The sequence below is a fragment of the Mobula hypostoma genome, chromosome 1 (genome assembly GCF_963921235.1).
Source record: "Mobula hypostoma chromosome 1, sMobHyp1.1, whole genome shotgun sequence".
Taxonomy (NCBI): Eukaryota; Metazoa; Chordata; class Chondrichthyes; order Myliobatiformes; family Myliobatidae; genus Mobula; species Mobula hypostoma.
This window is the reverse complement of record NC_086097.1, coordinates 121,691,390-122,788,271: the sequence shown is the minus strand read 5'-3', so window position 1 is coordinate 122,788,271 and position 1,096,882 is coordinate 121,691,390. Positions and strand designations below refer to the sequence as shown.

Below are 1,096,882 nucleotides of genomic sequence, written 5' to 3'. Positions count from 1 at the left end.
AACTTTGAAAGGCACTCAGCACTTGCAGTAAAAAAATAGCTAAGTTATTTTGCTTTCTCTATGGAGATATTTGCAGGGTCAAAATCACACATAATGAAACCCATTATGCTGGAAACCGATACTTCAGTGCTACAGATAGATAGGGTCGTAAAGAGAGCTTTTGTCACATTGCACCAAAGTATTAAGTACAGGATTTGGGATGTTATGTTGAAGTTGTATAAGACGTTCTTCTTCTGAAGTCCTACTGGGGTTTAGGCCACTAGGGTCACCTGACTTGTAAAGACATTGCCCAGAAGAAGGCGGTGGCAAACCAGTTCTGTAAAAAAATTTTGCTAAGAACAATTATGGTCATAGACCGTGATTGCCCAATTCATACAACACGGCACATAATGATAATAATGATACAAAATTATGTGGGGTAAATGCAAGCAGGATTTTTCCACCGAAGTTGGTTGAAACCAGAACTAGAAGTCACAGATTGAGGGAGAAAGGTGAAATATTTAAGGGGAAACCTGAGGGGGTGTGTTCTTCATTCAGAGAGGGGTGAGAGTATGAAATGAACTGCTGGCAGAATAGGTGGACGCGGGCTCAATTTCATCACTTAAGAGAAAGTTTGAGAAGTAAACGGATAGGAGGGGTATGGAAGGCTAAGGTCCAGATGAGGGTTGATGGGTCAAGGCAATATAAGAGAATAGCATGGATTAGAAGGGCCTTTCTCAGTGCTATAGTGCTACATGACTCCATTACATCTGAAATCCAGTTCCAGTTGAATGGTATTTTGGAAATGAGTCATGCAGTATTTGCAGTAAAATTCAAATGGTGGATCTACTTTCATGAACGGTTTGACACTAAATGTAGCCATGCTTTTCTCCCTGCTAAGTATTCCCCATAGTTTTTTTCTCTGATTTCAGGTGTCTGCAGAACTTTGCTTTGGGTTGGTTTATATCAGAGGGCAGCATGATGAGCGGAATGGTTAGCGCCATGCTACTGCAGTGCCTGTGATCACCAAGCAGGGTTCAATTTCCATCACGGCACGTAAGGAGCTGTGCCTTCTTCCTGTGACCACGTGGGGTTCCAACTTCCTCCCATTTTCCAAAGACTTGCAATTAGGGTTAGTGAGTCGCGGGCATGGTGTGTTGGCACAGGAAAGATGGCAAGACTTACAGCACAACCCCCACTGATTTGATTTGATACAACCAATGCATTTCGCTGCATGTTTGATGTTTCAATGTACATGTAACAAATAAAGCTAATCACTTTAATCCCTACTCCTACCCAAGTCAAAGTAAAAATTGGTTCCCTTGATGATGACTAGGATTTTTCTTTAAGGAAGGTCAACATACACTCAGTGGCCACTTTATTGGGTACACCTGTACATTTGCTCATTAATGCAAATATCTGATCAGCCAATCATGTGACAGCAACTCAATGCATAAGAGCATGCAGACATGGTCAAAATCTCCTGGGATTTTCGCACACAGCAGTCTCTAGAATTTACGAACGATAGTGTGAAAAACAAAAGAAACACTTAGCAGCAGTTCTGAACTTTGTTCCTTTTTGCAGCTCTGTCACTGCAGGTTCTGTGCTGCATCAACAGGTGTAGTGCAGTGTGCAATGCACTGCATGGCCTAATTAATGCGGTTACTGCTCTTTGTTTGAGAAACTGTAGGTGCCAGCCAAGATCCCCCACCTGAGCCCATCCCATCTGCCTGTGTTTGACCCAACCCCTTCTCTTCTTGCCACTACTATTGGGTGGGAAGTGCAGGAGTCTTGGGTCACACATCACCAGGTTCGGGAACATTTGTTGCCCTACACCCATCGGGCTCCTGGACCAGTGTGGATGACTTTGTCCCTCAGCACCGAACTGACTTCACAGCCCATAAACTCACCTTCAGAGACTCTGGCATTGTTAGGTACTGCAAAATGCTGGTGGAACGCAGCAGGCCAGGCAGCATCTATTGGAAGAGGTACAGAGGTGACTGTACCTATTCCAATAGATGCTGCCTGGCCTGCTGCATTCCACCAGCATGTTGTGTGTGTTGCTTGAATTTCCAGCATCTGCAGATTTCCTCATGTTTGCACTGTTAGGTTTTGTATGTTTTTCCATGGGCTCGATCCTATTTCTTTATTTCCCTGTGGGTGCTTGCAAGAAAATGGTATACATACTTTGATAATAAATTTATTTTAAACTTTGAATTTTGATCTTAGTTCATATTTGTACCTTTGTCACTTTGCATTTTGGTTTACTTGGACAACAATGATCTTGTTAAGGGTGATTCCAGAAATGCAGTGGATGTTCACCCCATTAAGAGACCACTTACTCATCACGTTGAGGGCTATGGAGCAAATGTGGTCAAATGGGACTAGCGTGCTGGACAACACAATGGGCACGGGTAAGCTGGGCTGAATTGCCTGTTTGCTTGTTGTATGACTATATGCGTATCACTGTGAGCAAATGAGGAAACTGTATTGGCTTTCATTATCATAGTATGGAAACTAATCATTGTTCATGTGTTCAGATATTCTCAAAGAGATGATTGTGGATTCTGGGAGCTGCAGACTGACCATTCCCTACTGCACAGCAACAGCTACTCTGTGGGGAGAATTAGAAGCACCAAGTTTCCTGGGGTGCACATCACAAATGATCTCACCATGTCCATCAATCTCGCCTCTTTAGCCAAGAAAGCTCAGCAGCGCCTTCTCTTTCACCCCTTATTCTACCAGAGCCCCATTGAGTGTCTTGACCAGCTGTACTCCAATTCCAAGGCACCTGACGGCAAGGCCATGCAAGGGATTGTAAGGACTGCTGTGAGAATCACTTGAGATTTCTCTCCCCTTCATCCGGGACACATACCAGAAGTGCTACATTTGCAAAGCACTCAGTATTGTCAAAGACCTCTTCCATCAGCCCCACAACCTACCACCAGGCTGAAATTGCTGCACTATATATAACAACAAGGATTATTAGGCGGGGTAACAACTTCTTCCCCCAGGCTGTGAGACTTCTGAATGCCCTGTTACTACCCAGTACACACTAATTATGATAGTACCAATAGCCCTATACTGACAGTATATTTAACTATATGCTGAATTTGCACTTTATGTCAACCTGTACATTTACAGATTTTTTAAAAAATCTGTTAATATTATTTTGTTACTATTAGTTTATGTGCTGTTAGAGATATAAGAACATAAGAACATAAGAAATAGGAGCAGGAGTAGGCCATCCGGCCCATCGAACCTGCCGCGCCATTCAATAAGATCATGGCTGATCTGTCTGTAAACTCAGCCCCATCTACCTGTCTTTTCTCCATGATCCTTAATTCCCCTACTATGTAAAAATCTATAACTGTATCTTAAATATATTTAGTGAGGAAGCCTCAACTGCTCCCCTGGGCAGAGAACTCCATAGATTCACCACTCTCTGGGAAAAACAGTTTCTCCTCATCTCCGTCCTAAATTTTCTCCCGTGAATCTTGAGGCAATGTCCCCTAGTTCTAGTCTCACCTACCAATGGAAACAACTTTCCTACTTCTATCTTATCTATCCCTTTCAAAATGTTGTATGTTTCTATAAGATCCCCTCTTATGCTTCTGACTTCCAGAGAGTATAGTCCCAGGCGACTCAATCTCTCCTCATAGGTTAACCGCTTCATCCCTGGAATCAACCTGGTGAACCTCCTCTGCACTGCCTCCAAAGCCAGAATATCCTTCCTCAAGTATGGAATCCAGAAATGCACCCAGTACTCCAGGTGCGGCCACACCAGTACCCTGTATAGTTGCAGCATGACCTCCCTGCTCTTGAATTCAATCCCTCTAGCAATGAAGGCCGACATTCCATTTACCTTCTTAATAACCCGTTGTACCTGCAAGCCAGCTTTTTGTGATTCATGAACAAGCACTCCCAAGTCCTTCTGCACAACAGCATGCTGCAATCTTTCACCATTTAAATAATCATCTGCTCTTCTATTATTCCTTCCAAAGTGGATGATCGCACATTTACTAACATAGTAATCCATCTGCCAGACCTTGGCCCACTCACTTAACCTATCTATATCCCTCTGTGGACTCTCCACATCCTCTGTGCAATTTGTTTTTCCACTCAGTTTAGTGTCATCAGCAACTTTTGCTGCGCTACATCAGTCTCCTCTTCCAAGTCTTCAATGTAAATGGTAAACAACTGTGGGCCCAGCACCGACCCCTGCAGCACCCCACTCACCACAGATTGTCAACCGGAAAAACATCCATTTATACCAACTCACTGCCTTCTATTGGTTAACCAATCCACTATCCATGCCAATGCACTTCCTCCAACTCCATGCATCCATATCTTATTTATAGGAATGCCTTCTGGAAATCCAAGTATACGACATCCACCTGTTTCTCCCTATCCACTGCACCCATTCTGTCCTCAAAGAACTCCAGTAAGTTTGTCAAGCAGGCCCTGCCCTTTCTGAATCCATGCTGCATCTGTCTAATGGAACCTTTCCTTTCTAAATGTTTTGCTATTTCTTCCTTAATGACAGCTTCAAGCATCTTCCCGACTACAGATGTTAAGCTAACTGGCCTATAGTTGCCCACCTTTTGCCTACATCCTTTTTTAAAAAGTGGCATGACATTTACTGTCTTCCAATCTACCGGGACCTGCAAGAGTCTAGAGAGTTTTGGTAAATGATTAACAACGCGTCTACTATAACCTCCGCCAATTCCCTCAGCACCCTGGGATGCATCCCATCAGGACCAGAGGACCTATCTACCTTCAGGCCCTCTAGTTTTCTCATCACTATCTCTTTAGTAACAGTGATTTTATCTAAGTCCTCACCTCCCATTTCGTCCATAACATCATTCTTTGGCATATTAGATGTGTCCTCCACTGTGAAGACGGACACAAAATAGTCGTTCAATACCTCAGCCATTTCCTTATCACCCAATATCAATTTTCCCTTCTCGTCTTCCAAGGGACCTACGTTGACTTTAGCAACCCTCTTTTGCTTTATATATTTATGAAAACTTTTGCTATCTGTTTTGATATTTTGTGCTAATTTACTTTCATACTCTATCTTCCCTTTCCTTATTTCTTGCTTAGTTGTTCTTTGTTGCTTTTTAAAGTTTTCCCAGTCCTCCAGCGTCCCACTATTCTTTGTGACTTTGTACAAATGAGCTTTTAATTTGATACTATCTTTTATTTCCTCAGTTATCCAAGGCTGGCTCTCCCCACACTGGCTGTCCTTACTTTTGACTGGAATATACTTTTGCTGAGCACTGTGAAAAATCTCTTTGAAAGTATTCCACTGTTCCTCAACTGTCCTTCCAAATAGCCTGTGCTCCCAATCCAAATTAGCCAACTCCTCCCTCCATCCCGTTGTAGTCTCCCTTGTTCAAGCATAATACACTAGTTTTAGATCTAACTATTTCATCCTCCATCTATATGCAAAGTTCAATCATATACAGTACTATGCCAAAATATCGGGCACATATATATAGCTGGGATGCCTAAGACCTTTGCACAGTACTGTAGTAATTTTTTGTACTGCATTGTACTGCTGGCACACACAAAAAAAATTCATGACATATGTGAGTGATTCTGATATGGGTCTCCATTGTGGACTGAGTGTGGGAAGAGGGCAGGGAGAGGAAAATCATGGTTGGGGAAAAGAGGAAGAGAGCGGGGATGGAGCGGGAAGCACCAGAGATACATTCTCTAATGATCAATAAACCAATTGTTTGGAATCAAATGACCTTGCCTGGTGTCACAGGATTGGGTGTGTCTGCACCCATGCCACACATCCCCTCCCTGGCACTCCTTCTCTGCTATCCATCCCACTCCTATCCGGCGGCGCTCCACCCTCAACATTCCCAACATCTTTTGCTCCCAGCAGATTTACAAACTCAGTCTCTGCCTCACATTGACAAAAAGGCTTAGGCACTCTAGCTGTGTCTTGGTCCAAAACGTCAACTGCTTATTCACTTCCATGGATGCTGCCTGACTTCCAGTATCTACAGTATCTCCTGCGTTTGAGCGTATGCACAGATGCAAAGTCTAATAAAAATGTATTCATTTGATCCTGAACAGGCTTCCCCCACCAGATTGAGATCTTCTTCTGGCTCATTAGAGTAATTGAACTATGGAGTAAGAGAGCACTACAGAAACAGACCCCTTAGTCCATCTAATCCACCCTGAACTATTATTCTGCCCAGTATCACTGACCTGCAACTGGACCATAGCCCTGCATACCCCTGAGAAACATCACCAGCCACTGGCAGCCAACCAGAAAAAGCCCCTTTATTCCCACTCACTGCCTTCTGCCTGTCAGCCATTCTGCTGTCCATGCCGGTATCTTTCCTGTAGCACCAGGATCTTTCCTGTTTATATCAAAATGTCTCTTAAGTGTTGGAATTGAACCCACATCCACCATTTGCACTCTCATTCCACGGTGTCATGACCCTCCAAGTGAAGAAGATCCCCCTCAGATTTTGCTTGAATATTTCACCATTTACCCTTAACTTAAGACCTCAAGTTCTGGTCTCACCAAACCTCAGCTGAAAGGGCTGCTTGCATTTACCCTCTCTATACCCTTCATAATTTTGTATACCCCCATCAAATCTCACCTCATTTTCCTTCATTCCTAACCTTTTCAACCTTTCCCTAACGCTTAGGATCTCAAGTCCCAGCAAAATTTTTGTAAATGTTCTGTGCACTCTTTCAATTCTAATATCTTTCCTGTAGGTACTGTGCGTGACCAGAAATCTACACAATACCCCAAATTAGACCTCACCATTCTATTGATGGCTGTGTCTGCACACACACACTGAATTACAAAGTGGCATCACCAGATTCAAATTCAGATTTATTTATCACATGTATCTGGAAACCTACTGTGAAAGGCATTGTTTGCGTTAACAGCCACCACACCTGAGGATGTGTAGGGGGAGCCTGTAAGTGTTGCCACATGTTCTGCCACCAACAGGGCATGGCCAAAATGCTCAGCAGAGAAACACAATGTGCCACATAACAACAACAGCAAAACAAGCCCCTTGCCTCTCTCCCACTTTCCTTTCCATCCACCCACACATATGGGCAGTCCTCCAATTCCAGGACATGCCACCAGTCTGGCCTTTGGCCATCTGGCTTCGACTTCCAGACTTTTGATCGACCTTCAGAACCATTGTTGCCAACTTCCACCTAGAGTTTACCTTAACTTGCTCCACATCGCAGGTTAGCAGGGGTACCACAGCAGCATAGCAGTTAGCATGACACTACTACAGCTTGGAGCATTCAGGAGTCCAGAGTGCAATTCTGGTGCAGTAAGGAATTTGTAAGTTCTCCCATGACTGCTTGGTTTTCCTCTGGGTGCTCCAGTTTCCTCCTAAGGACCAAAGATGTACTAGTTAGAAAGCTAATTGGTCATTGTGATTAGGCGAGTGTTAAATAGGTGGGTTGCTGGGCAATGCAGCTTGCTGGACAGGAAGAGCCTGTTCTGCACCAAACACCTAAATTAAATACAAAAAATGTTTGACTTTCTTCCTTTCTTCTTCACCTTCTCTGTCTCTATTTCAGAGAACATATCATTAAACCATTGAATAGTATCTGCAGCAGTAGCTCCCATTGCCACAGTGCTGGTGTAGACATTCCATTCTATCCAAACATTGTCCTGATGAAGAGTCGCAGCCCGAAACGTCAACTGTTCATTTCTCTCCACGGATACTGCCTGACAGGATGAGTTCTTCTATCATGTTGTGTTTGTTAGTCTGGAGTTCCAGCATTTGCAGACGTTCATGTGCAAAAACCTCTGTTTTTCACATCTTTTCTGAGCACACCAGCCCCCAAATCTCTGCTTCCACTGTCTTCCTTTCTCCTCAACCATTGTTTTCTCTCTATTGTAGTTGACAGAACTCTCAAGCATGTCTGTTCCACTTCCTTCCTTTCTGTCCTCGCCCACCCACAGCCTGATGAGGATTCCTCTTTTTTCCTCCACCCACTTCCATATTCAGATCATACTCTGTATTTTCTAACACCCTCAATATGATGCCATCACCAACCCATCTTCCCCATCTCTTCTTGAATTCTATAGGGACTATTGCCTCCACAGCATCCTGGCCTAAGCTTCCACCTCCACCATCATCGCTGCTCCTTCGCAAAGTACCTTCCAATCTAAGTACAAGGAGTACAATATCTGCACTTTTACACCCTTCCATTCCACCTTGCAGGGCATCTTCTTTCAGCTTAATGTGCAGTACAACATAAGTGCCGGGGTTTCCATGAGTGGGGGAGACTAAGAGCAGAGAGCACAGCCTCAGACTACAAGGATGTCCTTTTAGAACAGAGACGAGGAGGAATTCCATTGGCCAGAGGGTGGTGAATTTGTGGAATTCATTGCCACAGATGGCTGCCATTGGGTATATTTAAAGTGGAGATTGATAGGTTCTTGATCAGTAAAGGCGTCAATGGTTACAGAGAGAAGGCAGGAGGACGGGGTCGAGAGGAATAGTAAATCAGCCATGATTAAATAACAGACCAGGCTTGATGGACTGAATGGCCTAATTCTGCCCCTGAGCCTTCTGGTCTTATGGTCTAACCTTCAAGGCTTGCAATGTGGGCTCCACTACAATGGGAAACACAAAAACAGTGACTATTTTGCTGATCACCTCTCCTCAAGGATGGTCCTGACATTTCAATTCCCGCCAGATTAGTTCTCCATCTCGGCCCCACCCCAACCTCTTTACTTTCAGCAGGCCAAACATGCTGAAGTGAAACACAGATGAAGGAAAGCAACCTCTTCTTCGCACCTCATGTGAAAATTTGGGAGAACCAGCATTCGCAGCCTTTATATTTTGCATTTCTAGCATCCAGATTAGACATGGAGATATACAGCATTTTAACAAGTTAATTGGCCCAATTCATCCAGGCCAACTGTGTTGCCCAGTGAACTGGTCCCATCTACCTGCATTTGGTCAATAGGCCTCTAAACCTCTCTTAACATATAGTTATTGAGTTGGCTTTTAAACTTTGCTGACTTGCCTGTCTCAAGCACAATTTCTGGCAGCTCATTACAAATATGCAACACCCTTTGCATGAAGAAGCTATCCCTGATGTCACTTTTAAACCTCCTACCTCTGCTACCCTCTTGTTTCAGCAACAGCTCCCTAGGAAAAAGTCTGTGCTTTCACCCTGCCTGTGTCCCTCTTGATCTTATATACCCCCATCAGGTTACCTCTCAATATCCTATTTTCAGGGAATAAAGCCCTAGCATACATAACCTGTCCTTGTAACTAGGTAACAGCCTGGTTAATCTTTTCTACACTCTCTCTAGTTTAAGTATGTTTCCTACAATAGGTTGACCAAAACTATACACAGTACTCTAAGTGCAGCCTCAAGAATATCTTACTTAACTGCAGCAGATTCTCACCTCTATTCCCAGTGTTCTGACGGATGAAGGGTAGTGTACAAAAGATCTCAGCCTGAAAGGTCAACTATTTGCTCTTTTCCATAGATGCAGCCTGTCCGGTTGAGCTCCTCCAGCATTTTGTGTGTGTTGCTTTGGATGTCCAGCATCTGCAGATTTTCTTGTGTTTGTGATACTAAACGATTTCTTTACCACCCTATATACCTGCGTCACGACTTTCTGAGAGCTATGCATTTACATTCAGAAGTCGTCTGTGCCGTAACACTCCCAAGGGCCCCACCATTCATTATGTAAGTCTTACCTTGGTTTGACTCCCAAAGTGCAATACCTCACATTTATCTTAGTTGAAAGCCATTTGACTGTTTTCAGCCCTTGTACCAAACTAACAACTAATTTTTCATCGTCTACAACATGACCTATACTTGAGATTCAAGGTTCAGGATTCAAGACTATTTATCACGTGTATGTCAAAACTTATAGTGAAATGTATCATTTGCATTAACAAAACAACACACACAAGGCTGTGATGAGGGCAGCCCACAAGTGTCGCCACACAGTCCAGTGCTCGCATAGAGGAGCATGCCCACCATACTCGGCAGAACATCACAGAATACGGCACGCCAGAACACAACAAGCAACAAAGCAACACAACAAAACAAGTCCCATTTCTCCTACCCATCCACACACATACACAGTCCTCTAACTCCCAAGGCAGTCTGTCTTCTTCACCCTCCGGCCTCCAGTGGACACGGATTCAGACGCAGACATTAGGCCTTTGACCATCAGATGGACTCACAGAGATTCACAGACCGCAGACTCCGGCCAATGGGCCTGGACTTCCAGACTTCTGATTCAATCCTGGGATCTTATGGCAACTTCAGATTTTTTAATCTCTCCAGGGCCTATTTGTTTCTATTCACTAAAATACCTCTACCATCACCTTTCACCCAGTTCCACTTTTCAATCTGCTGCTAACTTTTCTTGCTTACCGCCCGATCACAAATCTTTTTGAGAAGTTGCTTTCTCCCTCCCCTTTTCTAGGTATCTTAGAACTTGACGTATCTCTAACCTTTCTGGCCCCCTAATGAAAGGTTTTTGGTCTGAAACAATAAAAGTTTCCCTCTCCATAGAGGCTACCTGACCTGCTAAGAATTTCTTGCATTTTCTGTTTTAGTTCAGATATTAGTTTTAGTCCACCATCTGTTTTACTTTGTGGCTCTTGCCCAAGTGTTCTGAGCTGGCATCAGCTGCAAAATATGCTCCAGTGGAATGGAAAACCAAACAAATCCATAAACCTTTTCCCTTCATTAACTCCGTTCTGATTATGCACAAAGATTTTTCAACTGGCTTCTATAGTCTCAATATCAATACACCATCTGGTCTTTTAGCTTAAGAGATTCCAATCTTTTATTTCTGCTTGTCTCTTTCACTCACTTTATTTCTCTTATATACACTTGTATATGTAGAGTGCCCTCCTGCTTCAAAACATCCACCATTGACCCTGTACCTAAAAAGACCGAGGTAACACGTCTGAACGACTGGTCCTGTCGCACTCAGATCAATAATAAGCAAATGCTTTGAGAGGCTGATCAAGGATTACATCTGCAGCATGCTGCCACCCAAACTGGCCCCTACAATTCGCCTACCAACCAACCGATTGACAAATGAGGCAATAGCCACAGCTCCACACACTGTCCTTACACATCTGGAGAAGAAGGATGCTTATGTGAGAATGCTGTTCTTAGAGTACATTTCAGCATTCAACATCATAATTCCTTCCAGGCTCGACAAAAAACTCAGAGACTTTGGCCTTCATCTTGTCTTGTGTTGCTGGATCCTGGATTTCCTGTCAGGTCTCCAATAGGTGGTAAGATTGGGCTCCCTCACCACTGCTCCTCTGACCCTCAACACAAGTGCCCCTCAGGGCTGTGTACTAAACCACCTCCTTTACTCTCTGTATACCCATGACTGTATCACTGTCCACAGCTCCAATCTGCCAATTAAATTTGCTGATGACACTTAACTGATTGGCCTAATCTCAAATAATAATGAGGCAGCCTACAGAGAGAAAGTCATCACCCTGACCCAGTGGTGTCAAAAAAACAACCTTTCCCTCAATGTTGCAAAAACAAAGGAGCTGTCTGTAGACTACAGAAGGAATGGAGACAGGCTAACTCTATAGAGACCAATAGATCTGGGGTTGAGTGGGTGAACAGCTTTAAGTTCCTCAGCATAAACATCACCGAGGATCTCATGTGGTCGGTACATACTTGCTGTGTGGTGAAAAAAGCACAACAGCACCTCTTTCACCTCAGATGATTGAAGAATTTTGGTATGGCCTCCCAAATTCTAAGAACTTTCTATAGGGGCATGATTGAGAGCATCCTGACTGGCTGCATCACTGCCTGGTATGGGAACTGTACTTCCCTCAATCGCAGGTCTCTGCAGAGAGTGGTGCGGACAGCCCGGCGATGTGAACTTCCCATTATTCAGGACATTTACAAAGACAGGTGTGTAAAAAGGGCCCGAAGGATCACTGGAGACCCAAGTCACCCCAACTAAAAACTGTTCCAGCTGCTACCATCCGGGAAATGGTACCGCAGCATAAAAGCCAGGACCAACAAGCTCTGGGACAGCTTCTTCCACCAGGCCATCAGACTGATTAATTCATGCTGATGCTACTGTATTTCTATGTTATATTGATTATCCTATTGTACATAACATTTATGACAAATTACTATAATTGCACATTGCACATTTGAATGGAGACGTAACATAAAGATTTTTACTCCTCATGTATTTGAAGGATGTAGGTGATAAAGTCAATTCAATCTAATATTCATGGTGTAATGATACTTTGTGTATGTATGTGGTCTTCTCCTGCTGTAGCTCATCTACTTCAAGGTTCAATGTGTTGTGTGTTCAGAGATGCTCTTCTGCAAATCACTGTTGTAATATATGGCTGTTTAAGTTATTCTTGCCTTCCTGTCATCTTGAACCAGTCTGATCATTCTTCTTAGACTTCTCTCATTAATAAGGCATTTTCACCCACAGAACTGCTACTCGCTGTATGATTTTTGTTTTTCATGCCATCCTCTGTGAACTCCAGAAACTATTGTGCATGGAAATCCTGGGAAAACAACAATTTCTGAGATACACCAGCCACCCCATCTGGCACCAACAATCATTCCACGGTCAAAGTCACTTAAATCACATTTCTTCCCCATTCTGATGTTTGATCTGAACAACACCCAAACCTCTTGACTATGTCTACATGCTTTTATGGATTCAACTGCCGATTGGCTGATTAGATATTTGCATTAACGAGCAGGTGTACAGGTGTACATAATAAAGTGGCCACAGACTGCATAGCAAGGTCATATGCCCAGATAGTCTGCTTTAATTGATGGCATTTGAAGAAATTGTATTAGCCATGAAGTTTCACTGCTTGCTTTCTGGGAATATTAGATTTTTGTGTCCATGTGAGAGGGAAGACAGATGCTTGATTTTTTTGAAAGTCAGCATCTTAAACAGTGAAGCACACTTTCAGAGCCACTCTCGGTTTTGTGCTCAAGGTTCTGAACAGGGAGGTGAATATCCATGTGGTGAGACAAGAGGAATTGTTGCCTCACAGTTCTACTAATCTGAGAACAGAAGTTTAATCCTCCCGGGAGGGGGGAGAAGATGGCGGCGCTACGTCAGCGCGCACAGCCACTTTGGTGAAGAATATCTGTTATCTGTCAAGTAGGGGACCGTGAACAATTCTGATTTGATGGAGACAGACGTGGGAGCACAGAGGAACATCTGGAAAACTTCTGAAATGCCCGCTTCGCTGCCGCTGCTACTGTGTGGTAACCAGAATCTCCGGAGCTGAAGGCCCCGAAATCCTCGGCTTTGCGTGTTTCAGCAGCCGGGGCGAGGTCGAAGGCGCTCGGCAGTGGATGGCGCTCGGGAGGCTGTATCGGCGGGGCTGGTCGGAAGCTCAAAGTTTTCGGACGGATAGACTCAGTGTCGGCTGTGGTCGGCTGCTTCCAAGGTTGACGGTGCTTGCAGGTTTATGGCAGGTACTTTCTCCCTTTTGCCACCTGTCATCGGGGACTCGGGAGTCGATCGACTCAGGACTTTGAGACTTTTTTTTACTGTGCCCGTGATCTGTTCTTCGTCAAATTATGGTATTGCTTTGCATTGCTGTAACTATATGTTATAATTACGTGGTTCTGTCAGTATTAGTCTTTGGTCTGTCCTGTTTTTTATGATATCACTCCGGAGAAACATTGTATCATTTATTAAGACCACATCATGAAGTCGCTGGGGAGACTTGTTCTGGAGCTGCTCTGGCCTATGGTCAGGCCACACTTAGATCTCCTCCAGTTCGCTTAACAGCCCTGATTAGGAATTGAGGATGCCATCGTCTACCTGCTGAACCGTGTCTACGCCCACCTGGACAAGCCAGCGAGCACTGTGAAGGTCATGTTTTTTGACTTCTCCAGTGCGTTCAACACCATCCGCCCTGCTCTGCTGGGGGAGAAGCTGACAGCGATGCAGGTGGATGCTTCCCTGGTGTCATGGATTCTTGATTACCTGACTGGCAGACCACAGTACATGTGCTTGCAACACTGTGTGTCCGACAGAGTGATCAGCAGCACTGGGGCTCCACAGGGGACTGTCTTGTCTCCCTTTCTCTTCACCATTTACACCTCAGCTTCAACTACTGCACAGAGTCTTGTCATCTTCAGAAGTTTTCGGATGACTCTGCCATAGTTGGATGCATCAGCAAGGGAGATGAGGCTGAGTACGGGGCTACGGTAGGAAACTTTGTCACATGGTGTGAGCAGAATTATCTGCAGCTTAATGTGAAAAAGACTAAGGAGCTGGTGGTAGACCTGAGGAGAGCTAAGGTACTGGTGACCACTGTTTCCATCCAGGGGGTCAGTGTGGACATGGTGGAGGATTACAAATACCTGGGAATATGAATTGACAATAAACTGGTCTGGTCAAAGAACACTGAGGCTGTCTACAAGAAGGGTCAGAGCCATCTCTATTTCCTGAGGAGACTGAGGTCCTTTAACATCTGCCGGACGACGCTGAGGATGTTCTATGAGTCTGTGGTGGCCAGTGCTATCATGTTTGCTGTTGTGTGCTGGGGCAGCAGGCTGAGGGTAGCAGACACCAACAGAATCAACAAACTCATTCGTAAGGCCAGTGATGTTGTGGGGATGGAACTGGACTGTCTCACGATGGTGTCTAAAAAGAGGATGCTGTCTAAGTTGCATGCCATCTTGGACAATGTCTCCCATCCACTACATAATGTACCGGGTGGGCACAGGAGTACATTCAGCCAGAGACTCATTCCACTGAGATGCAGCACTGAGCATCATAGGAAGTCATTCCTGCCTGTGGCCATCAAACGTTACAACTCCTCCCTTGGAGGGTCAGACACCCTGAGCCAATAGGCTGGTCCTGGACTTATTTCACAATTTACTAGCATAATTTACATATTACTATTTAACTATTTATGGTTCTATTACTATTTATTATTTATGGCGCAACTGTAACGAAAACCAATTTCCCCCGGGATCAATAAAGTATGACTATGACTATGACTATGACTAATGCATGTATGTATTTCTAAATGACAATAAAAGAGGACTAAGTGTTCTCATAATCTAAAAAAGAGGAATGTGGGCTGTGAAAAACAGGGCTCTGGTCTGGTTAAAAGGAAGTAGAGGTCAAGGCAACATACATAAAAAGCTGCAGGAGCTCAGAAGGTCAGGCAGCAGCTATGGAGAGGAATAAAACAGTTGAAGCTTTGAGCCAAGACCCTTCACAAGGACAGTAAAGGAAGGAGGAAGAAGCCAGGAAAAAAAGATGGGGAGAGGGGATGGAGTGCAAGCTGGCAGGTGATACGTGATGCTGAGGGGGAGGTGGGTGGGGGGGGGGATGAAGTGAGAAGCTGGAAGGTGATAGGTGAAGATGCTGAGGGGGAGGTGGGTGGGTGGAGGAGGGGGGATGAAGTGAGAAGCTGGAAGGTGATAGGTGAAGATTCTGAGGGGGGAGGTGGGTGGATGGAGGAGGGAGGGATGAAGTGAGAAGCTGGAAGGTGATAGGTGAAGATGCTGAGGGGGAGGTGGGTGGGGGGGATGAAGTGAGAAGCTGGAAGGTGATAGGTGAAGATGCTGAGGAGGGAGGTGGGTGGATGGAGGAGGGGGGATGAAGTGAGAAGCTGGAAGGTGATAGGTGAAGATGCTGAGGTGGGTGGTGGGTGGGTGTAGGAGGGGGGATGAAGTGAGAAGCTGGAAGGTGATAGGTGAAAATTCTAAGGGGGGAGGTGGGTGGATGGAGGAGGGGGGATGAAGTGAGAAGCTGGAAGGTGATAGGTGAAGATGCTGAGGGGGAGGTGGGTGGGGGGGATGAAGTGAGAAGCTGGAAGGTGATAGGTGAAGATTCTGAGGGGGAGGTGGGTGGATGGAGAAGGGGGAATGAAGTGAGAAGCTGGAAGGTGATAGGTGAAGATTCTGAGGGGGAGGTGGGTGGATGGAGGAGGGGGATGAAGTGAGAAGCTGGAAGGTGATAGGTGAAGATGCTGAGGGGGAGGTGGATGGGGGGATGAAGTGGGAAGCTGGAAGGTGATAGGTGAAGATGCTGAGGGGGAGGTGGGTGGATGGAGGAGGGGATGAAGTGAGAAGCTGGAAGGTGATAGGTGAAGATGCTGAGGGGGGAGGTGGGTAGGTGGAGGAGGGGGAATGAAGTGAGAAGCTGGAAGGTGATAGGTGAAGATGCTGAGGTGGGAGGTGGGTGGGTGGAGGAGGGGGGATGAAGTGAGAAGCTGGAAGGTGATAGGTGAAGATTCTGAGGGGGGTGGTGGGTGGATGGAGGAGGGGGGGATGAAGTGAGAAGCTGGAAGGTGATAGGTGAAGATGCTGAGGGGGAGGTGGGTGGGGGGGATGAAGTGAGAAGCTGGAAGGTGATAGGTGAAGATGCTGAGGGGGGAGGTGGGTGGATGGAGGAGGGGGGATGAAGTGAGAAGCTGGAAGGTGATAGGTGAAGATTCTGAGGGGGAGGTGGGTGGGTGGAGGAGGGGGGATGAAGTGAGAAGCTGGAAGGTGATAGGTGAAGATGCTGAGGGGGAAGTGGGTGGGTGGAGGAGGGGGGATGAAGTGAGAAGCTGGAAGGTGATAGGTGAAGATGCTGAGGGGGAGGTGGGTGGATGGAGAAGGGGGAATGAAGTGAGAAGCTGGAAGGTGATAGGTGAAGATTCTGATGGGGAGGTGGGTGGATGGAGGAGGGGGGATGAAGTGGGAAGCTGCAAGGTGATAGGTGAAGATTCTGAGGGGGAGGTGGGTGGATGGAGGAGGGGGGATGAAGTGAGAAGCTGGAAGGTGTTAGATGAAGATGCTGAGGGGGAGGTGGGTGGATGGAGGAGGGGGAGTGAAGTGGGAAGCTGGAAGGTGATAGGTGAAGATGCTGAGGGAGAGGTGGGTGGATGGAGGAGGGGGGATGAAGTGGGAAGCTGGAAGGTGATAGGTGAAGATTCTGAGGGGGAGGTGGGTGGATGGAGGAGGGGGGATGAAGTGAGAAGCTGGAAGGTGTTAGATGAAGATGCTGAGGGGGAGGTGGGTGGATGGAGGAGGGGGAGTGAAGTGGGAAGCTGGAAGGTGATAGGTGAAGATGCTGAGGGAGAGGTGGGTGGATGGAGGAGGGGGGATGAAGTGGGAAGCTGGAAGGTGATAGGTGAAGATTCTGAGGGGGAGGTGGGTGGGGGGGGATGAAGTGAGAAGCTGGAAGGTGATAGGTGAAGATGCTGAGGAGGGAGGTGGGTGGATGGAGGAGGGGGGATGAAGTGAGAAGCTGGAAGGTGATAGGTGAAGATGCTGAGGTGGGAGGTGGGTGGGTCGAGGAGGGGGGATGAAGTGAGAAGCTGGAAGGTGATAGGTGAAAATTCTAAGGGGGGAGGTGGGTGGATGGAGGAGGGGGGATGAAGTGAGAAGCTGGAAGGTGATAGGTGAAGATGCTGAGGGGGAGGTGGGTGGGGGGGATGAAGTGAGAAGCTGGAAGGTGATAGGTGAAGATTCTGAGGGGGAGGTGGGTGGATGGAGAAGGGGGAATGAAGTGAGAAGCTGGAAGGTGATAGGTGAAGATTCTGAGGGGGAGGTGGGTGGATGGAGGAGGGGGATGAAGTGAGAAGCTGGAAGGTGATAGGTGAAGATGCTGAGGGGGAGGTGGATGGGGGGATGAAGTGGGAAGCTGGAAGGTGATAGGTGAAGATGCTGAGGGGGAGGTGGGTGGATGGAGGAGGGGATGAAGTGAGAAGCTGGAAGGTGATAGGTGAAGATGCTGAGGGGGGAGGTGGGTAGGTGGAGGAGGGGGAATGAAGTGAGAAGCTGGAAGGTGATAGGTGAAGATGCTGAGGTGGGAGGTGGGTGGGTGGAGGAGGGGGGATGAAGTGAGAAGCTGGAAGGTGATAGGTGAAGATTCTGAGGGGGGTGGTGGGTGGATGGAGGAGGGGGGGATGAAGTGAGAAGCTGGAAGGTGATAGGTGAAGATGCTGAGGGGGAGGTGGGTGGGGGGGATGAAGTGAGAAGCTGGAAGGTGATAGGTGAAGATGCTGAGGGGGGAGGTGGGTGGATGGAGGAGGGGGGATGAAGTGAGAAGCTGGAAGGTGATAGGTGAAGATTCTGAGGGGGAGGTGGGTGGGTGGAGGAGGGGGGATGAAGTGAGAAGCTGGAAGGTGATAGGTGAAGATGCTGAGGGGGAAGTGGGTGGGTGGAGGAGGGGGGATGAAGTGAGAAGCTGGAAGGTGATAGGTGAAGATGCTGAGGGGGAGGTGGGTGGATGGAGAAGGGGGAATGAAGTGAGAAGCTGGAAGGTGATAGGTGAAGATTCTGATGGGGAGGTGGGTGGATGGAGGAGGGGGGATGAAGTGGGAAGCTGCAAGGTGATAGGTGAAGATTCTGAGGGGGAGGTGGGTGGATGGAGGAGGGGGGATGAAGTGAGAAGCTGGAAGGTGTTAGATGAAGATGCTGAGGGGGAGGTGGGTGGATGGAGGAGGGGGAGTGAAGTGGGAAGCTGGAAGGTGATAGGTGAAGATGCTGAGGGAGAGGTGGGTGGATGGAGGAGGGGGGATGAAGTGGGAAGCTGGAAGGTGATAGGTGAAGATTCTGAGGGGGAGGTGGGTGGATGGAGGAGGGGGGATGAAGTGAGAAGCTGGAAGGTGTTAGATGAAGATGCTGAGGGGGAGGTGGGTGGATGGAGGAGGGGGAGTGAAGTGGGAAGCTGGAAGGTGATAGGTGAAGATGCTGAGGGAGAGGTGGGTGGATGGAGGAGGGGGGATGAAGTGGGAAGCTGGAAGGTGATAGGTGAAGATTCTGAGGGGGAGGTGGGTGGATGGAGGAGGGGGAATGAAGTGGGAAGCTGGAAGGTGATAGGTGAAGATGCTGAGGGGGAGGTGGGTGGATGGAGGAGGGGGGATGAAGCGAGAAGCTGGAAGGTGATAGGTGAAGATGCTGAGGGAGAGGTGGGTGGACGGGGGGGATGAAGTGGGAAGCTGGAAGGTGATAGGTGAAGATGCTGTGGGGGGAGGTGGGTGGGTGGAGGAGGGGAGGAGGAAGTGAGAAGCTGGCAGGTGATAGGTGAAGATGCTGAGGGGGAAGTGGGTGGACGGGGGGGATGAAGTGGGAAGCTGGAAGGTGATAGGTGGAAAAGGTAAAGGGCTGAAGAGGGAATCGGACAGGAGAGAAGAGTGGACGAGGTGAGAAAGGGAAGGAGGAGGTGCACCAGAGGGAGGTGATGGGCAGGTGAGAAACATAGAAACATAGAAAATAGGTGCAGGAGTAGGCCATTCGGCCCTTCGAGCCTGCACCGCCATTTATTATGATCATGGCTGATCATCCAACTCAGAACCCCGCCCCAGCCTTCCCTCCATACCCCCTGACTCCCGTAGCCACAAGGGCCATATCTAACTCCCTCTTAAATATAGCCAATGAACTGGCCTCAACAGTTTCCTGTGGCAGAGAATTCCACAGATTCACCACTCTCTGTGTGAAGAAGTTTTTCCTAATCTCGGTCCTAAAAGGCTTCCCCTCTATCCTCAAACTGTGACCCCTCGTTCTGGACCTCCCCAACATCGGGAACAATCTTCCTGCATCTAGCCTGTCCAATCCCTTTAGGATCTTATACGTTTCAATCAGATCTCCCCTCAATCTTCTGAATTCCAACGAGTACAAGCCCAATTCATCCAGTCTTTCTTCATATGAAAGTCCTGCCATCCCAGGAATCAATCTGGTGAACCTTCTTTGTACTCCCTCTATGGCAAAGATGTCTTTCCTCAGATTAGGGGACCAAAACTGCACACAATACTCCAGGTGTGGTCTCACCAAGGCCTTGTACAACTGCAGTAGTACCTCCCTGCTCCTGTACTCGAATCCTCTCGCTATAAATGCCAGCATACCATTCGCCTTTTTCACCGCCTGCTGTACCTGCATGCCCACTTTCAATGACTGGTGTATAATGACACCCAGGTCTCGTTGCACCTCCCCTTTTCCTAATCGGCCACCATTCAGATAATAATCTGTTTTCCTATTTTTGCCACCAAAGTGGATAACTTCACATTTATCCACATTAAATTGCATCTGCCATGAATTTGCCCACTCACCCAACCTATCCAAGTCACCCTGCATCCTCTTAGCATCCTCCTCACTGCTAACACTGCCACCCAGCTTCGTGTCATCCGCAAACTTGGAGATGCTGCATTTAATTCCCTCATCCAAGTCATTAATATATATTGTAAACAACTGGGGTCCCAGCACTGAGCCTTGCGGTACCCCACTAGACACCGCCTGCCATTCTGAAAAAGTCCCGTTTATTCCCACTCTTTGCTTCCTGTCTGCTAACCAATTCTCCACCCACACCAATACCTTACCCCTAATACCATGTGCTTTAAGTTTGCACACTAATCTCCTGTGTGGGACCTTGTCAAAAGCCTTTTGAAAATCCAAATATACCACATCCACTGGTTCTCCCCTATCCACTCTACTAGTTACATCCTCAAAAAATTCTATGAGATTCGTCAGACATGATTTTCCTTTCACAAATCCATGCTGACTTTGTCCGATCATTTCACCGCTTTCCAAATGTGCTGTTATCACATCCTTGATAACTGACTCCAGCAGTTTCCCCACCCCCGACGTTAGGCTAACCGGTCTATAATTCCCCGGTTTCTCTCTCCCTCCTTTTTTAAAAAGTGGGAGAAGAGTTGGGATAATTGGGAAGACAGAATGGGGAATGGGAAAAGAGGGGGAGGAGAAAATACTAGAATTTCGAGAAATCGTTGTTCATTGTGTTTATAATCCAATGTCTATTATGGAGATGGTGGCAATATGACCATCTTTGGGAATGAGATATTCTAGGATACTTAACATTTGAATGAGATATGCAATATGGAAAATTCTAATTTTAAGAGTGAGGTATAGATAATAGAGATGGAGGATCTTAGATCAAGAAGTAGGATCAGTCTGGATGGAATTCAGAAATAGGAAGGGCCTAAAAATATTGATGTGAAAATATATGAAGTCCCACAAATACTAAATACAAGGGCTTAGAGCAGAGAAGTGGAGTGCATGCTGCATTAGACAAACAACAGACTCATAGAATGGTAAAGCACTACAGCCTAGAAAGAGACCATTCAACCCATCTAATGTATCCCAAACTTTTGTTCTGCCTTGTCTCATTGATCCGTGCTTGAACCACAGCCCTGCATGCCCCACTTATCCAGGAACTTATCCAAACTTCTGTTAAACGTTGAAATTGAACCTGCATCCAACACTTCTACGGGCAGCTCGCTTCACACTCTGGATGAAAAAGATCCCCCTCAGATATTCACCATTCACTTTTAATTAATTAATTATTGTAATTGAAGAAAAGGCCCTTCTGGCCTTTTGAGCCATATTGCCCAACAGTCTCCTAAATTTAATCCTAGCCCATTCAAGGGGCAATTTATAAGGATAAATTATCCTGCCAGCTGGTACGTCTGTGGACTGTAGGAGGAAACTGCATCACCTGGAGGAAACCCGCATCGTCATGGGGAGAATGTACAAATTCCTTACTGGCAGCAGTGGAATTGAACCCGGGTCGCTGGTACTGTAAAGCGCTGTGCTAACCTTTTATGCTACCGTCCTGCTCAATGGCCTCTATGACCTCCAGTTCTATAAGCTATATATATTCTGGCAAAATTAAATTAACCATGTAGCAATGACTATGAATTCATGATCAGTATAATCAATGGTTCCTGATCAGTATGTGAAATGAACCAGTGAGCAACCAGGCTATTTCAGAGCCATTATTGTTAATGATAATTGGTTAATTGATAGTCAAGGAAACTTCAGAGAACATAATATGAAAGAAGTTATTATAAAAGTTGAAATTATATTTGCTCAGTCTGAAATACAGGAGACTGGTGTGGGAGAAGTGGGCTTAAACTTATGGGACATTAACACCAGTATCAGGCAAGGAAGGAGGTATTCAGATGCTCTGGGTTCCTCCTCAACCATGCTGGGACCAGGGTCATGGCCAATGACCTAACAAGAGCTGTGCATGAACTAAACAATGAAGGGGATGGTATGTTCAACAGATTGGAAAAAGTATGCATAAAATGAAAGGAAAAAAAGAGTGCTGGAGAGGTTAGGAAAGTCTTCAGAATAAAAGGAAAATAAGACAGAAAGTTTAGAAAAAGATAGGAATCTAGTTTCAGGCAACGTGGAGAGAAATTAGAGAAGAGAGGTGGTGAGCACAGGGTTGAAGGTGTTATATTTGAATGTGTGTGATATATATGAAACAAGGTAGTGGAGCTCACAGCACAGTTAGAGATTGGTAGGTTAAGTGTTGTGGGCATCACAGAGTTGTGTTTGAAAGAAGGTCAAATGCCAGGTCCTAAGTATGCAAGGGCACACATTGTATCGAAAAGACAAACAGGTGGGCTGAGGGGGGTGGGGTAGGTCTGTTTGTAAAAAATGAAATCAAATTTTTAGCAAGAAGTGACATAGGATTAGGAGATGTAGAATCCTTGTGCATAGAGTTAAGAAACTACAAGGGGATAAAGATCCCGATGGGGGTTATATGTAGGCTGCTGAACAGTAACCAGGATGTAGGGTACAAAGTACAACAGATAGAAGAGATATGTAAAAAGGGCAGTGTTACGATGGTCACGGGAGATTTCAATGAGCAGATAGATTGCGAAAATTAGGTTGGGACTGGATCCCAAGAGAAGGAGTTTGTAGAATGCCTATGAGATGGCTTTTTACAGCAGCTTGTGGCTGATCCCACTAAAGAAAAGGCAATTCTGGATTTGGTATTGTGTAATGAACCAGGCTTGATTATGGAGCTGAAGGTAAAGGAACCATTAGGAGTCAGTGATTCTAGTATGATAGAATTTGGCCTGCAGTTAGAGAAGGTAAAATCAGATGTATTGCTATTACAGTTGAGGAAAGTTAACAACTGAGGCATGAGAGTACATGCAAGTCCCAGGTGGAGAATCAGGAATACTGTCGCACGCAGATGTAGAAAGATTCTTCATTGCTGTTTCCCTAACAGTTTTGTTTGACTGGTCAGGATTGTTAGGCTCTGAGCTGAAACCTTATACCTGGACTAGGAGTGGACCACTCTTGGTCTGGGCTCTACCCTTTGACCTATTTGGCAAGAGTGACCATACCAAGAGCCAAAGCATAAGGCCCTGACTCCAGTCAACATAGCTGTCCAGGTCATTGAGGCATGCAAGCCTCCAAACCACAACGTGGTTATGGTCTTCTTGGAGGTTTTCTTTTATTCTTGCAGTTTCCTAACTCCACCCACAAGGATTCTACATCTTCTGATCCTCTATCACCTCTTTCTAAGGATTTGATTTCATTTTTTCACCAACAGAACCATCCCATACCCTCTGCCTACCTATCTGTCCTTAGATACAAGGTGTATCCTTGAACGTTTAAGCTCCAAAGAATTCTTCTATCAGCCATGACTCACCAACTTGTATACCAACTACCCCATCCTCAGCCCTATCACTCTTGGCTCCCAAGCACTCCACTCTTTCGAAAGGGAAGGAGGCAAAAGACAGGTAATTATAGGCCAGTTGGTAGAATTTTAGAGACAATTATTAAGGATGAGGTTTTAGGAAACTTGGAAGCACCTGATGAAAGAGGCCAAAGTCAGCATGGTTTTCTCATGGAGAAATCTTGCCTGACAATGATATAACAGGCAGGATAGATAAAGGAAAGTCAGTGGAAGTTGTTATAGAACATAGAGTAGTACAGCACAATACAGGCCCTTCGGCCCACAATGTTGTGCCGACCCTTAAACCCTGCCTCCCATATAACCCCCCACCTTAAATTCCTCCATATACCTATCTAGTAGTCTCTTAAATTTCACTAATGTATCTGCCTCCACCACCGATTCAAGCAGTGCATTCCACGCACCAACCACTCTCTGAGTAAAAAAAACCTTCCTCTAATATCCCCCTTGAACTTCCCACCCCTTACCTTAAAGCCATGTCCCCTTGTATTGAGCAGTGGTGCCCTGGGGAAGAGGCGCTGGCAGTCCACTCTATCTATTCCTCTTAATATCTTGTATACCTCTATCATGTCTCCTCTCATCCTCCTTCTCTCCAAAGAGTAAAGCCCTAGCTCCCTTCATCTCTGATCATAATGCATACTGTTGGATCTTGGATTCTCAGAACATCTTTGACAAGGTGCTGCATATGATGCTGATAAACAAGGCAGGAAAGATACTAGCATGGGCAGAAGACTGGCTGACTGGCAGAAGATAAAGACGGGGATAAAGGGGTCCTTTTCTGGTTGGCTGCCAGTGAACTAGTGGTTTTCCCCAGTGGGTAGTATTGGGTCCATTACTTTTCATATTATATGCTAGTGATCTGGATGATGGAATTGATGTCTTTGTGACCAGGTTTGCAGGTGATACAAAGATAGGTAGAGAGGCAGGTAGGAGGAAGCAAGGAGTCTGCAGAAGCACTTGCACAGGTTTGGAGAATGGGTAAAGAAGCGGCAGATAAAATATTGAGTAGGGAGGTGTATGCACTTTAATAGAAGGAATAAGTGTAGACTATTTTCTAAATGGGGAGAGAAATCTAAACTGAAAGGCACAAAGAAACTTAGGAGTCCTAGTGTAGGATTCCCTAAAGGTTAACTTGCAGATTGTGTTGGTAATGAGGAAGGCAAATGCAATGTTAGCATTCTTTTTGGGTTGACTAAAATACAAAAGCAAGGATGTAATACTTAGGCTTTATAAGGCATTGGTCGGACCACATTTTGAGTATTATGAGCAGTTTTAGGCCCCATATGAAAGTAAAGACATGCTGACATTAGAGAGGGTCCAGAGGAAGTTCACAAGAATGATCTGGGGATCAAACAGTTAATGTATAGTGAGTGTTTGATGGCTCTGGCCTGTGCTCACTGGAGTTTAGAAGAATGAGGGGGATCTCATTGAAACATACTAAATTTTGAAAGATCCAGTTGGAGAGGATGCGGAGAGAATGTTTCCAGTAGTGGGACAGTCTAGGATCAGGGGGCACAGACTCTGAATAAAATCACATCCTTTTAGAACAGAGATGAGGAGGAATTTCTCTTGCCAGAGAATTGTGAATTGTGGAATTTACTGCCACAGACAGCCATGTCATTTGGTATATTTAAAGTAGATAGATTCTTGATTAGTAAAGACATCAAAGGTTAGAGGAGAAGGCAAGAGAACGGGGTTGAGATGGAAAGAAAAGTCAGTCATGACTGTCAGAACAGACTTGGTCAGCCTAGTTCTACTCCTATATCTTATGATCTTATGGGTCTTTAAACTGAATAAGGCAAACTACAAGGACATGTAGCATAAATTGGGTTTAAGTAGATTGAGATTGTGACAGTAAATGAGCAATGGCAATTTTTTAATGAATTGATATATAGGTTTCTTAATGTATGTTCATCCCTTTAAGCCAAAAGAAATCAGGAAAAGTGGCTCCAAAGAGAAAATAAAGACAATCAGGGGAAAAAAGGCATATACCATTGCCAAAAATGCATAAAGAATTTGAGTATTAGCAAAATTTCAGAGTTCTGCAAAAGATGACCAAGGCATTCTTAAAAAAGAGAAAGCTAAACAAAAGGAAAGACACCACTCTTCAGCCTCCTATATTCACATGTCCAATCTCTCATTGTAATACTCTCCAATCCAGGAAGTATCTTGGTGAATCTCTTCTGCACCCTTGCCAAAGCCTCGACATCTTGTCTGTAATGCAGAGACCAGAATAGGGCCTCTTCCTAGAGATGCTGCCTGGCCTGCTGCATTCACCAGCAATTTTTATGTGTGTTGCTTGAAATTCCAGCATCTGCAGATTTCCTCATGTTTGCGTTTTTAAACTATGATAGGATTGGGTGGAATCAACAGGGAGTTATGAAGGAGTAATCATTTGATAGATCTGGTGTAACTTGCGGAATAGATAAAGGTGGTAAGTTGCCACCTGGGAGGTCATTAAAAAAATCATAGCTCAAAGTATTGAGAATAATATATTGTTATTGAATGGGGTGTAGTTAATGAATAGAACAAGGAGAATAGGAATAAATGGATTCTTTACAATAAGTCAGCTGCAATAATCATAAGGTTGTTGCTAGGACTGATGTTAAGCTATATTATATTAACTATTTGGATAAAATGATGAAGTGTAATATTGATTTTGGTGATGATACAGAGCTAGGCGACAGTGTGGGCTGTAGGAAGGAGGATGTAGAGAGGCTACAGCATCAAATGGAAGGCAATGTGAAGAAACATGGGGTCATCCAATTTGGTAGAAAAATCGGGAAGTTAGAACCTATTTACCTTGCTCAAGAATCAACGAAACTTAATAAGAAGCACAGGAAAAATAAGAATGTATTTATTTATTATTATTATTATGTTTTTCTCACCTCAAACTGGTAAAGCCTAAGGTACGGGCATTAGCCAAGCACACTAATTCCTCAATTGCTAGGGACTTTCAAACTATTCTAGTAGTGTTTAATATTATGGCTTTCTGGAGATTTACATAAATATTGCTGTTTAGGCCTAATTGTTTAATGCTATTTTGTAGTGACATTGTGATGATATCAATTGTTGATATTACTATCGGGAAAATGTATACCCTCTTCACGTTTCATAGTCTTTCAATTTCTTCTTTTATTTCAACATATTTCTAGTATTTTTTGCTTATTGATTTCTGTATGTTGTGTGTGTTTGGAATGGCTATATCTATTAAGCAAGTTGTTCTGGCTTATTTATCCTGCATTATTATATCCAGATAGTTGTCCTTTCTATAATAATGTATTGGTCATAATATAATGTGGGACTCTGACTCTAAAACTAGATCAGGCTTGTATTTATAGTAAGATTAAGTTTCTTTTTTGAGCTTCTATTTTAAAGCAAGATTTTGATGAATGATGTTTGCCACTTGATCGTGCCTGTGTAAGTAATCAGATTGAGTTAAACTGCTGCAGGATCCTGTAATGTGTTAGATTGTTTCTGGTTTCTCTCGGCATTTTCTGCATTTATCATCTTGAATTTTTCAGTCTTTATTAAGTATTTTTGATCACTTTTGTATTAACCATCTAGTTCTGTATTGCCATGAGGAACTCTTCTGTTTCTAAGAAGAGGTCTCCAACTCTGAGCCAGATGTCCAACGCTTCCTTGTGGACATCTTATCTGCTCAGATCGTGGGGATGTTATAATTATTATTATTTGATTTTGTTTGTATTTTCAAAGTTTGTCTTCTTTTATGCATTTTTATCAGTCTTTTATTGTGTGTAGATTTTCCATTGTATTTCTTTGTTCTACTGTCAATGCCTGCAAGAAAAATAGATCTCAGGGTAGTATACAGTAGCACATTTATGCTTTGATGATAAATTTACTTAGAACTTTGAGTAAACTGATAGGAAATCATGTTATTTTGTCAAAATTGCAAGCAGTTTGAATACCTGTTGCAACTGTACCGGGCTTTGGTGAGATTGCATCAATAACATTGTGTGTGGGTCTGCTCTCCTCAGCTAAAAAAGAATATATTTGCAACGTAGGAAGATACATCCTACTGACTGCTGAGCTGGCAAGTTGCTATATGAGGAGAGGTTAAGCAGAGTGATCCTTTATCATCTTGAATAACCATCAGAAATGCTGGAAATGCCCAGTGAGTCAGGCTGCATCTGTGGGAAGAGGAACAGAGTTAATGTATCAGGTCAAAGACCCTTCATCAGAATTATTCTTCTGAGTTTAGAAGGATGAGAGGTGACTTGATTGAAATGATCAATATTCTTAAGCAGCTTGATAGGGTGGCTGCAAATTGGATATTTCTCCTGGCTGAGGGCCAGTGTGTCAAAGGATGGGATCTGTCATTCAGAACAGAGCTTCAAGATTCGGGATCCAAGATTCAAGATAGTTTATCATGTGTACATACAAACATACAGTGAAATGTGCTGGGGGCAGTCTGCAGCTATCACCACACATTCCGGTGCCGTTAATGGCTACTCAGATGGAATATGAAGTGTTGCTGCTCCAACCTGAGAGTAGGACTAGTTAAACATCTTCCTCACATTTCGCCTTCATTGGCCACTGCATGAAAGAGATACGCTAACCAATTCTTTCCTGCCATCCATCAGGGATAGGCCATCTCTTCTCAAAGCCTGCATGTGTGATGAGGATGACAGGACCATCAGCAGAGTGGGAGAACTAAGTGGATATTTCTCCTCTCTGAAGCACTGTCTGCTGGTGATTCAGCAGATAATATGCTTCCGAAAATAGATCTGTATTAAATTGAATTTCTTCTAGTAAGATAATCTTAATGATCTTTGCAGTATCTATTTGATTCATTGGAAATTAAGCAGACTTACATCTCCCTGTCCTCTCACAGATTCATCTCAGTATTTAGCAATGGACAGTTTTGCAACTCAGCTTTAGTTCCATATATTTTTGTATGTACATAAAAGAGCAGCATTCATGATTTCAAAGAATTAACCATGATGGAATGGCAGGGCAGAGCTGATGAACTGAATGGCCTAATTTTGCTCCCATGTCTTATGGTCTTAATAAAATGTAGGAGGTGGATTCGATAAAGAATACTGATATGCTAAACCATTTGTATCAAATTACTTCTACCCCAGTTGTGATAACTACTCATCGCACTGGACCCAACATCTGGAGATCAAGAGAGTGGAACTGCACCAATGCAACAACATTTCCGCTTTAAAGACATTCCCACGCAGCTTTCACTGTCATTGTAAAATTTTTGAATGGACGATTGCTAAAAGTATATGGAGTGCTCAGACAAGCTACATTCTAATAGGCATTGTAATTTCATTATGCATAGGTATCAGTAGTGTTTGCAACAACAATATATTGCCAGATGTCTGCCTGCACTTGTATACCAATAAATACCACCTAGTCCCTCACTGCATCCAAAGGACAGTAGGTATCAACCACCTGCGTCCATTGTTTGTAAATGAACTGGAAGGTGATGTTGATGGGAAATGAAAACAGAGGGACACTGGAAATATTCAACAGATTAGACAGCAACTGTGGAGAGAGAAACAGGATCAATACTTCAGGATGTTGATAGAGAAGCTTGTGTAAAATGCTGAGCAGTAATTATTGTTGCATGTGCTGAGGTACAGTGGAAAGCTTTTTTTGCATTACCCCTCAACCATTTGGCTCTTGAACCAGCCTGCATAACTTAATTCACCTCAACCCTGAATCGATTTCTCTGACAAGAGAAATTAAGGATAGTATCAATTCCAAAGAAGAAGCATACGAATTAGCCAGAGAAAGTGGCTCACCTGAGGACTGGGAGAAATTCAGAGTTCAGCAGAGGAGGACAAAGGGCTTAATTAGGAAGGGGAAAAAAGATTATGAGAGAAAACTGGCGGGGAACATAAAAACAGACTGTAAAAGCTTTTATAGATATGTAAAAAGGAAAAGACTGGTAAAGACAAATGTATGTCCCCTGCAGACAGAAACAGGTGAATTGATTATGGGGAGCAAGGACATGGCAGACCAATTGAATAATTACTTTGGTTCTGTCTTCACTAAGGAAGACATAAATAATCTTCCAGAAATAGTAGGGCACAGAGGGTCCAGTGAGATGGAGGAACTGAGCGAAATACATGTTAGTAGGGAAGTGGTGTTAGGTAAATTGAAGGGATTGAAGGCAGATAAATCCCCAGGGCCAGATGGTCTACATCCTAGAGTGCTTAAGGAAGTAGCCCAAGAAATAGTGGATGCATTAGTGATAATTTTTCAAAACTCGTTAGATTCTGGACTAGTTCCTGAGGATTGGAGGGTGGCTAATGTAACCCCACTTTTTAAAAAAGGAGGGAGAGAGAAACCGGAGAATTATAGACCGGTTAGCCTAACGTCGGTGGTGGGGAAACTGCTGGAGTCAGTTATCAAAGATGTGATAACAGCACATTTGGAAAGCGGTGAAATCATTGGACAAAGTCAGCATGGATTTGTGAAAGGAAAATCATGTCTGACGAATCTCATAGAATTTTCTGAGGATGTAACTAGTAGAGTGGATAGGGGAGAACCAGTGGATGTGGTATATTTGGATTTTCAAAAGGCTTTTGACAAGGTCCCTCACAGGAAATTAGTGTGCAAACTAAAAGCACATGGTATTGGGGGTAAGGTATTGATGTGGATGGAGAATTGGTTGGCAGACAGGAAGCAAAGAGTGGGAATAAACGGGACCTTTTCAGAATGGCAGGCAGTGACTAGTGGGGTACCGCAAGGCTCAGTGCTGGGACCCCAGTTGTTTACAATATATATTAATGACTTGGATGAGGGAATTAAATGCAGCATCTCCAAGTTTGCGGATGACACGAAGCTGGGTGGCAGTGTTAGCTGTGCGGAGGATGCTAAGAGGATGCAGACTGACTTGGATAGGTTGGGTGAGTGGGCAAATTCATGGCAGATGCAATTTAATGTGGATAAATGTGAAGTTATCCACTTTGATGGCAAAAATAGGAAAACAGATTATTATCTGAATGGTGGCCGATTAGGAAAAGAGGAGGTGCAACGAGACCTGGGTGTCATTATACACCAGTCATTGAAAGTGGGCATGCAGGTACAGCAGGCGGTGAAAAAGGCGAATGGTATGCTGGCATTTATAGCGAGAGGATTCGAGTACAGGAGCAGGGAGGTACTACTGCAGTTGTACAAGGCCTTGCTGAGACCACACCTGGAGTATTGTGTGCAGTTTTGGTCCCCTAATCTGAGGAAAGACATCCTTGCCATAGAGGGAGTACAAAGAAGGTTCACCAGATTGATTCCTGGGATGGCAGGACTTTCATATGAAGAAAGACTGGATGAACTGGGCTTGTACTCGTTGGAATTTAGAAGATTGAGGGGGGAGCTGATTGAAACGTATAAAATCCTAAAGGGATTGGACAGGCTAGATGCAGGAAGATTGTTCCCGATGTTGGGGAAGTCCAGAACAAGGGGTCACAGTTTGAGGATAAAGGGGAAGCCTTTTAGGACCGAGATTAGGAAAAACTTCTTCACACAGAAAGTGTTGAATCTGTGGAATTCTCTGCCACAGGAAACAGTTGAGGCCAGTTCATTGGCTATATTTAAGAGGGAGTTAGATATGGCCCTTGTGGCTACAGGGATCAGGGGGTATGGAGAGAAGGCTGGGGCGGGGTTCTGAGTTGGATGATCAGCCATGATCATAATAAATGGCGGTGCAGGCTCGAAGGGCCGAATGGCCTACTCCTGCACCTATTTTCTATGTTTCTATGTTTCTATGATTCCACAACCAATGCACTCAACTTTAAGGACTCTGCAACAGATGTTCTCGATGTTATTTATTTATTTTTTTTTTTATTTACACAGTTTGTCATCTTTTTCACAAGTGCAGTTTTTCATTGATTCTATTTTGATTCGTTGTATCTTTCAAGAAGAAAATGAATCTCAGAGTAGTATGTGGTGATATATGTATATGTACTTTGATAATAAACTTACTTTGAACTTTTGAACTTCCAAATCAAATCAGTAAGGATTGTTCTGGGCAGTCCGCAAGTTTTGCCATGCTTCCATTGTCAACATAGCATGCCTGCAGCTCACTCAAAAGGTGGTCCCCCCACCTTCTTTATAGGGCCTCTGCCCCTTCCCTCTAAAGTCCTGACAAAGGGGGTTCCGGCCTGAAGTGTCGACTCATCGTTTCCAAGGATGCTGCCCGACCTGCTGAGTACCTCCAGTGTGTTGTGAGTGTTGCTTTGACCCCAGCATCTGCAGATTATTTTGTGTTCTTGATTATATTAGCTGCTTTCCCAAAGCAGATCATTGGAGAGGAGGCTTGTTTTCCTCATAGACTTGGCTGTGTTCATACTTCTCTGCAATTTCTAGCAATCTTGGGCATAGAAAATAGCAATTACAGCAAAGTAATTGATCCATAATGCTGTGCCAAAATTTTAACTAACTATAAGATCAATCTAACCCTTCCCTCCTACATAGCCCTCCATTTTTCTATCATCAATGTACCTATCTAAGAGTTTCCTAAATGTCTGTAATGTATCTGGCTCTACCACTGCCCCTGACAGAGTGTACCATTCTGTTGGTAAAAAGCTTACCCGTGACATTGACCTATACCTTCTTCCAATCTCTTTAAAATTATGCCCCCTTGTATTATCATTACTGTCTTTGAAAAATGTCTCTGGCTGTCCACTCTATCTATGCCCCTTATAATCTTGTACACCCCTATCATTCTCATTTTCCTTTGCTTCAGCAAGGACAATCCTAGCTCGCTCAGTCTATACTAATAAGACATGCTCTCCAATCCAGGCAGCAAATGCCATACAAAGTCATGATGCATCCAGATGGGATGCTTTCTATAGGATATTTTAGACGGTCATTTGGGACATACTGAATTCCTCCTAAACTTCAGAGGAAGCAGAGTAGACCCAATTTGAGTTATTGGTGATATTTACACCTAGGAATTTGAAACTTAATGAAGGGATGCTGTAAGTCCATTACTCATTGTATTACCTGACAATGCAAACCCCTCACTCTCAGTTTACTTCCCCTTTCCACCAAATTCCATTCATGCCTTTATATTAAGGAGGTTTACACAAGACTGAGAGGGGGAATGGCACAATAATGTTGGATTAGCATAAAGCCACTATAGTGCCAGTAACCTGTGCTCAGCTCTCCTGCTGTCTGTGGTGAAATTGTATATCTCCGTGTGATCGCATGGGGGTTTCCTCTGGGTACTCCGGTTTCCTTCCATATTCCAAAGATGTAGAGGTTAGTAGGCTAATTGGTCACATGGGCGTAACCGCGTGGCGCAGGCTTATTGGGCTGAAAAACCCTGTTACCATGACGTACCTCCAAATAAAAACAAGATAAATAGATAAGATTAAAGCTGGTAGATTGCATTTCCCCACCTCATTGGCATCCCAATAACATGATAAATTAAATCATACTTTCTACAATCTAGTGCACTTGCTTTGCCATGGGTGGCTACATAGTTCCCTGGAGAATTTCCAGTAATGTTTCCTTTCCGCACTTGTGTTCCAATAGCTCCGGTGTTGCCCCTACTGATTAATCCTTGGCTGCCTCCTCATTATCATCTTCTTACTGTCCTGTGTGACATCAATAGATGACTTAGATCCGTTTCTACACTTTCATTGTCAATATTCCACTCCACCAGATCGTTATTATCAATTAAATAATTAGCAATTAGACAAATAATTAATGAATAGAAGAGAATAAATTGCAACCAGCTTTTTTAAAATGCTAAAATTATGGCTGGATGTTTTTGAATTTACATTTAACCATTGATAAATAGTGCTCATACAGAACCAGGCACACTAATGTGCTAAAGACCCTCAATTACTTTGAATGTTCAGAAAAAAATACCTGAACAGCAGGGGCCCAACATTTCAAAATTGATCACCGTTTACCAGGATTGAGTATCTGCTCTGAAAATCCAGCACCCATTGACATCCTTCAAACAAGGAGGCAGGCATACCTTTAAAGTTCATGATTCAAAGTTCAAGTTTATTTATCATGTGTACGTCGAAGCATGCAGTGAAATGTGTCATTTGTGTTAACAACCAACACCCGGGGGTGTGTTAGGGACAGCCGGCAAGTGTTGCCACACATTCTGATGCCAACATAGCGTACCCACCGTGCTTGGCAGAGTAACTCAGAACACAACCAAACAGAACACAGCACAACTATTAGTCACATTGCCCACAATGTCCAATTGGATTCAATTTGAATTATTTCCTTTTACGTGCAATTGCCCCCTTTGTTCTTTTTAATGACCACAACAAAATATTTTTAAATCTATTCAAATGTTTGGAAGTTGTACAGTTCTCCTGATGTACCTTCACATTGTTTCATGTGTGATGAGGATTTTCCTGCTATGAAGTGCTTACTAAAATATCTGAAGAATTACTACTTAGGATGAATGCTTAGAATGGCTACTTAGCAAACTCATGTGGTACAAAAACCAAGAACCCCATCCCATGCCTGCATCTCATCTCTTTCTTGAGTACTGAAGTATTGATCCGGCCACTAAGCATGATGGCTCCCTCAACATGGCTGCCTCTTTTCTAGTTTCTGTGGGATCAGTGCCTAATCTGTGCCCCTTCTCTGACTGATCACCAGTTGTTGCTGAGAAATGCCATAGTGGAACATACCTTTGTGTAATGGGGGTCAATCTGCATATAGGAAACTTTGACCACAAAAGACATAGCAGCAGAATCCACTCTGCCAGTCAAATCCACTCTGCTGTTCAATCATGGCTTGAGTGTGCGTAAAGCTTTGTCATGGTGTTCCTAAGGCAACTGATGCAGACCAAAACTGTGTCTTAGAGTTTCAACCTGGAAGTCTCAGGGTGCACTTATCAGAGCTGTCTGAGAGTGCCTGGGGACTAATAACGTCATGTATGTGGTATTACTGCACATTACTTTGGCTAGTGATGAAGTTGTATCTTCAAAGATATCACTCACGTGTATAGAGAAATATTTCAGTGGAGAAGGGAATCAAAGTCAAAGTTCAAATTCTCAGCACATCAGCCTACATCTGTCTGAAGAGAAACTAAGTTAACATTTCAGGATCAAGCCCCTTAATCACTTTTGCTGAATATTTTCAGCAGTTTCTGTTTCTGTTTCAGAAATTCCAGCATCTGCATTTAAAAAAAAAATTTGAATCCAGTTTCCCATTGTCTTGTCCAGTGCAATCACCTTCCTCTTTCAGTCATCTTTATAGTTCCCAAGATATGGCCTCATCTAGGCTTGCCAAATCACCTTCTAATACTACTTTTTATGGGAAAGCACAGAATGTCAGACAAAAGTAAAGAAGAAAAGGATACTAAAATGCTTCTAGGAGGTAAAACAAGCCCAAACTTTATACAGAATTACATATTTGGAGTATCAATTCTAAGCTTGTGCAGGCAATGCAAAGTGAACTGTAGTTGGGAATACAAAGGACGTTCATAAAGGGAATTAGATGGCAGCAGAACAGAAGCATTAACTGGTTTTTACTATTTTTCTCTTATCTGAATTTTATTGATGATCTATTTTGAACAAAAAGGAAATGCAGGTAGTTTGGCTGTGAGGCTGTAAGCTGTTAGCTCCTCGATGTTTCTGGAGGCTGACTGGTTCAAGTTTTAAAGGGACTTGACCGATCACATCTACAAGGAGCTGATAATAAAATTAGCTTAAAACAAAGGGTCATAGAATCATAGGGCACTACAGTACAGAAACAGGCCATTTGGCCCATCTAGACTGTGCCGAACTGTTATTCTGCCTAGCACCATAGCCCTCCATATCCTCCTGACATACCATGTGCACAACTCTCTAACCCTAACTATAAGTCTTTAGAATGTGGGAGGAAATCGGATCACCACAGGAAGCTCACGTGTTCATGGGAAGAATGAACCATCTCCTTACAGGCAGTGGAGTGGCAGGAATCGAACCCTGATCAGTGATTGTTGGTGCTACAAAGTGATTGCACTAACCACCATGCTACCGTGCAATACCACAAATAGAAATTAAAAGTAGAACACACTGGCATGAAAATGTAAGATGCTGGAAGTACTCAGTGCGTCAGACAGCATCAGTGTTGAGAGAAACTGAACTTGCTTTTTAGCTTAATGATCTTTTATGATACCTTTCCTGCTATTACTTCAGATTCCAGAATCTGCAATATTTTGCTTTTGAAAATGGGAATTTAATAATCATGTGCAAAATGGGAAAAAAAGAATTAAATAAGATCACTGACCTACTGAGCAACAGAGTGTGAATGAAGCATGTCCTTATTTTGTAAAGAGGAAAAGAAATCTTATAAATTAATTATCAAAAGTTTCTGGCAGATTTCACTACTCTTCGCTTCACTGAAGTAGTGCTTCCTGCTCACCCTCTTTGTGATTTTCACAATGTTTCTGGATTTACAAATTGGTCATTACTAGAAAATCTAGCCATGGAAAACATACATTATATGATAATACATTTTCCTTCCAACCCCTGTGTAACTAATAATTTGTCCAGCTAGAGAATTATGAAAATCAACTTCAATTTAACGAATAATGGGAAAAGTTCGAAGAACAAAATGCAGAAAAATAATCAGAAACTGTATACATAAATCTGCAAGAAATGATCAGTAACAGACAATCAAGCTCACTGCATAGAACACTGAATTGTACTGCATAGAAGGCAGCCACTGGAAGAGCTAACTAATCATGATACTTCTGTTCTTTATTCTTTGTCATGAATATATTTATTTTTTCAAGTATGTATTCCTTTGAAAATAAATCTGCTGCCCCAGTTATTTCAGGCAGTTTCTTCCATCGTGTTTATTCGTTGTGCAAAGAAAAATTCTCTTTATCTTCTACAGGGTTATATTGATTATCAGAACTCGGTTGTAAATTCCCTCTCCATTATCCTGGTGATACCCTTGCCAAACAATGAAACATTAAGGTTTACCTTCCCTGGGTGGTCAACTAGATATAGTAAACACAAACAAGAACATTAGAATTAGGAGCAAACATAAACTATCAGATACTGGAAATTCAAAATGCCGGAGGAATTCAGCAGGTCAGGCAGCATCCACTGAGGGGAATAAGCAGTTGATGTTTCAGGCCAAGGTGTCAGGACTATAAGCTATCCAGCACTTCAGCCAGCTCCTTAACTCAATAATATCATGGTTGATCCTGTGGCTTACCTTCTTTCTCGACTGATCCCCATTTCTCTTGAGTTTCATGGTCTTAAGGTCACTTACTCACAATGTTTGATCATCCATAACTCTCTGTGATACAGGGTCCCAACATGCCACTAAATAATTCTACTATTCTCTCCTCTACGTGGTTGGATCCTTATTTTGAGTCCATGCCAGCTAATTTAAAAGGCCCCAACCAGAGGAAACTCTGTCTCAGGAAAAGACGCTCAATCATTCAAACACTCTGTGGAAATTACACTATCCGTAAGCTACCAAATCCAAAACTGCACAGAGGATCCATGGGTGATGTCAACAAAATCCTGCTAGAAGAATTGCAGCAATCTTTCTTCTGTCCCTTGCAATGAAGTCCAACATATCATTTCCTTTCCAAACTGCATTATGTCAAAACTGAAAGTTCAGAGTAAATTTATTATTGGAGTACATATATGTTACTATATACTACCCAGAGATTCATTTTCTTGCAGGCATTCACAGTAGATTCAAAAAAACACAATAGAATCAATGAAAACTACAGACAAAGAAGGACATCCGATCTGCAAAAGAAGACAAACTGTGCAAGTACAAAGATAATTATCATAAATAAATACGTAATAATTACTAATGAGAACATGAATTGTAGAGTCCTTGAAAGTGAGTCCATAGGTTGTGGAATCAGTTCAGAGTTGAGGTGAGTGAAGTTATCCACGGTGGGTCAGAGCACTGATGGTTGAAGGATACAGCAATATGAGTCCAGTCACTGATAAGACCTTGCCCCTTCTTGCAGCCTGACTCTGAGATCAAAAGAGCCAAAAAAATCATACTCATACATCCATGTAGGGCTACTATAGAGGGAAAAGGGCTGGGCAACAAGGAACTAATTGGAACTAGTGGGCTGAATAGCCTCCTTCTATGTAAGCAAACTGCATGTGAACTTAAACTTCAGCCTTATCAGTAACTGCTTTATAAATTTGAGTGGGATTTTATTCACTGAAGAAAATAAGATCAAGAAATAAATTTCCCCCTCCCCTTCTCTCTTCTTCCATTCCCCCCCCCCCAGTCTCCCCTCTTACCTCCTCTCTTCTCCTCACCTGCCTATCACATCCGTCCTACTGCTCTTTCTCCCATGGTCCACCCTCCTCTCCTGTCAGATTTCTCCTTCTTCAGCCCTTTACCTTTTCCACCTATCACCTCTCCCTCCCACCTGGCTTCAACTATCACCTTCTAGCTTCCATTCCACCCCCCCACCGCCCCCCCCCAATCTTCTTATTCCGGCTCTTTCCCTTCTCCTTTCCAGTCCAGATGAAGGGTCTCAGCCTGAAACGTTGATTGTTTATTCCTCTCCATTAATGTTACCTGACCTGCTGAATTCCTCCAGTATTTTGTAAGATGCTCAAGTAAAATCTTCCTTCTGTCATGGTAGGTCCAGATTTGAAATGATTCACCAATTACTGGTTAATGTCACGTTATAATATGCTAGTTAAATAATAAACAGTTAAGATGACCTGCTTATGGATAATTTATCAGTGGTCAATAAGAGTTCCTTTGCACTAATTCAAATATTAAATTCTCTTTTCATGAGCAGCTACTTATAGGTGGATAATTCTTCCTATCCTGTCATCTGTAAAATTGCCATTCCCTTTTCTCATTTCCTTCATCTCTGCCATTTCTGTTTCTGTTCCCAGGGTGAAGTATTTATACCTTATTCTCTGGAATGGGCATGTACTCAGAATCCTCTTTTTCAGAAAGAAGCAGCTTTGAGTTACGACTAGATATCATGTGGCAGAACTAGTATGATGGGTTCAAAGTTCACAAGTTCAAAGTAAATTTATTATGAAAGTACATGTCACCATATACTATGTTGAGATTCATTTTCTTGCAGGTATTTACATGGAAATAAAGGAATATGATGCAATTTATGAAAAACTCCACACAAAGGCTGATAAACAGACAATATGCAGAAGACAATCCAGCAGCCCTGCATAATACAGGACCCATCATCTGAAAGTAAAATTGGATATCCAATTAGACATTGATATAAGATGGCAATTTTCCCATATAACCAACAGTGGTTCTGCAAATTGAACCAGAAATCCACAGGACAGCTGCAATCCTTGGAAGGTACTGCTGAAACTACACAGTAGCCACTTCATGAGGTACACCTGGTTATTAATGCAAACATCTAATCATTCAATCATGAGGCTGCAATTCAATGCATAAAAGCAAGCAGACATAGTCGAAAGGTTCAATTGTTGTTCCGACCAAATATCAGAATGGGGAAGAAATGTGATTTAAGCGACTTTGGCTTTGGAGTGATTGTTGGTGCCAGGTGGGATGGCTTGAGTATCTCAGAAGTTGCTGATTGTCTAGAAATTTCATGTATAATAATCATGTGATTGTACCCCTAGTTCTCTCTGTTGTACAATCCTGCCCAGGGCCCTCATGTCTTGCAGTACATGTGTGAAGGAACAGGTAGTGGAGGAATGAGTCCCGACTGGTGACCCCAGCCAAACTCTACTCGGCTGCTCACAGAAACTGCACGATGAAGGCTTTCAGTGAAGATATGGATCTGGTAACCGAGGCAAAGTACAGACAGCTCTTCAGAGCTGATTTGAAATTACTACCAGATCATTACACGATGAAAACAATGGCAAAAGCTCAAAGGACTAAGCGGCCCATTTCAAGATTCAAGATTGTCTACTGTCATTGTTCAGCACGTGAGTGTAAAGAAGAAGGGAATGATTGTTATTCTGGATGCAGTGCAGCATAAAAAGACACAATAAGCATAAGAAAACAATAAATATAAATATAAAAGCAATCCTATAAAACCCAATGTACAAGTAACTGCTGAGTGTGGCCATAAGGTTAGCTTCTATACATAGACTGTATTTACATAAAGTGATGTATAAGGGATGAAGTATGCTGAGGGGCTGTGGAGAGGAGTGGATGGTCTTGATGTAATGGTGGTGGGGAGTTTTACTGGGTGGAGGTGTTGATCCGCCTGCCTTCTTGAGGAATGTAACTGTTTTTGAACCTAGTGGTCCAGGTGTGGATGCCGTGTAGGCTTTTCCCTGATAGGAGTAGGGCAAACAGTCCAAAGGCAGGGTTGGTGGAATCATTACTGATATTGCCGGCCTTTTTCTGGCACTTTCCTAAATATGCTGTATGTCCTTAATTGTGGGAGGGGAGGGTGGTGCCAGTGATGCACTGGGCAGTTATAACTACCTGCTGTAGAGTCCTTGTGCCAGCTGGAATCCAATTTCCAAACCATACAATGAGACAGCATGTTAGGATTCTCTCAACTACACATCTGTAGAAAGTAGTGAGTATTGATATGCATAGTCCAGCTCCTAATCTCCTGATTCCTGCTCCTACTTTCTGATCCTGTTTTTTCACTTTAAAATGGAATTCCAATTTGCTGAGCTTATGGAATTGTGGAGGAGGTACAGTTGAACCACTGTTTCCTGTGTTGTGGTGTCATACTTACTCAAATCGATTAGTAATCCAGTCCCCTAGATCAGTGGTCCCCAACCTCCGGGCCGCGAAGCATGCAGGCGTGCAGTGGTATCCGGGACGCACCCAGCACATCTTTAAGAAAAAAGGCTTCAACAAGTTAGTTAATTTGGTGCCGCCCGGCACGTAAATGTCGGCCCAGATCAGAGGCAATTGCAATTTCACTTGCTCTACGCAATTGGCAATCGCCTCTGATCTGGGCTGACATTTATGTGCCGGGTGGCACCTAATTAATTAGCTTGTTTATCTCGGCTTTTTTCTTAAAGATGTGCTGGGTCCGTCCCAGCTACCACTGCACCCCTGCATGCTTCGTGGCCTGGAGGTTGGGGACCACTGCCTTAGATGGGTGAGACTGAGGTACAGCCAAGTTCCTTCAGGGCAGATGCAGATATTAAATTCAATTTATTAAATAATTTTTGCACCAGTTACCAGGTGCCTGCCAGATTACGGGTTCACTTAGAAGAAGGCACACCATTGTTATATTTCATTAGGAGTTTGTGGAGATTTGGTATGTCACCAAAGACTCTCACAAGTTTCTACACAAGTACCATGAAGATCATGGTACCATCAATGTTTGGTATAGACAGGCCAAAGCACAGGATTGGAAAAAGCTGCAGAGGGATGTAAACTCAGCCTTCTCCATCATGGGCACTGCCGTCCCCACTATCAAGGACATCTTCAAAAGGCGATGCCTCTAGAAAGTGCCATCCATCATTAAGGACCATCACTATCAAGGATGTGCCCTCTTTTCATTGTTCCTTTTAGGGAGGAGGTACAGGAGCCTGAAGACACATTTTCAATGTTTTAGGATCAGCTTCTTCTCCTCCGCCATCTGATTCCTGAAAAGAAAACGAACCCATGAACGTCACCTCACTTTTTGCTGTTGGTTTTCAAAATTTGTATCTGTTTTATATTTCTTACTGTAACTTATGGTATTTTTTTCGCATTGCATTGTGCTGCTGCCCCTTAACAACAGATTACACAAAGTATGTCAGTGACAATAAACTTGATTTTGATTCTGACCTTTAGGCAATAAAGTTTATTGTCCTAACCCTATTAATCATAACTCCAGTCCCTCAGGCATACAGTTGATTCTACTTGACAACAAAGATTTTGCTTCCTGAGTACTGTGTGTAAGTTATGGGTTTTTGAACGCTGATCATAAAAATCACCATCAAGTTTCTCTATCATGTATCACTTTTTTGAAATTGCCTATAATTGTTATTTTCATTCAAAATTCATGTCAATTAAATGTTGCCCACAATGTAAGCTGAAAAATTTTCTACCTTGTCCGGGCATGTCTAGGTGGATGCTCCATGACAGGACAGATTTCAAAATAGCTATAAAAGCATAAAACACACACTGTTCTAAGCATTGTGTTTCTATGTATATTGGTTTGTGATCGCATTGATGCATTGCTCTATGCGCATAGCATATTGTGTGTACTTATTATAGTAAAGTAATTGTATCACCCAAATGTTGCAACAGCCGTGATACATTCTGTTATATTTGTGGAGAGCATATGCTTCAATCTCGAAGACGGAGCATGACTCTTCTTGTTAAGAAAGCCTATAAGCTCTACTTTGGGTGTAAAATTGGCAAACAAGCCAAAGCCTGGACTTTTGACATTTGTTGCGCAACATGCACGAAGAATAGTAAACGACACTGATACCATACAGATTTTGAATCCTTTCTGTCGAGTGAGCCTCATCTGATAACTCAATCTGTGTTAAATAACCTGGTCAGAGACTTGGGTTTGTCCAAGGCAAAAGCAGAATTACTGGGTTCAAGAGTGCAAGGATGGAATCTGCTTTCACCAAGCACAAAAAATTTCCTTGAAGGACTTCGATGTTTGAGACATATGTTTCCCAGAATAACTGATGCCAAGATTAAGGAAGGCATTTTTGATGGTCCACAAATCAAACGGGTTATTAATGACAGGAGAAATGGCTTGGAAGGCATTCAAGGATTTTGTTGAAAATTTTCTTGGCAACTACAGAGCACCAAACTACATGCAGCCGGTTGACAACATGCTTCAAGCATACAAAACCATGAAGTGCAACATGTCACTAAGGATTTATATTCTGCATTCCCATTTAGACCACTTCCCTGATGAGCATGGTGAAAGATTTCTCCAGAACATTGCAGTCATGGAGAAATGGTATCAGGGCAACTGGAATCCATAAATTTTAGCTGATTATTGTGGACAGTTAAGTGAGAAGCCGCAGACACTGAGTACAAATGAAAATCATCAACAAAACATTTTTAGCTTAGTTGAACTATTGCAAAGCATCAGCACTGTTGAGCAATTAAATGCATTATATTCAATAAATGTTAATTTCCTGTTTCTCCAAATTCCTACATGATACATGTAGCATGAAATTTCATTTGTGTTCAGCTTCAAGCAGTGTATCATAAGCAGAAACTGAGGAAGCAACACTTTTGAAAAAAAAAATGCTGTCCAGTGCCCTTTAATATCCTCTGAAAATAACCCTCAACTTTGGGACAATTGGTGATATACAATAGATTCTGATCTCAGCAGCAATATCTACATCCAGAGAATGAATAAAGATCTGTCAGATGCATCAAACAACATGTTCTCGATTAATATATTAAAATCCAGCATGAAGAGTAGCTTCTTCTCTCTAATTTGCTTTCATCAATGATATATCATTGGATTAATATGATTTTCAGGACACAGCATAAATTAAACCATCCTCACACTTTTAAACATCAGAAAGTCTGCAGATGCTGGTTATCCAGAGCAACACGCACAAAGTGCTGGAAGGGCTCAGCAGGTCAGGCAGCATCTATGGAGAGAAATAAACAGTTGATGTTTTGGTGCAAAACCCTTCTTCAGGACTAACACACACTTCTGATTTTTGATTCTGCTACACTACTTACATTCGAAGAAGGAGTCTGAGAGTCTGAGTGGGAGTGCCGAGAAAGAGATTTTTGAAATTTTCGTTATTTTTTTTTCTCCAACGGCTTTCTGAGAGGCGGGACTGCGCAGGCGTGTGACGTCGGGCAGTGCAGCGCGGCAGATTTAAAAGGGCAGACATCCTGCTTCGGATTTGATTCGAAGAAGGAGTCTGAGAGTCTGAGTGGGAGTGCCGAGAAAGAGATTTTTGAAATTTTCGTTATTTTTTTTTCTCCAACGGCTTTCTGAGAGGCGGGACTGCGCAGGCGTGTGACGTCGGGCAGTGCAGCGCGGCAGATTTAAAAGGGCAGACATCCTGCTTCGGATTTGATTCGAAGAAGGAGTCTGAGAGTCTGAGTGGGAGTGCCGAGAAAGAGATTTTTGAAATTTTCGTTATTTTTTTTTCTCCAACGGCTTTCTGAGAGGCGGGACTGCGCAGGCGTGTGACGTCGGGCAGTGCAGCGCGGCAGATTTAAAAGGGCAGACATCCTGCTTCGGATTTGATTCGAAGAAGGAGTCTGAGAGTCTGAGTGGGAGTGCCGAGAAAGAGATTTTTGAAATTTTCGTTATTTTTTTTTCTCCAACGGCTTTCTGAGAGGCGGGACTGCGCAGGCGTGTGACGTCGGGCAGTGCAGCGCGGCAGATTTAAAAGGAACAAAGCCTCATAGAGCGGGCAGCGTAGTTTGCGGGCGGCGGAGTGAGCCGGGAGCAGAGTGAAGACTTAAGGGCTTCGGCTCAACGGGCTTAGGCGGAAGCGGGCGAGGCGAGGAAGGTTTGACATTCATTTTCTGTTGCTATTTGAGGAGAGGGGCATTATGACTGTGAGGGCAGTTTGCTGTTCTCGGTGTCGGATGTGGGAGGCCCTGGAGTCTCCAAGCCTCCCGGACGTCTACATCTGCGCCAAGTGCATCGAGATGCAGCTCCTAAGGGACCGCGTTACGGAACTGGAGCTGCAGCTCGATGACCTTCGTCTGGTCAGGGAGAGCGAGGAGGTGATAGAGAGGAGTGGAAGGCAGGTGGTCACGCCGGGGCCACGGGAGGCAGACAAGTGGGTCACGGTTAGGAGAGGGAAGGGGAAAAGGCAGGTGATGAGGAGTACCCCGGCGGCTGTGCCCCTTAACAACAGGTACTCCTGTTTGAGTACTGTTGGGGGGGACAGCTTACCCGGGGGAAGCGACAGTGGCCCTGCCTCCGGCACAGAGTCTGGCCCTGTAGCTCAGAAGGGTAGGGCAAGGAAGAGGAGGGCAGTTGTGATAGGGGACTCGATAGTAAGGGGGTCAGATAGGCGATTCTGTGGACGCAGTCCAGAGACTCGGATGGTAGTTTGCCTCCCTGGTGCCAGGGTCCGGGATATTTCTGATCGTGTCCAAGATATCCTGAAGTGGGAGGGTGAAGAGCCAGAGGTCCTGGTACATATAGGTACCAATGACATAGGTAGGAAAAGGGATGAGGTCCTGAAAGAAGAATATAGGGAGCTAGGAAGGGAGTTGAGAAAAAGGACCGCAAAGGTAGTAATCTCGGGATTACTGCCTGTGCCACGCGACAGTGAGAGTAGGAATGCGATGAGGTGGAGGATAAATGCGTGGCTGAGGGATTGGAGCAGGGGGCAGGGATTCAAGTTTTTGGATCATTGGGACCTCTTTTGGCGTAGGTGTGACCTGTACAAAAAGGATGGGTTACACTTAAATCCTAGGGGGACCAATATCCTGGCAGGGAGATTAGCGGGGGCTACTGAGGTGACTTTAAACTAGAATGGTTGGGGGGTGGGAATCAAATTAAAGCGGCTAGGTGTGAGGAGGTTAGTTCACAACAGAGGGATGGGAACCAGTGCAGAGAGACAGAGGAGTGTAAAGTGAGCGTAGAAGCAAAAAGTACAAAGGGGAAAAGTAAAAGTGGCAGGCCGACAAATCCAGGGCAAGCATTAAAAAGGGCTAAGAGAGTTGTAAAAGAGCGCCTGAAGGCTTTATGTGTCAATGCAAGGAGCATTCGTAATAAGGTGGATGAATTGAAAGTGCAGATTGTTATTAATGATTATGATATAGTTGGGATCACAGAGACATGGCTCCAGGGTGACCAGGGATGGGAGCTCAACGTTCAGGGATATTCAATATTCAGGAGGGATAGACACGAAGGAAGGGGAGGTGGGGTGGCGTTGCTGGTTAAAAAAGAGATTAACGCAATAGAAAGGAAGGACATAAGCCGGGAAGATGTGGAATCGATATGGGTAGAGCTGCGTAACACTAAGGGGCAGAAGACGCTGCTGGGAGTTGTGTACAGGCCACCTAACAGTAGTAGTGAGGTCGGAGATGGTATTAAACAGGAAATTAGAAATGTGTGCAATAAAGGAACAGCAGTTATAATGGGTGACTTCAATCTACATGTAGACTGGGTGAACCAAATTGGTAAAGGTGCTGAGGAAGAGGATTTCTTGGAATGTATGCGGGATGGTTTTTTGAACCAACATGTCGAGGAACCGACTAGAGAGCAGGCTATTCTGGACTGGGTTTTGAGCAATGAGGAAGGGTTAATTAGCGATCTTGTCGTGAGAGGCCCCTTGGGTAAGAGTGACCATAATATGGTGGAATTCTTCATTAACATGGAGAGTGACGTAGTTAATTCAGAAACAAAGGTTCTGAACTTAAAGAGGGGTAACTTTGAAGGTATGAGACATGAATTAGCTAAGATAGACTGGCAAATGACACTTCAAGGATTGACGGTGGATATGCAATGGCAGGCATTTAAAGGTTGCATGGATGAACTACAACAATTGTTCATCCCAGTTTGGCAAAAGAATAAATCAAGGAAGGTAGTGCACCCGTGGCTGACAAGAGAAATTAGGGATAGTATCAATTCCAAAGAAGTAGCATACAAATTAGCCAGAGAAAGTGGCTCACCTGAGGACTGGGAGAAATTCAGAGTTCAGCAGAGGAGGACAAAGGGCTTAATTAGGAAGGGGAAAAAAGATTATGAGAGAAAACTGGCAGAGAACATAAAAACGGACTGTAAAAGCTTTTATAGATATGTAAAAAGGAAAAGACTGATAAAGACAAATGTAGGTCCCCTGCAAACAGAAACAGGTGAATTGATTATGGGGAGCAAGGACATGGCAGACCAATTGAATAATTACTTTGGTTCTGTCTTCACTAAGGAGGACATAAATAATCTTCCAGAAATAGTAAGGGACAGAGGGTCCAGTGAGATGGAGGAACTGAGCGAAATACATGTTAGTAGGGAAGTGGTGTTAGGTAAATTGAAGGGATTGAAGGCAGATAAATCCCCAGGGCCAGATGGTCTGCATCCCAGAGTGCTTAAGGAAGTGGCCCAAGAAATAGTGGATGCATTAGTGATAATTTTTCAAAACTCGTTAGATTCTGGACTAGTTCCTGAGGATTGGAGGGTGGCTAATGTAACCCCACTTTTTAAAGAAGGAGGGAGAGAGAAACCGGGGAATTATAGGCCGGTTAGCCTAACGTCGGTGGTGGGGAAACTGCTGGAGTCAGTTATCAAGGATGTGATAACAGCACATTTGGAAAGCGGTGAAATGATCGGACAAAGTCAGCATGGATTTGTGAAAGGAAAATCATGTCTGACGAATCTCATAGAATTTTTTGAGGATGTAACTAGTAGAGTGGATAGGGGAGAACCAGTGGATGTGGTATATTTGGATTTTCAAAAGGCTTTTGACAAGGTCCCACACAGGAGATTAGTGTGCAAACTTAAAGCACATGGTATTGGGGGTAAGGTATTGGTGTGGGTGGAGAATTGGTTAGCAGACAGGAAGCAAAGAGTGGGAATAAACGGGACCTTTTCAGAATGGCAGGCGGTGACTAGTGGGGTACCGCAAGGCTCAGTGCTGGGACCCCAGTTGTTTACAATATATATTAATGACTTGGATGAGGGAATTAAATGCAGCATCTCCAAGTTTGTGGATGACACGAAGCTGGGTGGCAGTGTTAGCAGTGAGGAGGATGCTAAGAGGATGCAGGGTGACTTGGATAGGTTGGGTGAGTGGGCAAACTCATGGCAGATGCAATTTAATGTGGATAAATGTGAAGTTATCCACTTTGGTGGCAAAAATAGGAAAACAGATTATTATCTGAATGGTGGCCGATTAGGAAAAGGGGAGGTGCAACGAGACCTGGGTGTCATTATACACCAGTCATTGAAAGTGGGCATGCAGGTACAGCAGGCGGTGAAAAAGGCGAACGGTATGCTGGCATTTATAGCGAGAGGATTCGAGTACAGGAGCAGGGAGGTACTACTGCAGTTGTACAAGGCCTTGGTGAGACCACACCTGGAGTATTGTGTGCAGTTTTGGTCCCCTAATCTGAGGAAAGACATCCTTGCCATAGAGGGAGTACAAAGAAGGTTCACCAGATTGATTCCTGGGATGGCAGGTCTTTCATATGAAGAAAGACTGGATGAACTGGGCTTGTACTCGTTGGAATTTAGAAGATTGAGGGGGGATCTGATTGAAACGTATAAGATCCTAAAGGGATTGGACAGGCTAGATGCGGGAAGATTGTTCCCGATGTTGGGGAGGTCTAGAACGAGGGGTCACAGTTTGAGGATAGAGGGGAAGCCTTTTAGGACCGAGGTTAGGAAAAACTTCTTCACACAGAGAGTGGTGAATCTGTGGAATTCTCTGCCACAGCAAACTGTTGAGGCCAGTTCATTAGCTATGTTTAAAAGGAAGTTAGATATGGCCCTTGTGGCTACAGGGGTCACGGGGTATGGAGGGAAGGCTGGGTTCTGAGTTGGATGATCAGCCATGATCATAATAAATGGCGGTGCAGGCTCGAAGGGCCGAATGGCCTACTCCTGCACCTATTTTCTATGTTTCTATGTTTCTATTCAGTGGCCACTTTATCAGTACACCTGTACTCCTGCTCATTAATGAGCAATCTAATCAGCCAATCATGTGGCAGCAAGAAAGCATGCAGAGGCAATCAAGAGGTTCAATTGTTGTTCATACCAAATATCAGATTGGGGCAGAAATGTGATATAAGTGACTTTGACCATGGAGTGATTGTTAGTGCCAGATGGGGTTGTTGACCATGGTGGATTTAAAATATGGAAGAAAATGTCAAACTCAATTGGATCAAGGACAGTGGAAGCAGACGGATCAATTGTTTCTGTTCCTGCCATGTGTTTGGCGATGCAGGCTGCCATTTTGTGGAACTGTTTTACGTCCTCCATTTTGTGAGATGAAGTTGCTTCACTTACTGTGTTTTAAAGTAGACACAATGATGCTTCAGGTAACCTGTGGGACTGGAGATCATTTCCAAAGAAGTTACTTGTGAGGTGTTCTTTGATATAATATAACAAGCAGGTTTGTGAATATTGGGGTTGGTGACTGCCTGGAGCAAGTTGAGCTGGTTGCTGAAGAGAACAAAGAGCCATAAATTACCGATTGTCACTTGATGGAAAGAGGGTAATAAATGGATGCTGGCCTGGAGCAGAGCCAATAAAAAGGTGTTAAATATCTATCAGATGACCTACAGTCAATGACACTGAAATGAAATATTTGAATTGGTAAGAAATGAATTTAAAAGTGGACAGCGATAACTCTATCAAGAGACCCATCATCACAAGGAAGACTCTCCATGCCAGGGGCTGATAGAAGAAAGGATTGTTCATCTGGCCAACGGAGATCCCCTATTTCGGTGTTGTAAATTGGAAAAGTGGTCTGAGTGAGTATTGCTACGGAGGAAACAGTAGAATTCCTGTTCTAAGTTGTTGGCCTGGGGTCAACATAGTTACTTTGTTGTTTGTGCAGAGACAATAAAGTGTGAGCTTCAATTAATTACAAGTTGTGCAGCGAATTTCCTAACCTAGTTCTGTTGGTGAATGGTCAACGGGGTGGTTTGAGTATTTCTGAAACTCAAAATCTCCTGGGTTTTTAATCCAAACAGTTGATTTCCTGGGTTTTTAATCCAAACAGTTTTTGGAGTCTACAGAAAATGGCATGAAAAACAACAGCAAAAAATCCATTGAGCTGCAGTTTTTTGGGCAAAAATGCCTTGTCAATGAAAGCAGTCAAAGGAGAACAGACAGGCTGGTTCAAGCTGACAGGAAAGGGTCAATAACTCAAATATCCTTACATTACAATAGTGGTGTGCAGAAGATCATCTCTGAATGCACAATACATTCGAACCTTGAAGTGGATGAGCTACAGCAGCAGAAGACAATGAACATATACTCATAGAAACAGGAGGTACCTAATAAATTGGCCACAGAGTGTATTTGGCAAAAGCTTTAACGTAATTGCAAGCCTCAAACCTTTATGTAATGTGGATGAATAGCCAACTGTATAATCACTCATCTGTAAGAGATCTAATGATTCCATTTAAATCAGTTCTAGTTGGACTGGTCAGTCACTTTAAATGAGACAAACTTCAGCTCAGTGCACTGAACAGACACTGTTATAGAGCCCTACAGACACACTACCGATATCATTCTCACTTTGCTTCACAGATGATTCTTCAAAACATGACTTCACCCTCCAGGCACAAAAGCAAACAATGTCTTAGTTCAGGAGTTTAGCCCATCTAAAAGTATCCCCATATAGTTTAGATAATGGAATAAAACAATGAGTATCGCAATTAAAGCTCCTTTGTCTGCAAACATAAACTCAATGGGACATCAATTTCTCTAACTTCTGGCAATTTCTTCCTTCATCCTCCTTCTCTTTTTTTCCGTTCCCCATTCTGGCTTCCCTTTCATCCCTTCTCTTCTCTTCACCTGCCCGTCACCTCCCTCTGGTGCCCCACCTCCTTCCCTTTCTCCCATTTTCCACTCTCCTGTCTTGTCAGATTCCTCGTTCTTCCTTCACTTCTTCCTCCTATCATCTCCCAGCTTCTCATTTCATTCCCCTCCCCTTACCTATCCACCTCCTCCCTCACCTGCCTTCACCTATCACCTGCCAGCTTGCCCTTCTTCCCTTCTCTCCATCTTCTTATTCTGGCTTCTTCCCCCTTCCTTTGCAGTCCTGCTGAAGAGTCTTGCCTGAAACATTGATTGTCTACTATTGCCTGACCTGCTATGTTCCTCCAGCATTTTGTACATGTTAGACTAATTACTGTGCCTATTGATAGAACCACCATCAAATCGTCATCTTTCCCATTAACATATCTTGTTTCAAGACTTGTGCCTTCTCTGAAAGATCAGTGGTCTGGCTCGGAAGGTTAGTTGGTTCAGTATAGGCATCCAATCAGATATTCCTTAAAAAATACTGAGTTGTCAAAGTGAAAAGTCTTCTAACAACACTGAATGGAGAGGAAACACTGCTAGTTTTCTGTAGGAGTTTCTACACAAACACCCTGCAGAAATGATTAGATAGTTGTGTTAAAAGCAATTACTTATATTCAACCAGTAAAGTGATTATATCAAGGTCAAGCCAATGTTCTTATTTTTCGCCAAGATTTTGAGGAGATTTGGTATGTCACCATAGACTCTAGCAAGTTTCTACAGATGTACCATGGAGAGTATTCTGCTGGTTGCATCACCATCTGTTATATGGGGGTGGGGGACACTGCGCAGGACCAGAAAAAGGCTTTAGAGGGTTGCAAGCTCACCCAACTCCATCACGGGCACTAATCTCTCCTGCATCAAGGAGATCTTCAAGAAGTGATGTCTCAAAAAAGCGGCATCTATCACTAAAGAAGCCCATCACTTAGGACATGCTCTCTTCACAATGCTACCATCAGGACAGAGGTACAGAAGCCTAAAGACACACCCTCAGCATTTCAGGAACAGTTTCTCCCCCTTCACCATCAAATATCTGAACAGACAATGAACCAGCCCATGAAAACAACCTCACTATTTTTGCTCTCTATCTGCACTACCTATTTAATTAATTAAAAAAAAATATATATATACAGTGCACATATATATAGCCACAAAACAACACATTTCATGACAGATGTTAAACTTGATTCTGATTCCACTTCTGATTCTGACTGCTGCAATATCAAGCAGGCAGATTATGAAGGAAACAGGCACTTACTCGGAAAATATGAGATGCTGATATAATATAAACATTTATATTCACATCTGAAATGGACAGACCACAGGACTTGAATTAAATTGTGGTTCTCTGCTTCCATTCAACGTTCAGGAAGCAGTATTAAATAATGATGTGAATTGCCTTGTCTTTGACTCATTTAAGAATTACAGCTAATATTCTAGCTTCTCAGGCTATCTTTCTTGAAATGTGGTTATTTGACAGAAATTAGTTTATATATAAATCCATTTTAGCTATTTTTTAGATTAGATTAGATGTTTCTGAATATCAGAAAATGTTTAAAGTGTAAAATTAATTTGTATTTAAAGATTAAAAGCAAGATGTCAAAGACTGGCAGCATTCCATTTCAATAATATGGGACAGGTTATGTGTGTAGCATGTTGTGGCAGGTCTTGTTGTAGGTAGGTGGTTATCAGACCGCTGGAAGACGATGCTGGAGAGGTAGTAATGGGGGAAAATGAAATGGCGGATGAACTGAGTATTTTGGTTCAGTCTTCACTGTGGAAGGCATTAGCAGAATGGTGGAAGTTCTAGGTGTCAGGGGCATGAAGTATGTGAAGTTACTATAACTAGAGAGAAGGTTCTTGGGAAACTGCAAGGTCTGAAGGTAGATAAGTCACCTGGATCAGATGGTCTGCACCATGGAGTTCTGAAAGAGGTGGCTAAAGAGATCATGGACGCATTAGTGATGATCTTCCAGGAATTGCTAGATTCTGGAATGGTTCCAGAAGACTGGAAAATTGAAAATGTCACTCCACTTCAGGAAGAGAGAGAGGCAGAAGGAAGGCCAGTTAGTCTGACCTCAGTTGTTAGGAAGATGTTGGAGTCGACTATTAAGGATGAAGTCTCAGTGTACTTGGGGGCACATTATAAAATAGTTCATAGTCAGCAAATCTTGCCTGACAAATCTGTTGGAATTCTTTGAAGAAATAACAAGCAGGATAGACAAAGGAGAATTGATTGATGTTATGTACATGGATTTACAGAAGGCCTTTGACAAGGTGCCACACGTGAGACTGCTTAACAAGCTACGAGCCCATGGTATGACAGGGAAGATTCTAGCATGGATAAACCATTAGCTGACTGACTGGCAGGAGGCAAAAGATGTGAATAAAAGGAACCTTTTCTGGCTGGATGCCAGTAATAGTGGAGTTCCACAGGGTTTGTGTTGGGACTGATACTTTTTACGTTATATGTTAATGATTTGGATGATGGAATTGATGGCTTTGTTGCATAGTTTTCAGACGATATGAAGACAGGTGGAGCAGGTAGTTTTGAGGAAATAGAGAGGCCAGAGAAGAGCTTAGACAGATTAGGAGAGTGGACAAAGAAATGGCAAATGGAATACAGTGTCAGAAGTGTATGGTTATGCACTTTGGTAGAAGAAATAAAAGGGTTGACTATTTTAGACCATAAGACAAAGGAGCAGAAGTAGGCCATTCGGCCCATCAAGTTTGCTTCACCATTTTATCATGAGCTGATCCATTTTATCCTATTTAGTCCCACTGCCCCGCCTTCTCACCATAATCTTTGATGCCCTGGCTACTCAGATACCTATCAATCTCTGCCTTAAAGACACCCAATGACTTGGCCTCCACTGCTGCCCGTGGCAACAAATTCCATAGATTCACCACCCTCTGACTAAAAAAATTTTTTCTCATTTCTGTTCTGAAAGGGCGCCCTTCAATCCTGAAGTCATGCCCTCTCGTACTAGACTCCTCCATCATGGGAAACAACTTTGCCACATCCACTCTGTCCATGCCTTTTAACATTCGAAATGTTTCTATGAGGTCTCCCCTCATTCTTCTAAACTCCAAGGAATACAGTCCAAGAGCGGGCAAACGTTCCTCATTGTTAACCTTCTCATTCCCGGAATCATTCTAGTGAATCTTCTCTGTACCCTTTCCAACGTCAGCACATCCTTTCTTAAATAAGGAGACCAAAACTGCCCACAGTACTCCAAGTGAGGTCTCACCAGCGCCTTATAGAGCCCCAACATCACATCCCTGCTCCTATACTCTATTCCTCTAGAAATGAATGCCAACATTGCGTTCGCCTTCTTCACTACCGACTCAACCTGGAGGTTAACTTTAAGGGAATCCTGTATGAGGACTCCCAAGTCCCGTTGCATCTCAGAACTTTGAATTCTTTCCCCATTTAAATAATAGTCTGCCCGTTTATTTTTTCTGCAAAGTGCATAACCATACACTTTCCAACATTGTACTTCATTTGCCACTTCTCTGCCCATTCTTCCAATCTACCCAAGTCTCTCTGCAGACTCTCCGTTTCCTCAGCACTACCGGCCCCTCCACCTATCTTTGTATCGTCAGCAAACTTAGCCACAAAGCCCTCTATTCCATAATCCAAATCATTGATGTACAATATAAAAAGAAGTGGCCCCAACACTGATCCCTGTGGAACACCACTGGTAACCAGCAGCCAACCAGAATAGGATCCCTTTATTCCCACTCTCTGTTTCCTGCCAATCAGCCAATGCTCTATCCATGTATGTAACTTTCCTGTAATTCCATGGGCTCTTATCTTGTTAAGCAGCCTCATGTGTGGCACCTTGTCAAAGGCCTTCTGAAAATCCAAATATACAACACCCACTGCATCTCCCTTGTCTAGCCTACTGGTAATTTCCTCAAAAAATTGTAATAGGTTTGTCAGGCAGGATTTTCCTTTAAGGAATCCATGTTGAGTTCTGCCTATCTTGTCATATGCCTCCAGGTACTCTGTAACCTCATCCTTGACAATCGACTCCAACAACTTCCCAACCACCGACGTCAAGCTAACAGGTCTATAATTTCCTTTTTGCTTCCTTGCCCCCTTCTTAAATAGCGGAGTGACATTTGCAATCTTCCAGTCCTCCGGAACCATGCCAGAATCTATCGACTTTTGAAAGATCATCGCTAATGGTCTTATGGTCTTATGGTCTTATGGTCTTATGGTTGACTATTTTGTAAATGGAGAGAAAATACTAAAAAAACTGAGATGCAAAGGGACTTGGGAGTCCTTGTGAAGGATTCTCTAGAGGTTAATTTGCAGGTTGAGCCTGTGGTGAGGAAGGCAAATGCAATGTTAGCATTCATTTCAAGAGGTTTAGAATATAAAGCAAGGATGTAATGTTGAGACTTTATAAAGCACTAGTGAGGCCTCATTTGGAGTATTGTGAGCAGGATTGAGCCCCTTTTCTTAGAAAGAATGCTAAAACTGGAGAGGGTTCAAAGGAGGTTCATGAAAATTATTCCAGGATTGAATGGCAATACGAAGAACATTTGATGACTCTGGGCCTGTATTTGCCAGAATTCAGAAGAATGAGTCTCATTGAAGCCTATCAAATGGTGAAAGGCCTTGATAGAGTGGATGTGGAGAGGATGTTTCCTATGGTGGAGAGTCTAAGACTAGAGGACATAGTTGCAGAGTAGAGGGGTGCTCTTTTAGAAGGGAGATGAGGCGTAATTTCTTTAGCCAGAGGGTGGTGAATCTGTGGAAGTCTTTGCCACAGGCAGCTGTGGAGGCCAAGTCTTCACTTTTATTTATGGCAGAAGTTGATAGATTATTGATTGGTCAGGAAGTGAAAGGATAGGGGGAGAAGGCAAGAGATTGGGGCTGAGAGGAAAACTGGATTAGCCATGATGAAATGGCGGAGCAGTTGCAATGGACCAAATAACTTAATTCTGTTCCTGTAAATATGGTCTTATGCAGGGGTCCCCAACCGTACTGTATATGGTTATTGGGCCAAACAGGCTCTGCAACCTTGAATCAATGGGCCAGACTATTTCTCTAGCCTTGGACTTTGTGTGAAGTTACATCAGTTCAATGAAAGAAGGAAAGAGACAAACATGGAACAAAGAACAATACAGCCGAGGACAGGCCCTTTGTCCCATAATGTTGTGCCAACTTACATAAACCTACTCCATTATCAGTCTGATCCTTCTCTTCTTTATTAAAACATTAGAAAGTTTTTGAGAAGGACAGGCCATTCGGCCCAACAAAGCTTGCCAAATTCCTATTCACATAGTGTGTTTAAATAACCATATTGAGATTTGAAAGTCTCTAAAGTACTACTTTCAGCTATACAACTAGTTAGTTTGTTCCATGTGTCCACAACTCGCTGTGTAAAGAAGTGGTTCCTGATGTTGGCCTGAAATCTCCCTTTAACCAGTCCTCACCCACAGCCCCGTGCCCTTGATGATGGATTAATTTTGACGTAGCAGCTGGCATCCAACTTACTTATACCCTTAATGATTTTGAACACTTCTACCATGTCTCCTCTCATTCTATATCTACATAGACTAAAAAGATTTAATTCTTTTAATCTTTCTTCATAGCTCATATCCTGCAGAACTGGAATGAATCTAGTCGCCCTTCTTTGAACTCTCTCCAATGCCTTCAAGTTCCTCACAGTATATGGAGACCAAAATTGTACACATTATTCAAGGTGTAGCTTCACAAGCGCATTATACAGCTCAAGGAGAATATCTCTAGACTTGAACTCTACTGAGCACATTATACAGCCCAACATTCTATTAGCCTTTGTAATCGCTTCTGTACATTGTCTAGATGTTGATAGTAATGAGTCTACTAGGACGCTCAAATCCTTCTCATACAGCGCACTTTCTAACCCAAGATCCCCATTGGCTATTTATATCTAATATTTATACTTCCTATAAGTAATACTTTACATTTGCTTACTTTAAATTTCATTGCTATTTATTTGCCCACATCTGGATTTTGTATAAATCTAACTGTATTGATTCTGCTGCCTGAATGTTATCAGCCCTTCCCCCGAGTTTTGGGGCATCAGCAAACTTCACTAGCTTAAATGTTATGTGCTTACCCAAATCATTAATGTAAATTAAAAACAGCAGCGGCCCCAAAACTGATCGCTGCAGAACCCCATTTTAACATCCTCCAGGTGGGAAAATTATCCTCTCACCATAAGTCTTTGTTTTCTGTTTTTAAACCTATTTTGCACCCATTCACACCTTATCCTGAATCCCTACCTCCTGTAATTTGATTATTAACCTCTTGGGAGGTACCTTGTCAAAAGCCTTCTGGAAGTCCAAGTAAATAATTTCAACTACTTTATTGTTATCATAAGTTTTAGTTTCCCCTTCATAGAACTCTAGTATATTAGTAAAATGTGGTTTCCTCTTTCTGAACCCATGCTGGCTTTCTGCTAACATGTCTGTTCTTATCAGCTGCTTTTCCAGCTCATTCTTTATTACTGTTTACATTATCTAAGCTACGACACACATTAAGGTTACTAGTCTATAGTTACCAGGGTCAGTGCAGTCACCCTTCTTGTATACTGGGACAACATTAGCCCATTTCCAGTCCTTAGGGATTTCACCAGTCCTCGCTGACCTTTGAAAAATACATGTTAGGGGTTTGCATATACAACCACAGACCTCTTTAAGTACCCTTGGATATATGTTGTCTGGCCCTGGAAACTTATTAACTTTCAGCCTTTTCAACTGAAGCAGGACCTCACTTTCTAAGATCTCTAAGTCACTTTCTCTACACTTACTGGCATATTGCTAACTTCTTCCTAGGTGAATACTTTAGCAGATAGTATTCACTATGGCCTTCTCTGCATAATGTGTCACCCCGGTGTTATTGCTAATGCACTTAACTTCTTCCTTGATGTTTCTTTTACTGTTAAAGCATTGATAAAAACTCTTGGGGTCCTTCTCAAACTTCCTTTTAGCAATCCAAATTTCATTCTTGACTATAGCTCTCATACTTTCATATGGCTTATGGTTAACATCATTACTATTTTTTCTGCATTCCTTTTATAGCTGCCTTTTCTTCGGTGATTTTATGTATATCTTTATTCAGACATCAAGCCCAGTATCCTCCATTCCTCTGACATTCATGAGCGTATCTAAGAGTTTCTTACATGCCCTTATTGTAAGTACCTCCAGCATCACTCCCAGCAGTCTGTCCGGACACCTGCCACTCTCTTTGTGAAAACAAAGCTCCCTCTGACTTTAGCTGGCTGCATCACCGTCGTTATGGGAGTGGGATGGGGTGGTGGCTGCTGCAAGCATCGAAATAAGCAGCAGAGAGTCATAAACTTCTCAGCTCCATCATGGGGACTAGCCTCCGTAGTATCCAGAACATCTTCAAAGAACGATGCCTCAAAAAGGCAGCAACCATCATTAAGGATTCCCATCCCTTAGGTCATGCCTTGATCTCACTGTTATCACCAAGAAGGAGGTACAGGAGCCTGAACGCTCAGCGATTCAGGAACTGCTTCTTCCCCTCACCATCTGAATGGACATTCAACCCACTTCTTAATTTCTAATTTTTCACTGCTTATTTAATTTAACTGTTTTATATATATATATATATATACTATAATTCAGTTTTTTTCTTTATTGTAAAGTATTGCATTGTACTGTTGCTTCAAAGACAACAAGCGTCATGACAAATGCCAGTGACATTAAACCTGATTCCCCTAAACATTCCTCCACTCACTTTAAATTTATGTCCTCTGGTATTGACCATTGCCACCCTGGGAAAAAGCTTCTGACTGTACACTCTATCTATGCCTCTCAGACTCTTGTACATGTCTAATATCTCTCATCCTCCTTCACTCCAGAGAGAATAGCCCTCATTCACTCAACCTTTCTTCATATGACCAAACATGGAGCCTTAGTTACACATGGATGGAAGTGAGTGACGTAGTTCCCCATTTCTGAAAGGTAACTATTTTTTAAAAAACTACAATATTTTTCAGCGTTGTGCTATTACTTTTAGAAGTAAATACTAAAGGCCATTCTGGAAAAAAAGAACTCCATAAAAGCTAAATGCACTTTAAAGCAAACTATTTTACCTTCCTCTCTGGGAAAAAAAAAACAAAAGTTTCCTACTGTCCTAATTTACAAACATTTCTTTTCAGTCTTCCTTGCGGAAACTATCTCTGAGTATCCCTCAGGTTCACCTGTTTGCAATCTGCCTGGGATTGCATTGATGATAATTTAAAGCCCTTTATGACCATTTGTGTCTATATCAGTTCCTCAAAAAAACCTTCTCTGAAATTGATGTTAGTGCCTGTGAGAAGACTGTAGTCACAATTGATGTATTATATAAATAGGTCCATACCCATCTTTAACTATACTTCTGTTGTACAATCACTAACCTGTATTCACCCAGTACTGTAGAATAAAAGAATGACAGACAAAGTTGTGAAATGTTCCATGTTGTTAAGGCAACGTGGTAGTGTAGGGTTAGTTCCTGCTGCTGTCTATAAGAAGTTTGATTTCCTCAGGGTGCTCTGGTTTCCTCCCACATTCCAAAGGTGTATGTACGATTATAGGTTTAGCAAGTTGTAGGCCTGCTATGTTGGTGCTGGAACAGCACAATTCTCACTGATTTGATTTGACATAAATGGTGTATTTCATGATATGTTTTGATGTATGCCTGACAAATAAAGCTAATCTGAATTGTATTCACCAGAATGAATCCTCGTTATTGTGACAGAGCTTGCCAATAACATAGTTCGCCCAGGCATAGTTGGATGTGAGCTTGGATCTGAATTTGGGGCTAGAATCTTGGTCTCATCCAGCTGCCCATGTTCTTTATTTGGTTCTTCATTTTATTCAAATTTTCAGGAATCAGCATTTACCTAGATTGCTTTCTTGCCAAATTTGCAGGTGATACAAAGATTGGTGGAGGGCAGGTAGAGTTGAGAAAACGGGTAGGCTGCTGAAGGACTTAGATCAATTAGGAGAATGGGCAAGAAAGTGGCAAATGAAATACAATGTTGGAAGGTGCATGGTCATGCACTTTGGTAGTAGAAATAAATGTGCAGAATATTTTCTACTTGGGGAGAAAATCCAAAAATCTGAGATGTAAAGGGACATGGGAGTTCTTGTGCAGAACACCTTAAAGGTTAACTTGCAAATTGAGTTGGTGGTGAGGAAAGCAAATGCAATGTTAGCATTCATTTCAAGAGGACTAGAATATAAGATCAGGGATGTGATGCTGAGATGTTATAAGGCACGGGTGAGGCCTCACCTTGAGTATTGTGAACAGTTTTGGGCTCCTTATGGAAGAAAACATGTTCTGGCATTGGAGAGGGTTCAGAGAAGGTTCACAAGGATGATTCCAGGAATGAAAGGGTTATCATATGAGGAACGTTTGATAGAGGCGTGCCCATTTAAAATAAAGATGCGGAGAAATGTCCTTAGCCAGAGGGTGGTGAGTTGTGGAACTTGTTACCACAGGCAGTTGTGGAGGCCAGGTTGTTGAGTGTATTTAAGGCGAATTGATAGGTTCTTGATTGGCCACAACATCAAAGGTTATGGGGAGAAGGTAGGGGAGTGGGGCTGAGGAGGGAAAAGAAGGATCAGCCATGATTGAATAATAGAGCAGACTCGATGGGCCAAATGTTCTAATGCTGCTCCCAAGTCTTACGGTCTTGTGGTTTTAGATCTTAACATAGAAACATAGAAAACCTACAGCACAATACAGGCCCTTCAGCCCACTATGCTGTGCCGAACATGTACTTACTTTAGAAATTACCTAGGGCTACCCATAGCCCTCTATTTTTCTAAGCTCCATGTACCTATCCAAAAGACTCTTAAAAGACCCGATCGTATCTGCCTCCACCACCGTTGCCAGCGGCACATTCCATGCACTCACCACTCTCTGTGTAAAAAACTTACCCCTGACACCTCCTCTGTACCTACTTCCAAGCACCTTAAAACTGTGCCTTCTCGTGTTAGCCATTTCAGCCCTGGGAAAAAGCCTCTGACTATCCACATAATTAATGCCTCTCATCATCTTGTACACCTCTATCAGGTCACCTCTCATCCTCCGTTGCTCCAAGGAGAAAAGGCCAAGCTCTCTCAACCTATTCTCATAAGGCATGCTCCCTAATCCAGGCAACATACTTGTAAATCTCCTCTGCACCCTTTCTATAGTTTCCACATCCTTCCTGTAGTGAGGTGACCAGAACTGAACACTGTACTCCAAGTAGGGTCTGACCAGGGTCCTATATAGCTGGAACATTACCTCTTGCCTCTTAAACTCATTCCCATGATTGATGAAGGCCAATGCTCTGTATGCCTTCTAAACCACAGAGTCAACCTGCACAGCAGCTTTGAGTGTCCTATGGACTCAGACCCCAAGATCCCTCTGATTTTCCACACTGCCAGGAGACTTACCATTAATACTATATTCTGTCATCATATTTGACCTACCAAAATGAACCACCTCACATTTATCTGGGTTGAACTCCATCTGCCACTTCTCAGCCCAATTTTGCACCCTATCAATGTCCCACTGTAACCTCTGACAGCCCTCCACACTATCCACAACACCCCCAACCTTTGTGTCATCAACAAATTTTCTAACCCGTCCCTTCACTTCCTCATCCAGGTCATTTATAAAAATCACGAGGAGAAGGGGTCCCAGGTAGATCCCTGAGGCACAATACTGGTCACCAGCCTCCATGCAGAATATGACCCATCTACAACCATTCTGCCTTCTGTGGGTAAGCCAAATCTGGATCCACAAAGCAATGTCCCCTTGGATCCCATGCCTCCTTACTTTCTCAATAAGCCTTGCATGGGGAACCTTATCAAATGCCTTGCTGAAATACATATAAACTCCATCTACAACTCTACCTTCATCAATGTGTTTAGTCACATCCAAAAAATTTCAATCAGGCTTGTAAGGCACGACCTGCCTTTGACAAAGCCATGCTGACTATTCCTAATCATATTATGCCTCTCCAAATGTTCATAAATCCTGCCTCTCAGGATCTTCTCCATCAACTTATCAACCACTGAAGTAAGTCTCGTTGGTCTATAATTTCCTGGGCTATCCCTACTCCCTTTCTTGAATAAGGGAACAACATCTGCAACCCTTCAATCCTCCGGAACCTCTCTCATCCCCATTGATGATGCAAAGATTATCGTCAGAGGCTCAGCAATCTCGTCCCTCGCCTCCCACAGTAGCCTGGGGCACATCTCATCCAGTTTAGATGACTTATCCAACTTGATGCTTTCCAAAAGCTCCAACACATCCTCTATCTTAATGCCTATATGCTTATAATCTTCTAGATCTCTATCATTACCTAGTTTTTTGAACCTTTTGTCAGCTTTTCTTTTCTTCTTGACTAGATTTTCAACAGCCGTACACCACTGTTCCTGTACCCTACCATCCTCTCCCTGTCTCATTGGAACGTACCTATGCAGAATCCCACGTAAATATCCCCTGAACATTTGCCACATTTCTGTCGTACATTTCCCTGAGAACATCTGTTCCCAATTTATGCTTTTCAAGTTCCTGCCTGATAGCTTCATATTTCCCTTTACTCCAATTAAACGCTTTCCTAACTTGTCTGTTCCTATCCCTCTCCAATGGTATGGTAAAGGAGATAGATTTGTGAACACTATCTCCAAAATGTTCTCACACTGAGAGACCTGACACCTGACCAGGTTCTTTCCCTATCCCAGATCAAGTACAGCCTCTCCTCTTGTCGGCTTATCTACATATTGTGTCAGGAAGCCTTCCTGAACACAACTGACAAACTCCACTCCATCTAACACGAGGAAATCTGCAGATACTGGAATTTCAAGCAACACACATAAAAGTTGCTGGTGAACGCAGCAGGCCAGGCAGCATTTCTAGGAAGAGGTACAGTCGACGTTTCGGGCCGAGACCCTTCGTCAGGACCAACTGAAAGAAGAGCTAGTAAGAGATTTGAAAGTGGGAGGGGGAGGGGGAGATCCGAAATGATAGGAGAAGACAGGAGGGGGAGGGATGGAGCCAAAAGCTGGACTGTTGATTGGCAAAAGGGATATGAGAGGATCATGGGACAGGAGGCCCAGGTAGAAAGAAAAGGGAGAGCGGGGGAAAAAAGCCCAGAGGATGGGCAAGGGGTATAGTCAGAGGGACAGAGGGAGAAGAAGGAGAGAGAGAAAAAGAATGTGTGTATATAAATAAATAACGGATGGGGTACGAGGGGGAGGTGGGGCATTAGCGGAAGTTTGAGAAGTCAATGTTCATGCCATCAGGTTGGAGGCTACCCAGATAGAATATAAGGTGTTGTTCCTCCAACCTGAGTGTGGCTTCATCTTTACAGTAGAGAAGGCCGTGGATAGACATATCAGAATAGGAATGGGAAGTGGAATTAAAATGTGTGGCCACTGGGAGATCCTGCTTTCTCTGGCGGACAGTGCGTAGGTGTTCAGCAAAACGATTTCCCAGTCTGCGTCAGGTCTCCCCAATGTATAGAAGGCCACATCGGGAGCACTGGACGCAATATATCACCCCAGCCTACTCACAGGTGAAGTGTCGCCTCACCTGGAAGGACTGTCTGGTTCCACTCCATCTAAATCCCTTGCTCTCAGGATTTACCAAACAATATTTGGGAAATTAAAATCTTCCACAACGACAATCCTGTTATTATTACACCTTTACAGAATCTATCTCCCTTTCTGCTCCTCAATGTCCCTGTTACTATTGAGTGGTCTATAAAAAACACCCAGTAGAGTTACTAACCCCTTCCTGTTCCTATCTTCCACCCACAGAGTCTCAATAGACAATCCCTCCATGACTTCCTCCTTTTCTACAGCCGTGACACTATCTCTGATCAGCAGTGCCACGCCCCCACCTCTTTTGCCTCTCCCCTTGTCCTTTCTGAAACATCTAAAGCTTGGCATTTTACGTAACCATTCCTGCTCCTGAGCCATCCAAGTCTCTGTAATGGCCACAACATCATAGCTCCAAGTACTGATCCACGCTCTAAGCTCATCCACTTTGTTCATGATACTCCTGATACAGAAACAAAGCAGGCTATGAAACGTGACCACGTCTTAGATGACAGAACCAAGGATCTGGGCCCAATAGCAGATAAGCACTAACTCTGACATTGGCTAGGCCCTAAACCTGTATTTGACTGGGCCACAGGGAAATGAACCCAACATTGTGTGGAGCAGGTGCCTGAAATCAACTGGGCTTTGGGAAGGGGAGCATCATTTTTTAAAATCAAAATAGACTCTATTCGTTGTAAAAAAAATTTACAAGAATAAGCTGCGCAGTGCCTATTCATTCTTACGTTCTCAGTTGAAGCATTAAATTGCGTTTTATTACATTTCCTAAACCAATAGGACTATCGCCGCTCATGTGGTGCTCTGGGGTGATAAACTACTACAATAATTGAGAGGCTTCCGCACCCAGACCAGTCCCTCTCTCTCCAGTGTGGAAAAAGAGCCATACTGTGGTCCTTCCCCACGAAGCCTGCACCAAGCTTCAGTGTGTCCTTCAGCATTTATTCCTGCAGCCTGGATTGTTCAGGTTGGCAGCATTCCTCCATGGTCATCTCAACGTGCTGGCAGACCAAAGGGTGTCTTTCACCTCGCTGACGATCTGCCGGCAGTTCTTGATGTCCATCTCTGCATGTATCCCTGGGAGCAACCCGTAGATCGGAGAATCCTCTGTCTTGCAGCAGCACAGGATGAACCGTGGCACCACTCAAATAGGACTTGACCCTGATTACTAGGCAGACTACAGGGAGAGTGAAGTTCTTAACTAGAGTGTTAATCTTCACCCACCACAGAGCACAGTTTGGTCACTATGTGGCTCAGCATTAAAGTTAAATGAGATGGTAACATATTTGGGCATTGCCTTCCAGGGATTGCGGCTATCCTGGGGATTTCTGGTTCCAGTGTCAGAACTACTGCTGGCTTTATGGAAAAATTGCCATCTCAGATCAATGTCTAATTGGACATCCAATTCTCCTTTCGGCTGATGGAACCTGTATTATGCAGGGCTGCAGGATTTGTCGTCTTTTGCACACTGGTTGTTTGTCAGTCTTTGTTATTTATCGTTTTCCATGAATTCAATTATTTTTCTTTATTTTCCTGTAAATACTTGCAAGAAAATGAATCCCAAGGTTTTATATGTTGACATACAGTACATGTGGTTTAATAATAAATTTACTTTGTACTTTGGACCCATGCTATTTCTGCCACCTGACATCTAGTCATGACTCAAAGCCTGCTTTTTCTCTGAATCAAAAGGTTCTGGGTAGATGCCTGTTACAGAGAATCAGGGAAAACATCTCCGGTAGTGCTTTAGCGTTCACACTGAATGTTTTTATGCTGCTGAAAATACCATCATTTCCTGCCCCTCACCATGCGGGTGTGGTGTCCAAAGAACTTCCTGCATTGGATTTAAGCCGTATTGGATTGATTGTGAGAACGTGACAAGGGTGTATGTGGTTGATTGATCATGTGGTGAGTGATTGGGCCTCCTGCATGCCGAAGACCATTCTCTTTTTTAGCGGGCCTCCCAGTACACATGTTTTTTCTCACGGCAGGCCTGGTTTGTCACTCCCGCGCTGCAAGCTGCCTAGCCTGTACTGGTGCTAACATGACTCAGTAATCCTACCACTCCATTGTCGTCCTTGCTCCGGGCCTGCTTGGTGGATTGAGCAAAGCAGCTTCTTCACAGATGGTTACAGTTGCTGAAGGTCTGCTTAGCTTGATCCAGTGAGGAGGGTTCTGTGGAGATCACACCCATAGGAATGGGGACAGCAGCCCCCACAAGGTAAGACAAGCTTTCAAGGGTGTTACTACAGAAATCACAGCTAGCGTTCAGCTTGGAACCATGAACTGTCTGACCCAAAGGCATGAACGAAGTTAGAGGCTCAGGAGCTGATAGTGAAGTTGGGGTAGGAGAGTTCAGTCTTAATAGGCATGTGAGAGAATAAGCTGAAGGAAGGTAGTGGGGGGATAGGATTGCTCTGAGAGCTGGTATTGACTTGATGGGCCAATTGGCCTCCTTCTATATTGTATTGTATAAATAAGTTCAGATTCAGATCCATATCAAATGACACAGGTGGGAATGTTCTTAACACCGCTCTGTTAATATAGGATGGATATATTCAGAATCAGAATCAGTTTATTGTCCCCAGCATGTGTTGTGAGAATTGTTAACCTAGAAACAGTTCAATGCAATACATAATATAGAAGAAGAAAAGACAAATAAAATATAATAATAATAATAAGTAAGTAAATCAATTACAGTATATGTATATTGAATAGATTAAAAATCAGAATCAGGTTTATTATCACCTGCATGTGACGTGAAATTTACTAACTTAGCAGCAGCAGTTCAATGCAATACACAATCTAGCAGAGAGAAAAAAAAAATAATAATAACTAAACAAGTAAATCAATTACGTATATTGAATAGATTTTAAAAAATGTGCAAAAACAGAAACACTGTATACTTAAAAAAGTGAGGTAGTGTCCAAAGCTTCAATGTCCATTCAGGAATCCGATGACAGAGGGGAAGAAGCTGTTCCTGAATCGCTGAGCGTGTGCCTTCAGGCTTCTGTACCTCCTACCTGATGGTAACGGTGAGAAAAGGACATGTCCTGGGTGCTGGAGGTCCTTAATAATGGACGCTGCCTTTCTGAGACACTGATTCTTAAAGATGTCCTGGGTACTTTGTAGGTTAGTGCCCAAGATGGAGCTGACTTGATTTACAACCTTCTGCAGTTACTTTCGGTCCCATGCAGTAGCCCCCCCCCCACATACCAAACAGTGATGCAGCCTGTCAGAATGCTCTCCACAGTACAACTATAGAAGATTTTGAGTGTATTTGTTGACATGCCAAATCTCTTCAAGCTCCTAATAAAGTATAGCCGCTGTCTTGCTTTCTTAATGATTACTTCTTAATGTTGGGACCAGATTAGATCCTCAGAGATCTTGACACCCAGGAACTTGAAGCTGCTCACTCTCTCCACTTCTGATCCCTCTATGAGGATGGGTATGTGTTCCTTCGTCTTACCCTTCCTGAAGTCCACAATCAGCTCTTTCGTCTTACTGACGTTGAGTGCCAGGTTGTTGCTGCGGCATCATTCCACTAGTTGGCATATCTCACTCCTGTACACCCTCTCATCACCACCTGAGATTCTACCTACTATGGTTGTATTGTCAGCAAATTTGTAGATGGTATTTGAGCTATGCCTAGCCACACAGTCATGTGTATACAGAGTGTAGAGCAGTGGGCTAAGCACATACCCTTGAGGTGCACCAGTGTTGATCATCAGCAAGGAGGATATGTTATCACCAATCCATACAGACTGTGGTCTTCCATTTAGGAAGTCAAGGATCCAATTGCAGAGGGAGGCACAGAGGCCCAGATTCTGCAGCTTCTCAATCAGGATTGCGGGAATGATGGTATTAAATGCTGAGCTACAAACGTATATTCGAAGAAACAGCATTCTGATGTAGGTGTTTGTGTTGTCTAGGTGGTCTAAAGCCGTGTGGAGAGCCATTGAGATTGCATCTGCCATTGACCTAATCATGCAAAAAACAAAAATAATAAATATTAAGAAAGTGAGGTAGTGTTCATGGGTAAAATGTCTATTTAGGAATCGGATGGCAGAGGGGAAGAATGCAGATAATTTATTCCATAACATTGTGATACACGACTGATATTAGTATTGATTTATTTATTGTTACATGACTCAAGGTGCAGTCAAAAGCATTTATTTGTGTGCCAGCCAGTCAGATAATTCCATACATAAGTACATTGAGTTAGATCATAAGACACAGGCTATTTGGTCCATCAATTCTACACTGCCTTTCAGTCATGGCTGATTTATTATTCCTCTCAACCCCATTCTCCTGCCTTCCCTCTATAATCTATGACACCCTTACTAATCAAGAAACTTTGGCTTTCAATTTACCCAACAACTTGATTTCCACAGCCATCTATGGTAATAATTTCACAGATTTGCCACACTCTGGCTGAAGACATTGCTCCTCACTCTGCTCTAAGAGGACATACTTGTACTCTGAGACAGTGCCCTCTGTTCCTACACTCCCCCGCAATAGGAAATATCCTCCCTATGTCCACTCTAACTAGACATTTCAATATTTGATGGATTTTAATGAGATACCCACCTCTTTCTTCTAAACCAGTGAGTACTGTCTCAGAGCTATCAAACAATCCTCATACATTAATCCTTTAATTCTCAGGATCATTTTCGTAAATCTCCACTGGATCCTCTCAAATGCCAGCACATATTTTCTTAGACAGAGGACAAAAAACTGCTCACATATTCCAAGTGCAGTCTGGCCAATGCTATATAAAGCCTTAGCATTATATCCATTGACTCTCCTTTGTCTATCTTGCCTGTTATTTCCTCAAAGGATTCCAACAAATTTTTCAGGCAAAATTTCCCCTTAAGGGAACCGTGCTGGTATCAGCCTATTTTATCATGTGCCTCCGAGTCCCCAGAACATCATCCTTAATAATGGGCTCTAGTGAGTTATCTAAAAGAAAAATATAACATGGAATATAGAGTTGTAGCTGACTTACATTGACTCCTCAGCAAGTTTGTCTTCCTTGTTTTCATTCTCCTCTTTATTTCTGTAATCTCCTCAACCTCCTCAAATGACTAAGATGTCTTTGCTTCTCCAAGTTCAGGTAACCTTGATAATTATTCCTTCAAATGCCATTGCTCTATCGTATGGAACTGGCTCCCTAACCATCTGGCTGTTTACTTCCCCATCCTTCTTAAAATCTATCTCTGGAATGTTTTTGGTCATTCACCCCATGTAACTCTGTTTCAGGTTTTGACTTGCCACAGTTGATCAGGCACTTTGCAATGCACTCGCCATGATAAAAGTGCAATTTTATCAGAAGCCGGTGAACCTCGCTATCAAGTGCTGATGGAGAGTGAGAGTGGCAATCTGACTGAATTGGGAAAAGGGTTAATGTACTAACTACATTAAGATCAAATTCAACTTTTAAATTCCATTTTCTATCAACATGAATAATCACTTCCTGTTAAAATTGAAAGTGGCATTTGCATATTCATACCAAGTTTGTCCTTTGGTGTTTGACAATCTCCCTGGGGAAAATATTCGGGCTGTTTACCTTATCAGGGCCTCTCATCATTTTGAAAACCTCTGTTATGTCTCCTATCACCCTTCAACACATTAGTCCGAGATCATCCAACCTTCACTGAGAGCTCTAGGCTGTACACATATCAACAAATCATTCATTCATATATCAAATGGAATTCCACAATTTAGTTCTGCAAAGTTCAAGCAACTAAGTTAATATTTGTCTTGTTAAGCCTCAACTCTGATCAGTTGATAACATGATTGAGAATATGCACTCAGAGGCCACTTTATTAGGTACACCTGTACATCTGCTTGTTAATGCAAATATCTAATCAGCCAATCATATGGCAACAACTCAATACATAAAAACATGCAGATGTGGTCAAGTGGTTCAGCTGTTTTTGAGACCAAACATCAGAATGGGGAGGAAATATGTTTTAAGTGACTTTGACTGTGGAAGGATTGTTGGTGCCAGATGGAGTGATTTGAGTATCTCAGAAAAAACTAATCTCCTAGAATTTTCATGCATGACATTCTCTAGGGTTTACAGAGAATGGTGTGAACAACAAAACACATCTGACAGTTATAAACACAAAATACTCTGCGGATGCTGGGGTCAAAGCAACACGCACAACACGCTGGAGGAACTCAGCAGGTCGGGCAGCATCCATGAAAACAAACAGTCAACATTTCGGGCCGAGACCCTTCGTCAGGACTGAAGAGGGAGGGGGCAGGGGCCCTATAAAGAAGGTGGGGGGAGGGTGGGAAGGAGAAAGCTGGTAGGTGCCAGGTGAAAAACCAGTACGGGGAAAGATCAAGGGGTGGAGGAGGGGATAGGCAAAAAGGTAAAGAAGGAATAGGGAAAAGCACAAAGGGTAGTAGAAGGAGGAAGAACTATGAGGGAGGTGATAGGCAGCTGGAGGAGGGGCAGAGTGAAACTGGGATGGGGGAAGAGAGGGGGAGAGAATTACCAGAAGTTGGAGCAAATTCTGGAAGCAAACATCACACCATTTGTAAAAAAGCCGAAGATGAAAAGAGGATGGCTTCTACAACAGGATAATGAACCTAAACACACCTCAAAATATACAATGGACTACCTCAAGAGGTGCAAGCTGAAGATTTTGCCATGACCATCACAGTCCCCTGACCTAAACATCATCAGAATCTATGGATAGACCTCAAAAGAGCAGTGCATGCAAGACAGCCCAAGAATCTCACAGAACTAGAAGCCTTTTGCAAGGAAGAATGGGCAAAAATCCCCCAAACAAGAATTGAAAAACTCTTAGCCGTCTACAAAGAGCATTTACAAGCTGTGATTTTTGCCAAAGGGGGTGTTACTAAGTACTGCCAAGAAGGGTGCCCAAACTTTTGCTTCGGGCCCTTTTTCTTTTTTGTTATTTTGAAAATGTAAAAGGTGGAAATAAAGAAGTAATTTTTCCTAAAATATTAAAGAAATGTGTCGTCTTTAAGTTTATGCCTTTTGGAAATCAGGTCATCTTTTACTCGCTTAGCTATTCACAGGAACAGAAATTTTGACCAGGGGTGCCCAAACTTTTGCATACCACCGTAGACTGTTGCACAATATGAGCAGTTCTTCAAACATCATCACATTAGTGAATAAGCTGATGAGCTACATCTACGAAGAAGAGCTCTGTTAGGGATGAAGGCAGAACAGCAATGGCTGGAGTTTTTGGGAGTAATTTGGAAGGCGCACAATAGATACATCTCAAAGCTGATGAAGTAGCTAAAGGGAAGATAACACAACCATGATTGTCAAGGGAAGTCAATGACAGTATAAAAGCCAACAAGAGTGTATATTATATTGCAAAAATTAGTGGGATGTTAGAGAATTGGGAAGCTTTTAAAAATCAACTGAAGCCAACTAAAAAAAGCATGAGGAGAGAAAAATATGAAATCTGAAGGCAAGCTAGCCAATAATATAAAAGCGAATAGCAAAAGATTTTCAGATATATATGGAGTAAAGGAGAGGCAAGAGTAGATATTGGACTGCTGGGAAATGACACTGGAGAGGTATTAATGGGGGATAAAGAAATGGCAGACGAACTTGACAAGTACTTTGAGTCAGGCTTTGCTGTGGAAGACACTATCAATATGCCAGAAATTAGTGTTAAGGGGTAGAAGTGAGTGTAGCTGCTATTACTAAGGAAAAGATGCATGGGAAACTGAAAGGTCTGAAGGTAGATAAGTCACTTGGACCAGATGGAGTACACCATAAAGTTTTCAAAACAGTAGCTGAAGAGATTATGGAGGTATTAGTAATGATCTTTCAAGAATGGTTCCAAAATACCGGAAAATTCTTTAAGGAGGGAAGAAGAAGAAAAGAAATTATAGACCAGTTGGTCTAACTTCAGTGGTTGGAAAGATGTTGGAGTCCATTATTAAGGATGAGGTTTTGGGGTACTTGGAGGCACATGATAAAATGGGCCAAAGTCAGCATAGTTTTCTTAAGAGGAAATCTTGCCTGTCAAATCTGTTGGAATACTTTGAGGAAATAACATGCAAGATAGACAAAGGATGGTCAGTGGATTCTGTTTACTTAGATTTTCGACCGTAACAAGTTAAGAGCCCATGATATGGCAGGAAAGATACTAGCATGAGTAGAAACTTTGCAAACCGGCAGGAGGCAAGGAGTGAGAATAAAGGGGGCTTTCTCTCATTAGCTCCCAGTGATAAGTAATGTTCTTCTGGGGTCGGTGTTGGGACCAGTCCTTTTCACATTATATGTCAGTGATTTGGATGATGGAATTGATGGCTTTGTGGCCAGGTTTGTGAACGATACAAACATAGTTGGAGGGGCAGGTAGTGTTGAGGAAGCAGAGAGTCTACAAAAGGACTCGGATGGACTGGGAGAATGGCCAAAGAACTGGCAGATGGAATATAGTGTAGGAAATGTAAGTGTCGTGCACTTTGGTAGAAGGAGTAAAATCATAAAATATTTTCTAAAGGGGGGAGGAAATTCAAAAATCAGTGGTGCTTAGGGACTTGTGAGTCCTTGTGAAAGATTCTCTAAAGATTCATTTACAGGTTGAGTCAATGCCTCAAGAAGGTGACATCCATCATTATTGGCCCTCACCATCTGGGACAAGCCGTCTTCTTATTATACCATCATAGAGGAGGTACAGGAACCCAAAGACACACATTCAACATTTTAAGAATTGTTTCTTCTCCTCTGCCTTCAGATTTCCGGATGTTCAATGTACTGATGAACCCTGACTTACTATTTCTGCTCTCTTTCTGTACTACTTATTTAATTTTATACATATATTTCTTATTTATTTTATAGCATATTTTGTGTACTGTTGACATGTACTGCTGACGTAAAACAAATATTTCATGACATATATCAGTGATATTAAACTTGATTCAGTTATGTCATCATTAAGGGTATGCTGTGATCAGATACAAATTGCTTTGGGGTTTATTGGAATCTTAGATCTCCTCATTCATGTACCTACCCAATCTTCTCTTCCACTTCCTCTGTCAGCTTGTTCCACACTCACATCACCCTCTGAGTGAAGAAGTTTCCCCTCACGTTCCTCTGAAATATTTAATCTTTCACATTAAACCTTTGACTTCTAGCTCTACACTCACTCATTCTGAGTGGGATAAGTCTGTGACCATGCACCCTATCTATAACCCGCATCATTTTGCATACCTTTGTGAGATCTCCCCTCATTCTCCTGCACTGCAGAAGGAGTTCTGGAGGCTGCTTTGAAGAATAGGCCCCTTGGTAAGTATACAGAGAATGACATTTAGCTGCCGGTTTGATCTGGAACATTTGGTCATGATATTGGGATGGAATTAGAAAGCCTGCTGTTTAATGGGGAAATTAGAACAATTAGGATCTGGGGTTCAGGGATTAGAGCTTTGAAGAACTAGAACTGATCGAGAAGGCTTGAACACTGGGGTCAGGGTAGTGCTGAAATGGAGGTATATAATTGTTATTTTCCTTATAGTTTAACTTTCCTATGCTTGCTTGTATTTTTATGTAACCACTTGTAAACATAATTTTTCAGTGAATTTCCAGTAATCATGGTACAGTTGTCTTTGTGTTTTTCTAGAAACATTTTAGTTTCAGAAGCATGTTGAATCTGGCTATCTTATCGGTTTATTGTTATCAATGGAATTTCTGCTCTCTCTGGTCTAGTATCGGAGGACCATGACTATGTTTTAATCTGATCTTCTCTTTAGTTCTCCCGATGCTTCTTCTTTTCTCGTGTGACACAATAAAATGGCCATAAACAACAAGTTTTATACCTCATGCTTGACTTTGTCCAACCTCTGGAACGCAAAAACATCAGGATCCAACACTGCATATAGAAGGGGAGACAGATTTGTGTGGCTGTGGAGTGCCGATGACTGAGGCCCTCAATGGGTTGGAAGCCTGGACCGATCAGCTGGTGGCAGTGTGATGGTGAATGGGCAGGAGTGGTGGAAGGAAAAGGATTGTGTCCCTTATGGGGTTAAAACAGGAGGGTCTGTGGGGCAAGGGCATGTGGGATTGAGGGTCCAGATCCTGGTTCAAGATTGATGAGTTGTGTAGGAGAGTTAGGGAGTTGGTCAGTACAATATAGAGAACAGGGCAAGGAAGGGAAGGACATACTCCACATGATCCATGCCAAACTTTATGTTAGAAGAACTTTGTTTGACCCAGGAGTGACTGAAAATGGTTGGTCTTTGGTCACCTTCATTCAATATAAACTCTGAAAATGCTGGAAACACTCAACAGGTCAGGCCACGTCTGTGGAGCCTGAGTCCAAGTGCACTGAAGGCTGGAGGCCAAAGACAGCCTGTGCTGGGGCGGGAGGACTGTGGGTGAGTGGGTGGGAGGAGCAGGGCTTGTTTTGCTGTTGTTGTTTTGTTGCTTGGTACAGTCTATTTTTTTTGTCTGCCTCTGTGTTGTTCTGCTGAGCCTTGTGGGCATGGTATGCTGGCGCCAGAATAAGTGGCCAGTCTTGCAGACTGTCCCCAGCACATCCTTGGGTATGTTGGTTGTTGACACAAATGATGCACTTCACTATATGTTTCAATGTACGTGTCATAAGTAAATTTGAATCTTGAGTCCCGAGTCTTGGAGTGAGAAACAGTAAACACTTCAGGTTGATGACTTTCATCACAATATCTTCAATCAACTTACCTGCCAACGGATCAAAATCCAAATGGCAGGAGGAAGTCAGCGGGACATTCAGCATTGCGATGACCGATGCTATGCCTTGAGACCCCGCATCAGTACTGAGAGTGCAGAGGGAAGTGGCCAGCATAAAGTGGTGTGAAGGAAGGCTGAGGCAAGGGGCTGGTTGGTGACTGGTGGAACAAGGTCAGGAGTGGGATGAATCGCAGCTGGAGCCAGGTGAGGAGAGTTTTGAGACAGAGGCTGGTGGGTGATAGATGGAAACAGATAAAGGGAGTAAAATTGGGCAGATAGAACCAGTTGGGTGGAGAGGAGATTCTTTTTTCCTTATCAGTTTCCTCATCTGCACTCTCTTGGTTCTGTAAAAGGATCATTGCAAGGGGAGTAACGTGTGTTAAACCTGGATGGCGTCTCAGTTGTGTAAAGGTACCTCACACCATAAGGCATTCATTCAGTTGAATTCCCAGAGCAATGCAAAATAGCTGAAAATGCTGGATACTTTGTTTCACACTATGAAAAGCATATTCAGTTACATAATGTTGAAAAATAGGGCAGGCACTGAATTTTCAGGTCATATTACCACTGGGAATTAATTGTTCGCTAGTTTCATGTAAACTTTCACAACATGAACTACAACCGAATCTGTAACTAAAGTAAGTGAAGATCACAGCATGCTATGGGTGAAGACTTTCCTAACTGGTCTTGAACCGTTTACGTCTCATCATCGTTGTGTCCCGTGCCACATGACATGGGGTGATCATGGTCTTTGACCATAATTGTTCTTGGCAACTTTATGTTTATATCCATAAGTCACAGTCAAGTTGAGGCAAGGCCAAGTGATACTGTAATATTCATGGGTAGGAAACAACCAAATCATGTTGTAGATGGAGAATGGATGTAGTTGGAGAAGTTTGAAACAAACAGAATGGCCAGTTAGGTTGGAGGAGCACCACCTCATATTCTGTTTGGGTAGCCTCTAATCTGATGGTATGAACATCGATTTCCCTAATTTCCGGTAATATTTTACCTCCCTCTTCTTCCATCCCCTCTCTAGCATCTCTCTTACCTCTTCTCCTAATCTGCCTATCACCTCCCTCTGGTGCCCCTCCTCTTTTCTGCCTATCTTCTCTCTTCTCCTATCACTTTCTTTTTTCTTCAACTCTTTACCTTTTCCACATACCACCTTCCAGATTCTCACTTCCTCTTCCCTCCCCCACACGCCTGGCTTCACATATTACCTTCTAGCTTGTACTCCTTCCCCTCCCCTCTCCTCCTTATTCTGTCTTCTTTCCCTTTTCTTTCCATTCCTAATGAAGGTTCTGGGCCTGAAACGTCAACTATGCATTCCCCGCCATAGATGCTGCCTGACCTCCTGAGCTCCTGCAGAATTTGATGTGTCCTACTCTCGATTTCCAGCATCTGCAGTCTCTTGTGTATTTATAGGCAAAAGCAGAAGCTTGCAATTGTCAAGACTCTGCCAGTGTTTTATTACACGTTGCCATCGATAGTACGTAATTTCCTTGAGGTGACACATCGATGAGTCACAAAGTGAACCTCTTTGCTATGGTGTGTATTCATTATTTCTATCGCACAATTCACAAGTTTTTCCATGGTTACATATTCTGGTGCAATTTTTCTATCGCTGATCGCTATCACAATAAAACTGATCGATTTCCATGTTTCCCTTGTTCAGTTACTGTATCCTGCCTTTAAAACTATTTCTCGCCCACAGAAAGTGACTCATTGTATAAAGATAGCACCACGAACAGAATTATAGTTGCAAAATAGAGTGGATTTTAGTTCCAAATCGAAAATGCTGCAAATTCAGGAAATGATAGAAATCATTGGGAAGCACAGTAACGAAGCGATTAACATAACACTTTACAGCACCGGTAACTTGGGTTCATTTCCCGCCACTGTCAGTAAGGTTTTCCTTCTGGACGATGACTGTTGCTTCAGTTTCCTCCTACAGCCCGAACACGTATGAGTTAGGAGGTTAATTGTTCAAGTGCTCCCTATATGACAAGCCTTTTATTCTCAAAATCATTTTCGTGAATTTCTTCTGAACCCTCTCCAATGTCAGCACATCCTTTCCTAGTTAAGGGGCCCAAACCTGCTCACAATACTCCAAGTGAGGACTCACCAATGCCTCATGCAGCTTCAGAATTATATATTTGCTTATACACTCTAGTCCTCAAAATGAATGCTAACATTGCATTTGCCTTCCTCAATGCTGATTCAACCTGCAAATTAACCGTTAGGAAATCCTGCACGAGGGCTCCCAAGTCCCTTTGCACCTTGTTTTTTTAATTTTCTCCCCATTTAGAAAGTAGTCTATGTTTTTACTCCTTCTACTAAAGTGCATAACAATACACTTCCTGACACTATTCTACGTGCCATCTCTCTGCTCATTCTCCTCATCCATCTAAGTCCTTCTGCAGCCTCTCTGCTTCCTCAGCACTACCTGTCCCTCCATCTATCTTCGTATTGTTTGCAAACTTGGCCACTAAGCCTTCGATTTCACTATCCAACTCTTTGACATACAATGTAAAAAGAAGCAGTTCCAACATAGACCCCTAGTTACTGGTAGCCATTCCAAAAAGAATCCTTTTATTCCCACTCTTTGCCTCCTGCCATTCAACCAATGCTCTATCTATGCTAATATCTTTCCTGCAATACCCTGGGCTCTTATCTTGTTTAGCAGCCTCATGTACAGCACTTTGTCAAGGGCCTTCTGAGAATCCAAGTACACAAAATTCACTGCTTGTGCACAACTACCCTGCTTGTTATCTCTTCAAAGGATTCCAACAGATTTGTTAGGCAAGATTTTTCCTTAAAGAAACCATGCTGACCTTGGCCTATTTTGTCATGTGCCTCCAAGTACCCCAAAACCACATCCTTAACAATCAACTCCAACATCTTCCCAGCCTCAGAGTACAGACTAACTGGCCTATTATTTCCTTTCATCTGCCTCCCTCACTTCTTGAAGAATGGAGTGACATTTGAAATTTTCCAGTCCTCTGGAACCATGCCAGAATCTATCGATTCTTGAAAAATCATTACTAATACCTTCACTATGTCTTCAGCCACCTCTTTAAGAATCCTGGAGTGTAGTCCATCAAGTCTCGGTGATTTATCTACCTTCAAGATCTTTCAGTTTCTAAGCGCCATCTCCCTAGTAATAGCAACTACACTCAATTCTGCCCCCTGACACTCTCAAACTTCTAGTGTACTGCTAGTATCTTCCACGGTGAAGCCTGATACAAAATGCTTGTTCAGTTCATTCGCCGTTTCTGTGCCCCCCATTACTATCTCTTCAGTGTAATTTTCCAGAGGTCCAATATCTATTCCTGCTTCGCTTTTACTCTGTATATGTCTGAAAAAACTTTTCATATCTCCTTTGATATTATTGGTTGACTTACCTTCATATTTCATCCTTCTCCTCCTTATGGTATTTTTTTATTTGCCTTCTTCTGGATTTTATAAGCTTCCCAATCCTGTAACTTCCCACTAATATTTCCTCTATTATATGCCCTCTATTTTACTTTTATGTTGCCTTTGACTTCCCTTGTCACCCACTGTTATGTCATCCTGTCTTCGGAATACTACTTCTTCATTGGCATGTATCTTTCCTGCACTTTCCGAATTACTCCCAGAAACTCCAGCCATTTCTGCTCTGCCACCGTTCCAGCTAGTGTCCCCTTCCAATCAATTTTGTCCAACTCCTTTCTCATGCTTCTGTAATTCCCTTTACTGTAGTACTGATACATTTGACTTTCTCCCTCTCAAATTGCAGGGTGAGTTCTATCATATTATGATCACTGCCCCCTAAGGATTCCTTTATCTTAAGCTCCCTAATCAAATCCGGTTCATTACAGAACCCTCAATCCAGAATAGCTGATTCCCTATTGGGCTAAACCACAAGCTGCTCGAAAGAGCTATCTTGTAGGCAATCTTCAAATTCTCTCTCTTGGGATCAAAATCAGCAACAACCTGATTTTCACAATCTACCTGCATATTGAAATCTCCCTTTGCAATTGCAACATCGTCCTTTGACATGCATTTTCTATCTCCAGTTATAAATTTTAAGCCCACATTCTGGCTACGGTTCGGAGACCTGTATATAACTCCCATCAGGGTCTTTTCAGTCTTACAGTTCCATAACTTTACCCAAACGATTCTACATTTTCTGGCCCTATGTTACCTCCTTCTAAGGATTTGATTTCAGTTTTTACCATAAGAGCAATGCCACCCCCTCTGCCTACCTTTCTGTCCTTTTGATATGTGACGAGAATACACATAAATTAAGATGTTTGCTGGCCTGGGCTAGCACCAGTCGCATCAGCAGTTAGTCTGCCATCTGTCCTCAGGGGAGGGAGAGATAAGGAACACAATGAAGCAGCATTTGGAGATGTTAATGAAGGAGCCATCAGTCTGGGTATTGTCAAGATCGGCTCCCCCTTTGAACCCTGAACTGTTTGAAGTGTGATGGACAGGCGATACCCCAGCAAGGGGATAAAAAGGGACAGGTTCGCTAAGGCAGGACACACACGACACCCGAGGTAACGAGACCCTGGAAGCGGTGCGCCTCTCACAAGTCGGTGGGAAGCTTTTTGGACGGCTGATCGCGGGATCAAGCCTTAGACGCACAGGGTGGAAAGGTATGATCAGTGGGAACCTGGTATGTGTCCGCCCTTGCCTGGGTGCCGGGTTCACTGCAGAGGATCGACCGCATCTGAAGGAGGGGTCACAGTCAGTGACCTCAGAAGACACTACAAAGGGCTCGCCCGAAAGCTGCTTGTGAGCGATATCGAAGGTCTGTTTGGGAATCCGAGTTTTGAATATTCATTTCGCACTCTCTCTCTCTCCCTCTCCCACGGCAGGAATTACCGTGAGCTGAACTGAACTAAATTGAACTGAACTTTGCGTCACTTTAAAAACTGGTCATTTACCCCTAGACGACTATAGAGCTTGATTGACCAGTTTATCCTAGATCTGTGTACATGTGTGTTTATTCATTGCTAACCTGTTGCATTTGTATCTTTACTATTAGAGTACTGTGTTGCTTGTTTCTGTAATAAAACTGTCTTAGTTCTAGTAATCCAGACTCCAACTGCGTGGTCCATTTTTGCTGGTTTGGCAACCCAGTTACGGGGTACGTAACAGATACAATGTGTATCCTTGGATGTTAAGCTCCCAAACATAATCTTCTTTCGGCCACAACTCAGTGATGCCCACGATGTCATACCTGCTATCTCTAACTCCATTACAAAATCATCTACCTTATTTCCGTATACTGCATGCATTTCAATATAACACCTCAGTACTATATTTGTCACCCTTTTTGATTTTATCCCTGTACCCTGCAACTCATCGCACTGAATGCAAATTGCCCTATCATCTGCCTGTCCTTCCTAACAGTCTCACTATGCACTACATTTGTTTGTATACCAACTGCCCCATTCTCAGCTCCATCACTTAGTTTTCCATCCCTCTGCCAAAGCAGTTTAGACCTTCCACAAGAGTTCTAGCAAATCTGCCTGCAAGGATAGTGGTCCTGGCTATCCACTCGATTTATGCTTCTTTTATCACTTTGTACAACTCTATCAAGTCACCTCTCATCCTCCTTCGCTTCGAAGAGAATATCCCTAGCTCAGTCAACCTCACTTATTTTCATAAGACACGTCCTCTCGTCCAGACAGCATCCTGGTAAAGCTCCTCTGTGCCCTCTCACTAATGCATCAACATCCTTCCTATAGTAAGGTGACCAGAACTGAACAAAAAACTCTGAAAACTCTGACAGAAAACTCTGGTTAGGCCATTCTTGGAGTACTGTGTCCAGTTCTGGTTGCCTCACTATAGGAAGGATGTGGAAGCATTGGAAAGGGTACAGAGGAGATTTACCATGATGCTGCCTGGTTTAGAGAGTATGGATTATGATCAGAGATTAAGGGAGCTAGGGCTTTACTCTTTGGAGAGAAGGAGGATGAGAGGAGACATGATAGAGGTATACAAGATATTAAGAGGAATAGATAGAGTGGATAGCCAGTGCCTCTTCCCCAAGGCACCACTGCTCAATACAAGCGGACATGGCTTTAAGGTAAGGGGTGGGAAGATCAAGGGGGATATTAAAGGAAGGTTTTTTACTCAGAGAGTGGTTGGTGCATGGAATACACTGCCTGAGTCAGTGGTGGAGACAGATACACTTGTGAAATTTAAGAGACTACTAGACAGGTATATGGAGGAATTTAAGGTGGGGTGTTATATGGGAGGCAGGGTTTGAGGGTCAGCACAACAATATGGGCCGAAGGGCCTGTACTGTGCTGTACTATTCCATGTTCTATGTTCTATGTTCAATATTCCAAGTTTCAATAGGTTTCAATAGGTACATTCGGTGTCAGAGAAATGTATACAATATACATCTTAAAATTCTTCTTCTTTGCAAACATCCACACAAACAGTGGAGTGCCCCAAAGAATGAATGACAGTTAAATGTTAGAACCCCAAAGCTCCCCCCAACTCCCCCTCCCATGCACAAGCATCAGCAAATCAATGACCCCCCTCCCCCACCAGCAAAAAAGCATCTGCACCCCCCCCCCCGAGCATTCAGGCATGCAGCAAAGCATCAATAAAGACACAGACTTGTAGTACCCCAAAGACTACTCATTCACCCAGTAATTCGATTTAGCACAGGGTCTCTCTCTCCCTAATAAGGGAAAAAGAGGTGCCCCTGTTTCACAGCGAGAGAGGAGACATAACATAGCAACTTACTGATTTATGCTGTTAAAAATCTGTTGCTTCACTTCTTCTGGGCTCTGTGGCCAAAGAATTTGGGTCTCTGAGCATACAGCCAGCAGCCAGCTTGCTGTTTATGATCTTCCATTTTCCACGACGCATCAGGCGGCGATGGCACTGGCACCGGCCTTGAATCCGCCTGCCTCCAGAGCCATGAAATGCAGCATCCTGAAGGTATGCTAGTCTTTCAGGCCCATTCTTAGCATATTAATAAGCGGACGGTCGTGAGACCCTGACAGCGGGTCCCGAAAGAACTGCAAAGGACCGAAGTCAATGTGTAACTCCAGCTCAGAGTCTTCAAAAGAATCCTGAAAAGGAAAAAAAGAGATATCAAAGATAGAAATAGAGCTGTTTCCGAAGATGCCAGCGAAGGAGTCGCTGTTAGGCACCATCATCCTCCTAAGTGTGGTCTAACCAGGATTTTATAGAGATGCAACATTATCTTGTGGCTTTTGAATTTCTGACTAATTAAGGTCGACACACCATATACCTTCTTAACCACCCTATCAACTTACGTGGCAATTTTGAGGGATCTAAGGTTGTAGATATCAAAATCCCTCTGTTCCTTCACACTGCCAAGAATCCAGCCATTGACCCTGTATGCTGGCTTCAAATTCAACCTTCCAAAAGGAATCACTTCACTGTTTTCCGGATTAAACTCCATCTGCCATTTCTCTGCCCAGCTCTGCCCTCTGTCAACGCCACATCTACAACAACCCTTTACATCATCCACAAGGGTTTCAGCCCGAATAGTTGACAATACTCCTTTCCGTAGATGCTGCCTGGCCTGCTGAGTTCCTCTAGCATTTTGCGTGTATTGCTTGGATTTCCAGCATCTGCAGGCTTTCTCCTGTTTGTGATGGAACACTATCCAGAACTCCAACGTTCTTCATGACATCTGCAAATTTACTAACCCTCATTAGTTATCAAGTGCAAGATACCTACCTGCTATGGAAGTTGATCTGTGCAAGCAATATAGGATTTGGGAACTCAGTGTGAGGTCAGATAATACAATGGCTGAAGTTCTGAATTTGTGGTCATATTTCTCAATTAATGATCCTGAAGCTCCCTAATTGTGCCTGGTAGCTGTAGAATTTAAATTCCAATAACTGAGCAAGTCTGCAGTTTTACTTTTGAATGCTAATCTTATTAACAGCGGCTAGGTTGTTATGAAAACCCTACTGGTTCATTAATGTCCTTTAGGGAAAGAAATCTGCCATCTGTGCCTGTCCATCTCCAGAATCACAAATGAAGTTAAGTCTTAATTGCTTCCTTGGTTTAGAGTCTGTCATGGGGATACAATAAATGCTGGCAAAACCAAAAAAGAACTTCTGGAATTAAACCAATGTGACACAATGGCATATTAGTTCTGATCATTAAAATTGATTGTGATTTTGAAGTAGTTGGCATCATTCAGCCAGATGAAAGTAAGACAAAGCCACAATTCCATGTGTGCAGTCCATAAAACAAAATCATTGAATATGTTTGAAGGATGTTACAAGTCTTCATGTTTAACCACATCGATCAAACCACTTTGCAATTTGCTGCATTAGTTCAATACAAAGCAATCCTTCTTAATGAGTTATTATCCCCATAATCAATTCTTACTGAATTGTGATATATTTTATGCAGTCTCAATGATGACATCCATCAATAATTATCATCATTGCACTCAAACTGATGTATGGTTTTCACAAATGTATTCTTTATCAAATCAATAAAGTGTTTTTCTATAAAACTGAAGAGATTAGAAAATGCAGGGTTAAAATCAAGATATGTAAACTAATTTTGAGTGAATCTTTATCTGGTTAAGATTATAGCCAGAACATGAAAAAAGAAAGAAATTAAGTGTTCCAAAGCAATTTGTTCAATGGTGTGTGGGAGCTCAAGGATCTGCCTGAACAACATTTCCCCGAACCAGTAGATAGTCCAGCAAAGTCACAGAATCATTGTCATAGAACACAGAGGCAGGGCCTTCAGCCCACTTTGCTCACATCCATTAGTGGTGTTATACTGAAAAACAAAACAAGCTCTGATTTAAAAGGGAGTCTGCAATGTTTCCTTTATTCATACTGGACATACCCAAATCAAATGCCGTGTATGAACCAGGAGATTTATAGTCTGCTGAAGGCTAGGTCTGTGGCTTTAAGACCAGTGACCCAGAGCTGAACAAAAGTCGAAGTTTGATCTATGGACCTTAAGAGTGAAAAAAAACAATTCCAATTGAGGTTAGAGATGGAATTGGATGCACTGCAGCTTTGGCAGGCTTTGCAGGCCATTGCTTCCTATAAAGCAAAATCTAACATCATGAATAGCAGTGATGCTTCACTCCCAGATGATCTCAATGGCTTTTATCCGCACTTTGAAAGGGAGAATAAAGCTACACCCATGCAAATCCTTCCATCATCTGGTGATCCTGTGATCTCTGTCTTGGAGGTAAACATCAGTACATCTTTCAAGAGGGTGAAACCTTGCAGGTGCATAAGGCCTTGACGGTATACCTGGTAGGGCTCTGAAAACCTGTGCCAACCAACTGGCTGAGTGTTCAAGGACATGTTGAATACCTCACTGTTACAGTCAGACGTTTGCACCTGGTTCAACAAGGTGACAATCATACCAATGTCTAAGAAGAGCAGATTGAGCTGCCTCAAAGAACATCATCCAGTGGCTCTCACACTAATGATGATGAAGTACTTTGAGAGGCTGGTCATGTCTAGAATCAACTCTTGCCTAAGCAAGGACACGGACCCACTGCAGTTCGCCTATTGCTACAATAGGTCTACAGCAGATGCAATCTCACTGGCTCTCCAAGCGGCCTTGGATCACCTGGACAACCGTAGTGTGTACATCAGGTGGCTGTTTATTGACTACAGTTCAGCATTCATCACAATTGTACCTAGTTCTAACCAAAAAGCTCCAAAATCTGGGCCTCTGTTCCTTTCTCTGCAACTGGAAATAACATCTTGCTCGCAATCAGCACTGTTGCACCACAAGGATGCATATTCAGTCCACTAATCTGCTCTCTCTACACCTGTGATTATGTGGCTAAGCACACTTTAATCATCATCTATAAATCTGCTGACAACATAACTATTGTTGCTAGAATCTCAGATAGTGTCGAGGAGGCATACAGGAGGAGATTAATCAGATGGTTGAGGGGTATCACAGCAACAACCTTGTATTCAATGTCAGTAAGACCAAGGAATTGATTATGGACTTTAGGAGGGGGAAGCCAAGGGAACACATACCAGTCCTCATCAAGGTATCAGAAGAGGAAAGGGTGAGCACTTTCAAGTTCCTGGGTGTCAACCTCTCTGAGGGTCTATTCTGGGCCCAACATATTGATGCAATTACAAAGAAGGCATGACAGTAGCTATATTCCATTGGGAGTTTGAGGAAAATTGGTATGTACCATGGAGAACATTCTAACTGGATCCATTGCCATCTGGTACGGAGAGACTACTACACAGGATTAGAAAAAGCAAGAAATTATAAGTTTTGCCAGCTCCATCATGGGCAGTAGCCTCTCCATTTCCAGGACACCCACAAAAGGGCCTTAAACTGTATTGGCAAAAAAAGTATTCCATCATTTTCAAAACATTAGGTGGTGGAAGATTAAAGTCAGCAATGCTGTTCATTAACTGAGGTTAATAAAAATAGTAGAAAATTATTTCAAACATAGCTTTGGTGTGCATATACCTATTTAAGTGTTGTTCTAAATCCTTATATATAAGACAATGGAGCAGAATTCGATCATTTGGCCCATTGACTCTGCTCTGCCATTCCATCATGGCTATCTTATTTTCCCTCTCAACTCTGTTCTCCTGCCTTCTCCTCTAAACCTTTTACACCCTTACTAGTTAAGAACCTATCAACCTTCATTTTAAATATACACAAAGACTTGCCCTGCACAGTTATCTGTGGAAATGAATTCCACAGATTCTTCACCCTCTGGCTGAAGAAATTCCTCCTCATCTCGGTTCTAAAGGGAGGTTGTTCTATTCTGGTCCTAGATTCCTCCAGTATAGGAACCATCCTCTCCATGTACTTGTTCTAGGCATTCAATATTCAATAATTTTCAATGAGTTTCCCCCTCCTCATTCTTCTCAACTCCAGTGTGTTCAGGCTCAGAGCCAGCAAAGTGCTAACCATTGGGAAGGTATGCTCAGTGTGTGCTTTTAGCTAAGTATGTTCGTTGAATATTCAGCTTCAAGGTTTCTATAACTTAGGAAACATGAATGTTTGGTCAAATTTTACTGCTTGCAAATAAATGATTAATATACTTATTTGCCGTCAGTGTTTTCTGCCTCACTTGCCAGCCTCACGATCCTGATTCAACATTACATTTTGGCATTGCGAGCAGGACAGGGCATTTTGAGCAGAAATGCATTTCTTTAAAAGATTATTTAAAAGAATGGACCCTCTGTATGAGAGATACAGAGCCCCAGGTTGGACAGACAATAGTGAGGGCTTTGGAAGTCTCACTAATCTACTGATGGGTTCTGGAATGTCAGTAGGTTGGTCAGACCAGTTATATTTTACTAGTGTTGAAATAGGACACTGTTTCCATAATTAATCATTTGGTTTTCCCAGGAGAAAGGATGGCTGGTGGGAATCTTTCTGGCTGTTTTCAGTGATTGTAAAACATCAGTATAAAACAATAACAGGTCTTAAGAATGAATTGGAAAATCTCAGTACACTTTTATTCTGAGAGAATCACTACTGATGGCTCGGAGTGGGGCTACAAAGTTGGAGGATAAGAATATGGAGATATCTTGTCAACTAATGAAGCTACAGCACTTTGACACTCTGTATGTGTGTGTGGACTTTGTGGGCTTTCTTTTTAAGAGATGATGTGAATATGTTGGGCTCTGCCCAGTTCCTTTTTCCTTTGCAGTTGTTCTCTGATAAGTGTGCCATTTCTCTCTGAGAAATTAACTGTCTGTTTTGAGGTTTTGCAGTTCCATACCAGGCTTTGAAGAAGAGGAGTATAGCTTTGGCTTTGTGTTTTGTGCTGTAATCTGTTACTTTGTTTCTTTTTTTATAGTCTGTTACTTCATTTCTTGTTTTTTTTTAAGTCTGTTACACGTTCATTGTGTCCTTATCTGTTACTTTGTTTCTTCCCCATGCAATTGCTTGTAGGGATGACTCATTTCATATTGGCCACATGAAATTTCAGTTGATGGGGTAGAAATTTGGGCAACTTTATTCTGGATATGAGATGCCCATATTTCCGAGGGAATTGGGCATTTGGGGAGCAATTCTAGTAGTTCTGTTGTTTTTGTACTTTCTACGTATCCAGTGACTAATCAGGAGTGAGTGCATTTGTATCTCGCTGCATTCCAGAATGGCAAAGTGGTGGGAGATCCTGTGATACATTCCTGGGAATGGTGTTTGAATTTACATATTGGACCAATGGTTCAGGTTGATGAATTTGTATAAGAATGCCTTACTACATCGCGGAAGAAATGCCACTGATATTGATCTCTTTGACAAGAAAAAAGACTGTTGGGGAAATTACCTGGCTGCCCGGGCTTTGGCATTCTGGTTTGGGGGATCTAGGAGGGGATAGTCTATTCCAACCAACCTCAACCCAGAGTATGGTAACAAGGGACTTGGTGGAGTTAATAGGGACTTAATAGTTAACCAGGGACTTAATAGACCTGGTGGAGTAAGTGCTTTTAGGGCTGCTATTTCCCTGTGTACCAGTTGTTTAATTGGAAGGTCCTGACTCTTAAAAGTGATTTCCCATCCTCACAGAGTGTTGGTGTAGGTGGCATGTTGAGTACAGGTACAAGGTGCAAGGTGTGTGGCAAGTGTGAACATAAGAACATAAGAAATAGGAGCAGGAGTTGGTCATCTGGCCCGTGGAGCCTGCTCCGCCATTGAATAAGATCATGGCTGCTCTGGCCATGGTCTCATCTCCACCTACCTGCCTTTTCCCCATAACCCTTAATTCCCCTACTATGCAAAATTCTATCCAACCTTGTCTTAAATATATTTACTCCACTGCTTTGTGAATAGGAACAGTATCCAGTTTGTCTATTTGAAGGTGGGCACTTGCTGGATGCTGAATGGTACTTACCTAGGCCTACCCATGGTTCCCACAGGGTGGTGCGGGTTAATATGTGGTGCTATATGTATGCCACCCTGGTGGCCAGGATGAGCACCTTGCCCATGCTGGTTGATAAGAGGGCTATTACAAAGGAAGGAAGGTTTTGAATAATAGCCTTTCTTAGCTTAGGACAGCCAGAGTGTTCCAGGAACTGATTTTGATTACTTTAGAATACCTGCTCACAAAGGAAAGTGGCACTTGTACTGTTATTGCACAAGAATGCTGCACCTACATTCCTGACTGGTTGGAGAACATCACTCACCTGGTTCTTCATACCCAAGACACAGTGTATGAAGTAAAGAGCGGGACCAGCTCTTTAGCTATTACACTCCAGGGTGGGGCTGGTGGATTACTGTGGTACACTGGGAGGTGTCTATTCAGGTTTACAGTACTGGGTATGGTACTTCTATGTTTTATACGTAACAGGGAATTCACGAGAGTCAAACTGGTGTGACGGTTGGATCATCATTTGCCAGACTTGCAAACCTGATTCAATGTTACACATCCTCAAATGAAATTAGGTCTATCCCAGCTCATTCAGGCTGCTTTGGGAGTGTAATTGTAGGGTTCATAACAAGGGTATATAAACTTATATAAATAAAATGCTGGAGGAACTCAGCAAATCCATCATTGGCTACAACCCAGACTCTTTTGAGTTACTGGTGGAGAGGAGGTCACTAAACAAACTATTATCCATTATGGACCATCAAGCACATCCTCTCCATGACAAACTGAATAAGTAGCGGAGCACCTTTTAGAAAAGTATCATACAGCTCTGCTAACACAAGGATCATTACAGAACATCTTTCCTACCAAATGCAATAAGCATATACAACAGTTCATCACTGTGCGACAAGAGAACACATAGCATGGTACAATCATCTCTGTTTTATTATTTCATACATTATTATGGTACATTATTGCACATTGGTAAATTATTATTGCATATATTATTATGCTGTACTTTGTTAGCTAATATTGTAATTATTACTATTCTTTATTATTTACTGATTTTTGAATTTATTATTATTATTTTAAATGTTGCTGCTGTAACAAAATAATTTCCTATTTGAGATCAATAAAGTACTTATTATTATTATTATGAAGTCAGGCAGCATCTCTGAAGAGGAATGAAGTGTCAACATTTCAGGCTGAGACCCTTCATCAGGACTAGAAAGAAAAGGGGAGGAAGCCAGAATAAGAAGATGGGAAGAAGAGCAGGAGTATGAGCTAGAAGGTGAAGCCGAACAAGGGGGAAGGTGGTTGGGTGGAGAACGGGGAAGAAATACAAAGCTGGGAGGTGATGGGTGAAAAAGGTAAAGGGCTGAAAATGGAATCTGATAGGGGACGAGAATGGGCTGTGGGAGAAAGGGAAAGAGTAGGGGCACCAGATGGAAGTGATAGGCTGGTAAGGAGAAGGGAGGAGGTGAAACGGGAGCCAGAATGGGGAAAGGAAGGTGAGAGAAGTGGAACTGGATGGGAAGAAATTATCAGAAGTTAGAGAAATGTCACAATGTTGGGAATGGACCCAAATGCAAGACACAGACACTGAAGTACAAGGAACAGGACTTGACTAGAGTAGGGACGTGACAGGATACAGACAAGGAGCAGGGACAAGAACGCACACTAGGGCTAGGACAGGAACAAGACAGGGAACTTGGACAAGGAACTAAGAACTAGGAGCCTGGGCAAGGGAGAGTGGGACCAGGACTAGAAACCATGGACTAGGAGACAAGGCTTGGACTCCGAGCCAGAGACTGGACAAGGACCTAGAACCTGAGTCTTACCTCGGGCTTGGACCCTAGAATCAGGCAAGGATAGGACGTGGCTGGGGTCTAGAGGCTTGAACTTGGAGACAGGCTGGGACCTTGGCTCTTGAACTTCGAGACAGGCTGGGGTCTTGGCTCTTGAACCTGGAGACAGGCTGGGGTCTTGGCTCTTGAACCTGGAGACAGGCTGGGGTCTTGGCTCTTGAACCTGAAGACAGGCTGGGGTCTTGGCTCTTGAACCTGGAGACAGGCTGGGGTCTTGGCTCTTGAACTTGGAGACAGGCTGGGGTCTTGGCTCTTGAACTTGGAGACAGGCTGGGGTCTTGGCTCTTGAACTTGGAGACAGGCTGGGAGCTGGGATCTTGGAATGCGGAGGCTGATAACTCGGAGGCTGGAGCTCGGAGACAGACTGGGAACTGTACATCAACAGACAGCCAGGACTTATCCTTCGAAAAGCCAGGACTCATCTTTAACACGACAATAACATGAGACTGGACAGTATATAGACATAGAGCCGGGACTTATCTTTAGAGAAGCTGGGACTCAACTTATCTCCACACCAAGGTGGGACAGGTCCCTCTGTCAGGTAAAGGCAGAACGGCTGGACTTACCCCACAGAGGCGAGGACAAGACAAGACAGATCCCCCTGCAGGGCAACAGAAAAATGGCCTAGCTTACCCCACAGAGGCAAGGACAAGAAGAGACAAACACCGAAGAATGACAGACAGTTCCATCTCTGCATTGGGGTAGCTCCGAGTCTCAGTTTGGCCAGCAACCTCAGCTGACTACAGAAGCAACCAGATCCCTACCTAGCTCGGAGTGGCTGGCAGCCACTCAGCTGGCCCGGGAGACAGCCGAATCCATACCACAAAGACGGCTCCAACTACCAACAGCAAGGCTCCATGAAGCGATGGTTCTCTAATGCGGCCTAAAGGTGACAAGAGGCCGCTCTAGCCTTCCACCAGCAGGTTGCTCCCAGGGGATCTTGACAAGACAAACTAGCAGCTCACACTCAACCCCAAGGCTATTTATAATCCAAGCCCCAGATGGGAATCAGGTGCCTATGATTAACTCAACCAAAACAAGGGACAGCTGGAAGATCCGGAGTCCTGAGTCCACGGACCGGACCGTGAACTGGACCGCAGACTTCACGGACCAGACCATGACAAGAAATCAATGTTCATGCTGTCAGGATGGAGTTGGAATGTGAGATGTTGCTCCTCCAACCTGAGAGTGGTCTCACCTTGTCAGTAGAGAAGGCCACGGATTGACATGTCAGAATGGGAATAGGGATTGGACTTAAAATGGTTAGCCACTGGGAGATTCTGCTTGTTGTGGATGGAGTGTGTGCAAAAAAACAGTTCCCCAATCTACATTGGGTCTCACTGATGTATAAATGTATGATCTTATACTTCTTTTGACATTACCACAGACACAGAGACTGCACAGAAACAGGCCTTTTGGCCAACAATGTCCATGCTGACTATGACATATCTAACTATACTAATCTTACTTACCAGTATTTGATGCATCATTTTTATGTGTTGTTGCTGTAAGTGCTCATTCAGATAATTTTTGAGGTTTATGAGAAAACCTGCCTTCACTGCCATTCAGCAAGATTCCAACTGCTTTTTGATTGACAATGTTCTTCCTCAAATTCCTTTGAAATCACCTATCCCTTCCCTAAGCCTAGCTCCTGTATTTTTAGATATCTCTGCTATGGGGAGAAGTTTCCTACTATTTACCCTATCTGTACCCCACATAATTTTGTATGCCTCTGTTAGTTCCTGCCACAACTTCCTCCACTCCAAGGAAAGCAAACACAGCTTACCTAGCTTCTAAGTGCGTTCTGACCGATGCCTTATAAAGCTTCACCATTACATTTTTGCTTTTGTATTCTAGTCCTCTCAAAATGAATGCTAACAGAGCATTTATTTTCCTTACCATTGATTCACACTGCAAGTTAAACTTCAGGGATTCCTGCATGAGGAGTCCTAAGTCCCTTTGCACTCTGATTTTGGAATTTTATTCCTTCTACCAAAGTGCATGACAATGCACTTCACTACACTAAATTCCAACTGCCACTTCCTTGCTCATTCTCCCAATCTGTCTAAGTCCTTCTCTCAGACATCTTACTTCCTTGACACTACCTGCCCCTTCACCTATCTTTGAATCATCTGAAAACTTGGCCACAAAGCCATCAAATTGTTCATCCAAATTGTTTACATATAACATGAAAAGAAGTGGTCCCTGCACCAATCCCTGCAGCACACCTCTACTTACCGGCAGCCAACCAGAAAAGGCCTCTTCTATTCCTATTCGTTGCCTCCAGCCAGTCAGCCAATCTTCTATCCAGGCTAGTATCTAGTACCTCCTTAAGGAAACCACACTGATTTTGGCCTATTTTGTCATGTGCATCCAAGTATCCTGAAACCTCATCCTTAATAATAGACTCCAACATCTTTGCAACTACTGAAGCCAGGCTAACTGGCCTAAAATTTCTTTTCCTCTGCCTCCCTCCCTTCTTAAGGTGTGGAGTGACATATTCCATTTTCCTGTACTCCAGAACCATTCCAGGTGACTTAGGAACTTTCAAATTTTTCAGCTTGCCAAGCACCTTCTCCTTAGTAATAGCAAAAACACTTATTTCTGCTCCCTGAGACTCTCACATTTCTATCATTCTGCTGGTGTCTTCCCCAGTGAAAACTGATGCAAAATACAGTACTTATTAAGTTTATCCATCATTTCTTGGTCCCCTCTTACTACCTCTCCACCATCATTTTCTAGTGATCCAATGTACACTCTTGTCTCACTTTTACTCTTTGTCTATCTAAGAAAAAACATATGGTATCCTTTTTTATATTAATGGCTAGTTTAACTTAATATTTATGACGGTGGATATGCAATGGCAAGCATTTAAAGGTTGCATGGATGAACTACAACAATTGTTCATCCCAGTTTGGCAAAAGAATAAATCAAGGAAGGTAGTACACCCGTGGCTGACAAGAGAAATTAGGGATAGTATCAATTCCAAAGAAGTAGCATACAAATTAGCCAGAGAAAGTGGCTCACCTGAGGACTGGGAGAAATTCAGAGTTCAGCAGAGGAGGACAAAGGGCTTAATTAGGAAGGGGAAAAAAGATTATGAGAGAAAACTGGCGGGGAACATAAAAACGGACTGTAAAAGCTTTTATAGATATGTAAAAAGGAAAAGACTGGTAAAGACAAATGTAGGTCCCCTGCAGACAGAAACAGGTGAATTGATTATGGGGAGCAAGGACATGGCAGACCAATTGAGTAATTACTTTGGTTCTGTCTTCACTAAGGAGGACATAAATAATCTTCCAGAAATAGTAAGGGACAGAGGGTCCAGTGAGATGGAGGAACTGAGTGAAATACATGTTAGTAGGGAAGTGGTGTTAGGTAAATTGAAGGGATTGAAGGCAGATAAATCCCCAGGGCCAGATGGTCTGCATCCTAGAGTGCTTAAGGAAGAAGCCCAAGAAATAGTGGATGCATTAGTGATAATTTTTCAAAACTCGTTAGATTCTGGACTAGTTCCTGAGGATTGGAGGGTGGCTAATGTAACCCCACTTTTTAAAAATGGAGGGAGAGAGAAACCGGGGAATTATAGACCGGTTAGCCTAACGTCGGTGGTGGGGAAACTGCTGGAGTCAGTTATCAAGGATGTGATAACAGCACATTTGGAAAGCGGTGAAATGATCGGACAAAGTCAGCATGGATGTGTGAAAGGAAAATCATGTCTGACGAATCTGATAGAATTTTTTGAGGATGTAACTAGTAGAGTGGATAGGGGAGAACCAGTGGATGTGGTATATTTGGATTTTCAAAAGGCTTTTGACAAGGTCCCACACAGGAGATTAGTGTGGAAACTTAAAGCACACGGTATTGGGGGTAAGGTATTGGTGTGGGTGGAGAATTGGTTAGCAGACAGGAAGCAAAGAGTGGGAATAAACGGGACCTTTTCAGAATGGCAGGCGGTGACTAGTGGGGTACCGCAAGGCTCAGTGCTGGGACCCAGGTTGTTTACAATATATATTAATGACTTGGATGAGGGAATTAAATGCAGCATCTCCAAGTTTGCGGATGACACGAAGCTGGGTGGCAGTGTTAGCAGTGAGGAGGATGCTAAGAGGATGCAGGGTGACTTGGATAGGTTGGGTGAGTGGGCAAACTCATGGCAGATGCAATTTAATGTGGATAAATGTGAAGTTATCCACTTTGGTGGCAAAAATAGGAAAACAGATTATTATCTGAATGGTGGCCGATTAGGAAAAGGGGAGGTGCAACGAGACCTGGGTGTCATTATACACCAGTCATTGAAAGTGGGCATGCAGGTACAGCAGGCGGTGAAAAAGGCGAATGGTATGCTGGCATTTATAGCGAGAGGATTCGAGTACAGGAGCAGGGAGGTACTACTGCAGTTGTACAAGGCCTTGGTGAGACCACACCTGGAGTATTGTGTGCAGTTTTGGTCCCCTAATCTGAGGAAAGACATCTTTGCCATAGAGGGAGTACAAAGAAGGTTCACCAGATTGATTCCTGGGATGGCAGGACTTTCATATGAAGAAAGACTGGATGAACTGGGCTTGTACTCGTTGGAATTTAGAAGATTGAGGGGGGATCTGATTGAAACGTATAAGATCCTAAAGGGATTGGACAGGCTAGATGTAGGAAGATTGTTCCCGATGTTGGGGAAGTCCAGAACGAGGGGTCACAGTTTGAGGATAGAGGGGAAGCCTTTTAGGACCGAGCTTGGGAAAAACTTCTTCACACAGAGAGTGGTGAATCTGTGGAATTCTCTGCCACAGCAAACTGTTGAGGCCAGTTCATTGGCTATGTTTAAGAGGAAGTTAGATATGGCACTTGTGGCTACAGGGGTCAGGGGGTATGGAGGGAAGGCTGGGGCGGGGTTCTGAGTTGGATGAACAGCCATGATCATAATAAATGGCGGTGCAGGCTCGAAGGGCCGAATGGCCTACTCCTGCACCTATTTTCTATGTTTCTATGTTTCTATATATTCTCTCTTTATGTCTTATTTAGTTGCCTTATGTTGGTTTTTTATAAGCTTCCTAATTCTTTACCTTCTCATTAAGTTTTGCTATACTATATGCTCTCTCTTTTGCTTTTGTGTTATCTTTGGCTTCTCTTGTTAGCCGTGGTTGCCTCATTCTCCCTATAGAATTCTTCTTCATCTTTGGGATGCATCTACCCTGTGCCTTCCAATTTGCTCCCAGAAGCACCAGCCATTGCTGTTCTATCGTCATCCCTGCTAGTGTCCCCTTCCAATCAACTGTGGTCAGCTCCTCTCTCATGCTTCTGTAATTCCCACTACTCCACTGTAATACTGATACATTGGATTCTAGCTTCCCCTTCACAAATTGCAGGGTGAATTCTATCATGTTATAATCACTGCCTCCTAAGGATTCATTTACCTTTGGCTCCCTAATCAAATCTGAGTCATTACACAACACCCAAACCAGAACTGCCATTCCCTGGAGGGTTCAACCACAAGCATGCTCTAAAAAGCCATCTCATAAGCATTCTGCAAATGTCCTGGCTTGGGATCCATCACCAGCCTCATTTTCCCAATCTACCTGCATATTGAAATCCTCATTGACTATCACAACTTTGCCCTTTTCACATGCCTTTTCTATCTCCTGTTGAAATTTGTAGCCCACATCCTGGCGACTGTCAGAAGCCTTTGTCCTTCACTCAGCGTCCTTCACTCCAAGGAAATTAAGACCAGCCTATCCAATCTCTCCCCATAATGAAAGTCCCCCAATCTAACAATATCATTATGAATACTGACAAAATCTTATATTTTGAGATCCCTCTGCTCCTCAGTGTGTCCTAATGCCACAAGGTACAGTTACTATACACTGGTTTTTTGAAGTTCCAAACCCACAAACCTATCAAGGATTCAGTTCTCCAGGCAAAGTTTTGTAATATCTTATCTAGAGATTGTGGACACCAAATGTACATTATCAAATGTAGGTTTGCTCCTCCTTCCATGATACCATACCAAGAAAGGAATTAAGCAAAACACTGATTATATATGATTTCCTTTTCAATGGAGCAATTGATTATGACCATTTATTTACTTGCAATTAATTGCAATGATTTTATCTGCATTTATGAATTAGGTTCATCAATACTTTTTTCAGAATGTTGGGATATGGCCCAAGTGTGGGGACACTGAAGCAAGTCAACAGTTCACCAACTTTAATTTAGAACTGTTGCTGAACTTAAAGGAAAAGGGGAAAAAAAAACAATAGTACTAGGCCAACAGAGCTATTAATTAAACTCTCAGACTGTAAGCTGATTGACAATACTGTAGCTGGAAGCAATAACTAAATACTAAATAAATACCACTCCATTACAGTGTCAGTCAAAACAGTAGTGCACTTTCCCAGACAAAGTCAAGGGTAAACAGGGAGAGTCAACATTGCAGTGTGTTTAGTCAAGTCTCGACAAGACAAGGATGAAAAGAAAGGAGTTAGCTACCACCATAATGAAACAGTAATTAGCTGGAACATGCGTACTTACAAGCCAGTTGCCAAACTTGTTGCACAGTCTGTCTGCATGGGTGCATTGACTTTACAGCATAGTCGGTGGTTATGACAAGTTTTTGGTCAAGTGGAGAATAAGTGTAAATTATCTCCATCCAGTCTGAACAAATGGCAGTTGATTTATTTTTCTCTAAAATATGGTACTACTTGTTCTCAGTTCACTAGTTCAATATATGGGAAGAAATATTACAAACTTATCACATCCAAAATGTATTTATTTCATTTGCTGGTGTCTTTTCATTTTAAGTATGATTAGAGAAATCACTCATGAGGGATTGATCTAGTTTTCTCTCCTTCTCTCTCCAGCACGAATACAAGCAGGTTAGAATTCTTCAATATTTTTGCCATTAAAAAGTAAATATTGTTCCCAAGAACATCCTAATTGATGCTGTTCATATCCCCCTGGATTCCATTCTATCACAAACATTCCGTTTGTTCCTTCCCCCTCCCCCCACTTTGAAAAGTTGCTCACCTTCTAATTCAGTACTTCACATTTCTGTAAAGAGAAAATTGACTTGAAATTTTCATTCTGCCTCTCTCTCCATGGATGCCGACTGGCCTTTTGAGTATTTCAGAAACTTCGATTTTTTTGTTCCCCCTCATCTGAACAACTGTCTACAAGATTGATGATTATGGAGCCCTGTTGGCTAGAAAGCAAAGCTTCATTGTTGATTCATTCCCAGCTTTGTTCGCACCTTGCAAGGTCATCATCTGACTATATAGCATCCCTTCTATGTTCTCTCCTTCTACACCAGAATCTGCACATACTGATATAAATAAGGCTGGACATCTAAAATTGTTGAGAACAATGCAGAGCTCCAAGAGCTGGAGCATGCTTAGATGGAAGATGAGATATCTTCCTCAAGCTTACATTCGGGTTCTTTAATAAATCAGTGTAACAGCCCAAAGACGCAGAGACTCCTGATGCAGGGTCTTAACCCTAAATGTCAACTACCCTTTTGGCTTCACAGATGCTGAATTTCTCCAGCAGTTTTTTTTTGCTCCAGATTTCAACACCTGCTGTCTTTTTCATCTCCTGTAGTTAGAGCTATCTACAACAGATTACAACAAGGAGAAAATGTCTTCCTTTTACACCCTCTTCTTTCACCTAATACTGTTTACTTCCATCTATACCCTCTCCTTTCACCCAATACTCATTAATATCATCAATTTTTATCTTTCTACCACAACCTCCAGCTTGAAGTCTTAGATGGATTTCCATATATCAGATACCTGACAATGAAGACTCGGTAGCTGCTGGATAAGGTTGCAAAGTCAAGATTCAAGATTCAAGATTATTTATTGTACACGAGTACACGAGTGTAAAGGAGAAAAATGATTGATACTTCGGATCCAAGGAAAAAAACACAATAAGCATAAAATACGATAAATATAAACATAAGAGTAATTTTATAGAACACAATGTACAAGGAACTGTTGAGTGTGGTCATATATACATAAGATTACCTTATATTCATAGGCTGGTTACATGTACATAAAGTGACACTAGGCACAGGAGTACCTGAACTTAAGGTGACTCTGACAGGAAATGATAAAGTGGCAAGGTGTTTCTTGGCAAGCAGAACCAGAGAGAGGAGATTGACTTGAAATGTTCATTCTGCTTCTCTCCCCATGGATGCTGATTAACTTTCTGAATATTTCAGGACTTTCTGTTTTTATTTCCCTCATTTAACAATTGTCTTCATCATTGATAGGAGTCCAGTCAACTCGAATGCAGAGGTTCACCATCAATTTATTCCCAATGTTCTTCCCAACCTAACTCTTGTCTGGGTAGCAGCAAGGCTATGAAACCACAGGAGGACAGTGACTGTGTCTGTGTAGGTTTGAGCTGTGGAGTGTAAGGGTAAAGTAGCAGTGCATAGGGGTGATGAAGGGTGTTGAGAACTTTTTCTTCAAGACATATTGTAATGCAATATCAAAAGGACTTCATATTTCCCTCTCAAAACAAATACAAAGTAATCACACCTTTTTTTGCATTTTTATTTCTTTCTATTCTGCCACCAACAATTACCTTCTTTGTTTGGAGGAATCCATATCTTGGTCCTGCATAAACAAGAATTGGAAAAGATAATGCTGCCAGTATACATCTGGTTGCCTTACGACCTGGTGTGGAAGTACCACTGCTTAAGAAAGGAAAAGCCTATGAAAGTGGTGGATACAGATCAGTCTGTCACAGGCAAAACCCTCCCCACCATTGAGCACATCTACAAGGAGCGCTGACACAAGAAAGCAGCATCTGTCATCAAGGACCCCTACCAGCCAGGCCATGCTCTCTTCTTGTTGCTGCCATCTTGAAGAAGGTGCAAGAGCCTTATGACCCACACCACCAGGTTCAGGAACAGTTATTACCCTTCAAACATCAGGCTTCTGAACCGGTGTGAAGTCCTGATGAAAGTTCTTGGCGTGAAATGTCGACTGTTTATTACTCTCTATGGATGCTGCCTGGACTGCTGGGTTCTTCAAGCATTTGCGTTTGTTGGATTTTCAGCATCTGCAGAGCTTCTTGTGTTTATTTATTGAGATACAACACAGGACAGGCTCTTCCGACCCCTTGAGCCTCGCTGCCCAGCAGCCCAGAATTTAACCATAGCTTAATCACAGAACAATTTACAATGACCAATTGACCTACCAGCCGATACGACTTTGGGCTGTGGAGGAAACCAGAGCACCGGGAAGAAACCCACACAGTCATGGGGTGAACGTACAAATTCCTTACTGACGGTGGCGAGAATTGAATCCACGTTGCTTGGTACTGTAAACCATTGTGGAAGCCAACACAGTAATCTACAATAAAAGTAATATAAATTTATGTATGCATTCACTATTGTAAAATTCCTACAATGACTATACTTCAGATGTATTGCACTGACTATAAAGCAAACAATGTGCCCTAGACAGGAAAATCACCACATTAAAAAATTGAAAAGTTCCCTTCTTTCTTTCTTGTCATATTTGTCTTGAAATATTCTTCACAACTAACTTTATTTCTCCCACCTGTCATGTAAAAAGCAAATGATATCACTTATGATAGGGAACATTTAAACAGCTTGAATGATGTTTGTTATTTTGTGTTATTGTAAAGAGAAATTCCATGTTCAAAGTATCTCTTCCTTTCTCCTCAGCTGCCTATCACTTCCCTTCCCCTGATGCCCTTCCTTCTTCCACTTCTCCCACTTCTCCCACTGTCAACTCTCCTCTCCTATCAGATTCCTGCTTCTTCAGCCCTTTGCCTTTTCCACCAATCACCTCCCACCTTCTCACTGCTTTCCCTCTCCCCCATCCACCCACTTTCCTCCTCACCTGGCTTCACCTATCACCTTCTAGTTGTACTCCTTCCCCTCCACCCTTGCCTTTTTATTCTGGCTTCCTCCTGTCTTCTTTTCCGGTCCTGATGAAGGGTCTCAGCCCAAAACGACTTTTTTTGGACTTTTTATTCCTTTCCATAGATGCTGCCTGACCTGCAGTGTTACTCTGGATTTTCAACATCTGCAGAATCTCGTGTTCAAAATAAGACTTTGTTTTATCAAAGTTTAACATCACCAAGAGAGTGATAATTGGATCCTGCATTTCAGAGTGCCATTTTCGTTCATGCAGAAGTGGGCTTGTCAAAGAATGATATGTAAGAGCAGAGGGAAGGTCACAGTCCAGCATTAGCTGCAGAGAATGGTCCACAGATGTTGAATCAATTACCTGAAATTGCATAAAGCACAGACATTATGACAACTTCGGGTTTCTGTGGAAATAATGGTCTGGCTGCAGAATTGATTGCACCCGCTTTTTTTTTTGAGGGGATGTTGCTGTCTCTGACAGCCCTTCCTGTGGTTGTGAAATTGACAGCAGCAATCATAAGTATCTGTTGCAAGCAGTGAAAGCGCCATTAGTCACAGTGCCATGTCCACATCCATTCAGCTGATGACTGATGCACTGCTCTTGAAAGCTGGCAAGTCATCTATTTATTTGAAGGACCTCAAGGGAATCAAATGGCAATAAGGTAAATGTTTCAGGCTGTTACATGATTTCTCAGAGCCGTAGATTCGATGGAGTGTAACCAAATAGAGATAGAGGCGCAATCACTCAGGCCGTAGCCGACATGAATCACACGCTGACAGTCTACTGGGCAAAAACTGCATGGGTTAATGCCCCTCTTTGCGATTTACATGTGATTTGCTCGTCCTAATACGCGACCTGGTTAATGAGTGGGATGACTGCTAAATTGGATTGCTAAAACGCAATATTTTTTCCAACAAAAGCTTATGGGTATCATACCACTATCACTCAAATAGGGTTAAATCAAGCAAGTGTTTTATTAAGCAAGAGAACAGTCTAGGAGGCAAGCATCATCTCTCTACTGCATGCATTGCTGCATATGTACAAGTGGACAGCATCTCCTAGGACAAACTTTCGGGAACCTTCTCCATGAACATTGCTGCAATACATTAACATGCTGCAAGTCTTAATAAGATACAAACCTAAAAAGCATTAGCCACCCACTCCGTGGCCACTTTATTAGGTACTTCACGAACCTCATAGAGTGGCTGTACTGAGCACACATCCACCGTCTTCTGCTGCTGTAGCCCATCAACTTCAAGGTTTGACATGTTGTTCATGCAGAGATGCTCTTCTGCACACCACTGTTGTAACACATGATTATTTAAGTTAGTGTCACCTTCCTGACAGCTTGAACCAGTCTGCCCATTCTCCTCTGACCTGCCTCATTAGCAAGTTGTTTTCACCCACAGAACTGCTGCTCACTCTATGTCTTTATTTTCATTTTTTGCACCGTTACTTACAGACTTGCATTAATGAGCAGGTGTACCTAAAAAAGAGACAACTGAGTCTATGCAAGTGATGTTAAGTTTCCAAACAGTTATCAATCTTCAGTTAAATTTGATTTTCTTACGTCATTGTTAACCGTTACTGCAGCCGTAACGTAGCGGTTATTGCGACACTATTGTAGCTCGCTTCATCAGAGTTCGGGGTTTAATTCCAGTGCCCTCTGTTAGGAGTTTGTACGTCCTTCCTCTGAGCACGTGGGATTCCTCTGGGTGGTCTAGTTTCCTCTTGCAGTCCAAAGGTGTACCGGATAGTTGGTTAATTAGTCATTGTAAATTCTTCGGTGATTAGGCCAGGGTTAAATCAGGGGTTGCTGGGAGGTGTGGCTTTTTGGGCTGGAATGGGCTGTTCCTCTCTGTTTCTCTAAATAAATAAAAATTAGTTAACCACCCCACCCTCAGTCACTGCATTGCACAGAAAGCACTTTAAACCACTTTTTATAATGTGGTTCATATTGTAAGGACAAGCTGGTGTTTATGTATTTATGCACAGTTTATTCCACATCTGTGCTTTAACCTCCAAGTTTATTTTTGATAAAATTCTTTATTGTTATAATGGTTGAATGATGTTGTTTTTTGTTGCATGTTATGCCAACGCAGCACAGCAAATTCCTAATACGTGTAAAAATATGCGATGAGTAAAGCTAATTCTTGATCCTTGAAATTACATAAGGAATTATTTCAAACCAGTCCATTTGTTGCCATTTTTCTTCATATTCCGTCCAGCAGATATGAGATATGTACACAATCTCTTTGAGATCAATACAACACATTGAAGATATTTGGACTGATGACAATATATTTAAATTCTATTGATTAATTAATATTATTTTATATTAAATAATAATTAATTAATAGTCTGTCAAAGATGTCATCCACAAGGCATTACACTGCAATAGTAATCAGCATATGTTATACATTTGGTCTTAGCAATGTTTGCCCCACATTTCAGGTCCTAATGAAGGACCTAGGCCCACTGGGATTTGCCTATCACCACAGTAGGTCTACAGTAGATACAATCACACTGTCTCTCCACTCGGGCTTGGATCACCTGGACAACAGTACTACCTATGTGTTGGGCTACTGCTGATTGCTCAGCGTTCAACACCATCATACCATCAAACAAAGGTTCTGAACTTAAAGAAGGGTAACTTTGAAGGTATGAGATGTGAATTAGCTAAGGTAAACTGGCAAATGACACTTAAAGGGTTGACGGTGGATATGCAACGGCAAGCATTTAAAGATCGCATGGATGAACTACAACAATTGTTCATCCCAGTTTGGCAAAAGAATAAATCAAGGAAGGTAGTACACCCGTGGCTGACAAGGGAAATTAGGGATAGTATCAATTCCAAAGAAGAAGCATACAAATTAGACAGAGCAAGTGGCTCACCTGAGGACTGGGAGAAATTCAGAGTTCAGCAGAAGAGGACAAAGGGTTTAATTAGGAAGGGGAAAATAGATTATGCGAGAAAACTGGCAGGGAACATAAAAACTGACTGTAAAAGCTTTTATAGATATGTGAAAAGAAAAAGATTAGTTAAGACAAATGTAGGTCCCCTACAGACAGAAACAGGTGAATTGATTATGGGGAGCAAGGACATGGCAGACCAATTGAATAATTACTTTGGTTCTGTCTTCACTAAGGAGGACATAAATAATCTTCCGGAAATAGTAGGGTACAGAGGGTCCAGTGAGATGGAGGAACTGAGGGAAATACATGTTAGTAGGGAAGTGGTATTAGGTAAATTGAAGGTATTAAAGGCAGATAAATCCCCAGGGCCAGATGGTCTGCATCCCAGAGTGCTTAAGGAAGTAGCCCAAGAAATAGTGGATGCATTAGTGATAATTTTTCAAAACTCTTTAGATTCTGGACTAGTTCCTGAGGATTGGAGGGTGGCTAATGTAACCCCACTTTTTAAAAAAGGAGGGAGAGAGAAACCAGTGAATTATAGACTGGTTAGCCTAACATCGGTGGTGGGGAAACTGCTAGAGTCAGTTATCGAAGATGTGATAACAGCACATTTGGAAAGCGGTGAAATCATCGGCCAAAGTCAGCATGGATTTGCGAAAGGAAAATCATGTCTGACGAATCTCATAGAAATTTTTGAGAATGTAACTAGTGTAACTAGTAGAGTGGATAGGGGAGAACCAGTGGATGTGGTATATTTGGATTTTCAAAAGGCTTTTGACAAGGTCCCACACAGGAGATTAGTGTGCAAACTTAAAGCACACTGTATTGGGGGTAAGGTATTGATGTGGATAGAGAATTGGTTGGCAGACAGGAAGCAAAGAGTGGGAATAAACGGGACCTTTTCAAAATGGCAGGCAGTGACTAGTGGGGTACTGCAAGGCTCAGTGCTGGGACCCCAGTTGTTTACAATATATATTAATGACTTGGATGAGGGAATTAAATGCAGCATCTCCAAGTTTGCGGATGACATGAAGCTGGGCGGCAGTGTTAGCTGTGAGGAGGATGCTAAGAGGGTGCAGGGTGACTTGGATAGGTTAGGTGAGTGGGCAAATTCATGGCAGATGCAATTTAATGTGGATAAATGTGAAATTATCCACTGTGGTGGCAAAAACAGGAAAACAGATTATTATCTGAATGGTGGCCGATTAGGAAAAGGGGAGGTGCAACGAGACCTGGGTGTCATTATACACCAGTCATTGAAAGTGGGCATGCAGGTACAGCAGGTGGTGAAAAAGGCGAATGGTATGCTGGCATTTATAGCAAGAGGATTCGAGTACAGGAGCAGGGAGGTACTACTGCAGTTGTACAAGGCCTTGGTGAGACCACACCTGGAGTATTGTGTGCAGATTTGGTCCCCTAATCTGAGGAAAGACATCCTTGCCATAGAAGGAGTACAAAGAAGGTTCACCAGATTGATTCCTGGGATGGCAGGAATATCATATGATGAAAGACTGGATGAACTAGGCTTATACTCATTGGAATTTAGAAGATTGAGGGGGGATCTGATTGAAATGTATAAAATCCTAAAGGGATTGGACAGGCTAGATGCAGGACGATTGTTCCTGATGTTGGGGAGGTCCAGAACGAGGGATCACAGTTTGAGGATAAAGGGGAAGCCTTTTAGGACCGAGATTAGGAAAAACTTCTTCACACAGAGAGTGGTGAATCTGTGGAATTCTCTGCCACAGGAAACAATTGAGGCCGGTTCTTTGGCTATATTTAAGAGGGAGTTAGATATGGCCCTTGTGGCTAAAGGGATCAGGGGGTATGGAGGGAAGGCTGGTACAGGGTTCTGAGTTGGATGATCAGCCATGATCATACTGAATGGCGGTGCAGGCTCGAAGGGCCGAATGGCCTACTCCTGCACCTATTTTCTATGTTTCTATGTTTCTATCAGTGCTAATAAACAAGCTCCAAAATCTGGGCCTTTTTACCTCACTCTGCAACTGGACTTACTCATCGGGAGACCACACTTAGTGCATATCACAAATAACATCTACTTGCTGACAATTAACACCGGCGCACCTCAAGGATGCATGCTTGGCCCACTGCTGTGCTCTCTCCACACCCTTGACTGTGGCACTGTATTGCAATGATATTAAATCCGATTCTGATTTTGATGTTTTAAGAAGTTGCATTCACCATCTTCTTCAGTAGCCCCCAATCCTTCTCAAGGCTGTTAGCTCTTGAAAGGATTCAGTTAACATCTGAAATAGTTAAATTTTGTTATATGGCTTACTTATTTTTTGAATCCTTCTGCAGTGTTAAATGCAAGAATCTTAGATGAAGGAGCTAGGTTGTGTTTGCATTAAGAAAAAATGGGTGGTAACTGCAAAGTGCAATTCTACACACTGAAGTGTTGGATTATATTAATGTGAATAATCCTTTTATTTCACTCAATATTCATTTTCTTCACTCTCTGATTAAATTACGTCATTATTACTGGTTTCAAGAATTTCTTAATTATATTTCATATGTTGGAAGACTCAGTCTTTACAAAAAGGTGAGGTGTTTTTAATTTCTTTAAACTTTAGAGTTTCTCTAAAGTTGTTTTTCTTTTTGAATTATATATAATTTAAATTCAGATTCAGATTCATTTATTTATCACATGTACTTCAAAACACACAATGAAATGCATCGTTAGTGTTAACAACCAACAAAACCTAAGGGTGTGCTGGGGGCAGCCTGCAAGAGTCACAATCTGGCACCAACATAGCATGGCAGAATAACATAGAACACAACAAAGCAGAACACAATAAACATTAAAATGACAACAGCAAAACAAACCATATTGCTCCCTCTTTCCCACCAACAACACCAGGACAGGCTGTTTCCAGCATCCAACCTCCAGCGGACTCATGGAATCGCAGACACTGGGCTTTCAACTTCCCTATTCGATGCACAGAATCAGGCATCTGTCCATCAGGCCTGGATTTCCAGACTCCTCATTGATCTTTGGGCTTTGATCCTATTAAACGCAGGACTTGCGATTTAGATGAATGATGACCCTGGATGAGGATGCTGAACTCCAGGCCTCAAACTCTGGACTGGCCAAAGATAAGAGGCCTTGAACTCTGGTCTTACCAACTTGCAGACCTAGGAAGTCGCTGGCCCTCAAGCCTCCTGTCTGAACAGAACTCCAATCCCAGAACCTGCTGACTACTCATTGACCCCAGGGCGGAGAGAGGTCACCAATCCTCACTTCGCTGGTCTGTCTGCCTAAAATCCGACCACACATTTGCAGATTTACCATTGTCTGCATTCACATAATAGATTAATTTTATTATTTATAAACAAGATTCACTACATAATGCTTATACCTGATTTAGTAATCCCGGCTTGTTTAGTGTTTTGATTTTCTATATAAAAATATAGTTGAGTTTAATTCTGCTGACTCACAACATCTAAACCTTTATTGTTAAGATAGTCTTGAATACATTGATGTTTAAAGCACAATTGTAATTGTGCACAGGATGACATTTACACCGTAATGAATATTTATTACATCAGAGGGAAAGAAAGTAAAATATGAGTATAAGAACAGCTGCAGTTATGTAAACATCCAGTGACCACTTTATTAGGTACACCTGTACATCTGCTGGTTAATGCAAATATCTAATCAGCTAATCATGTGGCAGCAGCTCCATGCATAAAAGCATGCAGACTGGCCAAGAGGTTCAGTTTATGTTCAGAATAAACATCAGAATGGTGAAGGAATGTGTTCGAAGTGACTTTCAATTATGGAATGACTGTTGGTGCCAGATGGGGTGGTTTGAGTATCTCAAAAACTGGTGATCTCCTGGGATTTTCACACACAATATTCTCTAGAGTTTATAGAGAATGGTGTGAAAAACAAACAAAAAATCATTCAGTGAGTGCCCTTTCTGTTTATGAAGATGCCTTGTTAATGAGAGAGTACAGAAGAGGATGTCTGGACTGGTTTAAGTCAACAGGAAGGCAACGGTAATAACCAAGCGTTACAACAGTGATGTGCAGAACAGCATCTCTGAATGCACAACACACTGAATATTGAAGTGGATGGGCTATTGCAGCAGAATAGCGCGAACATACTCAGTGACCACTTTATTAGGCAGAGTAGGCAGATTTGAGGAATTATTGGTTTGTTCAGACAGGCACGACTCTTTGTCCCAGACATTTGCACTATTGATGATGCTTGAGGTACTTCTTGTAGGAATAAAATTCTGGGAAGAAGAGAAAAAAGAAAATATCGCAGAGAAATGATAAAATCTGCTACTCCTCAAGGCCAATTATGCCTGGGAGTAGGAACTATTTTATGCTTGGGAGATGGGATGCAAATTATATGCCAAGCTATAGGAAAACATTTCTGAATTTCTGTTCCTAATTTAATTGACCCCATTCTTTCAGTTTCTCTAATAGCTTAATTTCAGTTCCACTGATGAGATTTTTCATAGCAATACTCATGGGACATCTTCCATCTTCCTTAACCATGGCTTGACCTCTGCTTTGACAGGAATCTCTACCTTTGGTCCTCCTTCGCCTGCAGTTCTGCTTTTACCCCTTCTTCTTTCAGCCAGAATGAGAGGTGAAATTTGTAGAGGTGAAATAAAATCAAGAAGTCTAGAGTAGTACAGAATACATTTATTGTGCAGTATTAATGAATCTGGAGAACACCCCACAAAGTCTTTGGATTGTTTTGGCCAAGCACAGTTTTCAGATTCAAATTCTGATTCAGCTAACAGTGAAATGCATCATTTGCATTAGCACCCAGCACGCCTAAGGATGTGCTGGGGCAGCTCGCAAGCACTGCCGTACATTTCTACACCAAAATAGCATGCTTACAATCCTACAATGCTTCGCAAAACAACCCAGAACACAACAAAATGAAACACAAGGATCAAAACAACAGCAAAACAAGCCCTTTCTTCCCTCCCTCACATCAACACACACAAACAGTCCTCCAACTCCAGAACAAGCTTTTGGGCCTTCAGTTTCTAGCCTCTAGGCTCGAGATTTTGACCATTGGGCTTTGACTCCTGGACTACCAATTGATTTCTGGGTTTCAATCTTCAGTATTGACCCATCGACTAGCCAATGATGGGACCCCAAACTCCAGGCTTACAAACCGACCAACCCTCATGTTTGGTCAAACTTCCGTGTCAGACCATGTCAGACATCCACGGTCAAAGTCACTTAGGTCATATTTCCTCCTCGTTCTGCTATTTGATTGAGCAAGAATGGAACCTCTTGACCATGCCTGCATGCCTTTATGCTATGAGTTGATTCCAAATAATTGGCTGATCAGATATTTGTATTAGTGAGTGTGTGTACAGGTGTACCTAATAAAGTAGCTGCTGAGTGTGTTTTTAATGTACATACAGAATCAAACAATAATGATAAGAAAGAGCAAGGAAGGGGGAGGAGGAGCATTGATTCACATTGAAAACAGCCAGATTATACCCTGGGATGACTGGGCTGTGGCCAGGAGATCCTGGACCAGAATCCAACCCTTCAGATCCTGGTCATGATCCTACTATCTGACCCACTCCCGGTCACATTCGCCGGCATTCCTCTTGAATCTGGTCTTAGTCCATTACAAGCCATTCTGATCCTGATCATTGTCCTAAATCCCCTCCTGAAGCTGATCACAATCCTGAGCACCCCCACTAAATCTGTTCATAGTCCAGAGCACCCATCCCTATCCTGATCACAGACCTAACATCCTTTGTGACTCCAGTGATGGTCCCTGTCATCCCTCCTGATTCTGGTCATAATCCTCACCACCTTTGCCAGATCTTACTCAAAGACTCCACTGTCCATCCTGATCCTGGTCTTAGCCCAGTATCCCTGTCAATCCTAGTCACAGTCTGACCAGACAAAATGCCGGTCAAGCAGCATCTATTGAAGGGAATAAACAGTCAATGTTTCGGGCTACGAAGGTCATCAGTACAACGATCTCTCCTGATCCTGAACAAAGACCTTATTCCGTAAACGAAGTATTCTGTTTTATTTCTCTCTTCTACTATGAATGCCTGCAAAAATTGAAACTCAAGGTAGTTTATGGTGACATATATGTACTTTGATAATACAGTTACATTGAACTTTGAGGAGTAAGCTTCTCAAGGATAAAAGGGGAGATCCACCAGCAGAGGTAAAGAGTTAGTCCTAGATGTTAATAAACACTTGACATGTCTCCTCAGGAAAGCTAGATTATAGTAATAACGAAGTCTTATTCTTAGACAGTCCCTTGGTGATGATTTACTTCCATTTTGTGTGTTTTCAGGTGGCTGATAAGACCAAGATGGCATCTACAGACTCTCTCACAGAGGCAGGTACATCAAGGGCATTTAAGAAACTCTTAGATAGCCACATGGAAGATAGAAAAATGGAGGGCTGTGTGGAAGTGAAGGGTTAAATTGACCTTAGAGTAGGTTCAAGGTTCAAAGTTAAATTTATTATCAGAGTACATACATGTCATCACATGTAAACGCTGGTTCAGGGGCTGATGTTGAAGGGTAATAACTGCTATTTTGGTGCAGGAAGCATGGGGCACTTGCGGGCTACCTTCAGCACATCTCAGACTGTGTCATGGTTATCGACACAAACAACACAATTCACTGTATGTTTCAATGTTCAGACACCCCGCAGCAAACTGTGGAGAAAGGCAGTGATAGTTAATCTGCTTGGAAACTCTAGAGGATGAAAGAGACGGGAGAGTGACTGATAAGGATGATCTCAAGCAGTAAACCAATGCAGGTTCACCAGTACATTATCACAAATTCACATGGAACAAGTTTTCTGAGCCTCATGGAATTGAACTTTGCCTAAAATCTTGACATAAACATGATCATTTTCTCTTTCAGTCCATTTTTGTGGTACGTGAAATTCATTCTGGACCCTCTGTGCGAGTGATACGGAAGGCACTGGGTACATAAGACTATACGATACAGGAGTAGAATTAGACGATCAGACCCACTGAGTCTGCTCTACCATTCCATCATAGCTGACTTATTATCCCTTTCAACCCTTGTCGCTCTTAATTAAAAACCTATCAGTTTTTACTTTAAATGTATCCAGTAACTTGGCCTCCACAAATGTGTGTGGCAATGAATTCCACAGATTCACCACCCTCTGGGTAAAAAAAAAGTCCTCCTCATCTCTGTTCAAATTGGAAATACTCTATTTTGAGGCTGTGCCATCTGGTCATAGGGATGATACCTATGTTAACTTGTTCATTCCTGGGATCATTCTTGTGAACCTCCTCTGGACTCTCTAATACTAGCACATCCTTTCCTAGATAAAGGACCCAAAGCAGCTCACAATACTCCAAGTGTGGTCTGAGCAATGCCTTATAAAACTTCAGCATTACATCCTTGCTTTTGTATTTTCATCCTCAATGAGTCTAATTAGCAAGTGACCTTTATATGAGAGATACAGACCTCAACAATAAGAGTAGGTCTTGACATATTTAAGCTACCTGGACCACAGCCAGAAGCATAGAAGTAATGATCCAATCTAAATAGATTATGCTTCCTTTAGTTTTGTTCATATTTTATTTTTCTCTGTGTTCCTTGAGGAATCCCAATAGTCACCATCACTGTCCTGGGTTCCTACCTCTCAAGGTTGTCTACCCAAGTCTGAGTCATATCGCACCAAGACCAGAGCCTCCTGTCAGGGAGAGAGACTATGAACCAAAAGCTGATTGCCCCAGGATAGTAGTCACAGATGTTGATCTATGAAGTAGATTAATGGGTGAACGCAAATGTCAAAGATGAAGAAGAAAGAAGATAACAGTGACACTTGGTGGTCAAGGCTGCTTCAAAGGTTCAAAATAGATTCATTATCAAAGTACGTACTGTATATGTCACCATGTACCACCCTGAGATTCATTTTCTTCCAGGCATTCACAGTAGAACAGAGCTTAACTTTGAGACATAGGGCTTGATCCTAACACAGACTGAGAAACCACCACTTTCCAGCAATTAAACTTGCTATAACTAGCCGACTCTCTCAGGATGGCAGCACTGAGAAGCATCTCAGGAGGAAGACAGGAGATTCAAAGCACTGTCAGGGTGGTAGTGAAGGACAACATTGAAAGGAACCCCTTCACCAGGATCTTCATCAAGAAGGTCCTACTGAAGTACTGCAAGAACATCTACTGCCTCCAGAACTTTCTGAGTAATGGTATCTTTAAGTACCCAGTGGGATTTTAGAAGATGTTACAGGGCTCTTAGGAGAATGGGAGAAGGGGCACAAGGCTCTGATGCCACTGTTGAAGGTGCATCTTCTCTTCACCTTCCCTAACCAGAATCATGAGATAACAATGCACATGTTTAATCTACAAGTGTCCACGGTGCATGTCCTCAACTTCCTGGCTGGATTCATGAGTCACTGTTGTCTTCTTTCTTCCTTTACTTTGACATTTGCACTAACCCATGAATCCAGAAAAGGCCCTCTTTATTCCCAGTCTTCACCTCCTGCCAGTCAGTCAATAACTCGAACTACAGCAAAATTTAAGATATGGTGAAGTGATTCACTTTGGAACATCAAGTTTGAAAGCGGACTATAGAGTTAATGGTAGAAATCTTAGCAGTATGGAGCAACAGAGAGATCTTTGAGGCCCATGTCCATAGACCATCAAAAGTTTACAGATGGTTTAGATGGTTTAGATGCTGAGATGCCTACTGGTTGTTGATGGAGTAACAACTTCTTGGAGCTGCTCCTATATTACTTAGTTTGCTGATTCCAACCTTTGTAGAAATCTTACTTTTAAACGTAATATTGTTATTATGAGGGGTGCTAAAGCTACAAAAAAAGAAGAGGACCATCCTGTAACTTTGGAATCTATTATGGAGATGATTTGGAAACATAAAAAGGAATTCTCTGAGGAATTTCAGCAACTCAGCTCTGAAATTAAACAAACTGATGTAAAATTTGATTCTATTCAAAAAGCCTTAAGTGAACATGATAAATGACCACAGGAGGTTGAAGATACTGTGACAATTTTGGACGCGAAAATTGAAGATCTGCAAACGCTTTGTGAAAATCAGTCAAAGTCTAATGAAAAATTACGACAGAAGATTATTGACTTGGAAAATAGAAATAGAAGAAATAATCTATGAATTCTGGGTTTTGTAGAGTTAATGGAAGGTAACCAGCCTATGGAATTCTTTGCAAACTTCTTGCCAAAATTATTCCCTAAAATTTTAAAAGGGGCTCCACCTGAAATTGACCGAGCGCATAGATTACCCGTGCCCAGACCTGCTGTAGGAGAGAAGCCCCGATCTGTGATAAACTGTCTTCAAGATTTTCAAACAAACAAACTTTTAATTTGTGAATCCCATCAAAGAGGTATTGATTGCAACAGTCAGAAGATCAGTGTCATCAAAGATTATTCACCTGAGGTGATGAATGAGCGCTTCAAGTTTAAAAAGGTTATGTCAGAACTGTATAACAGAGGTTTTAAACCATCTCTCCATTATCCTGCCCGACTCAGAATTATCTTGAGGGATGGTTCTCAGAAATGGTTTCATTCGACACAGGAAGCCCAAGAGTTTTTGGACGTAGAAATTTGACTGTTTAATTTCTTCTTTAATTGCTTCTTTTACTTTTGATATGCCTTTGTAGCTAACTCTCTTCTTGAACTCTTTAATGTTTTACTTAGAAAATAAGATTTTAATGAGTTAATACCTTGTGTGTTAATATGTTTTGAATTTTGATAGTTTTTTTTTAAATATTTCATATTATACTTATTTTTTTCAAGGTGCTTTTTTCTTTCAATAATTTTCTTTTGTTTAGTTTAGTTGGAATGCAGCTAACCTTGAAAATTTATTTGGAGCATAACTAGTAGGCTTTTTTTGGGAGGGTAATGTCAGTAGGTTTAGCTGTTGACTGTCTATTAGTCAACTTTTTGACTTTGGGAGGTGGGTGGAGGGGTTGGTGTTTTCTTCTCTGGGAGCTGTCTTGGGCCCTTAGCCACATCTGTTGCCTGGTTACTTTACCTCAGAGTTCATTGTTTGGATTTAATATACATTTCAGTGGTTACTATTCTAAACTTTCTTTTAAGTCATATTCAGAATGGATCATACTATTAATTTGAGCGATGTTTTTTGCTCCTACCTGATATATCTTTACTCATCGGTTTTGGGTGGAGATTTTAATTGTTGGCTAGACCCAGTTTTAGATCGATCATCTTCTAAGCCCACGCAACTTACAAACGTAGTAAATCAGCCTTGTTTATTCAACCTTTTCTAATGAAATGTGATATTGTTGATGTCTGGCGTTTCTTGCATCCAATAGATACAGAGTATTTGTTTTTTTTCCCATGTTCATCCAGGATCTATTTTTTTTTATTGACAGCCAATTGATTCCATTAGTTCGATCCTGTGAATATAAAGAGATTGCTGTTTCAGATCATGCTCCTGTGGTTTTATCTTTAAAGCTCCCTGGTTTCTTTCAAATAAACAGATTTTGGCATTTTAACACAACTTTGCTATCAGATAAGGATTTCTTAAAATTTTTGGAGAGACAAATCATTTTTTTTTTGAAGAGAATATGAGGGAAGAGACTTCTAGTCTTATTATATGGGATAACTTTAAGGCTTATGTTAGAGGTCAAATTATTTCTTATACTGCAAATGTTAAGAGAAAAGCTAACAAAGAGAGAATTGAACTAGCTAATCAGTTGAAACAACTGGACCAATAATATGCCTTGTCTCCAGAACCTGCTTTATATAAAGGCGTGTTGAAATTAAAACTAAATATGATCTTCTTTTAACATATCCAATTGAAACTCAGCTCCTTAAAGATAAAAGTCAATCTTATGTTCCTGGAGACAAAACAGGTAAATTATTAGCTAACTAGTTAAAAACCTTTATAGTTAAATGGCAAATTAAAGAAATCTGTAAAGCTAATGGTGATATGACAACTGACCATTTAGAAATAAATGATGTCTTTAGAGAATTTTACTTTAAACTTTATAGTTCTGATTCTCCTAAAGATAATACTGTAATTTATAATTTCTTAGATCAATTAAATATCCCTACACTTTCTGATGATAACCGAAAACAGTTGGATCAACCTACTTCTTATGAGGAAATTGCCAAGGCTGTATGTTCATTGCACCTGGGGAAGGCTCCGGGTCCCGACAGTTTTTCTGAAGAATTTTATAAGGCTTTTTCCTTATTGCTTATACCTTATTTATATTTAGTCCTTTCTGACTCCTTTAAGGTGGAAAGATTAGCCGCAATCTTTTTATGAAGCTTCTAATTTGCTTATTCTTAAAAAGAATGAGAACCCAACTGAATGTTCGTCATAGAGACCTATCTCCTTACTTAATGTTGACATTAAAATCCTATCGAAAGTTCTAGCTTGTAGAATTGAAAATATTTTGCCATCTGTTATTTCTGACGATCAGACTGGATTTATTAAAAATCGATATTCCCATTTTAATATTCGTCATTTATTAAATGTTATTTATTCTCCTTCTAGAGAGATATTGGAATGTGTGATATCCTTAGACGTTGAAAAAGCCTTCGCTCAGGTTGAATGGAATTACTTATTTAAAACCTTAGAAAATTTTAATTTTGGGCCCGATTTTATTCAAGGGATTAAATTACTTTATTTATCTCTCTCTGCTCGGGTTCTTACCAACTCTCAGAATTCCAAACCATTGAAACTTCAATGTGGAACTAGACAAGGCTGTTCCCTGAGCCCTTTGCTTTTTGATCTGGCTTTAGAACCCTTAGCTATTGCTTTCCAGGAATCTAATGATATCACTGGTATTTTAAGGAGAGGTATTACTCACAAAGTTTCGCTTTATGCTAATGACCTTTTGCTTTATATTTCTAATGTTGAGACTTCCTTACCTTTGGTACTTTCTTTACTCTCCTGTTTTAGTCAGTTTTCAGGATATAAACTAAATTTTCATAAGAGTGAACGTTCTGTTTGAATAATTTGGTATCAATTAATACTTTCTTTTAAAACTGTGAGAAATCAATTTACTTATTTGGGTGTAACAATTACTAGGAATTATAAATACTTATTTAAAGAATTTTTTTAACTTGCTGAGTTATGTAAAAAGGGCACTATCAAAATGGTCGCCCCCATTTCATTATCGTTGATTGGCTGAATTAACTCTATTAAAATGAATATTTTGCCTAAATTTTTATACCTTTTTCAGGCACCTGCTTTTATTCCTAAATCTTTTTTTGATTCTCTTGATCCTATCATATCTTCATATATATGGAAAAATAAACATTCTTGATTAAATAAAGTCCATCTTCAAAAAGCTAAAAAGAACGGAGATTTAGCTTTACCAAATTTTAGATTTTATTACTGGGCAGTTAATGCACGGAACCTTATGTTTTGGTTATATTATATTAACCGAAAGGACTGTCCGGTTTGGGTTTCTTTAGAAGCTAACTCTGTTAATAAATTTTCTATCATCTCTCTTCTCGGGTCCTCAATTCCTTTATTTTTAAGTAAACTAACTGATAGTTTTGTAGTTAAACATACTTTGAGGATTTGGGTACAATTTCGAAAATATTTTGGTTTATTGAGATTTTCTCTTTCAAGTTAAACCTTCTATGACTGATATAACTTTTAAAGATTAGGATAGACTGGGTATTAAATGCTTTCAGTATCTATTTGTGGGGGAAGTCTCTTTTCATTTGAGCAGTTGTCAACTATATGTAGTTTACCAAAAACCCACTTTTCTCGATATTTACAAATTAGAGACTTTTTGCAGTCTCAATTACATACATTTCCTAGAAATCCTGATAAGAATTTATTAGGTGTAATTTTTAATTTGAAACCCTTTCATAATGGATCAATATCTAATATTTATAGTATGTTGTTGGGAATGAAAAACGTTCCTTTAGACAAAATCAAAAATCTCTGGGAACAAGTTTTACAACTTCAATTTCTGAGGAAACTTGAAATAAAATTTTTAAATTGGTTAATACATCATCGATGTGTGCCCATCACTCCCTCCTACAATTTAAAGTGGTCCATAGGGCCCACATGACTAAAGATAAGCTGTCTCGTTTTTATTTGGATATATCTCCCTATTGTGACAAATGTAACAATGGAGAGACTTCATTAATTCATATGCTCTGGACATGCCGAAGTCTTGAAAAATACTGAAAGTATTTCAAACTTTTTCTGTGCTTTTTAAAGTAAATTTTAAACCAAACCCTTTGACTGCCTTATTCGATATTGTTGGAGAAAAAAATATTATCTTGGAAACACCTGATTTGCGCACTTTGGTTTTTATTTCTCTTATAGCTAGGAGGGCATTGTTGCTCAGGTGGAAGGATGTTGCTCTGCATAGTCATCTCAATGGCTAACCGATTTTATGCCATGCTTAAATTTAGAGAAGATTTGTTGTTCAACTTCTGAATCAAGACAAGACTTTTTAACTGTGGGAACCTTTTTTGAATTGCTTTCAAAATCTTTGATTTGCTATCAAGTACAGATGTTGGCTAATAATATGCTTTACTATATGATAAGGATTTTTTTCCTTTTTCTTTCTTTACCAAACAGCCTTCTCGATAGTGGGTTTAGATTATTTTTGTGTAATAATAAAATTATTATGTTTCAATATTACGATTCAATTTAATTTACACGAATATAGGGTAATGAAACTATAAGTGTGATTCACATATATTGTATATGATATATGATATATAGCCTCCTGTACTCTGTATTTTTTGTAAGTAATCAATAAAAATATTGAAAAGGAAAAGAAGGCCTGTGGTGTATTGGCCTTCATTAGTCAAGGGATTGAGTTCATGAGCAGCAAGGTATTGCTGGTTAGACTACTCATGGAGTATTGAGTTCATTTCTGGTCACCTCATTATGGGAAGGATGTAAAAGCTTCGGAGAGGTGCACTGGAGACTTACCAGGGTGCTGCTACATCAGATGGCATGTCTTATGAGGATAGGCTGAGCAAGCTCGGGCTTTTCTCTTTGGAGTGAAGGAGGATTGGAGCCAACTGGATAAAGATATACAAGATGATAAGAGGCATTAACAGTGGAATTTGTTGCCACGTGCATCTGTGGAGGCCAGGTCACAAGGTGTATTTAAGGCAGAGATTGATAGGTTCTTGATCGAACAAAGGTTGCAGGGAGAACACCAGGAACTGGGGTTGCTGAGGAAAGGGAAAAAAAAAGGGATCAGCCATGAATGAATGGCGGAGCAGACTCAATGGGCCAGATGGCCCAATTCTGCTCCAAAGTTTTATGGTCTTATGGTCTAATAGTGTGGATAGCCAGAAACATTTTTCCAGGGTGGAAATGACTAGTACAGGGGGCATAATATAAAGGTGTTTGGAGGAAATATAGGGGAGGGGTTCAGAGGTAAGTTTATACACAGAGAGTGGTGGGTGCATGGAACACCCTCACAGGTGTGGTGGTAGAGGAAGGTACATTAGGGACAATTAAGACATTCTTAGATAGGCACATGGATGAAAAGTTAGATTGATCATAGACTAGGTTAAAAAATCAAAACAACATTGTGGGCTGAAGGGCATGTACTGAGCTGTAATTTTCTATATCCTGTGGTGGCTCAAAGCCCCACAGTTATCTATAAGAACTGCAAGTGGAGGAGTAAGGGGTGGGGGGGGAGTGGGAGTTGGCTCCTACATTTCCTCCAGGGGAATGCCGAAACTGCTTATCAGTGCAGAGGCCTTAGAAGAGACTGTGACCAGGACTGAGGAAAAGCCACATACCTCAAGCTCTCAAACCCCGGCCATGAGCATCCAGAGCCCTCCCAAAGAGGAGTCAGTGGAAGAGGAGAGGGCAGAGGAAAAAGAAAGGGAATGGCAGATGGCGAAAAGGAAGGAGGCGCCACCCAAAACACAAGGTGCTTCTGAGATGAAAAGCAATAGAAAGAAAAAGGCAATGAGGCGGACAGACTCTTCCGTTTGCTGTACCATGCGAGAGCACTGTAGCGTAGCGGTTAGCTCGTCACTTTACTGCACCAGCCGTAAGATCAGGGTTTGATTCCTGCTGCTGTCAGTAAAAAGTTTGCACATTCTCCCCATGATAGTGTGGGCTCTGGTTTTCTCCCACGTATGGTTACGGTTGATGTGTTTTGAGCGTGCTGTGATGGCACCAGAAGTGAGATGACAGTTGTAGGTTTCCCCCAGCACAATCCTCACTGAGTTGATTTCACACAAAGGATGCATTTCTCTGTATGATTTGATGTACATATGACAAACAACGCTAATCTTACCTTATCTCTCCTCTGCTCTCATCCACTCTTCTATCTTTGCCCTCACTCTCCAGCCCACCAGCCTCCACACTCAACAATCATTTGCTCTAGTTGCTGTGATGATAAAGGGACTCCCACTGCCAGATACATCTCCCCTTCCTCCTCCTCTCCCAGTACTGTGAAGAAGCTATTCCTTCCACTGCTCGTTAGTCTACTCAAACATCTCCACTAGCTATAGCAGTTTCCCATGCCCCTGGCATAGGTGCAACACTAAACCTTTTATCTCTTCCCATCCCGCCATCTGGTGACTCAAACTGTTCTTCCAGGTGAAGCAGTAGTTACCTTGCACTTCTTCTTGAAACCCTGCTGTTTCCTTGGCAGCATAAGTCCAGGGAATACACACTCTGATTCTGCTAAACCCATGAGATTTAGATGGCTCTCTCACCCCAAACCCCGGTTTGTGTGAATGCTGTTTAATTTGCTACCCCGTTACAACTCTGTGCCAACAAATAACAGACAGCACATTGCACACGATTAAAGGAATTATATTTATGAATCTTAACTAAAGGGTTAATGAAGAAAAGAAAGAAAAAAATATAAAGGGTCCATTATAATTAAATGGTCAAATGTGCACAAGTTGGAGCTCAACTCTTCCAAAAGTCCTATTCACCGATCCTCAATAGACCATGGCACCTTGCTCCATTGAGTCACAGTCCCCTACCTGGTCGAATCCTACGACCAGTTCTCTCCAGCATCTTCTTCCTTCTTCTCCCGCCAAACAAAAAATCCCAAGACCAACCTTAGGGTCTCTTACAAAACCTCCCCCGCCACATTCTCTTGAACCTTCTCCCAGTTCCACCATCCTAATTGGATGACACACATTCTTTAGCATCCCTTATCTTCAACAATAACCCAGACAGACTGAAAGTAGAACAGATTGCCCTAACAGAACTGCAAATGAAATACCTATAGCATAGCAGGAAAAATGCTAACCAGTGTGTTACATTCTAATTTGGCATTAAGTTGTCTGTGCTCACATCAGAGAAACCAAACACAGTTCAAGTGAATACCTTGCAAATATGAAATTGCAACAACAGCCTTACACCCAACGTCAGTAAGACCAAGGATTTGATTGCAAGCAACATACGCAAACCGCTAGAGAAATTCAGCAAGCCAGGCAACATCTATGGAAAGAGTACAGTCGATGTTACGGGCTGACTGTAATATTGGATTTGCAGCATCTGCAGATTTTCTCTTGTTTCCAAGGAATTGATTGTTGACTTCAAGAGGGGGAAGTTGGGAGAACATGTACCAGTTCTCCTTGAGGAGTCATCAGTGGAAAGAGTGAGCAGCTTCAAATTCTTGGGTGTTTACGTCTCTGAAGATTTATCCTGGGCCAGAAATATTGATGAAATTATGAATTATTTTTCATTCGGAGATGAGGGGATTTGCAATGCCATCAATGAAAATTGTAAATTTCCACAGATCTACCATGGAGTTCATTTTGATTGGTTGCATCACCATCTGGTGTAGAGTATTATCAGTTCTGCAAGCACCATCATGGGCATTGAGCTCCCCATCATCGAAGACATCTTCAAAAACGTGGCATCAATTATGAAGGACCCTGCCCACTCGGACATGCCTTCTTAATGATACTGTCAAAGAGGGGGTACAGGATGCTGAACACACACACACACTCAACATTTTAGGAGCAACTTCTTCCCCTTGGCCATCAGATTTTTAAATGGACAATGAACCAACCGATGAACGCTACCTCACTATTTTCGCTCTCGTTTTGCACACCTGCTTGTTAATGCAAATATCTAATCAGACAACCATGTGGGAGCAACTCCATCCATAAATAGCATGCAGACATGATCAAGAGGTTCAGTTTTTATTCAGAGCTAACAACAGACTGGGGAAGAAATGTGATCTAAGTGACTTTGACCATGGATTGATTGCTGGAGCCAAACGGGGCTGCTCTGAGCATTTCTGAAACTGCTAATCTCTGAGGATTTGCATGCATAGCAATCTCCAGAGTTTGCAGAGAATGGTGGGGAAAAAGCAAAAAAAAACATCTAGTGAGTGGCAGTTCGGTGGGTGAAAATGCTTTCATAATAAGAGAAGTCAGAGGAGAATGGCCACACTCATTCAAGCTGACAGGAAGGCAACACAGTAAATCAAGGAACCATGCATTACAACAGTAATGTGCAGAAAGGTATTACTGAGCACACAACACGCTAAACCATGAAGTGGATGGGCTACAGCAGCACGACCACTAACATACACTCAGGAGCCACTTTATTAGCTACCTGAGGTACCTAATAAAGTAGACACTGAGTGTATATACACTTATTGTAATTTATAGTGTATTTTATGCATTGCACTTGTAGGTTTCACAAAAAAAAACAGAGGCGTTTTATGTTTAAGAGAAATGGCAACAACTCAATTTTGTATTCCAAGCACTGAGCAGAAAGTGCGGTAAAAAATCTTTACATATTTTGTGATCATGTCAGACTAGCCTTCCAGTTCAATGTCAGTGGTTGTGAATTATGTACATTTCCGTCAATTACGTTACCCTACACACTGTACTGCAGCCGCAAAACAACAAATTTTGTAACGCTACGACGTATGTCAGTGATAATAAAGCTGATTCTGATTTAGTCTGCAAGAATGATCTTGAATTTCCACTCACCAAATTTCTTTAACTCTATCCCACTCCAAATCCAATTTCTTTACCTAAAGATGCCTGATGGACTTTTTTTAACTTCCTTACAAGCAACTACAGCTCTTAAAACACAACGTGGATCAAAAAAAAGGTCCAGGTGTTCATCTCTTTTCTCTTCTCTCTCCACCGGCGTTGACGGACATTCAAGTTTCAATGACTTCCGACAAGATGGCAGCGTTACCTGTCGCAGCCGCTTCTACAGGGCCAACAAAGGTGGTGCCACTCTACTTAAACATACTTCTAATGATCCTGCTATACATTAAGAACTCAAAGGACTGCAGGTCTGCAGCATCAGCGCATTACTCGCTGGCGAAGATAATGAAGGAGCCGCACAATATGCTGCTGTATGAGTCGATGGAGGCTCACAGTCAAATGGTGAGTGGCTGTCATGGTTGCTTTTCCTGTGATTGCAAGACTGCTTTGGACATTGTTAATCTGGTATGCTGCAAATTCGATTCACTGATGCATTGGATGCGAGCAGGGGCAAATGGAAGGGCCTAGTCCTTGGCTGAGGCGAGGACTAGGCCTGAAGTACGGTGTCACCTATTTGCAGCCACCCAGAGTGAGAGAGACGAAGCCATTGAGCTTCACCAGGGGTGGTGTGGCACAATGTCTAGAATAGAGTCAGAGCTGCCCTCCCAGGGTTTTGCTCGGTAGAAGACAATCTCTGTTGTGCAGATTTTTGCAGATGTACTTGGGCCTCAAGCTGCGGGTTCGATTACTTTTCAACCACCAGAGGAGAGGCGTCCGACCCATTGTGTTCATCAGGGCGGCGTAGCGCAGTTGTGGTGACTGAAGATTTAAGATAGTCTGAAGGGTCTGGACTATATATATATATATATATATATATTATATATATTCTCTGGTTGTGCTTTTACTAATATGCTATATGTGCTTGTATATGTGACGACTCAGATATATCGGAAACTACGTTGTCGTCTAGTGGGTGTCGGGCACCAGTCGACAGATGATATCGGTGGGCTGGGGGTCTGCACTATACACATATATATGTATATATATTTTTTTTACTGATATTCTATATGGGTTTGTTGACTTGCATGCATCAAGCTGTGGTGTCGTGGGAGGGAGGGGCTTCGGGAGTCTTATTACGTGATTGTGATCTTGTGTGTGCTTACTGTGTGTGACTGTTGGTAATGTGTCTTTGCACCTTTACGCTGTGGTAATGCTATCTTGTTCAGCTGTATTCAGGTATGGTGAAATGACAATTAAACTTCAATGGAATTGAATTCAGTTTATTTCCTTGTGCTTTCCATTCTGACTCTGATGGCTGTTAATTAGAGCCAGCACCTGCCGTAGACGTTTCCTCTGTTCTCCTTTAACCCTCCCCTTTCTACATCTTTATACCTGCTTGCTTTCTCATACTTGCATTGTTCATGAAGAGTCATTGATCTGAAGTATTAACCTCTTTCCTCTCCCCATCGATGCTTCTTGGCATATTGAGTTATTTCTGGCATTTCCCCTTTTTATTTCAGACTCCCAGCATCTGAAGTTTTTCTCTTCATTCGAGGTGAAGATGGTGACTTGCTGCAGAGTATCCGTGAGTCAAGGCAGACTGTCTGATATGTTGCATGCAAACATGCATTGCTTCAAGACCTGCACTCGGAGTGCAACTTCAACAAAATATGAACAGCAGAAATCAAAGACCCTACAGTGTGCATGATGAATGAGTGAGCATATTCCATCCACAAAACAAGACTCCATATGTTGATATTGTAGCCCATACAGCAATTTGGTTGAGACAGGGATACGAGAAGGGCAGGAATGGGTGCTTAATGTCCCAGGGTTTTAATGTTTTAGGAAAAAAGTAGTGTGACAATAGAGGGGGGAGTGATTGCACTACTAATCAGGGGAAATATCACAGCTGCTCTCAGAGGGGTCATAATGGAGGGTTCTCCCACTGAGTCTATATGGACAGAAATAAAAAATAGGAAAGGCGCAATCATTTTGATGGGACTGTACTACTCACCTCCCCAGTAGCTACTGGAACATTGAGGAACATATATGCAGGCAGATAAGAAAAAGGTGTAAAGCAATAGTATTGTTGTCATGGGAGACTTCAATTTTCTAAGTGTGAGTGGTTTACATGCATCCAGGAGGGTTTCTTAAATCAATATGTAGATAATCCAACAAGAGGAGGGGCTGTTCTAGACATGGTGTTGCTTGATGAGCCTGGCCAGGCGATCGACCTTTCAGTGGATGAGCAGGTAGGGAACAGTGGCCACAACTCCTTAAATTTTAATAACAACTAAGCATACGTATTGTCCTTGCAGAATATTAAATTGTAGCAGAGCAAATTAGGGAAATTAGGGAGGAACTAGGGAGAGTTAATTGGGGACAGCTGTTTTTCGGCAAGTCCACAGCCGACCTGTGGAGATTGTTTAAAGACCAAATGCACAGAGTACAGGACAGGTATGTTCCAGTTTGAAGGAAGGACAAGGATGGCAAGAGAACCTTGGATGATGAGGTGAGCGTTGAATTTAGTCAATAAGTAAAAGGAAAAGTGGGTGACATTTAGGAAGCTAGAATCAAACAGAGACTTTGAGGATTATTAAGAAGACAGAAAGGAACTCGAAAAGGGAATTAGGAAAGCCAGAAGGGGCAATGAAAAGTTCTTGGCAAGTAGGATTAAAGAGAATGCAAAAACATTTTATGCATCAATCAAGAACAAGAGGATAACTAGGGAAAGGGTAGGGCCACTCAAGGATAAAGGTGGGAACATTTGCTTGGATGCCGAGGATGTGGGCAAGGTGCAAACTGAGTACTTTACATCAGTATATGAGGATAGGGAGATCAGTACTGAGTGTATTGATGTGCTAGGGCATTCTAAGGTAAAGGAGAAAGTAGTATTGGGTCCCTTAAGGAGAATTAAGGTGGATAAATCCCCAGGGCCCGATGAGATGTACTCCATACTATTAAGGGAAACAAGTGATGAGATTGCTGGGATTGTGACCAATGTCTCAAGCCACATGCGAGGTCCAGGAGGAGTGCTAATAACTAATGCTGTTTGATTATTAAAGAAGGGAATCAGGGATAATTCTGGAAGCAATAGACCAGTAAGCTCATGTCAGTGGTAGGGAATTACTAGAGAGAATTCTTAGGGATATGGTTTATAGCTTTTGAAAAAAACTATTGCTTAATTAGGGAGAACCAGCATGGTTTTCTACATGTCTTACTAACTTGATTGAGTTTTTTTTGATGGGGTGATGAGTGTAATTGATGAAGGTAGAGCTGTGGATGTTGTCTACATGGATTTTATTAAGGCATTTGACAAGGTCCTTCATGGGAGGCTCATCCAGAAGATAAAAAGGCATGGGATCCATAGTGAATTGGCCATTTAGATTCAGAACTGGATTACCCATAGAAGACAAGAGGGTGGTGGTTGAAGGGACTTATTCTAGCTGGAGGTCTGTGATTAGTGGCATTCCACACAAATCTGCGCTGGGACCTCTGCAGTTTATGATGTATATAAATGACCTGGATGAAGATGTAGATGCGTGGGTTGGTAAATTTGCAGATGATATGATGTTTAATGGTGTTGTGGATGGCATAGAATATTGGCAAAGAATACAATAGGATATAGATCAGTTGCAGATATGGATGGAGAAATGGCAGGTGGAGTCTAACCTGGCCAGATGTGAATCATTGCGCCTTGGTAGGTCAAATGTAGAGACAGTGCACTGTTAAGTTCCGGACTATTAATGGTGTTGATGAGCAGAGGGGTCTCGGGGTCCAAATTCATAGCTCCATGGGAGTGGCTAGACAAGTTGATAGGTTGGTTAAGAAGGCAAATAGCATGCTTGCCTTTATTAGTCGAGGCGTTTAGTTCAAAGGTCAGGAAGTTATGCTGCGTCTTTATTTGGTCTAGTTAGCCCTCATTGAGTCTAGTTAGGCACATAGTTCTGGTCACCCCACTACAGGAAAGATGTCAAGGCTTTGGAGAGGGCGCAGAAGAGGTCGACCAGATGTTGCCCGGAGTAGAGGGCATGTGCTATAACAAGAGGCTGGTTAAACTTGGGTTGTTTTCTCTGGAGTGGCAGAGACTGAGAGAAGATCAGATTGTTTATAAGATTCTGAGAAGCATAGTAGCGTAAGCAGACTGCATCTTTTCCCAGGGTTGAAATGTCTAATACCAGAGCGCATACACTTAATGTGAGAGGGGGCCATTTTCAAAGAGATGTGAGGGGCAAGTTCTTTACACAGAGCTGGAATGTGCTGCCTGCGGTGATGGTAGAAGTAGATACATTGGAGACTTTCAAGAGATGTTTAGATAGACACATGAATGAGAGGGAAATGAAAGGATATGGACATCGCCTAGGCAGAGGTGATTAGTTCAGTTGGCCATTTGGTTACTGATTTATTTGGTTCAGCACAACTTTGTGGGCCGAAGGGCCTGTTCTTGTGCTGTACTGTTCTATGTTCTATTTCCTGTTTTTATTTCAGATTTCCAGTATCTGCAGTTTTTCTCCCCTCATTCAAGAGTTTGGTGGCTTGTTGCTGGAATGGTGCACATTTTTCCTACAAAATATAGGTGAATCTCGGGCAGACGGTCTGACATTTTGCGTCCAAACATGCATAGCTTCAAAACCTACAGAGGGATGACAACTTTTAATGAGCTGTGAACAGTACCAGCTTCAGAAAACAAAGATCCTACTGTGGACATGCTGAAAAGAGTGAGCATCTTCCATCCAAGAAGCAAGACTGCACATGACTGAAGGTCAAGTACAAATACATTTATGCTTTTGTTTTATAAGATCATGTTTTTATTTGCATGGTGTCTGTGGTGTTAATGAGATTAGCTCATTTGTGATGTACTGGTCCATTAGAGCTTTATTACACTCTATTGTGAAGCCTGTTAATATGATTCATTTGTGGCTCATGCGGAGCGATGAAGATTGCTGAAAATTGCATTATCGACCCCGACGTTAATTACAAACTACCTGGAAAATTGTTTCCAGAATTCCTGATGTTCTTCTACCATTATTGATTAAATTAGATCTCATCAGTTTTGTGAGTGGCAGCATAGACTGTATATGCAATGTTGTTGATGTAATGCTGGCCTTGGCTATATTATCAGCTGACATAGGCACCACTGATCTCCTTTTGTGTCCATGTCTTAGTATCCATCACATTTATAGAAATACCAGCCGGACTGCCTATTGTCCGTGCGACACCTTCCTTTCACATATATGGACTCTTGACAGAGTCACCGTTACCTAACACTTACAACACTGCTAATAGTTTATTTCAATCCTTCTGAATATTATTTGCAACACACACGAAACGGCTGGAGGAACTCAGTAGGTCAGGAAGCATCTATGGAGAGGAACAAAGAGTTGGGGTTTCAAACCAAGACTGATCATCGGGAAGGATGATGAAGGGTCCTGGCTAAAAGTTTTGACTCTTTATTCCTCTTCATAGATGCTGCCCGACCTACTGACTTCCTCCAGCATTTTATGTATGTTGCTCTAGATTTCCAGCATTTACAAAATCTCTTATGAATATTATTTGAAAAAGCTTCATTTTGCCAATAATAGGATTCTTTCCAGCCTGGATACATAACTAAAGAATCGTCCTGAATCCATACATTTTGGAACTGTACACATAGAATTAGGCCAATCAGCCCATCACATCTATGCTGACCATCAATTCCATCCTTTATAATCAAAGTTAATTTAATTTTAATTTGTTTTATCTCACAATACAGTACGGTAACACGCTATTCTGTTTCTCATGCTGGGTCATTGATTTAAAATAAGATGGAGGAGTTTTAAAAGAGATCTAAGGAGTAAGTGGCTCACACAAAATGTAGTTGGTATCTGGAAAACCCGTGTGACCAATTAACCCACTATCCTGTACATCTTAGGAAGGAGAGAGGAAACTGGAGCCCCCAGGTAAACCCATGCGGACATGGGGAGAAAGTACGCCACCTTACAGACATTGGTGGAACTGAATGTGAGTCGCTGGTGCTGTAATATCATCTGTCTATTTCTCTTCAAAGGTGCTCCTGGCTCATTGAGTTTGTTCAGTATTTTGTGTGTTACTCCAAATTCCAGTATCTGCAGTCTATTGTGCATCAGCCTCTATGATATTGTACTCACCATCTGTATAACTATGTTGCCACTTTTAAAGAGCTATGAACTTGCACCCCTAGGTCCTTCTGTTCAACACACATCTCGTGGCCATCTCATTCTCTTTGCACATCCTGCCCTAGTTTAATCTCCCAGAATCCATTATTTTGCACATCTCTATCTTTCATTTCCTCACCCACCCTACCAGTTGATCCTCAAGCAATCTTCTTCACAATACCACCAATTTTGGTGTCATCTGCAGGCTTTTAATAATGCTACCTACATTCTCAAAATTCAAAGTAAATGTATAAACGAGGTACATATAAGTCACCATATACTACTCCGAGATTCATTTTCTTGCAGGCGTTCCCAGTAGAACAATGAAATACAATAGAATCAATGAAAAGCTACTCATTTTTGTCCAAATTATTAAAATATATGACAAACATTAGGGTATCCAGCACCAATCGCTGAGTCACACCATGGGTCATCAGCCTCCAATCTGATGAATAACCCTACAATGCCACCCTCTGCCACCTTTGCAATTTTGCACCTGGAACCCGACAGTCCAGACAAGACTACCATGCAGGACCTTGTCAAAGGCCTTTTGCTAAAGTCAATTTAGACAACATCTACCTGTTTGTAGGTAACCTTTGGCAGTATGGCACTACCACAGTAGTGACATCAAGAGCGATTATATATCTAAATTAAATAAATTAATGAATATATACACATATATTTCAAATTGTAATTTCTATTTTATTTTCATTTATTTCACTGTACTGCTGCTACAAAACAACAAATCTCATGATACAATACCTTGTAAGAGATTTCAGCCTCCAACCTTTTGTACACAAGAATGACTATTGCAACCAGGGATTCTGAACAATTTAACTGAGAATTTTTATTTGTGAATCACATGCTCCTTTTTTCACAGTAGAGCCTATAAAACAGGGAATATTGTAAAGCATGGAAAACTAAAAGTTCGAAAAAACTGAAATGTCAGCAGTTCAAAAGTATTCATCCCCCTTTGCTCAGTACTTAGTTGAACCTCCTCTTGCAACTACTACAGCCAGTAGTCTTTTTGGATGCATCTCTATTAGCTTTGCACAATGTGATGGAGCAAGATTTGTGCATTTGTCCTTACAGAAATCCTGAAGCTCTGCCTGGTTAGTTGGGGAGCATCAGTGTACAGCAAGTAGAGGTCTTGCCAGAGACGTTAGATCAGATTAAGATCAGGACTGTGACTGGGTCACTCAAGGACATCAATTTTCTTCATTTGAAGCCTCTCTGTGGCTGCTCTAGCAAAGTGCTTTGAACCATTCTTCTGCTGAAAGACAGACTTCCTCCCCAGTTTAAGCTTTCTGGCAGAAGCTAACAGGTTTTTATCCAGAATCTCTCTGTATTTAACAGCATTCAACTTCCCTTCAATTCTGACCAGATTACTGGTCAATAGACAATAGACAATAGACAATAGGTGCAGGAGTAGGCCATGCGGCCCTTCGAGCCAGCACCGCCATTCACTGTGATCATGGCTGATCATCCATAATCAGTACCCCATTCCTGCCTTCTCCCCATATCCCTTGACTCCACTATCTTTAAAAGCTCTATCTAACTCTTTCTTGAAAGAATCCAGAGAATTAGCCTCCACTGCCTTCCATAGATTCACAACCCTCTGTGTGAAAAAGTATTTCCTCAACTCTGTTCTAAATCGTCTACCCCTTATTATTAAACTGTGGCCTCTGGTTCTGGGCTCCCCCAACATCGGGAACATGTTTCCTGCCTCTGGCGTGTCCAATCCCTTAATAATCTTATATGTTTCAATCAGATCCTCTCTCATCCTTCTAAATTCCAGTGTATACAAGCCCAGTCACTCCAATATTTCAACATATGACATTCCCACCATTCCTGGAATTAACCCAGTGAACGTACGCTGCACTCCCTCCATAGCAAGAATGTCCTTCCTCAAATTTGGAGACCAAAACTGCACACAATACTCCAGGTGGGGACTCATCAGGGCCTTGTACAACTGCAGAAGGACCCCTTTGCTCTTATACTCAACTCCCCTTGTTATGAAGGCCAACATGCCATTTGCTTTCTTCACTGCTTGCTGTACCTGTATGCTTACTTTCAGTGACTGATGAACAAGGACACCTAGATCTCGTTGTACTTCCCCTTTTCCTAACTTGACACCATTCAGATAGTAATCTGCCTTCCTGTTCTTGCCACCAAAGTGGATAACCTCAATTTATCCACATTAAACTGCATCTGCCATGCATATGCCCATTCACCCAGCCTGTCCAAGTCACTCTGCATTCTCATAACATCCTCCTCACATTTCACACTGTCACCCAGATTTGTGTCATCTGCAAATTTGCTAATGTTGCTTTTAATCCCTTCATCTAAATCATTAATGCATATTGTAAATAGCTGCGGTCCCAGCACCACGCCTTGCGGTACCCCACTAATCACTGCCTGCCATTCTGAAAAGGACCTGTTAATCCCTGCTGTTTGTTTCCTGTCTGCCAACCAATTTTCTATCCATGTCAGTACCCTACCCCAATATCATGTGATCCAATTTTGCCCACTAACCTCCTATGTGGGACCTTATCAAAGGCTTTCTGAAAGTCCAGGTACACTACATCCACTGGCTTTCCCATTCCCATTTTCATAGTTACATTCTCAAAAAATTCCAGAAGATTAGTCAAGCATAATTTCCCCTTCATAAATCCATGCTGACTTGGACCTATCCTGCTACTGCTATCCAAATATGCCGCTATTTCATCTTTTATAATTGACTCCAGCATCTTCCCCACCACTGATGTCAGACTAACTGGTCTATAATTGCTTATTTTCTCTCTCCCTCCTTTCTTAAAAAGTGGGATAACATTAGCTACCTTCCAATCCACAGGATCTGATCCTGAATCTTTAGAACATTGGAAAATGATTACCAATGCAATAACGATTTCTAGAGCCACCTCCTTAAGTACGCTCGGATGCAGACCATCAGGCCCTGGGGATTTATCAGCCTTCAGTCCCATTTGGTCCCTGCTGCTGAAAAGCATCCCCGTCGTGTTTTGCTACATCCGTCATTCTTTACAGTAGGGATGGTGTTACCTGGCTAATGCGCAGCTTTAGATTTATGCCACGCTTAATGTTGAGGTCAAAATGTTCCACTTTAGTCTCATCTGACCACAAGACCTTCTTCTTTACAACTTTGTAGTATATTCTAAGTGATGACTTGCAAAGTATTTATGAACAAGGATATGATTTTATTTTTAGCCGAGGATCCTTCTTTCCTCCCTTCCAAAAAATACCCTTTTTGTGTAAGGCCTGAGAGATTGTGGATCCATGAACTTCATCTCCAGTTTTAGCCACTGACATCTGCAGCTGACTCAGAGTGACTGTTGGCGTCACAGAAGAATCTCTTACAAGTGCCGTCTTCTTTGACAACTAAGTTGAGAGGGGCAGCCTGACTTACGCAATGTGGTTGTGGTTTCACATTCTTTCTAACTTCTTCACAATGGACTGCATTGACTTCTGAGGTACATTCGGTGTCTTTGAAATGGTCTTGTACCCTTCCCCAGATTTCTGAGGTACATTCGGTGTCTTTGAAATGGTCTTGTACCCTTCCCCAGATTTCTGAGGTACATTCGGTGTCTTTGAGATGGTCTTGTACCCTTCCCCAGATTTCTGCTTCTATGTCATTTTCCTGACTCATCTTGAATGCTCTTTTGTCTTCATTTTGGTTTGGTCTTTTGAAAATCTATCATACTGTTGGATCTTACAGAGAAAGCAGATAATTATTCTTATGAATTCATTGAAAACAGGTGATCCTCCAATTTTCTACATTAACGAACTGGGTGAGTTGGTAAGGTAATATATTGCACCTAAGGAAAGTTAGCGAGTAAGCAAAGGGAATTAATATGTTTTCAGCCTCACAAATTCAATTTTTAATTTTTAGGAAATTGTTTACAGATTTTGGAATTTTTCCTTTTATTTGACATGATGCACAATATTTTGTAGATTAGCTCAAAAAATCCTAAACTTCACTATATTTTAAATTTAGAAAATGAGACAGTAAAATGAAAATAGTTGTGTGGGCTGAATACTGTTTTAAAGCACTATACAGTATATGTCAATGATAATAAACCTGATTCTGATTCTAGGGCAAGTATTTCTTTTAAAAGTGTACTGAGGGAAATGACTATCTTGTTTTTAACATACATTAATTACAAACTTCTGTCATTTTGAAGGAACAATGATTGCTCATATCCTCATTTGTACTATCCAGTGGTAACTAATCTAATTTGTGTTATTAATAAAATTTAGAAACTGCTCTAAATGACTTCAAGCAACACACATAAAAGTTGCTGGTGAACGCAGCAGGCCAGGCAGCATCTCTAGGAAGAGGTGCAGTCGACGTTTCAGGCCGAGACCCTTCGTCAGGACTAACTGAAGGAAGAGTGAGTAAGGGATACTAAATGACTTCAGCTGCTCAAACTCTGTGACAGAATACATTCTATTCATGAACAAGACAAAAAATCCTATTTGTGTTATAAAAATCCAGGAATTTAAACTTCCAGAATGAAACAATTAAAAAAGAGATTACTACTTGTTAAAAATGTTCAGTGTACTAGGAGAAACAAGAAACTGAGGATATGGGAACCTGGAGTGAAAAAGACAAATTGCCGGAGGGACTCAGTGGGTTGAGCAGCATTTATGGAGAGAGGTGGGCAGTGAACATTTCAGATTGAGATGTTTGATCTGAAAGAGGGGAGAAAGCCAATGTAATGAGGTGAGGGGATGGAGTGGAGCAAGACCTGGCAGGTAATATGTGGAGACAGTTGAGGAAGGATGAAAGGCAGATGGAGGAGGGAAGAGTGGAACTAACAACTGGCAAGTCAGTGATAAATGGAGCAACCAATGCTGCAGATGATGGAACCTGACAGGAAAGGAGGATGGAGCCTAGAACCAAATAAGGGAGTTGTGGGCAGGACAGATGGGAGCACTGAGCATGGGTGGGGACTGTGGGAGGAGTGGGCAGAAGAAGGGAAAGGAACAGTGATTTGGAACTTTTAGGGAATATTGGGTTTGTGTAGGAAGAACTGGGTAGATCAGGAGGAGAGAGAGACGGGACAGAAGGGATCCTGTCAAGTCGTAGACTACCAGGAGCAATGTGAGATGCCATACCAGTTTGCATTTCGCCTCACTCTAGCAGTGGGGCAGACTGAAAATTAGGCAGGCAAGTGTGGGAATAAGGAGGGCAATTAAAAATGGCTGCATCAGGAGTTCCAGATGGTAGTTTTGTACCTACTCTAATCAACTTTTAGCAAGTACCTAATAAAGTAGATACTGAGTATGTACAGTTTACTGTATCTGCATGAGTTCCTCAGGTTGTTTAATTAAGGGGAATTGATTTTGGGCCATAATTCAGGGGACCAGGAACAAATTTAGCACAACAAATAACATAAGACACAATCAAAAGACAACAAGTTGAGGAGAAATCTGAATTTGGTTGCTAGTGCTACACATCCACAACCAGTTATAATTATTTCCTGGCATTCATTTTCAGTGCAGTGAATATAACCAAATTTTGGAAGGTAATAGAGCTGATTGCTGATATTCTTGATGCCTAAGTATAGCAATGAAAGATGCACGTTTACTCAGTTAGGTTTAGGATTCTATTGCTGAATGGAAATAATAAGGACAGAATCCTTGAAGAACATACCAAGTGAAGAGGCAACAATGTCATCAGAATTGCTATATTCAAGAGTTTTAATGCAATTTAAGAGTTTTAAGAGATTTAGGGTGGCACTGTAACGCAGTGGTTAGCACAATCACTTTGCAGCACCAGCGATCACCAATTGGGTTTCGATTCTCACCGCTGTCTGTAAAGAGATTGCAAGTTCTCCCCTTGAATGCATGCGTTTCCTCCAGGTACTCCGGTTTTCCCTCCCTTCCATGACAATTAGAATTAGTAATTGCAGGCATGCTCTGTTGCCACCAGAAGCATGGCACCACTTCCCAGCCCATCCCCAAAGCAAGCAAAGCACTTCACTCTATGTTTTGAAGTATATGTGACAATAACAGCTAATCTTCTCAAGATGTTAGCAGCAAAGTGGTATTTGACCATGAACCGTGGATATTGCAAGCAAGGCTAAAATTCATTGTCCTTTAATGGAGTGGATTTTTTTGAGAGGGTAATTAAGTGTGGCATATTAACTAGACTAGGCAAAGGCAACATTGCTTTTGCTTAAAAATAACAGTGAACCAAGTAGATTTTAAGGTAATCCAGTAGTTTTATTATCAGACTTTAAGACATCATTGTTGCAAGGGTTCTCAGCAATAAAAGTTACAATTTCCATCTGCTGACTTGTGTAATTTAAATTCCCCAGCCGTTGTCACAGAGCTTGAATCAAATCAATATTATAGCGCTCCCCATACTAGTTCTGGCATTTAACTACTTTAGTCACTGTAGATTTATCATGTAGCAGGAACACTGAAAAATTAATTGAGAAGCTAGATTTAAAAAGGTGAAAAAAAACAAAGTTGCAGAGAAATGGCAAGTCTTCTTAGAGATTTTCTTTTAGTGAAAGACAAATACAGTGGCCACTTTATTAGGTACCTCCAATACCTAATAAAATAGGCATTGCGTGGATTTTTAAATTTTTTATATAGATAAGATAGTAGGGAGATTAAGTAGAGGCATTCAAAATGATGAATAGCTTTGATAGAGAGATGCTATCCGGTGCCAGATGAGGGAATAATTAAAAGATGTAAATTTAAATTAAATAAAGAAACAAAGAAAATACTATTAACCCTTTTATTCCCTGAACTGTTGTGATTTTAATTCACTCCCTGTAAAGACAGTGGATGTTGACAAAATAGTGACTTTCTGTGGGGAGCAACACACTATATGCTTGATGTAATCATGAGTTTGGGGGGGGGAAGAATTGTTGACTTTAGGTCAATAATTCCTTCTGCAGTGAAGGTAGACTGCATTTGATTAGACTCTGTACTTCACATAATGGTGAGTTTCAGGTTTCTGGTTGTTCCTTTTGTGGATGAAAAGGGAATGGGACTGATTGGAATGTCCTTTCAAAGAGCAGGCACAGGCATCATAGAAAAAACAGTAGCACGTTGGAAAATATACCCTGGAATGATTTCTTCTGTTGAGTAGCAATCCATTTGAGAGGTACAGTAAGGAAAAAAATGGAAGAGATCACATTTTTTAGATTTACATTTGCATTCCCTGCCATTCTTCTCTTGTAAGTTATACTTAGCAGAGTAGGGTTAGCCTCGGGGAACTCGTGTTGTTAATTTGATGGGCTGATGAGTTCCAAAATTACGTGAGGTGAAATAACCAACTGAGCATCACAGTCGTGTTAGATGGAGGCAATTCTGTTGCTGAAGCATTTAAGTAGACTGGTGAAAGTGACTAATCACGACAGGGCATAATTATCATTATCTTAATGTACTTATAATGGTCATTATGCACAATATGATTATTCCTCTCTAATTTAATGTTAAGTCTTGTTCCTTGCCCTAGATAGATTGTGTACACCACGTAGGTCTCTTAACTCTGCTATGGATGGTCCCAAGCCTGACTGTGAAAGGAGGAGCATTGGCCATGGAACTAGCATCCCCACCCTGTCAGAGCACACCCTGTAGAAACACCAACAGAAGCCAAAAGACCGCATTCCTGGGAGAGGAAGGATCTTTATCTGGAAGGTATATGAAGTCGTGTGGTGAAAATGGAAGCCACAGGGCCAATCAGCCATCTATCCGCCCAGGACAGAGGAATCGGGCCAGGTGCTGTCTGCAGCCTTTGCCCCAGTAGGGGTGATCCACTTAAGAAGAAGATGTAGGCCCACTAGGAATGTACATTTACACTTCCTTAACGAACTGTAGTGTACACTAGCCTCATGCAAATCATCACTCGTCTATAGTGCCAAATAACTTACTAGGAATGTTAAATCAGAGCCTGTCAGACATCATGCAAAATAGTGAATATCATGCATTTATCATACATTATACAAATATCATACACATACATAGGAGTTCTAGTCCAGGATTTCCTAAAGGTTAACTTGAGAGGTTGATTGAGTAATAAGCAAGGCAAATGCATTGTTAGTACTTATTTCAAGAGGGCTGGAAAAATAAAAGCAAGGACGTAAGGCTGAGGCATTTTAAGGCATTGGTCAGGCTACACTTTGAGCACTGTGACCAGTTTTGGGTCCCTTATCTAAGAAACTAGGTTGTTGGCATTTGAGACGGTCCAGAGGAGTTTCACGAGAATGATCCGAGGAATGAAAACGTTAACGTATAGAAACATAGAAACATAGAAACATAGAAAATAGGTGAAGGAGTAGGCCATTCGGCCCTTCGAGCCTGCACCGCCATTTATTATGATCATGGCTGATCATCCAACTCAGAACCCCGCCCCAGCCTTCCCTCCATACCCCCTGACCGCTGTAGCCACAAGGGCCATATCTAACTCCCTCTTAAACATAGCCAATGAACTGGCCTCAACAGTTTGCTGTGGCAGAGAATTCCACAGATTCACCACTCTCTGTGTGAAGAAGTTTTTCCCAAGCTCGGTCCTAAAAGGCTTCCCCTCTATCCTCAAACTGTGACCCCTCGTTCTGGACTTCCCCAACATCGGGAACAATCTTCCTGCATCTAGCCTGTCCAATCCCTTTAGGATCTTATACGTTTCAATCAGATCCCCCCTCAATCTTCTAAATTCCAATGAGTACAAGCCCAGTTCATCCAGTCTTTCTTCATATGAAAGTCCTGCCATCCCAGGAATCAATCTGGTGAACCTTCTTTGTACTCCCTCTATGGCAAAGATGTCTTTCCTCAGATTAGGGGACCAAAACTGCACACAATACTCCAGGTGTGGTCTCACCAAGGCCTTGTACAACTGCAGTAGTACCTCCCTGCTCCTGTACTCGAATCCTCTCGCTATAAATGCTAGCATACCATTCGCCTTTTTCACCGCCTGCTGTACCTGCATGCCCACTTTCAATGACTGGTGTATAATGACACCCAGGTCTCGTTGCACCTCCCCTTTTCCTAATCGGCCACCATTCAGATAATAATCTGTTTTCCTATTTTTGCCACCAAAGTGGATAACTTCACATTTATCCACATTAAATTGCATCTGCCATGAGTTTGCCCACTCACCCAACCTATCCAAGTCACCCTGCATCCTCTTAGCATCCTCCTCACTGCTAACACTGCCACCCAGCTTCGTGTCATCCGCAAACTTGGAGATGCTGCATTTAATTCCCTCATCCAAGTCATTAATATATATTGTAAACAACTGGGGTCCCAGCACTGAGCCTTGCGGTACCCCACTAGTCACCGCCTGCCATTCTGAAAAGGTCCCGTTTATTCCCACGCTTTGCTTCCTGTCTGCTAACCAATTCTCCACCCACACCAATACCTTACCCCCAATACCGTGTGCTTTAAGTTTGCACACTAATCTCCTGTGTGGGACCTTGTCAAAAGCCTATTGAAAATCCAAATATACCACATCCACTGGTTCTCCCCTATCCACTCTACGAGTTACATCCTCAAAAAATTCTATGAGATTCGTCAGACATGATTTTCCTTTCACAAATCCATGCTGACTTTGTCCGATCATTTCACCGCTTTCCAAATGTGCTGTTATCACATCCTTGATAACTGACTCCAGCAGTTTCCCCACCACCGACGTTAAGCTAACCGGTCTATAATTCACTGGTTTCTCTCTCCCTCCTTTTTTAAAAAGTGGGGTTACATTAGCCACCCTCCAATCCTCAGGAACTAGTCCAGAATCTAACGAGTTTTGAAAAATTATCACTAATGCATCCACTATTTCTTGGGCTACTTCCTTAAGCACTCTGGGATGCAGACCATCTGGCCCTGGGGATTTATCTGCCTTCAATCCCTTCAATTTACCTAACACCACTTCCCTACTAACATGTATTTCACTCAGTTCCTCCATCTCACTGGACCCTCTGTCCCTTACTATTTCTGGAAGATTATTTATGTCCTCCTTAGTGAAGACAGAACCAAAGTAATTATTCAGTTGGTCTGCCATGTCCTTGCTCCCCATAATCAATTCACCTGTTTCTGTCTGCAGGGGACCTACATTTGTCTTTACCAGTCTTTTCCTTTTTACATATCTATAAAAGCTTTTACAGTCCATTTTTATGTTCCCCGCCAGTTTTCTCTCATAATCTTTTTTCCCCTTCCTAATTAAGCCCTTTGTCCTCCTCTGCTGAACTCTGAATTTCTCCCAGTCCTCAGGTGAACCACTTTCTCTGGCTAAGTTGTATGCTACTTCTTTGGAATTGATACTATCCCTAATTTCTCTTGTCAGCCACGGGTGCACTACCTTCCTTGATTTATTCTTTTGCCAAACTGGGATGAACAATTGTTGTAGTTCATCCATGCAACCTTTAAATGCTTGCCATTGCATATCCACCGTCAATCCTTTAAGTGTCATTTGCCAGTCTATCTTAGCTAATTCACGTCTCATACCTTCAAAGTTACCCCTCTTTAAGTTCAGAACCTTTGTTTCTGAATTAACTATGTCACTCTCCATATTAATGAAGAATTCCACCATATTATGGTCACTCTTACCCAAGGGGCCTCTCACGACAAGATCGCTAATTAACCCTTCCTCATTGCTCAAAACCCAGTCCAGAATAGCCTGCTCTCTAGTTGGTTCCTCGACATGTTGGTTCAAAAAACCATCCCGCATACATTCCAAGAAATCCTCGTCCTCAGCACCTTTACCAATTTGGTTCACCCAGTCTACATGTAGATTGAAGTCACCCATTATAACTGCTGTTCCTTTATTGCACACATTTCTAATTTCCTGTTTAATACCATCTCCGACCTCACTACTACTGTTCGGTGGCCTGTACACAACTCCTACCAGCGTCTTCTGCCCCTTAGTGTTACGCAGCTCTACCCATATCGATTCCACATCTTCCCGGCTTATGTCCTTCCTTTCTATTGCGTTAATCTCTTCTTTAACCAGCAACGCCACCCCACCTCCCCTTCCTTCATGTCTATCCCTCCTGAATATTGAATATCCCTGAACGTTGAGCTCCCATCCCTGGTCACCCTGGAGCTATGTCTCTGTTATCCCAACTATATCATAATCATTAATAACAATCTGCACTTTCAATTCATCCACCTTATTATGAATGCTCCTTGCATTGACACATAAAGCCTTCAGGCGCTCTTTTACAACTCTCTTAGCCCTTGTATAATTATGTTGAAAAGTGGCCCTTTGTAATGCTTGCCCTGGATTTGTCGGCCTGCCACTTTTACTTTTCTCCTTTGTACTTTTTGCTTCTACGCTCACTTTACACCCCTCTGTCTCTCTGCACTGGTTCCCATCCCTCTGTTGTGAACTAACCTCCTCACGCCTAGCCTCTTTAATTTGATTCCCACCCCCCAACCATTCTAGTTTAAAGTCACCTCAGTAGCCCCTGCTAATCTCCCTGTCAGGATATTGGTCCCCCTGGGATTCAAGTGTAACCCGTCCTTTTTGTACAGGTCACGCCTGCGCCAAAAGAGGTCCCAATGATCCAAAAACTTGAATCCCTGCCCCCTGCTCCAATCCCTCAGCCACGCATTTGAAGGAGCATTTGATGGTCCTGGACCTGTACTCACTGGAGTTTAGAAGAATGTGGAGGGAATCTCATCGAATATTGAAAGGCCTAGACAGAGTAGATGTGGAGAGGATGTTTTGTACAGTGGAGGGAATCTAGGACCAGAGAGCATAGCCTCAGAATAGAAGGGCACCCCTTTAGAACAGAGATGAGGAGGAATTTCTTTAGGCAAAGAGTGGTGATTCTGTGGAATTCATTGTCACAGATGGCTGTGAAGGCCAAATCATCTGGCATATTTAAAGCAGAGGTTAATAGGTTCTTGATTAGTAACAGCGTCAAAGATTACAGGAAGAAGGCAAAAGGAAGTTGAGAAGGATAATAAATCAACTATGATGGAATGGCAGAGCAGTTTGAATAGCCTAATTGTGCTCCTATGCCTTATGATCTTATTTTGACCCGCTCTTCTCTTCTAATCCATGCATGGGTGAACATGTACAATCTACTGATGTGGAAAAAATGATGGAAGAATCCAGACAGACAGTAGAAAATGGATCAGGAGTCATGGTGATACAGTTTTTAGCTGTCAAACTGTTCAAGCCACTGAGAAACATATTTAATTAATTTAGAAGTGCAATACATTCAATTTAATAATTCAATTGCTCTTAATACTAAAATTAATACACATAATTTTTAGATTATATTTTTAATGGTATAGGTTAAAAAGAAACTGCTGTTCAGCACATACTATAACTATAGCTTTAGTGCATCAGGGAGATGAAAGTATTATAAGTGATGTCCTGTGAACACCTAACTATTTCATTGGCTAGCAATTAAACATGCACTAAGCCAGCAATAATTGAGTACTTAGGAAGATTCCTAAATCATGAGGACCTGTCCTAGGAGCGGTATGTAAGGTCCATCATAACGAAGGCATGATAGCACCTTTAGTGTCTCAGCAATCCACACAGATCTTTGACAGACTTCTATCAAAGAATCCTGACTAGTTGCATCAGAGCCTGTTATGGAAATGCAAGCGCCCAGGGAAAGGAAAGAGTGCATAAAGTAGTGGATGCAGTCCAGTCCATCACAGACAAAGCCTTTCCCACCACTGAGCACATCTACAAGGAGTGCTGCCACAGAAAAGCAGAATCCATCATCAGGAACCCCCCACCATCCAGGCTGTGCTCTCTTCACTATCGGGCAATAGGTATAGGGGCCTTTGGTCCCACAACACCAGGTTCAGCAACAGTTTTTACCCTTCAGCCATCAGGCTTCCTAACCAGCGTGAATAACTTCACTCACCTCAACTCTGAACTGATTCCACAACCTGTGGACTCACTTTCAAGGACACCTGAACTCATGTTCTCAGTCTTATTTTTTCATATTTTAAGTTTGTTTTCTTTTGCACATTGATTGCTTGTAAATCTATGTTGGTGTACAGTTTTTCATTGGTTCTACTATATTTCTCTTTTCTATAGTAAATAGCAAGAAAATGAATCTCAGTGTAGTATATAGTGGCCTATATGTACTTCAATAAAAATTTACTTTGGACTTTAATCCTTTGATTGCATGAAGCGCAACTTATTAGTCTTTTGGTTTTAAATTCTGGGCAATAGCTCCTTAATAGGGGATCACAGATCTACTCACACCCCTCAACCCTGTAACAGATTTTCTAGGTTGCTTTTCCAGAGTGATCAACTCCAATGGATCTGGATTTCATCCCAGTGTCTGAACCATTGATATCGAGCCTTCCCCTTGACATTACCACCATGGGTGACCCAACAAGGTGCTAAACTCCAGACCCTTCACCCTCAGGATGGCTGAACTCACAAGCCTCTCCACCACGACAAGTCAATGATCCTTGGAGAAGTAGTGGCAATATCGGTCACAGATGCTGCCTGTCCCACTGAATTGCTCCTGCAACTCAGTTTTAGCTCCAGAATGCCGCATCCGAAGCCTCTTACGTTCAGTGGCCACTTTATTAGGTACCTCTTTAACCCAATGAGGTGCCCACTGATTGTATGTTAGTGGTCTTGTGCTGCTGTTACCCATCCACTTCAAGGTTCAACATGTTGTGCATTCATAGATGCTCTTCTGCACTCTACTGATGTAATGCATTATTATTTGAGTTACTGTCGCCTTCCTGTCAGTTTGAACCAGTCTAGTCATTCTCCTCTAACCTCTCTCATTAACAAGGTGTTTTCACCCACAAAACTGCCACTCACTGGATGTTTCCCTTTAATTTTTCATACCATTCTCTGTAAATTCTGGAAACTATTGTGCATGAAAATCCCAGGAGATCATCAGTTTCTGAGATACTCAAACCACCCCGTCAGGCACCAACAATTGTTCCACAGTCAAAGTCACTTTGATCACATTTTTTCCTCATTCTGATGTTTGGTCTGAACAAATAACTAAACTTCTTGAACATATCTGTATACTTTATGCATTGGGTCGCTGCCACATGATTGGCTGATTTGATATTTGCATTAATGAGCAGGTGTCCAGGTGCACCTAATAAAGTGATCACTGCGTGTATTCTTCCAAAATAGCAGTGTTCTGTATTTTCTTTACAGAAGATCATTTCCTGCCTGTGGCTTGGTATGGTTTCATGGTCACTTTTCAACCTTCTCTTCTACTCTTCCCAAAATAGCTCTCAGATTCAAACTCTGCACTCCAATATATTGACCCCTCTTTTATATATGGGGATGAATACCAATTATTAGAAAGAAACATCGATTGTAGAAAAGCCAAGTTAAATCTGTACAAATAATGAAGTACTGGTCAAAGCTGGTTAGTGTATGGTAATCAAGATTAAAAGCTGGAGTTGATTGTCCTTCCTTCCTTTCACAGGGGAGCTGCTATCAATTGTTTGCATAATTGCCTAGCTAAGCACATGTATCTAAGGTAAACACAAGAGATTGTCTCAATTGTAAATATTGATTCTTTATTCCTCTCCATAGATGCTGCCTGACTTACTGAGTTACTCCACCTTTTGTGTGTGTTACCTGAGGTAACTTGAATCAGAATCAGAATCAGGTTTAATATCACCAGCACATGTCATGAAATCTGTTAACTTAGCAGCAGCAGTACAATGTAATAAGTGATAATATAGAAAAAATAAGTAAGTAAATCAATTACAGTTTTATATATGTATGTATATTAAATAGTAAGTTAAAAATAGAGTTCATGGGTTCAATGTCCATTTAGGAATTGTATGGCAGGAGGAAGAAGCTGATGAATGTGTGGCTTCAAGCTTCTGTACTTCCTTCCTGATGGTGACAGTGAGAAGAGGGCATGTCCTGGGCGATGGGCATCCTTGATGATGGACGTTGACTTTCTGAGGCATCACTCCCTGAAGGTATTTTGGATATTATGGAGTCTAGTACTCAAGATGGAGCTAACTAGTTTTACAACTTTCTGTAGCTTCTTTCAATCTTGTGCAGTAGCCGGCCCCCCACCCCCCCCCCATACTGGACAGTGATGCAACCTGTTACAATGCTCTCCAAGGTACATTTGTAGAAGTTCTGAGTGTTTTTTTGGTGACAAACCAAATCTCTTCAAATGCCTAATGAAATATAGCCACTGCATTGCTTTCCTTATAGCTGCATTGATATGTTGGGATCAGGTTAGATCCTTAGAGATCTTGACACCCAGGAACTTGAAATTGACTGAATACAAGACCTTTTCAGTCTATGTTACATTGTGGTTTTCCATTTTGTGTAGTTAAGTCATCAGAGGACTTTATATCCCTGCATAGAAATTTGCATTTGATGTTTATTCATTTACGATGAATAGAAGCCCAAGAGTAACTCAGAAAATTTTGACATGCAAAGTTAGATAACTGTATGGTGCAGCACACTAGTGTAGCTGTTAATGCCATGCTTTTACAGTGCCAGCTGTAAGATCAGGGTTCAAATCCTACCACTATCTGTAAGGAAATTTCATGTTCTCCCCATGACTACATGGGTTTCTTCCAGGTGCTCCAGTTTCCTCCCACATTCCAAAGACGTATGGTTAGGTTAGGGTTAGTGAGCTGAGGGCATACTATATTGACGCTGGAAGCATGGCAACACTTGCGGGCTGCCAAGCACAATCCTTACTGATTTGGTTTGATGTAAAACTATGCACTTCACTGTATGTTTTGATATACATGAAATAAATAAAGATAATCTTTTATATATAGCATCCACCGATAGTCACATTTCTACATAATATGTACACCATGCCCTAATCTGCATATTTTACTTACATTTATTTGAATCTGATTGCTATTTGACAGAATGTAAAATTTAAAATTGGCATGACACGATGTCACATTGTAAGCACAGTGTTTGGAAAGGTGCAAACAGCTGGCGGCATGTATTGTAGTTTATATTCATCTCGAAGAGTGATGGGACTGAGAATAGTGTACACCAGAGGAAGGAAAAGAAAGACTGATAGTTAGATAGATATATAGACAGATTATATGGGTAGATAGGCATACTCGCAGAAAATAGACAGACAGATAGATAATCAGGCAGACAGGCAGACAGACAGCAGATAGATAAATAGATAGGTAGATAAATAGACAAATAGACAGAAACATAGAAAACAGCTAGAGAGAGACAGACAGGTGGACAGACACAGAAAACAAATAGAGAGAGATAGACAAAGATGGATAGATCGATACAAAAAATAGAGAAGCAGATGAACAGTCGGACACACAGAAAACGGACAGACAGATAGATAGACAAGCAGACAGGCATCAGACACATGGAAGACAGACAGCTAGATAGAGAGGTAGAGCAAGGATTGATAGGGCAGGGATGTAGACAGTGTGTATTGACTTTAGCAAGACATAGTAGGCTGGTGGAGAAGGCTAAAATGCATGAAATCCAGATGAGGCTACTCAGTTGGGTACAAAATTAGCTTGATGGGAAGAAACAGAGGGTGGTAGTGGAGGGTTGCTTTCCAGATTGGAATCTGGTGACCAGTAGTGTAATAAGTAGATCAGTTCAGGGCCCTCTGTTGTTTGTACTATGTAATAATGATTTGTACTGTGTAATAATGATTTGTACTGTGTAATAATGATTTGTACTGTGTAATAATGATTGGTTCTGTGTAATAATGTTAGGGAACTGGAGCTGCAGCTGGATGACCTTCGGCTTGTCAGGGAAAGTGAGGAGGTGATAGACAGGAGTTACAGGGAGGTAGACATCCCAAGTCTACGAGACAGATAAATAGGTGACTGTCAAGAGAGGGAAGGGGGAATGTCAGATAGTGGAGAGAACACTTGTGGCTGTCTCCCTCAACAATAAGTACTCCATTTTGAGTACAGTTGGAGGTTGGGGGGACCTAACTGGGCGAGGCCTCTGGCACTGAGTCTGGCCCCGTGACTCAGAAGGCACGGAACTGAAGAGAACGGCAGAAGTAATAGGGGACTCTAGTTAGGAAGACAGATAGTTGACTCCATGGACATGAAAAAGAAACACGGATGGTAGTTTGCCTCCCAGGTGTCAGGGTCCGTGATGTTTCCGGATGCGTCCATAATATCCTGAAAAGGGAGGGTAAGCTGTGAGAAGTTGTGGTATATATCGGCATGAGCGACATAGGTAGAGAAAGTGAGGCGGTCCTGAAAACAGAATACAGGAAGTTGAGAAGAAGGACCTCAAGGGTAGTAATCTGGGGATTGCTGTCTGTGCCATGCGACAGTGAGGATAGGAATAGATTGAAGTGGCAGATAAATGTGTGGCTGAAGAATTGGAGTAGGAAGGAGGGACTCAGATTTCTGGAAAATTGGGACCTCTTCTGGGGCAGGTGTGACCTGTACAAAAGGGACGCATTGCACTTGAATCCAAGGGGCACCTTGAGGCAGGATGGCTAGAGCTGCTGGGAGTGGTTTAAACTAATATGGCAGGGGGATGGGAACCAGTATGATAGAGCTAAGGATGAGCCGGCAGGTTTACATAGAAACATAGAAACATAGAAAATATGTGCAGGAGTAGGCCATTCGGCCCTTCGAGCCTGCACTGCCATTCAGTATAATCATGGCTGATCATCCAATTCAGAACGCTGTACCAGCCTTCCCTCCATACCCCCTGATCCCTTTAGCCACAAGGGCCATATCTAACTCTCTCTTAAATATAGCCAATGAACTGGCCTCAACTGTTTCCTGTGGCAAAGAATTCCACAGATTCACCACTCTCTGTGTGAAGAAGTTTTTCCTAATCTAGGTCCTAAAAGGCTTCCCCTTTATCCTCAAACTGTGACCCCTTGTTCTGGACTTCCCCAACATTGGGAACAATCTTCCTGCATCTAGCCTGTCCAATCCCTTTAGGATTTTATAGGTTTCAATCAGATCCCCCCTCAATCTTCTAAATTCCAACGAGTACAAGCCCAGTTCATCCAGTCTTTCTTCATATGAAAGTCCTGCCATCCCAGGAATCAATCTGGTGAACCTTCTTTGTACTCCCTCTATGGCAAGGATGTTTTTCCTCAGATTAGGGGACCAAATCTGCGCACAATACTCCAGGTGTGGTCTCACCAGGGCCTTGTACAACTGCAGAGGTACCTCCCTGCTCCTGTACTCGAATCCTCTTGCTGTAAATGCCAGCATACCATTCGTCTTTTTCACCGCCTGCTGTACCTACATGCCCACTTTCAATGACTGGTGTATAATGACACCCAGGTCTCGTTGCACCTCCCCTTTTCCTAATCGGCCACCATTCAGATAATAATCTGTTTTCCTGTTTTTGCCACCAAAGTGGATAACTTCACATTTATCCACATTAAATTGCATCTGCCATGAATATTGCCCACCCACCTAACCTATCCAAGTCACCCTGCATCCTCTTAGCATCCTCCTCACAGCTAACACTGCCGCCCAGCTTCGTGTCATCCACAAACTTGGAGATGCTGCATTTAATTCCCTCATCCAAGTCATTAATATATATTGTAAACAACTGGGGTCCCAGCACTGAGCCTTGCGGCACCCCACTAATCACTGCCTGCCATTCTGAAAAGGTCCCATTTATTCCCGCTCTTTGCTTCCTGTCTGCCAACCAATTCTTTATCCACACAATACTGTGTGCTTTAAGTTTGCACACTAATCTCCTGTGTGGGACCTTGTCAAAAGCCTTTTGAAAATCCAAATATACCACATCCACTGGTTCTCCCCTATCCACTCTACTAGTTACATCCTCAAAAAATTCTATGAGATTCGTCAGACATGATTTTCCTTTCACAAATCCATGCTGACTTTGGCTGATGATTTCACTGCTTTCCAAATGTGCTGTTATCACATCTTTGATAACTGACTCTAGCAGTTTCCCCACCACTGATGTTAGGCTAACCGGTCTGTAGTTCCCTGGTTTCTCTCTCCCTCCTTTTTTAAAAAGTGGGGTTACATTAGCCACCCTCCAATCTTCAGGATCTAGTCCAGAATCTAAAGAGTTTTGAAATATTATCACTAATGCATCCACTATTTCTTGGGCTACTTCCTTAAGCACTCTGGGATGCAGACCATCTGGCCCTGGGGATTTATCTGCCTTTAATCCTTTCAATTTACCTAACACCACTTCCCTACTAACATGTATTTCGCTCAGTTCCTCCATCTTACTGGACCCTCTGTCCCTTACTATTTCCGGAAAGTTATTTATGTCCTCCTTAGTGAAGACAGAACCAAAGTAATTATTCAATTGGTCTGCCATGTCCTTGCTCCCCGTAATCAATTCACCTGTTTCTGTCTGTAGGGGACCTACATTTGTCTTAACCAATATTTTTTCTTTTCACATATCTATAAAAGCTTTTACAGTCAGTTTTTATGTTCCCTGCCAGTTTTCTCTCATAATCTTTTTTCCCCTTCCTAATTAAGCCCTTTGTCCTCCTCTGCTGAACTCTGAATTTCTCCCAGTCCTCAGGTGAGCCACTTTTTCTGGCTAATTTGTATGCTTCTTCTTTGGAATTGATACTATCCCTAATTTCCCTTGTCAGCCACGGGTGCACTACCTTCCTTGATTTATTCTTTTGCCAAACTGGGATGAACAATTGTTGTAGTTCATCCATGCGATCTTTAAATGCTTGCCATTGCATATCCACCGTCAACCACTTAAGTGTCATTTGCGAGTCTATCTTAGCTAATTCACGTCTCATACCTTCAAAGTTACCCTTCTTTAAGTTCAGAAGTAGAAGATGGGTGTAAAATGAATGTAAAGAAGAACAAGTCAATGATTGGATACAAATATAGACAGAGTAAAGAGTTAAATTGTACCACAGAGGCAGAATTTAAAAGGCAAAGAATGCAGGACTGAAAATGCTGTGTTTAAATGTGCGTAGCATTCAGAATAAGGTGGATGAATTCATGGTGCAATTAAAGATTGGTTGGTATGATGTTGTGGGTATCACTGAGTCATGGCTGAAAGAAGGCCATAGTTGGGAGCTTAACATCAAAGGATATACTTTGTATTGAAAGGACAGGCAGGAAGGCATAGGTGGTGGTGTGGCTCTGTTGGTAAGAGATGGAACTACAGCTTTAGAAAGAGGTGACATAGAGTCAGACAACGTTGAATCTTTGTGGGTGAGTTTAGAAACTGGAAAGGTAGAAGAATCGTTATGGAAATCATATATTGGTGTCCAGATAGTAGCCATGATGTGGGGTTCAGATTGCAAAGGGAGCTGGAGAAGGCACATAACAAAAGTAATGACACAATTGTAATTGGAGACTTCAATATGCAAGGGGATTGGGAAAATCAGGTTGGTGTTAGATTACAAGAGAGGGAATTTGTTGAATGCCTACAAGATGGCTTTTTAGAGCAGCTTGTGCTTGAGCCTACTTGAGGAAAGGCCATTTTAGATTAGGTGTTGTGTAATAATCCAAGTTTTATTAGGGAGCTGAAGGTAAAGGAACCCTTAGGAGACAGTGATCATAATATGATTGAATTCAAGGGAGAAGCAAAAGTCAAATGTATCAATGTCGCAATGGAATAAAGGGAATTCTAGAGGAGCTTGATCAGGTGGATTAGAGGGGGGATACTGGCGGGGATGACAGCAGAGCAGAGGTGGCTGAAGTTTCTGGGAATAGTTCACAAGGCACAGGATAGATTTGTCTCACAGAGAGGTAAGCAACCATGGCTGACAAAGGAAGTTAAGGACTGCATAAAAGCCAAGGAAAGAGCATAGAATGTGGAGTAGGAAGTTGGATGATTGGGAAGTTTTTAAAATTCAACATAAGGCAACTAAAAAACCATATGAAGAAAATACAGGAAATATGAAGGCAAACTAGCAGATAATATAAAGCAGGATACTAAAGCTTTTTTTTCAGTATATAAAGAGTAAAAGGGAGGTGAGAGTTGAAAACAGACCACTGGAAAATGATGCTGGTAGGCTAATAAAGGGGAACAAAGAAATGACTAATGAACTTAATAAGATCTTTGCATCAATCTTCACTGTAGAAGACACCAGCAATGTGTCAGAGGTCTGTGGGTGTCAGGGAGCAGGAGTGAGTGCCATTGCTATTACAAATGTCAAAATGCTAGCCAAACTCAAAAATCTTAAGGTGGATAAGTCACCTGGACCAGATGAATTACATCCCAGAGTCCTGAGAGAGGTTGCTGTAGAGATAACGGATGAATTGGTCATGATCTTTCAGGAATTGCTTGATCGTGGCATGGTTCCAGGGGATTGGAAAATTGTAAATGTCACTCCACTCCTTAAGAAGGTACATTATAGGCCAGTTAGCCTAACCTCAGTCGTTGGGAAAGTGTTGGAGTCTATTATTAACTACGAGGTTTTGGGGTACTTGGAGACTAATGATAAAATAAATCAAAGTCACCATGGTTTCTGTAAAAGGAAATCTTGCCTGTCAAATTTGTTAGAGTTTGTTTGAGGAAGTAACAAGTAGGGTGGACAAAGGAGAGGCAGTGGAATGCATTGACTTGGATTTTCAGAAGGCATTTGATAAGGTGTCCACACATGAGGCTGCTTAACAAAATGAAATCCCAAGGCATTATAGGAAGGATATCGACATGGACAGATGAATGACTGACAGGCAGGAGGCAGCGAGTGGGAATAAAAGGGGCCTTTTCTGGTTGGTTGCCAGTGACTAGTGGTGTTCCTCAGGTGTCAGTATTGGGACCGCTGCTTATCACATTGCTTGTCAATGATGCAGATAATGGAATTGATGGCTTTGTGGCAAAGTTTGCAGATGATACAAAGATAGCTAGAGGGGTTGCTAGTTCTCAGGAAGCAATGTGATACAGAAGGACTTAGACAAATTGGAAGAATGGACAAAAAGAGTGGCAGATAGAATACAATATTGGGAAATGCGTTTTGGAAAAAGAACAATATTGCAGACTATTATCTAAATGGGGAGAAAATTCAAGCATCAGAGGTGCAAAGGGACTTAGGAGTCCTTATGCAAAATTCCCACAAGATTAATTTATGTGTTGAGTCTGTGGTAAAGAAAGCAAATGAAATGCTGGCATTCATTTCAAGGGTAATAGAATATAAAAACAAGGAGATATTATTGAGAATTTATAAGACACTGGTCAGGCCATGTGTTGTCACAAACAAGATAAAATCTGCAGATGCAGTAAATCCAATTAACACACACAAAATGCTAGAGGAACTCAGCAGGCCAGTACAGCATATTACAGGCCCTTCGGCCCACAATGTTGTGCTGACCATGAAACCTACTCTAGAAACTACCTAGAATTTCCCTACCACATAGCCCACTATTTTTCTAAACTCCATGTACCTATCTAAGAAGCTCTTAAAAGACCCTATTGTATTTGGCTTCACACCACTACCAGCAGTGCATTCCATGCACCCACAACAACTCTCTGTGTGAAAAACTCATCCTGACATCCCCTTGGTACCTATTTACAAGCATATTAAAACTATGCCCCCTCGTATTAGCCATTTCATCCCTGGGAAAAAGCCCCTGGCTGTCCACATGATCAATGCCCCTCATCATCTTATACACCTCTATCAGGTCACCTGTCATCCTCCGTCACTCCAAGGAGAAAAGGCCAAGTACACTCAATCTATTCTCATAAGGCACACTCTCCAATCCAGTTAACATCCTTGTAAATTTCCTCTGCTCTCTGTCTATAGTATCCACATCCTTCCTGTCATGAGGTGACTAGAACTGAACACAGTACTCCAAGTGGGGTCTGACCAAACATCCATGGAAAAAAGTACAGTTAACATTTTGGGCTGAGACCCTTTGGCAGGACTAGAGAAAAAGAAGATGAGTAGATTTAAAAGATGGGGGAGGGGGAGAGAGAAACACAAGGTGATAGGTGAAACTGGGAGAGGGAGGGATGAAGTAAAGGGATGGGAAGTTGATTGGTGAAAAATATACAGGGCTGGAGAAGGGGGAGTCCGATAGAAGGGAAGTGAAAGCCATGGAAGAAAGAAAAAGGCAAGGAGCACCAGAGAGAGGTGATGAGCAGGCAATGAGATAAGGTGAGAGAGGGAAAAGGGGATGGGGACTGGAGAAGGGATAGGGCATTACTGGATGTTTGAGAAATCACTGTTCATGCCTTCAGGTTGAAGGATATCCAGGCATCTAACCTGATGGCATGAACATTTATTTCCCAAACCTCCAATAATGCCCCCCTTCACCATTCCCCATCTCCTTTTCCCTCTCTCACCTTATCTCCTTGTTGCCCATCACCTCCTTCTGGTACCTGTCTCCCCTTTTCCTTCTTCCATGGCTTTCTGTTCCCTTCTATTGGACTCTCCCTTCTCCAGCCCATTATCTCTTTCACCAATCAACTTCCTAGCTCTTTACTTCTTCCCTCCCCCACCTGGTTTCACCTGACACCATGTACTTCTCTCCCCTCCCTCATCTTTTAAATCTACTCCTCATCTTTTTTCCTCCAGTCCTGCCAAAGGCCCGAAACGTTGACTTCACTTTTTTCCACAGATGCTGCCTACCCTGCTGAGTTCCTCTAGCATTGTGTGTGTGTTGCTTGAAGTATTGTCAACAGCCTTGGGCCCCATATCTCAGAAAGGATGTGTTGTTACTGGAGAGAGTCCAGAGGAGGTTCACAAGGATGGTTCTGGGAATGAAGGGGTTAACATTTGGCAGCTTTGGGCCTGTATTCACTGGAATTTAGAATAATGCAGAGGGATCTCATTGAAACCGACCAAATATTGAAAGGAATAGACAGGGTGGATGTGGAGTGGATATTTCCTTTGGTGGTGAATCCAGAACTAGAGAGCATAGCCTCAAAATTGAGGGGCGACCCATTTAGAACAGAGGTAAGGAGGAATTTTTTTAGCCAGGGAGTAGTAAATCTGTGGAATGCCCTTCTACAGACTGTGATGAAGGCCAAGTCGGTGCGTATATTTAAGGCAGAAGTTAATCGTTTTCTGATTGGTCAGGGCATCAAAAGTTATGGCGAGAAGGCAGGTGTATGGGTTGAGTGGGATCTGATATCAGTCATGATGGATTGGCGGAGCAGACTCAATGGGCCGAACAGCCTAATTCTGCTCTTAGGTCTGATGGTCTTATGGCTGAGAACATGTGAGAATATGATTAGTAAGTTTGGAGATGACACCCAAACTAATGGTATAGTAGACAAAACAAGATAGTTGTCTGAGTTTACAAATGGATCTAAAGCAACTGGGAAAGTTGGCAAGGGAATGGCAGGTGGAATTTAACTCAGACAAGTGTGAGAAGATGCATTTTGGGAAGTTGACCTAGACCAGAAATGGCAGTGACATGGGGAATTTGATGCACCTTGACGTACGAGTACATAGTTCCCTGAAAGCAGCAACATGGGAAGAGTGGTGGTGAAGAAGGCATATGACATGCTTGCTTTTATTTGTAATGCATTAAATGTAAAATGTGGGACATTGTTCAGGCTGCATATGGAATATTGGGCGCAGTTCTGGTTGTCATACTTAGGAAGGTTTCGGATTAAGCTCACGAGGGTTCAGAAGAGAATCCCAATGATGATGCCCAGATTGAAAGGCTTGAATTATAAAAGAAGATTGGATATGCTGTGTCTCTTTCACCCTTAAAAATTGGGGTGGCAATGGTTAAATTAAAAATAGTCTCAAATCCAAATCCATGTCACTTTCAGCCCACCCACATGATATAACCAGGGTGTGGGACCAAGTGCTACTTTCATGAGGTAAGATGACTATTTAAGTAGGATGAGATCCAGGCCTACAAAGGTTTAAGCCCAGTCAGCCTGACTTTCCAATTTTCAATTTTTAGAAAACACAATAGCTGAAGGGAGGCAAGCATGGAGCGGGGTTGGGGGGGGGGGTGGGGGGACGCAGGAAAGTATCTTTAACACACAGTTTAGAGCAAAGGTGGGGTCCAGGATTCAGGAGTAGAGAGCTGCTAATGGGCAGATATTCCTGGCAAAGCTCTGCAAAGAAAATAAATATAAAGCAGAAGGGTGATATAACAGGGGAATATAAAGTTAGGAGAAGCAAATGGAGTGTGGAGTGTCAAAGTCTGTTTCCTATGGTAAGGAAGTTCAAAATTCAAAGTACATTTATTATCAAAGTGTGCATACATTATACAACCTTGAGATTCGTCTCTTTACAGGCAGCCACAAAACAAAGAAACCTCAAAAGAACCTATTAAAAAGAAGACTGTCATCCAGCCAATGCACAGGAAAAAAAGCAAATCGTGCAAAGAGTAACAGCAAGCAGTTACCTTCAAAACTGAAGTTTTAAGAAGACACGGACCCAAGCATCACTGCATCTGGTGCAGGCCACATCCTCAGTTCACCGCAAAGCCAATGTCTAAAGCCAGGCGGCATTGGTTGAAAGAGATATGGAGGAAGTTGAGTGTGGATGAAATGAGTATTTTTTTCCCTGGTATCTGGGATGAGCAGCCAGAGGCCATGGAGGCAGGAACAGTGACAACATTAAAAAGCATCTGGAAAGATCAAGGCATAAGAGGATATGGGATTAGTGCAGGCAAATGGAACTAGTGTAGGTAGGCATGACAATTATGCTTTGTGAAGGGCAGAAAAACCTGTTTCTATACTGCATAGCTCTGTCACTGAGGGAGAAGCTGAATGATGACTACACCACAGTGAAGAGACACAAACAACAGGAAGTTATCATCGTACAATAGCAAAAAGAAAAAGCCAGGGTGGACGAATATAGGGAAAACCCAAAAGAAAAGTTATATGTGAGAAGGAATAGTGTAGGGAGCGGAGGATAGGGTACGGGAGGAAGTGTGTATGGCTTCGAACATAGAACACAGAACACTACAGCACTTTACAAGCCCTTCACCCTGGGGATGACAGTACATTTTCATTTTAACTAATAATACTGAAATATTGATGCACAATGCTTGGTTTGGGAATACAAAAAAGATTGAGGATAGATTTAGTAGGAGTAAGCTATTGTTGAAAATCGTTTTTGACACCCTTTTAGTACTATTCAGATGATGAAAAGGATGGAGTTGTGAATAATAAAATTTTCACTTTCAGAAAGAGTTTGGATAAATTCTGCAAATCATGGATAGAACATAGAACATTACAGCACAGTAAAGGCACTGTACTCCACAAAGTTGTGCTGACCTTTTAACTAGTCTAAACTTTCCTTCCTACATAACCCTCAATTTTCCTATTATCAATACATCCCCCCCCCCCGTACTCCCCTCCAATCACCTGAAAATTGTGTCCCCTCGTACTGGCCTTTTCCACCCTGGGAAAATGTCTCTGGCTATTCACTCAATCTATGTCTCTTATCAATTTGTAAATAACTCATTTAATTTTGATTTACTTATTCACTTACTTTTGATTTTATTTAGATTCAAATTAAACGGATTCTGTATGTATGTTCTGCATGTTAAATTTCGGTGCTTGTACCTATAGAACCATTGAAAATATTCATTCTGTGGCCACTTTTAGGTATTTTTATACCTAATAAAGTGGCCACAGAGTGTATGCTTCTGGTCTTCTGCTGCTGTAGCCCATTCACTTCAGGTTTGATGTGTTATGCATTCAGAGATGCTCTTCTGCACACCATTGTTGGAACATGTGATTATCTGAGTTACTGTAGCTTACCTGTCAGCTTGAACCATTCTGGCCATTATCCTCTGACCTCTCTCATTAACAAAACATTTTTGCTCACAGGACTGCCTCTCACTGGATGTTTTTAGTTTCTTGCAACATTCTCTGTGAACTCCAGAGACATTGGTTCATGAAAATCACAGAAGATCAGCATTTTCTAAGATATTCAAATCACCCTGTTTAGCACCAAATATCATCCATGGTCAAGGTAATCTAGATCACATTTGTTCCCCATTCTGATGTTTGGTCTGAACAACAAGTGAACCTCTTGACCATGTCTGCATGCTTTTATGCATTGAGTTGCTGCTACTTGATTGGCTGCTTAGATATTTGCTTTGACAAGCCGGTGTACAGGTGTGCCTGACAAAGTGGCCACTGGGTGTGTAACTAGGGTTGTGGGAAATAGGTTGTCAATTAAGCTATTTTCACAATTTTATTTTAACGCTTGGATTACATAATGAAAACACTTTGTTAATGAAATACACCTTTGTAATGGTGAGTGGTAAATATAATTTAATTTGCTTTTCTTTACCTTTAAATTAGAGATTCAAAATAATTATTACAATCAGAAGTAGAAGCAGACATTAAGACCAATGCTTCCTCGACTCATGTCTGCCAATGACCGTCTCCCTATTTTAAAGTGCAATGCTTTTCAAGAGCTTTGCTTGTGACATCTGTTCAGTCCACTCGCCTTTGCAAAATTGCATTTCTGATGTGCTTTATAAAATATATCAATATCACTTGCCAATATTATCATGGGAGTGTTGGCACCAGTCTACCAACATCTGCCGTGTCCGGCATTCCAAATTGCAGAATTTTCCCCTGCGTATTTCAAAGTTGACTTTCTCATTATCGTTGTCCCGTTAATCAATCTTGCGGTTTTGCATTATCATTTAAATTGACTCTATTTAATGCATTAAGAAAAGGCCTGGTGAAACAAATTGATGGTCTACTCTGGAGTGACCTCAACTGAGCCATTTTAGATTAAATGTGGTTAAATAGTAGCCTCTGACTGACCACAAGAAGGATAATTATTGCAATGGGTGTCATATCAAGACCATAAGACCATAAGGCACAGGAGCAGAATAATGCCATTTGGCCCATTGAGTCTGTTCCAGTATTTAACCATGGCCAATTTATAATCAATTTTTATTTTCAATTTGAACCCTATTATCCTGCCTTCTCTCTGTAACCGTTGACACCCTTACTAATCAAAAACCTATCATCCCCTGCTTTAAATATACCCAGTAACTTGGCTTCCATAGGTATTGGTTGCAATGATTTCCACATATTCAACACACACCGGCTAAAGAAATTCCTCCTCCATCTTTGTTTTAAACTTAAATCTTAGTACTCTGGGACTATGCCCTCTGGTCCTAGAATCTCCCACCGTTGGGAACTTCCACTCACTTGACATACCAGTGTAATTTTGAAACTGTTCACTGGTGTATAAAATACTAATTTGTTAAAGGATGTTCATTGCTTTACAAGGGCTAAGGCTTTGCTATCCAGTAACTGTTGGCAGTCATTCTGAGGGAAGCAATTGCGCACAAAATGCTGGAGAAACTCAACAGGCCAAGCAGCATATATGGAAAAGAGTACAGTCGATGTTTCAGGCTGAGACCCTTCAGCAGGACTGGAGAAAAGAGATGAGGAGTAGAGTTAAAAGGTGGGGGGAGGGGAGGAAGAAACACAAGATGATAGGTGAAATGCGGAGGAGGGGGTGAAGTAAAGAGCTGGGAAGTTGGTAGGGGTAAGAGATACAGGGCTGGAGAAGGGGGAATCTAATAGGAAAGGACAGAAGGCCATGGAAGAATGAAAAGGGAGATCAGCACCAAAGGGAGGAGATGGGCAGGCAAGGAGATAAGGCAAGAGATTGAAAAGGGACTATTGTGCATGAAAATGCCAGGAGATCAGCTGTTTCTGAGATACTCAAACCACCTCGTCTGGCACCAACAATCATTCCACAGTCAGAGCCACTTAGATCACATTTCTTCCCCACTCTGATGGTTTAATGTGAACAACAACTGAACCTCTTGACCATGTCTACTTGCTTTTATGCATTGAGTTGCTGCCGTGTGATTGGCTGATTAGATATTTACATTAACAAACAGGTGTACAGGTGTACCTTATAAAGTGGCCACTGAGTGTATACAATATTGGAAGGCCTACAGTACTGTGCAAAAGCCTTAGGCACTGATATATTGCGAAGAATGCCTAAGAGTTTTGCATAGAACTGTAGTAATATATATTGTGTTATACTGCTGCCACAAGAAAATAACAAATTTCATGACGTAAGTGAGTGATGATAAACCTGATTCTGATATGGGTCTCTGTTGTGGACTTAGAGTGGGAAGAGGGCAGGGAGAAGGAAATCATGGTTGGGAGAAGGGGAATGGAGAGGTGAGGGAGTGGGAACCACCAGAGAGACATTCTTTAATAATCAATAAACCAATTACTTGTAATTAAATGACCTTGCCTGGTGTCCCAGGGCCTGGTGTCTGCACTTGCGCCATGCCCAGCCCCTGGTATTCCTTCTCTGCCACCTGTCCCATACCCCTCCCGCAGTTCTCATCATTCCCAACATGCCAGATTTACAAACTCACTCTATACATAAGACTTTTGCACAGCACAGTAAATTTTTGTATCCAGCCATGTAGGAGTTTATGAGAATCTCAAATAAGATTCTGTCATCAGTAATGGTTTCATAATGTAAAAAGTTATTTGACTTCAGCAGAGTTCGCTTTTTAATCTTATAAATTCCAAATTCTGACCTTTTGCTGTCTGCCTATTCAACTAATATGCTCACATTTGACAATAGTATTTGTTATTAAGACATAATAATGATAGTTATCAACTCATATTGTCATGCAGTCATTGGGTTACACGGCATAGACTCAGGCTCTTCGACCCAGACCATCTGTGCAACCAAGTAACTACTTCAGCTATTCTATTTGCTTGCATTTGGCCTATATTCTTCTAAACCTTTCTTATCCATGAAACTGTCAAAATGACTGTGAAATGTTCCAACTTACATAATTCTTTAGGTAATTTATCTGATATACTTGCCACCCTCCGTGTAAAAATCTTCATTTTAAAATGTTTGCCTTCCAATTTAGGCCTATGCCTCTAATTTAATTGTCCTATTCTGGACAAAAAAGATTGGTACAATCATTAATATTATTGAAATTGTCAGAATATTAGTTAATTTATCTATGCCCCTCATGTTTTAACCCCAAATAAACCATCTTTTACTCAGGGTAAACAATGCCAGCCTGTTCAGTCTCTGAAAACAGAAACATCTTTGTGATTTTTTTTTTCTGCACATTTTCTACTTTAATCACATCTTCCTGTTGTACGGTGACCAGAGCTGCACGCAATATTCCAGGTGCTGTCCCACTGCAGTTATGTTCAGGTGTAACGTGGTATACCAGTACAATGCTCCGTCTGATGAAGGCAGGCATACAATACACCTTCTTCACCATCTTGTCGACTTGTCTGACTGCCTTTAGACAACTACTGTATGTAATTGTGACCTTACGTCTCCCTGCTTTACAACACTACCCAGGGCCCTGCCGTTTACTGTGTATGTCCTACCCTGCTTTAACTCCCAAAATGCATCACTTTGCACTTGCCTCTATTGAATTACATTTGCCATTCCTTGGTTCACCTTACCAGTTGCTTTAGACCTCAGACAACCTTCTTCATTGTTCATCCACACCACAAATTTTGTGTCCTCTGCAAACCTAGTAATCATGCCGTCTGATTTCTCATCCAAATTCTTGATTATATATGACAAAAAACAGGTGACCCAGCACTAATCCATACAGCACACCACTGTTCACAGGCTTCCAATCTGAAAAACAACTCCCACTACTACCCACGGCCTTGTTCCCTCAAGCCAACTTATATCCAATTGGCTCAGTCACCCTGAATCCCAACATGCGATGCCTGACCTTGTCAAAGGCCTTGCTAAACTTCATATAGCACATATCTACCACCCTGCTCTCATGAATGTTCTTGGTCATCTCTTTTTTTAAAAAAACAGTCAAATTCATGATTACACTGACTGCCCCAATCAGTTGCCTTTCCAAATATAGATAGATCCAGTCTCTCAAAACTTCTTCCAAATGTAGGTAACTCTCCTACCTGAGGATGTTAACCTCACTGACCTGTAGATTCCTGGCTTGTCCTTGCAACCCATTTTAATTCAGTGAGGATCTTGCTGGTTAAAGGAAACTTCAATGGCCACAATGCTTATGTTACTGGGCTTGTACTTGGAGATCTGGATTATAGATTTGGAATCATGAAGTTGGAAATTTAATTTCCAAATTTGCACATTAGCAAATTTGCCGATGACAAAAGCTGGGAGGCAGTGTGAAATATGAGGAGGATGTTATGAGAATGCAGGGCGACTTGGACAGGCTGGGTGAGTGGACAGATGCAGTTTAATGTGGATAAATGTGAGGTTATCCACTTTGGTGGTAAGAACAGGAAGGCAGATTATTATCTAAATGGAGTCCAGTTAGGAAAAGGGGAAGTACAACGAGATCTAGGTGTTCTTGTACGTCAGTCACTGAAAGCAAGCATGCAAGTACAGCAGGCAGTGAAGAAAGCTAATGGCATGCTGGCCTTCATAACAAGGGGAATTGAGTATAAGAGCAAAGAGGTCTTTCTGCAGCTGTACAGGACCCTGGTGAGACCACACCTGGAGTACTGTGTGCAGTTTTGGTCTCCAAATTTGAGGAAGGACATTCTTGCTATTGAGGGAGTGCAGCGTAGGTTCACAAGGTTAATTCCCGGGATGGCGGGGCTGTCATATTTCGAAAGATTGGAGCGTCTGGGCTTGTATACTCTGGAATTTAGAAGGCTGAGAGGGGACTTATTGAAACATATAGGATTATTAAGGGATTGGACACGCTGGAGGCAGGAAGCATGTTCCCGCTGATGGGTGAGTCCAGAACCAGAGGCCACAGTCTAAGAATAAGGGGTAGGCCATTCAGAATGGAGTTGAGGAATAACTTTTTCACCCAGAGAGTGGTGGATGTCTGGAATGCTCTGCCCCAGAAGGCTGTGGAGGCCAAGTCTCGGGATGCTTTCAAGAAAGAGATGGATAGAGCTCTTAAAGATAGCGGAATCAAAGGTTATGGGGATAAGGCAGGAACTGGATACTGATGGTGGATGATCAGCCATGATCACAGTGAATGGCGGTGCTGGCTCAAAGGGCTGAATGGCCTACTTCTGCACCTATTGTCTATTGTCTATTGTCTATTAAGTACCTAAATATTTGCAGAATGAGAAGCATATCTGTAATGTTGAACTTGAAACTAAATGATTGTTTCAAAAATCCCACTTGACTCACTAATAAAGAAGAATCTGCTATGTAATTTGACCTATTCACTCATGCTTTATCTCTGTGGTTACGCTCAATAACTGGGTGATATCTCGTCATTTTGCATCCCTCTGCCACGCACTTCAGGGGGAATTAGAAATGAACAATACCATCTTCAGCCCGTTAAGGAATATAAAAAATATTCATGACTATAACCTTCTGTAACATAAATCAAGTAAGTGCATTGTGTACACAGTATATAGTAAGTTGTGTGGTACTTTAAGAGAAAAACACTAGCTGTTATGTCCAAAATGAATATCTCGTGCCATAAACAGCTCTAGATAAATTCAAGTAAAGAACCTGAATCTGGAATCTGATGTCAAAAATACAAAAAAAAATGTGGAGCATAAGTAGAGCCTTGATTCTGTGGATATTGGTCTTTGAGAGGTTATCCAGAGAATTTAGATGATTTATTAGACGGTGTTGGTTGCATCCCTCTGATGCTTTGGGGTCCCTGTTGTAGTTAATCCACATTTCAGAAGCATATTGGAGGGGTGGGGTTTGCAGAGTGACCTGTCTGGCTGCCCATAACCTGGTGGTGTGGGATTTGAGGCTCTTCTACCTCCTTCCTGATGGCAGCAATGAGAAGAGAGAATGCCCTGGATGGTGGGGGTCCTTGATGACGAACGGTTGAGAATTTTCACCATCTCTTCGAAATAGTAAGGGAGAGAGTGACGTCATTGCAGGTTGGGAGCAATTTGAAATGAAAGGAACAAGTCTTCTCAGGAGTGAATAATATTTGAGCCTAAATAAAGAAGAGAGATGTAAGGAACATGGCCATTGTGGGAGCAGCTATTGTTAGAGTTGCCAGTGTTAGACTGGTCAGGCTTTGGTGAGAACAGGTGGAAACTAAGTCATTTGTTATCATTTGCTTTAATTATGGGTTTTGGGCTTGAGAAGTTGAAGTTAAAGGTATAACAAGTTTGGTGAGAAGAGGCTGATTAATTGATCTAGGTAAGTGAAAAGCTCAGAGGTTTCTGAGAGAAGGTCCAGGTGAGAACTGGTAAGCTTTTTTTTTGTCTGTAAATCCTTAGTTCAGTGTAGACAGGGTGGCTAAGGTGGGTACAATGCCCCTCCTGTGATATGTGGGATCTCAGGGTACCTAACAGTCTCCCTGATGACCACAACTGCAGTAAGTACACCCAAATTCAGCTCTTGACGGAGAAGGTCAAGAAACTAGAGCTGGAGCTGGATGCACTCAGAACCATCTGGGAGGCAGAAACTTGTATTGAGGTGATCACACCCAGAGTGCTGGTTCAGATAGGAGATGGGTGACAACCAGGAGAAGTAAGGGGCGAAAGCAGTTAGTGCAGAGTTCCCCTGTAGCTACTCCCTTCAGCAACAAGTGTTTACCTTTTGACACTGTTGAAGAGGATCTTCTATCAGGGCACAGCAGCACCAGCTAGGCCAGTGGCAACGTCACCAGCTCTGAGACTCTAGGCAAGGATGAGTAACGTCAGGCAGAGTGCTAGTGATAAGAGACTCGACTGTCAGGGGAACAGACAGGAGATTCCGTGGCCAAGAAAGAGACGCCAGGATGATGTGTGCTCACAGCACAGGTGCTGGGTTCAGGATGTCTCAGAGCTGCTACAGATTATACTCAAGTGGGAGGGTGAGCAACCACAGGTCATGGTGCACATTGGCACCAATGACGTAGGTAGAAAGGGGGAAGAGGCCATTCACAGACAACATAGGGATTAGGAAAGAAGCTGAAGAGTAGGGTCTTCAAAGGAGTAATCTCTTCATTATTCCCGGTGCAATGTGCTAGTCAGGGCAGGAATAGGATGATAGTGCAGATGAATGAGTGGCTGAGGAACTGGTGCAGGGGGCAGGGTTTCAGGTTATTGGTTCACTGAATCCTCTTCTGGGGAAAGTTTGTCCTGTACAAGAGGCATGGGTTGCAAATAAAATGGAGGGGTACCAATATCCTGGCTGGGAGGTTCCAGAACCTGGGAGGGTTTAAACTAGTTTATTCGGGGGGTGGGGGGGGGAACCACAGCACCAGGTAAGAAAGTGGAAGGAAGCAGTGAAAGGTAGACATCAGGCCAGTAAAAACAGGCGGGAGCAAAGTAATAGATAAGATAATATGGATAGTTTGAAGTGTGTGCATTTTAATACTCAGAGTATTATGGGGAAGATTGATGAACCTAAAGGATGGATCAGTACACGGACCTATGATTTTGTGGCCATTACAGAGAACTGATTGATAGAGGGACAGGAATGGATTCTTAATGACCTAAGGTGTTGATGTTTTAGGAAAGTTAGAGGAGGAGGTTAAAGGGGGGGAGGGGAAATTGCACTACTAATCAGGGACAATATCACAGCCGCACTCATAATAGAAGGTTCGTCCATTGAGTCTATATGAGTAGAACTTAAAAATGGGAAGGATGCTATCACTCTGATGGGATTATACTACTGACACCCTCCTCCCCCCCACCAATAGCCATTGGAACATTGAGGAACAGGTATGCAGGTAGATTTAGGAGAGGTGTAAAAAAATAGAGTTGTTGTCTTGGAGGACTTCAACTTCCCTATTGTAGAGATTCATAGAGTCATACAGCACAGAAGCAGGCCCTTCAGCCCATCTAGTCTGTGTCAAACCATTTAAACTGCCTACTCCCATCGACCTGCACAGAGACAATAATGCTCCGTATCCCTTCCATCCATGTACCTATCCAAGCTTCTCTTAAACACTGAAATTGAGCTTGCATGCACCACTTGAGCTGGCAGCTCATTTCACACTCTGACGAGCTTCTGAGTGAAGAATTTTCCCCTCATATTCCCCTTAAGCTTTTCACTTTTCACCCTCAACCCATGACCTCTGGTTGTAGTCCCACCCAACCTCAGTGGAAAAGGCCTGCTTACATTTACCCTTTCTATACCCCTCATAATTTTGTATACCTCTAACAAATCTCCTCTCAATCTTCTAGGTTCCAAGGAATAAAGTTCTAATCTTTCCTTATAACTCAGGTCCTCTAGCCCCAGCAACATCCATGTGAATTTTCTGTGTACCATTTCAACCTTATATACATCTTTCCAAAATTGTACACAATACTCCAAGTTAGCCTTCTCCAAAGTCTTATATGACTTTAACATAACATCCCAACACCTGTACTCAATACTTTGATTTATGAAGGCCAACTTACCAAAAGTACAAACATATCTTTACGAGCCTATCTACATGTGCTGCCACTTTCACTGAACTATGGACCTGTATTCCCAGATCCCTTTCTTCTACTGTACTCTTCAAGCTCTGATAGTCTCCCTTGCTGTCTACTACACCCACAATCTTGGTAGCATCTGCAAATTTACTGATCCATTTAACCAATTATCATCCTGATGGCCTATATAGCTGACAAACAGCAATGAATCCAGCACCAATCCCTGCAATACTCCACTAAGTCACAGGCCTCCAGTTACAGAGGCAATCATCTACTACTACGCTCTGGCTTCTCCCACAAAGTCAATGTCTAATCCAGTTTACTACCTCACTTTGAATGCTGAGCAACTGAACCTTCTAGACCAAGCTTCCATGTAGGACCTTGTCAAAAGCCTTGCTAAGGTCCATGTAAACAACATTCAGTGCCTTGCTTCATCAACTTTTCTGGTAACTTCCTCGAAAAACTCTATAACATTGGTTAGTCACGACCCACCACACACAAAGCCATGCTGACTATCCCTAATAAGTCCCTGTCTATCCAAATGCTCAAATATCCATTCCCTTATAACACATTCCATTAATCTTCCCACTGCTAATGTCATCCTCACTATCCTATAATTTTTGGTTTATTTTTAGAACCTTTCATAAAAAGCAGAACATTATCTATCCTCCAGTCCTCCGGTACCTCACCTGTTGCAAAGGATGATTTAAATATCTCTGCTAGTGCCACTACAATTTCTGCACATGCATCCCACAGAGATCGAGGAAACAACTTATCCACCTGAATTTTCCTCAAGGCAGAAAATATCTCCTCCTCTGTATTCCATATAGGATCCATTACCTCACTGCTGCTTTTCCTCACATCTATGGACTCTATGCCTGTCTCCCAAGTAAATACAGATGCAAAAAGTCCACTCGAGACTTCCCCCATCTCTTTTGGCTCCATGCATAAATCACCACTGATCTTCCAGAGGACTAATTTTGTCCCTTGCAATCCTTTTGCTCTTAACAAATCTGTAGAAGCTCTTAGGATTCTCCTTCACCTTCTCTGCTAGGGCAACCTCATGACTTCTTTTAGCCTTCCTGATTTCTTTCTTAAGTGTTCTCTTGCATTTCTTATGCTCCATAAGTACTTCAATTGTTCCGACCTGCCTATACCTGCTATGCACCTCCTTTTTTTCCTTAACCAGAGCCTCAATATATCTTGAAAACCAAGGTTCCCCACACTTGTTATCTTTACCTTTTATTCTGATAGGCACATACAAGCTTTATACTCTCAAAATTTCATCTTTGATATTCTCCCATTTACCAAGTATACCTTTGCCAGAAGACAGCCTTTCCCAATCAATCCTTGCCAGAACCTTCCATATGCCATCTAAATTCGCCTTTCTCCAATTTAGAATCTCAAGCCACAGAGCAGACCTGTATTTTTCCATATTTACTTTGAAACTAATGGCATTATCATCACTAGATGCCAAGTCTTCCACTACACAAACTTATGCTACCTGCCCTGTCTCATTCTCTAATAGGTGATGAAGTATTGCACATTCTGTCATTGGGACTTCTAGGTACTGATTATGGGGTGTCAGGGAGGGGTAGCACCTCTGGTGGGGGAACATGTCGCGTCCTTTTCAGGGCGGTTAGTCCACCTTTGGTCCCCACCTGGCACTCAGCTCTCACCTGTGGCTCCCCGTAGCTGTTTGCATACGACAGCGGCCACACCCTGGGCAACGGCTTCGACAAGCCGGCTAAACCAGGTGAGGGTAGCCGACGGGTCTCAAACCCTCGGTGAGATAGGGTGTTGTCTATCCCAGCATGTGAAGACAGACTCAGGCGGATTGAGCGGACGAGACCTATGGAAGGTCCAACGGTCAAGAAGGCGGTCTCTGCAAGCGTCATGGAACGTGTAGAGCAGGACAAGACACAGAAGACGTCCTGGTCATCCATTGCGCCTAGTCCCATCTCCAGCCGTCTAGACTCTGTCTTGCCACTGGATCCAGATGGGAATTGGGAAGAGAGAGTGAGGCTGACGCTGCGCATCTCTCCCTCACCTAAATCCAAATCACGTGTTAGTCTTGACACCATCTTAATGGTGTTGAGGTCCTCATCGACGTCAACGATGGACGAACAACCAACTGATTAAGGAAAATTTCCTGAATACATTTGACAAACTCTATCCCATCTAGTCATTTGGGAGTCCCAGTCATTGTCAAAAGTTACTGTCACCTACTAACACAACATTATGTTTCTTGCAGCAATCTGCGATCTCTCGTCAAATTTGTTCCTTTAAATCCTGCAGATTTTTGCGTGGTCCATAATATAGTCCCATTAACATGTTCATACTTTTCTTATTTTTCAGTTCCACCCATAACGCCTCACTAGACAAGTTCTCCAGTCTATCCTGACTGAGCACTGCCATGATGTTTTCCTTGACTAGTAATGCCACCCCTTCCCCTTTAATCCCTCCTGGTCTGTCACATCTAAAACAGCAAAACCCCAGAATATTGAGCTGTCAGTCCTGTCCTTCCTGCAACCAAGTCTCACAAATGGCTACAATATCATAATTCTATCTGCTGATCCATGCCCTGAGCTCATCTGTCTTTCTTACAATACTTCTTCCATTGAAATATACGCAACTCAGAACATTAGTTACACCTTGCTCAATCTTTTTGTTTCCTGATTTTGTCTGAGGTCTTAACAGCATTTCTTTCCACAGCCTCTCCACTATCTGTTCTGGCAGTCTGGTTCCCATCCCCGTGAAACTGAGACCTTCTTTGTCGGAGTGAGGCTTAGATGCAGCAGAATTTGTTTATTGCATCCAGGAGGCTTTCTTAAATCTATATGTAGATTGTCCAACAAGACTGGATTTGGTGTTGTGTAATGAGCCTGGCCAGGTGACCAACCTTACATTGGGTGAGCAGTTGGAGAACAATGAGCACAACTCATTAAGTTTTTTTTTAAAGATAAGGATAAGTATGGACCTTGCGGGAGAGTGTTAAACTGGAGCAGGGCAAGCATGAGAGCATTAGGTAGGAAGTAGGGGGAGTTATTTGGGAACAGCTGATTTTGGGCAAGTCCACATCTGCAATGTGGAGGATGTTTAAGGAACAACAGCAAAGAGTACAGGACAGGTATGTTCTGGTCAGAAGGAAGGTCAAGGATGGCAAGGTAAGAGAACCTTGGATGTCCACAGAGGTGATAAATTTAGTCAAGAAGGAAAAAAGCTTAGGAAGGTCGAATTGAACAGAGCCCTTGAGGATTATAAAGAAACCAGAATAGAATTCAAGAAAGGAATTAGGAAAGCCAGGAGGGGCCATGAAATGTTGCTGGCAAGTAAGGTTAAAGAGGTACTCTATATAGAGTATTCTATACACCTCAGGGACTGCAGCGGTTCAAAAAGGCAGCTCATCAACACCTTCTCAAGGGCAACTAGGGATGGGCAATAAAAGCTAGATTAGCTGGCGATGCCCACATCCCATAAATTAATAAATTAATACATCAGGACCAAGAGGATAACTAAGGAGAGGGTGGGGCTACCTAAGGATGAAGGGAGGTAAATTTGCTTGATGTGAAGGATGTGGGTAAGGTCTTTAATGAGTACTTTACATCAGTATTTACCAAGGGGAAGGACATGGAAGATACGAAGGTCAGTGCTGAGGGTATTAATATACTGGGGCATTTAAAAGTAAAGGCAGCGATAGTGTCGGGTGTCTTAAAAAGTAGTAAGGTGGATAAGTCACTGGGGTTTGATGCGTTATACCCAGCTTATTGAGAGAGGCAGTGAAGAGATTGCAGGGACCTTGACCAATATCTTTGTGTCCTCTCTAACCACAGGCAAGGTCTCGGAGGACTGCCAAGTAGCTAATGTTGTTCTATTGTTCAAGGAGGGAATCAGGGATAAACCTTGAAACTATAACTGGTGAGTCTCATGTCAGTGGTTGGGAAGTTCCTGGAGAAAATTTTTAGAGATAGGATTTATGAGCATTTGGAAAACTATGGTCTAATTAGGAAGAGCCATCGTGCCTTTGTGAGAGCAAGTTGTGTCTTACTAACTTAATTGAGCTTTTTGATGAGGTGATGAGTGTGATTGATGAAGGTAGAGCTGTGGATGTTGTTATACATGGATTTTAGTAAGGTGTTTGACAAGGGCCCTCATAAGAGTCTCATCCAAAAGATTAAGATGCTTGGGGCCATTTGAATTTAGAAAAAGCTTGTTCATAGAAAACAGAGGGTACTGGTCAATGAGACTTATTCTAGGTGAAGGTCTGTGATTAGTGGCATTCTGCAGGGACTTCTGCTGTACATAAATGATCTGGATAAAAATGTAGATGGCTGGGTAAGTATGTTTGCAGATGATACGAAGATTGGTGGTGTTGTGGATAGTGTAGAACACTGACAAATAATACAGTGGGATATAGATCAGTTGCAGAAATGGACAAAGAAGTAGCAGATGGAGATTAATCTGGTCAAATGTGAAGTGTTGTACTTGGTAGGTCAAATGTAAAGTGACAGTTAAGTGCTGAAGTTCATGAGGGTCTGAGTTCATAGCTCTCACAAAATGGCTACCCAAGCTGATAGGTGGTTAAGAATCATGATTGTCTTTATTAATCAAGGCACTGAGTTCAAAAGTCAGGAAGTTATGTTACAGCTTTATAAAACTCTACTTAGGCAACATCTGGAATATTGCATACAATTCTCGTCTTCCCATTATAGGAAGGATGTCAAGGTTTTGGAGAGGGTGCAGAAGAAGTTTACCAGGATGCTGGCTGGTTCAGAGTGCGTCTTCTATAACAAGAGGTTGGACAGTCTTGGACTATTTTCTGTAGAGTGGCAGAGGCTAAGGGAAGATCTGACAGATGTTTATCAGATTATGAGAGGCATAGGTAGAGAAGAGAAAAGGCATCTTTTCCCAGCATTGAAGTGTCTATACCTTTTGTGAGATGAGGTAATTTTAAAAGAGATTTGAGGGGAGAAGTTTTTACATTCAGATGTGAGTACCTGGAATGGACTACCAAGCCGAGTGTCCTGTTCCTGTGCTCCACTGCTCTATGTTCTATGTGGAAATCCCTGATCCATGACCATTCAAAATGGAGAAGGAATATGCAGGATAACCCAGAGTCTCTCTGCTGGCACACAGCAAACGTGGCAGCACCCAGCTTGCTGCCCTATTATTCACCCCCTGTCCCTCCCAGAGGCAGAGCCTATAGATGCCACTTTGGGCCCATCAGCCACATCAGAACCCATACAAGCCACAAACAGGTTATCCTCAACCCAAGAGGGAGCCTTGGATAAATATAAACACCCATACTTTTATTTTCCCAAATTATGTTTGGATTTTATTTTTCCAAATGTTATGTTTCAAGACATTTCTTCTGGCTCTCAATTTCTCTTGGTTCTCAATCACTGGCATTTTCTTCATGATGGGAAGTCAGAGAAGAAGGGAAGGATGACCACTTCAGGGAGGGAGTAGAGCTGGGTTGTTCATAATTACAAAATGCTATGCTATGCAAAATACACTGTACTATTATATACTTGGACTACTTCTTACATCTTACTCATTAATAATAAATCTGTAGTTTATCTCTATTGTCTGAGCATTTAATCTAGGCTGCCATTACTGTGCAGTAATTCTAAATTATTAGAGACACTGGCTGTTAGTTCAAATGTCCTCTCTTGTTGATTTGTGGTTAGGCGTAATAGCTCTCATGATGCTTTTAAAATAACACAATACGAAATACAGTGCCATTGATTTGGGAGATTGTGGCACTGCTCAGAACTTGAATGGAGGAAATTTTATTTAGTTCCCTGCCTCACATTAGGTAAAGATATTTTAAAACCTTATACTGTTGGCTTAGTGTCAGTGGTAGCTGTCTTATGCCAAATCTGTCTTGTCGTGCAAGCCATCACTGGACTGCACTGTAAACACTTTAAACCACTTTTTATAATCTGATTACATTGTAAATACATGCTGATATTTATGTATTTATGCACATTTTATTCCATATCCATACTTAAATTTATAATTTCATTTTTATATAATTCTTTATAATTGTTGAATGTTGCTTTGGGGGCATGTTGTGCTCTAACCAATATACCACGACAAATTCATTGAGATACAGCATACATATCCAAACAGGAAATGGTTTCTACTTACTGAAGGCGATCAACATAGAAGTCTGCAGATACTACAAATCCAAAGCCGCACACACAAAATGCTGGAGGAACTCAGCAGGTCAGGCAGCATCTATGGAAATGAATAGATAGTCGAAGTTTCGGGCCGAGATCTTTCTTCAGGACTGAGAAGGAAGAGAGAAGACGCCAGAAAAAAATGGTGTGGTGGGTGGTGGGGGCGGTGTGGAAGGAAGCTAGCTGGAAGGTGATAAGTAAAACCAGGTGGGTGGGAAAAATTTACCTTTCAGTTAGTCTCCTTCCCTTCCTCCCCATCATTTTATTCTGGTGCCTTCCCCCTACCTTCTCAGTCCTGAAGAAGGGTCTTGGCCTGAAACATCAACTATCTATTCACTTCCAGGGATGCTGTCCAACCCGATGAGTTCCTCCAGCATTCTGTGTGTTGCCGACTGAAGATGAGTTTACGATGTTTTTTTTTTGATTTTGCAGTCTTATCCTGCAACAACTGATATACAAACTCCCTAGTGAAATGTCTAAGCATTTAGAAATAAGAGTGCAATTTACAGTAGGTCAAAATCAAAGACCAACTTTATTCATCAATACATTTACAAGTATTAGGAATTTGCTGCAGTGTGTCAGTCAGGGTGCGACATGCACCAAAAAACAACAACATTCAACAATTATACAGAATTATATAGAAATAAACTAGAGGTTAAAGTACAGATATAGAATTGAATGTCGATAAAGACATAAACACCAGCATGAACTATATGCTCAAGTTTGCTTTAAAATCATACCTGCATTTGTATTAATGTGAAATATTTGGGATTTGGTGGTCTATAATGAATATATTGACTTCATTTCAGGAACATGTATGATTTCATACAAGTTTCATTATCTACCAAGTGAGAATTTTCATTACACAATGATAGATAATTTAGCATTCCCAAAGTTTAGTTTTATATGTATGATATGCCAATACATTAGTTGTGGACCAATCCCATCTTTCACACCCCTTTCCATTGGTCCTGCCACATACTCATAATTATAACATTACCTCTCTTGGTTTTCCATCATTTGCACTTTAAGACAAAGTCAAAGTCAAATTTATTAGCAAAGTATGTATATGTCACCTTATGCTACCTTGTGAATCATTTTCTTGCAAGAAGTGTATTTTCAGGAGAATAAAGAAAGACAATAGAATTTATGAAAAACAGTAAACAAAGACTGACAAACAATCTATGTGTAAAAGAAGATAAGTAGTGCAAATTTGAAAAAAAGAGAATAATGCCGAGAACAAGAGGTGTCAAGTCCTTGAAAATGAGTCTGTAGGTTGTGGGGTCAGTTCAAAGTTGAAGTGAGTAAAGCTGTCTAGGCTGATTCAGAAGCCTGATGGTTGAAAGGTAATAACTGCTCCTGAACTTGGTTACATTGGATGTAAGGCTCTTGTACCTCCTTTCCGATGGTAACAGCAAGAAGAGAGCTTGGAGTGGATGATGGGGGTCCTTGATGATGGATGCTGCTTTCTTATGGCAGTGCTCCTTGTAGATGTGCTCAGTGGTGAGGAGTTTTGTCTGTGATGGATTGGAGTGTATCTACCACTTTCTATCAAATTTTCCATTCCTGAGCATTGATATTTCCATTCTAGGCCATGATGTAACCAGTTCCACTGGGCACCTATTTGTCAAGGATTTCAGTGACATTCTTTTATGATATTTATTTTTGCACAACTTCAGATTGAACTACAATGTTTGCATCATTCTGCTGTTGAATGATTAGTATTGCATTTTGCCCATACACTCTTTACTCTGTGAGCTTCATGCAAGCAAGACTTTTATTTTTCCTATTGTATATTTTCAATAAACTAATCTAATCACATCTCACAAACTATCTACCACCCGCCCCATTAGGGAATTGCTCTCTATTTTATTTTTTATTTGGAGATACAACATGGTAACAGACCTTCCAGCCCGCAAGACCCAATTACATGCAAGTGACCACTCAACCTGCTAACCCTTACTCCTTGTGAATGTGGATTGAAGCCAGAACTCGCGCAGGAAATCCACGCCGTCATGGGGAGAATGTACAAGCTCCCTATAGACAGTAGAGGGAATTGAACCTGGTTTACTGGTGCTGTAATAGCGCGATGCCAACTGCTATGCTACCGAGCCGCCCACATTCCACGTTGTGGAAGAGTAATTTTCTCACACTAGCCTCGTTCGCAGCCTAAGAACCCACAACTGCAGAGTCACCCTCATTCCAGAGGGACTGCCTGAGAAGGCGAGATGCACAGATATAAAAGATTAAAGCAATCATCATAAATTGCCTTTAATGTTTCATGGGCATTGAGAGAGAGTAAAAGATCTCAACGCAGAAATATCATAGAATGAGCACATGAATGCATAAAATGTGCGATCCAACAGAATAAAATTATTGGTATTAGACTTTCTGTCATTAAGATTATTCAGAAACCTTAGCCATTGTTTCATTATGGACAGAAGTTCAACCCTTATGAGTGCTATTTTCTTGGGCTCCATTTCAAGCTCGTGTGTTCAATCCATACCAGGGTATAACAGTATATTTTATTTTAACTAATGATACTTGAAGATTGATGTTGCTATGAATGCCATGCAAGATGCTTGTTTTGAGAATAGGGAAAAAATGAGTAGAATTTTATTGATGGAAAACATAGGCAAATCCTACTGAGACTCATTCCAATGAAGAAAAGGGTGTATAATATGTTAAGATTTTCACACTCAGAGAAATTTTGGATAAATTCTACAAACCATGGATAGAACATACAACATTATGGCACAGTACAGGACCTTTGGCCGATGCTGTTGTGCCGACCTTTTAACCTACTCTAAGATCAATCTAACCCTTTGCTCCTATATAGCCCTCCATTTTTCTATCATCCATGTGCCTTTATAAGAGTTTCTTAAATGTCCCGAATGTATCCACCTCCGCCGTTATCCCTGACAGACACACCCACCACCTTCTGTGTAAAAAACATACCGCTGACATCTTTCCTATACTTTCCTCCAGTCACCTTAAATACCTTGATAGTATGCCCCCTCATTCTGGCCATTGCCACCCTGGGGGGGGAGTGTCTGGCTGTCCAGTCAGTCTGTGTCTCTCATCCTCGTGTACACCTCTATCAAGTCACCTCTCATCCTCCTTCACATCGATACTGGATGAGATTCGGTAAAACTCTGAATAACTCATGAAGGGTGACAGGAAAAAGTGAATGGTATTTGCATGTACAACAAAACATTAACTCTTATTTACAATCAGGGGTCTGGAGCCTACAGAATACTTCTCAAAAGATATTAATACAGAACATGCAATGCAGATGGAAGATGAAATTTAGTACCGACAAAGTTGTCCCTAGTGAATACAATGAACTCTGGCATTAATGCAAAATGGATGGCAAAAAATGTGTCTTAGGTGATTGGAAAAGAGCAAGGATAGCACAGTGTCATAGCAAATAGAGTAACTGCCTCATAGCAGCAGGGAAGCAGGTTTAATGCCGACCTTTTGCGTTGTCTTTGTGAACCTCTTGTGTTCGCTATGCGATTCTTTGGTTTTCCTTCGGGTGCTCCAGTTCCTAAGATATGTGGGCTGGTGGGTTAACTGGTCACTTTGAATTGTGCCTAATATGTAGGTAGGTAGTAGGATCTGATAAGACTTCAAGGATGAAGGATCAAAGATCAAAGGATTGACTTTATTCACCTTAAACATTGGTGTGGTGTGTTGGTCAGGGCATGACATGCAACAAAAAACATTCAACATCTAAAGAATAAAGAATTATATAAAAAATAAAGTTAGCGGTTAACAACCATAAGACATAGAAGCAAAATTAGGCTATCGAGTCTGCTCCACCGTTTCACTATAGCTGATCCATTTCCCTCTCAACCTCATTCTTCTGCCTTCTCCCTATAACCTTTAATTCCCTGACTAATCACGAACTTGTCAACCTCTGCCTTAAATACACCCTATAACCTGGCCTCCACAGCCACTTGTGGCAATGAATTCCACAGATTCACCACTTTCTGGCTAAAGAAATTCCTTTTCAGCTCTGTTCTAAATGGACGTCACTCTCTGGTCCTAGACTCCTCCACCATAGGAAACATCTTCTCCACATCCACTCTATCTAGGCCGGTCAATATTCAATAGATTTCAATGAGATTCTTCTAAATTCCAGCAAGTAGCAGTCCAGACCCATCAATCGCTCCTCATACGATAAGCTTTTCATTCCTGGAATCAATCTTGTGAACCTCCTCTAACCCCTCCTCAATGTCAGTGCATCCTTTCTAAGATATGTGGCCCAAAACTGCTCACAATACTCCTCACCAGTACCTATAAAGCCTCAGTCCTACATCCTTGCTTTTATATTCTAGTCCTCTTGAACTGAACGCTAACATTGCATTTGCCTTCTTTACCACCGACTCAACCTGCAAATTAAACTGTATGGAATCCTGGGCGAGGACTCCGAAGTCCCTTTTCAGCTTGGATTTTTGAATTTTATTTGCCATTTAGAATATAGTCTATGCTTTTATTCCTTCTACCAAAGTGCATGACCATCCACTTCCTGACACAGTACTCCATTTGCTAAAGGATAGCTGTGGAATCAGATGTGCATAATACATAAATACCAGCATGTATTAGGGGAAGCATGGTGGCATAACGCTATTACAGTGCCAATGACCTTTAGGTTCAATTCCTGTCGCTATCTTTATGGAGTTTATACTTTTTCCCTATGACCACGTGCGTTTCCTCTGGGTTGTACGGTTTCCTCCCACATTCCAAAGGCGTGCAGATTAGTAGGCTGATTGGTCATTTGTTGGTAATTAGGCAGCACAGGTTCGTGGGCCAGGAGATCCTGTTACCATGCTGTATCTAAATAAAAATAAATATTTACACTGTACACAGCATTATGAAAAGTGGTTTAAAGTGTCCGCAGTGCAGAGCAGTGATGGGGAAGTGGGGGGCAGGGGATGGGCTTGTTGTAGTGGTGGAGAGAATAAAGTGGGATTCATATCAACTGGTGTTTAATAAAGGGTCTGGACTGGGACTTGGTTACGTTTCTATACTGTAGAACTCAACAAAACCATTGTCTTGGAGTGTTTGCTACCTCTATCATTGTCTGTACAATGTGGCAAAAACTTTAGAAGATGCATTAACGAAATGCCAGCATATACACCATGAAAGTGACATAATGCTGACTATATAACTTTTTGGACAGACCCTATCTATTTTATAGTGCACAATCTCATTACTGAAATACAGAAGGAACTGAGAAGAATTGGAATGCAGGAATCGATTCTAAGTTTTTAAAAAAGAGATTTAATGTATTAAATGATAGGGTATCACGGTGGTGGAGCAGCTGGTGCAATGCTGTTACAGCTCAGGATGTCAGAGTTTGGTCTTCAAGTCTGTAAGATGTTTGTACGTCCTCCCCGTGATGCATGGATTTCCTCTGGGTGCTCCGGTTTCCTCCCACAGTCCAAAGATGTACCGGTTCGTAGGTTAATTGGTCATTGTAAATTGTCCTGTAATTAGGATAGGAATAAATAGTCAGGTTGCTGACTGGTGAGGCAAATACATACTGGTATTTATGTAGGATGCACATTTGATTCCATAGCTATCCTTTGGCAGACAAATAGAATACGGTGTCAGGAAGTGTATGGTCATGCACTTTGGTAGAAGAAATAAAAGCAGAGGGCCCATTCCACACTGTATATCACATAAAATTAAAGAGAATGTAAAGGTATGTTTATTAAATCTTATGGTAGGTTATAGAGAAAGGTAGCTATGTTGAGGTCATGTTTAAGCATACCACAGACACATGGGAATAAATGAGCCGGGTAATATTGCTGGCTGATTAGTAGAGGTGCACATGCTAGGGCGCTCAAAAGATAATGGGATGCAAAATAAGGAATTCAGTTTCAGATTCAGATTTACTTATCACATTTACATCAAAACATGCAGTGAAACACGTCACTTGTGTTATCAACCAACCCACCTAGAGATGCGACACCAAGTGTTGCCACACATTCTGGTGCTGACATAGCGTGTCCATAGTACTCAGCAGAACAACGCAGAACACAAACAAGCAACAAAACAACAGCAAGTTAAGCCCCTTTCCTCCCTCCCATGCACCCACCCACAAGGACAATCCTCTAAATCCAGTCTCGAGGCTTCAGCCATCAGGCTTCGACTTCTGGAATTCTTCACTCTTTAATCTTTGCTCTCAACCCTCGAAATAGACAATGATGGGATCCCAAAGACCATACTTGAACCCTGGGTGTGCCAACTGACCAGCTCTTGCCTCCTTGATCTGTTTCTGGGATCAGATGCTCTTCATTACAAGTCCATGAAGGTGGGAGGAGAGGACGGCGGCGTGACACCAGCGGGCGCAGCTCTCCGGTGAAATGATATCGTATTTGTTAAGTAGGGGCCGTGTTCAATTCTGATTTGATGGAGACGGACGTGAGAAGCAGAGGAACATCTGGAGAAATTTCTGAAATGCCCGGTTCGCTGCCACTGCTACTGTGCGATCGAGAATCTCTGGAGGGAAGGCCCCAAAATCCTCGGCTTTGCCTGCTGCTGGCAACTGAGGCTGAGGTCGAAGCGTTCGGCAGAGATGGTGCTCGGTACTCGGTGTCAGAGGGCTGATCAGAGCTCGAAGTTTTCGGACGACTCAGAGTCGGACTGTGGTCAGGCATGGCAGGGAGAGTTTTTCTTCCTTCTCCCGTCTGCGTGAGATGTGGGACTTTTGAGAGACTTTGAACTTTTTTTACTGTGCCATGGCCTGTTCTTCATCAAGTTATGGTATTGTTGCACTGTTGTAACTATATGTTATAATTATGTGGTTTTGTTAGTTTTTCAGCCTTCGTCTGTCCTGTGTTTCTGTGATATCACACCGGAGGAATATTGTATTATTTCTTAATGCATGCATTACTGAATGACAATAAGAGGACTGCGTGTCCTCGTAATCTAATCTAATGTAATAATCTAATCTAATGTCATTGAACTTTGTGCACGAAATGGAGGCCTAGACTACAGATGTCCTTCATCACCCACCCATGTCACTGGATGTTGAATGAAAAAGCCTAATCTGACCTCTAACTACCCCACATCACTGTCCCTAAACCCTAACCTGATCCCTAAAATTATTCTCTCTCTCCCCAGAATTATACTTACGAATATAAAACATTTTGAGTGGTAAGTTGCAGTTGACTAAATGGGCTTTTATTAAGATTTTTCTTTTGTCCCTATTTGTTTTATGCTCTGGTGAAATGGGGGTACATTTCATGTTTCACAATCTACCAGAACATAAAGATTGTGGTACTCTGAATATGTGGGGGTTTGTACTTATTATCTTCCCTCATGTTGAAAAGGCCCAAAATTAATAGCTGTGGTTCTGACATCCTCTTCTGGAATATTTTTTTCCAGTTCTCCTGAAGATCATGACTGGTCCTTGGGCAGTTCTTTGTGGACGTTCACTACTGTGCTGTCAGCATCAATAAGGATTCGGGTGCTTGACTGCTTTGCTCTTGCCAGAACAGTGAACATTTAGGAGAAGCAAGTAAGCATGGGATTAGATGAGTCTGTGGTTATTCTTCTGACAGGCCCCTCACCTAGCCCCCTCTCAATAACCTGGAAATATTTTGAGTTTGTGTATGTTAAGAGATGTAAGACTAGTTAACTATAATTTATTGAACTTAAATTGAGTAATGAAGTTAATTATGTTTAAGATCAACGTGAGCTCAGATATGTAGAACATAGAAATCTACAGCAGATTACAGGCCCTTCGGCCCACAATATTGTGCCAACCATGTAACCTACTCTAGAAACTGCCTAGAATTACCTACCACATAGCCCTCTATTTTTCTAAGCTCCATGTACCTATCTAAGAGTCTCTTAAAAGACTCTATTGTATCCACCTCCACCACCGTCAAGGGCAGTGCATTCCATGCACCCACCACTCTCTGTGTGAAAAACTTATCCCTGACATGGCCCTGAGTACCTACTTCCAAGCATCTTAAAACTATGCTCTCTTGTGTTAGCCATTTCAGCCCTGGGAAAAAGCCTCTGGCTATCCACACAATTAGTGCCTCTCATCATCTTATACATCTCTATCAGGTCACCTCTCATCCTCCTTTGCTCCAAGGAGAAAAAGCGGAGTTCACTCAATCTATTCTCATAAGGCACACTCTCCAATCCAGGCAACACCCTTGTAAATTTCCTCTGCCTTCTTTCTATAGTATCTACATCCTTCCTGTAGTGAGGTGACCAGAACTGAACACTGTACTCAAAATAGGATCTGACCAAGGTCTTATACAGCTGTAACATTACCTCACACTACTTGAACTCAATTCCATGACTGATGAATGCCAACACACCATACGCCTTCTTAACAACACTGTCAACCTGAGCAGCAGCTTTGAGTGTCCTATGGACGCGGACCCCAAGGTCCCTCTGATCCTCCACCCAGCCAAGACTCTTACCATTATTACTATATTCTGTCTTCAGATTTGATCTACCAAAATGAACCACTTCACACTTATCTGGGTTGAACTCCATCTGCCACTTCTCAGCCCAGTTCTACATCTGATCGCTGTCCCACTGTAACCTTTGACAACCCTCCAGACTATCCAAACCACCCCCAATCTTTGCGTCATCAGCAAACTTACTAACCCACCCTTCTGCTTCTTCATTCAGGTCATTTATAAAAATAACGAAGAAGAGGGGTCCCAGAACAGATCCCTGTGAAATGAAAGGGTTGACTATTTTCAAAGTGGAGAGAAGATACAAAAAAGCTGAGGTGCAAAGGGAATTTTATAAAGCATTGTTGAGGCCTCACTTGGAGTATTGTGAGCAGATCTGGGCCCCTTATTTTAGAAAGGATGTGCTGAAGCAGGAAAGGGTTCTAAGGAGGCTCACGAAAATGATTCCAGAATTGAATGGCTTGTCATATAAAGAGTGCCTGATAGCTCTGGGCCTGTATTCACTGGAATTCAGAAGAATGAGAGGCGACCTCATTGAAACCTATCAAATAGTGAAAGGGTTTGATAGAGCAGATGTGGACAGGATGTTTCCTCTGATGGGAGAGTGTAGGTTCCGAGGAAACAGCCTCAGAATAGAAGGGTATCATTTTAGAACGGAGATGAGGAGGAATTTCTTCAGCCAGAGAGTGGTGAATCTGTGGAATTCTTTGCCACAGGCAACTGTGGAAGCCAGATCTTTAGGTATATTTAAGGCATGAAGGAATACAGGGAGAAGGCCAGAGAATGGGACTGAGAGGGGAAAATTGCATCAACCATGATGAAATGGCAGAGCAGATTCAACGGGCCAAATGGCCTAATTCAGCTCCTAAAACTTATAGGAGCACACCCAGCAGAATGGACTAACAACAAATGAGCAAAAAACAACCAACTGTGCAAATATTAAAAAAGTGATAATAATAATAATAATAAATAAATGAGCAATAAATGTCGAGAACATGAGAAGAGTCATTGACAATGAGTCCATAGGTTATGGGAACATTTCAATGATGGGGTGAGTGAAGTTACCCCATCTGATTTAAGAGCCTGATGGTTGCAGGGTAGTAACTGTTCCCGAACCTGGTGGTGTGAGTCCTGAGCTCCGTACCTTCTTCCTGATGGCAGCAGAGAGAAGATTGAGAGGAAATTTGATAGAGTTGTACAAAATTATGAAGGGTATAGATAGGATAAATGCAAGCAGGCTTTTTCCACTGAGGTTGGGTGGGACTACAACTAGAGGTCATGGGTTAAGGGTGAAAGGTGAAAACTTGAAGGAGAACATGAGGGGAAACGTCTTCACTCAGAGCATTGTGAGAGCTGCTAGAGCAAGTGGTGCATATGAGCTCAATTTCAATGTTTAAAACATGTTTGGATAGGTACATGGATGGTAGGGGTATGGAGGGCTATGGTCCCAGTGTAGGTCGATGGGACTAGACAGTTTAAATGGTTCAGCATGGACTAGGCAGGCCAAAAGGCATGTTTCTGTGCTGCACTTCTCTATGACTCTGCAATCTTAAGAAATGAATCTCAGCTTTTGTTGCTTCCCTGAAAAATAAATTTTGGCAAAATGTAAGCAGGTGATATAAAGGAACTGTTTATAGACATAGAGACATAGAATCATAGAGTATCACAGCACAGAAATAGCCCTTCAGCCATTGTGTGCTGAAATATTAGCCTGCCTAGTCTCATTGACCTGCACCTAGATCGTGGCCCTCCATACTCCTTCCAACTATCCACATTTCTCATACCAAACCCACATCCATCACTTCCACTGGCAACTCGTTCCACACTCTCAAAATACCCCCCATATTCCCCTTTAAATACTTCACCATGAAAACTTAACCCATGACTGCTAGTTCTTGTCTCACCCAACTTCAGTGGAAAAAGCCTGCTTGCAATTACACTATTTATACCCCTCATAATTTTGTGTACCTCTCTCCAATCTCCCCTTATTTTCGTTATTGTGCATGTTTTTCCAATGTTTTGATCCACTGAAATCACTGAAATTCTAAACTGAGAGAGATCGACAGATCTAGTATCACCCATTATAAATTTCTGTAACCAATCCTTGCTATTCTGGAATTTATGAAAGATAATTTGTGCAAAATAAAATTTATTTATATTTATAAGAAAATAAAGATAACTTAATTTGATTTTACATAAAGTTATCTCATAAAATGATCTGATGAATTGTTAATGTGCAAATCATCCAGTAATTTCTCGGACAACTCCTCTGTAAACAGCAAATTGTGACAAGTTGCTGTCAATTTTTGAACCACTCCATGATTAGTTTTATTAAAAACAGGCTTTCAGCCACAGTCTTTCCCTATTTTCATGGTGTTTGCAAATGCTCATTAAACTCAGCACAAGAGTCAAACTTAATTAGGGGTGTATCACTTGCCTCCCCACCATTGAGGACATCTTCAAAAGTCAATGCCGCAAAAAAAGGATATCCATCATTAAGGACACCCACTGTTATGTTTTGTATCTTCAAAATATTAAACTAATTCAAAGAAGACATGGTAGTCCGAAATGTGAGTCTAGCTTCGAGTTTACTTTATTGTATGGTGGCGTGATGATGTATGCAAATAACATATTTTACATATAACCCATAATTAATAATTTAAACAAACAAGAATGCTTAATCAACCAATATATATGCAAGATGACTCAAATATTATTGAAATATTCATTACAAAGCACCCACCTCCCAATGCATGTCCCACTCTCATCACTATCATCAGAGAGGCGGTACAGGAGCTTAAAGACACACACTCAATATTTTAGTAACAGCTTCTTCCCCTCCGTTTTCAGATTTCTCTATTAACCATGAACCATGTATACTATATATTTAATATAATTTAAGAATACATGTTTAAACTGTATATAGTTAAGGTGGAGGAATATATTTAAGATAAATATAATTTAAGAATTTACAATATTTCTTATTGTAATTTATAGCACATTTTTTGTATTGAACTGTACTGCTGCCACAAAACAACTTTCATGACAATACGTCAATCATATTCTGAAAGATGTGTAAATTGACAATGATAACCAAAGACTTCTGCCCAAAGAGTGAAAAATCCCTTCTGGTGGTGTGAGCTATTTTATATGATTTTAAAAATGTTGAATTTTAAACATAAAAATAATTATTGAACGTCCTTTATAACTATTCCTTATTTGGTGTCAAATTCATCAACTCTAATCCTTCCTTTCTAGCGTTGTTGTTCAATCCTTGTCTAATGAAGAAAGGAGACAGTGCTTGATCCTTTTTCCTATGGTCCACTCTCCTCTCATGTCAGGTTCCTCCTTCTTCTGCCATTTATCTTTTCGACCTATCACTTCCCACTTTCTCACTTCATTTCACCCATTCACCTTCCCCCTTACCTGGTTTCACCAATCATCTTCTAGCTTGTACTCCTCTCCTCCCCCCCACTTCCTTATTCTGGCTTCTTTCTCCTTACTTTCCAGTCCTGATAAGGGGACTCGCCTGAAACATCAGCGGTTTATTCCTCTCCATTGATGCTGCCTGTCCTACTGAGTTCCTCCAGTATTTTGAATGTGTTGCTGTGGATTTTCAGCATCTTCAGAACGCTTAACCATTCTTTTGATCCAGGTCCAGTGTCTGGACACCACATTGTATGATTACCACCCTGATCTGATTCTGTGACAGATTCCTGTCACAGTATGTGGACAGGCCGACTAGGGAGAATACCATACTAGATCTAGTGCTAGGTAATGAACTGGGTCAGGTCACAGATCACTCAGTGGGTGAGCATCTGGGGGACAGAGACCACCGCTCCTTGGACTTTAGCATTATCATGGAAAAGGATAGAATCAGAGAGGACAAGAAAATTTTTAATTGGGGAAGCGCAAATTACAAGGCTATTAGGCTAGAACTTGCAGGTGTGAATTGGGATGATGTTTTTGCAGGAAAATGTTCTATGGACACGTGGTCGATGTTTAGCGATCTCTGGTAGGATGTTAGGGATAAATTTGTCCCAGTGAGGAAGATAAAGAATGGTGGGGTGAAGGAACCATGGGTGACGAGTGAGGTGGAAAATCTAGTCAGGTGGAAGAAGGCAGCATACATGAGGTTTAGGAAGCAAGGATCAGATAGTTCAGATAGGGAAGCATGAAAGGAGCTTAAGAAGGGGCTGAGAAGAGCAAGAAGGGGGCATGAGAAGGCCTTGGCGAGTAGGGTAAAGAAAACCCCAAGGTCTTCAATTATGTGAAGAACAAAAGGATGACAGGAGTGAAGGTAGGACCGATTAGAAATAAAGGTGGGAAGATGTGCCTGGAGGCTCTGGAAGTGAGTGAGGTCCCCAATGAATACTTCTCTTCGGTATCCTCCAATGAGAGGGAACTTGATGATGGTGAGGACAATATGAGTGAGGTTGATGTTCTGGAGCATGTTGATATTAAGGGAGAGGGGGTGTTGGAGTTGTTAAAATACATTAAGACGAATAAGTCCTTGGGGCCTGATGGAATATTCCCCAGGCTGCTCCATGAGGCGAGGGAAGAGATTGCTGAGCCTCTGGCTAGGATCTTTATGTCCTCATTGTCCACGGGAATGATACCAGAGGATTGGAGGGAGGCGAATGTTGTCCCCTTGTTCAAAAAAGGTAGTAGGGATAGTCCGGGTAATTATAGACCAGTGAGCCTTACATCTGTGGTGGGAAAGCTGTTGGAAAAGATTCTTAGAGAAAAGATCTATGGGCATTTAGAGAATCATGGTCTGATCAGGAACAGTCAGAATGGCTTTGTGAAGGGCAGATCGTGTCCAACAAGCCTGATAGAGTTCTTTGAGGAGGTGACCAGGCATATAGATGAGAGTAGTGCAGTGGATGTGGTCTATATGGATTTTAGTAAGGCATTTGACAAGGTTCCACACGGTAGGCTTATTCAGAAAGTCAGAAGGCATGGGATCCAGGGAAGTTTGGCCAGGTAGATTCAGAATTGGCTTGCCTGCAGAAGGCAGAGGGTCATGGTGGAGGGAGTACATTCAGACTGGAGGATTGTGACTAGTGGTGTCCCACAAGAATCTGTTCTGGGACCTCTACTTTTCGTGATTTCTATTAACGACCTGGATGTGGGGGTAGACGGGTCGGTTGGCAAGTTTGTAGACGACACAAAGGTTGGTGGTGTTGTAGGTAGTGTAGAGGATTGTCGAAGATTGCAGAGAGACATTGATAGGATGCAGAAGTGGGCTGAGAAGTGGCAGATGGAGTTCAACCCGGAGAAGTGTGAGGTGGTACACTTTGGAAGGACAAACTCGGCAAGGCAGAGTACAAAGTAAATGGCAGGATACTTGGTAGTGTGGAGGAGCAGAGGGATCTGTGGGTACGTGTCCACAGATCCCTGAAAGTTGCCTCACAGGTAGATAGGGTAGTTAAGATAGCTTATGGGGTGTTAGTTTTCATAAGTCGAGGGATAGAGTTTAAGAGTCGCGATGTAACGATGCAGCTCTATAAAACTCTGGTTAGGCCACAACTGGAGTACTGTGTCCAGTTCTGGTCGCCTCACTATAGGAAGGATGTGGAAGCATTGGAAAGAGTACAGAGGAGATTTACCAGGATGCTGCCTGGTTTAGAGAGTATGCATTATGATCAGAGATTAAGGGAGCTAGGGCTTCACTCTTTGGAGAGAAGGAGGATGAGAGGAGACATGATAGAGATGTACAAGATAATAAGAGGAATAGATAGAGTGGATAGCCAGCGCCCCTTCCCCAGGCCGCCAGTACTCAATATAAGAGGACATAGCTTTAATGTAAGGGGTGGGAAGTTCAAGGGGGATATCAGAGGAAGGTTTTTTACTCAGAGAATGGTTGGTGCGTGGAATGCACTGGTGGAAGCAGATACACTAGTGAAGTTTAAGAGACTACTGGACAGGTATATGGAGGAATTTAAGGTGGGGGGGGGTTATATGGGAGGCAGGGATTGAGGATTGGTACAACACTGTGGGTCGAAGGCCCTGTAATATGCTGTACTATTCTATGTTCTATGTCCTATGTTCTATCTCCTGCAAATGTGTGGACAAACAAATTATCATTTAAATATGCATGATAGATACCAGCCTGACTGATGGGGACATGTTAAAAGATGTTAAGATGCAACAAAATCTGGCCCCTTATCTCGATTTGCTCTTCCTTTCAACTTTTTTCCACTCTAAATTCCTCAGTCCGCATTTATAATCGAAACTGCCCGCAGAAACTTGTCAGCTTGTAATTACACCTCCCACTAGTGGCTGCAGGGGATCCAGGGGTTGGAGGCTGTAATTACAGTGTGACCTGGTTACAAAGGCAGTTTCTATTTTAAATGTGAACATGGGAATTGAGGGCAGATTGCTTGACTCAAAATGGGAAGTAAATTGCATCTTGATCTACTCGTTCTCCTTTTCTAACATTACTTTATCTGAAGGCTACACTTGACCTTGACAACTTTCGTGCAAAACTGTGGAAGACTGACTAGTATTAATTTATTTAAATTTGTGGAGGTTGTTTTCCTTGGTCAAAGCTAAAAGTTTCTTAATTCTGAGAGAGAGAGAGAAAGAGAGAGAGAGAGAGAGAGAAAGTAGTGGACTACTCATATACTACTTTGAGATTCATTTTCTTACAAGCATTCACAGTAGAACAGAGAAATACAATGGAATCAATGAAAAGCTCCACATGGACAAAGGATGACAAACAATCAATGTGCAAAAGAAGACAAACTGTGGAAGAGTCAGCAAGAGATTCACTCGGTGTCTGCTAACATGATGCTTTATCACCTGTATATTCCAATGAACACCACCACTTGCCTTGCCTATTTGTGAGGAGGATCCTCCACATCAATATTATTGTCCTTTCCTTAGGAGGCATCCAATTGATCCCAGGAATTAAACTGGGCAAGCTCATCGGAGGTGATTCCAATGCAAGTTTATACCTCCTGAAAGAAAGGCCAAAACTTCAGGCAGGCCTCCAGGTCTGATTTTACCAACAATTGCAGCAATCCTTCCTTACTTTTATATTCTAACCACTTTGCAAAATAACATTTCCCTTGCTTTCCTAATTACCTACTGCACCTGCAGCGTAACTTTCTGTGCTTCATGTGTAAGAATATCTGGGTTCATCTCAAGCTGTCTCTCTCCATTCAACTACATTCTCCTTTTCTGCTCTTCCTACTGAAGTGGGTAACTGTGTACTACCTCAAATTATTTGAAATTGCCGAAATTTAGCCACGCACTTCACCTATTAATATCTCTTTATAGAACGTAGAACATGGAACACAACAGCAGAGTACAATTTATTCAAACCATGATGTTGTGTCGAACTTATAATCTATTCTAAGATCAGTCTAACCCTTCCCTTCTACACAGTCCTCTGTTTTTCTGTTGTGTATGTGCCTGTTTAAGAGTTTCTTAAATATCCCGAATGTATCTGCCTCCACCACTACCTCTGACAGGGAGCTCCATGTACTCACCACTCTCTGTGTAAAGAAACTTACCTCTGACACCTCCCCCCTCCCCATACATTCCTCCAATCATCTTAATATTACGTCCTCTTGTACTAACCATTTCCATCCTGGGAAAATATCTCTGACTACCCACTCGATCCACCCTCTTATCATCTTGTACACCTTTATCCAGTCACCTCTCATCCTCTTTCGTGCTAACGAGAAAAGCCCTAGCTCACACAACCTCTGCTCATGAGACACGTTCTCTTATCCAGTCCGCATCCTGGGGTCTTTGTAGACTTTTTGCTTCTTCCTTGCACATTTCTTTCCCATCATCAGAAAATGTGGGCGATAAAACACTGAGTCCGTTTACCTGAATCACTCATGTAAATTGTAAATAGTTGATCACCCAAATGATCTTTGCTGCTCCCCCACCAGCTATAATTTGTCAATATAAAAATGGCCTTTTTTCAAACTTTTTTCATTAGATATTCAAGCCTTTCTTTACACTATACTATTAGGTTGCCCTCCATGACATGAGCTCTGAAACCAAGAACATCTTGTGCAGCTCTTTACTGATAGCATTTTGGAAATCTATAACTGTTCTGTGAAAAGAACAAGAGTTTCCAGTCAGTGCTGCATTTTTAGACAATACAAGCTTTGACAACTGGATTCAGCCTCTACTGATCCTTTTATTCACCCTGACAGTTATATCCTCAAAGAAAGCTGAGGAATTGAATTTAGTCGTAGTGCTTGCAAAGTGGCTCTTTGACAAACCCTGCCCACCCCCCCACCAAAGTTAGGATTCAAGATTCAAGTTTATTTATCTCTTGTACATTAAACCTTACAGTGAGATGTGCCATTCGTGTAATCAACCAACACACTTGAGGAGGTGCTGGGGGGAGGCCCCATGTGCAGCTACACATTCTGAAGCCTAGAAAGCATGCTCACAATACTCAGCAGAACACAGACCACAACGGGCAAGAAAACAACAACAGCAAAACCTCCCTCTACCTCGAGAACAGCCCATCTTCTGAGGCCTTCAGCTTCCAACAGACTCGGACTCGCAGATACTGGGCCTTCGACTACCCCGGCAGACACACAGAGATTCACAGCCTCGACGTCCAGACTTTTGACGTCCAGACTCCATCCTCAGCATCAGCCCCAGGACTCTCTGATCACCAAACACTAGGCCTCAAAATTCAGACTCATTGATGATGGGACCCTGATCACTAATCTATTCCACTGATTTTCCTAATCCAACACTAAGGTCATTTTATTTTCTCCACATTTCCATGTATTTCTTCCCGTCTCTGCCAAGCACTTATCCACTAGGGGCAACTTACAACCAATAAACCTATCTGTCTTTGGGATGTGGGAGGAAAGTGGCAACACCCAGAGAACATGTAATCTGCACACAGCCATGGAGGCCAAGTCACTGGAGCTGTGAGGTTTAGCTCTACTACTTATGCCACTAATCCAATTTCTCTTTCATAAAACTTCCATTATATTTGGATTTTCTAAACGTTCTGCCAAATCTTCCTTATTAATAGATTCCAGCATATTCATAACAAGGAATTTAAGACTAACTGCCCTGCATTTTCCTTTGTTCTATTTCCTTTCTTTCTTCAACAGGACATTGCGGAATGTGGTAGAACAGGGGGATCTGGGAGTACAAATCCATAGTTCTTTGGAAGAAATGTCACAAGTAGAGAGGGCCGTAAGGATGACTTTTGGCACATTGGCCTTCATAAATCAAGGTACAGGAATTGGGATGTTATGTTGATGTTCTATAAGACATTGGCAAGGCCTGTTTCTATGCTGTAGTGTTCTATGACTCTATAACTCTAGGAAAAGTTCATTCCTAGATTCCCAGTCCTCTGAGACATTTTGGGAATCAGAGGAATAGTGAAAGATCAAAACTAATGGATCACAGAAAGGTATTCTGTTGGCTGTAAGCCTCTTCGAGATGTCATGAAAGATATATTAATTGCAAAAGGATTCCTTCTATAAAAATGCAAAACACGCTAAAATTAACAGAAACTTGCTTTATTCTGAGTTTATAAAAAGAGATACCGTTTATGGTTTTATGCTATTTTGTATTCCATTTTGTTTAGGAGAATTTTGAGCATGTCTACAAGGGGCACTGCCACAAAAAAGCAGCATCTAGTATCAAGGACCACCACCATTCAGGTTATGCTCTCTTTTTTCTACTACCAACAGGAAGGAAGTACAGGAGCTTTAGGCCCACATGACGAGGTTCGGGAACAGATATTGCACTTCAACCATCAGGCTCCCGAACCAATGTGGATAACTTCACTCACCTCAATGGTGAACTGATTCCACAACCTATTGACTTACTTTCAAGTACTAGTACTCTACACTTAATGTTCTCAGTATTATTTAATTACTATCTGTTTATTATTATATATTTTCTCTCTGAACAAGTTGGTAAAACCTGAGGTATGGATATAGCCAAGCACACTCATTTTTCAATTGCGAGGAACTTTCAGATTATTCTAGAGGTGTTTATTATTGTGGCTTTCTGGAGACTCCCATTGTGTAAATATTGCTATTTAGGCCTAATTGATTAATGCTATTATGTAAGGACTTTGGGATGATATCAATGGCAGATATTACTATTAGACAATGTATACTCTGTTCATGTTCTATAGTCTTTCAATTTCCTCTTTTAATTCAGCATATTTCTGGCGCATTTTACTTACTGATTCCTGTAAGTTATGTGTATTCAGAATGACTATATCTATTAAGTAAATTGCTCTTGCTTGTTTATCTGTAATATTATATTCAGACAGTTATTATGCATTACCCTATCTGTAATAATAGATCTGTTGTAATATAATTTGTAGGACTTCAACTCTAAAACTGGATTAGGCTTGTATTTGTAATAAGGTATGGTGCCTTTTATGAGTTTGTATTTTAAAGCAAGATCTTGAATGAAGTTTGCCTCTTTGTATGCCTGTGTAAGTAATCAGATTGAGTTAAACAGCTACAGGATCCTGTAATGGGTAGGATTGTTCCTGGTTTCCCTTGGCATTTTCTGCACTTATTGTCTTGAAACTGTTGGTCTTTTATTATGCATTTTTGATATAATTTGTGTTAATCACCTGGTCCTGTATTGTCACAAGGAGCCACTCTGTTTCTGTAAAGAAGTCGTCAACTCTGAGCCAGTCTTTTATCACTTCCTTGTTGACATCTAGTCTGTTCAGATCATGGGGATGTCTTCCATGGAGGGTTATGTTCTTCCATTGGTTAACTTTTTCTTCTGTAGTGATAGTTTCTTCATTTTTCTAGGCTGTGTTTTCATTTAAGTTTAGTGGGGTGTATTTCTCATCAGTATTGCATATGCTCACATAAACTGCTGAATCCTCTTTTCATTGATGAAAATATATCCTTAGATTAGAAGTTTTAACCAACTGTTGTGTAAATCTTTTTATGTCTGTTATTCCTCTTCCTTATTGTTATTATTAATATTATTATTATTGCATTTGCACAGATGTCTTGCTTTGTACTTTCATTGTTTGTCAGTCTTTCTTTGTATATACTTTTTAATTGGTTCTATTGTATTTCATTGTTCCACTGTGAATGCAATAAAAGAAAATTAATCTCAGGGTAGTATATAGTGATATTTACACCCAATGGCCACATTACTGGGTATATCCTTGTACCTAACAAAGTGAACATTGAGTGTATGTTCACGGTCTTCTGCTGCTGCACCCCATCTACTTCAAGGTTTGAGATGTTGTGCATTCAGAGATGCTCTTCTGCACACCACTGTTGCAACACATGGTTATTTGAGTTCCTGTTGCCTTCCTGTCAGCTTGAACCAGTCTGGCCAGCCTCCACCGAGCTCTGAAATTAACAAGGCATTTTCACCCAAAGAACTGCTACCCACAGGATGTTTTTGTGTTTTCAAAGGTTTCAAAGGTACATTTAATGTCAGAGAAATGTATAAAATATTCATCCTGAAATGCTTTTTCTTTGCAACCATCCACGAAAACAGAGGAGTGCCCCCAAATAATGAATGATAGTTAAATCTTAGAACCCCAAAGTTCCCACTAGCTCCCTTCCCTCCCACGTGTAAATGGCAGCAAGAAACGATCCTCCCTCCCCCCACTGGCAAAAAAAAATCAGCACCCACTGCCGAGCACTCAGCAAAGCAACAGCAAAGACACAGACTTGCAGTACCACAAAGACTACTTGTTAACCTGGTATTTGACAAACCACAGGCTCTCTCTTTCCCTAATAAGGGAGAAAGAGGTGGATCTCTTTCACGGTGAGAGGAGAGACATAACAAACAGCTCACTGGTTTGCGATGTTAAAAGTTCATGGCGTTGCTTTTTCTGAGCACTGTGTCCAAAGACCTCAGGTCTCTGGGCACACAGCCATAGTTCTTCCAACTCCCACGACGCACCGATCTACTGGGACACTGACCTCTGATCCGCCCATCTCCAGAGCCACGAGATCTTGGCCCTCCAAAGGCGAGCCGATCTCTTAGGCCATGCCCTTGGCATGTCAAATAACTGTCAGTCGTGAAACTCTGAGAGCGGGTCCCATTCCCGCAAAGAACTGAAGTCCATGTGTAACTCCAGGTTAGTGTCTTTAAAGAACCCTGAACGGGAAAAATATAGATATTAAAGATGGAAATAGAGCTATTTCCAAAGATGCAAGCAAAGGCGTCGCCATTAGGTGCCATCGTCTCCTCTTTTGTGCACCGTTGTCTGTAAACTGTAGAGAATGTCGTGCGTGAAAGTCCCTGGAGATCACCAGTTTCTGAGATAGCCGAATCAGCCCGTCTGGCACTAACTATGATTCCACAGAGAAAGTTCTTCAGATCACATTTCTTCTTCATTATAATATTTGGTCTGAATAACAACTGAACCCCTTGACCATGTCTGTATGCTTTTATTCATTGAGTTGCTGCCACATGATTGACTGATTAGGTACTTGCGTAAATGAGCAGGTGTACAGGTGTGCCTAATAAAGTGGCCATGAGTGTATGTACTTTGATACTAAATTTATTTTGAATTTAGAGAAATGAAAATATTATTTTTATTGTGTCTTATCACCATCAGTGGCATAAAAACAAACATACCAGTGTGAGTACAGTTTAGTGTGTTTGTGAATGAGACAAGCAGAGCTTTTTTTGATAGAGTTGGTGTTCAGACTCTTTCGCTATTGTAATGGCTCCATTCTACTATTGACAAAACAGGTGCCATTTTCCAATTGGGACTTGATCTCTTTCATTTGTGCAGAGGACATTCCCAAAAAGCATTCTCTCTGTTGCAATCTTCTGTTTAGTATTACACTTGTTTATCATGCTGACATCATGAGGCAAACTCCCCATTCTTCAAGACTCAGATGAGTTTATCTATCACAGGTACATTGAAATGTACAGTGAAATGTGTCATTTGTGTTAACAGCCAACACAACCTAATGATCTACTGTGAGCAGGCTGCAAGTGTCATCAGGCATTCCAGCACCAGCATAGCATACCCACAATGTTCAACAGAACGATACAGAAGACAATCGACAAGAGAATGACAGCAGAGCATGCACCGTACCTACCCTTACAGACAGACAGACAGTCCTCCGAGCCTCCAGTCTCCATACTTTATCTATCAGGTTTTGACTTCCAGACTTCTGATTGACTTTTGGCCTTCAATTATTAGTATCGACCTTCAGCCTTTGATCATTAGTACTGACCCCAGGACTACAGGCTGAGTCTGTGGTAAAGAAGACAAATGCAATGTTGGCATTTATTTCAAAGGGAAGAGAATATAAAAGCAAGGGGATACTGCTGACCTTTATAAGATACTAATCAGGTCACACTTGGAGTATTATCAACAGCTTTGGGACCCATATTTCAGAAAGGATGTGTTGTCATTGGACAGAATCCAGAGGAGGTTCACGAGGATGATTCTGGGAATGAAGAGGTTAACGTATGAGGAGCATTTGGCAGCTTTGGACCTGTACTCATTGGAATTTAGGTGGGATCTTATTGAAACCTATCGAATGTTGAAAGAACTAGATAGGGTGGAAATGGAGAGGATGTTTCCTAAGGTGGGGGTATCCAGAACAAGAGGGACAGCCTCAAAATTGAGGGGCGACCATTTAGAACAGAGGTAAGGAGGTTTTTTTTTTAGCCAGAGCACAGTAAATCTATGGAATGCTCTGCCACAGACTGCGGTGGCAAAGTCCGTTTGTATATTTAAGGCAGAAGTTGATCATTTCCTAATCGGTCAGGGCAACAAAGGTTATGGTGAGAAGGCAGGTGTATGGGGTTGGAGTGGGTCCTGGAATCAGCCATGATGGAATGGCAGAGCAGATTTGATGGGCTGAATGGCCTAATTCTGCTCCTCTGTCTTATAGTCTTATGGACTGCCAATGATGGGATCCCAAACTCTAAATTATCTTTAGTTTCAGTCAGCCAGTTATAGAAAGGAACCCATTAAACATTCCAGACGTCCCAGGCACTTTTCTTTTGCCTGCCTGTTAATTGAGCCCAATTTGGAAATCAGCTTACAGAGGCTAACAGTGGTATGACAGCTATTTTGTAAGCTCTTTAATGTTATTTTGTTTGTGCTGGTTTGAAGAGCCTTTCTGGCTATGACATTGCATTCCTTTTTTCTTCAACACCTGCTCTGTGGAAGCATAAAGTGTTTCCTCATGATTCTTTATTTTTAAACAATGAAGAGCCATGCCAAACCAGACACCTGAGGTACTCAGCATCCGCCTTCTGGTACTCCAGATTATCCAGTCCCCTCTCCTTGTCTGAGAAGTGGCGTCCGTGGAGTCTACGATTAATCAGGGAAGCTAATACAGAGTCATGCCATATGCTGCGAGCTTATCGGCAGCCAAAGCTCCACAGGTACAGCATTGCCAGTGACTCGAGGTTCAGAGCTGCAGCCAATCTTCATGCCTCATGGTTGTTTCAAAGCTACCACTGGGGACTCTGCAAATGAGGATCAATTGGCACGGCATGGATGTGTGAAGCAGATCACAGGTATATTGTCTGCTCAGCCATTATACTTCAGCTCCTACTCAAACAGCCAATTGCAGCAACAAAGAGGCCTGATATTTCTGTAATCCAATATATCAATGACGGGAAATTTAAAGCTTCTACCCTCTGCACCACCATTCCACTGAAACAGATTCGCACATATTCACCTTCCTGAAGTCAACAATCAGATTTTTCGTTTTACTGATTTTAAGCTTGGGTACTAGGGATCAGCCTGGGCTCAAGATCCATGAGTCAACTTTGGTCCGAGATCTAGGATCAGCCTGGGTCCAAGATCCAGAAATCATCTGGGCCCAACATCCAGGGATCTGCCTGAGCCCAACACCCAAGGATCAGAACACTTTTGGGCACTAATAACAATTGAAGGAAGCTCATTCAAAGAAGCAGCACAGACACATTTAGCTGTAAAATTTGAACTACTATTCCTGCATGTATTTCCTCCCAAATTACACTCTCTTTGGAGACAGCCACGTATAGGTAAATCCACTGCTAAAGAAGGCATAGGTTTTTGTGAGTGAACAGACTTCCTAATTTAGAAGAATGGGAAATATTTGCCTTTTGAGATTATTACTTTTCCTCAATGGCTCAGTGTATTGTCTGTACAGGTTCATAATCAGGTTTGGTTAATATTATATGTTTTACTACTTTAATATGATTTTATACAACGTCCACAGGTACTGGGGACGACTGGACAATTGATCTTGTGGTGCTCCTGTGACTTTCTGTTTTATAGTGAGGCTTGTAGGAGATGGGACACAGCGAGTCTGCTGCAAAAAGCCACACTGCAAGTGTGGCCAGGTGAGGTAGAGGTTCACATAAACCCCTTTCAGCCTGGTCCACTGCATCTGCTGCTCATGGTATGGCCTCCTCTACACTGGTGAAACCATGCATAGACTCAACCAGGAGTGACAAACATTTTTAAGAGCGTGTGCACAATGTGGCAATAATTTTAAAAATTCTTTTGCGTGCAATGATCCAAGTCCAGGCCAGATTTTCTCTTCCTCTATTCACATTCCCCATTTGTTTTTCCCTTGTAATTTAGACTCATCACCCTCCCCCAAATGTCTCCATCTGCCCATTACACACATCCCTATCTCCTTGGTTCACCTTTGCTATTGCCTCCTCGATTTAGTCCATCATTCTACCAGTTTCTGGTTCCACCCACTCCTAGAAGCCCCTGTTCCTAATCTTAACCCTTTCCCCCACACACCAGTCTCCACCTGCCTAATGATTTGTTCTCCTTTTCTTGTTTTTATCTATCAAATTCCAGCTTCTGTCTCGCCCCTCCCTTTCACTTTATATTCTGACAATCTGGTTTTTTTAGAGATCCAGCACGGTAACAAGCAATTCTGGCCCAATGAGTCCGCACTGCTCAATTACAACAATGCGACCAATTAAGCTACTGACCCGTACACGTTTGGAATGTGGGAGGAAACCAGAGCACCCAGAGGAAACACACAAGGTCACAGAGAAGATGGGGCCAGTGCTGTAGTAGTGTTACACTAACATGCTACCTCTCTATACTCCCAGTTCTGATTCAGGGTCTCAACTGAAAGCATTAGCCATTCTTTACCCTCCTCAGATGCTGCTTGATGCATTGAGTTCATCCTGTAGTTCATTTTATGCTCAGTTTGAGTAGCCCATTTATCAGTTAGAATCTAATCCCTCATTCAGTTAGCTAATGGTTGATATGCGTCCTGTTTTCATTGATCTGCTTTAGTTCCATAACCCAAGTATTCAATGTTACTTTTCCATTAACTTATGGAGTTGCAATATCCAATTTGCATTATTTTTAACTTTTCTAATCACCTTTCAAGGATCAAAGACCAACTTTATTTGCCATATACAGTACATTTACATGCATTAGGAACTTGCTGTGGTGTGTTGGTCAGGGTGTGACATGCAACAAAAACAGCAACTTTCAACAATTATGTTGTTGTTGTTGTTCGTCCATCGTTGACGTCGATGAGGACCTCGACACCATAATGATGGTGTTGAGGCTAGCGCGTGATTTGGATTTAAGTGAGGGAGAGTTGCGCAGCGTCAGCCTCACTCTCTCTTCCCAATTCCCATCTGGATCCAGTGGCAAGACAGAGTCTAGACGGCTGGAGATGGGACTAGGCGCAGTGGATGACCAGGACGTCTTCTGTGTCTTGTCCTGCTCTACATATTCCATGACGCTTGCAGAGACCGCCTTCTTGACCGTTGGACCTTCCACTGGTCTCGTCTGCTCAATCCGCCGGAGTCTGTCTTCACATGCTGGGATAGACAACTCCCTATCTCACCGAGGGTTTGAGACCCGTCGGCTACCCTCACCTGGTTTAGCCGGCTTGTCGAAGCCGTTGCCCAGGGTGTGGCCGCTGTCGCATGCAAACAGCTACGGGGAGCCACAGGTGAGAGCTGAGTGCCAGGTGGGGACCAAAGGTGGACTAACCGCCCTGAAAAGGACGCGACATGTTCCCCCACCAGAGGTGCTACCCCTCCCTGACACCCCATACACCCCTCAACAATTATAAAGAATAATGAATTACATAAAATAAACTTAGAGGTTAAAGTACAGATATAGAATAAAATGTGCATAAATACATTAATACCAGCATGTATTTACAATGTAAGCGGCATTATAAAATGTAGTTTAAAATGTTTACAGAGCAGTGCAGAGATTGAGGGCATGGAAGGGATGTTAACTAGAGTGGTTGGGGCGGGGTGGGGGAATAAACTGTTAAGATGGCATGAAGTTTTTGTTTTAATAGCATCTATAGTGTGTCCCAGAAGAGGCTTTTGGAAAGGGTAGTTTGCAGGGTTGGTGGTGTCCACAATGATTTTTTCTGCCTAATTTAGGTCCTGGACACATACAAGTCCGGCGGTGGTGATAGACTGCAGACAGTTTCTGTTGAACTGACAGTTCACTGTCGTTTTTGTGCATGGTGAGAAGATGCTGCACCAAACCGGACAGTAATGGCTGATGCGAGGACTCTCTCTATGATGCCAGGGTAGAATTGCACCAGTATCTTCTGTGGAATAATACAAAGCACAAAGTACAAACTAAATTTTATTATCAAAGTAAGTAAATATATCACCAAAACCTACCCTGACATTCATTTTTTCAGGCATTTACAGTAGAAAAAAGAACAGTAGAATAAGTGGAAAAAAACACACAAACAAAAACTGATGAATTGTGCAAATACAAAAATAAACAGGAATTAATAACCATAAAAAATAAGTAAATATATAAAATTGAGAAAATGAGTTGTTGAGTCCTTAAGTCCAAGACCAGAGGACTCAGCCTCAGAATAGAGGTACATCAATTTAGAAAGGAGATGAGGAAGAATTCCTTTCGCTGGAGAGTGGTGAATCTGTAGGGTTCATTGCCACAAGCAGCTATGGAAGCCAAGTTATTGGGTATATATAAGACAGACGTTGATAAATTCTTGATTAGTCATGGGCTGAAGGGATACACAGGAGAAGGCAAGAGATTGGGGCTGAGAGGAAGATGGATCAGCCATGATGAATTGGCAGAGCTGACTCGCTGGGCTAAGTGGCCCAATTCTGCTCTTATATCTTATAGTCTTATGGTTCAATGTGTGGTGAGTGAAGGTGTCCATGCTGGTTCAGGAGCCTGATGGTTGAAGGGTATTAACTGTTCCAGTACCTGGTAGTGTGGGACCTGAGGTTCCCATACCTCATTCCTGATGGTAGAAGTGAGGAGGGAACATGGCTTGGATAGTGGGGTGCTTGATAATGGATACTGCTTCCTTGCAGCAGTGCTCTGTGTAGATGAGATCAAAGGTGGGGAGAGATTTTTCTGTGATGTACTGAGCTATATAATTCACTTTTTGTTGGCTTTTCTGTTCCTGGGCACCACTGTGAATCTATAGAAATTTGTCAGAGTTTTAGATGACATGCCAAATCTGCACCAACTTGGAAGAAATTAGAGGCGCTGCCATACTTTCTTTGAAATAATGTTTACATTCTGGTCCCAGGACAGATCCTCTGATTATGATAATGCCCAGGAATTTAAAGTTATTGACCTTCACCACCTCTGATCCCCTGATGGACTTCCAGTTTCTTCTTCCTGTGGTCATTAATCAGCTCTTTGGTTTTGCTGACATTGAGTGAGAGGTGGTTGTTGTGGCACCATTCAGCCAGGTCTTCAATCTCCCTTCTATATGCTGATTCATCACATCTTTGATTAGGAAATATATGTCTTATCTTCATGTATCTGGTTTCATTCCATTACTGCAGATTATCATCCCAGAATTTTCTTTTTTTGTAAATCTCCGTGGCAACATCCCACAGCCAATGTTTCTTCCTGATGTACAGTGTCTGGAAATAAATACAATATGCTCAATATAACCTAGCTAGTCGCTAGTCGCTGATGCTTCTTTAACACAACTTCCATTGCCTTGTTCTCCAGCCCCGGTGATGCAATGATTTATGAGGTGTTCCGGTCCATTCAGTTCACCAATCCCTTCACTGAATCTTTTTGCCTCACTGCATCTTCCCTCCTTCAAGACCTGCCCAACAAAAAGCACTCCTTTTGGCAGACCTCCTCACCTCTTCTTTGCTGTGATGTTACATTCCTTCTCTGATTACACTATGAAGTACCTACAGAGGTACTCCTACAGTAAAGGTGTGGGATAAATGGAAATTGGTTTTATTTATTTGGTGAGTTTATGGGAGTTTGTTACACTCCTCCAAGAAAAGATCTATCAGAAACCAACAAGGTCTTCATACAGATTTTTTGCCATGTCGTAAGATTGTAGCATTGGGATTCAAAGGATTCAAAGTACATTTATTATCAAAGCATTTATGCAGTATACAACTCTGAGATTCAGGAGCAGCAGCAAGAGGGAGAGAAAGAAGGTAGTTCTTTAAACATTTAATGACATAAGTGCAATATTTATAATGTAATCTACATTAGATAATTTAGATACTGCGATACTAACAATGGGAAAGGCTTGCTAAGCTACTAGATATCATTCATTAATATTACCCCACTTTTAAAGAAAATATATTCCAAAGCCCAGAGGTATCTTGATAGCTCTAACATACATCTCAAGACAGTTTTTTATTTCATAACATAAAGCCAAAATATCACAGATCTTCTAAATCAAAACAGAAAGTATATCTTTATTTTCCTGGAGATACCGGCAAGAAAATGAACCTCAGGTAATATATGACGTGCGTACTTTGATAACAAATTTACTTTGACTGAGTCTAAATTCCCCTCTACACCTTTTATCCCTTTAAAACTATTCCCTCTGCTATGGGGACAAGTTTCTAACTATTCATCTTATATCCCTCATTGTTTTGTGTATTTCAGTCAGACTCTCACACATCATCCTCTGCTCCAAAGCAAACAATTCAGCTTTTCTGGTATCATCTCATAACTAAAACAGTCCATCCCAGGAGATACCATCCTCTCTAGTGCAATCACATCCTTCCAATAATGTAGCAACCAAAACTGCATCCAGAACTCCAGCTATAGCCTACCTAATGTCAATCAAACTGTGCCATAATCTCCCTGCTCTTATATTCTGTACCATGGCTATCAAAGGCAGCCACCTAATTTGCCTTCATTATGAAATGTCAACATCAGGGAATCTTTGGATCTACACGTCTTTTCTCGATGATACCGCAGGCCGACGTTATCTTTGTTCCACCTTTATAATAAAGATAAAGAAATTCTCAGCAATTTCTAGAGTAGATTACATGGTCAGCACAACAATGTGGGTCGAAGGGCCTTTATACTTTATACTTTATACTTTATTGTCGCCAAACAATTGATACTAGAGCGTACAATCATCACAGCGATATTTGATTCTGCGCTTCGCGCTCCCTGGAGTACAAATCAATATTAAATTTAAAAAATTTAAATTATAAGTCATAAATACAAAATAGAAAATGGAAAGTAAGGTAGTGCAAAAAAACCGAGAGGCAGGTCTGGATGTTTGGAGGGTACGGCCCAGATCTGGGTCAGGATCCATTCAGCAGTCTTATCACAGTTGGAAAGAAGCTGTTCCCAGATTTGGCTGTACGAGTCTTCAAGCTCCTGAGCCTTCTCTCGGAGGGAAGAGGGACAAAAAGTGTGTTGGCTGGGTGAGTCATGTCTTTGATTATCCTGGCAGCACTGCTCCGACAGCATGCGGTGTAAAGTGAGTCCACGGATGGAAGATTGGTTTGTGTGATGTGCTGGGCTGTGTTCACGATCTTCTGTAGCTTCTTCCAGTCTTGGACAGGACAACTTCCATACCAGGTTGCGATGCACCCTAGAAGAATGCTTTCCACGGTATGTCTATAAAAATTAGTGAGGGTTTTAGAGGACAGGCCAAGTTTCTTTAGCTTTCTCAGGAGGTAAAGGTGCTGGTGGGCCTTCTTGGCAGTGAACTCTGCTTGGTTGGACCAAGTCAGGACATTTGTGATATTGACCCTGAGGAACTTAAAACTTTTGTCCTGTTCCACTTGCACACCACCTATGTAAATGGGGTCGTGCAGTCCACTACTCCTTCTGAAGTCAACAACCAATTCCTTCATCTTGCTGATGTTGAGGGATAGGTTATTGTCTTCACACCATGTCACCAGGTTCTTAATTTCCTCTCTGTACTCAAACTCATCATTACCTGAGATACGGCTTACAATAGTGATATCATCAGCAAACTTATATATTGAGTTCGATGGAAACTTGGCTACACAATCATGGGTGTACAGTGAGTACAGCAGGGGGCTGAGTACACAGCCTTGTGGGGCACCGGTGCTCAGAGAGATTGTAGAGAAGAGCTTGTCCCCTATTTTTACAGCCTGGGTCCTGTCTGTGAGGAAGTTGAAGATCCAGCTGCAGATCTGAGTGCCAAGGCCCAGGATCTGGAGCTTAGGAATCAGTTTATTTGGAATGATGGTATTAAAGGCAGAGCTGTAGTCAATGAAAAGCCTGTAATGTGCTGTTGATGTCTATGTTCTATCTATCTTCGAAAGATCAAGGTTCAAGACTCTGGTTTCTGGTTACTACTTTTTGTTGCTACTTTGTGTGTTTTTGATCAAGGTGGACTAGCTCTGCAACTTGCACATTGCGAAGACACAGAGGAGGGTTAGGCTGAGCTGAGCTGGACTGAATATCCCGGGACTCTTTTGATGACTTTGTGGCCTGGTGTTTTGTATTCTGTGTTTTCCATTCATCTCTCTTTGCCTTTTGCATAATTTGTTCTTTTTCTGTGTGTGTTGGGGGTTTGATGCTTTTCTTTGAACAGGTTCCATGGTTTTTCTTTGTTTTGTGGCTGTCTGTGGGATGAATCTCAGGGTTGTATACTCCATACAATAACAAATAAATGTACTTTGATAATAAATGTACTTTGAAATCTTGCTTATTTGTAATGTGTACATAAAAACACAGAAAAATGCATTGTTTACTTTAACTAACATTCCTTCCAAAATGGATCACCTCACACATACCAGGATTAAGTTCCATCTGCCAATGTTCTGTCTACTTTACCAACTCATGAACACTGTCCTACAAACTAAATCTGACCTCCTATCAACCCCTTCACCACTACTCATGCTATCTTAGACCATGTTGTCCTGGGAACATTGGCTTTGGACAACTGCAAGAAAACCCTGTTTTTAGAGCATAGAACATATAACATAAAGCAGAGAACACAGTTTTAATGCAGTAGCACTGAACCTGTGAGGCCAGCAGGAAATACGTGAGGGTAAAACCTGCTGAATGATAATCAGGTCCTGCCGTTGAGTTTAAAATGAGATTTGAGTCCATAGGTTGTTACTTAAGATTTATCTCTGCCTGCCATTGAAGTGAACATCACATTGGGCTTAAGTAGTACACTAAACAGTATATTATATTCAGAACAGTTGTGGAGACCGATAGAATATGTCTCAGATCAAGTTTGGTAGGCAAAATGAAATTGGGCACTTCTGATCCTCAGAGACTCTTTGGAAAGATAATGTTCCTTTAGCCTGCAAAATTTTCTATTAACATACGGTATTTAAAAGTACAGCTTTATCCCCCATTAATATCTGCTAAGATTTTGATCTTTTTCTCTGACAGCTCTCTCAGTTTTACTATAATGGAAAAGTTTCACGTAATGGTTTGTATCAGCAGCTCTTAGTACCAAATTCTTTTTTTTTGCCCCTTTTAACCACTGCTAACATGCTCCTGAAATCTCTTGTACTCCCCATTGAATTTCCTTGCACTTCCCCGAAAGGCTTCACTGAATTTAACTTGCCATTTTTATTTTCATATATCTTGATATTTATTTCAATTCCTGGTTTAGCTTGGTTCACAGTACCAAATCTTCACTCTCTGAAATACTCTGCAGCATGTCTTAAAATATACTCCATTGATCTTCAGCCAAACACTCACTGAAAAATGTCCTCAGTTTCTGCACAATGTTATGTTGAATTTAATGATGCTGGTCTCTTCTCCTCACCTGCCTATCACCTCACTCTGGTGCCCCTTCTCCTTCTGTATTCCCTAGTTCAAATATTTTTTGAGCATTATAATAACTTGCAGTATTTATATTATGTTCCCATTTTCACTTTCCTTTGTCTCTTCAGAGAATATATATTCCTTGCTTTATGTTGGTGCATATAACATTCATTTAATAGAGAGAAACTGTGCAGAAAATTATTTTGTGCAGCAAGCCACATTTTCATCTTACAATATACTTTCAACTTCTTGATGTTTGAGACATGTAGAATGATACCATCTCTTGCACTTTATGGGCAATTCCAATCACTTTTAAAAATTAGTCAGGATTTATTGAGCTCTCAAGTTGAGAATCACACATGCAATGTTTCAATATGCACTCTGTATGCACTTTATTAGGCACACCTGTGCAAATCTCTAATCAGCCAATCATGAGGTAGCAAATCAATGCATAAAAGCATGCAGACATGGTCAAGAGGTCCAGTTGCTGTTCAGACCAAACATCAGAATGGTCAAGAAATATCAACAAAGTGACTGGACCATAGAGTGATTGTTGGTACCAGATGGGGTGGTTTGAGTATCTCAGAAACTATTGATCTCCTAGGATTTTCACACACAACAGACTCTTGAGTCTACAGAGAATGGAGCAAGAAACAAAAAAAAATCCAGTGAGCAGCAGTTCTGTGGGTGAAAATGCCTTGTAAATATGAGAGGTCAGAGGAGAATGGCCAAACTGGTTTACGCTGACAGTGACAGAAACAACACGTGTTACAGCAGTGATATGCTGAGGAGTATGTCTGAACGCACAGCATGCCGAACCATGAAGTAGATAGGCTACAGAAGCAGAAGACCAAACTAGGTTCCATTCCTCTGGCCACTTCATTAGGTATACTGCTGCACCTTATAGAGTGGCTACTGGGTGTATTTGAATGTAGTCTGAAACCAAGCTTTTCCTTATGTCCTTGTTTTCCAGATTCTGACAGATGGATCAATAAAGATTAGATTAGCTTTATTTGTCACATGTACATTGAAATATACAGTGAAAGCCGTAGTTTGCATCAAATCAAATCAGTAAGGATTAAGCTGGGAAGCCCACAAGTGCTGCCATGATTCTGGCACCAACTTAGCATGTCCGTAATGCACTAACTCTAACCATGCATCTCTGGAATGTGGGAGGAAACCAGGGCATCTGGAGGCAGCCATGCAGTCATGGGGGAATGTAAAAAACGGTTACAGACAGTTGTGGGTCTAATCTTATGGAAGGCATTGTAAAGCACTGCACTAACCCTTAGAAGCTGATCTTACAGTTGGCACTGTGAAGTATTGCTGTAACCCTTACACTTCCATGCTGCCCAATTAAACCTCAGGGTTCCTAGACCCAATTTGCATTTGGACCCGGGGTGCTTGAGCATTGTCAGGGTAAGTGCTGGTTGATACTGGGTCCACGACACAATGACACAGGCAAGAGAGCTTCTTCCTCACAGCTCCAGTCAACGTGGCTCAGCCCTGATCTCTGCTGCTGTCCATGTGGAGTTTGCAGAGTCTCCCTTTGACCTCATGGATTTACTCCAGGTGCTCCAGCTTCCTTCCAGGTCGGTAGTTTACTTGAACATTGCAAATTTCGCCCAGTGTCCGGAGGAGTGGTAAAATTTAGAGAGGGGAGGTGCTTGTAGGAAAGTGAGGAAAATACAGAGGATTAGGGAAAGATTGTTGTAAAAGTAGCTGCTCAGTGGTTGGTGGGTCGTTAGTGAGCAGAAAGGCCCATTTTTATCCTGTGTCTTTTTATTAAATTCCTCAGTGTTAGCATTTCAGAGGATCTGTCCTGGGCCCAGCACATAAGTGCCACTACAAAGAAAGCACAGCAGTGCCTCTACTTCCTTAGAAGTTTGCAAAGATTTGGATCGTCATCTAAAACTTGGACAATCCTCTATAGATGTGCGGTGGAGAGTAAACGGGCCAGTTGCTTCACGGCCCGGTATGTAAGTACCAATGCACTTGAATAGAATAACCTACTAAAAGTAATGGATACAGCCCAGTCCATCACAAGTAAAGCCTTCCCCACCATTGAGTACATCGTCATGGAGCGCTGTCTCAGGAAAGCAGCATCCATCTTCAAGGACCCCCATCATCCAAGTCATGCTCTCTTCTTGTGGCTACCACCAAGAAGAAGGTACAGGAGCCTCTGCATCCACATCACTAGATTCAGGAACAGATATTACCCCTCAACCAACAGACTCTTGAAACAAAGAGGACAACTTCCCTCAGTTTCACTTGTCCCATTACTGGACTGCTCCCACTGTTTCACGGACTCTACAACTCATTTTCTCAATACTTATTGCTTATTTATTTATTATTATTTTTTTTTCCTTCTCATTTTCTATTTTGTACAGTTGTTGTCTTTTGCACATTGGTTATCGTTCATCCTCGGGGGCGGGGGGGGCGGGACAGAGAGGGAGATGGAGAATAGAATTTATAAAAATTACACATAAGTATAAAGATTGACAAACAACCATTGTGCAAATTATACATGTATAAATAATGTTGATAACTTGAGTTGTAAAGTCCTTGAAAGTGAGTCCATTAGTTCTGGAATCAGTTCAGTGTTGAGGTGAGTGAAGTTATCCATGCTGGTTCAGGAGCCTGATGGTTGAAAGGTAATAATTGTTCCTGGTGGTGTGGGACCTAAGGCTTCTGTATCTCATTCCCATTGGCAGTAGCGAGAAGAGAGTATGGCCTGGGTGGTACCTATTGCCCAATGGTAGAAGTGAGGAGAGAGCATGGCCTGGGTGGCGGTGCTCTTGTTCATTTGCAAACTGAACGTCACAAGTCATTGTGCTGGGTGAAGGTCATGCTATGAGCTGGTGAATTATGAATGACATGCCTCAGAGAGATTTAAATAGAGGACAAATGAAAGCAAAAACTATAAGGAGAGAATAGAAAAGGAAGACTGAAGATTTGAAATGTGGGTTCCAAGGCTGGAATGGTTGTTTACCTGAAACCGTCCAATTCAATCCCATCATCCTGAGTCTGGAGTTCGAGGCCTATATTTTGTGGTCCTGTCATTGGCTAATCCTGGGATCAATACTGAAGACTGAAGCCCGAGTTCGATCGGTAGTCTAGATTTTTAAACCCAATAGCTAAAGCCCTGGATGTGCAAGTCTGGGAGTCCTCTGGGAAAGTCGGAAGCCCATTGTCTGGGAGTCCTCTGGGAAAGTCGGAAGCCCATTGTCTGGGAGTCCACTGGAGGCTGAAGACCTGGAGACCTGTCTGGAGGTTGGAGAACTGTTTGTATGTCTGTGTGTGAGTAGAGGTTTGTTCTGCTGTTGTCGCCTGCTATGTTCAGTTTTGCTCCTCCAAGTATTGTGGACATGCTATGTTGCCGCCAGTATGTGCAATAAATCTTATGGGCTGCCCCTAGCACATCTTTGTGTTGGTTGTTAAAGCAAATGACACATTTTATTGAATGTTTCAACAGATCTGAATCTGAAATTTTGCATCGAGAAGGGTTATGTCATTAACTTGAAAGGTTAACTCTCTTTCTCTCTGCACAGATCCTGCCTGACCTGCTTATTGTTTCTGTTTAGATCAGATTTTCAGCAATTGCTGATTTTGGATGGATCAGTAATCTTGTGACAGTCAGTGTTCGTTTAACTGTGGTTTCTTATTATATCATTATAGTGGAGAGAGGACTCGACTTCTTCATAGCCAATTTAACCGCCATACCTCGGCTTATTATTTGACAATATCTTGTAACTTAAATTCATATTCCCACATCAGGGACTTGTTTAGTACCGACCCCAGAACAACCATGTTTATCTTCATCAGTTATTTATTCATGACATGTTTCTAATTTAAGGCTGGTTCTTCAATTCCTGCGCATGACATCCAGTACCCTCGTTTCAAAAAGTAAATAACATTAAAGATAAAAATGGGAACAAGATTGAAATATTAAGGACAGGCAACGTCTGTGCAGAAAAAAAGGCTGATATTTCAGATTGATGAGTCTCCATCTGAGCTAGGGAAATAAGGCAATGTTAAAATGCAGAGAAATGGGTAAGTTTACTGAGAAGCAAAGGAGACTTATGTGACAGCATTAATGAGAGGAGAGATTAAATGATATAAGGAGAAATAATTGAAGCATGCATCTGTGATTTTAGTATGGAGGATGAGGAAATGAGTGAAGCAGAATAACTTCTTGAAATCAACATTTGGGAAAAAAAGATTCATGCTGAAAAATGCAAGAGATTCAACAGATGCTGGAAGTCCAGATCAACAGATCATTAGGGATAAATTTGTCCCGGTGAGGAAGATAAAGAATGGTAGGGTGAAGGAACCATGGGTGACAAGTGAGGTGGAAAATCTAGTCAGGTGGAAGAAGGCAGCATACATGAGGTTTAGGAAGCAAGGATCAGATGGGTCTATTGAGGAATATAGGGTAGCAAGAAAGGAGCTTAAGAAGGGACTGAGGAGAGCAAGAAGGGGACATGAGGTGGCCTTGGCGAGTAGGGTAAAGGAAAACCCCAAGGCATTCTTCAATTATCTGAAGAGCAAAAGGATGACAAGAGTGAAGGTAGGACCGATTAGAGATAAAGGTGGGAAGATGTGCCTGGAGGCTGTGGAAGTGAGCGAGGTCCTCAATGAATACTTCTCTTTGGTATTCACCAATGAGAGGGAACTTTATGACAGTGAGGACAATATGAGTGAGGTTGATGTTCTGGAGCATGTTGATATTAAGGGAGAGGAGGTGTTGGAGTTGTTAAAATACATTAGGATGGATAAGTCCCCAGGGCCTGACAGGATATTCCCCAGGCTGCTCCATGAGGGGAGGGAAGAGATTGCTGAGCCTCTGGCTAGGATCTTTATGTCCTCGTTTTCCAGGGGAATGGTACTGGAGGATTGGAGGGAGGCGAATGTTGTCTCATTGTTCAAAAAAGGTAGTAGGGATAGTCCGGGTAATTATAGACCAGTGAGCCTTACATCTGTGGTGGGAAAGCTGTTGGAAAAGATTCTTAGAGATAGGATCTATGGGCATTTAGAGAATCATGGTCTGATCAGGGACAGTCAGCATAGCTTTGTGAAGGGCAGGTCATGTCTAACAAACCTGATAGAGTTCTTTAAGGAGGTGACAAGGCATATAGATGAGGGTAGTGCAGTGGATGTGACTTACATGGATTTTAGTAAGGCATTTGACAAGGTTCCACACGGTAGGCTTATTCAGAAAGTTGAAAGGCATGGGATCCAGGGAAGTTTAGCCAGGTGTATTCAGAATTGGCTTGCCTGCAGAAAGCAGAGGGTCATGGTGGAGGGAGTACATTCAGACTGGAGGATTGTGACTAGTGGTGTCCCACAAGGATCTGTTCTGGGATCTCTACTTTTCGTGATTTTTATTAATGACCTGGATGTGGGGGTAGAAGGGTGGGTTGGCAAGTTTGCAGACGACACAAAGGTTGGTGGTGTTGTAGATAGTGCAGAGGATTGTCGAAGATTGCAGAGGGACATTGATAGGATGCAGAAGTGGGCTGAGAAGTGGCAGATGGAGTTCAACCCGGAGAAGTGTGAGGTGGTACACTTTGGAAGGATAAACTCCAAGGCAGAGTACAAAGTAAATGGCAGGATACTTGGTAGTCTGGAGGAGCAGAGGGATCTGGGGATACATGTCCACAGATCCCTGAAAGTTGCCTCACAGGCAGATAGGGTAGTTAAGAAAGCTTATGGGGTGTTAGCTTTCATAAGTTGAGGGATAGAGTTTAAGAGTCGCGAGGTAATGATGCAGTTCTATAAAACTCTGGTTAGGTCACACTTGGAGTACTATGTCCAGTTCTGGTCGCCTCTCTATAGGAAGGATGTGGAAGCATTGGAAAGGGTACAGAGGAGAATTACCAGGATGCTGCCTGGTTTAGAGAGTATGCATTATGATCAGAGATTAAGGGAGCTAGGGCTTTACTCTTTGAAGAGAAGGAGGATGAGAGGAGACATGATAGAGGTATACAAGATATTAAGAGGAATAGATAGAGTGGACAGCCAGTGCCTCTTCTCCAGGGCACCACTGCTCAATACAAGACGACATGGCTTTAAGGTAAGGGGTGGGAAGTTCAAGGGGGATATTAGAAGAAGGTTTTTTACTCAGAGAGTGGTTGGTGCATGGAATGCACTGCCTGAGTCAGTGGTGGAGGCAGATACACTAGTGAAATTTAAGAGACTGCTAGACAGGTATATGGAGGAATTTAAGGTGGGGGGGTCTATGGGAGGCAGGGTTTAAGGGTCGGCACAACATTGTGGGCTGAAGGGCCTGTAATGTGCTGTACTATTCTATGTTAACACACACAAAATGCTGGAAGAATGCAGCAGGTCAGGCAGCATCTATAGAAGGGAGTAAGCAGTCGACGTTTTGGGCCGAGACCTTTAATCAGAACTGGAAGAGAAGGTGGCGGGGGGCGTGGAGGGTGGGGAAGGGAGAAGCCAGAATAAGAATGTGGGGGAAGGGAAAGGAGTACAAGCTAGCAAGTGATAGATGAGACCAGGTGACAGGGGAGGTGGGTGGATGGGAGAGGAGGGATGAAGTAAGAAGGTGGGAGGCGATAGGTGGAAGAGGTAAAGGACTGAAGAAGGAAGGAATCTGATAGGAAAGGAGAGTGGACCATGGGAAAAAGGGGAGCAAGAGGGGCAGCAGAGGGAGGTGAGGAGAAGAGATGGGGTAAGGAGGAGCCAGAATGAGGTGGAAAAAGGGAGAAGGGAAGAAATTCCCAGAAGTTAGAGGAATCAGTGTTCATGCCATCAGGTTGAAGGCTTCTCAGATAGAATATGAGGTGTTCTCCTCCAATCTGAGAGTAACCTCTTCATAACCATAGAGGAGACTATTGACTGACATGTCTGAAGACCTTCTATATGTGAAGCGGTTTGCCTGATAACTAATTGAGTAAAGGTCTGCTTGGTTACTCTTTATCATACAACAAATTCTACGCTCAGTGGCCACTTTATTAGATACACCTGTACATATGCTTGTTAATGCAGATATCTAATCAACCAATCATGTGACAGCAACTCAATACAAGGACGAGGAGAATGGCCAGACTGGTTCAAGCTGACAAGAAGGCAACAGTAACTCAGATAACCACGTGTTGCAACAGGGGTGTGCAGAAGAGCATCTCTGCATGCACATATCGAACCTTGATGTGGAAGAGCTACAGCAGCAGAAGACCACGTCATACACATATTGATCACTTTATTAGATACTAGAGGTACCTAGTAAAGTGATCATGCAGGGAAAGTTATGGGCCAGGGAAATAATAGTTCCAATAAGTTTGCTGTGGCAATTGTAGACATTCAGCCATGTCCTCACACGTCCAGTTCACACATATCACACAACAAGTCCCATTCATATAACAAAAGTCTGCATATTTTCATTTGAAATGTTGTGCTACGGGGTTCCTGGTTGCATTCTGCGGTATTTCAATAGAATGGAAGTGTGAACAGCTTCAAATTCTTGACAATCAGCATCTCAGAAGATCTATGCTGGGCCTGCCATACAGACACAACCACGAAGCAGCCACATCAGTGCCTATACTTCGTGAGGAATTTGGTAAGATTTGGTCCGTCACCAAAGACTCCTGCAAATTTCTGCAGGCGTACTGTGGAGAGAACTCAGACTGGTTGCATCACCATGTGGCGTGGACTGCACAGGATCCAAAAAAAAATCCTGCAGAGTCATAGCCTCGGCCAGTTCCATCACAGGCACGAGCCTCCCCATCATCAAGGACATCTTCAAAGTGTGATTTCTCAAAAGAGCGGCATCCGTCATTAAGGACCCTTACTACTCTTACATACCCTCTTCTTACTACTCCCAACAGAGTGGAGGTATGGGAGCCCGAGGATGCACACTCAACAATTTAGGAACAGCTTCTTCCCCTCCGTCATTAAACTTCTGAACAGTCCTCACTACGTTGCTCCATTTTTGCGCTATTAGTTTTTAAAATATATTTCTTATTGTAATTTAGAGTAAATTGTTACGTACTGCTGCCACTAAACAACAAAGTTCACATCATACGTCAGTGATAATAAACTTGATTCTGGTTCTGATTATTAAGTACACTGCAGGGATCTTGAGTTAGTTGCAGTACAATGGATTGTCTGCCTCTCTGATCCTCCATCAGTCAGATTAGTGTGGGGAAAACTTTTCATTTCAATGGGGATTCACAGCCAAGAATTTTATAAATCATCCGCTTCATGTTTAATGGCTTTTAAGTGTGTCTGAACAGGTTGCGACAGGAGACAATGTTCCATCCCCAGCTTTGCTGCATGTCAAATGCTCTCAGGTCAGTAACAAAGGCGAGGTTTATTTTATACATTGGTCTCAATTTGACCATGATCAGAGCAAACAAAGCATTCCCAATGGGCTTTACTTTGGTGAGGTACACATGCTAAAATACAGGAGTTTGGTGAGTTCCCTGTTCTCCCTGGGTGGATCTTTAGAGAGGTTGACACCCAGGAACTTGAAACTGCTTACCCTGTCCACTGTTGATCCCTTGATGATGACTCTATTCCAAACCTACATGATGTTTAAGGCCAAGAATAGCTTGCATTTATAATTGTAGAAAACCCACTTCATAACATTATCTTGATCACTTTTGATAATGGACACTAATAATGGATGAAAATAAACGTAGCAGATCTATCTCAGTGCTTTCAGCTAACTTTGACTTATATTAATGTTTTAGTGAATCTCAAAACTAGCCTTTGAAGTAAAGATAGCCTCTTCAATACTTAAAGACTTGTGGCTCTGATCATCTGTAACAAAGTTTATTGGAATGGATGGCATTGTCAGGCTACATGCAGTAAGCTAAGCAGTTGAGTCTTGGAGGCATTGTGTTAAATGTGAATCTTTTAAGAGTATAACTGTCAAATCCAAATAAATGCTCGTCATGCAACAAATTAATTTCCAAGTAGCCATGATTGTTGAATATAATTGTCCTGAAATTTCAGTAATCTTACAGGCACAGTTCCAGATGACACTCAATAGCCACATTATTAGGTACACCTGCACATCTACTTATTAATGCAAATATCTAATCAGCCAATCATATGGCAGTAACTCAATGCATAAAATCATGTAGACACAGTCAAGAGGTTCAGTTGTTGAGACCAAAGATCAGAATGGGGGAAAAATGTGATCTAACTGACTTTGACTGTGGAATGATAGTTGGTGCCAGACAGGGTAGGTTTGAACTTATCTAAGAAACTGCTAATCTTGTGTGAGTTTCATGCACAACAGTGTCTAGAGTTTACAGAGGATGGTACAAATAAATAGAAGACATCCAGCAAGCAGCAGCTCTGTGGGCTTGTTAATAGGAGAGGTCAGAGGAGAACGACCAGACTGGTTCAAGTTGACAGGAAGGCAACAGTAACTCAAATAATCATGTGTTACAACAGTGGTATGCAGAGGAGCATCTCAGAATGCACAACACATCTAACCTTGAAGTGGATCAGGTTCAGCAGCAGAAGACCACAAACATACACTCGGTGGCCACTTTATTAGGTACTGGAGATACCAAATAAAGTGCTACTGTGTGTAAGTATCCAGTATTTTCACAAAGAAATGGCTTTAATTGACTGCTTCCCACATTTCTACATTAATGTTAAGTATAATAGAATGGAGCAACATTATGTTACTCAAACATATGTGCAGTTCAAATGGCTTCAAATACATCAATCATTAATCATCAACTGGATAATGGCAATCAAAGTACTTCTTTTGACCTTAACCATTTACTTTGCACAATGCATTATGTATACGCTAACACAATATCCTATCCTATTAACATAATGAATCAGCATTACAAATTTACTGTACTGACAGAAAAGAACAAAAAGTCTTTTCCTTACAAGTTAACTGGCTAAATTATTGAAGGTGTTTAATTATTTATCGAGGAATAAGACCATTTGCACTTCACTTTCTCCTTTTCCATGAAGTACACAAATTGCGATAGTTTAGTTGTCAGAAGGTCCTAATTTGTCTTCTATTATACATTGGTTGATCGTCAGCCTTTGTGTGTAGTTTTTCATTGATTCTATTGTATTTCTTTGCTCTACTGTGAATGACCGCAGGGAAATGAACCTCAGGATAGTACATGCTGACATACATTTATTTTAATAATATATTTACGTCAAACTTGTAAACTTTAATTGATCAAATAAATCAAACGTTGGTAACTGCAAAACTTTTGGGAACAAGGCTTGACTTTGCTGAGTGAAATAGTCTAAAGTATTTTCACTTTAACTTCCTGTTTCGCCTTTCCAGGTTATCATTTGACATGCAGTCAACCAGCTGGAACAATCCAAAGTCTCAGAAAGGATAACTGTATCCAGCGGTTGAAAGATGCTCAGCAAGTGCCCTGTGAGACACTCCGCAATAACAAATGTAATTCATAAAGTTTGTGTCGACTATTGACCGTCTTCCTGCTATAGTTTACATATAATTAATTTTGCCTTAAGGCTGCCATCAGAATTTAAAATGTCACACCAAAAGGAACATGCTATTTGGCCCATCAAACTATACTGGTTATTCTCTTAATTGACAACCATTTTAATCTAGATCTCCTCACAACCCGTTGCTATTAATATTGCATACTTTGAAGCAATTTTGTGTTATTCTTATAGATTGTGGTTTAATAATGGTTAATTATTAATTATGGGGAAGAACTGCACTTGCATTATTTTATATTGAGATACAGTGCAGAATTGGCCCCTCTGGCTCTTCAAGCCACACCACCCAGCAATCCCCAGGTTTAATCCTAGCCTAATCACGAATTGAACCTACCAACCTTTACGTCTTTTGCCAGTGGGAGGAAACTGGAGCACCTGGAGAAAACCCACGTGGGCAGGGGGAGAAAATACAACTCCTTACAGGCAACGATAGGAATTGAAGCCCATAGACACAGGAGCAGAATTAGGCCATTCAGCCCATCGAGTCTGCTCCACCCTTCCACCACGGCTGATTCTGGATCACACTCAACTCAATATACCTGCTTTCTCGCCATATCCTTTGATGCCCTGACCCATCAGGAAATGATCAACCACCTTAGATATACCCATGGATTTGGCTTCCACCGTAGACTGCGGCAGAGCGATCCACAGATTCACTACTCTCTGGCTAAAAAAAATCCTCCTTACCTCTATTCTAAAATGTTACTCCTCAACTTTGAGGCTGTGCCCTCTAGTTCTGGATACCCCCACCATAGGAAATATCCTCTCCACATCCACCCTATCTAATCCTTTCAACAATCAGTAGGTTTCAATGAGATCCCCCTGCATTCTTCTAAATCCCAGAGAGTACAGGCCCAAAGCTGCCAAAAGCTCCTTACCTGTTAACCACTTCATTCCTGGAATTATCCTTGTGAACCTCCTCTGGAATCTCTCCAATAACAACACATCCTTTCTGAGATATGGGGCCCAAAACTATTGACAATATTCCAAGTGCTGTCTGATTAGTGTCTTATAAAGCTGCAGCATTATCTCCTTGCTTTTATATTCTATTCCCCTTGAAATAAATGCCAACATTGCATTTGCCTTCTTTACCAAAGACTCAATCTTTAAATTAACCTTCTGAGAGTCTTCTACGAGGACTCCTAAGTCCCTTTGCACCTCTGATGTTTGAACCTTCTCCCCATTTAGAGAATAGTCCCCACAATTGTTCCTTTTACCAAAATGTATTATCATACGTTTCCCAACTCTGTATTCTATCTGTCACTTTTTTTGCCCATTCTTTCAATTTGTCTAAGTCCTGCTGCAATCGCATTGCTTCCTCAGCACTACCTACCCCTCCACCTATCTTCATATCCCATTACAGGAACCATGCAGACTTTGACTTATTTTATCATTAGTCTCAAAGTACCCTGAACCCACATCCTTAATAATAGACTCCAACACTTTTCCAGCCACTGAGGGTAGGCTAATTGGCCTATACCTTCTATTCTTTTGCCTTCCTCTTTTCTTAAAGAGTGGTGTGACATTTGCAATTTCCCAGCCCTCCAGGAACCATGCCAGAATCAAGTGATTCTTCAAAGATCATAACCAATGCAACTGCTATCTCTTCAGCAACCTCCCTCGAGACTCTGGGATGTAGTCCCTCTGGCCCAAGTGACTTATCCACCTTAAGACCTTTGAGTTTGCCTAGCACCTTTTCCTTTGTAATAGCAATGGCACTCACTCCTGCTCCCTGACACCCACAGACCTCTGGCACACTGCTAGTGTCTGCCACAGTGAAAACAGATGCAAAGTATACATTTTGTTCATCTGCTCTTTTCTTTGTTCTCCCATTACTACCTCACCAGCATTCTTTTCCAGTGGTCCAATATCAATTCTCACCTCAGTTTTACTCTTTATATAACTGCTTTATATTATTGTTTATTTCACCGTCATATTGCATCTTTTCCTGTCTTATAGCATTTTTATTTGCCTTTTGTTAATCTCAAAAGCTTTTGCTTCCTTATATACCCTCTCCTTGGCTTTTATGTAGTGCTTAACTTCCTTTGCCTACCCCTGCTATTTGAGAACTTCTTCCTCTGTGGGACATATTTATCTGCAGCTTGTGAACTATTCCCAGAAATTTCAGCCACCTCTGCTCTGTCGTCATCCCCAGCAGTATCCTCCTCCAATCCACCTGGGCAAACTCCTCTCTCATGCCTCTGTAATTCTTTTTATTCCATTGTGATATTGATATATGTGACATGCTGCTTCCTCTCCAGTTGCAGTATGAATTCAATCATATTATGATCACCGTCTCCAAAAGGTTCCTTTACGTTAAGCCCCCTAATAGGATCTGAGTTATTACACAACACCCAATCTAAGATAGCCTTTCCCCAAGTAGACTCAAGCACAAGCTGCTCTAAAAAGCTGTATTGTAGGCATTCAACAAATTCCCTCCTTTGCAATCCAACACCACCCTGATTTTCCCAGTCCCCTTGCATATTGAAGTCCCCCATTATAATTGTGTCATTATAACTGTGTCATTATCTTTGCTACATGCCTTATCCAGCTCCCTTTGCAATCTAAACCCCACATCTTGGTTACTATTTGGAGGCCTGGATATGACTCCCATAATGGTTCTTCTACCCTTTCAGTTTCATAACTCCACCTGCAAAGATTAAACATTCTCTGACCCTATGTCACCTCTTTCAAAAGATCTCTTACCAACAGACCCACACCACTGCCTATGCCTTCCTGCCTGTCCTTTCAATACAAAGTATATCCTTTGATGTTAAGCTCCCAACTATGGCCTTCTTTCAGCCACAACTCAGTGATGCCCACAACATCATACCAATCTCTAATTGCACCACAAGTTCATCCACCTTATTCTGAATGCTGCATGCATTTAAATATAGCATCTTCAGTCCAGAATTCTTTGCCCTTTTGAATTTTACCTCTGTGGTACAATTTAACTCTTTGCTCTGTCTGCATTTGTGCCCAGTCACTGACTTGTCCATCCTTACATTCATGTTATATCCATCATCTGGTAGTAAACCTGCTGGCTCATCAGCAGATCTATGATACTTGCCATATTAGTTTAAAAAACTCCCAACAGTGCTACTCAACCTGTCCACAAGGATATTGGCCCCCCTCGGGTTCAAGTGCAACCAATCTCTTTTGTGAAGGTCCCACCTGCCCCAGAAGAGCTCCCAATTGTCCAGAAATCTGAATCCCAGGCCCCTATTCCAGTTTTTTATCCACGCATTTATCTGCCACCTCATTCTATTCTTATCCTCACTGTCGCGTGGCACAGGCAGCAATCCTGAGATTACTACCTTGAAGTCCTGCTTCTCAGCTTCCTTTCTAATTCCCTGTATTGTGCTTTCAGGACATCCTCTCTTTTTCTACCTATGTCGTTTGTACCAATATGTACCACAACTTCTGGTTGCTTACCCTCCCTTTTCAGAATATCAACTGTTTCATCAATATCTGCTCATTTTATCATCAGATCAGAAGTGAGGACATTTTCTGAAGGTTGTATAACATTCCATTCAGAAGATGAAACAGCCCGTGCCTGCATGAAGGAAGGCCAAGGCAGCATTCATGTCCTGAATGATACATGGCAGGTAACAGTAGAAACTGGCAATGTCCATTCACATCTGAAGAGTTCTGGAACCTACCTTTGATATTAAAAGCCAATAATATCACCAAATCTCACCATCAACTAACTTTATGGGGATCACCATTGTCTGGTAACTCAAGTTGAACTGTCACATATATTAGCATTTTTATTGTCTCCCAGTTGGGAATATGTGGAGAATGGGATAACTGTAGGATTAGTGTAAATGAATGCTTGCTGGCAAAATTGGTAGATTGTAGCATCTGTTTCTATGCTGGGTAACTCTACAAGTACCATGGCTACAAGAAAGTTCATAGGCTGGGTATCCAGAATTATGAAAAATATTTTGCTATATCTTTAAACCATCCAGGAGGTGTGATGTGCAATACCACTCTATGATTGCATCTATGTGCTGGGTCCAAGACAGGTCATCCAATATGTTAACGCCCAGAAATTTAAAGCAGCTGACCCTCTCTACCACTGATCCCTCAGTGTAGGCTGGTGCACGTTTTCCCTCCTTCCCCTTCCTGAAGTCAACAATTAGCTCTTCTGAAAAGCAGTATTAAATGGGCAATAAAATGGTAGTTTTATCAGTGATCCCAACATTCTGAAAAACAAATTTATAAATAAAAAGGTTTTACTAGATAATTGCCCATACACATGATTGAGGCGTCAATTTCTATTTAATATAGTGAGGACAAAGTTGAATAGACTTGCTTTTTTATTCATATTTAGTGACTTCACTATAGCTAAAATATTCACCAAAATATTATTCTATACTTCATGTATAAGCCTCTATTTGAATTGATCTACATTCATTTTAAGCTGATGAAAAATTTCCTGTGGCAAGGTTCCCAACATGATAATCCCTTTTTGATGAAGCAAAGCATCTCAATATGATTGTTTTTTTAAATTCTGTTTCTGCTGATTTAAATAATTTTTCTCTGTATAAGCAACAAACACTTATGAATTCATTAGGCAGTAGGTGCCCTCCCAGTTAGGAAGCAGTTTTACCATTATCAGTGACAGTCACAAAGCAGGTGGGAGGAGGGGAGTGTGGGAAGCAAAACTCAACAAGGGCAGTCAATATGAATTCATTTCTCATACACTGTCCAATTGACAATGTAATCAATATTCTTAAATGAGAAGATGCAAGAAATCAATCAGAATAGGAGATAGATGTTAATTTAAAATCAAACCCAAGAGTCAATTTAATTTAACACATGTATTAAAGCATACATTGAAATGCACCATTTACATGAACAACCAACATGCCTGACGATGTGTAGGGGGCAGCCCGCAAGTGTGTCCGCACAATCGAGCGCCAACACGGCACGCACAAAATGCTAGCTGAGCAACACAGAACAAGTAACAAACAATAACAGCATAAAACAAGCACCATTCCTCCTTCCCACCCATGCTCATACTCAGTCCTTTAACCCCTGGGCAAGCTTCCAGCTCCATCCTCCATCGGCCATGAACTTGAGCCTGCAGATATTGGTTTGACATCGCCGGCAAACTTGCAGAGATTCACAGACTCGTTTCCAGGCATCTTGACTTCTGGACTTGCAGTTCGTCCTTGGGCCTCGATCCTTGGCATTGATTCCATGACACACCAATCATCAGTTTCAAAATCTGGCATAGCTAATCATGGAAACCCAAACACTAGGCCTCAAAAATCAAGTCTCTCCGATTCACAAACCCATAAGTCATCGGAACACATTCCTCCTGCCTGCAGGGAACTCTGACTTAAATTCCAAGGTCAATTTATTGTCAAAGTATGTCCATATCACAATATACAACCTCAAAATTAATCTTCTTGCATTCATTCACAGTAGAACAATGAAAACCTACACACAAAGGCTGACAAGCAACCAATGTGCAAAAGAAAACAAAATGTGCAAATACAGTAAATAACACTGAGAACATGAGTTGTAGAGTCCTTGAAAGTGAGTCTGTAGGTTGTGGAACCAGTTCAGAGTTGGGGTGAGTGAAGTTACCCACACCAGTTTAGGAGCCTGATGGTTAATGGGTAATAACTGTTCCTGAACCTGATGGTGTGGGAGAAGCTCCCGTATCTCCTTCCCAGTGGCAGTAACAAGAAGAGATCATGACCTGGATGTTGAGAATCTTGATGATAATGATGCTGCTTTCTTCTGGCTTTGCTCCTTGTAGACTCTGGAACCCACCAACAACTTACTGGGTCTGGTTTTCAAAAACCCAGATGTTTCAGAAAAGACAGGGAGGGAGGCAAAAGAGGTAGAGGCGTGGCATTGCTAATTAGAGATAGTGTCATGGTTGCAGAAATGGAGGAAGTCATGGAGGGATTATCTACTGAGTCAGTGTGGGTGGAAGTCAGAAACAGGAAGGAGGCAAGAGATGTATTGGGTGTTTTTCTAGACCCCCCCCCATAGTAACAGTGATATCAAAGAGCAGATAGGGAGACATATTCAGGAATGGTGCAATAATAATAAGGTTGTTGTGATGGGTGATTTTAACTTTCCTAATATTGATTGGCTTCTCCTTAGAGGAAGAGGTTTAGATGGGAAAAAGTTTGTTCAGTGTGTTCAGGAAGGCTTCTTGACACATTACATAGATAAGCCATCTGGAGGAGTGGCTGTACTTGATCTGGTATTGGGAACTGAATCTGGTCAGGTGTCAGATCTCTCGGTGGGAGAGCATTTTGGAGGTAGTGGTTACAACTCTATCTCCTTTACCATAGTGCTGGAGAGGGATAGGAGCAGACAAATTGGGAAAACATTTAATTGGGGCAGGGGGAAATATGATGCTGTTAGGTAGGAACTTGGGAACATAAACTGGGAGCAGATGTTCTCAGGGAAATGTACAGCAGAAATGTAGCAAATGGTTAGGGAACATTTTCATGGCGTTCTGCATGGGTATGTTCCATTGAGGCAGGAAAAGTGTGGTAGAGTAAAAGAACCATGGTGCAAAAAAGATGTGGAAAATCTAGTTAAGAAGAAAAGCTTATGAAAGGTTCAAGAAACTAGGTACTGATAGAGTTCTAGAAAAGTATAAGGTTGCCAGGAAGGAGCTTAAGAATGAAATGAGGAGAGCTAAAAGGGGCGATGAGAAGGCTTTGGTGAGCAGGATTAAGGAAAACCCCAAGGCATTCTACAAGTATATGAAGAGCAAGAGGATGAGCCGTGTGAGAATAGGACCAACCAAGTATGATAGTGGAAATGTGTGCACAGAGTCAGAAGAGGTAACGGAGGTACTTAATAAATACTTTGTTTCAGTATTCACCAGGGAAAAGGACTTTGGCAATTGTGAGGATGACTTACAGTGGACGGAAACGTTTAAGCATATAGGCTTTAAGAAAGAGGATGTGCTGGGGCTTTTGAAAAGCATTAAGCTAGATAAGTCGTGGGACCGGACGAGATATACCCCTGGCTACTGTGGGAAGCGAGGGAGGAGATTGCAGAGCCCCGGCAATGATCTCTGCATCATCAATAGGGATGGGAGAGGTACCAGAGGATTGGAGGGTTGGAAATGTTGTTCCCTTGTTCAAGAAAGGCAGTAGAGATAACCCATGGAAGTTATAGGCCAGTGAGTCTTACTTCAGTAGTGGGTAAGTTGTTGAAGATCCTGAGAGGCAGGATTTATGAGCATTTAGAGAGACATAATCTGATTAGGGGGTAGTGACGGTGGTGGAGGTGGATACAATAGGGTCTTTTAAGACACTCTTGGTTAGGGACATGGAGCTTAGAAAAATAGAGGGCTATGCCGTAGGGTAACTCTAGGCAGTTTCTAGAGTAAGTTACATGGTCGGTACAACATTGTGGGCCGAAGGGCCTGTGTATTTCCATGTTCTATGTTCTATGTCCACACTGATCTGCCAGTCAAATATCCGGCCGGACGTTCCATTTCCCCTTTGGATTTTATTCAGGTCCTGACCATCAGATGTTTTTGTTAATAAATAGAATAAAGACAAATTTTCACAAATCAGTCAAAGAAGAATGTGGCCTGCAAAGGAGTTGGACAATTGGAATAAACATGTTGCTTTTGCTTATCAAGCTCCTTTTCAGTAGCAGCATTATGAAGAAGACCTTAGTCTGAACTAATTGGTGTGTAGTATTTTTCAATTGTAGGATGTGGCATCAGAGAGTAAGAAAAATGAACATTTGAAGTGAGTTGGCAGACAAATTTAGTGAGGCGCGATGCCAGAGGAATGGTTGTACTTTGCTGACTGTGCGGACAGAGTCGGGTAATCAAAACAGAACTTAATTGAATATTGATCCATGCATATAAATATTATAAGAACATGTATACTTACATTAAATCTTTAACCAATCCTTGCTGAAATTATGCAGTACATGTTGGAAATTTATATAATTTCTTGGCCTTCAAACAAATGAGGTGTCAATATTATTTGGAGATGATTTATATAAGGGTAAAATTCTGGCAATGATGTGACACACCTTCTGTACTTTGACGTTGCAAAAGAGTAAGGTCAATCTTATCGTTATTAACCAACAATGTTCATTAAGATATCAAACACTAATAAAAGGTCCATTTTTCTCCAGATGTACATTATACATATTAGGATATGCTAATGCACAGGTTAAAATCAGGTCAGTCATGTCCTGTCCTATATTAGCAAATGCTCAGGCCCTACTCAAGATACACTGGAAAATTGGTTTATTGATGTCACATACACCGAGGTGCAGTGAAAAACCTGTCTTGCTACTGACCATACAAATCAATTCATTGCAAAGGTGCAGTGAGGTAGTGCAGGTGAAATGACAACGGAATGCAGAATAAAATGTCACAGTTACAGAGAAAGGGCAGTGCAGGTAACTAATAAGGTGCAAGATCATAACAAAGTCGATAGTGGGGTCAAGAGTCCATCTTTTTGTACTAGGGAACCATTCTATAGTCTTATTACAGTTCAGATTCAGATTTATTTATTACTCTTCATTAATTTCACTTTTGAAGACCTCCCACTTACCAATAGTTCCCAGATTCCTTTGTTCTACGGCACTCCTCAGTGCACTACCATTCGCTGTGTAAGACCTACCCTGGTTGATCCTACCAAGTGAAACTCCTTGCACTTGTCTACATTAAATTCTATCTGCCATTTTTCAGCCCATTTTTCCAACTGGTCCAGATACTGCTGCAAGCTCTGATAGTCTTCTTCACTATCCACTACACCCCCAATCTTGGTATCATCTGCAAATTTGCTGATCCAGTAAACCACATTATCATCCAGATCACTGATACAGATGACAAACAGCAATGGACACAGCATGAACCCTGCAGCACACAACTAGTCACAAGCCTCCTGTCAGAGAGGAAAACATCTACTACAACTCTCTGGCTTCTCCCACAAAGCCAATGTCTAATCCAATTTATTACCTCATCTTGAATGCTGAGCAACTGAACCTTCTTGACCAAGCTCCCAGTCGGGACCTTGTCAAATGCCTTTCCAAAGTCCATGTAGACAACATCCACTGCCTTGCCTTCATCAACATCTATACTAACTTCCTCAATAAACTCTACAAACTTGTTTAGACATGACCTACTCCGCAAGAAGCCATGTTGACTTTCCCTAATCAATCCACGTCTATCCAAATATATATCCAGTCTGTTAGAATACCTTCCATTAACTTTATGACTACTACTGTAAGGCTTACCAGCCTATAATTTCCTGGTTTATTTTTAGAGCCTTTCTTAACAGAGTAACAATATTACTTATTCTCCAATCCTCTGGTACCACACCTGTTGCTAAGGATGATTTAAGTATCTCTGCTAGGGCCCCTGCAATTTCTCCACAGGGTCCGAGGGAATACCTTGACAGACCCTGAGATTTATTCACCCTAATTTGCCTCAAGACAGCGAACACCTCCTTCTTTGTAAACTGTATATGGTTCATGTCACTGCTGCTTTGCCTCACTTCCACAGACTCTATGTCCATCTCTTGAGTAAATACAGATGCAAAAAATCTCCCCCATTTCTTTTGGCTCCACGCATAGATTATCATCCTGATCTTCCAGGGGATCAATTTTATCCATTGCAATGCTTTTACTCTTAACATATGTAGAATCCCTTAGGATGCTCATTCACTTTGTCTGCTAGGACAACCCCATGCCTTCTTTTAGCCTCCTAATTGCGTTCTCTTGCATTTCTTACACTCCATAAGTACCTCATCTGTTCCTACCTACCTATAGCTCCAATCTACCTCCTTTTTTTCTTAACCAGCACCTCAACATCTCTTGAAAAACTACAGCTCTGCCTTTAATACCATCATTCCAAATAAACTGATTCTTAAGCTCCGGAACCTGGGCCTTAACACTCAGATCTGCAGCTGGATCTTCAACTTCCTCACAGACAGGACCCAGGCTGTGAAAATAGGGAACAGGCTCTCCTCTACAATCACTCTGAGCACCGGTGCCCCACAAGGCTGTGTACTCAGCCCCCTGCTGTACTCACTGTACACCCATGATTGTGTAGCCAAGTTTCCATCAAACTCAATATATAAATTTGCTGATGACACAACAATTGTAGGCTGTATCTCCGGTAATGATGAGTTTGAGTACGGAGAGGAAATTAAGAACCTGGTGGCATGGTGTGAAGACAATAACCTATCCCTCAACGTCAGCAAGACGAAGGAATCGGTTGTTGACTTCAGAAGACCGCATGACCCAATTTACAATGGTCGTGCACAAGTGGAACAGGTCAAATGCTTTAAGTTGCTCGGGGTCAATATCGCAAATGACCTAACTTGGTCCAACCAAGCAGAGTTCACTGTCAAAAAGGCCCACCAGTGCCTTTACTTCCTGAGAAAACTAAAGAAATTTGGCCTGTCCCCTAAAACCCTCACTAATTTTTATAGATGCACCGTAGAAAGCATTCTTCTAGAGTGCATCACAACCTGGTATGGAAGTTGTCCTGTCCAAGACTGGAAGAAGCTGCAGAAGATCGTAAACACAGCCCAGAACATCACACAAACCAATCTTCTGTCCGTGGACTCACTTTACACCGCACGCTGTCAGAGCGGTGCTGCCAGGATTATCAAGGACACGACCCACCCAGCCAACACACTTTCCATCCCTCTTCCCTCCGGGAGAAGGCTCAGGAGCTTGAAGACTCGTACGGCCAGATTTGGGAACAGCTTCTTTCCAACTGTGATCAGACTGCTGAACGGATCCTGACCCGGATCTGGACAGTACCCTCCAAATATCCGGACCTGCCTCTCGGTTTTTTTGCCCTACCTTACTTTCCATTTTTCTATTTTCTATTTATGATTTATAACTTAAATTTTTAATATTTACTATCGATTTGTAATCCAGGGAGTGGGAAGCGCAGAATCAAATATCGCTGTGATGATTGTATGTTCTAGTATCAATTGTTTGGCGACAATAAAGTATAAAGTATAAAGTTCACTAAACCTGTTATCTTTACCTTTTATTCTGACAGGCACCTACAAGCTTTGTACTCTCAAAATTTCACTTTTGAGTGCCTCCCACTTACTAAGTACTCCTTTGTCAGTAAACAGCCTGTCCCAATCCATACTAACCAGATCCTTTCTGATAGCGTCAAAAGTGGCCATTCTCCAATTTAGAATCTGAACCTGTGGACCAGACCTATCTTTTTCCATATTTACTCTGAAACTATGATCACTAGAGGCAAAGTATTCCACTACACAAACAATGTATTTCACTGTATGTTTCAATGTACATGTGACAAATAAATACACTTGGTGTCCACTTTATTCAGTCCCACCCTCTCTGGCACCAACAATTGTTCCATGATCAAAGTTACTTAGATCACATTTCTTCCCCATTTTGATGTTTTGTCTGAACAACAACTGAACCTCTTGACCGTGTCTGCATGCTTTTATGCATTGTGATACTGCCACATGATTGGCTAATTAGAAAGTTGCATTAACGAGCAGGTGTACAAAGTTTCCTAATAAAGTCAGGGTAGGTCTTACACAGTGAACAGTAGGGTACTGAGGAGGGCAGTAGAATGACGGGATCTGCAAATACAAGTCCATAATTTATTGAAAGTGGTGTCACAGGTAGATAGGGTCATAAAAATATATTCTGCACATTGGCCCTTTATAAACCAAATTATTGGGTACAGGAGATGAGATGTTATGTTAAAGCTGTATAAGACATTGGTGTGGCATAATTGAGCGTATTGTGTGCTGTTTTGGGTAACTGTCCACAGGAAAGTTGTACAATAAATAAGGTTGAGAGAGTACAGAGAAAATTTACAAGGATGTTGCTGGGACTGGAGGACCCGAGTTATAAGGAAAGCTTGAATAGGTTATGAATTTATTCTTTGGGACGTTGAAGATTGAGGAGAGATTTGAATGAGGTATATAAAATTATGAGGGGTATAGATAAGGTAAATGCAAGCAGGCTATTTCCACTGAGGTTTTGTGGGGCTACAACTAGAGGTCATGGGTTAAAGGTGAAAGGTGAAATGTTAAAGGGAACATAAGGGGAAACTTCTTCACTCTGTGGGTTGTGAGAGTGTGGAACAACTTGCCAGCCAGGTGGTGCATGTGCACTTGATTTCGACATTTAAGAAAAGTTTGGATAGGTTCATGGATAGTAGTGGTATGAAAGCCAGTGGGTTTCTAGAATGGTCAAATAGCCTATTTCTGTGCTGTACTTTTTCTATGACTCTCTGATTCTATAGCCTAAGGATGTCGTCCGGGCGGTCCTCAGGTATTGCAACACATTCCAGTGTCAACAGATGGATAGAAGCTGTCCTTAATCCTGATGGTACCTGTGTGTAGGGGGAGAAGAGAGCATGTCTGAAGTTGGTGGGGTGTTTGATTATGCTGGCTGCTTTAGCAAGACAGCAAGAAACATAGACAGAGTCCATGGAGGGGAGATTGCTTTCTGTGATGTGCTGAGCTGTGTCCACATCTCTGCAGTTTCTTGTGGTCACAGGCAGAGCAGTTGCCATACCAAGCTGTGATGTATCTGGATAGTGCATTGATAAAAATTGATGAGGGTCAAATGGGAATGCCATATTTCTTTAGCCTTATGAGGATATTGAGGTGCTGATGACTTACTTTTCTTGACCATGGTGTCAAAATGGCTTGTCCAGGACAGTCTATTAGTGATGTTCACTCCTGGAACTTGAACCTTCTTGACCTTAGAACTGTTAATGCAAACAAATGTATGTGTACCACCTCTTTCCTGACGTCAAACACCAGCTCTTATGCTTTGCAGACATTGAGAAAATGATTGCCGTTGTGACACTATGTCATTATCTTCTTGTAAACAGACTCATTGTTTTTGAGGTACAACCTACTATGCTCATATCATCTGCAAACTTGTGGATGCAATTAGAGAAAATTTGGACACACAATCATGGCTGCATAGGGAGGAGAGAGTAAGGGGCTGAGAGCATACTTGGTGGGGCACCAGCGTAGAGGATAATCTTGGCCAAAATGTTGCTCCCTATGTTTACTGACAGCAGTCAGCGGGTCAAGATGTCAAGAATCTACTTCCCATGGGATGTGCTGAGTCTCAGCTCTAGAAACTTTCAGATGAATTTGCTTGGAATTATGGTATTGAAGCTGTAGACAATAAAACAGTAGCCCAAGATGGGTGTCTCTATTGTCTAGATGGTCCAGGGTCAGGCAGAAGGTATCTGCTGTGGACCTGTTTCAGCATTGCTGTGGGTTGAGGTCTGGGAAGCTGTAGTTAATGCTTGTCATGACCAGCCTCTTGAAGCATTGATGAGGGATATTAGAGCTGCTAGGCAGTAGTCATTGACGCACGTTACCTTGTTTTCCTTAGGTACTGAGATGGGAACCCTAGATTCGAGAAAGGAGAGGTTAAAAATGTTGGCAGATAACCCCATTAGCTGATCTGTTCAGGATCTAATGTCATAGCCAGAGACGCTGTCCAGGCCCAATGCTTTCTGTAGGTCCACTCTTTGGAAGACTGATCTTGTGGTTGCAGTAGTGACTGTGGGCACATTGGAGGCTGTCATAGTGGGTGGTGAGATTCCAATAAACTCATGGAAATGGATGTGCTGTTATTGGTAATGCTGCCTGACTTTGTCTTATTGCCCGCTTTGGTATCTAAGCCCTGCCACGACCGATGGCTACCCTTTGAGTTGATTTTGGACTAATACTGTCTCTTGGCATCCTTGATAGCTTTATAGACACCAGATCTCAATTTCTTGTATAGGGCAGTGTCACCAGATATGAACACCACAATCCTATGCTTCAGTAGACAGTGGATTCCCAAGTTCATCTGTGGTTTCCAGTTTCAGAACCGCTGGATTGTCCTCTATGGTACACAGTCCTCTACAGGCCTCTGATAAGGTCTGTGATGGTGGTAATATACTCATCTAGGCTGGCTGCTAAGTCTTTGAACTTGGACCAGTCTACTGACACAAAGCAGTCATGTTCACGCAGTGTATGTTTGTGGTCTTTCACTGCTGTAGCCCATCCAGTCAAAGGTTCAACAGGTTGCATTCTTAGAGATACTCTTCAGCACACGACTGTTGAAATGCATGGTTATTTGAGTTACTATTGCAATCCTGTCCAGTTGAACCTGTCTGGCCACTCTCCTCTGACCTCTCTCATTAACAAGGCGTTTTCACCCCCAGAACAGTTTTTCACTCGATATTTACAATTTTTGCAGTATTCTCTGTAAACTCTGGAGACAATTGTCCGTGAAAGTCCCAGGAGATCAGCAGCTTCTGAGACATTCAAACCACCCTGTCAGGCACCAACAAACATTACACAGTCAAAGTCACTGAGCATTTCTCCATTCCAATATTTGGCCTGAACCTCTTGACCATGTCTGTATGCTTTTATGCATTGAGTTGCTGCCGCATGATTGGCTGATTAGATATTTACATCAACGAGTAGGTGTGCAGTTGTACCTTATAAAGAGGCACTGTGCAGAAATTTGTCCATTTCCTCAGACCAGCCCTGTTTGACATTCTGCACTGGATGCTCATGATTCAGCATCTGTTTGTATGCAGGGAGGAGGAGCACAGCCTGGTGGTCTGATTTCCCAAAGAGTGGCTGAGGGTGGGGGGTATTGGTGACCAATGTTCCCTCTAATTTTTAGTAGTCAGTGTGCGCAAAAACCTTATGTTGTGCAAATTTTTTTCCTGTGACAAAAGTATGTGCGCATTGAATGCACACATGGGACAGTCTATGTAGGTTTACAAAATATTTGACATAAATCTGCACAGAGTAACAACAAAATAACATACATATTTAAGTCACACACAAAAAATGTTGGTGTAGGCAGCATCTATAGGAAGAGGTACAGTCGATGTTTTGGGCCGAGACCCTTCATCAGTACTAACTGAAAGAAGAGATAGTAAAAGATTTGAAAGTGTAAGGGGGAGGGGGAGATCCAAAATGATAGGAGAAGACAAGAGGGGGAGGGATGGAGCCAAGAGCTGGAAAATTGATTGGCAAAAGGGATACGAGGCTGGAGAAGGGAGAAGATCATGGGATGGGAGACCTAGGGAGAAAGAAAGGGGAAGGGGGTAAAGCCCAGAGGATGGGCAAGGAGCTATAGTGAGAGGGACAGAGGGAGAGAAAAGGGAGAAAAATGGCGAAAGAAAAAAATCATAATAATGATAATAAATAAATAAATAGATAAATAAGGGATGGGGTACGAAGGGGAGGAGAGGCATTAACGGATGTTAGAGAAGTCAATGTTCATGCCATCAGGTTAGAGATATTTAATTTTTATCATATTTAAGTCACTCAGTTATTTTTTCTCTCTCCTGTCTTTGGCATTTACCCATTCTTTGTAAACTCTATCTCAACTAATAGAGCTTCCATCCCATTGATAGCTTTTGATTCTCATTAACATATCCAAATGGCATTCACCTAAACGGTTTCTCAGCTTGTTTTTGAGTTGATTCATTAGGCTAAAACCTCGCTCACAGTCCGCACTAGATGCAAGAAAGGTTCCCCCAATGTCCATCAACTGTGCAAGGTCGCAAAACTGTTCATTTTGAAGTGCAAGTGCCACTATTTGAGCAAAGTTTGAAATCGGTTTGGATTTAATTTTTTCTTGCACGGAAAATTTGAAATCATTAAACTGTCTAACTGTTACAATATTTTCAGCTAGAAAATCATATTTTAGACATAAGGCATTAAATTGTTCATCGCCAAATGTGGTCACAATCTGCAATTGCGGAGAAATCAAAAGCTGACCATTCTTGTACCTCAACTTTGATCTCCTCTGGGTTTGATCATTTTCGCTCTCGCTCATCTGCACTCAACCGTAACATGCGCAGCATTCCTGTAATGGGTAATGACGGATTCTGTTGCCTGAGCTTTTGTACACCATCTAAATGTGATTTACTTGCCAAATGATGCTTCAAAAGGTCAAGTTTCCAAATATCCTCCCACTTCTTTCCACTAGCAAATTCTCCAGCAACTTTTGCATCACGACAATACAAGCTGATAACTCCAGTTTCCGAATCATACATAAATATTTCTTGTAGCTGAACGTTCATGACCTCATGAGCTTTCAGTGTAACAGTTTCTACTATTTTGTTAAACCATTCAACTTTAAACAAATTTACAGTTTTTTTGCGCTTCGCGCCCTTCACTTCTTTTGAATTCGACATAGTGAATCAATATTTTTTCCAATAGAAACTTAGTAAGCTATCTACAGGATCTGAAACAGATCTTTGTAAACTTTACGATATGAACACTGTCTGCCAAACATGGCTGCTGCTGTGATGCAGCTGCACAAACTGGAACAGGAAAGGTGAGGTGACGTAAATTAGTGACGTGCATTGTGGTATTTGAAAAACAGCTAACTAGTTAACAGAAACAGGTAGCTAAAAGATTATTTTCAATAAGTATAATTATTAACTACTACATTATTTTAGGTAACTACCCTTTTGTGCGCACATTAATTTCCTTTGTGAGCTGGTTGAAAAACTTGTGTGCACGTGCATGCACACACAGCTTAGAGGGAACTATGTTGGTGGCTTAGTAGGCATCTTAGATGATGTGTAGCAAAGGACAAGTGTGTTTGTGCTCCTGGTGGGCCCCAAATACGCACGGGAAGCCCAATACTACATGCTGGTAGTATTTTGGTAACACACACTTGGGCCTGCCTGGTTGAAGTTGCCAGCAATAATGAAGAGGGCCTCAGGTTATCTCATTTCAAGGCTGTTGATGCTAGAGTATAGTTCATTGAGTGCAGTCCTCACATTCACCTGGGATGGAATGTAAGCTTAAGTATGAATAAGCAATGTTACTACAGCTTAGGAAGTGAGAATTTCCTCCTGTGATACCGGTCAGACTAAGGGGCATTAAAATAAGTGGGACAGCTGGGGAGGAAAGCTCCCTCTGTTGTATTCCTCTTTTTATTGTAAATGGCCTCACATTCACTCATCCGGGGCAGATTTTCACTGTGCTTTATTCCAATAACAGCTGGATATATTTAGACAGTTCCACCATGGGCAGTTGCCTCCGCAGCATTGAGGACAGCTTCAGAGGGCAAAGTGCCGAAAAGGTGGCATTCATTATTAAAGGCACCCACCACCCAGGGCATGTCCACTTTTTACTACTACCATCAGGAAGGAGGTACAGGAGTCTGAAGACACAAACTCAACATTTCAGGAAAAGCCTCTTCTCCTCTGCCATCAGATTTCTGATGGACAATGAACGCACACACACTTTCTTTCTAATTTTGTTCTGTATTTGCACTATATAGTTATTCCGTATCTATTCCAGAATGTAATTTATTGTATAGAAACATAGAAACATAGAAAATAGGTGCAGGAGTAGGCCATTCAGCCCTTCGAGCCTGCACCGCCATTTATTATGATCATGGCTGATCACCCAACTCAGAACCCTGCACCAGCCTTCCTTCCATACCCCCTGATCCCCGTAGCCACAAGGGCCATATCTAACTCCCTCTTAAATATAGCCAATGAACCGACCTCAACTGTTTCCTGTGGCAGAGAATTCCACAGATTCACCACTCTCTGTGTGAAGAAGTTTTTCCTAATCTCAGTCCTAAAAGGCTTCCCCTTTATCCTCAAACTGTGCCCCTCGTTCTGGACTTCCCCAACATCGGGAACAATCTTCCTGCATCTAGCCTGTCCAATCCCTTCAGGATTTTATACGTTTCAATCAGATCCCCCCTCAATCTTCTAAATTCCAACGAGTACAAGCCTAGTTCATCCAGTCTTTCATCATATGAAAGTCCTGCCATCCCAGGAATCAATCTGGTGAACCTTCTTTGTACTCCCTCTATGGCAAGGATGTCTTTCCTCAGATTAGGGGACCAAAACTGCACACAATACTCCAGGTGTGGTCTCACCAAGGCCTTGTACAACTGCAGTAGTACCTCCCTGCTCCTGTACTCGAATCCTCTCGCTATAAATGCCAGCATACCATTCGCCTTTTTCACCGCCTGCTGTACCTGCATGCCCACTTTCAATGACTGGTGTATAATGACACCCAGGTCTCGTTGCACCTCCCCTTTTCCTAATCGGCCACCATTCAGATAATAATGTTTTCCTATTTTTGCCACCAAAGTGGATAACTTCACATTTATCCACATTAAATTGCATCTGCCATGAATTTGCCCACTCACCCAACCTATCCAAGTCACCCTGCATCCTCTTAGCATCCTCCTCACAGCTAACACTGCCGCCCAGCTTCGTGTCATCCGCAAACTTGGAGATGCTGCATTTAATTCCCTCATCCAAGTCATTAATATATATTGTAAACAACTGGGGTCCCAGCACTGAGCCTTGCGGTACCCCACCAGTCACTGCCTGCCATTCTGAAAAGGTCCCGTTTATTCCCACTCTTTGCTTCCTGTCTGCTAACCAATTCTCCATCCACATCAATACCTTACCCCCAATACCGTGTGCTTTAAGTTTGCACAATAATCTCCTGTGTGGGACCTTGTCAAAAGTCTTTTGAAAATCCAAATATACCACATCCACTGGTTCTCCCCTATCTACTCTACTAGTTACATCCTCAAAAAATTCTATGAGATTCGTCAGACATGATTTTCCTTTCACAAATCCATGCTGTCTTTGTCCGATGATTTCACCGCTTTCCAAATGTGCTGTTATCACATCTTTGATAACTGACTCTAGCAGTTTCCCCACCACCGATGTTAGGCTAACCAGTCTATAATTCACTGGTTTCTCTCTCCCTCCTTTTTTAAAAAGCGGGGTTACATTAGCCACCCTCCAATCCTCAGGAACTAGTCCAGAATCTAACGAGTTTTGAAAAATTATCACTAATGCATCCACTATTTCTTGGGCTACTTCCTTAAGCACTCTGGGATGCAGACCATCTGGCCCTGGGGATTTATCTGCCTTCAATCCCTTCAATTTACCTAACACCACTTCCCTACTAACATGTATTTTGCTCAGTTCCTCCATCTCACTGGACCCTCTGTCCCCCACTATTTCTGGAAGATTATTTATGTCCTCCTTAGTGAAGACAGAACCAAAGTAATTATTCAATTGGTCTGCCATGTCCTTGCTCCCCATAATCAATTCACCTGTTTCTGTATGTAGGGGACCTACATTTGTCTTTACCAGTCTTTTCCTTTTTACATATCTATAAAAGCTTTTACAGTCAGTTTTTATGTTCCCTGCCAGTTTTCTCTCATAATCTTTTTTCCCCTTCCTAATTAAGCCCTTTGTCCTCCTCTGCTGAACTCTGAATTTCTCCCAGTCCTCAGGTGAGCCACTTTTTCTGGCTAATTTGTATGCTTCTTCTTTGGAATTGATACTATCCCTAATTTCTCTTGTCAGCCACGGGTGCACTACCTTCCTTGATTTATTCTTTTGCCAAACTGGGATGAACAATTGTTGTAGTTCATCCATGCAATCTTTAAATGCTTGCCATTGCATATCCACCGTCAATCCTTTAAGTGTCATTTGCCAGTCTATCTTAGCTAATTCACGACTCATACCTTCAAAGTTACCCCTCTTTAAGTTCAGAACCTTTGTTTCTGAATTAACTACGTCACTCTCCATCTTAATGAAGAATTCCACCATATTATGGTCACTCTTACCCAAGGGACCTCTCACGACAAGATCGCTAATTAACCCTTCCTCATTGCTCAAAACCCAGTCTAGAATAGCCTGCTCTCTAGTTGGTTCCTCGACATGTTGGTTCAAAAAACCATCCCGCATACATTCCAAGAAATCCTCTTCCTCAGCACCTTTACCAATTTGGTTCACCCAATCTACATGTAGATTGAAGTTACCCATTATAACGGCTGTTCCTTTATTGCACACTTTTCTAATTTCCTGTTTAACACCATCTCCGACCTCACTACTATTGTTAGGTGGCCTGTACACAACTCCCACCAGCGTTTTCTGCCCCTTAGTGTTACGCAGCTCTACCCATATCGATTCCACACCTTCCCGGCTTATGTCCTTCCTTTCTATTGCGTTAATCTCTTCTTTAACCAGCAACGCCACCCCACCTCCTCTTCCTTCATGTCTGTCCCTCCTGAATATTGAATATCCCTGAACGTTGAGCTCCCATCCTTGGTCACCCTGGAGCCATGTCTCTGTGATCTCAACCTTATCATAATCATTAATAACAATCTGCACTTTGAATACATCCACCTTGTAATGAATGCTCCTTGCATTGACACACAAAGCCTTCAGGCGCTCTTTGACAACTCTCTTAGCCTTTATACAATTATGTTGAAAAGTGGCCCTTTTTGATGCTTGCCCTGGATTTGTCGGCCTGCCACTTTTACTTTTCTCCTTACTACTTTTTGCTTCTACCCTCACTTTACACCCCTCTGTCTCTCTGCACTGGTTCCCATCCCCCTGTTGTGAACTAACCTCCTCTCGCCTAGCCTCTTTAATTTGATTCCCACCCCCCAACCATTCTAGTTTAAGGTCAACTCAGTAGCCCCCACTAATCTCCCTGCCAGGATATTGGTCCCCCTAGGATTCAAGTGTAACCCGTCCTTTTTGTACAGGTCACGCCTGTGCCAAAAGAGGTCCCAATGATCCAAAAACTTGAATCCCTACCCCCTGCTCCAATCCCTCAGCCACGCATTTATCCTCCACCTCATCGCATTCCTACTCTCACTGTCGCGTGGCACAGGCAGTAATCCCGAGATTACTTCCTTTGCAGTCCTTTTTCTCAACTCCCTTCCTAGCTCCCTATATTCTCCTTTCAGGACCTCTTCCCTTTTCCTACCTATGTCATTGGTACCTATATGTACCACGACCTCTGGCTCCTCACCCTCCCACTTCAGGATATCTTGAACACGATCAGAAATATCCCGGACCCTGGCACCAGGGAGGCAAACTACCATCCGGGTCTCTGGACTGCGTCCATAGAATCGCCTGTCTGACCCCCTTACTATCGAGTCCCCTATCACAACTGCCCTCCTCTTCCTTTCCCTACCCTTCTGAGCTACAGGGCCAGACTCTGTGCCGGAGGCACGGCCACTGTCGCTTCCCCCGGGTATGCTGTCCCCCCCAACAGTACTCAAACAGGAGTACCTGTTGTCAAGGGGCACAGCCACCGGGGTACTCTCTATTACCTGACTCTTCCCCTTTCCCCTCCTAACCGTGACCCACTTGTCTGTCTCCCGTGGCCCCGGCGTGACCACCTGCCTGTAACTCCTCTCTATCAACTCTCACTCTCCCTGACCAGACGAAGGTCATCGAGCTGCAGCTCCAGTTCCGTAACGCGGTCCCTTATATTTATGTATAGCACTTTATTGCTACCACGAAACAACAAATTTCATACCATAGGTTTGTGATAATAAACCTGAGTCTGATTCTGATCAAAAAAGTGTACCCTGTACATATGCTGTCAGTTTGAATATTTTCTTTCTCTTCTAAGACAACTGTTAAAGTTAGATTCAGATTGAGAAGTCTATTGTTTATCCTAACAGGAGCTTTGAAGGCATCTTCAAGGAGCAGTGCCTTAGGAAGGCAGTGTCTAACATTAAGGATCCCCACCACCAGCGCACGCCCTCCTCACCGTCAGGACGGACGTACAGACATCTGAAGGCACACACTCATCCATTGAGGAGCAGCTTCTTCCCCCCGCCACCCGATTTCTGAATGGACATTGAGCAAATGAACACTACCTCACTACTTTCTTTTTTTTCTGTTATTTTGTGCTACTTATTTTAACTTTTTAATGGACAATATATAAACTTAATGGAACTTTTTTTTCTCTATATTTATTCACCATGTATTTCTTTGAACTGCAGCTGTAAAGTTAACAAATTTCATGACATTTGCCAGTGATATTAAACCTGATTCTGATTCTGTACACAGATTTAACTCTTATTCCTTAATGTTGGTTTCCTCAGGTTATGGTTCTGTAGGCAGTAATGACCTTTCTACATTTCACTAAATATTTTACATGGTTAAGCCTGAGCCTGGATCCCACAGTGTCTATGTTAAGATCAAGGTCACAAGGTAACTCACAGGAACAGAAGAGGTGACAAGTCTGAGTTTCATTTCCCCTACTGCTAGGGATCAACTTCATTCACCGGATACATTTATAGGTACAGTATCAGGAATTTGCTGGTATGCGTTGGTCGGGGTGCAAGTCCAAAAAAAAAACAAGATCCATCAATTGCACAGAAAAAGGAATTATATAAAAATAAAGTTGTAAGTACAGGTATGGGATAAAATGTGCAGAAATAAATAAATACCAGCATATATTTACAGTATTAAACAGTATTATACAAAGTGGTTTAGAGTGTTTACAGTGCAGTGACTGAGTTAATAGATAGAGAGAGTGAGGACTAACTACAATGATTGATCAGATTAACTGCCTGGGGTTTTAAGATGGCATGGTTTTTGTTTTAATAGCCCTATAAAGCTTTCCAGAAGGGAGTTTTTTTTATAAAGGCAGCTTGCAGGGTAGCTAGTGTCTGCAATGTTTTTTTCTGCCCGCGTCTTTGTATTGGATACATACAAGTCCTGCAGTGATGGTGGACTGCAGACAATGACTTTCTTTGCTCCAACAGCCTTGTCAGCTGGACAACAAAGTGTATGTATCGATTGATATGTTGGAATAGCGGATCCTGCCAATTCATTGAGAACATATTAAATTTTAAAATATGAAAATTCTAATTATTAATCAATAAGGTGAACTTTTAGATATTCTTTATAAATGTTGTGTCAAAATTACATAGATCATAATTACATCCCTGTCCACTATTGTCCCTTCATCCAAATTAGCATATTTCAAACTATGGCTATTTCCAGAGGAAGAAAGAAAATTATACCCGGATTGATTCCTGGGATGGCAGGACTTTCATATGAAGAAAGACTAGATGAACTAGGCTTGTACTCACTGGAATTTAGAAGATTGAGGAGGGATCTGATTGAAACGTATAAAATCCTAAAGGGATTGGACAGGCTAGATGCAGGACGATTGTTCCCGATGTTGGGGAAGTCCAGAACGAGGGGCCACAGTTTGAGGATAAAGGGGAAGCCTTTTAGGACCGAGATTAGGAAAAACTTCTTCACACAGAGAGTGGTGAATCTGTGGAATTCTCTGCCACAGGAAACAGTTGAGGCCAGTTCATTGGCTATATTTAAGAGGGAGTTAGATATGGCCCTTGTGGCTACGGGGATCAGGGGGTATGGAGGGAAGGCTGGTGCAGGGTTCTGAGTTGGATGATCAGCCATGATCATAATAAATGGCGGTGCAGGCTCGAAGGGCCGAATGGCCTACTCCTGCATCTATTTTCTATGTTTCTATGTTTCTCTATGATGCTCGCGGTGCAGCCCGATCTACATCGGTAAGATCCGATATAGATTGGGGGACACCTTCATGAACACCTTCGCTCTGAGTGCCACAAAAGGTGGGATTTCCTTGTGGTCATGCACTTCAATTCGACTTCCCATTCCCATTCCGACATGGCCTCCTTTACTGCCACAATGAGGCTATTTTCAGATTGGAGGAGCAACACTCCATTTTCTGCCTCAGTAGCATCCAACTTGACAGCATCAAAATCAATTTCTCTTATTTCCAGTAATTTCTTCCCTTCCCCCACTTCTCTGTTTTTCCATTCCCCATTCTGGCTCCACTCTTACCCCATCTCTTCTCCTCACTTGCCCATCACCTCCCACTGGGGCCCCTCCTCCTTCCCTTTCTCACATGGTCCAATCCACTCTCCTATCAGATTCCTTTTTCTTTAGCACTTTGCCTCTTCCACCTATCACCTCCCAGCTTATTTCAACTTGGGGTGTGAACACCCCACTCACCCACCTTCCCCCTCACTTTGTTTCACCTATTACCTGCTATCTTGTGCTACTTCCCCCACCTTCTTCCTGCTTCCTTTCCAGTACTGATGAATGGTTTTTGGCCCAAAATGTTGACTGTTTATTCCTCTCCATAGATGATATTTGACCTGCGATGAAAGAAAAGTATTTTCCTTCTAGACTTTTCTAGCACAAGAACAGCGCCTTCAGTCCACGATGTTTCCATCCTGAAAGCCGTGACTCAGAGTAACTGCGGCCTCTCTTTGGCCCACATCTCTGAGGAGTGTTAAAGGGCATTAGACAGAGGGTGTTATAGCTAAATCTGACCCCGTTGCTTGCAGTTATTAGAACTGACATTCTTAACACCTCCCTTTTCCTGTCCAACACTAACCTCATTCAGGCGGGAATCGAACAAAGAATGCAGAAAATGTTGGCAGCACTCAGCAGGGCGGAAAAAATTGTGGCAAGAGAAAGAGTAACATTTCGTCAGTATGAAATATTAACTCTTGTTTGGACTTAGCTAATTACCTTGTTTTACCCAGTAATGGCTAAAATGAGGGTGCATGATTTTAAGGTGTCTGGAGAAAGGTACAGGGTGGGTATCAGATGCAAGATAACACTGACAGCAGTGGGTGTATGGCACGCCATGCCAGGGGTGGTGGTAGAGGCAAATACATCAGGGACATTTAAGGAACTCTCAGACAGGCACGTGGATGATAGGAAAATGGAAGGCTATGTAGGAGGATTGGGTGGTGGGTTGGTGATCCATCTCGATCACAGGAGGCGGGAGGTGCTCCTTCCCTCCACTAGCCTGCAGGTCACATTCAGGCAAGATGTGCCCCTGCTGAAACCCTGATCAGGGTCACGTGTAGCCATGGGAGCAGCTGGTAGATGGCCATTTGAGCAGCATGTGTGTATCACAAGTCTTGGTTATGCCACCACTGATGCCAGCAGACAATCCCTGAAGAGTACCGATAACGGCTGGGGTCACCCATCTTGTAAAGACACTGCCCAGATGAAGGCAATGGCAAACCACTTCGGTAGAAAAATTTACCAAGAACAATCATGATCATGGAAAGACTATGATTGTCCTCATCATGCGATGCGGCACATAGAGATGATGGTGGTTGTAATGCGGACTAGGCCCTAATGCCATGGGTTTCCCTGTTGCAGTCACCCAGGAAAGGAGACAATGGAGGTGGTTCGGGGGAGCAGTTGTCCATGCTGGTGTCAGAATGTTCAGATGATGCCCAAGTGCAGAGAGGGAGAGAGAGAGAGACACTGAAGCAGGTCGACAGTTCACAGATTTTAATGCAAACTTTGCAGGATTTTAAGGGAAAGGAAAACAATAAATTCAAGGTCAACAAGGTCATTAACTCAAACTCTCAAACTGAAAGTAAAATGCCAATACACTGCTGAAAGCAATATTTAAATACTAAATGAGTACCACTTGCTTCCAGCAGCAGTTGAAACAGTAGTCCTCTTTCTCAGACAAGGACGAAGGTAAACAGGGAGCGTAACGTTACTCTGCTTTGCTCAAGTCTTACCAGGTCTACAATGAAAATAAGGGAGTTAAATACCACCATAATGAAACAGTAATTAGCTGGAATGTGCATATTCATGAGTACATTGCCGAGCCTGCGGGGACACGTAGATCCTGCAGCAGAGTTTATGGTTGTGGCATCTGGGTTGGGGCTGGCTCCTTCTGCCAGTACTGCTCTCCAGTGTTCGCTCGGTGGAAGACAAGCTTGATTGTGTTTGCCTGCGGCTGCACTAGTGCATGATGATTGGGCAGCTGAGGGCACATCCTTGCCACAACATCCCATGCATCTGCAGTCTACAGGACATGAAACTCAGGGACTTGGGCTATATTATCAAAACAGGAAAGTCTGCAGATGTTGAAAATCCAAAGCAACACACAGAGAACTCAGTAGGTCAGGTAGCATGTATCAAAAACAGTAAACAGTTAATGTGAAAGGTTGAAGTGGGGAATGGTGGGTAGGTGTAAATTGGTTCACTGTAAGGATTAATTGATATTCATGCCATCAGATTGGAAGGTACCCAAATGGAATATAAGGTATTGCTCCTCCACCCTGAGGGTGGCCTCATCTTGACACAAGAGGAGGCCATGGATCAGCATGTCGGAACAGGAATGGGATTTGGAATTAAAATGTTTAGGCACTTGTGGCAGATAGTGCAGAGGTGCTCGACGAAGCGGTTTCCCAACTTACAACAGGCCTCACCAATATAGAGGAGGCCACATCGGGAGCACCGGGCACAATGGACAACCCCAGCAGATTCGCAGGTGGAGTGCTGCCTCACCTGGAAGGACTGCTTGGAAATGAATGGACAGGTGCAGGACTTAGGCTGCTTGCAGGGATAGGTGCCTGGAGGGAGATGAGTGCGAAGGGATGAAAGGACAAAGGAATCATGCAGGGAGCGATCCCTGTGGAAAGCGGTGGTGCGGGGGGGTGAAGGTAAAGGATATGTGTCATGGTAGGATCCCTTTGGAGATGGTGGAAGTTGCGGAGGATGATATGTTGGATGCGGAGGCTGATGGAGAGCTGGGTAAGGACAAAAAGGACTCTATCACTCTAACAACGGTGGGAGGATGGGGTAAGCACGGACATACAGGAAATGGAGGAGATGCAGGTGAGGGTGGCATCAATAGTAGAGGAGGGAAATCCCACTCTTTAAAGAAGGAGGACATTTCTGATGTCCTGGAATGGAAAGCCACATCCTGGGAACAGACATGGTGGAAGCGAAGAGACTGAGAAAAGGGAATAGGATTTTTACAGGAGATAGGGTGGGAGGAGATATAGTCAAGATAACCATGGGAATCAGTAGGGTTATGAAAGACATCGATTGACAGTTTGTCTCCAGAGATGGAGACAGGGAGATCAAGAAAGGGAAGGGAGGTGTCAGAGATGGACCAAGTGAATTTAAGGGCGGGGTGGAAGTTGGAGGCGAAGTAGACAAGCTCAGCAGGAGTGCACCAATGCCGTCATCAGTGTAGCCGAGGAAGAGTTGGAGAGCATAACTGGGGAAGGCTTCAAGCATAGAATATACAATTGGTACAATTTTTTTGTGAGACTATATGTTTACTGCTATTGAATCAGTGGACTGGACAGTATTCAGGAATTCATCTTCGAATCTGGATGAGTATGCTGCAGTTGTTACTGACTCCATTAAAACCTGTGTGGATGAGTGTGTGCCTATAAAGACTTACTGTACATTCCCAAACCAAAAGCCGTGGATGAACCAAGAGATACGTCATCTGCTGAAGGTTAGATCTGTGGCATTCAAGTCTGGTGACCCAGGCCTGTACCAGAAAACCAGGTATGATTTGCAGAGGGCTACTTCAAGGGCAAAGGGACAATTTTGTACAAGGTTGGAGGCAACATTGGATGTATAACAACTCTGGCAGTGTTTGCAAGACATTACTTCTTACAAAGCAAAATCCAATAGCATGAATGGCAGCAAAGCTTCACTACCAGATGAACTCAATGCCTTCTATGCCAGTTTGACAGGGAGAATATAACTACAGCTGTGAAGATCCTTGTTGCACCTGATGACCCTGTGTTCTCCATCTCAGAGTCTGATGTTAGGTGCCTTTAAAGAGAGTGAACCCTTTTAAGGCAGAAGGTCCCGATGGAGTACCTGGTAAAGCTCTGAAAACCTGTGCCAACCAACTGGCAGGAGTATTCAAGGACATTTCTCACTGCTACGGGAAGAAGTTCCAACTTGCTTCCAAAAGATAACAATTATACCAGTGCCTAAGAAGAATAATGTGAGCTGCCTTAATGACTATCACCCGGTAGCACTCACATCGACAGTGATGAAATGCTTTGAGAGGTAGGTCATGACTAGACTGAACTCCTGCCTCAGCAAGTACCTGGACCCATTGCAATTTGCCTGTCGCCACAATAGATCAACAGCAGATGCAATCTCAATGGCTCTTCACACGGCTTTAGACCACCTGGACAACACAAACACCTATGTCAGGATGCTGTTCATTGAATATAGCTCAGCATTTAATACCATTATTCCCACAATCCTGATTGAGAAGTTACAGAACCTGGGCCTCTGTATCTCCCTCTGCAATTAGATCCTTGACTTCCTAACCGGAAGACCACAGTGTGTGCAGATTGGTGATAACATATCCTCCTCTCTGATGATTAACACTAGTGTACCTCAGGGCTGTGTGCTTAGCCCACTGCTCTACTCTCTCTATACCCATGACTGTGTGGCTAGGCAGAGTTCAAATATCCTCAATAAATTTGCTGATGATATGACCATTGTGGGTAGAATCTCAGATGGTGACGAGAGGGCGTACAGGAGTGAGATATGCCAACTAGTGCAACAGCCTGGCAGTCAGTGTCAGTAAGATGAAAGAGCTGATTGTGAACTTCAGGAAGGGTAAGACGAAGGAACACATACCAATCCTCACAGAGGAATCAGAAGTGGAGAGAGTGAGCAGTTTCAAGTTCCTGGGTGTCAAGGTTTCTGAGGATCTAACCTGGTCCCAACATATCGATGTAGTTATAAAGAAGGCAAGAAAGTGGTTATACTTCATTAGGAGTTTGAAGAGATTTAGTATGTCAGCAAATACACGCAAAAACTTCTATAGATGTACTTCTGACAGGCTGCATCACTGTCTGGTATGGGGGTGGGACGAGGGGGCTACTGCACAGTACTGAAAGAAGCTGCAGAGGCTTGTAAGTTTAGTCAGCTCCATCTTGGGTACTAGCCTACAAAGTACCCAGGACATCTTCAAGGAACGGTATGTCAGAAAGGCAACATCCATTATTCAGGACCTCCAGCACCCAGCCCTTTTCTCACTGTTACCATCAGGTAGGAGGTACAGAAGCCTGAAGGCACACACTCAGTGACTCAGGAACAGTTTCTTCCCCTCTGCCATCCGATTCCTAAATGGACATTGAACCCTTGAACACTACCTCATTGTTCTAATATATATTATTTCTGTTTTTTGCACGATATTTTAATCAGAATCAGAATCAGGTTTATCATCACCAGCATGTGATGTGAAATTTGTTAATCTATTCAATATATGTATACTGTAATTGATTTAATTATTATTATTTTTTCTTCTTCTATATTATGTATTGCATTGAAATGTTGCTGCTAAATTAGCAAATTTCACGACACACACCTGATTCTGATATAGTTGGCTAGACAGATTTCTAACAACAGAAATAGTCATTTCTGGTATAGTTAGATAAAGTAAGCAACTTGCTCTAGGAAGTTTTACTCAACTCTATTCTCCTGTCTTTTCCCCATAACTTTTGACACCTTTATTAATCTAGATCCTATCAACCTCCACTTTAAATAAACTCCACATCCATCTGTGGCAATGAATTACATAGATTCACCACCCTCTGGTTAAAGATATTCCTCTTCATCTCTGTAATCTGAGGCTGTGCCCTTTGGTCCTAGACTCACCAATTTAAGAAACATCCTCTGCATATCCATTCGATCTAAGCCTTTCAATATTCAATCGATTTCAATGAGCTCTCCCTTCAATCTTTTAAACTTCAGTGAGTAAAGGCCCATGGCAGTCAAACGCTCCTCATACATCACTGTGCTCTAAACCATGATTAATCAGGCTGGCTTGAAGTAGATTGTGCATTGATGTTTCATAAAATAATAAAACTTGAAATTATAACACAAAGGAATTTGTCACTGAGAACTGGCTCACAAATCTCTGGTTTCTTCCTCCTGTAGTCAATAATCAGCTCTTGAGTTTTGCTGATGTTGAGTGGGAAGTCTCTACCTACATTTTGTACTCAAGTTTCTGGAGTGAATTTTGAACCCACACCTTTAAAGCTCTTGACCATCAAGGTCACTGAGCAGTGAATGAGCTGCTGGAGGAACTCAATGAGTCATGCAGCATCGGTGGGGGGGAACGGAATTATTGATGTTTGGGGTCCCAACCCTGCACCGGGACTGGTGCTGTGGATTCCACCATCTGCAGTTTCTTGTGTTTCCAGGCAACAACTGAGTTGTAAATAACATCCAGAATTTATACAATAGATTTAGCAATACAATTTTCCTTAAAACTAACCTGGACATCATTTAGCAACACACAAAATGCTGGAGGAACTCAGCAGGTCACAGAGTATTCCTGGGAGGAAATGGCTGTCGACCTCCCTCCTTAGTATTTACCTGACCTGCTGAGTTGCTCCAGTGTTCAGGATTTGCAATTACCTGTGTCTTCATTGGACATACAAGTGGCAGGGTTTATGTGTGAACCACCATCACTTGTGTAATCTGATATTGGCCTGCCTTGTTTATCCACCCTAATCCTCATTAACATGACAATAATAGAGTCATAGAACAGTACAGCTCAGAAACAGGCCCTTCAAACACATCAAGTTAATGTCAAACAATTATCTTGCCTAGTGCCATCTCCAAGGCCCTCCATAGCCCTTCTATCATGTCCTTACGCAAACTTCTGTTAAATGCTGAAACAAAACCTGTATCCACCACTTCCTCAGGCAGCTCATTATACACTTGCACCACCCTCTGTGAACAAAGTCCCCCCTAAGTTCCCCTTAAATATTTCACCTTTCACCCTTAACCCATGACATCTAGTTCTAGTCTCACCCAACCTCCGTGTGAAAAGCCTGCTTGCTATACCCCTTATAATTTTGTATACCTATATAAAATCTACCCTCATTCTCCTATGCTCCAGGGAGTAAAGTCCGAACCTATTCAATCTTTATCTATAACTCAAGCCCCGACAACATCTTTGTAAATTTTATCTGCACTCTTTCAATCTTACTGACATCTTTCCTGTAGGTAGGTAACCAGAACAGCATACGATACTCTAAATTAGGCCTCACCAATGTCTTATTCAACTTTAATATAAAAGGAGAAAAGGTGAGTTTACTCAACAATGAAAAATAGCTGCAATGAAGAGCCATCGGTTAAACTGAGAACCGTGTTGTTCCTCGGGGTACGTGAGCTTAGCCATGCTGATGTGGTTGTGGCAGTAGGTATGAATACAGTGTGCCATGGCTCAGCTTGGACACTGTACCAGAGCTGAGTGCCTCCTCAGTGCTGGCTGGTCTCTGTGCGAGTTAGCATACAGCTTTCAGTGTTACCTGGACACTTGAAAAAAGTTCATGACTTGAGAAAATAAGACAGATACAACACAGGTGAAAGGTGAGTGAAAAGTTGAATGGGAACATGAGAGGAAACTTCTTCACTCAGAGGGTCATGAGAGTGTGGAACAGGCAGCCAGCACAAGTGGTGCATATGTTTAAGAAAAGTTTGGATTAGTACATGGACAGTAGGTATACGTAGGGCTGTAGTCTCAGTGCAGGTCGATGGGAGTATTTTTTTGAGAATCCCACCCTAACACATTTTATTCCCACCTATTTTCCGCCCACCTTCCTTCATTCACTCACATACCAGGGGTGGTAGTAGTAATAGTAGTAGTACAATCATTGGAGTCAAGTATGATGCTCTCCTCAGGAGTTATTCTCTTCATGGAGAGTGCCTGTGCATGGATTTTGTTTAACATGGAGAGCTGATGCAGAAGCAATCACCACACGGTCCTTGACAGACCTGGCTCGGGGTCCAGAGGTATGGAATTTAAGACAACTGCATTCACGGCTGCAGCTTTCCTCCACCTTCATCCTCTTCCTCCAGCTCCAACGTTGAGATCTTGGTTGGATCACTGTTTGCCTGCAACCTCCCCGTTGATTTTATCATCACGGGTGACCCTACCAGGAGCTAAGCTCCAAATGGGATTGCTCTCAGAAGCTCAGGATGTCACAAGGGGGTGCTGGAAACGGACCCAAATGCAAGACACAGACACTGAAGTACAAGGAACAGGACTTGACTAGGGTAGACACTTGACAGGATTCAGGCAAGGAGAAGGGACAAGAACACAGACTTGGGCTAGGGAAAGCGGGACCAGGACTAGGAACCATGGACCTGGAGACAAGGCTTGGACTCCAAGCCCGAGTCTGGACAAGGACCCAGAACCTGGGTCTTGCCTCGGGCTCGGACCCCGGAACCAGGTAAGGAGATGACAGTGCTTGAGGCTGGGGTCTTGGGTCTTGAGCTTGGCTTGGGATCCTCGAGGCTTGGGGTCTTGGGTCTTGAGCTTGGCTTGGGATCCTCGAGGCTTGGAGTCTTGGGTCTTCAGCTTGGCTTGGAATCCTCGAGGCTTGGGGTCTTGGAGCTTGGCTTGGGATCCTCGTGGCTTGGGTTCTTGGAGCTTGAGCTTGGCTTGGGATCCTTGAGGCTTGGAGTCTTCATCTTGAAATGCGGAGGCTGATAACTCGGAGACTGGAGCTGAGAGACAGACTGGGAACTGAACATCAACATAGAACCAGGACTTATCCTTCGACAAGCCAGGACTCATCTTTAACACAACACTAACATGAGACAGGACAGAACATAAACATAGAGCCAGGACTTATCCTACAACAAGCCGGGACTAAACTTCATCTCCACACCAAGGTGGGACAGGTCTCTCCATCAGGTAACGGCAGAACGGCCGGACTTACCCATCAGAGGCAAGGACAAGACAAGACAGGTCCCTCCACAGGGCAACGGAAAAACGGCCTGTCTTACCCCTCAAAGGCGAGGACAAGACAAGACAGATCCCCCTGCAGGGCAATGGAAAAACAGCCTGGCTTACCCCACAGAGGCAAAGACAAGAAGAGACAAACACCAAAGAATGACAGACAGTTCCATCTCTGCTCCAGGGAAGCTCCGAGTTTCAGTTCGGCCAGCAACCTCGGCTGACTACAGAAACAGCCAGATCCCTACCTAGTTCGGAGTAGCTGGCAGCCATTCAGCTGGCCCAGGAAACAGCCAAATCCATACCGCAAAGACTACTCCAATGAGTGGCAACAAGGCTCCATGAAGCAGTGGTCCTCCATCCAGGCCTAGAGATCACAAATGGTTTACTAGCCTTCCATCAGCAGATTGCTCCAAGGGGGACTGACAAGATGAACCAGCAGCCCACACTCAATCCCAAGGCTACTTATATTACAAACCCAAATCTGGGAATCAGGTGCCTATGATTAAACAAGGGACAGCTGGAAGACCCAGAGTCCTGAGTCCACGGACCGGACCGTGAACCGGAATGCGGACTTCACGGACCAGACCATGAGACAGGAACTCACAGGCATTTCCCCCACAGGGTGATGGTCCTCAGTGAAGACATTAGATAAGGTAATTTACGGCAGTCAATTAACCTACTATCTCATATATTTTCGGAACGCCAGTGGAAACCCATGCTGTCACAAGGTGAATGTGCAAACTCCACCAGAAAGCAGAATTGAACCCAGGGCCCTGGAGATGTGAGGGAGTAACTCTACTCACTGTGCTACGGTTTATGGTGTGTGCGAGGCCACAGTACAGGGTCTCCTCACCACAAGACACATTGAGCCTGGGCCCAATGTAATAAACTTAGCTATTTCACTGAAGGAACATCTCGGGCTGAAACATTAAGAATTGTGATTGCATTTGGTTTATTATTGTCACATGTACTGAGGAACTGTGAAAAACGTTTTGTGTATACAGATCAAGTCAATACACAGTGTATTGAGGTAATCAAGGTAAAAAAAAGAATGCAGAATGAAGTCCAACAGCTACGGAGAAGGTGCAATGTAAGTAGACAATAAGGTGCAAGATCACATGATAAATTATGAGGTCAATAATCCATTTTTTGTACTAGGAAGCCATTCAATACTCTTGAGTTTGGACAGGGGAGAAGAGAAGGGTGCTTCCAGGATGCGGCATCGGCAAGTTTGCGGCGCTGGAAGCTCACAGCAGGGAGAGTTTCTCCCTTCAACCGTCTGCGTGAGATGATGGGACTTTCCAGAGACCTTGAGACTTTTTTTTACCGTGCCCATGGTCTGTTCTTCATCAAATTACGGTATGGCTTTGCACTGTTGCAACTATATGTTATAATTATGTGTTTTTTGTCAGTTTTTTTTAGTCTTGGTTTGTCTTGTGTTTCTGTGATATCATTCTGGAGGAACAAATTGCATCATTTCTTAATGCATGCATTACTAAATGACAATAAAAGAGGACTGCGTCTACTCATAAACTAATCTAATCTACTGGGACTGCAGGGCCTGAGTGATAGATGGATGTTGGTCATGTTGGATCTTTATTCCTTGGAGCCCAGGAGAATGGGAGATGAACTCATAGAAGTTTATAAAATCATGATGGGTATAGATAAGATGGACTGTCATAGTCTTTTTCCCAGGGCTGGAGAGTCCAAATCTAGAAGTCACAGATACAAGAGGAAGAGATTTGAATGAGACCTGAGAGGTAACTTCTTTTCCCAGGGGGCAGTGAATACCTGAGGTGAACTGCCAGAGGAAGAGATTGAGGTAGGTACAATTACAACATTTATGAGGCATTTGGCTAGATACAAGGAGGAGAGGGTCTTGGAGTGCTATGGGCCAAACGCAAGCAACTGGGACAAGCGGGGAAGGTATTGTAGTAAGCATATTCTAGTTGGGCCGAAGTGCCTGTGTTTCAGTGTTGTGTTACTTCATGATTTTATCAACCTTAAAGTTTAAAAATTTAAAAATATTTACTCGGCTGTGTGATGAACTGAGTTTGAGACTGTGGGTCTGTTCCAGGTCTCGTGTCTGAGGATTCACTCTCACTCCAAGTGCTATTTACTTATTTTTATTGTTTGCATGACTTGTTTTTTTCTACTCTCTCTCTGCATATTGGGTGTTCATTGGTCATTTTTTAATGAGTTCTTTTGTGTTTCTTAGTTTTGTGGCTGCCTGTAAGAAGATGAATCTCAAGTTTGTATAACGCATATATACTTTGATAATAAATATGCTTTGAACTTTGTACTTTAAAAGAAATGAAGATAATGCTTTAACTTGATTGTACAAATGTATATTTTCACAATAAAGTATAATTTTGGAAAAATAAATTCCTCTATTACACAAAGTCAAGAGCTGATAGACAATCATCATCATCAATATCTGCCGTGTTGTATGAGGTGGGTGATCATGGTCCTCCATCTGTCTACAGAGTGAGGGATTGTTGCCTATGGGGAAGACTCCTTTCACACGGCTGCTCTATCCACGACTATGATTTGTCCTCGGCAAAATTTTCTACAGAAGGGGTTTCTTCTGGGCAGTGTCTATACAAAACATGTGAGCCCAGCCATCATCAATACTCTTCAGAGATTGTCTGTCTGTCATTAGTGGTCACATAACCAGGATTTGTGATACGCATCAGCTGTTCATACGGCCATCTACCACCTGCTCCCATGACTTCACGTGACCTTGATCAGGGTCTAAGCCGGTGGTACACCTTGCTCACAGGTGTTCTCCAGGCTTGTGGAGGGAAAAAGCGCCTTACTCTTCCTTTGGCAGAGAGGTATCTCCGCCTCACCACCTGAGATAGCCTATGGAGTTATTGTATTACTACATACTATTTACTTCAGTTAACGAAGGTAAGTAGCCCACAGTAATACAATAACTTCACATGCTAACAGCTCTTGACTTTGTGCATTAGAGGAACTTATTTTGGAATTGAAGTAAATAACATTTGGTAATACAATTGTCTGTGAGGTGTGTGCGGCTACATAGTGAAAGAATTCATCTGAATGGCCTAATTCTACTCCTCTATCTTATAGTCTAATTCAGAAAGTTGCTTGTAAGGTGGGTCCTCAACATCAGTAGAGTGACAATGGTTATTACTCAGCTGTCAGTGACTTGTCTACAAGGTCAGTACAGTGTGACCAGATTTGCTCTGCCTGTATCCAGGAAGAGGTAAGCTTGGTCAATCTAAGAAGCAAGAGAGTCTGCAGATGCTGGAAATCTGAATCAACACACACACAAAATGCTGGAGGATCTCAGCAGGTCAGGCAGCATCTGTGGAGGAAAATGAATAGCTAACATTTCAGGCCAAGACCCTTCCCTGAGACCCTTCTTCAGTCAATCAGAAGTGTAGCTGATGCCGTAAGCAACCTCTTTAAACCTAGCATACTGTAAAACATCTGTTGTTATAGAAAGGTAAGTACATTACAGAGCAACACACAAAACAGAACTGATTCCATAACCTTTAGACTCACTTTCAAGGATTCTACAACTCAATCTCTCAATACTATTTATTTAATAATTTATTTATTATTCAGTTTTCTTTGTATTTTCACATTTTGTCTTCTTTTGGTTGTTTGTCAGTCTTTGTGTGTGTAGTTTTTCAATGATTTTGTTGTATTTCTTTGTTCTACTGTGAATGCCTGCAAGAAAATTAATCTCCACCAAGTATATGGTGACATATATAACTACTTTGGTAATCAATTTACTTTGATCTTTGAGCCATTATCCCCTGGAGTATAGACATACAGCAGAGAAACAGGATCTTAAATCATCAAACTTGGCAGCCATCAGGCGCACTGTGTGTGTATCTGTCCATGGGTGTGAGGAAAGAAAGCAGCTTGTTTTTCTGTTGTTGCTTTCCTCTGAGCGTTGTGGGCATGCTACGTTGGCATTGCAATGTGTTTCAACTGCTCTAACAACCACAACACCTCACCACCCTGGAGCTGCCCTTTAGAAATAAATCAGGTGAATCAAATTCTGATTCCTTTTCAAAGGGTAAGGAAGGAATAATTGTACCAAGGTATTTTGACATTGAGACAAAGTGAATTAGCAAATGGCTGTACTGGGCCTTCAAAGAGGCCACTCTTTCAAAGAGAGGCTTGTTTTTCTGTTGTTTTGTTTTGCGTTGCTCTTCTGAGTATTGTGAGCATGTTATGTTGGCATTGCAATGTGTTACTTATTTCATTCTCCCCTAGAACTGTGGCAAAATTCTATCAACCATGGCTCTCAAAATATCTTCAGCTCTGCGGCACAATGGAGAACGATTTGGTTTTTTTTCTGGTGTGTAATCAAATACTTCAAAGGCTGTAGGCTCGAGTCGCCCAGTCAGTGTTTTTCAAGAGAGTATGGAAGCGGTTGGCATAACTCTATGACAATGCCAGCAATTCACATTCAATTCTGATGCTCTCCATAAGGAGCTTGTACATTCACCCCAGGGATCTCCTCCAGGTGCTCTGGTTTCCTCCCACATCGCAAAGACATGTGGGTTAGTAGATTAATTAGTCTCATGGATGTAATTGGGCAGAGCTGGGCCAGAAAGGCTTGTTACCATGCTATATCTCTAAACAAAAAAATATATAAATGAAATTCTAGCAACTATGGCACCCAAGATGTCTTGAGAAATGGGTAGACCTTGCACATTTCGTGCACACAATGATCTGAAGTTCACAAATTCCTGCCATTACCAAAATCTTGATGAAAATCATTTGTGTTATGGCTTGTGGTGGGCTGGTGATATAAAGGACACTGTGAAGGATCAGGATGTAAATGGCGGGAGCTGGGAGGTGGAGGGGATCAGGCAAACTCAGTAGTGGTTGGAGAGATGATGAGAATGGCATGTCAAGATGAGGCAGAGTGCCAGTTGAAAATGAGGGTCAGGACTGGGAGGAGAAATGATTGAAGGGACAGGGCCAGGCAAGGCATTGTGTTGCTGGGAGACATCAGTAGCACGGGCACAGCATTAGGTGCAACACTTTAAGAAAATTGGCAAAAAACATAAAAGAGTGTTTGGAATTGCCAGCACTGAACAAATAAAGTTTGGTGCTTCCTTTATTAAAGCCAAACTGTGAACACTCAAGTACAAGGATTTTTGTGAAACACTTGGCCTCAGCGAAATTCTGTAATCAAAACCCGATGACAAAAAGGTAAATATTTTTTCATCAAAATGTTTTCCCACATTTGTCTTTTCTGTAGTTTTTGATGTACTTCTTGAATGGAAAATGCAGATTGTACAAATGCACTGATTAAGCGATTGGGTTTTAAAAATTTTCATTAATACTCTTTTAATTCCACTAATACAATTCCAAATAATACTCTTCTTGGCCAATGACATTTCACAGACACGAAGTGCCATTATCTGGAATTTCCCGATGGTGATTATCAATGTGTGGATTTTTAAGGAAGTTAATGGTGTATGCATCTCAGGACTGCATACTCCACATTAGCCCATTACTGAGCAACTTTTAAATTAAATTCTCAAATTCTTGACAATTAAGAAATTCTTAGATCAGCACGTGGATGATAGAAAAATTGAGAGCTATGTAGGAGGGATGGGTTAGATTGATCTTAAGAGTAGGTTCAAAGATCAGCACAATATTGTAGACTGAAGGACCTGACATGTGCAGTATTGCTTTATGTTATACGTCCTGTAAACTGCTCTGTCGTCTCCTCACTGAAACAAAATAACCTTCATTCTCATTACTTCACCCCCACTAAAATCAATAGCAATCTTAATTTTCAAGCATTTAAAACAATTATCATGGGTCTGCCACTCAGGCTGCAAAGTAATTGCTTAAATACCCTGGCAAACATGTGATTAAAAAGCATGCATTTTCCCTTATCATATTTAAATGATGGGCTAAAATGTGTTTACTGATTGGGATATTGATTGAGAAAATAAGTTTGCAGCAACCAACTATGAAGGAAAAAACTAACCTCATTATATTTTTCAAAACTGACCAATCTGATTTTGGGATTAATGCTGGTGGGATTATGGAATTTTGTGCCTCTTTCATTCTCCTACTCAATTACTCATCTAAAGTACATTTCTTCAACCATGACTGACCCTTTGCAATAATCCGAAAGTATAAATTATCTTTGTTTTTTTTTTGGCGGAAATTGAAAACAAATGCATTTAATTCGTGATTTTAAATCAAACTGCCTTTTGATCTTCACTGGAGAAGAACAAACAGTTGATGCGTCAGGCCAAGACACGTCATCAGGACATGGATAACCGTAAAGTGGAGGGTGATGTGTGAGGTGGGGTTAGACTGGTCTAAGAGCAGGTAAAAAGGTCCTGATGAAGGACCGTGTCTAAAATATCAACCAATGTCGCAGCATGGCACCATCCTGACAACTAGCATCCAATTCCCCATTTCCATTCTATCTCCCATGCTAAACCCTCTGCATTCTTCATAAAGTCTATCATTAACATCAAAGAACCTACCTCTTTATCTACACACTGACCTTGGATTTAGAATGTAGAACAGTACAGCAGAGTAAAGGCCCTTCAGTCCATAATGTTGTGCTAACCTACTCTAACTCTTCCCTCCCTTAGGTTGTGTTGGTCTTTATTTAATTTTTACACACATTAGCAGGTCCTTCCAACCCAACAAGCCTGTGTAACCCAATTGCACCTAGATGACCAATGAGCCTACTAATTCGTATGCCTTTGGAATATGGGAGGGTCACAGTGACAAGGTACAAACTCTGTACAGGCAGCAGTGGTAAGGCCAACAATGTACTGTATGTACTGTATGTACATAAATCTGAATTTGAATTTTATCGTACTGAGGCAGGCCTCATTCGTTGGTCATCATTTTTTTCTTAAGAATAAACTATAAGGATTATAAATGCGGCATTTATTGACTACTTTTTGTAGAATTTTACAATGACGCCAGTTATTTACAAAATTGACAGCCTGTGAGTTGGGAGCAGGGCCTTTCTGCCTGCCAAGGCCATTCAGAGACAGAGCTGCCCACTGATATTTGGCAATGCCCATTACAGGGAGCTGGGTTCCCACTGGAAGTGTTTGCAAAGGGTAGTTGCTGACCATAGTAGGTTCCAAGGGACTTGTAAGTAGCGAGTTCAGACAGCTCACTGGAAGATTCAACACTATGCACATTACATTTAAACAGTCAAGCAGCACAATAGAGCAATCTAAATCTTTTATAGCTGATAGTGCCCATAATAATGATCTTGGTCAGAGATTTTGAGGCAGTTCAATGTTGTTCTGTGAATATAGAGTGTAAAAGCAAACTTGAGCTAAAATTTAAAAGTTGTTGGTGAACGCAGCAGGCCAGGCAGCATCTCTAGGAAGAATTACAGTTGACGTTTTGGGCCGAGACCCTTCGTCAGGACTAACTGAAAGAAGAGCTAGTAAGAAATTTGAAAGTGGGAGGGGGAAGGGGAGATCGGAAATGGTAGGAGGAACAACAGGTTGGAGGAACAACGTATATTCCGTCTGGGTAGCCTCCAACCTGATAGCGTGAACAATGACTTCTCTAACTTCCGTTAATGCTCCACCTCCCCTTTGTACCCCATCCGTTATTTATTTATTTATACACACACATTCTTTTTCCCTCTCCTTTTTTGCCCTCTGTCACTTTCACTATACCCCTTGCCCATCCTCTGGGCTTGCCCCTCCCCCTTTCTTTCTCCCTAGGTCTCCCGTCCCATGATCCTCACATATCCCTTTTGCCAATCAACAGTCCAGCTCTTGGCTCCATCCCTCCCTCTCCTGTCTTCGCCTATCATTTCAGATCTCCCCCTCCCCCTCCCACTTTCAAATCTCTTACTATCTCTTCTTGCAATTAATCCTGACGAAGGGTCTCAGCCCGAAACTTCGACTGTAACTTTTCCTAGAGATGCTGCCTGGCCTGCTGCGTTCACCAACAACTTTTATTTGTGTTGCTTGAAATTCCAGCATCTTCAGATTTCCTCGTGTTTGCATTGAGCTAAATTTTTTTTAAATTTATTACCATTGCTACTTTAAGGATCAGGGATCAACTTTATTCACCATATATATATTAAGATGCTCTGAAAAAGAAATGTACACTCAATGGCCAGGTTATACAGGAGGTATTTAATAAACTGGCCACTGAGTGTATGTTCATGGTTTTCTGCCTCTGTAGCCCATCCACTTCAAGGTTCGACATGTTGTGGGTTCAGAGATGCAGTTCAGTACATGACTGTAGTAACGTGTGGTTATTTAAGTTACCGTCACCCTCCTGTCAGCTTGAACCAGTCTGGCCATTCTCCTCTGACCTCCCTCATTAACAAGTAATTTTCGTCCACAGAACTGCTGCACACTGATTGTTTTTGTCGTTTTTCACTCTGTAAACTCCAGGGACTGTTGTGCATGAAAATCCAAGCAGGGTAGCAGTTTCTGATACAATCACCCATCAGGCACCAACAATTATTCATAAGTTACTTAGATCACATCTCTCCCCTATTCTGATGCTTGGTCTGTTGGTCTGAACAGCTAAACTTCTTGACCATGTCTACATGGTTTACAACTCATGTCCTCAGTATTATTTATTTATTATTCATGTTTTCACAGATTGTCTTCTTTTGCACATTGTTTGTTTATCAGTCTTTGTGTGTAGCTTTAAGCTCCCCTCATGTCATTGAGAGATTCCAATCTGCAACTCTGAGCTGGTAGTTAAAATCTTTGGATTCTAGTCCAGTAAACTAGCCATTGTGCCAGCCACCTGTGATATGGATTGCTCAAAGGTTGTAATATTTTATTGAAATAACATTATGGTTTAAGTTCAGCTAATTTCACAGCAGCTCCTCCAACGTATATTTACCTACAACCAGATAAATAGGTTAGCAAACCAACCAGCGTTTACTCAAGCTGTGCGGAATCAATCCTTTATCCTTTCAAAGCATTAGTTTAGTCAGAAAGTGTGCAAATCACAACTTTCATTTCTCTATTTGTTTACATTATTGTCTCCAAGCTCCAGCATGTGCTTGGAATGATTGACAGAATGTATAATGGCGTTGCCCACGTTGCGCATGATATACACATGCAAACATGCAGAAAGCATTCATTGCTAGGTGAATGCAAGTGTATCGGAAACTTTCAGCTCACCTTCACTCTGCTGGGCTCCTACCTTTGCAAATATATCTCCCACATACATAATTGGCAATTGGAAGATAGGCCAGTATAGTCATTTTGTTTTGTTTTGTTTTGCGGCAGCACGGTAACCCGACAGTTAGCACAACGTTATTACAGTCCCTGCAATCTGGGTTCATTTCCTAACGCTGTCTGGAAGGAGTTTGTACGTTCTCCCCATGACCAAGTGTGTTTTCTCTGGGTGCTCTGGTTTCCTCACACATTCCAATGGCCTACGGGTTGGCGGGTTAATTGGTCACATGGGTGTAATTGGGCGGGGTGGGCTCGTTGGGCCGGAAGGACCCGTACCTCCAAAATCAAAAAGTTGAATTAAAAATTTGTTTATTTTGTTTACAGATATCACATGGTAACAGGCTCTTCCAGTCCAATGAGCCAGCACCGTCCGGTTACACCCATTTGACCAATTAACCCATTGACCAGCACGGCTTTGGAATGTGGGAGGAAACAGGAGCACCCAGAGGATGTACAAATTCCTTGCAGACTGCGGCAGGAATTGAACACAGGCCGTTGATGATGTACTAGGTCTTACAGAATAAGTCAGACTTTTAATTTTTCCTCTTGGCCCTCCTCCCACCTCAGTGCATGGGCCTGCGTGATAAGTATGGTATGTGTCTGGAACAAGGAACAAGAAATGATAGAAGTCAAGAACAAATGATTCTGGGCAAACCCCATACATCGCTCCATGGGCATCGCACAGAGTTAGCAGAGGCCAAAGAATATTTGCAGCCAATTTTTTATTGCTGGGTGTCTTGTGTGAAATGCAGATAATGTTGCCTATTATTGATGGTTGGCATCAAAATTAGGGGAAGTCTGAGAACAGTAAACTCAGCAAATAAGCAGTGTTGTGGGAAGTATTCTCTTACTAAATAATATCCAACATACAAATGGATCATTGTGTCCCACTCAGATGGTCCAACAAATAGTGACACTAATTAGCTACTGGAGAATCAATCTCAAGGTCCTGCTTGCCAATATCACCATAGCAACAAATTCATGCTCGATGAAATCATTGTAATTTGAGGGTGACATGTATCGTGGAGTGACACTGCTGTTGTGTATTATATCCAGAAAGCTTTGCAAATTACTGTTTGGTATATTAATCTGGTAACATCATGTGAATTCATGCTTTTAAACAACTGTAAATAGATGGTTCCAAAAAGAATTTCTGGAAGTGTCTATGACTTAAAGGACAAAATTTACATAGAACATTGAATATTACTGTATAGCAGAATGCAGGCCCGTCAACCTAGTATGTTGTACCAACTTTTAACCTCCTCTAAGATTAATCTAACCCTTCTTTCCTACATAACCTTCCATTTTTGTATCATCCATTATCAGAGTTTCTTAGATGTGCCTGATGCATTTACCATCCTTAGCAGGGCGTTCCATGTACCCACCAATCTCAGGGTAAAAAAATATACCTCTGACATCCCCTCCCCGCCCCACCCAGGGAAAATTAGGGTGAAAGATTGAGAAAGGTTTTGAGGGGGGCCATTTTCATCTAGAGGGTGGTCATAGTTTGATATTCTCCGAAGGGGTTGTCTATCGGTGTGTCCTCAGGTGGCTGTAGGGGCCGATCAGGGATCCACATATTCAGGTGCAGTGTGGGTAAGAGGAAGTGGTGGCTGTGGTTAGAAGTTGGGCCTGTGGTTGTTCAGTCTGCTCTTTCGTAGCTGGCGCTAGTTCTCTGTGGCACAGTGGAGCTCTTTCTCATGCAGCACAGCTCCCTCTTGTACACATTTCCTGCAGGTGTATCTATTCAGAGCAACATCTTCCCAGTTTTTCGATATAATGTTGAAATTTGTGGTATCTCTGTGTCTGATCAACATGTTATTGCATTTGTTACTTTGATAGCTAGGAGGGCCATTTTGTTGAAGTGGAAGGATACATCAGCTCCCATTTTGTCACAATGGTTCTCTCAAGTGATGCTCAATTTGGAGAAAATTAGAAGTTGAACCTTTGAACCTATGTTTGATTTTGAGAAAAGGTAGGGTTCATTTGCTCGTTATTATTATTTGAGTTAATTGATAGATTTCCTCCACAATCTAATTGTAAATTTTTGGTTTTTTTTCTTGCTGGTGGTTTGAAGTTTATCTTCAAAAGCTTTTTGTATGACGTTTGGCTCTGGAGTTGAACACCTAATGGGGTTTCTTTTTCCCCCCACTTTTTCTTGCTTAGTAGGGATTTTTTTTTAAATCACCAAAATGTTTTCAATCTTTAAAATAATGTTTTTTTACTTAAGACATTGTAATTGTTGCTTACTTCGATGTACTCGTTTTAGTTTTGAATAATAATAATAAAAAAAGGATTGAAAGGAATAATGTTGAAATTCTATGAGAATGAAGTAGGATGAGGAAGTGAGTGGAAATGAAAGTTTTAAGGGAGGATAAGGCCATAGACGCATGGGGCATGGGTCAGACTAGTAATCTGATGCTCTTTAGTATTCAGAATCAGGTTTATTACTGCTGACACAGATCGTGGAATTTGTTGTTTTGCCACAGCAGCACAGTGCAATACATTAAAAAATTACCATACATTGCAGTCCGAAATATATAAAAATAAATAAGTAGTGCAAAAAGGGAGCAAAGATAGTGAGGTAGTGTTCATGGGTTCATTGTCCATTCAGAAATCTGTTGGCATAGGGGATCCACTGAGTGTGTGTCTTCAGGCTCCTGAACCTCCTCCCTTATGGTAGTAATGAGAAGAGGGCGTGTCCTGGATGGTGAGGGTCCCTAAGGACGGATGCTGCCTTCTTGAGGGATTGCCTATTGAGGATGTCCTTAATAGTGGGGAGGCTAATGCTCATGAAAGAACATGCTGAGCTTACAGTCTTCTTGGAGGATGTCCTATTTTTTATTATAATGAGAATGCAGCAAGCCTTTCTTGAAGATGTCCAATTCCTTATGTATCTGTTCATTTTTGTCTTACCTTGAAGTCAATAAAATTAGCTCTTCTCCATTCAAGCATGTTCATCTTTGTTTGACCCTTGACCTGTAGAACAAATTGAAATTTGTAAACAAGTCTAAACACGAGGAATTCTGCCGATGCTGGAAATTCATGCAACACACATCAAAGTTGCTGGTTAATGCAGCAGGCCAGGCAGCAACTTTGTTGCAAACAAATCTTACCACTTTGGGCCTCTTCTCCTTCTTGGCACAATGCTTACCACAGGATGTTGTTAGAATCAAAATCAAAATCAGGTTTATTGACACTGACGTGTTGTGAAATTTGTTGTTTTGTGGCAGCAGTACAGTGCAATACATAAAAAACTATAAGTCACAATAAGAACTATGAACAATCAATGTATTGCAAAAAGAGAGCAAAAGGTAAAGTAGGGTTCAGGGATCCATTGGCTGTTCAGAAATTTGATGGCGAAGGGAAGTTCAGAAGATGATAATGATATTGAATATTGCTCGTTGATAAAACTAAAGTGAATGATCTTCAAGGAAGATAATTACGACTATTGGAAGTCAATCCTTACAGAAAATTACTTCATGCTCGTGTTCTTTACGATGGTATCCTGGACCCAAGCAGCCATAGATTTTTCCATCAATGAACTTTATTCCATTATATGAAGCAAGGATATGCACTAACGATTGCATAATATTCAATTTGATTTGCAACTCCTCATCAAATGGAGCAGAATCTGATGTCGAGGGCTTGGCGCCCTACCCACTATCAAGGACCTATATACAGAAAGGTGTCAACAAAAGGCCAGCAATACCATAAATGGTCCTAACCATTCTGTTCATAGACTGTTTATTCCACTCCCATCAGGGAGGAGGTCACGTAGCATTAACACCAGAACTACCAGACTGAAAAGCAGTTACTTTCCCCAAGCCTACAAAACCACGCCATGGCAAACCCGACCACTACTTTGTCATACACATCAAAGTTGCTGGTGAACGCAGCAGGCCAGGCAGCAACTCTAGGAAGAGGTGCAGTCGACGTTTCAGGCTGAGACCCTTCGTCAGGACTAACTGAAGGAAGAATGAGTAAGAGATTTGAAAGTGAGAGGGGGAGGGTGAGATCCAAAATGATATTTGTCATTTCTGATTAGAGTTACCTTATGTACAGACACTCCAACACCAAGCATCACTTTATGTTCATACAATCAATCTACTGAGTGGATGCATGTATATACAATTTTATGTTTTTTTTTACTTATTGTGTTCTTTGTCTTATTGTTTTGTGCAGCATCTGATCTGGAATACCAATTATTTCTTTCTCCTTTACACTTGTGTACTGGAAATGACATTAAACAATCCTGAATTTCAACATTAGCTTGAATTAGCAAACTACATTTGACATTCAAAGGTACTGAACAATGATCCTCTCTAAGGAGAGGCTAAAACACTCACACTTGATATTCAATATCTCACCATCCCACCATCATCTCATCTTGTATTTTAGTAGATTTCTGGGTTTATGGGGACAGGGGGTTTAAGGATCAGGTTATGGTTTGGAAGATAAAGATGTGGGGGAATTAGGAAAATTAGAGGACATGCCAGAGACTTAAATCTCTGCTCCGTGTTTGAAGGACAGTGACATGGACATGGGACATCCATGGATTGGGTTGGGATGTCCGGCGGGATTCCAGGTCAACAGACCAGTGATTTGTTGGCGTATTCTGGAGTTGGAGTTCTGTCCGGGGAGGAGAAACAAGGATAGATGACCTCCTGGATTTGCAAATCAGTGAGACTGGAGGTCAAGGCCTAATGTTCTGGGTCCCATCATCAGCAAGTCTCAGTTTGAAGCCTGAATTTCATTGATCAGTGAATGGATCCTGTGGTCGAAAAATTCAGACAGAGGGTCAAATTGGAAGTCTGGATGTTGAGGCCTATTGGCTAGAGCCTATTGGCTGTGAGTCTCTGCAAGTCCACTAGGCAGGTCAAGAGCCCAAGGTCTGTGTGTCTGAGTCCGAATCCGAGTCTGCTGGAGGCTGTAGGCTGGAGAAGACAGACTGTCTTGGGGTTAGAAGACTGTATATGTGTGTGAGTGTGGAAAGGAGAAAAAGGGCTTGTTTGTAGGTGTTGTTTTGTTGTTTGTTGTGTTCTGTGCTGTTCTCTGCTGAGCATTGTGGAAATATTAAGCTGGTGCTGGAATGAGTGGCAACATTTGCGTGCAGTCCCCAGCACAAATTTGGGTGCGTTGGTTTTTACACAAACAAGGGGTCACAACCTTGTTTTGGTGTGGAGGCTTGCGTACCTCAATATATAAAAGCAGGATATGTTGTCTGGAGTCAGGGCTTAATGCTTTGGCTCTTGGTAGGGTCACCCATACCAAACAGGTCAAAGAGTAAAGGTCAGACTTAGAGTGGTCCACTGTTCCTCCAGGTTCAGGGGTTCAGCTCAGGGCTGACAACCCTGACTGGTAAAACAAAATTGCTATGGAAAAAGCAAAGAAGAATCCTTCTGCATTTGAGTGCAACAGTGTTTCTGAGTCTCATCCGGGAACTTGCATGACTGACAGTATTGAAAGCCAAGAGGAAGCTACTGACAAGATGGAGGACCTTCATTGGTGGCCTAAACACCAGTGCTGTAATAGGCAGCAATAGGCAATGCTGTTTTGCTTTGCCATCTACAGGAATACCACATATAAATGAAAATACTTTATGCCCTTTTGCTTATGTTGTTAGTGCATTACAGTTGTAACAAATAGCAAAAACAAAGAGCGTAAAATTATGATATACTTTAATACAGATGAAAATGTTTTCGGCAATTTAAATCGGCAGGTTTGCTGCATCTAGCCAGGAACTAATTTACTTTTAACAATTATGTTTGGATTTCATAATGCATCTTTTAACATTTTAAAACAAAGATAAACATACAAAATCAATGTGTCAAAAAGTCTTGCTTCAATACATATGGCATCAGCAAAGGTGTAAACATTGTCCAATGGCCAATATGGAACAGTGAGGGCTTCAAAGCAGGCTGCTCCTGGTAGTTCCAGGAACTCAGCCAACCTGAAAATCCCCAAATGAGGTGCTAATGCCTCTTTAACATAAAATACACACAGCTTGACTCTGATTGAAAGCAATTCTTCAGGAGTGCTCCGGCAAGTGCGATTCAGTCTTAAACCAAAATTGTAAAAGTCGAAGTACTTTAGTGCTAAGGGCAACAGCTGATAAACTACGCAACTGTGGGACAAGATTGTTGCTAAATAAACCGCTAAGGAGAGGAGTAGACAGCAAACTTTCTGTCGAGGTAAGGATTAGAAGAAAAGACATTTAATAAATCCCAGCCACATATGTATATTTGATTTTGGTCATTTGAGATCAATTGTGAACTCCCAGATTTAAATTTTATTCCTTTCTTATTTATCAAGCATGCTATTATAACATTTTTAATAATAAAACAAAATTGATTGGAAACACCCAGCAGGTTATGATGCATTGGTGGGAAGAGATCCTGACTGGTTGTATTTCAGGCCTACATGGTATTGGACTGTCAGGACCTATAGAGAGTGGTAAATAGTACCCGATCATTCCCTCCTTTGCAATCACTCGAGTTGAGTAGGATGTCCTCCTAAGGGGTTGTCTATTGGTGCATCCTCAGGTGGCTATAGAGGCTGATTCAAGACCCACATATTCTGGTGCAGTGTGAGCAAGAGTAAGTGGTGTCTGTGGTTAGAAGTTGGGTCTTTTGGCTTGTTAGTCTCTCCTTTCCCAGCTGCCATTTGTTCTCTGCGGCACAATGGAGATCCACCTCATGTAGCACAGCTCCTTCAGAACAGATTTGCTCCAGGTGCATATATTGAGCCTAATGTCTTCCCAGTTTTTAGATACGATATTGAAATCCTTCAGGCTGATTTTGATGTTATCTTTGAAGCATTTCTTTTGCCCACCAGGGGCTCACTGACTCCCTTCCACTGGGAGTGAAGGATCTGTTTGGGGAGACATGAGTTAGGCATCCGGATGACATAATCCATCACAGGCGCAACACTCCCATCCATCTATCTTCATGGAATGTTGCAACAGGAAGGCTAACAAAATCATCAAGGATGACAGCCACCTTGGTCATTCCCTTTTCTCCCTTTTGCTTTCTCAGAGAAGATACAGGAGCTTGGAAGTCCAGACAACCAGACTCAGGAACAGCCTCCTCCCCTCGGCTGTTGGACTCCTGAAGCAATCACCTCTTTCACATTTCCTTCATGTAGAGCTGCCACATTCTCAAACTCTTAAATCTACCTCTTCCATTGCTGCCACATTTGCACTACCTCAGTTTGCCCTGCTATATTTTGTACCATTCTGTTGATTTTGCATTTGTCACTGCATTGGTTGTTGCTTTTGTTATTACCATGTGTACTGATTGCTCTGTCAGCATCATGGGAGCAGGCATTTTATTTACACTCTGGTGTATATGACAATAAATGAGACTGAATCTAAATAGAGTCAATGTTTCAAGTTGAAGACCCTTTAGATTCAGATTCCATACAATGCCTTTGATCTTCCAAATAGGCTATTAATGGAAAAAAAATCATCCCAGCGTGTTAAATAGAGTTTATTCAAGATTGTTGATTGTCAAGTGTAAAAGAGAATGAAATGATTGTTACTCTGAATCTGATGCAGCACAAAAAAATACAATAACACAATAAAAACACAATCAATATAAGTACATAAGATTAGCTTATATACATAATTGACACCAGGTATAGGAGTGTCTGTGCAGAAGGTGACTGACAGGAAATGATAAAATAATTGTGTTGGTGAGTGTGGAGGGCTGGGTTAATGAGTGGAGGTGTTGATCAGCCTGACAGCTTTGGGGAAGAAGCTGTTTATAAGTCTGGAGGTCCTGGTATGGATGCTGCATAGCCTCTTCTATGATGGCAGTGGGACAAACAGTCCTTGAGCATGGTGGGTGGGATCCATCATGATATTTTAGATTATGAAGACATGTAGTCCTCTTTTATTGTCATTTAGTAATGCATGCATTAAGAAATGATACATTATTTCCTCCGGTGTGATATCACAAAACACAGGACAGACCAAGACTGAAAAAACTGACAAAACCACATAATTATAACATATAGTTACAACAGTGCAACAATACCGTAACTTGATGAAGAAGTCCATGAGCACAGTAAAGTTCAAAGTCTCTCAAATGTCCCACATCTCACGCAGACGGGAGAAGGAAGAAAAACTCTCCCTGCCACGCCGACCACAGTCCGACTCTGAGTCTTCCGAAAACTTCGAGCTCTGATCAGCTCTCCGACACCGAGTACTGAGCGCCATCTCTGTCCGATCGATTTGACCTCCTTCTCGGTCGCCAAAAGCAGGCAAGGCCGGGGATTTTGAGGCCTACCCTCCGAAAGATTCCCGACCACACAGTAACGACAGCAGCGAACGAGCGTTTCAGAAATTTCTCCAGATATTCCTCTGTGCTTTCACGTCCTTCCTCCATCAAATCAAAATTGTCCACGGCCCCTGTTTAACAGATACGATATCATTTTTCACCAGAGGGCTGCGCATGCGCAGGCGCGCTGCCATCTTCTCCTCCCGCCTCTATTTATGGCCTTCTGGCACCTTTCTGTATATATATCCTTCATAATGAATAGGATGGTGTCAGTGATGCTTTGGGCCGTTTTATCCACTATGTAGAGCCCTCCTGTCCGTCGCAGTGAAGTTTCCGTACCACACAGTAACACAGCATGTTAGGATGCTCTAAGCTACGTATATATAGAGTATTGATATACATAGCCCAGTTCTCTTCAGCCTTCACAGAAAGTAGAGCCATTGCAGAGCTTTCTTCACTGTGGAGTATGTGTCCTGGGACCATGAGAGGTTGTGTGAGATGTGCACTCTCAGGAGTTTGAAACTGCTCACAGTTTCCACTGTTGTGCTGCTGATATAAGGAGGAGTGTCAGTGTTGCGAGTACTCCTGAAGTCGATAACCATCTCCTTTGTCTTGTTGTTATTGAGGAAGAGGTTACTTGGCCTGGCACTAGTCCTTAAGCTCTTCCACCTCCTCTCTGTATAAATACATAAATATGATATGATCTGGAACAGGAGTAGAAAGATGGTGATAGTAACTGGGGACACAAGGTTTACAATGTGCTAGTTTAATATTGAAGTGAATGAAATTTAAAATGCTGAGTCACATACAACTGAATGCTGAATTATTATTGTCCACTTCACATCATTGTCCAGGATTGGCCGTACAGAAGAGACATGAGGACAGAAACTTTCAAGCAAATTAAAGAAAAAAAATAGCAAATGCTTTTTTTTCATATCAGAAGTTGACCGAATGATCTTTTGTGAAAAACAAAATAATGCAGATATTAGAATCTTTTTACAGTTGCTAGAAATGTGAAACAGAAAATGCTGGAAATACTTAGGAGGGTATGCAATATCCATTTAGATAGGAGCGGGCAACAGGTTAGATAAACACAACAGATTCTGCAATGCTAGAAATCCAGAGTAACACACACAAAATGCTGGAGAAACTCAGGTCAGGCAGCATCTATGGAGAAGAATAAAGAGCTAATGTTCTGGGTCAAATCATTGGTTCTTTATTCCTCTCCTTAGATGCTGCCTAACCTATTGAGTTCCTCCACCATTTTGTGTGTATTATGTGAGATTGATGACCTGCCTCTGATTTGTAAAAAGATAGGAAATTACAAAATAATTAAACTGCAGAGGAAGTCGTGGAGCAGGGCGTGGGGTTGAAAAGGCCAGAGAGAACAAAAGGCAAGGTCCGTCACAGGGTGGTGATCTGGAGAAACTATGAAGAAAAAATGCCAGGCCAATGGAAAGAGAGTGGTCAAGGTTAGTGAATAACAACTTTGACATCAAAGTGAGGTATTAATTCAAAGTTCAAAGTAAATTTATATTCCAAGTACGTATATGTTGGCATATACCACCCTGAGATTCATTTTCTTGCAGGCATTCACAGTACAACAAAGAGCTACAACAGAGTTGATGAAAACCTACACACAAACAAGACTGACAAACAATCAATGTGCTAAAGAAGATAAACCGTTCCAATGCAGAGAATAAAATAATAAATAAACAGATAAATAGATAGATAGATAAATAAATAATATTGAGACTGTGTGTTGTAGAGTCATTGAAAGTGATTCTGTTGGTCATAGGATCAGTTCAGTGTTGAGGTGAATAAAGTTAGAGGAAAGGAATAATAAATAAAATTATTAGAAGAATTTTTAAAAATTCAACATTAGAAATGTGAATTAGAAGGCTGGATTTTCTTGGGAGTGGGATGAAAAATTAAGGTGAGTGTTTTATCTGAACAATCCATTAAGTGGGGAAACCTGTCTCCAGTCAGCAAGATCTTCTAACCAGACATGAGGGAGCATTGGTAATGGCATGAAGCATTACATTAAATATTCAATCACACACAACCTGTGTAAAATTTTAAAGCTAATATCCTGCCGGAATGGACCAGCTGCTTGGTCTAATTTCCGCACTGAAACATTTATGTCTGAGACACACTCAGAATCAGAAACAGGTTTTATTATGACTGATGTAGAGAACTGTATGTCATGAAATATGTTGCTTTACGGCAGCTGTATAGTGCAATACATACAAAAATTACTATAAGTCACAATACGACATTGTTAAAAAATTAAGTAGTGCAAAAACAGAGCACAGATAATGAGGTAGTGTTCATGGCCAATCAGAAAGTTAATGACAGAGGGAAAGAAACTGTTCCTAAAACATTGACACGAGAAGGTCTGCAGATGGTGGAAATCTAAAGCACCGCACACAAAATGCTGGAGGAACTCAGCAGGTCAGGCATTATCTATGGAGATGAATAAACAGTCAACGTTTCAAGCTGAGGCTCTTCTTCTGTACTTCCTCTCTTATGGTCGTAATGAGTAGCAGGCATGTCCTGGGTGGTCGGGGTCCTTAACGATGGAACACTTCACTGGGCCTAGCTGTCAGTGAGGTTAGTCTATGGAACTGTCTATTCACAGTAGATCGTCAAGTAGATTCTGGAGAGGACTGTGTTTTTGCATGTTTACGAAGTGTGGGGGAGATACAGTAAAAATGTGGTTATGGTGTTTTGAGTGTAGTTTGTAGAGAAGTGAGCAAAGGAGGGAAAATGTTCAGCATAAAGAAGACGTCCTTAGATTGAGGTCTGAGCAGAAGTTGGCAATGTTATTCATGATGACAAACACATTCTGATTTCACCTAGCACAACATGTGGGGAAGTATCTTCATTTAAAACCTGCTATATTTTGGCTGATGTCCAATAGCCTTTTTAAAGACCATTGGTTAGGTTGCATAGAGTCATAAGGAGCCATTGAGCACTACAGCTCAGAAACAGTTCTTTAGCCCGTTTAGTCCGTGCTGAACTGATATACTTCCTGGTCCCATCGATCCGCACCCAGACCATACTTCTCCCATCCATGTATCCATCCAGGCTTCTCTTAAATGTTGCAATGGAACCTGCATCTGCCACTTCCTCTGGCAGCTCGTTCCACATTCACAATATTCTCCGAGTGAAGAAGTTCCTCCTCAGGTTCCCCTTAAATATTCACCCTTCATCCTTAACCTATGAATCCTTAACCTATGACCTCTAGTTCGAGTCTCACCTGACCTCAGTGGAAAAGTCTGCATGCACTTGCCCTATCTATACCACTCACAATTTTGTGTATTTCAGTCAAATTTCACTTCATTTTCATATGCTCAAGGAAATGAAGTCCTTACCTATTCGACCTTTCTCCATAATTAAGGTCCTCAAGTCCTGGCAAACACCCTTGTAAATGGGTCTGAGCAGAAGTAGGTAATGTTCATGATTGCAAACATATTCCCATTTCTCTCAGCATTACAGGTGGGGAAGTATCTTCATTTAAAACCTATTAAACTTTGGCTGGTTTCCAATGGGTTCTTTAAAGATCCTTTGTTAGGTTACATGTTACAGACACGGAAACAATCAATCATCCCCTATACATAACAATCCCTGACCCCCTCACTTGCAAAAAAGAACAGCGACTGTGGTACCAAATCCCCACCCCCCCACACAAAAAAATTAACAGATCGCTCACCCGTCAATTGACCCCAAGAAGGAAAACACTGAAAAACTTAGGGAAACCAATATAAAGTACAATCCAATAATCAATTAAATCTCAGAATATGGGAAACATCTTTTTGCTGCATATGAGGAGAGCGGCCACATGAACTCAGTCCTTCCATACAGAGTGACCGCCAACCTGGGTCCTAATGCCGCAATCCAGGGCCGAACTCTGCCCACCCGGGGATGAATGTGCCGAACTGGGTCCGAGCGCCAACCCGCAGCCAAATGCACTGATCCAGCTCTGACTGTCACATGCGAAGCCAATGCTGACCCCCTCTGCATTCACCTTGATGTTTTAATCTTCCTCGCTCATGACCCTGCACCTCATCTTCAGTCTTTTCCACGAGTCAGCTTGTGTTCTCGGACCTTTACGGCTCCCATCTCTGATCTGCACGAGGCAGATCTCTGGACATGGCACAGCGCAGGATCCTTCAATCGTCATTCAAACTGTATGTCACAGACTCCAACAGTTTCATAACACAAATGAGACAAAAAGAACAAGCAGAGAAAGTGAAATAATTGGAAAGTTTTGCTAAGTGAAAGTTGTCACCCATGGAATCATTGTTCGCTGACAGCATCTTGACCAGAAGTCACTTATCATTAGCTAAGAGACCAAATCCTGCTTCAGCTATAGACCCTGAAGATAAATTAGCATTTACCAATACACACTCAGGATCCAGTGAGGAAAGACTTTGCATGCAACTTCTGTCTTATTGGGGATTAATACGTGTTTAACGTCTCTAACATGAAACAATATCGAGAGATTTGTTGACTACCTGAGCACTAAAACCACATACTTCATAAAGGACCTGGCAATATTGTTCACAATAACCTAGTAGGCAGCTGGCAATCTTCAGTAAAAAGCCTAATCCAGTAACCCTGGGGTAAATTTGAAAAAAAAACTCACACATACTGCTAGGTTTTCCATGTTCGATATCAAACATTTTGGCTTGGTGCAATGTGTTCTTCATGTTTTCTACTCTGGGAGCTCAAGTTTGTAAAATTGTGCTTTTTTAACTTTGCCTGGTCTTCATCACAAGAGCTGAGAAGGATGATCTGTTGTTTACCTTCTTCACATGGGCTATTTCCATGCAGTAATCAGTCCAGACAATGAAAATATAGTGTCTGATGATGGGAGACAACTGTAAAAAATGTGTGTTTAGGGGACTGTGATTAAGGTGTCAACTTGAAAACTGACAAAGACGTAGAACATAGAACAGTACAGCACATAAACAGGCCGGACCAATGAAATTAGTAATCAAATAGCCAACCAAACTAATTCCCTCTGCCTACACGGCGTCTATTTCCCTCACATTCATGTGCCTAACTAAATACCTCTTAAAAGTTCCTTGTGCATTTGCCTTCACCACCACCCCAAGTAATGTATTCCAGGCAATCAGCACTCTGGGTAAAATAAAACTTGCCCCTTATATCTCCTTTGAACCTACCCCCTCTCACCTTAAATGCATGCCTTCTACTATTAGACATTTTAACCCTTGGGAAAAGGTACTGTCTACCTACCCTATCTATGTCTCTTAATAACTTGTTAACTTCTATCAGATCTCCCCTCAGCCTCTGACGCTCCAGCAAAGACAAACCAAGTCTGTCCCACCTCTCATTATAGCACGCACCCTCTAATTCAGGCAGCATCTTGGTAAACCTCTTCTGCACCCTCTCAACATCCTTCCTATAATGGGGAAACCAGAACTGTATGCAATACTCCAGGTGCAGCCTAACTAGAGTTTTATAAAGCTGCAACATAAATTCCTGACTCTTGTACTCAATGCCGCAACTAATAAAGGGAAGCATACTACTTACCTTCTTAATCACCCTATCAACCTGTGTGGCCATTTTTAGGGAGCAATGAACTTGGACCACAAGATCTCTCTGATCGTCAACACTCTTGAGGGCCTTACCCTTGACAGTGCACTGTCTCTTTACATTTGACCAATTGTACCAAGGTAAACCACCTAACAGCTGCCACTTCTTCACCAATATCTGCAACTGATCTATATCCTGCTGTATTCTTTGCCAGTCTTCTACGCTACCCACAACGCCATCAATCATCAAATCATCTGCAAACTTACTAACTAACCCATCTACATTTTCATTCAGGTCATTTATATACATCACAAAGTGGAGAGGTCCCAGTACAGATCCCAGAGGAGCACCACTAATCACAGATCTCCAGATAGACTAAATCCCTTCAGCCACCACCCTCTGTCTTCCATGGGCAAGCCAATTCACTATGCATCGTGATCTTCTGAATCAACATCCCAAAAGGAACTTTGTTAAAAACCTTACTAAAATCCCTGCAGACAACATCTGTAGCTGTACCTTCATCAATCACCCTTGTCACCTCGTCAAAAAACTCAATCAAAGTTCAAAGTACATTTATTATCAAAGTATGTATGTATTTTACAATCTTGAGATTTGGCTCCTTACAGTCAGTCACAAAATAAAGGAAACCAGAAGATTCAATTTTAAAAAAAGGAAGACCGTCAAACACTCAATGTGCAGACAGAAAAATAAAACATGCAAACAATAAAGTAAACAGTAGCATTCAGAACAAAAGTGAGTCTACAGACGTGAAGCTAGACCTCAATGCATCTGGAGCAGACCACAACCTCAGTTCAGTGCAGAGCTGAGTGAACATTGTGGAGCAGTGAGCAAAACCAGACCGACCCTCACCTCTGGTCCTGATACCCCATCTTTTCAATCTGGCCTGGAGTTTAAATCATCCAAACATTGGGTCGTTCCTCATTCTAAGACCTAGGCCCTGTCGCATCAATATGCTCTGGTCCTGGAACTCGTCGCCATGTTTCGTCACCCTACCCGACTTTTCCAAACCAGCCTGGTGCTTAGATCGATCAGACCACGGGTCTTACCTCACTATTAGATTGGTGGATGGGCCTCGTCTTCACTCGCCTTGAATTTGCCTCAGCCTCATCTCAATTCAGCCTTGTAATCGCTTGCCTCACTTCTGCTTTGACTCCGCTCATCTCTCCATTGTTTGTGGTGGTTCTTTACCAGAAATCAAGTTAGTAAGACACAATTTTCCCTGCACAAAGCCATGCTGGCTCTCCCTAATTAGGCCGCGGTTTTCCACCTGCTTATAAATCCTATCCCGAAGAATCCTAGAAGCACAATACAATTGTGGAATTGTGTTTAAGTCCATATTTCTTCATATCATTGAAGGGGGCCATTTAGCCCATTAGTGATGCTGGCTCACAGAAAAATTTCAATCTTCCTCTAATTTTCCTTGTAATTTATTCTATCCACATTCCTGCTAATTACCCCTGACCTTCTATATAGCCATCCAAGGCGATAAAAAAGATATTGCTGAGATGGAATATCCTTTTGGGTGGTATGGTAGGGCAGTGGTCAGCATAATTGCTTTACAGTGATCACTGATTGGGGTGCGATTCCCACTGCTGTTTGTGAGCAATTTTTATGTTCTCTCTGTGACTGCTTGTGTTTCCACTGGGTTGTCTGGTTTCCTCCCATATTCCAAAGATGTACCGTTAGGATTAGTGAATCGTGGACATGCTACGCTGGCACTGGAAGGATGGTGACACTTGCGGGCTGTACAATCTTCATGGATTTGATTTGACGCAAATGACTAATTTCACTGTACGCTTCAATAACTTGATGGAGATGTGACAAATAAAGCCAATCTCTCTTCACCATTCACTCTCATGATTAGTAAGAAGAATAGGAACCCATGCTACTGGGACACAATTTGAACATCAAAACTATTTCTTTGCAAAAAACTTTGAAATGAATTAGTATATCCCAATATAGACAATGAGCTTTATAATAGGTCCAAGGTCTTAATCTACAAAACTCACTGCCTTCTGTTGTGAAACCTGCTTGCAGGTAGGCTTCTGAGTTAGCATAGAACATAGAACATTACAGCACAGTATGGGCCCTTTGGCCCATGATGTTGCACTGACCTCTAAGATAAATCTAACCCTTCCATCCTACATAGTTCTCCATTTTTCTATCATCCATGTGCCTAAAAATCCTTCTGGGAGGAGGGAGAAGATGGCGGCGTGACGACAGCGTGTGCGGCCACTTCGGTGATGAATATCTGTTATCTGTCAAGTAGGGGACCGTGCACAATTCTGATTTGATGGAGACAGACGTTAAGCGCACAGCAGAACATCTGGGAAACTTCTGGAATGCCTGCTTCGCTGCACCTGCTACTGTGTGATAACCAGAATCTCCAGAGCTGAAGTCCCCGAAATCCTCGGCTTTGCGTGTTTCAGCGGCTGGGGGGAGGTCGAAGATGCTCAGGAGGCCGTATCGGAGAGGCTGGTCGGAAGCTCGGAGTTTTCGGATGGATGGACTCAGTGTCGGCTGGGGTCGGCTGCTTCCAAGGTATTGGCAAGTTGACGATGCCTGGAGGTTTATGGCAGGGAGTTTCTCCCTTTCGCCACCTGCTATCGGGGACTCAGGAGTCGATCGCTCGGGACTTGGAGACTTTTTTTTACTGTGCCCATGGTCTGTTCTTTATCAAGTTATGGTATTGCTTTGCACTGCTGTAACTATATGTTATAATTATGTGGTTCTGTCAGTGTTAGTCTTTGGTCTGTCTTGTTTTCTGTGAAATCACTCCGGAGAAACATTGTATCATTTCTTAATGCATGTATGCATTTCTAAATCACAATAAAAGAGGACTGAGTGTTCTCATAATCTAAGAGTTTCTTCAATGCCCCTAATGTATTGACATTAGGTGCAGTTCTGGACTGCCTACAGAAGGCATCTCAAGTTGATAGGAAGGATGACATCCCAATTCAGTGACCATTCCCAGGCCAACATTCACAGATCTGAAGACCTATTTACACTTGGCTGGGTAGGTTCAGCAGGCTACGTTTTGTTTTCCAAACCCTACAGCAGACTCCATAGATTCCCAAATCACTCTACTCCAACTCCTATCAGGCAAAAAGAAGGAAAAGGACTTACAGATGCATTCAGAATCTTCTTGAAGAGATGTAATGACCTCAGTGAGTCATAGAGCACTACAGTACAGAAAGAGGCTGTCAGCCCATCTTGTCTTACTCTCTGATAATGTCTAGCCCATGATCACTCTAACTGGAGATGCTACAATTGGGATGGTATTGAACACGTTACATCAGTGCCTGGGGGAAAACTACATACCGCCTCAAACATATGGAAGTTCCAGTTCCTGAACTTTCCAAGTACAATTCTCGTGCTCCCTCTAGAACACAGGGACAGTCTAAAAGGAGAAGGACTTAGTGATAAACCAATAGAGAGAGCTGCAGATTAAAAATGATATATAGTGATCAATAATGAAGGATCGATGATCAGCTTTAATCACCAGAAACAGTATTTACATGCATTAACAATTTGTCTGTACAACATGGAACAAATAACCAATCAACAACTATAAAGAATAAAGAAATTATATAAAAAGTACAGATGGATATCAAATAAAATCTGCATAAACACCAGCAGGTACTTACAATGTAAACAGCATTATGAAAATAGATGTTTTAATGTCTACAGTGCAGTGCAGTGACTAATAGATGGGGGTGGGAGTACTAACTAGAACGGTTGATCAGATTAACTGCCTGGGGGAAGAAACTTTTAAGATGGCAGGACTTTTTTTTAATCGTCCTGTAGCACTTTCCAGAAGGAACGTAGTGATCCAGCATGTTCAGCAATTTGGTAATGCTGAATCGGCAGATTTTATGGACTTTTGGATGTTATTCCCAATTAATGGTCCCATCACTGTTTCTATGCTGTAGAGTTCTATGATTCTGCACTTCCACGGCTCTTATAATTTACTTTTTTTTATATATTAAACAGTAAAGTGGTGTAATAAATTTCACAATGAACCTATAAAGATTCAAGGTAGTGGGGGAAATGGAATCAGGTGAGTTTCAAGGAAGAGTGAAACAGTGGCCTTGGTAAATTTCAAGAGTGCCAGGGATCTGGGTGTCAGTGAGTTTAAAGCTAGCGTGGTAACTGGGCTTTGATGAACTTAAATGGATGGTAGAAACCATGGTCTAGGTTTGCGAGAGGAAGAACAGGAAGCAGAGCCACAATGCTCTAAAGAGCAAACAAGAAGTCGGACCCCAACGTGTTTGCTGGGTGCAGGAACTGGAGCTTCCATACTTTTGAGGGAGCGCAGGAACTGAGACAAAGTCTGAGGTTGAGAAAGAGTTTGGGAATCAGCACCCGCCGAGACAAATGCCTAGCCGCCAGTGTTTCCAAACAAACAGATAGTGGATTACCAGAATTGGATGAATCCCTTTTATTAAAGAATTGGACAGTCAAATTTTTATTCCTGGTTTAGTAGACTGTGGACAGAACCACTTTAATGAAAATTATTTTATCTTAATGGGAAAAGTTTACAATTAGCCAGATGCAGTGCATCTCATTTTGTAAGGTGGGAAGTAGGATTCCAGCAGATGAATTAAATTGAATCCTTGGCATTTGGGTTATTGGACTCACCGAGGTTGCATTAACCAGTGTGTGATGTCAGCAAGAAGGACACTGCAAACTTGATTAGTACTGTTGGTAGCACACAAGCCTTGCTGGAAATAAACCAGCAACATTGGAAGACACTGGAGTAAATACGTCACCATTTACTACCTTGAGATTCATTTTCTTGCAAGAATTTACAGGAAAATAAGGAAATACAATAGCATTTATGAAAAGCTAAACATAAACAAAGAGTGACAAACCACCAATGTGCAAATGGCAAATTGTGTAAATATATTGTCATGTGTGACGCCCAGCAGAGGTACCGGACTGATGATGCTAATGAGAGAGATAAGAAAGACAATGGAGAAACATTCAAAATGCTAATAAGGGAGAAGAGAGGGATAAACTGAAAAGAAACACAATTCAGCTATTGACAGACCGGTTGCTTTGAAACTGAACTGTTTGAAGTATGATGGACAGGTGATACCCCAGCAGGGGGATAAAAGGAGCAGGTTTGCTAAGGCACGATGACCACGAGACCCTGGAAAGAGTAGTGTGCCCCCACAAGTTGGTGAAAGTTTGGAGGTCCGGTTTGCGGGAACCGACCAGAGGCTCACAGAGTGTAAAGGTACGATCGGTGGGAACCTGGGGTGTGTGTCCGCCCTTGCCTGAGCGCCGGGTTCACCACGGAAGAACGATCGTATCTGGAACGGAGGGGTCACAGTCGGTGACCACAGTGGGATAGAAGACATCAAAGGGTCTGCCTGAAACCAACTGCGAAGACATCCAAAAGGTCTGCCTGAAACCAAATTGCATCTCTCTCTCTCTCTCTCTCTCCAACGGTACAACAACAGCGATTACTGCGAACTGCACTAAACTGAACTGAAATCTGCTTCACTTAAAACTGATCATTTTACCCCTAAACTGCGATAGAGCTCGGCTGATTCCTATTACCCTAGTTCTGTGTATATGTGTGTATTATCATTGCTAACCTGTTACATTTATATCCTTACGATTATTGTACTGTATTACTTATTTCTTTAATTAAACTTTATTAGTTCCTAGTAATCCAGACTCCAACAAGCGTTCCATTCCTGCTGGTTTGGCAACCCAGTTACGGAGTATGTAACAATATAAACAAACAAATAAATAACTACTGAGAACATTAATTGTATAGTCCTTGAAAATGAGTCTGTATGTTGTGGAATCAGTTCAGAGCTGAGGTTCTTGAAGTTATCCACACTGGTTCAGAGCATGATGATTAAGGTAATAACTGTTCCTGATCCTGGTGGTGAGGGACCTAAGGCTTCTGTACCTCCTTCCTGATGGCAGTAGCAAGAAGAGAGTGTGGCCTGGATGGTGGGGGTCCATCACAATGGATGGTGGGGGTCCATGACGATGGATGCTGCTTTCTTGTGGCAGCGCCCCTTGTAGATATTCCTAATGGTGGAGAGGACTTTGCCTCTGATGGACTAGGCTGTATCCACCACTTTCTGTAGTGTTTTCCTTTACTGTGCTGTGATGCAACCAGTCAGGATACTCACCACTGTCTCTGTGTATTATAGACCTATAAAACTATGTATTATAGACCTTCTGGGTGCAGCACACCACATTTCCACAGGTCCTCCAAGTTAAAGGTGGCAGTTTGCTCCATTCTTCCTCCAGGTAACCTTAAAATAATTTCCCATTGGAACAATCAAATATTCCAGCCTCTGGGATTAAGAGCTTTGCCTTACACTCAGTGGTTACTTTTTTAGGTACCTCCTCTACCTAATAAAGTGGTCACTGAGTATACGTTCATCGTCTTCTGCTGCTGTAACCCATCTATTTCAAGGTTCAACATGTTGTGCATTCAGAGATGTTCTTCTGTCAGTTTGAACCAGTTTGGGCACTCTCCTCTGACAAGGCACTTTCACCTATGGAACCACTACTCACTGGATCTTTTTTTTGTTGTACACATCATTCTCTGTAAACTCTAGAGAGTATTGTGCATGAAAATCCCAGGAGATCAGTAGTTTTTGAGATAATCAAACCACTTCATCTGGAATCGACAATCATTCCATGGTCAAAGTCACTCAGATGCCATTTCTTCCCCATTCTGATACTTGGTCACAGCAGCAAACGAACCTCTTGACCATGTCTGCATGCTGTTATGCATTGAATTGCTGCCGCATGATTGGCTGATGAGATAAATGCCCTAACAATCACGTGTACAGGTGTACCTAATAAGGTAGCTACTGAGTATATTTCTTGCAGGAAAGCATCACGAGTACAGCAAAGATCACTTGTATTGGTTCAGATGTTAGAATGTAACAAGCAGGCATTTTTGCCTGACCAAAATCCTTACAAATTATGACTGTGTGATAATGGAAAAGTGGGGGGGGGGGGGCGGAAATAATGAACTAGTAGCCCATTCAGCATCACCGGAAATAAACACAGAATGAGATAAAAACAATTCAGAGGTTATGCAGGAATCTATATCCAAATCTGCCCTGTTCAACCACATCATTCACTAAATCATTGAATGCTAGTTTGGGGTCAAGGGGATGAATGGCCTCCTCCAGGTCCTTCGTTCTCATTCCTTGATTCTTTTGGCCTGTGATTCCACACATCTTCTGTTGGTGATATCTTAACAGTTTTAATGAAAAAGATCTCCTTTTGTCACCCAGGTGGAAATTGCTTCCAATCTGACAATGTAGAAAACTTCTTGTCATGGCTTTTCCCCTTCCTGTCCTTCAAGCATTGAGTCGTGATGAAAAATAGCATCATGACACTGTCCAGTCTCCTGGAATGAAACTTAAACAAACCTGAATTAGAACCATAATTCATAAGAACATAAGAAATAGGAGTAGGAGTTGGCCATCTGGCCTGTCGAGCCTGCTCTGCCATTCAATAAGATCATGGCTGATCCGGCCGCGGACTCATCTCTACCTACCTGGCTTTTCCCCACAACCTTTAATTCCCCTGCTATGCAAAAATCTATCCAACCTTGTCTTAAATATACTTACTGAGGTAGCCTTCACTGCTTCATTGGGCAGAGAATTCCACAGATTCACCACTCTCTGGGAAAAGCAGTTCTTTCCTATCTCCGTCCTAAATTTGCACCCACGAATCTTGAGGCTATGTCCACTCTCACAATGAGGTCTGATATCACTGGAATATGGTGTGAAATTTGTTGTTTTGTGGCAACAGTACAGAACAATACTTAAAAAAGCAATAAATTATAAGGTTGTGTTCATGAATTGATTCATTGACTATTCAGAAATCTGATGGCAGAGGGGAAGAAGTTACTCCTAAAATGTTGAGTGTGTGTCTTCAGGCTCCTGTACCTCCTCCCTGATGGAAGCAATAAGAAGGGAGCCTGTCCTGGGTGATGTGGGGTCCTTAATGTTGGATGTTGCCTTTTTGAGGCAACGCCATTTGAAGGTGCCCTCGATGATGTTGGGAGTCTAGTGTCCATGGTGGAACTGGCAAGCTTTTGTAGCTATCGCCTTGAGCACAAATATTCTCTGCTTTGAATTTGCTTGCAATTATATACTGGATTGATGTATTAATTCACCAAATTGCACTCTGAGCTGTTATTCTCTCAACACATCACTCTTACATCATACTATGTACTCTTTGATAGGCAAGTGGTCTCAGTGCTTAACAATAGCTGCCAACACTTACAATATGACTGTCACAGCCTTTGATCAGATTTATTTACAATGTTTTAAACTTCAAGAGAAACTACCACAGCCAAGAGCTAACATAAATCAGTCTACTTCTGAACGAGGGTGACTGTCTGCCTTTCAAACCCGCTTCCCTTTATTCTTACAGCAGGATTTTGCTTTCCTCTAAATGCTACTGTTCATTTATATTCTTGTTGCCATAGTCATAGCACTACAAACGATTTAGAATTGCTTCAGAGGAGATGTTTGCTACTGAAAATCTTAGGCAGCAGCAAATCAGCTAATATGGCATGTAATATTGTAGAGTGCCCACAAGCTAACTTAATGCACCTCACAAAGCCAAACAGAATGAAAAAGATGCCAGAGATATCTCATAAGATAACTGTTTTAATTTAAATTATAAAAAAAGCATTGCTCGAAGCATTTTGTGTACAATGCCCTCTGTGCACAATAGTGAATACTTAGCACAAATAAAAATGGGAGATAGTGGAGACCCTGTTTCCAAGTAAGATTTTAGTATAAAATAGATGTTAAGAACTTCCTTATGAGGTCTGCCAGTGAGATGACAGCAAATGGATCAGGGAGATCCAGCAATAGCCATTACTCAGTGGCCAACCACAGCACATGTAAGTGAATTTAGTACCTTGAAGTTCAAAGTAAATTTATTATCAAGGTACGTATATGTATGTGTCATCATTTACTGCCCTGAGATTCATTTTCTTGCAGGCATTCACAGAAAGAACTACAATAGGATCAATGAAAAATTACACATCAAGACTTACAAACAACCAATGTGCAAAAGGAGTTAAACTGCAAATACAAAAGACACAATAATCTACTGCAGTAGTTTAACTGAATCTGATTACTCACACAGGCACTATCAAGTGGCAAACATCATTCACCAAAATCTTGCTTTAAAATACAAACTCATGAAATCATTATACTTTACTATAAATACAAGACTGATCCAGATTTAGAGTCAGAGTCCTACAAACTGTGTTATGACTGATCCATTATTACAGATAGGACAATCCATAATAACCGTCCAAATATAAAATTACAGGATAAACAAGCAAGAACAACCTACTTACTAGATATACCCATTCCAAACACACATAGCATACAGAAATCAATAAGTGAAAAACAACAGCAATATACTGAATTAAAAAAGGAATTGAAAGACTGTGGGGTATGAACAAGGTACACATTTCCCCAACTGATATCAGGCTAAATTTACTACACATTAGCATTAAACAATGAGGCCTATATGGAGCAGTATTTATGTACATCTTCAGAAAGCCACAATAGTAAACACCACTAGAATAGCTTGAATGTTCCTAGCAATTGAGAAACGAGCATGCTTGGCTATGCCCGTATCTCAGGCTTTACCAGCTTGAGCTGAGAAAAAAACAATGATAATAAATAAGTAAATAAGTAATACTGTGAACATGAGTTGTGGAGCCCTTTAAAGTGAGTCTGTAGGTTGTGGAATCGGTTCAACATTGTGGTGAATGAAGTTATCCACACTGGTTTGGGAATCTGATGAGTGTAGGGTAATAACTGTTCCTGAACTTGGTGGTATGGGACCTGAGGCTCCTGTACCTCCTTTCCAAAGGTAGCAGCCATAAAAGAGCATGGCCAGAATAGTGGGAGTAATTGATGATGGATGCTGCTTTCTTGTGGCAGCACTCCTTGTAGATGTACTCAAAAGGTGGGGAGGGCTTTCCCTGTGATGGACAGGGTTAGACAAAGTTAGATGTGTTACGATTTGTAACTCCAAAACATAAAACTACTTGAAACAAAAACACAGAGTCGAGAGTAACTTGTCTGTACTTTAGTGGAGTACACACATATGATGTGGTGGCAAACTGATGTATGCCATTCATGTACTTTAACATACAACCTATAATGAATTATGTAAACAACAAGTTTATGGTTAGCTATAAACTCCAACTCAATACAGTATGCATCTCAGCTATGCACACAGCATACCATATAAAACAACTAGAGAGTCATCCACAGTGTAGTAAATTTAAATTTCCCATTCAGGCTTAAAGATTTAATCACTGTGGAGTATTTCTTACCCTTGCAGGATATCATCTTTCCTGAGAAGGGTGGGGGAGGGGTCACTCTGCTCTGCAAATGAGAATTGTGAACGTGAAACAATTTCAGGTTGTGGGGCCTCCTCTGTAATGTTTGTAGGAGTTGACTCTGGGACTGAAAGAAGTGGTTCTGAAAGTTCTAGACAGATTTCTTCTCTAACAATTGGCTCTGCTCTCCTCAACCAATCAATGTGTCATCTCCAGATGACTTCAGACACAATATCTACTGTACAGGAGAGTGGTCCAGGTCTGTCCTTAACCTTTCCAAGTACCTTCTTTTGATCACCTCTATAGTCCCTCGGCATGACTGTTTGTCGAGGAGTGAAACATCAAACCTCCTTGTTTGAAGAGCCCTCAATTTGTCTCAGCTGTTTGTCCTGCATTCTCCCTCTGAGATTGGGTTTGAGGAGATCCAAGCACGACTGCAAAGGACAACACAGGAACAGCATAGCTGGTGAGTTGTTGGTTGTGGAGTGTGTCGCTTTGCGATATGCAAGGAGGAATTTGGTGAGATTTTGATTCAGTGTTAGTGTAGTGTGTTCTGCTGACATTGCTAGCAGGTGTTTTTAAACTCTGAACAAACCTTTCTGCCAAGCCATTTCTAGCTGCGTGGTATGGTGCAGATATAATAGGTCTTATTCCATTCATTTTCAGGAATGATTCAATCTTTTCTGCAACAAACTGTGGTCCATTGTTACTAACTAAGTGTTCTGGAACAGCAATCCTTGAGAAGAGGCCTCTCAACACATCAACAGTGCATGAGGCTTTAGTGGAAGCTATTGGGAGCACTTCTGGCCACTTCGTAGCTGCATCTACTACTACCAAGAAATTTGTGCCTATGAATAGTCTGGCAAAATCCATAAGCCAGGGAAATGCAGGCCATTCCCAGGGATGGAGTGAAGCTGCTTCTGGCATCCTCTTCACAAGTTGGCATCTTGAACAGTGCATAGTGAGCTGCCTGATCTGCCGATTATCCCAGGCCACGAGACAAAGCTTCAAGCCAATGCTTTCATTATGCCTCACCCAGATGACCTGTTTGTAGCTCCTCTAACACTTTAGCCCTCAACTATGATGATGCAACAACTCTCAATCCCCACGTAAGGCAACCCGTCAAGTGCAAGATCATCCTAGCACTGGTAAAAATGAGGGGACTAGAGTTTTTGCTGCTCATTCCAGCTATTTTGGATGGCCATGTAGACCTGAGACAGTGATGCATTTTCTGATTTCCCTTTGGATCATCTCAGCTGTATTAGGGAGATTTTTGATTTGCATTGGGGAGAATATGTCAAGAGGAGTGTCCTCTTTTGTAAATTTTTCAGTTATTTCCTTATCCAATGGTAAATGGGACAGCCAATCAGCATTTCTATAATTAGACATCCTATGGAATTTGATTTTGTAACTGTGTTCTGCAAGAAACAGAGCCCAACTCTGCATTCGTGTTGAGGATTGAAAATGAACACTAGTGGTTGATGATCCGTAATGAAGGTAAACTCCCTCCCATACAAGTACTGGTTGAAATGATTTATGTCCCAAACTAGACTCAAGGTCTCTCTGATAATCTGAAAGTATTTTTTGTCTGCAGCAGTAAGGGCAAAGGCTATGGAGCACTCACTTCAATCACTGTAAATTGTGACATGACTGTGCCTACACCATAAGGTGAGGCATCACAGGTAAGCTTCACTGGATGATGTGGATCATAATGTGTGAGTACAGTTTCTGATGTCACTATTTCCTTACCTTTTGGAAAGCCACCTCACACTGCTTTGTCCATTGCCATTTCTTCCCAACCTGTACTAATGAGTTCAGGTGGTGGAGCACAGTAGCCAAGTTTGGCAGGAACCTGTTACAGTAATTGACAAATCCTGAAAAGGACCACAACAGTGACACGTCCTTTGGCCTTGGGGCATCCACCACTGCTTGAATTTTCTCAGCACACATGTGATCACAGTAAGTGATCCTCAGCTTAAAGAATTCATATTTGTTGCATTGTGCTCTGAGCCCATAATCTTCTAATCTATTGAACACTGTCTTGAGATTTTGTATAAATTCGTTGTCATCCTTACCGGTAACAAGAGGAGAGAAGAAGATGGCGGCGCGACACAACTCGCAGCGGCCACTCCAGTGGTGATGTCTGTTATTTGTCAAGTAGGGTGCCGTGCACAATCCTGATTTGATGGAGACGGACGTGAGAGCACGGAGGAACATCTGGTGAAACTTCTGCAATGCCTGCTTCACTGCTGCTGCTGCTACTGTGTGGTCTGAAATCTCCGGAGGGAAAGGCCCGGAGTCCTCAGCTTTGTTTGTTGCTTGCCGGCCAGGGCAGGGTCGAAGTGCTCGGCAAAGGATGATGCTCGGTGCTCGGTGTCAAAGGGCTGGTTGGAGGCTCGAAGTTTTCCGATGGACTCAGAGTCCGCTGCAGTTGGGTGCTTCCAATGGTGCTGCATCGGCAAGTTTGTGGTGCTTGGAGGTTCATGGCAGGGAGAGTTTCTCCGGTCTACCGTCTGCGTGAGATGATGAGTCTATCGGGACTTTGAGACTTTTTTACCGTGCCCATGGTCTGCTCTTTATCAAATTACTGTATTGCTTTGCACTGTTGTAACTATATGCTATAATTATGAGGTTTTGTCAGTTTTAGTCTTGGTTTGTCCTGTGTTTCTTGTGATATCATTCTTGAGGAACATTGTATCATTTTTAACGCATGCATTTCTAAATGACAATAAACAAGGACTTGAGTGTCCTCATAATCTAATCTAATCTAATCTAACAATGATGTCATCCAGGTAACACTGAGTGCCTGGGCAGCCTTGTGGCACCTGGTCCATCGCATTCTGCTAGATTGCAATCAAGCCTTTTGTGAGTGCTTATGGACAGAAAAATTTTGGACTCTTCTTCTATCTCCATCTGTAGGCAGACCTCAGCTAAATCCACTTTGCTGAAGTGTTTGCTTCCAGAAAGATTTGGAAAGATATTCTCTATCCTGGCCCAAAGATGTTGATCTACATTCAGTACGAATTTGATGGTGACCTTACAATCACCACAGATCCTGACATGACAGACCCATTCATTCTTCTTGGCTACTGGGATCACCGGCATTGCCCATGGGCTCTACTCAACCTTAGAAATAATTTCTTCAACCTCCATGCCATCTATCTCACTAGCTACTTTCTCACAGATGGTATAAGGAACTAGATGGGCTTTGTGAAACTTTAGTGTGACATCTTCAGTGCCGTTCTGTTACACTGCTGTGGCATCATCCAGTACCTTTCTTAGTTCACTTTCAATTGTCTCTATTACATGGCATGTGGCATGCAAATTGTGGATGGGTCTCCAGTCACTTGTAGTTGACTCAGCTACTCACAACCCCACAATGCTGGCACTCCTGTGTTTATCACAATCAAGCCCAATGTGGTTTATTGGTTATTGTATTTCACTGTTATGAATGCCTTTACCACAGGAGTTATCTTTTTCTCTGGTATAAGTTCTTAGTTGGATATCTGCAGGCTTCAGTTTAGTATCTTTGAAATGCCATTCAAACTCATTTTGTGGAATAATTGAAACAGCCAAGCCAGTCTCCAATTCCAATTTAATTAATTTGCCATTCACTTCTGGTGTAAGCCATATTGCTTGTCTATTGTTACTTTTCACATTGTCAATTTCAAGGCTACTCAGTCCTGTGTCACTCATGATCACGTTGCAGATTAGTGCCTTTTTTGAAACTGGAATTTGACTTTTTAGCTCTTCCTCTTCCTTGTGCTGTCCATTTATTTTTACCCAGCATGCTCTTTGTGTTTGTACTACTTTGTTGCATTTTCTGAAAGTTTTGCCTTTAAAGCTGCATTGTTCTGGTGCACGTGAGCCCCTGCCACAACTATAACCCTCTTTGTTCAACCAGTCTGGCCTCCATTTAAATGCTACAATTTTGTGCATTCTCACTTGCCTTCCTGACTGCAACTCAATTGCGTCTCTAATTGCTATTTCCATTAACACAGCACCTTCAGCTGCTCTTTTGAATGTTAATTGTGGTTCAGTTAGGAGCTATTTTTGAATGCTGTCTTGTAAGATTCCAAAACTAAATGATCTCTCAGTGCATCATTAAACCCACTGCCAAACTTACAATGCTCAAACAATCTATTCAAATCAGCCACATAAAGCTGAAATGTACTCTCCTTCCTTTTGATTCCACTTATGAAAGCTAAAGCATTCTGCAACCAACGATGGTTTTGGTTCAAAATGTTCCAGCAATACTTTCATAATACCAACAAAATTCATTTTGGCTGGTTTAGTTGGAGCAGTCAAAATTCTAAGCAAACTGTGTACTCTTCCACCCAATGAACTCAGCAAATTTGGTGCTCATTTTTCACTGGCTATTTCATTTGCTTCAAACTATTGCTCAACTCACTCAGTATACAATATCCAGTTATCTCTTATAAAATCAAATTTGTTTATCTCTCTAATTTAGTCAGATATATCTGCTTTTTAAAATTTCTCATTATCACTCGATATTCACTGTTTATGAACCCGTTAATTTCATCCATATTCTGTCTTTTCTTTTATTTGATCATCTTTCCTTTTCTGAAGAAACCACATGATGCCCTTTTTAAGAATTTTAATGTCTCACTGTGCTTTTTTAAAAACTCAAAAGTATTTTTTACATTTTGAGGAAGAAGCGTGTTCTCTTCACCGGGTAGGTAATTATCTCCAGTTCTTTTTAAACCTTACTTGCTGTCATTATTATGTTTAGTGACTCTAAGACATAAAACTTATTGAAAGAAAAAAAACAGTGCTGGGAATAATGTGTCAGTGCTTCATTTTTACTCTTAGTGAAGAGGTGTGCACAAATTACGTGATGGCATAATGAAACCTATGCCATTCATGTACAGTACTTTTACATATAACTAAGAATGAATTATATAAACAACAAAGAATGCTTAATCAAACAGTATATTTACAATATTACTCAATTATTATTGAAATACTAAGTACACAACATGTAACAAAATTGGCTTGGACTTGTGTTGCTGTCCACCATCCGACACTCTCCCTGTTGGAAGTGACTTGCTTGTGAATTGTGGTGATGACAGATTGAGATCTCCTCTTCCCAGCACTCACTTGATGGTTTACATGGACAAATGGGTGAGATGACTGATAATTACAAAGGCATTGACTTCAGGAAAGAAGGGAAATAGATCCACCACAGACGCTGAAAGAGGGTGAACTTTTCTCTTCTCTACTGTAATAGCTTTGATGGCAGAGCAGACAAAGGCTGGAGGATATTCATTCTTAAACTGCAGTAAAGAAAGAGAGCATTTTGAAGCCTAGTAGTAAAAAGGCTATAATCTTTTTTATTAGCTTTCTGCTAGCTTGCTGGAATAGTGCAGAGACATAAAAAAAACAGAGCATTGGTTTGTGTTTGCGGTCACTTACAGCAGGAATGCAGAGCAGATGATCTGGAACATATGAGGTAAAGAGCTGAATAAAAGCTGTGACTGACTGCATTCTGATGGCAGAGAATCAGCGTGAGCTTTGGGTGTGTGCTACCAGGGAATATGTTCATTGCTTAGTATAGTGAAAAGAATTGAATGTAATTTTGTCGCAAATCTTTTTTTTCCTGTGATCCTGGAATATCTTCACTTCCCCCCCGCTCCCACCCTGGCATCACAAGTTGACCTTTCTTTCTACATGCTTGTCCTTTGTCTTTCCAAATTAATTTCACCTCTTTGCTTTCAAAAGCAGACAAAGTTATAGGGAAAGGTTGAATTTGGAGTATTGTGTGCAGTTCTGCTCACCTACGTACAGGAAGGATATCAATAATATTGTATTGAAAGAGTGCAGAGAAAATTTATAATAATGTCACCAAGACTTGAGAACCTGACTTATAGGGAAAGGTTGATCAGGTTAGGAGCGTAGGAGAATGAGAGGAGATTTGATGCAAGCAGATAACATTATGACTACTACTACTACGCTGACTCAGGCCTAGGGGGCCAGCGTCGGGCACAAAGGCATAACATTATGAGGGGTATTGATAAGGTAAATAAATGCAGTCTTTTTTTTCCACTGAGGTTGGGTGAGACTAGAACTAGAAGTTACAGGTTAAGGGTGAAAGGTGAAATAATTAAGAGGGACCTGAGGGGGATCTTCTTCACCCAGGGAGTGGTGAGAGTGTGGAGCATACTGTCAGTGGATGTGGTTTTAGTTGCAACACTTAAGAGAAATTTGTGTAGGTACATGGATGGGAGGAAGACAAAGGTGCGGGTCAATGGGACCAGGCAGAATAGCTGTTTGGCATGGACTAGATGGGCTAAAGGGCCTGTTTCTGTGGTGCAGTGCTCTATGACTTTAAGACTTTGAAAGCTTTAACAATGGGCTCCCTTCCCAAGTTCCCACATTGTTCCTCTCTTGTAGTGGTAACCAGCATAAATTTGCCAGCTTTCACATAAGTGAAGGAGAAATATGATTTCACTTAGTAAATGTTGTTATCAAAAGAGTAATGAGGGACCTGGTGAACATCTACAAGTTAAAAGTCCCTTCAACCAACTTGCCCCATTGCATTCGTCCAAGACCCGGATTACCTTCAGCTCCTATTCCAAGACCCGGATTACTTTCAGCCCCAAGATCTGGATTACCTTCAGCTCCATTCCAAGATCTGGAAAGAAATCATCAAAGCTGCTTCTAGAAGAATTCTCCAAATCCTCCTCTTCATCATCATCATGATGTGCTGTGTCTGATGATGTAGGTAATCATGGTCTTTGATCATGATTGTTCTTGACAAATTTTTCTACAGAAGAGATTTGCCATTGCCTTCTTCTGGACAGTGTCTTGACAAAATGGGTGACCCCAGCCATTATCAATACCCTTAAGGGATCATCTCCCTGGCATCAGAGGTCGCATAACCAGGAACTGTGATAAGCACCAGCTGTTAATATGACCATCCACTCCTTGCTCCCATGACTTCATGTGACCTTCATGTCAGGGGGTGAAGCAGGGCTACCCCTTGCCCAAGGGTAACCTGCAGACTAGTAGAGGGAAGGAGCATTTTACACCTCCTTTGGTAGAGATGTATCTTCAACCCGCCACCTATCCAAATCCTTAGGAAGGATATATAAACCAAAATTAGGTTTTAACTGTCCCTTTCCCCTCTTTATACTGGCTGTTACCCCACTGGGCTCTCAGTCCCAATTCAGTCACAACTTAAAACAACAACTGAGATTTTGGAAAGCATCAGGTTGGATAAGTTGCTGGGACTGGATGAGGTGCACCCTAGGCTACTGTGGGAGGTGAGGGAGGAGATTGCTGAGCCTCTGGCAATGATCTTTGCATCATTAATGGGGACGGGAGAAGTTCCAGAGGATTGGAGGGTTGCGAATGTTGTTCCCTTATTCAAGAAAGGGAGTAGAGATAGCTCAGGAAATTATAAGCCAGTGAGTCTTACTTCAGTGGTTGGTAAGTTGATGGAGAAAATCCTGAGAGGCAGGATTTATGAACACGTGGAGAGGTATAATATGACTAGGAATAGTCAGCATGGCTTTGTCAAGGGCAGGTCATGCCTTACAAGCCTGGTTGTATTTTTTGAGGATGTGACTAAACACGTTGATAAAGGAAGAGCAGCAGATGTAGTGCATATGGATTTCAGCAAGGCATTTGATAAGGTACCCCATGCAAGGCTTATTGAGAAAGTAAGGAGGCATGGGATCCAAGGGGACATTGCTTTGTGGATCCAGTACTGGCTTGCCCATAGAAGGCAAAGAGTGGTTGTAGACGGGTCATATTCTGCATGGAGGTCAGTCACCAGTGGTGTGATTCAGGGATCTGTTCTGGGACCCTTACTCTTCGTGATTTTTATAAATGAACTGCATGAGGAAGTGGAGGGATGGGTTAATAAGTTTGCTGATGACACAAAGGTTGTGAGTGTTGTTGATAATGTGGAGGTCTGTCAGAGATTACAGCACGACATTGATAGCAAAACTGGGCTGAGAAGTGGCAGATGAAGTTCAAACCAGCTAAGTGTGAGGTGGTTCATTTTGGTAGGTCAAATATGATGGCAGAATATAGTATTAATGGTAAGACTGTTGGCAGCGTGAAGGATCAGAGGGATCTTGGTGTCCGAGTCCATAAGACGCTCAAGGCTGCTGCGCAGGTTGACTATGTGGTTAAGAAGGCGTACGGTGTATTGGTCTTCATCAATCACGGTATTGAATTTAGGAGCCAAGAGGTAATGTTGCAGCTATATAGGACCCTGGTCAGACCCCACTTGGAGTACTGTGTTCAGTTCTGGTCGCCTCACTACAGGAAGGATGTGGAAACCATAGAAAGGGTGCAGAGGAGATTTACAAGGATATTGCCTGGATTGGGGAGCATGCCTTATGAAAACAGGTTGAGTGAACTCGGCCTTTTCTCCTTGGAGCAACAGAGGATGAGAGATGACCTGACAGAGGTGGATAAGATGATGAGAGGCATTGATCGTGTGGAAAGTCAGAGGCTTACTCCCAGGGTTGAAATGGCTGCCACAAGAGGGCAGCTGTTTAAGGTGCTGGGGAGTAGGTACAGAGGAGATGTCAGGGGTAAGTTTTTTTTACGCAGATAGTGGTGAGTGCGTGGAATGGGCTGCAGGCAACAGTGGTGGAGGCGAATATGATAGGGTCTTTTAGGAGACTTTTGGATAGGTACATGGAGCTAAGAAAATAGAGAGCTATGGGTAATCTTAGGCAATTTCTAAGGTAGGGACATGTTCGGCACAACTTTGTGGGCCAAAGGGCCTGTATTGTGCTGCAGTTTTTCTACGTTTCTAACTATACTTCTGCTTCCATAGACATTGTGTCACCTACTGAGTTCCTCCAGCAGTTTGTTTGTTTCCTCTCTATACACCAGTATCTGCAATCTATTATGTCTCCATATTCTCTCTCAGGAATCCATCCCTAGCATTGAGGCCCTCATTCTACTCAGTCAGTTATGTTGCATAGGCCATATGATTCACACACCATTCTCCTAAAATAGACATTCTATTCTGAGCCCTTTGGTGGGAAGAAGTTACCAAATAGACAAAGGAAGAGATTCAAAGATGTGTTCGAAGCTTCTTTGAAGAAAAGCAAAGTTCAACAATAACTCCCAGGAATCCCTAGCCTACACAGGATCAAAATTCAAGATTCAAGATTCAAAATTGGTTAATGTCATTTCCAGTACTCAAGTGTAAAGGAGAATGAAATAATAGCTACTCCAAATCTGATGCAGCACAAAAGAAGCTAATAAGATAAAGAACACAACAATAAAAAAACATAATACATACAAAGTCATAAGATAGCTTACATACATAAATTGATTTTATGTCCACAAGGTGATGCGAGGTAGAGGGATATCTGTATATAAGATGACTGACAGACAATGATAAAGTACTGGTGGTTGGTGGTGTGAAGGGGTGGGTTCGTGGGTGGAGGTGTTGATCAGCCTTACTGCTTGGGGAAAGTAACTGTTTTTGAATAGGGTGGTCCTGACATGGATGTTACACAGCCTCCTCCCCGATGGGACCAGGACAAACAGTCCATCAGCGGGGTGGATATGATACTTCATGATGTCACTGGCCTTTCCTTGGCACCTTTGAAGTGCGGAAACGCCATTACGCTTGGTATCGAGTAGCTCAAGTGATTTGATCGACTCTATACAGGAGCCAGGTATAAGCAGCAGAAGGGGCCAATCACAAACATAAGAAGTTCTGTAGATACTGGAAATCGTAGGGAATACACTCAAAATGTTGGAGGAACTCAGCAGGTCAGGTAGCATTTATAGAAAGAATTTAACAGTCAACGTTTTTGGACAGAGACTTTTCGTCAGGATTGGAAAAGAGGAGAAGAAGCCAGAGTAAGGAGGTGGAGGAAGGGATGGATCACAAATGGCAAGTGATTGGTAAAACCAGATGAGGGGGAATGCGGTGGTTGGGGGAGGGGGCATGAAGTAAGAAGATAGGAGGTGATAGGTGAAAGAGGTAAAGGGCTGAAGAAGAAGGAATATGACAAGAGAAGACAGTAGACCATAGAAGAAAGGGAAGGAGTAGGGGCACCAGAGGGAGGTGGTGGGCAGGTGTGGATGAGAGAAAGGGAGAGGTGGACCCAGAATGGGATACAAAACGAGTGGGGGGTGGGGGGGGGGTAGAATGGTAAATCAATGTTCATGCTGTCAGGTTGAAGGCTACCCAGATGGAGTATGAAGTGTTGCTCCCCCAACCTGTGTGTGGCCTCAAAACCTGATGGTCGCTTGTGTCCAACACCTTTTGCCCAACTCATGGCAGAGTCTGCAGTTTTTGAAATGGCTTCATCGTTAACTGCAGAACCTATAAATCTCAATGGAAGTAATTCATCCTCGGTCAGAAGGGACTCCTTAAGGAGATTAAAAATTACCTTTACTGAGTTGTCACATGTACATTGAAACATATAGTGAAATGTGTCAGTTGCGTCAAATCAAAACAGTGAGAGTTGTGCGGGTAGCCCACAAGAGTCACCAGCTTCCAGTGTCAACATACCGTTTGTAGTATTCCCATAATTCACCAACCCTAAATGCACATCTTCTGAAATGTGGGAGGAAACCTGAGCACCTGGAGGAAGCCCATGGTGTCACGAGGAAAATGTAGGGACCCCTTACAGGCAGCAACGGGAATCAAACTCCAATCCTATAGCTGGTGCTATAAAGTGATGTGCTAACTAGTAATTCTGCCTTACATCAATAATAAGCATACAAGTTGTCCTGGATGGGAAATGCAACAGTTTCATTGAGTCCACGGGGAGCACAATGTGCAAGATGTTATTTGTGCAAGTGCTTATGAATTTTTAGCTTGGCTACACACATTGGCCACATACATATTTCCATAAGAAAGTCCTGTTGTGACTGCGGCTTTTTATGTGGGGTAGCTAACTAGAAGGTGATGAATGCTCAGGAGAACTTGGGTTGGCTTTTCTGTAGAGCCTACAAGAAGTGTCGAGCACAGTCCAGTCTATCACAGTCTATCACAGGCAAAGCCCTTCCCACAGGAAGGGCTGACACAAGATAGCAGCATCCAACATCAAGGACCACCAACACACAGGACATGCTGACTGCTACATTGACAAGGTGGTACAGAAGTACATAGCTTCCACAACACCAGGTTCATGAACAATTTGGTCAAAAATAAAGTTTGGTTGTTTTAGTCAAGTCCAACTCTTCGTGACCTCATGGACCACTGGATCCACAGAGTTTTCATGGCAAGGTACAGAAGTAGATTGCTAGGCCTTTCTTCTGCAGAGGTACTGCTGCTGCCCAGGTTGGGACCTGGCTGGGTTTGAACTCAGGACCATCTGCCTTGAAGTCCAGTGCCGATACCACTACACCAGAAGCTAGCCCCACAGTTATCACCAGGTTCCTGCACCGGTAAGAATAATAAAACTGAACTGATCCCACAACCTATGTACCCACTTTCAAGGACTCCGCAACTCATGTTCTCAATGTTATTTGTTACTTAATTATTTATTGTTTTTATTATTTGTTTTCTTTTTGTATTTGCACAGCTTGTCTTTTTTTGCAAATTGTTTGTCCATCTTTCTGTGTAGATTTTCATTGATTCTATTGTGTTTCTTTGTTCTAATGTGAATGCTTCCAAGAAACACGCACAACTGTGTCTAGACACAACTCAAATGCCATCTATAAATTTGCCGATGACATAACTACTGTTGGCAGAATTTCAGATAGTGAAAAGGAGGCGTACAGGAGGGAGATCAGCTGATTGAGTGGTGTCGCAACATTTCACTCAACATCAGTAAGACCACAGAATTGATTGCGGACTTCAGGAAGGGGGAGTCAAGGTAACACACACCAGTGCTCATTGTTGTTGGTCTTATGATCTTATAATAAATCTGATTCTGATTCCGATTCCGAGAGATTGTGGGACAAGTTGCAGCGTGGTGCGAGGGGGCACAAGCTCGTTCCACACTGCAGGCACAGGTCTTTGTATCTGTACCAGAAGGATCTCCACTTCCTTATGCTATCTCCCTCAATCAAAGTTTAAGGTGAAAGGTAAAAGGTTTGGTGGGGGTCTGAGTACAATTTTTTTTTTACCCAACTGGTTGGCATTTGGAGTGAGCTGCCTGAAGAGGTTTTGGAGGCTGATACTCTGATGATATTTACCATGATCTAGACAAAAAGAAATTGCCAATGCATAGATGTGTGTGGACCTATTGTTAGTAAATAATATTAGTGTTGATGAGTAGAAAGATCAGCAGGTTTTGCAGTTGGAGTTCTGTACGGGCAGGAGGAATGAGTTCCAATGACCCACTGAGTTCATGAAATGATGAGATAGGAATCTCCTAGGATTGATGCCAAGGGGTGAATTTTTAGCTTGGAAGTCGAGGCTCATTGTTGATACTGAGTCTGCGAACCCCTGTGAGTCTGCTGAGGAAGATGCAGTTTAATTTTTTACAGGTTCAAGTCCGAGGCTGGAAACAGAAAGAACTGTTTTGGGGTTAAAGGACTGTGTATGTCTGTGGTTGTGAGGGAGGTATGGGGCTTGTTTTGCTCCTTGTTGTATTGTGTTTAGTTGTGTTCTGTGTTGTTTTGCCGAGCATTGTGGGCATGCTATTTTGGCAGTGGAATGTGTGCTGACACCTGTGGGCTAACCCCATGCACCTTCAAGTGTGTTGGTAATGACACATTTTATTGTACGTTTGGATGTACATGTGATAAATAAACATGAATCTTGAATGGATGGCATGCACACCATGTGTTGAAGGGCCTGTTTCTGTGCGACATGATTCCATGACCCTCTGGCCTTATAAATTCTATGCTTCTTGTTACTTGCCAGCCAACAGATCCCACAGTTACATTGAAGATGGGAGCATGGTCACATCTCTTGATGATCCAATGAAAGCATCTGAGTACTAAACATGCTGATATTCATTTTAACTTCATTAGGAATTAATCATGGATTAAGGTCAATACTTTGCACTGAAACCAAGCTTTCAATGGGAATTATTCTCTCAGTGGCCACTTTATTAGGTACATCCCGTATCTAATAAAAGTTGCCACTGAATGTATGCTCATGATCTTCTGCTGCTGTAGCCCAGCCACCTCAAGGTTTAACATGTTGTGCATTCGGTGATACTCTTCTGCTGACCACTGTTGTAATGCATAGTTATTTGTGTTACTATCACCTTCCTGTCAGCTTGAACCAGTCTGGCCATTCTTCCCTGACTTCTCCCATTAGTAAGGTGGTTTATGCCCACAGATCTGGTGCTCACTGTATTTTTTTAATTTCTTGCACCATTTGCTGTCAACTCTAGATACTGGTGCATGTGAAAGTCCCATGAGATCAGCATTTTCTAAGATATTCAAATCATCCCACCTGACATCAACAATTACTCCACGGGCAGAGTCACTTAGATTACATTTCTTCCCCATTCGGATGTTTGGTCTGAACAATAACTGAACCTCCTGACCATGTCTGCATGCTTTTATGCATTGAGATGCTGCCACATGATTGGCTGATTAGTTATTCATATTAAAGTAGCCACAAAGTGTAAATGCAGCACCATTTTCATTAAAGTATTCCAAACACTTTCACATGTGGTTTGATGAAGACATCAAAATCACCCAATATGTCATACTTTATTTTTGACCAGAGAAGTATACATACTTTCCCCACTGATCTTGAACATCCACCTTGGGTCATAGCTGAAAGAGGACGGCCTTGGCTGACACATTCATCCTGCCCACGGCTTCTCTCAACTGGCATTGGTAGCAGTGATTACAAGGCACAGAGCGGGGTATGTAGCAGATGAGTGATAGAATATCACCTTTTGGGCACTCTATTGACAAAGTTTTTTTTTAATCACTAAAGTGTTCAGCGCAGGGAGTTATTGATTTCACATTTTGTCATTCCTTGATGGGACACAATTGCTTCTGAGTTAGGTAACAAAATGGCTGTGAACCTATTGAAAATTGATAGAGTGAATGTGCAGAGGACGTTTCCTATAGTGGGGGAGTCTAGGACCAGAGGACACAGCCTCAGAGTACATGAACATCTCCTTAGAACAGAGACGAGGAGAAATATCTTTAGCTACAGGGTGATGAATCTGTGGAATTCATTGCCACAGATGGCTGTAAATGGTATTGGGTATACAAGCCATTGGGTATTTGTAAAGCAGAGGTCAGCAAGTTCTTGATTAGTAAGTGAGTCAAAGGCAGGAGAATGGAGAATGGAGAATGGAGTTGAGGCAGTGGGAGTGGGGAGCAGCCAGATGTCATGGCCCATGTAGGGTTGAGATTTTTGCTTGGAGAAAAGCTAACCTTCAGGACATGCAAAAGGATTTAGAACAAGTGGATTGGGAAAAATTGTTTTATAGGAAGGATGTAATAGAGAAATGGAAGTCATTTAAAGGTGAAATTTTGAGGGTACTGGATCTTTCTGCTCCTGTTAGGTTGAAAGGAAAGGTTAAGGGTTTGAGAGAGCCATGGTTTTCAAGGGATATTGGAAACTTGGTTTGGAAAGAGAGAGATATCTACAATAAATATAGTCAGCATGGAGTAAATGAGGTGCTCAAAGAATATAAAGAACGTAAAAAGAATCTTAAAGAAATTAGAAAAGCTAAAAGAAGATACGAGGTTGCTTTGGCAAGTAAGGTGAAAATAAATCCAAAGGGTTTCTACAGTTATATTAATAGCAAAAGGATAGTGAGGCATAAAATTGGTCCCTTAGAGAATCAGAGTGGACATCTATGTGTGGAACCAAAAGAGATGGGGGAGATTTTGAACAATTTCTTTTCTTCGGTGTTCACTAAGGAGAAGGATATTGAATTGTGTAAGGTAAGGGAAATAGGTAAGTAAGTTATGGAAATTATGATGATTAAAGAAGAGGAAGTACTGGCGCTTTTAAGGAATATAAAAGTGGATAAGTCTCTGGGTCCCGATAGGATATTCCCTAGGACCTTGAGGGAAATCAGTGTAGAAACAGCAGGGGCTCTGACAGAAATATTTCAAATGTCATTAGAAACGGGGATGGTGCCGGAGGATTGGCGTATTGCTCATGTTGTTCCATCGTTTAAAAAGGATTCTAAGAGTAAACCTAGCAATTATTGGCCTGTGAGTTTGACGTCAGTGGTGGGTAAATTGATGGAAAGTATTCTTAGAGATGGTATATATAATTATCTGAATAGACAAGGTCTGATTAGGAACAGTCAACATGGATTTGTGTGTGGAAGGTCATGTTTGACAAATCTTATTGAATTTTTGAAGAGGATACTAGGAAAGTTGATGAGGGTAAAGCGTTGGATGTTGTCTATATGGACTTCAGTAAGGCCTTTGACAAGGTTCCACACAGAAGGTTAGTTAGGAAGGTTCAATCGTTAGGTATTAATATTGAAGTGGTAAAATGGATTCAGCAGTGGCTGGATGGGAGACGCCAGAGAGTAGTGGTGGATAACTGTTTGTCAGATTGGAGGCCGGTGACTAGTGATGTGACTCAGGGATCTGTACTGGGTCCAATGTTGTTTGTCATATACATTAATGATCTGGATGATGGGGTGGTAAATTGGATGAGTAAGTATGCAGATGATACTAAGATAGGTGGAGTTGTGGATAATAAAGCAGGTTTTCAAAGCTTGTAGAGAGATTTAGGCCAGTTAGAAGAGTGAGCTGAAAGATGGCAGATGGAGTTTAATGCTAATACATGTGAGGTGCTACATTTTGGTAGAACCAATCAAAATAGGACATACATGGTAAATGGTAGGGCATTGAAGAATGCAGTAGAACAGAGGGATCTACAAATAATGGTGCATAGCTCCCTGAAGGTTAGATTAGATTATGAGGACACTCAGCCCTCGTTATTGTCATTTAGAAATGCATACATTAAAAAATGATACAATGTTCCTCCGGTATGATATCACAGAAACACAAGACAGACCAAGACTAAAATTGACAAAAACCACATAATTATAACATATAGTTACAACAGTGCAAAGCAATATCGTAATTTGATAAGAGCAGACCATGGGCAAGGTAAAAAAAAGTCTCAAAGTCCTGATAGCCCCAACATCTCACGCAGACAGTAGAAGGAAGAAACTCTCCCTACCACGAGCTTCCAGCACCGCAAACTTGCCGATGCAGCGTCCTGGAAGCACCCGACCACAGTCCGACTCTGAGTCCGTCCTAAATCTTCGAGCCTCCAACCAGCCCTCCGACACCGAGCACTGAGCACCATCTCTGCCGAGCGCTTCGACCCCGACCCCAGCCGCTAAGCAACAGGCAAAGCCAAGGATTCGAGGCCTTCCCCTCCGGAGATTTCGGATCATATAGTGGCAGTGGCAGCGAAGCAGGCATTTCAGAAGTTTCACCAGATGTCCCTCCATGCTCTCATGTCTGCCTTCATTAAATCAGAATTGTGCACGGCCTCCTACTTGACAGATTACAGATATTCATCACCGGAGAGGCTGCGTTGTGCCGCCATCTTCTCCTCCTCCCGATTCATGGAATCTCATGTGGATAGGGTGGTGAAGAAAGCTTTTGGTATGCTGGCCTTTATAAATCAGAGCATTGAGTATAGGAGTTGGGATATAATGTTAAAATTGTACAAGGCATTGGTAAGGCCAAATCTGGAGTACTGTGTACAATTCTGGTCACTGAATTATAGGAAAGATGTCAACAAAATAGAGAGAGTACAGAGAAGATTTACTAGAATGTTACCTGGATTTCAGCACCTAAGTTACAGAGGAAGGTTGAACAAGTTGGGTCTTTATTCTTTGGAGCATTGAAGGTTGAGGGGAGACCTTAATAGAGGTATTTAAAATTATGAGGGGGATAGATAGATTTGACATGGATAGGCTTTTTCCATTGAGAGTAGGGGAGATTCAAACAAGAAGACATGAGTTGAGAGTTGGGGGCAAAGGTTTAGGGGTAACATGAGGTGGAACTTCTTTACTCAGTGTGGAGGCTGTGTGGAACGAGCTTCCAGCAGAAGTGGTCAAGGCAGATTCGATATTGTCATTTAAAGTAAAACTAGATAGCTATATGGACAGGAAGGGAATGGAGGGTTATGGACTGAGTGCAGGTCTGTGGGACTAGGTGACAGTAGCATTCGGCAGGGACTAGAAGGGCCGAGATGGCCTGTTTCTTTACTGTAATTGTTATGTGTTTATATGGTTATATAAATCAGCCATGATGGAATGGTGGAGTGGACTTGATGGACCGAAGGGCCTTATTCTGCTTCTGTGCATTCCACAGAGTTACAGTTAGTGTGCTCCTATTACAGCTTGGGGCATTTCATAGTTGGAAGTTCAATCCCGGCACCATCTGCAAGGAGTTTGTACGCGGTGTTTTCCTGTGAACCGTGAAGGTTTCTTTCAGTGTTCTTGTATCTTCCCACAGTCCAACGATGTACTGGTTAGAAGACTAATTGGTCATTGTAAATTGTCCTGTGCTTAGGCTAGTGTTATACTTTATACTTCATACCTTATTGTCGCCAAACAATTGATACTAGAACGTACAATCATCAAGGCGATATTTGATTTTGCGCTTCTCACTCCCTGGATTACAAATATTAAATATTAAAAATAGTAAAAATTATTAAATATTTAAAATTTAAATTATAAATCATTAATAGAAAATAGAAACATGGAAAGTAAAGTAGCGCAAAAAACACCGAGAGGCAGGTCCGGATATTTGGAGGGTACGGCCCAGACCCGGGTCAGGATCTGTTCAGCAGTCTTATCACAGTTGGAAAGAAGCTGTTCCCAAATCTGGCTGTTTGAGTCTTCAAGCTCCTGAGCCTTCTTCCGGAGGGAAGAGGGACAAAAAGTGTGTTGTCTGGGTGGGTCGTGTCCTTGATTATCCTGGCAGCACTGTTCCGACAGCGTGCGGTGTAAAGTGAGTCCAAGGACGGAAGATTGGTTTGTGTGATGTGCTGCGCCGTGTTCACAATCTTCTGCAGCTTCTTTCGGTCTTGGACAGGACAACTTCCATACCAGGTTGTGATGCACCCTAGAAGAATGCTTTCTATGGTGCATCTATAAAAATTAGTGAGGGTTTTAGGGGACAGGCCAAATTTCTTTAGTTTTCTCAGGAAGTAAAGGCACTGGTGGGCCTTTTTGACAGTGAACTCTGCTTGGTTGAACCAAGTTAGGTCATTTGTGATATTGACCCCGAGGAACTTAAAGCTTTTGACCTGTTCCACTTGTGCACCACCATTATAAATTGGGTCATGTGGTCCGCTACTCCTTCTGAAGTCAACAACCAATTCCTTCGTCCTGCTGACGTTGAGGGATAGGTTATTGTCTTCGCACCATGCCACCAGGTTCTTAATTTCCTCTCTGTACTCAAACACATCATTACCCGAGATACGGCCTACAATTGTTGTGTCATCAGCGAACTTATATATAGAGTCTGATGGAAATTTGGCTACACAATCATGGGTGTACAGTGAGTACAGCAGGGGGCTGAGTACACAGCCTTGTGGGGCACCGGTGCTCAGAGTGATTGTAGAGGAGAGCTTGTCCCCTATTTTTACAGCCTGGGTCCTGTCTGTGAGGAAGTTGAAGATCCAGCTGCAGATCTGAGTGCTAAGGCCCAGGTTCCAGAGCTTAGGAATCAGTTTATTTGGAATGATGGTATTAAAGGCAGAGCTGTAGTCAATGAAAAGGAGCCTTACGTATGTGTCCTTATTCTCCAGTTGTTCTAAGGAGGAATGTAGGGCCAGAGAGATGGCATCTGCCGTTGACCTGTTGCTCCGGTAGGCAGATTGCGAAGCGTCGAGGTTGACTGGTAGGCTGTGGTTGATGTGTGTCATAACCAATCGCTCAAAGCACTTCATAGCAACTGATGTCAGAACCACAGGTCGATAGTCATTCAGGCATGCCACCTTGCTCTTCTTCGGCACTGGGATTATCGTTGTCTTCTTAAAACATGAGGGGATCTTAGACTGAAGCAAGGAGCCATTGAAGATGTCAGCAAACACTCCAGCTGGCTCGCTTGCACAGGCCCGGAGACCCCGTCCTGGGACGCCATCTGGGCCCGTAGCCTTCCTTGGATTTATCTTCAGGAAGGCCCTTCTAATGTCCTCCTCGGTGATGATGAATCTCGATGCCATCAGGTCCGGTTCATCCGGAGGGAGCGGGACGCTCCTCTTCTGTTCGAATCTTGCGTAGAATACGTTAAGTTCATCAGGAAGAGAAGCGCCACAGTTATTGATATTCCCAGCCTTTTCTTTGTGCCCAGTGATCTCATTTAGACCCTGCCATAGTCTACTGGAATCCCTTTGGTTAGCCTGGGCTTCCAACTTGGCTTGATGTTGCCTCTTGGCGTCCTTAATGACTTTCCGGAGTTCACGCCTGGATTCTGTGTAGCGACTGTTAAATGGGTGGGTTACTGGGCGGTACAGCTCTTTCAGCCAGAAGGACCTGTTCTGTGCTGTATCGCAGCAGGTCAGAATAAATAGTTGATATTTGAGCTGAAGAGTCTGCATTAGTCCTGAGCTAGTGACTCATTCCCCTCTACAGATGTTGTCTAACCTGCTTAGTTCCTCCTGAATCTCATGTGTGTTGCTCAGGTTTTCCAGCATTTGCAGAAACTCTTGTGTTTATGATTGCTGTCACTTGCCTCTGACAATCACATATACAGTATTGCAGAATGCAGTACAAATGCAATTACAATCATAATTTTTATTAAAATAAAGGGATAAAGATTTGGCATGATAGTTTTGGACTAACTCTGTAACAATGACTGGCAATATTAACTGAATAAACATCATTAGATCTAGTTATGTAGCACAATTATATTGGTTTGAGAGAGCTTGTTGTGCTCAGGTTGACTACTGTACTTTCCAGTTCAATTGAATGCCAACATTTAAGAAGCTCCCAAGTCATGAAATGTTCAATGATAAATTCTGATCTTTTTAATCTACTGCGTATATTCCAAGAACTGAGATCAATAAACCACTTATTTGTACATTGAATGCATCCAATTCTCCTGAAAGCATACCAGCAAGATACCACCACTTGGACCTCAGGGCTCCTCACGTCTTTCTGTGAGTGGCACCCATGGAAGTATAGAGAAAAAAACAACAACTCTTTCACCCCATGTTCTTTTTAATCTCAATAACCTGGCATTATTGAAGGTCTAAGGTATCAAAATAAGGATGTAACCATCTTTCCTCCATCTTCCAAACTTATTTCCCCACTACCCGTCTTCCATAATCTCCTTCTTCAGAAGGCCAAGGAAAATTAGCAGGACACACACCAACTTTTGTTGATGCATCACTCTATCCAGATACATCTGAGCTTGGCACAGCAACTGCTCTATTCAGGATCAGAAGAAATTGCAGAGAGTTGCGAACACAGTCCAGTCTTTCATGTGATGCAGCTTGTTAGCCCCTCGCTAACAGCCACTGGACTCTGTGGTGAGGAAAATGACTTTTCTCAAACTCGCTACATCTAGGGTCAGTATGACTTGGGTCCCACTAAAACCAGGAAGGTGGAATGTCTCGATCACCCAAATGCTGATTTGTGCAACTATTGCCCCCATGCATTAGCCTCAGCAAGAAATAACAGATTGTAATTGTATGCAGTGTACAAAGAAAGTATACTTACAAATGTCAATGTTACCAGTTAGTAGGAAAGAGAAAAAAAAGTAAAAAGGGCCCCATTACGGTTAACCCAGTCCAAATGTGCACAAGTTGGAACTCATCTTGAAGCTGTCTTTAACTCATGCACTGGGCCCACAGACTGCGTGAAAGCATACACCACCTTCCACATTACACTTGAAATCCACCTCAAACAATCGGGCTCTCCTACAGGAGTATTGGCCCTTCCTCCTTGCAGTCAATCATCTACACAAAGCACCTTGTGCAAGTGCAATAACATCCTCAGCCATCTTCCCTCATCTTCTCCCAGCTCCCTCTAAAGAGACCTCAATACACACCAGTGTCCGCCACCTAAACTTCTCCACTCAGCATCCTCCCAATACCACCATCCTGATTGGCTGACACAACATTTTTAAGTTGAACAACATAGCTCTTTATCTTTAGCTCAAACCCAAACATGCTAAAAGCAGAACAGACTGCTCTTACAGAACTGCTAAAATGAAATACCTACAGTATAGCAGTAAAATCTTAACCAGGGCATTACACATGCAAACCAGCCTCCCCTCCATTGTCTCAGTCTGCACTTCCTGCTGCCTTGGGAAAGCAGTCAACATAATCAAATATCCCTCCCACCCAGACATTTTCTCTCCATTCCTCTTCAATTGGCCAGAAGGTACAAAAGCCTATGAACATGCACCACCAATACAACTTCTGTCCTGCTCTTACAAAATTCTTGAATGGAGTTCAGGTAAGATAAAGAACTCTTGATCTCACAGTCTCCCTCACTATCTTACTGCCTAGCTGCACTGCATTTTCTGTCATAGCTGACTAGGGAAATTCTTTAGCTTTAACTTCCCTCACACTGAATAGTGGTGAATCCAATTGCAGAGAAATTAGATGGGGTGGAGGGGGAGGGGGTGTGGAATCCAACAAGGCTTTACTAGAAACAAAGCCATACACTCACTCACAAAAGATGACTCCAAGACTAAGCAAAGAAACAAGGGACAAGGAACTGATATAGGGCTACAAAGAAGGCACAAGGGATAACAATGCACCAATAATTAGTCTAATAGGTAAGTGGGCAGGAAGTGTTGGCGTTGTCACCTCTGCTTCCTTCTGGTGGTCAGTTTGATGTATGACACTATCTTTATAACTAACACTATATTCTGTATTCTTTTATTGTTTTTCCCTTTGTATTACATTGATGTACTTATAATGGCTGTATAATGGTTTGGAAAACAAAGCTTTTCAATGTATTTCATTTCGTGTGACAATAATAAACCATTGCCAACTTACCGACTCGGTAAGTTTTAAGAAGTTATGGATGGGGCCGGCTGGTGGAGCAATGTCATCGGCGCTGGACTCGGGAGCGGAGGTTCCCGGGTTCGAAACCAGTCGGGTCCGCTCCCAAGTACGCTTTCCATCCGTGCCGGGTTGAATGTTGAGATTGCAACTCGACCTAGTAAAATAAGAGGGAAAAATGCTGTAAAAGTGTCTGTGTGGGGAGTGGCGTGTCACACAGTTTCTCTCTCTCACTCTGCGCCTTGTAAAAGCCATGAAAAAGACATCATCATGGACGCATGCATGTACACACAGACGCGCACACACAGACACACACGCACGCAGGCAGATGCCAAAAGAAAAAAGAAGTTATGGATGGTCCAAGTGTTGCAAATAAAACCCATGTGGAGTTGGTCCTTCATGCATCATTGCTTTCAATTCAGACCTTCTGGCAAGTTGCTGGTAGCCAACTATTTCATTGCACATCATTCAACCCGTTCCATCAAATTTCTCACCTGAATCCTCTACTTGTGTGTGTGCTTAGCTTTTGCTTTTAACGAGTTGGTAAATATGTCTTTCTTATCCTGGATGGTTGGAAATATACGCAGTTTAGATCTTAAAAAATCTCTAATCTGTAGATATCGATAAAAGTGAGTATTTGATAAGTGACATTTCACTGAGAGCTGCTCAAAAGAAGAAAGGTCCCTCCAACAAACAGACACTGAAATTGTTCAGTGCCTAATCTATCCCATTCTCTAAAAAACAGATCGATCGTAGATGGCTCAAAAAAAAATTAGAAAAAATGGGACTAGAAAGAGAAAATCTCAATAAACTGAAATTTTTCTAAACTCCAGCCAGATCCTCGAAGTATGTTTAACCAACAAACTGTCAGTTAATTTATTTAAAGATAAAGGAAGAGAGGATCTGAGAAGAGAAATAATAGAAAATTTCGTAACAGAGTTGGCTTCCAAAAAGATCCATATTGGACAATCCTCACAATATAATATAACCAGAACATGAGATTTCATATGTTAATTGCCCAATAATATAACCTAAAATTGGGTAAAGCAAAGCCTCCATTCTTTTTAATTTTTTTGAAGGTGGGCTTTATTTAATCGGGGTTTTCTGTTCTTCCATATATAGGAAGAAAGAATTGAATCTAAAGAATCAAAAACAGACTTAGGAATAAAAACAGGTACGGCTTGAAAAAGGTATATAAATTTAGGTAAAATATTCATTTTAATAGAATTAATTCAACCAATCAATGATAAAGAGAGAGGCGACCAATTAGAAAGTGCCTTTTTCACATAATTCATTAAGGTTAGAAAATTTTCTTTGAATAGATCTTTATAATTCTTAGTGATTGTTACACCCAAATATGTAAATTGTTTTCTTACAAAATAGATGTAATGCTTAATTTGAAACCTTTTGATAATGGTTCAATATCTTATATTTATGGTCTGTTGTTGGGACTGAGAATGACTCCTTTAGACAAAATTTAAAAAGTTACAGAAAAGGATTTACAGACTTCATTATCTGATGAGACCTGGGCTATTTTCAAAATGGTTAATTCTTTATTATGTGCTCGTTATTCCCTCCTACAATTTAAAGTGATACATAGGGCTCATATGTCTAAAGACAAGCTCTCTCGTTTATATCTCCTTATTGTGACTGATGTAATAATGAAGAGGCTTCATTAATTCATATGTTTTGGCCATGTTCGAGCATTGAAAAATATTGGAAAGATGTATTCCAAACTTCTTCTGTACTTTTTAAAGTTAATTTTAAGCCCAGTCCTTTGACTGCCTTATTTAGTATTGTTGAGGAAAGAGCTGTAATTTTGGAGCCTTCTCATTTGCGGGTATTGGCTTTTATTTCTCTTATGGCGGGGGGGGGGGAGTCTTGCTTAAATGGAAGGAGATTGCCCCCCCCCCACATGCGCTTAATGGTTATGCGATGTAATGTCATTAATGTCATGTTTAAATTTAGAGAAGATTCGTTGTTCGATTTCTGATTCTAATCAAGATTTTCAAACATTATGGGACTCTTTCTGAACTATTTTGAAAATCTTTGAATTGTTATTGTTATTAAAATATAGATCTGGGCATTATTATAAAACACTATATGGTAAAGTACTCCTTTTTTCTTTTGTTTTTTTTACCAACCAGCTTTGTCTTGGTAGTGGGTGTAGATTTTTTTAATAATATAATTAACCATATTATTGTATTTCATAATTCAATTTATTTTGTTTGATTTGTATCTGTATTTGTGTATATGAAATTTAATAAAAATATTGGAAAAAGAAAGTAAATATGTCTTTCTTCTTTTCTCCTGGTACAAGATCATTTCTACCCAGTGACTTACTTCACATAGATAACCCAGTAAATTTGCCACAATAAGAGGATCTGAGCTTTAGCTTCCAGGCAAAATTGGTTGAAAATGACCTTCAAATTTACTGGGTAGATTTTCATTTATTTGATTAGCTTTATTTAGCCATTGTATATCAAAACATACAGTGAAATGCGCCAATTGTGTCAAATCATATCAGTAAGGATTGTGCTGCTGGTAGCTCAGAAGTGTGGCAATGCTTCTGGTGCTAACCACTCACTAACCCCAACCCTGACCACATATCTTTGGAATGTGTGAGGAAATCGGAATAACTGGAGAAAACCCGCGTGGTCACGGGAAAACGTACAAACTCCTTACAGGCAGGACAAAAATCAAACCCTGATCTTACAGCTAGGGTTGTAAAGCAATGTGTTAACAGCTACACTACCATGCTGATCCAGTTGTATAGATACACACACACACACACACACACACACACACACACACACACACAGGGTTGTACATCAGATGACAACAAGTGGTTGGCAGCATGTGGTAACTAGATTGCACATTTAAGATCCTTGAAAGGTGGGGGCCATGAATAGTGGAGCGGGTCTGATTTGGAGCATTGTGCCAGTTGCTTGCATTCGTTAAAGACCCTCCAACTGCCCACATCTAAGGCAACAATTTTCTTTGAGCTATCCAGTTTCCATTTTTGTCACCTGACCTGTATCTATACTCCCATTCTTGCTAATGAGAGTCTTGGCTCCCTATGGACATTCCCGTAGCCTCTCAGATCTCTCCATGCCACTCTACCATCTTTTTTTGGACCTCTAGATCTCTTCCTTCAACTTCTTGCTCACCTTTCTATCACCAGCCCCTCTCCAACTCCCCACAACCACTCACCCCTCCCCACCAATTGTTTCTCCAATTTGCTCCCTTGTCAACCTTGGCACTGATCTTTCCAGCTTCTACCACATTGTCCCCTTCATACCTCCATCTTCCCAGCCTCTTATTTATCTTTCCAGCACATTCCAATTTCTCTACTCCCTATTCTTTCATCCCATTAATCCCAACCATGCAGCTCCTCCACTCCTGATATTCTTCCACCATATCCCAGTCCTCACATCATAGTTGTCTTTACACTGCACAATTCTTCAGCTGGAATCTGCACACTGCAAAGAAGGAATCGATTAAGGCAAAAAGATCTCCGATTGTTGTGCAAGGAAGACATCAGAACTTCAGAGTCTGTAACAAACTGTTGTGTTCCTCTTCAATTTATGAAGAGACCTGTTGAAGAACTTCCATTTCAGTTTTTGTCATAGAGTCATAGAGCACTACAGCACAGAAACAGCCATTCAGTCTGTCCAGTTTGCGCTAAACTTTTATTCTGTTTGGTCCCATTAGCCAGCACATGGACCATTTCCCTCCATATCCTTCAATTCCAGATACTTATCCAAACGTTTCATAAATGTTGAAATCAAACGTGCATCCACCACTTCTGCTGGCAGCTTGTGCCACACTTTCACCACCCTCTGAGAGAGCAAGTTCCCTTTCATGTTCCCCTTAAATATTTTGCCTTTCATTCTTCACCTATGATCTCTCATTCTAGTCTCACCCAACCGCAGTGGAAAATGCCAGTTCGCATTTACTCTGTCTCTACCCTTCATAATATTGTATAACTCTATCAAATCTGCTTTCACTCTCCTACACTCAAGGGAGTCTATTTAACCTTTCACGATATCTCGGGACTTCAAGTCCTGGCAACATCCTCTTAAATTTTCTCTGGACTCTTTCAATTTTATTGATATCAGGCAGTGCAAGCTGATATGCTTTCATATGCAGCTGAGCCAGAATGAGATGAGGAACTGCTAAGTGCTTATTCTTGCAGAAACATGGCTCCAGGATGACATCCCACGATCCATCATTCTTCAGGCCATATCACTCAGGAACTTGTGCTCGTACTATTTTTGTGACTATATCTGCTATAGTAACTATGTGTATTGTGTGTGACTGTATGTATTGTGTTTTGCACCCTGGCCCTGGAGGAGCACGGTTTCCTTTAGCTGTATACACGTGTATGGCTGAATGACAACTAAACTTGAACTTGATCTGTTCTGTAGGCGAGTGACCAGAACTACATGAAATACTCGAAACTAAGCCTCGCAAACATCCAAAACAAGTTCAACATAACATCCAAACTCTGGTACCCAATACTTTGATGCTCAACGCCTTCCTGCTGTTCCTCTTCCGTCTGGTTAAGTTGTAGTACTTGGAAATAAAATAGGGCGTGATGCTCAGCAAAGAAGGTGGTGACGGAAGATGGGGAAAGATGCGCGTTTGCAGCACCTGTAAGCCTAAGTTAAGGGAACAGCTTGAATAGTAAAGTAAAGGTATGTCATTTTCTTGGTCTCAGTACCAGCATTGACAGGTCTCAGCTGAGGCCACCCCAGTGAACGGTCCATCACCATACAGAGTCACACCTGCTTCTTCAGTACAATTGTGGATCTATGTACTTCTGCTTCAAGTGGGAGAATCTGTGTCAATGAGTGTTGGGTACTCAGTTTGGTTGAATAGCTGGCAGTATGTGCAAACTGTGAAGTATTGTTACCAGCATGGAATAAAACAGTGCGCAGGAATGTTAGATATTAATAATAATTGATAGGAGTTGCTGACAGCTGAGTGAAACTTCGGATTTTATTCCCTGGGATGTTGGAAAATAAAGGAAGATTTGATAATTATATAAGATTATGCATGGTGTAGGAAAAACTTAGATAGGGTAAATGCAAGCAGGCTTTTTCCACTGAGCTCATGTGAGATTAGAACTAGAGGTCATGGGTTAAAGGTGAAAGGTGAAATGTTTAAGGGCAACAGGAAGGGGAACTTCTTCACTCGGAGGGTGCTGAGAGTGTGCAATGAGCTGCGAGCAGAAGTGATGGATGCACATTTAATTTCAACATTTAAGAGAAGTTTGTTTAAGTAATTGGATGGGAGAGGTATAGAGGGCTATGGTTCAGGTACAGGTAACTCAGACTAGGCAGAGTAATAGTTTGGCACGGACTAGATGGGCTGAGTGGCTTGTTTCTTCACCGTAATACTGTTTGACTCTATGGAAGTGAATTGGTGAATTTAATGCTATTGGAAACTAGTTGGCAGAAGTTTGTATCTGGAGGTGGCAGTGGATAAGGCAGTGAACTCATAGCTCTGGGAATCCTGACTTTGTGTGCTGATCTGTGTGAAGTTTGCCTGTTCTCCCAGTGATCACACGGGTTTCCATCGGAGTTCCAGTTTACTTCCGCTTCCCAAAGACACATAGTTTGGTATGTTAATAGGCACTGTAAACTCTCAGCCTGGATCATCGACTGTTCATTCCTTTCCATGGATGCTGCCTGACCTACTGAGTTCCTCCAGCAATTTGTGTATGTTACTGTAAGTTGTTTTACTATGTAGCAGGTCAAATCTGGAAGCAGTTGGCAGCAATGCTGTTTTTTTTTCTTTGATAAATCTCTGTAGATGTACAATGGAGAGTAACCTAATGGGTTACAGCATAGCCTGGTATGAAAACATCAATGCCCAGCAATGGAAAAATGACGGATTCAGCCCAGTCCATCACAGATGAAGCCCTCCCCACCATCTATATGGGAACTTTCACCGTATCTCAGTAACTGGTCTATTATTGGTGCGGCACGATAGTGTAGTGGCTAGTACAACACTTTACAGTACAGGCAACCCAGGTTTAATTCCCGCCACTGCCTGTAAGGAGTTTGTACATTCTCCCCTGACTGCTTGGGTTTCCTCTGGGTGCTCTGGTTTCCTCCCACATTCCAAAGGTGTAATGGTAGGTAGGTTAATTGGTCATTGTAAATTGTCCCGTGATTAGGCAAGGTGTAAATCGGGGGTTGCTGGCCCGCATGGCTTGAAGGGCCACATTTTATCTCAATAAATAAATGAATAAATATTGTAACATGGTATATTAAGATACAGGGAAAGATTTTCTTTGTGTGCCATCCTGACAGGTCACGCTATGCATAATTACACTGAGGTAGTGGAAGTAAAACGGAATGCAGTATATAGTGTCGCACTTACAGAGAAAGTGCGGTGCAGGTAGACAAACAAGGTCCAGGTAGACTGTGAGATCAAGAGTTCATCATTTAGTTTATGAGAAGTCTATTCAAGAGTTTGAGAATAATGGGATGAAAGTTGCCCTTGAATCATGTGGGCTTTTGTACCTTCTGCCTGACAGGGGAGATAAGAATCCTTGCTTACATACAGCTCCAATGCCATATTTAAGTTTGCTGATGACACTACTCTTGGCTGAGTTAAAGGTGGTGATGAATTGGCATATAGGAATGAGCTGAAAATCTGGTTGAAAGGGGCCACAACAACAACTTCTCATTCAATGTCAACAAGGCCAAAGAGTTGATTGTTGACTACAGGAGGAAGAAGCAGGAGGTCCATGAGCCAGTCCACATAGAAGATCAGAGGTGGAGAGTGCCAGAAATTGAAATTACTTGACATCAACGTATCAAAGGAGATGCACTAGATGTGTTGTACATGTTTTTCAGAAGGCCTTTGAAAAGGCGCCGCACATGAGGCTGCTTAGCAAGATAACAGCCCATGGAATTGCACGGAAGTTACGAGCATGGGTAGCACATTGGCTGGTCAGCAGAAAACAGGGAGGTGGAATAAAGGGATCCTATTCTGGCTGGCTGCTGGTTACCAGTGGAGTTCCATAGGGGTCGGTGTTGAGGCCTCTGCTTTTTACGATGTAAGTCAATGATATGGCCTATGGGATTAATGGATTTGTGGCTAAATTTGCCGACGATACAAAGATAGATGGAGGAGTGGGTAGCATTGAGGGAACAGAGAGCCTGCAGAGAGACTTAGATAGTTTTGGGGACTGGGTAAAGAAGTGGCAAATGAAATACAATGGTGGAAAGAGTATCGTCCTGCACTTTGGGGGAAGAAATGAATGGGCAGACTATTATTTAGATGGGGATAGAATTCAAAAGATTAATGATCTTGTAGTCAGGGATTCTCTTGGAAAGAGTGATCATAGTATGATTGAAATTTGCATACAGATGGAGGATGAAATAGTTAGATCTAAAACCAGTGTATAATGCTTGAACAAGGGAGACTACAACGGGATGAGGGAGGAGTTGGCTAATTTAGATTGGGAGCACAGGCTATTTGGTAGGACAGTTGAGGAACAGTGGAATACTTTCAAAGAGATTTTTCACAGTTCTCAACAAAAGTATATTCCAGTCAAGAGTAAGGACAGTAAGTGTGGGGAGAGCCAGCCTTGGATAAGTGAGGAAATAAAAGATAGTATCAAATTAAAAGCTCATTTGTACGAAGTCACAAAGAATAGTGGAAGGCTGAAGGATTGAGAAAACTTTAAAAAGCAACAAGGAACAACTAAGCAAGAAATAAGGAAAGGGAAGGTAGAGTATGAAAGTAAATTAGCACAAAATATAAAAACAGATAGCAAAAAATTTTATAAATATATAAAGTGGAAGAGGGTGGCTAAAGTCAATGTAGGTCCCTTGGAAGACGAAAAAGGGAAATTGATATTGGGTGATAAGGAAATGTTTGAAGCATTGAACAACTATTTTGTGTCGGTCTTCACAGTGGAGGACATGTCCAATATGCCAAAGAATGATGTTACGGATGAAATGGGAGGTGAGGACTTAGATAAAATCACTGTCACTAAAGAGACAGTGATGAGCAAACTAGAGGGCCTGAAGGTAGATAAGTCCCCTGGTGCTGATGGGATGCATCCCAGGGTGCAGAGGGAATTGGCGGAGGTTATAGGAGACGTGTTGGTAATCATTTACCAAAACTCAGTAGACTCTGGGCAGGTCCTGGTGGGTTGGAAGACAGTAAATATCATGCCACTTTTTAAAAAAGGATGTAGGCAAAAGATGGGCAACTATAGGCCAGTTAGCCTAACATCTGTAGTTGGGAAGATGCTTGAAGCTGTCATTAAGGAAGAAATAGTGAAACATTTAGAAAGGAGGGGTTATATTAGACAGACACAGCATGGATTCAGAAAGGGCAGGTCCAGTTTGATAAACTTACTGGAGTTCTTTGAGGACATAATGAGTGCAGTGGATAGAGGGTAACAGGTGGATGTTGAATACTTGGATTCCCAGAAGGCGTTCAATAAGGTGCCGCACAAGAGACTTATAAATAAGATATGGATGCATGGAGTCGGAGGAAGAGTATTGAGAGGGATAGAGGATTGGTTAACCAATAGAAGGCAGAGGGTTGGTATAAATTGGTGTTTCTCCGTTTGGCAGTCTGTGGTGAGTGGGGTGCTGCAGGGGTCGGTGCTGGGCCCGCAGCTGTTTACCATTTACATTGATGACTTGGAAGAGGGGACTGAGTGCAGCGTAGCAAAAATTGCTGATAACACTAAACTGAGTGGAAAAGCAAATTGTACCAAGGATGTGGAGAGTCTGCAGAGGGATATAGATAGATTAAATTAGTGGGCCAAGGTCCAGCAGATGGAATACAATGCTGGTAAATGCGAGATCATCCACTTTGGAAGGAATAATAGAAGAGCAGATGATTATTTAAATGGTGAAAAATTGCAGCATGCTGTTGTGCAAAGGGACTTCGGAGTGCTTGTGTATGAATCATAAAACGTTGGCTTGCAGGTGGAACAGGTTACTAAGAAGGCAAACGGAATGTTCGCCTTCATTGCTAGAGGGATTGAATTTAAGAGCAGGGAGGTCATGCTGCAACTATACAGGGTACTGGTGAGGCTACAACTGGAGTACTGTGTGCAGTTCTGGTCTCCATACTTGAGGAAGGATTCAAGATTCAAGATTCAAAAGATTCAGAAAACTTGATTGTCATTCTAACCGTACATCAGTTCTGCAGGGCAGAATGAGACAGCGTTTCTCAGGGGCAGTGCAATCATAACATAACAAACGCAACACTAAATAATAAACATAACAATAAATAGTAAAACACAATAGCCACATGTCAGTTAAAGTCAAGTTATAAGTGTCCAGTGCAAGTTAAAAGTGTCCAAAGCAGAGTCAGGTAGAGCAGCTATTTAGCAGTTTGACTGCCTGTGGGAGGAAGCTGTTTAGTAGCCTTGTGGTTTTAGTTTTGATGCTCCTGTAACGCTTGCCTGATGGCAGAAGAACAAACAGTTCACGGAGAGGGTGTGAGGGTTTTTAATGATGTACCGTGTCTTCCGGAGGCATCGACTCTGAAAGAGGTCTTGGACAGAAGGTAGGGAGACCCCAATAACCTTCTCTGCTCCCCTAACCACCCTCTGCAAGGCTTTTTTGTCGACAGCACTGCAGCTAAAGTACCAGGTTGTGATGCAAAAGGTCAGCACACTCTCAACCATGCCTCTGTAGAATGTAGTTAAGATGTTAGTGGGGAGTAATGCTTGTTTAAGCTTCCAGTATAAAGGATATACTGGCTTTGGAGGCAGTGCAGAGGAGGTTCACCAGGTTGATTCCAGAGATGAAGGGGTTAACCTATGAGGAGAGATTGAGTCCCCTGGGACTACACTCTCTGAAATTCAGAAGAATGAGAGGAGATCTTATAGAAACATACAAAATTTTGAAAGGGGTAGATAAGATAGAAGTAGAAAAGCTGTTTCCATTGGTAGGTGAGACTGGAACTAGGGCAGTGGTCCACAACCTCCGGGCCGCAGACCGATACCGAGCCGTGAAGCATGCAGGGGTGCAGCGGCAGGTGGAATGCACCCAGCACATTATTATAGCTTTTTTCTTAAAGGTGTGCTGGGTGCGTTCCGGCTGCCGCTGCACCCCTGCATGCTTCACAGCCCGGAGGTTGGGGACCACTGATCTAGGGGACATTGCCTCAAGATTCAGTGGAGAAGACTTAGGACGGAGATGAGGAGAAACTGCTTTTCCCAGAGAGTGGTGAATCTGTGGAATTCTCTGCCCAGGGTAGCAGTTGAGGCTTCTTCACTAAAGATATTTAAGATACAGTTAGTTAGATTTTACGTAGTAGGGGAATTAAGGGTTATAGAGAAAAGACAGGTAGATGGAGCTGAGTTTACGGACAGATCAGCCACGATCCTATTGAATGGCGGGGCAGGCTTGATGGGCTGGATGGCCTACTCCTGCTCCTATTTCTTATGTTCTTATGTTCTAAAATGCAGAGATGCAAAGGGACTTGGGAGTCCTTGTGCAGGATATCCGAAAGGTTAACCTCCAGATTGAGTCGGTGGTGAGGAAGGCAAATGCAATGTTGGCATTCATTTCTAGAGGTATAGAATATAAGAGTAGGAATGTGATGTTGAGGCTCTACAAGGCACGTGTGAGACCACACTTGGAGTATTGTGTGCAGTTTTGGGCTCCTTATTTTAGAAAGGATATACTAACATTGGAGAGAGTTCAGAGAAGATCCATGAGAATGATTCCAGGAATGAAAGGGTTACCGTATGAGGAACGTCTGGTAGCTCTTGGATCAGCCTATGATTGAATGGCGGAACAGACTCGATGGGCCAAATGGTCTACTTCTGCTCCTGTATCTTATTGTTTTATGATCTTATATCAGGGAAAATGCCTCTAGTTTCCTAGAAGCTTGCATAGATTTGGCCTGTCTACAAAAAATTTGACAATTTATAGATGTACAGTGGGGAGCATCTTTACTGGTTGCATCACAGCCTGGCATGGAAACACCAATGCCCAGGAACAGGAAAGTCTTCAGAAAATAGATGCAACCCAGTCCATCATAGTGAAGTCTTTCCCATCATTGTGTATGTTACATGGAGTGCTGCCACAATAAAGTTTCATCCATCATCAAAACAACATCCCACTCTCCAGGCCATGGTCTCTTCTACCATGGAACAAGACATATAGAAGCCTTAGGTTCCACACCACAGGTTCAGGAAAGGTATTGCCTATCAACCACCAGGCTCCTGAACTGGCGTGAATAACTTCACTCACCACAACTCTGAAATGAATCCATCATCCACAGACTCATTTTCAAGGACTTATTGCAACTCATATACGAAGTATTGCTTTTATTTGCATTGTTTAACTGCTTTTGCATATTGACACAATATGTAGATAAGCCTACAAGAGGCGAGACTGTACTTGATTTGGTATTGGGAAATGAACGTGGTCAGGTGTCCGATCTCTCAGCGGGAGAGCATTTTGAAGATAGTGATCATAATTCTATCTCCTTTACAATAGTATTGGAGAGAGATTGGAACAGACAAGTTGGAAAAGCTTTTAGTTGGAGTAAGGGGAATTATGAGGCTATCAGGCAGGAAATTGGATGCTGAAATTGAGAACAGATGTTCTCAGGGAAAAGTACAGAAGAAATGTGGCAAATGTTTAGGGGATATTTGTGTGGAGCTCTGCATAGGTACGTTCTAATGAAACAGGAAAGTTATGGTAGGGTACAGGAACCATGGTGCACAAAGTTAGTAATAAATCTAGTCAAGAAGCAAAAAAAAGCTTACAAAAGGTTTAGAGAACTAGAAGATTATAAGGCTAATGGAAAGGAGCTTAAAAAGGAAATTAGGAGAGCCAGAAGGGGCCAAGAGAAGGCCTTTGTGGGCAGGATTAAGGAAAACCCCAAGGCATTCTACAAGTATGTTAAGAGCAAGATGATAAGACATGAAAGAATAGGACCTATCAAGTATGACAATGGGAAAGTGTGTATGGAATCAGAGGAAATAGCAGAGGTATTAATGAATACTTTACTTCAGTATTCACTATGGAAAAGGATCTTGGTGATTGTAGTGATGACTTGCAGCGGACTGAAAAGCTTGAGCATGTAGATATTAAGAAAGAGGATGTGTTGGAGCTTTTGGAAAGCATCAAGTTGGATAGGTTGCCAGGACCGGATGAGGTGTACCCCAGGCTACTGTGGGAAGCGAGGGAGAGGATTGCTGAGTCTCTGGCCATGATCTTTGCATCATCATTGGGGACTGGAGAGATTCCGGAGGATTGGAGGGTTGTGGATGTTATTCCTTTATTCAAGAAAGGGAATAGAGATAGCCCAGAAAATTATAGACCAGTGAGTCTTACTTCAGGATTTGGTAAGTTGATGGAGAAGATCCTGAGAGGCAAGATTTATGAACATTTGGAGAGGTATAATATGATTAGGAATAGTCAGCATGGCTTTGTCAAGGCCAGGTCGTGCCTTACGAGCCTGATTGAAATTTTTGAGGATGTGACTAAACACATTGATGAAGGTAGAGCAGTAGATGTGGTGTATATGGATTTCAGCAAGGCATTTGATAAGGTACCACATTCAAGGCTTATTGAGAAAGTAAGGAGGCATGGGAGCCAAGGGGACATTACTTCGTGGATCCAGAACTGGCTTGCTCACAGAAGGCAAAGAATGGTTGTAGATGGGTCATATTCTGCATGGAGGTCGGTGACCAATGGTTTGCCTAATGGATCTGTTCTGGGACTCTTACCGTTCATGATTTTTATAAATGACATGGATGAGGAAGTGGAGGGATGGGTTAGTAAATTTGCTGATGACATAAAGGTTGGAGGTGTTGTAGATAGTGTACAGGGCTGTTAGAGGTTACAGTGGGACATTGATAGGATGCAAAACTGGGCTGAGAAGTTGCAGATGGAGTTCAACCCAGATGTGTGAAGCAGTTCATTTTGGTGGGTCAAATATGATGGCAGAATATATTATTAATGGTAAGACTCTTGGAGTGGAGGTTCAGAGGGATCTTGGGGTCCGAGTCCATAGGACACTCACAGCAGCTGCGCAGGTTGACTCTGTCGTTAAGAAGGCATATGGTGTATTGGCCTTCATCAATCGTGGAATTGATTTTAGGAGCCAAGAGGTAATGTTGCAGCTATATAGGACCCTGGTCAGACACCACTTGAAGTACTGTGCTCAGTTCTGGTCACCTCACTACAGGAAGGATGTGGAAACCATAGAAAGGGTGCAGAGGAGATTTACAAGGATGTTACCTGGATTGTGGAGCATGCCTTCTGAAAACATGTTGAGTGAACTTGGCCTTTTCTCCTTGGAGCGACGGAGGATGAGAGGTGATCTGATAGAGGTGTGTAAGATGATGAGAGGCATTGATCGTGTGGATAGTCAGAGGTTTTCTCGCAGGGCTGAAATGGTTGCCACAAGAGGACGCAGGTTTAAGGTGCTGGGGAACAGGTACAGAGAAGTCATCAGAGTTAAGTTTTTTACTCAGAGAGTGGTGAGTGTGTGGAATGGGCTGCTGGCAACGGTGGTAGAGGCGGATACAATAGGGTCTTTTAAGAGACTCCTGGATAGGTACGTGGAGCTTAGAAAAATAGAGGGCTATGGTTTAGCCTAGTAATTTCTAAGGTAGGGACATCTTCAGCACAACATTGTGGGCCGAAGGGCCTGTATTGTGCTGCAGGTCTTCTGCATTTCTATGCTTGATTATCAGTCTGTCTTTTACGTGTACTTTTCCATAAAATGTTATCATACTTCTTTTTTCCTGACTGCAAAAAAAATGAATTTCAAGGCAGTATATGGTAACATATACATAGTTGGATAACAAATTTATTTTGAACTTTGAACTTTGAATCCTTCTTTATGTCGGCTATTTCCCTAAGGCTGTGGAAATGAAAATATAGTCAGTGCAGGGGAGGTAGACTTATATGATGGATTGGGTTGCATTAATAACTCTGCAATTCTTAGAGTCTTGGGCATAGCAGTTACCATACCAAGCAGTGCTACATGTGCTACATGCAGATAGGATGCTTTCTGTAAAAATTGGTGAGGGTCAATACAGGCATGTCAAATTTATTTAGACTCCTGAGGAAGTAGAGATGCTCATCTGCTGTTTTGGTCATTGTGCCCACATGGCTGGACTAGGACAAATTGTTGGTGATATTTAAACATAGGATTGTGGGCAGAATGAAATAGGGTTAACGTAGGACTGACGTGCTTGGCTGACATGCCTATTTCAGTGCTATATGACTCCATCATTCTTAAGTGCTGTTACATTGAGGTCACTATCTGGTGGCATCAGTCTCTAGGGATAAAAGTTACCATTGCCTTTTGATAGTCCATATGTAAGGCTTTCAGGTTTTACACTCTGGGCTGGCCACCTCTCACAGTTTCCACCTCCTCCACCAGCCAATTTTATACTGTTAGTGTATGTGCTGGATTGCAATTATATGTGCTGTGTGTGACTGGATGTACTGTGTTTGGCATTGGCTCCAGATGTACTGTATACATGTGTATGGTTGAATGCCAATACTTTGAACTTGAATTGTCCCCTCCAAAGCACAGTTTATAAAAATCATGACCCACCCCCGCCTCCCCATCCAGTGTTATGCCATTCTGTACTGTTTGGTAAGTCAGGTTTACTTGCAACACAACCATCAGCACCTACCCCGGTCACAGGAGCGCACCTCCCCTTTAAGAGATGCCGGCCAGCTTTAAATGAAGGCACTGGACACCTCCTGATACAGCCCAACGAATCCACCACTGTGCCGTGATCATTGAAGTGAATCGGAAGCACAAAGTGGGGCTGCAGTAAAAGGATTAACCTTGCCATACACACATACTTCTGAGACCCGTTTGTGAGAGTTATCAAATTTACCCCATTGTGGTTTTTATTCGTGGCAAACAATGCTGCCTACATAATTAGCACAAGAGATTGTGTAGATGCTGGAAACCCAGAGAAACACACACGAAATGCCGGAGGAACTCAGCAGGTTGGAAACGAATAAACAGTCGACGTTTCGAGCCGAGACCCTTCATCGGTACAGTCCAAGTTAACAAATTTCACGACATATGCCGGTGATGATAAACCTGATACTGATTCTGACCTGCTAAGTTCCTCGAACATCTCGTGTGTGTTTCTTTGTATAATATCTGTAGTGTGTCTAAAGCAACACACACAAAATGCTGGAGGAGCTCAGCAGGTCAGGCAGCATCTACGGAAATAAATAAACAGTCGGTTTTTCGTGCTGAGACCTTTCCTCAGGATAAGTGTACATAAATCCTTCACTGACGTATACAGTTCCTCAGTGTATATAAATACTTCGTTGGAGAATACAATAGATATCGCCAATTTATAATAAAAACAATACAATCAATGTAAAGTAAATTAAAAAGTTACCAACGGGAAGTGATGCAAAATCTAAAATCAATGCCCACTCCTCTCCTTTTCACTTGATAAACTGCGCACAGTCCGCGGTTTACGCTCCGTTTGGTAAAAGACAGATTTCTGAAGCAAACCCCCTTTGACAACTGGGGATGGTGTAATCCAGGAAGCAGAGTGTTCGGGAAAAAAAATCAGGTGACACGCTCTGCCTCCCCGTTGAGATGGAATAGCCTCCGAGCCGGCTGAATACACACGCGAAGAGGAGGAGGAGGAGGAGGAGGAGGAGGAGAAGGAGAAGGAGAAGGAGAAGGAGAAGGAGACGAAGACGAAGACACCGGGTTAGCGCACACTCGAGGGCTCAAACGTGGAGCTGCCGGGGGAAAGGGCTCCCGGCTGAACAGGGACTTGCTCAGCAGTGGGAAAGCGACACCAGCCATGGCTTCAAATTTTAATGACATAGTGAAACAGGGCTATGTGAAAATTCGCAGCAGAAAACTGGGGGTGAGTGGAAATCCAGCGACAGCGCTTGTTAACAGCTGGTTTTAACAAAATCTCAATTGATACTAGCGCGACAGTATTGATGGGTATGGATGGGCTTTAAACACTGTAGATAAAACTGTGAATTATTAACAAAAGCAATAAGGTTGGCTTCGGTGTGTATGTTAAAAAGGCGCTGGGGAAGCCTAACTTTCCTTTATCAGCGTGATTTCTCATCTGTCAGATTCGGTGCGTTTCCCACACTGATAGTGCGGAGTTTCTGAACGAGGAAATTGTCATTTATAGATAGTCCTAACCAGGACTCATGTTCATAGGCTCGTGCTGTGTTGAGGAGGGGAAAAAAAAAGCGAAGTTAAACATGTTCTTTTATCGTGAAGATGCCACCTGATTATGCTCCCAGTATTTGCCTGTCTGTAATCAGTGAGATGGCTCTTTTCCTGTTTTAGAACAACCATGGTTTAAACGTCAATACATCCTGCTGGAATTTAATTACATTAAAAAACTGATCGATAATTTTGATCCAATTTTTCACGTAACTACTCGCCCGCTGTAGTGCTATCATGCACATTACAAAGAAATCATCTTGCACGTAAAAATACATTGGAACTGATGACAAAGTTGTTTTTCACCAAACGCGCAGGAATCATTTTGCAAGTGTCAGTGTAGGATTTTGTGTCAATGTCATTGTTTCTATGTATCAGCACTTAATTGCGTTAAATGTTGTTTACATATGCAGCACACCTAGATATCTTCTACTCTTCCAAATGTGTCGCATTGTACCGCTGATTTTTGTTGGCAAAATAAAAGACATAAGTTTTGTATCAAGAGTCACAGGAGAAGATCAATGGAATTGAGATATGAGTGCATTATTGGCGCTTGTTTGTTGTATTGGGATACTGTATTGCCCTATTTGGGTCAAGTAACAAAGTGTTATAGTAGCTATACAGAATTGTGAGGGGTGTAGATAAAAAGCAATCAGGTTTTTGTCCTCCGTTGAGGCTGGGTGAGACGAGAACTAGAGGTCATAGGTTGAGGGTGAAAGGTGAAACGTTTAAGGGGAACATGAGGGAGAACTTCTTCACTCAGAGGGTGGTGCCAGTGTGGAACGAACTGTCAGCGGAAGTGGTAGATGCGGGTTCCATTTCAACATTTGAGAGAAATTTGGATAGGTACCTGAATGGGAGAGATATGGAGGGCCATGGTCCGGGTGCAGGTCGATGGATTAGGCAGGGTAATAGTTCAGGACGGAATAGATGGGCCGAAGTGCCGGTTTCCATGACTGACTCTAGCTTCAGGAACTCAAGGCAAGGACAACATCCAAAGTTGCAACAATTGTTCAGATGTTGCCGTTTAAAGAACTTTTAAAAACATTTAACATGTTTTCTTGTTTCGTCCATGTCAAGTCCTTAAAATAGATTCAAAGGCTATGTGAGCTTCTCCTCCAGTAACACAATGCATAATGCATAAGGGTCTCGGCCTGAAACGTCGACTGCACCTCTTCCTACAGATGCTGCCTGGCCTGCTGCGTTCACCAGCAACTTTGATGTGTGTTGCTACAATGCATAATTGTTCAGTTTGTGATATGTTTGTGAGGCAAGAATGTTTGTACATTTTGTGCAGCTAGAAATGGACCTTGGTGAAGGTTGATGAGTGGTGTGTTTCCTCAGGAAATTTCGTTCGCTTGATCTTATTTTTCTGACGGCGTGGGTTTGGAGTTCCAGCTGATTTCCGTTCTGCTTTTGTGAAATGTCCAATGTTGCCCAGAGAATCCGGCACATGCTCACTTATCCGGTTTATTGCGTTTGGCTCTGTTTGCGCTGTGCAGGCTAATGCCTTGTAGCGTGTGCGAGATTTCAATGGGCTAGCAATTGTTGCGAGGGTGTGGGTACGAGCTGCCGAACCTGCGTTGCCTTGGGCAGTGGTTTGAAGCGTTGTCTGGGAACGGACAGGAGATGCAGATCTGGGTAAAGGCGCGTGAAACGGGAACGAAGATGGCTCTTCCTAACCACCGCTGAGGAACAACCTTGCCGTGGAAACTAGGTTTTGATCAGTCCAGTGTAACATGTTTTTTCCCATTTCACTGCCCTGATTAGATACTGGTACAGTTTATCTTGACCGGTTACTTAAATCCCATTTAGGTATTCATACAAGTTCAAATTGTTTAAAACTATTCTAAGGGTGATAATCTGTTTGTGGACTTTGTATGTGCAGAGTAACGTGCAAAATGCTGGAGGAACTCAGCAGGTCAGGCAGAATCGATGGAAAGGGTTTGGGGCTGAGACCCTTCATCAGGTGGGGGAAAATAAACAGTTCAGAGTCCTGATGAACTTGTTGAGTTCTTCCAGTAGTTTGTGTGTGTTAGTCTGGATTTCCAGCATCTGTAGAATCTCGTTATTGAAATTGCTTTTAACTCGATCTAATGTAATGTGCACAGTCGGTCTTATAAACCCTCCTTTGATTTCTACATTTACGATCAAGATAATGTATGAAGAGTTGCAGACTTTCACCCTGTGAAAGGTGGTGTAAGGGTGATTAGCTGTCTGCTTCTTGGAGTGATAGGATCTAAAATGGCAACAGACTTTTCAGATCTTTTAAGTGGGTTGCCATAAAAGCATACTTTCCAAACAAATCACAAATTATGTGACTGAAACAATATTGACAGGACTGCTGTAACTATTGTCTGGCCAGTTCAGAGCTTGTATCTGCCACGGAATGTGAGGCAGTTTATCAGTGATTAAAAACAAGGCAAAGAATTAATCTTCTTAATAAGTTCCATTGCCGAAATGGGTATTTGGTTTCTGGATAAAATCCCTTCTTTCGCTATTACTTGTATTTCTTTTTCTATTCAGAATATACATAAATCTGATGGCACTCAGTTAAGGCTATAATTAAAGGGTGGCTTAGTGAGTTTCTGCCACAGGAATGAGAGAAAGTGAGAGTAGGGGTATGTCATTCGTGGACTTTCACTCTACCATTGAGAACACAGAACATAAGACATTAGAGCAGAATCAGGCCATTCGGTCTGTTGAGAATGTACTGCCATTTAAGACTGACACTCAGTCTGTTCAAACTGAATGTGCAATCATTTGGACTAGCTGTAATGTGCGCATACTGAGTCAGGACATGGCTGGGGGCTGCATTCATTTCCTGTCAGATCTTGATTCCTTACAGTAAAATAAATCTATTCAAGAATATAAGACCATAAGACATAGGAGCAGAATTAGGCCATTCAGCCCATCGAGTATACTCTGCCACTTTATCAAGGCTGATTTAATATCCCTCTCAAACCCTTTTTCCTGCCTTCTCCCTGTAAACTTTGATACCCTGACTAATCAAGAACCTATCAATCTTGGCTTTAAATATACTCAATGATTTGGCCTCTACAGCTGTTTGTGTCAATGAATTCCACAGATTCACTACCCTCTGGCTAAAGAAATTCCTCATAATCTCTGTTCTAAATGGATGTCCCTCTGTTCTGAGGTTGTACCCTCTGTTCCTCGAATCACCCACTGTAGGGAACATCCTCTCCACATCCACTCTATGGATTTCAATGAGACCACCCCCCCTGCATTCTTTTAAACACCAGCGAGTACAGGCCCAGAGCCATCGAACACCCTGACACTCTCGAATTCATGGCATAGTGCTTGTGTCTTCCACAGTGAAGGCTGATGCAAAATGCTCATTAAGTTTGTCTGCCATTTCCTTGCTTCCACTGCTACCTCCTCAGCATTATTTTCCAATAGTCTGATATTTACTCTTATCTCTCTTTTACTCCTTATTGTACATATCTGAAAAAAGAACTTTTGGTATCCTCTTTGATATTATTGGCTAGCTTTCCTTCATATATCATCTTTTCTCTCCTTTTTGCTTTTTAGTTGTCTTCTGTTGGTCTTTAAAAGCTTTCCAGTCTCCTAGCTTTCCACTAATTTTGCTATATGCACTCTCTTTTCCTTTTATGTTGTTTTGACTTCCCTTGTCAGTCACAGTTTCCCCATCCATGCTTTAGAATACCTCTTCACCTTTAGGATGTATCTATCCTGTGCCTTCCGATTGCCCCAGAAACTCCAGCCATTGCTGTTCTGCTGTCATCCATGCTAGTGTCCCCTTCCAATCAAATTTGCCCAGCTCCTTTCACATGCCTCTATAATTCCCTTTACTCCATTAGAATACTGATACATTCGAGTTTACCTTCTCCCTTTCTGACCACAGGGTGAATTCTATCATATTATGATCACTGCCTCCCAAGGGTTCCTTTACCTTAAGCTGTATAATCAAATCTAGTTCATTACACAGCACCCAATCCAGAATTGCCTTTCCACGAGTGAGCACAACCACAGGCTGCTCTAGAAAGGCTTCTTGTAGGCAGATTTCCTCTCTTGAAATCCAGCACCAACTTGATTTTCCTAATCTATCTGCAAATTGAAGTCCCCATGACTATCATAACAATATGTTCAATGGCAGGCTGCACAGCCATCTGAAATAAAGATTTCCTAAAATCCATACTCCTCTGAGAGAAGAAAATTCTTTTCTTTGCTTTATTTTAGTTGGACAATCCCTTATTCTGAATTAATACTTCTGAGCTCAGAATTTCCTTGCAAAGTGAAACATTCTCTCTGTATCTACCCCAAGTTCGCTCAGTACTTTATGTTTCAATTAGACTACATCTTGCTTGTCAAAAATTCCAGTGAGCTCAACTTGCTCTACCTTTTTCACCAACCCTTCCTCCTAGAACTCATTCCAGTGAACCTTTGCTGAACAGTCTTCAATATCAGAATATTTCTGCATTAAGTAGATAAAAATATCTTAAATTTAGAATATTGTGTAGGGCAATTAAACAATATGCTGTCTCTGTCTTCATAGAAGACACAAAAGTAGTGGAGTACAAAGGACTTGCAAGAATTAAGAGTGAAAAGCAATCAATATTAATTTAAAAATACTAGAGAGGCTGGTGAAATTGAGAGGCCATAAATCCTAAGGATCTGTTGATTTATGACATAGAATTTGAAAGAGATGGCTGTTGGAATGTTGAATGTATTGGTTATCATTTTTCAGAATTACTGTATATAGATTCTGGAATAGTTCCTGCAGATTGGAGCATAGCATATACTGTATGATTCCATTATTTCAGAAAGGAGGGAGAGAGGCAAAATGTGTATCTACCAACCAGTTTGCCTAATACGATGAGAAACTATTGATCACCGTTGTTCTTGTGAATGTTGGGTCAGGCCTGATGGTGATGCCTTTTACTGTTAAACAGTATGTTCACAATCATTATTCACATAAGGGTCTCCAACATGATTGGTTTGTTGAAACCTCTGATGGCTGGTGACATTCATAGAATGATAGCCCTGTTAGAACTTAGCACTTTAGGAGGCGAGAGTTAAAATCCAGCAAGAGGATTCCATCTTTTTGGAGAGTAGACTGCCAGTGAAAAAAGAGTTAAAATAAATGTCTCATGATGCTGATCACAGATTACGAATTGTAGTCATAGTGTTTATTCATGCTAAACTCTTGATGAGATTGAATCCTTGTTAAAAACAATTTTTGCTTTACGGAATGGAGTTATTCTTTACAAAATCCAATGTCTTGAAGGATTCATTGCCTGTAGAACACAGCCTTGGATTTAAAGCAATGGCACAAGTAATGTAGGAATATCAAGCACTAATTTTTAACTGAAATGCTTTGTGGGTAAAAGGTGTTTCATTTAATAGGTCTACTGTCCTCAGTGTATGTGTGGACAGAGCTATGCAGTGAGCTAAACAAGTTCTTACAAATCACCCAAGACAGAAGCTTTCTTTCAGGGTTTTTAATAGGATATCTTTTATTTTTGTGAAAAGATATTACATTTCAAGGGCAATTAAGTGTGAATGAAGATGAATGCCTTTCCATCATGTGCAGAATAGAGACTACCTGTGCAGGAAGTGGTGCAAAAAACAGCTTGCGTACAGGAAGTGATGTTCGCAAAAATGAACTGTGCCTCTCAGAGGCCAAAGCGATAGGCCAAAGCAATTATATATTTGTAATCCTAAAAGTGTCCTTTTACCTGTCAGGACTGGATTATACTTGTAGTCCATGGTGGCAAACAAACAAATTAACCACCGATTTCAAAGCAAAAGTCAATTTGTTATCAAAGTATGTGTGTTACCATAGACTATCTTGAGAGCCATTTTCGCAAGCATTAAGAAACCCACTTGAAATTCTGAAAACCTATACATAAAGCTGACAAACAACCAAAGTGCAAAAGAAGACCCTGTTGTTTGTTAACCGTTAGATAGTGCAGATGCCGTTGATGCCTGCCTTGCAGTCAACCAAAGAGACAAATGTAGTAACGGATGGGATAATGAGCCCAAGTCCTTCTTCTTGTGTTCTATTTAAAATGGAGGGAAGAGATGAGAGATTGCTATTCCCTCAGACTGCCCGTATTGATGGCAAAGGATGCACCAGAACCACCCTTGTTTATTTGTTCTACTGCAGAAAAAACGTCTCAACATTTTTTGCACTTTAAAGTGTGGAGTAAGCTGCCATTGTCACTCCTGATTTGTTGGGTATTGATGTAGAAGTAATGATATGTTCTTTTATTTTGTGGTCTGGTATAGTGATCTGGATAAGAATTGATAATCTTTTCAGAGTCTGTTCGGTGGACTCTGTTTTAAAGTAGGAGCCAGAAAGCTGCACTTCCTGACCTCTGAGTTGTGAAGTTAACGTTCTTATCACTGTTGGTATTCATAGCCATTTTCTGTTGAAGCAATAACTGGAATCCCACCAGGGAGAACTGACATTCATGGCTAATTGGTAGCAGAATTTGCTAGTTAAACTTCAAAGTAATACATGGGACCCATTAAGAAGAAAGTCAAGCTTTTTTTATTATTGTCATTAAATTGAAAGGAAACTACTTTAAAAAGATTAAGAAAAATATTGAATAATTCTTGCATTTTTTCGTTTGCTGGGATTGTGACTTCTCATAATATTGAATGTTTCTGAGATGTGCTTCCTTTCAGCATTGTTTCAGCAATTCATTGCGTGATCTTTCGATCAGTACAGTATGTGTTTGAATGCCGCTTGAAGTTTATTTCCTCAGTCTGGAAGGAATAAGACAGAAAAGGTCCTTGGGCAGAATATGGAAACACTAGATTGCAGGTGCTGAAAAATGAGTTGCTGAAGGAACTCAGCAGATCAGAAAGCATCCTTCCATCTGGACTGATGGCAGAGGGAAGATCACTGGTATAAAGGGTGAGGCTCATATGGGGCAAGAGCTGGCAAGCAATAAGTGGATGCTGTGAGGCGGGGTTCCACGGGCAGATGGAGTCTTATGAAAGGCATTGGGCAAAGAGAGAGACTGAGGCTTGGAAGATGAGATATGGAGGCAACAAAGGGCTATAGATAATTTCATTTTATAACAGGAATTAAATAAGGGAGATACAGTGGGCAGATGGGAGCAGTGGGGAGAGAGGACCCAATGGGAGGAGTGTATGGGTGATGGGCAGATGGAGTAGGTGGGGGAGGGGAAAGAAACTGGAAATAAGGGAGAGAGAAAGAGATCAAAGGGGAATGGATCGTATGACATTGGATAATTAAGTTTTCATTTGCCTCACCTCTCTTTACCTCTTTATGTTACTATCTCCCCTTTACTCTTTCAGTCCAGATGATTAGTCTCCACACAAAATGTCGACTGCACACTTTCCTCTATGGTTGCTGCTTGACCTGCTGATTTCTTCCAACAGGTCACTTTTTGCTTCAGACAGTATACATTCAGAGTGTTGCCCATGAGCGGGTCTAATTTTCTTACCGGTTCTTGCAATGCCATTTGAAGCCACTGTTGATGCTGTCAGCTGGCTCTATGATCTTTTGAGCTGGATTTCTAGCAGGCCTACATGGTGATCCATCAATCGATCCGCACTTAATCCTTCAGGTTCCTGTGAAATAACGATGAGCATGTTTCCTAACTAAGGCCTATATGATTGTAAGAGATGGAGAGAGATTAATAGTATTATATTAGTTGTAGAACACATAGCAGTGCATCAGTAGCCTGCTTTAAACTCTGCATGATTTTGTTTCCCATTAACCACCTCCTGAGACCAATTTCAATCCATAGAAACATGATCTCAGAAGTAACTAAAATCAGTTTTAAGTTTGGTTACATTTGTTTCTGAATTGATATTGACAAACCAAAGGAAAAATACAAAGAAGGTGAGCAAGGACTAAAAATGGTGTGGGAATTATTATGTACTAAATGTTTAATTTTGAGTATGAAATGGATGCAAAGGTTTCCAATTTATCAAGGAGTGTATTGGCAGTCACCCTGCTACAGGGTTTCTTGATGAACCAGTGAACAAGCTGGTATATCAGGCAGTTCTACCTTGCAATGCCACTGATCCAAATGGAGTTTTGCCTCTTGTGCTGTCTATGTGGAGCTTACATGCTTTCAAGTCAAGTTAAATTTACTGCAGTGTGCACCAGTACATTGAGGTGAGGCACAGCACAATGAAAAGTTGCAAGCAACATCAGGGGTACTAGGTACAGACAATTCCTGTCAGAGTCACTTTATAGAAACATAGAAACATAGAAAATAGGTGCAGGAGTAGGCCATTCGGCCCTTCGAGCCTACACCGCCATTTATGATGATCATGGCTGATCATCCAACTCAGAACCCCGCCCCAGCCTTCCCTCCATACCCCCTGATCCCCGTAGCCACAAGGGCTATATCTAACTCCCTCTTAAATATAGCCAATCAACTGGCCTCAACTGTTTCCTGTGGTAGAGAATTCCACAGATTTACCACTCTCTGTGTGAAGAAGTTTTTCCTAATCTCGGTCCTAAAAGGCTTCTCCTTTATCCTCAAACTGTGACCCCTCGTTCTGGACTTCCCCAACATCGGGAACAATCTTCCTGCATCTAGCCTGTCCAATCCCTTCAGGATTTTATACGTTTCAATCAGATCCCCCCTCAATCTTCTAAATTCCAACGAGTACAAGCCAGTTCATCCAGTCTTTCTTCATATGAAAGTCCTGCCATCCCAGGAATCAATCTGGTGAACCTTCTTTGTACTCCCTCTATGGCAAGGATGTCTTTCCTCAGATTAGGTGACCAAAACTGCACACAATACTCCAGGTGTGGTCTCACCAAGGCCTTGTACAACTGCAGTAGTACCTCCCTGCTCCTGTACTCGAATCCTCTCGCTATAAATGCCAGCATACCATTCGCCTTTTTTCACCGCCTGCTGTACCTGCATGCCCACTTTCAATGACTGGTGTATAATGACACCCAGGTCTCGTTGCACCTCCCCTTCTCCTAATCGGCCACCATTCAGATAATAATCTGTTTTCCTATTTTTGCCACCAAAGTGGATAACTTCACATTTATCCACATTAAATTGCATCTGCCATGAATTTGCCCACTCACCCAACCTATCCAAGTCACTCTGCATTCTCCTCACAGCTAACCCTGCCACCTAGCTTCGTGTCATCCGCAAACTTGGAGATGCTGCATTTAATTCCCTCATCCAAGTCATTAATATATATAGATACTTCTGCACCTGATATCACATGTATGTCTGTATATGTGTGTGTGTGTATATATATATATGCGCGCGTGCGCACACACACACACACACACACACACACACACACACACACAAACACAAATATATATATATTCAGTTTATTTATATAAGCTAATTTTATGTATATGGCCATACTAAAAAGTATTTGTAAACTGTGTTTAATAGGATTGCTTTTACAATTATTGTGTGGCTTATGCTTATTATATTTTTTAAGCTGCGTTGGATCAAGAGTAACAAACATTTTGTTCTTCCTCACACTGGTGTACTGAAGAATGACAATAAACAGTCTTGAATCTTGAAAGTAAAATTACACCCTTCAGTGGGCTGGGGTTTTTGGAGGACTGCGAAAGCAAGACATTAGTTCAACAAAAACAAAGATATGGTCAAAGCTGTGTCCATGGTGGTGCAAGAGGCATTCCATTGTGAAGGTAAAGTCAGGGTTGTGCAGGTTGTTTCAAGTCCCAATGAATGTAAAATGAATAGGTGTTCCTGACTTGAGACCTTTCTCGCTCCCTGCCTGACCACAGCTGTAACAACCCGGGTGATGTAAGTCCTTGATGATAGATGCTGCCTTTTCTCCCCAAACACTCTGGTTTCCTCCCACGTCACAGGTTATTTGGTCATTATAAATTTCCTACTGTGTAGGTCTCTAACTTGGAGTAATTTTTCCCCCCTTCACCTTCTGTGTTCTTACATTACTCATTGTGGCTCTCCTTACCCGTTCCATTCTCTTCACCTGCCTCTCATCTCCCACTGGTGTCCCTCCTCCTTGCCTTTCTCCCATGGTCAATTGTCTCCTGTCAGATTCCTTCTTTTTCAGCCCTTTACCTTTTCCAGCTATCACCTCCCACCTTCTCATTTCATCCCCCGCCCCTCACCCACCTACCTTCCCCTCACCTGTTTTCACCTGCCAACTTGTACTTCTTATCCTGTCTCCACTTTATTCAGGTTCCTTCCCCCCTCCCTTTCCAGTCCTGATGAGGGGTCTTGGTCCAAAACATTGACTGCTTATTCCCTCCATAGATGCTGCTTGATCTGTTGAGTTCCTCCAGCACTTTGTATGTGTTACTCTGGATTTTCAGCATCTGTAGAGTCTGTTGTGTGTTGGAGAATCTCAGGACTGGGGACGGGTGATGCTGCTGTACAGGCTGATGTGAGCAGATTACAGAGAAATAAGTGTGGGAATTGAGGTGGGGGGGGCACTTTGCTGTGACAGCTCCATATATTTGAAGAGCAGAATGGCCTTCAATATCATATGGAAATGTTTGGTTCTTGGACTGTGCAATTCAGAAAGGTTAATTAATTTTTTTGGATTACAGTCTTCAGGGAAAAGGGATTGTAATATACTTAAAGTTTACTTAAAAATTGAACATTGGATTCTGAAGCCAGGGTTCTCAAGGTATGGAGCATACGTTGACTGTGGTAAATAGGGGAAAAGGTGTTGAAAGATAAAATATAAACAAGCAGTGGTCAATGTATCAAGAATTAATAAATGTTACAACCAACTTGGATCAATTCTGTTGGCACAACAACCCAGTAGGACAAACGGTCCAACCATACCTAACAAGAGAAAATCTGCAGATGCTGGAAATCCGAACAATGCACACAAAATACAGGATGAACTCCGCAGGCCTGGCAGCATCTATGGACAAGAGTACAGTTGACATTTTGGGCCAAAACTCTTCAGCAGTTACAGTATCAGATTAAAGGAAGAAGCTTGCAACATTGTCAACAATATCAATGAATCTGTAGACTGGGGAAGTTTAGAATTTTGAGGATCAAAGTTGAGATAACTGTTGCAAGTATTTATAAAAAGGATAGTAAATATTTCTATAGCCTGTTTATAGATTTTTTTTATAATTCTATGTGCAAAGTGAAAAACATTAATAAACATTTGTTGTTATTCCCATAACAGACTGAGACTGAAGAAGTTATCATGTAAAATATAAAAATGGCAGAGAATTGAAACATGCTTTGTGTATCTGCCTTTTAAAGAAGAAGATGCAGAAAATGGTGTGTAAGTAGTGCTGTTGTACAGACCTGAAGTGAATGAGGAGTTCACCTGGCTGCACTTACCCCTTCCTAGTGTAATGCCCTGGTCCATATATTTTACTGTTATGCTGTATGTATTTCATTTTGTGCTGCTCTGTGCGAGCTGCTTGTTTCCAGCTTATGTTTGGGTTATTGTTGAAGATATGGGGACATGTCTGCCATCCAATTAGGATGGTTGAATTGAAGGGGCGGTTTCTCTGGTGAGTGACACTAAGGTTGGGCTTGGGGTTTTTTTTTTGGGTGGTTCAAGAGAAATGAAGAGAGAAGACGCCAGAGAGAAGAGATCATAGGATTCGACCCGGAGCTGGACCATGATTTGTCGAATCCTGGGGTGAGATCAATTGAGGATTGGTGACTTGGGGAAACCATGAGATCCAACTTGTGCGTATTAGACCATTTCATTAAACTGGGCCCCTTTTTTTGGTTCTTTTTGTTATTAACCCTTTAGTCAAATTAAGAATTATAAAGAATTTAATTGTATGCGGTGTAGCATCTGTTATTTCGTGGCACTCATTTGTAACAGGGTAATGAATCACACAGCATCCATATAAGTGGGGTTTTGGGGTGGGTTCGCGCCCCAATCTCCCATGTTTGGCGGGGCCAGAGATTGTCTTCCCAAGGCTTATGCAGCTAAGGAAACCAGAATGTTTCACCAGCTTCTCAGGTTGGGGTTCAGGGTCCAGTGTCGTGGACTGCAAAGTGACTGCCCGCTCGACTGTTCAGGTCTTGGTTGGATCGCTCTTTGTCTAGAATCACCCCCTTGACCTTATCACTATGGGTTACCCTACCAGGAGCAAAGCACCAGATGGCTAAACCCAAGATGGTATTGCTGTCGTGATTTCAGGAACCATCCTCAAGGTCCTTGTCCTAGTGCTACAGTATCCCTGCCTGATAATAGGGGGTCAAAGTATAGTTGGAGGTTGAGGGATGATAGACAGTGGTAAGGGACCTGTGTACATACCACACCTGATAAATAGCTCATATGGGTAGAATGGAGATCGCGACAAACTTCTCAGGAGTCCTTGCGATTCTTTATAGGGTCTTATGGTCAAATGCCTTGCAATTCCTGTACCAGACAGTGATGCAGCTGGTCAGGACACTCCCGATGGTGCTGCTGTGAAAATTGATTAGAATGGGGCAGTGGGGAGCCTCGCTCAGCTCAACCTCCTCAGGAAGTGGAGACACTGCTGTGCTTTCTTGACTAAATAGGTGGTGTTAAGGAGCCAGGTGAGATCATCTGTTATGTGCACTCCCAGAAACTTTATGCTCCTAACACTCTCCATGGAATAGTCATTTTTGTGCTGTGAGTAGTAGTCAGTCTGCACCTTCCTAAAATCAACAATCACCTCCTTAGTCTGGTCCATTTTGTGACTCAAGTTGTTGTGCTGGCACCATTTTGCCAGCTGCTCTACCTCCTCTCTGGATGCTGTCTCATCGTTGTTGTTGATGAGGCCAACGAATGCTGTACCATCAGTGAACTTGATGATTCAGTTTGGATTGGATCTAGCAGTGCAGTCATGTGTCAGCAGTGTGAACAGCGGCCGGCTGAGTCCAGAGCCATGGGGGACGGGGGGGGGTGGTGGGAGGGCACTGGTGCCCAGTGTGATGGAGCTAAAGGTGTTGCTCCCAACACAAACGGACCGTGGCCTTTCCGTCAAGAAATCCAAGATCCAGTTACAGAGAGAGGTGTTGATATCCAACAAGGACGGTGGATGCACCAGCTTCTGAGGGACGTTCGTATTAAAGGCCTTGCCGAAGTTGCTAAACAGCATTCTGGTGTACGAGACACCATTTTCCAGATGGAACAGGATGAAGTTCAGTCCGGAGACTATGGCATCATCAGTGGACAATATGAGTGATAACCGAACTGGACAGGGCCGAATATGGCAGGACACTGGGATTTAATGTGATCCATAAGCAACCATTCATAGCACTTCATTATTGAGGTTATATTGCCACTGGACGGTGGCCGTGAAGGCAGATTACTGCCGCCCTCTTGGGAAACAGATTGATGGTGGCTGTCTTGAAGCATTTGGGGACAGTGGACTGTTCCAGAGAAATGACAACGATGTCTCTGATAACCACATAGTCCCTCAGCACCCAACAATGTATGTTCTCAGGACCAGCAGCTTTACATGATTGATCCTGGCTCGGGTCTTCCTCGCATCAGCTGTAGCCACACAGAGTGCCTGCTCCTTGGGAGGACGGAGTGGGTGTGGGCGGGGGATTCCTCGCCAGCGCATTGCTCCGTGCATCAAACGGAGTGTAGAACACTTTCAGCCTATCAGGAAGAGAGGCAGCGCTGCTGTTGACATGCAGGGGTCAACGTAGACCATTATGGTCTGAATGCCCTGCCACATGCGCTGTGTGTCTCAAGTTGTACATCCTCTGTGAATAATCCCGTTTTGCCTTCCTGATGGCATGGGAAAGCACAAGCTCTTGCTGTCCTGAGAGCTGTCTTAAGCCCCAATCTGAAGGCAGTATCCCGATGTTTCAGCAATGCCTGCTGTCGGCCATGGCTTCTGATATTACACACATGGATGTCTGTAGTAACAGTGACATCCTCAAAGCACTTCGCCATATACCAGAGATTCCCAACCTGGGGACCAGGGACTCCTTGATTAACAGTGTTTGTCCGTGGCATAAAAATGGTTGGGAGCCACTGCTATGTACTGTAACCTGTCATAGATCCCGCATATTCATCAATGTTAATGTGATGGTCATAGGTAGCCACCTCCCTGAATGTCTGCCAGTCTGTGTTTTCAAAACGGTCCTGTAATGGTGAGGTTGCTCCTTCTCACCAGGTCCTCATCTCCCTTTGAACTGGTTTGCCTTGTTCGATAAGTGGTGTATATGCAGGAATTTAGCATAACAGAGAGGTGGGCAGAGTATCCAAGGTGGGGTGGGGAGCAGCTTTGTATGCACCAGGGACGTTGATATAAACCGGGTCTAATGTGTTGTCACCTCTGGTAGCAAAGACAGCCTGCCAGTAGAACTTAGGCTGGGCTGTTTTTAAGTTAGAATGGTTGAAGTTTGGTTCGCATCCTTGCCACAATGCAGAATACAACTCCTGTCAAAGTTATAAATGACAGCTCCTCTTGTCACTGTGATGAGGGTAATCGAATGCCCATGCACCTCGCCCACCATTTCTCAGTGAGGGTGCTGCAATTTGCAATTGATTTTTATTTTTGTTTAATACTTAATTTGCCATTAACCCTGATGTGACTTAGATTTAGGACATGAGTCATGAATATTAGGCACTTTGAGGTTTTTTTTCATCAAGGGATTGTGCACAAGGATGTCTTTTATATGGAAGTTGTGAGCCATTAAATTGATGTCGCTCGTTCCTATGGTCTTTAAAAAATGTGCTCATTAAGATGAAGGATGTGAATGCATATAACAATTTCCATTTCAGTGCCCATCACCAACAATCTCTTGTTAAGTGCTGCATGACCAAATGCCACACACTTGTACTTGGCCCAGCAATGTATTCCAACTGTGTCTCAGCAGAAAAAGCTGTTGTGTGCCAGTGTGCAATCTTTTAAAATGGTCTCGGCATGGGAATATTTCTTTGGAGATGTCTTTTTGTTTTTTTTGTTCAAGGTGGCACCGAGTTGTCGTCTCCATCATGTTTATACTCAGACTTCGCTCTCTTTTAAGTTCACAGGGATGGTTTTGAGGAGAGAGAGGGGGAAGTTGGGGTCTGGTTAGGTTTTAGGGATATGGTTGTCGGCGAGAAAGAGGTGAGATTAGTGTTTAGGGACAGGGATGTGGAGAAGTTAGAAGTCTCATTTCACAATTATAGCTTGCACACAGAGGAGATTTACAGAGCACTGATCTGATTTTGGATTTCAAAATTGTCTTTGTGTGCAGAAGATGGACCAGCACCCTTAATGCTTTATTCAGCTTGCGCTCTTGTTATTTGCCAAGCTGCAGTAGCTCTGGTCTCTGCAAATGCCTTCTTTTTAACCACAAACAAGAGAAAATCTGCAGATGCTGGAAATCCAAGCAACACACACACACAAGTTGCTGGAGGAACTCGGCAGACCAGGCAGCATCTGTGGAAAAGAGTTACGGGCTGAGACCATTTCGCAGGACTGGAGAAAAAGATGAGGATTAGAGTGACTTTCAATGATTTTTTGTGGTTTTTCCTTCCAGCCCTACAATCTGTAGAGGTCTCTATTGTCATACCCTCTGACTTTCTATTCATAGAGAGGAACTCAGCTGGTCAGGCAGCATCCATGGAAAGGAAGAAAGAATTGACATTTTGGGTTGAGACTCTTTATCAGGACTGGAAAAGAATGGGGAAGAATCCAGAATAAGAAAATGGGAGTGGGGTTGTGGGGAAGATGAATGTGTACAAGCTTGAAGGTTATTGGTGAAACCAGGTGAGTGGGGGAGGATGAAGTGAGAAGCTGACAGGTGATAGGTGAAAAAGGTAAAAGCATGAAGAAGAAGAAATTTGATAGGAGAGAAGAGTGGACCATGGAAGAAAGGAAAGGAGACATGGCACCAGAGGGATGTGATAGGCAGATGAGGAGAAGGGAAGAGGTAAGAGGGGAGCGAGAATGGTGAATGGAACAAGAAAGAAAGGGGAAGGTGGGAGAAATTATCAGAAGGTAGAGAAATTGATGCAGGTTATAGGCTATTTGGACAGAATATTCAGTATTGTTCCTTATTTTGTGTGTTACTGTAGATTTCCAGCATTTGCAGAATGCCTTGTATTTCTGACCTTCTGTAAGAGTCCATGCCTTCAACTGCCAATGCCCCAAATTCTAGCAATTCCTTTCTGATGCTCCCTGTTGTTGTGTTACAATGCCTCTTTCAAATTTTTGTATTTACTGGAGCTTTAGGCCAGCTGTACTGATATGTCTGCATTCCTCACCATCGAATTTTATCTGACAGCATTGCTATTAAAATGCATTAAACATTTTGTCTTCATTGTTGCACATCTGTAGGACTTTTAACACTGAAGCTTGTGGCTTCAATTGACAATATTAATGGTTAATGCTGTTTGTATTTTTAATGAAAAATGCTGTTCTCTACCCAGAGGCTTTCTTGTTAATTGATGGTTACACAGTTGAGGAACAATGATTGTTTCATCTTGAAACCTTTTGACAACTGCTTAGCAATTATAGATTGCTACTCAGTGGTCAGTTGAAATTTGTGCTCAGAAGTTGCTTAAAGCATCATGAATGTTCAGATATCGTAGCGCTGCTTTTGTTGGGCGCTGCAATGATTGCAAGTGTGGGGCCTTATTACAAATAGTTTCCTTGAAGGCCTGGCCAAACACAGACTGATTCACCACCTGGATTCCAGTCAGGAGTGCACGCTTTTTATTTTATCTTATTTCGAGATACAGCAGGAAACAGGCCCTTCTGGCCCAACAAGCCACACCGTCCAGTAACTCACATATTTAACCCTAGCCTAATCACAGGGCAATTTACACAGGTTTACTGTTAATTTACTAGTTATAGGGTTGGATTTTCAACCAAAAAAAAACCCTGATGCTCCTTTGGTTAATGTCTTATAGTGCCGTGTTCTTCATGAACGAATGAGCGTTGAGCTCATTGGAGGTTGGAACCTAGTAACTTGTCCATCTTTGGAATATCATAGGAAACCGGAGCACCCGGAGAAAACACAGGCATTCACGTACAAGATGGAGACTGAGTTGAACTCCGGGCTCCGAGGTACTGAGCTGTAATAGCGTCGCACTAACAGCTATGCTACTGTGGCACTTCAGATTGCAATGGGAAGCTGCAGAGGCATTGAAGTATACTAGTTTAGCAACTATAGAGGATTTAAGAAACTTTCATCATTGCTTGTTAATCTTTGCCACAGGGGGTTTGCTTGTTGTTTCTCAACAGCACTTTTTTCTCATTTTGCAATGCTTCATCAGTCAAAATGCCTATGTTACTCCCGGATTAAATTTGTCTTCATTTCCATCCCTCAGACTTTTTTTTTCTTCAAACTAGTTATAGGGTTGGATTTTTAACCAAAAAAATGGATGCTACTTCATTTAGTTTCTTCTAGTGCTGCGTGTTTCATGAATGAATGATTGAGCTCATTGGAGGTTGGATTATGTGGAGATGGGATATTTACAAGGAGCACATTTACAATGAGCGCTGCCACACAAAAGTATCATCCATCACCAATAACCTCACTGTCCAGGCCATGTTGCTGCCATCAGGCAGGATGTCCCAAACCACCAGGTCCAGAAACAGATATTACCCTATAGCCATCAGAGTCCTGAACCAGTGTGGATACCTTCACTCACCTCAACACTGAACTGACTCCACAACCTATAGACTCATTTTCAAGCTCAGTATTATTTATTTACTTTTTTAGAATTATTTGCATGATGTGTCATCTTTTGCACATTGGTTTTTGGTATATATTCTATATGAGATATATTCTTATTTATAGTTTTTCAGAAATTCTATTGTATTTCTTTATTTTCCTGTAAGTGCCCACAAAAAATGAATATCAAAGTAATACTGTATATGGTGATATATACATACTTTGAGAATAAATTTACTTTGCACTTTGAAATCCAAGTTGTAATGTTAAAATTGTACAAGGCAGTGGTACGGCCAAATTTGGAGTATTGTGTACAGTTCTGGTCACCAAATTATTGGAAAGATATCAACAAAATAGAGAGAGTACAGAGTCGATTTACCAGAATGTTATCTGGGTTTCATCACCTAAGTTACAAAGAAAGGTTGAACAAGTTGGGTCTTTATTCTTTGGAGTGTAGAAGGTTGAGGGGGGACTTAATAGAGGTATTAAAATTATGAGGGGGATAGATAGAGTTGATGTGGATAGGTTTTTTCCATTGAGAGTAGGGGAGATTCAAACAAGAGGACATGATTTGAGAGTTAGGGGGCAAAAGTTTAGAGGTAACATGAAGGGGAACTTCTTTACTCAGAGAGTGGTAACTGTGTGGGATGAGCTTCCAGTAGAAGTGGCAGAGGCAGGTTTGATATTGTCATTTAAAGTTAAATTGGACAGCTATATAGTCAGGAAAGGAATGGAGGTTTATGGGCTGAGTGCAGGACAGTGGGACTAGGTGAGAGTAATTGTTCAGCACGGCTAGAAGGGCTGAGATGGCCTGTTTCTGAGCTGTAATTGTTATATGGTTATATGGTTATAAGTTGGAAGACCCCAGAAGAGAGCATATTAACACTGAAAATAATGAGCCACATGACATTGGGATAAGGTGTCCAAGTAAGCATGATTAGAAAAGCTTTCCTCAACCTTTGGCTTAGAAAATCTTGAGTTCTATAACCCGGTAGAAATTCAAGCTGACAATGACACCAAAAGGGTATTTAGAGGATGCTGGAATATTCCTGATAATGGCGAGCAGAACAATTTTACAGAGGATTGACTGAGAAGACGTGTGGTGCACTCGGCAGTGCTGGCTCCTCACATCTCTGGCAACCCAGGTTTCATGCTGACCTCCTGTGCCGTCTGTGTGGAGATTACATATATTTCCTATGACTGAATGTGTTTCCTCTGGGTGCTGAAGTTTTTTTCTCTCTATATCAAAAAGATGTGTCAACTGGACACTAACTTGCCCCTAGTGTTGGAGCTTTAGGGAACGTGGGAAGAATAGATTTTGCAGGGGAAAATTAGTAGGATTGCTTTTTAAACTGGCACAGAAACAATTGGCTAAATAAACCTTCTACAAGGTATGCAAACGTGGAAACCAAAGGGAAAATTCATAGAGGTGAAAAGTAAGAATAAATCTCTCTTAAGGATGTTAAAATGCTTGGATAATGCTGATGGGGGTCAGTGGTAGAGGCTCATACGATAAGGACAGGGAAAAGACAATGTTTAATTGATATACACAGATACTCACAGATACCTTCTGTACCTAATAAAGTGGCACTATGCATGTGTCCGTTGTCTTCTGATGCTGTAGCCCATCCACTTCAAGTTTCAATGTCTTGTGCATTCAGAGATGCTTTTTTGCACACCACTGTTGTAATGTGTGGTTATTTGAGTTACTGTCACCTTCCTATCAGGTTGAACTAGTCTGGCCATTCTCCTCTGACCTCTCTCTCATTAACAAGACATTTTCATCCACTGGACAGCCACTCACTGGATGTATTTTTTTTGCTTTTCACACCATTCTCTGTAAACTCTAGTGACTCTTGTGTGTGAGGATCCCAGAAGATCAGCAGTTTCTGAGATACTCAAACCGCCCCGTCTGGCACCGACAATCATTCCATGGTTAAAGTTACTTAGGTCACATTTCTTCCCCATTCTGATGTTTGGTCTGAACAACAACTGAACCTCTTGACTCTGACTGCATGCTTTTATGCATTGAGTCACTGCCACATGATTGGCTGATTAGGTATTTGCATTAATGAGGTGTACAGATGTACCTAATAGAGTGGCCACTGAGTGTAAATATAAGAACAGAGTTTTAGACTGTGTAGTAGGGAAGGGTTAGATTGACAATGGAGAAGTTTGTTTATTGGTTGGCATTACATTGCTGGTTGAAAGGCTCACTCTGTGCTATGGTCTATGAATGTCATGTGTGCTATTAGATTGAGCAGTTTAAATTGTTCCTTTCCTGAACCAGAGGTTAGTAGGAATTACATAAATGTTAGTGACAATTTTAAAGTGTTTCTTGTTTTCTTAATTATCACTCTCAGCTTTCTACAATTAGTGTAAATGTCTTAGATATCAAAAGTGGTCGGGAAGCAAAGAGCAAGCTGTCAGTTTTGCAAAACAAAAGATGTAGTACTATAAATTTTCCAACAACCTGAGGCATATACCTTTCATTCCACGAATTTGCTGACTTGATAATGCTGTTCATCTTTATTTTTTCAACAATATTTGCACCAATGTTTAACCAGACTTTGCTGATATTTCTACTGTACCAAGTAAGAGACCAGGAAAGGCTATATGTTAATTTGTCAGAGAAATCAGCACACGTGCTGAAGATAAAAATAGTAAGATGTCAAAATGCATGCAGTAGAAAAGGGTTCAATGCAAAATTTTATCTCCTGCCAGTGCATCCAAGGAGGCTGACATACGATTCCTGAAAACTCGCCCTGGAGCAATATTTTAAGGAATACTTTACTCTCCTTGTAGCCTGGAACAGGATAATGGAAAGAATGCTTTAAAACAGATTATTCACAATCTTTTGTAAAATGATTCTTTTTAATGCAAGTGCAGCACAAACATTAAATCTATTGGTGAATGCAGAGCCTGTAAGAGTCGGTTAATGTGTACACTTCAACAGAACAATTAGAATTAAGTGGGAACAATTCTAAAGAGGAAATCATACATCTGAAGACTGGAACCAGTGACCTTTAATGTCCTGATATTAGGAAGCGAGAATGTGACTTGGAGATTTTGCCTTTCATCCGGAATGGAAAATAAATCTCTATTTGGCAGGCTTATCTCTACAGAAGAGATCACAGCCTTAATAAATTCATTCCATTCCAGCCAACAGTGAATGAAATAATTTTGTCCTGGTAGGGTCATTCTGAAAGATGCTCTTGACCTACTTTGTTGTTGTTCATTGTGGTGTGCTGTGTTAATACCATAACTCATAGAAATATAGATTAAAAATTTATAACATGGATGATGAATTCAGCATGACAGCTGGAGAGGAGCTGTATTATTCATTTCGTTATAGAAATATTGTGTTATTTCCTGTATATTGGATTGGGGTGTAGAATTGATATTTACTTATAATTTAACTTTCCTATGCTTATATAATCACCTGTGCACATATAATTGTTTGCTGATTTTTTGAGTCGTTACAGTGAAGTTACTTCTGTTTGTTTTCTAGAAATAAGGAATTGGTACATTCTCCCGTGACCACATGGGTTTCCTCACCAATTCCAAAGATATATGGGTTAGTGGGTTAATTGGTGACATGGGTGTAATGGACAGGGAAGTCTCGTTGGGCCAGAAGGGTCTGTAACCGTGCTGTATAAAACAAAACAGGAATCTGGCTATTTTGTGGCTTAGTTGTTATCATTGGAGTTTTGTTTATCTCCAGTCTGAGTGTAGCTGTGACCAAACTTCAGAGGAATCTTGGTGGCTCAAAGAAGAGGTGGTGCATTTGCTTTCCAGCCTATTGATGTTGCACTGGAAAATAAAGATTCGGAGGATATTATTTCTAAAGAGAGAAACCACTTTTGTCAAGACTTTTCCTCTGACATATTTAAATGAGTGTTGGTAATGCAGTTTGATTGTATGGTCAAAGAATTCCTTGGGTCAGTGTGGTATTAAAGAATTGAAAGAAGGAGAAGATTTAGCTCTAATGGTTACATACACGTTGAAACATGCAGTGAAATGTGCATTTGCATCAAATCAAATCAGTGGGGTTGCGCTGGGGGCAACCTGCAAGTGTAGTTGCACTTCTGGCGCTAACATAGCCTGTCCACAACTCATTGACGCTAATCATACATTTTTGGAATGTGGGAGAAGACCGGAGCACCCGCAGGAAACCCACACAGTTATGGAGAGAAGGTGCACCCTCCTTAGAGACTGCACTGGGAATTGAACGCTGATTAGAACAAAAAAAAAACAAAGACATTTCGAGTTTTGTGTTAACTACCCTTTGAAAGAATTGGGCAAGAAAAAGACAAGTGTTTAGTTGTAGTAAAGCTGGAGGATGGTGTCTAGGATAAAGGAAAATCTCTGATGAGACTAGGGTTGCATTAGGAATAAGCTAATAGACTATAAAATATAGGAGTAGAATTAGGCCATTTGGCCCATCAGGTCTATTCGATCATTCCATCCTGACTGATTTATTATCTCTCTCAACTCAATTCTCCTGCCTTCCCTCCGTAATCTTTGACACCCTGACTAAGCAAGAGCATCTTAACCTCCGCTTTAAATATACCCAATGATGTGCTGTTGGTGGCAGTGAATTCCACAGATTCATCACCCTCTGTCTAAAGAAATTTCTCCTCATCTTTGTTCTAATTGGACGTCCTTGAATTCTGATCCTGTGCCCTCTGGTGCTAAGATTCTCCTACTATGTTCTGTTAAGTCTGCACATGCATATCTCCAAAGGTACCTGTTTTGTCATTTCTATTTGGTGTATTTGGGAAGTCAAATTTGGGCAGCATAGGTAGATAGATAGATACTTCATTGATCCCAAAGGAAATTGCAGTGTCACAGTAGCATTACAAGTGCACAGATATAAATATTAGAGGATAAGTAGAAAGAATAAAATGTAAGTTACCTCAAACAGTCTAACAGGAGGGGGTCATCACTTTCCTGGCTATAGGTTAACTCATTATAGAGCCTATTGGCCAAGGGTAAAGAATCACCTCATATAGCGCTCTTTGGAGTAGCACAGTTTGTCTTGGTCTATTACTAAAAGTGCTCCTCTGTTCAGCCAAGGTAGCATGCAGAGGGTGAGAAACATTGTCCAGAATTGCCAGGATTTTCCATAGGGTTCTTTGTTCTACCACAGCCTCCAGTGTGTCCAGTTTGACTCCTATAACAGAACCAGACTTTCTAATCAGTTTATTGAGCCTGTTGGCATCACCTGTGTTGATGCCATTGTCCCAGCACACCACAGCATTGAAGATTGTACTGGCAACAACAGACTGATAGAACACGTGAAGGAGAGGCCTGCATACTCCAAAGGACCTCAGTCTCCTCAGGAAGTAGAGGAGACCCTGGCCTTTCTTATACACAGCCTTTGTGTTGGTGCTCCACTCAAGTCTATCATCCATGTGCAGCCTCAGGTATTTGAGGGTCCTCACCACATCCACATCCACATCAGCAATAGTAACAGTGCAGGCTTAGTCTTTCTAAAGTCCATCACCATCTCCTTTGTTTTACTGATGTTAGATGCTTGCACCATTTGACAAAGTCCTCCACCAGGGCCCCGCATTCTTCCTCCAGCCTTCCCTTTATACACCCAACTACTGCTGAGTCATCAGAGAATTTCTGCAGATGACATGACTCAGTGTTGTATCTAAAGTCCAAGGTATACAGGGTGAACAGGAAGGGAGCCAGGCCAGTACAGCAGTACAGTCCCCTGGGGGGCCCCAGTGCTGCCTATAGCCACGTCTGACACACAACTCTGAAGCCGCACACACTGTGGTCTGCCATTCAGGTAGCATGATAGCATGGCAGTCAGTGACATTGATTTACAGCACTATTGATCACGGACTACGGTTTATTCCTGTCACTGTCTATAAGCATTTTTGTACATTCTCCCAATGACCGTGTGGTTTCGTCTGGGGACTCTGGTTCCCTCCCGCATTTCAAAAGGTTAAGGTTCGTGAGTTGTGGGCATGCTATGCTTGCACCGGAAGCTTTGCACCACTTGCAGGCTGCCCCAAGCTCAGTGTGTTGACCAATGGCATTAGATGATGCATTTCACTGTATGTTTCAATGTATATGTGAGAACTAGAGCTAATGAAATAAGGCTAATAAATAAATGTCTGCAAACTTTGACATGATTCCATTTGACCTTTGACAGACTGTTGCCCTTTCTGCCATACCACTGACGGGGGAGGGGGTGCATAGTGGGTACATGGTGCTTGTGTGTTAGATTCCATTGATTCTGAGTACTTTGCCAATTTTGGTCATTACAGCCAATTGTTTGCTTCAAGTAACTGCATATTCTCAGCTTTTAAATTTATCACTTGAAACGTTGAAGTTTCCATGGGAACGGTTAGCCACTTTGAATGAGCATCTGCTTTGATCGTGATTATTTTTCATGGATGGTTCTATAACATTGTTGGTTTCTTCCATCAAGGCCATGGGTTGAATTATGCGATGATTCCGACATTCTTTCTATCTTATCATGTTCTGCAATTGCTTATTGATTCCCAAACATCAGGGGAAATCCTCTGGAAACCTAGCTGATACAGACAATTCTTGGGTATTCTTCAAGTCATCCTAATGCCTAACTCGCATCTTCTCAAACAGATCTTTTACTCCCAGTTGAAGGAAGGTCAGTGAGCCCCTGGTGGACAAAGGAAATGCTTCAAAAATAATATCAAAATCAGCTTGAAGAATTTCAACATTACCTCTAAAAACTGGGAAGCAGGGAAGTCAGTAGATGCACCTGGAGGAAATCTGTGCAAGAGGGAGCTGCGCTATATGAGAATGACCTGTTCACCCAGAACAAAATGCAGCTGCAACAGGAGAGACTGAACAACCAAAAGACCCAACCTCGAACCACAGACACCACTTACTCGTGTCCAGTGGGCTCCAGAATATGTAGACCCTGGACTGGCCTCTAAAGCCATCTGAGGATGCATCGTTAGATAACCACTTCGGAAAACATCACATTTGACTCGAGTGATAGCACTACTACTGCTATTGCTATTTGACCTTGTGATCCCCGATTCTCGATGCATAACTTGAAATATTTCCTGTAATTTGGTAATAATGCATCATCGTTTTCTCACTTGTGTGATTGTGCACCCAAAACATAGTAGGGTCACATTTTGTCGGAATGTGGTTTTTGAGTATCATCCACATACTCTTGTAATGATGCAACTCACCTTCTGTTGGTGCCTCACCTTGGTGTATCACCAAGAAGAAGGCCCATCACCTCTTTCGGCCACCTCTCCTCCCTCCCTTTTTCCCATGGTTCACTTTCCTCTCCATCAGATTTCTACTTCAGCCCTTTATCCCTTCCACATATCTCCTTCCAGCTTCTTATTTCATACCCCCCGCCCCCTTGCTCCCTCACCTGGTCTCACCTATCACCTGCTAACTTTTACTCCTCCCCCTCACCCCACCTTCTTATTCTGACTTCTTCTCTCTTCCTTTCCAAACCTGATGGAGGGTCTTGACCCAGAACATCAGCTGCTTATTCCCCTCCATAGCTACTGCCTGACCTTCTGGTCTCTCCCAGCATTTTGTGTGTATTGAATCGGAGAGGAGAGTTCAGTTTTTGTTTCTCTGGTTTTGGATCTGTGGTGATTACAAAGGTGCCATTGACTTATTAATTGGGCTCCCCACTTCAAGTTTGTTGCTCCAACACCGGCCTCATTAGCTATCTGAGTGGAAATGGTCCATCCTCACTCCCTTGAGCAAGAGCATCAGTGGAGTTGTATGATTAAACCTTTTTACTGCGTGGTAGTAGATGCTGAGCAACTAACAATGTGGGAGCTACAAACTGGGCCTGCTGAGATGTGACATGCTCCCAAAGAAGAATGTCTCCCACATGTAGGAAGCCCAATTGATTCACCGTGTAATCGATTGGCCACAGTCTCACTATTGATCTGATACAGTACATTAGGGATTACCTAAGAAGACTGTGACAGGAGAGATTGAATGAGCCAAATCAGAAAACTTGAGTGATTCAACCATGCCGCTTTCTAGTGGTCCCACATCTTTGTCCTTCATGTTAAGGACTGAGGAAAACAGAAGTTGAGGATTCTTGTACTGAAGCAATTGGACACGGGAACTCAGCTTCCACTAGTTGATTCTCCAGTTTCACTTATCAGTGTACGTATGAAGGACTGTTTAAGCTTTGTTTTGCTAGCTGGCCAATGTCACTTTGCACATCAATGATATTAGATGTACAGCATCAATTTCATTTGACACTTTCCATTCTTCACTGTAAATCAGATGTCCAAGAGTTCAGTAGTCAATTGAAAATGTAAATATCATCTTCCTCCTTTATGAGACCATAAGGCATAGGAGCAGATTTAGGTCATTTTGCCCATCAGGTCTGCTCTGCCATTCCATCAGATTTGATTTTATTATCCTTCTCAACCCCATTCTCCCACCTTCTCCTTGTAATCTTTGATGCCCTTAGTCATCAAGAAACTATCAGCCTCCAATTAAAATATATCACGTGACTTGGTCTCTACAGACATCTGTGGCAATGAATTTCATGGATTCACCATCCTCTGGCTAAAGAAATTCCTCATCTCTGTTCTAAAGGGATGCCTTCGTATTTTGAGGCTGTGCCCTCTGGTCCTAGACTCCCCCACAATAGGAAACATCCTCTCCATGTCCACTCTGTCTCAGCCTTTCACTCTTCAATACGTTTCAATGAGATTCCCACTCATTCTTCTCAAGTCCAGCTGATGAACTTTAGTAATTTTCCAAATCGGCTTCTTTATGCTTCCCTAACCATGCCATGGTTTTAACTTGCATTCTTACAAACTGTAGTCAGCTGTACCCTAACAGAACAATTGTTGTTAGTGTTTCCATTAGCCTGATATTCTGAGTGGCCATGACAAACTTGCTCCTTGGTTGATTATTTCTCTTTTCCTTGAAGATACTACTGAGCTGATCACAACTTGTTGACAATGCATCTTCACTGGGTGATACTGCAAATCCGGTGTGCTTAGCTGTTGACTGGGCAATATCAAATGCTTGCTAGACACTTTGCTTCTTCTCATTGAGTAACCTAATTTGTCCTCTTTCGCTTGGATTCCACAAGCTATGGGATCTGCAGCACAACCTCTGAACTTGTACAAGACTTGTTAGTGCTCTGCAAATATCTCAACTCTGCAACGGCCTCATCAGCAGGTTGACCTCGGTTAACATCGTCCCTTGGCATGGCAGAGATAGAAGGAATGGTGCTAAGGCATTTCAGCTAGCTTAATCTGCTCCTAAAAGTCTTTTGGTTTCTCTCCAACAAACCCTTTTATTAACCTGCATGTCTTAAAATCCACAGATTTAGATTCATTTATTTATCACATATATATCGGAAAATACCGTGAAATGTATTGTTTGCATTAACAATCAATGCAACCTAACGATGTGATGGAGGCACCCAATAGGTGTCGCCACACATCTTAGTACCAATATAACAAGCCTATAATGTTCAGCAGAACAACACAAGCAACAATAGCAAAACAAGCCCATTTCTTTCTCCTCATCCACCCACTTAGACATACACAAAGGCCTACAAGCCATGGACAGGCCACTTCTGGGCTTCCAGTGGACTTAACAGACTCACAAATATTGAGCCTGTGGCTTCCCCATTGGAATCGCAGACACACTAAAGTGGGCTTCAGCTATCAGGCCTCGACTTCCAGACTCGCCAAAGTAGTCTTTGACATTTGGGCTTTGGCCTTCACTTAAGGGATAGCAAGTCGTTCATCAGACACTGTCCTCCTGTACAACGTGTCCTAGTCGTAACTGATTGAGGAACAAGTATTAGAGCCAGATGTCAGATGCACTCGGCTTTTTGTCTTTGACCAAAAATATGCATATGGCTGTCCTATCTGGAACCTTGCAAATACCGGCGAACCTGTGACTTGTTTCAGTGATGCCAGCTTTACAGAATTGCATCTGTTGATATTTTATTTTACTTGGAGATGCAGCATAGTAACATGCCTTTCCAGCCCAATGAGCCCTCACTGCCCAATTACACAAATGTGACCAATTACTCTACCAATCGATAGACCTTTGTTATGGGGAAGGAAACTGGAGCACCAGGCGGAAACTCGCGGGGAGAACGAAGTGACTCCTTACAGACAGTGGCTGGTACTGAACCCAAGGCTGCTGGTGTTGTAATGGCATTGTGCTAACCCCTGTGCTACCATACCACCCCCAAACTCTATAAATGAGTGCTATTACCTTTTGTGATATAACCAGATCCAAATATTTCTGAAATGACGATAAGACTGCTCCAACCACATGGAATAAAGGGAGCACACAAACCCAGCACAACCATTAGAATGCACATTTCAAAGTCCAAAGATCCAACAACCCGCATGAAGATAACAAATGTAGTATACCAAATCCAATGTGGAGTTTATGTTGGACAGAAGGGGAGAGAAATATTCATGAGACTACACGAACATCAGCTCGGCGTAAGAAGAAGTGGGAGACCCAGAGTATCCCGGGGAACTGCATCTGCATGAAATGCATCCGGCTGCAGTTCTTTGAAGACTGTGTTAGGGATCTGGATGACCTTCAACTTGTATGGGAGAGTGAGGAAAAAATTGATCGAAGTAACAGGGAAGTAGTCACCTTGAAGTTGCAGAAGGCGAGTAGCTGGGTGACCGTCAGGAGAAATGGAAATAGGTAGTTAGAACAGAGCCTGTGGCCATTCCCCTCAAAAACAAGTATACCACTTTGGATACTTTTGTGGGGTTGACCTCCTGAGAGGATGCCACGGTGACCGGGTCCATGATGCAGAAGGGAAAGAGAAAGAAGAAAGGAACGAGAATGATAGGGAACTCGATAGTGAGAGGAACAGACAGAAGATACTCTGGACGTGAACGGGACACCCAGATGGTATATTGCCTCACAGGTGTCAGGGTCAGGGATGTCTCAAATCACGTCCACAACATTTTGGAGAGGGATGGGGAGCAGCCAGATGTCTTGGTACATATTGGCACCAATGACGTAGGAAAGAGAAGCAATAAAGTCCTGAAAAGAGAATTTAGAGAGCTAGGTAGAAAGCTAAGAAGCAGGACCTCCTGGTTATTAATTTATGGATTGCTGCCTGTGCCACACAACTAAAAAAATCATTAGAAAGGAAAAGATGAAATATGAAAGCAAGCTAGCAAATAATATCAAAGTGGATAGTAAAAGATTTTTCAAGTATGTTAAAAATAAAAGAGAAATGAGGGTGGATATAGGACCGCTAGAAAATGAGGCAGGAGAAATAATAGCAGGGGACAAGGAGATGGCTGCTGAACTAAATGAGTATTTTGTATCAGTTTTCACTGTGGAAGACACTAGCAATATGCCTGATGTTGTAGTGTGTGAAGCAAGATAAGTGGATGCAGTTACTGTTACAAGAGAGAAGGTGCTCAAAAAGTTGAAAGACCTAAAGGTACATAAGTCACCCAGACCAGATCAACTACACCTTAGGGTTCTGAAAGAGGTAGCATTAGAGATTGTGGTGTCATTAGAAATGATCTTTCAAAAATCACCAGGCAGAAAGTCCAGGAATCTGAGATGCAGAGGGGCTTGGGAGTCCTTGTGCAAAACAACCTGAAGGTTAATTTGCAGGTTGAGTCAGTGGTGAAGAAGGCAAATGTCATGCTAGCATTCATTTCAAGAGGACTAGATGGAAGAGCGCCCTTTATAAACGTGAGCACTCAACAGACACAGCCTCAGGATAGAGGGGCGCTCTTTCAAAACAGAGATGCGGAGAAATTTCTTTAGTCAAGGGGTGGTGAATTTGTGGAATTTGTTGCCGCATGCAGCTGTGGAGGCCAGGTAATTGGCTGTATTTAAGACGAAGATTGATAGGTTCTTGATTGGACATGGAATCAAAGGTTACAGGGAGAAGGCTGGGAACTAGGGTTGAGGAGGAGAAAAAGACAGATCAGCCATGATTGAATGGTGGAGCAGACTCGATGGGCCAGATGGCCTAATTCTTCTCCTATGTCTTATGGTTTTATAGTCTGAGATGCAATCCTCTGTCACTCACCTCAGGATATGAAGACCAAAAAGGACACAAGTTCATCTGGGAAACTACAAAAATTCTGGCAGAAGCACAATACAAGAAATGAAGAGATCCTTAGAAGCTTGGCTCTCAACAGAAGACTCTATTAACAAGCATATTGAATCGGACATAATTTGCAAACCTATGCATCTGCAGGATTGAGGCCGAGGGGTAAGTCACGGATACCCGAGGAACCAATGCTCACAGTGACCGATAACCCGGGACACAAGCCAGCGAAGATCATGCAGTTGGCCTGTAGTCTGTAACCCAGTGAAGACTAGCAGACAGTGTGACAGCCCACCAATCTGAGCAACGAGTTAGACCAATATAAACGTGAGCACTCAACAGACACAGTACTCAATTGGGCATTGATGATGTCATCTCAACATGGGGACAAAACCATTGCAACTTACCCTTCAGGCTTGGCGATAATCCTGCAAACAAATAACCAGATCAATTTAGATCTGCAGCAACACCAGTTGAGGGAGGTGAGCAGGTAATGTGGAGCTACAGACTGTGGACAGACAAGAGCCCATGCAGTTCTTGATTAGCTGGAGGAAAATGTTTTTTTCCATGCATTGTGGCACTCCCTATGAAGATAATTATTTAAATTGTTGTACGATAGCAACAGCAACCAACTGGCTTTAAGCATGTCTGGCTCAGAAATGCACTGAAGGGGGAGGAAAAACACCTCCTCTGCCTATTTACTTTGATCTGTTGCTGATACCCAGAACACATTACGTGTGTCTGAAAGCAGTGAGTGTCAATAGATCATACTATCCTGATATGTTTGGTGCACAGCATTGTCTTACTTTTGTTATAGCTAACAGCTGGATGAAATTCATGCCAATTTCTATCTTGTGTCCAAATTGTGGGCTGTCATACAAAATAATAATGGATTGATTTCTTCCAATTTATGCAGTGCTCCTATCTCTGGAGGAAAACCCAACATGTAAGAATGCCTCTGGTTAGAATATCCCAAAATGTTGCAACGTGATTTTAAATCGAACTCTTCCTCCAGCATCACTGCGCGAACAGATGATGGAAATGAAGTTCAGTCTCGTTTCCTGCTCCTAAGAAATGGTTAACACAAAAGCAGTGCTTCCTTGATCGAGTCCTCTCTGTGGACAATATTTCAAAGTTCAAAGTAAATTTATTCTCCAAATGCATATTTGTCACTGTATACCACCATGTGATTCATTTCCTTGCAGACATTATCAGTAGAACAAAGGAATACAATAGGATGAATTAAAAAACCACACACAAACAAGATTGACAAACAACCAATGTGCAAAAGAAGACAAACTCTGCAAATACAACTGTGCTCCTTGTGGACGTCCTCAATGGTAGGGATGGCTTTGCTTGTGATGGATTGGGCTGTAACCACCACTCTCTTTGTATATTTTTCCGTTCTTGGGCATTGAGGTTTCCATAGCAGGCCACAATGCAGCCAGTTAGGATCCTCTCCACTGTGCATCTATAGAAATGTGTCAGTTTTTGATGACATTCTGAATACCTACAAACTTCTGAGAAATTAGAGGTGCTGTCATGCCATCTTTGTCATAGTGCTTGCTGCTGGTCCCAGGATAGATCCTCTGACATGATAATGCCAAGGAACATTAAACTACTGACCCTCTTCACCTCTGATCCCATGATGTGCACTGGCTCATAGACTCTGGCTTATTCTTCATAAATATACCTCACTGACAACATATAACAAGATGATCTGGGAGAGGTTTTATGTATGAATTTGTTTCTTGCACGGTTTGCTACAGGACTGTTGTGTTTTATCTCCAAATTGGCTTAGTTGTTGGCAATGACTTGGACTATGGATATACAGTAACTGTGCCTGAAGTATCTTTTCCAAACCTACCTTTTTTGCATATTTCTCTTGTCGAAAGTTTCTGGGGTTTTGTCAGAAATGTGACTGAAGGATTTTAGGCAGCAAAAACTAAGAGCGATAATGAGAGGACTATGTTAGAATTTCAGAAGCAGCCAGTGGCCTAATTGCTCTTAAATCTGAGGCTTTATAAAACATTGGTCAGACAGCACTTCGTGTATTGTGAGCAGTTTTCTAAGACAGGATGTGCTGAGAAGATTCATGAGAATGATCCTGGGAATGAAAGTGTTAACCTAGGAGGAACCTTTGATCACTCTGGGCCTGTACTCACTGGAGTTTACATGAATGAGAGGGGTATATATATATATAGAGAGAGAGAGAGAGAGAGAGAGAGAGAGAGAGAGAGAGAGAGAGAGAGAGAGAGAGAGGGTGGTTAAGTATTCTTGTCCATTTAAATAATTTATTATGAGTTACATGTATAAATACATAAATTGTACACATCATCACGCTACCATGTGATACGTGTGCACCTAACTTAGACTCACATTTTGGATTCATTTGAATGAGTTTAATGTTTTAAAGTTACAAAAATAACTGAATCTCATCGAATATGAAAGGCCTATGTAGAGAGCATGTCAAGAGGATGTTTCCTATCATGGAGGAGACCAGGACCAGAGTGCATAGCCACGGAGTACAAGGACAGAGATAAGAAGGGATTTCTTTAGCCAAAGTGTGGTGAATCTGTGGAATTCATTGCCACAGATGACTGTGGAGGCCAAATCATTGGTATACATTAGTAAAACAAAGAAGATGGTGATGCACTTCAGGAAGAGTAAACCTGCATTGCTCCCTGGTACTATTGATGGTGAGAACATGGATGTGGTGAGGACCTACAAGTACCCGGGGGTGCACCTGGATGAACAGACTTGAAAAGAATACCAACACAGAGGCTGTGTACAAGAAGGACCAGAGTCACCTCTACTTCCTGAGGAGACTGTGGTCCTTTGGACTATGCAGGCTTCTCCTTCACATGTTCTACCAGTCTGTTGTTGCCAGTACAGTCTTCCATGTGGTGGTGTGCTGGAGCCATGGCATCCATACAGGTGATGCCAACAGGCTCAATAAACTGATTAGAAAGGCTGGTTCTGTTATAGGAATCAAACTGGACACAGTGGAGGCTGTAGTGGAACAAAGGACTCTACAGAAAATCCTGACAGTTCTGGACAATGTTTCTCACCCTCTGCACACCACCTTGGCTGAACAGAGGAGCACTTTAGACTAAATAGACTCTAGACTAAATAGACTCGTAGACTGCGCTGCTGCGAAGAGCGCTATATGAGCTTATTCTTGCCTTCGGCTATTAAGCTCTATAATGAGTCAACCTATAGCTGGGGAAGTGATGACCTCCTCCTGATTGTTGTAACTTATTTTTTAAAATTCTTTCTACTTTTCTTCTAATATTTACACCTGTGCAATTGTAATGCTACTGTGACTCTGTAATTTCCTTTGGGATCAATAAAGTATCTATCTACCTATTTAACTATATTTAAAGTGGAGTTTGATAGGTTCTTGATTAGTGAGGGTGTCAAAGGTTATAGTGAGAAGGCTGGAGAAAGGGATGAGGGGATAATATATCAGCCTTGATGGAATGGTAGAGTAAACTCAATGCTCCAAACGGAATAATTCTGCTCCTATGTCTTGTGGTCTTATATTGCCAACAAATGAAACAAAATGATGGAGATACTCAGCAGGTCACCCAACATCTGCTAGAACAACCAACACTGGTCAGAGATCTTCTGTCAAAGGAGGAAGAATGTTAGTATCCCTTGAAAGCCTTACTACAGCGTAACTAAATGAAGAGCCAACTATGGCTTGAATAAAAATGTTTTGCAGTTATAGAACACTTTAATGTGGTAAAATAGTTTGGGAGTAAGAAGTAGTTGCTGAGAGGTTAAATGTTTAAGGGTGAAAGGTGAAATGTTTCAAGATGAAAGGTGAAATATTTAAGGGGAATATGAGTGGGAACTTCTTCACCCAGAGGGTGGTGAAAGTGTGGAACAAGCTGCCTGTGGATGTGGTGGATATGGGTTCAATTTCAATATTTAAAAGAAATTTGGATAGGTATGTGGATTGGGGGGGGGTGGTGGTTATGGAGGCCAGTCTTCCAGGTACAGGTCAATGCGCCTAAGCAGAATTATAGTTTTGCATGGACAACTTAGGCTGAAGGGCTCTTTTTATGCCGTAGTGTTCCATGAATTTAAGCTGTAAACTGGTTGGAGTCATAAGGGAATTCTGTTGCAAACAGCAAAGCAACATTACTTCTATAGATTACTAATTCATGGTGTTGATCCTTACAATGTTCTCAACTATCTAAAGCACAGTTGAGATGGGCACAAAAACACCCTGAGGCTTTGCTTCATGCATTTGGCCAGTTCACTGCTTACAATGTTAGTACTGTTGGAACGGAGACTTTCTCAGTAAGTGGATAGATTCAGGAATGCAATGCCTGGGCAGGAGGCAAAGCAATTCAATTGTAGTGTAACCAGTTTCACGACATATGCCGGTGATATTAAACCTGATTCTGATTCTGAAAAGAGAGGTGGTACATATAGAATACAGAATTTATGGTGCAGTACAGGCCCTTTGGCCCACAGTGTTGTGCTGACCTCTTAACCTACTCTGAAATCAATCTAACTCTTCCCTCCCACGTCCTCCATTTTTCATTCAATCATCTGCCTATCTAAGAGTCTCCTAAATGTCCCTCTGTCACCACCCCTGCTGTATGTTCCATCCACACAGAATTCTCTCTGTAAAAAAAACTTACCTCTGACATTCCTCCTCTACTGTCCTCCTGTCGCCTTAAAATTATGCCTCCACTAGAAATATCTAGAAAGGAAAGAATAATTAAGGTCATAGAGAAAGGGCAGGGAAGTGGGATGAGTTGTCTTGCTCTTGCATAGAACTGGTATAAATTCAAAGAGTGGTGGACTTCTGTTTGTGTATGTGTGTGTGTACGCAGGCAAAGGAATGCAATTTGTTCTTGCTTTAGCTTCCACATCTAATACTGTGATTTACAGCAGGCCGTTTGTTGACTCTGTCACCTCATGTGCCATGAAGCAAAATTCAAAGTTCCACTTTCCTCAACATGGGGATTATGTGCATAATTCCACAGCAGTAGCATCTTCGGAATCAGTTTATTGTCACTGAGATATAAGACTACAAGAGTTTTGTGTTAGCCATATAGTGCAGTGTATAAAATGTATTATAAAATACAATAAGAAATATATGAAATAATAATATATTAAAAAAGAGAGCAAACATAGTGAAGTAGTGTTCATGGGTTTATTACCCGGTTGGCAGATGGGAAGAAACTACTCCTAAAATGTTGACTGTGTGTTTTCACACTCCTGTACCTCCTCCCTAATAGTGGCAATGAGCAGCAGCCAAGTCCTGGGTGATGGGGATACTTAAAGATGCTGCCTATTGGGGCAGTGCCTTTAGAAGATGCCCTCAATGGTGGGGAGTCTAGAGCTCATGATGAAGCTGGCTGAGGTTACAACCCTCTGCAGCTTTTTCCAATCCTGTGTGTTGATGTCTCCATACCAGGTGGTGATGCAGCCAGTTAGAATGCTCTCCATTATACATCTGTTGAAATTTGCTGGAGTCTTTTAGATTTTTTTTTAAAGATTATGAGGACACGCAGTCCTCTTTTTTTGTCATTTAGTTATGCATGCATTAAGAAATGATACAATGTTCCTCCAGAATGATATCACAGAAACGCAAGACAAACCAAGACTGAATAACTGACAAAACCACATAATTATAACATAGAGTTACAACAGTGCAAAGCAATACCGTAATTTGATAAAGAACAGACCATGGGCACGGTAAAAAAGAGTCTCAAAATCTCTTGAAAGTCCCATCATCTCACGCAGATGGTAGAAGGAAGAGAAACTCTCTTCCTGCCATGAACCTCCAGCGCCGCAAACTTGCCGATGCAGCACCCTGGAAGCACCTGACCACAGCTGACTCTTGAGTCCGTCCGAAAACTTCGAGCCTCTGACCAGCCCTCCGACACCAAGCACAGAGCACCATCTCTACTGAGCGCTTCGACCCCAGCCCCGGCAACTGGCAATAGGCAAAGCCGAGGATTTGGGGCCTTCCCCTCTGGGGATTCTTGATCACAGTAGCAGCGGCAGCGAAGCAGGCATTTCAGAAGTTTCTCCAGATGTTCCTCTGTGCTTCTCACGTCTTTCTCCATCAAATCAGGATTGTGCACGGTACCTACTTACAAATACGATATCATTTCGGAGTGGCCGCGAGTGCTGTGTCACGCCACCATCTTCTCTAGAGTCTTTGGTGACATACCAGATCTCCTGAAACTCCTTATGAGATATAGTTGCTGTGATAATTGCATCAATACGTTGGGCACAGCTGACACCCGATTCAATTGAAAACCTATTTAATGTAATGCAAACATTCAAGGACATTCCACAGAAATGTTTTTTTTAAAACAAGTGCTCACACTGAGTCACCTAAGCAGGCAGGTGACCAAGCTCCTGATCAGGGTGACTTAACAGGAAAGAAATAGAGAATGATTTTTACGATTTATACAGGGAACTCTAGAGCATAGGGTCTTGGTTCTGGAATGTACTGCACCAATGAGGGGGTGATTTTAAATCAGCAAATTTAGCAAATGAGAATTGGAGAAATGCAAATCCCCGTGTACTGTTGGGTGAGTGAAAATTAGAGGTTGTAAGAAGTAATGATTAGAGCTTTAAAAATCATGGCATTGCTTAACTCGTGGCATTGTAGGGCAGCAAACACAAGTAAAATGCAAAAATCCAAGGTGCAAAGGGATTTGAGAGTCCTCGTGCAGGATTCCATAAAGGTTAATATGCAGGTTGAGTCAGTGGTGAGGAATGCAAATGCAATGTTAGCATTCATTTTGAGAGAGCTAGAATGTAAAAGCAAGGATGTAATGTTGAGGCTTTATAAGTCACTGGTGAGGCCCCACTTGGAGTACGGTGAGCATTTTTGGGCTCCATTGCTCTTAAACTTAGCACCTAACTCCCTGAACTCCCGATGCAGAACTTCATCACTCGTTCTACCCATGTCACTGGTAACTACATGGACCATGACTTCTGGCTGTTTGCCATTCCACTTAAGAATGCTGAGACTTGATCTAAGATATTCCAGACCCTGGCACCCGGGAGGCAACATACCATCCGGGAATCTCGTTCTCGCCCACAGAACCTCTTGTCCGTTCCCCTAACTAATGAAACCCTTATCACTGCAGGATGCCTCTTCACAGGGTGAACACAGAACTGAAAGCGTTATCTTTAGATGCGTGCAGTATTCGGAATAAGGTAGATGAACTTGTTGCACAGCTGCGGATTGGCAGGTATGATGTTGCAGGTACTATTGAATCATGGCTGAAAGAAGATTAAGATACATATTGTATCAAGAGGACAAGCAGGAAAGCAGAGGGGACAGCGTTGCTCTGTTGGTAAAAAATGAAATCAAATCATTAGAAAGAGTGACATCGTGTTGGAAGGTATTGAACCATTGTGGATAGAGCTAAGGAACTGCCAGGTAGGGTAAAAGGTCCCCATATTTAACTCCCAATTATTTTCTTGTCCATTGTGTGGTATGAAATGCAGAACTATGAATGCTTATAATAACTAAAGATGGAATGGGTTTTCCTGAGACAACTGAATTTAGGGGGTTGATGTATTATAGAGTAATGTAAAGCCTACTATTTATTCAGAGTTAAACAAAATAGTCAGAGAGCATTACAGCAGAGAAACAGGTCTTTTGGCCCATCTAGTTTGTATTGAACTATTATTCTGCTTAATCTCATCGCCCTGACCATAGCCCTCCAAACCCCTCCCATCTATATACTTAACCAATTTTCTCTTAAATGTTGATATAGAACCCGCTTTCATCATTTCCGCGTGGGTTCTTCTTACGTATTTTACTTTTCAACATTAACTTCTGTGCTCCATTTCAAATCTCACCTAATCTCAGTGGAAAAAGCCTGCTTGCATTTTCTTATCTGTACTCTCGTAATTTTCCTTAAAACTATCAAATCTCCCCCCATTCCCTGCACTCCAGGGAATAAAGTCCGAATTTATTCAACCTTTCCCTATTCAACCAGGCCTTCAAGTCCTGACAATGGCTTTGGCAAATGCCTGTGCATTTTAGCAAACAAATAGTGTAAAGATACTGCAGATTTGGGCCAAGTTCATATATTCCAGAGCGTGACAGAAAAATACTCTTGCTGATGATACAATACAGAGCTTGAAGCTCAACTAGATTGACGATGAGGTGGGACACCAGAGTTTCCTGGCAGTTGCTGTAGGTTATCCTGTTATTGGTAAGAGAAGAAAATTTGTGTTGGAGACTGAGGAATGTGGTTCAGTCTATTAAAGCTTTATAAAATCAGGCCTAGGAAGTATATGCCATTTATACACACTTATCCACCAGGTGGACAGCCAACCAGTTTTGCACAGGATGGTTTGGATTCAGGGGAACGTTGACTCTGACCATGAGAGGCCTGCGTCAGGCATTTTCATGCCTTTCATGCATTTTCATGCAGATTGGAAGTCTGTGTGGGGCGCCACTCCTCACACAGACACTAGAGCAATGTGCGGTTCAGTGCCTTGCTCAAGGACACAAACACGCTGCCACAGCTGAGGCTTGAACTAGCGACCTTGAGATCACTAGACGAATGCCTTAACCACTTGGCCACGTGCCCAACATATTCGGATTCCGGTACACATTTACTTATCACATGTACTGTATATCAAAACATACAGCAAAATGCATCATTTGCATGAAAAACCAATGCACCCAAGGGTGTGCTGGAGGCAACCACAAGCTTTGCCACACATGCTGGCGCCAACGTAGGATGTCCACAATGCTTGGCAGAGCAACACAGAACACAAGAAAACATAACATACCAAGCTACAAAGCAACAACAGCAGAACAAGCTCCATTCCTCCACCATGCGCATACACAGTCCTCTAACCCCAGGACCAGCAATCTTCTTTAGCCTCCAGCCTCCAGTGGACTTGTGCAGTCACAAACACTGGAGCTTTGACTTGCCAATCTGACTTGTGGAGATTTGCAGACTCAGGGCTATGGCTATCAAGCGTCAAGGTCTGGATTTCTCAGTGACCTTTTGGTTCTGATGTGGACTTCCAATTGACCCACGGGCTTCGATCATTGTTATTGACCCAGGATTTACCTTTGACAATAAATAAGGATGCAAACTCCAGGCCTTGAGCTCCATACTCTCCACGATGGTACCACGAGCACTAGGCCTTGAACTCTGTTCTATTCTGATCTGGGTGCAGACTCTGATTTGCATCCGTGTTCAATTTTTGCGGCAAACGTTGATCGAAAGGGATTCCAGATGTTTTAGATATGAAGGGACTGGATTTTGCCACCATTTTGGTTCATCTAATACAAAGTCATACATAACTTCAGTGGCTGGAATTGTACCCCAATGTCACTGCATGGGTTTAGGCTAGTTTTGGGAGGATATATAAACTTGATCATTTAAAACTGTTTCATAATTCTTGGATTCTCCTGAAAGTTTTGAATTTGACAAGATCCCCTTGATAAAACAATTGATAATGTACCTCATGGGAGATTGATGCAGAAGATAAAAATTCATTGGATCCTGGGTGAATTGCACATCTGGATTCAGAATGATCTTGCCTGTGGAAGACAGGATAGGGGTATGGAAAACTGGCGGGAAGTCCAAGTCCTCTAGCATTTTGAAAGGATTGGTACTGGCATCTCTGTTTGCACTATATATCAATGTCAGTGCGATCAAGGAATCGATCCTGGACTTCAGGAAGGGGAAGTCGAGAGAACACACACCAGTCCTCATCAAGGAGTCAGCAGAGGAAAGGGTGAGCCATTTCAAGTTCCTGGGTGTCAACATCTCTGAAGATTTGTCCTGGGCCCAACATATTGATGCAATTACGAAGAGGGCAGGCCAGTAGCGATAGTTTATTAGAAGTTGAGCAGATCAGTTATGTCACAATAGACCCCAGCAAATTTCCACAGGTGTATCGTGGAAGGCATTCTAGCTGGTTGCATCACTGTCTGGTATGGAGGGGCTGCTGCACAGGACTGGAAAAAGCTGTGGGGTTCGCATACTCAGCTAGCTCCATCTTGGGCACTCTCCTCACTGTTACCGATGACATCTTCAAAAGACGGCGACTCAAATAGGTAGCATCGATTATTAAGGACCCTCACCACCCAAGACATGCCCTCTTCTCATTACTACCATCAGGGGGGAGAAAACAGGAGTCTAAAGGCACACTCTCAGCATTTTAGAAACAACTTCTTCCTCTCTATCATCATATTTCTGAACTGTCAAAGAACCCATCAGTACTCTCTCACCATTATTTCCCTCTTTTTGCACTATTTATTTAAAGTTTTAAATGTATATTTCTTATTGTAATTTATAGTATGTTTATGTATTGCACTCTTCTGGCACTGTTGTCTCCTTGCAAGCATCGCAATCAAACTGCAAACCCAATCTGACCAACTCTTGTTCCAACAACAATGTGTTTTCAAGGCCTGATGCTTGTGCATATCAAGTGATGAACATAGCCTCGGGAAATGTCTTAGATTTCATCTGTGGAATCAACCATGTAAATTCAGTTATCCGAAAAGGACTTACTGATAATTGTAATACATTTAAAGCAAATGTTATTCTTTTGAGGTGATCAGATGAACAATGGTGGAAGATATTAAAGAGGCTAATAAGTTTCCCTATTAGAAGTTTTTCATTGATTCATTTATGTTTCTTTGCTCTACTGTGAATGCCTGCAAGGAAGTAAATTTCATAATAATTATATGGTGACAAATACATACTTTGATAATAAATTTGCACTTAGCATCTTTATTAGATACACCTGTACACCTGCTCATTAATGCAAACATCTAATCAGTCAATCATGTGGCAGCGACTCAATGCATAAAATCATGTAGATATGGTCGAGATGTTCAGTTGTTGTTAACACCAAACATCAGAATGGGGAAGTATGGTGATCTAAGTGATTTTGATCATGCATTGATTGTTGGTGCTAGATAGGGTGGTTTGAGTATCTCAAAAACTGCTGATCTCCTGGGATTTTTATGCACAACAGTCTCTAGAGTTTACAGGGAGTGGTGTGAAAAAAATCCAGTGAGTGGCAGTTCTGTGGGTGAATACACCTTCTTAATGAGAGCAGTCAGAGGAGAATGGTCAGACTGGTTCAAATTGACATGAAGGTGACATTAACTCAAATAACCATGTTGAATGTTGAATTGGATAGGTTGTAGCAACAGAAGACCACACCAGGTTCCATTTCTGTGCTTTATAAAGTGGCCACTGAGTGTTCTTGGAACTTAAAACTTTGATACATGTGGATATCAAAATTCCCTTGGTATTAATTAAAGAACAAAGTAGTTCTGTGTTCTTTTTCTTCCAACAAAATGTTTTCCTTGGAATCCTACCAAAAAAAAATTGTTCTTCTCCCTCTTCCACACAGAATTTGCAGGTGCAGCGCATTTGCTGTCATTGTCAACTTAATCAGTAATGAATTTTGAATGTTTTAGGAAAATGCCAGGAGCTGGGGACAGGTGAGTTAGTCATGGTCACTGCTTGTGATTATTGCAGGCTACCTGCTAACTAGAGATTGCTGAAGGCAATATAAGACCATAAGACATATGAGCAGAATTATTTCATTTGGCCCATCGAGTCTGCTCCACCATTCCATCATGGTTGATTTATTATCCCTTTCTACCCAATTATCCTGCCTTCCCCCCATTGCCTTGGATGCCCTTATTTATTAAGAACCTATCCAATTCTGCTTTAAATATATCCAATGACTTGGGCTCTAAATCTCTCTGTGGCAATGAATTCCACAGATTCACCATCCTCTGGCTAAAGAAGTTCCTCTTCATCTCTGTTCTCAAGGGATGCTCTTATATTCTAGGGCTGTGTCCTCTGGTCCTTGACTTTCCCACTATTGGAAACATCTTCTCAATGTCTACTCTCTTTAAGGGCTTTTAATATTGAGTAGGTTTCAATGAGATATGTACAATACTGTCCAGTTGCTGCCATTTGCAATGGGTATCTGATTGGGCGGAGCTGTACAGTATCTAAAGCCACAATAGGGACAGGAATATGGCGGGGGCAGGTTTGGAGGTCAGGCCAGAGTCTTGCCTTCTGCTCTGTGTTCTGCCTTAGAAGTCCAGTGACATAGAGTTGTAACAAAGACATCTGTGGTCAGACGTCGGCTGGCAGATCAGCGAGGTAGAGCGCTGATGTCCCCTCCCCTTCCCCCCCCAATAACAATGAGTCATCAGTGTGTTCCGGGATCAGAGTTCCATGTGGGCAGGATGCACAAAGGCTGGTGACCCCCTAGGCACGTAAGTTAGTGAGACCAGAGTTCAGGGTCTGAAGTTCGCAGTCCTCATCTGGCATCCATATCCAGGATCTTCATTGATAGTTATTAGCAAGTCCTGGATTCAGTTCCAAAGATTGAAGCCCGAAGGTCTGGGCATCGAGGCCTAAAGCCTGGGTCTGCGAGCTTCTGTGAATTTGAGTCCACCGGAAGCTGAAGGCTCAGAGATGGTCTGCCATAGGGTTAGAGGACAGTCTGTGTGTGTGCTTGAATGGAAGGGAGGGAGGTAAGGGGCTTATTCATGTTTTGTGGTTACTTCTGTTGCTGGGGGTCGCCACATATACAAGCAGCAAGATAGCATGATGTGCATACTGTATTGGCACCAAAATGTGTGTTGACACTTGCGGGCTACCGTCTGGCACATTTTAGGTTGTGTTGGTTAATGCAAATGATGCTCTTCACTGTAAGTTTCAATGTACATGTGATAAATAAATGAATCTGAATCTGAATCTCCATTGGAAGTTGGACAATTTTGCCAAATGAAGGAGGGATAGCTAAGGATATGGCCAGAAGTTTTAGTCTGTGTGAATGGGGATACTAGGTAGTTGGTGTCAATAACTGTCATATTTATGGTCCATCACACATTGAAAGAATCCAAAGCTGCTGAAAGAGTTTCCTTGTCAGTCACCTGATCACTTTTCGCAAACATTCCTTGACAACAGTTAACAAATCTATTGGAATTGCTGTCTCCTTGCAAGCATTGCAATCAAACTGGAACCCAGACTTGATCAACTCTTGTTCCAACAACCATGGCTGTATGAGTTTGTATGGTGGGAGTGGAGCAACTGGGATTGTGGTTTGGCCAGAATCAAATAATTCGTGTGAATGGGTAGATAGAGATCTAAAAGCCTTGTTGAGAATTGCTGTTCAAAGGCTTGTTGACTGGGGTCTGATGGGGGGGGGGCGGTGTGGGGTGTGGTGATTGATTATGGGTTGGGAGGAGGAAATTATGTATCTGAACTCCCAGATCCCTTTGTTCCTCCGCACTCCTCAGTGCCCTACCATTTACTGTGTATATCCTACCTTGATTTGTCCTTCTAAAATGCAACACCTTACATTTGTCTGCAATAAATTCCATCTTCCATTTTCTGGCCCATTTTTCCAGTTGGTCCAGAACCCTCTGCAAGCTTTGAAAGCCTTCCTCGCTGTCCACAACATCTCCAATCTTAGTGTCATCAGCAAACTTGCAGATCCAATTTACCACATTATCATCTAAATCACTGATACAGACAACAAACAACAATGGTCCCCGCACAGATCCCTGAGGCACACCACTAGTCACAGGCCTCCAGTCTGAGAAGCAATCATCCACTACCACTCTCTGTCTTCTTCCACACAGCCAATTTCGAATCCCGTTTACAACTTCTCCATGGATACCAAGTGTCTGAACCTTCTGAACTAACCGGCTGTGTGGGACCTTGATGGACTGAATTGTCTACTACTATTTCTATGCCTTATGGTCTTATGGTCTTTTTTTTTGTATGTTTAACCAAATGAGATCAATATGCACAAAACCTTACACAATCTTTATTCAAGGCATTTCAGCAGGAGCTCGAGAAACAGATACCCATAAGGCTTCAGACCATGTACTGTAGTGGTATCTATTTATTACACTGTTGGAACTTACATTCAAGATTAAAGATTCTAGATTGTTTGTTGTTATTCTTGTAAACAAGTGTAAAATAGAATGAAATTATTGTTACTCTGGTTCTGATGCAACAACATGAACGCAATAAAAAAACAAAAAAACCCCACAATAACTATAGAAGCAAGTTTATAAAACAATGTACAAGTAAGTGTTAAGTACATACGTAGACTGACTGTATGACCATAAAGTGACACTGGGTGAGTGTATGCAGTGTTGGTGGGAGTTGGGAGTGGGTTAATGTTTGGGGGTGTAGATTAGCCTGTCGGCTTGGAGGAAGTAACTGTTTTTGAGGGTGGTGGCGAAGCCTCATCCCTGATGGGAGCGGAACGGACAGTCCATGAGCAGGGTGGATGGGATCCTTCATGACAAAGTGTTTATTTGATTTCCTCTCTAGACTAATTCTGAAAAAGAAAGTGCTTATTTGCAAAAATTCTTAACAATTTGTATCCAACATGGTTCAGGCAATGTTCACTGCACATCTGCCTCTACCTCCATTTACCCCCCAACTGAGCATCATTCTGTTATCCAAGTAGCTGAGATTCTAATAACGCCTGTGTTTCGTGTCATAGACAGTTTATAATTTCCATTCGGTAACATTCACAACTAAAAATGCTGACAGTACCTCTTCGCTATTGTAATTAGTCTAACTGTTGAAACCAATTCAAGGACAAAGCCACAACCATATTGTTAGTTCAGCAGCTGGGAATTTATGGCATTTGCTTTGCACCAACTTGGTCTGTTATTACAATGTCAACATTACAGTTTCTTACTACGTGGCAGGGTGCAGAAGGCAGATTCCTTCTCTTCTGCTCACTTGCCTATTACCTCCCTCTGGTGCCCTTCCACCTTTCCTCTCTCCCATGGTCCTCTCTCCTTTCATATCAGATTTCTTCTTCAGCCCATTGCCTTTCCCTCCTATCCTCCCAGATTCAAAATTCAACATCGAGGATGGTTTATTGTCATTCTTCAGTACACGAGTGTAAAGGAGAACGTAATGATTGTTACTCTGGATCTGATACAGTAGGAAGACCACAACAAAAAAAAAATCAAATCTAAAAGCAATTCTATAAAATAATATACTCACTCATCTACTGCATCCCCCACCTTGTACATCTTCCCCACCATCTTATTCTGGCTTCTTTTCCCTCCTTTTCCAGGGAAGGAGGGATGAGGGGTCTCAGCCTGAAACGTTAACTCTACTCCTCTCCATAGCTGTGGCCTGACCTGCTGAGTTCCTCTAGCATTTTGTGTGTGTTTTTGAGAATGTACTGATCTCTGTGAGAATGGTCCTTTTACCAGCTTGGTGGTATGACCCAAGATTCCACAGCTTTTCTGAAAGGAATAGTGGTGGGCATTTACAAATTGCGGGGCGTGGGGGGGGGTGTAGTTGGCAATGCTTGTGTCAACCACAGTTCACTGACCAACCCAGGCAATTCTGATTTATAGCATGTACGTAGGAACATTCAGAGGAATGCGTCATTTGATTAACACCCAACAGCACTCAAGGACATGCTGGGTGCAGCCCACAAACGTTGCCATAGATTCTGGCGTCAACATTGCATGCCCACAATGCTTAGCAGAATACATCAAAACTCAACCCAACAAACTTCTAAACAACAGCAAAACAAGCCCCATTCCTCCCTCTAACCGATGCACATACATAGTCCTCTAACCCCAAGACATTTTGTATTCTTTGACATGCAACTTCCAGCCACCAGGGGATCCAAATATGGGAGTGGACATGTAGACATTGGACCTTTACTTGGGAACTTCAATGCCAGAGTAGGGACAGACTACCAAACCTGGGAAGGGATCATTGAAAAACACGGCACTGGCAAGTGTAACAACAACGGCCTTCTGCTCCTCAAGACATGTGCCACACACGACCTTGTCATCACCAACACCCTGTTCCGCTTACCCACCCGTAAGAAGACGTCATGGATGCACCCACACTCGAAGCACTGGCATCTGATTGACTACATCATCACCAGGAAGAGGGACAGGATGGATGTCAGAGTGACGAGAGCTATGTGTGGTGCTGACTGCTGGACCGACCACCGCCTCATTGTGTCCAAGTTCAGGCTTCGCATTCTGCCCATGAGAAGACCCCAAGGGCAGAAGACTGCAAAGAGGCTGAATGTCTCCAAGCTGAAAAGCAGCAGGGTTGCAGAAGAATTCGTCGATGACCTTGAAGGCAGACTGCCAGACACACCACAGGATGACGGGACCAGCGTTGAGGAACAGTGGACGGCCTTCAGAGACGCTGTCTACACTACCACCCTCAAACATCTCGGACCAGCAACCCGAAGAAACCAAGACTGGTTCGATGAGAATGATGAAGAAATACAGGCACTACTAATGGAGAAACATCAACATTACAGAGCGCATCAGAATGACCCCACGTCGCCAGCCAAAAAAGATGCCTTTACCAACGCAAGAAGAAAGGTGCAGAAAAACTTCACGAGATGCAGGACAGCTGGTTCAGCAAGAAGGCCGATGAAATCCAGGGCTATGCAGACAGCCACGACATAAAGCACTTAAGGCTGTATACGGACCCCAGTCCTCCGGCTCCTCACCCCTCCTCAACGCAGATGAGACGCAGCTGCTGACAGAGAAGAAGCAGATTCTGGATCAGTGGGCTGAGCACTTTAACAATGTCCTTAACCGCCCTGCCGACATCAACGACGAGGCCATTGCCCGCCTGCCCCAGGTAGAGATCAACAAGAACCTCGACACCCTCCCTACAGTAGATGAAGTCAGGAAGGCAGTGAAGCAACTCTCCTGTGGCAAAGCACCAGGACCCGATGCAATCCCTGCTGAGGTATACAAAGCAGGAGGCCCTGTCATGATGTAAAAGCTGACTGTACTCTTCCAGTCCACGTGGAAAAAAGGACAGGTCCCGCAACAGCTGAAAGATGCCAGCATAGTCCACATCTACAAGAGGAAAGGCAACCGCCAGTCTTGCGACAACCACCGAGGCATCTCCCTCTTGTCCATTGCGGGGAAGATTCCGGCCCACGTCCTGCTCAACCGCCTTCTCCAACATCTCAAGCAAGGTCTGCTCCCAGAAAGCCAGTGTGGCTTCCATGCTGAACATGGGACCGAGAACATGATTTTTGCTGCACGCCAACTCCAGGAAAAATGCCAGGAGTAACACAGCGACCTCTTCGTGACCTTTGTCAATCTAACCAAGGCTTTCGATACGATCAGCAGAGAAGGCTTGTGGAAGATCATGGAGAAGTTTGGCTGCCCCAGCAAGTTCATCACAATCGTCCGGCAGTTCCACGATGGTATGATGGTGAAAGTTCTGGATGACGGCGACGAGTCGGAGGCCTTCCCAGTGACAAATGGCGTTCTTGCCTCGACTCTGTTCAGTATGGTATTCTCTGCCATGCTGACAGATGCCTTCCATAACTACAAAGAAGGAATCCACGTCAAGTACAGGACTGACAGCAGGTTGTTCAACCTTAGGCGCCTGCAGGCAGTTACAAAGGTGCGAGAGACTGTCATCAGAGACTTGTTGTTTGCTGATGACTGCGCACTCAACGCCAGCACAGAGTAGGAGATGCAGCGTGAAATGGACTGCTTCTCACAAGCCTGCGACAACTTCGGTCTCACTATCAGCACCAAAAAGACCGAAGTTATGTACCAGCCTGCCCCAGGAAAGCCATACCAGGAGCCACGCATCACGGTGAAGGGCCAGAACCTCCAGGCAGCCGACAACTTCACCAACCTGGGCAGCATACTCTCTCGCGCAGTAAACATAGATGCTGAGGTCAACAACAGGATTGCCAAAGCCAGCGCCGCCTTTGGGAGACTCCGTGAGAATGTCTGGGAGCAGAGAGGACTCAGCCTTACCACCAAGCTGAAGGCGTACTGTGCAGTGGTCCTTACCACCCTCCTTTACGCCAGCGAGACCTGGACTATCTACAGCAGACACGCCAAACAGCTCAACCATTTTCACCTGAGCTGTCTCCGCAGACTCCTCCACATCAGGTGGCAGGACGAAGTCCCCGACACGGAAATCCTGGAACGAGCTGGGCTCTGCAGCGTCTACACCCTCCTGCTGAAAGCCCAAGCCAGGTGGACTGGGCATGTGGTCAGAATGCCAGACAGCCGATTGCCTAAGCAGCTGCTGTACGGAGAACTGTGTCAGGGCAAGTGCTCAGTCGGGGGGGGGGGGGGGGGGCAGAAGAAACGTTACATAGACTGCCTGAAAGCACTCCTCAAAGGCCTAGGTGTCGACATCAACACATGGGAGACGCTTGCCCTCGACCGTCCAGCTTGGCGCAGCAAGATCACCACAGGAGCCCGTGTAGCTGAAGTCAGGCGCATCATCGAGGCGCAACGAAAGCGTGCTGTGCGCAAGGCCCGAGCAGCATCCACTGCCACGACAGCACCCACCCACTTGTGTCCCACATGTGGGCGAGCCTTCAGGGCCCGGATTGGCCTCATCAGTCACCTTCGGACCCACAGCCACCAATCTCCCATTTGACTTTGAAGCCATGGTCATCTTCGACTACAAAGGACGAACAACAACAACAACTATACCGGCAGACTTGTAGAGATTTGCAGACATGTGGATCTACCCAATGGGCTTAGAGGATTGGGAAGCTTTTATAAACCAAGGCAACGATAAAAGGCATTAAGGACGTAAAGATGGATACAAAAGTAAGCTAGACAATAATATTAAAGAGGATACCAAAAGTTATTTCAGGTACATAAAGTGTAAAAGAGAGGTGAGTGGATATCGGACTACTGGAAAATGATGTTGGAGAGGTAGTAATGGGGAACAATGAATTAGCAGATGAACTAAATAAGTATTTTGCATCAGTCTTCATTATTGAAGACACTAGCAGGATGGTGGAAGTTTCAAGTGTCGGGGGCATGAAGTGAGTGAAGTTCACATAACTAGAGAGAAGGTTCTAGGGAAACTGAAAGGTCTCAAGGTATATAAGTCACCTGGATCAGATGGTTTACACCCCAGAGTTCTGAAGGGGGTGGATGAAGAGATTATGAAGGCATTGTAATGATCTTTGAAGAATCACTAGATTCTGGACTGGTTCTGTAAGACTGGAAAATTGCAAATGTCACTCCACTCTTCAGGCAGGGAGAGAGGCAGAAGAAAGGAAACTATGGGCCAGTTAGACTGACCTCAGTGGATGTTGGAGTCAATTATTAAGTATGAGGTCTCAGGGTACTTGGAGGCACATGATAAAATAGGCCATAGTCAGCATGGTTTCCTCCAGGGACAATCTCGCCTGACAGATCTTTTGGAATTCTTTGAAGATGTAAAGAGCGGGAGAGACAAAGGAGAATTGGTTGATGTTTTGGACTTGGATTTTCAGAAGGCCTTTGTCAAGGTGCCACACATGAGGCTGCTTAACAAGCTACGAGCCCATGGTGTGACAGGAAAAAAGATTCTAGCATGGATAAAGTAGTGGCTGATTGGCAGGAGGCAGAAATGGAAATAACGGGAGCTTTTTCTGGCTGGCTGACAGTGATTAGTGATGTTCCACAGGGATCTGTGTTGAAACCGATTCTTTTTATGTTACGTATCAATGATGATGCTGGAATTGATGGCTTTGTTACAAAGTTTGCAGCTGATATGAAGATAGGCAGAGGAGCAGGTAGATTTGAGGAAATAGAGAGGCTACAGAAGGACTTAAGACAGATAAGGAAAATGGGCAAAGAAATGGCAGATGAAATACAGTGCCAGGAAGTGTATGGACATGCACTTTGATAGAAGAAATGAAAGTGTTGACTATTTTCTAAATAGTGAGAAAATACAAAAAATTGAGGCACAGAGGGACTTGGGAATGCTTGTGCAGGTTTCCCTAAAGGTTCATTTTCAGGTTGAAACACTCACAATACGCTGGAGGAACTCAGCAGGTTGGGCAGCATCCGTGGAAACGATAAGTCAACGTTTCGGGCCAGACCCCTTCGTCAGACAAAGGGTTCCGGCCCAAAATGTTGACTGATCGTTTCCATGGATGCTGCCCGACCTGCTGAGTTCCTCCAGTGTATTTTGAGTGTTGCTCTGACCCCAGCATCTGCAGAGTATTTTGTGTTTATAATTTTCAGGTTGAGTCTGTATTGAGGAAGGCAAATGCAGTGTTAGCATTCATTTCAGGAGGACTAGAATATAAAAGCAATGATGTAATGTTTGAACTTTATAAAGTACTGGTTTGGCTGCTCTTGGGATAGTAGGAGCAGGTTTGAGCCCCTTATCTTAGAGAGGATGTGCTGAAACTGGAGAAGATTCAAAAGAAGTTCACAAAAATGATTCTAGGATTGAATGGCCTGTCATATGAAGAGAGTCTGATGGCTCTGGGCCTGTATCCACTAGAATTCAGAAGAATGAGGCTGACCTCATTGAAACCAATTGAATGGTGAAAGGCCTTGATAGAGTGAATGTGGAGAGGATGTTTCCTATAGTAGGAGAGTCTAAGACCAGTGGACATAGCCTCAGAATAGAATGACTTTTAGAATGGAGGTGAGGAGGAGTTTCTTTAGCCAGAGGGTGGTGAACCTGTGGAATTATTTGTCACAGCAGCTGTGGAGGCCAAGTCTGTATGTATATTTAAGGCAGAGGTTGATAGATTCTTGATTGGTCAGGGCATAAAGGGATATGGGGAGAAGGCCAGAAATTAGGGCTGAGAGGAAAATTGGATCAGCCATGATGAAATGGTGGAGCAGTCTCAAAAGGCCAATATCTTATGGTCTTATGGTTAGTTTGATCTTAGAGTAGGTTAAAAGATCGGCACAATATTGTGGGCTGAAGGGCCTGTACTATGCTGTACTGTTCATCTGTTTATATGAAGGAATTAAGAGAAAGTTGTGCGCTTGGAGTCATACTCCTTCAGTGGGCTTCAAAGTCTTGAGGCTCAATATTTGGCCTGAGAGGGTACAAATAGGATCTATTAAATTAAGATCTCTTTTATTTTCATAGATGACTTAAAGTATCTGTGGCATTAATAGACAAACGGCAGGTGAGCACTCCTCGTGGTGTGGTCAATATTTAACCCAAAGGCCAGTAACACTTGGAAAAAGTGTGGTGTCTTGCTTTGTGAGCTGATTATCTGCAGTGTTTTCTTGTTGTTGGTTAGTAAGGTATGACTGTATCTTACAAATTATCTGCAGTGCTTTCCTGCTGGAGGTTTGCAAAGTATGACTGGATCTCGCTTCATAAGCCAACAGTCATAGTGCTGCCTCCATGCTGTGTAGCATTTTGGCCTAACTCTTGCATGACAATCAAAGTGCTTACCTGACTTTGTCTCAATATCACACTAATTTTTTCCTATTTATATTCCAATCCAAATTTATTTTAACCATTGTAATTCTTCCCGTATCTACCATCTGCTCCTTCAGCTTGTCCATATATCCACCACCATCTGTGTGTGGAAAATCTTACCTTTCAGGTACCCTTATAAACTTCTGAGAGGAAAATCTTGCCGCTCCAGTCCCTTATAAAATTTTCTCTTCTCATATTAAACCTATGCTTTCTAGTTTTAAACTCTTCTACCCTGGGGAATACTCCACCTTATCTATGCCCTTCATGATTTTATAAACCTCCATTAGGGTTAGCCCACTGCTCTACTCTCATGACTGTGTGGCTAGGGACAGCTCAAACGTCATCTATAAGTTCACCAATGCTGTTGGCAGAACCTCAGATGGTGACAAGGAAGCGTACAGGAGTGAGGTAGATTGACTGGTTGAGTGGTACCACAACAGCGACGTTGCACTCAACTTTGGGTAAGACCAAGAAATTGATTGTGGACTTTAAGAAGGGGATGTCATATTGGTCCTCGAGGGAGCTGCAATGGAAAGGGGGAGCAGCTTCAAGTTTCTGGGTGTCAATATGACTGAAGATCTATCCTGGGCCCAACAACAAAGAAGGGATGACAGCAAAAGTATTTCTTTATGAGTCTGAGGAGATTTGGTACGTCAACAAGGACTCCTGCAAATTTCTACAGATGAAGCATAGAGAGCATTCTGACTTGGTACATCACTGTCTGGTATGGAGGCTGCAATGGACAGGATCAGGAAAAGCAGCAGAGGGTTGTAATTTCAGTCCGCTCTATCAAAACACTAACCTCCTCACCATTGAGAACGTCTTCACTAGGCAAAGCCTTAAAAAGGCAGCATCTGTCACTATGAGCAACCGCCATCCAGGACATGCCCTCTCCTCATTGCTACCATCAGGGAGGAGGTGCAGGAGCCTTAAAAGACACACACAATGCTTTAGGAACAGCTTCTTCCTCTCTGTCATTAGATTTCTAAGTGGCCAATAAACCCATGCACGAATAATTATTTTATTCGTTGCACTGTACTGCTGCCACAAAACAACAAATTTCACAACTTATGCCATGATATAGAGTTAGTCTCTGCCTCCAAAAACAACAATCCCAGCCTACTCTAGTTTCTCCTTTATAACTCAAGTTCTTCAGTCCTGGCAATATCCTTTCTGAATCTTTTCTACAACTTACTTCTAAACACAAAATGGGAGCAACATCAGAGGGAAGAAGCAATAAGATAATGTAAGGTAGGATTTACTACTTGATCTGAGGAGACAAACTAAGCTAATCACTACTTAGCACTTCTGCATCATCATTATTCATATTCAATTATTGTTTTGCGTAGGAAGCTTGATGAAAAATACAACAGTTACCAGCTACCAGTGGAAACTGATGGACTCAAATGTTAATAGGACTTTGTATGAAGAGTACTGTATTAATTTTCTGCCTGGCTTCAAGCTGCCAGTATTTGTTGCTTGAGGCCCAAAGTCCCATGGAACAAACCTCACATACTGAAACTTGAACTAAAGTTCATCCATTTTGGAGAGTGGAGTTTTTGAAAGAAGTCAACCTGGGGACTTCCGGTAGCGCTCATGGAGTGAAGTCGCGTTCTTGACTCGCTCCATTACCTCTGAGTTTTTTTTCTTCTGATCAGCTATATTTTAATTAACCATTAAGGCATCAACTTTTACAATACTTTGAATTAAATTGGGCTCTTCGATAACTGGATGCGTTTAAGATCTGCTATGTCTAAGAATGGGAAAAACGGGAAGGATGGCAAACCTCCGGTTAAACCGAAAGGTACCGATTTCCCTCCAACTGAACCACCGGTGACTTTGAAAGCTATATCGGAGTTAATTCAAAGGGAAATTTCAACCTCTTGTTACGGAGCTGATTCGTGCGGAAATTTCAATTCAGTTCCAGAAAATTGCCGATTCAATCGATAAGATATAAACATCTATTACGGAACATCAGTCGGCTATATCTGATCTTCAAAAATCCACACAACAAAGTGAGCTTAAGATGGGGAAAATCGAAGAAACAATTAATGTAATGAAGAAGAAACTTGATTTTCTGACCTTTAAAAACTCTGACTTAGAATCTAGAATGCGACGGCAGAATCTACGAATGATCGGGGTGCGTGAAGCTGTTGAATCTGATAACCCTATGAAGTATTTTTCTCAATTTTTAAAAGATGCATTTCCTACTGTATTTCCCGACCAACCACCGTTATTGGATCGTGTTCACAGAGTTCCATCATACTCGCCTAGGTCAGATAGACCTCGACATGTTATTTTACGGTTTCATTACTTTCAAGACAAGGAGAAACTGTTTCGATTCGTTCGATCTAAGGGTTTCATTGATTTTCTGGATCTTAAATTCCGATTCGTGGAAGATTTCAGTAAACCAATCCGGGATCAACGGGTTCGTTACAGATCTGTGATGTCGGAACTCTATAAGATGGATTTAAGACCAGCGCTGCTTTACCCTGCACGTCTAAGGATTCGTACGTTGGATGGAGCCCTCCGTTTTTTTGACTCTCCATCGGATGCCCAGAGTTATTTGGATCAATTTTCACCTTCAAAATCTTAATTGTAATTTTTTAACTATCTCCGCTGATCGGAGGCTGTGAATTTGTTGGTCTTAATTTTTTTTTTGCCTTATATGGGCAGAAAAGTTTATTTTTGATTACTTAATATGGTTGCTAAACTTTCTTTTTAACTGCGTCATTTCTTTCTTTTTCCCAGGGGATTCTGGGTGGTTACTTCCTTATTGTCATTTTACGTATTTCCTTTGTGGCCTTAAATTTTGTAGTTTTTTTAAAATCTATTTTGTTTTGTAGGTTTTTATAACTAGTTTATGTCAATAATCTTATTTCTTTTTTGTTGTTCTGTTTATTCATGAGTCTGCGGTTTATTGCGGTTTTTTTTCATATATTTTCTGGCTTTTATTCTGTTATGTGTTTATTTTAATTGAGTTATCTTTTTTTATTCTTTTACTGTTTTATAATCAGCTGATCTTTTTTATGTTTACACTTTTTTTTAGGGAGCGTATACCGGAAGTCATGGGGGTAGTTTTAGTGCTTGCTTCTTTTGGGCTGGTCTGCGTTAGACTTAGCTTTCGGGACATGGGGTGGGGGTGGTGGGAGGGGCTTCACTTTTTAGTTTCTTTCTTCTTGGGCTATATACATTATTGAAGTATGGGTTGCGTTCTTCTTCCCGGTATCTCTTGTATGTTCTGTTCCCTCTCCGGTTTCGTGGGTCGAGCCTATCGTCAATCCTCCTTGTTGTGGGTTGACTTTAGGGTTTATGGAGTCTATTATTAATTTTGTCTTCTGGAATACTAATGGTCTTAATCATCCTATTAAAAGGAAAAAAAGTTTTTAAAGTGTTCCGGAGACTTAAAGCACAAATTTTATTCTTACAAGAGACCCATGTGCGGAGGGGGGACAGACTACGTTTTTTTAAATTCTGGAAGGGACAACAGTTTCATTCGAACTCCAATGCTAAGATTTGAGGCGTCTCTATTTTTATAGACTCCTCAGTTACTTTTATAAAGCATGATATTATTTCTGATCCGAATGGTAGATTTCTATTGGTTAGTGGTTTACTATTTAATAAAAAAGTAGTTTTGGTTAATGTTTATGCTCCTAATATGGATTGTCCGGAATTTTATAAATCATTATTTAATCAGTTTCCGAATTTGAATGAGTTTTCATTGATCTGGGGCGGAGATCTTAATACCTGTTTGTCTCCAGCTTTGGACCGTTCGGCTCCTTTACGGACCTTACCTAATAAATCTGCAACTTTGATTAATTCATTTCTTTCTGATTCTGGGTCGACGGACATTTGGCGCTTTTTGCAGCCTCAGGAAAAAGATTTTTCTTTTTTTTCACATGTTCATCATTCCTATTCAAGAATTGATTATTTCTTTATTGATTCTCGTCTTATTCCCTCAGTGATTAAATGTGATTATGATTCTATAACCATTTCGGATCATGCTCCACTTAAGCTTTCTATTAAAATTCTGGCCAATATACAAAATAATAGACAATGGCGTTTTAATTCGCTGTTGCTTCAGGACTCGGACTTTGTTAACTTTATGAATGAACAGATTGATCTTTTTTTTACAATTAACCATACAGAGGATATTTCTGTTAACACTCTTTGGGATACTTTTAAAGCTTATATTCGTGGTCAGATTATCTCGTATTCTGCTGCTTTGAGGAAGAAGAAGAAGCAGGAGGAGTTGGTAATTGTGGACAAGATTAAGGAAATTGATAAGAAATATGTTATAGCTCCTTCTGAGGAGTTATATAAACAAAGAACTGAACTTCAAATGGAACACAGTTTATTACTCTCGTCCTCGATTGTAAACCAATTAAAGAAAACAAGAAGTGAATTTTATGTACACAGTGACAAAATTGGTAAACTGTTGGCTAATCAATTGAAGTCTAATTATGCTAAATCTCAAATTAATCAGACTTATAACCAAAATGATCGACTAATACTTGATCATGTGGGGATTAATCAAACCTTCTGTGATTTTTACTCTTCCTTATATCAATCAGTGTCTCCTCGAGATTCTAAATGTATGAATGATTTTTTAGATAATTTAGACTTCCCTGAGATTTCACAGGATATGGCTTCTATGTTAGATACTCCTATTACCATGGATGAGATCAAGAATGTTATTTTCTCTGAATTTGGGGAAAGCTCCTGGCCCTGATGGGTTTACCGTAGAATTTTATAAATGTTTTGCTCCTTCATTAATCCCTTGGCTCTGTAGGGTTTTTGAGGCTTCATCGAAACTTGGTAAACTTCCTGAATCTTTTAATAGAGCGTCAATCTCTTTAATATTAAAGAAGGATAAAGATCCTGCTCAATGTGCATCTTATAGACCAATATCTTTATTAAATGTTGATTCTAAAGTTTTTTCTAAGTTATTAGCAAATAGATTAGAAAAAGTACTTCCCTCTATTATTTCGGAAGACCAAACGGGTTTTATTAAAGGTCGTTACTCTTTTTATAATATTCGTACACTGTTAAATATTGTTTATACTCCCTCACAAAATGTTCCAGAGTGTGTTATCTCTTTAGATGCCGAGAAAGCTTTTGATAGAGTAGAATGGCCTTATTTATTTAAGGTGCTTGAAAGGTTTAATTTCAGCTTGAAATTTATATCCTGGATTAAACTCTTATATTATTCTCCTGTGGCCTCGGTCCGTACTAACTCTTTAAGTTCACCTTTTTTCCCTCTTTTTCGAGGTACTCAACAAGGTTGTCCTCTTAGTCCTTTATTATTTGATATTGCATTAGAACCTCTTGCAATTGCCATTCGAGAATCTCCAAATATTACTGGGATAACTCGGGGCTTAAAGTCCCATAAATTATCACTCTATGCTGATGATTTACTTTTATATATTTCTAATCCTCAAAAATCCATCCCGGCTGTTTTAGAGTTATTAGCACAATTTGGTCTTTTTTCAGGTTATAAATTAAATCTTAGCAAGAGTGAACTCTTTCCGATTAATAAACAACTTCCCTTATATTATAAATTTCCATTTAAATTGATTAATAATTATTTTTCATATCTTGGGATTAAAATTACTTGTAAATACAAAGATTTATTTAAGACTAACTTTTTACCATTAATAGACCATATTACTCAACTTTCATCTAAATGGCTTCCTTTATATTTAACTTTGATTGGTCGTATTAACGCAGTTAAGATGTTTTTTTTGCCAAAATTTTTATATATATTTCAGGCGTTACCAATCTTTGTTCCAAAATCTTTTTTTGACAAAGTTGACTCTAAAATTTCTTCATTTATTTGGCAGAATAAAAACCCGAGACTGGGTAAAATACATTTACAGAAAGCTAAGAGAGATGGAGGCTTAGCATTACCTAGCTTTAGATTTTATTATTGGGCAATTAATATTCGACATATGAAATTCTGGTTACTGGACCAGGATATACTATCTATTCCTAAATGGGTAGTATTGGAATTACAATCTGTTCAGGGTTTTACACTTGGCTCTATGTTAGGTTCCTCTCTTCCTTTTGATTGGAAACGCCTTAAACAGGTGTCTAACCCGATAGTTAAATATACCTTGCATATTTGGTTTCAATTCAGAAAATTTTTTGATCTTAATCAATTTGGGTTAGCGATTCCTATTTTAGGTAACATATTTTTTCCTCCCTCTTTTACGGATCGTGCTTTTCAAATTTGGAAGACTAAGGGTATTTCATGATTTTTGGATTTATTTTTAGATGGTTCCCTTATGTCTTTTGAACAATTATCTAATAAATATAACTTATCAAGAATACATTTTTTTAGATATTTACAAGTTAGAAATTTTCTAAGTACTATACTTTCTTCCTTTCCAATGCTCCCTCCTACATACATTTTAGAAACTATAATCAACCTTAATCCATGTCAGAAAGGTGCATCGGCTATGATTTATAATATTATTATGAAACTTAGGAAAGCTTCATTTGATAAGATTAGGGTAGATTGGGAACAGGAATTGGGGTTTACCATTTCTGTGGATGACTGGGGGCAGATTTTACAATTAGTCAATACTTCTTCTATCTGTGCTAAACATTCCCTAATTCAATTTAAAGTTGTTCGTAGAGCACATATGTCCAAAGATAAGTTAGCGCGCTTTTATTCTCATATTAATCCTTTTTGTGATAGATGTCCGGGGCAGATAGCCTCTTTAACTCATATGTTTTGGTCTTGCCCTACTTTGGAAACTTTTTGGAGAGACATTTTTAATATTATCAAGGTATTGAATATAGATATCTCTCCTCACCCTATTACTGCTATCTTTGGACTATCTAAAATTTCCAGTAATCTCTCCCCTTCAGCCCGTAGAATGATTGCATTTCTTACTTTAATGGGGAAAAGATGTATCTTACAACATTGGAAAGAGCTTAATGCTCCAACTACCTTGTTTTTGGTTTTCTCAGACGATATTATGCTTGAATTTGGAGAAAATTAGAAGCAATCTTTATGACTCCTCATTTAAATTTGAACAGACTTGGAGATCTTTTATTCAATATTTTCATTTAATGTAATATATACCCTTCTTGTTTTTTTTACTGTTTTTAATGGAGGTCGGGATTGAGGACGTGATTTTAAGTTTAACTCTGTTTGGTTTCTAGTTAGCCCATTGCTTTGTGTTGCTTTTCGTTAGTTGCACGGTGGGTTTTTTTTGGGGTTTTTTTTTTCTTTTTCTCCATCGATATATATATAAAATTAGTATACTATTATGTTACCTTGGTATGTTATGTTTAAATTACATTGTTTGTAGTATTTTTTTTGTATTAATATCTTCTGTAATTTTATTATATTCTAACAATGTATTAGTGTCTATATGGCTTACCTTTTTGTATACTTATTTAATAAAAAGATTTAAAAAGGAAAGAAGTCAACCTGTTCAGAAGAAAGCCATGGAAAGAGAATTGGTGAAGGACACACAATGAATTTGACTTAGAGTCATAGAGCGCTATACAGGTGTCCCCTGCTTTTCGAACATTTGCTTTACAAAACCTCACTGTTATGAAAGACCTACATTAGTTCCCTGTTTTCGCTAACAGAAGGTGTTTTCACTGTTACGATGAAAGGCAGTGCGCACCCCGAGCAGCTGCTCTCCCCAAGATTCGGAACTGCATTCTCTCCGGCATTGCTTAAACACGTGCCTGTGAGCAGCCATTTGCAAGATGAGTTTTAAGGTGTCGGAAAAGCCTGAAGGAGCTCGGAAGGGTGTTCCACTTAGCATAAAACTAGACATAATTAAGCGTTTCGATCGTGGTGAGCAAAGTAAGGACAAAGTGAGTTTGGCTTGTGGAAGTTGACGAAGATGATGTTGAAGAAGTTTTGGGATCCCATGACCAAGAACTGATAGCTGAAGAGCTGATGCAATTGGAAGAGGAAAGGATAACAATTGAAACTGAATGCAGAAGCAAACTGAACGTTAAGCAACTGCGTGAGATTTTTGCTGCAATGATAAAGTACGACTTTAATTTTGAAAGGGTACGTCGGTTTAGGGCATATTTGCAGGATGGTTTGAGTGCTTACAAAGAACTGTATGATAGAAAAATGTGTGAGGCTAAGCAGTCAAGCAAGCCTTCCACATCAGCCACAGCAGATGATGAACCTCGACCTTTGACAACAAGACGAGCAGACATAGAAGAAGATGACCTGCCTACCCTCATGGAAACAGACAACGATGAGATGACACCCCGGTGTCCCACCACCCCAACCCCAGGCCACGGACAGATACTGATTCGCGGAGAATGCAGCAGTAGCTGGGAGGCACACCCAACACATCTTTAAGAAAAAAGCCGAAATAAACGAGCTAATTAATAAGGTGCCACCCGGCACATAATCGTCGGCCCAGATCAGAGGCGACGCAATTGGCAATCTGATCGAAAAGGGGAAGTGCAACGAGACCTGGGTGTCATTATACACCAGTCATTGAAAGTGGGCATGCAGGTACAGCAAGCGGTGAAAAAGGCGAATGGTGTGCTGGCATTTATAGCAAGAGGATTTGAGTACAGGAGCAGGGAGGTACTACTGCAGTTGTACAAGGCCTTGGTGAGACAACACCTGGAGTATTGTGTGCAGTTTTGGTCCCCTATTCTGAGGAAAGACATCCTTGCCATAGAGGGAGTACAAAGAAGGTTCACCAGATTGATTCCTGGGATGGCAGGACTTTCATATGATGAAAGACTGGATGAACTAGGCTTATACTCGTTGGAATTTAGAAGATTGAGGGGGGATCTTATTGAAACGTATAAAATCCTAAAGGGATTGGGCAGGCTAGATGCAGGAAGATTGTTCCCAATGTTGGGGAAGTCCAGAACGAGGGGTCACAGTTTGAGGATAAAGGGGAAGCCTTTTAGGACCAAGATCAGGAAAAACTTCTTCACACAGAGAGTGGTGAATCTGTGGAATTCTCTGCCACAGTTAACAATTGAGGCCAGTTCATTGGCTATATTTAAGAGGGAGTTAGATATGGCCCTTGTGGCTAAAGGGATCGGGGGTATGGAGGGAAGGCTGGTACAGGGTTCTGAGTTGGATGATCAGCCATGATCATACTGAATGGCGGTGCAGGCTCGAAGGGCCGAATGGCCTACTCCTGCACCTATTTTCTATGTTTATTACCCCATTCATTGCCATTCTCCTGCCTTTGCACTCTAACCATTGACACCCTTACTACTTAATAACCTAGCAAACACTGTTATCAATATAGACAATAGACAATAGACAATAGGTGCAGGAGTAGGCCATTCAGCCCTTCGAGCCAGCACCGCCATTCACTGTGATCATGGCTGATCATCCACTGTCAGTATCCAGTTCCTGCCTTATCCCCATAACCTTTGATTCCACTATCTTTAAGAGCTCTATCCATCTCTTTTTTGAAAGCATCCAGAGACTTGGCCTCCACAGCCTTCTGGGGCAGAGCATTCCATATATCCACCACGCTCTGGGTGAAAAAGTTTTTCCTCAACTCCGTTCTAAATGGCCTACCCCTAATTCTTAAACTGTGGCCTCTGGTTCTGGACTCACCCATCAGTGGGAACATGCTTCCTGCCTGCAGCGTGTCCAATTCCTTAATAATCCTATAAGTTTCAATAAGATCCTCTCAGCCTTCTAAATTCCAGAGTATACAAGCCCAGTCGCTCGAATCTTTCAACATATGACAGTCCCGCCATCCCGGGAATTAACTTTGTGAATCTATGCTGCACTCCCTCAATAGCAAGAATGTCCTTCTTCAAACTTGGAGACCAAAACTGCACACAGTACTCCAGGTGTGGTCTCACCAGGGCCCTGCACAGCTGCAGAAGGTTTGCTCCTATACTCAGTTCCCCTTGTTATGAAGGCCAGCATGCCATTAGCTTTTTTCACTGCCTGCTGTACTTGCATGCTTGTTTTCAGTGACTGATGTACAAGAACACCTAGATCTCGTTGTGCTTCCCCTTTTCATAACTTGACTCCATTTAGATAATAATCTGCCTTCCTGGTCTTACCACCAAAGTCGATAACCTCACACTTTTCCACATTAAACTGCATCTGCCCACTCACCCAGCCTGTCCAAGTTACCCTGCATTCTCATAACATCCTCCTCACATTTCACACTGCCTCCCAGCTTTGTGTCATCGACAGATTTGCTAATGTTACTTTTAATTCCCTTATCTAAATCATTAATTATACCCAAAGACTTGGCCTCTATGGCCATCGGTTCCAATGAATTCCACAAATTCGCCACCCATTATCTCTGTTCTAAAGTGAAGTACTTGTATCCACTTTGATTGGAAAGATTTTCCCCATGCCCACTCTATTGAGGCATTTCTATAATCAATAGGTTTCAATGAGATCCCTCCATATTCTTCTAAATTCCGGTGAGTACAGGCTCAGAGTCATCAAATGCTCCTCACATGTTAAGCCTTTCATTCCTAGAATCATTTCATGAATTTCATTTGGACCATCTCCAATGCCGGCACATGCTTTGTTTGATAAGGATCCTAAAACTGCTCACAATACTCCAGGTGTGGTCTGACCATTGCCTTATAAGGCCTCAGAATCACATCTTTGCTTTTTTATTCCAGTCCCTGGAAATGAGTGCAAACATTGCACTTGCCTTCCTTACCATTGACATAACCTCGGATTTGCTCCAGGATTTCCAAGTCCCTTTACTTCTTTGATTTCTGAATTTTCTCCCCATTTAGAAAATAGCCTTTTGATTTTGTACTTTGCTGCTGCTTATCACATACTTTGTGCCTTCCAATATTTTGCGTAAAGAGAGGTGCTGATCAAATGCACAGTCAAAGACCTCTCCTCTTTGTTCGAGCCTGCAACAAGTTTCATTTACTGGTGTCTAAATTCTTCCGGCTTTGATAAAAGATAACATCAGCATAAAACTGTATCTGGTCCCCTCTTTGTAGATGTAGAATGACTCCTCTTAGCACTTCTGGCAAATTGGCAAAATCTGTTTACATTTCAAATTGCATTTCAGCTGATTCTGATTTGAAGGTAAAGTGTCGTTGCTGTTTTTCCAGCTGCTACACACACACACACACACACACACACACACACACACACACACACACGAAAAAAAAGTTTGACAAGAAGACTGTGTCTCACATTAAAAATGAGGCCTCTACTTGGCTCCAGTGTGATCCCCATGGGCAATAGCTATATTCTGGGTTGTCCACATCTCATTCATCAATACTATGTACAGCCTTCATTGGAGCCAGAATTGATACTATCATTTCCTGACAGTTTGAAAGAAATGATCTATCAAATTAAATTTAAAAAAAACTCTTCTTGTGCTCTAATCTAATGATGCCTCACATTATAGTGGATTATTGTACACCTTAAATGTGGTCATTTGAGCTGGAAAATCTGATTTTGGGGTTTTAATGATCAATGCATTCACAAGTGCTTACTGCTAAAGAGATGATTTAGCAATAACCTTATACCCAATGTTAGGGAAATGTAGCTGTAAATGGACTTGATCAATGTAGCTTTAGACATTTTTCATGTTTCTTTTATGAAAATCTTCTAATGAAAAGAAGATGGGGGGAGCACTAGAATCAATCACTGGCATGTGTTGCTTTCACTGCATTGAATTAGCCATGTAGGGATATCTTAATTAAGTTTTAAGATATGAAAAAACTTTCCATTTCAGCCGTGAAAGAATTGCAATTTGTTGAGAAGTAAGCAGCATTGAAGTATTACACTCGGTGCTCACTTTATTCGATACCTCCTGTACCTAGTGGAGTGGGTACTGAGTTTATGTTCAGGGTCTTCTGCTGTATCCACTTCAAAGTCCAACATGTTGTGTATTCAGAGCTGCACTTCCGCACACCACTGTTGTAACATGTGGTTATTTGAGTTACTGTTGCCTTCCTGTTATCTCGAACCAGTCTGTTCTTGGGGTCAGCGTTGCTGGAGTGGCGTGGCCCGAAGGATTGAAGGACCCACTCCATGCTGTATCACAAAATAAATAAATTAAAAACTGTGCATAGGGATAAGCAAACAGCCGGTGCTCAAAAGGAGACCAATGGTATAAATACCAAATAAATGAAAGAATGAGTGAACAGATGAATGACTAAACAAACAAATAAATAAATAATATTGAATCCTTGAAAGTGTGTCTAAAGGTTGTGGAATTAGCCCAGAGCCGAGGTGAGGGAAGTTATCCACGCTGGTTCAGGAGCCTGATGGTTGAAGGGTAATCACCCTGCCTTGTGTAGCTGGTTCCTGGACCTCCCGTCAGGTAGCCAGCAGGTGGTAAGAGTGGGCTCCCTCACCTCTGCCCCTCAGACCCTCAACACAGGTGCCTTCCAGGGCTGTGCTCTAAGCCCCCTCCTTTACTCTCTGTATACCCATGACTGTGTCGCCACCCACAGCTCCATTCTGCTAATTGCATGTGTAGATGATACTACATCGATTGGGCTCATCTCAAAGAATAGTGAGGCAGCCTGCAGAGAAGAAGTCATCACCCTGACACAGTGGTGTCAAGAAAACCTTTCTCTCAATGTCGCAAAAACAAAGGAGCTGGTTGTGGATTACAGGAGGAATGGAGACAGGCTAACCCCTATTGACATCAATAGATCTGGGGTTGAGAGGGTGAATAGCTTTAAGTCCCTTGGCATACACGTCACTGAGGATTTCACGTGATCTGTACATGCTGGCTGTGTGGTGAAAAAAGCACAACAGTGCCTCTTTTGCCTCAGACATTTGAAGAAGTTGGCATGAGTCCCCAGATCCTAAGGACTTTCTACAGGGGCACAATTGACAGCATCTTGACTGGCTGCATCACTGCCTGGTATGGGTACTGTACTTCCCTCAATCGCGGGACTCTGCAGAGAGTGGTGCGGACAGCCCAGCGCATCAGTAGATGTGAACTTCCCACGATTCAGGACATTTACAGAGACAGGTGCGTAAAGAGGGTCTGAAGGATCATTGGGGCCCCAAGTCACCCCAACCACAAACATAGAGGTGTACAAGATGATAAACCAGGTGAGGGTAGCGAGGAACTTCAGCCCCGGTGAGATAGGGATATGCCTACCTCAGCATGCGAAGCCAGATTGGGAGGACTGGGCTGATGTGATCAACTACAGGATCCAATGGCCAAGAAGGCAGGGCTGCAACGCTTCACGGAGAGCGAAGAGCATGACAAGGCACAGAATGCGTCATGGCAATCCTCTGCAGCAGAGGAATTCTCCAGTCGTGACAATTTTTCATATCATTGGACCAAGATTTTTGAGGCTGAGAGAGTGGAACTGCCCCAGTGCAACGGCTTTTCAACAGTAAACCTCCTCCCGCACAGGCTTAAGTCAAGATTGGAAATGACGGACAACCAACACAAGATGATTAGAGGCATAGATCAAGTGGATACCAAGAGACTTTTTCCCAGGACAGAAATGCAGCTTCTAAGACTCCACATTCAGTCATTGGAGCCAGAACTAGATGAACTCCAGATCATTCGGGAGAATGAGAAAGGTAGTTACACCCAAGGTACAGGACACAGGAGACTGGGTGACAAGTAGGAAAGAGAAAGGGGTTAAAAAGCACATGCAGAGTACCCCTGTGGCTATCCCCCTAAACAACAGTTATTCCACTTTAGATACGGTTGGGTGGGGGGGGGATGATCTCGTAGAGGAAAGTTACAGTGGTCACGTTTCTGGCATTGAGTCTGGCTCTGTGACTCAGAAGGGAAGGGACAAAAAGAGGCGAGCTGTGGTAATAGGTGAATCATTAATTAGGGGGACAGAAAGGAGGTTCTGTGGACAAGAACAGGATTCCTTGATGGTATATTGCCTCCTGTGGGCTAGGGTCTGGGACATCTCGGATCAAGTCCTCGGTAGTGTTACATAGGAAGGTGAGCAGTCAGAGGTTGTTGTCCATGTAGGCACTAATGATATGAGTAGGACGAGTGACGAGTTTCTGCATAGTGTGTTCAGGGAGTTAGGTGCTAAGTTAAAGGGCAGTACCTCTTTTAGACATGACAGAGTGGGAAGGATTAAAGGGGGAGGGGTGGTGTTTTAATCAGGGAAGAAGTCGTGGTAGTGCTTAGTCAGAACAGACTGAAGAACTCATCTAGTGAGGCTTTATAGGAGGAACTGAGGAATAAGAAAGGTATGACCATGTTAATGGGGCTATATTAGAGAACACGCAACAGTACATGAGATTTAGAGGAACAAATCTGTAGAGAGATCGCAGACTTTCCACGTATTGACTGGGACTCTCATACTGTAAAAGAACTAGATGGGATAGAGTTTGTCAAATGTGTTCAAGAAAGTTTCCTTAATATTAAGTATATAGATGTCCCAATGAGAGAGTTTGCAATACTTGATCTCCTGTTAGGGAACGAGACAAGGCAGGTCACAGAAATTTGTGTAGGAGAACACTTTGCATCTAGTGATCATAATGCCAGTAGGTTCAATGTAAATATAGAAAAAAGATAGGTTTAGTCTGCAGGTTAAGATTCTAAATTGGAGAAAGGCCAATTTTGATGGTATCAGAAAGGGTCTGGAAAGTGTGGATTAGGACAGGCTGTTTTCTGAGAAAAGTGTACTTGGTAAGTGGGAAGCCTTCAAAAGTGAAGTTTTGAGAGTACAAAGCTTGTACATGCCTGTCAGAATAAAAAGTAAAGATAATAGGTTCAGGGAACCTTGACTTTCAAGAGATATTAAGGCCCTAGTTAAGGGAAAAAAGGAGGTGAATAGCTGGTATAGACAGGTAGGAACAAATGAGATGCTTATGGACAATACAAAGTGCAAGAGAACACTTAAGAAAGAAACTAGGAAAGCTAAAAGAAGGCATGAGGTTGCCTTGACAGGCAAGGTGAAGGAAAATCCTAAGGAATTCTATAGATATGTTAAGAGCAAAAGGATTGCAAGGGATAAAATTGATCTCTGGAAGATCATAATGGTAATCTATGTGTGGAGCCATAAGGGATGGGGGAGATCATAAATGGATTTTTTTTTTTGCATTTGTATTTACTCAGGAGATGGACACAGGATCTATAGAAGTGAGGAAAAGCAGCAGCAAAGTCATGGACCCTATACAAGTTACAGAGGAGGTGTTTGGTGTCTTGCAGTAAATTAGGGTGGATAAATCCCTAGGACTTGACAAGGTGGTCGTTCAGACCGTATGGGAAGCAAGAACAGAAAATGCAGGGACCCTAGCAGAGATATTAAATAATCCTTACTGATAGGTGAGGCACCAGAGGATTGGGGGATAGCTAATGTCGTTTTGCTGTATCAGAAGGGTTCTAAAAATCATAGGAAGGTGAACCTAATATCAATAGTGAGAAAGTTGTTGGAAGGTATTCTAAGTGACTGGATATGTGAGTATTTCAACAGACACGAATTGATTAGGGATAGTCAGCATGGCTTTGTGTGTGGCAGGTCATGTCTAACCAATCTTAATGAGATTTTCAAGGAAGTTACCAGGAAAGTTGATGAAGGCAAGCCAATGTGTTGTCTACATGGATTTTAGCAAGGAATTTGACAAGGTCCCACATGGGATGTTGGTCAAAAAGGCTCAGTTGCTTGGCATTAAAGATGAGGTAGTATATCGGATTAGATATTGGCTTTGTAGGAGAAGCCACAGTGTGGTAGTAGAAGGTTGACTTTCTGCCCGGAGGCCTGTGACTGGTGGAGTGCTGTAGGGATTGGTGCCGGGTCCATTGTTGTTTGTCATCTATGTCAATGATCTGGGTGATAATGTGGTAACTGGATCAGCAAATTTGTGGATGTCGCTAAGACTGGGGCTGTAGTGGACAGTGAGGAAGACTCTCAGAGCTTGCAGCAGGATCTGGATCAGCTGGAAAATGGGCTGCAAAAATGTCAGATGCAATTTAATGCAGACCAGTATGAGGTGTTGCGCTTTGGTAGGACCAACCAGGGTAGGTCTTACACAGTGAATGGTAGGGCACTGAGGAATGTGGTACAGCAAAGGGATCAGGGATTACAGGTCCATAATTCATTGAAAGTGGTGTCACAGATAGATAGGGTCATAAGGAAAGCTATTGGCACATTGGTCTTCAAATCAAAGTACTGAGTACAGGAGAAGGGATGTTATGTTGTAATTGGTGAGTCCTAATTTGGAGGACTGTGTGCAGTTTTGTCATCTACCTACAGGAAAGTTGTAAATAAAGTTGAAAGAATACAGAGAAAATTTACAAGGATGTTGTCAGGACTACAGAACTTGAGTTATAAGGACAGATTGAATAGGTTAGGACCTTATTCCTTGGAATGCAGAAGACTGAGCGGAAATTTGATCGAGGTATACAAAATTATGAGGAGTATAGATAGCACAAGCAGTGCACGAAAGCGGTGATTTCAACATTTAAGAGCAGTTTAGATAGGTGCATGGATGGGAGAGCAATGTTCCAAGTACTGGTCAATAGGATTAGGCAGTTTAAATGGTTTGACATGGACTAGATGGGTCGAAGGGCCTGTTTTTGTGCTGTATGACTCTTTTTTTCCCTATTTTTCAGACAAGTAACTTGGGATCTGTGTTATTCTGAAAGGGATGAGAGAGGATATGGGTGTGATGGATAAATATGCTTAATATTTCATCCAACAAGAACACCTCAGTGCATTGTTCCCTTTAGTCGTACTCTGGATCGGTGATTGAGATTTTTGTGTTTGTGATTGGGAAGAACTTTGGGCTCATTACCAGGAGAAATGTGTCTCCTCTTCACCCACTGATCAGCAACACCTCTATAGTTAGCAGTGTTTCACCATTCACGTTCCTGGGCATCTTTATTTCACAGGACCTCATGTAGGAGAATCATATCTCCTTCATTAACATAAAGATTTTGCAGAGGATGTAGTTCTTGCAGCAGCTGGTAAAATTTCATCTTCCTGAGAACATATTGGTGCAATTCATGGAGAAAATTTTCAAATCCTCACAGCCAGAACATGTCTCCTTGGGTGTGCTGGTTGCTAACGCAAATGGCGTATTTGACTTTTTTGTTTTGATGTACATGTGATCAGTAAATCCCATCTGAATCTGAGATCTGCAGTGGAGTAGTCTTGATGAAACCCATGAGGGTTATTGGTTAGGGTTCTTCATAACACGATCAAAACAGTTTTCATCACATTGACCACGAGAAGATTGGGCAGTACTTAACCAGATTGTTCTGTCTTTGTGTTCAAGTAATGTCTCTGCTCTTGGCATTTATGGCTCATGCTTACATCTTTTTGTTTCTTGTCCCATCACCATTCATAAATTATCCCTCCTAAGTTATTGCGTGTTATGTGTACTACTGTGTTTTACACCCTGGGTTGAAAAAACGTTGTCTCATTTCCATATACGTTATATAGCTAAATGTTATATACATGTATATAGTTACATAACAATAACCTTGACTTGACCATTCCTTTTTTCCATCTTCCATCAACCTTCTATCATTTAGTCTCTTCATTCCCCCAGCAGGACCATTATCCACAGGAGCAGAATTAGGCCATTCAGTCCCTCAAGTCTGCTGGACTATTTGATCATTGCTGATTTAATAACCTTCTCGACCTCATTCTCTCCTTCTCCCCATAACCTTTAATGCCACCACTAATCAAGAACCTATCAACCTCCGCTTCTAATGTCCCCAATCACTTGGTCTCCACAGCCATCTGTGGCAATAAAATTCCACAAATTCACTCAAGAAATTCCTCCCCCTCTCTGTTCTAAATTGACATCCCTCTATTGTGAGGCTGTGCCCTCTGGTCCTAGACTCACCCACTGCAGGAAACATCCTCTCCACATTATGTAGACCTTTCAATATTCAGTAGGTTCCCTCCTTCCTTTTCCATATTCCAGCAAGACTGCATGGAATTTCTTCCATCTGCTTTGGTTTCCTCCCTCACATCAAAGGTGAACAGTTAGTGTTAGTGAGTTGTGGGCATGTTATGTTGCCATTGGAAGCATGATGAGACTTGTGGGCTGCCCAGCACAATTCTTGCTGATTTGGTTTGAACATACATTTCACTGCATGTTTCAATGTACATATGACAAATAAAACTAATCGTTAATCTACACTCCCTGTCTTTGACCCCTCAGTGAATGAAAATAGGTTCATTTTATTTATTTACCTCTGTTAAATCTCCCCTCCAATCTCTTTTCAAAGAAAATAGCCGTTGCTTCTTCAATATTTCTTCCTAGCTAATTCCTTCCACTCCTGGCAACTCTGCTGTGTCTGACCTTAGATTAACTTGCCTGAGGTGTATTTCCAGGATTTTCTGATTTTTGTTTGTGATTTTGGGACGTTTCAGTGGAACTTACTGTTAAAACGATATGGGCTGGGAGAGAGTGGGGAGCGATTTACCATCTATGCCTCTTCACTCACTCCATAGTTAACAGCCAAAGTGTGAAGAGGCATAAATGGTGAATCAAATGTAAAACATTAGTGAAGAAACCAGGGAAATCTTGGCCTGAAAACTGGATTGTATCTTCAGTGCTCTGAACATATGTTGTGTATGGTGCTAACTGGTAGTACAATTTCCCTGCAAGTGATAAACAAATTGGCCAAAAAAAAACATTAGGATTAACACTAGGGCGGCTTACACCAGTTTCTTGTGTGAAGTTGCAATCTGTGCCATTCCTGATTGGACTGGGCTCAGTTTAGCACAGCTTCTCATATCTTACTAAGCAAAGAACTTTGATAAACCTTAAAGGTATACTCCCTTTAGAATTTAGATACTGCAGTTTCCATGGACATAGTGGGGAGATCTAGCATTCCCATCACAAAGGTGAACACCAAGAGGCAGGATGTGTGTCCCACAAGGAACAAGAGAGACACAAAGGTCACCATACAAAGAGCTAGGCAGGTGGTAACATTAAAGATAAAAACTGGCTTTATTTGTCACATGTACGTCGAAACATACGGTGAAATACAGTATTTGCATCAAGTAATGTCCTTGCTGCTTGGCTAGTGTCAACGCACTTCTGGTGCCAAAAGACCCTGTGACAAAGACATTGAAAGTTCAATATGGTCTTGAAATGGTAGAATTGAAAATCTGTGAGTGATAGACTGTATCTAAAAATTCTACATGATCTCAGCAAAGAAGAAATCTGAGCTGTGTCACTGATGCTTCTGTTAAGTGTGTGACTGACTTAAGAAAAACATTGGGCACACACAGATAAATTGTGAATATAAATGCTTGGGTCCACTTTTTTGAAGGGAACGGTTTCACTGGAGGTGTCATCTGCATAACGTAGTCCTTTGGTATGTGAGTGCCCATTTAATAAAAGTTGGACTTGAGTGCATAAATTTCTGGACAAATTTTCTCATCCTGAGTTAGTATTTTGGAGTAATGTTCTTGGCAAGAGAAGATAAGGCAGTTGAAGAAAATGGAAATAACAGGAATGAAAAAAAAATAGTTTTGAAGCAAGGGATGGTGATGAGGTGTTGGGTCTCATGCCATCAAGATGATGCACTTCACCGCACACTCGTTGAACAGCAAACTTGTGTGCTGTAATTTTCAGGCAATAATATTGACTACAAACACACACCTCATATGCAGGACTTTGCAGAATATTCTTTATTTGCTAAAATCAACATGTTTCTGCAGCTGCATATTTTGTACTTGCTTAACATAGCAGGGTTTAGGAACATAAAATGATGCAAGTCTATTCCTTTAGTAAGAGGAATGTTTGCATTAAGAATAGAGGAAGAAGGAATGAATTGTAGTTGCTTTCCCTGGACAGGGAACAGCAGAATGAGGTACAATATATCTAAAACAAGATTGTTAGAATCTAATGGAAAGTGCACTTTAAGGAATGGTTGAGCTTTTGGACTGGAGACATTCACAAGGGTTGAGAACTGAGTCAACAACACTGGACTCCGTTGCAGAGAATAGGCTTGATCAAAATCAAAGTAAGTTTATTATCAAAGTATGTATACGTTACCGTTAGATTCATTTTCCTGCAGGCATTTATAAGAAAATAAAGAAATACAATTGAAATAATGAACAACCATACATAAATAAACACTGACAAACAACCAATGCGCAAAAAGATAGATAGATAGAGAGATAGATACTTTATTGATCCCAAAGGAATTACAGTGTCACAGTAAGAATAAAAATTAAGTTACCTCAAACAGTCTAACAGGAAGGGGCCATCACTTCCCCAGCCATAGAGCCCAATGGTTGAGGCTAAGAATGACCTCATATAGCGCTCCTTGGAGCAGTGCAGTTGTCTTCATCTATTGCGAAAAGTGCTCCTCTGGTCAGCCAAGATGGAGTGCAGAGGGTGAAAATCATTGTCTAGAATTGCCAGGATTTTCCGTAGGGTCCTTTGTTCTACCACAGCCTCCAGTGTGTCCAGTTTGACTCTTATAATAGAGTCAGCCTTTCTAATCAGTTTATTGAGCCTGTTGGCATCATCTGTGTTGATGCTATTGCCCCAGCACACCACTGCATAGCAGATTATACTGGCAACAACAGACTAGTTGAATATGAGAAGTAGAATTTGTGCAAATAAAAAACACATTTAATAAAATACTGATAACATGATTTGTAGAGTCACTGAAAGTGAGTCCATAGTTTATGAAACCAGCTCAGAGTTCAGTTAAGTGAAGTTATCCACGTCTGGTCAGGCGTCTGATGCTTGTAGGGTATTAACTGCTCCTGAACCTCCTTCCTGTTGGCAGCAGTGAGAAGAGAGCATGGCCTGGATGGTGTGGCCCTTGATGATGGATGCTGCTTCCATATGGCAGCGCTCCTTGTAAATTTGCTCAAGGGTGCATGGTAAAAGTCCAAACATTCCTTTGTCAAATAAATTGAGTTTACATGCAAACCAGTAGAAAACTAGACAGACCCTCCCAATACAAACCCTTCGTGGCAGACTAATCTTTCTTTTCTTTCTTTGCCTGACCTGCTCTCTGAGTTGTGTATATTTTTGGGGCCTGGCCTGGCCAGATCTTCTTATTCTGTTGCTTCTTTCTAGGTCTAACCCAATCTTGAAAGTTTCCTTATTTTACTTACAGATACATAATGGTAACTGCCCTGTCCTGCCCTACAAGCCTTCCTATTCTACCCTTGTGACTAATACCCCATACACCTTTGGAAGGTGAGAGGACACTGGAACACCTGGAATAAGCCCATGTGGTCATGGGGAGATTGTTCAAACTCCTTGTAGACAGCGGCGGGAATTGAACTCGGGTTTAATATTCTGGAAATCCTGGTCTATATTGAGGACTCTTTTCAAATCCTGGCTTGTCTAGTTTTTGGTTGCCCTACCTAATAACTCCTCTTTGAATGCACAACATGTTGAAACTTGAAGTGGATAGTCTACAGCAGCAGAAGACCATGAACATACACTCAGTGGCCTATTAGATGCAGAGGTACCTAATAAAGTGGCTATTGAGTGTTTTTATTGCCTTTGTTCCATCCAGTTGCAAGGGTGCAGAATCCGGATGTCCTTTGCCCAATGGCTTGGTTAAATGGGCCTGCAGTACCAATGCGTATTACATTTTTGTATGGACTATCGTAACAGAAGTATCAGTGGAAGAATTGCTTGTCAATTTCTAAAGCAATAGTCTTAAGTGTCTTCCTGCAATGCTGCCACATGATTGGCCGATTAGATATTTGCATTAACAAGCAATTGTACAGGTGTACTTAATAAAATGGCCACTGAATGGATTTTTTATTACTGCAGAAAACACCAATAGTTCTGCCCAGTATGATTCACCTTTTACAAATCCACATTGATTTGATTTAGTAGTTTGATTTGAAATGCCCTGTTATAACATAATCACTCCTTGTATTTTCCCTAAAACAAACAATAAGTTAACTAGCTTGTCGTTTCCTGCTGTCTATCTCCTTTCTTTAATCAAACATAAATCCCTGCCATTATATTACCCTCAGTTTCATGTGCACTAACTTTATTTAGTAACTTTATTTAGTGTGTGGCTCTGACTGAATCCAACCAACTTTATTCCCTTGACCATGTAGCGCTTAGTCAAACAGCAAGACAGACCACACCAGTAATGCCAATGTGCTGTCTTTTTAGTCCTTGTATGACTTATGTAAAATAGTAATCAGAAATGGAAATCATTCCAAGGGGCAGGATTCATCTGTGCTTGGAGGTGGAGATTGATCAGAGATAGTTGACATGGCTTCAGGAGCAATTGGTGCGCAGTGAAGAGGATCCAAATGTTGCATCATGGCTTGGTATAGAAACACCAATTCCTACGAACAGAAAAACCTACAGAAAATGGTGGATACAGCCCATTCCATCATAGGAAAAACCCTCCCCACCATTTAGAATATCTACACAGAGTACCACCAGAGAAAAGCACTATCCAACTTCAAGGATCCCCACCACCCAGGCCATGCTCTCTTTTTACTGCTGCCTTCTGGAAGGAGTCAAAGGAACCTTAGGTCCCACAACACTGGGTTTGGGAATAGTTACTACCATTCAACCATCAGGCTCCTGAACCAGCATGGATAACTTCACTCACCTCAACACTGAATTAATCATCAAACAACCTACGGACTCACTTTCAAGAACTCTACAATTTATATCCTCAGTATTATTTATTATTATTTGTCTATTTCTGTATTTGCACAGTCTTTTTTTGCATATTGATTGTGTATCTGTCTTTGTGTGTAATTTTTCATTGATTCTTTTTATTGTTCTACTGTAAATGTTTGCAAGAAAATGAATCTCAGGGTAGTATACAGTAAATATACATACTTCAATAATAAATTTACTTTGAATTTTGAGGGGGAGCTCCTATCTAACAGTTGAATTTTGGAATGGGTGACAAAGTTTGTTAAGAATGACGGTACCATGATGTACTCAAAATGGACCAGTGAGACCTTTTGACAAGGTCACACAAGAGAGACTCATCCAAAGGCTTCTGAGCCCATGGGATCCAGGGCAATTTGACAAACTTGATTTGAAATGAACTTGCTGACAAGAGGCACTGCATGATGGATGAGGTTTATTTTTGAGATTAGAAGTCTGACCCATCAATACTGCAGGGATTGACGCTGGGACCCTTGCTGTTTATTATGTACGTTAACTATCTAGATGTGAACACTGGAGATGTGATGATGAAGTCTGCAGATGATACATAGACTGGTGGTGTGATTGAAGGATATCGATCTGCTGGTAAAATGGGCAGAGAGTTGACACAATTTGAGAGGTCTAGTAAGGCTTAGATTTTTCGGATGAACTATAGGATTTGAGGAAGTACTGAGGGACAGAGGGACCTTAGTGTATTAGAATCCCTGAAGGCAGCTGCTTAGAACGACATATCAGATACTTGCCTTCTCTAGCTAGGGTATGTATCTATGCTATAAGAGCAGGCAGGTCATGGTTAAAAAATTTGCTTAGGCTGCAAATGAAAAGCTGTATAGAAATTCTGGATGTCACACCATAAGAAGGATCTGATAAAGAGATTCACTCAGATGATGTCTGAAATGGTGTGTTTTGGCTAAAAGGAGAGTGGATAGATTGAGTTTATTTTCTGTGGAATGGAGGAAAGCTAAGGCGGGGGGGGCGGTGTGGCGGGATGGAATCCCAATTTTAGGGTTACTAAATTTCTGATGGACATAAATAAGGTAGATGGTGAGATTGTTTCCCCCACTGTAGGTATGTAAAACCAGAGGGCATGGATCTAAGTGATGGGGCAGGTGCTTTAGAGGGGATCTGTTGAAGAATATTTTACACCCAGGGGGTAGTTAAAATCTGGAATGTTCTGCCTGAGGGTATAGTTCAATGTTCAAAGTTAATTTATTATCAAAGTATGAATATGTCACCAGATATTATCCTGAGATTCATTTTCTTGCAAACGTTTACAGAAAAATAAAGAAGTACAATAGAATTTATGGAAGAAGTATACATCACATAGACTGACAAACAACCAATGTGCAAAAGATGACACATTATGCAAATAATAAATAAATAAAAGGTAAACAAATAATACTGAGAACATAAGTTGTAGAGACCTTGAAAGTGAGTTCAAAGGTTATGGAATCAGTTCAGAGTTGAGGTCAATGAAGTTGTCCACACTGGTTCAGGAGTCCAATGACTGAAGGGTAATAATTGTTCCTGAACCTAGTGGTGTGCTGACCTCCTGTGCCTCCTGCCCGATGGGAGTAGTAAGAAGAAAGCAAGGGGTCCTTGATAAATTCTTGCATCACTGAGTTTCTTACAACATTGAGAAACTATTTAGATGAGCACTTGAAACACAATAGCATAGAAGATTACAGGGAATCCTGGGAAATGGAATTAATATAGATAGGAGCCCGATGGACCTGGTGGCCTGTTTTATGACTCGGTATTTGTTATTCATTTGTTATACATGTGTTTACCACATGCTTATTTTGTGGCATAAAGATACAATGTAATTGTGATATAGAGACTGCTGATACTTCTTTTCTGAGGGTTTATAAATAGGGACTCGAGTGTGATTCCTCCATAGCAAACGTTGTGTTTTGCGTGGACCCATACATTAACCCTCTGTTAACGGTAAGGGTCCATGACATAAAAATGGTTGGGCATCCCTGATCTAGAAATTAGGCCTCAGCAGTGCAGAGATGTGATGAAGAGCATTCATGCATGGATTCCGGGACTGGATACTGTGTAAGCAGGAGGCCTGAGGGCCAGTCAGTCAGCACGCCTGGAGTTTGAGGTCACGTCATCGGATAGTCTGGAGATTGAAGCCTCGAGATCGATCGTAAATCTGTAAGTCGAAACCAGATAGCCTAAGTCTGGAGACTGGCGACTGGAGGCCTGATGGCCTTTTCTGGAGTTAGAGGTCTGTCTGCGTCTGTGGGTAAGTGGGAGGGAGAAAAGGGGCTTGTTTTGCTGTTGTTGCTTTGATGCTTTTTGTGTTCTGTGTTACTGTGCCGAGCTTTGTGGGCATGTTCTGTTGGCGCCGGAACGTGTGGCAACACTTGCAGGCTGCCTCCAGCAATCCTTAGCTGTGTTGGTTGTTAACACAAACAACACATTTCACTGTATATTTCCACTTACATCTGATAAATAATTCTGTGTCTGATTGTGCACCTACTCTCAACTGATAGAAAATGTGATGTTTGGCTCTTTGCACAGACTTGCTCCTATTACAAAGAATGAGAGATGGGCATTAGATGGAAAAAGGTGGCTTGAGGGCCGTGGTATAATGACAGGTTGGCAAGCAAAGTAGTGTGTCAATGGTGCTGGGCAAGAGTGCTCAAGTTTTGCAAATAGATTTAGCAGCAACTTCCTCAGCACTCATTCCAAATGGCAACTGACTTTGGACATCTTCATTGGGATTGCTCAAAAGTTCAAAGTAAATTTATTATCAAAGTACCTATACAGCATAGAAACATAGAAACATAGAAAATAGGTGCAGGAGTAGGCCATTCGGCCCTTCAAGCCTGCACCGCCATTTATTATGATCATGGTTGATCATCCAACTCAAAACCCTGCCCCAGCCTTCCCTCCATACCCCCTGATCCCCGTAGACACAACGGCCATATCTAACTCCCTCTTAAATATAGCCAATGAACTGGCCTCAACTGTTTCCTGTGGCAGAGAATTCCACAGATTCACCACTCTCTGTGTGAAGAAGTTTTTCCTAATCTCGGTCCTAAAAGGCTTCCCCTTTATCCTCAAACTGTGACCCCTCATTTTGGACTTCCCCAACATCGGGAACAATCTTCCTGCATCTAGCCTGTCCAATCCCTTTAGGATTTTATACGTTTCAATCAGATCCCCCCTCAATCTTCTAAATTCCAACAAGTACAAGCCCAGTTCATCCAGTCTTTCTTCATATGAAAGTCCTGCCATCCCAGGAATCAACCTGGTGAACCTTCTTTGTACTCCCTCTATGGCAAGGATGTCTTTCCTCAGATTAGGGGACCAAAACTGCACACAATACTCCAGGTGTGGTCTCACCAAGGCCTTGTACAACTGCAGTAGTACCTCCCTGCTCCTGTACTCGAATCCTCTCGCTATAAATGCCAGCATACCATTCGCCTTTTTCACCGCCTGCTGTACCTGCATGCCCACTTTCAATGACTGGTGTATAATGACACCCAGGTCTCGTTGCACCTCCCCTTTTCCTAATCGGTCACCATTCAGATAATAATCTGTTTTCCTATTTTTGCCACCAAAGTGGATAACTTCACATTTATCCACATTAAATTGCATCTGCCATGAATTTGCCCACTCACCCAACCTATCCAAGTCACTCTGCATCCTTTTAGCATCCTCCTCACAGCTAACACTGCCACCCAGCTTCGTGTCATCCACAAACTTGGAGATGCTGCATTTAATTCCCTCATCCAAGTCATTAATATATATTGTAAACAACTGGGGTCCCAGCACTAAGCCTTGCGGTACCCCACTAGTCACTGCCTGCCATTCTGAAAAGGTCCCGTTTATTCCCACTCTTTGCTTCCTGTCTGCTAACCAATTCTCTATCCACATCAATACCTTACCCCCAATACCATGTGCTTTAAGTTTGCACACTAATCTCCTGTGTGGGACCTTGTCAAAACCCTTTGGAAAATCCAAATATACCACATCCACTGGTTCTCCCCTATCCACTCTACTAGTTAAATCCTCAAAAAATTCTGTGAGATTTGTCAGACATGATTTTCCTTTCACAAATCCATGCTGACTTTGTCCGATGATTTCACCGCTTTCCAAATGTGCTGTTATCACATCTTTGATAACTGACTCCAGCAGTTTCCCCACCACTGACATTAGGCTAACCGGTCTATAATTCCCCGGTTCCTCTCTCCCTCCTTTTATAAAAAGTGGGGTTACATTAGCCACCCTCCAATCCTCAGGAACTAGTCCAGAATCTAACGAGTTTTGAAAAATTATCACTAATGCATCCACTATTTCTTGGGCTACTTCCTTAAGCACACTGGGATGCAGACCATCTGGCCCTGGGGAATTATCTGCCTTTAATCCCTTCAATTTACCTAACACCACTTCCTTACTAACATGTATTTCGCTCAGTTCCTCCATCTCACTGGACCCTCTGTCCCCTACTATTTCTGGAAGATTATTTATGTCCTCCTTAGTGAAGACAGAACCAAAGTAATTATTCAATTGGTCTGCCATGTCCTTGCTCCCCATAATCAATTTACCTGTTTCTGTCTGTCGGGGACCTACATTTGTCTTTACCAGTCTTTTCCTTTTTACATATCTATAAAAGCTTTTACAGTCAGTTTTTATGTTCCCTGCCAGTTTTCTCTCATAATCTTTTTTCCCCTTCCTAATTAAGCCCTTTGTCCTCCTCTGCTGAACTCTGAATTTCTCCCAGTCCTCAGGTGAGCCACTTTTTCTGGCTAATTTGTATGCTTCTTCTTTGGAATTGATACTATCCCTAATTTCTCTTGTCAGCCACGGGTGCACTATCTTCCTTGATTTATTCTTTTGCCAAACTGGGATGAACAATTGTTGTAGTTCATCCATGCAATCTTTAAAAGCTTGCCATTGCATATCCACCGTCAATCCTTTAAGTGTCATTTGCCAGTCTATCTTAGCTAATTCACGTCTCATACCTTCAAAGTTACCCCTCTTTAAGTTCAGAACCTTTGTTTCTGAATTAACTATGTCACTCTCCATCTTAATAAAGAATTCCACCATGTTATGGTCACTCTTACCCAAGGGGCCTCTCACGACAAGATCGCTAATTAACCCTTCCTCATTGCTCAAAACCCAGTCCAGAATAGCCTGCTCTCTAGTTGGTTCCTCGACATGTTGGTTCAAAAAACCATCCCGCATACATTCCAAGAAGTCCTCTTCCTCAGCACCTGTACCAATTTGGTTCACCCAATCTACATGTAGATTGAAGTCACCCATTATAACTGCTGTTCCTTTATTGCACACATTTCTAATTTCCTGTTTAATACCATCTCCGACCTCACTACTACTGTTAGGTGGCCTGTACACAACTCCCACCAGCGTTTTCTGCCCCTTAGTGTTACGCAGCTCTACCCATATTGATTCCACATCTTCCCGGCTTATGTCCTTCCTTTCTATTGCGATAATCTCCTCTTTAACCTGCAACGCCACCCCACCTCCTTTTCTTTCATGTCTATCCCTCCTGAATATTGAATATCCCTGAACGTTGAGCTCCCATCCTTGGTCACCCTGGAGCCTTGTCTCTGTGATCCCAACTATATCATAATCATTAATAACAATCTGCACTTTCAATTCATCCACCTTGTTATGAATGCTCCTTGCGTTGGCACACAAAGCCTTCAGGCGCTCTTTTACAACTCTCTTAGCCCTTATACAATTATGTTGAAAAGTGGCCCTTTTTAATGCTTGCCCTGGATTTGTCGGCCTGCCACTTTTTCTTTTCTCCTTACTACTTTTTGCTTCTACCCTCACTTTACACCCCTCTGTCTCTCTGCACTCGTTCCCATCCCCCTGTTGTGAACTAACCTCCTCTCGCCTAGCCTCTTTAATTTGATTCCCACCCCCCAACCATTCTTGTTTAAAGTCACCTCAGTAGCCCTCGCTAATCTCCCTGCCAGGATATTGGTCCCCCTAGGATTCAAGTGTAACCCGTCCTTTTTGTACAGGTCACGCCTGCGCCAAAAGAGGTCCCAATGATCCAAAAACTTGAATCCCTGCCCCCTGCTCCAATCCCTCAGCCACGCATTTATCCTCCACCTCATCGCATTCCTACTCTCACTGTCGCGTGGCACAGGCAGTAATCCCGAGATTACTACCTTTGCGGCCCTTTTTCTCAACTCCCTTCCTAGCTCCCTATATTCTCCTTTCAGGACCTCATCCCTTTTCCTACCTATGTCATTGGTACCTATATGTACCATGACCTCTGGCTCCTCACCCTCCCACTTCAGGATATCTTGGACACAATCAGAAATATCCCGGACCCTGGCACCAGGGATATGGGATGTCACCATATCTTTGCTTGAGATTCATTTTCTTGCACTCCTTTACAGTAGAACAGAGAAATACAATAGAATCAATGAAAAAGTTCAGATAAGAACTGTCAGACAACCAATGTGCCAAAAGAAGACAAACTGAAAAATTAAAAAAATAAAAGCAAACAGTAGTCACTTTATTAGGTATATCTGTTCACCTGCGTGTTGATACAAATATCTATTCAGCCAATCATATGGCAGCAATACAGTGCATTAAAGCATGCAGACACGGTCAAGAGGTTCAGTTGAGTGTTGCCCTGATCAAACCTCAGAATTGGAAAGAAATATGATCTAAGTGACTTTGGCTGAGGATTGATTGTTGGTGTCAGATGGGATGGTTTGAGCAGCAAAGAAACTACTGATCTCCTGAGATTTTCATGCACAACAGTCTCTAGAATTTACAGAAAATGATCTAAAAAAAATTCAGTGAGCACAATTCTTTCGGCAAAAATGCCTTCTTAATGAGACAAGTCAGTTGAGAATGACCAGACTGGTTCACGCTGACAGGAAGGTGACAGTAACTCAAATATCCATGTGTTACAACAGTGGTGTGAAGAATAGAACCTCTGAATGCACATCATATTGAACTTTGATATGGATGGGCTTCTGCAGCAGAAAACTACAAACATGCACTCAGTGGCTACTTTATTTGGTACAGGAGGTACCGAAAACAGTGGCTGCTGAATGTAAATAATACTGAGACCGTGAGTTGTAGAGTCCTTGAAAATGAGTTTGTAGGTTGTTAAGTCAGTTTGGAGTTGAGGTGAGTGAAGTTATCAATGCTGGTTCAGCAGCCTGATGGTTGAAGGGTGATAACTGTCCCTGAACTTGATGGTGTGGATCTAAAGCTGCTGTTGGGAGAATGATGTTGGATATTTAACTCAATTATTCAGACCAGTGAGTAGAAGATGCTGTCTGATCCAATAATATTCTTTATCTTTGTGGAACAAATAGAACTTTTATTTTGCATGGTTAAAGAACTGGGATAATCCATTCATAACAAAGCAACAGTAAGATGCTTAAAACCCAGTGTGCTGTGTTGTTTAGAAAAGACACAGTTATCCATCACTAGGGCAATCTGAAAGTAGGGAGTAGGTTTTCTCATACTCTAGTTTCCTCAGGAGGCTGCCATTTAGTCTAGTAGTTTGAGATCTTCTTTTGTCATTCTTTGAGAAGCACTGTTTGGCTTACTATTCTGCTGAGTTTGTGCAGTGAGGTTTGCATGTGAATGTGTGCCAGGCCCTCACAGTAGCTCTGAGAGATTGGCATACACTGCTTTTATGGATGTGAAGACAATCAGTTGCAGACTACAAATGCCAGCAGCCCTGTTTAGTGAATTATAATCAATCGCAATGCTGTCTGCATGGAGATGTGAATCAGCTTAACACCCAAGAACTCAGCTTAAAATAAGAAGGCAACATCCATCATCAAGGACCTCCACCAAATGGGCCATGCTCTCTTCTCACTGTTACAATCAGGCAGGAGGTACAGGAAAGGTCCCATACCACCAGGTTCAGGATGAGTTATTACCCTGTGAACATCAGGCTCCTGAAATAGTGTGGATAACTTCACTCACCTCAATTCTGAACTGATTCCACAACCTACAGACACATTTTCAAGGGCTGTACAACTCATACTCTCAGTATTATTTATTCACTTTTTTGTGTTTGCACTGTTTGTCTCCTTTTGCACTTTGGTTGTTTGTCAGCTTTTGTTGTGCATAGCTTTTCATTGACTCTATTGTATTTTCTTGTTCTACTGTAAATGCCTGCAAGAAAATGAATCTCAGGGTAGTTGTCACAAACGCAGAGTCTGCACGCCCCTGCAGGCGGGCTGCTGAATGTGTTGGCAATCACACTTGTGAGTTTGCACGTTCCAGCCAATTAATGTTTCATTGTGGTTGTGTTTAACTCCCTTCCTCTCATGTCAGTCTTGGCCAAAGCACAGTATTGAGTCATGGTCCGAGGACAGCATCATCAACGCTCCCTGCTTACCTTCGCCCTTGTTCCAGGAAAGAAGACCACCATTTAGATTGACGCTGTACAGGAGTGGTATTCATTTAGTATGGAGTAACTGCTTCTGAGCCGCAGTGTCAAAGTTAGCTTTCAGTTTGGGAGTTCTATTTAATGGTCCTGTTGCCCTAGCGTTTATTGTTTTAACTTTTCTTCAGCACAGTTCTTATTAATATTCAGTGAGCTGTTCATCTGCTTCAGTGTCTCTCACTTTGCACTTTGGGCATCTCCACACACCTCTGTCACGAGTAGACCGTAAAATTTACATTTACTTTGAACTTTGAACTTGAAACTTTGAATTGGATTGAACTGTTTGCATTTTGGCAACTGAGGCTCTTCAGATGTTGGAGAAGGTTTTAATAGCCACTATTCTGTAAAGCTACTCTGAATTCCTTCTCCCTCTGCCAGCCCCCCACATTCTTATGGATACCTCACTTTAACTGTGGATAATGCTGGCCTCTGCCCACTCCATGTTGATTGCTTTCTCTTAATGCATTAATTTAGAATAGTTATGATGTCATTTTTTTTACCATAAACTGTTCAAAAAGTCACCCCACATTTATGATCAAAAACATACTCTCCAATCCAATCAGATTCCTTCCGCTTCATCCCTTTACCTCCCCCCTCTATCACCTCCCAGCTTTTCACATCATTCTTCCATCCCCCACCTATCCACCTCCCCCCTCAGCTGGTTTACCTCACCTGCCAGCTTGTACTCCATCCTCTACCCCTACCTTCTTACTTTGGCTTCTTCCTCCTTTTCCACTCCTGATGAAGGGCCTCAGCCTGAAACGTTGGCTGCTTATTCCTATCCATAGTTGCTGCGTGACCCTTCAGCATTTTATGCATGTTGCTCAAGATTTCCAGCATCTCCAGAATCTTTAGTATTTTAAAATCCATACAGCGTTCCTTTGGTGACCTTCACAGTTGATCTATATTCTTTTGTAAACTTAGTCAACCACCTTCACTGTCCACTAATACCATCAGTCTAGTTATCTTCTATGAACTTGCTAATCATGTCACCTCTAATCTCATTCAAATCAATAAATACATGGTGACAAACAACAGAGGACCCAGCACTGATCCCTGTGGCACAGGCCTTCAAATTGAGAAACAACCTCTAATACAGGGGTTCCCAACCTTTTTCATGCTATGGACCAATACCATTAAGCAAGAGGTGTGTGGACTCCATGTTGGGAACCCCTGCTCTAATACCACCCTTTTCTTCCCACCGTCAACCTAATTTTGCATACAAATACACTACTCACGTTAGACCTTTTCAGGCAGATTTCTGCTACCAACGGCTGTCTAGAAACCTTTCTTACGTGGAACATGAAATATTACAGCACAGGGCAGGCTCTTCTGCCACAATGTTGTGCCATCCTTCAACCAACTCTAAGATCAATCTAATTCTTCTTTCCCACATAACCCTCCATTTTTTAAATCATCTGATAGTTTCTTATATGCCTCCTAATACATCTGCCTCTACCATCACTTTGGCAAGGCATTTTATGCGCTCACCACTCTCTGTAAAAAAATTTACCTTTGACATTCCTCCAAACACCTTAAAATTGTGCCCACTTAGTTAAGCCATCACTGCCCTGGGAAAAAGTCTCTGGCTATCCACTTGATCTATGCCTCTTAACATCTTGTACATCTCTGTCAAGTCACCTCTCATCCTCCTTCACTCCAAAGAGAAGAACACTAGCTTGCTTAATTTAGCTTCATAAGACAGGCTCTCTAATCCATGCAGCAACCTGATAAATCTCCTCTGCATCCTTTCTAAAGCTTCTACGTCTTTCCTATAATGGGGTGATCCCAACTGAATACAACATTGCAAGTCTGATCTAAGTAGCATTTTATAGACCTGCAGCGTTACCTCGTGGCTCCTGAACTCAGGCCCCAACTAATGAAGGACATTCTTGAAAACCCTATCAACTTACGTGTCAGGTTTTTTGATTTAAATGATCAGACTTCATCCTAGCTCCATAATTTTGGACAGTGCTCTCAGAACTCCTGACTCTTTAGCACTCAGACTGTATGTCTTGTCCACCTTGACAACCAAATTGCCTATGAAAGGAAGATCATGAACTGATATGGCCAATATTGCCCAGCCCATAGCTGGGCGTGAAGGCAAGGGGACTGGGAGAAGATGTCTGGTGAATCCTCTATATGGCACATTGTATCTGCAAGCATTTCCATTTGCAAACGTCAACCCATTCAGTGCAGGCATTATCTGGAAGTAGTACCCATTATTGAGTGCTCTGTAAACAAAGGCCTTGTGCAAATGTGCGACATTGTTTACAGGCAGAATCAAAAACAAAAATAATTGCTATATTTTTCATTTTAATTTAGACCATAAGATATGGGAGCAGAATTAGGCTATTCATCTACTGAGTCGTCTTTGCCACTTCATCATTGCTGATCCATTATCGCTCTCAACCCTATTCTCCTGCCTTCTCCCTAGAACTTTTGAAACTATAATTAATCAAGAACCTATCAACCTCCACTTTAAATATACCCAATGATTTGGCCTTCACAGCTGTCTGTGGCAAAGAATTCCTCAGATTCACTACCCTCTGGCTCAAGAAATATTTTCTCATCTCTGTTCAAAGTGTAAATCTCTCAAATCTGAGACATGCCCTCTAGTTCTAGACTCACCCACTATAGGGAACACCCCCTCTACATCCACTCTATCTAGATCTTTCAATATTTAATAGGTCTCAATGAGGTTCATCTCATTCTCCTAAACTCCAGTGAATACAGGCCCAGAGCCATCGAAAGCTCCTCAAATGTTAACCCTTTCCTTCTTAGGATCTTTCTCGTGAACCTCCTCTCAGCTCTCTCCAATGCCAGCACATTGTTTCTTCGATAAGGGGCCCAAGCTGCTCACAATACTCCAACTGCTGTTTGACCAATGCCTTATAAAGTAGTATAATGCATTACATCCTTGTTTTTGCATTCTAGTCCTTTCGGAATGAATGCTAACATTGCATTTGCCTTCCTTACCGCTGACTCAATCTGCAAGTTAACCTTTAGGGAATCTTGCATGAGGATTCCCAAGTCCCTCTGAATCTCTGATTTTTGAATTTTCTGACCATTTGTAATAGAGTCCATGATCAAGTACTTCCCTGCATTATATTCTATCTGCCACTTCTTTGTCCTTTCCCCCAATCTATCTAAATCTTTCTGCAGGTAACCTGCTTCCTCAACCTTGACAGCCCCTCCACCTATCTTCGTATCATCTGCAAACTTGGCCACAAAGCCATTAGGAGTTTGTAAATTCTCCCAGTGACCATGTGAGTTTCCTCCAGGTGCTCTGGTTTCCTCCTGCATTCCACAAAAGTAAGGATTGGTAGTTTAATTGGTTGCATGGATGTGATGGAACAGTACAGGCTTGTTTAGCTAGAAGGACCTGTTACCCTGCTGTATCTCTACAAAATGTGGAAAAATTATAATTACTTTCTTCTGCATTAAATTCTTATTGTACCCTATTCTTCAATTCCTCAACCCTTGTCATATTATTACTAGAGAGCTTTTACCACAGTATAAATAGATTAATTATTCTATATCATGCTCCACTCCAAACACTGTTTAACAAATCCAGATTAAAAGATTGTTACGCAAACAACAGGAATTCTGCAGATGCTGGAAATTCAAGCAACATACATCAAAGTTGCTGGTGAACGCAGCAGGCCAGGCAGCATCTATAGGAAGAGGCGCAGTCGATGTTTCAGGCCGAGAAGAAAACTCTTCCTTCAGTTAGTCCTGACGAAGGGTCTCGGCCTGAAACGTCGACTGCGCCTCTTCCTATAGATGCTGCCTGGCCTGCTGCGTTCACCAGCAACTTTGATGTATGTTGCTAAAAGATTGTTAGATTGTTGGACTAATGAATAAGAGTTCTGAGCACTGAGACACGTCAACATAATTTGGACTGTATGTTACATGAAGGAAATTTCTATGCAAAGATTGTCTGAATTTTAAATTAGTCTTAAGTTAAACCCAAATAAGTGTAAAGTGGTTCATTTCGGTAGGTCAAATCTAATGACAGAGTATAATATTAATGGTAAGACTCTTGGCAGTGTGGAGGATCAGCGAGATCTTGGGGCCATGTCCATAGGACACCTAAAGCTACTACACAGGTTGACAATGTTGTTAAGGAGGCGTATAGTGTGATGGCCTTCATCAGCCGTAGGATTGTGTTTAAGAGCTGTTAGGTAATGTTAAAGATATATAAGACCTTAGTTAGACCCCACTTGGAATATTGTGTTCAGTTCTGGTCACATCACTACAGGAAGGATGTGGATACTGTATAGAGAGTGATGAAGAGATTTACAAAGATTTTGCCTGGATTGGAGGGCGTACCTTATGAGAATAGGTTGAATGAACTTGCCTTTTCTCCTTGCAGCAAAGGAGGATGAGAGGTGACCTGATAGAGGTGTATAAGATGATGAGAGGCATTAATCATGTGGATAGCCAGAGGCTCCTTCCCAGGGCTGAAATGGCTAACACGAGGGGGCATAGTTTTAAGGTGCTTGGAAGTAGGTACAAGGGAGATGTCAGAGGTAAGTCTTTCACACACAGAGTGGTGGGTGCATGGAATGTACTGCCTGCGACAGTGATAGAGGCGGATACAATAGGGCTTTTTAAGAGACTTTTAGATAGGTACATGGAGCTTAGAAAAATAGAGGACTATGCAGTAGGGAAATTCTAGGCAGCTTCTAGAGCAGGTTACATAGTCAGCACAACATTATGGGCTGAAGGGCCTGTAACGTGCTGTGGATTTCTATGTTCTATGCTCTTGTCTTGTGTTCTATTTATCTTCTGGAAGGTTTTGAGAAAATGACTTTTATTCTCGTGCTTTGGGCTTAATTTGGCATAACGCCTTGGAAGATAAGAGTTCATTTCACTGTACTGGCTGAAATTTCTTTGTACATTTCTTAAACATTGAGTGAAATGATTGTGAATTCTACTTTGGCGATACCTTGACTTTTTTTAGAACTTCATTGAAATATCATGCATACCACAGTTTGTGTTCAAAAATATCATCAGAAGTGATTAACCCTCTGAAGTCCTGTGTCATTCCAAGTGGCAGCTGGGCAGATTTGTTAACTGATGGCTTGATCTAAAATATCAGATTAATGACCTGGCAATGCATTAAATAATTTAAAAAAAAGCTATCCCTTTGAGATCAAGTGTCATCTCTGGCTTAACAGGAGTAGGATTAATGGTTGGGAATAATCCGATCACAATCATAAATGTAATTTGATATACCAGCACTTTTATATAAATAGAACAGACGTCTTAAAAGCCAACATGAAGAAATGTAACATTGACATCAATAATTGGGAAACCAATGCCAAGGACAGGAAACTCTGGCAAGCCATCATCCGAGAAGGAACAGCTACTTTTGAAGCCAACAGATGTGCAGAATTAGAAGAAAAGAGAAGAAAATGGAAAGAGAGGCAGCAACAACCAAAGCCCGATCTGCCATCTGGAACTACCTGTCCTGAATGCGGAAGAACTTTCAGAGCCAAGATTGGACTCATAAGCCACTTGAGAGCCCATAAGTAGATCAACAGAACGAAGACCATCATCCTCGACCTTGAGGGATAGCCACGACGATAAGTAGAACGTTGCAGCAAAGTCCAGGGCCTTGATGTGGTGCTGACATTTTAACCTACTCTAAGATCAACCTAACCCTTCCCTCTCACATAGCCCTTCATTTTTCTATCATCATTTTCCTTAAGAGTTTCTTAAATGCCTCTAACGTATTGTGTGTGATTTTTCTTTTTCCCATTCTTCAGAAGCTAAGAGGTTGGGCTGATTGCCGTGAGCAGAGAAGCAGCTAACTGTACCACTGTAGCTCTCCAGTGCTGCTGGAGGCGGGAAGGGTAGAAAGAACAAATTTAAACAGTCACCTTCCAGTCTAAATGTACTCGGAAGAAATTAAAATTGAAGGTTCGCATTTTCGATGAAGGTTGGTGATGCATTAATAAGACCTGGAAGAAAATTATTTAACGCCTGCACTTGTGGGAAGGCAGGAGAGTGGGGCGGAGGGGCATGATCAATCAGCCATGATGGAATGGTGGAACAGGCTCAATGGGCCGAATAGTCTAATTCTGCTTCTATGTTTTAACGTTTTATGGTCAAATCTCAGTGCCACCAAAACTTTGCTGAAATCAAACCAGATGAAACTGTCTCCTAGCAAAAACACGGCTTGACCACTGAGATATGATAGGGATCTGGTAGAGCATGAGAGAAGATTTTGTGCTGGAGAAGTTGAGAGTTAAGATGGCCTCCCCAGTGATATCTTTGGGAAGACTTCTGGCTATGCTCTTGAACCTCGGTTGTGTCATATTACCTTCTCCACATATCAATGACGACAGCCTCAGAAAGATGTGAAGATTCCATGGTGGTAGGCTTTTTTTCTGACAGACATATCTGCTGTTAGGGAGTTGTCCACCTGCCCTGAATGGCTTGCCTTCACTATTTTGAAGCCTTCAGCAAGGGAGGCAGCAACATAAAGAAGGTATCTCAACTACATGTTGGAGAAAAGACTCACTCAGTTGTACAATTGACTTAAAAAGATGGTACAGTTCCTTGGTCAGTTTAGTGAAGTCAGCTGTATGTACTAAAGCAAGAAATGTAACAAATTGCTCCCTGTTTTACTGAGGCTGTTTGCAGTGTGCTGGTTTCTTCTCAAATTTGTGTCATTATGGATATGACTGAAATAATGACATCATTAGGGTGCACTTGACATTGAGAAGTGGTCGGGAGCTGCTAATGTGAATTTTGCATGAGAGTACCTGATCCACTCTCACAGTGGCCTCAACTTCACCTCAGAATGATTGCCAGCACAATCTACTTCTGGCTAGGCTGAAGTTTAAATAATGGTTATGCCACTGTGATGGCTGGAGCCCTGCATATGAGAGTCCACTGGGGATGTCAAAGGCACAGTATGTGTGAATCTGCGATGGAGGCCAGAGATGGCCTGTCCTGGTGTTGGAGGACTGTCTGTGTGTGTGCGTGGGAGGGAGGAACGGGGCTTGTTATGCTGTTGTTGTTTTGTTGCTGTTGTTCTTTTGTTGCTGCTTCTGTTGTTCTGTGAACACGGTGAGCATGTGAACATGGCGCTGGAATGTGTAGTGACATTTCTTAGTGTTTCCGGAGCGTCTCAAAACCCACTGAAGGTGATAAAGATGATCCATAACAAGTGCGAGAGATCACAAACAGGAAGAAGAATCTTCTTACTCATCTGTGGGAGGGGTCTGATAAAAAAGAATCAGAAAATGGGTAGAAGAAGAGGAGATGATCAATGCTTGGTGGAAAGTATCCACCTTTGCTATTTCCCTGATAAAGGAGTATCCATTAAAATGTCAGCCAAATCTATACAGCTTTCACCTTTTCTGGAAACATCTTTGTGGCTCATTTCAGTCATCTTTATTTGAATGTGTCAACTGCAACTTTCAAAATCATTCAGCCTTCAGAAAGAATGACTCCTGCTAGATGTCTCACGATGGCATTTTGTAAGATGAAAAAATGGAATATAAATTATTCCAGGCAACAGCTGGATAGTGATGTCTGAGTTGACTTGTAATGATACTACAGGAAGATTGCACTGAAACACCAACCTTGCCCTGTAGTGATAGACATGGAAAAAATTTCCATCAGTGAAGCATCATAAGCAAGATGAAGGAGATTATGTGTTTGACTTGGATGCCATTGTAGCAGGATGAGGGAGATTATGTTTTTGACTTGGATGCCATTGCAGGAGGGTGAGGGAGATGATATTTTTGGTTTGGATGCCATTGTGGGAGGATGAGGGTGATGATGTTTTTGTCTCGAATGCCATTGAAGGAGAATGCTTCCATTGCCACATTTTGTGAAGGACAAGGAGGCTTTGGAAAGGGTGTAAAGAAATTCACCAGGATATTGCCTGGATTGGAGAGTACTCTATAAGAGATCAGACAAACTTGGACTGTTTGTGCTGGGGTGTCAAAAGGTGAGGGACAACCTGAAAATGTGTATACATTCTTTTGAGAGACACAGAAGAGTTAGATAGTCTTTTTCGGGGGTGGAAATGTTGAATGTTAGAGGGCATAAGAGAGGGAAAGTTTAAAGAAGATGTGGGAAATGAGTTTTTTTTAACACACTGGCAAATGCTCGAGATGTGCTGACAAGAGAGGTTATAGAAACAGATACAACAGAAACACTAAAGAGAAAGACACCTAGGCAGACAAGGAATAGAGGGAGATATTGCACATGCAGAAGTATGGAGTTAGTTGTATTGACATCATGATCAATGATCAGTGAAGACATGGGGCCCATTGCTGTGTTGGATTATTCGATGTTAGCCACCTACAACCAGACTCCTTGGTAACAGCTAACTGAAGTGAACTTCAGCTGAAGCATAAACCTGTCACATTTAAAGTGTATCTGGAGTGGGCCACTTGCCCATTTGAGTAAGCTCTACAATTCCAGAATATCATGCCTGGTGTCGACTATCAGCACCTCTTTTTCCACAGCCCATGATTCCTTTCTGTGCCTGGAAATCTATCTGTGACTCAATGTCTATTCAGATATAGATTCATTTATTTATCACATGTTCAGTGAAATGTGTTATTTGTGTTAACAACCAACATAACCCAACAATATGGTGAGGTCAGCCTGCGAGTGCTGCCTCACATTCATTCCAGTTCAAAAATAGCATACCCACGATGCTCAGCAGGACAAGACAGAACACAATAGAGCACAGCACAAGTCCTGTCCTGAAGAAGTGAAGCAAGGTCTGTTCCTGTGGTATGAAGACAAATGCCACACTTCTGCATGGTGCATAAACTAGATGAATCAGAATCAGAATCAGCTTTATTATCGATGGCGTATGTCATGAAACTTGTTTTTTCGGTGCAAAAAACAGAGTATAGGAGATGTGGAATGTCCAAGAACTAGTGGATAGAGATGTGTTGAAATATCCCAGGCAGGATCTGCCTAAAGGGAAGTGGAGATGGTCTTTGAGGTGGAAGACCATTTGACACAACTGGGAAGCATAAGATGTTGCAGAGAAATTGTGGGCAGGATGAGCAAGATAACAGGAATTTCTACATTGTTAGGTCAGGGGATGAGTTATGGAGGTCGCCTGGTCAATGGATTAATGGGGCAGTTAGAGGAGGAGCAAACTAAAACCATGAAATAGAGTCATAGAAAAATACTGCATAGAAACAGGCCCTTCGACCCATCTAGTCCATGCCGATCCATTTAAGCTGCCTAGCCTGATCGACTTACACCTGGACCATAACCCTCCATACGCTTTCCATCCATGTACCCCTAGAAACTTCTCTTAAACATTGAAATCGAGGTCACATACACAACTTGCGCTGGCAGCTCATTCTGCACTCTCACAAACCTCTGAGTGAAGAAGTTTCCCCTCTTGTTCCCCTTAAACTTTTCAACTTTCAGCCTTAACTCTTAACTTATAATTGTAATCCCACCCAACCTCAGTGGCAAAAGTTTGCTTGTATATACCCTAGCGACATTCCTCATAATTTTGTATACCTGTATTAAATCTTCTCTCAATCTTCTACGTTCAAAGGAATAAAATCCTAACTTATTCAATCTTACTGTATTAGTCGGGTCCTCCAGACCCAGCAGCACATGTATTATCACATGTACATCAAAAAATATAGTGAAATATGTCATTTGCTTTAACAAACAAATCACCAATGGATGTGCTGGGGGCAGCTGGCAAGTGTCACCACACCTACCAGTGCCAACATAGCATGCCCATATTGCTCAGCAGAATAACACAGAACAGAAAACACAACATATCAAGCAACATCGGCAAACAAACCCAGATCTTCCCTCCCTACCACCCACCCACCCATGTAAATACACAATCCTCTAATCCCAGGACAAGATATCTTTGGCTTCCAGCTTCCAGTGGACACTGGGCCCTGACTTCCCAAAAGGATTTGCAGGGATTCACAGACCTGGGCCTCTGGCCTTCAGACCTCCAAATTTTGGATTTGCAGTCATCCTTCAGGCTTCAATCTGGATCCCAGTTTGGCACTTAGGCTTCGATCCGGACCAGTGATCAATCTTTGGCTTTCGATCTGGACCTCTGATTATCCTGCAGAATTTGATCAAGACCTTCAAGCTTTGATCAACCTTTGAGCTTTGACCTTTGGTATTGACCCAGGACTTCACAGATGATGATGAATGACTACCCTGGATGAGGGCCCAGACTCTAGGCCTCAAACGCCAGACTCACTGATAACAGACTCCCAAAAACCAGGACTCAAACTGCTCAACCCACGCTATCATCTTTTGAAGATAGAACGGAGGTTGCTCCAATTTCCCACATCCCTGTCCCTAAAACCTAGCCTGACGCCTAACTCCTGTCTCTCAAAGTTCAAAGTAAGTTTATTATCAGAGTGTGTATATGTCACCATTGCCACCCTGAGATTCATTTTCTGCAGGCATTCACCATTGAACAAAGATATACAGTAGAATCTGTGATAAAACTACACACAAAGACTGACAAAGAACCAATATGCAAAAGAGACAAATTCTGCAAATACAAAAACAAGTCATATTTAAAAAACAAAAGTTGATAAAAATACTGTGAGTTATCGAGCCCTTGAATGTGAGTCCATAGGTTGAGCAATCAGTTCAGAGTTTAGAAGAGTGAAGTTATCCATGCTGGTTCAGGAGCCTGATGGTTCAAGGGAAATAACTGTTCATGAACCTGGTTGTGTGGGATTGAAGGCTTCTATACCTTCTTCCTGAGGGTTGCAGTGAGAAGTGAGCTTGGTCTGGTTGGTATGGGTCCTTGAAGATGGGTGCTGCTTTCCTTTGGCAATGCTCCATGCAAACATACTTAATGGTGGGAAGGGCATTGCCTGTGATAGACTGGGCTGTATCCACCACTTTTTGTAGGCCATTCTTAGACTTTGGTGTCTCCATTCGAGGCCATGTTGCAACTAGTCAGGATACTCCCACTGTGCATCTATAGAAGTTTGTCAAAAGTTTAGATGACATGCCAAATCTGCACAAACTTCTAAGAAAGTAGAGGTGCTGCCGTGCCTGCTTTGTAAAGGCATTTATATGCTAAGTCCAGGACAGATCCTCTGAAATCATAACACCAAGGAATTTAATTCAGACTTCTTCCAATAATCGGTTCTTTGGTTTTGTTGACCTTCAGTGAGAGGTTGTTGCTGTGGTACCAGTCTACCAGATTTTCATTCTCCCTCCTATATGCTGATTTGTCACCACCTTTGATTTGGCCTACGGTAGAAAGTAAGAGGTACAAATGTGCTGGGTGCAGGACAGGTTCTCTGAAATGATAATAACACCCAGGAATTTAAGTTGCTGACCCTCTCCACCTCCAAGCCTCCAAAGAAAACTTGCTGACGGACCTCTGGTTTCCTTCTCCTGAAGTCAACAATTAGCTCCTTGGTCTTGTTGACTTTGGGTAAAGGGTTGCTGTTATGGCACCACTCTTCTTTCTATATGCCAATTCCTCATCACTTTTGATTCGGCCAACAACAGTGGTGTCATCAGTAAACTTAAGTATGGCATTGGAGCTGTATTTAGCCTCACAGTCATAAGTATAAAACAAGTAGAACAGGGGCTAATCACACCGCCCTGTGATGCAACTGTGCTGATGGAGATTGTGGAGAAGATGTTACCAATCCAAACTGACTGTGGTCTGCAAGAGAGGAAATCAAGGACTTGGACCTTATTGACTAGTTTTAAGGGGATGATAACATTGAGTGCTGATCTGTAGTCAATGAAGAGCTTCTTGATGTTGTAACTTCTCTGTCCGGATGTTCCAGAAATGTGGAGACAGAGACCATCCCCACGAACCTGAAAAAAAAATCAGAACTTCCTCTGTAAAAGCCCTTCATGACATTAATCTTTATATTGTATCATTATTTTTGTGCAGTAACTGGACTGAAGCAAACGCATCACTCCTAATTTAAATACTAGTGCTTCGTGCACAAAGATTGCACACGCTGAATGATAATTAGCCCAAGATGGGGGATCAATTGCACTGTACCAAGCCAACCCTTTCTGAAAAGAATCTGAAAGCAAATTCCAGGGTTTGTACCTATTAACAATTTTAATCAATTAATCATGCTGAACCAATTAGAATTTGTTGATCTTGCTTGGCACTGACTCATCGTAAGCCTTTAATCTGGACAGTGTCTTGATATCTCCCTTAATAGACAGTGCCTCACAGTTTCTCTCTGTGGATTACCTGAGCTGATTTGATCGATGGTCCTTCATGGTGACTATCATTACACTGGGTCTGTGCTTGACATTATTCTATTTTTAAACCTCAGTCCCACAGAAACTTCTTTTCGCACTTTCAAGAGTTGATTAAGATGATAAGGTTTGCATATGTTGAAAGATAGGGAGAGCGAGCTGGGGCTTTTCTTTTTGGAGCGAGGGAGCATGAGAGGTGACTTGGGAGAGGAGTACAAGAGGTATAGGTTGAGTGGATAGTCAGAGACTTTTCCTCAAGTCGAAAGTGGCTAACAAGAGGGGCCTAATTTTAAAGTGATTGGAAGAAAGTATAGCGGGAAAGTCAGAAGTATTTTTTTTACATAAAGAGTGGTGGGTGCATGGAAACCCTGCCAGGGATGGTGGTGGACACAGATACATTAGGGGTATTTAAGAAACACTTAGATAGGCACATGAATGGTACAAAAATGGAGGAGTATTTAGGAGAGAAGGCATAGATTGATCTTACAGTAGGTTAAAAGATCGGCACAACATTGTGGGCTGATTGGCCTATACTGTGCTATAATGTTCGATGTTCTATGAGACGAGGCCACTATTATTTGGAGTAAATAAGGACATGACAATTTAATGTTTCTATAACATCTTCCAGCTTGAAAGATGTAACAGTATCCCAAATGATACCTTAATGCTGTCTGTTTAAATGTTAGTGAGACTTGACTAAATTTTATGAATGACACTTGGAGAACAGGAACATATTTGGAGCAAGGATTTTGCATTCATTCTCAAATGTCATAAACATAGAACAGTATAGCAGAGGACGATGTGCTGATCATAATGTCAATTTATACTAAATAATCTTCGTGTTTATCATCCATATTCCTCCATGTGTTTATCTGAAAGCCACAAAGTCCACTATACTGTCTGATTGCACTACCACCCTAGTAATCCATTCCAGGTACCTCCCATTCTCTGTATATTCTGTCCCTTAGAATCGATTCCAGCCATTTTTCCCATTACTGAATCCACTTGACCCACAACTACTCAGTTTGTCTCTTCCTTTCTTTTATAAACAATGGTAAAATGTTAGTACATTTTTGGTATCATTGCTGACAACTGTAACTACTTAAAAAATCATGAGAAGAGCCTTCACGAATTCTTTAATATTTCATTACTGTTTCATCTTTAACTATTTACAAACCCCACAATACTTAATATTTTATTATATAGTACAACAAATATTTCACATCTCTTCTTGAAATACTTAACATATTCTCTGTATTTTTTAAAGACCACTGTGACCTCTCTGTATTCATTAAAAATCCTTGTGCACATCCTTGACCTGTGTGTGTACATGCACACATCCACTTTTCAACTTTAAATGTTGGAGGTAAAAGTCAATATAGAATGGGGTCATGCATGATAAGAGGATAGAGCTTTATGCAGAATAACACACACAAGATGCAGGAAGAACTCAGCCATTCAGGCAGCACCTATGGAAAGGAATAAACAATTGAGGTTTTGGCTGAGACCCTTCATCAGGACTGGAACAGAAGGGGAAAGAAGCCAGAATAAGAATTGTGGGGGAGGGGAAGGAGTACAAGTAGAAGATGATAGGTGAAACCATAAAGGGGCGAGGTCATGAGTGGCGGAGGGGGTATAAAGAGAGAAGCTGGGAGGTGATAGGTGGAAAAGGTGTAGGGCTGAAGAAGAAGGAATCTGATAGGAAAGGAGAGTGGACCATGAGAGATGGAGGAGGAACAGTGGTATTAGAGGGAATAAGCCAAGTATATTCTAAGGCTTTTGGAAATGTTTTGGCCAGCAAGTGTCAAAGTTCTGGGTGAGTTCAGCAGCAGGAGGTTACTCTTGCTTATGTGGACATGCATTTTGTGGTGTGACTGGAGGAAATGATAGCAGAGACATGTCTTAGCACGGAAATGGATTCCGGTTCAGCATATGCAGTGCCTTTTCTGGTACCAGAATTCTTGGAGACTCAGAAACATTTAATTTGATCACCTCACTTTTCTATTGTATAAAGCAGACCGTGGTTCCAGAGAAGGTTCATGAAAAGATTACAGGAATTAAAGAGTTAATGTATGAGGAGCGTTTGATGGCTCTGGGCCTGTACTCACTGGAGTTTAGAAGAATGAGGTGGGAATCTCATTGAAACCTATCGAATATTGAAAGGCCTAGAGAGGGTGGATGTGGAGAGGATATTTCCTATAGTGGGATTATCTAGGACCAGAGTGCACAGCCTCAGAACAGAGGGTCATCCATTTAGAAAAGAAATGAGAAGGAATTTCTTGAAGCAGAGGGTGGTGAATCTGTGGAGTTCATTGGCAGAGATGGATGTGGAGGCCAAGTCGTTGGGTATATTTAAACAGAGGTTGATAGGTTCTTGATTAGTCTGTGCATCAAATTTTATGAGAAGAATGCAGGAGAGTGGGGTTGAGAGGGATAATAAATCAGCCATGCTGGAATGGCAGAGCGGACTCAATGGCCTAATTCTCCTCCTATGTCTTATGGTCTTATAGAATAAACAGAAGCAACTGAAGTGTCTGAAAGGAGTGTGAGAAGATGGCTGAATATCAGAACAAAATAATCGCTGGTAGATTTCACAAACTATTTTGATGTAATGTTGTGAGCTATTTTCACACATCTTTTAGTCTTTTTATAAAGCCATGATAATGCAGCTGAAGCAAAAAAAAACTGCAATGGTGAACACCTGAAATAACAGGGAGATTGGCTTCTTGATTTGCTCAATGTAATTTGCTGTAATCCTGTACCATTTGTTGTATAAAATTTGGCTATAAACACTCGATGTTTCAGGCCACAACACTTCATTCCGAAGAAGGGTCTTGGCCCAAAACGTTGACTGTTTATTTCCTACCATAGATGCTTCCCCTCCCCACTGGCTGAATTCCTTCAGCGTTAAGTGTGTGTTACTCAAAAATTTGGACATTGTTCATTATGAAGGAATTCTTTCATGGGATCTCGGCATGACTGTTGAGTAATGCAGTTATTACCCATCCCTAATTATCCTTTGAAATAGCCTGGCAAGCCTCCTGGTTCAGAGAGTGGCTGATGACCAGGAATATTTCCTGTGAATGTACAGTTGTGCACAAGCCAAAGCAGATAAAGGTGGAAGGTTTCCTCTGGGGAGAGAGGACTTCAATCAGCTACATGGATCAGTATGACAGTCTGACAGCTCCATGCTCATCAAAGTTGATGCCATTTCTAATCTCCCCGCATCCCCTTCCAATCTAATTAACTAATTGAATTCCAAAGCAGCTGTGGTGGGAATTGATCTTGGGTCTCTGAGTCATTAGTTTAGGTCTCTGGATTACCAGTCCGATTGCAACCATTTTATTATCCCTTGCCCACATTAAAACATTTTAAAGAATTTATCCTTGTCTGCATTTCAGTCCTGGGCCAAAACTCTGTCAGATTTCGCTTTTCAAACTGCAAACGTTGTAAATGGTGATGCCACCTGGGGAAAAATTCCAAGTTATTCGAAACACAAAGTAAATTTATTAATTAAGTATGTACAGTATGTCACCATATACTGCCCTGAGACCCATTTTCTTGTGGGCATGTGTCATAGATGCAAAGAAGCACAATAGAATCAATTGAAAGCTGCACACAAAGACAGGCAAACAACCAACGTGCAAAAGAAGACAGTTAATTAAATTGGAAAGGGATGCGGAGAGATTAGAAATGGCATCAACTTTGATGAGCACGATGCTGTCAAACTGTCATAAAAATCCATGTACAACAAATAAATAAATAATAAATATTGAGAAAATGTTTTGAAGATTCCATGAAAGTCCTTGGTCTTTGCGACTCAGCGTGTTAAAAGAATACTGACCTATTTTCAAATGGACCACTTCGGAAAAGGGTGGTATGCAATCCACCATAAAAGTAATGATGGGGTTTTGCTAATTGATTAAAGGATCCAGTTAGCATGCGGAATTACGTGTCTTTGTGGTGAAGACATTAATGTTTAAACACTTAATGAAATGAGCTATAGATCATATCAGCTGAAGTGTCTTAGTAGCACAAACCCAAGCACACAGGGTGCCCTTGGTTTATTGGGGTTGGACGGCTTTCTCATGACTTGCTCTGTTAAATTCCACTCAAAATCCCTCAGAACACGCGAGGTTCAAAGTACGTACACTCATTGGCCACTTTATTAGGTACACGTGCTCTTTAATGAGAATATCTCATCAGCCAATCATGTGGCAGCAACTCAATGCATAAAAGAAGTTCAGTTGTTCAGACAAAACTACAGAATGGGGAAGAACTGTGATCTATGTGACTTTGATTGTGGAATGATTGTTGGTGCCAGACAGAGTGTTTTGATTTTCTCAGAAACTGCTGATTTCTTGGGATTTTGACACACTGTCTCTTGAGTTTACAGAGAATGCTGTGAAAAACAAAAAAAAAAATCAGCCAGTGGGTGGCAGTTCTGCAAACATGTTGAGATGTCGTTCATTGGTGAGGCAGCACCAGGTTTAAAAAGTGCTTGGGACCTTTTGAAAGTTTTTGGCAGTCATTGTGTTATCTTAGGCAGGGGCTAATAAAAAGGAACGAGATGTAAGTGGAGTGGCCATTGTTGGAGTGGATAGTGTTAGAGTTGCCAGGCTTTGGCTCAACAGGCTTGGTTGAGAACAGGCGCAGGATAGAACTTTTGAGAAGTTAGATGTATAACATGTACAGGTTGGATGGTAGTTAAGGCAATGGAATGCTCCTTCTGTGAGAAGTGGGATTTCAGAGTACCTAACAGTCTCCCTGATGACTGCATCTGGAAGAAGTATGCCGAACGTTAGCTTCTGACTAACAAGGTCAAGGAGTGGAGCTGGAAGTATTCAGGGCAATCTGGGAGATTGAAAACCTCATAGATGAGACTTTTACTGAGATGGCCACACTCAGAGTGCAGGCTTCAAGTCGTAACTTGGTGACCACCAGGAGAAGTAAGGGGAGTAAGCAGTCAGTGCAGGGCTCCCCTCTGGCCATTCCCCTCAGTAACAAGTATACACATGTGGATACTACTGGGGTCGGAGTGTGATGACCTATCAAGGCACAGCAGCAGCAGCCCGGCTAGTGGCACTGCGGCCAGCTCCGAGGATCAGCAGGGAAAAGTAAAGTCAGGCAGAGAAATGATGATTGGAGACTTGATAATTAGGGGAAAAGACAGTAGATTCTGTGTCCATAAAAGTGATGCCTGGATGGTATGTTGCCTCCCAGGTACTCGGATCCAGGATGTCTCAGAATGGCTGCTGAAGATTCTCAAGGGGAAGGGTGAGCAGCCAGAGGTCACGGTACTCACTGCGCCAATGACGTTGGTAGAAAGGGGGAAGAGGTCCTGTGCATTGAGCATAAGGAGCTCGGGAAGAGGCTGAAGAATAGGACCTCCAAGGTAGTAACCTCTGGATTACTCCCAGTGCTGGTCAGGAGTAGGATTATAGTACAGATGAATGTGTAGCTGAGGAACTGGTGCAGGGGGCAAGGTTTCTCTTGAGAACAGAGGATTACTTTAGCCAGAGGTTGGTGATTCTGTGGAACTCATTACAACAGACAGCTCTGGAAGCCAAGTCATTGAGTTTACTTAAAGTGGAGGTTGATAGGTTCTCGATTAGTCAGGGCTTCAAAGGTTACGGGGAGAAGGTGGGAGAATGTGGTTGAGAGGGATAAAATAATCCACTATGATGGAATGGCAGAGCAGACTCAATGGATTGAATGGCCTAGTTCTGCTCCTAAATCTTATGGTATTATGGTTTCAATGGGAGAGGTACAGAAGAATAGCCAGACTGGTTTAAGCTGACAGGAAGGTGACAGTAATTCAAATAACCACGCATTATGACAGTACCTTGCAGAGAGCATCTCTGGATGTTCAATACGTTGAACCTTGAAGCGGATGGGCTCCAGCAGCAGAAGACCACAAACATATTTATGTCACCATATACTACCCGGAGACGCAGTCCCTTGTAGGCATTTACAGGAAAATAAATAAATATAAAAGCATTTACAAAAAGCTACGCATAGCAAAGATTGACAAAATGGGCAAAAAAGACAAATCGTGAAAATAGTAAATGAAAAAGAGTCAATAAATAATGCCCCAAAGTCCTCCAAACTATCTGATTCCATGATTAACCCTGGTAACTCATTCCAGGTACCTCTCATTCTCTGTATATTCTGTCTCTAAGAATCGATTCCAGTCATTTTTCCATTTGACCTGCAACTACTCAGTTTGCCTCTTCCTTTCTTTTATAAATAATGGTGCGAATCATAAATAAAAAATATATATCAATAAATAATACAGGAAACATGAGTTGCAGAGTCCTTGAAAGTAAGTCAGTTCGGCATGAGATGAGTGAAGTTATTGAGATGGCTTGTTTGTTCCTTGAGGATTCAAATTATCTGCTCAGTCAGCACGGCGTTGCACATTGTCCATCTGAGACCAAGTTAGATGTCAGAATTGAGGTCATCAGAGGGTAGCTCTGGTCACTACTGTCGCCATTCGTTGCTTTAATGTGGAGTTTTAGATATCGATGGGCACAGATGGCTGCACAATTGTGCATTGAGACATCTGCCAGGATACTCAGCATTAAGCAACATGAATCCACTGTGCATGGTCAGGACCATCTGGACGTTCAGGAAGTTGAATTCTTTCCAGACATGATCCATATGGCTTCTGTAAAGCACTGCGGATGCAGACAGGCCATGACACCTTGTACCATGGGGATGCCCACAACCCTGGTGAATCTATGCCTTCATTCTGTTGCGGTTTGGCAGAGGAGAATGAGATGTGCACTCAGTGGCCACTTTATTAGGTACACCTGTACATCTACCCACTAATACAAACATCTAATCAGCCAATCACCTGACAGCAACTCCCTGAATAAAAGCATGCAGATGTGGTCAAGAGGTTCAGTTGTTGTTCAGACCAAAAATCAGATTAGGGAAAGAAATGTGATCTAAATGACTTTGACCGTGGAATGATTGTTGGTGCCAGATGGGGTTCAATGTTCAAATTCAAATTTATTATCGAAGTATGTATACCACACACAACCTTCTGTATCCGAAACAAGTTTAATATCTTTGGCGTATGTCGTGAAAATTGTTGTTTTGCGGTACATTGCTATACATAATAAAAATACTAAATTACAGTAAGAAGTACACATAAAATAATAAATTAAATAAGTAATGCAAACAGAGAGGAAAAAATATTGAGGTAGTGTTCATGGGTTCATTGTCCATTCAGAAATCTGATGGCGGAGGGGAAGAAATGTTGAGTGTGTGCGTTCAGGCTCCTGTACCTCCTCCTTGATGGCAGCAATGGGAAGAGGGCATGTTCTGGATTATTGGGGTCTTGAATGATGAATGCTGCCTTACTGAGGCATCACATTTTGAAGGTGTCCTGGATGCTGGGGAGGCTACTTCCCATGATGGAGCTGACTGAGCTTACAGCTTTCTGCAGCTTTTCCCGATCCTATGCAGTGGCCCCTCCATGCCAGATGGTGATGCGACCAATTAGAATCCTCTCCTCAGTATATCTGCAGAAAATTGTGAGTGTCTGGGACATGCCCATCAAACAAAGAAACACAATAGAATCCACAATAAACCACACACAACAAAGCCTGGCAAGCATCTAATGTACAAAAGGGAACAAATTGTTCAAGTAGTTTAAAAGAAAGGTAAACAAGTAATACATAGAACATGATCTACACAATCCCTGAAAGTGAGTCCACAGCTATAGAGTCAGTGGGTCAGTTCAGTGCTGAGGCAAGGGAAGGTGGTCCAGAAGCCCAATGGCCACAGGGCAACAACTGCTTCCAGAAGTGCCAGGGTGGACTCTTGCACCTCTCCACCTGGTGATAGCTGTGAGCAGAGAGGGAGACAAGTCAAATGCAGGAAGATGCCATTGAACTCTGGTTCCTTCCCCACTCTCGGGCCTCAACACGGCGTTCGGCTCCAGTGATGGCCACCCCGGATGTACCTTCATTCTCGAGAATCGTTCAGTAGATTGTAAAATCACTCGTTTGTTGACAATTCAAAGCTACAACAGTTTCACTAAAGGTAAATTACAGGCTGTGGATTGCAGAGATTGTAGTCAAAAAGAAGTATGACTAGTAGAGTATTTACTAGTTTTGAGGGTTGCCCACAAATGTTGCCGTATGTGGCCAATACTATCTTGGTGGCTGGCGCGGTTTGAGTGTCTCAGAAACTGCTGATCTCTGAGGAGTTTCACACACAACAGTCTCTACAGTTTACAGAAAATGATGTGAGAAACAAAACACGTCCAGTGACCGTTAGTTCTGTGGGTGAAAAAGCCTTTTTAATTAATACAGGATGCACCTAATAAAGTGGCCACTGAGTGTATACAAGTGTTTTGGAATATTGAATGTGTCTGACCTTTACAGTTTACAGCTTACAGCAAGCCTGGGTGCTACACAGTAGTCCGATCACTCAGGTGCAGTATGATGTTCTCCTAAGTGTTATCTATTGATGGGTCCTAGGTGGCTATAGAGGCTGATCCAGGATCCACATGGTCTGTTACGGTGAATTCCTTAATGGAGCATGCCTGTGCATGACTTTGTTTAACATATGGAGGCTGATGCACACTCCTTGGCAGATTGGAGTCAGGGTCCAGTGGCACAGAATGCAAGATGATTGTGTACCCTTCCCTGCTGCAGCCTTCCTCCGCCTGCACTGCCAGTGTGATTGTGTCACCATTTTCTGCCATCTCTCCCACTGAGATCAGAATCACAATCAGGTTTGTTATCTCCAGCATATGTCGTGAGATTTGTTAACTTAGCAGCAGCAGTTCAATGCAATACATTATATAGAAGAAAAATCTATCAAGCAATCAATTCCAGTATACATATATCAAATAGATTAAAAATCGTGCAAAAAATATAAATAGTAAATGTTAAAAAATTGAGGTAGTGTTCAAGTGTTCAAAGTCCATTTAGCCATCAGATGGCAGAGATGAAACTGTTCCTGAATTGCTGTGTGTGTACCTTCAGGCCTCTGTACCTCCTACCTGATGGTAACAGTGAGAAAAGGCCATGCCCTGGGTGCTGGAGGTCTTTAATAGAGGACATTGCTTTTCTGAGACACCGCACCTTGAAGATGTCCTGGGTACCTTGTAGGCTAGTACCCAAGATAGAGCCAACTAAATTTACAACCCTCTGCAGCTTCTTTCAGTCCTGTGCAGTAGCCTCTCCATTTCAGACAATTGATGCAGGCTGTCAGAATGCTTTCCATGGTACATTTATAGAAGTTTTTGAGTGTATTTGTTGACATAGCAAATCTCTTCAGACTCCTAATGAAGTATAGTTGCTGTCTTGCCTTCTTTATAACTGCATCAATATGTTGGGACCAGGTTAGATCCTCAGAGATCTTGACACCCAGGAACTTGAAACTACTCACCCTTTCCCCTTCTGATCCCTCTATGAGGATTGGTATGTGTCCCTTCCTCTTACCCTTCCTGAAGTCCACAATCAACTCTTTCATCTTACTGATGTTGAGTGCCAGGTTGTTGCTGCAACACCACTCTATTAGTTGGCATATCTCACTCCTGTACGCCCTCTCATCACCATCTGAGATTCTACCAGCAATGGTTGTATCATCAGCAAATTTATAGATGGTATTTGAGCTATGCCTAGCACCACAGTCATGGGTATAGAGAGAGTAGAGCAGTGGGCTAAGCAAACACCCCAAGGTGCACCAGTGTTGAACATCAGCGAGGAAGAGATGTTATCACCAATCTGCACAGATTGTGGTCTTCCGGTTAGGAAGTTAAGGATCCAATTGCAGAGGGAGGTGCAGAGGCCCAGATTCCTCAATCAGGATTGTGAGAATGATGGTATTAAATGCTGAGCTATAGTCAATGAACAGCATCCTGACATAGGTGCTTGTGTTGCCCAGGTGATCTAAAGCTGTGTGAAGAGCCATTGAGATTGCGTCTGCTGTTGACCTATTGTGGCGACAGGCAAATTGCAGTGGGTCCAGGTCCTTGCTGAGTCAGGAGTTCAGTCTAGTCATGACCAACTCTCAAAGCATTTCATCACAGTTTCTGTGAGTGCTACCGGGCGATAGTCATTAAGGCATCTTGGTTGGATTGTTCTTTGCTTTCTGTTCTGGGACCTCTACTTTTCGTGATTTTTATTAACGACCTGGATGTGGGGGTAGAAGGGTGGGTTGGCAAGTTTGCAGACGACACAAAGGTTGGTGGTGTTGTAGACAGTGTAGAGGATTGTCGAAGATTGCAGAGAGACATTGATAGGATGCAGAAGTGGGCTGAGAAGTGGCAGATGGAGTTCAACCCGGAGAAATGTGAGGTGGTACACTTTGGAAGGATAAACTCCAAGGCAGAGTACAAAGTAAATGGCAGGATACTTGGTAGTGTGGAGGAGCAGAGGGATCTGGGGGTACATGTCCACAGATCCCTGAAATTTGCCTCACAGGTGGACAGGGTAGTTAAGAAAACATATGGGGTGTTAGCTTTCATAAATAGAGGGATGCAGTTTAAGAGTCACGATGTAATGATGCAGTTCTATAAAACTCTGGTTAGGCCACACTTGGAGTACTCTGTCCAGTTCTGGTGGCCTCACTATAGGAAGGATGTGGAAGCATTGGAAAGGGTACAAAGGAGATTTACCAGAATGCTGCCTGGTTTTGAGAGTATGGATTATGATCAGAGATTAAGGGAGCTGGGTCTTTACTCTTTGGAGAGAAGGAGGATGAGACGAGAAATGATAGAGGTGTACAAGATAATAAGAGGAATAGATAGAGTGGATAGCCAGTGCCTCTTCCCCAGGGCACCACTGCTCAATACAAGAGGACATGGCTTTAAGGTAAGGGGTGAGAAGTTCAAGGGGGATATTAGAGGAAGGTTTTTTACTCAGAGAGTGGTTGGTGCGTGGAATGCACAGCCTGAGTCAGTGGTGGAGGCAGATACACTAGTGAAGTTTAAGAGACTACTAGACAGGTATATGGAGGAATTTAAGGTGGGGGATTATATAGGAGGCAGGGTTTGAGGGTTGGCACAACATTGTGGGCCGAAGGGCCTGTACTGTGCTGTACTATTCGATGTTCTATGTTCTATGAACCTCCCCCTTGACCTTACACCAGGGGTGACCCAGCCAAGACTAAGTGCCAGATGGCTAAATTCCAGATGATGTCACTCTTGGGATCTCAGGAGCCTCTCCGCCATGACAAGATGATGATCCTCAGAGAAGATATGCTATATGTAGCTTCACCCTTGCACAGGAAGACTTTTTGCCGTTTTGGCCTTTGCTATGGCATTGGCTGTAGAAGTAGGGATACCATTTTGCATTTGTCAAAGAAGTTGGAGAGACTGCATTTGGAATATTGTACTAGTTTCGGTCACCCTGCTATTGGAAAGAAGCCATTAAACTGGGAAGGATTCCAAGGAGATTTACAAGGATGTTGTCAGGACTTGAGGGACTGAGTTTGTGCAAGCTGGGACTTTATTCATTGCAGCATAGGAGAAAGAGGGGTGATCTTCTATCAGACCTAGATCCACTGCAATTTGTCTTAACACCATTGGGACTGCAATTAACTGCTGCCTCAAAAGAACAAATTTCACGAGATATGCCAGTAACATTAAACCTGGATCTGATTTTGACGTTGGTCAGGCTGCTGTTCATTGATTACAGCTCAGCATTCAATGCCATCCTCCTCTCAGTATTAATCAACAAGTTTCAAAACTTGGGCCTCAGTACCTGCCTCCGCAACTGGATTCTTGACTTCATCAGGAAACCATAGTCAGTAGGGATTGGAGATAACATCTTCCTCTTGCTGACAATCAACACAGGTAAATCTCAAGGATGAGTACTTAGTCCACTGGTCTACTCTCTGTACACCCATGGCTGTGTACCTAGACACAGTTCAAACACCATCTACCTGTAAGTTCTCCGGTGATGCAACAGCTATTGGCAGAATGTCCGACGGAGATGAGGGGCCCCACAGAAGTGAGATACATCAGTTAGTTGAGTGGTTTCTAGATTGTTGGTTTAAATGATTAACTGCAAACCTGCAATTAATAATTCATTAAGGCTCTATAGAAAAGGTTTTGGGGGTGCGTAGGGGGCATTTCACCTACTCAACTTCTAAAGGAAGGTTAGTTGTAGCTGTGTCCATTGGCAGTAGTGCTCAGCATTTCAGACTAGCATTCTAGTCTGTTTTGCGAGTTTTTCACTTGCCAGTCTTACATGTTGGGACACATGTCCAAAGAGCGATGCTAACATGATCGAGTTTAAAAAATAGATGCCACATCACAATCAAATTAGCCCAGCAGCTTCTAACGATTGGCAAAAGTTTTATGTGCAGAATTTTCCCATCATTCAACACTCAACAATCAATGTTTTAGGAGGTACAGGAGCATGAAGACACACTCAATGTTTTAGGAGCACCCTCTTCCCCTCTGTCATCAGATTTCTGAACAGACAATGATAGTCCTGACGAAGGGTCTCGGCCTGAAACGTCGACTGCACCTCTTCCTACAGATGCTGCTTGGCCTGCTGCGTTCACCAGCAACTTTGATGTATGTTGCTTGAATTTCCAGCATCTGCAGAATTCCTGTTGTTTGCGTTTAAATGATCCAATGAATCCTATTTTGCTTTCTTTTTGCACTATTTAGTTTTTAATATATTTCTAATTATAATTCGGAGTATATTTTATGTATTTCACTGTACTGCTGCCAAAAGAACAACAAATTTCATGACATATAATAAATCAGATTTGATTCTTAAAGTTATCCCGTCAGTTAATTTCATTTTAGAGTGTAGGACAGACAGCACAATAGTATAGCTGGTAGACCCTCTGCCTCACACTACCAATTATTTGTAATTGTAGGAGTTACATTTGTTCTCGTTCTCATTTAAATTTATGTACTGATGAATGACAATAAACAACCTTTAATATTGAAGCAACACACATCAAAGTTGCTGGTGAACGCAGCAGGCCAAGCAGCATCTATAGGATCTTGAATTACCCTAGATTCAATCCTGACCTTGGAATATTTCTGTGTCGGGTTTGTACGTTTAACCTGCAATAAGTGGAGTTCCCCTGGGTACTCTGGTTTCCCCCCTCACCCCAATGACATGTAGTTTTTAACTGGACCCTGTAAATTTCCTGTGTACATAGGTGGTTGGTAGAATCTGAGGGAACTTGAAGAGAATAAAAAGTGTTAATGCAATAAAAAGTGTTAATGCAAGAGTAGTGTAACTAGGTGGTTGAAGGTCAATGGTACTCTGTGGGTGAATGGGCCAGTTTCCATGCTCTATGACTCAATGACATATGCTGAGTGGCCATTTATTAGACACCTCCTAATAAATTAGGTCTTCTACTGCTGTAGCACATCCACCTCAAGGTTCAACGTGCTGTGCATTCAGAGATGCTCTTCTGCACACCACTGTTGTAATGCGTGATTATTTGAGTTACCGTTGCCTTCCTGTCAGCTTGAACCAGTCTGGCCATTTTCTTCTGACCTCTCTCATTATCAAGGCATTTTTGGTCACAGAACTGCTGCTCACTGGATGTTTTTTGTTTCTTGCACCATTTTCTGTAAACGGTAGAGAACGTTGTGCATGAAAATACCAGGAGATCAGCAGTTTCTGAGATACTCAACCCACCTCATTTGTTACCAACAAGCATTCCACAGTAACAATCACTTAGATCACATTTCTTCCTCACCCTGATGTTTGGGCTGAACAACAACTGAACCTCTTGACCTTTGTATGCTTTGTATGCATTGAGTTGCTGCCACATGATTGGTTGATTCAATATTTGCATTCACAAGCAGGTGTTATAAATTGTACTTCATAAGTTGGCAAAGACTGTATATTCTTCTCGAGTTTTATACCCAATGCAATTGCTGTTCTTCAATGTTATCAATGGTTATTGATATGTGTTTGCATGTGTAGTCTTTCCCTGTATTGCAGCCCATGCTAGCAGATTCTCTTGTGTCACTTAAAAAATAATCAACACATTCCACTTCAAAAGAATTGAAGGAAAAGATTTCAGAAGAAATACAAATTTTTAACTTACAATAATAGTATGTTAGGTGTTGCCGTACTGCTTAGCATTTGCAAAAGTTTAAGATAATGTAGTTAAAGTTGTCAGTAATCTCACACTAAAATATAATATCAGATCACATTTTCAGTATTTTTCCAAAACAAGTTCAGTGTAACTGAATAACAGTTTAGTTTGGAATCTAATCTACATAATGAGCTAGGTTCTTTTCAGTTTAATTTTCCCTATTCTTTGATTTTCAATTTTTTAAAACCAGCTTTTAATTTGAAATGTATGACTGTTCAATTAAAACAGTTGATAGATTTTCATTGGGTTGAATTACAGCAGGCAATTTGTAGTTTCTGCTAATGGCTTGCTGACAGAACTGTTAGCATTATTGATATATCTTCATTTGCGTTCTTTTGAAGTTCCATTTTAAAATCACTAACCAGGATTGCAGTATGTCCTAATTTTCCTGAGCAATTAATTTTAATGGCTTATTTTATGTTGAACTATTTTAATCATCTTTTATTTTCCTGCAGGTTTCTACATTCACTCTAGCATTTGAACCTTCGTTTTATGGTTTATTGTATTAAAGACATGTCATTCCATTTAACAATAGTTGAGTGCTTTACAGCTCCCTGCTTGCGGTTAAATACTGAATTCTGATTATAGCCCTTTAGTTCAAGGAAAATAAGTACTTCACAGGTCTGGCAGCACCTGTGGAGAGTGGAAGGCAAAATTAATGTTTCTGGTCAATTACCTTTCAACAGCTAACTTGACTGTCTCACAACAACATTTCACTCAACATCAGCAAAACCTAAGAGCTGATTATTGATTATAGGAGAAAGAAGCCAGTGGGCCATGAGCCAGTCCTCATTCGGGGATTGGAGGAAGAGAGGGTCAGTAGCTTTAAGTTACTTGGCATTATCATTTAGGAGGATTTGTCTTGGAACCAGCACGTAAGTGCCATTACAAAGAAGGGACAGCAGTTCCTCGATCTTCTTCGAAAATTACACAGATTTAGGATGTTACCTAATACTCTGACAAACTTCCATAGATGCCCAGTGCAAAGTATCCTGATTGGCTGCATCAAGGCATGGTATGGAACCACCAATGCCCAAGAACAGAAAACCCTACAACAAGTGATGGATACAGCCCAGTCCATTGCAGGAAAAGCCCTCCCCACCACTGAGAACATCTACAGGGAGCGCTGCCACAAGAAAGCAGCATCCATCATCAAGGACCCCCCCCCCACCCCATCATCTGGGCCATGTTCTCTTTTCACTGCTGCCATCAGGCAATAGGTACAGGAGCTTCGGGTACCACACTGCCACATACAGAAACAGTTATTACCCTACAACCATCAGGCTCCTGAACCAGCATGGGTAACTTCACTCATCTCAACTCTGAACTGATTCCACAACCCATGGACTCACTTTTAAGGGCTTTCCAACTTATGTACTCAGTATTATTTATTGAATTATTTATTTATTATTATTATGTTTTTTGTACTTACACATTTTGCACATTGCTTCCTTGTCAGTCTTTGTATGTAGCTTTTTTCTTAATTCTATTGCATTTCTTTGCTCTACTATGAATGCCTGCGAGAAAATGAATCTGAGGGTAGTAAATAGTGATATAAACGAACTTTCATAATAAATTTACTATGATCTTTAAACAAAGTTTTGGAGGAACCCGGTAAGCCAGGCGACATCCATGGAAGGAAATGAACATTTGACATTTCGAGCCGAGACCCTTTGTTAAGATTGGGTCTCGGTCCAAAATGTCAACTGTTCATTTCCTTCCATAGATGTTGCCTGATCTGCTGAATTTCTCTAGCGTTTTTGTGTGTATTGCGCAGACTTTGGCTAATTGTTAGCTCTGGATCCAATCACCATAAGAGGCATGGTTGATATCATTGCATTTATTCTCCCTGGGTTTACTCAACACATTCATATTAGGTATTAATAGCCTATTAAATTCCTTGTGCACAGCTCACATACTGTGTACTGGAGATGTTTCATTATAAAGTAGTTTGGTCAACCCTGTCAGTTTGTACCATGTGTTTCATGAAACTTTGTTTCTGATGGATGCTGATGTGCTGATAATAGATCTGATTTGTTTTGCGGAGAAGTCAAAGCTTATCTGGCTTGTGCCACATGGTTTTAGGGCGACGTTGATTAATAAGATCAGAGAGAACAAAAGAGCAGTAGCATCAGGACTTTTAAAGTTAATACAGAATGCAAGGTAGTACAGCATTGGAGTAAGTGATGCAAGTAAAATGTTTAAACAAAAAGGACTTTGTATACAGGCTGGGAGGTACGGGGCAATATTGTGCAAAACATAAAATGCTGGAAGAACTCAACAGGTCAGTCAGCATCTATGGAGGGGAATAATAATCGACATTTCGGTCTGAGACCCTTCATCTGGACTGGAAAGGAAGGGGAAGAAGCCAAAATAGAGTGGTGGGCGGAGGAGAAGAGGTACCTGCTGCCAGGTAATAGGTGAGACCAGATGAGGGGGAAAGTAGGTGGGTGGGGGACAGTGGATCAAGCAAGAAGCTGGGAGGTGATAGGTGAAAGAGGTAAAGGGCTGAAGGAGGAATCTGATAGGAGAGGAGAGTGGACCATGAGAGAAAGGGAAGGAGGAGGGACACCAGAGGGAAGTGACAGGCAGACGATGTGAAGAGGAGGGGTAAGAGGGGAGGAGAAGAATTAGGACAGTCTTAGAGACCAACAAAGGATAACCAAATAGAACAATAAAGATTAATAATAAATAATCTTTTCCTGACTCCTTGCCCCTTCCTCTCCAGTCCGGATGAAGGGCCTCGGCCCGAAATGTTGACTGTTTATTCCTCTTTTTAGATGCTGCCTGGCCTGCTGAGTTCCTCCAGCATTTTGACTGTTATTCTGGAAAGCAATGCAGTAGTCCTTTATCACAGTTCATTCTGTGCACTACAGGTTGTTCCACAGCCACTATGATAAAGTCATAATTTGAAGTTAAGCTTTCTCAAAGGAATATACTATTATTATTTTAATGGACCCTCAGTTGCATCTGGACATACCTGATCTCTTGTCCCTTTCTGTCCTTCTCTGTTCACCATTCTGGTTCCCCTCTTACCTCTTCTCTTCTCCTTACCTACCCGTCACTTTCCTGTGGTGCCTCTCCTCCTTCCCTATCTCCCATGGTCCACTCTCCTCTCCTATCAGATTCTTTTTTCTTCTGCACTTTCCCCTTTCCACCTATCACCTGCTACCTTCTCACATCATCCCCCCTCCCCAACCCACCTACCTTTCCCCTCGGATGGCTTCATCTATCATCAACCAGCTTGTACCCTCCCCCCCCCCACCTTTTAATTCTCGCTTCTTCCTCCTTCCTTTCCTGTCCAGATGAAGGGTCTTGGCCTGAAACATTGACTTTTTATTTCTTTCTATAGATGCTAACTGACCTGCTGAGTTCATTCAGCATTTTGTGTGTGGTGCACATATTTTCCAGCATCTGCAGAATCTTTTGTGTTTATGTTTTACTGTCCTAATTTCCTGGCTTTTACAATATTGCATAATCCTTGCAGTTTTGTGTCCACTGATTGACTGTACCCAGTTGTGTCAGTTAAAGATAAACGATAACAAAAGCAGCTTCTAATACATTGTTTGAAAGAAAAGGAAAACACACACACACACACACACACACACACACACACACACACACACACACACACACACACACACATCCACCCACCCACATACCCACTCACACACACATCCACCCACCCACATACCCACTCCCACACACCCCCCCACACATACATACCCACCCCCGCACACACACACACACACACACATCCACCCACCCACATACCCGCTCCCACACACCCTCCCACACACACATACCCACCCCCACACACACACACAAAACACACAGACACACAGACACACACACATCCACCCACCCACATACCCACTCCCACACACCCTCCCACACACACATACCCACCCCCCTCCCCACACACACACACACACACACACACACACACACACACACATCCACCCACCCACATACCCACTCCCACACACCCCCTCACACACACATACCCAACCCCCCACACACACACACACACATCCACCCACCCACATACCCACTCCCACACACCCCCTCACACACACATACCCACCCCCACACACACAAACACACACACATCCACCCACCCACATACCCACTCCCACACACCTCCTCACACACACATACCCACCCCCACACACACACATCCACCCACCCACATACCCACTCCCACACACTCCCTCACACACACATACCCACCCCCCCACACACACCCCCACACACACACAAACACACACACACACATCCACCCACCCACATACACACACACACACACACACACACACACACACACATAATTAGATATTAACGGGATTGTGGCATGTTTTCATGTTTTACTGCAGGGCAGGTGGGAACTAGAAGTGGTTAATTGATGAAAGAAATGTTGTGTCCTCCCCAGGGACTGTGTTAAAATCATCATTCTTTTCAAATGATCATTGATGTGGGTTTTTAATGGAGGGCATAAGATCACAATTTGCATATACGACCAAGAGATGACAAGAAGTCTAAATAAAACTACCTTTATTAAGCCTTGAGTTGGACTCATGTATGTTAATGGATTCCTATTATAGAGTAATAATGAGGATGGACTGGAAGACCATAAGACATATGAGCAGAATTCGGCTACTCGGCTCATTGAGTCTGCTCCACAATTCGATCGTGGCTGATTTAGTGTCCCTTTCAACCCCATTCTCTTGCCTTTTGCCACCCTTACTAATCAAGAACCTATCAACCATGAGGTTAATTACTGAGGGGCACGGTAGCAAAGCGGTTGGCATAATGCCTTATAGGGCCAGTGATCACTAATCGGGGTTCAATTCCAGTCGCTGTCTGTAAGGAGTTTGCACGTTCTCCCTGTGATCATGTGGGTTTTCTCCAGGTGCTCCAGTCTCTCCACACATTCCAAAGATATACAGGTTTCCCCTGCTATCCGAAGGTAGAGCATTCCTATGAAACAGATAGTGAGCCAGAATGTCGTAAAGTGTATAAGGAATTACCATTTATTAATATGGGAAAAATTTTTGTGTGTTCCCAGACCCAAAAAATACCCTACAAAATCGTGCCAAATAACACATAAAACCTAAAATAACAGTAACATATAGTAAAAGCAGGAATGATGTGATAAATACGCAGCCTATATAAAGTAGAAATACTTTTCAGCACTGTCTAGTGCCGCGAAAATCTCACGGCAGCACTCTCGGCGCAAGTGCTCTTGGCAGAAACACTTTCTCCAGTAACCTTTAAGCTATGAAGCTGCTAGATCATACCAAATAACAAATCATACCAAATAATGCATAAAAATGCACATCCTATATAAAGTAGAAATAATGTATGTACAGCAGCCAAATTCACTATTGCCATATTTATTGTTGATGGTTTGAAGCCTTTAAAATCGTTCACTGCTTTGCGACACGGTTTCCTCCAAATGCCATTTCTCATTGAGACTGTTAGCCTATCGAGAGCATCTCCAATGTTGGCGATTGCCAATTTTATATTGTAATCTTTCCAGATCTCTCGCAAAGACGCTTCGGAGTTGCCCTCTCTGTCAATGGTACTTACAATAAAACGCATCACGTTTTGCATATAGTAAGTCTTAATTGTGGCTGTTCGAACTTGGTTGCACGGCTGCAGCAACGATGTCGTATTCGGCGATAAGAACGCAGCACGAATGTTACCGCCATACTTGGTAATGCCAGGTGGTCGAGCAGCACAATTATTGACAATCACAAAACACCTATTATCGAGGTTATTTTCTCTACAGTATTTTTCAACAAAAGGACTAACGTATCCACTCATGTACTCAGAAAAGAACACTTGGGTATTCCAACCACTTGGATGTGAAAGGAACACAACGGGAAGTGTTTTCTTATCAACGCCTTTAAGTGCCCTCGGATTTTCTGAATGGTACACCAGTAGAGGCTTAAGGACAGAATCACCAGTGGCGTTAATAATAGGCATTAGGGTAAACCTGTCCTTCGATGCCTTGTGTCCCTTAGCCTGCTTTTCTTCTATCAAAATAAATGTATTGCTCAGCAACTTTTTCTAATAAATTGCAGTTTCGTCACAGTTAAACATTTGCTTATACGAATAACCAAACGCCATTTCTCTCTGCGTATAAATAGTGCGAATGGTGGACGCAGGCAAGTTCAACGCGTGGACAATGTCCTTACTTCGTTCACCACGATCGAAACGCTTAATTATGTCTAGTTTTATGCTAAGTGTAACACCCTTATGAGCTCTTTTAGGCTTTTCCGATACCTTAGAACTCATCTTGCTAACGGATGCACAAAATAAATCGAGATAAAGCACGTGTTTAAGCAATGGCAGCTGCTGCGGCTAGAATGCGTTCCGGGGCAGGAGCTTGGCTGTTTGGGCGTGTGCTGCCTTTTTTCGTAACAGTGAAAATACCTTCTGTTAGCGAAAACAGGTACCTAATGTAGGTCTTTCGTTACAGCGAGGTGTTGCAAAGCGAACGTTCGGAAAATGGGGGCCACATGTAGTGTATGGGTTAGGGTTAGTCAGTTGTAAGCATTCTATATTGGTGGTCTTATAATCTATGTTAACAACTTTAAAGGGCATCTTGAGATTATTTCTTTACAAAGGAAAAAGTATTTGTATCAATAAGATATTTAACTTATGATGGGCTCCACTCTTTGATAGACCCTGAATATGTAAACACAGTTGCTGATAAATTTAAAACATAGGAAGTTAACAGAAATAGTGTTTTTATATATCAAAGCTTTTTGGCAGTTATATTTCTCAGAATTCAGAATTAGATTTAGTGTTTGAAGGTTAAGGAGACGAATGGGTGTTGAAACATTGTGGTGGTGTGATTGAATGCTTGCTTGTTTGAAAGTTAAACACGGACACAGTATTGTTGAGTTGAATGGCCCCATTTCAAATTGTTGCATATTCTATATATTTCTTTGTAACATAAAAATATGCCGCAAAGGATTAACATAGAAAAAGATTGTAAGCAATTTCATAGACAAGGCTCAATAATGAAATGGTGCCTTTATAATATTAGATGGTATTGAATGTTGAGAATTACATAATGGTGCAATTTTGGAAGGAGAATTATGAAGCAGACAGAATACACTTTAAGATTACTAATGTTGGAATACTGAACTTGTTGTAAGACTTGCTGGGCAGGCAGGACTTCTAAGTTGCATTTTGGGAGTTGTGACCTGTGGTAACAGGGAAAAATTTGAAAATTGCATGTAATGTGACTCATAATCCAATGCTTCACTGTGTGAATTCTGAGGATCTGTTTATTTGGAACACTACCTTCACTCTCAAACTCCTGAATTCAGCAAACTTACCTAGCCCTTTTGATTGAACTAGAAAGATCATGCCACAAAACCTATAAAGATCCATGTGTACATCAAGTTTTGACATGATTTGGCAATTGTAATGCCTTTCTCATGTAAAATCTTCGTTAGTCTCCTGAGACAATTGGCAAGGTGAGCAATCAGATGAAAATAATCTTCAGAAAGAAGTGAGAATAACCACATAGTTTTCCATCCTAGTATAATCCTTGATTAGATTTTTGATTGGCTGGTTCCTTCCAACTTATCTCAGAACTATGAGGTTTTTCTTTATATAATATGATCAGGTGAGGTTAATATACACTCAATGGACACATTATTAGGTACACCTGCACACTGTTTATTAAAGCTAATATTTTATCAGCCAGTCATGAGGCAGCAACTCAATGCAGCTATGGTCAAGAGGTTCAGATGCCTTGTTAATGAGAGAGGTCAGAGGAGAATGGCCAGACTGGTTCATGCTGACAGGAAGGGGACAGTAACTCAAATAACCACATGTTACAATAGTGGTGTGCAGAAGAGCAACTCTGAATGCACAACATGTTGAACCTTGAAGTGGACAGGCTACAGCAGCATGTACATACACCCAGTAACTACTTTATTAGGTAAAAGAGGTATCTGATAAAGTGTGCACTGAGTGTAAATTCAATTGCTTTCAAGAGTGTTGCTATAAAGTGTAACGATGTGACACACTGAAGTGCAACATTCATGTGTTAAACCAGGATCAGAGATATATTAATGCAGTGTTTTGCTGTTGTATATGGTGGATAATATGATTGGCTATTTGAGAATTGTATGATAAACTACAAATAGTGTAATATGTTACTTCTGATTTGTTGGGTGCTGTGTAGCAAGATAAAACTTAATGAACTGGAGCAGAAGCCATTGGTTAGTTTGTGAATGAGCCGTTGTGTTTTCGGTGTCACTAGGGTATGGGGCCTCAGAAAGCGGTAGGTCAGCTTTGCTGCGAATGTTTACTCAGAATATCACAGTAGCGACCATACTTTTGTTCGTGCACACATGAGGGAATTCGGTACCCTATCATGGAACTTGAGGATGTTACAATTATAGTTCCTGAGCTTAATCAAAGATCTATGTTCCTTTTGAACCTGGATCTCTGAACTATCCCTAATGTGTGAACCATCCTGGAATCCTAGAAGTGCGTCACATAATAGAAAGTTTGATAACATTTAGCCTCGAACAAAACAATGATGTGGATTATACTTTTGCTCAACTCTAGTCTTTGTTCCTTAGTCCAAATATTTGATTCTCCATTCTTTGCTGACAGATTTAGTTGATATGTCATGTTAGTCCCAGAAGCAATTAATTAACATCGTGTCTAAAGCACTGCTGCCAGAGGCAGCCCTGATTCTGTTCTGCATTATAGATGAGATCATGCTTGTGCCTTTGATCTTTGCTGCAGGACATGTTTTTTTCCTCCCTCTGTGCTGCTGGAAGGAAAGAGAAACTTGTTGCGATTTGCTACATGAGATAGTCCTCACCGATGGTCTCCACTTTACAAGCTAACAATGTGGCTTTTAAATTGCTGGATTTCCTGGACATTTCAACAGCTTTGGGGAGGTGCAGAGTCAGCAGATGGTAATTTTATCATTCATATTTGGGGCCATAAGACATGAAAGCATAGGAGCACAATAGACCATTTGGCCCATCAAGTCTATTCTGCCATTCCATCAGGACTGAATTGTTATCCTTCTTAACTCCATTCTCCTACCTCCTCCCCATAACCGTTGATGCCCTTACTAACCGAGAACCTATCAACTACTACTTCAAATATAACCAATGACTTGGCCTCCACAGCCATCTGTGGCAATGAATTCCACAGATTCACTACGCTCTGGCTAAAGAAATTTCTCTTCATCTCTGTTCTAAAGAGTCTGGGCCCTCTGGTCCGAGGTTCACCCAGTGTAGGAAATGTCCTCTCCATGTCCACTCTTATCCACTCTTACTGATCAAGCTTAGTGCATTCACATCCAAATCATTTATATAACTAGCCATAAGACCATAAGGCATAAGAGAAGAATTAGGCCATTCGACCCACAGAGTCTTCTTCACCATTCCACCATGACTGATTTATTTTCCGCCATTCTCCTGCAACCTTTGACACCCTTACTAAATCAAGCACCCAACTCCGCTTTAAGTACTGTATACCCAATAACTTGGCCTCTACAGCCATGAGTATTGTTGGTAAATTCAACATTTACTGCCCTTCCCCAACTGACATTTGGAACATTCTAGAAACCACTTTCTTGGTCAACTGCATTAAATCCATTTAGTTTTGGGTGTTTTTTTTAAATTTAGGGATACAGCAGAGCTTGTATAGCAATGAGCCCGCACCGCCCTGTTGTTGTTCCTTTTCACGCTTTGTGGAGCATTGTCTGGCGTTTTTGCCATTTCGGTAGCAATTGATTGTTTTTTTTTACGAGGCCAAGTTGCTAGCTCGACACTTAACTCAGCGTGGATGGAAGGTGTGCAAGGAGGCAGCAGGGTTTGACTCCGGACCATTCAACTCGACGCCCGGTTCACCATCGGCCAACTACTCCACCCAATTGCACCCATGAAATCAATGACCCTCCAAACTCGTATGTCTGAGGAATGCCGGATGACGCTGGAACAGCCAGAGGAGATCTATGTGATCACGGGAAGAATGTGCAAACTCCTTACAGACAGCAGTGGGAATTGCACCTGGGTCGCTGGTACTGTAATAAAATTACACTATCTGCTACGCTACCGTGCCAACCCGTTCTACATTGTGCTGATTTAAAAAGTCTTATTCCTGTATACAAACCCTTCTATAACCTCATTCCACTTTCTATAAAATCTATCAGAAAGTCTGCCTTGTGAAGTCTTTGTACTTCTCTACTTAGACCTCAAGCTCAGCACATCCTCTAAATGCACCACCTTTCATTTCAGTGCCACCATTTCCTGAAGTCATAATCTTTTTTTGCTGAAGACCGCTTCTCCCTTCCTTTCAAAGATGTTCCTTATGAACTGTGACTTTGACATGACCATTAACTCTGTGATTAAGAAGGTATACAGTGCATTGACCTTCATCAACCATGGGATTGAGTTTAAGAGCCGAGAGGTAATGTTACAACTATGTAGGACCCTGGTCAGACCCCACTTGGAGTACTGTGCTCAGTTCTGGTCTCCTCACTACAGGAAGGATGTGGAAAGCATAGAAAGGGTGCAGAGGAGATTTACAAGGATGTTGCCTGGATTGGGGAGCATGCCTTATGAGAATAGGTTGAGTGAACTCAGCCTTTTCTCCTTGGAGCAGCAGAAGGTGAGAGGTGATCTGATAGAGATGTACAAGATGATGAAAGGCATTGATCATGTGGATAGTCAGAGGCTTTTTTCTAGGGCTGAAATGGCTAACACGAGAGGGCACTGTTTTAAGGTGCTTGGGAGTAGGTACAGAGGAGATGTTAGGGATAAGTTTTTTTTTATGCTGTGAGTGGTGACTGCGTGAAATAAGCTACCAGCGGCGGTGGTGGAGGCAGATACGATAGGGTCTTTTAAGAGACTCCTGGATAGGTGGATGGAACTTAGTAAAATAGAAGGCTATGGGTAACTGAAGGTAATTTCTAAAGTAAGTACATGTTCTGGTGAAAGTAAGTACAAGTTGTGGGTGAAAGGCCTATATTGTGCCGTAGGTTTTCAAAAAAAAATTGATTACCTGTCTCAGTTTCTGATCTTGCTGCCTCAGAATAGTCGTCAATATAATAAAAGACTCCTCCCACCTTGGACATTCTCTCTTCTCCCCACTCTCATCTTATCCATCAAGTAGAAGATCCAAAAGCCAAAAAGCACATACTACCAGACTCAAGGACAGCTTCTGTCCTGGTGTTGTAAGGCTACTGAATAGAACTCTTGTGTAATAAGATGGACTCTTGGCTTTACAATCTACCCCATCAAGCCTTGCACCTTGTTGTCTCTTTGCACTGGACTTTCTCTGTAATGGTAACAATATATTCTGCATTCTGTTATTGATTTTCCCAGATGCTACCTTGAGGTAGAAATGGGGTGAAATGATCTATATGTATGGCACACAAAACAAATTTTTCCACTGTCCCTTTATACAAGAGACAATAATAAATCAATTACCAAAGTGTCCTGGCTACCAGTCTTTTCTTTGTCAGCACTCTGGAGAGACAACATGGACACTATTCTGCATTAAAAATGTTGTAACACATTATAAAATGTTATTTTTCTTTGCTTAGCAAGGAACTTTATATACAGTGAAGAATGAATCTCACAGACATTTTGGACTTACAAAGAAACACCTGTCTCTGATATCTGGCATGCAATACGATTGGAGGACCTGAAACTGTACAGCATTTCGAAGTCTCCCAAGCATGTTTACAAAATTACCAGCCTAACCTTTTATTGCAGGTGTCTTCTTCCACCAGCACTGGCAACCGGACCTTGGACCTCCAGAATGCAATTTAAGAATGAACCAGATCCTGCTGTAGACTGAAAACAATGGTGCTGGAGAGCTCAAAATGGTGCTACGTTGGAATTTGGGGGAACGATGGTGCTCAAGCTCTGCATTGGAACTCGGGGTGACAAACAGCCTACATGAAAATAAATAGTTTGTTGGGCTCCAGCTCCCTGGAAACTAGGCTTCCAGGAGTACCTCTGCTTATATTCCCCATAGATCCCATTACCCACACCAGTTAAAGGAGACTAATCATTATAAGGCTTTGTAATGGGTGGAGTGGTTGCAAAGCACAATTAGTGTTTGTCAGTGAAAATACTTTTCCTATTCAGGAGCTTTGTCTGTAGCTCATTAAGCTCCAGCAGCCTACTTGGCACGGTGGACTATTTCTCAGTTGCTGACACTAATTGCTCTGAGGACTTACTTTGATGGAAAATGTGTACTTGCTAACCATCATGCAGAAAGGTGAAGTGGGGGAGTTCCCAAAAGACCCCGTGGTGCCTACAGACTGTCACTGATGCCGCGTGTGAAATGTCAGCCATCTGCAAGTGGCTGCCTTGAACCATAAGATATAGGAGCAGAATTAACCCATTTGGTCCATTGAGTCTGCTCTGATATTCCATCATAGCTGGTTTATTATCCGGCTGAACCCCATTCTCCTGCCTTCTCCCCATAACCTTTGATGCCCTTTCTAATGAAGACACTATCAAACCTCACTTTAAATATACCCAATGATGACCTCCACAGCCTTCTGTGACAGTGAATTCCACATATTCACCACCCTCTGGCTAATGAAATTCCTCCTTATCTCTGTTCCAAAGGGACATCCTCTTATTCTGAGGCTGTGCCCTCTGGTCCTAGACTCTATCAATATAAGAAACATCCTCTCTACATCTGCTGTCTAGGCATTTCAATATTTGATAGGTTTCAAGGAGATTTCCCCTCATTCTTCTAAACTCCAGTGAGAACAGGCACTTTAGCCATCTAACACTCCTCATACGTTAACCCATTCATTCCTGCGACCAATCTCACAAACCTCCTCTGGACCCTCTTCACAGCCAGCACATTGTTTCTCAGATATGGGCCCCAAAACTGTTCACTTTATTCCAAGTATGATCTGACTAATGCCTGACATCCTTGTTTTTATATTCTAGTCCTCTTGAAATGAATGCTGGAGATGGCAAAAATGATGGTCATTTTGTACTGGGTAAAATTCCACTGCAGAACGAGTACATAAATCTTTGTAAGTGGAAAGACGGAGGTGTCTGTAGAAGGCCTCCTTGTAGTGGGAGAAGAATTCCAGGTGAGGAATGAGGAAACGGGACCTCTGTTGCATCAGAACATTGTAGGTGGCTGGATTGCAGTTGCTTGCTGGTGGGACAGTGGAGGTTGTGGACAGGAGAGCCCTGGTCAAGGTCTGGATATAGAGAAAGGGTAGTTAGGATCGCAATTATGGTCATAGAGTCATAGAGCACTGCAGCACAGAAACAAGCTCTCTGGCCTTTGCCAAACTGTTATCCTGCTTAATCTCTTTGACCCTCAGTTGGACCCTAGCCCTCCATACACCTCCCATCTATGTATCTATCCAAATTTCTCTTAAATGTTGAAATGGAACCTGCATGCCCCACTTCCATGATGACGAGTAACTTGAGCAGGAAAAAAATCTCCAAAGTTCTCCCTGTGCTTGGTTTCTAGAGCTAATTCAGCAGTGTAATGGAGCGGCTCATCTGTGACTCAGCCTGAAGCTAGCCTGCTATTCAGGGCTGCCATCTAAATGGCCTGAGATGCAAAGATGAACGGTTTATTTGTGTGTTGGATCTTGCTATGCCTATATCGCGCCTCCCTGCAGAAATGAATGTGGAGGGCACCAGCAACTTGATGGCCAGTATGAAACGAACAATAAGTACGGGTTTTCTGTTGAAACTCTCTTCTGCGGCTCACATAAATATTGTGCTGCTGAATAGAATTTCTTGACTAGGATGTTGCCTTGACGATATCATGTATTAACGGATGGCAGTTGTCATAAATATAGTTGAGATCTTCTACAAGTGCACCCTTTGCATTTTGAAAGCCTTGAAATCTTTTTCAGTTCTCCCATGTAAAAAATTGATTGCGATATAATTAGTTCTTCAAATATTTAGACTATCAGACCAAAAGACATAGGAGCAGAAGTAGGCCATTCAGCCCATCAAGTCCACTCCACCATTTCATCAAGGCTGATCCTGGATCCCATACAGCTGCCTGCTCACCATATCCCTTGACACCCTGACCTATCAACTTCTGTTTTAAATATATCCATGGACTTGGTCTCCACCGCTGTCTGTGGCAGAGCATTCCACAGATTCTCCACTCTTAGGCTAAAAAATTTCCTCCTTCCTTCTGTTCTAAAAGGTCGCCCCCTCAATTTCAAGGCTGTGCCCTCTAGTTCTGGATGCCCCCACCAGAGGAAACATCCTCTCCACATCCACGTTATTTAGATTAGATTAGATTATGAAGACCTCATTTATTGTCATTTAGAAATGCATGCATTGAGAAATGATACAGTGTTCCTCCAGAGTGATATCACAAAAACAGGACAAACCAAAGACGAACACCGACAAAACCACATAATTATAACATATAGTTACAGCAGTGCAAAGCAATACCATAATTTGATAAAAAGCAGACCATAGGCATGGTAAAACAAAAGTCTCAAAGTTCCAATTGTCTCCCGATAGTTCCCGATAGCAGGCGACAGAATCTCTCTGCCATAAACCTCCAGGCGCCAACAACTGTCGATGCATTGGAAGTACCCGACCACAGCCAACTCTGAGTCCGTCCGAAAACTTCGAGCCTCCGACCAGCCCTTCGATACCGAGCACCAAGCACCACATCTGCCAAGTTCTTCGACCCTGTTCCGGTCGCCGAGCAACAAACAAAGCCGAGGACTCAGGGCCTTCCCCTCCAGAGATTCTGGATCACACAGTAGCAGCGACAGCGATAAAGGCATTTCAGAAGTTTCTCCAGATGTTCCTCCATTCTCTTATAGCTGTCTCCATCAAATCACGATTGTACACGGCACCCTACTTGACAGATTACAGATTTCATTCACAGGAGTGGCCGCGCATGCGGAAGGACTTATCTAGTCCTTTCAACATTCGGTAGGTTTCAATGCAATCGCCATGCATTCTTCTGAATTCTAGTGAGTGCAAGCCCAAAGCTGCCAAATACTCCTCATATGTTATCTCTTTCATTCCCAGAATCATCCTCGTGAATCTCTGCTGGACTCTCTCCAATGACAATACATCCTTTCTGAGATAAGGGGCCCAAAACTGTTGACAATACTCCAAGTATTTCCTTGGTTGTTTTGAATCATTTCAGCAGTGTTCAAAATTAATATGTCAGAAGAAACTATTCCAATTAAAGAACAATTACACTCAATGTACTTTATTAGGTACACCTACTCATTAAATCATATCTCCAATCAACCAATCATGTGGTAGCAGCTCAATGCATAAAAGCATGCAGACATGGGCAAGAGGTACAGTCGTTGTTGAGAATAGGGAAGAAATATGATCTAATTGACTTTGACTGTGGAATTTTTGTTGGTGCTAGATGGGGTGGTTTGAGTATCTCCTGACCTCCTAGAAAAATGATGACCTCCTAGGATTTTGATGTGTAACAGTCTCTAGAGTTTACAGAGACTGGTGCAAGAAACAAAAAAAAAACAGATAGTGAGCAGTATTTCTGTGGGCAAAAATGCCTTGCTAATGAGGAAAGTCGGAGGAGAATGGCCATTCTGGTTCAAGCTGATACAAAGGTGACAACAACTCAAGTAACCAAGTGTAACAACAGTGGTGTGCAGAAAAACATTTCTAAATGGACAGCATGTAATGATTGCACTGCTGTAGTGATGTTCAGCTTTATATGTGACAAGTACATCGAAACAATGTGAAATGCATCTTATGCGTCAAATCAATTCAGCGAGGATTTTGCTGGGCAGCCCACAAATGTTGCCACTCTTCTGATGCCAATATAAAATGCCCACAAGTCACTAACCCTCACCATACATCTTTGGAATGTGGGAGGGAACCAGGGCACCGGGATGAAACCCATGTGAGAATACACACACTCCTTACAGAATGCTGCAGTAATTAAATCCCAATCTTACAGCCAGTGCTCTGAAGTGTTGCGTTAACTCTCATGCTACTATGCTGCTCCTTTTGTGTTCACACTAAATTCATAACAGAACGTTACACGCAAAGGACCTTCAGAGCAATATGCTGTTCCAGTGATGAAAGGTAAGTCTGACTAACCATTATAACAACATTCGCATATCAGCAAATACAGAATATTCATGTTGTCAAGGGGAGAGCTTGTCACTGGAGATTAGCATCAGATAGAAGTGAAAGAATGAATGCCAACTGCAGTGCTGCTTTGCATATATTTTTGATCAACAAAACAAACATTAGTACTCAGGTGATGAGCAAGTTTTTGAGAAGATGTCGTAGAGGTGCGATCACTCAAGTTGAGTGTAATGTTCTCCTAAGGAGTGGATTCCCTTCATGGAGAATGCCTGTGCACCACTTTGTTTAAAGTGATGAGGCTGATGCAGCACACAGTCCTTGCTAGGTTGAGGTCACGGTCCAGTGCCACGGAATGCAAGACAACCAGGGTTCCTCTACCTTCTCTGCCATTGTGATGTGTCATCATCTTCCAATAGTTCCACTGTTGAGGTCTTGGTTGGGTCACTCTTTGCCCAGAATATCTCCCTTGACCTTCCCACTATGGTGATCCTACTATGAGCTAAGTTCCAGACAGCATCACCCTTAGGATCTCAACAAGCTGACAATCCTCGGAGAAGTTGGGAAGTTGATGAGAGTGAGGTATGTTCATTATGACAAACATATGAAAGTAGATTTGTGCATTTCAACTAGATTATCAGAATATTATTATGTAGAAGAACACTTCCAGGGTTTGGATTCAGTAATGACATTGTTCTCACAGATTGCCCAGTTTCCCATTTGACTTTACATTCACCACAGAGTTGACATTTCTTTTGAATGCGGCAAAATACTAGTTCCTCAAGAATTAGATCATCCAGAATCTTTAATGTACTGCATTCGATAGATTTTCATTCAGCGAGGGAACTGGATTATGGATGAGTAAATCAGGACACAGATCAATCTGATGTGCAAATATTGGAGCATATTCAAGGATTGAGTGATCTGGTCCCGCTCTGCATTCTACACGGTCCCGCACTTTGATGCTTCCTCTGAGCTGTGAAGGTTACTCGTCATTGGGTAGGACTGTTGTGTCAATTAAATTTAGCGATAGCAAAAGGGCTTTTGTTTCATTTATGAGACTGTATTCTCCTGTATTTGACTTGGCAAATACCAAAATGGCTAAAGTAAATGTGCAGGAATGAATAGATCTCCATACTGTACAAATTTGATTTAGATTCAGATTCAGATTTATTTATCATATGTACATCCAAATATATAGTTTGCATTAACAGCTATCACATGCAGAGACGAGCTGGGAGCAGCCCGCAATTGTCGCCACGTGTCTTGGTGACAATGTAGCCTGTCTACAAGGCCTGGCAGGATTCACAAAACGCAGCAAAGCAGGATACAACTATAAACAAATTAGCAACAGTAAAACAAGCCCCATCTCTCCCTCACACACACCCACCCACACAGACTGTACTCCAACTCCAGGATAGGCCTCTGGACCTCCAGTCTCCAGGTTTCGGCTGTTGGGCATCAATTTCTGGACATCTGATTGATCTTCAGGCTTACATCTTCAATATTGCCCCCTGACTAGCCAATGGAAGGACCCTGAACTCCAGGGCCGAACTCAGGGCATGCCGGCTCACAGTCCTGAGATGTGGTCACATGTTTTACAAAGTTCAGTTTCTAAACACAGCAACTGCCACTTATAGTATCATACAGATATAAGTAAACTCGTAAATGGTATTATTGTTTAGTTTCTGGTCATAAATGCAGGAGTCAGTCTTTATTTCTTAAAATGTAAATGGCAGTCAGTAATCAGCTTGAAGTTAAAATACATCTCTGTTTGCAAACAAGCTCTGTTTATGGCATCCTGACTTGCTACTTAAGGAGATGTAGTGTAAGACAATACGTTGTTGAATTTGGCTTGTTTTGAAACAGAGAAGATGACACTAGGTTGCTTAGTTCAAGGGAGTTTGCAGACTAGATGGATAATATCATTTAGCATACCAAATAACTGATGTGTTTATAGTTGGGACTTTTATGTGTTGAAGGAAGTTATCTTCATGGGTAAGCTAAGGTCGATATCTTCAAGATGCTGTTAGATCTTCTGTGTTAAAAGATTATCTGAAGGAATATCATATATGTATGAAGTCACGCAAGTTCAGGGTCCTTTTATTGGTGATTCCTAGGGCTGATACTGAAGATCGAAGTCTGACGGTCAACAAATTCGAAAGTTGAGATCTGATGGCTGAAACCCTGAGTCTGCAAGTCTACTGGGGAAGTTAAGGCTCAATATCTGCGAATTGCTGTTGTTGCTTGTGTTTTTTGCTGGACATTATAGGCATGCTATGTCAGTGCTAGAATGTGTAGCGACACCTGTCAGCTGCCTCCATTACATTATTAGGCTGTGTTGATTGTTAATGCAAGCAACACATTTCACTGTATGTTTCAATATACATGTGATAAATAAATTAATCTGAAATCTGTGGATGTTGAGACATGCAGGTTAAACGAAACCAAAAGACTCTTAAGAGCTGTTTAAACTAGCTGAAACGCCTTTGTGCCATTCCTCCTATATCTGCTGAGCCAAGGGAGGGTGTTGACCGAGGTCAGCATGCTGATGGGATTGTTGCAGAGTTGAGATATTTGCAGGGCACTACAAGTCTTGTACAAGTTCAAAGGTGGTGTTGCAGATCCCATAGCTTGTGGAATCCATGCCAAAGAGGGCAAATTAGGTTGCTCAATGAGAAGAAACAGACTGTCTAGCAAGCATTTGATTTTGCCCAGTCAACAATCAAGCACACAGGATTTGCAGTATCAGTTGATGCTCCTGTACCTTCTTTGATGGAGAAGATAGTATGCCCTAGGTGGTGGGGATCTTTAATGATGGATGCTGCTCCGTGTAGATGTGCTCAACGGTGGGGAGGTCATTACCCATAACGGACTAGACTGTATCTACAACTTTTTGTAGGATTTTCCATTGAAGGGTATTGGTGTTTCCATACCAGGCCATGATGCAGAAAGTCAATTCAATATACTCTCCACCACACATCTATAGAAATGAGTCAAAATATTGGATGTGATGCTGAAATTTCGCACACTTCTAAGGGGAGGAGAAGATGGCGGTGCGATGCAGCGCGTGCGGCCGTTCCGAAATGATATTGTATTTGTAAGTAGGATGCCGTGCACAATCCTGATTTGATGGAGACAGACATGAGAAGCACGGAGGAACATCTGGAGTAACTTCTGAAATACCCGCTTTGCTGCCATTGCTACTGTGTGATCGAGAATCTCCGGAGGGGAAGGCCCCAAATCCTTGGCTTTGCATATTGCCTGTTGCTGGAGCCGGGGTCAAAGTGCTCGGCAGAGATGGTGCTCGGTGCTCGGTGTCAGAGGGCTGGTCGGAAGCTCGAAGTTTTCAGACGAGCTCAAGAGTAGGCTGTGGTCGAGTGCTTCCAGGGTGCTGCATCAGCAAGTTTGTGGCGCTGGAAGCTCATGGCAGGAAGAGAGTTTCTCTTCCTTCTACCGTCTGCATGAGATGATGGGACTTTCGAGAGACTTTGAGACTTTTTTTTACCGTCCCATGGTCTGTTCTTTATCAAATTACCGTATTGCTTTGCACCGTTGTAACTATATGTTATAATTATGTGGGTTTTGTCAGTTTTTTTAGTCTTGGTTTGTCTTGTGTTTCTGTGATATCATTCTGGAGGAACATTGTATCATTTCTTAATGCATGTATCACTAAATGACAATAAAAGAGGACTGCGTGTCCTCATAATCTAATCTAAAAAAAAGCAGCGTCGTTGCCATGCTTTCTTTGCAATGGCTTTTATAAATACTTCCCCTAATGCCTGTTCCCAAGCTCTAACCTAACCCATAACTTGCCTCTCTGTTCCCAAAACCATCCCTAAAATGATAACTCAGTCTGAGCCACAATCTTGACAGATCACAGCTTGGTGCCATCTTGAGGTTTTTGAATTAAACTTAAACTACTGCCATATAGTAAAATTTTCATGTAACACTGCATCTGTCATCTGCTTCATTGTTAATGCAAGCAACACATTTTATTGCAATTTATTGCAAAAACTATAAACAATAATGCACTTGCCATGGGGTCTTGCATTATTGTAAGGGAACATGCAAACCTAGGAATAAATAGGCAACTCGTGTCTGCAAAGAAACAGTACTAACATGATGAAAAAAGTACCTTGCTACAAAAGTTTTTCGAGAAGATTACTAAGGCACTAATGGTTTTATTGCTAGTAGATGGTAATGTCTTAAGATTTACACTTTGATCCCTGTATTATTTCAGCGATAGGGAATGCATTTCCTTAGAAACACATCTAAATGCAGTCAAAGTAGAAATATGTTTTGAGTGTATTGAAGCTGTTTCCAAAATATATCATTGAACACAATTGGCAATGACTTTAACTCCTCCAGTCCGCTGTATCCTAGGATCGATGCGCAAGTTTAGAATCAAAAGTCCCGAAGCTGAGGCCTGTCGGCCAGAGCTGAGTCTGCAAATATATGCAACTCCATTGGAGAAGTTGAAACCAGTATCTGCAGGCCCGAGTCCATGTCTGCTAGAGCTGAAAGCATTTTCTATGTTTCTACGTTTCTAAGCTTGTCCAAGGGTTAAAGGGCTGTCTATTGCATGGGTGGGAGGGAGGAACAGGGCTTATTTTCCTGTTGTTGTTTTGTTGTTTGTTGAATTCTGTATTGTTCTGCCAAGTATTGTGTCGGATTGTGTGGGCTGCACCCAGCACACCATTGAGTGTGTTGGTTGTTAACACAAATGACACATTTCACTCTATGTTTTGATGTACACGTGACAAATAAACTTCAGTCTTGAATCTTGGTAGAAATCAGGAAGCATCTGAATGCATCCGCAATAGAAATGAACCAGAGACTTGTCTGCTGATGTCGCACCAGGTTCCTGTAGTTTCCACATTAATCTCCTCTAGTGTACAGTCTGAAAAGAATTGTAATGCCCTGGTTCATATCTTTACTGCTATGCTGTAGGTATGTCATTCAGTAGTTCTGAAAGAGCAGTTGTTCTGCTTTTAGCCTGTTTGGGTTATTGTTGAAGATAAGAGATGATGTGGAATGTGTGCCATCTAATTAGTAGGAGGCTTTCTTGGTGAGGGACAAAAAGGTTGGTCTTGTGCTTACGTTTGGCAGGAGATGGAGAAAGAAGATGCTGGGGAGAACTGGCCGTAACATACGGTCTGGTGGGAGGCCTGTTTTTTCGAGATGGATTGCATGCGACATTCAGAAGGTGGTGTGTGCTTTTACGCTGACTGAGGGCCCTTTTCTTTTTGTTATTCTTTACTAACCCTTCAGTTAAGATAAGATTCATAAGTATAATTCCTGGTCAGGTCACTCGTCTGAGTGCTACTGGTACCATGTAACCCAGTACTACCAGTTGCACGGTCGGGTGGTCGGCGACTAAACCGGCTCCCCCACCAGGCTTGCTTGGTGAGGAGGGTGGCTAGACACCCTGCAGGACAAAAAACAAGACCTGTCAAAGAGCAGATGAACCCTCTCGCAGGGTCAACGGCCATCTAGCAAACGTGCCGTGAAGCGCGGAAAGGGCATCCCTTGCATCGAAGCTTGGTCTGGCCATTCACTGCAACAGAACTTCCCTCAGCTGTCTTGGACCCCACCATGCCACTGGATCCGGGAGGGGATGTCGAGAGGGTGGGTCTGGACCTGTGCAACCCCCTACTCACCTCAAATCCACTCACGCACATGCTGTTCCTTTCTGAAGAGTAGGGTACCACCCCACTAACTGACTGAAAGCAACCATCATCATCCTATGGGATGGATAGCCAGAGGGAGAGAGAGAGAGAGAGAGAGAGAGAGAGAGAGAGAGAAGTATAATTCCTGTAATCGTATGCAGTGTACCGTCTGTGGTTTCGTGGCACTAATTTGAAACAGGGTAACAGATTACACAGCATCCACACAAACCGGGGTTTGGGATGGGATGAGCTGTATCAATCTCACAGGTTTGATGGGAATTGAGAGTGTCTTCCCTTGACTTACGCAGCCATGGAAACCAGGGTGTGTCAGAATACTGAAACTGAGAAGGATCATTCTGTAGATGTGCATCTTAGCCTGGATTTCCAAATTATAGTCATTGTTATAAGACCATAAGACCATAAGACAAAGGAGCAGAAGTAGGCCATTTGGCCCATCGAGTCTGCTCCGCCATTTTATCATGAGCTGATCCATTTTATCCTATTTAGTCCCACTGCCCCGCCTTCTCACCATAACCTTTGATGCCCTGGCTACTCAGATACCTATCAATCTCTGCCTTAAAGACACCCAATGACTTAGCCTCCACTGCTGCCCATGGCAACAAATTCCATAGATTCACCACCCTCTGACTAAAAATTTTTTTTCGCATTTCTGTTCTGAAAGGGCGCCCTTTCGTACTAGACTCCCCCATCATGGGAAACAACTTTGCCACATCCACTCTGTCCATGCCTTTTAACATTCAAAATGTTTCTATGAGGTCTCCCCTCATTCTTCTAAACTCCAAGGAATACAGTCCAAGAGCGGACAAACGTTCCTCATATGTTAACCCTCTCATTCCCGGAATCATTCTAGTGAATCTTCTGTGTACCTTCTCCAACGTCAGCACATCCTTTCTTAAATAAGGAGACCAAAACTGCCCACAGTACTCCAAGTGAGGTCTCACCAGCGCCTTATAGAGCCTCAACATCACATCCCTGCTCCTATACTCCATTCCTCTAGAAATGAATGCCAACATTGCATTCGCCTTCTTCACTACCAACTCAACCTGGAGGTTAACTTTAAGGGAATCCTGTATGAGGACTCTCAAGTTCCGTTGCATCTCAGAACTTTGAATTCTTTCCCCATTTAAATAATAGTCTGCCCGTTTATTTTTTCTGCCAAAGTGCATGACCATACACTTTCCAATGTTGTACTTCGTTTGCCACTTCTCTGCCCATTCTTCCAATCTATCCAAGTCTCTCTGCAGACTCTCTGTTTCCTCAGCACTACCGGCCCCTCCACCTATCTTCGTATCATCAGCAAACTTAGCCACAAAGCCATCTATTCCATTATCCAAATCGTTGATGTACAATGTAAGAAGAAGCGGCCCCAACACTGATCCCTGTGGAACACCACTGGTAACCGGCAGCCAACCGGAATAGGATCCCTTTATTCCCACTCTCTGTTTCCTGCCAATCAGCCAACGCTCTATCCACGTATGTAACTTTCCTGTAATTCCATGGGCTCTTATCTTGTTAAGCAGCCTCATGTGTGGCACCTTGTCAAAGGCCTTCTGAAAATCCAAATATACAACATCCACTGCATCTCCCTTGTCTAGCCTACTTGTAATTTCCTCAAAAAATTGTAATAGGTTTGTAAGGCAGGATTTTCCTTTAAGGAATCCATGCTGAGTTCTGCCTATCTTGTCATATGCCTCCAGGTACCCTGTAACCTCATCCTTGACAATCGACTCCAACATCTTCCCAACCACCGACGTCAAGCTAACAGGTCTATAATTTCCTTTTTGCTTCCTTGCCCCCTTCTTAAATAGCGGAGTGACATTTGCAATCTTCCAGTCTTCCTGAACCATGCCAGAATCTATCGACTTTTGAAAGATCATCGCTAATGCCTCCGCAATCTCCACAGCTACTTCCTTCAGAACACGAGGGTGCATTCCATCTGGTCCAGGAGATTTATTGACCTTTAGCCTATTCAGCTTCCTGAGTACTTTCTCTTTTGTAATTGTGATTGCGCACACTTCTCTTCCCTGCCACCCTTGAGTGGCCGGTATCCTGCTGTCTTCCTCAGTGAAGACTGATGCAAAATACTTGTTCAGTTCCTCTGCCATCTCCTCATCGCCCATTACAATTTCTCCAGTATCATTTTCTATCGGTCCTATATCAACTCTCACCTGTCTTTTACTCTTTATATACTTGAAAAAGCTTTTAGTATCCTCTTTGATATTATTTGCTAGTTTCCTTTCATAGTTAATCTTTTCTCTCTTAATGACCTTCTTGGTTTCCTCTTGTAAGGTTTTAAAGACTTCCCAATGCTCTGTCTTCCCACTAATTTTTGCTTCCTTGTATGCCCTCTCCTTAGCTTTAACTTTGGCTTTGACTTCTCTTGTCAACCACGGTTGCATCCTTTTTCCACTCGAAAATTTCTTCTTTTTTGGAATATACCTGTCTTGCACATTCCTCATTTCTCGCATAAACTCCAGCCACTGCTGCTCTGCTGTCTTTCCCACCAGTGTCTCTTTCCGGTCAACTTTGGCCAGTTCCTCTCTCATGCCACTGTAATTTCCTTTACTCCATTGAAATACCGACACGTCAGATTTCGGCTTCTCTTTTTCAAATTTCACAGTGAACTCAATCATGTTATGATCACTGCCTCCTAAGGGTTCCTTCACCTCAATCTCTCCAATCACCTCCGGTTCATTACACAATACCCAATCCAGTACAGCCGATCCCCTAGTGGGCTCAATAAGCTGTTCTAAAAAGCCATCTCGCAGACATTCTACAAATTCTCTCTCTTGAGATCCAGTGCCGACCTGATTTTTCCAATCTACTCGCATGTTAAAATCCCCCACAATTATCATAACACTGCCCTTCTGACAAGCCTTTTCTATTTCCAGTTGTAATTTGTAGTCCACATCCCCGCAGCTGTTTGGAGGCCTATAAATAACTGCCATCAGAGTCCTTTTACCCCTGCTATTCCTTAGCTCAACCCATAAAGATCCTGCACCTTCCGATCCTATATCACCTCTTTCTAATGATTTAATATCATTTCTTACCAATAAAGCCACGCCTCCCCCTCTGACTACCTTCCTATCCTTCCGATACACCGTGTATCCTTGGACTTTCAGCTCCCAGAGACATGCATCCTTTAGCCAGGTCTCAGTGATGGCCACAATATCATACCTGCCAATCTGTAGCTGTACAACAAGATCATCCACCTTATTCCTTACGCTGCGTGCATTTAAGTACAACACCTTAAGACCAGTATTTCATACTTTTTGCTTTGATTTCACTGCAACTCATCCCAATGGCTACACATTTGCCCCATCACCTGCCTGTCTTTCCTGACATCTTTACTGCTCACTATCTTAGATTTATTTCTGTTTTCCCCTTCCTCCGCTCTATCATTCTGGTTCCCAACCCCCTGCCAAATTAGTTTAAACCCTCCCTAACAGCTCTATTAAACTTTCTCGCCAGGATATTGGTCCCCTTTGGGTTCAGGTGTAACCTGTCCTTTTTGAACAGGTCATACTTCCCCCAGAAGAGATCCCAATTATCGAAGAATCTGAAGCCCTGCCCCCTACACCAGTCTCTCAGCCACGCATTCATCTGCCTGATCCAACTACTCTTGCCCTCGCTAGCACGTGGCACAGGTAGCAATCCCGAGATTACTACCCTGGAGGTCCTGCTTCTCAGCTTCCTTCCTAACTCCTGGAAATCTCTCTTCAGGACCTCCTCCTTTGTCCTATCTATGTCATTGGTACCAACATGTACCAAGACAACTGGCTGCTCACCCTCCCCCTTTAGAATATTCAGGACCCGATCCGAGACATCCCGTACCCTGGCACCTGGGAGGCAACACACTATGCGGGTATCTCTGTCAGGCTCACAGAATCTCCTGTCTGTTCCCCTGACTATGGAATCCCCTATGACTACCGCATTTCTCTTCTCCCTCTTTCTCTCCTGCACAACAGCGCCAGGCTCAGTGCCAGAGACCCGGTCACCGTGGGCATCCCGCGTCAGGTCATCCCCCTCAACAGCATCCAGAACAAGATATTTGTTGCTGAGGGGGACAGCCACAGGGGTGCTCTCCACTATCCGGGCATTTCCCTTCCCTCTCTTGACAGTGACCCAATGTTCTGACTCCTGTAGCCTAGGGATGACTACTTCCCTGTAGCTCCTGTCTATCACCTCCTCACTTTCCCTGATAAGCAGTAGGTCATCAAGCTGCAGCTGCAGATCCCTAACACGGTCCCTGAGGAGCTGCAACTCGGTGCACCTGGCGCAGATGTGGCCATCAGGGAGGCTGGAGGTCTCCCAGGGTTCCCACATCTGACACCCTGAACAAAGCACTAACCCTGCAGGCATGCTATCTAATTCTACACGAATGAAACAGGAAAAATAAGTCTACTCACCCACTTACCTCGCCAAACAGACAAACTTCTTAAACCGTTAGCTGTGAGAGCCCTGCTGTTCCTGTCTGTCCGGGCCGATTCGCGAAAGAGGTGGGGGCGGGGGAGAGAAAAAAAGTTGGCGCTTCGCTCTTGCCTCTTCCTGTTTGTCGCCGAAGCCCGTTGAAGCCAAAGCCCTACACTCTGCTACTGCTCACTCCGCTGCCCGCTCCGACAGCTGCCCGCTGTATAGGGTGGTCGCCTTTTTAAACTCTCCGCGCGGTCCTGCTGATGTCACGTGCCTGCGCAGTCTCGCCCTTCTTGCACTCCAAGAAGTTTAAAAAAAAAACTGCCTTCCTTCACAATTCAGCTCCCACGACGCTCTGTAGTCCCGATCCAAAGGAGAGCCGTTGGTAGCAACCTGCCTTTTTAAACTCTCCGCGCAGTCCTGCTGACATCACGCGCCTGCGCAGTCTCGCTCTTCTTGCACTCCAAGAAGTTTTAAAAAAATAGAGCACTACAGCATAGAAACAGGCCCTTTGGGCCATCGAGTTCATTGTAAACTCTAAATCTGCCAAGTCCTATCGACTTGCACCCGGACCATAGCATTGATATAGATGGACCTGGCACTGATCCCCGTGGCATTCCAGTAGTCGTAGGCCTCCATCCAGAGAGCCAACCATTCACTACCGCTCTCTGGCTTCTCCCACAAAGCCAGCGTCTAATCTAATTTACTACCTTATCTTGAATGCTGGGTGACTGAACCTTCTTGTCCAACCTTCCATGTAGGATCCTGTCAAAAACCTTGCCAACATCCATGTAGACAACTTCCACTGCCTTGCCTTCATCAGCTTTCTGTCACCGAGGTTCAGACATGGCCCAAGTGTGGATTAACAGACACTGAAGCGGGTTGATATTTCACAGACTTTAAAGCGAGCAATGTTAAATGAGAAAAGAAAACAATAAACACTAGGCCAAACAGGGCCATTGACTAAAACACTCAAATGAAAAATGAAGTCTACACTGCAGCTGAAAAGAACAACTAAGAATAAAATGAATACCGCTAGTCTTCAGAGTCAGTTGACTCGACAGTCCAATTTCTCAGGCAAGGCAGATAATGAAGCGTAGCTATGTCTAAGTGTCGAGAAAAACTACAACAGAATGAATGGAGTTAAATACTATCACAATGAAATAATAACTAGCTGACATGTGCATATTCACGAGCATAATTGCCGAATCTGCTGTGATGCCGAATCAGTGATTGTGACACTTTCCTGGTAACTTCCTTAAAGAGCTCTATAAGATTGGCTATACACAACTTACCTCACACAAAGCCATCTTGACTATCCCTAATCAGTCCCTCTCTCTCCAAATGCTGAGTTCCTTAGAATACCTCACACACTACTTATATCAGACTCACTGGCCCATAATTTCATGGCTTATGCTTAGAGACTTTCTTAAACAATAGAACAACATTAGCTATCCCCCAATCCTCCGGCACCTCAACCGTGACTAAGGATGATTTGAATATCTCTGTTAGGGCTCCTGAAATTTCTGCACTGGACTCCCACAGGGTCCGAAGGATTACCTTGCCAAGCCCTGATGATTTATCCATTCAAACATCTATTTGAATTTTTGGAATACCCTTTATCTATAATCCTGAGCACTTCAGGCAAATGGGACTGGAGCCAGAAATAACATGAGAATTCTAGGCATCTCTTCAACACCTTATTAATCATGCCTTTCAGACAGCCCCATTTCCACACATACACTGGTTGCTGCCACCTACTCACCTTCCAATTGCTCTGGGTTGCCTTCCAGCATATTAACGAGCTTGCTAATTAAGATCAATCCATTGGGCAGCAAATAATAAACTCAAGATTCTGCAGATGCTGAAAATCCAGGGTGACACACACAAAATGCTGGAGGAACTCAGCAGTTCTGACAGCATCTATGGAGAGGTATAAACTATTAACTTTACAGGCTGAGACACTTAATCAGGACTGGGCTCTCAGCCTGTAACATCAACACTTAATTTACGTCCATAGATGCTGTCTGACCTGCTGAGTTCCTCCAGCATTTTGCGTGTGAAGGGCAGGAGTAGGCCATCTGGTGCTTCAAGTCTGCTCTGAGATTTTAAAGGTCCTTGGCTTATCTGATTTTCACTCTGCACTCTCTACTATCCATGATAATTTGTAAGCCCTCTGCTTAACAAACGACTATCTTCCTTTGCATTAATATAATCAGAGATTCTGCTTCTGCTGTCTCTTAAAAGGCACACATCAATCTGAAAGAAATACAATATAGCTTATTGTTAATTTAACAGTGATCTGTTTCTTTTAAACAGTGCTCCCTTTTCTATATTATTTCACAAGAGGAAACATTTTCTCCACATCCAACCCATCAGTCAAGTCCCTTTTTGGCCTTCAAAATTCCAACAGAGGCAAGGCGAGTCTCTCCAACCTTTCCTCATTGAGACAAGTCGCCTATTTTAGGTTTCAGTCTCATCAACCTTCTCTGAACTTCTTACAAAAGATTAATATCCTTGGTTAATTAAACAAGCCAATAGCATACACAGTACTGCAGGTGTCTCATCAATGCCTCACATAACTGAAGTATAATTGGCCTTCTTGTGTATTCAATTCCACTAGCGATAAGCAATAACACTCTGTTGGCTTCTCTATTTTCTTGCCGCACCTGCTACCAACCTTCTGCAAGTTGTGCTCTTGACATCAGATCTTTTTTTTTTGCAGTTTCTCAACCATTGGTCAGCATATTTTAGTTTTTTTCTCCCTGATCAAAATGGATCTGCCAGCCAGCCAACTTCTTCCCATGCCAGTCTCTCTTACCTGTGCGTTGTCGTAATGTTTTCACACAGCCAGCATACTTTTAACAGATGGAGATAAGAATACAACTTTTCATTAATGCCCATGTCATTATGACCCTTTAGTATTAATTTCCCCCTTATCTTCCCATAATGTCATCAATGGGTATGATAATGAAGGTGAAACTCTATGCTGCCACTTGGTTGTGAAAATTTATTGTGCATTGCCTCATTTTCAGATTGAAACTTTGCACTTTTTCACTGATTTTTTTTAGATCTTATACCAGAGAATGTGTTCAATTGGCACTTTTTGTTAAAAATCACAACCTATAGAGAACAGTTATCTTAATAACTCTTGGAGGCATTTGCAATATTTTGCATTGTTTTAATAATTGGTTACATTTTCCGATAACTGGTATAAACTTACGGGGACCTAGACATCCTGTCTTTCACCTGAGTCGGTGCTAACTTCTCGTTTCAGTATCTGCTCTGACATCTCTATTCCTTTTCAAATGCAGTAGTTGCTCACTGTCTTCTTTAGTTCCATGGTTTTCTTTGAGCAGTTGGGCGGGATTGTTTCAGAGGGAATTTACAACAGTGGGATGGGGCTGTCAGCATAACACTATTGCAGCGCCAGAAACCCAGGTTCAATTCCTGCCACCGCCTGTAAGAAGTTTGTATGTTCTCCTTGTGACCGTTCGGGTTTCCTGTGGGTGCTCCAATTTTCCTCCCATATTCTAGAGACTTCCGGGTTATAACTTAGTTGACCACATGGGTGTAGCTGGGAAGCATGGACTTATTGGGCTGGAATAGCCTGCTAATGTGCTATATCACTAAACACAGTAAAAGTAAAATTAAATTAAACAGCGTTTTGTTTGTTACATAAACCCTGATCCAGATCGTGGGGTGATGGATTGTTCGGAGAGCTCCTCTGATTGCCACTGTGAGGGATTGAACACTTGATTCACAATTCACCCTGTTCCATCCCTTTTCCCAAACACAGCAGGCTGGCAAAGAGTGGTTGTGAACTTACTGTCCTGTCTAACTCTGAGCAAAACATGCAAACTCACCAAACATTCCTGTTCCTGCCCCACGTTAGCCCATCTGTTGCTGAAAGTTTATCCATTGTTAGCAGAAGATTTGACTTGTCCCATCTTATACCTGACTGTCCATGTGCTTTCTCATTCCATCCCTCTCTTCCATTATCCTTGTGCTTGCTGACCGACACTGAGTACCTCATTCCATAATATTCCTCAATATTAGACCATAAGACTTAGGAGCAGAATCACATCATTCAGGTCATTGGTGCCAGAATGCGTGGCAACACTTGCGGAGTGCCCACAGCTCACATGAGTGTGTTGGTTGTTAACACAAATGATTTATTTTGTTGTATGTTTTGACGTGCGTGTGATAAATAAACTTGAATCTTTAATCCTGTGTCTACTCTGCCATTCAATCATAATTTACTTTTTTTCCCTCTCAACACCATTTTCCTGCCTTATCCCTGTACCCTTTGACACCCTTACTAATAAAGAACCCATAAACCTCCACTTTAATATACTAATGACTTGTCCTCCACTGCCTTCTGTGGCAATGAATTCCACAGGTTCACTGCCCTGTGGCTATTCTTTCTCATCGTTGTTTTAAACTAGGGGTTCTGAACCTGGAGTCCATGGACCCCTTGATATAAAAAATGTTGGGAATCCCTATTCCAAATTACTGTCCTTCTGTTCTGAGGCCATACCTTCTCGTCCTAGACTTTCCATTTTGAAATTCTCGAACTCATGCTCAAATCTTTCCAGGATGATCTCAGTAAACCATCTCCAGCTCCTGAGCCACTCAAAGACTCTTACCCAAAAGTTCCACACTTCTGTTTACTTTCATTTGTCTAATCATCCTGCACTCCTGGTCTTGATAATTTAGTTTATTTCATTTGCCTCTGTACCCTAATTCCGAAGGAACATTTTGGCCTCCTTGTTCTCATTTCAATATTACTGAAATTCGTCTCAAGATAAAGTGTTCATTTTGTCAATGTACTTTTGCTTTTTTCACCCATGTTTCTCCAGATTAAGCATATTTTCGAATTTGAAGTCATCTGTGGATTTTGAGCATTCGAATGATTGGTACTGTTTGAACAACATTGATTCCCATCAGTACTAAGGTTTATGGAACAACCTTTTTCCATCTTTACACAGTCTGACTATTAACTTATACTTTATTCTCTTTTGTAGCTAGCTCAAATCTTTTCTGCTTCCTGTTCATTCATTGCATATGCTGTGATTTGTAGTCATGAGTTTGCTATGTTGGAGATTTCCAAATGTTTGAAAATATTGGTATTAATAATCAAACTATTACATTAACCTGACTTACACTTATGCTACTTCAAAGAATTCAATATATTTGATCAAAAATGATCTTCCCCATTGGTGATTTGGTGTTTGATTTTTAGATGCTTTTGAGTAAAGATTCCATTGCAATTCCAAATATTAATGTGGAACAGGACCATATTTTTCCTTATGAATAAAATTCAAATTTTGCTGACCAAATTAAGATCTCTTGCTACCTTTTTTGATTCTGATTTTTTCCCCAGAGTTTGCAACTAATTTTTCTAGTGTCTGTACGAAACCTTTATTTATATCTTCAATATCTTGTTATTATTCAGTTCTATCTTGATAGCCTGCAATGTTCAATATCCATAAATTTGTTTTGTGTTTCACTTAATGGCTCTATATTTGTTCTTGGTATTGTTATTTGAGTGTGTATATTCTTTTAATGTTCCACAAGGTATATTCATAATTTCTCTTTGACAATAATGTTGAAAGTATTTATTGAAAGCAAAGAGAAAAGGCCAAGGAACTTGAACATCAAGATTTTAGGTTGGTACAGTTATGTAGTAGGTAGGGCGGTTGCTCCATAACTCTAGCTACCTGAGTTCAATCATGACCTCCGGCATTGACCTCGTGGACGTTGTATGACCTTCCTGTGATCACACAGGTTTCTTCCTGGTGCTCTACTTTCCTTGCACATCCCAAAGATGTTCTGATTGTAGGCCAATGGCAACTGTAAATTAGCCCTGGTCTGCAGGATAATTGGATTCAAGGTTCAAGATTCAAGTTTATTTATCACAAGTACATTGAAATATACTGTGATCTGCATTGTTTGTGTTAACAGCCAACACACCCAAGGGTGTGCTGATGGCTGCCTACAATTAATTAGAAGGGACTTAATGAATATGTAAAAGAATAGGTTACGAGTTAAATGGTAGGAATGAATTGAGAATATTGTCCTGAGAATTGACAAAAACTTGACAGGTCGAATGGTTTGCCATCTCATAAGGAAAAGGTTTTCTGTGCTTGTCTCCCTCACCCTCTAACTGCACCTTGAGTGGACTGGGAAGCTGTTAGTGCTAAATGTGGGTTTGTTTGGCACATGTACATTGAAACATTGAAGCATACGGCAAAATGTGTTGTTTTGCATCGCAGACAAGCACAGTACAAGGATTTTGCTGGGGTAGCTCACAAGTGCTGTCATGCTTCAGGCGTCAAGATAGCATGCCCACAATTCACTAACCCTAGCCCAAATGGTACCTCTCTGGAACGTGAGAAAACATAACACCTGGACCAAACCTACACAGTCACAGGGAGAATGTACAAACTCCATACAGATAGCAGTGGGAATTCAAAGTTCAAAGCAAATTTTATTTTCAAAGTACATATATGTCGCTATATACAACGCCGAGATTCATTTTCTTGCGGGCATACTCAACAAATCTATACACGAGTAACTATAGCAGAATCATCAAAAGACAGCCCAACTAGGGCATTCAACTATAGTGCAGAAGACAACAAACTATGCAAATTCAAATATACGGTAAATAAATAATCAATAAATATCAAGAACATGACATGAAGACTCCTCCTTGAAAGTAAGTCCATTGGTTGTGGTAACATTCCAAAGATGGGACAAGTGAAGTTATTCCCCTTTTGTTCAAGAGCCTGATGGTTGAAGGGTGATAACTGTTCCTGAACCTAGTGGTGCAAGTCCTGAGGATCTTGTACCTTCCTCCTGATGAAGCGAGAAGAGAGCATGACCTGGATGGTGGGGGTCCCTGTTGGTGGATGCTGCTTTCCGACGGCAAGGTTTCATGTAGCTGTGCTCAATTGAACGCTGATTGGTAATCACTGGTGCTGTAAAGCGATTGCACGAACTGCTGCACCACCATACTGTACACATGAAAGCCACTTATCTAGTTTTGATTATGTTGGCACATTTTCCAGGTTTCTTTGTGCATTAGAGCCTCGGGCGAGGAGTATCCAGAATAAAAACCACAGCTGTGCAAATGGCCCAAAGTCTCTGATTTTTCTTGATTATGTTTGATTTTTTGTTGTTGAATTTGTATCACACAGTACACAATAACATGGCATAATAAGAATGCAATTTCTGGGCAATAATGCGCTGCAATATTTAACAGCTGCTCTTGATCTTATTGTGGCTGTGTTTCAGTCATCATCTGGTTCCATGTACTGAGCCTTTATTTTGTTTTTCCTGTTTTGATTTGGATAATGTTTTGTGCAATTTATTTAGTTGCACAACAAAACAATAATGCACTAATTTTTACATTTCTTCTCTCGGTCAATAATTCAAGCTGTTCTTTATTTATATCGCTATTATTTCATCATATCTCCTTCCCAGCTCTTCCGCACAAATTGTCTTTCTTGCTTAGAATTTAATCCATGCTCTCGTCTCTTGGATGTTGGATAGTGTCAGAATGTGTGGCAACACTTACGGGATGCCCCCAGCATATCCTTGGGATTTATTGGTTGATATAACACTGGAATTATTTATCACATGGGCTACATGCTCAGTGGCCACTTTATTAGGTACAGGTGATACCTACTGACATAGCCACTGAGTTCATGTTTCAAGATACATCTGATAAATAAGTGTGAATCTGAACCCGAATGATCTTGTTCTTTTCCAATGGAGCCTGTTCTATCAGCACTTCCTGTTTCAAATGCCTGTGTTACTAGAAGTTACCACAAGCCAAGATTTCAGTCGGTAGCTTAGTCGCCAATTATATACATATAGTACACAGAGAGTGTTGGAAATCATTAGGCGTTAGCAGTCTTACTTCTGCCTAGACTTTTTAAATTGCAGAAATAATAAAGCTGCACAGTAATGCATTCACAAACAAGAAAATCTGCAGATGCTGGAAGTTCGTCTGTCGTGATGAGGCCACAGTTAGGTTGAAGGAACAACAACTTACATTCCATCTGGGTAGCCTCCAACCTGATGGCTTGAATATCGATTTCTCCAACTTCCAGTAATGCCCCCCATTCTCACCACCCTTCACCATATCCCATCCCCTTTTCCCTCTCTTACCTTATCTCCTTGCTCATCTATCACCTCCTTCTGGTGCTCCTCCCCCTTTTTCTTTCTTCTATGGCCTTCTGTCTCTTTCACCAATCATCTTCCCAGGTCTTTACTTCATCCCTCCCCCTCCCGGTTTCACCTATCACTTTGCATTTCTCTCTCCCCTCCCCCCACCTTTCAAATCTATTCCTTAGCTTTTTCTCTCTAGTCCTGCCAAAGGGTTTTGACCTGAAATCTCGATTGTACTTTTTTCCATAGATACTGCCTGGCCAGTAATGCATTCAATGGATCCTTAACCAGAATGAGTTATCCCTCGACATTGCGGAGACAATTTTGCAGTGTGTCACTGCGTGAGTATCTTTTTCACACCAACCTCTTGTCACCTTTCTAGGTTGTTTATAGGTGTTTGCAGTGATTCTTCAAAATCGTTGATGGCGATACAACAGATTGATCCCATGCGCCATGCTCAAAGGCCAGCGACGTGGACGGGTGAGGAAGGGCACCTGTGGATGTCGAGCCATTCCTGGTCAATGGATCCCAGGATCAGATCTCCATGCGAGCAGGAGACATAAGAAGGCATGAGAGCCAGTGAGTCGGCGAGCCTGGAGTTCGGCAACCTGCCATTTCCTTGTCCTGCGATTAGTTTGATACCGAAAGTCGGAAGTCTGGACATCGAAGTCCGATGGCTATAGCCCGGGGACTGGAGACTGAAGGCTTGCTCTTGTATGTGGGTGGGTGGGGTGAGGAAAAGGGCTTGGCCTGCTGCTGTGTTTCATTGCTTATTGTGCTGTTCTGCCAAGCATTATGGGCATGCTATGTTGGCACCAGAATGTGGGTGACACTTGTGGGCAGCCCGCAGCACATCCTTAGGTTACATTGTCTGTTGACACAAATGACACATTTCACTTTATGTTTCAATGTGCATGCGGCAAATAAATCTGAATCTGAGCAGCAGACGTTCCATGAAACTTTACCATAAAATGTGCCATGGTTGTGGATCTGTATGAAATGACTGCCTATCCCCTCTTGCCTCAACATAAGACAAACCAAGCCAATGCATGATTGGCAAAGGTTCCCTTTCAATAACCCTGCAGTAGCTTCTCAGGCAAAGGAGGCTTGTTTACTCCAGCCCTGGTACTCCTTTGACCTGCCAATGATGATCTGAAGTGTCTGCTGCCATGTCACCCAAGAACTACTGAAGGGGCTGCTGATAGTTTGAAAGAGATTACAGGAGTCCTGGAAGCTTTGCATGGCAAGTTTATCAGAAAATGTGGTATAAATCTCCTTGGAATGTAGGAGTTTGAGAGGTAACCTTTTAGAGATGTATAAAGTCATGAGGGGTTTAGATAGGGTGAATGCATATTGCTGTTTACCAGGGAAAGCAAATTTAAAAACTGTATGACACAGCTTTAGGTGGGAGGTGAAAGTTTTTAAAGCGATCTCAATATTCAAGAATCAAGTTTATTTTTCACATGTACATCGAAGCTAACAGGGGAGTACGTGGTGACATACACTTACTTTGAGAATAAATTTACTTTGAACTTTGAACTTTTCAACTTTAATCAATTTCCACGAATGCCGCATTTGTGGTGGAAAGTGATCAATGTCTTCGACTTGGTCTTACAGCAGAGGAATATTCTTTGCTGCTGGGTGGGAAAGATTATCAACAAAGTCCAATGTAGCTCTGTGCCATGCAGTTGGCTAAGCTCCTGCAGTTGCATTTGTGTACATGGTGACCAGACTGACAAAGCCATACTGAGCCCCTGCACACTTTCTGTAGCAGATGCTTGAATAGCATCAACAAGTTTAACATCATTAACAGCCCTGTTAAACTTATACATATCAATGAATTGACACGGTTAGCTTTGACTAAAAATACTGTGGACTACTGGAGTGTCCATCAAGAAAGCCCAAGCTAATTGCCGGCTCAATTTGGTAATGACTGGAAGCTGTACAATCGAGGAAGAAAAACAAAATCTGTTGTTTTTCTTTGTTGTTGGGGAGAGAGAATTTCTGTGCTGTGTGAACTATCTATTTTAGAGGAAATTCAGCAGAGGTGACTTGTACAATAAGCCATAGCACAGGCCAAAATAACTCAGAGGGGTATTTGATTTAGTATCTGGCACAGCTAATGAGATTACCTGCTGGGAGTTTTCAAGAGGATGGCAGTTTGACTTGAGAGGGATCAGAAAATAGAATCCATTTGAGGCCAGTGTCTGCAATGAATCTTTTTGCCCATTGGCACCATTTGCAAATGATTCAATACTCTTTTAGCAAATTAAATGTTAACTATTGCCCACACCAGAATAGAGAGAAAATTTCATTTATATCATTATTAAATCCCTTTTTTATTGCTTCCTTAATTTCATTAGGGTTCTTATTTATATTTACGCTCTTTCTGTGAAAGGATGAAAACTAATCAGATGTTCTACTGGGAAGAGTTTCAGAGATGTTGTTAGTGCATGATAATTTAGGAGGCTGAAGGGTAGATTATTTTTGTGTTTTCAATTAATGACACATTGTGTCCCTATCTGCAGCTCTCATTATTTTGTATAACTCTATAAGATTCCTGATGCTCCAGGGAATAAAGTTCTAACCTGTTCAACCCTTCCCTGTAACTCTGGTAATCAAGTCCTGGCAACATCCTTGTAAATCTTCTCTGCACCCTTTTAAGCATGTTGATAGTTTTCCTGGAGAAAGATGGTCAGAATTGTGCACAGTACCCCAAATTTGGCCTTTCCAACATCTAATACAAATAAGTCATCAGTTCTATACACAATACTCAATGTGAGGGCTGCTAATAGCATCATATTCATTTAGACTGACCATATAGAGTCATAAAGTCATAGAAAAACACAGCACAGAAACAAGCACTTTGGGCCATCTAGTCCACGCTGAAACTGCCTATTTCCATCAAATTTCTCTGGTACCATAGCCTTCCATACCCCAGCTATCCATGTATCTATCCAAACCTATCTTAATACTGAAATCAAGCTTGCGTGCACCACTTGCTCATTCCACATTCTCAGGACCCTCTGAGTGAAGATGTTCCCCCTAATCACACAAAATGCTGCAGGAACTCAGCAGATCTGGCAACATCTATGGAAAAGTGAGCGGTCGATGTTTCGGGCCGAGACTCAAGACTTTGATCACTTCTGTAGTCCCTTGCCAGGACTGCTTGTGCAGGGACGAAACATCGAACACCCCTTGTTTGAGGGGCCCTCAATTTGCCTCAGCTGCTTGTTCTGCATACTTCTGAGATTGGGTTTGAGAAAATCCTAGCAAGGGATGACTAAAGAACAGCATAGCTGGTGTGGTGTAAGCTGCATTGCGATATGTTAGGAGGAAATCGGCGAGCTTCTGATTCAGTGTCAGTGTAGAGTGTTCTGCTGACATTGCTTGCAATGTATTCTTTAGATTCTAGACAAACCTTTCCTCCAAGCTATTTGTAGCTGGCTGGTATGGTGCAGATGTAACAATGGAGGCCCGAGCATAGGGAAGCGCTGCTCATGGCATCTTCTGGACACGTTAGCATCCTGAACAGTGCATGACAAGCTGCTCGATCTGCAGACATCTCCCAGTCCACCAGACAAAGATCTCAGCCAACACTTTCATTTTACCCACACTTAGATGACTAGCTCCACCAACGCTTTAACTGCCTGCTTGGATGTACAGCAACTCTCAATCCCCACATAAGGCAACCCTTGTGAAAAGCAAATTTATCCTACCCCTGATAAAAACGAGTGAACTGAGATTTCTGCTACACATTCTGGCCATTTTGGTTTGCCATGTGGACCTGAGACAGTGTGGGATCTTTTCTGGTTTCCCTTTGGATCATCACTACCATAATAGGGTGACTTTCAATTTGCATTGGGAAGAATACATCAAAAGGAGTGTCCTCTTTTTCAAATTTTTGAGGTATTTCCTTTTCCAAGGATAAATAGGGCAATCCATCAGTATTTCCATAATTCAAGAGTTGTCCTATTGAATTCGATCTTGTAATTGTGTCCTCCAAGAAACAGAGCCCACCTCTGCATTTGAGCCGATGCTGTTAGGGGGAGACCTGACATCCCACCTCTCCCGGAACTTATGGGAGTCTCCTGCATATTAATAGTGGCTCCCTGATGCCCGCAAATTATATACAATATCACGGAAATCAATTTTTTTGAGAGCGAGCGAGAGAAAAGCAAGAGAGAGCGCGAGAGCGACCACGAGAGAGAGAGAGCGCGCACGAGAGAGAGAGAGCGAGCAAGAGCAAAAGCAAGCATGAGAGGGAGAGAGAGCGAGCGAGAGAGAAAACAAGTGAGAGTGCTTGAGAGCGCGCAAGCGACCACGAGAGAGAGAGAAAGAGAGAGAGCGCGAGTGAGAGCGTGCCATGGCAGAGTGTTCCAAAAAAAATATAAAACGTACGTCACCCCAGACTACACTAAAGTGTATCCCTGCCTAATAGGGGTCAAAAATAATGACAGTGTTGCTCACTGCACTGTTTGCAACAGTGACTTTTCTATTGCCCATGGTGGGTTAAGACTGTAAAAGACATGTTGAGGTGAGTTTATCAGGTGTCATTCGTTCATTAGCATAGCTAACGTTATTTAAACTAGCTGGCTGGCTGGTAAGGAGCTACTCTATTGCAGACATCCCACCTCTCCCGGAAGTCTCCCGCAAATTGATGGTGCTACCTCCCTGAAATGAGTTTTTGCAGGGTGGAATGTCTGGGACACCCTTCTGTGAATTGAAAATGGACACTAGTGATCGATGATCAGTAACAAGGGTTAACTCTCCCTATTTAGAAAATAGGCTGTGCCTTTATTCCTTCCCCAAAGTGCATGACTGTCTCGTTTCCTACACTATATTCCATCCATCACTTCTTTGTCCATTCTCCTAATCTGTCTACGTCCTCCTGCAGACTCGCTGCTTCCTCAACACTACCTGCCACCACCCCTCCTATCTTCTAATTGTCCATTATGCAAATCATTTAGATATAACATGAAAAGAAGCGGCCCTACCACCAACTTCTGCGGAACACCATTAGTCACCGGCAGCCAACCAGAAAGGGCCCCTATTATATCCACTCTTTGCCTCCTGCCAGTCATCCAATTTTCTATCTATGCTAGCATCTTTACTGTAATACCATGGGTTCTAACCTTGTCAAGCAGCCCCATGTGTGGCAGTTTGTCAAAGGCCTCCTGAAAATCCAAGTAAATATTGTCCCCTGACTCTTCTTTGTCACCTCTGCCTGTTATTTCCTCAAAGAATCCCAAGAAATTTGTCAGGGAGTTTTTCCCCTTAAGAAAACCATGCTGACTTTGGCCTATTTTATCATGTGCCTCCAAGTAGCCTGGAACATCATCCCTTAATAATGGACTCTAATATTTTTCCAACTACAGAAGTCAGGCTAACTGGTTTATAATTTCCTTTCTTCTGCATCCCTCCCTTCATAAAGTGTGGAATGACATTTGCAAATTTCCAGTCCTCCGGAACCACTTCAGAATGTAGTGATTCTTGAAAGATCATTACTAATGCCTCCACAATCTCCTCAGCCACCTCTTTCAGAACCCTTGTCTGTAGTCCATCTGGTTCAGGTGACTTACTACCTTCAGACCTTTCAACTTCCCAAACACCTCCTTCTTAGTAATAGCAACGAAACTTGCTTCTGCCCCCGACACACCCGTAATTCTAGCATAGCGCTAGTGCGTTTCACAGTGAAGACGAACAAAAGATATTAATCAGGTTTATCCACCATTTCTTTTTGCCCCATTATTATTTTATTTACCGATTGAGAGATATAGCATGAACAGGCCCTTCCAGCCCTTCGACCTATGCTGCCAGCAACCTCCAATTTAACCCTAGACTAATCACAGGACAATTTACAATGACCTATTAACCTACTAACTGGTACATCTTTAGAATGTGGGAGGAAGCAGGAGCATCCAGAGGAAACCCATACCTCCCATGCAGAACACACTGGTATTGAACTCCAAACTCCCGATGTCTCAAGTTGTAATAGCATTGTGCTAACTGCCAGGTTACCATGGTGCCCAGCTACCTTTCCAGCTTTATTTTACAACAGCCTGATATCTACTCTTCATGCATCTGAAAAGAATGTCAGTACCCTCTTTTATATTATTGGCTAGCTTAACTTCATATTTCTCTCCTTATGACTCTTTCAGTTGCCTTTTGTTTGTTTTTAAAAGCTTCCAAATCCTCTAACTTCCCACTATTTTTTGCTATATTATATGCTCTCTCTTTTGATTTTATGCTGTCTTTGACCTCCCTTGTCAGCCACGGCTGTGTCATCCTCCCTTTACAATAATTATTGATCCTTGATATGTATCATTCCTGCACCTTCCAAATTTCCTCCAGAAACAACAACCTTTGTTGTTCTGCCATCATCCCTGCTAGTGTCCCCTTTCAGTCACCTTTGGCCAGCTGCTCTCTCATGCCTCTATAATTCCCTATACTCCACTGTGATACTGATACATTTGATGTTAGCTTCTTCTCCTCAAGCTGCAAAGTGAATTCTATTCATATTATGTTCATTGTCTCCTTAGGGTTCCTTTACTTTAAGCTGCCCAATCAAATCTGTGTCATTACATAGCACCCAGAATTACTGTTCCCCGAATGGGGTCAACCACAAGCTTCCCTAAGAAGCCATCTTGTCTGCATTCCCTCTCTTGGAATCCAGCACCATCAGTACATTCCCAAATTATCTGGATATTGAAATCCCCCATGACTATCATAACATTTCCCTTTTAACATACATTTTCTATTTCCCATTGTAGCTGTATCCCACATACTTGCTACCATTCAGAGGCCTGTATATAACTCCCATCAGGGTCTTTTTACCCTTGTAGTTCCTTAACTCTACGCACAAGGATTCAACATCTACCAATCCCATGTCATCTCTTTCTAATGATTCGATCTCATTTTCTTGCCAATAGGGCCACCCCAATCCCTCCGCCTACTTGCCTGTCCTTTCAATACAGCGTGTATGCTTGGATGTTAACCCTTACATACTGTTCGGGTCAAATTTGACCCGTTTTGACATTTGACAGCAGTAAAAACACCCTAAATGCCACTTTTTTAGCCTAAATTTGGTGACTTTCCTAAAGTGACCCAAAATGTGCAAAAATGAAAATATTTTAAAATTTTATACTTTTGTACAGGTGCTACAAATTTTTTTACATTGAGGCTGTTCCAGGTCAAATTTGACCCGTATCTATTGAAATGGATTTTAAATCTCTGAAACATTAATTAACAATTAATCACCCATTTATTAATGTCAGATAGGCTATTTATACATTCTAAATAGATCTGTGGTTCAAAATTTGGTATGGATGTTTGTTATGAAGGAATTCTTGGGCCGGGTCAAAATTGACCCGGACCGTCCTGTGAAGATATTGAATATAAACAGTATGTAAGGGTTAAGCTCCCAACTATGGTGCTCTTTCAACCACGACTCAGTGAATCCCTCAATATCATACCCATAAATCTCTAACTGCACCACAAGATCATCTACTTTTAATAGTTCAATGGTTCTATGTAATATCAGAGAATGTATACAATATAGAACCAGAAATTGTTACTCTCCACAGACATTCTTGAAACAGAAAAAAACCCCAAAGAACAAATGATGGAAAAAGATGTAAGGACCCCAAAGCCCCCAGCCCCCCTTCCACATGCAAGCAGCATAAATCTTGCCCCCACCCACTCCCCCAAAATTATTCTAGCAGAAAGCATCAGCATTTCCACCACCCGCCATGCAAGCAACGGCAAAGCCCCGAAACAGGGACCATGGGCATCAAAAACTAACTCTTCACTCGAACATTTTGACATCCCCCCAGATGCATTCTCTCTCTCTCTCTCTCTCTCTCTCTCTCTCTCTCTCTCTCTCTCTCTCTCTCTCTCTCACTAACAAGGGAGAGACAGATATTGTTTCTTCCACAGCGTCAGGGGAGACAAGAGTCATTCTTTTGATGTTACAGTCACTCTGAAGCGTTGCTTTTTCATTCTGAGTTCCCTGACTCGAGAATCGGCAAATCCATTACCGAGTTCAGAACCCTCTGAAAGCCGCTCTCGCGGCCTTCGATGTTCTGGCTCCCACTGTGCTTTAGTACACGACACCGGTGAGAATTTGTTCCCACAGGGCCACACAGGCCCCAAATTCGCCCCACTTCAGGTCAAATCAGGACATACCGAAACATGGCTGATTGGAGATCTCCAAGAATGGGAACATGCTGTTGTGCAGAACCGCAGTTTTGAATGCTGTTGTAGATCAAAGATCTTGATAGGACCCCAGCCACCCTGAAAAGGAAAATGGAGACTTTGGAATAGGAAGAAATTAACTGTTTCGCTGATGAGCTGGGAAAATTTGCCCTCTGGTGCCATTTTATTCCATAAGTGGTGTGCATTCAAATATTCCACCTTCAGTTCTCACCCTTTTTGATTTTGCCCCAATGTTACACTTCAACTTAATTTTACCCTATCATCCACCTGTTCTTCCTCACAATCTCACTACATGCTGCATCGACTTGCCTATGATCTGTCCATTCCTCAGCCCTATCTTTCCAGTTTCCATTGCCTTGTCAATTTAGCTTAAACCCTCCCCAACAGCTCTAGCAAATCTACCAGCAAGGATATTGGCACCACTTGGGTGGAAATGTAACCCATCCTTCTTGTGCATGTCATACCTTCCCCAGAAGAAATTTCAAATAATCCAGAAATCTGAAACCCTGGCCCCTGCACCAATTCCCCAGTGACGCGTTCGTCTGCCAAATAACCCTATTCTTACCCTCACTGGCACGTGGCACAGGCAACAATTCAGAGAGTACTACACTGGAGGTCCTACTTTTTAGCTTTCTACCTAACTCCCTATATTCTCTTTTCAGGACTTCTTTGCTTTTCCTTCCTATGTAATTGGTAACCACAGCTTCTGGCTGCTCACACCCCCCCCCCCTTTAGAGTGCTGTAGACCTCATCCGAGACATCCCTGACCCAGGCACCTGAGGGCAAAACACCAGCCAGGTGCCTCTTTCACATCCTCAGAATCTCATTTAGCTAGGAAACCTTCTATCACAACTGCACTCCTCTTCTCCCCCACTTCCATATTCTGAGCCACAGAGCCAGAGACAGTGTCAGAGATCCAGTCACTGTGGCTTCCACCCAGTGGTCCGTCCGCCCCAAACAGTGTGTTTATTATTGAGTGAAACGTCCACAGAAGTGCTCTGAACTGGCTGCTTATTCCCTTTCCCGCTCCTGACAGTGGCCCAGCTACCTGCCTCTTGCAACATGACTACCTCCCTGCATCCTGTATCACAAGAGGTCAACTTGTTGCATGTCTTACAATAGCTGCACACACTTGAGTGGAACTTTGAGTTCCCCATTTTATGCCGGCTAAGCTTCGGAACTTTTACCCTGGATCATGTAATATTGGTGTCACAATAGATTCTGCACATGCTGGAAATCTACAGTACACGCACAAAATGCTGGAGGAACTCAGTGGCGCAGGCAGCATCTGTGGAGAGGAATAAACAGCAGAGATTCTGCAGATGCTGGAAATCCTCATCAATATTGTTGAGGTCATAGGATAGCCACCCAGACATAGGCTGATACTGGTAGCATGATGGTATTATTTGTACAAAAATCATCTCTCATTCTTGGTAAATGTACTTAAACAATATATTGATGTCTTCAACATGCAGTATACAGCTACTGGTTAATGCAAAATGATTTTCTAGACAAGCAACACTGCAGAATTGCGCACCATGTTGGCAGCTCAATGCAGCACTGGTTTCATGCTAATTAACTGTCATTTGACACAATTGCAAGCTCCACTGTGACAGATGTGCTCTGCTCCAAGATCGACTATTTGAAGACTCATGGTAATGAGCTTTTCATCAAAATTGAAAGCAGTCCTATTTTTCAATGAGGATAAATTAGGAGGCACATGGGCCAGTCAGTTGGCACACCTGGAGTTCGAGTGTGAAGTGAAATGTTTAAGGATAACATTAGGGAGGAGCTTCTTTACTTAGATGGTGGTGAGAGTGTGGAACGAGCTGCCGGTGGAAGTGGTAGATGCTGGTTCGATTTCAACATTTAAGAGAAGTTTGGATAAGTACCTGGACTGAAAGGATATGGAGGGCTTTTGTCCAGTTGTGGCTCAATGCAGCTAGGCAGAATAGTAGTTTGGCATGGACTAGATGGGCTGAAGGGCCTGTTTCTGTGTTATAGTGTTCTGTGACTGTATTCAATGCTTCAGAGCTGCTAACCTTTGGAAAATTTTTCTTAATTTGGAAAAGTTAGCTTGCAAAATGGGAAGTTTTGAGCAGCCTCCTTTTCAAAGACTTAAAACATATTCTCTCATGGCCACCCATTCCCATTCCACTATGTCCATCCATGGCCTCCTCTACTGTCATCAGGAGGCCACACTTAGGCTGGAGGAACAACACCTTATATTCCGTTTGGGTAGCCTGCAACCTGATGGCATGAACATCGATTTCTCAAACATCCGATAATGCCCCCCAACTCCCCCCCCTCTCCATTTCCCATCCCCTTTTTCCTCTCTTGCCTCATCTCACCAATCAACTTCCCAGCTCCCTACTCCATTCCTCCTCCAGGTTTACCTATCACCTGGTGGTTCTCTCTCCCCTCCCCCCACCTTTTAAATCTACACTTCAGCTTTTTTCTCCAGTCTTGCCAAAGGGTTTCGGCCCAAAACATTGAGTGTACTTTTTCCATAGATGCTGCCTGGCCTGCTGAGTTCCTCCAGCATTTTGTGCGTGTTGCTTGGATTTCCAGCATCTGTGTTTCTTTCCTTGGGTTCAATCAATTGTTTGTGACAATCCTTTACCGTAACATCAGCTATATTTGTGGTGATGTTTCTTCCTTCAGAATGGAGGATGATTTGCTTGTATTCTAATCACCTCAGAACCTACAGAACCAGTGAGGCCACATCCTTTTCTACGTGTGGACAGCATGGTAGTGTTGTGATTAGTAGAATGTTATTACAGTGCCAGTGACACGAGTTCAATTCTACTGCTTTCCGTAAGGAGTATACATGATCTGCCTGTGACCATGTGGATTTCCTCCGGGTGTTCCTGTTACGTCACCCATTCCACAGACGTAGCTTAATTGATCTCATGGTCGTAATTTGATGACACGAGTTCTGTTGGGCTGGATGGGCCTGTTACGGTGCAGTATCTCTAAATAAAATAATTTAAAAATAGGTAAGGTGTAAGACTTGCTTGAGAAATGTGGGAGGGTAGTTTGTGTCATCTATGCAACCCTTCTATGTCCTCCCTGCGCATGGGCAGGAAGCACTCAACGCCATCCTGAACGATTCTCCTCTGAGCGGTTGCAGTTCAAGTAGTCTTTGGGTATAGTGCATTTTGTTTTTTTCAAAGGGGCTTTGAATCTTTTCTCATGTTGACGCCCTTCCATGACAAAGAGATTGTTTCAGGAGTCCGATGTTGGGCTTGAGAAAGATATGACCTGACAGATGGAGCTGACGATGTGTAATTAAGGCCTCACTGTGAAGGTGTTAACATGGCAGAGGATTTTAACATTAGTTTACTTATTATTCCCATGGATCTAGAATTTATAGATACAATATTGGTGGTATCTTTCCCTTGCCTTGAGGTATCTAGATATCAAGAAAGGACAGTGATCACTGTTTTCCTGTAAACCACGAATTTGTGTTCCAGGCCATGACCATTTGAGCTCTTTAACCGAAGGCAGTTCATGCATTTAAGGCAATGGTAAATCCATCAACGTTTTCCTTCACCAAAAGATGGCTTCCAATTGCACTAAATTTTTATGATCAAGGAACAAAAATCAAATTTATTCACCATTTATATTTACATGTGTTAGGCATTTGCTGTGTTGTGTTAGTATGACATGCAACAAAAAACAATAATGAAGGTTTATATAAAAAGTTATAGGCTAAAGTACATATATGGAATAAAATATGATTAAATACATATATAGCAACATGTTTTTATGAGATAAACAGCCTTATAAAAAGTGTTTGCAGTGCAGTGACTGAGGAGTTAGAAAGAAGAGCGTGGGCTAAATTGAATAGTTCGTCAGATTAACTGTCTGCGAGAAGAAACTTTTAAGATGGCATGAGTTTTTTGTTTTAATAGCCCTACAGAACATTCCAGAAGGGAGCTTTTAGAAGAAGCAGTTTGTTGGGTGGGTAGTGTCCGCTATCGATTTTTTCCTGCCCTTCTTCTGTCCTGAACACACACAAATCCTGTAGTGATGGTAGACTGCAGATAATGACCTTTTCTACTGACCTGAGAGTTCGCTGTAGTTTCCGTATATTGTGAGAGGGTGTTGCACCAAACCAGACATTAATGTCTGATGTGAGGATGTTCTGATGATGGCACTGTAGAATTGCACTAATATGTTTTGGGGAAGATGGAAATTTACCAACTACCGCAAGAAGTACATTCTCTGTCGAGTCTTTTTGTTAATGAAGGAGAGATAGTTCTCCCACATGAGCTCCTGTGAAAATAAGATGCCCAACAACCTGAATGTTGAAACGCTGCTAACTGTAGAGGTGTTAATGATGAGGTAGGTGGAGGGGAGACACATTTCCCTTGAAGTCAATATGCACCTCCATGGCTTTGAAGGAATTCAGCTCCAAGTAGTTGTGATTGCAGCAGGATGCCAGCTTGTTTACTTCCTGGTAATACTCCTCTTGAGCTGAGCTTTTATTGTAGGGCAGTGCTTTCAGTAGGGGTATATTGATAGCAGACATATCTTGAGGATGTAGAGTGTAAAGACTATGTTTGTGGTTTGGAGAAGAAGTCGGCAATGGCTTAGGGTGTGGCTTCCAAGTGCAACTATCATCTGCATATTGCTGTTCAACCACTGAGGTTCAGGGAACCTCGGTTCTGGTGTGGAGATGCCATGGCTTAAGTGGTTCCATTTGATTAGCACAGTGGATGAAGCTACTTGACCTGCTGCCTTGCAGTGCCAGAGACCTGGGTTAAATCCTGACCTCAGGCACTCTTTGTGTGGAGTTTGCACATTCTTCCCGTGACTGGCTGGCTTTCCTCCATTGGCTGTGGTTTTCTCCCACCTTCCAATGACATTCAGACTGACAGGCACTATAAGTTGCTCTTTTTTGTGAATCTGAGTGCTGGAATCCGGAGGAGTCGATGAGAATGTGGAACTAATTTAGGATGAGAGTAAATAGGTTACTGGTGGTAGATGCAGTCTCAATGAGCTGAAGGTCCTGTTTCGCTGCTGTATCTCTCTCCGACTTAATGATTAGCTTTGCCTGTTTGAGGTGAAAAACAGCAATGCAGCAAGAACGATTGAAAAGATGACATCATCTTGTCTGACACCACCCTTCACTGAGTTTGTTCCATGAATCCATGAATGCTGCCTCATAATTTTCTCTTTTTGATTGACTTACTGTAATCTTAATATTTCTTATTGTAACATAAAGTTTTTTTTAATGTGCACTGTACTGCTGTCACAAACAACAAATTTGATGTCATATGTCAGTGATAATAAACTTGATTTTGATTCTGATTGATTGTAGACCTATTGATTAAGATTATAGCCTGGAAATGTAAGGTAGAACATACAGCATCATAAACCCTGCAGCCCACAATGTTGTGCCAGCCGTGGAAAGATAAAAGCACGTTTCAGTAGACATCCCAATTAAAGGAAAATGCTGCACATTTGATAAGAATCAAAGGCTTCAGCGAGGTCAATAACAACTATATACCGTGATTTTTACTGCTTAGCGATTGTGTCTGCAAGTTGTTATATGGGGGCGATCATGTCCACTGTGCTTCGAAATGGATGGAGCCTGCAGTGAGACTCAGGAGGCTGCTCTTATACTGACGAAGACACTAATAATGACTTTCCCTGTGTCAGACAACTGGGACATCCCTTTGTAGCTACCACAGTTGGACTCATCTCCTCTCCTTGAACAGGAAGAAGAGTATATACTAGGGGATCTTGGAAACGTAGGGAATGTTTAATAACTTAGTGACCAAATACAACTTATGTGTATGGAAACTGATACTATTTTTTCCATTATTGTTTTTAGTAAATAGGTAATATCTACTTTATGTATCTGTTGGAGGTAACTATGAACGTAAATATTTGAATGAGTTATTGATTCAACATATGCAGATCTAACCTATCTCTTTGTCCAATGAATCTACCCTTGTGTGTTGAAGGGATATATTTCCTCTGAAATATTACTCCACAGCCAGCCCTCAGCTCCTCACACAGTAGCTGCTTGTCGTGCAGGTTGAATATTGTAGTCGCAACATTTGACTGCATAAGCATACATTGTTTAGGTGCAGTGGGTACTAATTTCACTGTAATCTCACTGGCTCTCCACTTGGCCTTGTACCACCTGCATAACACTAATACCTATGCCAGGCTGCTGTTTATTGGTAACAGCTCACTGTTCAGCACCATCATCTCCTCTGTATTAATCAAGAAGCTTCAAAAGGCAATGCCTTAAAAAGATGGCACCATCAATAAGGACAACACGTGCCCGCTTCTCGTTACTACCATCAGGGAGGAGGCACAGGAGCCTGAAGACACACACTCAGCAGCTGCAAAACAAATTTCACGACATACTGTATGTCAGTGATAATAAACCTGATTCTAATCCTGCTACCAATTTACCAGGAGATGTACAGTTATCGATTTTAAATAGGTTGCTGCGTATGGGGTGGGAAACGGAGAGGAACTGACTTGGAACTCTAATTCTTCTCCTCTCTCCACAGATGCTGTCTGAACTGCCGAGTATTTCCAGCATGTTCAGTTTTTTAAATGTTGGGTTCAAAGCATCAGCAGATGCTTTCCTTTCACTTTCTAGTTGAGAGCTGGTGTACTTCCTCAGGGTCATGCCATGTGGACTTTAGCTTCAACATCTGCCACGTGGCCAGCCTACAAGTCCTTTCCAGGGGAAAAAAAAGGGCTTGATCATACCTGGTGTTATTTTAGCACAGTTTTCCCCCCTCTTTATTTGACCGCCATCCCTGTCAACAGTCAGCCTCCTGCTTTCCATCTTGAGGAAGGGCCATCCAATGAACTTGAGACTCATGAGGGCAAACCGACAAAGACTGCCATGTTGTCAGCTGCTGCTTCATTGAATTGATCACCTCTGCTGGTCTGACAGTGGTTCTGTCAGTGATTCTGCACTAGAGAAGCCTGTCAATGCTCAGGATAGTTGGTCTCAGGAATACTTATGTTCTCCATCATCCCAGAGTCTTGTGGGCCTGGCCCTTACCAAAAAAAAGTGTAGGCGGGGTATGGGTAAACATTCATCCAAGATCCACGGGAGTCACTTACTTACTGTTGCTCTGTCACAGACCATCACAATATCTGACTGACCGCACAGAGAAAACTTTAAAACTCACTGTTCAAAGTAAATTTATGATCTAAATGCCATATACTACCTCGAGATTCTTGCAGGCATTTACAGGGTAAATAAAGAAATACAATAGAATTTATGAAAAACTATACAAAACAAACACTGGCAAACATCCAATCTGTAAACGAGGACAATTGTGCAAATAATAAAAAAATACCGGTAATATGAGTTGTAGAGTAATTTAAAGTGAGTCCATAGGTTGTGGAATCAGGCCAGTGTTGAGGTGAGTGAAGTTATCCACGATGTTTCAGGAGCCTGATGGTTGTAGAGTAGTAACAGTTACTGAAACTGGTATTGTGGGACCTAAGGCAGTGGTCCCCAACCTCCGGGCCACAAAACATGTGCTACCAGGCCACGAGGAAACAATATGATTTGGTGATATGAAACGATATGAGTCAGATGCACCTTTCCTCATTCCCTGTCATGCCCACTGTTGAAACTTGAACGCACGCGAGGTCATTACATACGCGTCATCCATGTCAGTGCGGGAAGATCAACTCCTCAAGCTTGCAAATGACGGCGGGCTGAAAAGTATGTTTGACATAACATCTCTGCTGGCATTCTGGATCAAAGTCAAGGCTGAATATCCTGAGGTAGCCACGAAAGCACTGAAAATGTTGCTTCCATTTCCAACATCATATCTCTGCGAAGCGGGGTGTTCTGCAATGAATGCAATAAAAACTAAATTGCGGAATAGACTGGACATAAGGAACCCCCTTCGAGTATCACTGTCTCCCATCACCCCTTGATGGCATCCTCTTGTTACAGGGAAACAAGCCCAGGGCTCCCACTGATTCAGCGATATTGGTGTGTTGCAATGATTTTATATGTTCATATGAGGAAAATATGTGCTGTGTGTTTAATATTAAATTCGTTAGATAAACCCTTTTAGAAATGGAATTGAGTGTATAAGCCACTTATAAGTGACTTAAAGTTGACTTATTACCTATGTTCCGGTTGTGATTAACACCCCCTACCCCCCAGTCGGCCAGTGCGCAAGAATATTGTCAATATTAAACCGGTCTGCGGTGCAAGAAAAGTTGGGGACCCCTGACCTAAGGCTCTTATATCTCCTGGCCCTTGGTAATAGTGAGGAGAAAGCATGGCCTGAGGGTGGGGGTCCTTGATGATGGATGCTGCTTTCTTTTGACAGCACTCCTTGTAGATGTGCTCAGTGGTAGGGAGGGCTCCAGCCATCGTTCCAAACCAGATTTATACATACTTATGAAAAGTAACACTAATTATCCTTCAGCACTGCAGCTGCTCATCGCTTTCCCCAAATTCCCGCACCACATGTGCCTTTGCTTTTGCGTATTGTTCATTACCAGTATTTCCAGTATCCTTTCTGTGGTTGCCGCACAACGGGTATTTAGCTGCGGCGCTTCAGTGGAGGAGAATGTAGGTGACGTTGGGTTCAAGTAGCCCTGCCAGTAAATCCTGGCTTTGAGCCGTACCTCATTGCAACAGTTTTGATTGGTTGACTATTTACAAGGGAACTAATTTTGTTGCAATGGGTAGGTCACAAATCATCACCATGGGGGAAGGATACCTACGTTGCTCTTTTGGAGGGCAGGTTGCTTGAGAGCTACGACCCTCACAGTCTCATTTGATAGTGTTTTTCTGCAGATCCTGAACTACTTCATGGAGTCATAGAATACTTAAACACTACAATACAAAAACAGGCCTTTTGGCCAATCTAGCCCATACCTGAGGCAGAGTGCAAAGTAAATGGCAGGATACTTGGTAGTGTGTTGGAGCAGAGGTATCTGGGGGTACATATCCACAGATTCCTGAAAGTTGTCTCACTGGTAGATAGGATAGTTAAGAAAGCTTATGGGGTGTTAGCTTTCATAAGTCGAGGGATAGAGTTTAAGAGTCACGAGGTAATGATGCAGCTCTATAAAACTCTGGTTCGGCCACACTTGGAGTACTGTGTCCAGTTCTGGTCACCTCACTATAGGAAGGATGTGGAAGCATTGGAAAGGGTACAGAGGAGATTTACCAGGATGCTGCCTGGTTTAGAGAGTATGGATTATGATCAGAGATTAAGGGAGCTAGAGCTTTACTCCTTGGAGAGAAAGAGGATGAGAGGAGACATGATAGAGGTATACAAGATCATAAGAGGAATAGATAGAGTGGATAGCCAGCGCCACTTCCCCAGGGCACCACTGCTCAATACAAGGGGACATAGCTTTAAGGTAAGGGGTGGGAAGGTCAAGGAGGATATTAGAGGAAGGTTTTTGACTCAGAGAGTGGTTGGTGCGTGGAATACACTGAGTCAGTGGTGGAGGCAGATACACTAGTGAAATTTAAGAGACTACTAGACAGGTATATGGAGGAATTTAAGTTGGGGGGTTATATGGGAGGCAGGGTTTGAGGGTCGGCACAACAATGTGGGCTGAAGGGCCTGTACTGTGCTGTACTATTCTATGTTCTAACTGTGATTTTGCCTAGTATCATTGACCTGGACCTGGACCATAGCCTTCCATACCCCTCCTATCCATGTACTTATCCAAACTTATCCAAATGGTTGTTCTGCCGCCAACCATTGATGGCCGAATCTCAGATGGAGATGAGAGGGTGTACAGGAGTGAGAGAAATCAGCTAGTTGAGAGGCGTCGCAGCAACAACCTTGCACTCAATGTCCGTAAGACCAAAGAGCTGATTGTGGACTTCAGAAAAAGTAGGACAAGAGATCACAAACCAATCCCTCATAGAGGGATCAGAAGTGGAGAGAGTGAGCAATATCAGGTTCCTGTGTGTCAAGATCGCAGAGGATCTAACCTGGTCCCAACATATTGATGCAGCTATAAAGGAGGCAAGGCAGTGGCTACATTTCATTAGGAGTTTGAGGAAATTTAGTTTGTCACCTAAAAGACTCAAAAACATCTTCAGATGTACGTGGAGAGCATTCTGACAGGCTGCATTACTGTCTGGTATGCGGGGTAGGTGGTCTACTGCATAGGATTGAAAGAAGCTACAGAAAGTTGTAAAATAAGTCTGCACCATTTTGGGTACTAGCCTCCATAGTATCCAAGACATCTTCAAGGAGCGGTGCCTCGGAAAGATGGCATCCATTATTAAGGACTCCCATCATCCAGGACTTGCCCTCTTCTCATTGTTACCATCAGGAAGGAGGTACAGAAGCCTGAAGGCACACACTCAGTGATCCACCCAAACCCTAAATGGACATGGAACCCATAAACACTACCCCAATTTTATTATTTCTGTTTTTGCACTATCTTTAATGTAATTATTTATTGCACACACACACACACACACACACACACACATATATATTTACTGTAATTGACATATATATTTACTGTAAATCTACTGATTTATTTATTTTTCCTGTATTACCATGTATTATGTTGTACTGCCGCTAAGTTAACAAATTTATACAACACATACCGGTGATACTAAACCTAATTCTGATTCTGATTCCGATTCTGACTTCTCTTAAATGTTGAAATTAAACCTGCATCCATCACTTCTGCTGGCAGCTTGTTCCACATTCTCACCACCCTCTGAGTGAAGAAGTTTAGCATCAGACTCCTCCAAAATATCTCACATTTCACTCTTAACCTTTGACTTCTAGTTCTAGTCTCACCCAACCTCAGTGGGAAAAGCCGAACTTTTTTCTACAAACCGTTTTTGGCGATTCTGTTCTGGGGGGGTGTGGTGGTACTAATCCCGTCTGCAATGTAGGTAATAAGTGGCTAATACACTCAATTTCATTTCTATAAGGGTTTATCTAATGAATTTAATATTAAACACAACGCATATTTTCCTCGCATGAATATAGTGATAAGTCAATTATAAGTCATCATAATGTTTTAAGTAAAGTTTGGATATTAAACATGCAGCACATATTTTCCCCGTATGAACATATAAAATCATTGCAACACACCAATATTGCTGAATCAGTGGGAGGCCTGGGTTTGTTTCCCTGCAATAAGACAGTCCCATCGAGGGGTGATAGGAGACAGCAATACTCGAAGGGGGTTCCTTATGTCCAGTCTATTTCGCAATTTAGTTTTCATTTTTTCATTGTATTCATTGCAGAAAACCCTGCTTTGCAGAGATATGTTGGAAATGGAAGCAACGTTTTCAATGCTTTCGTGGCTATCTCAGGATATCTAGCCTTGACTTTGATTCAGAATGCCGGCAGAGATGTTATGTCAAACATACTTTTCAGCCCGCCGTCATTTGCAAGCTCGAGGAGTTGATCTCCTTCCCGCGCTGTCATGGATGACCTCGCATGCGTTCAAGCTCAATATTGGGTGTGACAGGGAATGAGGAAAGGTGCAGCTGACTCATATCGCCAAATCATATTGTTTCCTTGCTACCCGGTAGCGCATGCTTTGCGGCCTGGTGGTCGGGGACCGCTGTCTTATACAACTTCAACATAACATTCCATCTCCTGTACTCAGTATTTTGATTTATGAACACCAGTGTGCCAAAAAGGTTTCCTTACCAATGTCTTATACTTGTTCAACATAACATCACAATTTCTATATGCAGTACTTCGATTTATGAAGGCCAAGGTGTCAAAAGCTCTGTTTACAACCCTATCTACCTGTGATGGCTCATTCAAGGAATAAAGTGTCTGTATTCCGAGATCCTCACATCCCGGCAAAATCCTTGTATCCTTGTGTTACCAAGTTAGGGGAAAAGTTCTTCTCCGCTCATGTAGCTGTCGGGAAAGGCCATGCTGGCGCACCTGCAGACATCCCACCCGGCAAAAACTCATTTCAGGGAGGTAGCACCATCAATTTGCGGAAGACTCCTGGAACTTCCGGGAGAGGTGGGATGTCTGCAGTAGAGTAGCTCCTTAGCAGCTAGCCAGCTAGTTTAAATAATGTTAGCTATGCTAATGAACGAATGACACCTGATAAACTCACCTCAACATGTCTTTTACAGTCTTAACCCACCATGGGCAATAGAAAAGTCACTGTTGCAAACAGTGCAGCGAGCAACACTGTCATTATTTTTGACCCCTATTAGGCAGGGGTACACTTTAATGTAGTCTGGGGTGATGTACGTTTTATATTTTCTTTTTTTGGAACACTCTGCAATGGCACGCTCTCGCTCGCGCTCTCTCTCTCTCTCTCGTGGTCGCTCTCGCGCTGTCGCTCGCTCTCTAAAAAATTGATTTCTGGGACATTGTATATAATCTGCGGGCATTAGGGAGCCAGTATTAATATGCGGGAGACTCCCGGAACTTCCCGGAGAGGTGGGATGTCTGCACCTGCAAACTGACATTCTTCCCCTGGCTGCTGACATTTGTTGATCAATTACTACTGATTGACTGAAACAATGAATTCCCTTTAGGTACTGAGTGGCCTATAATAGAGATTTAATTTCATAATCATATTTACATTCTTGAACAACAGCTCATGTTATGGTGCCTGGAGGGGTATCCCTTTGGAGATACCGTCTTTTGGTTGTTGTCGCGTATAAGAGCGTAAGCTGTAGAATCATTTGACCTGCCAAGTCTGCTCTGTCACTCAAACTGACCGAATTCTTTCAACCCTTTTCCCCAAGCTTCTCGCCACAACCCTTAACCTCCTTGACAATCAAGAACTTTTCAATCTCTGCTTTAAACGCACCCAGTGACTTGACCTCCACAGCCCTCCGTGGCAATGAATTCCACAGCTTCAGGCTGAAGAAATTCCTTCACATCTCAATTGTAAAGGGATGTCCCTTTATTCTGAAGCTGTGCCCTGGATCCTAGACTCTGCTGCTAATGTAAACATCCTGTGCACATCCATTCCATCAAGGCCTTTCATTATCTGGTAGGTTTCAATGAGTTCTCCCCTCATTCTTCTGAACCTCATCAAGTACAGAACTAGAGTGAGTCCTTGCATCCCTCTGTACTCCTGCATCAGGTCCTATGTCCTAGCAGTGTTGCATTACATGCAGTCAAGAAATAAGCAGCTAGTAAACCTTCTGATGGTCACTCATCACCTCCGCCCCCCACCAAGGCATGATGGAGCAGAAAATAAGTTTCTGGCTGATATCCCTCATGTATGATAACAATAGGAGAGAGTGGTGTTAATGAGGCATTCGCTTACACCATCTGTATCTTAAGAATCAGAAGAATCAGAATCGGAATCAAGTCTAATATCACTGATGCATGTCATGCGGCAACAAAGAGATGGCAAGATGCAGTCTGAGGAGAATAATTAAGTATGACTGTATTGTCACATACAATAGACTTAGTCTGACAGCGCACAGAGTTTCAGTAATGGCAAGCGCTTTCTCATTCAGAGTTCAGTGATCCAAGTGGCCATTTTCTAACACTGTCCAGTTTAGCCAATAGCAGGTATCTGCAATCACTGGGAAGGGAGAAAAATAGCCGTCTAGGATCTTGTTTCCGCTCAAAAAACCACTGCTGACTGGCAGTCTTTGGAGTTGTCTGATGTCTGTGTGTGCTGATGTCTTGCTTTTAATCTTTAAATTATAAATACAAAAAAAAGCATTTTCAAAAAACTGGCTTTTGTGTGTGCTTCACATTGCTATTTAATTCCAAATAACTGGTTTCACCCTCAAGTCTGTGGAGCATGGCCTAATGCATTGAGGAGAGCATAATCACTTAATGCAAAATTATGTTCATGATCCTTTAAGTGGGAGTAGAGTTAAAACTTTAGTGAACATAAGTCCCAAGTTGCAAATGACCTCTACATCCAGACTGCTTTAATGACTGTATATCTATGATTGTGACGCTAAGTACAGCTCCTGTGTCGTATTTAAGTTTGCTGGTGACCCCGCTGTTGTGGGCCAAATAAAAGGTGATGACGAATCAGCATTTAGGAGGGAAGATGAAGATCTTGTTGAGTGGTGCCACACCAGCAACCTCACACTCAGCATTGGTAAAAGCAAAGAGCTGATTATTGACTACAGGGGGAAGAGTCGGAGGTCCCTGAGCTGCTCCTCATTCAGGAATCAGAGGTGGAGAGGGTCAGTAGCTTTAAATTCCTTGGCATTATCACATCTGAGGATCAACCCTGGGACCAGCACGCGTGCCATTACAAAGAAAGCACAACTTCTAATTTGGCTTGTAATTAGGCTAAGGTAAAATAGGTGGGTGCTGGCTCTGCATCTCTCGATAATTTTTTTTAAAAAATTGCACACAGTAGATTCAACATATCACCAAAAACTTTGATAAACTCCGACAGGTGCAGAGCAGAGAATATCCTAACTGCTTGCATCATGGCTTAGTTTGGAGACTCCATTACCCAGGAATGGAAAAGACTACATATAGTGGTGGATACAGCCAAGTACATCACAGGCAAAGCCCCCCTCCCACCATTGAGCATATTCACATGGGCCATTGCATCTAACATCAATGATCCCCGACATCCAGGCCGTGCCCTCTTCTTGTTACTGCTATCGGACCAGAGGTACAGAAGTCCTAGGCCCCACACCACCAAGTTCAGGGACAGTTATTAACCTGCAACCATCAGGCTCCCTGACAGGTGTGGAGAACTTCACTCACCTCGACTTGGAACTGACGTCACCACCTATAGACTCAGTCTGTATTTGTAGAATCAGTTCAGAATTATTGAAAGTGAGTCCGTAGGTTGCCTTTATATTTTAAATTTCAAAAATCTACATTTAAAAAAATCCTTTACTGTAACATTCCGAATGATTACATCTTCCAGTCATTCATATGTTCATGAATATTCTCCACATGTTCCTTTCAGATGAAGATCAGAAGGAAAGGTTGGCTGAATGGCAGGAGAATGTCTTTCATTTGTAGCTTCATCACCTGGGATGCTGATTGCAGTCACTGATAGTTTAGCTCAGCTGCTTAAAAACACTTTTGAGATATTGGATCAAACAACAGGACTCTTTACGACTCATGTTCGTAATATTATTTTTATTTGCACAATATGTCTTCTTCTGCATAGTTTTTTGTCAGTCTTTTATGTATGGGATTTTTTAATCAATTTGATTGTATTTATTTTCCTGTGAGTGCAAGAAAATGAATCTCAAAGTACATATATGTACTTTGATAATAAATTTTAGTTTGACTCTGAGATTAGGATCTTGTGGACTATTTGACAATACTGAGACATTTAAAAGAAGCCGCAGAAATGGACAGTGAAGTAAGGGGGCAGAATAATGTGTTGATTGGAGAATGATGGGAGGGGCTGTGACTGGAGAGGAGACTTCATGGTAATCATTTTGGGGTGACCATTTCTGTTTCTGTGTGATGAACTCTGTGTAAAACTGTGAAGCATTTGATTGCAGGGAACAGATTTGTGCTTGGAGCAACTGTTGTGTAAGATGGTGATTATGTTAAAAATGTTGAACTGTGTGGTTTTGTCACATCTCGCTGTGCATCTGTTGCTTCCCTCACATTTATGTTGCTTCACTCTATTGGTTACAAAGAACAAAAAACATACAAAATAGAGCATTACCACATTGTACAGACCCTTCGGCCACTGATGTTGTGATGACTTTTTAAGCCTCTCTAAGATCAATCTAACCCTTTCCTCCTACATAGCTCTTCATTTCTCTATCATACATATGCCTATCCAAGGGTTTCTTAAATACCCCTAATGTATCTGCCTCTACCACCACCCCTGCCAGGGTGTTCTACACACCCACCGCTCTCTATGTAAAAAAAATTTACCTCTGACATCTCCCTACACTTTCCTCCACTCACCTTCAAAATATATCCCGTTGACCTCATCAGTGGAGGGAGATCGATACCTTGCTCTGTTAAACACAAAACAGGACACTGAAATTCAGAAGAATGTGATGAACAATTTAAAAAAAAAAATCTTCTTTGGATAACTTGATACAAACGTGAGATGAGTGAGAGAGCGAATTAAAGGGTTAAATCATTTTTCTGTCTTTGAGCATTTGTATTAGTTAAGAGTGTTGAATAAACCTTGTTTGAACAGTGCCTGCATAAATCATTTATAGGTTGCACTGGAGAAAGGATAATTGCATTTGCTAAACATAAGAGTCTCTGCAGATGCTGGAAATTGAGAGCAACATACACAAGGCACTGGGGGAACTCAGCAGGTCAGGCAGCATCTATGAAGGGGAATAAGTAGTCAACTTTTCTGGCTGAGACTCTCCATCAGGGCATTTGCTGGCTCCTTATTTTGCTTAAACATCATATATTTGTGTTTAACAAAGCAAGGATTCTTCCCCTATGATGTCCTGAAGGACTGGGGTGGCATAATGCCATAGTTGGTAGAGCTTCTGACTTACAGTGTCACTGGCCTGCCCTCAGTTATGAGCTCCTGCACTCACTATATAGAGTCTACCCTCTCTCTGTGACTGCATTAGATTTCATCAGGCAGTCTGGGTTCCCTGGAACATGCAGATTGGTAGGATAATGGAACTCTACAAATTGTCCCTGGTGCGTGGCAGAATGGTAACGCTGGGATGGAGTAGATGGTAATGTAGAGAGAATCAGTATAAGAGAATAGGATTACTGTGAGTAAGCACAAAACAAGGTGATCTCAAGATTCAAGATTAAAGATTGAACTTCACTTATCACATGTACGTCGAAACATACACTGACATCATTTGATCAGAAATCATACAATGAAATGCCTCTTTTGTGTCAACAACTAACACACCCATGGGCTGCATGATATTACAGCATTTACCCACCAAGGCCAGAACCTTTCTGCCATGTTGGAGACTGGCAGGAAGCTGTTCCCCGTAATACATGGATTTCGATAACAAAATTTGCCTTGATCTTTGAATATTGAATGTTGGTCCTTGTGTATCTCACAGCAGTGGCCACAAGAGCAAAATTGGCTGCTTGTCCTAGCTCAAGGCTTAAGGAAAAGCTGGAAGTAAAAATATTCTTAAATTATTCTTTCCTTCATTGTCCATATGTGTGTTTTGTGGCAGGTAGGGGACAATATGTTGCCTGCTGGAGGAAAGACTGGGGTGAATGACAGAGTAAGTTTTTACACAGGGTGCATGGAATGCCCTGCCCGAGGTGGTGGTGGAGGCAGATGCATTAGGGACATTTAAGAAACTCTTAGATAGCAGATATCCCACCCTGCAAAAACTCATTTCAGGGAGGTAGCACCATCAATTTGCGGGAGACTTCCAGGAGAGGTGGGATGTCTGCAATAGAATAGCTCCTTAGCAGCTAGCCAGCTAGTTTAAATAACATTAGCTATACTAATGAACAAATGACACCTGTTAAACTCACCTCAACATTTTTTTTACATCTTAACCCACCATGGGCAACAGAAAAGTCACTGTTGCAAACAGCGCAGCGAGCAACACTGTCATTATTTTGACCCCTATTAGGCAGCGGTACACTTTAGTGTAGTCTGGGGTGATGTACGTTCTATATTTTTTTTGGAACACTCTGCCATGGCGCGCTCTCGCTTGCGCGCTCACTCTCTCTCGTGGTCGCTCACGCGCTCTCAAGCGCTCTCACTTGCTTTCTCTCTCGCTCGCTCTCTCTCACTTGCTTTCTCTCTCACTTGCTTTCTCTCTCGCTCGCTCTCTCTCACTTGCTTTCTCTCTTGCTCGCTCTCGCTCGTGCTCTCTCGCTTTCTCTGTCACTCGCTCTCTCTCGCTCGTGCTCTCTCGCTTGCTTTCTCTCTCACTCGCTCTCTCGCGCGCACTCTCTCTTGTCCCGCCCTCTCTTGCTTTCTCTCCCTCGCTCTCAAAAAATTGATTTCCGTGATATTGTATATAATTTGCGGGCATCAGGGAGCCACTATTAATATGCGGGAAACACCCGGAACTTCCGGGAGAGGTAGGATGTCTGAGATAGGCATATGGATGAAAGGAGAATGCAGGGCTATGTAGGAGGGAAGGGTTATATTGACCATAGAGTAGTTTAAAGGTTGGCACAACATCATGGGCCAAAGGGTCTGTATTGTGCCGACGTGCTCTATATTGTAAGCTTCAGAATAGCTACTATACATAAGCTTTGTTAAATTATATGTGGATCATAAGCTATATAATTAATCATTAAGAAATCAATTGGTTCTGACAAGCATGGAGGCATTTTAAAATCTGATTTCTTTGGCATATATACCCATTTTGCAGTTCTTTTCATCTGCCAGGAATCCACCCCCCATCGCCCCCCCCCACCCCCAGCTGAAGGTGAACTGTTGTTAACATGGACCCGTGAACAGACACTAAGACTGCTATGTTTCTGTTGGATTATTGCCAGGAGGCAAAACCTCAGGCTGCACTGTTTCCAAGCGCCTCATGAGGGCTGACATTCCAGTTCGACACAGCCTGTCTCTTTGAGCGTTACCACTGATTTCACTAAATGAAAACCATTTTGTATGTTCAAGGACATCCCTTTGGAGTTTAAACTCTCGCTCATGGCACATTATAAAAGGCACAGAATCATCCTTTGATTGACATCCTTATGGCCCCTCTGATTGGGGATGCCAAATTGGTGCTAATTAATGTTGAATTATCAGTGATTATGCACTCTAGACTTAGGTCCTCCTGGGAAATTTACTTGCATTAGACAATTCATTAATTTAGGGCAATATGCTAATCAAGTAAAAGGAATGGTCTTTTTTATTTGAGTACAGTTTTTAAAATTATATTGGCAAATGTTAGACTTTTGCCATGCCAAGATCTTAAATACAATAGCAATACACTGACTGAGTTTATGTTCGAAGATATCCATTGTTCTTATCATAGTACAAATGTATGCCGTTTAGTTTAGAATCCACAGTTCAAAGTCAATTTATTATCAGTCTTCATATATGTCGCTATATACTACAATGAGATACATTTTCTTGCAGGGATTCGCAAGAGAACAAAGAAGTACAATAGAATCAATGAAAAACTATGCACAAAGACTGACAATCAACCACTGTGCAAAAAAATAAGTAAATAAATAATGCTGAGAACGTATGAGTTGTAGAGCCATTGAAAGGGAGTTCATAGGCTGTAGAATTAGTTCAGAGTTGAGGTGAGTGACGTTACCCACACTGGTTCAGGAGCCTGATGGTTGAAGGGTAATAACTGTTCCTGAACCTGGTGACGTGCCCAAAGACTGGCAATTACTCATTTGCTTTGATCCTGCACAAATTCATTTTTATCCTCCCCTCATTCTCATCAATTCCCCCTCCTCTAGATTCTACCACACCCTATACACTAGGGGCAATCTCCCATTGCCAGTTCACCCATCAATGCAAATATCTTCTGGAAAATAGGGGGAAACCTGAAGACACGGAGGGCACTTGGTAGTCACTGGGAGAATGTGCAAATTCCACACAAATGGTACTCTAGGACATGTCTTAACAGAAGTCACTGGGGTTGTGACATACACAGCTAGTAGATCTGCTGCAGAATTGTACAGCATAGAAAAAAGCCATTTCAGCTCATCTCTTCCAAGCCACTCCCGCTAAACCTCTCCTATGTATCACCCAAGTGCCTTTTGAATATTGTGTTGTATCTGCTCTGCAGCTCATCCCAAATAGTCGCTACTGCTTTCACCTTAAACTTGTGTCCTCTGGTTCTAGACTCCGTGACAATAAAGCTAAAGTATCTATCCAACTTCTGCCCATCATAATTTCAAAAATTAATGAATTAGGGCCACCCCTCACCCCCACCCATATTCTATATTACAGTGAGAATATACTCAAACTATGTATCTACAGCCTTCCACCCCAGGCAACATATTGGTGATTCTCTTCTGCACTCTCTCTCTGTTGCTATCGCATCCCCTTATGTGATAACAGGATGGGAACCAATATTTTTAAGTGCAGACTAACCAATGTTTTTAATAGATGCAACATGATGTCCCAACTTATTTTTTGTAATTTATTTTTTTTGAAGTTCATCATCAAACAAACATTTCCATAAGATGTATTTCAGATGCTGTGCATATATATCATATAATCATATTTGTCCCAAATCTCCACATAATATTTATCTGAGGTATACACTTATAGAAAGGAGAAGAAAGAAAGAACAATCGAAAGAAGAAAACTATGTACAAAGTAGGGAGTGATTTTTTTTTACAACATATTCATTGACTTATGAGAATAAAATCAGGCCTATGAGGTGTTGTTTAGTTAAACCATTTTCCCAGTATGAATCAAATTGTTCCAACTTATGATTAACAGATGCTGTTATCTTCTCCATTTTGTAAACGTCCATTGTAATTTTCATCCATACATTTAAAGCAGGGCTCTCCTGTGATAACCATTTCCTGGTAAGGGTCTTTTTACCAGCCACCAGCAGTATATTAATTAAATATTTATCTCTTTTCAACCATTCTTGAGGCCAAAATATATGGTCTTACTCTCTAAGGGTATTTCACATTTAAAGATGTCTTGTAGGGCTTTAGGTATCCCACTCCAATAGTCCTTGATAATGGGACACTCCCAGAAAATATAATAATGGTTTGCATTTTGACTTCCACCATTTCTCCAGCAAACAGGGAGGTTACTATCATAATGGGATTTCTGAGAGGGTGTAATAAAATATCCACCCGATCGGTTTTTCCCCCGATCTCCCTCTATTTCTGTGAACTGGTACACTTCCATTGATACCTCCATTGAATTGACCAGTCTTCCTCAGATATTATTATCCCTCCTTCTTTCTCCCATTTTGTTTTAATGTATGAAGTCAAATGTGTTTTAAGATTTGACAAACCCTTATACACGCTTGAAATGATTCTACTACTGTGGTCTGAATTATATGCTTTTCTAAATAGCTCTATCAGACATGTACTTGCCTTGGTTACATTTTTAACCGTCCTATTAATATATTGTTGCATCTGTAAATGCTGGTAATAGTCTTGTTTTTTTAATAAGTGTTTCTCTTTGAGCATTCCAAAACTGAACAGCAATATTCTTTCATTATATTGCAAATAGCTGTCCAGTCCTTAAATCTAGCATCCAGTTTATTCAGCGTAAAATCTGAGTCATATGCACACCATTTAAGAATTGCAATGTCTCTCTCTAGTTTATATTCTTTTACAATAGTTTTCCATATCTTAAGAGTCCATTTCACCCATGGGTTATCAATAGTATTTATGTAACTTTGTAGGTTGTTATCAGCCAAAATTGCCTGCATGGGGATGGAAAGTATTTAGGTTAGATTAGATTAGATTCAACTTCATTGTCATTGTGTGGAGTACAGATACAAAGCCAATGAAATGCATTTAGCATCTGACCAGAAATGCAAAGAATAGTGTTATTTACAAAATAACTGAGAATAAAAAATGTGCTACAGCACACAAATATAAAAGTACTGAGACAGTACAATATGGGTGCAATACTGCTTAGCGCTGTGATGTGAGGTTCAGCAGGGTCACAGCCTCAGGGAAGAAGCTCTTCCTGTGCCTGCTGGTGCGGGAGTGGAGGCTCCTGTAGATCCTACCAGATGGGAGGAGAATAAAAAGTCCATGTGAGATGCATCCCTGATAATGCTCCTCACCCTGCCCAGGCAGCGTTTATGGTAGATGTTCCCAATGGTGGGCAATTGGGTGCTGATAATCCGCTGGCAGTTTTCACCACACGCTGGAGTGCTTTGCAGTCCGATACAGGACAATTGCCATACCACACTGAGATGCAGTTGGTGAGTATGCTCTCAATGGTACAGCGGTAAAAGACTGTCAGTATCCTGGGACAGAGGTGAGCTTTCTTCATGCTCCGCAGGAAATAAAGGCACTGTTGAGCCTTTTTGACCAGAATGGAGGAGTTCAGGGACCACGTGAGATCTTCGGAAATGTGGACACCAAGGAATTTGAAGCTTGATACACGCTCCACCTCAGTTCCGTTGATGTAGATGGGGACGTGAGTGTGACTCCTAGCATGCCTGAAGTCCACAATGATCTCCTTGGTCTTCTGGGTGTTAAGGGCCAGATAGTTGTTGGCACACCACGCGGCCAGGAGCTGGACCTCGTCCCTCTAGGCATCTCGTCATCCCCTCTGATCAGACCAACTACCGTGGTGTCGTCTGCGAACTTGATTATGGAGGTAGAACCACTTACAGGAACGCAGTCATAGGTGAAAAGGGAGTACAGAAGAGGGCTCAGCACACAGTCTTGAGGCACGCCGGTGTTCAGGGTGAGAGTGGAGGAGGAGAGGTTGTCTAACTTAACTGATTGGGGTCTGTTAGTCAGAAAGTCCAAAGTTCAATTGCAGAGGGATGAGCTGATACCAAGCTGGCGAAGTTTGGTGATCAGCTTGGAGGAGATCACAGTATTGAATGGCGAACTAAAGTCAATGAACAGCATTCTGACATAAGAGTTGGGGCTATCCAGGTGGGTCAGGGCAGAGTGAAGTGCCGTGGAGATGGCATCCTCTGTTGACCTGTTGGTGCAACAGGCAAATTGATGGGGGTCCAGGGTAGAGGGCAGACAGGATTTCAGATGTGATAGAACCAGTCTGTCAAAGCACTTTGCAATGATGGGGGTGAGTGCTACTGGACGGAAGTTATTCAGGCCCATGGCAGTGGAATGCTTCAGCACTGGCACAAGTATCCTCTCCTCAATGTTTTTCTATTGAGCGTCATATGATGGGTTGCACCAGCATATTAGAGCTCTCAACTGTGCTGCAAAATAATAATCTCCAAGAGAAAGTAGGCCCCATCCCCCCTTTTCCTTGGTTAATTGCAAAGTTTTCAGACGAACCCTAGGCCTTTTACCTTGCCATATATAACTTGATAGCATCTTGTTCCATTCATTGAATTGATTTTGGTTAATCTCTATTGGTAGGGTCTGAAAGAGATATAGTAGTCTGGGCAGTATATTCATTTTAATAGATTCAATCCTTGAACTAAGACCAAGGAAAGGAATTAGGTTCCATTTTGTTATATCTTCCTTAATTTTTTTATATATAGGCTGATAATTGCATTCTGATAATTTTGCCAAATCTTTTGGCGTAATGATACCCAAATATTTGACAGACTCTGTTTGCCATGCCCAAGGATATCTACTTTCAATTTCTCTGGTGGGCTATATGAAAGTAGTTGGGTTTTATCTATGTTGATCTTGTATCCTGATAATTGGCCATATTGTTCAAAGGATTGCATCAATTTAGGCAAAGAGTATGTTGGTTGCCCTAGATAGATCAAAATGTCATCCGCGTAACAGGCCAATTTATGCTCTATCCCTTTAATAGTAATTCCCATGTCCCAGCTCTTATACCAAACACCTACTCTAACTTACTGCATTGCCAGTTTCAGCAAGCTATAGGCTTTCTCACAGAGATCACTTTGTAATCAATGTCCTTCATGTCTCTGCTATTTATTCTAATTGTTCTACTTGAACTTCGCCTCACAAAATGCATTACCACCACTTGTCTTGATTAAATTCCATCTGCCACCAGTCCACCCAAATTCTCAGTTGAACTATGTCCAAAGTTCAAAATACTCCAAGTTCAAAGCAAATTTATTATTAATCTACGTATGTGTCACCATATACTATTCTGAGATTCATTTTCTTGCTGACATTCACAGTAAACAAAGAAGTATAATGAAATCAATGAGAAATTTGATATGTACTTTGAAACTAAACACACACAAAGATTGAGAAACAACCAATGCGCAAAAGAAGACCACCTGTGTGGGATAAGTGTGGGGAATAAATGAATATGTGATACTGAGAACATGAATTTGAATACCTTGTGCCTTAACCTGCTAAACCATTGGTCCCCAACCTCTGGGCCGTGAAGAATGCAGGGGTGCAACAGTAGCTGGAGTGCACCCAGCACACCTTTAAGAAAAAAGCCAAAATAAACAAGCTAATTAATTAGGTGCTGCCCGGCACGTAAATGTCGGCCCAGATCAGAGGCGATTGCCAGTTTCACTTGCTCTACGCGATGTTCACTCCTCTTTCCAGGGCGCTGGAGCCTTTAGCTCTTCCATTGTTTGGTCAATTTAAATGCCAGCCCAGACAGGGCTGTCAGGATTGAGGTGACATGTTGAATCTACACAAACTTCTAATAAAGTTTAGGCGCTGCCGTGCTTTCTTTGTAATGATAGTTACGTGCTGATCCCAGAAAAGATCCTCTGACACTTTTCAGAGAGAGAAACATCAATCCTTAATGCTGAAGAATTTAAAGTTATTGACCCTCTCCACCTCAGTTCCTGTGATGAACCAGAAACCATAAGACAAAGGAGCAGAAGTTGGCCGTTTGGCCCATCGCGTCTCATCATAATCTCATCCTTGACAATCGATTCCGACAACTTCCCAACCACCGATGTCAAGCTACCAGGTGTATAATTTCCTTTTTGCTTCCTCGCCCCCTTCTTCAATAACGGGGTGACATTTACAAACTTCCAGTCCTCCGGAACCACGCCAGAATATATTGACTTTTGAAAGATCATTGCTAATGCCTCTGCAATTTCCACAGCTACTTCCTTCAGACTGGCTTCTGGGTGGCACCTAATTAATTAGCTTGTTTATTTCGACTTTTTTCTTAAAGATGTGCTGGGTGCGCTCCAGCTACCACTGCACTCTTGCATGCTTCGCGGCCCAGAGGTTGGGGACCACTGTGCTAGGCCATCCTACAATTATAAGGACTAAATTATTAGGGAAACACAGGAGGGCTTAAAAGCAGAAATATTACTAGATCCTCATCCAAGGGTGGTAAAGGAAGTGGCTGCAGTGACAGTGGACCCATTGGTTGAAAACTTTCTGAACCCACTAAGTTCCTTCAAGCTACGAGAAGGCTGGAACATGGATAATGTGACTCTCTCATTCAAAAAGCAGGGAAGACCGAAGGTGCAGAACTATGTTCAAAGGATACACCTTCTGTACCATATAAAGTGGCCACTGAGTGTATGTTTATGGTCTTCTGCTGTTGCAGGCCATCCACTTCAAGATTTGACGTTTTGTACAATCGGAGATGGTCTTCCATAGATCACTGTTGTAATGCATGGCTCATTTTCACACACAGAATTGCCACTCAATTAATTTATTTTTGTTCTTTATGCCATCTCTCTAAAGTCTAGGGACTGTTGTGTGTGAAAACCTAGGAGATCAGATCAGCAGTTCCTAAGATACTCAAACCACCCCATTTGGCACCACCAATCATTCCAAGGCCAAAGTTAATTAGATCACATTTCTTCCCCATGCTGATGTTTGCTCTGAACAAGTGAACCTCTTGCCCATGTCTGCATGCTTTTATGCATTGAACTGCTGTCATATGATTGGTTAATAAGACATTTGTGTTAACCAGCATATATACAGGTGTACCTAATCGAGTGGCCACCGAGTACGTTGGCCATACATTTAATTCCTTGTACTGTCACACTTGGTGTGCTGTCTGAGGACTTTGTTTATCCTGTTCCTATCGTCAACAAAATACTGACAGGAATAGATCCCCAGATTCAGTCACTAAGTTGCTTAACATTTAACCCATGGGAATTCTTGTCTTACTTTATTCCCTTGTAATCATCTCTTTTACAATCTTGCATACAGCAAGTGCAATGCCATTGTAAGATTTTTTTTCTTTAATCAATATTCTTTTCTTCTTCTACTTCTTTTTCTTAAAACCATCACCCCTACTGGGATATAGGCCATTGACAGATCCTTCTTCTCCCAGGGATGGGGTCTTTGGAGCTGCTATTGGTGTTCCTGTAACCCTAGGTTTTTATGTGATGAGGTTGCTAGCCCTACACCCAACTTTTCTTTGTTCGCAGCTGGGCTTGGGATCATCCATGGTGGAGCTCATATTCTTTTGCATGAAGCTGTAGAAGACCCCTAAAATAACACTCTGTCCAATTACTCATCTTAAAACGATCATGTGATTCAGTTCCCATGAGGTAGTATCCAAAATAAATTACAAGCCAAATCTGCGTAAAAACAAATGAAGCAAGTGATGAGACACGTGGTGAGGAACCAGAGCTATGGTAACTTCGGCCAGTGGATCAAATTGGCAGTGAGTGAATCAGCAGCCAAATTTCTATCCCAGAATGCTCATTTCCATTGAATTTGGCAGGGTTGATGTAGAGAAGGATTCCATTTGTGTTTGAGACCAATTATAGGTAGTCTAAGTATTGTCAACTCTGCCATGGACTGCCCCAAGTCTGTCCTAAAGGAAGAGGGATGGATATAGGGCTAGCAACCCATCCCGTAAAACCCAGAGCTGCAGAAATGCCAACAGAAGTTCCAAAGACCTCATCGCTGAGAGAGAAAGGATCTTCAACGATGGGCATACACAGTACTTTACAAAAGTCTTAGGCACCATTGATTTTTTTATATGGTTTCAGATGATATAGCCTCTACGGAGCCCTGACCTCAACATAATCAAGGCTGTCTGAGATTACCTGGAGAGGCAGAAGCAAGTGAGACAGCTTTTACAAGAATTGTGGCAAGTTATCCAGGATGCTTGGAACAGTCTACCAGCCGGTTTTCTTATAAAACTGCATGACAGTGTAACTAAAAAAACTGATGCAGTTTTAAAGGCTAAAGGTGGTCACACCAAATATTGATTTGATTTCGTTTTTTTACTGTTTACAGCTCTTTATAGTACATTTTTTTTTGTTATTTAGAAACTTTTCATTATTTTGAAAGCATCTTCGCTTAACACAATTTTTTTTACATGTCCCTGAGACTTTTGCACATGACTGTAGCCAGCAGTGGCAACGTTTCGTTGCGGGTTTGAGGAGACCTGGTACGTCACCAAAGACTTGCACAAATTTCCATGATGTATCGTGGAGACCATTCTAACTGGCTGCATCGTAGTCAGATATGGAGATGCCACTGCACAGGATCAGTACAAGCTACAGAAGTTGTAAACTCAGCCAGCTCCATCAGGCGCACTAGCCTCCCCAGCGGCTAAGGCACCTTCAAAAGGCGATGCCTCAGAAAGGTGTCATCCATCATGACAGACCCCTATCACCCAGGAAGAGCCCTCTTCTCATTACTACCATCAAAGAGGAGTAAAGGAGCCTGAACACACACACCCAATGTTTTAGGAACAACTTCTTCCCATCTGGCATCAGATTTCTGAACTGACAGTGAACTCATGTACATTACTTCAGTATAATTTTTACTTATTTTCTAACTTTTTTGCTCTGTTTTTGCACTACTTATTGAATTGAATTTTTATATACTTTTATTGAAATTTATAGATTTTTAAATTATTTTGTATTGCAATGTACTGCTGCAGCAAAATAACACATTTCAGAACATATGCCAGTGATATTAAACCTGATTCAGTAAGTAACTGCACTCATGTCCCATTCCTCTGCCTTTTAATTCTATATAAGATATTTTGAAGATCAAAGTCAAAGTAAAATTTATTATCGAAGTATGCATATGTCAGCATATACCACCTTGTGATTTGCTTTCTTGCAGGTATTTTCAGTAAAAAATGAGATTGATTTCAATGTTTAGGAGAATTTGAATGTATACATGGATATAGGGGTATGGACGGTGTAAGTCAATGAGAGTAGGCAGTTTAACTGGCTCAGCACAGACTAGATGGGCTGAAGCACCTGTTTCTCTGCTGCTCTAAGACTCTATGACTGACGACCAATATGGAAAAGAAGACAAATTGTACAAATAAAAATTATACTGAGGACATGAATTTGTTGCAACACACACAAACTGCTGGGGGCACGCAGCAGGCCAGGCAGCATCTATGGAAAAGAGTAAACAGCCAATGTTTTGGGCCGGAACCCTTCATCAGGACTGGAAAGAAAAAGAGTAAGAAGGTGCGAGGAAAGGAGGAAGAAATACAGGGTGGTAGGTGATAGGTAAAACCGTGAGAGGGGGAGGGGGTGAAGTAAAGAGCTGGGAAGTCGATTGGTGAAAGAGATAAAGGGCTGGGGAAGGGGGAATCTGATAGGAGAGGATAGAAGCCCATGGAAGAAAGGGAAGGGGTTGGAGCACCAGAGGGAGGTGACGAGCAGGTCAGGAGATAGGGTGAGAGAGGGAAACGAGAATGGGGGAATGGTGAAGCAGGCGGGGTCAACTACTGGAAGTTTGAGAAATTGATGTTCATGGCATCATATTGGAGGCTACCCATTCATTCCTGTGATCATTCTCACAAACCACCTCTGGACCCTTTTCAATGTCAGCACCTCCCTTCTTCGATAAGGGGCCCAACACTGCTCACAATTTTCTAAGTGCAGTTGGACAAATGCCTTATAAAGACTCAGCATTACATCCTTTCTTTTATATTCTAGTCCTCTTGAAATGAATGCTAACATTGCATTTACCTTTCTCACCACTGACTCGATTTGTATTTTATTTTAATCCACCAGACCCGTCCAATCCAACACACAAGGTACTGAATTAACTCAGCAAATTAGGAAGATTCTATGTAGTGAAATGAACAGTTGATGTTTCGAGTCAAAACAGAAAAATAGAGAGGAAACAACTAATATACAGAGGTGCAGGGAATGAGTTGGATTCAGGTAAGGAGGGCTGATATGTAGATGGGGAAAGGCTGTGTGTAAATAGCGACAGAAGCTCGGAGATGATGGGTGGAGGTGACAAACAGCTCATGATGAAAATTTGTCTCAATTCAGACCATGCTAAAATCTTGCTTGTTTCTTACCTGTACAAAGTTGCTGATCGATTCTGATCAATGAAATTGAATAATATTCAAAGCAACAATAGTCAGTTGCCCCATGATTTCTCCTGGTTCAAGTTCAAGTCCAAGTGCATTGTCATCTGACTGTACATACATACAACCAAATAAAATGACGTTTCTCTGGATCACTGTGCTCCCACGATACATATATCTCACACAGCACATAAAACAAAATATTAACACAAATTATTTAATAAAAACAATTCAAAATGATTGTGAAGTGCACTGCACAGGTAAACAGTAAACAGCTCATTGCCCTAGGGACGAGACGTCGGAAGTGTCAGGGTGTTCATTACTCTCACAGCCTGGGGGAAGAAGCTGTTACACAGTCTGGCAGTCCTCGTCCCGATTCTCCTGAACTTCTTTCCTGACAGTAGTGGGTCAGAGATTGTGACCTGATAGGGATCCTCAACAATGCTCTGGCCCCTTTGTACACAGTGCTCCCGGTAAATGTCACTAATGGGGGAGGGTGACCTCAGTGATCTTCTCAGTGGTTTTACTATCCTATTGGTAGCCAGTTCAGCTACTAATAATTTATACCTGCAGCAGAAGCAGAGGCAGAGAAATCCATATTCCAGGCCAAAGAACCATCATCAGATATAGAAGATGAGCCTGTCTTGGGTCAGTGTTGGGAAAAATTAATGTTTGCTCTCCCACTTTTTAATGCTTACATCTGTAGTTTTACCATGTAATCATGTTGGATCATACTACATTTCTTACTTGGGCTTTACCGTCTATTTTCATCCATTTTACTGCTTTCCTTGTACCCTTTTGTCCGTTCCTCCAGTCTTACTGAACTACCTGAGGCTTTGCCAATCTCCCCACGCATCCAGTTGTAGAAAGTCAGCAAAGTTCTCTTCGGCATCTAGCCTCCCACTCCCTGTAGAATCAACTTGTAGCAACTTTAGAAAACAGTGAGCCCATAGGACTGTAATAAACATCAGAGGAAATCGCCAAACAGTTAAACATGTCAGCTGTTTAATGATCCCTTCTGTCTGAGTTGGTAAGGGGTCATCCATGCTGTTGAAGAAAGGTTTAGTCCTGTGGAATCCATTGCAACATTGGCATCAGAAGAACATGGAGATGGTATACGATTCCTATTCTCCCTATTTCTGATATTCATAATGTCCATGCTAACATTCTCGCCAATATTTATTTATTTTATGTTAGTTAGAAATATAGCACAGTATAGGCACTCCCAGCCCAATGAGCGCACTCTGACCAATTACACCCATGTGACCAATTTGAGTGAGTGTGTGTGTGTGTGTGTGTGTGTGTGTGGACACTAGCATGTGCTGCTGAATATTTTTATGTTACCAAGCATAACACTGAGATTTTGTTTTCAAATTCATTGACGTGAGATCCTTCCAGGCATCAGACCTCTATTAACCTGGGTTTGGATTTAACTGAAGTTCCATATCTAAGCGGTCACTAGTTCACCCTGCATGGAATTCTTTATTCATAGCCAACAGCAGGTTAGGTATTTAGACTTCTTGAGGCCCTGTCAGTTGCAAGATTTATTTTCTGATGTTGTCGGAGTAACCTCAAAATCTATTGGTCCTACCACAGCAAGTGAAGTTCTTTGGAGCCAATGCAATTTGGTAATGACTTTGATCATATAACTTGTGATTCACTCTGCAGTTTCCTGAAATAGGTGGAAAATGATTAAAATGTTAAATATTAATGCCAAGCATTCTCCTATTTTTAGCTTGCATTCCCTGTCCCTATTGAGACCTTCTCGAAACTGCTATGCGATGGTGAACTTTAATGAATCATGATTCTGTATTATTTCCATTCATCTCAGCACAGAGGAAACTCTGTACATTTGATGTTGGTTAGTGTCCAGGTTATACTTGATGGGCTGAATAGCCTAATTCTTCTCCTACGTCTTATGGTCATAAAATAACAGCTCAGCTGTGCAGCACTGCATAGTTCTTAAGATCTTCATATATAATTATTAGATTTTCACCGCCTCCTTCCCTTTCTCCCATGGTCCATTCTCCTCTCCTCCTTGATTACGTCTTCTTCAGCCCATGGCCTCTTCCACATATACCCTCCATGCTTCTCACTTTATCTTCTTTCCCCCACCCACTTACCTTCCCCTTCACCTGGCTTAACCCACATACCCTCCCCCCACCTCCTCATTCTAGCTCTGTCCCCCTTCCAGTCCCGACGAAGGGTCTCGGCCCTAAATGTTGCTTCTTCCTTCCTCTCGATAGCCGTTGCCTGAACTGCTGAGTTCCTCCATCATTTTGTGTGTGTTACTCTGGATTTCCAGCATCTGCAGAATATCTTGTGTTTAGAGTTTTCCTTTTGGAAGCTGTATTTGATTTCCGATTACAGTAGCTAATGCTGAGGTGTACATTCATGGTGGTGATTCAGTCTGAAGGCCCATCTTGGTCATAAACCAAGTTTTTTTTCCCAGATTTATGACATCAACTGAACTCCCACAACTCTCCCCTCAGCATTTATAAGCCTGCTTAATTTAAAGCCCTATCTTTGTTTGACAACTGCTATAATGCCTGTGTTATTTACTGTTTCCATTTTATAGGTGCTGTTTTTTAAAAGCAAAAATACTGTAGATTGGAAATGTGAGGCCTATTTAGGGTTTGCAGCTTGAATTGACAGCTGGTGGATTGTGAATGCCAGCTCACTTTCTGAATAAGAAATGCACTCACTCCTGCCAAAATATTCTAACCTAATTACTGACACACACATTGTGATTAATAATGGTGACGAAACAGTGATAAACCCTTCACGCTAAAGACTATTTCCATGACAGGCCTGGATGCTATGACATGTTTGAGAAATGCTGACGTTGGAAATAGTTTTGACAGCCATCTAAGTAGTCTGTTTCATGAGATTCTAACGATGCTGGAGCTTCCTTTAAAGCAAAATTCTGAACAATACCAACAGCAGCTAGCACGCGGCATAAAATAGCGCAGATGCATGTCAGGGGTTTGCAATCTCGGCATGCTAATTTGTCCCATGAAATCTTAAAAGGGTACAGAGTAAATTTACAAGGATGTTGCCAGGTCTGGAGGACCAGAGTTATAACAAACGATTGAATAGGTTATGACTTTATTCCGTGGAACATTGAAGACTAAAAGAATATTTGATAGAGGTATACAAAATTATAGATAGGGTAAATGCAAGGAGTCTTTTTTTTCCACTGAGGTTGGGTGGTACTACAACTAGATGTCATGGGTTAAGGGTGAAAAGTGAAGAGTTGAACGTGGGGGCAAACTTCTTCACTCAGAGGGTCATAAGGGTGCGGAACAAGCTGCCAGTGCAAGTGACGCATGCGAGCTCGATTTCAACGTTTAAGAGAAGCTTGGATAGGTACATGGATGGTTGGAGTAGGGAGGGCTATGGTCCCAGTGCAGGTCGATAGGACTAGACAGTTTGAATGAAACCCAAGCGATCCCAGAGAGATTGTGCAATGGGGAGAATGGGGAGAATTGGTAAGAAAGGGAATACAAGAGCACAACAAATCAGGAGCTGGGGTAGATCATCTTGCTTACCCTTCATTAAAAACATAGCTGATCTACCAAGACCTTAAATGGTCTCCTCTGACCTCAGTTCCCTCAGCTTCCAATACATAACCCCAAGTAAACCTGAATATAAATTGTGAGATTAGTTTGAAGTTAATAATGGGCAAGACACAAACTTCCCAAATAATTTAACTTCTATTAATGGCAGCAGTAAATATTAGGTGTATTCATTTCTGGGGATGGGGAGGGGTAACCCTCATTACTTTAGCAACGCAAGCAAGAGAAAATCTGCCCATGTTGGAAATCTAAGCAACACACACAAAATGCTGGAGGAACTTATCATTATGAGTGTCTCAGCCTGAAACTCTGACTGTTTACTCTTTTCCATAGATGCCGCCTAGCCTGCTGAGCCCCTCCAGCATTTTGTTTGTGTTATTTTAGCAGCAGTCCCATATATGTTCATTTTTTGCCCTTTTTACTTCAGCCTCCAGTACAACATTAAGTGTTTCTGCTTTACCCACTATATGTTGAGCCAGTTTTTATACAGCAAAATAAACTTTACTCACAAAAGAAAGATTTACAAGAAAAAAAACTGCAATGCCTTTTTATTCATGTATTCATTGTCAGTGCTTTCAGTACTGTTCTATTAAATTCTTTAAAACCAGTACGACCGTTGCCAGCCATGTGGCCCCCTTGGGTGGTACTTATACAACAATTGACGGGCTTTCTCACCTAACCCTGTGACCCTCCCTGCCCGGTAGTGGAAGAACCCTATAATGTGGTCCTTCTGGTGGCTGCACAAAGCGTCGGTGTCTTCCTCAGCACACACTCCTGCAGCCTGGAGTATGCCATTTGGCAGTATTCCTCCACGGACATCTTTCTGTGCTGGCAGACCAACAACTTTTGGGCAGACTTGTTGTGCCAAATTCCACGGCTCGACAGCTACTCTAACGTTGCACCAACTTGCTTCTAGACCTCTTAACATTGTGATGAGTCTATTCTTTTTGGCATGACCTGGCCTTTCTTTTAACCATTACATCCATTACACTGCCCCACAATCTGGGTTGTTTTTTAAAAAGAATTAGTCATTCCTCTTTTCTTGGAATCATCTGCAAATTTTGACAAAATGCCTTCTAGGTTTACATCTAAATAATTGATGTACAGAATCAATGTTCAGCAGTAAGTGGTTCCCGGAAATAAACCCTGGTGACCATCACAATCTAATGAAAAATGTTCCTAAACACTAATATTGTTTTCTTACTCCCAAATATTATAACCCAATTTGCCTTTCCCCTCAAGTTCCACACCCTTAAATCTTTTCTGGTAATCCTCTTTTTTGTACCAGAGAATTTCTGGTACATTGCCACAGGCTTTCTTAGAGAGCAAGTGTATGACATTCACCATGTTTTGTCTCCTGAGAGAATTCTGTGGAGTTCAACTGCAAATAGACCTTTTGAAATTCATTCTACTCTTTCCTCTTAATCTAGAGACATGTTCATTTCATACTTAATTAAAGACTATAAATTTTTGCAACTACTTTAGTTAAACTAATTGACCTGTAATTACCCAGATTAGCTCTTTTTAGTACTCCATTGGCTACCCTTCAGACTTCTGCATTCATTCAGTCTGAATAGAGACATGAAATATTTCGATGGGTTTAACAGTTTCATGTCTCACCTACCTTAGGATCTTAAGATCATAGACCATAAGACATATGAGCAGAATTTAGCTATTAGGCAGATCGAGTCTGTTCCACCAGTCTATCATGGCTGACTTATTATCCCTCTCAACCCCGTTTTCCTACCATCTCCCCATAACCTTTGATGCCCTTACTAATCAAGAATCTAATAATCTCCACTCTAGATGTACCCAGTGACTTGGCCTCCAAAACCGTCTGTAGCAGCGAATTTCACAGGTTCACCACCCTCTTTCCAAAGAAAATTTTCTTTAACTCTAAAGGAATGTCCCCCTATTCAGAGACTGTGCTTTAAAGAGGGTGTAGAGGAGATTTACCAGGATGCTGCCTGGTTTAGAGAGGATGTCTTATGAGGATAGGTTGAGTGAGCTAGGGCTTTTCTCCTTGGAGTGAAGGAAGATGAGAGGTGACTTGACAGAGGTGTAAAAGTTATAGATCAAGTTGAAAGCCAGACTCTTTTCCAAGGCATAAGTGGTTAATACAGGAGGGCATAATTTTTAAGAAAGTACAGTATGGAGGGATGCCAGAAATATGTTTTTTTACACAGTTGGTGTATGGAATGCGCAACCAGGGATGGTGGTAGAAGCAGATACATTAAGGACATTTAAGGAACTCTTGGATAAGCAAATATATGTCAAAAAACTGAAGGTCTGTTTAGGAGGAAACAACAGGAATTCTGCAGATGCTGGAAATTCAAGCAACACACATCAAAGTTGCTGGTGAACACAGCAGGCCAGGCAGCATCTGTAGGAAGAGGTGCAGTCAACGTTTCAGGCCGAGACCCTTCGTCAGGACTAACTGAAGGAAGAGTGAGTAAGGGATTTGAAAGTTGGAGGGGGAGGGGGAGATCCAAAATGATAGAAGAAGACACTTCCTCCCTTACCACCATTCAGGGCCCCAAACAGTCCTTCCAGGTGAGGCAACACTTCACCTGTGAGCCGACTGGGGTGATATACTGCGTCCGGTGCTCCCGATGTGGCCTCTTATATATTGGCGAGACCCGACGCAGACTGGGAGACCGCTTTGCTGAACATCTACACTCTGTCCGCCAGAGAAAGCAGGATCTCCTAGTGGCCACACATTTTAATTCCACATCCCATTCCCATTCTGACATGTCTATCCATGGCCTCCTCTACTGTAAAGATGAAGCCACACTCAGGTTGGAGGAACAACACCTTATATTCCGTCTGGGTAGCCTCCAACCTGATGGCATGAACATTGACTTCTCTAACTTCCGCTAAGGCCCCACCTCCCCCTTGTACCCCATCTGTTACTTACTTTTATACACACATTCTTTCTCTCACTCTCCTTTTTCTCCCTCTGTCCCTCTGAATATACCCCTTGCCCATCCTCTGGGTGCCCCCCCCTCCTTGTCTTTCTTCCTGGACCTCCTGTCCCATGATCCTCTCATATCCCTTTTGCCAATCACCTGTCCAGCTCTTGGCTCCATCCCTCCCCCTCCTGTCTTCTCCTATCATTTTGGATCTCCCCCTCCCCCTCCCACTTTCAAATCCCTTACTCACTCTTCCTTCAGTTAGTCCTGACGAAGGGTCTCGGCCTGAAACGTCGACTGCACCTCTTCCTAGAGATGCTGCCTGGCCTGCTGCGTTCACCAGCAACTTTGATGTGTGTTGATTGAATATATGTTGCTACTTTTAATTTAAAAATTAATATATATTGCTCCTTTTTACACTGTTTATTATTTTTATAATTTATTATAGTTGTTGAAAGTTTTTGTTGCCTGTCTCATGTAAACACATGACAGCAAATTCCTAATACATGTAAATGCATATGGCAAATAAAGTTGATCCTTGATCCTTGACAATAAACCTGCTTCTGAGTCCAATAGGCACTAGCTGGGAAGAGCAGAGAAGGTTATTTTAGTACCTTGTGAGACCTTTTTCTCTAGGAAACTATAGTAGAAGTAGAAGTGTGAGGAAGAAGTACAAGGTCAGAGTAAGGAGGTGGAGGGAGGGCTGAAAAAAGTACTTCTTCCTCTCCTCCCCCCCAGCATCTTATCTTTTTCTCCAGTCCTGATGAGGGGTTTTGGCCTGCAATATTGACTGTTTACTCTTTTCCATTGATGCTGCCTGGCATGCTGAGTTCCTCCAGCATTTTGTGTGTGGAGCCGATTAGTTTCTTCTTACTTTTGAAAGTGCAAGGAACTTCAAGCAATTGTCCAGCTAACAGCCCAGAGAAAAAGGCCTTACTTGCAAAACAAGGGCCCTTTCCTTTTGTCCTTGGACAGCACATTAGCATAATGGTTAGCAGGAAGCTATTACAGAGCTAGCAACCCAGGATCAAATCCTCCACTGTCTGTAAGGAGTTTGTGCATTTTCCCTGTAACTCCAGGGGTTTCCTACCGACGCTCTGGTTTACTCCCGTATTCCTGAGATGTACAGGTTACTAGGTTACTTAGTCACATGGGTATACTTGGGCATGAGAGTCATTGGGCTGAAAGGGCCTATTACTATGCTTTATCTCCAAATAATAAAAAAGAAAAGGATGGAAATATATATCTGTCATTTTCCGAGTCATTACAAATATCATTTTCACTATTTTGAATTCTAGTACTGGTGCCATCTAAGCAGGTAGATACAATCATTAAAACACCATTAATATTTAACACATTAGAAGGAAGGAAGATTAAAATGTGACAACTATTAAAGAATGTATTGACATATTTTGGAGAAAATTGATTGAAGTAATTTTTAAATGTAACGGTGATAGTTAATTATTTTTGACTAATGATCCCCATCAGCTTCTTTTTTTTTGACTTTGTGGCCTACAGAATTGAGTTTTAGTAACTTATCCCACAAGATGAGCTAACTGAAATTCCACCAGCACCTTAAACATCAGCTGGCTTTGTTTTTTAATTTTAGAAATAGCATGATAATAAAGAAATTGCAAGGAAGCAAGGTGATGCAGTGCTAAGATGCAGCCTGACTTTATTATGCTTGTGCTGCTGCAGAAAAGCAAGGCCATGTCATTTGCTGCCATGCTTAGAACATAGAACATGCAACGCTACTGTGCAGTACAGGCCCTTTGTCTTTGTACCAATCTTTTAACCCACTCTCAGATCAGTCTAACCCTTCCCTCCCACATAGCCCTCCATTTTTCTATCATTCATGTGCCTATCTAAGAGTTTCTTAAATGCCCCTAATGTATCTACCTCTACCACCACCTCTGACTGGGCATTCCACACACCCACTACTCTCTGCGTAAAAACCATACCTCTGACATCCCCCTGATACTTCCCCCTAATCACCTTAGAATTGTGCTCTCTTGTATTAGCTATGTTCACCCTGGGAAAGAAACCTCTGTCTGTCCATTCTATTCATGCCTCTTGTCATCTTGTGCACAGCAGACAAGTCATCTCCCATCCTCCTTCACTCCAAAGAGAAAAGCCTTAACTCACTCAACTTACCTTCATAAGACATGCTCTCTGGTCAAGGTAGCATCCTTTGCACCTTCTCTAAAGCTTTCAGATCCTTCCTATAATAAGGCAGCCAGAAATGAACTCAATACTTTATGTGCAGTTTAGCCGGTGTTTTATAAAGCTGCAACATTACCACATGGCTCTTGAACTCAGTCCCCCTACTAATGAAGGCCAACTCACCATACCTGGTAATGGAATCATTGCTTTCCCCTCAATAGCCTCATTACTTGTGTGTTTCGGCTATTTCGCAGTCATGTAATCATCTTTGATATCGTTTGGAATTTGCACTTCTTCAAAAAAAAGATAACATGTACTCTAGATTAGCTACATCCTCCTGGATCAGCTAAAGCATTTTTTTTTTGCAAGGTTTGGGGGCAGATTAATAAGGGCTGTATGTAATTAGAGAGAAGTGCAAGATCTGACCAGCCATGCTAATGGATTCAGTTCTCTGGGTAATGCAGGAAGCAATGGCATTATGCAGCACATGGCACTACTTTAGGGAAAGAGAGGAAGTACCAAGGTTCCTGTGTCATTGCCATAATGTGTTTAGTCCCTGGCCATCAGCAAACGACAGAAATCTGACCCATGTAGCAGTCTGCCGTTCCTTCGGGGGGGGGGGGGCAGCACGGTAGCATAGTTAGCGTAACGCTGTTGCAGTGCCAGCAGGCTGGGTTCAATTCCTGCGTCTGTCTGCGAGAGGTTTGTAACTTCTCCCCGTGACTGTGTGAGATTCAGGCTGGGTTCAATTCCTGCGTCTGTCTGCGAGAGGTTTGTAACTTCTCCCCATGACTGTGTGGGATTCAGGCTGGGTTCAATTCCTGCATCTGTCTGCGAGAGGTTTGTAACTTCTCCCCGTGACTGTGTGAGATTCAGGCTGGGTTCAATTCCTGTGTCTGTCTGCGAGAGGTTTGTAACTTCTCCCCATGACTGTGTGGGATTCAGGCTGGGTTCAATTCCTGCGTCTGTCTGCGAGAGGTTTGTAACTTCTCCCCATGACTGTGTGGGACTCAGTGCTCCGGTTTACTCCCATGTTCCAAAGATGTACCGGTTAGTAAGTAAATTGGTCATATGCGTGTAATTGGTTGGCTCGCCCTCGTGGGCTGGGAGGACCTGTAAACGTGTTGTATCTCTAAATAAAAATAAATAAACACATATCAAATCTAGCTAGTGATGAAGCTGAGTCTGTCTGCAGCCATCGCTTTGTAATCTTACACTTGATTATTCCAATCTTCTCCTAGCCAGCTTCTCATTTTCTATTTAAGCATCTTGTCTAACTTCTGTTGCAATTATCTTAAATCACTCTTGGTACCTTTCTTTTGTCACTTTGGTGCTTGTTGTGGAGAAAGATGTGCTTGTGCTGGAGTTAGCTGAGTCCATGGGCTCTTGTGTTCCTATGGATTTACCACACCAGGCTGTGATTCAGCCAGTCTGAATGCTTTCCTCTGTACATCTGTAGAAGTTTGTTGAGTCTTTGATCATATGCCAATTTTTCTTGAAGTTCTAGGAGAGTAGAAACACTGATGTGCTTCTCCATGTTTGCATGTGTGTGTGGGTACAGGATAGATTCTCCGAGATGGTGACATCTAGGAGCTTGAAGTTGCTCACCCTTTCCACTGCAGGGTCTTAAGTGAGGACTGGTGCATGTTTGTAGGTGGGTACCAAGAGAATAGAAGGAGTTGGAGGTAGTTGATGGATGGTTGTAGGAGAAGTCGTGGCAAGGAGTTAAGTGGATAAATTGGACTGATAGGATTACCCTGGAGGTTGGCATATACCTGAAGGGCCAGTTCTTCTATGTGAGGGAAATGTTAAAGGTCAGTTGTTGCCAGTTAAGGAAAATGGAAGGAGTAGGATTTAATTTATGAGCAATCCAAATAATCTCACTGGCTGTAATCAGTAGCCAATTTGCACAAGAACACAATGTAAATAGCAAGATTGTCTAGTTGAGTGATGTAGCAGCAACAACCTTGCACCTAATATTAACGAGACCAAGGAATTGATTGCAGCCATCAGGAAGGGGAAGTCAGGGGAACACACACCAATCCTCAACGAGGGGTTAGAAGAGGAAAGGGTGAGCAGTTTCAAGTTCCTGAGTGTCTACATTTCTGAAGATCTATCCCAGTCCAAAATAATGATGATGGCTCACTGAAATTTCATTCGGAGTTTGAGGAGATTTTGTACAACATCAAAGACTCTAGCAAATTTCTACAGATGCACGCACCGTGCGGAGGATTTTAACTGGGTGAATCACTGTCTGGTATGGAGGAGCCAATGCACAGGATTGGGAAACAGGTGTAGAGGGCTGCAAACTCAGCCAGTTCCATTATGTGCACGAGCCTCACCACCATGGGCACTCGTCTCCCCAATGTGGAGGAACACCTTCAATAGGTGAAATCAATCATTCTGACTCTCAGCACTCAGGACATGCTTCTCATTACTACCAGCAGGGAGGAGGTAGGCCTGCCTGAGCAGCCATATTCAACACTTGAGGAATAGCTTCTTCCCCTCCACCACAATATCTCAGAGTGGACCATGCACCCATAAGCACCACCTCACTACTTGCTCTCTTTTCGCACGACTTACTTATTTTTCATATATGTATTTCTTGTTGTAACTTACAGCAAATTTTTAAATGTATTGCCACACAACAACAGTTTCACAACATATGTCAGTGATAATAAACAGGATTCTGATTCAGAGATCCCACAAACAAGTTTGTCTACTTACAGTAATTGCGCTTTTTCATTCTTACTCTGACAGGATGATCAGATATTCTCTTTTGATGCAAAAGAACACATTGTTCATTAAGAAGCCTTATGCATTTTCAAGTATAAGTGCTTTTTAACTTCAAAGTTGAAGTCGAGTTTATTGTGTCATACACACAGTTACAGGGATGCACAAGTACAGCACAGGTGGCCCCCGTATTCCGAACGTTCGCTTTGCGACACCTCACTGTTACAAAAGATCTACATTAGTTACCTGTTTTCGCTAACAGAAGGTGTTTTCACTGTTACGAAAAAAGGCAGCGCGCACCTGAACAGCCAATCTCCTCCACCGGAACTGCATTCTAGCCGCCATTGCTTAAACACGTGCTTTATCTCGATTTATTTTGTGCATCCGTTAGCAAGATGAGTTCTAAGGCATCGGAAAAGCCTAAAAGAGCTCGTAAGTGTGTTACACTTAGCATAAAACTAGACATAATTAAGCGTTTCGATCGTGGTGAACAAAGTAAGGACATCGTCCGCGCGTTGAACTTGCCTGCGTCCACCATTCACACTATTTATACTCAGAGAGAAAGAATTTTGAAAGCTGCCGATGTTACTGTTGGTTCTGCTCGTAGCAAAGTGGTCTCTCTTAGTTGGCATCCAGTAATGGATAAAATGGAAAGTCTATTGCTTGAGTGGATTGATGGGTGTATAAAGTGTGACGTTCCGTTAAGTTTTCTTATATTTAAGGAGAAATCAGTCAGTCTTTTTAATAAACTGAAACAGAAAGCACTGGATGATGGTGATGAAAGTGTTGCAACAGTGGAATTTAAAGGTAGTCATGGGTGGCTTGATTGGTTTCTGAGGCAAGGGCAGCTTCATAGTTTAACGTTTACTGGAGAGGGTGCTTCAGCTGATACTGAAGCTGCCAAAAAGTTCCCAGCAGAATTAAAGAAAATAATTACAGAAGGTGGCTATTCATATAAGGACAAGTGTTTAACTGTGATGAAACTGCAATTTATTAGAAAAAATTGCTGAGCAAGACATTCATTTCAATAGAAGAAAAGCAGGCTAAGGGACACAAGGCATCGAAGGACAGGTTTACCCTAATGCCTATTATTAACGCCACTGGTGATTCTGTCCTTAAGCCTCTACTGGAGTACCATTCAGAAAATCCGAGGGCACTTAAAGGCGTTGATAAGAAAACACTTCCCGTTGTGTTCCTTTCACATCCAAGTGGTTGGAATACCCAAATGTTTTTTTCAGAGTGCATGAGTGGATACGTTAGTCCTTTTGTTGAAAAATACTGTAGAGAAAATAACCTCGATAATAGGTGTCTTGTGATTGTCAATAATTGTGCTGCTCGACCACCTGGCATTACCAAGTATGGCGGTAACATTCGTGCTGCGTTCTTACCGCCGAATACGACATCGTTGCTGCAGCCGTGCAACCAAGTTCGAACAGCCACAATTAAGGCTTACTATACGCAAAACGTGATGCGTTTTATTGTAAGTACCATTGACAGAGAGGGCAACTCCGAAATGTCTTTGCGAGAGATCTGGAAAGATTACAATATAAAATTGGCGATCAATCGCCAGCGTTGGAGATGCTCTCGATAGGCTAACAGTCCTGATGAGAAATGGCATTTGGAGGAAACTATGTCTTCCCGATTCCGGTAAGTGAAACTACACTGTACATACATTAATTCTACTTTATATAGGCTGTGTGTTTATCATATCATTCCTGCTTTTACTATATGTCACTGTTATTTTAGGTTTTATGTGTTATTTGGCATGATTTTGTAGGTTATTTTATGGGTCTGGAAACACTCAAAAATTTTTCCCATATTAATAAATGGTAATTGCTTATTCACTTTATGACATTCCGGCTTATGAACCGTTTCAAAGGAACGCTCTGTTTTCGGATAGTGGGGGAAACCTGTACAAAGAAAAATGTCCTTGCAGCATCATCACAGGCACGTAGCATCAGATAAGCAACATTCTCAAAAAAACATAAACATGAATTATGTCAACATAACCATTCTAGCTTCCTCGCCCTTCCATGGCCCCAGGTATCAACTGTTTATTCATTTCCACAGATGCTGCCTGACCTGAGCTTCCCCAGCATTTTGTGTGTGTGTTGCTCTGGATTTTCCAAACCTGCAGAACCTCCTTTGTTTAACATAAATGAAGCATAATTTTTACAAGAAGGAACGCATTTAGAACAAAGTAAGTCCATTGTGCAAAATGGTCCCAGTGCTGCTATACTGAAGCCACAATTGAGGTAGTGCAAGTTGGCTCAGCTTGGCAGAGTAACTTAAGAAAAGAAGGAAGAAGTGTTTAGGATAACAGCGCGTCATCGGCAGGTTCCAGGTCTGAGGTTCTGTGCATGCGGGAGGCACAAATTCCAGTGACCCCCTGGGTATGCACATCGATAAGGCTGGAGTTTGAGGCCCAGTGTTCAGGATCCTCATTTGCCATCATCGGGTGATCCTGGTGGTCAATACCAAATGTCAAAGCCCAAAGGTCAATTGAAGGTCTGGAAGTCTGTGGAAAACTGGGACAATGGGAATCCACTAGGAAAGTTGAAGCCCAATGTCCGTGAATCTGAGTCTGCTGGAGGCCTAAGGTGGCTTTTCCTGGGGCTGAAGAATTGTGTATGTGGATGGGGTAAGAGACAGAGTAAATGGGAAGAAAGAGGGCTTGTTCTGTTTTATTTTGTTACTTGTTGTATTTAATTAATTAATTAATTAATTGAATTGATTTATTGAGATAAAGTGTGGAATATGCTTTGACTACCCTTCAAGCCATTCCGCCCAGCAACCCCCCCAATTTAATCCTAGTCTAATCAGAGGACAATTTGCAATGACCAATGAACCTACTAACTGGTACCTCATTGGACTGTGGGAGGAAAGCGGAGCACCTAGACAAAGCCCACGTGGTCATGGAAGTGAATGTGCAAACTCCCTACAGGCATCAGTGGGGATTGAACCCAGGTCAGCTGTACTGTAAGCTTTGTGCTAACCACTACGCAACCCTGCTGCCCGTTTTGTTGTGTATTGTTCTGCAGAGCATTTTGGGCATCCTATGTTGGTGCTGAAACATTGCAACTCTTGCTGGCTGCCCCCATTAGGCTGTGTTCCGTAAAGCAAACAACATATTTCACTGTGCTTGTGACAAATAAATGAATCTGAAATCTGAAGAGATAAAAATCTCAATTAGTGTAGTAAAATTTAAGTTAAAAGAAGAGAATGGGAGGTGAAGAATTTTAATCAGGGAATTCCAAGTTTAGCTCAACGTGTAATTGAAAGCATGCTGCCAGAATTGGAACAAAGGGAATAGGAAATGTTGGAGATGCCAAAGATGGAGGAATGCAGAGAATTTTGAAGGTGCATCATTGAAGATTACAACTAATGCCACTGGGAATTTGTTAGTGATTTCACAAATGATGTGGGAGTAATGAATTTTAAATAATTAACACCCCACCGCTCCATTTTCTCTGTCTATCGTCGTGATTTACTCTAGCCTGCTGAAAGTGCATGACTGATGATTCATTGGTTTGTATTGTTGGAGGAGATACGGGAAGAAATGCCTCAAGCAGTGCTGTGCAGAACTCTGCGCAATCGTTCAAAATGGAGGCGTATGCAGACAAGTATGTGAAAATAAGATTAAGATAATGTTCGAAGATTATAACAAGAAAATATGTCCGTGTGCCTAATTTGGTGTGAGAGGTTTAGATTCATTTCATTAACCATCATTCATAGACTTCCTTCAGAGCAATATGAGAATAGGCAGCATTTAAATATACAATTCCTAACATAAACTCGAACCAGTGCTTTGGTTTGCATATTAGTCAGACTTCAAAAATCATTGTGGACACTGTGCATTCTGAAAACTGCCATTTGTAGTTGCTCCCTTCTGCAAATCACTTTCAGGCTATGAAAACAAACACTTCACACCCTCCCCCAGGTAGTTAGTCTGATCAGCCACTCTAGCCCTTCACCACCTCTATTGATTACCTTAGTTACTGCACTGCACTGCAGACACGTTAACTTTATTTTGCATAATTATTTATTCTTTATACTTGTTCAATATTGTTTTGGTTGCATGTCCTGCCAGTACACCACAACAAGTTCCTAATACATGTAAATTGTATGTGGTGAATAATATCCATAATGTTCCAATATATTCTTTTCGTTATTCAATAGTTAATCCTGCATAAAATGAACTGAAATACTTTAATATTTCTGAATTCTAGAGTTCGCCCTTGAGTTAATCTAATGCCAGACATCCCACCCTGCAAAAATTCATTTCAGGGAGGTAGCATCCCCCCTCCCCACCCCGCCCGGTCGACTAATATATATATATTCCTTGTTGAGTATTTTGTTGACAATCTCAATGCTAATGCAAATAGCTTTTCTATTTCTTTTGCAAACTTTCCTTGTACTGTGATGTGGCTCTGCTGAAAAGAACTGTGAAATACTTGAGCAGCCTTCCCTGCGATTAGCCTCCCTAATATGTTGTGGTCCCTAAAGGAAATAAAAGCATAAGGTGTATCCTTATTATATTGTCTTATGTAATACTTTGTTTAGTGATTTTGTCTAATCTGTAATCTGTAAACTGGGTATATGCAGAAACTGTGACATTAAAATATGTACTTATATATTATCATGGAGTCGTTTTTTAATTCTATTACAACTTTAAGCATGTCTACAGGGAGTTTGGCCTCATCACGTAGGATGTCAATAGAGTAGCTCCTTAGCAGCTAGCCAGCTAGTTTAAATAGTGTTAGCTATGCTAATGAACAAATGACACCTGTTAAACTCACCTCAACATGTCTTTTACAGTCTTAACCCACCATGGGCAATAGAAAAGTCACTGTTGCAAACAGTGCAGCGAGCAACACTGTCATTAATTTTGACCCCTATTAGGCAGGGGTACACTTTAGTGTAGTCTGGGGTGAAGTGCGTTTTATATTTTCTTTTTTTGAAACACTTTGCCATGGCGGTGCAGGACACAAAACTGAACTTGATGGAGAGACAGAGGTTGACTGTAAAGCCCGCCCACAGGGAAAACTGATAGGTCTACTTAGCACAAAGAGACCAATCAGGATGCTCGCTCTCACTCCCGCACTCATTTCCGGGATATTGTATATAATTTGTGGGCGTCAGGAAGCTGCTGTTAATATGCGGGAGACTCCCGGAACTTCCGGGAGAGGTGGGATGTCTGTAACTCTATTCAGGAACCAGGGTGAGCTGGTTTCATTAAGAAATTGTGTCTAATAGTTGGATCCATTTGTATCTGATTTTAACAAATTTCATGTCACATGCTGGTGATAATAACCCAGATTCTGATTCTGAATATGGCAGTGGCTATATTTCATTAGGAATTTGAGGAGATTTTGGTTTGTCACCAAAACCACTCACAGATTTCTACAGATATACCATGGAGAGCACTCTCACTGGCTGGTATGGAAGGGGGGGTGGGGGGGCTACTGCACAGGATCACAGTAAACTGCAGAGAGTTGTAAACCCACTCAGCTTCGTCATGAGCACGAGTGTCTGTAGTATCCAGGACATCTTCAAGGCGCGATGCCTCAAAGAGGCAGCATCCATTATTCAGGACCCCCATCACCCAGGACATGCCTTGTTCTCATTGCTACCATCAGGAAGGAGGTACAGAAGCATGAACGGACAAATTCAATGATTCAGGAACAATTTCTTCCCCTCTGCCACCCAATTACTCATTGTAATTCACCTATTTTTTTCTATTATTATGTATTGCAATGTACTGCCTCCACAAAGGCAACAAATTTCATGATTTATGCCAGTGATATTAAAACATGATTCTGATTCTGCATGTCACGCGTAGAAGTTATTTATTTATTTATTTTTATTTGGAGATACAGCACAATAACGGGCCTTTGACCCAAAGTGTCCACGCCACCCAACTGCCCCTGTGTGACCAATCAACCTACTAACCCATACATCTTGGAATGTGTGGTTGGTGAAGAAAATAGTGTGTGATTGTTGGAGTGAGCGCTGGTTCAGAGTCGTATGGAGTGCTGTTTGATGTGATTAATGACGCGTAGATATTTTAACTGAGGGAGTGTAAATGTAGGGGAGCAGGAAGGTGACTCTCCCTGCTCAGTCCGTATACAGGACCAACAGCCAAGCCTCTCTCTCATACCGTAATCTGGATTTCCTTGTTATTTTCAATAAAAATGGATACTTGCCCTCTCTTGCAACTTCTTTCTTCTCAGTGGTAGTCACAGTTGTTTGTTGCTGCATCCTGGCTATATAGGAGGTGCCCTTTAAAGGTAAATGCCCTTCTGTCACTGGAGTATTAAATTGGGTGAGTCCTGTCTTTGCGTAAACTCCCCTCTGTAAACTATACTGACTCCTTTTCAGAGATCTTTTCACCGCCCGACTGTTTCCAGTCCTGATGAAGGATCTCAGCCCAAATTGTCAGCTGTTTACATCCTCCATAGACAATGCCTGAATTACTGAGTTCCTCCAGCATGATTTCCAATCATTTCTCCCCACTCCCCCTTCTCTATTTTTCCATTCCTCATTCTGGCTTCGCTCTTACCCCTACTTTTCTCCTCACTTGCCCATCACCTCCACCTAGTGCCCCTCCTCTTCCTGATCTCCCATGGTCTATTCTCTTTTCCTATCAGATTTCTTTTTCAGCCCTTTACCTTTTCTACCTATCACCTCTCAGCTTCTCACTTTACCCTTCCTTCCCCACCCATTCCCCTCCCCCACATCTGGCTTCCACCTATCACCTTCCAGCATGTACTCTTTTCCCTCCTTCCCAACTTCTTGTTCTAGCTTCTTCTCCCTTTCTTTCCGGTCCTGATGAAGGGTCTCAGTCCAAAACGTTGACTGTTTATTAATATCCATCGGTGCTGCCAGACCTGCTGAGTTCCTCCAGCATTTTGTGTGTGTTGCTCTGGATGTCCAGCAACTGCAGAATCTCTTGTGTATATTATTTGGATAATATGATATGATGGAAAACGAAGAGTGAATAGAGAGGGCAAGGATGTTTCCCGGACATGGGACTGGATTGGTAAAGGACTGGCTTTGGTTAATGACATGAGGTGATAGGGAAGGACAGCAGTGTTAAGAGCTTGCTGCTGGAGAAAAAGCATATAGTGAATGGTGATAAACATTCTGCAAACACAGTGGTCTGGATTTTGTTAAATAGCACCTCCCTAGTCCCTCCCTAACCCTGCCCTTGCCACTGAGTGTTGACGTCATGCGTTATTTTCAGATGTTAGATTATTCTTGCTGCCAAGACAACCTGGAGCCACTGGTGAGACTTTGAGTAATGAAGTGGGGTGTGTTGTGGAGGGGAGTTAACCAATCAGATCCAGGGGCCAGACCTACCATACCCACCAATTTCCTCAGGAGAAATTCCGACTGCTGGCTATGTCACACTCCCAGCATTGCTGTCTGCACGACTACCAAAGTTTCTTTGAATGCTTTCAAGATTCAAGATTGTTTAATGTCATGTCCAGGTGTAAAGGAGAATGAAATACTTGTTACTATGGATCTGATGCAACACAGAAAAACACAATAAGATAAAGAACATAATAAAAAACACATCAAATATAAATACATGACTTGTATACATACAGTAGAATAATTATATGTAGATTAAGTGATGTTAGGTACAAGAATACATATGTGACTCTGATGGGAAATGATAACGTAGTGGTGGCTGGGGGTGTGGAGGGGTGGGTTAGTGAGTGGAGGTGTTGATCGGCCTTACTGTTTGGGGAAAGTAACTGTTTTTGAGTCTGGTGCTCCTGGCGTGGATGTTACGTAGTCCCAGACAATTTAAAAAAAACTTTTAAAAGATATTATACATGACAAAGAAGTGGGAAAAATCTGGAAAATATTTTTTAAATTGAAGAAATAATGAAAACTATATAATAACATTTCAGCAAAAATATATTTTAAAAATTGTAATTTACCTTCTGATATCATTCTTTCACACATCTATAAAATAAAATAACTCTGGGTTTATGGATGGCCTTGTAGATCACACACCCACTCCAATCAGGCATAGATTAAAGATGAAGGATTAGCCTTATTTGTCACATGTACACCGAAACATTGACAAACACAGTAAAATGTGTCATTTCTGTCGGAGATGTGCTGGGAACGGTCAGCAGGTGTTAACATGCTTCCAGTGCTAGCAGTAGGACCCAAAAGCAGGTTTGCACAGGATGGTTACTGGGGAATCCCAGCAAATTGCAATTCATAGAGTCATAGAACACTACAACACAGAAACAGGCCCTTCGGCCCTTTTAGTCCATTCTGAACTGTTAATCTGCCTAGTTCCATCGACCTGGACCCGGACCATAGCCCTCGATTCCCTTCCCATCCATGCTCCTCTATGACTATTTCTTAAATATTGAAACTGAATACACATCCAGCACTTCTGTTTGCACTCATTCCACACCCACACAACCCTCTGAGTGAAGAAGTTCTCATTCACGTTCCCTTAAACATTTCACCTTTCATACTGAACCCATGATCGCTAGTTCTCACCTCATCCAAACATAGTGGAAACAACCTGTTTATATTTATCCTATCTACTCCCCTCATAATTTTGTATGCCTCCATCTAATCTTCCCTCATTCTTCTATGCTTTCAGGAATTAAGTTCTAATCTATTCAGCCTTTCCCTATAACTCAGGTCCTCATCCTTGTAAATTTTCTCTAAACTCTTTCAGTCTTTTTAACATCTTTCCTGTAGGTTGGTGACCAAAACTGCACACATTACTCCAAATTAGGCCTCACCAATGTCTTACACAGTTTAAACATAACATCCCAACTCCTGTATTCAAAACATTGATTTATATAGATCAATAACAAAAGATTTCTTTAAGACCCTACTTTCAAGGAATTATGGATCTGTATTCCCAGATTCCTCTGTCCTACCACATTCCTCTGTGCCCTAGTGCTCACCATGTAAGTACTTTTCAGGTTTGTCCTTCCAAACTACAACACCTCATACTTGCTTGCATTAAATTCCGTCTGCCATCTTTCAGCCCATTTTTTCCAGATGGTCCAGACCCACTGCAAGCTTTGATAGTTTTCTTCACTGTCCACTAAACCCCCACTCTTGGTGTCATTTGCAAATTTGCTGATCCAGTTTACCACTTGATTATTTACATTTTTGATAAACAATGAACCCAGCCCTGATCCCTGCAGCACTCCACAGAGTCATAGGCCTCCAGTCAGAGAGGTAACCATCTACTATTACTCTCCGGCTTCTCCCACAAAAGCAATGTCTACTCCAGTTTACTATTTCATCTTGAATGTCAAGTGACCAAACTTTCTTGTCCAACCTCCCATGCAGGACTTCGTCAAATGTCTTGCTAAAGTCCAGGTAGACAACATCTACTGCCTTGTCTTCATCAACCTCCCTGGTAACTTCCTCAAAAAACTCTATAAGATTAGTTAGACATGACCCACACACACAACGCCTCGTTGACCATCCCTAATCAGTCCCTGTCTATCGAAATACAGTATATATACAGTATTCGATCCCTTGGAATACCTTCGAATAACTTAGCCACTTCTGATGTCAGGCTCATCGACCAATAATTTTCTAGTTTATTCTTAGAGCCTTTCTTAACGAACAGAAGAACATTAGCTATCCACCAATCCCCTGGAACCTCATCTATTGCTAAGGGCATTTTAAATATCTCTGTTGCTGCAATTTCTGCAGATTACAAGGGAACACCTTGTCAGGTCCTGGGGATTTATCCACCTTAAATTTACTCAAGACAGCAAGCACCTCTTACTCTATAATCTCTACATTCTCCATGACCTCACAGCTGTTTTGCCTCACTTCTATAGACACTACGTCCATCTCCTGAATAAGTAAAGATGCAAAAAATACATTTAACTTCTCCACCATCTTTCTCAGCTCCATGCATAGATGACCATTCTGCTCTTTCAGATAGCCATCTTTGTCCCTTGATATCTTTTTCTCTTAATATATCTGGAGAAGCCCTTTGGATTCTCCTTTACCTTGTCTGCTAAGGCAAACTTAGGTTTTCATTTAGTCCTCCTGATCTTTCTTCTTAAGTGTTCTCTTGCATTTCCTATAAATAAATTTGACAAGCTCTTTCCCATCCAGCCCTTTAAAGGTACCAGAATCCCAGTCAATATGCGGAAAGTTAACATCACCTACTATCACAGCCTAAGTACCTTGCAACAATCTGCGATCTCTCTTCAAAGTTGTTACTCTAAGTCCTGTGGACTGTTGGATGGTCTAAAGTATAACCCCATTAATGTGGTCATACTTTTCTTATTCATCAGTTCCACCCATAAAGCCTCACTAAACTAGTTCTCCAGTCTGTCCTGACTGAGCACTGCAGTGACATGTTCCTTGAGTAGTATCACCATCCCTTCCATTTTAATCTCTCTCACTCTACCATCCCTAAAACAACAGAACCCCGGAACACTGAGCTGCCAGTCCTGCCCCTCCTGCAACCAAGTATCACAAATAGCTGCAATGTAAATATTCCACATGCTGATCCAGATCTTAAGCTCATCCGCCTTTCCTACAGTACTCCTTGCATTGAAATATACACAGCTCAGAATATTTGTCTCACCATACTCAGTCTAGGCTCAATGATGTCTTTCACCACAATCTTTCCACTATCTGCTTTGGCACTCTGGTTCCCATCCCACTGCAATTTCAGTTTAAACAGACTCCCCAACCTGTGTAGCACTATCAAACCTTCCCGCAAAGATACTCATCCCCCTCCAGTTCAGGTGCAAACCATCCCTTCTGTATAGGACCCACCTTCCCTGGAAGACAGCCCAATGATCCAAAAATCTGAAACCGTCCTTGGAGAACCAATTCCTTAGCCATGTATTAAACTGTATGGTCTTTCTATTTCTGGCCTCACTAGCATGTAGCATGGATATCAATTATGAGATCAGAACCCCAAGGTCTTGTCCTTTAACCTGACTCCCTGAACTCACTTTGTAAGACTTGGGCCTTGACCTCTGGCTTTTCATCTTCCCACTTCAGAGTGATGTGGACCTGAGCTGAGATGTCCCTGACCTTGACACATGAGAGGAAGCATACCATTCAGGAATCTCATTCTTGTTCACAGAACCTCCTGTCTGTTCTCTTAACCAATGAATCCCCTATCTCTGGAATTTGCCTCTTCTCCCCGCTAGGTGAAATTCAGTGCCAGAGACCTGACTTCTGTGGCTTTCCTCTGTTGGTTTTCTCCCTTCACTCCCCTCTCCCCTCTCCCAACAGTATCCAAAGCAGTATACTTTTTATTGAGGGGAATGACCACAGGGGTACTTTGCACTGGTTGGCTATCCCCTTTCCCCCTCCTGATAGTTACCTGTGTCCTGCACCTCAGATGTAACTACCCATCTGCGTATCCTGTCAATCAACTCCTCAGACTCACAAATGATCTTGGGTTCATCGAGGTTTAACACCAATTCCTTAACACCATAAGATCATAAGACAAAGGAGCAGAATTAGGCCATTCAGCCCATCACGTCTGCTCCACCATTCTATCATGCCTGATCCTGGATCCCACTCAATCCCATCCACCTGCCTTCACGGTCTGAAAGACGCTGCAACCCATTGAGATTCCTGCAGGTGTAGTGGTCAGGGATACTGGAGGTCTCCCTGCCTCCCCACATCCCGCAAGAGCAATCCACCATCATTCCTCCAATACCACACAGAGAAATCATCAATGGTCCTCTCCCTGTTGGTTCATTCATGCAGAAGTCTTGAACTTGCCACCACTATAATGGCAAAACTTATAAAAATGTGGGAGATTTGTAGGGTGGAAAGAAGTAACTTCTATAGTAACTATGGGATAGAATTGTAACCTTCCTAATGGCTCTCACTCAGCAATACCTTCTTCAACTGTCATACCTACAACCCCAAGCAAGGGTTTCCCACCCATCAACTGCAATGACCATGAGGAAGAAGTTTCTACAAGCACACTGTGTGGACTAACAACAATTTGCCAATTCATGGAAGAGATTATTACTGAGCAACAGACTTTTTTATACAGTACATGTGTGTGTGTGTAAATCTCATACTACTTTCCTAAATACAAGGTATAAATTGCACGCACATTTATATACAAACACATATAGAACAGCACAGACCCTTCACTCACAATGTTGTACCAACATCTTAACCTATGCTAAAATCAATCTAACCCTTCCCTCCCACATAGTCCGCCATTTTTCTATTACCCATGGGCCTATCTAAGAGTTTCTTGCTAACCATTTCCAACATGAGAAAATGTCTCTAGCTATATGATGTGTATTTGCCAAAATCTTAACCTGCAAGTTAAGTTATTTCTTGGACCGACTAATCATGCAAAGCATATAGATCCAACACGAATACAAGACTTACAAGCAAGTAAATGACTAGAAGTGTGCATCAATTAATAACTACAAAAAAATTACTATTTATTACATTGTCCAGGATGATTGCAGATGTACCAGTTTGTTTTTTGCTTGCTTGATTTTGAACCATGGAATATATTCAGAGTGCAGTTTCAGAAAGTCTCCTGAAAGGAAAAAACCATGGAAGTTATTGACATTCACTTCAGAGACGTGTGGTATGTGTGAAAAATGAAGAAGCATTTTTATGAGCATCGATTTTTGAATCAGGAAGGGTTATCATATTGCTAATTACAGTCTTTAGCAGGCTTTCACCTTTTCCATAGTATTCTGAAAAATCCAATTTGAAATTGATTGCCTGGTTCCAGTAATCTAAAGGGATATTTAAAATTCCAACAACGCTTGTATCTTTTGCCTGCAGTGTTAATCTGATACATTCTAAAGCATCAGTCTTTACCTTTCACTTATATCACTTATTCTTTTTATCTGACTCTATCATAATACAAGGTCATATAATCTAGTTGATGTAGTTCTCCTAGTAAGTAGTCTTTTAAACTAGCACAGTTAAGCAGTATTCCAGGAATTGAGCACATACTCACGGTGGCCACTTTATTAGGTACCCCTTTTACCTAATAAAGTGGCCACTGAGTGTTTGTTCATGATCTTCTTATGCTGTAGCCCATCCACTTCATGGTTTAACGTGTTGTGCATTCAGAAATGCTCTTCTGTTGTGACGAGAATACACATAAATTAAGATGTTTGCTGGCCTGGGCTAGCACCAGTGGCATCAGCAGCTAGTCTGCCACCTGTCCTCAGGGGAGGGAGAGATAAGGAACACAATGAAGCAGCATTTGGAGATGTTAATGAAGGAGCCATCAGTCTGGGTATTGTCAAGAGTGGCTCCCCCTTTGAACCCTGAACTGTTTGAAGTGATGGACAGGCGATCTGGAGATGTGTAATGAAGGGACAGGAGAGAGAGTTGTCTAGAGCGGCTCCCCCTTTGAACTCTGAACTGTTTGAAGTGATGGACAGGTGATACCCCAGCAGGGGGTTAAAAAGGGACAGGTTCGCTAAGGCAGGACACACGACACCCCGAGGTAACGAGACCCTGGAAGCGGTGCGCCTCTCACAAGTCGGTGGGAAGCTCTTGGACGGTTGATCGCAGGATCAGCCTTAGACGCACAGGGTGGAAAGGTACGATCAGCGGGAACCCGGTGTGTGTCCGCCCTTGCTTGGGTGCCGGGTTCACTGCAGAGGATCGACCGCATCTGGAGGAGGGGTCACAGTCGGTGACCTCAGGTGACCGCCCGAAAGCTGCTTGTGAGCAATATTGCAGGTCTGTGTGTGGAAGCCGTTTCGAATGATCATTCGTTCTTGTTCTCTCTCCTTCCCCCCACATTGTCCATCGCCATGGCAACGATTACTGCGAACTGAACTAAACTGAACTGGACTTTTTGTCACTTTGAAATTGGTCATTTACCCCTAGACAACGATAGAGCTTGATTGATCCTGTTATCTTAATTCTGTGCACATGTGTGTTTACAATTGCTGAACTGTTGCATTTATTATCCTTTTGATTACTGTGTTGCTTGTTTCTTTAATAAAACTTTCTTAGTTCTAGTAATCCAGACTCCAACTGAGTGATCCATTTCTGCTGGTTTGGCAACCCAGTTACGGGGTACGTAACACTGTACACTACCTTTGTAACAAATGTTATTTGAGTTACTGTTACCTTCCTGTCAGCTCGAATGAGTCTGGCATTTCTCCTCTGACCTCTTTCACTAACAAGGCATTTTCACTCACAGAACTGGCGCCTCCAGATGTTTTTTTTAAAAATTTTACACACAATTCTCTGTAAACTCTAGAGACCATTGTGTAGGTGATCAGTAGTTTCTCAGATGCTCAAACCACTCTCTCTGGCACCGACAATCATTCCACTGTCAAAATCACATAGATCGTATCTCTTCCCCATTCTGATGTTTGGTGAGAACAACTGAACCTCTTGACTCTGTCTGCATGCTTTTATGCATTGAGTTGCTTCCACACAATTGACTAATTAGATATTTGCATTGTAAGCTGGTGTACTTAATAAAGGGACACCTGAGTATACATTAGGATTCATGATACCGTGAGAAAGCTGCAGGATGTAACATTCCAAGTTTGTGAGGAGATAATCACATCTAGGTACTTAAAGAATGCCTGTGAGGGATATTACAGATGACATGGTTCTCCTCAGAGTGTATTACTACAGCATCTAGTAATTGGGAGCTGAATGGCCTAGGTTACACGTTGTATCAGAGGGATAGGAAGGTCGGCTGAAGGGGTGGTGGGCTCTGCTGGTAAAGAATGGCATCGAATCGGTAGAAAGGTGTGACATAGGATTGGAAGATGTTGAATCCTTATGGGTTGAGTTCAGAAACTGCAAGGGTGAAAGGACCCTGATGGCAGTTATATATGGGTCCCCCAAAAGTAGCTGGGATGTGGACCACAGATTACAACGGGAAATAGAAAAGGCGTGTCAAAAGCGCAATGTCATGATAGTCAACATACAGGTCAACTGGGAAAATCAAGTTGGAAATGGATCCCCGTAGAGTGAATTTGTTGAATGCCTATGAGATGGCTTTTTAGAGCAGTTTGTCATTGGGCCTACTAGCGGATCAGCTGTACTGGATTGGGTGTTATGTAATGAACTGGATGTGATTAGAGAGCTTAAGGTAAAAGAACCCTTAGGAGCCAGTAATCACAATACGATTGAGATTAACTTGAAATTTGATAGGGAGAAAGTAAAGTCTGATATAGCAGTATTTCAGTGGAGTAAAGGATATTACAGTCTTATGAGAGAGGAGCTGGCCAAAGTAAATGGGAGGGAGATGTTGGCAGGGATGACAGCAGAGCAGCAAAGCCATGAATTTCTAGGAAAATGAGGAAGGTGCAGGATAAATGTATTCCAAAAACACAGAAATACTCAAATGGCAAAATAGTACAACCGTTGCTGACAAAGGAAGTCAAAGCTAATGTAAAAGCAAAAGAGAGGGCAGGCAACAAAGCAAAAATTAGTTGGAAGATGGAGGATTGGGAAGCTTTTAAAAACCTACAGAAAGCAACTAAAAATTCATTAGGAGGGAAAAGATGAAATATGAACGCAAGCAAGCAAACAATATTAACGTAAATAGTAAAAGCCTTTTCAAGTATGTAAAGAATAAAAAAGAGATGAGAGTGGATGTAAGACCACTAGAAAACGAGGGTCGAGAAATAATAATGAAGGCCAAGGAGATGGTAATTGAACAAAAAGTGTACTTTACATCAGCCTTCACTGTGGAAGACACTAGCAGTATGCCAGACGTTGAAGGGTATGAGGAAAGAGAAGTTAGCACAGTTACTATTACAAGGGAGAATGTGCTCAAAAAGCTGAAAGACCTAAGGGTACATAAGACACCCGGACAAGATTAGCTGCATTCTAGGCTTCTGAAAGAGGTAGCGGTAGAGATTGTGGTGGCATTAGTAATGATCTTTCAAAAATTATTGGACTCTGGCATTGTGCCAGACGACTGGAAAATTGAAAATGTCACTCCAGTCTTTAAGAAAGGAAATTATACACCAGTTAACCTGACATCAGTTGTTGGGAAGTTGTTGGTTTGACTGACTGGTAGGAGGCACTGAGTGAGAATAAAAGAATCCTTTTCTGGATGGCTGACAGTGACTGGTGGTGTTCTGCAGGATCAGTGTTAGGGCCGCTTTTTTTTTACGTTGTATATCAGTGATCTAGATGATGGAATCGATGGCTTTTTTGCCAAGTTTGCAGGTGATATGTAGATTGCTGGTGGGGCAGGTAGTATTGAGGAAACAAAGTAGGCTGCAGAAGGACTTAGACCGATTAAGAGAATGGGCAAGAGAGTGGCAAATAAAATACAATGTTGGAAAATGCATGGTCATGCACTTTGGTGGTAGAAATAAATTAACAGACTATTTTCTAAATGGGGAGAAAATCCAAAAATCTGAGGTGCAAAGGATCTCCGGAGTCCTTGTGCAGAACACCCTAAGGCTAACTTGGTGGTGAGGAAGGCAAGTGCAAAGTTAGCATTCATTTTATGAGGTCTAGAGTACAACAACAGTGACGTGATGCTGAGGTTTTATAAGACACTGGTGAGATCTCACCTTGAGTATTGTGATCAGTTTTGGGATCCTCATCTAAGAGAAGATTGGCTGGCATTGAAGAGGGTTCAGAGGAGGTTCACAAGGATGATCCAGGAATGAAAAGGAACATTTGTTGGCACTGTGTCTGTACTCACTGGAGTTTAGAAGATTGATAGGGGATCTCATTGAAACCTTTCGAATGTTGAAAGGCATAGACAGAGTGGAAAAGGATGTTTCCCATGGTGGGGAAGTCTAGGACAAGAAGGCACAGCCTCAGGATTGAGGGGCATCCATTTAAAACAGAGATGTAGAGAAGTTTCTTTAGCCAGAGAGTGGTGAATTTGTGGAATTTATTACCACAGGTCAGGTTGTTGGGTATATTTAAGGCAGAGATTGATCGGTTCTTGAAGGTTATGGGGGGGAGGAAGGCTGGAGAGGGGCAAAAAAGGATCAGCCATGTTTGAATGGCAGAGCAGACTCGATGGGCCAAATGACCTAATTCTGCTCCTTATGGTCTATGGATATTACAGATAAGGATATTACAGATGCTATGGTACTGTAATATAACAGTGTTATGTTACAGAGTTACTGTAATTTAACTCCCCTGAATTACGCAGCCTTTTAGGAAAAGAATAGTGAGGGCTAATAATTAGTAAATACTGATGTGAATTGTGCCAGTAGAGACATGGAATGCAGCAGAGATGACGCCCAAGTTTCAGGAACTTCACTAATTATATTATACTATGCATCCATTGTTCTAATAGAAAATGGGAATTACTGCTAGACCTGTGGATAATCATTCTATTATGTAATCAGGACCTAGTGTGTAAGGTAATTAAGTCTTCCTGTAGTCACCATTGTGTTAAAAAAATGTAGTTTTACGGGTAATCTTGTCAACTGAGAATGTAAAAGCTCTAGCGTGTTCATGCTCAGGTGGATCAGCTTTGGCTGCTTTCCTGGTGTCTACCAGCTCTTAGTAAATCACCTGTTATTTCAAACACAGAATCCATGTGATCTTTCATTTTGCTCCTACATTTGGCATAGTCGGCAGGATTTCTTTTCCCCTACACCGGGAGAGTAGCGCGTAGAAATTGTCACTAGTAGATATGTCTGATATTGCTGTATGTCGATTGCTTGCTGTGATAATGCAGGTAATTAGCCAGACTGGGTGCCACAGTGTTATAGCCAGCTGAGCCACTGACTTGCAGCTCCAGTGGCCTGGTGCTGTCTCTGCGTGATTGGCGCGTTACTGTGAATGGTTGCTCTCAGTGCTCTGCCTTCCTTGTTGCAAAAATGTGGGCTGATAGGTTAATTGGGCATTGTGAGTACATATGGGACTAAGCAAAAGTCTTAGGTACATATATACAGCTAGAGTCAACATGGAGCAGAGAGTTGGTGGGAGCAAAGGATGTTGGGAATGGTGAGGGTGGAACTCTGCATGAGGAGTGTGGAAGAGATGGCAGAAAGGAGTGCCACGGCGGGGATTGGTGCAGATCCCGGCACACCCAGCCTTGAGACACCAGCCAAAGTCATTTGATTCCAAACAATTGTTTTAATGATCATTACAGAATATCTCTCTGGTACTTCGGCACCCTTTCCATTTTACCAATCATGATTCCCCTCTCCCTGCCTCCTTCCCAATCTCAGTCCACGATAGAGAGCCATGTCAGAATCAGGTTTATCAGCACTCATTTATGTCATGAAATTTGTTTTTTTTTCTGCAGCAGCACTACAGTGCTCTCTGCAAGGGTCTTAGGCATCCTAGCTATGCAATGCATATGTGCCTAAGGTATTTGCACTGTACTGTATATAGAGGAGAGATGGAATGATGGGGTGGGGGGAGGATGGTGGAAGGGAGTTGGTGGGAATGCGAAGAAAATAATGTGGGTTTGCTTGGTAATTGGATTTGGACTTCAAATCTATTCCTGTGTTGCACATGATAACTAGATGCATATAACAGAGCGAGGAACAAGCCACTGTTTGACTGACTTAAGTCCTGAGCTAAATTGGAAAGATCAGGAATGGGCCAAATTGAGGCGGTGGGTCTTGGCTGTGAGTGCTATCAAAGCAGCAGGGCCCTGGTCCAAGATTGTGCAATGACCCAATGTTTGGCGGATTTAAGTGCCAGGCCTGATTTTAAAAGTTAGGGTGTTGGAGCCAGAGGAGAGGAACAGGCCGGTGTTCAGCTCACTGCTCTGTGAGGTTTACTTGTCTCTGCGTTGAACTGAGGCTGCGGCCTTTAACGACTGGGCTCCTGGACTGGCTGTGATTGACTTTATGGTTGTAGAATCACTTTCATGAACTTCAGTTCTGAGTTTATTGGTTACTTTTATTGGTTGTGTGACTTGTTTTTTGGCGCATTGGGTATTTGATGGTTTTCTTTTTTAATGGATTCTATTGGGTTTCATTGTTTTGTGGCTGCCTGTAAGGAGACAAATCTCAAGGTTGTATACAGTATTCATACTTTGATAATAAATGTACTTTGTTATAATCATGAACTCTTCTTATCATGTTACTGTTGACAAAAAAGCAGCATCCATATCAAGAACCCCACCATCCAGCCCATGTTCTCTTCTCTCTGCTGCCTTCAGGCAGGAGGTATAGGAGCCTTAGGTCCTACATCACCAGGTTCAGGAACAGTTATTACCTTATAGCCATCAGGCTCCTGAACCAGCGTGGAGAACTTCATGCACCATAACACTGAATATAACCTATTGGTCACTTTTAAGGACTCTACAACTCATGTTCTCAGTATTATTTATTTACTCATCTATTATTTTTTCTCATCTCAAGCTGTTAAAACCTGAGGGACATGTATAGCCAAGCACACTTATTTGCCAAATTGTTAGGAACTTTTGGATTATTCTAGTGGTTTTTAGTATTGTGGCTTTGTGGAGATTTACATAAATATTACTGTGTAGGCCCAATTAATTAATGCTATGGTGCAGTGATTTTGGGATGATATCAGTTGTAGTTATAACTATCGGGACAATGTATAACCTGATCATATTCCATAGTCTTTCAATTTCCACTTTTAGTTAAGCATATTTCTATTGTGTTTCACTTATGATTTCTGTATGTAATGCATGTTTAGAATGGCTATATCTATTAAGTAAGTTGTCCTTGCTTGCTTATCCTGTTTTATATCCAGACGGTTATTGTGGATTGTCCTATCTGTAATAACTGATATCATTTGTAGGTCCCTTACTCTAAAACTGGATCAAGTTTGCATTTATAGTAAGGTATGGTCTCTTTTATAAGTTTGTATTTTAAAACAAGATTTTGGTGAATGTTGTTTGCCACTTGATTGTGCCTGTGCAAGTAATCAGATTGAGTTAAACTGCTGCAGAATCCTGTAATGTGTTGGATTGTTTTTGGATTCTCTTGGTACGTTTACACTTATAGTCTTGAATGTGTTGGTCATTTATTATGTATTAATAATTATTATTGATTTTTTTGTGTTAACTACCTCATCCAGTATTGCCACAAAGAACCCCTCTGTTTGTGGGAACAGGTATCTAACTCTGAGCAAGGCATTTAATGCTTCTTGCTGCCATCTAGTCTATTCAGATTGTGGAGCTGTCTTCCATGGAGGGTCATGATCTTCCATTTGTTAACCATTTCTTCTGTAGTGCCAGCTTCTTTATTTTGTTGAGTTGTGCTTTCATTTAAGTTGAGTGGTGTGTACTTCTTATCAGAATTATATCTGCTTGTGTGGAGTGGTGAATCCTGTTTTTGTTGATGAATGCATATTCTTAGAAATTTTATCTGACTTGTGTAACTCTTTTATGTCTGTTATTATAATGATTTGTTTTCTTTGTATTTGCACAGTTTGCCTTCTTTTGCATATTGTCAGTCTTTGTGTGTAGTTTTTCATTGATAATATTATATTTCTTTGTTCTATTGTGACCATCTGCAAGAAAATCAATCTCAGAGTAGTATATGGTAACACGTATATAAATTCACTTTGAACTTTGAAGTCTTGTCACTCCTTTGTCTTACTCTGTGTTCCACTGGGCAACCATCAATAGATATCTAAAACAGGATCACTGAAATTTAACTTGTTTAACATGTTTTATTAATTCACCAGTGGAGGAACCACAGTTGATATCGAAAAAGTATAAATACTGAATATTAATCAAATATTATATCATGAATTATTACATTCACTCTTAAAGTGCAACTTGATTGAATTAGAAAAAATATATAAATTGACCTTTTAATTTGTTTGTCAGAATAAAATACTAACTGCTTACAGTGCAGAGTGAAGCCACACACACAAAAAGGTAGAGGAACTCAGTAAGTTAGGCAGAATCTGTGAAAATGAATAAACAGTCGAATGAATGAACAATTTTAGGCTGAGACCCTTTATCTGGACTAGAAAGGAAGGGGGAAGATGCCAGAATAAAATGGTGGGGGAGAGGAATTAGGACAAGCTAGAAAATGATTGGTGAGACCAGGTTGTTGGGAAAGGTGAAGGGCTGGAGAAGAAGGAATCTGATAGTTGAGGATAGTGGACCCTGGGAGAAAGGCAAGAAGGAGGGGCGGTGATAGGCAGGTGAGGAGAAGAGATAAAAGACCAGATTGAGGAATGAATGAAGAGAGAAAGGGGAGGGGAAAAGAAAAAAAAAGAGAAAAAAGTACTGAAAGGAAAATCAGGCCATCAGGTTGGAAGGTAGGAGGAATATGAGGTGTTGCTCCCTCACTCATTCCACCCACCCTATCTGTGTTGGCAGAAGAGCTACCCCACTTTCAGCTCTTGATCTGTCGCCTTGTAAATTAAGCCATTTCAAGCACATATCTGAATCTAGGCCAAAAGCAATTTGCATCAGGCCTGGTACAGGCAAGCACTTCCCAGTCTCCACCCAGTTAAAAGGACTTACTTGCCATTCATTTCACACTCATCACCTGCAACCTATTTAAACCCAGCTCTCATCCATAATCCTTGTTCTCTCACACAAGGTAGTCAGCCTCAACCAGTTAGCTTCTCCTAGTCTTCTGTAACTCTGTTTTCTTGCATTGAGTACCATACTGTCTTGTTTAGAGGCTCTTTCAGGCTTATTCTTTTGCAGTTCATTATTAGAGTGATCCCTCACCATTAAATCGCCTTAGCTTCTTTGCATTTGTGTCAAACAGCCTCTACAATTCCTGACACAAAAATATAGAGGAAATTTTTTTAGGACTCTCCACATCCAGTTAAGAAACATATCAAACATTTCACCCATGCCAAGACCAATAACGATATTAATTTCCCAAGAAATACTAGCAATTTGATTGAAGATGCTCTGGAATGCACGGCAGTCCCTTCACTCATGTATCGGCATATTATTGACTTTACAACTGTAGCAATCAGGGCATCAGAAAGTCACGCACATACAGGAAGGAACGTACAAATTTTGCTTACGGAAGACATCAGAATTAAACTCCAAACTGTGATGCCATGACCTGTAATAGCGTTTCTCTAACCGCTACACTAACATGGAGCTCCTGTCCAATAATATATACAATAACTTATTAATTGTTCTGAGAATGCTTGACTCTTAACATCCATTCTTTTATCGGTGATTTATAAAACTTGAGTGTCGTCTGTTGAAAATATATTATTTAGAGGCATACACACAAATTGCTGGAGGAACTTAGCAGGTCATGCAGCATATATGGAAAGGAATAAAGAATCGCTATTTTGGGCCAAAACCCTTCATCGGGTCTGAAAAAGACGGAGGAAGAATTCAGAATAAAAAGCGTAAGGAGTATAAACTAGAAGGCAATAAGTGAAACCAGGAGAGGGGTGAAGGTGGATGGGTGGGAGAGGGAGGATGAAGTGAAAAGCTGAGAGGTGATAGATGGAAAAGCTAAAGGGTTGAAGAAGAAGTAATCTGAACGGAGAGGAGAGTGGACCATGGGAGAAACGGAAGGAGAAGTGGCACCAGAGGGAGGTGATAGGTAGGTAAAGAGCAGAGAAGAGCAAGAGGGGAACCAGAGTGGGGAATGGAATAAGAGAGAAAGGGGAGGGAGATGTATCATTCCCACCGTCTAGTTACTTATTGTAGCTCTATAACCCCTGTCTAGTATCCATGAGGAATTGTACCGAGCTAACAATTCTGTCTCAGCCCCGCTCAGTTTTCACTCTGTCTTCCTTGTTTGAAAGAACACAACCTTGGTCTGGTTAAGTTCGTGCCCACTAACCAATCTATTGGTGTTTTTCTGCAGGCATCTATCACAAGACCAACCTTTGTGTCATTTGCATAACAACTTTTCATTTAAATCCTGAATTTTGAAGCGTACTAAAAAAAGAGGAAAGGCCCTAAAACTGAGCTCAACAAGACTCTAATAGAACAAATCCCTCCAATTATTAAAAAATTCCTAGGCCATTCTCATTTGATTCCAGAGCCAATATTTGATTCAAATTAGTATTTTTCTTGGATTCATGGATTTTCACTTTACTGACTGCTGCCTAAGACTTCACTAAATAATTTAACTAAAATACACATAGACCATATCAAATGTAGCTTTCTCATTGATATTCTTTTACCTACACAAAAAAGAAATTGAATCATTAATCACACTTCAACATCCTTTAGTGTTCTACCTTCTGACTGTTCTTAATTAATCTTTGCTTTTCTAATTAATAATTTATACTACAACTTAAATTTATTTCTGTAATAGTTTCCTCAGTACTGGTATTAGTCTGCCTGGCCTGTAATTATATTGTCGATCTCTTTCTCCCTTTTTGTCAATCCTCTAGTCTTTGGGTGTTGTGTATTTAATATTTCAGTAATACTTGAGTAAATATATTGTTTGATTAAGCATTCTTTGTTGTTTACATAACTTATTATGGGCTGTATGTAGAACTATGTGAATGGCATATGTTATTATGCCACCATGTCATATCTGTGAAACCTCCCGGTTTGATTGGCTGTGTAAGTCTAGGGAAGACACTCTCCGGTCCCACCAAACTCATGAAATTGAGGGCTCTCCCACCCCAAACCCCGGTTTGTGTAGATGCAGTGTAATTTGCTACCTTGTTCCAAATTAATAGAAACATAGAAACACAGAGAACATACAGCACAATACAGGCCCTTCGGCCCACAAAGCTGTGCCGAACATGTCCCTACCTTAGAACTACCAAGACTTTACCCATAGCCCTCTATTTTTCTAAGCTCCATGTACCCATCCAGGAGTCTCTTAAAAGACCCTATCGTTTCCGCCTCCTTCACCACTGCCGCCGGCAGCCCATTCCACGCACTCACCACTCTCTGCATAAAAAACTTACCCCTGACATCTCCTCTGTACCTATTGCCACAAAATAACAGAAGTACACTGCATACAACTAAAGGAATTATATTTATGAATCTTAACTAAAGGGTTAGTAAAGAATAACAAAAAGGGCGTTTTCTAACTAACAGTCAAATGTACACAAGTTGGAGCTGATCTTGAACTTCTCTGTCAATCACGCACTGGGCCTTCGGTCAACATGAAAGCACACACCACCTTCAGAACGTCGCCCACAAACTATCTCGAACAAACAGGCCTCCCACTGAGTTGTATCCTACGACCGGTTCTCCTCAGTGCCTTCTGTCCTCATCTCCCACCAAACAAAAGCCCCAAACCCAACCTTAGTGTCCCTCACCAGAAAAATCTCCCCTCAGTTCTACCATCTTAATTGGATGGTACATATTCCTTATCAGCTCTTCTCTTCAACAATAACCCAAACAGGCTGACAGCAGAACAGTAGCTCTTACAGAACTGCTAAATGAAATACCTACAGCGTAACAGTAAAGATGTGAACCAGGTCATTACATGTGTGCACCTTGCTTAAAGTAAAAACAAAGTTAGACATGTTATTCCTGGCTCTTTTGGTTAGTTTTATGTTTTGGAGTTGCAAAGCATATTGGTTACACAGAAAAACATTAGAAAAAGTAACACACAATATGCTGGAGATACTCAGCCAGACAAGCAGCACCTTTGAAGAGGAATGAACAGTAAACATTTTAGACCGAGACTCTACATTAGGACTAGAAAAAGCTGAGAGGTAATAGGTAGAAGAGGCAAAAGACTGATGAAGAAGGAATCATGGAAGAAAGGACAGTACACAATGGAATAAAGGGAAGGAGTTGTGAACCAAAGCAACATGATGGAAAGGTTGGGAGGGCAGGGGAGGGAAGAGATGGCATGAGGGAGCCACAGGAATGAGGAAAAATAAAGGGGTGTGGTTACTAGAAGTTAGAGAAATCAATGTTGATGCTGTCAGGTTGGAGAGTACCAGGACGGAATGTGAGGTGTTGCTCCTCCAACCTGTATCTGGCCTCGTCTTGGCAGTAGAAGAGGCCATGGACAGGCATGCTAATGTGGGTATGGGAAATGGAATTGAGATATTTGGCCACCATGGAGATCCTGTCAATTGTGGTTGACGTAGCGATGATCCTTCACCTGACTGCTGCAAGATATCCTGACTTATATGCTTAACTCCCTGACCAGTGAAGGCAGGTATGCCAGGTACCACCATATCCATGTGTTTTGCCATTTTTGGCCAATGGACTTACACCCCAAGATTTCTCTGTGAACTCTGTGGCTACGTTGTTAGGTAAACCTATACACCTGCTCCCTAATGCAAAATATCTCATCAACCAATCATGTGGCAGCAACTCAATACATAAAAGCATGCAGACATGGTCAAGAGATTCAGTTGTTGTTCTGACCGAACATCAAAATGGGGAAGAAATGTGATCTAAGAGACTTTGACCATGGAATGGTTGTTTGTGCCCGATGTGGTGGTTTGTTTATCTCCGAAATTGCTGATCTCCTGGGATTTTCACACACAACATTCTCTAGAGGTTTTGGAGAATGGTGCAAAACAACATCCAAACAAGAGCATTCTGCAGGACAAAACATCTTATTAATGAGAGTGGTCAGAAGAGAATGGCCAGTCTGGTTCATGCTGACAGGAAAGTGAGTTACTCAAATAACCACGTGCTCCAACAGTGGTGTGCCGGCCCATAGTGCAGTGGCATCAGCACCAGATTTCAAGGCGAATGGTCCCGAGTTCGAATCCAGCCGGCTCCTTACCATCTGTGCTGGGCTGAGTATCAAGCTAGCAACCCGGCCTCATAAAAAAAAACAGTGAAATGCTACAGAAACGGTAAAAATGCCACCCGATATGCCACAAGGTGTGAAAGGAACAACAGACAACAGTGGTGTGTAGAAGAGCATCTCTGAATGTGCAGCATGTTGAACCTTGAAGTGGATGCTACAGGGGGTACCTAATAAATTGGCCAGTAAATGCACGTCAAATGTAGGATTAATCTCAAGAGCCATTGGTAGTGAGGTAGGGATTCTGGCTGTTTGCAGCACCTCCCCCATTCAGAATGTCCTGTAGCAGTTCACTGTCATTCCTGATCCAGGCACTGGGGAGGGAATACGTATGTCACTCTGGTAATATACCGATATCTGGAGAAGTGCCTGGAGTATAAAATGCCTTCAGTGTGGAACCTTGCAGGATAATTTTAAGCCAGAAGAAACTATTATTAATGTACTGTGTTACAAATTTGTTATTGTCATTTGCTGGTCTGCTGCACAGTACACCATGTAAGCAGATTTTAATTTGCTATTTCAATAATGAGTTCCATGAGGGAAGCAGCGAAATTGTCAATGATCTGCATCTTGATTAGTTCACAGAAAGAAGTAGTTAGCCGTGAAAATTCATCATTTTTGTCACCTGTGTTCCAGAATTCTGTGCTGACTATAAATTATCAATATCAGATGATATTAATTTGGGTACTATGAAATAGATTAATGTCAAGAATACAAGAGTTCTGCATATGCTGGAAATCCAGTGTAACATGCACAAAATGCTGGATGAACTTAACAGTTCAGGCAGCATCTCTGGAGAGGAATAAACAGTTGATGTTTTGATCAACACCTTTTATCAGGCTAAATCCAGTCTTCTTTCAGCTTCTTCCCTCCTTTCCTTCCCCATCGCAAAGAAAGGTTTCATACCTAAATGTCGACTGTTTATTCCTTTCCATAGATGCTGCATGACTTGCTGAGTTCCTCCAGCATTTTGTATGTGTTAATGCCAGGAATGTAAGTTCTTTATTGCAATGAACTCCACATACAGATAATATTGTCAGTGGTAAACTACACATTATCAGTTTTGCTGTGCAAATGTGGAGCATTTTCAATTTGATTCTTTTTCCTTCAAAATGTCGACTAATTTTTTGAAAGGACAGAACATGACCATCGTTTATATGTATAATCATCCTTTAAGGCAACTATTGGTACTTCTAAACTGGTCCATTGACCTTTCATTAAATTGGCTCTTTTTACCACTGACATACTTTGAAAATATGCTGTGGCAACGCTGGAAGTAATTTTCAATGATTGTGATTATTCAAGAGAACAGCCACAGATTTACAATTTGTACAACTAAAAACAGTTGGAGCAATTTTCCGCAAACAACAGGAATTCTGCAGATGCTAGAAATTCAAGCAACATACATCAAAGTTGCTGGTGAACGCAGCAGGCCAAGCAGCATCTATAGGAAGAGGTGCAGTCGACGTTTCAGGCCGAGACCCTTCGTCAGGACTAACTGAAGGAAGAGTGAGTAAGGGATTTGAAAGTTGGAGGGGGAGGGGGAGTCAAAGGTCTCAAAGCTCTACGCTTCTTTTTGGATTCCAGACCTAATCAGTTCCCCTCTACCACCACTCTGCTCCGTCTAGCGGAATTAGTCCTTACTCTTAATAATTTCTCCTTTGGCTCCTCCCACTTCCTCCAAACTAAAGGTGTAGCTATGGGCACCCGTATGGGTCCTAGCTATGCCTGCCTTTTTGTTGGGTTTGTGGAACAATCTATGTTCCGTGCCTATTCTGGTATCTGTCCCCCACTTTTCCTTCGCTACATCGACGACTGCATTGGCGCTGCTTCCTGCACGCATGCAGAACTCGTTGACTTTATTAACTTTGCCTCCAACTTTCACCCTGCCCTCAAGTTTACCTGGTCCATTTCCGACACCTCCCTCCCCTTTCTAGATCTTTCTGTCTCTGTCTCTGGAGACAGCTTATCCACTGATGTCTACTATAAGCCTACTGACTCTCACAGCTATCTGGACTATTCCTCTTCTCACCCTGTCTCTTGCAAAAACGCCATCCCCTTCTCGCAATTCCTCCGTCTCCGCCGCATCTGCTCTCAGGATGAGGCTTTTCATTCTAGGACGAGGGAGATGTCTTCCTTTTTTAAAGAAAGGGGCTTCCCTTCCTCCACTATCAACTCTGCTCTTAAACGCATCTCCCCCATTTCACGTACATCTGCTCTCACTCCATCCTCCCACCACCCCACTAGGAATAGGGTTCCCCCGGTCCTCACCTACCACCCCACCAGCCTCCGGGTTGAACATATTATTCTCCATAAATTCCGCCACCTCCAACGGGATCCCACCACTAAGCACATCTTTCCCTCCCCCCCTCCCGCATTCCGCAGGGATTGCTCCCTACACAACTCCCTTGTCCATTCGTCCCCCCATCCCTCCCCACTGATCTCCCTCCTGGCACTTATCCGTGTAAGCGGAACAAGTGCTCCACATGCCTTTACACTTCCTCCCTTACCACCATTCAGGGCCCCAAACAGTCCTTCCAGGTTAGGCATCACTTCACCTGTGAGTCGACTCGGCTGATATACTGCGTCCGGTGCTCCCGATGTGGCCTTTTATATATTGGCGAGACCCGACGCAGACTGGGAGACCGCTTTGCTGAACATCTACGCTCTGTCCGCCAGAGAAAGCAGGATCTCCCAGTGGCCACACATTTTAATTCCACATCCCAGTCCTATTCTGACATGTCTATCCACGGCCTCCTCTACTGTAAAGATGAAGCCACACTCAGGTTGGAGGAACAACACCTTATATTCCGTCTGGGTAGCCTCCAACCTGATGGCATGAACATCGACTTCTCTAACTTCTGCTAAGGCCCCACCTCCCCCTCGTACCCCATCTGTTACTCATTTTTATGCACACATTCTTTCTCTCACTCTCCTTTTTCTCCCTCTGTCCTTCTGAATATACCTCTTGCCCATCCTCTGGGTCACCCCCCCCCTTGTCTTTCTTCCCGGACCTCCTGTCCCATGATCCTCTCGTATCCCCTTTTGCCTATCACCTGTCCAGCTCTCGGCTCTATCCCTCCCCCTCCTGTCTTCTCCTATCATTTTGGATCTCCCCCTCCCCCTCCAACTTTCAAATCCCTTACTCACTCTTCCTTCAGTTAGTCCTGACGAAGGGTCTCGGCCTGAAACGTCGACTGCACCTCTTCCTACAGATGCTGCTTGGCCTGCTGCGTTCACCAGCAACTTTGATGTATGTTGGAGCAATTTTCCATTCACTTGGATCCAAATCCGAACACAGTTGTATTTGAATTGATTTTTGACTTTGTGCTCTTGTAGTGGAAGAATGATGTGAATTCATTAGCAGATACCATGTTTCCAATTGAGATGAAAGGGAATTTGAAGTACTGAACTACTGCAATGCGCTCAGTGTGTTTGGATGTCATTGCTAGTTTCTATCTCATGACTTTGTCACCATTTGCAGCTGTCATAAAAAGCCATTATCTTTGCACTTTGTGAAACCACAATGCTACCCTGGGTGGCAAAGTGGCATAGGTGGATGAAATGGTAGTGTTGCACTGACATAGTAATTTAACATCCCCAGCGATTACCAATCCGAGTTCGATTCCTGCTGCTGTTCTGTAAGGAGTTTGTATGTTCTCTCCGTGACCGCATGGATTTCTTCCGGGTGCTCTGGCTTCCTCCCACATTCCAATGACGTATGCTTTTGGCTTGTAAGTTGTGGGCATGCTCTGTAGCTACCACTTGTGGGCTCCCCCCCCCCCCAGCAAAATCCTCGCTGACTTGATTTTATGCAAACTTCACATTTTACTCTACGGTTTAATGTAGATGACAAGGCAAATCTTTAGTCAAAGAATGAGGCTTCGCTACCTATATATTTTTATTAATTCCGCTGTTATTCATGACCTATCCTACCCATCTTCTGTTGATCGCAGTCATCAGAGGATGACATCCAATTAAATGTCACTGCAATCGTATCAAAAGACTAACATATTCTAATAAGCCCGAGGAAGTCTGCAGATGCTGGAAATCCAAAGCAACGCACATAAAATGCTAGAGGTTAAGCATTAACTCTGGAAAGGAGTAAACAGGTGACATTTTGGGCTGAGACCTTTCTTCAGAACTGAGAAGGAAGAGGGAAAGTGCCAGAATAAAAAGGTGGGGAGGAGGGAAGGAGGCTAACTGGAAGGTGATAGGTGAAACCTCTCCTGGAGATATCTCTGTGATCAGGAATTCAGATTTATGATTCATGTGGCCCACTTTCCACTCCAGGTTCGCTGTTTATCTTGCAAAGTTGAACCCTTGCTCCTTTGCTCAACAAAAAATGTTCCTTGATTTCTGCACTAAACAATGCAGAATTCTTGGAACTTGAGCAACACTCACTAAATGCTAGAGGAACTCAACAGGACAGGTAGCATCTATGGAAGGGAATAAACAGTTGAAGTTTCAAGTCGAGAGCCAATCAGCATAGCAAAAATAAGAGCCAACTGGTAAATCCAGGCTAGGATCTTTGATTTCAGTGTCAATACACTAAACTTCCACAGGATTAATGAAGCAACTGTTAAAAGTTAGCAACAGCTCAAATACAGAACAAGAATTTAGTATCTCTCATTAATTGGGTGTAATAGGTTTCCCTGAAATAGTTTAATTCAGACTTTTTGAACCAAAGTTCAAAAGCAAATTCATTATCCAAGTATATAGCTGTCACCACATACTACCTCGAGATTCATTTTCTTGCTGGCATTCACAGTAGAATAAAGAAGTACAACACACAACGACTAACAAACACCAATGTGTAAAATAAGACAAAATGTGCAAATACAAATAAATGAATAATACTGAGAACGTAAGTTGTAGAGTGAAGTTATCCATGCTGATTCAGGGCCCTGATGGATGAAGGGTAATAGTGGTGTGGGACTTGAGGCTCCTGTTCTCAGCAGCAACAACAATAGAACATGGTGAGGTCCTAAATGATGGATACAATTTCCCATTCTAAGTTCTCGCACTGCAAAGTCAAAAGAATGGGTACATTGACCATTATATATTGATCATTAGATCCAGTCTTATGCTTTATGGGAAGGATTCCTACAAAATTGATTTACACGGACAGATGATAGTACACAGTAGTACACACTGTAGTTCTAGTCAATATGTTCTTCACACAGATTTCCCTCAGGCTTCAAAGTGTTCAGTGGTGAGAAATATATTTCATTCAATTTAGTTTGTTAGAAGCATGATAATCAAACTTCAAGAACTCAATCATATTCATGCTGCTTTTTAGAAGTCTGATAAGAATTACATGAAGATTTTGGGGGACTAACGTTAATTTAAAGCAAGGTCATCAGATGTTTTGACTAGTTTTGGGATAAGCCCTTTGCACTTGTAGGAGCCACAATGTATTTTGCAGCAACGGTGGAGAAGAGCGAATGGAGATGTGGCAAATCTCAAGCATCATTCATGGGACAGATTCACCACTGAGAATTCTTTAATGAGTAGCATGGGTGATAACAGGTCTTCATTTCTGCATTCTCTGCAATGCCATTCATACTAGAATTCCCTGCTCAACAACATAAATTATATCCACCTTTCCATCAATTCTTCCATACAAAAGTTACCAGGACTTTTGGATTGGCATATAAAAGTATTATTTTTCTTGTAGTCTAACTTTCATAATGTTGTTTGTATTTTTATATAATTACCTATTTACATGTAATTGTTCAGAAAAGTTTCCAGTAATTACAATACAGTTGCAATCTGCATTTTCCTAGTTTACAGCAGCAGATGTCACTTGAATCTGGCTCTTGTATTGGTTAATTATTATCAATGGAAGTTTGTTATCTCTGGACTGAGTTTGAGATGTCCACGACTGCTTTTCAGACTGGTCTTCTTCTTTATCCTCTCTATGTTCCTTTTTTTTTTCTTCTTTGCTCTTGTAACACTTAATAAAATAATCATAATTTTTATGCCTAAGTCTGGACTTCCAAAAAAAATTTTGGATTGTAAAAGCACCATGATCCAATATGCTGTCGGTGGTGGGTAGAGCTGAGCCCATGATGGACTGGACTGTCTCCACAATTCTCTACAGCCTCTTTCATTCCAGTCCATTGGAACTGCAGTAGCAGGCCATGATGCAGCCAACTGGGATACTTTTGACAGTGCATATGCAAAAGTTTCTTAGAGTAGGTTCATTAAGTGGCATTGAAAGCAGTCAAGTCAAATGAGAAATAATAATTACTAAAAATGGAGGGAGAGAGAGGAAAGACTAGTTCTGCCATTTGGTAGAATCAAACATATGTACCTATGTCAGAGCCTTGAATTTAATAATTCTATGCAAGCTTGTTTGTCTGTATAAGTGTCCATAAGTGAAACATTTCACAAATCTCATTCCCTGCTAGGTCTGTAATGGAAATACGCCAAGAGTTTGTTCCCAAGATACAGAAAGTGGTCCATGTATTCTGGTGTTTCACCATGAGCCTTCATTGTAGGAGAGCCGTGAGGTGCAGAAGGAGCAGGCTGCGAAAGGACATTTGTCTTATGGATGTATGGGTGTCCATAAGTCAAGCATTCATAATTCGCATTCCATTCTTGGTCTGTAATGGAAATTGGAGACAATCCTTATGATGAGGCAGGGTTGCATCAATCCCTCATACATGGTGACCAGCTCTCTGGAGGTTTCCTGGAATCAGCACTTTATTAGTGAAAAACCTGCCATAAAGTAGCTCAGTGGTGGGCAAGCAAAACCTCCAAGCTGAACTGAGCAATGGCATTGTGCTGAATTCAGATGACTACGTACCAATATAAAGGTAATTGAAGGGTGAGAGTTGGTGGACGGATTCTTTATAGAGATTGTTTATGCCTGACACCTTTATGGCAAATATTACTCTCTACTTAACACCATGTGTCTAGGTAACACTGCCTGGATTAGCAAGCATGTCTTATGAGGAAATGTTGAGCAAGCTAGGACTTTTCTCTTCAGAGCAAAGGAGGATAAGGGGCGACTTGAGGAGGTGTACAAGATGTTAAGAGGCATAGATTGAGTAGTGTGAGGAATGCCGTACCATGAATAGCGGTAGAAACAGATACATTAGGGGCATTTAACAAATTCTTAGATAGGCACATGGACGATAGAAAAATGGAGGGCTATGTAGGAGGGAAGGATTAGATTGATCTTAGAGTAAGTTAAAAGATCGACACACCATTGTAGGCCAAATGGCCTGTACTGTGCCGTATTTTCCATGTTCTATGACGTATCAGGCAATGCAAATGGAATGAACTTTGTACACTCCTTAGTGAACATCCCCACTTTGGACGTCATGCTGTCGAGAAATGCATCGTAAACACAAGCCATTCTGCAGGTTCTGGAAATGATAGAGGAACTCGGTGGGCCAGGCAGCATCCACGGAGAAGAATAAACAGTTGACATTTCTAGCTGAGAACTCTCACCTTCTTACATCATCCCTGAACATCAAAGGTGACTTTGTTTCCAATGAGGTCTTGTAGAATCCGACGTGGCTGATGAGCCCAATGTGAGAACGGCAGACTCCTCCACTGGGGGTGGCGGATGGGGGAAGGAGAGCTGTGATTTTGTGAAACAGTATGCACCTTCTGATTAGGCAGACTCCTGTATGCTCCCTATGCATAGTTCAAGTTCAAGTTTATTGTCATCTGACTGTGCATATATACACCCAAACAAAACAAAGTTCCTCCAGACTGTGGTGCACCCACAATGTATACATATCACACACAGCACATAAATCAATATATTACCAGAAATAAGTTAATAAAATATCAACCAAAAATGCATGAGAAGTGCGCAGCAAAGGTAAACAGTGAACAGTCCTAGTGACGAGACCTCGGTGGAGGCAGGGCATAATTCTATGATTCTCAATTGCATCCCAAGAGATGCTGCTTCACTTTGAGGAATCATGGACCAGAATTTCCCTGGAATCAGTAGTCCAAAGTTCAAAGTTCAAAATAACTTTATTATCAAAGTACATGCATGTCACCATATACTACCCTGAGATTCATTTTCTTGTGGGCATTCTCTGTAAATACAAAGAAAAACAATAGGTGCAAACAACTACACACAAGCAAAGATGGACAAACAACCTTTGTTCAAAGACAACAAACTGTGCAAATACAAGAAGAAAAGCAAAACAATCATGTTTATACAAGCAAGTGTAATACTTAAAATGCCCACCCATGCCCACTTTTGGCCTTTCTGACCACATCTCCATACTGTTAATCCCAGGATACCAACTGCTGTTGAATGAGAATGGAGAAACCAGTCTCGAGGACCATCACTGCATGGCCTAATGAGGAGTAACAGGCAGATATTCAAGAAGACCACCACAAACTGAGAATTCACAGACCTCGAGGAATATGCATCATCTGTCATCGGCTACGTCAGTAAGTTTGTAGATGACTTTGGTACCTCAACAACAGTCATCCCACAGCTCAACTTGAAGTCCTGGCTAAATGAGATGGGCTCCCTACTAAAGTCCTGGATCACTATCTTCAAGTCTGGTAACTGAACAGCTCTCACAGCAGCCTGGAGAAAGCTCAGCTCAGGTATCAACAGGGCAAAGACCATCTAGGCACAAAAATTATGATCCTCTGTACATGTGGCTGGCCATCAACAGCATTACTGACTAAGCAAGGAAAAGCAGCATCAACTGTACCAGTGACACCTCTCTCCCTGACACTCTAAGCAACTTTTATGCATGTTCTGAGGTATGCAACACAATGCCAGCCACGAAAGCTACCCCACTCCCAAGTGAGAAGCCACTGCCTGTAACAGCAGGACTCGTGAGAAGGACTCTGCAGAGAGTCAACCCCTGTAAGGCGGCTGGGCCAGACAACATCCCAGGTCAAGTATTCAGGGAGTGTGCACACCAGCTAACTGACGTCTTCACAGATATCTTCAATACTTCACTCTTCCAGGCTGCAATCCCCTCATGTTCCAAATTAGCCCCATCATCCCTGTACCAAAGAACTCTACAAGCTGTCAGCAACCATCAAGTGCTTTGAATGCTGATAATGGCGCATATCAAAAGGTTAATTCCTGCCACACTGGCACACACCAATATGCTTCCAGCAAGAAATATATATAAGAATGAAATTGGATAAGTAGTGCAAAAAGAGGTCAAAAATAGTGTGGTAGTGTTCATGGGTACTTTGTCTGTCATAAATATGACGGCAGAGGGGAAATAGTTGTTCCAGAAATGTTGAGTGTGTGTCTTCAGGCTTCTGTACCTCCTCCCTGATTTTGGCAATGAGAAGAGGGCATGTCCTGGGTGATGGGGATGCTGACCGATAGATGCCACCTTTTAGAGGCATCGCCTTTTAAAGATGTCCTCGATGCTGGGGGAGGCTCGCGCTCATAATGGAGCTGGCTGAGTTGGCAACCTTCTGCAGCTTTTTCCGATCCTGTGCAGTGGCCCTTGCATGGAAGACTGTGATGCAACTAGTTAGAATGCTCACCACGGTAATCCCCAGTGGAGAGTAGATTTCAGGAGAAACTTCTAACGGAGTGGTGAAAATGTGAAATTTGCTACCATGAGATGTGTTGACAGAGTGTGATGAGGAACCTCGTGCTATTGACTTAATGGGATGAATACTAAAGTCCTATGCTGTAAATTCCATTTGTTCTCTCTCTCTGTTAATGATTCATCTTTTGTGACTTTCTGATGACCTGATTGCTATAGTTGTGAAGTCAATAATATGCTGGTACATGAGTGAAGGCACTGCCGTGCATTCCAGAGCATTTTCAGTCAAATTGCTAGTATTTCTTGGGAAATTAATATTGTTATTGGTCTTGGCATGGGTGAAACGTTTGATATGTTTCTTAACTGGATGTGGAGAGTCCTAAAAAAATTTCCTCTATATTTTTGTGTCAGGAATTGTAGAGGCTGTTTGACACAAATGCAAAGAAGCTAAGGTGATTTAATGGTGGGGGTTCACTCTAATAATGAACTGCAAAAGAACAAGCCTAAAAAGGCCTCTAAACAAGACAGTATGGTACTCAATGCAAGAAAACAGAGTTACAGAAGACTAGGAGCAGCGAACTGGTTGAGACTGACTGCTTTGTGTGAGAGAACAAGGATTATGGATGAGAGCTGGGTTTAAATAGGTTGCAGTTGATGAGTGTGAAGTGAATGGCAAGTAAGTCCTTTTAACTGGATGGAGACTGGGAAGTGCCTGCCTGTGCCGGGCCTGATGCAAATTGCTTTTGGCCAACGGCAGAGAAGCTAAGGGCAGGGACAGTTTTCATTGCCGCATGCAGAGCACAGCCATCTGCCCTGCAGATAGCTTGCCATTTTGAAGGAAGCTACAGGAGTCCTTCTGAAGAAACACTATTTCCTTGTGCACTAGTCCTTAGACAAAACCTGAAAACTCACCACAGGCTGGTGATCCCTATTGCTGGCTTAAGTGTTTCTTTACAGAATTATTCTAAGTGTTTGTCTAGAAATTCTGTCTCATCATTGCCATTGAAAATTTGTTCTTATTGATGAATGAAACATATAAATATGCAACCCCCAACATGATATATATTACTACATCGGTAAAGGTATGTATTTATGTGTTCTGTTGAAAAATCATACGAAACAATGACTTCTGCTGTATAAAGGCATTATACAAGCTTAGAGGATCAATCAATAAGCACAATATATATGTGAAAGCATAATGTACATGTCCCAGAGGTTTTAAATGCACATTTATATTCTTTTTTAAATTTTAAACGGTATTACAATAGTACCTAACCAACAGACAATTTTCATGGAATTAGCTCAGAAATAACAGCATTCTTTATTCATTTAGGTTTAAGAATTTCAAGTTTATAGTTTTCATACATAAACAGGGTTTAATTGCCATGAAAGTTAGGCCTATACAGCAGCAGCACAGTACATCATAAGACAAGGGCAAACATGAGTTAACATAAATTAACATAAATTATGTTTTTCAGTGTCTTGCAAAAATAAAAACATTTTGGCATTTTCTGCATTCTCTTTTAGATTAGAAGAAATACAAGCAGTGGCATCCTCTTCCATTTTTCAGTAAGCATAAGGTGAAACACAAATAATTTTACCTTCCAAGTTGGTTCAGTACTTTCAAAGGAACAAGAGCCATGAGGTAATGTTGCAGCTCTCTTAAAAGCTGGTTAGAACACACTTGGAATATAGTGTTCAGTTTTGGTCAACTCATGAAAGGAAGGTTGTACAAGCTTTAGAGGAGGCGCAGAAGAGGTTTACCAAAATGCTGCCTGGATTAGAGAGGATGTCTTATGAAGATAGGTTGAGCAAGGTAAGGCTTTCTCTTTGGAGTGAAAGGAGGTTGAGGAGTGATTTGTTAGAAGAGTATAAGATGATAGGAGACGTAGATAGAGTGGATAGCCAGAGACTTATTCCCGGGGGGAAGTGGCTGATACAAGGAGAAACAATTTCTAAGAGATTGGAGGAAATTATAAGGGCGGGGGGGGTGCGGTCAGAGATAAGTTTCTTGCACAGAGAGTAGTGAGTGTGTTGAATGCCATGCCAGGAGCATTGGGTAGAGGCAGATATGCTAGAGACATTTAGGAAACTCTTAGATATGCATATGACTGATAGAAAAATGGAGGGCTACATGGGAGGAAATAGTTAGACTGATCTTAGAGTGGGTCAAAAGATTGGCATGGCATCATGGGCTGATAACCCAGTCATTATTTTTAAACATGTTTACAAGACGCGTTGGATGCACTCATCCACTGAAATAAAAACTGGCAGAGGATTGGGGTCAGGTTACAATTCTCTAAGTTTTGCATTGTCATCATAAATAAAACATTCAGGAAGAGGTGCACCAATTAGAAGATAAAAGTCAATTTGGATTTTCTGTCAGAAAACTGACATGGGTACTTACAAATTTTCTTCATTGTCTATGGGTCATGGAACCTCATCTTAAGTAACCCCCTCAGATGTAGTTCCAGAAGCTCCAAGCTTGTGTGCAGAGGTTCCGTAAAAGTTTATCCATTGTCCTGATGAATGGTCTCAGTCTGAAAAGTCAAATGTTCATTCCTCTCCATGGATGCTGCCTGACCTGCAGAGTTCCTCCAGCACTTTGTGTTTGTATCTGGTATTTATTGAAGGTTTTGCCAATTGTATTAAATTATTTGCACTATATGCAGAACTACATGACTGTGATTTTGTTTTGTTTTTCTAAAAACAATCTAGTTCATTATTTCTAATTATAGATAAATTATACTTGAGTTCTGATAAAGGGCCCAAAATATCGACTGTTTATTCCTCTCGGTAGATGCTCGCTGAATTTCTTTGTTTTATTTAGAGATATAGCATGATAACAGGCCCGTCTGGCCCAGCGAGCCCTCACCACCCAATTACACCTGTGTAATCAATTAACCTTCCAATCCATATGATTTTGCAATGTGGGGGCAAACCGGAGCACCCGGAGGAAACACACGCTGTCAAAGGGAGAATGTAGAAACTACATATAGCCAGCAGCGGGAATTGAACCCAGGTCACTGACAATATAATCTTCTGCTTCTTCTTCAGCCCAAAACCCCTATTGGGGCATAGGCTGCTGACAGCAGCTTGGCAGAGTCTTCTGTCACTGGCCAGTCTTTCAAGCCGTACCCTGTTGTAGCCCATCTTCTTGGTGTATTCTTTCTGTCCCTTGCCATCAGATTTGGCCCCTCTCCAATTTAGAATCTGAATACAGGGACCATAGAGTCATAGAGTACTACAGCACAGAAACAGGCCCTTCGGCCTGTCTAGTCCATGCCGAACTAAAGTGGTTTCCAGTTAATTGGGACACGTCAGTACATTTTGGCCCAATTAAGCGACTGCCTCAATTAGCCAAAGTTTCTTAGAAGTAGTTAAAAAGGTATTAAAAAAACAAATAACTGTTTAATTGAGTAACAAACTATCTACTTAAATGTAATACAGAACAAATTAAAAAATGATTAATACCACTCGAATACTATAAAATTGTACATTAGTTCTTGGGTGACTTCAATCTACATGTAGACTGGGTGAACCAAATTGGTAAAGGTGCTGAGGAAGAGGATTTCTTGGAATGTATGCGGGATGGTTTTTGAACCAACATGTCGAGGAACCAACGAGAGAGCAGGCTATTCTGGACTGGGTTTTGAGCAATGAGGAAGGGTTAATTAGCGATCTTGTCGTGAGAGGCCCCTTGGGTAAGAGTGACCATAATATGGTGGAATTCTTCATTAATATGGAGAGTGACATAGTTAATTCAGAAACAAAGGTTCTGAACTTAAAGAGGGGTAACTTTGAAGGTATGAGACGTGAATTAGCTAAGATAGACTGGCAAATGACACTTAAAGGATTGACGGTGGATATGCAATGGCAAGCATTTAAAGGTTGCATGGATGAACTACAACAATTGTTCATCCCAGTTTGGCAAAAGAATAAATCAAGGAAGGTAGTGCACCCGTGGCTGACAAGAGAAATTAGGGATAGTATCAATTCCAAAGAAGTAGCATACAAATTAGCCAGAGAAAGTGGCTCACCTGAGGACTGGGAGAAATTCAGAGTTCAGCAGAGGAGGACAAAGGGCTTAATTAGGAAGGGGAAAAAAGATTATGAGAGAAAACTGGCAGAGAACATAAAAACGGACTGTAAAAGCATTTATAGATATGTAAAAAGGAAAAGACTGGTAAAGACAAATGTAGGTCCCCTGCAGACAGAAACAGGTGAATTGATTATGGGGAGCAAGGACATGGCAGACCAATTGAATAATTACTTTGGTTCTGTCTTCACTAAGAAGGACATAAATAATCTTCCAGAAATAGTAAGGGACAGAGGGTCCAGTGAGATAGAGGAACTGAGTGAAATACATGTTAGTAGGGAAGTGGTGTTAGGTAAATTGAAGGGATTGAAGGCAGATAAATCCCCAGGGCCAGATGGTCTGCATCCTAGAGTGCATAAGGAAGTAGCCCAAGAAATAGTGGATGCATTAGTGATAATTTTTCAAAACTCGTTAGATTCTGGACTAGTTCCTGAGGATTGGAGGGTGGCTAATGTAACCCCACTTTTTAAAAAAGGAGGGAGAGAGAAACCGGGGAATTATAGACCAGTTAGCCTAACGTCGGTGGTGGGGAAACTGCTGGAGTCAGTTATCAAGGATGTGATAACAGCACATTTGGAAAGCGGTGAAATGATCGGACAAAATCAGCATGGATTTGTGAAAGGAAAATCATGTCTGACGAATCTCATAGAATTTTTTGAGGATGTAACTAGTAGAGTGGATAGGGGAGAACCAGTGGATGTAGTATATTTGGATTTTCAAAAGGCTTTTGACAAGGTCCCACACAGGAGATTAGTGTGCAAACTTAAAGCACACGGTATTGGGGGTAAGGTATTGGTGTGGATGGAGAATTGGTTAGCAGACAGGAAGCAAAAAGTGGGAATAAACGGGACCTTTTCAGAATGGCAGGCGGTGACTAGTGGGGTACTGCAAGGCTCAGTGCTGGGACCCCAGTTGTTTACAATATATATTAATGACTTGGATGAGGGAATTAAATGCAGCATCTCCAAGTTTACGGATGACACGAAGCTGGATGGCAGTGTTAGCAGTGAGGAGGATGCTAAGAGGATGCAGGGTGACTTGGATAGGTTGGGTGAGTGGGCAAACTCATGGCAGATGCAATTTAATGTGGATAAATGTGAAGTTATCCACTTTGGTGGCAAAAATAGGAAAACAAATTATTATCTGAATGGTGGCCAATTAGGAAAAGGGGAGGTGCAACGAGACCTGGGTGTCATTATACACCAGTCATTGAAAGTGGGCATGCAGGTACAGCAGGCGGTGAAAAAGGCGAATGGTATGCTGGCATTTATAGCGAGAGGATTCGAGTACAGGAGCAGGGAGGTACTACTGCAGTTGTACAAGGCCTTGGTGAGACCACACCTGGAGTATTGTGTGCAGTTTTGGTCCCCTAATCTGAGGAAAGACATCTTTGCCATAGAGGGAGTACAAAGAAGGTTCACCAGATTGATTCCTGGGATGGCAGGACTTTCATATGAAGAAAGACTGGATGAACTGGGCTTGTACTCATTGGAATTTAGAAGATTGAGGGGGGATCTGATTGAAACGTATAAAATCCTAAAGGGATTGGACAGGCTAGATGCAGGAAGATTGTTCCCGATGTTGGGGAAGTCCAGAACGAGGGGTCACAGTTTGAGGATAGAGGGGAAGCCTTTTAGGACCGAGATTAGGAAAAACTTCTTCATACAGAGAGTGGTGAATCTGTGGAATTCTCTGCCACAGCAAACTGTTGAGGCCAGTTCATTGGTATGTTTAAGAGGGAGTTAGATATGGCCCTTTTGGCTACAGGGGTCAGGGGGTATGGAGGGAAGGCTGGGGCGGGGTTCTGAGTTGGATGATCGGCCATGATCATAATAAATGGCGGTGCAGGCTCGAAGGGCCGAATGGCCTACTCCTGCACCTATTTTCTATGTTTCTATGTTTCTATGTTTCTTATTATTTATAGGTGTTGAAATTCATCCAGTGCATGCTGTCATGTTCTTTTGACCGACTGCAAATGAACAAAGTCAACTCAAATAGTGGACAGCCTTCTTTGCCTTCCTGCATGAAGTGATGTAATCCAACAATAAACTTTCTGCCATCTTGTGTACTCACCAGTGCAAGTTCACTTGTGTCATCTTCATCACTTTCCGTGTCTTATTATTTCCCACTGCTTTGTGAACCGTCGTCTGTCGGCCCAGATGGATGACATAACATAAGCACGCACAACCGACACAATTTAAAAACTCTGCTCTGTCTATGCATGGTGTAGTGTCTAACAGTCACACAATTGCATGCATCTGACACTAGTTAGGAATTGTTTTAGTCATAGTAGTAGTAGTCATACTTTATTGATCCTGGGGGAAATTGGTTTTCGTTACAGTTGCACCATAAAGAATAAATAGTAATAGAACCGTAAATAGTTAAATAGTAATATGTAAATTATGCCAGTAAATTATAAAATAAGTCCAGGACCTGCCTATTGGCTCAGGGTGTCTGACCCTCCAAGGGAGGAGTTGTAAAGTTTGATGGCCACAGGCAGGAATGACTTCCTATGACTCTCTGTGCTGCATCTCGGTGGAATGAGTCTCTGGCTGAATGTACTCCTGTGCCTACCCAGTACATTATGTAGTGGATGGGAGACATTGACCAAGATGGCATGCAACTTGGACAGCATCCTCTTTTCTGACACCACCGTGACAGAGTCCAGTTCCATCCCAACAACATCACTGGCCTTACGAATGAGTTTGTTGATTCTGTTGGTGTCTGCTACCCTCAGCCAGCTGCCCCAGCACACAACAGCAAACATGATCGCACTGGCCACCACAGACTCGTAGAACATCCTCAGCATCATCTGGCAGATGTTAAAGGACCTCAGTCTCCTCAGGACATAGAGACGGCTCTTGCAACACTCTCTTGTCCCATTTAAGCAGCATAGTGTCCCAGATTGACAAAGGAAATCTCGGCTATTTTCTCAGTCTTTATTCTTTAAGGGTTGTCCCAAATGAGTGGCTGCCCCAATTAACTGATGGTCGAATTTACAGGAATCCACTGTATTAATCTGCCCAGTTGCATCGACCTGCACCTGGACCATAGCCCTGCATACATCTCCCAGTCATGTACCCATCCAAACTTCCCTCACAAGTTGAAATCATAGAGGCCATTCTTCTTCATAATGTAGTACTGGTGATGCACCTGAGTTGACAATGTATCTCTTCCCTCTTACAAGCTTCATTAAACTCCTGGACTTGATTTCCCACCTCCGGAACCGAAAGGTTACAGGTTGTTGAGGGTGAATGACCAAAACTGCAAGTGGTCCACTCTATTTTATGGGTGCATTACAATTTCCTGGCAGGCAGCCGCTGATTCATCCACTGCTGAGCCGTAATGATAAGACTGGTGGACAGAGATGTCCTTCCCTAATTTTTTTCCACAATTATGGAATCCTCACAAATGCAAGAAGTTAAATAGTATAAATATAAATATAAATATAAATAAATATAGTATAAGTATAAATAGTAAAACAACAGAATTTTATAACTAATTAAACTTTATTCATGATAAAAAATATTTACAAGATTGAAATATGCATTGCCTTTCATTCATAAGCAATGCTTTAAGTCATGTTCTATTACATTCTTTAAAAGAAATAGGACACTATTACAGTAAATGAGGGCCTCCCTCTCCAGTAGTCGAAGAACCCTACACTGTGTTCCTTCTCCACCAAGCCCTTGCCGTGGCTGCACTGACCTTCACTGTGTTTCTCAGCACGTACTCCTGCAGCCCAGCATGGGCCAGTTGGCAGCATTCCTCCACGGCATCCCGATGTGCTGTCAGACCAATAGTTTCGGGCAGGCAAAAAGGCTTCTTTCATGGAGTTGGTGATTTGCCAGCAGTACCTGATGTCAGTCTCTATGTGTCACCGGGAACAGGCTGTAGATCAGAGAGTCCTCTGTCACACAGCTGTTCAGATCCTTCTGATTCGACTGCTTGCTAATGAGCCTTTCTTTGCTGTCTGCTCCCACTGGCAGCACAGTGGTGCAGCTTGTAGAATGGCTGTCTCAGGGATCTAGTGACCTGTGTTCAGTCGCGATCTCTGGTGCTGTCAGTTTGCAATTTGCATATCCTCCCTGTGACAGTTACAGCTTCCTCTGAGTGCTCTGCTCTCCTCGCCGATCCCAGTGTGTACATAAGTGTGAGCATCTTGTGGGTGTTGATGGGGTTTTGGGGAGATTAAGTTCAGATTTAGTAAGGACTAGTGTAAATGGGTGCTTGATTTGGTTTCTTTTTACTTAGATATCTTTAAAAAGCTTTTTAGGTTCATAAGGATGGTTTTGGAGACAGAGGGGAGTTAGGGGTCATGTTAGGGTTTAGGGACGTGGATGTGGGGCAATTGGAGTCTAAGTCTCTGCCCCGTGTTTGAAGGTCAGTGATGAGGACGTGGGTCATCTGTGGTCAGATGTCAAACGTCAGGCCTGCCGGGTGTGGATGATGGTCCCCCTGGAGTCGGAGTTACATGCGGGCAGGAGGAATGCGTTCTGATGACCTCCTGGGTTTGCGGATTGGTGAGGCCTGAGTTCAAGGCCCAGTGTTTGGGGACCTGTCATCAGCGAGTCCAAAGTGTTCGGTGATTAACGTGTCCTGGGATTGAAGGCAAGGATCGGTGCCTGAGAGTTGAATTAGAAGTCCGGAAGTTGAGGCCTGTTGGCCGGAGCTGAGGCTGCGATTCTGTGCGAGTTCACTGGAAAAGTTGAAGCTCAATGTCTGCAACCCCTGTTCTGAGTCCGCTGGAAGCCCGTCCTGGGGTTAAAGGACCTTGTGTGTATGGGTGGAAGGAATGGGACTTGCTATGCTGTGGTTGTTTTCTTGCTTGCATCATTCTGTGGTTGAACATTGTATGCATGTCTTGTTGGTGACTGAGTGCGTGTACACTAGCAGTCTGTTCCCCAGCACATTCTACAAGCTGGGGATGTGCTGGGTTGTTAATGCTGACAATGCGTTTCACTGCACGTTTCAATGTACACGTGATAAGTGAACTTTAATCTTGAATCCAGAATCTTGGCTTGGATTTACTGGGTCAAAGGGCCTGTTTCTGTGTTGTAACGCTCCATGCTAATGATGCTTCGGAAGGTATTCCTCCTGGGTTTACTCCAGAGGATTGGAGTTCTTCAAATTTTAAATTGACCTTGGTGCAGAGAGGACATCGATAGCCCCTGATTTGTTCCAACTTGTTTCAAACGGTCATTTACAATGTCTACAATAAAGTGCACAGCAAGAGTCCAGCAGGAGGAGGCCGGTATACACTTTGTGGCCACTTCATTAGGTGCCATCTGTGGCCACTGGGTGTCTGTTCTTAGTCTTCTGCTGCTGTATCCCATCCACTTCAAGCATGATGTTTTGTGCATTCAGAGATGCTCTTCTATTGTAACATGTGGTTATTTCAATTACAATGGCACTTCCTGTCAGCTTAAACAATCTGGCCATTCTCAGTTGATTTTTTTTTGCACCATTCTCTGTAAACTCCAGAGACTGTTGTGCATGACAATCCCAGGAGATCTGCTGTTCTTGAGATACTCAAACCACCCTGTCTGGCTCCAACAATCATTTCATGGTCAAGGTCACTTAGATCACATTTCATCCCCAGTCTGATGTTTGGTCTGAACAACAAATAAACCTCTTGACCATGTCTGCATCTTTTTATGCATTGAGTTGCTGCCAATCGACGGATTAGATATTTGCATTAACAAGCGGGTTTACAGGTGTACCGGATAAAGTGGCCGCTGAGTACAAGTTTCAATGTAGATGTAATAAATAAATCTGTATCTGAAATAAAGATTGATCTTTACAAAAACATGTCCTAACTGGTGATGGGAAAGGGTAGAAGGTTGGGATGAGGTTACATCTCTCCAGGTTCTGCATTGTCAGTCATTGGGGCACAATACATTTATCCCATCCTGCACTGTAGACACCCTGCACCTGTGAAAGATTTCCAGAAATCTGAGTTGAAAGTAGGCACAGACTATCTCTTACAGCAACAGTTATCATTTATTTCTCATTTTCAGTGCGACATTGCCACAAGGACATTTCCCCCCAAAAAATGACAATTGACCAAGTCCATTTTTCATCATCTCCCATCCTTGCAAAAATCAGAACATTATTCTTCACCGCGCACACACTGCCCACCTGTGGCATTGTGAATTAATCTGAAGCTCAGTGTCTTCGTGCCAGAAGCTCTTCCCATTTGCTAAGCTATCAAGAGCTCAGGAAATAGCAAAGTTAAGAACACTTCAGCTGATGGATACTTAGCAGCAGAACATTATAAAAGGCCAGAGCCACTCAATGACGTGATAAGGCACTTGCATTTCTTATTGACTCAATGGAATATTTGAACAGCAGTAGTAAGTAGATAGACCATAGATCAGCTTTATTCGTCACCTGTACCTTGAGGGAAATACCTTATTGGCATTAAATCAGTGAAGATTGTGCAGGAGGCAGACTGCAACATAATGTGCCCACAACACACTAACCCTAGACTGTACGTCTTTGGAATACTCCCTAACCGGTACGTCTTTGGGAAGGAAATGGAGCACCAGGAGGAAACCTACATGGTCGCAGGGAGCATACAAATTCCACCGCTGTCTGTAAGGAAATATTATCTTTTCACTTGATCAGTTATTAGCCTTGTGGCTTCATTTGAAATGGCAACTGAATCATGAATACTGCAGCCCATTTGACTCGCCGTTTATCCAGTTACAGTCGTAACTTCATACCTTGGCAGCCACACCTGGACTCTCCCAGGGATCCTCTGTGCCCAAAGCCTGACTTCTGAGTTGCACAGTAATAATTCAAGCTTCCAAATTCATGCTTATTCATCACATATACGAAGAAGCATAGAGAGAAATGTACCATTTGTGTTAACAACCCACAGACCCGAGGGTGTCTTGGGGGTAGCCTGTAAGTGTCAATACACTTTCTGGTGGCAGTATAGCATGCCCGTAATGCTATGCAGAACAACACAGAATGCAGCAAGACACAATACAACAAGCAACCGAACAACAACAGCAAAACAAGCCCCGTTCCTCCTCCCACCCACCCACCCACAAACACAGTCCTCCAGCCCCAAGGGCATACCTTTTTTCTCAGCCTCTAGGCTCCAGCTCTTGCTATAGGTAGGTGTTTCTTCAAAAAATAATATTTATACAATAACAGACATTTTTCAGACAAAAAGGTGTGAGATATGGCATGTTTTCTGAAGATCCACATCTGTCAGTGTAACTGTTAATTTGAGATTACCCTCATGTTTTCAAATTCACCGGTTGCTGGCTCTGCTGATGTGATTGCACTTAAAATGGCAGCTTTCTATACTATCCTCACTGGCAGACTGTATTGCAGGCCTACCATTTTAAGCCTTTGAACAAACTGCATGAAACAATCGTAATGGCCAATATAACTGCGGGTCAGGGCCTGCAGTTCAAACTCATGATTGGCGAGTCCTGGGGTCAATACCCAGAAGTTGCTGAAGTCCGGAAGACAAAATTGAAGGATGAATCCAGCGAGGCCGGAGGTAGAATGCCCAAAAATCGGAGACGGAAACCATTGACTCTAGAGGTAGAGGCCCAAGGGCCAAGTCTGTGAGTCCGGGCCAGGTAATGGAGGCTGGAGGCCCCATCTCTGTGAGCTTGAGAGTCCGTGACTAAGGGCTGGCGGCAGAGAGCCAGACAGTCCTGGGGTTGAAGTCCTGCCTGTGTGTGTGTGAGGCATTGAGGGATTTGTTTTGTTCTGTTTTTGTTGTTGTCTGTGACGGCCTGGCTTGCTACGTGCGACTAAACAGCAAGCAGTAACCTGGATGACTCCATATAGCCTGAGCGTTGGCAGCACACAGGTAGGCTCTTTTGAACGATCACAAGAATGGACAAGTGTTACAGAAGAAAGATTCGAGTGTATTTGGTCAGACCGCACTTAGAATACAGTGAGCAGTTTTGGGTGTGCTGAAGTTGGAGAGGTACCAGAGGAGTTCCAAGAGAATTGTCGCAGAAATGCCAGGATTAACATACTGCACCATTTGATGGCTCTGGGCTGGAGTTTATAGGAAAGAGGGAGACTCTCACTGAACCCCATTGCATATTGAAAGACCTAGATAGAGAGGATGTGGTGACGAGGTTTCCTATGGTGGGGAAGTTTAGGACCAGAGAGCACAGCCTCAGAATTGAAGGACATCTCTTTAAAACAGAGATGAGGAAGAAATTCTTTAGCCAGAGGGAAGACAATCTGTTGAACTCATTGTCACAGGCAGCTGCGGATTGAGTTTATTTAAACCAGAGGGTAATAGGTTCTTGATTAGTAATGGCATCAAAGGTTATGGGCAAAAGGCAGGAGAAAGGGGTTGAGAAGAATAATAGATCAGCCATGATGGAATGGCAGAGCAGACTCAATAGGCTAAATAGCCTACTTCTGCTCCTATGTGTTACATCTTATAGTCTAAATAGATTTTTTATTCTTATGGAACATAGAATAAAATGTGACGCACAAAATGGAAGCCACACAAACATACTCCAGTATATTCGACTAATTTACCTTGGTTAAAGCACGCGCGGCCTCTCTGGTGATGAATATTTGTAATCTGTCAGGTAGGAGGCCGTGCACAATTCTGATTTGATGGAGGCAGACGTGAGAGCACGGAGGAACATCTGGTGAAACTTCTGAACTGCCTGCTTTGCTGCTGCTGCTACTGTGTGACCTGAAATCTCCAGAGGGGAAGGCCCCGAATCCTTGGCTTTGCCAGTTGCTTGGTGGCCGGGGCCGGGGTTGAAGCGCTCAGCAGAGATGGTGCTCGGTGCTCAGTGTCGGAGGGCTGGTTGGAGGCTCGAAGTTTTCGGACGGATTCAGACTCGGACTGTGGTCGGGTGCTTCCAGGATGCTGCATCAGCAAGTTTGTGGCATTGGAAGCTCATGGCAGGGAGAGTTTCTTCCTTCTACCATCTGCGTGAGATGTTGGGGCTGTCGGGACTTTGAGATTTTTTTTTACCGTGCCCATGGTCTGCTCTTATCAAATTATGGTATTGCTTTGCACTGTTGTAACTATATGTTATAATTATGTGGTTTTTGTCAGATTTACTCTTGGTCTGTCTTGTGTTTCTGTGATATCATACAGGAGGAACATTGTATTATTTTTTAATGCATGCATTTCTAAATGACAATAAATGAGGACTGAGTGTCCTCATAATCTAAAAATAAGGGCAGGGAGCTGCGAGTCAGAAGCATGAGCAAAAGCTACACTCCATTACGTTAAATGATTCCACTCAGTGAGTTCAAGGGCTGCGAGGCAATGTTGCAGCTCCATAAAACCCTGGTTAGATCACACTTGGGATATTGTGTTCAGTTCTAGTTGCCTCATGATAGGAAGGATGTGGATGTGGAAACTTTAGAGAGAACGCAGAGAAGACTGCTAGGATGTTTCCTAGGTTAGAGAATATGTCTTATGAAGATAGGTTGAGCGAGCTCAACCCACACCCACATACACCCAAGTAGTACCCCAGCCCTGAGGTAGGCTATCTTCAGCCTCCAGCAGATGCAGACTTGAACTCTTTAGCTTCACCGGTAGACTTGCAGGGATACCCAAACTTGGGCTCTGTGTGAAGGGCTTTGACTTCCAAACTTCCAATTCAACTCTCAGGCCTTGATCCTTGGTAAGTTATACACATTATGTAAAACTACTTCCGTACCCTGTGCCCTATTGCTGGAAGGTCCACTTAGTTCTTTGTTCTGAGAAACAAACGCTGGCTTAGGATACCCAGGACAAGCTTGCACCCTGATGGGCGTAAGACTACAAAGGACCAAGGGGTGCACCAGGACTCTGTGGAAGTAGACAGCGATATGCTGCTGAGGATATTGGCTGAGAGCCAGAGGGAGTTGGCACTGCCACTAGACCCTCCAGTGCTGGGCAGCAAACAATGTGTGCATGCAGTGATGTTCCGATCACAAGGCCATCAAAGTGGAGCACTGCACTCTGATACCAGCGCCACAGCCCAGCAGATCAGCCAGATGTTTCTCTGGGAATCCGGCAGAGAAGTTTTGTCAGATCACCAAGAATCAGCTGATTACACATTGACTGAGATTCACACTAAAATATGTGTAAATGACATTTGGTTAAAGAGGTAGATTTTTAAAGTAAATCTTAAAGCTGAAAAAGAATGGTTTCTGGAGAAAATTCCAAAGTTTAGGCTTTGAACAGTTGGAGGGTTTGTTACTAGTGTTGGAGAAACTGAAAATAGGGGAAGAAAGAGGGATCCAGCAGAACTGTAATGCTGAAAGAGCTAATGCAGATGGAGACGGAAGGGCAAAGGTGAGAACTTTAAAAAATATGTTATTGGATCAGTAGCCCTTGTAAGTCGGTAAACAAATCATTGCTGATTAGGACAGGATACAAAATATTTTCTGGTAATTTTTTTTTGCAAATGCTTTTGGAGTTTGATACTAGGAAGCCTCCCATGAGATAATTGGAAAAGCTGAGTCTTGAAGCAGCAGAGATGCAATGAAATTAAATGCCTTTTGGATAATATTGTCATTGCAAATAGAGCACCAAAGACAGGAGCATATTGTGTACATTGAAGACAGTTTCTGGGTAATTTGATCTGTTTTATTTCATATCTGCCTCATCATGGGATACTCTAGAATCTTCATTTTTGCTAACTGTAAAGTATCTTTAACCAGCCAGACGCCAGTAGGTTCTCCAAATGTTTTTCCTGTCAGTCAGATGGCACACTGAAGGACTGAGACTACCATTAGATAGTCTTAAGACTATCATTATGTGCTTGGAGGCCAAAATTTGCTGTGTCACCGTGGACCAGCAGGTTGTATTCATGACTCTGGCATCCGTGAAAGAATCTCCGACACAAAAGATTCTGCAGATGCTAGAAATCCCACAAAATGAGGGAGGAACTCAACAGATCAGGCAGCATCTATGGAGAAAAGTGAACAGTTGACATTTCGGGACAAGACCTTTCATCCAGTCTCGGCCTAAAATATCAACTATTCGTTCCCTTCTGTAGATGCTAGCTGTCATGCCAAGTTCCTCCAGCATTTTGTGAGTGTGAAGGAATCACTTCTGTGTTGTACTCTAAGCTTTCAATATCTAAGTTGAAAGTTCAAAGTAAATGTATTACCTTGAGATTCGCTTTCTTGCAGGCATTCACTGTGTAGCAAAAAAAAACCCAACAGAATCAATGAAATACAGCACACCAACAAAAACTGACAAGCAATTAATATGCAAAAGAGGACAAACTGTGCAAATACTAAAAAAAACAAATCAATCAATAAATAAATAAATAATACTGAGAACATGAGCGGCAGAGTCCTTGAAAGTAAGTCTCTAGATTAGAGAATCAGTTAGGGTTGAGTTGAGTGAGGTTATCAATGCTGGTTCAAGAGCCTGATAGTTGAAGGGTAATAACTGTTCCTCAGCGTGCTGGTGTGGGACCCAAGGCTCCTGTACCTCCTTCGCGATGACAGCAGCAAGAAGAGAGCATGCCGTGGATGGTGGGTGTCCTTGATGTTGGATACTGCATTCTTGTGGCATCAGCTTCTTGTAGATGTGTTCAATGGTCCATGAGTATCGTACTTTACCCCACACTCCGAGACCTTGTCTGTAATGATTACTTGTCCTCTGCCTGTTTCGCAGGCTGCCTTTATTGTGCAGATTCTCCCTGAAGCTGCCGGCTCAGGAGGTGAAATTACAACCTCTCCTAAAAGCATTATAAAGTGCCATGATATAAACTGATGAGTTTTATGAGGTGCTCCAAGTTTCACGGACTCTGGCAATAACGATAGCTCATGAAAAATAGGCAGCTCTAAATGATCACTAATAGCCTTTCCATCAACTGTGAGAACTCTGTGATACATGGGCCTTCATGCAAGACAGAAAAAGCACAGGGACTGAACTCCGTGGAAAGTCAGGGATGGCATATCTTCCATTTGCCTCATTGTTCCATCATGATAGCTGTTTAAAAATACTGGCCGATATCAACAATGAATATCAAACTGAAAGGCTTTCTCCCTGTAGAAATGTACAAAGCAAATAAAAACGACAGTCTGTTGATGTGAATTCTACATCAAATAAAGTCTCATTTTTCAATTATCACAAACATGTGATTGTCTACAGATGCTGGAAATCCAAAACAATTCACAGCAAACGCTGGAGGAGCTCAGCTGCTCAGGAAAAGAGTCTGCCATCGATGTTTCAGGCCGAGACCCTTCACCAGGACTCTGAAGGAAGGGAGAAGATCCAGAACATAAAATGTGGGGGAGATGGGAAAGAGGCTAGCTGGAAGATGATAGGTGAAGCCAGGTGGGAGGGAAAGGTCGAGGGCTGGAGTAGAAAGAATCTGCTAGGAGAGGAGAGTGGACAATAGGAGAAAGGAAGGAGGAGGGGACCCAGTGGGGAAGTAACAGGCAGGCGAGAAGAAGTGAGAAGTCAGAATAGGGAATAGAGGAAGGCAGGAGGAGATTGTTCACCAGAAGGAGAAATCGACATTCATGCCATTAGGTTGGAGGATACACAGGTGTTGCTCCTGTACTCTGAGGTTGGCCTCATCTTGGCACAAGAGCAGGCCATGAATCAACACGTTGGATTCAATTATCTCGCTTATCCATGTAAATTAGGCCTCCCTGTGATGAGTTAGAATGGGCAAAATCGATTGACGCAGAAACAGAAAGCAATATAGAACACATGGTCTTTAAAATGAAGCCTTCTTTATTGATATTTCATGAGCTATTTCCAAATGCTGGAGATATTAACCATGGATTGAGGTGTTCAAACATGAAATATAAATTTCATTTAAAGGCTAAAAAAGACAGAAAGGGTGATACAAAATGTATTAATCAAGGACCAATAGCATCATTTTCCACAAACTGTCCACAGACAGGCACTGAAAATTCTTGCAGCTGCTGGCATGATCTCTAAAGCCACCTCTTAAAACAGGGGTTCCCAACCTTTTTTATGCCATGGACCCCAGACTGGGAACCCCAGTCTTAAAGGGACGACAATACGTGATTCAAGTTTATTTGTTACATGTAGAGTACATAGAAACACACAGTGAAAAGCATCATTAGCAACCTGGGAGCTGGAGACCCTAGACCGTTTTCTGCCAGGTTGACATCCGACATCCTACCACAGATGTACCGTGTACATGAGGCGGGCCTTCGACTCCAGCCTGATCTCTGATACCCTCACATCCCTGTAGCTGAACCCTAACCTGACCCAAACTCCCCTATCTGCCCTCAAAGGGCATCCTTACGAACCTAAAAAGACAACTAAATTGGATCCATCTCAGTTTCAAGAAACACGTTTCAAGATACTGGGGACTGTTGCTGCAGAATAAACAAAACATTCAATGGAGTGAGGTTGTGTGTAGGTGGGGGCATTGTGGACAGGATGAGGAGGTGGTGGGGCATTCTCACAGGAATCAGAGGGATCTGACAGACTGGTAAATGGCAGTGCCCACAGGAGGCACGTTGAGGAAAATAGATATAGTTCAGTGCCACAGAAAGGTTCCCCTTGTCAGGAAATCTGTCAGAAAATGAAGGCAAGCCACAAATGCCTGCACTTGGGAAAACCTTTCAGCAGAATCTCTGCACCTACTCTGCCTGTTCCTTCAGGCAGAAGGACAAGTAGGTCAAAGTTAAAAGTAGAATTATTAACAAAGTATGTAAAAATCATTATATACTACCTTGAGATATATTTTCTTGCAGGCGTTTACAGCAAAACAAAGAAGTACAAAAGAGTCAATGAAAAACAACCCATATACGAAAACTGTCAAACAACCAATGTTGAGGTGATTGAAGTTATCTGATGAAGGGACTCGGCCTGAAACATCGACTGTTTATTCCTTTCCATAGATGCTGTCTGGCCTGCTGGTTTCTCCAGCATCGTGTGTTGCTCTGGACTTCTAGCATCTGTGGAACCTCTTGTGTTTATTTAGCCTCTTTCTCTTGAATGTGGTGTTTAGGAGACTTGCCTAATGCATCAGTGAGATGTAAGTAGACAGTGGGATATGGCAGAGATCAGCAAATGTATCCTAGAATGGTCCTACAACTCAGAAGCTCATTATGACAATGGGTTGAACAATCAAAACATGTGCAAAGATACAGGAGGTCTGTGTTCTCAGTGCGGACAACAGCAGTCTCTACACAGTCTCTCCCAGTTCATGAATATCCAGTTAATGAACCTTTACTACAACAAGGAGTTTTAGTTAACAGAACCTATTGCTGTCTGACAGTTTTATTTGCTACAGCTTGGAGTAGAGTCCATGAAAAATGGTAATGTTCAAAGGTCTTTTTGACCGGATCAAGAGAAGAAGTCTCTGAAATAAAATCCCTCATGACTGACAACCTCTTGAGCGCCTGCACTCTTCTATCTGGCAACAATGGACATTGGATGTGTGACCTTTGTTTCTATATGAAAAGCTGAAGTTTGCTGAAAAGAAATGCGATGTGCTTTATATTTACAGTCAGTGGCGACCTGCTGTACCTAATAAAATGGCCACTGAGTGTATGTTCGTGGTCTACTGCTTATATAGCCCATCTACTTCAGGGTTTGATGTGTTGTGCATTCAGAAATGTTCTTCTACACACCATTGTTGTAACGCATGGTTGAGTTACTGTCACCAGCCTGTCAGTTTGAACCAGTCTGCGCATTGTCCTCTGGTGTTACTCATTAACAAGGCGTCTTTTGCCCACAGAACTGTCACTCACTGGATGTTTTCTTATTTGTATTTTGTGCCTTTCTCTGTAAACCTGAGAGACTGTTGTGCATGAAAATTCCAGGGGATCAGCAGTTTCTGAGATACTCAAATCACCCTGCCTGACACCAACAATCATTCCCTGGTCAAAGTCACTTAGATCACATTTCTTCCCCATTCTGATGTTTGGTCTGAACAATAACTGAACCTCTTGACCATGTTTGCGTGATTTTATGCATCGAGCTGTTGCCACATGATTGGCTGATTAGATATTGCATTAATGAACAGGTGTGCAGGTGTGCCTAATAGAATGAATATCACTGTGCAGCTGTTCTTAAAATAGTGAGCGCAATTTTAGGCTTCTGTACCACCTCCCTGCTGCTAGTAATAAGAAGGGGGTGTGCTCCAGATGAGAAGTGACCTTGATGATGGATGCCACTTTCTTGAGAGACTGCCTTTTGAAGATGTCCTCATTTCTGGGGAGACTTGTGCCTGGGATTGAGCTGGCTGCAACCTTTTGCAACTTCTTTTGATCCTATGCATTGGAGACTCCATACAAGGCTGTGATGCATTCCAGTCAGAATGCTCCCCACAGTACATCTGTAGAAATTTACTAGAGTCTTTGGTGACATACCAAATGTCCTCAGATTAGCTGCTGATGTGCCTTCTTCATGATGCAGGATAGATCCTCTGAGACGCTGACACCAGGGAGCTAGAAGCTGCTCACCCTTTGCCCTGCTGTCCCCTCATGAAGGCTGGTGTATGTTCTTCCAACTTCCCCTTCCTGAAGTCCACAGTCAACTCGTTGGTCTCGCTGATGTTGAGTACAAAGTTGCTGTTGTGACACCACTTAACCAGCCAATCCACCTCACCTCTGTACGCCATCTCGTCAATGTCCGAAATTCTGCCGGTAACGGTTGGGCCATTGGCAAATTTGTAGATGTTGTTTTAACTGTGCCTAGCTACACAGTCATGGGTTTAGAGAGAGTAGAGCATAACAGCTAGGCTCCTCTGCCAAAGTTAATGGTTTACTGTACATCCACTGTATGACATTTTCCAGGATAAAGGAATCTTTAGAGATGTAACATCTTCATTAACCAGTGAAGACACATGTTGGCCCATTAAACCAAATGGTGTCAGATTAAATGGCATTAGCTAAACTTGGATATTCTGAGTAAACCAGAACTGTTATCTTTATCCGGCTGAAGACCTCACCACGGGTAACTGCTAGCACAAGAGATTCTGCAGATGCCGGAAATCCAGAATAATACAGAAAATGCTGGAGGAACCCAGTGGGTCAGGCACATCAGAGGAGAGGAATAAACAGCCGAAGTTTCAGGCTGAGGCCCCTCATCAGGGCTGGATAATTGCTGGTGATGTCATTTGTGGGAGTTTTTCAGCAGATAAAACAAGTTGTGGATATCTCACCAATAAAATGGATTTTTAGAACGGCTTGAACATAATGTTCCTCAGCTTCAGGTTATCTTGAACTTCAAGAGCACAGTCCTATTTTACTGGAATCTAGAACATACTTCTAGCCCAGCGTATTTCATCAGATTACACAATCAGGTCATCGCCACACCTCACACCTACACTTACACAGTCACTGTCCTATTGTATTTCATATGCCCTCTTGTTACCTAGAAAAGTTGTCACTTCATCATTTCCTGTCAGAGTCATCTTTGGTTCAGATACTCCTGCACCTAGAATCACTTTATGTACATGCAATCAATCTATGTATGTATGTTGATCTTATGCATATACGCCCACAACCATCTGTTATTTGTACATTATGTTTTATAGGATTGTTTTTACATTGATATTTATTGTATTTTGTAATGCTGCATAGTAACATCTTGTTCTCCTTTATACATTTGTACTGTTTATTGTCATACTTCAGTCTTGTACATTAAACCTTGAATCTGAGTTAGTCATACAAAATACACTTAGTAGTCACTTTATTAGGTACCTCCTGTACAACCTAATAAAGTGGCCATTGAGTGTATTTTCATGGTCTTCTGCCTGCTGTAGCCCATCAGGGGATGCTTTTCTGCACACCACTGTTGTCACACATGGTTACTTGAGTTCCTGTCGCTTTCCTGTCAGCTTGAACCAGTCTGGCCATTCGCCTCTGACCTCTCTCATTAACAAGGCATTTTTGTCCACAGAACTGCTGCTCACTGGATTTTTTTTTTCGTTTTTGCACCATTCTGTGTAAACTCGAGAAGCCTTTGTGCATGAAAATTCCATAAGATCACTAGTTTCTGAGATAGTCAAACTACCTTATTTGGCACCAACAATCATTCCACCGTCAAAGTCACATAGATCACATTTCTTTCCCATTCTGATGTTTGGTCTGAGCAACAACTGAACTTCATTACCACATCTGCATGCTTTTATGCATTGAGTTGCTGTCACATGATTGGCTGATTAGATATTTGCATTAAGGAGCAGGTGTACAGGTGTACCTGATAGAGTGATCGCTGAGTGTAGGTTCAAGGACACTGATCATTTAATCATAAGACAAAAATAGAGCAAAGAAGTTGATATCACATCATAAGCAGTAGCATAGGGTTAATTTCTGCAACTGTAGACCAGTGGAAAATTGTAGGAAATGGGGTAAAGAATAATAGTTAACTGCTAGTGTTGTTTGCTTCAAGGTTATGTCGATTCTCCTTTGAATAATTCCACGCAAGTTACATGCGATTGATCCTGAAGACTGCATGGTTTAATTGCTAAATAGACAGAGGTAGTATTGATTTTGGGCAGGCAAGTATGTTGAGCAAAAGCAAATCACACGCCACTTTACGCACAGCCCGATTTCCATCAGCTTCAAAAGTAAAGAGAACAGATAGGTTGCAAAACAACTTGCAGAGTGAATGCCCAAGATCAACTCTGTAGCATCTGAGTCAAAAGCAGATGAATTAACCATTAATGTCTCCTCACTTGCACTGACCTCAGGCCCTTTCCATAAGCAAACTTAGATGGTTATGTTGGACTGGGGTGTAGAATAGTTTTTTTTCTTGAAGTTTAACTTTCTTACGCTTCCTTGGATTTCTATATAATCACCTACATACATGTAAATGTTCAGTGAGTTTTCCAGTAAATGCAGTATTGTTGCTTCTGTGTTTTTCTAGAAACATCTTAGTTTTCAGTAGCAGGTGTCATGCTACTTGAATCCTACTATTTTATAGGTTGACTGTTCGCACTGGAATTTCTGTTATCCCGAGTCTGAGTATTAGAAGCATTTTCTTTGATCTCTGGGATCCTTTTCCCTGTTCATTTTCCACTCCTGTAACATTTAATAAACAGCTGTAAGCAACAAGATATATTCCCCATTCTTGAGTTTTGAAAAACCTTTGGATCGCAAAAGCATCAAGATCCAATCGTTATAATCCAAAATTTATTTGAACACTAGCTGGAAATACAAAGCTGTCCACCAACATTCTAACTTATCTTTTTTTTATTTTTATGTGTGTACAGGGTCTTTCTTTTTGTTAGAGTTAAAATGGCGACTTTGTTCTGTTAATCTGGGGAATGCGGCTTTGTTGTGTTAAACGCTGAAGAGAGTTTGTGCTAGCAGTTTGTTTTACTTTAAATTGAGATAGCAGCATTCTATTAGCCAATGGGTGGTTATGTATCATTTTGTTTTCGGATACCATGCTGTATGATATGACTGTGGACTGAGTTTTGACGAGGAGTCGGAGGAGAGACGAGGAGGATGGTGGATGGGGTTTTGACGGGGAGTCGGAGGAGAGACGAGGAGGACGGTGGACGTGCGGGGGTTTTTGACAGGGAGTCGGAGGAGAGACGGGGAGGACCGTGGACGTGCGGAAAGGCTTCGGTCGATCACTTCGGGTGGTCCCGAGCCGTGAGTCGACAGGATTCGGGTGGTTGTCAGGAATCGATTAAGCTCCAAAGGTAGCGCGCGAAGAACTTGGACTTTGATAAGTGTTGGCGCCTTTTTTTTCATTACTTTCCTCTCTGTATCAAATTCATATTAATGTCATAGAATTAGTAATATCTATAAAGTGTATTTGTTAAAATTTACTGGGTGTGCTGGCTGATGATTGATGTTTGGGATTGATTCGGGTTGCAACTGACCCTGAGGGGAGTGTTGAAGCAGTTGCGGGGCAGGATTCCCCCTAGACATACATGAGTCAATGTAACGGATAGTTACATGTGAGGCCAGGAAGAAGCAGCCTAGTAAAGGAGAAGGTCTCAGGTTTTGATCTATAGTGGAAAGACTGTTCCTCTGTATTTCACTATGATTTCCTTCAGTTGGAAGTAAATTGAATTGAATTGACTTTATTCCTTACGTCCTTCATATACATGAGGAGTAAAAATCTTTACGTTAGGTCTCCATCTAAATGTGCAATGTGCAATTTATAGTAATTTTTAATAAATGGTATGTACGACAGGACAGTCAATATAGAAATACAATTGAATCAGCGTGAATTAATCATAGTCATAGTCATACTTTATTGATCCCAGGGGAAAATGGTTTTCGTTACAGTTGCACCATAAATAATTAAATAGTAATAAAACCATAAATAGTTAAATAGTAATATGTAAATTATGCCAGTAAATTATGAAATAAGTCCAGGACCAGCCTATTGGCTCAGGGTGTCTGACCCTCCAAGGGAGGAGTTGTAAAGTTTGATGGCCACAGGCAGGAATGACTTCCTATGACGCTCTGTGTTGCATCTCGGTGGAATGAGTCTCTGGCTGAATGTACTCCTGTGCCCAACCAGTACATTATGTAGTGGATTGGAGGCATTGTCCAAGATGGCATATAACTTGGACAGCATCCTCTTTTCAGACACCACCGTGAGAAAGTCCAGTTCCATCCCCACAACATCACTGGCCTTACGAATGAGTTTGTTGATTCTGTTGGGGTCTGCTACCCTCAGTTGCTGCCCCAGCACACAACAGCAAACATGATCGCACTGGCCACCACGGACTCATAGAACATCCTCAGCATCGTCCAGCAGATGTTAAAGAACCTCAGTCTCCTCAGAAAATAGAGACAGCTCCGACCCTTCTTGCAGACAGCCTCAGTGTTCTTTGACCAGTCCAGTTTATTGTCAATTCGTATCCCCAGGTATTTGTAATCCTCCAACATGTCCACACTGACCCCCTGGATGGAAACAGGGGTCACTGATGCCTTAACTCTCCTCAGGTCTACCACCAGCTCCTTAGTCTTTTTCACATTAAGCTGCTCACACAATGTGACAAAGTTTCCACCCGTTGCCCTGTACTCAGCCTCATCTCCCTTGCTGATGCATCCAACTATGGCAGAGTCATCAGAAAGCTTCTGAAGATGACACGACTCTGTGCAGTAGTTGAAGTCTGAGGTGTAAATGGTGAAGAGAAAGTCTGACAGCCTGGTGGAAGAAGCTGTCTCAGAGTCTGTTGGTTCTGCCCTTTATGCTGCGTTATCTTTTCCCGGATGGTAGCAGCTGGAACAGTTTGTGGTTGGGGTGACTTGAGTCCCCAAAGTTCCTTCGGGCCCTTTTTACACACCGATCTTTGTAAATATCCTGAATAGTGGGAAGTTCACATCTACGGGTGCGCTGAGCTGTCCGGACCACTCTTTGCAGAGTCCTGCGATTGAGAGAAGTGCAGTTCCCATACCAGGCAGTGAGGCACCAGTCAGAACGCTCTCCATTCTGCCCCTGGAGAAATTTCTTAGGATTTGGGGGCCCATACCAATCTTTTTCAACCGTCTGAGGTGAAAGAGGTGCTGTTGTACCTTTTTCACCACACTGCCGGTAGGTACAGACCACGTGAGATCTTCGGTGATGTTTATGCCGAGGAACTTAAAGCTGTTAACCTTTCTCAACCCCAGATCCATTGACACAAATAGGAGTTAGCCTGTCTCCATTCCTCATGTAGTCTACAACCAGCTCCTTTGTTTTTGTGACATTGAGAGAGAGTTTGTTTTCTTGACACCACTGTGTCAGGGTGATGACTTCTTCTTTGTGGGCTGCCTCATTATTATTTGAGATTAGGCCAATCAGTGTAGTATCATCAGCAAATTTAATTAGCAGATTGGAGCTGTGGGTGGCTCCACCTTTGAAGGACATCTTCAAAAAGGCAGCATCCATCATGAAGGACTCACACCTCCCAGGACATGTCCTGTTCTCTTTCCTCCCACCAGAGCTGAGGTACAGAAGGCCGAAGACACACACTCAACAATTTTGGAAAGGCATTTTCCCCCTGCCAAGAGATTCCTGAACAGTCCATGAACCCGTGAACACTACCTCACTATTTTTGTTTTCTTTTTGCACTACTGAATAATATAATATATGTAAATAGTATTTAACAGTATATTTTATGTATTGTACTGCACTGCTACAGCAAAACAACAAATCTCACGACATATATCAGTAATAATAATCTGATTCTGATTCTGAAATCTAACTGGCAGGTTTAGGCAGTCAAATATTTTGCTGGTTAATATAGAAGCTAAAATCACTGCAAAAATTGACACTGGGCGTTTGACATGTTAGCCTTCATATGGATTGACTTATTGAAGACTGTACATTTATGAGATGCATAGATCGGAGAGATAGAGTATTTTTCCCATGGTAGACGGGGTCTAAAACCAGAGGGGCATAACTTAATGTGAGAAGGTAGAAATTTAAAGCAGATGTGAGGAGCCCAAATATTTCCACACAGAGGATGGAGGTAGGGGTACAATTACCTCACTTAAATGGCATTTGGACAAGTACGTAAATAAGAAGTGGGTAGAGAGATACAGGTCAAAAGCAGACTACTGGGATTAGTGTAGATAGGCATCATAGGGGCATGGAGTAGCTGGCTGGAAGAACACGTTTCTTTATCGTGCAGACCTCTGTCCCTATATTGACCTGGAATTAGTATGGTACTGTGAAGTGAACCCACTGACTTTGAAAGACACTGCCCAAACGATCGAGTAATATCTGTGACATGAATTTCCTTTCTCCCGGTTTGATGAGCATTCCCCTTAGTTCACTAGTATATAATATATAATATAATTATAATACTTCAAGGGAGCTGAGATCCAATCACAATGAATAATTCTCACAGCAGGTCAAGAGGTTCTTTTCCTGAGAGACATTTAAAATATTTTACAGAGAATGAAGTACCCTCAATGGTCACTTCATTAGATACCTCCTGTATCTCATAAAGTGGTCACTGAATGTATGTTCATGGTCTTCTGCTGCTGTAGCCCATCCTCTTCAATGTTCAACAAGCTGTGCATTGGGTGATGCTTTTCTGCAAACTACTGTTGTAATGTGTGGTTAATAATGTTACCATTACCTTCCTGTCGGTGTGAACTAGTCTGGCCGTCCTCTAATTTCTCTCACTAACAAGGCATTTTTGCCCTCACACCTGCTGCTTACTGGATGTGTTTCTTTTGCACCATTCTCTGTAATCACTAAAGACTGTTGTGCCTGAAAATCGCAGGATGTTAGCAGTTGCTGAGATACTCAAACCCTTCCCATCTGGCATCAACAATCATTCCACGGTCAGAGCCACTTAGATCACATTTCTTTCCCATTGTGATATTTGGTCTGAACAACAACAGAACCTCTTGACCATGTCTGTATTCTTTAATGGATTAAGTTGCTGCCATATGATTGGCTGATGAGATATTTGCAGTGATAAGCAGCTGTACAGGAGGTGGCCACTGAGTGTATCAATAGGATTCATATGAAAGATGAAATTTTGTATTCAAACTGTAAGTAAACTAAAACTCATGTTTATTATTTTAAATTTACAATTCACTTGTATAAAATGGTTTGTGGCCAAGGTGGTTATAAGCAATAAATATACTCCATAATTAATCTTAATTATATCTTAATCTTAAAATTACTTCTTAATCTATGCAGCATTATCCCTTCATTGAAGTTCATGAATAGATCAGGTTAGTATATTGGACTAGATGGTGACATTGTACTGTGTGGATGGATAGAGTATCTCATGGAGGAAGAGTTGCATTCACATCAGCTTTCTTCAGAATGCCCTAATTCTGCTCCTGTGTCTTATGGCCTTTCCACATCCAACTCCACGAGGCATATTTCCACTGTTAGAGCCGATAGTCTGAACAATTTTCTCATTACACTTTGCAACCATTATATCATGACAATGGCAATGTTAGCAATGAGAAAAGGATTATTACTGCAATAAGCTGACTGGCTAGCAGTCAAAATTCAACAGATAAGATGCTGGAGGAACCTAGCAGAACCTAGCAGGTGTTCCTTGGAGTTTCTTAGTGTTTCGTGTTTTGTGTGTGATATGCTGCTTTCCAGCTTCTGCAGAATCCCATATGTTTCAAAGGTTAACAGATGACTTACCAAATGCAATCAATCAAGATATATTTGGCAACATGCACCTTGTAAATCTTTAAAATTTTCAGAAACTTAGGTAGCATCTTTGGCCGATTGAGAGATCGGAATATGACACAATATCAGAATATGAGCCCATTATCTGCCAGCACATTTTCTTCAAGTCATTCAAAAGTCGAGATACAGGACATCCCCTGGTAACAAGCGTGTTCTGTTTGTCTAGCCGTCTGTAAACCGCTTTTGTCCATGCGTTGGAAAATACCTCCACAGTATTGTAACGGATAATACTGAAAACACAAAAGGCTGATAGAAAGTACAATGACTAAATGTGGATGGAGGCGGCGGGGGGGGCAGCTAGTTCTGCGGTTATTGGGAATTAATGTGCACATGTACTTTGGACTTTTGAATTTAATAATGTTACAGGAGCTCATTGGAATGCAGAAATATTCATAAGTCAGATGTTCGTAACCATTTACACAAGGTAGAATACAAACCAGGCCAAGGTTCAGCCTACTCAGCAATGTCACTTTGGTGACTACTCTAGTGTGGCAACAACTCCTATTTCCATTCTTCATGATGAAATGCATTTGCAAGTCCCTTTAGCCAAAAAACATTACTTTCTTAATGCATCCCTATAGTGTTTTGTTTATACAGACAATTTCCGAGTTCAAAGTTCAAAGTAAATTTATTATCAAATCTATTCACCATATAGCTCCTTGATATTCATTTCCTTGCAGGCATTCACAGAAAAATAGAAAAAATACCATAGAATCAATAAAAAAAACTGCACACAAAGGCCAACAGCCAACATGCAAAAGAAGACAAATTGCACAATAAATAAATAAAGTAAATGCATACGTACATATATGAATATTGGAAACGTGTGTTGTCGAGTCCTTGAAAGTGAGCCCATAGGTTGTCGAATCAGTTCAGAGTCGAGACGAGTGAAACTATCCACAGTGGTTCAGGAGGCTCATGGTTGTAGGTTAACAACTGTTCCTGAATCTTTGGGACCTAAGACCCCTGTATCTCCATTCTGTTGGCAACAACAAGAAAAGTTTCAGGCTGAGTTTCACTTGTCCTAGTATATCGTGATGACAAATTTATGCAGTATTCTCGCAAACACGAGGAATTCTGCAGATGCTGGAAATTGAAGCAACACACATCAAAATTGCCTCCAACCTGATGGCATGAACATTGACTTCTCAAACTTCTGCTAATGCCCCACCTCCCCCTCGTACCCCATCCGTTATTTATTTATATACACACATTCTTTCTCTCTCTCTCTCCTTTTTCTCCCTCTGTCCCTCTGACTATACCCCTTGCCCATCCTCTGGGTTCCCCCCCTCCTTTCTTTGTCCCTGGGCCTCCTGTCCCATGATCCTCTCATATCCCTTTTGCCAATCACCTGTCCAGCTCTTGGCTCCATCCCTCCCCCTCCTGTCTTCTCCTATCATTTTGGATCTCCCCCCCCCTCCCACTTTCAAATCTCTTACTAGCTCTTCTTTCAGTTAGTCCTAATGAAGCGTCTCGGCCCGAAACGTCGACTGTACCTCTTCCTAGAGATGCTGCCTGGCCTGCTGCGTTCACCAGCAACTTTAATGCGTTATGAAGTATTCTGTAGTCCTTCTGCACTGTGGTAGTTCTAATTGGTTCATTTGGACCTATAGCTTCAATGTAAGTCAAGCTGGATGCATTCTCCAATTAGCATAAATTACAGATTTTTTTATTTCCATAGGAATTGCTAACACGCTCAGCATTTGCAGCCTATCTCTAACAGTGAAGATGCCACATTTGTGATCTGCTGCTGTCTCTGTCTTCCTATTGGTGCTGGACAGGGAGTTCCATGATTTTGACTTAGCAATGATGAAGGAAGGACAACATTTTGTCAAGCGCAGAATAATGTGCAACTTAAATGGGAATGCGAAGCAGCTGGTACATGCATTTCCTTTTGGGGTGGAGAGTCAGATTGACAATCAGAAACAACTTGAGACAGAATAACACAAAGCAGAAGATCTAACCTCTTGAAGTGTAATCATCAATGTAAGTCTGAGTGAGCAACATACACAAAACACTGGAAGATTTCAGCAAGCCGGGCAGTATCTGTGGAGGGGTATAAACATCAACTGTTTATCTCCTGCCCATAGGTTCTGTCTGATTTGCTTAATTCCTCCAGTATTTTTTCTGTGTTGCTCAGGATTTCCAGCATCTACAAAAAAAAAATCACAGGAAGTCTTTCTGAGATGTTGACCTCCACATGGAGTTCAGCAGTGGAAACCCTCCCTGCTCAGTTTTTCAGCAGGTCTTCAATGGAGAAGAACAAGCTTCAAGTTTTTTATACATTTCTGAATTCATTTAGTTAAGGTACATAGTTCATTGTTCCCAAAATATCTGAGAGCTTTCACATTTTTTACATGATTTAGTAGCCTCAGAAGAATTATAATTAGAATCAGAATCGGATTTAATATTCATTTCTTTTGAGATACAGCACGGAATAGGCTCGTCTGGCTCTTCAAGTCGTATCGCCCAGCACTCCCCCAATTTAATCCTAGCCTAATCGTGGGACAATTTACAATGACCAATTAACCTATCAACTGGCATGTCTTTGGACTGTGGAGGAAGCCGGAGCATTGGAAAGAAACTCACGTGGTTACAGGGAGGACGTACAAACTCCTTACAGGCAGAGGTGGAAATTGAAACTAGTCACTGGTCCTGTAATTACTGTAAAGCGTTGAGCTAACCACTACATTATCACTGGCATATGTCATGATATGTTTTGTTTTGCAGCAGTACATTGCAACAATTATTTTAAAAAAAACATAAATTACAATAAGGAATATATATGTGTGTGTATGTATTAAATAGGTTGTACAAAAAGAGAGCAAAAAATTTTAAAAATGAGTGAGGTAGTGCACATGGGTTCAACGTCCATTCCAAACATTCTAAAATCTGATGGCAATGGGGTAGAGGCTGTTCCTTAAATGCTGAGTGTGTACCTTTCGGCTCTTGTATCTCCTCCTTCATGGTGACGGGGGTCCTTCATGATGTTCGCCACCTTTTAAGGCTCTGTCTTTTGAAGATGTCCCCGATGCTGGTGAGGCTCGTGCCCATGATGGAGCTGACCAAGTTTGTAACTTTCTGCAGCTTTTTCTGATCCAGTGTAGCACCTCCCCCCATACCAGATACCAGACGGTGATCAACTAGTTTGTATGCTCTCCATGGTACAACTGTAGAAATGTGTGAGAGTCTTTAGTGGCATACTAAATCTCCTTCAACTCCTGGTGACATTTTGTCACTGTTGTGCTTTCTTTGTAGTTGCAGCAAAATGTTAGGCCTAGGATAGATTTTCGGAGAAGTTGACACTCAGGAACTTGAAACTGCTCTCCCTTTCCTCTGCTGACATCTTGATGAGGACTGGTGTGTGATCCCTCAAATTCTCCTTCCTAAATTCCACAATCAATTCATGGTGGTGCCACAGCACCAGATTCAGGAACAGTTGCTAGTTATTGAACCAGAGGGGATAAGTTCATTCAACTTCACTTGCACTGTCACTGAACAGATCCCACATACCATGAACCAACTTTCAAGGTCTCTTCATCTCATGTTCTCAATATTTATTCATTATTTATCAGTATTATTTTCTTTTTTATTTGCAGCTGGTTGTCTTTTGCATATTGGTTGTTTGTCTGTCCTGTTGGTCATTCATTAATTCTACTGTGTTTTTTGTATTTACTGTGTATGCCCATTAAGAAATGAATCTCAGGTGGCATATATGTATTTTGATAATAAATTTACTTTGAACTTTGAACTTATGTCCTACTGACGTTGAGTGCAAGGCTGACATTACGACAGCATTCCACCAACCGATCTATCTCACCACCAACAATAGTTGTGTCATCTGCAAGTTTATAGATTACATTTGATCTGTTTCAAGCCATTTGTGCGTGCAGAGGAAGAAAAGAGCAGTGGGCTAAGCACGTATCCTTGAGGTGCACCTTGGTGATTATCAGTGAGGCGGAGATGTTATTTCTGATCTGCACACTGTGGTGTCTGGGTGTGGAAGTCAAGGATCGAATTGCAGAGAGAGGTACAGAGGCCCAGGGATTGGAGATGTTGATTAATACTGAGGGTATGATGGTATCGAACACTGAGCTGCAATCAAAAACTGGAAGCCTGACATAGGTATTGCTAATGTCCATCTGATCCATGGCTGAGTGGAGAGCCAGTAAGACTGCATCCACTGTAGCCCTATTGTGGCGACAGGCAAATTGCAGTGGTTTCAGGCACTTTCTAACGCAGGAGTTGATTCTGGCCATGACCAACCTTGAAAAGCACTTCATCACAGTAGATGTGAGAGCCACTGTGCGATAGCCATTCAATCAGCTCACCCTGCCCTTCTTGGACACTGGCAGGATTTTCACCCTTTTGAAGCGGTTGGGAAGCTCCAACTGCAGCAGTGACTCACTTTCAAGGACTCTTCCCCTCATGATCTCAATATCTATTGCTTATTGACTTATTATTATTATCATTTTTTTAAAGAATTTTGCTCTTTTTGTATTTGCACAGTTTGTTGTCTTTTGCCCACTGGCTGTCCACCCTGTTGGTACAGTCTTCCATTGATTCTATTATGGCTATTGGATTTATTGAGTATGCCCACAAAAAATGAATCTCAGGGTTGTGCATATATGGTGACATATATGTACTATGAAAATAAATTAACTTTGAACTTTGAGAGATTAAAGACGTCCTTAAACATTCACACCAGCTGGTTGGCACAAGTTTTCAGTGTCCTACCAAGTTCCTTCAGGTTGTTCCAGCCGGGGGAAGTAGTGGGGATAAGCTCCCACTACCTATTAAATGCTTCTAATGGTGTACATCTCAAAGAGCTTCTGGGAACTAAATCCAGCTCCTTAGTTTCATGTGTGGCTTAGCTACTAAACCTGGCGGAACTGTTTCTACTGACAAGAGAGTTTTCACAATGTCAGGGAGATAATGGATGTGTAAGTCAGGAGTTCAGATAAAAACCCCAACCATTCTGTCAGTGAGTTGGTAAAACAAGCCTATTGGTGTCTGTCCTATATCAATTTTGTCTTCAAACATGGTGGTTGAATCAGTATGAATGGTTGCCAGTTTACCAAACCCATCTGCACTTTCCCTGATTGTTTGAAAGTTCAGTCTTAATGTAAAGTAATCTTTGCCTATTGATTTTCTTCATATCCTCCACAGTTTTGGCACCATAGGTTTTGTTCTAACATCATGCTTAGAGTTTGATTGGAAGTTACTCATCAAGACCTTGAGTACAGAAAGAATAGAATGGTGGGAAAGGACAAAGTTGCTCTGGTGTAAGCTAACCCCTGAAGAGAAATAAACCTCTCTATGTAGATGCAAAGGCAAAAATAAAATACTTGAGGATTTTGGGAATCAGAAATGGATGCTGTAAATACTAGAAATACTTTGACAGCTTCTCTTGAGAGACAGAGGGATAGTACTTGAGCTAGTGGCTTTCATTTGGAATGGAAAACGTTTTAACAGGTTTTGTGTAAATGGAGAAGGTTCTGGGGAAAGGAGGAATTAATGCAATTCAAGCTCTCTGATGCAGTGGAATGATAGAGAGATTCTAAAAAAAAATCAGATGGCAACTTTGTAGTCTCCTAGAAATGCACAGTGTCCTTCCAGCTCCATCCTGAGATCCATAAGTAGATCCAATATTTCCATCTACTTTTATTGTGAGAAATTTAGATAGGTCTTTGGATGATAGGGACATGCAGGGCCATGGTCCGAGTGTATCTGGGTCTAGGCAGATTAACATTTTGGTACAGACTAGATGGGCCAATGGGCCTGTTTCTGTGCTTTAGTGTTCAATGGCTTCTATGCCTTCAGTCGTCAGCTTTTCATAATTAATCTACTGACTCTCTGTAGCTGCCCTCCCCGTAAGAATGGCTTGTGGGGTCCCTGCTTCTTTATTGAAGGGAGGTGAGTTGGGATGGGTATGGTGGTGTGAGGAAGTTGGTTGTGGGTCAGATTAGGTGATTGCTAATTGATTACTGTATGTTGAAATAATTTCCAAATTTGCAAATGATGAAAAAGGAAAGTGAAGGCATAGTGAAGTGTGAGGAAGATAATTATAGATTTGTAGTGGGGAGGGATGGGCAGATATGTGGCAGGTAACCTTGATGCAGAAAAAATGTAGTGTTGGTAGGAAAAATAAGATGAGGCAATGTGAGCAAGAAGGCACAGTCCAATAGGGATGGAGAACAACACCTTAATTGCCTGAATCATTCTCGTAAATCTAGAAGTTGGGTAAAATGAGAACTAGAGATCATGGATTAAGGGTGAAAGGTGAAATGTTTAAAGGCAACATGACAGAAGGCTTCTTCAGTCAGAGGGCTGTGGGAAGGTGGAATGAACTGGCAGGAGAAATGGAGCAAACATGTTCAATTTCAACACTTAAGGAGAATCTTGAATAAGTACATGGATGGGAGGGGTATAGAGTGCTATGGTCCAGGTGCAGGGCAATTGGAAAAGGCCGATTAATAGTTCAGCATGGACTAGATGGATCAAAGGGCCTGTTTCTGTGCTGTTCTGTCGCAACTCCAGTTTAAATGAAAATTCCAGAAGTAATTTAGGCAAGTATTACACTTTGCTGGGGGCTGCTCCATCCAGAGTTTCTTGCTCAGGATAAATGGGAAATGCACGGAGAATCCCAGAACAAAATCACAGATATTCGGAGCTCCAGTCAGGGCTTATTGGTTTGCCCTGTGCTATGAATTTTCTCCCACTTTTATTAACTGTGTACTTCCATATAAACAGTTCAGACTTCAAGCCACACACTCGGAATACTAATTGTATTTCTCACTCTGACAGCTAATTTCCAGCTTTTCCAGTTTGTATCTCTCAGATTCGACTTTTATATTTCTTCTAACATTAATCACGATACATTCGGCACTCTGTCACTATATATTTTTCACATTTTGACCTGGAAACTGCCAATTCCGACGTATCTATTTTATTCTGAGTGACATTGTTTTCACAGGCCTTGATTAAAGGTTAGCCCTGAAATGGAGGAGATCAGAATGAATCCCCAAGGTCAACCATGGAAGCTAATCCCTAGGATTTTGAGTGGATATTTTTGTGCAAACCAAAGTTGTTGGCAGAGGTTTAGAGATTCTCATAGGAACTCAGAGAATGAATTAAAGATGTTTCGTATCAGGTGTCCAATGTGGTTTGAATCAATTGTTATTGAACTAACATATTATTTGGGTAACACACTAAATGCCGGAGGAACTCAGCAGGTCAGGCAGCATCTATGGAGGGTCTGGGCTCGAAAGGTTGACTATTTATTCCTCTCCACAGATGCAGCTTGACCTACTGAATTTTGTGTGTGTTATTCCAGATTTACAGCATCTGCAGATTCTCTTGCCCTATATACTCAGTGGCCACTTTATTAGGTACCACCCTGTCTGGCACCAACATTCAAACTATGGTGCAAGTCACTTTGATCACAATTCTTCCCCATTCTGATGTTTGGTCTGCAAAACAAATGAATCTCTTGACGATGTCTGTATGTTTTTACGCACTGGGTTGCTGCCACGTGGCTAGATATTTGCAATAATGTGCTGGTTGCAAGTGTACCTAATAAAGCAGCCACTGACTATATGTTTCATATCAGGTGTCCAATGTGCTTTAAATCAATTGCTATTGAGCTAACATATTGTTTCGGTTAATACCTCTGTTTCAAATGTTTAAAAAGCACATTTGAATTTAACTGCTGTTAAATGAACACAAAAGAAAATTCTGACAGCATTATTCACTCTTTTCAGAGGTTGCCACAAATCATCATATGGTTTTCAACTGAACGTTACTTCAGTTCCCTGTACAATTGTTCATCAGCAGGCAATGTTTGTACCATCAATAACTTTTAACAATAAAACAATCATCAAAGTTTGGCCACTTTCCCTCTGCCTGCCTCGCAGAATGTGGATTTCATAAAAAATATATTTGCACAGTTGATCATTTCCAGTTATTGGAAAAAAGTGTGAGCACTGTGTAAAAAAGATAAACACTGGAAGACCTCAAACGTCCTTAACACTTCTGCTAGTGAAATGAAAACATCAAGGAAAATAATGTTTCCAGCAATTTTGGATAGATATTTTATGAAATGCAAGTTTCCTCTGTCTTTTTCAACAATGGGACTCTTTAGCCTTGTGTTTTAAATGGATAATTGCCTTCCTCAGGTGCCCCTCCCCCTTCATTTCTCCTATTGACCACTTTCCTCTTCTATCAGTTTCCTATATTTTTACTGTTAAGGTATTTAAGTTCATTGTCATAGATGTGCTGAAAAATGTTACAACACTTTTATTACCGGTGGAACCTCACAAGCCATAGGCATATAATTCATGTTCTTATTCTCTCTGTTAGCAGAATCTTTCTCCCCACTAAAATAATGAAGTCTTTGGCACTGGCTGAAAATGTCTACATGTCTCCTCAGACTTTGGATTTACCTACGACCAGTCCTTTCTTCTCATTGCCTGAATTTTGCTAAGACTTTACATAATTTGTTTTTGGTGTACAGAATTTTCTCTAATTACTTTCGCACTAATTTCGAGGTAGATATTTCGTTTGGCACTAATTTCCGCCAATTATGGGGTCTTAAGAGTGGTTCAGTAACCTAGGTAACGGAGGAAGAGAGAACGTGAATTATAGGCCAATGGCATGTGAGGTTCCACTGGCAATGAAGGTGTAAAATTTATCAACACATACGACAATGAGCATAGAAACCTTGAAAAAAGGAACTATTCTTTGTTGAACCCTGGTCTATTTTACATCTGAGCATGATAGTAACATCTCTTTCTCAATACGGCAGCATTTGCTTTATCCTGTTCTGCAGACCAAATTGAATAGAACTGGATTCATATGAGAATAAATGGTACTTTCAATCCCTCACATAGATTTCCTTCAGCAACATTGAAACTACACCCAATTATCATACCTGTCTGCCCACACAGATACCTGGGGTAACTTTTCAATCTAAAGAACAGATTAACAAATATTGGGAATTTTCAAAATGTGCTTCAAATGACAGCTGTGATGCTGTCACTTCTATGTCTGTTAGTTGAGGATCATGTAGTCAATAGTCAGCATTAGTAAGCTGGCGGCAGAATGTCCACCTATTGTAGAACCAGCTGATTATCTCTCTGTTCAAATGCGTGGAATAGAAATCAGGTGGATTTTTGTTTTACAGTGACAAACCTCCTTCACCTAGTCAGTGCAAACCAAGGAAGTTAAAAAGGGTTTCTTATAATGCAAATAATTCAGAAAATATATAATTATAGGTAGTGTTCTTCTATGTGAATAATAAGGATCAAGTTTTCTGTAAGAAAGTTTGTATGTCGTTCTTGTGTTCATCTGGGTTTCCTCAGGGTGCTCTGGTTTTCTCCCACAGTCCAAAGACATTCCAGTTAGTAGGTTAATTGGTCATTTTAAATTATCCTGTGATTGGGCTGGGGTTAAGTCAATGGGTTGCTAAGTGGTGCAGTGAGGAGGGTAAGAAGGGCCTGTTCTACACTGTGTCTATCAATTAATACACACATAAATAAACAAATGGATGGATAGACAGATAGATAGATGGATAGAAAGGCAGATAGATAGAAAGATAGATAGACAAACAGCTGGATAGAAAGATAGATAGACAGATAGATTGATAGGCAATTAGTGATGAGGATGTTTTTCCATGACCCTCGCCATGAATGGATCTTGAAAAACAGAAGACATCTTATTGGGTGATCATAACCAGCCCTTGCAAGCCTGGTTTCTCCCCTACCTATCTTTGTTGCTAATTCAAGAGGCAGAAGGTTAAAGGTTAATACCTGTTCCTGAACCTAGTGGTGTGGGAACTGAGGCTCCTATTCCTGCTTCCCAATGACAGCAGTGAGAAGAGGGCTGCTCTCCGCGAATCGGTATCCATCCGCAGCCTGGGGGTTGGGGTCGTGGGACACTGAGGTGTCATCTAGTCGTTGTCTGTTTCCATTAGGGCAGGCAGCTCATCTTCTCCTATGACTGCCCGCCTCGATGTCGAAGGTCAAGGTTCGTCGTCTACTGTTGCTGATGTGGAAGTCTTGCTTGACTGCTGGACCTCGCGCATTTTTCTATCATACAGTTCTTTGTAAGCACTCAAACCATCCTGCAAATATCCCCTAAATCTACGTACCCTTTCAAAATTAAAGTCATACTTTTATCATTGCAGTGAAAATCTCACGCAGTTGCTTCACGTTCAGTTTGCTACTGCATTCGGTTTCAATTGTTATCCTTTCCTCTTCCAATTGCATCAGCTCTTCATCTATCAATGTTTGGTCATGGGATGCCAAAACCTCTTCGACATCATCTTCGTCAGCTTCCACAAGCCAAACTAACGTTGTCCTTACTTCGTTCACCACAATTGAAACGCTTAATTATGTCTAGTTTTACGCTAAGTGTAACACTCTTACGAGCTCCTTTAGGCTTTTCCGATATCTTAGAACTCATCTTGCAAATGGCTACTCACACGCACGTGTTTAAGCATGCCGGCGAGAATGTCGTTCCGAATCCGGGGGAAAGCGGCTGCTCGGGGCGCGGGCTGATTTTTTCATGCGCTGATTTTTTATTGCACGCTGATTTTTTTCGTAACAGTGAAAACACCTTCTGTTAGTGAAAACAGGGAACTAATGTAGGTTTTTTGTAACAGTGAGGTTTCATAAAGCGAACGTTCGAAAAGCTGGGAACTCCTGTATATGTCACCAGACTTTGAACTTTGTATTGGAATATAGGCGGGAAATATTAGTTGTTTCTTGTTCTCTAGATACTGACTGACCTGTTGAGCTTTCCCACCATTTTCTGTTCTGATTTCTTGATTAGACGGCTTGGTAGAAATTTAGTAGAGCTACTAGGACTTGATATTTCAATCTCTATGGTAAGTTGGCACTCTCGATGTTGGCAGTGAATTTGGATTGGTGACAAGGAGGGAGGGTAGGTACGTCATCGGGGTCATCAGGTGGGCACCCTCCTTCTTTGACGTTTCGTTGATAAGCCCCCGACATCTCCAGAGGGCTCAACGGTGCTACCTGGCGTCCCAGATACACCCCCCTCAGTTCCATATCCTCCTGTCTTCATCTTGCAGCCCAGTTGTTGTCTTTCCTTTCAATCCAAATTCAATTGCTGCTTTCTTCTGCTGCATTTGACAAGGACTTGATTGCTTGTTGGAGGGAGTGACCCCTCACCCCCATCTTCTTCAATAGACTGGTCGTAGATGTAGCAAGGAACCGCCTGCATCCCACTTCTACAGGGAAAATTCTTGGTCTTCCAGCCATTCTGGACAGCTTCCGTTGCCAGTTCAGAGTACTTGGTCTTAGAAATTATTGTAACCATAAATTGGAACAGAGTTTGGAAGTGAGCTGGCGGTCATTGCTACTGAGTGCACAGTCAATTGGTGGCCAAATTATGTGGTGATTTATGTCGAGGAGACTGTAAGTCAGAAATCTCTCATTGTTTCGGTTAGTGCATGGGAGAGGGAGGCTGGTGCAGAGGTGGAAGGCAAAAGAGTTAAGGTATAAATATTCTAACCGAGATGTTTTCTCGGATGAATGTAGCATGTGATTGGAATGCAGGCAAAATTTTAACAGATGGATAAAATAATTCATCCTTATCAACTCCAGTATACGTCAGCTTTCTCAGAAATACATGCATTTATGTCACCAGATTGTAAATATAATGATTGGGTAGCTCTGCATTGTTTATGCCAAGCACCACTGCAACTGTCACAGAATTGATTTTGTTTCTCTTGAAATCTAGAAAGTTAGCAAACCTTCAGGAGTTCCATGTAAGTTTGTAAAACCCTGGAGATATGAAGATTGGTGGGGGGATAGTATTATTTTTTGGCAGGATCTCTGCAGAAGTATAATGTCATGGGAGGTTTTATATATTCCTTCATTAATATTTCTCTCCACATGCAAGGGGGTTGTCAAACCAGAAGTAGAACTTTTCTGTCAGAGTAAGACCATGTTGTGTATGAATCTGTGACAGCAAGTTTCCACTTTAATGATATCCATCCACTCCATCCATCATTAAGGACCCCCACCAGTCAGAACATTTTTCATTACTACCAACAGGGAGGAGGTACAAGAGCCTGAAGATCTACCCTCAATGTTTAAAGATCACCTTCCTCCCCTCCACCATCAGATTTCTGAGTGGTCAATAAACCCATGAACACTACTTCACTATTTTCACTCACTTTTTGCTATTTAATTGTAACCCTCGGGTTCGGCCAGCGGCATTAGTCCAGGGAAGACAGTCTCTGGCCCCGCCAAATGCGTGAAATCTGAGGCGCTAAACCTCTTTTTTGTGTGGATGCTGGGTAATCTGTTCCCCCATTACAAATCAGTACTATGAAATAACAGAAAGTACACCATATGTGATTAAACAATTTAGCTCTTTAGTTCTTAATTTGACCGAAGGGTTAGTAAAGAAAAACAGAAAGAAAAGGGCCCATTTTAATGAAACAGTCTAATGCGCGCGTTGGAGCTCACAGTTTCCCTTCCGTTGGTCCTCCTATCGATTTCCCCGGGTCTCGTTGACTCACGGCCCCACTCCATCCTGCTGTCTACGGCCTCTCCTCTCTTCATCTCTCGCCGAACAAAAGACCCAGATCACCTCGTTCTCAGGCAGACAACAAGAAAACACACTCCCGTCATTGGATACCACATATTCCAAAGCCCCTGTTATCTCTCGCCATAACCCAGACACTGCTGCTACAGGAAAACCATTACATTAGCAGTGAAACCTTTCCCAGGGCGTTATATAATTATACAGTGTATCTTATTGTTATTTATAGTATGTTTTATGTGCTGCTGGTGCAAAGCAACAAATTTCTTGACTGTACATCAGTGATAATAAACCTGATTCTGAGGATCAGGATGGAAGATAGAAACATAGAAACATAAGGAAAGCTACAGCACAATACAGGCCTTTCAGCTAACAAATCTGTGCCAAGCGTGTCCTTACCTTAGAAATTACCTAGGGTTACCCATAGCCCTCTATTTTCCTGAGCTCGATGTACCTGTCCAGGAGTCTCTTAAAAGACCCTATCATATCGGCTTCCACCACCGTTGCCAGCAGCCCATTCCACGCACGCACCACTCTCTGCGTAAAAAACTTACACCTAATTTCTCCTCTGTACCTACTTCCAAGAACCTTAGAACTGTGCCCTCTTGTGCTAGCCATTCCATCCCTAGTAAAATGCCTCTGACTATCCACATGATCAATGCCTCTCATCATCTTATAAACCTCTGTCAGTTCACCGCTCATCCTCCGTCACTCCAAGGAAAAAAGGCCAAGTTCACTCAACCTATTCTCATAAGGCATGCTCCCCAAATCAGGCAACATCCTTGCAAATCTCCTCTGCACACTTTCTATGGTTTCCACATCCTTCCTATAGTGAAGCGACTAGAACTGAGCACAATACCCCAAGCGGGGTCTGACCAGGGTCCGATATAGCTGCAACATTACCTCTCAGCTACTAAATTCAATCCCACAATTGATGAAGACCAATCCACCGTTTGCTTTCTTAACCATAGAGTCAACCTGCGCAGCAGCTTTGAGTGTCTTATGGACTCAGACCCCAAGATCCCTCTGATCCTCCACACTGCTAAGTGTTTTACCATTAATACTATATTCTGTCATCATATTTCACCTACCAAAATGAACCACCCCACACTTATCTGGATTGAACTCCATCTGCCACTTCTCAGCCCAGTTTTGCATTCTATCAATGCCCTGCTGTAACCTCTGACAGCCCTCCACACTATCCACAACACCCCCAACCTTTGCGTCATCAGCAAATTTACTAACCCATCACTCCACTTCCTCATCCGGATCATTTATAAAAATCACAAAGAGTAGCAGGTCCCAGAACAGATCGCTGAGGCACACCACTGGTCACTGACCTCCATGCAGAGTATGACCCATCTACAACCACTCTTTGCCTTCTGTGGGCAAGCCAGTTCTGGATCCATAAAGCAATGTTCACTTGGATCCCATGCCTCCATACTTTCTCAATAGGCCTTGCATGAGGTACCTTGTCAAATGTCTTGCTGAATCCATATACACTACATCTACTGCTCTACCTTCATCAATATGTTTTGTCACATCCTCAATAAATTCAATCAGGCTCATAAGGCACAACCTGCCTTTGACAAAGCCATGCTGACTATTCCTAATCATATTATACTTCTCCAAATGTTCATAAATCCTGCTTCTCAGAATCTTGTCCATCAACTTACCAACCACTGAAGTAAGACTCACTGGTCTGTAATTTTCTGGGCTATCTCCACTCCCTTTCTTGAATAATGGAACAACATCCGCAACCCTCCAATCCTCTGGAACCTCTCCCCTCCCCATTGATGATGCAAAGACCATTGCCAGAGGCTCAGCAATCTCCTCCCTCACCTCCCACAGTAGCCTGGGGTCCATCTCGTCTGGTCCTGGTGACTTATCCAACTTGATGCTTTCCAAAAGCTCCAGCACATCCTCTTCCTTAATATCTACATTCTCAAGCTTTTCAGTCCACTGTAAGTCATCCCTACAATCGCCAGGACCCTGAATATTGAAGCTCTATAAGGCTGTCTCCTTTTAAACTCTTCTCGCTCTTCGCCCTGGCTGGCGTCCACGCACTTGCACAGTCGTGCCCCGACCAAACCGATGAAGAAATAATCGTCTTCTTTTAAACTCTTCTCGCTGTTCTCACTGGCTGACACCAATATGCATGTACACCAACACTTCTGGCAACAAGTTAACATTATTGTTTTCAGTTTTGCAAATAATGCCAAATATTTTTTTAATTATACATTTGCATGGTTTAAGACAGGTGCATGACAGAAGTATACTGTTGCGCCTTTTATGGTGTTGAGCTAAGGGCTCAAATCTCCACAGACTTGAGCAGAAAATCTGGATCGATGCTCTGCATAGGGAAGGTTGTAATTTTTTAACTTCCATTGTTTGGATAATTCATTAAACTATGGTCCCATCTGCCTGCTGAGCTGATGCAAGAAACACTTTATTCAATGAGGAACAGAGGAAGTGCCACCTGTTATTCGGGGAGATTTATTATGTCATCAAAGATCCTGATAAAATTCTACAGATGGACCATAGAGGGCTTTCGAACTGGTTACATTACTGTTTGGTAGGGGGAGTGGTCACTGCACAAGATGAGAAAAAACTGCAGGTGGTTGTGAACACACCCAGCTGCATTACGGGCGCTAGACTCACCGACATCGAGGACACCTTTGAAAGGTGATGCCTCAGAAAGGGTGGCCTCTATCATTAGGGGCTCCCACTACCCATGATGCCCTCTTCTCATTACTACCAGCAGGGAGGAGGCACAGGGGCCTGAAGACATGCACTCAACATTTTAGCAACAGCTTTCTCCCCTCCGCCATCAGATTTCTGAACAGTCCAGGAACCCATGAACACTACCTCACAGTTTTGCTCTCTTAGTTTTCACTTCATATTTTTACATATTTATCATAATTTATAGTGTGCTTTATGTATTGCACTGTACTACTGCCACAAAACAAGAACTTACACATCATATATCAGTAGTAATAAACCTGATACTGATTCTGATAACTATCTCTCAACCAACGTCACAAAGGTAGATTATTTGACCCATAACATAATGCTGTGTGTACTCCCCTACTCTTTTAATATGATATTAAGATTGCTACTACAATTTTACTGCGGACCATCATGCACCCTCCGAAATTGAATAGTTCTGATTTACAGCAGGCATGGATGTTATTTTTTAAGAACTTAACATATGAACGTAAGAAATAGGAGCAGGAGTCGTCCATCTGGCCTGTCGGGCCTGCTCTGCCATTTAATAAGATCATGGCTGATCTGGCCATGGGCTCATCTCCAGCGACCTGCCTTTTCCGATAACCCTTAATTTCCCTGTGGAGTAAAAAACTATTTAACTGTGTCTTAAATATATTTATTGAGACCCTACCGCTTCTGTGGGCAGAGAATTCAGAGAAATTCTCCAGGAAAAACAATTTCTCCTCATCTCGGTCCTAAATATATTCCCCTGAATCGAGAGGCTATGTCCTCTAGTTCTAACCTCACTCGCCAGTGGAAGCAGCTTTCCTGCCTCTTTCATATCTAGCCCTTTCATAATTCTGCATGTTTCTATAAGATCCCCTTTCATTCTTCTGGTTTTCAGAATCAGAATCAGGTTAATTATTATTACTGACAGGGGTCATGGAATTTGTGGTTTAATTTCAGCAGCATAATGCGTTATGTTAAAAATTATTTTCAGTTGCAATAACAAATCCATAAAGTAAATAAATAATGCAAAAGGAGAGCAAGGTGGTGCAGATTTATCAACCATTCAAAAATCTGATGATGGAGGGGATGAAGCTGTTCCTAAAATATTGAGTGTTTGTCTTCAGGCTCTTGTTCCTCCTGTAGTAATGAGAAGAAGGCATGTCCTGGATGTTAAGGACCTTTAATGATGAACACTGTCTTTTGAAGGTGCCCTCATTGGTGAGGAGGACATTGCCCATGATGCATTGGAGCAGATGGTGATACAACCAATCAAAATGCTCTTCACAATCTGTAGAAATCTGCTTGAGTCTTTGAATCTACTCAAACTCTTAATGAAGTACAGCATGCCTTTTTCCAGATTACACCAATATATTGGGACCAGGATCGATCCTCTGAGATGTCAATGCCCAGGAACTTGAAGTTGCTTATATTTCCATTGCTGACTGCTTGATGAAGACTGTTGTCTGTTCTCCCAACTTCCCCTTCCTAAAGTCCACAATCAATTCTTTGGTCTTCCTGATGTTGAGTGCAATGTTACTGCTGTGGCACCACTCGTCTAGCTGCTGTATCTCACTGCTGTATATGCCTCCTCATCACTGTCTAAGATTCTGCCAAAAACAGTTGTGTCAAGATGGCTCTTGAGCTGTGTCTAACCATGCAGTCATGAGTGTAGAGAGTACAGCATTGGGCTCGGCACATATCTTCATGGTGAGCCTGTGTTGATTGTCAATCAATAGGGGATTTTATTTCCAATCTTACAACAGTGACATAATATTCGCTGACTTCCAATCTGCCGGGACCTGTCCAGAGTCCAGAGCATTTTGGTAAATTATCACAAAAACAGCTTTAATTTCTTTCAGTACCTCCTATCGCATCCATAACATCTCTCTTTGGTATGCGAGACGTACTCTTCACCAAGATAGTCATCCAAGGCTTCAGCCATTTCCACATTACACAATTTTAATTTCCCCTTCTCATTTTCCAAAGGATGTATGTTTACTTTAGCCACTCTTTTCCACTTTATATCATTATAAAAAAACTTCTGCTATCTGCTTTTTTTATTTTGTGCTAGTTTACTTTCATAATCTAACACCCCTTTCTTATTGCTTGGTTAGTGGTTCCTTATTGCTTTTTAAACTTTTCCATATCTCCATTTGCCACTACTCTTAGTGACTTTGCAAGAACATTTGGCTTGATGTCTTCTTTTATTCCTTAGTTATCCAAGGCTGGCTTTCCCCACCCTTACTGTCCTTGCTTTTAACTGGAATAAAGAGCATCAGGGTGATCTTTATTGACTACAGCTCAGCATTCAATAAACTTCAAGGCCTTGGCCTAAATCTGCCCAGTGCAATTGGATCCTCCATTTCCTCACTTGCAGACCCTAGTCAGTTTGGATTGGCACCAACACCTCCTCCACAATCTCCATGAGCACAGATGCACCACATGGCTGTGTGCTCAGCCCCCTGCTCTACTCGCTTTATACTTATGACCATGTGGCTAAACACAGATCCAATACTATATTTAAGTTTGCTGACAACAGCGCTGTCATTGGCTGAATCAAAGAGGATGACAAATCAGCATGTAGGAGGGAGATTGAAAACCTGGCTCAGTGGTGCCACAACAACAAACAGTTACTCAATGTCAGCAAGACCAAGGAGCTGACTACTGATTTCAGAAGGAGCAAACCAGAGGTCCATGAGCCAGTCCTCATCGGGGGGAATCAGAGGTGAGAGGGTCAGCAACTTTAAACTCCTCGGCATCATGATTTCAGAAACCTGTCCTGGGCCCAGTATGTATGCAAGTGCAATTACGAAGAAAGCATGGCAGGATTTTTACTTTCTTAGAAGTTTGTGAAGATTCTGCATGCCAGCTAAAACTTTGACAGTGGTGGAGAGTATATTAACTGGCTGCATCACAGCCTGGTATGGAAACACCAAAGCCCTTGAACGGAAAATCCTGCAAAAAGTAGTGGATATGGCCAAGCCTGTCATGGGTAAAGCCCTCCTTATCATTGAGCACATCTGTATTGTCTCAGGAAACCAGAATCCATCATCAGGGTCCCCCACCACCCAGATCATGCTCCCTTCTCGCTGCTGCCATTAAGGAGAAGGCACAGGAGCCTCAGGACTCACACCATCAGGTTCAGGAACAGTTATTACCTATCAAACATCTGGTTCTTGAACCACAGGGGATAACTTCACTTGACTTCATTTGCCCCATCACTGAACTTATCCAAAAATCTATGGAGTCACTTTCAAGGACTCGTTATCTCATGTTGTTGAAATTCATTGCTTACTTATTTTATAATTATTATTATTATAATTATTTTATTATTATTATTATTGCTATTATTGTTATTTCTTTTTTTCTCTTTTTGGATTTGTACAATTTGCTGTCTTTTGAACAGTGGTTGTCCGCCCTGTAGGTATGGCCTTCCATTAATTCTATTATGGTTACTGGATTTATTGAGTATATCTGCAAGAAAATGAATCTCAGGGTTGTATATGGTGACATATATCTACCTTGATAATAAATATACTTTGAACTTTGAACTTTGCTTTTGTTGAGCACAATGAAAAATCTCTTTGAAGGTCTTCCATTACTCGAATGTCCCACCATAAGGCCTGTGTTCCTGATCTGTGCTAGTCAGCTCCTCCCTCATCCGACTGTAGAGGTAGAATTGTAGTAGTCATGTTGTTCATCCCATGGCAATGTCTCTTGTTTTGACGTAATACACTAGTTTTTGATCCATTTGTATGAGAAATTCAGTCATCGCTCTTTCCAAGGGGATCCCCAACTACAAGATTGTTAATTTTAACTCTCTCCTTGCACAAGACAAGATCTAAGTTATTATTTTCCCTTGTAGGTTCACCAACGTTCAAGATGCATTCTTTGAAATCCTCCTCACGACTACCTCGACCAACTTGATTTGTCCAATTTTATGTGCAAGTTCATATCCTCCTTTGACAACTAGCATTCCATTCGTAAAACCATCAAATATTTCTTAGTTTCTTCTTTCTGCCACTGTAATGTAAATATTCAATGGCTTGTGGACAACTCCTACCAATGTTTTTTTCTCTTTACTATTCTTAATATCTACCCAGATGGACTCGGTATTCTACTCCTTAGATCTTATATTGTTTTTCATTATCACCTAGATCTCATCCTTAATTAAGATTCTTCTGTACATTCCTGACTATCCTTCCATATTCCCTGATACCCATGCATTTTTAATTCCCAATCATCCCCCACCTGTAAGCACATTTCTGTAATAACTACTAAATCACTAACCACTAAACCCTTTGTACTGATTTGAGTCACAAGTTGACTGACTTTGTTTCAAACATTACAGGCATTCAGATAAAGTGCCCTTACACTCATTGCCCTTTTAGAATCTAGTAACTATTGTGTCCTTTGCATTTGACTTTTCTGTATTTCACTCTGACATCTCACATTTGCTATGATCTCTGCACTGCTTCCCTCTGTCTTTCTGCATGGATTGCCACCATCCTGTTATGTTAGTTTGAGCCCTTCCCAACAGCACCAGCAAACAATCCCAATAGGGCGTTGTTCCCCATCCTGCAAGGTGTAAATTGTCTGGTTTCAACTAGACCCACCTCCCACAGAACCAGTTCCAATGCCCCAGGAACCTGAAATCCTCCCTCCTGCACCACTGCTCAAACGACCTTTACATCCTAGCTCTACTGCTAATTCTTTCTTTCTTTTTAAATCTTTTTATTAATTTCCCAAAATTATAAACAGAATAACAATATTGATACAGAGAGAGATTAGAATAATCCTATTGTTGATAAACATGTACAAAAAAGTATTTAAATAATGCAGGTATGATAGATTTAATAGTAGAAATAAAAAGAAATAAAAATGCAAAGAAAAAAAAACAAAAAAACAAAAAAAAACTAAATACTAAACACAAAAAAAAGCAAATGGAACAAAACAAGGCTGGACCAATATCTTAACTCGAATACATTCAATAATGTCGTCAACTGGGCTCCTCTATTCATATATTTTAAGTTAATAAGAAGGATTCGGAAAGGTCAAATTACATCATATGAAAATGTTGAATAAATGGTTTCCAAGTCTCTTCAAATTTAACCGAAGGATCAAAAATGTCACTTCTGATTTTTTCTAAATTTAAATATGATATAGTTTGGAAAAACCTTTGAAATATGGTAGTACATAGGGATTGGATAATTATGTCTGCGGGCAGGAACCAGCACGAACAAATTGGGATATAAACACCTACAATGGTTGGTATATAGGCTTGTATGCAACATTTTGGACCAGTGGAAATGGTCCAGAAGGGTTGTATGGAAACTATTATTACCATTTTTCTTAACAACTAATTTCATTACTTAGCCTAATAGGTTAGATTTACCACAGTACATAATTATCTATTTAAATGTTTATTTTCCTTTTATATCATCTCAATGTGTACTTAAGAATGTATAAATAATTGTAGTTTTATACATATAAAAAAATGGAAAAGGTTATATGTGTGAAAAAAGTACATGATAATTGTGAATTCCTTATCCAAATAAAAATAAAATTTAAAAAAAAGAAATATGGTAGGAGAGTTGGTCTCCTTCCAGTTCAATAAAATGGATCTTCTGGCCATTAAAGTAATAAATGTGATCATCCGACAGGCTGAGGAGGATAAGAATCTATATTCTATCATTGGCAAACCAAAAATTGCCATAATAGGATGGGGTTGTAAGTCAAAACGCAAAACTGCTGAATCTTTCAGAGGGTAGGCCTCAAAATCTCCGGCCTTGCCTGCTTTTGGCGACCGAGAAGGAGGTCGAATCGTTCGGCAGAGATGGCGCTCAGTACTCGGTGTCGGAGAGCTGATCAGAGCTCGAAGTTTTCGGATAACTCAGAGTCGGATTGTGATCGGCATGGCAGGGAGAGTTTTTCTTCCTTTTCCTGTCTGCGTGAGATGTGGGACATTTGAGAAACTTTGAAATTTGCTGTGCTCACGGACTTCTTCATCAAGTTATGGTATTGTGCACTGTTGTAACTATATGTTATAATTATGTGGTTTTGTCAGTTTTTTCAGTCTTGGTCTGTCCTGTGTTTTGTGATATCACACCAGAGGGAATAATGTATCATTTCTTAATGCATGCATTACTAAATGACAATAAAAGAGGACTACATGTCTTTATAATCATAATCATCATAATATCAAAAATATCTTTCCAGAACTTTTCCAAAAGAGGGCAGGACCAAAACATATGAGTTAAGGAAGCCACCTCAGAGTGACATCTGTCACAAATAGGGTTTATATGGGAATATAAGTTGGCTAGTTTATCTTTAGACAATGGGCCCTATGCACTACTTTAAACTGTATTAGCATATGTTTTGCACATATAGAGGAAGAACTAACTAATTGAAAAATTTTATCCCATTTCTCTATAAGTAGACAAAGTTGAAGTTCCCTGTCCCACTCATTTTTAATTTTATCAGATATACCTGGCTGTATTTTCATAATTATATCATAAATAGTTGCTATTAATCCCTTCTGAAAGGGATTTAAACCTAAAATTTTATCGACGATATCAGTAGGGTGTGAAATTGGGAAGTTAGGCAGCGTGGTATTTAAAAAGTTTCTTATTTGTAAATATCTAAAGAAGTGGGATCCGGGCAAATTAAATTTATTAGATAACTGTTCAAAAGACATGAAACAGTTATTCAGAAATAAGTCAGGGAAACGTGTTATACCTTTCATTTTCCATATCAAAAGGGCTTGATCCATAACCAAGGGTTGAAAAAAAATTACATATAATAGGGCTTGATAATATAAATTTGTTCAAAACAAAAAATGTACGAAATTTACCACTAATTCTAATCTGACTAGCATATAACACAGTTAGCAATCCTGAGATTACTACCTTAGAGGTCCTATTTTTTTATTTATCTCCTGGCTCTGCTTGTAGGGCCTCCTCCTGTTTTCTTCCTATATTGGTGGTACCTACATGCACCACAACAACTGGCCATTCACCCACCCCTTCCAAAATGCCCTGCAGCTGCTCTGAGACATTTCTGAACCTTGCATCTGGGAGGCAGCACACCATACGGGAATCCTGTTTGTGGCCACAGAAGTTCCTGTCTACTCTCCTATCACAATAACTCTGCCACTCTTTTTCTTGCCTCCCTGTGCAGTAGAGCTCCTCATGGTGCCGTGAACTTGGCTACTGCTGCCTTCCCCTGATGATCCAATGCTCACAACAGTATCCAAAGCAAATGTGCTTGTTTTGCAGGGAGATGACCGCAGAGGTCTCTTACACTCTCTTCCTTCTACTGTTCTGCCTGTTCATCACCCTTTCTCTATCTTTCATTAGCTCTTAAACTGCAGTTTGACTAACTCACAACATTCACAGCATCACGGATGCTCCAAAGTGAACCCGTGTACAACCCGCAGGGCTGTTGGGAGCTGCAGCGGGACATATTTCTTATAGATGTAGTCGTCAGAGACTCTGACAGCTTCCCTGAGTTTCCACATTGCGCAGGAGATGTATGACAATGGGCTGAGCTCACCTGACATGACTAAGACCATCTTCTATAGAGTCATAATGGACAGTATTCTAACTGGTTATATCACCGTCTGGTATAGAAACACCAATGCCCAGGAATGGAAGATCTACTGAAAGTGGTGGATACAGTCCACTTGATGACAGGCAAAGCCCTCCCCATCATTAAGCACATGTCCAAGTAACACTCCCACAAGAAAGCATATCAATCATCAAGGACTCCCATCATCCAGGCCATGATCTCTTCTTGATACCGTCATCAGGAAGGAGGTATAAGAGCTTTACATCCAACACCACCAGGTTCAGGGAAAGTTATTACCCTACAGCCTCCTGAACCAATGTGGATAACTTCACTTATGTCAATGCTGAACTGACTGCTCAACCTATAGACTAATTTCATGGACTCTACAACTCATGCTCTTGGTGTTATTTTTTATATCTGCACAATTTGTCTTTTGCACATTGGTCGTTTTTCAATTTTTGTTTATGTATAGTTTCTTTCAGAAATTCTATTGCATTTCTTTATTTTCCTGTAAGAAAATAAATCTCTATGTAGAATACGGTGACATATATGTACTTTGATAATAAACTTAATTTGACTTTGACTTTCAAAAGCTTTGAGGGGAAAAAGAGGCAAAAAAAACCTAGCCGCACTCTACCCTCACATTACCTCAGTGTTGCTTGCCTTCCACACCAAAACCCGGCATTCATCAAAGCCCGCAGTTAGATAGCCAGCAGCAATTTGACAAAACCACAGCCCCACTCAAAAAAAATCTATAAGGAATTCTGTAAATAAATTATTGGGTTAATAAGTAACCAGGATGAATTGGAATAGAATGAATGCTACGGGCTAATATACTTATTGATCTGTAATTGATACTCCTTGAGCAACATGCCCAAAAAATGCAGGAAAATCTCAGCAGGAGAGGCATCATCTACGAAGGAGGCAGCACCTCAGTACAGCAGTTAGCATAATGCATTATAGAACCAGGGACCTGGGTTCTGTCAAATACATGAATGGATATGCAGCTGTTCTCCTGGCTGGCACGTCTGCAAATGTGAGTTCATCTGTAACTCTCTGCATCCTTACTCACACCAAGTCCTCTTCAGTCATCTCCCCCGAACTTCCTGACCCACATCAGCTCCTACTCAAGAAATATATCAACTGTAAAATTCCCAATCTTTACTTTAGGTCGGCCTGGTGTGGAGGCTTCAATGCACAGGATCACAAGAGACTGCACAACTCTATCAACTCCACACGAGGCAGATCACCACCAAGTTTATTGTCATCTATGATTAACTGGGATCTGAAAACTCACACTCGTTCCCCGATCATTTTTTTTTACTTGTGCACAAGAAGAACAACATAGACCTCATCACCAAACTGTTCTGAAGTCTGAACAGAGAAATGCCATTTTTATACATAATTGAGCAGCAGTTGCCGATATTGACCATTTGGTGAACTGTGTATGTTCAAATTCCTTACTTGCAGATCAATCACCATTCACAATACAAGTCTTAAAAGTCAATAGAAACTTCAAGCTAACAACCAATGAAATGTAGAAGTTAGTAAAGTAATAGAGCATAAGTAATGAGCATAAAACATAGGAGCAGAATTAGGCTATTTGGTCCATTGAATCTGCTTTAGCATGCCATCATGGCTGATTTATTATTCCTCTCAACCCCATTCTCCTGCCTTCTCCCCATAATCTTTGACACTCTTACTAACAGGGAATCTATCATTCTCGTGAACCTCCTATGGACCTGTTCCAATGCCAGCACGTTCTTTCTTAGATAAGGTGTTCATAACTCTTGGGGCTCTGTACACTGCTTGATGAGTAACTGCATGATAAATTATATTCGAGAGAATCAGAACTTTTACAGTATTTTACAGATTACTGGAGCATAAATGAATAGCTTTGCAACTGGTTGAGAAGATTTTAGAGTATATTAATTTTTTAAAGACAAAATCCATCCATCTGATTATCCTGACATTTGCAGATGCTCGGGTGCAATGGAAAGAAGATTCGCAGACAGAGCACTCTGAGACTGCTGCTGCTTGAAGTCATTGCTAGATTCTGATGTTACTGGTGAAACACAGGGAAAAAAAACCCAATTTCAACCAATAATCAAGTTTCAACTTTATTGTTGCCACAAGCATGCAGAGGGTTTACACTCAGTAACAGTTTATATGTATCCCCTGTAACTAATAGAGTAGCCACTGAATGTGTCTCCATGGTCTTCTGCTGCTGTAGCCCATCCACTTTAAGTGTTGTGCATTCAGAGATGTTCTTTAGCACATCACTGTTAAAACTTATAGTTATTGTGCTACTGTTGCCTTCATGTCATCTTGAACCAGACTGGCAATTTCCTTCTGACCTCTGTCATTAACAAGGTATTTTTGCCTACAAAACTGCTGATCACTGGATGTCTCTTGTTTTTTGTATCGTTTTCTGTAAACTCTACCAATTGTTAGACCATAAGACCATAAGGCATAGGAGCAGAATTAAGCTATTCGGCCCATCGAGTCTACTCTGCCATTTTATCAAGGCTGGTACTTTTTTCCCCTCCTCTGCCCTGCTCCTTGGCCTTCTGCCCATATCCTTTGATGTCTTGTCCAATCAAGAATCAATCACTCTCTACCGTAAATATACCCAACAACCTGGTCTCCACAACCGCCGATGGTAACAAGTTCCACAAATTCATCACCCTCTGGCTAAACAAATTCCTCTACATCTCTGTTTTAATTGGATGGCCCTCTATCCTGAGGCTGTGCACTCTTTTCCTAGACTCCCCCACCAAGCGGTCCAAACACCAACACCTGCGGAACACCCACCAGTCACTGGCAACCAACCAGAAAAGAATCCTTTCATTCCCACTCACTGCTTCCTAACAGTCAGCCAACCATGCCAGTAACCTTCCTGTAATACCATGGGCTGTTAACTTGGTTAATAGCACATGTGTGGCACCTTGTCAAAGGGTTTCTGAAAGTCCAAATATACAATATCCACTGCATCCCCTTTATCTATCCTACTTGTAATTTCCTCAAAGATTTCCACCCAGTTTGTTAGACAAGTTTTTCCTTTTAAGGAAAACATGCTGACTGTGTCGTATCTTGTCCTGTGTCACCAAGTAGTCCATAACCTCATCCTTAACTCCCAACATCTTTCCAACTACTGAGGTCAGGCTAACTGGTCTATAATTTACTTTCTGCTGCCTTCTTCCTTTCTTAAAGAGTAGAGTGACATTTTCAACTTTCCAGTCCTCTAGCACCATGCCAGAGTCCAATAATTTTTGGAAGATCATTACTAATGCCTCCACAATCTCCACCGCTACCTCTTTCAGAACCCTAGGGTACAGTTCATCTTGTCCAGGTGACTTATGTACGCTCAGGTCTTTCAGCTTTTTGAGCACCTTCTCCCTTGTACTAGTAACTAAACTCACTTCTCTTCCCTCACGACCTTCAACATCTAGCTCACTGCTAGTTTTTTCCACAGTGGAGACTGATGGAAAGTACTCACTTATTTCATCTGCTGTCTCCTTGTCTCCCGTTACTATTTCTCCTGCCTCATTTTCTAGAGGTCCGATATACATTCTCATCTGTTTTTTTATTTTTTAAATACTTAAGAAAGATTTCACTGTCCACTTTGATATTGTTTGCTAGCTTGCTTTCATAATTCATCTTGTCCTTACTAATGATTCTTTTTGTTGCTCTCTGTAGTTTTTTTAAAAGCTCCCCAATCCTCTATCTTCCTGCTAATTTTGCCTTGTTGAATGCCGTCTCTTTTGCTTTTGCGTTAGCTTTGGCTTCCCTTGTTGTACTATTTTGGCAGTTGAGTATTTCTTTGTTTTTGTTTTTGGAACACATCTGTCCTGAACCTTCCTCAGTTTTCCCAGAAACTCACACCATTGTTGCTCTGCTGTCATCCCTGTCAGCATCTCCTTCCAGTTTTCTTTGGCCAACTCCTCTCTTATGCCATTGTAATTGCCTTTTCTCTACTGAAATAATGCTACATCAGACTTTACTTTCTGCTTATCAAATTTCAAGTTGAACTCAATCGTATTGTGATCATTTCCTCCTAAGCGTTCCTTTACCTCAAGCTCCCTCATCGCCTCTGGTTCATCATATAACACCCAATCCAGTATAGCTGATCCCCTCAGTAGGCTCAATGACAAACTGCTCTAAAAAGCCATCTCAACAAACTCACTCTCTTGATATCCATTACCAACCTAATTTTCCCATGTTAAAATTTCCCATGAGTATCATAACATTTCCCTTTTGACACAACTTTTCTATTTCTCATTGTAAACTGTGGTCCACATCCCAGCTACTGTTTGGAGGCCTGTGTATAAATGCTATCAGGGGCCTTTTACCCTTATAGTTCCTTAACTCAACCTACAAGGATTCAACATCTTCTTATTCTGTCACATCTTTCTACTCACTTGATGCCGTTCTTTAGCAGCAGAGCCATGCCACCCTCTTTGCCTACCTTCCTATCCCTCTGATACACCATGTAACCTTGGACATTCAGCTCCCAACTACAACCATCCTACAGCCATAATTCAATGATGGCCACAACATCATACCTGACAGTCTAAAATAGTGCAACAAAATCATTCACCTTATTTCTTATACTCCGTGCATTGAGATATAACACTTAGAGTATTGTACTTGCTACCTCTTTTAATTCTGCTTTCCTAATGCACTGACACCTACCTTCTGGCTGTAATTTTGTCCTTTAATCTGCCTGCCCTTCCTGACAACCTGACTGCATGCTATCTTTGCTTTTTACCATCTGTCCAATCTTGAGGCCCTTCATGACTGTTGTGTGTGAAAATACCAGATCAGTAGTTTCTGAGATATTCAAATCACCTCATTTGGCACCAACAATCATTCCATGGTCAAAGTCACTTGGATCACATTTCTGGTGTTTGGTCTGAACCTCTTCACTGCTCCCCCTCTGTGAGACCCTCTTTCACTTTCCCAGTCTGACAATTCTCCTCTGACCTCTCTCATTAACAAGGCATAACCTAAAAAAGTGGCCACTGAGTGTAACTGCCATGAAAATTAGCTTCGTGGAGCTGGAGCACAGTACACTACAAAAAAAGATCCAAGAATTATATTAACAGAAATTATACATAACATATACTGGTTGAGTACCACTTATCCGAAGTTCCAAGTCTGAAAACCTCCGAAATCGAATTTTTTTTGAGCGCAGATTTGATGTCGCAAATGGAAAATTCCACAAGGGACTGGAAAGGTTCCCAGGCAATATACAGGTCTCTGTGCATCACTGACAGTTCTGAGAAGTGAAGATCTCGATCGTGTTTTGAAAGAATGTACTCGTCAGCGTTGGAGTGAGCATGTACCGCTTAACGGCATGTGGATCATAAAACAAGCAAAGATCTATCATGATGAACTGAAAATTGGAGATAATTGTGTATGTTGAGCAGGTTGGTTACAGAAATTTAAGAAAGGGCACGGCATTAAACTTTCAAAGATTTTTAAAAATTTACAAATACAGAGTCGGCTGATCTACTTCAAAAATTCATTGATCAGTTTGTGAAAACCGTCGCTGATGAAGATCTAAAACCAGAACAAGTCTACAATGCTGATTGTTTTGACACCTTACATAAAACCTAAAAAAATTAAATACAAATACAGTGTACTGTAACCTTATAACCAAAACAGGCCATCATAGGCGGAGACTGAAAGCCTGCCTTTGTTTGTGGTTGTTCAACAGCTGATTCGGGTTTTCTCCCGATGCTGCTGTGCTGCTTTTATTACTCTACACATTATATTTTCAATAATTAATAGAATGTAATAATTTTTATTGTTAAGTGAGACAAAGACTGTTTATCGGTAGTACATAAGTTCAAAGTCGGAAATGAAGGTGATCCCAAGCTACCTCGTTATATATTCCAAAATCCAAAAAAATCTGAAATCCGGAACACTTCTGTCCCCAATCATTTTGGATAAGGGGTACTCAACCTGTACCTGTATCAGGATCATTCATTATGACTATTGTTTTTCGATTTTATTATCTGGCTCCTCTTCAGGTCAGTATAGTGCAGCCTTCAAATTGCCTTTGGGTTTCATTAGGAGGGCAATCTCTGCACCTGTCCAGTTAGATTTTCTGTCAGACATCTTCTTTGACATGAGCGTTCTTATCTCTGTTTTTTCAGCAGAACATATCAATTCTTTTATGTTGGCATTGGCTGAATTTGCTCTGCAGAGAGAATATCATTTTGCTGATTGTGCAAGAGAACTACTGTTGTGAATGGCCTTCACAGGGCCTTTAAATGTTTCACAATGTCATGTGATAGCCTGGAACTCTAGCTCTCTGACATTTTGTGTGCATCATCTACATGCTTGGTATCATTACTTGGTGCTGGTAGTTGAGTTTCATTGTGTTTCTGATATCTTAGACCATCAGATGTCATGGAGCTATACACTCCATGACATCTCATGTTATTGGCTACACCTCTACACCTGCTCGTTAATGCAAATACCTAATCAGCCAATCATGTGGCAGCAACTCAGTGCGTAAAAATATACAGACATGGTCAAGAGGACTAGCTGCGGTTCAGACCAAACATCAGAATGGGGAAAAATGTGACCAAACTGACTTTGACCATGGAATGATTGTTGGTGCGAGACGGGATGGTTTGAGTATCTCAGAAACTGCTCATCTCCAGGAATTTTCACACAAGCAGTCCCTAGAGTTTACAGAAAATGGTATGAAAACAAATAACATCCAGTGATTCGCAGCTCCTTGGCTGAAAATGCCTTGTTAATGAGGGTGAGCCGAGGAGAATGGTCAGACTGGTTCAAACTATCAGGAAAGCAACAGTAACTTGAATAACCATGCATTACAACACTGATGTGCAGAAGAGCATCTCTGAATGCACAACATGCTGAACCTCAAAATGGATGGGCCACATCAGCAGAAGACCACAAACATAAACTCTGTGTCCACTTTATTAGGGATAGGAAGTACTTAATGAATTGGGCACTGTGTGTACAGACATGTCAACTAAGGTTCTTTTCTGAGCTGCTGCCATTTGCCTGCATTTAGCACATAAATTATCTTTCAAAACCTTCCTTATCCACAATCAAGGATCATCTTTCTTTGATATATGCAGAACATGTATTAGGAATTTGCAGTGACATATTGGTGTGTCATACAAGAAAAACAACATTGAACAATTAAAAACAATGAACAGTTATATAAAAATTAAAGTTAGAAGTCAAAGTATGGATATGGAATAAAATGTGCAAAAATACATTTTGAACCACTTTTTTATAATGCTGTTTATATTTGATTTACAATATAAACTACATTATTAAAAAGTAGTTTAAAGTATTTACAGTGCAGTGGCTGAGGCAATAGATAGAGGGGGTAGGGGGCTAACTAGATTAACAGCCTGGGGGAAGAAACTTGTAAAATGGCATGGAGTCTTTTGTTTTAATAATCCTACAGTTTTTATTTCCAGAAGGACACTTTTGGAAAAAGTATTTTGATGGATGTGCAGTGACCACAATGGTTTTTTTCCCACCTGTTTTTTTATCCTGGGCACATACAGCTCCTGCAGTGATGGAAGACAGCAGCCAGTGATGATTTCTGCTGACGCCACAGTTCGCTGTAGTTTCCGTACACTATGAGAGAATGCTGCACCAAACCAGGCTGCAATGGCTGATGTGAAGTTGCGCTGGATGGTGCAGTGTAAAAATTGCACCATATGGTCTGGGGAAGATGGAAATTTAACAGCTGAGAACCCTTGTTAATGAAGGAGAGGTAGTTGTCCCACATGAAGTTCTGTGAAATAATGATGCCCAGGAACCTGAATGTTGAAGTGGTGTTAACTGTAGAGTTGTTGATGATGAGTGGGTGGAGAGGAGACTCATTTCTCCTGAATTTGTTATGCAACACCACTGTTTCGTGGGCATTGAGCTTCAGCTTCATGATCGCACTAGGATGTGAACTTGTTTACTTCCTGGTGGTACTTGAATTCCTCACCTCTTTTGATTCATCCAGTGACAGTGGTGGGCTGCATCCATGAATTTGTCCAAACATGCAATAAAAGTTGTAGCTATACCTGCCTCTCCCACCTTTTCTGGCAGCATGTGCACACCTTATGAATCAGCCATGATGGACTGTTAGAGGAGACTCAATGGGCCAAATGGCCTAATTCTGCTTCTGTGCCTTATGGTCTTCTGCTCTCTGTGATCCTTTTCATTGGTCTGAATGGTGTTCGGTATTTTTGTTAGAGTTTCAAAAGACAGGAATGTGCACCTGCCAGCACTGCTGTGAGCATGTTATGTATCTGATAATTAACCTCTTGGGAAAAGTCACAGTCAAAGTAAGTGTATTATCAAAGTACACATACGTCACCATGAGGTTTGTTTTCTTGCAGGCATTTACAGGAAAATAAAGAAATACAATAGAATTTATGAAAAACTATACATAAGTAAATACTGACAAATATCCAATGTGCAAAAGAAGACAATTTGTGCAACCTCATCCTCCTATCCCTTCTGAGGTTCTTCCTTCATCCTTCCTCTCCCACCTACCTGTCTTCCACCTGACTTGACTTCACCTATCGCCTGACAGCTTGTACTCCTTACGACCTACCATCTTCTTGTTCGGCATTCGCGCCCCCCCCCCTTCCTTTCTAGTTCTGATGAAGAGTTTCATCCTCAAACATCGACTGTTTATTCCTCTCCATAGATGCTGCCTGACCTGCTGAGTTCCTCCAGCATTTTGTGTGTGTTGCTCAACATAAATGAATATTTGGGAAATGTACATTCAGTGATGTAGTTTTGAAACGGAAGAATTGGCATGTTTATGGGAGAAGGGCGAAACTACCAAGAAAGCTCCTACAGTTTCCTAGGTTGAAGAGAATGGGCTAAATCAGAAAGAAAAAACATTGCATTCTGGGACCATCAGAAAACTTGCAGCATAGAAAGAGGACCCTCAGCTCCTTATTCTTCAGTAGTTACATCAGAGACCTCACTGGCAACTGCATTGTCTGTGTGATGTAATCACCGAATCACTGCTCCAAAGAATTTACTGTCACAATCACCAGGACTACATATAATGGCTCAAATTTCAAGTTAAAATTATTATCAAATGTATGTACCTTGACATTCATTTTCTTGCAGAAATTTACAGGAAAATAGAAAAAGCAATAGAATTTTTGAAAAAACTCTACATTAACAAAGACTAACAGAAAACCTATGTGCAAATGAAGGCAAATTGTGCAAAAGAAGTACTGAGAGCATGAGTTGTCAAGTGTTCCTGAAAGCGTGCCTGTAGGTTGTAGAATTATTTCTGAATTGTGGTGAGTGAATTTATCCATGCAGGTAAAGGAGCCTGATAGTTGTGGGGTAATAACTGCTCCTGACCCTGATGGTGTGGGACCTAAGGCTTCTGCACCTCCTGCCTGTTTGTAGTAGCAAAAAGCCAGGATGGTGGGAGTCCTTGACAATGGATGCTGCTTTCTTTCAACAGTGCTCCTAGTAAATGTGCACATGATTGGGAGGGGTTTGCCTATGGTGGACTGGGCTGTACCTCCCACTTTCTGTAATCTTTTCCATTCTTGAGCATTGGTGTCTCCATGCTAGATTGTGATGCAACTAATCAGGATACTATCCACTGTGCATCGATAGAACTTTGTCAAAGGTTTAGATGATATACCCAATCTACAGAAGTGGCTAGGAAAGTTGAGGTGCTGTCGTGCTTCTTTGTAGTTAGAAGTCACAATGCACCAAAGCCCTGACCAGGTCTGTGCTGCTGTTCCATGCTGGGCGAAGTAGACCTTACTGGCAGCTCTTGCCCATTCCCATAAATCCATGAGGGCATGAGTGGTTCCTTGAAGGTAACCACATTGTACAGGTGCTCCCAGATTACTGTGGGTCCTGATCCTTATGCGATTGAAAGGTTCTGAGGAAGTCAAGCATGAAGCATAAGATCTGTTGCTTATGGCTGTTCATTAAATATTACAAGAGTGGAAAATGAACAGGGAAGAGGAGCCAAGAGAACAAAGATAAGACCAAGAAGAAAAGCAGTCGGGGTGATCACATACGTATACTCAGACTAGAGTTAACAATAATTCCAATGATAACAATTAACCTATACCACAGCAGACTCGAGTAATGTGACACCTGCTACTTCTGAAAGGTAAGAATTAATTGGAGAATTTACTAAAAAATTACATGTATATAGGTGATTATATAAATACACAAGCAAGCATAGGAAAGGTAAACTACAAGAAAAACCAACACCCCAATGCAACATTACAGATGATCTGCTTTACGGAAATCTGCCTTTACACAAATTTTCCCATACAATTTTAAAGCATTTTTCAAAAATAGTATTGATAATAAACTGTTTTGTACTGTGCATTACTGACTCGATACTGTATCAATGGTTTCGATATACTCAATAGTTTAAATATGTGTAGTGTTCAGGTGAATATCTAATGAAAATGAAGAATTATAATGGCTGTATGTAGAACAATACAATATGGGTATCTATGACAAGGATGTTTCTTACTACAGAAAAATCTGCTTCACAATCCGGTATCAGAATTCAGAATTCAGTTTAATGTCACTGTCTCGTAACATGCAAAGTTGCTGCTTTGTGGCAGTAGTTAAGTGCAAAGGCATAAAATTACTATAGATAACAAAATAAGTATAAGGCAGAAAATAAGAATAATAAAGTCGTGTGCATGAGTTCATGGACCATTCATAAAACTGATGGCAGAGGGGAAGAAGCTGCTGGTAAAACATTGAGCATGCGACATCAAACACTATGTGCTTCCTTTCTGATGATAACATTGAGAAGAGGGTGCATCCTGCCTGTTGAGGGTCCTTAATGATGGATGCCACCCTCTTGAGGTACCATCAGCTGTAGGCAGGGTTGTGCCCATTATGGAGCTGGCTGAATGTGTAGCCTCTTGCGATCCTATGCATTGGAACATCCATACCAGACTGTGATGCAACCAGTCAGAATGATCTCTCTGTACATCTGTAGAAATCCACAAGTCTTTGCTGGCATACCAAATCTCTTCCAGCTCCGAATAAAGCAGAGCCGTTGGCATGCCTTCTTCATAATTGCATCAATGTGTTGGGTCCAGGACAGATCCTAGGAAATGTTGACGCTCAGGTACTTGAAGCTTCTCATCCTTTCCACCGCTGACCCCTCAGTAAGAACTTCTGTGTGTTCTCCCAACCTCCCCTCCGGAAGTTTACAATTATTTGTCTTGCTAACACTGAAGTGTTGTTGTTGTGGCTCGTCTTCTATAGCCCACTCTGGCCTCTTATCTCTTCTCTTCACCTGCCTATCACCTCCCCCTGTCGCTCTGCCTCCTTCTGTTTCTCTCATGATGCACTCTTCTTTCCTATCAGATTCCTTCCTCTCCAACTCTTTGCCTTTTCCATCTATCTCCTCCCAGCTTCTTACTTCATTCTCACCCACACCCACCTGGCTTCGTCTATCACCTTCTAGCTTGTCCTCTTTCCCCTCCACCCCCATCTTTTTATCCTGGAATCTTCCGCCTTCCTTTCCAGTCCTGATGAAAGGTCTCAGCTCAAAATGTCGACTGTTTATTCCTCTTCATAGATGCTGCCCGACCTGCCGAGTCCCTCCAGCACTTCGTGTGTGTTGCTTTGGATTTCCAGCATCTGCAGAATCCCTTGTGTTTACATCTTTTGTTCCAGACCACTTCCTATTCCCTATTAATATGAAGCACTGGCCACCCCCTGAGGCATTGTAACATTTACATATCAAACTAAAGGTCAAGCATAGCACTGTGAAACACCACTGAGAAGGTATATTAGCCTGAAGCAATTATCAAAATGCCAAGTTGTGCATTAGAACTTTTGTCACAACATGCCGGTGGTTTTATGCAACAAACGATATTTATCTTTCTTTGGCACCCAGGAAACTTGTTTATTAACTGTAATAATTGAATATTCATTTGGTGCAGTGAACAAGCTCTGGACCCAGCTGGGAAGTGTTCAGGGCTACCTCAGGGTGTTATTTAAACCAATTATCAATGCCAAATGTAAACTTGCATTGGAAGGGATAGTTTGGTATTGATTCAGCCGTGTCAGACTCAAAGGTTAAGGGTGAGAGTATACAGATTCACCAGTCAGTTAGCTCTGAATTAAATGCCACTTTATGCTGCTCTGCGCCACTTTAAAAATTAACTTTATTCGTCAGGTGCAATTCAAAAATATCAGCGCCCACAATGAAAAGCATCAGGCTCAGGTTTATTTATCACATGTGCATCCAAATATACAGCAATGCGTCATTTTCATTGACAACCAACACACCAAGGGTATACTGAGGGCTGACCGCAAGTGTCGCCACACATTCTGGCACCAACATAGTATGTGAACCTTGTTCAGCAGAACAACACGGAACACAATTAAACAGAACATACTAAGCAACAAAGCCACAGTGAAACAAGCCCTGCTCCAGTCTCCAGAGGGGTTTAAACTTCAGGCTTCAATCTTCGACCCCACTTGGAGTACTGTGCTCAGTTCCGGTCGCCTCACTATAGGAAGGTTGTGAAAACCATAGAAAGGGTGCAGAGGAGATTTACAAGGATGTTACCTGGATTGGCGAGCATGCTTTATAAGAATAGGTTGAGTGAACTCAGCCTTTTCTCCTTGGTGTGACGGAGGATGAGAGGTGACCTGATGGAGGTGTACAAGATGATGAGAGGCATTGATCGTGTGGATAGTCAGAGGTTTTTTCCCAGGGCTGAAATGGCTAGCACGAGAGGGCACAGTTTTTAAGGTGATTGGAATTAGGTACAGAGGAGATGTCAGGGGAAAGCTTTTTACGCAGGGAGTGGTGAGTGTTTGGAATGGGCTGCTGGTGACGGTGGTGGAGGAGGATATGATAGGGTCCTTTAAGAGACTCCTGGACAAGTACATGGAGCTTAGAAAAATAGAGGGCTATGGGTAACCGTAATTTCTAAGGTAAGGACATGTTCGGCACAATCTGTGAGGTGAAGGGCATGTATTGTGCTGTAGGTTTTCTATGTATCTATGTATCTATAAAAGGCTGCAGATGGTTATAAACTCAGCAAGCTCCATCATGGGCACTAGCCACCCCACCATTGAAGACGTCTTCAACTGGTGATGCCTCATGAAGTTGGTATCTATCATTGAGGACCGTCACCACCCAGGACATGCCCTCTTCTCATTGCTATCATCAGAGAGAAAGTACAAGAACCTGAAGACACACACTCAATGTATTAGGAACAGCTTCGTCCCCTCCACCATCAGATTTCTGAATGGACCTTGAAACACATAAATAATACTTCATGTTTTGCACTACTTATTTATTTTTTGTATATTTCATATTTATATATTTTTAATGTTTTGCACTGTACTGCTGCAGCAAAATAGCAAATTTCGTGACATATGTCAATGACAATAAACGTGACGCTGTTTCTGGTTCTTGTTCCCTACCATTCTCGCCAGTACTGCCCAAAACGCTCAGATACATGACCACTGCGGCACCAGCAATCTTGCTCCAATAAATTGCAAACAGCTTGAATGTTTGGAATCCCTGATCGCTCAAAATTAGCTCTTTCAGTCTGTTTGATTGACAGCAGTACTGAAAAAAAATTTAAAAATCGATACTGTCACTTTGATTCAACAACAGGACTATTCCATGAAAGTTACTTTCTCACCAATTCCCTTGGACAATTGACAATTTAATTGACAATTTAACTGACAAAATCCCATTGCCATTTCTTTGGTGACTACACGCTACAGTTTTGTCGTAAATGATTCTTTACATCTGTGGAGTAATTGTAACTGAATAAGAAGTGCAATTATAACTGCTGTGTGGTTAATAGATTTAGTTAGCTGATGTTTAGCTCATTTAAATATAACCTGATTTGATTTTATTACTGATCCGTACTGACTGGCTCCCACTGAGGAAGTGGAAGATCCAGTGGCAGAAGGAGGTAGAGGGACCCATACTTTGAAACTTGGCGATAAGCACTGAGGGAGATGATGGAATGGATCACCGAACTGTGATCAATAAATGGCAGCTTGACATATGTTCTGCTGTTGTCTAGATCCTCCAAAGCAGAACAGACAGCCAGTGAGATTGCATTTACTGTAAACCTTCTGGGAAATGCAGTGAGTCCAGTGCTGGAGTTAACTCTAGTCATAATGAACCCCTCAAAGCATTTTATTATGATAGATGTCAGTGCTACCAGCTGAAAGTCATGGCACTGGCATGATTTCTGCGGTTGTGAAGGTGGAGGGATCCTCAGACTGCAGCAGTGAGAGGTTGAGGATGTCCTTGAACAGTTGGCCAGTTGGTCAGCACAGGTTTTCATAACCCTGCCAGGTGCAAGATCAGGGCCTGATGCTGTGTGACAGTTCACCCTCTTTAAGAAAGTTCTGACATCAGCTTCTCAGACAGAGATCACAGGGTTTCCAGATGCTGTGGGCATTCAAACAGGAGTAGTGTTATTCACCTGTTCTCAGCATACATAAAGATGTTAAGAGCTCCAAGAATTGAAGCATCATTGCCATTTATGCTGTTATAAGGTTTGACCTTACAGGAAGTAATGGCATGCAAACCTTAATGCAGTTGTTGTGTCTCTAATTTGTACAGAATTCCCTTTACATTCTCACAATGCTCTTCAGTAGGTCTTACCTGGACTTCTTGTAGGATTCTGGATTGCTGCTATTGAATGCCACGGATCTGACCCTCAGTAGACTGTGTATCTCTTGGTTCATCCTTGGCTTTCTGGTTTGGAAAAATGTGATATGTTCTTGAAACAGCACACTAGTCTATGCAGGTCTTGAAGAAGTCAGTGCCGATTGTGGCATATTCAGTAAATCTGAAGCTGAATGCCTGAATATGGACCAGTCCACCATTTCAAAGCTGCACCATAAATGCTCCACTACCTTTAGAGTCCTCACCCCTGGGGCTGCGGTCTTCGGTCTTCGGTCTCTGCCTGTATGCCGGGAGCAGAGGTACAGCCAGGTGAATGGACGTGCCAAAGTTGTGGGTGTGTGATGGCACTGTAAACGTTCTTGGTGGTGGTGTGTTGATTCCTCTGGTTCTGCAAGAGACATGTTGGTGGTAGTTTATTGGAGACTTCTTTAAGCTAACTGAAATCCCCCACCATCATCAGGAAGGCATCAGGGCGTGCTACTGCTTAACTGTTGATCACGGAGTTCAGCTCCTCCCATGCCAGAATGACATTGTCCGGGGATGGAATAAACACCATGGTCATAGTGACAGCAGAGAACTCATTCTGCAGATAAAATGGATGATACTTGACCATCAGATGTTTCATGTCAGGGGAGCAGGACTGAGACAGAATTGCCATGTCTGTATACTGTAATGAATTAATCATGAAGCAAATACTCCCTCCTCTGCTTTTACCTGACACCACTGTCATGTTTTGAGATTTTCAATTTTATTTTCTTGAGACTGAACATTAGACAGGAAGAGATTGGATACCTAGTACCAATGATATAGGCAGGAAAAGGGAAGAGGTCCTGAAGAGAGAATATAGGGAGTTAGGTAGAAAGTGGAAAAGCAGGAACTCCAGGGTAATAATCTATGGATTGCTGCCAGTGCCATGTGCTTGTGAGGGTAAGATTTGGATGATTTGGTAGATAATTGCATGGTTGCCAAGTGGGTGCATGGAGCAGGGGCTCAAATTTCTGGATATTGTAATCTCTTCTGGGGAAGGTATGCCCTGGTACACCTGAGGGGGACCGATATCGGGCAGGCTTGCCAGAGTTGTTGGGGAGAGTTTGAACTAATTTGGCAGAGGGATGGGAAGCAGAGTGATAGGGCTGAGGATGGGGCATTTGGTATACAAGTAGATGCAGTGTCTAGTGAGGCTGTGGGGAAGAAGGTGAAGTGTAACTTAGGGGTAAAATTGAAAAGGGTGATGATTTGAGGATTGAAGGTGTTATATTTTGAATTCACACAGTACATGGAATAAGGTAGATGATCTTGTAGCATAGTTTAAGATCGGCAGGTATGATGTTGTGGGCATCATTGTGTTGTGGCTGAAAGAAGTTGGAAGCTTAACATCTGAGGATACGCAGGTAGGCAGAGGGGGTGGGGTGGCTCTGTTGGTAACATAGGATTGGAAGATGTAAAATCCCACGGGTAAAGTTAAGAAAATGCAAGGGTAATATACAAGCCTGATGGGAGTTATATACAGGCCTTTGAACAGAAAATGGATCTATAGAAGTCATAAACACGAGGAATTCTGCAGATGCTGGAAATTCAAGCAACACACATCAAAGTTGCTGGTGAACGAAGCAGGCCAGGCAGCATCTCTAGGAAGAGGTACAGTCGACGTTTCGGGCCGAGACCCTTCGTCAGGACTAATTGAAAGAAGAGCTAGTAAGAGATTTGAAAGTGGGAGGGGGAGGGGGAGATCCAAAATGATAGGAGAAGACAGGAGGGGGAGGGATGGAGCCAAGAGCTGGACAGTTGATTGGCAAAAAGGATATGAGAGGATCAGGGGACAGGAGGCTCAGGGAGAAGGAAAAGGGGGGGGGGGAAACCCAGAGTGTGGGCAAGGGGTATAGTCAGAGGGACAGAGAGAGAAAAAGGAGAGAGAGAGAAAGAATGTGTGTACATAAATAGATAACGGGTGGGGTACAAGGGGGAGGTGGGGCACTAGCGGAAGTTTGAGAAGTCAATGTTCATGCCATCAGGTTGGAGGCTACCCAAACGGAATATAAGTTGTTGTTCCTCCAACCTGAGAAGTCATTACCACTGACGACTGTGGAGGCCAAGTTACTGAGTATACTTAAAGTGAAATTTGATAGGTTCTTGGATTAGCCAGGGCATCAAAGGTTTGGGGAGAAATCAGGAGAATGGAGTTGAGAGAGAAAATAAATCAGCCATGATGGAATAACAGAGCAGTCTTGATGGGCTGAATGGCCTAATGGTCATACAGATGCAGTGGGGGAGTGGGGAGGTGGCCTCAGGGTCCTGCAATTCAGTTTTACCACGGCAGCCAGGGTTTCCTTCCATCTGTTGGACTCATTCCCTGGTTGGTCTGGAATCTCCACTCTCTCCATTCTGATAATCAGTTGCTCTTTTGAATCACTTGAAAGAATATCACTTATCACAATCTTTGTGGCTGCAGATTTCAGCTGTCGGAGTTCCAAATGGGGTTATTTGAGAATTCCCATGTGAGCTGCACAAGAATATTCATCCCTCTCCAGTGCTATTTATATGTCAAATGTTTTGCCTGTTTTATGAAGTTCAAAATATATTTCTGATAATGCTTTGTCTGTGATGTTGATTCCAGGAACTATATATAAATAGAGAGAGACCTAAAAGACATAGGAGCAGAATTCGGCCACTCAGCCCATCGAGTTTGCTCTGTCATTCCACCATGGCTGATTTATTATCACTCTCAATCCCATTCTGCTACCTTCTGCCCATAACCTTTCACATCCTGACTAACCAAAAATTTATAACTCTGCTTTAATTATACTCAGTGACTTGACCTCTACAGCCATTGGTGGCAATGAATTACACTCATTTGCCACACTCTAGCTAAAGAAATTCCATCTCATCTCCATTCAAAATGGACGTCCCTCTATTGTGTGGCTCTGCCCTCAGGCCCTAGACTCACCCACTATAGGAAATATCCTCTCCACATCCACTCTGTCCAGGCTTTACAATATCTGATAGATTTCAATGAGATCCTCTCTCATTCTTCTGAATCTAGCGAGTACTGGACCAGATACCCCTCACACATTAACCCCTTTCATTCCCAGAATCACTCTCATGAACCTCCTCTGGACCTTCTCCAATGCCAGCACATCATTTCATTTATTCCTTCTACCAAAGTGCATGACCATACACTTCCCTACACTATGTTCCACTTGCTACTTCTTTTCCCATTCTCCCAGTTTGTCCAAGCCCTTCTGCAGTCTCCCTGCTTCCTGAACTCTACTGTCCTCCACTTATCTTTTATCTTCTGTAATCCTGGCCACAGAGCCATCAACTCATCCAAATTGTGGACATGTAACATGAAAAGCAGTGGTCCCAATACCAACCCCTGTGGAGACTAGTTGTCACTGGTAGCCAAACAGAATAGGCCCACTTTATTCTGACTCTTTTCGTGCTGCCAGTCAGCCAATTTTATATCCATGCTATTATCTTTCCTGTAATACCATGGGTTCTTATCTTGTTAAGCAGCCTCATGTGTGCCACCTTATAAAAGGCCTCCTGAAAATTCATCTAAACAACATCCACTGACTATCCTTTGTCTATACTGCCTGTTATTTCCTCAAAGAATTCCAGTAGATTGGTCGGGCAAAGTTTCCCCTTAAGGAAATTTTGCTGACCTTGGCCTACTTTATAATGCACATCCAAGTATCCCAAAGCCTCATCCTTAATAGTGGACTCCATTCACCTTCCCAATGACTGAAGTCAGGCTAACTGACATATAATTTCCTTTCCTCTGATCATAAGACCACAAGACAAAGGAACAGAATTAGGCCATTTGGCCCATCGATTGCTCCATTTTTCCTCCTCCTCAGACCCACTCCCCAGCTATGTCCCTGTAACCGCTGATGCTGTGACCAATCAGGAACCTATCAATTTCTGCCATAAATACACTCAATGACCTGGACGCTCCTCTATCCAGAAGCTATACCCTCTTGTCCTAGAAGCCTCCACCATGCGAAATATCCTTTCCACATCTACTCTGTCTAGGCCTTCCAACATTCAAAAGGTTTCAATGAGATCCCCCCGTCCTTCAAAATTCCAGCAAGTACAGGCCCAGAGCCATTAAACATTCCTTATATGATAGCCCTTTCATTCTCAGAATAATCCTTGTGAACTTCCTCTGAACCATCTCTAATGCCAGCACATCTTTTCTTTGATGAGGGCAGATACTGTGCACAATACTCAAGGTAAAGCCTCACCAGTGTCGTATAAAGCCCCTCACATCCCTGCTCTTATATTCTAGACCTCTTGAAATGAATGCTAACATTACATTTGCCTTCATCACCCTCAACTCTACCTGCAAGTTAACCTTTACGGTGTTCTGCAGAAGGACTCCCAAGTCCTTTTGCATCTCAGATTTTTGGATTTTCTCCCCATTTAGAAACTAGTCTACATAGTTATTTCTTCTACCAAAATGCATGGCCATGCATTTTCCAACATTGTATTTCATTTGCCACTTTCTTGCCCATTCTCCTAATTTGTCTAAGTCCTTCTGCAGCCTTCGTGTTTCCTCAAAATTACCTGCCCCTCCACGAATCATAGTATCATCTGCAAACATGGCAACAAAGCCATCTATTCCATCAACTAAATCATTGATATACACCATAAAAAGAAGCGATCATAATGTTGACCCCTGCAGAATACCACTAGTCACTGGCAGCCAACCAGAAAATAATCCTTTTATTCCCACTTGCTGTCTCCTACCAATCAGCCAATGCTCTCACTATGCCAGTAACTTTCCTGTAATACCATGGCCTCTTAACTTGTTAAGCAGCCTCACGTGTGGCATCTTGTCAAAGGCCTTCTGAAAATCCAAATATACAAAATGCACTGCATCCCCTTTATCTATTCTACTTGTAATCTCCTCAAAGAATTCCAATGGGTTCATCAGGCAAGAGTTCCCCTTAAGGAAACCATGCCAACATTGTCCTATCTTGTCCTGTGTCACCAAGTACTCCATCACCTCATCCTTGACAATTGTCTAACATCTTCCCAACCACAAAGGTCAGGCTGACTGGTCTATAATTTCCTTTCTGCTGCTTTCCTCCTTTCTTAAACAGTGGAGTGACATTTGTAATTTTCCAGTCCTCTGGCATCATGCCAGAGTCCAATAATTCTTGAAAGATCATACCTAATCTCTCCACAAATTCTATGATCACCTCTTTCAGAACCCTAGGGTGCAGTTCATTTGCTCCGAATGACTTAAGTGCCTTTAGGTCTTTCAACTTTTCAAGTAACTTCTCCCTTCTAATAGTAAGTGCACTCACTTCTCTTCCCTCACACCCTTAATATCTGGCACACTATTAGTGTCTTCCACAGTGAAGATTGATGCAAAATACTCATTTGGTTCATCTGCTATCTCTTGTCCCATTATTATTTCTCTGGCCTCTTTCTCAAGAGGTCCTATATCCACTCTCATCTCTCTTTTATTTTTTATTTTCTTGCAAAAGTTTTTTCTATCCACCTTGATATTGTTTGCTAGCTTGTTTTCATATTTCATCTTCTCCCCCCTCATGACCCTTTTAATTGCCTTCTGTAGGGTACGAAAGCTTCCCAATCTTCTATCTGCCTGCTAATTTTTGCTTTGTTGTATGACCTCTCTTTTGCTTTTACATTAGCTTTGACTTCCCTTGTCACTCACGGCTGTACTATTTTGCCATTTGAGTACTTCTTTGTTTTTGGAATACATCTATCCTTTATCTTCCTCACTTTTTCCAGAAACTCAAGCCATTGCTGCTCTACTGTCATCCCTGCCAGCATCTCCTTCCAATTTACTTTGACCAACTCCTCTCTCATACCTCTGTAATTCCCTTACTCCAGTGAAATATGGCAACATCAGACTTTCTCTCTATCAAATTTCAAGTTGAACTCGGTCATATTGTGATCACTGTCTGCTAAGGGCGCCTTTAGCTTAAGCTCCATAGTTGCCTCCAGTTCATTACATAACACCCAATTCAGTATAGCTGATACCCTAATAGGCTCAACGACAAACTGCTCTAAAAAGCCACCTCATAGGATTTCAACAAATTCACTCTCTTGAGATCCATTACCAACCTGATTGTCCCAATCTACCTACATGTTAAAATCTCCATGACTATCATAACATTGCCCTTTTGACACACCTTTTCTATCACCCGTTGTAATCTGTAGTTCACATCCCAGCTACTGTTTGGAAGCCTGAATATAACTACAATCCGAGTCCTTTTACCCTTGCAAGAAGTGTGCCTCCTTCTACCTCCTTCTAGTAGAGTGACCTTTACCTGAGCAACCTATACTACAGAATAATCTCTGGGCATTTTGAACAAGTTATTTTAATCATATTTTGATTTTAATCTTTTGACAGTTGACTGATAAGACTTTCATTTATATTTTTTTTTGTTTTGGCAGATGTACAGAAGATGTTGGTTGGTGTTTAAGAAAGCCTCCAGCAAAGGCCCAAGAAGATTAGAGAAATTTCCTGATGAAAAGGCAGCATTTTTCCGGAACTTTCACAAGGTAAATATTCTTGGCTTACTAAGTATGTTAAAAGGTGGCTAATATTAACAGTAACTGCGATCTATCCAGTCCACTCACTATGGAGTTTGGTAAGAGAGAGGGAGATGTGGTAGAGGGTATTTCACATTGGAATTAAACTCATTTCTGTCCTGCAATGAGAGTAATTGATTGTGTTTTGGATGTGGTTAGTTTTAACAGCACAATTGATTACTCTTTCCTTACAGTAAGTGTGGAAGTTAGCTGATTGTTTTACAGTGCCTTCGATCACCAATTGGGGTTCAATTCTCGGCATGCCTGTAAGGAATTGGTACAATCTGTTCGTAATCATGTGCATTTTCTCTACATACTCTGGTTCCCTCTCACATTCCAAATCTGTATGGTTACAGTTAGTAAGTTGTGAGCGTGCTAAGATGGCAGTGGAATTGTGGCGATGCATGTGGGTGCCCCCAGCGCCTTCCTTACTGATTTGATTAGATGCAAAATTATGCATATCACTGTATATTTTGATGTACATGTGACAAATAAAGCAAATCTTTAAGATCTTTATATGAATTATATTAATTTTTCTCTTTATTATGCACCCTTCTATTTTGGATTTAAATATGTTGAATTTTACCATTTGTTTTTGGATGTTGCTAACTATTAGGGACAAAAGGCCTTCAATTATATAACTTCCTAAACTGGTAAATGGGATTGTGAGCATGAAGTTAGAGCAATAACATCCATTAGGGTTTAGTAGTGTGGACTTTATATTTTAGCTATTCATATAGCACCCATTCCTCAAAATGTTTTGGCTTTAAGTGTGCCATCAGCAGTCTTTAATATGAGTGACCAAGAGGCTTCTGTTACATACCACCATAAGAAGTAGGAATCGACCTGCTGACCCCTGTTTGTCAATGAGTCTGTGTTTGATCTGGTGTCTTAAGTTCAATCTCTTACACAATCCAGTTTTTAAAAAAAATTATCGTTCTAAAAGGATCTGACAATGTCCAGTCATTGAGTCTGCCCAATGCTAAGCAACTGTAGACTTCTGAGGTAAAAAAAATCTCAAAGAACTACAACTTTTGCACTAAAAAATTTCTCATCATTCTTCAATGTGACCTACCGTTTTATCCTGAGACTAAACCGTACAAACAGTTAATAGATTTAAAATAAGGGATAAGAAACTTAAAGGGAATTTGAGGGGGGACCTATCCCTAGCATAGTCGTTAGTGCCATGCTTTACATCTGTAAGATCTGGGTTCGATTCCCACTGCAGTCTGTATGAGATTGTACGTTCTCCCCGTGATTGCATGGGTTTTCTCTGGGTGTTCTGGTTTTCTCCCACATTCCAAAGGCATATGGGGCAAGGGTTAATAGGTTGCGCCCAACAAGATTCTTGCTGATTTGATGTGACACAAACAGCACAGTTCACTGTTATTTGTGATGTACATGTGCCAAGCAAGAGCTATGCAAAGAGGAATCTAGATAGGCAATTGAGTTGCCAAGGTATTAAAAGATATGAACCAAGTGCTGGAAAATGGGATTAATATGGATGGCTGCCCACTACTTGATGTGGGTGTGGGCTATTTCCATGTTGTGCCACTTTGTTAATAGTCTCTTGGCACAAACCCTGGCAGGCCTGCTGGGATCATTGGTACTTCTCAAAGTTCCAATGTTTCAGGCTCATCATTATCTGTTCCTGAAGCTGCTATTAACTCCAACTATCAATACAAAATGCATTGTGTACATTCTAGGCAATTAACAGAAGAAATGTACATCATTCACTGAGCAACTATTACTGAATGCTAAATGCATCTTGAAGAAGTGGGACAAAAATAACGGGAAAACTGGAAAAGCGAGAATGAGAAATGTTTTCAAAGTTCGCAGTAAGTTTATTAACAAAGTACATATATGTCACCGTATACAACTCTGAGATTCATTTTCTTGCAGGCATTCACAGTAGAACAAAGAAATACAATTGAATCAGTGAAGAACTACACACAAAGACAGACAAACAACCAATGTGCAAAAAAGACTGTGTGCAAATATATAAACAATATAATAAATTAATTAACAATACTGAGAAGGTGTGTTGTAGAGACTTTGAAAGTGAGTTGATTGGTTGTGGAATCAGCATTCAGCTGAGTGAAGTTATCCACACTGTTTCAGGAGCCAGATGGTTGAAGGGTAATAACTGTTCCTGAAGCTGGTGATATGGAACCTAAGGCTCCAGTATTTCCTTCCCAATGGCAGCAGTGAGAAGAGAGCATGGCCTGGATGGTAGATGCTGCTTTTAATTGGTAGTGCATCTTGTAGATGTGCTCAATGGTGAGAGGGATTTCTTTTGGTAAATTTATCCTCAGCAAGATATGGCTGCTAAGATATTAATGATGTGTTTTCTTGCATAGGCTTCATTTTCCATTGTTGCGAGAATGAGTCCATTTTAAACTAAATTAAATTACATATTTCATCTCTATACAATAAGGGAGAATCTAGGAATTAAATTTGGCATTTACAATTATCTTGTTTCATGGATTGGACTGAGCTTAATCCAAGTTATATATAGAATATCTAAGTTTCAAATCAAGTTTGCTTCAGGAAGTTATTAGTGTTCATTCTTGCGAGAATAAATCGGTTTGCTTTTACGTTAATTTGACCTCACAGTAGTTCAAGTTCAAGTTAATTTAATTGTCATTCAACCATACATGAACACCCATGAATACAGCCAAATGAGACAGTGTTACTCCGGGGACAATTTCAAACCATGTTGCCAACAGTCATGCACAGCACAAGGCACATATAGCACGCGCAAGATAGCAAACTTATATGAAATAAGTAAAATACAGTCACACTGAAAAACATAGTCCAAGACCCCAGGTCCATGAACATTGCAGTGGTCTGCCATCAATCGAAATATAGCTTGTCTTCTGCCAAGCAAATTCTGGGGAACAGCTCTGACTCCAGCTTGGACGCCACGCCACGCTGCCTCTGGTGGAGGGCAGTTACTCTGACGCCCCTCTCCTCGGGCAGCTGTAAACAGACAACACCTCTGCTTGAGGCCTAATCCTCACTACGACCGACCCCATGCAGCTCCCCCACCATCCGCCAATAAATCAGTGAATCAGACTTGCAGACTTGCACTAGAAAAGCAACTAAGACGGATCACTCGCTGTTAGGCTGCATGCCACCTTCACACACCGACTCCCTCGCTACCTCTTAGATGCAGGCAGCAGCACGAACAGCACCAGGTCCAGCTCCTTCAGTTTCTCCACCAATGACCAATTCGCTGGTGGGGTAGACCTGCGATACTTTAAGCCCTTAATGCCCAGCTGGGTCTTGCAGTCATGCTTCTGCTGTTTTGTTGCTTGTTGCGTTCTGTGCTGCTCTGCTGAATGTTGTGGGCTTGCTATGTTTGCACTGGAATCCCGAGGAGTGTTGTTTGTTAACACAAATGACCCATCTCACTGTATGTTACGATGTACATGTGATAAGTAAATGAATCTGAGATTCAGGGACTGAATTGCAAAGCTTTAGAGCCCGTGCAGCAGAAGGTGTAGGGCAAGTAAAGCAGCAACTGAAGCGTAGAATTTTATTGATCTATGATCTACCTCACTGCAGAGGCACTGCAGCTGCTGATATAGAAGTCTTTATTCATCATGACAAGCAGGCATCCTTCTAGAGACTCTTTCAGTGGGGTCTTGCAAACTCAAAGAACATCACATTTTAGTATTCTTAAGATCAAGATTTAGCAGGTGATTCAATGCAATTTCAATAGTTACAATGACATTGTTTACTTCAACACTTTGGACTGACAATGGTTCATTTGAATTGAAGGTCGCATCCGGAATTTTTCCGGGTAGCGGATGACTTCCTCGCACGCCGCTCTGACGTAGTGGGAAATCGCGTACTAGGCAAGCTACAGCAGTGGTTTGCCATTGCCTTCTGCCGGGTGAGTTTTTTTTTTCAAAGAGATCACCAGCTCTTAACCCCGCACGGATGGAAAGTGTGCCGGGGGGAGCCGGCTGGATTCGAACTCGGAACCTCCGCCCCACAGTCCAAGCGCTGATGCCACTACGCCACCAGCCGGCCCTCATTTGAATTAATTATCTATAAAGTTTAGGTACCTTTGCTGGGCCAAAGTAATTCACGTGGATGGTCTAAAGGCTTCTGGGGAAAGAGATCCCAGACACCAGCAATTAATTGCCTGTACCTGTGACCGCGTTTCATATGCTAAGTCACAAGATCAGTCTGGTCTGCCTGCTTGAAGTCAAGGTACAATGTTGTAAGTAATAGCCTGCAGTTTTTTTTGATGCAGGCCAATTAACCTAACCCCATTGTCTTACATTGCAACAGAGAACACCTCATGGTCATTTCACTTTGCAAAGCATATTGCTTAGCATCCAGCCCCCAATGTGAGCTAGCTTGTGCTCCATAGAAATATTATTTTTTTGCAGAGATGTGCTATTAACTTAAAACTGCTTGCAGTTTACATTAAAAACTGAAGACTGGTTCTTGTTTGAATTAATATCTGTTATATTCACTTAACTCCGGAATACTCCCAAACAATAAAATGGATGGTCATTCACCCATCTAATCTGTGCTGGCTCCCAGCAGAACAATCCTATCAGTGCCTTTCCTTATTCTTGCTCCATACAAAGGACTCTTCATTGAAAATGTATATAATCCTGTAAAAAGACACTGAATAATTTTGTTTTCACCACCCTTATAAGTCGTGAGTTCCAAATCTCGATCTCTGGAGAGGGTAGCTCATTTCTAAGGCTCAGAAAGTGTGTAAAACTTTAGAATCTGTGATTTAATTGATGTGAAATATGCTTTGCAGCAGCTGTACAGTGCAAAGACAGAAATTGCTATCAATTACTGAAATAATAACTAGTGCAAACTATAGGAATAATGAGGTAGTGTTCATGGGTAAAAATATGATGGTGGAGGTGAAAAATCTGTTTGCTAAATCGTTGAGTGTGGGTCTTCAGGCTCCTACACCTTCTGGTAGTGAAGAGAAGAAGGAATTTTCAGGATGGCGAGGTCCTTTAGTAATGGATGCCACCATCTGCAGACACCAACTCTTGAAGGTGTCCTTAAAGGTGGGGAGGGTTGTCAGGCTACAGAGATAGGATGAGAGAATCCAATTGAAATCAGGGATAAGAACTTTGAAATGGAAGTGTTGCTGGCATAATTCAGTGAGGACTGTGGCCATTGGCAGAATGAAGGAATGGAAAATACACACAGTGATCACTTTAGCAGCTACCTCCTATACCTAATAAAGTGGCCACTGAGTATATGTTCATGGTCGCCCGCTGCTGTAGCCCATTCACTTCATGATTATGCACTCAGACATGCTGTTCTGCACACCACTGTTGTAATGTATGATCATTTGAGTTACTGTCACTTTCCTACCAGTTTGAACGAGTCTGACCATTCTTCTCTGACCTCTCCATTAACAGGGAGATGTTGTTCACTGGATGCTTATTGTTTTTCGCATCATTCCCTGTAAACTCCAGAGACTATTGTACGTGAAGGTTCCAGGAGATCAGCAGTTTCTGGGATACTAAAACCACCCCGTTTGGCACCAGCAAACATTCCACAATCAGAGTCACTGAGATCAAATTTCTTCCCCATTCTGATGTTTGGTCTGAAGAACAACCCAAATATTACTGAAATATTAATCAGGTGTATTATCACCGGCATGTGTCGTCAAATTTGTTAACTTAGCAGCAGCATTTCAGTGCAATACATCAGCGGTCCCCAACCACCAGGCCGCGGACTGGTACCGGGCCGCAAAGCATGTGCTACCAGGCCGTGAGGAAACGATATGAGTCAACTGCACCTTTCCTCATTCCCTGTCACGCACTGTTGAACTTGAACATAGGGTTGCCAACTGTCGCGTATTTGCCGGGACATCCCATATATTGGGCTAAATTGGTTTGCCCTGTACGGGACCACCCTCGTCCCGTATTTCCCCCACTAAGGTAGAGCGTTCTTATGAAACCTTTCATGCCAAAATGGCGTGAAGCGAAGAAGCAATTACCATTAATTTATATGGGAAAAATTTTTGAGCGTTCCCAGACCCAAAAAATAACCTAACAAATCATATCAAATAACACATAAAACCTAAAATAAATAACACTAACTTATAGTAAAAGCAGGAATGATATGGTAAGTACACAGCCTCTATAAAGTAGAAATCATGTATGTACAGTGCAGTCGGGAAGATGAAGACAAAACCGATTTGTGGGGAAAAAATCGGCACGTATGCGAATGCACACATCACATGTGCATGTCACGCATGCGCACACAGGTGCCCGCACAAGGCTTCGTGGTCATGGTAGTTTTTCCTGGGGTAAAGTGTCCCGGGATTTGACTGCTACTTTTGTCCCTTATTTGGGAGTGAGAAAGTTGGCAACCCTAACTGTAAAAGACATGTTGAGGTGAGTTTAACCCTACTTGAACAACCCCCCCCCCCCCCCCCAGTCGGCCAGTCTGCAAGAATATCGTCAATATTAAACCGGTCCACGGTGCAAAAAAGGTTGGGGACACCTGCAATACATAATATAGAAGGAAAAAAATAATAATACATATATAAATAAATAAGTAAATCAATCACGGTATATTGAATAGACTAAAATTTGTGCAAATTCAGAAATAATATATACTAAAAAAACAAGGTAGTGTTCACAGGTTCAATGTCTATTTAGGAATCGGATGGCAGAGGGGAATAAGTTGTTCTTGAATCGCTGTGTGTATGCCTTCAGGATTCTGTACCTCCTCCTTGATGGTAATAGTGAGAAAAAGGGCATGCCCTACACAACGCTGCCCTCAATTCTTGCTGATTTGATTTTACGCAAATGACATATTTCTTTGCATGATCCAATGTTTCGATGCACATGTGAAAAATAAAACTAATCTTAAGCTAATCTTATCCTTAGGAGGGCCTGGCAAATCAGTTTAGGCCATTTCTACTCTGAATGGACTAATTTCTCTGGCACTGCACAGGAAGTGTCACCATTAGCTCTGCGTCTGACACAGAAAATGCGCCACTGGAACAGGTGTTATTAACAATCAGAATGACCAGTCTAGTTTCCAAAGCAGCATCATTCCTTCAATTAATATTTGTACTCACTTTCAGACTACTAAAAATCTATTTTAATGGAGTAATGAAGGATGGTATATATTTGAATTTCTTCTCTGAACTCTGGTAAAAGTGGAAGTGGCCGGAGCTGCATGGATCCTTGGTGAGGATGGTATGCTTTGATCTGGAATGCAGGTCTTTATTTCTACTTAATTTTGCATTATTGCAGGCAAGGATAGATTATCGCTCCTTCTCAATGACCATATAAGTAAATAGTCTATGTAAATTCAGTGTCAGTGTTCATAAAGGCAATCTATTAGAATGTAGCCAACAGCCAATGATAATCCCCTCAAAGGACTGATCCCTTCAATAGTTACAGGTCAGGCCCCGAAGCATAGTCAATTCCCTCAACAAGGGGTGGGAATTGGCAAGAGAATTAATTCCTGCATTCTATTTGGAAACTGGAGCCGTGAGATAACGTGTAATGTGAATGTTGCATTGTCAAAGTCTCCCTTCTTTTAAATCTTAGATTGAGATGTCTTCAGTTACATGTAACAACCATAAGACACCTTTGTGCACATAATGCCCTGAAAAATATTATCCATCAAATTCGGATTTATTTGTCACATGTACATTGAAACATACACAGTGAAATGCAATGTTTGTGCAAACAACCTACACAACCTAAGAATGTACTAGGGATAGGCCGCAACTGTCATCTCCTGTCTCAGCCCACAAAACCATCCCCGTGACCTTAAAGAATAACTAAGTCTGAGCCATGATCTCCATGGAGACCGTAGCATCCACTTCCAAACTAAAAGGACATTGAACTCATTCGTGTTTGCTGTGGATGTATTTTCTTAAGGTGGCTCACTTATGCCTGCTCGTCAATGACGTTATTAGCAATGAAGAGCTTTGAGACTGTCAGAAAGGTGCTGTTTAAGTTCAGTTTCATTATATGGGAAAGGAGTGATATAATGAATAACATGTTAATATATATTCACAAGCTTAATTTATTGCCATGAGATAATAATTTGAATATTACTCTAAAATGTATTCTAATAATTGGGCTAAGTGAACTAAGTAATTTGATGAAGAGCTGATTTCAGGAGGTATTAAATCAAAAAGCTAATAGTATTCCTGTTTTGGCATGCTTGATCTGAAGCGCACCAGGTCTCATACATCAAAAAGCAAGCTGCAACCTCCATCAGTTGCCAGTATGAAGCAAAGTTGACTGTAAAACACGAGACAGTATGAAACAAAAACAGAAAAGACTGATAGCAGTCAGCAGGTTAAGCAGCATCAGTGTGGAGAGAAAGAGACTCAGTAATTTGGGTTAAGGGTGTCCATTAAAACTGGAAGGCCTGTGTCATGGTAGCTTTGAGAATAGATACTGATCTCACGAAACACAAGAGATTCTGCAGATGTTGTAAATCCAGACCAACACCCACAAAATGGTGGAGGAACTGAGCAGCTCAGGCAGCATCTACGGAAAGGAATAAAGAGTTGACATTTCGGGCCGAGACCTTTCATCAAGGCCCTTGATTAGGGTTCTTGGCCCAAATTGTGAGCTCTTTCATCCCCTCCGTAGATGCTGCCTGACCTCCTGATTTCCTCAAGCGTTTTGTGTATGTTACTCTCAATCTCTCCTCCTACCTCCCCCTGGCTCATCACCCCCCCAGTGTACATCAAACCTGGTAGATCAACAAAATACTGCAGATAATGAAGTTTGACAAACTTGAAGTCTAACAAGAGATCTTTGATGTGTAACAAGTAACTCTGTTTCTTTTTCTACATGTGCCATTTTCTTGTAGGTCCATTGTTCTGGCCTGCTCTTGCCTCAGAGAACTTATTTCTTTTAACCTTCACTCTACTTTCTCTCCCTGCCCCACCCTCTTCCACTTAAATTTATCACACATTTTGGTGCTTTCTACCACTTTGACATTTTGCAATTTCCTCGTCCAAAATGACCCACCTTTACATGGATGTCCAATCCCTCTACACCTCCATCATATTCTGAGGACCCTTCACACCTTCATTTAATGGAAGCACAAGCCTCCTTCCATTACCACTGGCTGTGTACCTTAATGTATTGAACAAATTCTTCAACTCCATCACTCAGTCAAAGTCGAATCTACACTCAGTGGCTACTTTACTAGGTACCTCCTGTACCTAATAAAGTGGCCACCCACTGTAAGGTCATGGTCTTCCGCAGTTTCACATGCAATTCAGAGTTCAAGGTGTTGTGGGTTCTGAGATGTTCTTCTCCACACCACTATTGTAACTTGTGGCTATTTGAGTTACTGTCACCATCCTGTCAGCTTGAATCATTCTGGCCATCTCCTCAGACCTCTCTCATTAACAAAGCATTTCCATTCTACTGCTGCTCACTGGATGTTTTTTTTTTTGTTTTTCACTCCATTCTGTGTAAACTGTAATGACTGCTTGTAGGAGATCAGCAGTCTGAGGTAATCAAACCACCCCATCTAGCACTAATAACAGTGGACAACAAAGATGTTGCTTCCTAAACACTTTTGAGTGTACTATATGGATTATGGGTTGCTGATCATGAAAATCACCATCAAATTTCCCTATCAAGCACCAGTTTCTTGAAGTTGCCTGTATTTGTTATTACAATTCATAATTCAAGTCAATTAAAATGTTGCCCACAATATAAGCTGAAAGGTTGTCTATCTTGTCCAGGCATGCCTGGGCATACTTAGGCAGGGTGGACAGGGTTTAGAAAGGCTATAAAAGCATCAGGCACACGCCATTCTATACAATGCGTTTACACATATACCGGTTTGTGATCACATTGATGCACTTGCTGTACGCACATATTGTGTGTACTCATTATAATAAAGTAGTTGTATTTTCAGTAGTACTTGTGATAGCAAAATGCCTCCCCAATGTTGCAACAGCTGCAATACATTTGTATATTTGTGGCGAGGAGATGCTTCAATCTCAAAGACGGAGCGTGACTCTTCTTGTTAAGAAAGTCTGTGGTTGTAAAATTGGTGACCAAGACCAAGCCTGGGCTCCTCATATTTGTTGTGCAACATGCACTGTTGATCTTAGAGCTTAGCTCAGAGGTACTCAGAAGTCAATGCCGTTTGCCGTCCCAATAATATGGCGAGAGCAGAAGGACATTGTGACAGACTGCTACTTCTTTTGGACCAGTGTTTCTCTGCTAAAACAAAGAATCTATTGAATACCCCAATCTCCCTTCAGCCTTGAGACCTATGCCACATAATGATAGTTTTAAAGTACTGAATACATAGAGTCTAGTGGAGGCAGACGAAGATGCCATGATGCAAGAGCCGGGAATGGAAATCGACACTGATACTGATACAGATTTTTAAGCCTTTATGTCGAGTGAGCCTCATCTGATAACTTAATCTGAGTTAAATGACCTGGTCAGAGACGTTTGTGCCATGATCTTCAGAATCGACCCTGGACTAGCCAATGATGATGAATGAGACCTGAAATTCAGACCTCAACTGCTGAACTCACCAATGATGGGACCTGAACTCTAGACCTTAAATTCAGTTCTCCATTTTCCTCTTTTCCATTAGATCTACTCTGATGAAAAGAATTTCCACTCCAGAGTCTTTGATATGTGCTCTTTCTTCCTTAGATATAGCTTTGCCAGCATTGTCGATGAGGGTCTCAAATGCATCTCCTCTGTTTTCCACATCTCTGCTCTTGCTCTCCTTGCAAGCAGAACATGGATAGGATTTCTCATGAACTCACCATTTACTCCACCAGCCTCTTTATTCCATGATCTGTCATCCATCATTTTTCCGCAGCTAACAGGATTTCACTAGCTCTTGCTTCCCCCTTGCAATCCAAAAGGACCATTCTCACCATTACTCTCTGGTCCCTTCCTCCATCTGCACAGCCACTCTCTTTCCCATGCCGCCACTTACAATACTTGTTCAGTTCCAAGCTGGAGCAAGAAAGAGGACACTGGAATGAACTGTAGAGGAGAGCTGACCTTCTAGGTTTCAAGGCAGAGGCAGAGTACTGCAGCAGCAGGGAAGTTAGCAGCCGTTTGCTTCCAATTGAACTTCAGGCTTTGATCAGGACTTATAGCCAACCTTTGAGCTTTGGTCTTCAGTATTGACCCCAGAATTAAATGAGAGGGAACATTACTTTGTGCTTGGGAATTCATCTCTGACAAATCTCTTGGATCTCTTTGAGCAGATAGCCAAGAGGGTAGATGAGAGTAGGGCAGTGGATCTTGTCTGTAAGGACTTTAGCAAGGCTTTTGACAAGGTCCCTCATGACAGGCTAGTCCAGAAGGTTATATTGCATGGGATCCAACATGGGGAGGGGAGGGGGGGATAACAGATTGGATTCATTATTAGCTCAAGAGTCAGAAGAAGAGGGTGAGGGACAAAGTTTGTTTCTTGGACTGAAGACCTGTTTCTAGTGATGTGCCATAAGGTTCGGTGCTAGGACCTTTGTTGTTTGTAATTTTATATAAACAAGTTGGATGTAAATGCAAAAGACATGGTAGTAAGTTTGCAGATGATACTAGAAGAGATGGTGTAGAAGATTATCAAAAGTTACAGGGAGATCTTGATCAACTATGTATTTGGTCTGAGAATTGGCTAGTAGTAGAGGTATTGCATTTTGGGAGGTCAAACCAGGGTAGAACTTATGCAATGAATGGTAAGGTGCTGGAAAGTGTTGGAGAACAAAGGGACCTAAGAGTCCAAGTGCATAGTTCACTGAAAGTTGAATGACGGAGTAGTAGTGAAGAAAACATATGGCATGCTGGCCTTCATCAATCAGGGCACTAAGTATGAAGATTAGCAATACATATTTCAGTTATATAAAATGGTGGCGAGGTTATACTTGGAGTATTTTGTATAGTTTTATTCAGTCTGTTCTGGAAAGGATGTTATTAAACTTGAAAGAGTGCAGCAAATATTTACAGGCTGTTGACTAAAGTTGGGGTGCTGAATTACTAGGCAAGGTTGTGTAGCATTACTACCCATTACACCACTGGTGTTTAAGACAGCAATGAAGGTCCTCCATCTGGGGCAGTGTTCAGAGCTTCCTGTATCGTGTCAGTAACTTCCTCTTGGTTTTCACTACTGTCAGTCACGCAAGTCCTGGGCGGAGATTCAGGAATACCATTGCACGTAGATGTAGAAGGATTCTTCATTGCTGTTTCTGTAACAATTTTACCAGTCGGTTGTTAGCCCTGAGCTGAATCCAAGATGCTGGAGAACCGGGGGACCATCTTAGTCTGTCCTCTACTTTTTGACCTGCTTGGCATGGGTGACCCTAACAAGAACCAAAGCGTAAAGCCCTGACTCCAGCCACTATCGCTCTCCGGGTCATTGAGGTATGCAAGCCTCCAAACCACAACAAGGTTGTGGTCCTCTTGGAGGAGGTTGTGTAGACTAAGACTGTATTCTCTGGAACATAGGACATTGCAGAGTGACCTGACAGAGACAGAGATATCGGAGAGGTCGGTTACAGGCTAAATCATGGCAGCAGTATCCAGACACTGGAGCTTATCGAAGTGAGTGAACTCGATGTTTGGATGGAAACTTAAGCAGTGTACCGAATATGAGTGGTCAGTTACAGGCCGAGTCAAAACAGTGAGGTCCTGGCCTTAGAGCGTATCGAGGTGGGTGAGCCGAATGTTTGTATGGAGATTCAGGCGTAGAGCCAGATTGAAAGGTCAGCGTCTTGGGGCCCAAGGCGAGGGACAGGCTGGTTCAGATTGCAGCTCCAAATTCAGCTCTACACTGAACCACTGAACTATAGAACTCTCTGGACTTCAAGTTCAGAACACTATTTACTTGTGGTATTTCTTGTATGATGGTTTTGTTCTCTGTGCATGTAGGGTGTTCGACTGTCTTTTTTATATGGGTTCTTTTGGGTTTCTTTGTTTTGTGGCAAATCTCAAGGTTGTATAAAGTACACATACTTTGATAGTAAATGTACTTTGAAGATCGTGAGGGGCATAGACAGGATGAGGGCTATGGGACCAAATACAAGCAACTTTAGAGAGGGTGCAGAGGAGTTTTACCATTTAGAGAGCATGTCTTACAAAGACAGGTTGAACGAACTAAGGATTTTCTCTTTGGAGAGAATGAGGATGAAAGGCAACTTGATAGGGTAGAAGGTGATAAGAGATATAGATTGACTGGATAGCTAGAGACATTTTCCCAGTGTGACAGTGGTTCATATGAGGAGGCATAATTTTAAGGTGATTGGAGGAAATTCTGGGGGGGATGTCGGAGGTATTTTTTTTTAAAACAGGGAGTGGTGGGTGCGTGGAATAGCCTGCCAGGGTTAGTGGTAGAGGCGGATACATTAGGGACATTTAATAAAATATTAAATAGACATATAAATAATAGAACAGATGACTGATATATCGGAGAGAAGGGAGAGGGAAGACATAACAAACAGCTCGCTGATTTATGATGTTAAAAGTCTGTTGTGTCGCTTTTTCCGAGCTCTGTACCCAAAGAACTTGGGTCTCTGGGCAAACAGCCAGCAGCCAGCTCACTGCTTACGATCTTCCGTCTCCCACGCCACATCAGGCGGCGGCATCAGCCTTGAGTCCGCCTGCCTCTAGAGCCATGAAATCCTGAAACTCTGAAGGCACGCTAGTCTTCTAGGCCACGTCCTCGGCATATCAAATAGCAGCCAGTCGTGAGACCACAAGAGTGGGTCCCATTCCCGCAGAGAACTGAAGTCAGTGTGTAATTCCAGGTCAGGGTCTTCAAAAGAACCCTGATAGGGAAAAATAGAAATATTAAAGGTAGAAATACAGCGGTCTCTGAAGATGCAAGCAAAGGAGTTGCCATTAGGTGCCATCATCTCCTAAGCTCCACCCCGCTAACCTGCCTACCGGAGCAACAGATCTACAGCAGATGCCCTCTCTTTGGCTCTTCACACAACCCTGGAACATCTGGACAGCAAAGATGCATCCATTAGGATGCTTTTTATCAATTACAGCTCAGCATTTAATACCATCATCCCCTCGAAAACTATTAAAAGACCTGGGCCTCAATACCTCCTTGTGCAATTGGGTCTCAGATTTCCTCATTCAGAGACCCTAGTCATTTCAGAATTGCGAAAACATCTCCTTCACCACCTCCATCAGCACAGGGATATGTGCTTAGTGCCCTGCTCTACTCACCTTATACCTATGAGTGTGTGGATATGTACAGCTCCAACACCATATAGAAGTTTGCTAATGACATCACTGTTGTGGGCTGTATCAAAGGTGGTGATGAATCAGCGTACAGGAAGGAAACTGAAAATTTGTCTGAGTGGTGTAATACCAGCAACCTCTTACTCAATGTCAATAAGACCATGGATCTGATTGTGGATTTCAGGAGAGGGAAATCATAAGTCCATGAGCCAGTAATCATCAAAGAATCAGAGGTGGAGAGGATCAGTAACTTTAAATTCCTGGGTGTCACTATCTCAGTGAACCTGACCTGATCCCATTAGATAAATATAATTGTGAAGAAAGCACAACAGCCTCTCTACTTCCTCAGGAGTCTGCAGAGATTTGGCATGACATCCAAAACCCTTGGCAAACTTCTATAGATGTGTGGTGGGAAGTTTACTGACTGGCTGAATTATGGCCTGGTATGGTAACACCAATGACTTTGAGCTGAAAATCCTATAAAAGGTTGTGGACTCAGCCAAGTACATCATGGGTAAAACCCTCCCAACCACTGAGTACAGAAACATTGGCATAGAAAAGCAGCATCCATAATCAAAGATCCTCACCATCCAGGCCCTACTCTATTCTTGCTGCTGCCTTCAGGTAAAAGGTACAAGTCTCTCAGAACTCACACCAACAGTTACTACCCCTTAACCATCAGGCTCTTAACCAAAAGGGGAAAACTACACTCATTCTACTTCAAGTGTTCCCACAACCAATGATCTCACTTCAAGGACTTTTTATCTTGTTATTTCACGCTCGTTATTTATTGCTATTTATTTATATTTGCATTTGCACCGTTTGTTGTCCACTGATCCTGTTTGCAGTTATTGTTCTATCCTGTATGCCCTCAGAAAAAGAATCTCAGTGTTGTATGTGGTGAAATGTGTGTACTCTGATAATAAATTTTATTTTGACTTTGGTGAAAGGTCTTCAACATAGTTTCTTCTCTCCTCAAAAGCTTCATGACCTCCTGAATGCTTCCAACAATTGCTGATTTTGCTTCAACTTTCCAGCTCTTGCAGAGTTTTTCTTTTGTCCCAGGGACATTTCATGACATATGCTTGAACCCTTCTGAATATCAGTAGCAGTGAACTTGCTCTGATGGTAGTTTAGCTTGGAATGATGATGATAGAACAATGTTTCTTTGCTCTTATGGCTGTCTGCCAACTAAGAACAACACCATACAACTGATTCATTTCAGCATGAGACCAATAATCTCTTACGAGATGGGATTTAATTAGTGTAAGTTATTAGAAACACTTTTCTGGTTTTAGAAATCTATCGTATATGAATTCTTGTTAAAAAAATAACAAAAGCAATGTCATACAGCCCCACATTAACTTTTATAGAGTATAAGCAAGATTGAGTATTGAAAAGGAAATTCTTTTCTTGGTTATTTTAGAAATCCTCTGCCAGCTCTCAAGAAGGTGTCAGAGTCAGAATCAAAATCAAATGTACTATCATTGGCATATGTTGTGAAATATGTTACCTTACGGCAGCAGTACATTACAACACATAATTTAAAAACTGTAAATTACAAGAAGTAAAATCAGATAAAGAGTGCAAAAAAAGAAAAAAAAGTGAGGTAGTGTACATGATAGCAGTTCGTGAGTGTGTGTCTTCATGCTCCTATACCTCCACCTTGATGGTAGTAATGAGAAGAGGGCATGTCTTGAGTGATGGGGGCCCTTAATGATGGATGCTGCCTTTTTGAGGCATCTTCTTTTGAAGATGTCCTCGATTCTGGGGAGGTCAGTCCCCAACATGGAGCTGGCTGAGGTTACAGCTTCCTGCAGCTTTTTATCATCCTGTGCAGTAGCTCCTCCACATTAGACAGTAATGCAACCAGTTAGAATGCTCCCCACAGTAAATCTATAGAAATTTGTGAGATACATACAGTGCTTTATCTTTATCTTTTAAGTTCAGTTACAATTTAAAATTATTCATGCTGAAAACATGATTATTTTGATACATTATTATGTATCTGTTATAGAGTTATAGAATACTACAGCACAAAGCAAGGCCTTTGGCCCATCTGATCCGTGCTGAACCATTAATCTGCCTCGTCCCATCAGGCTGCACCTGGAACATACCCCTCCCATCTATATGTACCTCTCCAATTTTCTCTTAAATGTTGAAACCAGAATCCACCAGTTGCTGGAAGCTCATTCTACACTCTCACCACCCTCTGAGTGAAGATGTTCACCCTCAAGTTCCCCCTAAACAATTCATCTTTCACCCTTAACCCATAACCTCTAGTTCTAGTGTCAGAGGAAAAATCCTGCTTGCATTTCCCCTGTCTTACTTACTTACTGCCTATTACACCACTAGCGTTTAGGGCAACAGTGAAGGTTCTCCATCGCTGACTGTGTTCAGGGTTTCATTCATCATGTCTGTACCCTCCTCTCCGTTTTCACTACTGTCAGTCATGCAAGTCCGGGATGGATACTCAGGAAACCCATCACACACAGATGTAGGAGAATTCTTCATTTCTGTTTCTGTAACAATTTTGTTTTACCAGTCAGGGTTGTTAGACCCGAGCTGAACCCCTGAGCCTTGAGGACTAGTGGACCACTCTTAGTCTGGCCTCTACCCTTTGACCTGTTTGGCATGGGTGACACTACCAAGGGCCAAAGCATTAAGCCCTGACTCCAGCCAGCGTAGCTCTCTGGGTCATTGAGGTATGCAAGCCACTAAAGCACGACAAGGTTGCAGTCCTGTCCTCTTGGAGGATTTATCCTATCTATATTCCTCATAATTTTGTATATCTCTATTAAACCTCCCCTCATTCTCCTATCCTCCAGGGGCTAAAGTCCTAACTATTCAACCTTTCCCTATAACTCAGATCCCCAACTCCCAGCAACATGCTTGTAAATTTTCTCTGTACTCTTTCAATCTTATCAATAACTTTTCTGTACTTAGGTGACCAGAACTGCACACAATACTTTAAATTAGGCCTCAGCAACATCTTATACAATTTCAACATGACATGCCAACTCCTGTATTCAAAACTTTGATTTCTGAAGGCCAATATGACAAAAACTCTCTTTACGACCCTATCTACTGTGACGTCACTTACAAGGAATTATGAATCTGTATTCCCAGATCACTGTGTTCTTCCACACTTTTCAGTGACCTACCACTCAATGCGTAAGTCCTGACCTGTTTTATTCTCCCAAAGAGTACCACGTCTGCATTAAACTCTATCTGCCATTTTGCACCCCATTTTTCCAGCTGGTCCAGATCTCACTGGAAGCTTTGATAGCTTCCCTCACTGTCCACTATGCCTCCAATCTTAGTGTCATCCACAAATTTCCTGATCCTGTTGACCACATTATCATCCAGATTCTTGGTATGGATGAAAAACAGCAACGGACCCAGCATTGATCCCTGAAGCACACCACTTGTCACAGGCCTCCAGTCAAAATAAGGGGTTTGTAGGCCCTTAAATCAGAACCTGATTGCATGTCTCACATGTGAACTATTCATTAATCTAGCTGAAACAAAATCAAGACGTACTGCAATGCAATAAAAGAAATATAGTCAGAGAAATTGTAAACTCAGCTGCCTTATCTTCCAGAACTGTTCAGGTACTGTCACTGTTTCTATCCCTGTATGACTGGCTTTGTTTCATATTTGTAGAACAGTATTTCCTGAAGGACTTTTTATTTATCTTAAAGCCAACATGACTATTTCTACTTTTGTTGTCATATCACATTGAACACCAGGTCACTAATTAATCAGTTAACTAGAGCATTCACATTTGACTGGAGTATAATATAATCTACATTATCTGTTGGTATATCAGGTCATGTTTCCGGAGAATTATTCCGTGATCAGCTATTAAAAGGATTTAGACCATGATACATACGTTAGGACAGACTTAGGTCATTTGACCCATCAAGTCTTCTCCTCCATTCCACCTGCCTTCTCCACATAACCTTTGACACCCTGACTAATCATGAACCTTTCAACCTCCCTTTTAAATGTACTCAATGACTTGGCCTCCACAGTCATCTGTGGCAATGAATTCCACAGATTCACTAGCCTCTGGCTAAAGAAATTCCTCCTCATCTCTGTTGTAAATGGACATGCCTTTATTCAGAAACTGTACCCTCTGGTTCAACACTCTCCTGCATATGAAGCATCCTTTCCACATCCACTCTATCTAGGCTTTTCAATTTGATAGGTTTCAAAGAGATATATCCTCATTCTCCTAAGCTCCAGTGAGTATGGGCCCAGAGCCTTGCAATACTCCTCATATGTCATCCCTTTCACTCCCAAAATCATTCTCATGAGCCTCCTCCAGACCTTCCAATGCTAGCACATCTCTTCTTCAATAAGGGGCCCAAAACTGCTCACAATGCTCCAGGGTGTGGTCTGAACAATGCCTTTTAAAGGCTCAGTGTGACATCCTTATTTTTATATTCTAGTCCTCTAGAAATAAATACTCCTCTAGAAATGAATACTAACATTGCATTTGTCTTCCTTACTGCTGAATCAATCTGCAAGTCCATCTGCCAGTCCTTTGCCGATTTTTCTAATCTAAATAAGTCCTTTTGCAGACTTCCTGCTTCCTCAAAACTACCTGTCCCTCCAGCTATTTTCATATCATCTCCAAACCTGGTCATATCATCCAAGCAACACACACAAAAAATGCTGGTGAACACAGCAGGCCAGGCAGCATCAAAATCATTGACGCATGACGTGAAAAGAAGTGGTCCCAAGGCTGACACCACTAGATACCGGTAGCTAATCAAGTAAGCCCCCTTTATTCCCACTCTTTGCCTCCTGCCAGTGAGCCAATCCTATGTCCTGACGAAGGGTCTCGGCCTGAAACGTCGACTGCGCCTCTTCCTAGAGATGCTGCCTGGCCTGCTGCGTTCACCAGCAACTTTGATGTATGTTGCTTGAATTTCCAGCATCTGCAGAATTCCTGTTGTTTGCCTCTATCCATACTGTATTTTTCCTGTAATACCATGGGCTCTAAACTTGTTAAACAGCCTCGTGTGCAGCACCTTGTCAAAGGCTTTCAGAAAATTCAGGTAAATAGCAGTCACCGACTCTCCTTGTCTATCCTGCCTGCCATTTCCTCAAAGAACTCCAACAGACTTGTCAGGCGAGATTTCTCCTTAAGGAAATCATGCTGACTTTGGCCTACTTTTTCATGTGCCTCCAAGTATCCTGAAACCTCATTCTTAATAATGGACTCCAGCAGCTTTCCAACCACTGAAGTCAAGCTAACTAGCCTATAATTGCCTTCCTTCTGACCATTAACTGTACTGAATACTCTCCCCTTTCATTTAATCAACATTTCACACTTCCCCAGATTAAACACCATCTGCCACTTCCCTGCCCGTATCTGTATCTGATCTATATTCTGCTGTTCTTTTGATTGTCCTTTACACAGTCCACATCTTTACCAATCTTGGTGTCATCTACAAAATTGCTGATCCACCCATCTCCATTCAAGTCATTGATATATCTCATGAACAACAGTTGACCCCACACCAATCCTTGGCACAGACCTCCAGCCAGAATAACAGCTTTCCACCACTTGTCTCTGCCTTCTGTGGGCAAGTCAATACTGAATTCACAACATTTTGGCTGTTGCCATAGGGATATGATAAGAGTCTAAGGCCTGTTTATCATACCCCTAAGTAGTAAGCAATCGTAAAAGTCACCTCAAGATTGTGCTCCCATTCAAACTCTTTTGCTTGTATCCTATTCCCCACTATCCACTTTCTTTACCACCTTACACCTTACTAGTGGCAAAATGTCTCAAATCTCCAGGAAATCATTCTTCTCTTCAAAGATCGCAATGGCTCCTCTCTTCCATTCCACTGTCAAAGCATCCAGCCATAGGTACTCCATATGGTTTAGTACTGGGAATCATGGAAGCTGAGGCCTTTGCAGAGGTCCTACTTAGACAAGTGTGTTTAAAGTAAGCAAGGTATCTGTGACCTTGTAGTGTGCAGAATGACTCCATATTGATATACACCATTCTGTAAGGAGCTCAAGTAGAGGTAGTTATCAGATCCTAATGTCTGCCATGAAGAAAACACCACTGAATTTGGTCCCATTTTTACTACACTAGCTAGGTACTAATAGGCAAAGGAAAAATCTTACCAGAAACTTACCTCTTCTCGCCAAAGCCTCTTAAGCCGAAGCCTTAAATTCTCCACTGTCGACTCACATGCTGGCTGCTCTCAAAATGGCCACCCCACTTAAATCTGACTTCTTTTCATTGGCCCTTGGCATGTGCCTCATTACCCTGCGATCTCCGATGCACTGAACGTACTGACCTACCCGCAATACACCAGCCAACAATTCCTCACAATCTCAGAAGCACAAAGTGCCCCAAAAGGCCTTTGAAGGGTGCACGAGTCATATAACATAGCACATTACAGCACAGGAACAGGTCCTTGACACCATGATGTTACGTCAAACTAGATACACGAATGACACCTAACTGAAATAATCCCTTCCACATGCTTGAGTTTTGCTGCCAACTCTTTCCAGTGACTTTTATGTAATGGTATTTGTTCAAGGGGACTCATCAAGCTGATTTTGTGCATCCTGCTTTAATCTCTGTCCATTCATTACATGATTATGTTGATGTGTATATTTATTACTTTCTAAATCACTGCAGATAGTAGAACTGCCAGATTTGGAAAGTATGATATTTGAATTCCTGTGTTTAATGAATATAATTCTCATATCTGCTCCCCTTGAGGGAAATAAACACAATGCAATATAGAGCTTTTCAGCACAAAATAAAGCAGATGGAAATCAGTATTCTATTTCCATGTCTACTGGTTGACATACATCACTTAAAGTTGTATTGCAAAGGCTGTTATGGACTTCTTTTTCCCCTGGAACCTATGCCTTGAATATCTAAACTATCTAATTTTTGATGCATTGATATGGCTAGACTGGAGGACAACATTATAAACTGAAACATGAATATTAAATTTTTCCTGTCACATCCCCATAACCTTTGATATCCTTACTTATCAACCTCCACTTTGAACATACCCAATGACTTGGCCACCATAGCCGTCTGTGGCAAACAATTCCACAAATTCACCACCGCCTGGCTGAAGAAATTCCTCCTCGACTCAGTTCTAAAGAGACGTCTCTTTATTCTCAGGCCGTGTCCTTGTATCTTATGTTCTTTCACTACTGGAAACATCTCTCCACATGCACTATATCCAGGCCTTTGAGTATCAGTGTGATCCACTCTAGTGAGAATAGGTGCAGCATCATCAAATGCCCCTCCTATGTTTCTTCTTAGAAAATAAAACCCAAGTTTGGAAACTCTGAAGTGTCAAATTTTTAATGTATTGATATGCTAAACCTGAGAACAAAATTATAAACTGCTATATGAATATTAAATTCGTGCTTTAGTTTGGTCTCAAGGTTCAATCCATTCCTATTTTCTGTGACCCTGGATGTCAGGATGCTGTTCATTGACTATAGCTCAGCATTTAACACCATCATTCCTACAGTCCTGATTGATAGGCTACAGAACCTGGGCTTTTGTGCGTTCCTCTGCAATTGGAGCCATGACTTCCTAACCAGAAGATCACAATCTGTGCAGATTGGTAATAACTTCTCCTCATCGGTGACGATCTACACTGGTGCACTTCAGGGATATCTGCTTAGCCCACTACTCTACTCTCTCTACCCACGACTGTGTGGCTAGGCATAGCTCAAATACCATCTATAAATTTGCTGATTGTTGGCTGAATCTCAGAGAGGGCGTACAGGAGTGAGATATGCCAGCTTTATGAGTGCTGTCACAGCAACAACCTTGCACTCAATGTCAGTAAGACCAAAGAGCTGATTATGGACTTCAAAAAGGGTAAGGTGAGAGAACACGAGCCAGTCCTCGTAGAGGGATCAGAAGTGGAGAGAGTGAGCAACTTCAAGTTCCTGGGTGTCAAGATCTCCAAGGATCTAACTTGGTCTCTAGGTATGAATGCAGTTATAAAGAAGGCAATACAGCAACTATATTTCATAAGGAGTTTAAGGAGATTTGGTTCATCACCTAAGGCAGTCAAACTTCAGCAGATGTACCGTGGAGAGCATTCTGACAGACTACATCACTGTCTGATATGGGGGGGCGGGGTGTCTACTGCACAGCTACGTAAGAAGCTACAGAAAGTTATAAAATTAGTAGGCTCCGTCATGGGGACTAGCCTACATAGTATCCAAGTCATCTTCAAGGAGGGGTGCCTTATGAAGGAGGCGTCCACCATTAAGGACCCCCATCACCCAGGACCTGACCCCTTCTGAAGGCACACACCCAACGATTCAGGAACACTTTCTTCCCCTCTGCCATCTGATTCCTAAATGGACATTGAACCCATGAACACTACCTTGAATACTACCTTACTTTTTATTCTGCTTTTTAATATATTATATATATTGTAATTTATTTATTGTTCTATATTATCATATATTGCATTGTGCTGCTGCCGCTAAGTTAACCAATTTCATGACATGTGCTAGTGATGCTAAACCTGATTCTGACTCTGATGCTCTTGGTTTTGTGGGTTGTTCCGGGTTCATTGCTTTTGATTCAAGGGTCAGTTGTCCGTGCTCTGCCCTCGGTTACATTCACTGGGATCGCTGCCCATTCTTTGCTTCAGGCTCCCTACCATTTCAATCAGCTACACGCTCATGTGACTTGCTTCTGAAGCTGACTGAGTTTCCTCTCTTTCTTCTGGTGAAACCCAACAACTTTCCATTACCATCTCCCAATTCTCCATATAATGGGTGCAGGAGGCAGACTGTGAGTGTGATGGTGCTTAAAGTGTGAGATACTACAAATGTACAGAAAAGTAGAATCCTTTATGGAGACAGTGCAATTGAAATGATCAGCTGGAGAAATAGTGTAACAGTAAAGAAAACTTCAGTGTATTTAAAACTTTTTGCAAAATGCTGGAGGAAATCAGCAGGTCAGGCAGTATCTATGCAGGGGAATAAACAGTCAGTGCTTCAGGCTGAGACCCTTCCTTCAGACTGGAAAGGAAAGGGGAAGAAGTCAGAATTAGAAGGTGGGGGAGGGAAAGGAGTACAAACCGGCAAATGATAGGTGAGATTGAGTGAGAGGGAGGTGGATGGATAGGGGACTGCAAATATTACTCTGCTATTTAAGAAGGGTGGGAGGCAGCAGAAAGGAAACTATAGACCTGTTAGCCCAAGGGTGTCAATCTCATTTTAGGTCACAGGCCAGATTGGGCAAAGTGCGACTTCATGCGGGCCAGATCAGTTGTGTACGCGCGAACACACGCACGTGTGCTCCCACAGCTTTTGTTGCCTTTGTTCTTTCAACCTGCTATCATGTGTCTCAGTCTCTGCTATAAGTACAAAGTGTTTCACTTTATGAATTTCATTTCTTATGAAGAAGATTGCCTAGCAAGCATTATTTTTATGATTGGTATTAACTTACTGTCGAAGGCTACAAGAAAGTTGTGATGAGAGAGAGAAAAATCAATGCTATTTTGGCTAAGATTGTTCTGGGAGCCACACCCTTTCCATTAATAAACCATTTAAAATCGAACATTAGCAAACACAAATGTAGACCAAATGAAACAAATTGTAAATGTAGGCTACACAACTGCACCTAATTTTTATTAGCCTGCTTCCAGCAATCAAACTCAGACAATGAACAGTTAGCCTTTAATTTTTATTGAAGTGATCACATTTACAATAATAGTCGCCAGAAAATGAATGAATCACAATATTATGACACTCAATATTTCATTATGCATTTTGCTTACATGTCGCAGTGCATCAAACAGTGTCACTCATTTTTCACTTGCTGCTTCCAGACACCGGACATCTCTTGGCTTTAACCAGCCTGTCAACATCAGGGACAAGTTTCTGGCCAGTTGTGATTTTCATAATATAATTTAGATGTCTGTGTGTCAGCTGTGAGTGCAGTTTGGATTTGTTAATGTTCATTATGGAGAACACCTACTCACAGAGATATGTTGTCCCGAATATGCAAAGGATCTTGGAGGCAAAGTCTGTCATCTTGGGGTACATCGGTCCCAGGTATTGATAGAATGAGTCCAGACCCATAGTCTCAAATTTATATTTCAAAGCGGAGTTACACTGAATTTCAATTAGTTCTATTTGGATTTCCTCCGGCACATCTGATGCTGCGCTGACGACAAACGGCAAGCAAAATAGTGAGAGTTCCTTCTCGAGCTGAGTGAAGATTTGGAAACAATTCTAAAACTGACTTTTCAGCGTGATATTTTGTCCTTATACCTGTCCATGTTGTGATTACTCCCATGAGCGACACGCACAGACTGCAAGGAGCGGAAATGAGCTGGGTTGCTCCGGGATAGTTGTATCTCCCACAGGCCTAATTTAATTTGAAAGGCACGAGTGCTGTCGTAGTATTCCATTAACAAATTTGTTTGATGCCTTGCATGTTAACATTAAGCTCATTTAAGTGCTCTGTTATATCACCAGAGATGCAAGATCATGAAGCCAGTCTGGGTCATCCAACTCTGCCACTGGCTTCCCTTTCTCGTTCATGAATAGCCCAATTTCCACATGTAATTGATAAAAACGTTTGAGCACAACCCCTCTGCTCAACCAGCGGACTTCAGTGTGGTAGGGTAGGCCGTGTCCAATATTATTTTCGGACAAAAGAGAGTCAAATTGCCAATGGTTGAGTCCCTTGGCTCTAATAAAGTTAACCGTTTTGATTACTACATCCATGACATTGTCCATTTTCAGGCTCCTGCTACATAGAGCCTCTTGGTGTATAATACAATGAAAATTCCAGAATTCCTGCTGTGGATTCTCTGTCTGAACTTTCTCTCTGAGTTTCACCACAACACATGCCTTTTTCCCAACCACGGACGGTGCGCCATCTGTTACCACGCTGACAGCGTGACTCCGGTCAACCCCCAGTCTGTCCGAGGCTGGAGAAAACATCGTTCACCATTGTGGTGTTCATCATGGGCACCATCTCCACAAACTCCTCGGTGATGGTCAAAGATGCATCAACACCACGAATAAATGTTCCCAAATGAGCTACATCAGTCATGTAGGTGCTCTCATCAATTGCAATAGAGAAGGCAATAAATGACTTCACTTTGTCATTTACTTGACTGTTCCAATCTCCTGCAAAGTCCCCGATTCTGTCTGCCACAGTATTTCTTGACAAGCTGATATTACCAAAAGTCTGTTTCTTCACAGGGCACACCAGCTCAGCTGCCATCAGCATGCATGCTTTGATGAATTCCCCCTCCGAGTATGGCTTTGACGCAGCAGCTATTTTGTTGGCAATAGTATAGCTGGCCTTGACAGCTCCATCACGAGTCTCTCAACTTTTGGTGAACACTGATTGCTGTTTTCTCAGAGCTGCTCCAAGCTCGTTCACCTTTTGCGTTCTGAGTCGTCCTGTGTACTTGTCACATTGTTCTCCGTGTGACATCTCATAGTGTTGTTTGATATTATACTCTTTTGCCACAGCCACTTGTTTTGAGCATATCAGACACAAAGGTTTGCCGTTGAACTCACAGAAGAAAAAACAATCTTTCCAATTATCGTTGAATATCCAACCTTCGATGTCAAATTTTCTTTTCTTGGAAAGCATTTTGAACCACAACAGCAAACAGTCTCACAGACAGCGGTGGGAGAGAGAGCGGCTGCCAAACAGATACATAATAAATGATCATGAATATACTTTTTTTCCCCCAAATCATCCCACTGGCCGGATGTGGTAGTTTGACACCCCTGTGTTAGCCTGACATCAACGGTTGGGAAGTTGTTGGAATAAATTGTTAGGGATGAGATTACGGAGTACCTGGAGGCACAAGATAGGCCAAAGCCAGCATGGTTTCCTGAAAGGTCATGGTTTGCCTGACAAACCTACTGGAATTCTTTGAGGAAGTTACAAGCAGGGTAGACAATGGAGATGCAGTAGACTTGGATTGTCAGAAGGCGTTTGACAAAGTGCCACACATGAGGCTGCTTAGCAAGATAAGAGCCCATGGAATTACAAGGAAGTTACTAGCATGGGTGGAGCATTGTCTGGTCAGCAGAAAACATAGAGTGGGAATAAAGGGATCCTATGCTGGCTGGCTGCCGGTTACCAGTGGAGTTCCACAGGGGTTGGTGTTGGGACCGCTGCTCTTTACGATGTATGTCAATGATTTGGACTACAGTATTAATAGATTTGTGGCTAAACTTGCCGATGATACCAAGATAGGTGCAGTTGCGGGTAGTGTTGAGGAAACAGAGAGACTTAGATAGTTTAGGGGAATGGGCAAAGAAGTGGCAAATGAAATACAATGTTGGAAAGTGTATGGTCATGCACTTTGGTGGAAGAAATAAACAGGCAGACTATTATTTAGATAGGGAGAGAATTCAAAATGCAGAGATGCAAAGGGACTTGGGATTCCTTGTGCAAGCTATCCTAAAGATTAATCTCTAGGTTGAGTCAGTTGTGAAGAAGGTGAATGCAATGTTGGCATTAATTTTGAGAGGTTTAGAATATGAAAGCGGGGATGTGATGTTGAGGCTCTATTAGACACTCGTGAGACCACACTTGGAGTATTGTGTGAAGTTTTGGGCTCCTTATTTTAGGAAGGATATACTGATATTGGAGAAGGTTCAGAGAAGATTCACAAGAATGATTCCAGGAATGAAAGGGTTACTGTATGAGGAACATCTGGCAGCTCTTGGGCTGTATTCTCTGGAGTTCAGGAGAATGAGGGGGGATCTCATAGAAACATCCCGAAGGTTAAAAGGCCTGAACAGATTAGATATGGAAAAGTTATTTCCCATGGTAGGGGATTCTAGGACAAGAGGGCACAACTTCAGGATTGAAGGACGTCCTTTTAGAAATGAGATGCAGAGAAATTACTTTAGTCAGAGGGTGGTAAATCTGTGGAGTTTTTTGCCACGAGCAGCTGTGGAGGCCAAGTCACTGGGTGTATTTAAGATAGAGATAGATAGGTTCTTGATTAGCCAGGGCATCAAGGGGTATGGAGTGAAAGCAGGGGAGTGGGGATGACTGGAAGAATTGGATCAGCCCATGATTGAATGGCAGAGCAGACTTGATGGGCCAAATAGCCAACTTCTGCTCCTATAATCATATGGTCTTATGGTGTTATGGGACGGGGGAAGGATTGAGAAGCTGGCAGGTGATAGGTGGAAATCATAAAGTGCTGAAGAGAAAGGAATCTGATAGGACAGCAGAGTGAACCATGGGAGAAAGGAAAGCAGGAGGGGCACCAACAGTTATCTTCCCTACTGCCACAATGAGGCCACTCTCAGTTTTCAGGTGCATTATCTCATATTTTGTCTGTGTAGTCAACAAACTGATGGCATTTGTTTTTCTAACTTGTGGTAATGTCACTCCCTCCTCCTATTCTCTTTTTCAACTCCCATTCTGACTCCCCTCTTACCCCTTCTCTTCTCCTCACCTGCCCATCACTTCCCTCTGGTGTCCCTCCTCCCTCCCTTTCTTACATGGCCCACTCTCCTCTCCTATCAGACTCCTTCTTCTTCAGCCCTTTCCCTTCCTGCAGTGTACATGACACTAGCCTGCACAGTGCTGGCCTCACCCCACTGCCACTTGTAGACTCCAAGGAAGGCCATCACTCCCCCCAGCCCTCTGAGTTGGAAAATTGGCCAGAATGCTGTCACAAGCTCCTGCTCCCAACGGGTTTATCTATGAAGAGGTTTAACAGTTTTGAACATCTCCAATTTGTATGTTGAATATTGGAGTCATTCAAATACTATTGGAATGATTAAACTAATTTTTGAAAAGTAAAAACAATGAATGCAAATAAAAACAAACCTAATGATATTTGTTCCAGGGGACTCAGCAAGTTAAACTTTATGCTTTAATCTCTGTCCATTCATTGCAAGATCATGTTGATGTGTATATTTATTACTTTCTAAATCACTGCATTATTACGGCCAGATTTCAGAAGTATAATATTTGAATTATACTCAAAACTACTAGTTATCCTGACCCATCAGCTTGGAGTCTCACTCGAATTTAATGTAGTCTCTAAACTGCACCAGTAAAGAACTTCATTGTACAAGATCCAAGCAGTAATTTGCCAGTCAAAACTGGACTTTATCATGAAGCCAGGCCATGGTGTGCAGTGACACATGTATTGTTCTATGACACCCAGTAAAGGTCAAACTTCCACATTCAAAGGTGCATTTGCAGGTATCCAGTAGTTCCTGAAGTTCCAACAGCTGGACAATGGCAGATCCATTTAGCAGGTGACTTCTAAAATACATAACTTGGAGAAATTTGGACTATATAGAAAGAACCTTCAGAACCCAATACAAGAGAAACAAGCAATTTGCTTAGCTACCTGTGTAAGGACTGAATATTGAAAATACTGTGAAGGAATCTATTTGCGGGAATTGTTGGCAGAGAATGGATAATTGTCTCCTGTCCAGTGGTCTAATTATTACTGCTTTTACTGCTTATTAAGGATGGTGCTGGTATTATGTGACCATTAAGTCCCATCAAGTTCCGAGTGATCAAAATGGCTTGGAGTGTATTTAACGTGAGGATCCCTACGAAGTCAAGTGAGGAACTTGAGGAATCTGTTTAATCGCTTAGTGGCAATGGACAGATTTTACAAACCAGTTTCATCTCTGTCCTTGTTCTTCCCCAGTGCTTTTTAAGTTTAAAAAAGTCCTCTGTTAGGGGCAATGAATTATTCATTGCCAAATGCTGAGGCTGCATAACAAGTCTGTTAAGTCCCATTGTACCATGTATCAGGGTACCAAACACTGAAATCACACTCCACACAATGGTATGGTGAGTCACAGTCAAAGTAAATTCATTATCGAATTATTATATGCCATCAAATAAAAACTTCAGATTCATTTTCTTACAGGCTTTTATAGGTAAATTAGATTAGATTAGATTAGATTAGATTCAACTTTACTGTCATTGTGCCAAGTACAGATACAAAGCCAATGAAATGCAGTTAGCATCTAACCAGAAATGCAAAGAATAGTGTTAATTACAAAATAACTGTGAATAAAAAGTAAGTGCTACAGCACACAAATATAAAAGTACTCAGACAGTACAATATGGGTGCAATACTGCTTAGCGCTGTGATGTGAGGTTCAGCAGGGTCACAGCCTCAGGGAAGAAGCTCTTCCTGTGCCTGCTGGTGTGGGGGTTGAGGCTCCTGTAGAGCCTACTGGATGGGAGGAGAGTAAAAAGTCCCTAGTTAGGGTGAAATGCATCCTTGATAATGCTTTTCACCCTGCCCAGGCAGCGTTTATGGTAGATGTTCTCAGTGGTGGGCAATTGGGTGCCGATAATCTGCTGGAGTGCTTTGCGATCCGATACGGGAGAATTGCCATACCACACTGAGATGCAGTTGGTGAGTGTACTCTCAATGGTACAGCGGTAAATGTTCGTCAGTATCCTGGGACAGAGGTGAGCTTTCCTGATGATCCGCAGGAAATAAAGGCGCTATTGCGCCTTTTTGACCAGGATGGAGTATTTCAGGGACCAGGAGAGATCCTCAGAAAAGTGGGCACCAAGGAATTTGAAGCTTGATACATGTTCCACTACAGCTCCGTTGATGTAGATGGGGACGTGAGTGTGGCTCCTAGCATGCCTGAAGTCTACAATGATCTCCTTGGTCTTCTAGGTGCTAAGGGCCAGGTTGTTATCGGCACACCACGCGGCCAGGAGCTGGACCTCATCCCTGTAGGCAATCTCGTCATCCCCACTGATCAGGCCAACCACCGTAGTGTCATCTGCGAACTTGATTATGGAGTTAGAACCATGTTCAGGAACGCAGTCATAGGTGAAAAGGGAGTACAGAAGAGGGCTCAGCACACAGCCTTGAGGCATGCCGGTGTTCAGGGTGAGAGTGGAGGAGGAGAGGTTGTCTAACTTAACTGATTGGGGTCTGTTAGTCAGAAAGTCCAAGGTCCAATTGCAGAGGGATGAGCTGATACCAAGCTGGTGAAAGTTTGGTGATCAGCTTGGAGGAGATCACAGTATTGAATGCCGAACTAAAATCAATGAACATCATTCTGATGTAAGAGTTGAGGCTGTCCAGGTGGGTCAGGGCGGAGCGAAGTGCCGTGGAGACGGCATCCTCTGTTGACCTGTTGGTGCAATAGGCAAATTGATGGGGGTCCAGGGTAGTGGGCAGACAGGATTTCAGATGTGATAGAACCAGTCTCTCAAAGCACTTTGCAGTGATGGGGGTGAGTGCAGCTGGGTGGAAGTCATTCAGGCCCGTGGCAGAGGAGTGCTTTGGCACTGGCACGATGGTGGCATTCTTGAAGCTTGTGGGGACAACATGCCTGGGCCAGGGACAGATTAAAAATGTCCGTGATGACCCCGGCCAACTGCCCTGCACAGACTCTGAGCACACAGCCAGGTGTTCCATCCGGACCAGCTGCCTTCCGTACATTCACCCTGCTCGGGGTGGCGCAAACATCAGAGGTGGAAAGTGAGAGAGGCAGTTCACTAGGTGGGAGATTCGCTTTGAGGATGACCTCCTTGTTCTCTCCGTCAAAGTGAGCGTAGAAGTAATTGAGCTCATCAGGGAGGGAAGCAGAGCTGGAAGGGGGCACAGTACTAGGTGGTTTGAAGTCTGTAATGACCTGTATGCCATGCCACATGCGCCGGGGGTCCGAGGAAATGAAGAAATATAATTGAATTTAGAAATAATTCAGAAGATTGAGTTTATGAACAATTGCATTTATGAAAAACTATATAAGACTGACAAAAATCAAAGTGCAAAAGAGGACAAATGGTGCAAATAAAATTAAAAATAAATAAGCAATACTGAGAACACGAGTTGTAGATTCCTTGAAAGTGAATCTGTAGGTTGCGGAATCAATTCAGCACTGAGGTGAGGGAAGCTATCCCACTGGTTCAGGAACATGAGTGCTGTAGGGTAATAACTGTTCCTGAACCTGGTGATGTGGGACCTAAGGCTCCTGCACCTTCTGTCAGATAGTAGTAGGGAACAGATAGCATGGCTTGGGGATCCCTGAGCTGTTTCTTTGCGATAGTGCTCCTTGTAAATATGCTCAAAGGTGGGGAGGGCTTTCCCTCTGATGGGCTGGGATGTATCCACCACTTTTTGTAGACTTTTCCATTCCTGGGCATTGGTGTTTCCATACCAAGGCCGTGATGCAATCACTGTGCATCTGTCCACTGTGGAAGGACCACAGCCAGGTTCTGTGGATACTACAGACTGTGAGTCCTTTTACAAAACCCATCACCTTTATCCAGTGTTGTCCACCTTGAGCTCAGTTTTGCTGTAACAATGATGGGTACCCTAGTTTTGAACATTACGAGTGGCAGAACCACTAAATGATATATTAGCCATATTTATCAGCCATATCAATTCTGAATTAAGTTTGCATGCTAGCTTCTGTCTAATTATTATTCCAGCGGTTTGGCATTGTTTCAAGAAACAAGATAATTGCCTGCAATAATTTTGATGAAGTATATGCAGAAAGCTCAGGCACGGCTGCCAGTTGAAGTGTGGTCTCACAAATGAGAATGCAGAGACTGGTTTTGTTCTTAAGGCATGCTGTCAAAGTTGGAATGCTGTCAGAATTAATAACCCATATGAAAAAATATATTCCGCAGACACCAAAATTTCTCATCAAAGTCCTTTTTTTTTAATTCTCTCTTGACAGTTTAGATATCTTTAGCACTTAGGCTTCAAGATGTATGCTGATAGCATCATCAGGAACGATGGTCTGATGTATTCAGCCTGACATTCTGAGTGCGTTGAATTATGACATCAGCTGAGGCACAGTCAGTCAGTCAGTCCGACTGCGATAGCTTGTACTGTGTACATGCTAATTCATTCCCGAAAACTGTCATTTCGAGTAACGCCAGACCATAACGTCAGTGATGCCATAGGCATCAAAAAGCAGACATAAAAAATATAACCAATTACCTTTCCAATTTCCCCCTACTCTCCAGTAGGCATTGACTCACTACTCCATAGGCTTGGTAGCCCTGTTGAATTACATATCACCAGAGACCACATATTGGAATCAAAGCCCACCCCTATCATGATGAGCCCAACCCATCATGGTAAAGCCCTCTCCACCGTTCAGCACATCTATATGGAATGCTGTGAAGGACCCCCACTATCCAGGCCATGCTCTCTTCTCTCTGCTGCCATCAGGAAGGAGGTACAAGAGCCTCAGAATCCACACCCACAGATTAAAGAACGGTTATTACACCTCAAGCATCATGCTCTTGAACCAAAGGGAACAACTTCACTCACCTCAACACTGAACTGTTCCCACAAAATATATACTCACTTTCAAGGACACTTCATTTCATGCTCTCGATATTTATTACTTACTTATTTAATAATCATGGTTGTATATGGCAACATACATGTACTTTGATAATAAGTTTACTTTGAACTTTGTGTTCCTGTTGCACAGAGAGGATGAAGAATTCACAGAGCTGAGCTAGAGTGCAGAGCTAGCAGTTATGTGCTGTCCCCAGCACATTCCTGTATTGGGGACAACACCAGACCCACACCACCAGCTGTAGAAACAGTTTTTACCCTTAAAACATCAGGCTCCTGAATCAGTAAACTTTGCTCACTTCAACACTGATCTGATACCACAACCTTTGGACTCACTTTCAAGGACTCAACAATGTTCCCAGTAGTATTTTTTTTAATTTGCACCATCTGTCTTTTGCACATTGATTGTTTGGCGGTTTTGTGTGTCATCTTTCATTGATTCTATTGTACAACATCTCCCTGATCTACTGTGAATGCCTGCAAGGAAATAAATCTCAAGGTAATATATGGTGACATATATGTAATTTTACTGGCTGGTGGCGTAGTGGCATCAACGCTGGACTTCGGGGCGAGAGGTCCCGAGTTTGAATCCGGCCGGCTCCCTTGTACACTCTCCATCCACGCCTGGGTTAAGTGTCGAGCTAACAACTGGACCTTATTAAAAAAACCAGGAGAGGGATGGGTTCCACCAGGTTTCAGATGCCCAAAACACGCCATACGTTGAGCATACCAAAAAAAAAAGCTTGTCATGACCGCGCCTCAATGACTCCACCAGGAGTTAAGGGCGCACATACGTACGCACATATGCAATTTGACAATAAATTTACTCTGAGCTTTGAGCATTGGTATGCAGAGAGAGTGAAGAAGTCCCAGAGCTGAGCTAGCATGCAGAGATAACTGTCATGTGCTGCACCCAGCACATCCCTGGGTATGTTGGCTGTTAACGCAACTAGACATTTCACCGTATGTTTCCGTGTACTTGTGATAAGGAAATCTGAATTTGAAATCTGACATTATTAAGTAGTTTTGGAGGACGCACGTACCTTCCTGCTATTTTAACACAAACGGGGACTGAAATCAGCCTGTAACATCTGTGAGGCCTTTCACGTCCTCGACAGTCCTGGGTTAGGTTGGGCTGTAATTTTTGCCAGAATGGAGGAGATGTAGCAACCAGCCTGTGCACAGCAAGATCCCACAGGCAGCACTATTTGACCAGATACTTAATTAGCTTTAACTGAAAGATAGAAATGGGGCAAAATTCTCTATGGATCTCTAAAGAGTTAAGGAACTACACTCTAACACAGGGGTTCACAACCTTTTTTATGCCATGGACCAATACCATTAAGTAAGGGGTCTGTGGGCCCCGGTTTGGGAACCCTTGCAAACATCTTGTTTGGATATCAGTAATTTCAATGAGGTAACATTCCATCAATAGTGCACTAAGACAGGGGTTTCTAACCTGGGGTCCATGGTCACTTACTTAATGGTATTAGTTCATGGCATAAAAAAAGTTGGGAGCCCCTGCACTAAGATAGTATCCTTGATTTTGCTCTGACAGGTTTCTATCTCAGTAGCTAACATTGAGCAAAAGCAGAGATTAGATACTTTCATTTTATTATTATAAAAGCAACATTACTTTATTTGCTTCTTTTCCCAGTGATAACATCTTGAAGCTTGGCATTAGGTGGTTATTTTAGTCTTGCCTACACAGTCATCTCTCCATGTTCTCAATGGATTTGAGCATTTTCAAACTCATTCTTACTGATTATTTACCTGCCAGCAGAAAGTTGTTCGCAGATTGTTTCCTCATGTAGTCAAACTGTGCAAGAGGTGTTGATGAAGGCTGGAATGGGAAACACAGCCCTAATAAGTCACAACCTAAAGGACTAAACATACTTTAGTCCACAAATTAGTCTTCCTGAACTTGGGAACGAAAATATGTTGATTGGAATGTAGTGGAATGAATTCTAGATTGTTTAATGTCATTTCCAGTACACAAGTGCAAAGGAGAATTAAATAATTGTTACTCCAGTTCTGATGTAACAGAAAAAGAAACACAATAAGATAAAGAATACAATATTAAAAAAAAACACAAATAAATACACAAGATAGCATATACATGGGCTACTGAGGTGACTTTAAACTAGAATGGTTGGGGGGTGGGAATCAAATTAATGAGGCTAGGCGTGAGGAGGTTAGTTCACAACAGGGGGATGGGACCAGTGCAGAGAGACAGAGGGGTGTAAAGTGAGGGTAGAAGCAAAAAGTACTAAGGAGAAAAGTAAAAGTGGCAGGCCGACAAATCCAGGGCAAGCATTAAAAAGGGCCATTTTTCAACATAATTGTATAAGGGCTAAGAGAGTTGTAAAAGAGCGCCTGAAGGCTTTGTGTGTCAATGCAAGGAGCATTTGTAATAAGGTGGATGAATTGAAAGTGCAGATTGTTATTAATGATTATGATATAGTTGGGATCACAGAGACATGGCTCCAGGGTGACCAAGGATGGGAGCTCAACGTTCAGGGATATTCAATATTCAGGAGGGATAGACATGAAGGAAGGGGAGGTGGGGTGGCGTTGCTGGTTAAAGAAGAGATTAATGCAATAGAAAGGAAGGACATAAGCTGGGAAGATGTGGAATCGATATGGGTAGAGCTGCGTAACACTAAGGGGCAGAAGACGCTGGTGGGAGTTGTGTACAGGCCACCTAATAGTAGTAGTGAGGTCGGAGGTGGTATTAAACAGGAAATTAGAAATGTGTGCAATAAGGGAACAGCAGTTATAATGGGTGACTTCAATCTACATGTAGATTGGGTGAACCAAATTGGTAAAGGTACTGAGGAAGAGGATTTCTTGGAATGTATGCGGGATGGTTTTTTGAACCAACATGTCGAGAAATCAACTAGAGAGCAGGCTATTCTGGACTGGGTTTTGAGCAATGAGGAAGGGTTAATTAGCTATCTTGTCGTGAGAGGCCCCTTGGGTAAGAGTGACCATAATATGGTGGAATTCTTCATTAAGATGGAGAGTGACATAGTTAATTCAGAAACAAAGGTTCTGAACTTAAAGAGGGGTAACTTTGAAGGTATGAGACGTGAATTAGCTAAGATAGACTGGCAAATGACACTTAAAGGATTGACGGTGGATATGCAATGGCAAGCATTTAAAGGTTGCATGGATGAACTACAACAATTGTTCATCCCAGTTTGGCAAAAGAATAATTCAAGGAAGGTAGTGCACCCGTGGCTGACAAGAGAAATTAGGGATAGTATCAATTCCAAAGAAGAAGCATACAAATTAGCCAGGGAAAGTGGCTCACCTGAGGACTGGGAGAAATTTAGAGTTCAGCAGAGGGGGACAAAGGGCTTAATTAGGAAGGGGAAAAAAGATTATGAGAGAAAACTGGCAGGGAACATAAAAACTGACTGTAAAAGCTTTTATAGATATGTAAAAAGGAAAAGACTGGTAAAGACAAATGTAGGTCCCTGCAGACAGAAACAGGTGAATTGATTATGGGGAGAAAGGACATGGCAGACCAATTAAATAATTACTTTGGTTCTGTCTTCACTAAAGAGGACATAAATAATTTTCCAGAAATAGTAGGGGACAGAGGGTCCAGTGAGATGGAGGAACTGAGCGAAATACATGTTAGTAGGGAAGTGGTGTTAGGTAAATTGAAGGGATTGAAGGCAGATAAATCCCCAGGGCCAGATGGTCTGCATCCTAGAGTGCTTAAGGAAGTAGCCCAAGAAATAGTGGATGCATTAGCGATAACTTTTCAAAACTCGTTAGATTCTGGACTAGTTCCTGAGGATTGGAGGGTGGCTAATGTAACCCCACTTTTTAAAAAAGGAGGGAGAGAGAAACCGGGGAATTATAGACCGGTTAGCCTAACGTCGGTGGTGGGGAAACTGCTGGAGTCAGTTATCAAAGATGTGATAACAGCACATTTGGAAAGCGGTGAAATCATCGGACAAAGTCAGCATAGATTTGTGAAAGGAAAATCATGTCTGACGAATCTCACAGAATTTTTTGAGGGTGTAACTAGTAGAGTGGATAGGGGAGAACCAGTGGATGTGGTATATTTGGATTTTCAAAAGGCTTTTGACAAGGTCCCACACAGGAGATTAGTGTTCAAACTTAAAGCACACGGTATTGGGGGTAAGGTATTGATGTGGATGGAGAATTGGTTAGCAGACAGGAAGCAAAGAGTGGGAATAAACAGGACCTTTTCAGAATGGCAGGCGGTGACTAGTGGGGTACCGCAAGACTCAGTGCTGGGACCCCAGTTGTTTACAATATATATTAATGACTTGGATGAGGGAATTAAATGCAGCATCTCCAAGTTTGCGGATGACACGAAGCTGGGTGGCAGTGTTAGCTGTGAGGAGGATGCTAAGAGGATGCAGAGTGACTTGGATAGGTTGGGTGAGTGGGCAAATTCATGGCAGATGCAATTTAATGTGGATAAATGTGAAGTTACCCACTTTGGTGGCAAAAATAGGAAAACAGATTATCATCTGAATGGTGGCCGATTAGGAAAAGGGGAGGTGCAACGAGACCTGGGTGTCATTATACACCAGTCATTGAAAGTGGGCATGCAGGTACAGCAGGCGGTGAAAAAGGCGAATGGTATGCTGGCATTTATAGCGAGAGGATTCGAGTACAGGAGCAGGGAGGTACTACTGCAGTTGTACAAGGCCTTGGTGAGACCACACCTGGAGTATTGTGTGCAGTTTTGGTCACTTAATCTGAGGAAAGACATCCTTGCCATAGAAGGAGTACAAAGAAGGTTTACCAGATTGATTCCTGGGATGGCAGGACTTTCATATGAAGAAAGAGTGGATGAACTGGGCTTGTACTTGTTGGAATTTAGAAGATTGAGGGGGGATCTGATTGAAACGTATAAAATCCTAAAGGGATTGGACAGGCTAGATGCAGGAAGATTGTTCCCGATGTTGGGGAAGTCCAGAACAAGAGGTCACGGTTTGAGGATAAAGGGGAAGCCTTTTAGGACCTAGATTAGGAAAAACTTCTTCACACAGAGAGTGGTGAATCTGTGGAATTCTCTGCCACAGGAAACAGTTGATGCCAGTTCATTGGCTATATTTAAGAGGGAGTTAGATATGGCCCTTGTGGCTACGGGGATCAGGGGGTATGGAGGGAAGGCTGGGGCGGGGTTCTGAGTTGGATAATCAGCCATGATCATAATAAATGGCGGTGCAGGCTCAAAGGGCCGAATGGCCTACTCCTGCACCTATTTTCTATGTTTCTATGTAGTTTGATTGTATATCCATAAGGTGATGCCAGGCATAAGTGACTGTATATAAGGTTAATCTATCAGGAAATGCTAAAGTAGTGGTTGTGGGTGGTGTGCAATTATTGATCAGCCTTACTGCTTGGGGAAAATAGCTGTTTTTGAATCTGGTGGTCCTGGCATGAATACTACGTAGCCTCCTCCTGGGTGGGAATGGAACAAAGAATCCACGAGCAGGGTGGGTAGGACCCTTCATGATGTTACTGACCTTTTCCTGGTACCTTTCTGTACATATGTCCTTGATGGTGGGTAGGCTGGTGCCAGTGATGCATTGGGCAATTTTGTCTACCTGTTACAGAGTCTTCCTGCCAACCACAGTACAGTTTCCATACCATGCAGTGATGCAACTTGTTAGCATGCCTGTCTGCTTCATACTAGTTGTGTAGCAGCTAATCCTGAATGCTTAATAATATTGCATGCACCTAACTTTAAAAAAAAATCCATTGCCCACAGCTAGTACTCTCACTGTGATGAATACACACATATACACAAAAATCATAAAAAAACAATACTCTTCTCCCTTGTGGGACATCAAATGAAAGAATGTGCCATTTTTATAATTAATCTGACTCTTGCTTCCAGGTAACTGAGCTGCACAGCATCAGGAACATAAGCAGGTTGCCCCGGGAGACAAAGAAACATGCTGTGGCAATTATCTTTCATGATGAAACATCAAAGACATTTGCCTGTGAGTCAGGTAAGCAATTACTTGTGCATCTATAGCTTGAGGAAGCTCAGGCCCATTTTGGAAATGTAAACCCATCCAGACTAACATGCAAAGAAAAGATAGAAAGACAGAATATTTTATCTTTGAGATAATTTGATGCAGATACTATGTTGACAATGAACTGGAACCTTTGAATTTTTATAGAAGTACAACTTTTTTTAACATTAAGCAAAGATAAGTATTGCTCTAAGTAAAAGAGATGTTTTCTCATCCTCTAATGCGGTTTAAATTATATCCCTGAGATACTATTAATGCACTTTATAATGCAGTTTGCGATGTGTTCTGTGTCTTTTGTGTAACATTGCCCATGGCACCAGATATCTCACAACTGGCGTATCGTAGAATGCAGGGAATTGGTTAAAAATATGATGATCGTTCATAGACTGATGGGATTGAATTATATTGTCCTTACTTTGCAAAGAAAAAGTTGAAAAGAATAATTGTGTCCACCAGTACTTGTTGATTAGGTTATTTCACTCTGCAGATATCCTAAATGAATTGTTCTGAATTTTCAGAGATACTTAATAACCCTATGGAACAATTTTCTTCTTGCTCAAACAACAAATGATATCAGTCAGGATTTCTGCTAACAGTCTCTAATGCGCTCAAGATAGTTAATAAAATTTCAACCCAATTTAACATTATTTTTTAACTGCTTCCAAGACGACTTCTGCTGAAAGCTGTATTTCACTTCTTTTTCTTCTGATTCATTCTTCCATTCAATTATCCTCAATAAAAGGCCTTTAAATAAATAGTCTTTTAATTCCAATCAATTATTCTCAATAAAGAGCCTTTAAATAAATAAATATTCTTTTAATGCCTATCAATTGTCCTCAAATAAAAAGCTTTTAAATAAATAAATATATTTTTAATGCCTATCAATTATCCTCAATAAAAATAGCTTTTAATTTAATTCAGTTCCTCTTTTTGCTAAAATGGTTGCAAGCTTTTCTTTTAATTATGCTAAATATAGGTAGTAAAGTTACTGGAAAGGGGTGCCTTTTGGGTATGGAATTTGTGTGAGTTACAATTTCATTGAAATAATAAAAAGCCTAGTAGCTTATAATGTGATACCAGCAGTCATCATCCTTCAGTATTTCCTGAGATGTTAACAAGCCACTGAGCCAATGTAAATGTCAGAAGATTCAATTATCAAACATCAGGCTGCATAAGTCTGGAGGAAAATGTTAAGAGGGAAAATATTTATTTGGTGGTAAAACCAGTTTGTAGATAGGGACAGCGAGAGTGCAAATACATAATTCTGAAAAAGGATCTAGTGCTTTCCCAACGTATATGAGGAATAAACTCTTCTTGAGTTTCTAGTCGGGTACAGGTATCGATGGTAACTGACGTCTCGATGACAAACTCTGTCATCTTCTTCAGGAATGATACCTGAAGGGATAATGCTTGAAGTGAATGGGTTACAGCAGTAAAAGATCAGGAACATACACTCAGTGGCCACCTTATTTGGTACAGGATGTAACATGTCAGCTGGAGCTAATCAGTTTTCCTCCTTCTACAACCTCCTTCAGTCCTACAGATCTAGGTATTCCTCCATAAAGTGAACACTGAGGGTATTTTTGGCTGTGAAGCACTATGAGATGTTTTATGAAATTAGATGTGCAAGGCAAATACCAATCTTTGATTGTTAGGTCTCGATGTACAGGTTTAAGTGATCTACAGAAAATAAAGATTAAAGATTAGCTTTAATTATCACATCAACATCAAAACATTGAAACATTGAAACATACAATGAAATGAATCGTTTGCATTAAATTAAATTAATGAGGATTTTGCTGGGCAGACCGCAAGTGTTGTCATGCCTCTGGTACCAACATAGCACGCCCACGATTTACTAATCCTAACATGGAATATGGGAGGAAATGAGGCACCCAGAGGAAGCCCATGTGGCCATAGAGAACGTGTACAAACTCCTTCCAGACAACAATGGGAATTGAACCACGATTGGTTCACTGGCTCTGTAGAGTGATGTGCTAACTGCCGCGTTAATGTGCAACCATTGATCCAGAGAAATATTAGCAATGAATGGAGATACCCAGCAGGCCAGGCAGCATGTGTGAAGAGTGGAATCAAGTTACCATTTAAAGCAAATGACTTGTTAGCTCTGTTTCTCCCTTCATTGATGCTCCCTAACCGTCTGAGTACAGCCAACCAATGCATGAGACTATAAGACATAGGAGTACAATTAGGTCATTCAGCCCATTGACTATGCTCCAATATTCCTTCTAGCTGATGTACTATCTTTCTCAATCCCATTCTCATCCCTTCTTCCCATACACCCTTATTAATCAAGAACTTAGCAACCTCTGCTTTAAATATACCTAATAACTTGGTCTCCACAGCATCGGTGGCAATGAATTCCACAGATTCACCATCTTCTGGCTAAAGAAATTCCTCTTCATTGCTGTTCTAAGGGGAAGTCCTTGTATTCTGAGGCTGTGCTCTCTGGTCCTAGACTCTCCACTGAGGAAACATCCTCTCTGCGTTCACTCTATCTAGGCCTTTCAATGTTTGATTTGGTTTCAGTGAGATCTCCTGTCATTCTATTAAACTCCAGCATTAGGCCTGTTTTCATTCTGAAAATTTATCCTTACAGAAGTGGTCTCCAACCACCGGGCTGCAAAGCATGTGCTACCGGGCCGCGAGGAAACAATATGATTTGGCGATATGAAATGATATGAGTCAGCTGCACCTTTCCTCATTCCCTGTCACGCACTGTTGAACTTGAACATAGGGTTGCCAACTGTCCCGTATTAGCCGGGACATCCCATATATTGGGCTAAATTGGTTTGTCCCATACGGGACCACCCTTGTCCCGTATTTCCCCCGCTAAGGTAGAGCGTTCCTATGAAACCATTCGTAAGCTGAAATGGCATAAAGTGAAGAAGCTATTACCATTAATTTATATGTGAAAAATTTTTGAGCATTCCCAGACCCAAAAAATAACCTACCAAATTATACCAAATAAAAAATAAAAACTAAAATAACACTAACATATAGTAAAAGCAGGAATGATATGATAAACACACAGCCTATATAAAGTAGAAATAATATATGTACAGTGTAGTTTCACTTAACAGAATCAGGAAGATTAAGCCAAAACCGATTTGTAGAAAAAATCGGCACGTACACACATGCACACGCCACGTATGCGCACGTCAAGCGTGCACACACAGGTGCCCCCGCAAGGCTTCATGGTCATGGTAGTCTTTCTCGGGGTAAACACAAGTGTCCCATATTTGACTGCTACTTTTGTCCCTTATTTGGGAGTGAGAAATTTGACAACCCTATTTGAACACCACCCCCCCACCGTCGGCCGGTCTGCAAGAATATTGTCAATATTAGACCGGTCCGTGGTGCAAATAAGGTTGGGGACCCCTGCCTTACAGAATTCACAAACCATTATCCAGAAGTCCTAAGTACAGAAGAAAAGTTGCTCTCGTGGAATCTGTGTGAAAAAAATAAATCAACATAATTTCTTTTGCAATCTGCATTTCTTGACACATGCTTTATACATTAAGGAAAATCACAATACAAACCATTCTCTCAGAAGGTAAGCCCACACATACTCTTAACTTAAGAACTGCCTGTATCTCCAGTACTCCTACTTTTCTTTCATATCTACAGCACCTTTGAAATGTTAACTAGACTTTTGGAAGGTTCTGGTGGTAACTCATTAGCTTCCCTGTTTGTCTGATGGGAGAGCTGACCTGCGATCATGATTAAGCACAATGCCCTTCAGACCAGCATGTTACCTCCACCAGAGATGAGTTGTGTAAATTGCATTGTAACTCCAATGATTAAAAAATGAGAATCTATTGTGGAAAGAATTCCCTTGGCCAAATCAACTCGCTTCAATCCCAATTGCTATGATGTTTAAGCAGAATCTAAGCATATAATAAAATGTTGAAGCTTGGTGCACCCCCAAGGCAATGAGAAATTGTCTGCACCTTAGGAGCCAGTATTTCATTAATATGGAGGGACATGTGCAAAGGTCTTTCCAGTAAAACTGGCGGAGAGCACAGAACGATTACCAGCAATCGCATTAATCATAGATTCTTTATCTTAGAACATATATTGCATCAATCTGTGAAACTGTAATGATTGCATGCATGTGTTTGCACAAACATTGAATGTCTGGAGTTGATAAATGTGCTTGAGTACTTGTTGTAAGTTAATTTAGCACAATCTATAAGCAAGGTAGTTTAGATAGGCATTGAAATCTATTGAGAACATAGAACATAAAACAGATCGAGGTTCAGAATCAGATGTAGATTTATTTATCACATGTGCATTGAAACATACAGTGAAATGTGTCATTTGCATAAACAACCAACACACCCAAGGATGTGTTGAGGGCAGCCCGCACGTTGCGGTGCCAACATTGTATCCCTGCAATGGTTGGCAGAACCACACAGAATGCAACAGAACACAACAGGAAGCAATGCAACAACAGCTAAATAAACCCTGTTCCTCCCTTCAACCTACCAACCTACCCATGCTCATTCACATGTGGCACTGCAGTCACTCTGGCGTTTACATGTATTCGGAATTTGCTGTGGTGCGTTGGTTAGGATGCAACATGCAAAGAAAGACAACATTCGACAATTATAAAGTATAAAGCTTAAATCAAAAATTAAAGTTAGAGGTTAAAGTATGGTTATGGAATAAAATATGCATTACAGCATTATATGTTATAGCACAGTACAGGCCCTTCAGCTCACAAAGTTGTGCAAACCTTTTAACCTACTCTAAGATCAAACTAATCCTTCCTTCCTACATAGCACTCCATGTTTCTATCATCCATGTGCCTATTTAAGAGTTTCTTAAATTTCCCAGTGTATCTGCTTCTACCACCATCTCTGGTAGGGTGTTTAATGCATCTACCACTCTCCATGTAAAAAAAAACTTGTCTTTGACATTCTCCTATACTTTCCTCCAATTTTCTAAAAATATGTCCCCTCATATTAGCTATTTCCCTCCCGAAAAATGTCTCTGGCTATCCACTCAGTCTACACCTCTTAACATCTAGTACACCTGTGTCAAGTCACCTCTCACCTTGCTTCACTCCAAAGAGAAAAGCCCTAGCTCTCTCATACATCATGCCTTCTCATCCAGGCAGCATCCTGGTAAAGCTCTTTTGCCCCCTCTCTAAAGCTTCCACATCCTTTCTATAACGAGTTGACAGAATGGAACACAATATCCTAAGCATGGTCTAACCAGAGTTTTATAGAGCTGCAACATTACTTTGTGGCTCTTGAACTCAATCCCCGACAAATGATGGCCAACACATATATACTTGCTTAACAACTCTATTATCAATATGTTCCTATGTACCCTAACTATTGAACCAACATGTACATTCCTCTATTTTCAGATTCATGTCCTTTAATAATAAGTACCTTCAATGATCTCCACAACTAATTCTCTGTCCCTTGTGGAATTCATAGTTTTAGACTGTCAACAGTATCTCCAGCAGTTGTCTTAAGGCGATAATAAAAGCATTGACAATAATCCCAAATACTTCTTTATAAATTGTAAAATTTTACAAGGCTTCATTCTTCAGATTCAATAAGGATGTTCTGCAATTGGGATGAAATAGGGTCATAGTTGGGAGCCTAACATCCAAGGATACACATTGAACTGAAAGAATAGGCAGATAGGCAGAGAGGGTGGGGTGACTCTGTCAGTAACAAATGAAATCAAATCCTTGGAAAGAGGTGACATAGAGTTGGAAGACGTAGAATCCTTGGGGTAGAGTTAAGAAACTGCAAGGATAAAGAGATCCTGGTGGGAACTATATGCAGGCCTCCAAACAGTAGCCAGGATGTAGAATATAATTTGCAATGTGAAATAGAAAAGGCAAGTAATGAGGGCAATGTTACAATAGTCACGGGGGAGTTCCATATGCAGGTAGATTGGAAAAATTAGGTTGGAGCCGGACCCCAAGAGAGGGAATTTGTAGATTTCTTTTTAGAGCAGCTTGTGGTTGAGTCCACTAGGGGAAAGGCAATCCTGGATTGGGCGTTATGTAATAAACCAGATTTGATAAGGGAGCTTAAAGGAAAGGAACCCTTAGGAGACAGTGATCATAATATGATAGAATTCACCCTGCACTTTAAAAGGGAGAAGATATAGTCAGATACATCAATATTACAGTGGAGTAAAGGGAGTTACAGAGGCATAAGAGAGAAGCTGGCCAAAGTTGATTGAAAGGGGACACCAGCAAGGATGATGGCAGAACAGCTATGGCTGGAGTTACTGGAGGCAATTTGGAAGATGTTTGATACATACATCCCAAGGGTGAAGTAGAATTTTAAAGGGAGGATGAGGCAACCTTGCGTAACAAGGAGAGTCAAAGAGAAGATAATAGCAAGAGAGAGGGCATATAATAGTGCAAAAATTTGTGAAAATTTAGAGGACTGAGGAAGTTTTTAAAATCCAACAGAAGGCAAATAAAAATCCATTAGGAGAGAAAATATGAAATATGAAGGTAAGCTATCCCAAAATATCAAAGTGGATATCAAAAGGTTTTTCAGATATATAAAAAGAACAAAAGAGAGTGGATATGGGAACGCTGGAAAATGATATTGGAAAAACAGTAATGGGGGCAAAAAAAAATGCTGGAGAACCTAATAAGTATTTTGCATCAGTCTTCACTGTGAACAACCCTAGCAGTGAGCCAGAAATTCAAAAGTATCAGTTGGCAGAAGTGAGTGTAGTTGCTATAACTAAGGAGAAGGGGATAGGGAAGCTGAAAAACCTGAAGGTAGATGTCAGCTGGACCAGATGGGCTACACCTTAAAGTTCTGAAAGAGGTAGCTGAAGAGATTGTGGAGGCATTATTAATGATCTTTCAAGAATCACCAGATTCTTCAGGACTGTGAAATGGCAAATGTCACTCCACTCTTTAAGGAAGGAAGGAGGCAGAAGAAAGAAAATTAGAGACCAATTAGCCTGACTTCAGTTGTTGGGAAGATGTTAGAGTCCAATATTAAGAATGAGGTTTTGGTGTACTTTGATGTGCATGATAAAATAGGCCAAAATCAGCATGGTTTCCTTAAGGGGAAATCTTGCCAGACTATTCAATTGGAATTCTTTGAGGAAATAACAGGCAGGATAGACAAAAGAGTGTTAGTGGATGATATTTACTGGAATTTCAGAAGGCTTTTGACAAGGTGCCGCACATAAGGCTGCTTAAAAAGATAAGAGCCCGTAGTATTTCATGCACCACCAGGTTCAAGAATGGTTACTACCCCTCAACCATCAGGCTCCTGAACAAAAGGGGATAACTACACTCATTTAAGGACTCTTTTATCTTGGTATTTCATGCTCATTATTTATTTTTATTTATTTATTATCTGCATTTGCATAGTTTGTTTATAGTTTACTGTTTACAGATCCTGTTTCCAGTTACTGTTCTATAGATTTGCTAAGTATGCTTGCAGAAGAAGTATCTCAGGGTTGTACCTGGTGACATTATGTACTTGGATAATAAATTTTACTTTAAACTTTGAAGATACTAGCATAAATGTAAGATTAGCTGATTGGCAGGAGACAAAGATGAGGAATAAAGGGGGCCTATTCTGGTTGGCTGTGGTGTTCCCCAAAAGTCAGTAGTGAGACCATTTCTTTTCACATTATATGACAATGATTTGGATGATGGAATTGATGGCTTTGTGGCCAAGTTTACAGACAATACGATAGGTGGGAGAGCAGGTAGTGTTGAGGGAGCAGATATTGTTGAGGAAGCAGGCAGTCTGCGGAAGGATTTGGACATATTGGAAGAATGGGCAAAGAAGTGGCAAATGGTATATTATGTAGGGAATCGCATAGTCATGCACTTTGGTAGAAGGCATAGAGATGTAGACTATTTTCTAAATGGAGGAAATTCAGAGTTGCTAAGGGACTTGGGAGTTCTCGTGCAGGATTCCCGAAAGGTTTACTTACAGGTTGTGTCGGTGGTAAGGAAAGCAAATCAATGTTGGCATTCATTTTGAGAAGAAGACTAAAATTAAAGGGCAAGGATGTGATGCTGAGGCTTTGTAAGACATTGGTCAGACCACACTTGGAGTATTGTTTTGGGCCTCTGATCTAAGAAAAGAAGTGCTAGTGTTGGAGAGGGTCCAGAGGGGTTTCACATGAATGATTCCAGGAATTACATGGTTAAATTATGAGGAGGATTTGATGGCGGTGGCCTGTACCTGTTGGAGTTTAGAAGAATGAGAGGGAATCTCATTGAAATCTATTGCTTACTGATAGGCCTAGATAGAGTGGACACCCACAGGATGTTTCCTGTAGTGAAACAGTCTAGGACCAGAAGGGACAGCTTCAGAATACAACACTTTCACAGAGTAAATGCTGGTACAGCATAGAAGTGTGTTGGGGAAACCCATGGTAGCATGACGGGCACTCTTCCGAGAACCAGGTACAGTGGCGATGATTAAGTGCCTCCCAGTGCAATGGGCCAGCAGTGCTTCAGGGCAAAGGCTTCTACTGTGTCATTACCGTGAGCAATTAAGTGTGCTCAGTGTGGTAACATGGTCCCATGAGCATTGTGATATGGTGCCGGAATACCTGCTGTACGGTTCCACACGATTAATTATCTCCATCCATTATATGGGAGCAGTTTTACTGGATTTGGAGACTTAACGTACTACCGGCCTGGACACATCTCAAGAATACACTGGCTGTCCAGTTTGGCTCCTTTGCTGGAGATAGCTGCTGCAAAAAGCAACATGAATCATTTGGAAGCCTTAAGCATTCACATTTCTCCGATTAGTGAATAGCCTACAAGGCTGGTGAGAATGGAGTGACAGGGGAGAAACCAACCACCTCTCAACACAATGTCCATCTGTAACCTCTTAAAGAAGTGAGCCCGTAATCTTGTGTGCTGCAAACAACTCGGTGATTGCTTGACTGCTGAACGCACAATTCACTGCCACTTTACATTTACAATTACACTACACACCTCATACCCTCGCTAACATAGTCACTGTCCTACTGTGTTTTCATAGCACTGCGGCTACCCAGAAGAGTTCCTCGTGTCACTTTATCTTTTCGTGTCAAAGTCACCTTAAGTGTGTTATTAATACTTCTGTGTATTAGTTCTTAGTGTGGGACTTAAAACTTTGTTTGCTTGATTCAGAATGATGAGTTTAATCACATGTACATCAAAACATTGAAACATCGTGAACAACTCAGAGTTCGCTGCGGTCGGGTGCTTCCAATGGTGCTGCATCTGCAAGTTGGCGGCACTTGGAGGTTCATGGCAGGGAGAGTTCTTCCCTTCCACCGCCCGCATGAGATGATGAGTCTATCGGGACTTTGAGACTTCTTTTTTACCGTGCCCATGGTCTGCTCTTTATCAAATTATGGTATTGCTTTGCACTGTTGTAACTACATGTTATAATTATGTGGTTTTGTCAGTTTTAGTCTTGGTTTGTCCTGTGTTTTCTTGTGATATCATTCTGGAGGAATGTTGTATCATTTTTAATGCATGCATTTCTAAATGACAATAAACGAGGACTGAGTGTCCTCATAATCTATAATCTAAACATACGACATTTGCATCAAATCAGTGAGGATTGTGCTGGGTGTAGTATTATTATATTTATTTATTTAGAGATACACCATGGTAATAGACTCTCCTGGCCCAATAAGCCCATACCTCCCAATTACACCCATATGACCAGTTAACCTACTAACACATTCATCTTTGGGATGTGGGATGAAACCCACATGGTCACGGGGAGAACATACAAACTCCTTACAGACAGTGGCAGAAATTAACATGGGTTGCTATTGCTGCAATAACATTAAGCCAACCATTATGCTACCATGTCACCTAATTTTGCTTTAGTGTAGCCTGACTCTTTGATCTGAACCAGCATAATTAGTTAGTGTGAAATTAGATTATTACAGCTATTCTCTTTATGCTTCCGGAGTAGATTAACATGATGATGTAGTTAGGTAGGTAGTTTGCTACTGATGTGATATGTTAACACCAGAACTGACTGTAATACACAGCTTTTCGCTTCGAGTGCATTTCAATACAGGATTTTTTTTTTTGTCCTCAGGATATTGGTCATAATGACTGTTAAAAGCAAAGTAATTAGATATAAACCTCAAGGATATTGAAATACCTGACAGTTTTGTATTTAACTATTGTAGGACCAGAGGGCACAGCCTCAGAATACAAGGACATCCCTTTAGAATAGCGAACAGGAGGAATTTCTTGAGCCAGTGGGAGGTGAATCTATGGAATTCACTGCCACAGATGTCTGTGGAGGCCAAGTACTGGGTATTTTAAAGAAGAGATTGATAGGTTTTTGATTTGGAAGGACATCAAAGGTTACAGGGAAAGGCAAGATAATGGAGTCAAATGGGATAATAAATCAGCCATGATGGAATGATAGAGCAGACTCAATGGGCTGAATGGCCTAATTCTGTTCCTCTGTCTTATGGTCTAAAATTTGCTTGTATATTAAGTTTGTGACACTTAAGAACTACTTAAACACATTTAAATGAGATAGTTATTATGGCACAAAGGCCATTCGTCCGAATTAGTCCATGCTAACCCCCAGCTGAGCCATCCTATCAGTCCCAGTTATTTTATACCCCTGTACTCCTAGACCATATTCTCTCTGACATGGCAACCAACTGCTCCATCTTTGTGATTCCTTTGCCTTCAATTTCAAAACGACAATTAAGTTACCATGAAAAAGACTCCATTTCAGGAAAGAAATCAGGAGGCACTTGTCCTCAACTGTTTAATGTTTGACTTGACTGGAAAAAGAACAAAAATAGCTGAATAATGATAAAACTGTGTTTAATCACTTTTAATCTTAATGTTGTCATCCATGTCTCAAATATTTATACAATTATTGTTCTGCTTTGAACCTGGCTTTATATTTTCCACCATACGTGTTGGAATTAAAAAGGTATTTAGTGTTATGAAACTACCCAAATTGAGATTAAAGCCAAATACACTCAGTGGCCATTTTATTAGGTATCTCATATTTCTTCCCATTCTGATGTTTGGGCTGAACAACAACTGAACCTCTTGACCATGACAGCATGCTTTTCTGCATTGTGTTGCTGCTACATGATTGGCTAATTAGATACTTGCATTAATGAGCAGGTGTACCTAATAAAGTGGCCACTGAGTACATTTCCTGAGTTTAGGATTCACGCTAATGAAATGGGGATTCTATGCAACTCCAAGCAGGCCACTCAGAAGTAAACTATCAGGCTTGGTCTGTGTTATCACAAAGATCACATAAGCTTTTGTACATTAACAAAAGATCATTCCATGAAATCAGCTAGCAGTAAATCTGCACCTCCATGCTGACTGCACCCTCAATCGCATCTTATCTTTCTTCATTGTCAAGATGGAGTACAATCCAAGGCCCAGGTGTGATTTTGCAGTTCACTTTTTGCATTGTCATCATGATCTTTCAAAACATTTTCCTTATTTTAGATTTTCCATGGAATCCAACAGCAGAGATTTGCTAAACAGGGTACAAGATCTGTAACTGCATTGGATTGAGTGGGGATTGAAGATTATGAGCAGGTTAGGGAACACTTGTTTTCTTCTCAAGATGGCGCTGGTCTTGTTGAGTTTGTGGCTCAGACTCAGTTATTTTTTTAAGGTTTTACAAATGGTTTTGGGGACAGAGATGGGGTTAGGATCCAGGTTCGGGTTTAGTGACAGTGTTGTGGGAGAACTCGAGGTCAGATTAGTGTTTAGGGACCAGGATGTAGAGGAGTTAGAGACCAGACCTCCACTCTGCACTCTGTGTTCCACATCTGAAGTCTAGTGATGTGGACCAGTGAAAAAGGAGACAGCAGTGATGTGGTTCAGTGATAGTGACATCCACAGTCAACTGTTCTGTTCTGCACCCGAAAGCCAGCAAAGTGGACAGGAGATGAAGGTCCAAGAAGATCAAGGGCTGGTCAGTTTGTGCACATGAAGTTCAGGGGTCAGTGATGAAGATTGAACCCCAAATATTGATTGGAAGTCCAGAAGTTGAAGCCCGATGACCAAATCCTGGAGACTGGAGACAGGATTTGGAGTACTGCCCACGTGTATGAGTCGGCCAGAGGGAGGAAAAGGACTTACTTTGCTTTTGTTGTTTCATTGCTTGTTGTGTTCTCTGTTGTTCTGCTGAGCATTGTGGGTATGTTTGGGACTGGAATGTGTGGCAACACTTGAGAGATGTCCCCAGCACACCCTTGGGTATTAATGCAAATGATGCATTTCACTTTACAACTGATAAATCAGAATCTGAATCCAAGCTCTTTTTTCATTAGCTGTTCGTATTTATCAACAAGGGATTTTACTACTGTATCCCTGAATATTTATCCCTCAGTCAACAGATTAACTCTGTTCCCAATTTCCTGATTATGGGAGCTGGTGATGAATAAATTTGACTGCAATGTTTCCTTTATCAGAATAGCCTCTTGTGACGTGCTATTAAGTGCTTTGGGACTTTCTTAAAAGGGACTTAAAGTGTTCAATATAAATGCTGGTCTACTTTTTTATGCTGGTTGATCTGATTAGGAGACTCAGAAATCAGTAGGTTTAATTTGAATGTGCCCATAAAATTACCACTTAGGCGAATTCTCCAGGCAGCATGAGCTATGCATCAACAAGCGACAAAAAGACCCACGCAAAATGAAGTGCCAATTTATAGTGCGTCAAGGAATTATACCGAGGATGCTAATGAGAATTCTAGGATAGTAATCTAGCTGAATGATTCGGACAGTCGGGCTTTCCATTTGGCAGAATCCCACATTAGTGTTGGGTCCAGATGCTTTTTGCGATTCAGAGCTTCTTCAGAAATCAAGAAAGAATCATAAAATGTTGCTTAGGGCCATTTTATTAAATGTTGCAAGAGCAGAAAACAAACAAAAAAGATCAACATCTGGTTTAATATCACTGGCATTTGTTGTGAAATTTTGTTATTTTGCAGCAGTACAATATACAATGTAAAAAATCTGTTGTGAGCTATTGTGCATGGGTTCATTGTCCATTAAGAAATCTGATGTTTTAATAGTGGAGGGAAAGAAGCTGATCCTAGAACATTGTGTGTGTGTATTCAGGCTCCTGTATGTCCTCCATGATGGTAGAAATGAGAGCAGGTCATGTCCTGGGTTTTGGGTACCACCTTTTTGAGACATCGCCTTTTGAAGATATCCTTGATGCTGGGGAGGCTAGTGTCCATGATGGAGCTGGATGAGTTTACAACTTTCTGCAGCTTTTTCTAATCCTGTGTGGTAGCCCCTCCATACCAGGCGGTGAAGCAACCAGCTGGAATGCTCTCCATGGTACATCTGCAGAAACTTGCTGGAGCCTTTGTTGGCATACTAAAAATTACTGAGAGAAATGAGCTGAGAGAACAAAGAAACGACAAAGGAAAAAGAGGCTGTGCTCATCCCAACACAACCTAGAGATAGCACAACAATTCCAATGATAACATTTAACCTATTAAATAGTCATATTCAAGCGGTGAAGCTTCTAGAGAAATACAGAAGCAACAGAACTATAATTACTGGAAAATTTACTGAACAATCATATGTATGCAATATACACAAAATGCTGGAGGAACTCAGCAGGCTAGGCAGTATCTATGGAAAAGAGTAAACAGTCATTGTTTCGAGCCAAGATACTTCATCAGGACAGAGTCATATGTACAGTGCCTATAAAAAGTATTCACCCCCCCGGAAGTTTTCATGTTTTATTGTTTTACACCATTGAATCACAGTGGATTTAATTTGGCTTTTTTGACACTGATCAATAGAAAAAGAGTCTTTTGTGTCAAAGTGAAAACAGATCTCTATAAAGTAATCTAAATTAAACACAAATATAAAACACAGAATAGTTGATTGCATAAGTATTCACGGCCCTTTAATATGACACACAAAATCAAAACTGGTTTTACAAGTCACATAATTAGTTAAGTGGTGATCTGTTTTTGGAGAGCTGTGTGCAGTCAAGGTGTTTCAACTGATTGTAGTAAAAATACTCCTGTATCTGGACGGTCTAACCGCTGGTGAGTCAGTATCCTGGCAAAAACCACACCATGAAGACTATAGAACACTCCAAGCAACTCTGCAAAAAGGTTATTGAAAAGCACAAGTCAAGATATGGATACAAGAAAATTTCCAAGTCATTTAATATCCCTTGGAGAATAGTTACGTCAATTATCAAGAAATGGAAAGAATATGACACAACTGTATATCTGCTTAGAGCAGGACATCCTCAAAAACTGAGTGGCTGTGCAAGAAGGGGTCTAGCGAGGGAGGTCACCCAGAGACCTATGACAACTCTGGAGGAGCTACAAGCTTCAGTGGCTGAGATAGGAGAGACTGTAGATCCAACAACTGTTGTCCAGGTATTTCACCAGTCACAGCTTTATGGGACAGTGGCAAAAAGAATGCTACTGTTGAAAAAACTCACATGAAATCTTGGCTAAAGTTTGACAGAAGCAGGTGGGAAACTCTCAAGTCAGCAAGAAGAAGGTTCTATGGTCTGATGAAACCAAATTTGAGCTTTTTGGCCATCAGACTAAGCACTTTGCACAAAACACATCAAAAACACGCCGTCCCTGCCGTGAAGCACAGTGGTGGCTACATCATGCTGTGGGGATGCTTCACTGCAGTAGGCCCTTGAAGGCTTGAGAAAGTAGAGGGTAAAGTGAATACTGCAAAATACAGGGATATCCTGGAGGAAAGCCTGGTGCAGTCTGCAAGAGAACTGCAATATGGGAGAAGATTTGTCTTCCAGCAAGACAATGACCCCAAGCCTAAAGCCAAGGCTACAAAGGAATGGCTTAAAAACAAAGTTAGTGTCCTGGAGTGGCCAAGTCAGAATCCAATTGAGAATTTTTGGCTAAACTTGAAAAGGGTCGTTCACTCACAATGCCCGCACAATCTGACAGAGCTTGAGCAGTCTTGTAAAGAAGAATGGGGAAAAATTGCATTGTGCAAATTTTTGCAATGTGCATTGTGCAGATGTGCAAAGCTGACAGAAACCAATCTACACAGTCTCAAGACTGTAATTGCTGCCAAAGGTGCATCTACTAAATACTGACTTGAAGCAGGTGAATACTTATGGAATCAATTATTTTGTGTTTTATATTTGTAATTAATTAAGATCACTTTGTAGAGATTGTTTTCACTTTGACACAGATGAATCTATTTCTGTTGATTAGTGTCAAAAAAGTCAAATTAAATCCACTGTCATTCAATGCTGTAAGACTATAAAACATGGAGACTTCTTGGGGGGGAGGGTTGAATACTTTTTATAGGCACTGTACGTAGGTGATTATATAAAATGCAAGCAAGCATAGGAAAGTTAAACTGCAAGAAAAATAATAATCCTACAGTCCAATCCAACATTATAGGTGATTTGCAACATGATAGCGGCATGGGTAGAGTGGACAGCCAGATACTTTTCTACAGGATGAAAATGGGTAAAAGAAGAGCATAAAATGTTAAGGTGATTGGAGGAAAGTATCAGGGGATGTCAGAGGTAGGTTTCTTACACAGAGAGTAATGAGTGCATGGAAAGCCCTGCCCTGTGTCATGTTCGAGAGTGATACATTAGGGCCATTTATGAACTCTTAAATAGGCACATGGACGATAGACAAAATGGAGGGCTAGAATGATCTTTAGGAGGTTAAAAGATCATCACAACATCATGGGTCGAATGGACTGTGCTGTGCTGTAGCGGTCTAGGTACAAGGGGGTTGTCAGAAGTAAGTTTTTCACACAGAGCGCCGGCCATGGTAGTGGAGGTGGGTACAACAGGGTCTTTTAAGAAACTCAGTTAGGTACATGGAGAATAGGAAAATAGAGGGCTATGCAGTAGGGAAATTCTCGGCAGATTGTATGGTAGATTTCATGGTCGCCACAACATTGTGGGCCGAAGGGCCTGTAATGTGCTGCAGATTTCTGTGTTCTATGTTCTATTAGATCAAGTTCAAGTTCAGTTTATTTTCATTCAGCCATACTCCTATATACCACCTAATGAAATCAAGTTCCTCTGGACCAATGTGCACACAACACATAAAGTAATATTACCATAAATAAATTAACAAACCATAAGAAGCATTTACAACACAAGTGGAATCATTAAAGCAGTATTACACTACTAGTGCTTCATACATGATGAGATCTGGGTGGTGGCAAGGGGTTCAGTAGGCCTGAGGGAGGAAGCTGTTTCTCATCCTAACAGTTCCTAACAGTCAGCATCATCCCCTTATAGACAGCTTGCTGTGCTGGGAGACGAGGAAATTTTGAGCAAACCGTTCGTGTATTTAATATTTCAGTAATATTTGAGTAATTTTGTATATATATTGGTTGATTAACCATTCTTGTTTATTTAAATAATTCATTTTGAGTGCATACGTCATGATGCTACCATGATATATGCATGCACTTAAGATAAACTCAAAGTTAGACTCAAATTTTGGACTCCCATGTCTGCTTTGAATTAGTTTAATGTTTTAACGTTACAAAACATAACATTGGCAATGAGGTATTTTTAAAACAGACCCAGGATAGCTATCAACCTGTTGAAACACAGCAAGATGTTCAAAGTAAAAGAAACTCAGTGAGGAATAGCAAGTGAAAAATGCAGCTCAGCATGTGCAGAGACTGTTGAGTTGAAGAAAGGCAGTAAACAGAAGAATTTACAGGTTCATAAACAGTAAGTACCGGGTGATAGTAATCATAAAAAAACAGTAGAAATGGCTGGTTACATTGGAAAGATAGACATGTTTGATTACACAACAGATAACCGGATTTTATTTACTGAACAAATTCAACAGTATTTTGAAGCAAATGAAATAGACAGTGAAAACAAGTCCTAATTTTGCTGAATGCATTGGGTTTAAAGGCTTACAGAATACTTCAAAGTTTGACTGCTTTGCTCATTTCGAACCAAAGTCATTGTTGTTTACAGAATGCTTTAGAGTTCATGAGTGGAATCAAAAGGAATGGGAGTCCATTTCAGCACACATGGCTGAATTGAAGAAGTTATCTGAGCATTGTGAGTTCAGTAATGGTCTTAATTATGCTCTGAGAGATCATTTAGTTTGTGGAATCTTACAAGAAAGCATTCAAAAATGGCTCCTAATTGAAGCACAGCTCACATTGAAGTGAGCAGTTGAAATTGCTGTATCAACGGAAATAGCAGACAGAGATGCAATTGAGTTGCAGTCAGGAATGAAAATGAGCATAAACAAGATTGCTGCACTTAAGCAGAAGCTGGCCTGGCCAAACAAATTGTGTTACCAATGCAACAGCGGCTCAGGTACACCAGACTGATGCAGATTTAAAGGTGAAACTTGCAGAAAATGCAGCAAAGCAGGACGCCTACAAAGAATATGTTGGGAAGACAAAAATAAATTGTCTGCACAGAGAAGAGAAGAAGCTAAAAAGTGAAGTGCAGTTTCAAGAAGAGCACTAATCTGCATGCTGTTGTTGAAAAATCTGTTAATGATGAGATTTACACAGGACTGAGTAGCCTTGAGATTTACAATGTGAAGAACTAGCATTAGACAAGCAATATTACTTATACCAGAAGTGAATGGCAAATTAATTAAAATGGAATTAGACACCGGTTCAACTGTTTCAGTCATTCTACAAAATGAGTTTGAGAGGTATTTCAAAGATACAAACTGAAGCCTGCAGATATCTAGCTAAGATCTTTCACTGGTTAAAAGATAACTCCTGAGGGAATGACATTAAATTCATGACAGTGAAATATAGCAACCAACAAGCCACATTGAGCTTGTATGTGGTACAAAACAGGAGGGCTGCATTGCAGGGGCATGATTAGCTGAGACAACTAAAACTTGATTGGAGATCCATCCACCATTTACATGCCACATCCTCTGCAACAGAGTCAACTGATAGTAAAATAAGAAAGATACTGGATGATGCCACAACTGTCTCCACACTGAACACCATGAACCATTTTCCAACAGAGAACTAATAGGTGTTTGTGCCAACCTCTGCCCCGGTTGGAAAGCATATTGAACCAAGGAAGGGCCATACTGCTCAAGGGAATCATGAAAGTGTCAAAAGCAGTGGTCAGCATGTCGAGAAAGCTTCTGATAGGTTGAACAGACAGTTACTTGCAAATAGTGGCTTAGTTTTAAACTTCATGATAAGTTCAAGCAGCTTCAGGAAAGTTGCAAGCTTTCAGCTTTTGTGAAGATGAAGAACCAGAATCTACACTGTATGCACCATTGCTGTGTGACCTTCAAGTGATAGACAAAAAGTTGCTTGTAAAAGTAAATGCAAAGACCAACACCCAGCTGGATAAATGGAAAGCCAAACAGAAAGGAATTAATGAGTTATGACAACAGAGGATTAGACAGGTGATGTTGTGGATAAGGAAACCAAGAGGAGAGATCAGATTGTAAATGGAACAATAGAAGGATTAATAAGAGAATACTCCAGTGAACTAAATGCACCTTTCCAAGTTCCAGATACACAAACCAGAAGAAGAAAAAGGAAGGAGAAGAAAGGTGTCTAGAGTTGTCAGGACCACTTCTTGCAGTCTCAGAATCAACTCCTACAACCACCACGTGGGAGGCCCCAGAACCTCCTCCACAAGTCTCATCTGCCAAGAAGAGGGAACTCCCCTGTCAAGAAAGACATTATCCTACAAGAGTAAGAAATCCTCCACAGTGATTAAATCTTTAGGTCTGAATAGGACAATATTAAATTTAGCATACTATGGAATGGAATTGTGTGTAGTAGTTGTATTATATAATATACCATGTACATATATAGTTGAAATGTATTTACTATTGAGTTGGAGTTTATAGCTAAGAAAGGAGGAGTGTTGTGTGTTTAAAATTTCAGGAATATTTAAGTAAGCTTGTATATATATATATTGATTCATTAAGCACTCTTGTATGTTTAAATAATTGACTATGGGTTACATGTATATATAAATATGAATCTCATAAGTCATGATGCTACAATGTAATGAATTAGTTTAATGTCTTGAAGTTAGTTACAAAACGTAACAAAACCGAAGAGCATCTTTCACTGACGATAGCATTTGATATCCGTCCATATTGTGTGTCCCTGGGAACAATCCATAAATCAGAGAGTTTTGATTAAAAGGGAGAGAGGATCCAGGAGATGGTTACAAACAGTCATTCATACTCACCATTCTCTTTTCCAGACAACCCTCAGGCTTAAGAAGACTTTCTTCCTCAAGGCTGAGGATCTGCAGATCCTTCTATGCAATATTTAGAACAGGAAGGCCAAGACAGCACAGCCTTCCAGAATTTTCTGCTCTGTATCATAGAGATGTTAGATGCCAGCAAGTGGGAGTGTCTGGTCCACCCAGTGACCCTGGAGGAGCTTACTGACTCTACCTGTTCCTTTGAATTGAATAAAGCTCCCAGAAGCGACAGCTTACCCGCTGAGTTACATTCGGCTCTGTGGGACTGGATGGGCCCAGACTTGCTGGAAGTGTGCAACACTATGCTTCTAGCTGGCAGCATGTCAGACACCATAACGAAGGGCATCATTACCCTCATCTACAAGCAGAAGGGGGAGTGGGAAGAATTGGAATCCTCTTTCTGGACTGTGGGTATGGAGAAGATTGCAGGGGTCTGTGTCCCGCTTCATCCCCAGCATCTGCTTGACAGTGGACTCTCTGATTTATTGGTTGTTCTTAGAGGACAGACAGAGACGGACATCAAGCTTTGCTGGAAGATCATCAGTTTGGTGATCTGCCAGCACATTGAGATGTCCGTAGAGGAACGCTGCTGACAGGCACATTCCAGACTGCAGCAATACATCCTGAGGGACACACTGAAACTTTTGCAACCACTGCAAGGGCTCGATGGGGGAGGACCACAATATAGGGTCCTTCTGTTACTGGCGCGGAAGGGTTGAGTGAGGAAGCCTTTCAACTATTGTAGTGGCGTACGACACCGGGGGATGGGGCAGGGGGAACACTCTTGTTTTGCCTGCTACACTGCTGGCATTTAGGGAGCAATGAAGGCCCTTCATCTTTGGCAGCATTCTCTGCTTCCTTTATTGTGTCAGTAGCTTTCATTCGGTTTACTGTCAGGTGGAGACTCAGGAACACAGATATTGAAGAATTCTGCATTGCTGTTTCCGTAACAGTTTTGTTTGACCAGTCTGGGTTGTTAGGCCTGAGCTGAACCGCCAAACCTAGAGGATTGGTGGACTACTCTTAGTCTGTCCTCTACCCTCTGACCAGTTTGCAATGGATGATCCTACCAAGAGCCAAAGCAGAAAGCCCTGACTCCAACCAACATAACTCTCCAAGTCACTGAGGCATGCAAGCCTCCAAACCATGGCAAGCTTGTAGTTCTCTTGGAGGATGGGGCTACATAATTCCACATAAAAACAACAGTCCTGTTGATTTTAAGCTATATAATAAAAGAAAACTACTTAATGCATTGACATTGAATTTGAGAATGAAAAAGCAGAAGGGTCTCAGCCTGAAACGTCGACTGTATCTCTTCCTAGAGATGCTGCCTGGCCTGCTGCGTTCACCAGCAACTTTGATGTGTGTTGCTTGAATTTCCAGCATCTGCAGAATTCCTGTTGTTTGCACAGCTTATCCTTGTTAATGGCTTTTATTCAATGTGAATCAACTTTAGTTTGATGTAAAAGAAATGACTTTCTTCTACTATAATTCTGAGGTTGTACCATGGTGGGGCTTTCAGACGCTGCCAGAGTGGGGGTAGTTGATTCTTCACAGGATGGGCCAGCAGGAAGTTCAGTCTCCATCCACTGTTTACATCGGGTCTCGGTATGCTCTAAATACATGGACTCGTGCTTGGCATTGCTTTTCTGAATATTTATTCTCCATATGGGCTTGCAGCACTTTTTGGAGGAGGCTTTGAAAGCATTTTTAATTTTAGTTTCCTCTGTTCACTCAGTCATTTTGTGGTGTAATGGAGCTTGAAATAGACCATCTATTTTTGTGTGTCTGATGCCAGGGGTAGAAGCAATTTGGCTTGCTGACTGGAGATGACGAAGCTTAATAAGGGCCTCACTGTTGACAAAGCTGACCTGGTAATGAAGGCTGATAGCTATTCATCTGCCCGGCTAATGGATGTGGCTAATGTTGTGGAGACAGCACTGATGCTGTCTCCCCAATGCTTTGAGGTGCTCATTGTTAGATAAGCCTGATTCATACAGGGTCAGTCTACACACACAAAATGCTGGGGGAGCTTAGCACAGGCAGCACTTATGGTAAAGAATAAACAGTTGACATTTCACACTGACACCCTTTACCAGGACTGAAAAGGCAGGGGAAGAATTCAGAGTAAGAAGGTGGGGGAGTGGAAGGAGTACAAACTAGGTGATCGATGAGGCTAGTCTCAGTTTGGAGCAGCAACACCTCATTTTCTTTCCTTTCCATTCTCTTCACCTGTCCATCACCTCCTTGTAGTGCCGCTCCTTGTTCCCTTTCTCCCATGGTCTACTCTCCTCTCCTATCAGATTCCTCCTTCTTCAGCCCTTTACTTCTTTCACCTATCACCACCCAGCTTCTCACTTCATTTCCCCTCCCCCACACACCCACTTGTCCCCTTCTCCTGGCTTCACCTTTCATCTTCTAACATGTACTCCTTCCCCTCCCCACCACCACCTTTTTTTTTGGCTCCGGCCTCCTTCCATTCCAGTCCTGATGAACAGTCTCGGCTCGAAATGTAGACTGTTTATTCCCCTCCATAGATGCTGTCTGACCTGATGAGTTTCTCCAGCATTTTCTTTTGTAATTTATTTTTTATTGAATTTTATCATCAAACAAACATTTCCATAAGATGTATTTCAGATACTGTACATATATATCATATAATCATATTTGTCACAAATCTCCACATAATATTTATCTGAGGTATACACTTACAGAAAGGAGAGGAAAGAAAGAACAATCGAACGAAGAAAACTATGTACAAAGTAGGGAGTGATCTTTTTTTTACAGCATATTCATTGACTTGTGAGAATAAAATCAGGCCTATGAGGTGTTATGTAGTTAAGCTATTTTTGCAGTATGAATAAAATTGTTCCAATTTATGATTAACAGATGCTGTTATCTTCTCCAATTTGTAAATGTCCATTATAATTTCCATCCATACATTTAGAGTTGGGCTCTCCTGTGATAACTATTTCCTGGTAAGGGTCTTTTTACCAGCCACCAGCATAAGTGTGTATTGATTTGGATTTCCAGCATCTGCAGAATCTCATGTATTTAGGATCATTACTATTCTGGTAAGCTGTGAGTTTTGTGCCGACTTTGTATTCCTGATCCTCAAATACTTCTTTCAGCTGTTGGTGAAATGTTGTGCAAGCTGACTGAAGTGAGATATACCAGCTAGTTACGTGGTGTTGAAGCAACAACCTTACACTCAAGCAACACACATCAAAGTTGCTGGTGAACGCAGCAGGCCAGGCAGCATTTCTAGGAAGAGGTACGGTCGACGTTTCAGGCTGAGACCCTTCGTCAGGACCTTACACTTAATGTCAGTAAGATGAAAGAGCTGACTATGGCCTTTAGGAAAAGTAAAACAAGAAAACACAAACTAATCCTCATAGAGGGATCAGAAGTGGAGAGGGTGAGCAATTTCAAGTTCCTGGGTGTCCAATTTCAAGTTCCTGGGTGTCAAGATCTCTGAGGATCTAACCTGGTCCCAACATATCGATGCAGCTATAAAGAAGGAAAGACAGCGGCTGTATTTCATTAGGAGTTTGAAGAGATTTTGTTTGTCAACTAAAACACTCGAAAACTTCTATAGATGTACCACGGAGAGCATTCTGACAGGCTGCATCACTGTCTGGTATAGGTGGGGCTACTGCACAGGACCAAAAAAAGCTACAAAAAATTGTAAAATTAGTCAGCTCCATCCTGGGTACTAACCTCTGTAGTATCTAAGACATCTTCAAGGGGCAATGCCTCAGAAAAGCAGTGTCCATTATTAAGGACCCCCACCACCCAGGGCATGCCCTCTTCTCATTGTTAGCATCAGGTAAGAGGTACAGGAGCCCAAAGACACACACTCAGCGATTCAAGAACAGCTTCTTCCCCTCTGACATCCGAACCCTAAAATGACATTGAATCCATGAACACTACCTCACTTTTTGAAAAGTATATATTATTTCTATTTTTGCACTATCTTAAATCTATTTAATATACATATATATACTTCCTGTAATTGATTTCCTATTATTTTCTTTCTATATTATTATATATTGCATTGAATTGCTGCTGCTAAGTTAACAAATTTCACGACATTTGCCAGTGATAATAAACCTGATTCTGAATGTGATGATAAACCTTCTCATTAATTGCCTTCACTGAGAGGTTTACCTGAGATGTGAAGTGTAGAAAGTGGACATTGTGGACCTATGAAGTCACACCAACTTCAGCTGTCAATCTGCAGTATGCAAGCAGTGCTTGGAACAGGACGTTTCCCAGAAGTCAAGCAGTATAGTACAGGAACAGGTCCTTCAGCTCCAAAAGTGATGCTGAATTAACAAAGAACACATTGAACCTTGAAGTGGCTGGGCTACAGCAGCAAAAGACTACAAATATATACTTGATGGCTATTCTATTAGGTGCAGGACTTTGTTGTTTTGTGGCATCAGAACAAAGACAAAAAATTATGGTAAAATACAAAATTAAATATGTAGTGCAAAAAAGAGGATTATCGAGGTAGTGTTCATGGGCCATTCAGAAATCTGATAGTGGAGGGAAAGAATCTGTTCCTGAATTACTGAGTGTGTGTCTTTAGGTTCCTGTAGCTTCTCCCTGATGGTAGTAAAGAGAAGAGGGTGTGTCCTCGATGGTGTGGTTCCTTAGTGATGGATGCCACCCTCTTGAGGCACCACTTCTCGAAGATGTAGTCATTGGAGGGGAGGGTTGTGCTCATGAGGGAGCTGGCTGAGTCTAATAACTGTCTACATCCTCTGCATTCCTGTATTTAGAGGGTTCATACCAGGCTGTGATGCAACTAGTCAGAATGCTCTCCACCATACATCTATAGAAATATGTAAAATCTTTGCTGGTATACCCATTCTCCTTAAACTCGTAATGATGTGTCTGTGAGCTTCATTCTTCCATTATAACCCACTAGTGGTAGCATAGATTATCTGTCTATCTACAGGTATCTATCTATCTAACCATCTATCCATTCTTCTATCCACCTATCTATCCATTCATGTATTTATCTATTTATGCATTGATTCATTGAATCATCGATTCATTCATAGATACAGCACAGTAACACTCCTTGTGGTCCAACAAGCCTGAACTGCCCTTTTACCTCAACTTGACCAATTAAATTAGATTATGAGGACATTCAGTCCTCGTTTATTGTCATTTAGAAATGCATGCAAGCATTAAGAAATGATACAATGTTCCTCCAGAGTGATATCACGCAAAACAGGACAAACCAAAGACTAACACTGACAGAACCACATAATTATAACATATAGTTACAGCAGTGCAATCAATACCATGATTTGATAAAGAATGACCATGGGCACGGTAAAAAAAAGTCTCAAAGTCCCGATAGTCCCCAATAGCAGGCGGCAAAAGGGAGAAATTCCCTGCCATAAACCTCCAGGCACCGACAACTGCCGATGCATTGGAAGCACCCAACCACAACCGACACTGAGTCCATCCGTCCGAAAACTTTGAGCCTCCGACCAGCCCCTCTGATACAGCCTCCCAAACGCCATCCTTTGCCGAGTGCCTTCGACCTCGCCCCGGCCGCTGAAACAAGCAAAGCCGAGGATTCGGGGCCTTCTCCTCCGGAGATTCTGGACCACACAGTAGCAGCGGCAGCGAAGGGGGCATTTCAGAAGTTTCTCCAGATGTTCTTCTGTACTCTCCCGTCTGTCTCCATCGAATCAGAATTGTGCACGGTATCCAACTTGACACATAACAGATATCATTCACTGGAGTGGCTGTGCGCGCTGCGTCGTATCGCCATCTTCTCCTACTAACCGGTAATTAACCTACTAACTGGTACATCTTTGGAATGTAGGAGAAAAACAGAGCACCTAGAGGAAACCCACATGGTCACAGGGTAAACATACAAGCTCTTTACAAGCAGCGCTATTATTGAGCTCCTAACTGAGCTGTGGTAGCGTTGTGCTAACTGCAACACTACTATGGCATTCTCTTGTGATTATTTTTGTACACGGTCACAGAGAGAATGAACAAACTCCTTACAGACAGCAGCAGGAATAGATATATATATCTTAACCTTCTTTTCGAGATCCTCTACTGTTATTATTCATCCAAATCCTTCAATGTGGATATAGAGTCAGACAACAAGTGTCCTTGTGGGGGAAAGGTTTACCTATCAGATCCCCTCAGAATCACAGTCTTATCATACACAAAGCATTTCATTCCACCATATCTGTGAATCAACTTTCCAGTGAAATCCCTCTGCTTCTGTTCCCCATTACAAGGTGTGTATTTTCCAAGTGAATCCATGTTCCTTTAAGGTCATTTTTAATGAATCTGATTTTCCATCCTTCCAGTGATGTGTCCCAAATCAGAAGAATACACACCATCAAGATGCATCTCTCCTGTCTTTTTTGCTAGTTATCCAAAATCTGTCACCCTTGGATTCGCCAGTCACATCATATTTTTTTCCACCCTGGCGATTTTCACTTTCTTTAGGCAATCTCTCCTGAATATTCACTATTTGAAGGAGAATAGTTTCACACTCTTATTGTCTTGTCTGGTCTGTGACTGGCTTGGTGATTGTCAGGCCTGGAATTGTCTTAATGGGAAGTAATGTGAGGAAGAAAAATGCCACACAGAAGTGGTAAAACAACAGATTAACTATAAAAAGGGTTTTGTCCTTAATCGCAAATGGATCAGAAAACAAAGGGGAAGAAGTTGCAGTTCTGTTGGATAGCTCCTTGTTTACGAGTCATATGGGCACTTATATTCTTCATAGGCATTGAATCTCAAATCCGATTCATGGAAGGATTATCATCACCATCATCATCAGGTGCCATGCCCAGTTTGAGCTTTGACTGCCATGGCCCACACACTCCTGTTTTGGGTCAAGTGGATCAGTTCATTGGTATTCATTTCCAGTTCTCTGGCTGCTGTCTCCATCATCATTTGTCTTTGTCTTCCTCTTGCTTTCTTCCCTTCAATCTTTCCCATAATTACCGTGCATTCTAACTCCTCTTTCCTAATCACATGTCCAATGAAGTCACGTTGCCTTTTCATGATCTCATACATTATTTCTCTTTCGTGTTTGCTCTGTTCATGACATCCGTGTTAGATATTCATTTCATCCATGATATTTGCATCCTCCTCAAAAACCACATCTCTGCTGCTACAATTCGTTTCCTCGTGTTACTAGATATTGTCCAACATTCTGAACCATATAACATAACTGGATAAATGTAACATTTCAGTACTCTGAGGCGAGTTGTCATGCCCAGTTTAGTATTGGTCAGTATACCCTTCATTCTCGTAAAGGTATCATTTGCCATCCCTATTCTTCTTTTGATGTCCAAGTCGCACCTGCCATCTGATGTCACCCAGCTTCCTAAGTAGTAGAAGTTCTGTACTTGTTTTATGTCTTCCCCGTTTATTCTCAGCCTGCAGATAGGATTCTCCTTATTTTTGGATATCACCATACATTCTTAATTTTTTAAGATTATACCACAGTTTAACCAGAATGATATCAGGAATCATGAGGGGAAATGGTATAAATATGGCCGTGTTCAGAGGTTAGAAAGTATTTAATGAGGTTAAAGGATGTGTTAAGATTGATATAACCAAATGACTTGTTCTGATGGGTCAATATCAAAGACAAGGGAGTAAAAGCTTTAATTTAGAAGTAAAATACTGAAGAATAAAAGGAGAAGTATTTTCCATGCTATAAATCAAGAGTGTTCTTTCCCCCAGAACAATATTTGTTTTGATTCAGTGGAGCATTGATGTACAGATAGTTTAGAGAGTGGTATAACTTAATGGGTGAATGGTCTATCCATGCTCTTTCATTATTCTATCTTGTTGTCTGAATATGAGCCATCTTGCACTAGTTAGTGTCTTGCCCAAAGTGCACTCACAGTAACCACTTTCTTGAGTACACCTGTACACCTGCTTGTTAATGCAAATATCTAGTCGGCCAATTAATCATGTGGCATCAATTCAGTGCATAAAAGCATGCAAACATTATCAAGAGGTTCAGTTGTTGTTCAGACCAAACATCAAAATATGGAAGAAGTGTGATCTGAGTAATTTTGCTGTGAAATGATTGTTGGTGCCAGATGGAGTGGTTTGAGTATTTCAGAAAGTTCTGATCTCCTTGAATTTTCACACACAACAGTCTCAAGGGTTTACAGAGAATGGTACAAAAACAAAAATAAACATCCTGTGAGTGGCAGTTCTGTGGGTGAAAACACCTTATTGTGAGAGGTCAGAGGAGAATGGCCAGACTGGTTCAAGCTGACAAGAAAGTGACAGTTACTCAGATAACCACGTGCTACAAAAGTGGTGTGCAGAAGAGCATCTCTGAATTCACAGGACATTGAACTACAGCAGCAAAAGACATTGAGCATACACTCAGTGGCCACTTTATTAGGTATGGGAGCTGTTCAGAATCCAGAATCAGGTTTAAAATCATTGGTATATGCCATGAAATTTGATGTTTTGTGGCAGCAGTAAATTGCAATACATAATAATAATAATAATAATAATAATAAAAACTATATAAATTAAAATAAGAAGTATATATAAAAATGCATTAAATAATTCATGCAAGAAGAGAGAAGAAACACACTGAGGTAATGTTCATGGGCTCAATGTCCATTCAGAAATCTGATGGCGGAAGGGAAGAAGCTGTTCCTGAACTGTTGAGTGTGTGTCTTCAGGCTCCCGTACCTCCTCCTTGATGGTAGGAATGAGATAAGGGTATTTAATAGGGGTCCTTAATGGTGGATGCTGCCTTTTTGAGCTATCTAATAAGTGGCCACTGAGTGTATGTTCAGCCATTGCCAGTGTCCAGTCCCATATCCTTTACATAGGTTTTTGTCCCAGATACTTTTGGGAAATACCATCCCATTCCTCAGATTTTGGATTTCTCCTATTCCCGACCCAGCTCAGTCATACCGTTCTGTTGAGCATTACCCTTACTTCATGAATCTCTTGATTTCCATATTCTGATCCCCTTCCTTCCCTAAAATATTCCTCCTTCTCCTCATCAATCTTCTCTATCTTTTCCAAATCTAATGCATCTCACACTGGTTCAAAAGTAGATCCTCTCATACCAAGGACAATGGAAATCATCCCTACATCTACCATGTCAAGCCTACCTTAATGATTTTGAGCAACACGCACAAAATGCTGGAGGAACTCAGCAGGTCAGGCAGCATCTATGGAGATGGAGAGGAATAAACAGTCAACGTTTCGGGCAAGGAGCTTCATCAGGACTGGAAAGGAAGCGAGAAGAAGTCAGAAAAAGATGGTAGAGGAAGGGTGTAGAATCCTTGTATTAATAATTTTGAATCATTTTTTAAATCTAATATTTAATACCAATGTAAAGATCACAGACGCTACTCTGTGAGCTGTGGTGCAATATTGAATTGTGTATCATCTCCAAAATGACTCTAACTGTAACGAGACAGTTTTTTTCTTCTTTTTAGTTTTTTCATGGTTTAAATTTGTACATCAAGTGGGAGAGTGAGCAGCCAGAGGTCATTCTCCATGTAGGTACCAATGACACAGGTGGGGAGATTGACGGGGTTCTACAAAGTGAGTTCAGGGAGTTAGATGCAAAGTTAAAGGGCAGGACTTCCAAGGTTGTGATCTCGTGATTGCTACCCATGACACATGTTAGTGAGGCCAAAAACTTCAAGATCTTATAGTTCAACACTTGACTAAAAGAGTTGGTGTTGGAGGAAAAGTGTTAGATTTTTGGATCTTAGGGCTTTCTTCCAGGGAAGGTGGGACCTGTACAAAAGAGACAGTTGGCACCTGAACTGGAGAGGGAGCAATATCTTAGTGGGAAGGTTTGCTAGTGCTGAATGGGGTGGGGGGTGGGTTTAAATGAGAGATGCAAGGGGTAGGAATAGAGTGCCAGAACAGATAGCAGAGAGGTTGAGCATGGTGTGACTAATGTCCTGAGTTGCATATATTTCAATGCAAGAAGTATTGTAGGAAAGGCAGATGAGCTCAGGGCATGGATCAACACATACTTTAGCCATTAGTGAGACATGGTTGCAGGAGGGACAGGACTGGCAGCACTGGCAGCTCAGTATTCTGGGTTTCTGCTAGTTTATACGTGACAGAGTGAGAGGGATTAAAGGGGGAGGGGTGACGCTATCAGTGAGGGAAAATGTCATGCCAGTGTTCAGTCAAGACAGACAGGAGAACTCGTCTAGTGAGTCTTAGCGAGTGGAACTGAGGAATAAAAAAGGAATGACCTCATTAATGAGACTATGTTATAGATCATCCAATAGTCCACAAGGTTTAGAGAAACAAATTTATAGAGTGATCACAGACTGATGTAAGACACATGAGGTTGTTATAGTAGGTGATTTTAACTTTCCGCACATTGACTGGAAGTCCAATATGGTGAAAGGACAAGGTGGGATAGAGTTCGTCAAAGTTGTTTCCTTAAGCAGTACATAGAAGTTCCAACAAGAGAGTGTGATACTTGATCTGCTATTAGGGAATGAGATGAAAGAAGTTTGTTTAAGGGAACACTGAACATCTAGTGATCATAATTCAATTAGTTTCAAAGTAATTATGGGAAAAGATAGGCCTTGTCTGTGGGTTGAGATTCTAGATTGGAGAAAGGCCAATTTTGATGGTATCAGGAAGGATCAGGCAAGTGTAGATTGGTATAGGCTGTTTTCTGGCAAAGGTGGACATGATAAGTGGGAGGCATTCAAAAGTAAAATTTTGAGAGCGCCTGTCAATATAAAAGATAACGATAACAGGTGAAGGGAATCTTGGTTTTCAAGAGATATTGAGGCCCTGGTTAAGATATAAAAGTGTACAGCAGGTATAGCAGGAACAAATGAGATACTTATGGAGTACAAGGAATAAGACCATAAGATATTGGAGCAGAAGTAGGCCATTTGGCCTATCGACTCTGCTCTGCCATTCAATCATGGGCTGATCCAATTTTTCCAGTCATCCCCACTTCCCTCCCTTCACCCCATACCCATACCCTTTGATGCCCTGGCTAACCATGAATCTATCTATCTCTGCCTTAGGTATACCCAATAACTTGGCCTCCACAGCTGTTTCTGGCAACACCCTCTGACTAAAGTAATTTCTCCGCATCTCTGTTCTAAATGGATGTCCTTCAATCCTAAAGTCATGCCCTGAAATGCAAGAGAACACTTAGGAAAGAAATCATTCCGGCTAAAAGAAGGCATGAGGCTGGCCTAGCAGACAAGGTGAAGGAGAATCCTAAAGGCTTCTACAGATATCTAAGAGCAAAAGGATCGCAATTGACAAAACTGGTCCTCTGGAAAATCAGAATAGTCATCTATACATGGAGCCAAAAGGGCTTCGCCCACAAAACCATTGTTTAATCCAATTTACTTCCTCAGCTTGAATGACAAGCGACTGAACCTTATTGACTATCCTCCCATTCGTGATCTTGTCAAGTGCCTTGCTAAAGTCCAGGTAGTCAACATCCAATGATTTGCCTTCATCAAATTTCCTGGTAGCTTCCTTGAAAAATGCTATAAGATTGGTCAAACATGACGTACCGTGCACAAACCTGACTATTCTTAATCATTCTATGTCTCACCAAACATTCATATATCCAGTTCCTTAGAATGCCTTCAAATAACTTTCCCACTACTGATGTCAGGCTCACCAGCCTATAATTTCCTGGTATATGTTTTGAGCTTTTCTTAAACAGTAGAAAAGCTTTAGCTATCCCCTAATCCTCGGGCACCTTACCTATAGCTAAGTATGATTTAAATATCTCTGGTAGGGCCCCTGTAATTTCTGCACTTGCCTTCCACTGGGTCTGGCAGAACACCTTATCCGGTCCTGGGGATTTATCCACACTAATTTGCCTCAAGACAGCAGACACCTCCTTCTCTGTAATTTGTATTGGCTTCATGACCTCACCGTTGCTTTGTCTCACTCTATAGACTCTGTGTCAATCTCCTGAGTAAAAAAATCCATCCTCTCTGACAGGAGGCCTGTGATTACTGGAATGCCACAGGGATCGATGCTGGGTTCATTGATGTTTGTCATCTTATGTCAATAATCTTGATGATAATGTAGATGACACAAAGGTCAGGGGTGTAGTGGACAGCGAGGAAGACTATCGGAGCTTGCAGCAGGATCAGACCAGATGGAAAAATGAGCTGGAAAACGGTAGATGAAATTTAATGCACAGTAAATGGTAGGGGACAGAGGAGTGCAGTAGAACAAAGGGATCTGAAGATTCAGGTCAATAATTCATTGAAAGTGGTGGCACAGTTAGACAGGGTTGTTAAAAAAGCTTTTGCCACTTTGGCCTTCATCAATCAAAGTATTGAGTCCTAGAAATGGGATTTTATGTTGAAGTTATATAAGACGTTGGTGAGACCTAACTCGGAGTATTTTGCGCCGTTTTGGTCACCTACCTACAAGAATGACGCAAGTAAGTTTGAAAGAGTACTGAAAAATATACAAGCGTGTTCCCAGGACTGGAGGACCTGAGTTATAAGAAAAGACTGAATAAGTTAGGTCTTTATTCCTTGGAAAGTAGCAGATTGTGGCGAGATTAGATAGAGGTATACAAAATTATAAGGGGTTTAGATAGGGTAAATGCAGCAGGCATTTTCCTCTGAGGTTGCTTGGATGTCATGGGTTGAGGGTGTAAATGAAAAGTTTAAGGGAAAGATGAGGGCAAACTCCTTCACTCTGAGGGTCATGAGAATGTGGAATGAATTGCCAGCATAAGTGGGGCATGCAAGCTGAATTACAACATTTAAGAGAAGTTTGGATAAGCACATGGATGATAGGGGTATGGAGGGCTATGGTCTGGGTGCATGTCGATTGGAGTAAGCAGTTTAAATAATTCAGCACAGATGAGATGGGCCAAAGCACCTGTTTGTGTGCTGTATTTTTCTATGACTCTGTGACTCTATCATTTTCGAGACTTTTTCCTTCCGAATTTTACATCCACTATTTTCATCACTTTCAATTTGATCCAGCAAGTTTCCCCTTCATTGATTCTACCAGGCTCTGATTTTACACTCGTATTTTACTTCACTTACTGGCATCTTCACATTTCTCGATCCTTCTAATATGTCCTTGTCATCAGGTGGTGGCTGGGAACGGACCCAAGTGCAAGACACAGACACTGAAATACTAGGGACAGGACTAGGATACAGGGTGAGGGCTAGGACATGGACACGAAAACCGGTAACCTGGAACAGGACTGGACAAGAGACCTAGAAGCCAGGCTTGGACTCCGAGCCAGAGACTGGTCAAGGACTCACAACCTGGGTCTTGCCTCTGGCTCGGAACCCAGAACGAGGCAAGGATGTGACTTGGCTGGCAGGCAGGACGAGGCCAGAGTCTTCAGGCTTGAGGCAAGGCTGGAGAGTTGAGACTTGAGACTTGAGGTGAGGCTTGAGGCTTGGGGTCTTGAAGCTTGGCTTGGGGGCTTGAAGCTCCTCCTGGGCAGGGCATGGTACTCCTGGGCAGGGCATGGATCTCCACCTAATGGAGGCAAGGGACAGGAAGGGACAGAACCCACTGCAGGGTAACAGCAATCTGGTCTGACTTACCCGATGGAGGGCAAGGGACAGGAAGGGACAGGACCCACCGCAGGGTAACTGCAATCTGGCCTGGCTTACCCGATGGAGGCAAGGGACAGGAAGGGAGCTAGGTACAGGGTGGTTCCAAGACAAGACTTCGGGTGAGACGAGGCGAGAGTTACTGGCAAGACAAGGTAAGGCTTCAGGCAATGCAAGGCAAGACAAGAACTTAAGGCAAGGCGAGAGTTACCGGCAAGACAAGGCAAGGCTTCAGGTAATGCAAGGCGAGGCAAGAACTTCAAGGCGAGGCGAGAGTTACCAGAAAGACAAGGCAAGGCTTCAGGCGAGAAACAAAGGGCAGGGGAAAGGATACGAGGAGTAAGGACAAGAGCAATCCAGCAGCCATGCCCTGGTCTCTGAAGGTATTTATGTGGCCAGCCCCAACGAGAATCAGCTGCCTCAATTAGTGCTCAAGAGGAACAGAAACAGAGTAGACAGGAAAACCTGGAGCAAGGGTCGATGGACCAGACCGTGAACCGGAATATGGGCTTCACGGACCAGACCATGACAGTACTCCTCCCCCCCCCCACCCCACGGGAGCCTCCTGGCGACCAAACAGGCTATCCAGACTATGGACGACCCGGGTGGGTGGGAGAATATTTAACAGAAGGGAACCCTGGGTGGCAAGAGGAAAATGACAGTGTCTGTGTCGCTGGGTCCATGGTTGGCTGGATTGTTCTGTCATAAGGTGGTGGCTGGAAATGAACCCAAGTGCAAGTCACAGACACTGAAGTACTAGGGACAGGACTACGATACAGGGTGAGGGCTAGGACATGGACACGACAACCAGGAACCCAGAACAGGACTGGAAAAGAGAGTTCAAAGCCAGGGCTTGGACTCTGAGCCAGAGACTGGACAAGGACCCAGAACCTGGGTCTTGCCTCTGGCTCAGACCCCAGAACTAGACAAGGACATGACTTGGCTGGCAGGCAGGATGAAGCTGGAATCTTCAGGCTTCAGGCAAGGCTGGACTTGAGACTTGAGGCGAGGTTTGAGACCGGAGGCTTGAGGCTTGGGGTCTTGAAGCTTAGCTTGGGGCAAGGCGAGGCTAGAGACTTGAGGCGAGGCTTGGCTAGACGCTTGGGGACTTGAAGCTCCTCCTGGGCAGGGCGTGGTACTCCTGGGCAGGGCGCGGGTCACCTGGGCAGGGTGCGGATCTCCACCCGACGGAGGCAAGGGACAGGAGGGGACAGAACCTACCGCAGGGTAACGGCAATCTGGCCTGACTTACCCGATGGAGGGCAAGGGACAGGACCCACCGCAGGGTAACAGCAATCTGGCCTGGCATACCCAATGGAGGCAAGGGGCAGGAAGGGAGCTAGGTACAGGGTGGCTCCAAGACAAGACTTCAGGCGAGACGATGCGAGAGTTACCGGCAAGACAAGGCAAGGCTTCAGGCAAGGAAACAGAAGGCAGGGAAAAGGATACGAGGAGTGTGGACAAGAACAATCCAGCAGCCATGCCCTGATCTCTGGAGGTATTTACACAGCCAGCCCCAACGAGCATCAGCTGCCTCAATTAGAGCTCAACAAGAACAGAAACAGGGTAGACAGGAAAACATGGAGCAAGGGTTAATGGACCGGACCGTGAACCAGAATGTGGACTTCACGGACCAGACCATGACAGTCCTTTTGTTTTACCCTGGCTTTGCTTTGTTGAACCTAGTTTGTTGAATCTCAGGACAATACCAATGTGCTTATTCAATGAGATCCCAATGATAAGTGGTAAGCTGAGTCTTAGGGACCACCTGAAGCATACTATATGCAAGAAGTGACTTTGATGCAACATGGAATAGTGACTATAGCTTTCCAACGAAAGGAAACATGCAATTTGTTTCCTATGATAGTTGTTTAGAAAGTTTAGAAAGTTAAAAAGAAAGGACAGAGCAATAGTGCAGGTTGGCAAAGATGGGTAAAGATAAACAGGTACTAGAGTGCATACAGAAAGTAGTGGGTACTGTCAAGTCTATCACAGACAAAACCGTCTTCACCACCAAGCACATTTCCATGGAGCACTGCCACAAAAAAGCAGCATCCAGCATCAAGGATCCCCACCATCCAGGCCATGCTCTCTTCTCACTATTACCATGGAGCAGGAGATACAGGAGCCTTTTGGGTCCCACACCACCAAGTTCAGGCACCGTTATTACCCTTGAACCTTCAGGTTCCTGAACCAGTGTGGAAAACTTCACTCGCCTCAACAATGAGCTGATTTCACAACCTGCAGACTCACTTACAGGGAATCTATACATTTTGTCTTCTTTTGCACCTTGTTTTTTTTCACAGTCTTATTTTTATTTTTATTTACACAATTTCCCTTATTTTGCACATTGGCTGTCTGTCAGTCTTTGTTTCTGTGTAGTTTTTAAAAATAAATTATATTTATATTTCTTTCATCAATGCTTGCAAGAAAATTAATCTCAAGATAATATAAAGTGACAGATACATACTTAGATAATAATTTTACTTTGACTTTGACATAAGAGTATGCCTTCAGTTAGTGACACATCAGGCAAGAATGGAACATAGCCAACATTTCATGGCTATTTATCTGAATGTACTTGGCGTTATAAGGTAGATTAATTCTTGGCAAAAATGCAAATCAGTGGGCGTGATCTAATACCTATTATCAAGAGGTGATTGCTAAGGGATCTACATTAGCAATTAAATATTCCAAGATACTTAACTTTTAGAAGAAATAAGTAAAAGACAAAAAGCTTATTACACACTCAGTGACATTTAATTAGGTCCCTCCTCTACCTAAAAAAAGTGACCATTGACTGTATGTTGATGGCTTTCTACTGCTTTAGCTTATCCACTTCAATGTCTGAACTGTTGTGCATTCAGAGATGCTCTTCTGTACATTACTGTTGTAATGCATGATAATTTGAATTACTGTTACCTTCCTGTCAGCTTGAATCAGTCTGCACATTCTCCAGCCTCTTTCATTAACAAAGCATTTTTGCCCACAGAACTGCTGCTCGTTTAGATCACATTTCTTCCCCATTCTGGTGTTTGGTCTGAGCAACAGCTGAACCTCTTGACCAAGTCTGTGTGCTTTTATGCATTGTGTTGTTGCCACATGACTGGCTGATTAGATATTTGCATTAATGAGCAGGTGTACAGTGTACCTAATACAGTACTGTGGCCACTGAGTGTAATGTTAAGGAGAAAGGCATCAGAGAGAAAAGGTTTTTATCAGAAAATTAAGGAATAGAGTTAGTTTGGCTGAAGCCAAGAAACATCAAAGCAGCAAAAAATATTGATTGGGAGTTTTGTATCGACCTCTAAACAGCAATTGTAATGAAATGCATATTTTAAATCAGAATATTAGTGGTGTATGTAATACTCGTAATAAAATAATCATGGGGAACTTTACACATACATTTAACAAATCAAATTAGTAGTAATAGTTTAGCATATAAATTGTTGAGAACCAGCAAGGAACAGGCTATTTTATATCTAGCATTGTGTAATGAGAATGAGTTAACTAATGACTTAATAGGAAAGGGGCTTTTTGGAAATAGGTTATTTGACTGACTTATATAAAGATTGCAAGTGATTAGATTCCATCTAAAATTGATGTCTTAAAACTGCGAAGGCATGAGGGCACAAACTGGCTCAGGTAGATTGGAAGATTGCATTAAAAATGGGGTGACAATAAACAAGCAAAGATGAACTTTTAAAAAGTTTGAGAACTAGTTAACATGAAATAGCTATCATGAAAAGGCATGAATTCTACTTCGAAAAGTGCTCCAGCTGTGGTTGTCAAGGGAAGTTAAAGTTAGTATTAGATCAAAGGAAAAGGCTTATAATTTGCCAAAAAAGAAACCCAGCAAACCAGGGATTGAATAACAATTTCAAACTCTGCAAAGGAGAGTAGAGGCATTGATAAGGGGAAATAAAATACAAAGCCAGGTTGAAAAGAAATATTAAAACAGAATATAAGAGATTTCAAGGAAATGAGAAAAGGAAAGATTAACTAAATTTAATGGAGTTCCTTTACAGACTGAGGTAGGAGAAATGCCATGGAGGCAAGAGATTATGGCTGAGCAGTTAAGAAGGCATTTGTGCCTGTAGTGTCAGAAGTGCAGATGACCTTCTAGAAATTGCAAAGGGCTCTGTGCATAGAGTAAGTGAAGACAGAATCATAGTCACAGACCACCACAGCACAGAAACAGGCCCTTTTAGCCTGTGCTGAACTATCATTCTGCCGAGTTCCATCAACCAACACGTGGAACATAGCCCTTCATACCCCTCCCATTCATATACTTATGAAAACTTCTCAATGGTGCAATCAAACTTGCATCCACCACTTCCACTGGCAGCTCAGTACGCATTCACACTACCCTCTGAGTAAAGAAACCCTCCTCCCCCCCCCCCCCGGCTCCTCTTAAAATGTCAACTTTCACCCTTAACCTATGACCTCTAGTCCAGTCTCACCCAAACTCAATAGAAAAAGCCTGCTTGCATTTACCCTGTCTTTACCCCTCATAGTTTTCTAGAGCTCTGTGAAATCTCCCTTTTTTCTCCTATGCTTCAGGAAAAAAACTCTTTATCTACTCAACCTTTCTATATAACTCAGGTCCTCAAGTCCCAGCAACATCCTTGTAAATTTTCTCAGTACTCTTTCAATCTTATTGATATAAGATTTCCAGTAGGTGGGTAACCAGAATTGAACACAATGCTCCAAATTCAGCTGCACCAACTTTTATGTGTCTATACCATAGCACCCATAAGAAGATATCTTAAGTAAAATATTATTAGAATACCGAGTTAATGAAGCAGAAAATAAATAAATCCTGAGTACCTAATGACATCCATGTCAATAGTATCCTCACCTGGTCCTTCTATAATGATGCAGCGCTCGAAAAAAACACATCAATATACAGTTGAAGTCAGAAATTTACAGACACCTTAGCCAAATACATTTAAACTCAGTTTTTCACAATTCCTGACATTTAATCCTAGAAAACATTCCCTGTCTTAGGTCAGTTAGGATCACTACTTTATTTTAAGAATGTGAAATGTCAGAATAATAGTAGAGAGAATGATTTATTTCAGCTTTTATTTCTTTCATCACTTTCCCAGTAGGTCAGAAGTCTACATACACTTTGTTCTTTGTTAGTATTTGGTAGCATTGCCTTTAAATTGTTTAACTTGGGTCAAATGTTTTGGGTAGCCTTCCACAAGCTTCTCACAGTAAGTTGCTGGAATTTTGTTCCATTCCTCCAGACAGAACTGATGTAACTGTATCAGGTTTGTAGGCTTCCTTGCTCGCATATGCTTTTTCAGTTCTGCCCACAAATTTTCTATCGGATTAAGGTCACGGCTTTGTGATGGCCACTCCAATACCTTGACTTTGTTGTCCTTATGCAATTTTGCCACAGCTTTGGAGGTATGCTTGGGGTCACTGTCCATTTGTGACCGAGCTTTAACTTCCTGGCTGATGCCTTGAGATGTTGCTTCAATATATCTACATAATTTTCCTTCCTCATGATGCCACCTATTTTTTGAAGTGCACCAGTCCCTCCTGCAGCAAAACACCTCCAAAACATGATGCTGCCACTCCCATGCTTCACGGTTGGGATGGTGTTCTTCGGCTTGCAAGCTTCACCATTTTTCCTCCAGACATAATGATGGTCATTATGACCAAACAGTTCAATTTTTGTTTCATCAGACCTGAGGACACTTCTCCAAAAAGTAAGATCTTTGTCCCCATGTGCACTTGCAAACTGTAGTCTGGCTTTTTTATGGCAGTTTTGGAGCAGTGGCTTCTTCCTTGCTGAGCAGCCTTTCAGGTTACGTCGATATAGGACTTGTTTTACTGTGGATAGAGATATTTGTCTACCTATTTCCTCCAGCCATCTTCACAAGGTCCTTTGCTGTTGTTCTCGGATTGATTTACACTTTTCGCGCCAAAGTATGTTCATCTCTAGCAGATGGAATGCGTCTCCTTCCTGAGCGGTATGACGGCTGCCTGGTCCCATGGTGTTTATACTAGCGTACTATTGTTTGTACAGATAAATGTGGTACCATCAGGTGTTTGGAAATTGCTCCCAAGGATGAACCAGACTTGACGTCATTTTCTGACTTCAATCCCATAGAAAAATTGTGGGCAGAACTGAAAAAGCATTTGCGAGCAAGGAGTCCTACAAACCTGACTTAGTTACACCAGTTCTGTCTGGAGAAATGGAACAAAATTCCAGCAACTTACTGTGAGAAGTTTGTGGAAGGCTACCCAAAACACTTGACCCAAGTTAAACAATGTAAAGGCAATGCTACCAAATATTAACAAAGTGTATGTAAACTTCTGACCCACTGGGAAAGTGATGAAAGAAATAAAAGCTGAAATAAATCATTCTCTCTACTATTATTCTGACATTTCACTTTCTTAAAATAAAGTAGTGATCCTAACTGACCTAAGACAGGGAGTGTTTTCTATGATTAAATGTCAGGAATTATGAAAAACTGAGTTTAAATGCATTTGGCTAAGGTGTATGTAAACTTCTGACTTCAACTGCATGTAGTTTCCTAAGTGTCTGAGATTTGATTTGTCCACCAGGATTCTCTTGAACTTTCACAAAAATTGTCCCGATGGGTTACAATCCACTCTAATAAGAACATAAGAGATAGGAGCTGGAGTGGGTCATCTGGCCCGTCGAGCCTACTCCGCCATTCATGGATGATCATGCTATGGACTCATCTCCACCTACCTGCCTTTTCCCCATAACCCTTAACTCTCCTACTATGCAAAAATCTATCCAACCGTGTATTAAATATATTTACTGAGGAAGCCTCCATTGCTTCATTGGGCAGAGAATTCCACAGCCCCTCTGGGAAAAACAGTTCCTCCTCATCTCCATCCTAAATTTACTCCCCTGAATCTTGAAGCTATGTCCCCTGGTTGTCGTCTCACCTATCTGTGGAAACAACTTTCCTGCCTCTATCTAATCTATCCCTTTCATAAATTTATTTGTTTCTACAAGATCTCCTCTCATTCTTCTGAATTCCAGCGAGTGCAGTCTCAGGTGACTCAGTCTCTCCTCATAGCCCAACCCCTTCATCACTGGAATCAGCCTGGTGAACCTCCTCTGTACCGCCTCCAAAGCCAGTATATCCTTCCTCAAGTAAAGAGACCAGAACTGCACGTAGTACTCTTGGTGTGGCCTTACCAGTATCCTGTACAATTGCAGGATAACCTCTCTGCTCTTAAATGCAATCCCTCTAGCAATGAAGGCCAACATCCCATTTGCCTTCTTGATAGCCTGCTGAACCTGCAACCAACCTTTTGTGATTCATGCACAAGCAGTCCCAAGTCCCTCTGCACAGCAGCATGCTGTAATTTTTTACCATTTAAATAATAAGCTGCTCTTCCATTTCTGTTCCAAAGTGGATGACCTCACATTTACCATCTGCCAGACCCTTGCCCACTCACTTAACCTATCTATATCTCTCTGCAGATGCTCCATATCTTCTACACAATTTGCTTTTCCACTCAATTTAGTGTCATCAGCAAACTTAGATACACTGCTCTCGGTCCCCTCTTCCAGATTGTTAATGTATATGGTGAACAGATACGGGCCCAGCACCGACCTCTGTGGCACACCGTTCACCACTGATTGCCAACCAGAGTAACACTCATGTATCCCAGCTCTCTGCTTTCTATTAGTTAGCCAATCCTCTATCCATGCTAATACAGGACCCCCAATTCTATACATCCTTATCTGATGGATAAGTCTTCTATGCGGCACCTTATCGAACGTCTTCTGGAAATCCAAGTAAATTATGTCCATATGTTCTGCTCTATCCACTGCGCTCGTAATATGGAACATAGAACATAGAATAATACAGCACAGTACAGGCCCTTTGGCCCACAATGTTGTGCTGCCCCTTAAACCCTGCCTCCCATATAACCCCCCACCCTAAATTCCTCCATATTACCTGTCTAGTAGCCTCTTAAATTTCACTAGTGTATCTGACTTCACCATTGACTCAGGCAGTGCATTCCTCGCACCAACCATTCTCTGAGTAAAAAAATTTCCTCTACTATTCCCCTTGAACTTCCCAGCCCTTACCTTAAAGCCACGTCCTCTTGTATTGAGCAGTGGTGCCCTGGGGAGGAGGTGCTGGCTGTCCACTCTATCAATTCCTCTTAATATCTTGTATACCTCTATCATGTCTCCTCTCATCCTCTTTCTCTCCAAAGAGTAAAACCCTAGCTCCCTTAATCTCTGATCATAGTGCATACTTTCTAATCCAGGCAGCATTCTGGTAAATCTCCTCTGTACCCTTCCCAATGCTTCCACATCCTTCCGACTGGAACTGGACACAGTACTCCAAGTGTGGCCTAACCAGAGTTTTATAGAGCTGCCTCATTACCTCATGACTCTTGAACTCTATCCCTCGACTTATGAAAGCTAACACCCCATAAGCTTTCTTAACTACCCTATCAACCTGTAAGGTAACTTTCAGGGATCTGTGGACATGTACCCCTAGATCCCTCTGCTCCGCCACACTACCAAGTATCCTGCCATTTACTTTGTACTCTGCCTTGGAGTTTGTCCTTCCAAAGTGTACCACCTCACACTTCTCTGGGTTAAACTCCAACTGCCACTTCTCAGCCTACTTCTGCATCCTATCAATGTCTCTCTGCAATCTTCAACAATCCTCTACACTATGAACAACACCACCAACCTCTTTGTGTCATCTGCAAACATCCAGGTCTTCTACCCCACATCCAGGTCATTAATAAAAATCACAAAAAGTAGAGGTCCCAGAACCGATCCTTGTGGGACACCACTAGTCACAACCTTCCAATCCAAATGTACTCACTCCACCACAACCCTCTGCTTTCTGCAGGCAAGCCAATTCTGAATCCACCGGGCCAAACTTCCCCAGATCCCATTCCTTCCGACTTTCTGAATAAGCCTACCATGTGGAACCTTGTCAAATGCCTTACTAAAATCCATGTAGATCACATCCTCTGCACTACCCACATCTATATGCCTGGTCACCTCCTCAAAGAACTCTATCAGGCTTGTTAGACACAATCTGCCCTTCACAAAGCCATGCTGACTGTACCTGATCAGACCATGATTCTCTGAATGCCCATAGATCCTATCCCTAAGAATCTTTTCCAACAGCATTCCCACCACAGATGTAAGGCTCACTGGTCTATAATTACCTGGACTATCCCAACTACTTTTTTTGAACAAGGGGACAATATTCGCCTCCCTCAAATCCTCCGGTACCATTCCCATGGACAACAAAGACATAAAGATCCTAGCCAGAGGCTCAGCAATCTCTTCCCATGCCTTGTGGAGCAGCCTGGGGAATATTCCGTCAGGCCTCAGGGACTTATCCGTCCTAAAATATTTTAACAACTCCAACACCTCCTCTCCCTTAATATCAACATGCTCCAGAACATCAACCTCACTGATATCGTCCTCACTGTCATCAAATTCCCTCTCATTGGTGAATACTGAAGAGAAGTATTCATTGAGGACCTCGGTAACTTTCACAGCCTCCAGGCACATCTTCCCACCTTTATTTCTAATCGGTCCGAACTTCACTCCTGTCATCATTTTGTTCTCACATAATTGAAGAATGCCTTGGGGTTTTCCTTTACCCTACTGGCCAAGGCCTTCTCATGCCACCTTCTTGCTCTCCTCAGCCCCTTCTTAAGTTCCTTTCTTGCTACCCTATATTCCTCAATAGACCTATCTGATCCTTGCTTCCTAAACCTCATGTATGCTGCCTTCTTCCACCTGACTAGATTTTCCACCTCACTTGTCACCCATGGTTCCTTCACCTTACCATTCTTTATCTTCCTCACTGGGACAAATTTATCCCTAACATCCTTCAAGGGATCTCGAAACATTGACCACATGTCCATAGTACATTTCTTTGCAAAAACATCATCCCAATTCACACCCACAAGTTCTAGCCTTATAGCCTCATAATTTGCCCTTCCCCAATTAAAAATTTTCCTGTATCCTCTGATGATAATCCTCTTCCATGATAATGCTAAAGGCCAGGGAGCGATGGTCACTGTCCCCCAGATACTCACCCACTGAGAGATCTGTGACCTGACCTAGTTCGTTACCTAATACTACAATCTAGTATGGCATTCTACCTAGTTGGCCTGTCAACATACTGTGACAGGAATCGGTCCTGAACACACTTAACAAACTCTGCCCCATCTAAACCATTGGAACTAATCAGGTGCCAATCAATATTAGGGAAGTTAAAGTCACCCATGATAACAACCCTGTTATTTTTGCACCTTTCCAAAATCCTCAAAGAACCCCAATAAGTTTGTCAAACAGGACCTGCCTTTTCTGAATCCGTGCTGTGTCTACCTGATGGATTCATTTCTTTCCAGATGCATCGCTATTTTTTCTTTAATGATAGCTTCAAGCAGTTTTCCAACTACAGATGTTAAACTAACTGGCCTATAGTTACCTGCCTTTTATCTACATCCTTTTTTGAACAATGGTGTGACATTCGCCGTCTTCCAATCCAACAGGACCTGCCCAGAGTCCAGAGAATTTTGGCAAATTATCACCGAAGCGTCTACTATAACCTCTGCCATTTCTTTTTAGTACCCTGGGATGCATTCTTTCAGGACCAGGGGACTTGTCTATCTTTCGGCTCACAAGTTTGCTAAGCACTATCTCTTTTGTGATAGATATTGTATTGAGGTCCTCACCTCCCATTGCACCTATGGTATAACTTAGTTCCCATGATTCCATTCTTTTCTCTCTTACAATTAAGTAAAGGATTAAGCATAACCTTCCAACCTGTTGACATGAACATCAATCTCTCTAACTTCCAGTAGTTTCTCCCCCTCTCTCACCTCTCTTCTTCCATTCCTCATTCTGGCTTCCTTCCTAACCCTTTTCTTCTCCACGCCTTCCCATTGCTTCCCTCTGATGTCACTCCTCCTTCCCCTTTTCCCATGATCCACCCTCCTCTCCTATCAGATTCCTTTTTCTTCAGTCCTTTACCTTTTCCACCTATCAGCTACCAGTTTATCCTTTCATTCCCCCCTCCCACACCTAGTTTCACCTATTACCTGCCAGTTGTTACTTCTTTCCCTCCCCCTACATTGTTATTCTGGTTTCTGCCACCTTCCTTTCTAGCCCTGGTGAAGGATCTCAGCCTGAAACATCAACTGTTTCTTCCCCTTTATAGACGCTGCCTGACCTGCCAAGTTCCTCCAGCATTTTGTGTGTGTTGCTGTGGATTTCCAGAATCTGCAGAACCTCTTGTGTTTAAGCATAATTAACTAGGTTAGATGAATGGATGCCACAGTTGTGTAACGGTTACCACAATGCTATTACAGCTCAGGGCGTTCAAGTTCGGGGTTCAATTCCAACGGCATCTGTAAGAAGTTTGCACTTCACTTCCGTGAGTACATGGGTTTCCTCTGGGTGCTTCAGTTTCCTCCCACATTCCAAAGACGTACCTGTTAGTACATTAATTTGTCATTGTAAATTGTCCTGTGATGACACTAGGGTTAAATAGATGGGATGGCGGGCTGTGCAGATTGTTGGGCCAGAATCTCTTAAAAATTAATCTTGGATGTATGAAAATTAAATTTTAGAGACTTAAAATAAAAGGTTTCATCAGAAATATGTTGGCCCAAAATTTTTATGGCTATTTGTTTCAGCACCTCTGGAGATCCTGTCGACTTGGCGGTCTAGAAAATGATTTCAAATTTTCCCAGTAGTTTCAACCGAATATAGCCCTTTGTATAAGTTTAAATCTGTTTGGTTGCTCATCAGTCACTGCACTGAGTTCTGCTGAGCACAGCAGATGGATTGATGGGTCAGACTGTACAGGATCAGAAAAATCCGCAGAGGGCTGCAAACTCTGCCAGCTCCATCATGGGAACCAGCCCCCGAGCATCAAGGACATCCTCAAAAAGCAATAGCTCAGATAGGCAGCATCCATCATCAAGGACCCCCACCACCCAGGACATGTCCTCTTCTCATTACCACCATCGGGCGGGGTGGGGGGAGGTACCGGTGCCTGAAGACACAAACTCAATGATTTCCAAACAGTGTTTTCCCCTCTGCCGTCAAATTTCTGAATATACAATGAACCCATGTACACTACACTATTATTTGCTCTCTTTTGGCTCTACTTACTTATCTTTTTATATATACTTCTTACTCTAATTTATGACATATTTTATGTATTGCACTGTACTGTTGCCACAAAACAAATTTCACTGGCCGGTGGTGCAGTGGCACCAGCACTGGTCTTCCAGATTTGAACCTGGCCGGCTCCTTGCACGCTTTCCATCTGTGCTGGGTTGAGCGTTTAGCTAGCATCTCAGCCTCATGAGGAAAAGCAGGCAAAAGGCTAAAGAACTGGCACGTTTGCGGCCCGATGCACCACAAGGCGTGGAGAGGAACTAAATAACTGATTCTAAGTCAGACATCTTGCTCATTGTTTTTCAGTTTGAATGAACAGGAAGTGCATCCTTGATTAAGGGCAGAAAAGTGATTTTCCATGCTGTTTCTCGACTGGAAGTGCCTTTTGAGGGGATGTGTTTTCAACAGTGTTTCCAGCCGTTATGTGCTGTTTCAGGATTTGCTAGATGTGCACCACAAAAGGCTGTACCCAAATCAGCAGTTGTTCCACGAGATGATGGGCTACAATGTAGTTTTCCAGTTAGCACAACACTATTTACAGCTCAGGGCGTTTTGAAGTTCAGTTCAGCATCATCTGTACGTCCTCCCCATGGAATGCATCGGTTTTCCCCAGGTACTCTGGTCTTCGCCCACAGTCCAAAGGCATACCGAGTAGGTTAACTGATCTGTGCAAATTGTCTTGTGATTAGGTTAGGGTTAATCAGGTTTGTCGGGGTTTGCTGGGGTGATGTGGCTTGAAGAGCTGGAAGGACCTACTTTACACTATATTGTTAAATAAGTGACCCTCCCATACCCAAAGAAGTCAAGTTGTACAAAGCGCAGAACTGGCATCTATAAGACCATAAGAACATAAGATATAGGGGCACTATCAGGGCATTCGGCTCATCCCACTCAACCCCAGTTTCCTGCCCGCCCTATAATATTTGAGTTCCTTATTAGTCAAGAAGCTATCAACTGCTCCAGTGATTTGGCCTCCACAGCTATCTGTGGCAATGAATTTCACAGAATTACCATCCTCCAGCTGCAGAAATTCCTCGTTGTCTTTGTTCTAAAGAGACGTCCTTCCTTCTGAAGCAGTGCCCTCTGGTCCGAGACTCCCCCACTATAGGAAACACTGATGTCATGCTGACGTTCTCCAGCTGAGCCACAGTGCTGTGTGTAGTTTTAGTCAGCATGCTTCAGGAAGGATGAGACTGCACTGGACTATAAGTTTCCAAGGTGTTGCAAGAGATGGAGGTTTAATTAAGACTGTAAAACATAGGAGCAGAATTAGGTAATTTGTCCCAGTGAGTCTTCTCCTCCATTCCATTATACCTGATTTATTATCCCACTCAACCTCATTCTCCTGCCTTTTCCCCATTACCATTGACACCCTAACTAATCAGGAACCTCTCAACCTCTGCTTTAAATATACCCAGTGAATTCACACTCACAACCGTCTCTGGCAATGAATTCCACAGATTCCCCGCAGTCTGGCTAAAACAAATTGTTCCTCATTTCTGTTCTAAAGGAAGTCCTTCTATTCTGAGGCTGTGACTTCTGGTATTAGACTCCCCCACTACAGGAAAAATCCTGTCTATATTCACTCGATCTGTGCCTTTCAATATTCAACAGGTTTCAAGTAGATTCCCCCTCCTTCTCTGAACTCCAACGAGTAGAGGACCAATGAGTAGCATAGCATTTGCCTTCCTCACCACTGACTCAACTTGCAGGTTAACCTTTAGGGAATTCTGCACTGAGGACATCCACAGGAACATGCCTGCCGTTAGAATGGGTTGCTTGTATGAGTTGAAAATATTGTATAATTCAGTCCATGGAGTGGTACAGCCTCTGGTTAAAGGGGCATGTTGTGTCCATTCTGGGGCAGCTCACTGGACTTTGGTCCCCATCGGATGTTCAGCTCTTAGCTGCAGCCCCAAGTAGCTGTTTGCATTTGACAGCGGCCACACCCTGGTACACCTCTTCAGCTGGTGGGCTAAACCGGGTTAGGGTAGCTGGCGGCTTCATACCCCGGTGAGAAAGGGATATGCCCGTACTATGAGGCAAAGCCAGCTCCAATGGAATGGACAAATGAGATCAACAATGAGATCTAATGGCCAGGAAGCTGGTTCCTACAATGCTTCACGGAGAGCATTGGCATGACAAGGTACAGAAGAATTAATGGTTATCCACTGCAGCCACGGAAGACCCCAGTGGTGGCAACTACTCATACCATTGGACCCAGACATCTGAGGTCAAGAGAGCGGACCTGCTGCAGTGTAACAATTTTTCTACTTTCAGACTCTCCCGCACAGGATTCTTTGTGCAGTCTGCATCAGCTAAAAGAACTGCACCAATCCAGCTGCTATCGTCGGATACAAAGGACAACCAATCTCAAATCCATGATCAGAGATACTCATATTAAAATTGGACAGGTAAAATTGACGCCAGACAAATGCAGGTTCCCTGAGGTTAATAACGGAGTAATATTACATGATATGGGCAGTGATAGGAGATGTTGGTGACTTCGAAACAAGATGTTTCAAAAGTCTGACAAGGTTCAAAGTAAACTAAAAGGAATTAAGTTGAAATTGGCAAAATGATGTCAATAAACTTTAGAGGCAACAATGCTAATGGCATTGGAAGTGAAAAGACTGTGGGAATGAAAACTCCCACACAGGTTTCAAATCTGTCATCGTTGGATACGACAGGACAACCAACCAATCAATCATACATCAGGATATAAATTAATAGAGGTTCCAGATAAAAGTCAGCATGAACTATTTAGGCTGAATAACCCACTATAGTTCTGCTATTCTCTGTTATGGAATATTTTTATATGTTAACATGAAGCCAATATATTGTGTTGTTCTTCTCTCCTGGAAAGAGATGATCTCGAAGCAAAGATTTATCTGGTTTGATTCGAAGGACTCTATGTAGAACGTTTATCTTCCCAGCTCCCTATCTTTTGCAGGGATGCAATCAATCACTATGTAGTCGCTTTCATAGAGGATGTGACTGTGCATCGGGATGCCCTTTGCACAATCCATCCCAATATCTTGCAGCTTTCAGATGATGTGTTTGGTAACCTTTGTCCCCGTCACTCATTTCTGGGAAAGTGAGCTTTTTATTACCTAATTGACAACCCAGCAACAAAACATGATACAAACTGCTCATAGTGGGTTAAATCTTGCTTTTAAGCAGTAATGCAAAATGAGTGGTATTGAGTCCTCAGTCCTTGGCATATCCCTCCCCAGTTTTATTTTATTGTAAGTCACTTTATCACTTTCTAAGAAAGTCAATTAGAAATGACAAGACCATCCGCTATATTACTGACTAACAAAGAAATATACTCTCAGTGGCTACTTTATTACACTTGTACGTCTATTCATTAATGCAAATATCTAATCAGTCAATCATGTGGCAGCAACTTAATACATAAAAACATGCAGACTTGGTTTAGAGCAGGGTTATTAACTTTTACATACCATGGACCAACACCATTAAGCAAGGGGTCCATGGATCCCAGGTTGGGAACCCCTGTTCTAGAGGTTAAGTTGTTGTTCAGAATGGGGAAGAAATATGATTGAAGTGACCTTGACCACGGAATGATTGTTGGTGCCAGATGGTGTGGTTTGAGTACCTTAAAAACTGATAATCTCCTGAGACTTTCATGCATAACAGTCTCTGGAATTTACAGAGAATGGTGTTAAAAAAGAATCCAGCGAGCGGCAGTTCTGTAGCAAAAATGCCTTGTTAATGAGAGAGGTCAGAGGAGAATGTCCAGACTGCTTCAAGCTGACAGGAAGGTGACATTAACTCAAATAACCACCCATTATAATAGTTTTGTGCAGAAGAGCATTCCTGAATGCACAACACATCGAACCTTGAGGTGGATGGGCTACAACAGCAGAACACCATGAACATAGAGGCCACTTTATTTGGTTCAGGAGGTACCTAATAAGATGGCCACTTAGTGTAAGTGTTGCTTTTGTGCAATACTTTAAAATGGGTGACATTGAATCCCCACTCCTCTGCACCTCTCTCCCTAATTTAACTTCAAAGGAAGTCATTTGATCTATCACTATTAAGAAAATGACTGATGAGACCATCCATTTGATATTGATCAACAAAATAAAATATTTAAAAGGATCAATTTGAAAGGGGTATAATTTCTTTAAATTAGCCCATGACCATAGGACTAGAAAGAAGAGAGTGAACAGGACTGTGTGTGACTTTGTTTAACGTCCTTGACAGATCAGGGTCAGCGTCCATTGGCATGGAGTACACAGGGACAATTGACCCCTCACTGCCGTTGTGATGTGTCATCATCTTACACCAGTTTCACCAATGAGCCCTTGGTTGGATCGCTCTTTGACTGGGACCTCCCCTGTGACCTCACTGCCAAGGGTAACCCTACCAGGAGCTAAGTGCCAGATGGCTAAACTGAAGATGGCCTAATTCTCTGGATCTCCCGAACACACAAGCCTCTCCACCACGACAAAGTGAGATCCTTGGAGAAGATAGAAAGAGCAACGATGTTTGCAAATTGGTGTCACTGATTAGAAAAGACAGGAAAGATTTTTGTAAGCGCAGAAATCAAACAAAGGTATTTTTAACTGCTGTCCAGATGCTCCCAGAGAAATGATTAAGACATAACACCTCATCCTGCACATGACAGAGCAGGAATATAGCTGAGATGGTGTGATTGCAAGTATGGTGCTGAAAATGTGATTGAGAATAAGATCATAGAATCTCAAGGGAGAACATAGCGGAGGTCCTTTGTTTCAATTGTGAGGTGTTTCAGACTTGGTTGTTAATGAGGATTTGCAGAGGGAAATAGCATTTTCTTGCTGATAACTCAGGCAGGAAATTGTAAAACACTAATAATGGCAATGGTAGCACACACAAACATTACAGCCTGTTATGCTCTGCAGTTTGTGGGCCACATCATTTCAAGCTGTTTTCTTTGTTAGGACATCGCCTTCACAATGGGATTGCAGGGATGAATGAAATATGATATTGGACTGGTGAATATTAGTCATCTATTCTCTTCACATACTCAGTACTACTAAACTTGCTACTAATATTGTACACCAAAAGACAACCACACAGAATTAGTCCATTCAGCTCATCGTTTCTACTCCACCATTTGATCAAGGCTGATTTCAAAGTAAAAGTTAAAATAAATTTATTATCATAGTACATATATGTCGAGATTTACTACCCTGAGATTCATTTTCTCTGAATCAGAATCAGATATATTATTAATAACATATGTCATGTAATTTGTTGTTCTGCAATAACATTACAGTGCAATACATAAAATATACTACAAATCATAAAAATAAATATATATGTCAAAATATATCGAAAAAATACACTATATAAGATAAATGAGTATTGCCAAACAGCAAAAAAAAAGTGAGGTAGTGTTCATGGGGTCATGAATTGTTCAGGAATGTGATGGTGGAGGGGAAGAAGCTGTTCCAAAAATGTGCAGGCTCCTCTGGAATGGGTGTAATGAGAAAAGGGCAGTCTTCGGTGGTGGGGGGTCTTTTTCTTGCAGGCATGTCTTGCAGAAGTGATTTATTATTCCTCTCAAACTCACTCTCCCTCCTTCTCCCCATAACCTTTGATGCCCTTACTAATCAAGAACCTATCAACCTCTGCTTTAGGTGTACCAAGTGACTGGCCTCCTCATCCTTTATTACAGAATTTCACACTGAATTCTAACTATCAAATAGCAAAAGAGTACCTAATCTGCAAGAGACCAATATGAATAGGATCACTTTTGCTGTAAAATGATGTGCCTACATATTCAAACATTACTAGTTTATTCTTCAACTCCATCGTCCATCATCCAGATTTCTTAGAGCAAAGGAAATGTTTTTAAAAAAAGGATTTGGTCGAGTTCTTAAAAAATTTGAAGAATTTTTATTGAGGAACCAGGAAAAAGTTGTTTCCCATGGTCATAAGAACTAACAACAAGAGGATATAGATTTGCAATAATTTGCAAAAGAACCAGGGGTGAGATTAGGAGAATTTTATTTTTGCCCAACAGCCAGACTGAACTGATGGTAGAGGAATTCAATAATAACCTTCAAAGTGAGGCTGTATAAGTGTTTGAAAGGAAAAGATTGAAGGCCATGAGCAAAGAGCAAGGAAATTAGGTTAATTTGTTAGCTTGTCCAGAGAGCAGGAACAGAGAGAAATTAAACGCAAACAACAGGAATTCTGCAGATGCTGGAAATTCAAGCAACACACATAAAAGTTGCTGGTGAACGCAGTAGGCCAGGCAGCATCTCTAGGAAGAGGTGCAGTCGACGTTTCAGGCCGAGACCCTTCGTCAGGACTAACTGATCCCTTACTCACTCTTCCTTCAGTTAGTCCTGACGAAGGGTCTCGGCCTGAAACGTCGACTGCACCTCTTCCTAGAGATGCTGCCTGGCCTGCTGCGTTCACCAGCAACTTTTATGTGTGTTACAGAGAGAAATTACCTTCCTTACTGGATAATTCAATTGACGAACCTCATATTTTAATAAATAAATTTTCACTACAAATATTAGACATTGGCTGTTACTTCAGCCTGTCCTTTCTTGCTATCTGTTTCAATTTTTATAGCCACATTTTGGACATTATTCAGTTGCTTTTATTACTTTATCTCTTGGCGATATTTATGAAGAAATAACTGATATACAGCAAGAGGAAGAATAAGAGGAAAGAAATGGAAATTCTGACCTGCTGCTGCATAAGAGGATTGCATTTTGAATGAACTCTATCATACATATCTCCTTATATACCTGCCCCAACTCAGATAACTACACCTTACGACAGTGGTGTGCAGAAGAGCATCTCTGAACGCACAGCATGTCGAACCTTGAAGTGGATGGGCTACAGCAGCAGAAGACCATGAATGTAATGCTTAGAGGCCACTTCATGAGGTACAGGAGGTAACAAATGAAGTGGCCACTGAGTTTATTTTATTGAGTAAATGAAGGTGAAAGTAAAGCATTGACATTTGGAAAGAAATCATTATTCATATATATGTTTGTGTAATATTCAATGTAAGTATATATATATATACCTACACACACAGAGCATTCCAGGATTCCAGTTGATTCCAGGATTCCAGTTGATCTGGACACATCAGGACTAGTACATTTTGATTTTGGCCCAATTAATTAGCTGTCCTAATTAGCCAAAGCATTGTGGAAATAATTAAAAGGTATAGAAAAAGACAAACTACCGTATAACATAATAACAACTTACATATTTAAATTAAATGCAGAAGAAATGAGGATTCTATCAACACATCTACAATACTGTAAAACTGTATATTAGCTCTGAATGGTTATCAACAGAGAAATTAATCTGCCGTGTGCTTATGATTGACTGAAAACAAACAAAATCAGCGCAGATATCAAGTGCAGATAATGGACTGCCTTCTTGCGAAGCTTTAGAAGATTACATTCTCAATATCTTCATTTTAATTGTAGCATTCAAGCTGGGTGCCACGGTAGCATAGCGGTTAGTGCAGCGATATTGTAGCTCAGAGCACCAGGAGTTCCGAGTTTAAACCGGTGTCCTCTGTAAGGAATCTGTATGTCCTCCCATTTGGGAGCTTAACATCCAAGGATATACATTCTAGCAAAATGACAGACAGATAGGCAGAGGGGGTGGGTGGATCTGTTAGTAAAAAATGAAACCATATCCATACAAAGAGGTGATATAGGATCGGAAGGGGCAGAATCCTTGAGGGTAAAATTAGGAAACCGCAAGGGTGAAAAAGGTCTTGATGGGAGTTGTATATAAGCCTCCAAAAAGTAGCCAGGATCTGGGGTACAAATTGCAACAAGGGATACAAAAGGCATGTAAAAGAACAATGTTATAATAGTCATAGGGGATTTCAATATACAGATAGATTGGGAAAATCAGACTGGTCCTAGATCCCAAGAGATGGAATTCAGAGAATGCCTAAGGGACGGCTTTTTAGAGCAGCTTGTGGTTGGGACATTAAATTGGTGCCAGTAAGGGACGACTCTTTGCATCTGATCAGAATCATCAAATACTCCAGTTCATTTCTACTACAGCTGAAGTCCATAGTTACAGCCGTGGGTACTTCAGCAAGAGACATCATTTTAAGATGCTTAAAAAAATCTATCCACTCAAATTGACAGATCTTGGACTGCAGATTTAGGTCACGAGTGTAGTTTCCCTTTAAGAAAGTGGAAGCACAGAAAGTTTGCTGGGCTGTAAGCAAGATTGAGGAGCAAAGGCTTTGGACCCCAATGCCCAACTATCCTAATGGCGAATGTACAGTCTGCACAATAAAATCGCAGTACCAGAGAGACATCAGGAACTGCTATGTACTTTGATTCATGGAAACGTGGCTATCCCCTGCTATCCTGGATGCAGCACTGCAGCTTGTTGGCTTCACCATTCACTGTAAAGACAGGACAGCTCAGTCTTTTAAATGTAGAGAAGGTGGAGTATATTCTATGATTAACTCTTTGTGGCGCACAGACATAGTGGTTCTGTCTCAGTCCTGCTCATTCGACCTGGAACGTCAAGTGGTCAAATGTCGTCCTTTTCACCCGCCGAGAGAGTTTTTCACCATCATCTTGGTAGCGGCATACGTTCCACCCCAGACCAGCGTCAGGCAGGCAATAGAGGAGCTGAGCACCATGATCAGCAGGCATGAAACCGTGTATTCTGATGTCTTCTCTATCATTGCGGAGGATTTCAACCAGGCCAGCTTGAAGAAGTCTCTGAGCAGCTACCACCAACAAATAACCTGTGAAACCAGGGAAACCAACGCACTTGATAAATTGTTATACCTCCATCAAGAACACTTACCATGCCATCCTTTGCCCACACTTTGGAAAGTCCAATCACCTGGCTGTACTTCTAGTCCCAGCATATTGGCAGAGATTAAGGACTGCAGCACTAGTGGTGAGGACCAAGAAGGTAAGGTCAAGGGAGGCAGAGGAGTGCTTAGAAGACTGATTTGAGTTGGTGGATTGGACAATATTCAGGGATTCATCTTTGAGTTTGAATGAATATGCCATAATTGTTACTGTTACATCAAAACCTGTGCGGATGAGTGTGGTGCCTTCCAGAACATACTGGTCATACCCAAATTAAAAGCCGCGGATGAATGAGGAGATTCACAGACTGCTGAGGGCTAGATCTGTGGCGTTCAAGACCAGTGATCTAGAATGCTACAGAATGTCCGGCTATGACCTATGGAAGGATGTCTTCAGAGTGAAAAAACAAGCCCAGTTGAGGCTGGAGATAGAATCAGATGCACACCAGCTTTGGCAGGGTTTGCAGGCCATTACTATACTTCCTACAAAGCAAAACCTAACAACATGAATGGGGGTGATGCTTCACTCCCAGATGAGCTCAACGTCTTTTTTGTAATTTATAGTTTTATTATTTTGTATTGCAATGTTCTGCTGCTGCAGAACAACAAATTTCATGACATATGGCAGTGATGTTAAACCTAACCGGGGAACTTGGGGCACTTAGGGAAAGACGGTTCTGGTTTGGGTGTTGTGTAATAAACGAGATTTGATTAGGCAGTTTAAGGTAAAGGAACCCTTAGAAGGGAGTGATCATAATTTGATAGAGTTCACCCTGCAGTCTGAGAGTGAGAAGCTACAGTCAGATGTATCAGTATTACAGTGGAGTAGAGGGAATTACAGAGACCTGAGAGAAAAGCTGGCCCAATTTGACTGGAAATGGACATTAGCAGGAATTACATCGAAACAGCAACAGTTTCTGGGAGCAATTTGGAAGCCTCAGGTTATATACATCCCAAAAATGATGAAGTAATCTAAAAAGAAGATGAGACAGCTATGGCTGACAAAGGAAAGCGAACAACAGCATAAAATCAAAAGAGAAGGCATGCATTTTGCATATTGGAAAGTTAGAGGTTTGGAAAGCATTTAAAAACCAACAGAAGGCAACTTAAAAAAAATAGGGAGAGAAAAGATGAAATATGAAGCTAAGATAGCCAATAATATCAAAGAGGATACCAAAAGTTTTTTTCAGATATATAAAGAGTAAAAGAGAGGCAACAGTGGATATTGGACCACTGGAGTGGTAGTAATGGGGAACAAAGAAATGGAAGACACTAGCAGTATACCAGAAATTTGAGAATATATGACTGCAGAAGTGAGTGTAGTTGCTATTAATAAGAAGAAGGCGCGTAGAAAGATGAAAGGTCCCAAAGTAGATATCTAAGTCACCTGGACAAGATGGACTGCATCCTAGGGATCTGAAAGGGGTAGCTGAAGAGACTGTGGGGGTATTAGTTAAGATCTTTCAAGAATCAATAGATTCCGGAATGGTTCCAGAGGACTGGAAAATTGCAAATGTCACTACACACTTTAAGAAGGGAGCAAAGCGGAAGTTTAAGAAATTATAGGCCAGTTAGCATATATAATGGTTTTCAAACCATTTGAAACTGGGGTCAGTCACATGCATTTGTGTGGCCATTAGAGACTACACTGTGCTTAGAGCAATCAGTTTTTAAATAGCTTCAGTTGTGTGTGTTTGTGTTCAAAAAGCAGTGATAGTTGGTGAGAATTAAGCAGTGAGACAATTCAAAACTGTTTTGCTCATTGCGGTTTCAAGCATTCCGGCTTGGAGATGCCAGGAAGGGCCAGGAGTGTAGATGTAGATTGCACTTCTTCAACCAGTTAGGAAATACAGAGAATTTGAAGGCATAGACAATCAAATTTATTCATTTATTTAAAGATACAGCATGGAATAGGCCCTTCCAGCCCTTCGAGCTGCTCTGCCCAGCAACCCCTGACAACACCCAAATTAACCCTAACCTAACAATGGGGCAATTTACAATTACCAATTAACATACTAACCGGTACATCTTCTGACTGTGGGAAGAAGTCAGTCCACCTGGAGAACATACAAACAACTACAATCTTCTCTCAGGCATGTCCTAATTTAATCTATAATTAAGATTAAATTATCATTGGTAAATCTTCACAGGACAACATTTATTCTTTGACAAGCTAAATTGCATCTTGTGCTCCTTTCTATTTTCACAGTTCTCATAATTGATTGTACAAGGGCAGTCTTCATTATTACAGTATTAACATTTTCTCAATTCCACACCTCTGTTGTGGCCTCATCTTGCTTGGAGACCTAAGCAGTATATCTTAGAAAAACTTCACACAATTTTCAATCCATGAAAAATTAATTGGGAATTCAATATACAGCAATGTTCTGAAGCACAATCCCTGCAGTTTGATCTACATTCTGCATCAGAAAAGCCGATTTAAAATATTCACATTGTAATCAAAAATCAGTTCTCAGAGTAAGAGGTTCTGCATCTTCAATGTTGGTCAATAGAACCAACTGCTTAAGCCACCATTGTTCTCTTAGAACTGTAACACTTAATTGACACTGCATATCTTTAGCATAGTTTGAGAATGCATGACAGTTTGGTTTAATTGTCAGGATTGCGTACTGTTCTTTGTTTTAAAACTATGCTATAAATATCACCCCACCCATAATGATTAACCCTTAGGAATTACTAAGTGATGTCAAATCCACTCCACTGTGGTCTTTTCTCTTAGAAAAGCATGGCTAAGAAGTGTAGCCCCTTTGGCCGACCTCAGGGTCGCTTGGCTTGCTGTCGTTTAGGGAACTAGCCCTCGGCCCCGCCAAACTGGGTAATTAGTTCGTGTGGACGCTGTGTGAAGTACCCCACCCCGCCCAAATAACAGACAATACACCAGATACAATTAAATGATTTACCGTTTATAGATATTACTGGAACTATATAATTAATAGAGAATAAAATATAAAAGGAAAATCAATGGCGCCACACTTATCAAAGTTCAATCTCTTCGTGCATGAACAGTTGGAGATCAGGACACTTCTTCACCCTGCGACCCCTCGAACCACCTCAACCTGCCACCTGGGACCAACAACGTTGGTCAACCAGACGCTCCACACGAGTCCATCTCCATCTCCTCACCAAACGCCCTCCTTGGGGTCCAACCCCATTAGCGGACATCACAGCACCTGCATCCACTGTCTCTCTCTCCCGCATTCTGCCCCCAAAACCCCACGCATACAGATCTTCCAGATACACCGAAATCATAACAACTATCCCAATTGGTTCATAACATCTCCAAATCACCGCCTAACCGAAAACAAGCTGCTAGTGCAAAACTTTCTCAGCGTTTAACATAACAAAGAAGCATTCCCAAATATAACATAACAAAGAAGCCATTTTAATTAGCCTACACAGTAACGTAAAGATGAAACCCCCTTACACTCTCCCCCCACCAAATAAAGTCATGCCCTCATAACTTCTAAATAACTCACCAACCAGTCCTGCAGACACACAACACACACATACACAGATACTCACAGTGACGGTGCTCCCCAAACAGTGGACCTTACACCCGTCCCACGGGCGCTACATAGGCCAACCTATCTGGGAGCTTGTAAACCCTCCAAGACCTCCGTACCCCCTCACCTAAACCCAAAAGGCTCAGACACTACTAGGGATACCTCGGGCCTGCTTGCCAACTCCTCTCTCACTCAGGCCACCATTACAGATCGGAGCCCCCTGTCCCATGTCCGGGGCCCCGCCTCTCCTCCTTCCTGATCCTGCCGCAACTCAGACTGCCCACAGCTAGCCCTCCCCACTACACCTGACTCAGTGGGAGAAGAGCCAAAGGTCACTTCCTCAATCACGGGGAAGTTAGTGAAAGGCAGCATGTAACACGTGTCCAGCACATCATCCTTCGAATCCGTATTCTTCCTCATTCCCTCGATCGGTAGCCGCTGGTTAAGTTTCTCCACACTGAAACATTTAGCCGGGGCTACCCCTTCAGCCTCCTGCAGTCGAGACATCAGCTTCTTCGGGGACTCCTTCAACTCTCGTCACAGTCTCAGCAGTTCTGACTCAGGGTTCTTGGCCATCTCCATCTGGGACGCAGTTACCCCACCAGCTTCTTCCACCCTGATCTGAAAAGCAGCAGTTAAAGAATGTTCAGCCTCCGGTTGTTTCTTCCTGAGGGCGTCTTCCAGGTCAACTTTCAGTTTTTCTACTTCATTTAAACTCACGATAGTCATCTTCAGGTTCCTTTCAAGCGTCCGCCTCCCTGTTCCGAGATCTGTCCTCCATTGCTTCACCTCCTCGGGAGTGTAGTCACACTCCCCTCCCTGGTCTGTCGGTTTTCTGTTGGCCTTAGACAGAACACTTCCTTGATCTTCCCCGACTTGTAAGTCTTCCAATCTTTTCTGAATCGACGTCTTGAGTTTCTGCTGATCCCTTCGAAGGTGGGTCATTGTTTCTTCTCGCTGGATTAATTCATCAGTACATGACCGCAGTGCGGTGCAAATCCCCTCTCTTCCCTGTGTCTCATTCAGATTGACGACCTGGGTTTCCATCCCCAGGTCCACCACCGTCTGCTCCAACACCAGGAAGTTCAACTGGTATGTCGGGTCATTTTTCTCACATTGCACCAAAATCCTCCGGCCAGAAACTCCTCCACATGTGACACTTTGCTTCTGTCACCCAGGCTCAGCCACTCGCCTCGCCTCATAGTCACCCCAGGCGAATCCAAGCTCTAGGCAGTCATCCATATATGCCAAAACTCCACACACCTTCACTTCCCCCATGGTCTTCCTCATGCCGCGCGGGAAGGATGCAGGGGCTCCGGATATGCCCTTGGGCATCTTTTTGGATCAGAATAATCTTAGGGAACTAATAACAGCCATTTTCGGCTCAACAGCCGCCCTCCTTGGGATCTAGCAACATCCACTCCTCAGATCCAGCACATTAAACCACGTCACACAATCCACACACACACTGCCTCCATTTTCCATGGCGCCAGGGTCCAGTTGCCGCGACCTCTCTCTCACTGAGGTTTCTTCAGCGGTCAACTCCCCTCCCGAGTGGTAGTTCGGAGCATCTACTAAGAGGGTCTCACCCTCAGCTATTTTCCCCAAGCCGTTCCACCGCTGGGTCTCGCTTAAATTCGGTACCGGCTCAAGGCTGCTACACACGACCTCAGAAGCAACTCGACACGCTGGGTGCCCAGACAATGCCCCCATAAACTCCAGGGTCATTTACCAATCATCATCTTCTGGATAACTACTGGCACTGGTACCCAAAATCTCCGGTGCCCTTGCGGTAGTCAGGGGTAAATGCTTCAGACACCGGTTGTAAAACGAACTGTACAACAACTTGACCTGCGCCCCGGGGTCGAGGATGGCTTTAACATCGCTTCCCTCTATCCATAACGACACCCTGGGGCGTGGTCCCTCTAAGCCTTCAGGAATAGGGTCTTTTCCTTGAGGAAGTTCATTGGTACATTGCTGGGAACGTGCTTCCCCAGAGACCCCAAGCCGTTCCCCCACTGGGCCTCCACTAAGTTTCTCAACACCTCTCTGATCATCTGAACAACTGAAGGAGGGGCTGATCCCCTGAAATGATCCCCCTGGCACTGCAAGCAATTTAGCCGCCCTCCTAGCCAGAGAAGGCACACTGAAAACTTTCCCCCTCTTTCAAATAACTGACAGCTGTCAGTACGGTGTAAGTGAACCTGACAGCTCTAACACCGTCACCAGCCCAACTACTTAAACTTTCAACCAATCCCTGTCACTCTCCCTCAACCTAGCACTGCCACTCATCTAACAACTGAGAGATCCGCGCCACCCACGTCTCGCATGCTTCCGCCCCTCTTGGGGTGGACACTATCCCAAGCACCAGGCGGAGCCTGCCAGAGCTAGAACATTTATTTGCACACACTACCTCCAAATCAGACCACTCTTTCCTCTCTCTCCCAACAGCATAGGCAGCCCCAAGTGCCAGCTCCAACTCGTCAATGCCAGCCTGAACTTGAACAAAAACTGCACCCACCACGCATACAGCAATAACCAGCAAATAACCCACAGAGACACACATTACAAATTTAACCAGGGCACCCACACAGCATACCAGTAGACCCAATCCCGGATGAGCCCCCACAATGTAGCCCCCCTGGCCGACCTCAGGGTCGCTCGGCTCACTGTCGTCTAGGGGAACAGCCCTTGGCCCCGCCAAACTGGGTAATTAGTTTGTGTGGATGCTGCGTGATGTACCCCACCCCGTCCAAATAACAGACAATACACTAGATACGATTAAATGATTTACAGTTTATAGATATTAATGAAACTATATAATTAAAAAAGGAAAATCAAAGGCACCACACTTATCAAAGATCAATCTCTTCGTGTACAAACAGTTGGAGCCCAGGACCCTTCTTCACCCTGCGACCCCTCGGACCAGCTCAACCGGCTGCCTGGGACCAAAAATGGTGGTCAACCAGATGCTCCACACAAGTCCGTCTCCGTCTCCTCGCTGAACGCCCTCCTCGCGGTCCGACCCCGTTAGCGGACATCACAGCACCTTGTCCATCCTCTGTCTCTCTCACCTGCCTTCTGCCCCCTAAACCCCATGCATACAAATCTTCCAGTTTGGCAAAAGATTAAATCAAGGAAGGTAGTGCACCCGTAGCTGACAAGAGAAATTAGGGATAGTATCAATTCCAAAGAAGAAGCATACAAATTAGCCAGAGAAAGTGGCTCACCTGAGGACTGGGAGAAATTCAGAGTTCAGCAGAGGAGGACAAAGGGCTTGATTAGGAAGGGGAAAAAAGATTATGAGAGAACACTGGCAGGGAACATAAAAACGGACTGTAAAAGCTTTTTCGATATGTAAAAAGGAAAAGACTGGTAAAGACAAATGTAGGTCCCCTGCAGACAGAAACAGGTGAATTGATTATGGGGAGCAAGGACATGGCAGACCAATTGAATAATTACTTTGGTTCTGTCTTCACTAAGGAGGACATAAATAATCTTCCAGAAATAGTAAGGGACAGAGAGTCCAGTGAGATGGAGGAACTGAGTGAAATACATGTTAGTAAAGAAGTGGTGTTAGGTAAATTGAAGGGATTGAAGGCAGATAAATCCCCAGGGCCAGATGTTCTGCATCCTAGAGTGCTTAAGGAAGTAGCCCAAGAAATAGTGGATGCATTAGTGATAATTTTTCAAAACTCGTTAGATTCTGGGCTAGTTCCTGAGGATTGGAGGGTGGCTAATGTAACCCCACTTTTTAAAAAAGGAGGGAGAGAGAAACCAGGGAATTATAGACCGATTAGCCCAACGTCGGTGGTGGGGAAACTGCTGGAGTCAGTTATCAAGGATGTGATAACAGCACATTTGGAAAGCGGTGAAATGATCGGACAAAGTCAGCATGGATTTGTGAAAGGAAAATCATGTCTGACGAATCTCATAGAATTTTTTGAGGATGTAACTAGTAGAGTGGATAGGGGAGAACCAGTGGATGTGGTATATTTGGATTTTCAAAAGACTTTTGACAAGGTCCCACACAGGAGATTAGTGTGCAAACTTAAAGCACACGGTATTGGGGGTAAGCTATTGGTGTGGGTGGAGAATTGGTTAGCAGACAGGAAGCAAAGAGTGGGAATAAACGGGACCTTTTCAGAATGCCAGGTGGTGACTAGTGGGGTACCGCAAGGCTCAGTGCTGGGACCCCAGTTGTTTACAATATATATTAATGACTTGGATGAGGGAATTAAATGCAGCATCTCCAAGTTTGCGGATGACACGAAGCTGGGTGGCAGTGTTAGCAGTGAGGAGGATTCTAAGAGGATGCAGGGTGACTTGGATAGGTTGGGTGAGTGGGCAAATTCATGGCAGATGCAATTTAATGTGGATAAATGTGAAGTTATCCACTTTAGTCGCAAAAATAGGAAAACAGATTACTATCTGAATGGTGGCTGATTAGGAAAAGGGGAGGTGCAACGAGACCTGGGTGTCATTACACACCAGTCATTGAAAGTGGGCATGCAGGTACAGCAGGCGGTGAAAAAGGCGAATGGTATGCTGGCATTTATAGTGAGAGGATTCGAGTACAGGAGCAGGGAGGTACTACTGCAGTTGTACAAGGCCTTGGTGAGACCACACCTGGAGTATTGTGTGCAGTTTTGGTCCCCTAATCTGAGGAAAGACATCTTTGCCGTAGAGGGAGTACAAAGAAGGTTCACCAGATTGATTCCTGGGATGGCAGGACTTTCATATGAAGAAAGACTGGATGAACTGGGCTTGTACTCGTTGGAATTTAGAAGATTGAGGGGGTATCTGATTGAAACGTATAAGATCCTAAAGGGATTGGACAGGCTAGATGCAGGAAGATTGTTCCCGATGTTGGGGAAGTCCAGAACGAGGGGCCACCGTTTGAGGATAGAAGGGAAGCCTTTTAGGACCGAGATTAGGAAAAACTTCTTCACACAGAGAGTGGTGAATCTGTAGAATTCTCTGCCACAGGAAACTGTTGAGGCCAGTTCATTGGCTATATTTAAGAGGGAGTTAGATATGGCCCTTGTGGCTACGGGGGTCAGGGGGTATGGAGGGAAGGCTGGGGCGGGTTTCTGAGTTGGATGATCAGCCGTGATCATAATAAATGGCGGTGCAGGCTCGAAGGGCCGAATGGTCTACTCCTGCACCTATTTTCTATGTTTCTATGTTTCTATACACCAAAATCATAACAACTATCCCAATTGGTTTGTAACATCTTCATATCACCGCCTAACCCAAAACAAACTTTCTCAGCGTTTAACATAACAAAGGAGAATTCCCAAGTATAACATAACAAAGAAGCATTCACAAGTATAACATAAAAAAGAAGCCATTTTAATTAGCCTACATAGTAACATAAAGACAAAACCCCTTTACAGAAGCTAATATATACTAATGTGTATTCAAGATTCAAGATCATTTAACGTCATTTCCAGTACATAAATGTAAAGGAGAACAAAATAATTGTTACTCTAAATCTGATGCAGCTCAAAAAGAAACACAATATGATAAAGAAGACAATGATTTAAAAAACACAATTAATATATTTTTTTTAGTGTGATCACTCAAAACGAGTAAGATGTTCCCCTAAGGTGTAGTCTATTGGTGTGTCCTCAGATGGCGGTAGATGCTGATCTGGGATCCACATATTCCGATGCAATGTTGCCAAGAGCAAGCGATGGTTGTGGGTAGTGGTTGGGTCATTTGGTTTTTCACTCTCTCCTTTCATAGCTGCCGTTTGTTCTCTGTAGCACAGCCAAGGTCGTTCTCACCTAGTGCAGTTCCCTCTTGTACAGGTTTCCTCCACGTGCATCTATTGAGTGCAATGTCTTCCATGTTTTTAGATGTAATGCTGAATTTCTTAAGGCTGATTTGGATGTTATCTTTGAAGCTTTTCCTTTGCCCACCAGGGGCTCACTGACCTTCCTTTAATTGGAAATAAAGGATCTGTTTGGGGAAATGTGAGTTAGGTATCTGGGTGACATGACCTATCCATTGGAGTTGGTGTTGCTTTATCGTGGTGGAAATTTGTTCATCTTTGCCTCCTCCAGCACACTGCTGTTAGTGTGTCTGTCCTTCAGCTGATCAACAAAATTTTTCCTAAGGATCTTTAGTGGTATTGTTCCAGGGCTTTCAGTTTCCTACCGTAGGTGGACCATGATTCAGCTCCATTCAGGAATGTAGAAGAGATGACAGCTCCATAGACCAGAAGCTTTGTTTGGACCTGTAGGTTGTGTTCTTCAAATGCTCTTTTCCTTAATTTTGCATAGGCTAATCTTTCAAAGTACTACTCAGGCAGTGATTGATCTCTGAGTCGATCTCTGCATTTGAGTGGAGAATGCTGCCAAGGTCGGGAAAGTAGTCTATATTTTCAAGTGTGATATCGTCAACTTTTATGGAGGACTGGATAAATGGCTGGTTAGGTGGTGGCTGATATAGGACCTGTGTCTTTTTTATATTCAAAACAAGACCCAGGACTCTATATGCCTTAGCAAAGGCATTCAGGATACAATAAATATAAATACACAAGATAGCTTATATACATAGATTGGTTGCATGTCCATAAAGTGATACTAAGTACAGGAGTATCAGTACATAAGGTGACTTTGACAGGAAATGATAAAGTTGTGGTGGGGGCTGGTGGATGGAAGTGTTGATCGGGCTTACTGCTTGGGAAAAGTAACCGTTTTTGAGTCTAGTGGTCGTGACACGGATGCTATGTAGCTTCTTCCCTGATGAGAGTGGGACAAACAGGCCATGAGCAGGGTGGGTGGAATCGTTCATGATGTTACTGGCCTTTTCTCTGCACCTTCCTGTATATAGTACGTACCCTTGATCAGAATCAGAATCAGTTATTGCCAGTAGATGAAACATACCAGAATTGATTGTGATTCACAGCAAAGCATAAAACACAGGACAATTTCGCAACAGACAACACAATAGCAGCCAACAATTTACAAGAAAATAGTACAAACTGCCATGAGCAATCAATGATTAGCAAAACGGTCACACGCACAAATATCAATATTCAAACTTAAATAAATAATTAAACAAGTGCCAGTTGACTGATGCCGGTGATGTGTTGGGCATTCTTGACTGCCCGTTGGAGAGCCTTTCTATCTGCCGCAGTGCCATTTCCATACCATGCAGTGATGCAGCATGTTAGGATGCTCTCTACTGTGCATCTGTAGATGGATGTGAGTATAGATGTCTATAGTATGGCTCTCTTCAGCTGCCTCAGAAGGTAGAGGCATTGGTGGGCTCTCTTGATTATGTCGGATTCACGCTGTTATAAATAATCTCTGCAACTGCAGCTGATTCATTGATTTGTCACTCACATTTCATTAGTTTTTAGTTAGGTGAGGAAGAAACATCTTTGTTTTGTATAAAGTGACATTCCTCAGATGTAGAAATTTCTGGCTGAGGTATGATAACTGATGTTTAGCAGTTTTAAAAAGTTAAAGTGAAAAGACTCGAGGCTACTCTACAATAAAATATTTATCGACAATGCGGAAATTTAAACAGAGCATGTATCAGTCATGTCAAGTGGTGACAAATTATTTTAAGTGCAGCAATTATTTTTATTTCTGAAGTGCAAGTGGCCAATAGGCAACTAACAGTCTACTTGATCAAAATAACAAATCTGCAGGTGATGGAAATCTGAACTAAAAACTGAAAACGATGCAGTAACTCAGTAGGTCAGGCAGCATCTGTAGAAAAGGGAACAGAGTTAACGTTTCACTTAACATGGGATCCTGACCATTCTCTTAACTTCTCCCTGTAACTTTTGACACCCTGAATAATCAAGAACTTATAAAACCTCCGCTTTCAGTATACTCAATGACTTGGCCTCCACAGTCATCTGTAGCAATGAATTCCACACATTCTTTTGGCTAAAGAGATACCTCCTCTTTTCTATTCTAAAAGGAAGTCCTTCTATTCTGAGGCTGTCCTCTGGTCCTAGAGGCTCCCCTGATAGGAAACTTCCTCTCCACATCCACTCTAATTGGACGTTTCAACATTCAATAGGTTTCAATGAGATCTCCCATAATTCTTCTGAACTCCAGCGAGTACAAGCCCAGTTCCTTTCATTCCCAGAATCATTCTCATGTACCTCCTGTGGACCTCCTCCAATGCCAGCACATTTTTTTACTGAGATAAGGGGCCCTAAGCTGCTCATAATACTCCAAATGCGATCTGACCAATGCCTTATAAAGCTCTAGCATTATATCCTCACTCTTATATTCTAGTCTTCTCAAAATGAATGCTAACGTTGCATTTGACTCAACCTGCAAGTTAACCTTTAGGAAATCCTACACAAGGACTCCCAAGTCCCGTTGCACCTCTGATTTTTGAAATTTCTCCCCATTTAGAAAATAATCTATGTCTTTGTTCCTTCTACCAAAGTGCATGGCCATCCACTTCCCTACACTATGTTCCATCTGGCAGTTCTTGCCAATTCTCCCAATCTGTCCAAGTCAAAGTTTAAAGTACATTTATCATCAAAGCATGTATAAATTATACAAGCATGAGATTTGCCAGCTTACAGGCAGCCACAAAAAAAGAAACCGGAAAGAACCCCATTTAAAAGAAGATCAGCACCCAGCCTACAGAGAAAAAAAAGCAAATCATGCAAACAATAAAGCAAGCATCAGCATTCAGAATGAAGTTGAGTCCATAAACTTGAAGCCCAGAGCAGCAAAAGTAGGTCCATAGCCTCAGTCTCAGATCATCACACAGCTAGGCAAATCGTCGTGAAGCTCACGGACACGAAGCCTGGAGCAGCCAGAGCATGACCTAGCCTCAACCTGAGCGCCAAGGGGAGTGGAGGAATTCTGCAATTTCTCTGCTTCCTCAACATTACCTGTCCCTCCACCTATCTTCGTATTGTCTGCAAACTTGACCACACAGCTATCAATTCTATCATCCAAATCATTGACATAAAACGTGAAAAGAAATGGTCCCAATATCGACCTCTGCGGAATACTACCAGTCACTGGCAGCCGACCAGAGATGGCTCACTTTATTCCCATTCTTTGCCTCCTGTCAATCTGCCAATCTTCTATCCAGGTTCGTATCTTTCCTGTAATACCGTGGGTTCTTATCTTGTTTAGCAGGCTTATGTGCGGCACGCTGTCAAAGGCCTTCTGAAATTCCAAGTAAACAGCATTTACTGATTCTATTTTGTCATTCCTGCCTGTCATTTCTTCGAAGAATTGCAACGGTTTGTCAGGTAAGATTTCCCCTAAAATAAACCATGCTGACCTTGGCCTATTTTATCATGTGCCTCCAAGTACACCAAAACTTCATCCTTAATACTGGACACCAACATCTTCCCAACCACTGAAATCAGGCGAACTGGCCTAAGATTTCCTTTCTTCTGCCTCTCTCACTTTTTAAAGAGTGGAGTGACACGTGCAATTTTCTAGTCCAATGGAAACATTACAGGATCCAGTGATTCTTGAAAGATCACTAGTAATGCCTCCACAATCTTTTCAGCTACCTCTTTCAGAACCTGATAACTGATCTAACTTCAGACCTTTCAGCTTCTCAAGCACCTTTTTCTTCGTAATAGCAGCTACACTCACTTCTGCCCCCTATACTTTGGAATTTCTGGCAAAGTGCTGTTATCTTCCACAGTGAAGACTGATGCAAAATATTTAATAAATTCATCTGCCATTTCTTTGTCCCTCATTACTACTTCTCCAGCGTCATTTTCCAGCAGTCGGATATCTACTCTCGTCTCTCTTTTCCTCTTACATATCTGAAAAGGTTTTACACTTAATGCTAACTCAGATGCCAGGTGTGTCCCATGGCCACCATAGCAGGGCAGCAAACAGTGGAAGTGCAACCATTTTACCCAACAAAGTCTCCTCCAAGAGACACATGACTCCTAGGACATTCCTTCACCAAGACAGGCACCGGTGCTAGACACATTGCATGCAGGCAACTGGGGCTGATTCCCTGTCAACTGGAAAAAAAGTCTGCAAGAGTTGTGTTCCACCAGATTGCTCCCTCCTCCATGGCCACCATTGCTCTCTTAAAACCATATGCTTTATCGATGACGCAAAAAGCAATGCTGACAGAACTCATCCAGTTGGATAGCATCTATGGAAAAGAGGAACTAATCAATGTTTCACGTCAAAGGGCCTTCAACATGAACATTAACTGATTTCTTCAACTTGAAACATTAATTGGTTTCCATAGATACTGCTTGACTGGCCAAGTTCTTCCAGCGTTTCTATTTTTGTTTAATATTCTGCAGTTTTATTTGTTCCCCTTTTCATTCTGTGCTCTGGGTGAGGGAAACTTGACACTTCCAGTGACCTTCTAAACAGGCTGTCAAGTAAACTGAGATAATCTGTGACAGGGTCCATCAAAATTTACACTAGCCTGTGTCAAACACGCACCAAGTCCCATTCACCCGTCTTTCCATTCCATACTTACTCCGCATTGCATCTGACTTTAGTCCCCAAATATGTGTGAACATTTAATGTATTTTAATTTTGTTGTGAGTCCTCAGTTTTGGACTTGGCTTGGAATAATATTGTATACTGTACACAGGAAAAGTTACATGGAAGTTTTCAGCATCTGCACACTTTCTTGTCTTTATGAAAGTCGCTAATCAGATTCAAAGTACAGTGGATTGAGATTAAACTAGCTATCAATGGGTGACAACTACAAATAGCATTATAATTATTTAGGGAACTCTATTCTGCCAGTTTTAAGATGATAAAACCATAAAACGTACAAGCAGAATGAGGACATTTGGTCCATCAAGTCTGTTCTGCTTTGATGGAAGGGCTGATTATTTATCCCTCCCATTCTCCTGTCTTCTCCCGTCACCCTTTGACACCCTTACTAATCAAGAACTCATCAACCTTCAGAGAAGGATTCTGTGAGTGGCCTTTCACTGTGTAGCTCGCTGTGGCAGGCGAAGAGGCCTCTGCCTTGCATGGTGTCCCTCTCTTTCGATGAACGTTGGTGATATTGTACGATGGCATCGTGGTGCTGAGTTTACGGATTGGACTACTGCATTTATGGCCTGTGGACTTTCTTCAGATTTACGAGTTTCAGAGTTGTATGTGGATACATACTTTGAAAATAGATGAACTGCTGAACCTTCAAGCCTTTAAATATACTCAATAAATTGGCTTCCACAACCGTCAATGGCAAGGAATTCCACAGATTCAGCACCCTCTGGCTAGAGAAATTTCCTCATCTCTGTTCTAGAGGGACACTCATCTATTCTGAGGCTGTTTGCAGGCACATCCAATTCAATGGCGTCTTTCAGGACTCCACTCTGGCCTGCATCAGACTGCATCATATAGTTGACTAGCATTGGCCAGTGAGGTTGCTTTGCTAACGACTCCATTGGTAGGGGAGGAAGAGCAAGAGCAGCAGGTGCCAATGAAATTTGATTTCATTGATGAAAGATGAAGCAAAAGTAAAATAAGGCTGCTAATGCTGATAATTTTCATTGACTGATGCTTGTGGAAGTCTGTCTGGAAAACAATGATTTAAATCTAGAGTCAGAATTACTAAGAAGACAAAATTGTCATGTCTAATTTCTATACAAGAGTATCAAAATGATTATGAAACACAAATTACTTAAACTCGACATGAATGTCAAAGGAGATTTATTGACACTAAATTGAAATTCTCTCATCTGCATGCATTTCTTTTAAATATTTATTTATTAGTGGCATAGAGCACTACAGCACAGAAACAGGCCCTTCAGCCCATCTAGTCTGTGCCAGACTATTGTTCTGCCTAGTGACATCGACCTGCACCTGCACCAGGACCATAGACAACCACACGCTTAGTTATCCAAAATAGAGTCTATTTCTTAAATCTACTGTAGCCTTTTAAGTTTTACACGTCTAAAGGAAACTTTCAATATAAATCTGACACTGTAATTATGGCCTCCTGGCTGGGGAAGAAGTATATAGAAATTTAAAATTACAGTGTAAGATTAAGCAAAGGATGCCTGATATTAAAAGGTAGCTCTTACTGCTACGTTCACCAGTCCAGTTATCCCCAAACCTTCAGCCTCAATTTACTTGAGAAGGGCGTTCATCCAGGAGAAAATGGGCAGCCTTGATTTTGAATCCTCACTTTTTCCGGTTATAACATGCATCAGAACTTGAAGTTTTCCAGAAATGAGTATTGTAGACAAATGGCCCGACATGTAAATATTTTAGTGCAGATGTGCTGCTGTTAGTTTTCCCTTGAGGTATGATAGACCTTAATTTCAAGTCTAGTTCAAGGTGGCACTGAGCAGCAGCCTGCGTTGAAAGACAGCTCAGATTTTTTTAAAAAAAGATTGGTTTTAGCTCTGTAAGGCATGTTTGGCAGACATAGAGGACAGGAAGAGCCAGATTAGGGTTTAGGGACAGAGACAGGGGTGACTTAGAGGTCAGGCATTCAAAGGCCAGCAACGCAAGATGGGACATCCATTGTTGGATGTTGGATGTTGAGCAGGCAGAGAATGGATGAGGCCCCTGCCCCTGGGTCATCACGTTGTTGGCAGATTCCAGAGTTGGAGTTCTTTGTGGGCAGGAGGAACAAGTTCCAATGATCCCCTGGGTTCGCGAATTAATGAGACTGGGGTTTGAGGTCCAGTGTTCAGGCTCGCGTCATCAGCGAGCCCAGAGTCCAAAGCCTAGTCTGCGGTGATTGACATGTCCTGCAATCAAAGCCGAAGATCGAGGTCAGAGGGTCAAATTGGAAGCATGGAAGTTTAGGCCTATTGGACAGAGTCCGCTTGGGAAGCTTGTCTGCAGGCCTGAGTCCAAGCCCGCTTAGAGCTGGAGGCTGGAGACCTGTGCTGGGGTTAAGATTGTGTTCTTGCATGAGTGGGACAAGGAGCAGGGCTTGCTTTGTTGCTGTTTCGTTGCTTGCTATGTTAGTGTTGGAATGTGTGGCGACACTCGCGGGTAGGGTTGTCAACTTTCTCACACCCAAATGAGGGACAAAAGTAGCAGTCAAATATGGGACGCTTGTGTTTACCCCGAGAAAGACTACCATGACCACGAAGCCTTGCGTGAGCACTTGTGTGCACATGCGTGACGTGCGCATACATGACGTGCGCATGCGTGTACGTGCCGATTTTTTTTCTATGAATCGGTTTTTGTGATTCTGTTCAGTGAAACTACACTGTACATACATTACTTCTACTTTATATAGGCTGTGTATTTATCATATCATTCCTGCTTTTACTATATGTTAGCGTTATTTTAGGTTTTATGTGTTATTTGGTATGACTTGGTAGGTTATTTTTTGGGCCTGGGAACGCTCAAAAATTTTTCCCATATAAATTAATGATAATTGCTTCTTTTCTTTATGCCATTTCAGCACGAAAGGTTTCATAGGAACGCTCTACCTTAGCGGGGGAAATACAGGACAAGGGCGGTCCTGTATGGGACAAACCAATTTAGCCCAATATATGGGATGCCCCGACTATTATGGGACAGTTGGCAACCTTACTTGTGGGCTGCCCCCAACACACCATTGTTGGTTGTTTGTACAAAGGACACGTTTCAGTGATAAATAAATTTGAATCTTAAAACGTGAATCTTGAATCCTGAAATCTTGATGGAGCAGCGACCGCACTGTAAAAGCACATTACATAAATAATTGGTTGCTCTTTTCATCTCTCATACAGGAAGATGTCAGTGGCATTGGGGCGAATATATAGTACTTAATTGAAAGCAGGGCAGTTTGGATTTAGTGCTTGCCAGAGCCACACTTTCCTGTGCCTTTGAGGTCACCTCGTTCCTGATTCATAATAAGTGAGTTGTCTGGCTCACATCAAGTCTGGCTGCAGGAGCTGGCTGCCAATTGATAGCGGGAAGTACTGCCCTATGGAGGTCAATAATACTAATGACAATTCCCTGGGCTTCGGGATACATACACATTTTGATTTGATTTAAAAACAATTACCGTGAGAGAAAGCCTGATGGAATAGACTGTTCCTAAATTGTTTTGCCTTGTGAAATGTGGCTTTCCACTAATGCAAAGCCGAAATGGACCACGATTGAGAAAGGTGATTAGGCTCAGCAATATCATCAATATCTTATGCGGATAGATGGGTGTCTGAGTACTTTGAACAAAACTGAACTACATCACAATGGCCCTTAATTCCAAAAAAAAACCAGTGAATTCAATGTCAATTAATAGCAGCAGGAAATATAGCACTTTCGATTAGAAAGTGAACAGATTTCTACTTTCAGATAAATGGATTCTGGCTGCACTCTGTCAACAAATGCAATTTAGTGCAACCAGCTGCTCAGTTGCTTACTGGAGAACAAAAGGAAGGAGGATGCAAACTCAGTTGTGCTTTGCAGAGCAAATGTTATAAAAAGGAAATCAGATGAATCTTTCAAGTTGAGATTCAAGTCGAAGTTTATTGTCATCAAGACATATACTTATGTAAAGCTACTGAAAACATCGTTCCTCTCTGGCCAAGGTGCAAAACACAGTTATATAACCACACGCAGCACCTATAGTAACAATATAGCACATATAAGACCGTAAGACATAGGAGCAAAATTAGGCCATTCAACCCATTGTGTCTGCTCTGCGTACTCGATATGGTTATCATAGTTGTGGTACAGTCACAAAATAACATTTGTTCAAGTCCCTGTGTGGCATGGCCTGAAGATTGATGGTGCATTGAATGTTGGCCTGGAGCTATATTTCTGTAAGAATAAGCACACAGCAGTTCCTCATCTCTCACTGGGTCAGTTGTAGACGAAGGTAATCCAGTTTGTTTTCCAGGGAATGAACATTGGAGAGCGGTATTAACGGCAGAGCCAGCCTTGCGGGGTTGAAATCAGGAAGCCCCAGCACTCTGCTGCACCACTGGCCCCAGGGGATATGTTGACGTGAATACTCAATCCACATTATGTTGCTATTGATAATGGAGGGCAGACTGACAGACAGAATCAGAATCAAAATCAGGTTTATTATCACTGACATGTGTCATGATTTGTTTTTGTGGCAGCAGCACAGCGCAATGCATAAAATATACTATAAATCACAGTAAAAGTATACAGTGTATGTGTGTGTGTGTGTGTATTGCACAAAGAGAGCAAAAGTAGAGAGGTAGTGTAATGGTAATGGGGAAATAGGCTCTTTCTAAAAATTGAGGTTCAATTAGTAGAGCTACTAGGACTTGATGTTTCAATCCCTATGGTAAGTCGGCACTCTCAATGTTGGCAGTGAGTTTGGAATGGTGACAAAGGAGGGAGTATAAGTACGTCATCGGGGTCATCAGGTGGGCACCCTCTTTCTTTGACGTTTCGTTGATAAGCCCACAACGTCTCCAGAGGGCTCAATGTTGCTACCTGGCATCCGTGATTCACCCCCCTCAGTTCCATACCCTCCTGTCTTCATCTTGCAACCCAGTTGTTGTCTTTCCTTTTAATCCAAATCCAGTTGCTGCTTTCTTCTGCTGCATTTGACGAGGACTTGATTGCTTGTTGGAGGGAGTGACCCCTCACCCCCATCTTCTTCAATAGACTGGTCGTAGATATAGCAACGAATCCCCTGCATCCCACTTCTACAGGGAAAACCTTGGTCTTCCAGCCATTCTGGGCAGCTTCAGTTGCCAATTCAGAGTACTTAGTCTTTTTCCTCGCATAAGCTTCTTTGACACTATCTTCCCATGGTACTGTCAATTCCACAACATATGCCAGTTTGGCTGTTGTGGACCACAGAACCATGTCTGGCCGGAGTGTTGTAGCCGCAATGTCTGGGGGAAACACAAGCTTTTTTTCCAAGTCCACATCCATTTTCCACTCCTGAGCAACCTGCAGTATGCTTACATCTTTTGATGTTATATGGTAGGTTCAATAGATAAATTTAATATCAGAGAAATGTATACAATATACATCCTGAAATTCTTTTTCTTTGCAAACATCCACGAAAATAGAGGAGTGCCTGGAAGAGCAAAAGACAGTTAAACGTTAGAACCCGAAAGGCACCCCCAGCTACCCCTTCCCATGCACAAGCAGCAGCAAAGCAACAACCCTCCCTCCCCCACCAGCACAAAAGCATCAGCACCCCCCACCAAGCACTCAAGTGTGCAGCAAAGCATCAGTGCATGTTTTCAGGCTCCTGTATCCACTCCTTGATGGTAGTAATAAGACAAGAGTATATCCTGGGTGCTGGAAATCCTTAATGGTGGATGTCACCCCTTTTTGACCCATCCTTTTTAAAGATGGTTGGGAGGCTAGGGCACATAATAGTGTTGTCTGAGTTTCCAACCCTCTGCAGATTTGTTCGATCCTGTGCGTTGGCCCTTCCTTGCCAGATGGTGATGCAACCGGTTGGAATGCTCTCGGCAGCCATCATCATTGTCATTATGTACATGTCATAGTACATCTGTTGAAATTTGCTAGAGTCTTTGCTGGCATTCTAAATCTCCTCAAGTTGCTAGTCGAAATGTTGCAGTTGGTCTGTAATTGCTTCAATATGTTGGGCCCAGGATAGACCTTTAGAGATGCTGACACTCAGGAACATGAAACTGCTCACCCTTTCCACTGCTGATCCCTTGATGAGGACTGGTGTGTGTTCCCTCATTTCCCCCTTCCTGAAGTCCACAATCAATTTCTTGGTCTTACTGATATTGAGTGCAAGGTGGTTGTTGTGACACCACTCGACCAGAATCAAAATCAGACTTAATATCACCGGCATATGTTGTGAAACCAGCTGATCTGTCTGACCACTGCATGCTTTCTCATCACCATTTGAGATTTTGCTGTCAACAGTTATGTCATTGTCAACTTTATAGATAGCAATAGAGCCACACAGTCACGGGTGTAGACAGTAGAGCAGCGGACTAAGTACACATCCTTGAGGTGTGCCAGTGTTGATTGTTATTGAGGAGGAGACGTTATTTGGGATCGGCACTGACTGTGGTCTCCCGATGAGGATGTCTAGGATCCATTTGTAGAGGGAGGTGCAGAGGTTTTAGAGTTTGTTGATAAGTACTGAGGATACTATTGAAGAAAAAGTTAACCAGTGGAAGAACATGACCCTCCATGGAAGACGTCCTCCCAATCTGAGTAGACTAGTTGTTGACAAGGAAGCGTCGAATGCCTGGCTCAGAGTTGGAGTCCTCTTCACAGAAACAGAAGGGCTCCTTGCAGCAATATAGGATCAGGTGCTTAACACAAAAACAAACCAAAAATACATCATAAAAGACCAAGAGATTTAAGATGATAAATGTAGAAAATGCCAAAGAAAGCCAGAAACAATCCAACACATTACCGGATCCTGTAGCAGTTTAACATAATCTAATTACTTCCACAGACACAATCAGGCGCAAACATCATTCACCAAAATCTTGCTTTAAAATACAAACTCATAAAAGAAATCGTACCTTGTACTATAAGTACAAGCCTGATCCAGTTTTAGAGTCAGAATACCACAAATTATATTATGATCGATATGTTATTACTGATAGGACAATCCATAATAACCATCCGGATATAACAATACAGGATGAACAAGCAAGAACAACTCACTTGATAGATATAGCCATTCCAAGCACACGTAACTTACAGAAATTAATAAGTGAGAACTACCAGAAATATACTAAAACTGAAAGAGGAAATTGAAAGACTATGGAGCATGAACAGGGTACTCATTGTCCCGATAGTAATATCTACAACTGATACCATCCCAAAGTCACTATACAATAGCTTTTAACAATCAGGGCTACACAGCAATATCTCTGTAAATCTTCAGAAAGCCACAATACTAACCACCACTAGAATAGTCCAAAAGTTCGTAGCAATCGAGAAATGCCCATGGTTTGGCTATGACTGCACCTCAGTTTGTACCAGCTTGAGCTGAGAAAAAATGTTTTTGTATTTTTATAGTAATAAATAAGCAATAAATATTGAGAACATGAGCTAGTGAGTCCTTGAAAGTGAGTGGGAAGAGAGCATGGCCTAGATGATGGGGGTCTTTGCTCCTTTCCTGTGACAGCACTTCATGTAATTTTGCTCAATGGTGGGAGGACTTTACCCGTGATGGACTTAGCTATACCCACTACTTTTTGTAGGCTTTTCCATACAAGGGTATTATACAACCAGTCAATATACTCTGCGTCAGCCATCCATAGAAGTTTGTCAAAGTTTTAGATTACATGCCAAACCTATGCAAACTTCTAAGAAAGTAGAGGTACTACCGTACTTTCTTCATAATGACAGCAGTTATATGCAATGATGAAGTAGCAAGCTTATATTTTTTAAAAAACTGGTTCATCATTGATTTTTAGAGGGAAAAAGTTCTGGTCTGTTGAAAGCCCACACCACCATGGTTCACTTTCCTGCCCTCAGAACTGCCCTCAGAAGCCTTGCAACATTAGGATATTTTTTGACCAGCTCGTGGTGTAAATTTCTACAAATGTACTGTGGGGAGCATTCTAACTATTTGCAATACTATCTGGTATGAAGAGGTCACTGCATAGGATTGAAAAAAGCTGCAGAAAATTTTGAAATCAGTTAGTTCTATCAGGGGCACAAGCATCCCAACATTGAGGACATCTTCAAAAGACACTGCCTCAGAAAGGACATGCCCTCTTTTCATTGCTACCATCAGGGAGGAGGTACTGGACACCTAATACATCCACTCAACATTTCAAGAATAGCTTTTTCCCTCCGACATCAAATTTCCAAATGGATAATGAATCCAAGGACACCACCTCACCAGTTTTACTCTATTTTGCACTACTGGCTATAATTTTGTAACTATATTGTAATTTATAGATTTTGTGATAGTTAATGCACCATACTGCTGCCACAAAACAACAAATTTCAGTGATATTAAACCTCATTCTGATTCTAATTCTGATTTTGGTTCTGATTCTGAAGTTCAAACTAAATTTCAATGAATGCCCTTTTAATTGTATCATTCTAGGAGAGCAGTTCCAGCTTCATATCACATAGACGCCATTCTCGGTCACAAACTCCCAATGTATGGACACAATTTCCATTCAAAGGAGATCCTAAAATATTATTAAATTCAAACTTCTAATGTGTAGATACAAGACTCAACTCTATTCATCATATGCATTTATGTGGATTAGGAATTTTCTGTGGTGTGTTAGGAAGAGCACGATATGCAACAAAAAACAACATGCGCGGGGATATTTTTTGCTTTTTTGAGGCAGCATCCTTGTAGATGCTACTGATGATGAAAAGGGATGTATCCATGATGTATTAAGCTGAGTCCAGTACTCTCTGTAGATTCTTACTTTCCTGCACATTTGAACTTCCATCCTGGACCATGATGCAAACAATCAGGATAGTTTACATCCTGTGTACCTAAATATCCAGTGTCCCTGAATGGGTTTGATTACAGATTTCATGGCAGTATTAGAATAACTAATTTAGAATAAAAATGTAGAGATGAGCAATGTCCAAGTTAGCCATTAAAAAAGTTAGGAAGCACCTGATTAGTTGATACTCAGTAATATGATGGAGTTAATACTGGATTAGAGTGGGGGAAGGTTGAATCACAAACACGCATCATGGATTGTTAAGGCTTGATATGAATGAATGAGACAGTAATTGATTGTGGTAGTCTGGGTAAAGTTATTAATGAATAAGATTCACAATGGACAATGTAAGTTGCTGAAAGAATTATTTGGTAGAAGATTATAATTAATGGCCCCCACCCCAGGATATGCCCTCTTCTCTTTGCTTCCATTGGATAGGAGGTACAGTAGCCTGAAGACAGACACTCAGTTTTAGAAATAGCTTCTTCCTCTCCTCTATCAGAATTCAGAAAGGCCAAAGAACACTGCCTCATTACTTTTACTCTCTTTTTGCACTATACTTTATATATAAATATTTCTTTTTGTAATTTATAGCATATTTTATATGTTGCACTGTACTGCAGTTGCAAAGCAACATGACATACACTTCGTACCATGGTACTGGGTACCTTCAGTATCTAAGAATGTGGCCACTGAGTGCAAGTCTGTGATTTTCTGCTGCTGTAGCACATCCACCTCAAGATTCGATGTGTTATCCATTGAGAGATGCTCTTCTTCACACCACTGTTGTAACGTGTGATTATATGAGTTACTGTTGCCTTCCTGACAGCTTAAATCAGTCTGGCCATTCTCTTCTGACCTCTCTCTGTCACAATGGGGTGCTAGTAACAGAACCAAATGCAAGACACAGACACTGAAGTACAAGGAACAGGACTTGACTAGAGTAAGGACGAGAACACAGATTTGGGCTAGGGAAAGCGGGACCAGGACTAGAAACCATGGACTAGGAGACAAGGCTTGGACTCCGAGCCTGAGACTGGACAAGGACCCAGAACCTGGGTCTTGCCTCGGGCTCGGACCCCAGAACCAGGCAAGGACATGACATGACTTCAGGACAGGACGTGGCTGGGGTCTTGGGTCTTGAGCTTGGCTTGAGACTGGGGTCTTAGGTGTCTTGGAGCTTGGCTGCGGGATCCTTGAGACTTGGGTGTCTCGGAGCTTGGCTGCAGGATCCTCGAGGCTTGGGTATCTTGGAGCTAAGAGACAGACTGGGAACCGAACATCAACATAGAGCTGGGACTTGTCCTTCGAAAAGCCGGGACTCATCTTTAACGCGACACCAACATGAGACAGGACAGTACATCGACATAGAGCCGGGACTTATACTAAATAAGCTGGGACTCAACCTCTCCACACCAAGGTGGGACAGCTCCACCTATTGGGTAATAGCAGAACGGCCAGACTTACCCCACAGAGGCAAGGACAAGAAGAGACACCAAAGAACAACAGACAGTTCCTTCTCTGCTCCGGGGTAGCTGCGAGTCTCAGTTCAGCCAGCAACCTCAGCTAGCTATGGAAACAGCCGGATCCCTACCTAGCTCAGAGTAGCTGGCAGCCATTCAGCTGGCCCAGGAAACAGCCGAATCCATACCACAAAGACTGCTCTGACTACTGACAGCGAGGCTCCATGAGGGGACGGTTCCACAACACGACCTAAAGATGGAAATTGGCTGCTCTAGCCTTCTACCAGCAGGTTGCTCCCAGGGGTTCTTGGCAAAACAAACCAGCAGCTCACACTCAACACCAAGGCTACCTATATTCCAAGCCTCAAGATGGGAATCAGGTGCCTGTGATTAACTCAAACAAGGGACAGCTGGAAGACCCAGAGTCCTGAGTCCATGGACCGGACTATGAACCAGAATGTGGACTTCATGGACCAGACCATGACACCGTCATTCACAAGGCTTTTTTGCTCATAGAACTGTCACTTGCTGGATATATATTTTTTTGCTTTTCTTGCCATTCTTTGTAAAGTCTAGAGATGTGTGTAAATTATGGGAGATCAGTAGTTTCTGAGATACACAAACCACCAACAATCCCACAGTCAAAGTTTCTTTCTTCCCCATCCTGATGTTTGGTTTGAAAAACAATTGAACCTCATGACCATGCCTGCATGCTTTTATGCATTTAGTTGCTGCTGCATATTTGGCTGATTAGATACCTCTGAGTTTATGTTAGTAATAATAAAACTGATTCTGATTCTGACTTTGAGACGTGTACAATCCTCTAAAAGATAGCTGTTGGGTTCTGATGTTTTTGATCCATGGTTCTTTCAGAAGTCAAGAAAAAGGTATAAAGCTTGTTGCTGCACCATTTTATTAACTACAAACAGAACAATGGAATTGGAAATGGAGAGTGACAAGAACCTAGTAGGGGAAGGAAAAGAAGAAGCAATGAAAGACTACATGTTCATCTCTTCTCATACCATAGATAATCAGACCTTACATTGGTAAAGGTGCTGAGGAAGAGGATTTCTTGGAATGTATGCGGGATGGTTTTTTGAACCAACATGTCGAGGAACCGACTAGAGAGCAGGCTATTCTGGACTGGGTTTTGAGCAATGAGGAAGGGTTAATTAGCGATCTTGTCGTGAGAGGCCCCTTGGGTAAGAGTGACCATAATATGGTGGAATTCTTCATTAACATGGAGAGTGACGTAGTTAATTCAGAAACAAAGGTTCTGAACTTAAAGAGGGGTAACTTTGAAGGTATGAGACATGAATTAGCTAAGATAGACTGGCAAATGACACTTCAAGGATTGACGGTGGATATGCAATGGCAGGCATTTAAAGGTTGCATGGATGAACTACAACAATTGTTCATCCCAGTTTGGCAAAAGAATAAATCAAGGAAGGTCGTGCACCCGTGGCTGACAAGAGAAATTAGGGATAGTATCAATTCCAAAGAAGTAGCATACAAATTAGCGAGAGAAAGTGGCTCACCTGAGGACTGGGAGAAATTCAGAGTTCAGCAGAGGAGGACAAAGGGCTTAATTAGGAAGGGGAAAAAAGATTATGAGAGAAAACTGGCAGAGAACATAAAAACGGACTGTAAAAGCTTTTATAGATATGTAAAAAGGAAAAGACTGATAAAGACAAATGTAGGTCCCCTGCAAACAGAAACAGGTGAATTGATCATGGGGAGCAAGGACATGGCAGACCAATTGAATAATTACTTTGGTTCTGTCTTCACTAAGGAGGACATAAATAATCTTCCAGAAATAGTAAGGGACAGAGGGTCCAGTGAGATGGAGGAACTGAGCGAAATACATGTTAGTAGGGAAGTGGTGTTAGGTAAATTGAAGGGATTGAAGGCAGATAAATCCCCAGGGCCAGATGGTCTGCATCCCAGAGTGCTTAAGGAAGTGGCCCAAGAAATAGTGGATGCATTAGTGATAATTTTTCAAAACTCGTTAGATTCTGGACTAGTTCCTGAGGATTGGAGGGTGGCTAATGTAACCCCACTTTTTAAAAAAGGAGGGAGAGAGAAACCGGGGAATTATAGGCCGGTTAGCCTAACGTCGGTGGTGGGGAAACTGCTGGAGTCAGTTATCAAGGATGTGATAACAGCACATTTGGAAAGCGGTGAAATGATCGGACAAAGTCAGCATGGATTTGTGAAAGGAAAATCATGTCTGACGAATCTCATAGAATTTTTTGAGGATGTAACTAGTAGAGTGGATAGGGGAGAACCAGTGGATGTGGTATATTTGGATTTTCAAAAGGCTTTTGACAAGGTCCCACATAGGAGATTAGTGTGCAAACTTAAAGCACACGGTATTGGGGGTAAGGTATTGGTGTGGGTGGAGAATTGGTTAGCAGACAGGAAGCAAAGAGTGGGAATAAACGGGACCTTTTCAGAATGGCAGGCGGTGACTAGTGGGGTACCGCAAGGCTCAGTGCTGGGACCCCAGTTGTTTACAATATATATTAATGACTTGGATGAGGGAATTAAATGCAGCATCTCCAAGTTTGCGGATGACACGAAGCTGGGTGGCAGTGTTAGCAGTGAGGAGGATGCTAAGAGGACGCAGGGTGACTTGGATAGGTTGGGTGAGTGGGCAAACTCATGGCAGATGCAATTTAATGTGGATAAATGTGAAGTTATCCACTTTGGTGGCAAAAATAGGAAAACAGATTATTATCTGAATGGTGGCCGATTAGGAAAAGGGGAGGTGCAACGAGACCTGGGTGTCATTATACACCAGTCATTGAAAGTGGGCATGCAGGTACAGCAGGCGGTGAAAAAGGCGAACGGTATGCTGGCATTTATAGCGAGAGGATTCGAGTACAGGAGCAGGGAGGTACTACTGCAGTTGTACAAGGCCTTGGTGAGACCACACCTGGAGTATTGTGTGCAGTTTTGGTCCCCTAATCTGAGGAAAGACATCTTTGCCATAGAGGGAGTACAAAGAAGGTTCACCAGATTGATTCCTGGGATGGCAGGTCTTTCATATGAAGAAAGACTGGATGAACTGGGCTTGTACTCGTTGGAATTTAGAAGATTGAGGGGGGATCTGATTGAAACGTATAAGATCCTAAAGGGATTGGACAGGCTAGATGCAGGAAGATTGTTCCCGATGTTGGGGAGGTCTAGAACGAGGGGTCACAGTTTGAGGATAGAGGGGAAGCCTTTTAGGACCGAGGTTAGGAAAAACTTCTTCACACAGAGAGTGGTGAATCTGTGGAATTCTCTGCCACAGCAAACTGTTGAGGCCAGTTCATTAGCTATGTTTAAAAGGAAGTTAGATATGGCCCTTGTGGCTACAGGGGTCAGGGGGTATGGAGGGAAGGCTGGGTTCTGAGTTGGATGATCAGCCATGATCATAATAAATGGCGGTGCAGGCTCGAAGGGCCGAATGGCCTACTCCTGCACCTATTTTCTATGTTTCTATGTTTCTATGTTTCTACATTTAAACTTGTAGATAAGAGTTAACCAATCAGATAGTATCTATTCAAATAATGCAATATTAAAGAAGCTTCCAGAAAGAGACAGAATTGTAACCAGTAAAGCAGATACCAAACAATTGTATATATGTATTGGAACCACTAGGAAACATACTGAAAAATTAATGTATAAAGGTAATTATATAAAATACAACAAGCATTGAAGAGTTAAACTGCATAGGAAGTAACAATTATACAGTCTAATCCAACATTCACTCCTTTGATTCTAAATCACACATTTAGAATCATTACAATTGAATATTCAGAGGCAGAAAAATATAGATACCAAGTTTAAATTTTAGACTTAATATAGATACCACAAATTTTTTTAAAAACTACTTATGTTATGGAATATCAAAGAGTATTCATAGGGTTATGTCATTCTGAGGTAGAATAATAGGCACACTTATGAGCTTGAACTACTCTAATAATGATGACCCTTATGCAAGTAAAAATTATGTAAGTTGTAGTAAAGAACATCAGGACAAATATTATGATATACAATATTGAGTAACCCCAGGTACCTAGACTTAAATGAATCCAATGAAAGAAATCCCATTCATCAGATTAATATTCTTGAGTTGCTGCTTTACAAATATGAACTGAAAAATTAGTTTTGTCTTCAGACTCATTAGGTATGTAAGTTCAACACTCTTTACCTATAACTGTGTATGTTTCCCCTTAACAGTGAGCAGAAGATTTAATACTACATGATTTTGAAAAAATATATTACGCGTGGCATCTGCAGTGTCATTGCTTACCCTTCCTAAGGCTGCAGCAACATTTTTTTAGCTCTCTTATATTTCTTGCAACACCACAAAATGGGAATAAAATTGATGCAAAATGGGCTCCTTCTGAAATGTCTCATTTGATTTGTGACGAAAGTACACATAGACTAAGATGTTAACTGTCCTGGGCTGGCACCAGTGGGATCAGCAGTTGGTCTGCCACCTGTCTTCAGGAGAAAGTGAGATAAGGAAAACAATGGAGCAGCATTTGGAGATGTTAATGAAGGGACAGGAGAGTTTAACGGAAGGAGACACGGTCTGAGAGCTGTCAAGATCAGCTCCTCTTTGAACCCTGAACTGTTTGAAGTGATGGACAGGCAATACCCCAGCAGGGGGATAAAAAGGGACAGGTTCGCTAAGACAAGTCACACATGACACCACGAGGTAACGAGACCCTGGAAGCGGTGCGCCTCCCACAAGTCGGTGGGAAGTTTTGGAAGGCTGGTCGCGGGACCAAGCCATAGACGCACAGGGTGGAAAGGTACGATCGGCGGGAACCTGGTGTGTGTCCGCCCTTGCCTGGGTGCCAGGTTCACTGCAGAGAAACGATCGTATCTGAAAACGGAGGGGTCACAGTCGGTGACCTCAGAAGACATTACAAAGGGCTCGCCCGAAAGCTGACCGTGAAGAATATTGAAGGTCTGTGTGGAAGCCGTTTGAATATTCATTCGCTTTTGCTCTCTCTCTCCTCCGCACCCCCCCCACCCCCCGTCCACAGCCACGGCAGTGATTACTGTGAACTGAACTGAACTCAATTGAACTGAACTTTGCGTCACTTTGAAACTGGTCATTTACCCCTAGACGACGATAGAGCTTGATTGATCCTGTTATCCTAATTCTGTGTACATGTGTGTTTATCATTGCTGAACTGTTGCATTTATTATCCTTTTGATTAGAGTACTGTGTTGCTTATTTCTTTAATAAAACTTTCTTAGTTCCAGTAATCCAGACTCCAACTGAGTGATCCATTTCTGCTGGTTTGGCAACCTGGTTACGGGGTACGTAACATAAGTGGGGGCTCGTCCGGGATTTTGAACGCTAAATTTGGGACGGAGTAAATTGATTGGGTTAAAATTCCCGAAAGAAAGAAAAGGCAAACAGCAGAAATGGAGATTGAGGAATTTCTAAAGGCGCCGACCTTGGAGGCATTAGAGGATGCCAGGAAAGCGGAATTGGCAGCTGTGGCCAAATGGTTGAATCTTGTTAAGGGGAAGTCGACAATGAGGAGAGAGGAGATACACAGAGCTATCGTAGAGCACTATGTATCCAAAGGTGTGTTTCCCCAACGGGAGCTGGAGGTGGTGTCTATTGAAAAACCTGCTGGAGATGCAGTACAGGTGCAGCTTGAAAAACTGAGACTCGAGCACGAGTTCCGGGTATGGCAGCTAGAACACGAAGAGAAGCAGTTAGAAAGGCAGGAGAAAGAGAAACAGTTAGAAAGGCAGGAGAGAGAGAGACAGTTAGAATGGCAAGAGAGAAAGAGGCAGTTGGAGTGAGAAGAGAGGGATAAACAGTTGGAGCGAGAAGAGAGGCAGAGGGAAAGGGAATTTGAGCTGGAGAAGTTAAAGGTAAGGGCAGAGCAGGGGCCCATGCCAAACCAAGGTGGAGGGTTCAGGGTGACCCAGGAGGTTAGGCTGGTTCCCCCATTTGACGATACCGATGTGGATCGGTACTTTCTCCATTTTGAAAAAGTTGCTATAAGTCAGGACTGGCCGAAGGATAAGTGGGCTTTTTTTGCTTCAGAGTGTACTAAAGGGAAAAGCCCAACAAGCTTACTCAGCTTTGTCTGCGGAAGATGCCCAGAGGTATAAGGTGGTGAAAGAGGCCATCCTCAGGATTTATGAGTTGGTCCCGGAGGCATACCGGCAGAGGTTCCGGAATGCGAGGAAGCAGTGGGACCGCACGTATTTAGAGTTTGCCCGTGAGATGCAGACATATTGTGAGCGTTGGTGCGCCTCGAAGGGGGTAGAGGGGGATTATGACAGACTGCTACAGCTGATCCTGATTGAGCAGTTTAAAGGCTGTGTCCCTGAGGGTATGAGACCCTACCTAGATGAGAAAGAGGCAGCCACGTTAGCCGCAACTGCTAAGTTAGTGGATGAGTATGCATTGACGTATAAAATGAAGTTTGCCTCGAGTAAAGGCTACCAGAAGGGCGGCGGGGAGAGTCCGCCAGAAAAGTCAGAAAGTAAGCCGGGGACTAGTGAGAAGGATAAGGTAGACCGGGAGCAGTCTGGTAGGAAGTCTCCTGGGGTCGTCTGTTATAATTGTGGGAAAGTCGGACACTTTGCGTCCAGGTGCTTTGCCCCAAAGAAGGAGATGGGAAAAGGAAAAACGGCGATTTTGACTGGCTGTATCGAGCTGGTAAACGAACCGCTAGGAGAGGAAAGGTCTGCCAAAGTTCAGGAAGGGTGCAAGAGGTTTATGTCGGCTGGATTGGTGTCGGTGAAGGAGGGGTTAAACCCAGTTCCAGTGCGGATCTGGAGAGACACGGGAGCGTGTCAGTCATTGATATTGAAGAGTGTATTAGAGTTTAGCTCAGAGACCCAGACTGGGGAGGTCAAGGTAAAAGGTATTGGGGGAAGGACAGAGGCAGTCCCTTTGCACCAGATACACGTACAAAGCAACCTGGTCTCTGGACTAGTCACGATCGGGGTGAGGCCCGAATTACCGATGAAAGGTGTGGAAGTCCTGCTCGGTAATGACCTCGCCGGGGGAATCGTGTTCCCAGCCGTGAGATTGACAGGTCAGCCTGCCAGCATTGAGGCCCCACCCATGGACTCACAGGTTCATCCCGGGACTGCCGAAGTAAATTTAGCTGAGACGTACCAGGAGGAGGTAGAAAGTGAAAAGAAGGAGTGTAGTGAAACAAGAGGTAGTGAGGGAGCTGAGACAGACTTAGCATTAGCCAGGAAGGAATTTGTGCAGGTGCAGGAGCGAGACGAGGGGCTGATAGTTTTGGCAGAGACAGCTCTCTCTGACGCAGAATTAAGAAAGGAGCCAGTAGGCTATTGTGTGGAGGAGGAAGTGCTAAGGAAGAAAGGGAGACCAAGTACCGTACCCACAGATGAGGAATGGGGGGTGGTGCAAAAGAGTTATGGGGATGAGATTTTTAACCTGGCCCACAACGTACCCCTCGGTGGACATTTTGAGGTGCTGGAGGAAACAGTTGGTGGAATCATGAAAGAGGTTTACCGGCTGCACAGGAGGAAGGATGTTATTGATTATGGCAGACGCGAACTGAGACGGTCACAGGCTTTTGATATGCTAACAAACCTAGTCGGTGTTAGTGCGGAAATCAATGAAGCTAGGGTCCCCCTGATAAGAGAAAAAAACATTTTGAAAAGATGAGTATGGTATTGACCAGATGGGAGAAGGCTATTGTTTTGGCCAGCTCTGCTGATAAGGTCTCTCCCTTAATCCCCGAACAAAGCGACTCTTTAGGGGAAGTAATCAAACGGCTCGCACACGTGTGTTTGATTGTCCCGAGGCGATGCAAAGAACTGGAACGTTGGGTGGTGTTTGTTACGCTAGGTTAGCCTAGTGAGCAATAGAATGAGTAATTCAGTGACGAAAGGGCTGACGAACACAGAGGTGTGTATTGGCGATGTAATACGGCTGTCTGAAGCCAGCTTGATAATGAACCTTGAAAAAAATGAGCTCGGCCACACGAAGGTCACTTATCTGGGAATTGTGGTGACACAGGGGCAGCTGGCAGCGATGCAAGCTAAGGTGTGGGCTATCTCTGACATCCCAACCCCGACAGACAAGAGGGCCCTCAGAAGGCTCTTGGAGATGGTGGGGTACTGTAGGAAGTTTTGCAATAACTCTGCGGTTACTACCCCTCCCCCTCCTACTAAGCCCTTGCGAAAGAAAACTAAGTCGGGATGGGACGACCCTTGTTATTGTGGTCCGGGACGAAACCCAATGAGAGGTTACATTGATCGCAATTCATCAGTGTTTTCGGCCACTATGAAGTTTGTTAAGTTGGAGCCTGGTTTAAGGGATTATTAATAACACATATAAAAGGAACAGAAAATGTGATGGCTGACTGTCTGTCAGGTGTTGACAACTTCAAATTCGCTGTATTAGCTAAACAGCTGATAAAGATGTATATTTGTGGGTATCAAATAATGTATTCATGTTTGTAATTTTTACCCCGGTAAAAATCCTTAAAGGTGAGGGGTGTGACGAAAGTACACATAGACTAAGATGTTAACTGTCCTGTGCTGGCACCAGTGGGATCAGCAGTTGGTCTGTCACCTGTCTTCAGGAGAAAGTGAGATAAGGAAAACAATGGAGCAGCATTCGGAGATGTTAATGAAGGAATGGGAGAGTTTAACGGAAGGAGACACGGTCTGAGAGCTGTCAAGATCGGCTCCTCTTTGAACCCTGAACTGCTTGAAGTGATGGACAGGTGATACCCCAGCAAGGGGATAAAAAGGGACAGGTTCGCTAAGGCAAGACACACACGACACCAAGAGGTAACGAGACCCTGGAAGTGGTGCGCCTCCCACAAGTCGGTGGGAAGTTTTGGAAGGCTGGTCGCGGGACCAAGCCATAGACGCACAGGGTGGAAAGGTACGATCGGCGGGAACCTGGTGTGTGTCCGTCCTTGCCTGAGTGCCCGGTTCACTGCAGAGAAACGATCGTATCTGAAAATGGAGGGGTCACAGTCGGTGACCTCAGAAGACATTACAAAGGGCTCACCTGAAAGCTGACTGCGAAGAATATCGAAGGTCTGTGTGGAAGCCGTTTGAATATTCATTCGCTTTTGCTCTCTCGCTCCTTCCCCCCTCCCCCCCGCCCCGTCCACAGCCACGGCAGTGATTACTGTGAACTGAACTGAACTCAATTGAACTGAACTTTGCGTCACTTTGACACTGGTCATTTACCCCTAGACGACGATAGAGCTTGATTGATCCTGTTATCCCAATTCTGTGTACATGTGTGTTTATCATTGCTGAACTGTTGCATTTATTATCCTTTTGATTAGAGTACTGTGTTGCTTATTTCTTTAATAAAACTTTCTTAGTTCCAGTAATCCAGACTCCAACTGAGTGATCCATTTCTGCTGGTTTGGCAACCCAGTTACGGGGTACGTAACAAATTCTAGACATAGCATGCAAAAATAAAGACTGTGTATGTCTCATAGCAGGAAGGACATTGCCCAAATATCAAGATCCTAACCAATTAGGTGGAAGATAGGTATAAGCTCCATTTCCGCATATTAAGTGCGTACTGTTCCATGAGCTTAGACCACTTCTTTATGTGATACACACAAGTATACACTATAAGTCTTCTCATCGGTATATTGTGAGTAGGGAAAATTGGCAAAAATATAACAACAACAAACAATATTAGAATAAACATCATAATGTCCAGCAGTTGTCGACTCTGTTGAGGTCTTCCAGCTGGTTAGTGATTTTCTCACTGTAGCCTAGTAGCATATGCCCAGGGTCAGAAGTTACTGGCAATGAACCGTGCACTTGTTGTCCTCATCGTAAACCACTTTAGCTTGCTTGTGGTGGCTGGCATGTATCCACTGACTTTTAACTTCTACTTTCATCGCTGAGTTTGTAGTTAACAGCACTTGATAAGGACCTGCCCATCGAACTCCTAGCAGTTCCTCATGTGGCTCCTTATCAGGACCCCCTCACCAGGAATCAGAGATCACTCCAAGCAGCAGAAACTTGTTGAGAAGCAAACTGAAGAGCTTGGGTTAATTAGGGTAATTGTCTGCCATAATGTGTATATCAGGCTCTCTGCGATCGAGGGCTTCTGGCAGTGACATAGAATGCCTTGTTACTACCTCAGATGAACTTAATTTAGTTTTTGTGTTTGGGGTTGCTCTGTTGCTAAAATACAATAGGAAGAGTCATAGGCCATGGTACACCTTCCTCATAATACTTAGTCAGACAGTGTTTGGTGGTTACATTCATTCAACTTGTCCCAATGACTCTAAATGAGATGGACAGTGAAGATACCATTCGATGTTCATCAGTAGACATAATTCCTGACAAGCACTTCCAGTGAAATGTGTCCCTTGGTAAGAGTCAATGTAACATGGCAAGCCCCATTTAGGAATATTGTCCTTCCGATCATTTTTTGCTGTGTGTATGGCAGTGATTTTCTTTGCAGGAATAGCTTCCACCCATCTTGAAAACTTGACCACTATCATGAGTATATCTGAGTATCTTTGACACTTTGGCAATGCAATGTAGTCCATTTGTAAGTGTGAAAATGGACTAGGTGAGGCAGGAGCACTCAATTGTGGTAGTTTTTCCACTGCTCTGGATTTGTTTTCATGCATCGTTCAAATGTTTGTTGAGCCTGTGCCCTGACCTTTGGATTCCACCACCAGAGGGAGAATCTGCTAATCATCTTTTCCATTCTAATATGTTCTAGGGAGTGTACCTGCTGTGCCAGATAAGGAAGCAATGTAGTTGAAGCTACTAGTCTATGACTAGTGCCATATCTCCACACTCCATCACTGTTTAACCTCCCACTATTCTCCATCCAGAACCACTTTTCCTGGTTAGAGCACTGACACTGCATTTCTCAAATACCTTGTATGTTCATCTGTGATACAGAGTACAACCTCATTTCCATAATTCATGTTGTTGGGTTCACTGCATATGCTCCTGATGCTTATTTTAGTGTTTTGAACTTCCTAACTTATTTTATTCCTTTTACTTCTTCCTGTGCTGCCTTTTTCACAATTTCATCTGTAAATGCATTTCCATGGCTTTGCATTTAACACAGTAACATGTATGACATTCATTAGTTTTGAATTAGTTGGCCATTCTTGATTGGCCTACAGCCATAAGAAATCCTTTTCGTCTCTATATAAGTTTCCAAAACCATGAACAACTCCAAATTATCCATCAAGAATTGGTATAGGTATTGGATGATCTTCCTCCTACCATAGTACAGAGCTTAATCAGAACTTTCAGTTCTGCCATGCTTCCTGATACCAGATCTTCAGTTTCAGAAAGAACAGCCCATCCAGCCATTCAAATTTCTCTATAAATCTTTGAGGCGCCATTGATATACAGAATTGGCAGAGTAATAACCAACAGGACACCGCAGTCTCCGGGTTCTTGAGTTAAGACCACCATGTGTTTGTCGTTGACATGCAGAGTAAATGGTTTTCCAGTATCAGTAATTCCTTATGCAGGTGCAGTACATAATGCTGTTGTTAAGGTTTGAAACACTTTCTGTTGTTCTTCATTAAGAATCACAGGGTCGTCTAAGCACTTACTGCCCTTCAGCAGATTGTTGAGTGGTTGGGCAATTTCAGCATACAAATTGACCCATGCTCTGTTGTAGTTACACAAACCCAATAATGATCGGATTTTCTAGACTGTTGTAGGTGGCTTTCCTCACTTAACATTTTTTGCACAACCCTCAGTGACTTCCAGTTTACCTTGGGAAATTTTCTATCCCAGGTAAGCTACTTCCTCTTGTTGCAATTGTGACTTGTCCATATTTGCTTTCTGACTTTTGGAGGATAGATAATCAAGCAAATAAGTTGCATAATGATCATGCTGGTCTGCAACTTCGGATGCATCCAGGACATTATCCACATAGAGTATCATAGTAAAATCAATGGCTGTTAAGTTCCTCGGATGTTGTCCCAAAGCCACGTGATAGCCAGTAGGACTATTATGGGGCCGTTATGGTAGCCTTGTCCACTGGTATTGTTGACCATCAATTGTGAATGTCAGACGTTAGTGGTACAGATCAGAATCCATTTTCCATTTCAATAATTGTGAACCACTTCTCTGATGGATTCAGGGCATTGAAAATAGTTGATGGATCTGATACTAGAGGGATCAGGTTGTCAATATATTGATTAGCAAACCAATAATTCACTGTCAGTCTTCTTTCATAGTTCTATCTTCAGTCCAGTGTGTCTTCACATCCTCGTTTTTTATTAGAGTTAGCTGTGACACAGCTACCAATTCTATTATTTCATCATTGTCACTCTCTCTGGGATCCATTAGAGGCCGTTGTAGAGTCCATGTCATATCTATCCAGTAAATACCCAGAGTTCAGATGGTGGTGCTGTCTCGGAGGACTGTCCAACATAGGGGCTGTTTCCAGTGGAGAAGTGTCACAGGCAGGACCACCCACTTGAAGCCTCTAGTGAGTTTTCTCATATTGCTTCACTTGTTCTTGAAGCTCTGTGCAAATCACTTTGATTTGATTACACTAATCATGCTATTTTTTCATTCATTCAGTTAATGCAGAAATTTGTTCTTTGGACTTTTTACTGTGTCTATCATACTGCTTTTGTAATTTATTGCACATTTCACTTTTCTTTCCCAATTGATTAGAAAACATCTTTACTCACCCTACTAACTTTCCACTTGCTCACAAGTTTGATCAAACTGACCATGTGTTTGTATCTTTAGCCCACATTTTCCAGTTTGTTTTCCTTTCCCTCAGGCAATCTCTGCATTTTGTCACTTGTCTTCTTAATAAACTTAACATTGATGGTATATTTCATTCAGATTGTTCCATTAATCTTATCAAACTGAAATGTTTTATTCAGGTAAGTGCTTGGTTTCATGACTTTGGCCAGACAACTCTGTGAGATATCAAAGATAACAGTCAAACATCCTAGGAGTATTTCAGGAGTATGGGTAATAACTTGGACTAATTTGGCACCCTTAGGACAGACAACATTGTTTATTTGTAAATATTGAAACTTTAGAAATGAAAAATTTCCTAAGCTGTTACTTCTTTGGTCTTTCCTAAAAAGGGAGGATAAATTGACATAATTTTAAGAAAACTGGAAATTCATCTGGAGTGTGTCTAATCAGCTTGAGTATGAAGAAGGCAATGAGTTTCAAGATAAATAATCTCCAGGACTTCTTGCCTTAGATCCTGTGGCATAGAAGAAAAAGCTGAAGATATTGCAGATACTTTAACCATAGTGCTCTGAAAGTTCAGGAACCAATCACTTGGATTGGAAATTCTTTTTCACTTAATTCACTTAGATTCACACAGATCAGCACATCACAAAAAACAACCTCACTTTCATAGACATGTCTTGCTGCCTTGGTGAAGCAGCCAACATAATCAAAGATCTCAGCCATTCTCTCTTCTCCCCTCTCCCCATCAAGCAAAAGATTCAAAGCCTGAAAGCATGTATCACCAGGCTGAAGAACAACTTCTATCTTGCTGTCATAAGATTATTTAACTTGTATGGTAAGAGGGACTCTTGACCTTACTGTCTGCCTGTACATCACTTTGTAACTATCTCACTTTATTCTGCAATTACTGTTCCTTTGTGTTATCTCAATGTACTGATGTGATAAAGTGGTTTGTATGGATGGCATGCAAAACAATGTTTTTCACTATACCTCACTATACCTGAAGAGGGCTTGGAGAAGGAAACATGAAATTGTATACATATTGCTATGAAATTCATTGTGGAGAAGATACTTGAATGTGTTATTGTGATAGATTGAGAGAGCAGTTGGACAGAGAGGCCTTTGTCGGTGTTGGCCATGGATGTTGCATCCTAGTTATTTGCGTGTACAGAAGCCAGGGCAGCAAGCTGTTGACCATGCATCAGGATACTCCTCTCCACACAGCTGTTGAATCCAAAAGAATGGCAGAAACTGATAGAGTTTGGCACCAGCGGCAGCGCAGAAGTTACCAGTCAGCATTGAACTCAACATAGGATGCTTGAGGGACTCCAGCTCTGGAATTTTCTTCGGGGTTCACTGCTGAAGCCTTCCCCATGAGTGGCTATAGCTACAAGGAAGTAAAGTTTCCCTTCTCCTAGATAACTCGCCACCCATGGCTGATGAGCCCTATTTGCACAGAGTGACTGGCTTTTAGGCCCCAGTTACCCGCATTTGCCCTTCCTCCTGTCAGTAGGAACGGTTCTGCTGGCTTAGTAGCTAAGCTACACGTGAAGGCCAGGAAATGGATTTGGTTGTCAGAGACTTTTTGAGACACACACCATCAGGAGCATTTAATAGATAGTGAGAATTTATACCCACTACCTCCCTCAACTATGACAACCTTAAGGAACTGCATTTGGACAAATATCAATAGAATAGAACAAGCTGGCAGATATTCTGTATTTGAAACTCTAGTTGGATTTTTTGAAGCATAGTAGAAAAGGGGGTTTGCATAGATGTGTTGATATAAACTCCCCAAAAGCATACAAGTTTCCTCAAACTAGTCTTAACAAAAATGGAAGCTCACTGAATTGGTGAAAGTTTTTCTTAGGAATCAGATGTAAGTAATGATATATTAAGAATATTTCTGTACCAGTCTGTTAGCTGGTGTGATCTTTGGGAACCTCAGGGATCTGTACACATTTTTAATTTTCATTCAGCAGGGAATCCCAGCTCCATTATTCAACAGCTTTAATGTCTGTAAAGTTGCAGTGAAATACCTGGAATAACAACGGCCAAAAATAAATACAGCTAGTTATTTTAGCTAGTAAAGTTATTCAGTATCTCTACAATATTTCAACTTCTTTTAGGGTTAAACTTTTAAGTGTTATTATTAAGGAACAAAGAAATAACGTAAGCACATTTATTTTTGCACTGCTAGTTGAACTATGTCACTGCATTTAATAAGATATTACATTCTTAGTCTAAATTACTTTTGAGTTAAAAAGTCTTAAATCTGATTCTCCACTTTTTCATTTCATTATTATTGCCAAAGCTATATCAATCTTTTGCAATCACCACATGGATTCACAAGAGTTATCAATTATTCAGTTTAAGATTCAAAGTTCAAGGTACATCTATTATCAAACTGTGTATACATTATGCATCCTTGAGATTTGTCTCCTTACAGGCAGCCACAAAACAAAGAAACCCAACAGAACCCATTAAAAATAGACCATCAAATAACCAATGTGCAGAGAGAAAAAAAGACATTCAAACAATAAATGCAAGCAAATAGTGTTCTGAACTGAAGTCTTCCATATAACTAAGAAGGTCATGCAATATGGTTGTTGAAAGTGGCTTACTTTGTCTTGTCCAAATGGGCTGTAACTGTTAAGACAACCCTCAAATAAATTGTATTAATTACAGAAGAAAGATAAAATATGAATGCAAAATTATTTTTAAAGGGATAGCTACCAAGTCAACACCAAATAAAGGGGTGTATTGGGTCTGAATTGGTGAAACGTTTTATATCTCACCCAAGTAAAGGATGTTTTTTTTTGCTACATTGAAAGCGGTCCCTTCTGGAAAGCACTTATTAAAACAAAAACTTCATGCCAATTTAAAAGTTTCTTCCCCAGACAGTTAATCTGATCAACCATTCTAGTTAGACCCCCCACACACACCTCCCCCACCTCTATCATTTGTGGATGGCAGCAAGATTGGGGGTGTAGTGGACAGTGAGGAAGGTTATCATGGCTTGCAGATAGATCTATATCAGCTGGAAAATAACCTGAAAAATAGCAGATGGAATTTAATGCAGACAATTGTGAGGTTTTGCACTTCAGCAGGACCAACCAGGGTAGGACTTACACAGTTCATTGAGGAGTGTGGTAGAACAAGGGGATCTGGGAATACAGGTCCATAATTCATTGAAAGTGGTGTCACAGGTAGACAGGGACATAAAGAACACTTTTGGCACATTGACCTTCATAAATCAATGTATTGGGTACAGAAGATGGGATGTTATGTTGAAGTTGTATAAGATGTTGATGAGGCCTAATTTGGAGTATTGTGTACAGTTTCAATTACCTACCTACAGGAAAGATGTAAACAAGATTGAAAGAGTACGGAGAAAATTTGTGAAGATGATGACAGATCTGGAGGGCACGAGCTCTAAGGAAAGATTGAACAGGTTAGGACTGTGTTCTTTAGAACATAGAAGACTGAGATGAGATTTGATAAAGGTATACAGCATTATGAGGGATGTAGATAGGGTAAATGCAAGGAGGCTTTTTCCACTGAGGTTGGGAGAGACTATAACCAGAGGTCATTGCTTAAGGGTGAAAGGTGCGAAGCTTAAGGGGAACATAAGGGAAACTTCTTCACTCAAAGAGTTGCGAGAGTGTGGATTGAGCTGCGAGCATTAGTCCATAGGAGCTCAATTTCAACATTTAAGAGAAGTTTGGATAGGTACATGGATATGGAGGGCTATGGTCCCAGTGCAGGTCAATGGGAGTAGGCAGTCTAAATGTTCTTGGCGTTAGATTGAGCAAAGGGCCTGTTTCTGTTCTGTACTTCTCTGTTACTGTATCAGATACTGAATTGCACTGTAAACACTTTGAATAGGTTTTTAAAATGTTGGTTACATTTTAAATTCATGCTGCTGTTTATGTCTTAATGCATATCTTATTCCATATCCATATTTTAACCTCTAGCTTACAGTATTTTATCTAATTCCTTATTATTCATAACTGTTGAATATTGTTATATCATGTTGCATGTCACTCGATGGTGGCGATCTTGAAGCTTGTGGGGACAAGATCAAGAAAGCTCACCTCTGTCCAGGATACTGACGGACTTTTACCGCTGTACCATTGAGAGCATACTCACCAACTGCATCTCAGTGTGGTATGAAAATTGTCCCATATGGGATCACAAAGCACTCCAGTGTGTAGTGAAAACTGGTCAGCGGATTATCGGCACCCAATTGCCCGCCATTGAGAACATCTGCCATAAACACTGCCTGGGCAGGGCGAAAAGTATTATCAGGGATGCATCTCACTCTAACCATGGACTTTTTACTCTTCTCCCATCTGGTAGGCACTACAGGAGCCTCCACTCCTGCACCAGCAGGCACAGGAAGAGCTTCTTTCCTGAGGCTGTGACCCAGCTGAACGTCACATCACGGCGCTAAGCAGTATTGCACCCATATTGTAGTGTCTCAGTACTTTTATATTTGTGTGCTGTAGCACTTACTTTTTATTCACAGTTATTTTGTAAATAACACTATCCTTTGCATTTCTGGTTAGATGCTAACTGCATTTCATTGGCTTTGTATCTGTACTCAGCACAATGACAATAAAGTTGAATCTAATCTAATCTAATGTCACACTCTGACCAAAGCACCACAGCAGTTTTCTAATACACGTAAATGCATAAGGCAAATAAAGTTGGTCCTTGATTTCTGATGTCTATATTCATGCTTTCGTAAGGCCAGCGATGTTGTGGGGATGGAACTGGACTCTCTGATGGTGGTCTGAAAAGAGGATGTGGTCCAAGTTGCATGCATCTTGGACAATGTCTCCCATCCTGGTTGGGCACAGGAGTACATTCAGCCAGAGACTCATTCCACCGAGATGCAGCACAGACCATCTTAGGAAGTCATTCCTGCCTGTGGCCATCAAACTTTACAACTCCTCCCTTGGAGGTCAGAAACCCTGAGCCAATAGGCTGGTCCTGGACTACTATTACTATTTATTATTTATGGTGCAACTGTAACTAAAACCAATTTCCCCCGGGATCAATAAAGTATGACTATGACTATGACTATTTCAGCCCTCATTTGGAAGTACTCAAAGGCATCATTATGTTTGCTGCCAGTTTACACCCTGGCTATTCATCATCGCTTGGCTCATTGCTGATAATTCCATTCCGTCTTCTAGTTCAAAGTTCAAAGAAAATTTTTTTATCAAAGTACCATATACCATCCTCAGATTCATTTTCTTGCAGGCAAACTCAATAAATCCATAACAGAATAATAACCATAACATAATCAATGAAAGACTGCACCAACTTGGGTATTCAACCAATATGAAAAATACAACAAACTGTGCAAATACAAAAAGAAATAATAATAAAAAATATATGCAAAAAATATCAAGAACATGCATTGAAGAGTCTGTAGGTTGTGGGAACATTTATGATTATGAAGACATGTAGTCCTCTTTTATTGTCATTTAGTAATGCATGCATTAAGAAATGATACAATATTTCCTCTGGTATGATACCACAAAATACAGGACAAACCAAGACTGAAAAACTGATAAAACCACATAATTATAACATATAGTTACAACAGTGCAACAATACCATAACTTGATGAAGAAGTCCATGAGCACAGTAAAAGTTCAAAGCTTCTCAAATGTCCCACATCTCACGCAGACGGGAGAAGGAAGAAAAACTCTCCCTGCCATGCCGACCACAATCCCACTCTGAGTCGTCCGAAAACTTTGAGCTCCGATCAGCTCTCCGACACCGAGTACTGAGTGCCATCTCTGTCCAGATGATTTGACCTCCTTCTAGGTGGTCATAAGCAGGCAAGGCCGGAGATTTTGAGGCCTACCCTCCAAAAGATTTCCAACCACGCAGTAACAGCAGCAGTGGATGGGCGTTTCAGAAATTTCTCCAGATGTTCCTCTGTGCTTTCGTGTCCATTCTCCATCAAATCAGAATTGTCCATGGCCCCTATTTAACAGATACGATATCATTTTTCACTGGAGGGCTGCAGTGGGGAAGTGTAATTGAGTGTGAAGTTATCTCCTTTGGTTCAAGAGCCTGATGGTTGAGGGATAATAACTGTTCCAGAACTGGTGGTGTGATTCCTGATGCTCCTGTACCTTCTTCCTGATGGCAGCAGTGAGAAGAGAGCATGGCTAGGGTGTTGGGGGTTCTTGCTGCTTTCCTGTAACAATGTTTCGTGTAGGTGCGCTGAATGGTGGAGAGGGCTTTACCTGTGATGTATTGGGCTATATCCCCTACTCTCTGTAGGGTTTTCCATTCAAGAGCATTAGTGTTTCCATTCCAGGCTGTGATGCAGCCAGTCGATATAATCTCCACCTCACATCCAATGAAATCTGTCATTTTAGGCGTCGTGCCAAATCTTTGAAAAAGTTCTCAGAAAGTAAACGTACTACTGTGCTTTCTTCATAATTGTATTTACATGCTGGGCGCAGGACAGGTCCTCCAAAATAATAACTCTGAGGAATTTAAAGTTACTGACTATGTACACTTCTGATCCTCTTATGAGGACTGGCTCATGGACCTCTGGTTTCCTTCTCCTGAAATCAATAATCAATTCCTTGGGCTTGCTGACACAGAGTAAGAAGTTGTTGTTATGGCACCATTCAGCCAGACTTTGAATCTTCCTCCTATATGCTGATTCATCACCACCTTTGATTTGACCTATGACAGTGGTGACATCAGCAAACTTTGATATGGCTGTGCTTAGGCACACAATCATGAGTGTAAAGTGAATAGAACAGGGGGCTAAACACACAGTCTTGTGGTGCACCTGTGCTGATGGAAATCGTGGAGGAGATGTTGTTGCCGTTCCATACCGACTGGGGTCTGCAAGTGAGGGAATTGAAGATCCAATTGTTCATGATCTTGGAGCTTAGTGATCCACTTTGAGGGGATGATAGTATTGAATGCTGAAGTGTAGTTGATAAAGCAGATCCTGGTGTATGCATCTTTGCTGTCCAGATGTTCCAGGATTGAGTGAAGAGTCAATGAGATGGGATCTGCTGTGGACCTGCTGTTCCATAAGGGAAACTGGAGCAGATCCAGGCTGCTTCTCAGGCACGAGTTGATAGGTTTCATTACCAACCTCTCAAAGCAATTCACCACTGTAGATGTAAGTGCTACTGGACGATAGTAATTGAGACTGGTTACCACATTCTTAGTAGGCATCAGTATAATTGAAGCCTGCTTGAAGCAAGTGGGTACCTCAGACTGCCAACGTGAGAGGTTAAAGCTCTCAGTAAATACTCCAAGCCAATTGATCGGCAATTTTTAGTAATTTAGGTATTTAGTAATTTGCCTGATTCAGGTTTTTAGTAATTCAGGTAATTGGCCAGATTCATCCCCCTAAAGGCTGCTCATACGTCAGCCTCAGAGACTGAAATTGCTGGATCATTGGGGGCTGTGGGAGTACGTGATGGCTCCTCCATGTTTTGATGGTCATAGCAAGCTGACAAGCTATTAAGTCCTCTAATATGGTGTTCCTGGATTTCAGTTCGGCATTGAACACTATTGTCCCACAGACCTTGGTGAACAAACTCCTACTTTAGTCTAAATACACCACTGTGCAACTGGGTGTTAGACTTCCTAACCAACAGACCTCAGGAATCACAACTGCTCCTCCCTCCCCAACATCTTCAACATGGGTACATGGGTGTGCCCCCCTCCACTGTATGCTGAGTCCACTGCTATACACTCTGCTCACACACGACTGCGTGGTTAAGCACCCAAGTGATCACATTGTCAAATTCACCGATGACACGACAGTGGTGGGGCTCATCACCAATAATGATGAGATGGCCTACAGAGCAGAGGTGGAAGAGCTCGAGGCCTGTGCCAAGCAAATAACCATTTCCTTAATGTTAACTGGACAAAGGAAATGGTTATCAACTTCAGGTGTATCCAGTAGTTCGCCTGCCAAATGGATATTGATGTTGCTTTGTTTTCTGTCCATTAACAATAGAGAGAGCTACATAGTTCATAGAACATAGAACATTACAGCACAGTAAAGGCTCTTCTGCTCACAATGTAGTGCCAACCTTATAACCTACTCTAAGATCATCTAACCCTTCCTTCCTATATAGCTCTCCATTTTTCTACCAGCCATGTGCCTATCAAAAAGTTTCTTAAATGCCCTAATGTATCATTGCCCTACTACCACCTCTGGCAGGGTGTTCCACATACCTGCCACTCTCTGTGTAAAAAAGTGACATGTGACCCCCCCCCCCCACCCGATAGTTTTATCTAATCACCTTAAATTCTGCCCTTTGTATTAGTCATTTATACCCTAGGAAAAATTCACTGGCTCTCCACTCCATCTATGCTGGCCTATTTTCATCAAATTCCTCGATCCTTTGTGATTTGGAGTTGCAATTTCTTCTGAGATATCTATGCCATGTATGTATTGACTAAAACAAACTTGTTACAAATTTTAGTGGAATAAAAGGAACTTGAAACAGACATACAGGCATATTGTCCCCATCACTACTTTTCCAATTCTTCCCGAGTTTGGCCACATTCTGAAGACCAGAATTTAGTGGGTTACTAATTCTCAAGGTGGCCATTAAGTAATGGCAAAAACTGACCAATGATGGACATTTGGTTTACTTCAATTTTATTTGACTACCTTCACTGCAATTCATCTGTAATTGTAACTATAGTATATATTCAGTATTTTGTCTGCCCCCACCCCTTCTGTAGAACTTCAATGCACTTATGTACAAAATGATCTGTCTGGTTGGCTGTGAAAGTTGCAGTAAGGCAAGGGTTAACAATGTCCAGGCAAGGATAGACTGCAGATAGAGCACAGAAAGCCTAGGCAAGAAAGGTCTTTGAATAGTATAACTTGCTTTTGAACAGCAGGTTGTCAGATCCATTTTGTTTACGGAGACGAGATAATGTTATGGAACGATGCGAAGCACACAGGCCAACTAAGGGACAATGACTTTACTAACTTCAAGGTATGATTGGTTGTTAGCTTCATTTCTACTACCTTTTAACACCTGTATTGTGAATGGCTATTAAACTTTCAAGTAAGGAACAGCACAGTTACCAAACCTACACAGTTTACCAAATGGTCAAAATCCATAACTACTTGTCAACCCTGTATAAAAATTGTACTTCTCTGTTCAAAATTCAGAACAGAGTGGTGACAGGATCCATGCTGTTCCCCTTCTGCACAAGTGAAGTATAATTGAGGAATTAACGCCAGCTTTCTGAGTCCATTTAATCGGAGACAATGTGGCTTTGGAAGCAAAAGTGTTTCACTGTCTCTCAGCATGTGTGACAAAAAAATAATCAATTGCTTCTCAGCTTTGAGAGTCAGCCATCTTTCAGTGTCACCAGACTGACATTTCTTTCATGGAGTGTAGCATTAGGAAGCAAGAAAATACTGGAAACACTCATCAGGCCAATTGATTGAAAAACAAAATTCATGCATCAGATTAAGCCTTTAATTCTCTTTCCGAAGTTGCTGGCTGATCTGCAAGGTGTTTCCAGCATTTCTGTTTTGTTTTCAATTTCTGGCATATGCACTGTCTTTTATTTTCATTCAGCATTGGAAAGACCATAGAATTATTGATCATGTCTTTCGTTATCTGAGGCCAAAAAGAATCAATTGCATCATGAAGGATTGAAGTGAAGATAAGTCTGTGATAGCACCAGGGAAGGTACAAGGCAGATTTACAAGGTCACTGCAGGTGTGGAAGCTGTAGTTATGGGAAGAGTTTGACCAGCATTATATTTTTTTAAGAATAAAAAAAAACGTGAGTTGAAATTTCATTGAAGTGTATAAACTTTTTAGATGCACAGTGGAGAGTATCCTGACTGGTTGTATCATGGTCCGGTATGGAAACATCAATGGCCAAAAACAGAAAGAGATAGATACACCCCAGTCCATCACAGACCAAACCCTCCTCACAATTGAGGATACCTTCAAGGAGTGCTGCCACAAGAAAGCAGCATCTATATATATCCAGGCCATGCCCTCTTCTCACTACTGCCATTGGGGAAGAGGTACAGGAGCTTTAAGTCCCACACAACCAGGTTCAGGAACAGTTATTACCCTTCAACCATCAAGCTACTGAATAAACTCAACAGAGAACTGATTCCACAACCGAGAGACTCACTTTCAAGGACTCTACAGCTTATGCTATCAGTATTATTTGTATTTGTACAATTTGTCTTCTTTAGTACATTGGGTGTTTGTCAGTCTTTGTGTATAGTCTTTCAGAAATTCTATGTATTTCTTTCTTTTCTTGTAAATGCCTGTCAAAAATTGAACCTCAAGGTAACACATATGTATTTTGGTAATAAATTTACTTTGTAGATACTTTGACTTTGAAAATTGAACTTTTGGAACAGAATAAATGGAACAACATATTTTCTTTGTTGATGGTTATAATTGGTTCTTTTGACAGTTAACATGAACTTCATGGGCTCCAGTACTTTCTGTTCTGTACCACTCCATGGCCCTATGAAATCAACAGCCTTTCACTTCCTCTACTAGTTGCTCCATTTTAAGGACACCCAGTATTTTAGTACACCATTTTAAGAGAGGCCTTCCGATGGTCAGAGTCAACTAACAGCCTCAGTTGTCTAAATCAGGGGTCCCCAACCTTTTTTGCACTGTGGACCGGTTTGATATTGACAATATTCTTGCGGACCAGCTAACCGGGTGGGGGGTGGAGGTAGTAGGATTGCCAACGGCCAAGAGTAGCAGTCAAGTACGTTGTATTTACCCCGAGAAAGACTACAATGACCATGTAGCCTTGCACGGGCACCATTGCGCATGCGTTTACCTGCCAATTTTTTTTCTGCAAATTGTTTTTGGCGATTCTGTTCGGTGGGGTGGGGTGTTAATCATGACCGGAATATCGATGATAAGTGGCTAATCCACTCAATTTCGTTTCTAAAAGGGTTTATCTAATGAATTTAATATTAAACACAGCGCATATTTTCCTTGCATGAATATAGTGATAAGTCAATTATCAGGAGAGGACAGGGAGCTTGAAGTAAATGTTGAATGAACTTCCAGTGGAAGTGGCAGAAGCAGGTTCGATATTATCATTTAAAGAAAGATTGGATAGGTATATGGACAGGAAAGGAACGGAGGGTTGTGGGCTGAGTGCAGGTCGGTGGGACTAGGTAAGAGTAGTGTTTGGCACGGACTAGAAGGGCAGAGATGGCCTGTTTCCGTGCTGTAATTGTTATATGGTTATATAAGTCAATAGCATCATAACATTTTAAGTAACATTTGAATATTAAACACACAGCACATATTTTTCCCATATGAACATATAAAATCATTGCAACACTCCAATATCGCTGAATCAGTGGGAGCCCTGGGCTTGTTTTCCTGCAACAAGACGATCCTATCGAGGGGTGATGGGAGACAGCGATACTCGAAGGGGGTTCCTTGTGTCCAGTCTGTTCCGCAATTTAGTTTTCGTTGCATCCATTGCAGAAAACTCTGCTTCGCAGCGATATGATGTCGGAAATGGAAGCAACATTTTCAGTGCTTTCGTGGCTACCTCAGGGTATTCAGCCTTGACTTTGATCCAGAATGCCGGCAGAGATGTTATGTCAAACATACTTTTCAGCCCGCCGTCATTTGCAAGCTTAAGGAGTTGATCTCCTTCCCGCGCTGACATGGATGACCCGCGGGTCATGACCTTGAATGCGTAATGGCTCAACAGAGCGCGACAGGGAATGAGAAAAGGTGCAGCTGACTCATATCACCAAATCATAGCTTTTCCTCGTGGCCCGGTAGCACATGCTTTGCGGCCCGGTACCGGTCCGCGGCCCACTGGTCTAAATGATGCGCAAGCCAGGGCAGTACAACACAGAGAGCGAGCTGTTGTCCAGGTAGCAAGCTCCCCCTCTGATAAATCTAAAGGAATGGCAGAAGCCGATACATTTTGGCACCAGCAGCTTCACAGGAGGTGCCAGTTCGCATTGAACTCAATGTAGGACTGCCTTACAGACTCCAGCTCCGGATTTTTCCGCAGGGTTTACTCTTGAGTCTTCCCCATGAGTGGGTATAGCTGCAAGGCAGCGGAGGTTTGAGATCAGAGTTTTCCTTCTCCAAACGCAGCTGATGAGCTCCATCCGCCCAAAGTGTATGGTTTTAAGGTACCAGTAACCCGCTTTTGCCGCTTCTCCTGTCAGTAGAAATGGTGCGGCCTGGCTTAGTAGCTAAGCCACGCATGAAGGCCAGGAGTTGGACTTAGTTGTCAGAGGCTATTTGAATTGCACGCCATTGGCAGCCTTTAATAGGTAGTGAGGGCTTGTTTTCACAATACTACCGACTGTCACAACCTTAAGCATGTCAAGTATCTACATATTTATTGAAGTTAGGATGTAACTTCATAACCACAGGTTTTCTAGTTCAATATGTGGTAGTGCTGGAAAGAGTATAGAAGAGCTTTATCAAAATGCAGCCTGCAATGGAGGGCTTCAGGTAAAAGGGGAGATTGGGCTGGCTGCGGTTGTTCTTACTGATGCATAGGAGGCTGAGGGATGACTTCAATAAGGCTTGTAAAATTATGGGGGATATAGACAGATGATGTTATCACAGTCATTTTTCAAGAATAGGGGAGTTTAAAACTGGGTTTAAGTTGAGAAGAGAAGTATTTAAAGGAGGTCTCAGGTCAATCTTTTTCACACAGGGGATGGTGGATATATGCAGAACAAGCTGCTGGTGGAGGTATTGGATCCAGTTACAATCAGAACATCTAGAAAACACTTTGAAAGGTACATACTGTAGCTATGTAGATAGTAAAGGAACAGGGGGTTTAGGTTAAATCTAGGAAAATTGGGGAGAGTGTGGGCAAGTCTGCTGTATGACTCTATTATAACCTTTAATATACTGCATCCTTTTGCCTGAAGGAGTATTTTGCATTAGGATAAACAGAAAACTCAATACTATCTGGTAAAAAAGTAGGTCCCAATTGGTATTGAATTTATTACTCATTAGAATAGTTTCTGTGAGTGTGATAAATTGGCAAAAATTTTCATATTTGTAATGTTCAGCAGATAGTGCAACTATGTCCACAAGATGGATGATAAGGATGAGAATTATTTGTGGATATCAGATATAATGTGCTCATGGATTTTCAGATGAAGACTGCCAGCTCTGTCCCCTCAGCTCCTTCATCTTTTTCTTCTCATCATTTTTAATTGCTCCAATGTACCAGCCGTCTCTGTTTGACTCTGTAACTTCCCTCCCATTCCTCCCCCGACTCATGTCATCCAATTAGATTCCAACTCCTGCAAACTTAGCGAAACCACCCTGGTTTCCTTGGCTGCGTAAGTCTAGGGAAGACAACCTCCGGCCCTGACAAACTCGTGAGATTGGGGCGTGCTTGATCCCAACCCAAACCTCGGTTTGTGTGGATGCTGTATCATTTGCTATCCTGTTACAAACTAATGCCACGAAATAACAGAGTGCACTACATATGATTAAAGGAATTATATTTATGAATCTTAACTGAAGGGTTAGTAAAGAATAACAAAAAGAAAAGGTCCCATTCTAATTAAACAGTCAAACATGCACAAATTGGAACTCATCTTGAACTTCTCTGTCACTCACACACTGGATCCTCAGTCAACATGAAAGCACACACCACCTTCCAAACGTCGCTTGCAATCCATCTCAAGCAAACAGGTCTCCCACTGGATTGTATGCTACGACCGGTTCCCCCAGCATCGTTTCTCTTCACCTCCTATCGGACAAAAGCCCCAAGCCCAACCTTATTGTCATTCACCAGGAAAGCCTCCCGCTAATTGGATGGCACATATTTCTCATCATCGCTTATCTTCAACAATAACCTAAACAGACTGACAGCAGAACAGACTGCTCTTACAGAGCTGCCAAATGAAATACCTACAGCATAACAGTAAAGATGTGAACTAGGCCATTACACTCTCCCCACACCATAAATAGTCATGTCCTCATGGTTTTGAAATAATTTGTCATCCTGTCATTAATAACTACATTTTCAAAGGAATTTCATGATGTCAGAACCTCCAATTCATTTTTAAATGGTAGTGACATATCTGACTAGGTGATAGTCGCAACCCTCTGTTCCACTGGTGCTACATAGGCCAGCCTATCTGGGGATCTCCTGACTCTTTGAGACCTCTTTATCCCATCATCTACATCTTCAGTCACTTGTCTGAGCTCAGTTTCATCCCCAGTTACTTTAGAGCCCAGCCCCACTTCATGGTCCAGCTGTAAGCCTGCTTAAGCACTGCTAGTCCCCGCCCCCAACCCCCTTCCCCATTTCACCTGCCTCAGCATGAGAAATGTTGGGAATCTCTTCCTCAATTATTGTGGAGTTGGCAAAAGGTAGCATACACCACACCCCCATTTCCTCATCCTCCGGGTCTGTATCTCATTCAGGGGCAGCCACCAGTTTAATCCTTCTTGCTGCTGGTTCTTCAGTCTCACCACATTGCTGCAGAGTCCTCTTACTAAGTGTAGGGTCCAGGTCAGATTCTGGGTTAACACACACCTCGTCCCAGAGGTAGAAGCTGGTTCCGATGGAGAATCTCGACAGGACCATTCCCGTCCTCTGGTTTCATCCGGAAAACTGATACATTTAGCATTTGACTTTGGCCACCCAGCAGTTAGTCAGCTTATGCTTCCCAGGTAGACCCAAACTCTTGCTGAGGACACGGTCTCCCAACATGAGTTGGGAGAACCTAACCTTTTGATCATACCTCTTCTTATGTCCTTGATTCTGCTTGGTAGTTGAGACCTCTGCTAATTCATAAGCCTTTTTCAGCTCCCTTCTCATATCAGACACATACTTCAGATCGGTTCTCCCTTTATCACCCTCACTCGTGGGTATCTAGTAATACATACTTCTCAAGTCCAGCCCAGTGCGGCCACACGCTTCCTCAAAGGCAGCTCGGAACACAGGGTGAATGGACAATGTTTTCAGAAAGCTTTCTTCAGCTTTCTCCGGCACTAATGTATCAAGGACCTTGGCTACTCCCACATCTGCCTCCAAAATTTCTAACTTCAATGACAAGTAACTATTGTACGGATAGTCATCTCTAGCGCAAATGAAAAATGCATCAAGTACCGGTTGTAATATGAGCGGTACAGCAGAGTAATCCGAGAGCCAGTATCAAGTATGTCTCTAGCATAAATACCCACAATCCGTAGCAATGCACTAAGCTTGGCCCCAGTAAGCCTTCAGGAATAGGGTATTTTGCTTTAGGACGTTCCTTACTCTATTGCCACCAACTCAGAATGCTCAGCCCTCACTGGAGGATTCATTAGACCTACATCAGACCACTCCTTCTCCTCGCTCAGCAGAGACAAGAACAATGTGTCATTAAAGTCTTCATCCCAGCTATGGGAAACTCGGCTTCTGATTCGGCATGCTCACCGTCACTCCCCTACTCCCGGGGAGTACGGACAGCTGACGGCCCCCCTCTCCCAGGGAGTACGGACAACTGATGGCCCCCCTCTCCTGGGCACCAATCGTACCAGGCAGTTCTACTGCCGTTACGTCAGTGCTAGTCTGAACTAGAACAAAGTCTTTGCCCACCATTTTATCAAGCCTTCGCTCCACCCCTGCAGCATCAATAACCACGTATCGTGATCACTTTACTGACCAATAGTTTAAAACAGACTTAAACACACAACCATATAGCATTCAATGAGATCGATCCCAGACAAGCCCCCACAATGAAACCGCCCTGGTTTCTTTGGCTGCGCAAGTCTAGGGAAGCCACCTCCAGCCCCGCCAAACTGGTGAGATTGGGGCGTGCTTGATCCCAGCCCAAACCCCGGTTTGTGTGGATGCTGTGTCATTTGCTACCCTGTTACAAACTAATGCCACGAAGTAACAGATAGTGCACTGCATACGATTAAAGGAATTACTGTATATTTATGAATCTTAACTGAAGAGTTAGTAAAGAATAACAAAAAGAAAAGGGCCCATTCTAATTAAACAGTCAAATGTGCACAAGTTGGAGCTCATCTTGAACTTCTCTGTCACTCACGCGCTGGATCCTCTGTCAACGTGAAAGCACACACCACCTTCCGAACGTCACTCGCAATCCATCTCGAACAACAGGTCTCCAACCGGATCATATACTACGACCAGTTCTCCCCAGCGTCTTCTCTCTTCATCTCCTCTCAGACAAAAGCCCCAAACCCAACCTTAGTGTCCTTCACTAAGAAAGCTTCCTGCTAATTAGATAGCACACATTCCACATCATCCCGTATCTTCATCAATAAACCAAACAGGCTGAAAAGCAGAACAGCTGCCCTTACAGAGTTGCTCAATGAAATACCTACAGCATAACAGTAAAGATGTGAACCAGGGCATTACATTAACAACAAGTAAGATTCGAGCAAGAGGTGACGTTATGCTCCTGCACCATCACTGCATGATCACAACTTACTACCTGAGGGGCTAGAGGCCAGCAGATCAAGTCTAGTCAGCTGTAAGATAGAATGTTTTTCTTCAGAACTAATGGAACTAGGGTTTGGAGTGGGAAGAGGGTTATAGATAGAGAGTTATTCAGAATTTATGAAGTTGAAGAAGTCAGAATTTATGAAGTTGAGGAGAGGAGTGGTGACAGCAGATTTGCCAGTGATGAGAAAATAGCTTGAACAGGATTTAGTTCACTTGCCTTCAATACAGTAACATCAGCAATGTTAGTCATATCAGGGGAGAGGAGCAACACCTCATATCCCATATTGGTTTCTCCTTCCGGTAAAAACAAAATCACCACTGTCCCCACCAACCCTTCCTTCCTCTATTCCTTAGTTTGACCTTTTACCTCTTTTCCCCGGCTATTACTTCCTCCTGGGTCCCCTCTTCCTTCCTATTCTCCTGTGGTCCACTCTCCTCTCCTATCAGATTCCTTCTTCTTCCCCCTTTCCTTTCCCACTCACCTGGCTTCACGTATTACCTTCCATCTATCCTCCTTCCCCTCACCCACCCCTTCCTTTTTATTCTCGCATCTTCCCCCTTCCTTCTCAGTCCTGATGGAGGGCCTTGGCCTAAAACTTCGATTATCTATTAATTTGTGTGTGTTGATTTGGATTTCCAGCATCTGCAGACTTTCTCGTTTTCTATAACGTCCACAACTGCCTCTTACTAAGAACTACAAGTGCTATTTTATCAAAAGTGATCTTACAACTAATTTATCACTTTAGCATTATAAACTTGTTCACTTGGAACATAAGTATCAAGCCTCTGAACCTAAGAGCCATAATTTTATAGGTTATTTATTGCTTCATGAATGAATTTATTTGTCTAATACATATATCATGATAAAAACAAACTCCTCTGCAAAATTTTGGTTATAAGCTGCTCCATTGATATAACAGACTTTGCAGAGAAGAGATATCCTGGGTTGGTCTAATATACAGTTTGCAGGTGGAATACCTACTTCTGCTAATGTAGTGAAAATGGATGTTTGCCTATCATAGAAGGAGAAGGTCTTTTTCGGTGTACTTTACAATTTAAAGGCCTTTTTCTTGCTCCTTAACAATGCTGGACTGGTTTGCATTACTGACACTTGTTGTGTATGAAGGCACTTTGCTACTTTCACCAATTTCATAGAACATAGAACATTCCAGCGCAGTACTGGCCCTTTGGCCCATGATATTGTGCTGATTTTTTTAACCTACTCGAAGATCAGTCTAACCATTCCCCTCCACATAGCCTTCTGTTGTCCTATCATGCATGTGCCTGTCTAAGAGCCTCTTAAATGGCTCTAATGTACTTGTCTCCTTCACCAATCCTGCAGCTCATTGCATCCACTTACCACTCTGTGTATAAAAAAAGCTGCCTTTGACATCCCCCCTATATTTTCCTCCAATCACCTTAAAGTTAGGCCCCTCATTTTAGCCATTTCTGCCCTGGAAGAAATCTCTAGCTATCCACTTGATCTATGCCCTTTATCATCTTATACACCTCTATCAAGTCATCTCTCATCTTCCTTCACTCCACTGACAGAGATTCCCGCCGTTGATAGTAATGGCTTCAGTGCCACTCCCCAACCCATTACCACCGGCCGTTCAAGCTATTCTGCCCAGCAATCCCCTGATTTAATCCAAGCCAAGTCACTGGACAATTTACAATGACTAATTAACCGACCAACCGGTACGTCTTTGGACTGTGGGAGGAAACCGGAGCACCCGGAGAAAACCCACACAGAGAGAATGTAAAACTCCTTACAAGCAGCAGCAGGAATTGAACCCAAGTCATTGGTACTGTAAAGCGTTGTGTTAACCGCTATGCTATGAAACCCTGCTCTATTGTTTTTTTTCCACTGGAAGCATTTATATTTGAAACTGATCATTAAGATTGACGATCAAGAAGCCCTATCATTTGTATGCAACATTTTGTTTGTATGTGACAGAATTTTATCAAAAATCTCATTGCTAAATATGAGCATGTATGAAACATAACTGCAGTTTGCTTCCAGTTTTATCTTACAGCCTCCGTGTCTTTGTTGCATGACTGTGTTGCAAGGCATGCATCACACTTAAAAAAAAAGTTGTGTGCATAATTATTCCAAGTGGATGAGGTTTGCTAATTGTACACTGAAACACACATAACTGAGGAGTTGAGACCTGCAAGATGAAGGCATTCATTTTCTTCTGAGTGGACTCTTCCACCAACTTACTCTATCGTTGGCCTTGGGTTGCCATACCCATCCACCCTCTCACCATAACTACACCTCACCCCATCTGATCATATACCCATTCAGTTGAGTCCTCAAAGGTTTTTAACCCCTGGTTTCTTCTTCATTAATTGATGCTTTCGGTCTTGCTCACAGTAGTCTGCATCAGCCAGAGAAGCCACACACAAAACTGATCCAAGCTCCCTTAGAGTCACTGAACAACTATTAGACTGAAATTTTCTACAGCAATAAATGACTGAGTTTAAAAGATCAAAGAATGACATTTCTAATTGACCCAAAAATATGTATGTTCACAGCAAGTGACAATTTTAAAGTGAAAGACTAGATCAAACCAAGTTTATTCTAATTGTCAAATAATGAATTCATTAATGAATTTGACATGTCAAGCCATGGCTTTCTTGACTGTCACAATGAGGTCACTCTCAGGTCAGAGGAGGAACACCCCATATTCTATCTAATTAGCCTCTATCCTGATTATATGAATATTAATTTCTCTAACTTTCATAATATTTCCACCTCACACTTCCTTCTTCTTCCATTCCCAACTCGAGCTCACCTCCTATCCCTTTTCTTCTCTTCTCCTGACCATCCCATCCTCTGGTGCCCCTCCTCCTTCCACAATACACAATCCTTCCCCATTAGATTCCTTCTTCTTCAGCCCTTTACTTCTTCCACGTATCACCTCCCAGCTTCTTACTTCATCCCCCCTCCCAGACCCACCCACTTTCCCCCTCATCTGGGTTCACCTGTCAACTTCCAGCTTGTACTCCTTCCCCTCCATCCACTTTTTTAATTCTGGTTTCTTCCTCTTTCCTTTCCAGTTCTGATGAAGTATCTCGGCCCAAAACCTCGACTGCTTATTCCTCTGCATAGATGCTGCCCAATCTGCTGAGTTCCTCCAGCATTTTGTGTGTGGTGCTCTGGAATTCCAACATTTGCAGAATCTCTTGTGTTTGTGATAATGAATTTGTGTTGCTTAGAGTATCATTCCTACCTCATAAAATAATATTTCAAGCAGCTTGTTTGAAGATTGTATGACCAATGCATCTAAGTAATAGACTTCTTGTTAAATGGGCTGATTAATTTTCAGTTCATAGAAAGGTTTGGCTACACCCTAAGTAAGTGTCAAATGATATACTATGAGCCACAAGTTTCCACTGTACCTCCTACCTGTTGACAGCTGTGCAACCTTGTGTGAACTTCATTGTCATGTCAGCTGGAGAAATTCAATCTAAATTGAGTAAAATTCAATCTAAATGTATTAAAAACTATTACACTTAATTTGACCATCTTTTAATGGAAGTGTCCCTCATTTTAGCTATTTGAAACATTGGTTTACTTAACTAATCTCAGGCTCTGGTTAAAAGGAACACAGGCTAACAGAGGTGAGTACACATAGGTCTCAGAATATGTCAACACTAAACTTCCTAAAATAGTGCCAAACTGAGGCCTCCGTTAAGTCTCAGCTCAGGTTTAGTTGCCTTTGGATTGTTTAATTTTTAATTTTTTTTGAGTTTCATAAGGATGGTTTTGGAAACAGAGAGAAGAGTCGGGGCATCACAAACACAGGAAAATCTGCAGATGCTGGAAATCCAAAGCAAAACATACAAAATGCTGGAGGAACTCAGCAGGCAGAGTTCGGTGTCAGGTTAGGGTTCAGGGACAGGGATGTAGGAGAAATTAGAGATCAGGCTGGAATCTAGGTCTCCGCTCCACATTTGAAGACCAGCAACGCAGGTGTGGGACATTGGTGATGGGCAGAGAGTGGACGAGGGGCCACCACCAGGGTCAGCAATTTTTTTGGTGGATTTCAGAGTCAGTGTTCTGTGTGAGCGGGAGAAAATACCTTCCAATGTCCCTTGGGTTTGAAAATTGGTGAGACTGAAGTTAGAGGCATTGTGTCCAGGGTCCCGTCATTGGCAAGTCAGGAGATCATGGCCTAATATCCGGCGATTGACGTGTCCTGGGGTCAATGCTCTGGGTCGAGGGACAAAGGTCGTTTTGTAAGTCCAGAAGCTGAAGCTCACTGGCTGGACCTGAGTCTTCCAAACTCTGCAAGTCCACTGAAGACGTCGAAGGTCCTGCAGGTCCTATAGGTCCCGTCCATGTCGCTGGAGGTTTTTCCTGGGATTTAAGCACTGTGTATGTGTGTGGGTGGGAAGATTTTTGCTGTTGTTGCTTTGTTGTTTGTTTTGTTCTGTGATGCTCTGCCAAATATTGTGGGCTTATTATGTTGGAGCTGGAAAATTTGGCAGCATTTGCAGGCTGCCCCCAGCACAGATTCAGATATGTTGCTCATTAACATAAACAACACATTTAACTGTATGTTTCAATGTGCACCTGACAAATAAACTTGAATATTGAAACTCAAAACAGCTGATTTGTATATTATACATGCCACAAGCTACAGTTGTGTTTTGCTGTTAATAATTCTATTTAAAATTAAAATAAGTTCTCCGGTGAGCAGCAGAGTGTAATGCTCTCACATTTTACCATGTGCTTTCTTGCAGAACTGGAGGCAGAAGAATGGTGTAAGCTTCTCTCTGTTGAATGCTTAGGATCCAGACTCAATGACATCAGTTTCGGGGAGCCTGATCTTTTGGCAGCCGGCGTTCAAAGGGAACAAAATGGTAGGTTGATATGTTATATTACTTTCTGTACTGAATCAGTGAGAGTAAAGTGTTATTCACATTTTGATCTCAGTGCTAAAATTGATGCATAAATGCATTCTGCCGAAGCTGACCACAATCGTATTATTGGAGTTTCAGCCTTGAGAGGGAGGACCTGCAAATATTCAGGTTTAGTTTTAGTCAAGTTAATTAGTTTGAGATCCGTGACAGAAACATTGAACTTTGCCAGTGCTTTGCAGTGACTTCAAAGGTCAATATAAATTTATTGTCAAAGTACATATATGTCACCATGTACTATCCTGAGATTCCTTTTCTTACAGACATTCTCAGTGGAACAAAGAAATACGATAGAATCAATGAAAAGCTACAAACACAAATTGACAAACAACCAATGTGCAAAAGAAGACAAACTATGCAAATATAATAAACAAATAAATAAATGGCATTGAGAGTGTAAATTGTAGAGTATTTGAAGGTGATCCTATAGGTTGTCGAATCAGTTCGGAGTTGAGGTGAGTGAAGTTATCCACGCTGGTTCAGAACCCTGATGTTTGAAGGGTAATAACTGTTCCTGAACCTGGTGGTGTGGGCCCCAAGGCTCCTGTACTTGCTTCCCAATGGCAGCAGAAGAGAACATGGCCTGGACTGTAAGGTCCTTGATGATGGAGTCTGCTTTCTTGTGGATGCACTCAGTATTGGGAAGGGCTTTACCTGTGATAGATTAGGCTGTATTCATTACCTTTTAGCAGCTTTTTCATTCTTGGGCAGTGTTGTTTCCATACCAGGACAAGGCGTTTACCACTGTTCATCCTTAGAAGTTTACCAAAATTTTAGATGACATGCCGAATCTGTACAACTTCCAAGAAAGAAGTGCTGCCTTGCTTTCTTTGTGATGGCACATATGAGCTGGTTCCAGACAGACCCTCTGAATGATAGCACCAAGGAATTTAAAGTTACTGACCCCCTCCAACTTCGATCCTCTATCAGCTCTTTGATTTTGCTGACGTGAGTGAGAGGTTATTGTTGTGGCACCATTCAAACTGCTTTTCAATCTCCCTCCTATATGCTGATATATCACCACCTTTGACTTGGCCAACAACAGTGATGTCATCAGCAAACTGTGCTTATCCTCGCAGTTATGCATACAGTATAAAGTGAGTAGAACAGGAGGCTAAGCACAGAGCCTTCTGAACTGACTGGGGTCTGCAAGTAAGAAAATCGAAGATCCAGTTGCATACAAGGTGTAAAGGCTGAGGTACTGGAAGTTATTGATTAGTTTTGAGGTGATGATAGTGTTGATCTCAAGAAGAGCAAGTGCAGCAGGCACATAGAAACAACAGCTCCTGCAGGTTCCCCACCAAAATGTGCATCCTCCAGACTTGGAGCTATACCATTGTCGTATTGCCATTGGATCCAAGTTCCTCATCCAGCAGCACTGTACAAGTATCTTCATCAGGAGGACTGTAATTCTTCAAAGCAATGGTTTACTGTTATGTTATGTAACTTCAAAACGTTAGACTAATTCAGAGAAAGACACTGGAGTGAACAACAACTGAACAGCTGGACCATGTCAAGGCCCACACCACCACGTTCAGGAACAATTATTGTTCCTCAACCATGAGGCTCTTGAACCTGATGAACTTCTTTCATCCCGTTAATAAACTGTTCCCACAACCTATTGACTCAGTTTCAAGGACTCTTTATCTCATGTTCCTCATATCTATTGCTTATTTATTATTATTATTTCTCCTTTTTGGACTTACACAGTTTGTTGTCTTCTGCAGATTGATTGTTTGGCCACCCTGTTGGGTACAGTCTTTCACTGATTCCATTGTGTTTCTTGTATTTACTGTGAATGCCTTCAATAAAATTAATCTTATGGTTGTATATGTACTTTGATATTAAATTTATTTTGAACTTTGAATGTCAATGCAATTTTATGCATTAAATTGCTGCCACGTGATTGGTTTATTAGATATTTGCATTATCAAGCAGGCGTAAAGGTGTATCTAATAAAGTAGCCACTAACATAAGCTATATGTTTTCTGCCCTAGTAACTGAGGGACTGAACTTCATTAACCTACTTTTATCTGTTCCTCTTAGAAGAGGCTGCTGATGCTAGAATCTGGATCAATAAGCGAGATGCTGAAGTAACTTGACCAATTTAGAGGGATCTGTGGAGGAAAATGGACAATCAAATGAAAGGTCTTGATGCAAAATATTACCTGTCCATCTCCCTCCACAAATTCTGCCTGACCTGCTGAGATCCTACAGCATCTTGTTTGTTGCTACTTGATCTTCTATGTGTTCCTGCTGCCTTTTATAAGGAGAAGTCCTTTTCATCTAAAACTGCACAATACTCCATGTCTGCACAAAAGCCCTAAAGCCATTATCTTGGAATGTTGCAGCTTTGTTTACGTGACTTGTTTCTGCCATTGAATCTATTGTACACCCTAGAGGTTTGACCATCCAATACAACTATCTTACGTTGCCTTGGCACAAACCTTCTCCCGTCCCATCTCATCATAGCCAGTCAACCCAATTCCCATTTTCTTTCTTTCTTGTGTGTATATTGTTTCATATTATAGCCTAAGTTACTGTGTTCTATACGTGTATTATGTGTAATACGAGGGGTGATTAATAAGTTCGTGGCCTAAGGTAGAAGTAGTCAATTTTAGAAAACCTAGTACATTTACTTTCCTACATTTACACACTTAGTCCAGCGGTCGTGGAGCATGGACTTTGTAGAAGCTGGTGCCTTGGACCTCCAGAAGTGCTCCACAGCAGGGGTGATTGATAAGTTCGTGGCCTAAGGTAGGAGATGAGTTATTAACTTCAAATTTTCTGCATTTTCACTCAAAGAGTTGAATTGCACATGCATGCAACAAGAGCTGTATAACTCATCTTCTTCTACCACAGGCCACAAACTTATCAATTTACCCCTGCTGTGGACCACTTCTATAAAGAAGGGATCCGTATGCTCCACGACCACTGGACTAAGTGTGTACATGTAGGAGGGGTCTACGTGCAAAAATAAAAATGTGCTAGGTTTTCTAAAATTGACTCCTTCTACCTTAGGCCACAAACTTATCAATCACCCCCCCCCCCCCATACTGTATTTTACACCCTGGTCTGGAGAAATGTTCTCTCATTTGGTGGTATTCATGTATATGGTAACAATTACAATAAATTTGACTTAGCCTGACTTGACTATTCAACCTTGAGAAGCCAGCCATTGCTTTAAGAGTTACAGGTGACAGATAACCAAAGCCTTAACCGCTTGAGGCTCGCCCCACATTTTGCACCGTGGCATATAGTCAGATTCAGATTTATTGATCACATGTACATTGAAACATACTGCTAATTCCATCATTTGTATAAACAACTGACACAACCTAAGTATGTACCAGGGGCAGCCCACAAGTGTTGCCACTGCTACCTCAGCATGCCCACCATGTATGCAGAAAAACAACCACTACAACAACAGAACAACAGCTATTAAACAACAACAGCAAAACAAGCCCCTTACTCCAATCCCACACACAGAGACAGTCCTCCAAATCCAGGACAGGCCGTCAGCGGGCCTTCAGCCTCCTGTGCACTCTTGATTATTGGAGTGAGAGGTGCCCTTTTAATACTGAATGATGTCAACTCGATAGAATGCAGCCCTACACATTATACCTAATTGGACTGCAGATACAATATAACATAAAATAATGTGACATTATCCACTTTGTAGGAAAAACAAAAGAGGAGTAATTAAATGGCAATCAGTTGAAAAATACTGAAGAATAAAGAGACCCAGATGTGCTTATTAATGAGTTACTAAAAGCAAACTTGCTGTTGCACCAACTAATTAAAGAAGCAAATGTATGTTGGCTTCACTGAAGGAAACTTTGAGTACAGAAACAAGGATATCTTGTTGTAATTGTATAGGGCCTCAATGAGGCCTCTCCCAGAGATTGTGCATAATTCTGGTCCCCTTATCTAAGAAATGATGTATAACCAAAAAAAAAGTTTGGTGAGTGTCAGTTCTGTGTGTGAAAATGGATTGTTAATGAGAGAGGTAAGACGAGATTCCATACTGGTTTAAGCCTATAGAAGGTGACATTAACTCAAATAACCACACATTACAACAGTGGTGTGCAGAAGAGCATCTCTGAATGCACAACACTTCGAACCTTGAAGTGAATGGCTTACAGCAGCAGAAGACCACGATTGTTCAGAAATCAAGTACAGGAGGTACCCCAATATTGTGGCCAATGACTGTACACTTCACAGAGGGGTGGCAATGAGATTTCTTTGACTAATTCCTGGAATGGTAGGAAAGAATGAGTCTACTAGGCTTCACCAGAGCTTTGAAAAGTGAGAGGAGATCCAACTAAAACATTCAAGATTCTGACAATGTTTTACAGGCTAGATGCAGGGAGGATATTTCAAGGGTGTGTGGGTGTAGATTCAAGTCAAGTCAAGTCAAGTCAAGTCAAATTTATTTATAAAGCACATTTAAAAACAACTCATGTTGACCAAAGTGCTGTACAAACCATAACAGATAGCTAAAATCACAAATACAAGAAACACAGATATAAACAACAAGGCACACAGTTTATAAGCACAAAATAAACAACACATGAGCCTAGGCACAAGCCAAAAATTAGCCACATCAGGAAGATTCAAACTCTAGTGAATAAAGGTAAGTTTTGAGCCTGGACTTAAAAGAGTCAATGGAGGGGGCAGATCTGATAGGGAGGGGAATGCTGTTCCACAGTCTAGGGGCTACAACAGCAAAGGCACGGTCACCCCTAAGCTTAAATTTAGATCGCGGGACAGCCAGAGCCCCAAGTCAGCCGACCTGAGGGACCTGGAAGTTGAATAAGGGATTAGAAGGTCTGCGATATAGGAGGGGGCCAGCCTATTTAGGGCTTTATAAACAACAGGAGAACCTTAAAATTAATTCTAAACCGTACTGGTAACCAGTGGAGAGAGGCCAGGATAGAAGTAATATGGTCCCTCTTCCAGGCACCTGTCAGGAGCCTGGCTGCGGCGTTCTGGACCAGTTGCAGGCGGGACAGGGACGACTGACTAATCCCAGTATACAGGCAGTTGGAGTAGTCCAAGCGGCAGGATATAAGGATGTGGATGACTTTTTCGAGATCTTTGAAAGAGAGAAACGACTTGATTTTAGCAATAGTACAAAGCTGGAAAAAACTGGCTTTTACTACTGCATTAACTTGCTTGTTGAACTTAAAGGCGGAATCAAATATCACACCAAGGTTTTTGACATGGGGTTTGACAAGTGTGGACAGGTTACCAAGACTGTTGCTAATCACTTTGATGGAGTCAGGGGGACCAAACAGGACAACTTCAGACTTGCCTTCATTCAGCTGTAGGAAGTTTTGTGCCATCCAACACTTTATGTCCTCAAGGCAGTTCATGAGGCTGACTAGATTGGACTGGTCGTTTGGTTTCAAGGGGAGATAAAGCTGTGTGTTGTCAGCATAACAATAGAAGGAAATGTTGTGTTTTTGAATGATTTGGCTGAGGGGAAGAATGTATATAGAGAAAAGAATGGGACCTAGGATGGAACCTTGTGGGACCCTGCAGGAAAAACTAGCTAGAGAAGAGGAAAATTTGCCTATGTTGACAGAGAAGCTTCTATGTTTGAGGTAGAATGTGAACCAGTTCAAGGCAGTGCCATCAACACCAACCCCATACTGGAGACAGTCCATTAAAATGGCATGATCCACAGTATCGAATGCTATGCTGAGGTCAAGAAGAATTAGGATGGCAGAGTCACCTGAGTCAGTAGAGAGGAGGAGATCATTGTACACTTTCAGCAGGGCAGACTCTGTGCTATGACAAGCCTTAAAACCTGAGTGAAATCTTTCCAAGATGTTGTTTTGGTGTAGGTAGGGTAGCAATTGACTAAGAATAACCTTTTCGAGAACCTTTGACAGAAATGGAAGTTTAGAAATAGTTCTGAAGTACTAGGTAAGGTGGGGTCTAAGTTGGTTTTTTTTCAGGAGGGGCTGGACTTGAAGCAGGTTGGAACGGTACCAGTGGCCAGGGAGTTGTTGATAACAGAGAGGATGCTGGGACCAGCTATGTCAAAGACATCCTTCAAGAGGGCAATGGGGATAATGTCAAGGGGGCAGGTTGCAGGTTTCATGGTGGAAACAATCTTTGTAAGGGAGGGTAGCGTTAGGGGTTGGAAACAGTCCAATTTAGATGAACAGACCAGTGAGACAGTTAGGTCACGGGTCAGGGGGGAAATGTTCATTCTAATGTCTCCAACTTTGCTAATGAAGAATTTTAAAAAAGAATTCAGGATATAATTACCTCTTATCCTGAGGCAAGATATCTAGGACAGAAGCTAGGAAAAATTTCTTCACAAAAAGGGTGGTAAACTTGATGAATTCTCTGTCAGAGATCAAAAAAGAGTTAGATAGATTTCTAGTCTCAATGGCATGGGAGAGAATGGGATTATTGCAATGGATGATCATGGACATATTGAATGTAGGAGAAAACGCAAAGGGCCAAATACCATACTCCTTCTACTAATTCTCTATGTTTCAAACAATAAAATTTATGCCTTTTTGATGAAGCTTTAATTACTTGTTGGTGTTATTTGTCAAAGTTGTGCATTTACATCGTATAATCCTGGAGAGGTCATTACATCCCCCAAATGTTAAGCAATACAGTAAGGTAAAGGAATATTTGTTGAATGATGAATAAAATGTGCATGAAGTGGGATATAAAACAGCAGTCTTTGATCTGTTATTGCCATTTATTAAGTTGTTAGTGGATACAATGAGATTGGTTTGCTTAATAATCAGTACACATACTGAGTTAGAATCCACAATGTATAGCAGGAACTGCAGGGAGTGGTAAACTCAGCCCAATCAGTCATGAACTCATCACATCCTTCCATCAAGTCCAGCATCATGGTCATGGCTGACAGTATGGTCAAGAATGTCAGCCATGCTCATGGCCATTCCCTTTTCCCTCTTCCCCCTACTGGGAGAACATACAGGAGCTTGAAAGCCGGGCAATCAGACTCAAGAACAGTTTCTTCCTCACTGCTGTCAGACTCCCGAATCAATCACCTCCCTCACACCCACTTCCTGGTGGAGCTGCCAAATTCTCGTACCCAGCTAATTCTACCTCTCTGTTGTTCTGTTATTGTTATTCCAGTATTATCTTTGCACTGTTTCAGAATCCACTACAATCTTTGTACCATTCAGCTGTTCTGCATTCATTGTTCTGTTTATCATTATATTTGTATTTAGCATTATGTCTACAGTTTACTCTGAACTTCATGCAAACAAAGAATTTCATTGTACCTTGGTGTAACAAAACAAATTCAATCAAACTAAGTATGCAATTCGGATATTATTGATGCTCTGAAGAAAGCATAAATGAATGAATGGATAAGATGGCTCAGAACCTGGCTGTTGTTTTGATATTTTATTTTAGATTCGTAAAGGGATAAAGAGGGGAATTAGGGGTCAGATTAGGATTAAGGGTCAGGGATGTGGAAGAATTAGAGGTCAGGCCAGAGACTAGGCCTCCGCTTTGCGTTTGAAGTCTAGCGACACAGTTGTGGGACATCTGTGGTTGGTGTAAGGCTGGCACACCAGCAAGAATAAGGACTGGTGGTTCCCTGACCAGGTTAATGAACTGTAGGCAGATTCCAAGATCGGAGTTTCATGTGGACAAGAGTCACAAGGGCTGCTAGGTATGTGAGTTTGCGAGGCAGGAGTTCAAGGCCTTGTTTTTGGGGTCTCATCATCAGCGAGTACGGGATTAGAGGCCTAGTGCTCGTGGTCCTCATTCAAACCGGTGCTCTTTAATAGATACATGAGAATGATCCTGGGAATTAAAAGATTAATGTATGAGGAGTGTTTGATGGCTCTGGGCCTGTACTCAATGAAGTTTAGAAGAATAAAAGGAGGAGAGAGGTAGTGATAGGTCATATGCCCGGTTTACTGCCATACAGTACATGTATGCTTACAGACATCCCACCACTCCCGGAAGTTCCGGGAGTCTCCCGCATATTGATAGCAGCTCCCTGACACCCAGAAATTAAAAACAATATCCCGGAAGTCGATTCTTTTGAGAGGGAGAGCGAGAGCGAGCATCCTGATTGGTCGTCTCTCTTCATGCTAAGTAGACCTATCAGTTTTCTGTGTCGGCGGACTTTACAGTGACCTCAAAAATAATGACAGTGTTGCTCGCTAAAAGACATGTTGAGGTGAGTTTAACAGGTGTCGTTTGTTCATTAACATAGCTAACGTTATTTAAACTAGCTGGCTAGTTGCTAAGGAGCTACTCTATTGATATCTTATATGATAAAGCCAAAAGGCCAAACTTCCTGTAGACTTGCTTAAAGTTGTAATAGAATAAACATGATAATATAATATAAGTACATATTTTAATGTCACATTTTCTGCATATACCCAACTTGGTTTACAGATTAGACAAAATCACGAAACAACATACACCCTTGGAGGTCGATGGGGGGGGGGCGGTGGGGATATGGGTATGAGGTGCTACCTCCCTGAAATGAGTTTTTGCAGGGTGGGATATCTGTGCTTAGATGCAACTATAAGCGTACTTGCCGCAGCTTTACAGGCACATAACATCAGTTGAGCAACATTCACAAGTAAAACATTAATTAAACATGAATTATACACACTCTTTACATGGAAGTACATAGTCCATTTTAGGGCACAGTAATCATAGTATTTCTGAACTGCAGTGTTTAGAGTTGTGTCAGTTGGTTTAAGAACAACACTTTTGAGGGGAAGGAGCTGTCTTGGATCTAGTCACGTGGAGCTTCAGGCTTCTGATACACATGCCTAGAAATAGCATGTCCTGGAGGGTGGGGATCTGTGATAATGCATGTTGCCCTCCTGAGACAGTGCCCCCTGCAGGTACTACCAACAGTAGGGAGAATGTGCTCACTACTTCTTTCATCCCTACTCAATTGAATTGCCGTATCAGACCACGATGCAGCCAATTAGGATACTCAACCGTAAATCCGTAGAAGCTTGTCAGGGTGTTCGGTGATAAGCTGAACCTCCTTAACCTCCTAAGAAAGTAAAGATACTGGTGCACTTTCCTTATGATTGCCCAAGAAAGATCATTTGATATGTTATTACCCAGGAATGTAAAGCTGCTGACTCCCTCCACCGCCAAGCCCCCGATGTAGACTCGCACACTTAGACTGGGAAAGAGCTTGTTGGGGTGAAGCAAATCCGATTGGATAGGAAACCTAATTGTCGAGAGGGGCTTGTGGCAGATTTTACTGAAAGCACTGGAGATTAAGAACATGCTACTTCAAAGGGTAAATGAAGGGAATTCATTCAAAACCTGAGTTTTGGGCCAAGACACTTCATCAGGACTGAATGAAGGGCCCGAAACATCGACCCTTTATTCCTGTCCATAGGTGCTGCCTGGCCTGCTGAGTTCCTCCAGCATTTTGTGTGTGTTGCTTGGATTTCTAGCATCTGCAGATTTTCTCATGTTTGAGTTCCTCCACCGTTTTTTTTCCCCCATGTTACTCTGGATTTCTAGCATCTGCAGAATTTCTTGTATCTGTGATTTTATGAACCTTGATTGTTCTGTAGCAGTGAGAAAGCATTTTACTACTAGATCTGACAATCTCTGTCTCTCTTCAGTTAACTAAGTTTCATGACAAATTTAAATGCCTTCCAAAATCTAAGGAATATGGCCTAAATTGAACATTACAATTACTGAGTAGGCAGTTCAAGGTCAGGGGTATCTAGTTCTAGGCCACATACATAGTAAGTATAATGAGAACTTCTGCCTCTGACATGTCTTGAGTCCTGCATCTCCCTGTGTGAAATTTTAATTTTGCCAAATGACCCCCATCTCCGCCCCCACTATTTTTCCACCATATCATTAAACCTTTGCTGACTGGACATTGTGCTCCCTGCCCAGGGAAATAGGTCTGTCTTACTTACCACATCTAGGCCTCTCATAATTTTGCACGCCTTAATGAAGTATCCTCTGGCATCCTCTGTTTTGAAGAACAGAGCACCATCTTAGCCACTTAAACTTTCCACCTAAAGAGTGGACATGGAGAAATGTTTCCTATAGTGGGGGACTCTAGGACTAGAGGGGACAGCCTCAGGATACAAGGACATCCTTTGAGAACAGAAATGAAGAGGTATGTCTTTTGCCAGAGGGTGGTAAATCTGTGGAATTCGCTGCTACGAAGGGCTGTGGGAACCAAGTCATTGAGTATATTTAAGACAGAGACTGATAGGTTCTTGATTAGTAAGGGTGTCAAAGGGTAATGAAGAGAAGGCAAGAAGAATGGCGTTGAGAGGGATAATACGTCAGCCTTAATGGAATGGCGGAGCAGACTCAATGGGCTAAATTAGCTAATTCCACTCATATGTTTTATGCTTTTATGGTCTTAATTAAACCTTTTGCAGCATCTTGGAAAATCTCTGTTGCAGTCCAGTGCTGACTCATCCTTCCTGTAGCACGCTGACTAGAACTAGACACAATACTGTAGCTTTGCATTACCTCAATACTCTTATATTCTATGTCTCAGCCTATAATATATCCCATATGTCTTCCTAATCTCAGGATGTGCATGGCACAACTGGCAGGTGTGTTTACAGACATTTTTATTCTCTCCCTCTCCCAGTTTAGAGTGCCCTCCTGCTTCAAAACACCCACCATTGTCCCTGTACCTAAAAAGACCAAGTAAACATGTCTAAACGACTGGTATCCTGTCGCGTTCACCTCAATAAAAAGCAAATGATTTGAGAGGCTGGTCAAGGATTACATCTGCAGCATGCTACCACCCACACTGGACCCCCTACAATTCACCTAGCGACACAACCAATTGACAGATGACGCAATAGCCACAGCTCTACACACTGTCCTTACACATCTGGAGAAGAAGGATGTTTATGTGAGAATGCTGTTCTTGGACTACAGTGCAGCATTCAATACCATAATTCCCTCCAGGCTCGACAAGAAGCTCAGAGACCTAGGTCTTCACCCTACCTTGTGTAGCTGGATGCTGGACTTCCTGACCTACCCAACCAACAGACTTTTCGTCCCTCTTCCCTCCGGGAGAAGGTTCAAGAGCTTGAAGACTCATATGGCCAGATTTGGGAACAGCTTCTTTCCAATTGTGATAAAACTGCTGAACGGATCCTGACCCAGATCTGGGCCGTATCCTCCAAATATCCAGACCTGCCTCTCGGTTTTTTTGCACTACCTTATTTCCCATTTTTCTATTTTCTATTTATGATTTATAATTTAAATTTTTAATATTTACTAATTTTAACTATTTTTAATATCCTTAATATTTAATATTTGTAATCCAGGGAGTGTAAAGCGCAGAATCAAATATCGCTGTGATGATTGTACGTTCTAGTCCCAATTGTTCGGTGACAATAAAGTATAAACTAAAGTAAAGATCGCTGGCAGGTGGTAAGAGTGGGCTCCCTCAGCTCTGACCCTCAACACATGTTCCCCTCAAGGATGTGTCCTAAGCATCCTCCTTTACTCTCTGTATACCCATGACTGTGTTGTCACACACAGCTCCAATCTGCTAATTAAATTTGCTGATAATACTACATTGATTAGCCTAATCTCAAAGGAGAATGAGGCAGCCTACAGAGAAGAAGTCATCACCCTGACACAATGGTGTCAAGAAAACAACCTCTCTCTCATCATTGCAAAACCAAAGGAGCTGGTTGACTACAGGAGGAATAGAGACAGGCTGACCCCTATTGACATCAATGGATCTGGTGTTGAGAGGGTGAACAGCTTTAAGTTCCTCAGCATACATATCACTGAGGCTCTCTCGTGGTCTGTACATACAGGCTGTGTGGTGAAAAAAGCACAACAGCTCCTCTTTCACTGCAGACGGTTGAAGGAGTTTGATATAGGTCCCCAAGTCTTAAGGACTTTCTACAGGAACACAACTGAGAGGATCCTGACTGGCTGTGTTACTGCCTGGTATGGGAACTGTACTTCCCTCAATCGCAGCGCTCTGCAGAGAGTGGTGTGGACAGCCCAGCACATCTATAGCTGTGATCTTCTCACTTTTTAGGATATTTACAAAGACAGGTGTATAAAAAGGCCCAAAGCATCATTGGGGACCTGAGTCACCCCAACCACAAACTGTTCCAGCTACCACCATCCGGAAATGGTACCGCAGCATAAAAGTCAGGACCATCAGGCTCCGGGACAACTTCTTCCACCAGGTCATCAGACTGATTAATTCATGCTGATACAATTGTATTTCTATGTTATACTGACTGTCCTGTTGTACACACTATTTATTACAAATTATTATAAATTGCATATTGCACATTCAGACGGAGATGTAATGTAAAGATTTTTACTCCTCAAGTCTGTGAAGGATGTAAATAATAAAGTCAATTCAATTCAAAATTCAATAATCACTTCCCAACCACTTTCTCCACTTACGTACCTGCCTTTGGAAATCTCTTGATGTGATCTCCAAAGTACTTCAGTTGCTTTAAATCAGGGTTCCCGACCTTTTTTATGCCATGGACCAACACCATTAAGCAAGGGGTTCTAAATAATTCAGTACTTAACTACTATTTATTCCCTTGTCATCTGTCACGCATCCCAACCAGTAATCTATTATCTGAAATCTCTTGGCGTTGAATTTGATTGGTAACTATTCTGCCAATCTAATCATAGAAACATAGAAACATAGAAAATAGGTGCAGGAGTGGGCCATTCGGCCCTTCGAGCCTGCACCGCCATTTATTATGATCATGGCTGATCATCCAACTCAGAACCCCGCCCCAGCATTCCCTCCATACCCCCTGACCCCGTAGCCACAAGGGCCATATCTAACTCCCTCTTAAATATAGCCAATGAACTGGCCTCAACTGTTTCCTGTGGCAGAGAATTCCACAGATTCACCACTCTCAGTGTGAAGAAGTTTTTTCTAATCTCGGTCCTAAAAGGCTTCCCCTCTATCCTCAAACTGTGACCCCTCGTTCTGGACCTCCCCAACATCGGGAACAATCTTCCTGCATCTAGCCTGTCCAATCCCTTTAGGATCTTATACGTTTCAATCAGATCCCCCCTCAATCTTCTAAATTCCAACGAGTACAAGCCCAATTCATCCAGTCTTTCTTCATATGAAAGTCCTGCCATCCCAGGAATCAATCTGGTGAACCTTCTTTGTACTCCCTCTATGGCAAAGATGTCTTTCCTCAGATTAGGGGACCAAAACTGCACACAATACTCCAGGTGTGGTCTCACCAAGGCCTTGTACAACTGCAGTAGTACCTCCCTGCTCCTGTACTTGAATCCTCTCGCTATAAGTGCCAGCATACCATTCGCCTTTTTCACCGCCTGCTGTACCTGCATGCCCACTTTCAATGACTGGTGTATAATGACACCCAGGTCTCGTTGCACCTCCCCTTTTCCTAATCGACCACCATTCAGATAATAATCTGTTTTCCTATTTTTGCCACCAAAGTGGATAACTTCACATTTATCCACATTAAATTGCATCTGCCATGAATTTGCCCACTCACCCAACCTATCCAAGTCACCCTGCATCCTCTTAGCATCCTCCTCACAGCTAACACTGCCACCCAGCTTCGTGTCATCCGCAAACTTGGAGATGCTGCATTTAATTCCCTCATCCAAGTCATTAATATATATTGTAAACAACTGGGGTCCCAGCACTGAGCCTTGCGGTACCCCACTAGTCACCGCCTGCCATTCTGAAAAGGTCCCGTTTATTCCCACTCTTTGCTTCCTGTCTGCTAACCAATTCTCCACCCACACCAATACCTTACCCCCAATACCGTGTGCTTTAAGTTTGCACACTAATCTCCTGTGTGGGACCTTGTCAAAAGCCTTTTGAAAATCCAAATATACCACATCCACTGGTTCTCCCCTATCCACTCTACTAGTTACATCCTCAAAAAATTCTATGAGATTCGTCAGACATGATTTTCCTTTCACAAATCCATGCTGACGTTGTCCAATCATTTCACCGCTTTCCAAATGTGCTGTTATCACATCCTTGATAACTGACTCCAGCAGTTTCCCCACCACCGACGTTAGGCTAACCGGTCTATAATTCCCCGGTTTCTCTCTCCCTCCTTTTTTTAAAAAGTGGGGTTACATTAGCCACCCTCCAATCCTCAGGAACTAGTCCAGAATCTAACGAGTTTTGAAAAATTATCACTAATGCATCCACTATTTCTTGGGCTACTTCCTTAAACACTCTAGGATGCAGACCATCTGGCCCTGGGGATTTATCTGCCTTCAATCCCTTCAATTTACCTAACACCACTTCCCTACTAACATGTATTTCACTCAGTTCCTCCATCTCACTGGACCCTCTGTCCCTTACTATTTCTGGAAGATTATTTATGTCCTCCTTAGTGAAGACAGAACCAAAGAAATTATTCAATTGGTCTGCCATGTCCTTGCTCCCCATAATCAATTCACCTGTTTCTGTCTGCAGGGTACCTACATTTGTCTTTACCAGTCTTTTCCTTTTTACATATCTATAAAAGCTTTTACAGTCCGTTTTTATGTTCTCTGCCAGTTTTCTCTCAAAATCTTTTTTCCCCTTCCTAATTAAGCCCTTTGTCCCCCTCTGCTGAACTCTGAATTTCTCCCAGTCCTCAGGTGAGCCACTTTCTCTGGCTAATTTGTATGCTACTTCTTTGGAATTGATACTATCCCTAATTTCTCTTGTCAGCCACGGGTGCACTACCTTCCTTGATTTATTCTTTTGCCAAACTGGGATGAACAATTGTTGTAGTTCATCCATACAACCTTTAAATGCTTGCCATTGCATATCCACCGTCAATCCTTTAAGTGTCATTTGCCAGTCTATCTTAGCTAATTCACGTCTCATACCTTTAAAGTCACCCCTCTTTAAGTTCAGAACCTTTGTTTCTGAATTAACTATGTCACTCTCCATCTTAATGAAGAATTCCACCATATTATGGTCACTCTTACCCAAGGGGCCTCTCACGACAAGATTGCTAATTAACCCTTCCTCATTGCTCAAAACCCAGTCCAGAATAGCCTACTTTCTAGTTGGTTCCTCGACATGTTGGTTCAAAAAACCATCCCGCATACATTCCAAGAAATCCTCTTCCTCAGCACCTTTACCAATTTGGTTCAGCCAGTCTACATGTAGATTGAAGTCACCCATTATAACTGCTGTTCCTTTATTGCACACATTTCTAATTTCCTGTTTAATACCATCTCCGACCTCACTACTACTGTTAGGTGGCCTGTACACAACTCCCACCAGCGTCTTCTGCCCCTTGGTGTTACGCAGCTCTACCCATATCGATTCCACATCTTCCCGGCTTATGTCCTTCCTTTCTATTGCGTTAATCTCTTCTTTAACCAGCAACGCCACCCCACCTCCCCTTCGTTCACGTCTATCCCTCCTGAATATTGAATATCCCTGAACGTTGAGCTCCCATCCCTGGTCACCCTGGAGCCATGTCTCTGTGATCCCAACTATATCATAATCATTAATAACAATCTGCATTTTCAATTCATCCACCTTATTACAAATGCTCCTTGCATTGACACATAAAGCCTTCAGGAGCTCTTTTAAAACTCTCTTTGCCCTTATACAATTATGTTGAAAAGTGGCCCTTTTTAATGCTTGCCCTGGATTTGTCAGCCTGCCACTTTTGCTTTTCTCCTTTGTACTTTTTGCTTCTACCCTCACTTTACACCCCTCTGTCTCTCTGCACTGGTTCCCATCCCTCTGTTGTGAACTAACCTCCTCACACCTAGCCTCTTTAAGTTGCTTCCCACCCCCCAACCATTCTAGTTTAAAGTCACCTCAGTAGCCCCCGCTAATCTCCCTGCCAGGATATTGGTCCCCCTAGGATTCAAGTGTAACCCGTCCTTTTTGTACAGGTCACGCCTGCGCCAAAAGAGGTCCCAATGATTCAAAAACTTGAATCCCTGCCCCCTGCTCCAATCCCTCAGCCACGCATTTATCCTCCACCTCATCGCATTCCTACTCTCACTGTCGCGTGGCACAGGCAGTAATCCCGAGATTACTACCTTTGCGGTCCTTTTTCTCAACTCCCTTCCTAGCTCCCTATATTCCCCTTTCAGGACCTCGTCCCTTTTCCTACCTATGTCATTGGTACCTATATGTACCACGACCTCTGGCTCCTCACCCTCCCACTTCAGGATATCTTGGACACGATCAGAAATATCCTGGACCCTGGCACCAGGGAGGCAAACTACCATCCGGGTCTCTGGACTGCGTCCACAGAATCGCCTATCTGACCCCCTTACTATCGAGTCCCCTATCACAACTGCCCTCCTCTTCCTTGCCCTACCCTTCTGAGCTACAGGGCCAGACTCTGTGCCAGAGGCACGGCCACTGTCGCTTCCCCCGGGTAAGCTGTCCCCCCCAACAGTACTCAAACAGGAGTACCTGTTGTTAAGGGGCACAGCCACCGGGGTACTCCCCATCACCTGACTTTTCCCCTTCCCCCTCCTAACCGTGACCCACTTGTCTGCCTCCCGTGGCCCCGGCGTGACCACCTGCCTTCGACTCCTCTCTATCACCTCCTCACTCTCCCTGACCAGACGAAGGTCATCGAGCTGCAGCTCCAGTTCCGTAACGCGGTCCCTTAGGAGCTGCATCTCGATGCACTTGGCGCAGATGTAGACGTCCGGGAGGCTTGGAGACTCCAGGGCCTCCCACATCCGACACCGAGAACAGCAAACTGCCCTCTCACTCATAATGCCCCTTTCCTCAAATAACAACAGAAAGTGAATGCAGGTGAATACCTTCTTTCTTCTTTGTTAACAACCACACTGCTATTTTTATAATCCAAGCTTCGTTGTTTTATCAGCACTGGCAGGCTCTAAGAAAAAGCTATGTTTAAACCTAATCTTTTCTTTTCTCCTTTGTTAGTAATCTCGTACCATTCCACTGTATTAATAATCAATTATTTTCTATCTACTTCTGTCCTGAACTGCTGGACATAAATTAAGGTGAATGAAACATTTCTGAAATCGTCAAGACATTTGCTGCAACATATCATCTCAATAGTAATTCATGGGCAGAATCTGGTATATTTGAATTTCAATTAAAGTTTTACGAAGCAGGCTATTTCTGGAAGCAGGTTTCCTACTGCTTAGACATGGACAATTCTGTACAGATCTCAAGCAGATTGAAATTGAAGTTTGCTCTATGGTCTGGTTATTAACACAGACCTAGATGTGCATTTAGATGGTTTCAATGAATAGGTCACTGGTGGATGCAGCCAGCTGCATGTCCATGGAAGTTTTAAGAGATCATTAAAGCAAAGAATTAGCAGATCTACACTCTCACTTGCTAAAGATACTCTCTTAGCATCTCTGAAATCCAAGGTTTCTAATGCCAAAAAGAACAAGGCACCAGGTCATAGAATTTATGGAAAACAATATGTAAACAATACTGAATCAATCTTTGATTTCTGAATTTACTCCCCATTTAGAAAACTAATAAAGCCTTTATTTCTTCTACAAAGTGCATGACCATACACTTCCCTGTGGTACGGTGACAATGCTAAGTGTGACACACACTTTATGGCACGCTAAGTCCTACTCAAGGGTAATTCAGGTAATAAATGTTCATCATGACGATAATTCTCACTTGACCCCAGGATGGGGACGTCATGGTAGTGTAATGATTAGCACAATGCTTTACAGTACCAGCAACTGGGTTCAATTCCCACCACTGTCGGTAAGGAGTTTGAATGTTCTCCCTGTGACTGTGTGGGTTTCCTCCAGGTGCTCCGATTTCCTCCCACAGTCCAAAGGTGTAAAGGTTAGTCATTGTAAATCATCCTGTAATTAGGCGTGACCCAGCTCAAGGGGTGAGAAGGGCCTATTCAGCACTGTAGTTTAATAAATAAAAAGTAAATAAAAACATAAAGGAGGTGGTGAGAAGAAAGCATTTCTCACTGTTAGTGCTGAAAATGAAAGTATAACAACAGGATCCTATTAGGATTGTTTCTCTTCTTCCTATGCATTCCCTTGAGATTGAAGATGTTTTGTTTCCACCCTGTTTAGTTTTGAGTACTGAAGTGACTCATGAAGCCAGTTTTGGAACCACAGATTACAGGAGGTGCCTCAGAGGAAGGGTGCAAGTAGGTTGAATGGCCTAGACAGAGTAGGCGCAGAGAAGATGTTTCAAATAGAGGGAGAGTCAAGGACCAGTGGACACAGCCCCAGAGTAGAAGGATGTCCCTTTAGAACAGAGATTAGGAGCAATTTCTTGAGAAGGTGGTAGTGTGCTATAATATGTGTATTACACTTAGCATTGTCACGCTACCACAGGGAAGTGTATGGTCATGCACTTTTGTAGAAGAAATAAAGGCTTTATCTATTTTCTGAATGGGACAGGAATATGGTTGATGGTTCAGACGAAGATTTCATCAGTCTGCAAAAGGAAGGTGGGAAGAAGCCAGAATAAGAAGGTGTGGGGAGGGGAAAGAGTAAACACTGGCAGGTGATAGGTGAGACCAGATGAGGGGAAGGTAGGTGAAATGAAGTGAGAGGTAACAGATGGAAAAGGTAAAGGGGCTGAAGAAGAAGGAATCAGATAGGAGAGGAGAGTGGACCATGGGAGAAAGGGAAGTGGGGGCTGGGCGGGGGGAGAGAGGCATCAGAGAGACATAGTAGGCAGGTGCAGAGAAGAGAGTGGGTATGAGGAGAGGCAGAATGGGGAATGGATAAAGAGTGAAGGAGGATTTGGGTGAAATTACCAGAAATTAGAACAGTTGATGTTCATGCCATCAGGTTGTAAGCTACCCAGATGAAATATGAGGTGTTGCTCCCCAACCTGCACGTGGCCTCATTGTGGTAGTAGAGCAAATCCTGGACTGACATGTCAAAATGGGAATGGGAAGTAGGATTAAAACAAGTGGCTGCCAGGAAATCCTGTGCCTGGACACTCTACGCTCCAGGAGTTCCACAGTCTCTGTGCTCCATTCCTAAACTAGGTATAAATTGGTTTCTTGATTTGTAAGGGTGTCAAATGTTAGAGGGAGAAGGCTGGAGAATGGGGCTGGGAGGGTGAGTAAATCGACCATGATGGAATGGCAGAGCAGACCTGATGGCCTGAATAGCCTAATATTCTCCTTTGTCTTATGGCCTTCTGGTCTTATGGTGGTGAGGTCTACATTTCTGCTGCATTCGTGCATTCCTGATGACATGGAGTTCAGGTTCTCTGTGCTCCTTCTCAGCATTCATGGACCAGAGTTCCCAGGAGTCACTGACTAGGCAGCCCAAGGTGTCTTACACAGTCAGCTCCATGCTTGTGCAACTAAGCTGGTAGTAATCAGGTTGAGTTTCAATATTCTGACTAATATAACCCGACCAATGGACTGTTGAGAGACAGCTACAATTTCCCCTCAAGCCTCCAAGCTAGTTCAGCTCTAGTGAAAGAGCATTCAACATGAAGCCATTAAAAATACATTTATCCCTCAGTGTAAGATGACTAGGGAATAGCATCCACTTTTCAAAGACGCACTTCTGTCAGTTTATCAGAATATATGCACTTTAGACAACTGAGCGTTATGTTTTATTTCATCTTCTGACAGACCTCCAACGTGGATGTTCAAGACGTGAGTTGTCTGGTTTGCCAAGTACAAATTTATGAAGCTACCAGGAGTTCGCTTTGAAATGGGGGAAATGCTTTTTTCAATAATGTATGAGGGAGGCATTAACAGAAGGCCAAAAAGCCATCCGGTTTGTTGAAACATTGAGATAATATTTATGCTTGGAAAAGGCTTCCGAGAATTTAACGTGGTAAATAGTCCAGAGTAGGATGTGGTTTGAGAGGTCAAAGAAATTAGAATTAACTGAGCTTTTGAAAAGAAAATTGTACATAACAATAAATGATTCTTGAATTTTAATGTAATTTATGCAGTATGAGAGCAATTTAATGATGTGTTCTGTTTAGTTCGTCCATTTATACTTAATGAAGATGTCACTGCGTGTTATTTCCAAAATCAAATCCCGGTTTGGTATCTGCCAACTAAATCTCAGAACTCTATAAAATAGTATTGCAGAAAGCAAATTAATTCTCCAAAATGTGTGATAGGATATGGTATAAATGAGAGACACCAGAAAATTCTCTGCAGGTGTCCTACAAAAAAAGAATCCCTTAAAAGCTGATAAAAAGGACTGATTTTCAAAATCTTGTGGAAAAGAGCATCATTACATCCTTTGAAGATTATGTTAAAGGATAAACATCCTTTAAAGATACTTTTGTGATATTCTTCAATAATATACATGGTAATTATATTCCATGATTCCTTGTAAATCCCCATGCATAATTTCCTGTGCTTGTAATGAATTCCTTTGCCAAATTTAAAAGTGCGCTGATTTTTGCCTTCTTGACTAAAATGGTCTGACTGTAAAATCTTCCATTATTAATATTGAATCATTTCCCTCTCAAAGCTTGGTAATGCAATGTTCCTTATATAACTCTACCACTGGTTCTTTGATATAGTCATGGGGGTTGCTATAAAATTCCATCGGAATATGGGAATAGGAATCCCGTGAAACTAAAGCTCATACTGTATCCTCAGAATGCCGAAAGCTATCTGATTTTCTGTTATGCAAGCTCTGAAATAGGCCAGCACTTACACCATAATAGTAAGATAGTCACTGTTGACATGGATGAGTTGGATTGAAGTGTCTGTTTCCAAGCAATAACGATCTACGACGCTCTGATTCTAATTGCCAGATTTGGGTTCCTAAGCCCCACACTCTCTACATCCCTTGCTTTGGATAGGAGTTCTCTGAAGTGGGTGACCATAGCTTGCAACCAAGCCACATATTTGTGCCCTACTTGGCAACCATGTATACATTGGGTATGTACTGGGTACCTGCCAAAAGTGATAATGAAGTTGATGGGACGAACCAGATTACCTAAAAAATCTTGAGTAACACATACAGAATGATGGAGGAACTCAGCAGCATCTATGGAGAAGAATAAACAGTTAATGTTTCAGGCCGAGACCCCTCATCAGTTTGCAAGACAAAGGTGGGGGGCAGGGGAAGAAGTCTGAATAAGAAGGTGGGATGAGGGGAAAGAGTAAACACTGGCAGACGATAGGTGAGACCAGGTGAGGGGAAGGTAGGTGAGATGAAGTGAGAGGTAATAGATGGAAACGGTAGAGGGGCTGAAGAAGAAGGAATCAGATAGGAGAGGAGAGTGGACCGTGGGAGAAAGGGAAGAGGGGGGTGGGGAGGGAGGATGGGGAGGCACCAGAGGGACATAGTATGTAGGTGTGGAGAAGAGAGCAGATATGAGGAGAGGCAGAAGGTGGAATTAATAAAGATTGAATGTGGATTTGGGTGGAATTACCACAAGTTAAAGCAATCGACATTCATGCCATCAGCTTGTAAGCTACTCAGATGGAGTATGAGGTGTTGCTCCTCCATCCTGAGCGTGGCCTCATTGTGGTAGTAGAGGAAATCCTGGACTGGCATGTCAAAATAGGAATGAGAAGTAGAATTAAAATAGGTGGTCTCCTGTGCCTGGAAACTCTACACTCCAGAAGCTTGAACTCGGTCTCTGTGCTCCATTCCTATACTAGGTATAAATTGGTATGAATTTCAGAGACAATGTACAATATACTGTATATATACTACACTCAGCAATCACTTTATTAGGTACCTCCTGTTCCATTAGAGTGGACACTTAGTAACATTTAGTATATGTTAGTGGTTTTCTGCTGCTGTGGCCCATCCACTTCAAGGTTTGACATGTTGTGCATTCAAAGATGCTCTTCTGCACACCACTATCGTAACACATGGTTATTTCAGATACTGTTACCTTCCTGTCAGTTTGAACCAAGCTGGCCATTCTAATCTGACCTCTCTCATTAACAAAGCATTTTCACTCACAGAACTGTTGCTCACTGGTTGTTTTTGTTTTTCACGTCATTCTCTGTAAACTCGAGAGACTGTTGGGCATGAAAATCCCATGCAATCAGCAGTTTCTGAGATACTCAGACCACCCCATTTGGCACCAACAATCATCCCATGGTCAAAGTCACAGTAATTCCCCATTCTGATGTTTGGCCTGGCCAACAACTGAACATCTTGATCATCTCTTTTATGCATGGACTTGCTGCCACATGATTAGCTGATCAGATATTTGCATTAAGGAGCAGGTGCACCTAATGAAGAGGCTGCTGAGTGTAAGTGGCTGTGGTAGAGATTATATCACCTTTCAGCATGTCACTTCAGCTTCCCATCCACTTTCCTCCTCACCTGGTCTTACCTATCACCTGCCAACTTGTACTCCTTCCACTCCCACTCCCCTCCTCCCCACCTTTTCACTCTGGTTTCTGCTTCCTTCCTTTCCAGTCCTGATAAAGGGCCTCGGACCGAAATGTCTATTGTTTAAGGTTCAAAGTCTCAAAGGTTCAAAGGTACATTTAATGTCAGAGAAATGCATGCAATATACATCCTGAAATTCTTTTTCTTCACAACCATCCACAAAAACAGAAGAGTGCCCCAAAGAATGAATGACAATTAAATGTTAGAACCCTAAATCTCCCCAGCTACCCCCTCCAAAGCATAAGCAGCAGCAAAGCAACAACCCCCCTCCCCACCAGCAAAAAATACATCAGCACTCCCCACTGAGCACTCAAGCATGCAGCAAAGCATCAATAAAGACACAGATATGCAGTACCCCAAAGACTACTCGTTCACCTGGTAATTCAACATACCACAGGCTCTCCTTCTCCCTAATAAGGGAAAAAGTGATGTCTCCATTTCACAGCGAGAGGGGAAACATAACAAACAACTCGCTGATTTACAATGTTAAAGGTCTGTTGCATCGCTTTCTACGAGCTCTGTGCCAAAGAGCTCAGGTCTCCGGGCACACAGCCAGCAGCCAGCTTGCTGCCTTCGATCTTCCATGTACTCCCATGACACACCAGATTCCTGCGGAGGCAACAACCTTGAGTCCACCCGCCTCCAGAGCCATGAAATCCCAAAATGCTGAATGTGTGCTAGTCTTCTAGGCCGTGTCCTTGGCATATCAAATAGTGGCCAGTTCTGAGACCCCAAGAGTGGGTCCCATTCCCTCAAAGAAGTGAAGTCAGCATCTAACTCCAGGTCATGGTCTTCAAAAGAACCCTGAAAGGGAAAAGTAGAAATATATTAAAGACAAAAGTAGAGCTGTTTACGCCTCTCCATGGATGCTGACTGACCTGCTGAGTTCTTCTAGCATTTTATGTGCATTGCTTTGGATTTCCAGCATCTGCAGAATCTGTTGTGTTTTTGGCAGGGAGTAGTTAAGGTAAATAACGTAGTTCCAGAAGAAGAATTTAGTTAACTCGTCAAAAACAAGGCCATATTGTTGGAGTTAGATAAAAAGGAGCTTGGATAGTCTTCGGTAAAAAAAAGCTCAATGTAAACTTATTATCAAAGTACATATATGTCATCGTGTACTGCTCTGAGACTTGTTTTCCTTGTGGGCATTCACAATAAATACAAAGAGACACAATCGAATCAATGTACATAATGTATTGGGTGGGCACAGGAGTACATTCAGCCAGAGACTCATTCCACTGAGATGCAGCACAGAGTGTCTTAGGAAGTCATTCCTGCCTGTGGCCATCAAACTTTACTCCTCCCTTGGAGAGTCAGACACCCTGAGCCAATAGGCTGGTCCTGGACCTTTTCCTGGCATAATTTACATATTACTATTTAACTATTTATGGTTTTATTACTATTTAATTATTTATGGTGCAACTGTAACGAAAACGAATTTCCCCTGGGATCAATCAAGTATGACTATGACTATGACTATGACTATGAAAAATTGCACGCAACAAAGATGGACAAACCACCTATGTGCAAAGGCATTGAACCTAAATTTCAACATCAATCTATTGGACAGAATGACTTGGTTCTATGTTGTGAGCACCATGTAAGATTACATAAATGATTTTTTCTCTTCATTTGTTTTGCAGAGCGGTTCAATGTGTATTTGATGCCAACTCCCAATCTGGACATTTATGGAGAATGCACCATGCAGATCACACATGAGAACATTTATCTGTGGGACATCCACAATCCTAGAGTAAAGCTGGTGATGTGGCCACTCAGCTCCCTCAGACGGTATGGAAGGGATGCAACATGGTTCACATTTGAAGCTGGCAGGTAACTTTGGTATTGAACTCTCTCTCAGAATTGCTGTAGTAAGTAATGACCATAATGCGATCTCATTAAGCTCAAATGGTTAAAAGCCTGCATTATCATAATATATGATGTAATTCAGGGTCCCCAACCTTTTTTGCACTGCGGACCGGTTTAATATTGACAATATTCTTGCAGACCGGCCGACCGGGGCGGGGTGGGGGGCTGCGGGTAGGGTTGCCAATGAACAAGAGTAGCAGTCAAATGCGTTGTTTACCCAAAAGACTACAATGACCATGAAGCCTTGCGCGGGCACCAATGCGCATGCACGTCATGACCTGCCAATCCCTCCCCCCGCCCCCCCAGCTCGGGGGGGGGGGTGGGTGTTAATCACTACTGGAATATAGGTGATAAGTGGGTAATACACTCAATTTTGTTTCTAAAAGGGTTTATCTAATGAATTTAATATTAAACACACAGCGCATATTTTCCTCGCATGGATATAATGATAAGTCAATTATTAGGGGAGCTTGAAGTGTTGAACGAACTTCCAGTAGAAGTGGCAGAAGCAGGTTCGATATGATCATATAAAAAAAAATTGGATAGGTATCTGGACAGGAAAGGAATGGAGGGTTAGGGGCTGAGTGCAGGTCGGCGGGACCAGGTGAGAGTAGTGTTCGGCACGGACTAGAGGGGCCAAGATGGCCTGTTTCCGTGCTGTAATTGTTATATGGTTATATAGGTCACTTATAAGTCAATAGCATCATAACATTTTAAGTAATATTTGGATATTGAATGCACAGCACATATTTTCCCCGTATGAATATATAAAATCATTGCAACACACCAATATCACTGAATCAGTGGGAGCCCTGGGCTTGTTTCCCTGCAACAACACCGTCCTATCGAGGGGTGATGGGAGACATCGATACTCGAAGTGGGGTCCTTATGTCCAGTCTATTCCGCAGTTTAGTTTTTGTTGCATTCATTGCAGAAAACTCCGCTTCGCAGAAAAGTGTAGGAAATGAAAGCAGCATTTTCAGTGCTTTCGTGGCTATCTCAGGATATTTAGCCTTGACTTTGATCCAAAATGCTGACAGAGACGTTATGTCAAACATACTTTTCAGCCGTCGTCATTTGCAAGCTCAAGGAGTTGATCGCCTTCCCGCCCTGACACGGATGACGCGCGGGTCATGACCTCGTGTGCATAATGGCTGATCAGTGGCCATGACAGGGAATGAGGAAAGGTGCAGCTGACCAAATCATATCCCTTCCTCGCGGCCTGGTAGCGCATGCTCTGCGGCCCGGTGGTTGGGGACCGCTGATGTAATTAGACCGTAAGACATAGGAGCAGAATTAGACCATTCTGCCCTTCAAGTCTACCCTACCATTCTATTATAGCTAATTTACTATCCCCCTCAACCCCATTCTCCTGCCTTCTGCCCATACCCCTACTTATCAAGAACCTATCAACTTCAGCTTTAAATAAATCCAATGACTTGGCCTCCCAGATGTCTGAGGCAATCAATTCCACAGATTCAAGATCTACATATAAAATTAATGTTATGTCCACCATTGTCCCTATTCTACCTATTGCATTTTAAAATGTTGTAGTCCCAATACACTGCGCTGATGTGCTTGGTTCTCCTGTGTCTGTCTCGGAGAGCAGTATCGGGACACCCTTCAAGGGACTGAACCCTAGCAAGATGTGAGGCAGTATACTGAAAACCAAAGACCATAAGATATAGGAGCAGAATTAGGCCATCTGCTCCCCCATTCAATCATGGCTGATCCTTTTTTACCTCCTCCTCAACCCCAGTTCCCGGCCTTCTCCCCGTAATCTTTGGTGCCATGTCCAGTCAAGAACTTATCAATCCCTGCCTTAAATATACCCAATGACCTGGCTAATAAATTCCATAAATTCACTGCCCTTCTATCCTGAGGCGGTGCCCTCTAGTCCTAGACTCTCCTACCATGGGAAACATCCTTTCCACATCTACTCTGTCTAGACCTTTCAACATTTGAAAAGTTCCAGTGAGATTCCCCCCCACCCAATCCCTCTGAATTCCAGTGAGTACAGACCCAGAGCCATCAAATATTCTTCATATGATAACCCTTTCATTCCTGGAACTATCCTTGTGAACCTCCTCTGGACCTTCTCCAATGCCAGCACATCTCTTCTAAGATGAGGGGCCCAAAACTGTTCACAATACTCAAGGTGAGGCCTCACCAGTGCCTTATAGAGCCTCAGCATCACACCTTTGCTCTTGTATTCTAGACCAGGGGTCCCCAACCTTTCTTGCACCACAGACTGGTTTAATATTGAAAATATTCTTGCGGATCGGCTGATGGGGGGTGGGGGGGTGGGGGGGTGGTGCTCAAGTAGGGTTGCCAACTTTCTCACTCCCAAATAAGAGACAAAAGTAGCAGTCAAATACGGGACACTTGTGTTTACCCTGAGAAAGACAACCATGACCATGAAGCCTTGCGCAGGCACCTGTGTGCATATGCGTAACGTGCGCATACATGACGTGCACATGCGTGTACGTGCCGATTTTTTTTCTATAAATAGGCGTTGGCTTAATCTTCGTGATTCTGTTAAGTGAAACTACAGTGTACATATTACTATATGTTACTGTTATTTAAGGTTTTATGTGTTATTTGGTATGATTTGGTAGGTTATTTCAAGTTCAACAGTGCGTGACAGGGAATGAGGAAAAGTGCAGCTGACTCATATCGTTTTCTCGTGGCCCAGTACTGGTCCGCGGCCTGGTCATTGGGGACCACTGTTCTAGACCTCTTGAAATGAATGATAACATGGTATTTGCCTTCCTCACCGCCCACTCAACCTGCAAGTTAACCTTCAGGGTGTCCTGCACTAGTCCTTTTGTATCTGTGCCATCCAGCTGCTTGCAGTGCTCAAGGACATCTTCATCCTTTCATTGCTGCAGTCATAGGCTCCCATACCCTTCAAAAGGGCGTCAATCATACCGGTTGGTGCCCAAGAAGAGCAGGGAGAGTTGCCTCAAGAACTATCATCTGGTAGCACTTGCATCTACTGTGATGAAGTGCTTTGTGTGGTTGGTCCTGAGCAGGGATCTGGTCTAGCTGTAATTTGTTTACTGCCACAACAGGTCTACAATGGATACAATTTCACTGGCTCTCCACTCAGCCTTGGACAGCTGGCCGACAGCAGTACCTATGACAGGCTACTGTTTATTAATGACAGCTTGGTGTTCAACACCATCATTCCCTTAGTACTGGCTTCAAAACCTAGGCCTTTGCATCTCCCTCTGCACCTGAATCTTTGATTTCCTCATAGGGAGACCGCAGACAGTGCAGTTCCGAAATAACACCTCCTCCTTGTTAATAATCAACACAGACTCAACTCAAGAATGTATGCTCTACTCTCACAACACACATCACTGTGTGGTTAGGCATAGCTCAAGTGCCATCTATAAATCTGGTGAATCTCAGATGGTGACAATGAGGCATACAGGAATCAAGTGGTTGAGTGTGTCGTGACAACAACTTAGCACTCAAAACCACCTCTGGCAGGGTGTGCCATGTACCTACCTCTCTCTGTGCAAAAAATGAACCTCTGACATCCCCACTGTACTTTCCTCCATTCACCTTAAAATTATAACCTCTCATGTTAGCTATTTCTGCCCTTAGAAAAAGTCTCTGGCTATCCACTTGATCTATGCTTCTTAACACCTTGTACACCTCTATCAAATCACCTCACATCCTCCTTTGGTCCAAAGCGTAAAGCCCTAACTCACTCATAAGACATGCTCTCTAATCCAGGTAGAATGCTGGAAAATTTCCTCTGCACCCTCTCTAAAGCTTCCACGTCTTTCCAATAATAAGGCAACCAGAACTGAACACAATATTCCAGGTGTGGTCTAATTAGGGTTTTATAGAGTTCCAACATTACCTCGCAGTTCTTGAACTCAATACCCCTCTCCCCAGTTAATGAAAGGCAACATACCACACGCCTTCTTAACAACCCTATCAAATTGCACAGTAACTTTGAGTGATCTATGGGCTTGGACTCCAAAGTCCCTTTGTTCCTCCACACTACTAAGCCCCTATGATTAACTCGGTACTCTGCTTTCAAATTCGACCTTCCAAAGAGTATCACTTCACTCTTTTCTGGGTTGAGCTGCATTGGATAGCAGATGCTGGGAATCTGAATTTTTGCTTCTGGGTTGCAGCATCTGCAGTTGTTTGACTTTCAAAAGGCGTTGTCATCAAATGAAGTCAAAATAAAAATGAGTTGTTTGTAAAAACTGCAAACTGTAAATTAGCGTCACAATTTTCCTGATCTCTCCACCAGAACTTCAGCAGAAGAACATGGACATCCTGAGCATTTGATTTGGATTTTTTTCTCTGGTTTTTATTCTGATCATTACCACTGTTGCTAACGACGATAGTCAGAATTCAAATCTCTGCCTGGAAATGAAAATAAAACAAAAAGCAATGAAATCAAATTGCAGTGACATGATCACAAAGTGAGCCTGTACAACTACTGTAATATTGGTGAAATGTAATGGTACACCCAATCAAGGGTGCATTACATACAAATAAGTGTTTAATAGCCACTTTAACCATCCATGACCTAAGCTATAAAACAAAATGGGGTATAATTTACCAAGAATTACAGTGCATTTACACATTTGTGTGTAGTAAATCATTTTAACTTCCTTTTTAAAAAAGATTTTATCATATGTAAACATCATTAGTTTAGTAAATGAAAGATCTTTCTAATGACATGGAATGAAACATCTTTAGCACATTTACTGAGGAAACCTAAGAGCAATCATTTAATAAGCAATTAATAAGCACAGTAAAAAAATAGGATGTTGTGTATGTTAGCATTATTTTCCACATAATTAGATTTACAGGAATATATTTAAAATAAAGGGTATTCAGCGGCTTTTAGTTAAGGTTTACATGGTCTTAAAGCTCAGTACTTTTTTTCAATTTTGACTCTTGAAGGTAAATGGATTCAAGGCTTCTTTACGCTGAGACAGTCACTTTTGTTAAGGCTTATAGGATTTTTAAATTGTAAAATTTATCCTAAGTTTTACAGATTTACAGAGAAACAAGTACCAGTAGATCTGTCTGAATTGACATTGGATAGAGACCTTACTGTATTTTTGAGGCCACTCTGTTCCTATGTAATGTAAATCATTTCCCCACTGAGAAACATCCATTTATGTTACTATAGTTTTCTTCCTTGTCTAATATGGTTAAGATCAAGGATTGGTGGTCTCTGATTCACAATTTCTATTAATCTCCAAGCTATGATGGAGACCCTTCCATTATGCTAATTATAGAAGATGCTTTGCAGCCTAATTTGTCCTCACAAAAGAAAACTAACAGATGTTTAAGATTTTATTTCTTAAAGCATAATATATGCTCTTTAGGCTGAAGAAGTGTAAGTCTAATAGATAATATTATCTGATTAGCCTACTTTACATATTCAATTAATTCAACTTAACATTGTCTTCCACCAAGTTTTTTACTGCAGCTCAATGCAGTATTCTGTTTACTTTTGCTATATAGTGATTTATTATGAGACTTTCCAAGTTCAGCAGTATTCAAAATTATGTTCTAAAGCAACTTCAGGAGATTGCTTGTGCATTGGAAGCAAAAATCGGGAAGTAATTTTCTAAGTTGCTTTCCACTTCAAGAAGCTTAATGTCAAGACTCTCAATGTAAGGTTCAATTTGGAGATGTATGGAATGATTCAAAACTATCTATCAGAAACAAATTGTAGAGGCCAAGTCATTGGGTATATTCAAAGAGGAAGTGGATAGGTTCTTGATTCGTAAGGGTGACAAATATCATGGGGAGAAAGCAGGGAAATGCAGTTTGTGATGAATATTCACCCTCCGGACCAGGGGTCTTGGTTTTCTTTTAACAAGCTCAGCTTTCTGAAGATAGCATCTGCCACTTGTAAAGATCAAAGTGCTGTTTCTGAATTAAGTTAAATTTCCAATTAATATTCCTTGTTTAGCTATCATAAATGGGAGCCAGTCTTCAGTTCTTGATGTAAATGGCAAACAGTAATCAGTTTGAATTTGAAAACTCAATTTTGCAAACAGAAGCAATGTCTATAGGAGCCAGGGACTTGTTGGTCTATAGCAGAGGTCCCCAATCTTTTTTGCACTGCAGACCAGTTTAATATTGACAATATTCTTGCAGACCGGCCGACCTGGGTTGGGGGGGTAGGGTTGCCAACGGACAAGAGTAGCAGTCAAATACATTGAGCTTACCCTGAGAAAGACTACCATAACCATGAAGCCTTGCGCAGGCACCAGTGCGCATGCATAACTTGCGCATGTATGTGCGTGCCGATTTTTTTCTACAAATCGTTTTTGGCGATTCTGTTCGGGGGAGGGGGTTGTTAATCACGACCTGAATATAGGTGATAAGTAGCTAATACACTCAATTTCTTTTATGAAAAGGTTTATCTAAAGAATTTAATATTAAACACGCAGTGCATATTTTCCTCCCATGAATATAGTGATAAGTCAATTATAAGGCACTTATAAGTCAATAGCATCATAATATTTTAAGTAACGTTTGGATATTAAACACACAGCGCATATTTTCCCTGTATGAACATATAAAATCATTGCAACATAGCAATATCGCTGAATCAGTGGGAGCCCTGGGCTTGTTTCCCTGCAACAAGACGGTGCCATCGAGGGGCGATGGGAGACAGCGATACTCGAAGGGGGTTCCTTATGTCCAGTCTATTCTGCCACTTAGTTTTCATTGCATTCATTGCAGAAAACCCTGCTTCACAGAGATATGTTGGAAATGGAAGCAACATTTTCAGTGCTTTCGTGGCTATCTCAAGATATTTAGCCTTGACTTTGATCCAGAATGCCGGCAGAGATGTTATGTCAAACATAATTTTCAGCCCGCCGTAATTTGCAAACTCAAAGAGTTGATCTTCTTTCCGCGCTGACATGGATGACGCGTGGGTAATGACCTCGTGTGCGTTCAAATTCCAACAGTGGGCATGACAGGGAATGAGGAAAGGTGCAGCTGACTCGTATCGTTTCCTCGCGGCCCGATAGCACAAGCTTTGTGGCCCGGCACCAGTCTGCGGCCTGGTGGTTGGGGACCGGTGGTCTATAGTACTTTTACTAACTGTTAAAGCGGTGTAGTATAAAACAAGGAGTTATTTAATTTGGCTTGTTTAAAAACAGACAATGTTGACTAAGTTTAGTTCAAGGGAGTTTACAGACTAGATTGATAATATCAATAAGCATATCAATAGGTGATCTATTAATAAATTGGAAAGTTTATGTACTCAAGGAGTCAGCTTCACAGCATTAAATATAGGTGCCTGGAATCACTGTCTGTAGAAGCTTTTAGACCACTTGTGTTAAAAGGTATCTGGAAAAATATTAAAACAACAGGAATTCTGCAGATGCTGGAAATTCAAGCAACACACATAAAAGTTGCTGGTGAACACAGCAGGCCAGGCAGCATCTCTAGGAAGAGGTGCAGTTGACGTTTCAGGCCGAGACCCTTCATCAGGACTAACTTAGTCAGGAAAAATATTATACGTGTATGAAGTCACCAATGTGGCAGAAAAATAATAGACAGCAGTTCAGGCTGTTTAGGAATCTCAAAGGAATGCCAGAAACACAGGGTGAACTAGAATCCATTCCTCTGCCTTCACTTTCTGCAACGGCCTACTGATTTAGCTGTGGCTTGTGGGTATGTCTTTTTAGCTTCTAGGAATTGTACCTGTGTTTTGGAAATTCTTTGTGGTTTAGAAATAGTTTGTAATTTGGAATTCTTTTATAAGATATAAATCCTCTGTGAGTTTTATATTTATTTTAAGAATGTAATTTGGATTTAAACATGTACCACTGAAAATAAATGAACTGTGTTTAAACTACTTCATTAGCTGGAAGTATCTGCTCCTTGGTAGAGAGTGAGATCCCACCACCAAAATAGTGGGTATTGGCAGCTAAACTCATATGGAGAATAAACAGGGAAGTAAACTCGTCTTTGAAGAGTGGGTAGTTACAGTATAACCTCCCTATAGTGAGGGTACCCATGGCTATCTATATTAGATGGGGCTTACTGTCTTCATTTGAGTTTAGAACTTCATGGTCAGCAACCCATTACCATCACAGGTTGAGAGTGATGTCTCAGAAAGGCAGCGTCCATTATTAAGGACCTCCAGCACCCAGGGCATGCCCTTTTCTCACTGTTACCATCAGGTAGGAGGTACAGAAGCCTGAAGGCACACACTCAGAGATTCAGGAACAGCTTCTTCCCCTCTACCATCTGAATCCTAAAGGGACATTGAAGCTTTGGACAGTATCTCATTTTTTTTAAATATACAATATTTCTGTTTATGCACATTTTAAAATCTATTTAACATACATAATTCATTTACTTGTTTATTTATTATTATTATGGTTTAGATTTAATTTTTTTTCTCTGCGAGATTATGTATTGCATTGAACTGCTGTTGCTAAGTTAACAAATTTCATGTCACATGACGGTGATAATAGTCATAGTCATACTTTATTGATCCCAGGGGCAATTGGTTTATAAACCAATTGGAAATTGGTAATAAACCTGATTCTGACTCTGATTCTGAAATCAGTCATGATGGAATGGCAGAACAGACTTGATGGGCAGAATAGCCTAATTCTGCTCCTATTTTTATGGTCTTGTGTCTTATTAGTAAAAACAAAGCTTTGTCTATTCTGGTATGAGGTTTTAATGGTATAATCAATTTCACTTACAGCAAAATAAACTCTTGGGCACTGGTAAAATAGTTTTTTGAATATAGAAAATTATTTTGATGCATTTGGATATGTATGAAAAGGTATAAATTTGCTAATTCTTTTCCCCCCTTTCTTTCTGTTGACATAATCTCTCTTTCTATCCCAAGGTTATCCATCTTTTCATCCCATGGTTTCAGTACATGATTTGGCAATGAATAGTCATTCTAACCTTCACCTCCCAGTTCAAATGCAATGTACAACAGTAAAGGTTATTCAGTTTCATTTGCTTCCTTTCACAGAATACTCAATCTAGCCATAAATGCTGTAAAACAAGGAGTGATGTTTTGACACTAACATCTCATAATTTTCCCTTAAAATTGAGCCTTCTCCCAGGAAGTCTAATGTAAATTCCATCTGGTAAATCAATGACACTGGAAATTTTTGTTTGAAAGAAAAACAGTAGTTATTTTTATTAAAAAATTTCCATATTGCCGATGACTGTGGCTCGTGTTGTCTGTACCACAGTGTAGGATGGCATGGTAGTGTCGCCCTTTTCACAATGCTATTACAACACAAGCTGTAAGATCAGGCTTCAGTACCCACGGCTGTCTGCAAGGAGTTTGTACGTCCTCCCTGTGACCATGTGTGTTTCCTCCTGTGCTCCTATTTCCTCTGATATTATAGATGTACATTTAGGGTTGGTGAGTTGTGGTCATGTTATGTTCGCACTGGTCGCATAGCAACACTTGTGGGCTAACCAGCATGATCCTCACAGACTTGTTTGACACAAATGATGCACTTTGCTGCATGTTTCAATGTACGCCTGACAAGTAAAGCAAATCTTTAAGATAAAAAGTTGTCACCACACACTAAAAATCGAAAGGTCTTAGTTTTAGAAAATGTTCCAGTGCATTGGGCCTGGAATATAAGCTGCAGTTACACTAAACAGATTTTACTTGTTTTGAAAGGGGGAAAGTGCTGCTGGCAGGTATCCACCTTTACTGTCTGGTGGCTTTCTGTTTAAATAAAAGTGATAAATATTATTGCTTTGCAGACATTTACCACTGCTGAATGTTATAACTGAATCTACCTTCACCACTCCGCTTGTACTGCAGTCCACACTCAAACCATTCACTGTGGGGATAAACAAGCTCTTCGGCCACCCATTGCCGAAGTCTACTGACACTCGCACCATTGGTGACACAAAAGCCAGCTGCTATCAAGTTGAAACACATAAAACTGACACACACAGAATGCTGGAAGAAATCACCAGGTCAGGCAGCATCTATGGAGAGGAATAAACAGTCCATGCTTCAGGCTGAGACCCTTCATCAGGACTGGAAAGGCGGGGGTGGGGGGGGGGAAGCCAGCATAAGAAGGGAAGGAGTCAAAGCTGGAAGGTGATAGTTGAAGCCAGGTGAAGGGGAAGGGAAAGGTAGGTGAGTGGTGGAGGGAGGAGGATGAAGTAAGAAGCTCTTGTGTTGACTGGCAGGACACTTAGCTGAGTGTTTCAGTCTTTCCTTTTCAGACGTAGGTAGTAAATACTGATGCACAGATCCCTCACACATGCACACCATTACAAAACTTTCAAAAAGACCATAAGACAGAGGAGCAGAATTGGGCCATTCACCCCAGAGAGTCCACTCTGCCACTTCATCATGGCTGATCCCAGATCCCATTCAACCCCACACACCTGCCTTCTCACCATATCGCTTGATGCCCCCAAACAATCAGGAATCTATCAACTATGTCGTGAATATATCCACAGACTTGGCCTCCACTGCAGTCTGTAGCAAAGCATTCCACACTAAAGCTAAAAAAATCCTTCCTTACTTCTGTTCTAAAAGGACACCCCTCAATTTTGAGGCTGTGCCCTCTACTTCTGGACACCCCTGCCAGAGGAAACATCCTCTCCACATCCACCTTATCTAGTCCTTTCAACATTCAGTAGGTTTCAATGAGATCTCCACTTAATCTTCTAAATTCCAGTGAGTACAGGCCCAAAGCTGCCAAACGCTCCTCATATGTTAACCCCTTCATTCCCGGAATCATCCTCATGAACCTCCTCTGGACTCTCTCCAATGACAATACATCCTTTCTGAGATAAGGGAGCCAAAACTGTTGGCAATACTCCAAGTGCAGCCTGACAAGATGACAATAACTTCAGAACAGTTATTGATAAACAAGTCAACTTTTTAAAAGATGGAAGAATTCGAAATCCTGAGAGACCTTGTACAATGTAACCTTGAAAATGAATGAGGAAGACAAATTACTAAACACAAGAGGTTCTGGAGGTGCTGGAAATCCAGACAGGAGGATCTCAGCAGGTTAGGCAGCGTCCAAGGAAAGGAATAAAGAATCGGCATTTCGGGTAGAGACTCTTCATCAGCTTGGGAAGGGGAAGAATCCAGAATAAGAAGGTGGAGGAAGGGAAAGGAATAACAAGCTGGTAGGTGGAGGGTGGTATGTGGAAGAGGTAGAGATGAAAAAGGAATGTGATAGGAGAGGAGAGTGGATCATGGAAGAAAGAGAAGGAGGAGGAGAACCAAAGGGAGATGATAGGCAGGTGAGGAGAAGAAGAGTAAGAAAGGAGCCAGAATGGGGAATGGAAAAAGAATGAAAGACGAAGAAGAAGAATAGCCCTTAACTCAGCAGTGGAGCTATCAGGGCACAGTCTTTTGACAATGTTTCCGTAGCAAGCTATTCTTGTTTTTACGAGACCAAGTTGCTAGCTCGATTGAAAGATGAGGGGAGGGAAGAAATTTTCAGAAGTTAGAGAAATCAACATTCATGCCAAGAGTTTAGAGATTACCCGGACAGAATATAAGATGTTTCTCTTCCAACCTCATCATGACCACAGAGGTTGGCAGGGACTGACACATCGGAATGGAACTGAGATGTTGAATTGAAATATGCGGCCACCAGAAAATACTGTCTTTTGTGGCAGACAGGGAAAAGGTAATCGATTAAGCCATCCCTTAATCTACATTGGGTCTCCCCAACATTCTGGAAATCACACCAGGAACACCAAATACAGTAGATGGCCCTGACAGACTTGCAGATGAAGTGTTGCCTCACCTGGAAGGACAGTTTGGTGCTCTGAATGGTGGTAAGAATGGAGATGTGGCACTTGTCCCGTTTACAAGGATGTGTCAGGCGGTAGATTGGTGGGGAGGGGCAAGTGGACAAGAGAACCACATAGAGAGCGATCTCTGCAGAAAGCAGAGAGTGGGGGTGGGATGGGGAGGAAAAGATATGTCCAGTGATAGGATTCCATTGACAAAATACTGCTGGACATCTGACACAAGAACAACAAATGCTGGAAACACTAAGCACATCAGGCCACATTGTGAGAGGAAATGGTACTAACATTTAAAAACAAGGACTTTCCATCACAATTCATGCTGATCCATAAATCTGCAAGTGAAATTGCAGTGATTTGGAATATACTTGGAATATATATATATATAGTGACGAAAAACTAAGTTATCAGAAGATTGATGCTGATAAGAGAGATAAGGGAGACAAATGGAGAAACGTTCAAAATGTTAATGAGCGAGGAGAGAGATAACGAAAAGAGACACAATTCAGAGTATTGACAGACTGGTTGCTTTGAACCTGAACTGTTTGAAGTTTGATGGACAGGCGATACCCCAGCAGGGGGATAAAAAGAACAGGTTCGCTAAGGCACGACACACACCATGAGATCACAAGATAAAGAGACCCTGGAAGAGCGGTGTGCCCCCACAAGTTGGTGAGTGTTGGAGGTCTGGTTCGCGGGAACCGACCATAGATGCACAGGCTGAAAAGGGTACCATCGGTGGGAAACTGGTGTGTGTGTCCACCCTTGCCTGGGTGCCGGGTTCACTGCTGAAGAACAGTCGTATCTGGAACGGAGGGGTCACAGTCGGTGAGCACAGAAGACATAAAGGGGTCCGCCCGAAACCACCTGAGAACATCAAAGGTCTGCTGAATCAAATTTGCATTCTCTCTCTCTCTCTCTCTCTCTCTCCCGCTCTCTCTCTCTCTCTCTCCAATGGCACAACAGCGATTACTGCGAACTGTACTAAGCTGAACTGAACTCTGCGTCACTTGAGACTGATCATTTTACCCCTAGACTGCGATAGAGCTTGATTGATCCTATTACCCTAGTTCTGTGTACATGTGTGTTTTATCATTGCTAACCTGTTACATTTATATCTGTACGATTAGAGTACTGTGTTACTTATTTCTTTAATAAAACTTTATTAGCTTCCAGTAATCCAGACTCCAACTAGTGGTCCTTTTCTGCTGGTTTGGCAACCCAGCTACGGGGTACGTAACAATATATACGTCCTTAATGCTGGACGCCACCTTTTAGAAGCATTGCCCTTTGAAGATGTCATCAATAATGGGGAGGCTAGTGCTCATGATGGAAATGGTTGAGTGCACAACGCTCTGCAGCTTTCTGAGCACATTGAGAGACAAAAGATACAGAGAGTGAGCAAGCAAGTGAAATTGGAGGAAGCTTTCAGGTGATATTAATGGCACAGTCAAGTGTCCATGAACCTACCCCACTTCTAGCTTTGTGCTTACAAGATTGGTGAACGTATCATGCAAAAATACAATCTTTATGTTAGATAGGATTTTTAATCGCACCATCTTTATGTACCAATCAAATACGGAGAACAAATTCTATAAAACCAAACTTTGCAGCTCTGCTATTCTCCTTTCCCTAAGAAGCCAGAATCTACTGAGTTCAGGTTGTAGTTGGTGAAGTCCTTGATCTACCATCCAGGCTGAGGAGTTTGTTTCCTTGTGTACTGTTCTATTAGAGGCTTTGTCTAGCCTTTGTTTGCTTCAAGTTTCTTAACTCCTCAGCCCACCTCAGGTTTCTGGTTCCAGACTCCACTTCGTTGCTGCAAAGTGGCGATTCCAGAACACACTTGAATCACTGAAGGATGCTTAATACCTGTGCCAGGCCTTGAATATCATCACCTCCTACAGAGTGAAACCAAGCAACATAGGTAACAACAAGGTTTCACTCATTGATTTTATGTTGCTTTGTCTATTAAAAAACATGGACACATCGTCACAAACTCCAGCAGCCTCCGATGACTGTCTCTGAGGGTCACGTGAGAGCATCCTGCAAGATAGTGAACCAACAGAAAGCATCCCGCCCAAACAGGATCCCTGGCCAAGTGCTGTGATCAAAGACCTATGCCGGTCAACTGTGCTGACCAACATCTTTAACCTCTCGCTCAGTGCCCAAGAAGAAGACGGTAACCTGCCCCAATAACTACCATCCTGTAGCACTTATATCCACTGTGAAGAAGTGCTTTGAAAAGTTGGTAATGAAACATTTCAACTCCTGCTTGAGAAGCGACTTGGATCTACTCCAATTTGCCTACCATCACAACAGGTCCACAGCAGATGCCATTTCATTGGCTCTTCACTCAATGTTGGAGCATTTGGACAGTGAAGATGCACACATCAGGGTGCTTTTCATTGATTACAGCTCGGCATTCTATACTATTATCCCCTCAAAACTTAGAGAGCTTGGGACCCAGGTCTCCTTGTGTAACTGGCTCCTAGATTTCCTCACTTGCAGACCCCAGTCGGTTTGGATTGGCAGCATCTCCTCCAATCACCATCAGCTCAGCTACACCACAAGGCTGTGTGCCTAACCCCATTCTCTACTCAATTTATAATAATAACTGTGAGGCTAACACAGCTCTCATGCCATATTTCAAGTTTGCTGATATCACCACTGTTTTCAGCCAAATCAAATGTGGTGATGAATCAGCATATAGGAGGGAGGTTGAAAATCTGTCTGAGTGGTGCCACAACAACAACTTCTTACTCAATGTCAGCAAGACCAAGGAGCTGATTATTGATTTCAGGAGGAGGAAAACAGAAGTCCATGATCCAGTCCTCACCGGGGGGATCAGAGGTGGAGAGGGTTCACCATTCCTCAGTGACATCACTTCAGAAGATGTGTCCTGGGTCCAGCATGTACGTGCCATTATGAAGAAAGCACAACTACTTGTAATTTTAGTCTCTTCTAATCTGGGGTTGTGTAAATAGTCGCTGCTGTCTGCCTTCACTCCTCTGGAACCTCCTGATTTACATAGAACATACAACGTTACAGGCCCTTTGATCCACAATGCTGTGCTGAACTTTTAACCTACTCTAAAACCAATCTTACTTATCAGGGCCAAGAGTAAAGAGTGGGGATGGGATTAATGGGATTACTCTGCAAGGAGCTGGCATTGATTGATTGATTGATTTAGAGTTGCAGCTTGGAACAGACCTCTCCAGCCCAATGAACTGCACCAACCAGCAACCCACATATTTAACCCTAGCCTAACCACAGGAAATTTTCAGTGACCAATTAACCTACTAACCAGTATATTTTTGGAATGTTAATGGAAATCCATGCACTCACGGGAAGAACAAACAAACTTCTTACAGAGGACACCGGAATTAAATTTCGAACTCTGATGCCGTGAGCTGTAATAGTGTCACGCTAACTGCTACGTTACCGTTGGTGACCTGATGGACTTCCTCCTGTGCTGGAATTACTCTACTAGGAGCTCAATGTCCATTTTACATTTCCTGACATCCTATCTCCTCTTACTTGCAGAATGCTCTGAAATGTGTTGCTTCCTGACTCAGATTCTTCAATCACTCCATGCACAACACTGGGAGGTCTAGCTCACAGACTGTAGACGCACCAACTTTCGTTTCATTTCTGTTAATGTGGATATTAAGAATGGTGCAGTGGCCTGAATGATATACTGTTGGTTCATGTCCCAGTATAGAAATCTTGAACATAGAAAATTACAATACATTTCAGGCGCTTTGACCCACAATGTCGTGCTAACTTATTAACATAGTCTTAAGATTAGTCTAGCCTTTCCCCCCTAGGTAGCCCTCCATTTTTTGATCATTCATACGCCAACCTAAGAGTCTCTTAAATGTCCTTAATGTATCTGCTTCTACCACCACTCCTTGTAGGGATTCCACACACCCATCACTCTCTGCATAAAGAAACTTACCTCTGTAGTCATCCACCTATACTTTCCTCCAATCACCTTAAAATTATGCCTCCTCATGTTAGCCATTTCCATCTTGAGGAAAAGTCTCTGGCTGTCCACTTAATCTATGTCTCTTATCATCTTGTACACCCCTATCAAATCACCTGTTATCCACCTAAAAGACTACCTTGAGCCATTCACTCAGTTGGTGAGCTCCGCATTCAACCAGACCTTGCATTGATGGATGCTTCCCACTCTCAATGATCCAGCCTGTTTCAATATGCATTGGTGTCTCTAATCTGTTATCCTTACTAATCAAGAACTTATAATCTTCCACTTTAAATATAAGCAATGACTTGTCCCCTATAGCCATCTGTGGCAATGAATTCCACAGATTCACCACTCTGGCTAAAGAAATTCCTCCTTAGCTCTGTTCTAAAAGGACATCTCCCTATTTGGAGGCTGCAGACTCCCCAGAATAAAAAAAAAGATCCTCCCCACATCAACTCTATGTAGGCCTTTCAATATTTGATAAGTTTCATTGAGATGTCCCCTCTAAACCCCAGTGTATACAGGCTAGAGCCATCAAACACTCCTCACATGTTAATGCTATCATTCTCAGAATCATTCTCTTGAACCTCCCCTGCACCTTCTCCAATGCCTTATAAAGTGTCAGTATTACATCCCTGCCTTTGCATTCTTGTCCTGCGGAAATTAATACTAACATTGCATTCACCTTCCTTATCACAGACTGAACCTGCAAGTTAACCTTTAGAGATCCTTCACGGAGACTCCCAGATCCCTTTGTACCTTTTGATTACTTAATTTTCTGTCCATTTAGAAAAATAGTCTACCTGTTTAATCCATCTACCAAAGAGCATAACGATATGCTTCCCTACGCTATATTCTATCTGCTACTTGAAATTTGGCCTGTCCCCTAAAACCCTCACTAATTTTTATAGATGCACCGTAGAAAGCATTCTTCTAGGGTGCATCACAACCTGGTATGGAAGTTGTCCTGTCCAAGACTGAAAGAAACTGAAGAAGATCGAGAACACGGCGCAGCACATCACACAAACCAATCTTCCATCCTTGGAGTCACTTTACACCGCACGCTGCCGGAGCAGTGCTACCAGGATAATCAAGGACATGACCCACCCAGCCAACACACTTTTCGTCCCTCTTCCCTCCAGGAGAAGGCTCAGGAGCTTGAAGGCTCGTACGGCCAGATTTGGGAACAGCTTCTTTCCAACTGTGATAAGACTGCTGAACAGATCCTGACCTGGATCTGGGCCGTACCCTCCAAATATCCAGATCTGCCTCTCGGTTTTTTTGCACTACCTTACTTTCCATTTTTCTATTTTCTATTTATGATTTATAAATTAAATTTTTAATATTTACCATCAATTTGTAATTCAGGGAGTGGGAAGTGCAGAATCAAATATTGCTGTGATGATTGTACATTCTAGTATCAATTGTTTGGCGACAATGAAGTATAAAGTACTTCTTTGCCCTTTCTCCCAATCTAAGTCTTTTTGAAGACTCCTTGCTTCTTCAACATTACCTGCCCCTCCACCTGTCTTCATACATCCGCAAACCTGGCCACAAAGCTATCAATCCTGTCGTCCAAATCATTGACATATAATGTGGAAAGAAGAAGTCCCAATGCTGACCCTTGCAGATGACCACTAATCGGCGTGCAGCTAACCAGAAAAGGCCCCCTTTATTTCTACTCTTTGCCTCCTGCTAGTCAGCTAATATTCTGTCCATGCTTGTACATTTCCTGTAACACCATGGGCTCTTATCTTGTTAAGCAGCCTCATGTACAGCACCCTCTCAAAGGCTTTCTGAAAGTCCAAGAAAACACAATCCACTCACTCTCCTTTGTCTGTCCTGCCTGTATTTCTTCAAAGAATTCCAATGGGTACGTCAGACAAGATTTCCCCTTTAGGAAACCATGCTTACTTTATTATATGCCTCCTAGTACCCCAAAACCTTATCCTTACTAATGGACTCCAACATCTTCCCAACCACTGAAGTAGGGCTAACTGCCATATAACTTCTTTTCTTTTGCCCCCCTCCCCCCAACTTTTAAAAAATGGAGTGATATTTGCAATTTTCCAGTCCTTTGGAACCATTCCAGAATCTACTAGTTTTTGAAAGGTCACAGCTAATGCCTCTACAACCTCTTTAGCTACTTCCCGATGGTAGTAATGTGGAAAGAGCATCTCCTGGATCTGGGTCCATGATGATAGATGCTGCTTCCTTGTGGCAGCACTAACAAGCAGTAAATATTGTTAACTGAGGTTAATATTTTACAGCGATTGGTAACCAAGAAGGTTCAGCCAGTGAGTAATCTGGATATGTCCATATGGTTAATAATATTTTCAAAAGGCATCACTTTTGCCATTGCATGAAGTTGTTCATGTCACAAGTACCACCTTGGAAAAGACTGAATAAGCCTTGAGACAAGCCTGTAATTAGTCCTCTCGACCCAAAATGAAGGTCACTGAAGGCAGCTTCATAGCTCACACTTAAATCTAATGGAAAGCAGACCAGCACAATTATTGACTGACAGGTCTTTAAAATGAATCACAGAATCTGCATAATCCCTCAGGCTTCAGCTCACTGAATTTGTCTGTCATAATCATTAAACATTCTTAATGAAACATCGCAATGCCTTGCCTTAAATTTGACTTATAACTGCTGCAGTACCAATTCACAGACAATGGATGTGACTCTGGAATTGAAAATCGAATTGTAGCTACAGAAGTGGTGTAGCCACACTGAAATTCCAGTTCGTCAAGTGGTTCTTGTATCAGACTTGTTGAGCATTGAAATAAAAACACACTTCTTATTTCTAATAATTATTCTGAATAAGGGAAGCAGAATTGCATCGGTCTTTATAATATACACTGAGGCCATTTTTTTAGATACACCTGCACACCTGCTTGTTAATGCAAATATCAAACCAGCCAGTCATGTGGCAGCAACTTAATGCATAAAGAATGCAGACATGGTCAAGAGGTTCAGTTGTTGTTCAGACCAAACATCAGAATGACTTTGATCGTGGAATGATTGTTGGTGCCATACAGGATGGTTCGAGTATCTCAAAAACTGCTGACCTCTGGGGATTTTCATGCACAACAGTCTGTAGAGTTTACAGAGAATGGTGTGAAAAACAAAGAAAATAAAATTGAGTGGCAGTTCTGTGGGTGAAAACACCTTATTAATGAGAGAGGTCAGAAGAGAATGGTCAGACTGGTTCAAGCTGACAGGAAGGTAACAGTAACGCAAATAATCATGCATTAGAACAGTGATGCACAGACGGGCATCTTTGAATGCACAACACATCGAACTATGAAGTTGGCGGGCTACAGCAGCAGAGGACTACGATCATACACACAGTGCCCACTTTATTTAATACTTGTGGTATCTAATAAAGTGGCCACTGCATGTACAGCTGATAATTGAAAATGATATAGTGTGCATCAGACACAACAGAGTAAAAAGCACTCTAAAGATAAAAGGATCTTGTACAGAAATGTTGACATAACCACATTACTTTTAAGTTTTCGTTTGAAGATATGCTGCTGCATATTTCATTTGATGCTGGATCTAGTTTATTAATATTTGCATAAACCAGAACACCCCCAAATATTGCCCCTTCAGTTTTCAAAATATTTTATCAATCCTTCAAAAAGCCCACACTTAAATTACCTGCTCTTTGTAGTGAAATGTAGTATATACAGAAGCAAAATAAATTAGAAACTATAGAGAAATGCCATAGTTAATTCCCCACAGAGTTCTTCTCATAATAGCATGGAACTGACATGAAGTACTTACAGTAAAATATTGTGGTAAATCAATAATAATAATTCAAATAACTTTATTTAGAGAGCAGTTTCCACATGGATGATGTAGTTCAAAGTGCTTTACAATGGGATAAATGTACAAACATGAAAATAAAATATAAAAATCAACAGGAAAATAAAAGACAAAAAGATGTTAGTTAAACGCAAGATAAAATAAATAGGTTTTGAGTTGGCATTTACAAGTGTCAACTGGGTCTGCATTCCTTACAGTTTTAGGCAATGAATTCCAGAGTTGAAGCGTGTAGTTGAAAAAAGCTCACCTACCAATTAACTTCTCAGGGAGATTGTTTAAATTTAAGAGACTGGTGTGAGATGACCTGAGAGCTCGAGCAGGATTATAAAGTGAAATGATTCTGTAATGTATTCCAGTCCCCGACCACTAAGAGCTTTAAAAACAAGTAGGAGGACTTTAAAATCAATTCTAAAAGATACAAGAAGCCAATGCAGAGTAACAGGTATGGGAGTGATGTATACAAAATGCTGGAGGAACTCAGCGGTCAGGCAGCATCTATAGAAAACAGTAAACAGTTGACGTTTTGGGCTGAGACTCTTCATCAGAACTGAAAAGAAAGGGGGAAGAAGTCAGAGTAAGAAGGTGAGGGAAGGGGAGGAAGAGGTACAAGGTGGCAGGATAAGTGAAACTCGGAGGGGGAAGGGAATGAAGTAAAGAACTGGGAAGTTGATTGGAGGAAGAGATAAGTGCTGGAAAAAGGGAAACCTGATAGGAGAGGACGGAAGACCATGGAAGAAAGGGAAGGGAGAGGATCACCAGAGGGAGGTGATGGGAAGGTGAGAAGAAAATGTGTGAGAGTGAAACGTGAATGGGGAATGGTGAAGGAGAGGGGTAATCACCAGAAGTTCAAAAAATCAATGTTCATGCCATCAGGTTGGAGGCTACCCAGATGGAATGTAAGATGTTACTCCTCCAACCTGAGTGTGCCTTATCGTGGCGGTGGACTGACGTGTCAGAATGGAAATGGGAAGTAGAATTGAAATGGGTGGCCACTAGGAAATCCCACTTTTTGAGACAGATGGAGCTGGAAGTGTTGCTTTGCATTTCCAACACCTGCAGATTTTCTTGCGTACGGGAGTGATATGTTCCCTTTCCTGGTTTTTGGTTAAGTGTCTAGCAGCAGTGTTCAAAGTTTGTTGGGGCAGTTTCCTACACCTCAGATCAATGAAAGAAAAAATAGTAATAATTCTATTAGTCATCTGTCCTTTATGAACTCAAAGACACAGCAATATAGCAGTGTTGAAAAGTAGTTACACCTGTAATATCAGAAATGCAGTGGATAATTTGCTAATGGAAATTTCTCACAAACCGTAGACCTTATTTTGGAGGAAATATTGGTCAGGACACCAGAGATAATTCTCTGCTGTCTTCAACACAAGATCAAAAATGCTAACGTTAGAGGTATTGATTCCATGTCATTGATTATCAGTATTCTCATACAACTGAAACCCTTTTTTTGACAAACGCAGCTCCCATTTGATGTTCATCATTAGATTTAATAGGGAGAATCCCCTCAAGCACCATACGCTTGAATAAATTGGTTGTGAATCCTCCTTACACAGTAAGCATGTAACACTCATTGGCCACACTATCATATACCTCCTGTATCTAATAAAGTGACAACTGACTGTATGTTCATGCTCTTCTGCACACCACTGTTGTAATGTGTAGTCATTTGAGTGACGGTTGCCTTCCTGTCAGCTTGAACCAGTCTGGCCATTCTCCCCTGACCTCCATCATTAACAAGTCATTTTCACCCACAGAAATGCTGCTCACTGGATGCTTTTTGTTTCTTGCGCCATTCTCTATAAACTCTAGAAACTGTTGTGTATGAAAATGCTGGAGATCAGCAATTTCTGAGATGATGATGATCGTCATCAGGTGCCATGCCCAGTTTGAGATTTGACTGCCATGGCCCACACACTCCTGTTTCAGGTCAAGTGGATCAATTCATTGATATTCATTTCCAGTTCTCTGGCTGCTGTCTCCATCATCATTTGTCTTTGTCTTCCTCTTGCTTTCTTCCCTTCAATCTTTCCCATAATTACCGTGCATTCTAACTCCTCTTTCCCAGTCACATATCCAATGAAGTCACGTTGCCTTTTCATGATCTCATACATTATTTCTCTTTTTGTGTTTGCTCTGTTCATGACAACCTCATTAGATATTCTTTTCATCCATGATATTCTTTGCATCCTCCTCAGAAACCATACCTCTGCTGCTTCAATTCGTTTCCTCATGTTACCAGATATTGTCCAACATTCTGAGCCATATAATATAACTGGATAAACGTAACATCTCAGTACTCTGAGGCGGGTTGTAGTTTAGTATTGGTCAGTACACTCTTCATTCTCGTAAAGGTGTCTTTTGCCATCCCTATTCTTCTTTTGATGTCCATGTCGCACCTGCCAACTGATATCACCCAGCTTCCTAAGTAGCAAAAGTTCTGTACTTGTTTTATGTCTTCCCCGTTTATTCTCAGCCTGCAGATAGGATTCTCCTTCTTTTTGGATATCACCATACATTCTGTCTTTTTGCAATTGATAGATAGACCCATTTTTGCACTTTCTTCAACAAATACATCAATTAAGTTTTGTAGTTCTTCCTCCGTACTTGCAATTAACACGGTGTCAACTGCATATCTGAAATTATTGATGTTTTCACCACCAACTTTGATTCTCAAGATGTCTCTTATTTTTTTGTAATATTGTTTCACTGCACACATTAAATAAATCAGGGGAGAAAACACACCCTTGCCTAACACCTCTCTTGATTTTCATAAACTGACTCACTTTTCCATCTATTCTTACAGCAGCAGTTTGTTCCCAGTACAGATTTCTGATTCGGCAGAGGTCTTTTGAATCTAGATCGAGAACTTTCTGTAATATTTCAAATAACTTATTGTGCGTAACCTTATCAAATGCTTTTGTGTAGTTGATTAAACAAACAAACAAATCTTTCTGCACTTGAATAGTTCGTTCTGATAGTATCCTGAACATCAATATTGCGATTTTTGTTCCTTTGTCTTTCACAAAACCACATTGTTCTTTACCCATTTCAGTTTGTATCTTACTTTTAGCTCTCGTCATCAAAATTCTTAGAAGTATCTTGGAGCTATGATTCATTAAACTTACGGTTCTATGTAATTCACATTCTATTGCTCCAGGTTTCTTAGGAAGAGTGATAAGATCTGATTTTTTCATCTCTTCTGGTATTATTCCAGTCTCATAAATGTCATTGATTAAATCAGTAAGTTTTTCAATTCCATAATCTTCAAGGACGATAATTTATTCTATTACTAATTCATCAGGACCTACTGCCTTTCCTTTCTTCATCTTATTTATTGCATTATGAACTTCAGATTTTAAAATACTTGAACCTTCAATGTTTTTAATTTCTGGTTTTTCACCTCGATGGTCTTCAAACAATTCTTGAATATACTCAGTCCATTAGTTCACAATCTCATCTTTTTCCATGATAATGGTACCGTCCTTTGCTTTCAAACATCCACCTGAAGAACAGAGGAGCTTTTTACCAGTGATATTCTTGATTTGTTGATGTAACCTTTTTGGATCAGTAATAGGGATTCTTTCTATTTGCTCACATTCCTGGTTTAACTATTCTTCCTTGGCTTTTTGACATAAGCTTTTAACTTTTTCATCTATGGACATATTCTATAGGTCTTGCTTTCTTCCATTAGATTATTGATTTCATCTGTCATCCATTTATTCTTTGTGCCTTTTTCACTGACTTTGCTGATTCTACCAAGGCATCCTTTAGAGAGTTAAATTTCATTTCTACATGCTTGCTATCATCTTCAACAGATTCTATTTCTAGACTTTGAAATCTATTCCTTACTTCAATTGTAAATTTTTGTCTTCAGTTTTCTTTAATTAATTGCAACTAGTCAGGGGTTGTTCAGATGTTTGCTTCTTAAGTTTTTTAAGTTTTACTTTTACATGACATACTACTGGGTTATGGTCACTATTACAGTCTGCACCTGGATAAGTTTTGCATTGAGTCACTGAGTTTCTAAATCTTAGGTTTATAGTAATGAAGTCAATTTGATTTCTAGTGTTCTCACCTGGACTTCTCCAGGACCACAAGCATCTTGGATGGTTTTTAAAGTAGGTATTCATAATGACCTGATTATTCATCTTGCACCATTCTACCCATTTCTCACCTCTTTCATTTCTTTCCCCTAGTCCAAATTTTCCCATGGTATTTCCATCAGCACCTTGTCCTACTTTAGTATTTAGATCTCCCATGACAATAACAATATCTTGAGATTTGCATCCATACTTTGCTTGTTCAAGCTCTTCATAGTTGTTGGTGCATATAACTGTATAATTGCTAAATCAAATGGTTGTCCTCTTAACCTAACAAGGAGCACTCTTTCTGATATTGCCCAATGTCCTAAAAAACTTTTTGCCATATTTTCATCCATAAGAATTCCTACTCCATTAGTATGGGATGTTCCACAAGAATAAATTAGTGTTTTATTTCTATTCTGACATGTTCCAGCACCTATCCAATGAACTTTGCTAATTCCCATGATGTTAATCTTTACTCTTTCCATTTCATTTATCACTTTGTGCAATCTTCCTGCTTGATATAGGGTTCTTACATTCCAAGTAGCAATAATTTTCTTCTGTGTTATTTGAATTTTATGAGCAGTAGCTGGATGATGGTCAGGGATCCCCTGCTGATCAGAATCAACCCTATTGAGCGAAGTTTCTTCAGAATTGTCTTGAAGATCTTCTTGCTGTTGTTGTGTGATACATTTTGTGAGTTTAACCATGGTTTTTTAGCAAATAGATTCTAAGAAACCTAGTATCTAGCAACAGTGGTCTGCTATTGCCTACCGCTGGGCGAACTAAAGAAATCACCATTTCTCTTCCCAAATATTCATCCACCTGTATTATAACCGTTGACATTTGAGGTCCTAGCTCATCCACCTTCTCCGTCATAAGTTCAGTTCTGAACCTGCCGGATCTGCCATTGGCCTTCACTCGTATCCTGAGCAGGAACCCTTGCAGGTGCTACTGTTCCGGGTCAGAGCGGCCTTGGGAGCAATGAATAACTAAGTGGTAACTCCACTTTCCCCAAAATTCTGAAAGTCCACAATCGGAGCCTCATCACCAGTTGCAGTTTAGAGTCATAACCAGGACAGAATTTCTGAGATATTCAAGCTATTCCATCTGGCACCAACAATTGTTTTGTGGTCGAAGTCACTTAGATCACATTTCTTCCCCACTCTGATGTTTGGTCTGAACAATAACTGAACCTCTTGACAATATCTTCATGCTTTTATGCATTCAGTTTTGCTTTGTTTTGTTTTACTGTTTGTGCTGTTCTGCTAAACACTATGAGCATACTCCGTTGGCATAAGAATGTGTGGCAACACTTGCAGGCTGCCCCAATACATCCTTAGGTTGTCAAATTCAAAGTCAAAGTAAATTTATCATCAAGGAACGTATATGTCACTAAATAGTACTCGAGATTCACTTTATTGCAAGTGTTTACGAGAAAATAAAGAAATACAGTAGAATTTATGAAAACTATACACAAAAACTGACAAACAACCTAAATTCCAGCATTGTGCTTAGACTTATTTTCTCTGTCAGTCTTAAGTTGGTTGTTAATGCAAATGATGCATTCACTGTAAGTTCTGAGGCACATGTGATAAATAGCTCTGAATCTAGATCTCAATCTGATATCAATGAGTGAAAAGGCTATTTAGACTGAGTTTTTTTAAGGAGAAAGGATTAATTGATAATCTTGTTCTAAAAGGGCACTGGGGGAAAATACCAATTATACTGTTGAATTTCAGAAGGTGTTTGAGAGTACTACAGTTCAATGTGAGACTGGGATCTAAAGATATGTGAGGAGAGTTGGTTGTTTTTGATTGAGGTAAACTGCAACCCTAAACCCAATTCTGCTAGAGGCTGGAGACTTGGGGGGGGGGGTTGAAGTAATTTGGCAGGGGGATAGGAACCAGAGTGATAGGGCTGAGGGTGGGGCAGTTGGTATACAGGGTGATATAGAGTGTAGTGAGACTGTGAGGATAGACAGGCAGATGATAAGGCAAAATTACAGTTAATAGGATGAAATGAAGTATAACATGAGGGCAAAATCAAATAGGGTGATAAATATAGGACTGGAGGTGTTACATTTGAATGCACACAGTATACGGAATAAGGTAGGTAATCTAGTAGCACAGTTTGAGATTGGCAGGTATGATGTTGTGGGCATCACTGAGTCATGGCTGAAGGAAGGTCCTAGTAGGGAGCTCAACATCAAAAGATACACATTGAATCGAAAAGACAGACAGGTAGGCAGAGGGGGTGGGTTCGATCTGTTGGTATAAAATGAACTCAAATCCTTAGAAAGAAGTGACATAGGATTGGAAGATGTTGAAACTTTGTGGGTAGAGTTAAGAAACTGCAAGGGTAAAAATACCCTGATGGGAGTTATGTACAGGCTCCCGAACAGCAGCCAGAATGTGGGATATAAATTTCAATGAGAGATAGAAAAGGCATGTAATTAGCACAATGTTACATTAGTCATGGGGAATTTCAATATGCAGGCAGATTGGGAAAATTAGGTTGGGGCTGGATCCCAAGAGAGAGAATTTGTAGAATGCCTACATGATGGCTTTTTAGAGCAGCTCATAGTTAAACCCACTAGGAGAAATGCAGTTCTGGATCGGGTGTTGTATAATGACCCAAATTTGATTAGGGGGCAGAAGGTAAAGGAACCCATAGGAGACAGTGATAATAATATGATGGAACTCACCCTGCAGTTTGAGAAGGAGAAGCTAAAGTCAGATGCATTAGTATTACAGTAGAGTAAAGGGAATTACAGAGGCAAGTTAACAAATGTCACGACACATGCTGGTGATAAGAAACCTGATTCTGATTCTGATGAGAGAGGAACTGGCCAAAATTGATTGGAAGGGGATACAAGCAATACAACAACAATGGCTGGAGTTTTTAGGAGCAATTTGGAAGATACAGGAAAGATACATCCCAATGAAGAAGAACTATTCTGAAGGGAGGATGAGGTAACTATGGCTGAGAAGGGAAGTCAAAGACAGAATATAATAAATTCTTGGGAAACAGAACATAATAGCAGAATGTCCTGAAAAATATGATAGAGCAGAATCATGCTCAACTAGTCTGCTTCTAGTTTTTGAGGTTATAACTCAGAAAATAGAACCAGTGGATGTGATGCATTTGGTTTTTTGGAAGGTTTTTCAATGAAGTTTTAGACAAGAGTTTAGTCAACAAAGTTAGTGCACCTGTATTTGTGAGTAATATACAGACATGGACAAAGGACAGCAAACAATGGGAATATACCATTCACAGAATGTGACTTTGAGGTGCTTGGGGAATTTGTGCTTGGGACCCTGCTGTTCACAACCTATATTAATGTATTAGTTAAATTGACCAAGTGTCATATTTCCAAGTATACTGATGACATGGAACGAGGAGAGTTTCTGAATACAGAAGAGGATGTAAAATAGCTTCAAGTGTATGTGGATACAAGTGAAATAACTGGACAAAAGCAGGGCAGGTAGAATATATTATAAAACTATACAAATACTCATGTGAACTTGAAACTGATACGCTCATCAGGTGAGTGACTGTCCTGGGAGGGAGTTGCACAGTGTCTTTCTCTTAGGTGAAAACGGAAAAAATGTATTTCAGACTGAAAACTCTCAACTTTTACTAAAGAAGGGACACACTGGCATTGGAGGCAATCCACAAAAGACTCACTAAGCTAATTCCTGCTGTGAGAGGATTGTGTATCATAGATGATTAAAGAATTTAGATCAATATTCTTTAGATTTAGAAGAATAAAGAAGTGAGCTTATCGTGACCTGACCCAAAGGGGGTATGATAGGGTAGATGTCAAGATGATTATAATGGGAGAATCTCGAATGAAGGAACATAGTTACATGATTAGAGGGTGGTCATTTAACACTGAAGTGGTTAGGAACTTTTCCTCACGGAGGAAGGTGATTCTCTTGAATTGGGTTGTGGAGGCTAAGTCTTTGGAGGTATTTAAAGAGAAAGTAGATAAAACTTTTGAAAGATAAGGAAATTGAGGCTAATGGGCAACTGGTACTGATGAGTGGAGATGAAACCTATGGTAGATGAGCCGTGGACATATTGAATGGTTGGGCAGGCTTGAGAGGTTTAGTGACCTATTTTCTCATATTATTTAAGAATGAAGATTTGATTGTTTAGCTATTGTAGTAACAGAAAGTTAGCAGAAGGAATTGAATGCGGAGAATATACTTACTCAGTAATATAATAGTTTGAGTGAAAAGAAAATTCAATAATTCATATATAAAAGAAGGTCTGCTAGTGCTGCTCCAACGGTTTAAAATTGAGTTACAGGGGATGAGAACCAGAGTGCCAGCTCAGATAGTGGAGTAGTTGCAGGGAAACTAGATGTTAAACCTACATACAAAGACAGAAACTGAAAGGTCTATCATAGTGGGAATAATGTTCTGAGTTGTGTGTCTATTTCATACAGGAGTATTATAGGTAAGGTAGATGATCATAATGCATGAAACAACACTTAGGATTATGATATTGTAGCCATTAGTGAGACTTGGTTGCCAGAGTGTTCTGGGTTCTGCTGCTTTAGGAGTGATAGAGCCGGAGGGATTAAATAGGAAAGGGTGGCATCAGTCATCAAGGAAAATGTCACAGCAGTGCTCAGACAGGACAGACTGGAGGGCCCATCTACTGAGAAAGGGATAGCCACATTAATGGGATTATATTATAGATCTCCCAATAGTCAGAGGGATTTAGAGCAACAACTTTGCAGAGAGGTAGCAGACAGTTGCAAGAAAAACAAGGTTGGGATAACAGGTGATTTTAACTTTTCTCATATTGACTGGGACTCCCATACTGACTGGGACTTTGCTAAGATGGTTTCCTTAAAGAAGGCAAGACAGCAGCTATATTTTATTAGGAGTTTGAAGCAATTTGGCATGTCAACAAATACACTCAAAAACTTCTATAGTTGTACTGTGCAGAGCATTCTGACAGGCTGCATCTCTGTCTGGTATGGAGGGGCAACTGCACAGTACAGAAAGAAGCTGCAGAAGGTTGTAAATCTAGTCAGCACCATTTTGGGCACCAGCCAACAAGGTACCCAAGACATCTTTAGGGAGCGGTGTCTGAGAAAGGCAGCATCCATTATTAAGGACCTCCAGCACCCAGGGCATGCCGTTTTCTTGCTGTTACCATCAGGCAGGAGATACAGAAGCCTGAAGGCACACAGTCAGCGATTCAGGAACAGTTTCTTCCCCTCTGCCATCCGAAACCTAAATGGACATTGAAGCTTTGGACACTACCTCACTTTTTTAATATACAGTATTTCTGTTTTTTCACATTTTTAAATAATCTATTCAATATATGAAATTTACTTGTTTATTTATTATTATGTTTTATTTTATTTATTATTATCTTTTTTCTCTCTCTGCTAGATTATGTATTACATTGAACTGCTGCTGCTAAGTTAACAACTTTCACGTCACATGCTGGTGATAATAAACCTGATTCTGATTCTGATTCTAATATATATAGAGATCCCAAATGGAGAGTGTAATACTAGATCTCCTGTTGGGGAATGAAATAGAACAGGTAGGAGTGTGTAGGGAGAGATATTGGATCGAGTGATCACAATTCCATTAGTTTCAAAATAATTAAAAAGGATAAGAAAGGTCCTAGGGTTAAGATCCCAAATTGGAGAAAGGCAAATTTTAATGGCATCAGAAGGGATCTGGCAGATGTGGATTGGGATAGATTGTTTTCTGGCTTGGTAAGTGGGAGGCCCTCAAAGGTGGAACATTGGAATTACAGAGTTTGTAAAGTAAAAGAAAAGGGTTAATGGGTCTTTGGAACCCTGTTTTTCAAACAATATTGAGGCATTGTTTAAGAAAACGAAGGTGCATAGCAGGTATAGGCAACAAGGAACAAATGAGGTGCTTGAGGAGTATAAGAAATGCAAGAGAACTTTTAAGAAGGAAATCAGCAGAGTTATGAGAAGGCATGAGGTTGCTCTTGCAGGCAAGGTGAAGGCAAATCTCAAGGACCTCTGCAGATATGTTAAGTGCAAAAGGATAGCAAGGCACGTACTTGGTCCACTTGAAGGTCAGCCTGGTTATCAATGCATGGAGCCAAAAGACGTGGGAAAGGTTTTAAGTGGATTTTTTGCATTTGTACTTACTTGGGAGACCAACATGAAGTCTATAGAATTGAGACAAACAGTAGCGAAATCATAGGCTGTATCAATATTGCAGAAAAGGAGGTGTTCGCTGTCTTGAGACAAACTGCAGTGGATAAGTCCCCAGTGCCCAATAAAGTGTCCCCTTGGAACTTATGGGAGGCTAGTACAGAAACTGCATGGGCCATGAGTGAGATGCCAGAGGATTGGAGGATAGCTATGTTGTGCTGTTGGTCAAGAAAGGCTCTAAGAAAAATCCAGTTATTTATAGGTCGGCAAGCCTGATATCAGTAGTGGGTAAGTTACTGGAAGGTAGTCTAAGGCACAAGATATGTAAGAATCTGGATATTCAGTGCCTGACTGCACATAGTCAACATGGTTTTGTGCATGGTAGGGTGTATCTAACTAAACTTACATTTTTTTTCAAGGAGGTTACCAGGAAAGTTAATGAAGGAAAGACAGTGAATGTTGTCTACATGGACTTTAGCAAGGCCTTTGACAATGTCCCACATGGACCGTTGATCAGGAAGGTTCAATTGCTTGGCTTTCAAGATGAAGTGGTGGTGGTGGCATCCATTAGTCTTGCGAGACCATGGATCTGCGCCTGGAAAGTCTTGCTTCAGTCTGTGTTAGAGCAGCGTCTGTTGTGGCTGTAGAGGCCCACACGGGAGTGACAGTCTCGGCTGCAGTGACTGCACTTGAAGGCGCTGTCCTCCAGTGTTGTCTTGGTGCTGTTTTTCCAATGAGTGCGCTTTTCTTCAGCAGCAAGCCTCAACTTTTCTTCTCCTCTTTTTAGACCTCTGCATAGTTCCGGCCTCCAGTGAGAGCAATCGCTTGCGATATCCTCCCATTTCTCGATGTTTATTTTCAGTGACTTCATGTCTCTCTTACAAACGTCTTTGAAACGAAGATGGAGCCGCCCTTGTGCTTTCTTGCCAGAGGCCAGTTCCCTGTACAACAGGTCTTTCGGGATCTTCCTGTCAGACATGCGGTGTACGTGGTCCAGCTAGCAGAGATGGCGGTGTTGGAGCAGGGTGAAGAGGCTGGGTATCTGGGCGTGGGCCCGGACCTCATTGTTGGTGACTCGGTCAGTCCACGTGATGTCCAGGATGCGTCTCAGGCTGCGAAGGTGGAAGGCGTTGAGACGCTGCTCTCGTCTGTAGTAGAGACTCCAGGTCTCGCTGCCATAAAGCAGTATGCTGAGGACGCAGGCCCTGTAGACTGCAATTTTGGTGTGCATCGTCAGCTTTCTGTTCTCCCAGACTCTCTTTATCAGCCTGGCGAATGTTGAGGCTGCTCGTCCGATCCGTCTGTTGATCTCGGGATCTAGGGAGAGATTGTCCGTGATAGTGGAGCCAAGGTATGTAAACTGGTGGACTACCTCCAGCTCGTAGTTGTTGATGGTAATGGCAGCGGGGTGCTCAACGCCTTGGCCCAATACATTGGTCTTCTTCAGGCTGATGGTCAAGCTGAAGTCCTGGCAGGTTCTTGAGAAGCTGTCCATGAGGCATTGCAGTTGCTCTTCAGAGTGTGTTGCCAGTGCTGCGTCATCTGCAAACAACATGTCCCTGATGAGTACTTCACGAACCTTGGTTTTCGCCCTCAGCCGGGACAGACTGAACAGCCTCCCGTCTGATCTGGTGTGGAGGTAGACACCATTAGTTGATGTTCCAAAGGCGTGCTTCAGCATAACTGTGAAGAAGATGCCAAACAGGGTGGGGGCAAGCACAAAGCCCTGTTTCACACTGCTGCGGATGTTGAAGGCCTCCGAAGAAAAGCCGTCGAACTGAACGACGCCCTTCATGTCTGATTCAATATTGTTTTCATGGGAGAAGCCAGAGACCGGTAGTAGATGGTTGCCTCTCTGACCGGAGGCCTGAGACTAGTGGTGTCCCACAGGGATTGGTGTTGTGTCAGTTGTTGCTTGCCATCTATATCAATGATCTGGATGTCAATGCGGTAAACTGGATCAGAAAATTTGCAGATGACACCAAAATTAGGGGTCATAGTTTAAGGGTGAAATAATTAAGAGAATTTAAAGAGCAAATTTTTCGCACATCGGGTGGTGTGAAAGTGGAACAAGCTGCCAGTGAAAATGGTGGAAGTTGGTTTGATTTTAACATTTAAGAGAAATTTGGATAAGTGCATGGATGGGAAGGGCATGGTCTAAGTGGAGGTTGATACAACTAGGCAGAATAACAGGTCGTCAAGGACTAGATGGGCCGAAGGGCCTGTTTCTGTGTTGTGTTGCACTATGACTGGATGACTCTTATCAAATTCACCTGAAAGAATAAAAAACGATCCGTTCTTGGACAGCCACCTACACTCTAACATCCATGCTGGATTTTTGTTTACCTTCCACTAGCTATTATTTTCATTAATATGAGACAAATGATTAAACAAAGCTGAAAATGCATTAGGCAGAAGAGTAAACAAAAACTCATTGTACTCAGAAGTAATTACTGCTTTTCCAACCATTGTGGACACAACTGTAAGTAAACTGCCAGTTCTGTTTACTTTGATTCTATTCAATCTCTTACGAATGTAAGCATAGTGGAGTGAATGTAAAACTTAGCATGTGATAGAGAACCGTAAGTAGATAGTCCTCTTGCCCCCTATCAATGGAACATCTGATCTGCTCTGAGATTCAGACCACATTCTCCCGATGTCTGTGAGGTGCTTGTCCAAAATGTAGTGACTTAACCCCCACCCCACATCAGTGTTGATTGGATGGAATATGGGTGGTCTAATTAGGTCAAGTAATTGTCTTTTAGTCCTTTTGTTGTTACATGATTTTTTTTAATTTCAGAAATAGATCTCTTGTCAGATGCATCCCAGTTTGGACAGCCTTGTAAAGAATCTCAAGACTTACATCGAGGGAGTGAATGTGGAGAGAATATTTCCCATAGTGAAACAGTTTAAGTCCAGGGGGCACAGCCTCAGAATGCAAGGATGTCCCTTTAGAACAGAGATGAGGAGGAATTTCTTTAGCCAGAGGGTGGTGAATTCATTGCTACAGACAGCTGTACAGGCCAAGTCACTGGGTATATTTAAAGCGCCAGGATGATAAGTTCTTGATTAGTAAGGATGCCAAAGGTTACGGGGAGAAGGCAGGAATAAGGGGTTGAGAAGGATAATAAATCAGCCATGATGAAATAGCGGAGCAGACTCAATGAGCTGAATTACCTAATTCTGCTCCTATTTTTCTGAAGGTCTGAACGGTCCACAAAAATGATGGCAGTTGGACTCTGTACGGTTGTAGATAGCAATGCTATTTTAAGGTAACTATTGCCTTTGCAAGATCAGCCCTGACATATTCATTCCACTTTACTCTAGGTTGATAAATCCACTGTCCCACATGATGCAGGGGTTATTTCTAATGTAATCAGTAAAGTTCCTTTCTTTATTATAATTTAATCTGTGCCAAACTGCACAGAAGAGTTACTAAAATATGAATCTGAGTGAAAATAGTCATAGTCATACTTTATTGATCCCGGGGAAAATTAGCTAGATAGAGATCAGCTTGTAGATCTGAAATATAATAGGAAAGCAACAAAAGATATTTTCCGTTTGTGTTGGACATTAAAAGATTAAAGGTTTCAAAGAGATAAGTTACTTGTCAGAAAATGTTTGTCTAGCAACTCCCTGTTTCCTATGGGGTATCTCATGCATATAGTGACATTGGAGAGGGTTCAGAGAAGATTCATGAAAATGATTCCAGGAATGACAGCGTTACTGTATGAGGAACGTCTGGCAGCTCTTGGGCTGTATTCCCTGGAGTTCAGGAGAATAAGGGGAGATCTCATAGAAATATTCTGATTGTTAAAAGGCCTGAACAGATTAGATATGGCAAAGTTATTTCCCGTGGTAGGGGAGTTTAGGACAAGAGGGCATGACTTCAGGATTGAAGGACGTCCATTTAGAACAGAGATGCGGAGAAATTATTTTAGTGAGAGGGTGGTAGATCTGTGGAATTTGTTGCGACAAGCGGCTGTGGAAGTCAAGTGTTTGCGTGTATTTAAGGCAGAGATAGATGGATAGGTTCTTGATTAGCCAGGGTATTAAAGGATATAGGGAGTGGGGATGACTGGAAGAATTGGATCAGCCCATGATTGAATGGTGGAGCAGACTCAGTGGGCTGAATGGCCTATTTCTGCTCCTATATCTATCTTCTGGTCTTATGGGTCATACAACACAAACAATTCCACAAGTCTACCATGTCAGCACAGATCATCAAGTACCTATCTATCTGTACTAGTCCTGTTTGCCAACATTTGGTCCATATCCTATGAGTTGGCAGTTCAGTTGCTCATCTCTAAGTTCAAAGTTCAAAGTAAATTTTATTATCAAAGTACATATATGTCACCATATACAACTTCGAGATTCCTTTTCTTATGGGCATATTCAACAAATCTATAAAATAGTAACTATAACAGAATCAATGATAGACCGCCAACTAGGGCATTCAACCAGAGTGCAGAAGACAACAAACTGTTTTGTGTTTAGAAGACACCTAAACACTTTTTAAATGTTGTAATAGTATTTGCCTTCATCACCCAGTGTGTTTCAAGTTCCAGCTAACACTGAGGCAAAATAGTTTTTCCTTTGATCTCTACTAAAACTTTACCCCTTACCTTAAGCCTATATCTTCTAGTTTTACATGAACATGGAAGATAGAACTTATAGCATAGTACAGGCCCTTTGGCGCATGATATTGTGCCGACCTTTTAACCTACTCTAAGATCAATCCAACCCCTCCCTCCTACATAGCCCTCCATTTTTCCATCATCCAAGTGCCTATTTCTAAACTGTCCCTAATATATCAACCCCTACCCGTCAGGGCATTCCACACACCCATCTATCATTCCTCCATTAGACATCTTTGCTAAGGGGAAAAATCTTACCATTGATTCTACCTGTGCCTTTTCTAATTTTATGTACCTTTGTCAAGCACATGAAATGTCTCTAGGCCCTCCACACTTCACTGAAAACAGACCCAACCTATCTAACGGAAACACGAGGAAATCTGCAGATGCTGGAATTTCAAGCAACACACATAAAAATTGCTGGTGAACACAGTAGGCCAGGCAGCAGCTATAGGAAGAGGTACAGTCAACCTCTAACCTATCTAATCTTTTCTCATGCCAGAAATGCTTCATCCAGGACAATGTTCCAGTCATTCTACTCTGCATGCACCCTCTCTAGTTCTATCATGAACTTCCTATTGTGTGTCAACCAGAATTGTACACAGTGTTCCAGTTGCAGATGATTTACAAGATGTACCATAAAGTCCATGCTCTTACTATTCTTGGCCTTGGCTAATTAGGGGAATAATTCTGTTTGTCATCTTCACCATCTCTGCTGCCAGTTTCAAGTCTAGGAGTCTCTGGACATGCACATTGAACACATTATGATGTCAGAGGATCTGTCCTCGGACCAGCACATAAGTGTCATCACAAAGCAGGCACAGCAGCATCCCTGGTTTCTTAGAAGTTTGCATAAATTCTGCATTCCATCTGAAACGTCTTTAGATGCACAGCAAAGAGTATCCTAACCACTTGCATCGTGGCCTGGTATGGAAACACCAATTGCCATGAAAGGAAAGTCTACAGAAAGTGATGGATACAGCCCAGCCCATCAAAGGAAAAGCCCTCCGCACCATTGAGCTCATCAACAAGGAGTGCTGCCCAAAGAAAGTAGCATCCACCTTCGGAGATCATCACTATCCAGGCCATGCTCGTTTCTCACTACTACCCTTTGATAGAAGGTACAGGAGTCTTAGATCCCACCTGGTTGAGGAACAGCTGTCCACACCTGTCAAGCTCCTGAACCACTGTGGATAAGTTTACTCACCTCAAAGCTAATCGACTCTTCAACCGACAGACTCACTTTCAAGGACTCTACAACTCATGTCCTCAGTATTATTTGTTTACTTACTTTTATTATTTACATGATTTGTCTTCTTTTGCACATTGGGTGTTTTTCATAAATTCTATTGTTTTTTTATTTTCTTGTGAATACGTGCACGAAAATGAATCTCAGGATAGCATATGGTGACATATACATACTTTGATAATAAATTTACTTTTGAACCATTGAGTTCCATCTCTCTTTTACTTCATCAAAACTCTGTAGGCAGTACCATTTATTGTGCAATTTCTACTCTTATTAGTCCCTTCAATGTGTATCCCTTTACACTTACCAAGATTGAATTCCATCTGACACTGCTCTGCCCATATTATGAAGTGATCAGTATCTTCTTTCTCTTGGAAAATCAAGTGCCAGGTAAATAAATAATTCAGAAAAAAGGGTCTGCCCTTAATAGTCACCGAGGACCCAGCTGAGCTCATTACAAACAGGCTGCAGAATGCAGCCTCCTGATGAAGAGTCTTAGCCCATAATGCCGACTGGCTATTCCCCTCCACAGATGCTGCCTGACTTCCAGCAAATCTGTATGTTGCTCTGGATTTCCAGCATCTGCAGTGTCTCTCATCATCATCATCATCAGGTGCCGTGCCCATTTTGAGCTTTGACTGCCATGGCCCACACACTCCTGTTTCGGGTCAAGTGGATCAATTCATTGGTATTCATTTCCAGTTCTCTGGCTGCTGTCTCCATCATCATTTGTCTTTGTCTTCCTCTTGCTTTCTTCCCTTCAATCTTTCCCATAATTACCGCCCATTCTAACTCCTCTTTCCTAATCACATGACCAATGAAGTTACGTTGCCTTTTCATGATCTCATACATTATTTCTCTTTTTGTGTTTGCTCTGTTCATGACAACCTTGTTAGATATTCATTTCGTCCATAATATTCTTTGCATCCTCCTCAAAAACCACATCTCTGCTGCTACAATTCAGTTCCTCATGTTACTAGATATTGTCCAACATTCTGAGCCATATAACATAACTGGATAAACGTAACATTTCAGTACTCTGAGGCGGGTTGTCATGCCCAGTTTAGTATTGGTCAGTATACTCCTCAATCTCGTTAAGGTGCCTTTTGTCATCCCTATTCTTCTTTTAATGTCCAAGTCGCATCTGCCATCTGATGTCACTCAGCTTCCTAAGTAGCAAAAGTTCTGTACTTGTTTTATGTCTTCCCCATTTATGCTCACCCTGCAGATAGGATTCTCCTTCTTTTTGGATATCACCATACATTCTACCTTTTTGCAATTGATAGATAGACCCATTTTTGCACTTCCTTAAACAATTATATCAATTAAGTTTTGTAGTTCTTCCTCCGTACCTGCAATTAATACAGTGTCAACTGCATATCTGAAATTATTGATGTTTTCACTACCAACTTTGATTCCCAAGATGTCTCTTATTTTTTGTAATATTGTTTCACTGCACACATTAAATAAATCAGGGGAGAAAACACACCCTTGTCTAACGTCTTTCTTGATTTTTGTAAACTGACTCACTTCTCCATCTATTCTTACAGTGGCAGTTTTTTTTTCCCAGTACAGAATTCTGATTAGGCGGAGGTCTTTCGAATCTAGATCTAGAGTTTTCTCTAATATTTCAAATAACTTATTGTGCTTCACTTTATCAAATGCTTGTGTAGTTGATAAAACAAACAAATCTTTTTGCACTTGAATAGTTCCGTTCTGATAGTATCCTTAACATCAATATTATGTATGACTATGACTAATATTGTGTTCCTTGTACCTTTGTCTTTCACAAAACCACATTGCTCTTTGTCTATTTCAGCTTGCATCTTACTTTTAGCTCTTGTCATCAAAATTCTTAGAAGTATCTTGATGATATGACTCATTAAACTTATGGTCCTATGTAATTCACATTCTATTGCTCCAGGTTTCTTAGGAAGAGTGATAAGTACTGATTTTTTTCACCTCTTCTGGTATTATTCCAGTCTCATAAATGTCATTGATTAAATCAGTAAGTTTTTCAATTCCATAATCTTCAAGGGCGATAATTTGTTCTATTACTAATTCATCAGGACCTGCTGCCTTTCCTTTCTTCATCTTATTTATTGCATTACGAATGTCAGATTTAAAAATACTTGGACATTCAATGTTTTTCTTAAATTCTGGTTTTCACCTCGATCGTCTTCAAACAATTCCTGAATATACTCAGTCCACCTGTTCATAATCTCATCTTTTTCCATGATAATGGTACCATCCTTTGCTTTCAAACATCCACCTGAAGAACAGAGCAACACACACAAAAGTTGCTGGTGAATGCAGTAGGCCAGGCAGCATCTCCAGGAAGAGGTACAGTCGACGTTTCGGGCCGAGACCCGTCAAGACGAAGGGTCTCGGCCCGAAACGTCGACTGTACCTCTTCCTAGAAATGCTGCCTGGCCTGCTGCGTTCACCAGCAACTTTAATGTGTGTTGCTTGAAATTCCATCATCTGCAGATTTCCTTGTGTTTTCGACCTGAAGAACAGAGGAGCTTCTTACCAGTGATATTCTTGATTTGTTGATGTAACCTTTTTTGGATCAGTAATAGGGATTCTTTCTATCTGCTCACATTTCTGGTTTAACCATTCTTCCTTGGCTTTTTGACATAAGCTTTTAACTTTTTTATCCAAGGACTTATATTCTGTAGGATTTGTTTTCTTCTGTCTCCTTTCTTCCATTAGATTTTTGATTTCATCTGTTATCCATTTATTCTTTGTGCTGTTTTTCAGGAATCACTGACTTTGCTGATTCTACCAAGGCATTCTTTAGAGAGTTAAATTTAATTTCTACATGATTGCTATCATCTTCAACAGATTCTATTTCTAGACTTTGAAATCTATTCCTTACTTCAATTGTAAATTTTTGTCTTAAGTTTTCTTTAATTAATTGCAAGTAGTCAAGGGATTGTTCAGGTGTTTGCTTCTTTAGTTTTTTGAAGTTTTACTTTTACATGACATACTACTGGGCTATGGTCACTATTACAGTCTGCACCTGGATATGTTTTGCATTGAGTCACTGAGTTTCTAAATCTTTGGTTTATAGTAATGAAGTCAATTTGATTTCTAGTGTTCTCACCTGGACTTCTCCAGGTCCACAAGCGTCTTGGATGGTTTTTAAAGTAGGTATTCATAATGAGCTGATTATTCATCTTGCACCATTCTACCCATTTCTCACCTCTTTCATTTCTTTCTCCAGTCCAAATTTTCCTATGGTATTTCCATCAGCACCTTGTCCTACTTTAGCATTTAGATCTCCCATGACAATAACAATATCTTGAGATTTGCATCCATTCTTTGCTTGTTCAAGCTCTTTATAGAATTTGTCTATATCCTCATTTGTTCTCTCTGTTGTTGCTGCATATACCTGTAAAATTGCTAAATCAAATGGTTGTCCTCTGAATCTAACAAGGAGCACTCTTTCTGATATTGCCCAATGTCCTAAAACACTTTTTGCCATGTTTTCATCCATAAGAATTCCTACTCCATTAGTATGGGATGTTCCACAAGAATAAATTAGTGTTTTATTTCTAATCTGACATGTTCCAGCACCTATCCAATGAACTTCGCTAATTCCCATGATGTTAATCTTTAGTCTCTAGTGTTTATAAAATGCAGATGGTGCTCCCTACTGGTTTTAGGCTGAAGCCTTCTCTGTATACTTCAATCAAAGTCCTAAGAATCAGATGCACAGTCCATTTAGCACACTTTCTGGTCCTGACATGAAATGACTGAGCCAGCAATCTTTAAAGAGCCATTAATAAGCTCAATATAAAACTACTCTTTTGTAATGGTTTCAGCTTTGTGAGGCTGAGAAGACCACTTCATTTCCTGACCATACAAATATAATCCGCTGGTGGATATAATTGACTGGTGATGCCATCATAGCCCCTCAGTCATGTGGTGTCACTGTTCAGCTGTGAACCCAAACAATCTTTGAAACAATACCACAGCAATTGTCTCAGTAGATCTTGCAAGACATTGTCGTGCATCATTACATATAGAGCTCACTTAATGTTGGGATCAGAAAAAGATATTTCCTATTGTGTGCTCCATATTGCCAGTGAAACGTTTCCTTACTTAACTAAGACTAATTTGAATAACTGTATCTCTTGCTAACTGAAGAATATTTCCATTTGGAAAGATGAGCTTTATTTGCCACATACACATCAAAATATCAAAACATACAGTGAGATTCTTCGTTTTGCACCAACTACCAACATAGTCCATCTGAGTGCTAGGGGCAGCCCACAAGTGTTGACACACTTCCAACACCAACACAGCATGCCCACAACTCCTTAATCCTAACCTAAAAAGTACATGTTTGGACCAGGGGTTCATGAGCCAGTCCTCATTGGGGAATCAGAGTTGGAGAGGGTTTTAACTTTAAACTCCTGGGTGTTACTATTCCACTTTGTGGATAGTTTACTTCATTTACTTTGAACTTTGAACATTGAGAGGAAACTAGAGCGTCTGTATGAAACCAATGTGGTCATGAGGAAAACGTACAAACTCCTGACAGATAGCAGAGGAATCAAGCTCTGATCAGTGATAACTAGTGCTGTAAAGTGATTGCACTTACTGCTATGTTGCGGTGCTATCTGTTCCCCTTTTAGTTCCCTTCCCCTGCTTCGCTCCCAGCCATCAGTAATTTTTTCCTTATCCAGTTAATTATATGTTAATCAATTTCTTTCACATTCTTCCATCGTTCTTCAAAGCCATCCTTCTCAGATGATAACTCACTGATACATGTTGACATCCCAGCTGTTACCTAAGTCATAATTTCCCTCAGCACACTCCCTCACTTTATGAATTCTGCCCCATCTGCTCTCTCATGCAACACTGTTTCACAGGACAATGGAGTAGTTCCCTTTTCTCTGAAAAATAATGATCTCTAAACTGAAAGTACAATGAGCAGATTACCTAAATATTGCTACATTTAAGGGATGAAGATGGATTTCATTGAAACCTACTGAATATTGAAAGGCCGAGAAAGAGTGGACGTGGAGAGGACGTTATCTATAGTGGGTGAATCTAGGATCAGAGCGCACGGCCTCAGAATACAAACACGTTCCTTTAGAACAGAGTTGATAAGAAATTTCTTAAGTAAGGAGGGGTGAATCATCTGTATTTATTGACACAGACAACTTAGGAACATTTAAAACAGAAGTGGATTGACTCATGATTAGCAAAGGTATCGACAATAAGATATAGGAGCAGAATTAGACCATTTGATGCATCGAGTCTGCTCCACATTTATCATGGCTGAACCATTTCCCTCTCAGCCCTAGTCTCCTGCCTTCTCCCTGTAACTCTTCATGTCATGACTAATCAAGAATCTATCAACTTCTGCATTAATACCTAATGGTTTAGCCTCCAGACCCATCTGTGTCAATGAATCCCACAGATTCACCACTCTCTGATTAAGGAAATTCCTCCTCATCTCCATTCTAGATGGACATCCCCCTGTTCTGAGGCTTTCTCTGGTCCTGGAAGGTCCCACCACACGAAGCATCTACTCCATTGTGCCCTTTCAACATTCAACAAGTTTCAATGAAATCCCCCCTCATTTTTTCTGAATTCCAGTGAGTACAGGCCCAGAGCCATCAAACACCCTTCATATGACAAGCATTTCAATCCTGGAATCATTTTCACGAATCTCCTTTGAACCCTCTCCAAAGTAAGTAGACCCAAACCACTCACAATACTCCAAATGAGGCCTTACCAGTGCCTTATAAAGCTTTAACATTACATCGTTGTTTCTATATTCTATTCTTCTCAAAATGAATATTAACATTATATTTGCCTTCCTAACCACTGACTCAACCTGCAAATTAACCTTTCGGGAATCCTGCATGAGGATTCCCTAGTCCCTCAGATTTTTTAATTTTCTATCCACCTAGAAAATAGTCCACGCTTTTATTTCTTCTACAAAGTGCATGAATATACGCTTCCTGAAACTATATTTCATCTGCAACTTCTTTGTCCATTTTCCTAATCTGTTTAAGTCCTTCTGCAGCCTCTTTTCTTTGCCAATATTACCAGCCCCTCCACCAATCTTTGTATCCTCTACAAATTGGGCCACAAAGCCATAAATTCTGCCATAGAAATCATTAACATATAACGTAAAAAGAAGTGGTCCCAACACCGACTCCTGTGGAACAGTACTAGTTACTGGCAGCCAAACAGTAAAGGGTTCCTTTATTCCAACTCCTTGCCTCCTGCCAATCAGCCAATGCTCCATCCATGCTAGAATCTTTCCTGTAATACCATGGGCTCTTGAATTGTTAAGCGACCTCATGTATGGCATGTTATCAGAGGCCTTCTGAAAATCCAAGTACACAACATCCACCAATTCTCCTTTGTCTATCTTGCTTGCTATTTCTTCAAAGAATTCCAACAGATCTGGCAGGAAAGATTCTCCCTGAAGGAAACCATGCTGACTTCAGCCCTTTTTATCATGTGCCTCTAAGTAGCCTGAAACCCCATCCATAGCAATCAACTCCAACATCTCCCCAGCTACTGAAGTCAGACTAACTGGCCTATAATTTTTTTTCTTACGTCTCTCTCCTTTCTTGAAGAGTAGAGTGCCATTTGCAATTTTCCATCCTCCAGAACCATACCAGAATCTATTGATTCTTGAAAAATAATTACTAATTGATTTGATGCTGTGGTGTTCACCAAGCTTGGCAATTAGCTTGCAGGCATTTCATCACCAGTCATGGTGACATCCTCAGTGCACATTTGTTGACGTTTCTCTCTGGAAGTGTTTGCATTTATATAGGCCCCCATTTGCTTGCCTCTGTCCTGATTGGCTATCCCTTCAGTTGACCTTTGAACTCTGTTGGTTCGCTTTTCTTTGGCTCTTAGGGGTTCGTAGATGGCGTCTATTTCGATATGTTTGTTTACAGAGTTATCAGAAGAAAAACATGATTTTAGAAATTCTTGTGCTTGCTTCATGTTTGCCAACAAAAGCAATGTGGTGCACAGGATCACCTGTGGAGGCTACAACCGGAACTACGTTCGCAAGACTTGTCGTAAACTCCCAGCTCATTTATGGGAACACAGTCTGGAGTACGGAGACAAGATCCAATGTTGCTGATCTTGGTACATGAAGACCGAGAAGGACACCACTTTAACTGGGATACCATGGAGTTTCTGACACAGGCAAATGCAAAGTAGGCATGAGAATTTTTACCAGTGCAGTTCTCTTCCGCTAACTCCATAAACAAATATATCAAAATAGACACCATCTACAAACCCTTCGGAGCCAAAAAAACACGAGCCAATAGAATTCAATGGTCAACTGAAGGGGTAGCCAATCAGGGCTGAGGCAAGCAAACTGGGGTCTATACGAACACAAGAACATCCAGTGAGAAACACCAACAACTGCGTACTAAGGATGTCACCTCGATAGTGATGAAATGTCTGCAAGCTAATTGCCAAGCTCAGCGAACACTGCAACATCAAGCATTTCAACACAAGCTACCAATATTCACCACCATCCTAATCATTACTAATGCCTCCACAATCTCTTCATCCACCTCTGTTTGAAGCCTGGACACCATCTGGTGGTCCAAATGATTTATCTACCTTCAGATCTTCCAGTTTCTCAAGCACCTTCTACCTAGTAATGGCAAATTCACTCACTTCTGCCCCCTGACACTTTTAAACTTTGGACATTCAGCTAGTGTTTTCCACAGTGAAAACTGATGCAAAGTACTTATTCATTCATTCACCATTTCCTTGTCCCCCATTACTAACTGTCCAGCATCATTTTCCAACAGTCCAATATCTACTCTTCACCTCTCTTTTACACATTATATCTGAAGAAATTTTTGGAATACTCTTTCATATTATTGGCTAGCTTATCTAAGTATTCCATCTTCTCCTTCTTTATGACTTTTTTAGTTGTCTTCTTTGTTTTTTTTTAAAAGAAATCTAATTTCCCACTAATTTTTGCTCTATTATATGCCCTCTCCTTGGTTTTTATATTGGCTTTGACTTCTCTTGTCAGCCACAGTTGTGCCAACCTTACTTTAGAATGCTTCTTTTTTTATTGTGATTTATCTATCCTATCCCTTCAAAATTGCTCCCAGAAACTCCAGCCAATGCTGCTCTGCCATCATCCCTGCTAGTGTTCCCTTCCAATCAATTTGGGCTTCCAAATATTTTTTGTTTGGTGTCTGATCCCATTTTGTATTTATATTTACACTGTCTCTTTACCCCGCCTATTCAAGAGAAGGCCCAAGGCCCTATATGCCTTGGCAAAGGCATTCAGGATACATTGGAGGTCCTCTTAAGAGGACTGTGATGGTGTTGCCATCCACATATTGAAGCTCCATCATTGAAGTGGCACTGACCTTATTCTTGGCTGTGAACTGGTTGGAGGTTAAAAAGCCTGCTGTCTATTCTATACACAATTGACCTTCCCTATGGCAGGTCTTGGCTAAACTAAGCCAGAACATGTGGGTCCTGGATTGTCCTCTAAAGCCACCTGAGGACCCACCAATAGGCAGCCCTTTAGGAGGGCATCATACTCAACTTGAGTGATCACACTACTCACTCTACCCGGCCTATTAGTGTCATGTTATTTTTTGCAAGCTCCAAGGGCTTTGCTCAAAAAATAATGATGCTTCTTAAAATAAATTTTGGAGAAACTCACTATATATTAATTATGTTTTGTTAATTATGCCTAAGGCCAATGTGTCCACCTTAGGTCTCCTTCTATAAGGTACTTCTCCATGAGGTATCACATGCACATGCTCCTTCCATCTATAAGCCTGGCCTATTTTTTGCTGTATGGATGAAAGTCACCTTAGGTTATATTAGCTGGGTAATATTCTTATAATGGTCAAATCTATAATAGTTGGCTGAGACTAGAAGTGTCAATCATTTTAATGAGTATTTTAAGTGGCGCCCTGAGACAGCGTTAAACCACACAACTATGTTGAATTATGTGTACAGACATTATCTCATGTGCAGCTATAATTTATATTTACTAAACAAGCATACTGTAGTCACTATCCTATATTAAAATATCTTTTTATACTAAACATTTCAAAGCTGTTATGGTGATAATAGCAAACACAAACACAAGGAATTCTGCAGATGCTGGAAATTCAAGCAACACACATCAAAGTTTCTGGTGAACGCAGCAGGCCAGGCAGCATTTCTAGGAAGAGGTACAGTCGACGTTTCGGGCCGAGACCCTTCGTCAGTACTAACTGAAGGAAGAGCTAGTAAGAGATTTGAAAGTGAGAGGGGGAGGGGGAGATCCAAAATGATAGGAGAAGACAAGAGGGGGAGGGATGGAGCCAAGAGCTGGACAGGTAATGGGCAAAGGGGATATGAGAGGATCATGGGACAGGAGGCCCAGGGAGAAGGAAAAGGGGGAGGGGGGGAAAAACCCAGAGGATGGGCAAGGGGTATAGTCATAGGGACAGAGGGAGAAAAAGGAGAGAGAGAGAGAAAGAATGTGTGTATATAAATAAATTACGGATGGGGTACGAGGGGGAGGTGGGGCATTAGCGGAAGTTAGAGAAGTCAATGTTCATGCCATCAGGTTGGAGGCTACCCATATGTATCTCCAAAACCTAAAATTATTGAATGAAAAATATAGTGCTGGGGATAACATGTGTCTATTCTTAGTTTTGATTTCGGTGAGGCATGCACTTATGATGTGATGGTGTAATGACGTATGCCATTCAAATACTTTTACATAAAACCTGTATTGAATTATGTAAAGAACAAAGAATGCTTAATTAAGCAATATATTTACAATATTACTCAAATATTACTGAAATAGTAAATAGGCAGATGAGACTTGGCCGGCTGTGAAACAAACTCGGGTTTTGGGGCCTCCTCCAATGTGGTTGTAGGAGTTGATTCTGGGACTGCAAGAAGTGGTTCTGACAGCTTTGGATACCTTTCTTCTCTAACAATTGACTCTGTTCTCCTCAACCGATCAATGCATCATCTCCAAATGCTATCTCCACTGTGTAGAAAAGTGGTCCAGTTCTGTCCCTAATCTTTCCAAGTGCCCACTTTTGATCACCTCTCATCCCTCACCAGGACTGCTTCTCCAGGAATGAAACATCAAACCTCCTTGTTCGAGGAGGCCTCAATTTGTCTCAGATGTTTGCCTTGCATACTCCTTCTGAGACTGGGTTTGAGCAGATCCAAGCCTGAGTGCAAGGGACAACCCAAGAACAGTGTAGCTGATGGGTCATTGGTTGTCGTCTTTTTGCGATATACAAGAAAAGTAGCAATCTTCTTGTTCAGGGTTAGTTTAGTGTGTTCTGCTGATATTGCTCGTAGTGTGTTCTTTCAGTACTAGGTTGATGCTGACCTTAAGATCAATGGAGATTAATGAGAACCTATCTTCTGGGCTACTGGGAGCACTGATGTTGCCATGGCTTCACTCAACTTTGGAAAGAATTCCTTCAGCCTCCCTATAGGCTATTTTATCATGGCTGCTACAAGGAACCGGATGAGTTTTGCAAAACTTGGATGTGGCATTTTTATTAATCGCTATTTTACCCTTGATATGCTTGAGTGCTCTTTTTGAAACTGTAACTTGACGTCTTATCTTTTTCACTTCTCTGTGCAGTCCATTTATTTTTGTCTACCCCACACACTCTTTGTATGTGTCCTACTTTGTTGCTTTTTTTGCAAGTTTTGCCTTTAAATCTCTATTATTCTGGTGTATGTAAGCCCCTGCCATAATGGTAACACAATTTGTTTTACCAGGCAGTGTTCTATTTAATACAGTCATTTTGTTCATGCTCATTTTTATTCTTGACTGCAACTCCTTTGTGACTCTGGCTGCTGTTTCCTTTGATACAGTGATTTCAACTGCTCTTATAAATATAAGATGTTCTCCAGCTGTTTTTGAATTTTTTTTGTATTCCACAAACTTAATCTCTCTGCATCACCAAGCCCATCACTAAGCTGACATAGCTCAGACGATTCTACAATTCAGAATTGTCTACAATTCAGCCATGTACACTGAAATGGACTCCTCTTACTTTTGATGCCACTTATGAAACCTAAAGCATTCTGCAATCAACAATGGTTTTTGTTCAAAGTGTTCCTACATTGCCTTCTTGATATCAACAAAGCACAAAGGCTGGGTTGGGGCAGTCAAACTTCTAAGCAAATTGTATGCTTTTCCAGCTGTTACCCTCAGAAAAACTAGCACTCACTTTGCATTGGCCATATTTTCAAAATATTGCTTAGTTTGCTCAATTATGTGTTGTGCAATTGAATGTATCTATATTTCCAATGTAGACACACATACCTATTTTTTTTAAAAAAAATGTTATTATCATCCAGTACTTATTCTTTATGAACCTGTGAATTTCATGTTTTTTCTGTCTTTTTTTTTAAACTAAACCATCTTTATCCTCCTTCCAAAATAAAAGATGTGTTACACTTTTTTTTTTAAACATAAACGTCTCTCTCTCCCCCTTTTGATGAAATAAATGTGCTGCATTACCACAGGTAGGTAGTCATACTGGGTTCATTTGAGACTTAATTGTTGCTGTTGTTTATGCTTCTGCAACTCAGGAAACTGATCAAAAGAAATACATGCGAGCCCAGGGATAAGTGTGTCTTCTTCGTTCTTTACTTTAGGAAGGTGCACGCGAATAATGCAGTAGCATAATGACGCATGCCATTCACATACTTTTACATATAACCCTTAATGAATTATGTAAACTTCAAAGAATGCTTAATCAAACAATATATTCACAATATTACTTAAACATTATTGAAATATTAAATACATGCAGAGAACAGAAATGCACTCAACAATTTAAGCCTAAACTGTTATAGTCATGCCATCATGCTGTGATATTACTTACAGAAGTAACTGAATATAATCCAGCTAGCAAACAGTTACTTGAATGTAATGCTCTAAAGTCTGTTGTGCAACTTTTTCATGAATTGCTGAACTTTTTTGTGACAAAAATTGAACTAGATGCATACCATATCGAAATAATTAATGAAACAAATGCTTCTATTGCATCTATTCTCTTAGCTCTGAGCTCTCAGATCTCACCCTTTATAAACCTTGCCAGTTATTTCTTTTAAATGAGTTAAGTGCCAGAACTATGTGTGGGAACATTGTGTGAAAGTAGCATCCATTACCGGTTCTGTCAATCTGTTTTACTGGTGGGAACATGCATGAATAGATTCTATTAATGGTGCCAGTATATTTAGATCAATATAATTTTGGACCATAAGACATTGGAGCAGAATAAGGCCATTTGGTCCATCAAGTCCTATTTGCTATTCCATTGTGGATGATTTATTATCCTTCTCAACCACCTTCTCTCTTGAACTTTGATACCCTTATTAATTCACAATCCATCAAACTCCGCTTTTATAAACCCAGTGACTTGGGCTCCACAGCCATCTGTGGCAATGAATTCCATAGATTCACCACTATCTGGCTGAAGAAATTCCTCATGAGGTCTGTTCTAAAGGGACATTCTTGTATTCTGAGGCCATATATTTTAATATTTCTGCTGCTATTGTATGTATGGTACCTAGTCCAGTCTAGAAAGCAAAACAAGGGTCTCACACACTCAGTCTACAGGTTATATTCAGTAATGTGAATAGTATGGAACAGCCAGGCTATGTGCAATTTCTTCACTTTAAAATGCAAAGTACCAATTCAGTAAGATTCATAAATATCATGACTACAAAATTAGTGTCCTTAACATTAACATAAAATGTCAGAAATACTCAATAGGTCAGACAGCATTGGTGAAGAAAGAAAGTTGCAAACAGGTTCTTGCTTTGCCAGCAGCAGGGAGACATCAATGAAACAAGGAAAACAGAATCAACAAAGTGTTTCTACAAAAATACAGCCCAGTCCTTCACCAGCAAAGCCCTCCTCACCATTGAGCACATCTATAAGGAGCACTGCCACAAGAAAGTAGCATCCATTATCAAAGATCCAGATCTTCCAGGACATGCTCTTTTTTTCTACTACCATCGGGCAAGAGGTCCAAGAGCCTTAGGTCCCACAACACCAGGTTCAAGAACAGTTATTATTATCCTTCAGCTAACAGGCTCCTGAAGTTAATGACTTCATTCACCACAAATCTGAACTAATCCCATAACCTATGGACTCACTTTCTCACATTCTACAACTCATGTTCTCAGTATTTTTTTTACTGTATGTGCACTGTTTATCTTCTTTTGCACATAAGTTGTTTATCAGTCTTTGAGTGTAGTTTTTCATTATTATATTTCCTTGTTCTACTGTGAATGACTGCAACACACACAAAATGCTGGAGGAACTCATCAGGATCAGGCAGCATCTATGGAAATGAACAAACAGTTGATATTTCAGGCCATGACCTGTCTTCAGGACATTTCCGATTCATACACTCAGTGGCCATATTATGAGGTACAGGTTTCCCCCGCCATCCGAAGGCAGAGCGTTCCTATGAAATGGTTCGTAAGCCGAAATGTCGTAAAGTGAAGAAGCAATTACCATTTATTTATATGGGAAAATTTTGTGAGCGTTCGCAGACCCAAAAATAACCTACCTTTTCATGCCAAATAACAGTAACGTATAGTAAAAGCAGGAATGATATGATAAATACACAGCCTATATAAAGTAAAAATAATGTATGTACAGTGTAGTATCACTTACCGGAATTGGGAAAACAGCGCCGAGCACACTGATGATGGTGTGTTACACTGAGTCGTCGCAGGCTGGGTGGTGCAGTGGCCCCCACCCACCAGGCCGCCAACCCGATACATTGCCGCGAAGCACGCAGGGGTAGCCGGGAGGCACACAGCACATCTTTAAGAAAAAAGCCGAAATAAACATGCTAATTAATTAGGTGCTGCCCGGAACGTAAATGTCGGCGCAGATCAGAGGCGATTGCCAATTGCATCGGCAGTGATCTGGGCCGAAAATTACGTGCTAGGTGGCACCTAATTCATTAGCATGTTTATTTTGGCTTTTTTCTTAAAGATGTGCTGTGTGCCTCCTGGCTACCCCTGAACTCTCCGTGAGTCGGTACAGTATCTGTCTGGGGGATGGGGTGGTGGGACATTGGGGTGTCATCTCATCGGCGATCAGGGCAGGCAGCTCATCTTCTCCTATGACTGCCTGCCTCGATGTCAAAGGGCGAGGTTCATCGTCTGGTGTGGCTGATGTGGAAGGCTTGCTTGACTGCTGAGCCTCGAGCATTTTTATATCATACAGTTCTTTGTAAGGACTCAAAACATCCTGAAAATATCCCCTAAACCTACGTACCCTTTCAAAATTAAAGTTGTACTTTGTCATTGCAGCGAAAATCTCACGCAGTTGCTTCACTTTCTGCATTCGGTTGAATTCGGTTTCGATTGTTATCCTTTCCTCTTCCAATTGTATCAGGTCTTCATCTATCAGTTCTTGTTCATGGGATGCCAGAACATCTTCAACATCAACTTCGTCAGTTTCCACAAGCCAAACTCACTTTGTCCCTGCTTCGTTCACCACGATCAAAATGCTTAATTATGTCTAGTTTTATGCTAAGTGTAACACCCTTACGAGTTCTTTCAGGCTTTTCCGACACCTTAGAACTCACCTTGCAAACAGCTGCTCAGAGGCTCATGTTTAAGCAATGCCGTTCCGAATCTGGGGGAGAGCGGCTGCTCGGGGTGCGCGCTGCCCTTTATCGTGCGCTGATTTTTTATTGTGCGCTGCCTTTCTTCCTAACAGTGAAAACACCTTCTGAAAGCGAAAACAGGGTACTAATGTAGGTCTTTCGTAACAGTGAGGTTTCGTAAAGCGAACGTTCGAAAAGCGGGGGACACCTGTACTTGCTGTACCAAATAAAGTGGTAACTAAGTGTATGTTCATGGTCTTTTAACTGTTGTAACCCATTCACTTCAAGGTTCAACATGTTATGTGTTCAGAAATGCTCCTCTGCACACCACTGTTTTAATGTGTGGTTATTTGAGTTACTATCACCTTCCTGTCAGCTTGAACTAATATGGCCATTCTCTTCTGATGTATCTCATTAACAAGGCTTTATTTTGCTCATATAATTGCCTGTCTCTGGATTTTATTTGTTGATTTTTCTTTGCAACATTCTCTGTACACCCTAGTGACTGCTGTGCATGAACACCCCAACAGGTCAGCAGTTTCTGTGATCACCCTGTCTCTCACTTAGATCACATTTCTTTCCCATTCTGATGTTTGCGCTGAAAAAAAACTAAACCTCTTGACCATGTCTGCATGCTTTTATGCACTGAGTTGCTGCCACCTGATTGGCTGATAAGATATTTGCCTTAACAAGCAGGGTGTATAGGTGTACCAAATAAAGTGACCATTAAATGTAGTATCACGAAGATGTTTTTGTGGATATGCTCTAATGATTTCCAGAGAATGCATTAAGTTAAATTGTGCTCATAGTTATGAGCAGGATTTATAAAAATTGATAAAGTGCTGCAAAGCAGATAATTTTTCTTATAATGTGAAATCCAATCTTTCTTTGTTCATTTTCTTTTCTGTTACTAATTCAATGTAATATAACCATATACCATATAACAATTACAGCATGGAAACAGGCCATCTCGGCCCTTCTAGTCCATGCCGAACTCTTACTCTCACCTAGTCCCACCGACCTGCACTCAGCCCATAACCCTCCATTCCTTTCCTGTCTATATAGCTGTCCAATTTAACTTTAATCGACAACATCGAAACTGCCTCAACCATTTCTGCTGGAAGCTCATTCCACACAGCTACCACTCTCTGAGTAAAGAAATTCCCCCTCATGTTACCCCTAAACTTTTGCCCTTTAACTCTCAACTCATGTCCTCTTGTTTGAATCTCCCCCACTCTCAATGGAAAAAGCCTATCCACATTAACTCTATCTATCCCCTTCATAATTTTAAATACCTTTATCAAGTCCCCCCTCAACCTTCTACGTTCCAAAGAATAAAGACCCAACTTGTTCAACCTTTCTCTGTAACTTAGGTGATGAAACCCAGGTAACATTCTAGTAAACCTTCTCTGAACTCTCTCTAATTTGTTGACATCTTTCCTATAATTCGGTGACCAAAACTGTACACAATACTCCAAAAGTTGGCCTCACCAATGCCTTAACTTATTTTCTTTTTCTGTTCCTTTATCTATCCTTAACTCACATTAGTTAAAGAGCAAAACAATTGGTGCCAAACTGACCACTCAGAGGACTTCTTGACCTTAACATGGTGTTACCTTGTCCAGCAATTTTTGCTACATGCATTTCTTGAGCTGTAGAATCAAATAATAAATATAAAATAAATTCATGTTTGTGTAATGAAAATGCTGGGCGAATATTTCCATTCAAACTTCTATCATTAGTGTTGCGATAAGACATATGAGCAAAATGAGGCCACTTGACTCACCAGTTCCTCTCTGCTATTCCATCATGGCTGATTTATTATCCCTCTCAACCCCATTCTCCTGTCTTCTCCCTGTAACGTTTGACACACTTACAAATTACAAACCTGTTTGAAGTAGTGCGTGAGAGAGCAGCATCTTACAAGGTGGGAGCCATTTGAAAACTGATAGCTCTCATTAGGAGCAAGTCACTGTTTGAAGTAACGAGTGAGAGAATGACATCTTGGAGGGCAGAAGCCATTTGTAAACTGCAAGTCTCGTCAGGAGAGATTCACTGTTTGAGCCAATAAAAAGAAAGGAGATGTAAGTGGAGCAGCTAGAATGTTGGATTAGAGCAGTGTTAGAGTGGTCAGGTTTTGCTTCTGTTAGTACCTAAATAGTGTGCTGACAATGGGTTCAGAGCTAATGGGATGTTCCTTGTGTGAGATGTGGGAACTTCAGGAGAGCCCCCAGTCTCCCTGTAACTACATCTGCACAAAGTGCTCCATGCTGCAGCACCTTAAACACTATATTAATGAACAGGAGCTACAGGACTTAGGTCATCCCTAAGTTGTAGGAGAAAGGTACCTGATTCTCCTCAATAATAAGTATACTGCTTTGGATACTTCTGGTGGTTGCGGGGGTGGGGGGGGGGGGTGGTTGGTAGTGACCTACCAGGTTCTCGGTTTGAGATTCTAAATTAGAGAAAGACCAATGTTAGTGGTATCAAAGGATCTGGCAAGTGTGGATTGGGAAGGTGTTTTCTGATAAAGGTGTAATTAAGACCATAAGACCATAAGATATAGGAGCAGAAGAAGGCCATTTGGCCCATCAAGTCTGCTCCACCATTCAATCATGGGCTGATCCAATTCTTCCAGTCATCCCCACTTCCCTGTTTTCACCCCATACCCTTTGATGCCCTGGCTAATCAAGAACCTATCTATCTCTGCCTTAAATACACCCAATGACTTGACCTCCACAGCCACTCATGGCAACAAATTCTAGAGATTTACCACCCTCTGACTAAAGTAATTTTTCCACATCTCAGTTCTAAAAGGATGTCCTTCAATCCTGAAGTTATATCCTCTTGTCCTAGAATCCCCTACCATGGGAAATAACTTTGCCATATCTAATCTGTTCAAGCCTTTTAACATTCAGAATGTTTCTATGAGATCCCCTCTCATTCCCCTGAACTCCAGGGAATACAGCCCAAGAGCTGCCAGACGTTCCTCATACAGTAACCCTTTCATTCCTGGAATCTCCTCGTGAATCTTCTCTGAACCCTCTCTAATGTCAGTATATCCTTCAAAAATAAGGAGCCCAAAACTCCAATACTCCAAGTGTGGTCTCACGAGTGCCTTACAGAGCCTCAACATCACATCCCTGCTTTTATATTCTAAACCTCTAGAAATGAATGCCAACATTGCATTCACCTTCTTCACAACTGACTCAACCTAGAGGTTAACCTTTAGGGTATCTTGCACAAGGACTCCCAAGTCCCTTTGCATCTCTGCATTTTGAATTCTCTCACCACCTGAGTAATAATCTGCCTGTTTATTTCTTCCACCAAAGTGCTAGACCATACACTTTCCAACATTGTATTTCATTTGCCACTTCTTTGCCCATTCCCCTAAACTATTTAAGTCTCTCTGCAGGTTCTCTGTTTCCTCAACACTACAAGCTACTCCACCTATTTTTGTATCATTGGCAAATTTCGCCACAAATCTATTAATCCCATAGTCCAAATCATTGACATACATCGTAAAAAGCAGCAACCCCTATGGAACTCCACTGGTAGCCGGCAGCCAGCCAGAATAGGATCTCTCTGTTCTCTGCCGACCAGCCAATACTCCATCCACACTAGTAACTTCCCTATAATTCCACGGACTCTTATCTTGCTAAGCAGCCTCATGTGCAACACCTTGTCAAAGGCCTTCTGAAAGTCCAAGTACACCACGTCCACTGCATCTCCTTTGTAATTTCCTCAAAGAATTGCAATAGGTTAGTCAGGCAGGACTTTCCTTTCAGGAAACCATGCTGGCTTTGGCCTATCTTGTCATGTGCCTCCAGGTACTCCGTAATCTTATCCCTAACAATCGATTCCAACAACTTCCCAACCACTGATGTCAGGCTAACAGGTCTATAGTTTCCTTTCTGCTGCCTCCCACCCTCCTTAAATAGCGGAGTAACATTTGCAATTTTCCAGTCATCTGGTACAATGCCAGAATCTATCGATTCTTGAAAGATCATTGTTAATGCCTCTGCAATCTCTCCAGCTACTTCCTTCGGAACCCGAGGGTGCACTTCATCAGGTCCAGGATATTTATCCATCCTCAGACCATTAAGCTTCCTAAGCACCTTTCATTGTCCAAACTTCACTTCCCTGACACTCTTGAATGTCCGGTGTACTGCAGACGTCTTCCACTGTGAAGACTGATGCAAAATACGCATTCTGTTACTCTTCCATCTCTGCATCTCTCATTGCAATATCTCCAGCATCATTTTGTATTGGTCCTACATCTACCCTCGACTCTCTTTTACGCTTTATATACTTAAAAAAGCTTTTAGTATCTTCTTTGATATTAGTCACCAACTTCTTCTCATAATTTATCTTTTCCTTCCAAATGACCTCTTATGCAAGTTTTTAAAAGCTCCCCAATCCTCTATCTTCCCACTTGCTCTAGCTTCCTTATACGCCTTCTCTTTTGCTTTTACTTTGGCTATGACTTCACTTGTCAGCCACAGTAGTGTCCTTCTTCCCTTTGAAAATTTCTTCTTAATTCGAATATATCTGTCTTGCACTTCCCTCATTTTTCATGGAAACTCCAGCCATTGCTGCTTTGCTATCTTTCTTGCAAATATCCTTTTCCAGTCAACTTTGGCCAGTTCTCATGCCATTATAATTTCCTTTATTCCACTGAAATACCGACACATTGGATTTTATTTTTTCCCTCCCAAATTTCAATGTGAACTCAATCATATTGTGATCACCGTTCCCTTAGGGTTCCTTAACCTTAAGCTCTCTTATCACTTCCGGATCATTGCACAACACCGAATCCAGCACAGCCGATCCCTTAGTGGGCTCAACAACAAGCTGTTCTAAACAGCCATCCCTTAGACATTCTACAAATTCTCTCTCTTGAGATCCAGTACTGGCCTGGTTTTCCCAATCCACTTTCATGTCAAAATCCCCAACGATTATCATGACATTGCCTTTCTGACACGTCTTTTCTATCTCCAGCTGTAATTTGTAATCCACATCCCGGCTGTTGTTTGGAGGCCGGTACACAACTGCCATTAGGGTCCTTTTACCCTTGCCATTTCTTAACTCAACCCATGGAGATTCTACACCTTCCATTCCTATGTCATCTCTTTCCACTGATTTAATATTATTCCTTATACACAGAGCCACACAACCCCCTCCACCTACTAACCTGTCCTTCTGATATACTACCATTCAGCTCCCAATGGCAGCTTTACTTTAGCCATGTTTCAGAAATGGCTACAACATCATATTTGCCAATCTGTAGCTGAATTTCAAGATCATCCATTTTAATTCTTAAGCTGCATGCATTCAAATACAACACTCCCAGTCCAGTATTTGTTGCTTTCTGTTTTAACTGCACCATGCCTCTATTGCCCTGTAACTCATGCCAATGGCTTTGATTAAGCCTCATCTCCTGCTTGTTCTTTCTATAATCTTTGTTGCACGCTATCTTTGATTTATTTCTGTTTTCCCTTTCCTCAGCCCTATCACTGTGGTTCCCATCTCCCAGCCAAATTAGTTTAAACCCTCCCTAACAGCTCTATTAAATGTGCCTGGTACTTGGTAAATGGAAGGCATTCAAATGTGAAATTTGGAGAGTAGAGCCTCTTTTTTAGATCTTTTTATTGAATAAGTATACAAAAAGGTAAGCCATATAGGCACTAATACACTGTTAGAATATAATAAAATTACAGGAGATATTAATACAGATAAAAAAATAATACAAACAATGTAATTTAAACATAACATAATAAGATAACATAATAGTATACTAATTTTTATACATATAAATCAATAGAGAAAAGGAAAAAAAACCCCAAAAGAACCCCCCAAAAAAACCCACCGTGCAACTAAACTAAAAGCAAAGCAAAGCAATGGACTAACTTGGAACCAAGAAGAGTTAAAGAACTTAAAATCACGTCCTCAAACCCGACCTCCATTAAAAACAGTAAAAAAAAACAAGAAGGAAATATAAATATGGAGCAAAAAAGAGAAGAAAAAAAAATATATTAAATGAAAATATTGAATAAAAAATCTCCAGGTCTGTTCGAATTTAAGTGAGGAATCATAGAGATTGCTTCTAATTTTCTCCAAATTCAAGCATAATATTGTCTGAGAAAACCAAAAAAAGGTAGTTGGAGCATTAAGCTCTCTCCAATGTTGTAAGATACATCTTTTCGCCATTAAAGTAAGAAATGCAATCATTCTACGGGCTGAAGGAGAAAGATTACTGGAAATTTTAGGTAATCCAAAGATAGCAGTAATAGGGTGAGGAGAGATATCTATATTCAATACCTTTGAGATAATATTAAAAATGTCTCTCCAAGAAGTTTCCAGAGTAGGACAAGACCAAAACATATGAGTTAAAGAGGCTATCTGCCCCGGACATCTATCACAAAAGGATTAATATGAGAATAAAAACGAGCTAATTTATCTTTGGACATATGTGCTCTATGAACAACTTTAAATTGAATTAAGGAACGTTTAGCACAGATAGAGGAAGTATTGACTAATTGTAAAATCTGCCCCCAGTCATCCACGGAAATGATAGAACCCAATTCCTGTTCCCAATCTACCCTAATCTTATCAAATGGAGCTTTCCTAAGTTTCATAATAATATTATAAATCATAGCCAATGCACCTTTCTGACATGGATTAAGGTTAATTATAGTATCGAAAATATATGTAGGAGGAAGCATTGGAAAGGAAGAAAGTATAGTACTTAGGAAATTTCTAACTTGTAGATATCTAAAAAAATGTATTCTGGATAAATTATATTTATTAGATAATTGTTCAAAAGACATAAGGGAACCATCTAAAAATAAACCCAAAAACCGTGAAATACCCTTAGTCTTCCAAATTTGAAAAGCACGATCTGTGAAAGGGGGAGGAAAAAATATGTTACCTAAAATAGGAATCGCTAGCCCAAATTGGTTAAGATCAAAAAATTTTCTGAATTGAAACCAAATACGTAAGGTATATTTAACTATCGGGTTAGAGACCTGTTTGAGGCGTTTCAAATCAAAAGGAAGAGAGGAACCTAAAATAGAGCCAAGTGTATAGCCCTGAACAGATTGTAATTCCATTGCTACCCATTTAGGAATGGATAATATATCCTGGTCAAGTAACCAAAATTTCATATGTCGAATATTAATTGCCCAATAATAGAATCTAAAGTTAGGTAATGCTAAACCTCCATCTCTCTTAGCTTTCTGTAAATGTATTTTACCCAGTCTCGGGTTTTTATTTTGCCAAATAAATGAAGAAATTTTTGAGTCAACTTTATCAAAAAAAGATTTTGGAACAAAAATCGGTAATGCCTGAAATATATATAAAAATTTTGGCGGAAAAAACATCTTAACTGCATTAATATGACCAAAGTTAAATATAATGGAAACCATTTAGATGAAAGTTGAATAATGTGGTCAATTAAGGGTAAAAAATTAATCTTAAATAAATCTTTGTGTTTACAAGTAATTTTAATCCCAAGATATGAAAAATAATTATTAATCAATTTAAACGGAAAGTTATGATATAAGGGAAGTTGTTTATTAATCGGGAAAAGTTCACTCTTACTAAGATTTAATTTATAACCTGAAAAAAGACTAAATTGTGCTAATAAATCTAAAACAGCAGGGATGGATTTTTGAGGATTAGACATATATAAAAGTAAGTCATCAGCATAGAGTGATATTTTATGGGATTTTAAGCCCTGACTTATCCCAGTAATATTTGGAGATTCTCGAATGGCAATTGCAAGAGGTTCTAATGCAATATCAAATAATAAAGGACTAAGAGGACAACCTTGTTGAGTACCTTGAAAAAGAGGGAAAAAAGGTGAGCTTAAAGAGTTAGTACGGACCGAGGCCACAGGAGAATGATATAACAGTTTGATCCAGGATATAAATTTCGAGCTAAAATTAAACATTTCAAGCACCTTAAATACGTAAGGCCATTCTACTCTATCAAAAGCTTTCTCAGCATCTAAAGAGATAACACACTCAGGAACATTTTGTGAGGGGGTATAAACAATATTTAACAGTGTGCGAATGTTATAAAAAGAGTAACGACCTTTAATAAAACCTGTTTGGTCTTCTGAAATAATAAAAGGAAGTACTTTTTCTAATCTGTTTGCTAATAATTTAGAAAAAATTTTAGAGTCAACATTTAATAAAGATATTGGTCTATAAGATGCACATTGAGCAGGATCTTTATCCTTCTTTAATATTAGAGAGATTGACGCTCTATTGAAAGATTCGGGAAGTTTACCAACTTTTAATGAAGCCTCGAAAACCCTACAGAACCAAGGGATTAATGAAGGTGCAAAACATTTATAAAATTCTGCAGTAACCCCATCAGGGCCAGGAGCTTTCCCCAGGTTCATAGAGGAAATAACATTCTTAATCTCATCAGTGGTAATGGGAGTATCTAGCATAGAAGACATATCCTGTGAAATCTCAGGGAAATCTAAGTTATCTAAAATATCATTCATATATTTAGAGTCTCGAGAAGACTCTGATTGATATAAGGAAGAATAAAAATCAAAGGTTTGATTAATCTCTGCATGATCAAGTATCAGTCGATCATTTTGATTATAAATCTGATTAATTTGAGATTTAGCATAATTAGACTTCAATTGATTAGCCAACAGTTTGCCAATTTTGTCACTGTGTACATAAAATTCACTTCTTGTTTTCTTTAACTGGTTCACAATCGAGGACGAAAGTAATAAACTGTGTTCCATTTGAAGTTCAGTTCTTTGTTTATATAACTCCTCAGAGGGAGCTGTAACATATTTCTTATCAATTTCCTTAATCTTGTCCACAATTACCAACTCTTCCTGCTTCAGCTTCTTCCTCAAAACAGCAGAATACGAGATAATCTGACCACGAATATAAGCTTTAAAAGTATCCCAAAGAATGTTCACAGAAATATCCTCTGTATAGTTGATTGTTAAAAAAAAGATCAATCTGTTCATTCATAAAGTTAACAAAGTCCGAGTCCTGAAGCAACAGCGAATTAAAACGCCATTGTCTATTAGTTTGTGTATTGGCCAGAATTTTAATAGAAAGCTTAAGTGGAGCAAGAACCAAAATGGTTATAGAGTCATAATCACATTTAATCACTGAAGAAATAAGACGAGAGTCAATAAAGAAATAATCAATTCTTGAATAGGAATAGTGGACATGTGAAAAAAAAGAAAAATCTTTTTCCTGAGGATGCAAAAAGCGCCAAATGTACGTCGACCCAGAATCAGAGAGGAATGATTTAATCAAAGTTGCAGATTTATTAGGTAAGGTCCGTAGAGGAGCCGAACGGTCCAAAGCTGGAGATAAACAGGTATTAAGATCTCCGCCCCAGATCAATGAAAACTCATTCAAATTCGGGAACTGATTAAATAATGATTTATAAAATTCTGGACAGTCCATATTGGGAGCATAAACATTAACCAAAACTACCTTTTTATTAAATAGTAGACCACTAACCAGTATAAATCTACCATTCGGATCAGAGATAATATCATGTTGTATAAAAGTAACTGAGGAGTCTATAAAAATAGAGACGCCTCGAATCTTAGCGTTAGAGTTCGAATTAAACTGTTATCCTTCCAGAATTTAAAAAAACGTAGTCTGTCCCCCCTCCGCACATGGGTCTCTTGTAAAAATAGAATTTGTGCTTTAAGTCTCCGGAACACTTTAAAAACTTTTTTCCTTTTAATAGGATGGTTAAGACCATTAGTATTCCAGGAGACAAAATTGATAATAGACTCCATAAACCCTAAAGTCAACCCGCAAAAAGGAGGATTGACGATAGGCTTGACCCACGAACCTGGAAAGGGAACAGAACAAACAAGAGATACCGAGGAGGAGAACGCAACCAATACTTCAATAGTGTAAATAGCCCAAGAAGAAAAAAACTAAAACGTGAAGCCCCTCCCACCACCCCCACCCCATGACCCCAAGGCTAAATCTAAAACAGACCAGCCGGAAAGAAGCAAGCACTAAAACTACCCCCATGACTTCCAATAGACGCTCACTAAAAAAACATGTAAATATTAAAAAGATCAGCTAGTTATAAAACAGTAAAAGAATAAAAAAAGTAAATCAATTAAAACAAACACAATATAACAGAGAAAAAGCCAGAAAATACAAAAAAACGCGACAAACCCCAGACCCTATGAATAAACAAAAAAAAGAAATGAAATTATTAACATAAACTAGTTATGAAAACCTACAAAAAAAAGTAGATTTAAAAACTACAAAATTTAAGGCCTCAAAGGAAATACGTAGAATGACGCTGAGGAAATAACCACCCAGAATCCCCTGAGAAAAAGAAAGGAATGACGCAGATAGAAAGAAAGTTTAGCAACCATATTAATTGATCAAAAATAAACTTTTCTGCCCATATAAGGCAAAAAAAATTAAGGCCGACAGATTCACAACCTCCGATCAAACGGAGATAGTTAAAAATTATGATTAAGATGTTGAAGGTGAAAATTGATCCAGATAACTCTGGGCATCCGATGGAGATTCAAAAAAACGGAGGGCTCCATCCAACGTATGAATCCTTAAACGTGCTGGGTAAAGCAACGTTGGTTTTAAATCCATCTTGTAGAGTTCCGACATCACAGATCTGTAACGAACCCGTTGATCCGAATTTGTTTGCTGAAATCCTCCACGAACCGGAAATGAAGATCCAAAAAATCAATGTAACCTTTAGATCGAACGAATCAAAACAGTTTCTCCTTGTCTTGAAAGTAATGAAAACGTAAGATGCTTACGTTAGCAATATTACTGTGTTGATGAGAAGAGCAATATAAATCATTAGGAGAGTCATCTAAAGTCTGCTCGCATTGGGGTTATATATTCAATCCATTTATTGCAGATTTGATAAAATACGTGAGTTTAGCCTCCATAGTGTTTTCCTCATTTTCCTTTCCAGGATTAGAGACATAGAGACTGGGCTATGATCCCACAGATCAATTGTTGCAATATTACAGCACCCCTAGTCTAAATGTTTGTTGTTTTTTTTGGAAAATAGAGAATTAACACAAGTAAAGGGAAAGATTTGGGAAAGGGATAAAAAAAATGAAAAAATTAAGTAAATAAGTACATAGGGATTGGATAATTATGTCTGCGGGCAGGAACAAGCACGAACAAATTGGGATATAAACACCTACAATGGTTGGTATATAGGCTTGTATGCAACATTTTGGACCAGTGGAAATGCTCCAGAAGGGTTGTATGGAAACTATTATTACCATTTTTCTTAACAACTAATTTCATTACTTAGCCTAATAGGTTAGATTTATCACAGTACATAATTATCTATTTAAATGTTTATTTTCCTTTTATATCATCTTAATGTCTACTTAAGAATGTATAAGTAATTGTGGTTTTGTACATATAAAAAAATGGAAAAGGTTATATGTGTGAAAAAAGTACATGATAATTGTGAATTCCTTATCCAAATAAAAATAAAATTTAAAAAAAAGGAAAACGTAAGATGACATGTCGAGGTTTATCTGACTTAGACGAGTATGATGGAACTCTGTGAACACGATCCAATAACGGTGGTTGGTCAGGAAATACAGTAGGAAATGCATCTTTTAAAAGTTGAGAAAAAAACTACATAGGGTTGTCAGATTCAACAGCTTCACACACACCAATCATTCGAAGATTCTGCCTTTGCATTCTGGATTCTAAGTCAGAGTTTTTAAAGGTCAGAAAGTCAAGTTTTTTCTTGATTATAGTAATTGTTTCTTCAATTTTCCCCATCTTGAGTTCATTTTGTTGCGTGGATTTTTGAAGATTGGATATAGCCGACTGATGTTACGTGATAGATGTTTGTATTTTATTGATTGAATCGGCAATTTTCTGGAAATTAATTGAAATTTCCGCACAAATCAGCTCCGTAATAGAGGTTGAAACTTCCCTTTGAATTAGATCCGATATAGCTTTCAAAGTCACCGGTGGTTCAGTTGGAGGAAAATCGGCACCTTTCGGTCTAACTGGAAGTTTGCCGTCTTTCCCATTTTTTCCATTCTTAGACATAGCAGACCTTAAAAGCATCCGATTATCAAAGAGCCCAATTTGTTTCAAATTATTGTAAAAGTCGATGCCTTAATGGTTAGTTAAAATATAGCTGATCATAAGAAGAAAAACTCAGAGGTAATGGAGCGAGTCAAGAACACGACTTCACTCCATGAGCTCTACCGGAAGTCTCGAGTCGAGCCTTTTTATGTACCTGTCAGAATAAAGGGCAAACATAACAGTTTATGGAACATTGCTTTCGAGAGATATTGAGATACTGGTTAAGAAAAAGAAGGATGTACTGCCCAGCGGATTATCTACACCCAATTGCCCACCATTGAGAACATCTACCATAAACACTGCCTGGGCAGGGCGAAAAGCATTATCAGGGATGCATCTCACTCTAACCATGGACTTTTTACTCTCCTCCCATGTGGTAGGCACTACAGGAGCCTCCGCTCCCACACCAGCAGGCTCAGGAAGAGTTTCTTCCCTGAGGCTGTGACCCTGCTGAATCTCACATCACAGCGCTAAGCAGTATTGCATCCATATTGTACTGTCTTAGTATCTTTATATTTGTATGCTGTAGCACTTACTTTTTATTCGCAGTTATTTTGTAAATAATACTATTCTTTTGCACTTCTGGTCAGATGTTAATCGCATTTCATTGGCTTTGTATCTGTACTCGGCACAACGACAATAAAGTTGAATCTAATCTAATCTAATCTAATGTATAGGCAAGCAGGAGAAAATGAGGAGTATAAGAAATGCAAGAAAACACTTAAGTAAATCAGGAAGGCTAAAAGAAGACATGAGGTTGCTCCAGCAGACAAGCTGAAGGAGAATTCTAAGGTCTTCTATATTAAGAGCAAAAGGATAACAAGGGACAAAATTGGACCTCTGGAAGATCAGAGTGGTACTCTATGTGTGGAGCCGCAAGAGATGGGGAATACCTTAAATTGATTTTTTGCATCTGTATTTACTCGAAAGATGGACACAGTGTCTGTTGATGTGAGGAAATGCAGCAGAGAAAAATGGGCTGAAAAATGGCAGATGGAATTTAATGCAGACAAGTGTGAGGTGTTGCACTTTGGGAGGACCAACCAGGGTAGGTCTTACATGGAGTGCAGTAGGGCACTGAGGAGTGTGGTAGAATAGAGGGATCGAGGAATAAAGATATGTAATTCCTTGAAAGTGGTGTCACAATTAGATAGGCTCATGAAGAATCTTTTGGCACATTGGCCTTTATAAATTAGTGCATTGAGTACAGGAGTTGAAATGTTATGTTGAAGTTGTATAAGATATTGGTGAGACCTAATTTGAAGTATTGTGTGTAGTTTTGGTCACCCACTTACAGGAAAGATGTAAATAAAATTGAAAAAGTGCGGCGAAAATTTACCAGGATGTTGCTGGGACCTGAGGAACTGAGTTATATGGAAAGATTGAATAGGCTAGGGCTTCATTCCCTGAAATGTGAAAGGTTGAGTGGAGATTTGGTAGAGGTATACAAAATTATGAGAGGTTTTCATAGGGTAAATGAAAGCAGGCTTTTCCCATGGAGGTTGTATCAGACTACAACTAGCAGTCATGGGTTAAGGTTGAAAGATGAAATGTTTCAGAGGAACATGAAGGGGAATTTCTTCACTCAGGGTGGTGAAACGAGCTGCCAGTGCAACTTGATGCAGGGTCAATTTCAACATTTAAGAGAAATTTGGATAGGTACATGGATGGTCAAGTATGGAGGGTTATAGTCCCAATGATTTGTCCTCTACAGCCATCTGTGGCAATGATTTCCACAGATTCACCACCCTATGGGCAAAAGAGATGAGAACTTGAGCAACAAGTGACTACTGCTCTGTAATGCTTAGAGTTACAATTAATTTGGTAGTATATGCTTCCTATTGTTTAACTTCAGCAGTGCCTAGGTAGATTGCCAGAACAAAGATACAAACTATGACATTCGTTGTATTTGTCATTTGCAGAATGTGTGACACGGGAGAGGGACTGTTTACATTTCAGACACGGGAAGGAGAGAACATCTATCAGAAGGTACATTCAGCAACTCTGGCCATAGCCGAACAACACGAGCAACTGATGCTGGAGATGGAGAAAAAAACACGGGTATGTATCAGCCAGACTTTGAAAGGATTCATTATGTCTTGTACATTTTCTGGAAGTGTAATTTGACAGAAGCTTTTCAAAATTACTTAAGGATAAATTTATGACATCCCACTAATATAATAGTAGGAGGGGCATTGGAGAATCGATGCTTGATAAATTAATGCCTGAAAATCTATCACTGTTGGAAAGTCCTGTTGGACATTCCAAAAGCTCTGTAATGTTGTTAAGGTAAGTCAGACAACATAGCAATCATAGCTTCAGTCTTTCCATGTGAATACAAAAGATAATTTACACTCAGTGGCCACTTTATTAGATAGAGGTGTAGCACCTGCTGTGGTCTTCAGCTGCTGTAACCCACCCACTTAAAGATTCGACGTATTGCTCTTTCAGAGATGGTCTTCTGCACACCACTGTTTTAGCCTACAGAACTGTCACGCACTGGATAATTCTGCTTTTCACGTCATTCTGTGTAAACTCTAAAGACTGTCGTGCAAAAAAATTCCCAGGAGATCAGGAGTTTCTGAGATATTCAGTTGTGTCTGGCAACAACAATCTTTCCACAGTCAAATGTATCTCGATCACATTTCTTCCCCATTCTGATGTTTGGTCTGAACAACAACTGAACATCTTGACCACGCGTAAATGCTTTTATGCATTGAGTTGCTGCCACATGATTGGCTGATTAGATATTTGCATTAATGAGCAGGTGTGCCTAATAAAGTGGCCACTGAGTGCATTTTAGAGTGCAAAAAGAAACAACACCTTTCTCGGTTGACCTGCCTCTCTAAAGATTGACCAACTATATAAGCACAGTTAAGAGTTCTGGATCCTCTTCATGTCTCTATTTCTGATACCAGATGAAAGGTAAATACAACGTTTCAGCATGAATTACAGCAAAATATGAAATATGAAAGTTTATAAACCTGTAACTGCAACAAAAGGTCAATATGTGAGGTAGCCATTTCAATGGACACATTTTAATATATCCACCGGTTTTGACTAATTAAACATATACCAGCTTGCCAGTATGTGATTTACCATATCACTTCATTACCTGACAGCTGTATGGTTCTTCATCTTTTGAAATGACTTGGAATCTTCTGTGAATGGTAACACCAAAGGAATAAAATCAAAAATTGTTCAAACCATAAGACCAAAAGACATAGGAACATAATTAGCCTATTCTCCCCGTTGAGCCTGCTCTGCCTTTCTAATATGGCTGATTTATTATCCCTCCATTTCGCAGCCTTCTTCCTATAACCATTGACAGTCTTACTATCAAGAAAATATCAGTCTCCACCTTAAATATACCCAATGATTTGGCCTCTGCAGAAGTCTGCGGCACTTAATTCCACAGATTCACCACCATCTGGTGAAATAAATTCCTCCTCATCTCTTTTCTAAGGGGAGGTCCTTCTATTCTGAGGCTGTGCCCTCTGGTCCTAGACTCCCCCACTACAGGAAACAATAAACTAAAAACAATGATCTTTGAGTTTATTTTCAACAATAAATTTGACTCATTTCAGATATTTGCATCATTAGCAGGAGCTATAATGTTTTTCTCCAAAAGTGTGCACTATATGTGTACAGTACTATAAAACAAAACTGTTTATTCCCACCACAGTATTTGATGTTTCTGCATCATTCTATTTCTACTAAATTGGCTAGAATACATTTTATTTGAATGAAAGAAAAGCTTAAACTTCAAAAGCCTGTGTAGCCTTGATGGAGCCAATAAATCTGCAAGCTGTTTCCATAATTGGTCTTTTTCTGCCTCTGTTTCAAATGGGTGTTGCATCACTTTGGAATCTAGATTCCATAACTCAAAGCTGCGGCTCAGAATGGCAAGTGACAGAAACTGGTGCGTAATTACTTGCAGAGAAAATGCAATGTAACTTTGAAATCCCTTCTATGTCTGTCTTCATTCTCTGTGACATTTAGTTAAAATTGCATTGCCTTGTTAACAGAGCAATAATGAAACCTTAACACGTCAATTGTCCAGTTAAAGAAAAACTTGCTTGCTTTTATTTCCAATATATTTACAGTAACAGAATAAAGCCATTTAAACAATTACTTCTGATTCACTGTCAGATATATGAATATAGTGTTTTCAGTCTTTCAATTGAAAAGCACACAAACAATATCATAATTCACAGGAGCTCAATGGATATTCTTTCAATATTCACCTACTAGTGACTTTATATGGATGTTATTTTACAGTAGTACTGTGGAAATATGATGTGAGCCATTTTGATTATGGCATCTATCAAAAAAAGAATTAGAATCAAAATCCAGATTATTACCACTGGCATGCCCTGAAATTTGTTGTTTAGAATCATCAAAAATTACAGTGAGAAATACACTCAGTGGCCACTTCATTAGGTACACTTGTACACCTGTATGTTAATGCAAATATCTAACCAGCCAACCATAAGGCTGCAAATCAGAAGCATGCAGACATATTCTGGAGGTTCTGTTGTTGTTCAAACCAAACATCAGAATGGGGAAGAAATGTGATCTAAATGACTTTGATCATAGATTGTTTGTTGGTGCCAGATGGAGTGGCTTGAGTATCTCAGAAACTGCTGATATCCCGGGATTTCAACACACAACAGTCTCTTAGAGTTCTGTGGGCGAAAATGCCTTGTTAAAGAGAAAGGTCAGACTGGCTCAAGCTGACAGAAAGGATGCAGCAACTCAAATGGCCAAACATTAGAACAGTGGTGTGCAGAAGAGCATCTTTGGAAGTACAGCATGTTGAACCTTGAAGTAGAAAACCACACACAGTTGCACTCCTGTGCCTAATAAAGTGGCAACTGAATGTATGTGGTGAAAGTTATTGTTTCATGCAATACTATAAATTACAATAGGAAATATAAATAAAAAGATCATGTGGTGCAATAAGGAGGCAGTACAGGACCTTGAAGATGCACACTCAATGTTCCAGGATCAGCTTCTTCCCCTCCATCATCACAATTCTGAATGGCAATAAAACCATGAGGACTTCACTATATTTTCCTACTTTTTTGAAGTATTGACGTATTTATTTAATTTAATTTAATTTTTTATATATTGTGGCACCCTGGGGGGGGGCGGGGGGGGGAGTGATTTAGAGCTTGTCCCAGCACTCCTGGCCAGCGCTATTTATTGTTCTTGTTTGAAAATGCATTAGTGGGATTATGGTGGGATGTTCAAGGTCATTTATTGTTACATCTTAGCTTGGGTTATACAGTTATACTCATGTGTGTTTGTGGGATACCCTGACTGTAACCGTGGTGTGTGATAACCACCTGCTCCACGTGTACAAGACTGAGCAGTTCTCTCTCCAAGTCATCATGCCTGGTCTGTTTTCATGCTAATCGCAATAAAAATAACAGTCGAGTTAAACAAGCTTTTCTCATCTGTCATCATGGTCTGAACGCTCACCACACTGGTGTCAGGAGTGGGATTAGAAATTGATGGCAAGATCGAAGAGCTACAACATCGAATGGAGTGCCTTAAGACCCAAGGAATAAGTCAAGGATCTGAGTTGTGTGCCTCCCCTGCACCCCCCAACCGGGTTACCAAAGACGAGATACCAACTCAGAGGAAGGACTGTGTACCCAGGCTCCCCAACCCGGGAAACATGGCAGAGCACACCACCACCTCCCCTGTGGGCTACACCAGAGAACCCAAAATACCGTGCAACATGGCAGGCACCTCCAATGCCACTGGAGCAAGAGGAGGCCAACGGGCCTCAGCAATTCACACCACAAGGTCCACCTTGAAGCTCCCCAGATACAATGGGACCAGCCACCTGGAGCCTCACTTGGCGCAAGTCAAACTTGCTGCATGGCACAACGGGTGGTGCCCTACCGAGTTGGCAGTGCACCTTGCCCTGGTGGGGGATGCCCTGCAGAGCAGCATGACTGCAGGGCCCTCATAGTGGCACTGAAGTGGCGTTTCAAGCAGAGGCCATTGGCAGAAGTAATGAGGGAAGAAATGGGCAGCAGATGGCACCTTGTGGGAGAAAGCCTGAAGGCACTTGCAGCAGATCTCCACCACTGTGCTCGACATGGCTACCCCCAGTGCCCAACTGCGGCCCAGGAAGAGCTTGCCCTCTACACCTTTGCAAAGGTGCTGACGCCGGAGTGCCTTTGGCAGCATGTTCGCCTGGCATCACCATCATCGCTGGATGAGGCGCTGACTGAAGAGGAGAGGGCAGAAGCAATTTTAACCCCCCAAAGCATTCCAGTGCTGCCCCGCATATTGTGAGCCTGGGCTTGTGTCAGTGAGGCGGAGGAGTAAATTGACGAGGAGGAGCCCGTGAGACGGGTATGACTAGCACCGTGCCAGCCCTGTCACAGCCCAGTACACATGGGCGGCACTGCTCAAGACCACAGCAGAATCCCTCCCTTGTCACTCCTCCGGGTGGGTGAGGAGCAAGGCTTATACATGGACTGTGAGGTGAACGGCATTGGATACCATGCGTTGGTGGACATAGGGTCGACTATCACCATCATCCTTTCCGGTGTCCCCCTGACACGGACCAGCCATCCCGCCTGGGTGGACAATGACGGCGTCCAGCTGGCATGGTCACCGGCAACTGTGCAGTGATGAGAGGGAAGACGTGGCTATGCATCACAGAGGGGAAAAACACAGTGGAGCACAAAGTGTGGCTAGCTGATATCCGGGACTCCTGCTTCATTGGCCTGGACCTGCCGTCCCACTGGGCGGGGGGGGGGACACGTGCGGTGATCGTATGGATGTGCCAGGTGGCAATACTCTGCCTCATCACTGAAACCGTGGCTCTCCGGCAGGGCAGCTCCAGGAAGCAGACCAGAGAGGCACAGTAACAACCACCACCAGTCACTCCAGTGCAGCTCACTGTCCCCCTGTCATCAGCAACTGCAGCGGCGCAGCATGACAATGGCTTCCTCCAGTGAGACCGTCCAGGCGGTCTGAGAGTTGTGGCTGCGGATCAGCAAGGGTTTGGATCAGGACCAGCAGCAGCAGCTGAAGGACCTTCTGGACCAGCACATCGACATCTTCGCAACCAGGGATGAGGATGGCAGGCACACAGGGCTGGTCCAACAACACGTCAACACCAGAGATGACAGCCCATCCACCCACAGGCCCATCTCCTGGCCCTCACCAAACGCCAGGCAGCAGAGCAGCGGATCAAAGAGATGCAGCAGTTGGCATCATTGAGCCCTTCCACAGCCCATGGGCAGCTCCAGCGATGATGGTTGGGAAGAAAGCCGGGTCATGGTGGTTCTGTGTAGACTACCACTATCTCAATGCCATGACGCAGAAGGACTCCTACCCGCTGCCCTGAATTGACGATAGCCTGGACTACATCGCTGGTTCAACCTGGTTCAGCTCTCTCAGTCTCCACAGTGGCTACTGGCAGGTCGATCTGGCCCCAGAGTCCCGTCCCAAGACTGCCTTCACCACTGGTCAAGGGCTGTGGCACTTTCGGGTAATGCCATTTGGTCTGTGTAATCTCCTAGCCACATTCAAGAGTCTGACGGTCTGATGGAGAGGGTGCTGGCTCACTTTCCGCAGAGTCACTGCGTCTCTCTTTGGATGATCTCCTGGTGCACACCTCCGTTTTTATTAATGTTCTGTGGAACCTGCGAACCTGATCCTCAGCCCTTTTAAATGCTGCCTGCTGCACTGCCAGACGAAGTTCCTGGGACACGTTGTGAGTGCAGGAGGGGTTATGGACCCTGAGAAGGCGGCGGCTGTCAGGGAATGGCCTACCCTCCACCATGTCTCCAAGGTTCACAGCTTCCTGGGGCTGGCATGATACTATCACCAGTTTATTAAAGACTTCACCACCATCGCCAATTCCCTGCACCAACTCACTGAGAAGGGGAGGCCCTTCGCCTGGACTGAACCTGTGCTGCAGCCTTCCATCAACTCCGAGCTGTGCTCACTTAGGATCCGGTGCTGGTCTATCCCGATCCAGCCTGCCCCTTCATTGTTGATACAGATGCCAGCAACGGATGGTCTCGGCACCATCCTATCACAGGAGGGGGACCAAGGAGAGTGCGTTGTGGCGTACTTCAGCTGTACCCTGAGCCACACTGAATGGAACCCACCGGGAGCTCTTGGCTATGGTCCAGGACCTCCGCCACTTCCGCCCCTACCTCTTTGGCCCACGGTTCCTGCTTCGCCATGTATCTCTGACCAGGCCGTTGAGCTTCCGCGGACCCAAGGAGCAGATGGCGTGCTGGCTCAAGGCTCTTCAGGATTACGATTTTGAGATGCAGCACCATGCTGGAAGGCACCACAGTAACACTGATGCTGTGCACCGACCGCAGCGCCATGACGCGGAGCCCCTAGGGGACTACCTAGGGGTAGCTATAGGAGGTGTCTGTCACCGTGGGGACGACTGCCAATGTTGGAACAGCAGCCCGTTGCGCACCTCCAGCATGCCCCACTGAGAGTATGAATCCAGAGTGGAGATCTCCCCCCACCCTGGCCGCCGTCCCGTGCACAGCCGCCCCCTCACCCGGACCGGCACAGGATCACTTCTCACCTCACGGCGCAGCTGCTGGTGGTCGATGGAGGCGAGGTCACTGCCGGCTGCCACCTGCAGTGCCTCCACCGCCGCTTGCCCCAGCTCCACTCGAGGCAGCGACAGTGGCGACATTTGGTGGGCTCTGAGAGCTGGATGGGGCAGGGGCGGCATTTTGGGGCTGCAAAGACGTCGTGCAAGCTGCAAGAATGCTTACATTGGCCTGGGTGCAGGCAAGATGTGGAGCCGTTTGTGCAGTGCTGTGACGCTTGATGCTTGCGTGTCCCAGAAGGGGCCGTGCCCCCGGTCTAGGGCGCCAGTGCAACAGTACCTGGTGGGGGCCCCAGTAGAGCGCGTAGGGGTGGACGTCCTGGGCCCCTTCCCCCACACTGACTCCGGGATTAGCAATGTTCTCATGGCCATGGATTACTTCACAAAGTGGCCAGAGGAGTACGTGATACTCAGCCAAAGCACTACCACTGCTGAATGACTTGTGGAGGAGTTCTCGTGCTGTTTCTGTCCCCCTGAAGAACTCCACAGGTAAATGCCAGCTGTGCTCATGTTCAGGCGGGAGCTGCATACCCCGGTGGATCTGGTGTTCGGCCCCCCCCCCCCAAGCCGGAGATTCCTGGGGAGGCCGGTTTGGGGTAGTTGCAGCACCTCAGGAGGCACATGCAGGCTGTTCATGATGCAGCTTGGCAGAACCATAGTGTAGCCAGCGACCGACAAAAACGGGCTTATGATGCCTGCAGCTGGGACAGGACTTTGCCGTGAGGTAATAAGTGTGGATCTACTGCCCCTCCTGGAAGAAGTGACTATCCCCCCAAGCTGGGAAGCCACTGGAAGGGGCCAGGAGAGGTGCTCAACCATATCCCTGACATTGTGTATTGGGTGTGGTAGTCTGAGCAGCGGGAGGCAGTCATGCTGCACAGGGATTGGCTGGCACTCTATCTGCCCTTGGTCACCACTGACCCAGCCTCTTGGCCTCATCAAACAGTGCCTCCCCTAGTGGGGGGAGAGACTACAAGTGCCCTCCCCAGTGCCCCAGGCAGCAGCATTGACCACCACCGGGACTGTTGGACTTTGTTGTGGACTCTGGAATTGCTGGGGACGGCTGACCCCTCATGTGGGGGCAGTGTGGCACACGGGGGAGGTGTGGTCGACAGCTGGCTGGGGCTATTCCTGGCAGCTGGCACTACTTATTGTTCTTGTTTTAAAGTGCATTCATGGGATTATGGTGGGATGTTCACGTTCATTTATTTTACATCTTAGCTTGGGTTATACAGTTATTTGCTTGTGTGTTTGTGTAACCAGGGTGTTTGGTAATCACCTCCACTGTCTATATGTCCTCTCCCCGGGTCATTGCAGCAGGTCTGTTTTTGAGCTTATCGCAATAAAAACAAGTTGAGTTAATCGATCTTTTCTCGTCTGTCATCAAGGACCAAATGCTCACCACAGTATACTTCTCATTGTAATTTATGTTTATTATTTTTATTATGAATTGCATTGTACTGCTGCCACAAAACAACAAACTTCATGGCATATGCCAGTGATATCAAACTTGATTCTGATTCCGATTCAAAAAGAGAGCCAAAACTAAAAATGAAATAAGGTTCATGGATTCATGGACTGTTGATGGTGGAGGGGAATAAGTTGTTTCTAAGATGTTGAGTCTGTGTGTTTAGGTCCCTATACTCCTTCCCTGATGGCAGCAACGAGAAGAGGGCATGTCCTGAGTGGTGGGAGGTGATAAATGTTGTACGCCTCCTTTCTGAGGCACTGGCTTTTGAAGGTATCCTCGATGCTGGGGCAGCTGGTGCCCAGGATGAAGCTGGCTGAGTTTACAAACCCCTGCAGCTTAAAAAAGGTTACTCTTGAAGCTTTCTGCCTGTGAAAAGCATGAGTATACCTTTGTGTGGTGACATGGACTGAGTTTAGTATTCTCGGCATGGCAAGTTTCTGATATCAGCCTGATGGTTAAGTAGTACTACACCATGACTGCATACCCGGACTCCTCTTGTGTAGCTAACCTGCACAGACTGGAAATGAGCAATACCTTATTAGAAATCACTTCCCGTCCTCTGAGTTATGAAATAATTCATAATGCAATGTATCTGGAAAAAATGGAATACTAAGGTCAGTAATTTCTTTGGCATGTGTTACAGGAAATAACCACCATTTAATATAATACATTAATATAACATAGTCAGCCACATTACTAATGTGTAGCCAACAACGTTCTAGGACTAGAAAATATTACTGACTATATTAGAGATAAGAGATTCTGCAGATGCTGGAAATCCAGATCAACATACACAAAATGCTGGAGGGACTCAAAAGATCAGGCAACATAAGTGGGGGGGATAAGCAGTTGACGCTTCAGGTCGAAACCCTCCATCGGGACAATCCTGATTGACAGTTTATTTGCAAACGCGAGGAAATCTGCAGGTGCTGGAAATTCGAGCAACACACACAAAATGCTGGTGGAACGCAGCAGCCGAGGCAGCATCTATAGGAAGAGGTACAATCGATGTTTTGGGCCAAGACCCTTCGTCAGGACTAACTGAAAGAAGAGATAGTAAGAGATTTGAAAGTTGGCAGGGAGGGGAGATCCGAAATGATAGGAGAAGACAGGGGGGTGGGGGAGGGATGGAGCTAAGAGCTGGAAAGTTGATTGGCAAAAGGGATACAAGGCTGGAGAAGGAAGAGGATCATGGGACGGGAAGCCTAGGGGAAAAGAAAGGAGGGGAGCCCACAGGATGGAGAGCAGGTAAGGAGTTATAGTGAGAGAGACCGAGGGAGAAAAAAGAGAGAGAAAAGAAAGGGGAAAAATTTTTTTAAAAATCAAATAAATAAGTAAATAGATAGATAGATAAGGGATGGGGTAAGAAGGGGAGGAGGGGCATTAACAGAAGTTAGAGAAGTCGATGTTCATGCCATCAGGTTGGAGGCTACCCAGACGGAATATAAGGTGTTGGTTCCTCCAACCTGAGTGTGGCTTCATTTTGACAGTAGAGGAGGCCGTGGATAGACATATCGGAATGGGAATGGGACGTGGAATTAAAATGTGTGGCCACTGGGAGATCCTGCTTTCTCTGGCAGACAGAGCGTAGGTGTTCAGGGAAACAGTCTCCCAGTCTGCGTCGGGTCTCGTCAATATATAGAAGGCTGCATCAGGAGCACCGGACACAGTATATCACCCCAGCCGACTCACAGGTGAAGTGTCACCTCACCTGGAAGGACTGTTTGGGGCCCTGAATGGTGGTGAGGGAGGAAGTGTAAGGGCAGGTGTATCACTTGTTCTGCTTACAAGGATAAGTGCCGGGAGGGAGATCGGAGGGAAGGGATGGGGAGGACAAATGGACAAGGGAGTCGCATAGGGAGCTGAGTTCCTTCAGCATTTTGTGTGTGTCCACTGTCTATGTTAGTCAATGTTTATTTAGTTTTCAACTATTACTGATGCTGTGTTTGACTACAGCAACAATATCAACAAAATTAAATATATTGTGCTCTCATTCCTAATGCCGTTTTGCCTTTTGAACTTTGAATTATCTTAAACCTTTGGCTTCCACAGATGCTGCTTGGACTATAGTGTTCTTCCAGTGCTCTGTTTTGTTTAAATGCATACTTTTCCCAAGGGAAGTTTCCAATCAAATGGCCTACTTTAGCTTTCCAATAAGGTCACCCTTTCCCATGTGAATCCTTCATCTTTCTGCCCCATGATCTTCTTGAGCAGAGGTTTCTGAATATGGCTTGTAAGCCTGCCCCTTTCAGACACACCAAATGCTTGCATAATCCTAATAGCATGCTTTCCATTTCAACCTTGAAATGACAATTACTACCATCAGTTCCCTGACCATCTTCCTTACTACCGATCACCACACTGGACTCCGTGCTCTGACTCTGACTAACTCACTGTCTCCCCCATCCCCCAAATGCCATCTATAAATTTACCGATGATACAACCATTGTTGGCAATATTTCAGATGGTGATGAGGAGGCGTACAGAAATGAGATAGACCAGCTGGGCGAGTAATGTTGCAACAAAAATCTTGCATTCAACATTAGTAAGACCAAAGAATTGGTTGTGGACTTCAGGAAAGGAAGGTTGAGGGAACATACCAGATCTCATCAGCAGTAGAAAGGATGGGCAATTTTAAGTTCCTGGGTGTCGATATCTCTGAAGATCTATCCTGGGCCCAACATATTGATACAATTACAAAGAAGGCATGGCAGCGGCTATATTTCATCAGGAGTTTGAGGAGACTTGGTTTGGCACCAAAGACTCTTGCGAATTTCTACAGATGTACTATGGAGAGCATTCTACTTCATTACATCATCATCCAGTATGGAGGGGCTACTGAATAGGATTGGAAACTGTAGAAAGTTGCAATCTCAGTCAGTTCCATCATCCGTCATGAGTATTAGCCATGTCCACATCGAGGGCACCTTCAAAATACAATGCCTGAAGAAGGCAGCATCCATCATTAAGGACCCTCATTAACCTTGGACATGCCCTCTTCTCATTGCTACCATCAAAGAGGAGGTATAGGTGCCTGAAGACACATACTCTGCATTTCAGGAACAGATTCTTCCCTCCACCATCCAATTTCTGAATGGTCATTGAACCCATGAACACTACACCACTTTTTTTACTGTATATCTTTCTTTTTGCACTACATACTTAATGCAGTTTCATATATCAATGAGTCTCGATGAAGGGTCTGAGCCCGAAATGTCCACAGTTTACTCTTTTCCATAGATGCTACTGGGTCTACTGAGTTCCTCCAGCATTTTGTATGTGTTGCTTGTATTTCCAGCATCTGCAGATTTCCTCCTGTTTTTGACCAAGGAATTCAAAGTTGCTGATCCTCTTATGAGGAGTGGCTAATGGACCTCTAGTTTCCTCCTCCTAATGTCAATAATCAGCTCCTTGATCCACTCAGCAAGGTTTTCAATCTCCCTCCTATAAAAGTGGTTTAAAGTGTTTAGTGTACATTGCAATGACTGAGGTAATAGATGGAGGGGGCTAGGGGGTGTCTTACTAGAATGATTGATCCTATTAACTACCTGGGGGAAGAAATTTTTAAGATGGCATGAAGTTTTTGTTTTAATGGCTCTATAATGCTTTCTTGTTGGCGTGTGGCCAACTGGTTAAGGCATTCATCTAGTGATCTGAAGGTCGCTAGTTCGAGCCTTGGCTGAGGCAGCGTGTTGTGTTCTTGAGCAAGGCACTTAAACCACACATTGATCTGCAACAACACCGGTGCCAAGCTGTATGGGTCCTAATGCCATTCCCTTGGACAACATTGGTGGCATGGAGAGGGGAGACTTGCAGCATGGGCAACTGCTGGTCTTCCATACAACCTTGCCCAGGCCTATGCCCTGGAAACCTTCCAAGGTGCAAATCCATGGTCTCATGAGACCAACGGATGCTTGTGTATATATATATATAGTGCTTTCTAGAAGGGAGACATTCAAACAAGTATTTTGCTGTGTGTTTAGTGTCTGTGATGATTCTTCCTGCCTTCTTCTTTGTCCTGAACACATCCAAGTCTTGCAGTGATGGTAGACTGCAGCCAGTGAGCTTCACTGCTGACCTAACAGTTCACAGTCGTTTTTGCACACTGTGAGAGGATATTGCACCAAAGCAGACAGTGATGACTGATGTGAAGGTGCTCTCTGTGGTGCAGTCTAAAAATCACGCCATATGTTCTGGGAAAGATAGAAATTTATCAGCTACCACAAGAAGTACATCCTTTGCTGAGTCATTTGATTACTGAAGGAGATATGGTTCTCCCACACGAGGTCCTGTGAAATAAAGATACCCAGGAACCTGAATATTGAAACAATACTAACTGTAGTGGTGCTGATGATGAGTGGGTGGAGAGGAGACACATTTCTACTGAAGCTGATATTAATCTCTCTGATTTAAAGGGCATTCAGTTCCAAGTTATTGTGATAGCACCAGCACACTAGCTTGTTTACTTCCTGGTGGTTCTTGGGATATTTTGCCTCTGCTGACTAGTCCAATCCAGTCGTGTCATCAACAAACCTTATCAGTTAAGCTGCTGGGTCATCGGACACACAATCTTTGGTGCATGGAGCAAACAAGAGAGAGGAGAGAATACACCCGTGGTACACCAGTGATGATTCAGCGGGATGTGATAGGAATAACGATCTGATAGGAGCGTCCTGATCTGAGTGAAACACATAAACACTAACATACCTGTTTGGAGCAACGGAACATTTGCAAAGTTACACAGGCTGAAGTATAGATTGACAGAAATATTTATAGAGAAAACATTTCCGAAAGGATCAAATCAGGAAAAGGCTGTCAATATTAGGAAAAAACATAGTAATAACAAATTAAACCTCAAAGAGTGAAATCGAATATAAATTACTATGTGGGAAACCATCAGGCTGTGAAGAAAGATTGTGATATAAGGACAAACAGCAACTACATCATAATGGAAATGGCATCTGCCAAAGCAATAGACAAAATGCATTTACACTGAAGAAAGATCTCGTGGATCAAGAAAATTGCAACATATCACAGAGTGAACAAAGAAAAATAAGCTGATAACTGGTGTATACAATTTCAAGAAATAGAAGAATACTCTGCCAATCTTTCGGCTGTCAAACTAATGCTAATAACACCCTGTGGGCTTGAGAATCAGGCCTGAAGCTCATGGTTGCAGCTGGAAAAAAATGAAAGTTGAAAGATCTCCATCTTAAAATGGAATTGCCACGAGCTAATCAAGTCTGACGGACAAGATACCAATAAATTTGTTTAGAAAACTGGAATGAAGGAACTTCATGAATACTGATCAATCCCAAAATAAGGGAATTGTCTTATCTGTTGGATGTATTACATAAAGCTATCTGTCAGAATTCGTATTTTGCTTTAGAGAAGATACATACAAATTAAAGAAATGAAGTCCAATGACCTAAGGGAGCAAAATGATGGATGAGTTGTGGAAATTATTTTCAGTGGCAAGGAAGATTTCTGACAAGAAACACACACAAAATTCTGGTCAGGCGGCACCTATTGAGTTCCATGGTCTCCTCCACTGCCATGATGAGGCCACTCTTGGGTTGGGGGAGCAACAACTCATATTCTGTCTGTGCAGCCTCCATCTTGAAATCATGTACATTGATTTCTCTAACTTCCGTTAATTTCTAGACACCCTGCCCCCCTCCCCTTTTCCATTCCTAGTTCAGGCTCCCCTCTTAATACTTCTCACCTGCCTATCACCCCCCCCCCCCGATGCACCACCTACTTCCCTTTCTCCCAGGATCCACTTTCCTCTACTATTAGCCCTTTACCTTTTTCACCTATCACCTCCCAGCTTCACACTTCAAACCCCCTCAGCCACCCATCAACCTTCCCCCTCACCTCACTTCACCTATTACCTGCCAGTGTGTGTGCGTACTCTATCCTCTCCCCCCCACCCACCTTCTCCCCCCTTTATTTCCCAGTCCTGATGAAGCATCTCAGCCGAGAATGCCGCCTGTTCATTTCCCTCCGTAGATGCTGTGTTCCTCCAGCATTTTGTGTGTGTTGCTGTGGACCTGCAGAATCTGTTGTGTTTAAGATTTCTGTCAAGAATCTGCAGCATAAACAATTACAGATTACAACTTCAACTGCCTTCCAATTCCCAAGAAAGGTTTGAGTAATCTGTGGAATAACACTACCTGACACTTGGACCTTAAAAATAGGCTACTCACATGATGAACATCTATGGCTAACTGGTGTTCACAATTGTTTAGTATAATAATTTGGACAACAAAATGTACCAGGTGTAGTTAACTCCTTTGTAGAATTCGTAATTGAGGTTATGCTGCGGGTATATTGAGAAATTGTCCTTGGACTATATGGTAACTTTACTCTCAATTCATCATTTGGGGATTACAGAAAACCACTGGGAATAAAAAACAAGTAGATTCTCAAATGTCAGTGACATTCAACATTCTGTGCAATAGGTTTGCAGTAATGCAGGAGGTTTGGATCTATTTTAGTAGTTAATTTGTCTATCCAGTGAAGTCATAGAAAAGTAAGTAGGTTCGGGCCCCTCATCTAAGCTGGAGGGTACAGAGGAGGTTCACAAGAAGGACCTCGGAAGTTAAAAGGTTAACATATGATGATATGTTGACTCTAGCTACGGAGTTTGATAACTCTGGGACTGTGCTCATTGGAATTTAGAAAAATGAAGGGGAACTTTTTTGAAACCTATTGAATATTGAAAGGCCTAGATAGAGTACCTGTGGAGAGGATGTTTCCTATAGCAGTCAAGAGCCAAAGGGCACAGTCTAAGAATACATGGACATCCTTTTAGAACAGAGATGAGGAGGAATTTCTTTAGCCTGAGTGTGGTGGATCTGTGGAATTCATTGCCGCAGTCAGCTCTGGAGGCCAAGTCATTGGATATATTTAAATCAGAGTTTAGTAGGTTCTTGATTAGTAAGGATGTCAAAGGTTATGGTGACAAGACAGGAGAAAGGAGTTGAGAGGGATGTTAAATCAGCCATCATAGAATAGTAGAGCCAACTTAATGAGCTGAATGGCCTAATTCTGCTCCTATGTCTTATGGGCTGAAAATTCCCAACATAGGAGGGCATAGAGTCACAGAATGGAAACAAACCCCTCAGCCCATCTTGCCTGTGCCAACCAAGATCCTCGTCTAAACTTAACCCATGTGTTGTATCCCTCCAAACTTTTCCCATCCACGTGCCAGTCCAAATACACACAGTACCTGTCATCATCTTGTTCCGGGTGAAAACCTCCCTCGGCACTCTTCAAGCACTGGCAGGTCATAGCTCTTCAAAGAGAATTTCATGTACTGTGCTGGCAGTTTCAAGCACTGAGATCTGGGTTTCTGTGTAGCTGTTCTTTTTCTCATCTCCACTTTCATCTTTCCATCATGTACTGTATCACTAGTCAGTAACCCTAGTTTTTGATCCGTCCACTAAGAGAAAGAGCTTCATACTACTTGCCTTGTGTGGGCTTTTCATAGTTTTATTCATCCATTTTAGTCTCCTCAGTTCCAAAGAGAGCCATGCTAATTTATCCAATCGTCCCTTATACATGCAAGTATTGCCAACAACTTCATAAATATTCCTTGTACATGTTCATTAAATGGGGTGACAAGGGTAGTGTAGTGTAATGGTTAGCATAACGCTTTACAGTACAGGCAACCCAGGTTCAATTCCTGCCGCTATCTGTAAAGAGTTTGTACGTTCTCCCCGTGACCACATGGGATTCCTCCGGGTACAGGTTTCCCCCGCCATCCGAAGGTAGAGCGTTCCTATGAAATGGTTCATAAGCCGAAATGTCGTAAAGCGAAGAAGCAATTACCATTTATTTATATGGGAAAATTTTGTGAGCGTTCTCAGACCCAAAAATAACCTACCAAATCATACCAAATAACACGTAAAAATACACAGCTGATATAAAATAGAAATAACGTATGTATAGTGCAGTATCACTTACGGGAATCGGGAAGATAGCGCAGAGCACACTGATGATGGTATGTTAGACCGAGTTGTCGCAGGTTGGGTGGTGCAGTGGCCCCCAGCCTCCAGGCCGCTGAGCGATACATTGCTGTGAAGAACGCAGGGGTTCAGTGATAGCCAGAAGGTACACAGCACATCTTTAAGAAAAAAGCCGAAACAAACAAGCTAATTAATTAGGTGCTGTCCGGCACGTAATTGTCGGCCCAGATCAGTGTCGATTTCCGATTACGTCGTCTCTGATCTCGGCCAACATTTACATGTGGGATGGCACCTAATTAATTAGCAAGTTTATTTCGGCTTTTTTCTTAAAGATGTGCTGTGTGCCTCCCAGCTACCGTTGCATTCTCTGTGAATCGGTATCTGTCCATGGCCTGGGGGTTGGGGTGGTGGAACACTGGGGTGTCATCTCGTCATCGTCTGTTTCCATTAGAGCAGGCAGCTCATCTTCTTCTATGACTGCTCCCCTCGCTGTCGAAGGTGGAGGTTCGTCGTCTGCTGTGGCTGATGTGGAAGGCTTGCTTGACTGCTGAGCCTCGAGCATTTATCTATCATACAGTTCTTTTTAAGCACTCAAACCATCTTGCAATTATGCCCTAAACCGACATACCCTTTCAAAATTAAAGTCGTACTTTATCATTACTCATTCAGTTTCGATTGTTATTCTTTTTTCTTACAATTGCATCAGCTCTTCATCTGTCAGTTCTTGGTCATGGGATGCCAAAACCTCTTCAACATCATGTTCGTCAGCTTCCACAAGCCAAACTCACTTTGTCCTTACTTCATTCACCACGATCGAAATACTTAATTATGTCTAGTTTCACACAAAGTGTAACACCCTTACGAGCTCTTTCAGGCTTTTCCGATACCTCAGAACTCATCTTGCAAACGGCTGCTCGCAGCACGTGTTAAAGCAATGCCGTTCTGCATCCGGGGAAAGCAGCTGCTCGGGGCACGCGCTGCCTTTTATCGCACGCTGATTTTTTCGAGCGCTGATTTTTTATCGCACACTGCTTTTTTTTTGTAACAGTGAAAACACCTTCCGAAAGCGAAAACAGGGTACAAATGTAGGTCTTTCATAACAGTGAGGTTTCGTAAAGCGGACGTTCGAAAAGCGGGGAACACCTGTACTCCAGTTTCACCCCCACCCCCTGTTGGTAGGTTAATTGGTCATTGTAAATTGTTCAGGGATGAGGCGAAGGTTAAATCAGCAAGTTAGTGTGTGGCATGGCTCAAAGGACCATTTCTGTGCTGTATCTCAATAAATAAATAATGGTAAGTAGTTCTAAAGCCAGTGTTATGTACTGTTCTATCATAATCTCCATACTCTCATTTTTTTTTAACCTTGGCCAATAAAGGAAAGCAATATGTATGGCTCTATAACCACCTTACTAACCTGATCTGCTGCTCTTAAGCGAGAGGAGTTTGAAAGGAGAGGGTTATTTCTTCAGTGGTTTGATCGAGGCATGACTGCGCAAACATGGACATCAGCCAGTTAGAACAACGAGAAGAGTTTAAAAGGAGACAGCTTTATAGAGCAGGCATTGGAGGAGCGGGCAACGGGGTAGAGGGAGACAGAGTAGGAGGGCTTTTGTTCAATGGGGTTTCGGCAATAACGGGTCGAGGCGAGGTAGGTTGCCTGTGTAGAATATAGACAGGAAGTATGTGTGTGAGGCAGGTGTTCTGTGCTCGCTGTCAGATGTGGGAAGTCCTGGAGACTCCCAGCCTCCCGGACGGCCACATCTGCACCAGGTGCGTCATGCTGCAGCTCCTTAGGGACCACGTTAAGGAACTGGAGATGCAGCTCAATGACCTTCGTCTGGTCAGGGAGAGTGAGCAGGTGATAGAGAGGAGCTATAGGCAGGTAGTCACCCTGGGGCCTGGGGAGACAGATAAGTGGGTAACAGTCAGGAGAGGGAAGGACAGAAGTCAGAGGCTAGAGAGCACCCCTGTGGCTGTACCCCTTAAAAATAAGTACTCCTGCTTGAGTACTGTTGGGGGGACGGCCTAACTGGGAGAAGCAACAGTGGCCACACCACTGGCACAGAGTCTGGCCCTGTGGCTCAGAAGGGTCGGGAAAAGAAGACGATGGCAGCAGTGATACGGGACCCTATAGTTAGGGGGTCAGATAGGCGATTCTGTGGGCGCAGGAAAGAAACACGGATGGTAGTTTGCCTCCCAGGTGCCAGGGTCCGGGATGTTTCTGATCGCGTCCATGATATCCTGAGGTGGGAAGGAGAACAGCCAGAGGTAGTATTGGTACCAACGACATAGGTAGGAAAAGGGTGGAGGTCCTGAAAGCAGACTACAGGGAGTTAGGAAGTTGAGAAGCAGGACCACAAAGGTAGTAATCTCGGGATTACTGCCTATGCTACGTGACAGTGAGCATAGGAATAGAATGCGATAGAGGATAAATGCGTGGCTGAGGAATTGGAGCAGGGGGCAGGGATTCAGATTTCTGGATCATTGGGATCTCTTTTGGGGCAGGTGTGACCTATATAAAAAGGACGGGTTGCACTTGAATCCCAGGGGGACCAATATCCTGGTGGGGAGGTTTGCTAAGGCTATTGGGGAGAGTTTAAACAAGAATTGCTGGGGGGTGGGAACCAAACTGGAGAGACGGAGGAATAGGCAGTTGGCTGACAAATAGAGAAAGCTTGGAGACAGTGTGAGAGGAAGGATTGGCAGGTGATAGAGAAGGGACACGCTCAGACCGTTGGTTTCAGATGTGTCTATTTTAATGTAAGGCGTATTATGGACAAAGAGGATGAGCTTAGAGCATTGATCAGTACTTGGAGCTATGATGTGGTGGCCATTACAGAGACTTGGATGCCCCAGGGGCAGGAATGGCTACTTCAAGTGCCAGACTTTAGATGTTTCAGAAAGGACAGGGAAGGAGGCAAAAGAGGTGGGGTGTGACATTGTTGATCAGAGATATTGTCACGCCTGCAAAAAAGGAGGAAGTAACGGAGGGCTGGAGTCTCTGTGGGTGGAAGTTAGGAACAGGAAGTGGTCAATAACTCTACTGGATGTTTTTTATAGACCACCCAATAGTAACAGGGACATCAAGGAGCAGATAGGGAGACAGATTCTGGAAAGGTGTAAAAATAACAGGGTTATTGTGGTGGGAGATTATAATTTCCCAAATACCAATTGGCATCTCCCTAGAGCAAGGGGTTTAGATGGAGTGGAGTTTGTTAGGTGTGTTCAAGAAGGTTTTTTGACACAATATGTAGATAAGCCTTCAAGAGGAAAGGCTGTACTTGATCTGGTATTGGGAAATGAACCTGGTCAGGTGTCAGATCTCTCAGTGGGAGAGCACTCTGGAGATAGTGATCTATCTCCTTTATCATAGCATTGGAGAGGGATAGGAACAGACAAGTTAGGAAAGCATTTAATTGGAGTAAGGGAAAATACGGGGCTATCAGGCAGAAACTTGGAAGTATAAATTGGGAACAGATGTTCTCAGCGAAATGTATGGCAAAAATGTGGCAAATGTTCAGGGGATATTTGCGTGGAGTTCTGCATAGGTATGTTCCAGTAAGACAGGGAAAGAATTGTAAGGTACAGGAACTGTAGTGTACAAAGGCTGTTGTAAATCTAGTCAAGAAGAAAAGAAAAGCTTACAAAAGGTTCAAAATACTAGGTAATGATAGAGATCCAGAAGATTATAAGGCTAGCAGGAAGGAGCTGAAGAATGAAATTAGGAGAGCCAGAAGAGACCATGAGAAGGCCTTGGTGGACAGGATTCAGGAAAACCCCAAGGCATTCTACAAGTATGTGAAGAGCAAGAGGATAAGACGTGAGAGAATAGGACCAATCACGTGTGACAGTGGAAAAGTGTGTATGGAACTGGAAGAAAGAGCAGAGGTAGTTAATGAGTACTTTGCTTCAGTATTCACTACAGAAAAGGATCTTGGTGATTGTAAGGATGACTTGCAGTGGACTTAAAAGCTTGAGCATGTAGATATTAAGAAAGAGGATGTGCTGGAGCTTTTGGAAAGCATCAAGTTCGATAAGTCACCGGGACCAGAAGAGACGTACCCCAGGCTACTGTGGGAGGTGATGGAGGAGATTACTGAGCTTCTGGCGATGATCTTTGCATCATCAATGGGGACAGGAGAGGTTCTGGATGATTGGAGGGTTGGGATGTTGTTCCATTATTCAAGAAAGGGAGTAGAGATAGCCCAGGAAATTATAGACAAGTGAGTCTTACTTCAGTGGTTGGTAAGTTGATGGAGAAGATCCTGAGAGGCAGGATTTATTAACATTTGGAGAGGCATAATATGATTAGGTGTAGTCAGCATGGCTTTGTCAAAGGCAGGCAGTGCCTTATGAGTCTGATTGAATTTTCTGAGGATGTGACTAAACACATTGATGAAGGTAGAGCAGTAGGTGTAGTGTACATGGATTTTAGCAAGGCATTTGACAAGGTACCCCATGCAAGGCTTATTGAGAAAGTAAGGGGGCATGGGATCCAAGGGGACATTGCTCTGTGGATCCAGAACTGGCTTGCCCACAGAAGGCAAAGAGTGGTTGTAGATGAGTCATATTCTGCATGGAGGTTGGTGACCAGCGGTGTGCCTCAGGGATCTGTTCTAGGACCCCTACTCCGTGATTTTTATAAATGACCTGGATGAGGAAGCAGAGGGATGCGTTAGTAAATTTTCTGATGACACAAAGTTTGGGGATGTTGCGGATAGTGTGGAGGCTGTCAGAGGTTACAACAGGACACCCCCAACTTTTGTGTCATCAACAAATTTACTAACCCATCCGTCCGCTTCTTCATCCGGGTCATTTACAAAAATCACACAGTAGGGGTCCCAGAACAGATGCAAAACTGGGCTGAGAAGTGGCGGATGGAGTTCAACCCACCTAGATAAGTGTGAAGCAGTTCATTTTGGTAGGTCAAGTATGATGGCAGAATATAGTATTAATGGTTAGACTCTTGGCAGTGTAGAGGAGCAGAGGGATCTTGGGGTCCAAGTCCAAAGGACACTCAAAACTGCTGCACAGGTTCTCTGTGGTTAAGAAGGCATACCGTGCATTGGCCTTCATCAATCGTGAGATTGAGTTTAGGAGCCGAAAGGTAATGTTGCAGCTGTATAGGACCCTGGTCAGACCCCACTTGGAGTACTGTACTCAGTTCTGGTCACCTCACTACAGGAAGGATGTGGAAACCATAGAAAGGGTGCAGAGGGTAATTACAAGGATGTTGCCTGGATTGGGGAGCATGCCATCTGAGAAAAGGTTGAGTGAACTCGGTCTTTTCTCCTTGGAGCGACAGAGGATGATAGATGACCTGACAGAGGTGTATAAGATGATAGAGGTGTTGATCGCGTGCATAGTCAGAGGCTTTTTCCTAGGGCTGAAATGGCTTGCAGGAGAGGGCACGGTTTTAATGTGCTTGGAAGAAGGTACAGAGGAGACGTCAGGGGTAAGTTTTTTTTACACAGAGAGTGGTGAGTGTGTGGAATGGGCTGCCGGTGCCGGTGGTGGAAGCGGATACAATAGGGTTTTTTAGGAGACTCCTGGATAGGTACATGGAGCTTAGAAAAATAGAGGGCTATGGGTAACCCTAGATAATTTCTCAGGTAAAGACACGTTCGGCACAGCTTTGTGGGCCGAAGGGCCTGTATTGTGCTGTAGGATATCTATGTTTTTACATGTGGATGTACACTGCAAGTTCCCTTTATTCCTCTGCACCACTCAACTACTCAATACAGTCAATTTCGTTTAATTGGGACTTTGGTTAATTGGGGCAGCTACTTATTTGGGACATCTCTAAAGAAGACAAACTAATTGAGAAAATTGCTGGGATTCCCATTATTTATGTAGAACACTATTCCGCTTAATTGGAGCAGGAGATTATATAACCATATAACAATTACAGCACGGAAACAGGCCATCTCGGCCCTTATAGTCCGTGCTGAACTCTTACCCTATCCTATTCCCACCAACTTGCACTCAGCCCATAGCCCTCCATTCCATTCCTGTCCATATATCTATCCAATTTAACTTTAAACAACAACATAGAACCTGCCTCAACCACTTCTGCTGGAAGCTCGTTCCACACAGCTACCACTCTCTGAGTAAAGAAGTTCCCCCTCATGTTACCCCTAAACTTTTGTCCTCTAATTCTCAACCCATGCCCTCTTGTTTGAATCTTCCCCACTCTCAATGGAAAAAGTCTAACCACGTCAACTCTATCAATCCCCCTCATAATTTTAAACACCTCTATCAAGTCTCCCCTCAACCTTCTACACTCCAAAGAATAAAGACCTAACTTGTTCAACCTTTCTCTGTAACTTAGGAGATGAAACCCAGGCAACATTTTAGTAAACCTCCTCTGTACTCTCTCAATTTTATTGACACCCTTCCTATAATTTGGTGACCAGAACTGTACACAATATTCCAGATTTGGCCTTACCAATGCCTTATACAAATTCAACATTACATCCCAACTCCTATACTCAATGCTCTGATTAATAAAGGCCCGCAAACCAAAAGCTTTCTTCACCACCCTATCCACATGAGATTCCATCTTCAGGGAACTATGCACCATTATTCCTAGATCCGTCTGTTCTAAAGCATTCTTTAATGCCCTACCATTTACCATGTATGTCCTATTTTGATTAGTTCTACCAAAATGTAGCACCTCATATTTTTCAGCATTAAACTCCATCTGCCATCTTTCAGCCCACTCTTCTAACTGTCCTAAATCTCTCTGCAAGTTTTGTAAACCTACCTCATCATCCACAACACCACATATCTTAGTATCATCTGCATACTTACTAATCTAATTTACCAATTGTTGCCAAACAGGTTCTAACTAGTGTCAGTCGTGTGTACTTGTGTCACCGTTACACACTACATCCTGCTTAGAGTGAACAGTTTTTAAATAATGTCAGTTGCATATGTATGTGTTCAAAAAACAGAGATTTTTGTCACTGACAGTTGCTGAGATATAAGCAGTAAGACAATACAGAACTGTTTTGCTCACTGTGGTTTCAAGCATTCAGGCTCAGAGAAACGGCCAGGCGTGAAAATGAAATGATTTCACTACTTCAACACATTAGATGCTATGAAGAATTTGAAGGTATAGAAATCACCTTGAATGTTACAATAAAAGTGAAGATTTGGAGGATGCAATTATCGATAGCATTGTATGAAGACAGTCACTATTCGTATTAGGTGTCTGCACTAATTCTGTCATTGTTTACACTGGATGAATTCCTCTGTTGATAACTATTAGGAACTAATACACAGGTTTACAGTGCTGTCATACGATTGGGCCTCCAAAAAGGCCATAACCTTGTCATGGTTCGGAGGCTTGCATTACTCAATAACCCAGAGAGCTATGCTTGCTGGAGTCAAGGCTTTACACTTTGGCTCTTGGTAAGATCACCCATGCCAAACAGGTTAAAGGGTAGATGCCAGACTAAGTGTGAATTTCTTACTCAGATTGTTTCTTCTATACCTTTTTAAATATTTCCATGAAATTTTGGCTAATTGGAGTAGCCGCTTAATTGGGCCAAAATGTACTGGTCCCAATATGTCAGAATCAACTGGAATCCACTGTATTCTAACATGTATTATGTACTCCCTTGATCTGTTACACCACTCTAAATGTGCTACTCCACCCCTCCCCTGCCCTGTCCCTAACTTCTCTGGAAATTATATTTGCCATTTAGGCTGCACTATATGACTCTTCCAGCAGATTAATGTCTTCCTACTCACTGACAATGACATGGCCAATTCAGATAAACTTTATTGTCATATGGTTACATTGTGGTCCATATTAAAGTTCAAAGTTTAAAGCACGTATGTTATCAAAGTATGTACATGGCACCACATACTACCTTAAGGTTTTTTTTGCAGGAATTCACAATAGAATAAAGAAATACAATATAATCAATGAAAATTTTCACACAATGACTGACAACCAATGTGCAAAAGGCAAAGTGGGCAAATGAGGGGAAAAAGACAAATAAATAAATAATACTGCGAACATGAGTTGTCGGGTCCTTGAAAGTGAGTCCATAGGCTGTGGAATCAGTTCAGAGCTGAAGTGAGTGAAGTTATCCACTGTGTTTCAGGAGCCTTCCTGAGGAAGCTAAGGAAATTTGGCCTGTCCCCTAAAATTCTCACTAATTTTTATAGATGCACCGTAGAAAGCATTCTTCTGGGGTGCATCACAACCTGGTATGGAAGTTGTCCTGTCCAAGACCGGAAGAAGCTGCAGAAGATCGTGAACACTGCCCAGTACATCACACAAAACAATCTTCCGTCCTTGGACTCACTTTACACCGCACGCTGTCAGAACAGTGCTGCCAGGATAATCAAGGACACGACCCACCCAACCAACACACTTTTTGTCCTTCTTCCCTCCGGGAGAAGGCTCAGGAGCTTGAAGATGCGTACGGCCAGATTTGGGAACAGCTTCTTTTCAACTGTGATAAGACTGCTGAATGGATCCTGTCCCAGATCTGGGCCGTACCCTCCAAATATCCGGACATGCCTCTCGATTTTTTTTGCACCTTACCTTCCTTTTTCTATTTTCTATTTATGATTTATAATTTAAATTTTTTATGTTTACTATCAATTTGTACTCCAGGGAGCAAGAGGAGCAGAATCAAATATGGCTGTGATGATTGTACGCTCTAGTATCAATTGTTTGGCGACAATAAAGTATAAAGTATAATAGTTTCTGAACCTGATGATGTGGGACCTAAGGTTCCTGTACATACCTCCTTCCCAATGACAACTGGAAGATGAGAGCATGGTCTAGATAGTGGGAGTCCTTCCTCTCTTGTAGGCTTACCGCACAATGGATAAAAGTGTTTTTCTAACAGTTTAGGAGTTGTGTAATTAAACCTATAAATACTCATCAGCAAAGCAACATCTGTGGAAAGAGAAACTGTATTGAACTTGAAATATTTACTCTTTTCCTTCCACTGTTACTGTCCAATTTGCTCAGAGTTTCCAGCGTCTGCAGTTTCATTTAAATTTATTTACTTAGAAATTCTCTGTCTGCTCTATATTTCACATTAACTCAGTTAATATTAAGGTAATGGAAATTCTTTTACTGTCACTGCCTTGGAGCTTTTTGCTCTTGTCAGAAACTTACTTCCAAATTTTTTTCTTCTAATTCACTCACACTTTTTGAAATGCTTTTGTATTCTCCGTTTTTCTTCTTCATTCCCTGCGGAAAATGGAGAAGGAGTTAGGTTAAGATATGTTTAATGAAAGGATCCCTTTGGAAATGGAGATGTTGAAAGGCCTAGATAGAGTGGATGTGGAGAGGATGTTTCTATAGTGGGGAAGTCCATAGCCAGAGGGCTCAGCCTCAGAAGAGAGGGACGTTTACCTAGAACAGAGATGGGGAGGAATTTCTTTCGCCAGAAGGTGTAGAATTTGTAGCCACAGGCGGCTGTGGAGGCCAGGTCATTGTATTTGATGGAAGTCGATAGGTTCATGAAAGGTTATGGGGAGAATGAAGTTGAGAGGAAAATGAATCAGCCATGATGAAATGCAGAGCAGACTCAATGGGCTGAATGGCATAATTCTGCTTTCATGTTTTATGGTCTTGTTGTCTTATGATTGTTTGGAATGCTTTGAAAGCAGACTAAGTAACAACAAATGTATTGTAGCAGTTAGCGCAATTGTTTTATGGTACCAGCGATCACCAATCGGGGATCAGCTGTTGCCACTGTCTATAAGGAGTTTGTACATATTCTCTGTAACCATGTGGGTTTCACCTGGTGCTGCGCCTTTCCCAAGACGAACAGATTAGTGAGTTATGGGCATGCTATAATGGTGCCAGAAGCATAGTACACACACAGGCTTCCTCCTGCACTATCCTCAGACTGTGTTTGTTTTTGAGGCAAAAAATGTACATTTTGATGTATTAATGTACATGTGACAAAAAAAGCTAATCCAAATCTGCACGGTAGGCTTATTCAGAAAGTTGGAAGGCATGGGATCCAGGGAAGTTTGGCCAGGTGGATTCAGAATTGGATTGCCTGCAGAAAGCAGAGGGTCGTGGTGGAGGGAGTCCATTTGAATTGGAGGATTGTGACTAGTGGTGTCCCACAAGCATCGGTTCTGGGACCTGTACTTCTCGTGATTTTTATTAATGACCTGGATGTGGGGGTAGAAGGGTGGGTTGACAAGTTTGCAAAGGACACAAAGGTTGGTGGTGTTGTGGATAGTGTAGAGGATTGTCGAAGATTGTAGAGACACATTGATAGTATGCAGAAGTGGGCTGAGAAGTGGCAGATGGAGTTCAACCCGGAGAAGTGTGAGGTGGTACAATTTGGAAGGACAAACTGCAAGGCAGAGTACAAAGTAAATGGCAGGATTCTTGGTAGTGTGGAGGAGCAGCCCCCCGATGTTCAGCAGAGTAACACAGATTACTAACAAAACAGAACACAACAAGCAATAAACCACCAGCAGCAAAGCTAGCTCCCTGGCCCCTGTGTTTTTCTTTCAATTAATTTTATGTTTTGGAGTTACAAAACATAACAGTAGCAAAGTAGTAGTCTCATAATGAAACCGAGATTGCTACCTACCTGTTGAAATTCAGCAAGACCATCGCATTTTAAAAAAAAGTGCAACACATCTCTCTTCAGAAAGGCGGGGGGGAAGGGAGAGAGAGATGTTTGCTTTTTTTTAAAGCGCAGCACATTTTTTCCTTCACAAAAGCAGAAAGATGGCCAAGAAAATAGAGGTGGAAAATGGAAAAGTTTTATAAACAGTGAGCACCAGGTAGGTGATCATAATCATATATAAAAAAGCAGAAATGGCTGGCTACGTTGGAAAGCTAGGCACATTCAATTGCACAACAGATAACTGGGGGATGTGTACTGAATAAATTGAGCAGTATTTTAAAGCAAGTGGAATAACTGATAAGAAACAAGTGTCAGTTTTTCTGAGTGCAATTGGTGGAAGAGTATACAGTTTGTTCAGAAGTTTGACTGCTCCAAACTAGCCAAAAGAGCTTTGCTGGTATTGTAAATATAATATAGGAATATTTAGAACTGAAACCATTGTTCATTGCAGAATCAAAAGGAATGGGAGTAGGTTTCAGTTTATGTGGTTGAATTGAAGAGCTCATCTGAGCATTGTCAGTTCAGCAATGGACTTAATGATGCACTGAGAGAAATTTCAGATTGTGGAATCTTACAAGAAAGCATTCAAAATGGCTCATAACTGAAGTACAACTCACATTAAAAGTGCAGTTGAAATCGCTGTGTCAATGGAAACAGCAGTCAAAGATGCAATTGCAGTCAGGAATGAAAATGAGTGTGAACAAAATTAGAAAGTCCAAACACAAATGCTTGGCCAAAAAAATTATATTATTGTTGTGGCAGGGGTTCACATACAGCAGACCAATGCAGGTTTAAAGGTGAAACTTGCAGAAAATGCAATGAATTAGGACACGTACAAAGAGCGTGTTGGACAGACAAAGATAAATGGACCGTACAGGGAAAAGTAAAAGATAAAAAGTCAAGTTGCAGTTTCAAAAAGAGCAATAATCTGCATGCTTTTGAGGAAAAATACGATGAGAGTGACACAGGACTGAATAGTCTTGAGGTTTACAATGTGAAAATTATCAAAAGACAAGCAACATGCCTTACACCAGAAGTGAATGGCAAATTAATTAAAATGAAACTGGACACTGGCTCAGCTGTTTCAGTCATTCCACAAAATAAGCTTGAATGGCATTTCAAAGAAACTAAACTGAAACCTGCAGATATTCAATGAAGAAATTATACAAGAAAAAAGATAGCTCTTTTGAGAATGACATTTGTAACAGTGAAATACAACAACCAACAGGCCACATTGGGCTTGTATGTGGTAAAAACAGGAGGGCCAGCATTGTGGGGATGCAATTGGCTGAGACAACTACGAATTGATTGGATATCCATCCAGAATTTGCATGCCACATCCCCTGCAATAGAGTCAATTGAAAATGAATTAAGGAAGGTACTGGATGATGCCACAACAGTGTTCAAGGATGGCATTGGAAAACTCAAATATATCAGCGGTAAAATAGTGTTAAATCAAAATGCCACACCCAAGTTTTACAAAGCCCATCCAGTTCCTTATACTATCTGTGAATAAGTAGCCAGTGAGCTAGATCACAAGGACGCTAAGGGAATTACTTCCAAGTTTGAGTGCAGCCCGTGGGCAATACCAGTGGTCCCAGTAGCCAAGAAGAATGGGTCTATCAGGATCTGTGGTAATTTTAATATCACCATGAATCCAGAACTGAAACTAGATCAATACCCTCTACCCAGGATTGTAGATATATTTGCAAACCTTCTTGGAGGGAAACATTTCAGCAAAGTGAGCTTGGCTGAGGCCTACCTACAGATGGAATTGGAAGAAGAGTCCAAAGTGTTTCTCTCCATGAACACCCACAAAGGGCTTTATCATCATAATAGACTTAATTTTGGAGTAGCATCTGCACCTGCAGAAAGGAATGGACCAAGTGCTACAAGGTTGCCCAGGCACTCAGTGTTACCTGGATGACATCATTGTTACCAGTGAGGACAACAAAGAACATATTTAACATCTCAAGACAGCATTAAAAAGATTAGAGCACAACTCAACAATTGTGAAGTCTTCAAAGCAAGCATCACTTACTATAGTCACACCACTGATGTGCAAGATTTACACAAGTGTACTGAGAAAATTCAAACAGTGGTGGATGCTCCAAGACCACACAATCGTCCATAGTTGTGGACCTTTTTAGGATTTGTCAATTACTATAATAGGTTCCTGCAAAACTTCTCCACTGTGCTCTACCGTTCGAAATCATTTCCGCAGATCAGGAAGAAATAGTAATGGACAAAGCAGTGTGAGATATATTTCCAAAAGATTAAAGACATGGTGACATCAGACACTGCTCACACAATATAATCCACATTGGCCAGTGAAGCTTGTCGGAGACACCTCGCCTTATGATATAGTTACTGTCATGTTACATGTTATGAGTGATGGAAGTGAATGCCTCATAACCATTGCATCACAGTCCCTTACTGCTGCAGAGCAAAATTACCCACAGGTTGATAGAGATGCCCTGTCCATAAGACATAGAAGCAGAATTAGGCCATTTAGTCCATTGAGTCTCTTCCGTGTTCCATCATGGCTGATCCCGGATCCTAATCAACTCGATACACCTGTCTTCTCGCCACATCATTTGATGCTCTGACAGATCTGGAAACGATCAACTTCCACCTTAAATATACACATAGACTTGGCCTCCACTGCAGTTTGTGGCAGAGCATTCCACAGGTTTACTACTCTCTGTTCTAAAGGGTCGCCCCTGAATTTGGAGTCTGTGCCATCTAGTTCTGGACACCCCACCACAGGAAACATCCTCTCCACATCTACCCTATCCCATCCTTTCAACATTCAGTACGTTTCAGTGAGATCCCTCCCCCCACATTCTTCTAAATTCCAGTGAGTACAGACCCAAAACTGCCAAACACTCTCAATACGTTAACCTCTTCATTCCCGGAATCACCCTCGTGAACCTCCTCTGGACTCTCTCCAATGACAACACACCCTTTCTGAGATATGGGGCCCAAAACTGTTGACAGTACTCCAAGTGCAGCCTGACTAGTGTCTTATAAAGGCTCAGTATTATCTCGTTGTTTTTATATTTTATTCCCCTTGAAATAAATGGCAACGTTGCATTTGCCTTCTTTACTACAGACTCAGCTTGTAAATTAACCTTCTGGGAGTCTGGCATGAGGACTCCTAAGTCCCTCTACATCTCTGACGTTTGAACCTTCTCCTCATTTAGGTAACAGTCCGCATTATTTTTCCTTTCACCAAAATGCATTTTCCAACACTATTTTTCTCACTCTTTCTCACTTTTTTTCTAATTCTTCCAATTTGTCTAAGTCCTACTGCAATTGCATAGCTTCCTCAGTGCTACCTATGTTTGTATCATCCACAAACTTTGCCACAAAGTCATCAATTCCTTTATCTGAATCATTAACAAACAATGTGAAAAACAGTGGTCCCCATACTGACCCCCAAGAACACAACTACTCTCTGAAAACTGACCCGAAAAGGCCCCTTTTATTCCCATTTGCTGCCTCCTGCCTGTCAGCCTTTCCACTATCAATGCCATTATATTTTCTGTAAAGCCATAGGATTTTATCTTGTTAAGCAGCCTCATCTGTGGCATCTTATCAAGTGCCTTCTGAAAATCCAAGTAAATGATATCCATTGCCTCTCCTTTGTCCATCCTGTTTGTTACATTTTGAAGAACTCTAAAAGATTTGTCAGGCATGATTTCCCTTCACAGAAACCATGCTGAATTTGACTTATTTTATCATTAGTCTCCAAATACTTCAAAACCTCATCCTTAATAATAGACTCCATCCAACACTTTCCCAACCATTGAGGTTGGGGTAACTGGCCAATGGTTTGGGGTGTAAAACATTTCAACCAGTACTTGTATGGGGGAGAGTTTACTCTCATTACTGATCATCAACCCCAAGCGTCCGTTTTTTATCCACAGAAGGGTGTTCCACTAACCACAGCAGCGCAAATGCAGAGATGGGCTGTTTTTCTTGGAGGACACAATTACAAGATCAAATTCGAAAGGACATCCAATCATGGAAATCCTGATTGATTGTTCCATTTACCCATGGATCAGGAATTACCTGAAAAATTTACAAATGAAAACACTTCTTTTGATTTACAAATGAGCATTTTCCCTAATGCAAAGCGAAAGTCTCCCTTTTATGGCAGAGATGATCTAAAGAGAAACCAGAAAAGATGCCATATTGTCTCAGGTCTATATGGCAAACCAAAATGGCTAAAATGTGCAGCTGAAATCTCAGTTACCCCATTTTTACCACAGCCCACATGAATTTGCCCTTGACGAGTGTTACCTTATGTGGAGATTGAGAGTTATTTACCATCTTAGCTGACAGCTAAAATGTTGGAATATCTACTTGCCGGTTATTTAGGCATGGTCAAAATGAAAGCATTGGGTAGGAGCTTTGTCTGGCAGCTTGGGATAGATCAGCAGATTGATAAGCTTGCATGCACTGTTTGGGATGCCAACACATCCAGATAGTGCCAACAGCAGCGCCTCTCTATCCCTGGGAATGGCCTGCATTGCCCGGCAGAGGATTCATGTGAATTTTGTCAGACCATTCATGGGCACAAATTTCATGGTGGTAGTCGATACAGCCACAGTATGGCCAGAAGTGTCCCCAATAACCTCCACTACATCTTCACACACTGTTGATGTGTTGAGAAGCCTCTTCTCAAGGACTGGTGTTCCAGAACACTTAGTCATTGACGATCACAAGTTTGTTGTGGAACACTTTCAGTCATTCCTGAAAATGAATGGAATAAGACATATTACATCTGCACTGTACCAGTCACAAATGACTTGGTGGAGAATTTTGTCCGGAGTCTGAACAATGCACTGCGAGCAACGTCAGCAGAACACTCTACACTGACACTGAATCAGAAGCTCGCCAATCTCCTCCTTGCATATCACAATGCAACACACTCAAACGTGGAATGTGGAGGACATCAGCAGAAGGCAGGGACTTGAGGCAGGCTTCTGGTATCTGTGCAGCTACAGAGAAGTTGGAGTTCATTCTAGGCTCTCAGTGACAAGTCTCTCCATGAGTCATACAGAAATGACTTCTTATAGCAATAGTTCCATTACCACTCCTGAGGACGAAACAAGACAGAAAGAAATATAGAACCATCTGAAATTATTAGTTTCCTAATCATTTCCTCTCTGCCTGTACAGCAGAACCATCTGTGATGCTCTAGTTCTGACTGGCCGCTGTCCATAGTACTCAGAAGTAAACATGGGTTAGAGAACAAGATACCCTCGAGGGTCTCCTGAATTGTCTGCCTGTTTGGTTTATTTTGCCTACTAACAATCAGCCCCCACCCCCCGAGCTGTGGATTTATCATTCCTGGATTGTGCGATTACAGAACACTCAAGGAAGTCACCGTAAATTTTTTGTATGTTAGTATGTACCAGCGTGGGATTCATTTTCTTGCAGGCATTTACAGGATAAATAAATACAATAGTATGTATGAAAAAAACTATAAATAAACAAAGATGGTCAAGTAAACAATGTGCAAGAGAAAGACAAATTGTGCAAAATAGAAAGGATTCTGAGAAAATGAATTGTAGAGTATTTGTAAGTAAGTTTGTAGGTTGTGGATTCAGTTCAGAGTAGAGGTGAGTGAAGTTATATACATTTGTTCAGGACATGTACAGTAGATCTAGTTAATTGGGACACATTGGGACTAGTACCTTTTGGATCAACTAAGCGACTACCCCAATTAGCCAAAGCTTCATGGAACTGTTTGAAGAGGTATTGAAAAGACAATGAGTAACAAATTATGTATTTAAATGAAATACAGTACAGATTAGAACACTACCAATATTACCCGTACAATAAAATCGTATTAGTTCCTAATAATTATCAACAGAACTCATCCATTGTATGCTGCCCTGTTCCTTTTATTATCTGTAAATCAGCAAAATCAGTGCAGACACGAGTGCAGATAATGAACTGCCTTCATACAATGCTTCAGACAATTGAATCTTACTAACTCTTCCTTTAGTTAGTCCTGACGAAGGGCCTCAGCCTGAAACGTCGACTGTACCTCTTCCTAGAGATGCTGCCTGGCCTGCTGCATTCCCCAGCAACTTTGATGTGTGTTGCTTGAATCCTCCAAATCTTAGTTTTGAAGATGTTTGTTGATACTTTCAAATTCTTTACAATTTCTAACTTGTTGAGGTAGCAAAATAATTTTGTTTTCATTCCCAGCTGTTTTTGGCATCTTCAAACCTGAATGTTTGAAACCAGTGAGGAAAACAGTTCTGAATAGTCTCACTGCTTATTTCTTGCCAACTATTAGTGACAAAAATCACCGCTTTTTTAATACAAACACATGCAACTGATGCTATTTAAGAGCTGTTTGTTCTAAGCACAGTGTGGTATCTAACAGCCACGTAAGTGTGCGTAACTGATGCTAGTTAGTGAATGTTCAGCAACAGTCTCCTGTCCTAATTAAGTGGCATAATGTCCCAAATAATTAAGGGAATCATGGCAATTTTCTCTATAGAAGTTTGTCAAAGTTTTAGATGTCACTCTGAATCTTTGCAAACTTCTAAGAAAGTAGAAACACTGCCGCGCTTTCTTTGTAATGGCACTTAGTTGCTGGGCCCAGGACAGATCCTTTGAAATGTTAACACTGAGGAATTAAGAGGTGCTGACCCTCTCCACCTCTGATCCTCAATGAGGACTGGCGCATGAATCTCTGGTTTCTTCCTCCTGAAGTCCATAAAGAGCTCTTTGGTCTTGGTGACATTGAATGAGAGTTTGTTGATGTGGCACCACTCAGCCAGATTTTCAATCTCTCTGCTATATGCTGGTTCGTCACCATCTTTGATTTGGCCCATGGCAGTGGTGTCATCAGCAAATTTAAATTTGGCACTGGAGCTGTGCTTAGCCTCATGGTCACATTTTCCACCTGGATAGTTTCCGATCTGATAGCACAAAATTCGATTTCTCTATCTTCTGGCAATTTCTCCCCCCTCCTCTTTCTTTCTCTTTCCGTTCCCCATTCTGGCTCCCCTCTTACCCCTTCTCTTCACCTGCCCATCACCTCCTGCTGGTACCCCTCCTCCTTCCCCTTCTCCCAGCGGCTACTCTCCTCTCCTCCCAGCGTCTACTCTCCCCTCCTATCAGTTTCCTCCTTCTTCAGCCCTTTTCCTCTTCCACCTATCACCTGCCAGCTTCTTACTGCATTCCCCCTCCCCCAGCCACCTCCCCTTCACCTGGTTTCACCCGCCACCTGCCAGCATGTGCTCCTTCCGCGTGTGCGTGCGTCTAAAGGTTTCCAGCATCTGCAGAATCTCTTGTGTTGATGTTTAAGCCTTTCACTTTTGATGTCATATATTCTTATAAAGATGTTCTTTTGGCTGAATATGGTATTTGACACTGAATTTTGTTTCTGTCTTTCAGCTGCAGTCCAGTCCGAGTGATGAGATGACACTAATGACGATAACACTTCCTCGGAGTGCGTACTGGCACCACATTACCAGGCAGAACAGTGTCAGCGAACTGTATAGCTTACAAGGCAAGTGAACCAAGGGGACAAACACCTTATTAGCTTCCACGCAATTAAAATTAATACCAGTGTGTCCTTTTCTGAACCATTCACTGCTCAGAGGGCAGTGAACATAGTGAATTATGTGACATTTGAGGTTGCTCTCGCACACGTAGAGAACTTATCTTAATGAATCAGTGTGCAACATCGAGAAGCTCAAGATTAGTCAAGATGAACTGACAAAATGTCAAAAACAGCACAGAAATTATGAGATTAGTTGATGTTGTTCGTGGCAGATCACTCGGCTCAGAATGAGTCCAGGAAATAATGCAAGGTCACAGTCCTTTTCTGTTGGCCCAGTTCCACAGAAGTGATAAGTTAATTGGCATTAAATGTGGAGTGCACTTCAGTTTGCTATCACGGTTTGTTCTCATTTCTGCCCTCCATTACAGTCGCAGGAATGCACTGGTTAATATGTATTAAGGGTTTGTTGTCTCTGGGCCTGTACTCACTGGAGTTTAGAAAAATGGTGGGGGTGGGGGAGGTGGGTCTCATAGAAACATATTGAAAATCAAAAGGCGTAGATGTGCAGAAGATTTTCCAAAATTAGAAACAAAACTCATTTTCAGATGCAAAATAAAATATTTCTTCAGTGGGCAAAGTAGGAACACAAGGTACAAAATTAGGTTTGGAGTGTTCAGCTTTGTTGTTTGTTGTCATCTGTCAGTACACAAGTGTAAAGGAGAATGAAATGATTATTACTCTGGATCCAATGCAGCATAAAAAGACAAAAAGCATAAATAACACAAATATAAATACATAATCTTACCTTATATACTTAGACTGATTGTATGTACATAAAGCAACGTTAGGTACAGGAGTATCTGTATAGAAGGTAACTCTGACAGGAAATGATACAGTAGTGGTGGAGGGATGGGATAATGGGTAGAGGTGTTGATCAGCCTGATACTTGGGAAAAGTGACTGTTGTTAAGTCTGGTGGGACTGCCGTGGATTCAATGTAGCCTCCTACCCAAGGTTCCCTTTTTTGTGTATATGTTCCCTTTCTTGTGCAGTAGCCATGCATTCTTTGCAAATGAGCCACTGCACTCTACACTAATTTCCCAAACAGTGAACGGTTAATATGAAATGCCAATTGAGAAAGGTGGTGGGTACTGACCACATTGAACCATAGAGAAAATCAAGGCAGCTCAGGTGGCAGCTGCTGAATCACTGCTGGCTGTTGTTACAACTTCCCAATCAGGAAACTTCCTCTGAATTAAAACAGTCCAAAGGAGGCTCTTCTCTAAGCCCTACAGAATATGTCTTCACCCCATTACCTTCACTTTACACCTACCTAAAACGGGTAATATGCCTGTCACATTCTGACAGTGTCCATCGTCATAACCACACAACTCTGAGGAAGAGCTTAAATGTGATACTTTGGCAAATGATACATGAAAGGGGTAATGATTTGCTTCGAAAGGAGACATTTGAAATTGAGATTGTCCTTGGGTTTTATATGTTGTGGCCTCATTCATAATTATTGCTTATCAGACACTGCCTTAGTAATCCAATGACTCATGCAATGGCAGCAAAGATCGAGAACCCTTCATCTATTGCTCTTTTCATGCCTGTCCAAGGCACATTATAACTAAGAGCTCTATTGACCAGAGAGGCATATTGCAGTGACTGCTGTTATTGCCATATGTACCAAGATATACTTGCATGCCACCTAGACAGATCATTCCAAGCAGACGTGCATCAAGGCAGTACAAAGAGGAAAAAAAACAATAACAGAATGTAGAAAGTGGTGTTATAGTTTCAGAGAAATTCCAGTGCAGGTAGATAAATAACTTGCAAAGCCCATGATAAATAAGATTCAGAGATCTAGAGTCCATTCTCATCATACAAGAGTCTTCTAACAGCTGGATAGAAACTGTCTTCGAGCCTGGCAGTGCATGTATTCAAGCTTTTTATATCTCTTACAAAATGTGGGGGGGGGGGGTGATGGTGGTGAAGAAAGACTGACTGGGTGAGAGGGGTCTTTAATTATGGGCTGCTTTCCCAAGGCTATGGGAAGGAAAGCAGAGTCAGTGGAGGGAGGGTGGTTTTCGTGCCAGAGGATAGAGGCAATGGCAAAGAGGCTGGTGTTTAAAATAAGGTAGATGTACAGAATGAATTTTCTCACCCCGAGTATCATCCACTGAAGGTTCCCTAACACCAAGATCGATGATTAATTGATTGTTCATCGCATCAGATAATGACAGAGAAATCTGTGCAAAAGAGTTCTTCAAAGTGGAAAAGCCATTGTACTTGGGCAGTTCTATTCCCTTAGCCTTGGAAGACCAGATCCAGTGAAATGAGTAGTCATCGTACCTGGGGCCTTCCATTGTTGCAGTGGATGACCGTGCCCTTTGTTCTCCACAAAGCATTGCAGAACTGCCTTCCTAATCATTGGATCTCACTGTTGATCTCACCTGCCCAGCTCCACTGGAGCTAATATCACATGTTAAGCCAGGCACATCCCTATCTCACTGGAGTACGAGGCCCGCTGACTACCCTCACCTGGCTTAGGCCATCTGTCGAAGTGAAGTACTGGGGTGTGGCTGCTGTTGCATTACTTGGAGCCACAGCTGAGCTCTCAGTGCCTGGTGGGGACTAAAGGTGACTGAGCAGCCCCTCAATGGTCCCTTTACCAGAGGTGCTAGCCCTCCCTGGATGCTCCATAACACCCCAACTACATCCATTCAATTAACAAAGTCATGCTACAAATAAATCTCCACATCTCTGAATATGTGATCTCTGCTCTCTCGAGAGATCAGAATTTGTTCAACTCCTCTGTGAGCTGCTCATTCAGTTTGCATCCCCCAGTACACTCTCCTCCATGCTGACTGTAAAATCCTTCAGTTTCCATGCACTGTCACCCTTCTTTAGATTAGAATGAGCAAGGTAGCCTGCCACGAGGTACTATCTTCATTCTGTTTCTCGTTAGCCTCCATCCGAGTTTCAAATGGTAGATGCAGAGAAAAGGAACATAAAAGACACAAGTCCCACTCTGGTCTTTCTGCATGCTACAGGAAAAGTGGTCAACCAGACCCTCAAATTTTTGTTGGGTTTTTTTTTTTGCTGCCTTTTTGTTGGGTTTGTGGAACAATCTATGTTCCGTGCCTATTCTGGTATCTGTCCCCCACTTTTCCTTCGCTACATCGACGACTGCATTGGCGCTGCTTCCTGCACGCATGCAGAACTCGTTGACTTTATTAACTTTGCCTCCAACTTTCACCCTGCCCTCAAGTTTACCTGGTCCATTTCCGACACCTCCCTCCCCTTTCTAGATCTTTCTGTCTCTGTCTCTGGAGACAGCTTATCCACTGATGTCTACTATAAGCCTACTGACCCTCACAGCTATCTGGACTATTCCTCTTCTCACCCTGTCTCTTGCAAAAACGCCATCCCCTTCTCGCAATTCCTCCGTCTCCGCCGCATCTGCTCTCAGGATGAGGCTTTTCATTCTAGGACAAGGGAGATGTCTTCATTTTTTAAAGAAAGGGGCTTCCCTTCCTCCACTATCAACTCTGCTCTTAAACGCATCTCCCCCATTTCACGTACATCTGCTCTCACTCCATCCTCCCACCACCCCACTAGGAATAGGGTTCCCCTGGTTCTCACCTACCACCCCACTAGCCTCCGGGTCCAACATATTATTCTCCGTAACTTCCGCCACCTCCAACGGGATCCCACCACTAAGCATATCTTTCCCTCCCCCCCCTCTCTGCATTCCGCAGGGATCGCTCCCTACACAACTCCCTTGTCCATTCGTCCCCCCCCCCATCCCTCCCCACTGATCTCCCTCCTGGCACTTATCCGTGTAAGCGGAACAAGTGCTACACATGCCCTTACACTTCCTCCCTTACCACCATTCAGGGCCCCAAACAGTCCTTCCAGGTGAGGCATCACTTCACCTGTGAGTCGACTGGGGTGATATACTGCGTCCGGTGCTCCCGATATGGCCTTTTATATATTGGTGAGACCCGACGCAGACTGGGAGATCGCTTTGCTGAACATCTACGCTCTGTCCGCCAGAGAAAGCAGGATCTCCCAGTGGCCACACATTTTAATTCCACATCCCATTCCCATTCTGACATGTCTATCCACGGCCTCCTCTACTGTAAAGATGAAGCCACACTCAGGTTGGAGGAACAACACCTTATATTCCGTATGGGTAGCCTCCAACCTGATGGCATGAACATTGACTTCTCTAACTTCCGCTAGGCCCCACCTCCCCCTCGTACCCCATCTGTTACTCTTTTTTATGCACACATTCTTTCTCTCACTCTCCTTTTTCTCCCTCTGTCCCTCTGAATATACCTCTTGCCCATCCTCTGGGTCACCCCCCCCCTCCGTCTTTCTTCCCGGACCTCCTGTCCCATGATCCTCTCGTATCCCCTTCTGCCTATCACCTGTCCAGCTCTCGGCTCCATCCCTCCCCCTCCTGTCTTCTCCTATCATTTTGCATCTCCCCCTCCCCCTCCAGCTTTCAAATCCCTTACTCACTCTTCCTTCAGTTAGTCCTGACGAAGGGTCTCGGCCTGAAACGTCGACTGCGCCTCTTCCTATAGATGCTGCCTGGCCTGCTGCGTTCACCAGCAACTTTGATGTGTGTTCCTCAAATTTTCTCTGGACTGTTCAGAAATATGCATGGTTTTCAAAGGAGAAAGTTAAAATCCTGTCTCAGTATGAACATATTGATTGGCATTAAATTTTACATCTGATTCTCTTTCAGATTACATTAAGCAGTGCACATCAGGGAATAATGAGCATATGATCTGAGATTTTACACTTGTTGGAAGAAACAAGAGACTGGTGTCCCGAAGCAGGTTTACAGAAGTATGCTTGCACTCAGGAACAATTTGATTATAGGAAAGTCGCATGAAGTTCAAAGTGGTAACAACTGTGATGTTGCTTTTAAATTGGATAAATTGATCTTAGTGCAGGTTTAAGGGTTGACACGTCATGGGCCAAAGGATTGTACTGTGTTATAATGTTCTATGATCTATTGGACAGGACATTAACAGGAGCTCCATGGGTCATCTACAAGATTGGCACATGGCTCATTTATGATTCCATTTGAAGACTATGGTGTCTGGATTATCACTAATCTATGAAACCATCCTTCCCTGAAGTCTGTGCTGGAGTGGTAGCTTGTGTAGATGGAGTGTATTCTGCCTGGAGGTCGGTACCAGAGGTGTTCCGCAGGGATGTGTTTTGGGACTCCTGCTCTTTATGATTCTTATAAATGACCCAGATGAGGAAGTAGAAGGCTGGGTTTGTAAATTTGTAGATGAAGGTTAGTGGTTTTGTGAATTGTGTAGAAAGTGGTTGTAGTTTATAAAGGCACATAGACAGGATACAGAGCAGGGCTGAGAAGAGGCAGATGGAGTTCAATGTGGAAAAATGTGAAGTGATTCACTTTGGAAGATTAAACTTGAAGATGGAATACAGGGTTAATGATAGGATTCTTAGCAGTATGCAGGAACAGAGGGATCTTCAGGTCCATGTCCACAGATCCCTCAAAGTTGACATGCAGGTTGATAGGATTGTTAAGAAGTTGTATGGTGTTTTTAATTTCATTAGTCAAAGATTGACTTCAAGAAGTAATATTGCATCTGAAAAAAATCCCTGGTTAGACCTTGCTAAGAATATTGTGTTCATTTCTTGTCACCTCATCATAGAAAGGATATGGAAGCTTTAGAGTTGGTGCAGTGGATGGTCCAGGATGCTGCCTGGTTTAGAGGACATGTTTTACGAGAATATTAGCAAGTTAAGCTTTTTCTCTCTGGAGGGAAGGAGAATAAAAAGTGACTTGATAGAGCTGTCAAGATGGTATGAGGCATAGATCAACTGCATTGCCAGAGACGTTTTTCCACCGCACCAATGGCTAATACAAGGGGGTATTATTTTAAGGTGATTGGATGAAAGAAAAGGGGGAAGACAAGGGCACGTTCCCCCCCCCAACAGAGAGTGTGGTGGGTCTATGGAGCACTCTGCTGGAGCGGTCGAAGAAGCAAATACATTAGGGACATTTGAGACTCTTGAACAGGCACATAGTTGATCGTAAAATGGAGGGCTGTATAGAAGGAAAGGGTTAGATTGATCATAGAGATGGTTACGAGGTCATCACAATATTGGTGTGACAAAGAGTCTGTACTGTACTATAATGTTCTATACTGTAAATATCTAGACTGGGACTTGAACCAACAGTGCCTCTGTACAGGCCACTGCACCATTCCTGTAATCCACATTAATTGAAATGATGTGTGACAGGGTGAAGGTACATCTCTACCAAAGGATGTGCAAGGCGTTCCTTCCCCCTGCTAGCCTGTAGGGTGCCCTTGGAACAGGTGCAGCACATGCTTACCCTCTCTGCTGCACCACTCCCTCCCCCCCCCGCCATTCAGGGTCATGTGAAGCCATGGAAGCAGGTGGACAATGGTCGTATGGGCTGCTAGAGCATATCACAAGTCTTTGTTATGCAAACACTGACCACCAGGCAGACAATCTCTGAAGATCTCTGATCTCATTGATAATGGCTGGAGTCACCAGTCTTGTAAAGACACTACCCAGAAGGCAGTGGCAAATTTGCCAAGAACAATCATGCTCAATGCACCATGATTACCTACAACATATGACATGACACATAATGATGATGAATTAAAGGTTGGTGTGTCTACAGTCTGTGAGCTAGACCTCCCGGTGTTGTGCATGGAGTGATTGAAGAATCTAGGTCAGGAAGCAACATGTTTCAGAGCATTCTGCAAGTAAGAGGAGATAGGATGTCAAGAAATGTAAAATGGACATTGAGCTCCTAGTAGAGTCATTTCAACATAGAAGCCATCAGATTATCAAATCAATGCTAGCTCCTTGTAGAGTAATCCCATTTATTCTTGTTCCCCTGCTCTTTACTCTTAGTTTAAAAATTATATTCTCTCAAACGTTTATCAATTTTTTTTCTGAAGGCAGTGAATGATTTGGTTTCTTCCACGCTTACAGGCAAATTCTTCCAGATCATCACCTAAAAAGGAAAGCCTTTACATCTCCCCTTTTACTTTTGGCATCAGTTTTCTGATCCTGCATCTCCCCATCAAATCAAGTTATGATCTTGAACAGCTCAAGTAAATGTTCTCTCAACCCACATCCTAATATCCCATGTGCCTCACTAACAGAGGAGAAAAATATACAGTACATGTGCACATCACTCTTTTCCTTCATACCCCTTAGGACTGTGCCATTTAGTCTATGTTACCTCTTTATATTTTTTGCTGTTAACATGTATTATTTTATACTTCACCACATTGTTTTATTCAGTCATTCAACCAGCTTGTTCGTCTTTTCTTACTACCTTCACCTTCCTCTTATTTTGCCAATTGACTCATGCCTAAACAGAAATAGAATCTGAATCAGACTCAGGATTATCATTGACATATGTCATAAGATTAATTGTTTTGTTGCAGTTCAGTGCAATACATAAAATGTACGAGAAGCAACAATTGATGCACGTGTACAGCCTTTCGTTAATGCAGATATCTAATCAGCCAATCATGTGGCAACAGCTCAATGCGTAGAAGCATGCAGACATGGTCAAGAGATTCAGTAGTTGCTCAAATATCAGAATGGGGAAGGTATGTGATCTCAGTGGCTTTGACTGTGGGATGATTGTTGGTGCCAGATGGGATGGCTTAAGAATCTCAGAAACTGCTGATCTTCTGGGATTTTCATGCACTGCAGTCTCTGGTATTTACAGAAAATGATGCAAAAAAAACCAAAAACAAATCTAATTAGAGAAGAATGGCCAAACTGGTTCAAGCTGACAGGAAGGTGAGAGTAGCTCAGATAACCACACATTACAACAATGGTGTGCAGAGGAGCATCTTTGAATGCATAGCACGTCAAACCTTGAACTGGATGGGTTACCGCAAAAGACCACAAACATACATTTAGTGTCCATTTTATTAGGTACAGGGGATGCCTAATAAAATGGCTACTGAGTGTACATATTTAATGTACATTTTAATTGTAATTTATAGTATATTCTATATTTCATTGTACTGCTGCTGCAAAACAATTTCATGAGACATGTACATGTTAATGGGATGGTGAGGTTGTGGTCATGCACAAATCTCAATGCTCTACCATTCAAACTAGTCTAAATTAGATTAGATTAGATTCAACGTTATTGTCATTGTGCCGAGTACAGATGTTTTAAATGTGCTTTCTTATATTGCTATCATTTTGGTACAAAATTTGCTGATAAAACATACAAGAAAATCTGTGTGCTGCCCATACCGGAGGTGTTTACGTGAATATACATCAATAGTTATTTTGGCTGGAAGGTTTGTCAGAATAAAAATATTTAAAAGTTAAGAGCTTGCTGCAATGGGTACCCTGCTGCATAATGAGCATTGAGAGTTTTACAAGATTGTGTGTGGCTGGAACTGTAGCTTCCATGCATACTAAACACAGATTTGGCTGCCAAACTAATGGTCAGGCTAATGGTGCTTGCGGTTACTCATGGACAAATATCATATCACATGAAGTGAGTTCAAATTCAAGGTTAAATGTTGAAATCCAAAAGTTTTGTCGAATTTGTGTACTTCACCTTTCACTTTTGTTCAAAGTAGATTATCAAAGTACAATATATCACCATGCACTGTCCTGAAATTTCATTTTCTTGCAGGCATTCAAAGTAGAACAAAGAACAATGGAATCAGTAAAAAAAAACTACAAGGACTGGCAAACAACCGATGTACAAAAAAACAAATAATAATAATTAATAAATAAAGAGCTCTGAGAACAGCAGTTGTAGTGTCTTTGGAAGTCCCTGTTAAAATGGGGTTCTCTCTATATTCCCTTCTATTGAACGCCATTGAATGATATGAGACAACTGTGATCATGTGCTGGATAAAATGCAAATTTAACATAAAAATTAAGTCTGAACCATTCTACTCTGAATATGCCTTGTTGCAAATTTGCAAAATTTGCATAGTCTGCAAATTATTGTGTCATTAACTGCAGAAAGTGTTTTTGAAGTTTAATGGATTTTTCACCCCTCTTGAGATGTGCTGACATAGATAAGAGCAGTGCCATTAATACAAAATGAGCTGATAGTGCATCTATTTTAAATCATACCTGTCAAATTCAGAGCAAAATGCATTTGGGTAGGCTGATGACCAACAATGAATGCATTTACTGGGGCAGATCAGCTTCATGCTCAGAATCTCCAAATTGTTTCTAAACATTCAAATGCGACAAAACTTGGGAATATTGTGAACTGCAAAGACAATGCTGATAAAATGAAAAAGTTTGGTGGAAGGAGCAGATGCAAGGAAGTTGCAGTGTAATATTGAGAAGTGGAGGTGTGTTTTGGTTGGAACAATGAGAAAAGGCAATGTTAGATAAAGGAAACTATTCTAAAAATGGTGTAAAAGAGGAGAGGCATAGGTTATCTGTGTACTAGACTTTCAAAATGGCAGGGCAGATTAAGACAGCATTTAGTAAAACATTCTGGATTTTATTAATATAGTCATGCTGAACTTGTATTAAACAGTGGTCCAGTCTGAACTACAGAATTGTGTCCATCTCTGAATGGCTCATTTTTAGAAGGATGGTGTCACAACTAACTAGGTAACTTCTTCAGTTTTAACTTCCCTCAAGCTGAATAGTGGTGAACGCAACTGCAAGGAAAAGTCACGCAAGATTAGAGGAAACAAAATCCAATAAAGCTTTACTAGATTCCTTAGCAGGCAAGGTCTAGACGGAGGTGCCAAAAAGAAAAACTCACAGGCAAAGTTAAAATCCAAAAAAATTAACTAGAATTTCAGAAACTAGAAATACCTACAAACAGCTTCACTTACTCCAAGACTCAGCAAAGAAACAAGGAACAAGGAACAAGGAACTAGGAACTTGGAATGTATGTAGGGCTACAAACAAGTCACAGGTGATAACAATGAACTAATAGTTAGCCTAATAGGCAGGTGAGCAGGAAGGGGTTGGCATTCTCATCTCTGCCTCCCTCCAGTGGCCAGTTCAAGGTGTGACAGATGGGCATGCAGTAGAGAGGATCCACATGAAATTTACAAGAATGTTTGCTGGGAAGAGGGCCTCAGATATATAAATAAGTTGGAGAAGATGGGGCTGTTTCCGTTGGAGAGGAGAGGATGATGTTCAAAGTAAATTTATTATTAAAGTACATATGTGTCACCATAAATTAACTTTGAAATTTATTTTCTTTCAGGCATTCACAGTAGAACAGAGAAATACAATATCAATGAAAAACTACACACAACAAAGTCTAACAAACAACTAACATTCAAAAGAAGGCAATCTGTGCAAATATTTTAAAAAATCAAATAAATAATATTGAAAACATGAGTTGTACAGCCCTTGAAACTAAGTCCATATGTTTTGGGATCCATTAAAATTTGAATCAAATGAAATTACCAATGCTGGTTCAGGAGCCTGATGGTTGAATGATAATAACTTCCTGAACCTGATGCTGTGAGACCTAAGGCTCCTATACCTCCTTCCTGATGGCAGCAACGAGAAGAGAGCATTGCCTGGATGGTGGGGTCGTTAATGATGGATTCTGCTTTCTTGTGGCAGTACTCCTTGTATATGTGATCAATGGTGGGGAGGGCTTTGCCTGTAATGGACTACGTTCCACTAGAGGTGATGCCATGCCTTCTTTGTGATAGAAGTATATAAAATGTCAAGAAAATTGGGCAGAGCGAACACTGGGAAACTGTTCCTTTCACTGGAAAGATTGTTGACAGAAGGTCACGGATGTAAGTTAGAGGAAGGAGAATGAAGAGCGATGTGAAGAAAAGCTTTTTCTATGATGCACGCTTGTGTTGTTATCTGGAATACAATGCCTGATGGTGTGGGAAAGACAGGTTCTCTTCTGGCCTTTGGAGGGAAATTGGATTATTATATTGTGAGAAAAGAATTTGCAATGCTACAAAGAAGGAGGTGCATGTTGGAAGGGGTGAGTTGATCTCAAATGAAGCCAGTATTCACATAGTAAGCCAAATGGTCTTATCTTTGCATTAAATATCAATGATTTTGTGATAATGTGTGCCTTTAGAGAAAATGCTGACCTTAGAACACTGCAGGTGTTGTCCTGCCCAGTGGTATACATTGTAAAATAGGGTAGTCCTCATAGAATAGCCTTTAGAGTTGCTACGTTGTCTTGTAGATCATGCATCCTGCAACCAGGGTGTGCTTGTGCCAAGAGAGAGGTTCAGAGCTCAGTGTCAGTACACCAATGAAGATAGTTAAGATACTTGCTACATCTTAGATGGAATTGAGCATTTCGAACATTGTCATTCTGTATATCCCATTGATTTTAAATCAAGGTAAATTCATTATTGAAGGACGTTTATGTCACCACATACTACCTGGAGATTCATTTTCTTGTGGGCAATGACAGTAAATACAAGAAACATAATAGAATCAATGAAAGACTACATCCAAATAGCCAATGTGCAAAAGACAACAAACTGAGCAATACCTAAAGAGAGAAAGAAAGAAAGAATAATATTAATAAATAATTAAATACATATGATGATGATGACGTCGACTCAGGCCTGAGGGGCCAGCGTCGGGCATTTTCATGTCTTACAAGGCGCGGATCGGAAGGCTGTGTGAGGCGACACTCCTCACACAGACATTTTGCAGTATTTTTCTTTATTTTACGAGGTTGAGTTGCGAGCTTAATACTCAACCCGGCACAGATGGAAAGCGTACTTGGGAGCGGCCCGACTGGATTCGGACCTGGGAACCTCCGTTCTGGAGTCCGACACTGATGTCACTGCACCACCAGCCGACAAATTTATGTTAAATACATAAATAAGGATTAAATATCGAGAACATGATATGAAGAATCCTTGAAAGTGAGCCCATAGATTGTGGGAACAGTGAACTTGATAGAAGTTATCCCCTCTGGTTCACGAGCCTGATGATTGAGGAACATTAACTGTTCTTCAACCTGGTGCTGCAGGTCTTCAGGCTCCTGTACCTTCTTCATGATGGCAGCAGTGAGAAGAGAGCATGGTCTGGATAGTGGAGGGTCCTTGATGATGGCTGCTGCTTTCCTGTGACAGCACTCTGTATAAATGCGCTCAATGCTGGGGAGGGCTTTACCTGTGATGTACTATTCTGTATCCACTACTTCTAGTAGGCTTTTCCATTCGAGGACATTGGTATTTCCAAACCAGACTGTGTGCGGCCAATCAATATACTCCTCACCACACATCTCAACGAGTTGCTCAAAGTTTCAGATGACATGCCGAATGTTTGCAAACTTCTAAGAAAATAGAGGCACTGCTATGCTTTCTTTTTAATGGCACTTACATGGTGGATCCAGGACAGATCCTCTGAAAGATAATGCTGAGGAAATTAAAGTTGCTAATCTTCTACACCTTTGATTCTCCAATGAGGACTGGCTCATGGACCTTCAGTTTCCTCCTTCTGAAGTCAATAATGATTGGGGGAACAAGAGTGCAACAAAACCTCTGTGTCTGAGCACCACATAGAGTTGATCGTGAAACATATATCCCACCTTTTTGCCTTCTCCAGAATGAGCCATGTCTCCATGGAACAGAGAAAGCAGCAATTTCTCATTCCCCTCTGATACAGCAATCTTGCTCTTAGACCCTTGATCTTGTTCTTCAGAGACTGTACATTTGCTAACAAGATGCTGGGTAGAGGCAGCTTCAGCCTGGCTTGGAATCCTCACCCTCTCCCTCTCCTTTGGTTGTGGTAATGGACCTCCATTCACTCAAAGCACACTTGAGAGTTAAGTCCGCCGGGTCCTTCAGAAGATCATGGAATCACTAGTTCATCAGGACAGTTCAAAGATACATTACTTCAAGTGAAATTACAGGCTGCAGATTGCAGTGACAGTAATTCAGAAGAAAATTTTAGAAATTTTGTAAGCTGCCTGCAACACATTGCCATGTTTCACCAGTGCCATCTTGCATGCTAATAGTATTTTAATTTTATTTTGTCTTGGTGACCTGACCTCGAGAATACAGCAAATATCCTTGGTCATCTAATGCAATAAGCAAACAAAAGTACAAGCAAGATCCCAAAATTAGCAGAAAATAAATCCCTTTACCTTTTCCATCTTTCACCTGCCAGCTTGTACTCCTTGCCCTCCCCCCACCTTCTTATTCTGTCTTCTTCCCTCTTCCTTTCCAGTGCTGCTGAAGGGTCTCAGCCCAAAAACTCAGCTGTTTATTTCCCTCCAAAGTTGCTGTCTGACCCATTTAACAGCATTTTGTGTGTGTTGCTCTTGATTTCCAGCACCTGCAGCATCTCTTGAGTGAATGATATTCTATATGTCCCTGGTAAGGCACAGTAGCACAGGGGCTCATGAAACACCACCACAGCATGCACAATCCAGGTTCAATTCCCCTGCTGTCTGTATGGAGTTTGTACGTTCTCCCTGTGACTGTGTGGGTTTCCTCCGGTTGCCCCAGTTTCCTCCCACAGTCCAGAGACATACTGATTAATTGGTCATTTTAAATTGTACTGTGAGTAAGCTAGGGTTAAATCTGGGGTTGCTGAGTGGCATGGCTCAAAAGGCCAGAAGGGCCAGTTCCACGCTGTATCTGAATAAATTAAATATTATAATGAGAAGGACACACCCAGCCCACCAATGACTGCAGACAGGTTAAGTGAACAGACAAGAAAATGGAGATAAAACATAATCCACTTTGAAGGAATATTGAATATCAAATTATTTAAATGAAGTGTGACAACAAAATGTTGTGATACAAAGGGATCTACAGTTCCAGTACAGGAAACACAGAAACTTCAGACATGTGCACAAAAAATAATTAGGAAGATAGCTGAATGCTGGCCGTTGGTGCAAGGAATATGGATCATAAACATAGCCTGGCACCATGCTGTGTCTCTCCAAAAAGAAAAACATCCGGAGCCTCCCGTCCCTTCGGAGTATTGTATCAATCTGAGCAGATGGACAGGATCTCAGTTTGATGTCTGATTAGAAAGGCAACACCTCAGACTCTCCAGTAATCCTTTAATACCACATTGCAGAATCAGGGAGGCTTGCTCATGTGCAAACTGTTGAGTAAGCCAAGAGAAAACGATCAACGTGCTGAAATCATAACTGTGATACTCAATGTGTCAGCAACAAAGAAAATTATAACTATCTCATGATCAGTGTAACTCAAACTGAAACAAATATGACTCGAACCTTGAAGCTAATTGGGTTTCCAGCCACAATTCAGGTCTTCTGAATGGTGGAAACTTGTTATGCTTAAATCATAAAAATTATTTTGACCTTGTGTGATCAAGGCAAAATGATGATGTTAACTTTGTCACCATTTACTATAATGGAAACAGCAGTCATTTGAAATCTACATTTGAGGCCAAGGCTTTTATGCTATCATTCAAAACCACTATTGTCCCCAACTGGAGCTGGCATACATTACTGGAAACCTACCTTATCTTTGGATCGCAAAGGGCATTCAAAACCTTCATAAGATGTAATTGATGAATGTAGAAGGAAAGAATTCACACATAATCCAAGGTTTATCTTCACAACAAACTTCCTCTTTATTACCTGGTGACATCAACAGGAGTGTCACTCCTTCGAGACCGAATACCCCAGATCCAACTTTTCCACAACTCTTGTACAATTTCTTATCTATTTCCCCCATTATCTCTGTCTCATATGGACTATATATACATAGAGTGATTAAGCATTTGCAGTGTTGAGTTTCAGTGCCTATATACCATGTGAGCTGTGTGCAGTTCGACCTTTCCCATGTAAGTACAATGGCAAACTTCCATCATAGACTTTAAAATAGCCTCTGTTGTATAGCTTGGGCTGGTATGAACCTGTTCCAGACTTTCTGTGCCTGGTACCAATCCTATAGACTCCATTATCTCTCTGTTACATGATCATCTGCCTCTTATCTACTACTACACCACAGAGCCAAGAATTCAGTATTTTCTACTACATTCTCCCCTTTTGGCCATGACTTAGTCAATATACAGTAGTTTCCATAGCCCTCGGTAAGGTCTTGGTTCATAAATCCAATTCTCCCAGCACATCGTTGGGTGTGTTGGCTAACACAAAAAAAAAGAGTTTCACTGTATTTTTTGAAGTTCATGTGATTAATAAATCTGCATCTGAATCTAATGTATTTACCCTTAATGCAGGTAAGTGGCAAAGAAACAAAAGGAAAATTGATGGGCATGTGAGGGAATAAATTGCAGGACTGTAGACACACAAGATGAGGGGGGGATTGGGATTAATGGGATTGCTCTTCCAGGATCCCACATGTTCTCAGTTGGCCAACTTGCATTCTTCCTTGCTGTTGAGCTAGCCATGCAGAATGGCCATTGGAGCTTGACTAGCTGACTACACTTTCTCATTTGTGTGTGAGTGTCTAGAACACACTGGCAAGATCAGGGAACAATACAGCAGCACTGAAGCCCAAGCTTGCAGCATGAAATTGCAGCCATTAATTGCTGATCCATTCACTTTAATTCAAAACATTATCATAAACCCTAATAAATGCACACAAATATAATATTTAAACCAAGACAGCTAATGCTACCAGCTGGAAAACAGCTTTCAATTAGATAAGTTTCTGCCATTCTAGTCAGTTTAAATTCTGAAACATAAGTAGAGTCAATGAAATCGTGGGACATTTTCCACGTAGTTAATGCTGAAGGACATTAGCAAGAAGCTGGACCACGGTGATGATTTAGGAAGCTAATGGTGGGCAACGTGGGCTTTATTATCCAATACTCGAAGGGTACCATCCATGCACTAAACTGGGCTGCTCAATGAATCTTCAAAAGATCAACTTTAATTGCCATATACATTTACATGTATTGGAAACTTGGTGTGGTGTGTTGTCACGACATACAACAAAAAGAGAGACATTGAAGAATCTTAAAGAATAAAGATGTGAAAGTCTGAAGATGCTGGAAATCCAAAGCAACACACACAAAATGCTGGAGGAGCTCAGCAGATCAGGCAGCATCTATGGAAATGAATAAACAGTCAATATTTCAGGCTGAGGTGCTTCTTCAGGACTGAGAAGGAAGGAGGAAGATGCCAGAATTAAAAGGTGGGAGGAGGGAAAGGAGACTAGCTCCTCTTAATCCTTTGCTTCTCCTCAGCTGCCTCATACAAGAAGGAATCTGATGGGAGAGGTAGGAATTGGAAACATCAACTAACAATATTTCCATATATGCTGTCTGACCTGCTGAGTTCCTCCAGCATTTTGTGTTACTAGAAAGAATAAAGTGTTGTATAAATATAGAAGTACATCTATAGAATCAGATATCAATAAATACCAGAATGTATTTACAATGTAAACAACAAAGTGTTTACAGTGCAGTGACCGACTGATGGAAAGGAGTGTGGCAATGACACTAACTAGAATAGTTGATCAGATTAATTGCCTGGGAGAAGAAACCTTTACGATGGAGTGAAATGTTTGTTCTAATAGCCCTATAGTGCGGTCCAGAAGAGAGCTTTTGGAAAAGGCAGTTTGCAGGATGGGTAGTGTCTGCAATGATTTCCTGTTCACTTTTTTGTCCTGGACTCATAGAAAGACTGCAGACAATGGCCTTTTTCAGCTCAACAGAAAGATTTAAAGAGCCACACAGTATGAGAAAGGCGTTGAGTATCCTACAGGAATTCTCTTTAAAGAACTCTGACACAAGAGTTTAGAAAGTGTTTTGTTTCTTTATTTTGAACTGTTTTTAAAAACCATTCCACGAGTAGTTCAGACTTCTGGGAACAAACTGCTGAAGTTGTCAGTGGTAGAGCAGCTATATTTGGAGTTCAAAGCAAAGCAAGGCTGTTCTTCCCAGTGGCCTCAATTGAGGAAGTGCCTGCAATCCCTGAGGCCTAAACTGTGGCAAGGCCAATGATCACTGTGGCCAAAAAAATCAAGGCAAGAAGAGTGTTGCACAGGAAAGAACAGTTTTCACTGTTGTCAGAATCAATTAAGTTTGCTTCCTGTGGCCCAGGTAAAGATAACACTCACTGTGGCCCAGTGAAGGCAAGGACATTGTTCCCAATGTCTGAACTCAAGGCAGTGATATTGTTTCCAGTGGTTGAAGCCAAGGCCAGGATGTTGTCCACAGTGATAAAGCAATGTCAGCAAATCAAGGCAACAAAAATGAGACTCGTGCTCAAAGCAAAGCCCAGACATTGCTGCCAGTGACCCAAACCAAAGGCAGGGTTGTAGAAAGGCGATACTGCAGATGCTGGAAATTCAGAGTAACATGCCAGAGGTACTCTGCAGGTCAGGTGGCATCCATGGAGAGGAATAAGTGGTTGATATTTCAGTCCAAGATCCTTCATTAGGACTGAAAAGGAAGAGTGAAGAAGTAAGAATAAGAAGGTGGGGGAGTGGGAAGAGATGCAAGCTGGTAGGTGACAGGTGAATCCTGGTAAGTGAGAATGTAGGTGGGTGGGGGGGGGGAGGATGTATTGAGGAACCAGGAGGTGATAGGTAGAAGAGGTAAAGGACTGAAAGAATCTGCTAGATGAGTGTGGACCATGGCAGAAAAGGAAGGAAGAAGGCAACAAGAGGGAGGTAAGAGGCAGCTGAGGACAAGCAAAGAGTTAAGAGGTGAGCTGGAATGGGGAATGGAAAACAAGAGAAGTGGGGAATTACCAGGTCAGAGAAGTCTGTCATGTAATGTAAAGGAGGCTTGACCCTAAAGTAGAGACAATTCAACAGTGAGCAATAATTTTAATAATCAACTGCAAAATAACAAACCATGAAGGGCCACAAAACAAGAGAGAACAGATACTAAACTCACAAGGTAAATGACAGCTAGGAGCAGCTGGTTGAGGCCGGCTGATTCATGTGAGTGAATAAGGTTTGAGACTGAGAGCTAGGTTTAAATAGGCTGCAGGTGAGTAGCAGGTGGAAACAAGTAGCAGGTGACTTCTGTTAGGAGGTGCCTGCTTATGTAGGCCTGACAAAAATCAATGTTTATGCCATCAGGTAGGAGGCTACCCAGGCAAAATATGAGGTGTTGCATTAAGTATATCAGAGTTCAAATCTGAAGATCATCCCTACATCTGCAGAACAAAATAGTCACCTTCTCAGGTAAATCCCTGTAGCTTACCATGATCACAAAACTTTGGTGTAATTGGTGTTACACTTTATACGTGGTTATTTGTTAGTGTGATGTTGTATATATATTTATATAAATGTTTACAAGTCAGAAAATAAAGATAAAGATTTAAAGATTAATCTTATTTGTATACATGTGGTTTGAAACATACAGTGAGGTGCATTGTTTGCATCTAATTCAATCAACAAGGACCGTGCTGGGCAGCTTGAAAGTGTCACCATGCTTCGACACCAATATCGTACACCCACAGCTCATTAACCCTAACCCATACAACATGGGAGAAAACCGGAGCAACTGGTGGAAACCCACGGGGATAATATCTAAACTTATTACAGGCAGCGGCAAGAATTGAACCCCAACCAGTGATCATTGGTGCTGTAAAGTGATTGCACTAACCGCTACAATACCGTGCAACCCCATAGTGTGTGTTTGTGTGTGTGTGTGTGTGTGTGTGTATGTGAATGTGAAGACATACGTATTCCTGCATCTATGTCTACATCATAAATTCTGACTTGGTGTGGTTGTAAAAAAAATCTAGAAAGTAATTGTTAGTACTTATTCAACACGTATGCCTGGAATGGAAGACTATTAAAGGAACTGTTATCTGTTTTTGTATTCCTCATTTTACTGACTGGCACAGATCAGGAAATATGTAAAGAGAAATGCAGGTCGATGTTCTAAATTTGAAAGCATGTCAAAGGGCATGACAAAGAGTAATTGCCGAGGCTGCATCTCAAGACAGGACATGTCAAAAAGACCAAGGGCTGGGGAAGCAGTTGGACACCTTTATCTCCTGTCTCACAGCAGGCAGCGTCAATGAAGCTTGATTTTTTTAATTTCCAGATTAAATATTTATGCTGCACTTGTATTTTACCAGGGCCCTGATTAGATGTGGGATGCATTGTGCGGCAGTTAATGTAAAACTAAGTAGGGGGTGTGACAAATAAAGACAAACGAGTAGCTGCTTGGTAAACTGAGCAGAATATGTAGCAAGACAGTACTGGTGAGTAATGGATTCTTGCTGAGCACATTCTGTTGTACTATCTCTTAAAGCTGTATCTAGATCTAAGTATTCTGTTCAGTTGGTGCTAGCGCAGTCCCTGGTGAGACAGAATGTAAATAGAAATAGTCCAAGCTCTCTTCTCACTGCTGCCAGTCGGAAGGAAATATAGGAGCCTTAAGTCCCACACCACCGGGTTCAGGAACAGATATTACCTTTAACCATCAGGCTCCTGAACTAGAATGGCTAACTTCACTCACCTCAACATTAATCTGATACATAACCTATGGACTCACTTTCAAGGACTCCAAAACTCATATTCTTGGTATTATATACTTATTTGCTTATTTATATATTATGTGTTTTCTTGTATTGCATAGATTGTCTTCTTTTGCATTTTGGGTGTTTCCCATTCTTCGTTTACGTGTAATTTTTTATTCTTTGTGTTGAATTTCGTTGTTCTACTGTGAATGCAAGAAAATGAATTTCAGGGTGAATTATGAATTTACGCATACTTTCATAATAAATATAATTTGAACTTTTGAATTTTGAACCTTGCAATAGGTTACTTTGTTTTCTATTTCTCACTTAACACCCTCAGGCTTCCTTATCAGTAGGAAAATTTGGGGTGAAGGAAAAACACTTAGAATGATAGCTCCATGGTCTTTTTTTTCCAAAAACAAAACCCCCACAACATGTCACCATTTAACCCAGTGAGGAAATTGCATTGTGGTTAAGCATCCCACACTCAAAGCAACTGCCTGGGCCAGATGCTATTGTTGTCTTCACCTCCTGCACTGGAAATAGTTGTTCCTGCTTTCTATGGATTGACTGCAATTGGGAAGCTCTATCTCCATCAAAAAATTCACTAATCTATGTATTAACCAATAATATATTATCATATCCAAACATGAGCCTTACACACTGGGTTTTCTAATTCTTAGCCAAGAGTATCATCACCCAAGGCAGCATAGTATTCCCTGTGTCACTAAGGATGAATCACCCTTTTTGGCAAATGCCCAATATTGTCCATGAGGGAACATCTCATGCATTAATCACATTTTTTCTGAAGGCAGTACTGTATTGTAGAATATTATGATAGTTATTACACCCAATAATCTATTTTACCACATGCCTGAGTTATGTTTATCTCCATAAATACTTTACAATATAAATGTTTGTTTATATACCAATTATCTCTGAATTAGCAAGACATCATTTCATGGGGCTATGAATGAGATTGTCTTAATGGGTCATTAAAGATGTCATTTGCAATATTTACCCTTCATTTCTGGTGGGATCATTGTTGGACTGGCAGAGAATCTGCCTATATGCACTCAGTGGCCTCTTTATTAGGTACAGGAGAAGGACCCAGTGTGGTCTTCTGCTACCGTAGCCCGTCCACTTCAAGGTTTGACACCTTGTGCGTTCAGAGATGCCACACCATAGTTGTAATGCGTGGTTATTTAAGTTACTGTTGCCATCCTGTCAGCGTGAACCAGTCTGGCCATTCCCCTCTGACCTCTGTCAATAACAAGTGCTTTCACCCACAGAACTGCCACACACTGGACGTTGTTTTGTCTTTTGCACCATTCTCTGTAAACTCTAAAGTCTGCTGTTGGCGCGTGGCCAAGTGGTTACAGCGTCAGTCTAGTGATCTGAAGGTCACTAGTTCGAGCCTTGGCTGAAGCAGCATGTTGTGTTCTAGAGTAAGGCACTTAACCACACATTGCTCTGCGACGACACCAGTGGCAAACTGTATGGGTCCTAATGCCCTTCCCTTGGACAATATCGGTGGCATGGAGAGGGGAGACTTGCAGCATGGGCAACCGCTGGTCTTCCATACAACTTTGCCCAGGCCTGCACCCTGGAAACCTTCCAAGGCGCAAATCCATGGTCTCATGAGACTAACGGATGCCTATAAAGTCTGCTGTACATGAAAATCCCAGGAGATCAGCAGTTCCTGAGGTACTCAAACCACCCCGTCTGGCACCAACAACCAATCCACGGTCAAAGTCACTTTGATCACATTTGTTCCCATTCTGGTCTGAATCCAGACCAGAATGTCTGCATGCTGTTATGCATTAAGTTGCTGCCACATGATTGGCTGATTAGATATTTGCATTAAAAAACAGGTCTACCTAATAAAGTGGCCATGTGATGAATCAAAAAAATCTGAAATCTGAAATACTTCACAGGTGTAAATGCTTTGTATGTGTACCAATTAGCACTGAATTAGCAATACCTTTCTTTAATCAAATTTCTGCTTCCTCTGGGTAGGAATGTTTCACAGCTGTTCTCTCTTTTGCTGTGTTCAGATCCGGAGGCAGAGGGAGTGCGAAGCCAATCCCTTACCCAGGAAACGGAGGGAGGAGGGAGGGATTGGTATTACTGTTGTTGTTTTGTTGCTCGTTGTGTTCTGTGTTGTTGGCACCGGAGTGTGTGGCAACACTTGTGTCCTGCCCCAGCCCATTATTAGATGGTGCTGGTTGTTAACACAAACGGCGCATGAATCTGTGTGCTTAATATACTGTACACGTGACAAATAACTGAATAAATGAATCTCAAGAAAGGACATAGTAGAGAGGCACCTCCAAGAGGTTGTCCATCAGACACTTCAGAAACAGAACAATTTACATCAAGGGCACGTACAAGGGGAAGTCATGTGACTGTCTCCAATAGACCCTACACACACACACACACACACACAGGCACCCTGCATGCCAGTGGTTATTGGGTGGCACAGAATCTGCAAATCCAGAGCAACACACACAAAATGCTGGGGGAACTCAGCAGGTCAGGCAGCATCGATGGAAAGAAAGTTGATGTTTCGGGCCGAGATGCTGCCTGACCTGCTGGGCTAGGAGAAGTTAGAAACTTGCCGCTAGGTAGATTGAAAAAGGACAAGATGTGCACTCAGCAGTGTCAGGATATGCTTCTGTTAGTGGTACATTTCTGGGCAGGTTTGGAAGACAGAAGTTAGGCTTCTAATCACAACATCCCCCCTCCAGACCACCCCTACCACACTGTCACAGCTATCTGTCAGTTCAACACTGTAGCCAAGGGACCTGACTGTCAGATGTTTCCTACCTTCGATTCAAGATTCAACTCCAGTGTTGTCTGGATGCCTAACTCACAGCTCTCCAAACAGATCCTTTACCATTGAAGGAAGGTCAGGGAACCCCCGATTGACGAGGGAGGCAAATTCAATACCACATCTAAAAATTGGGAAGGTAATAAACCTGGAGTAAATCTGTTCAAGAGGGAGCTGTGATACATGAGATTGAACTCTGCTGTGTCGCGGAGGACAAGCAGCAGCTGCAAAAACAGGGACGGGAAAACCAAAAGACCCAACCACTAACCACAGTCACCACTTACTCTTTCCCACGCTGCACCAGAATATGTGTCTTCTGGATTGGCCTCTGCAGCCACCTGAGGGCTAACCGATGGACAATCCCTTAGGACAGGGGTCCCCAAACTTTTCTGCACCGCGGACCAGTTTAATATTGACAATATTCTTGCAGGCCAGCTGACCGATGGGGGGGGGGGGGGGCACGGTGGAGAAGGTGTTCCAGTAGGGTTAAACTCACCTCAACATGTCTTTTACAGTTAGGGTTGCCGACTTTCTCACTCCCAAATAAGGGACAAAAGTAGCAGTCAAATCCTGACGAAGGGTCCCAGCCCGAAACATCGACTGTACCTCTTCCTATAGGTGCTGCCTGGCCTGCTGCGTTCACCAGCATTTTCTGTGTGTGTTGACAGGACACTTGTGTTTACTCCAGGAAAGACTACCATAACCATGAAGCCTTCTGCGGGCACTTGTGTGCATATGCATGATGTGCACATATGTGATGTGCGCATGCGCGTACGTGCTGATTTTTCTTTCCACATATCAGTTTTGGCTTAATCTTCCAGACTACACTGTACATACATTATTTCTACTTTATATAGGCTGTGTATTTATCATTTCATTCCTGCTTTTACTATATGTTTGAGTTATTTTAGGTTTTATGTGTTATTTGGTATAATTTGGTAGGTTATTTTTTGGATCTGAGAAAGCTCAAAAATTTTTCCCGTATAAATTAATGGTAATTGCTTCTTCGCTTTACTCATTTTGGCATGAAAGGGTTTATAGGAACCCTCTACCTTAGCAGGGGAAATACAGGACAAGGGCGGTCCTGTATGGGACAAACCAATTTAGCCTAATATACGGGATTTCCCGGCAAATACAGGACAGTTGGCAACCCTATGTTCAAGTTCAACACTGCGTGACAGGGAATAAGGAAAGGTGCAGCTGACTCATATCGTTTCCTCATGCTTTGCGGCCCGGTGGTTGGGGACCGCTGCCTTAGGAGAACATCATACTCAACTTGAGTGATTGCTCCACTACTACCTTGAGTCTGGAGGGTGAAGAGGTGATAGGAACAGATATGACAGAACAAATAGGAATAAATCAGTTTACTTTTGTCTTGGGAAATTACAACCATTTGTGTGCCACAGAGATTAATACAGGGACCCTAACTATATCAGTAGTTTGGATGATTGATAAAGTATAATACAGGTATATCCATGTTTGTTGCTGACAATACCAAGCTAGGTGACAGGGAGGATTTAGAAAAGCTTTGAGTGAACAGGCAAATGAATGTGCAAGCAGAACATAATGTGGAAAATGTGAGGTCATCCATTTTAGCAAAAATATTAGAGAGGTGGAATACTTATTTTAGAAAGGAGAAGGTCAAAAGATGCTATAAGAACTTGAATGCCCTCACACACAAATCACTATGCAGATTCAGCAGGCAATTAGGAGAGCAAACGTAATGGTTTTCTTTATTGTAAGTGGGTTTGAGTACGGATGTTGAGATCCCTCAAAAAAGCCCCACAGGTTGATAGGGTGATCAAAAAGGGGTACAGTGTCTTGGCCTTCATTAGTCAGGGGATTGAGTGCCGCGAGGTTAATGTTGCAGCTCCGTAAAACCTTGATTAGACCACACTTAGAATATTGAGTTCATTTCTGGTTACCTCTTTATAGGAGGGATGTGATAACTTTAGAAAGGGTCCAGAGGAGATTTTCAACCTGAGGGAAGCCTCATCACAGCAGTAGTGGAGGCCATAGACTAACGGTGAAATGCAAATGGGGATTGAAATTAAAATGGTTGGCCACCTAGAAATTCTGCTTGTTGCAGATGGATCAAAGGTGTGAAGGGAAATAAAGAGTTGACTTTTTGGGCTGAGACCCTTCATCAGGAACTCCAGCCGAAACATTGACTGTTTACTCCACGCCATTGATGCAGCCTGCCCTGCTAAGTTCCTCCACCATTTTGTGTGTTTTGCTCAAGATGTCCGGCATCTGCAGAATCTCTTGTGTCTATGTGACTGCAATACTCTGCTGATGCTTCAGAGTCGGAGCAAAAAGAACTTGTGTTTTTATATCATTAAAATTGGTATCGATAGTCTTCTAGGGATGGTTACGCATTACTTTGCACATTCTCTATTTTGTTCTGGCATCCCTTATCAGCATTTTGGCTGCAGGCAGTGAGGACTGCTTATAACTTACAGGCTGACAATTGAAAATCATTCAATGCAAAAACTTCTGTTTTGCATAATCAAACAAAAGTTTGATTAAAAATTGCAGATTAGAAGCAATTACTTTCAGCAAAACCACATTAGGAAACATTTTTTATTTCTTTTATAACTGAGGGGATTTTGATATTTCCAAGGAAAAGTTCTCTTGATTCTTTTAAAAATTAAACAAAATATCAATGAAAGTGGCATCAATTAACAATGAACAACATTCACAGGCATATTGGTAAACGTATTTCTGCATATTGAGGAGTATTACACAATTCTGCAATATGTTCATTTATATCAATGACGTTTCACCAAGATTCACAGACTCAGGGCTCCAGCTATCGAGCCTTAACTTCCAGACTTCTGATCTTCATTCAGGCTGTGATCTGAACTTCCAATCAACCTTCTGGCTTCAGTCTTCGGTATCAAGCCAGCACTCACCGATGATGACGGATGAGAGCCGAAACAATACCTCGCAACTCTTGAACATAATACATATAATTTGCACACAGCATATAAAGTAAAATTACCACAAATCAATTAACAAATAATAAGGTGCACTTCTGACAAAAGTTAATAACTAAACAGTATAATGCTTGTCTGACATGGTTGAGTTTCACCCTCCAATATAATGTGATGAATCTGCAAACTCCACATAGACGGTATTAGGATTGAACCCAGATTACTGAGATGGTGAGACAGTATCTGTACTCACAACACAATGTGCCACCTATGTTTATCTGATTAACTAATGAAAGTGATGTGGATGCTCCTCAATGTACCATGCAGAAGGCAGGCACTTCCTGCTATATAATGGAGAAATACCGTTGTCCTCAGAACATGAAACAACAATTTCAAATGAGCATTAAATTGGTTAATAACTGGGGATATCTTATAGGGTTTGAAATCCAGTATGTTCCTTTGAAACAACTTTTCAATCAATCAAACACACAGGCAATTCCCTTCACTGTTCCATTAGTGTAATCCATTACTTCTGCAGCCTCCTTCCAGTGAGATTTAGAATGAGTGACATTTTAATCCTTTAAGCTGTTGTCACGGAATTTGTTGTGTTTATGAAATCTCTATACTTATTCAGCATGTAGGAGTGCAAGTATGTCTGTTTACCGTGAATTTCCAATGACAGAGCATTCTGGTTTGGAAACACCATAGCCCAAGAACAGAAAAGCCTACCAAAAGTGGTGGATGCAGCCTCGTCCATCAAGGAAAAAGCCCTCCTCATTGAGCACATCTACAAGGAACACTGTCAGAAGAAAGCAGCACTTCTTACTGCTGCCATTGGGAAGGAGGTACAGGAGCCTTGGGTCCCACACCACTAGCTTCCTGAACAAGCGTGGATAACTCCTCATCTCAACATTGAACTAATCCCACAAACTATGGACTCACTTTCAAGGACTTTGCAACTCTGTTCTTGGTTTATTTATTCATATGTTTGTTTGTTTGTTTGTATTTGCACAGCTTTTCTTCTTGTCAGTCTCTGTGTGTACCTTTTCATTGATTCTATTGTATTTTTTTGTTCTAATATGAATGCCTGCAAGAAAATGTATCTCATGGTAATATATATGTACTTTGACAATAAGCTTACTTTGAACTTTGAACAGCGAGCATCCTTTGGTCAGTGCAGTTTGCAATGGCAGCTCTCCCAGCTCAAGAGTACAACCAGTAAGCTAGAAAAGGCCGACATTTTGTCCAACCCACCCCACCTGGCGGCCATTACATTCACTTCACAAGGGATTGGAGTCGTGGAAGTAAACTCAATCTTGGTGTGTTTGTGATCCATTCCTAAAGCCACAGCTGTCTGAACATAGCAAAGGGAAGAACGCAGTGCAATGTCTTTCAACCCCATGTAGACAGGCAGAGAGGAGAAATATCAGACAAATAATAAACAGCTTTATAACGTACAAGAGCCAAGAAAAGCCGTGTGTGACAATGAAAAGCTGCAGATGGAAGAAAAAAATGATCAGATCACAAACTTTTCCTTGTCCTGTCAAAAGAGGATATTGTTCAATGTTTAGTCATAATTTATTGGCCTTTAAATTAAGGTTCTATTGTTGCAGAGAAAAATGGTGGGACAGATTCAGGGTAGAGATGGAATGGACCAGAGCAAAATAAAAATAAAATCCATTTAGCATAAGTACTTGAAGCTGTTTCTGTGCAACGAGAGCTTTATAACCACTATTGTTGTTTTTGATGGTCAGTAAAACAAAGAGCAGAAAATTACAGGTGACACAAAGATTGGTGGAGTTGTGGATAGTGTAGTGGGTTGTCATAGATTGCAATGGGACATCGACGGTACGCAGAGCTAGGCTGAGAAGTGGCAGATGAAGTTCAACCCAGAAGAGTATGAAATTAATCAATTTGGAAGTCAAATTTGAAGGCAGAGTACAGGGTTAAATGCAGCACTCACAACCCGCTGGAGGAACTCAGCAGGTCGGGCAGCATCCGTGGAAACGATCAGTCAACGTTTCGGGCCGGAAACCTTCGTCAGGACTGAAGAGGGAAGGGGCAGAGGCCCTATAAAGAAGGTGGTGGGAGGGTGGGAAGGAGAAGGCTGGAAGGGCTTCTTTATAGGGCCAGAGATTTTTCTTCCCAGGATGGAAATGACTAATATGAGGAGGCATAATTTTAAGGTGATCAGAAGAAATTATAGGAGGGATGTCAGAGGCAAGCTGTTTACACATAGAGTGGTGGGTACGTGGAATACACTGTCATGAGTGCTGATAGAGGCAGATACATTGGGGATATTCAGGAGACTCTCAGATAGGTACATGGATGATAGAAAAATGGAGAGCGATGTGAGAAGGAAGAGTTAGAGTGATCTTAGAGAAGGTTGAATAGTCAGCACAACATTGTGGGCTGAAGGGCTGTATTGGGATGACATGTTCTATGTTCTTTATAAGTTAATTTATTTTCTCTTATATTAAAACCGTTCAGAACAAGACACAGCATAAGTACTACCAATGTGATGCTGATGTTGGAATCATTAGCATAAAAGTGATTCAGTTTGAAAGATTGCTAAACTAATCTCAGTCTGTTGCTCATAAGACCAAACGACATAGGCACTGAAGTAGGCCTTTTGGCCCATTGAATCTGCAGTGCCATTCCATCTAGCTGATTTAAGACTACAAAACCATAAGACAAAGGAGCAGAATTAGGCCATTTGTCCATCAAGTCTGCTCCACTATGATTGATTTATTATCCCTTTCAACCCCATTCTCCTGCCTTCTGCCCATAATCTTTGATGCCCTGAATAACCAAGAACCTATCAACTTCTAGTTTAAGTATGCCCAATGAATTGGCCTCCACAGCCATCCGTGGCAATGAATTCCACAGATTCACCACCCTCTGGCTGAGGAAATTCCTTCTTATCTCTGTTCCAAATGGATGACCCTCTGTTCTTTGGCTGTGCCCTTTGGTCCTAGACTCAACTACAATAGGAAACATCCTCTCCACATCCACTCTGTCTTCCAATTTTTGATAGATTTCAATGAGATTCTCCCCACCCTTCTTCTAAACTCCCAAGAATACAGGCCCAGAGCCATCAAATTCTCCTCATATGTTAACCCTTTCATTCCCAGAATCATTTTCATGCGCCTCCTCTAGACCGTCTCCAATGCCAGCACATCTTTTCTTTGATAAGGGGCACAAACTGCTCACAATAACTCAAGTGTGATCTGACCAATGCCTTGTAAAACCTCAGGATCACATCCTTCATCTAATATTCTAGTGCTCTCAAACTGCTCACTTCTGGTACAGCCATTCAGATCATTGTATCCTGATATTGCATTCAGACCACTGTGTCCAGATGAAAGGCCTTGGCCCAAAGTGTTGACTCTTTATTCCCCTCCATAGATGCTGCATGACCTGCTGAGTTCCTCCAGCATTTTAGGTGTGTTACTCCGGATAAGGTGGGCCAGACCTCATAATCCTGCCCCTTTCACCACTTGCCGATTGCCACAGGCCTTAATCCAGTATGTTCGGGTGGATTCCCCCAATGGAGAACACCTGTACATGACATTGTTTATCATGGGGATGCTGACGATGGACCTCCATCACGCAGTCTTTGACAGATTGGGGTCAGGGTCCACTGGCATGGGATGCAAGGTGTTTGAACACGCTTCATTGCGCAGCTTTCCTCCATCTTCACTGCTGTTGTCATGAGTGATCACTCCACCGCTGAGGTCTTGGTTGGATCGCTCTTTGTCTAGAACCACCCCCTTGGCCTTCCTGCAAGGGGCGACCCTACCAGGAGCTGAGCGTCAGATGGCTGAACTCCAGACAGCATCGCACTTGGGATATCAGGAACTCACAAGCCTCTCCCCCACCACGACAAGTTGACGGTCCACAGATCACGGATCGAGAGCAGAGTAGACGCTGGACACCCTGCTACAAATTATACATCTTCTGACTCTCAAAAACCTTTCAGGATTTACAAAACCTAAGTCAGAAGTGTAGGATCAAGACCAAGGATCAACTTATTCACCATATACATTTACCTGTATTGGGAATTTTCCATGGTGTGTTGTTTGGGGTCCAACATGAAACAAAAACAATTATCGATTTCTTCTTCCAGTAAACTAATTTCACACCCCCTCCTTCATTTCCGACTCAGACCTTTTTCATCTTCTCACCTGCCTATCACTTACCCCTGGGTCCCTCCTCTTTCTCCTATGGTCAATAGACAATAGACAATAGGTGCAGGAGTAGGCCATTCAGCCCTTCGAGCCAGCACCACCTTTCACTGCGATCATGGCTGATCATCCATAATCAGTACCCTTTTCCTGCCTTCACCCCATATCCCTTCACTCCGCTACCTTTAAGAGCTCTATCTAACCCTTTCGTGAAAGAATCCAGAGAATTGGCCTCTACTGCCTTCTGAGGCAGAGCATTTCACAGAACCACAACCCTCTGTGTGAAAAAGTTTTTCCTCAACTCCGTTCTAAATTGTCTACTCCTTATTCTTAAACTGTGGACTCTGGTTCTGAACTCCCCCAACATCGGGAACATGTTTCCTGCCTCTAGCCCATCCAATCCCTTAATAATCTTATATATTTAATAATGGTCCACTCTTATCAGGTTCTTTCTTCTCCAGCTCTTTACCTTTCCCACCCACATGGCTTCACCCATCACTTTCCTGCTAGCCTCCTTTCCTTCCCCTCCCCCCAAACTTTTTATTCTGGCATCTTCCCCCTTCCTTCTCAGTCCTGATGAAGAGTCTCAGCCCAAAACATTGACTGTTTATTCTAGTCCATAGATGCTTTGGATCTCCAGGATCTGTAGACTTTCTCATGTTTGTAATTAAATACCAGCATGTATTTACAATGGAAGCAGCATTATAGTAAGTGATTTAAAGTGCTTACAGTGCAGTACGGTGACTGAGGTAATGGGGGAGTGGTGAAGTGGTCTAACTAGAATCACTGATCAGATTAATTGCCTAGGGAAGAAACCTTTAAGACGGCATGAAGTTTTTGTTTTAATACTTAGTAGAAAGGAAATTTTGGAAACGCCAGTTTGCCGGGTTTATAGTGTCCACAATGTATCCCTGCTCACTTCTTCATCCTGGACACATACAAGTCCTGCAATGATGGTAGATGGCAGCCACTGACCTTTTCTGCTGACCTGATAGTTCTGTTATTATTAAAGTTGACATGAATACCATGAAAGAATGAAATTTTCATAAATGCAATAACAGCTTTTTTAAAAAGTGTTTCTTTCTCTCTCTCCCCTATAGGGAATGATTTAAACTTGACAAAGGTTCCTCGAGCACAAACCTTCCCTAGCTACGTCTCAGAACAGAGTCATGAGCACCAACACTTACTATCTCCAACTAGTAGCTACGGATCGAACTACAGCTCTGGGTTGGCCCAGTGATGTGCACCGAACAATGGGAGGAGTCACTGTGAGCCGGGCCACATGTAGAGAGAAGCCTGATTTGGTAACTGTGAGAGGGCAAGGACTAAATACAGGTGAAACAAAACAAGTCTTGGATGGCGTTTGCTGTATTTGGAGCATTCAGGTGATAGACTGAATATTCATAGGCTTAAAAATACCTGTACATCTTTTTTAATATTAATTGGCTCCCACCTGCTGATAACTACATACCTCCTTGGGAAATAGAATTTGATGTATAAAAATGCAATGTAGAGTATTTTTAAAATCCAGCTGCTGTAAAACATGGCTTCTGTGTGTAAAACACAATTGTTTGGACAGGTCTAAAAGTGGTTGAGTCAAATTGTCTGTGTCTGTGATGACTGTCAAACACGTTTTTGTTTCTAATACTAATTCAGGTATTGCTTTCAGATCTGCCCTGCGGAAATTCCCATACATCAATAGGTTTTTTTTCATTTGACCGGATTGCAGTGTTGTTTGATGTGTTTGACTTAATCTATTTGATTTACGAAGGTGAATATTCTCTGATGAATGGTAGTGTGATTATTCAACTCGTGTATGATGTTTGCCTAAGGGGTTGTCCATTGGTGGGTCTTCAGGTGGCTGTAGACGTCAGTCCGGGTCCACATAATTCCAGGATATTAGGGCAAACTCCCTTAAAGGATAATGCTGTGTGTGACTTTAACATGGGGAGGCTGATGCATGGGCAGCCACCGCATGGTTCTTAATGGATCAGATCAGGGTCAAGGTCCCGTGGTATGGAATGCAAGATGACTGGGGACCCTTCACTGCTATTGTGATGTCTCATCATCTTCTGTTTGAGGTCTTGTCTGGAACCGCTCCCTTGACCTTACCACCAGGGGTGACCCTACCATGAGTTAAGCGCCGGGTGGCTATCTCCAGGTAGCATCGCTCTCAGGATCTCAGGAATTCACAAGCCTCTCCAGCAGGATGGGTTGACCATCCTCGGAGAAGTTGGTGTAATCTGCAGGACGAATAAGGGCTCAATGGTTCAATTTTGCTGAGAGCTTACTACGTCTGGGGAAGGGGCGGTGGTGGGTAATGGGAAGTGGATGATCACTTTCCATGGGTCGAATATGTGCGATATCTAAGTGGTTTAAAGATCGAAGTTAATAGTTGCACACATGAAGAACAAAAGACCTAAGTCCTGATGAGGGGTCTCAACCAGAAGCATTGACTGTTGATTCATTTCCATAAACGCTGCCTGACCTGCTGAGTTCCTCTGGCATTTTGTGTGTGTTCCTCTGGATCTCCAGCATCTTCAAAATCCCCTGTGTTGAAAAGAAATAAGCCAACTGATAAATAACCTTGCATCAAAAGAAAACACATCCATAGCCAGAATACATCATTGTGTCTGGCAACATGTTGGAAAAGCTTGAATCAGAAATGCAGTCTCTTGTTAACCACAGATCATAATTTGGTCTTATTAAGGGAGTTTTTTTTAATGTAAACATCGGCTTTCAAGTAACTGCAGCTTTCATTCCAATTGGACCAAGGATATGTAAAGTAATTCAATGGCAACCTGAAAACTGTGACTATTTACCAACATGCATATTCTTGTGGAACTGGCACCAGAACTAGCTGAGTATTCAAACCTGAAGTTACATTAAGACCTGAAATATCAAAATATCTGAAGCCAGAGGTACAAAGGAAAATACTGCTGAAGAACAACAGAGTTGTTCAATGACAGCAATAAAAAAGAAGCAAAATTTCTGTCATAGTCAACAGTTCAAACAGCAATGGCAGGCAGAGCCAATAAATCAGCTTCGTTTACACTCAGTGGACACTTTACGAGATACACCTGTACACCTGTTTGTTAATGCAAATATCTGAACAGCCAATCATGTGCTAGCATCTCAATGGATAAAAGCATGCAGACATGGTCAAGAGGTTCAGTTGTTGCTCAGACCAAACATTAGAATGGGGAAAAAATGGGCTAAGTGACTTTGACCGAGGAATAATTGTTGGTGACAGAAGGGGTGGTTTGAATATCTCAGAAACTGGTGATCTCCTGGGATTTTCACACACGACCGTCTCTAGAGTTTCAAGAAAATGGTGCAAAAAACAAAAATGCATCCAGTGTGCAGCAGTTCTGTGAAAATGCCTTGTTAATGAGGGAGGTCAGAGGAGAATGGCCAGACTGGTTCAAACTGACAAGAAGGCGACAGTAACTCAAATAACCGTGTGTTACAACAGTGGTGTGCAGAAGGGCAATTCTGAACGCACAACACGTCAAACCTTGAAGTGGATGGGCTACAGCAGCAGAAGATCACACCAAGTTCCACTTCTGTACCTAATAAAGTGGCCACTGAGTGGGAGTGTTTGCTCTGAAAACATCTCTCCTTTTCGCTGCTTTTCTCCCATGATGCTGCTGGATGTTTTCAACTTGCACTGTTTCTGTCTCAGATTTCCAGTATCTGAAATAATTTGCTCTTTTTATACACTGGGCTTGATCATTATCAATCTAAGCCTCGGCTACAGTCCGTCTGATGCTAATCTATGTGTTGTAATTGCCTGATGGGTCATAAATTCTAGTCCAGTACCCTCATTCCAGTCCTGATGAAGGGACACAGCCCGAAACATCAACTGTTTATTCCCCCTCCGCAGATGCTGCCTGACCTACCGAGTTCCTCCAGTGTGTGTTGCTCTGGATTTCCAGCATCTGCTGAAACTCTTGTACCTATCGTATTCCAGACCATCACCCTCACTGTTGTCAAAGGCATTTTTGCTCTTTTTATACGTCCCTATTGTCCAGAGATATTTAAAGTCAAATTGACTGAATTGTTTTTTTTCCATTTAACTATTAAAATAATGAATTTAGTTCAATTACATTAAACCATGGTAAATTAGTTAAAAATGAAAATTATTAAATTAGTAAGTTAAGACTATAAAACATGGGAGCAGAGTTAGGCTATTCGGCCCACCAAGTCTCTTCCACCATTCCACCAACGCTGATTTACTATCTCTCCTAACCCCATTCTCCTGCCTTCTCCCCGTGACCATTATCGAGGTGCAGTGAAAAACTCGTCTTACGTACTACCCATACAGAACAATTCATTACAGCAGTGCATTAAGGTAGCTAGTACAAGGCAAAGTGAAATAAAAATACATCAACGATAGAGTTTAGTTTAAATTTAATTTTGTTTTTATTATTATAGGTCCCTGATGGTACTGAAATAAATGGCAAAAAATGCTAATTTGAATTTAGTTTTTAATTAATTATAGGTCACTTATTCTGCTGAAATGAATGTGATCACTGCCTTTACAGGTGTTTTGGCTGCCATAAAGCTGAGAGGCCAGATATAAAGTGCATCTGTATTCCCAGCTCAGTACGACCCAGAAAATTTGCTAGACTTCCTGGTGAGTTCAGTAGCAGAGTGGACAGCATTCAAAGTTCAAAGTAGATTTGTTTTCAAAGTACATATATGTCACCATATACTACCCCATGATTCATTTTCTTGTGGGCATTCACAGTAAGTATATGAGCCCCCAGCATTTTTGCAACTTCCATTTTGCTATGTGCAGATATGGAAACTGATGACACATGGACCAGTGGTGGGCAGAGCTCAGTCTTGAACCTGCATCACTAATCCCAGCAGGGACTGGCTGCCAACAATCCCTCCTGAACATGCATATTAACTCTTGTTTAAAGGAATGTGCACTGTTGCATTTACGTTAGTTGAAAAGAAACAAATGTAAGGATTTGTAATATGACCTGGAAGATGGAGACAGCAGGTGCATAAACAATCTATGGGGGGAACTCAATCGGTCAGGCAGCATCTGTCGAGGTAAATAGTGTGTTAGTGCCTATTATACTGCTGGTGTTTAGGGCAGCAATGAAGATCCTCCAACTCTGGTGGTGTTCAGGGCTTCCTTCATCATGCCAGTAGCTTCCTCTTGGGTTTCACTACTGTCAGTCATGAAAGTCCTGGGTGGAGACTCAGGAATACCATTACACTCAGATGTAGGATTCTTCATTGCTCTTTCCATAACAACTTTGTTTTACCGCTCAGGGTTGTTAGCCCTGAGCTGAGTCTCCAAACCTGGAGAACCGGTGGACCACTCTTAGTCTGGCCTCTACCCTTTGACCTGCTTGGCATTGATGACTCAACCAACAGCCAAAACATAAGGCCCTGACTCCAGCCAACATAGCTCTCCAGATCATTGAGTCACTCAAGCCTCCAAACCATGACAAGGTTGAGGTCCTCTTGGAGGAGAGGGAAATGACCAGTTGCCATTTTGGGTCAAAGCCTTTCATCTGGACGCTGACAAAAAGTCTTGATTCGAAATATTGCCTGTCCATTTCCCTCTTGTTGCTCAGTCCTTCCAGCAGTTTGTTTGTGGCTTGGAGGATGCTCAGTTCAGGTCCCATTTGATATCGATAAACATACAGGCCACACCTCCTCTCTTCATATATTAGATCACAATCATTATTTAAATATACATTATACCACTAAGATTGATATGAGACAACCAAATTATGAACCAAGATGTTGCCTGAAGAAATTCCCTATATGTTTTATACTGCAACCATATAAAAACATACTTCAAAATAATTTCCCAGCTCAAAATCTTGCCCTCAGGATGCATCTTGCTCTCATTTCTCTGTAGCCTCCCCTCATCAGGATGTAATGTAGCAGGCTCTATTCTGGGGTATCCAGTGAGAAAGATTAACATTTCCACATGAGAATTGATTTTGTAGTCACTCTTCCCAGCTCATGCTAATTGACTGAACTAGATTCTTAGGTGATCTTGTTCTGACAAGTCAACTCTATAAACATTTTACCTGTTTCAAAAACCATGACTTGTATAACTATGCTTTGAAATTCATAAAATTCATAATCTCTATTTGTCCATCAATCTTAATTAGTCATGTTGGTAATGCAAATCACAGCTGGAGAGTTAAAAGGTTTATGGTATAGTCAGGATCACTTTAATTTATAAACTAGGTGAAAACCTCAAAATTTCACTTAAGTTTTCAAGTGAGTATCCTATCAGAGTCGACAATAGGTCATTGTGTAAACTGGTATTGATCTGATATCCCCATAGGATAGGACGAAAGGAGAGGATATCCAGGATTATAAACAGGGAACTATCAAGAGTTCTGATTTAGTTCAGATTGGGCAATGGAAAAAATTAAGCATGAACTTGTTAAGATAAAGTTAGGTTGGAAATGATAAACTTTACTTGTCACATGTACATCAAAACATCAAAGTATGCAGTGAACTGTGGTTTTGTATCATTAACCAACACAGTCTGAGGACGTGCTGAGGGCAGCCCGCAGCCACTTCTGCAGCCAACGTAGTATGCCCACAACTCACTATCCTAACCCATACATCTTTGGAATGTGGGAGGAAACCAGGGCAGAATGAGAACATACAAACATGTCCCAGAGAGACGTGAGATTTGCTATGTGACTGTATGGTTAAACTGACCTCAAAATATTTTGGGAAGGTAATGGGTTAACATCAATAAGATCAACGTACTTGATGTCATCTGTGTGAGTTTTAACCAAGTCATGGAGTCATAGAAAATTATAGCACAGAAATAGGCCCGTCAGCCCCTCTAGACTGTGCTGGATCATTTCAACTGCCTGCTCCCATCAACTGCACCCGGACCATAGCGATCTGTGTACCTATGCAAACCTCTCTTCAAAGTTGAAATCGAGCTTGCATGCACCACTTGTGCTGGCAGCTCATTCCACACTCTCACAACCCTGTGAATGAAGAAGTTTCCCATTATGTTCCACTTAAACTTTTCACCTTTCACCCTTAACCCATGACTTCTAGTTGTAGTTTCTCCCAGCTTCAGTGGAAAAAGCCTGCTTGCAGTTCTTAATTTTGTATACCTCTATCAAATCTCCTCTCAGTCTTCTACATTCTAAAGAATGCAGTTCTAACCTATTCAATCATTCCTTATAACTGAGGTCCTCCAGTCCCACCAGCGTCTTTGTAAATTTTCTCTGTATTTTTCAACCTTATTTACATCATTCCTGTAGGTAGATGACCAAAACTGCACACAATACTCCAAATTAGGCCTCACCAATATCTTAAGCAACTTTTTAGGTTTTAGTAACGTCCCAAAAGGCAGACAAGCGAATAAAGTAAAAGCTCAAAGGGCAAGTGGCAAAATGGATGGAAAACTGGCTGAGCAATGAAAAGCAAAGGATAACTGGTTGACAGGTCCCTTTGCAATGGGAAGACTGTTACAGGTAGTGTTGCACTGGGCTCAGTTCTCCAACTTTTGCTGCTTGTTATATATAAAAATCACTTAGAGATAAGTGTAGGTAAAAATAAAACTAACTTTGCACGTGATGCAAAAGTTGGCCATGTGGAGACTGCCAGAAGCGACAGATCCTTAGCTCAGCTGGGTACATAAGAAGGCAAATTAATTTAATCCAAAGGTCTGTGAGGTAATGAATTGGCAAGTTGCAATTAGACAACTGAGAGGACATTTAGTTAGAAGGGTCTTGGAGAGTATGCACACAAATCAATCAAAGTGCAGGAAATTTTAATAAAGTTTAAGAGGCAAAAACTGGGTGCTTTCCTTTATTAGCAGTGAGAATATAAAACTGTGGATGTTATCATGCTTGAACTGTACAAAATGCTCATGAGACTATGTACTACATAGGTTCAGGTCATCGCATTATAGGGAAGTTATGATTTGCTGGGGAAAGTGCAGAAGAGATGATTAAGTTATAGCCACAGGATAGACTGGGTCTGTTTCTTTGGAACAAAGAGTCTGTGTGGAAGACTCAATAGAGGAGTACTGTACCATGTTACCACTCAGTAGGTCAGGCAGCATCTATGGAAAGGAATGATCAGGCTGAAACCTTTTATCAAGGACTTGTAACATCAGCTGTTCATTCCTCTCCATAGATGCTGCCTGGCCTGCTGAGTCCCTCAGCACTTCGCGTGCATTCTCAGGATTTTCAGCATCTGCAGAAACTCTTGTCAGTATAAGGTTACAGGTGGCCTAGATAAAGTAAAAGTGCATAAAGTACTTGGCAGTTGAACTAGGAGACAGTTGAGTATCTTATTTTTCACACATAGTGGCCTGAAATTTCCTGACTGAAAGAATGGCGCAGACAGAAAACCTTAGTGCGCTTGAACGGTTATTTAAAAACAGTCGTTGAAAAGTCACAATGTCTAGGGCTGCAGGTCAAGTGATGGATGGTGAGATAGGATTGGAAGCTTTTTTATTTTGACTGGTGCAGATAAGATGGCCAAGTCACACATTTTCCATGACGCAAGGATTGTCTGCAGACAGGACCTGACATCGGGTATCAACAACATAGCCCGTTGGTTTCCAGTAAACTATCTAAGTAGATGGGAAAATGGAAACAGATATAAATACTCATGCTGGCAAGGGTGAAGCAAACACTTGTTGAGAATACTAATCTGAGGCAGATAACTCTCTCTGTGACCCCTATGCTTATTCATCCCTCCCCACCTGAGAGAGTATATTCTGAAATTGTTTAGAAGTAAGATCACAATGTGGTAAATATGAAAATACAAACAGCGAAATTTCTGGTAGGTTCCAAAGCAATGAATCGGTTTATCCTCACCTTAAGGCATCAAGACATCTCCAGTATCTATTGACCATTCTCAAATGCTAGTGAGAAGATGCTGGAGAGCCAGATTATTGAACGCAGTTGTCCATCTGGTGAAGGTTCTCCCATTGTCCTGTTGGGAAGGTACTCCAGGATTAATACCCAGCAGCAACAAACGAACAGCACATCATAAACATGAGAAATTCTGCAGATGCTGGAAACCCAAAGCAACACACACAAAGTACTGGAGGAACTCATACTTAAGATCTGGAAGGGAAAGAGATAACTGCCAGAATAAAAAGATGGGGGGGAAGAAAGGAGGAATTCCACCTCTCCTACCAGGTGGGTAGGAAAGGCAAAGGGCTGAAGAAGAACGAAGCTGATAGGAGAGTGGACAGAGGAGAAAGGGAAGGAGGAGTGGGGGAGGTGATAGGCAGGTGAGGAGAGATTAGAGGCTAGAGTTGGGGATAGAAGAGGGAAACATTTATTTTATTGGAAGGAGAAATCAATAACCATGTGATCAGGTTGGAGGCTACCCAGATAAGGAGTTGCACCTCCATCCTGAGGGTGGCTCATCATGGCACAAGCGGAGGCCATGGACCAACATGTCCGAATGGGAAAGGGAATCAGATTAAAATGTCTGGCCACTTTTGCTAGATGGAAGTGTTCGATGAAGCTGTCAGTACTTCTAAAAGGGGATGGTACGCAGAATGGAGGGGAACATGCAGGAATGTCTTATTCCTGCTATCCTGCCCTTCTTGGTGTTAAACGTTGGAGATTTTGGAGGTGCTGTAGGAGTGGGTAAAGAGAGAGCCATTGTGTATCAGTACTATATCATGTAGCAGTCCAGAGGGCTGCTTTATCCAACACGGTGTCAAGCTTCTTATAAGTTGTTGAGACTCCACTCATTCAGGCAAATGGAGAGTTTCTTCACTGCACCATGCCTAGTAGATGATGGGAAGGCCTCCAGGTGTCTGGAGCTGAGTTATGTACAGCAGCACACTTAGCCTCTGAACTATTGTGAAAGCCATAGTGCTTTACGTGGACAATCTGGTTGAGTTCCTGAATGATGCTAATCACTAGAATATTAATAGTGCACTCAACAGTGGTAACGTCACTGAATGTCAAAAGTAGTGATTAAGTCTTTCTCTTAGTTTCACCTTTCACCTGCCAGCTTGTACTCCTTCCCCTCCCCCATCTTCTTATTCTGGCTTCTTTCCCCTTCCTTTCCAGTATTGAAGAAGGGTCTCAGCCTGATACATCGACTATTTTTTCTTCCTATAGATGCTGACCAACCAGCTGAGTTCCTCCAGCATTTTGTATGTATTACCTGGATTTCCGGCATCTGCAGAATCTCTTGTGTTTAAGTCTTTCTTTTAGTTGGAGGTAGCCATTGGCTGCTGATTTTTAGTGTTTTATGGCACAGATGTCTCTCGCACCTTATCAACCCATGTCTAATGGCCATCCAGGCTTTGTTGTGCATGGGCACAGACTATTTCTCATTGAGTTGCCTGTTTCTGACCTTGTGACAAAACGAAGGTCATTGAAACAACAGTTGTAGGTGACTGGGCCCAAGAAACTACCCTGAAGAACTCATTTGCATTGGTCTCCATCATCCACAACTGGGGGATAATGTAGTTAACTGGATCAACAAATTTGTGGATGACACCAAGATCAGGGTGCAGTGGACTGCAAGGAAGACTACCATGGCTTGCAGCGGGATCTGGACCAGATGAAAAAATGGGCTGTAAAATGATAGATAGAATTTAATGCAGACAAGTGGGATGTGTGCACTTCGAGAGGACCAATTTGGGTAGGTCCTGCACAGTGAATGGTAGGGCACTGAGGTGCGTGGTAGAACAATAGGATCTGGGAATACAGATCCCAGGGAAAGTGGCATCACAGGTTGATACGGTTGTAAAGAAAGCTTTTGGCACATTGGCCTCAATAAATCAAAGTACAGGAGATGGAATGTTATGTTGAAGTTGCATAAGATATTGGTGAGGCCTAATTTGGAGTATTGTGTGTAGTTTTGGTAACCTACCTACAGGAAAGATGTAAATAAGTTTGAAAAAGTTCAGAGAAAATTTACAAGGATGTTGCCAGGTCTGGAGGACCTGTGTTATAAGGAAAGACAGAATAGATTAGAATTTTATTTCCTGGAACATAAAAGATTGAGGGGCAATTTGATGAAGGTATACAAAATTATGAGGGGTATAGAGAGGGCACTAAATTTCCTGTCTCTTTATCTGAGGAAAATCTATTAGATTCTGTGGGAGGGATGTCTTGTATGCCACTGCTGAAGCTGGTATAGACATCCCTTATGTCTGTTTGCTAAGGGCACTGAGGGTGAGGGGAGAGAATGAATAGAAATCTTTTTACCATTTGCAAGAAGAAATGATAATGGACAATGCAGATGCATGCAAGAAGGTTGTCAGAAAGGAAGGTTGTAGGAACGGGTATAGAGTGCAGAATTCTAACATTTGTACCCCATGTTCAAAGTTCAAAATAAATTTATTATCAAACCAGGTCTGTCTGTATGTAATCAAGGTGGCAAAAGAAGTAATTAAAGTGCTAAGGTAGCAAATCTAATAGGCTTCTTCAAATGAAGAGAAAGCTCCTCAAGAGTGCAAGATTAACACACTTAGTACAGCTGAATCAACAAAAGTCATTCAATTTGAAAATTCTTATGTTCCTGGATGTTTGAGTCTACCTTGTGAAGGAAACACAGAGTATTCACAACCTGATGGGTGCAGATGATATCATAATCAAGGTAAAAAAGTGAAAGGAAGAAGGTGTCTGTCATGGTGCACACTCACAAGTGCAGAGAAACGGCAGACTCTGTCTGTCACGATGGCTGCTGGCGCCGACTGACGGCTCCATCAGTCACGGTGAGCTCAGGCGACGTCGCAACCCAGGAGCGGAGGAACAGCCACTCCCCATGAAGAGACAGAAACAGAACGTTAGACATAGGAACACCAACAGAGCATCAGAGGCACGACTGAGCAACGCTGCACAACTTATCATTCAGCAACATACAGTCAGACTCTGCTTACAGAGCACAACGAGAGTTCCCCTTTAATCACAGAATGCAGGAAAGATGTGCCAGTTGCAATAAGGCCAATAAGACCAAACAGAAAGCAGCTGGGCTTAACGGCTCTGACGATTAGTAAATACAGATGCCAAGAAACCAAAAACCCCTAAACTGTACGGCAAGTTGCAGAGGCCAACAAGGCTCATGACAGTGGCAGCTATGAAGGGGCAGATTGACTACGACGAAACTGGGGTTAAAAAGCCTAATGGTCAAAGTCAAAGTAAATTTATTATCAGGGTACATATACTGTATGTCACCATAAACTACCCTGAGATTCATTTTCTTACAGACACTTACAGGACAACAAAAACTACAATCGAATTTATGAAAAACTGTACGTAAAGACTGACGATCAATGTGCATTAGAAGACAAATAGTGCAAATTTTTCAAAATAATAATATGAAGAACGTGAACTATAGAGTCTTTGAAAGTGAGTCTGTAGGTAGTGGAATCAGTTCAGTGTTGAGGTGAGTGAAGTTATCCATGCTGCTTCAGGAGCCTGATGGTTGTAGGGTAATAACTGTCCCTCACACTCCTGTTGTGGGACCTAAGGTTCCTGTACCTCTTGATGGTAGTAGCGAGAAGAGAAAATGACCTGGATGGTGATAGCTAGATCTTCCTCTGCGTCCTTTACCTGAAATCTTTACATCATAGCGTTTTTGAAGTGGGAGCTGATTATGACATCATGAGAGAGACAGAGTGTAGCTGTAAACTAGGTGAATCAACAGTGAATTGCTCTAACAGATTAATATGTCAGGATTCTGGAAAGAAATAGAAGCAGAGCCGAGAGGAAGAAGAATTAAAGTCATGCCAGTCGAGAGAGGGAAAAAAATCATGTAGAGATTTAAAAAAGGAGTAGAAAGGGTAAAATATATAAAAGAGATTTGTATTTGAGATTTTAATATCTCTTACAAGAATTGATTACATGCAAAAATAAGATTAAATTGTTTACTGTACATATTTCCCCTTTAGAGTCAAAGACAATTGGCTGTATTAACAACTCTTGTGTCATTAACAGGATCCTTGCACTTTTAATTGTCACATTTATCAAGTTTAATGTCAATTAAAATGCAAATGCACCAAATTCTTAAATGTAAAAGGATAGCTAAGGATGAGGGTTTTTTTCAGGTTCAGAGGGAGGGTTTGGGGGATAATGCAGGGAGATGGGGGTCAGTTTAGAGTTTAGGGACAGAGATGAGGGCTAATAAAAAGTCAGGGACATCAGGATCGGAAGTCCCTAACAGTCTGGAACCTAAAATCCAAGGTGCTCTGTGGTCGAAGATCAACAATCCAAGGGGTCAGATGAAGAAGGCCCAAAGGTCAAATGAGTAATTGAAAAGTCATGGTATTGATGCCCAGAGGTAGGCAAGGTCCAGAGGGCAAGGTCAATGGTCAAAGTCCAGAGGTTGGTGAGTCCAGAGTTAGGGGATGAGTCTGGACCTGAGACTGGTTGTTGGAGTCCTGATGTTTGCAAGTTTGAGAGTCCAAGCCCAAGAATTGGAGGTTTGCGAATGACCTGTCCTGGGTGGGAGTACAGTGTATATGGGAGGGTGGGAGGGTCAGGAAGGGACTTGTTTTGCTGTTGTTGCCTTGTTTTGTTCTGTTGTTGTTGGTTTTGCTGCTTGTGTTGTTAGGTTGAACATTGTGGACATGCCATGTCAGCAATATAATGTGCGGTGGCAGTTGTGGGCTGCCCCCTGCACATCCTTAGGTTCTGTTGTTTGTTGACGTCAACAGTGCATTTCACTATCTGTTTCAATGAACATATGATAAGTAAGTTTGAATCTGAGTTGCTAATGTGTTAGGCGAGTGGCACAACTATGTAAATCAACCAGCACAATCATGATACTTATGGTCTCTCTTCAACCCCTGTATTTATGCACTGAAACGATTCTTGACTTTACCAGCAAGGCCTTCCCAGCATTACACAGTATGACATCGGGATGGAATGAACATGCAAGTAACACATCAACCTTCCAGGTTCCCTAGAACTACAGAAAAAAGAAACAGTGATGAGTTGCTTGAGCTTGAGGGAACATTGAGAAAAGAAAGTAAGAAAAGGCACCTCATTATTTCAGCATCGTGAAGTCATCAAAACAACTAAGCAAGAAGCACGAAAGTGGCCTAAAGAACCGAAGTGTAGATGAAGGCAGACCAGACTGGGTACAGAAACTGCTCGTCACTGACTCCCTTCTCCCAATGCATCAGATTCTTTCCCTGTCCGAAAGATGTGCAGGTTGCAGGTTGACCTTAATGTGTAGATGAATGATAGAATTTGGGAGATGTGGGTTGCTGTGGGGAGAATAAAATGGACTAGGGTAGGATTAATGCTGATCTAATGACCAGCATGGTCCTGGGTGAGCAGAAGGGCCTGTTTCCACGTTGTGGCTCTCTATAACTTTTTGACATGATAGCAAGAGAGGGCTTTTAGATTTTCCTGCCATCTCTTTGGTTGGTTTATTTCTCTCACTGCCTCTCGCTTGCTTTCACTCACTCTCTCTTTCTGCTAAGGCCATTTTCATTAAAATGCATTTTATAACCAATTCTTTGTCGCTTTCCCTAACATTGCTTATCTGGGATCAATATTATATACTTGTTAATATAAATGTTAAGCTCCTTGGATAATTTTTATTATCAGCAAGGGTACAAAAATGCAACCTGCTGATTTTGTCAAAGTTGAAAATGTCTGCCAGCTGTCCTCTGATTTTATCATCATAACAGAAAACAATGGAGTGATTGCCATTTGCCAAAGTTGTATCAGTTAACTCACATAAGCCAGTAAAAGTTTATAATCATCTTTGGAATGTGAGGATAACTCGTGTTCCTTCTTGGGGAGCCAAGGCTTTTTCAGCTTCAGCAAATACAGAAGACACAGGTATGTCCGGAACACAATGTGACCAAAGCCTCACAACTTAACAAGAAATTCAGCAACATCCAAAGAGATTCTGAGAGCTGATAATCTGCAGAGGTAATGCTCAGCACTCAATGCTCTTACTTGGGTGTTGTCTATAAACTAAACACTGCAGATCAATGGAATTCTGAAAGGCTCTTTTTGGTGTAACTGTAGATGAAAAAAATGGTCATCTTCTCATAATGTAGCTGGAAAGCTTTAGCACTACCCTAACCAAAGATCATTTTTAGGGTATGGAATCTTACTTCTACCTCTATTGATCATCTCATGAGCTGGTGGAATTTACCTGGTGCATTCTGTGGGTAGGGATTGTTTTCTATGAAGGTAAAAACATGCTAAAACAAATAGATTCATAGAGCACATCAGCACATCTACTCTGTGCCAAACTATTATTCTTCCCTGTCCCAGCAACCTGCACCAGGACCATAGTGCTCCATACCTCTCCCGCCCACATTCTTATCCAAACTTCTCCTAAACGTTAAAATCGAACCCACATCAACCACCTCTGCTGGCAGCTCATTTCACAGTCTCATCACCCTCTGAGTGAAGAGTTTCCCCCTCATGTTCACCTTGAATATATCACCTTTCACACTTTCCTCCTTTATGATATCCACCTAACAGAAGAGAGACGAAGAATAACCCAAGCTTCCTTATCTAAAGCTCATCAAATGGCTGACAGTGTGCCAGCAAAGAGGAAAAAAAGGCCAATGTCTGCCTTGACCACTTGCATTTCCATAGTTGATGCATGATGAATGCATTGAATACTTTATTGAACTAATGGTATGATTAACATTATTTATAAAGGTATGCAACTTTTATCCCTGAAACTAGGACATAAGTCATTGCTGCAACGATTAATGTTGAACTAAGTTTTTCCTTCCAGCTCCTCTGTAATCTGCAAACTTTATTGGAAAATTTTCCAGTTGAATTTCTTAAATCCTTTGTCAAGAGCTTTGAAATCTTATCGTAACTTAACAGGAATCAATCTGAAGCCAGTGACATTTGTAAGGTTTGAAAAATTGCAGTCAGTAATTAGAAACTCCAACCATGTTGATATGTGTTGAGCACATATCAGCAGAGTAGTAACATTGGAAATGGTGTGTGTTGGGGTAAAAGAACAGAGAATGCTGGAAATAATAATTGGATGCAGTAGCATCTATACAGAAGCTCTTTTGGGAGAAACTATGGGGACTAATCCAGCCCTTTGCGTCCATGGTGTGAGTCCATTTGTCTAATCATCTAGTAGTCTAATTTTCATTCGAGTACAGGAGCAGGGACGTACTACTGCAGTTGTACAAGGCCTTAGTGAGACCACACCTGGAGTATTGTGTGCAGTTTTGGTCCCCTAATCTGAGGAAAGACATCCTTGCCATAGAGGGAGTACAAAGAAGGTTCACCAGATTGATTCCTGGGATGGCAGGACTTTCATATGAAGAAAGACTGGATGAACTAGGCTTGTACTCGTTGGAATTTAGAAGATTGAGGGGGGATCTGATTGAAACGTATAAAATCCTAAAGGGATTGGACAGGCTAGATGCAGGAAGATTGTTCCCAATGTTGGGGAAGTCCAGAACGAGGGGTCACAGTTTGAGGATAAAGGGGAAGCCTTTTAGGACTGAGATTAGGAAAAACTTCTTCACACAGAGAGTGGTGAATCTGTGGAATTCTCTGCCACAGGAAACAGTTGAGGCCGGTTCATTGGCTATATTTAAGAGGGAGTTAGATATGGCCCTTGTGGCTACGGGGATCAGGGGGTATGGAGGGAAGGCTGGTACAGGGTTCTGAGTTGTATGATCAGCCATGATCATAATAAATGGCGGTGCAGACTTGAAGGGCCGAATGGCCTACTCCTGCACCTATTTTCTATGTTTCTATGTTTCTATGTTTCACACTGATACCATTAGGTAAATGCAAAAATTAAAAGTCATCAGTATTCTTTTCCCTTACAAAGGCTGTTGCAAAATATATTTTAAAAAATTAAACTAAGTCAACAGTATTTCAAAAACCAGGGTATAATTGTCCTAAACAGATCTGTTTCTTTGATAGAATTGTGTTAAAACCAAAACAATATTGTAGATATTGATTATTTCTCAGAGAACTTTATTAGAACAGATAGGTTAATTTGGCCTTGAGACCGCATTATTGGTGTGTGGGCTGTGGGAATCTTCAGTATCTGTGTTAAAGCATTATTAATTTGCATGCTGTTTGAAGCAAGGTCAAGTCTTAATGATGATTTGTGTTTCCTTAATATCATTGAAGAAACTAGTGCTTTCTAAGTGTATATTAATATATTCCTGATTTCTAAACTCATTCCTACAATACTGTGGCAATGTTCTGAATTACTGATACTTTATGTCATAGAATGTGCAAGGTTTTGACCTGGTAAGAATGGAAATTAATTTACAGATACTAATTTTTACAACAGAAAGGAAGACAATGAATCATGCCTCAGTCAAATGGTCGTCTCCCACTGACAATATTATAGAAAACTGTACAGCACTTTTTCAAATTTAAGTATTCAGGTCATAATCAATTGGTAAAACTAAGCAATGGAACTAGTTACCATGGATTTTGATCTAACAGTGCATTGAAATGTAATGGAGAATAGATATTGACATTCTGGAGAATTTCTGTTCAATATGAACAGAAAGACTTGCATTTACATACAGCAGCGTTCCCAACCTCAGGATATTCAAAGCACAAGAGGTAGTACAGATGCTGGAAATCCAGAGGAATAAACACAAAATACTGGAGGAACTCAGCAGTTCAGGCTGCATCTATGGAGGGGAATAAAGAGTCGATGTTTCAGGCTGAGACCCTTCATCAGGACTGGGAAGGAAGGGGGAAGAAGCCAGAATAAGAAGGTGGAGAGAGGGGATGGAATATGAGCTGGCAGGTGATAGGTGAAACCAGATGAGAGGGAAGGGTTGGAGTGAGAAGCTGAGGGATGATAGTTGAAAAAACTATCATCTGGCTGAAGAAGAAGGGTATCTATAGGAGAAGAGAGTGGACCATTGGAGAATGGGAACCCCTTCTCCCAAGGTCCATTTTCCTTCTTATTCTAGCTTTGTATCCAGTCCTGATGAAGGGTCTTAGCCCAAAATGTTGACAGTTCATTCCTCTCCATAGATGCTGCCTGACCTGCTGAGTTCCTCCAGCATTTTGTGTTAATTTTTCAGGATACTCTAAGGCACTTTACAGAGTGCTCACAATGCCTGTGTTGTAATCATCAAATTAACTGTCTTGATGAGGGTTGACTTAGGGATAATTCAACCAGGGCGCAATTGATAGTGGTTTGCAGTTTGCTACCATTTATTACAAAATGGAGCACATAGGGTATCAGCACTTTATCAGCAATGATCCTTTCAAAATCACAATTAATGAATGATCTCCACCATGGCTCCTCCTGAACAGATGGCTTTCATACATTAAATGCAGCCATATCCAAACCAGAATTAGAATCAGGTGTAATATAACTGACATATTATATGTCGTGAAACTTGTTGTTTCGCAGAAGTAGTGCAGTGAAATACATAAAACTAACTCTAAATTAGAAGAAATTGATTTAAATATATAGTAGATTAAATAAATAATGCAAAACGAGAGCAAAAATAGTGAAGTAGTTTTCATGGGTTCATTGTCCATTCAGAAATTTGATAGCAGAAGGGAAGAAGCTGTTCCTAAAATATTGAGTGTGTGTTTTCAGGTTCTTATACCTCCTCTCTGATAGTGGAAATGAGAAGAGAGCATGTCCTGTGTGATGGGGGTCCTTAAAAATGGACTCTACCTTTTTGAAGCATCATCTTTTGAAGATGTCCTCAATACTGGGGAGGCCTAGGTAGAGCTGGCTAAGTTCCAGTTCCATTTTAGAGATCCCAAACCTGATGCAATGAGCATTAATGCTGTTTAATCTGCTTAACGGGGTACTTTATCCTTTTACTTTCCCAGTGCTGATCCAGCCAGAGTTCAGGTGGTACCAGGTCAAAGGACTTTACTGAAAGATTCACCTGCCCTTGAAATTCTGCTGAGAAAACACTTGGGCCAAGACATACACTCAGAGGCCACTTTATTAATTACTCGTTAACGCAAATATCTAATCAGCCAATCAGGCAGCAGCAACTCAGTGCTTAAAAGCATGCAGACATGGTCAAGGGCTTCAGGAGTTAGAGAGTCCATGAAATTTACTTGATAGATTGTGGTATCAGTTCACTTTATTAGGTAGAGGGTGTTTTTACTCAGCAGACCAAGTAAACAGGGAAATGTATTGGCAGACTGTGCAATTTCTTTCCTGAACCCTTCCATCTCCTTAGAAGTGATAAATAATTACAGACTATTGGCATTGAATGGTCTTGTCTGCAGGGACCATGGTATCAGGAGCCTGATAACTTTCCTTTGAATGCTAAGTGTAATTTTACAGCTCAGTGGTCAAGCCAGAGAGTTGGCTGGGGTCATATAGAGTGGACTGTCATCATACCTCATTACTTTTGTGGATTGCTTATTCTATTTTACAGCTTCTCCCGTTTGTTTTAGACAAACTGCATCATACAATTGAAAGTGTTCAGCTTTCACCTGTGTATCAGGCATGTCATCTGCCATGATTTATCAGATACAACTTAAGTGGTATCATTCCAACCACCTCAGGGACCAAATTCAGGGACAAGACATGTGAATTCCAATTAATTTTCTAAACGCCATTTAGACTGGAACCCAATCCTAAGTTGCTGGTCAAGTTATTAGTCCAGAGGGCTTCTGAGTCACAAATGTTGGTGAGGAGTGATGTTGAGATCTTGATGTATCGGGAGATACGTGTCCTGATTATTGTGCTGGACTTCTCATCAGGTTCTGCACTGGGCAGTTGCAGTGGGGAAGATATCAGACAGCAAGGGAACCAAGGAGTTGAAGGAAACCTAAGCGCCCATTTGTATTGCAGTATTTCAATGCTTAGCACTCATGTGATTTATTCAGGTGCATTATACTGTACCAAAGAGTACGCCAGAGGATACACCCAGTGGCCTGTTTAATAGTTACCCCTTGTACTTAATAAAATGGCCACTGAGTGTACGTTCGTGTTCTTCTGCTGCTGTAGCCCATTGACTTCAAGGTTCAACATGTTCTGCGTTCCAAGATGCTCTTCTGCACACCACTGTCATAATGGGTGGTTATTTGAGTTGCTATCACCTTCCTGTCAGCTTGAACCAGTCTGGCCATTCTCCTCTGACCTCTTTCATTAACAGGGCATTTTCATCCACGGAACAGCCGCTCACTGGATGTTTTCCTTTGTTTTGTTTTTTTTTGCACCATTCTCTGTAAACTCTCGAGAATATTGTGCGTGAAAATTCCAGGAGACCGGCAATTCTTGAGATACTCAAATCACCCTATATGGCATCAATAATTGTTCTACAGTCACAGTTCAATAAAATTTATTATCAAAGTACACACATATAGGTCACCATGTACAACTCTGAGATTCATTTTCTTGCGGGCAATCACAATACACACAATAGAATCAATGAGGGACCGCACCCAAAAGGGTGTACAATAACCAAAGAGAAAAAAACAACAAACTACAAATACAAAAAGAAAGAGAAAATAAATAATAAGAAATAAGTAAGCAATTATAAACAATATATTGAGAACATGAGATGAAGAGTCCTTGAAAGTAAATCTAGTTCAGTAGCAACAGTTCAGTGACGTAGTGAGTGAAGTTTAGTGAAATTATCCCCTCTCTTTCAAGAACCTGATTATTGAGGGGTAATAGAAAGGAAAGGTATGTTGCATCCGGAGTTTCTCCGGTTAGCAGATTTCCCTCCACGCCTCGCTGATGTAGTGGAGAACCGCGTATGAGGCAAGTTACAGCAGTGGTTTGCCGTTGCCTTCTGCCGGGTGAGTTTCCAAAGAGGTCACCAGCTCATAACCCAGCATGGATGGAAAGCATGCAGGGGAGCCGGCTGGATTCGAACTCGGGACCTTTCGTCCTGAAGTCCGATGCTGATGCGGGTCGAGGGGTAATAAGAGTTCCTAAAACTGGTGGTGTGGGTCGTTAGTATCTTTTTCCTGATGGCAGCAGTGAGAACAGAGTATAGCCTGGAGTGTGGGTGTTCTTGATAATGGATGCTGTTTTCCTACAACAGCACTCCTTGTAGATGTGCTCAATGCTGGGGAAGGCTTTATCCATGATGGACTTGGCCGTAGGAGATTAGTGTGCAAACTTAAAGCACACGGTATTGGGGGTAAGGTATTGGTGTGGGTGGAGAATTGGTTAGCAGACAGGAAGCAAAGAGTGGGAATAAACGGGACCTTTTCAGAATGGCAGGCGGTGACTAGTGGGGTACCGCAAGGCTCAGTGCTGGGACCCCAGTTGTTTACAATATATATTAATGACTTGGATGAGGGAATTAAATGCAGCATCTCCAAGTTTGCGGATGACACGAAGCTGGGTGGCAGTGTTAGCAGTGAGGAGGATGCTAAGAGGATGCAGGGTGACTTGGATAGGTTGGGTGAGTGGGCAAACTCATGGCAGATGCAATTTAATGTGGATAAATGTGAAGTTATCCACTTTGGTGGCAAAAATAGGAAAACAGATTATTATCTGAATGGTGGCCGATTAGGAAAAGGGGAGGTGCAACGAGACCTGGGTGTCATTATACACCAGTCATTGAAAGTGGGCATGAAGGTACAGCAGGCGGTGAAAAAGGCGAACGGTATGCTGGAATTTATAGCGAGAGGATTCGAGTACAGGAGCAGGGAGGTACTACTGCAGTTGTACAAGGCCTTGGTGAGACCACACCTGGAGTATTGTGTGCAGTTTTGGTCCACTAATCTGAGGAAAGACATCTTTGCCATAGAGGGAGTACAAAGAAGGTTCACCAGATTGATTCCTGGGATGGCAGGTCTTTCATATGAAGAAAGACTGGATGAACTGGGCTTGTACTCGTTGGAATTTAGAAGATTGAGGGGGGATCTGATTGAAACGTATAAGATCCTAAAGGGATTGGACAGGCTAGATGCGGGAAGATTGTTCCCGATGTTGGGGAGGTCTAGAACGAGGGGTCACAGTTTGAGGATAGAGGGGAAGCCTTTTAGGACCGAGGTTAGGAAAAACTTCTTCACACAGAGAGTGGTGAATCTGTGGAATTCTCTGCCACAGCAAACTGTTGAGGCCAGTTCATTAGCTATGTTTAAAAGGAAGTTAGATATGGCCCTTGTGGCTACAGGGGTCAGGGGGTATGGAGGGAAGGCTGGGTTCTGAGTTGGATGATCAGCCATGATCATAATAAATGGCGGTGCAGGCTCGAAGGGCCGAATGGCCTACTCCTGCACCTATTTTCTATGTTTCTATGTTTCTATGTATCCACTATTTTTTTGCGGGCTTTTCTATACAAGGGCATTGGTGTTTCCATTTCAGGCCAGTCAATAAATTCACCACCATATATCTATAGAGGTTTGTCGAAGTTTTAGATGATATGCTAGTAATCTTCTAAGAAAGTAATGGCACTGCTGTGTTTTCTTCATAATGGCACTTACATGCTTGACTCAGGGCAGATCCTCTGAAATGATAACACTGAGGAATTTAAATTTGCTGACCCTGACCCTCCAATGATGACTGCCTCATGTACCTCCAGTTTCCTCTCCTGAAGTCATCTCCTTGGTCCTGCTGACATTGAGAGGTTGTTGTTGCAGTACCACTCAGCCAGATTTTTAATTTCCCTCCTGTATGCTGATTCATCACAACCTTTCATTAGGCCAACAACAGTGGTGTTATCGGCAAACTTAAATATGGAATTGGAGACGCGCTTAGCCTCACAGTTATTATTATAAAGTGAGTAGGACAGGGGGCAAAGCACACAGCCTTGTAGTGTGTCTGTGTTGAGGGAGTTTGTGGAGGAGATGTTGTTGCCAATCCAAATTGACTGAGGTCTGCAAGTGAGGAAATCAAGAATCCAACTGCTTGCAGAGGTTTTGAGGCCTAGCATTTGAGGTTTATTGAAACTGTCGTCAATGAAGAGCATCCTGATGCATGCATCTTCGCTGTTCAGATGTTCCAGATTGAATGAAGAGCCAATAAAATGGCATCTGCTGTGATTCTGTTGTGCCGGTAGGCAAACTGAAGTAGATCCAAGTCACTTCTTATGCAGGAGTTGATACGTTTCATCACCGACCTCTCGAAGCACTTCATCACAGTAGATGTAAGTGCTATTGGATGATAATCATTGACACAGGTTACCATGTTCTGCTTAGGCACCAGTGTAGTTAAAGCCTGCTTGAAGCAGCTGGGCATCTCAGACGCCTGAAGCAAGAGGTTAAAGATGTCAGTTTACACTCCAGCCAGTTGATCAGCACAGTCTTTAGTATTAGGCCAGGTATCTCATCTGGGCCAAATGCTTTTCATGGGATCACCCTCCTGAAGGATGCTCTCACGTCAGCCTCAGGGACTGAAATCACAAGGTCATTAGTGTCTGTGGGAGTTCATAAAGTTTCCTCCATGTTTTAATGGTGAAGGTGAGCATATAAGACATTGAACTCATCTGGCAGCAAAGCCTTGTTGCCACCTATGTTGCTTGGGTTCACTTTTTAGGAGGTGATAGCATTCAGGTTTGGTCTGGAATTGCCACTTTGCCCATTAGATCGTACCTCAACCTCTTCTATTTAACTTAGTCACCAGACCCGAAAACCACAAATCTGGCCCTCAGCAGATTGTAAATCTCAGGGCTCATCCAGGGCTTCAAGTAAGGAAAGACTAAACGATTTTGTGGGGACACACTCCTCTACAACTGTTTTCATAAAGTCTATGATAACCATGGTGTACTCATTCAGATCCTCTGAATTCTTGAACAAGACCCAATCTACCAACTCGAAGCAATCCCGCAGCTACTCAGCCCCCTGCAACCATTTTTTTGTTGTCCTTATCTCTGGGGCCTTGCTCTCTTACCTCTGCCTGTAGTGTAACAAGGCACGGAATGCTAGACTTTCCTAATGGTAGTGTAACAAAGTCACTTAGATACATTTCTTCCCACTCTGTGTTTGATCAGAACAACAAGTGAACCTCTTGAGTATGTTTGCATATTTTTATGCAACAAGTTGCTGCCAAATGATTGGTGGATTAGATGTTTGCATGAATGAGCAGGTGTACAGGTGTAGCTGACATAGTTCCCACTGAGTGAAAGTCTGGAGCACTTATACTCCCTAAAATGTGCTTGCTGAATTCTGGATCAGTTTGACCCTTGTCTTCTTAAGCGTTTCTTCTTGAAGGTGGTCTTGAAAGATTAGTATACGGTCTGCCTTTGGGTAAGCTTATCCATCCTGTAATCGATGAGATGCAGTGACTTTGTTTTGAGGGGTGGTTGGCTTGAGTTTCTATTTCGAGCTACATTCTCCCATGGTGTTTAAATCCATGGGTTTGATGTTACTGTTACTTCCATTGCTATGGCAACACAATTTTATCTGCACTAAAGTGTAAAATTGAAAGAGTAGTGTGATGAGTACATAGTCTTGTGCCAGTCTAGTGCTGAGGGGCTGAAGGAACTGACTTGGTCACTCAAATCGGCTCATCTCTGCCTGTTCCTCTGCATTGTCTGTAACCCACTGTTCAGAAGCAGGTCATTGCAAATAATAGTAACTGGGCACAGAACTACCGTAAGAACAATGGCAGGGTGATATTTCACAGATGAAAATATTTTAATGTAGAATCTCTGCCTCTGTTGATCTGAAAACCAGTTATTCATTGTGACTAGTAAATTAATCAGTATTTCCTATCTATCCAAGTATTGTTTCCTTCAGACAACTAGACTGTGGAGAAACTAATGTTTTAATTATGAATTGATTTTTTTAAAGCAGGAAGGTGCCAAAGTTGGTATAATTCAATAACTATTCAAAGTTCAAAGTAAATTTTATTATCAAAGTACATCTATGCCACCATATACAACGCTGAGATTAATTTTCTTGTGGGCATTCTCAGCAAATCGATAGGATAGTAACTATAACAGGAGCAATGACAAATCGACCAGAGTGCAGAAGACAACAAACTGTGCAAATTTAGATGAATAGCAAAAAACAACAAGAACGTGAGATAATCAGAAAAACAGACCTTAGAGTAAGATCATTGGTTTTAGGAACGTTTTAATGATGGGGCAAGAGAGTGTAGTTATCCCCTTTTATTCAAGAGCCTGATGTTGAGGGGTAGTAACTGTTTTGGAACGTGGTGGTGCGAGTCCTTAGGCTCTTGTAGCTTCTATCTGATGACAACAGCGAGAAGAGAGTATGATCTGGGTGCTGAGGATCTCTGATGATGGATGCTGGTTTCCTGTGGCAGCATTTCATGTAGATGTTCTGAAGTTATTGAATAATACAGACCTTTCGGCCAACCATCGAGCACCTATTTGGATGAATCCTTCATGAAACCCAAATTCTACTTTGAAATGAGTTAATCATTATGTGGATCTAGTCAAACATAACTAGAAGAAAATATTATATGAAAAAACATGACTCAAGCTTACCAGGCCTGAGAGTCCTGAACAAAGTTTGATGGAGTATTTCCTCCTATCCAGTAGAGATAATTTTAACTTTGAGCAGAGGTATAAAATGGGCAAAATCAACTTGTCCACAATAAACACCTCTCTGGAGTTTCAGTTTCAATGGGAAAGTAGGAGAGGCAAGTGAATTAATATTGCCACTTTCGTAGATTCATCATCAAAAAAATTACCACAGTTAAAGAGGTCAACACCATCCTAAAAAAAACTTAGAAAGACATTCTCTAAAATGCAGTGGTAGAAAAGGAATTGCCAGTTCAATTAATCTTTGGAAATTGAAGCTTCCAAAAAGAAACACGTTGCAAGCAAACAAAACATCAACTACATATTTATCTAAACGTGCCGGCTTTATTGGGATTGCTATTGCATACAGTGGTTGAGGTGTCAATACATGAGGAGTAACTATGATTTATACAGGAGTGAAAGCATCACTATTTCAGAGACAACTAACATTGTCATTAATGGATGGAAAATAACAAAGAAAAATAGAGTTAAAGCCTCCTTTTTGGAGCTGATGATTTCCATTCTAGAAACGTCTTCCCTGCCCTCATCCTTGTGCATAAGATGAATCCACTGTCCTTTCCCCATTCAAAATGTTTGCTCACAAATATTGCCCATCAATCATTCATTCCACGCTAGATTTCTTTTCCTGATTATAGTACTCAACTTCACCCGATGACACAGATTGTCCTGGGCTAGAAACTTGTTGGTTGGGAGGCCAACAAGATATCAGCCTAGCCAAAGTCAAACTAAATTTATTATCAAAGTATAGTACATATTTGTACAAATAGTACTTTGAGATTAATTTTATTGCAGGCATATACAGGAAAATAAAGAGTTACAATAGCATTTATGAAAAACTATACATAAACAAAGATTGACAAACAACCAACATGCAAAAGAAGACAAATTACGTAAATTAAAAATAAATCAGTAAATAATGCAGAGAACATGAGTTGTAGAGTCCTTGAAAGTGCGTCTGTAGGTTGTGGAACCAGTTCAGAGTTGAAGTGAGTGATGTTATCCATGCTGGTTCAGGAGGCTGATAATTGTAGGGTAACAAAATAGTCTCCCGATCCATGATAATTTCAATGAGTGAAGTTATCCATACTGACTTAAGAGCCTGATGGTTGTAGTGTAATAAACTGGCCTCCCTATTCATGATCATTTCAATTCTTAATTATAATGAAAAAGAGTTTTTTCTTGGAAGAAGCGGAGGATCATTGATCAAGGTATCCATTGGAACTGAATTATATCTCTTTGGCTATTGGATAATTTTGTGCTTGACCATGTGTTGCAGAAGTGACACCAACCATTGAGTAACCCAATGTATAAATGAAATCACGGGATTAATTTCTTTTGAACAAAAGAAACGTTTTGAGAGGCGAGTGGAATGCAATTGGATAGACATTGCTTAGCTCTGATTTCCTGCAGTCTGCAGGGATATCACTTTCAGGTTCCCTTCAGAAGAAAAATACCTTGGATGTACTCTGAATCTCAGTAGTGAAGAAACAATTCATTGCCTTTCCAGGGGTGATCATGCTACACAATCTGATTGGTGAGATTTGAGAAGCTGCCGAACTAATGATACAAACCTGCATCTCTCTCCAAAAGTGAGACCATAATGCGAATCACTGGACTATTTGTTGCTGATTAGCAGCAAAACCTGATTTTGTTTAATTCATTACTCAGCAGTAGAAATTGAGGACATGGTTCCAGTAAACAGGTGACAATCCAATGAAAAACCAGCAGTCACTGTTCTTTTGTGCAATCTTCCATAGACATAAAACATAATCATTCCCAATCTATTTTAGAGGATTAACAAGGTCTTGCATATTTAACATTAAATGATTACAAATGCTTTTTTCACTGTGATGTACATAACTGAAGAAATGAAATGAAGATTGGTACTACCTATGCCATTTATCCATCGTGTGCTGTTTTAGACATGTGTTTGTAGCATGGTTATACTTACATTTATGGATCTTTTTTGAATGCCTTTAAAAATTCCTTTTCCAGTTCTATCACAATGGTCACGATATTTGGCTCCCAACTGTTATCAAGCTTCCTTTCCCTCAATATTGTCTCCCTTGTCACTGCAGTTGCTTTCTTTCCCACACCCTCCATACACTCCAAATGTTGCCTCTTGTCAGTCTGAAGAGCTCTTGAGATAATCTAGAGTGTCAATGGAATCAGATGTACTTCTAATCTTTGAATCCTATCTAATAACACCACAGGAATTTCAAATGTTGTAAATCAAGAGCTTAGAACACAGACCTAAAATTAATTTGAGAGTTCACCCATATCCTTTGTATTATTGCTAGCTTCAACCTGTGAATGCCAGTTCTCTTTACAAATGTGAATGAATGGCATTGGGAATTCGCCGAGCTAAATGAAATCCCAAAGCCTATAGTCTCATAGATTAGTTGGAAAAAGTCCACTATTTAAGCAAAAAAAGTCTATAGATTACATAACGTGTTCAATCTCTTGCACGGCCTCTTTTTCTTTGAACAAAGATAGACTCAGTCTTGTGGTGAATTTGAATTACATTCTGTTCATACTTATTTGTTGCATTTTGAAAAATAGTTCTGTACCATGAGTTGTAATTCAAAGAAGTCCTTTGTATGTGAACTCTGTATTGATTTTCTCCATTATGTTCGCACTTCAAAGCTTGCAATCACTATTGTAACATGTCTTGTAAGACATCTGATCGGGTTAGCATACTGAATTTAGTGTGATCAGAAAAGTAATAGCCACCTCCCTGATTGCATCTAGTGCTACAGAAACTAAGGTTAACCCTGAAAACTTCTTTGCAAATATGATCCATTATTGTTTTAATTAGAGCATCAATCAATGGGTTTTGCTGTAGCAAGGCTTTAATAGATTGAGTACCTGCCTAGAAATGTCCTAATATGGCGTGTTTCCTCATAATAATGGATGTGAAAATGTCAGTCTGCACTCTGAAACTGCTTAGATACAATCACTAGCAGTTAGTGTTGTTTTGTACGAAAACGGTAGAATGAAAAATAGCCACCTCCAGTTCTGTTTTTAGTTTTCTCTTTGTTGTTTATCCCAGCACTTATTGGCAGGAACAATCTATTGAAAATGAGATACTGAATTCTAACCAAATCCATCAAACTGGTGTACATCTGTATCCAAAGGAAATTTCTATCTTAGTCATTATTATCTCCTGTCGCCTATTTATCTCATGGTCCATTTGTACTTCTGAGTATGGTTTTCAGTAGATGTTAATTTTTGTTGTAATTTATGGTTTTATGTGATGGCTCATGGAAATAAATTATTGGCTTTATCAAACAATGGTTTCAGATTTGTGTCTTTATTTTATATATAATACATTTGTCTGTTACACAAGAAACAACATAAAAGTCAGTTGATAATGTACAAACCATCACCTTTAACACACTATATAAAAGTGTCACCTTTAGACCTCAATTTCTCAAATAACTGCATTTGCCTTATTATTGTGAAAGTATTTGACACTATGTAACATTACCCAATAAAATTAATTTCAATTAAACATGTTTATTAAACAAAGTTTTGGAAGCAAGTCAAATAAAGCTGCTTAAAAGTAAAACAAGCATCTGTATATTACTACCCCAGCTCCACTCTTGTCAGCTACTGTGAATTTTAAATGCCAGTAAAAATAATATAAAAGCACTATATAGAATGTGGGATAGCTTAAAGAACATATGCAACAAAACCATATTCTTGGACATGCCCATTTAAAATGGGCATATAATATGGAACATAGAATAGTACAACACAGAAACAAGACTTTTGGCCCACAATGTTTGCTAAACCAATTAAATTAGAAATCAAATGGCCAAGTAAAGTAATCCCTTCTGCCTACACAATGTCCATACCCTTCCATTTATGTGCCAAGTGTTCTCATACACTCCTGAAGCCCCGAGGATGAAGGCCAATGACCTCTGATGTCAGTGAGTCATGGGGTCAAAGGTCCATGTGGGGCAGGTCCAGAGGTCCAATGTCAGCAGGTCTGGATGTTGGATTCCAGTGATCTCCGAGAACGGAGCTTGGGTTGGCAGACACTGAGGATGAAGTCCTGTGATCCCAGAGGTCAAGGAACACAGTTGGTAGGCCTCAAGTACAGGGTTAATGATCCTCAGTGGGGGGTGGGGGGCTGCAGGGTAGATGGTAAGAATGGCTGTTGTTGTACTTGTCTTGGAGTATGTTGGCCATTTGTTGTTCTGCTGAGCAATCAGCTGATGAAGGGTCTCAGCCAGAAATGTCAACTCTTTATTCTTTTCCATAGATGCTGCCTTACCTGCTGACTTCCTCCACCATTCTGTGTGTGTATTAGTCTGGATTACCAGCATCTGAAGAACCTCTAGTGTTTATTATGGTTTCTTCATTTGATTGCCTTATCTTAAAATGGTAATAATCCATTTTTCTTCCAACTAAGTATCAATCTACCATTGCTGACTACTTCTAACTCAGATTAAGTTCAAAATTCACATCAGGTTTAGCCTCCTTCTCCATATCCAATCCACCAGAAACATGCATTACTTTCTCCTCTAAAAGTTTGTCTGTCTCGTCTATCTCTTTCTCAATCCATGCATTTACCAGTCAACTCCAGTATCTCCTTTACATTTTTTGAGTCCTATCCTTCATTAGATATGAGATCCAGAATAACTTCCACTAAAGGTTGCATTCCCCTCTGTTCCTGTACCTTCAGCTTCCCCAAGCCCCATAAAAGCAGTAACAAACACTCTAGTGTTCAACACAACCAGAACCTCTTAAAAACACTCCGCAGATCAAAAGGCGAAGGGCCTTTCTTTGACCTAATGACTGCCCTTTCAATACATTAGCCATTTCGGCAACAATTTATTCAGCCCCTACTGTCATCTTCTGCAATATCATTGTGATATTTCTTACACAAATCTCACATGTTTACATTTTCATTCCACTTCCTGCCTTTTGCCCATTGGTTCATTAAAGAGCTCTTATTTGAGTCTCTGATCTTAAACAGAGGACTAAAATTAAGAACTCACATTTTGAACAAACAACCTTTATGATGAAAAACAAACAGTAGTATGATGATATTGAATCTTGAATGATAATCTGGTTAAAATCCCTATTTATTCTGAAGTAAATTCATTAACTTTAGTTTCTCTGGGCATTTAAGAGAAACACGTAAGGATGTGGCCTTAATAGCAAAATATGTTACAAAGTGGAAAAGCTTATACTTACATCCAAATTTTGAATATGCTTAGAACTCTTTAAGAATTAGGTTGGTTTACTTTCTTAGAAACAAACACTTTTATTTCCTGTAAACCATAACAAATTTTAACAGTTAAAAATAATGGTCAAAGATATTTATTATCAAAACAGACTAAATACTTTCAAAACCCGCAGTACAGAAAATCACAGTCATGCTCACTCTTTAGAGTGAGCAATTTGTTATGGAACGATGTAAAAACACAAACAAAGAGCAGCCTGTGGTTGATGAAGGTTGGTCTGCATTCTGTTAATGACATCATTGACAGGTCCTTGGTCTGCCTGTCTGCATACGGTGTGGCAGGTTAACGTAAGTGTCTTGATTTTCTGCAGCCCTACAACTTCTGTGGTCAGAGGTGGTAGTAAAGGCATAGCTGTTTTGGTTGACTCTTCTTTGCTGTTAGTAAAGAGTACTGTTAGAATTGTTCTGCAGGCACTAGCAAATACCAAACATTGTCTGAACCACTTTTTAAAATAAAAAGAATAATTAATTTCTATGAATAGTCACTGTTCATAACAGGGAACACACACTATATTGATAAACTCAGAGACAGATTCAATTCAAGTAAGGAGTGAGTAGCTCTTTGTTAAGTTTGAGTTGCATTCCAGTGGTACTCTCTCAATTAGTCTATTCTTTTCTGGGAGAATGATTTATTAATATAATAAACATTAGGAAAAAAAATGTAATAAGATTAAGAATTTATGGAGTAATTTGTTTGTACAACTGTTGTCCATGCAGGTTAAGAAAGGTTAAAAGAGAAGGCACTTTATTCGATGTTATTTCTAAATGTCACCTTGTCATCATCACAGTCAATTCTAGCAGTAGAAATGTCCTCCCACGGTGGGTATGGTTCTCTAAAATCTCCTACTTCAGAGAGTTGTGGAGGATTGCTCATTAGAGGTGTGTGAAGTGTTTGGATGGCACAGTAGCGCAGCGGTTAACACTATTAAAGCACCAGCAAGCAGGGTTCAATTCTCACTCTTGTCTGTAAGGTGTTTGTTTGTTCTTCCCCTGACCTCCAGGTACTCCAGCTTACTCACAACCCAAAGACATAAAGGTCTCAAGGCAACATCATTGCATTTCAGACAGAGAACATAAAGGTAGCTTAATTGGGTTACATGGGTGCAACTGGGCCGCAATAGCTCATTACATTGGAATGGCCTGTTACAGTGCTGTATTTCTTCATAAAATAAAGAAAATAAAATGAAGATAAATTGCTTTTTGAGAGATTGAGGGCCATAGGGATCAATTTCAGGAGGGCTAGATCTGGCATGATCTTGTTCAACGCTGGCACCGGTTGAAGGGTCCTGGTGCCTACCTCACCCCCTTTTTCTTGAGCTTCTAAGATCTCGCTGAACACTCCACAGATGTACTAATGACAGAGTTTTCTAGAACACAGTTAATACTCAGAACCAGGATGATTTTTCCCCTAACCATATGCCTTTGGAATGTGTGAGGAATAGCTGTGGCATCTCAGCTAATTCGGCATGTCGGAGTTCAGAAAATGAACGACCTCAGGCAGTTGGGCAACCACGACAGCCGATACTTCATTACGTTGAGAAAAAATGATAAGAGCTGGGTGCTCTCACCACTTGCCTGTTGGTGCATCAACTATTCATTGCCTTCCAGCATGTGGCATCTGGCCGTTGGATTAAATTAGTTTTTCATTAACTTCTGCAGCTCACACTCAAGGCAACATCATTGCATTTCAGACAGAAAACAAAGGTTCCAATAAAGCAGTCGATGAGTGTTTTGTGGATCCCTAAGACAATGCCGTTGATCCCACTATGGGCTGAATGAAATTTGTTCCCTTGGACACTGACTTTAATAAGATATGGATAGTCAAAGGATTTAGGGATTGGGTGTTATGTGGATGAAGGGAAAGAACAGCATATAAATGGCAAAGCACATTTGTGGGATTGTCTTGCCTATTCTTACATTAGATTAGCTTTATTTGTCACATGTACATCGAAATATCAAAACGTACAGTGAAATGCATCTTTTTGCGTCAACGACCAACCCTCCCAGAGTGAGGGTTGTGCTTAGGGCAGGCCACTAGTGTCACCATACTTCTGACACCAACAATACATGTCACCAGCTCACCAACCCTAACCATGATCCTTTGCACTGTGGTAGGAAACTGAAGCACCCAGAGGGATCCTTACAGACAGCTGCGGGAATTGAACCCTGATTGGTGATCGCTAGCTCTGCAAAGCGATTTAGCTAACCGCTATGCTACCGTGCCATCCCCTTATGTTCTCATGAACAATGTACTCCACCTCAGTCTTCCAGCACTGAATTTAATCAGTTAGGCATGACACTGTAGGCCAAAGGGCCTGCTCACAAACAGGCTCTTTGGCCTACAATGTTATGCCTAACCAATTAAATTCATAATCAAATGGCTAACTAAACTAATCTCTTCTGCCTACACCATCTTTCCATTTTCCATTTTCCTATCTAACCATCTCTTAAAAGTCCCTAATGTATCTGCCTCTACCACTAGCCCACGCAGCACATTCCAAACACTCACCCTGTGCAAAAAACTTGCCCATCACATCTCCTTTGAAATGACCCCCTCCCACCTTTAATGCATGCCCTCTGGTATTAGACATTTCAACCCTGGGAAAAAGATATTGTCTGTCTGCTCTATCTATGCCTCTCGTCATCATTGATCTCAATCACTGATTCAGTGGTCCTTTCACAAACACCTGCTCAGTATCACTAGCATTTTTCTGTTTCTATTCCAGATATGCACTATTTTCAATTTTCATTTTCCTTATCTCAGAATTTACTTAGAGCGGATGTGGGGATGATGTTTCCTACAGTGGACGAGTCTAGGACCAGAGGGCACAGCCTCAGAATAGAAAGATGTCCATTTCAAACAGAGATGAGGAGGAATCAGAGAGTGCAAAATCTGCAGAATTCATTGCCACAGATGGCTGTGGAGGCCAAATCATTGGGTCTATTTAAAGCTGGAGGTTGATAGGCTCTTGATTAGTAAGGGCTTCAAAGGTTATGGGCAGAAGGTAGTTAATTGGGTAATAAATCAGCCTTGATGGAATGGCGAAGCAAAATCGATAGGCCAAGTGGTCTTATTCTGCTCCCTTGTCTTATGGTCTTCATTAATATCGTCAGGCTATTTTCCAAAAACATTCCAGCTTTGGAATACTGCTGAGACATTCCAGGATCAAGCCCAGTATTATTGATTTTGATGCCCTTTGGTGTCAGAACTTGCACCGTCAGTGGTCCATCAGGTTTTTACCAAGGGGTAGACTGCTGAAGTCTCACTTCAAAAGTACTTCATGTGCCAACTTCTTTATGCCCACCATAAATATCAATAGGTAATCACCCTTGGTGATTTTGCCCCAGGTCTGTTGTATTTCCACCCTGAACAAGATAGATTCTTCATTTTGTAACAAATACAATAACACTGAAAATGCAGATTGACATCAGGAGAAATGTGTCTCCTCATCATCAACATCTCTACGGTTAGCACCGCTTCAACGTTCAGGTTCCTGGGCATCATTATTTCCCAGGACCTCATGTGGGAGAACCACATCTCCTTCAGCAATGAAAAGGTTCAGCAGACCATGCACTTCCTGCATCAGCTGGTAAAATTCCAATTTCCTCCAAACATACAGTGCAATTCTACCCTGCCAACATAGAGAGCATCGTCACATCAGACATTACCGTCTGGTTTGGTGCAGCGTCCCCTCACAATACACAAAAACTACAGAGCAGAAAAAGGACTTTGGCTGCAGTCTACCATCACTGTTAGACCTGCCTGTGTCCAGGACAAAGCAGGGAGGGAGAATCATAGTAGACACTGCCCAGCCTGCAAAATGTTTTTTCCAAAAAGCTCTCTTCTGAAAAGTGCTATAGAGTTATTAAAACAAAATCTTCATACCATCTTTAAAGTTTCTTCCCTCATTCCACCAGGTTAACCTGATCAACCATTCTAGATAGACCCCCCCCCCCACACTCACTCCTATTACTCCAGTCACTACGCTGCATTGTACACACTTTAAAACACTTTTTCTAATGCTATTTACATTGTAACTACATACTGATATTTATGTATTTATACACATTTTATTCCATATCTGTACTTCTAACATTATTTTATATAATTCTTCTAACATTATTTTATATAATTCTTGAATGATTTTTTGGTTGCACATGACGTCAACACATCAAAGCAAATTCCTAATACATGCAAGTTTATGTGGCAGATGAATCTGATCCTAAAGTTGATCCTATTCTAAAGATTAGACAGAATAGATTATATCTTGCATGAGAAATGATCTGTTGGAAAATACAGATGTTCTGTTAACCCTTGGTCTGTGATATCAGCATGCTTCACCTCTGCTAAACCAGGTCCCATTGGCTCCAGAGTGATATAGCATGTTCCTTGTTGCTGCCCCTACCTTGGCCATCCAATACCTTATCAACATTGAGCAAAACATTGGACTCTTCACAACATGAAGAGTGATATCTTGGGCAATGCAGAGTTCAGCATTTCTAAGTCTGCCATTTTCACAAGACTCTTTACACGATGGGATTAATGGAACATGCTCTTCTAAATGTTAATATTTATATTACGCTTATTTTATTCAGAAGTCACTATCTGTGGGATTAATTGTTTCTAAATACTGAGAAACTTTTATCAAGCATCTTCATACTCACTTTGATGATTTCTAAAAATGCACTGTTTGGTGTTAGGAACTAAGTGCAGCCCCATTAAGGTTCTTCCAAATAAGACCATGAGACATACAGTTGCAAGAAAACACTTGTGAACCCTTTGCAATTACCTGGTTTTCTGCATTAATTGCGCATAAAATGTGGTCTGATCTTCATCTAAGTCACAATAATAGACAAACAAAATCTGCCTCAAATAATAGCACATGGTTTTACATATTCTTGTCAACACCATTTACACAATTGCAGTCTAGGTTCAAAAAAGTATATGAACCTCTGGGGTAATGCCTTCTACAAAAGCTATTTGGAGTCAGGTGCTCCAATCAATGAGATGAGATTGGAGGTGTGGGCTGTAGAGGTGCCCTGCCCTTTAAAGAAGACACACAAAGTCAGATTACTGACAGGACCTGTGCTTCTCAAGAAAGATCTCTTTTATGTACACCATGCCTCGAGCAAAACAACTTTCAGAGAATCTTAGAAGAATTGTTGCAATGCATGAAGCTGGAAAAGGCTGCAAAAGCATTTCTAAAGACCTGAGTGTTCATTAGTCCACAGCAAGAGAAATTGTCTCCAAGTCGAGGAAGTTCAGTACTGTTGCTACTCTCCCTAGGAGTGGGCGTCCTGCAAAGATCACACCAAGAGCACAACAAGCAATGTGAAGGAAGTGAAAAAGAACCCAAGGGTAACAGAAAAAGACCTGCAGAAATCTCTAGAACTTGCTGAAGTCTCTGTTTATGTGTTCACTATAAGAAAAGCACTGAACAAGAATGGTGTTTATGGAAGACACCATGGAGGAAATCATTGCTCTCCAAACAAAATATCGCTGCATGTCGGAAGTTTGCAAAGACCACCTGGCTGTTCCCTAATGCTTCTGAGACAATATTATGTGTGCAGAGGAGACAAAAGTTGAACTTTTTGGCAGAAATATACACTGCTATGTTTGGAGGAAAAAGGGCACTGCACGCCGACACCAAAACCTCATCCCAGCTCTGAAGCATGGTGGAAGGAGCATCTCGGTTTGGGGCTGCTTTGCTGCCTCAGTGCCTGGACAGCTTGAAATTGTTGAGGGAACAATAAATTCAAAATTGTACCAAGACATTTTACAGGAGAGTGTCAGGGTAGCAGTCCAGCACCTGAAGCTTAATAGAACTTGAATGATACAACAAGACAATGATCTGAAAGCCAAGAATAAATCAAAAACAGAATGGTTTAAAAAGAAGAAAATTCATGTGTTGAAATGGCCAAGTCAGAGTCCAGATCTTAACACAATTGAGATGCTGTGGCATCATCCGAAGAGGGCTGTTCATGTAGGGTATCCTAGAAATATTGATGTATATCAATAAGGTTTTGCATGGAGGAATGGTCTAAACTTCCTCCAAGCCAATGTACAGGACTGATCAACAGTTACAGGAAACATTTGGTTGAAGTTACTGCTGTACAAGGGGAACACATCAATTCTTGAAAGCAAAGGTTCACATACTTTTTCCAGCAAATACGTGTAGTATTCGATCATTATTCTCAATAAATAAATGAACAAATATAATGTTTTGTGTTATTTATTTAATTGGGTTCTTTTTATCTAGTTTTAGGATTTAAGTGAAGATCTGATCATATTGTAGGTCATATTTATGCAGAAATAGAGAAAATTCTAAGGGGTTCTCAAACTTTCTAGTACCAGGAGCAGAATTAAGCTATTTGGCCTATCAAGTTGGCTCTGCTATTCCATCATGGCTGATTTATTATCCACCTCAACCCCATTTTCCTGCCTTCTCCATGTAACCTTTGACACCCTTACTAATCAGTAACCAATCAATCTCCAGTTAAATATACCCAATGACCTGGCCTGTACAGCCACCTGTAGCCATGAATTGCACACATTCACCGCCCTCTGGCTAAAGAAATTCCTCTTCATCACTGTTCTAAGAGGAGGTCCTTTTATTCTGAACTGTGCCCTCTGGTCCTAGGCTCCACTATTAGTCTTATTATTGATAAACTTAACAACAGCAAACACAACTGATAAAAATAAAAATTTGATTTGTATTTCAATCTACTTAAACATTGAAACAGCAGTACAGTAAGCTATGCCTACTCCCCTATTTCAATGGATACCTGTTACATAAATATGCGGGTTAGGATTAGAGTGCTTCTTGTGCAATAAGTGTGCATTTTTTCATTTATTTACATGAAGAAACTCATTCTTAAATTACAAATAATAATTATAAGTTGATGTAGCTCATCATTAAATTTATGCTAGCAGATTATAATTATAAGACCATAAGACATGAGAGCAAATTAGGCCATTCAGTCCATCTAGTCTGTTCTGCTATTCCGTCATGGCTGATATATTATCACTTGGAACTCTATTCTCCTGCCTTCTCTCCGTAACCTTTTGCAGCCTCCCTAATTTAGAACCAATCACCCTCCGCTTTAAATAAACCCAATGACGTGCCTCCACGGCCATCTGCGGCAGTGAATTCCACAGATTCACCACCCTCTGGTTAAAGAACAAGTGCTGTCTTGCCTGATTTCTTTCGGTGCTCTTGCTTTTTAACACTCTTTTAGCCCTCTTCCATTTCTTTCTCCTGATGAAAAGAATAAGATACATTAGTATGATACTAATTAATCATTTTCACTAATCTATTTCCAGACTTAATTTATGAAAAATCAGAGAACACATACCTCCACACACAGCCAACGATCAATATCAAGAAAAGGATCCCAACAGCAACTGCACTGATAACCAGAAGCATTTCATTGCCTGTAAATAAAGATAAAAAGTATGTTATATACCAAGTAAGTGGTGGAAGGCATTACCTGTCAAACAATGCTTAAAAAGGCATTGGTCAGACCTCACTTGGAGTATTGCAAGCAGTTCTGGACCCCTTGTCTAAGAAAGGATGTACTGACATTGGAGAGGGTCCAGAGGAGGTTCACAAAAATAATCTCAGGAATAAAAGGGTTAATGTTGGGGCCTGTACTTGCTGGGCATTAGAAGAACGAGAGAGAATTTCATTGAAACCTGTTGAATATCGAAAGGCCTAGGTAAGGTGGGCATTGAGAGGATGTTTCCTGCAGTGGGGGTGGGGTGGGGGGGGTGGAGTCTAGGACTAGGGGCACAGCCTTAGAACAGGAGGATGTCCCTTTAGAAAAGAGATGAGAAAAAATGTATTTAGACAGAGAATGATGAATCTGTGGAATTCAATCCCACAGACAGCTGTGAAAGCCAAGACATTGGGTATAATTAAAGCGGAGGTTGATAGGTTCTTGATTAGTAAGGGTATGAAAGATTACGGAAGAAGGCAGGATAACGGATTTGAGAGGGGTAATATAGCACCCATTATGCAATAGCAGAGCAGATTTTATAGGCCAAATGACCTAATTCTGCTCCAGTGTTTTATGGTCTTATGGTCTATATCGCAAGGTTTGATTTGCTGGAGCTGTGGGCATTTATTTTGTTTTTACCATGAGGTTTTATTGCTGCTCCAGCTCCTATAGAACAATTAAATCATCATAGTTCAGAAGTCACTTTGCAAATATTAATGTGACAGAGCACATTATTGAACCAACAGCTCATATCACAGAAAAGCCAGCCGAGGTCAAAATCCAGAATTCCGTCCTGTTGAGGTGAAAATGGTTTAAGATTGTACAGGTGCAAGTAAAAAAGGCTTTTTTAAGATCTTCTGTTCAGAATAATTGATACCTAACATGGTCCATATCTATCTTGCCACTTCCCTTTGCAGTGCTTTACTTCCTACGTTCCTTAAAATAACGAACTCTGCATAACCATCGTCTGGTCTTCAGCACGGAATCAGAATCAGGCTTATTATCACTGATATATGTCACAAAATTCATTGTTTTGTGGCATCAGTACAAGGCAATAGATCAAAGATCAAAATGGTGCAAAAGGAGAGCCAAATAGTCCAGTAGTATCCATGGGTCCATGGACCTCTCAACAACAAGGGTAAGTGATTGCTATTGTTGACAATGGATTTGTCTATCTTAAGACATCCCCACCGCCACCACCAACACCTAAAAGAATTAAATCATTGCAGGAGGAGTTGTGAGTTCTTAACAGTAGCAGGATTGTGGATTGGAGAAACGGGAGAGGGTGGTTACGGCGGGGGCGGCGGGGGGTTCCAAAATAACATATTACTTATCTCACACTCTGCAAACAGAATTGGCCCTTCTATTTTGATTCTTGTAAACACCTGATTGGGTCATTTTCTAATTCCTGCATCCAGTACCGTATCAGATCGATTGCGAGACTGTGGCGAGTGTGCACGCGGCTGATGGATAGCGCGATGAATCAATTGGGCCTCCTCCACGCAGGAGGCATTCTCTTTTGCGCACAGGCTTTTGAGTGTGCATGTCTTTGTCTCAGCGGGCCCGGTTTGCTGCTCCCACACTGTAAGGTTCCCAGCATGTTCCATTACCGGAAATAGAAGATCTTTCAGTTTTCCGACACACCTCACTGTGGCTACGTCAAAGCTCAATCAAACATTGCATTATTTTTATGGTCATAAATCTGTTGAATGTGAGGCAAAGTGCAACCGCCCCTATAAATGATCACTAATAAAGTGAGAATCAGGTAGAAAGCAACACATACAAAATGCTGGGGACCCAATAGGTCAGGCAGTGTCTATGGAAATGAATAAACAGTCAATGTTTCTGGCTGAAATTCCTCAAAGGGCAGGAAAGGAAGGGGAAAAAGGCCAGAATAAGAAGATGAGGGAGGGGAATTAATACCAGCTGGCAAGTGATAAGGGAAGCCAGGTAATCTGAAAGGTGTGTGGGTGGATGAGGGGGATGAAGTGAGAAGCTGGGAGGCGAAATGCGGAAGAGATCATGATATTCCTTGAAGGAGGCATGAGTGCAGAGTTAGATATAGGGTTTCAGTTGAGGATTGTGAGGTAGAGATGCCAGGAAGTGAGGAAAAAGACAGAGGTAGTGAACGGGAGATGGTATTGAGTGATAGAAGTTGTATGGAGGAAAACAAGTTGCAGGTTTCTCGGGAATGTAAAAATAAGACAGCAAATTGAAGATTGTAGTGGCTTATCATCCAGTGATGAAGGCAGTAGACAGGATTTAAATAATGTAATGAAGGATGAGTTTTGAATGTGAACTGGTTTCTGATATCATTCCTTTTAGATTAACTAAGGATTTTCAAGAAATGTTAAGAGATACTGTGGGTACAAGACCTTTAAGAGATGGGGAATTCTTGGTGTTTTGTGAAAATGGTGAGCAACATGAGAAAGATTAAGGGTTAAAAGCTTTGGGAGGAAGAAAAGTAACACCAAGGAATTTTATTGAATGACAGCAACTTTGGGGAGTAATTACAGGAGTGCCTCTAGATGTATCCATGGACCAAGTTTAAAATAATTTAGTTAGGGAGGTGGGGGGGTTGGGGTAAATTTGTAGATGCTATATGTTTTAAAGGGGTTTCATGGTGGAATAAGAATAAGAATTGGTGTTGAATAAATTTGATGGAAAATAAGTTGCCGGGTAGGGTTAATTTAGCCTATATGAGTTATATATGAGCTATGTGCTGTCCCTCCTGAGATGTTTGCAGTGCCAGAAGTTTGGTCGTGTAGCAGCTGTGTATAAGGATAAAAAGCAGTTGTTGTAGATGTGGTTGAGAACATGATTATGGTAATTGTGGAGAAGACATTCGGCCAAAATGTAGCAAAGGTGGAGGTGAACATAATTTTGATTATGCAGCGTGTCCTGTGGACAAGAAAGGTGTGGAAGTACAGTGTGTTTGAGTAGAAATGGACAATTCATATGCAGAGACTCTTCAGAAAGTACGGGAGATAGTGTCAATGAAACCTACTAATATCTGGAAGACGGATAGGTTAGTGTGTAAAATGCATGATTTTATAACAAAGAATTCATTGATTTTTGATAAACTAATATTTGTTACTTTCATGGCAGATGTGGTAAATTGTACAGTACAAACTAAAAGTAGGACAGAAAAGAAAAATAAAATTGTATCCAGAAGGTTGACTGTACTCTTTTCCACAGATGCTGCCTGGCCTGCTGAGTTCCTCCAGCATTTTTTGTGTGTGCTGCTTGGATTTCCAGCATCTGCAGATTTTCTCTTGTTTATGTAATGCTAGAGGTTTGTTAGCTAATGGTCAGGGGTTTTAATACTCATAGTACTATGTGAGGTTATAGTGACACAAATATGAAAAGATTGCGGAGGAAGACTTACTGGAAGAAAAAATATTTGGTGTGCTTGAGTAATGGCCAGTAGGTGGCGGTAATGCATCTTACATTGGTCTACAACTACAACTGAACATGACTAGAAGAAGATAAGTGGAAGGGCTAAAAAGCTGAGGAAGTAATCAATAAGGAGAGTGGATCATGCCAGAAAGGGGAAGAGGAGGGGTACCAGAGTGAAGTGATGGGCAGGTGAAAAGAGAAGATTTCAGAGTTGAGTCCAATAGGGAATTGAAAAAGAGAGAGTGTGTGCAAGGGGTGGGGGGGGGGGGGTTAGAAATTACCAGAATTTAGAGAAATCAATGTTCATGCGTTCAAGTTGGAGGCTATTCAGATGAAGTATCTCTCCTCTAACATTAGGATGACTTCATCGTATCAATAGAGGAAGCCATGGATTTCCAGTGGAATCTCTTGTGTTTATGAACTAGAAAGCAGTTTGGTTAAAGTGAAGTCTGAATCTTCTAGAACATGATGGGAACAGAAGTCATCTTTACATGAATTCTGGGAAAAGAAATTATCCAGGAATTTATGTAAAACATGAATTCTCTAACCTGGTAAGACACAGGTTGGAACCAAACAGCAGTCTCCAATTGTGGAAGTTTACTCAACCTGAAAGGAGCCCCAGGTCACGAAATTAAGAAGGGAAAAAAAGAATACAATGGCCTCCAATCATGACATTCCAGGCAGGGGTACACCAATTAATTATCTAGAAAATCAGAAGAAACAGGATAAAAGGACAACCATCAAGAATGTCGGTGGTGATAACTTGGAAACAACCATTACAGAAGGAAGACATTTGTGTTTAGAACCCAGAGAAGTTTACAAACCCGATCGGAGTGAACCCTGCCAGAACTTAAAGTCAAAGTGTTTTAAATCTTGTGTTTTAATATGATGAGTAAGCAGTGACTCAAATGTGGAATTAACTTCACTCACCTCAACACTGAACTGACTCCACAATCTATAAACTAATTTTCAATGACTCTACACTCATGTTCTCAGTATTATGCATTTATTATTATCATTAGCAATATTTGCATCGTCAGCCTTCTTTCGCACAAAGTTGTTTTTCAGCCTTTTTGTGTAGTTTTTCATTGATTCTGTTGTATTTATTTGTCCTCCTGTGAATCTCAAAGTAGTATATGGTGACATATATGTATTTTGATAACAAATTTGGTTGAACTTTGATCTAATTGTATGCCGGCATACCAAAGTAACTTGACTACAGATAAAGACTAAGTTGTACTAAACCTTACCTTTAAGGTTTTATTTGTGGTTAACACCTTGGTTGAGGTCATTTGGAATAATAGCGTCAACAGTCTTCAGGATGACATGGAGAAAGGAACCCACTGGAAATCACATGTGTGTGGCCACACCCAGGACTGACAAAGATACTGTGAGGATTTTCAGTAAGATAATGAAATGATTTTGCTTAATTCAGGATTTAGAAGCAACATGATTTAATATTGCCTCTGATTCATCTACAGTCCTGAAGAAAGTTGGCATATCAGCCATGATCAGAGCAGCATTGATGCACTGAATGGCCTAACTCTGCTCCTTAACTTATGGTGTAATATCAGAATCAGGTTTATTATCACTAGCACACGTTGTGAAATTTGTTGTTTTGTGGCAGCAGTACTTTGCAATGCATAATAATAAAAACTGCAATTTACAGTAAGAGATACATATTAAAAACAGTTAAATTAAATAAGTAGTGCAAAAAAAGAAAAAAGGTAGCGAGGTAGTGTTCATGGGTTCAACGTCCAATGAGAAATCAAATGGCTGATGGAAAGAAGCAGCTCCTGAATCGTTGAGTGTGTGCCTTCAGGTTCCTGTACCTCCTTCTTGATGGTAGCAAGAGAAGAGGGCATGTCCTGGATGATGTACTGTCACAGATTATGGATCCCAGGCCAGATAGTGCAGCAGCTAGCAAATTAGTTAGTTATGGAATTGAATACATTACATAATTGTGTGATATTAATATTCCCAGTAAAGGAAAAGCCGAGTGTGATAGACAGGCCAAGAAAGCAAATATTAAACCAGGCAATCTCCTGGAGTAACTGGTTTCTATCCTACAGATTTAAAGCAGACAGACGAGAACAGGACAATAATTTTCTGATGCATTCTTATGCAATTCTTTTAGAAAGGAAACTTGCAAACACTATTTAAAAATTCTAAAGAAGTCAGAGAATTACACATCAGATTGCTGATCATCAGCGGATAGAAAATTGCTGAAGTCTGTAATTCCGGATAAACAATCCTAACGCATTAAACATTTGCAACTTTGCAAAGCTTCTCAGGGTGAATTTATAAAGTTAAACATAAATTCAAAGTCCAAAGTAAAATTACTATCAAATTATGCTCATGTTCCTTATACTAGCCTGAGATTCATTTTCTTGCAGCCATTCACAGTAAAAGAAAATACAATAGAATTAATGAAAAACTACACGCAAAAACAGACAAACAAGCAATGGGCAAAAGAAGAAAACTACAAATGCAAAAAAGTAATAATAATAATAGAAAAAAATAAATAACACAAAGAACGTAATTTGTAGAGTCCTTGAAATTGAGTCTATTGGTTGTGTTCCGTGTTGAGAAGAGTGAAGTTATCCATGTTGGTTCAGGCGCCTGGTGGATGAGGCAAGATAACTGTTCCAGAACTTGGTGGTGTGGGATCTAGGGACCTTGTACCTCCTTCCCAAGGGCAGCAGTGAGCAGAGAGCTTGGCCTGGATTGCAGGGGTCCTTAATGATGGATGCAGCTGTCTCATGGTAGCACTCCTTGTAAATGTGCCCGTTGGTGGGGAGACTTTACCTGTGATGGACTGGGCCGTATCCACCACTTTCTCTAAACTTTATCAATCATGGGCATTGGTGTTTCCATACCAGCCTGTGATGCAACCAGTCAGGATACTCTCCACTGTGCATCTATAGAAGTTTGTCAAAGTGTTAGATGACATGCCGAGTCACACTGAATCAGAAGTCATACTGAATAAAAAAACCTTGAAGTGATAACTAAGTTAGTTGATAAGAGATTGTACATGGTTCTTTTGAAGGACTCAAAAGACATTTGTTAAAGTTGAAGTCTGTGGAACTGAGATCAAATCATTGATAGGGAAGAAAAATGGTAAGGATTAAAAGGCAGAAATTAGGAAACAAAAGACATACTCAAATTGGCAAGGAGAGATAAATTGCACTCCAGAGGAATTTGCTTGTGGCCTTAACTAATCCCAATTATTCTTCATGACTTGGATGATCATGTAGAGATATAGATACCAGAGAGTGTACATAGTGGAGGCCTGTGACTAGTCGTGTGCTGCCGGGATCGATGTTGGCTGCATTATTTTTTGTCATCTAGATCAACAATCTGCATGATAATGTGGTTAACTGGATCAGCAAGTTTGTGGATGACACAAAGATTGGGGGTGTAGTGGACTGCAAGGAAGGCTATCATGGCTTGCAGCAAGATCAGGAACAGTTGGAAAAGTGTCCTGAAAAATAGCAGATAGAACTTAATGCAGAGAAGTACACTTCGGTATGATCAACCAGAGAAGGTCTTACACAGTGAATGGAAGGGCACTGAGGAGTGAGGTAGAACAAAGGGATCTGGAAATACAATTCCATACTTGGTTGAAGGTGGCATTGCAGGTAGATAGAGCCATTGACCTTTATAAGTATTGAGTACAGGAGATGGGATGTTATGCTGAAGTTGTATGAGATATTATTGAGGCCTAATTTAGAATACTGTGTACAGTTTTGGTCACCTACCTACAGGAAAGACATAAAAAAGATAATTTACAAGGATGTTGCCGAGTCTGGCAGACCTGAGTTATAAAGAAAGATTGAATAGGTTAGGTGGGACTTTATTCCTTAGAACCTAGAAGAAAAAAAGGAGATTTGACCGAGGTATACAAAATTATGAGAGGTATGGATAGAGGAAATGCAAGCAGGTTTTTTTCTGATGAGATTGGGTGGGACTACAACCAGAGGTCATGGGTTAAGGGTGAAAGGTGAAAATCTTAAAGGGGAAAATGAGGGCAAACTTCTTCAGTGAGAGGGTTGTGAGGGTATGGAACAAGCTGCCAGCACAAGTGGTGCTTGCAAGCTCGATTTCAACGCCTAAGAGACGTTTGGATGGGTACATGGAGGGTAGGGGTATGGAGAGCTATGGTCCTAGTGCACGTCGATTGGAGTAGGCAGATTAAAAGGTTCGGCATAGACTAGATGAGTTGAAGGGCCTGTTTCTGTGCTGTTATTTTCTATGACTCTATGACACTATGACCCATATTTGCCTCTGACACAAGTAAGAACACAACTACACATGAGGATAGTCTACTAGGGAATCAAGGGGCTTAGGGAAAGCATCAAAAACAGAGCCCGGACTGAATGAACCCTGAGACTATTCAATGGGGGAAATGCTTGAGGGGCCCATTAGTAACCCCCCCCCATGCCCCCCCACCCCCCGCTCCTTGTCCTGATGGGGGAAAATTTAGGAAATGGATATTAAAAAGAAGTGTGATCTCATTCGCTTCAAACCAAAAACAAAAAAGATGTAGGAGGTTACTTTGTACATAGTAAAATGTTAAAAGCAATGGATTCAGAATCCAGAACCAACGTGAATAACTTCATTCACCTCTACACCAAACTAGTTTCACAGCTATGGACCCACTTTCAAGGACTCTACAACTGAACTTCTGAATATTGCTTTTCAATTATTTTGTATTTGCACAGTTTGACTTCTTTTGCACATTGGTTGTTTGCCAGTCTTTAAGTGTAGGTTATCATTGATTCTATTGTATTTCTTTGTTCAACTATGAATGCCTGCAAGAAAAATGAATCTTGGGGTAGGATACAACAACGCTTATGTACTTTGATAACAAATTTACTTTGAGCTTCATATTAAAATTTCACAGACGAGCACAGAAAAATTCAAAACTAATACCAATATATTTTGTGGTCTAGAAAAGAAGGGGTTAGAAACCCTACCGTTGTTAGAAACATAGAAAACCTAGAGCACAGTACAGGCCCTTCGGCCCACAATACTGTGGGGAACATGTACTTACTTTAGAAATTACCTACAGTTACCCATAGCCCTCTGTTTTTCTAAGCTCCATGTACCTATCCAGGAGTCTCTTAACAGACCCTATTATATCTGCCTCCACCACAGTCGCTGGCAACCCATTCCATGCACTCACCGCTCTCTGTGTAAAAAAAATTACCCCTGACATCTCCTCTGTAACTACTTCCAAGCACCTTAAAACTGTGCCCTCTCGTGTTAGCCATTTCAGCCCTAGGGGAAAAAACCTCTGACTATCCACATGGTCAATGTCTCTCCTCATCTTACATACCTCTATCAGATTATCCCTCATCCTCCGTTGCTCCAAGGAGAAAAGGCCAAGTTCACTCAACCTATTCTCATAAGGCATATTCCCCAATCCAGGCAACATCCTTGTAAATCTCCTTGGCACCCTTTCTATAGTTCTCAGCATCATTCAACTCTAAACACCACAGCTCATGAAAAATAAATGGGTCTTGGGAAATGGTTTCAGAACACCAGGTATTGTTCAAACTAGAGTCTTCTGCCTTGCAACTTAAAAGAAAAATAGATGAGAGTTGATTGATGTTTTTGATGCATTCAAGAGAAAGAGGTCCATTCATTGATAGACTGAAGACATCCTTGACAATACCAGCCGCTGTTGTTTAAACTAAATTGCCTTTGAGAATGTGGTGATAAACCATCTTCTTGACAATGGTGCATGTGTAGTCAACTCAATAATGTCATTGAATAAGGAGTTGCAGGACTTAAGACTTAGCAATAATAACGTCAAGGCATTATGCTGAAAATGGAAGGCAATATGCAATTAGTAGTCTATTCACGTGCCTGCTGATGAAAATAATGTATGAGGTGCATTTGTGGAATTCATTGCCACAGACAGCTGTGGAGGCCAAGTCATTGTGGACTGTTTGATGGATCTCCGTATGTACACACTGGAGTTTAGAAGAATTAAAGGGGAATCTCATTAATAATTAAATGGATCTTGAGAACTGGTTTCAGAACACCAAGCATTGTTCAAAATTGAGTTAGCTGCTGCCTTGTAACTTAAAAGATAAATAGATGAGAGTTGATTGATATGCCCTCTGGACCTAGACTCCTCCTCTACAGGAAACACTCACCTTGCAAGGCTGTCATTCCAGGAACATGGACTGGAGACAAGGAGGTAGCCAGCCCTGGAGTTGGAGGTCTGGGTGTATGAGTGGGTGGCGGCTGGGAGTCGATGGGAAAGGGGCTTGTTTTGTTGTTACTTGTGCTGTTCTGATGAACGTTGTGGGCTTGCTATGTTGGCACCAGAGTGTGTGGTGACATTTGCGGGTTGCCCCCAAGCACATACTTATGTGTGTTGGTTGTATCGCAAATGGCACATTTCACTGCACGTTTTGATGTACATGTGATCAAATGCTGAATCTGAATCATTTGTATTTTAAACAAAAAGCACTGAAGTACATAAATGAGAACTCCAAGCTTGAGGGAAGAGCTGAATGTATATTCCTTCTTTGCGTTAAAACACAAAGCCATTAAATTACCATTCATACACGTGAGACAGAGCATGTTGAGCAAAAATACTGGTGGAATTGTTTTGAGTTTTAATATAAAATTATTCAGATGCCTTTCAGATTTATTTAAAAATACTGAACATTATAAGTTCCAGCAGAATTTGTATTAATGATTACAAATGAATAGTTGGCTCAAACACAAGTAATGTGAATTGGAAATTTGAAAAATGACAGAATGAGCATCAATTCAGGAAATATGCATAAGCTGTGATTTTGTGTTTTAAATGCTGTGGAAGACATTTCTTTTAACATGGATTTGTAGAACTGATGTACTGTTTGGGTCAATCTGGACACTATACGTACAGGAACAGCATATCTTATGATCAGATTTCCCATTTTATGGGCAAACAACTGCTAGACTATCACTGCTACACGTTGAGAATTGCCTTATAGGATGTATAAGATTGCAATAAAGATGCATCGGCCAATCAGAATTTCTTACATCTACTTAGAAGAGTGAGGGAAAATATCATTGAAACCTATCAAATATTGAAAGGCCCAGACAGACTGGACATAAAGAGGATGTTTCCTTTAGTGGGGTACTCTAGGACCAGAGAACACAGCCTCAGGATACAAGGACATCCCTTTAGAACAGAGAGGAGGAATTTCTTGAGGCAGAGGGTGGTGAATGTGTGGAATTCATTGCCACGGATAGCTATACGGACCAGGACATTGGGCAGAGGTTGAGGATTGTTGATTAGTCAGGGTGTCAAAGGTTATAGGATGAAGGCAGGAGAATGGGATTGAGAAGGTTAATAAATCAGCCAAGATGAAATGGCGGAGCAGACTCGATGGGCCAAATGGCCCAATTCTGCTTCTATATCTTATGATCTTATTTGTTTCAATAAGATTCATCATGTTAATTGATATAGTATCCTATAAAATAGTGGAATACATTCTCAGAACATTTTATTTTACCCAGGAATTGGGTTATGTTAGTAGTGAAAGCATTCTCTATTAATTCATACTTGCTCAGTCAGAGTTTAAATTGAACAACTTTGCATCTTAGTTGAGGCCTCTGCAAAAGTAATGAAATGCAGGCTAATAATTTGTGCTTTTGAAGACTGTGCATTCTTACAATCAACATTAATGATTGAAATATCAGGTATGGTTTTGATTCTGATATTTTTAAATAAGTACAGTATCATGAAAGCTAACTATTAATAACTGGCTATGTGCCATCTTTGATTTTCCTTGGGGTAATGCACCACTCTGGCACATTTCAAAGCTTCTAGCATCAAATAGAAGAATGTTTTTATTAGAGCTTACCATTCGATGTTGGCTCAGTAAAAAAAAGAATTGGACTGCAGTTCTTAGCAAGTTAGCCACAGAATGGTGAGCCTGCCGAACTCATCGCCACAGATGGCCTAGACAGAATGGATGCAGAGAGGATGATACTTACATTGGGAGAGTCTTGGACAAGAGTGCACAGAGATGAAGAGGAATTCCTTTAGCCAGAGGGTGGTGAATCCGTAGAATTCATTGCCACAGACAGGTATGGAGGCCAAGTTATTGGGTGTATTTTAAAGAGGAGGTTGTTAGGTTCTTAGTAAGTGTGTCAACAATTGCCTGGAGAAGGCAGACGAGTGGGGTTGAGAAGGATAATAAATCAGCTATGATTGAATAGTGGAGCAGACTCAATAGCTTAATTCTGCTTCGATGTCTTATGGTCGAGGCAGATGGCATGGAATAATTTAACAGACAGCATGATAAGGAGGTGAGGGAGAAATCAATGGAAGAAAAACAAAATAATCTGGAGATGCTGGGGTCAAAGCAACACCCTCAACACGCTGGAGGAACTCAGCAGGTCGGGCAGCATCTGTGGAAAAGATCAGTTGACGTTTCGGGCCGGAACCCTTCATCAGGACTGCAGAGGGAAGAGGCAGAGGCCCTATAAAGAAGGTGGGGGGAGGGTGGGAAGGAGAAGGCTGGTAGGTTCCAGGTGAAAAACCAGTAAGGGGAAAGATTAAGGGGTGGGGGAGGGGAAGCAGGGAGATGATAGGCAGGAAAGGTGAAGAAGGAACAAGGGGAAAACACAACACTCCTTTATCTTTCCCCTTACTCCGCCTCCTTCTACTACTCATTGTGTTTTCCCCTATTCCTTTTCCACCTTTCTTGCCTATCACCTCCCTGCCTCCCTTTCCCCACCCCTTTATCTTTCACCTTACTGGTTTTTCACCTGAACCTACCTGCCTTCTCCTTCCCACCCTCCCCCAACCTTCTTTACAGGGCCTCTGCCCCTTCCCCCTACAGTCCTGGTGAAGAATGGAAGAAAATGCGGAAAAGCTCAAACGAAATAGCTTTGACTAAACTTGTTTGGACATAAATTCTGAAATAGACCAGATGTGTCAACTGGCCTGCCTGTGCTCTAAATACTCTGTAACTCCATGAAGGGAGGGAACGTAGATGACGGTTTGATAGCTTCTCAAAAATTAAGCAGATGTTGCTGCCACACAGCTGAATCAGATAATATCAGTACATTTACAGCGAGACTTCATAGGAAAAGAAGGTCACGCGTGGTGAGCAGTGACAGATTTGAAGGAGGTAATTCGAAAGGGAGGATACCAGTGTTGAATGTAAACGTTGCACCAGATACATCAGATGGGCCTACTTCTGCATTGCTGTGATTGGTTTCAAGTATCACACCATTCTCAGAAGTGGCGCAGCAAGCTGGACAAACGGTGCAAGAGTTTTCTTTATACATTTTTCTTATGACTGTTAGATCCTGTTGGATATTAATACTGCAAGATGCTGCAAGTCTGGTTCGTTATCAAGGCCAAAGGCATAGGAACTGTATTGCACGAACCAGACCCTTATACCACAGCGTCACATGTTACTTTCAGCTAGTGGAGGAGACACTGGAAATGGGGTGAGATAAAACAGAAGCATGGTAAGCGTGCTGGAGGTCAGGCTAGGTTATAAAGCCAACCCCTGCAGGCCGGCTCTCCCATCAATTCTACTCTCGGATGTTCGCTGCGTGCATTTACCTTATGGAAACGTGGCTCCAGGACAACACCCTGTGCACCATTAACCCTCAGGCCACGCCACTCGGAGACTTGTGCTAATATTACTTTGTGACTGTATTGTGCTGTATCATAACTATATGTACTGTGATTTGCACTGTGATGTTTCTTTTAGCTTATACATATGTATGTTGAATGACAATAAACATGAACTTGATTACTGGAAAGCAGACCTATAAAAGGCAGAATTATTTTAAAACAAGATAAACTTGCTTATCCACTGATTGCTGGGCCCACCTCCTCTAAATGACAACCCAAATTTTGATCCATCTCTCCTAATCTGCTGTTACATTCAAAGAGGAATCCAACATTAATTACTTCTGCTCTCTAACAGGTGTCTATTCTAATAATATCATCCTATTTAATCTACAAAATTATTATTCCTTTGCCACAGACTCCCCTGTCTTTGTTGGGTCGCTCCTTCCTTCATTAAATACTTGGAAGGTATTGTGAGGTTGTGGTGATGGGATATCTGACTCATCTTGCACATAAGAGAACAGTGGAACTGGTAACTATTCTATTAAAAATGATATGCCTAGCTGCAGTCCAGTGCATATGTGCATATATTAAGCAGAAGATGCAAGAGTTAGTTGATTAAACAATCTTTCTCTTTAATCTCATTAAGCTATCTTGTTAAAGATTAACTGCAAATATATTTGTATCAGTCTCACATCACAAACCACATATTGAATAACGCATTCTCCAAAGTATCACAGAGTTTTAACTAGGCCAGTGGAAATAACTATTGAGATGGAATGATTATATACAACAAAGAAAAGAAAATAAGAAAGGACAGGATGTCGTTGATCATAGCAAGTTGATTTTTCAAAATGGTTAGTTCACGAAGTTAATGGAGACTTCTTGAAGGAGACCACGGGAGACAAAGCACTGGAGGCCTTAGAATGCATAAAGGTGGGGACGGCTGGTGGTGCAATGACGTCGGCGCCAGACCCGGGAGCGGAGGTTCCCAGGTTCGAAACCAGCCGGTCCGCTCCCGAGTACGCTTTCCATCCGTGCCGGGTTGAGTGTCGGGATCGCAACGCGACCTCGTAAAATAAAAGGGAAAAATACTGCGAAATGTCTGTGTGAGGAGTGGCGGGCCACACCGTCTCTCTCTCGCCTTGTAAAAGCCATGAAAAATACATCATCAGGGATGCACGCACGCACGCACACGCAGTCGCACATGAGCAGACTTGCACGCACGCAGGCACATGCCAAGATAAAAAGAATGCATAAAGGTGATAAATTCCCAGTGCCTGATCTCGGATTCTGGTTGCCGAAGCCTGGAGAGTGGGGACTGGAGGCCCAGGGGCCTGTCCTGGAATTGGAGGATTGCCCATGTGAGTGGGTGGTTTGGACGGAGGGAGAAAAGAGGCTTGTTTCACTGCAGTTATTTTGTTGCTTGTCGTATATATTTTGAGCGTTCTACGTTGGCACAAGAATGTGTGGCAAAACTTGCAGGCTTTCCCACAGAACATCCTTAGGTGTGTTGGTTGTTACCACAAATAACGTGTTTCATTGTACGCTTCGATTTACATGTGATAAATAAATGAGAATCTGAATCTAAATGAGAAATGTATTCAGTGATGCTTGCATTGATGAACTTTACCACTTTAAAAATGCAAATAGTCATATTGTTATTGTGAACCTATAACAAAACATGTGGTACCGAAGCCTACTCAAGTGTGTGGATTTCCTGTTGATAGTGACTTGCCTTGCACTAGGTTGCGAGCTGAGGTTACAAAGCATTTCTCAAAGTAAACATACATCATTCTGACATTTAAGGTTTTTCCAACACTTCTTTATATCTCATAGATAGCTTGATGACAGTTTCTCTAAGCAATCTACCTTTCCTAAACAGGCAATTCAATTTCCTAACACAATCAGAACGTTAACGATTAACCATGTTCAAAAGCAACATCTATTTTAGCATTTGAGAAGATATCAGATAATCACACCATTGGATAATTGTTCAACAGTCAAAGCCAACAGGCAGATATATCGCAAATGATCTGATTCACTGAGGCAGGGGCAAATTGCAATATACCTGCACAGTAATTCATAATCCAGTAATAAAGGCAGGTTAAAAATAAATTATGTTTACTTTGCTGCTTTCACTAAAGTTTCTGAAGCTCACAGAAAGTCGCCAATGATTGCTGGCGAATTTTTATCAGATACCAATGAACCTCATGGTTGTATATGGTGACATATTTGTACTTTGACAATAAAATTTACTTTGAACTTTGAAAATGACACATTTCTTTAAATTTAGCCGATGCTTAAACTTCATGCAAACCCCAACACATTTACCTTTCCGCAATTTAATTAATAAGTGCCATTATTCTTATATTTTCAGGCCTTTTTTCTCTTTGAAATCCAGGCAGTTCCTTTAATCATAGTTTATTATTATAAATGCCATGACAACATTGTGGCATGTCACAACCCAAGACCTGAAGTATAAATTTATGGAGATCCAGTTACTCATTTGAATTGAAGACACTACTTCAACAAAGGATGAAATAGTGCGCAAAACTATCTGCAAAACTGGAAGCCCATCCATCAAGACAAATGAAGAAAAACAAATAGGGCTATGGCTTGAGGCAAACAATTTCTGCTTCATTAAACACAAAGTATTTTTAATAAATCCAACAGACTTTAGCTTTCTGTGTAGCATGCACTTCACAAGCAAACACTTCCATGGAATAAAGAATATCATAACAACACCATAACATCCCAAAATCATAGGATGGTCCGAGCCCATGGAGTTAACCTGATGTTTTAAAACCTGAGTTAATCCAAGAAGTACAGTACATTCCTTATTTCTTTGTTACAGGAATATCATTAACCCACTCAGTCATTTTTTTTCTACCTGCCCCATAAAATCACACTGTCCCAGACCAAAATTACATGATGTGAACAGGACACACAGAGTTGTCTCTTAACCAAATAACATCATATTTTGAAAACATTTTTTTCAAGTCTGGCTAAGACTGAATACTGGGTAATTATAGCAACATTTTAATCAGCTGAGGTTTAATCAGTTTTCAGTTAAGGGATGAATCATATGTTTTCTAAAATCTTCAGCAGTCCACTCCCACATATTAATAAGCACCTGTTCATTAATGCAAATATCTAATCAGCCAATCATGTGGCAGAAACGCGATGCATAAATGAATGCAGACATGGTGAAGACATTCAGTTGTTGTTCAGGCCAAACATCAGAATGGGGAAAGAAATGTAATCTAAGTGACTTTATCTGTAGAATGAGTGTTGGTGTCAGATGGGGTAGTTTGAGTAATCTTAGAAACAGCAGATCTTCTGGGATTTTCATGCACAACAATCTCTAGAGATTACAGAGGATGATGCCGAAAACAAAAGAGCATCTAGTGAGAGGCAGTTCTATGAGTGAAAATGCCTTGTTGATGACAGAGGTCAGAGGAGAATGGCCAGACTGGTTCAAGTGGACAGAAACATAACAGTAACTCAAATAATCATGCATTACAACTGCAGTGTGCAGAAGAGCATCTCTGAATGTATAACATGTCAAACCTTGAAGTGGACAAGCTACAGCAGCAGAAGAGCATGAACATATACTGAATGGCTACTTTATCTGTAAAAGGAGGTACCTGATAAAGTCGTCACTGAGCGTAAAACATAAGAAAATCTTCAGATGCTGGAAATCCAGAGTAACATTATGTCTAAGTAGCCTCCAACCTGATGGAATTAATATCAATTTATCTAACTTCTGGTGTTATTTCCCCCTCCATCTTCCTTTTTCTTTCATTTCCCACTCTGGATCCCCATTATTTTGCCTGCCTATCATCTCCTCCTTCCCTTTCTCCCATGATTCAGTCTCCTTTCCTATCAGATTCCTTCTTCTTCAGCCCTTTACCTCTTCCATCTATCACCTCCCAGCTTCTCAGTTCAGCCCTTAACACCCAGAAGACCAAGGAGATCATTGTAGACTTCAGGCATGCTAGGAGCCACACTCATGTCCCCATCTACATCAATGGAGCTGTAGTGGAGTGTGTATCAAGCTTCAAATTCCTTGGTGTCCACACTTCCGAGTATCTCACCTGGTCCCTGAACTCCTCCATCCTGATCAACAAGGCGAAACAGAGCTTTTATTTCCTGCAGAGCATCAAGAAAGCTCACCTCTGTCCCAGGATACTGACGGACTTTTACCGCTGTACCATTGAGAGCATACTCACCAACTGCATCTCAGTGTGATATGGCAATTGTCCCGTATCAGACCGCAAAGCACTCCAGCGTGTGGTGAAAACTGCCCAGCAGATTATTGGCACCCAATTGTCCACCATTGAGAACATCTACCATAAACACTGCCTGGGCAGGGCAAAAAGCTTTATCAAGGATGCATCTCACCCGAACCATGGACTTTTTACTCTCCTCCCATCCGGTAGGCACTACAGGAGCCTCCGCTCCTGCACCAGCAGGCACAGGAACAGCTTCTTCCCTGAGGCTGTGACCCTGCTGAACCTCACATCACAGTGCTAAACAGTATTGCACCCATATTGTACTGTCTCAGTACTTTTATATTTGTGTGCTGTAGCACTTACTTTTTATTCGCAGTTATTTTGTAAATAACACTATTCTTTGCATTTCTGGTCAGATTCTAACTGCATTTCATTGGCTTTGTATCTGTTCTCAGCACAATGACAATAAAGTTGAATCTAATCTAATCTACTTACTATAATCTTTTAATCTCAAGTGAAACAATTCTCTAAAAATGTCTTTTTTGATCATTTTCTGAAATCTGTGTTCTTAAAAGAAAACAATGAGGCAATTTTAAAAGATTCTAGATCTGCTCATGCTGTAGACATTAAATCATTGTTAGCTACTTTGAATAATATTCTATGCATTGTACATTGTCCATGAAATATAGTGTTTAATAAGCACAATAAATAGGTAAAATGGCTTTTAACACTTCCTCTGATCCATTTTCTCTTCTGTCCTACAGCTGATCTACACTGTCAAAAAAGGTTTCATTCTGTGAACAGGACCACAAAGACTTTTCATAAATAGGTCAAAATGGCTGAATAAAGGAACTCAGAGCTTGCTGACAAGTAAATGAGCGGACAGCTAGTTTACATCTGAGACCAATACGGTGGATTTGGGATGCAGTTTTTTGCCAAACATACTCCTAAATTTAATCTCCTGGTACAATGTGCAACAATCTGTCACATAGGATAACCATGAACAGTGTTTGAAATCACTAAGCTGCTTTCTATTTTCCCAAGATGTAAGAAGATATACTTATCGAAAAAAAATGTGCTGATAGGCATGAAGGTCTATTAAAAAGATGACTTGGATAGATATGAAAATAAATTATTTGCAAAGAAATGTGATAATTTCTGGTTCAGGGAAGCTTACAATCCCATTCCAGTTTTTAAAGGAATATACTGTCAGTGGCCACTTTATTAGTTTCTTGGTATGTTCCGCTGCTATGGCATGACCACTTCAAGGTTCAATGTGTTATGAGTTTAGAGAATAGTCGTCTGCACACCAACTGTTGTAACAGCGGGTTATTTGAGTTACTGTTGCTTTCCTGTCAGCTTGAACCAGTCTGGCCATTCTCCTCTGACCTCTCTCAATAGCGAGGTATTTTTACCCACAGAATTGCCACTCACTCAGGATTTTTTATTTGTTATTTTCCACCATTCTCTGTAAACTGTAGAGAACTCTGATACTCAAACCATCCCATCTGGCAAGGTGAAGAAACAATGAAACGTTTATTTCTGCTGCTGACCACATTGAGCAATGTTTTCGCAGTGAATCTGGAGATGTTCATTTTTATTCTTCACTCTTATGAAATTTCACAAGCAGTTTTGGAGTATTCTTTCAGAAATTAGGTTGGTGAGAAGAAAACATGAACGAAACGTTTAGTGGGTTTTAAGTCACAAACAAGAGAAAGTCTGCAGGTGCTGGAAATCCGAGCAACACACACAAAATGCAGGAGGAACTCATCAGGCCAGGCAGCATATATGGGGAAAAAAGTACTGTCGACGTTCCAGGTCCTATCGAAGGGTCTGGGCCCAAAATGTGAACTATACTTTTTTCCAGAGATGCTGTCTGGCCTGCTGAGTTCCTCCAGCATTTTGAGTGGGTATAAGTTATGAAGTTTCTGTGTGGGAACAGAGGGAAAATGGTGAGTATTTGTTCTGGGACCTTCAACGTATACTTCAATGAGATTGATGAAAGTCTATCCAACCTTTGAAGAAGAGGGGAGAAAGATATCCAGAAACCTGGAATGACAAAAATTTTCCTGTACAAGCCATCCCCTGTTTGGGATTATTATTTGGAAGGTGGATAATGTTAGCTAGCGTCATTGTAGATTAACTAAAAGGAGAACCAGTCTTCAGGGAAGAACGCAATTTCCATCTGATACTTTGTGGCTAGCGAAACCAATTATTTGGATGACAGATGAATGTTCCTGCAATTAGCATGTTGTCAAAGGTGTATCCCTGCCACTTATTACACAATTCAGGGCCGATCTGTTTTGTCACTGAACGTTCTAGTTGGTTGCATATTCATGGTACAACCCCTCAACACTGTAACAAAAGGGATATATTTTGGGTTGCATTCATAGGGTTTTGGAACAGGCACCAGTATTGAATATTCAAAGAGGTTCTGTTAGTTGTGATGTACTACCATTAAAAATGTTATTTTGTACATCTACATGACAAAGTAACAAATATTAAAGTTAGCAATTGAAACTGTTATCTTATTGTTATCTTAACTGTTAAATTATTATCTTGGTGTTGAAGAAATATAAAATATTGTGTCTGGAGAGTGAAATTCTCTTATATCCTCCTGGGCACTCTCTCTACTGGAATTTTACTGTATGAATCAAAAACTTTTTATTTTTCTCAGTTTCTGCTTCTGTGAGATATAACACCCCCATCCCATTTACCCTGACCAAACCATCATCAACTTGTATCACTTTCTGAGAGGAAATTCCTCCCTGATCTCAAAATGCAAGTTTGTTTGTCACGTATACATTGAAACATACAGTGAAATGTGTTGCCAACAATCTCCAAATACCTAAACAAGATGAGTATGCATTTGTTTAATGTCTCCACTATATATCCCGGGCTGGCCAAAGCACTACACACACTCTCATTCTGTAGAGCATCTGTTTAGCCTTTGCTTGATTTAGCCTTTAGCCATTAGCCTCTAACCCCACAATCCAAATGAGGAAACAAAATCCAATTTTAATGAGTGAACACTTCTCAGGCTTCCAGCTGGGTACAGGGATCAATTATTATCGACATTTCGATGACAATCTCTGCCACCTTCTTCAGGGATGATGTCTGAGAAGATGGCAGAGTTTGTCTTCGAAACGTTGATTGTCATGATACCTGTACGCTGGAAGCCCACGAAGAGTTTATTTGCCATAAGTTCCAAGAAACCACCAAATCCTTTTTCAAAATCCAATTTTATTTAATTCTATGTCTTCTGGTTTGGAGTCCACAATCCAAATTTTAAATGTGCATTTTAAATCCAAGTCTGTGAGCATTTAAAATAAAGTCTGTATCATTCTTTTATCACTCCTTTATTGAATAAATGTGAGTTCAGATCTACTGGGATTTTTCTAAATTGGAACAAGAAAGACAATTATGTTCCGGAATTACCCCTGCCACAGAAGAGTTGGGGAAAGAGAAGATGGCTAAACTGGATAAAAATAGACTCTTTAACGCTTACCTTTTTCCATACCAGTATCAAAGACTTTGGTCCAGTTACCATTATCTGTGATAACTTCACAATGGTATCTTCCAATGTCGATTGACATCACATTCTGTATGGTCAGACTGTTGTTTGTAGAGTCGTTAAATTGGATTCTTTCCTTGTAGTCGTAGCCAATGAATGATGATGCATGTTTGAAGATTGCTATTGTGTTTATTTCTTCTTTGGACACTTTTTTCCACATCACCTGTTCAACATGCCTCCCAATTGGATATTCACATAATAAGGTCATATTGCTCCCTGGGACCAAGGTCACGTAGGTGTCCACTGCTCGACTGCTAGGAAAATTTGCTTTAAAAATATTTAAGGAAGGCAATTAGCACAGCACAATTTAATATCTAGTATCATCATGTACAAATTTTACATAACTTTGAAGTGAGCTAGTTTGCTTTAGTTTAAAGCATCAGTGTTCCCAATAGTAGGCTTTAACTTTAAGATTGATAAAAAACAAATTTAAAAAGACTAACATCCATTGTCTTCTCAGTAGCCAATAAGCTGGCAGCTTCATTCCCTCAAGGCAATAAAATGCTCTGAAGTCATTAACTTACCAATTAATATTAATTAACATCTAATTGAGACAGATTAGAAGAAGTGGCAGATGGAATACAGTGTAGGGAAGTGAATGGTCATTTACTTTGGTAGAAGGAATATAGGATTAGACTATTTTCTAAATGAGGAGAAAATTCAGAAATCAGAGGTGCAAACGGACCTGGGAGACCTCGTGCAGGATTCTCTAAAGGTTAACTTGCAGGTTGACTCTGTTGTCAGGAAGGCAAATGCAATGTTAGCATTCATTTTGATAGGTACTAGAATACAAAAGCAAGGATGTGATGCTGAGGCTTTATAAGGCATTGGTTAGACCACACTTGGAGTATTGCGAGCAGTTTGGGGCTCTTATCTAAGAAAAGTTGTGCTAGCATTGGAGAGAGATCAGGGCAAGTGATCATAATATGATTGAATTCACCCTGAAATTTGAGAAGGAGAAGCTAAAGTCAGATGTATTAGTATTACAGTAGCGTAAAGGCATGTGAGAGGAGTTGGGCAGAATTGGTTGGAGAAGAACAGTGGCAGGGATGACGACAGAGCAGCTAGAAATTGGAAGACATGGGTTACATGCAGCCCAAAGAGGAAAAAGTATTATAAAGGAAAGATGAAACAGATGTGGATAACAAGAGAAATCAAAGTCAACATAAAAAACCAAAGAGAGGACATACAATAGAGCAAAAGTTAGTGGGAAGTTAGAGGATTGGGGAGCTTTTAAAAGCCAACAGAAGGCAACTAAAAACTCAATTAAAAAGGTAAAGATGGAATATGAAAGTAAGCTAGCCAATAATATTAAAGAAGATACCAAAAGTTTCTTCAAATACAGAAGGTGTAAAAGAGAGGCAAGAGTGGATATCAGACTCCTGGAAAATGATGCTGGAGAGGTAGTAATGGGGCACAATGAAATGACAGAGAAAATAACTAAGTATTTTGCATCAGTCTTCACTTTGGAAGACTTTAACCGTATGGTGGAAGTTCCAGGAGTCAAGGGTTATGAAGTGAATGAAGTTACCATAACTAGAGAGGAGTTTCTTGGGAAACTGAAAGGTCTGAAAGCAAATAAGTCACCTGGGTTGGTGTACATACTGGGGTTCTGAAACAGGAGGATGAGAAGATCACAAAGGCATTATCTTTTAAGATTCACTAGGTTCTGGAATATTGCAAATGTCACTTCACTCTTCAACAAGGGACAGAGGCAGAAGAAAGGAAACTATAGGCCAGTTAGTCTGACCTCAGTGATTGGGAAGATGTTGGAGTTGATTAGTAAGGATGAGGTCTCAGGGTACTTGGGGGCACATGATTAAATAGACTGTAGTCAAAACGGTTTCTTCAAGGGAAAATCTTGCCTGACAAATCAGTTGGAATTCTTTGAAGAAATAACAAGCAGGATAGACAAAGGAGAAACGGCTGATAATTTGGACTTGGATTTTCAGAATGCTTTTGACAAGATACCACACATGAGGCTCCTTAACAAGTTATGAGCCCATGGTATTACAGGAGAGATTCTAGCACAGATAAAACAGTGGTTAATAGGCAGTAGGCAATGGGAATAAAGGGAGTCTTTTCTGGCTGGCTGCTGGTGACTAGTGTTGTTCCACAGGGGTCTGTGTTGAGACAAATTCTTTTTATGTTATATGTCAGTTATTTAGATGATGGAATTGATGGCTTTATCATAAAGTTTTCAGACTTGGAGGGGCAGTTGCTTTTGAGGAAGTAGAAAGGCCACAGAAGGACTTAGACCAATTGGGAAAATGAGCAAAGAAATGGAAGATAGAATACAGTGTCTGGAAATGTATGTTCATGCACTTTGGTAGATGAAATGAAAGGGTTGACTATTTTCTAAATGGAGAGGAAAGACAAAAAAAACTGAGGTGTAAAGGGACTTGGGAGTCCTAGTGCAGGACTCCCTAAAGGTTATTTTGTAGGTTAAGTCTGTGGCGAAGAAGGCAAATGCAGTGTTAACATTCATTTCAAGAGGACTAGAATATAAAAACAAGGATGTAACGTTGAGACTTTATAAAGCACTGATGAGGCCTCATTTGGAGTATTGTGAGCAGTTCTGCGCCCCTTATCTGAGAAAGGATGTGCTAAAACCGGAGAGGGTTCACAAAAATGATTATAGGATTGAATGGTTTGTCATATGAAGAGTGTTTGATGGCTCTGGGCCTGTATTCACCGGAATTCAGGAGAACAAGGAGTGACCTCACTGAAATCTATCAAATATCTATATCATAGAGTAGATGTGGCGAGGATGTTTCCTCTGGTGGAATGGTCTCAGAGCAGAGGACACATTCTCAGAATAGAGGGGTGTCCTTATAGAACAGAAATGAGGAGAAATTTCTTTAGTCAGAGAGTGGTAAATCTGTGGAATTCTTTGCCACAGGCAGCTCTGGAGGCCAAGCCTTTATGTATATTTAAGGTAAAGGTTGATAGATCCTTGATTAGTCAGTGCTTGAAGGGATACGGGGAGGAGACAAGAGATTGTGTCTGAGTGGAAGATTGGATCAGCCATGATGAAAGGGCAGAGCAAACTCTATGGGCCAAATAACCTAATTCTGCTCCTGTATCTTATGGTCCTATGGTCTTATAAAAACAAAAGAGAGGGCATATAATAGAGCAAAAATTAATGGGAAGTTAGAGGAATGGAAAGCTTTTAAAAACCAATAAAAGGCAACTTAAAAAGCAATAGGGAGGGAAAGATGAAATATGTAAGTAAGCTAGCCAAAAAATATCAAAGAGGATGCCAAAAGGTTTTTTTTTCCCGGATATATAAAGAGCAAAAGACAGGTGAGAGTAAATATCAGACAAATGGAAGATACCACTGGGCAGAAGTGAATGCAGCTGCTGTTACTAGGGAGAAGGTACTTGGAAACTGAAGGTATATAAGTCACCCGGACAAATTAGACTATACCAGGGTTCTGAAAATGGTAGCTGAAGAGATTATCAAGGTACAAGTAATGACAGAGGACTGGAAAATTGCAAATATCACTCCACTCTTCAAGAAGGGAGGGAGGCAGAAAAAAGGAAACTATAGGCCAGTTAGCTGGATCTCAGTGGTTGAGAAGATGTAGGAGTCGATTGTTAAGGAGGAGGTTTCGGGATACTTGGAGTGACGTGGTAAAGTAGGCCAAAGTTCTCATAGTTTCTTTATCTTGCCTAACAAATCTGTTGGAATTCTTTGAGGAAACAACAAGCAGGATAGACAAAGAAGGATCAATGGATTTTCAGCAGGCCTTTGACAAAGGGCCATACATGAAATTGCTTAGCAAGTTAAAAGCTCATGGTATTATAGGAAAGATATTAGCATGAATAACGCATTGGCCGATTGACAGGAGGCAAAGTGTGGGAATAAAGGGAGCCTTTTCTGATTGGCTGTCGATGTCTAGAGGAGTTCTGCTGGGGTCGGTGTTGGGACCTCTTCCTTTTACATTGCATGTCAATGATTTAGATGATGGAGTTGAAGGCTTTGTGGTTAAGTTGGCAGATGATACAAAGATAAGTGGCGGGACAGTTTGTGTTGAGGAAGCAGGAGGCTGCAGAGGGACTAGCAGAATGGGCAAAGAAGTGGCAGATGGAATGCAGTGTCAGGAAGTGTATTGTCATGCACCTTGATAGAAAAAATCAAAACACATACTATGGAGGAACGGGAGGAGAGAGAGCAGCGCACCGCGCGTGCACAGCCCTCCGGTGAAAATGATATTGTATCCGTTAAATAGGGGCCGTGGACAGTTCTGATTTGATGGAGACAGATGTGAAAGCACAGAGGAACATCTGGAGAAATTTCTGAAACGCCAGTTCGCTGCCGCTGCTACTGCGCGATCGAGAATCTTCCGGAGGGAAGGCCTCAAAATCCCCGGCTTTGCCTGCTGTTGGCGACCGAGATTGAGGTCAAATCGTTCGGATAGAAATGGCGCTTGGTACTCAGTGTCGGAAAGCTGATTGGAGGCTTGAAGTTTTCGGACAACTCAGAGTCGGACTGTGGTCGGGCATGGCAGGGAGAGTTTTCTTCCTTCTCCCATCTGCATGAGATGTGGGACATTCGAGAAACTTTGAACTTTTTACTGTGCTCATGGACTGTTCTTCATCAAGTTATGGTATTGTTGCACTTTTGTAACTATATGTTATAATTATGTGGTTTTGTTAGTTTTTTCAGTCTTGGTTTGTCCTGTGTTTTGTGATATCACACCGGAGGAAATATTGTATCATTTCTGAATGCATACATTACTAAATGACAATAAAAGAGGACTGCGTGTCTTCATAATTTAATCTAATCTAACTATTTTGTAAGCGGGGAGAAAGTTCAAAAATCATATGTACAAAGGGACATGTGAGTCCTCGTGCAAGATTCCATAAAGGTTTTCTTGCAGGTTGAGTCAGTGGTGAGGAAGGAAAATACAGTGTTAGCATTCATTTTGAGAGGACTAGAATATAAGAGCAAGGATGTAATGCTGAGTCTTTATAAGGCACTGGTGAGGCTTCACTTGGAGTATTATGAACAGTTTTGGTCCCTTATCTAAGGAAAGAATGTGCTGACATTGGAGAGAATTCAAAGGAAGTTGACAAACATGATTCTGGGAATGGAAGGTTTATCATATGAGGAGTGTTTGGTGGCTCTGGGCCTACACTTACTGGAATCTAGAAGAATGAAGTGGAGATTTCATTGAAACCTATTGAATGTTGAAAGGTCTAGATAGAGTTTATGTGGAGAAGATATTTCCTATAGAGGGTGAGTTTAGGACTAGAGAGCAGAACCTCAGAGTAGAGGGATGTCTGTTTAGAATGCAGCTTTAGTCCAGAAGAAAGGTCTCAGCCTCAAACATCGAAATCTGTTCATTTCCATATTCTTCCTGACCTGCGGAGTTCCTCCAGAATTTTGTGTGTGTTGCTGAGAAAGAATTTCTTTAGCCACAGAGAGGGTGGTGGATCTGTGGAATTCTTTGCCACAGACCATCTGTGGAGGCCAGGTCATTCGGTATATTTAAAGTGAAAGTTGACAGATTCTTGATAAGTCAGGGCTTGCAAGGTTATAAAGAGAAGGTAGGAGAAAAGGATTGAGAGGGAAATTGACCAGCCATGAAGAAATGGTGGAGCAGACTGGATGGATCAAACGGCCTAATTCTGGTCCCATGACTTATGCTGACAGGAAGGTGACAGTAACTCAAATAACCACACATAACAACAGAGGTGTGCAGAAGAGCATCTCTGGATGCACAACACATTGAACCTCGAAGTGGACAGGCTACAGCACCAGAAGACCACACTGCCTTGCACTCCTGTACCTAACAAAATGGCCACTGATGTTTTTTGTCACTTTCAATGGAACGAAGCATTCAAAGATGCACGTGATGCAACCAGATATTCAGATAGCAGTCAAACAGAAAGGAGTTATTTATAATTAAAAGAAGTTGAACAGGTTTGAAAAAATGTATGATGCACAGCCACATGAATTAGAAACCAAAACATATAGGCTTACAGGAATTGGTTTCGACAGCTTTCAGAAAATGATGGGCTTTTTCATTACGTTCAATCAACATACACATTGTCAAATTTCCAAATATTGAATTGTTTAAAATCAATTGAAATAACTGCTGGTTCACTATTCAATACCTTGTGAAGAATGCTTAAGATGATAGCCAAGCATCAACTGACAGCTTAGAATGAAAATAAATGCAAATAATTAATGACTCCTTGCATTGTCCACATCAATTTGAGAGGAATTTCATGTGAGCTAGGTTATTATACTAATATAGAACATAAAACATATAACATTACAGGCCATTGGGCCCACGATGTTATCATACTCTAACATTAATCTAACCCTTCCTTCCTATATATCCCTCCATTCTTCTATCATCCATGTGCCTGTTTAAGAGTTTTATAAATGTCCATAATATATCTACCTCCATCACCCCACCACTCTCTATGTAAATAACTAACCTCTGACATCCCCTATACCTTCCTCCAGTGACCTTAAAATTATGCACCACCCACCCCCCCCACCCCTGTATTAGCCCTTTCCACCCCAGGAAAAAGTCTCTGGCCATCCACTTTATCTGTGCCTCTTATGATCTTGTCTATGAAGGTTCTCGATTATCCAGATCATTGTATATCAAGCAGTAGTAAATCAAGGCCACTGAGCTTGCTGTGTTGTTTAGAAGACATTTCACCCCTCAACTGAAAGGCTTTTTTTTAGTTCTGATCCATGGTGGGTAGTTTTCTGGCTTATAAACTCTGTGAGTTGTTTAAAGGTATAATAATTACACGAGAGTCATTAAGATACACCTCTATCAAGTATCCTCTCGTTCTCTCCAAAGGGAAAAGCACAGGCTCACTCAACCTATCTTCATAAGACGTACGCTTTACTCAAGGCAGCATCTGGGTAAATTTCCTCTACATCCTCACTAAAGTTTCCACATCCTCCCTATAATGATATGACCGGAACTGAACACAATATTCTAAGTGTGATCTAACCAGAGTTTTATAGAGTTGTAACATTACCTCACAACTCTTGACCTCAATCCCCCGGCTAAAGAAGGCCAACTCACCACAGACCTTTTTAACTTGCACGGCAATTTTAAGGGATCTGTGGTTGTTTAATGTGCTCTCCTCCAGTGTAATATTGTAAATAAACTTAAATTATGACATGTATGGAAACTAAGACAAAAGACATCAAGAAGAATTTATATGTAACACACTAAGTACAATAGGTGATACAGCGGTGTTGCAGTTTGTATAACGATATTACAGTGCCAGTGATCAGCGATCAGGGTTCGATTCCTACCACTGCTTATAAGGAGTTTCTACATTCTCCCCAAGGCCGCATGGATCTCCTCAGGGTGTTTCATTTTCTTCCCACATTCCAAAGACATACAGGTTAGGTTTAGTGAGCTGGAGGCATGCAGTGTTGGTGCTGGAAGTGTAGTAACACTTGTGGGCAACCCATCACAGTCCTCGCTGATTCGAAATAATGCAAACAATGCATTTGACTGTACGTTTCGATGTTTCAATGTATATGTGACAAATAAAGCTAACTTTAAAAAAATGAATATTGTGATAAAGTGTTATTAAAAGAAACAGAAAGCAATTTTTAAAGAAGTGTACACAGTGTCGAAAAAGAGGGAAACACCTGTGGGGGGGGGGCAGGGAATGTCAGGAGCCAATTCCACTAGATCTAGGAGACCCAAGATAAAATTTAATGAAGCATTTTTATATTGGTAGAATATGGAGAGAAAGGCCATCTCTTCTCACTTTGATTTGCTAACACAAGACCATCAGTCCAAAATAGACAGAAAAAGGAAAAGATGAAGGATAAGAAATATAGAACATTACAGCTCAGTACAGGCCCTCAAGCCCATGATGTTGTGCTGACCTTTTAACTCACTCTAGAATAAATCTGACACTTGCCTTCCACGTAGTCCTCAATTTTTCAGTCTTATTCCTGAAATGGTAAGTTTCTAAGGGTCAGGAATCATTTGCCAAAATGAATGATTGAGAAGTGACCATTGAGACTTTCGGGGAAGGGAACAGGGTAAGTCTTTATAATCGCGCATTATACAATGATACAGGAATTGGAGTTAAATTTTGATTGCATTAGCAAAACACTAATAAGTGATTAGCTCACTACACAGTCCCCACTGCCCTCCCGCGTAGAAAACCCAATATTATAAGCTGAACTGTAGTATCTTACCTGGGTTTATTACTTCAATTGTCTTCTGTAATTTCCCATCAGGAAAAGTGTCAATGGAACATAGATAAATGCCCTCATCTGCAGCTGATGCATTCATCATAATATCTCCACTTTTGAAAGATGACAAAAATTTAACAGTTCTGTTATATGGAAAAACGATGTGCCCTCCATGTTGAGGATTATAGAGAGCAACTTTCTGCTTCATGCCATTTACATTCTTGTCCCAGGACAACTGGATCAAATTGCTCCTCCGAGGATGCGCACATTTCAGCTTGATTACGTCCTGAAGTTTAACTGCAGTATCAATATTCGGGTTCTCCTTGCAATTCACACCTGAAATATCAAGAATTTTGAACTTCACTACAGGGAAACTACAATGGTTAGTGTAATACGTGTGTCATAATGCACTTACTGAGCATTCCTATGTCATATATTTATCTTAAGCTAGATTCAGGGTTTTGATTGTCTACGCAGTTCCAGAAGGAAGGCTCATAGGAAAATAATAATTCAATAGTTCCATTTAATATCAGAGAAATATATACTATTTGCATCCTGAAACAGAGAAACACTGAAGATGCTCGAACTTGACCTGGTCTTGCCACATAGATGTTGTGGCCAGGGAAGAACGCCTCTGCTTCTTCTTGGTCAAGAAAGGTAATCGGGATACCCCTGCGAAGTACGAACAAGTGAGTCTCACATCTGTGCTGGACAAAGAATTAGAGAGGTTTCTTAAAGATAGGATTCATGAGCATTTGGAGAAGTATAGTCTGAATAAGAATAGTCAGCAATAATTTTGAAAGAAAGAGTAGTCTTACAGTACTGTGCGAAAGACTTAGACACATATATATAGCTAGGATGTTTAGCTAAAGTAGGAAGGTGGTTGGGAAACAGAAGTAAGAGTACTTAGCTTTGTGTGGGCTCAGTAGTATTGAATGTAACTTGGTAACTAGAAAGAAATGAATATACACTACTCTGTAAAAGTCTTAGGCACCCTACCTATATATGTGCCCAAGTCTTTTGCACAGTACTGTATCATATGTACATTGACACATCAAAACATTCAGTGAAATATGCCATTTACATCAAGTCAAATCAATGAGGATTATGCTGGGCAGGCCAAATGTCTTGCTATGCTTCCAGCACCAACGTAGCATGCCCACAACTCATTTGCCCTAACCCATACATCTTTTGAATGTGGGACCCCTAGAGCTTATAGAGAAACTACAGAGTGCAGATGACAGATTGTTGATGAGGGCGGTGAGAGGAGAATGGCCAGACTGCTTCAACCTGAAGGCAAGTTGACGGAAACTCAAATAACCACACATTAAAATGGCGGTGTGCAGAAAAGGATATCTGAATGCACAACAAGCCAAAACTTGAAGTGGATGGGCTACAGCTGCAGAAGACCACGAGCATGCACTCAGTGGCCACTTTATCAGGTCCAGGAGCCCCCTAATAAAGTTGCCACTTAGCGTACGTTTGTTTCCATTCTCAAAGGCACACAACTAACATGACAATGAGCTTTTTAAGACTATCCTACTTTATAAGTAAGGATAAAACTGATTGCCAGTTAACCTACTTAAAGCAGCGAGCATTTACGCTGTCTCTCTCTTTTCTACCCAATGCTATTTGCATTCTCTCCAGCCTGTGATGTTCACACTCACATAAACCTACATCCACGCTGAGTTCTGCCAAAATTACATTAAACACAAGTACAAAATCACAACTTTTGTGTGAGCATCAAATTTTATTCGATAACCATTTAAGGGGTTAGCTTGTATCTTTACCACACACTGATTTTAGAATTCTAATTCTCCCCACAAATCTCTGTCATCGTTTCATTGTCTGCATGTTATGTTGATCGTTATGGTGCGCAAAGAATATTAAATGTGAGAGTTTCTACTTTGGAGGATGTCAGCAAGCATCCTGTTTTTTAAAATCTAAAAATAGATGCAAATTACACATGAATTTGAAGTGAACCTGTGTGACAAACAATTTAGTAACCGTTGCAAACAATCTGTTTCCTTTTGAGAAAAATCAGCATTAAAAAATATTTCAAATTGTTTTTGAGCCATCTTTATGCAGGAGTGTGCAAGTTGACTCTGTGGTTAAGAAAGCTTTCATCAATCGTGGGATTGAGTTTAGGAGCCGAGAGGTAATGTTGCAGCTATATAGGATCCTGGTCCGACCTCACTTGGAGTACTATGCTCAATTCTGGTTGCCTCACTATAGGAAGGATTGGGAACCATAGAAAGGGTGCAGAAGAGAATTGCAAGGATGTTTCCCGGATTGGGGAGCATGTCTTATGAGAATAGATTGCGTGAACTCAGCCTTTTTTCCTTGGAGTGACGGAGGATGAGAGGTGACCTGATAGAGTGCATAATATGATGAAAGGGATTGATCGTGTGGGTAGTCAGAGGCTTTTTCTCAGGGCTGAAATGGCTAGCATGAGAGGGCATAGTTTTAAGGTGCTTGTAAGTAGGTACAGAGGAGATGTCAGGGGTAAGTTTTTTACGCAGAGAGTGGTGACTGCATGGAATGGGCTTCCGGCGATGGTGGTGGAGGCGGATACGAAAGGGTCTTTTAAGAGACTCCTGGACAGGTACATGGAGCTCAGAAAAATAGAGGGCTATGGGTAACCCTGGGTAATTTCTAAGATAAGGACATGTTCAGCACAGCTTTGTGGGCAAAAGGGCCTGTATTGTGCTGTAGGTTTTCTTTGTTTCTGTTTCAGTGCAGCCTCTCCAGTCAACCATCTATGAATCATTCAAAAGTTAAAGTTATTGAAGTACATTTATATCACCATATACAACAAAGGAATGCATCAGAATGAGTGAAAAACTAGACACAAAGACTGACAGCCAACCAATGTGCGAAAGAAGACAGTCTGCAAAAATATAAAATATAATAACAATAAATTTACAAGCAAGTTAATAATTCTGCTACAAATAAATAAAACAATTCAACTACAAATAGCCAAAAGTGGCATTCATGTTGTATCAGAATTATTTACTAATTTATGAATATATAACATTTAGTTTACTTGGTAAAGTAAAACAAGACGAACTTGCAAATGATGCATTGCTCCTAGAAAAATTCAGCTATGTTTTAAGAGTCAAATGAATCTTAGCAGAGTCAGATTATAGGTCAGAAAGGACCCATAGAACCATATTCTGTAATCTGGTACAAGAGAGAGCAGAAATATGTTTTTCCCTTGGATCAATTTGCACTCGAAATCCTTCAATCTGTTGCCCTGATGGCCAAATAAAGCTTGTAGATCAACTTTCCCAGTCAGAAAATCCTGTGCCCAACTTCTTGCTTCATTTATCTTGCACTTTGGATGTGCATATGGTGCATTTGACTGATTTTGAAAATCCGAAGTAAATAACATCAACCTTTTCTCAGCAAAGCACCGACGAATCCTGTCGAATAATTATTTTGTTGTTGTTGTTAAAAATAAGATTTTTGGCTGCACACTTTTTCATGTTTGCTTATTTGACAAAAAATGGTCATGATAAATCAAACTCAGTTGCTGAAAAAGAATCAGTTATGAAACTTGATTTCGCAAAATAAATATGAAAGATAAATGAACTGAATTTGATCCTGTCACCCTAATTATGTTTGAAACCTTTGAGCCAGAAAAATTTATTATTTTTCACTCTTCTTCCCCCAAGTAAGGGAAATAAGACGTGGTCCAAGATTAACCAAGATGGTGATCTTTTGATGAAAGCAATCAGGAATAAAATATCCTCATAGACATGTCTTATTCTTGTACAAAATGCTGGAGGAACTCAGCAGGCCAGGCACCATCTATGGAAAAAAGCACAGTCGACGTTTCGGACTGGAACCCTTTGGCAGCACTGGAGAAAAAAACTGAGGAGTAGATTTGAAAGGTTCCATAGATACTGCCTGACCTGCTAAGTTCCTCCAGCATTTTGTGTGTGTTGCTCGGATTTCCAGCATCTGCGGATTTTCTCTTGTTTATGTTTTATTCATGATTGACCACTTTTAGGGTTGCAAATTTTACATGGCACTACCATTAGTAACTCCCTCACCAACAATCTTCTTGGGGTGCCAATCAGCAAGAAATACATCTGTATAGATCAGATAAAAGCATTGGAAGCCTGGGTATCCTATAGCAAGTTATTCACCTTGTATCTCCTCAAATCTTTGCCCCAACCCACCCCAAATCTTTGGAGAGAGATTTAATTAATGCATTAAGTTGATGACATTTCTTCAGACAAATGGAAACTTTTCCTGTTTTTCTTTGATCTGGCAAATAGTTATCAACCCAAAGCATTAATTCTGATTCTTGCTTCATATTTGCTGTCTGACCTGCTGAGTGCTATTGTAGCGATAGAATAACCACACAGAGTCGGTGAGCTAGAGTTGCGATGAAAGAGATTTATTCAAACTTCGCGGCCTGCTTTAAAGCCTTCCCGTTCCCGCCCTCCCTGGGGCAGGACTGCTGTGGGGAATGCATATTCCCAGACCCTTTCTGCGTGCGGGATTTTCCCCCTGCTGGTGAAGATGGCCTGGCGCCCTTTTTGGGGCCGGCCCTCTGCCTGCGCGCGCTGTTGTGAGCCGGTTCGTGTGTGCCAGAAAGTGGGTCGCCACACTACCATAATTTTTAATTCAGATTTTCAACATCTGCTTTGTCTTGTTTTATGACGCTCAGAACGAAACACACGTCACATCCGTCAGCATAAACACTCATTCCCGCCACCAACAACAACTTATCCACAAGGTGGGCTGCATACAATATTGCACCATCAAGGCTCTAATTACATTAGGTTAGATCTTAAGAGCATTTATTTACTTGGGCTATTCTAACAGCACCTGTTCAACCCTCAACCTTCATTTAAGATGGCACCAGCGAACTACGGCAACATTCTGAAGGCTTCGTACAATATTTTTAAATATACCTCTTGAATTACTCTCACTGCAATCTGCAGCATGTAATTTTCCTCGAAGCAAGGTACTTTTAAATCAATTTGATGGTGTACAGATTTCACAATCGCCCAATGGATTCAGGTGACCAAGTAGGTACGGCACCTTTAAGCCGATGAAAGTTCATCCCCTTGGCAGGAAGCAGGAGGAGGCTGTCCAAGCCAGGCTGAAACGCAGAGGGATGAGGCTCCCTCTACCTTGTTATCAAACGTGCAGTCACTAGAGATCAAAATTGAGGACCAGAGAGCAAGACTGCTGTCTCAGAGGGAAATGAGGGAATGTTGTGTTCTATGTCTGAGCGAGACATGGCATTCTCCCGGCACGCCAGATACAGTAATCAGATAAGAACACTTCTTAGTTTACAGAATGGATCAAACGGCTGATTTGGAAAAGGCAAAATTTGGAGCTGTGTGTTCCATGATAAACTCTTGGTTGTGCTCCAATGTGGCGGTCTTATCAAACTCATGTTCCCCAGAACTTGAACACCTAATGGTCAAATGCCATCTGTTCTATTTACCAAGGGAGTTCTCCTCTATAATCCTGACCACAGTTTACATCCCAGCAGCGGCTGATTGGTGCTCAAGTGCTTGAGATACTGCATGATGCCATCTCCAAACAAGAAGGAGTTCATCCTGACACATTTCAAATCATAGCCGGGGTCTTCAACCAGGCTTGCTCGAAGAAAGCCCTGCCCAGTTAGCACCAACACCAGAGGTCACAATACACGAGACTGCTATTACACTAGGATAGGGAATGTTTACTGTTTCATGATCAGTCTGCATTTCAGAAATCAGATCACTTGGCTGTCCTTTTCCTATCTGTGTATAAGCAGAGGCTAAAGAGCAAACCTCCAGAGATTAGGACAACAAAGAGGAAGAGGAGCGGCTGCGGGATTGGTTTGAGTCGACGGACTGGGCCACATTTAAGGCCTCATCTGTGGATCTGAGTGAGTATACCATGGGTGTCACAGACTTTATAGAAACAGTTGTACATGAGTGCACCATCCCAAAATCATTCAGGGTCTTCCCCAACCAGAAACTCTGGAAGAGACATGAGATCTACAATCTGTTGAGGGCCAGATCAAGAAAGAGGTCAGGTACGATCTCCAGAAAGCCAACTCATGGACGAAGTGGCAATTCCGGACTGAACCTGAATCAATGAAGGATGCTGAGCAGTTGGGGCAGGGTTTGAATACTATCACCTCTTATAAAGTTAAATCAAATGAGATAGGCAACAACAGGGCTTCACTTCCTAATGAGCATCGATGCTTGCTTTGACAGTCAAATCATAGAAGAACCATCACAAACGTGCACAGCCCCCGATGATCCTACGATTTCAGTCTCTGGGGTCAATATGCAAGCAGTCTTCTGAAGGGTGAACCCACGAAAAGCATCCGGCCAAGAAGGGGCACTTGGCCAAGTAATAAAAACCTGTGCAGATCAGCTGGCTGGAGTGTTCACTGAGATCTTTAACCTCTTGCTTCAGCAATGCGTGGTATCCACCTGCTTCAAACAAGCTTCAATTATACCAGTACCCAAGAAGGATGTAGTAATCTGCCTCAATGAATATTGTCCACAGTGATGATGTGTTTTGAGAGGCTAGTGATGAAACATATCAACTCCTGCCTGAGAAGCCACTTGGATCCTCTCCAATTTGCCTACTAGAGCAACAGGTTAACAGCAGATGCCATTTTACTGGCTCTTCACTCAACATTGGGACATCTAGACAGCAAAGATGCATACAGCAGGATGTTCCTTAACGTCTGCAGCTCAGCATTCAATAAAATTGTCCCTTCAAATCTAATCAATCAGCTTCAAGACCTTGGCCTCAATACTCCCTTGTGCAACTGGATCCTTGATTTTCTCACTTGCAGACCCCAGTCAGTTCAGATTGGCAAGAATATCTCCTCCATAGTCTCCATAAGCACATCTGCACTGTAAGGCCATATGCTTAGACCCCTGCTCTACTTGCTTTACACTTATGACAGTGTGGCTAAGCACAGCTCATGTGCCATATTCAAGATTGCTGACAACACTACTGTCATTGGACAAATCAAAGGTTCAAAGGTCAATTTTAATGTCAGAGAAATGTATACAAAATACATCCTGAAATGCTTTTTCTTTGCAAACATCCACAAACACAGAAAAGTGCCGCAAAGAATGAATGACAGTTAAACATGAGAACCCAAAAGCCCCCGCTCCAGCTCCCCCCCGCATGTAAGTGGCAGCGAGTAACAATCCCCCCTGCCCCCACCAGCAAATAAAACGCATACCAGTACCATCACCGAGCCCAATCATGTGCTAAGCAATAGCAATGACTCAGACCAAAGTTACCCCAAAGGCTTCACATTTCATCCAAAATTTGACAAACCACAGGTTCTCTCTCTCCCTGGCAAAGGAGAGGGAGGTGTCCCCATTTTGTGGTGACAAATCATCATACAGGAGGGAAATTAAAAATCTGGCTGAGTGGTGCCATAACCACAACCTCTTACTCAATGTCAGCAAGACCAAAGACTTGATATTGACCAGGAGGAGGAAACTAGAGGCAGAGGTCCAGGAGCCAGTCCTAATCGGAGGATCAGAGCTGGAGAGGGTCAGCAATTTAAAATTCCTTGGTGTTACAATTTCAGAGAATCTGCCCAGGGCCCAGTTTGTAAGTGCAATTACAAAGGAAGCACGGGAGCGTCTCTACTTTCTTATGAGTTTGCAAAGATTCTTTAACTTTGACAACTTCTATGGATGGCTAGTGGAGAGTATATTGACTGGCTGCATTGCAGTCTGGTATTGAAATACCAATGCCCTTGAACAGATAATCCTACAAAAAGCAGTGGATTCGGCCCAGTCCATCAAGAGTAAAGCCCTCCCCACCACTGAGCTCATTTACATGAAGCAGCATCCAACATCAGGGACCCCCATTACCCAGGACATACTCTCTCCTCACTGTTGCCATCAAAAAGAAGGTACTGGGGCTTCAGGACTCACACCACCAGGTTTAGGAATGGCTATTCCCCTCAGTCATCAGGCTCTTCAACCAAAGGGGATAACTTCAGTGAACTTCACTTCATTATTGAAATCTTCCCAGAATCACTTTCAAGGACTCTTCATCTCATGTTCTTGATATTTATTGTTTATTTATTTATTATTATTATTATTATTATTTCTTTTTTTGTATTTGCACAGTTTGTTGTCTTTGACACATTGGTTTAATGTCCAAGTTGGTGTGGTCTTTCATTGATTCTATTATGTTTATTATTCTATTGTAGATTTATTGAGTATGCCCACAAGAAAATGAATCTCAGAGTTGTATCTAATGACATATAGATTAGATTAGATTAGATTATGAGGACACTCAGTCCTCGTTTATTGTCATTTAGAAATGCATGCATTAAAAAATGAGACAATGTTCTTCCGGTATGATATCACAGAAACACAAGACAGACCAAGACTAAAACTGACAAAACCACATAATTATAACATATAGTTACAACAATGCAAAGCAATACCGTAATTTGATAAGAGCAGACCATGGGCAAGGTAAAAAAAAGTCTCAAAGTCCTGATAGCCCATCATGTCACGCACACAGTAGAAGAAAGAAAACTCTCCCTGCTATGAGCTTCCAGCACCGCAAACTTGCCAATGCAGCATCCTGGAAGCACCCGACCGCAGTTCGACTCTGAGTCGTCCGAAAACTTTGAGCCTCTGACCAGCCCTCCGACACTGAGCACCGAGCACCATCTCTGCCGAGCGCTTCGACCCCAGCCCCGGCCACCAAGCAACAGGCAAAGCCAAGGATTCGAGGCCTTCCCCTCTGAAGATTTCGGATCACACAGTAGCAGCGGCAGTGAAACAGGCATTTCAGAAGTTTCACCAGACGTTCCTCTGTGCTCTCACGTCTGCTTCCATCAAATCAGAATTGTGCACGGCCTCCTACTTGACAGATTACAGATATTCATCACCAGAGAAGACGCGTGCGCTGCGTCGCGCCGCCATCTTCTCTTCCTCCCGCCATCTTCTTTGGTAATAAATTTACTTTGAACTTTGAAATAATGATGAGATGGAGTACAGGAAGGAGATAGAGAGACTAGTGTCATGGCATCATGACAATTTGACCCTCAGCAACTTCTGTCAGTGCACCATAGAATGAAACATGTTTAGATGCATCATTGCTTGGTGTGGCAAATGCTCTGCCTATGAGACCACGAGAAACTGCAGAGCGTTGCTGGCACTGCTGAGCACATCATGGGAACCAACCTTCCCTCTGCACTTCTCGTGTGTTTAGTTCTAGATTAGTTTCGCTGCTTCATTTTGCTGCAAAAGAGATGCTCACTGTGAACCTTTTCCCACTGCACAACACCCCATGACAATAAAGGACAATGAAGATCCACTGAAATATGTGGACCACTTCCATATCTTGGGAGCTAGCTCTCAAGGAAAGCAAGCGTCAATGAAGAACTCTACCATTGTCGTCAGTGTGCCTTTACAGGCTTTGACCATTAGAGCAAAATAGTAATATTTGACGATCAACACTTCAATCCCAGGAAAAACCTATAAATCTGCTCTCCAACACCATTCCAAGGCTTGGATCACATTCAGCAGACACCTCAATCCACTTGAGTAGTGCAGCCGGTGAAGTTACTACAAAATCCTCCAGATCATCTGGCCAGAGCAAACCAGTTTTCAAAGTTAATTTATTGCCAAAGTACGTACTGTATATGTCATCATGTACTACCTTGCAATTCATTTACTTGCAGGCATTCACAGTGGAACAAAGAAATACAGATGAATCAGTGAAAAAAATACTACATACAGCAAGGACTGTCATGCAAAAGAAGACAAACTGGGCAAATACGAAAAAAAAGCCATCATCCCCAGTCTCAAGTGTTCAATATATTTATTCGCATGCCTGACTTTGGACTTGCAAAACTATACTATGACACTATACTATGAAGTCTGTCACTGGCAAGGGATTATCAGAAGAACAGAAGAAATGATTCAAGCTTGTTTGCAAATTCTTCTTGAAAAAAATATCTACCATCTCCACTGATTCACAGAACTTTTTCACCACTCAACATCAAGAAGAAATGTTTGGGATAAAAACAACAAACTTGAGTATCTTTATCAGTAGCGCATACAAAATGCTGTAGGAACTCAGCAGATCAGGTAGGGAAGGGGGATAAAGTGAAAAATTGACAGGTGGAGAAGGTAAAGGGCTTCATTCCCCCCTTCTCCACCCACCACCTTCCCCTCACCTGGTTTCACCTGTCACCAGCTTACCTGTACTACTTCCCTTCACCCCCTGCACCTTCTTATTCTAGCTTCTTCCCCATTCCTTTGCAGTACTGATGAGGGGGATCAGTTTGAAACATTGACTCTTTATTCCTCCCCATTAATGCTGCCTGACCTGGTGAGTTTCTCAGGCATTCTGTGTGTGTTACTCTGGATTTCCGGCATCTGAAGGATAGCTTGTGTTTATTATTCTCTATATTCATTATCAAGAAAAGTCAAAGCCAACAGAAGAGCCAAAGAAAGGACAAATAATAGAGCAAAAATAAGAGGGATTTTAGAGGACTGGAGAACTTTTATAAACTAACAGAGGGCAACTAAGAAGTCATAAAGAAGAAAAGATGGAATGCGAAAGTACGCTGGCCAATAATAATAAAGGTGAAATCAAAGGTGTAAAAGAGAGGCAAGAGGAAATATTGGACCACTGGAAAATGATGCTGGAGAGGTAGTAATGGGGAACAATGAAATAGCGGACAAACTGAGTAAGTATTTTGCATCAGTCTTCTCTGTGGAAGACACAAGCAGTAAGCTGGAAGTTCAAGATTGTCAGGGGGTAGAAGTGTGGGAAGTTGCCACTACGAGTGAGAAGGTTCTCGGGAAACTGAAATATCTAAACGTAGATAAGATACCTGGACCAGCTGGTGTACACCCCAGGGTGGCTGGAAGAGATTGTGGAATCATTAACATAGGAACATAGAAAACCTACAGCACAATACAGGCCCTTTGGCCGCAAAGCTGTGCCGAACATGTCATTACCTTGGAAATGACCTAGGGTTACCCATAGCCCTCTATTTTTCTACGCTTCATGTACCTGTCTAGGAGTCTCTTAAAAGACCCTATGGTATCCGCCTCACCACCGTCGCTGGAAGCCAATTCCACACACTCACCACTCTGCGTAAAAAAACTTGCCACTGACATCTCCTCTGTACCTACTTCCAAGCACCTTAAAACTGTGCCCTCTCGTGCTAGCTACTTCAGTCCTGGGAAAAAAGCCTCTGACTACCCACGTGATCAATGCCTCTCATCATCTTATACACCTCTATCAGGTCACCTCTCATCGTATGTTGCTCCAAGGAGAAAAGGCTGAGTTCCCTCAACCTATTCTCAAAAGGCATGTTCCCCAACTCAGGCACCATCCGTGTAAATCTCCTTTGTCAAATCAAGTCAAGTCAAGTCACTTTTTATTGTCATTTTGACCATAACTGCTGGTACAGTACACAGTAAAAATGAGACCACGTTTTTCAAGACCATGGTGCTACATGAAACAATACAAAAACTACACTGAAATACGTAAAACAGCACAAAAACTACACTAGACTACAGACCTGCCCAGGACTGCATAAAGTGCACAAAACAGTGCAGGCATTACAATAAATAATAAACAAGACAATAGGCACAGTAGAGGGCAGTAGGTTGGTGTCAGTCCAGGCTCTGGGTATCGAGGAGTTTGATGGCTTAGGGGAAGAAACTGTTACATAGTCTGATCGTGAGAGCCCGAATGCTTCGGTGCCTTTTGCCATATGGCAGGAGGGAGAAGAGTTTGTATGAGGGGTACATGGGGTCCTTTATAATGCTATTTGCTTTGCGGATGCAGCGTGTGGTGTAAATGTCTGTAATGGCGGGAAGAGAGACCCCTATGATCATCTCTGCACCATTTTTATGGCTTCCACATCCTTACAATAGTAAGGCGACCAGAACTGAACACAGTACTCCAAGTGGGGTCTTACCAGGGTCCTGTATAGCTAAACAACATTACCTTTTGGCTCCTAAACTCAATCCTGTGATTGATGAAGGCCAATGCACCATATGCCTCTTACCCACAGAGACAACCTGTGCAACAGCTTTGAGCATCCTATGGACTTGGACCCCAAGATCCCTCTCATCCTCCACACTGCCAAGGGTCTTACCATTAATACTATATTCTGCCATCATATTTGACCTACCTAATGAACCACTAGGTAGTTGGAGTTCAACCTAGATAAGTGTGTAATAACCTCACACTTATCTAGGTTGAAATCCATCTACCACTTCTCAGGCCAGTTTTGCATCCTATCAATGTCCTGCTGTAACCTCTGAAAGCCCTCCACACTGTCCACAACATCCCCAACCTTTGTGTCATCAGCAAATTTACTAATCCATCCTTGCACTTCCTCATCCAGGTCATTTATAAAAATCACGAAGAGTAGGGGTCCCAGAACAGATCCCTGAGGCACACCGTTGGTCACCAACCTCCATGCAGAATATGATCCATCTACAACCACTCTTTGCTTTCTGTGGGCAAGCCAGTTCTGGATCCAGAAAGCAATGTCTCCTTGGATCCCATGCCTCCTTACTTTTTCAGTAAGCCTTGCATGGAGTATCTTGTCAATTGTCTTGCTGAAATCCATATACTAATCTACTGCCCTACCTTCATCAATGTGTTAAATTCAATCAGGCTCGTAAGGCACGACCTGCCTTTGACAAAGCCATGCGGACTATTCCTAATTATATAGTGCCTCTCCAAATGTTCATAAATCCTGCCTCTCAGGATTTTCTCCCACAACTTACCCACCACTGAAGTTAGACTCACTGGTCCATAATTTCTTGGGTTATCTCTCCTCCCTTTCTTGAACAAGGGAAAAACATTTGCAATTTTCCTTACTCTGGCACTTCTCCTGTCTCTATTGATGATGCAAAGATCATTGCCAGAGGCTCAGCAATCTCCTCTCTCACTTCCTACAGTAGCCTAGGGTACATCTCGTCAGGTCATCAGGTCCTGATGACTTATATAACTTAATACTTTTCAAAGCTCGAGCACATCCTCTTTCTTAATGCCTATACACGCAAGCGTTTCGGTCCGCTATAAGTCATCCCCACAATTGTCAAGGCGTATGGTCATGCATTTTTGCAGACAAGATAAGAGCATAGACTGTTTCGTAAATGGTGAAGAAATTCAAAAATCTGTGGTGCAAAGTGACTTGGGAGTCCTTTTGCAGGATTTCCTAAAGGTTAACTTACAGATTTAGTCTGTGGTGAGGAAGGCAAATGTAAAGTTAGCATTTATTTTAGGAGGACAAGAATATAAAAGCAAGGATATAATGTTGAGACTTTATTAATCATTGGTGAGGCCTCACTTGGAGTATTGTGAGCAGTTTCAGGCCTCTTATCTAAGAAAGTATCAGCAACATTGGAGAGGGTTCAAAGAAGGTTTACAAAAATGATTCTGGGATTCAAAGACATCATATGAGGACCACTTGATGTCTCTGGGCCTCTTCTGGAATTCAGAAGAATGAGGGGTGACCTCATTCAAACCTATCAAATGTTGAAAGGCCTCAAAAGCGTGGATGTGGAGAGAACATTTCCGATGGTGGGAGAGTCTTAATTCCAGAGGACGCAGCCTCAGAATAGAGGGACATCCTTTTAGAACAGAGATGAGGAGGAATTTCTTTAGCCAGAGAGTGGTGAATCTGTGGAATTTGTTGCCACAGGCATCCGTGGAGGCCAAGTCAGTGGGTATATTTAAGGCAGAGGTTGATAGATTTTTGATTAGTCAGGGCATCAAGGGAGAAGGCAGGAGACTGGAGCTAAGGAGAAAGTGGATCAGTCACGATGAAATGGCCAAGCATACTCGATGAGCCAAATGGCCTAATTCTCCGACATCTTACGGTCTTATGGTCTTATCATCTCTTCATCAGGAGCACTTAGTTTGAATTCCAATGCACAAGAATTGAAAAACTGCAGAAAGTACTGTAGTCTGTCCAATACATCATGGACACATTCCTCAGCACAATGGTAGTAAGTTCAGGAGGCTCTCCCTCTAGACATAATATCTACTCCAGCTGCCTTTATATTAAATTTTATGGACCAATGTGAAATGATTTTGAGTGTGCATTGGTATGGATCTAGGCCTGTTAATTTCAACGCAGCCCAATCATTCCACTACTGAATTCGTTAAACCAAGAGATACAGCCACCAAGAAATAATCTCACATCACAGGGATCTCATTGTGATTTAAAAGTGCTGGAAGTGTACAACTGGAATTTCTTGACATACTCTGTGGTTAATATTTATGCTCACACAATGCTACAATTCAGCTCCTTTGCGTGGAACTCAGCACTAGCAGTGATCAGAGGTTCAAGCACTGCAGAAGAGTCTTATTCAGTGTCGCAACCGTACTTAACCAAAAATAGAGCTCACAAGAGAACCCAGTGATTAGAAGTGACATGCACATTGTTTCTTCTGTGGGGAAAGGAGAAGTCAATGTGAGTAATGGAACATTAAGGACTTCAGTGCCACTTTTTCCAAAGACTTTGAGTTGCTGCTTACCAGCCTACGTGATTTTTATACTGTAATGACATAAACATCCATTTTAAACATACAGTAACTGGGTAATGACCCACTCAATAATTTAAACTGATCTCTACAATCTCACCTTGTGCGTTTCCTACAATGTTTAATATGAAGCAAGGTCAATTAAATACAACAATCAGAGAGATTTTCTTGCCAGAGATGACAAATATTGAGGGGTGCCATGATCCATTTCTTTTCAAAGAAAACTTCTCCATCATGGAATCAAGTATATTTTCACAATAAAACCAGGTATTTTTTGTTGCAGGAACTATAAATTGATAATTTATAAAGTCAAGCAGAGTAAATTTATAATTGACACTCCTTAACACCAGTAAATAAATACAAATCTATATTTGATAAATTAATCAATTTTTATTGGATAATTTTCAAACCAGAGCGATGAGTCCTTTGTGAAACTGCTAATGTTAAGGTTAAATTTAACTTTTAATTATGATCAAACATCCTTTAAATTTATATCAAATTAAATTTTAAAAATATAATTGTTATATAACCAATAATTTTACATCTAAACATGATGAGTGATGTTTACATTTTAAAACTGGTATAGCGTTCTAAATTTTGTTAACAATAAAAAGCTGCTGGAAAATATACTTTTTAACTTGTACACCATAATGGATGTGGGTGAAGAGTGTAGTTCTCAATCAGGCTAATTTTATTCAGTGAAAAATAGAATCACAAAATAATACAGTAGTTGTTCACAAGACAGACATTCAACGCAGCTTAATCACACGCAGAGCAAGTCCTGCAGCGTGTGCAGGATGCACTAAATGAGAATGACAAAAAACACACACATTCAGATACGGTTTGTACTTACCCTTGTGCAGCTGAAACAACCCAGCAGAGAGAAGGAGATAATGTGCTAATCGTGACATTGGTGTCAGTGTGAAAAAGGATAAATACTAGTTCCAAACGGACTTGTAGTTTCCTTAGATGCTCAGATCAGCTTCTGGTTTCTTATATCACTTTTTGCTTGGACACTTCTGCAATCTGATTGGTTGCAAAATATACTTAAATGAAATCCTTTGACAAGCACTGCAGTCTTTTACTGGTTGTTGGTAGAGGGAAATACTTGGTGTTCATTTAATTCATGCCGTAGGCAAAGGCGTGCAACTTCACTTAGCCTGGTGACTTTACAGGTAAAGTTCTCTGAGTAATTTAAACCATTTGTAAGCAAACGTGGTGCCATGGTCCACAGTCAGACAGAGGAAGTAGGTTGTCTTGGCGGGGGAGGAAGAAGGCGTAAGTGATAGGTGGGTTAAGAGAAACAAGACGTGAATAAACAATGAATAAACCAGAAGCAGTGGTTAAGGAAAGGAAGAGAAGGGAAGGGACAAATGATGGGGAAGGGAAACAAGAATGAAAAGAGCAGAATGAAATTACTTAAATTGGGTGGAAACCAACTAGATGCTGAAAAACTAAAATTAACAACGCTAGAGTACTTGGCAGTTTGTGCACTGTCTGTAGATGAGAAGTCATTGAGTTGAATTATTAAGTATGTTTCTCTCTTCACAGATACTACCTGACTTACTGAGAATTTCAATATTTCCGTTTTATTCTATTTTATTTCATAGAACATATAACTTTAGAGCACAGTACAGGCCCTTTGGCCCATGCTATTCTGCCGACCCTTTAACCTATTCTAAAATCATATGGAAGGAAACAGAAAGAAGACTGCCCGGTTGAATAGTATGTGAAGGATGGTATATGGCATTGGGATAGAAATGCAGGAAGACTCCCAGCTGGAATGGGAATGGAGTGTATGGTTATGGGACTGGTCTTGGGGAAGGAGCAGCAAGAGAAAAAATTCCAGGTTAAAACAAAAAAGAAGATATCAAGGAGCATCAAAGAGATTCAGAACTAACACATTTGAGTTAAAAGTTTCTCTCTTTTGACCCATTTATTGTTTCCAGCATTTTCTGTTTTGTTTCAAAGTTTCAACACTTACAACGTTTTTTTTTTTATTTTCAGTTGTAGGTTGAATGTGGTAATGTGGGAGAGGAAAGGAACCATAGCGCATTTCAGTTAATTGGGAGACACTGAGACAAGAACATTTTGGCTGCCCCAATCATCAATAGTTAAAAAGTTATAAAAAATACAAACTACTGTTTAACTGAGTAACAAATTGTGTATTTAAATGAAAACAGAACAAATTAGAATGCTATCAAGGCTACTACAGTCATATAAAGCTATAAAACTATTAGTTCCTAATTAATTTGGTGTATGCTGCTGTGAGCTTTTGATTGACTCCAAATGAACAAAATCAGCACAGAAACTTTGTGTAGACTGCTTTCATGCAATGCTATCCTCCAGATCTTCATTTTCATTGTGACATTTAAGATGACTGTTGATACCCTCAAATTCTTTGTAGTTCTTAACTTTCTGAAATAGTGAAATCATTTCTTTTTCACTCCAGGCTGTCTCTGGTTTCTCCAAGCCTGAATTCTTGAAAAAACAAGGAGCAAAACAGTTTGCAATTGTCTTACTGCTTATTTCTCACCAAAAATCACTGCTTTTTGAACATAAGCGCATGTCATAATGTCACAATGCTGCTTTCTATTAGATTGGCTTCACACATTCAACAAGTGTTAGATGCAGGTTCGATTTCAACATTTAAGAGAAATTTAGATAGGTACATGGATAGGAGGGTTATGGAGGGCTATGGTCCAGGTGCAAGTTGATTGTTTAGGCAGAATAATAGTATGGCATGAATGAGATGGGCTGAAGGGCCTGTTTCTGTACTTTACTACTTCATGACTCTATGTTACTAGATATTTCTTCTCAATATATTTCTTCTGACTACAGCCTGTAATTTCCCTTTTAAGGATGTACTTTTGAGCCAACTAAATGACCTGGTGCTTTTGCAATTTCCTGGGGTTTTTTGGCAAGGATGAGAGCGGAGAGTGCAGGTTTGGCAGGGGTGGCAATTGTTGGGGGAGGCTGTGTCGCTTCCTGATGGCAGAACACAAATCTAAGGGCGACTCCATTACTCCACGCCAAGCAAGATTTAAGTCACCGAGGACAAGAGAGGAAAATGAACGGGTGTTCTGCACCATCTGGCTGTGTTTGACCATTCTCCCCCTCTTTGCACTGCTGCTGTCAGCTGGGAGATGTAAGATTCCTGAGTCCCACACCACCAGGTTCAGCCGGGCTTCACTTACCTTAGCAGGGACTGCAGTTCATCTTCCATGTGTTTTTGATTATTTGCATGATTTGATCAAGGAGCTTCAGTGCTGAAATGACTCCATAGCAGTGGCCTGTAACTATCGGCACAGCACTGTACTGGTTCCAAGTCTCAGGCCTGCAGTCATCATGCTCCTGGACAGGTGTCAGTCACCTCGACACTGAGGTCTCACTTTCAGGGACACTGCAATTTATGTTCTGTGCGTTATTTCTTTATGTTTATACTGTTCGTGCAATTTGTTCTTTTTTTTTTCACACATTGGGTGTTCGATATTCTTTGTTGTGTGGAATTTTTAAATGTGTTCTATTGTATTTCTTTGTTTTGGAGCTACCTCCAAAAAGCCGAATCACAAGGTTGTATACAGTTTACATACTTAGATAATAAATGTACTTGGAAATTTGAACCTTGGACTTTTGAAGGGCCTGTTTCTGTGTTGTAATGCTCCATGATTCTATAACTCGCTGTTACTGGTCTTTTCCTTAAAGTAAGTTAATTAGGACAACATTGGACCTGACTTGTGGCAATTTCATCCACTTTTACCTCTACAAATATGCATTTTGTTAAATGCGAATTACTACAATTTGGGACTTCAAATAATGGTAGGATGTGTACAATGAAAATAGGGCCCCAAGAAGTGTTAAAGATGAGGGAGACCTTGGTGTGCAAGTCCAAAGATTCCTACGGGTGGTTAAGAGGACCTCGACATGCAAGCATTCATCAGCACAGAACAGAAAAGCAGGATTTTATAGTACAAGTTATAAAACATAGCAGCATTGGTCACGTTGATATCAAAGGAATATGAAAGGCAGTGCAAAGGTGTTTTACCAAGATGTTGCTTTAGGTGGAGTGTTTCAGTTATGAGGAGAGATGGGATAGGCTGGGTTTGTTTTCCCTAGACTAGCAAAGACTGAAGGCCACAAGATAGAGAAGTCAAAACTATGATTGGTACAGATAGGGTATATATATTAGTACTTTTTTCCCATAGTAGAAGTGTCCATAATCACAGGGTTTGAGGTAAAGATAGTTTGAGTAAGCTTGAGCTTTTCTCTTTGAAGTGAAGGAGGAGGAAAAGTGACTTGATAGAAGGGTATAAGATGATAAGAGGCATAGATAGAGAGGACAGCCAGAGACTTTTTTCCAAGCTGCAATGGCTAATATGAGGGGGCATAATTTTAAGGTGATTGGTGGAAAGTATGTGGGGGTGGAATGCCAGAGGTCACTATTGTACACAGAGAGTGGTGCGTGCATGGAGCACCCTGCCCGAGGTGGTGGTTGACGTAGATACATTCGGGACATTTAAACTCTTAGATAGGCATATGGATGGTTGGAAAATGGAGGGCTACGTAGGAGTGAAGGGTTAGATCGAACTTAGAGTGGGTTGAAATGTCGGTACAACATTGTGGGCTGAACGTCCCATGCTGTACTGCAGTACAAGCATGGATGGAGTAAGAGGTTTTGAGATGATATAAGAGTTGTGCTTTTTGTCCTGAGGCTGGAATTTGCAGCATCCTTAGTGGAGGCAGAGACCCTCACTTATCAATGAATATCTAGGTGAGCACCAAGGCTAAGGAGCAAATGTCTATAATTAGACCTACATAGATGGAACTGGATGGTGGACTTGTTTCTGTGCTGTATGCCTCCATGACCCTTGATTGTATCCAGATCTTAGAGGCTTGATTCCCATCACCAACCTTTACAGTTATCCACCCTTAGTTATCCTACTGATCTTGATTTTGGAGACCACCAGACATCCTGCAAATTTTCCCTCCTCTTTGTAACCTCATTTAAACTCAAAGTTCAAAGTAAACTTATTATCAAAGTATGTACACGTCACCAAACACTACCCTGAGATTCATTTTCCTGCAGGGATTCACAGTTGAACAAAGAAGTACAATAGAATCAATGAAAAACTACACACAAAGACTGACAAAAGCCAAAATGAAAAAGACAAACTGTGCCAATACAAAAAACAAATAGTAATAATAATAAGTAAATACATAATACAGAAAACGTGAGTTGTAAGGTCCTTGAAAGTGAGTCCATGGGTTGTGTTCAGTAATCAGTTCACTGTTGTAGTGAGTGAAGTTATCCACTCTTGTTCAGGAGCTTGATGGCTGAAGGGGAATATCTGTACCTGAACCAGATGTTGTGGGACCTAAGGCTCTTGTCCGCCCTACTTCAATTCAATTTACTTTCAGCACAATTTCCAAAACCCTCAGAATCCCAGTCTCTCCTATTTCATGCCATTCTTCACAATTTTTGAAGAGAACGCAAGCAAACACTATTCAAAAGAAGAATAGTTATCAAACTATCAAACACATAAGTGCATTAAACCTTTCAGTGTAATTACTAGGTTTTGCATGTAAAAACCAAGTCAAGCCTGTGACATGTCTAAACTATTAATTAGATATGGGGTCTTTTAAGAGACTCTTAGATAAGTACATGGATCTTAGAAAAATAAAGGGCTATGCAGTAGGGAAATTCTAGGCAGCTTCTAGAGTAGGTTACATGGACGGCACAACTTTGTGGGCCGAAGGGCCTGTAATGTGCTGTAGATTTCTATGCCGCCATGTTCTATGTTCTAGATTGAGAATGCTGGGGGTGGAAAACAGTTACATAATCTAAACTGGAAGATATGAAGTTTTATTAAATCTAACACAGAAAGGCAAAATTTCCAGAAAATGCACCAAAGTAGGACTCATGCAAAGAGTGTGTCACAAAGGCATCAATAAATGGACTGCACTGGGAAGAAAAAGAAATAAAATGTCAAGTTGCAAATTTAAAAAGAACACTAATCTGCGTATTGTTGATGAAAAATCTGATAATGATGAGAATTTAAAATGGTGCTGGTGAAACACAGTCATGCCTTCCTGGCAGCAAATGGAACTTCTAACTACTCTATTAATCACACTTTTTCCAGTGAAAGATCACTTCCCTTTCGGAGTTGAGCTTTTGAACTGCCTGTACAAACTGGCCTTTTGGCAATGTGAACTAAAGTTTCAAAGGTGTGGACAGTTGTGGCGTGCTGTCTACAGGCTGAACAGACATGATGGGGCCTGGGCATGAGAGAAAGGAATGAGCCAATATTTGGTCATTGCGGAAGTGGGCTTGGAGCAGATCTGAGGTGGGGTGAACTGTAGCAAGGCAGAGTCAAGGAGACAGGGCCTGAACCCCAGAGCGAAGACAAGCCGATCTTTGACTGATTTAAGCACCGGGCCAGATTAGAAAGGTCAAGTGTAGGCCAGATTGAAACAGCATTTACTCATCTCTGTGCTGAAATAAGGCTGCAACCTGCTCCTAACGGGCTCCTGGACCGGCTCAGTAATAAACTGGTTTTGCAACTGTGGACTCACTTTTGTGAGCTTTGGTTCTGAATGTTATTTGCTTACTATTTACCGTCCGCACAATTTGTACTTTTTGTTTTGCACATTGGGTTCTTGATGGTCTTTTTTATGGATTCTCTTGGTCTCTTTGTTTCATGGCTGCCTGTAAGGAGATGAAGCTCAAGGTTGTATATAGTACACATATTTTGATAATAAATGTACTTTGAACATTGAACTTTGGTGACACAGGATTGGGTAGCCTTGAGATTTTTTGTGAAAACTAACATGAGACAAGCAATATGGCTTAAACCAGAAATAAAAGGCAAATTAATTAAAATAGAATTAGACACTCTCTGGGCTGTTTCAGTTATTCCACAAAATGAATTTGAATGGCGTTTCAAAGACACTGAACTGAAGTCTGCAGATGTCCAACTAAGAACTTATTCTGGAGAAAAGATCATTCCTGTGGTAATGACATTTGTAACAGTGAAATGCAACAACCTAGCAAGCCACAATGGGTTTGTATGTGGTAAAAACAGGAGGGCCAGTGATACGGGGCTGTGATTAGCTGAGAAAACTAAAACTTGATTGGAGAACCACGCACCATTTCCATGTCACATCCCCTACAATAGTGTCAACTGAAAGTGAATTTAGAAAGGTACTGAATGATGCCACAATAGTGCTCGAGGAAGGTATTGGAAAGCTGAAAGATATCAAGGGTAAAATAGTGTTAAGTGAAAATGCCGCACCAAAGTTCTACAAAGCTTGTCCAGTTCCTTATACCATCCATGATAAAGTTGCTCGTGATCTTGATCACATGGAGGCTAGAGAAATCCTTTCCAAGGCTGAATGGGCAGTTCCAGTGGTCCCAGTAGCCAAGAAGAATGGGTCTGACAGGATCTGTGGTGACTTTAAGGTCACTATCAACCCAGAAGTGAAAGTAGATCAATACCCTTGCCAATGATAGAGGATATCTTTGCAAACCTTTCTGGAGAGAAAACACTCCAGCAAAGTGGGCTTAGCTGAGGCCTACCTACAGATAGTGATGGAAGAAGTGTCTAAAGTGTTTCTCACTGTAAACACTCACAAAGAGCTTTATCACTATAATAGGCTTATTTTTGGAATAGCATCTGCACTTGCACTCTGGCAGGAAGCTGTGGGTCAGGAGCTACAAAACTGCCCAGTGTTACATATATGTTACAATTCTTACTGAAGAGGATGACAAGAAACATCTCCAAAACTTCAGGACAGTGTTAAAAAGATGAGAAGATTGTGGGTTCAGAACACGATTAAGCAAGTGTGAATTCTTTAAACCAAGCATCACTTACTGTGGTCACAGCATTGACGCACAAGTGTGGTGAGAAAATTCAAACTGGGGTGGATGCCTCAACACCAACCGTGCAGACCTTTCAGGAATTGTCAATTACTTTAACAGGTTCCTGACAAACCTGGCTACTGTATGCCATGCCTTGAACTCATCTTGATAGATCAGGAAGAAATGGCAATAGACACAGCAGTGTGTCTATTTCCAAAAGGCAAAGGAAATACTGACATCAGCCACTCTAATGACACATTATGATGCACATCACCCAGTGAAGCTGGCCTGTGACACCTCACATTCTGGTGCGGGTACGGTCACGTTATGAGTGATGGAAATGAATGAGCCACAGCCTTTGCATCATGTTCCCTTTCTACTGCAGAGAAAAATTAAGCACTGATTTGCAGAGAGGACTTGAGTCTGTTTTGGGGTGTAAAACATTTCAACCAGTACCTGTATGGGAAAGATTTTACCTTCTTTAATGATCATCAACCGTGAGAGTCCATTTTCTACCCACAGAAGGGATTTCCACTCACAGCAGCAACGCCTATGCAGAGATGGGCTCTGTTTCTTGCAGGACACAATTACAAGATCGAATTCAAAAGCATGACAAATCATAGAAATGCTGATGGATTATCCCGTTTACCTTTGGAAAAGGAAATACCTGAAAAATGTATTTAAAAAAAAGCATTCCTCCTGACGTATTCTCCCAAATGCAAATTGAAAGTCTCCATATTACAGCAGAGATGATCCAAAGGAAAAACAGAAAAGACACTGTCTCAGGTCTACAAGGCAACGCAAAGTGGCTGGAACACACAGCAGGAATTCCAGCTCCCCCACCTCTACCTGCGCCGGAATGAACTTGCCCTTGATGTGAGTTGGCTTATGTGACCATCCAAGCAGAAAGCTAGAGTGTTGGAAGATCTACATCTAGGCAAGGTCAAAATGAAAGCACTGGCCTGAAGCTTTGTCTGGTAGCTTGGGATAGACCAGCAGACCGAGCAGCTCGAATGTGCCGTTTGGGATGCCAACACATCCAGAGGGTGCCAACAGCAACACCTCTCCATCCCAGGGAATGGCCTGAGTTGCCCTGGCAGAGGATTTGTGTGGATTTTGCCGGACCATTCATGGGCACAAATTTCTTGGTAGTAGTTGATGCTGCCACAATGTGGCCACAAGTGTTCCCAATGGCCTCCATTACAGCTTCACATGCTGCTGATGTGGTTGAGAAGCCTCGTCTCAAGGTCAGTGACTCAGTGACAATGGTCCACAGTTGGTTTTAGAACAGTTTCAGTCATTCCTGAAAATGAATGGAATAAGACATATTCCATCTGCTCCATACCACCCAGCTACAAATGGCTTGGTGGAAAGATATGACCAGAGTCTAAAGAACACACTGTGAGAGATGTCAACAGAACACACTACTCTAACACTGAACAAGAAGCTCGCCAATTTCCTCCTTGCAAATCATAATGCGGCACACTCCACACCCAACCATTCAAGAGCTATGGTGTTCCTTGGTCACCTTTTGCATTCACACTTAGATCTTCTGGAACCCAATCTCAGGAGGAGGATGCTGGGCAAATTGAGGGCTCCTCAAGCAAGAAGGTTCGATATTTCACTCCTGGATAAGCAGTCCTTCTGAGGGCCAATAGAGCTGAGCAAAAGTGGCCACTTGGAAAGGTTAATTGCAGAACTGGACTATTCTCCTACACAGTGCAGATTGCATCTGATCCCGTCTGGAGATGACACATTGATCACTTGAGGAGAGCACAGTCAATTGATGGAGAAGAGAACTGACCAGAGCTGTCAGAACCACTTCCTGTGGTCCCAGAATCAACTCCTATAACAACCACAGTGGAGGCATAGACCCTGAGATTGTTCCACAGCCACAAGTCTCACCTGCCAAGCAGGATAAACCCCCTTTTCAGGGAAGATGTTATCCCAGCAGAGTAGGAAATCTCTCAAAGTGATTAAATCTTCAAGCCTGAATAAGACAATTTAAAATTTACTCTGCTGTGGGTATCTATATAATAGTCCTATTACATTATATTTACAGTGTGTATATATATATAATATAATGACTAGAGAGCAATACATATACATATTTGAGTTGAGATGCATTCCATATTGAGTTATAGTGTATAGCTAAGCAGAGAGGAGTGTTGTGTATTTAATATTTCAGTAATATTTGAGTAATATTGTAAATGTATTGTTTGATTAGATTCAAAGATTCAAGATTCAAAAAGCTTTATTGTCATTCTAACCGTACATCAGCTCTGCATGGCAGAATGAGACAACGTTTCTCAGGAGCAGTGCAATCATAACATAACAAACGCAATAATAAACATAACAATAAATAGTAAAACACAACAGCCACATGTCAGTTAAAGTCAAGTTATAAGTGTCCAGTGCAAGTTAAAAGTGTCCAAAGCAGAGTCAGGTAGAGCAGCTATTTAGCAGTCTGACCGCCTGTGGGAGGGAGCTGTTTAGTAGCCTTGTGGTTTTAGTTTTGATGCTCCGGTAACGTTTACCTGATGGCAGAAGAACAAACAGTTCATGGAGAGGGTGTGACGGGTCTTTAATGATGTACCGTGTCTTCTGGAGGCATCGACTCTGAAAGAGGTCTTGGACAGAAGGTAGGGAGACCCCAATAACCTTCTCTGCTCCCCTAACCACCCTCTGCAAGGCTTTTTTGTCGACAGCACTGCAGCTGGAGTACCAGGTTGTGATGCAAAAGGTCAGCACACTCTCAACCACACCTCTGTAGAATGTAATTAAGATGTTAGTGGGCAGTAATGCTTGTTTAAGCTTCCTCAGAAAGTGCAATCTCTGCTGGGCCCGTTTCACAATCCCAGGGGTGTTCCTGGACCAGGTGAGATTGTCCGAGATCCGCACCCCAAGGAACTTGATGTTTTCCACTCTCTCCACTGTGGAGCCGCTGATGCTGAGGGATGTGTGCTCAGGCTGAGACCATCTGAAATCGACGATCATCTCCTTGGTTTTGGTGACATCAAGCATCAAGTTGTTATCCCTGCACCAGCTCTCTAGGTGTTTGACCTCCTCCCTGTACATTGTTTCATCATTTTTGCTGATGAACCCCACCACTGTGGTATCATCTGCAAATTTAATGATCAGGTTCTCCTTGAATCTGGTTGCACAGGCATGTGTTAGCAGTGTAAACAGCAGTGGGCTAAGCACACAGCCTCGTGGGGATCCACTGCTCAGTGTGATGGAGTCAGAGATGTTCCTGCCAACACGGCCTGACTGTGGTCTTTCTGTTAAGAAATCCAGAATCCAGCGACACATGGCAGTGCTAAGGCCAAGCAGCGACAGTTTCTCCACTAGTCTCTGCGGGATGATGGTATTGAACGCTGAACTGAAATCAATGTACAGGATTCTCGCATAAGTGTCTTTGTTGTTAAGCATTCTTTGTTGTTTACATAATTTATATGTAAAAGTATGTGAATGGCATGTGGGATTATGCCACCCCATCATAAATGCACTCCTCACTAAGAGTACACACATGTTTTTCTCTTGAATAGTTTCTGGAGTTGCAAAATATAGCAGTCACTACTCATTGAATTCTGGTGAGCTCACCCGTCATTGCTCACTGGATGGTTTCCCTGAACAGGCAAACGCCAATCATATAGCACGATCCTTTTTAACTGAATTTAGGCTGCTTTAAATTCATGGTTTGCCTGTGAAATTCATGCTATTGTAGGCAATGATTCACATTCAGTTTCAGATTTATTTATCACACGTACATCGAATGAAAAGGTTACCATACGAGGAACGTTAAATAGCATTGGGTCTGTACTAGCTGGAATTTAGAAGGATGTGGGGGAATCTCATTGAAACCTTTCAAATGTTGGAAGGCCTGGACAGAGTGGATGTGGAAAGGATGTTTCCTATAGTGGAGGAGTCTAGGACAAGAGGGTACAGCCTCAGGATAGAGGGGTGTCCATTTAAAACAGATGCAGAAACTTTTCTTTAGCCAGAGGGTGGTGAATTTGTGGAATTTGTTACCACAGCCAGCTGTAGAGGTCAGGTCATTGGGTGCCTTTAAGGCAGAGTGTGATGCAATTTAATGTGGGTAAATGTGAAGTTATCCACTTTGGTGGCAAAAATAGGAAAACAGATTATTATCTGAATGGTGGCCGATTAGGAAAAGGGGAGGTGCAACGAGACCTGGGTGTCATTATACACCAGTCATTGAAAGTGGGCATGCAGGTACAGCAGGCGGTGAAAAAGGCGAATGGTATGCTGGCATTTATAGCGAGAGGATTCGAGTACAGGAGCAGGGAGGTACTACTGCAGTTGTACAAGGCCTTGGTGAGACCACACCTGGAGTATTGTGTGCAGTTTTGGTCCCCTAATCTGAGGAAAGACATCTTTGCCATAGAGGGAGTACAAAGAAGGTTCACCAGATTGATTCCTGGGATGGCAGGTCTTTCATATGAAGAAAGACTGGATGAACTGGGCTTGTACTCGTTGGAATTTAGAAGATTGAGGGGGGATCTGATTGAAACGTATAAGATCCTAAAGGGATTGGACAGGCTAGATGCGGGAAGATTGTTCCCGATGTTGGGGAGGTCTAGAACGAGAGGTCACAGTTTGAGGATAGAGGGGAAGCCTTTTAGGACCGAGGTTAGGAAAAACTTCTTCACACAGAGAGTGGTGAATCTGTGGAATTCTCTGCCACAGCAAACTGTTGAGGCCAGTTCATTAGCTATGTTTAAAAGGAAGTTAGATATGGCCCTTGTGGCTACAGGGGTCAGGGGGTATGGAGGGAAGGCTGGGTTCTGAGTTGGATGATCAGCCATGATCATAATAAATGGCGGTGCAGGCTCGAAGGGCCGAATGGCCTACTCCTGCACCTATTTTCTATGTTTCTATGTTTCTATGTTATGGGGAGAAGGCCAGGGAGTGGGGCTGAGGAGAGGAAAAAAGGATCAGCCATGATTGAATGGCGGAGCAGACTCAATGGGCCAAATGACATACTTCTGCTCTTATGTTTTATGGTCTTATGGAAACACAGTGAAATGCATTGTTTGTGTTAACAACCAACACAGCTTAGGGACATTCTGAGGCCAACCTGCAAGTATCGCCACATGTTTTCACCAACATAGCATGCACACAATCCTCAACAGAACAATACAGAACACAACAGACAACAAAACAACAACAGCAAAAAGAAAAGCCCTATTCTTCCATCCCAGGCCAGTCTCCAAGCTTCGGCCTTCAGGCTTTGAGTTCCTGACTTCTGATTGGCCTTTGGCCTCTGATTTTCAGGTATCAACCCAAAGACTAGCCAATGATATGTCCCTGAACTCCAGACCAACTGGCCCTCATACCTTCTACTCACATGGACACCTGGTCATTGGCTTTTGAGCATGGAATGGAGGTCTGTACTATCGATTTCCTTCAACTGTCACTTCAAAGACAGAGCAGAGTTATGGACTGTGGACGCCCTTTGTCATCTGTCCATATCACAAGAATTACAGCATAGAACAGAGTCCTAAACTGTGGATGTCCTTCATCACCTGTCTACTATGCTGAACTTTGAATGTGGAATGCAAAGTGAGGAGCAAAGGCCTGACCTCTAATTCCTCCGCACCACTCTCCCTAACCCTTAGTCTGACCTCTAATACACCTCACTCTCCCCAGAAAAATCCCTACAAACTTAAAATGCAACTGAGTCTGAGCCACAATGTCAACGGACCCCACACCTTGGTACCATCTTGAAAAAGTGCTTTAAAATATAAAGAAAATTGTTTTCTACTTATAAACATGCATCAATAAAACTGAGCAACACACACACATAATGCTGGTGGAACTCAGCAGGTCAGGCAGCATCTATAGAGAGGTATAAGCAGTCTGCGCTTCAGGCTAAGGCCTTTCATCCAGTCATGATGAAGGGTCTTGGCTTGTAATATTGACTGTTTATTCCTCCCCGAGTCCTGATGAAAGAATTGTGTGGGTTGGTCTGGAATTCCAGCATCTGCAGAATCTCTTGCATCAAAAAAACCGAGCTGGATTGTCTTGCACGATTGCTGAAAAAAAATATATACATTACACATGGATTCCACAACTCCTGATCAGCAGTAAATGAAGAGTCAGTGGAGCCAATATTTTAAGTTCAGCCTTACAAGGATAAATTTCCACCCTATTAAATCCTAAAGCTTGAATATTCATATAGACATTCAGGAACTTGTACAATTATGTTTTTTCTGTGTTAGATGAAGTCTAACCAGGAGCTTGGTATCTCCTAATTTAAGTTATGCAGCTGTCCCTCAAACCACAGCATTCTCAATCTAATTAATAGTTTAAGTATGGTCAAGTCAAGTGAAGTTTATTGTTATTTAACTACATTCATGTATATTATGTATATAACCATACAGTGCATGTAGAAATGAGACGGCATTTCTTTGAACCGGGGTGTAAAGTTCATAACACACGATAACATCAAGGTAAGGATAACATCTACAGATGGGTAACACACAGATAGCAAACTAAAGTGCATCAATATTAAATATTGTAAGGCACGGAACAGATTAACCAGTGACACTTTGAATACGATGCGGCTAGGAGTTCGGAAGCCTAATGGCCTGAGGGAAGAAACTGTTTCCCATCCTGACTGTTCTTGTTTTTATGCATCAGAGTCTCCTGCCTGATGGTAGAAAGTCAAAGAGGATACTGGATGGCTGGGTGGGATCCTTAATAATACTAAAGATCCTGCATATGCAGTGCTCCTGATAAATGTCCCCGAAGGATGGTAGGGAGACCCCTACGATCCTCTCAGGTGTTTTCATAGTCCGTTGGAGGGACTTCTGGTCCGATGCTTGACTGCTCCCATACCAGGTGGAGATGCAACCTCAGGATGTTCTCAATGGTGCCTCAATCTTAGGAAGTGGAAGTGTGCTGTGCCTTCTTGTTCAGGGAGGTGATATTAAGGGACCAGGTAAGGTCATCTGTGATCTGAGCTCCCAGGAACTTGGTGCTCTCAACTGTCTCTACGGAGGAGTGCCAGTGTTCAGTGCAATGGGACAAGAGACATTGCTACCCACATGGACTGACTGTGGCCTTACTGTTAAGATGACCAGTAACCAATTGCCGAGGGAGGTGTTAAAACTCAGCAAGGACAGTTTTCCCGCCAGTTTCAGGGCTATGATGGTGTTGAACGCCAAACGGAAGTTCTTAAAACAGCAGCCTAGCATATGGGACCCCATTTTCCAAGTGGGACAGGACAAAGTGGAGGGCAGAGGTTATTGCATCAACAGTGGATTGATTTAAGTGATAAGCAAACTGGAAAGGGTCCAGTGTAGTTGAGAGAAAGGCTTTAATGTGAGGTTATCCACTTTGGTGGCAAGAACAGGAAAACAGATATAAGTCTGTCACTGACTGCCCATTTGTCATTTTCACACGGCATTCTTTATAGCCCTTCTGGGTTAGCATACCTCTGTAAGTTTTTTACTCTAACTAATAAATCAATCACTCTTATCTCTCTTACTTGGCTGCATTCGTTTTTCTCGAGGGGTTAAAAGTACACAGGTTTCATTCAATGGTTACATCCCAAATACCACGCACTCAGTAACAGACACTTAATGCATAGTAAAGGCATGGTCAACATCTGAATAAACACCTGATACGCAATTAAAGCACACTTAAAATAAACACTTAGAAAACAGAGTTGAGATGTTTTCCAATATAATCCCTCCTTTGAGACTTACAAAGTCTCACATAGAGAGAGGAAACTTCGAGTACACACACAAAAACTCAAATGAACTCCAAAATTTACTCCCAAATCTGGGTCAAACTATAATTTCTTGTGCTTAGAACTCGAGGTGTTCTCTCCCTACCTTCCTAGGCCACTGAGCCAAAAGCCTGTCCCTTCGTGTCTGAGCCAGGAAAAAAGACTCAGGAGCCTTTACAGTCTACTGCCACATTATCATTTCCCTCCTGTACATCTTGCATGTCGTGTAGGCTGTAACAATACATCATCGGTATTTCTCTTTCCACTGGGCTTGATTCAGCAATTTCCAGGAGCATCGGAAAGCGTTTTGTTGCGGCCCGCACTATAAGAGACTTGAGACACGGAAGAAAACAGCACAAAACAATCGCACAGCTTACCAATACAATACCCACAGTTATCGCTATCTTAGTTGACCATGCTCCCCATCCCCCTAGTTTACTATCTAACCAGTCAAGTAACTGATGTCCGAACCCTGTATTCTGTCTAACTTCTCTTCTCAGACTTTTCAATTTGTTCATTGCTCTGGTAAATGATCCCTCTGGACTCGTGTTATTTGGTATAAAAGTACAGCACTGTTCTCCAAAACTCCTCCTTTTTCTGCCAGCAGCCAGTCTAACACCTGTCTATTCTGCCACACCACTCTACTAGTTTCATCCAGTTGTTGTCCTAGTGCCTCCAGCGCATCATCGGTGTAGTTAATGAATCTCTGTTGATTATAATATATATAGTTTATCCACGCAATGTTTTTGCTAACCCCTATTACAGGTATAATCGCTTCCCAGCCAGCAGCAATCTCGTTTCTTGCCTTGAACTCGTTAGGTATACCTCCTGGCTGTCCTATACTATCGATTTGGATCGTTGGGTCAGGTTCATATTTTCGCCTCTTCCGCCGCAGTGTCTGCTGCTTCGGACCGTCAAATTGTACTTCAGGGGATACTATAACTTCTTGAATCAGCATCACCCGTGTACATGTACCTGCCCAACTAAGGGGAAGTGTGGATCTCAGGCCTTCCTCCATTCCGCACAGCCACCAAGTGTCCGCTAATGGAATGTTCTGGACATCCAACGCACCTTCGGGTGGAGGGGTACCTACTATGTATCTTCGGCCTGGGGTTACATCCCAAGTCTGGACGCAGTTATCCCTAAAATGGCCAACCGAGAAAGCACCTGTCCCTGTAAAGCATTCATAATTCAAATGATCCTGCATTATCAATTATCCCACTGCGGGGGTCTGACTTCTTTTACTAATGGCCCAAAGTCTGCTGTAATTACATTTATGGGCGAGCACATTTCAATCGAATTGCGAGGAGACTTGGGATAGCATACACCAATAAGGGCAATATAGGGTGTTGTCAATACACTTCTGATAACAAGGATCCGTCCTGCTACAAATCCCCATGCTGCAAGTCTTTACACTCGGACAGTGCCGTGCACACTGCCCCCTCTGCTCCTTTTGCCACTGCGTGCAGGTGGAGGAGTTATAAGGCATGGGGGCTATGTGTTGCACGGGCTTCGCCCTGGAGCACGGATAACAATTCTGTCTCTCCATCATTCCTGCTGTGCATTGTGCCCATTGGTACCACCGGCTAGTACGTGTCTGTTGCCACTGCAAAGAGGTAACTGTTGTGCTCCGCTTACTTCTTTCTTTTAAGGTTTGCAGAGTCCTAACATTCCTATGCCATATCGGCCAAATTAATGGTTTTCAAGTTCATACAGGGGTTTGTGGGTGTATCATCCCAAGGGGCAAGACTGGTCGCTCCCAAGTCATCCTCACTGTCTGAAGGAGTACTACTATCCACAACCTCATCCTTTGGGTCATCTGACCGGTTCTCAAACCCAAAAACTTCCCTTGTCGTCTGATCAAACTCCCATGGTGCAGTGACAACTTCTTGTTACTCTTGTCTGTTCCCTGCTATCCGTTCCTCTTCACCACTTACCTCAGGCTCCACACCTGGCTGTACCTGCGGGACTGCTCTGGTGCAGTGATTGAGATGATACCTGGTGGAGCGTCCCTCTACTTGAACTGCGGTGGGTGACGCCTTGGTTACCGTAAAAGGCCCTTACCTTCTTGGTTCGTTCCACTTTCTTCGAAAAGCTCGCATATAGACCTGACCTCCTGGCTTGAGTAGTCCTTCCCTTTGCATGATCTCCGGCTCTTTCTGTTTTTCCTGTGCATAAATAGACTTATCTATCATGGTTAGTTGCTGCATGTATTGTTTTAGTTCTACTTATGTATTGTTCCAAGCTAGGCCCTTTATATGGTCCTCTCCACTGGGGCACTGGCATGGGCCTTCCGGTTAGCATTTCATGCGGTGTTAAACACGTCATTCAATTAGTTTGCATGCGGTAACTCATTAACTCTAACGGCAGCGCATCAATCCAGTTGAGTTTAGTACCCGCACAAATTTTATTCAGTTTGGTTTTTAGAGTCCCGTTAATTCTTTCCACCATGCCCTGCGACTGAGGGTGATACAAGCATCCAATCCTCTGCTTTATTCTTAGTGCTTGCAATACTAATTTGACCACCTTTTGGATGATCGCTGAATCATTGTCTGAGCTGACTTCTGTAGGTATTCCAAATCTTGGGATCACCTCATTTGTCAGGAATTTTACCACTGTTCCTGCCCCTTGATCTTTCGAGGGTACCGCTTCTACCCATCTGCTGAATCTGTCAATTACTACTAACAAGTATCTTTTCCCTCTTACTGTCCTTATCATATCTACATAGTCAATCACTAAATGTTTAAATGGCCCTTTGGGCACGGGTATATGACCTATTGGGGTTGTAATTCCTTTCTGAATATTATTCTGTGCACACACCTCGCACTGCAACAGCACATGGTCTACTGAAGCCTGTAAATAAGGCGAACAAAAACCGTCCTTTTTTATTTTCCTTATCACTTCCCCCCTTGCACAATGATCCATCCCATGCACTTCTGAAATCAGGATAGTCAACAATGGGGTGGGTGCTACCAATAAACCGTCCTCCGTGCTCCACAGGCCGTCTGGGCTCTGCTTGGCCCCCCCTTCGTCTCCACATTGTCTGCTCTGCCAAAGTTGCCTTATCTTGTATTTCAATCAGGTCCTCTACCATAGGTTCCGGCTCCAAGCTTACCTGGGGCGCAATGAAGGCCGACATACATCCAGATGCTTTCCGGGCTGCTTTGTCTGCAGCTTGATTTCCCTTGGTTATTACATGGTTTCCTTTTTTATGTGCCTGACACTTCACTATAGCCAGCACTTTGGGTTTCATCATCGCTGTTATTAAATCTAAAATTTGCTGACAGTGCTGTATGGGATCTCCATTACTCTTCTTAAAGCCTCTCTGTTTCCACACTGCTCCAAACAAACGACACACTCCATGCGCATATGCCGAATCAGTATAAATGTCTACTTTCTCACCTTCCATCATTTCGCACGCTGCTGTCAGGGCTTTGATTTCCGCTAATTGGGCGGAACACGGTTGGGGGCAGGAGTCCATTCTAATAGTCTTAAAGCTTGTCCGATCCTGCTGCACTACTGAGAAATCTGCATGATTTCCTTCATAATCCCGATAACAGGAGCCATCTACAAACAAAACCTTTTTATCTTCCTCTTCTAGTGGTTCAGATCGTAACTCTGCTCTTAATTTGGCAAATGCCATTGTCTCCCTTACACAGTCATGGAGTTCTCCTTCATGACCCAAGGGGACATAATCAGCTATATTACTGGTAGTACATCTCTGTATAGTTATATCTGGAAATGTCAATAACATCTGATACGCTGCTACTCTGGCTGGTGTCAACATGAATTTACCTCCTTCCAGTAATTCTGTTACCTTGTGGTGAGTGTACAGGATCACAGGGTAGCCCATGGTCACGGATGATGCCTTTTCATAGGCACAGTATAATGCTGCTAATCCCTGATAACAGGGTGGGTACCCCTGAGCCACTTCATCCAATTTCGCACTATAGTATGCTATTGGTTGTTTTGCTTTTCCTGTGCCCATCTCTTGTGTTAGAATCACTGCGACATAGCCTTCCTGCCGGTTGGATACATACAAATGAAAGTCTTTTTCATAGTCAGGCAAAGCTAACACTGGGGCTGACTGCACCTGTTTAATAGTATTAAACGCTATTTCTGCCTCCTCGTTCCACTGTAAGCCACTTTTCAAACTTGTATGTCCTGCCTCCTTCATTATTTTCCTTAATGGCATTACGATTTCAGCATATTCCCCAATCCAATCTGAACTGTATCCTGTTAATCCTAAAAACGTCATCATCTACTTTACTGTCTGGGGTTTAGGAGCTTTAGTTATTGTCTCAATTTGATCCAGCGCTATCGCCTTCATTCCCTTGGAGATTACCCTACCTAGGTATTCTACCTGTTGCTTACAGAATTGCAACTTCTTTTTGGATACCTTATGTCCTCTATACGCCAATCTTTCTAAGAGGGTTATGGTATCCTGTTCACACTGCTCCTCACTTTCGGAGCAAATTAACAAATCATCCACATACTTTATTAATGTACTTTCCAATTGTATATCCTCTAAGTCTGCCTTTAATACTTGATTAAAAATGTGCGGTGAGTGCTTAAATCCTTGCGGCATTCTTGTGTAGGTATACTTGTTACTTCTGTATGTAAATGCAAATCAATACTGACACTGATCGGCCAGGGGAATGCTGAAGAAAGCTGAACACAAATCAATCACTGAAAAATAGCTTGATTCCGGCGGAACGTTAGTCAAAAGCGTGTGTGGGTTGGGGACTACGGCTGGCCAGTCCTCCACTACCTCATTTACCGTTCGTAAGTCATGTACCAGTCTCCATTTGGATTTGTCCGCATTTAAGACGGCAACAGCGGAGTATTACACGGACTATCTATCCTCTTAAGTACGCCTGCTTCGAGCAACCCCTGTATTGTGGGCGCTATTCCCTCCTCTGCTTCTAGTCTTAGAGGGCATTGTGGTCTCCAAGGTGGAACTGCTCCCTTTTTCAGTTTTATTTCTACCGGACTTGCTGTTTGTATTCTCCTTACATCCGTGTCATGTTGCAACCACAGAATAGATGGTAACCTATCCAGCCTGTTATCTTTTCCCTGACCTTTCTCCTTTTCCAATAGTGACATGTTCAGCTGAGGAATTACTTCGAGCTCCTTTATAGTTCCTGTCATATCTATATCTACCATTATTTTGATGTAGTTGTTGTCTCCCAATGCCTATACCTCCAGCATGATTTTCCTCCAAACCGTTACGGTTCCAGCGCGTTTTACTAAGGGACCTAGGTCTTTAGACTGGTATCCTTCATTCACCAGCAACGTTATGTGGGGCACAGCCTCTGGTATTCTATACCATTTTTCCAAGAAGGTATTCCACCTGATTTGTAGGGCTGCCCCTTGCTTTCCAATTATTATAGCCTCTCCTCTTAGGTGCTGCCGGGTACATGTCCCCTCGTGCCATCTCTCCTCTAACGCCTTACTCTGAGTCTCGTCAAAAATTACTGTGCAATGTAACTCAGACTTGGGCGCTTCCGCCTTGGGCAATATGGCCTGCATGCCCTTTTTCCATTTTTCCCAGGTTTCCCAGATCTGATCTTCTATGTCTCCTATCCAGAAAACACTAGTTTTCTTGATTTCCCGCACTAATAACTGAGTATTTGCTCTTTCCACACTCAACCCATTTCTAGTGCATTTTAATTTTAATTCTAGTTTTAATAGTGCATCTCTGCCTAGCAAATTAATCGGGTTCCTTTAGACACTAATACTGGCAGAACTATTCTTTTACTGTCCATCCCCAACCGTACTGGAGCTGTATATTGTGTTAACTGTGTTTTCCCTGAGAACCCTGCAGTCTTAATAAATTTTCCTGACGTGGGAAGGTGAAGGGCATACTGTGGCTGTACACAGGTATACGTGGCTCCAGTGTCTATCATCATGGGTGTCAATTGCCCTTCTAACATAACCTGAACAATGGGTTCCTCTTCCACCTCCCTTGTTATCACTGGGTAATGTCCCTTCCTACCTGGGTTCTCTGGGCACCTCTAGCATCTTGCATAGGGGTTCACAGGTCCGCTTGAGCCTGTGGGGGCTGGTCCTTGGCTAACCTGCAGTTCCTTTCTCACCGGTCCCTTCTGGTATGTGACAGGCCATGACCTGAGTGGACAGTCTCTTCTCATGTGTCCTGGCTGGTTACACCCCCAGCACAGTCTCTCTTTCTCTCTCTCCCCTTGTCTCCTCACTGGTCCTCTTTGTCCATAACCTCTCTGTCCTCCTCCTTGGGATTTCCAGTCCTGTCTGGGCTGCTGTTTAAATTTACTCTGTTCCTGATAGGGCATTCGTGGGAATGCTCCTCCAAAGACCTTTATTATTGGCATGGGGTTTTCTGGCCCCTGTCTGACAGCGCGACCGGTTCCTCCATACAGTGGTGTTTCATTCATTTCAACGGTTGCACTCAAATCAGGTGCTACTGGCAGCATCTTTTTTCCCTTCTCCTTTTCCTTCTTTTTGAGTTCTTCAAGCTGCATTTGCATTAGGTTTCTTTGCACCTCTTCCTGCTGCTCAATCAGCTTCCGTTTGTCTTTCCGATATTTCTCAACCGCATGGAGTACGTGGTCTCTAAGTACTTGTGAGTTCATTGACATCAGTCCGACCACTTCCTCCAGTTTAAATTTAACTTGCGGAGGCATTGTGTCCAAAACTGCGGTTCGGAACAGTATAGTCATAAACAAGTTGTCTCCACTTCTTGCTCAGTCTCCAGACTCCACCTTTTCAACTGATTTTCTACATAGGCTGCTGGATTCTCAGTGTCCCCCAGCGGATCCCCTTTCAAAGTTTTGGGGTCCACTTTGGGTGGTTAAAGCTTCCTGAGGGCCTGCCATACTTGGTCAAAGCTGGTCCTGTCAGTCATTGGGCTGAATGCATTTAGTACTCCAGCCGTTTCCATCAACTCTTTTGATTTGGAGGTTCCCATCAACCTTATCAGCAGGACCTTCAAATCTCCCATAGCCAATAACCATCCCGTAGTTTCTTCTTCAAAAGCTCTAATCCACTTCCCTGCTCCTTCATGTAAGCTAGGCAGGGTGTTTTTCAGCCCTTCCAGGTCCTGGGAGCCCCAAGGAACATATCGTACTTGTCCTGACCCTTTCACTAACAATGGCATCACTTTTTTTCCTTCTCTCCCCATATTCTGATTTTCCTCCTCATCCGACTCTTCGTCCCCTTCTGACCTCGTTCTTACTGGCTGCCACACAAATCTCTCTGGGGTTTGCTCCCTCCCTTGTTTCCCTATTTTCTCTTGACTTCTCCTTAGAGTCCTCTCTTTCTGATTCAGGCTAGCATTTGCTCAGGTCCTCACGAATTCCTCAAACGGTTGTTGGAAACCCAGTGAGAAACCCAATTCCCGCTGTAATCTCCTACACTCTTTCTCCGCTTCTCTTATCTCCCTTTCCACTCTCTTTTTCCCCTTCAAGGAACTCCTCTTCTATCCCCTGTCTACACTCTCTTATACCCTCATACTCATTACTTGACTCTTGCTCTTCTGATAAATCATCTTCTTTTTCAGCCTGTTCAGTGTCATGTTCCTGTAACAGGAATTCCTCCTGACTTTTCCTCAGCCTCAATTCCTGCAACTCTTTAATATGTTCTCTTATTATCTTACTTTCTCGTTCTACTTTTTTCTTATCTTCCTGCATCTCCTTCCACAGTGCCCCTCTCTCTCCTCATATTTCCTTCTTTCCTCCTCGGTCCCCCAGACTTTAAACTTTCCCTCCAGTTCTAATTCTCCTGATAATACAGGGCACTGTTTAAGAGTCTCCTTCTCGTAATAAGGGAGAGGGGTTTCTACATTTCTCAGGTCTGGGTATAGAGTCGGCTCTTTATTCGGTTTCTCCTGTGATTTACCAAACTGCTTTTCTTGTTTCTCAGTGTCTTCTTTCCTTGCTACTGATATTTGTCCTTTCTTTCTCAATCTTTCTCCCTCCATCCTAAAGACTTTTAACACTTCTATCTCCTATATTCTTTTTTCTCCCTTTTTTTAGATTTATCTCTTGATTTATAATTTTTAATCAGCGCCTCCATTTCCTCACATAAACTTACATCAAATGTTCCTTCTTCCGGCCACTTTGTGACCAGATTTTTGGTTCTTTTTTCCCATTTTTCTGAAATTTCCGCGATCTTACCTTGACACACCAGGAATATTCTGCTCAATATTTCTACTGCTGTTCCTTTCCCTGTCATATTGTTCTTCCCCTTTTTAAGGTATTCTTGGTGTCTCACACCAAAGTAATACTATTTTCTGTAACCTATTTTCTATCTAGCCTTATGGTTTCTTCTCACCCGCGTCTAAATTATCTACTTAAGCTATCCTTATCTTCTATTCTGTTCTGCCCGTGCAGACCCCTTTCTCGGGTGGTATCCGCAGAACCTTCTTTTTGCACCTCGCCTATTCAGACCCTTAACTTTTCCTAAGGCGGTATTCACGAGGATTTTCTCTTTTCTTTCTTTCCCTGTCCATTCAGACCTTCGTCTCGTACGAAGCGGTATCCACAGGGACTTACCAACACCACGTGGAATTTTTCTCACTTAACTTCTTATTACTTTATTCATACTCACCCCCCTCACTGCAGTGTTCTTGCTTAATCCTCCGAGCCTCCTTTTAACCCTCAATTCTGCCAGATTCTTTGAATCGGAGAGACTCTTCGGCAGTTGTTTCACACTTCTTAATCCCTGAGATTTCCCCAAAAACCAACAGAATTCTTAGTCCAAATTGTCGCTAAAAAGCGCTTACCTTTGTTTGGGTGCACACTGAATTCTTTTAGCTCTGTGGAGGTCCCCCAGGGACCAGGAAGCGCCCTCAATTTGCCGTTTCCTTCATCCACAGGTCTCTTCCTGATCCTGCCGACTATGCCAGTTTTGTCGTGGTTTCACAAATGACAAGGAAGCGCCGAAGATTCTTCAAGAAATGTTTAAACTTTAATTTGCAAAGTAAAGCTGAGACAGTGGACTAAGCTGTGTAAGTCTGTCACTGACTGCCCATTTGTCGTTTTCACACGGCATTCTTTACAGCCCTTCTGGGTTAGCATACATCTGTAAGTTTTTTACTCTAACTAATAAATCAATCACTCTTATCTCTCTTACTTGGCTACATTCGTTTTTCTCGAGCGGTTAAAGGTACACAGGTTTCATTCAATGGTTACATCCCAAATGCCATAGTAATCCCACGCACTCAGTAACACACACTTAATGCATAGTAAAGGCATGGTGAACATCTGAATAAACACCTGATACTCAATTAAAGCACACTTAAAATAAACACTTAGAAAACAGAGTTAAAATGTTTTCCAATAACCTCAGCTTCAGCCAGACAGAGTATTTGCTCCCCTGGGAGGAGGGTGCCTTGCTCACCAGCACATTGTTCTGTGCATTAAACCGGGCATAAAAGACACTCAGCCTGTCAGGGAGTGAGGCATCCTGGTCACTCTCGCGCAGGGTAGACTTGTAGTCTGCAATCCTCTGAATTCCCTGCCACATGTACTCGTGTCTCTGATATCATGGAGATGGTTGCAGAATGGTCTGAGAATGCTCCCAATTTGCCTTCTTGATGGAGCAGGAAAGCACAGTTCTTGCTTCCCTGAGAGCTGTTGCATCACCCGATCTAAAGCAACAAGATCCCTCACGCTGGCACAGACCTCTGCAGTAATCCATGGCTTCTGACTTGCCCTCACCTGGATGTGTTTGGTGATGGTAACATCCTCCATGTACTTCTCGATGTAGCTGGACACAGAATCCACCTATTCTTTAATGTTAACATGGTCTCCATAGGTAGCAGCCTCACTGAATGTTCTCTAGCTCGTATTATTAAAGCAATCCTGTAATGCAGAGATTGTCCTTCAGGCCAGCTTTTCACCACCTTGAGAACTGATTTGACCCATTTGATCACTGGTTTGAATGCTGGAATTAAGTGACCTGGCAGTCCAGTGTGGGGTCAAGGGGCTGCTTTATAGACACCTGGAATGTTAATGTAAACCAGGTCTAGTGTATTTTCACCTCTGGTAGCAAAATTAACATGATGGTAGATTTTAGGTATGACTGTCTTTAGATTTGCATGGTTAAAATTGTGCACCCTACCATCTGAGTGTTTGGTTAGAAGGTTACTTAAGGCGCTGTAGAGTTCATGCAGTGCCTTGCCAGCATTAGCGGGGCTGGGGGAGGGTGCGCGGATATATACAGCTATCAGAGACTTGACATGGTTTTGACAAGCAAAACCTAATAATTACACTGAAAGATCTACAGCTCTATATGCTTGAGAGTTTGATAGCCATTCTTCTTTGATGTTAATGGTCAGTGTTTGCTTGCATTCTTGGCTGTCATGTATACAATTGACAAAAGTGATCATGTTAGAAACATAGAACATAGAAAACCTACAGCACAATACAGGCCCTTCAGCCCACAAAGCTGTGCCAAACATGTCCTTACCTTAGAAATCACCTAGGGTTACCCATAGCACTCTATTTTTCTGAGCTCCATGTACCTGTCCAGGAGTCTCTTAAAAGACCCTATCATATCCGCCTCCACCACCGTTGCCGACAGCCCATTCCACGCACTCACCACTCTGCATAAAAAACTTACCCCTGACATCTCCTCTGTACCAACTTCCAATCACGTTAAAACTGTGCCCTCTCGTGCTAGCCATTTCAGCCCTGGGAAAAAGCTTCTGACTATCCACACGTTCAATGCCTCTGGGGAAAATTATCCAATGTCCTGATATATTTCTCCAAAATATGGCATCATCTAAAAGTTAGTACTGAAACAATGTCTGCTTTAGCAATAAATTATAGTGAAAAATCTAGCATGCAATTAAAGTCAGAAACTCTGCAGTATAACATACCCATCTAGGGAGTCAAGGTAGCGTAGTCGTTAGCCCGATGGTTTTACAGCGTCAGTGATCACTGATTGGGGTTTGATTCCCTCTGCTAACTGCAAGGAGTTTATCCATTCTCCCCGTGACCATGTGGGTTTCCTCTGGGTGTTTCGATTTTTTTCCCACATTCCAAAGATGTACAGTCAGAGTTAGTAAATTGTGGGCATATTGTCTTGGTGCTAAAAGCATGGTGACCCAGTACAATCGTTGGATGCAAAGCGATGCATTTACTCTGTGTTTCCATGTACATATAACAAATAGAGCTAACTTTAACTTTATCTTTATCTTTATTATGAAGTAGTGGATACAGTCCAGACTATTCCATGAAAAGATGTCCCCACCATTGAGCACATTTGCAAGGAACATTTGACAAACAACCAGCATCCATCATCAAGGACCCCATCATCCAGGGCATGCTCTCTTTTCACTGCTGCTGTCAGAAAGAAGGTACAGGAGCCGTAGATCCAAAACCACCAGGGACAGTCATTACCCTTCAACCATCAGGCTTCTGAAACAGCGTGGATAACTTCACTCAGCTCAACTCTGAACTGATCACTGAACACAACCTATGGACTCAATTTCAAGGATTTCACAAATCATTTCCTCTGTATTATTTATTTATTTATTTATTACTATTAATTGTATTTTGCATCTGCACAGTTTGTCTTCTTCTGCACATTGATTGATTATCTTTGTGTGTAGTTTTTCATTGATGCTATTGTATTTCTTTGTTCTGCTGTTAATGTCTGCAAGAAAATGAATTTCAGAGAGACATATGGTGACATACTTACTTTAACAATAAATTTACTTTGATTATCTGATGCACATATCATTAGCTAACATTTTTTTCATTGAATGACCTTTACCATTGCTTCAAGCCATAAGTATAATTAAAATGTATTATATTTAACTCTTTCTCCCTTGTTTTTTCCCTTTGAGAGTTCTCATATCACTACCACTCCTTAACTGAGAAAGCAGATATTTGCCCCTAGTTTATTTCACCATGAAATTCTTCATAGCTCACCAGGTTAACTCACCCTTCTGACTTTGAAAGAAAAATGTCTACCTTTGGTTCACCACTTACCCATAACATCTCAAAAACGGGAACCCAGTACTGCACTTTGGTAGAAGGAACAAAAGCATAGACTATTTTCTAAATGGGGAAAAAAATTCAAAAATCCGAGGTGCAAAGGGACTTGGGAGTCCTCGTGCAGGTTTCCATAAAGGTTAATTTGCAGGTTGAGTCAGTGATGAGGAAGGCAAATGTAATGTCAGCTTTCATTTTGAGAGGACTAGAAATAAAAGCTAGGATGTAATGCTGAGGCTTCATAAGGCACTGGTGAGGCCTCTCTTGGAGTATTATGAGCAGTTTTGGGTCCCTTAACTAAGCAAGGATGTGCTAACATTGGAGAAGGTTTAGAGGAGGATCACAGGAACGTTTCCTGGAATGAAAGGTTTATTGTATGAGAAACGTTTCATGGCTCTGGGCCTGTACTCATTGGAATTTAGAAGAATGAGGGGGGATTTCATTGAAACCTATCAAATGTCAAAAGGCCTAGGTAGAGTGGATGTGGAGAGGATGTTTCTTATAGTGGAGGAGTCTATGGCCAAAGGGCACAGAATCAGAATAGGGAGACGTCTATTTAGTACGGAGATGAGGAGGGATTTCTTTAGCCAGAGGATTGTAAATCTGTGGAATTCATTGCCACAGGTGGCTCTGGAGGCCAGTCACTCTGTGCGTATTTAAGGCAGAGGCTGTTAGGTTCCTGATTAGTCAGGGTATGAAAGTTTACAAGGAGAAGGCAGGGAGAAAGTGGATCAGCCATGATGGAAGTTGCAGAGCAGACTTGACAGGCTGAATGGTCTAATTCTGTTCTTAGCTCTTGTAGTCTTATGGTGTGAAATTATTGAATGTAGCATTGTGTGTAGAAGGCTGTAAATGCCTAACTGAAAGGTGAGATGTGATTCCACAAGCATCAGCCAGTCCGAGGGTCGATACCAAGTTTATTTATTTTTATTTATTTACTGAGATACAGCACGGAGTCGGCCCATCAGGCCTTTCGAGCCACTCCACCCAGCAAACCCTAGATTTAATCCTCACCTAATCACAGGACAATTTACCTACTAACCAGTATGTCTTTGTACTACCTCTCAAATTGAATGCTAACATTGCATTTGCTTTCCTCACCACTGACTCAATCTGCAAGTTAACTTTTAAGGAATTCTGCACGAGGGCTCCCAAGTTCCTTTGCACCTCAGATTTTTGAATTTTCTGCCCATTTAGAAAATAGTCTACGTTTTTGTTCCTCCTAGCAAGACTGTGTTCTGACACTGTGTTCTATCTGCCTCTTCTTAGGCCATTCTCCTAATCTGTCTAAGTCCTTCTGCAGACTCCCTGCTTCCTTAACACTACCTGTCATGAACATTGCCCCCATTCTCTTTGGCCTACTGCTGTTATTAATGATTCTTTATCAGGAATACAACTTTTGTGTCTTCACTTGTCCCATTAGTGGAATGGTCATCTACTCTATCAATGGATCCTCCTTGAATTCCACCCTTTCACAGGCATCCCTTTCATTCTCCCCTCCCCTCTCCTCTCACTTGCCTCAGTACTAGTTAAAAATCAGTTACATCTCAAAATGTTTTCAGATCTGTTAAGATATTCACCTGAAACACTTTAACTCCCTGTCTGATATGCTGCTTCTTCTATTTTCCATTTTAATTTTGTATTCATATCAACCGTTCTCTAAGCACAGATGTGAACAATTTCTTTCATTCCTGTTTACTGGATCTAACCATATAAAAATTACAGGCCTTTAATTGACACTGAGGTATTTAGGATGTGTTTAGTTTGTGAGAAGCTTTATGTGAATGCAGATTTCTCATTTTTGAAAGATGATAAGGTGGCACTGTTGTCTAGCAGTTAGCATAACGCTGCTTAAGATTGGGGTAAGATTCGGGTTCAATTCCTGCCGCTGTCAGTAAGAAGTTTGTACATTCTCCCCGTGACCACGTGGGTTTCTTTTTTGTATTTAATATTTCAATTATATTTGAGTAATCTTGTATATATATTGTTTGATTAAGCATCCTTGTTCATTTAATTAACTCATTACAGGTTGTATGTAGAAATACATCATACCGCTACCACGTGATACGTGTGCATCTCACTTGAAGTAAAGACAAAGCTACACCTGCATTTCTGGACTCCTATGTGTTCCTTTGAACTAGTTTAAAGCTTTGAAGTTTCAAAACATAACAGTTTCCTTTGTGTGCTCCGGTTTCCTCCCACAGTCCAAAAAAGATGTATATTTATGGTTAGTGAGTTGTGGACATGCTATGTTGGTACTGGAAGCAAGGAGACACTTGCAGGCTGCCCAGCACAATCCTCATTGATTTGATTTGAAGCAAATGACCCACTTTGCTGTATATTTTGATGTATATGTGACAAACAAAGCCAGTCTTTTAAAAAAAAAACAAATTCATGTTTACCAATTGATGAAAAGAATTTGTTACTGCCATATTGTGAAGATGCAAATTAGAATTATAAAGGGTGAGGAACTTTCGAGATGCTTTGGTCACAGGAAACAGTGCAGTAAGCGTATGTTAAAGCATAGCGAGCCTGTTGCCTGCATAACAGTCACAGTTTGTTGTTTTTTCATCAGGCTCATATCTGTTGTGAAACAGCTCCTTGAATTTGCAGCTGGCTGGTAATTGCAAAGAGCATCAGAAAATATCTTTAAATGTCAACGTCTTTAGCAATATGGAACATAAAAACATTAGAGCACAGTATAGGCCCTTCAGCTCATGCTGTTGTGTTGACCGTTTAACTTACTCTAGGATCTAACCCTTCCCTCCTACATAGCCCTCCATTTTACAATCATCCATGTGACTATCTAAGAGTTTCCTAAATGCCCTAATGTATCTGCCTCTACCATCACACCTTTCAGGGCATTCCACGTACTTTACATAAAAATCTTATCTCCGACATCACCCCCCCCCATATACTTTCCACCAATTATCTTAAAATTATGTCCCCTTGTATTAGCTATTTCTGCCCTAGGAAAGAGAAGTCTCTGGCTGTCCACTAGATCTATGATCTATGCCTCTGATCATCTTGTACACCTCTATCAATTCACCTCTGTGCAAGAACTTAAGACTCTTTGGATATGTAAGGGTTAACCTAATCGCTTATGAATGCTCCTAAGATGTAGCTAAAATCAGCAAGAAGGAGGTTGCGGTGCCGGCTGGAATGCGACCAAAATGTTGTGATTTAGTTCTAATATTATTGTTTGTTGCAATCTAGTTCTAAATTCAAAGTCAAGTAGTGTTCTTGTTAAGTGTTTTTAGTTATATACGCTGTGTCTATATAATGAAGCACCAACCTGCCAAGCTAAGCAGAGCCCCAGAACACCGCTGTTAGATGCGGAGGCTCTCCGTGATATCATGTATAGTAAAGTCCTTTAGTCTGAAACAATTCTCCAGGTCAGCCTGATTTGTTCTGTCTGCTGCTCCTGAGATTTATTCGCATCAGATTGGCGACGAGGATGGGATCCTCAATTTAGTCTCCTAGCTGAAAGGAGGAGGCTATAAGAGCAGGATCCAGAAAAAGAACCCTAGGCGGAAAAAGAGAAGCAAGACAGAAAGGTGCCTTCCAAGTTGGGATGGAAAATCAGTCTCCTTGCTGAAAGGGGGACAGCAGGGAGTGCTCGTAGGGGTACCAATCAATTCCGTAACCGAACTCAGAGACCTGTGGAAAGACAGAGGAAACACACCAGTGAGCGCTACAGATAAGATTCTGTGTGAAATAATACGAGTGTGCGGTATAGTTACTCCCTTTTGCAGAAAATGGGAAGTGCCAGAAGTCGAGTGGTTTCTGCTACTCCTGTGGCGAAAACTCGACGGATGGGAACACAAGGAAAGACCTTGGAAGTAAGTAAGAAGACGGAAAAATGAATGAAGAATGTAAAAAAGACCTGGCAGAAGGTAAGAGACCCTCTGGTGCCCCCCAGGGTCGCCAGCAGACACCATAGTAAGAGAAACAGGGGATGACCAGTACGCTGTAACCGTTAGCAGTGATCTCTATGGGTAGTCTCAAGGAGACTGGCCCAGTGGGGGTAGTTTTAAGATCCCCATGATTCAGACTTGGTGGGACGAAGTGGCTAAAGTGAATGGGGACCCTAATTGGGATTTTGAGTACACGATGGGATGTTTTGAGAAATGGATGGAAGTGGCCAAGAAGCACCAACTCTCCAAACTGACAAAGAAGGAGGAGAAATAGAAGGAGAGGATACTCTGTCCGCTATTGCACCCAGTGCACCGCCACCCACTGATAAGGTGGAACTCTACCCTCGTTTGCGTCCCCATCATCTGTGTATGGATGGAAAGTTAGACGACGATGGCTTCCTAAATGAAGTTACAGAAATGGTAGCTGCATGACGGCAAAATAATCAGCCCCACCCTACCAGGATAGAGGGAAAAGGGCCAAAGGAGAAGCAGGGGCAGCAGCTGTAGGGGGACGGGAGTTAGAGGTTGAGACAGGGGATGGAAGGGATGGGGCGACTCGATCTAGGGTAAGTGTTGTTACCAGTTAATGAAAAGAGCCTTACACAAACCTGAAAATGTCCCAAGATACCCCAGATGGTGAGAGAAACGTGCAGTAGGCGAAACTGGTGGGGAGAGAAGGTTCATCCTGGCAAAGAAAGACCCTTTCCAGAGGGATATGAACTCCCCTATAAGGAAGAGGAGTGTTGATCTGAAAGGATCAACAAGGAGGGAATTGTGGAAGAACGTAAGACTCTTTGGATATGTAGGGGTTAACCTAATCGCTTGTGAATGCTCCTAAGATGTAGCTAAAATCAGCAAGAAGGTGGTTGCGGCGCTAGCTGGAATGCGACCAAGATGTGATTGAGTTCTAAGTTCAAAGTCACGTAATGTTATTGTGTGTTGCAATCTAGCTCTAAATTCAAAGTCAAGCAATGTTCTTGTTAAGTGCTTTTAGTTATGTACGCTGTGTCTATATAATGGAGCACCAACCCTCCAAGCTAAGCAGAGCCCCAGAACACCGCTCTTAGGTGTGGAAGCTCTCCGTGATATCATGTATAATGAAGTCCTTTAGTCTGAAACAATTCTCTGAGTCAGCCTGATTTTTTTCTGTCTGCTGCTCCTGAGATTTATACGCATCAACCTCTCATCTTCCTTCACTCCAAAGAGAAAGCTCACTTAACATTTCTTATATGCCAATACCTTTAATATTATCATAGTAAAGTTCTTCAGTTCACAGAGGGTAGAAAAAGAAATGCTTTGCTTCTCACACTGTTTTTAAGAGTGAGTAAAATACATTAAATTTGCCAATTTATAAACTAGTACTAAAGCAACAGTTAGAATGTTCATAGCTCAAGGCTCCAGTTTAAAATGTCTTTGTTAACTCAATTTGATCAAGAAAAACAAAATCCCACTTTCAAGTCTTTTTAGATGCAATTTAAAGTGATTTAAAGAGTACTCATTCGTGTACAGGAGGAATCACAGCAGCCAATGGACACACAGCAAATTTCTGCAGCAGCCAATCATCATTTGGATAATTCAGGAAAAGTGAGGGAGTTAGGGATAACTCTACCATTGGGGCAAATGTTCTTTTATATCTAATTGACAGATCAGAGGGAACTTCAGTCTAAAATTTCATCCATAAAATAAGGACTTCAAGTGGTTCAACCTTCCTGTGGAATATCAAGGATCAATTTCATTCATCATATACACTCAGTGGCCACATTATGAGGGATCTCCTGTACCCAATAAAGTTGCCACTGAGTGTATGTTCATGGTCTTCTGTTGCAGTAACCCATCTACTTCAAGGTTCGATATGTTGTGCATTCAGAGATGCTCTTCTACACACTTGCATTGTAACACATGGTTATTTGAGTTACTTTTGTTCTTTTTTAGCTTGAGACAGTCTACCCATTCTCCTCTGACCTCTGTCATTAACAAAGCATTTTCACACACAGAATTATGACTTTCTTGATGATTTTTGTTTTCCGCATCATTCACTGCAAACTTTAGAGATTGTTGTGTATGAAAATCCCAGGAGATCAGCAGTTTCTGAGATACTCAAACCACCCCATCTGGCACAAATAATTATTCTACAGTCAAAATCACTTAGATCATATTTCTTTCCAATTCTGATGTTTTCTGATTTCTTTCCAACTGAATCTCTTGATCATGTCTGCATTCTTTTTATGTATTGAATTGCTGCCACGTGATTGGCTGATTAGATATTTGCATTAACGAGCAGGTATATTTAGGTACATGTTTACCTAATAAAGTGACCATTGAGTGTACATTTATAGGTATTAGGAACTTGCTGTCGTGTGTTGGTCAGGGCGCAACATGCAACAAAACACATTCAACAATTATAAAGAATAAAGAATTATATAAACATAAAATTAGAAGTACAGATATGGAATGAAATGTGCATAAATACACAAATACCAGCATGTATTTACAATGTAAGCATTATTATAAAATGTGGTTTAAAGTGTTTACAGTGCTGTTATGGGATGGGGGTGTGGTGGGAGATCTTGAATGGTTGATCAGATTAATTGTCTGGGGGAAGAAATTTTTAAGATGGCATGAACCTTTTGTTTCAATAGCACTGTAACACTTCCTAGGATGGAGCCTTTGGGAAAGGCATTGCTGGGTGGGTAGTGTCTGCAATGAATTTGCCTGCCTACTTTTTTTGCATCTTTCTTATGCTCTTTGCATATCAGTCCAGATTTGCTGTGTTCAAGAGAAGGACTTGAGTACTCATTTTCTGACTCAGTGTGATAGCCATTGAATCATAAATAATACTAGGAAAATTATAAAGGAGATTACAACAATTTAAAAACAGATAATACAGGCAGTCCCCGAGTTATGAACAAGTTCCATTCCTGAGTCTATCTTTAAGTCGGATTTGTACATAAGTTGGAACAGGTATATCTGGTATTATTTAGTGTCAGTTAATCAAACATTTGTCTTAGTATGTAGTATATATTTTACCTTTCTATGCATATAAAACACTTAAGAAACGTATGTATTTCAATAATTAAGTAAGTGCATTGCTTAGTAATAATTGCAGCTTTCATCGGGTCAGGACCTTGCACATGCTCCATTATTCTCACTTTAACCTTTATGCTTTAAAATTGTTGCGATCGTTGACCGACTGTAGCTTAACGCTTTTCCAATGACTGATGGTGTTTCACCTCTTTCCAATCGCTTTATTATTTCCACTTTATTTTCAATCATGATCGCTTTCTGTCAACGGAACAGAAACACTGCGGATTCAGCAGCAGCTGCAGGCGGCGGGTCCTGACTTGAGCTCCCCCGCGTCCTAAAGTCCACCAGCACTGAGACAGGTTAAATGGGACAACTGGGGGCGGTGCTGACTGGAAAGGTGGGGATGGGGGTCAGGGTGAATCTTGCTAAGAAAAATTTAAGCCAAATACAAAGTTACACACTCAACATAGTGTTAATGGCAACAACTTAAAATGGCGGACGGCATTCTCCTTCTTCCGTTCGTAAGTTTGAGTTGTTTGTAAGTCAGACATACGTAACTCGGGGACTGCCTGTATTTACTTTCCTTATTTTATAGAAAATTGTGCTAATCTGCTGCCTTCTATAACAGTTCACAAAAATAGAATTCAGATTCAGATTTATTTATCACAGGTACATCAACACATACAGTGAAAGGTGTCATTTGCTTTAACAAGCAACACAACCTAGGGATTTGTTGGGGGATCCCGCAAATGTAGCCACACATTGGCGCCAACATAGCATACCCACAATGCTCAGCAGAACAACACAGAACATGGCAAAACAGAAAAGAACAAGCAACAAAACAACAACAGCAAAACAGTCCCTTTTCCTTTCTCCCGCCCACCCACATGCCTGGACAGTTCTCCAACTCCAGGGCAGGCTTCTAACCTTCAGTCTTCAGCTGTTGGACATCACCTTCGACTCTCAGATGAGAGTATCGATCCCCACACTAGCTGATGACAGGTTCCCTGACTCCGGGCTCAAACTCCATCTGCACTGACTGACCAGCCCTTGGGCCTCCTCGTGCCTCTTGCTCACAGGGTCTCCAGGTCACTGGCCTTTGAGAGCAGAGTAGAGGCCTGTACTGCAGATATCCTTTGTTTGGAGTCCATCAGGGTGTTATTAGGATTGTTTGTTGTAGATACCTGTCTTTTCCCGTTGATTAGTTGATCTCCTTGGTTTCAAAAAGACTAAGTATTTAAGGGAAACTATTAAAAGTCCATTCAGAACGAATAGATCTATGCTTAGCATCTTTGTTTAATGGTTTCCTGCTGATCTATAACTGACAGCATTTTTTGACAGATGAGAGATATTGTCATTCTTTAGCACAATTACACAGTAGCATCAATTACAGAAACTGTTGTCAACAATCAAGTTTTGAATTAGCAGCAGAGCAGCTGAGCAACAATGGATAAAAATTGCTGCTTCATGCACTCACGAACTGAGGGGGGGGGGATTACAAGCTGCAAAGCACCACAGTTGTCTGCAGCAGTTGGTTTTGTGGTTTAGTCCAAACTCCACTCTTCCTTTCAGAGGCACAGAAGTGCAACAGGTAAGGTAATGCTTCGCAGTGCCAGCTGTAAGATTGGGGCTCAATTTCCACTGCTGTCTGTAAGGAGTCTGCACGTTCTTCACGTGATCGCATAGGTTTCCTCCCACATTCCAGAAATGTACGAGTTAGGGTTAGTGAGTTGTGGGCATCCTACATTGGCCCCAGAAATGTGACAACACTTGCAGGCTGCTCTGCACAATCTTCTCTGATTTGATTTTTTGTAAATGATGAATTTCACTGTGTGTTTCAATTTACATATGACTGATACAGCTAGTCTTTCTTTTCCTATCAATTCTTCAACTGCTAGTTATCCACAGTATTTTCCATTTTATTTTTGGGAATAAAGGACATTTTTTAACCTCATGATCTTTGAAATCCCTATGATCTTCTTGTCAGATAATAAGAAACTTCTGTCAGAACCTTCTCTCCTGCAACATAAGCTTTCCACGGAAGACTTTGTTTTAAATCAACATTGAAATTCACTCCAGGTTAAGTGGGATATTTCATAATCTTTTGTCCAAGTGACATACACCAATGCCTTGCGTTTTGTGGGCAGCTCACGAAAGTACTCGATATACATCTTCTGAACTATTATCACTGCAATCTGTAGCCTGCAAATTTCCCTTTAGTAACATACTTTAGAGCCACCTGCACGTACTAGTGATTTTCACATTGGTTGTTTGTCAGTCAGTAGTTTATGTATAGTTTTTCATGATTTCAAGATTCACACCGACGTGAAAAGGCATGAACATATAATCATTCCATCTGTCATCCCGCCAATTCAGCCCCCCACTTACCATCTGGATTTTGACCCTCCAGAATGGACCAAAGTGGAGAAGGCAGTCCAGCAGGCAAGATCAGCATCTGCTCCCGTGTCTAATGGAGTACCATTTGGCCTTATTGGAATGCACCAGATGTCTTGCAGTTTCTCTGGAGGCTCATGAGGGTAGTGTGGCAGAGGTGAATAACACCTAAAGCATGGCGAAGGACTGGCAATGCCCAGATTCCAAAAGAAAAGGATACAGAATCATCAGTTAGATTTGACCAATCTGCCTTCTGAACGTTGAGGAGAAAACCTTCTTCACTGTAATAGCACAGAGCCTGGCCAGCTACCCGGAGAGAAACAAGTACACTGATACATCTGTACAGAAAGCGTGAATTCCAGGGTTCTCCAGGTGTTTGGAACGTACAAGCATGATATGGCATCAGATCCAAGCAGCTAGGAAGGACAAAAGAAATCTCTGTGGTCTTCCTGGACCTTGCCAATATATTTGGCTCAATTCTCCATGCACTCCTCTGGGAAACATTTGACTTCTTCCAGGTACCACAGCCCATCACAACACTGGTGAAGTTGCACTTTCGAGACCTGCAATTGTGCTTCACAATAGCAGATTTTACCGCAACGTGGCAGAGACTGGAAGCGGGCATTATGGCAAGTTGCACTATATCACCCCTGGCATTCACAATGGCCATGGAGATCATTGTCAGAGCTTCACGGTGGGTAGTAGGTGGTGAAAGAATAAGTGCTGGACTTCACCTTCCCCCTGTTAGGACGCACATGGACGATATAACAACACTGACCACTACTGCAGTGTGCACCAAGCAAATACTTGGAAAGCTGCAGGAAAACATCAAGTGGGCCAGAATGAAAATCAAATCCAGCAAGTCATGAAGCATCTCAGTAGTCAAGGAAATGCTGAAAGACAAAGTTCTTCATCGGTGATGACCTAATTCCAATAGTGTCTGAATAGCCTGTCAAATGCCTGGGTAGATGGTACAACACCAGCCTCACAGATAAAGAGCAGGGGTAGCAACTAAATCAACACATCACCAGTGGCCTGGATAACATTGACAAGACCATGCTACCTGGAAAACTGAAGCTCTGGTGCTTACTGTTTGGACTCCTACCCCAGGTGATGTGGCCACTCACTGTCTGTGAGATCCCACTGACAACCATGAAGGAGCTTGAGCGAACCATCTCATCGTTCATGAAGAAGTGTCTCAGTGTCCCAGGGTGTATCAGCAACATCAGTCTCTATGGTAAAGGAGTCTTTGAACTACCTTTCACTGGCCTTACAGAGGAACTCAGGTGTTCTAAGAAGTGTCTATAGATAGCACTCAAAGAGTCTTGTGACAAGACTGTCAGTAACGCTGCATGGGCCTTATCAACTGGGTGGAAATGGACTCCAGCTGATGTGGCGTAGCAAGCACCAGCAGCCCTTAGGCACAGAGAAATTGTGAGGTAAGTCCAACAGGGCAGAGGTGGCTTTGATCTCACAGGAAGTGGACCCACCTAGCATAATTCAGAGCGAAGGAAGATGGGTGTCGTGGAAGTGCGGCAACAAGAAGAGTCAGACAGAAGTGCAAAGGCTGGATCCCTGGCTAAGCGGGGCAATGGGAGCGTTGGGAAAGCACTGAGGAGGAAAATCAGCTGGGAGGACATGTGGCAGATGGAAGCAAACAGACTGGACCCCACTTGTTCCCTGTGCCCGATTTCAGAAACCCTCAAGAACATCCTGGTAAGCTCCAAAACCAGCCTCACACAAGGCAGATATCCGTGGTGTCACAACCAGGTCTGAAGAGTGCTGGAGACCTAGAGGATAGCAACTGACCCCCTGCCCCTAGAACAACTAACGCTCTGACACCAGCAGCATTCGTCTGGAAGGGTGGGGAAAGATCAGCTAATCTCCCTTCTAAGCCAGAAACGGGACAGATGAACATGGCTCATGACTGGAAAATGCTGGTGGATGTCAATAAGCAACTCACCTCTCCACAGGAAATTGCTACCACCATCCTCAGGCCAGACTTGGTTCTCTGGCCCAATTCATTACAGGTCATCTGCATCATGGAACTTACAGCCTGGTGGGAGAACTCAGTAGCTGAAGCATATGACCACAAGAGGCTAAGCTATGCAGATCTAGCAGCTGAAGCTCAGCGCTGGGGCTGGAAAACCAAAGTTTGTCCTGTGGAAATGGGTTGTAGGGGATTTATAGGCACATCCACCATCAAATCGCTGGAGGAGCTAGGGATCCAAGGTCAGACTCTACAGGAAACCATCAGAGCCACGTCAGTGATGGTGGAGCAGAGAAAAGCAGTCACAGCCTTTGGATCACGCAAGAAGACCTCTCTTGGGCTCCAAGATGGCATCAAGAGAGTGGGAAGACACAATGGGGGGCGGGGGTGACTCTGGGATGCCGGAAGTCATTGCCAAGCCCTCTGCAGATATAATGGGTTAATCAATGAAACATCGAGGAAGGAGGGTGCCCACTTGTAAACCCCTGCATGTCAACCCTGTGCCACTCCCGACATCAAGGCAGTCTCGAGCAAGTGCTTATGACACTTTGGCATGAGGAATATTAACATCTTATCCTGTGTTTTTAATTTTTTTTTGCATTTCTTTATTTTCTTGTAAATGCCTGCAAGAAAATTAAATGTCAAGGTAGCATTTGGTGCACGGACTTGGATCATAAATTTACTTTTGCTTTGCCTTTGATGGCTAATAGTCTAGGTGGATTCCTTGTTAATGATATTCAGTTACCAGAAACAAATCCAAACTCTCTCAGAGAGCATCTACAGCACATTCTAAAGATTAAAATCAGTTTCTTGTTTTCTGCTAGCCTGAGGCAGCCCACATTTGTGATCATACCACACTGCTGTCGTTTACAGTCGGATTCCTGTCCTGATAAAGGGTCTCGGCCCAAAATGCTGACTGTTTATTCCTCTCCACAGATGCTGCCCGACCTGCTGAGTTCCTCCGGCACTTTGTGTATGTTCTACATTTGTGATGACAGGTTAGCAAGTTGTTAAATATCACATGCTCTATCTCACAAAGTTGTCAGCTGAGTTAGCAACAAAGACCACACTTTTTTCCCTAGAACTATTCATTAGTTCCAAATCCAATAATACACACAGCAAAAAGAGCTTTGCTCATGTCACCCTTAATTCTCTTACTTAACTCAACCCACTCCACCAAGAAGTATCCATCATCAATTCTGTCTCAACTCCTATTATTGTATATACTTCTATCAAATCTTCAATCAGTCCACCTCATTATAATCCTTCCCCTTCTCCCATGGTGCACTGTCTTTTTCTAACAGATTCCTTGTTCTTCAGCCCATTACCTCTTCCACTCTCTACTCCCAGCTTCTCACTTCATCCCTCCATCCACTCCTCCCTACCTTCCCCTCACCTGGTCTCACCTACCACCTGCCAGCTTGTACTCTTACCCCTCCTCTCACCTTCTTATCCTGTCATCTTCACCCGTCCTTTCCAGTGCAGAGGAAATATCTAAGCCCGAAACATCAACTGTTTATTCTTCCATACGTGACCTGCTGAGTTCCTCCATCATGTTGTGTGCGTTTTTCTGGATTTCCAGCATCTGTAGAATCTCTTGTGTTTTCACCTCTGTGTTTATAGTCCTTTATCTCAGGAACTATTGCCACAAATGTTTTCTTGTCCCTCTCCACTTTCTCTGCATACTAGTTCCAAGTGGTTACCAGAAATAAACACAATACCAATGTTTTGCAAAGGTGCAGCACGACTCTCCTAATTTATAACCAGTGTCTCCATTGTGACGAAAGAGGGTTACAAAGAGTACACATAGATTAAGATGTTAGCTGTCCTGTGCTGGCACCAGTGGGATCAGCAGTTGGTCTGCCACCTGTCTTCAGGAGAAAGAGAGATAAGGAAGACAATGGAGCAGCATTTGGGAATGTTAACGAAGGGACGGGAGAGTTTAACGGAAGGAGACACGGTCTGAGAGCTGTCAAGATCGGCTCCTCTTTGAACCCTGAACTGTTTGAAGTGATGGACAGGCGATACCCCAACAGGGGGATAAAAAGGGACAGGTTCGCTAAGGCGACACACGACGCCACAAGGTAACGAGACCCTGGAAGCGGTGCGTCTCCCACAAGTCGGTGGGAGTTTTTGGAGGGCTGATCACAGGACCAAGCCATAGACGCACAGGGTGGAAAGGTACGATCGGTGGGAACCTGGTGTGTGTCCGCCCTTGCCTGGGTGCCAGGTTCACTGCAGAGGAACGATCGTATCTGAAACGGAGGGGTCACAGTCGGTGATTTCGGAAGACATTACAAAGGGCTCGCCCGAAAGCTGACTGTGAGGAATATCGAAGGTCTGTTTGGAATCCGATTTGAATATTCATTCGCTCTCTCTCTCTTTCTCCCACGGCAGTGATTACTGTGAACTGAACTGAACTCAATTGAACTGAACTTTGCGTCACTTTGAAACTGGTCATTTACCCCTAGACGACGATAGAGCTTGATTGATCCTATTATCCTAGATCTGTGTACATGTGTGTCTATTCATTGCTAACCTGTTGCATTTATATCCTTACTATTAGAGTACTGTGTTGCTTATTTCTTTAATAAAACTTTCTTAGTTCCAGTAATCCAGACTCCAACTGAGTGATCCATTTCTGCTGGTTTGGCAACCCAGTTACGGGGTACGTAATACCATTGATAAAGTCCAGAAATTTCCATGCTTTCTCAACTTGCCCTGTCACTCATGCAGTAACACCCACTGTTCCCAGTGATCTTAGAAACATAGAAACACAGAAAACCTATAGCACAATACAGGCCCTTCGGCCCACAAAGCTGTGCCGAACATGTCCTTTCGTTAGAAATTACCCATTGCCCTCTATTTTTCTTAGCTCCATGTACCTGCCCAGGAGTCTCTTAAAAGTCCCTATCGTATCCGCCATCACCAGCAGCCCATTCCGCACACTCACCACTCTCTACATAAAAAACTTACCCCTGACGTCTCCTCTGCACCTACTTCCAAGCACCTTAAAGCTATGCCCTCTCATGCTAGCCATTTCAGCCCTGGGAAAAAGCCTCTGCCTATCAACACAAATTTGCACCTCTTTCAGAACAGTATCTATTACTTTATATCATCTCTCCTTACTGTACATCCACCACCTCATAGTTCTCTGCATTTATATATTTATTCACATTTTATTCTGGCATTCATGTATTTATGTACATTTTATTCCATCTCCTTACTTCTGACTTTATTTACTTCTGTCACCATCCTCTGAGTGATGAAGTTCCCCCGCTGCTTCCCTTAAACATTTCACCTTTACCCCACTGTTCTAGTGTCGGCCAACCGCAGTGGATAAAGCCTGCTTGCATTTAGCAACCAATGACCTCAGCTCAAGTGTCACCTAACTTCAGTGGAAAAAGTCTGCTTGCGTTTAGTCTATCTGTACCCCTCATAATTTTGTATATCTCTGTCAAATTTCCCCTTATTCTCCTACACTCTGGGCAATAAAGTCCTAATCTATTCAAGCTTTCCCTGTCACTCAGATCCTCCAGTCTGGTTTTATTATGTTGCATGTCACACCAAAACACTACAGCAAATTCCTAATAATGTTGATCGTGATAAAGTTGATCTGTTTATTTTATTTCTATTTATTAACATTCATCTACCATGTGTCTGTTCATTACGCCCACAGCATGTGCTATTAAAGACAGCACTGTCAAAGTAACTATGTGTCTTATCATTCTAGAGGTTAATTCAACATTCTCTGACAAGTTACCACTATCGCGATATATTTCTGTGATAAGAGCCCACTGGCGTAGAACTTTAGTATCCTCCTCTACTGTGACTCATTCCGCTTGGGGTTTGAAATTCCAGTAAGAGAATTATATGCAAGTTTAACTGTTGCCATTCCCCAAACCCATAGTGATGCATTATGCTCAGTGGAAGTAAGGGTGTTATTGATCACATGTTGGGACAATAGGCTCCATGAGCACCCATCTTTCTGTTAGGTAGGATTACTCCAGTACTCGCCTCATCCCATAAGACCAAGAACTCCCAGCCTTTTGTCTGTAGCTATCCCCTAAACACGTCAATTCCTTGGCGAAGAATTCTCTGATCTGTTGTCCCGAATGTGTCCATTGTACCATCCTCAACCCTCTTCCTCCTTTCCCTCCTGAGAGAAAGGACTGCAGATTGATGCCCCCCATGGTGAGTGTGGGAACATGTGATCACTGGTCTGCCTCGTACAGTTTCGGACATGCAAGGGAGAGGGCAATCATCTCAAGGATTAAACTGAGGGGTCCATGCCACCCTCGCTCCCTCATTTTTATTATCCAGCCCCACAGTAGGATCATCACCCCGCTTCATCATGGCTCAAACTTTAACAGGGTCATGCTGCCAGCCAGCTTGGTGTACAACATCTAAGTGCTGTAGCTTCAGTGGCTGACAAGCTATCTTGATATTCTCATTGTCTAGCTTTGTAGCCCTACTCTGAGCCAAAAATAGTGATTCTCTCAGAGTAATACAGTGCTGACTGAGATCTTCGAATTCATTCTTAAGACTCGCTATCATGTTATACTGATGTCTTACAATCACCGCAAAACAGCCAGAAAGTCAGCTATCCTTTCTCCTGGGAAAACCCACCGAGTTAAGTATGGAAACAATGTGGTGTCCCATTTCAACCCCGGTGAAATCCAGCTGGCCTGACCAATCTACCAGCATCCCGTAACCTATCAGTAAGTTGGCGAGACTTCCAAAGCCTTCACTATTATCTGTCCACCCTGGGAATCTACATCTATCAAACGGAGGATCCTCTCTTTTAAATAACCTCTTAAAGATATGCATTTCTGTTCAAAGTGCCAGACCCTGCTCCTTGCAGTGCCAAATGTAAAGTTGAATTAGGTTTGCGGATCCAGCAAGTGAGACAGAAAGCACTCTCTGCGAATAGGTATATTGATCATTTATTTACAAACAGTAAAAATTTGACCAAACATTCATGCTCCCCAAGTTATAGACACTACAAAGGGGAATATTCAACAAACATACTTAGCTAAAAGTACACACAGAGCATACTTTCCCAATAGTCATGTGTGCTGCTTGCCTGCAAACAAAGGGAGAGAGACAGAGCCTCCCACATATGCTTTCTATTTATCCAAGATATTTGAAACTGGACACCAGGCAGTTAACCAAAGGGAAAAACAACTGCAGTTTCTAATCTAACCAGTCATGACAAAGCAACTTTTGACCATCAGAATAAGGCATCCCCCCGCCCCCAAGACAGGACAGGGATCTATGGCACCTGATACTCCTACTTAGTGGTAGTAGTGAGAAGCAAGCATGGCCTGGATGATGGGGGTCCTTGCTGATCAACTGGCTGGAGTGTTCACCGTTATCTTTAACCAATCACTTCACCAGTCTGAGGTACCCACCTGCTTCAAGCAGGCCTCAATTATATCGGTGCCTAAGAAGAACATGGTAGCCTGTGTCGATGACTATTGTTCAGTAGCATTTACATTCACTGTGAAAAAGTGCTTTGAGAGGTTAGTGATGAAACATATGATGAAACATATCAACTTCTGCCTGAGAAGTGACTCCAATTTGCCCACCGGAGCAACAGGTCAATAACTGATGCCATTTTATTTGCAATTCACTCAACTCTGGAACTTCTGGACAGTGAAGGCACATACACCAGGATACATTTAATTGACTACAGCTCGGTATTCAATACCATTGTCTCCTCAAAACTAACCAATAAGCTTCACGACTTAGGCCTCAATACCTCAATACCTCCTCGTGCAACTGGATTCTTGACTTCCTGACTTGCAGACCCCAGTCAGTTCGGATTGGCAACAACATCTCCTCCACAATCTCCATCAACATAGGTGCACCACAAGATTTTGTGTTTAGCCCCCTGCTCTACTAGCTTTATATTTACAAGTGTGTGGCTAAGCACAGTTCCAATGCAATTTTTAATTTGCTGGCAACACCACTGCCGTTGGCCAAATCTAAGATAAGAGGAATCAGCATGTAGGAGGGAGATTGAAAATCCGGTTGCGTGGTGTCACAATAGCAACCTCTCACTCAATGTCAGTAAGACCAAGAAGCTGATTGTTAACTGCAGGAGGAGGAAACCAGAAGTCTATGATCCAGTCCTCATCAGAATATTTATTGGTATTTATTTATATTTACATTTGCCGTTTGTTGTTCATTCATCCTGTTCACAGTTACTATTCTATTGATTTGCTGAGTATGCCCACAGGAGAAAGAACCTCAGGTTTGTTTGTGGTGACATGAGCATACTCTGATAATAAATTTTACTTTGAACGAAGGAAAATCTTCAAGTTCATAGCTGAATTATTGCCTATTATCAAAATGTACGGATGAATTCCAGGTCAGAGATTTGCTAAATGCAAGACATATTTCACAAGTAAGAAGAATTGTCCTTTTTACTGAAAAGCTGATGGTTGGAATAATGGGTTATAGGAACATAAATGTTTTACACAAATGTTTATTGGGTAATAGAGATATTTGGAATGGAATGGACTAAAGCACATGAACTGGTGTTTGTCAAGTGGACACTTTCAATTTCCGGTGCAAAATCTATGTTCAGTTTATTGTTGTTCAGTTGTTAAGTCGAGTCTGACTCTTCATGACCTCATGGACTCCTGCACACCAAGCCTTCTTGTTGGAAACTGCCTCCCTGAGATCCCCCAAGGTCATAGGCATTGTCTGAGTAATATTATCTATCCATTGTAGCCTCTGTCGTCCTCTCCTTCTTTTACCTTCTGTTTTGTCTAACATGAGTCTTCTCCAAGGAATCCTGTCTTCTCATGATGTGGCCAAAATATTTGAGCTTTTGTCTCATAATCAAGTCTCCTAGTGAACAGTCTGGCTGTATTTCTTCAAGTATTGACTTGTTGGATCTTCTTGCTGTCCAACGAACCCTTAATACTTTCCTCCAGCATCCACGTTCACAGGTGTCGATTCTTTTGTACTCAGCCTTACTAATAGTCCAGCTCTCACAGCCATACATCACAACTGAAAATACCATAGACTTGACTATATGGATGTTTGTAGACAATGTTACGTCTCTGATCATCAGTATTTTATCTAAATTTTCCATTGCTGCCCTGCCCAGAAGTAAGCGCCACTTAATTTTGTGGCTGCAGTTACCATCTATAGAAATCTTTGAACAGAGGTAGACAAAATCCGTCACTGCTTCCACTTCCTTTCCATTTATTACCACGGAGTAAATAGGGCTGGTTGAGATAATCTTGTTTTTCTTAGTATTGAGCACTAAGCCAGCTTTTGCACTTCCTTCTTTCACTTTGATTAGAAGCTTCCTCAGATCCTCCTCACATTCAGCTATTAGAGTGGTATCATCTGTATATCTGAGGTTGTTAATATTTCATCCAGCAACTTTGATTCCAACATTTGAGTCCTTTAGACCAGGATTCCTCATGATGTGTTCAGCAAATAGATTAAATTAGTAGGGTGATAGTATGCAGTCTTGTCATACTCCTTTCCCAATCTTGAATCAGTTTGTGGTTCCGTGTTCAGTTCTAACTGTTGCTTCTAGATCTTCGTACAAGTTTCTCATAAGGCAGATCAGGTGTCCAGGTATCCCCATTTTTATAAGGATTTGCCATAGTTTATTATGGTCCACACTGTCAAAGGCTTTAGAGTAGTCAATAAAACACAGATAAATACTTTTCTGGAATTCACTCAGTTTCTCCATTATCCGGCGTAGGTTAGCAATTTGTTCTCTGGTGCCTCTGACTCTTCTAAAAGCAGCTTGTACATCGAGCAGTTCTCGTTCCATATATTTCTGGAGTCTTGCTTGCATGATCTTTGGCTTTACCTTGCTAATATGTGAAATTAGTGAAATTGTTCGGTAATTTGAACATTCCTTTACATTTCCCTTCTTGTGAATTGGGATATCAACTGATCTTTTCCAGTCTAAAGGCCATTGTTGGGTTTTCCAGATCTGCTGGCAAATTGCATGCAGCACTTTTACAGCATCACCTTTTAAAGTTTTAAATAATTCAACTGGAATCCTGTCACATCCTACAGCCTTATTATTGGCAATGTTTTCCAATGCCCATTCGACTTCACTTTCCAGAATGTCCGACTCTAGATCGATGAGGGAGTCATTGCAGCTGTCTTCGCTGTTGGGATCTTTCCTATACAATTCTTCTGTGTATTCCAACCATCTCTTTTTTCTGCTTCTGTAAGGTCCTTCCCTTCTTTGTCTCTTACTATACTAATTTTATACTATACTAATTTTTGCATGAAATGTTCCTTTGATTTCTCTAATCTTCTTGAATAGATCTCTTCTTTTTTCAATTCTGTTGGCTTCTTTAGCTTCTTTGCATTGCTCCTTATCTTTCCTTGCTATCTTCTTGAACTTTGTATTCAGTTGGAGGAATTTGTTCCAATCTCCAATGGCTTTCACATCTCTTTTCCGCTCAGTTACTTGTAAAGCCTCCCTCTGCAGAAGGCCATTTTGCTTTCCTGGTCTTCTTTTTGGTTACAATATTTTTTGTTGCCACCTCTTGTATAATGCTCCTTACTTCTGTCTGTAGTTCTTCTGGCTTTTTCTCTACCAGGTTTCAGTAAGTTCAGTATCTAATAGCAATAATCTAAAGTCTTTGTCTGAGATATATTTCTAAAATGTTTCTTGAATGTGCAAGTTTCCCACATTACAACTAAAGCATCCAATCTTTCAATCACGAGTTTTCTTATTTATATTTATAAGAGAAAAACAGAACAAATGTACATTCAGTGGCCACTTTATAACAAACTTCCTGCACCGAATGAAGTGGCCACTAAGTGTATGTTTCTGGTCTTCTGCTGCTGTAACCCATCCACTTCAAAGTTCGATGTGTTGTGCATTCAGAGATGCTCTTCTACACCCCACTGTTGTATCACTCGGTTATTTGAGTTATCCAGTATTGAATGTAATGTTTATCCTATGGAGGGAAAGCAGCTCTGACCTAGGGCAGTTCAGATTAATTTATTTATCTCGTGTACTGTACATTGAAACATGCGCAGTGAAATGCATCATTTGAGTTAACAATCAGCTAACCAAGTGCTGGGAGCAGCTTGAAAGCATCGCCACACATTCTAGCACCAACAGAATATACCCACAATGCTCGGCAGAACAATACAGAACACAACTAGCAACAAAATAACAACAGCAAAACAAGCCCCATTCTTCTCTCCCAACCAACCACACACATAGTTCTCCAAATGTTTCCCTCGCCAAGGAGCTTGACTGGTCTGCTGAGAGTTCCCAACATTTCAGGGCTTTAATTCTGTCAAAGAATGCAGATACTGAAAAGACAAATAATATTGCGAGTTCAAGATAGGATTCAACATTGGGCTTAAAAGCAATTGCCCTTTCACAGCCCTCCATCTGCTAAGACCAATGATAGATTTGGTTTAAAGTCCAAATAGAAATCTATAAAACCAGTGTTATTTTCTTCTTGCCCATGGATGTGATTTTTGTCTATACTGATAGTTATATAAATGCATTATTGATCGTAACACCATCTGCAAGTATTCATCCGAACAATGATCACAATTCATTACTGTAAAGAGAAATGCTATTTCTGATTTAATAGAGCCAAGTACTATTTCAATACTAGCCTTGAATTTATTTGTGTAGGGATTCTACTTTTCTGAGAGCTACCAAACAGATCGACAGTTGGCAATTTCTTATTTAGAATAATAGATGATTATATTTTGCTTTCCTTAGCCTCAACAATTTTGCCCTCTGAGTAGTTAAACAAATAGATCTTGGAAACAATTTGAGGCAATCAAATGACGCTTCGTCTTTTAATCAATGTTACTTCTTCGTCTACAATTTATCAGTCCTGAAACAAATATGTGAAAGAAAGAAAGGCTTGCATTTATAATGAACATACACTCAGTGTCCATTTTATTAGGTACACCTGTTCACATGCTCATTAATGCAAATTTCTAATCAGCCAATTGTGTAGCAGCAACTCAATGCATCAAAAACATGTCAATATAGTCAAGAGGTTCTGTTGTTGTTCGAACCAAACATCAGATTGGGAAAGAAATGTGATCTAAGAGACTTTGACCGTGGAATGATGGTGCCAGAAGGGATGGTTTGAGTATCTCAGAAATTGTTGATCTCCTTGGATTTTCATGTGAAACTCTGGAGTTTACAGAGAATGGTACGAAAAACAAAACACATCCAGTGAACAGCATTTATGTGGGTGAAAATACCTTGTTAATGAGAGAAGTCAGAGTAGAATGGCCAGACTCGTTCAAGCTGACAGCAAATCAAATAACCAATGTTACAACGGTGGCGTGCAGAACAGCATCTTTGAACGCACAACGCGTTGAACCTTGAAGTGGATTGGTTACAACAGCAGAAGACCATGAACACTCAATGACCGCTTTATGAGGTCCAGGAGATACCTAATAAAGTCACCTTGGAGTGTAGAACTGTACAGCATTGGACAGGTATATTGCGGCAACTTCCATAATCCTCTGATGTTCCAAAGTGCTTGACAGCCAGTGAAGTACTTTTGCGGTACTGCTGAGACTTAGGAAGCTCAGAAGGTCAAACTACATACAGAAAGCTTCCAGGAACAAAAAATGCTACATTTGATTCCTCCTTGGTATATGTTAACGTAAAATGGAAACGTAAAACAAAATGGTGTTAGCCTAGCAGTTGAAATGTTTTGAGGAAGTAAGTCTACAGCCTTGAGAGTAGATAGTGATTAATACATGCTTGTCTGGGGAAGGTGAGATCATTGTGTGATGCAGGTACCTAATGGGCCTCATCATAGGGAAGTATTAGTGTAAGGGGTTTTGAATGGTATAAAAATGGGCAACTTCTTTGTTCACAGGGGAATCTTCTCTGAGACTCTTTTGGACTATCTAGAGTTGCATCTAGTGTTAAGGGTTGGAGAAAGAGAAGGAGATGGAAAGGGAGAGAGTTGGAGATGGAGGCGAAGATGAGGGTAAGAGAGAGAGGAGAGACAGAGTGAGAAGAGAGAGGGGAGAGGGGAAAAGGGAGAGGGAAAGGGAGAGGGGAGAGTGGGAGAGGGGGAGACGGGGAGAGTGGAGTGGAGAGGAGAGGGAGCGAGCTTTTCTTTCTGTATTGCATGTTTCATACAACAATAATAAAGTGATTTCTTGTGGTTTAAAACACGTACAGTGACTCACTTGTTTGCAAATACATTTTGCGATGCCGCTTACAGAAACAGGAAAGAACACAGAATGAATATGAAAATATTTTCATTACATGAACAGATAGTGTATTTTCAGTTATGTTGGTATAGGGCTAAACACAGGCTGGCTAGGACACCACAGCTTCTCTCTGCAAAGGGGCTTAGGAGAACAGGTGGCCCTTCGTCTTTTGCCCAGATTACATTGGCAGCTATGCAATGTATTTTTGGCATGTACTGTACCTGTGTAAATGCCGATGTTTGGTAATTCAGTACATACATATTTAAATACAGAGGTTCTGAGTTGCCGATCGATTCACTGACAGAAGTTTGTGATAAGGTCCTGCCATTAAGTTTCAATATTTTTTAATGAATTTCTTTTTATGATTTTAATAGACTTTGAATGCTTCTAGGTGCCAATAAACATTGAAAGAGTTTGAAAAATATTGAGTGATGGCAATGCTGGAGTGTTGCATCAAGGTAGACACAGGTCGTCTCCAGAAAATTCAACATTCATTCCTTCTATTTGTAATTCTCATCAGCTCCTCAACCAACTTCTTTCATTTGCAACGGTGAACAGATCACTCAGTTTCATATTTGAAGTATGAGTACATTCAATCTTCTAGTCTCAAATCACTGATAATCTACATTAATTTTTCCATGTGCTTAAGTTACAGTGTTAAATAAATCATTATCCATTCAAAATGTAACTGTTAGACCTATGTCTTAATCAGAATTTTACAGCATTAGCAAATCAATACATGTTACTATGAATCCAGCCTAAGCCAGTTCTGAGAAGTTCTGTCATATAGCTGTTATTAACAGTTTAGAAACATTTATAACACCAATGCTATTCATTGACCCTAACTTCATAGATGTTGATTCTCTATCTGCTGAAGAAATCAACCGCATTAACTGTAGTCCTGGGAGTGTAAAAACAAATTATACCTGTAAATGTTAAGGCGTACTTCATAAGTAGCAAAAATAAATGGATTGAAAAAGTTTACTCAAAGTAAAATGTCATTTGTAAATTAAAGAAAACAAAGGTGTTCTAATTCCATCACAATGCCCCTGAGCCTTTGGTAAAACATCTTCTAAGGATGACACAAATATCTAACAGTAAAAATCTTTCATCCTCAGGCAAGTGTGTTGAAATGTATTCAGGCAAAATCCAAATTTATGGAGTCATAGACTTCTCCAGGTCAGAAATAGGCCCTTTGGCCCATCTAGTCCATGCTGAACTATTATGCTGCCAAATCCCATTGACCTGCTCCTAAGACCGTAACACATAGGTGCAGAATTTGGCCTTTCGGTTCAAGGCTGCTCCGCCAGTCCATCATGATGATTCCAGATCCCACTCAACCTCATACACCTGGCTTCTCACCACAACTTTTGATGTATCAATTTTCACTTTAAATATACCCACGGTCTTGGCTTCCACAATCTGTGCAGAGTATTCCACAGATTCATTACCTTCTGGCTAAAAAAAAACTCCCCCTTAACATTGTTCTAAAGGGTTCCGCTCAGTTGCGAGGCTGTGTCTTCTAGTTCTGGACATCCCCACCATAGGGAACACCCATTCTACATCCACCTTATGTAGTCCCTTCAACATTTGGTAGGTTTCAATGAGATCCCCACGAATTCTTCTAAATTCTAGTAAGTACAGGCCTAAAGCTGCCAAAAGCTCCTCTTATGTTAACCCCTTCATTCCCAGAATCATCCTTGTGAACCTCCTATGGATTGCCTCCAATGACAACACATCCTTTTTGAGATATGGGTCCAAAACTGTTGACAATGCCCCAAGTGCAGCCTGACTAGCGTCTTATAAATCTTTAGCATTATCTCTTTGTTTTCATATTCTATTCCACTTGAAATGAATTTCACCATTGTATTTGGCTTCTTTATCACATAATTAATCTGTAAATTAACACTCTGGGAGTCTTGCGCAAGGATTCCTAAGTCCGTTTGTACCTCTGATGCTTGAATTTTTTCCCCACTTAGATAATACAGTAGCCTGCACTTCTGTTCCTTTTACCAAAATACATTATCATACATTTCCCAACATTGTATTTCATCTGACACTTTTTTGCCCATTCTTCCAATTTTTCTAAGTCCTGTTGCAATCATATTGCTTCCTCAGCACTACCTACCCCTCCATTTACCTTCGTATCATCTGCAAACTTATACTGATACATCTGACTAATGCTTCTGCCACTCAAATTGCAGTACAAATTCAACCATATTAAGATCGCTTCCTCCAAAAGGTTCCTTTACCTTAAGCTCCCTAATAAAATCCAGATTATTACAGAATACCCAATCTAAGATAGCCTTTTCCTGAATAGGCTCAAGCACAAGCTGCTCTAAAAAGCCATCTTGTAGGCATGCAATAAATGCCTGCTCCTGCGATTCGACACCCACCTGGTTTTCCAATCCTCTTGCATATTGAAGTCCCCCATTACAATTGTGTCATTACCCCTATTACATGCCTTTTCCAGTTCCCTTTGCAATCTCAGCCCTACATCTTGACTACTATTTGGAGGCCTATATATGATTTCCAAAATGGTTCATTTACCCTTGCAGTTTCTCAACTCCATTCACAAAGATTTGACATTCTCTGACCCTATGTCATCTCTTTCTAAAGATGTAATTCCATCTCTTACCAACAGCGCCACACCACTGCCTTTGCCTTTCTGCCTGTCCTTTCGATGCAAAGTATACCCTTTGATATTAAGTTCCCAACTGTGACCTTCTTTCAGCCATGACTCAGTGATGCCTACAACATCATACCGACCAATCTTTAATTGCGCCACGTGTTCATCTACCTTATTTTGAATACTATGTGCACTTAATACAACACCTTCAGTCCTGCATTCTTCACCCTTTTGTATTTTGCCTCTGTGGTACAATTTTACTCTTTGCTCTGTCAGCATTTGTACCCAACCATCGACTTGTCTTTCCTTACATTCATATTACACCCATCATCTACTTGTAAACCTGCTGGCTCATCCTCAGCTCCATCATACTGGTTCCCATCCCAGCACCATACTAGTTTAAACCACTCCCAACTGCTCTATCAGAGTTAAAAATACACGTGGACTAAGATGTTAACTGTCCTGTGCTATCACCAGTGGGATCATCAGTTGATCTGCCACCTGTCTTCAGGAGTTTCGGGCCGCTTATTATCAAGACTCCCTCGAGGTGGTGGGCCAGCAGTGCTAAAGCACCACCTTCCACTGGTGAGCTTAAAAACTTGGCATCTGCCTCTATCAGAGTTGTTGGTCACTTCCATCCAACAGATAGTCTGCTCTTCAGGTGTCTATGCAACTACTGAAGGGTTTGCAAGATATGTATACACTGTCTGACTATCTGCCCCTCTGGACATACTTGGTCCACACCCATGCTGATCCTTTCTCTGCTGCCTCAGCTACAGCCCTGCTGGTTGACTTCATCTCTCTTCTAGTGAAGCCAAGGTCACGCAGCCACTTCTGGAGAGTGAACGCAATAAACCCATGGCAGCCTACTTCGAATGGATAGCATGAGACCTTCCACCCTCTGTCTCTGCACTCTGATCTTAATTCTGCATACTTGGTTAACTTGTGCTCATGGGCTTCATCGATGTTGTCTTCCCAGGGGACTGTAAGTTCACCAATAACCACTTCTCTACTGGTGCCAGACCATACGATTATATCTGGACGCAATGTGGTGAAAGCTATTTGCTCCGGGAAACTGCCTTTCCCATCCAGGTCAGCCTTGACACACCAATCATTGGCTGAAGAAAGTATGCTTGATCGTGAGCCTGTGCTGTACACCCTTGACTTGGAGCCTTCTTTCACAAATGATATGCGATGTTCTGTGCAGCATGGGGCATGAGATAAGTTGTGCTGCAGTACTCTCTGCTCAACCGCTTCTGTTACAACTTTGAGAACATTATTATGTCTCCAAGTGTACATGCCGCTGGAAAGATTGACTCTGCATGCACTCAAAATATGTTGAAGTGTTCCCTTCTCGCCACAAGCAGCACACTTGTCTGTCTTACCTTCATACCAGGTGCTGAGGTTGGCAGGTGTTGGGAGCAGATCGTACGCTGCTCTGCATAGAAAAGAAATGCGGAGCGGTTCCATCTGCCACAGAACATTCCAAGATAGATGTCATTGTTCAACGCTTTCCCACCGGGTCCAAGCCCCTTGTTTGGCCAGGCCAGCTGTTTTAGTTAACCTCTTCTCCTATTCTACCTCTCGCATTTCTTATGTTACAAGCTCACGGCGTTCCTTACCTGTAGAAGATGACCACCACTTGTGGTTGTCCACCCAAGTCCCTGGCGGCCTAGTTGGATAGCCCCAACCACCTCCTTGTTCTTCAATCTAGACTCTGCCTCATCAACTGCTACATGGACTGACCACTTCCTGCCCGATCTCACATCTGGCTGGGTGTTATTGATGACAGGGTCTTTTGAGTCTTGAAGCATCAAGAATAATCTTACCTTGGCTACCTTGACCTCCTCAACAAGGGATTGCACTGGGATGGTAAGCTTTGTCTGGCTACTGTGGATTGCAACATTGGTGAGGCTGCTCGGTACTCCAAGCCATTTCTTCACATACCTGTTGATCTTCCGTTCCATTGCCCGCAAGGATATTGGTCCTCCTCGGATTCAAGTGCAACCCGTTCCTTTTAAACAGGTCAAACCTGCCCCAGAAGAGGTCCCAATGATCCAGAAATCTAAATCCCTACACCCTGCTCCAATCTCTCAGCCACACATTTATCTGCCACCTCATTCTGTTCCTATCCTCACTGTTGTGTGGCCGCAGCCATACCCCTATTCTTAGAAGAAGTAAATAAGAAATTGACTTACCTACTTACCTTGCCTCTGCCTGTTCTCGCCAAAGCCTTACCACTCTGACTCAGACCACTCTGGCGGTGATCGCACTGCTAGACCAGGGGTCCCCAACATTTTTTGCACCGTGGACTGGTTTAATATTGACAATATTCTTGCGGACCGGCCGACTGGTGGGGGGGTGTTCAAATAGGGTTAAACTCATGGTTAAACTTACTATATGTTAGTGTTATTTATTTTCGGTTTTATATGTTATTTGGTATGATTTGTTAGGTTATTTTTTGGGTCTAAGAATGCTCAAAAAATTTTCCTATATAAATTATTGGTAATTGCTTCTTCTCTTTACGCCATTTCGGCACGCTCAACCTTAGGGGGAGAAATACGGAACAAACCAATTTAGCCCAATATACTGGATGTCCCGGCAAGTACGGGACAGTTGGCAACCCTATGTTCAAGTTCAACAGTGCGTGACAGGGAATGAGGAAAAGTGCAGCTGACTCATATCATTTCCTCATGGCCCGGTAGCACGTGCTATGCGGCCCAATACTGGTCTGCGGCCCGGTGGTTGGGGACCGCTGTGCTAGACGGTACCTCTCTTTTACGGTTTCTGGGTTTTCAAACTCCGCTCCTGACCTGTGCGGGAATGCTTCTCCTGCACCTGCACCGCTGTCCAATCAAAGACTCCTGTTGAAAACTGGCTGCCTTTTCAAGCTTCTCTCCAGAACTGCGAGAGATTGCTTCTACTGTCCCCCTGCTGTCCAATCAAAAAAAAAACCTGGACCACAGCCCTCCATAATGCTCCCATCCATTTACCTATCAAATCTTGAATCCAGCTCGTTCCACACTCACATCACCCTATGAGTGAAGAAGTTCCCTCCCAGGTCCCCATTAAACACTTTACCTTTCAGCCTTAACCTCTGGGACTGCAGGCAGTGGTTTTGACAGCTCAAGGCATCTTTCTTCTTGAACAATTGATTCTGCTCTCCACAACTGATCAATGTGTCATCTCCAGATGGCATCAGATGGAATTTTCACTGTGTAGGAGAGTGGTCTCATTCTGTCCTTAATCCTTTCAAATACCAAATTTTGATCATCTCTTTAGTCTCTCATCTGGTTGTGCAGGTGTGAAACATCATGCATCCTTGTTTGAGGAGTCCTCAATTTGTCTCAGCTGTTTGTTCTGCACACTCCTTATGAGATTGGGTTTGAGCAGATCCAAGCCTGAGCACGAGGATGACCCGGGATCGGCGTAGCTGGTGAGTTGTTGGCTGTGGAGCGTGCTGCATTGCAATCTCCAAGAAGGAGATTGCCAAGCTTCTGATTCAGTGTCAGTGTAGTGTGCTCTGCTGACATTGCTCGCAGTGTGTTCTTTGGACTCTGGACAAACATTTTCGCCAAGCCATTTGTAGCTGGGTGGTACAGTGCAGATGTAAGCTGTCATATTCCATTCATTTTCAGGAATGACTGAAACTGTTCTGCAGCAAACTGTGGTCATTTGTCACTGACTAAGTGTTGTGGTACACCAGTCCTTGAGAAGAGACTTCTCAAGAAATCAATGCTGTGCAAGGCTGTAGTTGAGGCTACCAGGAACATTTCTGGCCACTTGTAGCTGCATCCCCTACTACCAAGAAATATTTGCCCATGAATGGCCAGGAAAAATCCACATGAATCCTCTGCCAGGGTAATGCAGGCCATTCCCAGCGATGGCAAGGCGCTGTTCTTGGCATCTTCTGGATGCCTTGACTTCCTGAACAGTGTATGGCAAGCTGCTTGATCTACTGATCTATCCCAAGCTACCAGACAAAGCTTTGAAGCATTGCATTTATCTTGACCATGCCCAGATGACCAGCAAGTATTTTAGCTCTCAGAGTGGACGGGAGGACAACTCTCAATCTCTACAAAAAGGCAACCCCCTGTCAAGGGAAAGTTCATCCCAGCGCTGTTAAAAAGGGGGAAACTGCACATTCCAGCCATTTTGGATTGCCATGTAGACCCAAGATAGAGTGGGGTCTTTTCTGGTTACCTTTTGGGTCACCTCTGCAGTAATAGAGACTTTTGATTTGCATACGCCAAGAGGAGGGTCCTCTTCTGTAAAATTTTCAATTATTTCCTTTTCTAAGGATATACAGGACAATCCATCGGCATTTCCATTAGTTGTCCTCTTGAATTTGAACTTGTGATTGTGTCCTCTAAGAGGCAGAGCCCATCTCTGCTTTCGAGCTGCAGCTGTTAATGGAAAACCCTTCTGTGGATTGAAAATCGACACTGGTGGCTGATGATCAGCAATGAGGGCAAACTCTCTTTGCAGGTACTGGTAGAAAAATGTTACACCCCAAACATTTCTCAAGGCCCCTCTGTTAATTTGTGTGTAACTTTTCTCTGCAGTCATAAGGGAAAATTATGCTAAGGCTATGTTCACTTCCATGTGACATGACTGCACCCATACCATAAAGCGAGCCATCACAAGCAAGCTTCACTTGATGGCGTGGATCATATTAGCTGGGTACAGTATCTGACGTCACCATTTCTTTTGTCTTTTGGGAAGACTCCTCACACTGCTTTGCCCATTGCCATTTCCTTCTGATCTGTAGAAATGAGTTCATGTGGTAGAGCACAGTAGACAGGTTTAACAGCAACCTGTTTTAGTAATTAACAAATCCTAAAAATGTCCACAAATATGACACGTCCTTTGTCCTTAAAGCATCTGACATTGCTTAAATTTTCTCAGCACACTTGTGTAATCCTTGTGTGTCCATAACGTGACCACAGCAAGTGATGCTTGATTTAAAAAATTCACACTTGTTGCATTGTGCTCTGAGCACATAATCTCCTAATCTTTTAAATGCTGTTTTGTGATTTTTGAAATATTCCTTGTCATCCTCATAGGTAACACTGAGTGCCCGGGCAGCCTTACAGCCTCATAGATTTCTGCCAGAGTGAAGGTGTGGATGCTACTCCAAAAATTGTGCTAAGGCCCTTTTGAGTATTTATGGTGAGAAAAGCTTTGGACTTTTCTTCCAACTCCATCTGTCGGTGGGCCTCAGCTAAGTCCACTTTGCTGAAGTGCTTCCCTCCAGAAAGGCTTCAAAGATATCCTCTCTCCTGGGCAGAGGGTATCAATCTACTTGTCGGACTTGGTTGATGGTGACCTTAAAATCACCACAGATCCTAACAGACCCACTCTTTGTGGCTACTGGGACCACGGGTGTTGCCCATAGGCTCTACTCAACCTTGGAAAGCGTTCCTTCAGCCCCCATATAATCTAGCTCACGGCTTCTTTATCATGGATTATCTCAGGAGCTGGATAGGCTTTACAAAACTTGGGTGTGGCATTTTCATTTAACAACATTTTACCCTTGATATTGAATTGAATTGAATTGAATTGACTTTATTTCTTACATCCTTCACATACATGAGGAGAAAAAATCTTTACGTTAAGTCTCCGTCTTAATGTGTAATGTCCAATCTTAGTACTTTATAATAAATAGAACATCAATGTAACATAGAATACACTCAGATCAGTGTGAGTTAATCAGTCTATGGCCTGGTGGAAGAAGCTGTCCTGAAACCTGTTGATCCTGGCTTTTATGCTGTAGTACCATTTCCCAGATTTTAGCAGCTGGAATAGATTGCGGTTGGGGTGACTCGGGTCCCCAGTGATCCTACGGGCCCTGTTTACACACCCGTCTTTGTAAATTTCAAGGCAGGTGGTTCACGCAGCGTAAGGAATAAGGTGGATGATCTTGTCGTACAGCCACAGATTGGCAGGTATGATATTGTGGCCATCATTGAGACGTGGCTAAAGGATGCATGTCTCTGGGAGCTGAACGTCCAAGGATACACGGTGTATCGGAAGGATAGGAAGGTAGGCAGAGGGGGAGGCGTGGCTTTATTGGTAAGAAATGATATTAAATCATTAGAAAGAGGTGACATAGGATCGGAAGGTGCAGAATCTTTATGAGCTAAGAAATAGCAGGGGTAAAAGGGCCCTGATGGTAGTTATACACAGACCTCCAAACAACTGCAGTGATGTGGACTACAAATTACAACAGGAAATAGAAAAGGCTTGTCAGAAGGGCAGTTTTATGATAATTGTGGGGGATTTTAATATGCGAGTGGATTGGGAGAATCAGATTGGGACTGGATCTCCAGAGAGAGAATTTGTAGAATGTCTGCCAGATGGCTTTTTAGAACAGCTTGTTGTTGAGCCCACTAGGGGATCGGCTGTACTGGATTGGGTATTGTGTTATGAACTGGAGGTGATTAGAGAGATTGAGGTGAAGGAACTCTTCGGAGGCAGTGATCATAACATGATTGAGTTCACTGTGAAATTTGAAAAAGAGAAGCCGAAATCTGATGTGTCGGTATTTCAGTGGAGTAAAGGAAATTTTAGTGGCATGAGAGAGGAACTGGCCAAAGTTGACTGGAAAGGGACACCGGCTGGAAGGACGGCAGAGCAGCAATGGCTGGAGTTTATGTGAGAAGTGATGAAGGTGCAAGACAGGTATATTCCAAAAAAGAAGAAATTTTCGAATGGAAAAAAGATGCAACCGTGGCTGACAAGAGAATTCAAAGCCAAAGTTAAAGCAAAAGAGAGGGCATACAAGGAAGCAAAAATTAGTGGGAAGACAGAGGATTGGGAAGTTTTAAAAGCTTACAAAAGGAAACTAAGAAGGTCATTAAGAGAGGAAAGATGAACTATGAAAGGAAGTTAGCAAATAATATCAAAGAGGATACTAAAAGCTTTTTCAAGTATATAAAGAGTAAAAGACAGGTGAGAGTAGATATAGGACTGATAGAAAATGATGCTGGTGATATTGTAATGGGAGATAAGGAGATGGCAGAGGAACTGAACGAGTATTTTGCATTAGTCTTCACTGAGGAAGACATCAGCAGTATACCAGACACTCAAGGGTGGCAGGGAAGAGAAGTGTGCACAGTCACAATTACGACAGAGAAAGTACTCAGGAAGCTGAAATAGCCTAAAGGTAGATAAATCTCCCGGACCAGATGGAATGCACCCTGGTATTCTGAAGGAAGTAGCTGTGGAGATTGCGGAGGTGTAAGCGATGATCTTTCAAAAGTCGATAGATTCTGGCATGGTTCCGGAGGACTGGAAGATTGCAAATGTCACTCCGCTATTTAAGAAGGGGGCAAGGAAGCAAAAATGAAACTATAGACCTGTCAGCTTGACATCGGTGGTTGGGAAGTTGTTGGAATCGATTGTCAAGGATGAGGTTACAGAGTACCTGGAGGCATATGACAAGATAGGCAGAACTCAGCATGGATTCCTTAAAGGAAAATCCTGCCTGATAAACCTATTACAATTTTTTGAGGAAATTACAAGTAGGCTAGACAAGGGAGATGCAGTGGATGTTGTATATTTGGATTTTCAAGAGGCCTTTGACAAGGTGCCACACATGAGGCTACTTAACAAGATAAGAGCCCATGGAATCACGAGAAAGTTACATACGTGGATACAGCATTGGCTGTTTGGCAGGAAACAGAGAGTGGGAATAAAGGGATCCTATTCTGGTTGGCTGCCGGTTACCAGCGGTGTTCCACAGGGGTCCGTGTTGGGGCCGCTTCTTTTTTCATTGTACATCAATGATTTGGATTATGGAATAGATGGCTTTGTGGCTAAGTTTGCTGATGATACGAAGATAGGTGGAGGGGCCGGTAGTGCTGAGGAAACAGGGAGTTTGCAGAGAGACTTGAATAGCTTGGAAGAATGGGCACAGAAATGGCAAATGAAATACAATGTTGGGAAGTGTACGGTTATGTACTTTGGCAGAAGAAGTAAACGGGCAGACTATTATTTAAATGGAGAGAGAATTCAAAGTTGTGAGATGCAATGGGACTTGGGAGTCCTCGTGCAGGATACTCTTAAGGTTAACCTCCAGGTTGAGTCGGTGGTGAAGAAGGCGAATGCAATGTTGGCATTCATTTCTAGAGGAATAGAGTATAGGAGCAGGGATGTGATGTTGAGGCTCTATAAGGCACTGGTGAGACCTCACTTGGAGTACTGTGGGCAGTTTTGGTCTCCTTATTTAAGAAAGGATGTGTTGACGTTGGAGAGGGTACAGAGAAGATTCACTAGAATGATTCCGGGAATGAGAGGGTTAACGTATGAGGAATGTTTGACCGCTCTTGGACTGTATTCCTTGGAGTTTAGAAGAATGAGGGGTGACCTCATAGAAACATTTTGAATGTCGAAAGGCATGGACAGAGTGGATGTGGCAAAGTTGTTTCCCATGATGGGAGAGTCTAGTACGAGAGGACATGACTTAAGGATTGAAGGGTGCCCATTCAGAACAGAGATGCAAAGAAATTTTTTTAGCCAGAGGGTGGTGAATCTATGGAATTTTTTGCCACCGGCAGCAGTGGAGGCCAAGTCATTGGGTGCAGTTAAGGCAGAGATTGATAGGTATCTGAGTAGCCAAGGCATCAAAGGTTATGGTGAGAAGGCAGGGGAGTGGGATTAAATGGGAGAATGGATCAGCTCATGATAAAATGGTGGAGCAGACTCGATGGGCCAAATGGCCGACTTCTGCTCCTTTGTCTTATAGTCTTATGGTCTAAATGTCCTGAATTATGGGAAGTTCACAACTACAGATGCACTGGGAAGTTCACAACTACAGATGTGCTGGGCTGTCTGCACCACTCTCTGCAGAGTCCTGCGATTAGGGGAGGTATTGTTCCTATACCAGGCAGTGATGCAGCCAGTCATGATGCTCTCAATTATGCCTCTGTAGAAAGATGCTTGAGTTTTCCAGTGTTATCCTTGAACCCTGCTGTGACATCATCCCGTACCTCCCTTAATTCGCTTTCAGTTGATTATTGCAGGGGATGGAACATTCAATTAATGGATAGACCTCCAAACAAGTTGTAGCTGTCTCAGCCAATCACAGCCCCACAACACTGGCCCTCATGTTTTTATCACATACAAGCTCAAAGTGGCTTGTTGGTTGTTGTATTTCACTGTTACCAATGTCATTCCCACAGGAATTACCTTTTCTCTTCTCTAAGTTCTTAGTTGGATATCTGCAGGCTTCAGTTTAGAATCTTTGAAATGCCATTCAAAATCATTTTGTGAAATGACTGAAACAGCCAAGGCGTATCCACTTCCATTTTAGTTAATTTGACATTCATTTCTGATGTAAGCCATATTGCTTGTTTCTTGGTAGTTTTCACATTGTAAATCTCAAGACTCCCTAGCCTTATATCACTCTCATTATTATCAGATTTTTCATCAACAGTATGCAGATTAGTGCTTTTTGAAACTGCAACTTGACTTTTTATTTTTTCTCTTCCCTGTGCAATCCATTTATTTTTGACTGCCCAACATTCTCTTTCTATATGACTTCCTTTGTTGCCATTTCTGCAAGTTTCACTTTGAAGTCTGCACTGGTCTGGTGTATGTGATCCCCTGCCACAGAGCTAATACAATTCGTTCAGTGAGACAGGTTTCTGTTTAGACTTTGCAATTTTGTTCGTGCTCACTTTCATTCCTGACTGCATCTCACTTGCCTGTCTGGCTGCTGCTTCCATTGATACAGCGATTTCAATTGTGCCTTTAAATGTGAGTTGTGGTTCAGTTAGGAGCCATTTTTGAAAGCTTTCTTGTAAGATCAGAATCAGGTTTATTATCAGCAAATGTCATGAAATTTGTTAACTTAGCAGCAGCTGACAATGCAAAACAGTACTTGATAATATAGAGAGAAAAAATAAATAAATCAATTATAGCAAGTATATAAATGTATATTGAATAGATTAAAAATAGTTCAAAAATAGAAATAACACATACTAAAAAAAGTGAGGTAGTGCTTATGGGTTCAATGTCTATTTAGGCAGAGAGGAAGAAGCTGTTCCCGAATCGCTGAGTGTGTGCCTTCAGGCTTCTGTCTCTCCTTTCTGACAGTAGGAATGAGAGGGGAGCACACAGTGGGCATTTGTGTCCTTAATAATGGATGTTGCCTTTCCGAGGCACCACTGCTTGAAGATGTTTTGGATACTACAGAAGCTAGTACCCAGGATGGAACTGACTGGAGATGGAAATTCTACAAATTAAATATTAAAATTAATTGACAATGCTGAGACAATTTCTTCAATTCAGCTGGATACACTGAAATGGAATCCTCTTCCTTTTGATTCAGCTCATGAAAGCATTCTGCAATCAATAATGGTTTCTGTTCTAAATGTTCCTGTATTACTTTCACGATATCAGTAAAGTTCATTCTGACTGTTGGAGCAGTCTACCTTCTAAGGAAATTGTTGCTTTCCCATCTATTACACTCAGCAAAACTGGCACTTGGTTATTTTATTTGCTTCAAAATACTGGCCATTCAGTATACATCACCCAGTTATCTGTTGTGTAATCGAATGTGTCTATCTTTCTGATGTAGCCAGCCATTTCTGCTTTTTATTTATTTATTATTTTTATCATCTGGTATTCATTGTTTATGAACCCATGAATGTTGTCTGTTCCCTGCTCTTTTTTTTTAAACTTGACCATCCCTCTCTCATTTTATACAGAAAAAAGAACATGCTTCAGAAGGTAGGTGGTTATCTCAGGTTTGTTTTAAAACTTCCTTGTTGCCACTGTTATGCTTTGTAACTCCAAAAACTAATTGAAAGGAAGACACAGGAGCTGGGTAGTGGGTCTACTTAATGATATCTTAGAGAGGCACTCTCATATGACATGGTGGTGTTATCACATAAGCTGTTCACCTCCTACCTCTTCCATATAACCCATCATGAATTACGTAAACAAACAAGGAATGCTTAATTAAACAATATATTTACAATATTTCTCAAGGATTAGTGTAATATTATGTTCAAAACAATGTAAATTTATTACTTAAACAATATATGACAGAGATGCAAAATGGTGACATGTAGAGATGCAGTAGCTTCTCCGGCTCCCAATAATGGAGCTAGCTTTAAGTTCGTAGATAGTGTTTCAAAGCTTCTAGTCAGGGATTTCAAACAACCAAAGCCATGTACAGTGACTTGTACATTGTGTTTTATAAGATTGCTTTTATACTTGTATTCATGGTTTCTTTCATTTTGTTTTTTAAATTTTCTTTATACCTATTGTGTTTTTTCATGCTGTATCAGATACAGAGTAACAATCATTTTGTTCTCCTTTACACTCATTTACTGAAGAATGACAATATCAAATCTTGAATCTTGAATTTCTCAAATCCAAATAAATTAGTTTTCTGTGATGTAATTATGAACTGTATCTGAACACCCAGTAACTGAACATTAAGTAACACTGCTGATACTGATGTCTTCATTCAGCGTTTTAAATTCTGTGTAAGTCCTCAGCAATGTTTTGAAGCTAAATCATCCATGGAATTATCTTTTTAACCATCATGGCTTAGAAATTCAATCACACACAGCAGTTCTTGTCAGCATGTTGTGATTCAAAATTGATTTTACCTGTAGTGGGACATAATTGCAAGTGTTTAAGGGCCTCTTCTCTTCATTCTAGAAACTCACTCGTGCATTTCCAGAAATGATTCACCTTTACATGTTTGACACAGTTTACACATCACTCATGCATGAGTTAATGTCATTCTATGCACAATGCCCACAAAATGCTGGAGGAACTCAACAGGTAGCATTGTGGTTACCACAGCATTTTACAGTACAGGCAACCTGGGTTCAATTCTTGCTGGTGTTAGGAAGTTTGTACATTCTCCCCATGACTGTGTGGGTTTCATCTGGGGGCTCTGGTTTCCTCCCACAGATCAAAGACGTATCAGTTGGTAGGTTAATATAACATCGTAAATTGTTCTATGATTTGGCCCAGATTAAATCAGGGGATTTCTGGGCCGTGTGGCTCAAAGGGCTGGAAGGGCCTATTCTAAAATGGTTCCGTTTATTATCAGAGAACGTGTACAGTATACAACCTGAAATAATTTTCTTCGCAAACATCCACAAAATACAGAAGAACCCCAAACGAATGAATGACAGAAAAATGCTAGAACCTTAAAGCCCCCGCTCCCCCCTCACCCACACAAGCAGCCACAAGCATTAAAGCATCAACTTCTCCCTTCCCCCGCTCATTTTAGCAAAAAGCCTCTGTGCCCACCACCCATCAAGCAACAGCAAAGCACCTAAAGAAAGACCATCATTTGCAGTCAACAAGATCATTGTTTACCCAACAGTTTGACATGTCAAGGTGCTCTCCCTCACCAGCAAGAGACAAAGAGAAATGACCTATGTTTCACAGCGAAAGGGGAGACTGACAGTCGCTGTTATGGTCTGCCACACTGCTTTTTACTCCGAGATTCCCGACCTGAGAATTGGCAAACTCTCCCCCCATTGAGAGAAAGAGAGAGAGAGTGTGCAACCGCTTGTCCACAGAGCCCTCTATTCCCACATCCACCACAGTGAAATCCTGATGTTCCTCCCCTCACAATGCCTCAGTCAGCAACACCGGACTAGAATTGGCTGTCCACAGGGCCATGCAGGAGACATCATCTTCCAAGCTGTGCCTAGAGAATGTCAGAAAACATTCGAACAATGAGCACTTGCAGATCAGGACCTCAATAGAACTCCAACCTTGAAAAGGGAAAAAAAGAGACATTAAAGGGAGGAATTTAAGCTGTTTTCGCGGATGAGCTTGAAGAGGCAGTCACTTGGTGCCATCTTAACTCTGCGCTGTATTTCAATTAAAAAAAATTAAAGGAAGGTCAGGCAGCATCTATGGGGAGAAATAAATAGTCAGCGTTTCAGAGTGAGAGTCCTAGTGAAGTGTCTTGGTTCAAAATGTCAACTCTTTATTCCAGACTTGCTGAGCTCCTCCAGCAGATTGTGTGTGTGTGTTGATCTGGATTTCAACATGTATAGAGTCCCTTGTGTTGTGCAATGCTCCTTTGCACTGTGCAGAAGTTAGTCCAAGTTGTCTTTGGAGACACATTTATTGGGACAGTTAGGTTCTCAATGCTGCAACATTGCGTTACAATCATTATTGGTCACCCTCGCCATCCGTCTCCCCTCCACCAACCAACTAAATAGTAATTTGTCCACATCGAGATTGTGTTTGGTCGTGCATCATTTACTCTTGCTGATGAAAGTTCCAGGTAAGAAATGTCCAAAATGCTCTGAAGCCAGTAAGTATTTGAAATATCATGGGGAGGTTTCCAACGCTGAACTACAATCTTCTTAGCTGCAGTCAGGCCTGCCAGCCAGACTTTGCCTGTTTTTTCCGTAAGGGAAAGGTGGGAGTCATCATTTAGAAGATGTGCAGCGGGGACCATTGGTAATTGTATCCCTGTTAGTTCTGTAAGAGTACTGATAACCTACCCCCACAAACCAAAACCCCCTGGACATGTATAAAAGAGCCCACGGTTCTCTGGGAGTAAAATGAGCAACATGGGTCAGGAACCAGTCCCATTTGATGTCTAATTCTTGGTGTTAAATATGCTCTATGACAAAATTTCAAGTGTATATACTGATGATTTGGGTTTTTCGAAGCACCGGCAGCATTATCCCAAATCACAACCCAGTCTAAGTCTTGTCCTAATTCAGATATGTCCCTACCCAGGCTTTCATTCCTGATGTGGGCATATATTTCTGGGAGTTTAATTTATCATAGATATATGACACTATCTCTCCTGGAGCACTCTGTATCCAACTTAAAATGGGATGGTCCTTTAAATCTGACCCCCAGGGAACGCCGTAGGCTTTACAAGCTGATCTTACTCTAAAGTAGAAGAAAAAGAGAGTGTTTATCAATATTATACCAAGAGATCAGTTCTTGAAAGCTAAGGATAGTACTTGCTCCATTAATATCTTGAAGAGTAGTAATACCTTTATCTTCCCAAGTTCTATTAGGGAATGGCTTCCCCCAAGATAGAAAATGATTATTGTTCCATAATGGAGGTGATTTGCACCATATGCTTTTAAATTTTAGGAATTGTTCTGCTGTTCTAAACACTTGTAGCACATGGGTTAAAATTGGACCGTAATACAAATCACATTTTTTGGTAGACATACCTATAAGGAGAAAGTCCTTCAACCTTATTGGTGCTATTAGTTCTTGTTCTATATTTTTCCCTGATGAAACTTTATCCTCCTCCATCCAATAGCTAAGAAGTTTTAATACAAATGCCCAGCGATACAATTTAAAATTTGGACATGCCAATCCCCAATCCGACTTTTTGAACTGTAGAGCTGACCACTTTGTATTGGGTCGTTTACCATTCCAAACATAGCATCGTAGTAAGGAGTACAGTTTTCACCAATATCCTGCTGGAGGTGCAAGTGGGATCATTGAGCTGATAAAATTAATGCAGGGTAAGATGTTCATTTTAGTGACCGATGTATGGGCTGGGATTGATGCTGGCAGGTGTCTCCATCTATTAATATCTATTTTTTTTCAAAATTAAAGAGCAATATGTTTTAGCCACAGATTATAGGAAAGTGTTAACTTTAATACCCAGGTAGAGGACCTCATTTGTAACCTTAATCTGGGGAGGGAGAGAAACCTTACTTTTATCCGTATTAATCAGCATCAGTGCTGATTTTGACAAATTAACTTAGTATTCTGAAAGAAATCCAAATTGCTCCAGTGTTTTAAAAACATAGGGGAGAGTTTGTTGAACATTTGCCATATAAACTAGCGTGTTGTCCGCGTAAAGTGATATCAAATGTGATGTTGCACCTATTGTAATAGGGGAGATCTGAGGAGAGATCTGAGGAGAGTTTCTAATTAAATGTGCAAGCGGTTCAATAGATATAGTAAAAATTAAAGGAGACAAAGGGTTCCCTTGTCGTGTGCCCCATTCTATGTCAAACAACTCTGAGAAACCTCCTCCCACACATACCCGGGATGAAGGATTAGCATACAGTGTTTGAATCATATTGATAAATTTATCGCCGAACTTAAATTCTTTTAGAACTCTCCAAAGATATGGCCATTCAAGGCGATCGAATGCTTTTTCAGCATCTAGAAATAGCAGGCCACAGGCGGGCGGGATTTTATGTGTTGCACTCAGTATGTGTAAAAGCCGGCGAATATTATCAGATGCGAGACGCCCCTGATAAAGCCCATTTGATCTGGGCTAATTATTTTCCCAACTACTGTCTCAAGTCTATTGGCTAAGACTTTGAAAAATATCTTGAGGTTGGCATTTATCAAGGAGATTGGACGGTAATTGGCACGCTCCAGGGGGTCCTTACCAGGCTTAGGTATAACTGTGATCAGGGCTGTGTTTAGATCTCTATGGAAAGCGCCATTTCCAAAAGCATAATTTAATGTTTCTAACCATACTGGTCCAAGAATATCCCAAAGTGCTAGGTAAAGTTCCACAGGTATGCCATCTATACCTGGCATACGGCCCTTATTTGTAGCTGGGACTGCTTTAAGTAGCTCATCCAGTGTAATAGGAAAGTCTAGATTTTTGGTGTCCTCTAATGACAACGTAGGGAGGTCTAATCCACTAAAAAAATCTGTGAAGTCATTCTCAGAAGGAACTGAGCCACATGTACACAGTTCTTGAAAGTAATTGTTGAATGTCTCATTTATTTCCTCTGTTGAAGATTCTACTCCACATTTAGCACATCTAATCGCTGGTATAGACCTTTTAGCTTCCTGTTGTTTGAGCATTAGAGCTAAAAGATGGTTCGGTCTGCTGCCTTCTGCATAATACTTGTTTGGTTATATGGATCATATATTCTGCCCTGCTTCTTAATAAATCACTTAATTCTGCTTGTTTTGTTTTGAGCTTGTTTTCTTTTGTTATGGTGTATCTCCTTTTGAGATCATTCTCCAAAACCTTACATTCTTCTTCTAGGGTGGAAATCTTTTGAAGCCGGCTTTTATGTAGATGGAAACTGAACCATATGGCGTTATATCATAAGAAACGCTTGATGGAGGCCCAAACCACTGTCACATCCGAGACACTATTTTTATTTACATTTATAAATTCTGCCAGTTTTGTTCTCAATTGTGATAGAAATTTGTTGTTTTTTAGAAGGGTGGAGTTAAACCGCCACCTAGTAGCCTTATTTTTAATTTTGCCATAATTAAAAATAGGTATGACTGGGTTGTGATCAGATAGATGTCTGAGCAAAAATTCTATTGAGTGTACCAAAGGCAGCAGACCGGAGGATATAAGAATGTAATCTATCCGAGAAAATGTTTTATGTCTTGTGGAGAAGAAAGTATAGTCTTTAGCAGATGGATTATGCACTCTCCACACATCAGTTAAATTTAAATCTGTTAGAAAAAGGTTAAGTGCTTTGGAAGCAGATTCTTGAGAGCTTGATATAGTTGGGGAAGATTTATCGAGGTTAATGTTTGCCAAAGTATTCATGTCCAAACCAACATACAGATGGTAGTCACTTAGCTTCAGTAGTTGTGAGGTAATAGAGGGAAAAAATTCAACCTCGAATATAGTTGGGGCATATAGGCTAATGAATGCAACTTTTTTTTTACCCTGAATAGACGTGCAGCAAAAAGACATCCTTTATTGTTGGAGCCAGTCCTTTCAATTGATACACTGATATTATGTATCATTAATATCATAACTCCTTTCATACGAGTACCATCAGCTGATGCCACGATGGGTTTATAAAAGCGGTTTTGAATTCTGGGAATGTCATTAGGTTTAAGATGTGTTTCCTGTAACAGCGCGATATCTATTTTCTTTCTGTGTAAGAAATCTAAAACCTTTGAACGCTTGTAGGGAGAGTTTAATCCTCTAACATTAAATGATACAATAGTAAGATTTTCTAATTTATCTGTGTTGCTCATCTTCCCCTGGATCTGTTGTTGTAAGTTGGTGGTGGAGCCCTTCCCACCCCCTCCCATCACCCCTCGCATTCAACCCTTTACTATGTAACATCTGTGAGTGTCACTTAGCAATGTCAGACACTGAACACTGACATTAACCGCCCCCCCTCTAGCACCAACAAATTAGAAAGGCAAAGCAGTTCTCACAGACAATCATATCCAAGAGACAAGAAAAAAAAACCTGGACAAACCCGCTAACCTATATTATTAAAACCATTTCCATCTCAAATATAGTATAACACAAAATCAAGGCCCCAACAGCTATCTTGCAAGAAACTGTCGCTTAAATAGACCGTTGCTTAGTGATGGTGCCAGTGACGTCTTATCTGGTGCCCAGGAACGTAAACCAGTCTACTGGAGACAAAACATTCTGAAGTTATTCAGAACACCTAGGACGTTAACTTTCCCGTGCCTGTTAGATTGTGCATACAGGCTGGTCCAAGCTCTTAATGCAGTTTCATCTCCTCCAGAGGGGTGTGTGGACTTTGCCCAGGGTCTTCTTCCATATCTCCCAGCACCGATGATTTCAGAGCTTCTTTTGCTTCCTCTGCCGAGTTAAACGACATCTTCATGTCCTTGATATTCACTCTCAAAATCGCCGGGTATATGAGGAACCAGTCGATCCCCTTCTGTCGAAGCATAGCGCGGATCTCCTTGTATCCCTGCCGTTCCTGCATCATGCCGGGGCTGTAGTCGGCGAAGAACTGCAGCTGGGTTCCATCAGGGAGAGTAGGATTGGCTTTCCTCGCACCCTCCAGGATAGCCTGCCGGTCGGTGTACCATAGAAGTCTAAAAATCATAGTCCGCGGTCTTGAGGTGTTGTTGGAAAAGATCCTATGTGCTCTATCGATCTTCAATGGAGTGCTGTGGGAATTCTTGAGCACTGGAATCCAATTAGGCAGCATCTTCTGGAGGTAACCTCTTGGATCGTCGCCCTCAGCGCCTGTCGGTAAGTTGACCAGCCGCACATTGTTTCTCATGGATCTGTCCTCCAAGTTGTTTAACTTCTTCCATACCTTAGTCACCTCTGCGAGACGGGAGTTAGTAACTTTCTCATTCTCGCGTAAGCAAACCTGAATGTTGTCTATTTTGTTGAAGACCGTGCTAAATTTTTTAGCGTGAATGTCCGCTTGCTCCTTTAATGATCGGAGAATGTTGCCATTCTCTGCCATATGCTTCTGTATGGGGTCGAGAGCCTTTTCCAGTAACTCCTTGAGCATGTGGGCCACCGTTTCTTGCAGCGATTCCATCTCTGTTGCCATTGTTTGCTTAATTAGCATAGCTATTTCCTCGGATGAATTGCTAGTTTGGTGTCGTCTGCTGGTATCTTGTTTCCTGGTTGTATTTGGATCTTTTTTTGAGGTCATGTCTTTAGTTAGATCTTTCTCCAACGCAACTTTGTACTAAGACCGTCTATGAGCCCTGAAGAACTTGAAAAAGGAGGGTTGTATGCCAGCGCTCAGTGCTGTGCTGCCATCTTGCCTTGTGCCTCACTGCAAGTCCCGAACAATATACATTCTGAAATTCTTTTTCTTTGCAAACATCCACAAAATCAGGAGAGTGCCCCAAAGAATGAATGACAGTTAAACATTAGATCCCCTGAGCCACCCCAACTCCCCCCCATGCATAAGCAGCAGCAAATCAATGATCCCCCCTTCCCCAACAGCAAAAAAGCATCACCACTGAGCACTCAAGCGTGCAGCAAAGCATCAGTAAAGACACAGACTTGCAGTACCCCAAAGACTACTCGTTCGCCAGGTAATTCGACATACCACAGGCTCTCTCTCTCCTTATTAAGGGAAAAGGGGATGTCTCCATTTCACAGCGAGAGGGGAGACATAACAAACAACTCACCGATCTATGGTGTTAAAAGTCTGAGCTCTATGCCTGAAGAACTCCGGTCTCTGGGCACACAGCCCGCAGTCAGCCTGCTGCTTTCGATCTTCCATCTCCCATGATGCACCAGCGGGCGGCACCGACCTCGAGTCTGCCGCCTCCTGAAGGCGCGCTAGTCTCCTAGGCTGTGTCCTTGGCATATTGAGTAGTGGCCAGTCGTGAGACCCCGAGAGCGGGTCCCGTTTCCGCAAAGAACCGAAGTTAGCGTGTAATTCCAGGTCAGGATCTTCAAAAGAATCCTGGAAAGGGAAAAAACAGATATTAAAGAAAGAAATAGAGCTGTTTCCGAAGACGCAGACAAAGGAGTCGCCGTTAGGTGCCATTGTTCTCCTGAGCTCAGTAATATACAGTATATATATATGTATATTAAATAGATCAAAAATTGTGCAAAATCGAAATAATACAAAAAAGTGCGGTAGGGGTCATGGGTTCATTGTCCATTTAGGAATCAGAAGGGCAGAAACTAATCCTGAATCATGAGTGCGTGCCTTCAGGCTTCTGTACCTCCTTCCTGGTAGTAGAGATGAAAAGAGGGCAAAAATCCTGGGTGATGTTGATACTTAATGATGTATGACGCCTTTCTGAAGAATTTTCCTTGAAGATATCTTGGATATTACAAAGGCTAGTACCCAAGATGGAGGTCTTTTGATCCTGTGCTCCCTGCTCCATACCAGACAGTGATGCATTCAAACTTTATGGCATATATTTGCTGTCTTGTCCTCTTTATAGCCACATTGATACGTTGGGACCAGGTTAGATCCTCAGAGATCTTGACACCCAGGAATTTGAAATTGCTCACTCTCTCCATTTCTTATCCCTCTACGAGAATTGATACATGTTCCGTCGTCCTACCCTTCTTGAAGTCCACAATCAGCTCTTTGGTCTTACTAACGTTGAGTGTCAGGTTGTTGTTGTGACATCACTCAAGTAGCTGGGTATATCTCGCTTCTGTATGCCCTCTCATCTCCATCTGAGATTCTACCAACGACGGTTGTATCAAAATCTGGAACCCTGAAGGCTTCCACGTTGCGTCCTTGGGATATGAAAAGGCGGCCGGTCATGAGGCCTTGAGAGCGCCAAGAACCAAAGTCAGAGTGTAACCCAAGGTCAGGGTATTCAAAAGAATGTTGAAAAGGAAAAAAAGAGATATCAAAGATAGAACTAGAGCTGTTTCCGAAGATGCCAGCAAAGGGGTTGTCATTTAGCGTTATCTTGACTTCGCTCCGCCCCCCCGTGAAATGTTTAAGTGGAACATAAGGGAGAACGTTTTTACTCAGAGAGTGGTAATTTCAACATCTAAGAGAAATTTGATTAAGTACATGTATAGGTGGGGCATGGGGGCCTATGGTCTGGGTGCAGGCTGATGGGAGTAAGCAGAATGATAGTTCAGCATGGACTAGATGGGCTGAAAGGCCCGTTTCTATGCTGTAGTGTTCTTTAACTCTATGACTCTACTTCATGAAGTAGATTAAATTGACAAATAAAATAGCTTTATACAAATATAATATCTCTGTTGCATGATAATAACAAACAGGAAAAGATCTCATCCATCTTTAATGTGCCATACAGTGTTAACACATAAAAAACAAATAAACATTACTTCGGGAAATGCCTGACTGAGTTTCCAGAATGAAAGGAAATGACTCAGAAAAGGTTGTTATTATTTTTCCAGTCCAGATAAAATAAATTTTCAATTGCTAAATTCTGAAACAATTACTACTCTACAGAAGATAGAACCTGATAGAATTGTTGTAGAGGAAGAGGGGGTTCAGATTGGTAGAGGAGCTGTTGAAAGTCAGAAACAAAGGGAATGTATATGGAAGTTCTGGTCCTGTCACCTTATTGTAGGAAGGAAGTGGAGGCTTTAGGGTGCTGCATGGACGACAGGGCATGTCTTATGAAGATAGGTTGAGCGAGCTAGGGCTTTTCTTTTTGGAGTGAAGTAGGATGAGAGGTGACTTGATAGAAGTGTAGAAGATGATAAGAGGCATGGATTGAGTGGATAATCAAAGGCTTTTCCCCAGTATGGAATTGGCTGATATGAAGGGGAATAATTTTAAGGTGATTTGAGGACAGTATAGGGGGACGTCAGAGGTAAGTTCTTTATACAAAGAGTGGTGAGAGTGCAGAACACCCTGCCAGTGGTGCTGGTAGAGGCAGATATATTCGGGACACTTAAGAATCTCTTAGATAAATACATAGACGATAGAAAAACAGAGGGCTATGTACAAGAGAAGGGTTAGATTGATCTTAGAGTAGGTTAAAAGGTTGACACAACATCATGGCTGAAGAGTTTGTAGTGTTCTATGATCCAAGTTCTAGAGAAAGACATTCACTTGGATTTCGTGAAGGCACAGCCCAAGTATACCTATCTGCCAAGGTTACTTAACACTGCTGACATCCAGAAACAACCAAAACCTATTAAAATGAAATAAACTACCTAACTGAAACATTTTGGAAACTGAAAATTAAGACCACAAATAAATTATTTGACCCTGCGTGCTCACAATGTTTTTCAATATGATCATGGCTAATCAATATAAGAATGATCATGGCTAATCAATACATGGCTAATCAGGACAAGAAACAGGTGCTAGAGAGTAGTCCAGTGGCTGTCCCCCTTAACAATAAGTATTCCTGCTTGAGTACTATTGGTGGGGGGGGGGGCGGGAAACGGCCTACTTGAGGGAAGCAACAGTGGTCGCGCCTCTGGCACAGAGTCTGGCCCTGTGGCTCAGAAGGGTAGGGAAAGGAAGAGGATGGCAGCAGTGATAGGGGACTCTATAGTTAGGGCGTCAGATAGGCAATTCTGTGGACGCAGAAAGAAACGTGGATGGTAGTTTGCCTCCCAGGTGCCAGAATCCAGGATGTTTCTGATTGCGTCCACGATATCTTGAAGTGGGAAGGAGAACAGCCAGAGGTCATGGTACATATTGGTACCAATGACATAGGTAGGAAAAGGGAGGAGGTCCTGAAAACAGACTACAGGGATTTAGGAAAGAATTTGAAAAGCAGGACCTCAAAGGTAGTAATCTTGGGACTACTGCCGTGCCATGTGACAGTGATTATAGGAATAGAATGAGATGGAGGATAAATGCGTGGCTGAGGGATTGGAGCAGGGGGCAGGGATTCAGATTTCTAGATCATTGGGACCTCTTCTGAGGCAAGTGTACAAGAAGGCCGGGTTGCACTTGAATCCAAGGGGACCAAGGAGGTTTGCTAAGGCTACTGGGGAGAGTTTAAACTAGAATTGCTGGGGGGTGGGAACCAAATTGAAGTGACGGAGGAAAGGGAGGTTGGCTGACAAATAGAGAAAGCTTCGAGACAGTGTGAAAGGGAGGATAGGCAGGTGATAAAGAAGGGACACGCTCAGACCGATGGTTTGAGATGTGTCTATTTTAATGCGATGAGTATTATGAATAAAGCGGATGAGCTTAGAGTGTGGATCAGCACCTGCAGCTATGATGTTGTGGCCATTACAGAGAATTGGATGGTTCAGGGGCAGGAATCACTACTTCAAGTGCCAGGCTTTAGATGTTTCAAAAAGGACACAGAGGGAGGCAAAAGAGGTGGGGGCGTGGCAGTGCTGATCAGAGATAGTGTCACGGTTGCAGAAAAGGAGGAAGTCATGGAGGGGTTGTCTACGGAAAATTCTGTGGGTGGAAGTTAGGAATAGGAAAGGGTCAATAACTTTACTGGGTGTTTTTTATAGACCACCCAATAGTAACAAGGACATCGAGGAGCAGATAGGGAGACAGAGTCTCGAAAGAGGTAATAATAACAGGGTTCACACATCAAAGTTGCTGGTGAACGCAGCATCTCTAGGAAGGGGTACAGTCGACGTTTCGGGCCGAGACCCTTCATCAGGACTAACTGAAGGAAGAGTGAGTAAGGGATTTGAAAGTGGGAGGGGAAGGGGGAGATCCAAAATGATAGGAGAAGACAGGAGGGGGAGGGATGGAGCCAAGAGCTGGACAGGTGATTGACAAAAGGGATATGAGAGGATCATGGAACAGGAGGCCCAGGGAGAAGGAAAAGGGGGAGGGGGGAAAAACCCAGAGGATGGGCAAGGGGTATAGTCAGAGGGACAGAGGGAGAAAAAGGAGAGTGAGAGAAAGAATGTGTGTACATAAATAAATAACGGATGGGGTACGAGGGGGACATGGGGCATTAGCGGAAGTTAAAGAAGTTAATGTTCATGCCATCAGGTTGGAGGCTACCCAGACGGAATATAAGGTGTTGTTCCTCCAATCTGAGTGTGGCTTCATCTTTACAGTAGAGGAGGCCGTGGATAGACATGTCAGAATGGGAATGGGATGTGGAATTAAAATTAAAATGTGTGGCCACTGGGAGATCCTGCTTTCTCTGGTGGACAGAGTGTAGGTGTTCAGCAAAACGATCTCCCAGTCTGCATTGGTCTCGTCAATATATAGAAGGCCACATCAGGAGCACCGGACGCAGTATATCACCCCAGCCGGCTCACAGGTGAAGTGTCGCCTCACCTGGAAGGACTGTCTGGGGCCCTGAATGGTGGTAAGGGAGGAAGTGTAAGGGCATGTGTAGCACTTGTTCCACTTACAAGGATAAGTGCCAGGAGGGAGATCAGTGGGGAGGGATGGGGGGCACGAATGGACAAGGGAGTCGCGTAGGGAGCGATTCCTGCAGAAAGCAGAGAGAGGGGGGTAGAGAAAGATGTGCTTAGTGGTTGGATCCTGTTGGAGGTGGCGGAAGTTACGGAGAATAATATGTTGGACCCGGAGGCTGGTGGTGTGGTAGGTGAGGACCAGGGGAACCCTATTCCTAGTGGAGTGATGGGAGGATGGGGTGAGAGCAGATGTGTGTGAAATGGGGGAGATGCGTTTGAGAGCGGAGTTGATGGTGGAGGAAGGGAAGCCCCTTTCTTTGAAAAAGGAGGACATCTCCCTTGTCCTGGAATGAAAAGCCTCATCCTGAGAGCAGATGCGGCGGGGAGACGGAGGAATTGTGAGAAGGGGATGGCATTTTTGCAAGAGACAGGGTGAGAAGAGGAATAGTCCAGATAGCTGTGAGAGTTAGTAGGCTTATAGTAGACATCAGTAGATAAGCTGTTTCCAGAGACAGAAAGATCTAGAAAGGGGAGGGAGGTGTCGGAAATGGACCAGGTAAACTTGAGGGCAGGGTGAAAGTTGGAGGCAAAGTTAATGAAGTCAACAAGCTCAGCATGCGTACAGGAAGCAGCGCCAATGCAGTCGTCGATGTAGCAAAGGAAAAGTGGGGGACAGATACCAGAATAGGTTTGGAACATAGATTGTTCCACAAAGCCAACAAAAAGGCAGGCATAGCTAGGACCCATACGGGTGCCCATAGCTACACCTTTAGTTTGGAGGAAGTGGGAGGAGCCAAAGGAGAAATTATTAAGAGTAAGGACTAATTCCGCTAGACAGAGCAGAGTGGTGCTAGAGGGGAACTGATTAGGTCTGGAATCCAAAAAGAAGTGGAGAGCTTTGAGACCTTTCTGATGGGGGATGGAGTATATAGGGACTGGACATTCATGGTGAAAATAAAGCAGTGGGGGCCAGGGAACTTAAAATCATTTTAAAGTTTAACAGCGTGAGAAGTGTCACGAACATAGGTAGGAAGGGATTGAACGGGGTGGGGGAATAAAACTGTGTCGAGGTATGCAGAAACGAGTTCGGTGGGGCAGGAGCAAGCTGAGACAATAGGTCTACCAGGACAGAATTCCTCGTGTTTACAATAATAACAGGGTTGTTGTGGTGGGAGATTTTAATTTCCCAAATATTGATTGGCATCTCCCTAGAGTGAGGGTTTTAGATGGGGTAGAGTTTGTTAGGTGTTCAGGAAGGTTTCTTGACACAATATGTAGATGAGCCTACAAGAGGAGAGGCTGTACTTGATCTGATATTGAGAAATGAACCTAGTCAGGTGTCAGGTCTCTCAGTGGGAGAGCATTTTGGAGATAGTGAACATAATTCTGTCTCCTTTACCATAGCATTGGAGAGCAATAGGAACAGACAAGTTAGGGAAACGTTTAATTGGAGAAAGGGGAAATATGAGGCTATCAGGCAGAAACTTGGAAGCATAAATTGGAAACAGATGTTCTCAAGGAAACATACTGAAGAAATGTGGCAAATGTTCAGGGGATATTTGTGTGGGGTTCTAAATAGGTACGTTCCAATGAGACATGGAAAGGAGGGTAGGGTACAAGATCCGTGGTGTACAAAGGCTGTTGTAAATCTAGTCAAGAAGAAAAGAAGAGCTTACCAAAGGTTCAAAATACTAGGTAAGGATAGGAATCTAAAAGACTATAAGGCTAGCAGGAAAGACCTTAAGAATGAAATTAGGAGAGCCAGAAGGGGCCATGAGAAGGCCTTGCAGACAGGATTTATGAAAACCCCAAGGCATTCCACAAGTATATGAAGAGCAAGAGGATAAGACATGAGAGAATAGGACCAATCAAGTGTGTCAGTGGAAAAGTGTGTATGGAACTGGAGGAAATAGCGGAGGTTCTTAATGAATACTTTCCGTCAGTATTCACTATGGAAAAGGATCTTGGTGATTGTAGGGATGACTTGCAGTGGGCTGTAAAGCTTGAACATGTGGATATTAAGGAAGAGGATATGCTGGAGTTTTTGGAAAGTATCAAGTTGGATAAGTCACCGGGATCGGATGGGATGTAGCCCAGGCTACTGTGGGAAGCAAGGGAGGAGATTGCTGAGCCTCTGTCAATGATCTTTGCATCATCAATGAGGATGGGAGAAGTTCCAGAGGACTGGAGGGTTGCAGATGTTGTTCCGTTATTCAAGAAAGGGAGTAGGGATAGCCCAGGAAATTATAGGCCAGTGAGTTTTACTTCAGTGGTTAGTAAGTTGATGGAGAAGATCCTGAGAGGCAGGATTTATGAACATTTGGAGAGCCATTATGTGATTAGGAATAGTCAGCATGGCTTAGTCAGAGGCAGGTCATTTGAATTTTTTGAGGATGTAACTAAGCACATGGATGAAGGTAGAGCCGTAGATGTAGTGTATATGGATTTCAGCAAGGCATTTGATAAGGTACCCCTTGCAAGGCTTATTGAGAAAGTATGGAGGCATGGGATCCAAAGGGACATTGCTTTGTAGATCCAGAACTGGCTTGCCCACAGAAAGCAAAGAGTGGTTGTAGATGGGTCATATCCTGCATGGAGGCTGGTGACCGGTGGTGTGCCTCAGGGATCTGTTCTGGGACCCCTACTCTAAGTGATTTTTATAAAAGACCTGGATGAGGAAGTGGAGGGATGGGTTAGTAAATTTGCTGATGACATAAAGGTTGGGGGTGTTGTGGATAGTGTGGAGGGTTGTCAGAGGTTACAATGGGACGTTGAAAGGATGCAAAACTGGGCTAAGAAATGGCAGTAAACACGAGGAATTCTGCAGATGCTGGAAATTCAAGCCACACACATCAAAGTTGCTCGTGGACGCAGCAGGCCAGGCAGCATCTCTAGGAAGAGGTACAGTCGACGTTTCGGGCCGAGACTCTTCATCAGGACTAACTGAAGGAAGAGCTAATAAGAGATTTGAAAGTGGGAGGGGGAGGGGAGATACAAAATGATAGGAGAAGACAGGAGGGGGAGGGATGGAGCCAAGAGCTGGACAGGTGATTGGCAAAGGGGATATGAGAGGATCATGAGACAGGAGGCCCAGGGAGAAGGAAAGTGGTGGGGAGAACCCAGAGGATGGGCAAGGGGTATAGTGAGAGAGACAGAGGGAGAAAAAAGGAGAGAGAGAGAAAGAATGTGTGTATATAAATAAATAACGGATGGGGTACGAGAGGGAGGTGGGGCATTAGCGGAAGTTAGAGAAGTCGATGTTCATGTCATCAGGTTGCAGGCTACCCAGACGGAATAGAAAAGTTGAAGTGCCGAAGAAATTACTGATGGGGAGCAGTGAGAGGTGGGAAAGTCCTCACGTACAACCCCACCAGCCTCCAAGTCCAACATATTATTCTCCGTAACTTCCGCCACCTCCAACGGGATCCCACCACTAAGCACATCTTTCCCTCCCCCTCTCTCTCTGCATTCCATAGGGAGCGCTCCCTATGCGACTCCCTTGTCCATTCGTCCCCCCCATCCCTCCCCACTGATCTTCCTCCTGGCACTTATCCTTGTAAGCGAAACAAGTGCTACACATGCCCTTACACTTCCTCCCTCATCACCATTCAGGGCCCCAAACAGTCCTTCCAGGTGAGGCGACACTTCACCTGTGAGTCGGCTGGGGTGATATACTGCGTCCGGTCCTCCCGATGTGGCCTTTTATATATTGGTGAGACCCGACGCAGACTGGGAGATCGTTTTGCTGAACACCTACGCTCTGTCCACCAGAGAAAGCAGGATCTCCCAGTGGCCACACATTTTAATTCCACATCCCATTCCCATTCTGATATGTCTATCCACGGCCTCCTCTACTGTAAAGATGAAGCCACACTCAGGTTGGAGGAACAACACCTTATAGCCTCCAACCTGACAGCATAAACACTGACTTCTCTAACTTCCGCTAATGCCCCACCTCCCCCTCGTACTCCATCCGTTATTTTTTTATATACACACATTCCTTCTCTCTCTCTCCTTTTTCTCCCTCTGTCCCTCTGACTATACCCCTTGCCCATCCTCTGGGTTTTTTCTCCCCCTCCCCTTTTCCTTCTCCCTGGGCCTCCTGTCCCATGATCCTCTCATATCCCTTTTGCCAATCACCTGTCCAGCTCTTGGCTCCATCCCTCCCCCTCCTGTCTTCTCCTATCATTTTGGATCTCCCCCTCCCCCTTTCAAATCTCTTACTAGCTCTTCCTTCAGTTAGTCCTGACGAAGGGTCTCGGCCCAAAACATTGACTGTACCTCTTCCTAGAGATGCTGCCTGGCCTGCTGCGTCCACCAGCAACTTTGATGTGTGTGACTAAGAAATGGCAGATGGCGTTCAACCCAGATAAGTTTGAGGTGGTTCATTTTGGTTGGTCAAATATGATGGCACAATATAGCATTAATGGGAAGACTCTTGGCAGTGTGGAGGGTCAGAGGGATCTTGGGGTCCGAGTCCATAGGACACTCAAAGCTGCTACATAGGTTGACTCTGTGGTTAAGAAGGCATATGGTGCGTTGGCCTTCATCAATCATGGGATTGAGTTTAGGAGCCAAGAGGAAATGTTGCAGCAATATAGGACCCTGGCCAGACCCCACTTGGAGTACTGTGCTCAATTCTGGTCGACTCACTACAGGAAGGACATGGAAACCATAGAAAGGGTGCAGAGGGGATTTACAAGGATGTTGCCTGGATTGGGAATCATGCCTTATGAGAATAGCTTGAGTGAACTCAGCCTTTTCTCCTTGGAGCGATGGAGGCTGAGAGGTGACCTGATAGAAGTGTACAAGATAATGACAGGCATTGATCGCATGGATAGTTAGAGGCTTTTTCCCAGGGCTGAAATGGTTAGCAGGAGAGGGCACAGTTTTAAGGAGCTTGGAAGCAGGTACAGAGATGTCAGGGGAAGGTTTTTTACACAGAGAGTGGTGAGTGCGTGGAATGGGCTGCCAGCGACAGTGGTGGAGGCAGAAACAGTAGGGTCTTTTAAGAGACTCCTGGATGGACACATGGAGTTCAGGAAAATAGAAGGCTATGGGTAAAGCCTAGGTAGTTCTAAGGAAGAGGCATGTTCAGCACAGCTTTGTGGGCCGAAGGGCCTGTATTGTGCTGTAGGTTTTCTATGTTTCTAATACCATATTCCTACTCTCTTCCCATATCTCCTCGTACTTCTTGTGTCAAAAAACCTAACTACTCAGCGATATGGGTAAACAACCTACCTTGGTAGGAAGTTCAGGATCATGATCCTCTGAGTGGAGACCATTTCTCCATTCATGGTGCACTTCATATCCTGAGAAAATGTTCTAGACTCCCTTGCCAGGAGAAAGATCTTCTCTGTATCTTAATCTGTCAAGCCATGTTAAAATTCCAATGAGATCTTCTCTGGTAAATACAAGCCTCGTCCACCCATTTTCTCCTCATCTGATGGTTGCATAATCTCAGGAATGTTTTGTTCTATTCTCTCTTTGGATTGGGCATCCTTTCTCAGATAGGGAAACAAGGACTGCACACAATACTCCATTTGAGGTGGTGTGTAATTATTTTAAGGCATCCTTGCTCTTCCAACTAACACTCCTTTTTGCTGCATCTTCGTATTTGTTTTCAGTAAATGTTGGAAAAAGGCATTCGGGTAACTTTGTAAATCAGTATTTCCCACCATGATATTTCTGCAGCAAAATGCTGGAGGAACTCAGCAGATCAGGGATCATCTATTGAAATGAATAAACACTCAATGATTTGGGCAAGACCATTCATCAGGACTGGCTCCTTGTTGTTTTTCCTGCCAAAGTGAGTAAGTCCAAATTTCTGTGCTATAACCATCTCCAATACATTTGGCCACTTACTCAACACGCCTAAACCTTCTCCGAGACTCATGCCATCTTCTGCTGGATTAGGCTGTAGAATTGTTATTTTTCTTGTAGTTTAACGTTCCTATGCTTGTTTTTATATAATCATCTAGAGTATATATATATATAGACACTCACACACATACACACACACACACACACACACACACACACAAACACACACACACACACACACACACACACAGTGTATCATGTACCTAATAAAATGGTCACTGATTGTGTGTGATCTTCTGCTGCTATAGCCCATCCACTTCAAGGATCGATGCCTGTGCATCACTGTTGTAACACATAGTTATTTGAGTTACTGCCACCTTCCTGTCAGCTTGAGCCAGTCTGGCCATTCTCCTCTGATCTTTCTCAGTAACAAGGTATTTTCGTGCACAGAACCGCTGCTCACTGGATATCTTTTGTTTCTTGCACCATTCTCTGTAAGCTCTGGAGGATGTTGTGCATGAAAATCCCAGGAGATCAGCAGTTTCTGAGATACTCAAACCACCCTGTCTGGCACCAATAATCATTCCATGGTCAAAGTCACTTAGGTCACATATCTGTCCAATTCTGATGTTTGGTCTAAACAATAAATAAGCCTTTTGACCATGTCTGTATGTTTTTATACACTGAGTTGCCGTCACATGATAGACTGATTAGATATTTGCAATAACAAGGTGTACAGATGTACCTAGTAAAATGGTAACTAAGTATACACTTGATTGTTCAGTGAGTGTTTCAGTGATTGCAGTTGCCTCTCTTGTTCCTGGAAACCTGAATTTCAGTGGCATGTGTCACATTACTTGAATCTAGATATTTAATGGTTTAACTGTTATCTTTTGGAATTTTAATAGATTTACTGTTATCAGTGGTACAGTATGTTATAAAAAGACCAGTCCACCTTTGTTCTTTCTCTTTCCCTGCTCCACACTTTTTTGTTCTTTCCCTTTTCTCTATGTCTCTTGCCACGCTTCTTCTTTTCTCTTCTTTGCTGTGGTAACACTTAATAAAACAATTATAAGCAATAAGTTTTATGCCTCAATTTTGATTTCAGAAGAACCTTTGGATCGCAAAATCATCCGGGCCCAACGCCTCCTTACTCACAATCTTACACAGTTTTAAAAGATCAGCTATATCTGTCACATGTGCATCAAAACATACAGTGAAATGTGTCATTTGCATCAACAACCAGCACAGCCTGAAGATGTGCTGGGACAGCCCACAAGTTTTGCCATGCTTCTGGTACCAACATAGCATGCACGCCACCCACCCTAACCCGTATGTCTTTGGAATGTAGGAGGAAACCAGAGCACCTGGAAGAAACTCACACGGTCACAGGGAGAATGTAGAGAAAGAGAAGTCTGATCAGTAATTGCTGGTGCTGTATGTGCTGCTATTGGTGAACTGACAAATAGTATATTTAGTTTGTTTAATAAAATTATTGATATAATTAGTGAAAGCAGAACTAGCCACCACAGAAAGATCCATTAATTCCTGTTCTCTGTTGTGGTATCCTAACCAGCCTGTGTTTAGCCCTGAAGCTATTAGGTAGCAGTGTTAATTAATGTACTACCCAATGACACATAGGTGAACTAATTTCTTATCCTACAACTATAGAAAAAATATTTAAATATTGAAAATACAGACAAGCCTGGGCAATTTTCCATAGTGATGAACTACTCCTTTGGTTACATGGAGCAGTCTTTGTTCCAAACCTACCCTGGCTATTCCTCTGCTACATTGATGACTGCATTGGTGGTGGTTCCTGAATTTGCCAATTTAATTTTATTTGCTACCCTCTTCTCCTTTCTTAATTTTGCTGTCTCCATCTTGGGATAGCAGTAATCTACAGGCATTATCTACTCCCCCCCCCACTCCCACAGTCAGCCATACTGCACCGCATCCCGACCAGCCACTTGCAAGGATGCCGTTTCTTTCTCTCGGCTTCTGTCTCCACTGCATCTATTTTCAAGATGAGGCCTTCCACTCTGTGATATCCAAGAGGTCCCTCTTCTTTTAAAAACAGGACTTTTCCCTGACTCTGGCTGACACTCTCTTCTCAACTGATCTTAGTCCACCTCCTCCAGGCCAGAGCACGGATAGAGTCCCCTTGATTCTTACCTTTCACCCACCAGCCAACAGACCCAGCACACTGTTTTTAATTTTAATTTAATTTTATTATTGTGATGCAGTATGGAGTAGTCCTTTCTGGCCCTCTGAGCTACACCACCCAGCAACCCCTGAATTAATCCTAGCCTAATCATGGGACAATTTACAATGGCCAATTACCCTTCCAACTGGTATGCTTTTGGACTGTGGGAGGAAATCCGTGTGGTCACGTGTGGGGGGAGGCTCCTTACAGGCATCGGGCAGGAACTGAACACAGGCCACTGGTACTGCAAAACCTAGTGCTAACTACTACACTACTGTACCACCCCATTCTTTGCCATTTTCATGAACTACAACATGGCCCTGCATCCGTTCACACCTTCCCTTGCTCTCCCCGCTTTGCTTCCCACAGGGATCATTCTCCCCGAGACTCCCTGGCTTGCTTGCCCCTCCCCTTCCCCAGGCACTTTTCTTCGTAACTGTAAGAGACGCAGCGCCTGTCCCTACACCTCCTCCCTCACCACCATTCAGGGCCGAAACAACCCTTCCATGTGCACCTCCTCCACACACTTGTGTATTGCATTCAGTGCTCTCCATGTGGCTTCATCTATATTGGTTTGACCAAGCACAGACTAGGTGACCACTTTGCCAAGTATTGAGCTTCACCTCCTATAGAGTCCTGGATCTCCCAGTAGCTAACCATCTTAAATCTACTCCCCTCTCCCACTTCCACTCTGACCCGCCTGTCCTCTGCCTCCTCCACTGCCAGGATGAGGCTAAAAGCAAACTAGAGGAAATGCCTGTCGTATTCCACCTGGTAAGTCTTCAACTTAATTCTAAGAATATTGAATTCTGAAATTTCAAGTAAAATGCTTACCCCGCCTCTTTTATTCCTCACCTGTTGACCCACCAAGTTCACCCCACACCTGCAGCCAGTGCCTCATCACTTTGTTTCTCTCCCCTCCTCCATCCACTCCATCTGCCCATCAAATCCTCCCACGAGGTCTCCTTTGCGCACTGTTCCTGTCTGCCTTCTCCACCTCCCTTACTTGAATCCATTCTCTGGAGAACTTTGTAGCCTCCACCTATGACCTCCCAGACCCTGTTGCCTCCTCTATTAGCGCATCATCCCTCTTCACCTGGATCCACCTATCACTTCCACCTTCAAGGGTCAAGGATCAGCTGTATTTGCTATAGACATTTACAAGGGAGGGAGGAGAAGATGGTGGCATGACGCAGTGTGTGCGGCTGTTCCGAATGATATCATATGTGTTAACTAGGGTGCCGTGCACAATCCTGATTTGATGGAGACAGCCATGAGAAGCATGGAGGAACACCTGGAGAAACTTCTGAAATGCCGTTTCGCTGCAGCTGCTACTGTGCGATCGAGAATCTCCAGAGGGGAAGGCCCCAAATCCTCGGCTTTGCCTATTGCCGGGGCTGGGGTCGGGGTCGAAGCGCTCGGCAGAGATGATGCTCGGTGCTTGGTGTCGGAGAGCTGGTCGGAGGCTCAGAGTTTTCGGACGGACTTGGAGTCGGACTGTGGTCGGATGCTTCCAGGATGCTGCATCAGCAAGTTTGTGGTGCTGGAGGTTCACTGTCTGCGTGAGATGATGGGACTTTCGAGAGACTCTGAGACTTTTTACCGTGCCCATGATCTGTTCTTTATCAAATTACGGTATTGCTTTGCACTGTTGTAACTATATGTTATAATTATGTGGTTTTTGTTAGTTTTTCAGCCGGTTTGTCATGTATTTCTATGATATCATTCTGGAGAAATATTTTATCATTTCTTCATGCATGCATTACTAAATGACAATAAAAGAGGACTGCGTGTCCTCATAACCTAAAAAAAAGTGTTAGGAATTTGTTGTGCTGTGTTGGTCAGGGCACAGTGTGCAACGGTATTCAGCAATTATAAAAATTAACCATTATATAACGATAAAGTTAGAGGCTAATATACAGATGTAGAATAAAATGTGCGTAAATACAGTACCAGCATGCATTTACAATGTAAACAGCATTCTAAAAAGCATTTAAAGTGTTCGCAGTACAGCACAGTGACTGAGGTAACAGAAAGGGTGGGGTGGCAAACCAGAATAGTTGATCAGATTAATTGCCTGGGGAGGGGGAGCTTTAAAGATGAAGCTAAGTTTTTATTTTAATGGCCCTATAGGACTTATCCCTTCTTATCTTTCACTGAAAGATCTCGACCTACACCACAGGGGGAGATAACAGGAAAAAAAGTAAAAACTAATTTTAAAATCCATGAAAAATTGACATATTTATTCATAAAATCAGTTTATTTTTTCACAGTTAAGAAGGTTGTTTGGCATAAACTGTATAGAATGCCATTTAAAACCTCTGTTACACTTTGTTTAATCTGAGATTAAATATCAGTGGTTTTTACAGTGAAACCAGTCGATAAAAAGTAGATTCATTTCACTGATCCGGTGCTAGCTACCAAAGAGGAGACAGTGATTGCACGCTCCACAAAGCTCTACATTTAAGGTGGGGGGGGGGGTAAATCCAACAGAGATGTTATGGGGAAAACTGTCTTACCTTTACACAGATAGTGGTGGGTGCCTGGGCTGGTGGTGGAGGCAAATACGGAAGAGGCATTTCAGAGGCTCTTGGATGGGCACATGGATGTACTGAGAATGAATGCTAATGGTCATTGTGTAGGTAGAAGGGATTGGTTTAGTTAGGCTTTTACTAGTTTAAGTCAAGCTCAAGTTTAAGTTCATTTTCATTCAGCCATACTCATGTATACCACCAAATGTTACAAGGGGCACAGCACAGTGCATATGGGAGGAATATTGAACTAGATCTGAAGTTTCAGTACATACTTGCTTTTAACTACCAAACTTCTAGATTACCATAAACACAAGAGATTCTGCAGTTGCTGCAAGTCCAGAGCAACACACACCAAACGCTGGAGGAACTCAGCAGATCAGGCAGCATCTATGGAGAAGAATAAAGAGTCAACATTTCAGGCTGAGACCCTTCATCAGGGCTCCTCCTGATTGCTATTGTGTACAGGAAATGCGATAGCATCTTGAAATTAAAATCGAAAGCTTCTATGAGTGTTTTAATACCTTCCCTCTTTCTGCAGCAGCATAAAAAGCTTTTTACATTAAAACCTGCCTGTAAGAAGTGCAGATTATTTCACTGATTCTGTGCTAACTGCTAAAGAGGGAGACAGTGATTGTATCCTCTGTAGAGCTCTGCTTTTAAGGTGGGGGGGGTAAGTTCAAAGGAGATGTATGGGGAAAATTATTTTACACAGAGAGTGGGGTGTGCCTGGAGTGCACTGTCGGGGACAGTAATGGAGGCAAATATAGCTAGTTAGTTACTGCCTGTTATGCCACTGGCATTTGGGGCAGTAATGAAGTTCCTCTATCTGTCTGTTGTTGGCCGTCTTCTCTAATGCACACCAGGTGTGGTTCAGGGCCCTCATTTCTGCCTCTACCGTACAGTGCCAAGTTGTCTTTAGTCTCCCGCGTTTCCTCTGCCCTTCAGGGGTCCAATGAAGTGCTTTCTTGATGATGGAGTTGGCCTCTCTTCTCAACATCTGCCCAATCCACCTCCAATGTTTCCTCATGGTGATTGCGGCCACGTCCTCAGGGTGACAATGAAGGAGTAGGGCGTGGTTAGAGATCTTTCTTGGAGGATCATCCAGAGGCTCATGGTGTGGAACGATGGCAGCTTGGCAAGGCCAGTCTCTGTCACGCGCCGGCACTCTGACCCGAACAAGAGTGGCGACAGAACACAGCTGTGGTACAGCTTCACCTTGCTGTGGACGCTGTACTTGGTTGAACCCCATATGCTGCTCATTGAACTGAAGGCTTTTCTAGCTTTGCTGAGCCTGCACTGGAGTCGTCCTCGGTCCCACCATCCTGCGGAATGATGGTGCCCAGGTTGGTGAATCTGCCAGTGCAGGGTAAGTTGATGTCCTATGCCTTGACGGGAGACTCTACATTGAGGGGCACGCTCTCAGTCTTTCTCTGGCTGGCTCTGAGTCCAAGCTGTCCACCGAAGATACACAGGTGCTGTGTTTTCTCTTACATGTGCTGGCGTGTATGTGACAGTATGTGAATTCATCCGTAAAGTCAAGGTCTTCCAAAGTAGAGAATAGAGTCCACTCAATGCCTCTCTGTTCATCTTTCACTGTCTGCCTCATAACCCAGTCAATCACCAAGTTAATCAATATCGCCGACATCATAGAGCCTTGCCTGACTTGTCTTGACTTCAAAGCTCAAATTAAGTCCACAATTATTCAGATGAAGTTAGAATAGAAACTCTGGATAAGCTTAACAATTTTGGAGGCAAATATAAGTCATTTCAGAGGCTCTCAGATAGGTACATGAATGTGCTGAGAATTGAGGACAATAGACACTGTGTAGGTAGAAGGGATTAGTTCAGATAGGCACTTACACATTTAATTAGTTTGGCACACCATTTGACAGAGTACAGAAGACGTGCTAATTAAGTGGCTGGAGTGTTTACAACACCTTCACTCTCTTGCTTCTGCAGTCAGAGGCTACCTGACATGCTGGGTAATTCCAGAATTTTCTGATTTTATAATTTCCTAAATGACACTAGTTTAAAATCAAAGGTGTTTTAAAATGCTGTAGCTGTAGTTGAGCAGAGTAGCTTCAGTTTCACGCAGTCTAAATTAAAATGTTAACTATTATTTGCTATGTGAACATTTACTAAAACATAGTTTAATTCCATTACCTCAAGTTTAGGGGATAATGCTTTTTTTTTCCGGATTGACTCCTCCCACAGCCAACATCAGAGGTTGCCAAGGAATTATAAACTTGATTAGGAAAAAAAGGATTAAATCGATGTTGCATTCTAAAGAAACATAGTAAAACAATGTTCTTTTCTAAAATTATCTGGTTCATTGATGTTACAGTATAAAAAAATTCACTGGGAGTCTGTAATGTGATTGAGAATGCAGCAAAGTACATGGAAATATGCAAACACACACAAAATGCTGATGGAACTCAGCAGGACCGGCAGCATCTATGCTTACTTATTTTCTGCCCATTACGCCGCTGGCATTTAGGGCAGCAATGAAGATCCTCCATCTCAAACGGCATTCAGGGCTTCATTCATCATGTCAGTAGCTTCCTCTCGGATTTCACTACTGGCTGTCATGCAAGTCCTGAGTGGAGACACAAGAATACCATTGCACTCAGATGAAGAAGGATTGTTCCTTGCTTTTTCCATAACAATTTTGTTTTACGTGTAAGGGTTGTTAGCCCTGAGCTGAGCCCCTGAACCTGGAGGATCAGTGGACCACTCTTAGACTGGCCTCTATCAAGAGCCAAAGCATAAAGCCCTGACTTCAGCCAACATAGCTCTCCGGGTCATTGAGGCACGCGCACACAAGCCTCCAAACCGCAAGGCTGTGCTCCTCTTGGAGGGCGGCATCTATGGAAAGGAATAAAGTCAACATTTCCAGGCAGCGACCCTTCATCAGGACTGGAAAGGATGGGGGAAAAAGCCAGAATAAGGTGTGGGGTGGAGATGTACAAGCTGGCAGTTGATAAGGTGAAACCAAGTGAGGGGGAAGGTGGGTGGGTGATGGAGAAAGGTTGAAGCGAGAAGCTGGGCAGTGATAGGTGGAAAAGGTAAGGGGCTGGAGAAGCAGATAAGCAACACCCAAGGTCAGGTTTGAACCCAGGTTATTGGACTATCCTTTTACCATCATACAGTAACACTCCAAATGATTGTAATGGCAACTGTAATTTGTATTCAGTACTACAGAACAATGGGCTTACAAGATATCTCAGTACTAAAATGGAAAACGGACACTAGACAGAGTACTCCAGTGAATTAAATCAAAAATGAAGTTAGCTGCAGAGAAAACTGGAGGAGGACTGTGTTTTTTGGAAAGGATGTTATTCAAAATCTGCTGGGAATTAGAAAGTAATAAACAACAGGGGAATTGAAACTATATTTATATTTTAGATTTAGATTTAGTAGTTGTGTTACACTGGACTGAATGTATCTGTCCAGGGGCTACCAGGAAGGACTGAAGGAAAATCTGAGGAGTTACACTTAATGTTAGAGTAAATAATCTAGTTATACAAGGCATGCGAGAATACTTGGCCAAATTGTGAGCTGGGAATGATGGATTGACAAGTGACAGTAACAGATGATGCATTGTTTTACAGAGAGAGAAGTTAAGGCAATGTAAAGCCAGATGGGACTGTGGTGTTGTTATGGTTTGAAGGCTGGAAATGAGATACTTGGAGAACAGCTGTGGGCTTACAGTAGGACTAACTGGAAAAATGATCTGAAATATGGTAAATGGAATTTACTGCAGACAAGTGTGAGGTATTGCACTTTGGGAGAACAAGCCAGGCCAGGAATTACACAAAGAACATTAGGGCACTGAGGAGTGTGGTAGAACAGAGGAATTTGGGAATACAGGTCTATAATTCATGTTCATCCACTCAAGTGGGAGAATACCTTGAAGGAATATAGGTGTTGTTCTTCCAACCTGAGAGTGGCCTTATTGTGGTAATTGAGGAGGTCATGTTGCAATGAGAGTGGAAAGTAGAATTAAAATGGGTGGCCACTGGGAAATTCAGCCTTTTGTGGTGGATGGAGCAAAGATGTTTGACAAAGTAGTCCCCCAATCTACATCAGGTCTCACTGATATAGAGGAGGCAGCACTTGAGCACTGGATACAGTAGATGACACAACAGACTTGAGTGTGAAATGTTGCTTCACTAGGAAGGACTGGTTTTGGGCCCCGAATGATGGTGAGGGAAGAGATGTAGAGGCAAGTGTAGTATTGGTCCCGCTTGCTGGGATAGGTGCCAGGAGGGAGATCAGTGAAAAGGGACGACTGAACCAACTCAGCTGCTCCATCTTGGGGACTAGCCTCCCAGCATCCAGGACACCTTCAAAAGGTAGCAATCCATTGTTGGCCCCCATCACCAAGGATGTGCTTTCTTCTTATTACCACCGTCACTGAGGAGATAAAGGAGTTTGAAGATACACACACAACATATTAAGAACAATTTCCTCTCCTCCAACATCAGATTTGTGGATGGACAATAAACCCACGTACCTCAGTATTTTTTCTTTCTTTTTTCTCTTCTTGCACGACTTTTTAATTTAAATATATATATACACATACACTTCTTATTGTAATTTATAGTTATTATTATTATGTATTGCAATGTACTGCTGCCGTAGAACAACAAAATTCATGGACGTATGCCAGTGATATTAAACAGAATTCTGATTCTGATTTTTGCAATAAAAACAAGTAAGTAATTATAAGCTTTAAAACGAAGTAAAACCAACCATCTATTCCGACGGAGTTAGAGAACATATTCCATGAATAGAATCAGGCTCTCTTACACAAGCAGGAGCTAAGCATGTGCTGGCTACAGATAAATGCAAGCCAGTCCAAATATTGGCTGTATGGAGTTAATTTCAATAGTCAGCATGTCAAGGTTTGGCTTTGTAAACTGCAGCTTAAAAGTGTGCCCTGTTAGAATGAGGGCACTTGTGGGGAATCAATGGACTAAAATGCTCATCCCAGAAGATTTTCGTAATAATGAAAATAGAAGACAATAGGGAAGAATAAAAAAAGGCAAACCATAAATCAAACTCGGCCTACTTGTTTGAAACACATTCAGAAGAGCTGTATGTTTTATTAACTTGTCTGTTCTCCCCATAGATGTTAACTCACTTAAGTACTTCCAGCAATTTCTCTTGTTACCAAAGAAAAACTATTAGCTAGTTTTCTGAAAAAAAACAATTTTAAGTTACCAGTTGCCTTTCTTCACTTTCTTGGGAATATGAAATTGTGGAAGGGTTTGATTTTACTCTATAGAGCAACTGGTATTCTCAAACAAGACTAATAATTTCAGAAAAAGAAATAAATGCCACCCATTCTTTGATAGTTTTAATGTAAAATGATAGTTTGGGTATGAATTTAGATCCTTTGCAAGACAGGGAGTTCATACAGTTAGCAGGGAGCAGTGCTAATGCCTGAGCCTAATAATAAAGTCAGCCTTGATTGTGTGGCAAGAGAAATAGAAAAATTGGAATTTATTTTCTCATTTTAAAATTCCAGGTTCACAGGTGTAACTATTTCTAGGAATGAAGTGGTTATTGATCTCAATCTGCCAATGACAGGATTTCTTTGGAAACTGCTTCCTCAATTGGAGTCCAATATGTATACTTTTGAAGTCATCTTGTATTGCACAACTTGTTCAATTACATACGCCCTGAGTTTGACAAGATCACAACCTTTCCGTGAGCAAAATTGGCACATAGCATCCTCAAAACTAACAAAAGGTGACCCAGTTTCTTTGTAACTTAAAGAAAGAAAATAAAAGCATCATCAACAGAAAAAAGATTCTTTTAATGAAATAGCCTGTTTTCAATATTTTACATTCTGCATCTGGTGGTTCCAAGAATATCTCAGCTGTAATTGTTACCTGCACCTTTTAAATGGAGAATAGCAGGTTACCTGTGAAGTTACACGGAGTAGGTTCTGTTGAACTGGTTACTCACACGTCAGCAAAACCAGATAGCTGATTATTAACTACAGGAGGAGGAAACCTGAGGTTCTTGAGTCAGTCCTCATCAGGAGATCAGAGATAGAGAAGGTTTGTAGCTTTAAATTCCTCGGTGTTGTCATTTCAGAAGATCTGTCCTGGGTCCAGCTCATTAGTGCTGTAACTAAGGAGGCACGGCAGCACCTCTGCTTCCTTAGCAGTTTGCGAAGATTCAACTGATCCTCTAAAGTTTTGACAAACTTCCATTGATGTATGGTGGAGAGTATACTGACTTGTTACATCATGGCTTGGTATGGAAACACCAATGCCCTTGAATGGACAAGCCTACAAAAAGTAGTGGACAGAGCCCAGTCCATCACGGGTACAGGCCTCCCCACCACTGAGCACATCTGTGAGGAATGCTGTCACAAGAAAGCAGCATTCGTGATCAAGGACCCCCCCCCCCCAACTAAGTCATGCTTTCTCTCGCTGCTGCAACAGGGAGGTGGCATAGGGAGCCTTAAGCCCCACACCACCAGGTTCAGGAAAAGTTATTACCCACCTGCCCCAACCATCAGGCTCCTGAACCAGAGTGGATAATTTCACTTACCCCAGCACCGCACACAGGGACTCACTTTCAAGGAATCAACAAGTCATATTCTCAATATTATTTATTTTATTATTATTATTATTTTGTGTTCTTCTGTTTTGAACTTACACAATTGTTGTTGTTTGCACACTGGTTGTTTGTCTTTGTGTGCCGTTTTTCATTCATTCGATTGTGTTTCTTTGTATTTTACTGTGAATGCCAATGAGAAAAATGAATCTTAGGGTAGCATATGGTGACATTTATGTACTTTGATGATAAATTTACTTTGAATTTAGATGACTTTTTGTCTATATCGTAGACCAGGGGATCCCAATCTGAGATCCATGGATCCCTCGGTTAATGGGCATGGCATAAAAAAGGCTGGGAATCCCTGTATTAGGATATTGACAGACAGTTACTTTCTGTCAGATAGATTTTGACAGACTGTTAGACAGTTAATCTCCCCAAGCAGTAAGGTTCTTCAACACCTCCACCTCCACCCACTGATGCACCCCATAGCACACCCTCCACCACCACTAATTTATCGTTTCCTTTCAGACTCATCTAATGTACAGACAGTCCTGTACATAGTGTCACTTTAAGTACATATTCTAAATATCGGTATATAAGCTATCTTATGTATTTATATTTAATGTTTTTATTACGTTATTTACATTGGTGTGTTTTTTGGGGCTGCAACAGGCCCAGAGAAACAATTATTTTGTTCCACATTATACTTGTGTACTGGAAATGACATTAAACAATCTTGAACAGAGTCACAGACTCATAGAAAGGTACAGCACAGAAACAGGCCCTTTGGCCCATCTAGTTAAACTAACTAGTCCCATTGACCTGCACCCAGACCATAGCCCTCCATGTACCCATCCAAACTTCTCTTAAACATCAACATCAAGCACACATCCCACTTGCGCTGGCAGCTTGCTCCATACCCTCATGACCCTCTGAGTGAAGAAGGTTCCCCTCATGCTCCCCTTAAGCAATTCACCTTTCACCCCTAACCCATGACTACCAGTGGTGGGCCCACCCAACTTCAGTGGAAAAAAGCCTGCTTACATTTATCCTATCTATACTCCTCATAATTTTGCACATCTCAAACAAATCTTTTCTCAATTTTCTACATTCCAAGGAATAAAGTCGAAACCTATTCAATCTTTCCTTATAGTTCAGATCCTCCAGTCCCGGCAACATCTTCATAAATTTTCTCTGTACTTTTTTAACCTTATTTACATCTTTCCTGTAGGTAGGTGACCAAAACTGCACACAATACTCCAAATTAGGCCTCACCAATGTCTTACACAACTTCAGCTTAACATTCCATCTCCTGTACTTAATGCTTTGATTTATGAAGGCTAATGTGCCGAAAGATTTCTTTTCGACCTATATCGACCTGTGCCACCACTTTCAATGAATTATGAGGCTGAGGCTTTATTAGGCACTGGTGAGGCCTCACCATGAGTCTTGTGAACAGTACTGGGCTCCTCATCTAAGAAAAGATGTACTGATACTGGAGAGGGTTCAGAGGAGGTTCACAAGGATGATTCTGCGAATGAAAGGGTTATCATATGAGGAACGTTTGATAGCCTTGGATCTGTACTCGCTGGAATTTATAAGGATGAGGGGGGGATCTCATTGAAACCTTTCGAAAGTTAAAAGGCCAGCAGATGTGGAAAGGATGCTTCCCATCGTGCGGGAGTCCAGGACAAGAGGGCACAGCCTCAGTATAGAGGGGTGTCCATTTAAAACAGAGATGCAGAGAAATTTCTTTAGCTAGAGGGTGGTGAATTTGTGGAATATATTACCACATGCAGCTGTGGAGGCCAGATCATTGGGTGTATTTAAGGCAGGGATTGATAGGTTCTTGATTGCGCATGGCATCGAAGGTTACGGGTAGAAGGCTGGGGTGTGGGACTGAGGAGGGAAAAAAAAGAGGATCAGCCATGATTAAATGGTGAAGCAGACTCGATGGACCACATGGTCTAATTCTACTCCTATGTGTTATGTTGGTCAGCAGCTTATAGATTTACTTAGTGGTCCTTATTGGTAATACGTTTGGCTTTGTTAATCCTACATCGAGAAATGGATTAAAATAAAGCTGCTTCAGCACCTGTAATAGTAGCAGCAAGTAAGCTGTCGTTTCACTTGCTGCAAGAGGGCCTTACTGATTGTAGCAGTTTTCTAGGATTAGAGATTACCATAGAACCATAGAACATTTTGGCCCTTCTTGGCTGTACAGAACCATTTTCTGCCTAGTCCTACCGACCTGCACCTGGACCATATCCCTCCATACACCTCTCATCCATGTAACTGTCCGAGTTTTTTTTAAATGTTAAAAGTGAGCCCGCATTTACCACTTCATCTGGCAGCTCATTCCAAACTCCCACCACTCTCTGTGTGAAGAAGCACCCCCAATGTTCCCTTTAAACTTTTCCCCCTTCACCCTTAACCCATGTCCTCTGGTTTTTTTCTCCCCTTGCCTCAGTGGAAAAAGCCTGCTTGCATTCACTCTATCTATACCCATCATAATTTTATATACCTCTATCAAATCTCCCCTCATTCTTCTACACTCCAGGGAATAAAGTCCTAACCTATTCAACCTTTCTCTGTAACTCAGTTTCTCAAGTCCCGGCAACATCCGTGTAAACCTTCTCTGCATTCTTTCAACCTTATTAATATCCTTCCTGCAATTTGACCAAAATTGTACACAGTACTCCAAGTTCAACCTCACCATAGCCTTATACAACCTCACCATAACATTCCAACTCTTATACTCAATACTTTGATTTATAAAAGCCAGTGTACCAAAAGCTCTCTTTACAACCCTATCTACCTGTGACGCCACTTTTAGGGAATTTTATATTTGTATTCCCAGATCCCTCTGTTCTACTGCACACCTCAGTGCTCTACCATTTACCTTGTGTGTTTTACCTTGGTTTGTCCTTCCAAAGTGCAATACCTCACACTTGTCTGTATTAAACTCCATCTGCCATTTTTAGCCCATTTCTCCAGCTGGTCTAAATCCCTCTGCAAGCTTTGAAAACCTTTCTCACTGTCCACTACACCTCCAATCTTTGTATCATCAGCAAATTTGCTGATCCAATTTACCACATTATCATCCAGATCTTATTGATATAGATGACAAATAACGATGGACCCAGCATTGATCCCTGTGGCACACCACTAGTCACAGGCCTCCACTCAGAGAAGCAATCCTCCACTACCACTTTCTGGCTTCTTCCATTGAGCCAATGTCTAATCCAATTTACTACCTCTCCATGTATACCTAGCGACTGAATTTTCCTAACTAACCTCCTATGCGGGACCTTGTCAAAGGCCTTACTGAAGTCCATGTAGACAACATTCACTGCTTTTGTTCATCCACTTTCCTGGTAACCTCCTCGAAAAACTCTGATAGATTGGTTAAACATGACCTACCATGCACAAAGCCATGTTGACTCTCCCTAATAAATCCCTGTCTATCCAAATACTTGTAGGTCCTATCTCTCAGTACTCCTTCCAATAACTTACCAACTACTGACATCAACTTTATCAGCCTATAATTTCCCAGATTACTTTTAGAGCCTTTTTTAAAAAATGGAATAACCTGAGCTGTCCTCCAATCCTCCGGCACCTCATCCGTAGGTACCGACATTTTAAATATATCTGCCAGGGCTCCTGCAATTTCAACACTAGTCTCCTTCAAGGTCTGAGGGAATACCTTGTCAAATCCTGAGGATTTATCTACTCTGATTTGCCACAGGATAGCGAGCACCTCCTCCTCCTCAATCTGTATAGGTTCCATGACCTCACTACTTGTTTGCCTTATTTCCATTGACTCCATGCCAGCTTCCTTAGTAAATACAGACGCAATAAAAACCATTTAAGGTCTCCCCCATTTCTTTTGGTTCCATACATAGCCGACCACTCTGATCTTCAAGAGGACCAATTTTATCCCTTACTATCCTTTTGCTCTTAATATATCTGTAGAAGCTCTTTGGATTATCCTTCATCTTGACTGCCAAAGCAACCTCTTGTCTTCTTTTAGCCCTCCTGATTTCTTTCTGAAGTATTTTTTTGCACTTTTTATACTCCTCAAGCACCTTATTTGCTCCCTCTTTCCTATACATGTCATACATCCCTTTCTTTATCAGAGTTCCAATATCCCTTGACAACCAAGGTTCCTTATTCTTATTCACTTTGCTTTTAATCCTGACAGGAACATACAAACTCTGCACTCTCAAAATTTCTCCTTTGAAGGCTTCCCACTTACCAATCACATCTTTGCCAGAGAACAACCTGTCCCAATCCACGCTTTTTAAATCCTTTCTCATTTCTTCAAATTTGGCCTTTTTCCAGTTTAGAACCTCAACCCGAGGACCAGATCTATCTTTATCCATGATCAAGTTGAAACTAATGGTGTTACGATCACTGAAACCAAAGTGTTCCCCTACACACACTTTCGTCGCCTGTCCTAACTCGTTTCCCAATAGGAGATCTAATATTGCATCCTCTCTAGTTGGTACTTCTCTATATTGAGTTAGAAAATTTTCCTAAACACATTTTACAAACTCTAACCCGTCTAGACCTTTAACAGTATGGGAATCCCAATCAATATGTGGAAAATTAAAATCCCCTACTATTACAACTTTATGTTTTCTGCAGTTGTCTGCTATCTCTCTGCAGATCTGCTCCTCCAATTCTCGCTGACTATTGGGTGGTCTATAATACAACCCCATTAATGTGGTCATACCTTTCCTGTTTCTCAGCTCCACCCATATGACCTTGGTAGACAAGCCCTCTAATCTGTCCTGCCTGAGCACTGCTGTAACATTTTCCCTGACTAGCAATGCCAACCCACCCACCCCCCTCACCCTTCATTCCTCTACCTCTATCACGTCTGAAACATTGGAACCCTGGAACATTAAGCTGCCAGTCCTGCCCCTTCTGCAGCCAAATTTCACTAATGGCGATAATGTCCTAATTCCATGTGTTAATCCACGTCCTCAGCACATCAGCCTTCCCCACAATACTCCTTGCATTGAAATAGACACACCTCAGAAGATTATTACCACCACACACAACCCTTCTATTTGTGACTTTGCATGAACTTTTAACATCATTTATTTTCACCCCAGCTCCACTATCTGCTCTGGCACTCTGGTTCCCATCCCCCTGTAAATCTAGTTTAAACCCTCCTCAAAAGCACTAACAAACCTCCCTGCAAGGATGTCGGTCCCCCTGTAGTTCAGGTGTAACCGGTCTCTCTTGTACAAGTCCCACCTGCCCCAGAAGAGGTCCCAATGATCCTGAAATCTGAAACCCTGCCCCCTACACCAGTTCCTCAGCCACGCGTTTATCCGCCAGAGCATCCTATTCTTACTCTCACTGGCACATTTTTCTTAAAGTTCACTTTTTTCTTCAAACATTGTTTTCCTGACTGCTGAAAGGGAATCTCAAAAAGGGAAATTCAAAAAGGGAAACATTTTTAAATCATTTTTAAGTCAGTCAGTGGGTGCCGTCCCGAATCCGGGGTTGGCGGCTATGCACCTCCATCTTCTTCGATTTTGTGACAGCACCGAGTACAGCCTCTCCTCCAGTTTGTTCTCGCTGGCCGCCTTGGCACCTCCTGCCGCCACCCCCGCTGAACTCGAGCCCGAGGCCGTGTCGGCCTCCAGCCGCGGCTGCTTCTTCGAGCTCAGCCCTTCCTTAGGCCGAGGCCTTGGGCAGGTCCAGGCACACAGTGCAGCGCCCAAGTTCATCATGTCTCTTCTAACTAAGTGCATAGCATACGATTTGTAGATACGTGGTGAGGCTTTAATCTCTTCCACGGAAGATGGCCGTTGACTCACAAGGAGCTCATCCGCCCTTTGTCAGGTCTTTTTTTTTTAGCCCTGCTGGGTGTTCTCACACTCTCCTCACCAGACTAAGTCTGGTGGGGGAGCCAGCCCAAGTCGCTGACCACTCGACCACGGCCCCTGGCCGAGCACCGTGCGGCTGTCCCCCCCACCGCTGAATCTCTCCGAGCGTCCGGCACCCGACCGTACTGTAGGTGCAAACATATAAATGCTATTTACTGCACTAATCTCGGCAGTCTTCTCAATTCTGCTCCCAGAAGTGCAGTTTCATGGTGCCTCAAGTCCACAAGTGAGGCAGCACGAGGGTGCACAGTGCTGCAGCTCGTAGAATGGTTTGCTCAGTTTCAGTGACCCAGGATAAATCCATACTGCTGGTGCAGCCTGGGTGGAATTTTCACATTTCTCCCGGTGACTGCACAGATTTCTTCCAGATGCTCCAGTTCCCTCCCACAAACCAAAGGCATGCTGGTTGGTGCATGAATTGGCCACTGTAATTTGCTTTGCATATGTAGGTGAGTGGTAGAATCTGGAGGTGTAGGAAGAATGATATGGGACCAGACAGCGGCATTAGATAAAGGCAGAGATGACGGCATTTGCTTCATGATTAACTCATCGTGGTGCACAGAAGTGTGATTATGTCTGAGTCCTGTTCCTGTGACTGGAACATCTGTTGATCAAATTCATCAGGAAAGAAAATTCAAACAGGGATGCAAAGGGACTTGGGAGTCCTCATGCAAGACTTCCAGAAAGTTAATTCGCAATTGCATCTGTGATAAAGAAGGCAAATGCAATGTTGGCATTTATTTCAAGGGGAATAGAATATGAAAACAAGAAGATAATGCTAAAGTTTTATAAGACATTAGTCAGGCCGCACTTGGAGTATTGTTAACAGTTCAGGGCCTTTTATCTCAAAAAGGATGTGATGTCATTGGAGAAAGTCCAGAAGAGGTCCATGAGGATGATTCCAGGAATGGAGGGGTTAACATATGAGGAGTGTTTGGCAGCTTTAGGCCTGTATTCACTGGAGTTTAGTAGAATGCGTGGCAATCTCATTGAAACCTACCAAATGTTGAAAGGACTAGATAAGGTGGATGTGGCGAGGATGTTTCCTCTGGTGGGAGTATCCAGAGCTAGAGGGCACAGCCTCAAAATGGAGTGGCGACCTTTTACAACAGAAGTGAGAAGGAATTTTTTTAGCTGAAGAGTGGTGAATCTGTGGTATGCTCTGCCACAGACAGCGGTGAAGGCCAAGTCTATGAATATATTCAAAGCAGAAGTTGACAGATTCCTCATTGGTCGATGCATCAAGGGATCTGGTGGAATGTACACTAACTAGGATGATAGAAGAGAGCTTTATCAGTCAACAGAATGGACAACATGGAGCTGAATGGGATACAGGATTAGCCACGATGAAATGGCAGAGCAGACTCAATTGGCTGAATGGCCTAATTCTGTTCCTATGTCTTATGGTCTAAATATTGTCAATGCTGATAAAGCTCTCTGTCATCATCCTAGTTAGTGTACATTCTACTATTGGCAAACATCAACTGTAACTGGAGGAGCTGAGCACTGTGATTAACAGTCATGATACAGCATCGGCCTAATCCCTTCCCAAACATTGCGGGGGACTTCAATGGGGCCAGCCTGAAAAAGTCTCTGACAAACTATGACCAACATGTCACCTGTGGAACCAGAGGAGCCAACACACTTGATCAGTGTTATACCACCATCAAGAACGCTTGCCATGCTATCAAGTGCACCTGGCCGTACTTATACTCTTGGTATACAAGTAAAGACTGAGGACTGTAATACCAGTGGTGTGGACTGTGACCTTATGTTCAAGGGAAACTCAGGAGGGTTTACTGGACTGGACCATATTCAGGTATTCAACTTTGGATCTGAATGAATATGCTACAGACGGTATCTGGCCGGGTGCTGGAAAGCTGTGCCAACCAACTGGCTGGAGCATACAGGGACATCTTCAACCTCCTGCAGCTGCAGTTGGAGATTCTCACCAGCCTCACAAGGCATCGATCATACTGGTGTCTTTTTGAAGAGAAGGGTGAGTTGCCTCAATGACCATCACCCAGCAGCAGTCACGTTACTGTGATTAAGTGCTTTGAGAGGTTGGTCTTGGCGAGAATTAACTCCTGCCTGAGGAAGGACCCAGACCTGCTGCAATTTGCTTACTGCCACAACAGGCCCATGGTGGCTCTGCACTTGGTCTTAAGAGGACCTGGACACAGCAATATTTATGTCAGGCTGCTGTTTATCAATTACAGCTCGGTGTTCAACACCTTCACTCCATCACTACTAGTCAACAAGCTTTGAAAAATAGGCCTCTGCAACTAGATCCTTGACTTCCTCAGTGAGAAATTACATTTCCTTCTCACTAACAGTCAGCACCAGCGTACCTCAAGGATGCATGCTCAGCTCGCTCTACACTCTGTGTGGGGCTAGGCGCAGCTGAACTGTTGTCTACACATCCACTGTTGTTGGCAGAATCTCGGATGGTGATGAGGTGGTGTACAGAACTGAGACAGATCGGCTGCTTGAATGGTGTCACATTAACAACCTTGCTCTCAACATCAGTAAAAGCAAGGAATTGACAGTGGACCTCAGGGAGGGGAGGTTGAGAGAACACACACTAGTCTATTTTGAGGGGTTAAATTTAGAAAGGGTGAACACCTTTAAGTTCCTGGGTGCCAACATCTTAGAGGATCCATCCTGGGCCCAACAATTCGATGCAATTATGAAGACAGAATGCCAGTCGCTCTACTTCAGCCAAGGGTTTGAGCAGATTTTGTATGGTCACCAAAAAAATCTAGCAGATTCCTACAAATATCAGGTGGAGACCTTTCTGACAGACTGCATCACTGCCTGATCTGCAGTCTCCAATGCACAGGATCAAAAGAGGCTGTGGAGGGTTGTTAGCTCAGCCAGCTCCATCACAGGCGCAACCTTCCATATCGAGGACATCTTCAAAAGGCAGTGCCACAAGAAGGTGGCATTCATCATTAAGAACCCCAACCATCTGGGACATACCCTCTTGTCATTAATACTGATGACACACACTCAGTAATTTAGGAACAGCTTCTTTGCCTCTCCCATCAGATTTCTGAATGGTTCATGAACACTATCTTGCTATTCCTTTTTTACACTTTTTTGTAATTTATAGTAATTTTTATGTCTTGCACTGTACTGCTGCCACATAGCAACACATTTCATGACATACATCAGTGATAACAAACCTGATTCTGATTATGTGTACCAGTGCTTTATGGCCAACCTGAATATTATTAGGGATTCA

General features: G+C 42.0%; 2 protein-coding genes across 4 annotated transcripts; one reads left to right on the top strand and one right to left on the bottom strand.

The window, feature by feature from the left end:
- The first annotated feature begins 311,378 nt into the window (after positions 1-311,378).
- On the top strand, positions 311,379-920,796 carry dok6 (docking protein 6). Of its 3 annotated transcripts, XM_063055183.1 has the most exons (9): positions 311,619-311,636; positions 408,611-408,684; positions 609,198-609,305; positions 647,813-647,927; positions 760,098-760,217; positions 784,259-784,448; positions 848,938-849,076; positions 883,136-883,250; positions 913,741-920,796. In XM_063055183.1, exons 3-9 carry the CDS (start codon positions 609,198-609,200, stop codon positions 913,878-913,880), a joined length of 927 nt encoding a protein of 308 aa, XP_062911253.1. In that variant the 5' UTR covers positions 311,619-311,636; positions 408,611-408,684; the 3' UTR covers positions 913,881-920,796. The 3 variants fall into 3 exon arrangements, with proteins under 3 accessions (XP_062911235.1, XP_062911244.1, XP_062911253.1); XM_063055165.1 differs by lacking the exon at positions 408,611-408,684 and having other exon boundaries at positions 311,379-311,636; XM_063055174.1 differs by lacking the exons at positions 408,611-408,684; positions 913,741-920,796 and adding an exon at positions 893,514-893,799 and having other exon boundaries at positions 311,379-311,636.
- Positions 920,797-941,318: 20,522 nt separating this feature from the next.
- LOC134350178 (CD226 antigen-like) lies at positions 941,319-995,568 on the bottom strand. The gene is made up of 6 exons (XM_063055152.1): positions 995,202-995,568; positions 979,806-980,138; positions 971,534-971,866; positions 950,641-950,719; positions 950,483-950,543; positions 941,319-943,659 (listed from the first exon to the last, which is right to left on the bottom strand). Exons 1-6 carry the CDS (start codon positions 995,257-995,259, stop codon positions 943,522-943,524), a joined length of 1,002 nt encoding a protein of 333 aa, XP_062911222.1. The 5' UTR covers positions 995,260-995,568; the 3' UTR covers positions 941,319-943,521.
- Positions 995,569-1,096,882: the final 101,314 nt, after the last annotated feature.

Coding starts and splice junctions, on each gene's coding strand:
- dok6 (XM_063055165.1), top strand. CDS start 311,571: ATGGCTTCAAATTTTAATGACATAGTGAAACAGGGCTATGTGAAAATT. Junction 760,218..784,258: donor CGTTCAAAGGGAACAAAATG/GTAGGTTGATAT, acceptor TTTGTTTTGCAG/AGCGGTTCAATGTGTATTTG. Junction 883,251..913,740: donor CGAACTGTATAGCTTACAAG/GCAAGTGAACCA, acceptor TCTCCCCTATAG/GGAATGATTTAAACTTGACA.
- LOC134350178 (XM_063055152.1), bottom strand. CDS start 995,259: ATGTCACGATTAGCACATTATCTCCTTCTCTCTGCTGGGTTGTTTCAG. Junction 950,720..971,533: donor TGATACTGGTATGGAAAAAG/GTAAGCGTTAAA, acceptor CTTTATTTACAG/GCAATGAAATGCTTCTGGTT. Junction 943,660..950,482: donor AGAGCACCGAAAGAAATCAG/GCAAGACAGCAC, acceptor CTTTACTAACAG/CAAAGAAGAGTCAACCAAAA.